General features: G+C 38.0%; 4 protein-coding genes and 1 long non-coding RNA gene across 5 annotated transcripts in view; 2 read left to right on the top strand and 3 right to left on the bottom strand.

The window, feature by feature from the left end:
* The window catches only part of Cped1 (cadherin like and PC-esterase domain containing 1), a 273880-nt gene extending 86712 nt beyond the window's left edge, over positions 1 to 187168 (bottom strand). The window contains exons 1-15 of the mRNA XM_059257422.1: positions 186077 to 187168; positions 158663 to 158846; positions 126921 to 127027; positions 115628 to 115703; positions 83267 to 83399; positions 80121 to 80289; positions 51437 to 51579; positions 50378 to 50450; positions 49074 to 49241; positions 47384 to 47488; positions 45343 to 45500; positions 41002 to 41072; positions 39251 to 39301; positions 33908 to 34091; positions 31585 to 31753 (exon numbers count right to left, since the gene is read on the bottom strand). Of these exons, the coding sequence (XP_059113405.1) occupies positions 31585 to 31753; positions 33908 to 34091; positions 39251 to 39301; positions 41002 to 41072; positions 45343 to 45500; positions 47384 to 47488; positions 49074 to 49241; positions 50378 to 50450; positions 51437 to 51579; positions 80121 to 80289; positions 83267 to 83399; positions 115628 to 115703; positions 126921 to 127027; positions 158663 to 158846; positions 186077 to 186325 (2040 nt within the window). The 5' untranslated portion in view covers positions 186326 to 187168. The remainder of the gene's footprint in view (positions 1 to 31584; positions 31754 to 33907; positions 34092 to 39250; positions 39302 to 41001; positions 41073 to 45342; positions 45501 to 47383; positions 47489 to 49073; positions 49242 to 50377; positions 50451 to 51436; positions 51580 to 80120; positions 80290 to 83266; positions 83400 to 115627; positions 115704 to 126920; positions 127028 to 158662; positions 158847 to 186076) is intronic.
* Positions 187169 to 199585: 12417 nt separating this feature from the next.
* On the bottom strand, positions 199586 to 227532 carry Ing3 (inhibitor of growth family member 3). Its single transcript, XM_059257421.1, has 12 exons — positions 227367 to 227532; positions 227058 to 227129; positions 224833 to 224933; positions 223146 to 223211; positions 209969 to 210065; positions 208012 to 208083; positions 206779 to 206898; positions 206333 to 206490; positions 205643 to 205836; positions 203815 to 204016; positions 202237 to 202275; positions 199586 to 200421 (listed from the first exon to the last, which is right to left on the bottom strand). The coding sequence occupies exons 1-12, from the start codon at positions 227392 to 227394 to the stop codon at positions 200305 to 200307; spliced, it is 1266 nt and encodes a 421-aa protein (XP_059113404.1). The 5' UTR covers positions 227395 to 227532; the 3' UTR covers positions 199586 to 200304.
* A 24015-nt stretch (positions 227533 to 251547) lies between these two features.
* Positions 251548 to 256919, top strand: LOC131905708 (uncharacterized). The gene is made up of 3 exons (XR_009378025.1): positions 251548 to 251642; positions 255185 to 255227; positions 256647 to 256919. It is a non-coding gene; the product is annotated as an uncharacterized LOC131905708 (long non-coding RNA).
* A 51408-nt stretch (positions 256920 to 308327) lies between these two features.
* Positions 308328 to 373622, top strand: Tspan12 (tetraspanin 12). The gene is made up of 8 exons (XM_059256526.1): positions 308328 to 308478; positions 309435 to 309570; positions 321330 to 321412; positions 322242 to 322377; positions 344881 to 344955; positions 348791 to 348898; positions 352692 to 352835; positions 371667 to 373622. The coding sequence occupies exons 2-8, from the start codon at positions 309505 to 309507 to the stop codon at positions 371970 to 371972; spliced, it is 918 nt and encodes a 305-aa protein (XP_059112509.1). The 5' UTR covers positions 308328 to 308478; positions 309435 to 309504; the 3' UTR covers positions 371973 to 373622.
* A 28958-nt stretch (positions 373623 to 402580) lies between these two features.
* On the bottom strand, positions 402581 to 897476 carry Kcnd2 (potassium voltage-gated channel subfamily D member 2). Its single transcript, XM_059257419.1, has 6 exons — positions 896328 to 897476; positions 419031 to 419193; positions 409955 to 410050; positions 409166 to 409258; positions 406176 to 406423; positions 402581 to 405208 (listed from the first exon to the last, which is right to left on the bottom strand). The coding sequence occupies exons 1-6, from the start codon at positions 897440 to 897442 to the stop codon at positions 405031 to 405033; spliced, it is 1893 nt and encodes a 630-aa protein (XP_059113402.1). The 5' UTR covers positions 897443 to 897476; the 3' UTR covers positions 402581 to 405030.
* Between the last annotated feature and the right edge of the window lie 55024 nt (positions 897477 to 952500).

The following is a 952500-nucleotide window of genomic DNA, read 5'->3' as shown; positions in this document are numbered from 1 at the left end:
ATGTTTTGCTCCATGGCTGTGGCATTACCAGTCTGTGGGCATCTTGCTTCTCCTTCCATGGCTGCTGACATCTCTCTCTCCTCTCCTTTCTTCTCTCTGAATATCTGTTTGAATTTCCCACCCACCTCTAAGCTTCCTTGCCATAGGCTAATGCAGCTTTATTTATCAGCCAATCAGAGCAACACATATTCAGAGCATTCAGAAAGACATCCCACAGCAGGAGTAAAAACCTCCCAAGTGGAGAACCCAGGGCTGGCTAGCTGAATCTAGAACAGCCTCTTCCAGTGGTTTTCAATGACTTCTATTCTGTAAAACAGTAGAAGCTTTTAGTACATTATATGGGCTCAGGACATAACAGTTTTATGGGGGAAGTAACCATGTGTAACACAGCTGAATAGACACACATGACTTTTTGCACTTTTTACATGACATTTTTCAAAATTTATTTGGGGACAGGTGTGACACTGAATGTCCAACTTTCCCCCTGAAATATCTAACACAAAAGAATATTAAGTGTTGTAAGGTTGAAAAGCTCTTTGTGCATCCAGCATTCTTTCACTTATAGTTACCTGTAAATAATCCCACAGCCCTGCAATAATAGGTGTCTGGCCTTTAGCAGGGACTCTTGGTCCTTACCTTTCTAAGTGACAGGAAGATCCAGGCTAGACTGGCTAATCATCTAAGGATCATTCCACATTGCTGTCATAAAAGGCACACTCAGCATCCTTCTTTTCCTCATCACATTTCCATCATGTAAAGAAATGTTTGTGAAGCAGCACAAAATTTAGGAAACTACCAGTAAATGTAGTAGGACTTGAGGGTGTACACCAAAGTATAATTCACTGGGGCATGTGAGAGGTTGGCATGTACAGGTGATGTCTTATGTGGCTCTGGAGTTTGAAAGGGGTTCCTTGATGTATTATAATAATTAGTTAATTGTTGGGATGTTTTGAAAACCCCACTGGCTTTGATGTATGGAAATGCTAGAAAAAAATGATTCGAAGTCCATTTTCCTTGATGTTGATATTATCAGAGATAAATGATCATAGTCAGCTTCAGCTGTCAGCCTGACACAACCTGAAGCTGGAAAGAGGGATTTTCAATTGAGGAATTGCCACCATTAGATTGGCCTGCCAGCATGTCTGTGAAGAATTTCTTACTTGCTAATTGATGTAGAAGAACAGAGGCCAATGTGGTTGGTGCTATTCCTAGGTAGGTGGGCCTGGGCTATATATGAAAAGTATCTGAGCAAGCCAGGGAGATCAAGCTGGCAAGCGGTGTTCCTCCATGTGCTGTGGGATGTTTTTCCTGGATGCTGTGAATATGTGTTGCTACCATTGGTTAATAAAGAAGCTGCTATGGCCTATGGCAAAGCAAAATAGAGCAAGGTGGGGAATCCAAGCAGAGAGACAAGGAGAAAACGGAAAGTCAGAGGAGATGCTGAGTGCTGACAGGGGAGCAGGATGTAATGGAACACAGGTAATGCCACAAACTCATGTGGCATAGATTAATAGAAATAGGTTGAGGTAAGTTGTAAGAGCTAGTTAATGATAAGCCTGAGCCATAGTTCAAACAGTTTGTAATTAATTCAAGCCTCTGTGTGTTTACTTGGAACTGAGTGGCTGCGGGACACTGGAAAACTTCCGGGTACATCTATGGTCTCTGCTTCAGTTCCTACCTGGAGTTGCTGTCTTGGCTCTCCTCAATGATAGACTATAGTCTGTAAACTGGAATAAATGCTTTCCTTTCTCGAGTTGCTTTTGATGTGGTGTTTATCACAGCAACACGAACAAACCAGAACATATACTTTGAAAAGCCATGGCAACCATCTGTATGTTGAAATTTAAAAAAACAAAACAAAACAAAACAAAAAACCCAAACAAACAAAACTAGGCTATCAACTGGAAGAGTTGTCTCTTCTTCAGGATGACTACCATGAAAACATGTTAGCATGACTCTCTTCACAGGTGTTACACAGTCTTTCCCACTGTGTGTTGAGGTTTCTGGGGATGCCTCATCAAGAGTGCCAGCCCTCTTAGGGACCATAGCTGATATGATTCTAGGATTCTGAAAATCTCCTTGGTAGAGAGGAAATTGTGAACTTTGACAAAGCCAAACAGTAAACACAAAAACATTGCTCCAAGTCAGATGCGTGTGAGCTGTGAAGTCCTAGTGTGCATCACAGAATATAGGGCCTGGGTATTTGGCTCTTTGTTCATTAACAAAGTGTGAATGATGACAAATAAAACATTTACTGTTTATTGCAGATTGTCAAAGTGATGCAATTAATTTGGCTTCTTATTACACTAATTAAAATGTATCGCTTTCCTTGTACTTCCATGGGCCAGGCTGAACAATAATAAACATCAATCCACAGTGACCAAGAAACTAGTTCTAAGCCCCCATGTTGAGTCTGAAGTAATTATCACTGAGCTAATATTCATTTCAAGTCTGAAATACTTGAGCACACTGTAACTCATGTAGGCAGTAGAATGTCAAATAATGATAGCATGCTAGGAAAACAATTTCCACAATTACAGGATTGAAGGTCTGGACACACAGAGGAAAACTATCTTCCTTGCTGCTTGGAAGAAGAAGGTACCAGAAATACTTCATTCATTCATGATTGTGATGGCAGCAAGGTCTGAGGCATCAACCTGCCTTCAGCTAATCCTCCTCACGCTTTAGCTTTATTATGCATATGCATTAGAATGTAAAGGTTTTCATTACGTTGGATGCTTTCTGACATACCTAGTTTGAGCTTACTCCAATCACTATGTTCTCCTTCATTCACTGCCAGACTTCTTACAAAGATACTTCTCTCTCTTTCTCATATATGTGTATGCCTGTGTGAGATAGCTATATTTATTAGTGATAGGATAGCTCTGTCTATATGTAACTATATACCTATATAATTAAGAGCTGTATCCACAGCTATCAACTCTTCATCAGTCATTGTTACTTTTGCAGCCTTGCTTCTGTCCTGACAATTACAATGAAACAGTTCATTTGAAGGTCTCTAATCTAACAGACCAGGGCCACAGGTCATCTCATGCTGTTCCTGTCACCCTCTCCACACATGCCTCTCTGGTGTTTGCTCTCCAGTCATACTCCTTGATTCGTCTTTCATTTTTACCCCTTGTTTCTCCCTCCTGCTGCTGTATCTGGCTTCTTATTGCTGCCTCTTCCTGTCCTTCAAATACAGAGTTGTCTGATGGTCCTCTCCTTGGACTTCTTTTCTGCTCTGTCTTCTTCGGAGAGTCTCATCTAGCTTTATAGACTTGGTTCTCACTTTGCTATCAATGGCATCCACATTTACAACCCCCGCTTCAACTTCCTATGGATTCTAGTTAGTTCCTGATAGGTCCACTACATGGCTCACAAATACCTTAAAAACTCAAGGTTTTGAGTGGATAAGGAAAGTGTGGTACAGATACAAAAGGGAGTTTATTTTATTTACGATTTTCTTACTTTCTAGTGTGGTATGTGTGAGGTGTACGTGTGTGTATGTGTGTGTGTGTGTGTGTGTGTGTGTGTGTGTGTGTGTGTGTGTGTGAATATGTGGATATGTATACACATGTGGAGGTTAGAGGTCAATGTCTAGCATCTTTCGGATTGCTCTCCACCTTATATTTTGTAAATTAAGCTTTATTGGGATGCATTCATGCCCACTCACATACATATTGTCACCAGCTGCTTCTGCACTACACAGGAAGACTGAGGGGCTGTGGCATGCACTGCTAAGCCTGTTCTGAAGTTTTATCAGCAGTCATTAAGCCCTCTCAGATTGAACCTGAAGATCAGTGATTCCGTTAGGCTCACTCACCAAGAAGCTTCAGGGGTCTGCCTGTCTCAATCCACCCCCCCCCCACCCCCGCAATCACTGGGGCTACAGGTGGCTACCACCATACTCACTTTCTACATCAGAGCTGAGGATTCAAACACAGGGCCTCATGCTTGCTTGTGCAGCGACATTTTACTGACTGAACCCTCCCCTCAGCTTCACAGTGGCGTTTTCCTCAGCCGTGAAGAAAAATGAAATCATGACATTTTCCAGGGAATGAATGGACCTGGAAATCATTACCTTCAGTGAAATTTCCTGAACCCAGAAAGGCAAATAATATGTTTTTTTTTTCTCATAAAGATTTCTTGGTTTTAGTTTTTATAAATATGTGTTTGGGGTGTGTGGTGTGTGTGTGTGTGTGTGTGCGCGCGCGCGCGCGCGCATGCACACTCATGCAAAAAGGAATATAGGCAATGCAACTAGAAAGGAGACTGTGAGAAGGGAAGAGATGTCTTCAGGATGGAGTGAAGGGAAAATTAAGAGGGTACAACAATACGTGTGACAGGACGGAAGGAGGAAACACAGTAGAGAAAGACAGGGGACCAGCAGGAGGGAACAGAGGGGACAGGGTGGAAGACTGTGTGTATGAAAATACCATGAGGAAACTCATTGTTTTGTACTCCAGTTAAAAAGGAACTAATGAAAAGTAATCCCCAAATTTTTCAGTGAACTGCAAACTGTTTAATGTGGCCACGCCCCGGCCCCGGCAATCTACATGCAAATCCTTGGATCTATTTCCTTCCCATGACTCCTTCCATCGGTGTGCTTCCGTGCCTCGTTATCATGGTGCACGCTGAAACACCTGGTACAGCCCTGTCCCTTTGTCTCCACAACTGCCCCTTCACACCAAACTTGTCTCCAAGTGTTCACTCAGGGATCTTTCTGACCAAACCGTCGTTCTCTGCCCCGACCCACGTCACAGCTTTTTTCCATAATCCAGAAAAGCTCACACCGGTGTCAGCATGATGGCTGCAAGCTTCGAAGAACACAGGCCCTATGTACAAGAACATAATTTTCTTTTTCTGAGAAGAAGTTGAACTTCCGATTAAACTCCTAGCCCTCCTGGAAGACGCTTTTAGATGTGTGCAGATGCATGTGCCCTGAGTGACGGGGCGTAGGGCCCTTGCTGGGGTTGCCTCGGGTGCCATCTTCACTCCATGTGGCACTTCGGTGTGCTACTTGCTGGCTCCAGCTGCCTTCACCTCCTCAGAGGCTGCAAGAGTAGAAGAGAGAGGTATTTTCTGCTCCTGCCCCCCAGCCCCGTGTGATCATCGTGACAGAAGGATCTAGACACAAGGGCATCGTTTTGTGATCCTCAGCCTTGTACCGCCCCACCCCCCCCCTCCCCGCTTTTCCTCTTCTGTTATGAATTCCAGGAATTTTCTGTCTTGGGGGCAGATGCAGCAGATCGGCTCTCAGGAAAATTTTCAGTAGGGTAGAACCCAGCTTATTCACGCCACTTCATTTTCTCTTTCTCTGTCTCTGTAGTCTCTGTCTCTCTCTGTATATCTCTGTCTCTCTGTTTTTCTGTCTTTGTTTCTCTCTGTGTGTGAGTGGACATGTGTGTGGTACTATTAAAGGTAGAATATGATGGTTCATTTTCAAAGGTGCTTTGAGCCAACTTAGGTCCAGCTTCAAATGAACAGAAAACTCTAGACTTGCTAATGCCTGCTAGGTTAGCTATTCCCACTGCCTCTCTAAACTCTGTTAAGCTCTTCACTACATGCATGCTGCGCAATCACACACACACACATACAAATTAAGATGAACGTTTTTTGTTTGTTTGTTTTTTTTGAGACAGGGTTTCTCTGTGTAGCTTTGCACCGTCCTTGGAACTCACTCTGCAGACCAGGCTGGCATCAAACTCACAGAGATCCACCTGCCTCTGCCTCCCGAGTGCTGGGATTAAAGGAGTGAGCCACCACCTCCCAGCCTAAGATAAACATATTTTTAATTTTAAAAACATAATGGATTTTCTGATGAGTGTAGCACTATTGAGCATAGGGATCTGATGGGTGTTGCAGGCAGACAGTTGTTCATCACTCACACATGTCCACCTTTCACCATTTGTGAGGAGGAAACATGTGGAAGGGAACATGCACAGGCTCAAGAGTGTCATAGATATGGCCAGTGTGAAATGAACAATGGGCATGGGGTGGGGGCAAAAGAGGAAGTAGTTTCCTCCCATAGATGTTTACTTGGCAGAGTCATCCACATTTGGGGGGAAAATGTTTCCAAATATATTCCTTTAGCATGAGGAATTGATTAGTTCAAAATTACTGTATCACTGTCCAACAGGAATTACATTTCATCTGTCATCTGAACAGAGTAATGACAAATTGTTGTGGGACATTTGTACACTGTGTAAAGGTGTATTGCTGTGATTAGTGCAATAAAAAGCTGAATGGCCAATAGCTAGGAAGAGATTAGGTGGGACTTCCAGGGACAGAGAGGACTCTGGGAAGAAGGGAGGGGCCAGGAGACACAGAGAAGAAACAAGGGGGTACAAGATGGAAGAGAAGTAATGTCTTGTGATAGAACATGGGCTAATATAAATGGCTTAAGTTAAGTTATAAGAGCTTGTTAGGAACAAACCTAAGCTATAGGCTGAGCTTTCATAACTAACAAGAAGTCTCCATGTCATTGTTTGGGGGCTGGCTGTCGGGACAGAGAAAGACTCCTCACAAGAAATACTATGCTGGTCAGGCTCCTTCCTAGACACACTGCCTAAATGAGATCATTCATTTATTCATTGGCAATACTGATTTTTTTCATTGTTTACTATGTGTCAGAAGATCTGTCAGTCACTAGGTGACAAGCGTGGTGCACTTCAAAGCTTATCTATTAGCTCATGTGATGAAATTTAATGTAACACCAAGTCTGATCTTTTGAATGAGAAGATGAATTCTGACATTAAGATTTTGGTCTTAAGAATTATAAAATAAAAAAATACATCATTTTAGGTTTTTTTTAAGTGAAATATTAAAGAGGTTAAGAGGTCTGCAGACAAACTATTTCCCAGCTTATCAAAACTAAGCAGGACAGCCAGTGCTGTTATGAGGTTGTGTATGTTGATAAGGAAGGATTCTGCCTGTAGGGAGAGGCTGAACCGAGCATGGATTACAGGACCTGACCTCTTGTGAGTTTAAGAACACTAGACCCTCGAACCTAAAGGTTCTATCTAATAAGTTCCATAATACCTGAACAGTTAACTCTGTATCCCAGATGCAAATACATGAAGGCGTCTTTCAACTGTAACAGAACATCAGACCATGCTTCTGTCCCTCCATTAAGTTTCTCCAGCAGAGAATGTGTTGGGATCCTTTCCAGTAATTTCACAACTCTGAATGTGACCCCCACCTGCTGAGAGTGTGATCCTCTCAGCTAAACACTGAAAACGGATGGTGCCCATTTCTATGTAGCCTGTGTTCCAGAGAACTCCCTTTTCCATAAAGAAATGGTTTCTGTCGCTAGCTCCTCATGGTCCGTCCCTCTCCTACAGGGATGGAGAAGGCTCCTACTCTATTTATTTCCATCTTCCTGGTTGCACCCTGATTTCATGAACTCCAAGTTAATCCTTCTTTTCTTCCCAAGTATAAACAAGCTGACTTCAAACAGATTACAACAGGTCACAAGGTTCAATGGGCAGAGCGATAATCATCTAGATTACATTGCTAGGTCTGATGGAGTAGACAGATGTGAGGCTCGCTTCACCAGCAATCACTGTTAATCAGCAAGGCTGGTGTCTTTTCCAGCCTGGCTGCCTCTCCTTGATTCCCACTGACTGTACCAAAGGCAGCTGCACGAGCTTTCTACTCTCACATAGTGTCCATCCCTAAAGGACATGAAAGTCAAATGTGGCTGCTACTCAAACATGAGACGCACGCTTTTTATCTCTGGGAACTCTCTGACTCCACTTGGAGTTCCCTGTCTTCAGACCAACAGTTGTCACTGATGCTCACAACCTGTTAAGGCTTAGGAGTTTTCACATTAAAGAATTCTCCTCTGCACTGATTGCTAGGGACATCTAGCAAAATTCCATTGCTAACTGCATATTTTCAATTGTCTCTTGATTCTTTTTTAAAGCATTTTTAAAATAATTAATTTATTTTTATCTTTTTTGGTGCATTGGTGTTTTGCTTGCCTGCATGTCTGTGTGAGGGTGTTGGATCCCCTGGAACAGGAGCTACAGACAGGCGTGAGCTGCTATGTGGGTGTTGGGAATTGAACCCAAGTCCTCTAGAAGAGCTGCCAGTGCTCTTAACCACTGAGCCATCTCTCCAGCTCCTGTTTCTTGATTTTTAATGAAGAAATAAAAACCATGGAATTATTCTAACAAAGGAACTAAAATAACTTTACCTTTGGGCATTGACAGAGGCCATGTTGTCCTGAGGAGCTTGTGTATCCTAACATTTATAATTTGATTATGTGTGTCAGTTTCTTATCAAAGAAAACAACAGCATTTCTCCTGATGCAGCATGATGTTAGGATGCAATTAAAGATAAAGCATTGCAAAAGAATGAACTGAAACCGTTGATCAATATGCCCAGTACATAGGAGAACATGATGTAATACTTCTTATATATAAAATATCTCATAACTTACAAGAGGCTTTTGTGTGAAGTTTCATTTTATTTTCTAATAACAACCCAGTGAAATAGGTCTGGACCACGTATCATCTCTATTTTGCATATCTTAGCAATTTTCTGAGAAGCTAAGTGGCATATTCAGCGTCACTGAGATGAAAAGTGAGAGAGCCAGCACACAGACCCAGGCCTTGTGACAGCACATCCAGTCCATATATATGATACACACATAATATATGTGTGTGTATATGACAATATTTTGCAAAATATGGTCTTCTGAGGCAGTGCAATAGTAGTTTTTTTAAACTATTTGCTCAAAGAGGCCCAAACAGCAGAGATTATAAGTAAATTGTATTTACTTAAATTAGCCTTCTAAAATGAGCAGAATCAGATGTACTGAACTTACTCAATAAGAGAGAGGTTGATTATCAAAATGGCCACATTCATTATACTATTTCCAAAATCTTTGCTAGCTGTCAATAGTATGAAGTTTGTAAAATCCACAGATATATGAAATCATATTTTGGGTTGATGCAGAAACTAGAAATCTAGGAATTCAATGGAATATGAATGATATAAATAAAAAAACAGAATCAAAAGAAATGGTTGACTATCACAAATTCTTATTTTACAATATTTTAAAAGACTTTTTCTGAATTATTGTAGTTTAACTAGCTCCCATACACAAAAGAGAAAGAAAGGAAGGAGAAAAGGAAGTTAAGAGAGTGGAAATAAGGAAAAACTTAGAAACCAGTTTAGACCTTATGGGAAGGTGACATGGGACATGAGTGCACTGTGAACCTCATGGAGAGATCTCCAAGGTTCAGAGACAGAATGATTACTGGGGAATTAAAGTGTCGACATTAATTCTAAGAAAACCTTTTAAACAATACACAGAGTAGTCATATGCTTATTAAACACTGACTCATTCTTCCACGATTAAATACTAAAAGGGAACAAAGATTGTTTGAAAATATTTATTCAATATAATGATCTCAAACATAAGTCTACTTCACTAGTGGATATATTTTATTTTCATTAATAATCAATTTGATTTAAAAAATATGTTTATGTTTGTATGTCTGAGTGTATGTATTGTTTGTTTGTGTTCAGAAGCCTGAAGAGGTCACAGAGGGTGTAGGATCCCCTGTAGCTGGAGTAACAGGCAGTTGTGAGCTGCCATGTGGGTGCTGGAATAAAACCTGGGTCCTCTGCAAGAGTTGCATGTTTAACCTATGATCCACCTCTCAATTCCAGGCATCTTTAATTTTCAAAGTCTGAGCAGACAAAATGTAGCTGTTCCTTAAAAGAGCTTTTTTCAAAACTAGTCATAAACATCAACACAAACAAAATCAAGAAATCCTACTACTGAATATTTCAATAATCCTAAATCCAACACATTGGCTGGCAGGTCTTGTACTTCACATTTGGTGAACTTTTCATCTTGGCTTTTGTTCATTTTTTGTTTTAATATACTTAAATTATATCTGACAAAAGCAAATAAAGCTAAACTAGTAATTTGTGTCATAGAAACAATCATTTGAATACTCAATGTGATATTTTGGTTATTAAAATTATGGATATCTTTGAAATTTTTAAAAACTTCAAGAAAAAAACAGAAGAATATCTTTATTGTTTGGAATCATATTGGAATAACTGGACAATGTTGAGATAGGTAATGAATAGGAACACATTGTATTATAAGGTTTACAGTCAAGTTACGGTAAGATCCACAGCAAAGACTGTGTCTGTTTTCCATTATATAACACATACCTGGGATAATCAACTTATACAGACGAAAAGTATGTTTGGGCTCAGAGCTTCATAGCTTTGGAGATTTCAGTTGGTGGTTGGTTGGCCCTGTTGCTTTGGACTTCCGATGGTCTTAAGTGGCTGGAACATGTGACAGGACAAACCTGCCTAACACATAGCCAAGGGATGACAAAGAAGAGGAAAGACCAGAGTCCCATACTCCCCTTCAAGGGCATGGCTCACACAAGCCAAAACCTCTCATTAGGCTCCCGCTTCTAATGGTTGCATCACTTCTCAATAGGGCCAAGCTATGACCTAGCTTTGTTAGCATTTGGGTCTTTGAGAGATACTGCAAAGTCTAGCTATAACAGGTGTTTCATTTGCTTTCTGGAACAGTACTTGTCTGGTAATAGTAACTAAAAACCAAACTTTTCAGATGCAGAGACAGAGCTTTAGGAGGGGCTAAGAAATAGCCTTTCCTAACATCAGAAAAATAGAGCACAGAACTGATGTCAGAAGAGAATGCATGTGAGCTACATGAACCTAAAAGCATTTATATATATATATATATATATTACATATAATAATATATAATATATTATATTATCATACACCATATAACATTACACAATACATTGTCATGCAATATATTATGTAATATATGTCACTACAAAATGATACATGATGTGTTCATATTATATAATATGATCATATTATATAATCATGTTATACATTACATAAATGTTAGGCACATATTAATATAGTATTATATCAATATAATATTATATTAACAAATATAATATAATAAATTAAATATTAATTACTTAATATTGATCACTCTATTGATTAAATAAATATAATATTAATTAACACATAATATATTAATATAATAAGTATAAATATATAATATATAACATAATATTAACATTTGTTATATAATATTAAATATTATATGAATAACAAATGCATACATGTTATATAAATGACATATAATCATATTATATAAACACATAATACTACTAATTATATTATACTATATATTACACACACACATCTGCAGAAGCAGACCCTGGAAACTTTCTAGACATGTAAAGAACTGGCCCCAAGGTCTAACTGAACCAGCACATGAGTTGGGCTACCGATCTCTGTGGAGATTTCAATGCATGTCCCAGTTTGAGAATCAACAGCATAAGGAAAATCAGACAATGAAGAAAGAGAATGAAGGCAGCCAATGACAGCAGGGGCAGCCCTGGCCCCAGTGGCCCTATTCTTTAGAGGAAGGGATTCATAAACATTTCCAATGTGCATAAGCAGTCAGAAACACTTAAAAGGCTAGATAGTATCTAAGTTGTGAATCCCAGAGGATGCTAGAGAGTTACCGGGTGGCCAATTGTAGTGTAATCCTCAAATCCTTTGTGGCATACAGTCCCTTTAAACCCCAGGCCAGGTGGCCAGGAATGGGCAGTCCCTACAGTGTCTAGAAAGGGACATGCTCAGAGGGTTTTATTGGCCTTTGAATCAGACTTGGGATATTATGAGCTTTTATGAATCCTTGACACTTATAAATATTCAAATAGTAAAGGGAAGAGAATTTGAGATCAGGAACATACTTCCAGCTTTTCATGTATTAAAGTTTGTTTTTTTAAAGTTTCAATGAGATTCTAGAAGTTGTTTTGCCCCATTACCTTGCAATGCCTGAGTTCTTTAATATTGTCACTGTGGTTAAAAGAGGGGTCTAGTCATTCTCCTTTGGGATCTTAGGGTTGGGAATGGATTTGTTTATGCTGAAGTGGTAGCTTTTTGGGAGACTTAATGAAATAGCAGGATTAAAAACATTTGTTATTATCCATTATTTAGTAATTATTAGCTTGAAGGAATTCTTTCATATAAAGCCAAGAATTTCTGTTACCTCTGTTTAATAAGTTGTACAAGGACACGGGACCTAAACTTGGTCAACTGGACATATTGTCTCAACATTTTCAGTCTGGAGCAATGGTGCACTGTTTGAAGGGGCAGATTAGAATTCAGTCACAGCTCTGTGCCCAGCAGCAGTGGCAGAAGCATCAGCCTGTGGGGTCTGGCAAGGGGACCGTGTCCAGGGTTACTTTAGTCAGTGGCATCTAGAGTATGTGGCTCCATGATGTGACACAGTTAATCCTCTTACTCTCTTTAATTCTGTCTATTTCCAAGTTCTTTCACCTTCCCTCAACAGTTCAAATCCTGCGAGTTATCAGACAGGCTCTGAGTATTCCCTTTTGCTTGGGTTAGCGAGAACTGATTTTTCATTCCCTGGGCTTAAGAACTTTGGCTAATAAAGTAAGGATAATGGAAGGCTTTAGGTAGTAGGGAGTGAGGTTCAAATAATGGGTAATGAGAGTTGAAAGTGTGCTTCTTAAAAAGGAGAAGTAGATGGTGTTACTTTGGAAAAGAGACTCTGCTTTTGTTCCCACAGAAAGCCAAAGGCTATGGATTTGTTCCAGATTAAGATACATCAGGTTTGACCAGCCAAGACCCCCTGAAAGGTCTCTGATGACACCATGGCCCAGATGATCCAACATCCAGAATGGTTTCAAGGCAACTGGCTCAGACGATACACCTCACAGACTACTCCATGATCCTAAAATTTTCTTTGTGTCCCCATAAGATACAGCGCCCCCCTCCAGCAGGAAGTAGTAAGAGAAGCTACGCCCAAATTCCCAAATTATATGTAATTTTACTTAGTTAAGGTTAAAACCTTCCTTTTTGAAAAAAAAAAAAAAGGAAGTGCTGTGGGATGTTCTGTATGGCAAATGTGTTGCTGATTAGTCAATAAATAAAACACTGATTGGCCATTGGCTAGGCAGGAAGTGTAGGCGGGACAAGGAGGAGAATAAAGCTGGGATGTGGGAGGCTGAGTCAGAGAGACACTGCCAGATGCCATGATGACAAACAGTATGTGAAGATGCCGGTAAGCCACGAGCCATGTGGCAAGGTATAGATTTATGGAAATGGATTAATTTAAGCTGTAAGAACAGTTAGCAAGAAGCCTGCCACGGCCATACAGTTTGTTAGCAATATAAGTCTCTGTGTTTACTTGGTCGGGTTTGAGCGGCTGTGGGGCTGGCAGGTGAGAGAGATTTATCCTGACTGTGGGCCAGGCAGGAAAACTCTAGCTACAAGATGGAGCCCATTAGAAGAAAGGGGACTGAAGGTATATATCTCATTAAGAATTTTCAGACTGAAAGTCCTCAGACTGGAAAAGGTGACCCATAAGACTCTGTTCTGTTCTTTGGCTTTCATCGCCGTCCCTCTGTTTTGTTTTGTTTTTATTTTTGTAGTTGATTCTTGTCACACATAGCATTGGTGAAGGATTGACTTCTTACCATGTCTAGACTTGAACTTCATTGGCTTAAATTAAACAACAGCAAACACTAACTCCAATCACAGATAATGAGTTGTCCACAAATTGTATAAGAACATCTAGGAATGCGATAGAAGGTCATGGAGCCTTGTATGACCACAGCCCTGTGCAGATACGTGAGGATGCACATCTGCTCAAAGACTCCCCCACAAGACCCAAGGGAGAGAGACAACTAGAAAACACAGGAGTGAGTTGGAAAAGAAAGGAGTCATACCATTTAAGCACATGGGGACAGTAATAGTGCTCAACTTTTCCAGTTATACTAGTTAGTCAATCCTTCATCTTAAAAACCAATTTAAAAGGGACTTCCAACGTTACTAGTATAAATTATTCTGACCATTACCTCTCTTCTCAACTTCCATTCCTGTCCACACACACAGATTTAGATTATTATCGTTAATGTGGGTGAGTTGGATAACATCAAAAGACACAAACTAATGGCCTCTGGGTTGAATCTGATCTTAGAATTTTATTTCTTTGTTTGTTTGCCATGTGGAGTGTTCCTTTTTAAGGCTTAGTTACCAACATATAATCCTGGAGAGATCTTCCGTTAAAATCCAAATCTTTGGTTTCTTTGGAAGAATCAGATCTGACACCACTAAGCCAGCATTCCAAAAATGGCCACATTTGCCCAGAGTGGGCAACTTCACTTTCAACAGGGCAGGCACTGCTTTTGCAACAGGGCTTTGCACCCCCTTGCCTCAAACTTGGCCTAATTCTGTCATTCATGTTAATCCACCTCTGCATGGATCAATGTTTGCAGCTTTTTGTAGTTTGCCAGACCTGTTTATAGGCCTTTCAACATATAAAGAAGCTGCAAACCTTGAGAGGAAGAGAAGCTAATGTATGCATATTCTACAGAGCAGTTAGTGGGAAATTATTGGGGCAGAACATGATTTGATAATGAAGATATCCACAGCTTTGCTAAACATTTTGTGTGTGTGGCTGAATATGTTTCCTCACTTGCCTTCATGCGTGAAATTCTACAGCACTTAAAGATCAGCCCTTTGTCTAACAGTTAACATCATGAGGGTCAACACCAGACAGAGCTGGTCTTACATCCAGGCCTACCCTTGCTTACTGTGATGACTGTGCCCTCCCACATGGTTATCATATGTATTAAAGTGAGTAAGATGTGGCAAGAATGATATTTGGCACATAGGAATTCATCATGTTAGATTGCCTACTATGTGAGGTTATTCCCACACTAATTTCCATTGAGGAAATATAATTTTATTTCTCCAGTAACTGCTACTATGATGTCCCACAGACCAACCTGTCCCCTTTCTTAATGGGCTTGGCTTTTTAACTGCAATCAAAGTCCTATATCATCATCCTTTAGTCATTTCCACTTATTAAAATAGGCTTACTTTCATGTTATGTTGGATCTAAAGCCCTCCTCAGGCAGATTAGAGTTGTTGCTCCATAGCTTATGGTGGGTGGAGACGTACATTGTTTAATAGGATGGGAATACCTCTCCCATTAGAGTGAAACCTACATAATCAGGGTGTTGTGTGGAATCTGAAAAGCATTTAGTCAAAGTCCCAACTCTGCTTACCTTAAAATAGGGAGCTTAAATGGTCATATGTCAGAGATGGGAAGATGGAGAGACAAATAATGAGCAGGATGCTATCTATGAATATTCACTATTACCTTAAGAGAGGGGGGGATTATGTGGCAAGGATGTGGACAGCTTGTAGGAGCAGTGAATAGAGTAGCCTTGGCTCACAGCCAGCAATGACACAGGAACCTTAGCTCCATAGCTGAAGGGATCGAATTCAGTCTCCACCTTGGGTGAGCTTCGGAGTGGATGCTTCTTCAGGACCTCTAGAATTCAGCCTGGCCAACATATTGATCTCAGCTTGTAAGCCCCAAGGAGAGAACTTGGTCAAATTGCCTTCATGCTTTTTAGTTACAAAACTTTGAACTAGTAAATCAATGATGTTTTAAGGGGTGAAGTCTGGGGTGAATTGTTGTCCAGCAATGGAAAAATCAGCACTGAAGGTTTGAAGATGGCCACACCAGTCTTTCTCATATATTGTCTCTCAATTTATCCCCCTTTATCTAAAGTAGAAAGAAGGGCAAGGGGAGATAAGTCTCTTGTCCAGGCTCATCACTGTTGGTCTAGCTCATGATTTATACTTGATGTACATGGGAGTAGCTGCTTAGGATATTGGAGTCTCAGTCACCTTGTCTGGCCCATCCTGACTCGCAGTTTGGGGTGCTTCTCCCACTTTGCCTGTGTGTGTTGGGGGACATTTTATCACACTGTGTGAAGATGTGTCGCTGTTTTACCTTGCTTGTCTAAGGCACCTAATTGGTTTAAAAAAGAGCTGGACTTCCAATAGCTAGGCAGGAGAGACTAGGTGGGACTTTCAGGCAGAGATAGGAACCCTGGAAGGAAGAGAGGAGGATTCACCGGCCAGATACATAGGACATTATGGAGGAGAGGGAACAGCCATGTGGCAGAAAGTAGATGAATATAAATGGGATAATCTAAGTTATAAGAGCTCGTTGGGAATGAGCCTAAACTAAGGCTAAGCTTTCATAATTGATAATAAGTCTCCATATCATTATTTGGGGACTGGTGGTCCAAGAAAGTCTGACAAGAAAGTCCAGCTACACCTCTGTACAGAACCACGTTTCTTAGGCTTTCTAGACCTTTGAATGTGTGTTCTGTGGTTTGGACAGATAACATCTCTAGTTCCTGAAACTTCAGGGATGATCTTTAGAACTTCCTAGGCCGAGGGATTTCTAATAATTTCTCGGCAAGCTTCTTCTCCCTTTCTCAAAGTTCCAGACCATTCCTCAAGCCCTGTGACTAGGCAGGCATCCACCAAGATGGCAGTCTCTCTCTCTTGAAGTTATCTCCAGACTTCCCAGGTGATTACTTCAGGGAGAAGAAACTGGGTCCATTTCTTTCCCCAAGGAAGTGGAGGAAAGGAGGCACTCTCAGTGAGAAGTATTCCTCAGTGGTTGTCTTCTCTGCCCCCTTAAGTATCTTTAAGCTGCTGAGTACACAGAAAAGTCTAAGGCAAGGAAAGAAAAAAAAAAAGTCTTCTAATTCAGATGACCTACACCAAAATAACTTTAAAATAGAATGCATTTGAATTGGTCTATATAATTTAACTTAAAAAAAAATCTCATTCCAGGAGTTGTAGTAGATAAAAGAGATTAAAGACCTAGGTTTTGACCTAAGAAAACGAGTACTTATGTGCTCGTGTGTATACTAGAGACACTTATGGAGTACAGCCGCGGGGGTGGGGGAGACTCAGCAACAGAGTGTTAGCTGTGTTTGCTACCTCAGGTGCTACAGCAGAAGACCTATCATTACCTTACCGTCTTGACCCACACTGAGCTAACAGGTAAGGGATGGACTGAAACAGAATTTGGATGAGGCTGCTGGTGTTTCAGAAAACATAAAAGGTAGGCTCACTAAAGAAAAACAGTTTAAACAAAGCATTTGAAGCACAATACATGTATGTTCTCTCAAAGCCCTTCTTGGGGTGATGGATCCACGCATTTCTATTTTTTGAAGTAGAAAAACAAACAGACTGAAACAAAGGGAATTTTCATTTCACTTTGATTTCTCCCAAATTGGGATTTCATTGAAAATGGATGGATATCCTTCCACTTGCAAATCCCCTCTTGCCCAAATTCTTGGAAAATCTGAATTTTCCAAATCAGAAGGATAAACTGTACACATGCCTTTTTCTCCTTTCGAATGTGAAATTTAGAATTTATACCATTTTTATTATACACGATAAAAAGCAAAATCTTTATTCTGTGGGTCTGAAAAAGCAACTTTTGAAGTCAGATGTATTTATCAACATACTCATTAGAGGCATTTTTCCCCCTCCAGTTTGGAGAGAGCTTGAAAACCAATACCAGTATGGTTTAGATAGTCATAATTGTTTACACATGTCTCAGTAACAAAATATATTTGGGGGGTGGCACTTTACTTTTAGGATTTGAGACAGCTGGAAATTATTATCATTATGGTTTAAAATGTTCCAACTGGATAATGGTGTTAAAAAGAATATAACATTCCAGAATGTTTCCTCCTAGCACGGAACACAGATAATTTTGTTAGATTGAGTGTTGAGTTATTTACATTCGGATTGGCTGGTCTAATACATGTGAAGAAGTCTGAAGAAATAGGTTCCTTCATGTAGCATCACAAAGAAAATGCCTATCCCTCTTGGTTAACAGTACTATTATTGTTGTACAGAAAGCTTTAGTGGCCCGTTTAGATAGTATTTCTCCTATTGCGGTGGCAAAATCTAATTAAATCTTTAAGAAGTAGGACAACTTCTTTAATCATAAATATATTAAATACCTTAGAGAAATACAAAAATTCTTTTCATATTTGCTTCTCAAAAAAGAAAAGAAGAAAGAAAAAGATGATTAATAAGGGATTCTGTGGCTCCCTCAACCTGTTTCTTCTAAGCAGTTAGGCTATGTTAAGAGCCAAGAGGGAGCAAGGTTCAAAGGAAATTCATCTAACATTTGTGCTCTGGCTAAGAAAGGGGGTGAGAGGCTGCCCATGTGGCCAGTTGGCAAGGAGGGCAGCATGCCAGGCCAAGGAGTCTGTGATCACAGATGGACTTAGCATGGGAGAGACGATGCCAGAGGCCCAGGCGGGGCAGGCTATTTTGGGGGCTTTGCACGAATCATTTGTTTTCATTTGTTGCCAGTTTTGACAAAGAGAAATATTTACTTAGCTCCACCCTATCAAAAATGAAAGCCATCAACAGCACCAGGAATTGGTATAATAATTATATCTTATATGTTGATCCCACGGCCTGCAATTATTTATTTACCGATCACCTACTAGGGGCTTACACATGACCAAGGTAAGTCTCATCTTTGGAGACAGCATCCCAGGATGTTTTTTATAAAATTTAGAACTCCTCTGACTATACTGCATTCTTCTCATGAAAATCTTATCATTTTTATATTTTGTGATACCAAAATATTTCTCACTAATTCTTAGCAAATAGGGGCATGGAATAGCTAGTCCTTTGGTACAATGATGCCATGGGTGGAGTGTCACAGTGGCTGCCCGCCACTTACTGATTGGATCTGAGCCTTGCTCCATGGGACGGAATCCATGCCTTTTTCTGTGAACTCAGTCAAAGAGCACGTGGCTGAGAAGATCATAGGCCCCAGCCTGGAATATACTGCTATTGTTTTGCTGAATGACTAAGTCATGTTATCAAATGGCCTTCTCAGCGCACGTATTTATCTCCATGGATCAGGGGTACACTCAGCCTTCATCAGAGGAATTTCTTACTGCAGCAGGAAGTGATTAATGCAGAAACCAAGACCCGGCCAGAGCGCAGAGAATCAATGATGATGGGGAGCTCAGCCCTAAGTGGGAGAGTGGTGTTGCCTTCTCCAGGGTTGAGGCAACATCCCTGAAGAAGAGGCAGAAAGAATGTGAGAGCCGAAGTGAAGGAATGTGGAGCAAATTTCTTCTGGCTAGGGTCCAACCGCTGTACTCATGAACTCCCCGCAGCCGTGGCTATCAGCACAAGACCTACTGCACAGACTGGGCCCATGAGCGTTTCATCCCGGATGTGGGAAGGGCCCATTACAGACTGTTGACAATTACCAGTTGTTGGGAAAGGACCGACCATTTTGCTCAGTAGGATAGCCACTGGTACGTTGTCCTTGCTCCAGTACATGGACTCCCATCCACGCTTGGTCGAGAAATTCTGATTAAACTCAGACACAAAAAATTAATACCTGAAAGTAGGAGGGGTCTGAGAACAGGGATTCCAGATGGAGAGAGATGTGAGAAGGTAATGGGGTAGAGTAAAAATGACTGGGATTCATTATATCAGTGTCTGAATCTGCTAAACAATTCTAAATTAAAAAGCAGGGACTCCTTTTAGTTAAGGGAAGTAGTTATCCAGTTTGTAATATGTCACCGTCTTGTCAATTTAGAATGACTAGTTCTGCACTAGGTACTTTCTGGAGGGTACAGAGCTGGCCCAGCAAGCCCAGGGATACGGCTGGCTTCAATTGTCTCTCCCTGTAAGGCACAACTACACACTGCCCGGAGGCTCCACAGTTCCACATACATTCTCTTCCTTCTCTGGCACAGATGAAGAGAGACCACTGGTCAACTGGATGAACATTGAGTCAGCTATTGAGGCTTCCTTCCCCATCAGTGATCTCCTCACGAAGAAGCTTAGTGAGGCATCAGAACACCACACTCAGCAAGCTGTGACTTCAGAGCCCTGGTCAGTCCCACATCGAGGGTCAAGCTCCTCCACTCACTTACTCCAATTAATACTTTCAGCCATTCAGGGCCATCTCCTATGTGTAGTGGTTACAGGTCCCTCGGCACAGCCCATCCGCAAGACCCTGTCCCGTGATCTTTCCATGGAGTTAAGAATACACGTTCAGTGGATTATGTCCTACTTGATTTAGGATTTCCTTTTAAAAGGCCAGCAAGATAGCTTAGAGCAGTGATTCTCAACCTTCCTAATGCTGTGACCCTTTAAACCAGTTCCTCCTGTTGTGGCGGCCCCCAACCATAAAATTATTTTTGTTGCTACTTCATAACTGTAATTTTGCTATTGTTTGAATTATAATTTAAATATCTGATATGTAGGATACCTAACATGAGACCCCTGTGAAAGGCCCATTTGACTCCAAAGGGGTTGTGACCCCCATGTTGAGAACCACTGGCTTAGAATATGAATGTGTTTGCCACTAAGCCTGAGTCTGATCCCTAAGACTGACATGATTGAAGGAATAAAATGGCACAACAAAGTTTTCTCTCTCTCTCTCTCTCTCTCTCTCTCTCTCTCTCTCTGTCTCTCTCTCTAAATGTAATAAAAATTAAAATGATCTTTTATAGAAAAAAATAATTAACTCTTTGTCCAAAGTCTTTTGGAAACTTGCGTCTGTTTTAGTGATCTTGTATAAGAATGCCATATTGTGGCCAATAAAATAGCTTTGAAGTAGTTCTGGGACCAGATTCAAAGTAGACTTTGTCCTTAAGAGCTAGGCAATATCAGCAAGTTTTCTGAGCCTTCATTTTTGTACCTGTGGAAAACTTATGAAATTGCATACCTTGTGTTTTATTTTGAAATTTGAGTTCATAAACTTTAGGCAACTAAAATAGCACCCAGCACATAATAAGTATGAAATAAGATTGAAATAATCACTATAGACACCCTTTAGGGCTACACTCACCTAGTCTGGGAAGATGTGTTCACATTTGGGAAATATTCCCTAAATCACTTAGAACAAATTCTTATTTTTAAAAAGCAGGAGAGAGCCATATAGTGTAGGCTGAAATTATGATGTGAAAATGTTCCCTCATTTCTTACTAGTTATGAAGTAGTTTAGGTACTTGTGCAATAACACCTTAAAATGATGGTCCATACAACGAAAATAGGATTTTATGGCGGCCGTATCTTGTGGCTAATGGTAGCACGGTTATCTTCCACTGCTTACTTATGAAATGGTGCTGACAACATGGATCTCAACACAGTATACTCTACCAGATAATGTCTGTGAAGCTTGTTTCTGAGTTCAGTAAAGAAATCCCTCTCAGTAAACTGCTTGTAGAATCAAACTTATCTCAGTGCTCGCCTGCCAAGCACTTTACCAAAGAAGCCATCACCCCAGCCCCAAATGATTGCTTGCTCTCTCCCTCTCTCTGACAGGGTTTCATCTAGGCCAGGCTGCCCTAGAACTTCTGATTCTCCTGCTCCAGCCCCCAAGTGCTAGATTACAGGCATGCACTATCATGTGCAGTTTTTATATGTCCTGCTGGGGACTGAGTCTAGGGCTTTGCACATGCTAAGCAAGCTCTCTACCAACTGAGCTACATCATTTTACATGTAAATTTGAGTATAAGCAAGTTGAAAACTTTCAATATTTACTAGACATCGTTTAAAAAAAACTTTGCCTTTTTACTAAGCTAAAGACTTATTTTTGCCTATATTTTTTAAAAATGTATTTAAATATATGAGCACTTTCTATGCTGAGGCATAGCTCCAAGATTTCCAAATACTAACCCAGTTTTTCCTTAAGACATTCTTTAGGACTAGTGTTTCTATTACTACATGCAAGTGAGGAAAGTATCTAGATTTTCCCACAAGCAGTAAGTGGTGACTCAGCTCTAGACAGTACACATAGTATTTTGATAACAATATGGAAAACAGGCAATGGTGGCACACACCTTTAACCCCAGCACTCGGGAGGCAGAGGCAGAGGCAGAGGCAGAGGCAGAGGCAGAGGCAGAGGCAGGTGGATCGCTGTGAGTTTAAGGCCAGCCTGGTCTACAGCTCGAGTTCCAGGACAGCTAGGGCTGTTACACAGAGAAACCCTGTCTTGAAAAACCAAAAAAAAAAAAAAAAAAAAAAAAAAAAAAAAAAAAAAAAAAAAAAAAAAAAAGAAAAACAAAAACAACAAAAGCAATATTTAAGATGGATTATTTCACTTGATAGGATTCCTCTCTCCCTTGAAGCTTCAACACCTCTGAAACTCAGATCTTTTAATTTTACCAGGAACTTCATTTTAAAATACAGTTTCAGGTCAAGAATACCACATGTAATATTACTTTTCCAGATTATTAAACTACTCAAATGGTTATATTATCTTTTCTACATTGTTAAACAACAAGGTCCAAGCAGAGGGCTACTGCATAAAAATGAACGAACAAACAAACATTGAGTCCAGGAGCAATGTTTTAAACATAGTGCTACCTAAGAAAAGGAGTAAGAGTGAAAAAGAAAAAGAGACCTGTTAGTAGGACTTTTAAAAGAAAGTAAAACTGGACATGCTGGCACAAGCCTTTAATCTCAGCACTTGGGAGGTAGAGGTAGGTAGATCTCTGCATAGTAAGACCCTGTTTCCAGAAAAAGAAAGACAGAAAGGGGGAAGGCCAGGAGGGAGGAGATGAGGGAGAAAAGGAAGAGGGACGGAGGGACAGAGGGACGGAGGGACGGAGGGACGGAGGGACGGAGGAAAGCATCTTGATTCTGTTTTTTCAGAACACAAACCAAACCGGCCTAGGACCCCACAGTTAGTGAAGTCACCTGCAAGATAGACTCCATTCTCTACTCTTTTTCAATCAACACACACCCTTGGAAGGAAACGGCACAGTTGAATGCATGTGGAAATTTTCTCGGCATTACCTAATTGAAACATTGGCCAAGTGTTCTTTGAACAAAAATTGAATTATTCATTGTAGTCTGCTAGAAGAAAGCACATCTGTGTCTCTTGCTAATGACAATATAAATGGCCTTAATGATAGATGATAAGTTAGTGTGTGTTTTCAGAACACCATCACCTACAGCTCATACATACTTAATGGGTCTGTGAGAGGAAGCAATGACTATGTAGATCCTTATAGGTGATTGCCTCTCCAGTAAGCATTACATTTAGTAGCATTTTGCTTTGAAAAACATAACATCATTAAAGGTCCGCACAGGATTCCAAAGCACCATGTTGTGACAAAGTGCACTGGTTGGTTTTGTGTGTCATCTTTGACACAAGCTGGAGCCATCACAGAGGAAGGAGCCTCAGTTGAGGGAATGCCTCCATGAGATCCAGCTGCAAGGCATTGTCCCAATCAGTGATCAATGGAGGAGGGCCCAGCCCATTGTAGATAGTACCATCCCTGGGATGGTGGTCCTGGGTTCTATAAGAAAGTAGGCTGAGCAAGCCAGAGGAAACAAGCCAGTAAGCAGCACTCCTCCATGGCCTCTGCATCAGCTCCTGACTCCAGGTTCCTGCTCTGTTTAAGTTCCTGTCTTAACTGCCTTCATTGGTGAACATCAATGTGGAAGTGTAAGCCAAATAGACTCTTTCCTCCCCAACTTGTTTTTTGGCCATGGTGTTTAGTAACAGCAATAGAAACCCTAAGTAAGACACATAAATACTATTTTTATATTCAAGCCAGAAATGAAACAATTATATGTAAATAGTTCACTATCTAAATAAAGTAGGCATTCAATAAATTGAATGTTAATAATACATGTTTACATAAGAGATGATATTATCCTTATTATATTTGTCACTTGCGATTATTCTGCTTTAGATTTTGACTTTCTAGGACAGAGAAATTTATCGAGGAGTTTTCATAATTTTGAAATAGCATAATGCCTTGGGAATGAATGCCATTTCTTGAGTTGGAGGTTCAAAATTTTTACCAGGTACTCCAAGACATGCCTTGTGTGCTCCTGACAGTGAAGGACCACTGGCCCAGAGGCATCCTTTGCTTTCCCTTGTCCTGTGGAAAGCCAAACCGTGTGGCTTACCATGGCTCTTTCCAGTAAGTCATGTTCTACTGTTGGTTTGGTCCCTTTCCTGGTGAAAACCTTTGGCAGAGTTCCTTTGTACTTTAGAAACAGAAAAGGATGTGGAAAATGTGAGATAAAAATGCTGGGGACCCTTCTGAGCAATTAAATCTGGCACAAAGTGGGAGCTGGGATTTGAAGTTATTGAAGAGACCCTCTTGTATACTTCTCTTTTGCTATGGTATCCTCCAAAGTTTCGAATGCCATATTTGAAATCTAGTTACTCCAGAGTGTTTTTAGAGACACAAATGGAAACAACAACAAAAAGAGCACCCCTTCCCTCAAGTTCTTTTCTATTTCTTCGTCCAGCTTAGAAATCAGAGCACAAGTTCTCAGACTGCTAGAGCAAACCCTTCAAGCAAACCGAGGAAATAAAATAGAAATTTTCATTCTAGATGCAACTGTCATGCCCAGACTTTTCTGACTGATACACTCCTTTCAGGACAGAGAGGGAGGCTTATGACACTCGGGAGGTAGACAAGATGTCTTCCAGAAAAGCAGCAACTTGGGATATTCTTGAAGGCCCCTCCTCAGCTTTATGAGAAGAGTAAACGACTGCTGTGTGAGGGGACTTTGAGCTGCCCAGAGGAGATTTTGAGGACTTGTGGAGCTGCCTGCAGGTTGTGCAGAGAGCACCCAGGTTACAGCTCTCTGAGATGTTGCCCCTGGTTCAGATGGGCTTCTTGGTGATCCTCCTGCTTTTGAGTCATCCCTGCTCCTGGTAGTACATGTTGGACTTGGTTGCCATCATTACTTTGGTCTGTTGTGGGGTCACTGTCTAGAGTGAGAGATGTGTGTGTTGTGTGTCCCCAGGAAGAGCCTCTCACACATCACATTGGAAGTAAGGGAGATCCACTTTCTTCCACATGGCACTGGACCTCCTAGGCTAACAGAGAAACAAGTTTATTTCTAATAATGGAAGCAGATGTGGCTTAGGAAGACACATAGAACAGATGTGGCAAGCAAAAGATTTGATTTAAATACTAATTCATCTGACCATATGTTATGCATTGGGTGAGTGACATCACTCTTTCACCAACACAGAATGGCCATGTAAGTGCTAAGCAGATTGTGAATTAAAGGGTACCCCTCCTATCATCACATGCTTCTGAAGAAACTGAACTCCATGCAAAGAAGGCCATGACTTGAATATATATAAATGCCTCCTGCCTATGAAGAAGTCCTTCACACTCAAAATGCCAGGTGACATACTGCATATGGAAAGAATTCTGTCCTTCCCTTGGTACTATGTGGGATTTTGAAGGAAGTTCATAAAAGGCATTCAGTCTACAGATGTAAGTGTGCAAACCCAGCAAGGATAAGTGTTTAAGCCAAGAGTTTTTCTAGACAGGGTTTTTCTGTGTAGCTTTGCAGACCAGGCTGGCCTCGAACTCACAAAGATCCACCTGCCTCTGCCTCCCGAGTGCTAGGATTAAAGGCGTGTGCCACCACTGCCCGGCAAGCCAAGAGTTCTTAATAAAGCCTGAGTCATCAATAATGAAATGGGTTCGGTCACCACAGATCCTTCACAGTGAAGTGAATGAATAGGCTCACTCTCTGTTAGGCACAAGGTTTAGGGCACACAATACTTTCCCAGCCTATGATGACATTTGAACATCTGAGCCTACTGGAGCAGGCTGTACTAAGCTGTGATGCCCGGCAGTTAGTGTGCTAAATTAATTTGAAAACTTTGGTTTAATTTTTGACTCTGGCGGCAGGAAGGGCAGAGGACACACACCACAATACATGTGGAGAAGTCAGAGGACAACGTACAGAAGTCAGTTGGTGCTCTCCTTCCTTTATGTGGTCCAAGGGCTCAAATTCAAGTTGTCAGGCTTGGCAGCAAGTGCTTGACTGCTGAGCCATATCACTGGCCCCTAAGTGAATTTCCCACAAGGTAGTTTCAAGGCATGGAGGATTTGACAGGATGAAAACCCACTGGAAGTTGAGGAGAACATGTAGCAAAAGCCCACTCTTGCCACTGATTACATAGAAAGCCTGGACCAGGTTTCTAACCACTTCTAAAGTCTTGGCTTCTCAGTATATTTTTCTAAAATGGCAGAAGGAAGATTTTTTTTTTTAATTTACCCATGACCAGGGTTACAGGTGAATAAAACAAGATGGCGAGGTGTTTGGTTAAGGCTTGGTGCACAATGAAGTTCTACGGACGCTGCCTTAGGGCTTCTGCCGCTGCCTCTTCTGCACCCGCTGACTTTCCTCCAGCACACAGTGTGTGAGAGGAGCATAGGGCGGAGCAGGTGCTTTGAACTCATTAACATTTGAGAGTGTGCCACAGTAGCACGGATGCATGCCATCGTGGGGAAACTGGTAGACTGAAGTAGGTAAGATAACTAGTGGATAATCACTCAGTAAACTAACTGGCATTTTATAAGTAATTGTTGATAAATACACCCCTATTCTCTTAATATAAATTTTTGTTAAGACATTAGACAAGCATCTCTATGAGCTACTTTATAGTATTTCTCTGCGGTTCTAGGAGGGTGCAAAAATAAATGAGAGAATTATAAAGCATTTCTAAACTCTGAATTGGAGTCATTTGTATAGAATTTAGTAGCGTGGCATCTAAGTGGCTAATCTTTCTTTTTATAAAGCAGCATATGCCAGTTAATGAAATGCATAGCCAAATGCTGAATGGTTTCACAAATACCATTTTCTCTTTCCTCAGTATTTCCCTCTTTGTGTATAATAATCCACTTTAAGATAAAAACGGTTCTAGCCAATACATCCATGGAACACGGTCCTCTAGGCTTCTGCTGTATGACCTTCCTGAAGACCTTATTTATGACTCTCTCCCAACATAGTGCTTTGGAGGCAAAATGTACACCAGACTGTAGATCAACTACACAAATCAGTTTCTGTGGAGTTATTGTTATCCATTTCAAAACTTTGATTTGGAAAGAGGTAGTAAAAGAAATACTTTTCCATGTGTATTTCAATTTCCTTTGAACATAAATATATTTTATTATTTCCTAAACATGACATTTTCCAGCCACAGTAACAGTTTATTTATTACCTTCTAAACCTTTTTTTTCTTAGCAGTGAAGCCTTACACATTTATGGATAAATCTAAATGCAGTAACAATCTAAGTGTGTCAGTCGCATGATGGTTTTAGGTTTCATTAAGAACATGTTTTCTATAATTGAACGCACATTTGTGATTGTAGTAATTACACTAGGCAGAAAAGATGACTAGCTAGTGAGCAGAACTAGAAGTAATTAAAATGTAAGGATGATGAAATATGAGAATGAGTCTCCAGCAGACACCATTTAAGGAATACCTGAAAGCCATTCACACTCGTTTAACATAGTGTTACTCAGGGAAGAAAGCATATTGCTTTAAGTATCATGCTTTTCATTGGTATTGATCCCTCCCCAAAGGAGACATTGGCAATCTCTGGGGACATATATTGTCACCACTTTCAGAAGGGGTCTACAATAATGTTCAGAGATAGTTATCTTGCAAATTGTCCATGTCCAAATGTCAGTGGTGCTGGGCTTGAAATAGGTGGCCCAATCTAACTATTTATATTAATTATATAAAAATTTCCCTCCTTACCTACAATGACTAAAACCACTTTGGGACAACTATATACAATTTCTATTGTCATAACCATAATTGAAATAAAGATATTAAGTAATTTCAAATAGTTTATTATGGTCAATTACATATTTAGTAATGCTTGGACATACAAAGGACACAAAATAGCTTATAATTTAAAGATCTTATCATTCACCAAAACACCATGGAAACTGGCTTTTAACCAACTAGTATGCTTTATAGGTCTGCTTTCTCTTCCCTGCTAATCTTCTGGTGAAACGGTAAAGTGAACAGTTGATTCCCAGAAGGAAGAGAACAAGGGGAAGAGAAGTGAGAGGTTTGATGGCACCCAAATTGAACTGTCCTGTTTTGGTTATTTGAAAGTGGGTTACTTTCTGTATTTGCTATGAACTGAATGACTCCCAAAGTTTATGTGTTAAAACAACCCCACTGTAGAGTATTGGGAGGTGGGATCTTTTAGGATAGGATTTTGTCATGAAGGCTGTGCCTTAGTCCTTGTAAAAGGACTGGGGCCCCTGTGGAAGGGTTAGTGTCTCATCAACAGCTGAGGCCCTTATCTTGCTCCTTGGCTCCTCCCCACATGGAACACAGCCTGCGTCCTTTTTCCCTCTACTACCGTGGGAGTATCCAGAGGCCTTGACAGAGTTCCAAAGACATGATATTGAGACTCTCAGCCTCTAGAACTGTGAGAAATAAACTTCTATTCTTTATAAATTACTAACTACAGGCATTTTGTTATAGCAACATGAATGGACTAAGACATTAATTTTAAACTGAACAATAGAGACCATAAACCAAAATCTAATTTGAAATGCAAGGAGAAGTTGCAATTTCCCTTTTTTACTGGAAAATAAAATGTGATCAATGTTTAATTTCTTCCCTTTTAAGCTTGCATGTATAAGTTTGGGGACTGATATTAAACAGTTTATTTTTCTGTTTAAACATATTAAACATAACTTAAAAATAATGTGCTGTGGACTTTAATCCTAACAATACAATAGCAGAAATGGGGCGGGGTTGGAAGAGTAAACATTTTAGGTTTTGTGATATATATCTGCCTTGCTATTAGTTTAAGTCGGATTCTTAAGAACCTAAGAATTGGTGATTAGGAATCAATCCCTCTCACTTTCTATGCATCTGAACCTTTGTGATTTTATCAGCACTGAAGCCTAAAGATGATTATGACCCTAAGCAGTAATCTTCATAGTCAATTTTGCTGGATTATTTGGATTTGTTTGCAAAGTGGTACCCCTGGGATTGTTTATGAGGGCTTTTCAAAAGAGGTTTAACTAGGAAGAGAAGACACAGAGCTTAAATGTAGGTGGCACCATTCCACAGCCAGGGTTCCAAGCTGAACAGAAGGAGAAGCTGAGTATCACCTCGCCCAGCCTTGATGCAGGGGGAGGAGCTTGGTCCTGCCTCAACTTGATATGCCATGCATTGTTGACACCCATGGGAGGTCTTATCCACTTCTGAATGGAGAGGGAGGAGGAGTGAATGGGGGGTGGTTAGGTGGGAGGTGGAGGTGGAGGTGGGGGTAGCGAGGAGGAGAGGGGAGGGGAGGAAATGGGAGGAGAAAAGGAAGGGGAAACTGTTGTCAGGATGTCCTGAGTTCAATTCCCAGCAACCACATGGTGGCTCACAACCATCTGTAATGAGATCTTGTGCCCTCTTCTGGTGTGCAGACATAATGCAGGCAAAATACTGTATGTATAATAAATAAATAAATCTTTAAAAAAAATAAACAAAAATTTGTAATTATATATATATATGTATATATATAATTTTTTTAAAGGAGATGCTTGGCTGAGCACCAGCATTCATCACTGGTTCCTGACTCTAAAGGAAATATGACCAGCTACCTCATGCTCCTGCCTCTGTACCTTCCGGGCCATGCTGGTGTACCCTCAAACTGTAAGCCAGAGTGAACTTTCTCTCTTCTCTGAGTTGCTTTTTGGTCACGTATTTTTGTAACAGCAGTGAAAAAAATTAACCAGCACAGGGGGTTTCTGGGTAGAATTGGAGGTGGAGCCTATGTGACACAGACTGACCCCACCTCCTGCAGGTCACATGGCAGCTCAGGCCTAGCTAAGCGTTGAAAGTAAGCTGCATTATTTGCCATACTTTTCTACTCACTCATTCGAGAATTTTTATAAATGAACGGTTAAAATACTATTGAACACTTTCCATGTTATAAAATATAGTACTTACTGAAGGACCACACATAGACTTTCAAGTAAGAACTCCTGGAAAGGATTCATAAATGACTGAAATAGTTTCCTGCAGTCGTCTGTGAGATTCATCCCACAAGAATTTTCTAATATTTTTCCTCATGTTATAGTAATAAGTATAATCCATTCTCTATGGCAATTGCTCGGTAATTAACTTGTTTCTGATCAATATGGTATTTGATAAGTGAGATATGTCTTGGAAAATAATCATTCAAACTTCCCTTCTAACATTGTTTTTCTTATTTTACTGAACTAAAATTTATATGAAAACTTGTCCAACTATTTCATATGTATTTTCTACATTACATAGATAGTATATAGTAAATTATATAAGTTTTAAGGGCACAGTTTTCATATATCTATATATCACTTGTTCATATAAGTAGCCATCACCCTGATTAGGATATAAGGCATTTCCTCAAAGAGTCCCTTCATGAATATGGGCATTGATAGCTCCCAGATAACAGCTGTTCTGGTCTCTATAATCCTGTTAATTTTACCTGCTTTTAAATGTCTATTAAACAGACACAATGTGTCTTTATATGTCTGGCTTCTCTCTGATGGAACAAACTGGGGTTAATAAAGAAAATATTGGAAGGGAAAACCATGACCAAAATATATTGTACGAAATAAAATTTAAATGAAAGAAATAAATTAAAAATAACAAAGGTTCTTACGTATGTGTAAGCGCAGGCATTAGAGAGGAGGAAGGGAGTATCAGGGAAGGACAGCACCACATGCACTAAAACAGACGTGGGCTTCGGAAGAGTCACCTGGCTTCCCTTTTACTTACAAAAATGGATTGATAACTTTCAGTTGTTTGCTTTGCTTTACAATACTCTTTACAACAATGTAGAATTCCCTCTGATTTTATGAGAATTCCTGAGGTTAAGATTTATATTTCCTTAGGAAAAAAAAATCTACGAAATGAATAACCTTATGAAGTGGTATTAAGCTCTTGGTAACAGATGAGGGAGAAGGGAAGGACTGTAGTGTCTGGCCACTAAATGACTATATAAACAATTGTGGGGTTCTTCCCAACCACGAAGGCCCGGGGGGGTCATAATCCTGTTTGATCCTCTCTACTGCAAAGCTCCTGATAACGAGCGCATCCTTTTGACACTGTGTGAGTATATTTGTGATTATACTTTCTGGATGAATTAGGAAGTACATGCTCAGAGTTCTAGCTCCTACCTGTCTGTCATCATCTGTTGGTATGGTATGAGGTGATGTAGATGGTTATGTATGTACTATACTTCTTTAAGGAAAAGAAACTGTAAGGAAAAGCTGACGAAAAGGCAAAGTCAGAGGGTAATAGAAATTCTCCTCCCTAACCAGTAAGGCTACAAAGTGGAATGTGTTTCTCAAAGGAGAAGCCACAGCCTTGAGAAGTGATTAAGGTCTGAGACATAAATGAGAAATACATCTATGCCAAGCAAATTTCATTTCGTAAGTTTCTCTCTCTCTCTCTCTCTCTCTCTCTCTCTCTCTCTCTCTCTCTCTCTCTCTCTCTTTACAATAAATTCCATTGGATCCAGTTTAAAATTTCAAAAGGAGATCTAGGGACAAATCCAAGAAAAACAAGAAAGTTTAAATGGGCAATGCAAAGCCAAATCCATAGCTGTCATTGCTCAACAATGTTGTTAAATAGTAACCGTGATGAACCCCTGAGCCCAGTGAGCACAGAGTGTGGCCATCACGTAGAAGGAGGGGCTTCAGATACCACCCTGGGCCCCGACTGCTGCAGCTATCACGGCTTAGAGAAGCACAACACTTCGTGTGCAACAATGGCATTTGGCACTTCTCAACGGATTAACTAATCATTCCCAATTCAACACAAGTGTGAACGCACAGTGAACTCACTTGTACAAAACCGCATGCTGTGAAATCCTCAAAGAAGGGCAGACTTGGGCGGTCTTCTCTATAGATGGTGAGTTTATATGTGGTTACTGTGTCACCCTCTGCGGGAGATTCATCCACCACGAACATGGAAATTCTGTTCATTCCTAATCCCAGAGGATAGTTGGCAAAGCTGAGGGCAGACAGTGGAAGAAGATGGAGTGTGAGAGATGGAAGAGTTTTAATATGGATGGGGGCAATGATTCAGGCCAAACAGATTCAGACATCAGTATTTATTATGATTATGATGATGATGATGATGATGATGATGATGATGGTTACTTGCCTAAAACATGCAAGAGCTGCATAATTTCATAAGAAATATGAAATATGAAAAATCGTCTTTCCTAGTTCCTTGCTATACTAGGGATCATCTTTCAGGACAAGTCATGACTAGAGGGAAAGAAACTAATATTGATTAACCACCTGTCAGGGTTGGGAATTACTTCTATTACAACAGCTCTATACAAAACCACAATGGCCCTTTTTGTAAATATAGAGATTATCTTTTTTTTTTTTTTTTTTCGAGGCAAGGTTTCTGTGTGTAGCCCTGGCTATCCTGAAACTCACTCTGTAGACCAGTCTGGCCTCAAACTTAGAGATATACCTGCCTCTGCCTCCTAAGAGACATGCCTGGGATTAAAGGTGTGTACTATAAATGCCCAGCAATACAGAGAATCTTAAAAAGAACTGGTAATCAAATTACCTCTAGTTACATGGTAGAGCCAGGGTAGAACCCAGATCAGAGTAACCTGAATCCTCTTTTCCTTTCTCTTATTTCATTCTTTTCTTCTTTCCTTTCTTCCCTTCCTCCCTCTTCCTTCTTTCTATCCTTTTTTTTTTGACAGACAGTCTCATGTAACCCAGACGGACCTCCAACTGAGTATTGAACCCAAGGTTTCCTGTATGCTAGGCAAGCACTCTACTAATGAAGGGGTATCCTGAGCTCAAATCCTCCTTTCTTTACACTGAACTGGACTGTCATCATGCCAAGCACATTCTTTCCCTATAGTAGTGGTTCTCAACCTTCCTAATGCTGCAACCCTTTAATACAGCTCCTCATGTTGTGATGACCTCCAACCATAACATTATTTACATCGCTACTTCACAACTGAGGTTTTGCTACTGTTGTGAATTGTAATGTGTAGTGGGTAGCCATTCCAGCTTTGGTCTGGAAGTTCCAACCCCCATTGAGGCTTCGGTAACTGTCACGCCTACAAGGCGAGGCCAAGGGAGGGCCCTGAAGACCCGAGATGGGGACATGCCATGCTCTCTTGTTTCCTGGACCTGGATGATAGAGGTAGATCAAGAAGAGTTCTCCAGAGAACACTGCCGGACTGCGCTGCATCTTTCCCAGAACCCACCATCTACCTATCCCTTCATTTGTAAGTTACCCACTAAATAAATTTTCCTTTTAACTACGTGGAGTGGCCTTAAAAATTTCACCTATATTAATGCAAGTATCTGTGTTTTCCAATGGTCTTAGGTGACCCCTGTGAAAGGGTCATTCAATTCCCAAAGGGGGTTGAGACCCACAGGTTGAGAACCTCTGCCCTATGACATGGACTTGTATCTTCCTCTTTATGGACACTATATGTGACGAGGTTCTGGTTCTGTTCAAATTTTCAAACAAAAGAGTTAGAGTCTTTCAAAAACATCTACAGAAAATAACAAATAAGGAAGTAAGTAAACAAATCAACCCTGCAAGATGAGCAAAGTCAGCAGTACTGCCCCCACAGATTTTCACCAGGAAATATGAAATATGAAAAATCTTCCTTTCCTAGTTCCTTGCTATACTAGGGATCATCTTTCAGGACAAGTCATGACTAGAAGGAAAGAAACTAATATTTATTAACCACCTGTCAGGGTTGGGGATTACTTCTAATACAATAGCTCTATACAAAACCACAATGGCCCTTATTATAAACATAGAGACTCTCTTTTGTTTGTTTGTTTTTCGAGGCAAGATTTCTGTGTGTAAAAGGGGGTTGATATTTTTAAGCATCCGCTCCAACAATCTGGAAACAAGAAGATGAGATGAAGCGGAGTTCTTGATGGCTCCCTCTCATATTTTATATATCAAGGCCCTCTCTTGTTACAGTATTATTACAAAGACGAACTTGAGTTTTTTTGTAGATTGGTAGAGAATCTGTGTGTGTTTTCTAAACACGTGAAGCCTGAAAGAGGAAGATTTCACAGCATCGTGCTTTCTGAACCACTGTCAAAGGTGGGATCAGACACCTGCTTTCTGGAGAGAAGTCGAGTCAGCCGGCACGCATCCCCATACCTGGGTCCCGCCCGCTCTTGCAAGTGCACCTTGCACTGACACTTCGAAGTCTCTGCTCCAATCCTCACGGTTAGCACATCAAAGGGCACTTCACAGTAATAATCCTTGATCTTCGGATTAAAGTCGGGATTTAGCTCCAAATGGGGATGGGTGGAGATCTTGATATGGCAGAGTGTGTCTTCCTCTGTTACCAAGACAGAAAGAAGGACAAAGTCAACTGTGAACTGCATCGAGATTGAAATCTGCGTGTGGTTAAGGAGTTTCTCCCTCCCACTCCTACGCAGTTTCAGTAGTCGGTGGCTATCCACTCGGCACCTAGGCACCATTGACTTGTGGCATCAACTCGAGTTCCAATTTGTCAGATATGAGGGAGCCCCCCAAGGCCAGCTGTTCACTTTAGTTGGTGTGATATACACAATATTTTTTCTCAGTCCTTGAAATGATAAAGGCACAGAAGGTGGGGGGAAATGTCTCTCCTGTGGGTTGATAACATCCTCATGAGATATATGACATCTTGAGTAACTATGAAAATGGAACAGTGGCTCCATGGGACAGTGGCAGAAGGGAACCAGCAGGTAATCAGGAAACTTTCTTAATGAAAAATGTCATTAAACTGCCATTAGTTGATCTAAGAGTAGCAAGGCAGAGCAAAGAATATGAACTTTGGTATCATACCAAACACGTATTTCGAAATATTCACAAAGCATCCTGAAATTCCTTCCCAAGCCGCCTCATCAGGGGAAAGTGTCAGAAAGTAATGGAAGGAAATGCCATATCTGTTTAAACCTGTTCTTGAGCCTACAATGACTCCGTGCCATTGACTATAAATTTCCCTTTGACAACTCATTTTATAGCAAACACTCTCTTGGTACAAGAAAAGAAAAACAGCTTGAGCGGTGCGCACACAGAGAGGCCACTGTTAAATTACACCTAACATTAATATTTGGAATGGACAAGCACCCAAGAGCTTATCAAAATAGTTTTCAAAGAAGTATCTACAAGTATTTTATCTATTCTTTACAACGGTCAACAAAACTTCAGCAAATGTAGGTATAAAAAATGCTCCAGAAATCAGCAAAGTGAAGGCATCCTAGTGTCATTCGGCACTCAGTGATACTAAGTAGCATAGGAAGCTGAGGTACAACAGTTCAATGCCAGAAGGTATGGAACTGAAGTTAGCAAAAAGACATTGTTCTGGTCACTGCTACACTTCTCCTTATAGCTACCATAATGGTTTCTCTAAAATCAAATCTGATAGTTTGTTTACAGTTTATAGTAGTAGTTTCTCACCATTTCTACAGTTAAGCTAAAGAAGAGGAATTGCATTCCGCAAGTCCCCCTTGTTTTGCTACCCATTACTTCTGCTATTATGTCCTGGACTTTGTACTTCACTAAGACCAAAATTCTGATATGCTTTTGAGGGAAACAGAGAAGCATCACCCAAGGTGGGGACAGAAAACCATCATCCAGCTGTGGCACTCTAGCTCTGAGAACCAGGTCTCCACAAAGCTGCCGGCATGCTCTAAACATGGAAGTTAATATATACATCTCTGTCTCCTATTCTGTGGTTTTTCCCTGCCAGTGAGAGGAAAACAGTTAATCAAGTATAAATTAAGAGCACAATAGTGTTGTGGGATATTTGTAGACTGTGTGAATATATATCACTGTGATTGGTTTAATAAAGAGCTGAACGGTCAATAGTTAGGCAGGGGTATAGGCAGGACTTCTGGACAGAGAGAGGAAGGAGGAGATAATTGAGGCACAGGGAGATGCAAGGAGATAACCGGAGACACAGAACAAGTCAGAGGTACAAAATGAAAGAAAGGTAAAAGGCCATGTGGTAGAATGTAGATTTAAAAATACGGGTTAATTTAAGATATAAGAGCTAGTTAGGAACAAGCCTAACTATATAAGCTATAGGCTGAGCTTTCATAATTAACATAAGTCTCCATGTCATCATTTGGGACCTGGCTTGGCTGGTGGAACAGAGAAAGACTCGTCACAGAATAGTATCATAAATATGGTGTAATTTCATTCTACAGAAAAGTATTATTTAAAAAGAAAACCCAACAAATCAATTTTGTTGAATCTCAAAGTGATTTGAGTAAACTGCTTAATTAATTTTACTTGACATTTGAAAAGAACAAGCCAACCAAAGATTTTTAATCTGGCTAATATGTCTACATAGGTACATTTTAACTATAATTTTAATAATCAGTCTCAATTTGATTCATAGGAATATAAGTATAGAGCATTATAAATCATGCTGAAAATAATCATTGCTTTTAATTCAAATTCAACAGTTTCTTAATAATGTGTTAATTTTTAAAAATCAAAGTCCCACCCACCCCATCCACAAGCCTCTGTTCAAGGCATAGAGAGAAGCAAAGTGAAAACAGGAGGTTGGCAGTCATGGGATTTGATCCAAATGAGCACTCTGACCCCTGCATAATACTAAACAAACTAGAGCAGTGATCAGTACTCTTTAGGGAAGTCTGAGCTGCCCAGGCACGAAGGGAGTATAAATAGACTTTTGTGCTCAGAACCACTTGAATGAATAATAAAGAAGTAGATTGTTTCATCAACATGAATCATAGAAGATGTATTTTGACTTAATAGGCTTTTTTTTTCTTTTTATGTACTTCATTTATTTCATTTTGACACAGGGTTTTCCCATACAGCCCACTGTGGCCTTGAACTTATGATCTTCCGGCTTTGGCCTCCCATCACTGGGATTACAAGCATGCGCCACTTCTATTAACTAAGAATATATTTTTATAACAATTCCGTGAGAATTAATTTCCTTTCGGTTTATACTATTTATGGTTCTTTTTATATTTCACAGCGTAGTCACAGTTTTCAAAGGGGGCTTGTACTTCTTATAAATTGAACCTCACCTCCACAAGAAGTTAAATAAATGTGCATTTCTTTCTTAAGCAAGATTTTAGCAAGACACCACTACCACCACCACCACCACCGAACTTTCCACTTCTGGGTTGGGTGCTATGTCCTGGACCCTTACTTGAAAGCTAATTTAGCTCTGACATCATTGCAACTGAATTAAGGTTCCTGCCTGTAAACACCTGGTGTGTCCTTGGCATCTTTCCCAGTCCAGTCCTGACACGTCTTGGGCCTGCTTACCTTAGATCTATGGAGAACCCAGCATGAGGGATGGTGGTAGCAGGGTGCTTAACCTATTTGGCAAGCATACATGGGAAAGCTGTTTGAAGTTTTGGTGGTTTTTAACGGATTTTCTTTTAACCATAGGACTTTATTGCTCTCTTGACGGATCATCATAATTCATAGTGAACACAGGAAAAGCTTATTCTCTTAAAGATAACTCCACCTGTGCAGGAGCATCATCCAGCATATTTTAAGTCTTGTATCAAACCATAAATGCAGGGAGATTAATTATAAAGATCCAGGTAGGATGAATTTTTAATCAGGGGGGAAAAACCCAAAACGACATGAACAAAGTTGAAGAGATTTCCTGACAACGTGCCCCTCATCTACATCACATCACCAGAATACAGAACCCCAAACAGATGACATGGCTTTTTCACGTTGTGGTTAGCCCTGAGTCTAGCCCAGGATAGAATCTCAAAAAAGATTACTACTGCCAAATCTCCTAGTTTTCTCACTGAGCTTTTTCCTTTTAAAACCATACCCAGAGCAGCAGTGAGCCAGGAGAAAGGAGAACCAGAACCTGGTCTTGTAGGTGTGAGGGACTGGTGACCGAGGGGGTGGGGGGTGGGGGTGGGGGTGCACCTGCTCTCTTTTGTCTGCTAAGTACAGCAATACTTGAAAAGCTTTCTGTCTTTAACTGAATGCACTGTTGACTTCATAAAGACTAATACTACTCAATCTAGCGTAATGCTTGATGTGATTATTGGAAAATGATGAATAAACAACAGTATTTAGAAGGCAAACAAGTTAGATTATATTAAATTATAAGACTTTTAATTATAATAAATTAAGCCTAAGTTTATACATTCCATTTTTCAATTTTTGTGTGTTAGAGGAATTTATTTTGGAAGACAAGTCCTCTCCTCTCTCTCTCTCTCTCTCTCTCTCTCTCTCTCTCTCTCTCTCTCTCTCTTTCTTTCTTTGTTTTTTTTTTTTTTTTTTTTTTTTTGCTTTTCAGGACAGGGTTTCTCTGTGTAGCCCTAGCTGTCCCGGAACTTAATCTGTAGAACAGGCTGGCCTAGAGCTCAAACATCTGCCTGCCTTTGCCTCTCAGTGTGTGATTAAAGGCATGCGACACCACTGCCCAGAAGACAAATTTTCTAAAAGCACATTTTAGTGAAAAGTGTAAGCAGATTGGTAGGTGCAAATTTATTTTGAGGTATACACTGTAAAAAATAAGCCTACAATGGAAAGTTCTTAATTCTTTGCAAGATATAAGATATTAAGAAAATTCAGGCGATCAGAGACTTGGCTTAGTGGTTAAGAGCACCACGTCTGCTGCTCTCCCAGAGGACCTAGGTTCAATTCCTAGTGCCACATGGTCACATTTTAAACTTCAGTTCCAGGAGTTATAAAAAAAAAAAAAAGAGAGGCTCCAACCCCCTCTTCTGGTCTCCTCAAGCTCCATCACTCATGGGGTGCACAGATATACAGGCAGGCAAAACACACATACATGTAAAACAAATAATAATAATTTTTTTAAAAGAAAAGAACTTCAGGAGCTTAGGACCAGTCTGAAGGTCATGATCCACCTCAGTCATTTAATAGCCTTGTGACCTTGAAAGTCAACTGGACTTACTCAAAAGATGTGTTTAGAAGACCATTGTTACTATATCAAACCAGATAAACAAAGTGATTTTTAATTTAGATTTTACATAAACTTAAATTGCATATATATTTTATTATATGGAATTAAAATTCATGATATTTTAAGAAGATTAACTGAAAACTGAGTTTGAAATTCTCAGCTGTTATGAAGAGAATTCTACTCAAGTTCTCTCCATTATAGCAATAGCCTAGGAGGAAAACAAATTACTTCAGAATGGTGAGATTTCTAAAGAGGATGTATAAGCCAAATTCTATTTCTAATGTAAAGCCTTAAGATTCCTTGGGCCCCTAAAAATGAATCTGGAAGTCACTGACCTAAAACAACATACATAAGTATAATATTTTAAACTAAAAATCTGAGTATCTATAAATGAAATGTTTTATTCATGAAGAAGTGACAAATATTAACTTAACCAGAAATAAAACTTCTCAAAATCTACTTTAGCAGCCTAAAGACATCTGAATACGATAAAAATGTTTCTATTTTTTCAAAGTTGGGTTGTGTCTAACTGTGGGCTGTACTATGGGAACACTTCAATCTCAACTCACCATTACTGCAATGTATATCTTTATTTTCATACAAAACTCGTGGAACTGCATCTAAAATAAAAATAAATAAATTTAAAAACAAAACTGTAAATTTAATGTAAAAATTCTCTCCCTCCCTCTCTTTCTCCCCTTTCTCTCTCTGTCTCTTTTCTCCTCCCTCTCTTTTTCTTCTGCTCTGAATCTGGAGCTTACTGACGAGCTAGACTAGCCAGTCAGTAAGACCCAAGGATCTGCCTGTCTCTATCCCCTACTTCCAAGTGCTGGAGACTCACACCATCACACCCGGAGTTCTGTTTGGTGCTAGGAATGGGATGCACACACTCATATACAAAAAGCAAGCACTTCCCTGAGCCATCTCTCAACTCCTCACCAGTGAGCATCTCTAAGCAAAGCTGGCAAACATTCAAAGCTCTAACAAGTGATGACTTCCAGTGGCAGAACGTTGGAGGAACAAATGAGTGGTCTGAATGTCATCTTTATCCTAAAGGTAAACTATTACATTTCTTCTAGTTATGTGATCCTATGCTATAGTTTCCTAAATTGTTGGAATGAAGATATTCTAACCAGTTGGTTACTCTGTATGTTCCAAGTTTCTGGATAACTAAACATCCAACTGAAAAAAACATTCTAATAAATATTTACGGACAAATGAATGCATAAAATATGTAGATTGTTTTAAAATATTCATTAAAAAAAGAAAAAAATGGTGGCAGAAGAGAGCAGTCCATGTTCAATCATCATCCATTTATTTCTAGGCCTACTGATTCATTTTGTTGAATCTGCGGTTCTCAAACTAGTGTCCTGTAAACTCACTGTTGGGCCTTAAACCAAAGTGCTGGTTAGAAGATTCAGTGCAGCACCACTGAGAACCACAGTTTTGGACTAAATCCTGGCTGTAACAGCCTTCCTTCAGTTAAAAGGAATAGATAGATATACTGATGATTATTTTTTTCTTCTTAAAATATTACAAAACATTAAATATTCTTTAAAAATAAGAATATGAAGAAAAAGAGGTAAGTCAGGGGAAGAAAAATCACCATCCAACTTCTTGAGGTTCCTCTTGCCAGTAGGCAGCTGTTACATTCAACCACATAGCCTGAACATCTTTCGTGGCAAATGTTTTTTTCTAGCTATTTATAGAATTTTATTTCAGGACTATAGGTTCACAGATGCTTTCAGTCTACTCTTACAGCAATAATGGTGGAGTCTCGTGTTTTCATCTATTACTTGTTTATTTATTTTTATAATTTGCTGAAAACTGTATTATAAATAGATACTAAACTTTTTTCAGAGGTTATATTACTGTTTATTAAAATGCTTAAATTTTTAAATGTTCACAATATTCTTAATTATTTTCTTAAAAAATAGCAGTAGAATTTCTAGTCTGTAAAGGTAAATTTTATTTAACTAGATAATCTATTTTTGTGCACTAAGGATTAAGCCTAGAGCCTCAGCATATCAAGCATGTGTGTGCTAAGGCCCCAAGAGTAACTTTTAAAGCTTACTTTCTATGCTATCAAGTAGCCCCTTAACATGTACTCTGGTTTAAACACTTACCATCAGAATGAGAATACTCATTTCCCCTCACTCCTTCCCTATCTTTAAGAAGAACATCTAATTTTGAGGAGAAACCATCTTTCTTGCTTAATTTTCATTTTTGATTGCTAACAAAGTTAAACATTTTAAATATATTTTGAAGCCAGATAGTGATTTTCTTTATACTATACTATGTGGGACTATGTGTTTTTTACCTTTTTTACTTTTGATTGCTTCTGATGATTCTTGTGGTTTCTGAATGGTCTCACTTCTTTTGGAAGAATTCCTGTAAATACAATGCCAAGCAAATCCAAATCAACAAGATGAACACACGGTCTTTTGTCCCAGGTGGGCACAGTTATTTTGGTGAAGACAAGAAACACTGTCTGGATTTCAGTTCTCTAAGCTGATAGATAATAGCATTAGTGTTAGTGAGGTGGGTGCAAATCTTATCATCTCTAATAAGTAGATGCATAGTTGAAAAAAACTAGTAAAAACAAAACAAAACAAACAACAAAAAAAAAACCAGTCACTCTCTAGTTGGAAGCTGAGCAACCTCAGATAGCCTACATCCAACAGAGATGATTTTAAAATGCACATTCTCACTGCCTAACAATCCACAGCTTTGATGCCAAGAGCCTTGGACGTTCTGAGACACAGTCTGAGAATGTACACAAAACTGGAAAAACCAACATGGCTATAGGAAACAGTTGATATTGCCAAAGCATGTGTCCTTACACTTCCTGATAACCAACAGAGAACGGCCAAGGTTGCTTACATCTTGGCATGGTCGCTTCATTTTGTAGGTTGTACAAGTAACCAAATGCATGGCTGGATGAACCTTTAAGTCCTTCGAACTGGGCCTAAAACAACCTAAACTGCAGTCAGGACATTTTTGGGTCTGGATAATGGAGAACACAGGTCACTGTGGTCTCTAGCTCTTGACATGACTTTCCTGTGTTGATATGATGCCGTGCTGTCTGTCACCCCATTAAAATGGAGATAATAGTATTTGCTCTACACCGGAACACTGTGAGAATCAAATAAAAATGCCAGTGCCAGACACTGTGCTGAGTAACATACTACAAAGGTTAGGAGGGCATCTTCAGGCCCATGAAAGTATCATCATCATCATCATCAGGCAGGAAGTCTAAAAGAACCTACGCATCAAACAGTTTGCTAATTGCTAATTAGCATTTCTATCATTGCCAGTGCTGAAAGTTAGGATAATTTTACTTTTAAAAGTCAGCTTTTTTTGGGTATGCACGCGCACACACACACACACACACACACACACACACACACACACACCAAAACAAAAAACAAAAACAAAAAAAAACAAACAAACAAAAAACTGGAGGCAAAAATGTAGTTGTTCCTTTCAAGGACTGGAATAACAGGTAAAGCATGCTTTTTAAGAGGTAGGAAGTTTTTGATAGTGGTGAGATTTTTGGTTATTTATTTTTATGTTTGTCATGTTGGGGATTCAATCCAGGACTTTCTGCACAGTGGTGATCACTCTACTAATGAGATAAGTTTAGCTGAAGTCCAAATTTTAAAAAAAAAAAATCTAAGAATTTCTCATGAACAAGAACTTCCAGGAGACTCGTTTAAGAGATACAGCCCTGAAATTCACATGAACTGAATTATGGAAGCATGATTGTCTTAATGGAGTGAACACTTGTACACAAGAGCATCATGCAGTTCTTTCTTGGATATTTTCGTGACTAAATTATTTTTAAATCGGTGTGTATTTTTTTTTTTTTTTTTTTGGTTTTTCGAGACAGCGTTTCTCTGTGTAGCTTTGCGCCTTTCCTGGAACTCACTTGGTAGCCCAGGCTGGCCTCGAACTCACAGAGATCCACCTGCCTCTGCCTCCTGAGTGCTGGGATTAAAGGCGTGCGCCACCACCGCCCGGCAGGTGTGTATTTTCTAAGAAAACATTTGCACAAAGTAAGGGACATATGCCACTTTCTTTCCAGGAAAGTGAAAATTAGCAGACGATTTTAGGGTTTTCACACCGCTTAGATTGGGGTGTCTGGATTCTGAGCCTTGGAGCTCACACATAAATGTTACCTATCACTGCTGACATGCTCGCTTTTATCTTCTCTTAACCTGTTACCATGCTACAAGCAAATGACCTTCATTTCAAAGGAAAGATGAAATCATTAGATCCCAAGTGTACATGTATATAAAACCTCCTTGCTGTGGCCGTTGTGAATACGAAAACATGGTAGCCTCCCTGCCTCTGTAGTATCCTGGATAAAAGTGCAGACACATTGGTGAGACAGTCAGCAGGTCAACATTTGTATTAGCTGAAAGTCTTTTTTTTTTTTTTTTTGACAAACATAAAATTATTTATTTCTGACACTTTAACAATGGTTCTCTGACTAGTTTTCTTTTTTTCCATTTTTCATTATTAAGAAATTTTCTACTCATTCCACATACCATCCACAGATCCCCCTTCCTCCCTCCTCCCACCCCCAGCCCTCTTTCCCAAGCCACCCCGCTCCCCACATCCCCCAAATCGAGGTCTCCCATGGGGAGTCAGCAGAACCCAGCACACTGAGCCTAGGCAGGTCCAAGCTCCTTCCCACTGCATCAAGGCTGTGTAAGGCATCACACCACAGGCACCGATTCCCAGAAGTCTGCCCATAGACCAGGGACAGATTCCGATCCCCCTGCCTGGGTGCCTCCCAAACAGTTCGAGCCAAACAACAGTCTTCTGTATCCAGAGTAGCCAAAAGTCTTAAGCTACTGATTTGTCTTAGAATCTTCTTTTCCTTCATCTGGGAAATGTGCAAGAGACATGATCCTTCTTGCAATAAAGCATAAATGATCATGAAATATATACACTCACTGGTAAAGTGGAAAATAATGTGAACTGAGTACTTAAAAAAAAAACAGTTCTGAGAGCATTATGCCATTTGACTTCTGATAAATACAAAAATTTATTTCTGTCAGTATTAACACTGAAAAGTGTTTTGAACATGCATGGCTTTCCTTATAGAAAGGAAAGAAAGTGCTACCCTCACCACAGATACTAAGATGACCTTTGAGTTCCATAGAACTTGAAAGGAAAAATAAACTGCCCTTTATCACCTATTTGCACTGTAGTGTGACATACACAAAACTTTCTTATGTAATCCTCCTAGAATAATAAGTGGTAGACAACCTATGCCATATTTACATGTAAAGAAATTAAGTCTTAGAGGGCTCAGAACTTTGCGTGCTATAACTAATAAAGTCTAATGTTGGGATTTTTTTATCCACCTTTGCATGATTCAGAATAGTTCCTGTCCTTTATAATTACATTCAATGGAGGCCATTCTTGCATTCATTTAAGGCAAGAGAACCCAGTCTTCCGATTTTAACTAGTGGATTGCTGAACCTGGTCATATATGAGGAGCTGGAGAAAACTCTGCCAGGGAACAAATGGTCTAAAGCTTACAAATCTCTTGGGAACCCACTGAACGTTACAAACAATACAAATAAGCACCTTGGGAAATCTCGTCTGTTCTTTTGCTATCTATACTGATGTATGGGGTAGTCTTGGGTTAGCTGAGTGAGAGCAAAGCATAAAAAGTGGCTTTATGCTGTAGAATTTACAACAGTTTTCAAGCACACAAGGAAAAACTTCATTTGGACTTACTGAGGGAATAAAGCCAAGCTTATAAAGATTTTGCAATTAAAGTGGATGTTAACGCTAGGAGACATTCTAAGAAGTACTCAGATTGTATGGTTATTTGTATTTTTAATTACAAATGAGTTTTTTTTTTTTCTTTTGTCACTATCTCCTGAAGCCGAAGGAACTGAAGGACAAGTGAAGAGAGCTATTCCCAACGGTGACTGTAGGAGACATAAATGAATGTCATGTCCCTTGCTCTTTCATCTCCCTGGGAGGCTTAGGTCTAATTCTGTTTTCCTGGCAGTAGAAAAGTCAAATGCTCTCTTAATTCTATCCATATTAAAGAACAGACCAAACTTAAGTGCATCCCCTTTGCCAGCTACCAGAGGCATTAATATCTCACCTGCCTGTTCCCTCAACCTCTCCTAAGAGTGGAAGTGGATGGCAAAACACTCTCAAAAAGCAAAACAAACACATTAGAGTATAGATTTATAAAGTTAGCTGAGTTTTGCTCAGAATAAAGTCATGCCTCTATAACCCCGCCCCCAATAATGTGCCTGCTGTATCTCTCTCCAAGTTGATGGATGGTTCATAGCACAAACCCCATCAAATCTTGTAGATGCTTCAGTAATGAAAAGGTATGGATCACAAAATGAAAGGAGACAGAAATGATTAATTTTAAACGTTACTTTATAATGGAGTCGTATCTTAGTTTGAAAATGGTTGGATGTATTTTTTGATACTGTGTCTGATGATCATCAGAACCATTATGGTTTCAATGCTTTAAAGTCATTTGTTTTCCAGACCGTGAATTTTTGGGTGTACTTCCTTTGTGTTGTTCACTCTAATGTAGGCAAAGCCTTTTGAAATCTATCTTTTCGGCTTAAGAATTTTTGGACTGCACAATTCAAATTTGTGGCTCTCTTACCATTCCAGTGGATGTAGCTGCTCCTTTTTATTCATGGGCCAAAATTGTTCAAATACATTTAAAAGAGACCAGTATTGGGACATGACTGAGCGAGGAGTTGACATATCATAAAATTCACGCATCACAGATTGAATCCCAGGAAGAGTAGATGGGAAGAGCTGAGAAGAAATGTTCAAAGAAAACATTAGCAGAAGAAAAAAAATCAGTTGAAAGTTTGAAAGTAAGTTGAAATGTAGTATTACGGATACTATTTATATTTAGTCAGATATTGTTTTGTCGAGCAGTTATTTATTTAAAAACTCAACGTTTTTAAATATTGAGAGGATAACTCAGTTCAATAAAAGTGTGAGGACCTGAGTCTCATGCCCAGAAAAGCCGAGCATGAACTCCTACAGAATCTAGCATGGGAGGCAGAGATGGATGAATCCCCTGGGCCCACTGACTGGCCAGCCCAGCCTACTTGGTGAGTCCTGGGACAATAGAGAGTGTCTCAGAAAACAAGGCAGATGCCACATGGGGAATGACAGCTAAGGTTGTCTTTGGATGGCCACACGTATTTCTGTACACTTGTTCTTGTACGTACACACATGTAGGTACAAACAAACACAATCTATTGGTAAGTATAGACTGATTTAATTTTAATTTTTGGTACTGTTTTCAAGGCAGATGTTGCTTTTTAAGACATTATGAAAGTTACTGATGATCATATTTATAAATGGAGTCATTTTTCCCCTCTTCAATGAGTATACTGGGATCTTTCCTTCCAGCCTAAGGGGAGAGAAGTAACAGAGGAAGAAAGGCTGGGGGGAAGAGAAGTCCTTTTGCCCTGCAAGTAAATTATGCCATGGTGAGAACTCTTAATCTCACAAAAAGGAGGAAATTGGTTATCTTGTTTCCACTCTGAGAGGCAGGAAATTGAGGGTGGCCCTTGTTTCTTTCCTCTCTCATCCCAACAGAGGCTGTCGGTATTCACAGCGTTGTGAGTGACGAATTCCTGACAGGTGAGTGGTTCCTAAAACTTTGAGCTAAACTGTCATTTATTACATGCAAACCAATTAAAATGATAAATATGCTGATTAAATCATGCTGGAGTCCTAAGCTTACTTTCAGTCCTGTGTAATATGGGGCTAAATTGTTTTAAAAAGTCTCAATCATTCATTGGTTAACTTGGTGAACTGGTTATAACTCATTTAAGTAACTTATGTATATATAGGTTGAAAAAAACTACAAGGAATATTCCAGCCTTGCATCAGATTAATAACTCATCAATTGGTTTTAAATACCATTTTAAAATAGTTTTATATGAACAAACATTAAGTAAAAATATAGACTCATCATAGTCTATATTAGTGGCAGAAATAAAACACATTGGGCACAAACACTCATATATAATCAATTATGCTTTGATATTGGCCAATAAACTGATAAACACACCAAAAATTCCAGGGAGAAAAAAAATGCCCCTTTGCAGCCTGAAACCAGCAAGAGCTGCTAAGAGCATTCACATATACATACCTGCAATATTGCTACCACCAATTAAGCTGGGGAAGTCGGGGGGGGGGGGGGGGGGGACTGGGAAGAGTGGAGGGAGGGGAAACTGTGGGTGGATGTAATGTATGAGAGAAGAGTAAATTAAAAAAAATTTAGGCTGTTTTTAAAGGTCTTATTATATTCAAATCTATTTAATTTTTCTCAAATCAAAAGGGTAATAAAAAATAATAAATATTGGTTACATGTGCAGGCCTCAAAACTAGAAGGGAAATTTCTTAAAAAAAAAAATCAACATCTTCCCTAGAGAACTGTCCCACCCTGGCAGCTACTATGATGTCATATCCTTTACCTCTGCTAAGTCACATATTATTAGCAAACGCTTATAGCAAAGCATATGCATCTTCTCGAAAGGACAAAAGCCTACAAAACAGTCTGTGCTGTAAAGAAATGGCTGTGTGTTACTTGAAGGAAAAGTCAGGCAACTTACAGCTAATCTATTAATGTTACAGTCTCAGTCACTAAGTGGAAAGAAATATCACTTTTGTTTTACCAGTTGGAATTCTCCCAGACTCCCAAGTTCCTTTATAAAGGTCCTAATTGAGTGAATTTCCTCTAAAGACAGGCACTTATTTAACTCCTTGTGATAGTTTCCATCCTAGAAAGGAAAAAAGCCTTAAGTAATCATGAAACAGTCAAGCCATCTTTCCCCCAGTAACCCCCACCTAACAAATCAATCAAACTCTACAACAGCTAAACTTATTAAAGCTGTAGAATTCATAGAGATGATATGTTGTCTCAATAACATCCAAATACAAAAAAAGTTTCATAGTTGACAGGATTGGCTGTCTTAACTCACCCAATGGTACCTTGGTAGTGAGGTCAAGGGGATGAGCACAAGAGAGGAGGATGTGTGTGACCATGGTTTTGGAATGCAAGATTTTCCTTGGGCCCTCAGAGCAATAGAGGTGAAAAAAATCAAAGAGTATCTGGACACGAACCCCAGTGTGGAATACTGCCATTGGAGAGTTGTAGTAGGTAGCCATTCCAGCTTTGCTCTGGAAGTTCCAACCCCCATTGAGGCTCCGGTAACTGTCACGCCTACAAGGCGGGGCCAAGAGAGGACCCTGAAGACCTGAGATCTGGATGTGCCAGCTCTCTTGATTCCTAAACCCTGGACGCTGGAGGTAGACCGAGCAGAGTTCTTCAGAGAACACCGCCGGACTGCGCTACACCTTTCCAAGACCTGTAAACTATCTATTCACTTGTAAGTTACCCCACAAAATAAACTTCCCTTTTAACTACGTGGAGTGGCCTTAATAATTTCACCAATACAGAGTTTCCCAAGCTACACAGAGAAACCCTGTCTCGAAAAACCAATAAATAAATAAATAAATAAATAAATAAATAAATAAATAAATAAATAAAAATAATAAAAAAACCATTTGGGGTTGGGGATTTAGCTCAGTGGAGTGCAAGGCCCTGGGTTCGGTCCTCAGTTCCGTAAAAGAAAAAAAAAAAAAACAGAATTGGAGAGTTTCACAGGCTGGCCACTTACCACTCCAGGTTTTTCCACATTCATTTGTTTCCAAGAGCATCCCTGAGGTCAAGAGCGATGCTCTCTGACAAGGTGTGTGTGACAGACACCATCACAGCCTTTGTGAAATTTTTTACATACTCCTCCAAATTCGTCAAATATGAGTTTCAAAATAGAAAGACATTTGGGGAATACTATTATGGTAATTGGCACTGATTTTTTAGTGTATAAGAACACTGTGCTAGCCTGCCATAAAAACAAACCAAGAACCCAAACAACAACAACCCACCCAGCACCGTTCTGAAGTCCTCCACCCTGATGGTCAGCGTCCAGCCAAATGTCAACGGACACAAATATTTAAGCAAATTAATGTTTTAATTCAGTTCCCCTGAAGTCATCCTGGAGTACTCTGTAATTCCAGACTACCTTCAGAGAGTTCTAACAGTCTTTGTAAAGTTCTGAAATGTATAAACACATGTATCATTGAAAATATCTATATCTGTTCCCCAACAATTACGAACTTTTTCACTTCGTTCCCATCACAATCCTTCACACGCATACTTAGTCAATATAAAATGATGGTGGTCCTCAGGTCAGAATATAGAAGCACAAGATAATCGACAACAATTATTAATTAATTTCAAATTGCACAATAAAAATGACTAGTGGCTGAGAAACCACTGTCCATATGCATGTATGAACTCACCTCCAGTGCGCTGGCTCTGTAAAGCTTCTGCACTATCTCAGAAAATACAGAAAGGGAAGATGTGTTGGAGAAGAGGAAGTTGAAAGTATCCTTTAAGAGGATTTTTTCTATATTTTGGTCCTCCAAATTGAACTTCTCATCATCTTGAAATTTCAAATGCTCATGTACCTTTGAAAGAAGAGAAGCAGAGGAGACCTTACAGGGAAATTAATTCTAAGGCATGATTTATTTCAGGTTGGATTGTAGACCAGAGCTGACATCTAGTGGTCTTCCAGAGGCTAACAGTTTCATAAACATGAGTAACGCTTCTTAGGAAGATGCCATTCTTTTAATGTAGAGGAGCATGAACTATTTCAAAGTCGCATTAGCTTATCTTGAAAGTCTTTATATCTCACAAATATTTGTTCATGAAAGATAATACATAACATTTTTTCAAAAATACAAATTTTTGAAAGTTTAATTTCAGCTATTAGGCATCAAAAAAGCAAATGGCCATTAAAAATTTCATAAAGATTCTAAATTTTATAGATAAATCTTAAACATGCAATATTTATGTAATTGTATTCTCTATATCATGGTTTAGAAAAAACTAACTCTAGTGGACTTGAACTCTGATTACCCATAAGTCTATTTTGTTCCCCTTTCCTTCCCACCTTAGAGCCCAATAGACAGCTTTTTATAAAATAGCTGAACCAATGTTTTTGTCTTCTAATCATTGAAGAATATTTTAGATGAAAAAAATATGCTGAGGAAAGTGATCTAAAAGAGTTTTAACTCAAAACAAACTAAAAACCACCCATATTTACATATACATATCAGAAAATATTTCAAAAATTCACATGACATTTTATGCTTTTAAATTAAAATAGAAAAACAATGCATTTATTTGTATTACTAGCCTAGGGCCTAGTGCATTCCAGGCAAGAATTCTGCCAGTGGTCAGTCTCTCTTGTTCCTATGGCTTTTTAAATGACCAATTGAAAAAGAATAACAGAGCCATCTCTTCATGATGCCATGAAAATACCCCTGGTCATCTCTTGTTTGCCGTTATCAATATGTCCTGCTTTTTCCCGTGAACATATACTTGACTTAATAGTATCTTTATTCAGGGGAACTATGGAAAACTTCATGTTTGTTCTAGTGTGTCCTCGTGGTGATTAGAATTCACTAATTCCCTAGGAGCCATGGGCATATTAGCCTGGAAGGACTGTAACGGAAGGTGTTACTAATCAACTGGTAACCATGAATGAAAATACACACCCTACCCCCACCCCAAATACATATGCTTCGTCCTACATACTCACCTGGAGCACTACAGGATTTCCCAAATCTCCATAACCAATATCAAAAGTTAAAAGCTGAAAACACTGTCTACATCTGGAAGGAAAAACACAAAGTAACAGGAAAACATATTCTCTTTGCTACACACTCTGCTATATGGTATTACATTATTTATAATTGATACAGTTAAATTTCCATAATTTAAAGGCCAATGGCATGGATAATAGAAAATTACATGAAATGGAGTGTTGGATTTGAGTCTCTTTTGTTCATTAGAGAAAGTGCAAATATGCTTCCATTCTCCATGGCACACCACAGTAACCAATGATGTTATTCCATGAGAACCTTAATATGGGGAGAAATGTCCAGGTCCTCTACTCTTAACACTAATGCATGCAGAAAGTGTAAGAATGAGCTCAAATCACTGAGCACCTTTCCCTTTTTTGGCAAACTTGACCACATTTCCTTAGAACAAAGGCAACAAGCTATTGTCAAGCTGAGCTAGGAGAGTAGAAGTGACAGAATTTTGTTAAAAGCTTTTTCTATCTCAGTATTTTGAAGTCATTGTGACATTTTAGAATAAATGTATTATGTACAGGTAAAGCTATACATGGTCAATACTTAGTATATTTGATGGAAATACTTGAAAGGAGGCTACAAATTCAAGATTATCTTTAGGATCCAAGAACAGGCTTGTAGTCCCAGCACTAGGAAGTGGAGGCAGGAGGATGACAAGTTCCAGGCTAGTCTAGGCTGTACAGTAAGACTGCTGAAAAGATCATAATAGTAGCAATAACAGTAATAACAATAAATACTTAAAACCCTGTGTTCTATTTCTTGTCACACCATTTGAATATGAACAAATGGCATGTAACGAACTCTGAAGTTTTAGAATCTATAAATTACGCCATACATGTTTAGAAGATCATATTATCATGTACTGACATAGATTTTCCATGTTCTATTTACTTCCAGCGGCTGTTTTTTCACTAGTAAATTTTAGAATCTCTCTCTCTCTCTCTCTCTCTCTCTCTCTCTCTCTCTCTCTCTCTCTCTGTCTGTCTGTTCTGTCTCTCTCTCACCTATGGATGGTCTTTGGTCCCAGAGTAGATGCTTTACTGAACACCTCAGCCACCAGTAGGAGCTTGCTAATTGCTTCTTTCATGCTATCCAGTGCCTGCAGAGGTGAACTTGTCCTCAGGAATGTCTCAAAAAACATCTGCAGCTAGGAAAAAACAAAAGATTGACAGAACAAAATATATTTTCATCTGCCTATTGTTTCCAAGGTGAGTAATCTGAAGGTTATGTCTCCCTGTCCACTTCAAAAACCAGAACAAAACTTTAAGTAGAAAAATTTGAGAATCTAAGATTTAAATATTTTTAATTCAAGTCACAAGGAGAAAGAAACGTTCACATACCTTGCAATTTAATTTTTTTTTTTTTTTTTTTTTTTTAGTTTCTTCAGACAGGGTTTCTCTGTGTAACCACCATGGCTGTCCTGGAACTCATGCTACAGACCAGGCTGGCCTCGAACTCATGGAGATCTGCCTGCTTCTGCCTCCTGAGAGTTGGGATCAAAGGTGTGTACCACCATTGCCCAGTCCATGCAATCTAACTTAACATTCTTTATTCATTTCACTTTTCTTGTAGTATCAAACCACAGAAGGGACAGTACCCCTGACATGGTGAGGGTTGCAGTAGGAGCCCTCTGGCTTGAGTTCTGATTCTCTCAGTAAGGGAACTGCACTTGCCACTCACTTTGCTGAATCTCTGCTTCCTTACTTGCACATGGGCTAATACTCACTAACAAGAGAGTTGTGCACCCAACATAGAAAACAATTATTTGAAAGCCAGTAGAAAGTATGAAAATCAAATATTTGGTTTCTAATTATCAATTTTCTGCATGTATCAATAAAAATATCTTTTCAAAGCTGTTTCTCTTCATCTCATTTTTCTCTGGGAGACCTAGGCAACCAGAGAAGAATCTAAGAGAATTACAGAGTTGTAATAACATTTTAATATAAGATTTCCTGTGATGAAAAAGATGAGATGGTATTAAGTAAAAGAAGGTCAAGTCTGTGTCTTCCTGTGGACAATACTGTTAGCTTCACAAACAGCTATTCTTATTTACTTAAATATTAAAAACCATAAGACAAAACTACCTTTTGAAGATGCTTAGCATTAAATTTCAAGTCAATATTTTTAAAAAATATAAACCAAATCTTATTGATTTACAGACTTTCTCTAGGTAAACATAACCTTTCAAAGATAAAGAACAAAAAATATTTTTTGAAAAAACATGCAGCAGATATTTGATTAATGCTTTTGGAAGAATAGGCTAAACCTATCAGAATGCAAAAAATCACACATTGGAAATGTCTGTTGTGATGATAACGAAGGACAAATATTGGCAGAAATCATCTATGGAAAATGGTAACCGTATCTTTAAAATGTGCAAGTGAAATTCTCCCAACATAAACAAGTATTGAGTCCATAAACTTTTATAAGCCAAAACCAGAAATCTAATGAGACCAGACATTAAGACCCTAAGAACATATCATCAACATCTGGCAACTGAGATATTTTTCCATTTTACTAAGGAAAATGAATGTAGTAATTGTATAATTAAAAGAAAACAAATTAATGCTAACAGTAAAAATGTTAACACCCTTGAGTCAAAATAGAATAACACCGTGTGTTTCTAAATAAAAGCAACATAAATCTTACTCAGCTCACCATATTAATAGGAAGAGTTGCTAATGACATTCATGCATTCTTTCCACATTAATGTCACCTGAATGTCACAGAGCTTATGGTTGATGATACAATAATGTTGAAAAGTTCTGCCTAGCATATATGGTGTACAAGACTGAGTGTCAAATTATACCCTCCATAGAGAGCAGCAAATTAGTATTTGGGGCTTGTATTTATTTATTCCCCTAATGTGCAAATGGTTATTTCTTAAGTTATAACAGGAATAGTAAGCATTGAACACAAAGTCTATTCAATTAATTCATTTCTGCTTTCGGTGAGCTCTCTACTCTGTGGGAAGCCTACATTCTGTGACTTAGGGACACATTTCACAGCACTGTGGTAACACTCCAAAAAATATCAGGTTCAACTCTGGTTCTGTGCCATACTGTGACACTTTGTAACAATTCCTACTCTATGGACTTATTTAACTTACTCAGCGCAGTGTCAACAAACATCACATGTGAGAAATAAAAGGAGGGTCGTGCAAGTGCTGAATGTGTATGTGTACACATGTCATCAACCTGCATTAAGTCTCCCAAAGAGAGTATAACACATTTATCATTCCCCATAACGGAATCACTCAGACTAAATAAGAGATTCATTCCTAGTTCTGTTTATACTGTAAATGACTGTGCTAATTATATTTCCTTGGTCAAACTATCTGAGATCTGTGCATCTCGGTGTACTCAGATGCACAACGAACAACAGAGTGTACTTCATGACCTCATCAAAATGTATCAAATTGGAAACAATTTGCTGTTAATTAAATCCAAAGGTATCAGTACTTGAAAAAAATTTCACTTGGGAGATTTTATATGTCACCCGCAAATATTGAGAGGAGCAATGTCACATTTCATTTGACATTTCATTTGCTCAGTTGAAACATGGAGACACAATCTAAATATTAAGCAGACTCCTCTGTCTTTGTAAATTACTGCTAATGCTTGTGTGTGTGTGTGTGTGTGTGTGTGTGCGCGCGCGCGCTAGGTGTTACCCTTGTGTGTATTAGGTAAGTTCTTTGGAACAGTGCTACATCCTATCCCCAGTAAACATCGTTAACTTAAATAAATAGGACAGTGTAACTTGCCAAGGAAATCAGAGCCTTGGATAAAAACTCAACACTTTTAAAGCTAGATGTGATGGTGCTTGTCTTTGATCCCAAGACTCATGTGGCAGAAATAGGCAGATCATAGAGTGAAGGACTGTGTGAGCTAGGTGGTCCGTTTATGGCCAGTTTAGGCTGGCTATACAGTGAGACCCCGTCTCCAAAAACCCCAAACAAAAACAAAGCAACAGTAACAGAATGCTTAAAGCCTTTCATGCCATTACACTCTTTACAGACTACCTGTTTTCCTGTCAATGCAATAATAAAACCCAAATTTAGTGCTAAGTAAATGGATGGAAAATGACCTTGTAAGATCATAGTTATAAAGACGGGCAGCTTAAACATCACTGTTCCTTTGTGTTTAAAAATTCAAAAAATAATCAGTGAGATGTGTTAAGCATTTATAACGTAAATCCATTTAAGCAACTGAGATACAAATAAGTGAACCAAAACTATGTACTGAAAATGGAAGCATGGAGAGCAGGTGAGCTGGATCTGCTCCTCACCAGCTGCAGCACTCCGGAAAGTGGGCCCTGCACCTCGCCTGGGCAACACAGTAGAGCTGGCCCTGAAGGTGTAGGTGTGGGAGAACATGCCTGAGGGCGTGAGAGCAGGAGAACTGGCCCTTCTTGCTGCCTGCTGCATTTGGTGAACTAGCCAGGGCAGTGCTGGAGAGCTCACCCTCCCGATGAGATTGAGGGAGAGTTAGTGGGCTGACCAATGCAGCTACCATCCAGACTCATGTGGGGGACCTACCCATTTCTCTGTGGGAGGCCCCCTTTCACTTTTTCCCCAGGGTACTCTTGAGGAGGGAGAAGCGAGAAATATTTAGATAGAAGGATAGAAGGGAGAGAAATAGATAGAAACACAGGATAGCCTCTAGAGGACCTGGATCATTATCCACCAGCCCTTTCTGTCTCTTTGAAAGGGCCTTTTATAGGAATGCCAAGGAGTGGAGCAAAAGACCTCCCCCTAGCACAGCCAAATGTAGACCCTTTCCAATCACCTGGTAACCACACACATGGTCAAACATCCTCTAATGCAGCCCTAGATCTCACTAGGAAACCTTTGTGGGCCTCCACAGACTCAGATCCAAGGCTATGAGCTAACCCACCCTAACATCCACCCCATCTATGAAATGCTGGAGCACATGAAGTAGCTGGTCCTGCAGACCCAAAGCAGCAGGATCGCCACGATGCAGGGCAACAATAAGATATCCAAAAGGAGTACCAGTGAAAACCCAGTATTGATAGTGTAGCAGAAACCAGAAGACTCTAACCAGACCAGTGACTCATTGCAATGAAAATCGGCAAGTAAAGATGTATGGACTAAGGGCTATACTGTGAGAGTCACTGCGTCACACTACAGCTTCCACAATGAATTTTTTTTCTTTTAAATTTTCAAATTTTCTTTTCTTTTATTTTGGGGGAGGGTTGCAAGGGCAGAGGGTGGATATGAGGGGCCGGGGAGATGAATGACATTGGGATGCATGATGTGAAATATACAAAGACTCAATAAAAAAGTTATGGAAAAAAAAAAGAAAGAAAATGGAAAGGTGGGAAAGCTGAGAAGGAACCAAAATATTTGGAGGAAAGTTTCAACTATTAATTTGATACCTTAAAAATACTTCCAAAGTGTACTAATTATTCACCTCATTCATATACCTCATAGCCATCTCAATATTTCTATTCTCTCATGAGAGACTGGACAAATTATTCTAGATTGATTGGTTCTCAGTGAACACGTTGATTAATATATTCTATATTAAACTTGCTGATTTTCTTGTCTGCTCTTCACATTAGACTGAGATATTTTAGGCCAAGAATTACCATATTTACCTTTGACATCCTGGTACCTGAGGCAGGATCAGTGTTTAGTAAAGTCGTTGAATGAGGAATCTTAGATATGCCCTTATAGACGCCTCAGAAACTTTCACTGGAGGAATTTGTTTACTAGAGTTTCTAGATAATGCAGTTTTAAAACAATGCGTTAGCCTAGGGCTATAGTTCATTGGCAGAGCATAAGACCTTAGGCTTAGTGCCGTATTGCAGACACACAAGCTACACAATATTAGTTTCTTGCCTACATCTCATGAGAGTGAAAGGATATACATTTTTTCCCTAGTGACTTTTAATAAAATCTTTGAAATATAGAAGCTTATGACTGTTTGGGAGGATTTTTTGAGATAAGGAAGTTCAATCCTAGAGCTAGAGAAAAAGATGGAAGATTAACCAATATTTGTTTTTCTTAAAGTAATGTCCTTGGCTAACTAAAAACTTTGGCAGAATACTAATATATTTTTGAACCTAGGCTCATGTGCCATAGCATTGTACTTTACTAAAGTTCCCCATGATTTCTTTTAGTGTTACTGTGAATGAGAGAGAGAGAGAGAGAGAGAGAGAGAGAGAGAGAGAGAGAGAGAGAGAGATTTTGTCTTCTCTGATTGAAGAGTACTAGGAAATTTAAATATGAGTATTTGCATTAAATATATGGAAAGATGATCAATACTGTCAATTACTGGAGAAATACATATTAAAACTACAGCAAGGCAAGCCCTCATACCCATTTAGGATGATTATTATCTGATAATTATCTTAAAAACACATACAGTAATAGATATCAGGAAAGATGTGAAGGAATTATGGTCTTCAAACTCTGTAACTGAAATGTAAAGAGGTGATTTCTCAAAAGCCAAAAATAACAGATTTATCATTTGGCCCAGAAATTCTGGGAGGTCTGTCAGAAGACTTGAAAAGTCAGATCACAGAGAGATACCTGGACTCATGCTCATAGCGCCAACAGTTTTTCCCAACGGTGGAAACAGCAGGTAGACTTTGACAAATGAAGGGATCAGAAAAAGTCCTCTCTAGAGACACAGGTGTTGCCCCACCTTAAGTGGGAAAGAAATTTTGTAACACTACAAAGCTGATGAACCTTGATGACATTGTATGAGAAGGAATTCAGTTACATAAACCACAGATCCTCTCCCTCTAAGTTACCTAAAGGAGTCAAATGTGTAGGAACAGAAAGGTGCTTCACAGAGGATGAGGGGAAAGGGGAATGGGAAGTTGTTATTTAATGTTATTTCAGTGGTGCTCAAAGCGCTGGAGATTGGTTGTGCAATAATATACATACTGTTAACACTAGTAGACTGGACATATAGAATGGTTAATAATATGTCTTGTTACTGTGCAAATTAACACAGTTGAAAAGAAATTCAAGTCCCTGGCATTTTCTAGCCTCTCTCTTGACAACAGTGAGGGATTAACACTTGCTAATTTGTGTCAGCAAGGTCCAAAAGAATGCTGCTTGGCTTTCATGGTCAGGACTTACCAAAACAAAATGAAAGCAAACAAAAAAGAATTCTTCCCTTGCTCCATTGACTCTTTCCTGCAAACAGTGCAAACACCACCTAGCTCTATCTTAGGTCCTCATGGTCTCCTTATCTCTGAGCAGGCTTACCCTGGGCTTTGTTGTTATTTGACCAGGGTGTGAAATAGTACACAGAAAGCTCCAGTGTTGGAAAGAATGATCCAGACGAGAAAACAAATGAGGTAACATGAGGTTTAAGGCCAAGGGTCTCAGATGTCTGTCAACACTCAGAAGGAAAACAAAACAAAACAAAACAAAAAAACCTCTTAAGGTTCTCATTCAACTTACCCACTCAATTAAAATATACAGAAGCCAAGCTTCCTGGTTCTTAGTCCAAATTAAAGTGGGAATAAAGATGCATTTGACATACTTTTAATGCAGCTGGAATTTAAGTTTATTGTTCTTGGTGGATGATTATTCTGGCTTTTTGAGACTCAGCAGGGATCTCTGAATTTAATCCAACCAGTTTGTTTTGCAGAATCCTGAAAATGTATCTAAAGTAATTCAAATATTTTAGAATTTTACAATGTTTACAAATCTTTTGATTGTTCTATAACTCTCAACTAAAATATGCCATATATTGAAACTTCTAAAATTTCAGTTATCATACATAAACTATAAGTACAAAAATGAAAACAAAAAACCCATGTATATTTTCCAAAGAGTTATGATGCAGTTATTGGCCATACACAATTGCTTAGGATAAGAGAAGTACATTATAAATCTCAAATAATTTTTGTTCTAAAGAGTAAAATCATATTGAAAATACACCTTTCAGATGGGTATATTTATTTTTATTGAAATAACTCATACGTCCATATAAAAACACATTTTTAGTATTAAAATGATATAAATTCAGCATCAGTACTAATAATATTTTAATGGAAATATAGATGAAATTTGATCACATAAATACATAGATATATAAGGAAGACTTTACTTACAGCAACATGACTCAATACTTTGAATTCCCCACAAAGTATATTAAAAAGAATCAAGTGCTGGGTATGGTGGTGTATGCCTTTAGTCTCTGCATTCAGGAGGCAGGGGCAGGAGGATCTCTGTGAGTTTACGACCAGCCTTGTCTACATAACATGTTATAGCATGTTTCAGGTCAGCTAGAGCTACACAGTGAGACTGTGCCTCAAAAGAAGAAGAAGAAGAAGGAGAAGGAGAAGAAGAAGAAGAAGAAGAAGAAGAAGAAGAAGAAGAAGAAGAAGAAGAAGAAGAAGAAGAAGAAGACGACGACAAAACAACATAAAACAACAACAAAAAAGAACTACATTGTATCATGAATTGTTAGAAGGTCTTATTAATTAAAACAAATCCGAAGCCAGGTATTGGGGTGGATGTTGGATGATCAGAGAGACAGAAGAGGCCACAGCCACCTCACCTCGCCTGTTCCTCAGCTGGTCCTGTTTCCTCAGACTGGATGCCTCCTCATCCAGAATGAATCTCAGCTGAACTGCTGCTCGAAGCCTGAAAGTTTAACCAGCCAACTGCTTCTAGTTTCTGGTCTTCATGCCTTATATACCTTTCTGCTTTCTACCATCACTCCCTGGGATTAAGGCTCGCTTTCTGGGATTAAAGGCGTGAGTCACCATGCTTAGCTGTATTCTTCAACAGATGGATTTCTGCCTCTGGAATGCTAGGATTAAAGGCATGTGCTACCACTGCCTATCCTAAGTATCTAATGGCTTTTCTGTTCTCTGACCCCAGATAAGTTTATTAGGGTAGACAATATTTTGGGGGAACATAATACCACCACACTACATAGTGATTTAGCATGAGATATGAGATTATTATTAAAATAAATAATTGAAAGTGGTTTCTGTTGTCATATATAATTTTTTTGTAGGGGTGGGAGTAAAGGTTAATATTCATGGTCAGCTTGACAGGCTCTAGACTCAGCAAAGACTCATTCCATTTGGCATGTCTGTGAGCGTTTTCTACATTAGGTTAGTAGAGGTAAGGAGATCCATTTTAACTGTCAGACCAAATAAAAATAAGAAAGTAGGCATAGCACCAGTAGGTACTGCTCTTTGTTTTCTGACTGTGGAGACACTATGACCTGCCATCTCCTTCCTATTCCTGACACCAGACCCTCTCTGGCACGATGGACCTCATCCCCTAAAATTGTGAGCTCAGCATTTTTCCTTAAGTTGCTTTTGGCAGGAATTTTGATAAACCAATAAAACCAGAACCTAATACAGGGTGTGTGAGTGTGTGAATATTTTTCACTATAGAACAATCATCATCAAAATACTAGGGCCAGGTAAATGTTAGTTTTTTTTTTTTTTCTCTTAAAGTTTGGGAAAGTGCCTATGCCAGGAATAGCAACTTGACTCTGAGATACCTTCTTAGTAAGATCAAGCTTTTAGCATCTTAGAAGCACATGGCATCTGATGTACTAGGAATCATTAGAAGCTCTCCATAGGGCTGTGGAACCCTTGAGGAGGAGCCTTTATGTGTCCCCAAGGGCAGCTGATATAAGCTTGAAGATAACAACTTTGGATGTGGCTAGCCTAGAGGAAAGTATCTGCTCCATGCCATAGGTCAGGCCAAGAAGCAAAGAGCAAGTTAGGCTTCTGTACCCCAAGAGAAGTCCTCTTTACATATTGAAGAGACAAGAGTGTAAAATACAATATTTCAGAATAGAATTTAAGACGAAAAAGAACACAAAGGCTTTGAGAAAGGGAGACAAGTGATGACTAGAGATCTAGGCCATGATTAATTTTTCTTCAATGTATTATTTGAACATGATTCTACACAGCATTCACCACCATGCACTAACCTTAGTCGCACAGACTATGGGGCTGAGACTGCATTTTTACACTCCCCATTCTGCTTATATTCCTAGACTAGAAGTACTCAGAGAAGGGTGCTTACTATCCAGATATATAGAAGAGGAAACTTGAGGCTGGGAATTCAAGTCATGAGCTGAAAGCCCAAAGGGTCGTGTTATCAACCAACACCATGTTACAGCAGCAAGTCTGCTGGGCTGCAAAGCTCGTGTGTGACTTCCTTTCTCATACCGTACTCCCCTTAGTGATGTGGGCAGACCCTGAAATACATGAGTATGATTAGCTGCATTTTCACTTCCAGGAGAAATAGATGGCTTGAAACTACCATACTTTTCAAGCACATGCCTTTACAACCACATTTCTAAAATATCAGTTCAACTATTTGAGTAATGCATATGCCCTAATCACCTTTTGGAAAAAAGAAAACTTTTTAGCAACTTAAATTGCCTGGATCAAGGGGGGAAAAATCTCTTGTTAAACCAAATGATTTAGGAATATAAACATTCTCATTGTTTGTTTTAGTTTGTTGAAAAATGGCTTATTTTTAGGTAAACTGGAAAAACTGAATTAGGTTTACTTAAATTAGAATACTTTTTGCACATTCTTTGGCATTAAATCAAAAGCTTAAATACTAGAATAAGCTCTATGCTTCCAGAGACATGAATAATGTTATTCATTCGTACTTCTTAATAACCTGAAGCTTTGATGCACATACTAAGCTTAGAAAATCAGAATACAGCTTCTGTGTGATTGAAGCAGTTTCACAGTTAAACATCTTGAATTCTCCCACAAGAATGTGAGAGAACTGGAGAGAAGCGGAATACAGGACTACAAAGGGCTGTGAAAAGCATAAAAATTTAACTATTTGCTTTGAATGGCAAAACCGTGATTGCATTATATTCAACCTTCTCAGAGAACTGACAGGTTTTCTTTATTATCCCTTCCAGACTTTCTCTGTGGGAAATAAAGGATCAGGGAGATTTCACAGTAAAGAGCAAAAGCTAAAGTTATAAAGGTTTTATCATTGAACTCTCTATGTATAGACCTACTTATTCTCTTTACATAAATGCCATTGTTCAAGCAGGTCACAATTCTCTCCACTGACATTAAAATAGAACCCTTCTTTAAGCCTCAGGAAGACCCAACAGCTCATCTGCAAACTTTTCATCTTTTATTATTACACATTGATACTTAATATAAGTTAACAGATACTATTTGTGACAAGCAGTATTAAAAATTGCAAATAGAATACATTAGAAAGATTCCTATTTCAAAGTGAGGGAGAGTGTTCTGTGGTAAGCTCTATGATTCCTGTACTTGCTGTGCAAGTCTAAATCAAAATCATTAGTGCCCACTTAAAAGATGGATATGCGATGCATTTCTGTGACTCCAGCACTAGGGGGCAGAGACAGGCAGATCCCTGAAGCCCACTGGCCAACCAGCCTAAATGAATCAGTGAGCACCAGGTTCAAACGAGAAAATATATCTCAAAAACTAATGAGGAAAATCAATCCAGGAAGACCTGTGGCCTGCACATACATGTGCACACATGGGTACCTACATGCACATACACACAAATAAGTTTATACGCCACACACACGCACAAGATTACTGTCTCATATGTCCATAAAGTGTAAGGAAATAAAAAGAAAACTATTTGTATATTGTGGATATTTAATGCAGATGATCTCATTGAGATCTTATCAAGTCTCATGGTCAAGCACAGGAGAAAGAAAAACATACATTATAAATCATATACATATATATGGGCTCTGTAGGCTGGAAAGATGGCTGAGTGGTTAAGAGAGGTCACTACCTTTGCAGAGGACCCAAGTTCAGTTCCCAGCACCCACACCATGTGATTCACAACTATCTGTAGCTCCAGATCCAGGGAAATCTGATGCCTATGTTCTCTAAGAGTAGTACATGGACTTCTCTCTCTCTCTCTCTCTCTCTCTCTCTCTCTCTCTCTCTCTCTCTCTCTCTCTCTCACACACACACACACACACACACACAATTTAAAATAATAAAAATAAAAGATAATGGGGTCTGGTGGTACAGCAAAGAGAATGATGTATCAATAACCCTAATGCAAGTGCTGCAGTGTTAACGTGGCGAATCTATATTAGCTTCATTACAATCCTCTGTTATGTTCTTAGTCAGCTCTTAGGCCAGTTACAACTCTTATATAAACAAAATTCAGTTTAAATGAACATTTAGGGGTTTCTTTCATCATCTAAAAGCTAACAGTTAAATATCTGGTCAAATGCAATGCTATCTAGCCCAAATGGATGTTTTCTTAGTGTGTGCTGAGGTTTGACTACTGATTCTCTGACAACATGTATTCACTTTTCCATGGCTACTGAGTAATCTCTATGAAATTGAACTTGAACCACATTTTCCTCAGCTCACAGGGGAGAGGAGCCCCCAGTAGTTACAGTACAGCCTTTTATCCTCAGTACTACAAAATGCATTTTTTAAAATGTGAAAACAAAACAGTAATAGCTAAAAATTTTTAAACTTTTTTTAAATCCATAAAACTAAGTGGCTAGTGCACTGTTAATCTTGTGACGGCCAGTCAAGGCCTGCTATTTGCATATGGTTGAACTAACTGGAATTGTAAGCCATCTGACTTACAGACACCTCTCCCTGTGTGCACTGGTTTCACCGTAGTGAGAGCAACAACATAAAAACATTTGAAAAGAAATCTCAGAGAAGAATTCTGCTTCTCGATTTTTTTTTTCGTCCGTAAAATCTGAAAGCTGCTACGCCCACACTTATTTTACTGAAACATTTTAAATCAGCCTTTCTATACTGACTTGGTAAGCATGCAACCTGTGTGAGGAACGAGCCTGAGCATGGCATGCCTGCCTCAGGCATTGACATGCTGCTTTCCGAAGGGACTGTAAATGGTTGCTCAGTACCTCAAGTTGCCAAGGGGTAATTAAGACATTCTACTCACTAGAGACCGGATCCTAATCCTAACTGACATTTATTAGCAGGCTCCTCTTCACAGAATCATGAATCTTCATTTCCTCGTCCTTAGAGTAGGTATAAACACACACCCCTTCCCAGGCGTGTTAGAAGTTTCTGATGGAACAATTTAAGGGAACACATTCAGAACCATATCAAGTGACAACTGTTTTACATTTTACATTCCCACGAGGCTCAAGTTTTTGGGGTTTTAATCCTTAAAATATTTTATCTGGTCTAGAAATTCTGTACGTCATTTTTCCTCGCTCCCTCCTTACTCTCTCCATACTTCTTTCCTTAGTTTTCTGTTGCTGTAACAAAATACCTGAGAACGTTACCGAAAAGAAGAAAGATTGCTGCATGGTTTCAGCCCATGGTGTTTTGAGCCATTGTGTAGAAATGCACCATGATGAGAAGCCTGTGGTGGAGTAAACCTCTTCACCTTATTGTGCTATAGAAGCAGCAAGGGGGCGGGACTAGGAACAGAGATCAACCCAAGAGCATGCCCCAGGTGCTCTGCTTTCTTTAACTAGGCTTTCCTTTCTTCCTACTCCTTCTTCCAATGAAGCTGACATATCATCCATTCTGAAGTCTACCCAACTTTCCCCTGGCTGAACAATTTGCTACTATTCTTCACTATGCCAGTGACTGAGTCATTTATTGCATTCTGTCCTACATTACAGTTATTTATAAATCCATATTTCTCTGCCACTGCAGATAACATTTCTCTTATGAGTCCTTTTCCATCGTGCAGGCATAAATTAGTCATTCTTTGAACAGTTTTGGAAAATAAGTGTGTTGAATTAGCCATGGGAGATTATGGAAATATTCAATGCCTTTTCTTTCAGTTGTTTTTGACTTCATGATCAAATGTAAATATCTCATGCAAGCCTGAAGAATTGGATTAGATGTATTCACTCTCCACCAATGTTGACGAGGAAATTGTGTTTCTGTCTCTTACTCGGTGAAGGTATACAACCACTAGAAAAGCAGCCTTTTCTAATAGAAAATAAAAATAAAAAAGCCATCAGAAAAAAAATACCCGTTCCGTCTTCTCTCATGGTTTCTTGTGTCTGATTTAAATATTTCCCTATTCTCATGTTTGGGTTTTATCTTGTCAGTCCTGATGATAAAATGCCCTGATGTGAAGACACAAAACTCCTCACTTCCTGTGAGTTCTGTGACAAATACTTAATATATTGGTGATATGGCATAAGAAAATGGACTTCCTTATAGTTCTGGAGGTTAAAAATCCTGCAACCGAGGTGTCCCAGGGCCATGTTTCCTGCTAAGGCTCAAGGAGACAATTCATCTTCATCTTCCCACTTCTGGTGCTTGTTGACATTCTTTTGAGTACAAAGTTCTAATGTCTTGTTCAGTTTCATGACTTTTCCCTCTGTGAGTCAGTTCCTTCGGTAGCAGTTAGTCCTTCTGACTTTGTCCTGTGAGGTCACCTTCCACTGGAGCTGGGAAATCCAGGATGGTCTCAGCTTGGTGGTTTGAATGATCACGGCCTCAGTAGGCTCATATATTTCAATTCCTGGTCTCTAGTTGGTGGAACTGTGTTGCAGGATATTTGACCACACTGTGAACCCCAAGATTGTATTATTTACTGGAAAAACCTGCTTCCACTTTTGTGTCTCAGCTCTAGTACACACCTGTAATCCAAGAGTTTTCTGCTAGGATATTATAAACAGGTTAAATAAAGTCAACCATAGGTCAAGAGGTGGAGCAAACAACCAGTTGACAGGAGGCAAAACAAGAAAAAAAATAAATAAAAATAAAAAATAAAAAACAGGTGAGTAAGAGGAAGTCAGGGGGACGGATAGAGAGGTGCACAGGAAGTAGAAGGGAGGGACACTGAGTTTGAGTTTTTGATTTGAGACAGCGTAGGAAAAGAGGTTTGGGGGAGCATCAGCTGAGGAGGAAGGCCTGCTGGATGCTTTCTCTGCTTCTCTCAGTTAGCAGGCTTTCACCCCAGGATCTGGCTCGCAAGTCTTTATTGGTAAAATTGAACGATTGAGATTTTGTCAAAAACAACAGAACTGTTTTGGGAAAGATTAGGAGATGTGGCCTTGTTGGAGGTATATCACTGGCTTTGAGGTTTCACAACCCCATGCCAGCCCTGCCCTTGCCCCCTGCTGCATGTGGAGAAGATGTAAGCTCTCAGCTACTGCTCCAGTGCCATGTCTACCTACTTGCTGCCGTGCTCCCCACCATGATGGTTATGGGCTCACTCTCTGCAACTGTAAGCAAGCCCCCAACTACAGGCTCTCTTTTATAAGCAGCCTTGGTCAGAGTGTACCTTCACAGCAATAGAACAACAACTAAGACATCAGCTTCATACATCTCCTAAGATACTTTGTCTAAATGATGTCAAATTTGTGGGTGTTAAGAGTTGGGGCATGGTCTGTCTTGGAGGAAGCATGTGTTGAGGAGTAGTACACACTTGATCTGCTAGAAAAATCCAAATCTTAAAAAGAACTTGACCTTGAAGGAATATTCCCTTGCTGTTTGTGATGGGAGACATAGAACAAAGTCATCCTCATGACCCTGACAGCCAGCAAAGAGCCAGGTCTGTGAATGAGTCCAGGCTACACTACCCAACCAAGCAGCCCCCAGCTCACCACAGAGATCAGGGGCCAAGCCGCAGGCAAGAAAAGCAGTGAATGGGAGAGAAAGCCAGTTGTGTGATAGATCAGCTTCTGTGAGAGTGGGAACCCCTCCCCACTTCTCCACAAAGTTTCTTTAACTATATTTGTTTTACCAAATTTTTATGATAGCATAACAAAGCAATGAGTTTCCTGTAACATGAATTGTTAAATGGTCATTTAATAAAAATCCTGGAGCCAGATACTGGGGTAAATGCTGAAAAACCAGAGAGACAAAGGAACAAGCCTTATGTTACCTCTAGGACTCCTCAGCCTGAAAAAGCCTCTAGCTGAAAGGGACATTTTCGCTGAAAAGCCTTTAATTCCTGTTCCCTCGTGCCTTATATACCTTTCTCCGCCTTGTCATATTACTTCCTGGGATTAAAGGCATGTGTGCTTCCCAAGCAAAGGCATAAGATCTCAAGTGCTGGGATTAAAGGTGTGTGCCACCATTGTCTCACTCTGTTTCTCTCCTAGACTGAGTCAATCTCATGTAGTCCAGGGTGGCTTTGAACTCAGAGATCCAGACAGATCTCTGTCTTATGAGTGCTAGGATTAAAGGTGTGTGCCACCACTGACTGGCCTCTGTGTTTAATCAAATGGCTTGTTCTGCTTTCTGATCTTCAGGCATATTTATTAGGGTACACAATATATCACCACAGTTTTATTATGGAATTTTGTAAATATTTTGTCTTTATTTGTTCCCCTCTCCCATTATCCTCCTTTTCCCCCTTGCTCTGCAGAGATAGAAGCACATTCATGTTTACCCATTGCCTTATTCACAATAGCTAAGAAACATAACCAGCCTAGATGACCACCAACAGATGGATGGAAGAGGAATGTGGTCCAAGTACACAATAGTTTCTTTCAGTTCTGAAGAAAAATAAAACATGATACTTGCAGGGAAATGAACGGAATTAGAAATCATTATATTAAGAGAAGCCAAATTCAAAAAGACAAAAGCTACATGTTTTCTTATATACTGATGCTAGATTTCAATGTGTCTCTGGGGGTGGAACACAGGTGATGAGACTAGGAAAGAGAGAAAGAAGAGATCGTGGGGAGGTCATAGAACACCTACACCTCTATTTCATCTGATGCCTCCTCCATTTGGTTTCTTAGTAAATAAATGTCATTATAGCTCAAATGACTGTGAGGAGTCCTCCTCAAGCACGCCCCCTTTCGTCCTCTTTCTCATCCTAACACCAATTCTTGTTTCTACCTCCCAAATGTGTCCTTACCTCTCCCTTAGCGCACCCTCTCACCCACTTGCTCTAAGCTCCCAGCATCCCATCCGACTGGCCTGTGAGTGGTTTACTCAGCATCCTGAGGAGTCTGTTCTACATGTAGCAGCAGCAGCAGCAGCAGCAGCAGCAGCAGCAGCAGCAGCAGCAGCGTGGGTTAAAGTGGTGCAAGTGTGCCAGTCCCTGGGCACTGAATTGCCCAGAGGTGGGGAGGGGCTGAAGCTTCCCTTGACTGGGAGACCTGTGTGACTCCATTCTTGCCTTTTCCTCTGGCCTCCTCTCTGCAGCTAGTAGTGTTCTGGGAATATGCAAACTCCCTCCTACTTGGAGGAGACTTTGGAATTGTCACTTTGCTGGGAATGTCTTACCCCCAAATCTTAAAAGACACTTGGTTTCAACAGTCCATATGCCACTTAGGAAGATCTTTTTACCTGTCATATAGTGGATAATGCCATTATTATTTACTCCTCATCTGTCCATTTCATTCTTAGCGTTACCAAAAAAATCTATAATTACATTTATTTGTTTAAGTATAATTATTTTCCAATTTCTGTCTATCAATATGTACAAGAATAAACTCTACAAAAGCAGTGGCTTTATTCTTCGCCACTGGAACCTTACATAATGTGTAGCCCATAGAGATGCCAGTAAACATCTCAGAAGGGACTTTTTTTTTAATCTTACTGAACCTATATGAAAACTATTATTATTTTATACATCTTTAAACCGTTAATGGGGCTGAAATACTTCCCTGTGGCCACACGTATCATAAAGGTAGTGTTCTACCTTACATCCCTTCATGGTTTGGTAGAGACAGCACTTTAGGATGTCTTTCTATGCTGCACATCCAACCCTACAGCTTTCACACTCCTGATACATTTTTCTCCCCTTTGAGCCAGATTGCAATCAAATATTTGTTTATCATTCATTCTGAAAGGAGTCATCACTGGCCTATTCATACTGTAAGTCACATTTCATTTTACCTTCACAGTAAAGTAAGATGAAATTGTTTCTTTAGCATAATGTTTTTCTTTTGTGACTTCTGCATTTAGATAATGATTGGCTCTGGGACCTGAATATAAAAATCTTCCTAGGGATGAACCAGGTAGCCAGACACCTAGAGGACTCCCCTGCACCTTTCAAATCTACCTGGAAAAAGATCCTAGGAAGAACTGTTGTATTAGAAATTTTTATCAAAGCTTAAGTTTGGAATAGACCTTCAGGAGGGAGGCTGCAATGTTGGGATTGATGGAATCTGGAAGACAAGATGCCAAGTGTCAGGATGCTGAGCAGAGGGGGGCCATGCTGCAAGTGCATACATGTGGCTAGGGTACCAGGAGTCCCTTCCGTTTGCAGTCTCTTTTCCCGACATTGAAGGATGTGCTTCACAGAGTGCGTTAGAACTGAAGGCACAGGCTTGGGGACAGAGAGAGAGGACATCTGTGTGATACTACTGAGGGTAGAGTGAGGTGTACACATCAAGATGGTATCCTTATACACTGAGGCCTAGAGAGAGAGAACTAGCAAGGCAAGGGAGTGTGCCTTTGTGTTGTCATGGTACAGAATGCAGCTCTGACCATGTGTGCAGAATTCTGAGAGACAATCCATCTCTGCCTTCAGTGCTAAGAGAAACAAAAGACATTGTTCGGTTCTATACCGCAGTATTAGCTCATTTAAATAAGTCAAAGGCATTCAGGTTAACAGCGCATCAATGATTCTAACTGCAGCCAACAGAAGTAGCACAAAAGGACAGAAGTAGCAGTCTCACATGCTGGGTCTAAAAGTCGGTACCAGCTCCACAGTGATTTACAAAGGCTTTATGTGCGTTCTTAAGTAGAGAAAGAATGTCTAATGACCAGCAAATTCTGAAATCATCCCAAATAATTTTGTGGCCTAGGCAACTTAAATTGCACTGATGAATTAGCATCATTCAGCATCTATGCTTAACAACATTCCTACCACAATAACTACAAACAATCGAATAATTTCTTAACAATAAATATGTGCGATACAATGAAGGAAAAAGACCAAACTTTCTGCCTAAGCGCTGGTGACTTTTATTTTATTTTATATTTTATATATCTCCCATATAATACATCCCACCCACAGTTTCCCCTCCCTTCACTCCTTCCAGCCCTCCTCCGACCACCAGATCCAGTCCTTCTTTTCAACTTTTAATCTTCCCTTTCTATATTAGACAGCTCAGACTATTTATGCAACACCAGAAGATACCACTTGGGGGCAATATAGCAGTTTTTTTTTGTCTCCTGTAACTATGCCAGTATCCTTGGTGACAAAAGATAACTGTGTCTTCCAAATTTGAAACCACATTTTAATATAGGGAAGGGAAATGGCTGTATTTCATTTTAAGCTTACAATGCATAAATCACTCAAGACAAATGCAAGTCAGATTTTCTCCTGAAGGGAACAAAAGTCTGGCTTCTTCGAGCAGTTTTACCTACTTGGCACAGTTGAAGGTATTTTATATTTAGGATTTGTCACAGCCTGTGAGACAGATATCAAGGAATAAAGGAAATCGTTAATAGAAATGTTAAAAAAAAAAAAAGACAAACGCGTACTAAGCTTCAAATGTACTAATGAAAACATATTTTGTTTCTGTCCTGTAAGTTAAAATGCAAAGCGGATTTGTTTTCCTCTCTGAGTGAGTACATTTTCTGTAACGAGCATTAAAATAATCAGCTTGGGTGGGTGGACTGCTGTTGTTTTCACTGGTGTTTTGCATCCACGTGTCCTTTGTGAAGGATTTCTTTCTTTCTTTCTTTTTACTACTAGGGAATCTCTTTCACAGTTTGATGGATGACATCCCTATTCCAAAGCCTTCCTCTTCCGGTGTCGGCTACATTTGAACTGCTGCATCAAGTACTAAGGTTTGCTTCCTGTTTCAATGAAGAGTAAATGAGAACCTCTTCTTTTCGGGATTTCAAGTGTGTTTAGCAGGTACAGTTTCTGTTTTGCTTTTTGCACCTCCTTCTTCAGCGATGTCAGCTGATATTGTTTTAATGTCTTAATCTATTTCCCATCGGCAGCCGCTATTTAACATTAGCGCAGTGACAGGAAGCTGAGGTCGTCTTTGCTGTCAAACTGCAGGGATGGACATTTGTAATTACATGTCTAAACTTTCCAGGGGCCAACCGAGAAGTGGGAAAGGTCAGGAAGCTTGCAGAGAGCTTTGCCGTAATTCCTGGGTCCATCACCGGAAGATCCACCTTAGCAATTCTTACTCAGTGGATGGAAATGAAGAAAGCATGGCAGCTCTTCCATCTCTGAGCATCTTTCTGGATTGGCTAGTTCGGTTTTGACATGGACGGGTGACTAGAAAGGGTTGGGAAGGGGAAGTAGTAATGAGAGGCTGACCAAGACACCAAGTTCTGGGAAGCAACAGGAATCTTGGGTGAGCTGAAGCACAGTGGCCACAGATACCCCACAGTAACTCTATGTTTAAAAGGTAAGAGGACAAGATTCTGAGCCAAGTGTGGTGACTCACATCTGCCTTCAACCCTTGCACTTGGAGGAAATGCAGGAGAACTGCCTCAGGGTCCAGGCCAGAAGACCCTGGCTCAAAGAGCAAAGCAAAGTTTCAACGCAGTTTTTGAATATTTTCATCATAAAAATTGTGACTGTTTGGGAAGATGGTTATGTTTAATCTTCTTTAGCCATTATATAACATTCACATAGATAGGAGCATTGCGATACCCTGGGAGTATGTGCACTTCTCACATTTTTTCATCAGTTAAAAATAAATTTAAGATAACAATTAATGACATTATAAGACTTTTCAGAAATCAAAATGATGTTGTCCTCTATACATGCCTAAAATGCTCTGGAGCACTCTTAGATTAGGGTTTTTTTTTTTTTTTTTTTTTTTTTTTTATGCCAAGGCTGGCTTATCTTATACATGTGTGGCCATGGAAACACAACAGAAATCACAATGGCATTACTATGCTCGAAAGAGGAAAGAGCTACACAGATCAGCGGTTTAAGAGCCTCCGAGAAGTCCACAGGCTCCAGTACGGAGGAGTAGCACCTGCTGCTTGTCCCCTCTTCTCCTGGGCCTTTCTCTCACCCTGTGACCACATTAGCTCAGGTTTGGTACAGCAGAGGGGAGCAGAGAGGTTGTGCAAGAGTGAGGTGCACAGACCTTGGTCCAAAATACTGCAGTAGAGCTCCTTTTCCACCTCCCCAACACCCTGAAGGAATTCTCCTGTCTCCCCCGACTTCACATTGAAACCCCTGCGTGTTAGCTCACCTCCGTATTTTGATATAAGATTAACACCAGCTAACTCTCAAGCATTAAAGATAACAATAATTTGCTAGCAATAAACAATTAGGAAATTTATTTATCAGGGTTGGGCTTCATGGATTTACATTTCTGTTGTCACTATAGTATATTATGCATACATATAAACCTTCACATAGAACACTGGAGGCACACATGCCTGCTACATTTTAATCACAGCTGTCTTCCCTGAAACACATGTTGGTTTAATTGCCTGGAGAGGAATCCCACTATGTGTGGGAGGCAGAGCATTGGGGAAGTAGTCAGGATTAGAAACAGTTCTCAGGATAGGGTTCCCATGCTTCTTCATGGATAATGTCTAAGAACGGGGAGATAAAGGGCTGCAGAGATGGCCTAGCAGCTGAGCGCTTGTTGCTCTTGTAGAGAACCAGCTTCAGGTTCCAGCACCCACATACTGACTCACAACCATCTGTAGTTCCAGTTTCAGAGGTTCCAATACCCTCTTCTGACCACTGTGGGCAATGCACACATGTGGTACACCTATATACATATATATGCATCTAGTAAAATGCATCTAGTAAAAATAAAATTTTAAATAAAAGAAAAGAGGGGAATCCAGAAAATGCATGGACATGCATAAGTGCACACATGTGCACGTACACACACACACACACACACACACACACACACACACACACTGGCTCATACCACATGCTCTGTGTCTCTTAGGACTGCCACCAAGAAGGTTATCCCATAGGTAAACCTTCAATCTTAGCCTAGAGCTCTGAACCATAATTAACTTTTCTTTATAACTTACCCAGTCTATGGTGTTAACAACAATGGAAAACACATTAAGACCTTATCAGTTCACTTTACTTTCATATATCTATCAGTTTGTGACATTCATTCTAAAGAGATAATATATGGAAATTAATAAAATCCTATAAATTAATGACACTATTTTTTGTGATAGAATCAACTCTTAAACCATGTTCTCCCAAACCATGGGTTTTGATGTTACTATCACTTCTGCATTTGCTTTTCTATCCCTGTGGTAAAGCACCATAACCAAAGCAACTTACAAAAGGAGGAGCTTATTTGGGCTTACAGTTCCAGAGGAAGAAGAGACCATCACCATAATGGTGATGCAAGGCAACAGTAAGCAGGCAGGCATGGCAGCTAGGGGAGCAAGCTAGAGCAGCCAGCTTCAACCACGAGCAGGAAGCGGAGAGTGAACTGGGAACAGAGCATGGTGTTCAAAACCTCAAGCCCAATCCACAGTGACACACTTCCTCCAGCAAAGCCACACCTACCAAACCTATCCAAACAGCACCACCAACTAGAGACCAATTATTCAAATGCCTGAGCCTATGAGAGACACCTCATTCAAGTCACCACAGTATCAACAGGTACCATAAATTCAAATGATGGTGTTAGACAGCCATTAATAAACAGATTGGAGTGTCCATGGGACATTATGTGAGTTTCACAGACACAGACTCATGGCCTGTCTTTCTAAAGTTGAGGGTCATATGCTAAAATATCACATTTGACTGAAAAAAAAAAACCGAACCATGATTAATGCATCATTTTTTTCTTTTTTAGGATTATAATTTAAGATCAATCTTAAGGATTAATGAGCCTTCAAAATTATCTGACAATTATTTTGTGGAATGAGTTTGGAAATGAATGAATGGTGAAATGCTATTGAGAAGATAAAATTACCACCAACAGCATCAACTATTTTGAATTCATGTACTTGAAAATCGTATGCAGTCGTAAACCAATTAGTTTTTTCAATAGCAAACACACATTTGAAATAATAATAATAATAACACTACTATGAGCTGATTAGATAAGTGTTTTATGGTTATTAGTTATTTTCTTCTTGAACATTATTCCTATTTACTTAATACTGATTATCTATGGTTCCCACTTACAGAAATCAGATGATGCATTTTAAAGTGAGTCTGAGCAGGAATAGGCTAAGTAATGCATCAACTCGTTTTACAAACTATTGGGAGCAGACTTTTATTCACGTTCTTCCTACCAATGCCATAAATCTCTCAGGCCTCCTGAAGGACCAGATACTCAGTGAAAGCCTTTTACAAGGTCTATTCCACAGCCTGCAGTTTTAGACATAAAAATGAGGATCAGAGAAGAACACTTGTTAAGGTTGAAACCATAGAGTAGCTTTATCACTGCTTCCAGAGACATTCCTCATTTTTACGCTGGGATTTCATTAGCTCTCTCCCCTGACATTATCAAAAGCACTGCATAAATACTGGGGACAAATAAGGCTGACTTCAATCCTGCAACTGCATCATATTTCCAAAAGGAAAAAGAAAAAAAGAATCTATGCATTTTTTTGAAAGGGGACCTTGTAAGTGACAGTGGTCCCTTCTTTGCTAAGTTCTGGGCTCTCCTCTGTACACACGTTGCAGAGTTCATTGATACACAGGGAACTGAAGGTAGGAGACATTAAGAAAGGTCCCCCAAAGTGGGGGTCAGTGAGTTGGCAGTTGCATGCTTTAACTTTGCTTTCCATTGATGATTCTCACTTGAGAAATGTTCACATCCTTCGGATTTTACCCTTTAAATCAAAGTGTCCAGGAATCTAGATGATGATGGCAGTCTATCGCATTTCCTGGAAAGTAATGTACCAGGCACGTGCCATTTACGCATGTAAATGGCCTTAGAGCGGTAGGGGGTCAAGTAGACTCCAGTAATTTCTTCACACAGTCAAAAGAATTTAAATGAACTTTGATTTAATTCCATGAAGATGAATGTACCAAAAGATGATTATATGTGAGAACTATCTCCATATAAATTTATACTTGACACCAAGCATGTCAAATAAATTTACATCTGATATCAAATATATGATAGCTGATCAATGACTTCATGTAGGTTATGTTTCAACTGGACAAAAATAAGGCTCTGACAAGCTTCCTGCCTGGAGGCACAAATCACTTTAGTGATATGTTTTCATCAAAACTGCCAACTACAATCACAGGTGTGAGGAATCTTCCAACCTCATAAAAAAAGTTACAGATGTCAGGGAGTCCTCTCTGCTGGGTAACTTCTGATTTGGTGATTTACAGTGAATAAAGGGATAACTCATGACTTTTTACTCTAAGAACCAACTCTAAATTTATGACATTTCTCACAGTTAATCTATGTGATTTGTGTGTGAAGACAGCCGTAGATGCATCTAACTAAAAGTTACAGTTAGAAAGTCTGAGAAAGGGCTTCATTCAAGCCCCTGGAAGTTTAGAAGGGAGGGGGTAAGTTTTTTTTTTTTTTTTTTAATAAAGTATGGCACAGTGTTAAACGTATTATGTTCAAGAAAATAATAATGTCTCAACAGTGGCATGTCTGATTATTTAAATTCACATGAAAGGACACAGTGGCCAAGTGCTGTATTTGCTGTTAGTCTGTTCCTCATTTTTCTACATACTTCTTTTGAGAGTGAACAGCCTCAGGAATGTTTAACACATCACTTAAATTTTAAAATATTTCCATGCTAAAGTGGCTTTTTAAAGTTCAGGTTATAAGTTTTATTATTTCTTGTTTGCATGTCTTGATATTTTTCATCTGCTCCCAGAGTTTTCACAGAGAAAAGGCATCCCAGCAGCGGGCTTAATTGGAAATAAATGAACTCACAGTCATATCCCTTACTGCTGCTTTTTGTATTTCCTTTAGCTGCCAGGATGTTCTATGCATGGCCACTGATAACCAGGTTAGTGTGTTTACCTCACTGAACAGTGAATAAATCACTGCTGATTTAACTAATTCGGCCTCTGAATATAGGACTCAATGCATTCTCTCTCTCTCTCTCTCTCTCTCTCTCTCTCTCTCTCTCTCTCTCTCTCTCACACACACACACACACACACACACACACACACACACTCTCTCACACACACATCTGTGGAATTTATGGACAGAGTTTAGCAGCATGCTGATATAACATGGTTAATCTTAAGTGAGTTTGTTTATGTTTTGCCCTCCACATTGGCGTGAAGAGGTTTCTGTGTATATTTATACATCTGAAAATATCAGAAGAAAATAATATTTTACAGAATGGAAAACTGATCAGCTAGATGAGTAAGATCTTTTGTTGTGAAACTTAAGTACTTCAGTTGAAGGGTACATAAACACCATGCTGTTTTCTTAACTCTGCATCATCAAGTATAATGTTGACCTACTAAGGGAACAATCTCCTTCCGCATTCTCAGGAAACCATTCTACCTCACCTTAACCACAGATAAAGGTATCTGAGGAGCAATCAGGCAAGGTCTTAAAAAGATAAATCCCAAGAACAGAATGAAACCAGTGAGAGTTGAATGCTTTACTGTGCCCAGGCACGGCATACATCCATCCTGAGGACATGACAAAAAATGGAAAAGAAAAAATAGTGAATAAAGCTTGAAAACATAAAGAAGACTGACGCCTATGGACTTAGCTTCAGGGAAAGCATAAATAAAACTATTACAGAAAACTCGTTACTTCTGGGGTCATTTCCACTGTGGTAGGCAGAGCGGCTGTTTTATATGTAAAAAAATGGGGGGGGGGCACTGAAAACGCCTTTGAAATGACCAGAATAGTTAAGATCTTGGGTTTCCTTTCAAGATAGAAACTAGGATAGATAAAATGAGTCAGAGGCATGGGTTTGGCTTCCAAAGAACAAGATTCAAAAGCCTGTGCGAAAGGCATTCTGAAAGCAATTTTGAGTTGGCTGGGCCTGTCATGGCCATAGACAGGGAAGATGAACATGAGGGAGTTGCATGTGTATGAGGGAGTTGCTGGAGGCCACATGAGAGGATCATTTAAACTTTAAATTTTCAGGGGAAGCACTAAGATTTTCCTCCTGCCTCTTCTCTGTGTTTTTCCCCTCATGCTGTTGTTCCTCCTTCTGAAGGATGCTGAGTGCAGGCCCAGGATTTATGGATAACAACCTGATCAAGTGGGTAGTTGAGGTGTGTGGGATTTCCAATCATATGTGACCCTCTACCCCATTTACTCTCAAACCCCAAATGTCATTGCTGTGAAGAGACACCATGACCAAGGCAACTTATAAAGAAAAGCACTTAATTCGGGGCTTGCTTACAGTTTCAGAGAGTTGGTCCATGGTCATCATGCATGGGAAAAGCACAACTACCTCAACAAAAACGTAACAAGCTGACTAATACATACAATGCAGTAAAACTGTAATTGAATATAACCATGACTAATATATTCCAGGAAAAAATCAAAGGGGAAGTAAAATGAAAAATAGAAGAGAAATTACAAACAGTATGAAGAACAACTGCAGTAAGAAACTAATAAAAGTAAAACTCAAGGGATACCAGCATGTGTTATATATACAAATTTGAAGATACGACTAAACTGTCCTGCAAACAAATGCTTCCAGAAAGCACACAAAGAGACAGAAAATACGAGAAAGTATAAACAGTAAGAACAGAGGGCTGCCATAGCTCAGCAGGCAATGGCAATGGCCACCAAATCTAGTGGCCTGTGTTTGAACCCTGAGACCCACTGTGGAAGGAGACAGCTGACTCATGAAAGGTTTTTTTTGACTTACAAGTATGTCATGGACTATGGGTCGATACCACACATAGACATGCACACTTATATCATCATCATTACCATCATCATCATCATCATCACCATCATCATCACCATCGTCATCATCACCATCACTATCATCATCACCTTACAGGACCAGTGAAATGGCTCAGCAGATAAAAGCACTGCACAGGCCTGGCAATCTGAGTTCTCTCCATTGAGCTCACGTAAATGTAGGAGGGGAGAACCAACTCCTGAAAGTTGTCCTCTGCCTCAGCATGTGCACGGCCACACACTCATGAGTCTGAGGGTGTGTGTGTGCACATGAGTACTACACACACACACACACACACACACACACACACACACACACACACACACACACACGAAGGCCAAAAAGAGAAGAAACAGAAAGATCAACATTTAGCCAAAAGAAAAAGGAAGGAAAAGAAGTCAGTGAGAAAAACATTTCAGGATTCATTGATCAATAGCCTGGCCTGGTGGAGAATGTCTGCAATCCTAACTTCTAGATGCCGATGCAGGAGGACCACAAGTTAGACTGAGATTCTGTCTCAAAATAAATAAGTAAATAAATATCACGATAGAAAAATAAACATGACTGGATTCATTAAATTAATGGTGACTGCTGTACATTACATACATTAAGAGTGATAAGTTTCAAAGTTGGAGAATATTTGAGCCCTACAATGAAATAGGGGAAACTGTGGTTTTAATGAAATAAAAGGAAAATACACTAAGCAACAAGATAGATAGAAGGAGAGAACCCTCCAAAGCCACCTGCGTGTACTTGAACTGCCCCACTCACCCCCTGCCCTCTGAAATGTGAGCTCTTCATTCCCAGGTCTTTGCCTTCAGATAGAACCACACTACTGACTTTCCTGGTCTGTGCTTAAATATGTGTTACATTTGTGAATAGTAACATGTAACATGATTCTTAACATAACTGAGGACTATGATTCTCATCTGTCTATGCCCAACCTCCACTATTTGGTTAAACCATATGAAGTTGTAAAATGTTTGTTTTGGTCAAAATGTTTAAAAATCAGCAGTTGGATTTACTTTAGATCAATAGAGAGGGGAAATAGGAACAACCGTGGCATGAGGAGCTACTGTGATGAAGGAGCATTCTGGAATAAACCAGCTTGGACTCTGTCCTTTCAAGATTCCCAGAAAACCACAGATGCTTATTGACTTGAGTTCAGTTGACTATTTGAAGGTTAAAAGAAGCAAGTTTAAGGACTTGGGCCATCAATCTACTTCCATAGAATGTGAGCTACATCTGGGACTACAGAATACCTACATCTATTACTACTTCAGTGAGTTTTCATTACCATATTTAAATGAACAATTAAAGTGTCCTCCTCACTGGAACATTTCCCAGAGTTCAGAGTGTAATTGTTATAAGGCAAATTCAGAAAAATAAATCATCCAGTCACTTTTGAACCTCATGGCACTGTGCATTCATTCATCTAGTTCTTCCTATTTTTTCCTGCAAGCACTCTGAACAAGGATTTGCTGGAAAATCAAAGTTTCCTTAAATTCTATCCAATGTGTTCTCAGAAAACTTACTTTGAACCAAGTTAACCTGGGCTACATCTTTTTTTTAACTTTCTTTTTATTTATTCTTTGTGTCTTTTACATCATGCCTCCTGATCCCACCCATCTTCCTCCCCCACCAAAATAAACAAAATAAAATTTAAGAGAAAAAAGGAGGAAAAAAAAAAGGAAGAAGGGGAAAATTTTGTCATGGAAGCTGCAGTGTGATACAGTGAGCCACACAGTAAACTCCCTTTAGCCATACATTTTACATGTAGGCGTTCATGGCTAAGAATCATTGGTCTGGTTCGAGGCCCATGGTCTCTGTTATACCTTTTATGCTGGGCCCTCACTGGGACTCTTCCTGGACATTCTGTTGCTGCCCTGTGTCATGGAGATCCTGTAGCCCTGGGTCTGAGGGACTGACCACCTTACCCTGTGCTCCAGCAGATCACAGATGGGGTGAATATTGGGAAGGGCCAACAAATAACCCTGGTTCTGGGCCTGGGTGGCACAGGGTTGATCAACCCTTCACTTTACCCTGTTTTCTCCACCACCAAGGTGGGATCTCCAGCTCTGCCTGGTGATGTGAATGTCGCTCTGTATGCTGTCAATGGTTGTTTAATGAAATGCTGATTGGCCAGTAGCCAGGCAGGAAGTGTAGGCGGGATAAGCAGATAAGGAGAATTCTGGGAAGAGGAAGGCTGAGTCAGGGGAGATGGCAGCCCACTGTCCAGGGCACACAGGTAAAGCCACGGAACATGTGGCAACATAGAGATTAACAGAAATGGGCTGAGTTTAAGTGTAAGAGCTAGTCAGTGGTAGGCCTGAGTTAATGGCCAAGAAGTTGTAAATAATATTAAGCCTCTGTGTTATTATTTTATAAGTAGGCCACGGGACTGCAGGGCCTAGGCAGGACCAGAGAAATTTCTAGCTACAGCCTGGGCTTCCTCATATAACACAACTTTTTGGAGGTATTAGTGAGCTCTTCCTGCAAATGCCTTCATTATCTTTGATAGCAATGCTTACAATATTGGGCACGCTTGAGGGCTTTTCTTCTCACCCGACAGATACATGTCAGTATTGAGCTTACTAAAGAGGATGCAGAATGTGTATAGAAAAAAATTATATTTTCATTTGTTACATTGACTATATATATATTTCTTAAATGGAAAGTCAGGAAAAAGAGAGAACAGGCAAGAACTAGCTGGTTAATAGGTCAAAGAACTAACTAAAATGATGGGTTGAGGAGAGAAAAAAAATAGGATGCAGCCTTCATGATCCATAGTGAATTAAGTTGTTTCCAGCTTATTTTTGAACTTGCACATATTAAATAAAAATCTCTGCTTACAGCAATAAAAAAATGCAATCTTTGTTCAAAGGGACTTGATAGCCATAAAGGTCGGAGAATGGCAGCCCAACCCATTTCACTTATCTTCAGCGAACTGTATGAAATAACAGCTTCAGTCGGATTTTTACCTTGACAGTGAAGCGTTTCTTCTTTGGTGGGCTCCACACGGTGCCCGTTGAATGAATGAACGCACGCAAAGGCCTTAAGGAGGTCACCAACACATAGGCTTTAAGAATCACAGAGAGCTCTTCTGCCCTGAAGACTGCTTCATGTGGAGCAAGGACTGTAGTCTGATTCCTTAAAAAAAAAGTAAAGTAAAATAACACAGTACTACATTGAGAATTGAGTATGCAATGTGTGAATGCATGACCTAAAGCTTCGTAATTCCTCGCCTTGGAGCCCAGCCTTCCTGTGTGGATTTCCTGAAACAATTGCAGCTGTGGATTATCCTCTTACCACCAGGGGGTGCCCCGGCACAGAGATACGCGATCAAATGGGTAGCAGTCTCTGCACTGGAAGACCGAATTGAAGGATTTTCCCCTAAAGGAAAAACAGTGCTTACAATAAGGTTTAAAGATTTCTGATAATTAAATTAGTCACACTACCTGTGACGTCAGATTCATGAGACTGTGACTCCAGAAGTGAATACATGAATCTGGGTGAGAAGCCCGCCCCGCCCCCTCAACCTCCCGGCTTACTTTGGTGATTTCTCTTCTGTTTGTGCAAAGACAGTGAATTGTTTGACAGCTGACAGGCCATCAAGAACATTCTAGAATATTTCAATTACCTCACATCTACCTGACAAACACCCCATCATTCCTGATAATTAATGGCCAACTTAAAGGCCAGATGTGAAGAAATCAACAAATAATACTAGTTTCTTGTCTTGTGCTGAAACAAACACACTTCCATCATAAATTGTACCAAAATATGTGATTATTTGCTTTTCTGTACCATTTCTAAATGTCAAGTATCTAAGTGTAACTGATAATATGTAACTTGTGCTTATGACAACTGTGGAAGTTAAAATATAATGCAGAAGCTGCAATATGATTTCTCAATAAGTACTATTAAATGTTGAAACATTATCTAGTAATCCTATAATTAGATGAGGCACACTCAGTTATGTCTTGGGTGACATAACTAAAATATGTTTTTCCCTGTGATTTACATACATTCTAAAATCCTTTACCCGGAACGTGTAGAATCCAGGAGGAAAGGACCATTGTTGGGGGTGGGGGGAGGAAGACAGATCTGAAGGAGGGAGGGTAGTCGAATGTAGGTGAGATGAAGGAGAAGGGGGGATATGTGGAGGGAGGTTTAAATGGGGAGAGGTATGGGAGGGAAGGGCAGAAGAGGGAGAACTAACCAAAGGATGTTCAGACAAGCCATATGGAAACCTACTATTTCATAAACATCATATATATGTACTTTTTCCACGTAAGAAAATAAGAGTTTCATGAGAAGCACCCTAAGCCAGAGATGGTGCTCCTTCCAGAAGCTACAGATGGCAAAAGAAAAAGCCCAGTGCAGTTGGGATACTTCCCCTCGAGTTCTTGGTCAGGAGTGTCTCAGAGATCTCCCCAATGATACAGGCTGTTGCTATTGCTCTTGGTTGCCCACCAGAACCTGATGGTAAGACTCTATTGCCAAATCCACCACACACTTGGGTCACAGGACATGGTAAATCAAGTTGGTACTGACCTCCCTACTGGCCAGCTTTTGTAGTACAGGATAGTACTATATGTAGGTTCCTGGGGCACGGGGAAGTCATCAAAAGTCCGACCCAACTGTGAACCTTGTGAACTACAATAATAACGTGGATGGCAAAATATGGTAACAGTGGTATAACTGTTATGGGGTAAGCAAGCACTTTTTGCTTGAACTTATGGCATGTTCCACAGGAGGAAATGGGTGTTTAGTATTGTAAATCTGGCTAAGACTCTGCCTGGAGCACTCATAGACTCCAGGGTTAAACCTACTAATATTTTGTTAAATGGACATATTATCAAACTGCTTTCTAAAAACCTATTCCTGTATCTGTAGACTAGTGCAGCTCTCGGTCCTCAACAGAGAGTGGTTAATGCAGAAACTCACAACTTATCGAAGTGCAGAAGAGACGTGTCAATGGAGTGCTCAGCTATAAACAGAACATCTGTAGCCCCCACCCCATGGAAAAGGGGGCAGAAGGACTGTAAGAACCAGAGGTCAGGGAGGACCTGCCTGAAACTACTTCATTTATGAATTCACAGCAGCTGTGTTTGCCTTCATTAGATCTGCACAGTATCAAGCCATTCAATGGTTGAAGATGAAGCAGGAAGGGTCTGACAAGCCCCATCCCTAACTGAGGAGCTGATGGTAGCTGATGGCTTATGGGGGAATCAGATTCCTTTAAGAATGTGGCCCCTGATAGGTTGGTCAAGCTCCAGTGGCCCATCCAGCTCCATACCCATAACTACGTAGGTAGTAGAAATTTGACCTGGTGGTTATTTAAAGAAGAAGGAGAAGGAGAAGGAGGAGGAGGAGGAGGAGGAGGAGGAGGAGGAGGAGGAGGAGGAGGAGGAGGAAGAGAAGGAGGAGGAGGAGGAGAAGGGGGAGAAGAAGAAGATGAAGAAGAAGAAGAAGAAGAAGAAGAAGAAGAAGAAGAAGAAGAAGAAGAAGAAGAAGAAGAAGAAGAAGAAGGAGAGAAAGCGGCATAAAGTTGGGGAGGTGGTTGATGGATCTGAGAGGATTTAGGAGGAAAGAAGGGAGAGAATAAGATAAAAATTCTTTGTACAAAATTCTCAAAGAATTAATACAAATATTGTATTAAAAACATCCTTCCCTGAAAATACCTTGGACAACGTGATACTCTTTCTTAGATTGCAGGAGTCATAAAAATTTAATAGCTAAGAAAAATCCATTCAGCCATACTCAAAGACTAAAGCAATGTCATGTGGGTATAAAATAGAAGTTAAATTTTTATAGTTTTACATTGTCAAGGTTCTAAATTCAATTTACATTAATATAACTTACTAGCTAAGAGTCCAATTTACCTAAATGTTTATTCTACAGCAGCAGAAATTTGAATTAGTCTAGGAAAAAGTCAATGATGACATTCCTCTTTAAGACACAATAACTGAACGTTCTTGTGAATGAGGCTTAACAATTCATTAATTGGCAACCTCCCCCTTCTGCCCCATCCCAACACCCAAGCTCTCAGATCTAATTTCCAGTTTTTTTTCTTGCTTCCTACAATATATGCTGGATAGAATATTCAACATGTTCATCTTACAACTGTTCGCGTTTCCAGTCCTGTGGTTCCCACACATGTGGCTTGGCTCCTTTTGAGAGGTAACTGGAAGCACTCAGCTGTGACTGCGTCCCCTGATCCAGGCACACAGAAGGACTCACTGGAAGTCGCAATTCTGAAAAGAGTCACAAGCAAAAAACACTGTCATTGTTTCTGGTTCCTCCTGGAATTGCTTCCAAATTAGATCATGCTGTGTCAAAAGGTGAGGGTCCCATCCCTCCATTCTGAAGCCAGACTAGATCTATGAAGTAAGAATGCATGACCAGGAGATGGGAACATGAGGTATCATGTTGGGAGGTAGATGGAGGGGGAGAGCACTGAAAGAGAGGACTGGAAAGACAAGGGGCATTTTGGGGTCAGGTAGAAACCTGATCCAAGGGAATCTCCCAGGAATCTACAAGGATGAGTGCAGCTAAAACTCCTAGCAGTAGTGGATATGTAGCCTGAACTGGCCACCTCCTGTGACCAGGTAAGACTTCCAGTGGAGATATTGGGACATGAACCCAGCCATAACCTTTGACCTACAGTCTGTCCTGCCTGTCAGATGTTCTGGGGTAAGGGTGGTACAGAGATTCTGAGAGTGGCCAACCAATGACTGGTCCAGCCTGAGACCCATGCCATGAGAGTGAGCTCATCCCTGACACTGCCTAGAGTGCCAGGACCCAGAGGTTGAATGGCCCAGAGACCTAGGATAGAACCAAACATGACTGGAGAAAAAAATGTCAATGTAATGACGCCTAACAATATTCTGCTATACGCATAGATTTGGGCCTACCCAATTGGTACCAGACAGGGTTCATCCAGTAACTGATAGCAACAGATACAGAGACCCACAGCCAAACATTAGGCTGAGCCCAGGAAATTCTGCTGAAGAAAGGGAGGAAGGATTATAGGAGCCAGAGGGGTCAAGGACGTTATAAGAAAACCCTCAGAATCAACTAAGCTGGTTCATAGGAGCTCACAGAGACTGAACCAACAACCAAGGAACCTGCATGGGACCAACCTAGTCCCTCTACATATATGTGACAGTTGTGTAGCTTGGTCCACTTGTGAGACTCCTAACAGTGGGAGCAGGGGCTGTCTATAATGCTTTGGCTGGCTTTGGGGTACCTATTCCTCATACTGGGTTGCCTTGCCCAGCCTTAATACAAGGGGAGGTGGTTAGTCCTATCATAACTTGATATGCCATGTTTAGTTGATATCCATGGGAGGCTTGCCCCTTTCTGAGACTCATTCCGTGAGAGTGAGCCCATTCCTGCCACTGCCTAGAGTGCTAGGACCCAGAGGCTGGATGGCCCATAGACCTAGGATAGAATGAAGGAGGAGTGGATTGGGAGAGGGAATGGGAGGAGAGAAGGGAGGGGAAATTGAGATTGGGATGTAAAATAAATAAATAATCTAATCAATAAAAAAAGAATGCATGGTCAGGGAGGTTTTTGTTTTGGAGTCTTTTGTTTTTGTTTTTGGTTTGTTTTTGTTTTTTTTAACCACAGACCAGGAAGGAAAACAACTGTAATAATTGGTTCTCAATTTTCTTGCTCAGAAAGGAAGGCAGATTCTATATTTCTAGCCATCCAACCCCAAGCTGACCTCTATCCACACTGCTAAGGGACACACTGACACTAATGGAAAGGTAGCTGTATGAGCTGTTTGTGGAGTGAATAGCACTCAGAAAACAAGTGGATTTCCTGACAATGTATTGCTTCATATACTTAAGTTGGTTATGCCTCATGATCTTGAAAACTTCACAAGGGTCCTAAACTATTTCAGAAAGGTTTTAGTTACACAAATGAAGGACAGCAACAATGTCTTACTTCAGAACAGTTATATCAAAATGTTTAAAAAGAGAAAATATTGGATAAACTTAGTAAGAATTCCTGGAAGTTACAGAAAGCTACAAAATATATATTTTTTAAAAAAGGCTTCTTCCATCAAAAGTGACATCAACTGTTGAAATCCACAGAAGCACAGAAGGTCAGAAGCATTTTATTTATCCTAAAACATAAATGAATACAACTGAGATAAATACCAGTGTTCCTATACTAATGTATATACTTAGGCATTTGTTTTTTAAATTATACAGCAGAGACATCCTAATGGCCTATGCCTGGTTTATTTCTTAACTTTATATAGAATTACTCATACACACTTCTCAGTGGCTTATAGTATTCCCTTAAATAATATATGTGATTAATTAGGATATTCTTCTCTACTGTGCACTTACTGTTGAAATATTTGTCCTTTGCAATTTTAACAACATTGTGATGAACATTCTCATACAACTATTTTGCTGCACCTGTATAAGCTTATCCAAATTCTTCTAGGCATGCAAAATTACCAAGTTAATGGATAAACGCATTGTAAATTTGTTAGGCATTATCAAATTGCTTTTTAAAACACTTACCCTAATTTCCACTCTATCCAAGAGTGTACGGGAGTTGCTGTTTTCCTCCCAGGTCAGAATACTTGATTTTTAAGTCAAACAATTTATCCAGCTCTCAAAACGGAATAAAGCCTTTATATCGCTTTTCCTTCCGTGCAATTCCATCAATACTAACATAGTCTAATTTAAAACATTTCACTCTCAAGTAAAAGCCATAGAAGTGGAGCCGTTTGATATATTCCCATGTCTCATTATTTAGCACAGTGTGACTTTGTGCAAAAAAGTCCTGATAACCTATTAGTAAGGCTTCCCTAGTAATGAAGTTCCATGTGTTATAACAATGGAATTGGAATTATTCAAATTGCTTTGGTTTTGAAGTTGACAAATGAAAAGCCATAGAAGATCATTTCTTTCCTTGAAAATCACAACCTTGAATTTTGTCATTATATTTGTGTGTGTGCCATGATGTGTGTGGCGGTCAGAGAACAACTTATGGGAGCTGTTTTTCCACCATGTGTGTGGGTCCCAGGGACTGAATTCAGGCAGTCAGGTTTGGAAGCGAGTGCCTTTATCTACTGAGCCATCTCCCTGGCCTGGAATCACAATTTTGAAAAGATTGAGATAGGAGCCAGGTATATAGCCTCATGGTAGAGCATGAAGTTAGCATGTACATGACCTTGGGTGCAATCATCTCCTATGGAGGGAGAAAAATAAAATGTTGACTAAATTCTTCAACCTTGTAAAAGGCAAAGAAATGTTCTCAATTAAAATTTCACTAAATATACATATTTGTCAGAAGTTATTGCTAGGGAAAATTATATCTCTGCAAAGAGCTTATTTGTAACTTTCCTTAATGTGATATGAGACAGTGTCATTGATTCCGACGTCCCCAGCCACAAGAAGCCCAGTATTTGAAGTCTAATCACAGCTGACTTTGGAGATGCTAGACACAGCCTATTTTTACTGGGATAATATCTCAATAGTACCAGAAAAAAAAGATAGAGAAAGAAAAGAGCAAAGAACTTTGTCCCCCTTTTCTGGTTTACTTCAAGTGTTGGAGTGAAGTGTGATCCTAATTAGTCTTATCAATAAAAAACAGGAGTCAAATATCAGGTTAATAACCTAAAAGATCAGAGAAACAAAGCCACTAGTGACTTCTTACCTCTCTGGATGCTCAGACCAAATGGGGACCGTAATCCTGTCTCCACCTGCTTCACATTCCTGTCTCCACCTCCCTATTGTGCTGGGATTAAAGGCTTGAGACTCCCAAGTGCTGGGATCAAAGGTGTGAGCCTCTACCACCTCCACCTAGCCTCTGTGGTTAACTAGTAAATAGCTCTGCCCTCTGATCTCCAGGCGCGCTTTATTTGATAGAACACAAAATATCATACAACATTGGAGTGATACATGATGCTGGAAGAGTTGATGTGAGAATTGACAAGAATGATAAGGGTTTTCCATTAATCCCTAAAATTGTGATGGAACAATAGAATTTAATACTGATTAAATGAAGTTTATAGTAATTTATATTTATACTTAAGTTGATAAACTCCAGGCTTCCACTACATTATTTCAGACTTGCTGATAGTTACATTTTATGATTCCCCCCACCAAAAAACAAACAAATAACAACAACAACAAAACTTTTGTAATTAGCTACACCTTGATATCTAAATTGCCTCCTATTTTATTTGAGTATGGGGGAAAAGGAACAGACATAAATTTCATTAATATGTAGAAAATGCAGTTGTATTTCATGGAAATGTTATAAATGATTGTGGACATTTTTAATTATCATAAGTTATATAATAGAATTGAATATTTGTTGGGAGGTATCTTCTTAGATCTTTTATTGGACATATCCATCCAAGGTTCTCACAATAAGTCTGTCAACTCGCTTCCTCCCTGTATTACCCACCTCCCTTCTAATCTCTAGACACATTCAGAAAGCCTAGAATTCTCCTCATAGTAATGCTGAAAGTAGCTTCTGTTTTTTGAAGGAATTGAGACCCTGTCACATGGGTAGTATTCCAAATAACTCCCTAAGTCATTGGCATTGGATAGTGGCAATGTTTCAGAAGCAATTAAATGTGCAGTGCCTAGCATGCATCCATTAGGTTTTCTTGACCACAGTATGAAGACAGAGTGAATATTAGATTCAGAAGTGGAACACTATCTAGTGAGTCCTGCTGTGCTTTTATTTACTGCCTACTCTTAGCTTATTGCAGAGAGCACCAAAGCCTGTAAGCATGCCAGTCACCTGGAGTAAAACTGGAGCATCTGTTAGGTGTGCACCAAGACTGCCTTCCTCAGGCCTTTTAATGTCTGGTAGAATGTGTCCGGGTGCCTGCTGACTGAGGTGCTGTTACGTGAACAAGAATACTGAGGCAGAAGTAAGGGACCTGGCTTTGGATTTTTATTCTTGTCAATCAGTACTGGGCTTGTGACACTGGCTAGGAGTCTTCTAGAGTCTAGAATGTGATTCCCATGAGTCGTCTAAACTCTTCACAATACTAAAACACAGTGTTGACCCACACCAGGTGCTCCAGTTAGCAATGAGATGATCAACCTGTGGTTACAAGCCAAAATGTTACCCCAATGAAATAAAAAACAAATTTCCTTTGGTTATTAATTCCTCCTGCTCTGTCTAGCATGTAATTATGTACAGCACAGGTAAAGACTAAAACACTGGAAAACACATGTACTGGAAAAAATTAGCTGCCCATTTTCTGGTGTATTTGATTTAATGCTTTTCCCTAAAGCTAGTAATTAATATGAAAGTAATAGCAAAAGTATAATTATGTTTCACAAATGTTTGGATGTTGTCTTGCATTTCTTATTAAGAAACTAAATATAGTGTTTTGTATTTTAAATTTACAGTGAAGATAAAAGTCTTTGATTAGCAATTAATAATGATTTGAGATTAGAAGTACAAATAAGTATAGTTAGAAGAATACTAGTTGCTGCTCCTGCCTTAGGGCATTTACAAGTCATAATGCTTAACTTAACTATGAAAATACAACCTAAAAACTCACATGCATCACAAATATGACTTCAGAAATGCAGAAGCTGAAGTTGTAGCTAGGAATAATTTCTACTGCAGTCCCCAAGCAAAGACTACTGATATAGGGCACAGATATTTCCAAGGCAAGAAAGATAGGCAACAAATTCTCTCCCCCGATCCTGAGCTCTAGCTAGCACCCACGGCCAAGTAAATCACACTGAAGTAGGCTGGAACAGACAGTCTTCAGGAGAAAGGCCTAGAGTGAGCTGCAGGGGCAAATGGAGATGATCCAATGCAAATACCACACTTGGAAAAGAGGAGCCATGTCCCCAGTCTGCTCAGCCATGTGTACCTGAGTTCACACATAGGAAAAGAATGAAAGAAGAGAAATCGTGTCTTGATTTACATAGGAGATCAGGTGATGGCTTCAACTGAACCATATGAAACTGCCCTTTATTGGGTCAAAAACAGTCGAATATTGGTCAAATATCAGCAATAGCACAATGGTAAACCCAATGCTTCTTTTACTATATCTTGGGACCTACTGGAGAAAAACTGAGAATGTATAATCAGGTAAGATTGAGTGCTTAGGCTCAGGGAACGTTGTGGAAGAGTAGACAGAAAGATCCTAAGAGTCAGAGGTCAGGGAAGACCTGGGGAAAATGGTATCTTCTGATCATGATAGGACTGCTGTACTCATGTGGTTCCCTGCATAAGACCTGTGCAATTTCAAGTCATTTGGTTCAGTCAGTCATTCCAGGAATGCTGATTCCAACATGAATGCTGGAGGCCCCATGAGCCTCTACCTCCAATCAAGGGGCAATTAACAGTTGATGGATGCTAGGGGAAGGAGAGCTGGTTTTCCTTAAGTGTGTCCCGGATAGGTCTATCATGCTCCAGTGGGTAGCCCCACACTTGTGGGTTTACGGGCAACATGGATTGGACATAGTGGTAGTTGGAAGTTCGGGGACTGAAAGTAAATCCAGGAGAAGTGGAGGGAGTATGATTAAAATACATTGTATGAACATGTACAAATATCAAATAATAAATATATTAAAATAAAAATAAAAACTAGCATTGTAGTAAGAGCATATAATCATACTATCTGCAAAAGAAAGTACCTATAGTTTGAATGCCTATGGATAAGAAAGGGGTGACCCTGAAGTCACTCATAAGTGTTTGGCATCTTCCTTGAAAGCAATGGAGACACAGTCCAAGTCTTCTATAAGTCAAGAAACATCTTCACTTCTCAATCTGTTCCAGTCTTTGAATGATGATGAAAAATCACAGTCACAAAGCATGGTGAATACAGAACAAATGTTTGCTGAGTGGGTAACTAGATAACCAGGGTCCTTTGCAAGTTTAGTTTTCTTGATGTGGGATACCAAGTTGCTATTCTTGATACATGGTAAATGTGACTTAAGGGGGAGTTAAGTGATGAGAGCCCATTGGCCAAAACTGAAATGCAGTCTTGCTCTGAAGTTAACATATTACGTTAATCATGAGCGTGTCATAGGGCCAACCAGCTGTGCTTCTGTTTGCGTGAGGCCCAATGGCCTTATGGGAGAGTACAGATGAACCCTCTTTAGCCACTACCCCCTAAAAAGGTACTTGAGGAATATTAGCTATCCTTTCACCTCTTCAGCAGAGTAGAAAAGAGTAAGGGACACATCCACAGGTGGGTCGAGTTCATAAAATGAGCAAGTCATTTGCCATTAGAGAGGAGGGCTTCTGTGCAGGGAAGGTAGTCTCACCTCACAGAACTAGAAGCTCTGCAGGGGCAGGGGCTCTGTTGTCTTAGTTTGCTTGTTTATACATTCTTCCTCCATTGTCTGTCTACTGCTAGACACAGGCTGGCACTAAATATAGGATCAAATAAATATATGCTTAATAAGTGAACTAAAGTTTTTTCTTACTCAAACCAGCAGACATATATGGATTGGTCATAGGGGATGTATTGGCTGCTTTTGTGTGTCAACTTGAGACAAGCTAGAGTCATCAGAGAGGAAGGAGCCTCAGCTGAAGGAATGCCTCCATGAGATCCAGCTGTAAGGCATTATCTCAATTAGTGATCAATGAGGGAGGGCCCCCATGGTGGATGATGCCATCCCTGGGCTGCTGGTTCCAAGGATGTAAGCAGCTCCCTTCCATGGCCTCTGCGTCAGCTCCTGCCTCCAGGCTCCGGCCCTGGTTGAGTTTCTGTTCTGACTTCCTCCAATGATGGACTATGATCTAGAAGTATAAGCCAAATAATCCCTTTCCTCCCCAACTTGCGTTTTGATCATGCTGTTTCATTACAGCCAGAGAACCCCTAAATAAGATGGGATGAAAAAGAACACAGAGATGATAAGAGAATAAGCAAGCCAGTATCTGGAAAGCTTTACATAAGTTGTGTGCTTCTAACCTGCTATTGCCCGGACTTAAGAGATACGTTCAAAATGGAGAGCATGGTTTTACTTCTCTACTGCAATGTGGACTTTCTAAGATTGGGATGCATGTTGTCTATACCAAGGTGCTGCAAAAACAGCATCCAGGCAGCCTCACGAAGGGGACAAAGGTCACCAACTCAGAGACCAGATGTCTAAGGCCAAGCAGTGTACTAACAGTAAGGAACTATGCACTCCACAGAGATCACAGGAAGTTACAGAAAGAGTCATTTGCAGATGGCCGAGAGGGAGGTTGTAGACAGGGATACCGTGGATGGGCTTAACTTAGGACTGAAGTTTCACATTTTATCAAACAGATGGACCTTAGGTCTGAGAAGACATAAGTGAAGCCAATCAACATGCATATTCTAATTTGTCCAACATGTTAGTGAGTTGTCACTAACCAATAATTCCAAACAATTTTTACAAATAAGATTACAAATTATATTTTTAAAATAGTGTTTGTTAATGAATTAATTGGTGTGGTTAAGATTCAATTCCTTAGCCTTTCTAAGTTCAGTGTCTTTATCAAAAAATAATAATAGGAGTTTGGGGAGATGGATGAGAGGTTAAGAGAACTAGGTACTCTTGCAGAGGACCCAGGTTTAGTTTCCAGTATCTGCAAGGTTGCCCTTAACTGCTGTACCTCCATACCAGGGAATCCAGTGCCTTCTTCTGACTTCCACAGGCACTAGGCACATACATAGCCCATGTATATACATACAGGCAAAGTACTTATATGCAAAATAAAATAAAAATCACTTTTTAAAAGTAGTAATAAAAATGATCTACTTACCGGAATGGCAACATAATTAAATACAAAATTCCCTTAAAGTGCTTTGCACAGAATTTGCATATAGTAAATGCTCAAAAATCACTAAACTGGGGCTGAAGAGCTGAGTCAGCAGTTAAGAGCTGGAACTTCTCTTGCAGACAACATGAGTTCAGCTCTTAGCGCCAACATCAGGAGGTTCACAACTGCCTATAATTCCTTATCGAAGGGTACGAAATGCCTCGGCCTCTACAGGAACTGCATCCACACTCACATTCACATAACTCACACACACACACACACACACACACACACACACACACACACAGAGTATTTAAAAACATAATAAATAGCTACATTAGTGAGAAATTATTGTTTCCAAAAATCTTAGAAATCTCTAACTTTGAAAACCACAAAGTACAGCTAAAATATTATTTCTTTCTATCTTATTCTATACTCAGATGCTTCCCATTACTGGTCACTATCAGTCAAAGGCCAATCTGTTAACTCTTTCATGTGATTATTTTATTTGCTTGTTTTTGTTTTTTTGAGGTCTTGCTACAGTGCTGGCTATCCCCAAACTCAATATATAGACTAGGCTGGCCTCAAACTCAGAGATCTCCCTGCCTCTGCCTCTCAAGTGCTGGGATTAGGGGCATGTGCCATCATCCCCAGGCTTGATTATTTATTTATTTACTTATTTATTTATATGTATGTGATAAGCATTCATGTGTTGTTCGTAGGTACCCACAGAAACCAGAAGGGGTCACTGGGTCCCCTGGAGTTGGAGTTACTATAGGAGCCTGTGGGAGTCCAGCTCTGACCTGCTCCCACCTATCGAAGGGTTCTTGGGTGAAGGAGAGAGGAATGAGAAAATATCAGATAGAAAGATAGACCTAAATGATGAGGAGAAAGACAGAGACACAGGATAGCTTTGGCAGGGCCTGGGTCAATACCCAACAACCCAGAGCTTTATTCAAAAGGGGTTTTTATAATATGCCAAGGGGAGAGGCAAAAGAACCTCTCCCTTGCAAGACCAAAGCACACCATACAGCCAAGTGTAGACCCTTCCAAACACTTGGTAAATATGCCCATGGCCAAATAATCTCCTTACGAACCCCTGCTGGGTAAAGCAAGCTCAGATTCTCTGACCCTGAGTAATTTGGACTTCACAAGTTACAGGATATTTTAAGCTGGTCAACATGGGTTCTTGGGAGCTGAATTTGAGTCCTGTTCGAGAGCAGCAAGCACTCTGAACTGCTCAGCCATCTCTCAGGACTCATGTGAGTCTTAATCATCTATCATCTGCCCTTAGCATCATAACAGCAAAATGGGAAGTACATATAACAAAGACAACTGCATACAATCAACTGATACTCATGAGTAGATCATGAAGATGTGCACCCTGTTCTTTCCTCAGTAAGGTTTAGCCTCCTGTGGTCCTAAGAAAGGAAGGAGTTCATTTACTGTCCTGTTTCACTTATTTAAAGGAATTTTCTATTAGGTTCTAATCCTGTGTTAGATCATGAATGGAGTAAGGTTAGAACTGACCTCTTATCATATCTGAGTTTACTTCTCTGTACTTTGTTCAAAGAAAACATCCCTGCAAACAACACAGATCTAAACGGAAGTAACTTCTAAGTGGGTTCATAGCAAAACTTCCTAGACAACTGCAGGTTGTTACTGGGATTTTGTATACTCCAAATGCACCGAGTCCTTCACAAATCTTCATTTTCATCTTATGAAAATAGCATTGTCTAAAGGGTCTTTGAAGGAATGAATATAGCAAACAAACAAAAGTATTATTAGGACATATTTCTGGCCTCATTAGGGCAACTCACAGGTAATTTCTCATGATCTGAAATCAACTGCATCACTGTGTGTGTGATGGCCACCATAACTTCCTCTTGACAGCCTCAGATGTCTTCCGTGTGCTGTTATCAGAAAAGGGCATGCCATATCACAAATACACACCATACGAAACTTTAATATCACACTGTGTGGGGAGGAAAAAGCAGAGCATGCACTCTGTTACAGGGAATGAGATGTAATCCATGTCCTGAGGTAAGTGGAGACATAGTGTGACCTGTAAAAATGACCAGCTCAATGACACAGCAATGTGCTCTAAAGGAGTAGTCATTGTACAAAATCCCCACCAACTTACCAATCCATCAATCACATGCCTATCAAGCGTTCAGCAAATGCAAGCTGTAAGTGCCCTTCATTCAGATCTTTTTCAGTGGAAGTGTCAAAGTCACACAGTTCTACAAAACTAATTTTCCCCATGGACTCCTCTATGTTTTGACCATGACAACATAAGAACCTTGAATTCCACTCATTTTCCTTGGTAATAAAAGCTGTGTCTAGACTACCACTTCAATTTTCTTGCCCTATGATTTCACTGCAATGACCAAACAGCATGAAAGATTGTTTTATTACTTTATGGCAGCTTAATTTTCCTTTGATGTTTTTCTACATGAATTTTCCAGGGGACAAGAAATTTTTTAAAAAGGAAAATGCTTGACTACTCCAGCAAGGCCCAAGATGAATAATTTAGTATAAATTAATGAGCATCATTAATAACAATTTGAAACACAGCTTCCAACAAATATTAATACATAAGAGTCCAATAAATATGACAATAAAGTAGATGCCTAAATCCACCTGCTCTAAAAGAAGTTAATCACTTTATTAAAGCAAACCATTTCCCTCAGGACACATTTTCTGGAATAAACCATGAAACAGTACTGATTTAATTGCATCAGAGTAATTAATGGATTACTAGAATCTGCAACAGTAACTATAAATTCTTTTGAAGTGTAGTGTAGTCAATCATAACTTAAATATATGATACAAACATTGGGGGTAATGGCTGCTATTTGAATGAAACCAGGCATTAACATGGTCTCGAATGGCAAATCCACAGGGCATTTCACTGTTGTTTTTACATCATATTTTAGTATACAAAAGTGTACAGTATCACTATTAAGTTGCTTCTCTATTTATATATTGTTTGCAAATAAAGGTATTGTATTAGAGCCAAGTTTTTAATGGTATCAAGATTTTCATAATTTATAAATCCCAGGATAAGATAAAAATACAGAAGATGCAGAAACTCGCAACAGTTGGCTAAATGAAGTCTCCTGGGCAGTAGGGACTTGGCCACTAGAAATAGGCCACTAGCATGGAGCACTCCAGGAAAGCAAACAAACACAGAATTACTGAACTGTCTTATCCTGAGGTTCCTTCCTGGCAATCAACCAGCAGTGTGACTGGAATCTGCGGGGGTCAGGTTTGACTGTTTACCATTGGAAAACGGGTCATTTCTAACAGACCTAAGACAGGAGGACATGAGACAGAAGCCAGCTACACCCTAGCCTGACTTCCTGAAATGGGGTCTTAGTTTTCAACCATAGCTAGTGAAAAGGATCATTATGAGCCTAGCACTTCTGCTAGTTTGTGTCTTGTAAATCCTTGAAGAATTAACTAAATTCAGTGATCCAAAAGTAGAGGTAGCTGCTCCTAAAAAGGTGATAATTAGGCAGTCCAGAAATCCAAAGTCTTTCTTTGCTAATCTGAATTATAACCTCTGATTCCATAAGGAATTAAGCTAAGTAATGAAGTTCAAATAACTATCTCTCCAAGGCTGCTTTTCAAATCTTCCTCAGAAACTTTTCATCTCTTGTACTGACAAGATAGTGTTTATACTGATTTATAATATATGTATATTATATATACATATGTATAATATGTAATATACATATATTACACTTAATTGTAATATATGTATATGTAGTTTTGGAATCAATATCCATAGAGTTGGCACATCTGAAGCCTGGCTTTCAGGCTCAGTTTGTCTTTTGTGGTCCTGGGGTCCCCTGCATGCTTGTCAAACACCCTATAACTGAACTACACCCCAGCCTTCTTTTTCACTTTTTATTTTGAGACAAGGTCTTACTAAGTTGCTTAAACTGGCCTTAGACTCCCCCTGTAGCACAGGTTAACCTGGACTTTATGATCTTCCTTCCTCCTCGGCCTCCTGAGCAGCTAGGATTCCAGGAAACACTGCATATTTGCATGTCCCTTGTGCTACTTTTCCACTGTCAACTTGACACAACCCAGAGTCTTTGGGGAAGAGAGAACTTCAACTGAAGAACTGCCTTGATCAGACTGGCTTGTAAGTGGGGCAGTGTCTTGATTGCTAGTGGATGTAAGAGGGTCCAGCTTACAGCTCATAGGCTGTACCATTCCTAGGCAGGTGGGTTTAGGCTTTTTTTTTTTTTTTTTAAGAAATGTAGATGAGCACAATAAAGGAACAAGCGAGGAGCAGCTTTTGCCCATGGTCTTGCTTCAATTCCTACCTCCAGGTTTCTGCTTGAGTTCCTGTCCTGACTTCCCTCATTGATGGACTGTGACCCGGAAGTGTAAGCTATGTGAACCCTTTTCTTTCCTAAGCTGCCTTTGTTCACTGTAGTTTCCACAGCAACAGAAAATAAAGCAAACTAGAACACCCCTGTGTAGCAACCCCAGATGTGAACTTTCCTTGTTTTAAACTGCTACTTGGATTACTGAGAAAAAGCTGATAGTAAAAGGCCATTTGTATTTTGCTATTTATTTTTAAATACATTAAATATCTTAAAGAAAATACTTGTGGCACTCAATATTGTTCCAGGCATCTTCAATAAGTTAGGGTTATATAGTCACTGATTTAAAAGTCCAGCAGCCCCAGTCATCAGAAAACCATTCAGTATTATTTTTGGTCCCAACAGATTCTGGCCAACAGGTTCTTGACATTGCTCAATTTAGAAGTAACAGAAAGAATTCAAGATAAAGAGTAGCAAAGAAAACAACAACAACAAAAATCCCAAAAGTGTGAGTTTTCTTCTTTTCCTTCCTCGTCTAATGAAGGAATCATGCTGATTTGGAAGCTAAACCTTTATTGTGCATTCTTGGCTTAATGAACAAAAAACAAATTGATTACTCTAAAGGTGAGCTGGCAAGGAAAGATTGGACAAAAGTCCATTGAAGAGTGAATGGGAAAACAGTGCTTTGGTGAACTAGAGGAAGCTAGTTAGGAAATAAGAGGTTTACAAATGAAGAATTTGGCAGAAATTTGTGTTGTTGTGATGAGGGCCGTTGAGACAGTTCAGTACGGAAAAGTGCTTGATACCAAGTATAAAGACCTGGGTTCAGTCCCTGGAACCTGTAAAGTTGAAGAGCATTAATTCCACTGGGTTGTCCTCTGACGTCCACATGTGTACCACGGCTTGCCTCTCCCCTAAGTCAATCAATCAGTTAATCAATCAATTAACGAATAAATGTTGTGGGTTGAGTAATAATAAGTCTCCCTTTTGAATCATTTTTTTCTTCAACACTACCACCTTGCAAAGATAAACGATTTTAAAAATCCAACTACTCCACAATGCCTTTGGAACTAGAGGTGATGTTGTAGAGACTGTTTTACTTTCCTTGCCTAATCAACACGATGCTCAGCTTTCTCAAAGGGTAATTTTGGCCTGGCTGCCCTGCCACACTGGCTCAGTCGCCTGTGGCTGGAGTCAAGTTCCATAGCCTAAGTGGGCTTGGAGTGTTCTTCCCAAGAGGAGTTGGGGGTCACTAGTAGGCCAGCAAAATTGGGTTTAGAGAAAAAAAGCACATGATGTTTCTGTAAGGATTCTGACATACAAGCATGCTCATTCAATTTAATGGATGTAGAGTGAAAAGTGACAGAAGTTCGTGGCCACCATTATCCATCAGATGATCTGCAGTTCAGGTTCTTGACGTTGCTTTGGAGTTACTTGCGCAGCCTCCTGGTGATTCTGAACTTTCCTAATACTGTGACCCTTTAATACAGTTCCTCATGTTGTGGTGACCCCAACCATAAAATTATTTTTGTTGCTACTTCACAACTGTAATTTTGCTACTGTTATGAATCATAATGCAAATATCTGTGTTTTCTGATGATTTTGGGTGACTCCTATGAAAGGGTCATTCGACCCTTGAAGGGTCCCAACCCCCAGGTTGAGAACTGGGGCTGGGGCTGGTTTCTCTCAGAGGATGACTCTTTACTCGGCATTTTGTCCATCCCTCAGTCTAACTTTTCTTTCCCAAATCACTTATAAAACTTCTTAGTAAACTTTTGTCCTGGGAGTCTGAGCTGACATTAAGGCATGCATTTCTGACTAGATTTTTCTTTTAAATTGATTTGAAACACTAGAGGTTTCTTGCTTTCCAGTTTTTCTTTCAACTGTGAGCCACCTTCTGCATGATTAAGGGTTTTCACCCACCAACAGTTTAAAATGTTGTTTCAATGGCTCCCACACAGTAAAATGCCCTAATAAATTCTGTCCAACAGGTAACAGTTCCCTTAATTAGGATCTTGGCATCTTGGCACTGTATCCGTTCACTCTTGGTCTGTGTGGATTTAACAATACATTGTGCAAATGGAAACTTTTAAATATCTTTTTGTGGGTTGTACCTTGCATTTTATAGCTTGCTATGAATATAGTTGTAAGTTCTTTTCCCTTAAATGACACAACACGGTTCTAAAAGTGGCTGTTGACTGACCCACGCTGGGTGGAGAGGAAGGATAAAGAAACTGAAACGTTTGCAAAACATGGAACAGAAGATGAATGAACAGATCCAGTTTACTTAAACACACCATCTTTCTCCTCTTCTTAGTAATTCTATTTAGAGTCAGAGTAAACATTCCTGTGTCTGCAATATTTGGAACACTGGGTCATAAATAGTGATGGCTTCATATTTGAAAGGTAAATAGAGCCGTGTATCTCAACTCTGTTCTAAAGAAAAATTTCAGGTGCAGTTGTGACACTGTTAAAATTCAATGGCATTAAGTGTGCCTAATTCTAACCTCAAAAAGGGGAGAAAGAGAAGAGGAGAGGAGAGGAGAGGAGAGGAGAGGAGAGGAGAGGAGAGGAGAGGAGAGGAGAGGAGAGGAGAGAGAAGTGTGTGTGGGGGAACCTATTTCCCAACTTCCCCTCCCCTCTTTGCAGTCTACGGTCAAGGAGAGATGGTGAGATGCCATCTGGTCGTTATTTAATGAGTAGTGGAGTGTGTGGAATGAGTCTATTCCACCAGCACTCCAATGTGTGTGGGCTGGACTTGAAGAGCTGTGAGTGAGGTCTACCAGCAAGGAATCATCCTTAAGTTAAAATGTGTGGGTAGCAAGCGAAATACCACAGAGCAGGATGACAGAAGAGAAAAGAGCAGCTTTTAATACCATGTTTTATATTCCATTGACTACTTCTTTCTAGGACAGTGGTTCTCAAGCTTCCTAATGCTACAGCCCTTTAATACAGTTCAAGTTGTGGTGACCTCCCAACCATAAAATTATTTTTGTTGCTACTTCATAACTGCAATTTTGCTACTGTTATGAATCGTAATGTAAATATTTTTGGAGACAGAGATTTGCCAAGTGGGTCATGACCCACAGGTTAAGAAACATTGCAAGCAGGTAAGCAAAATAATACGCAAAGACCCATAGGTTTATTCTCTTGCTTTCAACTGTGAATGTGATGTTTAAGTTCCAGACTTGACTTCTCCACAATATGAACTGTAACCTTGAATTATAAGTCAAATAAACCTTCTCCTCCCATGTGCTGCTTTTGATCAACAGCATAGAATTGTTTTTATTTTTTATCAAAAAATTTTATCACAGCAAAAGGAATAAAACGAGACCACTGTGGTGGTTTCAATAAGACTGGCCCCCAAAGGCTCATTTGTTTGAATGCTTAGTCACCAAGGAGTGGAACTGTTTGAGAGGACTAGAAGGATTAGGAGGTGTGGCCTTGTTGGAGGAAATGTATCATTGGCGGTGAGGTTTCAAAAGCCCACTCTACTCTATCTGCCTGTGGAACAGGATGTAAGCTTTCAGCACCATAGACTCCTCCAATGAAAGCCAGAAAAACAAAGATGTCAAGGCAACTGATTCTGGGATCTTTCTAAGCAGCCCAGTAAGGTGGTGCCACTATACTCTAGAAGCCCAGATCTGAAGCTGGTGTCTCTTATATGACTCACCCATGACCCCAAGTATGTGACTAGAGTATGAACTTCGCCATGGTAGGCTTCCTTTTGCCTAGGGGAGCTAGTGAGAGCTTGGCGAGTTGAGTCTAGCGTAGACACATGAGTAAAGGGGTAACAGAGAAAAGGATGAAGGGGATTCCATAAGGGAGCTTACTAGTTCGGAGTGAATACTGGACTCCTTGCTCTCCCAAGGCTTGCAGTTCTGATCTGCGGTTGAGTTTCCTATCAAAGCAGGAACAGCACAAAACAAAACGATCTCTGTAAACACACGTTGCTCTGCTTAATCACAGATACTGATGAGCACTAAATCAAGAGGATTAATTATGTTCACTGATGAAATAATTAAAGCAGGATGAGTAGATAAATGTAATTTATTAGTCCCAGACATAATAGTTTCTTCCAAATAGATGCTTCCTTAGTTCGGTTATTATAATCAGACTAAAAATGCAGTGTAATAGAATGGTAGAATGATATGGATCTAAACACAAATGTATCCACTCCATAAATAATTATGTGAGGTTAAAGAAGGACTAGATACAGTCAGTGTCTGATGTATAAGCAAAAATTTAATGTTACCTCTCATTATTATTTTAGGGTAACTTATCTATAAAATTATCCTGGGATATGAATCCTTATAAAGTTTCACCAAATTATCTATAAAATAAGCCTCATAATAATAATTTCTATTAACTCTGCTTGGTGGCTGTGCTAAAATCTCCAACTTAAAGTCATAATAAATTGCCCATTTCTCTCATATACACGTACGTATATGTGACACAGATGTGTGTGTGGAAAGAAACTGAAAGCCTTTTTCAGTTTTCCTCTACAAATCAGTTTGTGGGCATCTTGAACAATATAGAAACAATATCTTATGTGGTAGTTTGAATGAGAATTGTCCCCATACTCTCATGTGTTTGAGTTCCCAGTTAGTGGATCTGTTTGGGAAGGATTAGGGGGTGTGGTTCTATTGGAGGTGTGTCACTAGGGGTGGGCTTTGAGGTTTCAAAATCCCATGCCTGGCCAGTATCTCTCTTTCTGTCTCTCTTCCTGCCTGTGGATCAGGATGTAAGCTTTCAGCACCACGCCTACCTGTGTGCTGCTGTGCTCCAGCCATGATGATCATTGACTAACCTCATGTTGTCAGCCAGTCCCAATTAAATGCTTTATTCTGTAAGTTGCCTGGGTTGTGGTGCCTCCTCCCAGCAATAGAACAGTAACTAAGACACCTTATATGCAACAAGAACAGATTTATAATAGAGCTCTTCATACAAAGCATTTTTACAATAACTGTGTGAAGACGGAATAGTTCTATAAAATTGTTCCCACTTTATAAGTCTAAAAGAGAGGCAAATTACTATTTTACCCAGATTCGCTTAGCAGCTGAGCGAACCTTAAATGAAGCATCTTCCCCTCTGGATCCCAGGACTCCTGGCTTGTGACTCCCTATGGGTTAGAATTCCTGTCACTGTTTACATCCTCAGAAAAGGTCAAGACAGACAGACAGACAGACCACAACAGCCCCCCGCCCCCTTAAGATGGGTGAATTCCTTGCTTTGTCCTTTTTGGGAAAGTGACCCCTTGGAGTGCTGCACATGTGCATATGAACTGACTTATGTAAGCAAGCTGCTTTAGTAAAAATGACTGCAGAGAAAAGAGAACTTTTCCATCTCACCACTAGATGGTGCTAGGAGTAGTTTTTTTTAAAAAAATGGTCTCAACAGTTAAGGCAGTGAATCACAGGATTTGAAAGATGTTTGAGTCTGTCTCTCTTGCAGACAGGAGCATGTCTACCCCATCATTAAAGGGGAAAGCATCTTCCAAAGCTACTCCATTATTCAGTTAATTACATTTCTGCCAGGACAGGTGTCCTTTCTAATCACAACTTCAGCTCAAAATGAAAGATTCTGACTCTGCGTAGGAATCTGAATGCGTTTCACTTTTCTTATACTTTGCTGGAACTTTCATTTTCAGTTTCCATCAAGATTATTCTTCAATGAGATGATTCAGATTGGGAAAGATTAAATACCTGTTATGGTGTATGAGTTTTAATAAATGTGTATTATCATACATATGACCTACAATGCATGTTCTAGAGATGAGTCATAACAAAAGTCATCCCATGAGCAATGTGCTATGCAACATACAGCTGAGAAAGTTATGCACACTTCAGCTAACACTGCACACTAATGGAGTGCTCTTTTCTAATGTTGATGATATATTCAAGTCAAGTCAGGGTATTGGTCTGGAATGCTGTGAAAATGAATGAAGGAATCTTTGAACACCTCAAACTTATTAACAGCATTTTTTCTTTCATAATGCTTGCAATATTATTGTCAGCAAATATCTGTCTTTACCACTAGAAAATGGCTGGGGGAGGCCTTTCCCCATCTCCCCCCCCCCCCCGTGTGTGTGTGTGTGTGTGTGTGTGTGTGTGTGTGTGTGTGTGTGTAAACAGACATACATGAAGAGATCAGAAGTCAATGTCACACATCTTCCTCTATCATTTTCTACCATACATATTTTTTTGAAACAGGTTTGCTCATTGAACCTGGAGCTTGTCATTTTGTTGAGGCTGGACGGCCAGCAAACTCTGGAGAGCCTATCTTTGCCCATCCTAACTCTGGGATTATAGTCATAGACTGCTGGGCCTGGCTTTTTACATGAATACTAAAGATCTGTCTTAGAGTTTTTATTGCTGTGATAAAACACCATGACCAAAAGCAACTTGGAGGGGAAAGGGTTTATCGGGCTTACATTTCCACATCACTGTTCACCATTGAAAGAAGTCAGGACAGGAACTCAAACAGGACAGGAATGTGGAGGTAGGAGCTGATGCAGAGGCAATGGAGGGGAGCTGCTTACTGGCTTGCTCCTCGGGGCTTGCTTAGACAGCTTTCTTTACAACTCAGGACCACTTGCCCAGGGATGGAAACACTTACAATGTGCTAGGCCCTCCCACATCAACCATTAGCCAAATAAACGACTCACAGGCAAATGAATTACAGACCATGGTAAGTGGCCATATGTGTCCTAGGAATTGAAATGGGATCCTCTGGAAAATCGTCCAGTGCTCTTAACCTCTGAGCCATCTCTCCAGGCCCAATAGTCCAGATGAGATTTTAATATTTCTGTCTAATGCACAATGGATATGCCAAATTGGCAGAAGAATAACGTAGTTCCCAACTAACAGACTACAGCAAGTGTTAGATACTTTTCCTTGTTTTCAAGGAAATGAAGCAAGGTTATGTTATCATTTTCTCAAATAATCTTTCCTTGATTTTGGCTGTCCTTAGTTAATATAGATAATGACAGTTCCTCCCTGGGGCTGTCTTAAAGATTGGTCAGGCTGTGTGAGTAGTCAGAACATTTTCATAATTCAACAGTTTCCATGGGGTTCTTCCTACTTGCAGTCACATCTGAAATTCTCACCAATGGATGATTTGGATTGAACTATTTCCCATGGAAAACTGTATATTTGAAGGAAGAAAGATAAGCTCCAGAAAGACAAACCAATTCAGTGAATATGTGTGTGTGTGTGGGGGGGGCTGAAGTTTAAGGTAATAACTTTGCATGATGCAGAAAGGTAGACCTTTATGCCCATCAGTACATGGCAGCTGGGTAGCCTGTGAACAGCATCCAACTGTTGGTGCTCAGAAGAAGGAAGGTGTGATATCCCTCCACTTTAAAATGACTCAGTGGTCATTCTGCCTGAAGAGTTCTGTGGTACACATATTACCAAACATAGATATTTGGTGGTTTTCTTTCTGTCAAATACTACTTTCCTTTGTGTCCTCTCCTATGCGGATTCTGTGCAATGACCAATCATAAGGCCCCTGACTCCTCCATCCATATCTTTCTCCATTAAAATGTACATACTGAAGTCCTAACTAGGGACCTAGGAACATGACTAGATTTGAAAATAAAGCCTGTCGGGGTATAAGATCAAGTAAGGTCATTAGGATAGCCTCTAAATGCAGTGGTTTTCAACCTTTCTAATGTTGTGACCCTTTAATATAGTTTGTCATGTTGTGATGACCCCCAACCATAAATTATTTTCATTGCTACTTCATAACTGTAATTTTACTACTGTTATGAATTGTAATACAAATATTTGATATGAAGATGGTCTTAGGTGACCCCCATGAAAGGGCCATTTAAACCCCAAGGGGGTCACAACCCACAGGTTGAGAACTACTGCTCTAATGTTGCATGCTGGTGTCATAAGAAGAGGAAATTAGAAGACGCACATATAAGACAGTCTGAGGACACAGCAGGAAGGTGTCATTTGCAAATTGAGGAAAAGCCTCACAAGAATCCACATGAGCTGACACAGTAATTGTGGACTTGTCTCTAGAAGTAGGCGTAATACATTCCTGTAGCTTGAACCACACAGTCTGTGGTACTCTGCTTCATAAGTACTAACAAAATTGCATCTAACAAACCACGAAAAGGAGCTATTCTCTTGGGCATAGTTTTGATCCAGGTGGCTGGTGGGCCATGGTCTCTCAGTTTGGGGATACAGAGGATACAGAAGAACCATATTTCTAAACAGAAGAACCGTACATATGTCTAAACTAGTAGTAAATGTCAGCTATCACCTGCATCATTGAGAGAGAGAGAGAGAGAGAGAGAGAGAGAGAGAGAGAGAGAGATCTTGTGACTTCGTCCTTAACAGCAGATCTACCTTGGATTTACTAGTTAGCAACCACATCCTTTGTGCTTGGGTTAATCCTTTTCATGACATGGTAGCAGAAGACATTGCACTGAATTTCAAATCCCAGTTGAGTATAAGGGATAGAAAGTGTTGATAATGCACAGGAAAAGAGAAATCCTATTTTCTGATGTGATCTAGATAAACAGAGACATAAAGAATAAGGAAGAGCAACCAGGGAAGCGTCCCTGGGACCAACAGGAAAAAAGCAGAAAGGATTAAAAAAAAGAAAACGGGACGGAAGGTCTGAACTACAATTCTTTCTGTATTAAGTAAGACTCTTGAGTTTTGCTGTTTCTTTTGTGTTTGTTTTGTTTTTAATGTTTAGATCTAAATAAAAAATACCCAAAGAAGTCCACTGTGATCCTGACAGAGCCTCTTCCTTTCTGGTCTAGGTTTACTAGATGTTTACAGAATGTCTCACACACCCTGACTTTCTTTTATGTGACATATGCATAAAAGAAGCTGAAACACAACAGTCATGCAGAGTGGTAGAATAATTTCCTCTGGCTTGAATGCATAATCACTAACAATCACTATAATCACTGCCTAGAGAACTAATCTATGAGAAGAACCGAAGTATCCTTGGAGAGGTCCAGAGAGAGGCTTCTCACCATTGGTTCCCTGCTCCATCCTTGAGTGGTCAGCACTTAGCCTCCCCTCCAAGGAAATGAGAATATAGCTGAAGACAGGACCAACTGCAAGCTTGCCGGAGAGAATTCTCCATCCATCTCCAACCTGCATGCATGAAGATCAATGAACCACTTGAGAAGGAGCTCAGCTTGTCATTTTTCATAGGCTCGAGGTGATAAGTAAGTCCTTTGGCTACCTGAACATCACTGAGAGGAGGCTTCTACTGCAGGAGATTTATTTATAGCTTCCCAGCATACTCAGTGATAGCAATCTAACATATTTCTAATTCTTCTACTGATGCAAATGTCTTATTAAAAATGGCTATAACTTCAAGGAATGAGACGTGCTGCCTACTTATCTGGCTCTTGATCTCTGACCCATAGCATCAGATCAATACTTGCATCACAGTGAGTAACTGGGCAAGTCTATCTGTGCATTGGCAAGCCCCTCTGACGAGTGATATAGCTCTCTTTCCAGAACTCCAACACTCTCCACTAACAATCTTTCGATTTTCATTCATCTTTAACAACCCCAAAGAGTAGTGATTATAACGCCATACTGGTTCCTTCTTCCATGGTTGTGACAAAACTCTTAACAAATGCAACATAAGAAGGACAGGTTTCATTTGGCTCACAGTTTAAGGCTGCAGTCCATAGGGCAGCCGCAGAGTGTAAGGTGGCTGGTCACATTGTACCCACAATGAGGAAGCAGAAAGAGATCAACACTGGTCCCCAGCTGCCTTCCCCCTTTTCATTCAGGATGGAGTCACAGTTTCAAGAAGGTGGAACACACAATCAGAGTGGATCTTTCCTGCTTATTAAGCCTTTCTGAAAATATTCTCACAGACTTCCAGTCAAGCTAATGATAAAGATTAGCCGTTCTGTACATAATAGGGACAATGATCTGGCACTAAAGTTTAGTACTGAACTAAGGTCCCAACTTCAGGGAATCTCAGACCTTTTATGGAGATGCAAATACAATGAAGACACATTGTGCCACTGGAACATTCCACAAGGTGTAATAGGAATATAGCTGCAAGAATATACAAATACGTCTCCACAAATTGGACAGGCCTCACTCTGAAGACAATCTCAAAGCAATACCTGAAGAAACTATAGTTTAAACCTAAAAACATACAAATATATAAATGTTCTTAGTGAGCATCACCAAATCAGTGACTCTGAGACATTCATTTTTTTCTTTATATATCTGTTTCATTATAAAATTAATAAGCTCAATTTGAAAGGACCATGTCCTTGGCCTGTCACTTGGATTTACCCAAGCCTTTCTTGAAGGATAAAATATTGTACCAGGTAAATTGTTCATCTAATTTCCTAGCCCAACTAATGGCTGGCAACATCCTGAGGAGATACTCTTCCACAATCCACAGCCATGCTGTCATACTCCACTAGCTTTTCTTTTGACATATGTTCTGACCATAGAGCAATGGACCTTCTCAACAATGGAGATTCAAGAACTCCCATTTTGTTCCACTTGCCTTCACATGGATCACATTCTTGTGATTCTTCTATTCAGTGAGTGTTAGTAGTGTGGTGTGGTGGTTTAAATGAACATGGCTCCCATAGGCTCATAGGGAGTGCCATTGTTTGAAAGGATTAGGACATGTGTGAGCTTGTTAGAGTAGGTGTGGCCTAGTTGGAGGAAGTGTGTCACTGGGGGTGGGCTCTGAGGTTTCAGAAGGTCAAGCCAGGCCCAGTGTCTCTTTCTTTCTTCCTGCTGTTTACCGATCCAGATGTAGAACACTCAGCTCCTTCTCCAGCACCATGTCTGCCTGCATGCCGCCATGCTCCCTGCCATGATGATAATAGACCAAACTTCAGAAACTGCAAGCCAGTCCCAATTAAATGTTTTCCTTTATAAGAGTTGCCATGGTATCTTCACAGCAAAATAATACTGACAAGACATTTGTTTTGACCTGTGTTTTTCAAATATTTTAGGGGGTAACTGGGTAATGGAAGAGGTTGTTTCAGGTGTGATGATCAACTTAAGTGGTGATGGTTGCAGGTGATTTAAAATCCCAGGAGTAATGTGGTATTTTTTCATTAGTGATGGGAGGGAGACATTCTTGGAATGGATATAGCACACTCAGGTGATTTCCTCCTGTGCTTTTGGAGCAGAGAACGCCTTGTTATAGGAGTTGTAAGTTTGGTGGACTAAGGACAGGCATGGAAGAGCCAAACAAATGTTACAAGGCTGTGGGGAAGTACTTCTGGTGACTGACAGTGGTCCAGGTTAGACAGGAAAAGGTTATGAGAAAAAAATGACATACACTTTAAAGTTGAAAACTTGAAAGTACCAGGAGTGTTACTCAGGCAGATACTGTCTATATTCCAGCATCTACATCCAAACTCAGTGGGTTCAGAAATGAAGAAACTTGAAAGGCTATGATTGCAAGGTGCAGAGTTAGTTGGAGCTTTCAAATTTATCAACTCTGCTGATGCAAATCATCAAGAAAAAGCCATGAAAGTGAAAAACTAAAGGCAAATAAAATGAAGGTCATAGAAGTGATGATCTCAGAGAGCTGGGAGCCTAGGATGATGACAGGGACATCTGTCTGCACAGACATCAGAATTCACAAGAAGAACCAGTTGGATGGAGTAAGTTAACCCAGGGATAACTTCTTATGTAGTATGGTGAAATATTTCAACGTTTACTGACAGCCAGAAGAAAGGGTAGCAAGACTCAAAAATCACCCTTCCCAACACCAGAATTAAGGTTTTAGTAGAAAACCCAGCTTCATCAACTGCAGGACTAGCAGAGTTTGTTTTTAGAGGCAAACAGAAGCTGAACTCACTAAGGACTTGGGGAAATGTAAAGACACGGTGGGGCAGGGGGAGCAGACAGTAGAGGGGTGTGTGGAAGAAGAGACAAAGGAGGCTGAGACCACTGGAGGGAATCCAGAGAGCTCTGATTTTACGTGGATACAATTAATGAAGAAGGGACTTCCAGCATTGCAGTTCTGTTCAGAGACTCAGACTCTGGAATTTCCTGTCATTGCCTCTTTTCCTCTGCCATGTCCCCAATCTATACCAGACAGAATTCTGGAGAGGTATCAGTTGTCTGGCTTCTCAAACCTATGCATTTGTTATGGCAAATGCCAGGCCCCTGTAAGCATTTGGGTGTGTGGGTGATGTTCTAGATAATCTCCCCCTCAATGGGATCAGAGCACTGGAGAGACCGTTGCCTGGCACTTAATACACGGACTTCCATAAGTGGACCTGAAGGCTGGTTTTATCTCTTTATGGCAGGGTGGATAAAAATCTCTCTTTCTATAAGGTAGATACTTGGCTGGACTTCACAGATACAACATGAGAGCTTTGACCTGGTCACTATGGAGATGGAGAAAGGTAGATGGTTCCTGTAAGCTTTGGGGATGGGTGGTCGGGGAAGAACTTAAGGGAAATTAAAACGTACTTCCAGAGAGTCCACCATTTAGACACTCACCGAGTTCATGAACTTCTTTTCTAAAAATGAAAATACAACTAAGAGAGATGATTGGAGTAAGGATGTAGTTTAGTATGAATTAGTTCCATCAGCTTACTTTCTGCTATCACCTTGCTCAAGTCATTCTAAAGAAGTGAGAATTTTACTTGCATCAGGAATAAAATCACATGTAGCACAGAAGGCAAGGGTTTATTTGGAGTTAGAAAAGCAACCACTAAATATACCTCCCCATGGGAGGCCTTACCTGCTTGTAGGAGGGAATAGGGGGTGGGATGGGAGGGGGGAGGCTGGAGGGGTGGGAGGAGGGAAGAGGGGGATCTTTGATTGGTATATAAAATGAAGAAAAAAATTTATTAATAAAACAAAAAAGAAAAGCAACTAGACCAGTGGTTCTCACCCTTCCTAATGCTGCAGCCCTTTAATACAGTTCCTCATGTTGTGCTGACCCCCAACCGTAAAATTATCATTCAGAGGCTTATATTAATTATAACTGCTTGGCCATTAACTCAGGCTTATTACTGACTAGCTCTTACACTTAAGTTAACCCCATAATTCTTATCTATGTTTAGCCATGTGGCTTGGTACCTCTTTTCAGTTCTGCCTTGTCATCTTGCTTGCTCTGTGTCTGGCTGGCAACTCCTGACTCAGCCTTCCTCTTCCCAGAATTCTCCTTGTCTGCTTATCCCACTTACACTTCCTGCCTGGCTACTGGCCAATCAGCATTTTATTTATCAACCAATGGGAACAACACATTCACAGCATACAGAATGACATTCCACAGCACTTTCCCTTTTTACTATGTTAAAAACCTTCCTTTTGAATAGAAAGAAAAGGGGAAATGATGGGTGATGTCGTTGTGTATGTTGTGAATATGTGTTGCTCTGATTGGTTGATAAATAAAGCTGTTTGGCCAATGGTGAGGAATTAGGTTAGGCGGGACGTTCTAAAGAGAGAGAGAGAGAAAGGCAGGGAGCAGAGGAGACGCTGCTAGCCGCCGCCGCCAGGAGAAGCAAGATGTAAAGATACTGGTAAGCCACAAGCCATGTGACAAAGTATAGATTTATAGAAATGGGTTAATTTAAGATATAAGAGCTAGCTAGCAAGAAGCCTGCCATGGCCATAGTTTAAATATAATATAAGCCTGTGTGTGTTTATTTGGGTCTAAGTGGCTGTGGGACTGTGGGGCCATGGAAGCTAGGCAGGAAGCTACATAAATATCTGTGTTTTCCAATGGTCTTAGGCTACCTCTGTGAAAGGGTCGTTCAACATACACATACACACCCCACCCCCGACAAAGGGGTTGCAACTTGCAGGTTGAGAACTGCAGATTTGAAGCTCAGAAAACACAGAGGAAAATGTCAGGATTCTAGAAAGGCAAACTTTGGAAATATTAGACCTGGAATATATTTCATATATATACATTGTCAGTCAGTGTTAAAAATTACTTCAATTATGTTATATTAATGATGTATCTTATATTTGGTAATCAATAATTAGAATTTTATAGGGCTGTATTCTGTTTGGATGTAGCAAATGTATTAAATTTCATTTGTTATAGTTTTTCTTTTTTTCTTTTTTTGGAACTGACGTGTTACAGAAAAGCAATAGGGATGTGGGGATGTGGGTCCGAAAATGACCCAAGTGTTATTTCTGAGGGGACATCTTGGTCTCTTTTTAAAAGTTCATACAAAAGCCAGGGCTCAGACCTAAGATACAAATTACTTGAAAGAACGAATAATATTCAAAACAAAACAAAAACCTTGGCACATTCCAAACCAGGGCCCCTTGGATGGTGATGCTGCACTGAAAAGAAAAACCAAAAAAAAAAAAAAAAAACAAAAAAACAAAAAAACAACAACTCACAGCCCTGCAGAACAGTCCTCTTATGTGAATGTTTTTGTAGTTCAAATATGGGAAAGCAATTCCTTTTATCAAAAAAAAAAAAAAGCAAACCTCATAAAAGGCACAAACAACAAGTCACGCCAACTAAATACTATAAAAACTTTCCCCCCACAAAAGGCAAAGTATTAAATGGCAAGACAAAAATAAATCTTTTCCTTAGCTAGAAAATTTTCCATGGGTGTGTGCTCTCCCGTATGAGTCACAAGTCTAAGGTCAGGTAGATACTGGCTGGGGAGGGAACACACCCTGTGAGCTCTATATATTGTCTCTGACCAGACTTCTGCTTCTGGCCAGAACTCTGCCTTCTTTCGCTTGTCTGGGTCTCAAATACATCTGCCCATATGTCCATCACTCTGCGCAGCATCTTGATATCTATGTATTTTTGAAGACAAAGCACTAGACATCAAGTCTCTATGGCATCACAAGATCTTACAACATTGCTGACAACTTCCAAGTTCGGTATTCTTATAGAGTAGTAAACAGAAGCAAAGCTATATTACAGTAGTTACCCAGGATTGAATACTGATTATACTTCAGAATGAGACCTTGTCATGGTTCTCCAAAACTGATGGAGACACCTGTCCATGCATCTTTCACATTTTGGCACATTTTACCGACATATTAACAATTTTTCTTCCAAACTATTTTTTCAAAGATATTTATATAATGGATAGTCTTGAAAGACAGAAATGACACTCGAGAAAAGAGGGAAAGTTTTGTTCTGTGTCTATGATAGCCCAGACTGTCCTTAGCTCCTTAAGTAGTCAACGATGACCTGCAACTTCCTTATCTTTCTGCCTCCACCTCTAGGATTACAGGCAAGCACCGACATGCCTGTGTTCATGCAGTGCTGGGGAACTGAACCTAAGCTTCATGCATGTAAGCAAGCATTCTGCCAAGAGAGCTCACTGCCTGTTATAAAATATACAAACTCTCTAAGTCCAACATTCCTTTTCTGAAATGCAAATTCATAGGTGTCACCCAGTCATGCGAAGGTGAACTAAGATTTAAAGAACAGATACAAATGCTGGGCATTCCTCACACTATTAGTGCTGCAGATACCAGCTTCATTTCTTTCTGACCTAGACATCTTGTATCATCCAATAATATCCATAAAAGTGTGGCATGTGTCTTGTGAGCTGAGAAATAGGGCAAATCTCACACCTATCACAGTTTTCCCCAGAAACATAAGATCCTTGTGATAATCAATCATAAAAAGAAAAAAACTGAGTAATATGAGGCTGCTGCTCAATTTTTCAAAATTAGGGTAGTCCAGCCACCATTTATTAAGCATATGTATTAGGTACAATACACAGCAAGATTTATTTTTAAATCAAATAATATATATATATATATATATGTATATATATATATATATACATATGTGTGTTTGTGTGTGTGTGTACACATATAATTCACTTGACTTTAAAAACTAAATATATAAAAAGGGCTAGAGAGATGGCTCAGCCGTTAAAGGCTAGGCTCACAACCAAAAATATAAAAATTAAATTATGAACTAAGCACCGTTACCCACACTTAAAGATTTGAAAACAAAAGCAGAACCAAAATAATTCCATAAACTTAAGTAATTCATATTGCTAACTAGTGGCAAAGCTAAAAAACTATGGTTTCAAACTTTTATTAGCCTCTAAATAATACACAGTCTAAAACAGTGCAGGCTATTTAAACAGAATATATTATATAGCATTATGTTTAATTTTGTTTTTCTATGTTTGTTTTTCCTCCAAAAATAATAGCTGCTAATTGAGCACTTATATATTGCAAGCATAAGTTTTTGCTAAATATTTCATATGCATCATCTCATTTTTCTATTTTCTGATGATCAAATTTGGTTTCAGACAACTTTGCACATGCATGCTATATTCCGACAACTTTGCACATGCATGCTATATACAGCAACCACTGTCATCTACCTCCTTATCACCCTGTCAACTCCATTTTCTTCCCAACAAGACAAATCTCTTTCTCCCCCTACCCCGCACAAGTGCATTAATTTTGTTTGTGACCCACTGAGACTGACCAGTACTCTGTGTTCGCCACAGGTTTGATGCTGTCTTCTGCATCTCAGTGGGCTCAGCAGTGGGTCAGTGTTTCATGTGCGTTGTCTTGTTTTCATGATTTTCTTTTTGAGACAGTGTGTAACCAACCCAGTTGGCCTCAAACTCACCATCGTGCCTCATCTCCTGAGTGAGGGAGTGGAGCCGCACACCACTGTCCTCAGTCCATCTCACCCATTGAATGACCCCATACACCAATTACTAGGGTGTTATTACCCAGACTGCACTCACTATTAAATATTCAACATTCACAGCAAAGCAATTAGTTTCGGTCTGTGAATAAGTTTCTATTGTATTTTGTGTATTCGTAGACAAAAGCACCACAAAAGCTACTGTCCATAAAATTCAAATCAGAAAATAGTGCTGTAGGTACTTGTTTTAAAGCTAGACACTTAAGAAGATTATCTTCAGCTCAAGAAAGATAACATGGTAGGAGAAAGGATTCCACAAAACTATCTTGCTACTCACAGAGATAAACAGAAAATGAGCACTGGAGAGAGAGAGAGAGAGAGAGAGAGAGAGAGAGAGAATAAAAAGGACTACATATTTCTAGTACTGGTCCTTTTTTTCAGAGTAAAGTCATTTCCAAATGAAAGAAGGCAGAAAATGTTTCCTAATTTTATGGAAGCAAGGAAAATATAATATATTAGACTTTCTTGAGGAGTGTGTGTTTGTGCACATTTAAAAATATTTCATACTACAGACAGCCTTTACTGCTGCTGCTGTCCTTCTGTTTCCCATGAAACTAAAAGGCTTTTGTTCTGAACCAACCACGCTTACATGTAAATTACGGCAGGAAAACAACCACAACATGTTAACACCTGGAAGTTATGCTTAAAATGCAGACAATCTGGGGGTGGGGATTATCTTAACTAAAGGAATTCTGGTATTTATTAACATTTAGTGGTAGAAATAATTGTTTTACTTAGCCCAGAAGAGCATTCTTTTTTGTTTATTACTTATTTATTTGAGTGTATACATGTATGTGCAGGGGTGTTTGCATGTACGCACACCTGTGTACGGAGGACAGAGGCCAACATCAAGTGTCATCCTCAATCACTCTACCATATTTTTGAGACAGGGTCTCTGATGGGTCCTGGAGCTTACTGAATTGGTAAGACACAGATGTTGGGAATCAAACTCAGGTGTGCATGCTTAGGAGACAATGGTTTGCTGACTTAGTCATCTCCACAGACCCACAATATGTTTTTACAAAATAACATCCTAGCTGGAGATGCAGCTAAATGATAGAGTGTTTTCTTGGCATGCCAAGGCTCTGATTCAGTTCCTATCCCTGCAGGGGAGATAGGATGGGGGTGAGATGGGGACTTCACGACAGGGCTGAGGGCACACACGTGCTAAAACCTGAAGCACTTGGGAGTTAGAGGCATGGGGATCAGAAATTCAAGGACAGTATTGGCTACTCAGGGAATCTGAGGGCAGTCTGAGTTACCCAGGCTTCAGCTTCAAAATAAGTAAATAAATAAACAAGTAAATAAATAAATAAGCCAGAGACTATGCAGTCAGCCATAATTGTATGGTGAAATAACACATACAGAACAAAATTCACTCACTATTTACTCTAGAAATGTATCTTAAATTTAAAGAAGAATTACTGATTTGTTTTCATTTTAATCCCTGGTAAGTGGAGAGGAAACTGTCCTCAATATAGTAGGGCACGCCTACGAGGCTGACCCTTGACTGGGAGGCAAAATCCCACGGGAAAGGCCGTGGGTTACAGTATGCCATGCTTTCCGACTCTAACAAGGCATAAATTAATAAATACAGAAATGAAGTCACGCAGATCTAAATTTTCATTATGTAGTAAAACACTTCCTAGGAGCACACGCATTAATGGGGTTTAAACAGGAAGTCTGAGGTACTCTCACCAACGAGTTCTAAGGTAGGCTATAATTTTATCTGTGAAGACGTATTTCATCTCTAGAGACTCACTTCCCTTCTGATGTTCGTTCCACTCAGGGAACTGTGCAGGAACTGATGGTAATCATTTTTCTCTCCAATTCCTGATACTATGAAGACAGAACTTCGTTGAGTATCTTGCCTTAAACATAGGCAGATGATTTCAGAGAGGAAAAACAAAATTTTGAGAACAGAATAACTGCTGTAGCTTGCTTCCTGTTGCTGTGATAAAACACCATGGCCAAGGGCAACTGAGTCGGGAGAAGGTTTGTTTCATGGAACAACTTGTAATCTCCCATAAAGGGAATTCAGGGGAAGAACTCAAGGCAGGACCTGGAGCAGAAGCCACGGAGGAGGAATGCTGCTTACTGGCTTGCTCTCCATGTTCAGTCTGCTTTCTTATAGAAACCAGAACCCCCTAGGCAGCCTGTGTTGGCCCTAGCCTACAGTGGTCTGGGCCACATCAACCAGAACCCCCTAGTCCACCTGTGCTGGCACTAGCCAATAGTGGTCTGGGCTCCATCAAACACTAACGGAGAAAACATCCCACAGTTTTGCCATTCTGATGCAGATATTTTCTCAGTTGAACTTTCCTCTTCCCAGATGACCCTGGCCTGTGTCTGGTTGAGAAAACAAAACAAAGATGACTAGCACAATGACATAATCATAAACCTCTTTAAAAATTCAAGTTATATATAACTAAGAACTACAAGAACAATCACTTTTAAACTAAGGCAGAATTAATTTTAAAAGAAACACATAAGACAAATAGAAACAGCACTGGGCAAGCCAGAGGGAGAAAACAAAGGACTAAAGTACCAGTCGTACTAGTACGAGGTATCATCAGGGCCTTCCCATTGGCAAAGCCTGGCCTTAGGGAAGACTTGGGACAGTGGAGTTGATAGAAGAGGATCCAGGATGACGTGTTGAGGCCTTGTTATTTGTGACTTATACAGAAGCCTCCGGATGTCAAATGCTCGTGTATCAAGAGAAAACCAAAGGTTACCTGGAAATCTTCTGATCATTTGACACAAGCTTTCTTTTCTGCAAAGCTGAAGCTGTATTTCTGGTAATACATTTATCTGAAAAGGATGAAAAAGATCCTAGTGATTTAATCAGGAGTGACAAAGTTATTGATTTGATTACATAAAATGGAAATTTGCCCTCAGAAATCTTCAAAATATTTGGGACGAACTTAGGAAACCTTTTGATTTTAAAGCTATCATATTTGCTAGAAATAAAAGATATACTTATGTCCAATATAGTAACACAGCTTCATAGTTGCAAGTGGTAAAAACATCGCTAAAGGACAAGAAGGCCAAGGAACGGAAGTTCCAGATGCTATAGTGCCTTGTACACTCAGGTCTTCAGTGCTGAGCCTCACATATGGTCTTGACTTCATAATGAAAGACATTGTTGTTTCACCCACTTAAAGAACAGAAACCATTCTATTAAGAGTTTAATTCTCTCTCCTCTTGTGACTTTACAGTTTGATTAACTAGCTACATGAACTACATCCCCAAACTAAAACCAAATATGGTAAAACCTTGTTAAAGCTGGAGAGAGAGAGAGAGAGGGAGAGAGAGAGAGAGAGAGAGAGAGAGAGAGAGAGAGAGAGAGAGAGAGAGAGAGGTGGGGGTGGGGAGAGTTGTTTAAATCAGCTTGAAGATCAGATTTATTCTTGAGGCATTATTGATTACTTTCAAATTAATTCACTCTCCCCCAATAAAGTATTATAGTTTCTTCAAACATGTCCTGCTGGTATGACAAGATAAAAGTCAACTGTGTTAGACAAAACAAGGGAAGGAGACATGGATGCAGTCCTAATTCTGCACTTGACAGAATCCTGACCTTGAACACGGTTTGCTTGTTTGTTCTCAATTTCTTCATTTGTACAATAAAGCATGTAGAACCCTGAGTACCTAAGTTGCACTTTGATCAATTCTATAATAAGATGTAGCTTTTTCCTAATGATTCATTTAAAGTGCTTTGACCGAGTCTGATGAAATCTTCCCTGACACATGGAATCATATTAACTTATTCATTTAATCAGCAGACTCTCTGTTGCCCAAGTATAGCTCCAGGAAGAACCAGCACAAGCCCCTGCCCAGGTCCTGTGAGCCCAGTCTCTGGGCCTAGGCACAGACAGCATTCCTAAACACTGCATTCTGATGCCAACGCCTACCGCCCTCGCATGTGTTTGCTCTAGAAATCAAGGAAAGCTATCAGCGGCCGACACTTACGGTTTTAGGGTTGTCCACATTTCTCAAATTCAGAAGTGGGTAATTTCAGAGTCTAAGCGCAAGGAAACAAGGACTTTCCTAATACCCTGGTTCACCAGTTTAGAATTCTTCAGACGAGCTGAAGGGAGGGACAGAGGACTGCAAAAACTTCAAAAGGCAATAAAACAGAGTTGTTTTTCCTTATGTAAGGCAAAATAACTCAGTTGCTAACGTTTAATAGAAATTTTAGTGAAAGAAGGATCCAGAATGTGAACAAGCCCTGGGGAAGCAGCATTGAATATCATGGACTAGCACAGTCCACTCTAACTCTCCAAGGGCCTCAGAGACACGAGCTGCTATTGTGGAAGCTTAGAACACACGCTCTGCCTTCCTCTCCTACCCAATTAGGAGGCAACAGAAGCCTTCTGATTCGAAGGATTCGTCACTGAACACGTGGCCCTGAGAGTTTATGGAGCTACTACCAAGGCAGAGGATGGCAGCACAGACTTCAGACAGAGAGTGGAGTCCTGTGTCATCTCAGAGGGTGCCATCACACAAAGTGCTAGATCAGAGTGGCATCATGCAAAGACTACCTACCCTTCCCAAAGGCAAACGAAGCCAAGCCAAGCACCGTTCTACACTCCCGCTTCTACTTTCCTAACCCTCATCTAATGACTCCCTCTGCACTCTCTCCTCCAGGGTGTGACTTGAGCCTCCACTCCTGCAGCCAACGTAACTGTGGTGGTATGTGACCATGGTGACATGTGACACCAAAAATGTCATCTCCCTTCAGCTCTGGAAGTGAAACTGGCCAACTCAGCAAAAGAAGCAAACCACTTAAGTACCATGCGCCACACAGTCACTGAAAATCAATCATGCCACACAATGGACCGTCGGAGATAACAATGCTCTCTCACAGTCTAGTGAGTTCTGTCTTAATGTATATTACAAAATATAGAAGACCTGCATCATTATCACGTGGAATATTGTCAAAGGAGTTTTATCTGGATTAGCTAACTTATGTGATGCATTTCTCCAGTATAACATTGCAACAACTATTTTAATAACATTTACTTTTTATTGTATATTTTATATGTGTGTATGTGTTCGTGTGGGTAAGTGCCTGTGGGGGGCACGATGCACATATCCATGTATGCAGAGGTGGAAGAGCTAACTTGACTATCGTCTTTGGCAATGCCACTTACCTTCTTTGACACAAGGTATCTCATTGGCCAGTAGCTCAACGATTAAGCTAGACTGGCTGTCCATGAACTCCAGTACTGACATTACAAGGACATGCCACTATACCAGCCATTTATATGTGGGAGCGACGAGTCAAGCTGGGTCTCCCACTTGCTGCTTAACTGCTCTGCTGGTTGAAAGATTTCTCAGTCACTTAATAATAACCTTTATTTTTTAAAAGGACAGTTCTGGGTTCACCACAAAATTGAGCGAAAGTCATAGAGATTTCTCATATACGTCAGAGCTCCCATGCATACATGTTCTCCACCAATATCAATGTCACAGAGTAGCTATTATATTTGCTATAATTAATACACCATCAACAGTCAAAATCATTTTTAATAAAACTTTTTTTTTTTTTTTTTTTTTGGTTTTTCGAGACAGGGTTTCTCTGTGTAGCTTTGCGCCTTTCCTGGAACTCACTTTGGAGACCAGGCTGGCCTCGAACTCACAGAGATCCACCTGACTCTGCCTCCCAAGTGCTGGGATTAAAGGCGTGAGCCACCACTGCCCGGTGTTAAAAAATGTGTTGCCCAGGCTGGCCTTGAACTCGTGATGCTCCTGCCTCCGCCTCCTTCAGCAAATCCTACCGGCGTGCGCCACCACAACCAGCTTAATAAAACTTTTACTCTTGCTTGTGGGTGTGTGAATGTGTGCACACATGCACACGTATGGGTGTCTATGTGTATGCATATTAACATGAGTGAGCACATGTGTCTATATCTTATAAGAGTTTAAATGTCCTCTATATGTATATTTTTGCATGTATGATATATATGGACATATATATGTGGTGAGAGAAGTAAAGATAGAGAAACTACTGTTTTTCTTTCCTTTGCATGAAACCCCTTTCACAGGATTAGAAAGTGTATATAAAATGATAATAGCATTCACTACTGGGATAGTTCTTAAAGATACCATTGGGAAGGACAGAAATATACATTTTAAAAGATTTCCATTCCCAAATACACCTCCATAAACTTACTCTGTCATGAATATATCTAAATTGTTTCTATCGCAAATTATCATGAGCAAAAGTGAAAGTCAGGTCTGGGGAATGACTCAATAGACACCCAGAGGTCAGATTCCCTCTCTGTGTGAGAGGCCAGGCAGGTGTGGCAGCCTTCCTGTGATCTCAGCACTGGGGAGGCGGAGACTGAGGATTCCTGGGGGAAGATGGCTAGCTAGACTATCTGGAATTGGAGAACCTTCCACAATACGTAAAACAGAAATCAACCTAAAGCGTCACCAGACATCAACTTCAGGTCTCCATAGACATGCACACACACATGCACACACACACATGCTCACACATGTTAACGTTCATACATACACATATACACATACCCACAAGCAAAAAAGTCTGATTTCTTTTGAGGCATTTTTCATTCGAAAAGGCAAACCCATTATATGAATCAAAAGTATTTGGAAAGTGTTTATAAACTTAAAAAATAAAAGCTTTGCAACATTATCAACTAACTAAAGAGAATGAATATTTAAATTGGGAATATTTAAAATAAATAAGGAGTCGATGGGAAATTTTTCTGGTCATTCTAAAATGGAGAGTGATAAGAACACCACACTGGAGCTTACAGAACATTCTCTCTGCTCATTTTATCTGTACAGATGACCATGCCTCTTACTCTGTCACGATATAGGCCTTCTCCCAAGGCTGCTCAAGGTCATCAACAAGGAAAATAATTAATGCCAGAAAACTAGGAGACCCAGCTAGTCAAAGAAAGAAAAATCCTTCTCTTCTGTCTTCCAAACATAATCACCATTCCATCAAATTAACAAGGAAATGCCCTGCACGCTTTGCAGTGAGAGCCGTGTCGGGAGTTCTCAGTGCTCTGAATACTGAAATCAGCATCTGGTTTCAGTGACTGCTAATCCCACAAGCATTCAAAGCTAGGAATGAATCCCTTTGCTTCTGAAACACTACCACACATCTACTTGAGATGAGAAGAACTCCAGTTAGTTACGGCAGAATTACCTCATAGAGTAGGCCTCCCTTCATGGAATCACAAGTATAAATCAACTTTTAAATCCATGTCACTCTCCTTCTAGACATTCATTCATTCATTCATTCATTCATTCATTCTCTGTTACAAATCTTGTGATTATTTTCACCAATCACTGGAAATTGCAGTTTTAATTCATAGTCTTAATCTGACCAGGTGCCCTTGTTCATTCCAAAGTGATTGACGATTCTGCAACAACCACATGTTGTTGGAATTGTTGGAAATGTGAAAGGAATTGTTTTGAATATGTTGTATACACAAATAGGTCACAGTTCATAAGGTTTCAAATGACTTATTCTTCCTGAGGGAAGTTATTTATGTGTGCCATCAAGAATTCATGTGTTCTTAAGAATACTAATTGTGTTGGGCTGTTAAGACATGGCCTGCGAAAAAAAAAAAAAAAAAAAAAAAAAAAAAACCAAAAAAAGCCGGGCGGTGGTGGCGCACGCCTTTAATCCCAGCACTCGGGAGGCAGAGGCAGGCGGATCTCTGTGAGTTCGAGGCCAGCCTGGGCTACCAAGTGAGTTCCAGGAAAGGCGCAAAGCTACACAGAGAAACCCTGTCTCGAAAAAAAAAAAAAAAAAAAAAAAGACATGGCCTGAATACTTGATTTGAAAGTTTCTCTGATTGAGAAAACAGGCATTTGATGTCAGACTTCCTGAGTGTGAGTCCTTATTATCTCTTTTATTAGCTATGAGACCATAGACATCTATCTATCTACCATCTATCTATCTATCTATCTATATCTATCTATCTATCTATCTATCTATCTATCTATCTATCTATCTATCTATCATCTATCTATCTCTGCCACTGTACCCTCTGCTGTAAAGACAGTGCACCAAGACATATGGAAGTGCTCAGAATGGTGATAGGTGTACAGTAAAACCTCATAAGTGTTAACTACTATTAGCTCTCATTCCATCACCACTGAATCTCCTGCTTACATCTCCCCACTCCCACTGCCACTCAGCTAGTCTGATTCACCCTCATCTGGCTGAATCATTTCAATAACTGGCTTGCTTCCTTTGGTCATTGCTTCTGAAGTCCTTATTTCAATACAGTTGCCAGAGCAAAACCTGTAAAACTGCAATGGGACTGCTGTTGTTCCTCTACTCAAAACCTTCCATCAATGCACCACTTCACCAAGAAGAAAATCTGTGATCCTTACAAGGGTCCCCATGACACCACATAGAAGTCCCCACTCCAAGAACATGTGTCCCCTCTGCTCCTGCTACATTAACTTTCCGCCTGTCATGTGGGAATCCTTTGTGTTTGTAATTTTTATCTGAGCCGCTGGCACCAGGACCTCAGGGTCTTCCAGGCTAGACTCAAATGTAGTGGGTAGCCATTCCAGCTTTGATCTGGAACTTCCAACCCCCACTGAGGCTTCGGTAACTGTCACGCCTACAAGGTGGGGCCAAGGGAGGACACCGAAGACCCTCTCTTGGTTCCTAGACCCTGGACGATGGAGGTAGACTGAGCAGAGTTCCCCAGGGAACACTGCCGGACTGCGCTACACCTTTCCCAGACCCTGTAACCTATCCCTTCACTTGTAAGTTACCCCACAAAATAAACTTCCCCTTTTAACTACGTGGAGTGGCCTTAATAATTTCACCAATACTCAAATGTCACTTTGGTCAGGCAGGGTTGAGATGAGATTTCTCTATGTAGCCCTGGCTCTCCTGGAATTCACTCTGTAGACCAGGCTAGCTTCTAACTCAGAGATCTTTCTGCCTCTGCCTCCTAAGTTCTAGGATCAAAGGTGTGAGCTGCCATACCCAGCTCAAATGTCACTTTCTTGATGGAACCCACCCTACTTGTCTAAAGCTCAACAGCTATGTTTTTTTCTCTATTTTTTCCCTTGGTTCTTTTTGACATCTAACAAGGTCTTTTACTAGGACCTTTTTTGTACCTGTCTCCCCGTAAGAACAAGGATTTATATCTGTTTTGCTAATTTATATATACTCAGTGCCTACACAGGGCTCAGTACAGATGCTCAATAAGTAACTGTAGAAATGACAAAGGGAGAGATGAGATAATAAATACACAAACAGATGAATGAATGTGTTGACAAAGTAAAAAATGAGACAACACATTCAACGAGGAAAGTACCCTGGGAGGTGGTGGCCTCCATCCTGATAAATGGCGTTAGTCTAAATTTAGTGTAAAAATAATCATCCAGGCAAAAAAAAAATATATATCCCACATAAGACTTTAGGTTTTAAATAAAAGGAACTCAGACATGACACACTGATAGAAACAGATCTTCTTATAGAAGATTCACATATAATAATTATAGAAGAAATGGGGAAACAGAAAATCAACATTAAAAATAGATAATATTGATAACTGGTAAGATCCATGACTGGGTATTAAAATTGGTGTCCCAAAGTTTTCAGAAAAGCAAGATATTTGCATAGTGTCAAAACATCACATCCCAAATATTTACAAAGCGAAAGGAGAAGTAGTAGTTCCGCAGTGGAGAGAGGCAGCAGATCCTGCCTATGTGGATGCCAAGACCGAGGAGTGTCCCGTGTGTCCTGACACTTTAAGCCACAGCAGATCTCTTCTGTGGCTGTCTCGGTTACTTTTCAATTGCTCTCACAAAACCGCACGGCCAAGGATCTTATAAAAGAAAGAGTTTATTGGGGGCTTACAGCTTCAGAAGGTCAGTTCATGATCTTTGTGGTAGAGAGCATGGCAGCAGGTAGGCAGGCATGGGGCTGGAGCACTAGGCGAGAGCTCACACACTGATTCCCACTGTAGAGCGCAGGGAGAATGAGACCAGGCCTAGTGTGGGCTTTTGAAACCTCAAAGCCTGCCTGCAGGGATGTACTTCCCCCAACATAATCACACCTCCTAGTCTTTCTTGAGCAGTTACACAAACCGGGAGCCAAGTATTCAAATGTATGAGCCCTTGTAGGCCATTCTCATTCAAACAACCACAGTGGCATTCTTTCAAAAACTCCATAATTTTGTGAGAAAACGTCAAATAAATCCATTCCAGCACATTCTACTAAACACTTAACCAATTTTCTTCAGAAATGTCTGTTCCATTAAGGAAAAAAGGACTGAGAAACACCCAGACTGGGAGAGAACAGAGACAGGCTGAAACTGCGTCTAAGAAGGGTGTTTGACTGAATCCTCGAACAGAGAAATGACATAAGTTTAAAAAAATCTAAGCATTGCCTGTAATTCTGTGAATAGTTTTAATTGATGCTAAGTTATTGTTCTTGATAAATACATCATGATTATTTTTGTTAAGCTTAGAGCAAGGTGAGTAAGGGTACATGGGGAATTCCATAATTTTCTGTATGCCTAAAACTGTTCTTGAAATTTAAAAATATGGAGATGTAATCTCAGCATACTAGACACTGCACTTCTTAATTACCCCCCGCCACACACAGCATCTCTGCTATTCTTCTTGGTTCTGCCTCTTTACAAATTTTCCTGTGATTTTCATGAGAATGTAAAGCTGGTGTCTAATGCCTTCATATTTTAGTAAAAGACACCAAAGGCTACAAAGATTAAATGTGACCAAATCCTTTAGGTGATGTGTGACAGAGTAGGAGTTTGTCATGAAAGGCCTGGTCCTGGGCTACCTTGGTCCTAGGGTTTCTCAGCTCTGACACTGTCAGCATATGGGGCTTCATTACTCTTAGTTGTGAACATTACCCAGTATTAGCAGCATCCTTGGTTTTGACCAACAGGTGATCATAACACAATTTTCTCCTGATTGTGATAAGTCAAAAATGTCTCTAGATATTGTCAGGGAGACAAAGCCTCTCCTTGTTGAAAAATCACAGAGATTGAGAGGATTGAGAAAGGGCATTCCAGAAGAAATGGAGAAAAAGAAGGAGAAGTGGGAGGAGGGAGGAGGGAGGAGGAGGAGGGAGGAGGAGAAAGGTATATGACAAAAACCAGCAGAAAGGCATGTGACAAAGCCAAGCAAAGGCGTTCAAAGAAAGATAACTGGTTATCACTTAGTATTATACTGGAGCTACGTGGAGGTAGGGGAAGGGTACTACTGGGCATGCTCTGGGCGCAGAGAATCTCTGATGGCTAATTGTGTTAAGTACTCGCTGTTGCTGTTCTGTTCTCCAGTCCTCTCCTCCTGCTGTTCCCAGCAGGCTAATTTTTATGGATGGCCTCACAGATATTCTTGCTTCTTGATTAACTGCTGTGTTGGACCAATGAGAGCAACTGAAGAGGAACTGGAGGGCTGGAAGAGAGCAGTTTCTAATCCTCTCTGCAGGCCTGTGGTAGGGTACACTACTTCCCATTCAGTTAACAACAACCTCCCACCGCCCCCATCCCTCGCAGCAGCCAAGTGGATGTCTTGGCTCCTGCTCTCAGTAGCTCAGGGCTGCATTCTTCCTTCTGTATACCTCTCTTGTGACCAGGAGTGGTAAAAATCTTGGGCCCTTGCTAGTTCCTAGGGGCCCCCGCCATCTTTTTCTTGTTAGTGATTCTTCCACCCTGTCCAATCTTCTGTTTGGTTCTTTTGTTAGTTTCTCTGCAGTTTGCCCTTCTGAGGATGCTGATGCTGAGACACAGCGTTGCAGACTAAACAGGGATTATATGCTTTAGCACTAGAGTACATTGTAAATAGGAAAGAAGAGGGAGGGCTTGAGGATGAAGGCCAAACTTTAATCTAAGAGGTGAATGAGTAGTTGATCATACTTATAACTGACAGGATATGGCTATGGAGCTTGAATTTGAGTCATCCGTGGGGCATCCAAGACAGGTGGACAGGCATGTGAGAGCCTGAAGCCCGGGAGAGTGTTCTGAAGGTTAGGTGCAGACTTGAGGATCTTTAACTAAAAATGGTAGTTGAAATTTGGGTAGTAGTGTTATAAAGCATAGACTGAGAAAATGTGGTGAAAACAAACATGGAACAGCTGTGGTTACAGGTAGAGACCCTAGGCTGGTGAAAGAAAAAGAAAGAGGAAGAGGGAAAGAGGAGGAGAGAGAAGGTGGTGAAGAGGAAGAAGTAGGAAGAGGAAGGGGGAAGAAGGATGAAGAGAAGAAATGATTACAGATATACAAAGGTCTCAACACTGGGGCAGGAGTGTGTGTGTGTGTGTGTGTGTGTGTGTGTGTGTGTGTGTGTGTGTGTGAACAGGAAGACTTTTACAAGTTCTAGACCACTGGGGCAGGAGTGTGTGTGTGTGTGTGTGTGTGTGTGTGTGTGTGTGTGTGTGTGAACAGGAAGACTTTTACAAGTTCTAGAACAAGCCTAGACTACATATATTGAGTTCAAGGCCAAGCCTTGGCTTTGTAAAAACAAAAAAATCTAAGGAACAAAAAAACCCAACCCAAAAGAATGTGCTTAGCCTAAAGGCCTAAGAAGTAAAATGTTACAAGAAAGAATTAGAAGAAAAATGAACTTGTTTAGACCTTCCTTGCTATTGTGTCATTGGGGTAGGCTCCAGCAACTTCAACTAGGAGATAAAAACCAACTTGGTTTTGACACTTTCCTCCCAGACTTGTTATAAGCACCAACAGTACGTAACTTGTCTAGTATAATCACTAGCACATTGGATAAGTTTTCGCTCTATCATCACTTATTAAATGTTCACACAGCGTAGACAGTAAATACAGAATTTCGATTTTAGGTTGAGAAAGTATATTACTCTTTTTGTAATTCAATTTGATGTTCTAGTTTCGTTTCTGTTGCTGTAATAAAACACTGCCACCAAAAGCAACCTTGGGAGGAAAGTGTTTATTTCAGCTTACACTTCCAGGTCACTTCCTGAGGGAAATCAGGGTGGGAACTCAAGCAGGGCAGGAGCTTGAAGCAGAAACCGTGAAGTAATGATGCTGCTTTCTGGTTCACTCTCTGGCTAGCTCATGGGCCTATGCTCAGCTGGCTTTCTAATACAACTCATGACCAGCTGCCTAGTCATTCTGCAACCTGTAGCCTCCAGGGCTAGGACTGCCTATATAAATTAATATTCAAAATAATCCCTTGCAGACATGCACAGAAGCCAGTCGGACCCAGACAATTTTTCACTCAAGGCTTTCCTCTTAGATGACTCTAGGCTGGTTCACCATGGCAACTGAAGCTGACTAGGACATATGCTAAGTTTGGAAAAAATCAGTACAATGATATAGAAAATATTTTTCTGCTATGGATCAATGAATTGAGGATAAGCAACATCCAATAAGCTACATAATTCTAGGTAAAGTTTGTGTTTTATTGAGTTAAAAAAAACTATAAGAGTTCAAGCTGAGGCAAATTATACTAAAATACAAAACAAAATTTGGTTCTAATTATAAGTTGAATAATAAGATATGGTGTTACCTGTCATATCTTCAACATCCCCCAGAGATTCATTGGGCAAAAGGCTAGCCACTGACTTGTTTGTTATTAGGACCTGGTGAAATATTTGGGAAGTGTGGCTTCACTAGAGAAAGTTAGACCATTGGGAACAAGCTGTTGAAGGAAATATTGGGACCCTGGTGGTTTCCTTCCTTGGTGTCCTTGCTTCCTGGATACCATGAGGTGAACACTTTCCTTTCCTACACACCCCACTTCATGATTATGGCCTTAGCACAGGCACGAAGTCAGCAAGGCCAATGACCCTGACCTCAAACTCTGAAACTGTTAGTGAAATGGCTGGTTTGTCCTAGCCATTCTGTCACAGTGGCAGAAAGTTAACTAACTCTTTCTGAAACTTTCGCCAAACATACAGTGGTTCCAAGTTTTCAAGAATTAAAACAACAACAATATATGGAGCAAAAACCTTTCATTTTTAATAATATCCCTAGACTTGATAAACTGTGTTTATACTTTGACAGTACTTACCTTCTGATGTAGACTTAGCTGACACATGTGCTCTCTGGGCAGGCAGGGTTTCCCACCAGCTTCCCTGGAAGGCAGGCAAATGAACAGATCCCAGGAGTTCACATCACCTAAAAACATTGACAACATTTAGGTCCTTCTAGTAAGGGATGCAATTACTCACACTCTAAAACGCAAGTAACACTGTTTATAGCAAAATGCTAACATTCAGAATAACTAAAATTCAGCTTTGTCTAATTCAAAAGCTTAGTTGGCATCTTAGGTTTAGCTTGTAACCTAGAGAAAATTCAGGTATGGAATATGAACATCTGCAAAATTCTTTTGAAAACTAAAAGTAGAATATATATAAAATATCTTGGTCTTTTAAAAAAAAGTTCATAAGACTTCTTACAAAGAGAATATGCTAGGCAGAAAGTAAAATTAATAAAAATTTCAAAGATTTCATGAAAAATGAATCTGTGGTCTAGTTGCAGATACTGGAGTGGAGTTGAAAACTCAGAACATGATATGAACTGAAGCAACTAATATTTCAGCTTTTACCGAGGACAAAATCTTTTTTGCCAATGAGTCATATGAGCCTGCCACAACAACTTGTCAACTTAGAAGAGTGAATTCTGGCTCATAGGTTACCAGTTATGGGCATATATGAGTTGATTTTCATTTCTCTTCTCTGTGTGTATTTATGTGATATATGTGTGTATGGCATATAAACACGAGTGTGTGTGTGTGTGTGTGTGTGTGTGTGTGTGTGTGTGTGTTTCCTATTCCATCACATTCCATCTTATTCCTTCAAGGCAGGGTCTTGCACTCAACCTGGAGATACGCCCATAGCCTGAAAGACCCAGTGGTCCTCCTGTCTCTTCCAACACAACACAGTTTTACAAGCATGAGCGGCCACCTCCCGCTTTCTTTTCATTGGAGAGTGCAGGTGCTGGGCGCATCAGAACTCAGGTCCTGTCACTTGCGTGTTAAATGTTCTTATCATTGAGCCATTTCTCCAGCCCATTCATTTGTTCCTTTCTTCCATCTTTTTTTGGTTTAAGTCAATATGCTTTAAATGGTATTGGCACTTTAAAAATATTTGTCCTTGTGCCTCCTCCAACCATGGTCTCAACATCTCTGGCTCATACAATCCCTCCTCTCTCTCTCACCGCCAATTGGACTACCGGAGCTCCACCTGGGGCTAGGTCTTAGTGCATGAGCTGACTTTTTGGAGCCAGGGGCCTATGCTGAGACACTTTGCTCAGCGTTGGTGTAGGGAGGAGGGGACTGGACCTGCCTTGGCTGAGTCTGCCAGGCTGGGCTGACTCCCCAGGGGAGACCTTGCCTTGGAGGAGGTGGGAGTGGGGGATGGATTGAGGGGAGGGCTGGAGGGGAGGAGGGAAGACGGGTGGGGGGGGGGTCCGTGGCTGATATGTGAAACTAAGTTAATTATAAAATAAAAATACTATAAAAAAATTTGTTGAATGAAGACTCCTTGATGTAAATAGTAAATGCATCACCTCTCAGAGGAAAACAAACAAACCGAAGAAATGTATTTTAATTGTTAATGATATGGGTAATAACAAAACAAGTACATCCAAATAGTCAAGGTGGAGTGAGACACAACAAATACACTAGCAGGGCTTGAGAAATTGTCCCATCTTTTTGTTTTGAAAATTAGCTTTAAAAATATTTTCTGTGCACATTGTCTCCTTTGTGAATCCTGAGACAAACACAGATGCCACCATTTGTCTCCTCCGTCACCCACAATGGCTTCTAAAAAGCTCGGGAAGGCCACCAGCTTGTTTACAGGCCTCTCTCTCTCTCTCTCTTTTTTTTTTTTTTTTTTTTTTTTTTTTTTTGCCCAGGAGAATTTCTCATGTAGAAATGTAACGCTTCCAAAGACGAGCCGAACAAATGAAAGAACTAATAAGGGAGAAGAATCTATAATTAGTAGTGAAATTTCACTCTTTGCCAACCAAGTACTTTTCATTTGACGAGCTCCGTGCAGTCTGAACTATGTGTTATGGTTTGGGCCGTCTTATTGCCAGAAGGGAAGAGTTCCTGGCAAACAACTGAAGTCAAGCTCTCATCCCACAACTGTGCTGCTGGCTCGTTCATGAAGATGCTGAAAGACAGCAGAGCAGTTCAAAGGGGCAGCGGTGAGTTCAGCAGATGAGCGGGAACTCAGAGTCCCATCCATGCAATAACAAGCAAGCCTCAGGCTTGGGAGATGGAGATGCTGTCTGTATGTACTCTCACTCTGAAGGCAATTTCAGACCAATTCCTGGAGCTAAAACCAAATACAGCACAATGCTTCCAATCCTGTATTTTGAACAGGCAGTGGGTTTTGTCAGCCAACATCTTTTGATTTGAATTCAAAGAGAAATACAATGCGTTTTTATTTCATGTCAGGTCTAGTTCAGGAAATAGTGAAACCCTAGAAAAAAAAGTCTCCTGTCATAAGATCCCCAAATAAATATTTTAAGAAGATAAGGATTTGCAAAGAGAGAGGGATTTCAAATTAAGAACTACATTGTTTGGTTCTTAGAACCAGAGTGTATTTTGAATTCCTCTGAGGTGTGCCTCCTTTCACTTTGGCAAGCACACCCACACAACTAGAGTTGGTAGAAAGAAACACACATTTCAGTCATAAACGTTTAAAATTGAGAAACACATTTAAATAATTCAAAGGAATTTATTAAGAACTTTCAATGAGCAGAACTTTGCCCTGGGTATATGAAAGAAAATAGAAAAAAAAAACCAGGCAGTAAGTGCCCTTAGCAATCTATCTGAGGAATCTAAAACATTAAACAGACTTGAGGATAATTTATGAAATACCACATAGTCTCTGGGCATTCATAAGGTGACCCTTCATCCCTCAAAAATATTCAATGAATATTTTAACTTAAAAATTAATAATTCAAAAAAGGCTCAGAGCCCTTAGATGTTCTTTTTAAATGAAGTAAAATATAACAGGAGTTTCAAGAGATGTCTTCATATGCTTCTTCCCTAATTATTGCTACCAAAGTCTAAAAAGCACTGATGGTTTTGGTTCAAAATTCCTTTCTTTAGCTGAATCTATGCCAACCTTCCAAACCTCTATAAGTTAAATATTTAGTAATATTTTCCCTTTCTCTACATTTCTTTCTGGGGCTTCTTGCTACCCTCTCCAACTTTTCAAAGCAAAGCTCTATTTGTTTCGGAAGACAATACACATTCAAACTTGACCACAGATACTCAAGAGCCATGTTGAAAAACAGAAACTTTGACTATAGAGCAAAGGATATTTATTCACCAGTTAAGTACACCACTTTTCCAAATTAGCTTTGGAGCATTTCAGATACAAATTCAGTCCTTAATAAAATATCAAACTAGTGTAATATTTGGGGGTCTTGGGGACCACCATCCACTAGAGGACAGTATAAGCTACTAGCAGACACACGCACAGCAATCCACAGCAGAGCTTATAATTGGGAGGCACGGGAGTAAGTCCAGCCCTTGAATGTATTGTGTTTGGCCAGGACAGGAGGTAGATACTTGCCAAAGACAAATGTCAGCAGAAACACACTTTAAAAACCAGATTTCAGTCACCTTTGGAAACCCTAGTAATACTAGGTCTACATCTTGCAAGGCATCAAAGACTTCAGGGAGGTTCCCAGGGGTTCTCCACAAGGCCCTAAGGCTGCCTTCCTCTGCATCTAGCATCAGTGGTTTCAGTCCTGCTGTAAAATACTTGTATGTTCATATTGTATTAATCAGTCATTTGACAAAATGATATTCATGTTTTAACTTTTAATGAAATAAATATGTTCATTAGCTAAGCTGGTTTTGTTGAAAGGTCTTAGGGAAATTGATATGTGGTCAGCTTGGTGGTAGAGAGATATCTGGACCTCCCTTTGATGTCTAGATCTAGCATGTCTGCCACAAGGATGAGAATGCCTACTCTAATTCCAACTGCATTTTATTGGCTGCATTAAAAGCTGCTAAGGAATAAAGTATGACCTTGGTCTTTCTTCCTCCCGGAGCCTGGAAACACCAAGAGAGATCTATGGCTGTCTTCTTAGTTGTGTCTCTTTTTTTGAGGCTGGGTCTTGAGGCTTCTTGAGCTTGCTCACAAGCCACTCCTTCTTGGGCTGACCAATCACTTCTCAAAGCCTCACTTTTGATTCTGCACATGTGCCTGCCTGTGGGCTGTTTTACAGTGTTAACTGTCCCAGTGTAGACTCTCTTTAGGCAACAGGCAAACATTACAACCCTTTTAGCTGTCTTTCTTCATATGTTTCTTCCATATCTAGAGAGGAGAGCTGAGAAGTCAAAATAAAAAGGAGGCAAGGAAGTCCTTGGTGAATTTGATGGTTCCTTGAGTTGTTAGCCTAAAGAAATGGTAGATTCTATGTGGTTTATAACACTAAATTGGAATTTTCAAATCCACAATGAATATATAAGTTATGGTAGTGTCTTGGTTTCGATGAGAATGGCCCTCATAAGCTCATATGTTTAAATATGTAGTTCCCAGTTGGTGTAACTTTTTGGGAAGGATTAGGAGGTGTGTCCTTGTTGATGGAGGTGTTTCACTGTGGGCAGGCTTTGAGGTTTCAAAAGACTTGTGCCATTCCCAGCGTGTCCTCTCTCTGCCTCACAGTTGTGTCTCAAGATGTGAGCTCTCTGTTGTTCCTGCCACCACGCTCTTACTCCTGCTCCATAGACTCCAGCACTCTGAAATAGTAAGCCATGTTAAATAATTTCTTTTATAAGTTCTCTTGGTTATGGTGTTTTATCACAGCAACAGAAAAGTAGCCAAGATAGGCAGTAATAAATAAGGATACAAACAGCTAAACATTCTTCTAAGATTTATTTTATTATTATTATTTCTCTCTCCCTCTCTCTCTCCCCTGCCCCTATGTATGTGTAGCGTGTGTGTGTGTGTGTGTGTGTGTGTGTGTGTGTGTGTGTGTGTGTGTGTGCAGATTCCCTAAAATGCCAGAAGAGGGCACGGGATCCCTAGGAGCTAGAGTTACAGCTCTGTACATTGTCCAACATGGATTCTGGGAACCAAACTCTAGTTCTCTACAAAAGAAGCAAGCATCCTAACTGCTGAGCCATCTGTTCAGCCCCAACAGCTAGGATTTCTTCAGTACTCTAATGCTCCTCACATTGTTCTGAGTATTTGTATTAATGAATTATCTATCACCCACGGCTCTACACTGCCTCTGGGTACTCCGAGAAGCACAGAAGGACTAGGTCATTTGCCCGACATCTTCCATTTGTTAATAGAATTTAGTGCTGGAATTCCAGGTCTAAATCCATGTTCTTGACATCAGTAGCCCCTCAAAAACCAGGGAAGCAACAGAGAACATAGCTTCTCATACCATGTACCTGTTCACTTATGTAGTACTTGTGACAACTGTGTGGGCTAGAAACAAGGACTGTACACACTTTAGAACTAAAGACAGACCAACCGACACACAAAACAAACAAACAACAAAACTTACCTAGCTTTGGTGTTTTTTAGTTACTACCTAGTACATCTATTGCCCTCTGGGAACTGGAAGGAAAGAATGACCGTAGCAGGTACAATCAGGCACCCTAGATTCTCACAGGGCACTAAGCCTGTTATTAGCATTGCTGCTGGAGAATGAAGTCAGTTAAATCTCCCTATGCGAAAGGAACTAGCTCTCCATCACACATGTACTCAGAAATCACAAGTAGTAACTTGGCTTCCACCTAGTTTCAAAAATAAATCTCTTAAAGTTCCACAGACTATTTTTTAGGTGACTAATATTCTTTTCCCATCACAATGAAACCAGAGCCCCATAACTTAGACTAGCCAAGGTCTTAAATAGAGAGGTCATAGGGTAAAGTTCTAGAAAAAAACAGGATGTGCATGTCCCATTCTCCAGATCAAAATTACAAAAACATGAACACTCTGCAGGCACCTCCTCCCAATGAGCACGCTGCTGCCTACACTGGTCACTACCACATCACCAAAGGATTGGCTGTGGGAGATGAAGTTGTCACATACAATTTGAGAAGGAGGTGTGAGGTTCACAATTATTAATACACACATAAGTAAACACTGTGTACAGTTTATTTCCTTCTCAAAGCTTTCTCAGAAAGCAGTTGACATCTCAATTTTAAAAATGATTTTTTAATTTAATTTTTTTTTTAAACGATCATCTGCCCTAAGGAACGAGGCTGTCTTCAGAACATTTCCGTCCCCCACAGGCAGGCTGCCATGAAAAGCAAACAATTGTTTCCTGGTTCACAAATAACTCCCCTCATTGATAAAATCTGCAGAATCAGTAATACAACCCAGAGTGTAGAGCACTGCGAGATAGCGCCATTCACGCTAACGCCATTTGGGTAGAACTCCACGTACCGGAAACAACAAAACAAACAAACAGAAACCCAAATGATAGTTCATCTATTCCTGCTCTATTTTTCTTCATAACATTTATCACCTACTGTTACGTAGTCCCTTAGTATCTGTCTTTATCCATTTGTTATTATTTGTTGGTTAGTTGGCCTTGGTTTGGTTTGGATTGATTTGGTTTTTTGAGACAAGATCTTATTATGCAGCTTTTGTGGGTTTTGAACTCAGCCTCCCGAACGCCGAGTTTACAGACATCTATCATCTCTCCCAGCATTTCCCCTCTTTTGAATATGAGCTCAGGAAAGCAGAGACCGCACCTATTTTATTACAATCTCCATGTCTATCTAGTGTAATATTAAAGAAAATATGCTGTATATTTGTTAACTGAACGTGTGCAGCAGAAAAGTAATTAGAACTCAATCAAAAGTCAACCTACTCCCTGTGTTTAGTCTCGAGCATGGCAAAAGTAAAGTAAAATATAAAATAAAATGAATAGCAAAGATAGGCCCAAGCAGAAAGATGTCTAAGTAGATAGAGTGTTTATTGAGCAAGCACTGTTTGGTTCCCTAACATCCACATAGTAGCCGGGCAAGGCAGCACACACCTATAGTCCCAAGGACTTAGCAAGGAGACACAGGCAAACCCCTAGGGCTAATTAGAGAGCCAGCCTAACCAAATTGATAAGTTCTAGATTCAGAGAGAGACCATATTTCAAAAAATAAGGTAGAAAGTCTTGAGTAAGACACCTAACATTGAACTCTGGGGTCCAAATGCATGCATGAACACACACTGAGATCCATACATACACATATCTACCCACATGGACCCACACCCACATATATCGTACAGAAGCAGGAAGAAAAGGAAGGCAGGCAGGCAGGTGGGCAGGAAGGAAGGATGGAAGGAAGGAAGGAAAGAAGAAAGAAAGAAAGAAAGAAAGAAAGAAAGAAAGAAAGAAAGAAAGAAAGAAAGGAATGAAAGGAGAAAAAGTCAACATTCTGAAATGCTATCTTAAAAATGGAAAAATTCTGAGAAAGACAGTAGTCTTTTGAAAAACATATTAATAAGTATTTTGGTTCTTAGCTACTATGGATTAAAGAAGAGAAGTAAAAAAATGAAAGAAAGACTTAACTAACTTCCAAATGCCTTAAATACAGAAAATTCTTCTATGAACACTCAGAAAAAAACAGACTTAAAATCTATGGCTTGAAAGGCAGACTTATACCTGAGTGTCTAGGGCAGTGGTTGTCAACCTGTGGTTCATGTTGTGAGATAATACTTTTGTACACTGTGAGGATGTGTCTTTGCCAAGGTGACTTATGATTGGTTTAATAAAGAGCTGAATGGCCAATAACTAGACAGAAAAGGATAGGCAGGATTTCTGGGAAGAGAGAGGAAGAGGAGGAATCTAGGCATGGGGATTTTGCCAGCAGACTTGGAGCAAGTCAGACATGCTGTACTAAGGAAAGATAAAAGTCATGCAGGAGAATGTAGATTGATAGAAGCAGGTTAATTTGAGTTATAAGAGCTAGTTGGAAACAAGCCTAAGCTAAAGGCCAAGCTTTCATAATTTATAATAATTCTCCATGTCATTTTTTCAGGACTGGTAGTCCATGAAAATCTGACAAGAACACTTGCTACAGGGTCACAGCCTCTTTGTGGGGGTGGAACAACCCTTTGATGAGGGTCACATTAGACCATAGGAAAACACAGACATTTTCCATTACAATTCATAACAGTAGCAAAATTGCAGTTATGATGTAGCAATGAAAATGATTGTATGGTTGAGGGTCACCACAACATGAGGAACTGTATTAAAGGGTCATAGCATTAGGAAGGTTGAGAATCTCTGGTCTAGGGTACTTAGCTACCAGATCAAAACCTCATTCACTCATTCATAGTATTCGGCTATAATATTACCTAAAAACATGACTAGAATACTTTGTAAAGTTGGTTTTCCTTTAGGGTGAGGTATTAAAGGTATTTAATTCTGTTCTGTGCATTCTTCTTGGCCATTTGTTTAGTTTGTTTTCTTTCTTTATTCTGGGCTAGGAGTCAAACTGGGTATGCTGCCCTTGTAGACAAGTGCTCCACTACTGTACTATATTCCTAGCCCAAGATGGCTGCCCTTTAAATATTTACAGTATCTCTTTATAATATGTAAAACTAATTCACCATTCTCTCTAAATTGTTCTTCTTTTTATAACTAAGTTGTAAAATTCTTGCTAAATAACAAAATCTTACTTTCTCTGTATCTAGCCTATCCTGGTGATGGTATTACACTCATAGGCTCATTTAAAATTTGTTGATATATTAGGGTCTAGACTTGATTGTATCTCAGTACTGATTATATTCAAGTATCTATAACTTCTCTCCAATCTCTCAAGTTGCATAAACCAATTCTCTATTCTACACACTCAACCTGATTTATCTACAGATCAGTAACAGATCTCCCATAATTAACTTTATTCGGTGCCATTCTATAAAGAAGAGCTATTCATCTTACAGTCTCTAATTCAGACTTTGTAGATGCTGGTAGCTGTTTCTGGGTTAAAGATTTCAGCATTTAGCATTAATTTTAAGGCAGGCATTTGAACAGGAGTTTGTTATCCTTAACAAATTGTACAACATGGTCATGAAATCTAATCCAATCTGGTTTTTCACCCCAGGAGTCTGGCCATAGGTGTTTGCTCTGGCACCATATCTCTTTAGAGCAGATGATGGAACCTCTGCGTCTCAGAACAGACTTTCCAAAGGATTCTCTCCCTGATGCTCTGAACCTTCATCAGATATTCACCCTGTGGGAGGCTGTGAGGAAGACCATGGAGACTTTCTGTAAACAGTTCTGAGCTCCTAGAATTCTGCATAAGCCCAGGGAAGTAACATTATTAATACATCTTGCAAAATAAAATATTCCTACTATGTAGAAATTTAACACAAAAAGGTGAATTTACTCCTGAGAAATAAACTGCTTAAGAAGCGGTGGCTTCAGAAGGCTTGATACTGTTCTCTCCACAACGTTTTAAAATGTCTGTGTCTGTTGTGTGGTATTTTGTTTGTGTTCTGACAAATAAAGCTTGCCTAGAGATCAGAGGGTGGAGCTAGCCACTAGTAAACCTTATAAATTGGGTGGTGGTCACACCTTTAATCCCAGCACTTGGGAGGCTCATGCCTTTAATCCCAGCACTCGGGAGGCAGAGACAGGAAGTAATAAGGCAGGGTGGAGACAGGATGGTAGCCCCTTTTGGTCAGAGGATCCAGAGATATAAGAAGTCTCCGATGGCTGCTCCTCTCTTTCTCTGATCTTTCAGGTTATTGCCCCGATATCTGACTTCTGGTTTTTGTTGATAAAAACTAATTAGGTTCATGCTTCATGTGCCCTTTGTTAATCTCCCTTTGAGTATGCATGAGCATGTAAACTTTCAGTGGCTTTCATACTTAAGTTCTGCCCGAGAGAAAGTTCTTCTTTACTGAAATTTTAGACATTTATGATGCTTGCCAGATTAAGATACTTTAGCAGAAGTTAACATGGCAGCAATCTGAATTTTTAAAAAATAGAATACATATCCTGCCCAGATATTGGTTTCTAATGCCATTCTCTGATACAAAGGACCAAGTTAACGGGAAAATGGTTGGTTTGGGGCTAGGGAAGGAAGTACATAAAATGAGCGTAGAGCACTGTACTCCCCAGGAAGTTCTTAAAAGGCCTAAAAACGAAGACTAAATGATGAAACAATTAAAAAAAAAGTGCTAAATATCTCCATGAGCCACTGGTGTCCATGACAACAAAACAAATAAAATAATATTAGATTGCCCCCTTCCCCAAATAGCCATGTGTTAATAAATAAGTGGAGATGGGGGATGACTCTCCCATGTAGAATTCCAGGTAAGTCAGCTGGCTATCACATCTTCAAAGAAGCATCACTCTGCATCTTGGTCTTAGTCAGTTTTCTACTGTTGCAATAAAATATTAAGACCAAGGCAATTTGTAGAAGGAAGGATTTATTTTGGGCTTACAGTTCCAGAGAGAGAAGAGCCTGTCACCCTAACTGTGAGGAAGCCCGGCAGCAGGCAGAACGTGGTGCCTGATGTGGCAGCTGAGAGCACACATCTTGAACCAGAAACAGGAAGCCAAGAGAGCTTACTCAAAAAGGCACAACTCTCTTAAAACCTCAAAGTTTACTCCAGTGATATGCTTCCTCTAGCAAGGTCACAACTTCTAATCCTCCTCATACAGTCACCAACTGGGGACCAAGTATTCAAATGGCCAAGACTTGTGGGGAACATCTCATTCGAACAGCACACCCTTAATAAGAATTGTATATAGCAATATCTCTCCCAATGGTCCAGTATGGAAAGGGAAAGCAGAAGAAGATTTTGCAGTAGGAGAAGCTGACAAAAGCTATCTCAGTGAGCTGAGCAGGGTCACCTCAGCATTACTCCATGTTGATTGGTCATACTCGAGAGGATGGGATGATGGATTTTCTCTGTGGCCATTCTTTCTCAAACTAAATAGCCCATCTAATACTGAGCAAAAGATCAGCAAATTCTATTAAAGGGAACTGAAAAGAGCATACCTGTTCTCAAAACAGTCAAGGTAATGGGGTGGGGGGAGGAAATTCTGAGAAAGACTCACAACCAAGAGAAGCTTGGAGATATATGACGACTAAATGTAATATGGGAGGGGCAGTGGAAATCAAATGTAATGTGGTATTCTGCGTGGGGTCTTGTAACAGAAAGGGCACATTCCACTAAAACTAAGAAATTTTGAAAACTAAAGTTCATGCTGTTTAAAAGTCCGAGTAACAAAATCTCCAGAGAAAATAAGATGATAGCTGCTAAGTTTGGCAGAAATTGTTTTAGTTAGGCGGAATCCCACATGTGCTATTGAAGAGGGTGAGAGAGAGACATGGGATGGGTAGGTAGGGCAGAGACCATGAAAGCAGCAGGTCCATTCTTGTCCTTAGCCAGAAGCTGAGAATGTCATTGGAAGCGACCAGGCTAGAGACCAGGGATGTCAGAAGGGAGTTCAGGGTCGCTATCTCTTTCCCCCTAAGTGAGCACCACTGTGTATGAGGCTGGGACTTACACTGCAGTCTTCTACTGAACATCTTTGGAACTGGATCTATAGATTTTGATGGCAGAAATGGCTTATATCTATTTTCCAATATCTTCCCATCTCCAACATGATTTTAGAGTCTCAACTCTTGAGGGAATGTTGCAATAGTCTTAGTGGCTATTGAGGGTATGTATCAGAGCTCTGTGGAAAAATCTCATATGCAAATTTTCCATTATGGGAAAGCTAGTTCTTTCTGGTTTAAAGGGTAGAGTTACATCAAGAATGATGGTGTACACCTTTAATTCCAGCATTCAGGAGGCAGAGGTAGGTGGATCTCTATAAATTGGGGATAACCCTGTTATACATAGTGCATTTTGGGCCAGCCAAGGCTACACAGTGAGACTCACAAACAAAACAAAACAAAAAGAATGGAATTTGCTTCTAGTCCTGGGTGGAGATATTATATTCTGATGTACTCCAATGATAAAAATGTTAGTTACTATTCTCTCCTCCCTTAAGAGTTAATCTGGCTTGCCCTGTCAATCACTGGGTGGAGACCACTCCTAGAGAGACTAATGGCTTGCTAAGAAGATAAGAAGATAATTATCCCCTTAATGAGATAATATAAGCATCCTTCTCTGTACTATCTTCCTCCTTGGAAATGCTTGTAGGACTCCTGGCTATTTGCTCTCTGTTGCTATGATACACACCATCACCAAAGCCAACTTGGGACGGAAAGAGTTGATTTCAGTTTACAACTTACAGCCCATCATTGAGAGAATGACGGCAGGGATCTGGAGGCAGGGACTGAAGCAGAAATTCCAGAGGAATGCTGCCTTCAGGCCTGCTCCTAATGACTTGCTCAACTTGCTTTTTAGCCCAACCTGGGACAGGCACAGGGGTGGCGTTGCCATCAGCTAACCAGGCCTTGCCACATCAATGATTAATCAATGAAAATGTCCAATGTGATGAAGGCGTTTTTCAGTTGAGCTCCCCTCTTCCCAGATGACCCCAGCTTGTGCCGAGTTGCCGTAACGCTAACCATCACACTCAGGTAGTCCTTCGGAGCCTCCACCAGGCAGCACGTCTGCTTTTCTGAGTCCTAACATTTCATTTGGAGTGAGTAAAGCCTAGGCATATCTTCTCCTCTGCTCTGGGCTATCTCACTCTCTCTCTGAAACTACTCCCCATCCCAACCCTTTCCACCCTCTGACTACTTACGAACAGCGGGGGCTTCTCTCTCCTTTTCCCCCTTAGTCTTCCTCCTCTGGGCATCTGGGATTTCCAGCTTGTCCACCTTCAGTTTTTCTCTAAATCTCTAATAAAATTGTTCTCAAGCTTCCTTTTGAGTCCATTTTTTTTTTTTTTTTTTTTGTTTTTTGTTTTTTGTTTTTTGTTTCTCGAGACAGGGTTTCTCTGTGTAGCTTTGCGCCTTTCCTGGAACTCACTTGGTAGTCCAGGCTGGCCTCGAACTCACAGAGATCCGCCTGGCTCTGCCTCCCAAGTGCTGGGATTAAAGGCGTGCGCAACCACCGCCCGGCCTTGAGTCCATTTTTTAAGTTACTTTATTAACAGTAGCAAGAACATAAAGAGAAAACCCCAGTTTCTCCAGTAATATTAATCGTTATGTCTCGACAGGCCCGGACACTGCGAATGGGATGCTACAAAAGCCATCAATCAGTGCTCTGATGCATTTTCCACACACAAGAAGTCCCTGTAGTCTTTAAGAAACTGGAGGATTGACAATGGGTCTTTGGGAATAAAGGGCCTTTTCTTAATATGTCCTTGTTCGGTCTTTACATGCAGTACCATTTCACCCTCACTTGAATTTTTGTGTTCACTTCATTTTTCTCCATTGCCTTAGCTATTTCTCTGCTAATTCTCATTTGAGTTTCCTCATGTTTCAGAGGATATTTTCATTTACATTCTGTAATATGCACTGTGCTGGGTAAGTACAACTCTGTGTTCATCGTCTCCTATAAAAAAAAAAAAAAAGAAAGAAAGAAAAAGCACATACCCCTTCCTCTTCCATCATCTTTATCATTCAAGGTGTAGCACCCCCTCCCTCACCCTCAGAAGTGTAAGGCCATCTTCAGCTTTCCTTCCTTTTATTCCCACTGGCCGTTACCCTCAATTCCATCAATTCTAGATTAAATTTCTTAACTATTTTCTGGGCCTTACAAATCCTTCCCCAGAGTCTGAATCTTAGCTCTCACCATCTCTGCACAGTCTTCCCACACTAACCATCTTTTCTTCTCTCACAGCACGTCCTTGCTGCTGCCAGAGACATCCCCCCAACACACAGATCTTATCACCACCAGAACAAAACACAGCGGATTGTTTGGCAGAACAGCCCAGGCCCTGCACATCTGCCCCAGCCCTGACTCTAAGGTTCTTCCTGGAGACTCAGCCCCTACATTTCCACCCCGGCTTTTGTCAACCACACCCACAGATCAGCCCCTGAAGCATTTATAGACTCACAATCCACAATCCTCTCACACGCAATTCATGCTGCTGAATGTTCTTGCCTTCATTATTTGCTTAAGAAGTCATTTCTTTCCTCTAAAATGTTTTAAGGACAGTCTCACTACATGCCCCAGGCTGATCTTGAACTCATTATGTACCTCAGGCCGGCCTTAAATCAATTATATGGTATAGAGGTGCTTTGAATTTGTGGTGCTCTGCACAGCTTCCTGAGTATTGGCATGTGCCAAGGTGCCTAGCTCAAGACATCATGCTTCACACAGTATTTAACTTATGATACCCTTCTTGATCTCCACATCCAGAAATCATCATTTTGTTTTCTGATCATTTGAAATATTTTGTTTCTACCCTGTAGACCACTGCAAATGATGTTCTAGTGAAATATGGATAGCCATGACATACCCACATTACCACCACCTGAAAGCTTGGTGGGCATGTAAAACCTTAGGACTAAAGTCTGATGAGAATCTGTCAATTGCAAGATATCCAGGTGGTTTGTATTCATATGCAAATTTGAGAAACACTGATGTATGCCTCTACCCAGTCATTCTTTGAAAGGTCTTACTTGCCTTTCATACTTTTTTCCCCCTGCTGGCTACCCACAGCAATTATAGGGGCCTACAAGGTTCTTTTAATAGATAACTGTGTGTTGAATAAAGCTTGAGTGTTTAGTATAAGTTATAAGATGTACACATGCCTGACCATGGTAATGTCCTTTTCCTAGCTATATGGCTGATATTTTAAATTGGGTTTTATTACTTCAGTACTTGACATGCTTTCTGTGGCAAACACTCCTCATACTAAATTCCACAGAACAGCAAAATGGGTTTTAGTGTATAATTAGCATTGTGACATTTCCTTTAACCAAATATGATTCCTTCCTGCTCTATTTAAAGTTATTTTGCATGACTTCTTTAAGAGGCAATAAATAGAACCTAGTCATATCTGTTTCAGCATGGTACAATAATTCCCGGGGACTGTGAGTACTCTGAGAGGGAGGAAGGAGTCAATGATTCCTAATTGCTTCCAGGAATAATTCTATATTGATTCAGCACAGGTGAGGAGTAAGGCTTGAGAAAATATAATTCAAAAACCAGGGCAAAAAGAACCGAGTGTGTCTCAACGGCTCATTACTAAATGCTATAAGAATTATGGGGCGACTAGCATCTCCCATCCAGACACGTTTATTCCCAACCATCTTTGGAGGTTTCATTTAACCAATCATAACACTCCTGTGAGGTTTAAGAGGAAAAGTTCTATCTTCTGTTCTCAAATCAAGTAGTAAACTGCCTATTAAGCTTGCTCAAGGTCATTTTAAAAAAAGATTAGGGGAAAGCATAAGTCTGAGCAATAAAATGCAACATTTAGGGAAATACTAGGATTAAATAGTTCCTATTTGATGTATATAGACTCCTGTCTTCAGACTTGCTAAGCTCTTTTGGAGCATATACTAGTTAGCAAGTAGATACAGACAGATGGAAATTTTAGATCTAAGTGGTGAATATTCAGTAAACAAGATAAGACAGGTTCTGTGTCTTGTCAGCCTACCACCAAGGCTTCTGAACAGAGAAACACAAGAGCAACCTGAAATATAGAGTACATACTTTCCTGGACTCTGCTCCTGCCCCTCCCATACCTTCAAAAGACCTTCATCCCATAGTAGGAGGAAACCCAAGCCATTCACTGGGGGTTTCAATTTAAGGACAATAGGGGACCTCAGCTAAAATGCATCTACATTCTTTAGACTAGGGGCAGCAAAAACTCTTATTGGCATGGCAAGTGAATTTACTTTCACAGGTGACATTGTGGGTGCTAAAACATGACGGAGAAATGTACATCCATGAGTCAGGAGCAGTAGATCCCAAGCGGTAGGTACAACCTGGGCAAGATCTCAAGACTCTTGGCGCCCAAAAATGGATTTGTTAAACAAGGAGGGAGGTGAAGAAGGGGTGGACAAGGCTATTGCCTAAGACAAGTTTCACACACTTCACATTTTTTCTGAAACTGGCAATGCTCCCAGAAGCCAAGAGTATATCAGAAGTGTCTCCTGAGGCTAATAATTCTGTCATCTTTGAGATAAAGAATATTCACTCAACGTAAAACTATGCCAAGTGCTGTTAAAGTGGATTGTTCCTACGCATTAAGGAGCATATTATATCGAAAATACTTTAACAGAATTTTGCTAAGTCATAGTTTCACATGGCATCATAGCATTAACTTTCTACCTCTACAGGGATACTTAGATCCTAACACACTGTTTCCCCTTAAGCACATATTACTAAATATTTCTGTAGCAATCTATTTCTCTGATTTGTCCCTATTTAAAATCATTTTCTTATTTTATCAACACTTAATTTTAATAGTTATGCATAAATTTTATAACTGTTTGATGCTTGAACTTCTACTATATTTGTTTCCCTAGAACGAATTCGTTTGCTTCAAAAGTATAAGTTTTAAATTTTATAGATAGGCCAGATTGCTTCCTCAAAAAAAATTATATTCCACATTTCCATAGGTAATGTATGAAAACTGCTTTTCTCAGAATCCCCGTAAGCCTTAGGTGATAGTGTCAGTTTTGGATTTTGCCTGTGCCATGAATATAGAGTGGCATGTCACATTTTGAATGGTCTTTCCTGGCATTTTGTGAATTCCAGGGTCTCTTCTTTTTTTACTTTGGCATTTAGGTTTGTTTTTCTATGAACATCCAAATATTAAAGTATTAATCATAAAAGTCTTACAAATAAAAATTTAGTTTTAAAAATGGCACTGAGTATATAATATTCTTTAATTGTATAAATAATCTTCATAAAAATAAAAATATGTGCTATTTTTAATTTCATCAGATTTTAAAAATGTGGGAACAGGTAAGACTCTAAACTTCTAGGGAACCACTACTATATGTAAGTAGAAGTAAAATAGGAATCCACCAATCCGATAATTCCTATTACCATTCTGATATCCAAAATACAATACATACGAATATTATATGAAAGCTGTATTTTATAGTAACAACAGGAAAGTTTTAAAGGCATAGTATAAACATATAATAAACTAAAAATAAGGATATGGGTACTGTCTGTATACCTCCAGGGGATAGTATGACATGATTTAAGATTTTGTTTTTATTTTTAAATTACATGAAGGTGTGTTTGTGTGTTTGTGTGTGTGTGTGTGTGTGTGTGTGTGTGTGTATGTGTGTATGTGCGTACGCACGTGTGTGTCTGTGTCTGTTTGTCTGTGTGTCTGTGGGGTTCTGAGAGTGTAGAGCCCTCAGTGGCCAGAAGGGGGCATCACATGTTTGTGAGCTGCCTGATATGGGTGCTAGGAGCTCCCATAACAGATGAGCTGTCTCTCTTGAGTAAAAGCTGAGGTTGAAAGAGAGAGAGAGCATGAGAGAGACAGAGAGAGAGAGAGAGAGAGAGAGAGAGAGAGAGAGAGAGAGAGAGAGAGAGAGAGAGAGAGAGAGAGAGAAGAGGAAGAAACAGTGAGAGAGTGAGAGAGAGACCTTGGAAGCCACCTCATCTTCCTGTATGAGCTATAGTACTTTGGAGGTAGGGTGCCTATAGCAGCTACTTTTATTGTTTCATTAATAAATAATGCTCAGGAGTCAGATATTACGGTATAAACCTGATAGATCCACAGAGCTATGGAGAAATGATCAGCTGACCCTCCTCTCCATTTTCCCAAATTGAATATTTCCAAGCCCCTCCTTATTCCTTCCTGTGTCTCTCTAGCCTCATCTGGGTCTACCAAAATCTCTATGGTTTTTCTAGCCAGCTAAAGGTGGACTCTACCCTCTGAATCAAGGTTTAACTCCATTGGCTGTCTCAGAGTGACAGTACAAACAAATCTCCTGCAACATTTCCTGCTGTGGGATATTTGTACAATGTGTGAAGGTCCACTGCTGTAACTGGTATAATGAAAAGCTGAATGTCCAATAGCTAGGCAGGGGGAGGTATACACAGGATTTCCAGGGAAAGAAAGAAAGAGAAGAGTTTAGGTACAGAGGAGCTGCCAGAAGATGCAGAACAAGTCAAAAATACAAAATAAAAAGAATGTGAAAAGCCACATGGTAAAACATAGATTAATAAAAAAAACAGTTTCATTTAAGTTACAAGAGCTAGGGGACAAGCCTAAGCTATAGGCAAAGCTTTCATGATTAATTAAAAGTCTTGGTGTCATTATTTGGTTGCTGGCTGATGGGCCAGAGAAAGACTGGTTAGATATGGTGCCCAACGTGGGGCATGTATTTCCACATAGGTCCTGAGAAAACTTTAGAAAAGGAAGAAGGTCCAAACATGAAAACACAGAGCCAGACGTGGCTTCCTAGTCCTGCAGTCTCTCAGGTGGTCCACATCTATAGAGACACGGTTCAGGCTACTACCTGCAGGCTTGAGCCAGCCAGGACTATGTGTGAAGCCCCTCACAGGTTTAATGGGCCAAGAAAAGCTTTAAATAGATATTAATGAAAAATGGATATAGATAGTCATAAAAGAAAGAGAAATAGTTTTAAAATAACAAAATAAAGTCTTTTCAAAAAGAATAAAGGAATACAGAATAAATAAGTCACTTAAGGATGAAAAATATTATAACATGGAGTTTGGACCTTTTATTGTGCTTTGTTAATTTAAAATTTTTTGAATGTTTAATGAACAGAGAACGACAGCTACTGAGAGATATTGGATTGTAGAAGGGACTGCCGAATTAAACCAGCCTATACACTTTAGGGATGCCTTGGCTTCTAAATAAAAGTTTGAAAAGGGGAAGGTGTTGTGTTGAGGGAGAGGTTTTGCCTTTGTTTCCAAAGGAAATGAAAAGCAACGGATTCCTTCAAAGTAAATAGAGATCAGATTTGACCAGGGGAGACCTCCTGAAGATCTTGACTATGGATATGAGGGAGGAAGACAGAAAAGACTATAGAAGAGATGATGTGTATGCTGATCCCTCTACATAGAAACAACTCTGGGACTGGATAAGACATGATAAATCTTATTGGTTACAGAATCCTCATGACTTAATATTACATGCCATGCTTTCACATGGCATGGATAGAGATTTGATTATACAGTCCAAACAGACTTATAAAGTTAACAAATGCCTTTTACCTGCTCAAACATAAAACAAAAAATCATCTACAGCTGACTTGTACATACTGCACATGCTATACTTGTTAATACAGATATATATGTTACCTTTAAAGGTTTATGTGTTTAAAAAAACCCCAAAACCAAAAAAAACAGACACCAATAAAGACAAGTAGCCTAGGTGATCCAGTTTCTCAAAATGCCTCTGTTGCAGTTTCTTCAAAATTCTGCATCCAAAACAACTTCAAAGCTGCTAGCTGAGATGGTCCAGCCTCACAGACTATCCAGCCAAAACTTTAAATGAGCTCTGCACTTTCCCATCAAACAGAAACTAAGAAAAAAATACAGCTAGCTTCCCAGGACTTGACCACTATCCCAGTTTTCTCAGGGTCCCTTAAAGATGTCATCACCCCCAGACACAGGAAGCAGTCTAGAGGACACACACTCACATTCCCAAGAGGTGGGGTGGTTGGTTTTTGGTCATTTGGTGGGTTATGGATGTTTGTCATCATTTAGGGGGGTTGGTTGCAAATTGTTACTTGTCATGGTAAGGGGGGAAACTAAACAAGAGAGGTTAGATTCAAGGATCTCTTTCTGATAAGAAAAAAAGGCAATATAGGAATGATAGGAAAAAAGGGTAGATTATTGAATCTACTTTAAACTGAAATATAACTATAATTCTCAAATATTTACTTACTTATCTATTTCTCAAATTCTTAACCTCCCTGCCATCCCCACTAAGTCAGATCCCCTAAGAGTTGAGCTCACAGTCTGCCAGTTAGCTAGTCTTCCAGACGGTTCCGCTGTGTGCCAAGTCTGAGATCATGACACTGCCAAGTAAGCAGGTACTGCGGTGGACCTCGGCCAACATACGTTCTTAGCAAACGTTCAGAGCAAAAGGATCTCTGGTGATCCATATGTGGCACTAGCCAGTGGAAATGCAAGCCCGCCCCACCAGAGACCGCTCTGTCCTTTGTGTCCTTAGTCACTGCTTGGTCATTCTGATAAGAAAGTGGAATGCTAACAAGGTTTTTTAAATTCCAAGAGTTCTCTGTTCTAATGGGAATATTTTGTTACATAAATGATAAGATTCATATATGCCTTTCATGGTTTGTTTTTTCCAAGAAAGAACTGGAAGCTGTTGAGGTTGTGAAAACATTACTATTAACTTGTTGGAGACTTTGTTTCTTGGGAAACAGAAATACTCGGTTGCAACAAGGTTCCAGGGAGCCTTCACTAGGTGAGGGGTAAGTTCCGGTCTTCAGTTAGCTGTTTGTAGATGGGTCCCTGAGCACAGCAGGACTTGTTGTCATCTGGCTAAGTCCCATCAGTGCCAATGACTTCACCTTAAACTAAAGAAAATGGTTACTTTATCAATGTACATGTAGGTTTATTTCTTTCAATTATATACCCATTGGAGTACATGTAAGACGTGATGCTGTACAGAAAAGCATGTAAGTGGGTAATAAAACTTTCCCAGTTTAAGTTGTTTATGTTACAGAAAGAAAGATAAAATAAACATGTGAGATTATTTTAAAAATAGCACAAAACATTCTCTAGGCATCAGAGATGTATGGATGAAGTATGAAGAAGTCTCAGATAATTGGTTTACTATTTCCACTTTGAAGAACACTTATGGGGAAATTCATGTATTCTCTTAGAGTTTAAGAAATTACATACAGGAAATGCTATGGTCTGTATATGGTTTGTATGTCCCACAAAAGTTTGCGTATTGAAATACTGGTCCTTACTGTAGTGGAGGGAAGTGGTTTGAAATATTTATAAAGTGGGACTTGTAGGAAGTCCTTAGGTCAAGTGGGAGACAGCCTTCAGAAAGGATGTAGGAACCAGTCTCTCACTAGCTTCTTGTTTTAGTATGTGACCCTTCTATTGGAAACAAACCAAAATCAACCAAGAACAATAAGAACTAGATTTATACAAAAGGTTGTCCTAGGAAACAAAATCCTGAACAGCAATGCCATGTAGAAAGCTTTGAAATGTGATCCAGTAAATTGCTATAGTTCACCATTCTAAATACATGCGAATGTCATTAGGGAAACTATTTTATAAACTGATGGTATCTACCTCCAATCCCTTCCCAGCAAATTCTTATTTAATTTCCTTCAGTGTGGGCTGGGTATTGGTTTAAACTATTTTAATTTCCCTAAGTTATTCAAAGGTGTGGGTAGGCTGGCTATGGCAAGGATTTGGAAGCATTAGACATCCTGGCTTTAGAAATCCCTATATGCCAAGTTAGAAAATACTGGTTTTACTTTACTTTACAAATGAAGAGGAACACACAGAGCAGCAAAGCAAGTGCAGGGTGGTGGAACCCTGGCAAAGGCACACCATACAGGGATCAGTGACAGACAAATGCTGTAGAGGAAGGATAGAGAGAGGCTGACATTGATTTGTAGACCCCGAGAGGTAGATGGAATATAGAACTAAGTGCATAAAAATGTCAGACAAGAGCAGCAGATATTGGTGGCAAGATAGCCCATTTTGTGTCACACATGCCCAGGTAGGGTACCAAATAAATAATGTCTGACAGGCACCTAGGACTGTTTGCCTCTCAAAATTCTGCCTGTAGAAGGCAGATTAGGATTTAACATTTGTTTGTTTGTTTTTTGTTTCTTGAGACAGGATTTCTCTGTGAAACAGTCCTGGCTGTCCTGGAACTTACTCTGTAGACCAGGCTGGCCTCTAACTCATAGAGATCGGCCTGACTCCTAAGTGCTGGGATTAAAGGCCTGAGCCACGCCCACCTGGCCAGGATTTAACATTATATAAGAATTACATTCAATAAGCAAATCATTGAGCTTACAAAGTAGAAAAAAATTTTGATGAGACATCAAGACAAGGAGCAAAAAGATGGTCCAGATAAATGTCTTGAAGAATACCTATATTTGGAGGAAGAACACAAAGAAGCGGGTGTTTAAAAGATAAAAGAAACAGTATGACTTTCTGTAGTGGCCTGTTATCTCCAAAAAGACGGTCCTTTGATGAAGGGTGAGAGCTACAGCTCTTTATGGGTATAAGGATAAATATTTAGAAGGTAGTTAGGAATTGTACTGGTTTAGGAAGGTGGCAGTGGTAGGCTCTCCTCTAAGGTCCATGACCTCATTAGGCATAGGTAGTAGACTAACTTTATAGTACCAGATGTTATCTATCTCCTGTTTAGTGGGTTTAAGTCCACTTAGACAGCTGTTGTTTACTGCCAAGACAGAAGTGCCACTACTGCACTGGGAGGGATATCTTGCTGTGCTGGTCATTGTTGTGGTTCATAGGTACAACAGTTGGGTTCCTAAGTATGACATATTATTGATTGATTTCCTCCCTGGGCAGCTTGCAGAGGTCCTTCTAGTACTGTAAAAGCTAATCCTAAGGGAGGAGCATTTCAGGTCAATTTCAGTTTGATTCCTCTGGGTCCTGTGTTTGACGTATGAGGTCTCCTCAACAGTGGGAGTTACTTTCAACTTTTGGAAGATAACCAAGAGAAACAGAAATAACCTACATTGTTTTGGGAGTCTCTTAGAGTTTCCTGACTACTGTTTAAATGCAGAGAACAACTGACCATAAGGTGTCCAACCCTAACTGATACATCTACAACAGAACCCTTATGTCTAAGTACGGTTCGGTGAACATCATGGAAGAGTGAGCCAGAAGACTGAAAGATCCAGAGGAACAGGAAGTCCACTGTGAGACGGTATCTTCTAGATATGACAGAGAAGCCATACCCGTGAAATCTCAATAATATGACTGCCTCAATGAGACCCAAACAAAAACAACACCAACTGATTTGTCAACATGGATAGGAAAAAATCTCATGAGGTACCAAACCTAGATGATGAGTGCTGATAGGGGGAGAATTCATGTTCTGCAGGTGTGAGACTCTAATTGGTTATCTAAGACCAAGTGGCCAGCTATAAAAACATATACATATAAGCAACACTAAAACAAAAAAGAAATTGGAAGAAACAAGCTAAGGTGGCATGGATGATTCAAAGAAAAAAAGGCCAATAAAATTAATAAAATGTCTGCCAGCTAGCCCCTCCCCAGGGCAAAGATGGTCTTCAATCCATCATAATTCACCAGATTTGACATTTCTAGGATCAGATTAAGAGAACTGAGAACTTATCTCAGTGAATTTGCATCAATGCTTAGTTTTATATTTTTAAAATAATTATATAAATTTTAAGATACACTGATATTATACACTCAAATCTGTCCTTATACCAAAATAACTCATAAAGGCAGTGTCAGAATTTTGCATCAAAATCCTGTTTTTTGGTGAAATTTGAAAACATGCTTTCAGGTGGTCGGTGTGGTAAAAACTCAGCTCAGGTGCCAAGCTTCGGCAGGATTACCAAAGAGCAGACATCACTTGCCCACAGCTCTGTTTCCTCTGCTGTAGGTTGGACAGCAACAGAGACTCTCTGAAGACCTCTTCAGCAAGAAAAAAATGAAACCTTTGAAAGGACATCAAGGAGCGATCTTAATTAATTTGAGGAAGAGAGTCTAAAAGGAGAATGATATACGCCGTTTCAACAGTTTTATGATACTGAAATTAAAAAGTAAAAGTGCTACACATATTAACAAGGAGCTCCGGGAATATGATATGATGTTGCCAAACTCCCCAAACTGAAAAAAAAAAAAATAGTTCAAATATTTCAGGCATCGAAGCACTAATGAGGCGATTAGTGAATCCTCTTTAGTGAAATGAGCACACATTATTTGGCGTTCCAGTGTCCCCATCAGCTAGTGCATAAACACTGTCCCTTGAAAGGTCCCAGATGAGGGTTTGTTTTTCTTTCTGGGAGTCTTTCCTCAATCTAAATATACACGGATACTATTTATTTTTGCAAATTACATCTGCCATTTCAAGCCGTTTAGTCTAGGGCAAAATCAAACAAAATATTTAATTTATTTTTCTAAATCTCCCATTCTAAAGTTATATGAAAAGAATAATGCCTTGAAATAAATTATTTATAAAAAGTTCAATGTTGTATCTTTAAAAAAAAAAAAACCCTGTAGGTAGCGGGGAAGTACATTGAACAAAATAGTTGAGAGAATATATCTTCAAAGTATTATAAAATAGTTCCCAGCTTTGGAAAATTCACATACCCAATCTGGTTTCTATGAAGATCAAACAATTACAAAGGAGCAAGGCTTGAGGGAGAAACACCAGGATTTCAGTAAACATCTGGTTGCTATTTGCTTTTCAAGAATGAGTTCACTTAAGGAAGCAGTTTTATTTTGACCGTGCTTTTACAAGAGAAAGGGAGAGAGAGAGAGAGAGAGAGAGAGAGAGAGAGAGAGAGAGAGAGAGAGAGAGAGAGAGAGAGAGAGAGGGAGGGGGGCTGGCTTTTTGTTTCCTTTGTACCGTGGAGGGTAAAGGAAACATCAGAACAGGGGTCACTCCAAGCTCAACTTTGACAAATAAGTAAGGTTTTTGCAAAATTAAAGTAAATTGAACTTGAGTTAGTATAAACAAGTCAATGCAGTTAAGGTTGTATAAGCAATTTCTTGTGCTCCACTCTGCCAATTAAAGAACAAATTCTGTTTGGCTGTAAATACATCAGTATTTCCATATGCACTGAGGAAAATAACAATAAACCTGGGCACACAATTACTGAGTGTCATAATACAATAAAATAGAACAGCATAGCTTTATAAGTTTCTTTGATTCAATTTCTTTCTTCCTTTATTTTTAAGCCCTGGTTTGATTAAAGTTCAGAAGCACTTCCGATACTACCCTGAGCCCATTACTCACATAATAAAAAACGCATGTGAGATATATTCTAGGTGAAACGTCGACCAGGCAAAACACACTGCACCTTTTTAAATGTGACCTTTACTCACTTGTCTTCCTGCTAAACAGTTACACAGCAAATTAAAGTCAGGAGAGCAGCAGGGTGCAGGCGGGGGGTGGGGGAGGAAAAGGAGTGAGAAGTTCCTTAGACCCTCAAGTTTTAAGTTATCAGTGGAGGCACCTGCAAGGCATGTGCACGAACACCCAAAGGGGACCAGCTCCAAATTGGAGCCAGACTAGTGATTTCCCATCCCCTCCTCTCTTTCAGTTTTCTCTTCTGTCCATACAATGCCAGACTGAAGCTAAGACTAAAAGAAATGTGCTGGTTTAAATTCTCTCTCTCTCTCTCTCTCTCTCTCTCTCTCTCTCTCTCTCTCTCTCTCTCTCTCTGTGTGTGTGTGTGTGTGTGTGTGTGTATGTGTGTGTGTTATTGCATCATTAGCTGGAAGGTGGTCATTTACTAGTCTTCCTACACCACGCAGCAACTCGTCTGCATCGCAGACTTGCTTCTGTTCCACCCAAACTTTTCAACCGTGAGAGATGGACTTTTCCTTTAGGACAATTCTGATTGGGTTAAGGATGCTCGTCTTTAGTCTAGAGTTACTACAAGCAAGCCTTGCATTACAGCCTTTCATTAAAAATAGGAATGCAAAAATATTGGTTCGGCTACATGAGGGCCTCCCAGAAACAGCCTTTGTGATTAGAATACTATATATATATTTTTTATTTTCTGATTCTTGCTGCAGTCTGATTTCTGCTGCAACTGGAAAAATATGTCTTCTCCAAAGATCCATAAATAATTCTGGCTTGACAAAAAAAATATATATATTCTGCCAGACTCTTTTGAACATATTACTTGGAGTCTACCCTGGAAGCAGGTCAATAACTTGGAGAAAATATCTATTCTCTTTTAGGCCACTGTACCATTCTGTGAATTAAGACTTTGATTTACTAAACAGTACCTGGTATGAAATTGAGGGATTTGATGGTGCCTCTGTTTTTTGCTTCAGTGAAGAATATGTTATGAAAATCCTAGCTCATAAAATATGTCTTCTGAAAAGAAAGTATCAGAACTGCACACAATGAGTCCTTTACAGATGGGCCCTGGGGACGAAATGGAGGTTTGGACTACTTATTCTTGTTGCTTTTCTAGGTTCACAAAATCAAAAGCTATATGCTCACTTTCATGTTCTCTTCCCTGGAAAATATCTTTAGGCAATAGCATTTGCTACCTTGTTTTACAGAATAGTAAGCATTCAGAGAATTAACCATCGTATCTGAGTATGTGGCCTCTACAAACACCCTGGTCTCTCGGCTTGAGTTCATAGTGTCCATTTATCCATCCAAAGTTTAAGTATCAGCATCTCAGTACGTTTGAATTTGTCTAGCCTCTCCAAAAGTCAACAGGCAAAGATGAGAAGAGACCCTTGGAAATTCCCTGGCCAAAGAGTGCAGTGGTTTTGAATCTGGACTTAGAAGGCGGCATATGACATACAGTTCTATGGACTGCCATTGTTACATTTGTGCAATTTGTGTCCCAGCACCAGGTTAGCCCATGAGTAGAATATCAGTGTTCTTCTAAGGTTGTATAAGAAGAAGAAGAATCTAAGCCAAGTGTGGAGGCACATGCCTATGATACCAGGAAACTGAGGTCGGTTTCAGACCAGCCTGGGTCGTGTAGGAAGCTGGAAAGTGTAGCTGTAACATTTGTTCCTTTCAGTTGTTGTTCTGGATCTTTGGAGGTTTAACAGCAAAACTAAGCCCACAGTATTGTAGCTAAGAAGGAATATCCAATATGGGTCCTAATCTTATATCTCCATTATAGTACCTGTGTGTACAGTATGCTTTACTGCAATCCATAGAATTGTTTCTGGGTGAGGGTTGTTGCAGTTTAAAAAAACAAGTCATCTCAAACCTAGGTTCCAATTGTCAGCTCGTTATTGGATCAAGCTACATCCATTGATCCCTCCGGCTACATCAGTCAAAAACTTTCCCATAGAGGTACAGCAATATACATTTTAGGGTGTAGGACCATACAATGCACATTGCAACTGATCAACTCTGTTGTAGCCAAACATGACGTGAAAACAAAAGAATGTGATTGTGTTCCAACAAAGCTTTGTTTGCACAAACGGCCACTGGACCAGATTTGGCCAACCTTAGCAAGTAAGGCCTCTCCCTTTTTTTTATTTCTTCAGAAAACATTACACAGAAAATCCCTCATGCAATTGTATAAGAAAATATAATTGTTATTTCAATTCTGTGGCTTTGAGATCAGCTTTGGTCTGTAACACACAGAATGTGCAAGTATAAGATGTATTTCAGAGTTGAACAGGGGTTACATACGCACTGCTCTTCAAGCACACATGAATAATTCTGATCCACTATAAAAACTACTCTGAGTCCCTTGGGCCACATTTTATTTAAACTTCACGTAAGGAGTAAGGTTTAAAACTTTTAAAAAACATCTATTCTCTTTTAGGCCACTACGCATCAAAGTGCTGATTTACTAAATAGTGCCGGCATGCCGGGAGAGAGAGTAAATGGGTAGTACGTTCCTGTTCCTCTCCCCCTTAGAGAATTATATGCTCCCCTGAATGCAAGGACATATGCTCTATTTTTCAAAAGCCAGGGATTGGAAGGCCATGAAAATACACTCTCGGTCTGTGACATTTTGTAGGCTTAGCTCTAAAAGGACCATTGTCCTTGTGCTGTTCTCAAAACCAGTCTAAGGATGAAAGACCGACTATAAACACCCACACTCTTAAATGATAAGCAACTCAATGGCACAGCAGCAAGCAGGCTTTTGTGTGGTTTCCTTTCTAAGATGAATCCTGAGAACTGTTGCTCCTTGATCCTGTCATCTACCCCTGAGATCAGTGTCCCTGACATGGCTGCACATAAGAATCACATGGATATGTTCTCAGCATATATGAGCTGCGCCCCATTCCAGAACTATGAATGAGATGAAATGCTGGCAGAACTTTCATTTGCCTCTTCTCAAATGGGGCTGGAGAAAGTGATTAAATCCATTTCATGTGCTACTTGGAAGTAAATATCACAACTGCCTTTAACAGAGACCCAGAGCCGAAATGACTTACATTCATATGACTATGAAAGAACCCATATTCGTTCCCAGTGGAGCATCAACTTCTCTTATGCCCCTAGCATGGAATTAACCCCCAGGGAAGGAGGATCCATAATGTTCATATCATAATTTAGGAACTGAAATTGCCAACTTTTTCTTTCAAGGGGTATTTATTAAGAAATAGAATTAAAAAACCAAATACACACACACACACACACACACACACACACACACACACACACACAAATAAAATACAAAACCCAGGACTGGGGAGATGAGTCAGAATGGTTAGAACTCCCGGAAGGATGGGAGTTCTATTCCCAGCATACACATGGAGCTCGCAACTGTCTATAACTCTAGTTCCAGGGAATCTGACGCATCTTTTGGCCTGTAAGGGCAACATTCACACACACACACACACACACACACACACACACACACACACACACACAAAAAAAAAAAAACAACAACAACCCCAGAACAATAACAAAAAAACCCAGACAAACAAATACCAACAACAACAAAATGTAGTTACTCTACCAGCATGAATGATTATATTTAAAAGTAGAATGCTGCCTGTCTGGCCCATGACCCTTTTTATATATTTTTCTAACTTTTATTATTTTTATCATCCTATAAAGGCTTTGAAAAAATGACTCTCAGCTAGAAAAAGGCGCAAAAAGAGAGGTCAGCAGAGTGATTGGGGTGAAGTCAGGACAAGAGAAAAGAACAGGTAAAAATAATGTTTTTTTTTTTTAAAGGAAAATAGGTCTCGTACTTACTTTCCTTTGTACATGAATGCATTTTATCAACCCGTCAAACCTGCTCCTGTGCCCTCTGCAGCATTGGTGGGGTGGGGAGGGGGGGCATCTACTTTTGTTTTAATATCATGCTTTCGTATTGTAGGTTAGCACCAAGACTAAAGGGCAATGGCAGAATAAAAGGCATGCAGGACAGAACTCCAGGTCCTTCTGAGTTGTTGCCACTGCCAAGCTGCTCAGCCTGGGGGGCACGAGTTCACACGCATTTGCGTAGCTTCCTTCTCTGCTGATGCACCCGAGGTAAAACAGCAAGACAGTCAGCCGGGCACCAGCAAAGGAATCATGAGAATTTCATTCTGAAAAAAGTATTTCTGTAGTATTTACAGTTCAAATGTAGCTTATAGGTTAAATTGGTGGTCATATAAAATAAGCTGTGATTTCCTTTTTAATTCCACATGTGATACACGTTAGATTAGAATCACAGGGCTATTTTACTTCAGGTATTATCTCCACAGTGCTCCACAGTGAAAAAAAATTAAAAGTCAAATCTACAGACCAAAATCAATTTCCATACTTCAGATATTGTGAAATTGATCCTTTTGCTGGAGGCACTAGGTAACAGAGTAAGAGAATGCTAAACTGAGCTGGAAAGATGTTTTTAAAGCTGGCAGAATGTGGGAAAGGAAATTGAATCATCATCTACACGACAAATGCTAGTGTCACTACACAGTTATCGCTGGTCATCAGGCTCAGCAGCAACTCCGGGTGCCAGATTCTATTGCTTCATCTGCCTTTGCACTTTCATAGTACTTGGAAGCCGCAAAGCCACCCTCCCTATTCTGTGTCAAACTGACCCACAGGCATCAGGAGAAAGAGGTGATGCAATCCATCTGTTTTGCAGCTGGAGAAATTTAAAATTGAATTGAAAGTGAAATGCACAGATAATCCACATTGTATCCATACTAAGTCGGGGCAGCATCAAGATGTAGTGGGATATAGGGATTTCAGACCACAATAGCATGTCACCAGGAACACGTGGCATGATGCCGGGAATGCTGGTGACACAGTATTCTAGTCTATTCTATTCTAACGGGGTTTTGATGACGGCACTTCCAAATGCTCTGCGCCTTTAGCTTGTTCCCTTGTAATAGAACAAACCCAACAAAACTCAAAAGAGTTCACCACAACTTTGTTCTCAGCTCTTATCAATATTCCAGGGCTTGTGTGCTCCTCCATGTTTTTCTTACTTGTAGGCAGAGGTCTCTGGTTTGGATTTCTAAGCCACTCCTACAGGACAGAGACCAGTATGCTGCATTCACAGAGGCCTGCCTTCCAAACGGTACTCTCAACACCTGACCATTGTCTTCCCTCTCATCAAATGATCTTCGTGGGTTCTACTCCCTGAGAGCTTCATCAGCCAAGGGTGAGGGTGATTGGGGCCAAATATCATCCACCCTTCTCAGACACATCTTTCCAATGTTCTTTCACCCCCACAGGCCAGTAAAGGGATAACACACTGAATGAGAAGCAAGCTTGTTACCCTCGTTACAGGAGAATGGGGCACCAGAATCTGACTATTCTCTCCCAAAGAAAACTACCTTTGAAAAAAAAGCAGTGAATTCAAATTGTTTCTTTTCCCTTTCTTATGGAAAAGAAGGAAAATGCACGCGCGCGCGCGCGCGCACACACACACACACACACACACACACACAAAACTTTCCATATTTGGGGTCCCACTTCCATAAATTCTACTTTAACAATTTTTTTTTTTTTTTTGGTTTTTTTGAGACAGGGTTTCTCTGTGCAGCTTTGTGCCTTTCCTGGAACTCACTTGGTAGCCCAGGCTGGCCTCATACTCACAGAGATCTGCCTAGCTCTGCCTCCCGAATGCTGGGATTAAAGGCATACGCCACCACCACCCGACTAACAATTTTTTTTAGTTCTCACATGTGCATTGAAAGTCAACAGTTTTTTTTATTGTCATTATTCCCTGAATAATGCTCTATGCATAAAAATGATGTGTGCTATATGTATGTTGTATTAGGTATTATAAATGATCTAGAAATGATTCAAAATATGTGTGTGGGGTGGTTATTTGCAAAGACTACACTATTTCATAAAAGGGGTTTGGGTGTCTGCAGGGAGCCCTGGAGCCAATCCTCTGTGGGCACTGAGGGATGGCTATATTGTGTCTTCATAAAAATGAAAATGTGACTAGCTTATGCTGAATGCATAGTGTGCATCACTGTATCTCCCATGAGTTCAGTGCAGGATAATGAGCCACAAGAGACTAAGGCAGCAGAGGGGCAAAGAAGAAGAACACAGGAAATGAGCGTGGGACTCAGGGCCTCCCATCCATCCTTCCCTCACATCGTTATGGTCCATTTCTTCCCAGAAAGACTCAGTCTCCATTCATGTTTCTTCATTTTAGTCAGGCAGTGACAGAGCATGTTGAATAAGGTCATGAATACAGAGTATAGTGTGGGACCTGCCCTGTGTTCAGCTCTTGGGGAGGCAGTAGCTGCTACTCATTTTGTTCTCTCAACCTCCTTCATGTACTCAATTTTCTCTCAAGCAATTTTATAACAACTTGTTTCTTATTTTTCTCTTCAAATGATAGAAATGAAAATACTTGATGACTAATGGCATGTATAATAAATGTCCTCACCACTTTCCTATTTAGAACCATTTGTGAATCCCATTTCAACTGGCTTTGCAAAACAATTTCCAGCACATTCTACTTGCCATCAAATGAAGTGGCAATTTTCTTAAAATATGGAGCAGTTCAGTACTAGAAAGAATATGTATTCACATACATAAACATAAACATTTTTAATGTAGCATTTAAATATGAACTATGTGACTCCAAAATGCTACCAAAATGCAAACAGAATCATTTCAAGAATAAAGAGATCTAACTAAAGCAAATTGAGAAAAGGTAATAAAAAGAATCAAAGAAGCTGAGTGTATACGATATGAGATATTTGATCATGGATAAAACCTTGTTTTGTGAAATAGTTTGATAGGAAGAAAATTAGCAGCATAGTCTAGAACGTGTTCATATGTGGAGTAACTCTGAGAGTTACTTATTATTCTGACCTTGATCCAACGGCTCCAGATCTAGGCCAGCACCAGGTCTTTCTTCAACAGTGACAACACTGTAGCCATGCTGGTCAAGGAGGTGCTGGTGCATCTGAAGCTCTGCTCTGCTGTAGGAAAGGGGCCTGAAGAGGATAGCCCTTCTGCTGCGACTGCCAAAGTGTGTCTCAATGGATTCTTCAACCTAAGAAGAGAAAGAGGGCATCAAAATCCAAGGTGAAACAGCAGTATCTTCCCACTTGAAGGGCATCATCAACACAGGCCAAGGCCGTTCAGAAAGTTATCCTTCCCATTTCCTCTAGGAATGAAACACAGCAGATTTCTATTCACTGACAAGGACGACGGCAATCTCAGGCAAGCACTGAAGGTCAACTGAGCAGCTCTCACTGTTAGGGAAAGATGAATGTTTAAAACCACAGAGCTCCGTCGGGGAACCTGCTGCCTAGAAAGACAGGGTAGCTGAAAACATAAATTAACAGTAATGACTGTCATCAAAGGAGTCCCAACTCAGTACTTTTTAATCAGACTTAGGCAAATCTGACATAGGACATGGACTCAGAGAGGACAGGGACACTCTTGAAAAGACTCAGAGCTGAAAGGCTGCCAGTGCTGTCCGTGATGGTGAATATTGATAGCCAACTTGACAGGACCCAGAATCACATGGTAGACAAAGCTCTGGGCATGTATGCAAGGGAGTTGCTATGGAAGAGACGACGCTGACAACCTAGCTGCAAACTATTGCTGTCTGCAAATGTGCAGACCTAGCCTAGTGAAGTACAGGATACAAACATGTCACCCTGTTCTTGCTAGCACCATCTATGTGGTCTTTGACAATATCTTTCTTCTGGGTGCTATGAAGGTGAAAGAGTTAAGACGTGCAAAGTACTTAGAGCCATGCTTTCCATACAGCAGGCACTGTGTCTGTAAATAGTAATGTATCATAAAGAGTGAGGGGCCCAGAAAATGTTCTGAGTTTGAGCTGGGTGGGACACATGCAAGGGTGCTGAGTGTAGCCCGAAGCAACAGAACACAATCCCCTTCTGTGCATGGTACTTTGGGAAAGACACCCTTAGGCAGTGATTCCTCCATGCTAAAGAATATTGTGTTTTGTGGATGAAGAAGTTATCTGTCCTAGTTTGCTTCCTATTTGTAATAAAGAACTGACAAAAACCAACTTGGGGAAGAAAGGATTTAGATTACAGACGATAATCCATCACCGGGGGAAGCCAGAGCAGACACTCAAGACAGGAACCTAGAGGCAGTAACTACAACAGAGACTGTGAAGAGACACTGTTAACATTTAGGCATCTGTACTGGCCTGCCCTTAGGGTCCTGACAGGATATGTCCTCTGCTGCAGCCACTAAGAGCAACCCCTGTGCACATTCACTACATTTTCCTATAAAAGGCAGGCCTTGTCCACCTCTGGTTTCTTTCTCTTCCTACGCTCTCATCCCCAGAGCCCGGTCTCTGCCCTTTTCTTTGCCCCCTTTCTCCCCTCCCCTCAATAAACCTCCCATGTGGGCCCTGTTGTATGGCGTGACTCCTTCCCGCCACTTTTGAAATACAGCATTTAGTGCCAAGACTCAGATGGACTCTCCCAGCAGTCTGAGATGTGCCAAGATCCTGGAACCTGGTCTGTCCCACAAGCCCTACTTTCCCACCTAACAGATCGCTGGGACTCTCCATCCAACACCAACAATTGCTACCCCCTCCCCCTTCTTCACTTCTGGCCATTTCCCGTGAGTGAGGCTTCGTTTCTCAAGCACAGCCCTCGCCTTCTGGATTTTCTCGAAGTCCTGGAACCAGGCCCATCCGCCCCCTTCTATTTTGGATGAGGATCCACTGATGAGCCTGTGCCTCCTCACCAGTCCTGGCTGAATTTCTGGGACACTAGAGATTCCAGCCCTTGGATCTTCTCTACCTCACTCATGGAAAATGAGCCTACCCCCATACCTACCACCTGACTTAAGGGCTAAACTTATCCGCCTTTGCCCTAGTACACCTTAGATATCAATCCAAATGGCCATTTACTGGCACCCCATATCCCAGTATTTCACCGGGACCTTTGCAACTTCTGCCAGCCAGCCATAGATGGAAGGGTGTACCCTGTTTTCAAGCTTTTCCCAAGCCCTTCTCTCTGTTCTTTCTTCCTGCTTTACTCCGCTCCTGCTAGCTGGGAAGCCTGCTCCTGGGCCTCCTGTTAAGCTGCATGTCCCCTGCCCAGCCTCTGCCAAAGCATCATCTCCTGTCTCCAGAGCCCTTTCCATGGCATGCGCACGCACCCTTTAAACGTGCCCGCCAGACAGAGCATGTTCTCTTTGACTGTCTCTTGCCTCTTACTCCTCTCCTTGCCTCTCTTGTCCTTTCTTTTCTCTGGCTTCTCTTCCTCTTGCCTGCCTGTCGCTCTCAAGTCCCCACTCCAATGCACCCTTTCACTCTTTGGCTCTCCCCCTCCCAATAAACCTCTCGCACTAACTGTTGTGTGTGGCGTGTTTGCTGAGCGGCATACCTTGGCAGGGCCCGCCCAAGGTACCCACTTGACGCTAGTAACTTATCTGCACCCGCGGATCTGCTGGCTTCCACCTGCAACAAATCCGCTTTCTCATTCACAGACAGCTTTGCCTTCCATTCAGTACCAACAATTGATTTTCCGGTGGGGCTACCCACCTCTGACCATTCCCTTCGATGTGAGACCTACCTCAGTATTCTTTGGACTAGGCAGTCGGGGAACAGAGAAAGAATTCTCCACTTTCTTTCCCTTTCTTTGCTCCAAGACCTGCTTGTCTGTCTCCTCTCTCTCTCTCTCTCTCTCTCTCTCTCTCTCTCTCTCTCTCTCTCCTCCCTCCCTCCCTCCCTCCCTCCCTCCCTCCCTCCCTCCCTCCCTCCCTCTCCCTCCCTCCTCTCTCTCTCTCTCTCTCTCTCTCTCTCTCTCTCTCTCTCTCTCTCTCTCTCTCTCTCTCTTTCTCTCTGTGTAAGTGTCCTGTCCATTTGCTGCAATGTGTGAGGTGAGTCTGAGATAGAGGAGCTTCATCTGGCTCAGCACACACTGGTTTTCCCTTTCTTTTACTTTATTCAACTCCTGTTTAGTGTGTGTGTGTGGTGTGTGTGTGTGTGTGTGTGTGTGTGTGAGAGAGAGAGAGAGAGAGAGAGAGAGAGAGAGAGAGAGAGAGAGAGAGATTTGGATTTAACCCTATATGTGTAAATATAAGCTGGGTTCTTATATATGTGTATGTAACTTGGATTCAACTCTGTGTATATGTGTATGCAACTATTGTTTTGAAAAACATATTTTAAACGGCAACCACTTGGCTCTCCTCCATATCGGCTGGTGACTTCATCATGATTTTTTTGTGAGCTCCAGGGAATCAACTTGGCTCCACCTCGAACAACATCTTGCCAGGTCCAAGTGGTGCCAGACAGTTCCACAGACCCTGGACAGTGAAGTGAAACAGCCAGCTACCCCAGGACATGGCCAGCACCCGAGTTTTCTCAGGGTAGACATCCCTGATAGACATCCCCCAGGTCAGCAGGAAGGAGTTTCGAAAACACCCGCCCTCGTCCCTGCCTCACCTACTACCCCTTTATCACTCCTCACCTTTTTATAATAAACAAAAGGGAGGAATGTTAGCATTTAGGCATCTGTACTGGCCTGCCCTTAGGGTCCTGACAGGATAGACCTCAGCTGCAGCCACTAAGAGCAACTCCCGTGCAAATTCACTACATTTCCTTATAAAAGGCGGGCCTTGGCCACCTCCCGACTCTTTCTCTTTCTCATCCTTTGCTCTCTTCCCCAGGGCCCAGTCTCTGCCCCTTCTCTCCCCTCCCCTCAAGAAACCTCCCATGTGGGCCCTGTTGCATGGTGTGACTCCTTCCTGCTGTTTTGAAATACAACGGACACTGCTTAGTGAACCACCTGAACTGGGTTGAGCTCTTCAACTATTAATCAAGAAAATGCCCCCACAGGCTTGTTTATAGGCCAGTCTGTTGAAGGCATCATCTCACTCAAATTTACCTCTTCCCAAATAACTCCAGTTTGTGTCAAGCTGACAAAAACTGACTAGCACACTATTTAAACTCCAAGAATTTATCTGCAAACTGGGACATGATTCCCGAGAAAATGCAATTGCATGCAAACTTATAAGGAGTGTCTGGAACTGAGCATAGGCTGTGTCTTTTGATAGGCATGGGATTATAGGGAATGTGTGGCCCTCACCAGGCCAAAGTAAACAAACAGGCGTCTGGGTAAAAGGGGAGACTGCGCTTCCAAATATATCAGTGACACTCAAGTGAAATACGAGGATCCCTTCTTGCACTATTTTTTCCCTAACCACAGGATGCTTCTCTCTATTTCAGCTGGCCCAAGGACGGGGATCGGACACGAGCAGAGAGTATCTTAAACTCTTCAGTCATTTTCACTTTGAAAGCAACCACTCATCATTTTCACCAACCAACATCAGCTGAAGGAAGAGCAGTGTACCTTTTACCAGCACATCTTATTACTGGACACAATTTTAAATAGTGCAGAAGTTCTGGCTGTGTTTTATTACAGCCTCCCTTAACTTGACCTAAAATTCGAATTCACTTCTGAAACTATAGCAAATAACGGAAATGAGATGGTCAGTAAAACTGTGTTGTCCTATCCTGTAGTATAAACTGCTCTTGACCTTGTAACATTTAGAACACACTGTATCAGCAGAGTGGCCCAATACCACAGGGCAGGGACAGTTTTAGCTAGTCCAATGACAGGTGCACATGCTTCATAAGTAAAACAGAAACTGTGTAAACAATTAGTCAACTGTGCCAACAAATGCTGGATTATCAAATTCAAGAAGCAGCACTGGGGAAAATAAGCTTGTGATTACACCTTCAGTTTCAAAGGCCTATCTTCAGTGGAATCCCGCATTTAGCCACTGTTCTCCACTACAACTTACCTGTGGGCTCACAATCCTGCTGACCAGAATTATTTGCCTATCTTTCTTATTGAGAGATTTGCAAAGTTCTTCCTCAGAAATCACTTTGCTAGACTACCTGAGAGCCTTTTTATAGATGAGCACATTATTTTTACTGGAAAGACTTCAAAATCTGAAATCTTTATATCATCTTAGGTAAAGCGAAGGTGGGTTATTGTAATAAAATACTAAGAGTATTTGATGGGGCAATGAAGAGCAAAAGGAGAGATAGAATGATCATCAAAAACATGGACTTGAATTCTGGCTCGGCTGTTTGCTTGCTTTACATACTGGGTCAAGTTTTTTAATCTGTCCACATGCGAGGGATCTCATATGTGCAGCTAAAAGAACAAATCCTACCTCATGAGCTTGTATTGGAAAAAAATGAAGTTTGATATGAAAATGTCCAATAACACTGAATGATGCTAAAACATACATAAATTTGAACTATAATATTGTATTATAGCTGTGCCTTTACATTAGGAATTCTATAAGTGGATAAGGTTTGGTCTCTGTCATGAAAGGTATATTAATAATAAATTATATATTCATATGCTAGCTATTTTATAAGGGTCATTTCTTATTCAAATAGAAGTCTACTTTTATTAAATTATTATGTGCACTTTTTCTTTTTTATTGAAAAAAGTTGTTTCATAGAACATATTTTGATTATGGAGTCTCCCTCCCCCAACTCCTCCCAGATCCTCCCCACCTCCCCACCTCTCCAAATCCATGCCCTTTCCTCCTCTCCTTAGAAAACAAACAGAAAAACAAACAAGCAAAAATCCAAACAAACCAGAAAAAAAATGAAGAAACAGACACACAAACAAAATACATAAAAATTCAAAATCAGAAATCATAGAAGCAAAAGTCCAGTAAGCCAAAACTGCCCAAACAAAGCAACATGAGACAGAAAGTCTACAAAAATCCCATTGAGTTGGGTATGTGTTGGTCATCTACTACCGGGCATAGGGCCTGTCCTGAAACGTGCTTTAGATACCCAGTAAGACTCCAATGGAGAAAGCTAACTTTTCCTTTGCAAGCCAATGCCAACTGCAGATAGCTTCTTGGTTGGGGTAGCAGCCCAAGTCCACTTCTCCCTGTCTGTGCTGCGACTCCTTCTAACTTGAACGTGTGCAGGCCCTGTTCTAGTTGCTGCAGAGTCCACAGATGGAGTAGTCCTGTCGGGCCTGGAGGACATTGTTTCTCCATAGTGAGCCATCTCTCCCTGGCTCTTAACAATCTTTCCATCTCCTCTTCTGCATAGCTCTCTGAGCCCTGAGGGAAGGATTGGGATAAAGATTCCCCATTTAGGACTGAATGTTCTAAAATATCTCACTTTCTGCACATTATCCAGTTGTGAGTCTCTCTCTGTGTTAGTTCTTATCCACTGCAAGAAGAAGCTTCTTCTCTGATGATGGTTGAGCAAGACCCTGCACTATGGCTATAACATTGTTAGGAATCATTTTAGTGCTGTGTTCCTTTAGCAGAAGAGCATTTGGTTTTCCTGCAGGCCCATGGTCTATCCAGTCTTAGGTTCTTGGCCATCCAAGCAAGTGGCCCAAGTTCCAGCTCATGGAGTAGGCCTTAAATCCAATCAGAGAGAGGCCGGTCACCCACACAACTTCTGTGATATGTGCATTTTTGTGTGTGTGTGTATGCCTGTTTCCCTGCATTCATGTGTGTGTACCACATGTATACCTGGTGTCTGTGGATGCTGGGCATTCAGTTCCCTGGAACTGGAATTGCAGGTAGTTTTGATCTGCCATGTGGGTGCATGGAACAAAACCCGGATCTTCTCTAAAACTGGAATGTGCTTTTAACTATTGCTGCCCAGCCCCTGTGCACTGGTTTTGAAAACAGTTATGTACTATTGAACCAGGGGAGGAGCAGAAGAGCTTCCCTCTACTGTTGGCTCCGTTAGTGTTTCTTTCATAGAAGTAACTTCTTCTTTCCTCCTTCCCTCCCTCTCTCTCTTCATTCTTTTATTCCTTTCAATGCTGCTTTTTGAATTTTTATTTGATCTTTTCTTTGAAATTTTCATACATGTATATGATGTATTTTGATCATACCCACCCCTTTACCCTGCTCCAACTTTCTCCAGACCTCCTCCACACCCTCCTCACAACTTCATATCCTATTTTTTTTCCTTCATAATCCTGAGAGTGAAATGAAATCTACCTGTACGTCTACAGGTACAGTGCTACCCTGTGGAGCATAGGCAGTCTACTAGAGGCCATACCCTTGGCTTTCCCTCCGCTAGCACTCATCAACTGCCAGTAGTTAGCAGGTAGGGGTGATTCTTCACGAGCCCCTCGCTCATCCATGGTTGATCTTGTTCAGGCAGCTACAGCTGCGGGCGGGTCATGAGTGTAGCAGCCATGTTTATGTCCAGAAGATCTTAATTTGCAAGAGTCTCCCTGACCCCATGCTCTGACAATCTTTCCACACCCTCTTCTGCAATGCTCTCTGAGACTTGCCAGGAGGAAATGATGATATTGCTGTGCTGTCTAGGGCTGAGCATGTTACAGTCCTTGTTCTCTGTCCTTGGACTAGTTGTGAGCTCTATGTTAACCACAATGTATTACAATAAGATGTTTCTTTGATGAGGGCTGAGAGTTGCACTAACCTATGGATAGAAAGATAAATATTTAGAAAGTAGTGTGATACTATGATCATTTATCAAAACAATGGTAGCAGATTCTCCCCTAGAGTGCAAAGGGTCATTATCTCTAATACACATGAATTATTTGTTTGTTTACTTATTGTGTTCACTGCCTGCCTCCCTACATCAGAAGGGAAATAGGTTTGTGTCTGGTTGAGTTCCCTTTTGTTTTCCCAGCCTAAGGACAATATTTGGCACAAAAGATGCAATAACAAATATGTTTTGAATGGATGCATGTAAACATCTTCTACTTTAATATGTTGGCAATGGAAAGTAGTTAAAATTTATATCAAGGAACACATTCTAATAGGATTTTGTATTATAGCAATAATAGCAAGAATGAGTTTGCATTTGAAAAACACAATCAATTTACAGTAAAATACTGAGTAAAGAAAATATTCTTAATGTATTTCTCAGTTACCTTCAAATTCTTCACCAGAACTTACACAAACCCAAGAAATACAGCTCTTTAAAATATTGTAGGGCCAGAAAATAAAACTTGCTTTTTTTTCACATGACAAAAAGACTTTTAGGTGGATTTATTGAAGTAACTGTATATTTATGAGAACTTTTGATGCTTAAGTACAAATCATATCAAAGGCTTTGGATGCATGTCATAGATGACTAGAAGTTAAATTGCCTTTTTGGTCCAGCCTTTTGGCATTTTAAAAATATCACAGAGTTCTATCATAGTGAATTATGTTTTAATTTTTCCACTATAAGAATAAAATAGATTCTTTTCCCCCTTGGGGAAATGTACACTTATTTAAGAGAATGTAGGTAATAAAATGGAAGGGATTTTCCAGGACACATATCAAACATATTTTTACTTAAAAATCTAATTGCAAGACAATAAGAACCCAGCAGGCTTACTGGGCTTGCTGGGAGAGACTTCTCAGAGTGTCTCCTGACCAAAGATGGCTCAGTGGTAGCAGCACTTGATGACCAGGCCTGACAACCTCAGTTTGATCTCCAGAAGCCATGGAAGGAGAAAACTGACTCAGCAAGGTTGTACTGTGATCTCCACACACACTTCGTAGCATGCACACGTGCCCCTTCATACACATACTAGTAATAAATAAAGAAGGTTTAAGTGAAATGTCAGTGACTCTTACAGCAGATCCAAGTGACTCTCCAGTTGCTCACTGGATGGCCACATTTTTTCAGAGCAAAGGGTCTTTGGGTTATACTACTAAACTGTATCTTGGAGTTATTTTGAAAAAAAAAAGTTATTTTGGAGAAAAGGGTTATTTTGACTCAAGTATTCAGTATAAAGTCAGCTGGCTTCATTGCTTTTAGGACAGTAAAGCAGAACACTGTGGTGGGAGCTTGTGTTGCAACAAAGAGGCTTCCCTCATAGAGGCGAGTAACCCACAGAACACCAGAAGGCCTCTGCCACCAGTTCTAACCGCACCGAAGTCAGGCAAGGCCCAGTCAGAAGGAGCTGGGGAAAAAGGGATCTCTCTCACTTGCTCTGGCTCTCTCTTGCCCTCTTTCGCCATTCATTCACTAACCTGTTTGATATTTTTCAAGCATGGAAGTCATGGTGCTAGATTCTGGGAAAGGCAACAGTGAAAGGCTTAGTGAAGTTCCAGGCCTTGCTAAGGATGTCCAGCAGTAAGTGTTTGATGGAGTTGAGCAACGTGACTTCCATTGGAGACAGTGATTCTGGTCTGCCAAAGAATGGCTCCAGAAGGACCCCTCTCGGGTGGCATGGCATTGCTGCTCATCTATCTTGTGAATGTGACATGTGAAAGTAGACAGAGACCATTATTCAAAGCAGAAAAAAATGGATGAGAAAAGAAATCGAAAGACCCTTGAAGGTCGGTACCATGGTCCTTCTTTATTGTAAGTGGCAAATATAGTCAAGTAAGCAATAAGAAATAGCTGGAAATGGTGAGTTTCTAGAAAAGGGTAGTGGCAGTATCACTATGGGCTTGTTAAGCAGCCAAGAGGAAACCCAGACCTGATAGTCAAGATGATAAAAGTTGACCAGTTCATGCTGATTTTTATAGGCAGGTCTGACTTTAATGATTCCTCCCACTAAAAGACACAACATGGAAAGGGGAGCTGAAGGAACAGGCAGAGGAAAGGCATTCCTTGTTTTACTGTTTTCTGGGAGTATGAGTGTCTGGATAGGATTCTAGAAGGTCAGACAGACTTTGACTATCTAAATCACAAGATTTCCTAAAACCTAGAGGCTAGTCTCATGTCATACAGAAAAGGGATTTTAAAACTGTGTAGGTGGGGCAGTAACCCGAGTGACTCTGCAGGAAGGGAAGAGTGAACCCTTCACTGAGGTGGCATCTCACCACAGAGGAAGCCTGGGAAAGAACTGTGAGGCTGAGCTAGTGACTGTGCTCTGGGGAGCCAGGCTTGGTGAAGTAGAGGCAGGAGGAGGCAGAAAGCATGGTCAAATCCTATTCCAGGAATGCTTTGGGACATTCAGTAAACAGCCAAGTATATCCAAACCTACTAGTTAAAATAAAGGACAGAGCTGGGGGAAAGGCAGGGGACAGTAGACACAGCTGGACCAAGCTATTTGCACAAATATTTGTTGATAAGTGATGCAAGCTGTATGTGTCCTGGAGGACCATCTGAAATACTAACATCTGGAGAACATGATATGATGTTTGCTTATCAGGAAAGGCCACATCTATAGAACATTAAGTACGCTACCTGCAGGTAATGGCTAAAGGTTTCCCAGGTCACTCTACCCAAACCTTTGGAGCCACATGGTGCCTTCCTGCAGCGGGTCACACTGTACAGTTGCTGTGTTTGGGGAAAGGAAGAGAGCAGAGAATGGAGAGGAGCAAGCTGCAAGACGAAAGGAAAAAATGCGTGAACGAAACAGCTTCTAAGCCTGCAAACTTCAGCAAGGACACACCATGCTGTGTGAGGCGTCATGTCTGTGTCCACTGGCTCCTCCTGCAGGATAAGGCCCACACACAGTATGGATCTTGGATACAAGAGAAATTCAAAAGGATGCCAAGAACGCAAGAAAAACAACTTCTCCTTGAGGCCTTCCCTGGGTCCTGCCACCCACCGTATCTCTGTTTCCACTGAGATGGCCCTCTGTTTCAGGCAACACCAAAGAACTTATCCCATCTCCCTTCTCTGCTTTTCCAAAATTCCGACTCCCCCTCTCTCTTCCTCTCTCTGTTTTGAAAGTAATAGAAAGCCTGTTTCCAGCCCCCTTTGGAAGGGATTCCTCAGGCTAATCCAAGACTCCTTGCCTTGAGATGCCACCCACCATGCACAGCTGTGGGCCATCAGTTTTCTGCTCACTATAACTCTGCAGACATAACAAAGGCCCAGCAGAGGGGATAAAAACACAGCTATAACTGGGAGGTGCTGGTCAGATAGCTTCCTCCAAGACAGCTTTAGGAAAAAAAAAACAAACAAACCAAACCAAAACAAGAAACTCTCATCGAGAAATGAGATCGGGAGGGAATGCGCTTGGCTGATTTGTAGCTACTCTGTACTGCGGAGCAAATGAAAGCCATTCCTTTCCTGAGCATCCCACTTTAGTCTCTCCACCTTCCTTCCGTCTTCTTCCTCTACACCCCGACGCTTCCCTGTGCTACTCCTTTGAACTCCAATAAAATTGAACAGAAGTAGGAAGTCGGTTTCTTTGCAGCCCAAGCCCTGGTCACACCAGCTTATGTCAGAACAAAAGCTCTCCTCCGGCTGACTTGGCGGGTCCTTCTTGCCCTCTGAGGTTCCTTAGTGTCAGCACTTCTTACAGGGCATCGTCCGTAATAAAGAAAATGTGGAACTGACAATCCACCCTTGTGAAATAACAAGGCACGGACAAGGAAAGACCTTGTTCTTTTGAAATATGTTAAAATAATAGCAAGTCTCTGTCCCCTGGTGCCTAAACAAGGAGTTAATTCAGCCACTCAGCCTTAAAATAGCAAGTCCCTCCAAAGTGAATGGAACAGAAAGGAAAGGCCACTGGGGCCATTGCCACAACATCAGTACCTAAGCACCATGCGGTGGCCAGAGATCTTCACAGATGCCTGATGCTCCGGATCTGAGTTTGAAGCTTTTCCAGCAACACCGAAGGCCTGCTGAGTTGCAAGTCTCCAAGTCTCTCTCTAATTCCCAGACCCCATTCATCACCTTCTCTTCTCTCTCTCTCTCTCTCTCTCTCTCTCTCTCTCTCTCTCTCTCTCTCTCTCTCTCTCTGCCTGAGGCTCTCCACTCTACTCATCTGCCCTCAGCACATCACCTCCCATCTTTCCACTCACGCCACTGACAGGATCAAAAGATGATTCATATGGAAGCCTGCAAAACGTACAGTCCTTCACGAATGTAGAACTTGATTAAATAAATGCCTTACAAAGAGGTTGTAGATAACAGTCCCTCTTGAAATAATAAATTTCAATAATAACCCTACAAGTTTTGAGACTGTCTATTCATAGGGGTTCTGTCAGATTACAAGCTGAAGCATCAAAAAACAATCACGGAATTACATTAGTCTTGAATTTTAAAAACATCATACTAAGAATATTGTAAGGAAAAATATGTCTTTTTGAATATCACACATATTTAATGGGCATACATACTTCTTAGATTTAGAGGCTAGACAAAAAAATGGGCAATTCATCCTTAATTGTATGTAAATATGCTTTAATTTTCAATTTTGTAATAATATTCTGTAGGTAAATTCACACATTAGGATGTGAAAAGCTACACATTGAACATTACGTCCCCTGCTATGGCTTAGAAATGATGGTCACTATTGGATAATCCGTGGACCTTCCCACAGTCTCCATTCATTCCGTTCCCGGATGCCGCAATGCCAGTGTCCATTTCAGTCTTCTTTCTCTCCCTCCTATATTACCAATGACAAAGCTTGCTGCCTATGTTCCCACTTCCGGTCCTGTTTATCTCCCCAACTGTCCTAGGCCTGCTATCCTCTCTGCAGGTCACCTCTGCTGTGGGTCACCACGAAAAAACGCATGGCAGCCAGCCTGGAATCTCTTTCTGGCATTAGAGCACACGTGTTCTCCTCTGGGCAGAGTCCAGCCTAAGGAAGCACCTGCCGGATATGAGTGTAGAATTCAAGCACTGACTTCGGGATTGAGAGATTTTTCTGTCCACTGTGTACCATATTTATACCCCCAGAGAGAGGAGGATGGGTTCCTTAGCCTACGTTTATTATTATTGATCCAAACCACGCATGTTGCCCCTCTGGCTGCTCTTCCTTTCCTCTTACCCCTTAGCATTCATAGCCAGTTATCTGGACCCTCTCCCCAAATCCATGGCTCCATGCACTGCACAGATTGGTAAGGATGCATGACAGACACACTCCATGCAGGTGTTCCCGTATCTCCGGGGCAGCTGAGGTCAGCTCCAGTTCTTGTTGAATCCCAGGCTTGGCTATCAGATAGAGGCACATGCCTGCAAACCCAGAGAAACCCTTGTATCACCCATAGAGGAGCCAGGGTGGTAAGAAAAATGGGAGAGGGCGTACTTAGTATTCAAGAACCACGTCCTACATGGAAGTAGTGGGTTTCCACAGACGTGTGTGTATCTTACCACTTGTTCTATTTTCTTGCTTCTTCTAGTGCCCACGTGGCTGTTCACTCTCTTGGCTCCTTATCTTATCCTTTATTGGGCGCTTCTAGGCTATAACCTTGGCCCACCTTTGCAGGTGACCCTGAGTGACACTTTTCTTCTCCCATTGCTGCTCATACTACCAGATGCTGCAGATGTTCCTTTCAAGAAAGGCTTTAAGTATCCAAGTTACAAACTCATTCTAGAAGGTAAACGAATAGACTCCAGCTCCTTGCTCTCAGAATCAAAACTTGGCAATAAATCTAAAGATACTAGGACATAAATACTGGTCAATTCAGACTGATATCGAAATTTCAAGTTCCTTGCTCTGTGAGCCAGGTTGTGTGGAAAGCTGTGTGTGAAGGATGAAGCTCCGTTGAGGCTTTTGGCTATTTTTCTATGGCTGATGAGAAAAACAAGTTCCCTTCCTAGAGCTTAGCTGCTAACATGTCCAGCAGAAATCTTCCCTTTTGACAGGGCAGATTGTTTTAATCTTCTCAACCAAGCAGGAAGTAAGTATCTTTTAAGTGGAGGAGGAAATGGGAGGAGAGGTAAAACACTGGTGAGGATATCAGAATTCAAGGATCCAACAGCCAGGCTACAGGACGGTTGGCCACTATAGGAAATTCTATACTGGATGTAAAGCATAAACTGACGGTGCCTCCCACTGGTCCATTTACCTGCCATGTTATGTGCATGATCTCTGCCCTGACCTCCTTTCAGCAAGTTAATGAGAGGTTTTTCTTTAATGCTGGGCCTCACAGAATTTGGTCACATTGTGGCAAATGCTTGGTTCCACCATTTAGGATTTTGCTAAGACACGTGCTTAGGATTGTGTGCACACCACTGTGTGATGAGGCACTCTCCCTCTGTTATCACAGATTTTAAAAAGCTTCTTTTTAAGGGGTCAATGTTTTTATGCTAAGTGAGAAGGGGCTGGAGAGATGGCTCAGCAGTTAAGAGCACTGGCTGCTCTTCTGGAGGACCTGGGTTAGAGTCCCAGCACCCACATGGTAGTTCACAATTGTCTATAACTTCAGATCAAGAGGATCAGATGTTCTTGTAGACATGTATGCAGACAAAACACCCATATACATACAGTAAATAAAATAAGAATATAGAAAGAAAATACAGATGAAAATAAGAGATGTGAGAATCTTGAGGTTTCTATATTTGAAAGATTATGTTTCCACAAATACATTTGTCTTCCCCATCCATTTTCAGAGCAGATACACTATCTTAATGTTTCCTTGTAAGAGAAAGAGTAAGCTTGCCTCTTCCTGCTCCCCACCCCCACTTACTCCTTTATAAACAGAACTAATCTACCCCAAATCTGTCAGCTTTAAACAGCTCTAAAATCCTTGGGCAAATTGATTTCTCTTATACTGTGGGAAATTTCAGATGCATTGTTAATGTTTGCTCAGGAAAAAAAAAAAGATAAAGATAGTTCTAGAAGATACTAATAAAGCAGGGAAAGAGAGAAACAAGAAAAATCACTCCTGCCCTGGGAGCGTCAGTAGGAAAGCCTCGCTGCTCCTTGGGAAAGTCTGCTTTTTCCCTGATGCCAAAAAGAAGTTAATTTCCTGTTCTGTTTCTCCAGGAGCGTTTGTGCACTTGGGCTAAATTGCTGCTCACTTTTCCACTAAGTGAGGGCCAGGCTTGCCTCTGAAGCTCTTGGAATGCCCTTAAACTCCCTACTGCTTGTTAAAGACGAAGCAACATCCAGAGGAAATTCAACTGTGACAACGCAATTTTGGACTTCTACCAGCATTTTGAAACATAACTTTGTAACTTCACATCTGTAGAGCACACTATATGGTAACTTTTTAATGAAAGAAGGAGTTATTTCTGGTAACCACATTTATGGTTCATTTTTCGAATTCTTTTCCCAAGAGGGGCCGAATGCAATGAGAATATGTTGGTGATATTTTCCTTTGGGAGATAATAATGTAATTTTCCCGCCCTTTAAAATCTTGAAGTTTTTCAAAGCTCTCTCATCTAGTGCTTAATTTGATCCCATAGCAACACTAAGATAGTCATTGCTATCTCTAGGCCGCACTAGAGAATTCAAACCGTGTATGTGTGGGGGTGGGGTGTGTGGGGGTGAGATAGATAGATAGATAGACAGAGAGAGAGAGAGAGAGAGAGAGAGAGAGAGAGAGAGAGAGAGAGAGAACACTCAACTCTACCCCTGAACTAGGATTCCTGATAGCAGTCCTGGGCAATGTCCCTTCTCCCTGGAGAGGCCTGTGAGGGTCACAGCAAGCCCTGTTTTAGACACAGGTTGTTCTTTTGTTTTCCAGGAGTATCCGCCACTAGCTAAACAACACACCTGCTTTTTTATGCTTATAAAACAGAAGCACCAGTGCCCAGAAGTAATATTGCTATTGAAGTAAACACATTTTTTCCTTCATATAGATTATTCACTGCCATTAGGATGTTCCTTTCTCCTGACTCAACTGCCCTGAAATGACCAAATAACCTGTTCTCTCAGGCATATTCATAAGAGCAGATTCCAATTTCAGTTTGTCAAGCACAGCTGTGAAGCAGGTTAGCAAGGTTATAAGGTTTGTTTAGAAAAATACAGTATCAAAGTTGATGAATAAGCTACATGCATGACAAATCCCAGGCTTTTATGAAAAAAGACAGGCTGATATTTCCCCATCAAACACACAGTCTTGATGGGATAGGGATTATTTTTCACAACCAGGAAAACATTAAACTGTATACAGTTGTCATAGGGAAAGTGACAGCGACCTGTTACCAGAGGACAAGTGACTTTAAATGCTTCCCTGGACAAAATATAAGGAAGGAGGGCTGAGGGCTGTATATGAGTATCAAAATAAATGTACTCTAACAGATACAATGTGCTTTGTGCAGGTCCAGTTCAAAGCCAGATTCTTAAGCACACAGCATTGCATCTGCCGACTCTGGCCGCCATTGATGTGTTCAAGCATGTGAGTTGATTCATGTCTTATATGTTGTCCTGGGTTGTTTCTGTTACTATGAAAAACACCACGACCAAAAACAAGTTGGAGACAAAATAGTTGATTTGACTCACAGGTCACAAACAACCATCAAGGCAAACCAAGGCAGGAACCTGGAGGCAGGAACTGAACCAGAGGCCACGGAAGAACTCTGCTCACTGGTTTGCTCCCCACGGCTTGCTCAGCCTGCTCTCTTACCCTGCCCAGGACCATCTGCCCAGGGCTGACACTGCCTACACTGGGCTGAGACCTCCCACAGCCATCATTCATTCTGAAGACACCCCCACAGACATGCACTCGAGCCGATCTGATGGAAGCAGTTCCTCAGCTATGGGTCCCTCTTGCCAGATGCCTCTAGTTTGTGTCACACTGACAAAAACTGACTGTCACACATGTAAGCTTTAGATAGTGTCACCCATGAGTAGAAGACTGGGGGACTTAGAAAGTTAAGTAACTTTTCTATGGCCCTATATCCAACAAATGAGACCGTGTATTTCAAAACAAATCTGTGATCTACCGATTCAGTCTATTTACGGTGTTTGGCATTAGGGGCTTTGTTGGAGACTGTTGTGCCCATTCCCACCGGTAACACGCACAGTTGGAGAATGTCTCCCTTACCACATTGTTCAGATGCTGCATGCTAAGCACGGGGGTGGGGGGGATAGTGATAGAAAGGTGGCTATGCACTTCAGGGCATATGACCAGGCCCACTCTGCATCACCAAATTCATTTGTCCTGACTCATGATTATTAAAGTCTATCTATTCTTTGGATCCTAAACACCACAAGCTTTCATGGACTTAATTGAAAGGTGTAAATTTTTTTTGTTAATACCCTTATACATATGTAACAGATTCACAAAACAATTTACCATTATAGACTATTAAACCTCAGTAAGTCAAAATTATGTTTCACATTTTAAACAAGTATCTGAAAGTATAAAGCGGACAAGGTACAACTCACCTTGTCGACTTCCAACTCTGGCATAGTGTGTATCAGAGAACAGAGATCTCATTTTAAAATGTGAGCTTATCCTTTTACCAAGGCTGCCTGCCTCGAGAAAAAAAAAATATCCAAAGGAAGCCAATGGGAAAAGTGAAACCAAAACATTCCTTTCCCCCAAAAGGCCACAGACTCAGGAAAGAGCAGGCGGCACAATTCTCCTCTCAGCCCAGCTCCTGGTGGCTTCCATTTCAGAGGATTTCTCACTCGGGTTTTCAACTCCATTTGTAGAAGAAACAAAACTGCTCAGAGGAGGAAGGTGCACCCGGTATTGGCACGCCCCTGAAAGGACAAGAGGGAGCCCCACAAATAAAATGATGAAATGTAGGGAAGTTTGCACATTCTGTTTAAATACGAACTTCATCAAGACTTCATTAAAGTCTGTCTAAGGTATGCAGGCTTGAATTTGTCTGAAATTCTTTCAGAATGAGCAATGATTTTACCCTATGTACATTTCATTATAAAAATTGAAAATGGCTTTAATCAGCCAGCTCAGAGCCATCCACAGGCATGGCATGCACATCAGGCAACCCAGCTCATTCGGGGCAGCTACACACTTCTTTGCTGACATTTCCTGAAGGCCTACTATGCACGGGCCCCCGTATTTAAAGACCATTCACACAAATGCAGTTAAACTATGAAAAAGCATGGTAAAGTTCCATTTCTAGTACAATACGTCTGCTCAAGGTAGAAATTCATTGACAGAGAGGTGACAAAGAGGACAGGAAAGATGGGGACAGTGGGATAGGGAGACTAACCCAAGACTCTGTTTGGTTTTGCTTATGTGACCCTTCCTCCTATCATAATGCACTTGGCAGGCTGACACTTTTACCTGTGCACACTGTGTGCACACACCCCTCTCCAAACAGAAAACCTCCAGTTCTGGACTAGGCATACACCCCTCTCTGAACAATAGTATATATTTTTCTGCCTTTAATGACGATCAAGTTTGGAAAGTTTCCATTCAAATACATGCCCAATGGATCTTGTATGAACAAAGGAAGGGCCAATTCAGCCTGAAATGGTTCTGAGTGCATAGTAAGACAAACTATATCTGCCTTTAAAACCCATAAAAAGAGACCCAGATTATGACCTGAGGCCTTGGAGTAGTGGTTCTCAACCTGTGGGTTACAATCCCTTTGGGGTCTGAATGACCATTTCACAGGGATTCCTTAAGACCATCTGCATATCAGACATTTACATTACAATTCATAACAGTAGCAAAATTACAGGTTTGAAGTAACAACAAAAAATAAATTTATGGTTCCACAATACGAGGAACTGTATTAAAGGTTTATAGCATTAAGAAGGTTGAGAACCACTGCTTTAGAGTATCTTGCTCATGTGGCCAGCTGTCAACCTTTGACAGCCTATCTCTCTCTAATCTGTACTATCACTTGTTTCCAAATAAAGTTATCTTTGCTACTTCAGCAAATCTGTGTGAGCCCTTATTTTTACTTCTTTGAGTAAAGCAATCAAGCATCTGGAGGCACCTGGCCAGGATCCTAACCACCTGCAACAATAGCATTCCCTTAAAAAAAGTATATGTGGGAGATACATGAGATTGCTCACACACTAAGGATCCCAATGAGACCAAAAAAAAAGGGAAGGTAGAAAAGGTCGTGATAAGTCACAGATCAAATTCTGCATAGCAAATTGCTTGGAAGTCCAAGAAATGGCTTGGGAAGGCATACAGAGGACACTGGTCCAGGAAGGAGAAAGCCAGGACTCCTTAGAGAGCAAAAAGAGTTCTTGTCATTTCCTGACGTTGCCTTAGAGTTGGACCTCACTAACCCTCAGATTCATCACTCACTCTTCTACGCAAACAGTGCTCACCGCATGTCAGGTACTGTCTTAGCACTGGCGATGTGGAATAACAAGTCAAGCCGTCTTTGATCATAAGCAGTTTATGTTCCCTGCAAAGAAAGACAATGAACTAACAAGTGAGCACACCTGTGTATTTAATCAGGGCCCCAAATCTTAACTACATTCACTCCTCACTCAACTCAATTCTCCAAGGCCTCAGCTACAACATGGTGTTAATCGTAACATCTGGTGCTTTAAAATTTATCAGGTGGCATTTCGAGCTTTACCTATAGATAAGCAGATCCACCTCTGAGTGACAGGTCAGCCTCTTCAAGTTTTGGCTGATTCTAAAATTCCACTTCACTGTGAAAATACAGCACTACAGCAGGTAGAGTTGATATTCACTGCAACAATGGTTGTTTACCTACTTTGTGAGGACAAATATTAAGGGCAATTAATAGGGACAATGGAGCTGAACAACTCTTCTGGAAAATTAAAAAATGACCACCCCTATGGCTGAATCCATCATGTCTGGAAAAAAAAAAAAAAGGTTTCACATGATCACTGGAGCTCCTTGTTAACCTTAGGAAGAAAGTACTAATATAGTCATTTTCAGGGAGGGACACTAAATCCCAAAGCAAACAAGTTAACAAATGGGGTTAACGTGACTCCAGAGCTTTCAGATGCTATGGCGTTCTGCCTCCCCAGTTCTCCTAGTCTCCTGAGATTGTGTGACGAAGCACCATAATCTGAGTCACTTAAACCCAAAGACATTTGTTGTCTCATAATTATGGAGATGAGAAGCCTGAAATCAAAGTGTTTCTGGATGCCATCCTGTCTCTGAACCCCAGAATCCTTGCACTCCCTTCGCAGGTGCCCTTGGGTATGAAGCTCCAGGTACCTCTCTACTTCATCCTTTCACAGCATCATTCTTCTAAGGAACTTACTCATACTGGATTAGGGGCCCACTCAACTCCAGTGTGGCCTCGTCTTAATTAATTACATCTGTCACAAATCTACTTCCAAATAAAGTCACACTCTGAGACATAAGGGGTAGGACTTCAACATGTCTTGGAGAGGAAGGTATACAATTCCACTCTGTAGCACTAGTGAGTGAGTGTAGGGTATGATGTAGAACAGAAACAGAAAGAGAACACTTCCCAGTTCAATCCTGTCTTTACCATCGATTTGGTGCCTCGTTTTGTGAACCTCACTTTCTTTCCGTATAGAAGAAAAGCATTGAATCTAATAATACCTACTAATTTTGAGACATAACATTCTAATATATCTTCTGAATAATTATAATGAGAAATAATTTTCATTTGGGATGTTTTAAAAAGCATCTACTTATAATAAGGGTTAGCATGATGGAGGAGATGAAACTTCCTGGGCTTAAGACAGCTTTCAGAAAGATCATGAAGATTTGTTTCTAGAGAACTTGAGTGGGGCTTACAACTTGGAAGAGACTTTAGACAGAGGGAAGAGTAGAAAATAAAGTCATAGGCTGGATTCTGACGTTTGACAGACAAGCTGAGTTTTGACAATACTAGAAAGATGCAGTAGACCATGCCAGGGTGAAGGGTGGTCTAGGGGTTTTGTAAATATGACTCAGTACTGAGACGGAAAAGGACAGTAAAGCTAAGATTTTATAATCTCATTAACTTGAATCTGGATCTTTTTGGAGGTTGAGGTAGGGAAAATTTTATACCAACCTATAGTTGGTATAATTGGCTCATGTTAAGGTCACATTTACTAAAGTACTCAGTATAGTGGGCTAAATATCCCTCGTGGTCTCTGAGAAAAACAACAAGTTAGAAAATGAACAGTGTATCTAAAGGTGATGTGTGAACTTCAGAGAAAATCTAAGTGTGGGTGGATGTCAAGGTGCAGGCAACAGCTTGGGAATCAATAGGCAAGCAGGGTTTAGACAAATGTCTCAAAATATGCATTGTATATACTTAAGTATTTAAGAGGATACATTTTATAGCATATGTGAATTTTTAATGTTATTTTTTTAAAGGATTAAAACAAAGAGAAAGGGCTGGGCAGTGGTGGGCACACCTTTAATTCCAGCACTGGGGGGCGTGGGCAGAGCCAGGCGGATCTCTGTGAGTTCAAGGCCAGCCTGGTCTATAGAGTGAGATCCAGGACAGGCACCAAAACTACACAGAGAAATCCTGTCTCAAAAAAACAAGCCCCCCCCCCCCAAAAAAAAAACAAAGACAAAGAAACAAAGGACACCCTGAACATTCGAATTTGGAGTCAGTCATGTGGCTGAGTGACCAGCCTCAAATCTGGTCAGGTGTCAAGTCAGTAACTCTAGAGAGTTGCAAGAAGCAAAGATTTTCTCATGGTTCCAACCATATATTAACATAACCAGGAGAATATGGGAGGAAGTCAGATCTTACTCACTACTAGGAGTGTCAAAGGATTGTTGATTTCTGCATATTTAAATATTCATAGACATTTTTTACCATTCTAGAAAACATATCAGGGAATGGGAGATATAGTTGATGAGTGACACATTTTCACCAAGGGAAAGAATAAAACAAGACAGAAGCCCAAAGGATAAAGATTGGAGATGCCTGCTTTCATCATCAGAAGTGGAAGGGACAGAAGGGAACCTTGAAAGGAGACCATGAGTTATTCAGAGATCATAGAATGTCCCTGCTGTGCTGTTCTGTCAAAAATGGGGACGTGACGCTGTTTTGTTTAGTGATGAGTGATGCTTCTGGAAGAAGGGTGAAGGTTGAAAGTGGATCATTATTGCTAGTCAGGGGTAACCAGGAGAGAGTTTTCAGTAGAGAGTAGAAAGGACCGATTTCAAAGGCTAGGAATGGGTGGAGGTGACCAGGGAGTGCACACAAGAGAAGCAGCTACCGTATCTGTGGAGGGAACTGGAGAAGTAAGAACATGAGGTAGATCTGCCGTGTTATCGCCGCTCAGTATGCTTATTGGTCCAGTGGAAAAGCCTGAACATCTTTGTAAGGAATAGAGTAGCTGTGGAGCCAACCCTGGAGGAGACTGAAGAAAAAGTGCTTGCGAATGCACAGGGAAGGCAAGATCTGGCAAAGGAGAGGCCTCTGTATCCAGCCTCCCTTGAACTGGTCTCCCTTCAGCTCTACTCGGCTCCAGTTCATTTTGTAACTTGTTTTCTCAGAAGTTGATGCATGCCAATCTGTGTTCTGTAGGGACTGTCCTGTCCCTTCAGAATTCAGACAGCTTATTATGTTCACAACATATAGACCTTATTAGATTTTCTACACACAGTCACACAGACATACACAAACACACACACACACACACACACACACACACACACACACACACTCAAATGCGCACACGCATGCATGCATGCACTTAAGTTTTTAAGCTATTTGGTTTCTTTCATACGCACATGTAGGTTTTTACATTTGCTGCACCATTTCTTTCTAAATCTCCAGCTCCTTCTCTGCCTCCTCTCACTACTTTCAAAGAATAATCTCAGAATTTCTCAGTTTTCCAGCACTGTGCTTCCTCTGTCTCACAATGGCCTCTATTCCTGTGTCACCTCATGGCCTAAGAGCATCAATACATATTATACACCGAACGAAAATGAATGGATAAATGATTAAAAGGGATCGAGAAGAGAAAGAAAAAGAGAAAATCAAGTATTTTTTCAATTGAAGGGGAGGGTTCTCTATGAGACCATTACAAATATATATATTTTTTTTATTAAAGGAAGCAAAGTCCTTTTCCAAGATGCAGATTCATGGAGATATTTTTGGTGGGTTGTTAGAAAGTGAAATTATTACCACTTCTGCAAGAGTTTTCACTAGATTGCTGCTGGTAGGTGTTTCTCATGCCATTACTGTGGCTGTACAACTGAGGACCTTTTACTGTACCCTTGCCTCTCTGTCTCTCTGTCTCTCTGTCTCTGTCTCTGTCTCTCTCTCACACACACACCACTCTCATTGCAATTAACTGTAACTTTTACTCATATTACATATGTAAAAGGAGGGGCCATTTCAGACTATTTGTACTGGCAAAATGATATATGTATCAGAGGCCCTGGGTACCTCTAATAGCTGCCCTAAGAATCCAGAAACATTGGATGGACACAACCCAATGAAAGACAGGAGAAGAGGACATTAGGGTCTCCTTTGGCCTCTAATGCCTGAGATTCAGTAGCTGAAGACAGCCTTTCTGGATGTGACCCCAGAAAAAGTGCACTCACTGGATTTTCAATCTATCCTTCTTTCTCTTTTATTTTGTCTCTGCTCTGGTATCCCTGAGAGCGTGTTTTCCAATAAATTGTCAGCACCTAAGAGTTGGTCTAACTTCCTGATGCTACAAAACTTGGACTAAACAAGTTATTCTAAAGAAATTTTCAAATGTTAAGTATGTTGCTTATTTTTACAAATACAAATAAAAGACTAGAATATGTTTAGTGAGGACATTTGTTTATTTACATTGGGCTATGTTGGATCCTGGGGTAGTAAAAGTTGCACAGACCAATCCTTGAAACTGAAGAGAGAATGAGGAAGACTTGGAACTCAAACAGCCCAGCAACAGTCCAAGGAATAGTAGTTCTCATTGTGTAGCCTCAACGGGACATAATCAGAAACACATGGCTCTCCCGAGTCTAAACACAGTCCTCAAATAGCCGTGTTTCCAATAAAGGAGCATGGACTGAGGAGATCTCGCCCATTGTGTCTGTTTATAATTTAATATCTTTTCTGTGTTATGCAATGCTAAGGCGTCAGCTTCCATGAAAATGGATAAATCTACAGAGCAACCTACCTCAGTGAAGACAACATAACTATGTTCTTATATTAAGTTGGAATGATTTTAAGACACGGCAGATTAGTAAATAATATTTAAACAACCAATGTTGAGAGAAAAATCCAGAAGAAATGACAATAGTACATGTGCTTAAAAAGGCACATTGGAATGTACAAATGGAAAAAGGAATTAAAATTTGGCCAGAAAGAGGGAGAGTGCTTCCTTGTGGAAAACTGGCAGATCGAATACTGTGATCTCACTGGCACTGGGAACCACTTTAATGTTGAATTGGGTCCCGATGGGGAAAGGTGTGGAAGGCAAAGTTACTGTCTTCAAATATTTCTAGCTAGAGGAACTACAGGATCCTCTGTTACTAGATAAATAAAGCACAGAAGGTCCCTTCTAAGAAGGAATTGCATCCAAAAACACCAAGAAATACTTGCTGCTTATTCACCAATGAATGACAACTGTAATTAGAGAAATATTCCGCTTTTCCATGTTTTCACACTAGGTTGTTTATTTATTTATTTGTTTGTTTTAACATCCTCCTTTGAAGACTTAATTAAAGCTGTTTTTTTCATTGTATGTTTATTTATCCAGACCCAATTAATATGCACAGAATGAGAAATTAATTAAACATTGAAGCATACAGGTTGTTAAGCACTTTCAGTGGTCCTAACATGTTTTTAATTCTGAATATCTGATCAAAATAAATTATTTGTCCATAGAGAGCTGTAAAAACACATGCATGCAATAATTTGCATGAAATTTCTGGTGTTTAGAGATTTTTTTTATATATCCAAACACTCTTTTTTTCTATATAGTCAAATCCAGGGGTTTTAAGCATCTTTGAAAAGCATTTAAAGTGATGATGGGTGGATTCAACTAAAGTAAAGATGAGGGATTCAGCTAAGTCGAATATTTTGACCTGTCAATAAAAGTAACCACAAATTTCAAAATGTACAGATGAAAAACTCTGCTCCTCTAGGACATCATTTCTAAAAGCTACTGCCAGGTCTTGGCACACCCACCTCTATAGTGCCACACTGGTCATTTCATTAGTGACTTTTACAAGTGGTTATTTTTGACAGGCTCTGTATAGCATTCATAATTGATTTCTCTCTCCACGTTAGGTACCCGAAGGAATATTTGGTCATTGCAGATTGTTACTACTTGACTCCTTTTGGAAGACATATTACAATGACAAACAAAATTCATTTGTATCTGGTTTTGACTAATGGTTTTATGTCATCCTCTTCCCTCCTTCCTTGCTATCAGTGGGTTGCAAGCATTAAAATCAGAGGTACAGAGCAAGTGTTTGGAAACACAGTTTTCACATTCACTGAACCATGATTCTCAATTTAGAATCTTGCTTATGTTTTAAATATTTAAGACTGCGAATCATTTGGGAGCCAAAATCATCATGTGTTTGGCATTCTTCTGGTTGAAGAAAATTCTAGAGTGAATGTTTTTTTTACACCAGCAGCCAATAAGTTTCAGATGTTTTCCAAGGAGCAAGAGTTCTAAAGCTGAAATGGAATTTTCTGTGACAGTCTACAAATAACAGTTAACATATGCTTAAGTTACAAACAAAGCTGGAATCGGGAAATGCCTAGTAGGGAAGCAAAGGAGGCTACAAGTTAATTAATGAATCATTTCCACCTAAATTTCCTAGAGAATATTTATGTTTAAATATTTACCTCACCTATTTTTTTTTTTTTTTTTTTTTTTTTGGTTTTTCGAGACAGCGTTTCTCTGTGTAGCTTTGCGCCTTTCCTGGAACTCACTTTGTAGCCCTGGCTGGCCTCGAACTCACCGAGATCCGCCAGGCTCTGCCTCCTGAGTGCTGGGCAGTGGTGGCGCACGCCTTTAAGACCTCACCTATTTTTAAAGAGCATTACAATTACAAACTACCAAAAAGTAGTTTTCAACTTACCAAACATTAGCTTTAAAATTCAGGTACATCTGTCATAAATTTTAAGTGTTCAAGAAAATAAAAAAGCAAAGAAAAAGTTACATAAACTAACCAAGCAATACATTCTCCCATTATTTCACAGCATCTGAAGATTGAGTCATACCTTAAACTAAAGCTTCCTGTAAAGATGATCCTGCTCTGTCATCTGCTATTATTTCCTGTGTTCATGAGTCAATACAATCCTCACATTTTTTGCTAACAAATGAACACACCCATGTGACAGTCCTCAAACGCTCATCATCTTAATCTGCCATGATTTGGTGTGCATTCTTCAAGTTGTGGCTTCAGAAATGATTACGCCAGCGTTGACTTTGCTTTTACTTGGAGTATCTATTGTGGTAAGAACCAAGCAGACTGATTTCTGTGGGATGTGGCAGGGCATTCTGTTAGTCATGTGGATCACTTGAGCATCCTTCAGTGACAGTCAACTTGTTTTTAAGTTGAGTGACCCCACCTACTACCTACCTACCTAGGTTATGAGGCTGGAATGAAATAAACAAAAGAGCTTATAAAACAACATCGTGGTGGTCCTGGAGGTGGGTATGCTGCCGCCCAACATGAAATTCTGCTTCAACTAATAAGCAGGCTCAGAAACTCCCGCTAAGTCTGCCTAGATAGAAGGTACGGCTTATAGATCCCAAAGGTATCTTGTGATATACTATTTCAAGTGTCTCTAAATTCAGTGGCTTTCCCATCAACTTTTTAAATAACCATATTTTTAATGTTTTCTGCATTTGCAGCTAGGTATGTACAGAGTGCAATATTAAAACAGAAGTGTTATGGTTTTTTCTGGATTTGTGTTGTTTCCTGTACTTTATAAATAAAAATAGTGAGACTAACTTGCCCGTTGTGAATACAGAATGATCTCTTTTTCTCCAACTCTTTGGTTTGCTTTTTTTTTTCTTCTCCAAGACAGTGTCTAATGTAGCTCAGGCTAGACTTGGGCTTACATTGTATCTAGCCTAGGCTGGCCTTAAACCTCATGCCCCAGCCTCTGTCTTTCTAGTGCTGGGATTATAAGCATGAGCCAGCCACCTCACCAAGCATAAACACATACTTTTTAAAAACAAGTCTCACTATTAAACAGTGATAGGCCCAGAACTCTACATGTAGAACAAATGGGGCTGGCACTTGCTTCCTGCCTCTGCCTCCTGAGTGCTTAGATTCTAGGTGTGGGCACTGTACTGAACTGGTGTTCCCCTAATTCTATGAGCAATTAAGCAGTATGTCAATTAGCCTTAAGAAAACTATAGTACTATTCTTTTAAATGCTTCAGAAATGAATACATTGGTTTAGAAACATATTCACCAAATTCAGAATCAATTTAGCAGATTGTGAGATGGAATTCTTGGGAATGTCTTAGCACACATGCTCTCTGTTAAGGAAAGAGACCAGGGATTTTTAGACTTTTTTAAAGCTGTGACTTTGGTTTCTGAAGTATAAATCCTCAGATTTCTTAGACTTCTAACATTTTAGAAACCATTTCATTTCACTGCAATGAGCATTGTGTCTAAAAGATAAAGGGCGGAACCCTTTAAAGTAAGTTTAGGAAGTTTTGCGGCTTATGTAACACATCTCCCAGTCAGCAGGTCACTTTTGGCTGTTTATACTCTGGCTCCCTTTTGGACCTCATGGAAGTTAATTTTAGTTTTGTGGAAAGGAGAGGGAGAGGCCGACCGCTCGAGCTGAGCACAGACTTACCTTCCTGATCTCCTGGGCATTCGCTGAGAGAAGGAAGCACCGTTTGTCCTGCGGGTATCCTTTCTCACATCTGCTAGCCTGAGTTTGAGAGGGGGTGTGTGGGACAGTTCCAGGAACCTCAGCTGCAAGCTTCTTAGTCCCTCGGAGTGTCAGGGTCTGGTAAAAGAGACAGATTGCCACCACCAAACCCACCAGGAAAGGTCTGGGGCAAAATCGCCGGCGACAAAGGAACACAGGTCGACAGACCATGACCAGTCCAGCTTCACTTGGCCCCTGGCCGCGTTGTCAGCATGAAAAAAGTACACATCTGTCTTCTTCTTGCACAACTCCAATCAAGTTCGCCCCATCTCCACTTGAGAACTTTCCGAAGGTTCATGCCAAAGATTCACAGGTCCCAGAGGTCCGAGGTGGTTAACACGAGCCCTTCGTGAAGGACAGTAAAAAGTGACCGACCTGCTTATGTTTTTTTTAAGATGTCAAAATCATGATAGTCGTAAGAAATCATCCGAATGCATCCCCAGCTGCCAAGAGTTCCTTCCGGTAGTGTCTTATTTCCACAACATGAACTCAAGAGTTCAGCTTGTCTCGGCTTTGGGGCAAAGAGAAAGCACAGTAAAGCGGATCTGGAGTCTGCAAACAGCCCTGAAGACGCAGCAGATTAAATGCGAAGTGCCTGTTGCACAGCTGGGCGCGGGCCAGGTTGCCCTAGCAGTTTCTCATTTTCCCTCCCGGTTTAAAGCCGCCCTACTCTCAGCCTTTCATGTTTCTGAACTGCTTCCTTTCGTTCAATTTTTAAATTGCCCCTTTGCTGCTAGCATTCACGGCTTTTAACCTAAGAAGGGAAGAGCAGTTTGAATGTGTGTGGTTACTGTCAGGGTTTTGCTTGCGTTTGGTCTCGTTCTGTTTCAAGTTCAAAGTTCTGTGTACTTACTCAGTTTTCATCCTTTTAGCCAGAATTTTTTTTCCCCATGATCCCCTAACGGATCGCTGATCAGGATCACTTGGAAGGAAACACCCAGGCGTAGGACTCCACCTCATTTCACTCACACGCACGGGTGCACACACGAGCAGACACGCGGAGACACGCGCGCGCCAGCTGCACCCAGGGCCGAGAGCCGGGGGACCTGGACCATCGCTGCCACCCAGGCCGAGCGGGGCGGAGCTAAGCCCAGGGCTCGCCTGGCCTTGGGACCAGTCGGAGCCGAGCTGTCAGCTCTGCCTCAGCCAAGGGTAATAGGCTACAGAGCTTGGAAACAGCAGTTAGGGTCGCCCCTGCAACGCGATTGCCTGTCCAGACCGGTGGAATTAGAAACATGCTTGATGCCCGATCATCTATGTCACGGCATTTTCCCTAGTACAGCACTATGATAACAAATGGTTCCTGGTCAATAGATGCCAAAGGTCGAGGAGGGGATGAAGGCAGACTCTGAGTTAACGGGGAAGTTCGTCACTCCAGGGAATTGTGGTCACGCTTAAGAGGACAAGAAAGTCATTAGGACAGTCTGGACCACAGAACAGGAAACATTCGAATAACGGACAGTCCCCTCTCCACTCCAGCACCGAGTGCTACTGCAGTTATTACTGCTCCTTTTTGGGGTCTTTCCAAGGCAAATAGCGTGATGACTGGCTCTTCAAACGAGCTGACTGGAGCAGGTAGTGTTCTAACTTCTGCCCAGGAGAAAAGGGCACGGAGCAGGCTTAATTTAATTCCATGCCGACCCTCTCATGGGCGTTGTTAATAGGGCAGGTCGGCAAATCCCATCACTCTTGGCTCGGCAGGCTGGGGGACCATCAAAGGAGAACTTGCAGGCCCTTGCTTTTCCAGCTGTGGGAAGGACTGACTTAGGCTCACTGCAGACATTCTTCAAAGACTTTAAACCTAGATAGTTTCTACACTTTAGGTCTAACCGAACTTTTTATAAGCAGACGTTCTCCGGTGAGGCCGCACCCCTAGAGTAAGCCCATTCCATAGGACTCGCCATTAGTCCCTAATATTTTGTGAGAAAGCGCGCCCCCTAGAGGTTCACGCTATGACAGATTCAGAAAAATGGCCAACTCTTGCTAGCAAGAAACTTTATGAGCCAGCCTAAGATACATGAGATTGTGTCCAAAAAAAAAAAAAAAAAAAAAAAAAAAAAATTAGTTCCTTTAAAACAAATTAATTAGGTCATTATAGAATAGGCATGCACTCATTTCAAGTCCTTTTATGTATTCTTTATAAAATGTTTTAATACTATTTGATAAATAAATTCAAAGTCTTTAATACCATGACAAATGAGGGGATGGGAGAGAATTAACCTGGTTTTCACATTTAGATGTCAAGAGAGCATTTCTGTTGCATGCCATAGGTTTTTGGTGGAGGTAGTATGATTTGAAGACTAATAGAATCACTAGACCTCTAAATTGGAATGGTTTCTATGCTAACGAGGCCCAGAGTGTGGCAAAGCTATTTACTGGGTGATATGAGCCATATAGATATTTGTTAAAATTAAGGCTCGAATTATAAAAAAAAAAATCAGGGTTTAAGGAAGGAAGGACTTTTTTTTTTTAAATCCTTAAATTGCTGAGTCAGAATACTGAAGAGTAAATTGGATGCTACATAGAATAATAGTCTTTGGGTTGGGAGAAAGGAAAGCCAACAGAACAGAAAATTTTTAGACAATGTTGTTGCTTTGCTTTGGCCAAAAGGAATCTAGAAATTATTCTGGTAAATTGAAGAACTCAATCCCCTATCTTGACCACAGAGTCCAAGGGAGAAGAAGACAACCAATGAGTAATATTGGAAAAAAGGAGTTAGTTAGAACAAGAATGTGGCAAAGAAAGTATAGGATCAAATGGAAAGAGACCCCTGGGACCACATCAAGCGTTAGAGGAGACCCATGGTGGACATACATCATCAGGCTCACTACCTCTTACCAGCTGTTCTGAAACAGGTGTTTGGAATAGTGAAGTCTCATGCTATCATTTGTGAGCTAAGAGTACCTCTTTTGAAGCTTCATTGGCCCAGATGAGACTATGCAGGGACAGCACCTATGCATTCTCAACAGCAGGCAGGTGGAGGAGTGCTGATGCTCGTCTTCTAGGTGTTGGATCTCCAGGCTCAGTCCTCCCAGAGCCTAGGATGTGGCCAGGTGTCAAAACAGTGAGCAGATCATTTAAATAGTGAGCCCCGGGGACCATAAAGAATCAGACACAAATTCTGGCACTAATTGTTCTCTTCCTATCTTCCTTTGAGATGCAGGTGGGGAACAGATGTTGGCTTGAGAGTATGAACTTGTGGGCTTTAGTCATGCCTGAGATTAGACATACTTGAATTTAAAATTGTAATGGCTAGATAAAGATGGACACATTGTACATATTAATGAAGTACTGTGTAATGTTTCTATATTTGCATATAGCATGTCATTTATAAGTCAGGTTAAATATATCTAGCGACTCAATGTTTATCATTTCTTTAGGGTAAAATATTAAGAATTCCTCTTTGTAGCTTTTGTAAACATGTACACAGCATCTGTAGTCTTCTTATTGTGCAATAGCACATTAGAAATCTCTGCTTCTAATTATAACTTAGTGCCCAGTGATTAGCCTTTCCATTCAGCCTCTCCCCAACCCTCATCAGCATCTGGTGGCTAACATTCTACTCTCTGTTTTTACATTCCACACAAATGGGATCATGTAGTCATCAATTTTTATACTTGTTATTTTCCACTTAGTGATCTCCAATTCTGTCCATATTGTCAGAAATAAGAGGATCTCATTCTTTTTTGTATCTGAATGGTGTATCTGTGGGAGACCAGCTCTGACCTGTTGAAGGGTTCTTGCATGGAGGAGAGAGGAATTAGGAAGTATTAGATAGAAATATAGACATAGACAGAGAGAAAGACAGAGACACAGGATAGCTTTGGGAGGGCCCTGGGTCAATAACCAGTCACCTTGAGATTTATTCCAAAGGGCTTTTTATACAATGCCAAGGGGCAAGGCAAAATCAAGATCAAAGTACAATGTACAGCCAAGTGTAGACCCTTCGAAACACCTTGTAACCACACCAGTGGCCAAATCATTCCATGATACAGCCCTGCTGGGTAAAGCAAGCTCAGACTTTCTGACCTTGAGTAAGGTCTTACTGGGGAGCCTCTGTGGGCCCTCACCTGTATCCATCCATACCTCATTGTCTTCACACATCAGTTCATCCTTGACTGTTGTAAATAATGCAGTAAATAAGAGTATGGGTGCCCTTTAAACATACTGTCTTGTATCTTTTGATTTTATACCCAGCAATGGAGTGACTATTTAGTATTTCTATTTTTTAATTTTTGATGAACCTGCAAACCTTTGCCCCTAGCTGTAGTAATTGACATTCTCACCAACACTCCACCTTCTTACTGTACTTGTAAGTTTTGCCTTCTGTAAAAGCCATTTTAACGGGGTGAGGTGACTTCTTGCTATGGCTTTGCTTTATATTTCCCTGTTATTAGAAAAACCGGTCATTCTCCTCTATATTAGCAAGTGTTTTGATACCTTCTTTTGACAAATGTCTAAATGCAGCCAAGTTTTTTCAACTGAGTTTTTTTTTTTGTTTGTTTTTTGTTTTTGCCTTTGGGTTCTTTGACCTCCTTATATAGTAGATATTTTTGAATGGAAGGCTAAGCAGAGTTATATTGGGGTCTGTAGGAGTCTGAACAGAAAACAATAAAGACAGAGAATATATTGGCTCAAGGATGGGAGTAGGAGGGTATGTCTGCAGTACAATTGTGAACTGGGGTTTCTGGCATTGTTTCAGATCGGATGCTTTTGTGCATCTAGTTCATAAAGTACCTTTCCCACTAAAAAAAAAATCAGTCTTTAAAAGTAGGCATTAGCGGCACTGAGACAATAGAGTGGCAAACATATTCTAATTCAAAAGTTGTACAAAATAGATCAATCTACCACAAAACAAAACATTCAGTGACCTTTCCAACACATAAAACAAGATCTTTCCTTGCACATCTAGCTACTTTTGGTTTGGGGAATGGGTTGGAGGTACTTGAGTTTGACTCTAATAATTTCTGAAGGCTTTTTGCTTGTTTTATGGTGTTGAGAATAAAATGCATAGCCTTGCACACGCTAGGTAAGCACTCTACCACTGAGCTATACCCAATACTTGGTTTTTGTTTTGTTTGTTTTTTTTGAGACATGCAGACCAGGAACTTGCTGTATAACTCAGGCTAGTAAATCTCCCATTTCAGTTCTCCAAGCACTGGAATTATGAAAAATGCATTGTAAGGTATTAATTTTTAAAACTGGAGATAAAAATATATGTAAGAAGATTCTTGTGTTGGATTGAGAACTTTAGAAAGATATCTATCTATATTTGTATCTATATCTGAATCTCAACTTCATCATAAACTAGGGGCATCATGATCAAAAGATGGCCTCAAAGGTCGCATGATGATCCAAAAGTTTTGCTTCTTGTGACACATTTCAACATGAACATCCTCTCTGTTGCAGTCTTCAGGACCCTGATGGCTTCCTTCAGGGGATAGCTTTTCTCTACAAGAAGGACATTGTTTATGATAGTGTAAAATCTGGTTGCAGATATTCATGGTGATGTTGCAAGTCAACTCTTGGGAATGTTATCAGCAGTGATTTGTCTCTTGAAAATGAGACTGCCTTCTTAGCTCCTATCATCTCTTGGCAATGTTCATTCTGGAATTTTCCCAATAAAATCTAAACACAAGTTGTTAGCTTTAAATTATGAGTCATATATTAAATCTGTTCAAAAGGCATCCTAGACACTATGGAAAACAGAAGACATGTGACAAATACTATAAATGACTAGAGTACGGCAGACACAGTGATTGGTCCAAGAAGGATGACTTAACAGTTTTAAGATCTCAGTGGGCTAATGCATTAAAGCTTATGTCTCACTCATACAACTTTCTATCATTTCTCAGTTTCCACTAAGACATTTGATGACTTCATACACTCTTAGATATCCACCGGGCTCCTCCGAATCTCACTAACACAGGAGGAACAGGAAAGAATTGATTATCTCTTATGAGGCCAGTTTCAGATTAGCAAATGTCACTGTATTGGTCAGGGCTGCTGACATGGACTCACCTTGTGGGAAATGTGCCTTATCAATAAGCCCAGGAAGAAAAGGAAATGACCTGACACACACAGCTGAATTGAAGACAAGCCACACATTCTCTGTCATGGAGAAAAAAAATATGGAGTTCCTATCTTTCAGGAAGTGGTAAGGAAAGCTTCAGAACGGGGGCCATTTCTCAACCGGCTCTGAAGTCTTGATAACTTCAATTGCTGCCAAAGGCAAAACATGGACTTGACATTCTAATGGGGAACCACTAAAAATAAAGCCGGCAAAGTATCAGCTACAGATGAAAGATGGTTTTAGTAATTTCCAAATTTAAATTGATATGGTCTTCATAGGCAAACCTTGGGTATCCAAGAAGTTTCTTAATGGAGGGAGATGATGAACCTGACAACAGAGCTATTTTTACCAATTTTCATTGTAAACATACAAACCCAAATCTCCTTTCTATTTCAAGTGGAATAAAAATAACACCAGTCAAGGTCATGGGTTCTTCTCTGAGGTGCAAAATATATACAAAATCGAATAGAAAATTTAATGTGATATATATTCTTCCAACACCCTTTGTTCCTTAGGAGGCAGATGCTACCCTCCACTAATATATACAAATGTACCTCATTAGGTATTCTAAACAAAGCTTTGCATGCAGAGATTATGATTCTATTTCAGATTTAGCATCATGCATCCTTTCATTTAAACTGAAGAGCTTTCATCTCTTGCTCAGGAAGACAGAACTGTCCACAGTTAGGCTCATATGTGGTTCTGGATGTGCAGGGACATTAGTCAACAAAATCCTAAGGCATGTAACACTAAGACAAAGCCCTTTTTTTGTTTGTGTTTGGATGTTTAATGTAGTCAACATTTGAACATGTTTAATTTCCTTTCATTTCAACTTGCTTCTTTCCAAATCACCATGTGGAGCCACTTTTGCTCAAGATACGGATTTTAATGTAAGAGAATTTTTAATGTGACAAAGATCTGAGAATCACGTGAAAAGGTAAGAAGGCACACTACATCACTGCCTGCTCACCCAGTATCCGTCCAATTTATACACAGAAGTAAATGCGGCTCAACTTCTTCATGGTCATACTGCTTACATTTTATTTTTGTTCATCTAAACAGGCACATCTTGCAATCTGTACAATGCAAGATGAAAAAGCTGTCCTGATAGATCGAAGCCTTTGAGGCAAATGCTACTGATTTTAGATTTCCTCCTAGAGCAGTGCTTGGGGGATCCACACATTGCTCTGGGGATTCCTTAAGTGAACACTTGGTGCCGCCACCTTTTAAAGATGAGTCAACTGCTTAGTTCATAAGTTTCAATCAGTCACTTCCCACAACTGTCTCTTTGTGGCATTTTTGAATTAACGTGCACTGGCACCAGATTTATTTATTTGCATCACTATGTGCTGTATTTTATTTCATACTGTGCTAATAATGCATCTGTACAGTGTGTAAGTTGCTTCATGTTGAAAGCTATTTTGCCTATCTCTATGCTTCTGTTGTATCAAACTGTCTACTTGCAAGGGATTGCTCTAAAAATTTGCACTGTGGAAACCTACACAGTAAAAATACTCTGATAAAATACTGATAAAAATACTCTGTATCACTATTCCCATTGTTTTCCTAGTTATTTCATGATATTTGATTCAGGGAGGCAGTTTCTTCCCAAGGAATATTTAGTAGTTTCTAGAAACATTTTTGGTTGTCACAACTGGCATGGGGATACTTTGGGCACTGACTTTTAGTACAGAAGTCCATAGTTGTTAACTCTCTCCTCTAATGAAGACTGCCCCAAAACAATCATTAGCAGAAAAAATGCCAGAAAGTGCTGAGGATGGAAAATTTCACATTTAACTGGAGGGATACTTGCGTAATTCCTACGTGTGGCTGCATAAGCTTTGTCTGTTCCTCACATTAGGATAGTTGAGTACATCAGCAGAGGCATGGCCAGCTTCTCGGTGATTTTAGCAACTTCTTGGGTATAATTATACAGATCCTTTCCTCCCCAGTGTTAATTATGGATATAGAGCTTCTTTTAAGCATCATAAATGCCTTTCACATTTGCATCCTTTAAACTATATATAAGCTGGGTATGGTGGTACTTGTCTGGAATCCAAGCACTCAGGAGTCTGACTCAGGAAAATCAGCACAAATCCTAGGCCAGCTGGTGCTACGACGTAGTGAGTACCAGCCTGAACTATGGAGAGAGGCCCTGTCTCAAACTACCAAACCAAACAAACAAACAAACTAGAACCATGTAGATATTATATACACATATGTCTATGGACGGGGCTGGGTGGACAGACAGATAAACAGATAAAAGGGAAACATTCACTGGGCACCCAGGATGGGCACCACTTAGTCAATGAACGATACTATTTGTTTAACTTTCCTTAGGACAGACGTTTACACACTGACAAGAAGCCAGAATTTGTCCTTAACCGTTCAATAGTATAGAAACTATTAATACATTTAGTGTTTGTTATGTAAAAATATCAAATTACATCCCCAATAGAAATCTCACTTGTCTTTTCTATAGATCTGCAATATAGGGTTCCTTAGAAACTAAACATTATAATGTTATAAAACAGCTATACGGTTTTGCTTTTTCTTCCATCCTTCCCTCTTTGGCTTTTCCTTCTCTTCCTCCCTTCCTATCCATCTTTCTTTTTCTTTTGTGTGATCCAGGCATTTATTTCCATTTTCTAAAAATAAAAGATATTTTGAGACTTCTACAGCACTCAACTTGTCACAAGTTGAAGTGTATGCGTGGTGTAGAGTGGTGGGATAGGTCGTCCAGTGGCTCATGAATGCTGGCCTTCATTTGGGAAACCCGAGTGGATAAGAAGGTAGCATTCATGGACAGAATGTGGCTCTTCTGCCACGTGACCATGACATAAAGATCCCTTCCATTTCTAATCCAAAGCATAAGATCAATACATACGCTTAGTTACTTTTCAATAGAAAACTAGACTTCTATTTCAAACATCTGCAAATGACAAATACCAGTAAAAGAAAAGGACTCTGTGCAAACTGGGAAGTCCATAACAAGCTGCCTTTATAATCAGTCCCTCAAACTTAAGAGAGAATTGGTTCATTCCAGAGCAATATACCAATGCTTCAAGGACAGGGACATGTATACTTTGGTAAATTCTGATGTGACATACTGAGGAAGACACACTAAAGCCTACCACCAGCTTTTAGCAGATGTCTCATGTTTCCACTCAGGATTACATAGAAGCATTCACTCCTGGCTGAACTATTACACTGCATTTAACAAGTACAGCCACTTCCTGTCACTGGACACCTACCACAACTGTCCCTATTTTAATAATGTCCCAGTGTTGAGACTGCCTCTGCCATGCATATCTAACAATGCCAAGAATGAAGTCAGGGCCACTAGGGTTGTTGTGTTTTGTTTTTCTGCTACTGTACTAAGAGCTGTGAGTGCTTTAAATGAGCTCATCTTCAAAACGAGCAGCCACCCAGCTTCCTAAGCGGAGTGATTCTTCCTTCCTAAAATGGCGAGTAGACAAGGGAATGAGAACATTATCAACAGCTCATGTCCACCCCCATCCTTGCTCCCGACACCAGCTCTACGTCCCACCAAATGTCCAGGTTGTTTTTATGCAACAGAAAAACAAAAATGAATCATAATGTTCTCCTCTAGTTTCCTTTGTTAGGGGTGAAGAAAGTAAAAAGGAAGACTGGATTAGCCCCAAGCTGAATTCTATGGCTCTGCAGATTACAGTAAGGAAATGATTAAAGTTCTTCCAAATAAGAATTCTAATCACGCTGAAGCTTGTAACAAATAGTTAAAATATTAACTCACAATGCCTATGTGACTCATTACCTTAAAACAAGCAGAAAGGAGTATAGTCCTTCCTTATCAAACCTCAATTAAAAACAAAACCCTAAAGCCAACTCCTCTTCAAATCAACATTTCTCTAACAGAATCAAATCTCAAATATTTTATTAGGTCCAAATCAAAACCTAATTCTACAATTTAGATTCTTCTGCAAATAAAGCGACTTACAAATCTTGACTTGCAATTCTGATTGGTGTTGAACAACTGAGGGCGGAGTTAGCCAGATGAATGAGCAGGTAAAGGCGCTTGCCTGCAAGCCAGGTGGCCTGAGTTCGGATCTCCAGAACCCATATCTAAGCAGGAGAGAGCCTGCTGTGGAGTATCACTTTAACTAGGCAAAGATGTGTTACATCTGTTTATGCTGCATTTGTTTAAGGATGTAAAGAGGTCTTGCTTTGCCTGCCTAAGGCACCTGATTGGTCCAATAAAAAGCTGAACAGCCAATAGGCAGTAGAGGGATAGGCAGGGCTGGTGGGCAGAGAGAATAAATAGGAGGAAGACTCTAGGTTAGGAACAAGAGAGAAGAGAGAACAAGGGTAAAAGAGCAGGAGACGCCTGGAGCCAGCCAGCCAGGCAACCATTAACCAGCCAGACACATAGAAGCAGAAATGAAGGGCACACAGAATGAAAGTTAAAAAGCCTGAAGGCAAAATGTAGATGAAGAGAAACAGGTTAAACTAAGTTATAAGAGCTAGTGGGACAAACATAAAATAAGGTGAGCATTCATTACTTTTTTTTTGTTTTTTTTGTTTTTGTTTTTGTTTTTTGTTTTTCGAGACAGGGTTTCTCTGTGCAGCTTTGCGCCTTTCCTGGAACTCACTTGGTAGCCCAGGCTGGCCTCGAACTCACAGAGATCCGCCTGGCTCTGCCTCCCGAGTGCTGGGATTAAAGGCGTGCGCCACCACCGCCCGGCGCATTCATTACTAATAATGTCTCTGTGTCATGATTTGGGGGCTAGCGGGCCAAGAAAGCCTGCTACAAGAACCAGCTCCACAAAGCTGTCCTCTGAGCTCTATGTGCACACTGCGGTACGAACGTCCCCACAAATAACATTTTTTAAAAAGTGTAAATATCTAGCTTAAATTTAACAGTTAACAATTTCCAAGCCACAGGCTACTTTGAAGATATCCATGCTTTTTAATTGTTATCAATGATTTTGAATCATTATTATGGTCGAGGAACAATAGGTAAATATCCCCCCTTCTATTACAAACTATCCCTTGGTTAAGTAAAATGCCCTTCTTAAATTAACTGTCGCTCAGCCTCTGGATTCTTCTGGACATTGTACCTATCTACTTTAGGTCTACATATTGCAGATCACTGGTGTTCCTAGAATGCATATGCTTTGTCTTTAGGACACAGTTCAAATGATTCATCCTTTGGGCTCCCTCTCTACTGCAGTAATCAATTTCCCTGCCTTCCCCCGTGCCCACCATGCTTCTTATATTCACCATAGCATTACCAAGATATTGCAATTATTTGTCAGCATGGTGGCTTCCATCACTTCTCTCAACAGCACACACATTCCTTAATGTATGTCATTCTAGGCATCTAAGTGCTTAACATTTATAAATGTACATAGATGTTTTTGAGTTATTTTCTCTTAAATCCTGTTTGCTGAAAGGTTTCTGTTTTTTAATGTGAGAAAGAAAACTGCAGTTATCCACATATCCAAGGAGCTTGCCCCTTATAATACAAGTTTAACAGACAATAATATTTGTGTAAGATTAAAGTTAACTAATTGAATAAAGAAAACTATTCCTAAAGTCCAGGAGCAAAGGACCAACATTATACAAACCTAACATCGTTACAAATCTAAAATACCTTAAGTGTGCTTTAAGGAAGAAATGAGCCAAAACTTTGGCTACCCTTAAAAAAGAATGATTGTAAGGTTATCGAACACTCAGCTTCATGTAGGCATTTAATTAAGCCATTTATTGCTTCAAATGTGTCACCATGAACATTTAAATATACACTACAGCAGTAAGGCCTCATTTTTTTTTCACCACCTATAAACTGTGAACTCACACTTGGGCCTTTTGTGCCACCCACTGTTACACAAGTTTTGTACAACAAAGATTCTGAATGTCCTTGGTGTATATGTAACACAGAATGTTAACTGCTGGCCGTGATGCTTTAATGAGGTAGTTCCATGCTTGGCCATGTATGTATGTATATACTACACATATACACAGCTATACCATTTAGTGACAGGTTCTACTCATTTCTAAGTATTTAATGTAAAATTTTGGTGTATTTCTTTATATACAGTTGGTAAGAGAATCAATGCTTGGTCTCAAAGCTTGCTAACGTGTTTTCTAAGTGACTCAGTAGGCAGAACTTGGGAAGTGAGAGAGCTGTAGCAAATGAATTCAGGGATACTCCTGACTTGACAAGGAACTTTCTCTCAAAATAGACTTCCTCTAGCTAGTTCTCATAGAGTCATTGAGTTTGGAAAAGCCACACTGTGTGACTACAGGATGTAAATGCCTTTCATCTAAGAGTCTCCAGATAGCATATGACTGAGCTAACAGAACGCAATTGTTATACATTACTCAAGGCCTATGAAATCTCCATGAAAACACTATCATGAAATCATAACATCCTTGATGATATAAAATACTAAGGACCATATGAACCTGTCTTTGGGGCCAACAACAGTTATAAAGTAGCCTGTGGCAGTTCCGCATCACAGGATCTTAGAGCTGAACAAAGCTCCTAAGATGTATTAAAGCTCTACCCTTTAGGTAGCACTACATAGATTTAACACTGTCTTGATTAAGTTCTAAAAGATTCACAAGTGGGCTTCATTAAAACACAAATCTGATGGACTTCATACATTTCAATAAAAAGGAACTATGATATAATAACTATCTTTGAAGTTTCAACCTTTTTTCCTACCCATCACACAGAATGTATTTTAAAGGAACCCTCCACTATGTACAGTCCATCAGTCATTAGCACCTATAGAAGAAGACCTTAGGAGTGCTCTGAAGACATCTACAACAAGCAGTACTTTGGTTTCACGAAGCCCAGGGTGATAAAGACTTGAATTAACTGCCACATCACGGTATCATAGAATTAAACACAGAGCTGAAGTTTAAGGTCTCTTTAGTCATACTGGCCACATTGATTCCAATCCAAACATCTACAGTCATTATTTCCATTTATCTGCTGTAATTGGGTTTCTTTTTTATCCCTTAGATTCAAAGCAAAGCCAGAGAAATATCTTAGAAAAATACATTTGACACTTCCAATTTACATTAAAAATGTCCTTCCCTTATTCTCATAACACAATTTCCAACCATTATTATAGAAATCATAGATTACATAGCATTCTGCATGCTAACCACTAATCTTTTTTAGATTATGAAAATTAGAAATAAATTGCAATTAAGAAATTTTCATAATTAAGTGTGTAAAGTATAAATACAAGTTATTTTTTTAAAAACTTTATTTTAACACCTAATACAATTCCAATTTAAGGATTACTCGCACAAAAAAATAAACACATTTGGTATAAAAATGTATCACTTTAACGCCCTTTCCCCCATAGGCCCCCACCCCCACCCTCTTGAGCTGCACTCTATCTGGATGCAGAACATATAGACTAATGGCACGAATCAGGTTTCACCTACAGGAGTTTCTGTTTATGTACCAGGTACTCTAGAGGACACCAGCCCACTTTATGACATGAACCAATCCCTTCAGCCTGCTGAATGAGTTTCACAAAGAAACAAAGCTTATTATAAAGGCATCTTAAAAACCATTATCGTAAATCCTTTTTAGAAGGACTGACTTTTTTTTTTTTGTTTTTTTGTTTTTGTTTTTGTTTTTTTTTTGCAACCATTTATATACAGTGTAACATAACAGCTCTGGAGTACAGTACATGCAGCAGAATATACCTGTTGAATATAAAATACTTTCTTAAAATCTTCATCGTTGGAATTCTTTGAAGTTTAAATTATAGAATGCCCATTACTTTGAGAAAATGGTTGAGGAGTACAAATGTCTGCATATGTTGGCCACAGAAATAATCCAAGGCTAACTGGAATAATATTCTTAGCACACCAGGAGTGCATAAATAATTTACTTACATTATTAAAATACAACTCATAAAATTCAAGTTCAAGATCTTCTAGGATTGTCTATGTAAATCCTTTAAGTGGTTGCCTGGAAATGAGTCGTCTCTCTTCCTCGTGTCTGACTTTCCGAGTCCTGTATAAACGCCACGCTGAAGCTCTTCCTTCCTCCAGGGAAGCAGCTCTATTTGTGCCGACTGCCTCTCCTCTTCATGGCGGCGGTACACTGTGGACAGTACCACTTCCCCTTCGGGGCTTCTGTCAAGCCAACACACCCATAGTGGAACCACTCTATCGGGCACTGGAAAACAAAGTGAAAAACAAGTGTTGGGACTTCTAGAGAACAGATGGAAAAAGTGCTCAGGAGACAGAGTATTTCATTAACCAAAATGAGATCTGTGCAATCATATTTCTTGATCCCAGCAGTGCCTTAGAGGTTACTGAGTTCAACTGATCTGCCTCATGGACCAAGAAATGGAAGCACAGAGAAAGGATGCTTCTTTGATAAGGAGGCTCATGGACTCTACAATCTGAGCACTAAAGAATGAACATTCACTCACTGTCATCTACTTGGACCGCTAGGCAGAGCCATCTTCCAAAGACAAAAGAAGATGAATCTTATACGAAGAAGGAAAGTACATTGAAGATTTTAAGATATTCAGACCTAAGTGTTCTCCTAGGAAGTGGAATGAGCTAGCTGTAACTAAAGACATCAAGTGGGGCGGCTCTGCTTCCTTTCTGGTGCTCCATTCAGAGACATGGAGAAAAATCCTCTGTGAAACATTCAGAAACCCTTGGTTCCACAGGAGTCATGACACCCGCAGGAGCACAGGAGGAACCAGAGGGACCCCAGAGGACATGGACTCTCGGTCAGCATCTTCACTAGCTCTGGAAATGGAGGGGGGGGCACTGCTTTGAACACCACCCCCCAACACACACGTGACTGCACAGGGCAGTTGGGGAACACACTGTTCCCCACCCTGTCAGGGAAGGAACACGCACGCCTGTCACTGCGTCAAGCCAATCTTTGGTATTCCTCAGACAGTTGCACAAATTCCACTCTTGTTAACATTAGGATTCCAACACTACTGGTGTCACCACTGCCAGAGGGGTCAAGCTACTCCTCTGAAGTAGGAGAGGAACAAAAGGGCTCTGCTGTAAGGCAGGCAAGGAATGAGTCAAAACTACTGACAAAAATCTGCTCAGTATTTAGTCAAACACGTATCTTTAACCAAAATTAAGTCCCTGCCGTGGTTTGAACATGAAATTTTTCTGATAGGCTCCGGGGTTTGAACAGTTGGTCCCCAGCTGGCAGCACCATTTAGGAAGTTTAAAGAACCTTTAGGAGAGGGAGCCTTGCTAGAAATACTTCACTGAGGATCGGTTTTGAGGTTTTATAGCCTGCTACTACTTCTGCTTGCTGTCTCACTTTTTATTTCCCGCGTGTGGGTGAACTGTTTATTACTAGGCAGCTTCTTGACTGCCAGGCCAACCACAAGGTCCTGCTACCATGTCTCCCCTGCCAAGATGCATTGGATCCCTCTGAAACTGTATGCCAAAAACCCCTTTTCTCTCTCGAAAGCTGCTCTTTGTCAGGGCATCCTTATCAAGTAGCTAACACATTTCCTAGGAGAGGAAGCAGGAATGCCTTCCTTCAAATCTCCCCATTTCCTCATCAGAGACGGCTCGTCCCAGCGTAAGTCTCTGGTGGAGGGAATGCTGAGTGCTGTGATAATGAAGGAAATAACCCCACATTAGGTCTTCCTTGTTCCCAGGCGTCATCTGCTTACAAGAATGGAGGACTTTAAAGTCTCATTTCTTCAATGTGGTAAACAGTCTGGAGTTTAGCAGAAAGAAAGGGAAGCTCTTAGAACTGCCAGAAGTAACTCTCAAGAATTTACTCTAAACCTAACATTGTAACACTACCTTAAAAAAAGTTAAGCAGGGAACTCATGAAGGGACATGGTCCTGCTGTGGATATGCAGATACTCCTATCAGGAGAATGTAGCTATCATAAATGAAAACCTGATTTTCAGATCAGAAGATACAGTTAATAAGACAAATACTCAATTATCTACAACTTTTTACATTCTAAATAGAAAAATGTAATACTCACATCTTGGTTATCACATCCCACCATCTCGCCATAGGATACCTAGTTGAAAGAAAATTAGACAAACTCATTATAACTATGTAATAAGCACTGAATCTAAATTAGGTATTTATGATGTCAGAGAACAGAGAGAAACTCACTGAAAATACAGTGAAGGAGCTGGGAATATGGTGGTTTTGTTATCTTTCTTAAAAGACTATGTGCCCAGAAACCACCTGCTCTTTGGAAATCTGAAAGAATTCACCACGTAAGCCACACAGAGCGGGAGTCAGATTTGTGGTGGTGGTCCTTGTGGGAAAACTAAAGTTTCTTTCTGGCTATCGACCAACTGATGGGTTTTATATCCTCCTGGGTCACTTCTGCATCAACAGAGTTTGCTACTGAGACCAGAGGGAGACAGCAGGTGTCCTCAATGACCCTCCACACAGTTTCTTTGAGATAGGGCCTCTCAAAATTAATAACATACATAACAAAACAACAGAAATATAGCCAACTCCGCTGAAGTTAATTTATAAGAATATAAAATGGTTTTAAAAGGCACGCACACGTACTAAAGCCAACTAAAACAATCATTTCATACAAAAGTTCAAATTGGTGCATTGTATTTAAGAGAAAATAATACTTAGTGCTGAACTAAGCTTTAGGAAATGCTATACATATCAATTTTAGGTAGCAGAAATAGATGTATATCTTGGTAGACTGTATCAAACACTTATAACATCATTGTATTTGAATGGATTAATATAAAGTTAGTATAAAAGCAATTACGTTGAAAATGATGTTCATAATACTTGCTATTTAAAAGAAATGAGAACTGTAACATAATCTACAGCTAGAGATGGACTAAATAAATTATGGTACAAAGCATGAGAGCTAGCATTGAAAAAAATTTTAATAAGAACCTTGTTTTAGTGAGCAATAGGCACACAAACATACCACGTCCCTATATCCATATATATTATGTGTACATAACTGGTATGGAATGAATGTTTGTATTCTTCAAAATTCCTATTTTGAAGCCATAACCCCCTATAACTGAAGACTGGGCCCGTGAGGAGTGGTTATGGTTAAGTAAAGCCAGAATCTGATGGTTCCAGTGGCTATACGAGAAGAAAAAATGAAGCTGGCACACGCTTGTATATCTGCACGATATGGTGTCCCTGTCTCCCCAAGAACACTCAGGAAACTGTCTTCAAACTATAAAAGTGGCCTCCCCAGGAAGCTAGTCAACAAGTGCCAATCTTGGCTCTCCCAGTCTCCAGAACCATGAGATGAGTCTCTGCTTGGTAAGCCACTTAGCCAGTAGTGTATTATATTAGCCAGCATACATGCAAGGTACATAGTGGTGTGATATCAAAGTGTCTCACCACCGATTGTACTGGAAGGCTGACATTCTGTGTCACTCACATGTTTCTTTATATTCTTGGTATTTACAGCAAATATGCTACTTTTATAAGAGGAAAATTCTGCAAGTAAGTCATTCTTGATTTTAGCCAGAATAAAAATGTGCTGAAAATGAACCCGTTATCTTCCTTCTTGTTTATTCAGACTGCACTTTTATAGATAGGCCCACACTTTTACCTGATTACAGATGCAATATCGAGGTTCATTGGGGTCATAAGTCCAGTCAACTTGACTATTGGAATCAGATTCGGGCACTACTGTTGCTTGCTGGGAGACTTCTTGTACTACAGTTGAAGATGATGAACATAAAGACAAGGAAGAAGAGGAGGAGGAAGAGGAGGAGGAGGATGACTGCTGGCTTGAAGACTTCGTGTTGTTTCTGGAAAACAATTAAAGAAAGATCAGTTTTCTTTGCTCATCACGAGAGGTCCCCTAAGGGTGACTACTAGTAACTGACATGAAGGAAAAGAACACATCAATGCCTGATGCTATGTTAAAGAATCTCATTCAGAAGCAACTTCCCAGAGCAAGGAAAAGCTACATTGTTTTCAATAGTTTATTTTTATTTACAATTTTTTACTTCTGAAAAATAAAATTATTGAGAAGAAATACTTTAAAAATCTTCTATACGTCAAAGTTGAGAGTATCAAAATTCATGAATTGTTCACAACCAACTCTATTCTAGAGTTCTAAAATGCAGAAACTTATTATAAGGAGTTAAATTAAATTTGGGCAATTATATCAGTTTTTAAGGTATATATATAATAGTTTTGTGGATATTTTACACTGATCATTCTTTCAGGAATTTTGTAGAGAAACAATACATTTAAAAATAAAATTAAAATATAATTATTAGATAATTCCTTTTCTTTTCTTTCTTTTTTATTTATTTTTCTCTCATATATTACATTCCAACTGTGGTTTTCCCTCCCGTCTCCCCCAGATCCACTCCTCCTCAGTTTCCCTTCAGAAAAGGGCAGGCCTTCCAGAGGTATCAACCAAACATGGCATATCAAGTTGCACTAAGACTAGGCATATTCCCTCATATTAAGACTGGATGAGGCAACCTAGTAGGAGGAAAAGGGTCCCAAAGCAGAAAACAGAGTCAGAGTCAGCCTCGGTTCCCACTGTTAAGAGTCCCAAAACCCACTCAGCTACACAACGATAACATATATGCAGAGAACCTCGGTCAGACTCAAACAGGCTCCCTGATTGTAGGTCTAGTCTCTGTGAGACCCTATGAGCCCTCGTTAGTTGATGCTGTAGACTATTTTCTTGTGAGATAATTAATTCTTTTGGCCTAGCATTTATCCCTTTTATATCTTCAGACAAAGGGTCTCCTCTGTAGCTTTGGCTGGCCTGAACTCCCTATGTAGACTAGGCTGGCCTTGAATTTGAGGTAATCCTCCTGCCTCTGCCTTCCAAGTGCTAGGCACGCAGATGAGCACCATCATGCTTGGCTTGAATTTTCAGTATGCATAAGTACTCGGTGTATCCATTATCTTAGATGAATAGTGGCAAATGATGAGTTTTCATTTCCACAGTTCACACAACCACCCTAAGTCGCTCACACACCAAATCGAGGGATGTTTTCATATAATCAGTTTTGGGGACATAAGCAAAAATTCAGATGCTTTACTTTTAATCAAAATGAAAAACCTTGTGTAAAAAACTTCCTGGGATACAATTTGTACTTTATATTAATTAACCATGAACCACCTAAATTAAAAATGGAAATGGTATCATAAAATGATTTTTCTGAAAGAATAAAAGAAAGTAAAAAGAAGCCATTTATATACAAAGTCAGAAAAACTGCAAACGACTTTAACAGTTGAAAGACTTCCAGCCTTCAAGGTAAGGAAGGCAGTGCCAACAGCTGTCTACCTGCCCGCCCGCCCTAGCATTCGGCTGGGGCCACTGCACCGGCCTTGGTTAATTCCCGGAGGCCCAGCTGAGGCACACAGTACTGAGCAAAGGCACACAGCACATCCATTACAGGACTTACTTGCTCTTCCTCCCACTTCGTGAGTCAGCTGCCGAGGAACTGGCATTCTGTGTTAAGGTCGTCATGAGTGCCGATGAGGAGGAATAGCCAGCTGTTTCTCTGGGCATTGAAAATTCTTTTCCCAGCTGAAAGTCATTATTCTTAAATGCTTCATAACTGGCTTTTAAACTTGATGTTCTTCGTCCTTCTTTCATCTTAAGTAGACATGCATTGATAGCATTAATATATGTAAATATATATTTTCTCTTTTAAGCGTTACAAGTTATGGCTATTTAAGTCATTTCATGTAAAGATTCAAAATCATTTCCATGCTAAACTGAGAAAAACTATGGGAAATAGAACTTCTTAACTTACACTGTGTGCAAACTACAGAAATGAGCTAACTGCAGCCAACACAAATCCAGCAGAAAGCCCGACTGTGGAGAGAGAACAGTAACAGTCCTCACAATGAGAGCAAGGCTACTCGAGCACTGACTGGGAGAAGGTCGGTGTGTGAGATGCACGATGCATCGCGCTCTACCCACTGACCCTCTGCAGTATTAATAAAGCACCACCTAGCCTAAACGCCCCACTTCAAACCGAAACCACACAGCGTCTGAACCCCGTCTCTTCACATCCCGTGGTTGCTCTTGGGGTCTGCCAAGGACAGGAACAGAATGTACCATCTGCCTCTAAACCCTTGCCTGGTACCTGGGCTGTTGCTTGCACTGCTTGAGCTGCTGCCATGGTGATGGCCCCTGCACCAGTCCCTGAAGATAAGGAGCCAATATTATAGGATGCCAGGGGTTGGGACGAGTTCACATTGTAAGCATTGTTGGAGGAAGCTGTGGAATTATTATTTCGACAACCTGTAAAGAAGTAAAGAAAAAAATCGGTTGCAGAGAACACAATGTTACTGAGTTTAAACTACATTATTTATTATCATTTCCAACATATAATCATTACATTTAAATTCTTCAGATACTTTAGGAATTGAATCAAAGAAAAATGGAGGCCAATTTTCCCTTTTCTATTCTCCACATGTAGACTTTAATCAGGTGACACATGTATGAATTATAACCCTGCGTGCTTCTCTATCCCCTTACTCCAACACAAACAAAACAAGTGAATTATCACAGTGAAGAAAACAAACTTACCCAGTGTGTTCTCCTTAGAAGCATCAGATGTAAGGGTGGACAGAAGAGCTTCAGATTTGAACTTCTTTTCGGGGATATGATCTGTTGCTGTATGGTGAGAAGTTGGATTATACTTCCTTTCTGAATAAAGAGAAAGAATTCACACAATTTTAAACTTTAGAGGACTATAGACAGGGCATAAGAATACTTCTACCTTTTTATAAGCCAGTACAGTTATGATCTAGGTTCCCCATGAAATGGTCATTGTGCTCACCAAGGAGAGGACAAGCAAACAGCCTTTGCCATGCTTCACCGAGACAGTAGACACTTCAAGCACTTCAGAAACTTTAGGAGCAAAATACTAAAGACAACCCATGATGCACTATGGTTTCACATATACCATGAGAGGAAGTCCATTTTAACATATTGCCTATCATTGAGAATAGCTTTCAATTTACCACTCTTTCCTATTGAATTATCTTGTCAAAAAAAAATTAAAGCAGCAAGACTATTTACTAGTCATTCACACAATTCCTTTATTCACTAACTCATTAATAGTGAGATTTTATCACATGCTAAATGTTAGGCTAAGCACTGAGAGTTAGGGCTGACCGAGACATACCTTACGAAGAAATATTGTTCAGGTCAGCCATGATACTCCCTAGGTCTGTGGAAACTGATAGGTGCTGCTGGTATTTCTATATATTCTGTCTCTATGTTTGTGGGGGGCTATCCCACCCCCACTTTTCCCCAGGGTACTCTTGAGCAGGAGCAGCAGGAAATATTAGATAGAAGTATAGCTAGAGAGAGACAGACAGAAACATAGAATAGCCTCGGGAGGGCCTGGATCCTTATCCATCAGGCCCTGACCGTATCTGCCAAAGGGCTTTTAAAGGAATGCCAAGGGGTGGAACAAAAGACCTCCACCCAGGCATGGCCAAGTGCAGACTCTTCCAACCATCTGGCAACTTTGCCCATGGTCAAATCATCCCCTTATGCAGCTCTACTGTGTCAGGCAAACTTGGATCTCACAGGGAAACTTCTGAGGGCTCCCACATATGGTTATAGAAGAGACTGCCTGTTCCCAGATTAATTACACTTTGCTTAAACGTAAAAGTCTGTAAGTAAACTGTGACAAAAGTCTATTTTTTAAAAAAAAAGGGAAAGATATTTCTCAATTGGTTATGTGGAGTTAATAAAGAGAATATATAGGTGACATCAATGAGTTTTAAACTATACTTGAATCAAACTTACTTTCCACGGGAGTATGTGAATGAGCGTGGTGATTGTTCACTGGCTGAGAAGGAGTATCTAATTCCAAAGATCCTAGAGAGGGGCACAGAAACAAACCAGAATTAAATGTCACCATAGAACTTTACACATCAACCAACCATAAGCAATGTGTCCCCTCACAGATGACTGCCCAACTCTGGTGCATAGCCTATCATTTTAGCTGGACATGTAGAGGGTCATGACCTTTGATTTCATCCTGAACAATCCTCTCTCTAAGCCAAGATTCATTTCTCAATATTCACTTTAAGTATACAACAGTTCAAGGCATGCTAATGTCTACTTAGGGGATCTCTGGTGCTGGGTGATACATAAATAGGAAAAGGGAGCATTACAGCTCTATTAATGGTGAGATCTAAAAAATTCAACCTCGTGACAGAGTCACTAGGTAATCCTGAAGGTCTAGGTATGAGGCTATTACTGCACAAAGAGAAATTTTTTCAATCACGAAAATGAAGTGTGATTCTGACAACTCCAGAAAAGAATTCAGGGCTTTGGTGAAGGATATAATTCCTAATACCAAACTTGAAAATACTTCTAAAGAAATTCTCTGAGTTTATTCCCTTGAGATAAAGTCATGTCAGGGGGCAGGGTGGAACCGTTTTTGTAATGTGATCCAGTTCCATTTCATGTGTCTGTGTCCTCGGAGTAGATGTTTTTATTAACCCTCCTGAAGCAGTGAGTAGGCGGGCATGGGGTATTGTTATCCACAGCTACCACCAGCATTTCCAAAGGAAAAAAACCTTCAAAGGCAGTTATACAATATTTCATTTTGTTCCCCAATACTCATTATCCTCAGATAGGTTTCCTCCAGAATAAAGGTACTGCCAGCAGAGAAGACATTATGTGAAGTGATGATCTACTTTTAAATTTAAGAATGCAATTCTCGCTAACAGGCCCATGCCTGCCTTCTCCAGATGAACTTCACATGTCTGATAAACACAGAGCTTAGGTACCTTGCAGTCATGAAACCCACTGTCTGGCAGGAGACCCAGGAACAAGTGCTGGCTGGTGAATGCACCAAGGTACATGGTCTGTTGGAACACTGTAATTGAATTCTCACAGAACTCACCCTCAACACTCAATGACTACCTACCTCCTCTGGACCTACTACCAAACTATCTGTTTTTATTTCACCTATTTAGGTTGGAAGAGATCCTAAATCAGTTAAAAACAGAGATCTTGTTCACATTTTGAGGAAGTCTCCAGAGTTAAGCCCAAGAAGTATCTGGTACTAAGTTGGAGTACTGCAGGTTAAATCTAGATAGATAGATAGATAGATAGATAGATAGATAGATAGATAGATAGATAGATAGATAGAATACACTAGCATGGCTTCTTCTGATAAGGGAGATCTTGGAAACAAAAGAGGAAGTGTTATGGACCCAGCGGAGATCTCAGTACACACAGGTGAGGCAAAGCTTCAAGAAGTTCCTAAGGGGAAATGCAATCTTTCTCAAAGCCTAAGCACCTAAAAACAGACTTCATTTGTGTCTCACTCTTGGCACTTGCGTTTCTTTGCCTCTTCTTTCTCACCACTGACCAGATTAGCATATAAAGACATTAAAAATGGAAGGTGTGTCCAATGTGGAGCCACATAATCACAATCACAGTGCTCTAGAACCTGAGGCAACAAGGTTTTATACAGCAAGATCACATCTCAAAGTGAAGACAAGACAAAATGGAAAGACTTTGTACGTTATTTTCATAAAGAGTGAATGGGATGACATCTTGTATTATCTCTCTCAGAGTCGATGACTCAAAGACTTCAATGCTAGACTCCAAGTTATGAGACCCAGATGCCACCATCCACCATAGGGCATGCATGCATTATTTGAAAGGCTTCTGTTAGAAAATGTCTCCTTGGTGATTGACACAGGTAACTTTCCACGATAGAGTAAAAATCATAAATTTTACTTACGCCTCTCTAATATTTCCGTAATCCCAGCATTATCAGCTTCCAGCTCCATTTTAAACTTAGCCAGTTCCTGATCCAGTTTTCTCAAGTGGCGATCTACCTGTTTCAAAGAAGATAAACGATAACACCCAAATCTGGGACCCTTCATTAAACCATTCATACAGTTTAATGAAGAAACTTAAATCTTTGTTTCTTCCAGCAAATTTGTCAATCAACCTACACCTTAGGGTGCTAGGCCAATACTCTCTCAATCTTATGTTTAAGAAACCAGAGTCTCAAATATGTTAGAAAAATGTTCTATGACCAATTTTCAGAAGTGGGGCTGTGAAAATCCAAGCAAGTGCCAGTTCTGAGGGCTGGAGGACTAGCAATACTTCACAATATGCCTAAGTTACCTTCTGCCTGAACTCTACCCTGGAGTCATCTACAGTGTCCTACAGAACTGCCCTTAGCCTAACAAAGGGACACAGGCAATCAGTGCTGCACAGCAGGAAAGTGAACCATTCTAACTGCAGATGTTTATGTAAAGGCTCAAACAAAAGGGTAAAAAAGCTAAAAATCTTCATTTCTGAAAAAGTTTGGCTAAAATGGTTTTATTTGTAATACTACTGCCTTAGTTATGATGGCAAATTTTTATCTTATGATTTGCTTATATATCTTTTCAATAACTTAGAAAAATTATGATACTTTCAACTAGCAGTATTCTAATATATTTGTAAGATTAATGTTAAATATTTTCCAATATCCTTCCAAACTTACTATTACAAAAATGAACAAACAATCCATCAAATTCTTTGAACTGTATTTTTATTGCAATACTGACAAGATCTTTTTTCAAAATCTAGCCTCACTGAATTACTGTTAAGACTAATGACAGCAGAGGATGGAGAAATGGTCCAGTGGTTAGAAATGCTTATGCTCTAGCACAACACTGAGGTTAGGGACCCACCAGAGGTTAGGTGCCTATCACCTGCATTTGATGGCTCTAGCTGCAGGGGATCCAAAGCCCTCTTCCAGCATCCACGGGCATTTGTGCTCATGTGCACAAACCCATATAACAGATAATCACAAATATGCACAATTAAAATAAAAAACAAAGTCTCAAAAACAAAACAAACAAGTTGCCGGACATGGTGGTTCGTGCCTTTAATTGGGAAGTAGAGGCAGGGGATCTCTGTGAGTTCCGGGCCAGCATAGTTTACACAGTGAATTCCAGGTCAGCCAGAGCTACACAGTGAAACCATCTCTTCTCTTTTCCAGCCCTCCCCTCAACAACAGCAAGCCCAACCCAACCAAACCAAACCAAACCAAACGAACAAGAGTGGCTTTCTTATATACACCACTATGTACTACAACATAAAACGAAGAAAAAACTCTCAATTGTTCAATTAAGTACTTTGTTTCTAACATGAGGAGGAAGAAAAAAACACCAGCAAAACACAAGATGCAGGACAGATGCTACTGAGGCCAGGTGCTCTGTGCTTTAGATGTCCTCTTAGTTACTTTTCTGTTGCTGTGATAAAACATCATGACCAAAAGCAACTTTAGGGGGGAAAAAAAGTTTATTTTAACTTATCACTTGTAGCCCATTATCCCAGAACTAAGGGCAGAAACTCAGGTAGGAAAATGGAGGCAAGAATTGATGCAGAAGTCATGGAGGAGTGCTGCTTACTGGTTTGCTCATCATGGCCTGTTCAGCCTGCTTTCATATAGCACTCAGGACCACCAGCCCAGGGATGGCACCACCCACAGTGAGCTCTGTAGGGGGTAGCTGTTCTGTCTATGACCTTGAAGCACCACCCCTAGAGATGCAGCAGGTAACTGCTCCACCTGCCTATGACCTTGAGATACATGCCCCTGGGGCATGGCCTCTCAGCAACCCTTAAGACCTGAGATGCAAGTAGGCATCCCTCTGCCCTCTTCGCTCCCTCGTGGAACTTCCATGCAGGACTGATTCAGGCAACTGGAACAGTGTTCCAGAACCTGTGTCAATTCTGTTCTGTACAGTGAGTTTTTCCCCTTAATAAGTTCTTTGCCCTTTAAACAGACTCCACAAATTTCTTGTTATAGAGCTGGACCCTCCCATATCCATCAATCAAGAACTGAGCCACAGTCTTGCTGTAGCGGTTAGAATAAGAATGCTCCCCCACCCCCCATTGGTTCATTTGAATGCTTAGTCACCAAGGGTGGAACTGTTTGAAAGGATTATAAAGATTAGGAAGTATGGCCATGTTGGAGGAAGTGTGTCACTGGGGGAAGGCTTTAAGGTTTCAAAAGCCCATGTCAGGCCCAGAGTCTGTCTGTCTGTCGGTCTCGGTCTCTCGGTCTCTCTCTCTCTCTCTCTCTCTCTCTCTCTCTCTCTCTCTCTCTCTCTCTCTCTGCCTACTGATCAGGATGAAGCTCTCAGCTACTGCTCCAGTGGCCTGCCTGTCCTCACCCTAAATTTTAAGACATTACTCTTTCCAATTTTATAAGAAAAACCATAGCTCAGATGGGTTAAGTAACATGCCCAAAGTTATAAAGCTTTTGTATTATAGACATAAGATTTAAATTTTACCTACATATATTATGCTTTATCATTTGTATCTAATGCCTTCTAAAACTGTGTATAGGAACCAACTGTTCTTTTTCTTTTTAAACTCAGAGACATATAATTCAAATAGTAAAACTAGTAATACTGTCCTAATTATTTAAATTTTAAATGTTAGCAACAATCTTCAACATATTACTTTATAAGTTTTCAGTCATTTAAAGTCAAGTTATCACTTCATATTTACATGCAAATTACTCTTCAGAATTTGGCAGAAGTCATAGCCACAATATTTAAAGTCTTCTGGTGTCATATGTTCGGGATACTTTTACTCCTAGTCATAGGACACAGATAACTTTTGAGCATCCTCTAATGGAATCTCCTTTTCAACAAAATAATGACCACAGATCTCTATTACTCAACATACAGTGTCTCTTTCATTGTCAAAATTCAATCTCAGGGGGACTCAGACTAATGAAATGCTCATATTCTAAAACACTTAACACAATGAAAACCTTCCATCAATTTATCTAAAAAACAATAAACAATGAGCTTCTAATATATACTTGGCATTAGGTTAAATGGAGGGCATGTGAAGACTGAGAAAAATCCTTGCCTTCATAGAAATTAGAATTTTACCAATAAATCAAAATTCACAAAAATTTTAACATAATAAAGACCTCAAGAAGATACAGTGTAAATGCAGCAAATAAGGATCAGTTCAAAGGGAGTGGTTAAGTAGTATAAGAATAAAAGATGCAACAATGTGATACTGGGCTGTGGTAGACACAAAGGTATGAATGACTCAGTGAAGAGCCCATTGTATTTAAATACATGGAAAGGAGTAATCATACAAAATGTCAAACAGTCAAACAGTATGTTCAGAGTGAAAGAAAGAACGGTCTAGTCCGTAATTTAAGACTAGAGAGGGAAAATGCTGGAATCGCAGTTGGGAGGGTGGTCTAAACTAATATGAAGGTGTTTCCCCCACACCACACACTCAATTCATCCTAGCTTTCTACTTAAAAATCTTTATTAAATATAGTATTGATGAAGTTCACTAGATGGCTCAGAAGAAGCAACAGAATTCAAAGAATTCAAAATCCTCAAAACTAATTTCCTACCTCAGCAGGCAGAGCAGCCATAACCACCCTAAGGGTGCAGCTCTGGAAACGGCTTCTTGATTTAAAAGCAACTGTGAACTAATTCTTTAGAAGCAACTCTTGGGCAATGCGAATTATTTTTCTTAAATTTTTCATTGCTACACTTACTAAAATAAAATTGGAAGTCAGAAAGTAAGTTGACTACAAGATTTAACTTTTGCTAAAACCCTCAAGACACAGCTATGTAAACAGTAGTGAAGGGCTACAAAAAGAGCTGAATGTAACTGAACTACATGCCTTCTTTCTACTCACGTAAGGGGTAGGGCCTGTTCTTGTTGCTCACGGCAGTGTGCACACAGGTGCAGACAGAGCAAGCTCTTAGACTGTGCCGCCCCTCTACACATCTTTAAACCTGTAAGGCTGGCTTACATAATAAAGAGGGTACTGGTCTACTTAGGAGGGATTTTATGTTTGTCACAGATTCCAAATTCAAAGTAACCATAGACTCTTATCACTGATTAGTTGCCCACCTAATGGCAATAAACGGTATCCCCAAAAGCTCTCTTGTTCTAGTTCCAAATCATTCTATAACCCCAACCACAATGGCTAAATTTAAACTACTGTCTTTTTCCAGAACTTTTCTAAGGCAAAGAAAACATTATTTAGTATATTCATGATCAAAGAATTTAGTCACACTTGGCTTCTTTGTATAAAACAACAACAACAAAACTATTCCTTAATATTTTAGAGTTGAAATATTTTATTTTTCTTTTTTGAATCTCCCAGTTTTTCAATGTTCAGATTTTACAATGCGTCACTGATGGAACTAAATTAAATTTACAAATAACTTTAAAAGTTTCTATAAGATCAGTTGCTTCAAAGATAGTCAAATGTTCCAATTTAGACATCTAGTTTGATCTTAAAGAATGGACAAACAGTTTATTAGGTTCTAAGAGAAAATCCACAGCATTAGAGGCAAGTTTCTTCCATGAGAGGGTTTTGCTACAAAGAAAAAGGTAAATTGGTGTGTGTGGGGGGGCAGGAAGTAATGACAGCAAAGTATTTTCTGATAAATCATTAAAATGGTTTTTTACATCCCTAAATTATATGACTACATGAAAATGTGAACTATTCTCCTTTGGATGAACCAAGTTCCTGGAACATGAGCTACATCTAACTGTCTTAAAAGACAGCAGGGACAGACCACAAATCACAGGCCAGGCTCACACAATATTCTTTTTTTTTTGGTTTTTTGAGACAGGGTTTCTCTGTGTAGCTTTGCGCCTTTCCTGGGACTCACTTGGTAGCCCAGGCTGGCCTCGAACTCACAGAGATCCACCTGGCTCTGCCTCCCGAGTGCTGGGATTAAAGGCGTGCGCCACCACCGCCCGGCTCATTTCTTAATTAGAGGATCAGGGGAGAACTCTCAACTTTATTGGTAGAATTTGGGTCTGAAGTTCAGTCATCTCAGGGACAGGCCAGAATATATAAACAGAAGCAAATTCAAGGGTGTTGAGCAGCACCAGACAATGAAGAGCACTCAAGCATTAACTAAAAGCTCTAATTTTAGCAGAGTGCATATAAATCAACTTTATTGGGTATTGCAATATAATACTTCTTAGAGAGTGGTATTTTGTTAAAGAACACAAATAAGTATTTAATGACTGTACTAGGATTTTAGGAAATTATCTAACAAGGTAGTTTTTTGTTTTGTTTCTAGACGTTTCTTCATTTGTAGATGCATAACATGGATTTTTTCCTTAATAAATGACATAAGCAGTGCAATGCTGGTCATAGGACTATATACATTTACTACTGAGATAAAAAGCAAATAAAATGCTATGGTGTAAAAAAGCACAATAAAATCCCATTTTATATAAAACATTGAAACATGAAATCTGACTGTAGACAGGTTCAGTGCCTCTTACTGGAAATGCATATATAGGACTGCAGAGGTGTTTCAGATTTCAAATGTTTTCAGATTTGGGGGAGGGGGTTAGATATAATACTAAAATGTCTTCAGGACAGAATCACATCTCAATACAAACTTCATTTCCATTTCATATATATATATATATATATATATATATATATATATATATATATATATATATAATCTAAAGGGAATATCCATATCCTGTTTTGCTTGTAATCTGTCACATGAAATCAAATGTGAAGTTTTTTTTACATGCAGCATTATTTCAATACCCACAAAGCTTCAATTCTGGAGAGAATTTCACATTTTAAACCTTCAGATTAGTAAAGTGTACTCAACTACCCTAAAAGCCTGTAGAAGTCAGAGACCAACTTATGAGAGTCAGTTCTCTCCTTCCACCATGTGGGTTCAAGGGATCAAATCCACGTCATCAGGCTTGGTGGAAGGTGTCTTTACGGCCTGAGTCATCTTGCCAAGACAAAGATTTAGTGTTTTAAAACGCTGAACAAATTTTCAAATCTTCCTTTAGAAGAACTCTTTCACAATTATCATATGCATTAGAAAAAAAGCTATCTAAATTAAAGACACTAAAAAAACATGAGAACATATTAAAAAGAATACTAAAAAGAACTGAGCAAAGACAGGGTCAGGAAGGACCCTGGAGAACACAGTAAAATAAATCCGGTACAAAATATCAGTGCTTTAATCCCAGCACTCGGGAGGCAGAGCCAGGCGGATTTCTGTGAGTTCGAGGCCAACCTGGTCTACCAAGTGAGTTCCAGGAAAGGCGCAAAGCTACACAGAGAAACCCTGTCTCGAAAAACCAAAAAAAAAACAAAAAACAAAAAAACCCAAAATATCAGTGGATTTCAATCAAGAACACAGCATGAGGACTGTGTATTTTAGAATAAGCATGAGAGATTTATCAACTGGGGCTGAGCACCCCCACGGTCACTTATTCTCTGCATTTGGCCAGTTGTGGATCTCTGTAATAGTCTCCATCTGTTCCAAAAAGCTTCTTTGAGGAGGAGTAAGAGCTACACTTATCTGTGGGTTTACGGATAAGTATTTAGGGTAGAATTACAAATTGTATTGGTTTAGGAAAATGACTGCAGTAGCTTCTCCTCTAGGGTCTATGACCTCTTCAGCCATTAGTATTTGGATAGGTTTACAGTATCAGGCTGGATTTCATCCTAATAAGCAGGACTTAAATCCAGTAAGACAGCTCCTGGTTACCCCCAAGGTAAAAGCCACTACTGCAGCACCTGCGATACCTTGCTATGCTTGCTATAAAGCTCATACACTTTACAATTGGTTGCAACTTGGGGGCTCAGGAAAAATCACAGAAGGGGTGTGTGTGGAAATATTATAAGTGCCTGAGGACCAGGACACCTAAAGCTAGATGTCTTCTAGACATAACAGGAAAGCTGCACCCATAAAATTTCAACAATATAATTGCCTAATTAAGATTTGCACAATGAACACCAATTGTCATGCCAACACGAATAGAAGTTTCACCCCCTAGAAGAGGAGGTATGGGAAATCATGGCTCGTGAGACAAGAAGAATCAGGTTTCTCCTAGGATGAACTCTCTGATAGGTTATCCAATCCCAAGTGGTCAGCCACAAATGCATGTATATATAAGCAATGCTAAATAGACTCAGTAAGAGATCTCCCCCCTACACACACACAAGCACACGCACACACACTCACATGCACACACATACACATAAATATATAGAGAAGAAGATTAGACAGACAATCAATAAATGATAGACAGATCATATGCATGTATACATGTAACAACAATAATTAAAGAGTGGTCATGGATTTGAGAGGCAATGGAGGGAGACATGGGAGGACTTAGAGAGAAGAGGAAGAAGGGTAGAAATGATGAAAATATAGCATTCATGCATGAAATTCTCAAAACCTTAAATTTTAAAAGGGACCAAAGTGGAAACACAGCTTAGAAAAGCTACTCTAGTCTTTCTGGCAAATGATGAATATATTACAGAGGTTAGGTTCTAGAATCGATACAAGGGGGTTTTCTAGAAACTAGCAATGCTCTTTATCTTGTCTGGGCTATGGTTATAATAGTACATACGCTGGGCGGTGGTGGCGCACGCCTTTAATTCCAGCACTCGGGAGGCAGAGCCTGGCGGATCTCTGTGAGTTCAAGGCCAGCCTTGGCTACCAAGTGAGTTCCAGGAAAGGCGCAAAGCTACACAGAGAAACCCTGTCTCAAAAAACCAAAAACAAACAAACAAACAAACAAACAAATAAAAACAATAGTACATACATCAGTCCAAATGTAAGTAATAGATTTAGTGCATGTATATTGTATTCTTTCTTATTACATTCTAATTTTTAAAAAGTACTAATAGTACAGCAGGCTAAACAAGTAGGGAGGAATTATTTGGTGAGTAAAATGATCAGGCCATGGAGAGTAAGTGTGGGGAAGATGGGAACAAGGCCTGGAAGAGGACTTTTAGAACCCTAATCTGAGAAACTACAGATCAGTGGATCTCTGAGATAAGGGCTGGGGGGCGAGAGAGAGAGGAAAGTCTCAGATAATGGGATTCAGCAACTCAGAATGTCCAGCCTTAAGGGACTGCTGTCTAGTTTATGAAACTAAGAGAATACATGGAAAGGTAACTGCGAAGTGTTTCTCTACTTGGATGGAAGGTATGTGTGTAGGAAATACAAGAGCATCTGATCAAGCAATTTATTGTATAGTATGGTAACTGATCTTCCCTGCCCTCTGGACAGGGAATAAAAGAAAATGATCTATGAGCAATACTTGAATAAGAAAGAATAAGGGTCAAGGACATAACCCAAGGAACACCATCATTATGAGTGACATAAGAGACCAAGAAAGGCTACAAAGGTGGCAACATTTTAGTGGAGTTTTCACGTCACAATATATGAGCAAAAATGTCAGTGAAGAGAGAATGGTAAACAGCATTCAACTTCCCAAGAGAGTCAAAATGGACTACGAGTGCCCAATGGATTAAATAAAGAAGTTATTAACTGAGGTTGCAAGGGATTGGCAAAGAGAACATAAATTACAATGGATTTAGGAATCAACTGAAGATGAGAGAACATCAAAAAGCCTGAATGAGAAACTCAAGAAAAACTGCTTCAGAAAGGATTTGTTTGAGTGTCTGTCTATGTGTCTTTAAAAAATAAGGGAGAAGCAAAGGTTTAAATGCTGTGACATACAGCCCTATGACAAGAACAGAAAATATAAGAAAAGAAAGCCAAGGCTGAAGATGAGGAACAGAATGCATATATGATATATATATATGATATATATATATATCATATATATATATCATATATATCAGAAGGTATTAGAAGGGATAGGAACAGTAGTAAAAGGGAACATTCATAAGTTCAAGGCTAGCCTGGACTATATGGAGAGACCTCATCAGAGAGACAGAGACAGACAGACAGATGGCAGGGTGGGAATGTGCAAGAATAAGGAAAGCTATAGAAAGATGACTCATGGAATAACTGACAGGCAGAGATAATGGCCTAGAGATAACTGCAGAAGCAGTCACTAAAAAGCCTCAAATTATATTCTTGTCAATCCGAGGCAAGGTCACATGACTAGAGCGGGGATGTTTGTGGGAAATGAGGGCATTGTTTTGGGATGACCATGGGGAAGAACAAAAAAGAAATCAACTCCATTTAAACACAGGACTAATGCATGGTGTCTAATGAAAGGGTCCCAATATTAAGTGAAGCCAACCAGTCTGTGGAGGTACCAGCTTCACAGTTGCCTAGTATCCCCAACTGTGCTAGCTACGAGTGACGGCTGGTGTCTGTCAGAGCAAGACACCTTAAGATGGCAGCGATGCAGAAGACACTGAAAAAAATGGGGATAAACGTCCAAGAGCTCAACTAGAGTCTCAGATTAAAATGGATGGTGAAGTAGAAGGAAATGAGGCCCAGATGCAAGAGGTATTTCAGAGGTGGAGAAACTCCCATGATGCTCAGGTTCAGCACGTGGAGAATGGAGGAGAGCAGTGTTTATAGAGGACTAAAGGACTAGGAGGTCAATGGTCTCTCTCTCTCTCTCTCTCTCTCTCTCTCTCTCTCTGTGTCTCTCTGTCTCTCTCTGTGTCTCTGTTTCTCTCTCTCTCTCTCTCTCTCTCTCTCTCTCTCTCTCTCTCTCTCTCTCTCTCTCTCACACACACACACACACACACACAGAAACCTTGTGTTCTATCTATCTATCTATCTATCTATCTATCTATCTATCTATCTATCTATCGGTATCTCTTTTACATGTACACACACACACACATAATTAAAAATGAAATCTAAAAAATACTAACACATAAAATCTGTGTTTCTGAGTTACAATATAATACATCAAAACATATATAACGTGTAATATTCAAGTCAGAATAAATACATCCATCTCAACACTTGATCTCTTTTTCTTACGGGTAAAAACAATGAAACCCTTTCTTCTACCTTTTTAAAACAGCATGCAGCAGCAATAGCAGGTACTGTAACTTAGTACCTACTCCCCAACATCCCCCTACAATCCCTAGAATCTTCATAACCTCTATCTTGATTCTAAAGTATGTATTTAGACTCATCTAAGAGATAATGCAGAAGAAAAGGTACTTCAATGGGGAAAAAGGGTTATTGAAATAGCAATGGCGTGACTTAAAGAGAAGAGAGGCAAAGAAGCAGGAAGGAGGGAGAAGTGGAAAGAAGGGAAAGGACAAACAGAAGAGAAGATGGCAAGCCTAGAGATATTAGCAGGTGAAAGAACACAGCTTCAACCTGGAAGGGCTGAGCAACTCCAGTTGGAAAAAAAGAGATAAAGTGAGTCTTTAAATGAGAGAAAGCCATCCTAAGAGTGTTGTGTGTGCATATGTGCTTGCATGTATGCATGTGCATGTAGGTATATGTGTGTGCATTAAGTGTGCATGAGATTAAAAAGCCATTTTATAAAGAAGCTGAAGTTAGAGATCAAATTGTTTCTAGAGCCACATTATCAGTAAAGTAGTTGAACAGGGGTTCTATTCTCATGGCCACAGAACTATGGATGTTCACTTATCATGTCTACTACATGTATTAAGAGCCCAGCTTATTATAGCCATTACAAATAAAAAACCTTCAGCTACTTTGTTTCTCACCAGAACTTGATAATATGACCACATAATCCTACTGCTAAAGATACCACACATGGGTAAGACAGAGAAATCAAGTGAGAACTGAGCTGGAAGCTTCTCCTCACTGCGTTCTCAGTGCCAGAAGACACTCTGCAAGCTGCTGGAGGAGGAAAATCAACATTCTTCCCCAGCTGTAAGTCATGTGGTACAGTAGCAACTGGCCAGGCAAGATGTGTCGTCTGGTTCAAGAGTGCCTTGACTGAGAAAGAGCTCATGGCTGGGGAGTCAAAGGCCCTAGAGGAAAATCTACTACTGTGGTTTGCTAAATGGTCATGTTGTCAAATTTCCTTCTCAACACTCATGTTTATATGTACACGTTAGTGCCCTTCTCAGCCAAGCCTCTTATTACAGGATATGGCAGTTACTGCAGAGACCCTTCACTAGTCAAAGTACCAAGACTACAGGATGGGGTGTGTTCAGCCCTAAGGGGGACATCCACATAATCCCTTCCAAGGCTTGGGGAACATCATGGTACAGTCAGAGACTGGAAGATGAGAAACAAAAACCACATCTTCTGACATGCCACAGCACTGTACTGGTGAATTCGTTTGCAGCTGCGGTTACTTGCACAAGATCGAGCCTGTCAATGTTTCATCATGGACAACAGAGGGACCTATGAGGTCCCACCCTCCCTGAGGGTCTGTTGGCAGCTAATGGTTGCTGGGGAGTGGGGTAACATTTTCTTCCGTGGTAGAGCCGTTGACAAATTGCCCATGCTCAAGGAAATACCCTCCCACCCATGCTTGTTCAAAGAACTCTAATTGAAGTGCCTCACACAGAGAAAGAAGACCCGGATGTGGAGGCTGGCTTCCTGAGGACAGGGAGAGTTTCCGCATGAGTTGGGATGAGAGAGCAGAACTACCAGTGAAAATGACTAAAATTCATTATACACATGCGATATAACTGTCCAAGGAGAAAAACAAGTAAACTAATAATAAAAAAGAATATAACTCATCTGTAAGATACACTTCTACCTTTAGTAACTAAGGTCTGAAGCATTTTCAGAAGCTTCAGCATAGGAAATACTGGTTTTTCAAGAAAGCTTTGCTTTTTTTTAACATCAGTTTATTTTTGCAACTGTCCCTTTCAACCACTTGTCAGTCCAGCAAGATCAAAAAAATAAAAATTAAAATTAAAAATTCTACTATACAAAAACAACAGCATACTTTCTTTTATGATACTGATATTGTACTCTAATGCAAGCATTTATACACACAGTGGGTACCTTTTGTTCTAGTTAGCTTTAACTGTCAACTTGCTAGCCTAGAGTCATCTGAGAAAGGAATTGCCTAGATCAAACTGGCCTGTGGGCATGTCTGGGGGAGGGGTTCTGTCTTGATTGTTAATTCATATGGGAGGGTTCTGTCCACTGTGGGTGGTACCATTCCTTGGGCAGGTCCTGGGCTCTATAAGCTAGCTGGGCATGAGTTTGTATAAGCCAGCAAGTACAGTTCTTTCATGACTTCTATTCCTGTCCTGACTTTTCTCAACAAGGAACTGCAACCTATAAGCTGAAATAAATCTTTTCCTCCCTTACATTGCTTTTGGTCAGAGTATTTAACACAGCAAAAGAGATGAGACTAGAACATTTTTATAATGTCTCATGTATACTAATAACATTTTATTTGCATGTATTTTTTCAATGGTAAACTATATCTGGAAAACACAACACAAATAAGATATAAAATGTAAAAGTTGAAGTCAACAAAAAGTGAACACTGTTTTTCTGCTTCAACTTACTTTGACACAAAAAAAGAAATTAATTTTTTCCTAAACTACATAGCTAAGGAGAAGCTTTGCATTACAATCCTAATGTCAATTTGAGAAGCAAATGAATGCATTATTCTTTTCTTGGTGATTCCAAACTTTTAGAGTATCTGTTGCAAGAAATACTTTTTTTCACTTTCTTTTTATAAATTTTTTTACATACAATATATTTTGATCCTATTCTTCCCCTCCCCCAACTCCTCCCAGATCCTCTCACCTCCCTACCCTCCTAACTTCATGTTTTTTTTCTCTCTTTCAAAACACAGCAACATAAAACAACCCCCAAAACAGAAGGCAAAACAAAACAAAGAAATCCAGTAAGACAGAAAACAAAAACAAAACAAAAAGCACACTTTACATGGAACCCTCTTTCTCATTTTAATCAGACTACCAAAAACTTTCACTAACACAGTACTCTTAATTACATTTTATCATAAGAATAATTTCAAAATGGTAGAAAAAAGGGTTAATTAGATAAAGCCAATTCTTTCTTGAAATGAAAATGTTACCCACACTCTTACAGTAATCATCATTGAAATGTGTGGCTTTTGACATATTAACACTCCAGTTTATATTTAAGCTAACAAGATTGATAACAAAATCCTGAATTCTAGCACACACTACATAATATGCACATTATTTTACTTACCAAATCATATATTTGGTTTGCCAACTGTACTTTCTCATCTGCATCTTCCAAAGCCTTATAGTAGTCCTAAAGAAAAACGTTTTCATTTTAAGCATTGGTAACGTTAGCATGCATGCATACACATATATATTCCTGCCTCTTCATTATTCTACCTTGCTATCATCCAGCCATCTCATATGAGCAATAGCAAGCCTCCCATGGTAGAGTGTGGCTGGGAGAGCATTAAAAACGAAGGGCAATGTTAAAAATTAAAAGATGACGTTCAAAAATCTCAGAAAAGACAAGTAAAAGAAATTATGCCAAGTCCAGTCTCCTTACTAGAAAGTTATGAGTTAATAAATATATGAAAGAACAAAAGAATGTTAAGATTTAGCTAACATATAAAACATACCAACACTCCGTTTATACAACTTAAAAATACTTATGTGTATATGTTGCTTGCATGTATGTATGTGTACTGCATGCCTCAGAGAGGGGACATCATGTCCGCTGGAACTGCAATTATAGATCGCTGTGAGCCATCATGTGGGTGCTGGGAATAAAACCTGGTCCTCTGGAAGAGCAGCCAGTGCTCGCTCTTAATCATTGAGCCATTTCTCCAGCCCCAACTTTTGTAACAAAAATACAGTCATAGAAAGGATTCTGACCTGCATGTCTATGGCTCTAGTTTTAAATTAGGTATAAATTCATACCACCCAAACTGTAGTTTATATTTTTCTATATTATAGTTTAAAAAAGAAAAATTACATTTTAAAAAAGAAAAAAAGTATCTTATGAGCTTCTACACACCATTAGACTTTTAGGGGTATGTTCAAGCTGTGCTACATCAAAAACCTTTTAGTTGAGAGGGATGGCCAGTGAGTTCCGGATTTACATATGCAAGTTCTAAACTCCTACACACCTGGGTCCCCAGGTATTATATAAGGCAGGACCACTTCTCTTAGGAATGCAGACTTTTCCCCTTCGTAACAGAAGCAGCCTTCCTTCCACATGGAAGAATAACACAACTGTGAACACTTTAGTTTTAAATTTAATTTTTCTGTAGCTCCCAGAAAATTAATATCAAGGTTGGGTGTCTTTATTTTTCCTCATATTAAAAGACTTGACCCAAGTCATGAGCTACATGGCAGTGAGGACCAAAGCCAAGTCTTGGAAGTTAATGCTTCCAGTGCATCCTTAAAGACACCAGACCCCACATCCCAGCACACTCGTGAGCTTATCTAATCTGCCCTCTAATTTGGAGGACAGCCCTAAGTCCCAGAACTAGCTACACCTCAGAAAGAACTACAGGAAGCTCTAAAATGGTGCTTCTCAGTCTTCCTGATGCTGAGGCCCTTCAGTACAGTTCCTCGTGCTGTGGTGACCCACACTTTAAAATTATTTTCACTGCTACTTCATAACTGTAATTTTGCTACTGTTACGAATCTTGTGTTTTCAGTTATGAATCAGTAATGTAAATATCTGTGTTTTCTGATGGTTTTGGTGACCCCTGTGAAAGGGTTGTTCCCCTCCTATAGGGGTCACAACCCACAGGTTGAGAACCTCTGCTCTAAACTATAACAAGTACCCCCCAAGTCACTCATAATGAATGTTCCTTCACTCAATATCCAGGGATCAACCTAATTTTAAATCTCTCTCTCAGAGGGTCCCAACTGTGACTGACAATCATCCAAGGTATTCCACTTACTTTTTTGATGGATGCCATCTGTTCTTCTCGCCACTCGGGTTTGTTCTTCTTTGCGTTCATAAAGAATTCACTGACTCTTTGTTCTAGTTGATCCATCGCATCTGACATAATAAAACAATTCACACTTAGCCGACCAAACTGCTTTGATTTGAGGAAAGACAAAGAAGTCTGACAACATGTACTGTTTTGTTTGCTAGTGGCTTATACACGTTACACTTTTATTCCATCAACAGTAATGCCCTAACTACCTTAGTTTTAAAAAGCTGCAATATTTTGTACTGACTTCTGCTGTTTCAAAACGCTTTCCAATAATCAAGGTAGGGTCAACCACACAGACAAGGATCTATGCCACAAGCCTTGAGTAGCACAGCACTGAAATCAGCTAATGGCATTAAGTCAGCTGTTATGGCAACCATAGCTGCTTACTAAGAGTACTACTAGAAAGTTTTCACACTTCTTTTAAGAAAAATAGTGATAATATATTCAACATTTGCAACATAGCATCAAGCACCCCATCAATTCATCTTTATGAGGCTACGAAATGTGTGATCATTTGTTTACTTAAGATGCCATTTACTCATCAACACACATGCTATTTATTCTATGCAAGGGTGTTCCAAAGCCCGTGCCAAAAATAATGACCTTAGTGGATGACTGCTAAAAAAAAAAAAAAAAAGACAAATAAATAAACGGGATTTTCTGTTGTGGAAATGGAGAAAAACTTGCTCACTATATTCATCATTTAAAGATCTTCAGTGCTTTTGAAAAAAGTGAGACATTGTAGTTAATCTTAAGTTTTAAAAAGCATTTTACTTTCAGTTCATGTGCCAATAGTAGACATGATGCTACTTTTGTTAATACATAATCACTTTTATCTTCAGAGAACACCAGGCTTATAAAAAAATAAATAAATTTGAAAACCCTGTAATGTGTGTAGACTAAATCCAAACTACCACAGAATTTTAAAAAATTGAAAGATTAAAAATGTTTTAAATAATCCCTTATTTTATACCTATTTGTAATGGGTATTATACATCCTAATTATCTGTATTATTTTAAATCCTCAGATTGTCTTTTACAAAAAAAAAAAAAAAAAAAAAATGCCCCAAGGCAGCAAAGCCGCCAAGGTAGATAAGAAACTGGTGATGTCCTAAAGCGAATCCAAATCTATCTTCCACCAAGCTCTGCTCAATCCCTTTGGAATGTGCTTTGGCAAATGTTTACTACTGCAACTACATTTAAGTCAAAAAGGAAAATCACATAAACACCTGCCACACGTTTATGATGGGCTATGGGGCTATGCGCCCTAAGAGATGACCCAGAGATTGAGAAGTACATTAGGGAACAAAAAGTACAGAAGAGTGTGTGTGTGTGTGTGTGTGTGTGTGTGTGTGTGTGTGTGTGTGTGTGTGAGGGGGCAGTGTAGGACTGAGAATGAAAAGAACAAGCTCTTAGCAAACTCAAGCTGCCTTTGAGCCACCTCCAATATGACTTTTCAAGAGAACAAGGTTAATTTGGGAATAAGTCACATACAAAAACTACCAAGGGTTGACTGGCAGAAAAATCAAAGCTGAGCCAGTATGGTGGCCCATGCCTATACATCCCAACACCAGACAGGCAGAAGCAGGAAGACCAGGAGATTAGGGCAGCCTAGGATACGTAGTGAGTGTGAGACCAGCCTGATCTACGTGGCTGTGTTTATAAAACAAGAAAGAAATAAGCAGGAAAGCCTACCAAATGCCTAAATTTTTATAAAGAGCAGATCAGAAGATTTCCATCATCATTATTTCTCTCCCTCCTTTTGGCTGAGAAAATAACCATGCTGTTGACAGCTCTAAGTGTCTTTCATGATATGCAACTTGTCAAAGTTCGGCCTTCCAAGTCCACTAGGCTCCCTAAAGAACCTCACAGAACCTGTGATTCTTAAGTCTTTACTCTTGAGAAATTCGGAATACAAGGAACTTTTAAGTCTGAATGCAGAACTCCAAGTTCCACACAGAGGCTCAAGTGCAAACCTTCTTAAAATCACGCGAGTTTCCACTGCGGTGCAGTGTCGTCATCTCCATGCAGTACACAAACACTGTGTTTGCTGTGCCCCGCGTGTTAACGGAATGGTGTGCCTGCCGCCTCCTGTTAACAGCCCGAGAAAAGTAGCGCGGAGAACCCGCCAGGCGATGCCCGAGGGAGGCCGGGGCTGCGCGGGGCCGTGGAGACGCGCCACTTACTCTGCACCTGCAGATCCATCTCGCGCATCTCCGTGAAGCGGTCCCGCAGGTCCATCGGAAGCTGCTCAATCACTGTCAAAGGCACAGTCCGTCAGAGGGCGGGGCCAACGGCGAAGGTACGCGCTGGCGTCACGCGTGCGTGCGTGCGTGCGTGCGTGCGGGGGGGGCGGCTCACAACGAGGCTGCCAGTTACCGTGAGAAAGAAACATCCCCCGCTCCCCCTCCCTCCCGCCATCCCGCCCGCCCGGCCACTCGCGCTCCCGCCCGCCGCGGATCCCGCCCGCCGCGTTGCCGGCGCCGCGCACTCACTTTCCAAATAGTCCTCTAGGTACAACATCGCGGCCCTGACTGCTGCGGGGACGAACGGGTCCAGGGGTTTATTTGTGTCACTCGCTGTCGCCGGAGTTTTGTCCCTTCCAATATGGCGCCTCCGCTAGCAGCACCCGCTCGACTCCGGCAAAGGAAAAAAAAAAAAAAAAAAAAAAGCAAAAAAAAAAAAAAAGGCTCCACTTTGGCGCCTGACGGCGCTTGCCTCACTGCCGCCCGCCGTTGCCATTGGCTGCCTGGGGCGCTGACGTCAGCAGACCGGTGCGGATCCCCGTGGTGTTCTGGGAAATGTAGTCTTTTTTTTCCGAGCGGGGCCACCAGTGCGGGCACTTCTAGGCGTCGCAACTACAGAAACCACACGCCTGCGCGAAACGAGTACGCCAGAATCCGAAATGCGGTGCCTCTGTTTATTTGTTGATTTCTTGGAAGGGGAATGACGGGAGTTGTATGCGCCTGTCTGACACAACTAGGAACAACTTTTCACCTGTTCTGTGCTGTGATTCCAAGCCCGCCGTTTGTGAGTCATGGATTTCTAGCCGTGCTAGGCAAATAGCAAAGATTCTAAACGCTAGAATAATCGGCCAAGTTCGGAAAATTCGGATTGTTTAGAACCGAACTCTCTGCTGGAATTTATCTTCATTATTCACTCCTGAGAAAGAGACGGAACAGCCGATTGTTGTCCCTGTAACTTTAAGATAATATATGCTGAGACAGGAGCGAATGTGCATTTCCCAAATGATGCCCAAAGTAGTCGGCAATAGCCAGTTATGTTTTGCGGCGTGTCTCGTGTTCATTGTAAAGCAAATGTTCTAATGCACCTGCAAATAAAAATACATAAATAACGACCAACCATAAATTATGGAAATTTACTCCATTGCTGGGACGTACCAGCAATGATTCGAATTCATATTGGGTAAATAGCTGGGTTAAGGTTTATAGTCCTGGGCTGGCTCTTTTTCTACCCTTAGCAAATGTTATCTAGTGGTATTAGTGTATCACTGCTCCGTTTCTATCTTAAAATCTCTTTCATAAAAATTCGTGCACTAAATGAATGCTTCTGTGTTTTGAGGAAATGATCCCTTCTTAGACTATCTAGTGGACCATCGAGGCACACCTGAAATCCCCAGAATGGGGGAGTTCAGACAGGAGGATCAGCAGCTCAAGGCCAGCCTTGGCAACATGGGTAGTTAAGAGGCTAGCCCAGACTATGAGAAACCTTATCTCATACCAAACAAAACAAAACAAAGAACAATATGACACTTTGAAGATGTATTTTATTCACTATTCTGAATATTTGTATATGTCCAATTTAATTTTTTTAAATTGCATACTTGTAAAACTATTTTGTTCTCTTCTAAAGCCATTTTCTTACTTCTTGTGTGTTAAACGTAGTCTATTTCTGTTTACTTTAAATCCAGTACTGAAAACTGTATATTTGTGCTATTTTTTCAAAAGCAGCTACGTTTGCTCACTGTGCCTAATTCCATCTGGGCTGGGATTTTTAACTCTGAATTCACTTTTCTGGGGTTAATAAATGTAGAGATTCTTCAAGGCTGAAGTTAAAATTGAGTTTTCCTAGAGAATATTAGCATTTGATTCTGCACATTGCTGCAAGACACCATCGAACTTAGGGTCAAATTAAGTTGTGTAGTTGAGGTTTACTATATTGCACAGATTGATTGAATTTGAGCCTGTAACTCAAATACCTCATATACTCTCCAGGGTGACTTTTTCTCTCTTACTGACCTCTAAGCCCAGGACAAGCATGTTTTCTTACTGCCACCAAATGTGCAAAGAGCATTTCTCACTCACCCTTAGGTAGGGAATATTGCTCTTGGGAGCCGCAAATATTGCCTTCTATTAGACTTCTCCTTGAGAACGGACCATTGACTATCTTCTTACAGTGGCATGCTGCAGGGCTGTCCAAGCAGCAATTCTACACGTCCAGGATTTGATTGACAACCTCTGAACCAAGAGCTCACTTTGGCCCTGGTTTTCTCCGGATGTGCTCATTTGCTGTCCCTCATCTCTTGTATCCATTCTGAGAATTTCTTTGTCTTACGAGAACATCCGTACATTTGCATTTGTTTGCTTATTTGAGACAGACTTTCAGGAAGCCCAAGCTGGCCTCCAACTCACTATTATAATCAGATCTTGAAGTTCTAATCCTCTTGCTTCTACTTTCAAACCTCTGACTTTACAGGTTTGTGCCACCTCACCCCATCTGGCCCATCTGAGCTTATCAATCCAGAACTTTTCATTGTTTTCAGCAGACATTGCATTCAGAACAGTGAATATGACGTGCTGTCAATTGGCCAGGTAAACTGAGCTTCCTCCGGGAGTGTTCGGTATTGAGGAAAATGAAATTTAAAAATGATTCTAATTGAGTCAATGTACCTACAGCCTCCAGAGAAACCCAGAGTAAAACTTGCACACTGTCCATTTTCCTTACTGAACATAACCCTTATTGCTGGACTGTGTATCACCTGCAGGAAACCTCCTGGGTTCTGCAATCCATAATACTTGGTGATGCCACCGACACACAACCAACACCCCATTTCTTGGCAGTGCTTCTTATGTGTGAATATTCTTGTGTTTCCTGATATAGCTTATTAATTCAGCAGGGGTGGGCTGAAGGTGGCCCTATTACATGCACTGTTTTGTGGTGTAAACTTGAGAATGAAGAGAGGAGAGGCCAATAACATTGTAACATAAGTGCACACATTGTAGCACAATAAATGTATGGTCCTCTTGCCCCTGCTGCTGAGATCCACCAGATCTAGTTCTTTCCCTGATGTTCCCAACTTTCTCTGTCACTCTGTCTAATAAGAGCTATGTAATGTTGAAGGTGGTTTTTTGAATAAGAGCTATGTAATGTTGAAGGTGAATTGTGTCTGTGTCCAGATGTGTAAGTGGGAAATAGCAACAGCAATTCAGACACGGGAGTGCTTGTCAAACTGTCTGTCATCTATGCAGAGTTCTTAGATTAATACAGGTATATGTCATTATTCAGCGAATGTCAGTTGCCATTACAATCATCATTCTTAACATCATATGTCTCTCATAAGTTACCCATATTGCAACTGGGACTTTGTGGTGCTCTGGGTTCTGCATGGTACCCCTGCTTCTTTTTAAACCAGACGCTGTTGGAACATTAGCATTTGGGGGGGGGGATGTGTGTGTGTGTGTGTGTGTGTGTGTGTGTGTGTGTGTGTTTACCTGTGTGGGCATGCACATGTCACAGCTCATGTGTGGAAGCTAGAGGAAACTTATGGCAGTCCATTCTTTCCTTTCACCCTGTTGGTTCCAGAGAGGAAGCTTAGGTTCTCAGGCTTGACAATATGTGCCATTACCACAGAGCTATGTCCAAGGCCCTCTAGCATCAACTTACCCACAGCTATGATGCTGCCACTGTTGTGATAAATTCTAGGGAGTGACATGCAGGAAAGATGTATATGCCATGAACATCAAGGAAAATTAATGCCCAAGTAGAAGGAATTAGAATTTAGGGAAATGAATAAAAAGTTGATGCAAAATGTGAGGTTATCAGAGTTCAAGAGAAAGGGGAGTTTAAATCCTTTTTGCAGCATGTTCTCGTAGGAGGTTTTCTTACTACAAGGTTCAAGCACTTTCCTGGCTTAAAAAGAACCACCATCATGAAACTTACAATAGACTTTGAAGATTAAGAGTAGATTTTAATTCTGCATTAAACAGTATGTCTGCCCTAAAGACATCTGCATTATGTATGGAGAAGGAACGTTACCTTTAGCAAACTTCTCTACTTTATAAGGTTAAAAATCCATCAGACCACTTCCTGGATGAATCACAAGCACACCAATAGAATGATAGTCTTCCCTTCACAGATCTGTGGAAGCTAGACCTTTCCTTCCCAATACTCATGTTCCTCAGGGAGATCTCCTTCCTGACCTGGTTTCTGCGTATTGGTGATGGGGAATCTGAAGGGTAGCAGAAAGCAAGGAGATAAGGAACTAAAGGGGGGAGTTTGCAGAGCAGACTGCTCTTCAGGAGCTCAGTGGGTGGGGAAAGGAAAAATGGATGGTAGATCCATGGATGAAAAGCTGTCACAGAGACATTCTTACAAATAGACTCCTGAGCTGGGCAGTGGCGCACACCTTTGATCCTAGCACTCCAGAGGCAGAGGCAGGTGGATCTCTGTGAATTTGAGGCCAGCCTGGGCTACAGAGTGAGTTCCAGGAAAGGCTCCAAAGCTACACAGAGAAACCCTGTCTCAAAAAACAAAAACAAAAACAAAAAACAAAAACAAAATAAAACGAAAACAAAAAATACACAAAACAACAACAACAACAACACAAATAAAATAAATAGACTCCTGATCAAATTGAAGGAGATACTCAGAACTAAGAGAATAAATTTCCCACAGGCTAGAAATAGAAAATACGCTCTAAGTTAAGCAGTTTCAGAAGCTGAAATAATTTAGTTTAGAGACTCTTAACTGTTGGGTTTTTATTTTATTTTTGCTTTTGTTTCAGTGCTGGAGGTGACACCCAGACCCTTAGACACACCAAACATATGCTTTAATACTGTCGTGTCCCCGACTGCCAGGTGTTGAGGTCCTGACTGTATGGAGTGAAAATACGAACCGCCTTAGATCCTGTGCTGATGGGAAGCTAATATTAATCCTCTTGCAGTAGGTCAGCCACCATAGATGGGTCATCAGTTAATGTGCGTGGGCAAATGATACAGACTTTTCCATCCATCCACTGACATCATGGTTGAAACATCCATCAAACGTATGAGAACCTCAAACCATCACACCTTTGTGTGGAGGCCAAATTCAGACTCCTCACAAGGTGCAGAGACTTCCCTATGATCGTAAAAATTATTCTAAACTGATACATTAGTCAGCTTTGTACTGCTAGAAGGAAATACACAAGCAACGACCTGTCTAAAAAGAAAAGTGTTCTTTAACTCACAGTTTTAGCATTCAATGTCTAAGATTAAGGAAGAGCTTAGGTCACTTTGGCATCCGGTGGAGGTGACAGATATGCCAGAAGCACGTGTCCAAGTTAGCAGTCAGATACTGAACTGGAAGTTTCACAATCTCCTCATGGGGCACACCCCAATGACCTAAGGACTTTCTACTAGGCCCCACCTTTTAAAGGCACACACCTTCCAGTCACCCTGGGAAGCAAGATTTTAATGTACAGGACCCTTCAGGGTATTGACATTTTACTAAGACCATAACATTCCATGAGGGTGCCCACATGAAAACAAATGTAATACTGCCCACTGAGGTTTCTCCTCACCCTGGGAAACCAAGAGCAGTTTGTTTTGGAAATTATCTCATTTCTAAACATAACAAACCAGAGAAAGAGCTAAAGACTCAAGCTATTAGCTGATGGAGTTAACCAGAAATTTTGAAAGTGTAAGACCTGGACAGGCATGATTAATGAAATCAAGTCAGAGCAGAGAAATAAAGCAGATGAATCTATAAATTGAAGAGTCAATCTGAAAGGTCAATATGGGTTCCAGAAAGAGAACAGGAGGAAAAAATAGAAATACGAAGGAATCCATATGTCAACATTTTGATGTAGTTTTTTAATAAGTCAAACTATGATGGCCGAAATAGAAGAAGGGTTGCCACTAGGGACCGTGGGGGCTGAGTGACCTTGGACCACTTTGTTGACAAGAGTCACCCCGTGCCCTGTTGTGTAATAACTTTCAGAGGCATTGAGGCATTTGTGTCATGAGTAAGAAGTGGCACTAGGTAGCTGTGGGGTCTTAAAATCAGACGGTGCTGACTGTGAATTCTATACTTTTTAGTCACATGAATTCAACTGAAGTGCCCAAGTTCCCTAGGACTGGGCAAAGAAGGGTAGTTTGTCCTGTAGGGTTGTGGCTACTCTCACAGGGCTGTCTAAAACTACCTTGTGCGCATACATAAATGTAATCCTGACAAATTATTTTAGAATTGGCAGTGCCGAGAACTGAATGACTTGTAAGTAACATAGCGAGGGTGCTGTGATGAGAGCGCTCGCCAGAGTAGGCAAACAAAGGAAGATGCTGTCTCTGGAAGGTCTAAAACCAGTAAGGAAATTGACTTTCATGGCCTGCTTTGTGTCACGACCGTGGGCTAGCCACTCTAAACACTATCAGTGGTTAACATGACATTCTACTGATAAACAGAATGTTGACCTAAGTTCCTTCTACACAGTCATTGCAGTTTGGCTTGAATTGTAATAACTGATGTAATGAGGAAAGGGTGGGAAATGAAAATCAAATGCATGAGGGTTGTCAAGAGAGGAACCAAAAAATTTTTTTTGAGTTCGATCATGCTGTGTGATCTCTTGTAGCTTTTATTTATACTTTAAAACCACGACATAGTTGGTATGGATTTTTATTACATGCAAATTTTGTTTACATGTGAAATACAGTACTGCATTTGAATATCTTAGAAGTTTTTGACATGCATTATTTAACATTTTTATTCCCCTTATTTAATTGATGTAACGTTTTAATGTATTCATTAATATAACAGACCCATGTTTTATGCCTCAAAAAGAGAATGGTTATGAGGCATAGAAGCTTTATAAAACGATCCCAGAAACAGAGAGTAGTACTAGAGGGTCCCTAGAGGGGAAGAGTGATGAGAGGTGGGTGGAGGGTAGATGTAGAGGCTGGACATCTACTACAAAACCCAAGCACATGTGAGACCTGAGTTCTCCTATTCTGCAGTACTGTAGGATGACTGCCATTTTTCAGGAATACACTGTCTGTCACAGTATAATAACTAGGAAAAGGGTCAAAGGATCCCAACACAGGAGGTGTCAACTGCCCCGATTTCATTACTAAGCCCTTGTGCTACTCAGTTATCATACTGCACCCTAGAAATATCTACAGTGACCAAGTGTCAATTAAAAATCTTAAATTATTTAAACTGTTGAATGTCTATTTCTTTACCCTTCTTCATCATAGTCAGTCAACTAATTCATTGAATTTTATCATAATTTATAAAAAGAACAAATTTAAGTTTTCCAACTTTCCATTTCTATTTTTTGGTTTTTTGTTTTTGTTTTTTCAAGACAGAATTTTTCTGTGTATCGCTGGCTGTCCTGGAACTTGCTCTGTGCTCTGTAGACCAGGCTGGCTTTGAATTCAGAGATCCACCTGTCTTTGCATCCTGAGTGCTGGGGTGAAAGTCATGTCCCACCAGGCTGGCATTTAACATTCATTTAATGTTATACGTTTCTATCTCTCATTTATGACATTGGGGATTGAACACAGGACCTCATGCACGCTAAGCACTCTCTAAGCATGTCACTGAGCTATATGGAAGCAAGAGGCAGATTTCAGGTGTCCTCTGTCATTGGTTTCCACTTTTTTTTTCAAGACAGGGTGTCTCATTGAACTCTTAGCTTGCCAAATGTCTACACGGGCTGGCTTGCGTGTCCCATCATTCCCGTCTCTACCTCTCAAGCGTTGGAATTACAGGCACACATGACCACACCTGTCTTTGTACATGGCTGCTGAGTATCCAAACTCAGGTCCTCATGCTTGCCAGCAAACACTATCCACGATGCAGCTCCCAGCACCTCAGGTTGCTTTCTTATTTTTTACTTTTAGTCTGTTCTTAATTAGCTCAAATCATTAGAATCTTAGGAATCCTTATTTCTCTAGAAGGAGCTAATTATTTTTCTAAACTTGTCTAGGATATCCTCACCATTGAAAAATAGAGTGAACTATGACAATACAGTGCTTTCCCACAGTCTGCCATAAATATCTTATGGAACTTACTACCTTGCATTACAGGGCTTGCCTTTCCCACTAATTCAGAATTTCTCAAGGGCAGAGACCATGTTTTATTCATCTGTTGATCCACAGAGCTGGCAGGTAATATGACTTCAATAAAGATGTGATGAATTATTGAATGAATGCATGAGCATTGAGAACAAGTTTGTAAGTTTTCAAGTTCAGACTGGAGAGAGGGCAGCATGGAAGTATGGTGGTGGCTAACTACTCTGCTCTCTGAAGAAAATGAGATTCCGTTGGCCAGTGAAGTAACAGAGCTGAATGCTGAGAAGAGTCTTCTAAATAGAAGGCTTTGAAGGAGACTCAAATACAGGAGTAGGTCAACTCCTTGAGAGTGGTTTTTAATTAGCTTGCCTTAAAAGAGTAGGCAGAGGGAAAAAATGAAAGTAATATGGTAATTTGTGATGCTCTATATTTTAAAAATCCTTTGAAGCTCTGAATGCTAATCTGAAATACCAAGGCTTTTTGGGAATCTGAGAAAATATCTACTGCAGTTTATTTCAGCAAATATTTATTTTGCAGCAAATACTGCTAATATGATGATTTCACAAGGACACGGTTGTTAGAGCACATACAGCTGTGATCAAGACAAATTTGGTTAGTGCTACCACATAGTGAGATTTTGAGGAAGGGAGCAGATGACTCGTCAAGACGAATTACCATAAAATCTATTGAGATATATGGATTTATTTGATGAAGAAATCACACACAAACAAAGATATAATATGATAATGATAAAGATATATAAAAATTCCACAGATTAAAAAACTTTGCAGTCATTCAATATCATGGTTTTGATCATCTATAGCAGTGGTTCTCAACCTTTTTAATGCTGCGATCCTTTAATACAGTTCCTCACGTTGTGGTGACCCCTAACCATAAAATTACTTCACTGCTACTTCATAATCATAATTTTGATACTGATAAAAATTGTAATGTAAATATCTGATATGCAGGATATCTGATATGTAACCCGCAGAGGGGTCACAACTCACAGATTGAGAACAACTGATCTACCATCATGTATTAATGACCAGAATACTTTCTAAGAAATGGATGATACCATCATTATGTAAATACACACACAAATTTAGCTGGTCTAACAACTGGGTGGTATATATTTTTGATGGAGCCTATAGCTTCTAGACTACAAATCTGTACTTCCTACATATTGGTCTAGTGATTTGTAACACACGGTAAGTATTGTGATTTAAGAATATCTAAACATAGCAAAGTTGTAGTAAAAATGCTAGACAATAAGAAATTTTCAGTTTCATTGTAATTAATTGTGTGGGATCACCAGTGATCTTGATTGTAAATACATATTAAAATGTGATATATGGGGCTGCTTATGATAGGATTCATCCTAATAGCAAGTCTATACAGTTGTTAATATATCAAAGCACTTCTGCTTGCTGGAAAATACCAGATTTTCTGTGCCACTCAAGTGTTTCATTCTAACCTGGTTGCCCTGTGACTCCTTGGTGCGCTTTCTGGACCACCCTCACTATGTATCTGTGGAGCCAAGGCCTCCCAGGACTGGGTTTTCAGTTAGGCAAGCTTTTGCTGTATGCTCTGTTACTTATTTTGACTACCACCCCCAGATCCAGCTTAAAGTACGAAAGTGGAGTCTATAAAATAATTGGTAGAACATGATAGCACATTTGTAAAAATTTAAAAATATGGCATATATGGATTTTTCCTTACAGATATATTTATATTTAGACTAATATTTACTAATATATATATATATATTTGAAAAAGTTAATAGTCATTTCTGAATGATAGTAAAACTATAATTGATGATATTTTAACATATTTATTAATTTTCCAAAGTGTATGATTATTTCATAATCGGAAATATATTTTGTATATACAGACCAAGAAAGCAGTAAGATTATCAACACAGTGTTGTGTCTCTGTGTCTCACATTTTTCCAGGTCTCACAGCTGTTTTTTTCAAGGTCAGTTTTACTCTCTAAAGCTTTTCATGTTGGGTTAATATTGGTTTGAGGAGCCAGATGGTACCCAAGTGCCAAAATATCAAGACAGGCCATAAAGCAAATAAACCATTTGGGATTCTGGATTCTGAGTACCATTACTAGACATGGACCAGACACATAATACTCAGAGGTAGGGGAGGCAGATACACAAATAGGAAATGAAATCAAGACCATGCAGAGGAAAGAACTTCTTGCCAAGTCAAACCTGGAACATAGGCTGTCATTCCAATGGGTAGCTATGGCCATTTGAGGTAGCAAGAATAACCAATGAGAGAACTGAGTCTATTAGAGATTAAATTCTAGTTTTGCACATGCTCAAATTGTGATCCATATGGAGTGATGGCTGAAGCAGGTGATTAAGGAAAAGTAAGAGTCCCCTGTGTCGTGGGATCACTTGAATAGCTTTGTCATCTAGTTCAACATGCAAGAGTGTGCCTTTTAGCACTAGACTGGTACACGAGTACATTTGAATGCTATCCAGATATAGATGGTAAATGGGTCCATTAGATAATGCTGTTCAGTGCCTTGAGCTTTGATCCATGGTGAAGCTGTATTACAGGAAGATTGCTAATCTGTAGACTGCTGGTTCTCAAACAAGAGTGATTTTGCCCCCCAGTGGACATTTGGCAATATGTATAGATACTTTAGATTTCAAGGCATGGGGAAGTACCAGTGGAAGTAAGAGGACAGAATCTAGAGATGCTGCTGAACATTCAGCAATACACTGCATAGGGACGTGCTGTTGCTATCAATCTAGAATGTCAACAACACTGCAATGTTATAGTTGAAGAGCACACAAGGTGCCTATCAACGATGCCATTTCCTTAACTGAGTAGTGTCAATTTGAGGAACACTTATTGAGAACAGTGAGAAATTACTATGTTATATTAACACTCTTCCTCCATGGTCTTCTCCTTTTCAACTTTCCTAATTGCTGTAACAATGTTAATAACAGGAACAAAGCAATTAAATTAAAAGAAACTTTGTATTTTTGAGGATATGCTTTATGCCAGTGGTTCTCAGCCTGTGGGCTGTGACCTCTTTTGGGTTCACATATTGGATATCCTGCATATCAAATATTTACATTACAATTCATGACAGTAGCAAAATTACAGTTATTAAGTAGCAATGAAATAATGTTATGGTTGGGGGTCACCACAACATGAGGAACTGTATTAAAGGATTGCAGCATTAGAAGGATGAGAACCACTGCTTTATGCAATGGTATTTTTATGATTTTAGAAGATGTAACCACACTTAGAACTGACGTCTGTTTCATTTTGTTTTCTTTTTTTTCTTTAAAAAAATTAATAAAGACCATGTAAATGTTGAAAAAATAGGTACCATCTAATACTAATAAAATTGATCATATTTTTATTGTTCACCTTTTATAATATTTAATAAACCTTATTGGGGAGGTTATTATAAGCATATATCCTTTTATACTAAGGTGTGTATTCTTTTTAAAAATGAGTGTTCTATATGCTGAACTTTAAATATATATCCTTAGTCTTTTTTGCTAAATTAAATATTTATCCAAAAGTAAGTTAAAGTAGTTTCAGCTAATCCCTTCAAAAGTTACTACTACTTTTTTTGTCGCCTTGATAAGAATTATGTCTATAATAGTTAAACTCATGGTAAAATAAAAGACTAGAATATAGCCTAATTATTTCTCAATGTCCATTCAATGTCCTTTAATTTTATATATAGAAGCAATATACATAGACAGAGACATGGTAGATATATGAAATTGGATACTTTTCAAAGTAATATTTATATATGGTAATAATTTAACAGTATAAAAGCCTTTAAGATGAAATGTAATAGACTTCTGCCTTATTGTTTTGGGAGTAATTATTACTTATATTTTTAATTCTTCTAGCAGTTGGTTTTGTAAGTCAAAATTATAGGCTCATAAGCCTCTTGAATCATTAAAATTAAATGGGATATATTTTCTCTTCAGAATGAAAGTATGAATATAGATAACTTGCATTTAGTCCTGGGATTTGACATAAATTGCTGTTTTGCGCATTACAATCTTAGTGGTATTTAAACATCTAAGCATATGAACTTAGCCCAATTCTATCATCTTGAGTCAGTATCTCTTGACTTCTTTTCTCAAAAGATAAAGAAAAGGGGCTTCATTTTTCCTGTCTCCTCCAACTTCCCACCCTCTGCAGCTACCATGTCTCTTTTCGTATTTGTGAATAACATCTTCTGCCTTGAACTACAGACCAATTTTTCTTCCATTATCTTTAGATTAAACCTGAGAAGTCAATAATAAGTAGCACTGACAAGATTGTAGGCTTATCACACATTTTCTTAACACTTAGGCAAAGAATCTTTCTTTTTCTAGGAGTCCAGTGTTATAAGCATGGGAAAGGTTAAATAAAACTTTTTCATTCATCAAGTTCTCCAAGTTATGTCAGGTCCTTCTTTGTTAAATATTTGAAGCATTAACAGTTGTCTCTTCCCATCCTCTTTTTCCTTTTGTTCATTTGGTATTTGCCTTGTAGTTATCATGTATCTACTCTGTCAACTTTCCTATTTCCCTCATTTCTGTAACTCTTATATATCTTCATATAATAACTCAATCAGTACAGCTATTACCCTATAACATACTTTTATTCACACTGGCATATGCTATATGAATAACTTCTAAATTTTGGCTTCACATTTTGTTACTTTGCTAAATTAATCTAGTCTTAATCGAGTTGTCTTTGTTTTTGTAGTTTCTTTAGAGTACTCTATATGTACAAAATAATGTTTTCTGTGAACAAGGTAATGTCATGGGATGAATTATGTCTGCCCAAAATTCGTATGTTTAAATCCTAAATGTCAGTACCTCTGTACGTGATGGCCTCTGGAGATGGGCCTCTATACAATGACAGATGAGTTAAAATGAGGTCCTTAGTATGGATGGCCAATCCCATATGATTGATATCTGTAAGGAAAAGAGACAAAAAAAATACTGATGTGAGAATACAGAAGAAACTAGTTCTGTCACACATTCATCTCAGACTTCTAACCTCTAAAAGTGTTAGCAAATATATTTATTCAGTAAACCACCCAATCTACAATGCATTGTTATGGTAGATGTAGCACACTTAAAATTTCCCTTCTTTATTTTGTGCCCAATTTCACTGGGTAGAATTTCTCAAATAGAATTCCAAAGTGAAAGTAAGAAAAAGACTCCTGCTTTATTTCCAAGACAGTGGTGGCAGGGTTCAACTGTTTGTTATTAAGTACAATCTTAGTTGTAGGTTAGATTTTCTAAAAATACCACTCATCTAGTTGAGAAATTTTCTTTCTATGTCTAGTTTGTTGGAAGTTGTTTTTCAAATAATGTATTAGTGTCAAACTTTTCTAAATGTTTATCTAAACTTAGGGATCATGATATTTTTGATAAGGGGTGAATTTCATTTTGATTTGAACTTTGATTTGCTTTTTGATGAGTTAAACCAATTTCATGTTCCTAGGATAAACATTCCATGGTTATGCTACAGTAATAATTTTCATTGAATAATGTATTTGACTTGGCTGTTGTGGTAGTTTGAATGTAATTGGCTCCCACAATCTCTTAAGGAGTGCCATTTTTAGGAACTGTGGTTTTGTTTGAGTGGGTATGGCCTTGTTGGAAGAAATGTGTCACTGTGAGGGTGGGCTTTGAGGTTTCCTATGCTCAGGCTACTGCCCAGTGTGTCAGTCAACTTCCTATTGCCTTCTGATGAAGATGTAGGACTCTCGGCCCCAGCACCGTGTCTGCCTGTGTGCCGCCACGCTCTCCACCACGACACTGGACTGAACCAACCTCTGAAACTGTAAGCAAGCCACTCTCAAATTAGATGTTTTCTTTATAAGAGCTGCTGTGGTCATGCTGTCTCTTCACAGCAATGAAAACCCTAACTAATACAGCTATCTTCTGAGAAATTTGTGTTTATGTTCATGAGGATTGTTAGTTTGTAGTTTTCTAGGTTTTGCTGGTCAGATTTTGGTAACGGGATATTCTAGCCTCAGTGTGGAGGCCATGAGGAATTCAGGGTCAGGTGCTTGCTTTATACACTATGTTACAGTTGAACAAAATAAGAATAGAGAATTCCTCTAAACTGTTTTCTCAATGCATCCTAAAAGGCTTTGTATGACTATAACATAGGAAAAGGGATATTTTGTTTTACCTCCACCTGGGAATTGTCAGTTAAATCCTGTAAGTTGTATAATTAAAACAACAGAAAAAGCACCATCATTCCCATGTCTCTTGGGCAAATATCATGCTCTGTGGTTGGTTTGTTTCATTTTGTTTTCTCGAGAAAGAGAAAAGCAAGAGTAGGAGCAGGCTGTATAGGAGTTCTTAGATGAATCAGAGAGACCTACCAAGGCCCAAACACTTCTGAGCTTCAACTCCTCTGTGCATGTTGAATGAGGTTATTCACGCTTATCTAAAACCCTTCATCGGTGTTGCCTAGGACATTTACCTCTTGAGTGAAGAGTTTGTTTACCTCTCTATAGCATCTGTTCCAATTTCCTCCAAATCTAAATAAGAGTTACATTCCAACTTGACTCTGGAAAGGGAAAATACAAAGTAAAGCTCTAAAAGAGAAACTGTATCCACATTGTCAATGTTTTGCTACTTCATATCAGAAATGATGGGGGCAATGATATTGGTAATAAAGTAGGATGAATGATGCTAACAGAAAGAAAGAAAGAAAGAAAGAAAGAAAGAAAGAAAGAAAGAAAGAAAGAAAGAAGGAAAGAAAGAAAGAGAGAGAGAAAGAAGAAAGAGAGAAGGGAGAGAAAAAGAGATAGAAAGAGAGAAAGAGATAGAAAGAGTGAGAGAGAAAGAGAGAGAGAAAGAAAGGAAAAGTGACATTGGGTGGGTCTGAATTTATTAATGTGGGGGTCTATACCAGAGCCTACATGTAGACTCACATAATGAGAGTGATTCTACTTGACTTGGACTAAATAAGTACTGAACAAAAACCTACAGTTAGTACTGAACTTAAACCTGGGATGTTAAGAATTCCTTGATGAGAAGTTTCTAAGTCCTTGGAAGATAGTAAGGTGGGATGGATGTATACCTTCCCTTATTCTCCTCCTAATCTTGTCTGTTGAGTGAATCTGAAGATTTGTCTTTGACCCATAAAGACATGTTTTGAGATCAACTTCAGTAACTTAGGAAATGCTCTTGGAGGGGGTACTTCTGGCCACCTGAGCATACAGATACAAATTGCTGCAGTCTGTATAAACTCTGAGATACTGAGGATGCTAGCCGCTAAGATAGCATGAGCCACACAGCCATGGCCAGATGGACAGTTGACTGAAGGGAACAGAGTAGATTTGGCCTTCTGAATAATCACAAAGGACTGTGTGGATCTCTGAATGAGTTGACTTGCCATGGTGTTTACTGATATCTAGATCTTTAGTGGGCCCTTATAAGTTAGTAGATTGATAGAACATTAACATTTAGGTTTTGTTTATTATGTAGAATAGAAAGCCTGAGGTTTAGAAAAGAGGATCTTGATTTAAGCCATGTTAGATTCCAAAACCTGAGTTAGTTTCCATGTCTAGCTCTCTTGGTAATAGGAAGATTGGTACATTTGAGAAGGGAAACGGGACTTGAAGTGCATTTTGAAGGCCATCCCACCAATTTTCTTTCTGTCCTCAGCCAGAGACAGTTGTCATTGGGGGGAACTATGTCTTCCTTTTCTGAGACTGGATGATGCTCTCAGTTGATTGCTTGTCTCTAGGTGTAGAGAATTGTATAAGCAGTAAATCAAAGAAGATCATTAATGAAGTTCTTATCAGATTCTGTCACACAGTACAACCAGTCTTACATTGAACTCAGTCTATGATACTGTCTCCAGTTTCTTAATGTAATGGTGAAATGGATATACTGAAAGAACATTTCAGAGTATCACCACTTTAAAAGCATGATAAGAAAGGTCAAGTGGAAGACTTCCTCTCTCTACCAAACTATCTAGTTCTCAAACTGGTAGCAGATTTCAGGGATACTAGATGGATTAATGCTACCATTATAAATTTAGAGATGTATACCTGGTCTCCACTGTAAAAGTTACCATTATGTCTCTATATTAGTGTAGCAAGATTCCAAGTGGCCTCCCTTTTTGCTTTCTCTTTGCTACACTACAGGAAGAGTTGTCCTTTTAAAAGGTGAGTTACAACAAAAGCCAGAGACTATACCACGGTCCACAAGTCCTCAAATGCCCTGTCTTTCTGTTACCTTTCTCTTTTAACTTACTCCTGCTTCATCACACAGATTACAGTAAAGTCATGAAAGCCGACTGCTCCTTCAACACTTCCGTTGGGTACTCATCTGAAGGCCTTTCTATTGGATGGCTCCCTAGGTAGTGGCTGCATCATTTGCTTTTACATCAAGATCACAGGATATGAATTGTTACATCCTTCTCAGTGAGTTTTTCACTGGTTATCCTATTTAAGATGTCAATGGTTCCTCTATTCTCTTCACCTACAAGCGCCTCTTCCTCTCCTTCTCCCTGCCTCTTTCTGGCTCCTGATCGATCCCCTTCTCCCTTTCTTTCTCCTTCTCCTTCTTTTTCTTTATCTGGACTTTCCTGTTACTCACTAGAGTGGAGACTCTATGTGGACAGGGAATTTTTCTCTGCTAACTGTTGCATATTAGAAAATGACCTGCCACAAAGAAATTCTATATTATGATGAAAAAAATCAAGAGACTTCATTGTGATGGCTCTCATTGAGTTGCTATTTACACAGACCCACATTTGTCATATTTTCAGATTGATATATGATGCTTGTTGATTTATAAGACTTCTGTGTATCACATCTGAGTAGATGGGAGTACATGCTAATCAACTACTGATTTGTGAGGATTTCTATATCCCAGTAAAAAGAACATCAAAGGAAGCTGAACTTCTCCTAGAATAGACAACAGGATACACCTTTGGAGCCATAATAATGTTACACCTAGCCCATTATGTGCCACGAGGAAGGAAAGAGACAACACTTGTGGGTCCCAAAGACTTTTATTAAATCACCACATAAGCGGGTTACTGATCTATCAGGGTTGCAGAACATGGATTAGGCAGCCCTTTTCCTCCTGACAGGCCCAACAGGGACAGAAGCGGGCTTATAAGCACAAAAATTATGAACATTTGTTGCCAAGTTACAGTTACAGTTTTCACTGGTCGGGAATCAAAGATTCGGGACTTCCATTGTGTGTTTCATTATTTTCAATTGGTACACAATGCAAGCCTTTCAGTCTAACCAACCAGATTCATTTGCTTTTTTTCTATTGTTAGAAATAGCCATAATGTTTCTAAAGAACTTAAGAAGCATAATGACTATTTCTATGGTTTAGGGATGAGGTGGGTCAGCTATTGGAACTTTGTTTCACCCTACAGGTAAAATGGAGTCTGAAGTCAAAATGTCAGTACTTAAGCCAAGGTGCTTTTGTCTGCTCCTTTCAATACAATCTATTGGGACCTGGTAATCTCCACCCCTTGCTGGGCATCACACTGACTCTGTATGGTGAAACAATGTAGCGAAGACTGAATGTTACTCAGTCACATACACTTTGAGATTTTGTGTCTCAGATATTTCTTATGAACTCCACCAGATTCTCAAGTATCCATTTCTTGGTATATCTCTGACTTTACTTGGGCACAGATGGGTGTCTTTCTTTTTTGTCATATAGTGTGCTTCTTCCCTCTACTTCATCCTTACTCCATTCTTCACACTAACTCCATGACATTTCTGCCCTATCGTCACAACTCCGCATCCACATTCTGGAATCGTCAGGAAGTCAACACACTGTACCATAAATCTTTGGCCCTTGGAGGGTGGAAGCCAGTGAAATTCCCACATTCTAACTCACCAAGTGTTTATGCAGCTTATACTTCTCGAGAACAAACATCAGCTTGGTAAGTGGCCCAAACCCATCCTTGTATGATCTTATCCTGCCTGTACATCCTTTTTGTGCTCTTACCTCTGATATCTTGGATTTATTCTCTGATAGTAAAATTCCAAATAAGCCAAATGCTGTAGTTACTGAGGAAACAAGTCTCATACCGTTGGTAGGAGTAGAAATCTTAAAGAAAATTTCTTCAAGGAAGAATTTGGAGGCTGGCTATTAAGAGAGTAAAAAGGTTATTAGGGTGGGTACTGACTGTTAGTGGAACATTTGTTATAGACAGACATTTTTCTCTTGTGATAAAAAGGTAAGTGAAGTAGGATATGCTGTGGCTATGGAGGCAGAAGAAAATACAATCACGGCTCACTAGAAGAAGCAAGGAATGAGTGGTTCCCTGGTGCTAGTTCATGGATGTGGTTAGTGACCTAACCACATGATCTAAGACTTGGGAAAAGAAACACTGGAAAACTGATAGTAAGAGCTTTGAGGGCAAATAATATGTAACAGATGCCATGTGTGAGAATATTTGTGGCTGTGAATGTTCACCCAAAGATCGCTCCCACTCAGATGTCTGCCAGTTCTTTGTCCTGTTCAACCCTGGGGCTTCTCAGTCACGTGTGTCAAGGACAGAGATTCTTCTTGCTATTAACAAAAAGGGCTTTTCTTCATTGAGACAGACATGACAGTATCATTCTTTTGTGTCAAAGGATTTGGCAGGACCAGATGGGGCTTGGTTACTTGTGAATATATTTGGAATCTTCTGAATTAGAAGAGATAATAAAGGCAGATTTCATTGATTTTTCTCTGCTACCATGCACTGCCAACACTACTATCTATAGATCAGCTAGCTATGTATCTATTTATAGAAACTGATCCAGTGATTCATTTCTCAATGGAAAAATTAAGTAATAAGGTAATAGTCACAGAATTTGAAAATATTAGCATATAATACCCCTGCCTGTAGAGAATTTGTAAGACAGACTGGTAGAAAGGTCAGTTAAACACTTAATTCATTTGGGAGATACTCAATATATATGATTAGATTGTTGTGATACACGAGGGACTAAAAATTCTAAACTAGGGAACAATGCATAGCACAATGTATCCAGAACCCAGAGTATTTGAGTCAGAAAAAGTAAGGATCAAGCAGGAGTGATCCATTTCACCATTACTTGAACTCCAATCATGTGACTCTACTGGTTGAAACGCAATGATATGTGTGACTTTGACCTGTCTCTCTTTTAGGTAGAGGGTGAACCTGCTTTTATTATGTGAAGAATACTGGACTGATGTAACTTTAGATCAAGTTTAAGGTTGGAAAATATGTAAATATTGCAGTGTAAACACTGGATAGCCAATACAATGGGCTATATTGAAACTTTGTTATATTTTTGACTTCCCATTAAATGTACTAATTATGGACATTTATTTTTGGAGGTATTGGGGGACAGGGTTTCACATAACCCAGGCTTGCCTTGAACTTGTTATGTAGCCTAGGATAGCTTTAAAATACTGATTATCCTGCTTCCACCTCCAGTATGTTTGATTACAGGTGTGTCTCAGTTACTTTTCTGTTTCTGTGACAAAAACCCATGACATTCTTTCACTCTAAGTAGAGTTCTGAATTTCTAGGACCTTATATTTTTTTCTTTTTCTATTTTCGTTGACCTTGCAAACAGGAACTATATTCCACATTATTTCTGTGTTTTGATCTGTTGAAGATTTTTAGCCATGGTAAATTTTAGCAAATGTTTAAAGGAACCATAAAGGACATTGAATAAACCACCTAACTAGAAGTTGCACTGTGTTGTTACTGGATCTTATATCCTTATTTATTTTTCTACCTCTATTGTGTCCTTTTTCTGTGATTTTTTAATTTAGAGGCTAGTATTTTATTTTGAGAGTTCTTTGGGAGATATTTGTTTTAGATATAGTCCTTATCATGGGTAAATAGCCAGTATTTTCCTTAAATGCCATTTGTATTCATCCTCACCTTTGTAATTGTCTAGTAGAATTTATAAACAGCCTCACAAACCCTGCTTCCCCATACGATTAGCATCTCTTTGCCCTTTTGCGTTCAGCTTTCCTCGAGTCATTTTATTTTAAATTGTCTGCTCTATCTGTTTGGGTATTCTTTGCTGCCAATCTAATAGATTAATATATTCCATTTCCCCTGAGATATGACAGCTGTATTGAGATATAGTTATTATCTCATATTGCTTTCTTCTCAGTATTGTCATTGTTTTCTATGATTTATCAAGAAAAATATTGAGGGCACAAGCTAAGACAGCATAAAATGTTTTTAAATTATTATTTTTTTCGCTAAGAGCAATAGTCGTGAAACACAGTTTTGAACCTAACTTTGGTTTTCTCTTGTGAACTAAGGAGATGATTCCCTGTGCACCTCTTTCATGTCCAGTCTCCACAGTCATGAATTCCCAGATTTTTGGTTTAGGGTTTTGGATAATGCTCTGTCAAGTATTAACTGTAAGTAATTCTTTCCCTTTTGAAGCCCCCTAGCAATCTCTTGCCTATGGGAGAAGATATGTTCTTTCTCTCAGTCATTTGCCATGCTTTAGACACTGCGTACGGTCTAGGGGGCAAAGAGCTCAGGTGACTTGTGTTCACAGTGTTGGAATTATCTCATTCTAGATTTTTTTAAAAGAAAAATTCCTTATTGAAGTGGACCCTCCCTCTCATTCCTTTGAGTTTCAGACCTGTAAAGTCAAGGTCCATTGAATTAGTTGGTAAGTCTTTGAACCCTCTTGTAAATAAATGTACCACTTATAAAGTCGCCATTACCAGGTACTATGCTTCTACTTTCTCTTACTATCCCTTCCCAGGTGGCATTATAAACATGCAGCCATACATTAGCTCGGCTTTTAAGACTAGACCATTGCACATTCCTTTCCTAAAATCAAGCATCTGTGCTGTCTGTCTTCATGTAAACGCTCATAAATAGCTATGTCCATAAATGAAATTTGATGATAATAAATACCAAATAGTGCTTTATTGTAAACATGCCATTTTTATGGAATTTTTCACTTTACCTTGTATAGTTTCAACTGAAGAAATAAATTATACATTGTGACAAATATATCAAGATTATGATTTACTTGATTCAGCAACAGGAAAGTGGAATTTCCGTGTATCTTCAAACTTGACTTTTAGCCCAGATTTAGACAAAAACACACCATATTTTTTAGTTAATTTCTTCTGCAGATGAATTAGTCATAGTTTCCTTTTTGGTCCCTTTTAGTCTGCAAACACACCATCAGTGATTAACTATTTATTTTCTACTTGTTGAAAGCCTGTACTAAATTCTGTTTTCATTGTTCACTTCCCTTAACATGAAGATCCTTAAAGGTGATTAAATCTTGAGCAAGTGTAGCTTACAGTAATACATTTTAATTTAACATTGTATTAGCATGTGCATGGAAAAATGCAATGACCTGTCTTTGCAATTTTCTCAGTATGAACTTAAGTATGATGTAATTTTTAAATACAGCTTTTGAGTTCTTAAAATATAATTTATTTGAAGACTGACTCCCATGCAAAGTTTTTAATTATTACAATTGTTGCTTTCTATGACAGTCTGGGAGATAAATTTTGACTTATCCTTAAAACTTTTATACTGTTATATTTTCAAAATATATTATGTATTGTCTATCTTTGTGACTACTGTTCTTGTAGACCTTTGTTGGTGCCATGGTTAGTAACTAGTACAAATGGAATTACATGAAATCTTATGCTGTATTAGATTGCTTTCTATTGAAGTGGCAAAGATCATAATCAAAAGGAAACTTGGAGAATGCAGGTTTATTTAGTTTATATGTCCCAATCATAGTCCCTCATGAAAAGAAGCCAGGGCAGGAACTCAAGGCAGGATCCTGAAGGCAGGAACTGAAGCAGAGTGAGGCCATGAGAGGTGACTGCTTATAAGCTTGTTCCCTATGGCTTGCCCAGCTTTATTTCTTTTTTTAATGATAATTTTTGTCATTTTATCTTTTAATATGATTTCGATTGAAATAGAACTATATCACCTTTCCCTGTCTACTTCTCCTCTAGTCCCTCTCTACTTCTATCCCTCAAACCCTCCCATGAGCCCAATCCCAAGATGTTAGCCTCTTTTTCTTTAATTGTTATCATTACACACATACATGTATGCATAAATATTTGTAATTATGATCTGCTAAGTCTGTTTTATTGGTGATATGAATGTGATTTTAAGGCTGACCGTTCTGCACTTGACAACCAATAAGGGAATTCATTCCTGGGACAGAATAATTCCTCTCCCAGCATTCATGAGTTGCCTATTGTTCTTTATCTGGGAGTGGGACACCACAGACTCTTCCCCCTTCCGTATTAAAATGCCCAGTGATGTTGCTATTTGTTCAGTCTTGTTTATTCATCCATTTTCAGGAGAGACTTTCTCAGCAGACTTCTTAGTATTCTGGCTCTTAAAATCTTTCTGTCTCCTCTTCTCTGGACGATAGATGCAAGAGATGTTATGTAGATGTATCCATTGGAACTGTGATCCACACAATCAGTTGTTTTCTGCATCGGGTCCAATTGTAGTTTTCTGTGATGGTCTTCATTTGCTGTAAAGAGAGGCCTGGTACTAAAAATGTAGTCAACTTCCTGAAGCTTATGAGTCCATGGACCATAGAAAAGAACCTACCACTGCCACTTTGCTAGACCAGCATAATTCCTTACTGTATCCTAAATCTTATCCTTATACCCACAGATATGGGTAGCTACCACCCCACAGTAAAAAGCATCTCTTTTCAGCATGCATTCTCATACAGCCCAGAACCAACTTGTCCAGAGGTGACACTGACTTCAGTGATCTAACCTCACCCATGTAAGTCATTAATCAAGAGAATGTCCTTCAGACAATGCTGATGGAGACCTTTTCTCAGTTGAGGCTTCTTTTCCCAGATGACCCTAGCTTGTGTCAAGTTACAAAAAAAACAAAAACAAAAACAAAAAAACTAGGATAGACACCTTCTTCATAACTCACTGCTACATCTAACCATTCTTTGCCTCAGTTTCTTATTTTGTAATTGAAGACAAGAATAGTTCCTATTTCCTGAACTGCTCTAAAGACAAATAGAGTATATTTAGCATAGAATTCTAGTAAATTCTTAGAAGAAGCCTGACTTTCAGAAGCACTACAATAATATGAGTAGTAGAATTGAAGAGATTGGAGCTGATCAGACCTGGGTACCAATCCAAGTTCTTTGTACTGTTGGTTTGGAACTGACAAGTAATTTCTTTGTTGTGTCCTCTTAGCATCTCGCTAGCTAGCTTTCCCATCTGGTAAATGAGGGTAATAATACGTGATGATTCCTTTGTGCGTTGTAGAACACATAAGAGAAAAGCTCAGTACAATGTCACCATGTGGTAAGAACACAACCAATGGTTCCTAAACATTCCAAATATTTTTCAGAAAATCTTTTCAATATTTTTGACAGGAACGAGAAAAGGAAGCATTAACACTAAGGCGAAAAGAGTAAAGATCTAACAAAAAGCATAGACTCTTTTGGTCAATAGTACTTAATTATGTTATACAGGAACATCATGTCCTTAAGTGCCAGTCTAAGGACAGAAATAAATTCATTTTTACTTGATTTCATGCAACTCTGGTCAGTATTTTCTCATTCTAAGTCCCCTTCAATTCCAAATGTCTTCACTTGCTCCCATGCTAATACCATTTTGATCCTCTTATCCGAGGCTGGGTTCTTGCAGGGCTGGCAAATTTCTGAGTGGGAAAGTCCTCCTTCCAAAAGCAGGGTTTGCAGTCATGCTGTCAGAATCCACTCTGCATTGTGCACTAATTCATTCTAAATCTCTTCAGAGTTAAGGTCTACAGAGTACAGTTTTGATGAGCAGAATAAAAAGTATTTTTAAAAATCCATTTGATTTTCTGGAGAGGGGGACGTTCCAAAAGTAACAATCTGTGGAGGGTGTTTGGTGTAATTTTCTTTAAATTGAAAATTAAGTGAAATATGGTCTTTTAAATATTATTACTTTGAGGCAAAGCAATACGATAATTGAATGTGCTTTGAGAATTCTTTTAATTTTTGTTGATAACTTTTAGATATGGAAGCCACAGCTTGAAAACAGTTCCTGTTTTATGGTGGCTAAAAATAAACACTTGGTGGGTGGAAGCCCAAATTTATGTCTAGAGGTCATTACAGATAGGAACACGGCTCACAGAAAGCATATTAAACAAAATCACTTTGAAGCAAGCTGGGGGATGATGTGTACTGAGGTTTCCACTACGCATGTTCCCTCTGGGAACTGGGCTCCTTGTCTCTCAGTGGTACCCCACTCCCCTTCTAGTGCACGTTTACAGCACAGTCTATTCTGGGGGTGCAGATAGGGCTTCCTTCTTAAAGTCTGGCTGCTAGTTTGATGCAGACTCTGCCTCTGATCTGAGTCACTGTTTTCATTGCCATAGTGTTCTGCACAGTGAATGCTCTTGACTTACTGTTCCTGATCGGTCTGCCCCTTTACTATCCCCACAATAACTGCAATGCACTATTGTCTAATGGTAAGTGAAAACTTAATAATTAATTTCCAGCTTAATAGCATTACACTTGTCAGGATCATCTTTTTCACACTCACTGTTTTACAGAATTTCCTTTTCTTGGATAAAATATGCTTGGGAGTAGCAGAAAGACGATTAACTTCCTTGAACTTCATGTTCTCTGGTTCATCACAATGATGGAACTTTTCTTCCACGTTACCCTTCTGCACTGTTTTTTGTTTTTTTCTCCAAAACTGTTTATTGGAACTGGAGATTGTGGCTCTCTTCCCTAGGAAGTAAGGCTTACATGGAAATCATTGTTTCGTTCTGGTAAGAGTGGGGTTTCAGTGCTGTCATTGATTCAAGGATGAGTTTTCCTTGATAAGAAACAGCCTTTCCTAACAGCTGGATGATTAATGGTGCCTCACACTAGAAGCCAAGGTACTTACATGAAAGTGTGGTAAAGTGATACTGCTCTAACTGGCTTCATCACAGGGTATCATGATTAATGGCACAGAATTCCTTAAGGAGAGGTATTTATTTATACAAAGAAGGTAGTCACACTTACTATCTTTACAACAAAAACATCACTCCCTCCCCTTAATTTTCTTAAAAACCAAACAGTGAAAAGCAGATTATGTAAGTGAACTGTGTTGGTTTTGGATTTGTAATATCCTTAAGAAGCTACTAAATTTTAAATTATTGTAATTTAGTTTCGGTAATTAATGGCCTTAAGTTGTTCTAAATGTATATTTTAGAACAGAAGTATAATAGCTAGCATAAATCGACTTTTTTTTAGTTAACTTTGTTTCCTATAGTTTTGATTAAAATCTTTGAATGCACAGCAGTATAACAACAATAATCTTTTCAAGAAATAGTTTTCTGAATAAAGTTGGAATCATCAGGAGATATTATTAAAGCATACATCAGTGACTCATGGGAATTCACAGAAGAGAGCATATCCCACTACGAATTTCTGAAACAGCTCATTGGGCAAGCAATGCGAGTTTATTTCTGGCAATTTCTGGTACAGTACTCTGGAAGCTCAAAGAATTACAACTTAGACATGTAGGGCAAAAGAAATGGAAGCATTTTCCCTTTTTCTTCCACTAGTAAGGTCTTCAATCCATCCCCTTCCAGTCTTCATCCTATTTGCCCCACAGAATTAAGAAAGGATAAAGAAAGAAAAGACTATGAAAAACGCAGAAGATAAGGAATTCTAGAAACTAAACAAAAGGCTTACCAACAGCTGTTAGAATCTGCTTCAAAGTTGGAACATGAACTCAGTGCTCAAGATTTCCCTCAAAATTTAACTTTCTGTCTCCAAATTAAGCAAGGCGTGTTGTGGTTTTGTTCAGTTGTTAAAATTATTTTATTGTGTGTATGGGTGTTTTGCCTGCATGTATGTTAGTGCCTGGCATTCATACAGTGTCCCTGGAGGCCAGAAGTGTGTATCAGATCCTTGGGAATGGAGTTACGGAGAGTTGTAAGCTGCTATATGGGAGCTGGGGATCGAACCCAGCTCTGTAAGATGCTCTTACCTTTGAGCCATTGCTCCAGCGCTGGGTCAATGTTTTTAAACCAAAGACTAACTGGTAGGATGAAAGCATGTGTAAGAAAATAGAGGAATACACAAAGCTTCATGAGATGCCATCTCCCATGAAAGAATTTAAAACAGCCCTTCCATGCTCATGGATTAGAAGAACTGATATTGTAAAAATGACTATCCTACCAAAAGCAATCTACAGATTTAATTCCCATAAAAATACCAAGGCCTTTATTCATAAGCATAGAAAAAATCCAAAAAATTTATATGGAGGCACCAAAGACCATGGATAGCCCAAGAAATCCTGAGCTAAAAGAATACTTTGGGAAGTGTCACCATACCTGATTTCACGTTACTCCATAGAGCTATAGTAATAAACACAACATAGCATTGGCACAAACATAGGCACATAGATCAATGGGGTAGAATAGAGGATCCAGATATAAGTTCATGCAACTTGCCCTACATGATCTTTGACAAAGATGCAAATATATATACACAAAAAAGACAATATGGTGACGGGAAACAAAGATTTCAACATGCAAGAAAATGAAGCTAGGTCCTCACCTCTCACTTTGCACAAGACTAAATTAAACATGAATCAAGGACCTCCACATAGAACATGAGACTCTAAAAGTGCTAGAGGAAGAATTGGAGAGTGCACTTCAATTTAAAGGCACAGGTAAACTTTAACTTACAGGCACATGTAAGAATTGTTTTAACTAGGACTCCAGGAGCTCAGGAAATGAGACTGAAAGTTTGGCAAATGGAAAGATAGGATCTTAGGGAACTAAAAAAAACCTTTGCACAGTAAAGGAATGCCGATAATGGGGAGGCAGACAACAGCACGGGGAAAAATCTTTACCAACTATTCATGTAACAGAGGATTAATGTCTAGAAAACACAAGCAGCAGCAACAGCAAACAATCTACCAGCCAGCCAACAACACAACAAATGCTCAGCATCCTTTACTATGTGGAAAATACAGATTAAAGTTAATTTAAGTTGCCATCTCATCTCAGTGACAATGTGACTGTGGGCAAAGGATATCCTTATACTAATGGTGGGAGTATAGACTAGTGCAGCTACTTCAAAAATCTGCCTAGAGGCTTCTCAAAAAACTAGAAATAGAATTATCATGTGACCCAGCTGTACTTCCTCTGACTTTATATTTACACATCTAGGTTCATTGTCACTCTACTTACAATAGCTAGGAAATGGAATCAATCTGGGTGTCCACCAAATGATGAATGGATAATGAAAATGTGACACATACACACAATGGATTATTATTCATCTGTAAATAACAATGAAGTCATGAAATTTGCAATTAAATGCATGAAACTAGAAAAGAATCATGCTTAGTGAGATCACTCAAGGCCCAAAAGACAAATACCACATTTTCTCTCTCATACGTGGGCTCTAGCTTCAAATCTCATGTTTTATTGTTTAGCTTAGAGTACACGTGGAAGTCAGTAAAGCAATAACTGGTTAGTGGGTAAGAGATATATATATATATATATATATATCTTATATATCTCATATGTAATAGAATATATTTTACATTATATACACATATATGATATACATCTATATATTACATATATTAGATTATATGTTGTGGAATATTTGTTTAACTATGCAAAGATGCATTGCATTTGTTTAATTATATAAAGATGTGTTGCTGTTTTACCTTGCCTGCCTAAGGCACCTGATTGGTCAAATAAAAAACTGAACAGCCAATAGTGAAGGAGGAAGTATAGGTGGAACTTCTTGGCAGGGAAAGTAAGTAGGAGAGGAACTTAGGCTCCAGGGAAGAAAGAAAAAGAGATGCCAGGGTCCAGTCAGCCAGACACAGAGGAAGCAGGAAAGTAGGACACACAGAATGAAAGAAAGGTAAAAAGTCCAGAGGCAAAACATAGATGAATAGGAACAGGTTAAATTGAGTTAAAGAGTTAGTGGGATAAGCCTAAGCTGAGGCTGAGCATTCATAATAATAAGTCTCCGTGTCTTTATTTAGGAGCTGGTTGGCAGCCCAAAGAAAGTTCCAACTACAATTACAGGTGAGATAAAAGCAGGGTTGGGAAATTCTGGCAGAAGAAAGGTTCAAGCAGAGTGGTGGGGGTGGGAAATGAGGGGGCAGAGGAAGGATTAACCAAAGTGAAGTGTATGTGAAAAAGCTACATGGGAGCCTATGATCTTGCTACTATAAAAGTAGACAGTAGAACACACGTCATTTGGAGGAATTGGAGGGGGTATGCTGTGAGTTACATGTTTAAATGGGGATGGGAGTAATGTGCATGGAAAATGAGGGATGAATTAACCAAAACCAAGGAAGAATGAAGAAGACTTATGATACTCCACTATTACGTAAGCTAATTAAAGATGATCTTAGAGGGAAAGAAGGAGGAAGAAGAGGAGGAGGGGGAAGAGGGTGAACAGAGGTATCACACATAGGTGAACAATGACTTGTCTGGGTGTAGCATATTTTATGTTGGGAAACAAAGCACACATAAGTTGGAATACAAAGCACATGACTATGTTAAAACTGGAGGAGGAAGGGCTGGATGAGCAGATATGATGCAGAGAATGGAAAAACTGCACAGACATTTGAAGGAGTTAAACACTAATCAGTCACATACTTGGGGAAGAATATTCCAGATAGAAGCAACATAAAGTGAAAAATCTTGACAGGAGTGTGAGTGGTGTGTTATAAGAACAAAGAGGCTGGTCTGGCCAGAAAGAAGAAAATAAAACACAACACAAAACAAGGAGGAGCAACAACTTGTAAACATACTAGCAAACCTGACCCACCACGTTGTCACCATTAATCTGCTAACCAGATGGGTTTATTGGAGAGCTATTATCAACCGACTGTGGCTCCAGCCTGCACTAAGGAGATATGGAGATGTCAAGAAAACTGTCCAGTCCACACCTTTGAAGACATTTACCTTCTTCTGAGACTTTTATGTCTGAAGTAGCCCTGTTTTGTGTAGTGTCTTGGGCTTTCTTTTCTCTTACTTGTTTGTTTTAAGACAAGGGATCATATAGCCCCAGCTGGCCCTCAATTCCTTTTCCTCTTGTCTTAACCTCCTGGGTGCTGGGATTACATGCAGGGCTGTGTCTTAGTCTTTCTAAGACTCAATGCCCCATCTCTGTTTTGCTTGATCGATTGTTCCATTTTGTTTTGTTTTTAAGAAATCAACCTCCATCCACTGATAGAATGTAGCACAAAGAGATGATGCTTATGTTTTATTTCCTTGGACAAATGTCTTACAGCCACTAAAGAAATCTCAGTTTGCTAACCCAAAGGTCAGGCCTACATGTCATGATCAGTTTGCTTTGTGGCTTAATGTCCCTAAAGAAAAATCCCTGACTCCATTCAGGATGTAAATCACACATCTACCATATCTAACTGGGGAACTGTGGTGGGGTCAAGTATCAACTAAGCTTTTCACTCTCTATTTCTTTTTTCCTTGTAGTTGATAACATGCATCTGGACCATTTGAACCTGTCATTTGTTTTCCATGATAAATAGTGAAGAACTGGAAGGACAGTCAGATCCCAAGAACAACAAGGAGGACATTGAACTGGGGAAGACCTTGGAAGTTCTCCTATGTTCTCTGCTTCATTTCTTCCTCTTACATTTCCAGGACTGTGCAGGGTCATTGAAGCTTTTTGGTTTTTAGTCCAGATCTGCTCACTCTTCAGAAGATTTGTCATTTTAGTGAAAACATATGAATGGTTTCTGTGCATCTAACTTCTGGGAGACTGATTTTTTGATACCTGATAACTCTTTAATTCTCTGTGGTTTCATACGGGATGTCCCATGAGCCAACTCTGTCACGCTAACTACTGAGAGGTAGCATGCTATTTTCTAGGTTCAGGGACCCTGCTCTCACACAAGATGCTAGGTGCAACTGGGAAGACCCTAGACCCTGTTCCGGTGCTCCCAGCACATTGATCTCACCATCACAGAGAGTATTCAGACTTCACTTCAAAGTAAAAAATCTGATTTGATTTTTTTTATTGAAGTTTCAGGCTAGCAAGGTGGCTCAGAGGGTAAGGGCACTCACCACTAAGCCTAAAACCCTGGGTTTGATCTTGGAAGCCACATTGTGGAAGAAGACTGACATGTCCAAGGTGAAGCATCTTCCGCAAGAATGCTGTGGTACACACGTATGTGCTCACACATACAAAACAGATATACAACTTTATACTATACATTTCAGTTTCATTATATAGACACAATAGATTAAAGATCGATAATCAATTGTTGAATGCAGTTCCAGCCCTATCTCTCTTTTTTACTAGGAGTTTGATTGCAAGGACTAGGAGTGCTAAAAGCCTTAACCATCACCAGTCAATCAAGGAGCTGCTGAGTCACCTACTTACCATAAACTCAGGTGTGGCTGAGAGGATCAGCATGAATAACAAGATATTTCTATCACTTAGGAAATCTCTAGGGGTTTAGAAGTTTTGTGCCACCAACAAGAGATAAATGTTATACATACATACATACATACATACATATATAAATACACACACACACACACACACACACACACACACACACACACACACACACCCCTACCTATTTCCAGCCTTGTCTTTTTTATTAGACTCCATAAGATCTCATGATGCCCTTAGGAACTGTGTTACAGGAGCTACTATCAGCCAAATCTGGGCCAGATAAATGACAGAAAAAAAACCCCTCAATTTTATTGAAAATAGTTTTTTAGACATTACACCCTGATCACAGTTTCCTCTCCCTCATCTTCTCCCAGATCCTCCCCAACTTTCCATCCATCAAACTTCGTGCCTTCTTTCTTGCTCTCTTTAGAAAACAAACAGGAAAATTTTAAAAAATCAAATAAACTAGAATAAAACCTACCAAACAAACAAAACATGTATGAGAAATACATACACAATCATACACACACACACAACTCATAAAACCACAAAATTGAAAACCATAATATACAAGCAAAAGACCAGTAAACAAAAAATACCAAAACAAAACAATATGAGACAAAAAATTCTGCAAAAAGACCATTGAGTTCATTTTGAGTTGACTGTCTACTGCTGGGCGTGGGACCAGCCCTTAAGTGTGGTTTGTATACCCAGTGAGACTCCACTGGAGAAAACGGAAATTTCATTTTGCTGGTGGTTGTCAGTTGGAGATGGCTTCTGGGTTAGGGATGGGGCTCATGTTCACTTCGCCATCTCAGCACTGGGACCCCATCTGGCTTGCGCTTGTGCAAACCCTGTGCATGTTGGGAGTCTCTGTGAGTTCATATGTGCGTCAGTCCTGTTGGGTTTGCAAGACACCATTTCCTTGGGGTGCTTCATCCCCTCTGACTCTTAAGTCTTTCTGTTTCAGAGTTCCCTGAGCCTTGAGTTGAGGGGTTTGATGAAGATGTCCCATTTAGGACTGAGTGTTCCAAGGTCTCTGATTTGCTGCCCATTGTCTAGCTGTGGGTTTCTGTACTAGTTCTCATCTCCTGCAGGAGGAAGCTTCTCTGCTGTTGGGTGAGTGAGACACTAATCTGTGGATATAGCAGAATGTAATTAAGAACAATTTTGTTGATATGTTCCTTTAATGGAGAAATAGTTTTGGTTTTTCCCTAGGTGCATAGCTTATCCAGTCTCAGGTTCCTGGCTACCAAAACATTGTTGGACATGGGATCCATTTCGTAGAATAGTCTTTAAATACAATAGTGGTTGATTTTTCCACTGTACCACCAGTGTATCATGCAGGCCAGTCACCATTGTTGATGGCAGGGTTTGTAACTGGGCTGGTGTTTACTGTCCTCCTCTGGTAAAGTGCAGAGTACCTTCTAGTACCATAAACAGGAATCAGGAGGGGTGAAAGGTCTAGTTAGGCATCAGCTCGACTTCTCTATGTTCAATGAGATATGTCAATGTTGTCTTCAGCAATAGGGCCTTACCACCAGTTTGTGGAGAGCAACCAATAGTCTTGACAATAGCCTGAGTTGTTGGGAGATTTCTATGAGGCCCTTTTGGCCAACAACTGAGTTGTAATACTCAGTTCTGGATCATTAATAGATGCCAGAACAAATGTTCCAACATGTTATGAAAGATAGGATGTTTACATAACATCAAAGTATTTCTCCCAAAATACTTATTAATTAAAAGGGAAATGACAATGCAATTTTGCAATGGAGAATCCAGACAGACCACTAAGCATGCATGATTAATGTTTAACATCAACAAAAATAAGGCACATAAACATCATGTGCTCCTGATGCAAAGCTCTGGAAGGATACAATAGCCTTACTAAAGCATTTTGCAAAATGCAGCATCTGTTTCAAAATGCATGATCAGAATCAATCAACATGGGGTATAATAAAAACCTAGAGTGAGGGATATCTACAAAATAATTGGACTATAATCTTCAAGACTTGTTATGGTCATGTAAGACAAAAAATTAAAAGAAATAGTTTCGGATTAAAAGAAACTGAAAAACTGGGCATAGGATTCTTCCTATTTGTGGACTAGGTTTATTTTTAAATACATTATGAAGAAATGAAATATACTTGTATATCAAAACATAACAATAATTTATTAATTCTAATGTTCATAATAGGCAGACAAAAGAAAGAACTCTTTTTCTTAGTATACACTGAGGTTTATAGTGCAGATAAAATCGTATATGAAACTGTGGTTATATACTTTTTTTTTGCAATGCTAAGCATGAAACTCAGGGTTTTACATATGCTAGCAAGTTTTCTGTCACTCAGCTACATTCCCAGCCATGTATGTGCATATATGTGTGTGTCTTGAAATTAAATGTATATTTCTTTAACAGAGAAATATTTTCTGAATAACTTTCTATACTGTGTATTTGTAATATAGAGTATATGAAAGTATGCATGCTTAGTGTGGAAAATACCACCAAATATTAACAATTACAGAAGCTCAGCAAAAATAAATTTGAAATTATTTCAAAATGTAAGGTGACACAAAGAAAATGTAGCTCTCATAGTTTCATTCAAATCAGAAGGAATCTATTGTGGAGCTAAAGAACTTTCGCTACCTGGACCCCTTACAGGGGCCTGGGAAGGACTCTAGCGGTAATATGGTACATTGATCTCCTCAGGTTGTCATAAGAAACTATGAAAAATTTGATAGTTTAAAGCAACAGGATTTTCTTCCTTCTCAGTTCTAGAAGTCAAGAGTCTCAGAGCTGCAGTCACACTGGGGGCTCTAGGAAAGGAGTCTCACATTTCGGGTTCCCGGTGGTGTACGCACACCTTGTGACTGCCTCATCCTGTCTGAACATGGCCTCCTGGGCTGTTGTCTGTCTCGCCTCCCCTCCTTTTCTCTTCTGTCCACGTGTTCTTGTCATTTAGATTCAGAGATCTCTTGATCTCTTCTGTAATCCAAGATAATCTCATCTCAGGTTCCTTAATTATATCTGTAAAAACTCTTTTCCAAATATGGTCATGTCTACTGATCGAGAGGTATGATATAACCATATCTTCTGTGGGGCGTGGCAAAATCTCTCCCACCATGTGTGGCTTCTATTTTTTAAAAATAAAAATTCTAAAAGAAAGATAATTTAAATGAGCTTGGTTAAGACTTAATCTTTTTACATTTCAATTTTTTTTTCTCTCACACTTTTTACATTGGATCGCTTTGAAGCTGGTGTGAAAGGGCCCGATGGGAACATGAGTTAGACATGTCTTTAGATAGCTTGTTGTTTTTGTAAGTACAGTAAAGCAGTTTAGAGTAGGGATGGCCCCCAGGAATACTTCTGTGCAAATTATACTGACTTACACACACTCTCCTGATACAAAAGTGTAAAGCCATAGGCATATTATCCAAATCTATCCTATACAGGACATATAATCATGTTGTGTGATGTTGTTTGTGTTCTAACAAAGCTTGCCTGGAGATCAGAGGGCAGAACTAGCCACTAGTTAACCATAGAAGCTGGGCAGTGGTGGTTCACACCTTTAATCCCAGTACTCAGGAGGTGGAGACAGGAAGTGATAAGGCAGGGTGGAGACAGGATCTTGGCCCTTTCGGTCAAAGGATGTGGAGAGGTAAGAAGTCACTGGTGGCTGCTCCTCTGCTTCTCTGATCTTTCGGGTTATTATCCGAATATTTGACTCCTGCTTTTCATTGATAAGACTAAATAGATTCATGCTTCATAATCATGTCCTTTATCAACCAACAATGCAAACACATGTGTCAAAGGGGAATAGGAGGTGGGTTTAAATGTACTTAACAAGAAGTGTGGGGAAATTTCTTCCTATTACCTTGTATAGAAGTCATGAGCAAAAGACTGAATCTAATCAACGTTAATGCTGCCCCAAGTCTCTCATACCAGTAAAGTACTTGTTAATACAACATGAAGATTCATAAATTCACAATATTTACATGTAGTCCATGTGGAAGTTCATTAAAAGTGTACTTTTCAAAATTCTCATTTTTTTTTTTTTTGGTTTTTCGAGACAGGGTTTCTCTGTGTAGCTTTGCGCCTCTCCTGCTCATGTTTTAAGGCATCAAATTTTAATAGTACTCTAAGCAATTAACATAACTAGGTGTGAGTCAAATATTATATGCATTGAAAGTTATTAGATTACATGTGAGTATAAGCTGTTATATCATGAACTAGAAAAGTCTGTCTGTTGCAAGTTAAATACACACATTACTATGGATGCACTGAAATGATCTAAAGAAATACCAGTTCTATTGATAAAACTGTGCTCTTGAGAGAAGCTTACTTAATTTTTCAAACAATCTCAAATAAATATTTATATAAGTTTAACTATTAAGATTGTATACCTGTAATATGCTTGTGTTTACTATTGGCATCAACATTAAAATTTAATCAATTGTTTGAATAAAGAACAAATTATATTTTTATTCTTTCTGTAGAAGACAAAATTGCAAAATAATCATTAAATGAAAAGTATATACAGTCTAAAACAGTGAAAATAATAATTCAGAGATGAGTCAGCCTGATCAGTAAGACTATTTGCCCAGAGGTATGGCTTTTACAGTATTTGTGAGTCTTCTCAATCTAGAGTATTTGAACCCTGGTTAATCATATCCTAACTGCCCCTTCTATGTATTTACATGTAGAAAAACTAGGATTATATTGCATGAGATTTGCACACACACAAAAAACTTTAACTTGTAACTGATTTCTTGTATATAGTTTTTATATAGTATTTATATAGTTGTAGAATGGGTATCTAATCCACTCATATTTCAGGGTCTCTCTTAACCTGGTCTAGTTTTGAATAGATGTCAAAGTATGGATAGGGGTGAACATTAGCAGTTCTGTTTTATCACAAGTGGTCATCTTTATGGTTGTGGTGTGCCTGAGCCACGTCTCCCACTAGATCGTGTACTTCAACTCTTTCCTAGCTGATGACTCTGCTTGGAAAGGCTATGGAACTTCTAGGAACTCTAATTGTATTCTGTCACAGCAGCAAAACAGTAACTAATACATGTAGAGACACAGAATTTAGCTTCTCGAAAGAGCCTCCAGCACCATGTTACATGTAAAACAAAGTTTGTAGGATTAAAACTACATTCAGCTAGCTCACGTGATTTGTGATTTATTTTTGGAAAGGTACTCTTATACACAACTAAAACACTTGTGATTTTTTTTTAATGAAGCACATATTGGCAAAAATACAAAAAGCTTGAGTTTGAATTTGTTTCCTATATGTGTATATTTATTCACAACTAGTCAAGACAACAACTGTATGAGGTACGTTCTGTTGTTGTGATAAAATATCATGACCAAATGGGACATATGGAGGAAAGCATGTATTTTGGATTACAGTTACAGAGGGAGAGTCCATAATGATTAGGGAAGCATGGCAGCCGGTCAGGATCAAGAAACTGAAAAAGTACATCTTCAACCATCAGCACGAAGTAGAGAGCAAACGGAAGTGGAGGTGAGGCTATACCTTCTCAGGGCCCACCCCCAGTGGAGTACCTCCTCCAGCAAAGCTCCACCTCCCAAAGGTTTCACAACCTCCCCAAACAGCATCACCAGTTGTGGACCAAAGTTCAAATACCCAGCCTATGAGGACATTTCTTATTCAAATCACCACAGTGACTGTGTGTACATATTTTCATTTACTTAAAACATGGGTTAAGACCAGGACCGTAGCTTGCTTGGTGCTTGCATTGTAAGAATTAGAACCTCACTTGGATCCCTGGGAACCAAGTAGGTAGCTGGGTAGCAGTGCATAGCTGTAATCCTAGCACTAAGGGGGCAGAGAGCAGGGGATCCTAGGGACTTAGGAGCTCCAGGTTCAGTGGGAGAACACTAAGGTGGAAAGTGATAGAGAAAGATACCTGACACCAACCTCTGACCTCTACACACGTATAGGCACCCGGACACCCATTTCTACAAACCCAACCCCACACCATCCCACTGCATGTTTATAATTAAGTTGTTTTGAAAATGGACTAATGTATTTTACACATTAGTCTTAGCCTCAAAAGAAGAACAACAAATTCTAATTTTTGTTGTGATAATAACATGTTAATAAAAAGAAACTTAATTATTCCAGTTGCTTCTTTTTAGTGATGGCAGTTTTAAATCCTTCTTAATAGCACAAACTGTGGCTGAAAAAAAAATCCCAAAAATATATAGGAAAGAGGTTTTTCAAACCAATTTTCTCCCTACCCTGCTGCTTCTCCTCTTTATTATGAACACTGCAGAAAATATACTCAGTGGTAATGAACTGAACGCTTGAAACACTAGGTCATTAGCAAGCTAAACTTAGGTTATATATATTTAATACACAAGTTTTATCAATAACACATTAATATTTCATTTTTTAGTTTACCAGGGGATTTCCAGTTAATTATTTTCCGGGGGAAAGATTTTTCATACGTCATAGCACAAATGTTTTATGATTGATGTGTTTTGGGACATAAAATCATCAATTTTTGGCTCAGCCGTAATCCCTCAAGAGGACAGTGCGAAGTTCTATTTGCGGCAGCCTCCTCCGTCTCTGCTTGCAGCCAAGTCTTTATCTGAACTCTGACCCCTCGATCTTCTTCTCAGTGTTGTATCTTCCCTGTTTTTTCCTTACCAGTGTCTGTGTCTACTGTTTTTGTTTATTTTGTTTTCTTAATTTTCGTCCCATTATTGTGTCCACAGTATCAAAAGAGTCGTGTGATCACCATTACCATGGTGTCCCTAATCAGCAGAGTTCTTAGCAATTGCCATGCTTGGTCTTTGGGGATCAGGCATTGATCTTTGCATGACCCAATACCTTCTGGCCAGGGTTCCAGGGGCACGTGACACAGAGCCTGGTTCAGTCTATTTCATTTATTTTAAGCAATTGCTTTGAGGACTGGAGAGATAACTCAGTCAGCAGAGTGTTTGCCTTACAAACATGAGTTCCAACCCCAGCACACAGTGGAAAAGCCAGGTCAACCTCAGCACAGGGAGATAGAGACAGAGTTATCCCTGAGGCTTCTTGGCTGACCAAACTGGCCTAATTAGCAAGCTCCAGGCCAAAGAGAGACCCTGCCTGAAAAACAACAATAACAATGACAAAACAAAACAAAAAAGTGGATTGTATATAGAGATCAACACCTGTGGTTGTCTTCTATCCTCCACATGCACACACACACACACACACACACACACACACACACACACACACACACACACCAGACAAACAAACAAACAAACACAGACAAATTTAAAAAGCACTTTGAAAGTATAATTAAAAATTATGTTACAAGACATATGCTACATGCATTGAACATCTACTTCAGTCAAACTAGAATTAGAACTATTACTACCCATATAAACCCAAGCAGACACAATGTGAAATAATACACTAATGTACTAAATAAAACTCAACTTGGCCTGGCTGGAAAACAAATTGTCCTCAGGTTCCCAACCAAAACTAAAGGTTAGAAGCACAGTGGCAGATTACATATGCTTGAGGCATATTTTTGGTATCCCATCTGTCATAATTACTCTATGTTATTCAGAATATATTTCATCACCATCAAGTGGAGTCATGCTTTATCTAAAATGACCAGATAATATCACCACCACCAAGGTTCTGGATCCCAGCCAATCCTCTGGCATTTCAGCGATCCCCAGTGTAACCCAACACCACTGTGAACAGGATGTGGAAGCAGCTGTTGTTGCAGGCGGCAGGGCGGGGTAGCATTTATACCCAGTGGGCAGAGGACTGTATCATAATTGAACAGAGAAACCTAAAGCATTGTGGTCACGCCTTGAGCGAAACAATCTTCCTGAAAGTGTACCAGTGTGGGCTAAGGCTAATTTGCAAACCCAGTAGCTATTTTTCCATAAACATTTCTGTTTTGATGGAACAAGATTTGTGCATTTATTTGTGTATACATCTATGTTGGTTGTCCAATTTTGAACATACCTTACATGTGATTTGTTTCTCACGTCATTCTTCTAGGTAATTGAAGAAAGAAAACTCAGATTAGGAACAGAAATGGTAAGGAAATCAAATGGGAGAAAGGGGGAAGAGAGGAAACCATGATCAGAATATTTTATATGAAAAACATCTATTTTTCAATAAAAGAAAGAAAGAAGAATTAAAAAGGAGAAAACACAGTCTCAAAAAGAGGCACAAGTGAGCTGAATCATGAACACAAAAAGCTGAAGGAAATGGACTGGAAATACGTGGCCCCAGAGTCAGGAAAGAATGGACTTGTGTGTAGCATCCGCACCTCTAGATCCTTAAATGAGAACGTCTATAGTGGTTTAGTTTATCAACAATGATGATACATACTTTTTTTCTCTTCATTGGCTACTGAAATGGATTCTGTCTTTTCAAATTAAGTTCCCTCTTTCTACTGATCTCAGAAAAGCTCCTGGCTTATTCCGCAGTTTTTTGTGATCAGTTATTAGAAGGAGGGATGGGGCAGGAGGTGAACAGTTTGAGGACCAGAGAGAGGTTTAAGAACTAAAACGTGCATGGAAGCTTTTTGCAGGAATTCTGGTGAGGGACACAGACGTTATCACATAAGAGGAGCTGATGAGAAGGGAGAGTATTTGAGGGATTGTAATAGATTGGATGCCTTCTTTCCAGAGTTTAAGTAAAACACATGAAGAACATAAATGATTTAAAATTCTTGCTTAGATTCCTGTGTTCTGGCTGCCTTGCTGATCCCACCCCGGACCCCAGGGACTCTGACTCTATAAAAATTATGTTAACTTGTGCCTAATCCTTAACTTGATCCAACAGCTGGGCATGCTTCTTGTTGAGACTACAGTGAAGAAAGGAGCCTAAATAGTGACTTAGATGATAAATAGAGAATAATAGCAAAAAGAAACTATGACTGGCTTCATTAATCATCATTGACCTTGTCCTTGGTGATAATGGCTTCTTTCCTGCTTTGTATTGTGAACTAAATAGCATAAAAGCTTTATTTGGTTAATGTCTAATTTCAGTACTCCCTTCTATTTTTCTCATCCATAAATTTCCTAAAGAATTTTCAAAGATATGACCTCTGCAGTCAGAGGACTACTTTTGTAGTTTTAAATTTGTCATAAATTATATTGCTCATCTCAAGCATACAGTCTCTCCTCTCTCCCCCCACATATGTCTGGGATGTGTGGATACCAAGATACAAACAGGGAGATAACACACACACACACACACACACACACACACACACACACACACACCCCTCTCCTGTCCTAACATCCCTTTCTCTCTCTGTTTCTCTCTCTCTCTCTCTCTCTCTCTCTCTCTCTCTCTCTCTCTCTCTCTCTCTCTCATACACACACACACACACACACACACACACACTTTACTTGTGAACACAGATTTTAAAAAGTCACAATAAAGAAGATAAAACATGTATCTTTTGACTGAAGGCAAAGTTGATGGTAGGCTTTCATTAAATGTCATAGTTCTAGCCACTGTGAGAAGAATCCTATGGTTTAAAATATAGTTAATGGGCTGTGGGGGTGCCTCATTGGATTAGAGTGCTTGATGCACAGTCATGAGAACCTGGGTTTGAACCTGCAACTCCTATATAAGAGCCAGACTTAGATGTGTATGCCTATAAACTGCAGAACTGTGAAGTGAGGAAAAAGGAGGGTGACTGGGCCTTGATGGCCACCAGCCTAGCTCTATGCTCAATGAAAGTTCTCATCTCAAAGGAAATAAAGTATAAGATAGAGAACGACACCTGAAGTCTTCCTCTGACTTCTGAGCACACACACACACACACACCACACACACACACACACACACACACACACACACACACACGCATGCATGCAACACACATATACACTGACACACATATACATACAGAAATAAAATTAAATAAAATAATAAAGGTCTAGTTTCCTGGCAAAATGCAAATTCAATATCATCACACCTTACCTTTCAAGAGACAAGCTACAGCTAAAGAGTCTGATACACTATGGCTGTATTTAATATGTAGAGACTGTCCAAGACATAAAATTTGACAAGAAACCACAACTCCTTCATAACTTTCCCACCAGGATGAACTGAAATTTCCTTTAAAGCTCTAGACTGAAATATACTTTTTTTGTTCCTTGATTCTGTCAGACATTTTATCGCACAACAAGAGAAAAGTAACACCTGTTAGTCAGAGTACCTGCTTTCCCAAGAATGAACTCACTCAAGCAACATGAACACTTTCCCCTATGCCAAGAGACTTTCTTTCTCTCTGGATAAGGAAAGAGTGGATGGCATGGATGAAGATAAATAATTTCAGATGCTGGGAGAGTCAGGCAGGAGGAACCTGCATGCAGGAACTCCTTGAGCAACACTCGGTTCAAGGTCACCCTGAGCATCTTAGCCTTGCCTAAAAAGAAAAGTATTAGAAGCAATGAGAGCATGTGTCACCCATGCAGAACTTTCCTAGCGTGTGCCATGAAGCTCTAGACTCTGTCCCCAGTATGTCAAATCAAAGAGAGGAAGGAAGGAAAGAAGGAAGGGAGGGAGGGAGGGAGGGAGGGAGGAAAAAAGAGGGAGAATAAGAGAAAGTATGGGTGGATAGTATCCTGGCTCCTTTCTTGTCCTGGCACAAAGGCAGAGGTGGCCTCTGTGTTTTGTTTAAGGGGCAACCTAGAACCATTGTGCTGTAGCTTTGGAGCCTTTGATGAGGAGGACATGCAGTGTCACATGAGTCCCGTCTTTCCTCTGGAAAGTTCAAAATGTCCTTTGCTTCTCCCAAAAGGATATTTGCAGCTGGAGGAAATCCCTCTCTAGCCAAACCAAAGGCAGAAATCCATGTTTGGCCAGACATAATGGAGGTGTGCCTGGCTGTGCACCTACATGAGACTTTCAACTGGTCATTAGCTTGAAACATCCCATGTGTGGTAAGAAAACTACTATTAGGACATTTAATGATGACACCCATCCTTATACTTAACAAGGAGCCATACCACCTGAAGCCCATCATGTTGTGTTTGGGCATTTAATTCATTAGTATTTTTCACACGTGTAGGGCTTTAAGATCATAACATTCTACGTAAGATGAGCGAGGGAGCTGAATCTGAAGGATACGTAATGGTTTAATGAGCCATTTCCACCATAATCTTGGGCGTTTTAACACTTGGTCCCCAGTTGGTGGCAATGTTTGCAGAGCTTAGATGGCATGTCCCTGGGGAGTAAAAATCCTCACCGGTTCACTCTCTGTCTTTGCACGTGCTGTCAAGGATGCGAGCCCTCGGGTTCCCGCTTCTGTCACCATGCCTGCCATTTGTTGCTGTACCCCCCCCCCACACACACACACATACACACTAAGATGGACTCAATCTTTTTGGGACCATAGGCCCAAACTTTCTTATATGAGTTATCTTAGTCATGATGTTTTATCAGAGCAATGGAAAATGATTAATGCAGATAGCATTTATAATGTGGAATCTTTTTACTTCTAGTAAAAAGAAGCCTTCAGACTGTCATTTCTGTATTAGGACTTTCAAAGTGTTTGAGGATTGAGACATTCCATGTTTTCCACTGACTTGAATGAAACATGAGCTGCTTGGGTCTACTTTACCAATAGGGCTGAATAGAAACAAACCTCTATAATAAATATGGTATTGCTAAATTGCTTATTGGTATTTGCTTACATGTATGCTCTTTTCCCTACCTAGACAAATTACAATAGCTACGTAGTACAAAACATCTATATCAGATCACATTCATAACGGCTTCTTTGTATTTCTTTGCTAATATTTTATATATATGTTCCATTTTCTCAATTAAAATATTGTTCATTAACAAAGAGAGCAGACATAGGCTTTACAGTCACAAAGAAAAATAATTTTGGTAGTAAATTCAGTTTTTAGAGAAATTTAAAATCTCACAAACTAGCTTAATTAACTTATTACTATCCTAGATTTTGGTATAATTCTTTGGAAATGACTCACTAATGGACAAATAGACTCCTCATGTAACTATATATCTCTATATTTTTTTATTTAAAAAATTATTCATTTTATATACCAACCGCAGATCCCTCTCTCATCCCTCCTCCTGCTTCCCGCCAGCCTCCCCCTACCCAGCCCACCCTGTATTCCCTCCTCCAAAAGGGTAAGGCCTCCCATGGGGAGTCAGCAAAGCCTGGTACATTGAGTTGAGGCATGACCAAGGCCCTCCCTCCCCACATCAAGGCTGATTAAGGCATTCCACCATAGGTAATGGGCTCCAGAAAGCCAGCTCATGCACCAGGGATAGATCGTGATCCCACTGCCAGGGGCCCCTCAAACAGACCAAGCTACACAACTACCTCCTGTATGCAGAAGGCCTAGTTTGGTCCCATGCATGTTCCATAGTTGTCTAGATTTATATTAATTTGAAATAAGTTATGAAAATCTTAACAACACAGCCAGAAATAAATAGTACATCTGCGTGATATGAATACTGTCTTTAACCATGTTATAGCCATAAAGAACTTGTTCAGAAAAGAACTAGCTTAGTGCATTGCTGTGTATTACTTCTAATAAAATCTCTTTGAGATGTCATTAAAGACTCTTAAAGGAGGATTTAATAGAAAAATACGCTATATAGGATAGAATTCGGGTTATCTTGTGTGTGCTTTCATGGATTGAGAAGCTGAATAGCTGTGAGTCAGTAACATAGGAAGTTCAGGAAAAACAGCAAGAAGTAAAACTTCCAGAAATCTAAATTCAGGGAATGTCTCTTCTTGATGACATGTTTCATGTCCCCCACATCCTCTCTCCTCTCCCTTCTTCTCTCTCTCTTAAAAAAGTGATGCTTCTGTCCTTCAGCTTTAAAAGGAGTGCATTTTCTATATATTTATTGTATTTTTCATCCATTATTTATGTTTCATTAGTTTCTTCTAAAATTTAATTTGTTGATGAAATTATCTTATAAGCATAGTTTCAAGTAAAATCTTCCATTAGTTCTTACTTTAAAACCACGGCATAACTTTGCTTGTTGTTTGTAGTTTGAAAAGCATTCTTTAAACTAGCCATTAAATACAATTAGAACATTTTTTCTCTGCTTCTGGCAAAAGAAAAGATTGATTCTCCATGTCCATCAAATAATGAAAACCGACCAAACGAGAGCAGCTGTAAGGCGCCATCGCACTTCCGGCCTGGACCACACAAAGCACGTATTTTTAAGAGGCAGACACATGGCCTTATATCACATTTATTTGGCATCTGTGATTTAAGTGCCAAAAATTTCTACCCCAAACTATAGAGATATTTTGAATCTTATAGAATTCCATAAAATGGAATATATCAGGTTTTTATAGAGTTAATATATTTCATTTAGTGGCAACATTTCATAGTTACTAGAAAACATTTTTCATTTGTTAGTTCTAGTGGTCCTTTTCTGTGACTGAGATATAACACACATGTAATGAAAGATTGGTTAAGCCTTGTGTAATGTCAAGGTTAGGAGAACTGACTGCACACAATCAAAAATAGTGTGTGACTCCTGACTCCTCAAAAACGTAACCAACCATTGTCTATGACTGACCAAAACAATCAGTTAGCCAATGGTTCTTTACCTGTGGGTCATGATCCTTGGGAGTCAGATGATGGGGTATTTCTAAGACCATCACAAAACACAGATATTTACGTTATGATTCACAACAGTAGCAAAATTACAGTTATGAAGTAGCAATGAAATAATTTTATGGTTGGGGGTCACCACAACATGAGGAACTGTATTAAAGGGTTATAGCATTAGGAAGGTTGAGAACCACTGCTTTATGCCATATATACAATATATTCTGAAAATATATGGGAACTGCCAGAAATTACTTCTTCTGGTCATATGTAATTTACAGCAGAAGGAAAAACTTTTCACATAGAGATGATTAGTGTAACATGCATCTATCTTATGTATCTTAAATAAAATAAGCTCACTGTGAAAGTATCAGGAGGAAAATATGAAATTATTAGAGCAGTATACTATTATTGCAGTCAACTTTATATAGTTTTAGATTAGTAATGTACCATTATATTTGTTTTCATTTCTCTTGATTGAAAAATAGAACTATGTATGGTCTGAGCGTATTTGTGCATACAAACATACAAAAGTTTTAATAAAAACTAACTTAGTCTATATTTTCCAATACTAAACAATAGACTATTTTCGGGATACTTTCTACATTTTCATACATTTTTCTTAATTTTTTTTCTTATCTCCAGGCTTTGCAGTTCAAGATTTTTCAGATTATCACACATTAAAAATATTTCTTGTGCAAATGGGCCCCTGTACAATTTGTGCAGCTTAAGGGTCTACTTTAATTTTGTCTGAGTTTTGGAAAGCATTCTGCTGTTCAGATATAGAAAAAGTTCCACCGTTGCCCCAGATTCACTGATGCCTGTTTTTATGGGCTGTCCCCACCCCTAGACTGTGACCGACTTGCTTTCTGCCTTATTTTACATTTTTCAGGATGCCAAACAAATAGGTTTAGACACCATGTAGGTTTGAGGAAGATTATTTTTATGTAGCATAATGCATTAGAGATTGATCATGATTCATGCATATCAAGTCAGTATTTCTTTTAATAACCAGGAAACATTTCGCTGAGGAATGTGGAGTGGTTTATTAATCCATTCTTCATTGACAGTCATGTAGATTGTTTCCCATTTTAACAATTATTCATAGTTTCTATATACATTTCTAAGACGTTTTGCGCTAAGTTTTCATTTTGGAGTACTACTCCTAGGAATGGAATTGTTAGGGTGTATGTTACGTGTATGTTTAACTTCATGTAAATTTGTCCAAATGTTTTCCATGTTAACATGAGTCTTCATAGTTTCAGTTCATAACATTGTGGCCCACACTTACTATAGTTATTTTAATCATTTTTAGACTTTCTAGACAGAGACCCATCTTTGTGAATTTAACTGACGCTTTTCTAATGACTATTGATGTAGACTATGATTGCATGACACCACATTTTAAATTCAATTTTCTTTTGTTGTTCTCAGATACAGTCTCATTCTGTAGGCCAGTGTCTCCTGGAACTTACATTGAAGCCAAACTTACAGCAGTTCTCCTGCCTCAGCCTTCTAAGTGCTGGTGGTGAGTCATGGTGCCTGGCTCATATTAGCCCATATCATCTTTGGTGAAATCTTCGCCTATTTAAAATAATTTTTCATTATATCTCATAAATTCCTAGTGTGTCATTGATAGTTCTTTCTTTTTTTCACTAAGAAATTTTTATTTTACATATGAACAACAGATTCATCCCCCTCTCATCCCTCCTCCCACTACCCCCAAGCCTCCCCCCCAGCCCATGGCCATCCCCTCCTCTGAAAAGGTAAAGTCTCCCATAGGAGACATTCAGTTGAGGCAAGTCCAAACCCCTCGCCTTGTATCAAGGCTGTGCGAGGTGTCCCCACCATAGGTAGTGGGCTTCAAAAAGCCAGTTCATGCACCAGAGATAGATCCTACTCTCACTGCCAGGGACCCCTTAAGCAGACCAAGCTACACAACTGTCTCACTTATGCAGAGGGCCTAGTTCAGTCCCATGCAGGTGCCACAGCTGTTGGTCTAAAGTTCAAGAGTTCCCACTAGCTTGGTTTGGTTGTTTTTGTAAGTTTTCCCATCATGATCTTGATGACCCTTGCTCATAGAATCCCTCTTCTCTCTCTTCAACTGGACTTCTGGAGCTTTGCTTGGTGCCTGGCTATGGATCTTTGCATCTGCTTCCGTCAGTTACTGGATGAAGGCTCTATGATGACAGTTTGGATATTCACCAATCTGATTAGTGGGGTAGGCCAGTTCAGGCACCCTCTCCACTATTGCTAGTAGTCTAAACTGGGCTCATCCTTGTGGATTCCTGGGAACTTCCCTAGCACCCAGTTTCTCCCTATCTCCATGATGTCTCCCTCTATCAAGGTATCTCTTTCATTGCTCTCCCACTCCATCCTGTTCCAGCTCAACCATCCAGTCCCTTACGTTCCCATCCCCATGCCCTATCTTCTATTGCTCCCTCACCCCCAGTTTACTCAGGAGATCTCATCTATTTCCCCTTCCCAGGGCAATCCACGTGTCCCTGTTAGGGTCCTCCTTGTTACCTAAACCAGAAGATCTTTCTTATATGTGCTTTTGCAAATAATTTCTTCTACTCTTTGGTTTTTCTTTTCAAGCTCTTCCAAGTGTCTCCCATGGAACAGGTATGTTTAAGTTTCAAAAACTTAGTATTTGTCTTTTGTCTGCAGTGACTTGATCTCACATCTAAGAATCCTTTGCCTTATCCAAGATCACAAAAGTTTCATATTTTCTTCTAGATTTTTTGGATGCTTTGTTTCTTTTAATATTAACTTTTCCCTAAGATATAAGATATGGGCATAGGCTCAATTTCACACTGATGTCAAGTTGTTCTAGTGTCAGTGGTTGAAAGATTATGCTTTCTCCACTAGTTTCCTCTCCACTTTTATTGAGAACAAATAGAAAATGTATGCATGCATCTTTTTCTACACTCTTGATTCCATTTAATTAGCCTGCAAGTCTGTTCAGCAACAATATCATTGTATTTATTTAGAGAACTCCTAAAAATCAGGAATGTGTAGTCTCCAACTCTCTCCCTAACATTTTTTTTTGAAGTTCTTGTTTCTTTGCTTTTAAATGTAAATTATAGACATTGTTTATCAGTTTCTACAGAAAGGACTCTGTTGGGATTTTGATGGGCCTGCCCTGTTTCTAGCTACAAAGCAGTAAGACAGAAAGCTGACATCTCAACAATACTGAGTGCATTACCCATGATCATTGTATGTCTCTATGTTCTTCAATGTCTGGTTTCTCACTGTTATTTTTACAGGGTATTTTTGGGCAAACAAATCCTATAATTGCAGGGGATACTTTAAAAGTGGATTTCTAATCATTGGGTACTTACATATATAAATGATTTCTGTATACTGGCTTTGTATCTTTCAACCCTGATAAAATTATGTGTTAATTCTAAAATTTTTCATGGCAAATATTATACAATTTTCCACATAGACAGTTGTACGAGTAATGTACCCAAAGGCAGTTCTACTGTTTCCTTTTCACCCTAACTTGATTTTTTTTTAATATACAGACCTTTATTTTGCAGCATAGTTGAGATCAACATTGTATTACTTCAAACCAAAGGGCAAAATTTTGCAGTATTGTAGTGGCCATAAATATTGCATCTTTTACACTCAATACCTCATCAAACATTACCATGATTTTTATTTTCAAACTTTATACAGAATTTAAGTAATTTATAAAAATTATTTATTTATTTATATACTTTGTATATAATTATATATACACTTATGTATATTATATACTTTATATATAATTTATTAAGTAATTTGTATATTAATTATAAGAATTAATTAAGTAATTTATAAAGAATTTAAGTTAAAATATCTTTGTGTCTACTTATTTCTTTAAAACATCTCTCGCCGGGCGGTGGTGGCGCTCGCCTTTAATCCTAGCACTTGGGAGGCAGTGACAGGCAGATCTCTGTGAGTTCGAGGCCAGCCTGGGCTACCAAGTGAGTTCCAGGAAAAGCACAAAGCTACACAGAGAAATCCTGTCTCAAAAAAAAAAACAAAAAAAACCCCTCTCATTATTTATTCTTAAATATTCAGATTTTTCTACTGAAATTGCCTTTATCTATAATAACTTCACTTAGTATTCTTTTACAACAAGTTTATTGGAGTTCATTATGCTTTCTTTCATATGAAAATGTCTATAATTTTCTTCCTGAAATATATTTTCCCCCAATTAATACTTTACTTAGGTGAGATATTGCATGTTTCTAATCCCAGTACTGGAGAAGCAGAGGCAGGAGGATCTCTGTGAGTTTAAGATTATCACATTCTATAGAGAGTTATGCCATCCAATGTCACATAGTGAGATCCAAAAGAAGAGGAGGAGAAAGAGGAGGCAGAGGAAGAGGAGGAGAGAATAGAAAAGGAAAAGGGAGAAGAAAAATAATTTGAGACTGGGAATTCTTCTCTTCCAGCAGATTAAAGATTTTTCATCCATTGTTGTATGGTCTCCATGGGTTCTGCTGGGAAATTCATCATTTTGCATTTGCGTCATGAGGAAAGAAATGAGAGTGAGGAATCAGTCATGTCTGGCTCTCCTTCGCAGGCTGCCTGCTCTGACTTTCTTTGCAGTCTCTGGTAGAACCCAGTCCAGAGTTGTTATTTGTTATCAGGAAGGGTTGGCTTTACTGGGTCATGAACTCATAATAGAAGATAAATTGTATATAAAGTGTTTATGATACTGTCTGCTTTATCCTGAATATATTCTTAAACTTTCACTCACAGAGAAGGTGAGCTAATAGAAATGGGACCTAATTCACTGGAATCAAACATTACAGCACCATTTTTGAAGATATATTCATTTTAAAGCAGGGTATGCTGCCTATAATCAGGGCATAAGCAGGGTTTTCTGTCTGATATTACCAACATCTAGGAATTCTTTACTACAATGCCTTAGATCCAAAACATATAGACACTTGGGCATCAATTGCATAACTTACTGTATGTGTATAAAACACTAAAATAAGTCCATACTTGCCTTTGAAAAAATCAGATCACAGATAGGAATCAGAAGATCTTGCCTAGGGGGAAATAGAATTCTAGTAGCAAAATAATCAAAGAAGCATAAGATAAAGTAGAGAGAATGTGTTCCTTTTCAAAGAGTAGCCAACCAACACTGTGATCATTGCCATGTAAGGCAATGGAAAAAATGTTTACCTATATGTTCACAACGTGGGTAAGGAACTGGGAATGCTAATAGTTATTCAAAGAAAAGAGGTCAAATGGTGAGTATTGCCTTGTACATCTGTATGTCTTGATCTGACTTGATCAAGACAAGTTGGTCACCCAGCAAGTGTTCATGGCTGAACATAACTGTAGGTGAAGGGATTTAAAGCCATGGCTTCCACTGAACAAGGTTCACATTGGGAATAGTTATTATGTAAGATAACTCATAGACTGAACCCAAGAAATTTACTGCATAGACATAAATGAATGTGAAGATAAATCAATTTGAAAATATTTACACATAAAATTTTTTATTCAAAGCTTTTTAATGAACAGAACCTATAGAAATTTTGAATGGTGTTCATAGAAAAAGTAGTAAACGAATGTCAAGACTTCTTGCAAACCAACTATTTAAAATTATTACTATCAACTGAGAGAAATGCAAACTCAGTGTTGTTATAGGAAAAGGCTGCACATTAGTATGTATAATATTGCCTGTGTCGGTAAAACAGTAAAGAATGAAAGTCGTAGGAGAGAAAAAGAAGAGAGAGAGAGAGATACTAAGACAGAGATGGAATGTGCTCATAAACTGGTTTATATACCTATGTGGAAATATAGATCATCTCTGTTGAGTGAGGAAGCGAGTATTTGAAACCTGAATCCTTGTTTGTCTTTGTGTATCTTTCGCATGTCTGTCTCCCTTGTCACAACTAGCATCTGGTACTGACAGATATTCAAGAAAATTTTAATTTAAATCTCTGTCTGAGAAAATGTGAGCTATCTTACCACTTCATCTCTAGCTCCCTGCACTCCATGCATGGTTTATCAAGGAAAACTTCTTGGGTAACTACCTGCCCTTGATAACCAGAACTCTGCTGTCTAGAACCCTAACATGAACCGGATTCTCTCTTCAGCACTCTTTCACTAGGCACATGTTTTTATATTTATATGAATATATATTAAATCATTGAAACAACATTCTTCATATTTCTCCCAAATAATTTTCTCCTCTATAACACTGTTTGGAGTAGAATTGCTAGTGTTTATTGAAGATATGCCAGTCTATAACAAATATTCAAGAAATTTCAGCCTTGAAATTTTCTATAAATATATGTATGCACAAATTGTGGATCTCAGTGTGTTCCAACTGAATTAATAACAACAGATGGGAAAAATGAAGGTTGCCGCCTTAAAGCAGTATGGGATGCTGACCTAGACACCATTTGTTTGCTTTGAGATTCTGTTTCTGCTCTTTTCTTTCAGCCTCAAGACTTCTGAAGGACTCTCATCAACCTCCTCATACAACAGTTAGGTTGAGAAAACTAATAGATAAAATAATGGATGTCTTCTTTTTTTTTTTCCTTCGCCTTAGAAAGGAGTGAGATCAGAATGTAGGGAAGATAGTTCTATAATGGTTTTATTTAACTTTAACATGGATTGAAACTGAAATGTTCTATGATGAAATTTGTAACGTATTAGTCACTTCCCTATTGCATCAGATGGCAGAGTTGTGAAGCAGTAACAGAAATCGAATGTGTATTTCAGCCACATATCCTTCTGGAGCTGAGTTTTGGAAGGCAAAGATTAGATATTTAGGTTTCATAAACATTCCTTTCTATTTTGTTTGGATTCAGTTAGGTTTTTGCTTTTGGTAGTAGGGATTGAACTCAGAGATTTGCACATGTTAGGCAGACTTTCTACCATTGAGCTGCATACCCAGCCCCTCTCATGTCGTATAGAACACCATATATTCAACAATTCGGTTAAATGTTTCAAAATAAGCCAGTATAAGTGTTTTCTGTACTTAACCAAAAGATATGAAAGAAATAACTGGATGACAAGGAAACTATTTTAAAAAATCCTCCTTTTCCTCCCTGTGAATTTCATGAAATCCTCCTTATCTGCTGTAAATTCATAAATAAATATGTTCTCATTGCTATGTATAGATGTAGGCATTCTACTTATCACAAGGGAATGTTGTGTGTTGTTGCCTTAGCCATTTGCAATTGAGCAGTACAGCTTCCTTTATAATGAAAAAACTTAGAGCAATCTGCCTGCAGAAGACTATATACACAGCACTTAATAGCAACAGGATGATTTTATGACAGTCCGATTGTATGGTGACAGTGCTGAGCATTGGTTAAGACCATGGGTTTCACAGTCACACAGCTCAGACCCTCCTCTCTGCTCCATTCATTACTCACTATGGCTGCTCCTGAGTTTGGTTCTCCAAACGTCATCTTCCATAAATGCAGGCTATACTGCACAGCATTGTGAAGACTCCAGAGAGGTGTTCCCTAAAATACAATGTTTGGCACGTGGCCAGTAGACTGTATCTCCTAGTCATTAACTGTTTTAGACATGTTCAAGGCCATTGCTTGCATTCACTGAGCTGAAAAAAGAATTGCCTTTTACATTTTCGTATGCTTCCATTTTCTAGGTCCTGCAAGCAAGTTTAAGAAGGGGATGAGGGGTGAGTCAGAGTGGGGAAGCAGGAAGAGGGGGATCTGTGGTTGGTATGTAAAATGAACAATTTTTTAAATAAAAAAGTACTTATTAATAGAATATATTATATTTTTATATATATATATATATATATATATATATATATATATATATATATAAAGAAAACTTATGTGAGACCAAGTCAGATAATCCTCATATGAACCAGATCAAAGAAAATTGTGGACTCTAGACAATAGAACATCCTCTTTGGAAATGCTATGGTTTTCGGGAAGTTGCCTAAAGTCTTAATGTCAAAGGAAATAGTTCAGAGGAAACCATCCCTGTAGCTTTTGAGAGCAACAATATCAATCGCAGATTATTTAAACTAATATTTAAACCCTTGAGTTGGCCACTGTGAGGAATGAGGGGCAGTTGAGTGCTTTTCATTCTTTCTTTTTTTTCTGTATTCTTTTCTTCTTGGTGTCTGGCTATAGTCGCTGCTTGTAGAGATTCTAGGAAGAAGGCAGAAGAGGTACAGTGGTAACAGAAGAAGATGAAAAGGAGGATGTAGCATGAACCTTAAATGGTCTTATTAATAAAATCAAACCTGAAGCCAGATATTGGAGTGAATGCTGGAAGATCAGAGAAGCAGAACAAGCCACAGCTACCTCACCTCACCAGTTCCTCAGCTGATCCTGTTTCCTCAGACTGGAAGTCTCTGTGTCCTCATCCAAATGGATCTCAGCTGAACTACTTCTCGGAAGCCTGAAAGCTTAACCTGCACTAGTTCCTGGTCCTCATGCCTTATATACCTTTTTGCTTTCTGCAGATTAAAGGCTCACTTCCTGGGATTAAAGGCGTGAGTCATGATGCCTGGCTATTTCCACTGTGGCCTTGAACTCTCAGAGATCCATGCCTCCAGAAGGCTAGGATTAAAGGTGTGAGTGCCACCATTTTCTAGCCTCTGTATCTAGTGGCTGTTCTGTTCTGTGACCCCAGATAAGTTTATAAGGGTGCACAATATTTTGGGGAACACAATACCACCACAGGAGGAAGGGATGGCTTCATTAATTATATATCCCTGTAAGCTTAAAATAGCATATTCACTTTTTTAAATGCACAAGTTTAAAGAGAGCGGGGGGGGGGGGGGGCGCCGCAGGAAGCAAAGAGTCAGCACTGACTTATCAGCTCCCAAGTGTTTGCACTATCTCATGGAATCTTTGCATTGATTGCATAAGACATTCCATTGGATTGGACGGGTCATCCTGTGATGACAAAGTTCAGTGGTTTAGAACAGCAAAGGCTGATAGAGCAGGCGATTCTCAGAGGCATTGGCCATCCATAGCACTATAGCTGTGTACTTCATCATGCTAACACATACTTCTTAGATTGTTCCAGAAATGAAGAATAGCTGTAAACTCTCCCAAGCCAATGCATCTTCCAGAACTGATATGTAACTTCTATTCATCACTCATTGGCTCAATCAAATACATAAACTCGAAAAGGAAGAGAATGCACAGCTCATAGGAGGAGAGTTAGATACTGACAAGCAGTCTTGTTGGCCCCTAAAAGGCAGTTTCTCCTTTTGAAGATGAGAATGTGAGATTCTGGGAGACATGGATGTCTGAGACAAACTCATGTTCCCAGTTAACAAGCTGTTGGGATACACATCCCCCAAATCTTCTTTCTTCTGTATCTTGTTGTTTCACATACATTCACTTTTACATTTACATTAATGCAACACACAAAACAAATACATTACTTCCCTGGGGAGCGGTGAGGGTTGTAACTCATATCAAGGTTGGATCAGTGTCCCAGTTTTGGATGAGACACTGATACTGCATCATGTAGTTCCTTTACTGATATTGAGATAAATATTTTCAATTTCATAGTCCTATTTTGTTTTGTTTGCTCTGCTGTTCCAAAGTCCTTTAGCCCTCATGAGGCCTTAAGGAACCTCTGTGTGCACTTCCAGCCCAGTAAAACCATGGCATGTAGTTCAAAGAGAGGGCACCAATTAAGCTAAGAACATTTTCCAGATTCAAGAGAGCCTCTGCATTTAGAGCATGGTCTATGGATCAGTGGAGATAGTAGTTCAAAGGGACCAGTCAGTTTCGTAAAATAAGCACCTTGGTTACCCATTAAATTTGCCTTTGTAAATAGAGCAGAGGCAGCTTCTCTTTGATCTTTGGAAGACAGTTCAGCATGCTATACATAGCACAGAGATGAAAGCAGATGAGGCTGCTTAACGTGAAATACACCGCCGAGTGATATACAGCTTTGAAACTGCTGGGAGAGGCACACGTCGTTTGTAAGTAATGTCCTTGTTTTGTAGTATTTTCATAGGGCGGTTGACATTAATTTCAGGGTTTTAAAGATTCATATAAATAAACAATGGGCACTGCAGGGAAAGTTATAAAACATGAGTCATAAATATGATCGATGGTTCATAATTGCCTGCGTGTACCTATTTCCTTCCTTCAAAATTACATCTTACTCTCACATTATTTCATAAAAGGTCCTTTGTCAATCTCTCTGATGCTCAGGACAATGACTTTTTTAAATTTAATAGAAATGCTTCAATGACATACATTTGTTTTTTTTCACTAGTTGGTTGGAATGGCTCATGTTTGTGTTGGTAGAGGATGGTGTGTTTAAAATAGAAAATAAAACACATAGTACTTTCTATCTCAATGACCAACTACTTGCTCCTGGTAACTTGTGTCTGAGGCATATCTCCCCTCCAAATGTCAAATTTTATCTTAGTTTTTAATGGCTGCAAGGCAAGGTGTCTGCTCATATCTAGTTTTTTCTTTACTCTGTGTTTTGCCATTTTAGTACAGAATTTAAATCTAGAGGAATAAATCCCTATTGGATTGGATTTTAACAAAGGTAGGAGATGAGATAGGAAGGAGGGCTGGGTGGGATACAGTAATATGTTTCTACCCTCACTTATTTCACCCTGTAGAATTTCTTATGAACAAATACACATGATATGTGAAATCATCATCTTACTTTAGCCTTTTCTAATGTTTGTTACAAAAATCCTTATTTTTAAAAAGGCCTAAGTTATCTCCAAAGTCTGAGTTTTCAGTATTTACCAGATTACATTTTCTTTATTAAAAATTTTAAAGTACCTACTTTTCAACTGTTTTTTTATTTCCAATAAAATAATTTATTTATTTTCAATAAACAATATCTTCTGTATTTCACTTAAAACTTATTTTTGAATAATGCTTATACTTGACAGTATGTCTTCATGTTTTAAAGATAAATTTTGATATCTTTAAAAATTAGAAGAAAATTGCCGGGTGGCGGCGGCGGCGGCGGCGGCGGCGGCGGCGGCGGCGGCGGCGGCGGCGGCGCACGCCTTTAATCCCAGCACTCGGGAGGCAGAGCCAGGCGGATCTCTGTGAGTTCAAGGCCAGCCTGGGCTACCAAGTGAGTTCCAGGAAAGGCGCAAAGCTACACAGAGAAACCCTGCCTCGAAAAACCAAAAAAAAAAAAAAAAAAAAAATTAGAAGAAAATTGGTTATAGACAAATACGCAATTATGTAATGATACCTTAGATCCATATATGACCAAAAACATGATGACTACACCAAGATGCTCTGTTCAAATCTTTGGCAGCTACATGGAAGTGGTAGTTTATTACAGTAATAAAAGAAAAGAAAAGATTTTGGCACCAGGAATGCATTTGTACTTGTCCAACACATATCAGGTGTGGGTGTGTGTGTGTGTGTGTGTGTGTGTGTGTGTGTGTGTGTGTATGCTGAGGACTGAATCTAGATTGGGTGCTCTTTCACTGAGCTACAGCCTCAGCCCATTTCATGAACTAGAGAAAATAAGTGTGAAGGAACTCAGTTTAATAATAAGAAATCTGAAAAAGTAGGTTGCATACACAATTTCATTTAATAACTTTTTATATGTATAATTTATATCTCCTTTTTAATGAAAATAGCTTTATTGATTTTCTCATTACACCAATAATAGAAGAACATTAACACAGGAGAAAATCCCCAAGCATAATCCAGTCCAAATTCATTTTAACTGTTGTGAATTTCACCATTTTGAAACATCTGCAGTTAGCATTCTGATGATTTTTATGGAAATTGGAAATATATTCTATTCTTATACCAAATCATTATTTCAAGATAATACTAGACTTGTAATGACTTTAAATCAAGATTATAACACTTCTGACCTATACTTAATGTTACCAGAAACAAGTCCAGGATGACCAATTAAATTTGAATTTTGAATAAGCAATGAATACTTTATTTTCAGTCAGTCCCTCTAGGACATACTAAATAGAAAAGAATATGGTTTATCCACAATTCAAATTTAACCAGGTACCCTACATTTTTATTTTCTATGTGTAGCATGCCTTCCAATATGATTTGGCTACCTTAACTATGAACAGGTGATTGAACATACAATTAGATGCTCTGAGAACACATTGGCTTGACAATGTTGGGCAATGCCTATAAAAAGTAAGAGCCTAGTAGACCTCATACTTACCAATTCTAAGATACATTTTTTCATATTTAACATGATTAAATTACCATCAGTGGCATTTTCTAATGTTGGTTGGACAGAATATATTTGTATTGTTATCACCACTAGTATTGGAGGCAACCTATAGCCATAAATGTGTTTGTTGATCAGCAAACCATTCCAGGAAAGACTGTAACTTATGCTTGCTGGATATAGCCATGTTTTTGACGTGTTTCATTAGGAGCTAGGACATGCAATTATCAAATCTGAAGAAAAGATGTCTGGTTTAGAAGAAAACCTTGGATCTTTTCTTGGAAATGCTGCAGCCTCAATGCCATTGGTGGTACAGAGACAAGGTGTATGGAACAGCATTAATGTCAATGACGTCAGGTCAAAAAGTGACTGAATATAGTTAAACTCCAAGTGAGAAATACTACTTGGACTACTTAAAGTGCTTTGTCTTCTATTTGCTGTAGACAGTAGAGAGACTTATGGTAGAATCTGACCAAAATTAACCTGGAAGGAGCTTTAGTTAGCATACGATGGTAAGTCTTAACCCCCATCTTTAAGAAGGTCATCACAGAATCAGACAGATGGTTCAGTGCTTAAGAGCACTTGCTTCTCTTGCAGAGGACCCAGGTTTGGTTACCATTACCTACATGGTGGCTGATAACCACACATAGCTTCAGATCCAGGGATTCTGACACCTCCTTTTGACCTTCTCGGACACCACACATTTTTATGGCACACATATATGCTTCCTGGCAAAACACTCATTCACATAAGTAAATAAATAAATAAATAAATAAACATAAACAAATTACCTGGGAACACAGGTTAATTGTGGAACAGTAGTCCAGCATGAACCTGTCTGTGGGGTTGTTTCCCAGTACTTCTAAAACTCGCAGGGAAGCAAGCAAATAAACCAACAAGTCACATGAGATTGTCATATTTTAATTGACAAAGTTTTATATTCCCTAACGGAACATAAACTAATGGTCTATGCAATACTTACTAGGAAGTGAGCTGGAGACACAGCTTGATTGATAGAGTCCTTGCCTAGTCTGCAGGAAGCCCCGGATTGGATCCTAGCACTGCATGATCAGGATACGGTAGAAAACACATGTGACGTATTGGAAGAGGAGATGACGGAAGCGAGAGGATCAGACAGTCATGGTCATTCTCAGTTACATAGCAAGTTCAAAGCCAGCCTGAGATACACAAAAACCTGTCTCAAAATAATCAGACAAATATTAAAGAATCACACCATCAGTAGATCAATAGGAAATTAGAGTAGGTGAAACACAGTATTTGTTAATGATTTGTTAAAAGTGATGTTAAGTTTTGAAAAATATGTAACTCTCCCTTGTTATGGCTTTCATAAACCTAATCGATAATGGAATTATGTTTTATGTAACATAATTTACTCTTTAGAAGTAGTTTTCAGTGGGACTTTACTATGGAGACAATGTCATACATGGCCATTTTTGTCATTGTTCTGCTGGGATCTCATAATAGGGTCAATGTTAAGAAGGAATTGGTGCTGAATGGAAACTAAAATAGTGATCCTTTTTTTCTTCATTGTCCATTAGTTTAGCTAATCTGCTTGTTACCTTTCTTTGAGATTATAATTTAATTGCAGCATTTCTCCATTCCCTGTCTTTGCTCCAAGCCCTCCCATATACCCCTTCCTAATCTCCTTCACATTCATAGGGTCTTTGTTCACGAATTATTGTATGTATATATGTATATACCTATATATTCCTCAATATAACCTGTTCAGTCCATACAATGTCATTTGTGTATTTGTTTTCAGGGCTGACCATTTGGCACTGGACAACCCATTGGTGTGCTCCAGCTTTTTTCCATAGTTGCCTAGAGTTGCTGGTTATCTTTATCCAGGAATTACTGGTTCCACAGTGGGTAGATTCAGGAGACCAGTAGATAATATTGAAATAGATGTTTCAAAACCAGTTCAATAATATAACATTTGCAATTTCTGCTGACAAGTAAAGAAATAAATTGAAGAAGTACATAAACGTCAAACTTTAAATGAAATAATTTTAGTAACAAATATGTAATTTCATTTCTTGTATCCAGTATCCCCTCCAGTTAGAACATGTTCTAGCAATGATGAGGACACAGGAGCAGGTAGGACGGACATAAGGAAAAGCCTTGAACCAGCAGCTAGAGCATTTAGATAATGAAGTCCCGGCTGATGAGTAGTAGACCATATCTTCTCTCTCCTCTGATTATTCTCTACAGTAAGCCTCTTAGTACTTCTGCTGTGAGTTTGTCGGGGCACTTGGAGGGAGTTTCTATTCCTGATTTTGGAATTGAGGGAATTTGAGAAACAGACAATGGATCCGAGAAGAGACAAAAAAGCGGAGCAGCTTCTAGGCCCATTAAACTTAACATCGGCTTGAAATAAAAAGTATTAACGGAACCTGAAAACACTGCAGATGAGAAAAGGGAGGAACTCACTGTAGAAACATGGGAAGATGAGAACCACAGTGGCGTGCATATACAAGCAGCGTCCATCCTTATTCCTGTGGCAGGAAGCAGTGCACAGCTTCTCCCTGGTCCCTTAGCAGAACTCACTTTCTTTCTTCTTCTTTCCCTTCTTCTCTCCTCTCTTTCTACTTCTTTCCTCCTCTCCCTGTCTCCATCCTTCCCTCTTCCCTCCTTTGAACCCCTCCCTCATATCTAGAAGCCAACCTTCCCACAGGATGGACACAGAAGTTTTGATCTTCTCTACTCCCTTGTGTTCAGGGGCCTAGCTTTGGAGGTAGTAGCTGAGATTGAACAATTACACTAGTAATAGTTAGTTTAATGCATTGGGAAAGGATTATCAACTTTACTTCTTTTCATAGCCAAAGCTTTGTCTTTTATCCATTCTTCATCAATAATAAAGCTGGTATTATGAGCTTCATCTGTTTGAGTCTATATTTGCTTTCTAGTGTATACAGAACTTGCTGAAGAAGGAAGGGTTATTACCTATCTGGCTCCTTCCAATCCTGACATAAGTTATCTCAGGTTGATGTCATTAATTACCCAATCATATTCTTACCTTCTCTTCTTTTGATCCCATGGTATCAAGAAGCCCTAGAATGGCAACCTTAGTCTTTATGAGGCTTATTTTTAGGAAAACAACGTGTGCAGCAGATTTTAAGTGTCTGGTCTCTTTGGTATTTATATTCCTCCTTGTGAATTAATAATTGGCCATTTGATTTGATACTTCTCTTTCCTGAGCCTGGTTAATATGTATCTGTCCACAAGAGAAAGGTCAAGCCACAAGATAATCTTGACATTTTTATGCCAAACAGGTAAAGTTATATGCTTTATCACTTTATCCGATATGCTTTTAATATCAGGAAGAGTTTCATTATTTGATTACTGAGAGAAAATGTATGATTTCTTTACATTCAAATATGTTCATCCCGAGGTGTAAATTATATTTACTTACCTCAAGAACTGGGGAAAATAAAATCAAAATCAGAAATATGGTTAGCTGGCTGAAAGTTAATAGACTATAAACTGACTTGAAATTGGATAGTGATATGATTCATTTATAGTATATATGAGTCACGTCAGCATCTTCTCTTTTTAGTTTTGAAGTTCTTATTACAATGTACTATAATCATTTTAAAGGGCTCACAATGTTTTCAAGCCCTAGATAAGATACAGTCTTGTCTTAGGACTGTCCTCCAATTATTGAGAAGCTTGGAAAATTAAGGTGTGGGGAGACAGCTCAGTGCATAAAGAGCTGGACTTGAGTTTGGATCTCCAGCACCCATGTGAAAGCTGGTGCCACCTATAAACCCAGCCAAGAAGGGCTGAGGTGAAGGGGATCCTTGGAGTCCACTGGCCAGCTGGCCTAGCTAATCAGTGAATCCCAGGTTCAGTGAGAGAACCTGTCTAGGAAACAAAGTGGAGTCCCACAAATAGACCAAACTACACAACTGTCACACATATGTAGAGGGCCTAGGTCGGTCCCATGAAGACTTCCTAGCTGTCGGTCCAGAGCCTGTGAGCTCCTATGAGCCCTGGTAGTTGTTTCTGTGGGTTCACTTGTGATGACTTTGACCCCTACTGGCTCGTATGATCCTTCCTCCCTCTCTTCAACTATTTGTGGGACCCCTAGCAGTGGGATTTGAGCCTGTCCCTCATGCTTGAGCTGGCTTTTGAGAACCTATTCCCCATACTGGGTTGCCTTGCTCAGCCTTAATACAAAGGGAAGCGCTTAGTCCCACCTCAACATGATATGCCATGCTTTGCATGTCCATGGGAGGCCTGTCCCTTTCTGAACAGAAACAGAGGAGTAGTGGATGGGAGGACAGAGGGGAGGCGGGAGGAGGGAATAGGAGGGGAGGAAGAAGGGGAAACTATAGTTGGGATGTAAAATAAATGGAAAAACTTAATAATAATAAAAAAAGAAAGAAAACAAAGTGGAGCGAGATAGAGGAGTGTACACAACATTTCCTTCTGGCCTCCACATAATGTGTACCTACATACACCAGTGCACACTCATGCATACAGCACACACCCATACAGCACACACACACACACACACACACACACACACACATACATAGACACACATAAACACATTTTGAAACCTTCACAAAATTTTGTGAGATTTTCTTTGTGGAAAAGGTTATTGTCAATGGTAGGCTTTTATAACAGTGCCTTGCTATTCAGTCTAGACCGATGGTTCTCAACATGTGGGTCATATCAGATATTTACATTAAAATTCATAACAATAGCAAAATTACAGTTATGAAGTAGCAATGAAATAATTTTATGGTTGTAGGTCACCACAACATGAGGAACTGTGGTAAAGGGTCCCAGCATTAGGAACGTTGGGAACTACTATTAGTCTGTTCTCACACTTGTGATCTTTCTACACTAGCCTCCACTAGTATCACAGTAAGCTTCAAAATGCATTTTTTCATGTCTAGGAAGATGTAGATTTCATTTTAGAAAGGTTCAAGGGAATCAAATACAATATAAAATTTCCATTAATGTGTACATGTTTGCTATAAGAAATGGCTTGTGGGTTAAGAGCACTTACTGATCTCAGAGAAGACCCATGTTCAGTTCCCAGAACTTACCTGGCAGCTCACAACAATCTGTAACTCCAATCCCAGGGAATCCACTACCTTCTTCTGGTCTCCATAGGCACATGTACCTGTGCACATTAACTGATATAGGCACATTTGAGTACACACACACACACACACACACAAAAATCGTATTTAAAACCCACATTTACTTTCAGTGATAATTACATATTCCATAAGTTCCCAAGCAAGTCAACTTTGGTAATAATGGAGATGACTTTGTACCTTTATTAATATAATTGACCTAATTTCTTAATGACCTTCTATGACATTTCAAACAAGCTTTTGCCATGTCTCTGGGCCTATCATGATGTATGGATAGATGACTAGATATGAACAAGCAGACCTTGTGAATTCCAGGTGAACTTTTTTCTCATTTTCAGAACTTGAACAAGATAGAATCTTTAAACTCTGACTTTTCTAATTGGGTGATAACACATTATAGTGGTGTAGTAAAGTTTTAAAGTATTACATCAAAAAGCTTGTTTCACAGCTGACTCAATGGATAACAGATAACATTTGTTTTTGTTTTTGTTTTCATACCAGAGCATCTAGCATGCTAGAAAGATATGAACCACATCCCTGGTTCAGACTTGATTCTGATGAGTGTATGTACTGAGATGAGGAAGGGTTAATTTATTGCAGAGGAATGAGAGAGAGAGAGAGAGTGTGTGTGTGTGTGTGTGTGTGTGTGTGTGTGTGTGTGTGTGTGTGCAGAACCAGCTTCCTTGACAGCACTCTGCTGCAGTGAATCATGGCTGGCTGCCAAACAGAGGTTCCAAAGCCTCTTGTGCAAAGTTAGGTGATGAGCTGCATAGTATAAATGATATCCTGCTGGAGCCCTGACTTCAGATTTCATGGGGTGGAAGCCCCACACAAACTCCCAGAGATCTCATACTCATTACAGTGAGAAAAGTCTGTAAGCCCAACAATTATCCACACAGCCTTTTAGGGATGTTTACTTAATTTTTTAGGATTTCTTCCCTTCATCAACTACGTTCCCAGGTATTTTGGTTCCATGACCACTGAACACTTGTCTACCTCCCCTCTATCCTCATGATCATTGGAACTAAATGAAGAGAATTTAAACTGTTTATGGAACTTGTAAAAAAATTATCTTTCATACACTGTTGTGACTGGCATAATTCTGATATGACATTTTATATCAAGCCACAACTCTAGACTGCATGCAAATAACAAATAAGATGGTCTAGAATTGAGGTGTGGGGGTCCAAGATGCTGACAAGATTCTGGATGTCAAGACTCTGAAACAGAGTGTGCGGATTTTTAAAAACAGCTACATAAGCCGGGCGGTGGTGGCGCATGCCTTTAATCTCAGCACTCAGGAGGCAGAGGCAGGCAGATCTCTGTGAGTTTGAGGCCATCTTGGTCTCCAAAGCGAGTTCCAGGGAAGACACAAAGCTACACAGAGAAACCCTGTCTAGAAAAACCAAAAAAAAAAAAAACCAAAAAAAAACAAACCAACCAAACAAACAAACAAAAACTCCAAAAACCAAAAACAGCTACATAAAAAGGAAAACAATATGTCCTGTACTGGCAGACTTGTGGAAATTAACTAGTTTTCTGTGAGTTCTTTGGATATATAAAGACTCCTTTTATATGAAGTAATAGAGATGTGATCTAATGAATACCAGAAAAAAACTGATACCAATTCCACCAAGAGAGCTGAAATAAAATGCTTAACCATCGTTCCAAATCTACTTTGCTGATATCTTCCGTCAGGTGTGCCAGTCAAAAATTCCTTCTTGACAAACTGCTTTGTGGGAGACTAGCTCCCACTTTTTTATGACAGGGAACCCTTGAGGAGAGAGGGATAAGAGCGTTAGGTAGAAATACAGAGGTAGAAGGATAGAGAGGAGAGAAACAGAAACACAGGATAGCCTCGGGAGGGCCTAGATCATTATCCACCTGCCCCTCCTGTCTCTTCTAATGGGCTATTTATAGGAATGCCAAGAGGTGGAGCAAAAGACCTCCCCCTAGCTCAGCCAAGTGTAGACCCTTCCAATCACCTAGTAACCATGCACATGGTCAAGCAATCCTCTAATGCAGCCCTGCTGGGTAAAGCAAGCACAGATCTCACTAGGAAGCCTTTGTGGGCCTTCACATTGCTTCATGGTTTTTTTCCCCAAACTAGCCCAGATGAAACTAAAGGTTTTAATTATAAAATATATTTTGATTGATCACATTTTTCAAGTGTTAATTACATATCTTAGGATAATATAGGCTTGGGTTGAGTAAAACATTTTTAGTTACTATTTTAGAGAAGTTAATTATTTTAGTTTGAAAAATGTTTTGAGATTGTTTCTAGAATAATGCTAATCCATTCGAAGATGAGCAATGGAAATTATATTTAAAAAGCTTGCTGGCTAATGACAAATATAGATGAAAAAGATCATTGTAAAGTATAATTTGCCTGTCCAAGGGGTTGATGTAATGCGTTCTGTGAGCACTGGTGAAGGGCATGTAACTATCCTGGGGCTGTGGGAAGTTTTGATTTTTGTCTACTGTGTTGAAAATGCCAGTGGGTTGTCAGCAGAAAGCTGGATTTACTTGTAGCATTTTCAAGTACAAGTTATAGATAGAGCTACGGAATATTCACATTCATGGAAAAAATCAAATGCTTTGAGAACATTGCTATTCACAAGGAAGTGTGTTATTCTTCATGATAAGTTTTTTTTTTCTTGTAAAGGAAAGATTTTAATTGGGGCTTCTTTACTGTTTCAGAAGTTTAGTCCATTGTCACCATGGTGGGGAGCATGGCAGCATTCAGGAAGACATGGTGCTAGAAAAGTTCTGGGAGTTCTACATCTGGATCTGCAGGCAGCAAGAAGGGAGGGAGTCACTGGGCTTGAGCTTTGTGAAATCTCAAAGTCCACTCTCAGTGACATTCTTCCTCCAACAAGGCCTCAAATTCTAAACCTTTCAAATAGTGCTTCTCCTTGATGACCAAGTATACGGAGATGCAGAATTTGGAGTTTGCCCTGCTGGTTTTGGGTCTTGCTTTGGTGCAGTATTTCCTCACTGTGCTCCTTTACTTCACTATTGGAATGGTAATGAATATTTTGTATCCATTTCGTATGCTGAAAGTATGTGATCTGCTTTTTTGATTTTGATTTTACAGGGGTTATGGTTAAGAGATATGGCATGAGTCTCAGAAGAAACTTTGGACTTTCAAAGAATGTTGAGATTGTGATAAACTGTGGGGACTTTTGAAGTTGGACTAAATGAATTTTTTATTATTGCTCTAAGCCTAAGAAGGCCATGGAGTGAAATGTGGTTGTTTGAATGATAAGTTTTAAGAATATAGGAAAATGAAAATTAGTTATAAGTATTATTTTGGGTGGCTTTAGATCTAGTAGACAGAGATTTGATCATTTTTCTCAAGAATGATGCAAGAAAAAGCAAACTCCTTGGTTGGTTGTCCTAGTCTCAGATGCACAGTGCTTTTTGCTAGTTCCTGTGACAGTCTACGAAATTAGTAAAAAAAATTAATAAAAAATTGAAAGCAGTAAAATAGCTGCGAGTTGATACCAGAGAGTCAAATGTTTCAATTTAGCACACTTTCTTTGTGACTTTAGATATATTTTGGTCTATTTAAATTTTATTATGGTTTTCTATGAGTTGATACCAAAGGGTTAAATGTTTCAATTTAGCACACTTTCTTTGTGACTTTAGATATATTTTGGTCTATTTAAATTTTATTATGGTTTTCTCATAAGGTCAAATATATGCTTTTAGTAAGGGGACCTGAAAAACATACAGAAATTGATGAGACTATTAAATCATTCTGAGTCTCTTAGTTCTGTTTCTTCTCTAGAGTCACTTACTATTCCTATATTTTCTACAATATACATATATATATATATATATATATATATATATATATATATATTCACATGCTCAATTGTATTTTCTGATCTGTCTTATTTTGGGGATCATAAAAGTATTTCTATGGCCACTATTCCTGTAGCTATAAGGCACTAGCATAATCTAGCAAAAATAACTAAAAAATAAAATATCCAGATCTGTTATCTGGTTATTTTTATAAAGTGGGATAAATCGTTCAACAGCTTAGTTAGTTCACCTGGATTAAATTTCTAGCCATTTTGAAGTATGTAATCTTGGAACCTAGTTTAGCATATCTAAAAGGAAGTCTCAGAAATGAGAAGGGGAGAAGCTGGACTATTTCAGGTAAAAGACACAATATATACAAAGATCTAGGGAAAGAAAAAGGCCAACATAGTTGAAAAATAAAAAGTGATTGACGGTGGTGGCACACGCCTTTAATCCCAGCACTTGGGAGGCAGAGCCAGGTAGATCTCTATGAGTTCGAGGCCAACCTGGTCTACAGAGACAGGGCAGGCACCAAAACAACACAGAGAAACCCTACCTCAGAAAACAAAAGAAAAAAATGAAAAGTGATTGACAAGAAAGGAGTGCACGTGTGTTTGATGACAAGTTCAAGCAAGGTTTAATAACTGTAGGGAAGGGCACTTACTTGGTTGTGACCTTGGTTTCATGTTTGGAATTCATGTAAAGTTGGCATGAAAGAACTGACTCTACAAAGTTGTCCTCTTGTCTTCACATACACATTGTGGCACACACTCATCTAACAGTCAAATGCACAAACACACACACACACACACACACACACACACACACACACATCATGTATGTGGATATGAGCACCCACCTACACGAGGAACCATGGTGATGAGTTTGTATTTCACTGTAACTGCAAGAGGAATATATCTCAGTGTGTAGGCTTGCAAGTTACCTATTTTCTCTGTGTGTTTATGGTCTCCTTTTTAGGGAGAGTGGATTAGTGAGGGTAATGCAGATGTGACACAGGCTGTGGAAGCAGTCCCCCGGGGGCATGGCAGGCATTTGCTTACGTTGATGGCAGTAGACACAGAGAGTGAGAAACAACTGAACATCTTACTGGAGGAGAGTTGATAGAACTTACCATCCAAGTGACTACACCTAGGGATAAGAGTAACTGGAGGATTTAAAACTCGATTTCCAGTTGGGAAAAAATATTTTGAATAAATGGTGGTTATTCACCGCTTACTGACAAGCAGTGTGGTAGTCTACCATGGAAATATATTATACACATTAAACCTGAGATGATGTATGAGTTTGGATACAAGAGTTTGGAGTTCCAGGCTAGAGTCAGGGTATACCTGTAATTTAAAGCTGGAGAACTAATTAGGACTATACAATGGGATGGAGTGACTGTGGAGCCAAAGGAAAAGAAGACAAACAGCTGGAAGAGACAAAATGCTCAGCCATGCAGCTGTTCTCTACCCTCAGAGCCCCGCAGGGTGAGCGGGCTCTTGAAATTAATCCTGGGTTAATTTTGCGGGGTAGGAAGGGAACAGTAGAGACATATATGAAACCCCTAAATAGAAACAGCTGCTCGCTCTTCTGCGTCGTAACCCGATGACTATTTATTTAGCTTCAGTAGAATATAGGGAATATTCTTTGACCGTGCGTATCCTGACATTTTACCAATGCTTCTTTGACTGTATGGACACATTCACAGAAAGGCATTTTTAAGTAGAATTAGAATGTTTATAATGTATAGAAAATTTGGAGACATTATATGAGTTATTCCAATGAGCCTATGCTACTACTAAACTTGTAATGCTCTGTGTATCATGGAAAATGAAGCCTCCTCTATCTATGCTTTGTGCAGTTATCAAAGAAAGTAAGGTCATGTTGGAAACTTGCCTGTCCTAGCTCTGCAGTGTTTAGTAAGTGATTGTTTTTTAGTTGGCATTTACTGGAAAGCAATAATTTAATAAGCCCATGATAGCTTTTAAATAATTATTTCGCAGACTGAGAAGCTTTTCTTGCTTCTCCTTATTTGGCCTCAAAGCCTGGAGTCTTTTGTTTGGCTCTGTTTTCTTTCTTTCCTTTTTCTAAGGCCTGAATGAGTTGAAAATCTAAAGCAACCCTGTGATGGTCTGTACTGGGGTTACTTAGTTAAAAAACAAGTTCAGCGAGTTTTAAAGAAAAGACCTGTTGGTTAAGTAGAAGGCAAATATTTTCTTTAGTGCTGAGTGGGAAAGGGGAAGTCTCAGGTGACATGTCACTGCCCATCACTTCTCACCAAAGCCCCCTTTATCGCACACAATAGGGAAGCAAGGTAATACATTTAAAATAATATGAATTTACATCAGAAAGAAAGCCCATTTCCTCACACAATACAGAAAATGGCATGCTTTTTTTATCCAGCACCTCTGATTTTGTTTTTGTAAGAAAAAAACTCCAAGTTCTTACAATTATTTGGATATGTTTTTGACAAGGATGGACTAATTAAGGATGACAAAAGGAAGACTAAATATAGAAAGGAAGACTAAGACAAGTACCTTCTTACGGCTGTCCCACTGTGAGCATGTGGTGGAGCCAGCACATCCCCTCATCCCAGATGCTTCTGAAGGCTTTATTGACCCCCTGGAAGACTGTCTGTGCATAGTAGTGACCCGAGACTTGCAATAAACTCTAGAGCAAAAGATTTTTCTTCACGGTGGTGATCTTAGTTCCAGAGAACTCAGTTTGAAAAGGGGAGAGCCAAAGTTTTCTGTGTTTGAGCTGTGAAAGTTAAATATTACTGACAAGGTTTGGTGTCTGCTACTCCGGGTGCCTTCAAAGTTGAAAGGAAATTTGTTCCAATGAAATACTCAAACTCAAAGTTTCTTTAGGAGTATGTTGGAGTTCCAAAGCTTTCTGGTCATGACACAAATCAAAGAAATGCTGTCCTTGTTGGAGAAGCCCCATTTTAGCTCCATAAATAGATATTCTTCTACTAAGGGACCAGAGCAAGAAAGGAGGCAAAATGTCATGATTTTCCAGCATCACCCCAAGCAACATCACTGGGGTAGAGTTCAACAGTGGGAAAGCAAGTTCATCCTCGTCTCTAAATCTGCTTTAATGATGCCTGCAGGCATGCTGAGGTAAGGTGGCCTTGTTGAAGGACAGAAGGGTATAAAACCTCACAGTCTGAAAAGAGAAAAACCTTGTTGTTGAATATTACTTTAACTGTGTAAAGGTGTGTTACATTTGTTTATGCTGCATTGGTTTAATTATGCAAAGATGTGTTGCACTTGTTTCATCTGGCCTGCCTGAGGCACCTGATTGGGCAAATAAAAAGCTGAACGGCCAATAGTTAGGCAGAAGAGGGATGGGTGGGGCCGGTGGGCAGAGACAATAAATAGGAGGAGTAATCTAGGCTCGAAAGAGAAGAAGAAAGAATGAGAGAAAAAGAAGGGGGAGAAAGAGGGGAAAAAAAGAAGGACATGCTGGGGGCCAGAAGCCAGGCAGCCTCCCCCAAGCCAGACACAAGAAATAGGAAAGTACAACATACGTACATACATACATACATACAGAAAGAGAGAGAAGGAAAGGTAAAAAGCCTGAGGCAAAATATAGATAAAGAGAAACAGATTAAAATAAGAGCTAAGATAAGGCCGAGCATTCACAACTAATAATAAATCTCTGCATCATGATTTTGGACCTGGTTGGTGGACTGCTGTGTCCTATGGTTATAATATTATTCTTCTACTCTTGTGGTTTCTGGAATTTGTAATATGTATTCCATTAAGGGACAGTACTAAATATATTTATAGTTCAGACTTCAACAAATTAGGATGGGCGTTCCAAACCTTTGGAGAATAATTAGGTAGTGAAAGTACTTAGAGTAGCAACCATGTTGTTCAGAAGAATACAATTATTTTCATGATTATTTTGATTACATCAATGCTTGCTAGAAGAATATGGTCTCTGGAAAAATTGGACATAAATTCTAATTGAAAACTTCAATCAATGACATGTAGCATATATTTTTTATAGAAGTGGCAATCTCCACTTATATCCTCATCATCATATATTATTTTACTAAACATCAATTCTGACAGAAAACACTTCAGAAATACTTTTGAGACTCTCTTTATACTTCAGATGTACAATCAAAACAATCATTATCAAGTGACTTACTTATAAGTCCAAATAAATGCTCCATTTATGTATTGAGACACAATGTTTTGTTTTTTCGTTTTTGTTTTTCCAAGACAGGATTTCCCTGGGTAGCCTCTGGCTGTCCTGGAACTCGTTCTGTAGACCAGGCTGGTCTTGAACTCAAAGATCCACCTGCCTCTGCTTCCTGAGTGCTGGGATTAAAGGTGTGTGCCAGTGAGCCTGGCCACAATTTTTAATATATATGCATGTATTTGAAATATCTCAGGACCATAGTACCTGAAAATTTGGGAAAAATGCATTTAGCACAGCTTCTCCAAGCATGAGCTTTAGTGGACCATATTCTTTTCTATCCATAGATTATAAAGGAAGTTGTTTTGCCATCGTAAGCAAGTCAAGAGGACTCAAAACCTCTGTATTGGCTCTTGAATTGGTTTCATTTGTGGTTCTACTCATCATGCCCAGTGTATGCCCAGACCAAGCAAAATAGGGCACATACATTAAATAGCTTTTCCATAAAGAATTAACTTCTCTTCTACCCTCTTACAGACCCTGGTGATCCAAGTGCCACAGTTTTCAGGAGGCAGTAAGGGATGTGGTTCTGGCAAATAAAATAGTTCAACAGGGTGGCTCAGAGCTCCCTTAGTTATAGAGGAAGGAAAATAAACTATTAGGTAACTATAGAACTCTATCTCTTCAAAAATAATAGGTCAAATTTAGTCTCTCTGCAATTTTCTTCAGAGACTTAGGGATGCTCAAAATGGGGCTGGATAGATGGCTCAGCAGTTAAGAGCACTGACTGCTCTTATAGAGGACCTGTGTTTGATTGCCAACACCCACAGGGTGGCTCACAATCATCTTTAACACCAGTTCCAGAGGATTTAATGCCTTCTTCTGGCTTATATGAACAGTAAGTGTACAGTGGTGCATATATATATGTACATATATGTGAATATATGTAGGTTCTATCTATCATCTATCTATCTATCTATCTATCTATCTATCTATCTATCTATCTATCTATCTAGGCAAAACACAATCGCACACATACACACAACAACCCCCAAGAAATAAAGTAAAAGTAATAGCCAACAAAACAAGAAACAAAAGAAAAACAAACAAAAATGCCATTAATCACTTTCCTCTATAGGATAGTTAAGATGACAGATAATAGACAGACAGACAGACATATGTAGATTGAGAGATCTGTAGATGATTGAAGACCGATGGGGATACATATTATATATATAAAATCAGCCTTAGATCACGTGCTGAGCAATATGAACACAGCATGATCTCCGTGTTCCTGTTTCCACATCTTGCAAGCCATATTGTCAAGGCTTACTTTTCCATTTTTCCTGCGTTATTCCAGTGTCCTTTGCTCTCCATTTCTTTTTCTCCTCCTCCTCCTCCTCCTCCTCCTCCTCCTCCTCCTCCTCCTCCTCTCAGCATCTTTCTTCTACCCACTGTTGTCTTCCCTCCTCCCTACTTTCTTCTCCCTTCTCTGCCTCACTACACCTGTCTTTTCTACCTCCGCTCACCTGGTGTTCCACTAATCCTTTCTTTTCTCTTCTAATGCATCAATACCTACAATTAGCACCCATGATGGAACTTTGGACAAGATTCTGAGGTGAGGAGATAAGGGTGTCTGGGAAAGGCTTTTGGTACAGGTATTGTAAAATATTCATATGTGAACACACTCAGGTTTTGTATAATTAAGATGCCTATAAAAACGTATAAATAGGTACAGATTAAACTCAATGTGCCTTTAGCTGATCATTAATTAAATGAAGTGAATGCTTATGATTTGTTTTATCACTTTTACATTAAGAAAATTTCTCAGATGGAGGATAATTACAGCAGAAGCCTAATTACATGCTAACAGACCATAGTCTTTCTGTTCTGATGCATTAATGATTTCTTTTGTGTTGTAATTGTTGTATTCATCAGGGCATGGTAAGTGTTTCCTTTGCAATAATCATGTGGAGGATGCAGCGTGCCAATGGGAGATGTGACACTGAAGAACGAGCCAAGGGTTTGAAATGTGTTTGATATTTCTAGCTGAATTCACTGCAGCTTGACTAACTACATTATGAAAAAATTTTAAAACATTTTGTAGCAAGCTTTATTGTCAGACTATCTTTGGATTGCCAGCCCACAACTAATGACATGGAGACTTAATATTAATTACGAAAGCGTGGCCTTAGCTTATACTTTTTTGGTTTTTTTTTTTACAACTAGCTCTTATAACTTAAATTAACCTTTCTCTATTAATCTACATTCTGCTGCATGGCTTGGTTATCTCTGTTCTGTACTGTATGTCCAACTTCTTCAGTGTCTCTGGTGAAATCTGGTGCCCAGATTCCTCCTCCTCCTCCTCTTCTCTCTCACCAGAAATCCTCCCTTTCCTCTCCTACCTAGCTATTGGCCTTATCAGATCTTTATTAAGCCAATCAGAAGGCACCGTAGGCAAAGACACATCTTCACAGTGTACACAAGCATTGTGCAACAACACTTACGACTCTCCTGTGAGTCATAGCAGAAAACATGTCCTTTGGAAATCATACCTTTCCTTCATTCTATTGAACTGAAAATCACAAGAACACTTTCACTGAGTTACTGCAGATCACTGATCCACTAATTATTTTGTGATGATTTTCAAGTTTAAAAAATCTAATAATATTGTCATTTGGCACTAAATGAATGAAAATAAACTAAGTGCATCCTGATTTATGTGCTTGACTATGGGTTAGAAGAACAAACCGGTAGCTATTGGTCGATCCAGATTCAGAAAGTGCAATTACACTCCCGATGAATGCTTGAGGTCTAAAAGAAATTATGAGTAAATATGAATGTAGGTACCTTGTGAAACTGTATATTTTAATTATGCCCATTTAAAACTTGAAAAGCCAAAGGAGAACCAAAAGAAAAGCAGACTTAATGTTAAAATTCTTAGATGCACCCAGAAAAACAATGAATATTTGACGTATATAACACATGGGCCATTTCTGAAGTTCTCTTAAACAGGAGGTTTTTGTTATTGTTATTTTGGAGTAAAGAAAGTATGTAAACTAACCTTGTGCCTTTGAAACCTTCCAGAACAGAGGTAAGGTTTGTCTCTATCAAAACTGTTAGGTTTTAAAAGCAGGACAAATAGCTGAGGCACCTATTTAACATACCAAAGCAAACTGGCTATCAGGTTCTCCTGGCATTCCTGAGTGCCTACCTGTTACCGGGCATCCTGGCTGGCATACCCCAACTCCTACCCTAAACTTCTCCAGTCCAGTGGCTGGGTTGCCCTTCCCTATATAATCCAACCATTTTGGTTACCTGGTCTTTTTTAGTGTAATCTCTTTGGGCCTCCGGCCTGATGCACTTGGTTCCTCCCTCTTCCCTCTCTCTTTCCCTCCCCTTTTCCTCACATGGCTCAGGGTCATGTCCACTCTGGACTCTCCCCGTTGTCTCTGACTCTGGCTATGCTCTCCCACATGGCTATAATAAGCCTTCTCCTGCACCATACCTAGGAGCTGTCATGTCCTTTCTCTTTTTATTTCTTTTTCTTTTTTTTTTTTCATTCATCTGGTGCCAAAGCCCGGGGCCAATCATGTTCCTTTCCTTTTTCTTTCTTTTTTTTTTTCCAAAAACTTTGAACTATTATTATCTATAGCATTAAAGGGCATACCCTTATCATACTAGCTGTTGACATTTCTAAGAATGGATGGTAGAATCATGAATATTCCTCTGGAACACAGAGGCCGTCTGGAGAGGCCTGGAAACAAATGAGACTGTTTTCTGGTTCTACCTTGTGTGACGTGATGTGAGGGCTGTGTTAGGACTAGCATTTCAGAGATGAGTACCGGGAAGTTACTGCTGAGAAAAAGGAGGGCTGGCGTCCCAGCTCTGGGGCAGCAGCCATGGCAAGTCCCGTCCCTTCCTTCCCTTCCTCTGCCTCCTTTCTTTCCCTCGTCCTCTCTCCTTTTTCTTTGTTTTCTTTCTCCCCCCTTTCTTGTTTTTACTTTGTCTCTAGCTATTTTCTATACCCATCCCTGTTCATCTCCCTTCCTCCCTCTCTCATACACACAGTTTCCTTCCATTCCCACTATATTTCTGTGGTTTTATGCTTCACATCGCCTTCTTTGCCAAATCCTTTAGAATGACTCAGTATTTATAAAAATTAGTGCTTATTAAAGCATGTCCAATGGAGTATTAAGCTTATTTGGTGTTAATAAGAATGTCCCATATGTACACATTTAAATGTGTATACACACATATACTTCTGACATATATACAAAGTAAAGGGAATTTCTTTCCTATAGGAGTTATCAGAATGGTCAATACATTGAAGGGTTTGCCAATGTCTAGGAAACAAATATAATAGCTAGTGTTTCCCCTGCCCTTAGACTCTTTGAAAGATTAGTGTTTGTTCCCTTTGTTAAATACTGCCAATAGAGAAGGTCTTTCTCCCAGATCTCCTCCAGCACACCCTACCTATTGCAATCAAAATACTCTTCCTAACTACTATGCAGCCATTTGTTTCTAGGTATTTTGCTGGGCTACTAGGTCTTAGAACACTGGGGCTAGACAACCTAGCATTGCATTTTTGTCTCTGGCCTTTATTTAACATGTCCTGCCTTGGTTTCCTCATGACTGAGATGAATAGAGCATTAAATTGCCACCATTTGTATGATGCTTGAAGATAGTGCCTACCATATAGTAAGTACTGTAAAACAAAATGAAAGTTCGCTTATTATTATTATTATTATTATTATTATTATTATTATTTTTTTTTTAGGGAGAGGATTATGTGAAAGCCGAAAGTTCTCGGGTAGAGGCAGATAATAAAATAAAAGCGATAGCTACTCAGGCATCTGCGTGAGAAGTTACCTGGGATTTGGAGCTGAAGCTTTCTTAGTCGTCATGAGACACCAGCGAGAGGGGACACCGGGAGCGCAGAGACCACAGCAGTCTGGGACTTGCTAATGCTTGTTGTTCTGAGTGGTCTGTGTGGTGCTACAGAAGCCCCTCCTCATCCTTTGAGACATAAGTCAAAAGCAGAAGTGAGCCTAGGCTATACTGGTGTCCCTTAGGAAACTTTTCCTAAAGGCTGTCACCTTCCGAAAGGAGGCTGGTGTGCAGGAGCTGGCAAGGCGATCTGTAAACTGCATCGGAAATCTGCAGGTATTTCCTCCTTCTTGCCCCATTCTTGAATCCCCAAAGGGAGTGCAAGTTGGAAACATTTTTTACCCACTGCTCTTAGGAAAGTGGCTTAGCCTATTCTATTTAAACCTCCAAGGACAGTGTGACCCCAGCTAAATTTAGGCCGCTCACATATTACACAACCTCTATGGCCACTTCCGGAGGCAGGTGTACAGATAAGGAAACTGAGGTTGCTGGCAGTCTTTATCACATCACTAGCAAGAGGTAAAAGCAACACTCAAGTGCAGGCATCCCTTCAGACTTCTACTGTGGTTTGCTATTGTTCATTCACATATATCAACATGCAGCCATCACTGCCTCTAAACTCATGACAAGTTGCTCAACCCAGCATTAAAATCTTCAATCCAGAAGCTGCAAACTTTCCCAATTATAATATTGGATTCTTAAAATTAGTCTCCCTGCAACCTTATTCCCTGATTTTGTGTGGACTAAAGTTTATGTCTCAGGATCAGCCTCAGAGTTTGGGTTTGGCAAAGAGTGTCTAAATCACCTTGACAGGAAAGGGAGTCTTACTTCAGAGAGACTTTCTACTCCCACCCTCCCTCCCTCCCTCCTTCCCTCCCTCCCTCCTTCCCTCCCTCCTTCCTTCCCTCCCTCCCCCCCCCTCTCTCTCTCTCTTTCTTCTGCCCGATTCGATTCGATTCCTTCCCCTTGAGATTTGTCCATCTGCCAGGGCACCTGCCCCACACCATTTGCTGTGCCTCTTTGACTGCCCTCTGCCTTCCTGCCGAGATTTCCACCTAGGGCTTGCCAATACATTCCCCTCATACTCCGTTCCGCTTGGCTGCCTGAATTTACACTGCCTTTTGATGAGTCTTTGCTCAAGTTCCAGTCACACTCTAATTGATTGGTCTAGATTTTAAGTTCTGGCCGTCCTCATCTGCTCCCATAACTGAGTGAAATGAGGCTGTGTGTGAAAGCTTCATGTGCTGTGGACTGGCTAAGTTTGTCTGGGAGAGTTGGAGGCTAATAGCATGAAGACTGTGGATCAGAAGGAAAGGGGGAGCTGAGCATATGATGTCATCGATCTATAGGTAAGTTCATGACAGCAAGGGGAAGGAGAAATGGGGAGAGAATCAATTTAGGTAGCACAAGTTTCCTGTTGGATTCTTAGTTTCACACGTGATTTAAGGAATGGCCATTGGGACCCACTTAATGAAATGACACTGTGGTCAGCTCTCCAGCCCTGGCTGGCCACTGCTGGTTCCTAAGTTTCCTTCCTGGGAATGGGGACCACTTGATCCCACACAGCAGACTTGGATAGATTTCACCCAGGTAACAGAGACTCATAAAACATCAGCAGAAAACTCTCTCTCTCTCTCTCTCTCTCTCTCTCTCTCTCTCTCTCTCTCTCTCTCTCTCTCTCTCTCTCACACACACACACACACACACACACACACACACACACACACACCAATAACAACAACAACAAACCTAAATATATTTTAATTCTTACAATCCTGCTACATTCCAAATCTGTTCTACTGCTAGTCACAGTGACTTACTTTGATCATAAAGTTAAGAGATGTACTCCAATGATGGAAACACCTATAAGTCATTGAAATTAACTGTGGGGGTTCACTATGGAATTCCTCTGCTGCTGGTACACATCACCACTTTCTCCTTTCCCCCTGAGATTAGTGGTCAGTTTATATTGCTTTCTGAGAAAGAAAATCAGCCCTAAAAAGATACAACATAATGGAAAGCATCTGTGTCATTTAAGTAAATATAGCATCACCACTAAAAAGAGAATAAAGATATTAGTTTTTTCTCATCCTTCAATTATGTGTGCATCCATACTATGAAATATGAAATAGAAATTCACTACAGCTCTAGATCAGAATATATGGTTTTGGCTATCAAGCACACATAAGTACACCTTTATGCACACATGTGCACACAGACACACATAGATACACATATAATAAGAGAAAAATTTAAATCCAATGACACTATTTTTGTAAAGGCTGAATTCTAATAACAAAATCACAGCTGACACTACATATAATAGTTATCTCATACATGTTAGAATGAGCATATTTGTGTTTGAGGTAGCTAAATAGACATCATTTTCAAAATCAAACATTTCAATATTATAAATGAATAAACATTTTATGAAGTGTCCAGTGGGAGTAGGAACTGAAGGAGCAAAAGGCGAGGGCATGTCACAGATGGTTTAGTCTTTCTCTAATTGTACTGTGAACATAACAGAAAGCTGTCATCCTGATACAGTGGAGTACTTGTGACAGCTCTGTTAAGGACGAAGGGTTTGGTGTTCTTAGAATAGTTAAATGCACTTGTATTTTTTTCTTTTCCTTTACATTCATTTTATTTTAAATAACTGAATTTAGGTTTTTCATAAAAGAAAGGCATTTTTAGATTTTCTAAGTTTTGCATCTGAAGAGAAAGTATGCCAACAAAGTTGTGACTTGAGAGTTAGAATTTCTCTAGAACTTTGACTCTTTATGGTCTAAGTTTCTAATGATGATACCTACTGAGTACAACTGGGTTGTTGGTTCCTATCCCTGCTGGTTAATGAGTGCAAAATCTCTGAAGTTGGGACAAGAGTTGCCCCAGGTGCAGAGACTGTATTCTGATTGGTTTAATATCCACTGTGGTAAAGCCATACTTATTGCTAGCAGCTAATTCATTCATGCCTAGGTCCCAGTGTCATAGGAAATGCAGCAAGAGTGACAACTTCCCATGCTACCTCTGAGGAAGTTTCTTTAATCCCTAGAGAGAGTCACAGGGAGGAAGCAGTTTCCTTTTCTTCCAGAGACAGTGACTGAATATGAAGTCTGGATTCACATAGTGGCTTTGTGACTCTGAGAGGACATGGGATGGCTGAGGGCACTGAGATGATGCCTATGTGTCAGAAGTCGTAGGAGGGAAAAGACCTGGCCCCATGACTGCTACACAGTAAAAGAGCTGTTTGTCAACTCCTTGTCCCGTAAAACGCTCTCTTTACTTAGTGTAGTGGCATTTTGTGTAGAATTTCCAGTTTCCAAGTTGTAGATACGTTCAAATTTAGTTAAGAAAAATTTAGGCTATTAGTTAAATAATGATTTCAGGTAAATAGTGAAAGCTACATGTAGTGGTATTAGCTCTGTGGAGCATGGGGGCATTTTTTTGTTTATTTGAAATTTAAATCTGACCAGATACTTTGCTTTTTAAACTTTTTTTTTTCTTTTAGGGATAAGGTTTCACTGTGTGGTCCTGGCTGTCATGAATTTTGTTAAGTAGACCAGGCTGGCCTGGAACTCACAGGGATTCCCCTCCTTTTGCCTCCTGAATGCTAGGATTAAAGGCGTGAGTCACCATGCTCAGCAAATACCTTGCATTTTATCTGGGTATTTTTAAACTTATAGTATCGTGAATGTTACTTGATTCAGCAAAGAAAAGGCCTTTTTTTTTTTGTTTTATTGGGCATGTGCTTTCAGGAAAAAAAGGTAGGGATATATTCCATAGCTTGAGCGTGTGTACTTGACCTAGAGCTGCTAGTAGAAAATGACCAGTCTGTCTTCCTTCTTGGAGCCTGCCAATGTACCCCCACCCAGATCTGAGATACTGTAATATAGGTTAACAGTGGAAATCGGAAGACAAACCTTATTTAGAAACTAAAATCTTAGCTACTCCTTTACTAGTTACATGCATAGTCCTGAAGAACTCAGTTGAGTCTCAGTATCCCATCACGGTTCTGAGAAGTTCACGTGTCATTGTGGGAAGCAGCCATTATGGTATGCGCATAAAACTTGTTAAAGAAAACTGTTAGCCTCTCTTGTTTGATGACTGTGAAGAGTTCAACTGCCTTTTATTCTCAGAAGCCAGCAGAACTCCTTCATTCATGCAACCAAGCACCTGTGTTGTCCCTTCCTCTCCACACTGAGCAGCATAGGTAGACAAGCTGTGCACAAGGGAAGTGCCTGGTGCAGAGAAGAGCCTACGCCTGTCTGTCTCACTGCATGGCTGAGTTTTGCTTTTCACTCTGGGACTGACAGAAGAGTGCTTGTAAATGCAGATCTTACTCATGTTATTACCGTTAAATAAACAGGAAGGAACTGTTGTGCCTTTTCTCAGCAGGCAGGGACTTAACGTTTTTAACATCTTCAGCAGGAGGGAGGTACAGTAAGTGCCGTACACTCAAATAATACTTAATGAAGCACACACTGCCTTCGAATGGGTTCCTGCCTTCTGGGCAATGAGTAGAATATGCATTCTTAATATGCCACTCCTTACTCAAATGGCAATGGTGCCCATGTAGTGAATGTGGTTTGAGAAAACTACAGAGCCTACAGAATGACAGCTGTGATGCCCACCCCTGGAGAGGGAGGGGAAACTGACAACCCTCATGTAGCCCAAGAGCTCTCTGGTAGGAGACCTTGCTCAGGCTGTGGCTGCAAAAAGGTAAATGAGGGTAGAGAAATTGCAAGCGGTATGGTCCGATTGAAACCATTACAACTGCCCTGTGCTGCAATGTTTTAAATGTGATGACGGCTCTTATATTGAAGGTGATTAAGCTCCTGAAGACCATTTGTCAGGAATGTTAGAGAAATAACTACAGTTGTTTTCCTCTTTCTTATAACGTGGGGGATACTCTTAGCTCATCAACTGGCAGGTGAGGAATTTAATCCTGCTCCATCTGAAGAGGCTCCTCTGCTCATTCGAGGCTTCCATGAAACCCTAGCAGATTTTTAAACTTTAGTACACACTAAAGTTGCCTTGGGAATTTTGAAATAAATTGCATGCTAAGGCTACACCTTTGGAGACTCTGACCTCAGTGTGCTGGAGTTCACCAGAGCTTCGGGATTTCTCTCAAAGCTTACTAGAAGAGATCCTAACACAGTGACTTTGAGAACCACTGAACTGTTGTACTAGACAGACAGCTGGGATCCCTGATAGCAGCATGGACTCTGACTGGACTAGGAGGTGATGTTAAACTATTACTTTGACTTTCTTTTGCTTCTACATTCCTTATTTACTATGGAAAGAGACAACAAATGTGCCTCTAAAACGCTTTTATCTATTTTATTATTTTATCATTCTAGGGTAGGTGACCCTTAAGCGCTAATCTTCTAACAATGGAGGGGGGGGGTTGTTCTGAGACGTGAGCATTGTTGGCATTCCTTTTCTCCATTTTAATGTCGAAGCCTCCCCTCTATGGGGAAATTTTTACATCTCTCAGGAAGTGTGTGGCACTAACGGCATTTGGATGGTGGTTTGTCTCATTTGCCTTCCTTGTGAAGCAGGCAGCTGCCTTCACTTGCGAACACACCGATAGAGGATAAAAGCGCCTTCCTTGGCTCCTCCCCCACAATTCCAGAAGTCACTGTGTTCCTGGGGTGGGAGTCATCTGATGGATGCTTCCCTTGGCAATTTGTGTGGATGGCTGTACTTCTTGTATGCCTTTTAGGGCTGGCTGTCTTATGATCTGCTTAGGAAGAATGTTAAAAGCTTAGCCCTGGGCATCCACATTGTCTCATGGTGTTGACCTCAGTTCCAACCAATTTAGACCATGTCTCCCTGTCACTTTGGTCACCCAGCAGACAGGTGATGATGGACACAGACTACAGCTGCCTATTGTACTGAGGGCTCCAGTTATTAGTTTTCCTCAAAGATGTTTGGGTCTCAGGTAACTCACATTTATTAGTTTTTATTTGCTGTTAGATGTGGGAACGAATGATCACAGCAATGTCTACTGTTGTGAGGGATAAAACACAATCTCTTTGGGGGAGCAACATGATCCAGCAATTTAATTTTTTTAGTGTGCAACTTCTTACTTCTGAAATAGAAGCTAGGTTTGCAGAGATGCTTTGTGGTTATTGTGATACTTCCCGAATTTCTAGTTTAAAAAACAGGGTGGTTTTCCGAAAACTCACCGCCCTGTGTGCATTTTGAGATAAATCACCACATAAAACTTAGTCAACACAACCGGATCGAGAGAAATTTGGAAAAGTTTGGATTACTTGTGAAAGAATTAGCTTGTTCTTTTCCCTGTCTGAAATCTAAGCCTGGATAGGGATACATTGATGATTTTGCAAATGTTAATGGATTGGAGTGGGGCAGAACTATTGTTTTATATATTTATTTATTTACTTAATTGTGATTGGGAAGTGCCACAAATCAATAAGGATCACCATGTTAATGACAAGTCACAGGAGGCGGCTCCATAAAGGTTGTGAAAACTAGTCTCTCATTGCAGGAATTGGGTTGGGCCACCCGTGGCCCCCCTTCTCAAACACAAATATTTTCATATAATAAAAGCCTGCTTCCTTATGCTTATAACTCAACCTCCATTCCCGGGACGACGCCTCCATTTTAAAGGGATTTGCTGCGAGGACTCCTCCCGGCCTTGCAGGTTTTTTTTTATCTCTTTAGCATTCTATTTCGCAGAGTTGAAGAATCCCTCTGGGGTGTCACTCTGGGTGAGAGGGACAAGAAACACCCACTAGGACCCAACCCGGCAGCCAGCGGCCGAGCATGCGCTGAGAGTTTGTGCAGCTGGCCCTGGCTGCCGCGGCTGCCTCGTCCGGACTTGGCGAGGACTTGGGAGGGACAGCGGTGTTGGGAGGTGGCTTAGCAGAGACTTTCCAGCGACTGCTGCCCGGCACTTTTTTTTTTTTTTTTTTTTTTCCTTTTTCTTTTTCCCAGGAGTCAGCGACGGCGACGGCTGGGGAGAGTAAGACAAGGAAGCGTCTGCTGCTGGAGCCAATGCCACCCTTTGGCTCTCCGGGAGGAGCGTCCCTGCCCGGATGAGTGTCCGCCGTGTGTACCCGACTGTCCCCCGGCGGGAGCGCGGCTCGGAAGGTGAGTGGCCAGAAGTCCTGCATCTATCCTGCCCGCGCTCTCCGCAGCCCGCCGGAGTGGCTTCTGCGCTGCACGGTGCGACCTGCCGGGGGCGCGCGGCCGCTGTGGCTTTGCCTGACCGCGCGGGCTTTGTGCTCTGCGGGCGGCTGGGACCTCAGGGTCGCGGCGGCGTGCAGGGCCCTGAGGTTGGGGGGTGGGTTAATGACCTTCCCGGAGTGGGCACAACTGCACCCTCCCTGATTCCCCAAAGTCCCCTCCCGGCCACCCTCCCACCCCGCCACCCCGCCCCGGGCTCATCCATTATTCCCGGACGACAAACAGTGTTTCTCACATTCTCCCAAAGAAACCCTAGTCCCGGGGCGGAATCCTAGTTCCGCGCTGCGCCCCCTGTGGTCCCCCGAGTTCACACCCCGGGCTGTGCGACCTGGTGGTGGGGCGGGGAGCGCGGAGCTGGGACTCAGGAATTGTCCTGTTGAGAAAGGGCACTTGTGTGCTCCGGTTCACTCTGCTGTGTGTGTGTGTGTGTGTGTGTGTGTGTGTGTGTGTGTGTGTGTGTCCTCTGGGGGAGTGAGGGTAGCAGTAGAGCCTGTGGCATCTCCAGAGACTTAAAGGTTTGTAACCTTCAGGACAGTTGCGAACGAACAGTCCCCTGGGAGGGAGCAAAGAAAGTCTCATCAGAATGCAGGAGGCCGGGCCGCAGGTCTCCTGGGAACCGGTTTACTGTACACTTTCATTCATCCCGAGAGTCAGCCTTTTCTCTTGGCAGCAGGTGTTATCTGAACTTTTGGGAGTTTTGTTCCCTTTATGACTCTAACAAATGACTTTTGATGAGACGATGTCTCGAATAAACTAGGCTTGGGGATCTTGGGGACCCATCCGAGGGCCAGCAGAACACTAGGCTGGCAGAGGGGCGCACTTGCTGTGAAGTTAGTTCTCTGCTGTGCCTGCCCCTGCAGATCGCGGCTGCTTTGCCTGTCCCGGTAGGATGTGGTGAAAGGATGGGGCTTCTCCCTCCGGAGAGTCAAAATGGCCAGAGAAGATTCCGTGAAGTGTTTGCGCTGTTTGCTCTACGCCCTCAACCTGCTCTTTTGGGTAAGTCTACAGTTCCACCATCCCAGCAGGTGAGCATGGCTGGACCTGGTTTTCTGCACCACCAGAGAAGGCGCCAAGGGCCATGGCTCAGCATTAATTAACGACGTGAGATCACATCCTCTGTTTTTCAGAGAAGGAAAATTTGACCTTCTTAAAATGCCTTTGATCTAGCTCAAGTTCCATCTGCAATTAGAAAAAAAGTCCGCTCCTGTACACAAGTGCCAGTAACGTTAGACTTGAAGCTAATCTAAGGATATAAATAAATGCACGTGCTTGTACTGGTAGATAAGATAATTATGACATACTACTCGGGAACTGCTAGTTTGCAGGACTTTTAGATAACTGTGCAAGCCTTGCATTTTTTCTTTACGTCATAACTCTGAGCCTATAAAAACTGGTTGGGGCAAACGGTCTTAATATGTCTTTAGAAGGATTCGTACCTAGAGATCCTATCAGAAGTCTAAATAGGTTTTTAAAAGGAATTCCATACAGTCTAAAAGGTGGTTTTCGCATAACTGTTCCTAAGTTGGGATGTTTGAGGAATTTTATGTATGCTTTTGAGAAAAAAAAAAAAAGACACAGCCGTTTAAGGAAACAAAATACATAAAGTTTAACAGGCCCATGGAAATTATGCTGCATGAGTTAGTGACACTTCATGCTTTCATAAAGTGTTGATACTGTATTATTTATAATGCTTAGAAAAATGTAAATATTAAAACTGTGAACGCTACTTCAGAATGCTGTCATGCTTCAGCAGATTCTCTTTTGCCACTTTCGTTTCCTTTCAGTAATTTACATTCAACATTTCCTGCTGGAAATTTTAGTGTGCAGTTTATTTATTTCTCTGTCTGTCGTCTGCCCAGCATTGGCCAGCCCCCTTGTTTCCTGACAGCTATTATATCAGGTCTCTAGAGGATGGCGTTTCTGTTAAATTGCTCCTTTAGGATTGACACCATTCTTAGATGACAAATTAAGTCGTTAATAAGTCATCTGAACCATATCCAAAATGACAACTTTTAAAAAGTCAATATGAAAATTAAAGCATCGAGTAGTTACATCTGGCATTTGGAAATGGAAAAATCACTAATTGATCTTACTGTACTTTTCAGTTCTAAAAGGACATATTTTAAAGTGGGTCATTAAATTACTGATTTAGCTATCAAGTATTAAGACTCTGAACTCTGTAAAATGTGTATTATTACTCCTATTGCTGGGTTTTGACTTGCCTACATTATGCTTTCTAGTGACAGATTTGTTACCGTTGCAGTTTCTCACTAAAGGAACCTTTATGGAAGGCCTGTTGAACTTCCTTTCTTTGTAAATCAGGAAATTGAGAGCCAGTGAAATGGCATGTCAGAGGTCAGCTATTCCGATGGTGGTGCCAGGGACAGGGCTAAGCTCGCCGGCACCTAGACAGTGCCTTTAACACGCAGCCCCTACTCACCTCTGAATCTCCTCACTAACAAGATCTCTTGTTTGTTGTTCAATTAAAAAAATAATAAAGCGTTTGGGGGAATTTCTTCATTTTTTCTTCCATTGGGGAAAATACCCAAATCATTCTGCAAAGGTATTACTCTTCTGAATAATGAAATTTGCTTTAAACCACCCCCACTTAATCATTTGCAGGCCCCTTTATGCTGCCAGGGACTGCTAAGTGTTATTCTTTTACTGTTAGCCTGTCCTTCAACTTTCTGACTGTGAAAGTATGGGTGTTATGATTTGCGTGTTTATCTAGATTGTTACCTGCTCTGTCTCCAGCCCTGCTTTCTCCCCTCCAATATCTCCTCTGTAACAATCCAGCATGCCTTCCCCTGCGTTTTAATTTGTTTTAGACAGAAGTACCATTACTTATTGCTATCCACATGTATGTATTCATTTTCATGTATGTTCATGATTTTTCATTTCATTATTTTTATAATTGTCGTAGACATGAGATTGCTTATACCAGAATACATGTGAGGACAGCAGTCACACAAAGACAGAAGTGTAGCTAACGTCAGTAAAATACGAAACTACAAAGTAGTTCCTATGTGGTTAGCATGTATTTGCTAGGTAAATTTAGTGCCTTGGTTTTCTCGTCTTTAAAATAGGTAAACCGGTTCCTGTAGTTTTAGGGGTGTGCTGAGCATTCAGAACAGTGGCATATGGTGCTGTCTGTTTAGGAGCTGTGTGGCCAGCACGGTTACCACAATCTTGCTAATCTCCTCAAGGAGACAAACAGGAAGTGGATTGCTACTATTCCTGGTAGCAGGAGTGGTAATTATTATTGTCCTGGTGAGAACCGCTGCTGCTGCCACGTCCCCCCCCCCCCCCCAACCACCACTGTGCTTTTGATTTAGTAACCTTGTTTCGGCATTCTATAGCTTAGAAGTAAGGTCATCAACATATCTTATTGTTTGTAACAAAGTATCTGTTGCCGCTTTGTTAGGAATACTGTGCTTTTCAATATCGGACAATCTGAAAATGGAAAGTATTATGTTACTATTACTTTACCTTTGACCTCTCCCAATGCCTGCAAGAATTACCACCTGTAGTGAAACACATCTTTATAGCTTTTTTTAAATACAAATATTCTGTAGACGGGTATGTGTTCTTTTATAGTGCCAACACCTTTTGTCTTGGTTAAGGTTTCTTTTTCCATATAGAATTTAAGATAAAAAAAAAAGTATGTGGGGTGTGTGTGTGTGTGTGTGTGTGTGTGTGATGTGTTTGTGGGTCTGCCAGTGTCGTGGCCTGTGGGTGGATGTCACACCCTTCTTCCACCTGCATATGGATTCAGTTGAACTCGGGTACTTAGGCTTGTGTGGTAAGCCTTTTCTGACTGAAATGTAGTGAAGTTTATTTTTTATTCAGTTAAAAATATCCACAGGACTAGGCATGGTGGCTCATGCTTGCAATCCTAGCAGTAGGAAGGCTGAGACAGGAAGATTGCTGTGAGTTCAAGTTCAGCCTGGTTAGGTAAGAGGTCTAAGCCAGCTCTTGGATAAAAATGAAACTTTGTTTCAAAAATTAAAACAAAGCAGCAGATAAACAAAAAAAAACCTTCTGAAATATTTGTTAAACTCTTATGAAATTATTCTAACTTTGGAAAAGCTGGCAGTGTCTTTTAGAGAGAAAGCAAAATAGTTTCCTTTTTGACCAGCTCAGGGCAGCTTTCAGCCCCTTTACTGGGCCTGTCCCTGGGTTTGCACCTTCTAATTTTCCTCACTGCTCCACACACACGCTTTCTTTCTCCTTCTTCTCCTTCTTCTTCTTCTTTTTTTTTTTTTTTTTAAGATAAAGCAGTACTCAGATGAGTCCAGTAACTTGCTAGGAAGCATCAGAACAGGAAGTCCAGGTCCAGCTTTGTTTATTTATCCCTGTGTAGAAAAGCTATACTGCTGGGAACCATGCTGAATGTATTTTCAGTGATGTCAAGTAAACCTCCTCAGTGGGGAAGGATTGGCTGTCCACCTGCTCATTCCAAGACCTCTAGAGCTGGCCTCTCAGTCCACAAAGTGCATGAAAGTCACCAGAGCATGCTGCTAACTTCAGGCTCAGCTTCTCTGTGTGCCCTTGCACACAGGTGTGTGTGTGTGTGTGTGTGTGTGTGTGTGTGTGTGTGTGTGTGTTTGTGCACGCGCATGCGTGCTGGAATTGAAATGAGGGCCTTGGACATGCCAGGCAAGTACTCTGCCACTGAGTTACGTCCCTGGCTCTCAACATGTTAATGAAGTTTCTCTGTCATATAATTGGTCTGAGCCATTCCCTTAGTTATCTTTGGTATTACAAGTAGGACAAACGAATGGGATATCTACATCCCATTTCCTAAATCAGACTTCACATTCTGACTACAGAGAGGGGATAGTTACTCTCTCTCTCACTTGCAAATTGGCACACCTTCCCTTGTTACTCATAGGGCTCCAAAGTAGAACCTTCTATGCTTCTTCTTTTTTTTGTTTTTGTTTTGTTTTTTTGGGTTTTTTTTTTCGAGACAGGGTTTCTCTGTGTAGTTTTGGTGCCTGTCCTGTGTAGACCAGGCTGGCCCTGAACTCACAGAGATCTGCCTGGCTCTGCCTCCACGGTCCTGGGATTAAAGGTGTGCGCCACTGCCGCCCGGCTCACCACTTCACATTTTAAATTGACAGACTCGTACCTTTTATGTATTGTATTGACATTCAATCCCCTTTTCCCCACAGTGAGGTTCTTTTTTTGTTTGTTTGTTTGTTTTGTTTTGCTTTTTCCGCAGAAGAGAACAATACATCTTAATTGAGAAAACATAGACAACCTATATAATTTTTGTTTTGCTATTCTCAGAACTGAAAAATCTTTAAGGAAAAGCATAGATCTTGAGTATTAACTTTCCTAAGTACGAGGTGTCGACGTGTTTAAGAGGAAGCGATCCACAGGTCCTCAGACCCCAGTGCTCTGTGTTCTCTTCATTCCCAAGGAGCTGTCACTCTGCCCTGCTGTCTGTTGAGTGTCTTCCGCCTTATGAGGAAGCTTGACCCTGCTGTGGTTGCCGAGGGACAAAGGATAGACTCTGGTGCCTAGTGTTTCATGGGTGCTGTGTAGCTGTGTGGGGAGCCGCACACAGGGAGTGCTTGATACTGGATCTCTGCTGCTGAGAGCTCTCTGGAGACGATGCTTCTTGCTGCCCAAGATGCTGAAAGGATGGAGATTATTTTTATCTGAAGCATCACACACTTCCTGTTCAAAGGACACATTATTTAAAGAACTGAAAGCTTTCTTCTGTTTTAAAAATGACTTCTATAGCTTTCTGATATGGGCATTATTCTTAGGTGATATGTGTCTGTTATTATAAAGAGAAATAAGTATGACTTTTTTAAAGTTTGTGAAAATGGAAAGCACTTTGTATTTCACAAAATGTGTATTTGTTTTTAATTTTCTAAAAGTGTGCTACCCTTTCTGCAATGTTCAACTCCCATTTCACTTTTCATATGAGTGTCATTGGTGTTTGCTTACCATTTTAAAAGATACTCAGAGTGGACTTTCCCTGAGTAAACATGAAAAGAGACCTGGAATGACTAAAAAGTGAACAGGAAATCTTGTTCATGGTTTAGGGATGGGCTGGGGATAGATGAAGAATCAGCAGGTGGGAGAGGAATTCTCCTTGTGTTTTCTGGACATCAGCATCTGTGGTGAGATGCTTTTCTACTATGTACTCCTTAAAAAGTTACACTCTGGGCAAGTGGGAGTTTATCTAAAAAAGTAGTTATTTTGTCATATTAAAATTCTTTTAAAATTGATACTCTTAACTTCATACTATGAATGGCATTCAACGGCTTAAAAAATAAACAACTCTTCCTAAGTGGTGGTGAAAAGCCATGTTATTTTTTTGAGCTTTCTTAAAAGTAAATTTCCACCATGAAAAAAAATTAATCAAGGCAAAACTAGTATTTTAAAAATACAGTATGTTTCAGCTGTCACAGGCTTGAGTCCCTGTGTACCTCATGGAATGCTTCTGTGGAGTAGATGGTAGGTTCTGGATTACATCCACTCCCACTGGAGAGAGGAACATTGGTTCCTCACCCATCCTGCCAACATCACTCAAGGAATAACTCTAAGCTAGCACGCTGGAACAGTGGAGTTGACTGCAGCTGGCTGAAACTGTAGTGCCGAATGAAACATTCTACCTTTCTTTCATGACCATATTCATTCTCTTGTAAACCAGTGTGATTTTGAGAATGGAGATGATGCCTCCGCTAATTATACCAGCACACCGGAGACTTAAAAGTGAGTCTCTCTGGTCCAGGGGATGGAAGTCATCCTATGTAGGGAGAGATGATGATGTATGAAAACTCTCATTCCGAACTGTTATTCTGGGTGCTATTGATTGCCACTGCTGATTAATGCAGTCTGTGCTGAAATGATGCCCGTGAGTAATTTCTCAATCTTCTCTGGCCATTATTAACATTGTCTATTCTTTCAAGATGTTGACAAATAGTTTCATCGTTTGTACTCTTCTCTTCTGTCACCCACTCCAACAAGGGAAGCTGGGAAGGCACGCAGGGCAGGGGCGGAGGTATCATGGGAACATGTGGCTTCAGCCTCCAAACCAGCAAGAATTTATTTTACTTTTAAACAAATAAAAAGTCATTTTTAAAGAAGCAATGCTCTTGCTTCAGTCTCAGCATTTACAAGATGAGTAGATGGAGCTTCCAAAGGCCTGGGTTCTTTGTCTGCGTGCTCTTTGTGGAGACAGGAGAGCTAAGATCTAGACCTCGCTGACATTCTATCCTTGCTAACAGAGTTGACACATAAAAGGAAAGCTCAGGAAGGTAGGTCTAGACAGTTATCATTCTTGAAGAGAATCTTCACCTCTGCCATGTTCTATGATTTATATAAACAGTTGAAGAATTCCAAAGCTTTGTGTTCAGCAGTGGCCTAGTTTGTGCAAACTATAGATATATGCTTCATAACACAACTGAGAAAATGTGGATACACACACAGTTCTGATTTGTAAAACAACTTGATTTAGCACTCCTACCCACATAATTAGATTCAGGAGAAATCAGACCATGCTTTCAATACAGATATTTCTAATTATTTGTGGAGAGCTAGCATTTTTCTTAAGCACTTCACAAGACAGGATGCAGCAAACGACAGGGGCATATCTATGAAGTAATAATTGTGTTATTTTCTACATATTTCTTAGATGTTTAGACAATACATGACAGTACTGGAGATCATGAGTAACAGGTGAATAATTATGTCCCTGATTTGATCCATATGTATCAAATTCATAAATTACAATATGAATACCCCATAAATACACATGGTATTTTATTTGCTTAGTACAAAAAGAGGCAATGTTAAGTCTAAAACAACATAAAAACTAATTTGGAGAATTCACAGAAAATACCGTGATTGAGTTAGCAATGTGAGTTGCTCCTGTAAGTTACACTTCTGGGTTACATAATGTCAGGATGACTTAGTGAAATGATTCCGTCTCATTTGGGTTTAGTTCCTCGGTGTAGCCATGTTCCGTTTGTGTTTGTGCCTTCTGTTGCCACTTTCTGAGCCTCAGTGGGTGAAATCACTCTCTCAGGATGAGGTTGTTTTAGGCCTTTAAGCCATTTGTTCTCAAAGGTGCTTGCTTGCTGTGGTAGAAGGCTTTGTGTTGATATTTATTTTGACTTGTGTTCCAGACACTGCGGCGATGTTTGCTAGACACCTGTCCACATACACAGTGACGCGTGGGAGAATGTAAAGTTTACAGTTTAAAGCACTCCTATACTGGTTTCTAACCTGCATTGTAAATCATTACATTGTCATTTGGCCAGCATCTCCCTACGGAAAGTTTCTAGCACGTGAAGTTTTGTTCTGTTAAAGCATCTCATTTTGTTAAAGATCTCTAATACATTCATCTTACGTAGAAAGCAGAAAACATTTCCATTCATTTTAATTCTTTTCCCGTTCACTCACCTAACTGGTATTAGGCCCTACTACTGAGTGAGTACTCTTCAGATGGGTAGGTAAAACAGAAAATGAGATAGAGGCTCCCCCAGGACTGTGGAGAGAGCATTCAGAGTGCTGTGGGTACAGAGGGAGGCTGGAGACAGTCTTTCCACTCTGACAGATGTTTGGACTAGTGTTCAAGGAGAAGTGGAGGTTACTTTGCTTCTGAGGACTGGAAGGCCGGGGCGGGGCAGAGGCAACTGCAAAAGCCGACATGGAACATTGGGAGGTGTGCACGGTGCCCTTTGCAAGGACTTCCATCATTGTTCAAGTATGGGAAGGAGCTGGCAGCAAACAGGATTGAAGAACTAGATTAAGGAGTGAGTAGGAGGGCCTTGTGTGACCTCTGCAAGGCATTTAAACTTTGTTCTCTAGGAGGGAGACGAGGGAAGAGGCAGTAGGAGTTGGGGAATAGCGTAGGGACAGGTATGTGCTGAAGCATTCTTGATCCTGCATTGTGGAATAGGCGTCTATGAGCTGGAGATATATCTTATGAAGGTGATTGCTACATCCTGTCAAGAGAGGATGGAGGCTTGAACTAGCCTGAAGCAGCAGGAGATGGGGAGGGATTTGCCAGACACCTCTCAGGAACCGTGCGAAGGATTCAAAACTAATTAAATGTCCAGCAAGGAAGGAGAGGTTCAGGCTGTCTGCCAAGTTGCCAGTTGATGTGATTGAAGGGTTCATTACTCCATTCACTAGGCTTGTAAACAGCGTGAGGGGCACAAAAGAGCTAGAGGAGCTGAGATCAGCTTTAGACATGCTAAGATTGAGAATGGCCATCCAGTGGCCCTCTGTGCTGTCCACTTGGTAGACTTAACATATCCCGTAATTTCATTTCTGAACTGATTTGGGAATACTTTTACATTGAGAAAGATTAAGAGAAACTCTTAGGTCAAAAGTGATATGTGATAATAGTAGATAATATATTTGGGCCCATTTCATCAAAAGAATCTTCTATAAAGCAGATTTTTTTTTAATGATGCTGTAAAAGAGAAAAAAAACTTAAGACTAAGGAAAGATTAAATGTCATACCAAAAGTTATCAGCTGAAAAGGTATGGAACTGGGGTTCCTACTTGGAGTTCAGAGTTCAATGGCTTCCCATTGTCATCATGGTCAAGGACACACACCTTTCAGGTGTCTTTGAAGGTTGTTACTTGACTCCTGCCTGCTTGTGCATTCCCACCAGGAGCAATTTCCCTTTCCTGAACATATCATTCGGCCTTGCACTCTGGAACCTATGCTCTTCTCTTTGACTGGAAAGTTCTTTTTATCCTTTTCCTTCCTAATTAACTTGACATTGCTCTACAGATCTCAGCTACCCTAGAGAAACCCCTTTGACCCTGTGGATTAGGAGTTGTTAAAGCTTCGTGTAGTGTTTTTTTTTTCCCCTGCACTTAGTACAGTTTGCAGTTGTCCATTCACACCTCCGATGAGTTGGTAGTGTGTGTCCTTTTCCTTTAGTTAATTGCATCATAGAGATAGTATCAGTTTCTTCTCATTAGTGTGTCTCTAGCACATAGCACAGTACTTGGCCAAGATCAATGTATATTCTTTGAATGGAATAATGACTTCAAAGCCAAGGTTTTATTCACCCTGCCTTTTAATAAATGTCTTGAAACATACAGTTCAAAAGAAATGAGTTCCTTTTTTCTATTTCTTTCTTTCTCTCCTTTTTTGTTTTCTATAAGTGGAAGAACTGTGTCTAGTGACAGCCACTGTTAATCAATTTTACATAGTGAAGACTCAGGACTGTAATGTTGAAAATGGACTAAGAAACACAAGGATGAGTTGGATGGGCGAGAAGAAGGGGTGGGTGATATGATTAAAACACATTATACTCATGTAGGAAATTCTCAAAATGATCAAAAAGAAAAAAGAAAGCCATTCAAGGATGGAGATACAAAGATCATTTCTTACTTTGGAGAGCAATAAAAGGGTTCTTTATAGCTGCAAAATAATTTAAAATAATGAAATATCCTAACCCTGTGACATTTACAAGCTAAAATCCCACATATCGCCAAGTAGATGTGAGATGAAAGGTGTGTAATACAGTTTTGTAAACAAGTGATGGGATAGTGAATTCATCCACTGGCTTCCCAGCAGAGTCATTCTTCATGGCTGGGAGGATGTGAGCTCCTTGGAAGCTTTATCTAGAGAGCCTGTCTCAAGGTCAGTGTGTGCATCAGCTCAGAGTCATTATCATCTTAGATGGCTATCCCCTCAGCATTAACTCTGAAATGACAGATGTTCATCAAAATGCCAGACATGTTAAAAATCCAGTTAAGTCCAATTTTTTGAATGGTATACTATGTTTAAGAAAACAAAGACACATTTTGAAAAGACTTCAGATAAAAATAGGGAAATCTTCAGAACTCAGGAGCCAACTTTCCCTTTTTAGCAAAGGTTTTCGGGCAGAATCATTACCAACATGTTTTAGGTAGTTTTGTCTTTCTTGCATTTTTGAGTTATGACAATTTTAAAACACATTTCAACTTGAAAGGGCTATAATTAACCCCAATTTCCTCATTGCTGAATGTCAGTAGATGCCAACACACCCTGCTCAACTTTCAGCTAACCTTACCTGCGGGACATGGTTCTTTATTACTGCCTCTCAGTCATAGTTAAATTTAATCCACAATTTACAATAGATCTCTAGAAAGTAAGGGACCTTTAAAAATAAAACAAATTTGTATTCAGACCTAAAAGAATAGTCAAGTTCTTAGTTTTGTTTTGTTAGTTTGTTTTTGGTTTTTCGAGACAGGGTTCCTCTGTGTAGCTTTGTGCCTTTTCTGGAACTCACTCGGTAGCCCAGGCTGGCCTCAAACTCACAGAGATCTGCCTGGCTCTGTCTCCCGAGTGCTGGGATTAAAGGCGTGTGCCACCACCGCCAGGCTAAGTTCTTAGTATTTTTAAATATCTAATCAATGTTAAAATTTCACCTGTTGTCTGTAAATGTCTTTGCAATTGATTTGTTGGAATCAGAGTTCAAAGCAAACCAACATACTGCATTAGGCAATCTCTTGAACTTCTTTTAATCTTTAACAGCTTTTCTTTTTTTAAAATTTATATTTCACTGTCTACTTTTTAAACTGAAGAAGAAACAATCTTGTTTGTCTTGTGAAATAATTTCATGTTCTTGACTTTATTTACTGTATCCTAGCGATGGTGGTTAGATCTATACCTTGTAGTTTGTTCCCATATACTGATACAGTTGGTGCTTAATTGGGTTCAAGATTGACACTTTGATAAAAACACATTATATATATTTGGGTACTGCTGGTTGCTCAGATCATGAGACCCACAGTGTCTGATTGTCTCTCTTATTGAACTAGATGGGTCAGTTGGGTCTGGTACCTGCAGTCTGGTCTTCTCATTCTCCACGCCTCTCTCAGCCTTTCATTGCTACAGTGGTCCTCAGCCCTGCAAATGAATTGGAATGACTGTGAAACTGTCATACTGATGATGCTTTGTTCCTGCTCCAGGGGCTGGTCTACTGTTGGCTCAGAGAACGTTTGAGTCCTGGGTGACTCTAATGTACAGATGAGACTGAGAATGTCTGATCTGCTAATTTTGTCTGGCATTGAAGAATTTCCTGTGTAGCTCCAGTATTTCAGGAGAAGTTGTTAAATGGTGTCACTGCGTATAATGGCTGCATGCATGACTAGCAATTCCACTATTAAAAATCTCACCCAGTCTTTGGTTCTGCCTTTACTTCATATAAGAAAAATAGAATAAAAATAAACAAGTGGTTCATGTCTTTTTTTCTGAATAGTGATTTGAGTGTCTATCACGCTATAATGATCTCCACTGATTTTGGAACATAGCAGTCTTTCAAACCATTGCATTTATTGCTATTGCTATCATTCTAATGTCCACTTTGTTTGGGTTTTAGTCAATAGAAGCTCTTTTTTTGGTGGCCCGTGACCCTTTTTGACAATATTTAATTGTTCAGTAACCATATTTAATTGCTCCATTGTGTTTAAGAATGAGAGCTTTAGGTTCATCTTATACATTTAGAAGTTGAGCTGTTCTTAGGAAGTTTCCTCACTGAACTTGAAGCCACCCATTAAGAGCTCACTTGTCTGTATCCTGTTTGCATACATTCTATTTAATGTACGTGTGATGACTAAATGGACTGGTCAGATATTTATGGTCAATAAGATTCAATAGAAAGCCAATAGGTAATTAGGAAAAATATAAAAATTATATAACAAACCCTTCGTTTAAGATTGTTAATCTTCAAGTGAGTGCTCCATACATCTCTGGTAACAAGTTTGTTATTTCTTCTCCTTAGTTAATGTCCATCAGTGTCTTGGCTGTTTCTGCTTGGATGAGGGACTACCTGAATAATGTTTTGACTTTAACTGCAGAAACAAGGTAGGTCTATTATTGCCTATTGAATTCTTTCACTTGATCTCCCCAGATCCCAGTTTTTAAACATCTTTGCTCTGACTTGTTCATTGAACAGTTCTCCTACAGCATCTTGAAGAACACCTTTTCCTGCACCAGCAACTTATTTGCTGGAATTTACATTTTTTTTCACATTCTCATTAAGGGATGCCACTAGTCCTGAGGGACATCAGGTAACAATACATTTACATGGACAGTTCTGTGATTAGTAATGCTCAAGTTGCCTGGTTTGTCCTGGTCTCTGAGTGGAGACTGTAATGTATACTACTCTGAGTCATGGTAAGGATCAAGTGAGAAGAAACCTTTTCGAAAATTCCTTAATATAACAGAGCTTATAAGCACTGAGTAATGGCTAAGTTTCATTATGGTCACTATCACAGACTCTGGTTAATGACTACGTATGTCCTAGCAAACTATACCTCAATTTTCCTAGGCGTTCCTGTTTTCTTCCCATTAGAAAATGATTAGTTATGAGGGAGAATAAAAGTGCTATAGAGATTCCAAGATCAAAGAAGAGGGCAATACCCCTGGTTGGGACCTCATGTGATTTCCTTAGGCTAGTGCTTTGGAGCCTATATTTAAAATGTGTTGGGGTAGAAACACTAACGCCTACATTAGAACACCATAAAACTAAAGCAAAAGTAAATGAAGCAATAAAAGTCACCAGCTTTTGAAGGATGCTAATTTGCAGAACCACAGCTTATGGTGGCATTTGTTCAGTGTCTGGGTCTGGGGAGCATTTTTGATCTTTTTGATAATGTTCTATTTATCTTGTGATATGATCTTCCTCTTTTAGGGTAGAAGAGGCGGTCATCTTGACTTACTTCCCCGTGGTGCACCCTGTCATGATTGCTGTTTGCTGTTTCCTTATCATCGTGGGGATGTTGGGATATTGTGGAACAGTGAAGAGAAATCTCTTGCTTCTTGCATGGGTACAGTGTTTATACCTCCTCTTTATTATACGTAAAGCATCACATGATAACGCATTGTTATGAGCCCATCACTGTATTATCAACTCTAAGAGGTAATCAATATTCAGCATCCCGTCAGAAGGGACCTTTCTTTCCAAAGAGATGACTTTGGTACAAATATTTGCTATATTTGCATAATGAGGCAGGGAGGCAACATATGCTATTTAATTATTTCACTCTGGCTCTGTTTTGACATTTTTCTTTTGAAAATATTTTTTTTTCGTGGTACAGACCTTCCTGCCTTCAGGGCTAGAGTTGAGATGTCATAATGGAAGTTTTCTCTTTTTAACAACCCGCCTGGCTACCCTATTTAGAAATTCAGGTAGTGAGATGAGATGGATGGTATATCGTAATCCCCATGCTGCCTTATATGGTCTGGTGGATACAAGAGTGTCTCGGTTTCTTTAGTCTAAATGTTTTACTTTTCTTTTAAACTCTGAAAGAGTTGTACTAAAGTAATTATTAAATTGATTTTACTCCTTCAGCTTCTATAATTAATCTTATAAAGACTGCTAAACTTTAAAAATTAAGAGTCAATTAAAAGAGTTTACCTGTACATTTCTAAAAGAATACTGAAAGCAAGCGGCATTCCTATGCCATCAGGCAATGAGCCTGATAACACGTAAATTGTGGCCATGAGAGACCCCAGAAAGATTAATTCATCAGCTCTGTTCCTTTCTTTGTAGTAGGTTTTAAAATGAGTAGTTTTCTGGTGAACTGGAGCTTTGGGCAAAATGAAAGACCTACTTTTTAGCACTGAGAAAATTTCCTTAGGGCAAATACTCCCAGCATGGCTGACTTCAAGTTACCATGATGACATCACTGAATGCTGGGTCGGGGAGGAGTGAGCACAGATGGGCTTACCGTAGCCAGCTTGTTCAAATCTATGCTTGCCAGGCTCCCATCCATGCCAATTCAAACAGAATCTTACTGTGAAGCTGAATTAAACTTTAAATGTCACAGGAACAACCTTGGATAAATTCTCTGTATTTTCCTTGGAGAGTAACACCCAGGTTGGAGAATAGAAAAAAAAAAAGCTGTAGAAAATAAACCATACTCATAGGGTGGAAAATGTGCCCAGCGCCCTACTTCACGTGTGGGCACATAGAGAAAAGGAGAACAGTGGTAGAAGGTTTTCTGAGCTCATGTTGTTCTTATGATGTCTTTAAAATACTTGGGTAAGTTTAAGAATTCATGTGAATGACTTTATATGTCTCCTATAATCTGAATACTGCAAACACGTATTTCAACAGTAAGAAAATCTCAGCAGCCTTCTTAACAACCACAATGCTACAATGGTCTCTCAAGACCAGTTTATTTTATATCCAGTTTCAGCATGATTGACATTTTCTGCTTCCTTCCAACTTTTACTCTGGAAAGTCCTTGAAAAGTACGATGAGGTGAGGTGGGGTCGGGTATATTATGGAACCACAAAAACATTTGAGAACACATTTAAAAAACCATTTATGTATTCTATTAGGCTGTTTCATTGCTAGCAAAAAAAAAAAGCCAGTAGAGTAATTTTGTCTGCTACTTGACATATGACCCAGATTTGTGAATGAATGTCTAGTTTGTGATGTGGAAAAAGGACTTATAATACATAGTGGCACAGAGGACTGAGGTCCTATTGACATTAACTCATTCATTCATTCATTCATTCATCCTTTAAACACTTAGTGAGCATGTACATGCTGCATGACTTTTTTTGCCATTAGAACAGTGCACGTGATAGATGGATAATTCCACTATTCTCTGATAATAACTCTAACAGGGTTTGCAGTGGGTACTCTGAGGCCAGAGATGAACAGCTCCAAGCATAGTCTTAAGGGTCAGCACTGGTTGTAGTGGTGATGTTGAGCACATCTGCCATATTGCCCTGTTCTGTCTCTTCTCCCTTCTTCGTTTCTGTGTGTACTTTTTTCATGAGGTATCTCCAGGCTATGGCTGCTCTTTTAGTCCATAGGTGCCACCTGCATCTTGGTTCTTCCTCCTATCAACTGTCTTTGACATTCCGGTCTCCATTCTCCTTACAGCTTCACTCCTCACAGCAAACTTCTAGACCTTGCTCTGTCTAGCTCCGAGCACAGCTTCTCCGTGGCTAAAAATAAACTGCACTCTCAACTCCCAGTGGTCCATTACTCACAACTAATATGTATCTGCTGTTTCTCAAGCTGTTTATCCCCCAGCTCTCTCCCCATGCTCCCCTGCCATAGCCAGTCCCGACGGGTCCTGCTTCTACAAGTGCAGGAGCTCAGCCCATTTTTTGTTCTTATTTGGTTTGCTCTTGGACAAGCTCTCAGGATACAGTTTTCTGCCTCCACTATTGCCTACTCTCACCCAGTGTAGTTCGGTGAAGCCAATCCAACCGTGGTTATATTCCTCTTCGTATGCTCTAAGACTTTGATAGTCTCCTTGTTGGGTAGTGAAGATTTTACAGGCACATGGAACATGCATCAAACCCTTCTACAGCTAAGCCGTCATCTGTCAGTTTTAACCCTCTCACCTACTTCATTATTCTCTAGTTAAGGTGTATTTGCTGATCTCTGGGCAGTTCTTCTTCTCCCTTTTCCCTGCTTTTATCCTTGCTGTCTCTTTAAGAGTCCTTTTCTTAGTACTTTTGTCTAGTTATTACCATTCCATCATGACTTATCTGAAATGTTATCTCCTGAAATAATAATGACAATGATGAGAAAAGTAATAGGTAATATTTCCAAGATGCTTCTCATGCCAGACACTGTGGAGTTTTACCCAATTATTGTTATATGAAGATTCTGACACGAATTAATCAACTTTGTTCTCCCCATAACTCCAGTGAGATAGGTACTATTATTGTCAGGTAATTTAGATGGGGAATCTAGATCGCAGAGATGTTAAGTGACTTCCCTGAGTCTGCATAGTTCTAACATAGAGAATCTGCCACTCAGACCACAACAAGCCACTTTGGATAACTTACATTTTGCTATTTTACTGACCTTTCCTAAGTTATTTGTAATGTGTGTTGCAGCATATAAAGCATGTTAGGTGTGGTTGTTGACTTCAAACATGACAGCAACAGTCTCTGTCTATTCAACTAAATGTTAAATGTAGCTCAGAGAGCTTAGTAACCAGCTCAAGGTCACTGAAGGCTGAGGACTGTGGCTGTGGTTCAGACCTTGCTGCTTCTGCTTGCCAAGGCCAGTTCTTACTGGGCCCTTTCTCCAAATTGGAATTCCAGTGAGTTGCCCTTGTCATAAATTTCTTATTATGTGAAATCAATCTAAACTACCATACTTTGAGCAACCGTTCACCTTTCCCATTGTTTGAGTAAATGTTTATTAAATACAGTTATGGTCATGAAATTAGCATGGTCAGAGAGAGAGAGTGACCAGCACATTATACTGAAGATAGTCCCTGGGGTACAGTGTGAGTAGATGGATGAGCTTGGCTGTTGGGAAGATTTAGATTACAGAGAGCAAGGCTTGGCTAAGGGGGAGGGCGGGTCAAGTCAGTACAGAATGTGACACTGGTAGGTCTTGGGTAAATATTTGTGATGCAATCATCATGGCTTCCTTCTCAGTGTCTCTTTGCCTTTTATCCTGATTGGGAAAACTAACTGGAGGTTTATTCCTTTTATTTTAGATATAAATATTTAAGTGTGTGCAACGTGGTTCTCCAATGTGTCTGTTTCCCTGTTTTAGGACTTATTTCAGTTTTAAGACTTATAAGCCAGATTAGTGTGAAGAAGCTATTTTTGCTTTGTTTTATTTTTTCAAAACAATTGCTATTTCTGAGAGCTGATGTGTCTCTTAAACAGTTAAGGAAACAGGACTTTCAGTGGGACTGGGATGCCATTCAAGTAAAGGAAAAGAGTCATCATCCAACAGTCCGGTTGAAAACAGTTATAGGGTCTCCTTCCAAACAAATCCTCGTAACCAAGCTGCTTTTGCCATGTTCCACCCCTAAGAAAGACACGGAATCAAACTGTCTGTAAACAAACAGGCTACCTATCAAAAACTTCTGATGAATGATCATTAGTGTAATCCTTGTATTGAATTATTGGTGTATAGATGCAAGGGGTTAAACACCCTGATTTAAGGTGTTCAAATAAGACACAAATTGTACAATTAAATTTAAGATAAATAATGGATAATACTTTTATGTGAGTATGTCATGTGTAAAGTTCAGGATATACACGTACCAAAAATATTATTTATTGTTTATGTGAGATTTAAGTGAGCATTCTGTATTTTTTAAGAATCTGGACACCATACTATGATTAGAAATGTTTCCTCCATCGTCTTTTTATTTCTGGTACTGGAGATAAAACCCAGGGCCTTGTATATACAATACATGTTACAGCCTAGCCCTAGATTTGATCTTAATAACTATGAAGTTATCATAGAATAAGAACATAATTTTATATTTCTCTTTTAGAATAAGATTTATTTTCATGTGTATGAGTGTTTGACTTCATATATGTGCCTGGTATCTGCAGAGGTCTGAAGAGAGCATTGGATCCCCTGGAACTGGAGTTACAATCAGTGTGAGCCTCCATGTGGGTGCTTGGAACCAAACCCAGTAGAGTAGCAAGTGCTCTTAACCATGGAGCTATTTCTCCAGCCCTAGAAACATATATCCTTATGAATAGATTAGGAGTAATTAAATTCTAATTACAACAAGAACATTTTCATTTTCTCATAGGTCAGAAATAATTGGGAAAAGGAACTTGGACATGTAGTGACTTTCAAAGTAATTTCAGTAGCACGAATTCCCTCAATCTTTCAAAGAGAAATTGAAGTTAAATGGAAATTGGTTTTAAGCTTTAGATAGGTACTCCCCAAGGCTTTAGTAGGAGACTAAATGAAATTCATTTGTTATTGCGGTTCTGCTCTGCTATTAAGGCAGGCATTAGCGAAGCCATGCCAGCTCAGAGGGAATGTAAACAGACTAACAGACAGACACTCCTAGAGAGTCCGCAGCAGCCGACTGCGACCATCAGGTCATCATTTGCCAGAATGGAAAGCTAATGTTTCTGCTCCCCTGTCAGCACATGACAGGTAGCCAGTGGCTGGTCAGAAGGAACTGGTAGACATGTGGAGGACCTGTGGATTCCTTCAAGGAAGGTTATTCTTCCACTTTATCATTCCAGACAACTTGAATAAGATGACTGTGTTTGTGGAAGCATTTCAAATGCTTCTTCAAAGTACGCAGTGATTGAACTGGCTCTGAACAGTTTCCTTCATGGAAATCAAAGAAATCTTCAAGAACCTCGGGGGAGTTTCCTTTCCTCAATGGCATTGTTTAAAACCATAATATAAAACCAATAGATCCTTATGTAGTAATAAATTTTCTACAAACCCTTGGTTTAAAATTGTCTCTTAGGTAGCTGGACATTTTATAGTTTAATGTTATATATAACATTAGTTATCAAGTTAAAGTGGGTCTGTTAGGTAGAATGTTTCTTATCAGGTTTGAAGTTTTGAGTTGCAAATCTAACAACTTCAGGCTCCACTTCTAAACTGAGGTCCACTGTGTTAGTCTCCACATGCTCAGCATCCATCAAGTTTTACCTTTGCCTTCTCAGAAAGTATTTATGACGATTAGCCTTTGGGTAGGCTAGTGACAGAGGAGGAAAAGTAGCGTGCCTGAAGATACGCAGCTGGTAGTGCTGTGATTAACACTCAAATACAATCTGTGTGCAAAGCCCATGCACATTTCACTGCAAAGTATCATTATAATGCATCTGATCGGCTATAGGGGCTGGGCCTTTTTAATGCTTACTTATGCTGTATTTATTACTTCTACCCACCTTATTTTTTAAAAATATAATCTTTATATTTTACTAAGACTTTTTTGCCACAGTTACTCTCTCTAATCCTGTCAAAGGATCAAACAGGATTAGAGCTCCTCTTCCTCTTTCCTCCTCCCCACTGTCCTTTCCCGAGTCTATCACATGCGCTGACTTTGCAGCCTGTGATAGACTCTTCAGAGACAACAAGGAGAGGAATAGACAGATAGAATTTAGCAAAATACACACATTCAATTTATAAGTAAATTACTGTGGGAACCCAGAATCAGGAGCAGTGGAGACCCCTTAAAATGTTCGAAGGAGGGCGACTTTGCTGGGTGTTGAAAATGCATTAGGACTTTCCTGGTGGAGAAGAGGAGGGGGATTTGGAGTCATGTGAACAGTATTGCTGATAAAGGGTGATGACGGTCTATGGCAGGTTCAGGCATTGGGTATGGCTGTGGGGCAGAGAGAGGACGAGATGAAGTAAGTCACGTTGCGAAGTCTTTGTAGGAGTACCTTTAGACTCTGGAGAGCCACTGGCTAGAAAGAGAGCCTGTGAGGATTTCCAGGATGGCATGAAATGACTCTCATTTTTAGTAGCAGGCAGTAAGAAGCCTGGTTAGCAGCTGATGTGTGTATAAGAGCCCATGGCCTTGATCTTTGACTGTTTCTGTCCCTGAAGCAGTGCTAGTGTGTCTGTCTACAAATGTGCCCTAAGGAAGCGTGTAAAGGGAAAATGTTGTAGAAACAGTGTGTTCAAATAGATAGGAATTTTTATTGGTTGATGCTTGCTGATTTAAGAATTATTTCTAATTAAGTAAAAATATGAATGATTTCAGGGTATCTCCCAGGTAACACCCTCTTTAAATATTTTGCAATTTCAAGTTCTGTTTAGGCTTTGCACCACTGAGTTTGAAGCATGGATTGAAAGCTTAACAGAACAATTAGAGGTCTGCCTTTTAGAATTAAAATATTTTAATCCCATAAACTTCTTTTGTGTGATTAAAAGTACCTTGGAAGAACTCAGAAACAATTGTCTTGTTCCGTGGACGGTGTTTAATAAAGGTACACAAGGATACATCTGAGCTGAGACCTGAGGACTGAGGATAAAGGCAGGCATTGGTAGGAAATAGTGGGCAGGGACAGAGCAGTGGCTACCAGGGCCCTTGTAAGAGCAGGGAACTTTTAAGGAACTAAACTGTTAATAAACAGATCCAGTCATTAAGAAGCTCGTGGTGGCTAGGAGCAGGACACACATGTGTGCCTTGTAGAGTTGAGCTGGGCTGTGCGAGTGAGCTGGGATAGAGTTAGGGACTGACAGTCCTGATATCACACGAATGATTGGCAGTCTGAAGCTTTTAAGCAGAAGAGTGATGCCATCTAGCTCATCTGTGGGGTATATCCCTGGTAGCAGCGTTTGCTCTTAGCTACTTTGGGGCCTTTTGCTCAGCAGTTTGGAGGAAAATGACTACCTGACTATGTCACTCTGGACTAACGGGGCCTTCTGTTTATAGATCCCTTTTTAATGACAAGAGAAAACAGGATAGATTCTTTAATACTCTCAAGATGCCTTTAGCTCTAAAAGTATCCATTGTAAATAAAACTGTGACAGTCTGAGTGTCTTTAGTGCAGATTTGCTAGCAAAAATATAGCCATCTAGCTAAATTGACACCAAGAAACTGCATGCTGGCCTAAGACGTTTGTGGAGACAAGTGAGCACCCAGAGACCTTGTTGGAGGGTACAACAGTACAGTACTTATTGGGCATGCTCTTGATTTTTCTAGCCTCAGAGAAAACAGTTCCACAGACAGTAGGGCATGATGGTACATACCTGTGATCCCAGGCACTGAGGAGACCAAGGGAGGTGGATTTCAAATTTGAGTCTAGCCTGTGCAACATAGGGAGAATTCCCACCAGTAAAAAGTTCTGCTAACAGCTAATTCATGTAAGGATTGTGGTAGAATTGGTTAACTTGCTTGCAGTTCGGAAGTGTTGACTTGGAGATAATGTATATGCTTTACTCAGGCATCATGTGTTTGTTTATGAAAAGCAGGTCTCTAAAGATCATTACTTTTCAGCATTGTTCTATTCAAATATTTGTTTGTAACAAAAGTACATTTCTTTAAAATTGTTTTGAATGCATGTGGTTCAGTTCATACTCTTCCAGCTATCATGTAGACCCGTGCTTCTCAACCTTCCTAATGCTGCAACCCTTCAGTGCAGTTCCTCATGTTGTGGTGACCACCAATCATAAAATTATTTCGTTGCTACTTCATAACTGTAGTTTTGCCACCATTAGAAAACATAAAATAAATATCTGATATGCAGGATATCTGATGTGTGTCCCCAAAGTGGTCATGGCCCACAGGCTGAGAAACACTCATCTAGACTGAACTGTTGCTGTTTGGGGAACTTGAGATTTAATGATTTTACCATTCACACACGATTTCCCTCCTTTGTACTCTAACCGTGACTGGCAATCAGATTGTATGAGTCCCCAAGAATTGTTTTCCTTTATTATTGTTATTATTATTATAGTATGTGTGTATGCATGATGCACGTGTGTGCGTGCGTGCGTGTGTGTGTGTGTGTGTGTGTGTGTGTGTGTGTATGTGTGCACTCACACCTGCCAGGATGTGCATGTGGATGTCACGGGACAACTCTGGACAGTTGGTTCTCCCCTCCTACCTTTGCGTGAGTCCTGGGGTTGAAGTGCCTTTAGCCAGGGAGCCATCTTACCAGCCCAAGAGTTCTGTTCTTACAGCTGGCTCTTTGCCTTTCTGCTGCCAGCTGTCCGGTAGACTTTTCTTTCTTGTGTGATGGATACAAACATGTAGTTATCAAGGAAAGTGTAAAACTCTAAGTGAAGCTTCATGGTTCGCAATGGCCATTCTAACCATATAGAAGTTCACCGAGACGTACGGGGTTTGGGATGGGACAAGTCTTTGAGGGACTACCTTAATCGATCTGTGTGATATTTTTATTTGTGACTTTATTACAATAGAGTGATTTTATCTTATTTGAAAGAAAACATGTTCTTCACTCAGGAAGATAAAGTTATTTATTGGAATAGGTTAAAAATTACGAAAGAACAAGCTTGTCTACTTATACATAAATTTGACTATGTGGATTTAGGAAAATAAAAATTATTTTCTTAAAACTCTTTCTGGCAATACTGAGGATTGAATCCAGAGCTTCATGAATGCTAGGCAAGTGCTCCATGACTAAGTTATATTGCCCCACTGGGTTAAAACAAACCCTTTCTTTCTAACACATAGGCGTGTGTGTGTGTGTGTGTGTGTGTGTGTGTGTATGTGTGTGTGTGTGTGTGTGTGTGTGTATACAAACATAAATCAGATTGGATGGCATAACTGAAAATAAAGGTAAAACAATGTGGTTGAGAACTTGCTTTCACAGTTGTGAGATTTTGAACATATTAGCAGGTTTTAAAGTTGAGTTTTCATCCTTTAGTGACTTTCCTGTTGAATATTATCTTTTTAGACTTCCAGTTTCATCTCTTATTAGGATTATTGTCATAGTGATGCCTGCCACTGTCATGCTTGGGAAGGGCTGGCACCGTTGGTTGGGTCTACATGAGATCACTCTCTGGGTCATCAAATCTAGTGTGCTTGCCTCTGTTGCTTAGGTAATGTCTAAGGCAACTTTCCATTTGTGTGTTCATGCACAGGTCCTGAGAACAGGGGGCCCTGTCTCCCATTCTGAGGAATGGCCCAATAATCTGTAGCCATTGCCTCCTCAGAGACCAGGAACAGACTGTAAATTATTTGAGATGTGGCTGTGTTTGCAGACTTGAGCTGACCTAACTTACAGGGGAACAGAAGCTATATACATGGTGACCTCTCTAGTGTGTCCAGCTGTTTTATTGCCTCACCCTTAATGCCTTCCCTCTCATGATATAGGTCATTGCTCCCAACCCCCACCTCGGGAACTTATGGCACTCAGCCAGACCCTCAGATTCTGGCAGGACTTTTTCTCTGATGAGCTGTTGAAATACCATATGATACAAACACTGATTTGAGGCTCACCAACAGCTTTGATGAAGACATTGGCCCAGCAAAGACCAGTAAAAATAAAATTGCAAAGAGAGTAGGTGAAGATACACTTTTGAAATAGTCTCCTATACATTTTCAGATGTCAAGCATGAATGTAAGATCACAGCGTGCCAATATTCACCCGAGCTTGGATTTCTGCCCATGTTGAGTAGTTACGAGACTGCAGGATTATTCCTTATACCACCCTTGTTCTAGTTTTTTTCCAAAATGAGACTAGCCTCATACTGTTTATGATTGCTCAAAGGAAGGATATTCAGTGTTGCCTTTTCCTTGAAAAATTTGTAGGATGACATTAGACTCGACTGATGTGCCTGCAGAATGTTCCACTCCTGACTCTGCTACCACTCCATGATGAGAGCCATCTCAACAGAGGCTGTGTATATGTATGTGTGTTTTAAGCAGCAAGTATTCTTGGGCTGTTAGCATTTCAGTCGCTGTGAATTCCTAACAGAAGGGCAAACCGTTCCATTATCTTGTACAAATATTTGGCACTGGAATTCCCTTATTTACTAACTATAAGTAATATAATATTTTTAAACCTGCCGTCACCAAGGGAGGAAAAATAAACAACTGACATGAAGATACTCAGCACCGAAAACTTGCAGAGTTCGGTATTTGACAGGGGAGAGACTGGAGTTTATCATTTATCATGTAGTGAACACAGGCCTTTAATCAAACTTTTTGTTTGCTCAAAGAGTTGTTTTGTAATGGGGAGAAAAAGTCAAAGGGTCTGTGTTTTTAAAATATTAAAATGTCCAGTAAGGCATGTTGTATTTTGAAATTGACTTTATTTGGGAGAATTGTGTGAATTTTCCTAGATAAACAATATAACCTTTTGTAGTTTTAAATTATGTGGGATATTATGAATGGAAAAAAATCTAACTGGCTAGTTATAAATTAAGAGGGGAGTATGCTTAACTTTTTATAGTGTTTATCACTTTTACTTTGTTTTAAAATCAGGAAGCATTCTCATAGAGTTTGGTGATACTTGGCAAATTATTTATTTTCTCACAAAATATATGTAAACATTACAATTTTTTTTGTTGGAAAGAACTTCTTTTCCAGTTGGTATTATGGCAGAACCTGGATGGATAACAACGACCTTATTTTTTATGTTGCATACAGAGGTTTGGTTTTCATTCATAGTCTATACCATGTAATTCTTACTATAGAACTGAATGGAATAGTATTACGTTTTCCACAGAGCACACTTCCACTAAAAGAGACTACTGTAATTAAAATATTCATTTTCTACATTTCTCAGTGCCCTACTAGGAGGTTTAGCATGCTCAAAACATTGATTTTGTTGGCAAAGATTAGTTTCGTAGTTCCATTAGATTGACAAAAGTTAGAAACAAAAATGTTTAAGAAGTCAGCTTCCCTAATAAAACTATTTAAAATATTTTATTAAAAACACATATTGCTTTCCTAGAAAGTTTTTTTAAAATATTGTTAGTAGTAAAGTAAAGAGGTAAAGATATAAAAAGAAATAAAATCACGTTTTCTTGTCAGTTTACTGAGCTTTGGGCACTCATCTGTCTAGTCCTTACTTATAAAAATGTGACATGTAAATAAAAATGAAGTAATTGTATTGTTAGAAAGAAGCTAATCTGACCAAAGTTGAAACTATAAAAAGAAAAGAATATGGAGCTGCTTTCTGATAAGATTTGTCAATGATGCGACAGAGCAATTAAGGCTGTGCCTTTGACTAGCCAGAGTGTGACAAAGGAAAAGGGGATTTTTAAAAATGTCATTTTAAAAATGATGCATTGGTAATTTTTTATCTTTCTGTAACCAGAAAGGTAAAAGATGGAAACATGGGGTTTGGGGGATATTTCTTTCTAGTTTAAAGGCAGGAAGTGATTTTTCCTATATAAACATGTTACTTGTGTGTGTGTGTGTGTGTGTGTGTGTGTGTGTGTGTGTGTGTGTGTGTGCGCGTGTAATCAGAAGTCAGTAAGAGTGGCTGAGAAAAACTCCCAATGTGCGTGCACACACACAAAGACACACACACACACACACACACACACACACACACATACTTCCTACATATATTGAAAAAAAAAGATTCAGAATGGAGAGGAGTGCTATGAAATACTGTCATGTTGGACATGACATATGACTCACTAAACCTTCTAGTATGGGTGAGGAGTGACCATGGAGTAGTCAGAAGGGGAAAGGGAGGAGGTAGATCATCAAAATACACTGTCTATGTGTTTGGAATTCTCAAAGAATAAATTTAAAATATTAGTTAATTAAAAAGAAATGATAGCCTTATAATTTTTGAGTAGTAAATTGTATGAATATATGTAGAGATAACGTATGACTTGTATATGTATGTACATGTTAATGTGCATCTATGTGTAAGTATTTGTATATAAATAAGCTTGATTTTTTGCCTCTATTTTGATATATACGATTTGATTATACTCATATGTAGATATATTTCTTAGGTAAATAAATTCTGGTCTCAGGATAAAGTTACCCTTATTATGTCATCTTAAGCTTCATAATTTTGTTATTGAAACAAACTATTGTAGGAGATAATCTCACTCACACTGATTTAGGTAGAATGCGCATATGGTTTTCAAGAACAGTATTTCAGAAGACACCACGATTTCCAGCCAAGGTCAAGGCCATAAATTCACATTTAACTACATACTTTGTGTGTTTTACTAAACCACTTCTATTTTGAACTACTGAAGGCATATTAACAAAAGGAAGATAGTAACCTGAGCATTTTGGAAAGTTTCCTAATGCCACTCAAAACATTTGACTCTAATAGTCCTGCAATATATTTCATGTACTTAGAATTTTCAGTATTTTGGAATGACTTCTTTGAGAATTAATTTATCAGTGTAAAGCATATTTAAAGTACTCTGGTGTCTACGTCTTTTCTCCTGGCCCTGAGGCTTTGGGGAGAGATATCTGCTTTAAATTTTTGTCCTCCCTTCTATCAGAGTGGTCCATGGACATAATTTAGAGAGTTAATTTAGTGCTAAAAGCCTTATGAAATATAGAAGTCCTTCACCCCTGCCATTTCCCACTCCCAAAGGCAACTGCTATCAATTGTGCCTCAGCAGATTCCTCTGTCATTTACCTCCATATCTCTAAATCACATTTTTATGTAACGTTTCTCATTCTTCCAGGCTTAGTTTTAAGTACCATACATTGACTTCAGTAAAAGAGGGACGCCTGGTCTTTTCCTGCCCATCATTGCTATATTTCTTCTCCTTAACCCAGAGGCATCACAGCTTTGGTTAGTTCAGTGTTTACAAGATTAGAACTGTAGAAAAATCTACCCACAACTGGGCCAGCCATATAAAATAGTGCATTTATGCTTTATTTCTGGAATCATGTTTTGTTAAAATTAATAACTTCGTTTCTTATTATAATCTTGCATAATCATCAGTCCTCGTGGGATCACTTTTCTTCACCTATTAAATACATTGAACCATTTAGTTTTTCAGATCTCTCAGGCTGTTTTAAACTTGGTGCTGTCTAGGTCTGTTGAAGTTGTAACCATTCACCAGATGATCTTCTACCATTCCGGCATTTCATGTGCGTTCTCTTGTTTTAAACACATTTGCCTGGATTTTACCTCACTCCTTTTTTGTTTATTCTCTCATTTTCCATTATAATTTCCTGGCAAAGCACACATAAGAGATTTTTTTTTTCATGTCTATGACTGGAAATGGCTTTTTAAATGCTCACACATTGATTTTAGAGGGTGAAGCGTTACAGCTTGGAAGTCATGTTTTTGTCAGAATTTTGGAGACCCTTTACCACTGCCCTTTAGCTTAACATCTTGTATTCATTTGTTTGATTGAGTTTTGAAACTCTGTGGAAAGGTGTGTAGACTTGACCTTCAGATCCACTTTTATTGTGCCTGCTGTTCCCTGGTGCAAGGCTCTCTTAGTATCTCTGTGGCCTCATCTTCTTTCTGGTGGAGACTGGGTAGTCACCCCACCTCATGGTGTTGGGGGAGGGGATAGTAAAGGGTCCAGTGTTTCTTTAAATGGATTTTCAACAAATCTTCTTTTTTCAGAAATAGCCACCCCTGGAAGTGAATTAAGCTGCCAGTACTCAATAGGAATTAAGCTATTCAAGGATTTTCTCTCTCTCCATCCTTTAGCTTTTTCAGAATTGACAATAGATTTGCTATTCTTCTGTTCTCTTTGCTCTTTCCTAAGAATGCCTGCTGCTGTGTCATTTCATGTTTTGTTTTCTCTGGGATGATACCTTTGTTATTATTTTAGTGACGTTTTAAGAGACATAACAGACAGACAGGCATGTGCTTAATCTGTTTACATTAGGGTAGAATCCCAGTGAAGGAGATATCAGGGAACCAGACCATTTCTGTAAATAATTGCCTCTTTAGTAAACTTGAGGATTTGCTATTGCTGTAATCTTTAAAAGGGGTTGGCTATGAACACCCCTGTGTCTACAGAGAGATACATTTACCCATAAGTCACCAAGGACTTAAACATGTCTGGTCTTCACCCTTGCATTTTCCACTCCTAAAAGATGGGATACCACACCTTTCTCTTCCTCTTCAGAAACTTCCAGTGGACAAAGGCTAGTCATTGATGCCATGCTGCTCTGCTATGGGCAGACCTAGTTATTTTTAAATAACAAACACTTTGATTTCAATGCCTTACAAGAAAGAAGTTGACTTCCCCATCCTTCACACCATCCTGCTGAAGTTCTCTAACACAGACATTTTGAAAAATTCCAGCTGCGTTCTCTCTGGACAGATATTTTACTAATGATTTTAGCAAAATAATCTTTGGGATTGTATTCTGTTGTGAGGATGACACTCATAGTCTCAAGAATGAACAGTTTTCAACATGACCATCCTCTAGTCAAAATAACACAATGACACCAGTGCCGTACTGGCCATGTGCCGGGAGGTGAGCCTAGGCATTTTAAACCAAATGTGTGTCCTAATAGATCTATTATGTGATTAAGAATGGCTACCATTATTTTAGAGAGTGGTCAGAATGCAAGGGTACATTATGTCATTGAATCCTGAGTATGGTACTGCTAAGCAATTCTCATTTTATGAAATAGGAAACAGTCTTTCTGGTTTGTGGAAGACCATCAAGCTATTAGTTAAATTAGTCAGAACTGAAGCCAGGTCTATTATGTCAAGGGCCATGTTTTTCCATTACTATAACATTTTCAAAAAAGGCAGCAGTGCAACTCTACGTGTGTGTTGCATGTCCTATTATCAGAAAATCAGAGCACATTACTAGGTGCTTTTTAAAAATTACAGTATTACGAGGGTAAAAACTGGTATGTATAACACACATTTCTGTTTAGTTAGAATAGTCTTAACTATTTTAAGGAACCTTACATTGAATAATTTTACAAAGTAACTAACATGTAATGAAAATAATTGCATTTGAGTTTCCCTATGGAAACATGCAATTTCTTTTTCTTACTTCTTTAAAATGCTTAGCTGCTAGTAGCCCAGGAAGATGGGAAGGGGCACAATGCCCCTCTCTCTCTTTGACTGGGTAAATGGTCTTAAATGTTTCCAGGCACACTGGATTATCAGAGTGTAGTCTACAAAAATAAACGTACATAAAACAGAGAGGCAGTATTTAAAATACAAATGTGTAGACAAAAATCAAGGGAGTCAGATGTTAACAAGAAACTCAAGGTTCAAATTAGGGGGAAGAAACCTAAGGAAACACTGAGATTGGCCTTTTGAGTTTGCAAACTGATCATTATTTCCACTGACATTTACCGAGTACGTGCTGTGTGACAGGTACTGCTCAGGCACTGGGAATAAAATGATGTTTAAGAATAAGATCTTGCCAGCTGGAACTGGTAGCCTGGCTATTGACTGACACAGTCATTTGTGGAGAAGGCAGGCAACTGGCTTAAGCCTCTAAGGTCTAAAATACAGACAGGAAGACCTGAATACACAGAGGAAAGGAGAGTCCAGCCAGTGGTCAGGAGCAAAAGATAAAGTTTAGGAGGAAACTGTGCCCCGTTGTGGACGAAAAGGATGTGCTGGAAGAAAGAGAGGACCAATCAGGATTGCACTGAGTTTCACAAAGTAATACAGAAAAGCATTTGTAACACACTTCACATTTTCTGAAGCACTTCCTTGGATACTAAGTCCCCTTGACAACTGCAAAGAAATCTTCCTTTTTATCTTCATTGTACGGATGAGCCAGTGGACAGCAGGGCAGTTAAATGTACAGCCCCAAATCACACTGCTATTTTGGAGGTGGCTTTAAACTTCCATCTTCCAGCTTCAAATTCAGAACTTTCAATATTCTAAAAGGAAAGCACACAGGAGAAGACAGGCTGGGTTGCTGTGCAAGCGAGGCAGGTTCAGGGAACCTCATCAAACAAATCACATGCAGTGGAAAATTAGGAAGAGAGGCGCACCAAGAGAGCCATGCCAAGTGGGATGTTGATTGGATAATGTCCCTCCACTGTGTGGATGGACAGAGGATAGCTGTGGAATGCAGTGTGAGCATTCACTTCATACTGTAGCAGAGCTAGACTTGTTGCCTAATTCCTTGGCTAGTGTTATTTTACTGAAGATAAAGATTAGCATCATGCATCAAGATGCTTCACGCTCAGCTTGTCTGTTAAAATCGTGATTGAATGGTTCTCTGCACATTGATCAGTAGGAGACTGACTTAATGAATCAGATCTCATAAAAAAGAAAAGCAAAGAGTAAGTACAGTTAACTTGTGTGCTGTAAGGACAGACTTGACATGCAGAATGTTTCCAGAATGGATTTGACATTTTGAGTGTTCCTGGAACTAGGTGACTGAATGTTTCAGGTTAAAGTGATAATAACAGAGTAGAAAAACAGACAGGAACATGTAGCATCCTCCATAAAAATATTTACTTGAATTAAATTATACATTTAATTCACTTCAAGAAACCTTGATAATATAATAAGGAATATTTCCAACCTCGAGGGCAAATAAGTCAGTCTCCTTGAGTGTTAATGGAATAAAGGCAGAGTGATTGTTTCATGTGGGATAACTTACATCAGATGAAACCACTGGAATTTCCCAGAGTTAAAAGAATGGCCAAGTCCAATGGTCGAGAGACAGTCCGAACTGACCTACTCTGGTGATGGGATGGCCAAACACCCTAATTGTCGTGCTAGAAACCTCATCCAACTACTGAGGGATCTGGATGCAGAGATCCATGACTAGGCCCCAGGTGGATCTCTGGGAGTCCAATTAGCGAGAATGAGGAGGGTTTATATGAGCGAGAATTGTTGAGACCAAGGTCGGATAAAGCACAGAGACAAATAGCCAAACGAACCGAAACACATGGAATATGAACCAATGGCTGAGGGGTCACCAACTGGATCAGGCCCTCTGAGTGGGTGAGACAGTTGATTGGCCTGATCTGTTTGGGAGGCATCCAGGCAGTGGCACTGGGTCCTGTGCTCATTGCATGAGTCGGCTGTTTGAAACCTGGGGCCTATGCAGGGTCCCTTGGCTCGGCCTGGGAGGAGGGGACTGGACCTACCTGGACTGAGTCCACCAGGTTGATCTCAGTCTGTGGGGAAGGCTTTGCCCTGGAGGAGATTGGAATGGGGGGCGGGCTGGGGGGAAGGTGAGGGGGGCAGGAGGGGGGAGAACAAGGGAATCTGTGGCTGATATGTAGAACTGAATTGTATTGCAAAATAAAAATTAAAAAAAAAAAAGAATGGCCAAGTCATATGGAATTTACCCTGCCAATCAGTTTTGAGTTTTGGTATGAGAGCATGTTTTGATGTATATGCTTTACATATGCATATCTGTGGATGCTTAAGTAATGATAATGGCAGCTCATTATAAATGTTCTTTTAAGAAACTGGGTGCAGGGGCTGGAGAGCTGGCTCAGCTGGTAAGAGCACTTGCTGTCCTTGAAGAGGACCAGGGGTTCAGTTCCCTGCAGTGGGTGACTCACAGCTACATATAACTCCTAGTCCAGGGGAACTTGCATACTCTTCAAACAGCTTCCATGGGCACCTGCATACACCCAGGTACATGGACACACACAGTAATAAAAATATAAAGAAGGTATACATGATAGCATACCTGTTGTTCTAGGCCTGCAGCTTGAATCTATAGGCCTGGCAGTTCTTCATGTATTGGACATATTACATACATCTGAGTATGTGCCTATGGCCAGGTCTTGGAACCTTTTCCAGACTCACCAGTGACTCCAGAAGGCAGGGAATGAGGATGCTAACTCAGCTGCAATTTCAAAAGATTTAGCTCAGTCCGGAAATCTTTGTGATAATCACTAACGTAGAGTCAGGATTATGGTGATATTTTATTTGTACTAAAATGTTATTTGTATGTTAATAAATAAAGTTGCCCGGGGGTCAGAGCTATTAGCAAGCCATAGGAAAGCTGGGCTGTGGTGGTGCATGCCTTTAATCCCAGCACTTGGTAGGCAGAACTAGGTAGATCTCTCTTTGTTCAAGGATACAGCCAGCATTGGAGACACACGACTTTAATCTCAATACCAACCATAGAAGACCTGGAGGTCTGTACAGACAGGCAGTGATGAGGCGGTCATGTGGTTGGGTTTACAACCAATGAGAAGGCAGAACAGAAAGTCTATATAAAGACTTTAACACAGGAAGTAGCTCTCTTTCAGAGAGGTAGGTCCACCGCAGGAGGAAGGGTAAGGTTTTAGCTCTTAGCTCTGACCTCTTGGTTTTCTTCTTTGCATTGGTTCTGTGTTTCTTATTTAATAAGATGGTTGGTTACACCTACACAGGATAGTTCCTTTTCCTAGCCAGCATACATATTTATCTTCAGTGATATCTTGCTTTGGAGGGGACTGCTTTGGTTTTTACTGTGAGTGGACATCAGTAAATTTTAAAAATTTTATTTAATTAACATTTTTAATTTATTTTACACACTGACTACTGTTTCCCCTCCCTCTTCTCCTTCTTTTCCCTCCCATCAACTCCCTCCCCAACCACTTCTCCTCCATTTCCATTCAGAAAGGGGCAGGACTCCCATGGGCTTGAACACAGCATGGCACATCAAAGTTGAGGCTGGATCAAACTCCTCTCACTACATCAAGGCTGGCTAGGTAATCCAGCTTAGTTCCCAAAAGCCAGCTAAGCACCAGGGACAGGTCCTGATCTCACTGCTAGGGGCCTTACAAACAGAGGAAGCTACACAGCTGTCACAAACATGCAGAGGACCTAGGTTGGTCTCATACAGGGTCCCTAACTGTTGGTCCAGAGTCCCTGAGCTCACAAGCTCAGGTCAGCTGTCTCTGTGGGTTCCTCTGTCATTACTTTGACCCCCCCTGGCTCCTCCCTTTCTTCAGGAGGACTCCCAGAGCTCAGCCCAGTGCTTGGCTGTGGATCTCTGTATCTTTTTCCATCAGTTACCGGATAAAGGCTCTGTGATGACAATTAGGGTATTCACCAATTTGATGTAGATTGCCAGCAGATGGCCAGTAGATATAGATTGATAGTAGATGGCCAGTTCAGGTACCATCTTTTTTTTTAAACCATATTTTTTATTGATTCTTTAGAAATTTTACATCATGCACCCCAATACCACCCATCTCCCTCTCTCTCCATGTCAGCCCTTCACCCCTGCAGAGTCCTTCCAAAGGAAAACCAAAAGAGAAAAAAAATAAAAGATAAAGATAATAACAAAAATAACAATAAAAATATAAAGAATATCTATTTCAATTAAAAACCAAACAAATCAACAACAACAATAACAAAACCCCAAACAAGCAAACAAACAAAACAACAACAATAAAAAAAGAAAAACAAAAGAATTCAGGTTAAGACTCTGTGAAGGCATCCCATAGAATAATTTTTCCCTGGAGTCTTACTGCCTCCTAATATCTTTTTGTCTGTTTGTTTTTAAATCAAAGGTAAACACATTGGTTAAGCATAAAACTACCGAACGTTTGATATCTTTGTAACATACTAGTAAACATATTTTTCATGTTGAAATATTTCTTAAGTATTAGAGAGAGACTGATGTGGGGTAACCAAGCTTACCAGAGTTCTTCTAGCTGGCCTTTCAAGGCTGAAATGTTTCAGTTCACCCCTAGGAACAACACTTAGAGATGAGATCTGAGTCCTGAAGCTGCCCATGACTGCATCTGTATTAAATACGCTGGAAGCAGAGGTTCCTGGTGAGCTGGGAGCCCCTTGGCAAATGCTACTTTATCTTTTGAACCACTTACTGTTTCTAAGCTGTGTTACTTAGAGATTATGCAGTTGTATTTTTTTGTTTGAATGCAAGAAATTTGAAGGAAGCAAGTTAAAACTACAAGCAGCGATTTCTATTTTTAAGTCATAAGGACTATTTTGCAGAAATAGTAGGAAACTGTAATTTTCCACATTTTTGATTGCTCTTCTCTTTTTGACAAACTTTGAACAAAGACTCTAAAAATGTCACGTCTTGAAAGGCAACAGTCCTGCGCCCATGTACTCCTTCTCTTCCTCCCCTCCTATCCTAGTTCAGCCATCCTTTGTGTAAATCTCATGACCTTGCTTTTTCTGTAAGTAAAACAGCCAGAAATGTTTTCATTGGGTGCATCAGATCATGCCACCCATTCATGGTTTTATCACACTAAGAATAAAATGCAAAGTCCTTTCCCCAGCCTGTTGTACCTCAAAACATTGACTGGCATCTGCTCTATGCATCCAGACACATCTGTGCTTTGGTTACCTTTAATTTGATTAACTCACTCATCCACAGGGTGGCTTTGCATTTGGTGCTTCCTGGTCTGAGGTTTCTTTCTTTCTTTCTTTTTTTTTCTGGAATCCTAACAGTACTGCTTCCTCCTCCTCTTAAAGATCACCTTTATTAAGAAGTTCTTTTCCGTCCATGAGCACCACAATTAACTGTCAGTTCACTCTGCATCGTTTTCATTATTTTGTGTAGCAAGTATTTATCAAGCACTAACTATGTGATAAAGAACACCTTTTGGTGTCTGCTCTTCATAGAGCTTTGATTGCAAGGAAGGAATAATCTAAGGTACCACCACCATGCAGTGCTACCACCCAATCCCATACTGCACAGGAAATAGACTCGTGAGCTCAGTGGTGTTCTGTTCCTGCTGGAATCAGTGGAAAGAACTTCTAGAAAGCCCACTCTTTCTCAGATTTTTAATATTTGCCTCTGTAAGGTTACCTCTACCAAGGGGAGCGGTAAGGGAAACACACAGAACGACGTTGCAAAGATCTAATCCATGAAATTTATCAGGCACATTCCTAAGTCACACGACTTACCTTTTGTACTTGTTTCCTTGTGTGTGAAATGGGACCAGCCTGTTTCTGAAGGCTCTTGACTAAATTATCAAGTTGAAAAATAGAACACTATCCAAAAGTTGCTCTGTTTTTTAAGAAGACAGTATTTCCCAGTCCCATGTCAGGTACTTGAGCTCTGAAGTAACACTTCTAATAGGACGTGTTTCTATATTTTGGAAATAAAGTGCACGCTTTCATCCATCCTCCCACAGAAGAGTTACTCCTGCCTACTCCTCTACTTTGGGGAGATACATCTTTCTCTCTCAGCCTGTATATCCAGGTGGTCCAGTGTCTTTTGCTGTATTGTTGGAAGGCTTTGTTACCCACTTGTTTGCAAGGCTGCCTCCTAAATTCATGTCTTTACCTCAGACCTCAGACCCCTGTTTGCTGCCTTCTAAGCTTTTCAACTCATCCCTCAGCCCTCCCCTTTCAAACTGATTAGTGTCCCGATATTATTTGACCCATTTATGCCTTTCTCTTATTCAGAAACACTGAGAGATGCCACCTTACTGCCTACATGGTATATTTAAAATCCATTCGTGGGTTATCTGGTGTCCCCCACAATCTGGCTTCAGTCTGCCTTTCAATTTTGTCTCTCATTTTTCTTTCTTCTGGGTATGTATATTGTGTTCCTTGGTGCTTTGTTGTACAACCCACCTGCCTCTTTATATTTGTTTACATCGTTTTTACCTGCCTAACCTTCTCTATTCTCTTGGTCGCAGGTCTGCTCCCTGTTCAGGATCCTGCATATTCTCTATTTCTCAGAAGTACCGACTCTTCATGTGAATTTCTGTTTTCAATGTTGCCTTCAATTTTCTTGCCTATTTGCTTTTGCGTGCCTCCCAAGACCTCTTCTCACAGGAGAAACCGACCGTTCATTCTAAATTAGCATGAGCAGTAGAGATTTTGTTCTAGATTGTCATTTTTTACAAATGTAAAGGAACTCCTCACCTTGTGACCCAAAAGAAAGTGAAAATACGCACCAGGGAAAGAGTTGAAATGGCAGACCTCACCTCATTTATTCTGAGAAGAACTGGGTGTAATTTCTCAGAGAACTTGATTCAGCTTTATTAAAATTACATCACATAAGTTCTTATTTAGCTCAATGAAACTATTGACATTTATAAAAGATTTACCCTAACAGCTGCCTAATGACAAAACAAAGCCCCAATTAGGCGAGTCTTGATGGCTACCCATAGCTGGCCCCAGGCGTGCTTGGGGAGACTCTTACCATATGCTCCCTGAAGAGGGATTCTGTGTATTCTTGTCATAGATAAACACAAGCCTGAGTAACATTTGCCTCAGATGGATTCATGCTAACGGCTCTCTCCGTCTTTCTGCAGTACTTCGGAACATTACTCGTCATCTTCTGTGTGGAACTGGCTTGTGGTGTGTGGACATACGAGCAGGAGGTTATGGTGAGTTTCCAGAGGGACAGTGCGGGACACTGGAGAGGGACTGTGCTACATGGGTCTTACTTTGCATGGTCACATTACACGCTAAGGGTGAACATTCCTGACACTTCTGAAAACTCCTATATTTTTCCCCCTATGGCTAAAGCACATTTCCAAGTGATAATTTAAAATCTTTATCTTGGGGTACTGTGATACGTCGTTAATTCCATGGATTTCTTAAACATGGACATCATGGATTGGAACTAGTCTGAGACATTTACACCAACTTCTGAGTTAACAGTGAGGGAGATTAGCATGTGCTTGTGGGAGAGTGCTAGACCTCCTCCTTTAATCCCATCCTTGCTGACCACAGCAGAAAGCAGGGAGGAAGCCCGTATCTCCTGATTGCAACAAGCTGAACCATATTGCCCTTTAAGAAGTGCATTTGAAGAATTGCTGTGTGCTTACCGTGGTAGAAAAACTCTCACAGCTTGAGATTTGGCTGCTTGAAAACAGCAGTTCAGCATTTTCCCTCTTATTTCAGCCATTGAAACCACTAGAAAAAAACCTTGATAGCTTTCTTAGAATAACAGAGGAGTTTTTCAGTCTTTTCCACCAGTTGCTTTGCCCTTATCCTCTTCTCCCCAACAGCCTCCCACCCCAACCCTGGCTATTGCTTAGCTTGTTCACGTCAGTGGTGAAATCAGTACAGTTGATCCCCGTGAGCAATGGAGTTGCTTTGCATGTCTGTCAATGCTGCCTGGTGTCATGCCTTATAGAGGAATTCTGCTTCTGCAAAATGGTACCTTTCAATGTGTTGCCCTTGAGCCTTCCGGAGAGGCTCAAAAGGTGATTTTTAATCAGGTGTGTTCCATTGTTCTAGTCCAGATGTGCTCAGCTGGAACAGAGGGAAAAGATGGGGTCTGGGCACCTGATGAGTTTCTGGTGAATTTTAAACATTTACAAAATTCAAGACCTCTTAAGAGAGGGTGATTGTTTTTGATTTTGTTCCAGAGATAAGCAGGGCTTTAGGCATTTGTTTAATAAAATTGATGTCATTTCCATTGTTGGTACAGTTATTAAAGATTCTGTGGTGAATCTGTCGTGTTCTGAGGCTGTGGATATTCAGTGGCTCCTGCAGATTAATGGCCGAAGTTGACCTGTGCAGGCCGCTGCGCTAGCGTTCATAGCTCTCTGAAGACACTCATACTCCCACGTATGAGGACTCCTGGGAAGAAGACAGAATCTGTGGAAAGTTGAAGGGTCAGGGTCAGTCTTCACTAGCTCAATGTAAAATTGAGAATGTATAGGAAAAAAAATTCCCATAAAATGGAAGTTCACTTGCTTTCTTTTAGTCACATTTTCACGTTATCTCTAGAAACTTCCTATGTTAGAAAAATGAAAAAGTATTAGGTCCCCAGATTTTTTGTTTTAGCTATAAGGAGATTTACCCTGTTTTCAGTTTTCAAAAATAACTTACACTCCCGACGAGCAAACAACGGAAGAATAAACCTTATAAATAATTCTTATTTCTTCTAACCCTAGCTTTTGGTTGTATTCTATTTGGTAATTAAAATATTTTTGGAATGAATATCTTTCTATGGATTCATTTATTTATTTGATTTAGAGGCAGGATCTTCATAGAACAAGCTGGCCTAGAACTCATTATGCAATGCAGGCTGTCCTCATATTCATGGCAATCCTCCTGCCTCAACCATCTGAGTGCTACAGTTACTGTCATGAGGGAGCACACCCTCTTCTTTCTGTGGATTTTCTAGATGGGTTGTAAAGAACATGTATGCGTCCTACTGATATGTGATGAATCTCCAAAGCTGTGGGAGGCTTAGAACGAGTTAATTCAGCCTGTTTGAGAGGGCTCCATCCACACTAAGAAGCGTAAGAAAACAAAGGAACTTCCACTTGCTCAGCTGCTGCTCACTATTCAGGGACCGTCCGCCATGGCTTTAGCTCCTGGGGCACTAAATGAATGCACACCGCCAGCCATTTCAGTCATGGGCACACGTCATTGCTTTGCCTGTGTAAATCTTCCCCATTACATCACCAAGGAGAGAGGAAGGAAGGGCCGTTTAAAAGTGGAATGTGCCAAGCAGCCTTGCAGAAAAGGAGAAGTCGGCTTTGCAATTTTTATGGCTTCTGTACTAATAACAATGTAAAAGAAAAGTGTCATTAAAGTTTATTATCTGCCAGATTTCGCAGAATCCAACCTTTACATAGAATGGGCTTTGTGCACTGAGCTGTTTCATGCAAGCAAGCTGTTCAGTGTGTGTTCTGCTTTATGGCCGGAGCCCAGGATTTCATGCCAGAACCTCAATGGGCCTCTGTTCTCTTGCCACATTTGGTTTCAGATTGATGGTGGCCACAGTGAAGAAACAACCAGTGTTTATTTTGGAAAGCAAAAAATCTAGAAAAAAGTTATTCTATTAACTAAGTCAAGAGACTTGACATCTGTCTACTCCTCCATTCGTTTTATTGTTTCTATGTACTCAGCTCCTATCAATACTCCAGTTAAAATCTGCCAATAATATTAACTTAACTCTTTCAGATGATACATTTCTTGAGAATTTATTTTACTTCCATTCACTTTATGCCCTAACGGATATGAGATAATGATCATTATAGTGGGCAGCTTGAACTGTGTCTAGTTTTCTGAACTTTATTAAACCATGAGAATAGAATGTATACCCAACCAACTTGCTGTTTTTTGTATTATGTGTTTCCAAGTGATTATTAAAATATTATAAAAGAAATAAAAAAATAAGAAGAATTAAAAAAAAGAACTTCTGTGGCTAAGGATTTTTAAACTTACTTCTACTGATATAACTATTTTTTTTTCCTGAGGTAACTCTAGCTATCCTTGTACTTGCTTTGTAGACCAGGCTGGCCTTGAACTTTCAGAGATCCACTTGTCTCTGCCTCCCAGCTGTTATTACTATTTTTGAGTTTAATTTTTAATTAAAATGTATGCATATATGTACACTGTGTGCGTGTGTGTTCGCAGTGTCTACAGGTGCACATACACGCGTTCAGATACCGAGGCCAGAGGAGAACTGGTGTCCTCCACTGATCTCTGCCTTGTTCCTTTGAAACAGTATCTCTCACTGAATCTGGAGATGGGCATTTTCTGCTAGGTTGGTACCCAAAGCTCTAATGGTCCTCTGCTCTCTGCCCTTCTTCCTACCTCCGGAGTTGCTGGGGTTACAGGCACATGTGGCCATATCCAGACTTTTCTGTAGGGTGGAGATCTGAGCTCAGGTCTTAAGGCTGTGCAGCATGCCCTCTTACACACGGAGCCCTCTCTCCAGCTTGATATTACTGTTTTTAATAAGATTTCAAAATTACCCTGGTCTTAGGTTTTAGAGCAGGGCCTCTCAACCTGAGGGTCATGACTTCAGGGGGTCAAATGACCCTTTCACAGAGGTAGCCTAAGACCATTGGAAAACACAGATATCATTCATAACAGTAGCAAAATTACAGTTATGAAGTAGCAATGAAAGTAATTTTATGGTTGGGTCATCACAACATGAGGAACTGTATTAAAGGGTCACAGCATTGGGAAGGTTGAGAACCACTGTTTTTGAGGCTTATATGTGCACCTCTCTGTTCTATATCCTAGTTCTAGATCCCCATGTCAGTTTCTTGAATGCCAGCCTTGTTGGTGTGAGCTTAATTTAGTCTATAAGCAAGTATAAATTGGAGTGGTACGTGTCGGCTTTAACACAGTCTGTGTGCATGTGGGATTGTGTTGTCCAGATGCTGACGGTTATAGATTTACATGTGTAAGAAAGCCTTTGCCTGGCTAGTTGGGCTTATGTGTTGATGTTCTGCTTTTTATCTCTAGGTGCCGGTACAGTGGTCAGATATGGTTACTTTGAAAGCCAGAATGACAAATTACGGCTTGCCCAGGTATAGATGGCTTACACATGCTTGGAACTTTTTTCAGAGAGAGGTAAGTGCTGCTGTTCCTGGGGGGTGGGACGTAGAGAAGAGGTGGCAAGTTGTCAAGGCAAGCGGTCAAAGCTTTGGCTTTGATCATTTTCTGCAGGGAAACTGAAGCCTCTGCCTCAGTGGTCACTGGGGCCATTTTTTTCCCTGCATGCCTCCTCAGGTCACTCCCTGCTTGTCTTGTCTTCTCATTTACACCTTTTTGCCTCCGTTCCTTCCGGTCCACATGCGTTTGTTAAGAAGTTGTTTTTGCTCAACTACTCTGAAGTTTCCTTTTCATGAGTTATTTAATAAATGGCGAAAGTTTTACTCAGAAATTTCCCTTTCGTGATACTTTTACTACTTTTAGAGTTACCCATGCTGTGAACATTATTTCAACATTTTAAATGGTGGCTTCCATCTGTGAACTTCCTTAGTATGAACATCATTACCAGCCTGTTTTTTTCTTGTCAGACGTCCTTGGTTCAAATCCTAGCTCTGCTACTTATTATCATTTCACTTAACTCCTTGGGCCTCAGTTTCCACACCTATGCCATGGGAACAATACAGGAACTCACCTCTTGGAGTGCTGCGAAGAATGAGGAGGAGTGAATGACTTCATCGACTTGATCTCATTTAGCCGATGCGTATTAACAGTGATATTACAAAAATACACGTTTGTTCCAAAACTCTTTTACATTTCTTCCAAGTATCTTCAATGGGAACTGTTTTCTAGATGTTTAAAATCCAATGACTTGAGATTAAACATTGATCTTGCTTCAAACCAGCTCTCCTAAGCATTTTCCTTGCGATTAGAGTGACATTTCTAGAAGAACAGGCATCTTAGTTTGCTTTCCTTTCTCTTGCTCTGGACCAAGAAGCGTTTGAGAATGGATGTCTTACTGTTTATGCCTGTGGCAGAGGTTCAAGTCCAGGACAATCTCCAGCCTGGCTTTGTGTCACAGTTGTTGAGATGGTAAAACTATCAGTGCCACCCAGATTTCCTGTTATTTCACTGTTTCCCGACTTTGTTTGTTTGTTGCACAATTACAATAAAAAACGACACAATGAGAAGACATGTGAAGTGCTGGGACGTTTATAGTAAGCTGTGTTTAGGGACTGTCCTGGGTAGAGCCCCAAAGTCTTTACTTCTCGGAACTGATGATACAAACTGCAATAAACCAGGTTGAGAAACGGTGAACTTGTTTTCCTCCTTATCGGGCTCTGCCTCCACGCACAGTTTACATGTTAGTTTCACTTGCCACGTTGTTCTCTCTTATCTCCCAATGCCCGTTTGCATACAAAGAGTGGTGAATACATCCAAATCCCTGCAAGACTTTCAAAACTCTTTGCCCTGGTCTGATAGGACTGCCATAGTTAAGTGTCACAGACAGGATCGCTTTAGACAAGTGTTTGTTCACTACTCTAGCGGTTAAAAGTTCAAGATTGGCAATATTGATGTCTTTTGAAGCCTCTCCCCTTGGATGATAGATGGCCTCTCCTCCATGTCTTCTCATTGTCTTGACTTTATATGTGCCTGTGTTTAATTTTCCTCTTCCTATGAGGATGTAATTCATACCTAATTATGGCCCATGACGATGGCCTTATGTGAAATTAGTTACTCCGCTAACGGCTCTTTCGCCACAAACAGTCACATTCTGGGGCTCGGGGCCTAGAATTTTAACATATAAGTTTAGATCAAGAGAGACAACTCAGCCTAGGATGTTTTTCTCCCACAAGAAATCATAGACCAGAAAATTACCTGGTCGAGTTTTAGCCCTAGAAGGCCCTCATTCACTGTTACCCTGTGCATGTGCCGTACCTGAATGGATCTTGCATAATTCTCAGTGACACTTACTAACTGCCCTTTTAAAACCCCCATTTTAAAAATGTATCTATTTTAACACAGTCGTGGTTGTATAAGCTCTGGAGTCACGGTTCCTGCCATACACTGACCTATGACTTTGGAATGTGACTTCACCCAGCCAGGACTTCCGTTTATTGACATGTAAAACAGCGATTCTATGGTACTTTGTACAGCTTGACATAATATCTGCTTGGTGTGGAGCAGTCTCGGCAGGCAGCGGTAGAGCACAGACTAGCGCTGGGGTAGTACTGAGTTCATCTTGAGGAGGTCAGGAAGCCTCCGTACAGAACCACTGTCCTCTGTTGGACAGGCCAGACAATGGTAGAGAAGAGAGCGGATGTCAGCGGCTCCTTAACAATGTTGGCACAGAACACGGCACGTCTGTTATTTGGAAAAGCCATTGCTGTGGAAGTCTTCACTTCCTGACAAAGCCAGATAAATGGGCCACTCCACTGGGACTGGAGGTAGAGGGCTCCAAGCACTGCCCTATGATGTCAGCTCGAAAAGGCCTTGTGTCCCTAGGGAAGTTGTGAGGGAAAGGCTCTCTCTGGGTGAAAGGCTTTGAATACACTGACCACAAAATGTGATAGTTTGCAGCCTTTGGAGTGGGGAGTCTTTTAGTTATGTGCTTTATTTTTGGGATTCCCAGTGCTTTGTGCCAGTGTGTGTGAGACATCAGATTAGTCAATCTGTGATGTTTATGTTACTCCTGCAGTGCATAGGATGTGTCTTAGTTTGTGGCACACCCATGGTTTTAAAACAATACAGAAAATATTTTTAAAAGTTTCTCAAAACTCTTAATATTAATGGCTCCCAGTGATTATCATTCAAAGTGCTTTTCAGATGCCTTTTTTCTTTTTAAACCATAAGCTCTTTAAATCATAAGCTGTTTAGGCATATGAGTGAAAACATACCAAGTACATTGAACATTTTCCTCGCTTGCTGTTGCGTGAGGAATTCAGAATTCTTCCAAGTTTTGGTTAATCTTTGAAATGGCACTGGATTGTGATATTTTATGATTCAGTGTTAATCTTGAGCGCAGATTGGTCTCCTGGGCTATGTAATTTGCATAGCCATCCCTCTTGGCAGGGTTCTTCTCCGTGACTGCCCGTGTTCCTTCCTTCTGATTGCAGAGAGGAGAACCTCTCTTTTATCCAAGGGCAATGCTCTCCTCATCACATTTATTTTTTCTGAATGCAGTCTGCACCTGCCTTCAAGCAGTGTTTCTAAGCCTTCATCAAAGTTTTTAATAGTCTATGGTGGAGTACAACGAAAAGCAGTGTTCTTAAACGTGGTTTAGAGAAAGGCAAGCCCACTTTTCTTAAGTCCAACTACGTTCAAGCTAGGCACACCATCTTCCTTCTGAGTTTATAATGATACAGTAGGATAGTATGTCAAGAACTCCATCTTACTGGCTGATAATAAGTTGGAAAAATTATTTACAAAATTTTTGCCCTGGTTAAGGAATCTGAGAGTTTGTGTTGTGGGCTTTGGTCATCAAGTCTTTCCATAGAATTTGTGGAAACTTTTATCACAATAGTTGAATTTGTTGAGAAGTAATGCCAGTGTGTGAATAAGAAATAAAACAATTAGCTACTTTCTATTGACTAGGAGTTAATGATAACGAAAGTTCAGCTACTGAATTTGTAAGTATGTGTGTGAAGTCTGTCATCCTTCTGATCATCCGCAGAAGATCCTAGAGCTGGAGAGTGAGACGCAGATTTGTTTTTAGGTGGGGTGGGTATTGTTCAGAACCATTCCAGTATGGGATGGTTACTTTGATAATCCTTGATGTTTCTGTTGCCAAGATAGAATGCTTTACATAGCTTTAGCTGATAAATGAGTTTAACTCTGAGTACACACATTTAAGAAATCTACTCTCTCATCTCTCTTGAGTTAAACAAAAACTATTTTGTGTAGTTCCTAAGTGTGGCTGGTAACTCTTTTTCAGTTTAAGTGTTGTGGAGTGGTGTACTTCACTGACTGGCTAGAAATGACAGAGATGGACTGGCCTCCAGATTCCTGCTGTGTTAGGGAATTCCCAGGATGCTCCAAGCAGGCCCACCAGGAAGATCTCAGTGACCTTTACCAAGAGGTAAGACTGTGCACGGTCATCATATCATGGACAAACCTTCCCAAAAGAACCTTTAATGCTATTCTGACTAAATTTTCATTTTCTGGGTAAATCTTTAGGTCTGAAATTTTTTCTCTGATATATACAGCAACAAGGAAACAATGTGAAAAAAATCACTAACCACATTTTAACAAAGGAGAGTGGGGAAGAACTAGTTCTATTATTAATTGAATTTTATTTTATTATTTAAAAAATAACCCTTCCTGTTGATTAGATTTTACACTCTAATGCCTGGAGCCAATTTCTGTTGTGATCTAGGGCTCCTTTGAATGTAAACATGTGCAGATTATGTAGCTGACTGGATCTGTGGGAAGCCTGGGCTTTGCAGTTCCTGGGCAGACTCTATTTTAGGGCCCTTATGTAGGGGAAAGAAAACGCTCCTGAGAAAAACCCTGTGTGCTGCTCTTTGGTTCCCCCTGCTGGTGATAACTGGTAACCTCAGTTTTGGTTTGCAGAAGCGGTTTTACATACTGGGTTTAAATTAATCATTTGGTGCCAAAAGATTTACAGATTGTGTGTACTTCCGGGATTTATCCTAATCATCAGTTGCCCTTTCTTAGAAGTTTTTATGTCCCTTCGTATTTAGTGATTTCACAATTAGTAATGGAATATCGTTCTCAAATTAAAATATAAAATTTTACTGTAGGCTGGGCTACAGAGATGGTTCTGTGGTTAAGAACACTTACTGCTCTTCTAGAGAACCTGGTTTCAGTTCCCAGCACCCACCTGGTGGCTCACAACCTTCTGTTACTCTTTCTGACCCCCACGGGCTCCTGCACACACATGCATATGTTTAAATTCAGGCCTACACATATACACATAAGATTTAACAAATGAAAAAATTTAAAGTTTTACAATAGTCATTAGCTATGTGTGTTTATTTTCACTAAATTAAATCAAGTAATTAAATTAAGATTTTATTTCCTCGGTTGCACTAAGTACACTCCTACCTGTGGATGTATTTATTGGTCATGCCATCTTGGGACACTGCTGAACACTTTGGACTTATTTGGGGCTTAACATAAATACTTAGACTTTTTATACTACAATCAGAATATGTATTTATGTATTAAGTGTATCTATGATATGGCTGTAACACTAAAACATCTGTCTGTGTGTGTGTGTGTGTGTGTGTGTGTGTGTGTGTATTGTGTATATCTACGCAGGTGCACTCACTCACATGTGTGCATGCGGAGGCCAGAGGCTGATTTCACTTGTCTTCCTCCATTGCTCCACCTTGCTTTTGAAATAGGGTCTCTCACTGAACCTGGAGCTTGCTTACTTGGCTAGGCTGACTGGCAAGCACACCTCTGGCACCTGCCTGTCTCGGCTACCCCAGTGCTGGGGCTGCAGATATGTGCTGCTGTGTCCAGCATTTATGTAGGTGCTGGGGATTTGAACTCAGGTTCTAATGTTTGCATAACAAATAAATACTTTACCCACTGAGCCCCCCTCCCCTCAGCCTCAGGACTTTCAAGATATACGCCTTTTACGTACTTTAGGAGAATACACTTTTTTTTTTTTTTGCCGCACAATATTGTACATTCACTTTTTTTAAGGCTGCCTACCCAAGTCGGTTGTGGAGATACATATTTTGCACTGCACGCTAATTGATTTGAATTAATTTCAACACAGTGCTGCAAGCTGAGCGGCTTCAACAACAGAAACAGGTTTGCAGTTCCACCAAGTAGAAATTCAAGATCACTACGCTTGCAAGGTCAGGTCAGATCTTTCCAAGGCCCGGGAGGAAGGGCGTTGTGTGCCTCTCCCCAGCTTCTGGTTTTGTAGAAAAGTTGTCCTGGCCTGTGTTTTCTCTTCACATGGTATTTTCCACGTGAGTTTCGGTCTCCAAATTTCCCCTGGAAGGTCACCTTGGAGCCCAGTGCTCTGCAGTCTGGGTTTATCCTCACTTCATTACAGCTTCAACCACCCAGTTGTCATAAAATCACATCCTGAACTGTGAAGAGAAGAGATTAAATATAAATTTCTCGAGGACATAGTCTAACCTATAACAGGAATTGTTGTAACAACTGAGTAACTCAGCCTGTTTATTTTAAAAGATAATGAAAACATGTATTGTGATTCCTTATATTACTGATAATATGGTGTTTGGCTTTTATTGTTTTCAACATGTTATGATTAGATGTATTTGGTTTCAACGACACAAAGGATACATCAGATACAGTTAACTGAACAAGACATCTTGAGCCAATGTTTCTAGGTCCCTCAGTGATTGTGCTCAGATGAAAGTCAACTGCTCTGTTGTCTAGCGAATATTGTAGAACATGATGAAATGCAACCAAGCCATGCTTTTTCTATGCTTCAGAACAAAGGACTCAGTATTTCTGAGAGTGTTATACAGTCACTACTGTGGAGGTTTAAATGCATTGTTATTTACTGCTATCCATGAAAAGAACAGGGAATTACAACATATATGTGTATAGACATGGGAATTGAACCTTATCAGTGTTCCTAGTGTATATTTTACTCATTGATTGGTTCTGAGAAACAGCAAATCAGTGATGTGACCTCTGCCTTGATATTGATGGTTAGAACCATGGCAGAGATCATAAGAGTACAGCACCATTGTGCTTCAAAGCCTGAGTGTGGTTAATCTCTCCTCAATTTTACTTCATTTAGCTTAAAATTGTTCATTTTTTTATTTGCTATAATTTTCTCCTTGTAAAATTCATTTTTTTTCCCCCAGAGTGACTTAGATTATTTCTGCTTCCTAATGGGATGCTTTCTTTTGGTGACTTGTTTTCAGGATGTCTAATGGAGAGATTGGAGGAAGCCCGATTGTTGTCCTTGTGCATACTGGTAACCCAGATTAATTTAAGTGTTTTCCTATTTTAATCAGAAGACTTTCAGTAGTCAGCTGGTATGGGCAGTTATAAATCAATTTCGACACAGACCTCTAGCTAGCTTGTATCAGAACAATCTGCTTCTGCATTTTACAATTAACAACCGATGCTGATATTAGTAATGATAACAGTACACAGTTACATGCGTAATTGACTTTCAAAAGTGGATCGTTTAGTAGCTTTATGGCTCAAGTACAATTAGGTCCATAATTAAGAAATAAGCATCCTGAGATCATCCAGTAGCAAAATGAGTGTTTAAAAGGAGAAATGGGTGACTAAGAGCTGGGGGATTTGAGAGGATTCTTTTGAAGTTGAGAAAACTAAGGGAAAATATTTTAGATGTTTTCAAATATCTCAAAGTTCAAAATTCAGAACAGGAATGAGGCACATACAGTATTGCTCCAAGGGCCAGAAGTTACAGGAAGGAAATCTTGCATCAATGGAAGGAAGACCTTGCTCATCAACATTGTCCAATCATGAGACAGGTTATCTTGTAAGATAGTGTCTCATCATTGAAAATATTAAAGTCAAGGTCGGATGGCTACGTCATTGGGTGCTGTAGAATATGTTTTTAAATTAAGAGTGAATCTGTACTAGATAGACTTCAAGGTTCCTTTATCTCCAATATTCTGTGAGCTCAGAGATAAGTACTGGCTTTCTTCCTGTACTCTTTCTTCAGAAGTCTGAAATCAGGGAAATAAATCATTCTCAACCATCTGGTGGCCTGCCTGGTTCCCTGACCCAATAATATTTTATGACACATTTTGAAACCTGTGAAAAATGATAGGGCAGAAATATAGCAACAACTGCACATTTTTTGAAATATCCTCACCAGAGGTGCAGTTAGGTTTGGCACACAAACCCTTGAATGTCCACAATAAACGACATACACACTTGAATAAAATATGGGCTTAATAATTATATGTGCGACTATCTCTGACTTCCACTTTGATTTTGTATATTCATTTACCCAAAATATTTTGTGATTGTCTTGAGTTCTGCATGTAGTGTGGAGTGTTGTGGACAAAATTCTCCCTGATAGCTTAAAAGAGTAGTAATGTAGATGTAGACGTTTAGCAACAACAAGAAGAAGACAGTTACAGGAAGATAAAACAAAAGGTGGTAGTAAACACTTTGAAGGCTTTGAACTCAGTAACAGGGTGAGGCTTTATTGGTGAGCCTGCTTCTTTGGCTGGCATGAGGCTATCATGACAGGTAGTATTTCAATTGAAACCAATTGGTGACAGGGACTCAGCTGTGCAGAGTCTGTGAAGACTATTTTTGTCTTAGGAAACTGCAAGTATCAACATTCAGGAGGCCTGGGCCAATGCTCACTGGCTTCCTGGTACCCCATTCTTGGGAAGTGTCTATGTCATGCCCTCAAATGCTGGGTGTTAGACTTGGCCTCAGCCAAGCTTCAAACTCAGAGTTGAAGTTGGTGAAATTCAGCGAGCTCCACTTCTCCTTTCTCCCATTACAAATGTGCAATGACTAGTCATGGCCTGGAGAAAACAAACAGAGAGGGAAAAATACATGAAGGATGTTAGAAAGTTCAACATAGTAGGGACTCCAGACCTGCTGCCCATGGATTGGGGCTTTTCTTGGAAGAACTACATGTTACAGCATCAAACAAACTCACTTTCAGGATTTTTGTGTGCATTTTGCTGATGAGCAGCAGTCATAGCTTTCATGGACTCTTTAAGAGCTTTGTTTGGGAGAATAACTGTAGTCCTTATCTCAGATGGGAAACAAACAGACCCTACAAGGGAACCTGAAGGCTTTAGTGCTCCATCTCAAGAAAAATGCATAAAGCTAAACAGGCTTATAGCAGCCCTACTTCAAATGGACGCACTCAAAATGTAAAAGCAAAGAGGGACCAAAAACCAATCGAAATATGTCTAGAGACACATTTCTTTGTTTTGTAGTTAAAACAGAGACAGTTGTTAAGATATACCATCTACTTCTCAAGAAAAGTAGTATTCTCAGTAATGCACATAGTAAGGGCAGGACAGAATGAGACCCCTCACACAGCAGGGGGCTTTGGGACCATTTTTCCTTTAAACCCTTAGACTTTCTATATTTCATGTGTTGGGTATGAATCCCAAATAATCAGTGATTTTTCTCTCAAGCAATTATGTTGCTATAAACCATGTTTGACTTTAGATCAGTTGTTCCCAACCTGTGGGTCACGACCCCTTTTAGGGGTCAAACTACCCTTTCACAGGGTCACATATTAGATATCCTGTGTATCATACACTTCATAACGGTAGCAAAATTACAGTTATAGAGTAGCGACAAAAATAATTTTATTGTTGGGGGATCACCAAAATGTGAGGAACTGTATTATAGGGTCTCGGCCTTAGGAAGGGTGAGAACCACTGCTTTACATGGTAGTTTTTTTCTTCTTCCACCTCCATCAATGAGTAAAGGAAGTCAGAAAGGGCAGCAGGTGTGGAAGTGAAGGTATGCCCCCCTTCTCTGTTATTTGGCCTTCAGGACACAATGAATCTAGACAAAGACTAGTGTGTATAGATCTTCAAATACAACATGGACTGGGGACCAGGGGTGGGGGCTTGGTTAAGGAGTGGGTGAGCATCAGCGAATGGAAAGTTACTAAAAGGAAACCTTAGGAGCAAGGGGCATTCGAGCTAACGGGAGCCAACAGAATTCTTGCCGATGGCAGACCAATGTGATCACACTTTCACAAGGGGATATGGGATGAAGGATGAGATACGAAGAATGGAGAACTCTAGGTAAATCAACAGAAGAATTCTTGCTAAAATTGGGGCATAAAATGGACATGGAGTAGTTGAAAGGAACTAAGAATAACCTAGAATTTGGTCTTCAGTACTGTCTGAAGTCTTCTTACTCTCGTCAGAGTATTGTATGATATGTGGGCTGAGTATAATGAATTCACGCTGTTTATCATCACTGAGATGCTGTGTATTCTGTTCTTGATGTTTTTTGTATTCTTCTGTACTCAAAGAATAATCATTATACATTCTCTTTTTTTTTTCTTAGCAGCATCCCTGCCTTCTCTGCTGGTTGTTAATATCCCTCTCCTGTTAGCATTGTTGACCAAGTGTAATGATTGGTATTCTCTGTGTATGGAAACATTTTTCACACTTGACATCCTATTATAATTTTCCCTAGCATTTCTGAGCTGAGGTGGGAAATACAGCTAAGGTACAAAATGCTCTGGCGGGAAGTAAGGGTGGCGTTTTGTAAAGCTCTACCTACTGACAGGGCCTGTAGATCTTCACCTGGGTCACCCTATTCTTTGGTTTGTGTGGGATTCTCCTCAGGACCAAGAAAGTCTTCACACATGATACAGATGAGAAATCAGGAGGGAGAATTACAGAGAAATACAGAGAGGGGAAGAAGGAGGAGTTTAGATCTTCAGGTGAGTTGGCCAAGTCACTCACAGAATAGTCACAACAGGGCCTAGAAAATGAAGCAAGAATCAGATCCTCTGGAAGGCGGGCACAAAAAGGAGCCAGTATGGAATAGGCAATCCTTAGTCGCCATTGTCTTTGCGCTCCAGATGTGCAGTGGGAGGAACACACAGCATGGTGGTATCTCACGGGCCTTTCAGTCTAAAGGGTAAGTAGGTGTTATCCAAGCGAAGAAAGCATTTGATTGGCAGGTGGCCGAGAAGGCCATTTCCAGCTAAGCAGTGGTACCAAGTTAGAACTGACAGCAAGTGAAGAGAATGGCCTGTCACTGTGATGCACGGAGCAGGGGCTGGGTTATGAATAGCCCTGTATGTTCTAACACACAGATTTTATTCTCAAGTCTGTAATTGCCTAGTCAAAAGGCAAACGTGCTCACAAATTTAAGGCATTCCTATGAAAGGGAGACTTAGGACAAAGTAGTCGTGGGATACTGATTTATTAATAATGAATCTCCACTGCCAGATAAACACACAGAGAGCCCCCCTGCCCAGATGATAAATGGTAGGCAGCTTTTCAGGCTCAGCGGTTATTTAGATGGAATTTCCCCAAGAAGTTTCTTTCTCAGGGTTCTTTGTATAAACTGGAGATCTTCCCCCCCCTGCCTTTCTTCTGACTTCATTATCTCTTTCTAATGGCCAGCAGGATCAGGTTGACTCTGGCTTGGGGTGGTGCCTGTTTTATCAAAGCCCCTGCAGGACCAGTTTGGGTTGTTTGTGGCTGACGGGGGCCAGGGACCGGCTTTTATCTTCAGGCTTCACTTGATTTAATCTGGCCTGGAAATTGCAGTTTTGCTGCAGGTATACAAACTCATTGTTCTTTTCTTCGGCTGTCTTTCTTGACGTAGTCCAATTGCGAGTTTCCTGTTCCTTATTGACTGTTCAAAAAGACCACTTTCCTCCTCTGCTTTATTAATAGAGACTAGCAATGTTTGCCTGCAGAATGTAGTGCTGTGAAAAAGCCTTTGTCCTGTTTTGGCCTGAGAAAGTATGTTTCACAGCAAGAACTTTATATCTGTCCTTAACAATCATAATGCTGGTGTTGTAAAGAATGAGATGAGGCAGGGAATTAAGGTGAGAAGCCGGTCTTGAAGTAGGAAAGTTAGGTCAGAGACTGGTGGATAATTCATGTGATTGTAAGGGCTAGGATTCAGCGTAAGGCATTGAGAATGGGGTGGAGGGAACAGTTATGAAAGGCACTTAAAATCAAGAACAGAAAGGATGGGTGCAGACTGTGGGTCATGGCAGTGAAGCTGCAAGCGTGCTGGCTTTGATTTGGACCCTGGATAGATGAAGTCTGTAGTGAGGGGGTGGGGCTGATTAGGTTCTATCCATATCGATGTGGAAATGCTGCATTTAAGGCTATGGTTAGGTACAGGTTGATGCAGAAACCCAGGAGATAATATGGAGCTCAGGAGGCAGAATTCAGCTAGAGATGTGAATTTTGTGTGTGGCAATTAAAGAAAGACTAGCTCAGTGGCTTGGATGAGGTTGGAGTTTGTTGCTCTTTCCTAGAGCAGCCAGCTAGTTTGGGCTGCCTGTCAGCTCTGAGGTCAAATATGTTCAGGGGCCAATGGTGATGTAACCTTGCCTTCTTAAGTACCTGTCTGTCAGAGTTACTCCTACTTTCTTCAAGGGCCCTGGGCAGAAGGAAAGGATGCAAAGTGGGATCACAGCGGATCCCAGAAAGGCTTGTATACATGTTGAGGTTTGGCTTTCCTTAGTCAAGGGTTGAAAGCTCAGTGGGAGGCAAAATACAATACTGTTTCCTCAACCAGCCAAAGGGTCAGGGCTGATGCTGTCGAAAGACAGCTTAACACTTACTCAAGAGAACTTTTACACCAGAAGGTGCCTTGAGCAAGGAAAACCCAAACACCTAGAGGACATTGCTGCCTGAAATCTAATGAATGAAGCATGGAGTAGCGGAAAAACATGTACAGACAAAAGGGATATGAGCTAGTGATGATCAACCAGAGAGAAAGGATGTCAGCAAGACCAGTTTCAAACAAAGTCTTTCCTTTGTCTCTTTGTCATAGTCCCTGGGCCCTAAATGTGGGGATAGACACCTGTCCCTGGAGTTCCACAGGGAGGAGGAGATTAGAAAAGAAGTCCTTAGGTTTTGTGGCTTGCGTCAGAGGACCAGAAGTCTAATATCTGTACCTCGATTTGAGGAAGGAAATGGGGGTGGACAGGGAAGGAGAGCAGGAGGAAGTCATGAGACCTTGCTTCTGCAGTGGTTTTTCATGGTCAGCCTAAAACCCACTGTGACCTTTAGGGTAGGATGTGTACAAGCTCTGAGAGACACACTGAGGTTTTTGAATAGAACACTCACTTACATGATGTTCTGAGTAGGGGGGTTGAGGGCATTGCCTCATTGAGGCCCCAAGACAATTCTCTCCGTACTATCAGCATTTTGTGGAAAAGTGTCCCAGGAAGAGATGAGTTGCTTTGGCCTCAGGTTGTAAGGCTGTGAGTGACGAAGCTTGAGTCTGCTTGTTTCAGGAGCCCAGGCTGAGATTTCTCAGGTGTTGAATACATGATCAAGAGCAAGCTGAGTTCGTTAAAAACTTCTTAAGTTTCTTGTCTGTTAGATAAGATATCAACAGTACAAAGATAAACAGAAATCCTCCGTACACCACTTGGCATGTAATAAACACTTGGCATTTTCAGTGCACAGTGGTAGCTAATGATGCCAATAACAGCAATTTATTAAAGGGCTTATTGAATTAAACAGCAAAAGTAGTGATCTGCAATCAGATTCTCAACTAGCTGTGTGGCCCTCATCTTACTCATCCTGACAGAAACATCTACATTTTCTGGTTATGTGATTTTGTGCTAATGGGAAGGTGGATTTTTCAGATAAAGGATTTTGGTATTCTGCGGTTTCTCCTTTTCCCCCTTAGGTAGTTGAACAGCCAGGGTGGACAAAGTGCATTATATGGGGCCTACAAATGACTCCTAGTGTGAGGCAGGCCTAGGACTGCTGTGGAAGCACTCTTCTGCTGTGGAAACCTGGGTGTTCCTGTTGAGTTGATAGACCCTAGTCTCTTTATATTTAGTTTTGGAAAAATTGCAAAATGTGCAGCAAAAGCAGGTTTTTTAAAATATATATATACACTTGATAATGTTGCCTTTATTCTGTGGACATTAGGAAGATTCAGTGAGCTATGAGGCTCTGTCATGCATTCAAAAATAATAAAATAACTTCTGCATTCGTGTTTCTGGTACCTGGATAAACGTACTCTTTAGAGGTCATAAAGTTTTGTTTTAGTGCATGTTGTTGAAGTTTTTTCTTTAAGGAAGCATTTATTTCCATTCTGGGTTTAAGATTCTCAGTGATGAATTTTTGACCAACCTGTTTAACACCTATGAACTCATGAACTGATATCATTCAGTTCTTGGACTCTAAAAGAATGAAAGCTGAAGATTATATATTTGTACCTGATAATTACCACAGTCATTTCAAACTTGAGAGTCATGCTTATCATCAGAAATCAATTACAAAAATATGAATACTGTTATGCATGTATTGGTGCCTAGATCTTACTTATACTTCATCTTCATAACCCTTTCAAGGCCTGCCTAGCTTTCTGATGTGGCCTGAGAATATTGAGTACTGAAAAGCCACGGGTGTTCTTCCAATTTTAGAAACTCATTTTGGAGATAGATCAGAGAATAATTTCAAGTGTATAATTTCCTCAAGTGAAATGAGGCATCCTGACGTGCCTTCAAATAGATGCCAGGAACTGTAGAGATTCATGTGTGTGTGTATTTTTTCCCCTATCATAAACGTAGCATTGTTATTTATGGTTAATAGTTGGCCAGAATTTTAATACAGCAGCAAGGAAAGTAGGTGAGCCAAGAAGTCTTATTCATCCCTTTGAATTATCTGAGGTTATTAACATAGGGCTCTCACATGGCTTTATTTAAGATGAAAACGTATTCAAGTAAAATCAGCTCAGAATATTTTATCTGCAAATAAGCAAATGAATGAAATTCAGTTATTTCCTATGGTGAATAAAAATGAAACTCATTTTTGTCTATCATTTCTATCACTTACTCGTAGGAAGTTTGTGTTTACAACTAAATATCTATAACAGTGACAGATCCTGCAAGCAAACACTCCAGTTGTTTTGTTTAGATCCAGTATCCTACTTTTCAACAATTCAGTTTTATGCTGGAAAACTAGAAACTGATTTCAGTGGTTCAGAATAAGTTCAGGGTTGTGTTATGACTTGTGTTTGCACCAAGAAGAGTGGTGCAAAATGAAAACAGAGTGCTAGAGCTATTTCTGTGACAAATTTAGAGAAGGAAAGGAGAGGAAAATGAGGAGAGGAACGTTGGTTTGGAAAGTTCATCTGTTCATCTGACTTTAAGCACTTCTGGAAATGATTCACTGATGTTCAGCATAATATTTATTATGCTGCAAGATTGTTCCTAGTCATCTAAGGTGTGTTAAATTGTGTGCATCTTAGAGGAATTTGTGCTGTTATTTATATGCTCATACTTTGTGCCTTTTATTAAATAAAGAATCTAATTTGGCATATAAGATGCAGTGTATTAATAATAATAAAATATAAATAGAATTGAAAAGTCAAGGTGAATGGAAAGGGAAAAGCGAGGAGACGTGCTCAATATGAAGCTTACCGGTTGCTGTAGCTGAGTGTCTGGTTGCATCTGAGCTTCCTGACAGACCCTGAGCAGGAGACGTGCTTTTCTGCATAATTCTGATGCTGGAAGAGTTAATAGTTTCATTTCTCCAAGGGAGGAAAATTCTGAAGTACTGTTTTTCAGGTGGGATTTTATGTGTACAGCTTATAATTTATCTAGAAAAATATCTTCAAGATAATTTTCACCAGTTTAGAGACGGACTTTCTACAGGGTTCTTCAAAACCTCTCAACAAAATACCTTAGTGGGACATAATTCATAGAAACCCAATATTGTACTTTGGAAGAGTTTGGTGATCTGATTTGCTGGTACAAGGAGATGCCGCTTTATTTTATTTCATTTGAATAATCCATAGATAATACTTCTAAGAAGCTCTTAATAGAGAAAATGTAATATAATTTCATATGGGGCAAACTTAAGGACTAAAAATTCTGTCATGTTTGAAGGGTGAACTTTGCACACAAAATGATGAAGTGGTAAGAAAGACACACTGGTTGAAAAGCAGAGGACTCCAGTAGGATCTCTTCTCTGATTAAACTATGTTCTCACCTCAAGGTGGAGATCAAGTCTTTTCATGGCCTTCCGGTGTAGAGGACAATCATACCCAGTCTAGTGGTACAACAATACAAACCCGTGTTTGATAATCTGAGTGAGCTAAAAAGCTTATTTCTCACCTGGATCCAAACTTATTTATGGTAGCCTTTGTTTTCTTAAAATTCTATTTTCTTAAAATTATCTAGGGCTTTTTTTTTTTTTTTTTTTTTTTAAGTTAAGAAGCTTTACCATTTCCAATGTAACATTGACAAACTCAGCATAATCCAGAAAAAGATCACTAGAGGACCTGGCGGCGGTGGTGGCGCACGCCTTTCTTTAGTCACAGCACTCGGGGGGCAGAGGCGGGAGGATCTTTATGAGTTTGAGACCAGCCTGGTCTACAGACTAGGACAGGTAGGGCTACACAGTGAAACCTTGTCTTGAAAAACAAACAAATAACCAAGCAAAAATCACCGCCGCCGCCGCCGCCGCCGCCGCCGCCGCCAACAAACCAAAAAAGATCATTAGGAGCTAGGCATATATTTTTGGAAAGCTGGAAGGAACTAGATACATGCATTAAGGGGTAAAGTGCGGCAGCATTGGCCCTGTTGTATGGGAAGGAATGGGCTGAGCACAGAACCGGGACCAGCTCGTACTGTTAGAAAGGTAGTTCCGGTGCAGAAATGACAGGTAGGAGCTGGTTGTTATGGGGGTACTTAGCTCGGTTGGAAGAGTGCGTGTGTGGCATGCAGGAATCCTTGGATTTGGTCCCCAGCATCACATCAATCAGCTGTGGTAGCACACAGCTGTAGCCTCAGCACTCAGGAAGTAGCCGTTCTCAGCCACATAGTGAACTAATTTGAGGCCAGTTTGGCGTGTAGGAGACCCTGTCAGCGGGAGTAGGAGCCACGCGGGTAAGAGTCACTAGTGAGACAGGGGAGAGCCTCTTGTTAGATGTGCAGCTTCATGATTCCTTCAAAACATTTTTATGCTATGCATGAGAGCCTTTCTTCTTTCTTTGCATATCTGGTAATTACTTCTTTCTTTTCTCCTTTCCTCCTTCCCTTCCCTCCCTCCCTCCTTCCTACCCTCATTACCCTTCTCTTTGCTTGTATCTTTCTTCCATGTTTCCTTTTCGTCCTTCCAGCTAGGCATTTCACATAAGTTAAGAACCCCTCCACCCTATGCCATAAAAGTTTCTTGTGGTTGCCTGTTGACCTATTGAGTTTTCTACACTAATTGTATGATGTCTGTGTTGTTCTTTGTTATGAATGGCCTTTGAAGTCTCTGCTCAGGTAGTTTGGGGTCAGTTAATGAATGAACAGGGATTTCCTTAGATGATTGGAGCCGGTAAATCTCCTAGCCTACTGAATCTACCAGGTTGAGCTGAATCCCCAGGGGAGTCTTTGCCCTGGAGGAGATGGGAATGGGGGGTGGGCTGGAGGGAAGGCGGGTGGGGGTGGGGGAGAGGGGAGGACAAGGGAATCCGTGGCTGATATGTAAAATTAAATTAAATTATAAAATAAAAGAAAAGAGAAAAAAAGAAAAAAATCTCCTAGCCTTTTCTCAAGGGTTCACAGACTCTCAAGGCCATTGAGAAGTGAGATGTTAGGACCTTCTCAGGTCTTTACCAAGCTCATGGGCATATATGTAACTTTCTAGATCCTCAAAAATCGACAAGAACTCTTCCAAGCACACCATGGAGTCATTATTTTCCAACTATGAGGTCTGGCAAGCATTTGTTTGGCTCCCCAAAATGTACAAATGTCAATCAACATCTCTAGCAGCCTCTGTGATGAGCAGACACTTTGTCTTTAGTGGACACTTCCGGGGCCAAACTGATCCATTGACTGAGCTCTAGGGTCACACAACAACAACCTAGAGTTTCAGAGAATCACCAGATTTGACAAATAATGGCAATTCTCATTAGGAATTAGGTTTTAAAAAAGACATCAGCTCCATCCTGCTATTCTGTGCCCAGAATCCACCATGGATGTAGGTAGACTGCTGGTTTTCAAGACTACTGCAGAGATGGGGAGAAAGATGGAACAGGGGACATCCAAATGCCACAAAGCTTTTTGCTCTTGTTGAAAGCCAGGTGCTTTCTGGAATAAATGCTGCTCAGATTGCTGCAAATCTTTGGCTGATTTCCAGAGTTCTGAAAAAGTTGAGTCTGATTCTGCTCTGCTGTCATTGCTTGTGTGAGAGACACTGCCCGGTAGTCTTACTGGGCCCACTTTGCTGATGTCACTAATTTTCAGCCATGCTTTTAAAAAAAATGAAAAGGGAGCCTACTGACTTCCAAGATCCACCTCACTCTAAAACAGTCTATATTAACTAATGTATCTCATTCCCAATGCATCCTGGATAATACAATTTACTGTGCCTTTTAAAAGCTAAATTTGATGTTGAAAAATATCAGCACTGAGTTCCCGTAATGCCAAAATATGAAGCCCAACAGATTGTACCTGACCAACTTCTGTTACGCTTTACCTGCATATTTGAAAAAGAAATATTACCTCTCCTATGAGCTTTCTGTCAAATATGAATTATTCTGAAGGAAAGAGAGACTTGATGCAAAAAGGAAAAATATATAGGCAAAATTTAAGTTCCAGAGACTATTGAAGAGGTAAAAATGAAATAATTGGTATATTGTAGTTCAAAGGATTGAGCCACCAGCATGGATATTTTCTGAATGCTTTGCTTTTTAAACACATTATTAACTATAGTCACTGTGTTACATAATAGATCCTTTGAACTTACTTTTCCCATTTAATTGAAAATTTGGATCCTTGAATGGTCCACCTTTCATTCTAAAACTTATTATTAACTAAATATTAGAATTTCCATGCTAATTTTTCATACACATTAAAGACTCATATTTATACCCCAATACTGGCAAACAGGGACAAAGATCAGCCCCACATCACCCAAGGCACTTTTATTTTCATTTCCTGAGACACTGATAGAATATGATACATATTTCCCAGTGATAAAGTTAAAGGAGGTGTCTATCTACATTACCTTTCAATGTGTTTGAAACTTCTGAATTTAAATGGTTTTGAAGTAACTCTTTCTAATTATATAAACTGTTTGGCTGCTTGGCCAGGAGGCTAGCGGGCTAACCTCTCAATAGCAGGTAGACATTTTGGATAGTGATTTCACTTTCCTGGAAAAATACTGACAACCACTTTGGCTCTTGCAGGCAAAGGTTAAAATATCAGTATTTGTTGGTGAAGTCATGCTATGTTTTTGGTATTTTCATAATCTTACAAGGTGTTGTCATTTACTTTATATCTGCTGGCCATCCAATTCTCCATCTACATTTTTTTTTCTAATCCATAGGCTGATACAGAGATCAGAATTAGTATTCCCTTCGCTCTAGGTGTGTTTCAGACACAATCCTGAGTGTTTGTTCGTTAATCCTCCCAATATCCCAAACAAGTGGCTCCTATTGTCTGTTTTAAGGTGAGAATACTGAAGCTTTAATCATTAATAATGGTACTACAGTGTTCCACCTAAAGATTATACATGAACATTTTAAAAATGATTAGGCTCTGATAGATACCTGAGTGAAACAGTTTAAAAAGTTGTTGAACTTTGTTAAATTGTGTTGATGAGTATTTTGGTTTTCTGCAGATTATTTGTGCAGGTCAATATGTGTGCTCACCTCTCTTACTGTGGTTAGAAAGCCAGAGACATGACTACAAGTTGATGTTAAATGTTAGAAACTTTAAATTTACTTTTGGTAAGATGGATAACCCTTTGTTGTTTTTTTTTTCTTTAAAGTTTTTATTACCAGGCAAAGGCAGTTATTGCAAAGTGTCTGACTACTTTTATACGGTTTCTCATTGCTTTGATGTGATTCATTATTGGAGTAAAATTACCAACTAGTCTTTTTGCAAATGGAAGAACTTCCCTCCTCTAAGATATGTGAAATGATAACTGGTTCTGTGTCTAGTTCTCATAGACATATGAATTCTTTGTGGACTCTGGTAAAGAAGACAAGGAGGCAGTAATTGAAACATTTATGAATTTCCTTGTATTCAAGTGGCTGTCTTTATAGGATAAACACTAAGTCACTTTTACTGGAAACCAAAAGCTTTCAAGGTTTTTAAGATGTATTCTCAAATGATATCTCAGCTATTCACCTTAATTTAAAATTAAATTCTCTTTAGTAGAGGGTATTATTTCTGAGCCATGTGCTCCCTGTGGACACAGGTCCCCAGAGACAAGACACTGGTTTCTCAAGAAGGTGACGGTGCGGATGTTAGTCACAGTACCGTCCCTTCGTTTCTATACTCTGTTTTTCTGTTGTGATTTTTTCCTTCTACTTTTATTCATGCACGAGTACTGTGTTTGCATCTCTTGCACCCCACATTCACCTCCCTTCAGCTCTTCCCATTCCCCTCTCCCCACTCTCTCTCAGCTTCGTGGCTTCGTCTTTAATTACTACGGTTATAAAACCATATGTATGTATAAACACAACACAGTAGGTTCATTTAGTGTTAGTCATCCTCACACATGTTTAGGGCTGACCACTTGGGCTTGGAGAGACTATCAGAACCTGTCTCTGGAGAATATGGATTCTCCCTCTCTCTTAGAAGCCATTAATTGCCGATAGCTCTTCATCTAAGAGTGGGGTTTTGGGAGATTTCTCCTGTCTGGGTTGGGGTGTCAACTGGTGTTGCCATTGTGCAGGTCTTTTAAGTCACCATTTTGTTGAGATTTCATGGATGCAGCTTCCTGTAATAAATAGGTGACAAGTATCTTGCAGCTGACATTCTGGTCCTCTGAATCTTCAAATCTTTCTACCCCCTCTTCCGAGATGTTCTCTGTGCCTTAGGTGTAGGGCTTGTGTTGTAGACACATCAGTGGGGGATGAGCACTCTACAGTTAATTGTCATCTGCACTGTGACCAGTTGTGGATTTCTGTAATGGTTTTCCCATGCTGCAAAAAGAACCTTTGGTGAGGGGTGAGAGTAAGTGAGGTCATGGGCCCTAGATAGCCTACGATTGTTCCTAAACCAATGTGATTCGCAGTTGCTTTCTAAATACCTATCCCTATAGGACAGAGAGTAGTTCTCCTACTGCTACTTTTGTGTCCCTTCCCCTTCTTTATAATTCCTTCCTGTTATATGATGCAGATTCTTGTTAGACTCCTCTCATGAAACTAAGCACCACTAGTGCCCTTGTTAACCTTTTTCTCATGTCAAGTTATCTGTGACCTATATGGGAATTTAATATGTATGTTTCAGATTGGCACCTGGTAGGACAGATGTTACATCATGACAGTAACACCCCCATTCATACCTGTGCAGTATGCAGAGCTAGTGAGGGACACAGATCTACTCACTTGCATCAGCACGCTTGGAAGCAGACTGAGGAGATGCTTTTGATTTTTAGGGGAAAGGTATCTTATCAAGTGAGGCATTACTACAGCCCAGCAGCGAATAAAATAATAATAATAATAATAATAATAATAATAATAATAATTCATTGTTTTGAAATAATCTGGATAAATCTAGGTTGGAGTCAGCAGACTCTGCTGGCCTTGAGCTAAATCTGGCCTGGTGCATTTCTGTGCAAGGAACTTCATAGCAGCACCCACTGCCATTCATTAGCTACTGTCAGCGTCTGCTTCCGCATCCCAATGGCAGAAATACAAAGTTGCAGTATAGACCCCATAGGCTGCAAAGCCTAAAACACTCTCTAGCTAGTCTTCTTCGTGTACACCAAAAATTTCCCAACTTTCTTTAGATCATAGCTTCTTAAACTGGCTCATGACCCCACGTGGGGTGTCATAAAAGTGTTGGCAACAGTAAAAGGTTTCTGAACGTGAAGTGACCAAAAGTGAATTCAAAATCAAACCTGTAATGAAGTCAAGGTGTTTCTAACAGCATCTGTCCGTGTCCCATCACAAGAGTTACTGCAGCTTTGGTTCCGGGCACACTTGTGTTTGTTCATTCCATACAGAGCAACAGCATTGCCTAAGACGCTCAGCTTGGGTATGTGACTATCATATACTCCAGTGCTTTTAACTGTGTAAACAAAATTGAGTGCTTTTGTAGAAACACGTGCTTAACTGTGAAAAATACTATTTTCCTACCATTATTCTGCACCATGTAAAAATTATACTAATATATAAAAGATTATACTGTAGAAGAATTAGGCCTTTAAGATTGCTTTTTTTGTTACTGATTTTAATTTATTAAGAATTATTAAGTGAATGTTGACTTGGGATTAAAATAGAATTTCCAACAGTCTATTTCTGAAATGGACCTAAACATACTCCTGCCACTATGTATTTTATCCAAAACAGTATCCTTGGCATTGGCGATTAAATAAAAACATTGGTCAACTCTGAAGCATATGGTAGGATAAAACATAGCAATCTGAAATGTTCAACCAAGATTCAATTCTTCATGTTAAAAACAACAAGCACACCCATTTAATATTATGCAAATTTTCTTCAGCTTTTCATAAATGGTAAATGTATATGCATACTAAATTTTAAAAATATTTATTTACTTATTTATTTGTGTGTGTGTGTGTGTGTGTGTGTGTGTGTGTCTGTGTGTATGTGTTGTGTGTGTATGTGTGTCTGTGTCTTGGCTGTCTGGCTGTCTGTGTGCAGGAGTACTAGCCTGTGTTTAATTACAAAAACCAGAAGAGGGCATCTGGTGCCCTCCTCTGTTGCTCTCTGTCTTTTAGACAGGGTCTCTCCCCAAATGTGGGCCCAGGCGGGAACCCCATCAATCCTCCTGTCTCACTGTCTTGAACTTGGAGGTTCAGGCATGCACAAGACATCTGTCTTGTTTCATGGGTGCTTGCATCGAACTCTGGTCCTAATTGTGAAGCAAGCACTCTTAACAGCCGAGCTACCTCTCCAGTCCCAAGGAACTATTTTAAAATATATTTCTTTATGATTTTTTATCAGTAAATATTTTATTGGTATAGCTATTTTATAAACCTATATACCCAAGGTTATATTAAAATTCTCAAGTGAAAAGCAGCTACCATTACAAAATATTTAATAAGTCTTGCTCTAGATGCTGGGTTTTATGTAAGTCTGTGTGTGTGGAAAACAAAAAAAGGCTGGGTGGAATTTTAGCTAAGGGGATTTTTCAAGGTGCATACTACCCTCTATGGGTTGAAAATCACTAACTTAAAATTCATGAACTTAACTGATTCAGATTATTTTTTTTAAAAATCATTGTTTTTGACAGTGTAACACAGAAAACATGAAATTGTTTATGTTGCTTCTTTTACAGGGTTGTGGGAAGAAAATGTATTCCTTTTTGAGAGGAACCAAACAACTGCAAGTGCTAAGGTTTCTGGGGATCTCCATTGGTGTGACACAAATCCTGGCCATGATTCTCACCATTACTCTGCTCTGGGCTCTGTATTACGATAGAAGGGAGCCTGGGACAGACCAAATGCTGTCTCTGAAGAATGATACTTCTCAGCACCTGTCATGTCACTCGGTGGAACTGTTAAAACCAAGCCTTTCAAGGATCTTTGAGCATACGTCAATGGCAAACAGCTTCAATACACACTTTGAGATGGAAGAATTATGAAGAATTATGTCAAAAGGAAATCACAAACTTGTGGCACTAGTGAGTTTCAGTGTGCACAGTTATCTGTTTCAGAAAGTTTTAAACAGAGGAATATTCTGCAAAAGAATGTCTAAGCATATAATTTCCACTCTTTAAAACAAAGGAAGATTTGTAGTAGGCTTTCTTGGACCGCCAGCACCCAAATCATAACATGGAGACTTATTAGTTATGAATGCTCGGCCTTATCTTATGCTTGTCCCCCTAGCTCTTATAACGTAATTTAATCTGTTTCTCTTCATCTATGTTTTACCTCAGGGCCTTTTACCTCCCTTTCATTCTGTATGTCCTACTTTTCCTGCTTCCTCTGTGTCTGGCTGGCTGGGTGACTGGCTGGCCCTGGGCATCTCCCTCTCTTACCCTCTTGTTCTCTCTTCTCTTGTTCCCTCTCAAGCCTTGATTCCTCCTCTAACTTATTCTCTATGCCCACCAGCCCTGCCTATCCTTCCTTTGCCCAGCTATTGGCTCTTCAGTCTTTTATTAGACCAATCAGATGCCTTAGGCAGGCAAAGCAACACATCTTTACATTGTTAAACAAATGCAGCATAAACAAATGTAACACACCTTTACATAGTTAAAGTAATATTCCACAGCAAAGGTTCCACATGATAACACACAGACGATGATTGGTGCCCTTCAAAACGCTGAGGGTAGCGTTAACAACCACTGTATACTTTCTTTTTTGTTTTTTGAGCACAATGATGTTTTGACGTGACACAGTTTGAGCAGCGTTTCTGCATCCATTCATGGAAATGAACCATTCATGGTGGCATTGGAGCTACTGTGAGGTTAACTAACTTCCTCTGGCTAGCCTATAAACTATCAGCTGACTGCTAACATAGGAATTTAGACAATACTAATGACCTTTATTACCTGATGATGTATTGTTTTGAGGATGATTCAATTATATATAAAAACCTTTTAAGATTGGTGACTACCTAAATACGATTTTTGTTGGTTACTAAAATAATCTTATTAATAACACTTGTAAGAGCTAACACATGGTCTTAAACTTATCAGGGATATATATGTATATAAGTCTGTGCTGTGTCTGTATAATTCAGTAGATAATGATATTTGAAAATGATAAATTTGTCTTATATAGCACTATTACTTTTTGTCTTTCCCACCAACAGAGCTTTTAAATTCTGTCTTGGGTCTGTATTACATCCGTAACTGTTAATTTAAGTTCTTAACCACTAATTTTGGAAATTACCAGTGTGATACATAAGAATCATTGTAACTCTGGCTGCAGGAAGTATTAACTACAAATTTATACATAGTTGATTCAGCAGAAATTCTGATGCTTTTTTCTCCCAAGTGAAGATTCTTCTTGATAATAAACACTTTGTCAAAGAGCTTATGTTTTTCTTTTGCAAAGTAGAAGCAACAGTCTTGAAGTCGATGCAGTTTTACAGAGAAACAACATTATCTGCAGAGAGATGCTCATTGGAATCTCTAAATTAAGTGAAAGATTAACTAGAGGGAACTTTTGCTTTATTTCACCAATTAATACACTGTGGCAAATTACACAGAACATTAATTTTTTTTTTTTTACAAAAGTAGAAGATATTTATTTGAAATGGGAAAAGTGCATTTTACTGTATTTTGTGTACTGTGTTTATTTCTTGGATTATGGAAAGAAAATTAATACAGGTGTCAATAAATATTTTCTAGAGCATGATGGTTGTGTGTATTTATTTTCAAGACAAGGTCTCACTATGTGGTTCCGGACTGTGTGCACATTTTTGTACACAACAGCACTTTTATCAGTGAAGAGACTAGCAAGGTGGGGAATGAGAATGGGAGGGGCAGGCATGGGGAGAGGCCTGCATGATTGAAAATGATGCTGCCCACAGTCCCAGGACATATTCCTCAAGATCCTCCACCACACCACCACCATCTTCAGGGATGCCTAGAGTAGAGCATTGCCTTCAGGTTGAAGTGCACCCTTGATGGCATCCTCAAGTGGTCACCTAAAGATCAACAACTATACAAGGAGGAACAGCATGTCTGGATAAGGACGCCTTCACCTGACAACAAAGTCACAGGCCCCAGCCACAGTGGGCATAGATGCCCTGTGCTTTGAGCCCTTCTGGAGCTTTCTGATGTTTCCAGATGTGATGAAGCCTTGGAGCTCTGGCGGCAGCATCATGAGCAAGCTGTGTAGTAAGGGCCCCAGACCAGACCCAGAGGCCCATTCCTTCCTGTGAAAGAAATTCGAGTGTTTGTCTGGTGTCCACCTCTTCCTCTGAGTTTTGTGCCATACCAGGCATCAAGGTCCCTAAGACTGACCCAATTCCATTTCTTTTGAGGCTCTCCATTGCCAAGATGTCTGTAGTACTGTCCAGCTTTGTACTTGGCACAGCTGTCCCTCAAAGCAACCATGAGGACCTTGGTTGCCCTGAGGGTCAAGTCCTTCTCACTCCCTAGCCAACTACAGAGGAGAGGAAAAGCTAGCCTTGAGCCAACCTGTGGGTGAGGGACAAAAGACACCCCTTCAGACACACAGACACACAGACACACACACACACACACACACACACACACACACACACACACACACACATACACAGATGTCCTTTGTCTTGTTTCAGTTCTTCCTAGCTAAGGGCCAAAGGTCAGAAGCAGAACAGGTTTTATGAGGCCTTCATATGTCTCATGTAATCAGGGTCAATGATAGGTCTTCTATCTTTTTTTTTTTTTGGCACTGTACAAGGGTGGGGTGGGATGTGTTATAAAGTATAAAATAAAGTCTATAGACCCGTCCTTCAAATGATTGGACACGATATTACTAATTTTCAAACTCAGTAACTAATATGTAAGCCGCATCTTCACTGAAAAGAGAATGTCTTTATTTTTCAAGCTCGTATTTTAGCTAAAATGATAGTGTAATTTGATATAATAAGTATGCTCACTTCTGTGAATTTATCTTCTCAGTGCTTTCATATTGAAGATTTCATTGTTGTTAATTTGTAAAAGAAAAAGTTTTTGTCAAATTGCTACATTCCTGTAATCTCACCTTCTTGGAGGGCAGAAAGCAGGGAGACCACTTCAGTCCAAGAGTTCAAGGCCAGTCTGGGTAGCAAAGAGAGCCTCTTGCTATTTAGAGAGAAAGAGAGGAAGAGAGAAACAGAATATGAAGTTATATAGGATGAAACCTCAATAAATCGTTTTCTCAAATTTCACCTATGATACCCAAAGATTAACAAAGCTATGCGTTTCACTTGAATTATTTAGATAGCTGTTCTGTTTGGTTGCATCTCTTTTGATGTATCTCACAGTCATATAACATGCTTATATCATATTGAGCTTAGGGGAAAAACACCAGTCTTCAAATGATAGGAATTGACTTTTTAAAACAGGCATTTTGATGTATTACCCGATTTAGTGCCCTCTAGAATAGTCACCATAAATTTAGACAATCATCTTCTATATAATACATTTGCTTAATGGGAACAAATGACATTTATAGCTGTGGTCCATGAAGGCCTCTTATGGTAACAGTGCACCTGGAATAATAAAGCTGCAAGGAACTTTACAAAGTGCATTTAATACCATAGAGCTGAGGGACTTCTCTGTTTGGGTACAGTGGGGGAAAACTGTTAACTATGTCTTTGGGAACTTTAAAAAGCTTTTTTGGGTAAAATCACAGGTTTTAAAATAAAAAATTTAAGAGATTATTTTTAGATTGGTTAACAGGCAATTCAAAGCACTCCTGAGACTCTGAGAAGGCAATTAGAGATGATGTCTGTTATAAAGCTTATAAAACCCAGGTTAGAGACGCTTGTGATAACCCCAGGAAAAGTAAATAAAGGAGTACCCAGTGAGTGTGGCCGTCCTAAGCAAGGAGAGGAGAAAAGTGGAATGAAGCCAGTTCCACCAGGGAAATGATCCTTGAGCAGAGTTAAGGAGGAGTAAAACTTACCCTGCTTATTGCAACATTCCATGAGTCAAGGCTCTGAGATTTAAATACCTGTACATGATTGTGAGGATAGAACCCATAGTTCAGTGTGACTACACAGCATAGGATACTGGAAGGAACATCAGGGAGAGGAAGTGGGTGAAATGTGGGCTTGGGACTTCATTCTGTAGATTCTCATGTTAAACTGCTGACGTGTTTTCAGAAAAAGGAATGCATGACTCAGAACTTCCACTGTTTTATCCAAGGAAGAGGCCCAGGGGAAGAGGAGCAGCCATCCTACCAGTCCCTGGGGACAGGCATGCTTTGCTCTGGTCCAGTGAAAAGGAGACCTCTGGAGCTTCAACTCTGCAAACTCTGGGTAAAGAGCAGATAGACTTTTTCTGGGCTTGTGGGGAGAGAAAAGATCCTCCTCAGCAAGATGGAAGTCAAGGAACAGGGTGCATAAAACAGACTAGACTACTACAGTATGAATCTATGCAAGTTAGCAGCAGGTTGACATTGGGGTTATGGAACAGAAAATAAAATAACCAATATTTTTAGGTTTTATACCTGGTACGTTAGCAATGGCATTAACCTAGATAGAAGGTTGGAGGAGAATGAGAGTCTGGAAGCGTAATTAATTTGGTTTGGGATGTACTGAGTTGGAGATGCCTGCAGGACATGCAGATGGAGAAGTCCACAGGCAGCTGTAAATTCCAGTCTGCCGCTGCAGAGAATTCACCATGGAGCCTGAGAATTTTTTATGCATTGCTTTCCCATTTCAGGAAGCCTGACAGAAAATGGGCTGAGGACCAAATCTCATGAAGAGAATCTTAAACAGGGTGCAACAACAGCTTCTCTTTGTCTGAACTCCTATTCCTACAGATGTGTCAAAGGAGGTAAAGACATGAGAAATAAATAAGCTACTGAGTCTTCGATGACAAAAGAGCCTGCCTCCTTTAAAAATATACTGCCAGCGGCCATGTTGCTTCCGTCGCCCACTCTTGTTCGTTCTTATGATCCTGAGATTTAAAAGTGCATTTTCCTTTCCGATGAACTGAGTACTTACCAAGCAAATCCCAGACACACATACAGAAGAATCTTGAACGAACATCACCTTGAATGCTCTTTTATTTTCCATTTTAATATGATAATTGTTGGCTTCTGTGCATTCATTCATGAGAGTCTCATAAGTGGCAGGCAGGCACAGCCTGCAAGGTTCCAGACACGTATTTCCACTGTTCTCCATGGTTATTTTTCACTTTGTACGCACCATTAATTCCATTTTACCAACAAAGAAAAGCAACTTAGACTATTGGTCTAGTACATACCAAATTAGCACTCCAATTCCCTGCTCTCCACTTTGTTATACAGCGTCTTTATCACCTGCGATGAGGCTCAGTGTCTTCCTCCAGTGAGAAAGCCAGATCCTCCTGCATGAGATTCATTGTCTTCAGGCACCATTGTCCTTCAAAGTCTTCCTTCAGAGTGGTCCCTTACTCCATCTAATTTCATCCCTTCTACTAGTCCAGAATAAGTCCAAATCGTATGGAGTTTTGATTGATGTCATGCATTTCTCTGTTTCTCTTCTCACTGCTACTCTACTAGTAGTCTATCTTGTATACACCAGAAGATCCAAGTTAATTTCTATAGGCAACTTTATCGAGGTGCCTGTCTTAGTATATATAGCATGCAAATACTTATGTAACCATAGCCACAGTCAAGAGGTAGACCATTAATACTGTTTCAGAAATGCCTTCTTTCTGCTCTCTTGTAAATCCTGCAAACTCTATTCCTAGCCTCAGTCAACATGGTCCTGCCAAATGGCCTTAACCCAGAGGATCCTTATTCTCAAGAGGACAGGACTATATAACCCAGTAGCATATGTATCATTTATAACTCACTTTGGAATACATAAAGGTCAGAGGTCATTAGCTATCCCAAGACTTGACTGCTTAACACCACGATTATAAGAAAACAATGGCTCAATCCATAGACTGATGTTTCATGTTAGAGAGTTCAAAATACTAACTGGCTAAACAAAATTGAGGAGCAGTTACATTTCGGGAAGCACATGTGTGAATAGTAGCCTCAAGTGTGTCAGCCTGACGGTGTTGTTATTCTCCTCTCTTCTGCTAGCTTTCCCAGCTTACACAGTCACATCCCAGGAAGTGTGTATCATGTCCACTCTTCCAACCATGCACAAGGGAGGCTGGCAAACAGTCTTCATTCTGGACACCCATGCATGCAACTAACTGGGAAATTGTAAGACCACTCTTCAGCATCTACAGAATAAAGTCTTCCATTTGTAACTGCTTTTCTAAATGAATACTTTAATACTTTCTTACGCACCCTGGACACTTATCATCAACTCAAAGTCTGCAATACACTGTGTATCGCTGGTCTTCTTGATTTTGGTCACATCATGGACTTCCCTAACATACTTTATCTCAGAAAAGCAACTAATTCTTTTATGAAATGTCTTTTTTCCTGACCATTACAAGCCCTCTTTTAGTTTTATCTAAATTTGTATTCTGTATTTTATATTATACTTTTCTGCTTATATTGTTTTTTTTATTTGTCTGAATTCTGTTGACAAAAAATTATTTTTATTTTTTATTATTTCTACTTTGTGTGTGCATACATAGGTCCAGGTGTTATTTCCAGTATTTTATTTGTACATTTATTTACCATATGTATAAATTAATATGTGCATAAACAATGAGCACAGTAAGTAAATCTGAAAGTCATTGTCCATGATAATTAAGAAGGACAACCCACAGGAAAGGAGGCCATTGATTTTTCCTGAGTTGGTCAGAGAACTCAGGGTTATGAAGGGCTAAGCACTCATTTAGCTACAAATGGATGTAGATTGGATCTGCAGAATGTGTTTAGGGTGCAGTCAAGTCTTATAAATGTTTGAGTGAACTCTCAAATTGTACTTGTGGTCTAACAATATAATAGTGCCTTAGATTTATAAAGTGCTTTTACGCCTAACCCTGGATCACTCAACTTTCAATATACATTTATTTGGTTGGTCACATGCAGAATAAAAAGCTACATATACATCACTAAGAAAACCCCTGGAGAGTGAGAGACAGAAGCAGGTGATTTCAAATTGCAGTTTCTATGCTACTTTAGAGAGGGACTTGAAAAAAACTGTGGCATTGAAAAGTGCTTGTGCATGAGTAACAAACAGCACACAGTGGCTCTTCTCAAAACTCCCACTGAGCTCCACTGTGTTAACCAGAAAAGAGATGGAAGAACACTGGCAGGTAAATGATAGATTGGCACTTAACCAGGTTTGCTTAACTCCACAGCCCACACTCTTAACTACTATATAAAGGAGCTGCTGTGTTAACAGACTTGCAAAATCATTTCTCATGGCTGTGAGAATATTGTTAAATCAGCATATTGCATTACGTAGATGGTATTCTTTAAGAATTTTGTAGTATATATTCAAAATTAACATGTTTGTTTTATTGTGTGAGTGTATTTCTCCTTGACACATACTGTATAGAGAAGAAACTATGCTCTCGTAAATGTGTTTACTTTAACCTAAAAATTTGGAAGATGTACACCCCATCTTATCCTCTATCAACACTGGAAGTGAGAACACTGGACATTCTCTTCTAGTCAAGACAGAATGACAGGAACAAGGGACCAGATTTAACTTCCTACCTGACATAAGTAATTTAAAACTTTGTGCCTAAATATTTTAAACTAATTATTTTTGACATTGTCCATCAGGTAATAAAAGAACAGGATCAGTGTGAAATTGGTGAAAATGAGTTCAGCTCTATGATTCCCCAGTGCACGGCTTCCAGGATGTGGTAAAGAGAAGCTAGGAAACACATGAACTATGAACCAATGGCTGAGGGGTCACCAACTGGATCAGGCCCTCTGAGTGGGTGAGACAGTTGATTGGCCTGATCTGTTTGGGAGGCATCCAGGCAGTGGCACTGGGTCCTGTGCTCATTGCATGAGTTGGCTGTTTGAAACCTGGGGCCTATGCAGGGTCCCTTGGCTCGGCCTGGGAGGAGGGGACTGGACCTGCCTGGACTGAGTCCACCAGGTTGATCTCAGTCTGTGGGGGAGGCTTTGCCCTGGAGGAGATTGGAATGGGGGGAGGGCTGGGGGGAAGGTGAGGGGGGGCGGGAGGGGGGAGAACAAGGGAATCCGTGGCTGATATGTAGAACTTAATTGTATTGCAAAATAAAAATTAAAAAAAAAAAAAAAGAGAAGCTAGGTACAGCCTAGAGGATGCCATGAAGAAAAGAGGTAAAACTGAGAGTTCAGGCACACCAAAGTAATACAATTTGGAATTAAGTGTAAAGAGGTGTAAACAGCCATACCAGGAGGTAAGTGTCTCCTTTGATTATTCAGTAGGATATTGCTGACACGAGAGGATCTGGATAAATTCTCCTGGTGCCTGCAGAAGGCTGGAAATAGTGTCCTGGAAAATCTCATTGTTCATGGAGCATTGTGTGGAGCACTCAGGACAGTCCCACCTCAGGTCCTGGGCCAAAACAAACCTTAGAATAAACACAGCTCTTCCTGCACCAATGAGTCACCAATGAAAGACCTTGAATCATCACCCTGCTTCTATGTGGCTTAACTGCACCCAGAAAGAATCTTAAGAAGATTCATAGAAAGACCTATATATTCATGTAAAAAAAAAAGACTCTCACAGTGTTAGACATTCAATAACAATTATCAAGGAAAGCCTGAAAAGTTAAGAAAATAGGATCCATAATGAAAAGGAAATATCAACAGAAATAGACCTGGACTGTCACTAATGTTATAACTATTGAAAAGACAGCAGAGACAGTAACTATGGAAATAATCCACACATTCAAGAAGTTAAGAAATAAGGAAGATATTTGGTTGAAAGGCTCAAATCAAACTTACAGATGAAAAAAATCAGGGAAGATATTCTGAATAGAATTAACATATTTCTCATCATAAAAGAACAAGTTAGCAAACATCAAAACACAGAAATATAAATCATAGGAAGAGAAAAGGTAAAATAATTATAAGGTAATTAAGTTTTACAAACTTCAAGTGACCTAATGTGTATGTAACTTGATCCTCAAGGAAGAAATCGAGATTTGAATAATGTTAGACGAGTTTCCAATTTTTTTTATATAAAATGATCTTATTTGACTGAACTCACTAATAAAACCATCACACAGGTAGATTAAAGTAGCTGTGACCATGTGTCCAGCCCCAGGCTCCATACATTGCTATTCTAAAGCTCTGGAACTACACTTAGGATTTGATATTTTAAATATCAATTATATTTTTCTGCAACTATACAACACAGAAAAGAAAAAAAGTTCCCATTATAATTTTAAAACTAGAGAGCCAATTAGCTCTATATCTTTCATGAACAAATTTGATTATTAAAAGATGCAAGAATCTAAGAAGACCCCAAGAATTAAAAATACTTCACCAAGGAAAAATATGATCAAATTTCTCTAACTCAGTCATACATAGAAACATTTTATTGAAGCTAGAGGAAAAAGTCTCATATGCTTAACCTGAGGATGACAGACAACTTCCTAACAAGGAGTTTGCAATATAGTGTCCCCTACTAAAACAAAAAATATCGCTATCCATGGTATGGAGGCTAGTTTTATGTCAACTGTACACAAGCTAGAGTTATCTGGAAGTGAGGAACCTCAACTGAGAGAATGACTCCATAAGATCCTCCTGTAGGGCCTTTTCACAGGAGGCCCAGCCCACTGTGGGTTGTGCAATCCCTGGGCTGTGGTCCTGGGTCCTATATATAACAAAGCAGGCCGAGTAAGCCAGTAAGCAGCACCCCTCCATGACCTCTGCATCAGCTCTTGTCTCCAGGTTCCAGTTCCTGTCCTGTGAGTTCTGGATGTTTGGGTGGGAGCTCCACCTCAACCCCTGGCATTCTGGCATCCCTATACCCAAAGAGTCTGGAATGTTCTGGTGCAAGATCCACTTCAACTCCCCTCCCTCATCTCTTTCCCAAAACCCACCCCTTCAAAGCCGCCAAACACAGCTCCTCCCCCACAGACGCTCAAGACTACTCCCACAGGGCATATAAGCTGCATCCCAGAAAACAGACACATGGTTCTCTCTCTCCTCCTGGTCTCCTCTCTGATGAGCTGGGGAATTACCCAGGAACACTTTACCCGTTAAACCTGGGCTTTTCCTGATATGGTCTGATTTGGATGCTGCATTGGCAGAGAGGCCTATCAGGGTGCAAAAACCTTATCAACTGTCTGTATTCATGTTATAATCTTGAAAATGACATTTTTCCCATTTTATTACTTTATTTTAAAATTAAATTTTGGTTGTTGCTCTATATACAATGGGTTTAAATATGACATTTTTATGTACAAATCTTGTATTTTGCTCATATCCACCTCCCCACTACCTTCCCTTTTCCTTGTCCTACTTCTGATGGTTCTCTTCCTCCTTTATGTAGTTATGTGTAGATGTATTCACACACTATATATACTAAATACAGGGAAACCTAACCTTCTAACCTGTGAGAGGAAATGTGATACATGGTCCTTCTTAGTTCCCGATACGTTCTCTTCCTCTCTTCTCTTTATATTCATTCCTCAAAAATAATCTCTTCTCTGTTTTCCTGCTATCTATATCTACAAACACACACACACACACATACACACACACACACACACACACACACTCACACACACATCTGCATATGAGTGTCCAGATTCTGCATATGAGAGAAAACATACACAATTTGTCTTTTCTGAGTCTGGCATATTTTATTTAATATGGTGAACTTCATAGTCTTTCACATGATTTTCTGCAAATGATAGAATTTTGTTTTTTATTTGTGGTGGAATAAAACTCCATTAAGTGTTTACAGCACATTTCTTTATGTGTTCATCTGTTGATGAGAACCTCGGTAGGTTTCATATCTTGGCTATTGTGAATGGCTTTGCAATAAACACCAGTGTGCAAGTATCTCTGTGTTATGATTCCTTCAGGTATATCTAGGTGTGGTAGAGCTTGGTCAGACAACAGTTCTGTTTTCCTTTTTGTTTAGAAACCTCCATACTGCTTCCCATAGGAGATGCACTAGTTTGCATTCCCACCAGCGGTGAACAAAGGTCCTTTACTCTCCATATCCCTCCTGCCCTTGTCAGAATTTGTTGTCATGTTTTTCTCCTAGAAGACACCACCTATTCTGACTCAGTAATCATTCTGACCTCAGTATAGTTTCAATTTGTATTACTCTGATGGCTAAGGATGTTTAACAGGTTTTTACATGTATTTATTAACCATGTATATTTCTTTTATGGTCTGTTCATTTAATTTGCCCATTTGTTGACTCAATGATTTGGTGTTTAAGATTTTAAAAATTACTTTTAGTTTCTGGGCATTAAGTTCCTGTTATATGAATATTCACAAAGAGTCTTTTCCCAGTCTCTAAGCTGTCTCTTCACTCTGCTCTTTGAGAAACAATGTTTGTTTTGTTTTTATTGGTTCATGAAAATATTACCTGAAAGTTAATGAATAGGAACAAAGCCGCATTGTCACAGGTATGCTAGGTAAGTGAAGAGGCATCCCTGACAGCGTTCGAAACCTGCTCTCCCACAGGCCGGGTCTTCACGTGATTGGTTCAGCTTTGCTTTACTTCTTGTACTGCTGCTGTTGTAATCGATGTTCTCCGGCTTCGTCTGAATCTGGTCAACTCGATACCCCTTCTTCAGTAACCATGTTAGCAACTGTAAGGACTTGGCTAAGTTTCTCTATTTCAGTTTAAGGTGGTTTGCTATGAATAGAACTAAACAGATCAAATGTTGATCTTACTCTTAAAGCTAATCTGCCAGGCACTTGCAGCAGAGATTCAGCAAGCAAGAAGTCCCTTACATTACATACATACATACATACATACATACATACATACATACATACATACATAAAAAGAATACATCCCTTTTTACTCTTATGGGTAAATTTGCAAACCTAAGTGAGGAAAAAAACTTTGTCTGATCTATTAGGAAAGTAGGCAATCAAATTTTTAAGATGTGGTCTTGCCGTATTACCCAGGGTGACCCTTAATTCCTGAGTTCAAACAGTCTTCCTGCCTCAGCCTTCCAAATAGCTGGGAGACAGTCACAAGCTGCCTTGCTGGCTAGTTTTGTCTTTATAACTCATTGTTCCTTAGATTGTCTAAGGGCAGGGTACTGTAAAAATAGCAAAAGAAAAAAAAATATGTGTTTTTAAGAAATTCAAAATTAAGACTATTGCCTTTTATACTTTATAGAATAAACATGAGAATTTAACACATATAGGTTAAAAATCTTTTATCTGCTGGAAAGCTGTTCTCTAGCAAATTCAGAAGAAGAAAATTATGGTGGGGAAGGCTGTGCTATTATTCTGCTTGAGTTTCAAAGGGAATCAATCTGACAATCAAACGTCTAATGGTAATTCCTAATTCTCTTCTATTGTCTCCTAGTTTTACTTGGAATTCATTTTCTTATTTCCTCCTGCCAAGTTTGTGAGCAATTCAATTCAAGTCAGGAAGAAATATCAAGCATCTGCTCTAGAGAATAAGTTAGGATGGGCACTAGAGACCAGAAGAAAATTATAAAATCCAATCTCTGACTCAAGGAGTTCTCTGTTTACTTGAGCAAAGAGGCATGTGGACAAGGAGCAGTTATTGAGTGCCTGGTGTAGTCTCTGCTACAGTGAAGGAATTCATTAGTCTGTGAACTGAATGAGGCAACTCTGAAAAAAAATGGCATAAGGCTCCACAAAAATATATGGGGTAAAGATATAGGGTGCCATGAAATGAAGGTATCCAGGGAGGCAGAAGCTTCCACAGAGCACTCAAAGATCATGCTTCTATAAGGCAGATTTGAAAGAGAAAAAAATATGATTGGTAGTCTAGGTTGGGTTAAATAAAAGAATCAGAGAGATGGTGTGTGTGTGTGTGTGTGTGTGTGTGTGTGTGTGTGTGTGTGTGTGTGTGTGTGTGGTCTAGAAGGATCATACTCTGGCTGGACAAGGTGGAGGAGATAGAAACAGGAATGAGAAGACTTCATGAGAATTCTGGGATTTATTCAGAAAACATGGAGAATCCCTTACAGGTTCTACATTAATGTTTCTCCCAGGAGAGACTAAGAAACAAATACCACCAAGGCAAGGAGATGCGAATATAGAAACTGCCCTAGTATTGGTTACTTTAAGTAAGGTTGTAGCATTTTCGAGAAGGAGGAAACTAACTTTGGGACGTACAGAACAGTGAAGTGTACTGACCAAGGAGATAGCCGTAAAGAGGAGCTCTGTGCTTTAAAAGTCAAAGATTGAGAGGAACACAGCCAGAAGGCGAAAAGAGCAAAGACAGGCTTGTACAGAAGGTTTTTGTTTTCGGATTCACTTTTGAGAATGTTTTGGCAATCAAGATGACACAGTTTTAAAGGGAGAGAGTGAGCTGAGGGCTGGGTATTTCTAGACAGGTGGGTACAGGTCCTGGCAACAACTGGCCTATCTTTTACCTCACTACCATCCCTGCCCCTGAGTGTTCTTTCATTCTGTGTTTCATAAGCCTGAAACTAGCTCATCAAATGCTTTTCTTTTGTGGTTTTGGAGTTATTACGATAACAGACACTTTAAGAAATTCAGAGGCCCACTTCTTACATCTTGTGACAGCTAGGCTGGATTTTCATTGGTGGCTTTGTCTCAAGAATTCTTGCTCTTAGACTATAGGACACATTCCTCCCATATGCAAATACAATATTAAATCTCTTTCTACTAAAAATTCATAAAGAACCTACTTTCTCATGGATCCTGAGACACAGGCACATTCCTTGTAAAGAGAAGATTAACAATGGCTAAGATCAAGCTACATTTCATGGGGGGGATAAATTGGAGAAGAAATAGACAGCAAAACCCACAGAATATCCAGGAAGTTTGAAAAAAACAAAAAACAAAAAACAAAAAACAAAAAACCTCAGCTCACCCTGTAATAGAACTCAAAGTGTGTGTATGTGTTGGGATGGGGAGAGCAAGAGGTTTTTTTTTTTTTGTTTGTTTTTTTTTTTTGTTTTTTTTTTTGTTTTTTGTTTCCAAGTAAAGGGATGAAACAGAAAAGGAGACTGTATACTGAGCAAAAAGGGGCATATCAACTGGTTGAATGACAACTTATGAGAATTCAGTTTCAGTGTACTGGAATTTCAATATATTCAATTCCAGGACCAACATGATGTTTGGTAGGACATGGAGATGATTCAGGTCTTTGGAATTTGGTAGCAACAGGATTCCAAGTTGACACAGCCCCCAAATTACTATAGCTGCTCTTTAGTGCAGTCCCTGGGCAAAAAGAGAGTTGGCAGCGTTAATAGTGGTGTGCTAGGTTGTCATTAGGAGACCCATAATGACAATTATAAGTATGAAAGCATAGATGGGCAGTGTGGCACACAAACTTTAGAACCATGTGAGTCACAGGGAAAAGCCAGCCTGAGGGAAGGATGCCACTTTTAATTACAATGCTTCATTTCTTAATAATAATAGATGTATCTGAACCAAGGCAAAACACTAACATTTGTTGGCGCTTAATGGTGTGAACACAAATGTTTGTTTATGCTTTCTAATTTTCAGTATTTTCAAAATATTTCATATTAAGATATTTTAACATCTTAAACAATTGAAATTAAACTAACACTTGTAACTAAATACGTCTGTAGTACAGTTCATATTGTGAAAACATTGCCTGTTGGAAAAAGCAATTTTAAAAATAAAAATCCTTGGAAAGAATTCTTTTTAAAAATGCCTACTGAACTGTGAGTGTAGCTTAATGGTATAGCATTTGCCTTTCGGTTCTAGTAACACACACACACACACACACACACACACACACACACACACAGAAAGACAGAGAGAGACCTCTAGAAGACAAAGACAGAAATTAATGAATAAATGAAATTTGTTTTTGATTTTTGAAATAAATCTATTTTTATTTTTTGCCAGGTTCACACATGTGTATAACGGATGTTAGTCCTTACCTCTTTCTGTCCTGTCTTATTCTCACCTACTCTCTGGCTGGAACTCTTCTTCTTTCCCCAAATTCCCCCTTCTACTTTCTTGTCATTTTGCTGTGTGTGATTCACTGAGTTTGGATTAGGTGGCCCGCATGAGCATGGGTGGGTGGATATATACCGGAGCTGGGCAACTGGGTAGTTATGCCACTGAGGAAAGTGACATCCTTCTCATTATGCTTGTCCGTAGTCCCTCAGGGAGAGGTGCGGCCTCACAAGCCATTTCTTCCAGGATGAAATGTTGAGTGGCTCAGTCTTGTGTGGTTCTTGTGCAGGTAATCACAGTTGCTGAGCTCACATCAGCATCAACCCTGTCACATCCACAAGACCCTGTTTCCCAACAGTGCTCTCCAATCCCCGGCTCTTCCAGTCTTTCATTCCCTCCTCTGTGATGTTCTAGCTCTCCACAGCCACTTGTTCTCTGCCCTTGAACAGTGGTGAGTCTCTGTATTAACCCAACTGCAAAAAGCAGTGTTCTGATGGACGCTGAGAGCTGAAATAATCCATGGCTATAAAGATAAATATTTAGAAGACAGTTTGATACTATGTCCATTTTGCAGGATAAGACTAGTTGGTTTTTTGCTAAGGCCCACGTCTTTCCGTGATTTACATTTTTAGTAATTTTTAAATACAGAAATGCTGGTTGTATGTGTCATGTCTTTGAGTAGTTAATGAGAGTGATTCGCTCAGTCTGGTAGTCTTACTCATCCCTTCTTGGTGATCTGCTGCTTCCTTTAGGCATGGGGTATTCCTCCCTAGAGTTATGAAAGGAGAAACACAGTAAACGAAACACTTAAGTCTGATACCCTCGCTGTCTCAATAACTGACCATGAATACACGCCCGGTTTAACATTTTTCTTTTGTAATTTCTCAGGGTCCTGCCAAGAGCTCGAGCTTCTGCGGGAAAGTCACCTTTAATTTGATCACCTGCTTACAATCGGCTGCTCTGATTAGTATCATTCTTTTCAGTGACTCCAAAGGAGAGAAATCAGAGTAGGTACTGAGGCTCAGAATCCCAGATGTCTTGATTCAGGTTCAGATATGCCATAGGATTTCCTGTGTGATTAATTCAGATTTTAAAAAAAGCTCATACCAAGAATTATGAAAGAGAACAAAGAATAAACTATTTGAAAAGTAAAATGTAAGAATAACTGAATCATGTATAAGAGGCTACACGGAGATGACACTCAGGTAGACATGCGTGCTCTGGAATATGAGATACGAGGTAATTACAGTATGTGAGGAAGTTGAAAAGGAACATTCAAGGTCACCAGAAAAAAAATGCAGCTGCATTATTGGCCTCTATCCAGCATCAACAATAATGTTCATGGGATGGAATGAGTCCACAGGATGGTAGGCACGATTGTCCTAAAATCCTGTACATTAAAAGGGCCTTCACATGCCTCACTTTATCTAACCCTCCCTCTTTGACAATGCAGGACTAGTGGATCATCTCAGAAAGGGAAGAAACAAGGCTACACACACTGGGTAGATTTCCATGGTCTTACAGCAGCCATTATAACTGCAACCTTTGAATTCTTTACTGGGTAGTACGTCTTGCCCTTACAATACTAGTGAGGCTGGAGAAGACTTAAAGTGATCCCTTTTGGAATGCCTTATCCAAACCACAATACACTGTAACTAGCCTCTAAGATGTCATGTTTCATTACGGGAAATACTATAGGGTAGGCAGTATTTAACTAGACTAGTTGAAGGTGGAGGATGTTAGCTGCAGAGTACCATGCCCTTGGATCATATTTTTGTGTGGAGAAAACAGTATTGTTTTCCAAATACACTTACCAGTCATGATTTATTTTTTTCTTAAGACCAGAGCAATAAGAATCTTGGGAAAAAACTTATTATGCATAGCTACATGACATTTTTTTTTGCTCCATTATGCTGATACATTCACCATTTATTGCCTCCTAACACATTACCCCCAAAGCTTTGCAGTATCAAATGACAAACTTTTATTATCTCAAAATTTTGAAGAGCTATTTTTCCCTAGATATTCTGTTTTGGAAGATGCAGGAAATGTTGAATGAGGCTGTGGTCACCCAGATCCTCAAGTGAGTCTAAAAGATCCACTTTAAAGACTACATTACTCACATGGTAGCCAGTTGACTGTGCCTGTTGGTCAAGGTTCTCAGATCTCCACATGGATCTTCCCTCTATACAGCTCACCTCAGAGCAAAATGACTCCAGAGAAAGTCAGAAAGAGTCAAGACAGGAGCTGCAGTGTCTTTGTAATCTAATCTCGAACTGCTACTCCACAGTACTGCCAGACTTGATTAATTAGAAGTGAGTCATTAAATGTTGCCCACACACAGGGAAGGAAATTAAGCTATTTCTCAGATGAAGGCTTATCAAAGAATTTGTGGACACAGCTTTAAAACCTTGCCTTCTCCAATTCTCAGCTTTTGCAGGAAGAGAAAGAACATAAAGTAGATTTATTCCTCTTCAGCTGGTTCACACACTAGTAAAACTGATAAAAACAGATGAAAGCTCTCAGGCTCTGTCCCATCCTTCACTGATGGTTCCTTTTATTTTCCCGCCCCCCTCCCTCCTCTGCATGCCTTTGAAGGCTAGATGCTTCCATCTGCTCAGGGCCTCTTCTTTATGTTCACGCTCACCTTACAGCTTCATCCAATACCACACTTTATATACCATCTCCATCCTCATCATTCTTCTATTTCTGTCTCCAGCCCTGACCTTGCCTTTCAATTTCAGTTTTATATATGCAGCTTCTCCTTGACACTTCCACATAGAACACATCAATTTCAAACATACCATGGCTAAAATGGAACTCTTGAGTACCCTGCTTCTCTTCCAGCCTACTCATTTTTAGTGAATCTACCTACCTGCTTAAATTCTTCCTGTCTCCTAGCTGAATCCCAGACAAGTCTTGTTAGCATCTCTTTCAAAATTTAACTTAATCTTTCTCAAATTTCTCTACATCTACCGCTAACACCCTAGTTCAACCTACCACTATTTACCACCTGGAGACTTTTAAGAGTACTCCATTCCTTTCTCCCTTACCCTTCCCTCCCTCTCTCTTTCCCTCCCTCCCTACCTCTCTCCCTCTTCCCTTCCTTTCCTTCCCTCTCCATGGCCCTCCCTCCCTGCCTCTCTCTCTTTTCCTTTTTTCTAGGTATTTTGCTGTTCTTTGTGCATTACAACCATCATGTTGTTTTGCAAAGCAAATCAGTACAGTTTACTCATTAAAAATTCTTGTGGCCTTTTATTTCACTTAAAATAGATCCAAACTTGATGTGACAGTTTTTTTTTTTAAATATATGTTCCTTTTCTCTGCTGACTAGCAAGACATACTTGCATTATTTGTATTTCCTCTTCCATAAGCACAGACTGTGTGCATATGTACTTCTGTGTTTATGGATATATATGTGTTGGTGCCTCCGGTATGAGTTGGTGTAGCAAGTGTGTGGATATGCCTGAGTGTGTGTCCTGAGTTTATGCATGTGTGTGCGTTTGTGTGCGTGTATGTGTGCGCGCGTGTGTGTGTGTGTGTGTGCGCGCGCGCGCGCGCGCACGAGCGCCGTGGTGTGTGTATCTGGTTACAGGGTCACTCTGACTGATAGGCTGTTTAGACAAAATAGGTAGTATAGACAGGGTTTTTGAGAATTCCCAGGGATCTCATTTCTCTAGAGATTCATGAAATTTATGTGGTCTCTTGTCAAATGCAAATGTCTAGGGATTCACATTGTCATTGTACCTCCTTTGAGTCATTGTAGATGTACTGCCCTCCTTGCCACCTTGTGCATGACAGTAAAGATAAGAATGTGTAGACAAGTCTCAGGAAAGGAAACACCAGGGCCCTTAGTTTTTTTGGTGGGTAGCGTGCTGGTTGTGGTGACATGCCTATGTATTATAGTCTACTCCTCACCAATAGGACTGGGCAACACCCGGAGTCAGAGAAGCCCATCCCCAGTTCCTGTTGAGCATCTTCAGAGCCTCCTCAGCTTCTTGCTTTGAAGGTCCCCCTAATGATTGGTATTTTCCTTTTCATTCAGAATAGTGAACATACAAGCCTGTTCCCTGGAGATGCAGTCACCCCTCAGTAGGCACAAGCAAAGAGCAGTAAAAGTGTGCATTAGTGACTGTCTCCTGTCACCCACAGTCACACAGGAGAGCCTTCACTGACGTCCCTGAGAGAAAGCCAGCTTTGTCCTGGGTTTCTTTCCTCATATGTCCTGATTCAATGTCCCTTTGTCTCTCCTACTTTTTCACAGTCATTCCTCATTCTACTTCTCTTTCAGGCCATACCACTTCCTCATTTCTTAGACTTTAGATTATTGCTGCAGGATTTGAGTGTGCTATTTTATATCCTATCATGTTGAGAAAATAGAAAACTCACCTATTTACCCGACCCCTAACCATGCAACTTCTCCTTTAGCCCCTTCAGAAGATAGTTCATTTCTGACCTGTGCTCAGAACCAAGTACTTCAACAGTTCCCTTCTCTTGCAGCTCTAAGTCCATCCAGGTTTTTACTTTGTGTGATTTGCTCAGTGAAGGAATGGTCACCCAAACTCATCAACCTTTTTCAGTTCCTACTCTCCTGAGCATTTCCGCAAGTCAGTGAAGTAACCCACTCATCTCAGACACTTCCTCATGTCTTCCTGGCTTCCTTCTGTCACTCTGGACACCCTCACACTACTGTACTGTCCTTTCTGGGTCACTCCATGGAGCTCGCTCTTATTCTGCACCTTCAATACATTTCAACTTAAATTCCCCCTCTATGCTGCTGTTTCTACACAAATATTTTTTGGACTTTCTTCTGGGACATGCAATGCTGTGTCTAGCTTGTCTTTTTAAAATCAAGAAGAGCTATTACTGGAATTGTTTTGTTTTGAAGCTTTGGAATAAGAGTCAGAACTCAAGGCATCCATTTTTGTCTTACAATATAGAATCAAGTGCTTTAAACATTCTAATTTTAAAATCTTGCCTGATAAACGGTCATGGTAAATACATAGTAATTCTTCTTGTCATTGCTATTATTTGTTCCTCCTGGATGACTCATGGACGTAGTCAAAACAGGATTCCTTATCATCTCAACAAATGACATTTTACTCTATCAGTCAGCTACTAAAATCAGACATTGATGACTTTCCTTTGTGTCTCTCGAATGGACACTAATCATTACCCAGGATCTTTCACTTTGATTTCAAACTGTCATCCCAATCACATAGTTCTCTCAGGTCCCACCTTAAATCAGCTGCACCTCACTTCTCACTTGAGTTACTTACTGTAACGATTTCCAAATTGGTCTCCTGGCTTCATCTGCCCTTTCCTCCAACTTGCTCTTGGGCACACAGCAACTAGGCTGAATTTTTAAAAGCATAAATTGGATCATGTCACCCCTTATCTCAAAATTCTTCCCATCAGACCAAGGACAAGCTCCAGTAGTCTTAGGTGGAAAGGTCAATAAGTTCATCCATGACAAGTATCCCATCCTATTTCTGATCCATAGACACTGCTTCCTCCAGTCACTGTGAATTAGCTGCCCAGTCTTTTTAGGAGGTTCCAAAGCTTAGAAAACATTTTATATTCTGCAGATTATCATTTTGTCTCTAGAATATGCCTGGAAAATTATCTCTCTCTGTTTGGATAGTGTCCACTTCATTTGACCCCAATAATCCAATTATTTATTCTTTAAAGAAAGCTTTTCTGAACTTAGGGTTTTAACTGCAGATCCCCTTCCCAATGCATTTCATGGTACCCATGAATTTTCATTATGTCATCACTAATTGCAATGATATGTTATCTCTCTATTTAATTGATTAATAGTTTTCCTAAATAGAAACAAATGTTATAATGATATCGATAATATCTGCCTTGTAATTATTTTAAGTGTCTAGAGGAGCATCTGTCTCAGATGAGGCACTTAGTATTTGCTGGATTGATAAAGTGAATGAGCAAAATGTGAATAAGAACTGCTTCCTGGTCATCTCAGTGGTACAGACACCACTAGTGTGCAATTCAGATGTAAGTGATCACAAGAGGCTCCCATTCTTTTTGCCCTTAAGTGATTAAATCTAGAATGGCAGGTTGCACACAGCTTGAATAGCATTTCATTGTAGTTTTTCAATAGAAAAGTTTTTGTTGAGGAAGTAGATGGTCTTTGCTGTGGGAGCTTGGTCTGAATCTCCTCCCAAAGTGGCCTTGGGCCAGTTACTTTGCTTCCCTAGGTTTCACTAATCCTTGTTTTGAAAATGGCTTTCTTAACACCATCTTACATGGTCATGGCAGAGAAATAAAATTAAAAGAAAGGCTTGCATTGGTTGGTTAATTGATAAATGTTAATTGTTATATTTCACTGAACAATCTTTATATTGGCACTTACCTATGAAAGTGACATACACAGGAAACAAGGCTGATAAACCAGTGATTTATTTATCTGTCAAAATTTTGGCTGAAATTATTAAATGTTTGACCTTAGGCAACAGAGACGTAAAAGCATTTAAAAGCTGTGAATGCTACTCACCCATAGATTGCTTCTTTACATTCTAGTGGTAACTGTATGTGTGCTTCCCAGGTCTGCAATGAGGTTGGTGGTGGATTACTTCAGCTCTCATGTGCCTTTCCTACTAGGATCATTTACATGTCATGCAGCCCTGAATTTCCATTTTATTGTTGATGTGAACATCCTAGTTGTTTTTATTTTCCCCAGGATGTGTCTTACTATAAATATAGATTATTACAATCTACTTGGGGTCCAAAAACAACAACACACTAGATACTGCCGAAAGAGCATTTTTGGTATTACTCTGCTCCTAGCATCTGGAATTCACATCTCACTCACAGAGAACATGGATAAGAGGAATTGCTACACAGTGTGATTTTCAGTAGATCCTTTAGTTTTAGCTGAAATGTCATATAATGATCATCGTAAGAGCGGGGGGGGGGGAAGTTCATCATCTTTAGATACTTTCTTGAAATTTGCTTAATTTATTTCTCAGACTTGTGCTGTTTATGAAGGAAACATACACCTTTATTGAGCTGTGCTTCACAGTGATTGATATTTAGGGCACGTACCAAATTATCATTGAAGGGACTTTGTCGCCTTTATCTAGGTGTGTCCTTAGTCCTCCATGAAGTTTCATATACAGCAATTAATGAGGGACAGTGAATGTGGGTTTTAGACAGCTGTGACCCTTATAAAAGACAAAATCCAAAGAATGTTACTTAACCAGGTTAGAAGCTCATAGATTTATTTAGTGAAAAAGGATTTGATATTTTGGTGTGCTCTTTAATTTCATAGTTCTGAAATAGAAGTTTAGGCTTTACAACATCACTATCAGATATACTTACCTTAAATTTTAAAACAAATAAATCTAAGAGACTGATTATATTTTAAGAAGACTATCTTTACATAAAGGATAAATTGGTGATCATAAAACAAATTCCATGATTTTTTTGTGGGCTTTTTTGTTTTGGCATTCTTTGTCTTATTGGCTTTTGTTTGTTTTGATTTTCGTGTGTGTGTGTGTGTGTGTGTGTGTGTGTGTGTGTGTGTGTTAGAGAGAGAGAAAGAGTGCATAAAGTTAGGTAGCTAAAGAGATGGGGAGAATCTGGGAGAAGTTGAGAGAAAGGGGATCATTATCAAAATACTTTATAAATATATAAGATACTTTAAAATAAAAAGGCGGTATTTTCAATTCAACAGACAATGCTGATTCTCTTTTCATATGTGTCTTCATTAATCATTGCCACTTTAGCTCTTCTTTTAATCATTAGTGCAGGTTTCAGGCTCTGAGGCATTTCATCTTCAGAGAAAAGCTAACACTGTTCAGTAATATTACAGATGCTACTTTAAATAGCTTCTTTTAGAGAAGTACATTAAAAAGTCTAGTATGGATGTTGTCATATGATAATTTTCTACAACTGAGAAAGAAAACAAAACCCTAGAAGGTGTAATGGTTTCTAGGAAGAAGACATTTTTTATCCAGATCCATTTCACATTTTTTCAGGCTGTATATTATGTTGGGACATTATTGGTGAAATTATTAAGGCCACTCCACATAGTTAAAAGGGAGGTTTATTTTGTGGGGTAACTTACAAGTGAAGGGATAGTTAACAAGGTCTGGGAAAGGTGTAGCGCAGTCCGGCGGTGTTCTCTGGAGAACTCTGCTTGGTCTAGCTCCAGCTTCCAGGGTCCAGGAACCAAGTGAGCCTGTGCATCCGGATCTCGGGTCTTCAGGGTCCTCTCTCAGCCCCGCCTTGTAGGCGTGACAGTTACCGAAGCCTCAGTGTGGGTTGGAACTTCCAGGTCAAAGCTGGAATGGCTGCCCACTACAGCACATCTTATTCTGCCTGTCTAGATTTGTATATGCAGTATATATGTGTGTATAGTTTGTCTGTGCACACAGTTGTTCACTGTTTTCTTTAAAACTTTTTTCTTGTAAGTTCTATTTGAGACATGAAAGACAGATATTTCATGATAAAATGATTGAAAATAGAAACATATATCACTGACTGTTTAAATCAGTATATTTGGCTTCCTCTCATATTTTACAAAATAGGGTTTTTTGTTTGTTTGTTTGTTTGATTTTTTTGTTTTTCAAGACAGGGTTTCTCTGTGTAGCTTTGCGCCTTTCCTGGAACTTGCTCTGTAGACCAGGCTGGCCTCAAACTCACAGAGATCCACCTGGCTCTGCCTCCCGAGTGCGGGGATTAAAGGCGTGCTCCACCATCGCCTGGCCAAAATAGGTTTTTGAAATTAAGCTTTTATGATGTATTTTGGACACTCAATATATTTTTCTCTTTTGAAGTGATAGACTAATTGGAAACCAGGAGTGTTATTCATCCCTCATCTTATTCCATCTAATGCTCATATTTGAATTTATCAACTAACACTAAGTTCTTTTGAAAAGCCATATCAAAGCCCATTACTATAGATGTTTTATAAAATATATACATGTATAAAAGGAACTTAAATGGAGTTACTATATGATGAGGGAGACAATACCCTCAGTAGACATCACATGCTACTAAATAAAAGCTCAGTAGCAAGGATGGGTTACATCTTTTTGAGATGTTTGCCGAAAAAAAAAAAAAAAGGTCCCAAAGGGACCAACTGCTCCCCCCAAACATTGCAGATTGTTGCCAATGCTTCTGTTTACCTTCCACAACCCAGTGCTAAGACCCTATTGCTGAAGACACTACATACTTAAGGCATGGAAAAATCTAGCTGATACTCAACTGGAAGCTTCACTCCTATGGCTAGTCTTCATAGTGCTAGAAGGTGCTATGCATGATACCAGAGGTGAAAAGTAATCATCAATTTCATCTAACTATGAATTCTGCTAGTTATAACAACCTATTTCAAGCTGTGCTTACTGATACAACAAATGTTAGGCGAGTACCCAACTATTTTTTAAAAGGATTTAACTTTGATTCTATGAGATAGGACCTATGCCTAATACCGTTAATAAGGACAAGAACAGGAGTCTAGATAGGCCATAGGCACTGGGGGAAAACCTACTATCATTCTGATAAAAGAACACAACAATAAAAAACACCTAGTGGTATATTGCTATATCCACGTACCCTGTGCATTGGTTAAGCCTCATCAGAGAAGTTTGTTCTTGCAGTGAAGGGTAATGGACACAGAAAACCACAACCACACAGTGTGCAAAGTGAGAAACTTTGCACACTCACACCTAAATGAGATGTTTTCATTAAACCACAAGGCTCAGGGATCCATGTGAAAGAAGAGACAGAAAGAGTCAGTGGTGGTGGGTGGCTTGAAGGAAACAATATTTTTTCAGGCCCAGCAGGGCTGATGTACATATGAACTCACACAGACTATGGCAGCATGTGTAAGACTTTCATAAGTTCAAGCTAGACAAAGTCCCAGCATGGAGAAGGGGAGTTGGTCCAACTAGTCAAGGAACTATTTGCAATTGACAGCTGATGAGAGAGAGAGAAATCACACTACAAGGCAGGCCTTGTGTATGTGTGTGCTTTAAATATTTTTGAGAGATAAAGAACACCAAGTTGGGCGAGTATAGAGCAAGGATGGATATGACAGGCATTGGGGAAAGTGAAAGAATATGATAAAAATGTATTGTATGAAAAATTTTAAATAGCAAAAGAATTATAGTCTTAAAAAAAGAGAAAACAATAGGTTTTCTGACCATTTGTATTTAAATTTTGAATACGGTTCAGAAGAGTTAAAAATGGTTAATCAGAATCAGAGACATTCAATCACAGAAACCAAACATGTCTCTGAATTTTGCCCCGAATCTCAGTCTCCAAATTGAGTTCATTGTAATCACTTCTACATTTGCTAAAAATTTAGCTGTCATAGTATAATTAGAAGAAATAGCTAATACAGAGAGGTACTGTAGTGAATTAATTTTAGTCACTCTTATAAAATTAGTAAGTCTATAACTAATTATAAATAATTTCATCAAAATCTAACTAAATTCTCGGAATTTTTGCTAATAAATTAAATTCTAATCCCAAATCCCTCAAGGCTTCATAGCTTGGATCCTTGAAAGACTTTCTGGGTTCCAGTTCTTTGAGCCACTCATGACTTAATTATTTGGCTCTTCCATCTTTGGGTGAATAGATGCATTTTGTTTTAGACAGTGACACCTTCTGATGTACCTCCCTTTTAAATGTAGTGTGCACTTATGCTATGGTTTACTTGATAGATAATCCTAGTGTGGAAAATCATCCAGAAATGATAGTTCTCTTTCTGAGGGCAATTTTGAGAAGTCATATATTTAGAGAATCAAAAAATTTTATAAAATTATAATTTGTCCAATCAAATTTATATACTTTTTTATCTAGATTACACAACAATAAGCTGCATGCAACACGTGTTCTCACATGCATGTCTTTTAATGTTAACTACACCTCAAACTTTCATGTCAAAGAAGTTTTGGGAAAAATACAATGAATAATAAATTTACCATTTGAGTGGTAGAAAGGGAAAGGTTGAAAGGGAGGATAAAGAAAAATTATTATTAGGGTAGTGTTATTTTTGAGCATAAAACAAGAAAACGATGAAGCCAAAAGAAAAAGTTTTATGGCAGGCAGTTACCTCCCAAGTACCATTTAAAAAGGTACATTAAATTTCCTACAGTTCCCTATAAATCAAATGCCTGTGTTTACACTTTATTGAAGCTTTTTTATTTTATTAGGGACAAATAAAATTTTTGAATTTCTTTGTAAAGGTGGAAACAACCAGGGGTATTTTAACTTTACCATATTTATTTAGAATGCTGAGGGATGCAGTTTTCCTCGTCAGGGTCTCTTAGTGCCTCATTTTACATGTGGTATTAGATGCCAATAGACCCTTTGCGGACATTCTCTGAAAATTTCTGCAAGGCTTTAAGAAGTTAGAAATGGTAGTAAAGTGGAGAAATCAAGGTAATTTATGTAATTTCGGAATATTTATATTCTGCTATCCCAAGCCTCTAGCATGGAGACTGGGAGCCGTAGGTGCTACAGACTGTGATTGCGTAGTTGGTCAGAGACTTAGAAAGTTTTGACTGTTTTTACGTCCAAATGAAAGCAAGGTGATCTAACACAGTCTTCTCCATTCCCATCTACACACATAATGATGCACTGTCATGGGTTTCCTGAGAAAATCTTTGTTATTTAGGACAGTATTGCATAGCTACTTTTCATTATATTTTAATTTGTCAACAGTGAATTCAGAAGCAGTTCTTAGCAGTACACTTTTTTTTTGAGGTGAAGAATATTTCTGGATTGAGAAAAAAGGAAGAAAAATTGATTATCTCTCTTGATAATGTTTGTGTTTAGAAGAACTATGACATCACAATATTTCTACACAACAGAATCATTTCACAGAGGGGCATGTTTCAACTAAAAATATTTTATTTTTTTGACTAGGAGAATCCAGACTTGTTATTTCTCAGTTTCAAGATTTTCTGCAGTTATCTAGTGGGTTGGTACATTGTTTTTACATTTTCATGGTTACTACAGTTCATCATTGTTTAGTGCTCAATGTATTTTAAAAGCTGTATACTGAAAAGAGCATGTTAGAGTTTGAGTTCTATGATTTGTGCATTGATTTCTTACCAAGTTGATTGTGAGGACAAAAATACTGTAGGTTTAGCTTGAGTCTTACATAACATTGTCAAGTACATAATATTTTACCTTAATTTTTATATATTCTGATATAAAATCTTCCATCCCTCCAAGGAGGCATTTTAATAGGGAAATCTGACAAACTGCTGAAGCCAATTCAAAGTTCTTTCAACTTTCTCATGTGTCCTTTTTGCAGTTCTTAGGACTTATCCCGTACTGTGTTGTCTTAGGTTTTATTCTCTGCTGTGCGTAGAGTCAAAGACTTTCTTTGAATCTCTGAGAGTAATTACTGAAAATTGATACTAGGTTAAGATGCCTTTTGGTGTTTTAGTGTATAACTCCAACAGAGCAATTGAACAGATTAAAATAAAATGTTAAAAATGTTGGCTCATCAACTAAAACTGAATCAAAGGCTGCTTTATTACTACCATTTACTCCCCAACACCTTCCTCTCCTCTCCTCTCCTCTCCCAGTGTTCTTCCAAATCTGCTTCTGGCTCTTTGGCTCCGCTCACGACATGTGCTCTGCCAGCTCTTCCCACGCTTTGGAGCTGCCGTAGATGATCTGGATCCATCTTTCTGTTGCGTTCTGGATAGAAGCTTCTTTTTACATGTCCTACCAGCTCGTATATTTCTATAAGATTAATTATATAACCTCGTTTGAGGTATGGTGTGAGGAGTCCCAGCAGCATAATTACCCTTGAAGCAAATCTGATTCTAATAATTGTTTTTTTTTTTTTTTTTTTTTTTGTATTTTCTGAAACTATGATATGAAATGTGGAGTAGACACCCAAGGAAAAGGTATTTTCTTTTTCCCAATGATCAGACCTCTGCCTCTGTTTTGGACTTGTTTCCTTTTCCTGGGTTTTCTCTAAATAAGCAGGAATCCATGTGCTGACCCATGGTAGAAAAAGAATGATTGCCTGCACAGAGAAAGTTTCAATGGCATGGTGGAATGATCCGAGAAAGGACTTTAAAGAACACTGTCTACATACAGTGCTTTTCAGGGAAATGTCTTCAGGAGATTGAGGTGAAATAGTGCTTGAATATGGCAGAACTTTGCAGTATAGGCTTGTTTGTAGCAGGGAGACACAGAGTGCATCCAGCCATTGCCACTACGCAATTCCTTGAGGAAATTTGATCTACCTTCCCCTCTTTTTGTTGAAAATAGATTTTTTTCTAATACAATACACTCTGATATGATTCCCCTCCCTACACCTCCCAGTTCTTCCCCAAGGTTCCACCTCTTTTATGTCTCTCATTAGAAAACAAACAGGAACTGGGCGGGGTGGTAGTGCACGCCTTTAATCCCAGCACTTGGGAGACAGAGCCAGGCGAATCTCTGTGAGTTCGAGGCCAGCCTGGTCTACAGAGTGAGATCCAGGACAGGCACCAAAACTACACTGAAGAAACCCTGTCTCAAAAACAAACAAACAAACAAACAAACAAATAAACAACAACAGGAATCTAAGGGATAATAATAAAATAAGATAAAACAAAACAAACAAACAAAAATCAGAAGGAAAAGAACTCAAGAAAAGGCACCTGAAAGAGATATAGACCCAGAGACATACTTGTTCACACAGTTAGGAATCCCATAAAAACACAAAACCAGAAGCCATAACACATATGCAAAACCTGTAGGATAAAACACAATAAAGCGAACATAAATGAAATAAAACAAAATTCATAAAAATGTCTTGACATGACATTGTGGGACCCAGAACCTCCAATGATCCCATTGAGTTCTGTTGGCTGTTGGATCTAGTTTCTTCATTGTTATTTCTCTTGGTGCTCAACACAGTGTCCAGTTTATAATACATATTCAGGATATTGAGTTATGAGTAGAATGAATAGAATATGCCTAATGAATTTCTATAGAAAAGCCAGAAGAAGAAATGACTAGGGAATGGAGGAAGCAACCAGAGTAATTAATGCTTGAAGAGAAAAGAAGGAAATGTAAAGTGGGCAGTAAACAACAAAACATTAGAAGATGTGGGCTGATTTCATGGGAAAACCTTTGCTTGAAATGTAACTACTACAAACATGTTATATTATATAATATATGTTGTATTATATATATGTTAAATATTAATGGCTTAGAAATAAAACATAATAATTTGATAAGAAAAATGTATTCTCTTAAATGCAGCTAGCTGAGATAGAAATAGTTTAAGTTCTTATTTTTAGTGAAAAATGGTCTGTCTATACAGTTGTATTGAAAAATCTGTGGAGGTTCATTCACACAGTGCAATAACTACCCTTACACCCGTGAGTTAACAAAGCAAACACTGCAATAACTCTTCAGGGAAGAAGCATGTCTATCTTATGAGACTCAGAGGACTCGTGTTTGATATCAAGAGCTGTTTTTATTCTTCTGAGCAGTGATGCTGGCAGACATGAGTATAACTCCCCAGAGGCTATTTCCAAGCGATTGTTGTGACTAAAGTGAAGGGAAGAGAGATGTAATGAACCCTTTTAATGCGAGACTGATACCTCAGGAAGGCACAGCCCATCATGGAAAATAATTAACAAGAATATGGATACTGTATACCCCAAATGATAATATACAGAAAGAGTGAAAATTAGTCTCTCTACTAAGTAGCTTGTCTCTTTTCCTTCTAAAAATTCATTAAAAATTTAATTTCCCCCTTGTGTCTCCTCCTTGAAAAGGCTGCCAGTACATGCATATATTTTAAACAGGGATGAGCTCCCTGATTGGTCTCTAATACAAAGTGGTCATTCCTGAAACCATATACACAAACAATAGAAATGGACTCTGTAGATTGTATTTATATATTTGCCCATACATGAGTGCAACAGTAATCAAAAAGAGGCTATCAATTTGGGGGAGAGCATGGGAAAGGTTAGAGAGCCTGGACATGGGAGGGGGTTGAGGGAAGAAAGGGAAAGGGTCGTGATGTAATTATATTTTAATTAAAAATATGAAAATTATAATACATTTTAAAACAAAACTTTATTTATGCCTGTCATCTATCTCATCTCTCTCATCTGTCTATTTATCTATCTATCTATCTATCTATCTATCTATCTATCTATCTATCACCTTCTATCTTTCTATCAGTCATTTGTCATCTATGTACACACATAGCTAGAGACATATAAATCACCCATTTTCCTACCCCAAACTCCTCTATTTGACTAAGAATTGAGCTGAGGTCTGACTAATGCTGGCCCTTCAAAGCTTCATTTTGCTTGCTATGAACAAGAGTGGGAAGTATGTACATAGCTTAAAGTCTGGGCTTTCTAATGTTTTTTTTTTTTTTTTTCCCTATAAAGTCTCTTCCTGGTGCCCCACTGTTGAAAAGCTATTGTCTTAACCAGTTTAGATTATGGTGAATTACTGAGGGTTTTTTTTGTTTGTTGGTTTGGTTTTTTTTCTTTCTTTTTTTTTTAGTCTGTATGAGTGTAGGATTCTCTTAGATTTATTATGAGTGTGAGACATCTTTTGGAAAGGAATTACATCTAAGAAAAAAAGGGCCACAGTCAACCATATTGTCCTGTTCAAGCATGCACATGTTTTATTTAAGTATTCTCCAAAAGTCTATTTTTTCCAGCATAATGCAGATATTATGCTATCCTTTGAAATAAGATATATGAATTTCAAACAAAATTGTCAAAAAACAATGACCTTAGCTACTCCGTATGATACACAGAAATAATTACATGTCACTTACAATACAGATGCACTTAACACAGTCATCAATAGTCATTCACCACCATCACAGTACAGTTTTAAATCACCTAAAACATCAAAAGGTTTTTTTAAATTTTTTTCTGTGAAAATCTGAAGAAATTAATAATTTGTGATAAATGAGAATTCAAAAGAGGAAGAATAATTATCAACCAAAATCAGCTAAGTGTATTTCATTTATTTGTACTACTAAGAACATGAAAATAGAACTTCTTATTGGGAATCAAAAGATGTTAAGTGTTCCTGATTGTATTTTCCTTAGTCTATATTTTAAAAGGTTTGTCAATAAATGCCATCAAAGAAGTTTCACTATATATTTGCTCTAGAAGCATAAAGTGACAAGAGGCAGGTGTTAATAGAATTGTTAATACTCACGCCGCAGGAAGATTAGTAACTTTTTAAAAGATGCACGAGGAATAAAGCCAGGTCTTCCCGAGAGAAAGCTGAGTTCTCCTTTCTGTCACTCAGCTGTTGATGAAGATCTACTGTGTGCCTAGCACAGTTCTAGAAGCTATTCTATAAAAGGGAATCGATGATTTCTGGCTTTACCTGAAAATGGTTGGATTAATTCCTTTTTATGGTAAATTGTGATAAGCATTTCAAAATCTCTATGACAGAGGAGTAATCATTAACTTTTTCCATGTATAGAAACTAAGCTTTCGTTCTTACAGTGGTGGTTTGGAATGAACAAAACTTTTCACGACATAAAACTTTTTACACGGTCACGTGCAGACATGTCTGCGGATATTTAAGGGTGAAAAGATAGCAAGACTTTTCACTTCAATGTACATAGTGGTCAGCTTCACATCATCACACTCCTGTCCTCATTTTGCAGAGAACGTTGTGCCTTGTGATACACAGGGTCTTTCGAGATAAATTGCTGCTTTCTTGGATGGCATCCAAAGCCTGCTCTCGTTAAATATTGCTATATGAAGCACTTCCGTTTACCTCTGCATTTCAGGTGTTCTCAAATGTATTCAAGCTCTGAAGCAATATAAATAACACACTGAGACAGATTCTGAGATCATCCATTCTGCGATGTTTAGTCCCACCTAACTCCTCTCATGAAACACGTAAGGGCGTTTCCAGGGTCTGCGTTTTCCTCAATAGTGAGAACACTGGAGATGGTTCGTGTCAACTCCTTTACTCTAGTTTTTGTCAAGGGGATTGATGACAGTCTACTTATAATAACCAGTTGGGAAATACAAAAGCAGGAAACTTTTTTTTTTTTTTTACTACAGTAAATACTAATCCTGTCATTAGTGGGTAAACCCGGGAGAAAGACACTAGAGAGATCTAGGAACAGATAATGCACTGGGTCACTGGAATACAGTGGACCAAAGAATACTACCAAAAAACATTCATGACACAATAGTTTTTGGATTAAAAAGTCACCTAAAACCTAGCCACACCAGAAGGTTTTCTATGAATGTGGCTCTTACTGTATCTATGAATATATGGAGAGTCAAAAAAAAATTCCTGATTCCTGATACAACAGATATAGAATGAATTATTGCAGTTATAACAATGACTAGGTGCAAGGTTAAACAATAATTAATACTGAACTATCCAAACACTTTAGATTTACTAGTGTGCATCCCCATGAGAAACACTGTGGTGCTAAAAGGAGTTTATTTGCACAGCCCACCATGGAACATGGACAATCAGCTCATTGTAAGTGCACAGAAAGTTCCCCTTTCTACAGGTATAGTTTATCATGCCTATTCTGAAGACAACATAAGGAAACTGAGATCACTGCTCCAAAGAATTCTAGCATGCATTAGGATGGTTTCCTTCAGTCCATACAAATGGATCGTATGAGTTTGTTCATCTACGATAATCTTCACCAGAGCCAATGTTCATGGTTTTAACAGGAAAAATTTTTATCAAAATGTTTTCCATATTTTTTTGTTTTGCATTCAACTGGAACATTATGTTCAAAGATTCATTTTATTTGTTTTATTAAAAAAGAGTTCTGATCATAAGAAGCATCAATAGGTGGCATTTCATTGTGCTCATTCACAAAGTCAAAGGGTCACAGAGACTTCCTCTGTGAGCAGGTCGAATTCTGTCTAGAAATGCCATTTGCTGTTTTGATTCACATCCTCAACTTTGAAAGCTTTATTTTTTTTCACTTCCAACCTTCGCTTTGCTGTCTTAATCTGCAAAAAAGGGGTTATTATTTCTTCTTTCTTCTACTTTAGATTCTTTCCATATTCAGGGCTCCGATTCTCTTAGACCTGTGACAAGGTCTGTGTCTTACAAAGCAGACACCCTGACGATATTTCCTCCCGAGTACTCAGGAGACTCTGGCCTGTCGTCACCTTCTGGTGTGGTTACTGGAGGTGTTGGGATGCTTATTATTGCTGTGGTCACGTAAGGTTGTTCACAGTTTAGTTTAACACACTCTTCCATTTTGGCGTTTAAGCTGGATCGGCTGATGAGGGAGAAAAGTAGATTTGAACAGGTTAGGCTATTTATTAAAAGCTTTTTTCTTGAAACTGAAGAATGTATATTTTACTACTAATAAATGACATTTAAATATATAAGAAATACCACATTTACAACAATTTTAATATATATGATCTTAAATGTTAGTTAATTAAAATGAATTATATTCCTAAAATCATGCTCAACTTAGTTCAATCAATTGATTCTCAAAGTATTTTCTATACAAATATAAGGAAAAGGGCTCAGATAACAACTATATGTCTGAGATGAGCAAAGTGAAATAGTTTTCTTTGGCGGGAACTTTGAAAGGCTTAAGGTGCCAGCGTGGAATGTCATTCCATGGAGATTTTGTAATATTTCTGGCCATAAAATCTTTGGGGTGGTGTTTTTCTGAAACGTACAGTTTCTTGAAAGTACCCCACTTAATGATGGTCATATGTTAAGAAACTCAAAATAATAGCTCTAAGTATCTAAACCCTGAAGTTTTCTATAAGCGATAGTCTTATGGCAAACTTCCCATGAGGACAAGGAGGAGGGAAGAGCAGGGAGTTCCATGTTGGGTGTCTTCCTGGTCACTCTCCACTTTATGTATTGAGACAGGATCTCCTGCTGACTCACCAATTCCAGCTAGTCTGGCTACCCAACTTGTCCCCAGGATTGCCTGGCTCTGCCTCCCAAGTGATAGGATTATATGCACCTGCAATGTATGACCAGCTTTTATGTGGATTCTAGGGGATCTGAACTCAAGTACTTAGGACTCCATGGCAATCAATGTATTCAACAAGCCATCTCCTCTGCCTTCTCATGCCACTTTGACCCTATTTGAATATGCTTGTTCTGGTTTTGTCAGTTCTGTCTCCTTGGTTTCCTAGGAACGGGGACTTAGAGGTGATATCGGATGTGGTCTATGAACCAGGACAAGTATTTACATAGTACAGATAAATTCCAAGTACCTGTTGGATAGCGGAGTTCTCTCTACACATCTGATCTGAATTGTACTGAGTTCTTGCACACTGCCTCTATGACTTCCCGACACGTTGGCATTAGGAATGCGGAAAGTTTTTTTGTGTCGCCGTGAGCAGCAAGTGCTGGTGACCCCTTGTTGTGAAGACATGGAGGGACTGTGGCTTGAAGGACGATTAACCGTGGCAACTTCCATGCAGCTTTCTTCAAAGACTTGCTCATCCACAAACTCATGGTTCTGTGGGAGAGTTGTGAGAAAATGTGAAGAAAGCAGATGAATGATTTTTTTTAATTTAAAAGAGATTAAATATCATTATTTTAAAAATTGGTTAGACTTGATCCAATAGGTAAGTGACATGACTGTCCAAAACGCTAAGATATCAAAGTGAAAATTCCTTGAGGGGAAATTTTTGTGGAAAAGAATCTTTCTAGCTAGATCTAGAGATTGACATGGGCAAGCTGATCCAGTGTTTATTACAAGCCAACATTTTTTTTTACAAATATCATTTGTTACCTTAAGCATAAAATCAGAATGTTATAAATAAAAAACACCAAAAATCTTAAATGTATATAAATAATAACCACAAGAAATTTATAAATTCACAGTGACTTTACTAAGAAAATTAAACTTATAAAAAGAGACTACTACAATAGAATGTCTTAAGTTAGCCTGCTTACTATATATTAGCAAATACCTTCATGTATTATAGAAATATTTTTAATTAGAAATCAAGAAACCTCAGGCATCTCCATTTCTTTTGATGCTACCCTAAAATTCTCAATATATACAAAACTATTATTTTTTTTAACAAAGAATGTAATATATATACATATCTCATAAGAGATTAGTTCCAAGCTTTTGTGGTCTCTTTTCTTATCTCTGTTCATCACCTCTATTTTCCTGACTCCCCACTCAGAGACATACAGTAAGATGCATCATTTCACATACCACACTTTACAGACCACATATAAATTTTAATTTAAAAACAGGAAAGAATGACTTCCTGCAATGCCTACATAAGAATTTTGCCTCAGAAATGTAAGAGCAAACATTCTTTAGCCTGAATTGCTGGAGAATGACTTCAATTACTATTTTCTCTCTCTGTGTGTAGAAATAGCCTTATAATGAAAGGCTTTGCACATTTTGGATTTCACTTAACCATCTCTCATCCTAAAATATTAGTAAAACAACTGAAGCAATTCATGACCTAATGGGAAATAGATTGTTCTAGTTACTCATTTTGTCATTTCTTTGCTGAGAGTAGCATTTTGAAGTACGTAGAATTCAACATTCTATTGTTCTGAGTACAGAGGACAATGATTAGGTGACAGAATTTCATGTTAATTCTTGCTGCACAAAGGATTCATAATCTGTGTTTTTCCCTCACAGTGCACATGCAACACACATGATAACAGCCAGAATGCACAGCAGTCAGATTTATCTCATTAGGGACTGGAATAAAAGAAGCTGCTCTGTTTCTGGTTGCTGTGGATTTTTCTAGGTAGCTCAAACTAAACTCTATTTCTTGGGGTTAAAGACATTTATTTTATTAGAAATATCATTCCATGGTAAAATAGTGAAAAAGAAAAGACAGGAGAGGGACAAATAAATCAATCTTTATCATTTAACTTTTAAGGTGTTCTATTACATTAGAAGTGCATGTATAACTTTATTTAAAATTTAAATATAATTATGTAACTACCCTAAATAATTATCTAAATTTTCCACTTACCATAAGATAATCATCACCTATCTATCTCCACAGCACAGGATCTGGCTATTGTCTTTCCCTTGGCATTTTCCTGTACCTCTTGGGGACCTTCAGATTCTTTCCCTGCCTCCTCATCCATTTGTCTGTTCTCTATCTGTACTTATATAATCTTGTAAGTGTGAGCCTGAGCCTTTTGAGCTATTTCTCAAGCCCTTACATTGTCTTTGCTGCCTCTATGTCCTCCCAATTCCAAGTTCATTTGTATCTTTCAACGCCCCCAAAGAAGTGAGAGGTGTACAGGGAGGATTTCTTGAGTCTGTCTGCTCATGGCCTCTCATTGCTTCAACTGTGGCCCCTCTCTTGCTTACATGGATCACTACTCTTCCCCAGTACATCCATCTTTCCTGTTTTGCCCTATCAATGGAGGCTTGATGGTGATGGATTTATACTGGTTTCACAAAATCTTGGACCTGCCTCACTAATGGGTGCAGAACAGGCAAGTGATATCTATTTGTTGAATGACTATCTGGATAAACAAGTTGATGGGAGATATGTTAGAATTCAGTCTCATTATAATGTATAATTTATAATATATAATTTATCATGTATCACTGATGAGTGAGCTGACCCGATTCGTACATGATAAATATTTCGTTTGACTCAGTGGTCACAGACTGTGATGTGCATGAACAGCTAGCTTAATAATGGGTGACTTGGCTGTGGAAGAATTCCCACAGATAGTATAAAGAAGTGAAGAGATGGAGACTTCTCTGTATCTAGGGACACTCTGTTATTATCATTTTATTGTACTAAAAAGATAATTTTAAAATATCTATCTCTATTGATTATACCTGTGAATAAAAGGAATATGTGCTTTCTCATCCTTTCTCTCCTTTTTTTGTGATGGCTTTGATAGTTAATTTACACTTGAAATTTTATTATTTTCTTATTTAAATTATTTTACAAACAGAAGAAGCAATATTTCATTCAGTAGTTATTGGAAGATATCTTTCTCTCTTTATTCATCTAGTGTCTTGGGTAAGACTTAATGCAGCCACTTAGGGCCAAGCATCTATAAGAACTATAGCAATTTCCAAGTCAAATTGTTACTAAGTAATTTCAATTACTGTGGAATTTTCTGTAACTGTTCTTTTAGCATGTTTTCTAGAGATGCCAAGACTCAAATCCTGCTCGGAGACATCACGTTTGCACAGAAGTGAACAGAATTGCTGTCAGGGTGCAAGGCTGCAGCCCTGCTGGTCTCTTACCGTGGTTTTCTCCAGGCAGTGAAGCAGGTGGTGGTGTTGTGTCTCAAAACTGGATCCGGATTTGCTAACGAAGGCCGGCTCATCCTCTGAGGACTGTAACACAGGGAAGACACAGAACTTTCTTTTAATTTGCAAGCCAGGGGAATCTGGGCTACCCATGTGCACACAGACTCCTGGCCTGCTTTCTGAGACTCACTGGCAGCACTTTACTCACTAAAAAAAGACAAATGTGTAATTAAGTCTGGGTGATCAGCGGGTACATTTCCATTTGGTCGTTTAAGACTACACCTTCTTGAAGTGAAAATTCAATTCCCTCTTAGACTAAGTTTATCAGGAGTTTATCAAGTTCTACTTCGACCATGTGGCCTTTGTAACACTGAACACTTCTCTCTCTTCCTCAGAAGTAGAGAAAGATATCATATCTAGTCCCAGACCCCTATCAAAGTGTACTTTAAGGAACACATGTAATTTTGAAATAAAATGAAGCATTGGAATGACTGACAATTTTTTACATCATCGACGTCACAGTGGACAGGACATAGTGGACAACATGGGGCTGGAATTCATTCCTGGAAACAGAAATCATGACCACTGGTAATATCTCCTAGCACAGTTTCTAAGCTGTTATAGGCAACTACAATGTACAGTGGAAAGTTATAAAAATGACATTCTGTTGTTCCACCAGTCATTTTCATAATTACCTGCAATAAAATCATATGGTTAAGTGGTGATGATTGACTATCATGCTGATGAGCCCATGGTTACAAAGAAGCAAAGGCTTGGCTGTACCTGCAGCTGGTTGCTGAGTAGCCCATTCCGCTTGCTCTGCATGTAGGCGTTTGCACTTCCACTCTTGGCTGCCCGGATCCTGGCCAGCCTTGCTTTCTACAGGAGAAGAAAAAAAAAACCCAAACGTCCTGTGAACACTTACGAATTCTGTTTATAAGTCAGAGAACGAACGTTTTGAAGAGAAATTATTATTTGTTATTATGGTGCCTATGACGTGTGCGGATGTGCAGGGCACAGCTCACACGTGTGGCAGTCAGAGGACAGGTCTGAGGGCCAGAGCTCTCATCCTGTTTTTCTGAATTTCAAACCCAGGTCTTGGGATACAAAGCCCTTTTCCCGCTGAGCTGTGGGACTGGCCTGAAGAAAATGCATTCCGTGTATTCCTCTGGTCAACAGACGCATTTGGAAAGTAAGCCGGCTGGCCAGATGGAACAACTGAAAATGGTCCTCCAAGCTTTGAGTGTTTCTTGTTAACTGTCTTGGAGCTCCTTATGCATTCAGACTTGGGATGCATCTTTACAGTAGAATCAGATTATCTTGTTATTCTCTCAGTTTCGCCAGGAGCTAAATAACAGCATCACTTGACTTATGCTTACACTTTCTCTGATCTGAGTCGCGTAATGAAGTGGAGACCACAGACCAGCAGAGCATCTGTCAATTCCCGTTCACGTCGCTTGTTTCTTTTGTTTCCAGGAATCAGTTGAGATTCCCGGTCCCCACTTCTCTACCATGTTCTCATTTCCTTCCTCTCTACTCCTTCCCTCCTTCCCTTGCTTTTTCTCTTTCTTCCGCTAGCTTTCTTACTTTCCCCCTTCCCTTCTCCCCTCCCTCCCCCTCTCCCTTCCTCTTCCTTCTTTCTCTCTTTATCCCTCTCCTTCACTCCCAATCTTTTTCTAAATTCACTATTCACTGACACCGGTAGATCCTAACTCAATTGTTTTATTTACAGTTATGCTGTTTAATTGATCAAAGGAGAGCCCATGCTGAGTAACACATAATCTTTAAATCCTTGAACTTAGGTAATTCGATGTCTACACAGGTCTATACATTCATATATTCATTTGATTTCTATTTCATTCTTGAATCTGTTGAGATGAAGACTACAGTGAGTCTATCCAAAGGGATTTATAAGATTCCTTACATTTTCGAGGCATTTCCCATAGACTGCTGTTCTGTTTGGAGAATTTCAGGTGGTCATTCAGTTGGTCACAGTTCCAATGGGATCATCAGTGCAGGGTTAACCAGCACTACAGCTGGTGGCTAGCTTTCCAGTGTATATTCTTTTTATGATATCTGCCACATGGTTGCCTTCTTACTATCATGGAGAGATCCTGCTCTCCCACCCTGGACAGCACATTCTGAGGACCACTCTTTACGACTCGTGGTTAACAAGCATATGCAACAAAGCAAGAAGTTTCTTGCAAACTTACTCTAAGAAACTCACCAATTCCTTTTATGAACAACAACAACAAAACACACTACCTTCAGTTTCAAGCTCTCAAATGCTGTTTTGTGTAAAAATTCAAAAATTATTTCCATTCTAAAAATAGAAAAGAGATGTCTGCCTATGAAAATATTGCCAATACCACAAAGACACACACAAGGCAAGTACAGTGACCTATGGCCATTCTTCCTTATGCTCTAGCCAGGGGCTGGTGTATGTCCTGTTAGAAGCTAAGTATGTGCATGTACATATCTTAACACAGCTGGAGGAACACATCTCACACTCTCCTGGAGTTTATTTAATTTCTACACCTGGGAACCTCATCTCTGAACACACACAAAGATCACTATAAATTTTATGGCTGTGTGTTACGTCACTTTTCCAATGAAGCATGCTTTATTTAGTCAACTACTGATTAATTTGTTTTTTAAGTACTGAGAATAGAAACCAGGGGTTTATGCATGGGGGGCAAGTGCTCTACTGCCGATTTTCCTCCCTCGTCTTTTCTTTTCTTTCTTTTTTTAAAAATTTGACAGGAACTATACAAGGGTGGTGTGTGGAAGAGGGTGGAGCGAGGGCACATGGGAGGAGCTGGAGAGAAATGACATAATTATGTCGAATCCCCTGGAGCTACAATTACAGGTGGTTTTGAACCACTCAGTTGTCCTGGCAGGAGCTGATCTCTAGTCCTCTGGAAGAGCAGCAAGCACTCTTAACTGCTGGTCCATCCCTTCAGTCACTTTGTTTTATTTAATACTTTTGAGAAAGGATTTTGCTAAGTGGTGGAGGCTAGCCCTGAACTGATGATTTTGCATCAGGCTCCGAGAAGCTGGAATCACAGGTATGTTTTAGCACAATTAACTTTTATTTGCTGTAGTGGTTTTGAGACAGGCTCTTATGAAACTCAGGTTGGCCCTGAATATATTAAATAGCTGAGGCTGGCTGTGGGAAGGCTTTGCTGGCTGGACAGAGGTTGCAGTCTGTCATGGCCTGGCAGCTTTTTCCAAAACCTTGACAACATGGAGACTTCCTCCCTCCCCAGCAAAACTACCTGCTCTTTACCTGCCCTTATCTGGAGAATGTCCCTGTGCCGGGAGAACTGACCTTATCTGAAAGCTGTCTCTAAGCCAGATACCTGATTCATCTAGCTTGACCCTTGACACAGATTCCTGCAAGGAAGACTTGTACTAAGATAAGAGCTCTGCTATAGGACCCTACTGCCACATAGGAAGCCTTGTGGTAGGAGTGTGCCATTTAATGCAAATTAGGTTTTGTCCCCAGGATCCCCAATCTTGTGTATTCCTTATACTCTGGAATAAAGTTGAGCTGATTCACCGAGTCTGTCTCCCAGAGGGCTGTCTCTGCCACACCCACAACCCTGCAAACTCTGTTCCCCATTTCTGCTTCCTCCACCCTCGTGGACAAATTCAGCCAATGGCTTGGAGGAAGAAGCAGAGCCACAGCTGGCCTCAAGGCTGTCATTGAATTTCTTAGCCTCCTGCCTCCACTTCTCAAATTCTGGGATCACAGGCATGCATCATCAATTAAAAATTTAAGCAGCCTTTGCACAGCAAGGAAGGCTGCCTGCTTAGAGCGTTGTGGTGACAAATTTTAGACGACAGACTTGTTTTCGTATCAAGAGTGGTGTGTGTGTGTGTGTGTGTGTGTGTGTGTGTGTGTGTGTGTGTGTGTTGGCAGGTTTTATGGAATTTCATCTACTTCTTTGAGAGCAGTACTGAGCTGTCTCAAACACCATTTATCATCATGGCTTCAGTTCTGCTCTTTCCTCCTTCACCCTTAAGTTGGCTCTTTGTGTGTGTCGATTCCATTTTAAAACAATACACTGTATCAAGATCATTTTTGTATGTGATGGGAAAAATCGACAAATTTCACTTTTGTTGTCAGTATTATGCTTAGATCTCTGAAAATATTTAGCAGGACTGGAGAATTACATTGGGAGGTATGGGAGGTAGAAAGAAAACCTTTATCTTCAAAAACTGAATCAGGGTTGGGGTTTCAGGCCAAAAACTCAGCAAAACAATGGCATTGACAAGCATGCTGGGAAATGACCTAGAATTGTCCCAATCATTTACAAACAAGCAAATTATCCATTAGTGTCCAGACAGTGCATCTTGTGATTTCTGTCCTTTCAGCTCCTCAAACATCCACTGCCTTATTTGCTCTACCTTCTCCTTTCTGTTTCTCTGCTGTTTCAAACCCCTCCCTTCCCCATCTCCTGCGTTTTCTGGCTTTGTTCCTCTTCCTCCTCTTTCCCCCTGCACCCCTCCATCCCTACTGTCTTACATGTTGCATTCCCTACATCACAGTTGCTTCTCTCACCTGTGTTATTCTCTAAGCACTAGGCAGCCATTTGAGTAAGTTGATTTTTTTTTTCCTTTGAGACATGTACCATAAACAAAACTCCTGTCCATAACAGGAGAATGGCATGTCTTTCATCACATAATAAGACGTTTATAAATGGTAGCAACCACTAATACCTATAGAGTCTTGACCTTCTGTAAAAAAAAAAAAAAAAAAAAAAAAAAAAAAGGACAAGGGAGAGCTGGCGGGCTCAACAGTCCTGCAACTACCCAGGCCCAGAACCAGGGCTATAGGCTGGCCCACCCCAGTATATACCCCATCTATGATCTGCTGGAGCACGTGAAGGGACTGGTTCTTCAGACCAAAAGCTGCAGGATTTCTGCAACACAGGCCAACAACAGGATAACCAAGAGGAGCCCCAGTGAGGGCCCAGCATCGATAGTATAGCAGAAACCATTGGCCTCGAACCAGACCAATGACTCTTGGCAATGAACACTTGCAAGTAAAGATGTATGGACAAAAGAGTTTACTGTGTGACTCACTACAGCTTCCATGATGAGACTTTCCCTCCCTTTTTCTCTTAAATTTTAATTTTTTTTTGGGGGGGTGCTGCAAGGGCAGAGGGTGGATACACAGGGATGGGAAATGAATGGGACCAAGATGCACGATGTGAAAGATACAAAGAATAAACAAAAAGAAATTTAAAAAATTTTGTTTTAAAAGACAGAGCAGCCATTTTTGTCAAGCCATGTACGATATTAGTAAAAGAACCACCTGTCCATCTGTCTTAATTACACCCACAGCTTTTCTTTCAGTTTGTTGTAATACTGTGAGATAATTGACTTAATTCATCCTGTGGCGTACCGTACCAAATACCTGTTGAATTCCAGCCTTTACCCTCTGTGATTATAGCTTCGGTTCCAGCAGGTAGTTGAAGGAGACTACTTTACAAAGTTGCTTCAGAAACTCTCTTTTCATGTGACTTACTCAGTATGACCATCATGGCCATACTGGCTGTGTGATGAGAGGTTAGGAGAGAACGGTCCCTTCAACTCTCTACTTGTACCCTGTAGGAAAGAGCAGCTTCTCGCCATAGCAAAGTGCCAGCAGTGTGACTGAAAATTAGGATGAGGTTTTAGTAAGTGTTTTGAACCATAGTGGTACTGAATCAAATACGATTTTCAAGACTTTAGGAAAATGAAGGTATCCCAGGCAACCTAGTGATTGAGAGAATGTCTCTCTTCTTACTAATCTGAGACAATTCATTATTCCTTAAACATTGGCCCTCACATTTCCTAAATGTGTTCCAGACATCACACTACAGTTTGTTTCTTTCGTTCAACACTCAAATGTTTCACGTGGACGTAGCATATGAAGCTTTGTCAGCTCTGAAGGTCTGAGGTGTTTATTGGATTATTTCCATTTGCTAAGGAAAATAGCTGCCCTGGAAATGAAACAAGCCAAAGCCATGGACAATGAGAGTGGAGGATAGTGTCTTAGACCGTGTGCTATTCTAAAGTGTGGGCAATCTTGGAGAAGGCAGGATTGGCAGGCACAGTGCTGGGGTTTACCTCGGTGGAAAGAATGAGTGAGTGAAATGAACAGTCAGCAAGAGGTCTCACGGCCAGGAGAGGTAAACATGGAAACACGTAAGAGGGCAGCAGAAGCGATGTCATCCATACATAGAATATATATTGATATTCTAATATATAGGGGAATTCAACATATAGATATTTGAATCATGCTAAAGTTTTCTGGTCTTGGGATTAAACCAATAGGTGTGTGATCACATGAAAGGTTTTGTAAAACTGAAATAATGATATAACCTTTGCAAGTGATTGTGAATACAAGGACACATTAAAATCACCCATGGCATAGTAGAAACCCTGGATAGAGACAGTTGTTTGGGTATTATTAAATTATCAATATTCCATGGTAAATTCAGGCTACCTTTGAATAGGCAGATGACTATCTAGTCTCATTCATATTTTAAAACAGGATAGCTTCTTGCTTCAAAATATCCTTATGATCTGGTATTCTACCAATTAAGATTTACTTCTGGCAAATAAACTCTATTTAATAAGTAATTTTTGAATTATGGAATGAAAAATAAATCTAGTAAGATGCAATTGCCAGTAAGTAGAAGAGCTTACCACAGATGATACCTGACTTCACTCCCAAGTCAGTGTTGAGTAAAGACTATCAAGGGTGGGGAGGAGTGGAGCAGATGATGTGTTTGCTTTAAAGGTGGGAATGTGTAGGAGAAACAGAAAGAGGACGTGACATGTGGCGGGGCCTAGAAGGAAAATCCCCTGACAGTCCTGACAGGAAATCTCTCACACACCTGCAATGTATGTTTCCTGTCTTGTTTAAGGTTGGAGCTGGCCACAGCCCCAAACACAAAAAACAACAATTTCATAATACTATTTTAATTGGTGCATTTGAGTGTTGCTGCTATTGAATTGTTACTGAGGACAGTGCTTGCTTGACTAAATTATTGGTTATTTTTGTGCACCTGTGATACCTGTTAAGTCACTGAGGCTCCAGGCACAGATTAATATAAATCATCTTAGTCTAATGGGAATCTAGTCTGTTTTGTTTTCAGTCTCTCAGGATAGAAAGTAGGAAACAGTCCTTGGTAACTTATTTTATTTAATATACATGTTCTTCCTGAGATTATGCTCAGTTTATTGATAATAGGCTTTTTTACTGGTCATACTATATTAGGTTATCATATCTGGCTTTATTAAGTCTATTTCTCTAGTCGTTACATGAAAAATTCATTACACTGTGGCAGAAGTTTAGGACATAAACAATAGTTTGAAAATGCCAAAAAAATTCATGAAGTACACTTTTCAATTATTGTGCTTTATAACATCACATTTATTTAGTTTTGGTCTTCAAATTTATTTAGGTACAAATACTTCCAAGCACTTTTCTGGCTTTGGAACTGGTCCCATCACGGAGTTTCAACATGCTTGTCAGCACTGCATGGCATCAGTAAAGTATAACCTCTCACAAGGTAGCCCTTGAACAACTGTCCATGAGCTCATGTAGGTACAGGGCACATTCTGCCCAGATCTTATTTATGTCAGGTGCCAGAACATGCTTTTTTTGAACTTGTTTAGCCTTAGAACTGCTTGCTTTAAGGAATTTATAGTATTGTAAAGATATCCTCAGACTTTTTATTGTTATACATGATGTTCTTTGTAAAAAAAAAAAAAAACCCACAGATATTTGTTCCTCGGATTGTTTGTAAGTAGTTCTTATACTAACAGAAGGCTTACAATGGAGACAGGTAAATGGTTGGAGTTAAGCTCTTTGGAGGATGACTGATATTTCAGATAGTGTCTGTGAGTGCCCTGTAGAGGGATTTTACTTTGTGGCTATGGCCACATAAAAGATTCCTCGTAGAGGAGCCTGCTTTCCAAATGTGTCCTGCAATAGATGGGAGCAGCCAGAGTGAGTGCCTGCCTGGCTTCCTCCTCCTTTCCTCCCTGCTTTCTCTTTCTTAACATTTCTAGCCTAGTGCATTATTAGAAATCCACATAAGTGTTGCCTGAATTATTTATTACTGCTATGGATAATAATTTAAAGCTAGCTATTTGTTCACCAATGGGGGAGAAATTCCTTAAAGGCTGACCACGATGAAGGGAAAATGCTCTCTGACGTTATACACAAATGAGGTCTCTGTTGAATGTGCCTGTCCCTACAAGGAATCACTGAAATTATCCAAGGGTTACCTTTTGAGGGTTTATACTTTACTGGTGCCACACATTGCTGACCACCATGTTTAAACTCCATTATGGGACCAGTCACAAAACCAGTAGAGAACTGCATTAAATTGCTGATGATGTCTTGCAGGTGCACTGAATTATCTAGGTTGTGCACAAAATGAAACATAGTTGCGAATGGAGTTTGGGCATTTAAAAAATGATGCTTTCTGGAAAGGAGAAAAATGCAATGGCCATGAAGAATACTGGAAATGTAGCACTGTAAGTACAGAGAAAGCACCAAGAAAGATTTTCAAAGTGATTTCTGAGCAAAAGAGGCTCTGTTCATCATGGTGACTAATTTGGTGAAGAATGAGGAAGGCACATGCGCTAATACACATCCAGTTTTTCTGAGAAGCAGGAAATGCCAGGGTTAAGTGTTTTATTAAAATTAGATTTCTAAATTGAATTTACACGGTGTCTTACCAATTAGTCTCAAGATGGTTCCAATAGAAGGGGACTATCGAAGGGCACCAAACTATGTCTCAGATGTTCTTCCCAGTTGGCACAGGAAGTAAGAAATAGCTGAGTTCTGCCCTTCCCCCTGCTCAGATTGGCTTACACTGAATGGTTGCTCTTCAACCGTTTAGTTACACTATCTTAGAATGGCTTGGTTCCTAGAAATTTTAGGATTCCCACTCAATAAATTGGCAGAATGATGGCAACCAAATCCTAGAGTTTGGTGAAGACTGTATAAATGATGTTTTGAACATTATACCATTGCCTGCCCATAGGAAATCATCAGTAAGCATTAAATGTTGCTAATTATAAGTTATTACAAGTTAACTTGAAGTTTACATGGATTTATATACTTTTACATGTCATAATAATATTCTTGTTTCCCCATGTTAAACACAATATACACTGGGATTATTTTTAGAGGAATTAAATAATTGACACAAAGTCCAGAGACACAGGGAACTCCTGGGCCAGGAGTAGGAATTTTCCTACTTCCTGTCTCAAGTGAGCAAAACAGATGAGATACACATCTTGATTCTCATTCACAGCCCTCTCTTATTGGAACCTGCCTGGTCTCTGATGGATAAGGACTAAATGAATCAGATCTAGAAACTGGATCTTAATAATAATTCTTAAGCATATGTATCTGAATCAATGGTTATTAGCTCTGTTCACAATTACTCCTTACTTTCTACCTTCTGCCCCATCGCAGCCATTCTCTGCCCACTGTTAATCTAAAAGGGACGGTGTGACCAGCTTTGGCTAAGGAAGCAGAGGTGCCAGGGTCTGGGGCCGGCAACTTCAAGAATGATCTTAGGAGGCAGAGTGCATTTCATCACCTCCATGACTGTAGAGGTGCAGTGCTTTGGGAGTTTCCATGTCTAGACAGATAATGGACCAGTAGCGTGATCATGATCTATATCCATTCACATTAGTGAAAACACAATACCTTGTTTAAGCCACTGAGATCCTAGGGTTTTTTCATCATTAACCTAGTACTGAATGAATGGTGAGGATTTTGAAGATCATCAGACAGTGGAGGTCAACAATGCTTGCTTTCACAGCGTCGAATGCCTACCTTCTGTGCTCTTCGTTTGTCTGCTCGTTGGTTTTGGTGATAGATCCGACTGAAGTTGGACACGATCACAGGCACGGGTAGTGCAATGACCAGCACTCCACTCAGTGAGCAGATGGAACCAAAAATCTTCCCTGCTATGGTTTTTGGTACCATGTCTCCATACCTGGATCAGAGGAAAAACAATTGTCATAAGCCAGGGGCTACACTTCTGCCTGCTGCAAAAAAATTCTTTTTTTTTTTTTTTTGCTTAGCTTTAGATCAAATAATTCTTGGGAAATATCTCTATTTCTACTTCATGACAATATGCAAGGTGTCAAATTAATAAGTGAAAAATTATGACTATAGACTTGCAAGAATTATCTTTCAACCTTGTAGAAAATGATGATAACATTTAGAAACCTCTCAGACTAGAAAGTATTTAAAGCCTGATGATGTCATGATAGCTCTTCCATTTGCCTTTTATATAATGTGGCATAGTTTTTTTTACATTTATTAATAGTCAATATTTCTATGCTGGAATTTATAGTCTAGATGACACACTTTTCCACTTAATTTTTTTCAGTGCTGGATGGGTGATGAAATTTAAGCAGAAAAAGTAGGACATCACATCATATAGCTTTCATCTGCTCCAATCAGTTTAAAAACAAACTTTGCAAGATTCCCATTAACCTTCACTTGTGATATCTGGTGGCCATTTCTCTTGATAGCCTTCCCCAGTCTTGTGCTTGTGTGTGATAGTTGACTGTTCTCTGAAACACTTCGTTCTTTGCTTCAGGATTAGTTGCTTTCTTACCTCACTGGGTACTACTTCCTCATATTTTCTGGCTTCTTTCCCTTTATCTGATTTCTAAAGCTTTGTATAATTTATATCTCAGTTTTGAATCCTCTTACCTTCTTAATATAGACTGTTTTCTTGTATGATTTCAATTAATGCCATAGTTTAAGGCTGGTTTGCAGTAGAAGATGCCCTACTTTGCACCGACAGCCTTGATGGATGGCTCTTCCAGATGTGAGACTACTGCTTTCAATGGTTTGGTCTGATTATTTCTGAACCTGGATGCCTGAAAGCCAATGATACCTTAAACCAGACAAAACAGGACTCTTCTGTTCCTACTTTCCTCTGCCAATTCTCAAATCAGTTTTCACAGTTTGCCATCTATAGTTAACAAAACTTTCCCACCCTGGCCCTGCCAGATTCTTAACCAGTACCTACTGAGCTACTCTGCCCCTATTATAGTCACACCTTATCTCCCAGTAACTCTTTCATCTCTAAGACATTAAAAAAACAACAACAAAAACATGTAGGTCTCTTAACTTCTACTTGACCAACAACCAATGAGCAAAGCAACTTATCTACACTTTTCACATTAACCACACTACAATTCATGAACTAGAGTTATGCTTTTAAAATGGAAATTGGCCAGTTGATACTTTTTTCAGCTTTCCAATGGTGTTGAAATTAAACAAATTGAAACTCACCCCCTTTGTCTCCAGGTTATGAAAACACAATGACTACTTAGTTCCTGGCTTCTTCATACTAGCCTCTGCCACATTCTCTGTCCTGTGGACACACTGACCATTTGGCCTCTTGCTATGTAGGCAGTCCCAGGTCACTCATTAGGTGGCACTTAAATGTCTTCATTCCAAAAGCTATTTCCCATTCACCTTGTCCACAGAATCCCTATTCCCTTCTTTAATCCTGTTCCACAACAACTTGTCATTTGGTTGCTTTCATAGTCCTTATCCACACATGATACAATATTTATTTTTTATTCTTGTTTGTGGTACTGGGGATTGAGCTTAGGCCATTGTACATGCTAGTCAGGGGGTATATCACTGAGCTGTGTCTCCAGTCTGATATTTTCTCTTTACTATTCATTCTTCATAAAATAAAGTTGACAGAGTGGGAGCTGTTTGACTTTATGTCTTCCTAGCATGAGCAGGCTCTTGCCGTACATCAGCTAAATGCATACATTTTTTTCTTCTTTAATAATAGAGGCTGTCTATGGGTTCGTTTCTGGGAAAGAATACCTCATTTTCATGTATTTATTAGGAAACAATCACCCTTATTGACATGATTCTTGTGAGAAAACATTTTTATGTGAACCTGTAGTTGGGAGTTGCAGAGAAATTGGCCAAGGATAGGCCAGTGACAGTGACAGATGGGATGCTGACCAGCACTGCATTTCAGGACCCTGCTGGGACACTGTTGCATGTTTTGAGTCTCCAGTTACTCATATTTAGTGTTTGTGGATGATTAGTCAAGCTAATTCACCATGATTCAAATTCTGCTACAGAATGTCTCTACTGCGCTAATTATCACCCAGCTTCTGTGACTGCATGTGGGGTTAGATAACGGGTTGTGGGGTTCATAAAAATTTAAGACTACAAGTGGTTGTATAACTGGATGTGGAGCTCAGTAGAAGATTTCTGAACACTGCAGTAGATCAAAAATTGATCCAAAATCAAACTGGTAACAAATTAGAAATGTTTCTATCAGCATTTGCTCATATTGCATCAAACAACTTCACTGTAACTTTGACTCTGTATACACACGAGGAGCACTTTGCCCAGCACATACGGACACATGCCACAACATTGAAATTCTGGTTACTAAGGACTTCAGTCTCAGCTACTGTTTGAAGTTTCATGCAAAGTCCTTGAACTCATGCATCTCCTCTATTTATTCAAATGCCCCAAATGGTACAATGTGATTAGTCAGGAAAAGAACTTCAGTGAATCTGCGTATATTTATTTTCTAGTTACCTATTGTGCATGTGTGTCTGTATATGCATATGCATGTATCAATCATCCATTTGTCTGTCTATTAATCTTCCTATTTTCTGATTTTATATAAGGTGTAAAATATTGCTAGTTTTTAGGAAAAACATTGTAAATCAAATTTTATTAATATTCATTCACTTTTATCATTTGACCGTCCTACAAAAATTCTATGGGATAGAGATCTTATAAAATGAAATATTTTTACATAGTTTTGAACTCTAAACTGGTAGATTCCTTGTTTTGTTCATATGGTTTCTATCTGATCTGTAGACTATATGTGTATGTTCACATAATAAATGGAAAACATTGTAGTGGGCTAACCTCCCTAGAAAAGTAATGGCTTCCCATTTACAAATCTATTTTCCATGGATACTAAGAGGGAAGACAGAAATGGTGTTTAAAAATCCATCATGCATATAGAAGGAATCTCCATTCAAAAGGAAGAAAGTGTTGATGTTAAAATTATCGCAATGCTCGCCGGGCGGTGGTGGCGCCTTTAATCCTAGCACTTGGGAGGCAGAGCCAGGCGGATCTCTGTGAGTTCGAGGCCAGCCTGGGCTACCAAGTGAGTTCCAGGAGAGGTGCAAAGCTACACAAAGAAACCCTGTCTCAAAAAACAAAAAACAACAACAACAAAAATTATCGCAATGCTCAATCTCTTGCTCTTTTTCTATGATGAAAAGGCACAAGTTGCCAGGTATGTGGATCAGAATGGCTGGAGCCCATGCAGATGTAGTGAAACCCAGAAGAATCATGTCTGTTGATGGATTCAGTTATGAAAAGCACCTCAGTGTTTTGAGAATGCTGAAGTCACCATTCTGTTATATCAACTACTAAAACAGTTACAATAAAAACAACTTCATCTGGGTACAAATCAGTTCTTAGAGATATGTTTGAAAGATTAGCTCTCTCTCTCTCTCTCTCTCTCTCTCTCTCTCTCTCTCTCTCTGATTGATTTTGTGTTTGAGGTTTTTGTTTATTGTTTTTTTGGCTTGAGTGCTAATCTAAGAGGTATAAGAAATAATTTCTTCTGATCTGGAAACTGGATTACTGATTAACTAATATTTCTATCCCTTAGGGTCTCAGTGGCTATGCTATTCATGGATTTTCTGCCATCAGCTTGCAATCTAGAAGGATCACAGTTTGATGGATAGTTTTTTTAGTAGCTGCAATGTTTGCAAATAGCAAATGACTTTTTAAAGTGTTACCATATAACACCTGCTTGTGGTACAGAACTTGTTTGCCAGAGGGGCCCTGGTATTAATTTCACAGTGGTAAGATTGCTCTTTGACATTTTGAAATCAACGTTTGCCTAAAAGCTGCAATGATTTTGTTCTTGCCTATTTTGCCCAAAGAGTCAATCATTCTCTCTTTCACAGCTTGAGAACTTCACATACATTATTTCAAGTATTATGTGGTATCTTTTGTTTTAGCCAAACTATGAGCTATTATTCTTAAAAAGTATATTTAAAAATTGTTTTTTTTAAAGGAAACTAACATATTCAGGTTCTATTAAACAAAAGCTGAAACTCAAAGATTATCTTTCATGACTAGAGGTCTTGACTGGAAGTAAATAGACTTTCAGGAACTCATGAGTACAGTTCAGAGGGGTTGTAGAGATCGACAATAGTGAATTGTCTAGAAGAGAGTTTTGCCCTTTCACATTGTTCTCCCTTCCCTAGACGTTTTTGTTTGTTTTGCTGGAGAGAGAATCCTCACTCATGCTGGCCAATCACTCTATGACTGAGTCCTTTGGAGTTGAAAAACAAAACAAAGCAAAAACAATTAAACTAGATTCTCTTCCATAACTAGAAGGCTTTTGATTAAATTATTATTATGGATCAATAACATTTAAAACATTATTGTAACAGTTAAGGGGATCTCAATGCTATATGTTGTTGATACAGTGTCTGAATTCAATTGAACAAAAGAAAGGTTGTCAAATTACCTGCAAGATTTTACAACTGCATAAATTCTAACTGCCCACTAGGGGGCATAAAAACCTAAACGAACGTTTGGAAACAAACCAGGTCTTTTCTGGTCTTCACAAGCTGAGATCCGGAAAAAAGTATTTCCAGTAAATTGCCTGCACAGATCCCTTATCTTTGCCTACATAAGCTCAACATTTAGAATGTATTTTAGGCATCTTATTACTCTGGAAATAGTTGAACAGCACAGAAATTCTACCAATTTCATAGATTACCCAATTTCAAGGAGCTGCCAAAAGGATGCAAAATAGTACCAACAATATTTTGGTTCTTCTAAAAGGTAAGTCATCTTCTACAGTGTGTGCTATCACTAAAGCATAATTTTAAACAAGAAGCTCTTTACTAGGACCCTTAGAATGAAATGAGAGACATTTAAGGATGGGGTGTGTATAGAAAGGGGGAATGATGAAAGGCTTAGATGCCTTCAGCCCATGGACTGAACATTCTCACCAAGAACATGTAGTTCCCATTCAGGTTTACTGACTGGGTTTCACTGGCCTTTGGCTTTTTAACCAACAAATTCTCATCTCTTATTTTTCTACTTGCTTTCCACATTTCATAGCATGAAAGGAAGTCTTCAAATTTCATAATCAGAACAGATGATTGTAACATCGTGTCCTAATAAAGTATTTATTGCCTAAACGAATGGCAACAGTAAAAGACTTTATAGTCCTGTCTGAAGAATGCCTTCTTATTTTCAAAGCAGCTTCTCATTCTTTTTTTTTTTAAGTTATGACAGCATATGTATAATTGATTATTGTGGAGTACACACTGAAGGCAAACAAAATTACGACCAAACTCCAATAGAGACGATGCTTTTCCCAGCTGTAGGACAACACAGGATATTTCTCTCTGCTTTGAACCCTCGTCTTTCTTGTCAGGAGTCTGCTTTCCGCTGTATTTAAGTCTGATCATGTCATTCTTTGGCAGAAAAGCCTCAGTTTCTGTAACCTGAACAAAAGAGGCGTGATCCCAACAGTGTTTCACCATTGGAACACAGGTTCTCTTTCCATCACTTATCCACATGTTCCATATATTGTTACAGAGATAGCTACCTTTTTGTTACCCGAACATAACATGCTGTAGCATCATTCTAACACCAGGTGCGTCTAACCTTTTGACACTATCTATGCACAACATTATCATCTGCAATGTTCATGATCAAGAACTGTGAAATATAGTTACAAAAAGCCCCTCAGTGTTTTGAATAACTTTATAATTTTATGTTGCTCAGCACTCATAGCTGTCCTGGGGCAAATGGAGACTCTGGGCTACAAACTGGACCTGCTCGCATGAATACAACTCTGTAATTATGTTCTTTTTAGAACAAGCTTATTTGCATCCCCCACTGCATGAATCTTTCGGGAAAACTTCAATTTATACTTGATAAAGCACAAATATCAGTTCTCACTTGAAGCGCATCTTGACCATTTATCTGGGGGTCCGGTAAGACTACCCATTCTCTCCTTTTTATACTTTTCAACTACTAAAACACAACTAGTTTTTCTTTTTACAGGCCTGTCTTCTCTTGCTAAACCATGAGGCCCAAAAAGTCAAGGATCATGCCATCATTATAAACCCAACTTTAGTACAGACCTTGTCTATTGCTGAGCAAATAGTTGGAGCTCAATAAATGTTTATTGCTTAAATAAATCAGTCCAGGTGATTTCTGAGGGCAAATAAGAAATATGGGAGAGACTGAGGAGAGATACTTGTCTCCTGTTCTCTTTTACAAGCTCAGGGACAGATCAGCTCATTAATTTTTCTGTTCCTTTCTGGCACTGTATGAAATGCCCACATAACCTGGTTCAATACCACATCAATGCACCTTGCTTTTTATACCCGCAGGACGTGCTTGCAACCTAGCTGACTTTAAACAAGACAAAGGTGTAGAGACCCAACATTTTCGCACTTCCTGCAAGCATTTATTATCACATGCTTAAGACAGGTGACTTAGGACAGCATTTTGAAATGCCTTGAAATTGTTTGATAGATTTTATGACCTTAGATGCTTAGCAGTTGGCATGAATAATGATTCCTTGTTATCTTAATCTCTCACATCAACCTGGGAAATGTCTGACATCCCCTATTTTCCATGCCCTGCTAATCTTAGACTGGAAGCTCTAGCAATCTTCTGGAAAGACCACTGTTTGGTACTTATTTTGCCAAGCTGGGTCTACTTGGGGAGTGCATCAGAGGAAACATTTGTCTTTCACCAAAATAAGGTTAATCCCAGCAAGCAGGTCAAGATTCCCACAATATGACCACTTGGCTTTGGGCTTATTGCAACAGCTTTCTGAAAAGGCATATTTGGGGTCTTCTATTCCAGGAAGTTTCCTATGTAGTTGTATGAGGCTGCTCTTGTACAGTGGTTTCCTTCAGTTTCCTGCCACTGTTACTTCAGTCTCTCTTCCTCTGTTGGATAAAGTACCACCTCTGTGCAGGGGCCCATTCTCTCCTCCTCCCTGAGTGCTCTTTCTGCAACAACAAATCCTGATGGCTTCTTACAGTGTTGCTCAGCTGGCTAGCCCTCTCCATCACTTGCAGACACGTGGAGACGGTTCATTGGGAATAGTCCGTCCAAAGGCCCCTTGGCACCTTCGCCATGGATGGAGGAGGAACTAGCCCCCAAGTTTAGGCCTTTATCACATGCATTTCAGATGTCAGTCAGCTAACTTAAAAACCAGTAACAGAGCTATTTGTTGTGAATGTTTTTATTTGATCTCACTTGAATTTGAATAGTCTAAAACCTAATATCTACTCCAGGCCTCACGACACCTTCAATTTGCGATTAAGTATTCACCTATTTTATTTTCAACTATGCTTTTCAAATTACTTATGGATTACTCAGTAATGACCTAACACATCTCTAATTTCTAATGATTCCCAGACAGTCCTGATAATCTTGCAAATTGTCTGTTTTGCAGGTCTTGCAGAAAAGATTGCACAAAATTGTAACTGCCTGAGAGATAGTGGGGCAGAGAATGAATCCTTTTTGGAATCTGCAGTATCTGAGATGATAGTACAGTTCCAAGCCATGTGCCTTCTGACAGCTCTGGCAATACAATCCTGTTCTGTCATTTCTCTGTCACCCCCTCCCCTGACCTGAGTTCCTCCTGGTCTGAAGTCGGGGTTGGGGCTGATCACCACAGATCTCATTCTTACGAGCCGTGCATCCAAGCTGAAGACCCACCTTGGTCCCTAATTTGTACATCTTCTGCCCTAGTTACTAACTAGAAACTTCCTGCTAAAAACTTATTTAGTTTGTGTGTATGTGGAAGTCCAAGGACAATTTGTGGTAGCTGATCCTCTCCTCTAGTCATGTGAGACCTGGGGTTATTGAACTCAGGTTGTAAAACTTAGGACAGCTGTTTTGACTCACTGAGGCCTCTTGCTGGCACTTCAAAAAAATTTAAAGATGAATTATGTACAGCTTTATGTACATAATTATCGTTGTTTAAATCATAAAGAAAGGGAGCCCAGGGGAACTGTGCTTTTGTTTGTATTGTGTGTGTGTATGTGCATGTGTGGGAGTGCACACTGTGCATCTGTAAGCCAGAAACTGGCATCAGTGTCTTCCTCAATCATTCAGTACCATATATTTTGAGGTATTTTGTTTGATTTGAACCCAAAGCTCACTGACTCAGCTAGTCTAGGTAGATAATAGGCTTAAGGTAGCCTCTGCCTCTCTCTTATGCAGATATCTATATAGATTCTGGGAATTCAAACTCAGGTCCTCATGCTTCCCTGGCGAATGTCTTACCAATGAGCCATTTCCCCAGACACAAACTGTGATGTAGGTTCCCAAAGACAAGTGAGATTTACACTAAAATTCTATTCTTCAATCTAGCCTGGGAATTCTCTATATCCTTAAAGAAACTTTACTTTTGATGAGAAACTAAGGGCTCATGCTTACATGAGAGGTCCTAGGAGAGTCTTTTTTGATCAATGTGAGGCAAAGTTGTCTCCTAAGACTAAATGAAGATACTGTATACGTTCAAGGTTTAGATTGCTTTGTCTTTTCTGAAGAGATTAAAGAATTGATTGGGCATTCTATTAACTATGAAAGATATACATGAGGAGGGTATTAAATAACTTCAAGTCTCTACTTGTGAAGTTCTATTTGTGTTGTAATTATTTATAAAAATGCCCTAATAGTTGTCTTCACATTGTATCTGGTTTAAAAATCACTAACAAAAAACTCTAAACTAAAATCAAACAGCAAAGTATCCAACCTTAAATATAAAACAACTTAAAAAAAAAACTCTATAGCATAACATTTGCCTCAAGATTCATTTAAAGAAGAAAAAAGGAGCTCTATTGCATGAAAATAAAACTGGGAATTAAACTTTTTTAAAAACTCCAGACAAAATCCTGTATTACAAGCACAATCAATATACAAATTCTTATACTCCTTTCCATGTTCCTATTCTCATGTAGTTTTCCAGACATGAAATTACTATAAGCATAACACCTTTAAAAATATAGCTTGTGTTCAGATTCTAAGCAAAACATCACTTCCTGTCTTCACAAGAGAATGGGTTTTATGGTGAAATTTTCATCACATGGCTGTAATATTACAGAACAATGAGCAGATTGGTGGCATACCAGCAATTATCAGTACAAGAAGTCACCATGAGTAGGGGTTGGGGGAGAGTGAGGAGAGGTTTGGGGCTAATGGCTCTTTCGAGGAAGTTGGGTGCATGTTAAGGCATGGGAAGTACTAGAGCTCCAGGGGCCGCTTAGTGCCACCTTACAAGATGCAAAGCAGGAGCAGAAAACCACTTGCCCCTCTTCCACAGCCCCCTGCAGCCCCCACTGAGTACCTTTCCCAGGTAGAACAGCAGACAGCTGCCAGCCTGGGGGACTGCAGCCTTCTAGTTTCTGCACAATTGAGGGGGCCAGGAAGCCAGAGCTCAGGGTGTTTTCTCCAAGTCCTGTTCTGTCCCTGTCACCACAGCTTACACCTCTGGTCCATTTGGGTTACAAGGTATTTGGGCCCAGACTCAAAAGTATTGGATATATATATATATATATATATATTGGTGTCATACATCATCTTATTGCATTATGGATTTTTATATTTCTTTAATTTTAAAAAACATTTGAGAATGTACAAATAGTTCTTAGCTTGTGGTCCATACAAGCAAAAATGAGAGGCTATATTAGCCTGAGTAGCTTGCTCATTTCTACTACAGACATTAAGTCAATATTACATTTATTTTATTTAAAAATATGTTATGAATTCTTTGAGAATTTCACACAATGCATTTTGATCATATTCATACGCATCCCTAACTCCATCTTGTAACTCCTTCATGTTCTGCCCCAATTCCCTACTCACCCCCAACTTCACATCCTTTTTAATTCAGTCAATCCATAAGCTCCAGTTTGCACTATTTACTTTGAGGTGTGCATCCCCTACCAAAAGTGGCACCTACCAAAGAAAACTGACTCACTATGCCCACTAAGCCATCGGTTCTTCTTTGTTCCTTATTTAGGTGGGGGTTGAACCCCTTCCACAGCCTGTGTCAGGATACTGACTGGCTTGATCTTACTTAGGCAACCACAGCTGCTGTGAGTCACAAGTGCAGAGGTAGTTATTTTGTTGACTCTCCCAGCCTGTCCTTTAAATAAGGAATATTTGTCAGAATTTGAAGTCCAGCAGTGAGACTGACAGAACTTCGCTGGGTAGCAGCAACACGTGTCGCCGTCACGTCTTCCTGTGGTTTTGAACAACCACGAGCCATTCAGCTTTCCCACGTTAAAACTCGAGAAGGTTTTTCCAGGGCTGACTCGAGGCTTCTCACTTTTGGGTGGGGGAGGAGTGGGCATGCCAATTTACCCTGAGTGGAGAAGAGGATAAGGCATCAAGATATCTGTTTGGTAGAATGAAGAGGGGGAGAAAAAAAACCACCCAGATGGGAAGCAATATTATAAAGATGTAAATTGGATTCGATGATTGTAAAAATGTTCTACTTGTGTGAAACGGGCACAATGTGTAACGAAAGCCAGTCGCGGGGGTTTCCAAGCTTCGTGGTGACTCAGTGCTGGCAAGGGGCTCTTAATTAGAACAAATTGTTTCAGAACAGAAGCACCGAGAATGCCATCAGTAATAAATTAAAGTCATATTTTAAAAGCAGGTGAATACATGTGCACCAGGTTGCCTTTAAAAAATGCATACAGTTTCACAATTAGCTCATTTGGCCATGGATCTTTCGGTTGTAGAAGTCTTTTGTTTTTGTTCTTGTTATGTTTGTTGTTAGTTTTTATTACAGTAATGAAAGTCTATAGCTAAACATACCAGAGACTGGCTGTTACTTATAAGTTTACATAAAAAAAAACCCTTATGTTTAAAGGAGACTATAAGATTGACAATGAGGGTTCTGGCAATAAAGTAGAAATATATGATGTGATGTTTGCATTAAATTAAGAACAAAAAAGAACATAGTGATGTCATTATGAGTATCATTAGTGTGGCTAGCAAAGATACTCTCATAATCTGTTTGACAATTGGATGCTCCTTCCACCAATGAGGGCTTATGATAATGTCTATTTGCAGTTATAGGGTAAAGCCTGTGGGGTTGTCAATACTCCGAACCCGAAAATAGTGCTATGAGATCAATGGCGATTGAGTTTCATTATAAGAAGAGGATGCTGAAGTTTGAAACAAGAGTGCAGCCCTTGAGACAACTGCAAGTGGCTTTATAAGTAGACATAAAATTGGATGGAAACAATCACACAAACTAATGAACTGCAGTGCACAAGAAGAAAACTATATTAACTGATAAAAGCTAAAACCAAACAAGGCTCTTAAATATGTCGCCCCCTTTGCCTTTTTAAAAATTGTTTCTCTAATAATTTATCTAGTTCTTATAATGAACTGAGTATTTCGATGCTGATAATAGATTGAACACTTGGCTCTTCAGCTTTCCCCTAAAGCTTCCCATTCCAAAACAGAAGTTAGAACAAGAAACAAATAATTGAACGACCATTACTGCAGGTCTCTAAATATTGGTATCTGTCTTTCTTAACGTCTACCTTCAGGATGCCCGAGGCTATTGCTTGCCAGCCTTGCTTTGTCTGTGTCCACTTCTACAGAAGACAATTATCCTATTTACACCTCTGACATTTACCCTTAAGGGGGATGCTCCATGGTTGGCTTGTTTTTTTCAGGCTTTACCACACTATTTGCCCCCTCCATCCTCAATTGTTTCTCTCTTATTTTTTTTAAAGACATGTCCTACTTTGCTTTCTATTTTTGGGATAAACACTTATTGAAAGCAACTGGAGGAAGAAAGGGCTTATTTTGTCTTGTACTTCCAAGTCCCTGTCCATCAGTGAGGGAAGTGAGGGCAAGAACGCAGGCAGGGACCTGGAGGCAGGAACACAGCAGAAGCCAGTGAGGGAAAGCTGCTTACTAGCTAGTTCTCCATAGCTTGCTTGGCCATGTACAACCCAGAACCACCTACCTAGGGAGTGGGACTCTCCACAGTGGGCAGGGGCCTCCCTTATCAATCATCTACCATTAAAACACACCAAAGACTTAACTACAGGCCAATGTGAAGGAGAGATTTTCTCAGTTGAGTCTCTGTCTTCCCAGAGAGATGTTGGTTTGTGTCAAGTTGACAAAAAAACAACTAAGCAGTGCAGGATGTAAACAGCAGAGATACCTGGCCTGCCCTGTTCCCAGCACACTCAGAACTCCAAAGAAGGCAGGACGACACACTGATTCGGCTTCTCAAGGCACTTCATTTCACAAGCATTCAACTTTATTGTTTTAGTACTAACTCCTATCTGAGCCATATATGATCCTATATGAACTTTACAGAGACTTTAAATTACATTTCAAATTAATTTTATATCTGAAAAACCAGTGTCCTTTAAATTTTTCTAACCATTTAAATACGTAAAAAATCTACATTTACCCATGGTTTATACTGCTGCTGTACTTATGTTCTTTTATGAATAGGAAATGGGTAGAATTTGACCCATGGGCCATGGTCTGCCAAATCCTGACTTAGAAGGCTCATTCTTCATCCAGTCAAGCCACAATGGAAAGGCTAATTGCTGTTTCTTCGAGGAGGATTTGACATTATTCATTAAAACCTCACCTCAACCCTAACAAACATTATTTTTCAAACCCTTTCTGCTTCTTGACTTCTGGCAATGCACTCCTGGGGCAAGAGGGAAGCACTTGGTGCACTGGTTTCCTCCCTCTTTCTTCTGCCGTCCCTGGACACCCCTGTCTTCAGGCTACAGGAGACGCAGCAGCCACGGGCTCACTACCTTGTCTGTAGTTTGCCATTTAACATCGGTGCAGGAGATGGGCAGGGGTGGTACTGTGCTCCTAACTCCTTCTTAAGTGAGGGAAAGCATAGATTCAGAACAGGTTCCTTGCTCTTAGCGACCCCTACTAGACACACACGAAACATGAGGAATGGTTGAGGAAATGCGGTGACTGCCACAACAGAAATTTCCGTGGGAGTCCCTAGGAGTCCCTTGTTACTGGGAAATGCCTCTACACTGTGGCAAGATTTGAACTGAAATTAGAAAAATAAAAATGAGGATGTCAAGCAATAAACAGACGGCTGTGTTGTGGAGAGGCTTCCTGGTAACTTTTAGCTCCTAGCAACAGCAGGGTCTTATGAGTAAGTAGACTATGTGATGATTCTGGGATGTCTTCCATTCAGCGACATGTCTCAAACACCTTCTTACATTACTAAAAGTCTGTTGTTAGAGACTCATTCTGCCAGGGAACACTTGTCTTTTATAAAATACAATTGTTCCCCAGAGTGGCAGCACATGAAGCCTTTGAACTCACTTGTGTGTATCTGGGGGATGAAGGCAGTTTTGAATGTGATGTTGGAGAGAACAGTTGCATACAAAGGCAGGAAAGGGGTCTAGAGATGAAGGTGGGGCACTGAAACCCGGATTTATGCTTCTCAAAAGTTTCAGCTGGGACTGGCTGTGCCCAGAGAAAGCTTTTTTGTCCCATTTTCGTGGGCTGACTTTTAAAAAGGCATTTGTTTGTCTAGCAAGAGTGAAGGGAGCCAGCCATTGTGCCTTGGAGACCCTGTATTGATCCTCGCTGAGGAACTACTAAATAGAACTTGACTACAACACAATACAGGATTAATTTCCTTCCACATCAGCCTACAGTGGGCATGTCAATATGCGTTTATGAAGCTTCTCTCTGTGTAGGGATTGGGGACCTCATGAACAAATTAATGTGATGAAGTCAAAAGGAAAATGGCCATTTTTAGTTTCGCTTTCTTAGATTCTGTAAAATGGAGTCCAATAAAAGCATTTTTATCTAACTCCCTAACATTGTTCATAACTACTTATATTCTGTATGGCAAATAACTAGTTACTTTATGTTTTAACACTTTATGTTTTAAAGGCAATAATGTTTTTATTATTTAAGAAAAACTGTTTGTTTTTCTTCCTCTTTGTAAATCTGTGTTATGAGAACATTCCACAGATTATAGAAGGTTTGAAATGAGTGTGAAGTATAATAACAAACACTTGCTAGCCTAGAAATGAGATCCTCCCAGGCAAAATTGTCCTTAAGCTTGCTTCTCAGGGAGGGAGAATTTATGACCGTTTTCTTAGTTCTTCATTTACCTTATTGACCTGAAACAAATTTCACATAAAAAATGAAGAGATTGTTTTCTTTTTCTTTTTGTTTTCAAGACAGGGTTTCTCTGTGTAGCTTTGGAGCCTGTCTTGGAACTCAATTTGTAGACCAGGCTGGCCTTGAACTCACAGAGGTCTGCCCGCCTCTGTCTCCTGAATCTGGGATTAAAGGCATGTGCCACTACCACCTGTGTGATTATTTTCTTAATTTTATTGATTAGGGGTGGATACAAATCTTAATTCCTTCCTTTCTAATTAATGATAGGGGTTGAAGAAGTGTTTGAATGTTGTTCAGGAGAATGGCAGGGTAGAAGACACACAACATTATATGCTGGCTTTAATTGTGAAGCAGGAGAAGTAATGTGCAACTCATCAAATGCGATGCATTAGTGGCAGGATTCAGACCTGTGATGGTGCATGCTCAGTTTAAGAGCTGTGATTCTTCCCATGATATGTGTGACATACTGTTTTAGCGTTCCTTTAATTTTCTACTTAAAAACAAACCCACAGCCAGAACAAGGAAAAGTAAGCTTGTTGGCTGTAGTTTTCAGGTCCTCAAATAGGCCTTTGGGGATACATGTTCTTGTCTTTGTGTAGAGCCTCCACATTACTTGAGGTAAAGTCTCCGAGAGAAAGAACATCCCCTTCCTCTGGAGTAAGAGATTCAGATTAGAGTCCTGTCAATCAAAGGTCATTATCTGGAAGCAAAAACAGTGTGCGTATAGTTTTATTATTTCATAAGTTAGATATTAGAAGACTAAGATGCTTTAGATTTACAGGACCATTCTCACAAAATTTTTCTTACCTGACCATGCAACTAACTAAAAAATCACCTTACTATACTTAAAAAAACACATATTGGCTGTATTAGAGATGTTCCTATTCCAAATACTACACCAAATCACTGCCATGTGCAAGCAGAGTGAGAGTCCTCCTACGTCTCTGCCTTCACTAGCTAGGAATCCATCTCAGTCTCTTGTTATTACCCTATCTTCTGTCTTTCTCTCTTTATTTAAAAATGTCACTTTTTTATTTAGGTGTGTGTATGCACACACGTGTGCCATGGTGTGTGTGTTGAGGTCAGAGGACAACTTGTGGCTGCCTGTCGCCTCCTCTCCCCATGTGGGTCCTGGAGTTCAACCTCAAGTGATCAAGACTGGGGACAAGTGCCCTTATTTCTTTGATCAGTAATGCTTGTGCTCTCGTGTGAATGCCAAGGAGAGTTAGAAACAAGAGAGAGGCTTCTCTCCTTGGCACCATCACTCGATTATATATTACTGGTTCCCATCGTTGATTTGGATGCCTTAATATGTCTCAAGTTGTCTCAAGGTTGCTTGGCATTTCCAACAAATTTGTGAGCTTTCATTTAACTCATTGGCAAAGTCCCTTTTCCAATGAAAATGGGCATGCGCTATAACCTGAAAACACAAGGGGAAGAGTCTCAACCCTGAAAGCCAGTAATGGCTGCTGCCATCAGACGTCTCCTTTCCTTCTTCCGCTTCATTATGCCCTTGCTCTTCCAAGGAAAGATGCAGTGTGCTCAGTGTGAGGAAACAGGAGAACAGACATAGAGGGATGGTGCCTGGGCATTGCTAAATTCTTAGGGTCCCATTATACATAATGCTGGGAACAAGAGTCCACAGAGCAACCGTCTCTGAGGTATTTTTAAGCCTGTGTTGTTTGAATTGTAGTTGGTCCCACTGTAGGTATTAAGTGCAATGTGTTCTATAATCAAATTTTTTTTTACTCACTTAATCAGATAAAAACAGTAATTTGCTTTCTTTGTCAAAACTTTCTTATCATCTAAAGGAGGCTTTATCTAATCAACTTTAGCTGGTAAATTAAAATTCTCCATGATAAGTGCCCTTCCCAAGAGAAGCATGCAGGAAAAAAAAAAAGCACCATTTAGGAAGAAAATAAGTTGTATTTATTTAGGGAGACTGAAGGACCCAGAATTATTTAGCAAGTGTTTCATTTTCTTGTATTAGTTGTGTGTTCATTATCATCAGAGATGGGATAATAACTAAATATTACAGAAGATAGACCCAATGGATAAGAGCAAATCCTTCTTTTACTCATTACTTTTTAACTACATTGTTTCCAAGAGAAAAAGTGCCGATCAGAAAGCTACTATTACCACTGAGTTTGTTTATATTTGCCATGTCTGAATTATTTTTTTTAATATTCCTGAAATAACTAAAGCAAACCAGGACAAGAGCAGTCTGACACCACAATCTCTCCCTTCTGAAGCCCTTATTTTCACATGACAGGCTGGGCATGCCACACAGTTAGGAGAATACAGCAAAACTTAAGAATGGGGCTGTCACTGTCCACTGACCACGTTACTTTGTCTCAAGAAAACTTGGTGCAACTGAATTTCAGAATAACAGAAAAAAAACATGGTATTTAGTATGGACTGTGCATGGCAGCATGTGGCCCTGTTCATTTTTATCTCCCATGGTACATTTGCCTATAATTTTCATCTGCATGGAGCATGCTCAGAACAAATTCTGCTGCTATGGATTGCTCAATGATAAGCTGTTGTGCCCCTGGTTACCGTTTCACAGCTGATGACTTTTAATTGAAATCACATAAGAGTTACTTTTGTTTGGCCAGACATGAAGGCAGAGGACCAACAGTCCTGTTCAGCCCCCTCTCCTGCTACTATGTGACACTGTACCCAAGACCATGACCTTTCCTAGACTGCTCTCTTTTCTTTAAGATGTGGGGATGAGAACATGCTCCTTTTACCTCCTCATTAGTGATGGAGATAATTACTTCAAACTGTCTTACTCAGGAACATGAGGCTATTGGAGATCCCTTGCAACAGGTTGAATTTCACTCCAATTTTTCAAAACAATAAATAACATTATTGGGCAGAATGTAGAATACATTCTTAGAAAGTTCATAGCCCTATACTGAGGTCAATGCTATTGTCCCAATTTTACAGATAGTGGGAAAGAATTCTATAGAAGTTAAGTTGCTGCAGGGACAGTAACAGGAGAGGTGGGAAGGGCTAAGTGGGCATGATCTCACATTCTTGAAAGGGTTCATCCTTACGTTTATGACCCTGTTTGTAAATGGGCCCATGCACACAGATACTGTATATGCTTATGATTTGTTGAGTAAAAGACTTGAACTTTGTATCTTGCATTTACACCAAGTCTTTCAGGAAGGTGATATGCAGAATCTTAATCTGTTCAGGAAATTTAGGCTGACCTTCATTTAAGAGATGTGTAGCTGGTTTTTGAACATCCAACTTAAGATTAATATATTTCTTTTACTTCTCTTCTATTATAAAATCAAATATAATTTATTTTCTTAGGTGGAAATGTTTTGCACCTTTCATTATAGACTTTTGTTTGCTTGCTTTATCTAATGTTATTTTACGTATTTGTATTCTTCTCAGGTTACAAAAAGTTATACAAGTATTTCAGAAGTCTAAAATTCAAAGAATTCCCACAAAAATGTAAAGAATTAAATAGTTTCTTTGGATAGAAGCAAAATTTAAACCTCAAATTGCAGAAGAAATAGATTCCTATGTTGATGACTTTAATTTCTTTTGAGATTTTAAATTTTTATTTTTTATTTTATGTGCATGATATTTGCCCAAATTTATGTATGTGCAATATGGGTAGTGACCAAGAAGGCCAGAAGAGGGCATCACATCCTGCCCTGGGACTGGAATTACAGACAGCTGTGAACCACCATGAGGGTGCTAGGAATTGAACCTCTGTCCTCTGAAAGATCAGCCAGTCTTCTTAACAGCTGAGCCATCTTTCCAGCCCTACTTAGTCCTCATAAGGTACATGTTGACAAAATTAGAATAAGACACTTGGGATGAGTCTGGCCACATCTTTTCACCTTTTAAATTGAGAGAAAGGACTTGAGTCATGAACCATCTGGTGTGGCATGAATATTCAGTTTCTTTAGCTTTCAAGGATTATGCTTTATTAAGCTCTTATACCGTCCCCTTAGCTTGAGTACTTTGGTGCATTTTTCTATTAACTTGCCTGCTTATCATCTGGCATCTAATCAAAGCTAATTATGATTCTAGCTATAAATACGAAGGGGTACCTTCATAATAAAATGAACCCCAAATTCCCTTACTTCCAAAATTTAGGTATAAACTGCTTTTGCTCAGATAATGAATTCTAAAAAAATAAAAAATAACTCTAACCAGAATATTCTATGAGCTGGATCTAAACAGAAGAGCTATGCTATGATACATAAAAACAAAATAGAGTTATTTTCCTAAAGAAATAAAAAGACTGCACATATAAAATCCTCAATGTCAGGAACAGCTATTTTTACATTTGATCTTAACACAAGGAGCCTTTAGGCCCTTGGCTTAACACTTTCTATGGTCTATTTCACTCTGCTTATTTTCAGAAGAGAACATGATTTCTTGTAATGTGGGACTTCTTAATTGTGGAGAATGATATCTTCACAGCCTTTAGAATCTTAGTAAAGAGAGTACAAGCCATTAAAAAAATAAAATGTTACATTCCATTCTTTGCATATACTAGCCTTCATCAAATAAAAAATAAATAACATCAATGAGGAGGACCATAAACTAAGAGATCTGAATGTGCACTGTCACTGTACAGATGCATGTGTAGTGTTCTTGAGGCTTTGATCAAATCCGAGTCTTTGATGTAAGGGTGTGACACAGCTCAGACAATTCACAGATTTATCTTTTCACTTCTAATATAACCACTTTCATATGTAGCAGATGATTAGAAAAATAGCAGAACATCCATACAATATGCTTATACATACATGCTTAGATAGTATACATTAGACAATTCTCATTGTAGCACAGCATAGGGAATACAGTTTTGTATTTTACATCTTCAAATAAATTAAGGCAGAAATGTGGAAAATATGTGTAAATCTGTGTGGAAAAAATAAATGTGTGCATAAAAATATAATAAATCTGACTATTGTAAATTAAAGACAGTAAGATAGAGGGCAAAGAGCTTAACAATTCTAGTTTGGTAAAAATCTACGATACTGTTGTTGCTGTATCTTTGGCTTTAATGAGCTAATTAGGATAGATTCATAGAAAAATTCAGGATTCTGCCAACCCTGGGTGAGTGTAAATCTAGTGCCATTTTCTAGCTGTGCGAGTTACTCAACCTTAATGAGACTAAGCCTTATAATCTATCAAACAGATCAAAAGCATGTTTAATTTTCTTAGTGGAATCTAAGTACCAATCTTAGAAATGGCTTCTTAGGCAAAGACAATCTTGAGCTGTGATGGGTATAAAGACACTCCTTTGGTGTGGTTACTAGAATGCAAGCCCTTGGAACTGGGAATGTCTCAGGAAAAAGAAAAGTCAACACACAGACAAAGGATGGTGAAGATCTCTGATTTTGTTTAAGATTTTTCCTTTCTTCAAAAGAGACCAAGAAGACATCTTCCTGGCTAACACATTTGCTATTGCATTATTACAGAATTCAACTTTCAAACGATTTCAATAATGAAATGAGGGAGAAAATATAGCTGCTCTAAATTACCTGCTCCCTGCTCAGATTTGAATATTTAATAGCTCAGTCAATGGAAAAGCAATTAAAAGATGTCTGCAAATAAAAATAATTCCTCATTCCTGGTGTGCCAACATGTGTACTTGTCTCATTTACCACTTACAACAGGAATCTGAAAAGACTTGGGGGCTATTTGTCATCCTTTGTTGTCCTCACAGTCTGCTGAAGCCAGGAAACTTTATCTTAATACAGTATGATTCTTTACTGTGGGAGTTTGGCAATAGCATCCCTAGGTTCAAAGCAGTAACCTGCAGAAGATGACTACAGTAAACGTGTCTGGCTTAGTGGGTGTGATCTGTATTGCACAGGCCACAGAATCATGGAAGCTCACTGCTTATTCTGATGCTGTCTTGGAATGCTTAGTAAGTTTTACCTTTCAGCTTGTGCTTTGCAAATCCTGTGAGACAGCAGAACAGGAGCAAGAATCAAACAATTCTCTACTACTCATTTGCACTCACATTATACTATCTGCCAAGACATTTTTGTAACTCAGTATATGTACCAGTTTAGTATGTCACTGGTTACATGCAATGTGTGTTTGCTTCATCTCCCCTGGGTCAGTAGAGACAATAGCTCTGAAAAGTCAAACCCTCTTTGCTTTAAATTGAAAATATTTTTTTTCACACAGTATATTCTGATCATGGTTTCTCATCCCCCAACTTCTCCCAGATCCCCCCTACCTATCCAACTTCATGTCTTCTTTCTCTCTCATTAGTAAACAGACCCTTAAATCGATTTGAACTAAACAGAAATGTGAGAGAGCTTTAAAAGGCTCCACCTTTTAAAGGGTTCCTATGAGGAGGAAAGAGGGATAAGAAATTTTTAGATGAAAGATAGCGAAGAGGAGACAGACAGAAACACAGGATAGCTTCGGGACGATCTGGATCAAAATCCACTGGCCTCTTCTGGTTCTTCAAAAGGGTTTTTTATAATAATGCCAATGGGTGAGGCAAAAGACACCCCTCCTGTAGTGGGTAGCCATTTCAGCTTTGATCTGGAAGTTCCAACCCCCATTGAGGCTTCAGTAACCGTCACGCCTACAAGGCGGGGCCGAGAGGGCCCTGAAAACCTGAGATCTGGATGTGCTGCCTGCTCTTGGTTCCTGGACCCTGGATGCTAGAGGTAGACAGAGCAGAGTTTTCCAGAGAACACCACCGGACTGCGCCACACCTCTCCCAGATCCTGTAAACTATCCCTTCACTTGTAAGTTACCCCTCAAAATAAACCTCCCTTTTAACTATGTGGAGTGGCCTTAATAATTTCACCAATATCTAGCGCCCAACGTGGGGTATATATATATCTTAGATAGAACATATTAAGTATTAGATTCAGGTTCTTTAGGATAGGACACCTTTTGGAATGATCTTTGTAACATACCATTTACCTAAGCTCTAGACTTCTCTGGATTTTAGTATGTGTTTCTTGCTTGATATTGTTCGCATTGATTGTAGTTCCATCTTATCTAAGTCATTACCCCTCATTAGTCCTGGACAATATTTGATAACCATTCCTTTGTATATAGTCTGGTATTAGGTTAAAACCGTCTTATTTAGACAAAAGGGGGAGATGTAGTGGGTAGCCATTTCAGCTTTGATCTGGAAGTTCCAACCCCCATTGAGGCTTTGGTAACTGTCACGCCTACAAGACGGGGCCAAGAGAGGGCCCTGAAGACCCGAGATCAGGATGTGCTGCCTGCTCTTGGTTCCTGGACCCTGGATGCTAGAGGTAGACAGAGCAGAGTTCTCCAGAGAGTACCGCCAGACTGCACCAAACCTTTCCTAGACCCTGTAAACTATCCCTTCACTTGTAAGTTACCCCTCAAAATAAACCTCCCTTTTAACTATGTGGAGTGGCCTTAATAATTTCACCAGTACCCCCTCCCCCCCTTGTTAGATCAAAGCATACTGCAACCCAAGTGTTGACCCTTCCAAACACCTGGTCACCACACCCGTGGTCAAATCATCCCCTTATGCAGTCCTGCTGGGTAAAGCAAGCTCAGATTCTCAGACCCTGAGTAAGTTCTCAGTAGGAAATCTCTATGGGTCTCTACACAGAAAGAATGAATGACATTCATTGTACAAACCAAAACAACGAAAAAATCTGCCCTATATCCTTCCTTACTCCCATTACTTCTTGTATCAGCCATCCACACAGAAATAGAGGTGAGAGAGGACCAGACAACTCTCAGTTGTTTGTTCTTTCAACTTCCCTTTGTTTATCTGCTCAGGTAAAAGATAGAGAATGCTCCTATGATATGTGCATAGTGAAGAAGTGACCTAGCAGCATTTGAGTGTGTTGGCTTTGTGAAGGGATACCATGGTTCTGGCAACAGCAAAATATTACATACCAGTTATAAAGTGTGAGCTGTGTGAATCTGCAGGGACTGTTCTCACTTGTATTTGTATTTAAGCTGGCAAAGATGAATGAGAAGAATTGAGAAATTTATTGTAATAATGTGAGGTTTAGTTCATTTTGAAATATAGTAAACAACAAATAAACATGACTAGTCAAAGGAAAATGGAAGAAAGGTGAACACATTGCGTTAATAACTGTAATGGCACTTTTCATGCTTTTGAATGGGGCCTCGTATTTTAAATTGTTAATGGGTCCTGAAAATTATGTGTGGCGCTATCATGGAGTAGGTAACACAGTGGGTAATTCCATGAACACTGAATACATGGATAAGTGGATTTGAATGGTAATTTGCCGCTTGATCATGCACTTAGTTAAATATCTTAGAACCTTAATCTGTCATTATTTCTTTACCTAATCAATCTGTTGTTTATTGAAGACTACAGGGTATAGTGAGAAACAAAACGGACCTTTGTACATCTTACCTATTTGAGGAGAAGACAGAAATTAAGTCAATAAACAAAAACATATAGATACAAAACAAAAACAAAAATACATCATGCTATGGGCTACCAAGAAAGACTAAGTAAGGTGTTTTGAAAAAGAAATTTGGGGTAGTTCTAAGTCCTGATTCAGTTTGGTGGTGGAATACTTAAACCAAGACCCGAAGAATGGGTAGGCGATAACTGGAAAATAAGCTTCAAAGGGAAGAAATAGAAAAATATCATTTGACACGGCATCTATGAGGTTATCATTATACAGAACACATTTGCTCAGGCCCAGCCACAGTGAATGGTCAGTACAAGATTGACCTAACAGCATGATTAGTCAGCATGAATTTTAGTCTAATCTTCACCACCCTTTCCTATTAATCAATTTGTAAAATGTTTATTTTCTAGAAAGTCCTGTATTATCAATACAGTCATTTACTTAGTGGTATTTAGTTGACCTATCAGCCACAATGCAATTCTATTGTATGAATTCTCTGACCTTGAATAGCTCTTTCTCATGTATACATATCAGTTTCTAATGAATTTCCCCAGGAGGTCTGTAATTCATGGTCATTTGGCTCAGTTATGTTCATGCCTACCCTTGGGCACAATAGCATTTCAATTAGAGAAAACTAGTGAAAGTGTTTCCCTCCTATCTTTCATTAAACTGGTTTTAGAGCCTCCATTTTATTAGGTTAGGGTTGCAACCTTCGGCTGAATCAGACAGAGGCATCCAAGAGCTACCAGCAAATGTAAATGCTGTAGGACGACTCATGGAATAGGTGAAACTGGTCATTGATATCCTCTTTCCTACCTAGTCAGTAATTCTCTCACAGCTTCATTTCTTCACCACTCAGAGATCCCAAGCCACTCCTCAGGAACACTGTCCCTCTACTTCAGCCTGGAGTCTCATCTCTCAGTAGCATCCCGGGTAGTTGATCTGCCACAACCTCTCAATTACTCCAACAATAATAGGACCTAACACAACTTCATTGTGATAGTACACACACACACACACACACACACACACACACACACACACTCACTTACACTTCCCTTTCTTAATTTCCTTTACTGTTACTATGGTAAAATATTCAGACAGAAAGACTCAAGTGAAAGAGTTTGTTCTAGCTCCGAGTTCAAGGCATAATCTATCATGGTAGGGGTGGGAAGTCAAGGCTACCAGGGCTGAAAATAGCTGGTTACATCTCATTCTCAATCAAGACGCAAAGAGATCACAGAAAACTACAGCTCAGTTCCCTTTCTCCACTTATGCAGTCCAGGATCCCCTGTTCATGGAATGGTCCCACCCACAAATAAGATGAGTCTTCCCACATCGATTTACATAAGAAGTAACCACCCATACATGCATAGAGGCCCACCACTGAGGTGATTTCTAGATTCTCTCGTTGACATCTATCACATTACTAAAGTAAAATATTGCAGTAACAGTAGGTTTTTCTTGATTTCTCTTTCAAATTCAACTTTCCTTCTTTCTGATATTGTTATGGATAGAAATTAGGAGCATTTTGAGTCTGGATTTAAAGAGCTGAGCTAGGCTTATATTTGGGTTGAGTTTATCAGGCTACATTTAAATTCTCAAGGTTGTATGTGCCTTGGAGTAGGAATTATTTCCAGGATTACACATATTATCTGCTCTGTTCTTCCAGTTTCTCTGTTCCTTAAACAAAGGTACAAGGACTATGATGTTCACACACATACACACACACACACACACACACACACACACACACTCTGTAAATCATCTAAAAGTATGTGGATTTTCATGACTAGGCTGAGCTAAAGCATCAAAAGTGTTTCTGGGCATCTATTATGTGAACTAGTAAGAAAAAGATTCAGTTGTAATTGATGTCAAATTTAAAGAGAAGTTCACTCTTGCCAGAGGTAGACTGATAAAGCAGGCTACAGTGTAGGTTATATATTTTTTAGAAGTCATAAAGTAGAATTGATCAAAATTCTTGTCTTTTTAGAATATAAGCTGTAGCAGTACTACAGTAATAAAAATCTCTGCTCTATATATTCTATTAGTTAAATGCAAATAAAATTCTGTCAAATGTGCTAGAGAAAACTCAAATTTATCTTTCAGTTCTTGCTGTAAAAAACATTGTGAATATTATTGTTATATACAAAGAATCAAGTTTATAGCATAAAATCTAGGAACATATTATAGGTGTAGATCAGTCAATTCATGGAAATACTGTTTTACAGATATTTTGATATTGTGTCATTTTCCAACATTTCTGTTTTTGCCTTTTTGAAACAGGTTTTGCTGTTCAGCCCATCACTAGCCTGGAACTAGTGATGCCAACCAGGTTACCTTAATCTTACAGAGATTCTCTTTTTCATAAAATGTGTGATAAAATTTTATGTTTATAACTGTTGTGGATGTGTTTTAGCTAATGTTCGATGTAGAAACTAAATGTCCAGTCAGCGTGACTGTGTGACATCTTAACAGTGTTATGAGATCTCCTCTATTGTAAGGCCCCAACCTGAAAAGCTCGAAGTAGAATTCAGCTGGCTTGTCTTACCCACTGCCTTGTGAGGACATACACCCCTTTCTTCTAGAGCAGTGGTTCTCAACATTCCTAATGTTGTGACCCTTTAATATAGTTTCTCACGTTGTGGCAACTCCCAACCATAAAATTATTTTTGCTGCTACTTCATAACTATAATTTTGCTATTGTTATGAATTGTAATGTAATGTAAATATTTTTGGAAATAGAGGTTTTTCAAAGGGGTCTCAACCCATAGTTTGGGAACCATTGTTCTAGAGGGTGCAGCCATAACCAGATAGTAGAGAGGAAAGATGCATTGGTACTGGACTTCCTCACTTCTGGAGCTCTGTGGGATAAATAATCCCTATTCTTTATAAATTTCCCAGTTTGTGGTATTCTTTTATAATAACAGCACAAATTAGACTATTTCAATGACTTTACTTTTTGTCTTACAAAGGGTTCTCAGCATCATGTAACCTTCAGATCCACAATAGCTGGAAAGATCCATGTCTAAAACCCTGCACATTGTATCATCAGGATATTGCTGCTGTACTTCAAACAAGGAAATTTCATATGACCTCTTGTAGCATGTCTGTCTATACACGTTTTTATAACACTATTTCACATTCATCCATAGAGTTTTTAGAGGCTCTTTGTTTATGGCCACTAGAAAAGACAGCCCACCACCCAGACCCACTGTCCTTCTAAATACATTTGTATTTCATTGGAAGACTCTGGAAAAAAAAAACTATGATTAATTGAATGCCATCCCAAATTATTGAACATCTACACTGTTTTTAATCTTCACAATTTCTCTGGCAGATGGCTATTATTGACACTTTACAAGAAAGAGAACATCTTTGGAGAAGGTCAAACCGCTGGAATAGGAGCTGTGGTTTCTGTTTACTGTGCTGCACTACAGTGTGTGCAGCTCTAGGAACTAAGTTCTGCTGATAGAATTTGATCTGTGGTATTAAGCACTAGACTGTTGAATGTTGGGACATGAAGAAGCCATGCCATCTTATTCAGCCTCTCACTTCTACACTGAGAGTACTGAGGTCTTAGAAAAATGTAGTTCAGGTCTGTAGACTAAGTGCTGGCACTGAGCTAAGAACTTGGGATCTCTGGCTTCCTTTCACAAATAGTGAGAGTGGGCAAGAAGACAAGTCATAGCCTGGTACTGCTGTGGCTGAATACAAATGATATGCTTCTCGTAAATTCACATCGATGAAGTCACATTCGTTAAAAGAGGATACTAATGGGCAATATAAAAGTAACTCAAATATAAATTCCTTTAAAAATATTTAAAATGTATCCCTCATTTCAGATTTTTTTTTTTTTCCGAGACAGGGTTTCTCTGTGTAGCTTTGCGCCTTTCCTGGAACTCACTTGGTAGCCCAGGCTGGCCTCGAACTCACAGAGATCCGCCTGGCTCTGCCTCCCGAGTGCTGGGATTAAAGGCGTGCGCCACCACCGCCCGGCCATTTCAGATATTGTAAATGATTTACCAATTAAATAATTTGAGACTATAAAAACAGAAATAATACTTGTTATCCTTTATGTAACACCCACTGAACTTTACATAAATTATTTCCATTCTGTACGAAATTTAGTATGGTCTTTACAGAGAAAATGAAACCTAGATAAATTAAGTAATTTATACAAGATCACCCAAATACAAAGTATAAGGTAGAACAAGTCCATGTTGCCTTCAAGTAGCAAGTTTTTTTTTACCAATATTATTTATTATTAGTTTCGACAATTCTATACACACATATCATGCGTTTTGGTCACTCTCTCCACCTTTCTTTGCTTATCTTCCTTCACCTTTATCAATCCCTTCATTCTTCCCATATGTCCATTTCCTCAATTCACGGCGAGTGCGTGCATGCGTGCGTGCGTGCATGTGTGCGTGCGTGCGTGCGTGCGTGCGTGCGTGTGTGTGTGTATGTGTGTGTGTGTGTGTTAATCCATTTACTTTAATCAGGAACATCTGTGTGACTACTGAATTGAAACTGCTTATTGGAGCCTGATGGAGTCACCAGTAGGCACATAATTGGAGGGAATCAATCTTCTTTTCCATGAATCTTTGAGAAGGAAATAGTTCAGCAGTGTGGGGTGTGTTTCCCAGAATCCCCCCTCCATCCATGCTTGGCTGTTGATTGGCCCATTCTTGTGCAGACCCAGTGCAGCCATACACATCTTTGAGTGAGTTTGTGATTACAATGGCTCTATATCACCCAGAAGATACTATTTTTACCAACTTTACTGAAGTTTAACAAACATAAGATCAAGGTGTGCATATTCAAGCATGAGTTATATTCTTCCTATTGTGTATTTTTACACTATCCATGGAATGATTATGCTTTCCATTGAAATTAGCAATCGTTTCAATACCTTTTAAACATTCCTGGACAAGAAACCTTGGGACATAAACACTCAGGGGTTGTGGATTTTCTCATTGCGCAAGAACAGCCTTTGAAGAAAAGATTATTATAAGAAAAACATCTCAGCTGGTCAGAGCTTTACGATTAAAGAATTATTTCTGTATTTTAAACTGAAGTTCAAGGATTTATAAGATTTACTTAAGCCTATAAAAATATCCTGGTGGTATCCTGAATAATGTATCATCCAAAAATAAACCAGAATTTATTATGAAATTCTGATATTTTAGAAATGTCTCTTTTTAAAAGACATTGCTTTCTTGCTATGCTGTGGTTGATTACACTGGTATTGATTTTTGCTCTTCTTGAATAAACAGATAGGGGCTATGGAAGGCAATATTCTTCACTGAGACTTTCTTCACTCAAGATTCTATTAGAAGCAAAGTAGACAGAACTGGATAGTGTTTGGCCAACAGCCATTATTATGTGAAATAAAATGAACATAAATTCAGCACCGTGTCTAGCATACAGCAAATGCTCAGTAAGGGTTAGACATAGCTAGTTTCATTACTGATAATAGAAAATTGCCAAGGCAACCACCCGAAATGTGGATGATTTCCTAAAATGAGCATTGCAATATTTTGTCGAATGTCTCAAGAGACATTGGAAACTTAAAGGCTAGTTAGTGGAGAAATACAGCAGGTACAAGTTGGGATCTGGCTCTGCTCTGGCTTTGTGCCAGACAAGGCAGGGCCCCTGTCAGTGGCTGACCTGCTGATGTGACATTGCTGACTCCACAGTCTGGCCAGAGTCACCTGCAATCCATCAGCACTTTTGTTCCTGTAAGTGCCATAGCTTTCTAACAAACACTCAATTTCTTACTCAGGGCACACTTTTCTTCTTGAGTTTCAGGCTCTAATTCAGGTTCTAGTACTATGGGGTAGCTGTTCTCAATGCTACAGTTGATGAACAGGCTGGATTAATTTTATTTAACTGGTAGTTATCTAAAAGGAGAAACTGGCAAGCCAAACACGCTACCCACATAGACATGTAATTCCAATTATTTTAAATATAAAGAGTGAAAAATCAGTTCAATATACTGATAATTATTCTCAATGAGGGTTGATAACCTTTGAAAGGCAGTTTGCCACATATCACCATCTGGAGGATGATGGATCAATGGTGACTCCTGTCATGAAACAGAAGAATAGACCAACAGTGACCTTGAGTGATTCTCAAGAGAAGCTTTTAAGAAGGTTAGGACCAGCTATGATCTTGTGAAGAGGATGGAAAGTTGGTAACAGAAAATCCATCTTGTGTCACAGTGAAAATGTGATTATAGTTCAAATAATTTCCAAAAATGCCACCTCAGTCCCTTAATCACTGGACCTTTTATCATATCTAGATTGCATAATCCACATCCAAGACAGCTTTGTGGGTTTTTTTTTTAATGTGTGCCTTGGAATTGTGTAACTAGGGTGGAATGATGAGTAATTATTAAGACAAACTAATACAACTTTCTAGATAACAGATTTAAGAAGATGTAGATTCCATTAGAATCTGAGTGGTGTCATCTAGTGTCTACTTCATGCTTAGAAGTCTTCAAATCTTCATTGCAGACAGAATAATGAGGCAGAAATTGCTACTTAACTCCTGATCTAGCTGAGATATTTTATGTATAATATATACATATTGTAGTGTGTACCTTTTTATCTATATCATATCTATATCCTCTCTTTTTTTTCAGAGTAGATTCAATAATCTACCCTTTATTCCATCATGCATATATACATATATACAGTTAGAAATATATAAATATCTGGATATACATGCATATATATGTATATTCACATATCCATAAGTTTATATTCATTCCTTAAGTGCATATCTAATGTGTTGATACTTATTTCAGTGTTGTAGCTATTCAATTACATATTAGTCAAGTTAGGTATGACTATACAATTAAGCTCTGACCAGTGAAGTATATACAGAAACATTAATGAACAGTTCTGAGGACTTTGCTTGAAAAAGAAAAAGAACAACTTTGTTTTCTCTTTCGGTTAATTACTGCACAAACACAGCAACTGTAATTTCTTCAGTGGCTGTCTTTGTCTGTAAGGATTATGGTATACCATGTGAGATGAAAAGGCCACATGTGGTGATATTTTATCTGTATACCCCAATAAAGCTTATCTGAAGATCAGAGGAAAAAGCCAGCCACTATAGTAAACAGAGAAGTCAGGCAATGGTAGCGCACACACATTTAATCTAGCATTCGGGAAGCAGAGATCCACTAGAATCTCTGTGAATTCAAGGCCACACTGGGAACAGAGTCAGGCATGGTGGCTCATGCCTTTAATTCCAGCACTAGTTAAACATAAAGGTCTGGAGGTCTGTATAGACAGACAGGAAGAGAAAGTGATGTAGCTGGGCAGAGAGAGGAAGTGAGATGGCAGGGACAGAAAGGCATATAGGTATGGGTATGCAGGAAGTAGCTCTCTTAGGAAGCTGAGGAGTTGGTAAGGTGAGGTTGGCTGTGGCTTGTCCTATTCCTCTGATCTCTTAGTTTTTACCCCAATATCTGGCTTTGGGTTTTTATTAATAAGACCGTTTAGAAATTTATCTTACAGCCATGAGTTCTGAAGACTCTGTAGTTCCTGTGACAGCCTTCTAATTCCTTCATGTAAAAGTCAAAAAATTTTTTTAAGGAAATATCATACTATAGAATAGGCTGACTTGAAACTACATTGCACAGAGTAGCTGCCTTGAATTTAGGGTCCTCTGCCTCTCAGATGCTAGGTTTAGAGTTATGTACCACTGTGACTTTGCTCAAATATACTTCTCTTTTATTTAAGTCATACAGCCAAAACTAATGTTTATGCATAGCATAATAGATTTTATGAAAAAATTTAAACAGTGTATTTATTAGACTTATCTTCTTTTCATGATTCTCTAGAAAAACTATGTACTTTTTACATTCACAAAATATTTATTAAGAAATATAAATCTACACCATCCAAACACAGCTTGCTTTATACACACTGACAAAGCAAGTTGACTTCAATATTTGTTTGCTCTGTGAAAGACCTTGCCAAGATGATTACAATTTTTGTTTTTAACATTAATCTAATCTATTTTCCTTTCTTTTTTTAAGTGCTCAATATTTGTATGTTAAGAGCCGCCATAATATGTTAATCACAATTTGTGTCACTGTTATGCCACTTTATCTAAGTGGGATATTCACTGCCAATGGTAAAAACAAAGTGATGGTCTGTTCCTCACGTACGATGGCCACAATAAAAACAGGCTTTGGAAAATGGACAGGTTATCACTCAGGTGGGTTAATGTCTCACATGTTTCCCCTTCTACTAGCATATTTACAATAAATGCATATGATAAAGACTTTTCCATTGAAAAAAATCTTCATAATTCCCCTCACCATTGGTCCATCTACTTTATAGCTCTACTTATATCCTTTGTTTCCTAGATAAATGTTAAGAAAGAGTAGTCTTAGTCTCGCCTATCTTTACTTCCATGAGTTTTATGATTCATTTTCTTGACACCAATCTATGGCATTTCCCACCGTTTCTAGCATTATTTTCAATGGATTTTTGAATTACAAGTTTCATGAACATTATTATTAGCTCCTGTAAGTATTCAATCTCTATTCTCATTCTTTCAAATGTCTTCCTTTCTTTTCAGTCCTAAGTAGTTCTGGCCTGAGTGTGCCTCTTTTCTCATTGTCATATGTATACCAAGGTTTTTGTATGCTATGTGTTTTCTGATGACCCAAATTTGTGTAACCCATTTTCTGAAGTTTATGCTGTTATGGCTACATTTATTAACACAATAATACTACTCTCAAACTGATCTCATTCACCTTGAATGTCAAACTATTGTCTCTTCCAACAGTATTTTCTCTTTGGGAATAACATCTCAGTTTACCTGGGGAATCCCATCAATCCTTTTGGATTCCCAAGTCTTGACCTTGGCCTTTTCCTTCTTTCACATTTTTGTTCTTTGTCCCCTTAAACTAGGTTTCATGGATAATGTTTTTACTACATGCTATCACTGTTGACTTGTTTTTAAAACATTCTCACTCTGTGTCAGCTCGTTTTGAGAGAAAGGCTTCTGGTTATGTAACTCCATGTTATTGGGCCCTATCATGGAGACCCATACAAATAGGAAACTCAAGAAATACTTTTGAATGAATATTCCGTAATCCATTGTAGAGACCATCGCAGTTTAGACACATTATTCAACGCATCCACCCCATTTTTCATTTGATGACTTTAATCAGGTCTTAGTTAGACTTATTTTTATAATTTAAATTCATATTATGATTGGAGAACATTATTTACATGATATTAAATACTTAATTGCATAGACTTTTTTTTAGAAGAATCATATAGTATTTTCTTATTTCTCCATTTTTGGAAAATAATTTTTTTCTTTGTAGTATTGGGAAAATGTATATTATCCATTATAAAATAGCTTTTGTAGTAAAATTGAGATTAGAGAACTGGTCTATCTTTCAGTCTGACACTCAGTTTTACTCTAAAGTATATTTGATTATAGATCCACCATTGTAGCAGTAGGTACTCTTTATTTCATGGATGATTGACTCCATCTACTATTTCAAGATCACACAGTATAGACTACTCATAGTAATCACAAGTAGCTGACATTGACTGAGAACATAAATTCTACCAGGCACTGTCTCTTATTCTTGTATATGTATTTTCTGATTTAGCCATCTTAAAAATTTTGCAAGCTAGTCATCATCATTGTCGTCATCATCATCATCATCATCATCATCATCATTATTTCTAGTAAATTTGGAAACTGAGCCACAGAGTTGAAGAAAACTGTATAGCATTCTATTAGCAAATGGTAGGAATGTAACCTCAGCTTAGCAGTTTGACTCCAGCATATATGTTTTAAAGTAATTTGCCACAGCTGCTTTGTGATGTACAAAAGGATTCCTAATATTTTAGCAGGGGTGAAGCAATGAAAGTTGTAGATTATCTAAATAATTAGTCTGATAACTTTCAAAAATGAACATAGTGATATATAGAAATCTGTGGCCACAGTTGTGAAAAAAAATAAAGATTCTTTATTCTTTCCTATAACATTTAGTAATTGTGTTTGAGAACAGTTAATGAATGGCATTAAGAATACTTATTCTACTTCAGACCCCAAGGACTGTATTTTAGTTAGTGGCAGGCTCCCTCCACTTCAGCTGTAAGTTGTAGCTTCATTAGTTATTTTCCCTGTTATCTTGAAGGCTGCTCAGCTTTTCATTTCCTAGCATTTTTTCCACTGGGGTAAGACTGTTGATTTTTCCTTGTCTGCCTTTCATGCATTTCACATTTTTATGAAACCTCTCTAAAGGATAATCTGTATCACCACATACATGGATCTCATACTAAAGTACACTGCCAAAATTTATACTCTGCAAAAGCTGTTAGATCCTGTTTAGCATACTAAACTAGGGACTCTTTCTTATGAGGCATTTTGATATTTTTAAAATATCCTCAAGCTCTACTTCAGATTCTAAAACAAATAATTATAATGAAACTTTCCTCTTATGCGCAGATAAATCTAAAAGGGAATTATTCTACCCATCTTGACAGAAGGAAATATTAACTTTTAAGAGATTGGCATTCAAGAAATCAACACTGGAAAAACACTTAGTTAAGTAATGCAAAAATTATCAGTCACAGTACAAAAAGGTATCTGCTGATTACTCTTCCTCATAGTAATAACATTCAAAAGGAGAAAGTGCATAAACAATATCTGTAATTGGAATGAAAACTCACTCATTTATCAGTGCTTGGGGAGGATTGATCCCCTCAACACTTCTTGGGTGAAAAATGATAACACTTTTACTAATACAGAAATATAAAAATCTGCATTAAATAGAGATCTTTGGAGTCATAAAGGTATATATAGTATCATTATTTACAAATAAACATAATTCTAGCTTTTAAAATAGAAAGTTGATTATATTTACTTGATAATCTGTATTTATTTTACCTACTGATCAAGCCATGCAATTGAAGGTTTAGGTTCTGTCCACATGGCCAGTTGCAATACGGAAAAATGACCCAAGACGGTGGAAAATGCTTCCACTGAGGGAATATATGGAGTTGCAGTTATTAAAGTTCTTGTTGGAAGCATGAAGACCTGAGCCTCATCCCCAGAATCTATTCACACATAATCCCAGTGTTGGAAAAATAGAGACAGGTAGATTTATGAGACTTCCTCGTCAGCCAGACATGGTTTGTTTTATGACAGACATTTTACCACCAAAATGAAGGTAGACAGCTTCCAAGAAATGATATCTGAGGTTAACCTTTGGCCTCCATTGCATGTGCATTCAAGGGAATGTTGCTCAGCACAGCCACCCACTCCTCAGAATACAATCTGGGTGGGCTCATCCCAGTCTTCTAATTATCATTTGAAATCTCTAATTAAACTTTACCTGACACTTAAAAATCCAAATCAAAGCATTTTACAGTCACAATAAAATTTTAATTTATCAGCTTTCTCCAGTTGTTTTTTTTCTGTTGAGAAAAGACAATATTTTTGCATAGTGAAAGGACTTTTCACTTATTCACTAGCAATGAAGACTATATCCAACACAAAAATAACATTATCTTGTATTATCCATGAAAAAATAAAACCAGCTACTTAAATTATGTCTGAACACCACAAAAAACCCTACAGAATCAACTCACCTGGGTTCATAGCATTCACAGAGACTGAACTGCCAAACCAGAGAGCCTGCAGTGGACTGACTTAGGCCCTCTGCACAGATGTTATAGTTGTGTAGGTTGGTCTTCTTGTGAGACTCTTAACAATGGGAGCAGGGGCTGTCTCTGACTCTGTTATCTGCTTTGGAGACCCTTTCCTCATACCAGGTTACCTTGTCCAGCCTTAATAGGAGAGGAGGTGCCTAGGCTTACTGCAGCTAGATATGCCATGGCTCACTGGTATACATGGGAGGCCTGTCCTTTTCTAAAGAGAAAAGAGGAGGAGGGCATGGCGGGGCGGGGGAAGCTGGGGGAAGGGACTCAGATTAGAGGAGAGAGGGAACAGAAAACTGTGATCAGGCTGGGAGAAATTAATTAATTAATTAATAAAAAATACAGAATATAAAATAAAAACAAAGAACTACCCAACACGTTTGAACAATGGAAAAATAAATTATGTTTGAGTCAGGTATCTTCACGTAGTAGAAATGCTGCTGGCACAATGACATCTCTGGCTGGCTGCCATGTTTGAAGCTCCTAGAAAAGGTTTCTATCGAGACAATTAAATAAAAGGGTTTATTTGACATGGGGCTCCAGCCCAGGGTACCTTCTGTATGAGGGACAGTTGACTCTGATTTAGTTTGTCATTTCATTTTTCAGTTCTTTTTGGAATCAGCTTATGGCCGTGCAGTCAAGATCTTCGGTCTACAAACCACTCAGAGCACTTCTACGTCGAGATATCTTAAGTATTAAGTTTCAGAGTATCATGGGTTTCGCTAAAAGGAAATGCTCAAGGTCTTTAGAAGCAGGGGGAGGGGAAGCGGAAGGCTGCATGCCTAAGAGAAACAATGGAACTTTCCATTTCTGCTGTCAGTGTCCTCACTACCACCGTGATCACTCACTATAAATGGATGTCTGAAGCTCACATAGGCACTTGCCATTTTCTCCAGCATCAGCTTGTTTGAAGAAGCATATATTGGAGAATTATTAAAACTATGCACATCTAAACTTCATATTTATTTCCTTTGTAAAAAGCAAATCAATAGTATAGCAGACTGGCAGTGTGTGTGTGTGTGTGTGTGTGTGTGTGTGTGTGTGTGTGTGTGTTTATGTGTGTATGACAATCTGGTGTGTCTTTCATAAGATATGCCTATGCCTAATGTGAGAAACCTCAGAGACTCCTCAGCAGAGCAAACACAAACATTAAATTTAGAATACATCTCACTGCAAAATTTCTTTCTTATAATTGAGGAGAATCACAGCATTTTTCTTTGTAAATGCTTGTAGGTTTTTTTTTTTTCATTAAAGAGGAAACTTCTGACATACATGCGTATTCATATTTATGTATACATATATATATATATATATATATATATATATATATATATATATATATAATTTGAATTGATTTAAAAAGTTTTTGGTCATGATAAAACAAAAATTGTGCTTTCAGCATCCTGGTGTACTCAATGGCAGGGTAAAAAATAAGTCCCCTCAAAACTTGGTGGCTTTGTTGAAAGTAAAGATCCAGTTGCCAATCAATTTACATCAAGCAGTAAAAAGTGCTCTGTGTGTGTGTGTGTGTGTGTGTGTGTGTGTGTGTTTGTGTGTATAGGGAGGTGTTACTATCATGGTTTGGTGAAAGGGAATCAAACTTAAGCTTTACTTTGATGATTTAAAGTACAATTTGCATATTAGCTTGAAAGAAAATCTTAAATGCAGAGAAATAGAATACAACTTGAGTTAGTGTTCTTAACTGCACAGGCATTTGGTGCAGGAATGCTGATCACCTTGATTGACAGAAAAGCCACATGGCTTCTGGGTATGCTTAGTGCCAAGGTTTACCTTCACAGTAACTATTTAACCAGTAAATATCAGGGCTGTACGTATCTGAAGACTTCAGGTATCATCATGGGAAGCATCACCAATATAAATGAGAATTACAGTAGCACTTGTAATTCTTTCTAGATTTTGTATTTTTTATAATAGGAGGCCATGCAGTATTATTTTTGGAGAACTTTCTGTAGTTTTATTGGTACAGAGGGAATCTTAAATTGGGTTTGCCATTATGTATGGCTTGGCTCATAGAAGAAAGATAGAGTTGTCTTTCAACTTGTATCGCGTGTCATGGTTTTCAATGGAAAAAATAAGCTCCAAGTTATAATTCTTCATGTATGGCTTTTGCCTGATGATTAAACACAGGGCATGTGTTTAATGTCAGTGCTTTTCAAAGGCTGTCCATACTTAAGGATGTATGCAGGACATGACGAACACTTACTAACTAAAATATCCAGTTGAGATGAGCACACCCTAAGTTTGCAGGCAGGAAACAGCAACGTTTTCAACGTTTTGGAAAATACATTATTTTACTAATCTGCAAACAAAACTGTATTTTAGTTGCCAAGATTTGATTCTCTTAGATCAGTATTACAAGATAGATAGGGAAGACACTCACCATTTTTATTTGAGACAAGATCAAATGTGGTTCATGCTGTTCTCAAACCTACTATGTAGTCAAGGCTTGCCTTGAACTCCTGCGTCCTCCTCCAAAGTTCTAAAATGATAGGTATGCACTAACAAACCTGTCTCATTTTCCCTCATTTTCTCACGATCACACACTTTCTTCTCTTTTCTGGCATTTTGATGCTGTATTGTTGCTCTTTATTGTCTCGCTGTAGGATTTTACTGCCTCAGTGTAGCAGAAATCAAAGGGACAAATGCACCAAAGAGTTAGACTACTCTCTTGCTACTTTCCAGTGATATGACTCTGATCCCCCCACCTCTGTTTCATCTTCTTTAAAACCGAAATGATAATCAATTTTTGGCTTAGGTTAATTGACATAGCACATATGAAATAGCCAACCCAGAGCTTGTTCTGTGTAGCAATGCATTGGAAGCTAATTTGCTTCTTGCCTTTGTCCCCTGACCCCACTTTCTCTTTTTGCTTCCTTATTTTTATTCATTATTTACTTATAAACATTAAAAAATCACTTTTAATTTTCAAGGTGCTATACTTAGGATTAAGTTTGGAATAGTACCTTACAGGAAATGAATGATCCTCGCCCTCACTAGTTTACTGTCAAATATGGTAGACAAACATTAATCAAAACGGAACATAAGTGGGCATAAAAATTGCTGCTGCTAAACATACAGGAGAAGCACATGTGCTGTAAGGGTGAATTACAGGAGAATTAATAATCCCCCTTTCCATTAGTACAAGCAGAAACAAACTACACTGCAGAAAATTAATGGAAATATTTATGTACTTGTGGACTGAGCCTGGCAATATATGAATGTCGGTACTTTAGTGTTCTGAGATTCTCAGAATCATGAAGTTGAATAAGGGATATTGTTACAACCTTATTTCTACATTATGTTTCAATGCTATGCCTCTTTCGTTCATGCACACGTGTGTGTGTGTGTGTGTGTGTGTGTGTGTGTGTGTGTGTGTGTGTGTAGAGCGGTTTTGGTATACTGAAAGGTTTAGTCTTCCTTTGATTAAATGAATAGGAGTTCCTTTGTTCCTGTGTGGAGGGATGTACTTTACTATTTAAAACTGTGTGTTACTCAGAAACTAAGTTCAATCACATTACAACCACTCCACAGACAATAAAGCTCCTGCCCCCATAGGAGTTTCACAGTAATGAATGAAGTCAAGGCAGCAGCCCAGTGTGGAATGCCCTGTGGGGGCTGAAGTCTCTCTCCAGCCCTGTGGTTTGCAGCAAATAAAGAAGTTCCTGGTTCCATCTACATAAGACTCTTGCCAGGAAGTGCCAGAAATCAGCAGTCTCAAACAGCAAGACACCCTCTTATTGGATAATAATTCTTTTCTTGTTAATCCTAGAAGGGATGGATGCTTGCAGAGAGCCCCAGGGTCTGGGGTGAGAGTACTCATTATTAAAGGACTGTGGCTGGGAACCTCTCGTTCTTCCTGGCTTTGTCTGCCAAGGCTGCAGGACTTGACTCCTTTCAGTGCATTTGTTACATAAACATTGTCTAATGTATCTTTCCTTCTCATAGTAAGTGACTATTTGACGGTTAAACTTGGGGAAAATAGCTATGTGAAATTTAAATAGAAAATATGGAGTCAACTGATATACAAGGCACAATAGCCAAGGACTGTTTGCTCCTTTAGAGGTCACTCCTGAAGTATGTTATCCAGCCATGGTAATCTTTGTTGGTCTAGGAAGTGGCCTGCATATAACATACAAGACACATGCTCTATCTCCTACCACTGTCCAAACTGACAGAAAAAAAAAAAACACCAGAACTTTTGATGGCTCCATTCTTCTTCAGCCACCTCCTACCCCGCTTCCTTCCTATATAGCATCATTATTTGCTTTCCCAGTTCACCTGTCTTCACCTTTCTCTCTTTTATTTCCCAGTGATACTTTTCTCTCCATCATTCATAAAAACTCCTCTGAAGGTTCTGTAAGTCACTGAGTAGATCAGTTCACAGCATTCTCCAGGTTCATCCACTGCATTTGACTCAGCTACCGCATGAGTCCATCTTAAAAGCCTTTCTTCACTTGGCTGTACCACCCCGAGTTCTCCTTGGGTGCCCCGATGTCAGTGGTCTCTCAAGCCCTTTGCAATGGAAGTTTATAGTTCTCAGAAAGTCCTTGTGCCTCGGGTTCAGTGATAGTTGCTGAATATTATATGCTGGGATATGTCTGGGAGTTATTTTTGGAATTTTTCCTCTATAAAAGGCATTACATGAAAGAGTAGTGGAATTAACATTTTTGTATGTGCACATTTTTATTCAAAAATAAAAAAACCAAGTTAAAAAAACCCAAGAAAGGTATTTTTCTCTGTCTTATACTTGTATCACATATGAACTATTCACCGACAAGTACCAGGAAACATACATTTTATTGAATGCTGATCACTGAAAATAAATATTTCTAGCTTTAAATAATAATTTTCATTAAAAAAGAAATAATTTAAAATGACAGAACCACATAAAATATTTGTGCTGTAGTTTACCAGACGGTAAGGAGCCGCTCAGGTGGTCCCAGTGGCAAGAAGCTCCACTGCTGTGAGAAGGCCCTGTCTGCGTTCTGCCCAGAGGGTCAGCAGGGCAGGAAAGCCAGCCCTGACACATGCCCTGGAAGTGCTTTCACCTTCCAACACTAGTCTAGAGGTTCTAGGCGCCTGCTGCTCAAAAACGGTGTTCTGGGGGAGCACTTGATGGAAGTACTTCCAAGATAAAAACACAACATTTTATACCCACTTTACTTGTCTCTGTAGTAGGTAGTGTGTGCTCTCTCTTTAAAAGGAGAAAAATATGGGTTGATAGGAGAAGAGCAACTTGCCCATGTGGTTCCATATTGCAATGATAGTATGTATCATTGCAGGTTCAAGCACACATACATACAGGTTTAGAGAGAAGAATAATAGTTATAACCAAGCTTGCACATAAATCATAATTACTGAACCAGAGTATCGATCCCAAAATAAAATGAAGGGCAACCCACACTATAAATTTTATGGCTTTGGTCCTTGTATATTTCAAGTAAATATTAGATCTAAATTGTATACGTGCTGAACTCTTTCTTTGTGAAAACAATGTACTGACCTAGAGATTCAGATCACTGAACTAGAAACACTTTAGTACAAACACAAAAGTATACATATATTTTAACATGGATATCTAAGGTATATTTGAAAAATAAAAATTTTACTGTAGTATAATCCACTGTGATTCAAAGTTGGCGATAAAGGGAAGGAAAACACTGCCAATATTTCCTTGTATTCTGTATTTTCTCTGTTGAATATTTTGATTTTTGTACCTTCTATTGCATTTTTCTTGTTGTGTATTGAAAAGGTAAGACTATACTACAAGTGAATGTGTGGGTTATGTCTACTTCTGTGTACTTTACAAGCCATAGACCTGTTCCTCATAAACTGGTTGATTCATAATTTGTGATTGACATTTCTAAAGCACTAAAAGGATCACACATTTGAGAGAGAAACATTTGGATGAGGGGATGGGTACTTGAAGACTGGAGTTGAATCTATTACTAAATTGCCCCACCAACATTGTCATTTAACTGCTGTATTGTGGCAGCAACACTTACTGTGAGATCTAGTCTTAATTTTAGGCATTTAATATGGTATTGTTAACCATACATAATATTTCAAATTCTCCATTCCCCTGTCTCAGAGTTTGATTTGATAGCATATGTGAAGTAAGTCTTCCATCCCCTATTCTTGGCTTTATGAAAGAGCTTTTCGAAGCTCTTACAGCGAGGAAAGACAGACATACCTACTCTTTTAGAGAGGTGTACGTACTTCTATTTCCATATTTATAACCAAGGTTGGGCCTTGTTCTTTAGAATAATTTCTTCTTGGGGATTATGTTACAGATGAAAACTGGAGTGTGGGGAAAATCCTATAAATGATTGACAGGACAAGGCTTTTCTCTCATCTCAGCAGGCAGGACGGGAGCTCTTCCGCAAACTGGTCAGGGAAGCTTCATTTCCTCCAGAAACTCAAGTCAATGCTTATCTCTACAGAGCAGCGTTGGAGAAATTTGAGTAACTTTGCTTGCCACATGTGTTTTTAAGACTTGAAACAAAAGCAGTTTGTACATCTTTAAATGGCAGAAACAGGACAATGGTATGAATTTAAATCTCAGTGTTTAAATCAATTTTTATTCAGACTTAGAAGTGTTCACTTGTGTGCCTGTTTTCCAACTGCTTTTCTGGTACCACAGCAGGGCTGAGTGGTGTTTCCAGTGTCCATTTGCCTTACAAAGATGAAAAGAATTGCTATCTAGTGTTTATCAGAAACACAAAAATCAACAGAAAGCCCAAACGAAACAAAACAACAGCAAAACCCACAACCACTACCAACAAAACAAAATTGTGGATCCCTGGTCCAGAGCACAATTCTATGAGAATTATGTTACTATGTGGCCTTATTTCTATCTAACATCTTACATACAATATTGTTTACTATAGCTTACCTGTTTCAGTTGTGTCCAGAACACTTAACATAGAACTACCCTTAAGTTTTTAAATGTCCAGTAATGTTACAAGAATTGAAGTCTGCAGGTACTCCATTGTATATCAGAGCTCCAGGATTCACTTGTCTTGTACAACTCTAACTATGTAACCATTGAACACTCCAAAACCTGACACAAACTTGTGATTTCTACTTTTGTACATTAGGCTTCTTTGAGTGTGAATATCTTAGAGATTTCCTCCAAGTAAAACCATTTAGTATTTTTCATTCTGGGTATTGCTTATTTCATTTACTCCAGTACCATTCTGATTCACCTATATGTCTGCATTTGGCAAGGTTTTTTTTTTGGGGGGTAAATTTCTAGAGTCAGTTGGTGTATAAAGTTGTATAGCTACTATTGAAAACACTTTCTATGTTCATCACAAACTCTTCTATGGATATATATATATATATACATATATATATATATATATATACATATATATATATATACAGAAGAACTGAGACTGGGATGTCCATGACCTGATTTTTTGCAGCATTATTTTTAATAGCCAGCATCTGAAAACAAAATGAATATATATTCATTTTGCATTAATTTAGAGACCAGATGTTCTTAGTAGGGCTCCAGATGTGCAAGCATATTTGATGGAAAGGCTTCCCAGACTACATAGAGACTAATATCTGATGTTGCAATAGTGAAGGTTAGTAGTCATATTCTGTTTGGTGTACTGTGTTGAGGCAGACAGGTAAGATTTTCAGTCACTTAATGGACTATTGTGATTTAGAAAGTTTTGGCATATAAGGAAATTAACGAAAAGACAGAAACAAATTGGCAGTGTTATGGTACTTAAAACCAGATTTGTTGGTGACAAATGGCTCACAGAACATTTGTGGGCCACATTTAAATTTGAAAATTTCTGCCTTGAGCTGTGTGACTTAGTCTTTATTTCAGACGAGCAAAATTCTATCTCCTAATACTGGAAAAGCTAGTGTCATCATAAGAACTTGTTTGCTACAGTGCTTCTTATTAACCACAGAGAAATCCCTTGGGCATCATCAAGAAGACATCTGTGGTAACCTGGACAGACTCCTGCTCTGGTGTGTCATTAACTTCTGACAGATCTACTGACTGAAGAATTTGTAGGACTCTATCATGGACTTAGGACTTATATAAGCGCAGTTAATAACAACCAAGCATGTAAGGGTGGAGGAAGGAGGGAGCCCGAGTCTCCCTCCTAGTTTTGATTGAGGTGTATGCTGTCTCCACCTTTGCTTATACTCATCTATGTAGCTATTTGCGGATCTTGGTATAAATGTCTTCTGAGCTGTAAGCTGTGCTAGAGAATCCTTATAAGGAACAACCCAGAGATGCCTAAGGTAAACCAAGAGAATATTAACTTCTTCTATGACCTAAAGTAGGCCTGTGTTACAAAATCCTCTAACTTCTTAAAATAGAAACTGGTTGGAATTCAATATTGAAAAATATTAGCCAATTTGCTACAGTTATCAAAAACTGAGAAGCAAAGTCCCATACTGTATTATAACCTTCTGGAAGTGCATCCTATAACTTTTTTCTTTTCATGCATCTTTGTCTCTTGAAAATAACTTCTACTTACACAAAGCTGCCTAAGCTGTACGGCCCAAGGCACTGAAATACAGTATGCTAACTCGAACTTCACTAGTTAGTTAACACAAGCATATTTTAGCAAAGATGGATTTTCTCTATTTGAAAGTCTCAGGAGTAAGGCTACTCCTAGCTAGTCAGGCAAAAGAGTTCAGCCTTTTGTATGAAACTGTCTTTTTTTTTTTTAATGGCAGAAGTTTCCATTAAATCAGCACTATCCCCATTGATTTTAGGTGATGGTCAAACCCTCCATTTTCTTATTATAACGATTTCACTAACTGAAGGCTCTATTTGGAGATGGCATCTATTATCCCGGTGGTTCAAGCTAGGAGCCAGAGAATCACAAAAAGAAGTAAAAGAACAAGGCTGTTCCATGCAAACCACAATGGCCAAATCTGTGATGATTCTGCCCTTCCATGACTTCCTCTCTGATCAGCTGCACTGCCACCACCAATTGCCCGAATCTCTGAAAAGCTATTTCAGCTTCCCATTTCATGTTCTTCTTAAGGGTTGATAGGGAAGTTTAATCTGCTTTATTGGTTATCTTTTCACCTAATTTACTAATCTGATCTAGTCATTAATTGTGGCACTATCTTAAAGTTTTCATGATCCTTAATATTTTTTTCTCTCTAACCATAGAGTATCTTAAGCATGTTGTACATATTGAAATTATACACACATTAAATTCCATCAATAAAATAATTTAGATTCTTTGAATCATTTTCTTTTTGCTAAGTGTCTTATAGGAGTCTATTTGCTAGACCAACTACACAAAAGTCATCAGTATCTCTCCAAGTAATTGTTCTTATTTTTCAGAGGATATAAGTCTTCTGTGTTCTACTTACTTCTTCCAACACTGTGGGCCTCTAGGACACTCCTTTGTATTATGGCTTTCTCATGCTGATTTGATTGAGAGATGCCAACTAGTGGGCTTGAGTGCCTTCTTTAGAGAAAAACAAATCAAAACGCATGGGACTCCTTTCTCATCAACGATGAATTGAGAGCAGGAAATATGCTTGTGTTCAATATGAAGCCCTTTTCATATTTAGGGGATAGAACCAGTTCCTCATTCAGCCTCTTGGCTTTCAGCATTGGTCATGAGTAAATATTTTATTGGTGTTTGCAGGTGAAATTTTCACTCTCAGTTACTTTTAGTGGCAGATATTGATGTTTTCTTTTCTTAGAATCATTCTACTTCTCTCTCTCAAAAAATTTCACTTATAAAACAATCTCCACCACCTTTTTTTTTTTGAAAAAGTGTGACCTGAAGCATTTCATGAGAAAAACTGATATGCTGTCCAAGTCACTCATGCCTATCCACTTGGCTTTGCCAATGACTGGGGTAGAGATGGACAAGGAAGCACTTTTTACCCACAGGATAGCTGAGAAATCTGCTAGAAGTCTCAGACACCTGGGCTGACTCATTTTCTTTACTCACTTAGAAACTGTTCCTATGAAGACATCTTTACAGCTACTATGAGCATTTTGAGACCCGAAGGTAGACCTTCATCAGCATAACAAATCATGTCAGAATGAAAACATGGAGTAAATATTAAGCTTCTGAGAAAACCACATGACTGTGCAATCCCAAGTATTAAAGTGCTCTGAACTTCACATTGTATTGTAGGCAGCTAAGAAGCCTAGCTAATGTAGGACCATGACCCCCACTCAAATAATATTGAGTCACTGCTTCCCTTTCAAGATCTTTCTACTTAAACTGTATCCTGTTACTATAAAAATATATCATGCCTATTAATAATTATGAAAGAGCTAATAAATAAGACCAGTTTTTTAGTCTATTAGAGGAAAGCTCAATAATATTTGATAGTCACAATGGAATTTTCATCCATATTGTATAGATTTATAATCTATATTTGTGCCTGTGCATGCATGCCTTACAGAGTAACAGTAGACTTAAGGAATCTTAACAGATTTTATATTTGTTTTCTGTTCCCAGCCATGGATTCCAATTTACTCTCTATTCTACCAGTTAAAAAAATACCATTACTAAAATCTTTAATATGCTGACTGTTAATTTTCAAATGTCTTAATGATATATATAATTTAACATGGGAAGCAGTCAATTTATAATTGAAGTAATATTTGCTAATATTTTTCCCTCTATTCATGAGGGGAATAATGTGTGTAATTAAAACAATATTCATTAAGAGAAACATAAAGAAATTTTGTGTAGTTGTATTTGTGTGCCTTAGCTTGGAGAAAGGAAAGCAAAGGAAAATTACTATTGCACTGATGAATGAACAGCTTCAAGTTATGGGAACTTATGTTGTGGTAGTGCCTGAGACTGTCTTATTAAAAAATGAGACAATAAGCTATAATTAAACTCATTTATATCCAGCATATCATGTAGGAGTTTATCACTTGTTTTTATGTAGTATCTTTTCTATTGCACTATTATCTAAAGTTTAATTTTGTGTGTGTGTGTGTGTGTGTGTTTAAAGAATTTCACTTAATGGTCTCTAGTACTGTCAGCTTCTTAATCATCATAATTATGTTATTCTAAACTGAGAAACCCTTCATATGGACATTCAGCAAAATGTCTCATATGATCTTAAAAATAATCCTTAAAATATCCTCAGTTTCTGCTACAATGCCACCATTCACATTCTCCCTGTGTTTTCTTGGAAATTCAGTTGATAAACTGAATCTCTGACATTCACCAACAAAAATGTGAATAATTGTGATTCAACAATGGGGAGGAAATATGAAGTCTCAAATTCACTAAAGTCTAGTAACTTCTTTTCTAAAATCATAATGCTTATTTCTAGATTTCCTAGAAGCAGATATTGGCTAATTTGCACTTTAAATACTTCAGTGTTTACTTTGAAATCTCATTGGATCTTGGTGTAGGTGAAGAACAGTGTTTAGATTGTCAATGTCTTTAAACAAAGAATCTAGCTGCTTCTCTCATCTTTCTCATTCTTCTATCAAAGCCTTTCAACTCACAACAAAGGACAGGAAGTCTGCAAAGCCTGGTACATTCAGTTGAGGTAGGACCAAGCCCCTCCCCCCTGCATCAAGGTTGAGCAAGGCATCCCACCATAGATAAGCCCTTACCCTTTTGTAGGAGGGGATGGAGGGTGGGTTGAGGGGGGCTGGAGATGAAGGGAAGAGCGAGAGGAGGGATGGGAGGGGGATCTGTGGTTGACATGTAGAATGAGTGGAAAAATTTCTTAAATAAAAATGAAAAAAAAATATATAGTTCAGAAAGCCCCCTCCCCCCCCCCCAAAAAAAAAGACTGGAAATATTTGAGCTAGAGTATAATCATCTGTGCCCACACATGATCTATGAAGAAGGGAACTGAGAAGTCCACAGCTCTCCAGTTATTTAGGACCTGCAGAGATATGGGACTCTTGCTATTAACTCACACTCAGAACGAGCAATTTTCAGGGGCTCTGCATCCTTCCCAAATGCCATTTTTAATGAGTTTTCTTTGGAGAACTATTTGTTTATATGTACTTAGGATGCACTTTGCACAAATAAGTTGTTGAAAAGCTGTAAAATAATCTCAGTCTTTGGATGTGAACTATAGAATTATGTGGTAGAATACTAACCAATTAAGAGTCCAAAATCTGCTCTAATATCCTATACCACTTTACCATGTCATGTAGGCATTTGAAGAGCACAGGGTACCCACTTCTTTTGATCTAGTATTTGGGAATTAGTAAATTTGAAGCATTACACTCAATTTATATAAAATTAAAGTTGAGTATTAATTAAATTTATCTGGATACTTTAGATCCAACTATTCTAAACTTAAGCCCATCATTACTCCCAGAAACAACTTTGTCAATTCATTTCTTTATTCTCCAAATATTTACAGAGTCAGGCAAATTTATGTCATGAAAATTCTAATGACAGGATTTTTTTTTTTAATTTTTATTTTGCAATACAATTAAGTTCTACATACAGGCACAGATTCCCTTGTTCTCCCCCCTCCCGCCCCCCTCACCTTCCCCCCAGCCCGCCCCCCATTCCAATCTCCTCCAGGGCAAAGCCTTCCCCACAGACTGAGATCAACCTGGTGGACTCAGTCCAGGTAGGTCCAGTCCCCTCCTCCCAGGCCGAGCCAAGCGACCCTGCATAGGCCCCAGGTTTCAAACAGCCGACTCATGCAATGAGCACAGGACCCAGTGCCACTGCCTGGATGCCTCCCAAACAGATCAGGCCAATCAACTGTCTCACCCACTCAGAGGGCCTGATCCAGTTGGTGACCCCTCAGCCATTGGTTCATATTTCATGTGTTTCCATTTGTTTGGCTATTTGTCTCTGTGCTTTATCCGACCTTGGTCTCAACAATTCTCTCTCATATAAACCCTCCTCATTCTCGCTAATTGGACTCCCAGAGATCCACCTGGGGCCTAGTCATGGATCTCTGCATCCAGATCCCTCAGTAGTGGGATGAGGTTTCTAGCACGACAATTAGGGTGTTTGGCCATCCCATCACCAGAGTAGGTCAATTCGGACTGTCTCTCGACCATTGCCAGCAGTCTGTTGTGGGGGTATCTTTGTGGATTTCTGTGGGCCTCTCTAGCACTTTGTTTCTTCCTATTCTCATGTGGTCTTCATTTACCATGGTCTCCTATTCCTTGTTCTCCCTCTCTGTTGTTGATCCAGCTGGGATCTCCCACTCACCCAAGCTCTCTTTCCCTCCACCCTCGCCCTTCACTACCCCCACTCCTGTCCAGGCTGTTCACGTAGATCTCATTCCATTTCTCTGTCATTGGGCGATCCCTGTGTAATGACAGGATTTTTATAGCAGCAGAAAAATCAAATTCTTTCAAGGACTAGTACTGGACATACTACTTGATTTAGTTTCCTATATACTAATACTTATTATAGTAGAACACAGCAGTAACACTTTCTTATATGAAGCTGAGTGAGTAGTCAGGGGTGATAATGGGCAGGCCAGGGGAATAAGCTGGCCCAGCTGACTAGTGAAGACCTCAAATGTGGCATTTAACATGTGCTAGTTTTTGCCTTGTAATTTTTTTTTTTAACTTATTCACCAAGTACAAGTTGTGCTTTCTGTTGTGCGGTGAGATACCTGTATTGTTTCTGGTATGTGTTTTTATAATGTGTAAAGTCAAAAGGGTCTTCTATGTGTAATCCAACATGCACATGTTAATAACTAAAACACGACAGGCTGTGGGACACACACACACACACACACACACACACACACACACACACACACGAGAAATACTGGTGAATTTTCAGGGAAGGAGGAAGAGTATCCTCTTTACATTGACAAGACCTTCCCAGCTAGCTAGCAAGGAGGAAGTGACCATGATCCTTTCATCCTCAAATTCTAGCAAGTGTCCTTCTCAGCTCCTTTTGGGGCAGTGAAAGTTTGGGAGAGGAAGCCTGTCATTTCTGGCATTGGTTGGTTGCTGCCTTCTTAAACAGTCCTGTAGGAGAGACAACTATTCTTATGCAAATTAATCACATCTCTAGCCAAATGCTATTTCCACTTTTATTTCCCTTATCTACCCGTACGGGGAGTTTAAACACTGTCCGGCTTCCTCCTTCCCCCGTTCTATCAGTAACTGCATTATGTATGAAGAGATGACTCTTTGTGTCTTTCCATCATCCAGTGCAAGTATTAGGAGCATGAGCAATGTGTGTTTAAATGAGAAAGTGACTAAATGAAAGCTCTTTTCTGTATTGAATTTAGCATTATTTAATTCAGTTGAGAAATAGACTTTTCATGACTAAAGGAACTAGGGAAGTGGAAAAAATTTAGAGGTCTTCTTTTTTCTTCTGTTTAGAAAGGAGTGTGTGTGACTTGGGTTCCATGATTATTTTCATTAGAACAGTAGGACTGCCACTCAAGTGCTTGGTTAAACAGATCATTTTTTTGCCAGGCTTAGGGGGGAAAAAAGGAAAGAGCTACCATATTTACGTGCATAAAACAAAATATTCTGTCTGCGAATTTAAATACATGCATGATTGTCTTCTTTTGTGGTTCCTTTCAAATCCCACGAGTCTCATTTAAAAAGGAATCATTTCAGTTCCTCTCAGTCAAAAGATTAAGGCATTTTAATTTTCCAAGGAGAGAAATTCCCAATGCCATACGGAAGTTTCTAATCCTGTCCCCATATAAACTGAATTCTTAAAAACCCCTGCCTCTGAGGGAAATAGAATCCATTAAAAAGTAGTTATTAAAGCCTGTGAAGAGAAAACAATATTAGAAGTGGAAACATGATAGCTTTGGGGCAATGAAACTCACTGGAAGTATAGTATCAGGAATGAAAAAGGAGAACGATCCTTGGTATAAAACAGGATTATGATGAAAAATATAACTAATTAGCATTTTCATTGTTTCTTTCAATAAAAATCTCAAGAAACTTTAAGGGACAAACAGGGTGATAAAATGATGCCTCAGGGTAGGCTACCAGATGGAATAATTGACACACAATGAAAATATATACAATATGGAAATGTCACTGTTTATATAAGCTGCCTAACTGCCTCATCATGGTGTCTGTGCATATTTGTTGCCACATATAGTGCTCCAAAGGGTTTAATGTGTAAGAGCAATATAAATATTTTAGTAAGCACTATTACCTTACAAGTGTAACTCTAAAGCTATGTATAAGTGGGTCAAGTGTCAGAAGTTCTAAAGTGAATGAAAACACATTCAAATACTGCATAAATTCTGTAGGTCCCTACTGAGCAATAACCTGTCTATCTAGAGTGTAAAAGCTACCAGTAAGTAGTGTATATAACTACATATAGAGTAGAACAGTTGTGGGGAATAAAATATGCATGTCTTAGTTAGGTTTATACTACTGTAATAAAGATCACAATCAAAAGTAGCCACCTGGGGATTTATTTCAGTTTATAGTCTATCATGGGGGGCAATCAAGGCAGGAACCTGGAGGTAGGAACTGGAGCAGAGGCTGTGGTGGAGCAATACTTACTGGACTATTCACCCTGTCTTGCTCAGTCTGCTGTCTTATACAACCCAAGACCATTTGCCCAAGAGTGGCACAACCCACAATGGGCATTACTCTGCCACATTAATCTGGAAAATGCCCCACAGATTTGTCCACAGGCCAAGCCAATGAGAGCATTTTCTCAGGTGAAGTTCCCTCTTCCCAGATGACCCTAGTTTGTATAAAGTTGACAAAAAAACTAGCCAGCACAGTTCACATTTTATAGTTGTGAATCATCTGTAATTGGAGGCTTGCAGAGAACTGAGAATGTATGACACATTCTGATGCTAGTTCAGAAGAAAAAAGATGTTTTGCGAAGGCTAGATCTCCCTAACAATCAGAGTTAATATGCAAGAATCATAATGAAGTTTAAATGTAACACAGTGCATGTGTTCTGTTCTGATAAGGCTTATTATTTCAAAAAATAGAATGGAAGATCAGCCTTGGTTTCAATTTATAAAAGCAACCTACTGCACTGACAGTTCAACAAAAATGCCCCACAAACTAATGATTGTGCTTCTAATAAAGAATAAAGATGGAACACTGATTAAGCTATATGGACCGCGGATTAGTTCCATGAATCTGATAATAACACATGCTGTACATATGCTTACTGACCTGGAAATGGCTTTAATCTTTTAAACCTTATGCCTGTGGTATGAAACTTAGGAATTAAATAAATCACATTGCAGTCTCTTTGCACAGAGGCTAGCCTTTGGAGTGTCTTAACATTTTGAATGCAAAAATCAAGGCCTTACTAACCACATGCAATGAAGAGAGATGATGACCCTGAAGTGGACTGACTTCATCTGGTTCATGTGCTATCTAACTCTGGGAGAAAGGGATGCTATGTTCCATCTCCTATATACTAAATTTTTAGAATTTAATATAACCTCTGTTTAGCATTATATCTTTATGCATACTTCTGTATGTAGGTAGGTGGTTCTGGAAACTGGATATCAGTTCCACCTATAACCTTAACTATTTCACAATTACTAACTGAATATGGAGTTTTTGCAACAAACCCGGGATCTGTTCATCTTACTTATTCTTCTCTGGTTCTCGGGAATTTCAATTTCTGGGCATATCAGTTTATTCTTCATTGAAACTGATTTATTCCAAGCTGGCTGAATATTCCTAGGGCCCCTAAAGCCAGTCATGGAAGTGTTTTGTGTTTCTACTTACAGTGGTTTTCTTGGTATCACGCTCTCTGTTGTATCCTCTTTAAGTTCTACATCCTTTCTCCAATGAATCTGGCCTTTATTGAGTTCCAGACTGCAAGAGTCAGCCCCTGTGCTTAAACCTTAACAGCATGAACACTGCTAGTATCTCTGAGATAAGAACAAGTTTTCAACTTACTGTAATCATGTACTTGCTTGATTTTTCCCCCAAAGCAATTACCCAGTGGATTTACAGAATGCTTATTTAATCAGGACTCAATTTCACCCACTATGATTTTATGGATTCAGGTCTGTCCTTCAACACAACTGATTACTTCCCACAAGTTCTTTAGTGGAAGGTACTATTCTCAGCTCTTCTGTGGAGTATAGCCATTTGAATGCCTCTATTTTAACCCCTGTATTATCAATAATTGGACTTGGAAGCACTTTAGAAATTATATTTTTAAATCATCAAAAATGCTGGGGAAGGACAAGTTATAAGAAAATGAGCTTGCTTACCATGAATTGTATATGCAGTACTTCCCATGGAAATTAAATCATTTATCAAGATTTTTACTTGTTTCTTAATTTGTGTATGATACACTGAAATACATTTATCTAACAAGGACCATACTATTTAATACACTATTAACTTTAGGAATGTAGCTGTGCATTTTTAAGTAAGAGTTGTGATTATCTAATAACTGTGAGGATTTGGATTTTATCTGAAAATACTAATATATATATTTTTTCAAGCTCAGAACATAACACTGCATTTATTGTGCACAGAATTTAACAAGTCTCCAAATGCACTAATTCACTCACTCATTCATACATTTTCACATTCATTTGCATTTTAAACTAATGTCAGATGCTTAGAATTCATTAACACAAGGTTTTAAAGACTCGGTAACTAATAACTTAGACTCACAGGTAAGGAATCTGTTGATAGTCTAATGCAATAAATGATCAACATTCACTCAATGCTTTGTGTTCTCACTCATCTGAAAGGAACTCAAGTAAAGCCTGCCTTTGACATTCAGTAAGGCTTTCCACAAGTGTTACTTGTATCACCTTTGAAGGACGAAACAGAGTTTTGTGGGTAAAGAACAGAAGGCTGTACAAAGGCATGGGGGAAGAAATGTCAAACACTCAAAATCTCTTGTGGTTCAGATTGCTGGCAGTACAGTCTGGGAAAGGCAGATGATGTTGAATGTTGTCACTAGGTCATAGAGGGCATTTTATGTCATGAGGAAGACTTGGGATTTATTTTGTAGGTGAAAAATAGCCATTGAAAAATTTATGGCAAGAGATGACATCATAAAATTTGCATTTTGGGAACACATTTTAGCTGAGTGTGAAGGATTGATTATAGCAGAACAACACAGGAGACCACAAGAAGGTTTTTAAATATTTTAGTGAGAAATAATGATATGGAAAAGGAGAGTTGATATATTTGTAAAATCAACACTATTTGATAAACAAATAGGATAAAAATGTCTATAGAAATTCAATCTATCAATGAGAAATTCCAGATTTCTGGTGTACATATCTGGTTAGTAGAATGTGTCTGCATTTAGTTATGAGATCTAAACACAAGAAGCAATAAAATGGAATGCATTTAAGTTTTAACATGTATTTAGTTTGTGATCACTACAATGCTGTTACATGAATGGATTTGGAGCACCAGATAACCACATGAGTTTCACGGTATAAAAAATGTAGCTGTTTCTGACATGGTTAACCTACATGCCAATAACTTCATCATTAATTGAAAATGTCATAGTACACCTAGTTAACAGAATATCATGATTTAGCAAAATAGGATTCCACAGGATGTTAGTGGCTTACCCCTGTGATCACAGGGGTTGCTCAACATGGTAAGAGCATGTTACCTCATGTCTCTAGTTTGAAAATGATTGAATTCCATAGAATAATCTCTACTGGATGTGTATAGCTTTTATAGCTTCAGAAAGTAAAAACCAAACCAAACCAAACCAAACCAAAAAACCAATTAACCAACCAACCAAACAAGCAAAAAATCAAGGCTTAAGCCTAGCCATCCTGGGTCAATTATTTCAGGTCACAGATAAGATGGCTCAAATAACATAAATCCATTTTCTTATCATTCTAGAGGCTAGAAGCCCAAGTCAGAGTATCATCAGGTTTGGTTCAAGAACTTGGCTTGCAGATGGTGCTGTGTTCATGTCACTCAGAAAGAATCTCTACAATTTCATGATACAGAGATAGCAGTTAAAAGAGTTAGCCAATTCAAAGGGTCTAGAGCACTAACATACAGGAGATGAACACAGACAGAGACATTTCATCAGGTATGAGTGGTCAATAGCTTTATTTATTTTGAAAATGTCATGATATTTCTGAAACCTATTTGGGTTCAACAGAAAAGAGTATACTAATACTTTTGTAAAAGTTGTTTCTGGAATAAATTTGAGATTTTGAGTGGATTCATGATGAGTAATGGGAAAAATTTCTCTTGAGTAAGAGTAAATTCTCCCTTTATGAAAACTTTCTATATTGAGAAGAAGAGAAAGTATCTATGAGGACTCAAATATTTTCTGACTAAGTGCATATAGAATAAAAGAGAGAGAAACAGATTGAATATACTCTACAAAGAGGAGATAGTCAAGAAAGAGTTTACTGAGGAGGGAGGAGAAAAATGAAAACAAGGTAACAATAGTGTTCCAGCTGCATACCAAGTGATTCATGCCTGGAAAGAGGATGATGCTCAGAGATGGCTTGCACACTAAGTTGTGATGTCCGTATGAGGAGCTGTAATATCTAGTTCTCTGAAGGTCAGCTAGTGCTGTTTGGGAAACTTCATGTTCAGTACACATGGTAGAGAAATTCAAAAGGATACTCTAATATTCTCACGAAAGCTGAGTAAATTTACATTCAAAACATAATGAAGGGTTGAACCAATAGCTTAGTAGTTAAGAGCACTTATGGCTCTTGCAGAGGACCCAGGTTCAGTTTCTAGAACCCACACTCTATTGATAACTATTCATAACTTTAGTTCCAGGGGACACAATACTTTTGGACCTTTTAATGCACAAGAAACACATGTGGTGTACATACATACTTTCAGGAAAAACATTCATACATGTAAAACAAATAAAAAAATCTGAATGAAGAAATTTAAATATTAGTAGATGAAGTTTAAACAAATAGTTACAGGCTTGCTAAGGGGTTGCCAATCTATTCAAAGCCCTAAGAGTCATAACAGAGATTAATCTGAGAGATGGTTGGTCATACTTCTATAAGTGAATTCCTCATTTCACTCAGGAAATAAATCAGACCCTTTGGACACTGGTGGCAGATTTTGTCAGAACTAGTATTGAAGATCCATTTAGCAACAAATCCTTGCGCCCATATCAAACTGAAAGTGCATCTCTCCATTTTTTTGGGATATTACTGATGTATGATTTAATGTTATTCAAGGACTGATAAATAAAAAGTCTGTCAGTTAGAAGAAAATTTAAATGGTGTTGTTAGTATGTATTTCAAATCTTTGTATTTAGCCATCTAGAAGGACATGGAATATGAAGTTTAGGGAACTCTATATGATTATGAAAAATGACACACTGGTCTGGAAGAATAAGTTGGACAAATTTTTAAGGCAAAATGAAATATTATCAGTGACCATGGCTCAAGAGACTGTGGTCTGTCTGAAAACTTGTCATCACAAGGAGATTCATCTTTTGGAACAGAGTTCAGTTGAGGTGGACACAACACAAACTTTTCTCCTAGACTTTTACTATTGTTGATGTTGCTACATGGATCATTGCATATAAATTGGTGTTGAATTATTGTGGTATAGCATGAGTTAGGGAGCTGGCTCAGGGATAGAGTGCTTGCCTTGCAAGTATGGGAACCTGAGTTCAATCCCCCAAAACCAACCACAAAGTCTAGGAATGGTGGTGCATGCTTACAATCCCAGCTCTGGGAACACAGAGGCATAGCAATCCCTTAGCTTCACTGGATAGCCAGACTAGTCTAACTGGCTAAATTTAGGGCAATGAGGGATCCTGCCTCAAAAAACAAGATGAGTGGTACCAGAGGATTGACATCAGAGGTTGTTCTCTGGCTTTCCTATGCACATACACTTGGACAAATACAATCACACACGATCCCCCTACCCCAGAAAAGCATGAGTCATAGACATTTCACACGCACTAAAATCTGAAAGAGTTCCCCCAGCTCCTCATTGCTGATACAGACTTCACAGTTCACAGGAGCTACCCAGGAGATGACTCGGCCTCTGGCGGTTACTATTTCTGTATTTTACACCTCAAGAAGCTCAGAGTTTGGGAAATCATTGAACTTTTTTTGTCCTCTGCAAATCAGAGACAGTAATGGCAGACAGCCTTCTGGTGAGGTGTCTCCTTGTCTCCTTCCTCAAGGAGCCTGGTAACTGCTACACAGTTAAATGGCTTTCTTTATATCCAGAGCACCAAGCCAACAAATGGAGCTAACAACATTTCACCATTCATTATTTCCTCTTTTAATTCTACCAATTAATCTAAATTCCCTTGGAGATAATATTCTAGCAGGTTAAAAATTATAAGGTTATTTCAGAAGCCAAATAAATATAAACTTTATAGTCCTGTTTGTATGATAATTTGCTTGACTTTGGAGAAGGACATGCATGAAACTCAAGATATTTATTTGTACCTGATACAGAATTTTACTCTTGGTTAATTCATTATTGTTTGGATTTCCGTTTTAAAGCCGTGAGACAAGGAGCCTAGATCATTATTCTCATCTCCCCCTTCAGGAAAGAAGAAAGCTGAGTAACCATTTATTAATTCCTATTTATTTGGTTCTGCTTAGATCCACTTTGAAAGTCTTAATATTTTACAATTATTATGCCTCCCATAAAAAGAAAGAGCTTTGGCAATTCATTTATACACTGAAGTAGAAAGAATAGACAGTTAAAATTCTTCCTTTTGAGGAGAGCTGTTTAGAAACAGGACCATCTATAAAGCACATTAAAAAGAACTGATCAAATTTTGCAAGTGATTCCAGATAACAAAGAAAAATGTCAATGTAGTGAAAGGTAATAATGAGATGATTTGGGAGCTCGATCATCATAAATATCAACGAGCACCATAATTTTAATGTTGCTGAAATTGGCACTAGGGTATTATTGATTTTCTGTATCATCTAATGGTTTCCTGCAAATATCTTTCACAAAAGCACATTATATTTCTTCTTAATAATCTCTTCTCGAGTCATATACCATCAAATCCTGCAGAGAACTATTTATTGTGCAGTAAGTTAAAGTCATTAAGCATATTTCTATTAAAGTTTTATTAGATCTGAACTAATATCCTCAAACTGATATAATGTCATTTTAGTATTTAACCAGAAACCTTGATTGTTTTATGATTAAAAAACATTTCAAAAATCAGAAAAATACCCACTTTATAAAGGACTATTCAAATTTATAAGAATTTGATTTTTTTTTCATTTTAAAGTAGGGATAATAATTTGAAAGACCTGCTGTAACAATGACTTTCTCTGCTCTGGAAGCCTTTGTCTCCCCATCCTCTTCTAGTGCTTTCCATTTGGGCAAAAGATATTCTCATCTCATGACCTATATGAGATGTGCTTCAGTTCTGCTCAATTCCCAGCTGCTTTACACCTTGGCATAGAATTACTGCCTCGCAGCATTGGGGGATTGAAGAGAGAGGATAATTACTGAACTTTATGCTACTATTGATGTGTGAAAATTTTCCAGGAAGAAAATCCATTCATTTTAATAATATAGGCACACTTGTTAAATGGACAATCTTGTCCCATGAAAATTTTATCTTAACACATTTTTTAACCCTCTAGTAAGCCATTATTTGAAAGTACTTCCCTGAATTTTGATTTTATTTGGGTTAGGAGATATACATATTTTAATGTGTGTATGCTTCCTCTGAGTGACACATTTTAGAATAACATTTAAGCTAATGAACACTCGATGGCTTTCTTGTATCTGGTGCTGTCAGCTTACAATGAGTTGACTTTGGTATTACACATCTTTACCTTCTCAAAGTTGAGAAGAGGGCTGTGTTCCTTGTATGGAAAAGATGCTGAGAGCAAAGACTGGTGACATTAGGTTGGGCTCATTTTCTTTTCATTCTTCTTAGTCATCCCTCCCCCTACAGTTCAGACATGTTTGGGTATATTCATATCTTTTGTGCAGAGGCAGAAACCAGATTCTTAGTAGGTTAGCTGTATTTGCTTTACAAACTGCAATGTTTTTTAGATGAAAAGAGAATCATGGGGTATTTCTCATAATCTCCCAACATATGTTGAAGTTACTCTTACAAAGTGAATACATATTAAATGATCATTACTCTTTCCCATTGTAATGTTTCTTAAGTTCTTAGGATACAGACATTGATCTGACTTTATGTGGTGCTGAGAATGCTCTATGCATATAGTATCTAGCTTAAATTTGTCTTTAAATCACTTTAAGGAATTAAAGATGCAAATGTAGACAAATTGGTAACCTATAGCTGGGTCCTTGTATGGCTACAAGGATTCGGCAGCTATCTTGAGATTATATGTAAAAGAATTTTATACCTGCATTACTCAGGGGAGTTATACAGCTTCTAGAAGAATTCCAAATGTTTCCCAAAGTTGAGAGTTCTTATGAATCTAGCTGGACATACTAGGCTTTCCTTATCATTTTGAAACTAAGGAATCAAAGCACACATATTTTGTTCTATGTAAAATCATCTTCCACCAAGGGAAATGGAGGTTAAGCTTCCACATTCTAACACTCTGCCTGTACCTAAGAAGTAGATGGTTCATGAGAGCTCAGATTCGGTGTGCTTGCTCCTTTTGAATAATTTATGTTCTTTTGCAATCCTGTCTCCCCTTCTTTTCTCAGTATCTCCGTGTGCCTGCAATGACTTCTACATAACTGAAACCGACAAAACTAATTCAACCCTAAATTTTCTTTACTCTCAGTTTTTCTCAGTTTTAATTTTTTTTTTTGTGTGTGTGTGAATTATCTGGCAAGTTAAAAGCAATGTTCTCTGATTTTCATCTGTGGTTTCGCACAGCGATATAGCAGTAAGAAGCTAGACTACTGTGTTAATTAGACTAGCTAAACTTTGGGTTGGGTCTAGAAGGCAGAATGGAAGGTGCTTCTCACCTGAAAGTGTGATGATTTCTCTGAGTAAGCAGGTGGTAAACTCAATCTGAAGCTCCTAGGATGATCTGTCTTTCTGTTGTCTTCTTCATCAGAACTAAATTATTTCTCCGCTGGACTGGCATATTCTTTAATTAAATATGTGTATCTTTTACATTAGTGTCTTTAGATGGGAACTGACACTTGATGCACGGTGCGTGTTAAGAGCTGACCAGCTGCATTGGTCATGCTCAGTTGGTAGGATTTAATTTGTGTCCTGTTAATGGAGGTCCCTCTATTCATTTCCAATCTTCCATCCCATTTTTTGATCATGAATGCATCCCACCCCCAGCGGCACTCTTAGAATCATGGCTAACAGCTTTCATATTGATGCAAGACTAAAACATTTCATGTTATAGTGCTGAATGGGTACGATGCACTCACAATCCCAAACTGCCAAACTTGTCAGTCCTGTTGACATTGTCTAAGTGTCCTAAGAGATTTATATTTAATAATAATTTTGTTCTCACCTCCATCATTATTTTACAATTGGTTTGGCATTGTATTTATCTAGTCAAGAATGTAATATTTGACATACTAAGCTATTTGCACAAATACAGACTATATTTGAAATACTATCTGCAATTACTAATGGAGCAGCAGCATTTATACTTGATTGGATGTGCATGCTTATGGGTGATTTTCCCATTTGTTATTTGAATAATTGTTCTTATAATAAGCAGATATAACCACAGAAAGATCCAATCTAGTTTGATCATTGCAGCACTCTTTGAAGAAAAAGAGATGGGTTGTATGAGCCAATTATCGTAAAGAGAATGGAAAGTAAATGACTCCAGTGATTTCTTTTAGATTAGGAAAGGCAGGATAGAAAACCTCTCAATTTCCCTTCTTCCTCCTTAACTAATTTTATGTTGTCTTTATTGCCAGAATGTCCACAGGCATGCACAACACCTTTTCTTCATACCCTGGAGGAACAGAAGCTGTTGACAATATTTGGAAAAAAAAGGTGGAAGTCTGGAAACTGTTTTATGCTGCACAGGTTTGCAATTCAGTAAAGCAGAATGCACTAATGAGGAATTAACTTAATGCAAGGCACTGAAAAGCTCACTGATATGTAGAATACAAGTTGTATGTATAAAGTAAATTTTGCTTGGGTATTGCTCATGGAAGTAACTGTGCTGCATTCATTTAAATGTCTAGTACATTTGAATGTAGAACTACAGAATAGTCCAATTATCAATTTATCAACTTCCAACTCATAAACAAAATCAGGTTATTTTGGCAATTACTCAATGGTTTGTTTCATAATGATGGTATTCAAAGGTATTTTTCCACTTCATCACCCTCCTTTAGTAGTCCCTCATATGCATTATGACCAAGAAATGATTTATGGACAAGAGCACTATTGGTATCCACAGGATTAGGTATGGTTCCTGAACTCTCAAATTTTGGTTAAATAAACCATGTGGTCTGTTGATCTTATAAAACTAAATGTGATGACTCTGAACAAATTTTAACTAATGTGATATTCAGTTTTGTTGACAGGGTTACATTTTGTCACAGGGTTGGTCTGAAATTCTAAAGTGTTAGCTTGGTGAATATTTTTCTACTCTTTGTTTGGACATCATAGCATACTTACTTACCTATCTCCAGAGATCTTCCCTACAAATGTCTTGAGGTTAGAAGGGTCATCTCATCACTACAGTGGTAACCAAAGCTTCAGAAAGCCTTCAGTGAGATAAAGAAATAAGTTTGGGGGGTGGGAGAAAACTGAGAGTGTGACTCAGTTTCCTTTCCCACATAATCATCCTTAGCACAGTTTCTTGTAATTGTGTTTGAAAATCTCTCTTGAAATCTCAAAACATGGGCAGCTCTGTTCTTGACTTGTGCTCATTAGATATTAGTTAACTTTAAGAATCATTTGGCCGGGCGGTGGTGGCGCACGCCTTTAATCCCAGCACTCGGGAGGCAGAGCCAGGCGGATCTCTGTGAGTTCGAGGCCAGCCTGGGCTACCAAATGAGTCCCAGGAAAGGCGCAAAGCTACACAGAGAAACCCTGTCTCGAAAAACCAAAAAAAAAAAAAAAAGAAAAAGCAACTCTATTATGAATGTTTCAGATGCATTTAATGTAAGATTACAACACTTGATCAATTATACTTTGGAATTTATGGAGTATTTACCAACACCAATCCTGGCAAGTACTGTGTACAAACAAAATGTTGAATACACTTGAGGTGTAACATTTCCTCTACACTCTTGGGCATTTATATCTGGGCCTCAGAATTAAGCATAAAGCAGATTAAGAAGCAAAACATATAAAATGCATTTAATGTGATTTTTTTTGATGTGTGTGTATTTCAGCACATGTATGTGTTTGTATGTGTGCATCATGTGGATGCCAGAGGACAAGCTGAGGTATCTTTTTTCAGACGCCATTTACCTTTTTTCTTTTTTCTTTCTGGAGATGAGTCTCTAAGTGACCTGCAGATCAACAACTGGTATAGGCTGATTGCCACCAGCCCCAATAATCTGCCTGCCTCTGCCTCCCCAGTCCTGGGAGTACAAGTATGTGACACCACATCTGGATTTTTATTTGGGTTCTGGCGATGGAATTCAGGTCCTCTGTGGGATGACTCATCCCTAACAGGCTTGTGGTCCATCTGGCCCAAACAAGTAAAAAAGATACTTTCTGAGAGTCAGCCTGGGTCTGCCTGATGGTCTTAGCAGCAGCTGAAACATGATCTGGAGATGACCTGGACCAATGAGAGGCAGCCATGTCACACCAGCAGATGCATATTCATCAGACCTCCCCCCAGGGTGGGGTGGAAGGTATATAAGGCTTGCCTCTTCCTGAATAAACTGAGCTTGTTGTTTCCATATTCTCCCAGAGTCTGTGTGGTTTGACTCTGTGCCTACTTGTCCCCCCCCCCAAAGGGAACAACAGCAAAGGACCCTGCTACAGTCCTCATGCTTGGAAGGCAAGTATTTTATGGAATAAACTGTCTTCCTCACCCTAATATATATTTCATATGCTTTAGAGGCTCTTGCAGTGAAATAAAGTTCCAAAAAAGAACAAAACCTAGATACTTTAACAATAGATGTACAGAAAGGCAACTGTGGAATTAACTAAATTATTTAGAGGGGCAAAAAGCAGTAAGAATTACTGTAAGAAGGTCTGTTTGTGCACAGTTCTCCTGATCTCTCATTCTAGATGATAAGAATGCTATTTTCTTCCTGGTACAGAGCGGGCCTCTTGAACATCTTGACTTTATTTCTTATGTTCTAGAAAAAATAAAGGGATGGCACATCAGAACGCATGGTCAGCCCTTGCCTTACTTGACTTTAATGAAAATAACAGAGGCCCCAGATTTGAGAGAAAGAAAAAGGGGGTGCAGGGGAAGGGGTTGGTGAGAGGAAATGGGGAAGTGGGGAAACTATTAAATTGTATTTTCAGTTAAAAAAAATTCAAGAAAATCCTTCAGCCTAAATGGCAGCTTCCCCTTATGACTCTGTAGGCCAGCCCTGAGCATTGGATCACAGATTAAGAGTTGTCCCAGTGTCTGATGTCTCTGCAGGTCTTTTATCAAGTTTAACTTCCCAGATACCTCTGTAGATAAGTTCAATGATTTGAAGTGTCATACACAGAGAACATCTGAACACCTCACAGGCCTGGACCATCCTCTCTCTTACATGTAGAGAACATCTGAACACCTCAGAGGCCTGGACCATCCTGTCTTGTACATGTGCATGTTCCTTATTCTGTGTTTTAAGAATCTGTAATCATTATTATAGTGATTTAGATTTTTCTATGTTTTTTTTTTAATTATGCTTAAGTTGCTTTTTGATGCAAAGCACAGAGGTTTTTGTTTTTTAGCATTTAGGAACAATGTATTACCCCAGTTGAAGATTTGGAAAGCAAATCCTTTTCTTTACATCCACTGCATACTCTCACAATTTAGATTCCAATAATTCCCTTGATCCTATTCACCTTTAAAAATGAGGGCCAGGGGGTTTGCTGTCAGACTGTGTCTCTTAGTAATATATGAATGTATAATCATATAGTCTGACCACCAAGACTGGGCAAACCTGAGCTAAACAAAGATGACATCAATGAACCTGCCAAACTGGATGGAGAAAATCTCATGAGGCCTCAACCCTACTCACAGAACCATAAGTAACCAAGGAAAACAATTGGATGTCCAGTGCCAAAGAGTTATCCCTGAGAAAACACATACAAGAAACATTATATAAACTTAACATGTTACACTAAGGAATGTATATGTATATACATATATGCATGCAAAGACAGTGAAAAAAGAGGCCATGAGTTTGGAGAAAAGTGAGGAGGGATATATGGGATAGGAGAGAGTAAATGCAAAGGAAAAAATGTCATAATTAAATTATAATTTCACATACACAAAAAAGAAAGAAAGCAAAGAAAGAAACAGACCATATCTCTTTCGTTTGTAATACTGCCAAAGAGTATATTAAAACAATCATTTCACAAAAATAAAGTAATAAGAAAAAAGAAATCCAACCTCCTGTAAAATCATGTGAATCCACTTTCTGGTACAAGATAGTATTTTGAAAAAGTTATAGTTACTACTGTTTCTCCTCCTTTTCCATTGTTTTTGAGGGGAGGGTTTATTTGGTTTACAGGTTACAGTCCATTATTGAAAGAGAGCAAGGCAAGAACTAAAGGCTGGAACCATGGAGAAAGAATGATTCCTGGCTTGCTTCCCAGCTTATGTTCAACTACATTTCTTATACAGCCAGGCCCATCCTGCTCTGGGATGGAACCACCTGAGGCTGGGTCTTCCTACATCTATTAGGAATCAAGAAAATGCCCCACAGACATGTCCATAGGCCAATCTGATGAACGCAATTCCTCAGTTGAAGTTCTCTCTTTCCAAGCTGGCCAAGTTGATAACCAAGGTTAGCCATTAATTCTTTTTCATAGCTTTCCTTTTTTCTTTACTTGTTTCTTTTATTGAAAATAGATTCTTTCCTCATAAAATATATCTTGATTACAGTTTCCCCTTCCTCTCCTCCTCCCAGTTCTTCCCCACCTCCCCACTTCTCTGGATCTACTCCCTTTCTGGCTTTCATTAGAAAAGGAAAGGCTTCTAAGAGTAACAAACAAACATAATAGAATAAAATAGAGTAAGACAAAGAAGCAAAAGCTCTCATATTAAAGTTGGACATGTCAACCCAACAGAAGGAAAGGAGTCCCAAGAGCAGGAAGAACCTATTGGATGGTTCCTGTTTAAATAGAGATGGGAAAGAGATATGCAACAGGTATTTTTCTAACTAATAAGTCATTAAATCAACCCCAAGTGTACTGTATTCTTCAATTAAAATTACAGAGCACAACACAACACAGTCTTGCTAATTTTTAACGACTTTACACTAAATTTGGTACTGTAGAATGCAAACCAGCCTGCTTCAAATAATGGTCCATATTTGTATATTTGCATATAATGGGTTTTCCATGCCATCCTGCTAGCCCTTTCTTAATCAATAATAATGACACAGTTTATGTTTTTGTAGCAAATTAAGGCTAAACAAACAACATAAAAGTTATTTCTATTGAAATTCAACCAGATGGAAAGGAAGCAGAGGTTAGATATATAGGGGAACAAATGATCTGTTCCTAACTGTGAATTCCTTTTCACATCTCCTTTTGTTTTATTTAGAGAAGAGTTTGTTTTTTAATTAAGAAGCCTCTTTTTTGTTTTTTTTAACAAGATCATTATTTCTCTTTTGAAAATTTAAAAAGGGGAGGATATATACATTTATTCAGAGGACTCACTGTACAGTGGTTACTCTTTTTAATTGGAAGACTTTAGAACTGTTGGAGAGAATTGTAACTCCCTTCCCATTTGAAAATTTAATTACCATGTTAAAAATCAGATTTTGAATAGTAAATTAAAAGTAGCAATACAGAGTATCCATTTGTTTCAGTGGTAGAAATGTCTGTGGAAGTACATTAATACTCAACAATATACCTGTGACTATCCACAGTATCTCTCCCACACCAAGCCTACAGGGAAGATAAATTTTCCTTCTGGACTCAGGAGCAGTCCAAAAGCAATCTCTCTTATTATTCTTGCCTTGTGGAAATTAGTTTTCTGTTTAAATGACTCATCGGACTGACATACAAGGCCAGTTGCAAATTTACTGACTATTTTTTCTCATAGTATGCAATCAACACTATAACATAACATTTTAATCAAAGAAAACTTTCACAATTGCAATGTAAATGTATGAGGCAACCATGAATTTGCTAGTCATTTTCTACTATTGTATATCCAGAATTTAAATATGGGACATAAATCCACACAAATGCTTCTGCCCAGGTGGTGCTGGTGATATCGCCATGTTTGTTGGATTAAGGTCAGGACTATATGGTTGCATCATCTGCAGCAGTGGTGATGATTCATAGTCAAGGTTAAGACTGAATGTGGAAGATGGGGGGCCCTCTGCTATCAGCTCTCTTATGGGATGTATAACATCCCCGAGCAATTTATCCTAGAGACACAGCCCAAGGATCTAACACTATAGATGTTCATACAGATAAAAACAGGACCACAAGGAAACAATGAAGACTATCAAATTTTAATGATTTTATTCTCTGTTATCCCCCCCAAATTCTGTTCTTTTAAATAATCCTAACTTCAATCATGTATCTGAATTGTTCACTATTTACACCTAAAATCTGTATCACACACTAGACATTCTCCCTCGACACCTATCCCTTCTTTCATTTGCCAGGTTAAATTTATTTAATTAAAACAATGAAATCTCTCACATATTTTCATTCCTTACGGGTTATTCTATATGGTGGTCTGCATTGTCTTTTAAAGGAGTGTACATACCAGTATTATAGATGTTGGGCACACAACAGGAACTGGCAGACTCAATGCCTCATGTATTTGGAGCTTGCAAACATCACCATTACTTTTATATGAAATATTAAGAACTCATGTACACGTTTCTTCACGTGAGCATGGCTACTGTGCTGATTACACTCTAGGAAATATGGATTAGGAGTCAGTTGATCAATTTCCCAGTTGGTTATTTTCTCTTGCTTCCATAAACTTTGTATTAATTACTTCTCTGTTGCTATGATAAAAGTGCCATACCCAAAAGCAACTGAAGGGAGGGATTTATATTTATATTTATTCACAGTTTTACAGGGGAAGTCCATAACAGTAAGAAATACATGGCAGCACAACAGGAAGATTAAGAGGAAGATGGCTAATCCCATTTCAATCACACACAGGAAATAAAGAGAGGGAATAGGAAGTGAGGTAGGTTCTAAAACCGCAAAGCCTGCCTATGGTAATATACTTCCTTCAGTAAGCCTTCAACTAATTAGAGGATGCAAAACCTCTCCCAGCAGTGCCACTGACCAGGGACCAAGTGTCAAATACATGATGCTGTAGGGGATATTTCTCATTCAAACCACAACATGAGCTGACAACATTACCAGGAAGATCTTTGAGAACTGTTCTATTGGTCAAGTATAAACCTAGGTAATGCAAAATCTGCACAATTCTATACATTATCTAAAATCAGTCACAAGGCAAATCAACCACCAAAGGAATGAACACAAACTAAGAAGGAAATCTTTAACCTTCCAAAAGCCATGTATAGTTCACATGATGACTAAATCCACAAAGGGGAGTTCAATATACATGTTTCAATGACAGTTTTCACACCTCTTAGAAGCAAAAGTATCTGCTTGTTTAAAACATTCAGCTTCATACTATTCTTTCCTGGTTTTGACTACATTTAAAAAAAACAACTTTTGAATATTTGAGATGAACAATATTCCCAGAATTAGCAGTAAGACTGCATGGAACTGAACTTCATTTCTATGCCTAACTGGACCAATAATAATGGTTTTTTTTGCTCCATGGTTACAGATGTTTATTTGTCCTACATGAAAAATCTCTCAAAAAGCAGAATGATTTTTTCCACCCTTTGAGCAAGCTCTGTTAGAAAGCTATTTCCCTCTGCTGTTTTGGCAAAAATAAGTTTTCTTGGGATGTGAATGCTCTGCATTTGCATGCATGGCCCAGAGGCCTCCTCTAGTCTCAGCTCAATGGGTCCTTGGGAAAGGGAAATAGATAACATATCACATTTCACAAGGAGGCTGCCAAATTTTTGTTCTCCTTTATGCGCCCCCAATTCTGCAAGGGGGCCTCCCAAGGGCGAACGGGAGAGACAAATGAGCTGCTCAGGGGGATTAACATTTTGCAGAAGGTGAAAGGAGAAAGAAAAGTGAAAAATATCTCTGCTTAGCCACAGGATAAGTCCTATTAATTAGTCTATGTATGACACACTACTCTACAAGTGGGAATGGGATTTATGAAATGTGAACTATCCAATGAACACACCTTGTAGATAAAAATCACTTGAACATTATACTTCACAGCTCCCCTACCCATTTTAAGAATTACTTCATTTTTCATGACCTCATTAAAATATAGAGATATTCCTGACTATGAATTTTAAGTCTTAGGCTTTGTGTATTTTAAAAGTGCAATGGAGATCCATTTCTACCATTTCAGATTTAAGCATTTTCTTTACAGTGAGAGATTAAGAGAGAGAGAGAGAGGGGAAATAATCTTCTATGGTTCATCTGGCAAAATACCTGAGTCCTCTTGTCTATAGAAATGTACAGAAGTAGTTCTGCATGTCATGCAAACAGCCCAAGTACATTCCTTCCTCCACTTTTATCTATGTATTCATTCTAAATTCTGCTAAGTTTAAATGATTAGAAGACACTGTAAGTATAACACCGTTTTACTTCAAGAACACAGGACACATTAGAAAGGCTTTTGTGTTAGCATGGGACTCCTTTGGTATTAAATAAGTGTAGACATTTCACAAATGAACAATCAATAGAATTTTTAAAAATCCCCCAGTTTGTTGGAATACTTCTATGAACACTAAGCACAATTTCAAGCTAATGAAAGCCAGTAAGGTTTGGGGTCGGACGATATTCATTTTAAGTTTGACTCTTGCTCTTCATTTTTGTCTCTAGAATTAAATTAATTATATATAAATATTCATAATTATAAATGCTGACAAACAATGTCTGCTTTATTTGTTTTAGATGTTTATATTTTTACCATATGACAGTTACTACAACAACTGTGGCCACTGTTGTAAAATATATATTATATTAGTTTAAATATTAACCAGTATTAAATATATGCTCCAGAAGTTTAACCCACATTGGTACTTCACTTTTTATATTAGGCCTACTTTATATATAAAAGATATAAAACTCCAAAAATTATACATTTTATTGGACACCATTTGATGGGTATATATTGTTTAATTATCATTTCTGCATTGGTCACCTCTATGGAATACTATTCATGAATACAAAATTCAAAATCTGTTTTGTATTATTTTTGAAATAGTGACTGCACAATTGCTATTTATGTTCACTCTACCTCAGAGCTGCAGATTACAGTTCCTAACCAACCATGGCTTAGTGAACACTGGTCAACCTCCCACTACCTCCCCTTTCCCTGCTTTCCTAATGGCTCCAGCTCTGGGAAGCCATGCTTCTGCTCTCCACTCTCCATTCACCTGAGAATAACTTTTTTCCCCCCACAGTGAGGAGATCCTTCAAGACTTCCTTTTTGTGTCTGGATCATTTCACTTACAGTGATTTCAAGTTTCATTACTGTTGCTGCAAATGGTATGATTTCATTGTTTGACTTGGATGACGAATTTCATTGTGTATATGTACCACGTTTTAAAATCTCTTCACCAAGTGACAGCGAGGGGTTGTTTCATTTTGTGGCAATTGTGAACTGTGCAGCAGTGAACACAAGAATAAGATGAGAGACCTACTGACTTTATTCCTTTCCAGGAGTTGGATTATATGTATGTTTTTGCAAACTTCCATGCTGTTCTCCAAAATGGCAGGACTTACTTACATTTTCAGCCACCGTATGCTGTGTTCACTTTCTCTACGTCCTCATGAACACTTGATACCACTTTCCCATTGTTGATGGGCATTCTTACTAGAGGGAGGTGACATTACAATTTTGATTTTCTTTCCTTGATGATCCAGGAAGCTGAACTCTTTATTATATACCTGCTGATGGTTCTATGCTTTCTTTTGATTAATTTCTATTTATAATCACTTTTTTTATTAGCTTTCTGGTGTTGATGTCCAGTAGTTTGTTGACATGTGTTAATAATATATCTGAGATGGGTGTGGTGGCGCACACTTTTAATACTGACACTAAGGAGGCAGAAGCAAGTGGATCTCTGAGTCTACAGAATGAGTTTCAGGACAGTCAGGGTTACACACACATACATGCACACACAGACACAGACACACACACACACACACACACACACACACATACACACACACACACACAAACACTACAACATAACAAAAACACCTGCCTCAAAACAAAGCAAAGCAAAACAAAACAAAACATGTCTGAAAAAGACAGTAGGTTAAAAAAAAAAATCTAGAAACAAGTTTTAAAGGGACTTAACTCATGTGCATTTTTTTTCAAGAAATAATCCAGACAGGAATTTTCTGTATATGTATAGCCCCATTTACAAATACGTCTTTGTTTTTAATAAATTCCCCTAAATCTTGTCTGTAAACAACTTTATCAACAAACTAGAGTTACATTTTATTAATATATTCCTATGTCAGCATTGTTTCTCTTTTTTGATGAAAGGAGTCATTGCTATGGTATAATAATTATCTTCTTTTTTTTTCCCAAGGAGTAATTAGGAATGCAACCCTGAATAAGTAATGGTGTGTAAATTACTGCTGGTGTCCCAAGGACCCAGTATATCACATATTCTTCCTTTCAGAAGTTTGTTCTTTGATTATTATGCCTCATTTATGCTATCAAATATCGGATTCATCCTTTTTATAGCTGATGCTGTCTCTTTCGGAGTAAAATAATTTAAGGCTATTTCCTTCCTTGGAAAGAAAGTAATTTAAAGAATAATAATAAAAAATCTCCTTCCAGAAAACCTCCTAACTTTTCCTTACATAAATATGAAAGTAGATTAACATCAGGACCCTTGTGTATTTATGCAAAAAATTGTTTCAAGACAATTATTAAAAGTACTATGAGAGAAAATTCTGCTTTAGGTATTTTGTTAATTCATTTTTGAAATTGTGAAGGTTTAATATATACATGCAATATTTGTTCAAAAATAACAAAAGTTTGTGTGATGGTTAATCTTCCATGTTAACTTCATGGGACTTACAATAACTTTAGGCAATATACCCTTGAGTATGCCCGTGAGGGCATTTGCAGATATACTTTACAGAAGAAAGAATACCTACCCTGAATGTGAGTAGGATCATGAACTAGTTGGGGTCTTGGAGTGAATTAAAAAAGAAAGAAAGAAAGAAAGAAAGAAAGAAAGAAAGAAAGAAAGAAAGAAAGGAGGAAGGGAGGGAGGGAGAGAGGGAAGGGAAGGAGGGGGATGAGGGAGGGAGGGGGTGAGTGGGAAGGAGGGGGGAGGGCGAGTGGTGGGGAGAGGAGGGGAGGGAAGGGAAGAAATGAGCCCAGTGCAGGTGTTTACTCTTTGCTCCTGTGACTTGCTTCCTCATTCTCACAGCTAGAACTGCTCCTGCCCATCCTCCACCTCGTACCCACACATCATGAGCCTCACTTTCTGCTGTTGCTCTTGCCATATACTTTGCCACAGCAATGATTAAAGTTACTTATGCAACATGTACGAACGAAAGTTTTAACACCATCTCTAATACCACAGTGGTTATGTTTTGCTTATGATATTAGAAATGGCTTATTCATAGGCAGAATTGTATGAACACATGTGCATGCATGTATGTATCCATACTTGTATTTATGTAGCCATCTTCCTTCACTAATGACCTCTTATTACACAAACTGTGTGCTTTGCTATTTCACTGGATATATTTTAAGTACATAGTGTGTGGTCTCATTCTTTTTAACTACTGTATGCTATTTCATTGTATGTACTCATTTGAAGAAACATTACATAAGGATTACATAAGCTCATATAGTCTTTTAATGACTCAGTCATATATCACATTAAAAATTTATGTGGTTTTTATGTTTTCTTTTTGGTCAGTAAAATAAGTAACAACATCCAATAAATGCTTATATCACAAGCTGCTGGTCAGTCTCTAGGATCATTTCTGGAATTAGTATTGGGGAATTTAATGAATTATAAATTATGATTGATATAGCCAATTCACTCTCCATAGAAATTTCATTACTTTATAGTCCAGTGAGTGATAGATATAGGTGTGTACTGCTGTCTGCAGTCATGAACAAAATGCTGTATGTTGAAAGTGTTGTATTGCTTCAGTCAAATACCTGCTGAGTTTATGTGACAATGAATATACTTGACATTTGTAAGAAAATACCAACAGCCTTTTCCTCATTGATAACATCAATTATCCTGCATCCCAGGGTAATACAAAATTTGGAATAATGGTTAAGTACCACTCACTATTAAAAAAGATCCAAAAAACATATATGCCTGCCATTCCCACAGTAAAACAAAACGAGGTATGGAAAGAGGGGAGCACCTTGTCTGCCAACAATGAACATTTGCTGAACACTACCAATATAGAGGCACTGGAGAAAAAAACCAACAACACAGAAGTCCACATGCATGCTTTGCAGACACAGTTTAAAGAAGGGTAGGGAGGATACACACCAAAAAGTGACATTGATTGTGTGTGTGTGTGTGTGTGCATCCATACATGTGTTCAGAGCCTAGACAAGGACTTTGGGTGTCCTACACTTTCACTGTGTCTTACTCCCCAGAGAAAGGATATCTTGTTGAAGCTGGATTTACCATTTTGTCTAGATTGGTGAGCCAGCTTGTTTCCACCTGCCACCATGCTGGGGTTACAGCCACTGTGGAGTCTGACAGGCTTTTGTTTTTTTTAAATGTAAGTATGGGGAGTTGGGGATTGAACTCAAGTCCCTCTGTGCGGCAGGGATTTTTACCCATTCAGCTATCTGCTCCATCTCCCCTTCAAGTTATAGCAGCTTGTAACTTTCCCCTAGCAAGGTTAGTGGCTCCCCTGCCCCTTCCTTATTCCCTGGGTGCACCACTTCAGCTGTATCCACTGGCTGTTCTATAAACCCTCATGGCCATGTGACCTTGATGTTAGGAACTCACTTTTTTGTGCAACCTTGATACTTGCTGTGTAGCAAGTATGCAATTATTGCTTTATGAATAATTCCCTCAAATCTTTAAAGTTTGTTTTTTGATGCAGAACATTTCCCTATATGCCCCAAATGAAACTTTGGTTTAAATAATGTAATGGTTGCCCCTTTGTAGATTAGCTAAGCTGTGGAAATAAAGAGCAGCTCTCTGAGGGCCCTGCTAGTTAGTTACAAGGGTAGGACTCAAGTCCTTTGAATTTCTGACACTGAAACCAATCTTTGAAAGAAATTCAAGATACTTTTTACTTAGAAACAAGTCAATCAGAAAAGGTCCTATTTAGTTCCCCGAGACACCCTTCAGTTAACTCCTGCCAACACACTGAGATCTGCTTCCAAACTTTTTTTTTTTTTTTGTTTTTTTCGAGACAGAGTTTCTCTGTGTAGCTTTGTGCCTTTCCTGGAACTCACTTGGTAGCCCAGGCTGGCCTCGAACTCACAGAGATCAGCCTGGCTCTGCCTCCCGAGTGCTGGGATTAAAGGCGTGCGCCACCACCGCCCGGCTCTGCTTCCAAACTTTTATTCATAAATCTATGGCTGGGAATTCTGCCTCAAGATGAAACAAAACAGAGGATATTCCTCAAGTCATGTATGGTTCTCTGTCATGAAATAAAAAAATATATTTTACACACCGAGCAATTTCCTGATAAAAACTTAAGATAAATAATTCAGTAATAAAAATACGATAAATGAATACATTTGAAAACTGTGGGAAAGGTTGCTTATTTTGTATCGAGACATCTTGTCTGAAGATATCTCAGTGTTCTTCTACCTACACATGTATCTCGTGTCCTCTTCCTTTCTCCATCAGGAAGAACTGAAATTAGAGTTGGGATGGGCAAGGCATTTGAAGTTGATTCATCCAAATAGCAACTGTAAGGACAAGTGGAGTTTCTTCCATTCATTGAATTGCCATGCAGTTAAGATCATTTTCAGAATTTAGTTATGGTTTTACTTTTTAATGATGTTGAACCCCAACCTGTTGTGATACAGCCTGTAGCTCTTTCTCTTCCCACAGGAATGAATTGTCCATGACTATGGGGCAACAAGACCCAAGTCACATAGAAGAAATCTAAACTCTGACCAAGAAATGTTTAAATAATTTATGACCCAAAGACATCAGATCCTTTTCACTAGTTTAAAAAAAAACCAGATTTGTTTTTATTATTTGTAATTATGTGTAGGTGTAAGTATCTCCGTGTGGGTATGTGTACATGAGTGTAGGTGTCCACTTAGGCCAGAGATATTGGGTCCCCTGGAGCTGGAGTTACAGATGGTTGTGAGCTATCTGCCTCACACTGTAATGACTATTTTTAGTTGTCAACTTACTACATCTGGATTAACTAAAACCCAAGTGGCTTGGTACACCTATGAGGGATTTTTCTTAAATCATCTGAAGTGGGAATACCCACCTGAAGTCCCGATCTTTTGCAGTGAGCACACCCAATTTTATTCTGGATCATACCTTCTACTGGCAGCTTAAATAAAGGACTTGGCCTAAGGAAGATTTCACTCTCTTTGCATGCTTGCTCTCACACTTGACGGCCAGCAAGTCTATCCCTTCGCTGCATTAGAGTCCACTTCCTCAGGATTCAAGCTTTTGGAGATTCTCCTGCCTCCACTTTCCAATTTACCTTAGCAGTGATGGGATTATAGACATATGCTACTGTGCTGGGCTTGACATTGGCTATAGAGATCTGAACTCAGGTATTATACCTGCATAACAAATGCTTTAACCACTGAGACATCTCGCCAGCCCAAATCCACTTTCTTGTCTTTGATTTTTATAAACCCATAACTAGGAAACTCAATCTAAGATCAATTATTTATTAATTATCTTATTTCCACATGACACATCCTTTAATATTTAAGGAAGATACATTATGAGATCTCTCTTTCTTTCTCCTTCCCTCCCTCTGTTTATTTTTCCTGACTATATATTTTATAACTAAATCCTTAAACATACTGTTGCTCTATTTTGTTATTTATCTTTTATACATTATTTTATTACTTATGTTAGAAGATGTTTTTCTTCATTGCAATGAAATTTTATGTTAAATAGATCCATATTCCCAAAATTAAAAAAATCAGAGTTAAATTAAAAAAAATCACTGTGAATGTGTTAGTAATGTTGCACTTCACAGATAATAACACACACTAATGAAAAAGAGAGAGTACTAAATATATTGATTTAACTGAGAAAGAAAGTTGTTTCTTGCAGTCTAGTCCTTAATTCTGCCATTAATTAGCTGTATGTGTTTTGGAGAGTCTCTTAATTCCAGACTATCTTTCCTTCACAAGTGAGAAGGCTTAATCTATCTTTCAGACCTTTTCTTCCTATGTGAATCAGTCTATGCATCTGACTTTTTTTTTAAGTAGGCACAGTCAATTTGCTATGAAACAACCACACTAATGTAATTAGATGGCTTATTAACTTTTACTTATATTAATACACTGTTAATAAAATTGACTTTTGAAATATTAGAATACAATTTACAGTGACTTTGTAAGACATATTAGTTAAGGTTTAAGAAGCACAGTAACCATTTAAGACAGGCTATTACAGTCACATGGGTGATGGGTACTATGTTTTGGGTGGCTGGAGAGTAGACTTACTATGCACTGTGCTTCTATGTCTAATTATTTGGGGCTTTCAGAGATGCTAATCCATAAAGACTTTTGGTAGTTCAAAAGACTCATAGAAAATATCAAGATTGAAATGAAAAAAAAAATCAGCCCCAAGTCATTCTTGTATGCTAGAATCACCAAGCTGCTATTGTAGTCAGCAATGGCCCCCTATAGCATGGAGGTGTCCTCACCTTTAAAATGTTATTTTATTATTTTTTAGTTTACATATTAATTTATTTTAAAATTTTATAAACTTTATTATTAAGAAACATGGAAATCAATAAAAACATCACACACAAAAATCAACCAGATTCAAAGTTTATGCAACTCAATGGGCTTTTATATTTTGGAATTTGATTTTGGAATAAAAGCTGTACAGCTTTGCATAACAAGCAGTGTTTCTGTTTATCCTTTGAGAATTTCATGAAGTTTGTTTTGGTCATATTTTCCTCTCCCCTCCACTTCCCTATCTAATCCAACTTCAGGTTCTTTCTCTCTCTTAAAAAGCAAATGAAAAATAAACAAAGTGAAGCAGGGAGTCCATTTTATGATGGCTGACTATCCCTGAGCATGGAGCCGATGTGGGGTGTTCGGTGACATACCCAGTGTCACTCCATTGAAGAAAATGGACTTCCCTCTCCTAGCAGCTATCAGTAGTGAAAAGCTTCCTAAGTAATTGTCGGTTCATGGCCACTTACTCCATGATGCTTCTTGTGGAAAAAGTATTCCAGGCTAGTGCCATTTTTAATGAACTATTTACCATTTAGGTTGTTACTAAAATATGTATATCTCAGAAGCAGATCTGAATGCTTTAAAGTAGAAAAAGACTTTTTGAGCTGTTGATCTGTAAGTCCAAACACATCTGAGTAAATAAACTGCTTGGGAAATTTAGAAGACCAAAGAAAGGATTGTATTTTGTCAGTACAATATGTACTTTGAAAACTGCTGTCTCTGGACTGGAGAAATTGCTCAGTGGTTCGACTGCTTTCTTCTCTTTGGGAGATTCCTGTCAATCATACACAGGTGACCCACAACCGCTTGTCACTCTTTCCTCAGGAGATCCTATGCCTTCTTCTAGCTTCTATAGGTACCTGCAATCACATGACATGCATTCCACACACACAGACCACACACACACACACACACACACACACACACACACACACACACACACACACATGAATCTTTAAAAAATGTTCATTTGCATAATATGGTTGGCACCAATGCAATAGTGCGAGTCTGCTGGGAAGACAATCACGACCATTTCCTTGTTTCCCCACTGCTGGGATAGCTGTAATTTACTTCTGACTTGAAGTAGTTTCTTCCTTCAGACACTAATCCTAACACTTCCATTTCTTCCATTTTTATCACTTAAAATGGAAGCCATTTGGCTATTTGTATAATTTGAGTGGGGAAGGCTTTCCTTGCATGTTGTCATAGGCTAAAAGTAGAGAAAAGATGAAGCTATACAAAGCAAATATAAATATGAAGGATGGGACAGAAGAGGAATCACCACCAATGAGATAGGAAGACAGTTATTTAATTTTAGATAAACCCACAAGCCACAAATAGAAACCCTGTTTTATAAGAAAAGAGGTATCTCGGTTATATTATATCTGAAAGTGCTTGGAAATCTAAGCTACTGGGAGAAAATGAGGGAACCAGCTGGCAGTAAGGAAGGAGAGAAGCATGGTTTCGGGACAGAAGAGACGGGGTAGCCAGTAGCATGGCATGGTTGTGGGAGTGACCGCTCTTCAGATTTCTCTTCATTGCTCACAGAATCACTTGTCAGGCTGTGTTAAGTGGGTCACATATGGCTGTAGGAAGAAACACTTGGGACAGATTGTCATTGTGTCATGTCTGGATAACAAAATATTTCCATCAGTGTCCAATTTAATTTCCCAGGGCCACACTTCTGTCTTTCTGAGTAAAGTGATTTCATGGAACCGTTGGTAGATGCCTACACTGGGGTATCTTTCCCATCTCACTCAATACAAGAGACTCAAGTCTTTCCAAAGGAAATGGACAGAGAACCTGCTAAGTGTCCACCGAGTTTTTATTTTCTAGGTTAAGATATCTTATCATCAGACATGCAACCCTGTGTTAGTGTCTCATTTATCATGTGGCTAGATGATAGGCAGGTTTTTATAGCAATAAGGCCCAGGGCTACTGCTCTGTTCAATCTCATTGTTTCATTGTGAGGGCTGGAACTACTTCTGAGCTTATATCTGTTTTACTAAACCAATTTCCTGAGTCATTTAACAACGTATAACAAATGCCCTCTGAATGCTGATCATTGCAGTAGGCACAGAGAGACATTAAAGGCAGATATAGGACCTATAAAACATTTACAGGGATGCAGAAAAGAACAACTTCATGGCAGGGGGGAGAGAACACTAGCAACACATAAAACAGTGTAACTGTAAATCCCTTCAATAAATATTCATTGTCTATCACTGTCCAGATACTGCTAGCAACTGTGGATACAAATAGCCCTAATAGAGTGTGATTCTAGCCTGTCTATAGACAGGATGAGGTACCACCCAGTAAGAACAATTATGAGAGTGTAGAGCAATTGTCAACAGAACGTATTTCCACTCACAAAATTTAGGGTAACACACACACACACACATACACACACACACACACACACACACACACACACACACACACACACACACACACATTACTATAACTAGGCTTTGGTCTTAAGTAAAAATATTCTTAATGAACATGAAGATAGGACCTAGCTTGCTTCTTTAACTAATGAGCATTTTTAGCAAACAGAATCTAAAACTACCATGAGACTGTTGACTAAACTGAGACATGGGCATCTTTGTGAGAATGATTGTTTACTTGAAGAGATAAAGTAGATACACAAACATAGTATTTGCTAATGATGTCTTTGTTATATTTTATGACTATGGCATTTAGGATTACAGAAACTAAATATCCTCACTTCCTGGTATTCTGTTCTTTTTTCAGAATTTGGAAATTGATTTTTAAATAATCTGTCTTAGCAGTTTCTTTGGTAAAGTGAACATATTTATCTATAGCATTAGAATATTTGCTAATGATGTCTTTGCTATATTTTATGATTATTGCATTTAGGATTACAGAAACTAAATATTCTCACTTCCTGGTACTCTGTTCTTCCAAATTTGGAAATTGATTTTTAAATAATCTGTCTTAGCAGTTTCTTTGGTTAAAGTGAACATATCTATCTGTAGCATCTACCGTTTTAGAGTACCCAGATTGTATTCGGAAGTATAATCCAACTGCACAATCCGGACATCAAAAATGGAGCTGAATTCTAGTGTGCGATTAATGCATTTTTCTATTACAGTAGGAAACAAGAATGTCTCGGACATAGATGGGTCTTCCATGACCAATGTCTGTCTAACACTTTTTTCATAATCCATAACCCCTTCTCTGTTTTTTAAGTGAAAATTACAACCTATCATTTACAACCTATTACTACTTTTCATTTTAATTATGCTAAGCTTAACACTGTATTATCTATTGTGGATATTCTCAGCTCATTACTTAGGCACAAATGCTTCTATGTAGGATACTGAATAGCTTTGGAAAATAACACCCTTTTCTGGAAACAATTGCAATATGTGCTGTTTGGAAATTGTTATTTAATTGTAAACCTTTTTAATTTTGTTGAACCTGACAGCCTTTTCTTCCATTACAAAGCCTGTGGACTAACATGGGGGTAAGCTTATGAATGCTAAGTAATAGAAATTGTAGAGTGACAATTTTTGTTATAGGAAAACATATCAAAATTTTATTATAGAGAAATACTTGGGACTTTGGAATTAAGGACACATTCTTGAGTACCTGTGACTTTGGAACTAGAATACATATTTTACTTTATATTTGTAAAATCTTGGTAAATCCATTATCCTTTAAAGACACAATCAAAAATGCTTGCTTCATAGATATCCCTTGCAAACTTTTGGAATGGATTGTTGTTATAAACTTAGTTCCTCCTTTAAAGAGATGGACCATTAATAGAAGAGAAAAAAGTTAAAATATTTAAATTACACTGAAATAACTTGTATTTAAAATATTCATATATAACCATATAGTATATTTTATATGTTAAAAATTTAGTCTACACATTGAACTTAATGAAAAAGATAGACTTTTGAGACACATTTCTCTTTAAGGGAATAGATGCATTTGATACTAGGATGCCGTTTTGATCTTAATAGAAAGTACTAACAAGAATTGGCAAGAACCAGCTCTTATACAGACACCAAGAGAGGAAATCTTCATAAGTGGAGGCTTTCAACGGCACACACCCAGAAATATTTTAATTATATTCTTACTCAATAAAACATTTTTACTATATGAACTTAATGTAGGCATCAAAGTCTCAGGAATCAAGAGGGCAGAGTGACAGAAGAGCCCTAATCGTATTAGGGAATGGGTTGACAATGGCTATTTTCTCAGGCTACAGCTTAGGAGGCGGATATGAACGTGCTGAGCTTTTATCCATTTCATTCTTTCTCTTTTCCTTTTCCCCATTATGTTATGCTTCACAATGTAGAACACTGCTTATCCTTTCCAGGAAATTTTTATAATTGGATTTTTAGGTACCAAATATGCAAAAAAAATTATATATAAGAAGAAGGAATGTGCTTAGAAAACTTTAAATGGAACGACTCATGCTTGAAAAACCAATGTAGTGGTGCCATCACGCTATTAATAGTCTTGTATTTGTTTCATGCCATCAGGTGGATACTAAATAATGAAACTCTTTTATCATTTATCTTTTATCTAACCAGGGGACATTTCTCCTGAGGCACTTCTTCAAACCCATGCAGACTTCCAGTTAAAGTCAGTGGTCTCTGGAAGCAGAGAGAAAGCAAGACAGGGACTTGTAGAGGTTGTCTGCTGTCAGTGTGGTTTATACAGAGTCCTCTGGACTCTAAAAGCATGTCCATGGGGTTGGAAGGTTTAGCTAGATATCCTGCCTATCTGACTCTAGGGTCTATGGAGGACAAAGGGTCTTTTGGAATAGCCACTCCAGAGAGACCATCTTGTTTAATTTCCCCATATGCTCTTTTTGGGTTATAGCATTAGCTGAGGGCTGCCAAAATGACAGTCGCTGATGTTAGATTTACACTGATTCCAAGTAATTGGATTTGTTGAGTTAACTATCCAACTGTCCTCAACAAAGCCCTGAGGACTTCAATGTGTTTTAATACCTCAGGTGATTTGATAGTGAATTTTGATTGCAGAAATGGAATTCCTTCTCTCTCTCTCTCTCTCTCTCTCTCTCTCTCTCTCTCTCTCTCTCTCTCTTTCCTTTCTATAGTTCTTCTACAAGATGTGTACCTTACACTGAGAAAAAACTCCAATATGATCCTCCACCAAACCATTCTCTGGTTAGGCAGCATCTTTGAGAAGAATAAAGCAAATTAAAGATTTATACCAGGAACTATTAGTGTAACTTTATTCCTCTTCTCAGACAGTTGTGAAAAATTTGTTAGAACTTTAGCTTGTACTATGGAAATTCATTCATGCAAATATAAATCATTTAAATATATGGGACTTTATAATGCTAGTAAATAAGATTTACAATGCCTCTTATACTTATGATGTATTTTCCTGCAACACAACCATTTAATGAAAGGGTTCAAGAAGCCTATTGACATTTACTTTTTTTTAACACAATATATTTATTAAGCTCAAATATAACATTCACATTAACTTCAAACATAGGTAAAATATGAAATTGCTAGAGAGGAATGATGACATATTTTAGTACTTTGATGGTGGTGCCAACATTTCATTTAGGATATTTATATGTGTCATCTAAAAAGGACAATAAATTTCCGTGAAGGCTTAATATATTATGAGACTTTTCATCAACACACTCCACAGGGTAGGGTAAAATCACAGGGGGAAAGAAGAAATACTGCTGAATAATCAATCCTTGAAAGCATTCAGCGTTATTAAAAAAGCTACATTTAAATTACCCGTAAGTCTTAAAAAAAAAAAAAGAATGTGTTGGAAGTGGTATGATGCATATGTGTAGATGTGAGTATCTTATAGGAGTGCTTTTCTCAGTATTAAGATTATTAGGTATACAAAAATGTGGCTATTACAATGGGACATTATTTGTGACATTAAGGACCTGATACGGTCTTCTCCACTGTGTGAAGCCACCACTGGGTTCACTGGCAGAACCTAATTCCACAGATAGGTCAGCTGGCATGATAAGGCAGGTAAATTCTGCAGCTTGAAGAAAGGTGAGTCAGATTAGCCGTTCATGACACTCACAGGCTGCTGAAGGTGGCTGTCGAGTTGGTTTAGCTTTTTTCCAAGAATAAACTGACTTTATGTGTTTAGTTTTCCATCGTGACAAACAAACATTGGCTCAGATCTTGATAATGGGCTACAAACCACTGTGGCTCAGGCTCTGAAAATGGGCAACAGCAATACAAACAATAGAAACAGGCTGGGCCATGATGCCTTTGGGGTAGTGATGGACTCCTCCTTGCTAGGACTATGAGTGTCGAGTTTTAAACCGAAGCAACAGAGGGAAGTGACGGGAATTTTATACATTGGAAGCAAACATTTTGTTCACTGTATAAAACCAGATGAATGGGTTCTTAACCTTGTTCTCTGGCTTATAAAAATGTATCACACCGAAAGTGGACAGTTCCTAAGACTCCATGCTAAGAGTGTCTGCTGGTCCACAGTTATTCTCTCTTTACTTTCATTTTCTCTAGGAGTAAGGCAAAAAACGTAATAAAATTTTCTCCAGTCTGCATATCTTATTAATGTCCTCAAACCTACTGCAGCATCTTTTTCCAGGATTTATTCAGAAATAGTAAGGTATGTGTGCACAATGCAGGAGGCTAATGTATCAAAGGAAAACCACTATATAAAATATGTAGTAGAAGCCAGATGTGGTGCTTTATACTTATAATCCCTGGTTTTATTAGCCTGAAACTAGAGGACTGCCTTGGGCTTAATGGTAGCCTAGCCCACAAGTTCTTGGCCAGCATGAACTAAGGTGTGATATCCTACTTAACAAAACAAAACAAAATCAAAACCAAACAATATGTGGGCTTTAAAATAAATTCAACAAAATATCATTGAAAAAGCAATCTGTGAAAGTGATAATCTATATCTTTTTTCCTTTTAATTTACATCCCTTTCTGTTTCTGTCTCTCTCTCATTACACGTTCAGAGCCCACAAGCCCTTTCTCCCAATAATGGGTATGCACATGAACAATCTCTAAATCTTTAATACTTCCAGTGATTTTTCATTTCCATAAAATCCTAGAGCAGGTACGAAACACCTACTGGGTAGAAGTACTTTTTGATTTCCAGAAAGGAATTTTCATCTATTGAAGAACAGAGAGAAGTGTGAAAGCCTTCTGAGCATGCAGTACTATTTACAAATGGGTACTTTGTTATCAATGCGGAGTCATACATACAACTCCCTTCTTGGGAGGAAATGTCACATTCTGTTTAAGGATGTATTTTAGGGTTCATGAAACATTTAATCTTTGTGAAAATAACTTTGGTAAAGCAAATATATACTTATTTAATATAAATCCATATCCCCAAGGTAGGTAAAAAAATCTCCTTTTTGTAAATTTATAATGGAAATAGATAGATCTTGGGAAGTATATTTGTGGATTATCTTGGATTTTGACATCGAACATAAGTACAGTCTCTACTTTTTCTCTTTGCTGTGACAAAATACTTGACACTGTGACCCTGAGGTAGAGAGGTCTACTTTGCCTTATCGCTTCACAGGGGAGCATCCATCACGATGAGGGAGGAATTGATGCAGTAAATGGCTCAGTCCATGGCAGTGTGTGTGGGGTAAGGGCAGCCCTTCACAACCTGTTGGACCAGGAAGCAGGATGTTCCAGTCTGCAGCAGTGCCTGACTGTCACCCATGTTAAGTGCTAACCTCTTCAAGCTAGGAGCTACTTTTCTAAGGCTCCACAATTTCCCAAAACACTATAAGCTGAGTACCAAGTGGGGAAAGTTTGACAGCTAAACTGTATCAATATCTGTCCCTCATGTGGCTTCTGGTTCAATGTTCCCTTCGATAACAAATATCTGGAAACTCATATAAAGTGATAGGCACAGAGCATTCCCGTTGAAGATGCTCTACAGTTCCTCATGACTTCGTTTTGAATCTTACACAGACAAAAGATGAGAGACAAAAGTGGCTCACAAAGAACTTTTATTAACACACATCTGAGAAAATCTGAGAAAAGATCTTAATCCTCTATGTGAGTAACAGACTCTCTGCTCTGACCTTCAAAGGACTGTAACTTTTCCCTTTTATCATTTTAATAGACAAGGTAAGATCTTCATTTTTAATGTATTGCTTCCTGGTTTGTCTTTATTTTTTCTTGTCTCGATGCTATTCTTTTCAGGATGCTTCCACTGCTGACTTCTTCATACTTGATTTTAACTTTTAGGTAGGCATTCCCTTGGGCTCACATTTTCAAATGCCCAGGAAAAGCCACACAGGACCTAATCTCTTCCAGCTATGTTTGAGACCTCTGCGATGGTTATCACACTTGCCAGGCTATTGATAAGGATAAGGATACTTCAAGCTCTTAAGTCATCTTTAAATTTGAAGAGCACATTTCTCATATCTGACTTAGTAAAAATTCACCAGAGAACGACTGCTTTTCACCTCAACAGTGATTGAATCAAGTTAATCTACTTATCCACACACAAAATAGGCAGGGAGAAATCCTGAGAAATTGTTGCCTTAGGTTAACACTGGTATCAGTAAGAGGCAGAAATGAAATCTTTTCTATGCTTGCATAGTAGTTAATGTTCACAAAATAATTACCTAAGAGTTATCACTCCTTAAATAGATGATTGCCACTCAAGTGCTAAAATATAAACCTAAAAATGTTCAGCATTTCAAACATGAATACTATATTAACATAATTTCTATCCTGATTCTGCCTGTATCTGACCACTAGCTCAAATTCCTGACCATTTCTGTTTTAATTGATATTGCAACACACATACCCATATATCACATACATATATTATATCACACATAAAACCTGCTAAGTCCATTTTCTGTTGTTTCTATGCATATAGGTTTAGATCCTAACACTTGGAACTGGATAAACTCATTCTTAGAGAAAACTGGTTCTTCCTCTCTCAGCAGCCATTGGTGGCCAGTAGCTCTTCATCTACATGTGGGACTTTATAAAACTTTTTAGACAAGCTGTCATGTTAATTGGTGTTGCTGTTATGTAAATTTTGTATAGGCAAGAATATGGTTAAGAATTTATAGGAGCAACTTGCGTGTTATATCTAGAGGACACTATTTTGGCAGCGTCCTCTAGATTCTTAAAATCTTCCCCCCCCTCTTCCATGATGTTCTCTGATATTTGGTTACAGGGACTGTATTATAGATATACCATTCTGGGCTGACCAACCCATGGCCACTTATTCCCTGAAGTTTGACTATGTTTTGGATCTATGCAATATTCTTCATCAATTACAAAAGGAAGCATCTTTGATGAGGGATGAGAGTTATGTTTTTCTGTTGGCACCATAAGAGCTAGTCCTCAGGCAAAAGACTTTCAGATCAGTTCCAGCTTAATTCCCACAAGTACTGCACCCAAAGTTTGTGTTGTCTTCAGAAATAGGGTGTTGCCTTCATGTTCTTGAAGACAACCAAAAGCAATTGTGATAGCTTATATTGTTTGGGAGTCTCTCAAGCCCTCTTGATCTGACCAGCTAAACTATAACTTTAAAACAACAACAAAAGACAGGGCCAAGAAGAACCTGAGTTGGAACTAACCCCAAAGCCTCCTCCCTGAAGACTAACTTTCATTCTACCAGAAGATGCCATGCACACTTCCAAAGGAGGTAAGCAACCAGCAGTCCTATCCAGGTCTGATGCCTGTGAATCACAGCAATTAGCACGGAACCATAATCCTAATGGTGCAGTCGTGGCACACACACCTTGGTGGCAACCAACAGCTCTCTAACTGAACTCAAGACTGACTTAACATGAGGGAAATCATACCTGGCACTGGAAATCTGTTGAACTAACCAGGGATGGGGAAGTCAAGGACCTTGAAGGTGAATGTACAATGTCCACTTTATTAAACAAGCATAATCCTTAACTACATTCTAAATATCTGCCCTTATAGACACAGATAAATGTAATCCTCACCTCTCAGCTACCAAACTTCTTTTCGCCACAAATGGAGACCATTAGAGAAGGTTACAGCCAATCAAAATGCAGATTTGTAGAGGTCAGTCCCAACAGATACATGCAGAAGAGGGGAAGGAAAGGATGGAAGGGCCAGAGTAATGAGGAGTTTGATGTGAGATTGTTCTTCTAGGAATGCCAGGAGCTACACAGTAAATTCATACGCCTCACTAACTTCCAGATTGTGAGAATTGGAGAGACTCTCCTGAGTCTCACATTCAGAAAATATCTTTTGACACTACTTCGTGTTTTGAACCCGATTCAACTATTCATCAAATCTTTTTCATCTAGATTTTTTGTTGCTAACATAACTGCCTAAATTTGAACTGAACAAGAACAACCAAAATAGATAGGCTAATGGGGACAGAAGAAAGCCCAGGAAGCTCCAACAGTACAAAAAGAGCTACAGGTAACTAAGGAATCTTGAGAATGGGAGAAATAGTCTTCTCCAGGGAAGAACACAACACTTGGCTATCCAAAACAGAACGGACAGCCCTTAAAACATATACAAAAGTAACATTATACAGACTGAGCAGGTTGTATTTAAGTATTTAGAATATACATGTATATATATATAAAACAATTAATGAAAAAAGATTTGAAAGAGCAAACAGGGCTTTGGAAGTAGTAAAGGGAAGTGGGGGAATGATTTAATTACATTATAATGCCACCAAACAAATACTTAAAAAATGTTTTAAACTGAAAAAGAATGATATTGTAAAAATCCATTATCACTTTCAGATCTGTTTATAGCCTTATGCCTTGATTGTACAAAGGATATTGTCATCTTTATATTTCAGAACTGAAGAGTTTCTTGATTTACTCTGTAAGGTAGAAATAGAGAAGACCTTGAACCCTTGGTACAATGCCTTCATTTAAAAATTTTTACTCTTCTCTGGAAATTAAGGGGAAAAGAAGCAGAAATCAAATCAAAAACAAAACCCCACTACCTTCCAGACTGTGCGACTTAGATGGACTCTCCTCAGCCTCACATCCAGAAAATATCTTTTGACACTGTTTTGTGTTTTGAGATATGTTCCAAGTCTCCTTATTCTAAAGTCCAGATTCTAGACTATACATTCCTAAGAGTAAACAGGACTTCTTACTTCCCATTGGTTCAGTGAGAGAAACAGTTTTGCTATCACAGCACAGAAACATACTGCATGCATGTGGAATAAAATTACACACAGACCTTGAGAATTGATGAGGATCTTACTCTTTCCTGGTTGCTTATCTATGCAGGGGAATCACAGAGTTAGAATTTCTAAGGCCCAGATTTCCTGGTCATAGTTATGCATGTTGTTAACCATAAAGAGTTTTTATCAGAGGATATGCAGACATAGTCCAAACAGCACAAATGCTCTGGTGTTACAAATAGATTGGAGAGTTGTACTCTGTCCATTTTGGTATCCTGAGAAATGCATTTTCTTTGATTTCCTTTTTGTTTCTGTTCATTCAAGTGACTTCCATAAGCATTTCCTTTCGGGCAGTTTACAGACAGCTCTGTAGTTGGTATTTTCATGTTGTCAAGACATTTTGCTAAGACTTGCCAAATTGCATTATTTTATAGTCAAAGTTCCAAATATGGGGGGAGTTCAGTCCCTTCATAATGAAAAGAAGTGCAGCTTCATTTGGTAATAAGGAGAATATTGGCAAACACAGCAAAATCTTCTAGTTAATCACAAATTTTAACCACTATCTAGTTGACATGTGCCTGCTGTGCTAATTGCTTCATTACTTAATTATGCAAAAAATAATAGCATCCACAGCAAACATAGCCCATGAAGCATTATTAAAACACAAAGAAACATGTTCCACACTCCTTAGTGCAAATATAAATATTTCATAATGAGGAAAAACACTTTTATATAACAGTAATGAAAATTCCGCAGTTAGCTGGAGTTCTTCCTTCTAAGTAAATCTTTGCAGTACTCTTACACACCATGACCTCTGCTGTCTGTGATTAGAACCATAGATTTTGCTCTGACACCAAGATCTCTACAAGTGAGGGGGTTTGCTTTATTTCTTTCAGATCCCTGTTATATATTCTTTCCTTATTGCACACTTGCTGATGACTCTGCATTTGTTAAATAAAACAGTAAGTGAAAATGCCAGTGAATAAGTGGACACATAAACACAGCCCATCAATCTATGGTCAGATGCAGAATTAGAAGGGATGTCAAGGATCCACTTCACCAAACAAAAGACAGCATCTCCTGGAGAAGGTGGGCCACAGTTATGCTTTCAGTACTTTTAGCAATCCAGGGCTAATTTTAATACAAATCCCTAGGCCCGGACAAAGAGATAAGCTTTGTCAGTTAACATTACCTTATTCTATTATTTAAATGTCTGTCAAAGTATTTTTTATTCCTCAGAAGCAAGACATAGTGACCCACACCTGTAATCCCAGCACCTGAGAGGTTGGTGGAGTTTCAGGCTAGTCTGGGCTATATAGTGAGCTGCTGTCTCAAGACAGAACAACAAATAATGTGAAAATATCACACACACACACACACACACACACACACACACACACACACACAAACACACACACAAAGGAATTTTTTTTAAAGTTTAAAACTCATCAAAGTTCAGTTTTATATTTTGGTGCTTTCCTGAAAGTCAAAACTGTCTTTACCATATATAGTTCTTAAATTAAGATGTTTGAACAATTCATAGACACTCTTTTTTATTTTTTTCTTTACTAAGAATTTTTTTATTCATTTTACATGCCAATCACAGATCACCCTCTCTTCCTTCCTCCCACTCCCTCTAGCCTTTCCCCCTCAACACACTCCCCATTCCCTCCTCCAAAAAAGTAAGGTCTCCCATGGGGAGTTAGCAAAGCTTGGTACATTCAGTTGAGTCAGATTGAGGCCCCTCCCCCCGCATCAAAGCTGTGCAAGGCATCCCACCACAGGTAATGTGCCCCAAAAAGCCAGCTTATGCACTGGGGATGGATCCTGATCCTACTGTGTGGGGAGGGGGGGCTGAGGCAGAAAAAAGCTACACAACTGTCTCCCATATGCAGAGGGCCTAGTCCAGTGCCATGCAGGCTCCACAGCTGTTGGTCTAAAGTTCATGAGTTCCCACTAGTTTGGTTTGGTTATCTCTGTAGGTTTCCCCATCATGATCTTGATGCCCCTTGCTCATAGAATCCCTCTTCTCTCTCTTAACTGGACTCCTGGAGCTTAGTCCAGTGCTTGGCTGTGGATCTGTGCATCTGCTTCCATCAGTTACTGGATGAAGGCTATATGATGACAGTTAGGGTATTCACCAGTCTGATTATCACGGTAGGCCAGCTCAGGCACCCTCTCTACTATTGCTACAAAATGACAGCCTATAGAATGGGAAAAGATCTTCACCAACCTCACATCTGATAGAGGGCTGATCTCCAAAACATATTAAGAACTCAAGAAACTAGGCAAGAAAATACCATATAATATAAATAAAAATGGGTTACAGAGCTAAATAGAAAATTCTCAACAGAAGAATCTCAAATTCCTGACAGACATTTAAGGAATTGCTCAACATCATTAGTCATAAGGGAAATGCAAATCAAAATGACTCTGAAATACCATCTTACACCTGTCAGAATGGCTAAGATCAAATACACTGAAGACAGCTTATATTGGAGAGGATGTGGAACAAGGGGAACACTTCTCCACTGTTGGTTGGAGTGCAAACTTGTACAGCCCCTTTGGAAATCAGTATGGTGGTTTCTCAGAAAATTGGGAATCAATCTACCTCAAGACCAAATGATACCACTCTTGGGCATATACCCAAGGAATGTTGAATCATACTACAAGGACACTTGCTCAACTATGTTCATAGCAGCATTATTTGTAATAGCCGAAACCTGGAAACAACCTAGATGCCCCTCAACTGAAGAATGGATAAAGAAAATGTGGTACATATACACAATGGAGTACTACTCAGCAGTAAAAACCAATGACATTATGAAATTTGCAGGAAATTTGATGGAACTAGAAAATATCACCCTGATTGAAGTAACCCAGACTCACAAAGACAAACACAGTATGTATGTACTCATTTGTAAGTGGATACTAGATGTAAAGCAAAGGATAACCAGACTACAACCCACAGTTCCAATGAAGCTAGCTAACAAGGAAGACCCTAAGAGGGATTCATGGATTGCCTGAGAAGAGGAAATAGATGAAATCTCCTGAGAAAACTGGTGGGGGGGGCAATAGAAGGTAGGATATGGGGGATGAGAACATAAGGGAACAGGATGGTTGAGCTGGGACAGAGGCAGAGTGGGAGAGCAATGAAAGAGATGCCTTGATAGAGGGAGACATCATAGGGATGGGGAGAATCCTGGTGCTAGGGAAGTTCCCGGGAATCCACAAAGATGAACCCAGTTTAGACTCATAGACATTCTTGAAGGTTTTTCAATAATTTGACATTATTGAAGACATTCCAAGGATTTTTATGACTCTTAGCACAATTTAGAATAAAAGATTCTCAGATTCAATACTTACAAATTTGGAAGTATGCCTTAAGCACCTGTAAGTACCTACATATCGATTTAGAGACAATAATAAGCACTCACCTAGTTGGAAGATTTCTATCATATGTTAGTTTTTCTCATTTTAATAACCTCCCCAATTTCATTCATATCCACTATTATTGTGTAGTTCTAATAATGCTCTCAGTATTTTACTGCATTTCTAGATAAAGATATATAGTACTATACCACATCAATATGTGTATGAGAAGATGAAGTGTCACCCATAGTCTATACATGTTATTCCTAATGCTCCTTAGGAGAAAGTGTTGATTCTGTTTAAGTCAATAGCATGTTTAATATTGTTGCTTCATCTGTTCACCTGCTTATTTGTTATCCAAGTCCAGTTTTTAGATGTCAGTAAATTTGTTGATGACCTTCTTCATATCAAGTTCCATACTAGAAACCAGGGCTACAGCTGTGAAAAAGATAGAAAAAGCTCACAAAGCAAAACAACTAAAGAAGATTTCCCTTCAGGACCCATGACCTCTCCAGGCATAAGTTTTTAACTAGATTTATACTATTAGGCATGCATTTCCTCCTGAAGTGCAGGGCTCAGATCTCATCAGAAAGTGGTTGGCTGCACCCAAAACAGTTGATTTGTGCTTCTATCAATACTGGTCAGAATGGGCAGTGGTTTATGCAGAGACTCCTAACTCTCCAAAGTGCTGAGAATAGGTGACGATGTGCATACCACTGTGGATCAGACATCTGCATCAACCTCTTCTATTCCAGGTTGAGGGAACACTACGGGGGAGGGGTCAGAGGAGAGAAGACAGAGAAGCACTGTGAATGCTGTCTTCAGAGCACAGCATAATAGTTGTACACATGAACCCACAAAAGCTGTGGTTGCTAAGCAAAATGTAAAAAAGATAAAGCTAACTATAATTCTATCCCTGAGATGGGAAGGCACACCTGAGACCCACCCAGTTAAGAAGCTATTGGCAGTTGATAGCTGCTGAGGGAGGAAGAGTTACTTTTCTTTAAGGCCATGGATATTGGTAGGTTGGGTAAACCCAAGTGGTGATCCTCATATTCATACACATTTGGATTCAGGGTTATATTAACAAAAAAAGAGCGTGAAGTTGAGAAGGAGATACGTTAAGGTAGCCTAAAAGGAATCAGAAGTGGGTCTACTGTTTGGTGGATTTGATCAAGATACATTGTACATGTATGGAAAATTTAAAAAATAAAAACAAAATAAGAGAGTAAAATCGCATATAATAAGAACTATAATTTCACTTGTGTTTTCAGAGGAGAGTAAAAGGAATGGGGAAACAAAAGGAAATCAGAACAGGATTAACCAGAATGAAGGGACTGGCAAAAGGTTTCAGGAGACAAATGGCGTCAGCAGGCACATTTGGAGCACCAGTGGGAATCATGCAAATGAAGAATAGGTAAGCATGTCAAGGGAAAAGAAGTGATGTGATGTGACTAAGACTTGAATAGTTGGAGATACGAGGCTGGACTCAGTTGATTCCAGGATGACAACTTCCAGAGTGTAGTATAAAATAGCAGCCCAAGGTGAGGTCAGCCTAGGGAAAGAGTGGGCCATCTTCATGACTTTCAACCTCACCTCAAGTATGGGGAAGGGCTATTTCAGGACTTAGGTAAGCATGGTATTCGCTTCTGCAATTGAAACATTTTGCTTGGTTCCAAAGAAGAAAACAGAGGAAGTAAGAAACAAGAGAAAACACAAGGAATACCTCGAGTTTTATACTAAGCATCAGGGAGAATGGATGTGCCAAGGAGAAGATAGCCTGGAGAGCTAACCAGGATGCCTCCAGCAGGATGGGAATAGGCAGCACATGGCAGACAAAGTGGGGAGATCACAGGCATAGCTGTCATGATTCTGAGTTAAGCATAGTGTCCATTGCTGTACCATCTGGACTCCCCACCATGTATATGAAGGAGCTTAGTGCCGGCTGTAATTAGTATGTGCTTGTGATACTCAAGTCAAGCTGACAAGCTGCTGTTGGAGTCTCAGTGATTGTAAAACAACACTGCAGAATCCTTATATTGACTTTTAAGGAGCTTCAGCATGATTTTAAACTTAAACCTATACACCAAATTTGGATGCAGGAAGGTATTATCATAAATATTTTATTCAATAAATATCTGTTTGTTGAATCTGTACAAGCAACTAAGGCTCAAAGAATTGAAACATGTTTCTTGCCTAAGGTTTTAATATGAGCCTAGATTTATAGCTTCGAGTTTTATATGCTATTGATTAGATCAATAGTGTACTGTCTGAAATGAATAGATCCCATAAATGCCTGTGAGGCCATGGTGATATTACAGTTCTTAGAACTTTTGGTATTTTCATGACCATGGCTTCCATGTTTTAGGCAAAATTCATATTTTTTATATTAAATAATTTCAAAATATTTGTCTCAGATTTCAAGTTCCTGCTTTTCTAGCCAACTTAAATCTAAGTCCATTCTCTAAGGAACACAGAATGCTGATCTCCTTTCCCCTTTTACCCATTTTTAACACATTTTAAACTAAAATGTAAGTACATCTCTTTCCCCTTTCCCTTTCCTTCTTCTAGTACCTCCACTTTTCTTCCACCAGGTTCTCCCAAGTCTTCTACCTCCAACTCCTTCATTGCCTCCCATTGACAGCCTTTCCCAGATTATTACTATTATACATACACCAATATGCATAGATACACATCAATACATGCTGATGGATCTGTCATTGTTGTTTGTGTGGATAGGGTTTCCGGGCTGACCACTTTGTATTGGACAGCCAATCATGGGATTCATTTTTGGGAAAGGCTAACTCCTCCTCCTTCAGTTGTCTATAGTTGCTCATCCAGGTATGTGAATCCATGAACCCTTCCCCTTTAGTGTCAACATATCTTTTGATATTGCTATTGCTCAGATCTTGTTCACGCAGTCATTTCTATGAGAAATTGCTTCATAGTAGACTTCTTGAAAATAGAGAAAATCTTCAATAAAATACTAGCAAACAGAATACAGGCCCATATCAAGAAGATCATCCACCATGATCAAATTGGCTTTATTGGAAATACAAGGTTCAACATACATAAATTATTAAATATAGTAAATCATACAAATGGACTTAAAATTACCTAGACACCTCAACAGATTAATTTAAAGCCTTTGACAAAAAAAAAATCCAACCTGCTTCCATGTAGGAGGAGTTTTTCTATCCCTACTTTCTGCTCCCAAATAATCACTCAGAGACTTAATATAAACTATAAATGCTCATCCAATAGCTCAGGCTTATTGCTAACTAGCTCTTACAACTTAATTCATTTTTATTAATCTATGTGCTGCCCTGAGGCTCATGGCTTTTACCTCTATCTGATTTTGTGTGTCCCACACATTCTCTATCTCTCTGGTGACTTCTCTGACTCACCCTTCCTCATTCCATCATTCTCAGTTTGGCTTTCCCACCTAACTTTATCCTGTTCAGCTATTGGCCAGTCAGCTTGCTTATTAAACCAATCACAGCAAAATATATTCACATAGTGTACAGAAGGATTATTCCACAGCACTTCCATGATAAAAGTCCTGGACAAAGGATTAGAGGGAATATATCTCAACATCGTAAAAGCTATATTTGACATAACCACAGCCAACATTTTCTTGAATAGTTAAGAAAACTTGAGGCAATCCCACAAAATCAAGAACTAGATAGCTGTCTATGACCTCCACTCCTTTTCAATATTGTTCTCAAAGCACTAGTTGGAGCAATACAGTAAAAGAAGGAAAATAAAGCGATAAAAATAGAAAAAGAAGTCAAATTATCCCTATTTTCAGACATAATAATATTATACATAAGAGATTAAAAAAACTTCTATCCACAAAGCTTCCAGAAACAATCAGCAATTTCAGGAAATTGACAGTGTACAAAATTAACTTACCCAAATTAGCTTTTCTATACCCCAACAACATAAGACACCAATAAAGAGATCACCAAGGAGGTAAAAGACTTCTATAGTGAAAACTTCAAATCTAAAGGAAGAGGTTGAGGAAGATCCTGTTTCTCACTCTCTCTTTTTCTTTATTCTTCTCTCAAACAATACATCCTGACCACAGCCTCCCTTCTTTCCCCTCCTTCAAGTCTCTCTGCCATTTCCCCTTGCCCTGAGACCCACTGCTCTGCCTTTACCTTTGGAAAAAGCTGACCTCTATCCTTGATCTCTTTAAGTACTGAAAGTTTATTTCATCATGCTGCAAAAGTCGCCACTTTCTTTCTCTTTTTATTTTAATTTATTCAACAAAGTTCTAGTACATAGTCCAGCATGGCCTCAAACTTGTCATCCTCCTGTCTCAACCCTTTGAATATTGGGATTGCATGTGTGAGCTATGACACCAAGATCACGTTTTTATTAAGTCAAGGTCATTACTAGGCTTCCTTATTTAAAAAATGTGTAATGAATTCAAAGTAGCAAAATATTTGAGGACAAAATCTATGGAATTAAACTCTCCATGTTCCAATCCAGGGTCTACTACATAGAAATAATTTTGAGAAAATACTTATGCTTTTTAAACTTCTATTCCCTCATCTCTAAAGCAAGAAATAATAATAATCATTGAGTATTTGGGAGAGATATAATAATCATCATAAAGTATGAAAATGGAAACTGGGATGAATCAACATGGGTTACACATCCTTGTCCAAAGAAATAATATATCTTTTTCCAAGTGTTTGTTGCTCTTTCTGGATCACCCTTTAGATGCTGGCCTTATACTTGGATTTACCTCCCTGTGAATTCATTGTAGAGTAAGGTTATAACTTAATATTGTGACCCATGCTTGGCATGAAATTTTCTCTCAGTGAAAAAAATAGCTTCTTTAAGTGGACTCATCTCTTTGGGCTCTACATGCTACCTTTGCCTAAATAGAAACTGATAACCCTTATCACTTATCACTGTTCAACAGATATCCCTACTAACTGGTAATAATACAATGATCAATAGTGACCACTTGGATATTTAATTTTAAATACGTTTAGATCTAGCCATTAAATTCTTACTTCCTCTAAAAGTCTCAGAGACATGCCTCTGAAAATGAAAGAACAATAATTCACAATTTTACTTTTGTGACTTGTCATGGGCAATCAAGCCTCAAACTGTGCTATATGCAGGGGAACTATTTTTCTTGTAGCTTAACTAGTAGTAAAGACTGCATAAGTTTTTAATGTTGTCTTTCTACTAAGATTAGACATTCACCATGGTTCAGTATTTATTTTTGTCAGTTAAGGTGGAGTCTTTAAACATGTCTTTGAGAATATATTCTGGACTTCCAGTGGACACATGCTGCTTCCAAATGGGAGTCTTTCTCATCTTCAAAGCTACCTCTAAAGGTAGCAGAACCACCCATACACCCAGGTCTTCACAGTACAACCTAATGCCTCCATGGCCTATTCTGTATTTGGGAACTGGCAAATATAATCTTGTCATGTTCTGAGGGATCCATGGCTTAATTTATGTCTTGTGCTTGTTGTATTGATGATAATAAGTAAATCATAGTTATCAATACATTAGTGCCTTCAGTTAACATTTTGTTACTCATGGTCAACTACAGAAAAGGTATTCATGTTTGTCTTGATTTTTTTTGAAAGAAAGAGACTGTATTCACATAATGAGTAGGATTACCATTATTTTTTTCTTTTATTGAAAATGGATTATTTTTTTCTGCATGCAATATATTCTGATTATGGTTTCCTCTCTCCCTACTCTTCCCAGTTCCTTCCCACCTCTCCTCCCATCTGGATTCATTCCCTTTCTGTCTCTTGTGAGAAAAAAATAGGCATTTAAGAAATAACAATGCAATACAATAAAATAACTAAAACCTAACAAATAAGAATATGACAAAACAACCAAATTAGGAAAAGAACCAAAGAAAAACCACAAGAAATATGTATATAGATGTAGAGACACACATATTCACACACACAGGAATTCCATAAAAGTTCCCAAACTGAAGCTGTAATATATATATACAAAGGACCTGTAAATTTAAAACCAATCCCTGATTAACATTATAAAACAAACAACCTCCAAAGATGTTGTTGAGTAACTTTTGTGTTGATCATTTACTGGGCATGGGGCCTAAACTTAAGAGTGCTTTGTTTTCCCAGTGAGACTCCCTTGGGAAAAAAAACTGTTTGTTTTGTTTTGTTTTTTTTTTTTTTCATTTGCAAGTGGCTGTCAATTGGAGATACCTTCCAAGTTAGGGATGAAAGTATGCTTCTACTTCTCTCAACTCTAGGATTCCATTTAGTACAGACTTGTGTAGGCCCTGTGCATGTTGCCTTGGTCTCTGTGAGTTCATATGTCCACCGGCCCTGTTGTATCCAGAAGGCCTCGATTCCTTGGTGCTATCCATCCCCTCTGGCTCATACACTTTCCATCTCATTGTCAGAGTTTCCTCCCTGAACCCTGAGGGGAGGGATTTGATGGAGACATCTTTTTTGGGTTGATGTTCCAAGCTCCCCCACTCTCTATATATTGTCTGGTTGTGGATCTCTGTGTTTGTTTCCATCTGGTGCAGGAGGAGCCTTCTTTGATGATGACTGAGCAAGGCACAGATCTATGACTATAACATAATGTCATTAGGAGTAATTTTGTTGCTATTTTCCTGTAGCAGAACAGTGGTATTTAGTTTTCTCTTAGCTCTCTGGCTTATCTAGTCTCAGGTTCTTGATTACTCAAGCAGTATCAGGTATGGATTCCATCTTATGGAGTGGGCCTTAACTCAAATCAAATATAGATTGGTTACTTCCACAAGCTGTGTGCCACCCTATTATACCAGCATATCTTGAATGTAGGTCTCTCTTGCAGATGGGTCTGCACCTGGGTTGATGTTTACCTTTCTACTTTGGTAGCATGCAGAGTTCCTTCCTGTGGCATGAATACTTGTCTGTAGGAGTTAAGTGCATTATACTCTCATAATTGTTTTTATTAACTACTTATTGCTGTTAATCTCTTTCTAGAATTCATTTATAAACTGAACTTCATCACTGGTATTTATGTATAAGGAAACCATATCTGTGGTTTATTCATCTCATGGATTCAGCATCCATGGGGATCTTAGAACATATTCCTGGTGGATAAGTACTTTATTTTGCAAAAATAAAACAGTCATAATGATAGAAATGTGAGCAGTCTAACTTTATTCACATATTTCTGTGTGATTGAGAAAGAACACTACATATCAGTAGTAAGAGATCTAGTCAAAATAGTCCTTCCATTCTTCAGCTAATTCCTGAGAGAGACATTTAGTTACTCTGAATGTTTCATACTTCACCTCACAAGGAAGACGTGACTTACAGGTGTTGTCTGTGTCTTTCAAAATTCACTTTCTTTAACTCCTTTCAGTTTCTTAGGTGCAAGTTAAATACAAACACAAGACAGAATTGTTTATTTCCTGGAGGTATGTCCTTGTTTCCTACTGTTCAGCAGAGGTGTATACATACTGCTGAAATTACAGCCTAATGACAGGAAATTGCAAAATTATGAGATATTCTGTATCCTCTTATTTTTTAGAAATAGAAAATTGAGACACTTTAATTGCAGATGCTGCACTATGAATACTTCACATTTACTGGAATTGCTATTTTTCTAATCATATAGAAATCATGCTATTTCCTGGGAAGGTTAAAAAATACAGATGAATCCATTTATCCTCTAAGGGAATGGAGGTCGAGGTTAGAATAATGACAAGAACTTGAAATCTAGTTTGGAACCCTGACATCATGAATTCAGACAGTATCTGGATGATTTCACTTCATGAGCCCACAACATCATGAATACATAAATAAAGAAGGACAATGCTCACCACATAAAGCATCTATCATTTTAAACTTCCTATGTTATTCCTCAGAATTTATCAAAATGTAGTAGGTGCATTTATATAATGAAAAATCTATAATATTTATTTTAGATTAGAGAAAAATGAACTATGCATACTAGATACTCTATTATCAGTTGATAGAACCACACATATATAGAATTACTTTAGTTTTAGACATAACATGTAATCTATGCAATGGAATATACAATCCAAACAATATTAATATAGAATGCTAAATTCATAAAATAATAAATAAGCCATTTTAGAAAGCACTGCATCCAGTAGAATATACAATTTTATTTCTCGCCAGAGGAAAGCCTCTAATGTTGATTTCTCTTTGTATCACCCTACAAAGTGAAAAATGCTCACATAAACCCTTGCATTTTTAATAGAGACTTTCACATGTGCATTCTTTTTAAGACTTTGCACAGTAATGAGCTTCAATAACTTCAGTTTTGATTTTAAAAATCACTAGCACTTAAACTGCAACCCCATGACTAAAGGCTGGACTACTTCATACATTATATTCCTGTCTTAGTCCTCAATAAATACCCTGTCATCTCAAGAATATTTGCATAAATATTGAATGCATAATGAATACTTAAATCCACAAAAGCGGTATTTTTTGAGAAACCTACATTCGACATAAGGTTACCTGAGTGAAAAAGATCAAAATGTTCTCTTAACAGAATCTGCAACATTTCTCAATACACTAGGTGTTCATTTCCTGTGCTATCAACAGCTTTGGGAGCAGTTGTTAGAAAAACATTTAATCTCTTTTAAACTGCAGCTCCTCAAGGCTGATGTGATCACTAAACCAAAGATTTTCTAATTTACAGATTTAGTTAGCAGATGCAGTTAACACTCCGCTCACAACATTAACAGGCACAGATACCTAATTTTAATTTCTTCCTTAAAAGATTATAGGAGGATGCTTCTGGCAAGAATAATTTTCATATTAACACAACAGCAATTCAAAATGGAAAACTTTAACTTAGATGTGTTAAAACTCCTAGGAAAACACACTATGATGAGAATATGGCTCACTGGCCTTTAAGCAGAGATGACACAATTTCCTCATTATTCTAATAGGTTGAGAATTACCTAAATATGTAAGCAATAAAAACAAATTTTGCTTGCATTTTATGGGTATGCATTTTCTAAGTTTATGTTTCTTGTTTTAAATTATGTGTATATTTTTACATCTGTGTTTTGTGTGTATATGTGAATGCTTGGGCTGGAGTGACAGGCAGTTGTAAGCTCCCTGTCATGGGTGTTGGGAACTGAATTGGGTCCTCTGCAAGAGCAGTATGTACCTATAACGGCTGAACCTTCCCTCTAGCTGCTGGATATTTTTGTTTCTTGATTCTTTTCTTTATGAAAGTATTAGCAGAAATTTGTTATTAACTAAAATAAAATCTGTATCTTTTGTCTAATAATTTCTCTGTCATTGAAATGAATTTAGTAAAAACACAGCTAGATTGTGTAAACAATGAACATAAAATTTGGGATAGTGGGAGGGAAAAGTAGATGTTTTTACACATGAAAGAAATGCAACATCAAGTTGGACTCTTTACTCTCTGCACCATGATTCCATTTCCTGTTACTTTTCTTTTTTAGAATGCAACAGTGCCTTGGTCATTCCAAATGTTAAAAAGTTTGTGTTCATCAAAAAACTGCTGTCTCCATGTAATGAGATCAGTAGTGTTTGGGCTTGCCACATCATTATAAAATTGAGTTGTGAATTATTTGTCCCGGTATCATTCAGTGCTGATCCATATAAGATGTTTGGTCCACTTATTTTGAGACTTTACTCATTAACAAGAGAAATCTCAAGATGGTGGGCTCATTTTATTTATCTCTCCTAAATGTCAGTACTGGAACTTTTTGCTTCTGATACATTCCCCCTTCAGGTCTTTCTCTATCCTATTTGTTTGTACATTTACAATTTTGACCTGAACTTCTTTCTTGAACTTGTGTCTCAGATCTAATGTACTTAACATTTCCATTTAGATGCTCAAATAATACTTCAAACTTTTAATTTTCAAAACTAAACTCTTCATGTCTACTCATTAATTTCGATACAGTTCCATTATCCCAGTTATACTGGAATACTCAAATGGAATACTCAAAGCTTAGTATATGAAATAATTCCTGAATCCTCACCCTCCTATGCATACCACTGCCCCTCCACCAACTTCCAAATGTTCCTAATATCTCATTGGTAATGACTGTCCCTGAAAAACAGGCCCAATGTTACAGAAACTGTACTTGGACTCTGACAGCACCTTTCCATGTAACTTGCAGCTTTATCTATATCTCTAACACTCTATCATTTTTTTTTCTTTTTGAGGCCATGCTAATCTTTTCTCTGTAGTTCAAATTTTAATATATATGCTGCAGAATCAAGTGCTCTCTTTATTATTCAATAGGCAGGAGATTCATTTAAAATATATGATTAGTTCATTCCTACCTCACTCACAGGAGAAGTAAATGTTTTCTGCATGTGGCTTACAGGCTCTGAGTCATTTTTGTTTTGTTCACTCTCTCATTCTCACTTCAACCTACTCTTGCTCACCTTAGTCCAACCACCACTATCTTTCTGCCCATGCATGAAGAGACATTTTTCTGTCTTAGGTCAAGTCAACAACTTCTTCTCCTTCTCCTTCTTCTTCTCCTCCTCCTCCTCTTTCTCCTCCTCCTCCTCCTCCTCCTCCTCCTCCTCCTCCTCCTCCTCCTCCTCCTCCTCTTCCCTTTAAATAAAACTTCTTACTGGCTCATACTTAAAAAAAAAGTTTCTTTAAGCCATTCTGGAAATGACACCTTAGCTAAGAGTTCTTTCACAAGGCCCTGTATCACTCACACACATATCTTGCAGAATTCACCATGTTCATCATTTTTTCCCCCATTTTTATCCCTTGGGAGAGGAGAATGCAAGAGCATGGATTCCATGCAATTTTTTTTTTTTTTTTCACTGTGACTTCATTGGCACATAGGAACAGTGCCTGACACAAAGTAGGAACATAATAAAAATTTATTGAAATGATTCAGAAAAGCTGCAGGAAGGGATGGCATGGAGAATATGGTAAATATGTATTTAATGATGAAAGCCTCCTGGGGTCAATACACAGATGAGAACACTCACGTGGTGCTCGTACAAGACTCCTATCTTAAAGAATACATTCCTGGTAAAGCTGGTAGAATTCCTGGGAACATCAGGGAAAGAATGTTTCCCCCTAGGAACATAGCTAGTTCTGATTTCATTAAATTTTTATTTATGGCTGAAATGTGCCAAGGGAAATAAAGTTCTTGGTCCATTCTATTACATGTTGAATGTCCCCTCAAATTTTGATTTAGATGGTGAAGCAATCATTATAACATTAGTTCCCTTCAAGCATTCTACATATTTTATATTCTCACTGCCTACATCCAGAGTCTAAAACCCACATTCTCTGTAACGTTTCTTGGTTTCTTGAGTGAATGAATGACTAAGTGAATATGTAAGTAATGATAGCAAAAAGCTTAAAATGGGATTTCATTGGAGATTTCCTTTTAGGACATTTACAGTTGTCTTGACAACATCACAATCAGTTTGCTTCTGTCTATGGTAATGTAAAAATTCCCTTGCTCTTAAGACTTTGGAATATATTTACTGATTCTCAAGTTGTGCAATGTTCGTGCTATTTTGTCCACTCAGTATTCAGTATTCTCTAGGACACTGGGACTCCCTGAAAAATTGTTTGATCTTTGCACCTTTTGTTTTCTGTTATTTGTCCTCAACTTGTAACAGACTGGAAATCTTTCTCTAAATCATTGTAAGTTATAACTTATTTTGAATAATGTATAAATTTATTGAATTTTGTTTCCATTTTTCCATATGTTTGTATATGTATTGGAATCAGTGTTTCTTAGATTATAACATGTTGTTACACTTTCTCAGAGACAGTAATTAATAGAATAAGCTTTGACAATTTTTATATGAAATGGTATAATATTACTAATATGCTTTTCTTTAGTTACTTAGATTACTTATATCTAGGTTAATTGATATTTTACTCTTGGCTTATGTGAGCAAAATTTATGGCAACAGAAGTACTTTTTTACTTTTGTGAACATATTATTTTCTCTTCTACTTACAATAAATTAATAGTTTTAATATTATATAATGCATCTATATTTATATATTTTATAATTTTATAATTTATATGTAAATCATTGCATATTATAAACGTGATGAATAACTTTTCCATGAAAATATTGGTTAAATTACTTGAGTCTTTGCCATAATCTTCCAATTTAAAATTGGAATAAGGACTAAACAAATCACTTTAATTCAATAAAATCAGTAGTAAGGTAGTTTAGAAATCTGACTGCCAGAAGTACATTGGCAAGAATATGTCAATAAAAACTGCTCAGTCCATTTACTGTTAATTGTGTGTATATGATTTCAAGGCTGAGCACTGGGTATTGGATAACCAATTAGGGGGCTCATCCCAAGGGAAGACTATTTCTCCCACTCTCAACATTTCTTAGTTGACTATAGTTATTTTTGAGATCTGTCTTTCTATTCTTTTTCCCATGACAAGGACAAATGGCAATGTTTAAGGTTTTGTGGAAATGGTAAATTCAATCTCCAGTTCCACCTAGGATGCTGTGGTACAAAGTGCTTACTTGACGTCATATTGCAATAAAATAGCTTTGTGGTGCTTGATGAAAACTGCCGTGTCTACAAATAGGAGTGTGTTAACCGACTGTAGATAAAAATATCTGACAAATTCCAAGGGACTGAGACTGTGTAGAGCATAACACAACACCAGAGAAGAGCAGAGAGTTCATGTGGAAACAGGTGTGAGCTATTCCAGGATGATCTTTATAGTGATTTCTTTCATTAGCACAATATACACTTCAAAGCATATTTAAGGTCGGCCTCATTTCCAAACAACATTAAGATCTGTGTAGGATAAAACCTATAACCTTTCCTTTGAAAATGGGAAGAAAATCCTACAAAAGGAAAGACAAGGATTTGCCCGAGTCATATAATTATTCAGATTTCAGTGTTGAACGCAATTGTGTCTTAATATGCAATACAGAATGCTGTAATATTATATTTCAAATAAATTCAAATTTTCTTTTTTTAAAAAATTTAAAATAGATTCTTCTTTTATAGAATACATCCCAAGCACAGTTGCCCCTCCCTCCACCCCTTCTAGCTACCCAATACTACACTCTCGCCAGATCCACTAACCTTCCATTTCCTCTTCAGAAAAGAGCTTGCCTCCAAGAAACAGCAGCCAAACAGGACACACAAGATACAATAAGAGAAGGCAAAATCCCTCATAACTGAGGCAGGACAAGGCAACCCAATAGGAGGAAAAGAGTCTTAAGAGCAGGCAAAAGAGCCAAAAATACACCCACTGCCACTCTTTAGAGTCCCACAAAACCACCAAGCTAACAGTCATAAGATATAAACAGAGGACCTGGTGCTGATCCGTGCAGGCCCCATGTTTACCACTTCAGACTCTGTGAGCCCATGTGAGCACTGCTTAGTGATCTGGTGGTCCATGTTCTCCTGGTATCCTCCAATCCCTCTGGCTCCCATATTCTTTCATACCCCTCTTCTGTGAGTTCCCCAGTCTCTAAGGGCAGGGACCCAATAAAGACCCCCAATTTAGACTCTCTCTCTGCATACATAGCTGTGGGTCACTGTACTTTATCTGCTGCTGGAGAAAGGCTCTCTAGTGAGTACTTGTGGTAATGAAGTATATAGAGTATTAACTGGCCATTTGTATCCAGGCAAGGCTTTCAGTGGTGGGACTTGGTTACATTTGCTTGAGTTGTTGGAGAAGAAGGTACCATGAGGATCACTAAACAATCTGGGCTGATGCTAGAACAGAAGATTGCCCTCTGAAAACTGAAAGCAGGGCTTCATTGCTCAACAACTTCCACATAGCTCATTGAATGTAAAGAGGTCAAGATGGTGTGCACTTGTAGCCTTCATTCCTATATTCTAGTGAGTATCTTTGGCATGAGAGGGTACTCTGCAGGCTATGTAAAGAGAAACCTGGACAACAACCCAACAACAGAACCCTCCACTTAAAAATCTATCCTGCCTTCAAGATGTGCTGGGGCAATGGTGGCACAGAACTTTTGTGAGTGGCCAGCCAATATTTGGTTTTACCTGAGGCCCACACTGTGAGAGAGAGCCCATGTCCTATACTACTTGGATGACCAGTAACCAGAGACTGGCTAGCCCAGAGACCTAGCATAGAACCAAATGCAACTGAAAAAGAAAATCAATGAAATGATTCCTAATGATATTATGCTATACTTTTAGATTAGTGCTGCATCTAGTCTTTATTAAATTAAAACTTCCCAGAAGAGATTGGTCCAATTAATGACCTGATTCACACAAGTGTTACCATCAGTCAGATTAAATATTGTTGACTATGGCACTTACAGCAAATCTTATGTTCACAACTTGATGCAAATTTCATTAGCACAAGAATCTTCTTAGGCTTAGCAGCTAGCTTTAGTGACTTTTTAAAAAACACACCTTTCACTAGAAGTGCTCTATACATTAATACGAAACATTATTCTTGGCCTTTATGCTGTGGGATGGTCTGTATGTCAAATGTGTTGCTCTGATTGGTCAATAAATAAAACACTGATTGGCAAGTGGCCAGGCAGGAAGTATAGGTGGGACTAACAGAGAAGAGAACTGAGAGAACAGGAAGGCAGAGGGAGACACTGCCAGCTGCCGCCATGACAAGCAGCATGTGAAGATGCTGGTAAGCCATGAGCCATTTGGCAAGGTATAGATTTATAGAAATGGGTTAATTTAAGATAGAAGAACTAGATAGCTAGAAGCCTGAGCCATTAGGCCAAACAGTTTAAATAATATAAGCGTCTGTGTGTTTATTTTATAAGTGGGCTGTCAGACTGCCGGGGCTTGGCGGGACCCAGAGAGAAAATTCTCCAGCTACACCTTTACTTTTATGAATTGTTGGAACAACTCAAAGGCTTATTGAATACTTTAAAAAAGGCTATGTTTTCCTTGGTATAGAATACATGATAATGATCAATCAAAGTGTACTTTCAAAACAATTATTTTCTAGAGCTTTTTATTGTACACTTTGTATTTATTGTGTATCTAGAATACCACATTGTTTTTACAGTTCAGTTTTCTACATAGAAGCAAAAGTAGATCATGAAAGAAAAACTATCAACAGTACTAGAAAAATAAATGATTAAACATTACTATGATCCACACATTTTTAATAGTGATCTTAATTTAAAACAAAAAAGCTATTAGAACCTAAAGAGAGTTACTGAAAATAAGTATAAAGTCGAGGAGGGAGAGGGAGTGCATCTGGTCAGTTTCAGGAACTTCCTTTTTTAATATAGATTCTAAATTGTTTAAAAGCTGGGATTTAAGGGGATGTCCTTTATAACTTCCTGAGTCTTTCCAGTTTCCCTTGAAGAAAGGAATTTTACTTTTATCTCTGAGAATATTGCTGCACAACTGTGTATAAATTGTGTGTGTGTGTGCGCGCGCGCACGCGCGTGTGTGCATTCCACAGTGCATGTGTGGAGGTCATAGGACAATTTTATGGGGTTGAGTTTCATCTCCCACTTTTAGGTGGGTTCCTGTAATCAAATTCAAGTAGCTAGGCTCAAGCAACAAGCTTCATTATCTGCTGAGCCATCACTCAGGCCCCAAAATAGACATTTTAAACTACTTTTATAAAATGAGAGACAGTACAATTTTAAAGATGTAGGTGAACACCTGTGAAAAGACAGTGGGGTGCCTAATTTCTGTTATTTTGTAATCTGAAACAAGAGCTTCGGATTAGCCAAGCTGCTCAGAAGTGCAGAACAGCTGCCTGAAAGAGATATCTCTGTTCAGCTAAGCTTCCTAGTAGTTGTTCAGAGAGCTCCAGGCTTCCAGCTGTTATGAGATGTCACTCATCCTGGGCTGAGTTGTCAGGAATGTAGCTGTCTTTGAGTCATTCCTGCTCTAGTAAGTAAACTCTCAACCACACATGTGAGTAACCACAGTAAGGTCATTGGGTCACCAAGATGGACTTCGGTGATGTCTTTGACTTGGTCTGTTGTCAGTTCCCTATTTAGGGTGAAGAATGTTTGTTCATTTCTCCCCAGGAATAGTCACACACACACACACACACACACACACACACACACACACACACACACACACAACAATGATCATAATAGAATTTAAAAGCTAGTTTTCAATTTGCAAAGATAGACTAAAATACTTTTCATGTTCTTGTTTTTGTCTGATACATCCACAGTTCCCTTAACATACTTATAAGAAAGCTGAACTTCCAAGGCCAGCCTGGTCTATAGAGTGAGATCCAGGACAGGCACCAAAACTACACAGAGAAACCCTGTCTCGAAAAACTAAAGAGAGAGAGAGAGAGAGAGAGAGAGAGAGAGAGAGAGAGAGAGAGAGAGAGAGAGAGAGAGAGAGAGAGAGAGAGCTGAATTTATGGAGGCATTTTTCAATTAAGTTTCACAGTTAAAAAGCTGAGCTATGTTTCTGGAGCATTATCTTTTGAATTTCTCTGATTTCCATTCAGTTTTCTACAAGTGAAATAATTTGTTCTCCTACATATATAGCATGAGTCAAAGGAGTTCCTTATCTCTGTAGATGAGTGTTACTCTCAGTCTTGGCTAAAGAAGCTCCTGTGTTCAGTGAGCTGTGGCTGACTCATGACTCACCACTCGTAAAAGTGCTGAGAGTTAAATGACTGTCAATTGTTCAACCCTAAGTCACCACTTCTGTGTGTGCATGGGAGAAGAGGGCTTGGAAAGATTGCAAGAGCCAAAGGATGGTAAAGAACACTCTGAAATGCTTTTGTCTGACTATGTCATGGCTGCTGTGCTCATGAACTGATGGTAGCCATGGTTACCAACACAAGACTGAGGCCGCAAATATTCTATCATGGATGTTCCATGGGCTCATTATTCCCCACCTGTCTCTGAGGGACTACTACCTGTTAATGGCTTCCAGGAGAGATGCAACCAATCTGCAGTTTTTGTGCAGCCACTGGTACATTGTTCCTGTTATTTAGTGAACTAGCAACACACACATGCACATGCAAACAGCCGTAATCAAGCTTAGTGGGCTATGTACACAAAGAAAAAAGTAGAAGTGGACTTTGTGTATGAAATCATCCAAGAATGAACTAAAACGTTTTGAACAAAAGAAATATTACTTGGAGGCTTTTGTAATGAAATGTGCTTCTGCTTTCAGCTTAGAAAACAGGAGCAGGAAATAAATTGAGTTAGTTGACAGTGTACATGGAACCCTGCAATCTACCTATGAAACCCATAGTGCATATCTAGAATACTCTTACTTTACATTTGATTGAAAGCTAAATTTCTCTGGTAGCTGATGATACTGTTGCAAAGCTTGGACATAATTTGGCGGTGAGAGAATTAGAATGGCAATTGCCTGCAATGTCTTCAATAAGATCACTGCATTTTTTTTTTTTTGTTAATGGAAGTTGCTTTGCTTTGCTATTTCACTGATTTCTTTAACTTTTTTTCTGCCATCTACTTATTTTGTTTTATTGGTTTTAAAGGATGGGAATCACTAAATCATTTGATCCTAGACACCATGTCTGAGGGCTACTCAGTTAATTTTATAGCACCTATGTATTAGATGTTAATGTCACATACTATGGGCCAAGTCTCACTCTATTTCCCTCCTGGATGAGTCACACAATAGGAAAAACTGGATTTAGATACTTTGAGATGTACATTAGTGGGTGAATTTCTCAGCTGTAATTTCATAAGTTATTATCAAAAGTTGTGTGAATTTTTTTTTTTTTACAAAAAGTTCAAAACCACTTTCCAAAAATGTGATGGTTCCTCTACTATACCGTGGTATATTCTATTTAAACACTTTTGTTTGCTATTGTCAATAACTAATAGACATAATTTTTTATACTTCCACCCATGGGTTGCCAATACTTTTATTCACTAAGTGTTTAACTGCAATTTTATTAGATGTGAATATAATGGCACCACATGTGGCTGACCTTACAAGAGAATAGAAGTGGTTAAGCTGCTGTCTACCTGAAAAGTCTGGAGGTGTCAATTTTAGGGAAAGTGAAATTCACTAGTGTGTCTTCTTGGTTGGAGAATTGGGACCAAATTTATTTAGAGATTTAAAACATACTGATACTTCAGTTTGCTTGGGGAATGTTAGTTTCTGATTTAATATTGATAGAAGAGGGAGGGATATGTATGGATTCTTAGCACATGGTGTCAGTGTAACTGCAGAAACTTACAAAGTACAGGGAGGAAGCTAAAGGCAAGACTTCCTTGAACCACATATCTTCTACTTTTTATCATCAACCAACTTACAAATGACTATCTGGTATAACTTTCCTATAAACAATGCTTACTTCACAGATTCTGATTCAAAACTTCCTATATTTTTTTTATCAGCTATTTTTATAGTTTTGTGATTTGGGGCTATATTCAAGGCCAGAGTTCTAGTTCTAGTTCCTCACAGAGTGGAAGTATGGTCGAAATGAATCCATTAGGTTATTCTGCAGCATGTGCTTGTAGCTTCTCTCTTGACCAAGGATGAACTAGTCCTGTGAGCTGGATTTTTCCTCCTGCATATGTGTACAAACCTCAGATGTTACTACATTTTATATCTAGCATTGGTATCCAAGCCATAGAATTTGAACAATTAGCCTTTTAAATCACATTCTGCCATATTGCTAATATGTTAAAAAAAATCACATCTGAGACCTAGCCTAGCTATTTAGCCAGACTGGCTTTTGACTTACTCATCAGCACAGACAAGTCTAGAACTTAGGATCTTCTCATCTTTCTCTCCCAAGTATCTAGTATTGTATCTGTGCTACCAGGCCCAGATCCATCAACATTTTCACTTATTTTTATTCTAACATAAAATCCACAAACATTCTTATACTTTGCTCATGCCAACTCTCACTCAAATTCTTCCATGACTCCAGAATTGCCTGCTGTCTACTTTAGTCATTCACATCTTTCTAGTTCTTCAAGACCTGTGTAAGACCACACAACAAAGCGCCTTCTTCTAAAAGTGAACATCTTAAAATTAAGAAAGAGATTGCTTCCCAGCAGAAGAAACTATAGGTTTGATCATCACCATCCTTTAGAGCCCTGTCAGTAACTTTACTATTTTATGCATGCATTTCAAGTTATTTTCAATCAAAAATTACTATTGGATACCTTCACATTTCAGGAAAGTCTTAAGTAGGATAGAAACTTTGTTTTTAAAGCATAGTCAGAGGAAGCAGAAATCTGGCAATAATGCATCATGTCGCAATCTCTACCTAGATTTATTAAGAATTTATTAAGCCCTGTGTTAATAATAATGGATGTTTTCAGACAGCTTACCAAGCAATAGCAGAAGGTTAAATAATCAAGGCAGAGTGAAAGATCTCCAGAGAGGTATAAACAAACAACATTCCAGTGTGTATGTGTGTGCTACTGAAAGGAAAAAAAACCAATCACAAACACATAAAATAACAGTTAATATCACGAAGAGTCATTCAGAATAATAAATGCTTAGCTACTGATTCTAAAGTATCCATTTGGTCTAGTCCTACATGTGAAAATGCCTTGCTTCCCAGCTTCACAGTTGCTCTTGTATGTAGTTAATAGCATTGCCACTGGACAGTTAAGAAGTTAAAAAATAAAAGATTCGAGTATTAGCCAACTGATGTCCAGGTTAGGCTTCAAATTCTGTTTCTCTGTTGTCTAACTTTTTACATTGCTTTACACAATCTCAGAATTTATGTCTGTATCACATGTATCTTTTCCATTCAATGTGCTGTATTTCTCCCGAACGTTATTATGAAGAATTACATGTGTCCATGTCTATTTCATGCTTCTTTAATGCTTCAACTGAATGACTTTGATGCAAAGGATGACTTTTTAAATGATATTTGAAAATTATAATTCTCTAAAGATAAGTAATTTAAAATAATTTATTATGAAGGTTTATATATGTTGTCTAAGGTTTATGAATGTCGTCTAAACATAATGGAAGAATGTTAAAAGTGTGTGCAGAGGTAGAAAATCATGGGAATACACTTTATATGTTATCACAGATTATATGAAAAAGAAATACCTGTATGTAAATGTCAGTCTCTGAGGCAATAAAGAATATATGGTTATAATATTAGTTTGAGATTTCCTTGACTTTGCTTTACTCCTGAATATGGTGAAGAGTTGGTATGTGTTTTAAGCTATTTTGTTTGTTTTCTTAGTCACAGAAAATTTGAGATTGCAGGTGAAAATTGTATATATTTACCTAACACTACCAGGACAAATTATCTTTAAGTAAAAACGTCCATTCATTGCTCCCACAAAGGTTAAAAAAATTTACTTATGTGTTTTGAGGTAGCATCAGTTTCTCTCTCTTAAAAAAGAGCCCTATAAAATGTAACATATTAGTCTTCATGCATTGTTGAACTTTGAAACTGATGTTTTAATAATTAAAACATTCTGGATGAGAGGTTTAATACCTACTTTCTTATTTTAAAGTAAACTCAGACATATTAGTTACAGGGTGGTTAAAAAATCCAATATAACATGGTAATAAACCATTTGATTAAGTGAGATTATTTCTTTTGGAGCAAGTGGAATTTTCCTTTTGTTTGTAAGGAATGACAATCTATACAGCGTACTGTTGCCCTTTCTGTCTTATCTTGGCCAAGTCGTAACGAATAAATTAAAAAAAAAAAAAGCCTCTAAGAAACAAGGACATTTTCATTAAAATGTATCCTTTCATTTTTTTTTTATATATAGTTGAATGCCATTTCCCCAGAAGTATTAAGGGTAGCTGGCCTCTTTCAAAGACTGAATGAAAGAGGAAAGAACTCACAGCACTGCTAGACTGCTTCATCAGTCAACAGCTGCAGTAAATGGAGACACTGAAATATGCTCCTTTAATCTTGTTTTCTTCCTGCACTTACAGTATTTTCTATTTTTTCTTTTTATCCAGTCCCAGAATTCATTTTTCTATTATCAACTGTCCACAAGATTCGAATTACATGTATTTCCTGGAAAACAAACTTACCAATTTTATCAAATATCAATATTATTTTATTTAGAGATATTTTGTTAAAATGAACAGATCTTAATTCTGTTCTTAATTGAAATGAAAACTTTAAGGACAAGATCTTTGTACTGTTAATTTTGCTTAATCCCTTTCAAAAATTCAAATATCTACTACAGAATTCAGAATTTCTTGTACTGTATCTGTGAGACTCTAGACTAAATAAATAGGTACATCATCCCAAGTGCTTTGCAATAATTAAAGTGTGCCAATAAGAGAGGCTAAATTGGCTATTTGTCCCTGTGCTTTTTCCAATCATGGGACAAATAGCCAAACTAGTGGCAACACATGAACTCTGAACCAATAGCTGAGGAGTCCCTATGGAACTGAATCAGGCCCTCTAGATAAGTGAGACAGTTGATTAGCTTGAACTGTTTGGGAGGCCCCCAGGCAGTGGGACCAGGACCTGCCTTAGCGCTTGGGCTGGCTTTTTGGAGCCTGGGGCCTATGGTGAGACATTTTTCTCAGCCTTGGTGTAGGGAGGAGGGGCTTGGACCTGCCTCAACTGAATCTACCAGGCTGGGCTGAATCCCCAGGGGAGACCTTGCCTTGGAGGAGGTGGGAATGGGGGGTGCATTTTGGGGCAAGGCTGGGGGGTGGAAGGAGGGAGGACAGGTGAATCTGTGGCTGATATGTAAAATTAAATTAATTATAAAATAAAATAATAAAAAAGAGAGGCTAAATTGAAGAGGTATCTTAGCTATAACCTTTCTGGTTGCAGATATGACTTAGTTGATCACATTATTGCCAGACAAACATGAGAACTTAAGTTCTGACTCTCAGAGCCCATGGGAAAATCTCAGAAGGGTAGCACAAGCCTACAATCCTGGTGCTGAGAGAGAGAGAGAGAGAGAGAGAGAGAGAGAGAGAGAGAGAGAGAGAGAGAGAGAATGAGAGAGAGAGAGAGAATGAGAGAGAGATCATAGACATGGGGTCGGCTGGACAGTCTAGCTTAAACAACAAGCTGCAGTTCAAGGTGAAGAGTGATGGAAGAAGACATCCAACATTCACTTCTGGCCTCCTTAGGTAAATGGACCTGAACATACATGTGGGCACACAGATGAAACCTTTCTCTGTGTCTGTCGGTCTGTCTGTCGGTCATCTGTCTGTTTTCAACTCTGTCTCTCTTGTCTACCTAAAATGGAATGTGCTTTAGTCACTACCTCCACTTTTGTATACTGGGGTGTTTATTGACAGGTGTCATTCCAACTATTTGGATTTAGAAATTATGATCTTAGTGTATTAATTTTTTTTTTTGTTATCAGTGGGAAAATATCAGCCTAGGTCTTAAGGTCTGTATTTTTGAATAACTCAGTAATGTACTGATGAAATTTTACTTAGTTTCTCAAAGACATTTAAGGTCTTCTGTTTTGAATTTCATCAATTGACTATTCCATATGCAAATAGTGTAGTGGGCTACCAGGGGGCCAGCCCTCGTGGTGGCCAGGTCCCAGAGGAGGGAAGGAGTCAGCACAGAAGGAGGAGCCAGGCATGATGGTTGAGAGAATCTTGTAACCTGACTAACTAGTAGCCAGAGTGCTACAGAATTCAGTAATCAGGGATAGATTTATGTTGTTCCAAATCATAGGTCATACCATTTCTGCTTTTTGGACATGTGTTTAACATTTTCTCTTACATATCTGGGTCATACGTTTAGTCATCATTGATAAACCATGACAGAACAGAGTTATCTTTTACAATCACTTTCCCTCAAGTTTCATATTTGTTGATAAACAGTTGTTTTTATAACCACTTTCTCATCAACCCTATAACCCAATTTTTAATAATCTAGAGGCATATGACATATTGTTGTCAGTCTGGTAGCTTTTGTGGCTTTAGGATGTTAGAACAAAAGAAAATCTCCAAGCCAGCCTAAGCAGATTGCCATATCCCAAGTAATGTTTTATCAACTTTTAATGGTCAGAGTGCCCAAGAAAAATGTCCAGGCCAAAGCTGCTGTAGGTATTATTCAATTTCTGGCACAATACAATGTTTTATATCTTTATAGAATTCGTGCATATGTCTAATCCTGGCACTATTTTGTTCCTTGGTCATATTACACCACAGTGGCTCTGCATGAGCTAACATTTCTAACAAAGGGAGGTCTTAACACCTCATTCTTTTATCATATATCCACTCCATACTTTGCTCATCAATGTAAGTCTCTGCATAGGGCAGAGGTAACTCCAGTCAATCGAATTTTGTTGCCGTATATGCCATGTAATTGCCTGAGTGTATAGTGGGAAGAGGCTTGCAATCTGATCTGCAGCCAACTCATTTAGCCTACCGAACCTTGTAGACCTTTTAAAGTTTACTTGGTTTTGATTATTTTGTTCCTGAGTAAGTATAGGGACAGATGTTTGAAGAATGTCTCATGGCCTTATAAAGAGACCTCTTTATGTGTGTCACAGCCTCCAAGGCAAAAGGAAGACCTTCAAGTAGATAAGGATATCTCCCTAAAACCGGGAGGGGTAGTATGCTAATGATTTTCCTGGGGAAGCTTAGACGCAATAGTCCTGGGAGAAGGTATTAATGATTTAAAAGAAAATTTCCATCAATCCAATATCTCCAAATTGTGCAAATATTTAAAGTCCCCCAAGTATGCAACATGCAGAGGTCAAAACTCAAAGTGGCACAGCGGTCATCATGTAACTCAGCTTTCCTAGATCTTTGTCAAGCCGCTGTGCTGTCTTTATGACTTTTGCTATTACCATCAGATATGGCTGCGCTGCTGGGCATACAGCAGTGAACAGGATAACCGTGGTCTCTGCACTTATCATTCACTGTGGACTCTAAATTACATTCTGAGACTAGATATTACAGATACTGGTTGAATGAAAGCAACAAAAGCAATTTTAAGACTAAGAGAGTCAGTTACATGTTTTGCAGTTAGAATTCAGGATTTTATATTGAAAAAATAGAAGGATTTACCTTAGAAACTCATAACAGAAAGTTTAAAATATTATTTAATTGCAATTACTTTGTCTTATGTCTGTAGTTATAATATAATCCTAAGGAATATTAGCATTTAGAGTAATACATTTTATGTTATTTGTGAGAAAATGTTAATTTTATAAACAGGATACTTACTTGTCTTAAGTGAATGAGCCTTGTGAATAAAGAAACCACTTCCATATCTTTTTTGAAGAACAAGTCATTTTCAGCCTCTCTCCCACAGACACTCTGCAGTATGGATGATACAAATATTTCCTTTCTATTACAGTTTCACAAGTTCATAATTCTATGCTTAGACTTCAAAAGAATATGAGCCAATAATAGTCAAGACAATAAGTAAAATAAAATTAAGTCTTCCAGGCTGCGGAGCCAATGCTCTTTAAGTGACCATATCATGGGGCTATATTCTTCTTGTTTAGTTTCTGTTGCCACTGTTACAAATTGTATTTCTTGCTTGTAAATTATATTTTGTGAATTTGCATGCTCAAAGCACTCTGTTACATGAATGGTTGGTTTTGTGGTATTCTAAACTCTGCACAAACTGTTGCTTCATCTCTATTTGAAATAATATATACAAAGTTACAAACCTCTAAAAACACTTATATCTTGAAGCTTATTAAGGGTGGCTAACTCTTAGAACATGTAGTTTCTCAGACAGAATGATAGATGCTGGTAAAGCAAAAGGTACACTTATGTTTTCACTTTTTAACGTGTTAATGCTCCATCAGCCTACGCTTGAGCTACAGAAAATTCCAAGCATTCCTTGTAGGAATAAGTAAGAACTGCAAACTGCTAGAATTCTCCCTAAAGTCTTGAATATTGTATATTAGGACATGTAAAGGAGTTATTTTGTTTATGTGCTTTTAAAATTATGTTATTCTATAATATGTTGCAATGTTGCTGAATAAAGTAAATTTGTACTAAATTAAGCTATGCCTTGGTAGGTCTCTCCTAGTTCAGTATATCAAGTTATTCATGATGCAGTTAAAGAAAAATACACAACAGGAAAATAAAATAGGAGTTTGCATTTTTTTTTGTAAAATAATTTGTTATCTTTGCCTATTAAAGAATGCTAGCCTTGAAAACACACTAAATGTTAACATGTATATAACTTCAAATCTTTTATAATAAGTAAGAGGGACTATAAAGTAGAATAGCTGTCATTCATTTTAGAGACTCGATGAGAAACTGTTTGAGAAGAGACATAATTTAAGATAGACAATTAGATGAATGGTATGTGTCATGGGGAGTTTATATGGTATACCTATCCTCAACAGATTGTTAGGATTTTTCAAACAGTCTTTGTAATATAATGAGATAGAAAACATCCTACATGTAGGTACAAAATTATGTTTATAGAAAAATCATTTCCCTTATGTCTGACTCACATTTTGATTCTGGTTTCAAGTAAAGAAAGTAGATAAGCTGGCTTGCGGTGTCACAGCAAACACCTGGGGCATACATTTATTACAATTTTGCTGAGGCCTCATGCTGTGAGAGTCTAGCACTGAACTGCTATCTTGGATGTCATCCAGAAGAAGGTAATTACTAGAAACACCATGCCTTTCCTGCTTCATGTAGAACATACTTTTAGGTCATAGCCTAGGAAATCTTGTATTACACATCATCTATGTGCATATCTTGAATTCAATGCATACTTTCTATCTACTGAATAGAGTATTTGTGTTATTTTTTAAGCTGATATGGAATAATAAATGTGATTTTTGGGTTAGAATGTCCAATTTTTATGGTTATAACCACCAAAGATTAGTTTTATGTGTGTATATGATTTTCCTTGGATATTTCAAGTAAACAAATAAACAAACACCAAAAAACCCAAGCAAACAGGGTATAAGTAAAAATAGAAAGGGTTGAGAATAAAGGAAACTACAGAGAGAGAGAGAGAGAGAGAGAGAGAGAGAGAGAGAGAGAGAGATCTTGTGAAACAAAGCTTTCTGCGTTTTTTATGTTTAATTAGCCAAATTAAATGAGATGCTAAGCATATTCTGCTCCGGATGAGGGCAGGGTCTGAAGATGGTGGATGCAAGAGCAGAGATGGGAGGAATCAGACATAGGACACTTATTAGTTTCATTTTGGGAGAGATGGACAGAGAGGAAACATATCTTTGTATGGCTTGTGCTACTCTGACAGGAGTCATCCTCAGTAGGACAGGTCCCAGCAGAGGATGTAAGGAGTTGGCGGGGGAAGGAAGTGAGCCAGGCCATGGTGGTCAGGATAATCTTGCAGCCTGACTGACTAGCAGCCAGAGTGCTTCTTTATTTAAACAGAATTTAGTAATCAGGGATACATTCATGATGTTCCAAAACACAGATCATATCATTTTGTTTTTGGACATGTGTTTCATTTCCTTTTGCTCATCTTTTAGTCATCATTAATGATTAAAAGACTTATCATTTACAATCATTTCCCCTCAAGTTTTGACATTATTAATAAACAGAGTTATCATTCTTACTAATTAACCCCATAACCTAATTTATAAGAATCTAGAGGCATATGACAGCCTGTTCTCAGGCTAGTAGCTTTGATTGCTTCAAGGACATTAGACCAAAACAAAACCTTCAAGCCAGCCCAGGCATTTTGCTATGTCCTAAGCAGTGTATTATTAACTCTTAAAGGTCAGAGTGCCCAGGAAAAATCCTCATGCTAAAGCTGCTGCAGTTATTATTCAAATTCTGGCGTAATACAATGTTTATATTTTATATCTTTATGGAATTTGTCTATATGTCTAATCCTGGCATTTTGTTCCTTGGTCATATGACACCACAGTGGCTCATGTGCTAACTTTTCTAAGAAAGGGAGGTCCTGACATCTCATTCTTTTATCATCTTTCCACTCCACACTTTGCTCATCAGTGTGTCTCTGTATAGGGCAGAGGTATCATGTCACATAATTGTCTGAGTGTACAGTGGGAAGAGTCTTGTAATCTGAACTGTGGACAATTCTTCTAGCCCACCAAATCTTGTTGACCTTTTTGAGTTTACTTTTTTTTTTTTAAATATCTTGTTCCTGTTTAAGTACAGGGACAGAGTTTCAAGAATGTCTAATAGCCTCATGAAGAAATTTCTGGCTTCTTTATGTGTTACAACCTCTAAGGCATAAGGGAGACTTTCAAGTAGATAAGGATATTGCTCCTAAAAGTGGGAGGGGTAGTATGTTCAGGACTGTCCTGGGGAAGCTTAGAAGCAGCATTCCTGGGAGAAGGCATAAATGATTCATAAGGAATTTTCCATCAACCCAACATCCCCAAATTGTACAAATATTAAAAGTTCCCCAAGTATGTAACAGGTGGAGATGAAAACCAAAGGTGACATGGTAGCCATCATGGGGCTCAGCTCTGCTGGATCTTTGTCAAGCAGCTGTGCTGGCTTTATGACTTCTGCCATTCCATTCAGATATGGTTGTGCCAATATTCTATGTTCTGTTCGATTTTGTTCTATTTGTGTTCATTAAAATGTTTATTGACCACTGCAAAGGAAGACATCAATCATATCATTAATGGGTCATAATATGTAGTTGGGGGAAAAGTTATTTCTGTTGGGCTCTTTTTTCTTTTAAATATTTATTTTTACGTGTGTGTGTGTGTGTGTGTGTGTGTGTGTGTGTGTGTGTGTGTATCTCTGTGTGGGCATAGGTACATTTATGCTGAGGCCAGAAGACTGTGTCAGGTCCGTTGGAGCTGGCAGTTACAAGTGGTTGTTATATACCAGCTCAAAAATCCAACTGTGTTAGTTTTACAGTTTACTTGTTTCTTAGCTCTTTATATTTTTAGTTATACTCTGTTTGCTTGACTTTCAAGCTATCTGAGGATAACCATATACACCTACAACTAACCCTAAGGGGTTATGGTTATAAAACATGGATCTAGAGCTCCAAGTTACAGATGCATGACATGGATACTGGGAACCAAGCCTGGGGTTTCTGAGCGAGCACCAAGAACTCTTAACTTGAGACATTTCTGGAGCCCACAAGCATGGTTCTTTACGCAAAGTAAATGGATAAAACTGAAATGCTTGTTAAATCCAGTGGAAGATTTGAGGAGATGAGCCATTTCCATCAGGATTTCAAGAAGTTTCATGACATCTCTTGGGATAATAACAGCTAAATACTGTAGCACTATTTACATATAGAATGGCACATACCACATGTGTATTCTAGTAACATTTTTAGTTGTAGTTTCTCATTTTGTGTTTATAACAGCTTTGATAGCCTTTTATAAAATCGCATCCCAATTTTCTACTTGAGGAAATTAATCCTCAATGGTAGAAAACATTTTTCTCTTCACTGAGGTAGTAAATAGTAAATAAATTTTAATACGGAGAATTTGATTATGAAATTATTTTAACCCTGTTAAATCCAATAAACTACTCTCCTTCCTTTTATCAAACATTTTTTTCCTTCATGACTTGCCCTGTGCCACATCTCAAGACCACAAAAGTAATTAATGCTACTCTGATAGCCTCATATAATGAAGAATAAATATCTTATCTGAGGGACATTTCAAAATCACCATAAGTAACAGAGAAACAAGTTATCTGCAATGTGTAGTGATTGCCTGTGGCCAGCCATATAGAGCTTTGTAGTCACTGGTAGTGTCTTTTTTACAGATCAAGGCTCCGGGGATGCAATGCACACTTGGTTACTTCTAAGTAATATTAGTACAGTTCAGATTTCCCCAGATACATAGGCAACTCTTTAAGGTCACACACTACTGGCCATCTCCTCTGACAATGTGAATATTAAAGATTTGGAATTACAGCAATATGGACTTTTCTACACAGGATTAATTGAGGCAACTTACAGATAACACTACACAAAAAAACCTCAACTCATTAGGCTCAAGGCTTAATTCCCTTTTTCCATTTCACATAAACTTATATCTGTAATAGATAAAATCTGCCACACAATTCATGTTAGTGTTGTTTTCCAAATTTAATGTGATCTGAAATTGTAAACATATTAAGAAGTAAATCACACTATTACCTAGAGATGCAGAATTGATATGAGAAGTTGCAACTAATATTAAGGTACTATGGTGCTGTCCTTGTCTGGCAATTGTCTTTAGAGCCAGCTAAGGATTATATGGAAAATATCGCTCCCTGACTCCTCTGTTTCTAACCCTTCCCTAGTTTTGAACCCCAAATTATACCACATATTTCATAGGAAATCTGTCTCTTACTGAAAATTAATTAATCTTTACAGGAGTATAATTGGCATCATTTAAAAAATCCTATTAACTCTGAAAGCAATTCTAAAAGAAGGCTCTAGAAACCTCGAAAAGCTGGCATTTCTGTTGAAAACAAGCATGCTGCTTCAAAAGAGATTGGTTGGAAGGAAAAGCAGCTCTCTGGATATACATCTTCCGACATCATTGACAAGATGGCAAAGTGCAGTGTATATCTTAAGGATCTCTAACATACCTCCTGCTAGCAGATTTGGAGGAGGGAGGAGGATGCTTTTGACACTAGAGTGAATGAGGCTCTCCAGTGAGTGTGATGATAGCCTTGGCCCCCTAGTTTCCTCAAATGAGTGGTGATGATAGGTTCTTGAAATTTAAGGGGATATCCAGAAATATCAAGTGTAATATGACAAAAATATAATCTTAAATTTCACATTTTTTATTCTCAATAAATACTCCCCATTACTAAAGCCAGAATCCTGACATTATTTCCTTCATCTAGGTGTTTAATTTTGAGTCATCAGCAATTTTACTGTCAAAACATAATGCCATGAACTGGGTTTTTGGATCCCACTACCTATGGTGGGACACCTCACCCAGCCTTGAGGCAGGGGGAGGGGCTTGGACCTGCCTCTACTGAATGTACCAGGCCCTGCTGATTCCCCATGGGAGGCCTTACCTTCATGTAGGAGGGAATGAGGGTGGGTGGGAGGGGGAAGGGTGGAGGTGTGGGAGGAGGGAAGATGGGGATCTGTGATTGGTATGTAAAATGAATAATAAAATTTCTTAATAAACAAAAGAAAACCAAATAATGCACTTTGTTTTCATGTCTGTTTCACGATCCACTTCAGATATCACCTATCTCATAATATTTATAATCTTTTCTACTTTCTTTCAACTGGCCATTATTTATGTACCAGCAAAAAGAATCCTCCAACACCAACACATGAGTCTAACCTTGAAGCTTCCTAGCAACCATCTTTTAATGCAGTCCTTATCATACTGACTAAAATCCAAAGGCTTTACAGTGTTCTCTAAGAACACTGGGTTTTTGGATCCCACTACCTATGGTGGGACACCTCACCCAGCCTTGAGGCAGGGGGAGGGGCTTGTTTCTTCTCTATGTTCATCTACATTGATCTTGGCAGTTTGTGGTCTTGCTTTTTAAATAACCTAAACATATTTGCTCATCCTGCTGAACTGTGTGTTGAGATTCTCCACTATTCACCTTAACTGAAATATCAACTACTTAGAGAGAAAGTCATCATAATAGTCTAAACTTTAAAATATATTGTTCAATTATAGTATGTCTTACATTTTCTAGGTATTTATATGTTTTTCTTTTAAAATTTACTCCAGTTCTATAAAGTAAGTGCTGTTAAAGTTGAGTCACCCTCAGAAATCTGGAGATATTATTAGTTACAGAGAACTTGTCTAGAATGAGTGAATCCCTAAATTTAACCCCTACTAATGCATGTGTTTTCTCTCTCTTTCTCTCTCCTTCTCTCTCCACACTCACACATACACACACAAATACTGACACACACATCATTATCAATATTTTATCAGTATACATAATCAAATCTGAAATACAATGAAACTAAGACACTTGCTGAGTGACTATTATTATTTATTCCGTGTAATAGAATAAAGGTGAAATGTTCACACATTCTTGTTTGTTGCTGTGTTCTGTCACCAGTTTCATATTTACAGAGGGTACTACCATTGTTTCCTACACTGTTTCCTAAAGTCTATAAAGTCAAAGGTACTTTGCTAACTATGACACTCAAAATTCTCTACAATTATTCAGACCTATGTATGTGCATATATAATATGCTCATTAACATCTGAATTTAATTTTTAATTCAATATGAAGACATTTTAGATATTTCTTGCCATTAGTGCTGAAAGGGTACTTGCGTCAACTCATTGTAAAACCCAGCCTGCCAGATTGATACAAGACCAAGTTCCATGAAATCAGATATTCCCCAAATGTTAAAGTCAAGACAATCATAGTCACTTTAAGAAGCCACCACCCAACTCAACCGTTTCAAAGCAAAGCTTTCTTGGGATTGGTAAAATGGTTCTTTTGGAGGAAAACTCAGTTTGACCTGCTTTCATATCATACCACAAAACCATGCTGTTAGGAAACTCCAACCCTGAAGAGGCAGTTGTTCACTCTATTTTACTTATGTTTTCTCATACAATGGCACAGAATAAAGAGGGTGATTTATGGAAAATGACATTCTAAGGAAGCACAGGCAGGATGAGTAAATGATGAAGGGAACCACTAGAGAGGCACAAACATCATCTTAGCTGTTGGGAAGATGGCAGTGCTTTAGACCATGTGTCACTGAGGAGGAGTTTTCAGGATGCGTTCCAGGAGAACTAGAATTCATGTCAACCTACAGGAGAACAAAAATCTCCTTATTTGTTTTTAAACAGAGTAATGCATTTGACATTTTCCTTGATACTGTCTTCCCAGGCAAACCCATTATATATTAGAATATCTTATAATTGGACCACTTGGCCTTTAGAAACAGAGATTTCTATTTCTATTAGGATTTACAAGGTATCTGTCAAGCCAAAATCTGCTCATGAAATTGAGTACTTGGGTCCCAGTGTTGGACAACCAATTTCAATACTTCTTTCTCTCACCAATGATTAAGGCCAGTGCTGCTTACAGATTTCTGCAGCAAAAACAAAGAGAGCAGATGCTTCTGTGCAGAATCCCAATAGAACTGGATTCAGGATTATATATTCTCATATTGTACTGTGTTTATCTTGTTGTATCATCTTTTTAAAAAATACCATTTGCAGCATAAAGGTAGCAGAAGTGCACACCTTTAATGCCAGCACTAGGGAGGCAGAGCCAGGCAGATCTCTATGAGTTCAAGGCCAGCCTGGTCTACAGAGAGAGAGAGATCCAGGACAGGAACCAAAACTATACAGAGAAACCCTGTCTCCAAAAAACAAAAAACAAAAAATAAAACAAAAGAAAACAAAAATACCATTCAGTTTGCCTGGGCCACCGCTTCCCGTGCAGATGAATTCTGGTTTGGATGATCTCATATGCTCTAAGCATGTAGGATAATTAAATTACTAGGCAGTTAAATTATTAGTGTATGTCATAGGAAAAGAAAAGCTAAGCTGAAAACATTAAGCCTAGTACTTTAAACTTTTCTACTCTGTTTTCCCTCAAGTCTGTAATAATACATACACCTGTCTAGTAATTTCTTTGGAGCATTTTATCACAAATTTATGTAAATAGCACAGTTCACTCCACAAAGTACCTTTGTTCATGTAAATAAAAGTGATAATCACAATTTCTGAACGTTATAAAAAAACTAATTAAAAGCTCCTGTGTCATATAGTTATCTTGTAGTATAGGACATTTCCTGGCATACACTGGCATAGGAAAGGAAGCTTCAAGCCAAGGATTATTGCAGTTTAACTGGGTTTAGTTGGGGAGCATATACATATAAATAGGAAGTATATGTGTGTAAAAGGAGCGTGTGTAGGGAAATAAAATCCAAAAGACTGTTGGCAAAGAAATTCAGTGAAGCAGATGAGTCCCAGAACTGCAAATAAAATGAGATGAGGTAGACAATTGCATAGATTTAATTGCTGCTGAAGGAGAGAAGAGGTCAAGTTCAACACAGCTCAAAGTGAGTCTCCTTTGCAGTGCTACACGCCAACTCCCTGAGGCATCGCATAGAGTCTAAACTTTTAAAATTCCCTTCACAAAGGTAAAAATACGCTGTTACTGAATTGTTTATCTAGATATCACTTTACATGCAAAAAAATAAGCAGACTGCAAAATCAATAAGGGCCCAGATTTGTTAGTTTTAGTCAAAGCAATATTTAGGACTAAGGAAAAAACAGTTACTTGATGTAGGAATTTGAAGTTTGACTTTGGTTCATGTCTTTTGAAGGAGTAGGAAGATGGCATTCAGCAATTTTAACAATGAAAAGATATATAGAAGATAGTCATTCTACTTCCCCAAATGACAAAGGACCTCACAATGAAGATGAAGGGCCTCTCTATCCAGAATTTCTGCTTCTATCAGGAATGAGTTATATAATAGCATAATGGCACAATAATTAAAAGAACATAAATTTGTTTGTTTTAAAAGAAAAGAAGCAAATGATAAATGACATACTTGTTTGATCCTTTAAAGCCTGTTTCTATGATGGGACTCCTGGCACAGCCTTGAGGCAGGGGGAGGGGCTTGGACCTGCCTGTCCTAAATGTACTTCCCCATGGGAGGCCTTACCTTCTTGTAGGAGGGAATAGGGGTGGGTTGGGAGGGGGAGGCTGGAGGGGCAGGAGGAAGGAAGAGGGGGATCTTTGGTATGTAAAATGAATAAAAAATTTTCTCAAAATATCATACCATTTTTTTCTTGAAGCTTCAGCTCTGCAGGTACTTATGGTCAAGGAGACAGGCCTAGGGAGCATTTGAGTTTATACAGTATGCTATTTTTCTGAAGTATTAAGGAAGAGCTAATGTAAAGACATGCTGTAACAAAGTGAAAATGCATTTAAAGATCCAGTTTACTATTGTGCAGGGTACCAAATACCTTTGTCAAATTTTACAGTTGTCTTTGTGCAATACCTAGATCCAACTGTATGCTATTCTACTAATGAGATATTCATTGGAATTTCTTCTCTTTCACAAATTTAATTTATAAAATAACTTAATTAAACAGAGTCTGGGAATAGCATACAACTTTTTTTTCTAATTAATCAATAGTAATTCAATTATTTTGACATCTTTCTTAAAATGCCTTAAATGTAGCAGGGTGAGACCCTTGTAATTATAGCACTCATGAATTTATCAATATTCTTGGTAGAATAAAATTATGGCTGATAATGAGCAATCATATGTACACTATAAGAAGTACCTCATTGTTTTGAGACTAAACTTCATGACTGAAATATATTTCTTTTCTTTTCTTTCTTTCTTTTTTTTTTTTTTTCTGAGACAGGGTTTCTCTGTGAAACAGTCCTGGCTGGCCTGGAACTCACTCTGTAGATCAGGCTGGCCTCGAACTCACAGAGATCTGCCTGGCTCTGCCTTCAGAGTGCTGGGTGCCACCACCGCCCAGCTTCTGAAATATATTTCTTAAGACATAAGTTTGCCAGTGAACTACGGATATCTCTATGTGTGTATGAAATAAATAGTCAGGGTATTCAGTGCAATATTACAAAAGAGACAAAAATAATTATGTACAAAATAAGGTGAAAATATTTGTAGAAGGAACAGACATTTTCCACACAAAATGTAGCAAGATGGACATAGTTACTATCTGTCAGTGAGTTCCATAATTTATTTAGTACCTTATCAGCAGAATACCTAATGTGTTATTTCCTTCACTGCTGAGTGATTCTTAACGATTTTATGGAATGAGAAACACCACTGTACATGTAAAGAAAGTGTGGCAAAGAGACAGAGCTATGCAACCAAAGTACAACATTAGCTCTTCATTTCATGAACTTGAAGTTTGATTGTGTTAGCACAGGGGATTTGAAAGACAAGTTAGAGTGCTCATTTCAGATATAGCTGTTTGTTGAAATTCAGCCCGAGTTGTTTCCAAACCAATTATACACAAACTCAGGGACAGATGAGCAATGATACAATAACTGTTTGTTGCTCATTTGTAGTAAGCACTTTACAAAAGACCCATCTTGGACAGAGAGAGGAACTGGCTAGGGTTCTGTCAGGTAGGTTGGGAAAACTATAAGAACCACGTTTTTGAGTTCCTTTTAGATGAGATGCACTTAGGAGGTTGGCTAGATGGGAATCATTGTGCTTAAGTGGATTTCCTGTGGTTGCAGAAAACTTGACAGTACTATTACTGCACGGTACAACCCATGGAGTCAAAACATCATGAAGCAAAGCTTTCTTCCTTTGAAACATCCATTTCGTTTCCAGCTCTGTTGGTGGTTTCCACAGAGAAGCTCAGGCAGAGTCATGTCACAGTTGCAAGGTACTGTGACTTTGGATGATATTTTCACTATCATTACTAAGAAGTCTTGAAAGGTCACTTTGTCAAAAAACTCACCTTTGAAAAATGTGTTTTTCACTTTATTTTGTAGAACATATATAGATGTATATAAACTTGCTCATCTATGTTCATTGCCACTCTAGTCACATTTTCTAGAAAATGGAAACAACAAAAATAAAATCCTTTTTACACTGGTATCTCTGAGAGTTCAATCTTTGCATCCTGAATCATGTGTTTTTTTTCCCTAATATCACCAGTGCCATCAGGATTTTCTAGACACAGACTAGAGTTTTAAAAGCAATCTTCTCTGCTCCCTGCTTTACACCCTTTACTCTAATTCTAACAACACTAAACAAATCACAAAAATTCACAAAAATTACTCACATCCTACTCCCTGAGAATAAAGGGGAAATCACCAGTCTCTCAAGACTGGTCTAAATTTAAGGGATGGACAGCTGGAAATTACTTTCAAACGTTCATGGTTCATCATTAGAGCTTTCTTTAAGATTCAGACCCAGAAATGCTAAGTAACAAGGAAGGTTCAAGGCAGATCACGTAGATTTCCATCTCCCTGGGAAGGGGACATAGAAGAGATTTTGTAGATGGACAGGGGGTGGGTAGGGATGAGAATATGAGGGATAAGGCAGAGGGAGGGTGACTAGAGAGTAGTGGAAGAGACTATTGGAATTGAGGGGGTACATTTGGGGCCGATGTGTAAACCTAGTGCAGTGGAAACTCCTTGGAATCTATGAGGGTGATCCTAGCGAAGACTTCCTAGTAATGCAGGATTCAGGGCTTGAACTGGCCATCTTCTGTAACTAGGAAAGGCTTCCAGTGGTGGGATCGGGACATCAACCCAGCCACAAAACCTTTGACCTACGATTTGCCGTGCCTTCAAGATGTGCTGGGGCAATGGTGGCACAGAACTTGTGTGAGTAGCCAACCAATGACTGGTCCATCTTGAGACTCATGCCACACGAGGGATCCCAAGCCTGACACTGCCTGCATGGCCTGGAACCAGAGACTGGATAGCCCAGAGACCTAGGATAGAACCAAACACAACTGGCAAAAAAAAAAAAAAAAAGTCAATGAAATGATTCCTTATGATATTCTGCTGTACTCATGGATCAGTGCCTGGCTCAGTTGTCATCAGAGAGGCTTCATTCAGCAACTGATGAGAATAGATGCAGAGACCCACAGCCAAACATTAGGCAGAGCTTGGAACCCCACAGAAGAAGGGGAGGAAGGATTTTAGGAGCCAGAGGGGACGAGAACACCACATGAACACGAACCACTGAAACAGCTAACGCAGGGCTCATAGGGGCTCACAGACGCTGAAGTGACAACCAGGGAGCTTGTATGGGCCTGACCTAGGTCCTCTGCATATATATTATGGTTGTGTAGCTTGGTGTTCTTGTGGGACTCCTACGAGTGGGAGCGAGGGGTGTTTCTGACTCTTGTTTGGGGGACCCTTATCCTTCTACTTGGTTGCCTCGTCCAGCCTTCATATGAGGATTTGTGCCTAGTCTTAATGTAACTTGTTATGCTGTATTTGGTTGACTAATGATTGTGTAGTACAGGTAATCAGTGTTTATCTTGGGTCAGGTAACTGATTTATTTCTTCTAGGGAAATAAATTGAGAGCATACTCAGTAGAGTAGCAATATAGCCATTTAATGTAAACCTACCTGGATTTTGGATTTCTCCTCACCCTAGAATCAGAACCTGCATTTGACATACCCATTGGCTATTTTTAACGTTAGCATCCAGTGAGCAGCAGTCCAGGACATTCTCTAGTGCCCTTTTCTTTTGGAATGGGGGCAGCTAAGCCCAGTTTTGAAAGTTTTCAGTTTTTCACTTATGGAGGTGTATCCAGTTTCTAGAGCATGAAATGTGTTCACAACCGTTCCCTGATTCTCCATCCTAGGAGACCAGTATTAATTTCTTTTAATAGTAGAACTGTCATGATCCTGTCATCTCTTAAGAAGTCCTATCAAGTAGAGGTTCCATTTCCTCAGCATTGCCACCTTGGGGATCAAACTTCTAGCACAGAACTCTCTGGTGATATACTCATGTCACATCCAAACCTGAACAAAAGATTTAATCTGTAGTGTGAAAATCTGAATCATAAGGCTGGTCTTGCCAAATGTTTTTACTCCTGTATTCTTTGGTGGTTTGGACTTTAATTCATAATTTTCCACCTTTTAACACTGTTTCATCTTATTACTTAGTATTTAATTGAGGTAGAATTTCTAAAATGTTTATATATATACATCCAGACAAACATCCCTTTCTCTCACTATTAAGCTATTAAGGTCAATAAATATGTTCAAGGTGATTTTATGAAAGGTGATCACTAAATTAAAAAAAAGTGTATTTATATATGTAAGCAATAAATAACTTGAAAACAATTCCTTTTATAATAGTCTCAAAAATCAAATACTTAGAAGTAGTAGAATAAAAGAAGCACAAGACTTGTATTCTGAAAGCTCTAAGTAGTTAAGGAAAATACTTAGAGGTGAAAGGGAGTGGATTGCCACCCTGTGTTGAATTGGAAGACTATTGTCAACCTGGGACAATTACCCAAACCAGTCTGCAGATTGGATTAATCTCAGTAGATTTCTTGGATGACATTTACAAGCTGATCCTGAAGTTAAGATGAATATTTAAGACCCCCCCCCAACATCTTGAAAAGACAAATCAAACTTGTGCAACAACACCTTCCCTATCCTAAGGTTAACAAACCTACACTAACTAAGACAGTGCTCCACTGGTTCACATTGGCTTCTCTCCAGATTATTGGAAGGAGTTATGAATTCAGAATTTAACAACCATACTTGAAATCAATTCATTTGATGATGGTACCAAGACAATTCATTTGGAAAGTATTTGTCACTATCATATATAGAGGGCTGTTAGCTTCATATAGAAAAGCAGAATAAAGTGGAATGAAATAGGTCTATGTGCTATATGAAATAACTCAACAAGAAAAAAAACCAATCTAACTCTAAAATTCATAAGAGGAAATATAGGCATAATTTTTTGTAATCTGAGATTAAGCAAAAGTTTTGTAGAAACAGCATCAAAGGAAGAAGAAACAGAAATCAATAGAGATAAAAAGACTTCACCAAAATTAAAAATTTTGTATTTCAGAGAATACTTTCAAGGATGTATCAGATGAATGCTTAGAGCATACAAAAGTATAAATGAGAAGGAATTTATATCTACATTATGTAGAATATTATTACAATAAAACAATATAACACTAATAACCTAATACAAAGTAATCAAAATATTTGAATTTATGCTTTCTAAGGAAGACAAAGAAATGTCCAGTAAGAATGTGAAAATGCTAAGTCTCATTAAAGGAAATGAAAATGTGATATGTTACTTCATACCGACTTGGATGATCACAGTACAAAAGATAGTAACAAATGCCAGTAAAGCTTTGTATAATCAGACTTCCCACACATTTTAAACTGGAATGTGTGGGAGGCCAGCTGGGAGACTGGCTCCCACATTTTACCCCAAGGTGCTCTTGAGGAGAGAGGGATAATAGATTTAGATAGAAGTATAGAGAGGAGAGAAACAGATAGAAACACAGGATAGCCTCAGGAGGTCCTGGATCCTTATCCACTGGCCCCTTCTGTCTCTTCTAAAGGGCTATTTATAGGAATACCAAGGGGTGGAGGAAAAGACCTCCCCCTAGCTCAGCCAAGTATAGACCCTTCCAATAACCTAGAAACCATGCACATGGTCAAGCAATCCTCTAATGCAGCTCTGCTGGGTAAAGCAAACTCAAATCTCACTAGGAAACCTTTGTGGGCCTCCACAGGAATGCAAAATGCTGTTAACAGTTTATATAACAATTCCACATTTCCTGGAAAAGTTTAAAATTGAATTACCAAATGGTCCATCACTTTTATTCCTAGGTACTGTACATAATGAAAATAATTTTTAAAATTTACATATTTTGTACATGAATGTTAATAAAAGAATTCATCAGAAGAGGCCAAAGATGGAAGTAACACAAAGTCTAAACAATAATGAATTGATAAAATGTAGTGTATACAATAGAATGTTATAAAACAAAACACTGAATAATGTACTAATATATGTTACAGTATAAGCAAACTTTGAAGACATCCTATGAGAAAGATGGTAGATATAAAATGACACATATATTATGATTCTATTTATGCAAAATTCCCAGAATAAGAATATCCATAGAAAAAGAGGCCTTAGAGATAGAAAGTTCAGCGGAGAACTACCAGTTGGAGCAATATAGTTATTTTTCAGGGCAACAAAGCCATTGTGAATTGAAATAATAATAACTGTCATGGTTACGGAACTGGCTCCAGCTTTGCCAAACACAGCAGAGTTGGAGAAAGGTAAGAACATGTATAAAGAGTTTGGTGATTTGTGATTCAATAATAATAATACTGTACTTGATCTTAGCCAAAAGGCCAAGAAGCGATGGTGGTGCTCGCCTTTAATCTCAGCACTCCAAAGGCAGAGGCAGGTGGATCTCTGTGAATTCGAGGCCAGCCTGGGCTACCGAGTAAGTTCCAGGAAAGGCACAAAGCTGTACAGAGAAACCCTGTCTCAAAATAATAATAATAATAATAATAATAATAATAATAATAATAATAATTTTACAAGATATACAGCAATGGAATGTTGTTAATTTTAATTCTAAATATTCTTTTCCTTGTAGGGAAACAACACTACAGTTACATAGAAAGAGACAATCTGTGGTAGAATTTCTCATAACCATGAAGGAATTCACATTCTTTCTGCAATAGAGTCATAATAGGATGGTTAAGAGGTCACGTTCCTGAGTGTTCTTCTTTTTATAGAACTTAGATGAAGTGTGATGTACCATTAAAAAACAAAACAAAAAAAAATCTTTCTTTGTTTCGTACTTAGCACAGCACTGTAAAGTGTTGTTTTTCACAATGATTAAAGCATAATTATATTAATACAAATAAATTGAACTTCTGTATATTCAAAATAAGAGAACACAAAGAGCACCCACTTTCATTTTCATTGCCTGAGAGAACAGTGAATCTAACTGTGTTTTCGAAAAGCAGAGACACCAAGTTGGTTTAAAATCACGAGGTCAAAGGACTGAAGAAGAAGAGGGCTACCTTCTCTAGGCTCTATTGCAGAGCAGTAGGAATGGTCTTGTTTCACAATTCTTTCAAAGTGACAAGTGCTGAGCTACTCAAAATTTAAACTCAGTGGGCTCCCACATGCTACTATTCAGTATGGCTTAAAGGGCCCCTCCAACTTCAGAACTAAATATACTGAAGATGAATAGATTGAGAACATATAATCAACAAATATTGTGATAAGGTCCCAAATTGGAGTTTATTTAAATACAAGGCCCAAATATTAAGCAAACCTCACTATTTTTCTTTAAAGCTTATAAGATCCTGCATAGATCAAGGGGCACCATGTGGACTGTGTTTCTTATTACACAGGGCTGAATTTTCAACGCCAGTTTTGCTAGAAGGCTTAAGAATCGCTGTGCTTTTTAACATTTTTATTGGAAATACTTTTTTATAAATAGATCTTGATTAATGTTTGCCCTCCCTCTAGTCCTCCCATTTCCTTCCCACTACTTGACCAGCCCCCTTCTTCCCCCCGAAAAATTACAATCTATAAAAGCCCACATCCATACTCAGTTGTGTGTCATACTTCGTTCCTGAACATGTCTCTGTCTCTTAACCACCATGTTTAAAATCTTGATTAAAACCCCATTTAATAAACTGCACCTCTGCTTAAAAAATAAATCAAAATCACTGTGCTGAGTATATTGTAGTCCATAGCATAGAAATCTTTTACAGTGGTGTTTATAGTGAGCCTAGGAAAGAATAGTACAGAGGGTCTAGTTTTATCAAGAGCGTTGGGGAAGAATTCAAAGCCAGGGAGGCTTAGCAAGTGTGGGGCCAAGATCTGTACCTTAACTGCTGGCCTCTCACTCTTTCCAGAGCAGCATGTTTCTCACTCTATTATAAAACATAATGCATATCAAACGCAGGCTGGACCACAGAGCCAGGCTCTAACTGTGAACACCGTGTATCTCAGGATCTTCTTTACCTTTTGCTCAGAAAAGCTGAAAGCCTGAAGCAGGTATAGTCTAGGCTAGGGTTGCAGAATAGGTGCAGACAACTTAGGATCTATAGAAGCATGCACCTTAAGAGATGCCTCCCCCGTAGACTGTTTTCCATGTTGAGAGAAGAGAAAAGATGCTTTCCATTTTTTATTGTGTTGGAACTTCATATAATTCATTAATTAAGTTCGTTAATGATGTGGTATTATAAATGAAGAAGTGAAAAAAAAACAGAAATACTAAATAACCTCTAATGTGTTGCAAGCCAGTGAGTAAGATGGGTAGAGCCTTAATTCCACATATAGAATTTCTGCTACACCCTGATCCATATGGATTCTTCATAAGGCTTATTTTCCTGTAATATTTATGCCTTCATTAAAGTGTTTCTGTATAGTTTAAGGGTAAATGAATCCCTTACACAATTTGTGTAGAATTCTTTCCTGTTTTTTGTCCTAGGATAGAAGGGAACATTTCAACAGATTTACAAAAGCAGTAATTACTCTCACAAGCCCCTTCCTTCTCGGAGTCTTTATCCCTACCTTTTGTACTTTATTTCAAGAATTTGTTTAAAGACATTTCTGTAGAAACAACCATAAGAAAAGGCGATGAGCTATGTCTTATTCACAGGGGATGTCTTTCTGAATTTGGAGCATTCATTTCTCAAGCAATTTGAGTTTTTTTTTCCCAAAATTATTTATAAAGGGAATTTTTCTTCACTTTTCTCCTTACTCTTTCTCTTATAAACTTATACCCTATAATTTTAGGGAAAAAAACTTGAAGACTGCAGAACATTCCAGTTTACTATTGAAGAAAGGAGGTATTCTCATCTGCATCACCTGCACAGGTCACTCTTTGCTCATCCCCATTGTTGACATTGAGTCATGGGGTACTGTACACCACTTACTTTTGCCCAGCTCTATTGAATAGATGACTGCCAGAGGCCAAAGCAGCTGAACGAGGTGACAACGAAGAAGACCAACAAGAAAAATGCGTCCTAAAGCTCAATGGTGTAGCTGTTAAAAAACAGAGATAGAGATGAATCCCAAGATGAGGACATTTGTAAATCATGGAGGATTACCAAGAGCCACCATTTTTTCATAACAGCACATTAAACACCCGTGAATCTACAAAGTGAAGAACTCTGCCCACTGTAGAGATTGTTCAAACTCTCCCTCCCTGCTATTTATTTAACTTTATTATTTACATCTACACCACAAAGGACTGGAGTGAGGGCAATCAAGGTGCCAGTAGGCAGGGAACTGTGTAACTCCAGCTCAGTGCACAGGGAAGAGTAATAACTAATGGTGTCTGCTGCGGCAGATCCTAAATTCTTTGCTCTTATCTTCACTAGACAGTTTTATATTTGAGATTTCCCTTATCCACCTCTTCTAGCTGATCAAATTGCAAAAAATCACTGAGTGGAATTCTATTGGTCTTACGTGTGAACGGGCAGACCTATAAATTAGCTAAGTAAGAAAGGGTTATATATTCTAAAGGACATTGCAGCTCAGTGTTGGGGAGGGACTTTCATGCTCTGAGTGGATGATTACATGTTTTTTTTTTTTTAAAATGTAGAGAGGTACTATGGATTAATCAGGTGGGCCTGCAGTATGAAAGGACTGTTAGAATGTACAAATCCTGATTCATGGTGCTAGTGTATCATGCTGTATAGTATATAATGTAATTTCAGTTTTTAGCTGCCACTTGCACTGTATATAGAGGAGGGCCTTCTGAATAAGAGGGTTAAAGCCCCATTTTCTGACTACATTAGCTTTGTAAATAATGGACACTTTTTTCATGTATTATGGTACATGGTGCAGTTAGATGTGCCTTGGAAACTACCTTATCAAATACACACATATCTCTAGTTGTGACATTATATTTTGAATACCCTTTTCTTTCCTTTCCTGCTCCTGTCTCTTCTGAACAGATTTTTATATGCAGAATTGGTCACTGGTCACCCTTTGTTTCATCTACCATAGTTCTATACTACAGCATCAGGGACCTTAGCTCATGGGTGTGGCAGGTACTGGTGTAACAGGGGTACAAAACTATGAGAAAGAACAATGAGGTCACAATACTGAAAGGTATGCACTATCTTAAATGAATCTGACACACCCACCAGAATAGCTCACTATTTCAACAAGATGTACACCATGTTTTTGTTAACACTTAACACAGAGCTTTGAACAGTGAAATACAATAAGGTTCTGACTGAATGGATATATGTTGTCAGACATATTTAATCAACTTAACAGATAAAGTGACTCTCAGAGAAAATAGCCATAAACTACTGAACAAAATTGAAAGAGACTGGATATTTCTATCTAATGGAGAACTTACATGTTTTTTTTTGTCAGAAAAAAGAATAAAAATGAGACACAAACTCATTTTACCCATTCATGCAGTTGTTCAGCTAACAGTCACAAGATGACAGACGAGTTGCACCAAGACATATTTTCCAATTCTGTATGTCACTGAAATTTTAGAAAACCATGTAAGAACTTGTTTTGAATTAACTAAAGGGGAATTTCCAAACACTTTCCACAATTCTCTAAGTGAAGGCCAGTGTTGTTTTCCCATAAATAATAGTATTCACATGGTAATTAGACATATCATTGTCAGTCTCCATTTTCATGAACATAAATTTACTTTTCTTCATATTCACCTGATTGATTTTGAATGAACACTTAGTCAATTATCTGAAATTCAAAGCTAATATAATTTTAGGTGCATCTGGAAAGTGACATTCTTAAATGTCAAATATCCTGTCCTTCCTTGTAAGTTAGATTTCACTCAAATCTATGCCAGTGACATACATCTGAATCTTTTATAAATCTGCTAACTCAAAAAAAGGTTTTAGAATTTTGTTTATTTTCAATATTCTGAAATTTGAATTTTTAAGAGTAGAACTAACTGATCAAAATAGGTATTATCAAAATTAAAACACTATTTGATTTTGATCTGCCTAGTGAACATTAGGATCATTTAGTGACTGAAGTCTGACTCTGTTCTGTTATTATCCAGTGTGTAAATCTCCAGGAAGGGCTCCTACATTCTGAAATGAATTCCTAATATTAACTAGGAAAAGATATCTTAAAAGTCCTTTATTTTTCTTTTTTATTTAAGAAAATTTTTTTATTCATTTTTCATACCAACCACTGATCTCCCTCTCATCCTCCTTCTCTCTCACCCCCAGCCTCCACCCTCACATCCTCTCCTCCAAAAGGGTAAGGCATCCCATGAGGAGTCATCAGAGCCTGGTACATTCATTGAGGCAGGACCAAGACCCTTCCCCCTGCATCAGGGCTGAACAAGAAGTCCCACAATAGGTAATGAATTCCAAAAAGCCACTTCATGCACCAGGGAAAGATCCTGGTCCTACTGTCAGGGGCCCCTCAAACAGACAGAGCTACACAACTGTCTCCTGTATGCAGAGCACATTCTCCAAGGTCAGCAGACTGAGGCTTCTGTGCTAAAACCACAGTTGTTCCAAAACAGGATATTTTAAAAAGAATTTGTTTTTTATGTATGTGAGGATTTTTTCCTGCTATGTATGTGCATTGCATGTGTGCCTGGTGCCCATGCAGGCCAGAAGAGGGTGTGAGATTTCCCCAGGACAGAAGTCAATGATGAGGATTCTAAGTCACCACATGGACCTCTCTCTTCACTAAAGTCAGCACATCTTATTTTCCAAGCAAGTCAACTAAAAACTGTGGCAATAGTAGAACTCTATTCCTTCCACAGACCCTCCCACTTTCCCAGCTCATTTTCTTCCTTCCTTCCTAACTTGTACCTGAGTGCTGAGTATGAGAAGGCCAACAGTCACAGAAAGCTTTTTCTGTTTGTTTGGGTTTTGTTTTTTATTTCTTGTTGTTTGAGGAACTCCCAGTGTAGTTTTGGGGAAAACTTGGTTGATTACTTTGAAGTTCAGTGATTTTTTTCCTTCATAGATGGCCAACTAATGGAAAAAGAAAAATATGACTTGAAACTGCAAGGTTTGGTGAAAGTGATGAAGAAAGGTGGGGTGGGGAGGGACTACTGAGAGTAATATGATCAAGAGGAATAATACACATATATGTATCACAACTATATTAGTATACTGTTCAGTTAATATTCACTAATCAAGAAAGACAGAAAAAAGAAAACATCATTGAGATGGTTTGGACTTAGCTATCTCTAGTCCAATGTAGAATCTGAAAATGAGAAATGAAGAAACGATTGTTATAGACATGCACATTTCCATATTTTAGTAGTATGAAAGTGAAAATGTTGTGTCTGGGATGGAGAGTACTGATAATTCTCTCTCCTTCTCTTTCTCATTCTCTTTCTCTTTCAGTCTTTCTCTCTCTTTCTTCCTTCCCTCCCTCCATCCAAACATCCAAACTTTCCTCTTATACTGTGTTCTGACAAATCAACCTCCAGTCCATTGAAGGCTTAAAGATGTCTTCAATATGGTATATTATTCCACAGGGTAATCGAAAAGGTACTCTGCCTCAGGAGGAAAAGACTGTGATATAATCTATAATTTTGAAAAGCTATCCCGTATTACAGACTAAAGACCATGTCCCTTCACATTTATGTGAGGAAATTACGACTCCTCATGTATTAGGAAATGCGATTACTTGACAGTAACTCACAATTCATAACTCAGTTGGTGCCTTCCTAGCAGAGATGACAGAGAACCCACCAGTATTCTTTCACCATGTGAAGATACAAGAAGTTGGAAGTCAGGAGAGAACACCCACCAGAACTACCCCAGATATACTGATCTTGGATTCCTACCACAGAATGATGAGAAATCAATCCATACTCTGTAAGCCATTTGGTCTCCAGTTATTTGTTAGATTAAGAGAGATACTGTATACAATCCATCTTTTTTATCCTTCAAATATCTTTTAGCTATAAAAATAAAATCATGAAATTTTCATGTAATGGATGAAGCTAGACATAATTATCTGGCCTTTTGTTTTATTTTGACTTTTGAGCCAAAATTTCACGATATAGCCCTACACTGCCTGGAACTCCCTGTGTAGACCAGGCTGGCCTCCAGCTCATAGAGATCTTCCTGCCTCTGCTCCCTGAGTGTTGGAATTATAGGTGTGGATCACCTTCTCTGGCCTGTTTTTAGAGTTGCTAACAAGATGATTCTGGTAATTACCAATGTTGGGAAATCCCTGGGAATTATGAGTATATAATATTCTTCCAAAGACCCTGCCTTTCCCTCACAGGCCCCTGTCTGTTTCTGCAACATAAATGTCCCAGTGTGTAGAATCTGGTATTCCTGGTGGGGGCACATGCCTTCTGCAGCCGGCCAGTGCAGTGGTCAGTGGGTCAAGGTTTTATAGTACTGAAAATCTGAGAAAATGTACCCTTTTATTGAGAATTAACCTAGAAGAGGGACAGGTTCTAGGAAAAGACTGCCCCCATTGGGTCAAAGGAACAAGATAAACAACATTTGTTCTGTGGGGCTACACTTGTACTCTTGTGTAGATAGTGTCCCATTCACATTCATTGCTTTCCTATGTCTGGACACACACTTTTGTGTATTCAACAAACTTCAGTACAATTATGGTGGTAGTAAGGCTCATGGTGTTTGGATTTGTTTTAAACATGGCTGTTGCAGAGGAGGCAGCTTCCCTAACACAATCCAGGGCTTGGCTTTTACTTGATAACTGTAGAAGGTGACAAAGCATGCACTTGAAATGATTCTGTGACAGTCTTCTCAAATATATACAGGGGCGATGCATATGGACCCTAACTAGTAGGAGATTGAATTAGCTTCTTCAATGTATGTTTTGAAATCAATTCTGCTTAGTAAGTCTGTCATGGCACTCTTAGACCCCAGATCAAACACTTTGTGGAGACAGTGAAGAGACAAATTGGTGTGTGATTGTTTCAGCTCTCACATACTGCCTCCTATTTGGGTTCCAACACCTGTTCTGGGAGTATTTGATTAGTAGAGGATTTTTTTTCATTTTGTCTTTCTGCTTATCTAAACTAAATAGGTTCTTCACAAGTGATTTTGAAATAATTTTGTGTTTGAGTTTATGTCATCACACTGTTTGCAGGTTTTTGAGTTGTCCATTTCCTATGAAAAACTGCTTGTTTATGATATCTGACCTTTCTCACTGCGCAGTGACATCACTCATGCATCTGCTCTCTCAGAAAATGTGGGTGTCAAGACAGTTTATCAAGATTGAATCGCAACTGTGATCCCACTAGACATTTCTTCTCCTTTTGAAAATGTTAAACATCTCCACAAAATATAATTGTAACAAAAAGAATGCTAGGGGAGAAATTTCCAGTAGTACCTAGAGGACTCTGTGGGCATCTTCATTTTTTTTTCTAGCTAAATGACTTGTTTTATTAGGCAGATTCACACTAATATTTACCAGTCTTTATAAGCTGTATACATGTGTCCCACCAGACAAAATATGCAATTAGGAAATACATAAACAAAGACTTTTTCTTGCATCCTTAAGCCTGAGGAGAGACAAATATACATTTATGATTTCATAAGCAGCATTGCCTACCTTTCCAAAAATTATATAATTCAAGGCAACTGGGTAAGTTTACAGGACACTGTACTCTCCATGCTATTTTATGCAAGAAGGGATCCATGCCTCTGCCGCCATAGGGCTCTGCTTCATCTAAGTTGTTTCATAGAGCTGGGCTGTTGTGCTTGGTGACTAAACATACCAAACACAACAATCATGCTGACACTTTAGGACCTCTACTGCAACTACTACTAATGTCAAATTGGGTGACTAGAATAATCTGAGCATCAATTTATAAATTAAACTATTTTCCATTAAATTTTAAAAAGGACAGAATTGTATTAACTTTTGTTTACAAAACCATGCTAGCCACGAATAATTCTTCACGAGAACCATTTAAAAATAGTCCATATATATATATATATATATATATATATATATATATATATGCTCTGTGGCTTTCCTTCCTTCTTTCCTTCCTTCCTTCCTTCCTTCCTTCCTTCCTTCCTTCCTTCCTTCCTCCCTCCCTCCCTCCCTCTCTCCCTCCCTCCCTTTCTTCCTTTTTTACTTGTGAATGAAACACAATTACACCTGCTGCTTCAGAGCTTGGATTAGAATCAGTGTGCTAGTTTCATGAGAACGACAGTTTACTGAATCACCTGACTTCGGCAGGCCCAATCTCTTACTAAGTAGGATATTCAATGTATTACAATTCAACTACAGCAGAGTTTTAACAAGTATACTTCAATATTACACAAGTTATTTGCACTCAGTGTCTGCAGGGGTAGACATTCATCAAGGTGATGAGGAAGACTTTGACTTATAATTCTCAGTGTTCTCACTATGTGGGTGGAAAGCTGAGGAATAGCTATACTGGAAGACACGGGATGTGGTTGGTGGCCCATGTTATAGGAGTTACAGTTAAAGAATATTATGGACAAGGATATTAATCCACAGCAGTTTTCTATGAAGTTTTAGTATCCACTGGTTTGGAAGACAGGCATGAGGCAGCTTTTAGGATTTTTCTTGAAACGAGTAATATTTCTACTATAAATCTTCATAATGTAATTATCATCAAAGTTGTCCTAGGAAATTATCTGCTTAATAATTAGATTTGAGATACAATGATGATGCCATTATAGTAACATAATTTGGTTTAAAATTCTATGAAAAAATCCAGTGCAGACCACACACATAATTTTGGGAGGATTGGGTTTGTTCAATAACAACTTAGAATACATAGGTGACCCAAAACTTTTTTTCAACTTTGGGGTTACATAATCTTTTAAGAGTCAGATAAGACTTAATTTGAACAGGCATACCTTACTGTGCTATATACTCCATAAAGAAGACTGAAGAGTTGATTGGCTTGATCTGTTTGGGAGGCATCCAGGCAGTGGGACCGGGTCCTGTGCTCATTGCATGAGTTGGCGGTTTGAAACCTGGGGCCTATGCAGGATGGCTTGGCTCGGCCTGGGAGGAGGGGACTGGACCTACCTGGACTAAATCTACCAGGTTGATCTCAGTCCGTGGGGGAGGCTTTGCCCTGGAGGAGGTGGGAATAGGGGGTGGGCTGGGGGGAAGGTGAGGGGGGGCGGGAGGGGGGAGAACAAGGGAATCCGTGGCTGATATGTGGAACTGAATTGTATTGCAAAATAAAAATAAAAAAATTAATTGGACTTCCAGAGATCCACCCGGGGCCTAGTCATGGATCTCTGCATCCAGATCCCTCAGTAGTTGGATGAGGTTTCTAGCACGACAATTAGGGTGTTTGGCCATCCCATCACCAGAGTAGGTCAGTTCGGACTGTCTCTTGACCATTGCCAGCAGACTGTTGTGGGGGTATCTTTGTGGATTTCTGTGGGCCTCTCTAGCACTTTGCTTCTTCCTATTCTCATGTGGTCTTCATTTACCATGGTCTCCTATTCCTTGTTCTCCCTCTCTGTTGTTGATCCAGCAGGGATCTCCTGCTCACCCAAGCTCTCTTTCCCTCGACCCTCACCCTTCACTACTCCCACTCATGTCCAGGCTGTTCATGTAGATCTCATTCCATTTCTCTGTCATTGGGCAATCCCTGTGTCTTTCTTGGGGTCCTGTTTTCCAGGTAGCCTCCCTGGTGATGTGAGTAGCAGTCTAGTCATCCTTGTTCCACATCTAGTATCCAATTAGCGAGAATGAGGATTGTTTATATGAGCGAGAATTGTTGAGACCAAGGTTGGATAAAGCACAGAGACAAATAGCCAAACGAACGGAAACACATGAAATATGAACCAATGGCTGAGGGGTCACCAACTGGATCAGGCCCTCTGAGTGGGTGAGACAGTTGATTGGCCTGATCTGTTTGGGAGGCATCCAGGCAGTGGCACCGGGTCCTGTGCTCATTGCATGAGTCGGCTGTTTGAAACCTGGGGCCTATGCAGGGTCCCTTGGCTCGGCCTGGGAGGAGGGGACTGGACCTACCTGGACTGAGTCCACCAGGTTGATCTCAGTCTGTGGGGAAGGCTTTGCCCTGGAGGAGATTGAAATGGGGGGCGGGCTGGGGGGGAAGGTGAGGGGGGCGGGAGGGGGGAGAACAAGGGAATCTGTGGCTGATATGTAGAACTGAATTGTATTGCAAAATAAAAATTAAAAAAAAATTAAAAAAAGAATGCTATTCTGTAACTCAAAAAAAGAAGGCTGAAGAAAATGATAAATCTTACTGCTGTTTTACTTCTATATGTACATTCCTCATGTCCAGCATCCCTCCAATAAATGAATAATAGTTTAACGCTTAACTATTATTATTTCCATAGAAAGCCTGTTAGTAAGGATCAGTGGCAGGACTTGAATTCTGTAACACCTGGTAAAAGATACAACTTATTGTGGTATCATTATGATCTCATCCACCAAAGACGGAACAGTAAGGAGTCTTAATACAATTAAAGAGCTCTGCTGAAATACTACAATAAGTAAAGTGCTTACAGCTCAGTCTTAAAGACTCAAGCTGGATTCTCAGTACCCATATTGAAGAGAAAATAGCCAGACACCATAGTACACATCTGTAATTCCAGCTCCGGGTGGACAAAGACAGTTGGATCCCCATGGCTTATTGCCCATCCACCTGAGCTGACTGGTGAGCATGCAGATCTAGGTAGACTCTGTCTTAACACATATGTTGGTGATCAAGTGAGGTTGACACCTGACATCAATCTTTTGCCTCAACACACACATGAAGTGTCCATGTACCCACACACAGAACTATACACACATGAACACATACATACATACACAAGTTAAAAAACAGCTATGGCATGAGATTTACAATTCTCCTTGTAATTAAATGTGTACATAGTAGTAATTATAACAAAACCAATTGCTTGTTAAATACCATCATATTTTCACTCAGGGTCCCACTCAGTGTTATAAAGTTAGGATTGACATTGTATCTATTTTACATTGGACAAAACTAAAGATCTATACACTGAGGGAATTCACCCAAGTGTTGTTTTAATCAGGACAACATAAAACAATTCACTTGGAAATGAGATTTTTTGTTCTGTACTTAAAAAAGCGTTGGTATGTTTTCTAGAGAACAAATTATTTTTAAAATAAACTCATCTTATAAAGAACACATTCAGTACATTAGAAACAAACATAAAATTTAAAGCAGAACAAGTATTAATTTTTTTCCTGTCTGCTGCTTTGTCTTGGCACTTGAGGATTTGTGAGCTGGTGAGCTGGAAATCTCCTCAGCTGTTTTCTGCATGTGCCCTTGACGTAGCCAATGCCTGCAGGAAATGGCTGTCAATGTTCTTTAGCCTGAGATTTAAAAAAATACTTTACTCTATGAAACATTCTACCAAATTCTTCCTTATATTCATGCATATTATGTTATTTTTTAAGAATACATTTTGGTAAAAACAGAAAAGATTTTACTATTAAGGCTTAAAATTCTATTTCTATTTATCTCTGGCACTTGTAATTTATCATGTCACAGTATACACTTTTTTTGTACATATTTATAATTATAACCCTTAAATGTAATCTCAGGAGCAAAAGATTCTCCCTGTCATGTGTGTGTGTGTGTGTGTGTGTGTGTCCTATGTGTGTGTCTATAGGTGTGCTCTACCCTCCATGTGATGTGGAGGTCGGAAGTTGAAATTGGGTATCTGTCTATTCTATCCTTTTTTATTTTTGGAGACAAGTCTCTTACTGAACTTGGAACCTGAAATGGCTACACTGGTCAGCCTGTGAGTCTTTGGAGTTTGTTCTGCACAGCTCTTGGGTCGCAGACGAGTGTCACTACTTCTGTCTTTTTATATGGATGCTGCAGATCTTGTCCATGAGTACTTCACCCATGGAACCATCTCCCAGACCCGAGAGATCTTCTAATTACCATCCCAGTATCTCTGTTTTCTGAAGACAAATACATGAACTCACCCGCTTGTTTCCCTCCAGTAGAGAGAAATGATACGTCAGCTTTGAACTGTGTGCTTAGGAAAGTGTTTCTCAGTAAGCTAGCAGAAGGTGATCTTTATCAGTGTTTTATTGCCTTGCTGTGTGACAACACACACACACACACACACACACACACACACACACACACACACACACCCCACCGTGGAAGAGAATAATTTGGTATTTTCAAACTCAGCACAAGAGATAAAGTTCGGAAACTGCAAGACATTAGGATATGCAGCATTATTGAATCAAATACTGTCAGACAGGTGGGTGGATAATTATGTCCCAAATTTAAAGAAATTGGATGAGGCAAATTTAGAAATATACATTAGGCATTGGTGTTAGATGAATTCAGTCCTCTTCCTGTTCTGGTCTATTTTACCATTCCTTCCTCCACCCACTTTAACGTTTCCATTGTAATTGGTGACTGAATGTAGTTTCTTTACAAGCTGTGTTTCCTTAGGCCACAGATGTCAGGAGGAGGTGGGAGTGGATGCAGCTGTGAACCAGAGCCAAGCTCATGCTCCCCAGTAAGCAGAAGTGAATAGAGCTCCACTCTGTTTTTGCACACTCCTTCCTGTTCTATTTATCAAGATTATGAACCCGAAAGAGGCCGGTGCCTGTTGGATTCTGATCCTATACTTTGGCTTGAAGAATCCACTTAGCAATATTTGCTCCATGTGTTTGCCCAAGATCCCTGGGCACAAATCCTTGCAATGCTCCATAACACATCCAGACTCAGGGCTTTTACTCCTGGGCATAGGAGTCAGTCCCTGCCATCACTAGTGTGGGCTTCATCTGTAATATTTCTTTTTAGCAGACTTGATAGGGTCAGGAACCAGAACGTTATCTGCTTCTACTATTATTTTTATTACTAATAAAAATCAACAATCTCTGCATATGCTCTTTAAAGATACAAAAAGAGGCATCATTTATTCATGTTAGTTTTTGGCATTTTGGGCTAGCAGACAATGAGTTGCAATGAGTCACTTTTAGATTGCTTTACATAGACTTGACAGAAGAGAATGAATCAACAGGAAAAACTTTCCAACGAGTTCACTGCTAATTGTTTCACTTGGGTGGTAGTCTACTTAAATATACTGTGCACTTTTATTACACTGGGGCCACAGAACTAAGTCTCACCAAAATAATAATAATAATAATAATAATAATAATAATAATAATAATAGTAACTGCACACTCAGCTGAGTTGAAGTGAACAGGTGGCATACTTAAAAGATACACTTTTACAATTAATTAGTGAAAGGATACCACTGGCTGACCCTTCACTCCTCACAAATGACACACTCATTGACATTTTTACAGTACAGTATGAGCAAAGGAGCATGGTTTCTAAGTTTCAGTCCCAGACTCTGTGTCAGTGTTTATCACATGGTACACAGGAGGCATTTAATGTGCTACATAGGATCTGTGAATGGTACTAGATTACACTTTCTTTTATTTGAGCCAGATGATACTAAATTGACAAGAATCAATGCAACAGCATATAGTAAGTGCTGTAACACATGCTGTGTACGCTATTATAAGGGCAGGGCAGTACTTTCTGAAAACGGGGAGTGGATTTTTCATTATAATGTGACTGAGAGAACATAGTGACTGATGTAACAAAAGAAACACTGAGAGAGAAAGGTCATCTTCTTTCTCACACTCCGGTGTTCTCTTTTCCACATGGATATTTCTGTGAGGAAATCTATTCACTAGGGAAAATTAAATTCTGCACATAATTAGAGGATGCATTCTCCAGCATGCTTACAGATCATGAAACAGGTCAACCGTAATAGGATGTAGCTGCTTTTTGGCTAAAATTTACATTATGACATTTTTTCAAGAAATTAGTGTTCTTGACGTCTACTTGATTGCATCAATAAGGGAATTTGTCAAATATTTCTATGTCCACTTTTCCATTTCAAATTACTGACTCAGTGTTTCTTTGCTGTTTTTTTTTAATCTTATGACCAGAATTAGTGGTCCTGGATTAGGAAAAAAACAGCATACTCCACTAGTATTCTAGAATTTTTTTCAGTACAGTTGCAAAACCATGTCCTTTTTGCCTTTGCAGAATATTTTAGAGCATTCAAACATCAAAAAAATATTTGATTAATGGACTGAAGTAGTGGATGTATTGAATAATTTATATTCACAGTCTCTTCCTTTCTTTAATAAAACCTAATAATCTCTATATTTGAAGAAAAATTTAAAATTATTTTTAATGTGAAATAATGGATCTACCACCCTCAAGTCAAAGAAATCTCCTGTATTTAGTTTCTTGGGAGGGTTTTTAGGAAGCTGTGTTTTATTCCCCAATGAAAACAAAGTGCTGTTTCTCCCTGATACAGAACTCGAAGAAACTTGAAAAGTATGGGCACTCCTGTCTAAATGAAACCATTCAAGCAGGGCTATGAATGTGCCTTTGGCAGAGATTTATAACACCTGCTTAAAATGCTACATGGGTAGGAAATGAGAAAAAGATGAAGACAAAAACATATCCTCTAAAGTGAGGGGGCCGCTGAGAAAAGTGAAGGCTTAGCAACAAAATGCCACAATCACTAATAATATATCCCTGGCTCTTTGATAGGCTACCAAATGCACAATAGAGGCATAGACTGATTTCATGTAGGAGAGGAGAATAATTGCTAAAAAGTGAAAGGAACCATAGGACATCTGTTCTATTTATAGTAATTTTGAAATAACAAGCTGTCCTACAAGTTGAATTATAAACAAAGATGATACATTTTATGAGTGAAATTAAGCTTTGTAACTTTAAACATGTTTTTGTCTTCTGACAATATCAATCATCAATGACAATGAGAATTTTGTCGCTTACACAGAAGAAAACAGAATATAAAAACCACACACACATACACAGGTTAGACAACACTGTAACTTTAGGAGGCACTTATGCTGATTTTCATAAGGTACAATGGCATCTTTTTTGAAACTATTTGTACTTCATGTATGTGTATCTGTATGTGCATTTGTGTATACATATTTACAACTATTACACATTTTCTGTTGTGCCATACTTAAGCTCTTAGGAATCTGATCACATATTCCCCACTTAGGACAAAAAAATCATATATAGGAATCAAAGAGAGTAGCCTCTGACATTTTTCTTGAGAAAGGATTATGTGAGTGAGCTCAGAATTTATGACACTCTTGATTGGGCCATATAAGTGCTAAAGCGTTCATCAGAAGAAGCTGCCAATTCTCCTTAGCAAAACTTGAGGATTTCTCATTAATGTAGGCTAAATGAGGAGCCGGTGATGGCTCATAGACACCAGAGAAGATCATCTAATTTCCTAGAAATGGGCGCTTAAGAATTCAGATTCACTGTCATTGCTTTCAAATAATGCTGTTGGTACGGGTCCCTGTTTCAGACAGCTGAGCACTGCTATATGTCACTCTCCATGTTTAGTCTTCCTGCCCTGGCTAGGATCCTTGCCTCCCTGGCTTGCTTCTTGAATCTATCCCTAACCTACTTACACAGGTAGCTCCTGCTGTCCACTTGTTTCCTTCCTTAGAGCCAAATGAGTGATTTCTGACCCACTGAACACATGATGCAAATCCACTCATTTTCTCTACTGAAATTTCAGAACCTGGCTTCACTCCAAAGCTTTAGTACAGTGAGTTTCCCTGCAACTTTGCCCTCTTTTGTCAGTCCAAGTCATGCCTACCAAACTCACACAACTCTTTTCTCATGTACTTAAAGAATTTCAAATTAGATCATATGGAACCCTTTTGTCAACTAAGACAACATTCTTTAGCTTCATTTCCCCACCGTTCCTCACCCACTGGACATATTTTAACCTATTTTTCCACATTTTTATAGAGGACTATTTCATATTGTTTTATTTCAAAGTTACATTATGATTCTGCAAGAATGGAGCAGGGGAGCTGGGGAGATGTCTCAGTGAGTAAAGTTATTGCTGCATAGACATCGGACACATAGGAGGGTCTGAGTGTGGATGCCAGCACCCACAAAAATAAAAATTTGGATATACTTTGTATGCCTGCAATCCAAGCAATAGTGTACAGGAAGAGTTTGGGTGAGATTCCTGGAAAGAAGTTATTCTGCAGGAGCTTAATTTCCAAATCTACCCTTTATATTCTCCCTGATGTTTCTGGCTATTACAGCCTTTTTTTTTTTTTTTTAAATGATGTTTGAGAGTGGCATTGAACATAAAATCCATTTTAGCTGTGAGAATGCTTTCCCTCTTACTGTTAAGAAAGCTGGGTTGGAAAATTGCAACATGAGTCAACTAAAAAAAAAAATAGCGGCAAAATATCAGCAAGTAAACTTTAAAACGTGCGTAGAAAGCTAGGTGGCACCTGAATGTGAGGCTAACAGTGATCAGTGTATGCAACAACTGAAAGCAATCAACGAATGACCCTGGGCTGGGGAAAGGCTTGGGAAACCAACGTGCATGGGATGTTAAACTGCTGACTGACGCACAAGAACAGCGAACATGTGATAAGGTGACAGACAGAGTCACTGATGCCCCAGAGAGGATCGTGAGCTTATTTATATTAGGGAAGCATGTGTTCCATATGTCTCTGTCAGTTTTGCATTCCAGATATTTATCTCAGTTTCACAAGAGCTTCTCAAGGGAATACGATTTGGTATGATTAACACCATTTAAAATTTCACTGCAAGTATCAGCTACTTCCTTTTCCTTCCTGAGATGACAATGCCGAACCCATGGCCTCCCTGAGATCCCGGGGCTGGCACCTTTCCAGCTGAAGTCTGCACACATTTGGCTGGGTGGCTGATTGAAATTTTTATGTGTGGCTGTGCTTTGTTTTGTCTCCTTGGCCTTCCATAAAGTCTGTTATTTCTGTAGCTTTCGTTTGCACGTACTTTCCTACTTGATTCTCTTCCACATATGGTACCTATGGCCGAATCGTGTCTCTCCACGATTGATTTGTTAGGAAGTCCTAAAGTAAGAATGTAACTATTCAAAGATATAGGAGGATCCTTGCAAGGTAACTAAGTGAAAATGAGGCCATTAGCATAGCCCAAATCCATTATGACGGGTGTCTGTACGAGATGGGACATTTTAGACCTGAAAGGAAGGTCCCTGTGAACACATTTGGAGATGTGGGCCATCTATAAGCCAGTGAGAGAACTTCAGAAGATGAATCTGATGACACAATCATCCAAGACTCTAAATTTATATCAGAAATGTGAGAAAAATGGAATTCGGGTTTATTTTCATTAAAAAGTGTTTTTGTACAATATATTTTGATCATATTTTCTCCTTCTCCCAGTTCCTCTATGACAAAACAAACCTCTACATGCACACCTCTTTCTCTTGAACCACCCTAGTGCTTTGTCATGGTGGCCCTAATAGAGTAATACAATTTACATTCACACACACACACACACACACACACACACACACACACACACACCACAGTCTGTCTGTCTGTCTCTGTCTCTGTCTCCTCTGTCTCTCTCTCTGTCTGTCTGTCTGTCTATTTCTATGTCTGTGTCTCTCTCAAAATAAAGAATTTGTAGCACAGAGAGCCAAAGCTGGATAATGTGCAGCAAGTGAGAGACCTTGGAATACTTAATCCTAAATGGGATGTCTCCATCAAAGCCCTCCCTTGAGGGCTCAGGGAAGCCTTCAAAAGAGGAGGCAGAAAGAGTGTCAGAGCCAGAGGGGATGGAGGATACCAAGGAGACAAGGCCTTCTAAAAACAGCAGGACAGATGCACATATGAACTCTCAGAAAGTGTGGCAGCGTGCACAGAACCTGCACTGGCCTGATGGGTTCCCAGCGCTAAGAGGAGAAGCAGACACAAGCCTCATTCCTAACCCAGAAGCTGTCTCTAATGGAAAAACACTTGCAAATGAAAAATTAGTTTTCTCCCACAGAATCTCACTGAGTATACAAACAACTCCCCATGCCCAGCAGTAAATGGCCAACTCAAAAGAAATTCAGTGGCATTTTTGAAGGTCCTTTGTCTCATCAAGCTTCTTTGTCAGGGCTTTTTTGTTGTTGTTTACACTACAGGTCCCTTGCATGTATATTATGGTTTTGTGATTTTATGGGATTTCTATTTATGTGTATGAACATGTGTGTTGCTGCATCTGTGTTTCTCAGATATTTTGGTAAACTCCTTTTCTTTTGTGATTTTTTTGTTTTGTCTTATTATAGTTTGTTTTTACTTTATTTCACTGCTATCATTTTTTCAGACATATGTTTAGTAGTCGAGAGAGAGAGGGAAAGAGAGAGAGAGAGAAAGAGGGAGAAAAGGTGTGGTTTTGGATGGCTGGGGGAGAGGGAAGGATCTGGTAGAAGTTGGAGGAAGGGAAACCATAATCAGAATATCTTATATGAAAATAAGTCTACTTCCAATTTTAAAAAACCCTCAGTGAGTAGTGAAATATCAATAGTATGAGATTTGTTATGACGACAACCATACAAGAAATTCATATTTAGGAAACCCATAAAATTAATTACCAAGCACTAGAGAAAATAGTGATGAAAATGGAGGTCATACTTGGTGGGCATGATGGTCTGGGTGGGGATCCCAAGTAGTGGAGAGAAAGGTACACTGTACTTTTTCTCCATGCCCCTAACAATGACTAAATGCTTCTAAATTATCATCATTGTTATTATGATATATAACCCATCAAAGATGAGTAAGAAGTTCTGCTAGGAACTCAAGTTATGCTGCAAGTATACAATATTAATCCTATCTTATTCCCTCCAGAAACTTAATTTGAAATCAGGGAAAGAACAGATGTGCACACAAACACACATGTAGCTAAGGAAACTAGTAGGATGGAAGACTGAATTATAAGCTAAGGAAGTTATAGAAAGCCAGTTCAGAATTGCACAGGTTATAGATTAGCTGAAAGTAAGGCTAGAAAGGAAAGACAAATTGAGGACTCAAAAAATAAAATACATTGTACATTAAGATGAGGTCAAGAGGGGTTGGGGATTTAGCTCAGTGGTAGAGTGCTCGCCTAGCAAGCGCAAGGCCCTGGGTTCAGTCCTCAGCTCCGAATTAAAAAAAAAAAAAAAAAAAAAGATGAGGTCAAAAATAAGATAAAGATTAATCAAGAGATCAACTGATGATTTCAGGGGAAATTGCATACTTACTTGGTTATATATCTTTATGCATTTGCTTACACTTAAAAGAAAACAAATACTTACTGGTTTAACATTTGGAGAGAAAAGGACTCTTTACAGAATAGGAAAATGGAGAAGACCTCATAAGAGTCAGAGAAGGAGGTGTTAGGGTGTTTAGATGAGACACGGGTGTTACACAGAGCCAAGAGTACAGGAGAAGAGGGGAGTGTTTGTTCTAGACAAGGCAGCAGTGTAGTGGCTATTTCACTACACTTTCCACCCCATGTTGCTTTTGTTCATGGTGTATATCACAGCAACAGAGAGCCAAACTAAGAAAACCAGGGTGGTGAAGGGAAGCACAGAGAACTCTGGTTAGCTGGTTACCGTTCGTGCCCTTTAAACAATGTCAGCTCATGAGAGGCACAGAAGCTTGACTGTAGAATGTTAATAAGGACTATTTATATGACACCAAGTGAAAGCTTCCAGAAACATCAAATACTCCGAAACCTGAAAACATATCTGGAGTTTATGTTTGCCTGAAAAGAACAAAATGGAAGAGAAACTAGCTAGAGAAAGAAAGGTTATATAATTTAAAACTGTATGATGGAGACATTTTTGGGTACTAGAGGGGTGGTGAGAAATGAGAGCTTATTTAACATTCTTACAAAATTGGGGCTCTAGACGCCAATGGTTGAATGTTCTGATAAATTTAATGAGAAAATGTTGGGAACATTTACACTGCACCTTTAAGATGGAGTGATGTAAAAATATTCTTAAATCTTAAGACCAAGCTTTGCCCCTTTATTGTTTTATGGTCTGGTAGATTATTAACTCTATCATTTGGATTCCAGGCTATTTAGGTTATTGCTTGCTCATCTTCCCCAATCTTCCTTTAAACAGAATAACAAAAATAGAAAATACACCTTTCTTTGTAAGAGTAAAATGTATGTGGAGGAATGTATCTCTCCAAACAGTAAGGAACTAGATTATTACTTTGCTCATTAATGTTATGTGTTGTCGTTTTAGATTCTAATTAGGTCTGCATTGAGAGTCATATTTCACTCCTTGCTGAGACATGTGGAAATAGAAGTGGAGATGGACTTTCTGTCCAAGGTTGTACAGTTCATTTCTTATATGAAGTCTTGGCATTGAAAGTAACACACAAGTTTTTCGACTTCTCTACTGTGTTTGGGGATCCATACTCAACATTCTCACACAAAAGCCATTAAGCATGTCTTCTAGTGATTTTAGGGGTGAAAATATACTACCTGCTGAGACTGACCATTGTACTTGGATGTAAAAGAAAAACAACCCTCATATGTAGAACTGTAAGAGTTATTTTAAAGATTCTGGTTGCATAGTAGAAAGCAGAGAACATGCATTATTAAAGTAATGTTTCAGATACTGAAATGAATTCATATAATATAAAACGATATTTTGAACATGAATGATATTTTTTCATGTTCAAAGAAAAGATGAATTGTAAATGTGTTCAAGAGTAAAAAGAGAACTCTAGAAATTTGGCACAGAGCAAGCGTCTGTAAACAATGTGGGACTTATCACTTATAATTATCACTTAGCTGATGGAATGCCCTCATCCTGAATACGGGGTTCAGCAGTTTTTCAGGGAAGCAGAGAGGAAAGTAGGAGTAGAGGTGGGTAAGGAGTTCATCTATTTCTTCCAACACCTCTTGCTCCCCTGCTTTTCATTCTCATTAGTTTTGGCGTGACATGTGTGAGGTTCTCCTGGAAAGTAATCCCGAAGTAATTTATAATTGATTAAAGATCAGTTTGTCACATCTTTACAAGATGTCATTCACAGGTATAATTGACATTGCTCTGGGGCATCGGAAGCTCACAAATGGCAGAAATTTAAAAAGCATCATCAGTCTTGTGTCCACAAAGCCATGGGCAGACACAGCAGCTTGTCCCCAGTATAGGTCCTCCTGAGATTCTGTCAGTGTGTACTAGAATTCTCAGTGGTGCTGTTGTACCATATTTAGCAAGAAAAAAATTATCCAGTTTATATTAGTATAATTAATAAAAGCAATTATTAGTTAAAAGTAGTCTCATGAAGCACCGCAGTGACAAGATGAAATGTGTCAGGTAACTATCTCATATGGCAAGGTTTACCTTGAACTTTTTTTAAGTTCTACTATTCATCGAATTAACAAAATAGTTTATTTTTTCCCCAAAAAGTACCTTTATGGTTGTCATCCTTTATTTAACCCAGTAAGGACGAAAAGCTAACCTAGTTTCTCTTACTACAGAAATGGCTCTGGGCAAATCATCCCAGTTACCCTTGCAGGCATGAGAAACTCACATAAGAGAACTGTGAAATGATGAATGTCCCTGGAAAGACATATTTCACCACTGGCCTATTCATAATAACTTATGAATAAAAATCATAGAAACCCAAAAGGAAAAATAAAAATGACCTTCTGACTATGCTATTATTATTCTTTTTTTAATCTTCTCAGATCCATCACACACGTTTTTTTAAAACATAGAATTGGTGATTTAAAACATGCCATTGTTATTTTAAAAAAATTATTAATTTTTATCTATCTCCAGAAGGATCCACATTTTTAAATAGTAAACATGTTTAATGACCAAATGAGCCTTCACGACTGCTGCCTGTGAATCTTTCCCTTTCTGCTCTTTAGCTGGGAAAGAAGGATGCAGTTTCTTGGCAGAATGGACAAAAGAAGACAGGTTCAGCAGGAAATCATTCACTTATGCAATTAAAAGTTTTCAGTTTTGGTGAGATTATGGACTTTGATATATTTATTAAAAATGAATTTTGAAGTAAAAATGAATGGTTTCTGAACTTCCAATCCTATAGAATCTGAGAACTATTTAAAGGTAATCAAAGGTACACATTAAGTTGCTGCTTACATTATTGGTGAAAAATACCAGAAGGATTCTGAATATTTAACCAAAGGAAAAGAGTTTAATAAACCTTTAATATATATATAAAATTTTATAATCCTTAAAATTTTGGTTAGTATTGAAAAAAAAGCTTTCCTCTAACAATTAAAAGGAGAGAAATCCTATGAAATTCTTAATTCAAGTGGTAGGCTCATGAGACTTAGTAATTCAATACTTCATTTACTTTTTAATCAAAACTTGTTACAACAAAAATTATTTTAACATAGATCTCTGGGTATATGGATGCATATAAAATCTAGATAATTGTGCAAAATTACTAGAAAAGAATCTGATCAAATGATGCTGGTATGACATCATGATTACAAGCCTTATCAATTGTTCTGTTTTCTATGGTGGTCCTAACACTTTCAAAATGAGTGGTCATGCAAGGCTGTGAGGTAACAAGTCACAAGACTTTGCAATACTGTAGAGAGCCATGCACGGCCGCGCCTCAAAGATGGCGCCGGCGTCCGGCTTCTGCCTTCCCAATGGCAGGTGTTCTCTGGAATAAACAACTCCTTATTTGGCTTGGGCGTGGAATCTGGCTTGCTTGCGTATGTCTGACCCTATCGGCATTGTCCACGTGGCACTATGGGGTTGGTTGCCCAGTGGCTATAAAGGGCGTGGGCTGTCTTTCCCCGGAGTCAGAAGATGGCTTTCCCCGGGGTCAGAAGATTGTCTCAAGGTTCCTGAATAAACTGCTTGGAGAAGAGCCTGGTGTTGCGTCTTCCTTGCTGGTCGAGGCGGACGCGACACAATACAATCTTCTTTTTGTAGCAAAACAGTGTAATCTATAGATACATATATCAACGGAAGGATAATTTCTAATATATGAAGAGAATGATGTGTGCAATCTCAGAATTTTTCAGAACTTTAGATATAGCTTTCTCAAACACATTAATTTTGCCTATGAGAACAATGAAGCGAGGCGACAGAATTCCCCAGGGGCACATGGGTTAGGAGTATTCTTGTCTTTGGAGCAATATAAGGCTCCACAGCAGACTCTGCTAAGCACAGTCATGGATTTACAGCTAAATTAGTACATTTTCTCCTAAGACATAAACTAGCTACTTAAACAAGTTATTCCTGAGCAGCATGCGAGAAGGTGTATAGATTTTTGTGTAGTCAGAATTATTTTCGAAGGAAATTCTTTAAGTGTAGTTATTTATCTATTTGTAAGGGCCAAGAATTGGTCTCGGAGCATCAGAGTTGTAAATAAGGGTATTTTAGAAAATCCAAAGAAAGCTTTTTTTAAAAAAAAAAACAAAAAAACAAATCTTTTACATTGACTTCCAGGAATCAAAACAGAGGTATTTATTTTCTTAAAAGCTGGTTTTAACAAAGGGTCAAGGGGAGAATTCTAGAAGAGAGACTTTTAGCCCTGCACTCTAACCTATGAAGGAGCCAAGTTTCCATGCCTAGACTGAAACCAATAGAAACCATCAAGGAAATCTAGGGGAGGGTGACTCAGGCGTTTTTAAAATGTGGCTTTGATGGGACTTAAAAGCACAGCCAAGTCAGCTGAGTTTAAACACCACCCTTCTAGAAACATTGATTAAATAGATTCATTGTGTGACACTTCATTCTTTGCTGCAGTGGCCTCTAAGTACTCGCTAAGGCTTAGAGTTTCCTTCAAACTCACAGACGCCCTCCCCAGTCTCATAAGCAGAGGATTCTTGGCTCCATTGACGGCCGTCTTTACCTTCACTCATCTTTTTTTTTTTAAGGAATGTCATTGCTGTTTGGAATAATCTTTCAAGTATGATATGTGAAGCTGAGCTGCTGACAAGAATTTCTGTTCACTGCACAGTTAAAGACATTTGACAGTGATTGAGTGCAAAACACCTTGGTTACTATGTGACCCAGTCTAATTCACTTTGGAATTCATTAAAATGGAGTCCTTCAACTTTGAAAATGTTTAATGGCATTATATGCAACTGTCAACGATGTCGCTCTGATTGCATTCGGTACTAAATTCTACGGTTCAGAAACCTATTTAGGGAAAGAAGAGGAAACACTGATAATCTAAAACTTTCAAATCCTCTGGGGTCAATTGAAATTTGTTCTATTTTTCCTAATTCTGAAAGGATGTTTAGCTGAACCTTCTTTTAAGAAACTGATGTTAGCTTAGGAATTAAAGTCCAGGAATTTAAGTGTTAAACCGATGTATAAATGTTCTTAATACGCAGATTTAAGTTATTTAAAGACAGAAATGATAGACAGAAAAGTGGAGGTAGAATTTGTCACAGGATTCTAACTTTTCTTTTCTGGATTTAATTTCAGAATAACTTCTCAACCATAATTCATAAAGGTGGGTTGATATAAAATTGGAGTTTTGCTCAGTGTCTGATATCTTGCTAGACTATGTATTAAATTTGGATCTGGTAGAAAAATGTCTCTTATTTCTGTGACAGAGATATTTACATTGTATTCTTCTTACATTTATCAAACTCTCAAATTTGTTGCTCTCAAAAATACTAAACAGCATTTGTCCTCCCTCTGTCCCTCCCTCCCTCCCTCCCTCCCTCCCTCTCTCCTACCTTTTCCTTCTTTCTTCTCAGGTGTGTTGTGCATATGAGTGTGCCTATGCATGTGTGTGTGTGTGCGTGTGCATGTGCGTGCGTGCGTGCGTGCGTGTGTGTGTGTGTGTGTGTGTGTGTGTGTATCAATACGAGGTCTAGGTCAGCCTTCAATGTTCCTTCCTCAGGTGACATCTACTTTTATTTTTGAGGGACAAATCCTCTCTGGCTTGTCTAGTAGGCTAGGCTGGCTAACCTGGGACCTCTAGTTATCTGCTTGTCTCTTCTCCCCAGCTCTGGGGTTGTAAGTATATCATCATGGCTGACTTGTTTATATGGTTTTGGGAACTGATCTTAGGTTCTCACACCTGAATGGCAAGTACCAAACAGACTTAAAATGAATTAACGCTTAGTAAAATGACCTTTTCTAACATGATTTACTGCTTTACCTTTACTTCACTATTATAGGTGTTTCGTAGGTACTCCAGACTATTAGAAAACGACCATGTTAGTAGCATAGGGAATACTAGTTTTCAATTAAGTTCAGTGGAGAGTTAAAAGTACCAGAGCAACTGTTTTGGGAGGAGGCCTCATTTCATTCTGGGGAGTGAAATAGGATATGGGAGCTTCAGATGGAATAAGCTGGGAAATTTGTTTCTTACTGCACTTCTAGAAGAGATTTTTTTTTTAAAACATTTTAGTCAAACCTTGAGGACAATACTCATCTGCTAGTTTCCAATGTGCATTTTACACTTGCATCTGCCATCTGAATGCTAATGTGTAATATAAAACAAATGGGAGAGGAAATGGGAAAAGTGGAAAGCATTATAACATGACTGACTTGTAGTTATTTTGTGCTTATGTAAATTTAAGTGCTGTGGGAAATAATAACACTCAAAGTGTTCTTCTTCCTAAAGTTTTTAAAGAATGAATTTAAAGAAGTATAATTGAGGAAAAATCCTATAATAACCAGATTGAATATTTTATTTGATGACTTCATAATATTCATTGGATTCTAATAGTGCACCCAATAAACCATAACTTATTGAAATTTGGAAGCATTTCAGTAAACATTTTATAAATTGAAAGGATAGTAGCATTTTTAAAAAAGGAAAAGCTCATGTGTGCGTGTCTATCTCTCTCTCTGTGTATTGTGCATACAATTATTAGCTTAGACATCTTTCATTCTCATTTCAAAGCATTTCTATAGACCATTAATTGAGATCATATTCATACATTCCCAAATTGTTAAACTGTAACTAATCATGACAACAGGGTTCACTGAATATGGCAATTAGTTACTCAAAATATGCGCAGCCAACAGTATAAGTAATCAATCACATACATATGCATATGGTATGGTGTAGAAAGTATAAACCACTGGAATGTTGTAGATGTAACAGTCTTTTTTAAATAAGAAACACAGAGCCCAATGCAGAATTAAAAGCCCAAAAGGTCAGAGCAATAGCTAAGAGCTAAAAACCCTTTCTTACCCTTCACTACCGCTGCTGTCCTTCCCCTCCGAAAGAGGCCACTTCCCGTGTGTCTGTCTTTTTATAGACTTTCTGTTCTGCCTTCTCATTGGTTGTAAACCCAACCACATGACCTCCTCATCACTGCCTGTCTGTACAGACCTCCAGGTCTTCTATGGTTGGTATTGGGATTAAAGGCGTGTGTCTCCATGCTGCCTGTATCCTTGAACAAACAGAGATCTGCATAGCTCTGCCTCCCAAGTGCTGGGATTAAAGGCATTCGCCACCAGTGCCTGGCTTCTACTATGGCTTGCTATTAGCTCTGACCCCCAGGCAACTTTATTTATTAACATACAAATAAAATCACATTTCAGTACAAATAAAATATCACCATAGAATGTTTGTAATAGTGAAAATATAGAATAATTACCGTTAAATTTTATTCTAAAATTTCACTCTCTAAACTAAAATTCTAACGTGAGCACCCACACATATACTACTTTCACATTACTGAAGGAGATTTGTTTTCAAACATTTGGTACATTGTTTATGCAATCTATGTACTGTGTTTTAAGAAAAAGTAGTTGTTGTTCTCAAGGGAAACTTGCACAATAGAGCCATCATGGTCTTGTGCCTAAGCCTATGCACTAACAATAAGGAAAACACTGTTTTAAACTCAGCTACTTCATATGCAGACGAAAGTAGACAAGCCAAATAGCACCAATCATAAATAAACCAGGGAGACAGAGCCTGGAAAATGCCAGCAAGAAAGCTAAGAATATTTGCTTTCTCCTGGTCCACTGTCCACCATTCTTCATAGTTTATTACCTTAGTCAGGGTTTTGTGAGTAGAGGTTAAGAGTGAAATTATATCACTGAGAAATAAAAGAAATATTCTACCTAGAAAATGCAACATGACAAATCCACATACTTGTTTTTGGAATACAAATAAACACCTGACTTTAAGAAAAAATTAAACTGGTGGATACTTTGGCTTATTTTCAATAGTATATTTGGCTTTAGTTTGCCAGATGTTTAGGTAATGAATGTTGTAGATGATACTTCATTGAGAAAGAATTATGCAGCTTTAAAAGAGAAGACAGATGTTTCAAATGAAAAAAAGACCTCAAGGAATTTTGCCATGATGTTTTATGTAAAGTCAAAACTTAAGTTGTGTCTTGCTTATGCTTTTCTGGAATGGAGTGATTGAGAGATGAACGCAAAGCTGGCATGTCCTCAGTTCTATGGGAAAGATTCTAGAAAATCAAGGCTGCCTCTTTCTCATGTTTCTTTTCTTCCTCCATTCATTCAAAAACATTATGCTAAATAACTGGTATGTGCAAGGCATGGAATCTGAACTATCTCAACAGTGAGCCAAGGTTTTGATCAGAATAATTTTTCGGACACCACTTTAAATTAATATAATAGAAATAATAATGTTTAATCGCTAACTTTTATTTTCTTTTTAGTCACACTCAACCTCTGCCAAAGCTAGCTTTATTCATCACAAAGCTGTATGTAAATATAGACATGCTGAGGTGAGACGTTTGGAATCTGACACATGCTAAGTATCAGGATGTAAGTGAGAATGCAGAGGGACTTATACATGAAGATAATGGTGAGGGCAAGTGTCGATGTTGGAGGATGAGGAAGTGGTTACAGTAACAGGGAGGATGAGAAGGTAAGGAGCTGAGGATATGAATAGTCCTGTACAGATGCTGTGTATCATGTGGCATTCTTAGCATTGTTAATACAAGACATAAGAAATAGCAGTGATTCATACCACGTTGGCTACTCACCAAGGGTGAAAAGGCCATGCTTAGTATTGAGAACAGACTTGTTAAAAATATTGTGAGACAAATGATGCTTGGTGCATGGAATGCCAGAAAATCTGACGATGAAAGTCCTGCAGAGAGGGCATTAAAGCAGATGTAATAATCTAAAAATTAACACACGGTCAGATACTAGTTAGGAAGCCATTTTCCTGAGGAAGGTGATGTGTTATTTATGAATGGATATGGAAGAAGCAATCACGAGAAAGTCGAAGTTTATTTTGATTAAGGGAGAAAAATAGAAAAAATTCAAGCACAACACAACAATGATGAGAAATAGGAAAGTTACAGGAAGAGAAACTGCTAAAGTTCTCATTCCTTTATATTATGCACATATTCAAAATGATACTTTAACAATTAGAAATTATGCACAAAATATTAAGAAAGGCTGGTTGGATTGCTAAGTGGTTAAGGCTTTTACTACACAAGACTGATGTCCTAGGTTTGATCTTCAGAACTCACATAAAGGTAGAAGGAGAGAATCAACTTCACAAAGAGTCTGACCTCCACATGAATGCAATGGCAACCACACATACAGAGCCTCCCTCCCCACACATAGAGGCTCGTACACACACACACACACACACACACACACACACACACACACACACAGAGGCGCACATTCAGAGGCACATACACAGACACAACACATATACAGAGGTATACACACAGAGACATACAGAGGCACATTCATACACTGGCACATACACAGACATGACACATATACAGAGGCACACACACACACACACACACACACACACACACACACACACCAAAACAATGTATAATAATAAAAGTTTGAAACATGAAGACGCAGGGAGACCATTAATTAAAACAACTATTTTCACAAAAAGGGATCTCAAAACTTCTGTTTATTATAGTTAATATGCGACTTAAGTGAGACAGTGCTCGGAGTATTTCAGTTATGTTTTTTAAAGCACCATTAGCATTTTTCAAATAGAAATCAATCCCCTCTGAAAGGCCCCCTGTCTCCACTACAGCTCAATCAACCTGTCACTCTGTGGCCCTCTGCAAGCATATGTCCAATTACAAATCAATCTCAGCTGTCCTCCATCTCAGCATCTCAGTTTATAAAATCTTCAAAAATCATCTCACAGAAAAAGTAGGATGTATGTTTTTGGAAAGACAATTTAAGCTCCAATTTAATTTTTTTTATTGCAACCTAGAATTTCTTTAAGTAATATCTGGTAGGTAAATACTTAGAAATCATTTGGTAAATTCCCCTTATAATAATATTTTATATTGATTGAAATAAAATTATTTTTGTTTTGTGGTCAGTTGGTTATGAAGAAGCTTCTCTACCCCTGTTGGTGGGAGACACAGTACAAGACCCTGAGTGGAAAACCGACATGATAGATACAACCAAATCTTATGTGTGCTATTTTCTGTGTGTGTGTGTGTGTGTGTGTGTGTGTGTGTGTGTATGTAGGTATGTATGTTTACATATTCTTACCTAGTATAAAGTATCATTTTCTTTAAATTTTATTTTATTTTATTTTATTTTACAATATAATTTAATTCTACATATCAGCCACGGATTCCCTTGTTCTCCCCCCTCCCGCCCCCTCCCCTTCCCCCCAGCCCACCTCCCATTCCCATCTCCTCCAGGGCAAAGACTCACCCGAGGATTGAGATCAACCTGGTAGACTCAGTCCAGGCAGGTCCAGTCCCTTCCTCCCAGGCTGAGCTAAGCATCCCTGTGTAAGGCCCAGGTTTCAAACAGCCAACTCATGCACTGAGCACAGGACCCGGTCCTACTGCCTGGATGCCTCCCAAACAGATCAAGCCAATCAACTGTCTCACCAATTCAGAGGGCCTGATCCACTTGGGGGCCCCTCAGCCATTGGTTCACAGTTCATGTGTTTCCATTCGTTTGGCTATTTGTCCCTTGGTCTCAACAATTCTCGCTCATATAAACCCTCCTCTTTCTTGCCAACTGGACTCCCGGAGCTCCATCCGGGGCCTGGCTGTGGATCTCTGCATCCAGTTCCCTTAGTCATTGGATGGGGTTTCTAGCACGACAATTAGGGTGTCTGGCCATCCTATCACCAGAGTAGGTCAGTTTGGCCTGTCTCTCGACCATTGCCAGCAGTCTAGGGAGAACAAGGAATAGGAGACCATGGTAAATGAAGACCACATGAGAATAGGAAGAAGCCAAGCGCTAGAGAGGCCCACAGAAATCCTCAAAGATGCCCCCACAATAAAGTATCATTTTCAATCAGGCAATTTAAGATTCTAAAGTAACTAATCGCATCTAAGGACCATAAAAATTAGTTTCAATAAAACTCATGGGGATTTAGTTCCTTTCCATCTTTCAAAATAGATAACACACTCTTACAATGATATGAGGTGGTCTAATGCCCATATGATATGAGGGGAAATGAGTGACTTTGGAACTGAAACATAACATTAAGCTGTTGTGTAAGTTCCTGGGATACAAGCACTGTTAGATAAAAGAATAAATTATGACCAGGGCAAGATCTCATTACTCTACTTACCATGATATGCACTTTAAAACTTATGAATTGTTTATTTCTGGAATTTTCCATTAATATGTTTGAACCAAAGGTGGAACTGAAACTTCCTAAGGTGAAATTACAGAAAGAAAGGACCACTATCTCTTTCTTGATTATTTAAGAGCATGTATGTGTGCATGTGCTTGCGTGCGTGCGTGTGTGCGTGCGTGCGTGCGTGTGTGTGTGTGTGTGTGTGTGTGTGTGTGTGTATGCACACTGGGGGTAGCTGACAGACTGGTAAGCTGGAAAAATGGCATACACCACTCTACCACAACTTGAGTTCTTAATTTTGACTCTAGTCTCTACAAGATCCCTCAAATGAGACAAGTATTTCAGGATATTGCTTTATTTCTGGATAAGGACATTTAACAAGGAAATAATTAGATGAATGATTTCAGGGGCAACAATTATCACCAAGAAATCATTTTGTGGGAATATAGCATGAGAAGTACTCTGTTTCCCTTGACATCAACCAAGGATGTCTGGAACCAACCATGTAGCCATTTGTCACGACTTCAGTGACACTACGTTAAGATAAATGAATGTAAGAACATACAACGAGATCACTTAAAGGCATGTATTTTATGGAGGAAGAATCAGAGCATGGATACACTTTAAAGATAGATAAATGTTGAAAACTTCTTCCCAGATCAGTGTGGAATCAAGGCTATATTTAATATTAAACATCTGGTGTCTATTCTAATGTTTGCTTACTCTGTCCTCGTGCTGCTAGTGAATATGGAACTATGATTTCATACGAAAGACTGATTCAATGATTCAACCTAGGGATGATCAGAGCAAGCAACAAACAGACATATCCTGGTCCTCACATATCAAACAGTTAACAATGATTGTCACCACCTTCGCCATGACAAACATTTAGTTAGTATTCCCTAAATTAGATAGCTGCATCCTCATAAAAACCCCGTGAGGTTCAACCTGCACTTTATTGATAAGGGAGCTTAGTAGCTTGCTAATGGTAATAAATCAAGGAGTGTTAGAGATCAAGCATCCTCGACCAGAATCCAGGCACTAATCTACTCTGAACATAAGCTCTAGGTATTCTGACGCTGATTGTTAATTGGCCTTCAAGGTGAAACTTACCCGATTAGAACTCTTGTCACATACCTTAAGTAACTCTTGTGTAAGTCCTGGGGTTTGATTATAATAAAAAACTTTGGCCTAAAGTGAGATGCACATGTATCATTAGGGGAAGTGCAATTCCTTACCTTCTCATTCCTTTTTACTCACTAGAATCATGTTGCTTAGTCTTTCACGCTACTAATGAAAATTCACATTTTTTGCAAAAAATTAATAGGAATCTGGCCAGTATCGTTAGAAACTCAATAGCAAGGGCCAATGATTTTTAAATCATTACAAAACACTCAAATTTTAGGCCTGAGAGCATTAATATATAGCAGTCTTCATGCAAATGAACTTTATTTACTACAATATTAATCTTTGGGGTTAGAATAGAGTTTATTTGCTGCCTGACTCAAAGTCGTTAAACTTAGTTCATGCACTTATGTTGAAAAAAGGCTTATGTAAATGCTCTAGGATATTTTGCAATGCTTTACATTGGAAGCTAGTTTGTGTCAACCATTTTTCTTGTGGGTTTATTACCAAGAACATACATAGGAATCTGTTAAATTAATCCTTTGGGCATACACTGGTTAAATTTAAGGACTGTACGGGTTTCATTGATGCAAAATACATTTACTAGAGAAAGATGAAAGGACTTGTATGCTTAACTGGTGGGATACTTCAGACCTTGATCTTATCTAGATATCTAAGTTCCCTGAGCATGGTGTTTATCATCGGATTGGTGGTACCATGAGGTTGATGTGCAAAGTTTAAAATCAGCAAATGTATTTGCAGACAGAAATACAAAATCCTGTTGAAATTGCTATACTGTATAATTATAGTTATTAATTATATGATACAGATGATAGTATATTAGTGTATGTAAAAAATATATAGTTGTCGAAGTTTATTGTGTGTCTTCTCTTCGGTTTTCAGCTGAAATCAGGAAGTGTTCTACCATACCGTTTTCAGAAATAGAAGTCTGCAGCTCAAACTAAGTAAGACTACCTAAAAGAAAAAAAAAGATTCTTCTGAGATCCAAATGGTGACAAATATGAAAATGGTCATATTTTCCAAGATCCCAGACTACTTTTCAGATGACAGAGTTCCAAACAGTGGTTACACCTGAGGCAGTCAGTTGTATCAAAAAAGCAGATACTGTAAAATTATAAACTGAATGGTACTTCTATTGTGACTTTGGATTACAAGGAAATCATATTAAGTATATACAACTACAAATGACTGTCCACAGACTGTGAGTATGGTGATATCTAGTGAAGATACTTTATAAAGGAGAACATTCATATTCCCATGAAAAACACCATAATTCCATTTGCTGGAGAGAAAATAAAAGGGTCTCTAATGATCATTGAATACAGATAAACACAAAAGGAGTAGGAGCATGAAATTCTTTTCACAAGATTGTTTTTCCTTCAGGGAGATAAGTCTAATAATAGACATTTTGATGAAAAATAATTTACCATTTTTAAAAACTGCAAGACAGGCTCAAGTACACGCCAAAAATTTGGTGCTTTCTAATGCATCCCTCTGTAAAATACAATTAGAAATCTTACAAAAGAATCAGCAACTTATTCTGTTGCCAATGGCGCAGTTATGAATGTAAATATGTTTAATATTTGTGTAAAAATCTATCTATTAAAATAATGTGCAAAGAAAGGGAAATAACTTAAAAATTACAAGAAAGTGATATTTTAAAAAATTCCCCAATATATATGAGTGAGAAAGAAAACCTTTATAGAGAAAACCATCATACAACATATATATGTTGTACCATTTATTATATATTATGTATGCAATTTTAATTTTATAAACATAGACTATTTGTATCCATTTGTTTAATCAACTATGAATTGGAATATTAAAAACATAACAGAAGTTTTTATGAATCAAAAGATGAATTTGCTGTGTGTCAGGCACTCCGGAATCCATGCACCTGAAGTGATGTATGGATCCCAGCTCTGCTCTCACATGTCCCCTGCATATTTTTGAACACTCTTCATTCACATCTCTTTTGTGTAGTATGTACTTAATCTAAGATTACTGTGCATATAATGAACATGAATAGACATTTTTAATTGCTTCACTAAAATAGAGTACAAACAACTATGCATATAGCACTTACATTTTGCTAGTTATCATACATCATCTAAATCTGGCTTAAAGTATATGAAAGAATGTTCAAAAGTCACATACACACAATAAGTCATTTCATTTAGCTACTTCAGCTGCTGTCTATTTTAGTATTTATGGGCATCTTTGACCAGATCCCTCATCAATACAGAAAGGATGTATTTTCTGTCATGGTGATTTATTTAACATTTCTGGGCCATAATGATTCTTACAAGAATCCTAAAAAGTATCATTAAAGAAGCAACACGTTTTGAAGATTTTTTTGATATTTAGATTATTTTACTTTGGTAATTTAGAATGACGAGGAACATGGTGCTTTTTCTGTCAACTCATTCCTCACTTGCCTAGCTCTGTGTACCACTCTGCTATTTCAGGGTGGAAGATGACTCATGCGAAAGCAGTACTGCTGACACCTCCATGTCAGTAATAGAAAGAAAAATCACAAGCCCCTGTGGTAGCACTCCTTTCAGTACAAAATTTCCCGAGTCTCCTTTCTGTGGCTGAATCCATCATTTACCTCTGAACATAGGTGTACATGAAGTCCATGAATCCTCAAAATAGCTCTCTTAATTTCTGTTTGATTATTAAGATAGCGTGTAGATTCAGGAATTAGAGAATAATATTTTAACCTCTTGGTGGCATCACTGGGGAATTGACTAATAATTTTTACCTTGCTGGGAGTTCTGAAAGGAAAAGTACTTGTCAAAATTTCATACTTTGATTTCCTCACTCCAGAATAGCAATAGAGTAATAGAGTCTCATCAAGTCTATTGAGTATTCTGCAATTATATGCAATTATATTTATTATAACTCACAGGAGAAACTTTGTGAAAAGGAGACTTCTCATGGATCATTTTCCTTGACTCAATGCACTTACATTGTGTTTTAAGAATCATGGAATGTTTGTGTCCAAAGAATGATATGAATTTTTATGCCTAGGAAGAAGAATTTTACAGATAATTCCTAAACCAACTCTTAGTAACTCTCAAAGTCTGAGTGGATGCTTCACAGAAAACTTGTTAACTCAACTATATGATGGACCAATACATTTTTATGTTAGATAGATATTCAAAAAATCTTCACAGTCATTCTTGTTATTGGAGATGTAGCCTAAGAATAATGCCCACCCTAGAATGATTATTTTTAATTAGAGCACCATTCACTTTCTTCTGTCACAGACATACTATAACCAATACACATAGTATATAATGTAAAGACACTTCTAACGATGCCCCATCTTCTTGCACAGATATGGACCATGAGGTCCATCACTACAGGGTCCCTTGTTTATAATCACAGACACAGTGACAGGCCACATTTCCTCATGCCGATGCTAGATCTTTCACCTCCATTTTTAAACACAATTCCAGACATCAGAGAACATCTTCATGAAACCTGCATTATCTTTTTCTAAACCATAATTTTTCCCGAGTTTTAGAGTCATAAGAGAAAAAATATTATTTCTGTAACTGCAACTAAAAATGATTGTAAGTGATTACAATTTCTGAAAGTAAAAACCTATTTTTCTTCTCATTACAACCATAAGTGTGACTCTAGATGAGTAAGAATATTCAGCAATATATTCTGTACGATTCAACACATAGTTTTTTTTTTTTTTTTGTAAGAAAATAAGAAACAAAGGGAAGCACAATTTGGAGTGAAGGTTCTAAAAGGTGAGGCGATAGAAGTTTCTATCAGAGTATTTCAGGGGCACTCATTAAAATGTAAATTCATGGGCCCTGAAAAAGATGACTGAATCAAAACTGCTAGCAATGGGAATATTTATTGTGCCATTTATTATAAACTCCAGAATCGGATGTACAGAGCAACAACTAAACAGGGCTTATTGAAGATAATCTTGATATTTTTTCATACTGTATAAAACACACATCTGTTCCTCTGTTTTTAAAATGTAATTCTTTGATAGAGAAAATTCACTAAACTAAAACTTTGGAGCAATCTCCAAAGAGTCAAATGGATTCTGAAGTGTTTGAGGTTAAGTCTAACTCAATACTATTCATTTTTTCCCTCAAAGATTATGGTTTTATATCATTGCAGGGTCATATTTTATATCAAACATCTGTAATATATGCACACAAATACATAGTAACCAGAAATTAACACATAGGTTACTATTGTGATCTACTCCAAGAAATACTTTGACATTCCCTGCCACATGTAAATGGGATACAAAACTGTATGGAGTTCCACACAAGAACCACAACATGGTGATGTTTCAATCTTCATGCAAAATAAGCTGCAGCTAACAAGTCTTTGTTACAACTTTCGCAATGAATTATTAACAACAAAAGCCTACAATGTACCCTGCTTTATGGACTTCCCTTCTTATTATCAATGGCTTTATTATTTCTTTTGATTTGATCTTTTGATCTTTACAATGATTCTGTGATTGTTGTTAGTGTGAAAACAGAAGATTTCAGACTGAAAGACCCTAACCCTTCAGGCTTACACCCCCAAGCCCCAGGAAATGAGAAACTAAAAATCTAGTTCCAAGGGCAAGCTGACTCAATCATTATTCAACCACCCCTGCAACAATGTAACAATGTAAAAAGATTTCTGTTAAGAGATGAGCTCAACTGTGACTGGGATAGTTGCAAGTGTTTCAGGAAAAACGACTGTGACCTTTGTGTAAACTCCACTTCTGCCCTGATACCCCCCTTGAGGTTTCAGGAAGAATGTGCATGCGGACGTGACTGTACCCACTCTGTGATCACCCTGTGATAAGGCCATGAAATTGTATGGGAATTGTAATGTATGGCTTTTGTGGATTTTTCCTTTAAAAGTACCTATGTGACTGTAGTGCGATGCGACTCTTGCTCTTTGGAGCAGAGTTTGCCCGACAGTATAGCCGCATCAATAAACACCTCTTGTTATTGCATCAACTGGACTGGAGTCTGGGTTCTTGGGACACCCACTTGAGACCCAAGATTTTGGGGTCTAACAAGACAAAAGGATATTTCACAAACTTTACTAATATATTGAGTACAAGTACAGAACAGAGGGTTTTAAAAATCTCATCCATTCATTTACATTTCTATTGAGATACACCTAAAATAGTTTTTTTTTTTTTGTCCTTGAGTACAATGGGGAAAAAAAGCAAAACAAAACAAAAAAACAAAAGAAAACAACAACAACAATAAAAACAAACCAGATATGTGAAGAGTCAATTTCAACATTATTTTCATCGTATGTTTTCTGGCGAGACAAATATATATTGCAATGATAACATACAAGACAGATACCCAATTTAGTTTGGGACCACTGAAGAATGATTCCTGAAGGAAGAGACATGAGTGATGGCAAATGAAAGGGGTCAGAGTATCCAGTTTAAGAAGGTGGAAAGCTCACAGGGCTCTCAGCTGCTTAGATGGATGCCTTTTCTCCCTCAGGAGTCTGGGTAGCACCCTCTGGAGTTCTGAAACCTATCCAGCAGGGAGCAGAAGCCAGCTCAGTTCCAGCTTGATTTCACTAGTTCTTGCAACAATGATGTATGCCATCTTCAACAAGATCTTATCCACTAGTTTTGGTGAATGATCAAGAGGAGTGTCAAGAGCCTGCATTGTTTTAGGTGACCTTAGGGACCTCTGTGACCAACACCTCATAAGGAAGTATCCCATATCTGGCTCTGAGATTTTTAATAACCCTGGGCTTTTAGGAACAACATTATCCCTGCATTTTTAACTATTTTTAACGCACTTGTGCATGTGCGCATGAGCATGTGTATATACAAATATGTGTACACACATATTGAACTGAAATAGAACTACGTCACTTTCTTCCAACACTTTCCTCCTTCCGGCACCTCTAACGTGCTCTCTTCCACCCACGAATCCTCATTCTCATGTTGATAGCCTCTTTTGCTTTATTATTGTTACATATATATGAGTATGTGTGATATATAAATAAAATCATCTGATCACCTTTTTGTTGTTTGTGTATATATGGTTTGGACCTGCACACTCTGCATTGGACAGTCAATAACGAGGCTCTTCCCTGGAATAAACTAATTTTCCTTTTCCCAAGAATCATTAGGTGCTTCTAGTTATTGGTCTAGAGGTAGGATCCTGCAAAATTTCCTTCTTCCACTGTAGCATATCCCTTACCATTGTTCTGGTGTTTTTTTTAAATTTTAATTTTTAATTCTATTTTTTTTTAATTTTTATTTTGCAATACAATTCAGTTCTACATATCAGCCACGGATTCCTTTGTTCTCCCCCCTCCCGCCCCCCCTCACCTTCTCCCCAGCCTGCCCCCCATAAAGACTGCTACATGACAGGAACATTAACTAGTATTCAAATTCCCATTTCTGAAGTTAAAATTAAAGAGGGTGGAAAGGTGAAGATATGGATTCAAGACGGACAGCACTTTCTCCAAAAGCAGGGAGGTAGCAATGCTTCTGGAATATTGGAAACACTGTGGATAGTTGAATTCAATCTGACTATAGAAATGGAAAAAATGGGTCATATTTTTGAGCATTTCTGAATGCTATTTGGGGGATTTTGAAATGGAATCTGTTGATGATACCATGATAGTGCAAATATTACATTTACATTTTAAAATGCTTCCTAGGTGTAGAGGATATATTGTGAGGTAGCTGAATTGAGGGCAAATCTGTCAAGTTGATGGTCTTAAAAATGATGATAATTTCAATCTAGAAGATAGATAGATGTAAAGCAAAGCAAAGGAGAAGAATCGAAGGACTCTATGACTGATGGGATGAAGCAGAAATGAAGAGCACAGAATGATAGCTCACCCAGTAGGCAACTGAGTGAACAGGGTACAAACTGAAATAGGGCATACAGAAGGGATTTCATGTTAAAAGAGAAACCACATACCACCTCGATATTTCTTATTCTAAGTCATGCTAGCACTTAGTGAAAACATATTCCTCTAAGTCGTGGGAAGAATCAGTTTAATTACATTGCTTAGCATTTTTTAACTGGCCCGTGATTGAATTCACATAGTTAGCAGACAACCTCTTTCGTTCTTTCTTTAGTATATATGAAAAAAAAATGTAGTCTTTGCTGCATTTTCAATTTTAAGGACAGTCTTGCCTATAAAAGAGAATGATGTAATTTTTTCCTATGATTACTAGGAAAAACTGTACTGTGCATTCTTCTAACACATATGTCAGGATTCTATTTTAGAGGAAACAGTTGTAACATTAAAATCTTTACTTATGGAAAACAACAAATGGCATAATCAGGGTCTAAAATAAATGAACAATACTTGGATTTCATAATGTATAAAGTCAATTTGAATTCAAATTCCAACCAGATTGTATTGTAAATGAATGACATTTTCTTGTTAATTGTTGTACCTCCCAAATAATTTTAACAGATACCCTACTTCCACATAAATCTTTCATCATGCCGCACTTTTTCCATAAATTTTCCCTTGTTCATCAATGATTCATTACTGGGTCCGTGTTTGTTGAATGCTGATGTTTGGACCAATTGCAGTACCTGATGCTATGCATGTCTAATAAAGTATTTCTACTTTTTAAAGAACTGATCTTAGAGCCGACAATCCAGTTTTGTATGTCAACAAAGACAAACGATTACAGAGGATTTTACATTTTGTTGTTGTTGTTAAGTTGACATCTGAAAGCATGAGAAAACTGTTATTGTCTCTCAAAAAATTAAAACTGTGATTAGCAAAAAACTATTTTTTTTCCATTTTGCCTACTTTGACTTCTGTTTCACCTCAAGAGAATGTTTCCTTAAACTGAAGCCATCTATCTCCCGAACTTCTGACCACCTCAAACCCATGCTTCAACAAAGCACAATGGCCTTCTGTATCCCGAAAAGACATCCTTATTAGTACAGTGAGTACTTTTCATGCCTCTGTTCCCCTGACTTTTTAATCCTCCATTGCAGAATGTATTCTTATTTTTAATTTCTTCCCAACACAAGGATGATATGTTTTATTTTCAGTTCCTTGCGACTTTTACATTTTAATTCGTTATTGTAGTTTATTTTCTCTTCTTATTTCCTCAAAAGCCAGTGTGCACTCCAGGGAATCTCATTTGTCATTCAGGGTAGGTTCTGAGCAAACTTGTTCACATTCATCTTGTGAACTGATACGTCCATAGCTTCTAGAGATGACAGCAAACACTGACTCCCTCATACACGGGAAACTTGAATATGTCCAATCAAATAATGTGGCCATCCTTCTCCTTTTCTAACAAATGTATTTTCCCCTTAACATTAGATGTATTTTAGAAATCAGTCATTTATCACATCACTTAATAATAAGTATATTCTTTGAGAACATTAGGCAACTTTCTCATTGTGGAAACATCACAGTGTATATACACAACTGTGTCACTTGGGACCTCAGGAGGCAGTATTATCTTAAGGAATCATCATGATACGTGCCATCTTCTTGTCAATGGCCGAAAAGTATTAATTAAGAATGTTTCTAGACCCTTTTGTTTAGGCACTCAAGCCACCAGAAGTATTCTACTAAGAACTACACAGCTTAATATTTAAAAAGTGGACTACAATCGGGTGTGGTGGTACATGCCTTTAATCCCAGGATGTGGGAGGCAGAGGCAGGTGGATCTCAAGTTTGAGAGCAGCCTGGTCTACAAGGGAGAGTTCCAGGACAGCCAAGAATACATGGAGAAACCCTGTCTCAAACAACCAAAAAAAAAAAAAAACCAGACTACATATTAGCTACCAGAACTCACATTCTAGCCTTGTGACTTTAAGTAAGTTGGTCAGCATTTCTGAGACACAATTTGCTCATCTAATAAGATAATAATCATATCATAGGGTTTGTCTGAGGGTTAGTTTTCATAAAACCTAGTACAATGACTCACAGAGCATATGGAAATCATCATTATTTATCTTCACCTTCTCTGCCTCCTCTTAGAAACCTTGAGTCCAATCAATATTTCAATTTTGTTAATTGTGTTTCCTATTAATCAACCCTTTAATCTCCCATTGCTTCCAGCTTCCTTAAGAAAGGACACATTGGTTCATACTTCTTTATTTGCAGTGCCCAATCAAAGTAGACCCTCAACCACTGTTAAGTAATGAATGTTATTTTATCAATGTTATAAAATTCATTTCTGAAAGATGACACCAGAATGCCCATAAATCCTTTGAAGGTCATTTTTTTGTGAAGATCGATCATTTGGACATAAACAGATTGGTGTATTTGTTAACCCATCACAATTTATACAATGGCCATGACTTCAAAGTACTAATGTCCTGTTTACAGGCAGTTATTCAATGGAACAATCAAACATTTTGGTAACTACTATTTGTATAGCTTTGAGTGAGGCACATACAGCTTCTCCAGGCTCTATTTTCTTCTCTAAAATTAGTAAACAAGAATGTTCTCAATGATGTTAACGATTTCAGCAGATCTGAGCAAGTATTCAAGACTTAGGACATGAAACTCAGAAAGTAACCTATCATAGAGGAATATCAGGCAGGGGTATATGACACTGATAACCTCGGCTGGCCAGCAGATGCTTAGCTCAGTGAGACAGGCTGGAAGACAATTGATATCTTTATAAATTTAATTCTGCAAGATGTTCTTGATCTTAGCATCTATTTGCATTTACTTCAAACCATATCTTTCTCTCCAAAAGGAAAAAAAAAAGCTTATCACAGTTTTGACCTTGAGCCAAAAAAAGACTCCATATAAATGAAATTCTCTTAAGGTGATGTTGGCTTTAAAAATGATAAGTTTCAAAATTTTATTGCCATTTTTCCCATTTTTTGAAAAGCATTTTAAATAATATTTAAACTCTCACTTCAGGTAGCAAGTATTTTAAATGTAACCTCTTTAAAAACACCTGATCCTTAAATTTTCCTCTGCTGATTAACCTACGGCAAACTTTTGTGTAATAAAAATGATCTGCAAAAATGATCTCTGAGACCTGGGAAAAGAATTTTTATGAAAAGTAGCAGTGTTTATATCAATGTTGAATTATTTATGAGTCAGCCACATAAATTCCAAATTTTAACTGAGAACAAGCCAACAATTTTGGGCTCCCATGCATATTTGCTTCAAATTATTATTTTATGAAATACAGTCGGGCTATGATTTCAGTAGAAAGTCACTCCAGTTCCATCATAATGTACAGAAAGTCATTTGACTGCAGCCTCTAACTATCTAATTCACAGCAGTGTCATCCTTCACTGGAGAACTTTCTCTTTCAAAGAACCCATGGCATTTTCCAACGTATCCTTAGGAGGAAAGTTAGTGTTCATCAAGGCTTTGCTTAATTTTATGATAAGTATTGTTAGCAAGTAAGTTCACAAACTCTAATGTTGATGCTGTAGATTATTGTATTAAGTTTCAAAGAACACGCTCAATTAAAAAAATAAAATTATTGTGTGGCACCATATATTATAAAATATATTCAGTCAAGCTCCAAAGTGCAGGCTATACCATTGCAGTAACTATACAATAGAGCTCGAATTTCAAATACGCTGTCCAATTTAATCCTGAGTACATTTTTGTTCCTATCACATCATTTGCGTAATATTTTTTATTTAGAAAATACTACTATGACTACATGAAAAATATTGATACAGTAGTTTCTAAATAATTCTTATCTTTTTGGTGGTTAATATTGAGTTCCAAATTGTGTTCTTTTTCCTACCTGTATGATCTTCAGAAAGTTACCAGATCTGCCTTCAGATTAGTAGAAAGGGGAGAATGAGAACTGTGCATAGTGAGTACCGTCCATAGGATTATGTCAGAGGTCAAACGTGAGACACTGCATGCACAATACCAGGCAAAAGTGCAAATAATGCTTATTCTTGATGTTATTGGTAGCATTATTAATAGAAAGCATTGACATGTATCTGAATTTGAATAGCTACTGGAAAATACGAAACTTTACTTATAACAGCAGTACCACAATTTTTTTTATGAAATATAAAATCATGCATTTAATCATGTCTTCATAGAAGGTGACTCAGCTTCTGAGAGCTGTATATTAACAGTTACTTTTATTCAGCCTTTGCTTATATCTACTTAGCATTAGTAATGCAAGAAACAGAAAATAAAAACAAATGGTAGATAAGGAGATGGCTCTTTGGTTAGAGTGTATGCTGTACAAGCATGAGGACCTGAACTCAGATCCTCAGTGCTCTTGTAAAAGCCAAGTGAGCACTGAACTGTCAATCTTTGATATTTGCTAGCCACCATGCTAGATATATGGTAATCTCTTACTCCAGTAACAGATTGTTCCTCCAAAATAAGAGGAAATGTTATAAAGAAAAACTTCTGCTGTCAACCTCTGGATTCTACATTTATTCATTGTCACAATGTCCCATCTCTATGTGGGCATGCAATTTTCACACAATTCCTGTCAACTGATCTGTCTGTCTGTTTGCCCATCCATCCATCCATCCATCCATCCATCCATCCATCCATCCATCCATCCATCCTTCCATCCTTCCATTCACCCACCCATTCATCATCAATCTATATGTATGTATGTATGTATGTATGTATGTATGTATGTATCTATCTATCTATCTATCTATCTGTCATCTATTATCTATCTATCTATCTATCTACCATGTACAAAACTATTCCCATCCCCTCAAACCCTAGAATTCGTTGTTTTTAGCTGTTAATTATTTCCTAAGATACATCTACAAGTGTCTGACACACTAGGATTAAGTGTTGACATTAAATTTAATAAGAAGGACTTTTATTGAGTACTTATTAAGTGTTACTATATAAGAATAACACTCATTTATCAAATTCAATTGTCTATAATGCCAAAGACCTTAGTATAATGCTGTGATTATCCACTTTTACACTACTGTGCCCTGTCAGATGTAAACATTTATAAGATATAGTTTGTTTCTCACCAGGCTTGGTGAGTCTATATTGATATGGGTGGGCAGCATAGATATTTCAAAGAAACAGAAAATTGCAAGGTGGGGGATTTGAAACCATATTATCCTGCTTATAAAGTACAAACTCATCAGATGCTCATCACTTGAAACCCTTAGCGAACATCTGACTCAATCTCTTTCACCATAGGACATAGGCCATTATTTTCAATGAAAGAATCATTAAAGTGTAGATATTATAAGAAACAGTGTGGTTAATTAATTGTTCACATATATTCTACAGATCCCATTTAGTTCTTCCTAGAATAGCCTGTTATATACAGATAGATAAAATTAATGTGTGAGCTGAAATAAGGTGTTAATCCTTGCCCCCAATTCTGGGGTGAATAGTTAGGGTGAGGATGTGTGCCTGTGTAGGAGGAAAAGGTTTTCAGTGCTGTTAAATGTTACCAAGAATGCTATAATTTAAGGGTGTGATGGTTATCCCTATCTATCTTCTCCCAGCACCTATGATTGCAACGCCTCTCCTTCTGTGATTCATCAAGGCCATTTATATTCCCTCCCCTGCAGAGCTTTCTACTAACTTTTATTTAAGCCTGGAATAAAATCTTACCTTGTTATTGGGTTCTAAACCGTGTAAAGGCACAACTAATCAAATCAAGAAAGTGTACATGACAATTCTCTAATGATGTCTAAAGAAGTTGGAGAGCCACAGAAGAATATTTATAATAACTAATTGGCAGGTAATATCAATAGATTATATAGTGAGGATTATATAGTGAATTTTTGTAGCCAGGTTGCAAAAAGTTAGCCAATTAAGGTAATTTGAATTTCAAGTCCTGTATTGCTTCAGGAGTTTGGTATTTAAAACTATGATACAAATATTCAATTGTTTTTAGTTGCTCATTATTTCCTAAGATGAATCTTCAAGTACTTGCCAAACTAACACAGGAATAGGTGTTGACATTAAATTTAATGCGAGGGACTGTACCTGAGCTCTCATTAACTGTCACTATTGTGTTAGTTGTAATCCAATAACAATAGATAATGAAGTTCTGAATCCCTCAAGGATATCAGGGTTCCATTAGAGAGACATGCAAATCAATTCAAATTACTGATGTCATTTAAAAGGAAGCTAGTTGTATGCTATTAGTCACATTAACTAGGCAAACATACATGTTGCTTAGAGAGGACCATTTGGTCTTTGGTATCTTCTTGATCTTAGTCATTTTTCTTAGGGAAAGATGAAGTCTCAAAGTAGTTTTAATTTACATTTTTCCTAATTGCTATGGATGTTGAACACTTTTAAAGATATTGCATAGCCATTTTACTTTCTTCTTTTGAGAATACTCTGAAAACATCCATAGCCATTTTAAAAATTTGGATTATTTGTTTTCTTGACCCTCTGATTTTGAGTTCTTAATATATTTTGAATATTAATCCTATGTCAGATGTGTATCTTGCAAATATTCTCCCGAACACTGTGGGCTTCTTCTTCACCAAACTGATGGATTCCTTTGCTTTACAGAAGAATTTTAGTTTTATAAGGCACACTTGACAATTTTTAGCCTTAATTCCTAAAAAGAAATAATGGAATTCTATTTAAGAAGTCACTTCCTATGTCTATATCTTGTAGAGTACAGCTTATGCCTTCTGCTAACAGTCTTCTGGGGGAAAGGGAACCCTCATTCACTGCTATAAGGATTACAAAGTAGGATACACTATGGAAAACAGTGTGGGTATTTTTAAAAAAGCTGAAAATAAATCTCCCATATGACCCAGCTACACTACACCTTGGCATATTCCCAAACAACTTGCCATCTCACTCCACAGATCTTTATTCAGCCATTCATTGCTACTTTATTCACCATAGCTAGGGAATAGAAACAACCTATATATCATTCAATTGATGAGTTGAATGCATAATGAAAATGTGGTTCACATACACAATGGAATTTTATTCAGCTGTAAAAAAAATGAAATTTGAGAGAAAATGGATAAAACTAGAAAATATGCTGGGTGATGTAACCCAGACCCGGCAAGACAAACGCTGCATGATTTCTCTCATCTGTGATTCTTAGCTCTAATTAGTTAGATGTGAGTATACAACCTGGAGCAAGTGTAGAAACCAGGAAAGTAAAAAGTGACAATGGATGAGGGTAAAGAGCTCCACAGAGGGAGGCAGTAGAAAAAATGGGGAATAGAGCTTTGAGGTTCTTTACAAAATGACGTATCTCTGGGCCATCCAGCACCTGGGTCATGGCACTCCAGGCAGTGTCAGGGATGGGCTCATTCCTGTTACATGGGTCTCAGATTAAACCAGTCACTGGTTGGCTATGCCCACAATCCCTATGCCACACTTACTCCAGCATATCCCATAGGCAGGGCAGAATGTAGGTTGAAAATTATGTGGTTAGGCTGATTTCTCCCAATCCTTCCACTGGAAGTCTTGCCTGGTCACAGAAGATAGCAAGTTCAGGCTACATACCCCTGATTGCTAGGAGTTTGAGCTGGGATCATCCTTGTAGATTTCTGGCAGTTTCCCTTGCATCAGGTTTCTACCAGATCTCAAAATGTTTCCCCTCGGGTAGTCTCTTTTAGTATTCTCCCTCTCCATCTATCCCCACTTGATATCTCATGTTTCCATACACACCTGCTCCCAATCCACCTATAAAATCTCTTCTATTTCTCCTTCCCAGGGAGATCCTAGAGTCCCACCATGAGTTCTCGTTGTTATCCACCCTCTCTTGGTCTGTGGATTGTAGCATGGTTATCCTTTACTTCACAGCTAATATCCACTTATAAGTGAATACACACCATGTTTGTCTTTCTGGGTCTGGGTTACCCCATTCAAGGTGACTTTTTTTTCTAATTCCATCTATTTGCTTGCAAATTTCATGATGTCATTGTTTTTAACAGCTGAATAATATTCCATTGTGTATATGTATTACATTTCTTTTATTCATTCTTTGGTTGAGAGGCATCTAAGTTGTTTCCATGGTTCCGGTTATTACAAATACTGCTGTTATGAACATACATGAACAAATGTCCTTATGGTATGATTGAGCATCCTTTGGGTATATGCCCAAGAATGCTATAGCTGGATCTTGACCCAGGGACCTAGAATAGAACCAAACATGACTGGAGGAAAAAAATGTCAATATAATGATGCCTAACAATATTCTATTATACTCATAGATTGGTGCCTAGCCCAACTGTCATCAGAGAGGCTTCACCCAGCAATTGATGGATACAGATGCAGAGACCCACAGCCAAACATTAGGCCAAGCTCAGTAAAGAGAGGGAGGAAGGATCTTAGTAGCCAGAGGGATCAACGACATCATAAGAAAACCCACAGACTCAACAAACCTGAGCTCATTGGAGCTAACAGAGACTGAACCAACAATCAGAGAGCCAGCAAGTGACTGACCTAGGCCCTCTGCATACACATGACAGTTATGTAGATTGACTTTCTTGTGGGACTCCTTAATAGTGGGAGCAGGGGCTGTCTCTGACACTTTTGCTGGATTTTGGGACCCTATTCCTTATACTGGGTTGCCTTGTCCAGCCTTAATACAAGGAAGGTCTTACCTCAACTTGATATGACATGTTTTGTTGATATCCATGGGAGGTCTGCCCTTTTCTGAATAGAAAGGGAGGAGGGCTGGCAGAGGGGAAGTGGGTGGGGACCGGAAGGAGAGGAGGGAAGGAAAACTGCAGTTGGGATGTAAAATAAATAAATAAATAAATAAATAAATAAATAAATAAATAAATAAATAAATATTTTTTTAAAAATGACTTATGTGATCAAAAGTAAAGACTATGATCTAGCCCTCAAAATTCATTGATAAAATTCTAGACCACTAACTTCCACAGTTAGAGATTACTTAACATATATGTTGCTTTAACAATATGTACAGTAACATGCAAACCACAAACAGTAGTGAAAACTTGGATAAGAAGGCTAGAGGTAATCTCAATTCAAGGCAACTCCACTTTATGAAATGTTAATATGTTCACAATTCCTTTAAATGATTTATATTTAATGCTTATTATACAGGTAAATCTGTTTTATTAAATCATTTAAATTATTTCCTGGCCCATATTTTTTAGGTAGTACCATTTCTATGTGTAGCTGTGAAATAAATCTTTTGTGTTCAGAATCTGTACTGTAGTAGCTGATGCTCTTTCTGCACCTCAAAAAAGTAAGATGCCATGGTGAATAAGGCAGGATAGTTATATATCTGATGAGGCGATAAAAGAGCATGCTAGAACAAAACCTTGAAATAGTGATAAAAGGAAAGCCAATTCCTGGCTAGTGCTCTGTCTACTCTAAGAGGAGATCTCTGAGTTTTGAAATAGCACAAAAGACAGACATCATTGCTCTCCCTAGAAGGAATCTCATGGACTCTTTGAGGCACTATTAACTGGGTTCCTTCTTTTCACAAGTAGAATAGCTGAGACACCTGAATTTGGTTGGAGGACTGAATGTGTGTATATTCTCTGTGGTGACCAGGCTAGCATTTGATATGGCGAGTGTACATATGGAAAGAAGAATCAATCCATGGCTCACCAGAAGATTGTTCATTTAATGTCCCATCTTCATCCTGCTTTACTCTGCAGGCACTGAGATGAGAAATGTGAGGGCAGTTTAAAGGGTCAGGAACTTTGTTCACTGAAGTTGCATCTGCACTAATTTTATTTAACATGGATCCCTCTGATCTAAATACAGCATGATGGCATGAAATAACTTGGAATAAGTGATAAGAATACTACTATAACTTAAATTTCAGGATCTCAGGTTTGCATTGATTCAAGAATTGCTGAGGTGCTGATTGCTTCTTATATTCTCATATCAGTGTCTTGTCTCAATATATTGTAATCATCTGAGGAATCTTCCTTAAGTCACCTTTTCTGTAAGGAAGAGAATTCCTGAGTTTTGTTTATTGATGTGCTGATTTAATGATTCTGTACTGCAAATTTTCTGGAGGGTCTGTTCACAATCAGGAATGTTGAACATCTCATTTGGAAACTGAAGTGGACTTCAATGCTCTCTGAGGTTTTACTGGATTTAAGAAGTACAACTATTTAAATATGCCTTTAAATAGCACTTTATGGAACTACATAGGTCACACTTAAAATATTTATTTTTGAGGTTATAATACAATTAAATTTGTCTGTCTAGACCCTCCCATCTACAGAGCAGCATTTGAACCCAGATGTTAAGCTTTCAATTATAGGAAACTAGACCCAGAGCAAACAGTTGGATTTTGTAGAGTTCACCATGATGAATGTAAGGTGCCAACCTAATAGACCTGATTTCCATGGAATTGGAGGCTTTGCAGACAATTGGTTCTTTCCATTAAGAAAAAAACAAATGAAGAATAATGGAAATGCCAGCTTTTTGTAAAACTGAATATGACAGAACTTGTTTTGAGCAATTTTCTATAATAATTATCCCCAAACTAAAATTTCCTCTTAATTTTTATAAAAATGAAGAATAACCCAAGGAACATTCAGCCACTAGGGGTCAGCAGACACTGGCATGTTGGGCACAATTGTGAGAGTCAGGAGACCAGAGATCTCTGGGTAGGTACAAGGAGCTCTTTCCTCACACTCCCAGGTTAAGTACAAGAACAACTAGGACTTCATAGGCTTTTGACTTTTCATCCTTTGATATGCCTAGTTTGAGGACAGGAACAGGAGATGAGGAGACGTGAAAAAGCCCTGTATGTTGCACAGAAGGGATGGTAACACTCCCTGTGTAGGAAGCAGCTAGTTATGTATCTTTTCACCAATGACTAGATAGATCTTTGGGATCTTTCTCTAACCCAGAATCTACAACATACTGTCTCCAGAGTAGAAAAAAAAAAGCATACCCCAAAAATACCGAAGTGTAGGTTTTTAGCACTACTCAGAACTCTCCAACTAGAAATTCTGATGGATTTCATGAATCTGTCTAATAGAACTTGTTGTCCTCAATGATTCAGATGCAAGCTGATTTGAAATCACTTTCTCTTATAGCTTAGTAGCATGGCAATGACTAGGAGGAACAGAAAGAGAAGCATTCTGCTCAGTTAATTTTCTTTCCGTTACTTCTTGGATCCTAAGCTGTTCTGTATTATTTGTTGCATATTTGTGGCCAAGACTTGGTTTGGATCCTCTTCCAGCTCAGCAGAAAAGTGTGCTGACCCTAGTGGGAAAAGTACCAAAACACCAGGAAGTCACAAATGAAGCATGATGTTCTAGCTCTCCAGGGTAAGAGGTGCTTAGCAAGGTCAAAATGTCATAGGAAGATATTACCCTAGAATACCATAAGCTTTGCTCACAGAAGCTACACAAAATCTTTCCCTGAGAGACACAGAGAAAATCAACATCACCTAACATGCCAGACTGAATCACAGCAGTCTCTGAGACTCATAGTTTGAGTGTAAAACACACTAGGAGTCTCTGTTTCTTTTCTGCATAATTCTAGCCCCTCACTTTAAACCACACTTCAGCCAGTAAGTACCTTGAGAATCACGTTCAGTTACAGAGTGATCTAATCTCCGTGCTTACAGGATGGCCTAAAAGCATTCCTAACAGATGTGAGCTCTTTCTATATTTAGAAATGGATCAAGATGAGAATTCATTAACCTCATCAGCAGCTGCAACAAGAGAAACAATGCATTAAGTAGCCATTGCACAAAATATAATGCAATAGGTGTGGGAGCCACAAAGCCAAGGGACATACAGTTTAGTTAAATACATAGCTACATTAAAAAGTTGACATTATTCAGAGTAGTTAAGATTAAGAATTACACGTGTATTAATTGATATATAAACTGTCATATATACTTGTATAAATTTATGTATATACACATGTAGTTTATTACAATAAAAAATCCATTCATTTATAAAAGGGAGAAAATCATGATGGATGTGTTGACAACATGGATAAACTTAGGGAGCATCACCTAAAGTGAAACAAGCCAGACACACACTGCATGATCTCACTTATGTGTAGAAATTAAAATGTAACAGTTATATACACAGAGATTAGAATGATGGATAACAGTGGCCAAGGAAGGTAAAGACGCGTGTGAGTGTATGTGGGGCAGGGAGACGTTACCAAAAGACACAGAAATCAATTGTGAAATGAATAAATTCTGCAGAGCTAAAATACAGCACGGTAATTGTGGTTAGTGATAATGGATTATGGACCTAAAATCCACTGAGAGAGTACATCTAGAGCAACGGTTCTTAAACTTCCTCATGCTGCAACGATTTAATACAGTTCCTCATCATGTTGTGATGACCTCCAACCATAAAATTATTTTTCTTGTTACTTCACAACTGTAATTTTGATATTGTTATGAATCACAATATAAATATCTGATTGCAGGATGGTGTTATGTGACCCCTGTGAAAGGGTCACTAGACCCCCAAAGTAGGCGAGTGGAGACTCACAGCTTGAGAACCACTGATCTAGAATGTTATCATACAAAAGAGTACTGATGTATGGTGACAGCTTGGCTATTATTATAAATTTATTAATCATGTCACAATATACACATGTGGACAATATTACATAGTATTTCTAAAATACACCAATTTAATTTGTCAATTATACCTAAAAAACTAGGGAAATTCGTGTGTGTGTGCACACATACACACACACACACACACACACACACACACACATGCACTTGTATATGCCTTCCCTTTATTATGAACTGTTGAACTATGTGTCAAAAAAGGTGCTTCTACCCTAGTGTAGCTTGTCATGCCTGCCACAGCACAGAGAAACGTACCACTCTACTCAGGGCGCACATATTTCTTGGTCACATCACACTTTTTCGTGGAGTTCTATTCTTTATCCAACAAAGTACAGAAACACACAGGTTTGGGCTAGAGAGATGGCTTAGTGGATAACAGCTCTTGCTATTCTCCCAGAGAACCGTGGCTCAGTTCCCAGCACACACATGGTAGCTCACAACTGTCTGTAACAAAAGATCCAGGGACCCAATGCCCTCTTTTAGCCTCTGTGTTCATATGGTGCAACAATATGTATACAGGCAAGACATTCATATACATAAAATAAAAACAAATATGATTTTGAAAAGAAATACCTAAAACTAGCCATTAAAAATATTTCAGGCCTTCATTTTCTTTAAGAAGACCCAGGTTTCACATAAAAGTTATAATAAGTTTATGAAAATTTCCTAGTTTGCTAGTGTGTTTTGTGAGCTGCAGTAGAGAACCTGAAAGGGTAGAAGAAAATAAAATTTAACCATTCTTATTTGGTAAATGGATGGCAAAAATAACATTAACTTGAAATCGTCATGAATTTTAGAAACATTCTCTCAAAATTTGTAAATCCTTCACATATAGTAAATAAGCGCAATGTTCATTTTTTCATTTCAATAGAAAGTGATCTTTATGATTCTTTGTTGCAACATAATAAAAATTCATATACCTGGTTAATATTAGAAGTCACCTATATATGATTTTAAGAAAAATATTCCCCATAAAGATTTACATTTCTTTATGAGAAATGTGTATTTCTGTGGGAAGAAGACATTTATTGCACTCTGCATTCTTAGAGCTATCTATCCCATTTCTCACTGGGTTTCCTGCATCTCCTGCAAAATTGTGCTGTCATGATGCCTGAAGAAAGCAATATAGAAGTTCTTTAGACTAAAACCACTAGTATTCTGGCCCCTGGATGACCTCAGGAAGTCTTATATCACAGAGGTCACTTGAGAGGAAATTTTTCTTCCTGTTAATTCCCATGTGTTCAGTACCTGGATGAAGTGAGTGGTGGGCACACACTGGGCATTCAACAAGTATCAGATGAATGCGTGACTGTACACATAGCTAACAGGCTCTGAGCGTCACACCTTATTATAATTTCTAGAGTAGATGTAGGTGAACAAAAGGAGAATTAAGAATGTCTTAAAAATCAAACTTTCATGGTCTAGCTTGTGAGGAACTATATGCCTTTTTCAAAAGTATTCTCGGGCATTTTCTTAAAGTGTGAAAGATAACTACAATGAAATAAATGAGATTGTATCCCTGACTGTGTGCTAAAATATGTTTATGAATTCTACATCATGAAGAAACTTGGCTTATAGGCACAATGTTATTAGCTGGTAGAAATGCAATTTGAGATTTCCTCCATTAACTTTAAAGGATTCAACTTCATTTCTCCAGTACCTAGGACAGCTCCTGACATATGACACATGAAAAGTGCAAAGTAACTATTGACCAATGACTGTGTGTGCATAAGTATATACTGGCAGACTTGTGAGCTGTGTATATAGTGAAGTAAATATATACAAAAAATGTAAAAATGTTTATATACTTAAAGATGGCAGAAGAGAGCTTTTTTTTAAAAGGCTATTAGCTATTTTACTCTATTTCCTTTTGAAAGAAGGGATATTATTAGAGTCATTCTAGATGAACAAAAAAATTTATGAGGTTTTATTGTGCTGTGAACATTTTTTTAATGAGGTATTTTCATTTGGGAAGTGCTACTTCAAGCCTGCTTTTCCTACTCCATGAATGTGTTTGCTCTACTGGGAAAGCGCCTCTCTCTTCACAATTTGTTCTCCCTCAAACTGATAGGAAGATTCCACAAGCATAAAAGCAAATTGGTCTTACTTTCCAGGAGGCAGTTATGAAGGCATGTTTTATCCTGAAATGGCTCCCTAGAGACCTTAAAGAGCTGCATGAATACAAAAAGCTAGAGCCTCCTGTGGTTGACTACAAAGTGCTTGGTTGCAAAAACCATTTCCTTTCCCTAAACATAAGATGGAATCAAGAAAAGCCAAGCACCAATTTGAAAATGTGTAGATATGTCACCTTACAATGATTTCTGACCACCTGGATAGATTAACTCCATCCCTTTCCTTTCGATGCTTCATATAGGTTTCTCTACTGATAGCAAAATATAAAAAGTTGATGGGCAGTTCCACTCATTTTTTTCTGATTTCTTGGCTAAGAGCTAACAATTCTTCCTTGTTTTCTGACAGGCTGTTGCATTTCACACTAATGCATATTTTCCCATGAGTAAAATGGGAACAACATATCTTTTCCCTGATGTCTCATTAAATCGTCTTGATAATATACTTTGTTTTTAAAAAAAATCTTGTTTAAAAAATAGTAAAAATTATCCCCAGTTTTAAACAAGGACCCAAAGAAACACAGCAGACAGAGCCAATAAGTGCTAGTGGGGGGTGGAGAACTAGAAGGTGGTTGTTCAGCAAATTGAAATACTTCTCTAGTGGAAACTCTTTTTTTTTTTTTTTTTTTTTTTTTTTGGTTTTTCGAGACAGGGTTTCTCTGTGTAGCTTTGCACCTCTCCTGGAACTCACTTGGTAGCCCAGGCTGGCCTCGAACTCACAGAGATCCGCCTGGCTCTGCCTCCCGAGTGCTGGGATTAAAGGCCTGCGCCACCGCGCCCGGCTTCTAGTGGAAACTCTTAACTCTAGCTAGGTGAGATGCTGACTTTGTATTTAGTGGGGATTGCCAAATTATGCATGCTTTGATGTATCCTTTCCAACTATCTTTCATCTTTATGTCCTTTACTATACTCATTTTTGATATGGCTATTTCTATTTCATTTTATGAATACTGCCTTTTAAAAGAAAACCTGACAGTGAAATGAATGATGCCACACTGATAATATCTGAAGACATGGAAGCTTCTCTTGGAAATACAGCACTTCCCCCAGAACAGCATCCTACGAAGATGATATTTCCAGTATTTCATGGAGCACTAGCTCAGGCGACTTGCATTAATGTTAATGGGAGCTAATCGGTGAGAGAATAAACACCTTACCACACATTTCATTTAAAACTCAGCATGATCTGAACAACAGCCATTTTACTCAGTTAGCAGGATGGATGCTTTTAGAGTAAAGGGAAAGCCTGCTGTTGAGTTCACAATTCCTCGAGGTAAAAAGGAAAGAAATTATTTTAAATGTTATTTGTATCCATAACCCACTACTGTGCTCCAGCTATAATTTGCAGCAACATGTCAGTTAAGTAATAACAGATGAAACCCTAACCTTGTTAATCAACACACAAACCTGGAAGTGCAGAATCTGAAGGCTTGGAAGGAATGTGCTCTATGCATAGAGAAAGGTGCCTCTCTTCTCCACCTCTCTACTACCTCTGACTTTTTCTTCTCACTTAACTCTTCTATATATTTCACCCTTGTTCACAAAAGGAAATGGCTAACTCCTATAAGTCACCATGACTGATCTATAGAGAAGAAAATGATGGTTTATTAAACCTGATCCCAGCATTGGGGTCCCCATTCAAATGGCATGCTAGTTAATGTCCAGCACTGCTAAATGATCACATGGTTTGAATGGGTCTTCTGAATCTTCATACTCTAAACTGATGTATTGTTTCTGCTTCTGCTTCAAAAAGACTGAGCCCTGTTCCTCTGCTTGGTCACATTTTTAATGGGTATGGGGTCAGATTTCTCTCAGATATAAATCTTGTTAACGTTCAACTTTTATGAAAACAGGCATTTTTTAAAATCTAAAGTCTGGTAAAAGGATTATATCTAACTACCACTACTGAAGAGAAATGTCCATTGGACTACAGTGTTGCCACAGGTCAGGAGCTAGGTACTCTTTGGGACGTCATCTGAGGATGTCCCCTCTTTTTATTCTGTGTTGCTCTGCATATGCTTTATCTGCTTGTCTGGTCCAGCCCTTTCAAATCCTCATTGGCAACATGCAAGGATAGATTGGTTATTAGTGACATCTTTATTATTCCCCATGAAGTGCACATTCTCTGTGTTAGGCTTTAAAGAAATGGTCGAACATACTAATGATTCCTGAGAGAAGGATACAAGAGTCACCATTCCTTCATTTCATATGACAATATTTTTCAAACCTGTGGTACTAAGGTTGTGTTACAAGATTTCCCTCTCACTGAAAGATTTGTGGAAGCAAGACTCCTCTAGCTTGATCCAGAGGGAATCTGTAGCTTTGGGTGATTTTGAGCAGAGCAGGAAGATGAACACAATCTGAATATTGAGGCATTTTTGAAGAGGAGGGTAAGGCATTTACATTTTACTAAGTGATATTGTGTTTAAACTGAAACCACCTTTCAAATGAGAGAAGACACTGTTTCCTTCCCTAATAGTAGATGGACTAGAAGGACAAGCATCTGAACAGCACATTTTTATTCTTAACCTGTTCAGGAATATGATTGCCACCTACTCCTCCACTTTTATCCAACATTGAAGTTTAGGTCAGATTCTTTTCTGATCCAAAATATAACAAACTATTGAGCTCCCACAAATGTCTGGGTTGGGAGCTTACTATTTTAAGTTCTCCAAATTTCTCCTATGCTTCCTGAAGTAGGCTTTGATTACCTAAGGAAGCTTACTGGATGATTTTGTGTGTCAGCTTGACACAAGCTAGAGTCATCAGAGAGGAAGGATCCTCAATTGAGGAAATGCCTTGATAAGATCCATCGGTAAGGCATTTTCTCAATTAGTGATCATTGGGGGAGGGCCAAGCCCACAGTTGGTGGTGCCATTCCTGGGCTGCTGGTCCTGGGTTCTATAAGAAGGTGGGCTCAGCTGGAAGCAAGTCAGTAAACATCTCTGCTCCATGGCGTCTGCATCAGCTCCTGTTTTGGGGATCCTGTCCTGTTTGAACTCCTCTCCTGACTTCCTTCAGTGATGAACAGCAATGCTGAAGTGTAAGCCTAATAAACCCTTTCCTCCCCAACTTACATTTTGGTCATGGCGTTTTGCTGCAGCAATAGAAACCTTAACTAAGACAGGAACACATACTCTCCAGGAAATTCTAATCTATGCATACTTTAGACAATTTTCTGGAGTACTTGGGTATAGATAAGGATTTTTTTTTTTTTTTTTTTTTTGGTTTTTCGAGACAGGGTTTCTCTGTGTAGCTTTGCACCTCTCCTGGAACTCACTTGGTAGCCCAGGCTGGCCTCGAACTCACAGAGATCTGCCTGGCTCTGCCTCCCAAGTGCTGGGATTAAAGGCGTGTGCCACCACCGCCCGGCCAAGGATTTTTTTTAACTCTTTAAAGATCACCAAGTGAGAACACCTGCGATTATACTGGCATATGGAAGCCGAATCTCTAGGAATTTAAGTTTTCCAGTGACAGACACATCATACTTGTGACAAGTTTAAGTCTAGAGTTCTGAAATTCTGATGCTGTGCAAGGTGGCACATACTTGAAATCACATTGCTTACGAGGCAGAGACAGAAGGAACAGTTCAAGGCCAGTCTCAGCTACATGGTGAGACACTGCTCACCTTTCTCTATCCTAGAAAATAATTTACCTAGAAATCTCTATACCACGGAATTGAACAGAGCTGATTGCCCCGCATTCTTCATCATACACTACTCTGGTTATTATTATGCATCTGTCATATAATAACATTCTATGTCACTGAGACACAAAGAGCATACAGAAAAGACCTGGACCTTTTTGCACTTATCATTAAACCTGGATGAACAGCCTAAGTTTTAGTTGCCCAGAGTTATTTTAGTATAACACTTAAAAGGCAAGACAGGTCCATAATTTATCCATGGCCTTGGGCCCACTGTGAAATCCATATCACCTTTTAATGTGTTAGATTCTTTAATTGCAACAACGAATTCTACAGCTGTAACAAGCTTATCCCTGTATTCCCCCTCACCATTTTGCTAGGGCAATAGGGGAAGTGAGATTCTTTGGTAGCAAAGACCAAAAAATACAAGGATTTTCAGGGACAAGATGACCCCATGTAACCCTCTTTCACAGGTGTAAAATCAGAAGCGGAACTTCCCAACACCAGGCTAGAATGGGAAAATTTTTCACTCACTGAGCTCTTACTGAAGTTCATGATGCAAGCACAATAGATTTTGGTCAAATAATTCCAAGGCTGACTACATTTGATTCATTCACAGTCTCCCTCTCCATCTTTGGTGGGTTAAAAATCATATTAATGCACCATAAGGAAGAGTTAAGTATAATTACAGAGTAGTCAAGTGGGTTTCTTGAAATGGATTTAAATTTTACTTTTTGTTTGACTAATTGTTTTCATAATAGTGCCATCATTTATATTTTATAATCAAGCACTCATCATGCAATAACCTGAAAGGCCTTATTAGTCATGATTTTCATAATAGAATCCAGAAATCATGAGGTTGGTAAAATGGGGCGTAAGCATGGAAAAATAAAACATTTTAATATGTATTGACAATCCCTAAGATGAGAATCTGAATAGTTTTTACAGGTAAGTTATTTATGTTGAATAAAATACTATTTTACTAGCCACTCAAATTCAGAATGAGTAGTTTCACTTCTGTGTTTAATACAGCTTACAGTTTGTATTATGTATTGGATCCTTAACCATATAGAAATCTATCACTTGAAGACTCATTAATTCATAAAATCAAGGGAGGTCTTGTGGGCAGAGATACTTTCTAGAGAAATAGAATAATTTAAATGACAAGATCTGAATGCAGAGGAACCCCCTCCCACTCACACAAACAAATCAAATAATAAGAAAACAAAACAAAAAAAACACGCCACAGTATCATCTAGATTTGTATCTGTGACATCCCTAAGAAACCCTGAGAAACTGTGAAAATCCCTTAAATATTTCTAACTGTGGACTTCTACTTACAAAAATAGTAACACGCAAACCCACCCTATCTCAATGGGCAGTTTATGAAGATGACTATAAAACAGTGAATGTGACCCACTTTGAAAATTCAAATAATATGATTTTGCTGCCATTACTGAAGAGATCCCTCTCTCAGGAAGGAGAAGAAGAGTGTTCGGTGACTGTCCCTATTCTAAATATCTCTTCTTTTGCACCCCATAATAGTGCTATATTTATCAAGACTAGATTCTCTGCTCAATCTGCAACTAACAAAACTCACTCATAAAAATTGATTTTCAAATGTAGAGAAATTGTTATTTTCCTTTTAGGTTTCCTTGAGAGAAAGATACAAAATGCAGATTATCTCTGCTGAATATTTATTGTGTTAAAGAATTAGGGAGAAAATAGGATGTTTGAATGTGTTGTGAATATACAACTTTATATTTCAGATCTGCATTCTTTAATTTTAATTAGTTATGTACCATCTTTCTGTGGACGACTACTGTTTTCTTTGGATACTTAAGCATATCTTAGTGTTACCAGATCATAGGAAGGGATCCTGAATTCAAAACTCCGTGACTTTTGAGCTGCAGTAGATTTTTGATAGAAGTAAAGTTTATTTAGACTTTTAAATAGATTTCTTAGAGTATTGTTTTCTTGTGGCTGCAAATAATATTTTATCTATTTGATACCAATACTTCTGTCTTGTTTTCAAAGCCACTCTAGGTAAGCCCTACATTTAATTTTTTAGTATATCAACAATGTTTGCTCTCCTGCAATCTGCAAGTATAAGTCCAGACATCTCATACAGATTATACCTAAAGATGTAAATCAGATTGATGAGAATTATAATAAATGACTAAGAGAATTTTTATAAGCCATTTTCATGGAAATTGTTTCATCTTCACATTAATGGCATTCCCTGTTGACTTGTGATATCATTGATTAACATTTTTTTCCAGATTTTTCAACCACATTATACTATTTCTGTAATGCTTTGACAACATATTTAATAATTATTAAAACAATCTCTTATCTGTTCAGGTTTTCTAGATCATTCTGAGAACTGGATTTACATCAGTGAGGCTGGATCAGGAAGACAGATACCTGCTTCATTATATAGTATACTACCCTCTCTCTATTGCCTATTTAACGAACCGTAAGCACAGAAAATATGGGTGTTGGTGGGAAGGAAACAAATGATTTTGAATACAATTAGCTTGTTTTTGCAAGATATTTTAGACTTTGAAAAATGTATTTTAAAAAAAATTTTTAATAATTAGAGCACAAGAGTTTATTGAAATATTAAAATACATTTAAAGTACTTTTCAGAATGATGACAAGGCTAAGGCCTTCTCTGTTGTAAGATGGTGTCTTACCTCCACTGCAGTCAGTGTTGTTTTACACGCAACTCACTCTTGTAACTTTTGACTTCCTAAGAACTTAAGAGATTTTGAATTCAAATACCATTTAAAGAATTAGCTTTTTCAGTCACAGTTGAAATAAGAAACAGCAGAGAGAAAATGGGAATGAGGTGTGAGAAGCATGAGTATTATCATATATAGAAATACTAGAAAGCCAAATTTGCCCTAGAAATTGATTTTAGATTATTTGATATTGAATATGTGACCATGAGTCCTAGAATTTAAGGATCAATCAATTAAAAATACAAGGTCAAGAGACCAATTATAAAACTTTATAGAAATTATACCAGAATTGTGTGGTTGCATGTGATTATTAATTTAAGGATGATTAAATTTTAAAATATTTCCTTAGATAAGTTTTCAAATCATAATATAACGAATAAATAATGTTTTAATGGTGATAATGCACTTCATAATTTGACCATCAGAAAAAATATTGAAGTACAGATATGAAGTACATGACATTCTTCTTGTGGTTGTGTATAAAACACAATTGAATCTCTTCTATAAGATAATGCAATTTTGAATGCTTTCTGGTTTTGTTAGTCTTCTCATATATAAGCACCCTTCTTTTCTGTTTGCTATTGACTCTAATCTACTGCCATTTGCCTTCAGGTAACACATCAGCCTTATTATTGTTTAGAAACAAGATGTCCCCTTGTTAATAAAAAATTTGTATTTGCTTATTATTGATAAAGACTTCCACATAAATTCTAAAGTTTTTACTTAATAAAGGCTATAATTCAAATTTGTCAGAGAAGTAGACTATAATTATCGTTAGTTATTCTCTTATTAATAAAATGGTTATCAACTCATGTCCCTCTCAATTTTGATCATGTAGTTTCATCAGGGGTCTCTACGAATTACACACAAAGTGGAAAACAGCATGAGTAGTTCCGCCAGCTTTTTTACTGCACACAGGAACTCTTGCCAAGGGTTGCCCATGCACAATGGATTGGGCCCTCTCAGATCAACCACTAATCAGGAAACTATAGGCCAGTCTCACAAAGGCATTTTTTCAACTGAGATTTCCTCTTCCCAAGTGACTCCAGCTTTTGTGGAGCTTCCATGAAACTAGCTAAGGATATCATCTTACAGACAGATCAACAATGCATATTTCCAAGCTTTTATACCAACTTTTTCATAAAATTTAACATTGCTACAGGATAGGTAGACAGAAACTAGGAGTCTTTCTCTCCCTAGACCGATCATCATGTAAATAAATCCATTTTCTTTTATTAGTCTCTGTCTCTCAATTTATTTTTGAACAAAGGATGAGCAAGCAGAGGGTCCTAAATAATTTTGGCAAATCAGACAGGGAAGCAAAGTCATGGGTGTTACAGTCGAGAGATCACCCTGAAGAGATTTTGGACTTTTAAAGAGCATTGAGACTAAGAGAAAGACTATGGGACCTCTGAGTTGGACTGAATACATTTTGCTTTATGATATGGCTATAGCCAATTGGGACTAGGGAGTGGAATGTGGAGATATGAATGCCTCCTGTAAGCTCATATATTTAATGCACAGTCACCAGGGAGTGGCACTATTTGAAAGAATCTGAAGTATTAGGAGGTGTAGCCTTGTTGGAGGGAGTGTGTCACTGAGGGTGGACTTTTAGGTTTCAAAAGCCCATGCTAGGCTCAGTTTCTTTCTCTCCCTTTCTGTGTATGTCTATCTCTGTGTCTATCTTTCTGTCTCTGTCTCTCTGTCTCTCCTTCTATTTGCCTGTGGATCAGGATGTAACTTTCAGCTATGACTCTAGCAACATGAGTACTGCCATACTCCAGCCATGTCGGTACCATGATGATAACGGACTAACTCTCCCAAACTGTAAGAAGACCCCCAATAAATGCTTTCTTTTATTTTAAAAAAATGAATACAGAAAGTGAAATCTTTATAGACAATAATATTTACCTAAGATGAAAGTTCTTAACAAATATGTGTGAGTATTGATTCTGTCCAATTGCATCTATTACTTATAAGACACAATGACTTAAGATATCTGAAAGCTTTTTGCAAATCACTTAGGCAACACGACAATGCTTCAAAAGAAAGGTAAGTGGGACAGAAAGATTTTGAGAATTAATAGTGATTTTATGATAGGATACTTTCTGCAAACATGACCCATAGACCCAACATTCACCAAAATAAGACAATGTTCCATAACAGATCAAACAAAAACATGAAAAAAACCACTGTTTTACTAACAGTTAATATATCTTTTTAAGCAGGTGAACAAGGTACTTCACCTTTCAAAACATGAAATTATTTCTGCATTTTACTTAAATGCAAAGTACAAGTGTGAACAATGGAAAATTCTACATTAGATTAAATCTATTTCTTTTTCTTCTACTTTTTAAAAATAGTTCTTAATTTCTTGAGATTATAGTACAGTTATATCATATTTTCCATCCCCTCATTTCTCCTAAAGCTTCCCATATAACTCTCCACCTTGTTGTCTTCCAAAATCGTAGCTTCTTTTTCTTTAAGTGTTGTTACATGCACGTGCGCATAATGCTCAGTCTATATACTGTTACTTGCATGTATACATTTTCAGGGTGGACCAGTTGGTAGTGGATATCCAATTGGTATGGCTTTCCCTGTGAAGACTCCTTCCCCCACTCAGCATTCCTTAGTTGCCTCTAGTTCTTTGTCTAGGGTTGAGGTTTCCAGTGAGCTTTCTCTCTTCCTTATTAGCATGCCTATTGGTGTTGTCCTTATTCAGATCATGTCTAGACAGCCATACTGTCAAGACTTTACAGGCATAGCCTCTCACATTTCTAGGAGACACAGTCTCATAGCAAACTTCCTGTTCCCCTGGCTCTTAACATATTTCTGCCTCCTCATCTGTAATGGTCATTGAGTCTTGAAGTGAAGGAATTATGTATTCTTCTACATTTCAAGTAAAATATTGCTATTAGTTCTTTGTTGAATTATAGAAATCACACTGTGAGAAGACAGTAGGAGGAAGCAAATAAAGACCTGCTCTTCACAAGTAAAATGAATAAACATGGGAAGGTAGAAAACTGATATTGATGATGAGAAAGATGAGATGGGCAGAGCAGGAGTGGATAGAAATGAGCAAAGCCATAAAGATAATGTTTCCAGAGCACAGAAAGAGGCTAGAAGGCAACATTGGTTAGAGTTTTGTTTTAACAGAGCTTTGCTTAGATTTTTCAGAAGAATTTCTGTGACAAAATAGAAACCAGTTCCATTCTCACAGAAGTCTCTTAGCACCCCTTCCATTTGTGTGTGTGTGTGTGTGTGTGTGTGTGTGTGTGTGTGTGTGTGTTTGTGTAGAGTAAATACGGTCAATGAATCTAGTCGTCAGGGATAATACTAGCCTTTCTGGAATGTTATAAATGTATTAGATTGCACACACACACACACACACACACACACACACACAGACACACACACACAGCAAGAGAACAATAAGTAGTAGACTTTTGCTGAATCCTAATGCATAGTCCTTACAATAGACATCATTTTATTATTAGTTATGCCTTACAAATCATATACTCTTGCTCTCAAATTGTACCATATGCTACCAATAGAACCCTGGGAATGGTTAAATGTGTCTCTACTAATACATATGGATGAACAGATTCAACTGGCTCCTTGAATAATAATGCACAGACATTTAATATTTAACAATAAAAAGTGAAATCTCATGAAGTGGACTGAATGAAACAGACATGTGGTGAAGACAAATTAGTGTCAGGCCTCACAACATGGTATTGCTGCTGCTGCAGATTTAGATATTGGGAATGTCATGAGGGTAATTTTATCTTTTATTAACAGTCATATATGTTTAATACGTTGGAAATCTTGTGCTGTTTGAGGAGGAATGAAATCAATAAATCCTTTTAAACTGATAGGTGATCTAGCCAAGTGAATATCATTATGGGTTGTGATGGTATCTCCCAAGTCCAGTTGCAGAATGATTAAAACATCTCTTGAAAATAAATATCTCAATGTGTGATGAGTACATGATAAAATTTAAGTTTAACCCAAAATATTGATTTTTTTTATGTTACTGTGATCACCAATAATGCCAACAAGGTTGTCATTGTCTTTGGTTTTCTTACCTTTAAAACTGAAGAGCTGAACTGCAAGGGTCTAAAATTTCAAATTTTACTGATAACCTCATTAATTTTGACCTATGTTCCTAATCCTAAAACATTTTAAAGTATTTCATAAATTAGTTCAGAGCTATAGCATATTAAGGCAACAAATTACTTTCAAATGGTAAACATCCAGAATAATGGCGTTTTCCTTTATCATATAAAATGATGCTAAATAACAGATCCAGCAGGATGTAGATTTGAAAATATTTCCAATGTGTGTGTAATTTATTTAACAGATACACACAGGAACATATAATAAATGATTAATGATATAATTTGTTTCATTTCTGTCTTCTGACCGGTAGAATTATCATACTAAGTTTACCCACCTAGGTTAAGAACCAGCTCTTGCTCCCAGATCATCTGGTAGCTCCAGGCATGTGGCCAAATGCAGTTGGAAAGTAAGTGGACTGTAGCTTGCAAGGGAAAAGAGCCAAATGAAAGACCTTAGTAACTTAGAAGGTGCACATGCCTGGAGTAGAGGATTCATACTTGTAAGCTCCCTAGCCTTCTCTTATTTCATTAGTAGCTACCTTATAGGGGGATGGTATATTACACTTTCTGGTCTATGGTGAATGTATTTCTGCCACTTTCATCCTCTGATAGTTTGAGATGTAGTCATTTTCTTTCTCATGTATTCATTTTCCATGGTGTGCCATGGAAATGCTCATCAGAACCCAACCCAATGCCCTCCCACAGACCATCTCCACTCCTGCCTAAGTTTTAAACCTACAAAATAATGACATAGATTCACACCCCATGTCTTATAGTTACCAACATCAAGTACTTCATTCTACTAACGTAAAATTGATAAACAGAGGTATTCAACCCTCATCATTGTCTAACTAATTTGCATATAATCTTAGTAATTCAGAGACATCTATGGCAGCCATCTGGGTTTAAATACCAGAAGTCTTCAAACTCGTGAAATCCAAGTCATCCATGAAAAGAACTTCAGTGTTCACTATCAGCTGGCTGATTTTACAATGGCTGTCTAAATGACTGTAATACAAGATATGGAAAGCTCACTCTGAAACTTCCAAGGAATGGTTAATCACAAGACAGCAAAGCCATGGAAGAAGCATTCAAGCCTTGCTCTCAGAGGCACTTGGTGACATCTCCCATGTTGCTCCTACCACAAAAACAACCTTTGTTAAATCACTACATATGTTTAAGACAAATGGTATGTATGTATGTGTATATATATATATATATATATATATATACATAAATACACATGTTTTTATAAGATAATTGATATGTTTATATATATCATATCATATACATCATATATATCATGTAAATAGTAGAACTGTTGTTATAGTCCAGCAAATTAGCATATCTATCATCATCTTAACAGCATCATGTGAGTTGTTCCATGAATGTCCCAAAGTTAATGGGGTGCCTTGCAGTTCTAGCTACTATATGCTGATGAAGAACTCTAATGTAACAATTGGTTACATCTCAAACTAGAAACAGAGAGAAGGAAGGGGAAGTCATTGAATCTTTAATAACAATCTTGTTAAGAGAGCAGCCACAGATTTGCATGGAACTTCAAAGTAATAGCACATTCCCAATAATCCAATAACCTTGGCTATCCCTTATTTCCTAAAGGTTGAATAGTATCACCTAATAATAACACTTTGAGGGCTAATATCTGATCACAGTGGAACCATTGGGGCACTAAAAACATACCCAAACTATAGCAGTACCTTTTTTTTTTTTTTTTTTTTTTTTGGTTTTTCGAGACAGGGTTTCTCTGTGTAGCTTTGCGCCTTTTCCTGGAACTCACTTGGTAGCCCAGGCTGGCCTCGAATTCACAGAGATCCGCCTGGCTCTGCCTCCCGAGTGCTGGGATTAAAGGCGTGCGCCACCACCGCCCGGCAGTATCTTTTATCTTAAATGTTCAGAACCAGAAAAATTTCAGATTTTAGACTTCTTGGAATTTTTAGAATATATGTATTCAAATAATATAAATAGAACTTAAGTTTAAAAATAAAATTCACTTATGTTCACATACAGCTAATATGTATAGTCTGAGTATAATTTCAGATCATATTTTCACAATGCAGCATTTGGTCTATAACCCTTGACTCTAACTTAAGTGTGGCAGTCTCCACTACAATTCCTTCTCATGTTGCAGCATTTTCAATTTCAGATTTTTCACATTAAGTCTGTTTGCCTTGTACTAGGACCTTTCTGCTCATGAGAAAGTTTAAAGTTTTGTGCTAATGCATGTTATTTCTAAGAACTGTCTATATAATTTTTGGTTTTAATTTCCTATTTCTGTCTTGTCTTGATTCAGTGTGGGTACACTTATATAAAAATAATAAATAATTTACATGTAAAATGCAAATGTATTACTTAATATACTTTATTTATTATTAGTACTTTTACACATACTTTTTTGTGTCCCAAAATGGTATAAGTGGACTAGTTTAACTTAGTTGCCACATTACTTGGCAATTTCTAGCATAAAAATAAATAAGACAAAATTACTGGTCTCTGTTTTCCCAATAATTTTCTTACCATTGTGCCTGCAAATAAAACTACATAAAACACACATACACTCATATATACAAGAACACACACATACGCACACAGGCATACAGACACATACAAACAAACACACACACACACACAAATATTATCCAGCATTAAAGAGAATACCGAAGTGTCTTTTGTGCGTGCAACCTGTCAACACCTGGATCCCTTCACTCTACATGTATCACATTCATTTGTTCATATTCTCAGCCTCAAAGGACTTTGAACACAATTTTACAAGTTGCCCAATTTGTACAAATATCAGCACATTGGTATTAGATGTTAGAAGTATGTTAAGATCTGAAATTATCTGGAAAATAATGGCCGTGAAGACTCCTGTGTAGGCTTAGGAAGAGTCATGATTCCAGCACCAGCTTTGCATTAGACACATGTCTTCAGGTGAATGATTTCTTTCCCTTCCTTAGTTTCTTCTTTTACAAGGTGAAAAATTTGTAGTAAAGTGAACCTTTACATTACCTTTCAGCTCTAAAATAAATTTAAAATAACTAAATGGTATATCCTCATTTAAATGTTGAAAAAATATCAATTTATCAAGGGCATGTGAGATAGCCCATCAACAGCTTTTTTTTTGGTTTTATTTTTAATAGAAACTATATACTGTAGACTAGGAACATGAAGATAATAATAAGGCTAAGGCCCTCATGCTTAAAATTGTGCAAATGAGCAGAAACAAGCTTACAATTTTTGAATCATGTATGTCAGTAAGAAATATATATATATATATATATATATATATATATATATATATATATATATATATGATTTATCAGAGGGACTATTGATAGAGTAAGTCATGCCGTAACCATTTATAATTGGAAACACCCAAAGGCTAAAGAACAGCTCACAACTCTCCAGAAGATGACTGTAACAGCAGCACTTTATAGACATTCCCCAACTCTTCATCTTACTTAGTGAGGTATGCATTTCCACTGTCTTGGTGCCAGTTACAACTCTTTAAAACTAAAGACTCTCTATAAACAAAACAATCTTTTTAAATGACAGGATAGCTACTTATAATACATTTTAAAGGCACATTTCTTATTTGAAAATATTACTTATAACAGATTAAGAATTATTTTTGTCAGTCCAGTTGATATGGTATTACTTCCTATAAACACTAAATAGTGTTTTATGGAAGGTGATATATTTTTAAATTTAAGTACCTTTTTATTATAGGCTAGATTTAGGTTTACAGGAAAGTTTCAGTATAACACACAGTTCCTGGACACCACTCCTCATTTTACCTACTGTCACAATTGCATCACTGTGGTGCAGGCTCACCAATTAAGTAATTGTTCTGGGCATGTTGCTATTAAAATTCACATAGTCTTTGATTTAATATTTCTCTGTTCCAGTACTGCATTCAGAATACTTCATTACCCAGGGTCTTCACCCATTTAGGCTCCTGTATATGTAGCCTTCTACCTTTTCCTAGTTTAAAATGTCCAAATATTTTTAACATATATTATGAATTTTCAGGAGTGTCTCTTGACTTGGGACTGTGTAATGTTTTCCATGGAGTTTGACCAGGTTCATCATCAGAGGAGAAGAAAGATCATAGAGGCAAACTGTCATTCTTATCTCATTTTGTAATGGTGTATTGTTCCCACAGAGAACATCATTGGTCATGTGGCCAACATGAGTTTCTCCAGGCTTCTCCTCATTGCACTTCCCTTTTTCAGCTCTGAGCAAAGTCTTCAAGCACAGTTCACATGCAGGGTTAGCAATGTAGCCTCAGTGGCTTGAATGAGAAATACATACACAACTTATTGACTTCTTTTCTATAATAGATTTAAGTGACATTTCTAATACTCATTTTTTCTAGAATACAAGGGTGTGTTGTTAAATAGTATCCCGCTCACCTCCAAACCCTTTGAGCTATGGTTACAGAGTGACTTGGGGGAGTTTAGGGACTTGTCTTGGTGTTCCCATTTGACTTAGATGGTTGGAGACTGCTGTCAGTACTTCACATTTGTTACACCCAGGAGACCATTTATATTCTGCCCCAGTTATCGTTAAGCAAAGAGTATACAAAGAAATTCATATTAAACTATTAACTTCCTTTATAGTGATAAAAGACAACAAAGAAATGTCTGTTGAAACATTTGCATTTCAAAATAGAATACCATGAACAGATCTGGATAGTAGACAGGTTGATTCATTAAATATTGTGAACTATATTAATTTATCATAAAAACCAAAATATTCCATAGGTATCTGGTATTATCCAAACATGTAGCTTTATTGACTGGAAATTATCTCTAAACATTGATAGTGCATTGTGTTATTTCACACATATCATTATTGGTAATGGCAATAGCTAAAATAGTGAACAATTATTTGCATGTAGAACTCCAAGCTAGGTGCAGGGTATTGATTTTTGTTCTGTCAAACAGAAGGCAAATGGTTGTGAAACAAACAAACAAAAATCATAAAAGGCATCTATACTTAATGCCAGATGAATGGTACAGAAAATACTCTGAGAGCCTATGGAAAAAATAATCCTCAAAGGAATCAAAGAGAAAATAAAATATGACCTGAATATTGAAGATCCTTCCAGTTTGGGCTGAAGAGGAAGATACACACACACACACACACACACACACACACACACACACACACACGATGTGTTTTCATCAGAAAACAGAGTTTTATGTTAGGAAAATTTTCAAATAAAAACAAGTGAATAATAAATGACTAGCAAACTGATAAGTGGAGTAGATTTTAGAAGTCACTGATTTACATGTAAAATCATTTGTAAATGCACAGTGACTGAAGTTTTCACCACTAAATGACCTAATTCCAAAATCCTACTCATTTTATGATGGGTTTTAAATAACACAATGGTAGAACAAGAATGAAAAAAATCAAATTCATTTAAATTTAATCTTTGTGAATTAAATATCAATATTAGCTAAGGCAGGTGTTATAATAAAGAAAATTATTGACAAGAAGATAAAAAAAAACACAGAAAGTAAAATCCTTAGCCAGCCTTACACTGCAGAACTACTACAAATATTTGATTTAAATCTTTTCAAGTGACTGTTTACTTTTACACTTCGACTCCTTCCTTTTGATTTATTTAGACACTATAATTATGCATTACCTAATCCTTTATCTCTATTTTATATTGAAAGAACACTTTCCTCTGTCATGATTAATAATCATAACCATGACTACTATCAATTGTTTTAGCACTAATTTATTTTAGCTCATGTGACATGCATATTGTTTTTGATCATTTTTATACGCAAATTACATTTTCATAAATTTATTTGTCCTTACTCTTTTCATCATATTTTATTCTTATCTTCATCCTTCCTTCTATGATAGTTTAATAAGCGTGTTCTGATTTGTAACAATTTGAAAACAATACATGATATTTTTATTTTAGCTTGAATACTTCAGTGTTTTTGTCCTGTCTTCATTCTGTGTTCCTCAAAGTCTATATTTCAAACTAACTTTATAACATGTAGCTTTTTATTAAAAATAAGCATCTAAGGGCTGGAAATGTAAGTGGTCGAATTCTCCCATGCAATAGAGAAGAGTATAGTTTTGACTCTCACACATGTGGTAATCCATTCCTCCCTCCTCGACAAACACTTTCCACAGCATTTTACAACCATTTACTTTAGGTATTTTAATATTTTTCATCAATATTTTAGTCTTAAAGATTTTCTTCTTTCTTCTTTTGTTTCTTTTTTTATTTCAAAGCAGGGTATCACTGTGTAACACTGGTTGTCCTGGAACTTACTCTATAGACCAAGGCTGGCCTTGAACTCAAGGAGATCTGCTGACTGCTGGGATTAAAGGTGTGCTCCACCACCACCCTGCCTCTTTTTATTTTAATTGAAAATATAGTCTCTTCTCATACAATATATCCTGATTATATTTTCCCCTCCCTCTACTCCTCTCAGTACCTCCCCACATCTCCTCCTACCTAGATCTACTCCCTTTCTTTATCTCATTAGAAAAACACAGGCTTCTAGGAGATAATAACCCTGGTAGTTTTAATGAAAATGGCCCCATAGGCTCATAGGGACTGGTGCTATTGGTGGTGTGGCCTTGTTAGAGTAGCCCTGGTCTTGTTGAAGGAAATGTCACTGGGGCATGGGCTTAGATGTCTCAGATGCTCAAGCCAGTGTGTCACAATCTTGTCTTGCTGTCTTCAGATCTGGATGTAGAACTCTCAGCTATCTCTCCAAAACCATGTCAGCCTGCATGTTTCCGGGCTTCCCACCATGATGACAATAAACTAAACCTCTGACTGTAAGCCAGCCCCAATTAAATGTCTTCCTTCACAATAGTTGTCATAATCATGGTGTCTCTTCACAGCAATAGAAATAAGACAGAAGGGATGGTTGATAGCTAAGTACAACAGAAGGGTTGATACCAGGGGCTGGGGTATTGTTGTGATAGTCCAGACTGTGCTTTTGTTTGGAGGAATTTGGATTTGGATTAGGAAAAAAGTTGAATGCTTTAAGTGAGGTTTACTTTGCCATCCTAGTAGGAGCATGGAAGACAGTGGTATTGATGATGATGTGAACTGTGGGGGCCTGGCTCAACTGGTTTTAGAGGAGAAGAATGTTAATATGTGGACCAGAGACTATTCTTGGAATATTTTGAAGAATGTGGCTGTTTTCTGCCCTTGTCTGAAAAGTCTGCCTGAGGCTAAGTTGAAGAGCTTTTGGATTAATTGCATTCACAGAGGAAATTTCAAAACAGCCTAGTATTGACTCTATTGTGTGGTTATTATTGTTCACTCTTATGAACCTCTATAATGAAAAGGACAAAAAATAAGTAAAAGTACAAAGTGTAAAATTTGAAGAGAAAAGGGACACCAGGAAGTATAATGGAGCTAAATCATGTGTTTAAGGAGATAAACAGATTTAAGAAAAGTCCAATGTTAAATGGAATAATGGGAGTGGTGACCTCAAGGCAAGACCCTACCCAGGTAAGCTTCCCGTTTGTGATAAGGAATTAAAGAAAAGCTTAGGCCAGGTTCGGTGGCTCACACCTTTAATTCCAACACTTTTATTTACATAAAAATGCAATTGTAAAATACATGAAGAGATGTGGGATTTCCTATATCAGGTGGCAGGGGGAGAGGCAAATTTGATCAGAGGAATTGTTTTCTAAGACAGAAGTATTACAGAGAGTTTATATATAGAACATTTATAGGAGAAGTGTGGAATTAATCACAAACATAGTGGCTTTGAATGCATGAAATGGGTAGAACTGAGATGAACTTGTATTTCAGGCACAACAAGGGTAGTTCCTACACTGAATAAAAGTGAAGAGAAATGAGTGAACGAAGGGAAACTGATGTGGTGGGAAAATTACAAAGATGAATCTAATTGATATTTTAAAGAGTTCTTAAGTCAAAATAACCAGTCAAGAGAATAAGGATGAGAGACGAAAATTTAAAAGGAGAATGTATCAGGAAGATATTTTTCAGCCAAAAGCTGGAACATACTAGAGAAGTACAATAGGTTTTACAAATTAATACCAGTCAGTACAATTGCAAAATTGTCATTTTTTGTTTGTTTTCAACAGTGTTCCTATAGCTGTTCAAGGTTGTATGGGAGTAGAAGAGAAGGATTTAATATATCTGGGATTTGGCAGGTGTATGTGTATGAAATGAGAGAAGAAAATAACATGAGAGATTATGCTATATGCTAGGAAGTAATGCAATAACCAACCATGTGATCTAAATTATGTCAGATGACATCAAATAGAGTGAAAATGAGTTATGTAGAGTTAAAAAGTAGGAGAGTTACTGAACACAGAACCTGCAATAATGATCAGATTACTGACACAATAATGTGGAAAAAATGAATCATAAGATAATATTATGCTACGATTGGTTGAATATCACAATAGAGATGGTAAGGAAGAAAGACAATAATTTGTGGGTAGACTGTTGAATATTTTGAATTAAAGTGTTAGAGACATTGTTTATAGTTACAGGTATTATCCATGTCTAGGGAAGTATGCAAACAGTTCATGAGGTAGGATAGAGCTCCATAACAGACAGAACCAAGGGTTGGATGTTAGATGAAGATCTTCCTAAATTTTGAAGTATCAAAGGTTATAGAAGCTTATTTTTTTCCCCATTGAATTGTATAACATACAAAGAAAACACTGGCTGTAATAACCTGTAACTATATTTTTACCTGTTACAGGGGAGGAAAAATTACACATCTTAGGGAAGTTATCAAAAATGTATGACAGGACAAGTCCAGACCTGATTAGTTGTCAAGAGAACAGAGTTCAGGTAGAGCTCTGGCATTCCCCAGTGGAGAAGAGTTGTGCTGGTCATACTCCAGCATAAAGCAGTGTGTTCCATAATCACAGCTGTGGACATCCTTCCGTCCAAAGAGAAAGGTGCCCAGTTTAAATGGAGTTTCAACTTGAGTTAGCAATTGAAAGCCTGTGCATAATAAAATGACTGTATTTATTAAAACTGACTATGAAATAATCCCATGGCAGTACGCCTCCTCTCACGTTTGGGGGTCAGCAGTCTGTTTATTTAGGAAAGGCACTTTTGCTGCTAGCTTGATTTGCTCTTTGGGATTTTTACTGACATAGTTGAAATTTAGCCAAGGTAATAGAGCATTTCAAATTCAACTGGAAGAAAAGCCGTTGGAGCACTGCCATGAAAAGCTTTCTAGAAGAGAAGCACAGGGTGAAGGTGAAATGGCCCAAGTACATCTGAAATCCTGGCATCTTTCACATCACAATAATTCAATTCCCCTGCTGAATAAGATACTAGAAAAATATCTTTCTCACTTAAGCCCAAATTTACATTACATACTCTGAACTCACAATAAAGCTGAGATTGTTGGAACCTAATCATAATAGAAAAGAAAACAGACAGCATGATTGCCCAGGACTTCAATCTCCAAATGGGTCAACATTACCCAAGATAAACATTCACTGCTCTGTGTAGTCATTGAAATTTGTTTTTTTTTTGATATGAAAAATACTAATAGCTAAGAATGAAAAGTACCAAATACACACACTTGTTGTGTGTAAATAATTTAGGAGATGTTGGTTCATATCATCTATCTTTCTATCTTTAAAACATTCATTGACTGATGGCAGAAAATAATTCTGGGACAAAATTAATGACTAAGGTTCTATAAATGTGTGTCTTCATTTGTGAGCCTGAACTATCCCATGGCATTATTCCTTTGTGTGTCTCATATATTAATTCACTGTAGTTAAGAGACAATGAGCTAAGAAAGCCACACTGATATGGATTATGAGACTGGACACATAGGAAAGGGTTGAGGGGTTAGAAATTAAAAATTTGTAGCCAAAGTTAAACAGAATAATAATTATTTTGGAAAAATTGTATCAATCTTGTGTTTTTGTTTGTGTTATGTTGTGTTTATCCAGTTAACCAATTTCTACCCTTTTCTAGAGTTCCTGAAGAATTTAAGTGTGCATAAGAATGAAATCCCAAAACAGAAGTCATTGACTCTTATTCTAGTATTTTGGCTTCTAAATGATGTAAGATATCTTACATTACCATAAATTAATTTTGTGTTCAAATTGAATATTTAGTTCTATAGATCTAAAAACTCAAAATTAAAAAATCTAATTGCTAAGCAACCTTCTTAAATATGTCATCAATTTTTTTTTTTTTTGGTAACAAATCACTTAGGAAACCACTTACATATGTAACAAGTTATTTTCTTTCTTTACTCTTAATCATTCTCCAGACAGGAAAATATTAAATTAAATGACATACTACAAATAGAAGTATAAATTCTATGACTTTTGTCATTTATTTTTATATTAATAAAGTAAACATAAGATAAAACAAAAAATAACACATCAGAATTGGAAAAAAAAACAGAAGGAAAAGAGCACAAGAAAAGTTGTAAGAAACAGAGACGCACTCTTTTGCACACTCTTGAATCCCACAGAAACTCTAAACTGGATGCCAAAATAACACATACAAAGGTCCTGGTTGCAGACCCATCTAGGCCCTGTGCATTGGGCCTCAGTCTCTGTGAGTTCATATGTGCTTTGAGCCTGTTGCTTTAGATGATGTCTTCGTATCCTTCATCCCTCCAGCTCTTGCACTCTTTCTACCTCCTCTTCTGCATGGTTTCCTGATCCTGAGAGAAAGGATTTGATGGAGACATTCTGTTTATGGCTGAGTATTTCAAGGTCTCACATTCTCTTCCAAGTGTCTGGCTTTAGGTCTCTGTATTTGCTCCCACCTGCTGCAGGAGGAAGCGTCTCTGATGATGGCTGAGCAAGATATTGATCTGTGAGTAGAGTAGAATGTCATTAGGAGTTATTTTATTACTCCTTTATATATATATAAAGGAATTACCCCATGTCTCTGGTTCTTGGTTACATGAGCAGTGTTGTGCATGGTTTTTTTCCCATCTCATGGAGTAGGCCTTCAGTCAAAGCAGACATTGGTCGGCTACTCCTACTGTTTTTGCCACCTTTGCACTAGCATATCCTTCAAGCAGGACACCATTGTCGATCAAGGGGTTTGTGGTTGGATTCATGTTCAAGTTTTCCTTTCAGTCGTATTCTGAGTACTTTCCCGTGCCAAAGATACTAGAACTTAGGGGTGAAGGTTCTAAGTAGGCACCAGCTTGACTTCTCCATGTTCAAGGAGCTGTATAGGTTTTATCTTCAGCAAAGGAGCCTTGCCATCAGTTTTTGGAGAGAAGTTTATAGTACTGGCAACAGCCTGGTTGTTTTGGGGTCCTCATGGTACCCCTTTGATTAACAACTCCTTTGGTCAGTTTGGGGTGTTTTCTACATTATTTGGTAATTCATTTAGATCACCTTAATATATGAATATATTATAGGAAGCTTCTACCATATTATATTTCCATACTACCCTGCAAATGGCCCTTCATTTATCTGTCGTTTCCTATATTCCCTGTGTTGGTCTCCTTCCCCACAACCCATTGATTATCCTATTTCCAAGGCTCCATACACACATAACTATTTATTCTATTTAGATTTCCCAACAATGTATATGTATTTCCCCATAGTCCCATACACTATGCCTAACCCCCATGGGTCTATGGATTGTAGCTTGGTTCTCATTGGCTTAATGGTTAATATCCACATATAAGCAAATACATAACTTATTTCTCTTTCTGGACCTGGGATACCTCACTCAGGATGATTTCTTTTCTAGTTTTATCCATTTACCTGTAAATTTCATTTTAATGACTGAGTAATATTCCATTGTGTAAATGTACCACATGTACATTATCCATCCTTTTGTTGAGAGGCATATAGACTATTGTCAGTTTCAGGGTATCAGGAATACAGCAGCAATGAACACATTCAAGCAAGTGACTCTATGGTAGGATGAAAATTCCTTTTGGTAATTCCCAAGAGTGGTATAGCTGACTATAGAGGTGTATCGATTTCCACTTTCCTGAAGAACCATCACACTGATTTTGATAGTGGCTGTACAAGTTCACATTCTTATCCTCACCAGAATGAGATGTCACTTGTCTTATGGATATTAGCTTTTCTGATGGGTGTAAGATGAAATCAAGACAGTTTTGATTTGCACTTCTCTGATAGCTAGGGACCTTGAATATTTCTTTTAGTGTCACTCAGCCATTAGAGTTTCATTTGAGAATTTTGTTTAGAATTGTATCTTGTTTTTTTAAATTGGTTTGTTTCCTTGATATCTAGTTTGTTGAGTTCTTTATATATTTTTGATATTAGGCCTCTATTGGACGTGGAGTTGGTAAAAATCTTGTTTCATATGTTACCTCTTTGTCAGGTTGATGGTGTCCTTTGCGTTACAGAAGCTTTTCATTTCATGATGTCTCATTTATTAATTGTTTTTAGTGCCCATGCTATTGGTGTTCTATTCAGAGCGTCGTTTCCTATGCCAATGCATCCAAGGCTTTCCACTTTCTCTTCTATCAGGTTCAGCATATCTGGTTTTATATTGAGGTCTTTGATCCATTTGGAGTTGTATTTTGTGCAGGGTGATTAGTATGAATTTATATATATTCTTCTATAGGCAGTCATATAGCCTGATCATCACCATTTGTGGAAGATGCAGTCTTTTTTTCCAATGTGCATTTCTGGCTTCTTTACAAAAAATTAGGTGTCCAATGTTTGGGAATTTATGTCTGTGTCTTCAATTCAATTACATTGATTAACTTGTCTGTTGTTATGTGAATACCATCCTTTTTTCATTACTATAACTCTTTAATACAACTAGCAATCAGGATGGTAATAGCTCCAGCAGTTCTTTTATTATTCACTGTTTGTTTTTAGCTATCACCACCCCAGCATATGTATGTGTGTGTGTGTGTGTGTGTGTGTGTGTGTGTGTGTGTGTGTGTTTATATGAAGCTGAATATTGTCTTTTCAGGATCTTTGAAGAATTGTGGTGGAATTTTGATGGGGATTGCATTGAATCTGTATTGAATCTGTAGATTGCTTTTGGTAGGATGGCCATTTTTACTACATTAATCCTATCACTCCATGAGCAGAGGAGGGAGATCTTTCCATCTTATATCATCTTTAATTACTTTTTTTACTGTCTTAAAGTTTTATAATACAAGGCTTTTATGGTGGTATTTTATTTGTACTGAAATGTGATTTTAATTGTATGTTAATAAATAAAGTTGCCCGGGGGTCAGAGCTATTAGAGCCATAGCAAGAGCATGGCGGTAGTGGTGCACGCCTTTAATCCCAGCACTTGGTAGACAGAGCTAGGTAGATCTCTGTGTGTTCAAGGATACAGCCAGCATTGGAGACACATGTCTTTAATCTCAATCCCAACCATAGAAGACCTGGAAGTCTCCACAGAAAGGCAGTGATGAGGCAGTCATGTGTTTGGGTTTACAACCAATGAGAAGGCAGAACAGAAAGACTACATAAAGACAAACACACAGGAAGTAGGCTCTCTTTCGGAGAGCTCTCTTGGCTGAAGAGGATCACTGAAGCAGGAAGGGTAAGGCTCTTAGCTCTGACCTCTTGGCTTTCTTCTTTGAATCGGCTCTGTGTTTCTTATTTAATAAGACAGTTGGTTACATCTACAGGCTTTCACTTGCTTATTTCAAATTACTCCACGATATGTCATGTTATTTGAGGTTATTGTGAAAAGTGTTGTTTCCATGATTTCTTTCTTAGTCTGTTTTTCATTAGTATTTAGGAGGGCTACTGATTTTTGTGAGTTAATTTGTATCTAGCTACTATGCTTAAAGTGTTGATCAGCTGTAAGATTTTACTGGAAGGATTTTTAGGATCACTTATATGTACTATCATATCTGCATACAATGATATTTTGTATTCTTCCTTTTCAATTTGTATTCCCTTGATCTTCTTCAGTTGTCTTACTGGTCTAGCTAAGACTTCAAGCACTATATTGCATATATATGGAGAGAGTGGACAACCTTGTCTTGTTCCTGATTTTAGTAGAAATGCTTTGAGTTTCTCTCCATTTATGTTGATGTTGGCTATCAGATTGTTATATATAGACTTTATTATGTTGAAGTATGACCCTTGTATCCCTAATATCTTCAGGATTTTTATCATGAAGGGATACTGAATTTTGTCAAAGGCCTTTTAAGGCATCTTATGAGATGATCATGTGGTTTTTTTCAGTATTTCTATAGGATGTTTATACTTATTGACTTATGTATGATGAACCATCCCTAAATCTTTGGGATGAAGCCTACTTAATCATGGTTGATGATACTTCTGATGTGCTCTTTGGGTTCAGTTTACAAGTATCTTATTGAGAACTTTTGCATCTATGTTCATAAGAGAAAAGAATCTTTCCTGATCCAACTTAAAGGGCTGTATTTATATAGTGTGGTAAAAATCATACTTTTCCCCCCAAGGGCCTCAGATGATGGGAACAATACTTGTTTTAGAAGAAGAAAAGAAATAAAATCACAGAGAAAAAGTAATATCTGAACTGATGTAATACTTCACTGTATAGAATAATAAAAATATCACAGCTAAATTAAACAATTGTATTCATTCTATTAGTTTCCACAATTGTGTCACAACACTTCTTTGCAATCAAACAGGTGGATAAATATCTCTGCTTTCTGTATTTATATATCTTCAGTATGTATTAGTCTGTGTCATCAAGACAGATACACAGTCATTCATTTCACATTCAGTAAATATATCCTGTACTTCTTATAATTCCTTGTAATTTCTTTATCCTTCCACTAATAAGTATGTTTTCTTGTTCTTACAAAATTCTCACTGCTAATATAAAGATGGGTTGATCATTTACTGTTATATAATTAAGCATGAGCCCAACATGGAAGATACATGAAGATACAATTCCAAAATAATGTGTAGTGCCTGAGGTTTCTTCCTTGAACTGTAGAAATTTTTGGAAGGAATACATTTTTGTTAGAGTGGCACCCAAATTTGAGTTTGACGTCAGAGATCTCTTTAAACTGGACCCTGAAAGATGCATAAGTCTTGTTAAAGTTTCTCTGGCAAGATGGCAAATGGTTTCCTCTCTCAAATCCATTTGAAATTCTTCAAGAAACATAAAAATGTGTGTATATATGGACTACTATGGATTATTTCTATGGTTAGCCACTTTCCTCCTATTTCAGTGAAGGTGGTGAAGAAGTGTCTTCAGCAGAGTGGAACTGGGAGTATTCTGGATGATATTACACTAGCAGGGACAAATGACCCTGACTTCCATTAGATGTAGGAAGCTTTATAGACTCATAAAGTTCCACAAAAGAAAAAGATAACCATGCTCACTTGAAGAAACCTATGTGACCATGGCATAGGGAGCAATGGAAAATAAGAAGGGTGAGAATAAAGAGCTTTTTTTATATCACATATTAGTCATAATGGATTACTGACAAGTAATTACCATGTTAATCCAAGAGTCCACCCATCTCCTCATACCCCACTAGCCTGTAGCTCTTCATATATCCCATCTACATTCATATCCACATCCACACCCCTTAAGAAATTTTATCATTAAAAAAATGTAAACTCAAAAAACCTATAAATAGATTAAAGAACATAGAAAATTGTGTACAAAAGTGAGATTTGTCACATAACCAAATAATTCACAAAATGGCAGCTAAGTAAATCATAATTCATTCATTGTAGACAATAAAGTGGAATACTTAAGAAAACATGATATAAATGTACCAATACATGAAATATATCAAAATAATATGGAGCATATGCTCAGGTTTGTGTTATACATTCAGCACAGGATGTATTTATGTCCATATATATATATATATATATATATATATATATAAAATTTTTCTTTACACATAACCAACTTATTTCTAGATAAATGATAGCAAAGTGAAAATAGACATTATTTGAGAAGCTACCATTAGAACTGAAAAGATGGTAGAGGAAGGATGAGGCAATGAAGAAAGATAGTATAATTACATTCTTGCTTTAAGATAAATGAGTTTGTTTTAAAAGGTAACTTTCAGATATTTAACACAGCAGGAAAGGACATAAGAAATCACAGCCATGAAGCCTGAGATCACAAGACCAAGCTCAATCCAGACAAAATCCCTAAATAAAAAAGGTAGGCTAGCACAAAATCCTATCCCTTGCTAAGATGCTCTTAGCATTGGTGATTGCTGGGAGAGAACCCACCAGTTTGCTTTTAGGCTGGAAGGTCGTACATCCAAGAATACGTGAGCAGCACCAATGTACTCGATGGACTGAGACAAACACAGTGGGGAAAATGGTGGATGAATCGAGAAGGGATGGTGGATCCAGCATGAGTGAAGGAAATGGAGAGAATGTGACCAACGTTGTAAGAAATCCCAAAAGACCTAATGAAAACAATCTACACAAATCTATAAAGAGATAACAGAGACCACTCTAGTTCTCACAATTATAAGCTAATGATAGGCTGTAGAGACAAACATATCTGATAAAAGATACCCGAGTAATTAGAGAAAAGTAAAACTTTGCTGACTCTTGTCTTTCTACATCCATTTCTTTGCAGCACTGTAAGTCACCTATCACTTGCTGTGAATTGGTCTCAGACATAAAGCTCAGGCAATCTTAGCAACTTCATTAGAGCCATAATGTCCCTAAAGTCAGGAGTCCGCAGGTGTTGGCAGTTTTAAGGATGCCTTTGAACTGAGTCCAACTAACATGCAAGAAAAAGTTTTAAAAAATATGACCCCTTGAAATATTTTATTGATTTCCAGGAACAAGGCCCCTAATGACCACTACACTTTCCTTGCTACATGTTTTATGGATGTTTTTATTAAAGTTGATTTAATTTCCCCCAGTTCACGTGTTCTTAATAATTGAATCATTTTCCCCAGTTCTTAGAAGACTATAAAGTAGAGAATTTATTATATGCTGCTTAACAATATATATTAAGGTAAATATATAGAGGGATGTAACTCTGCAGATAGCAGTTTTGATAGTATATGATTGTAATTACTCCATGAACACAATGAACTTCATTTTATTTTTGTGAGCTTAAAGCTTATGGAAGTTATAAAGATCCATTGTTGTTATCATTGAATTAAAGTCAAATATTTTATGTGATTTCCAGTATAAGAAAGATGCCTTACTTTCTCATCCTATTGACAACAAATGATTATTCAGGAGTTCAGCTACTGCCCTTTGTCAAGAAACGAAATATCAGAATTTGTTTACTGAAAAAAAGAGAGATAGAAAGATGGTCTATCTAATTTTCTGTATTTGTCACTGTACACTTGAAAAAGAAAATATCTAATGGAGATATAATGTTATCTAAAAATAAAGCAATTACAACTTTACAAATATTCTTCTACAAAAGTTATGTATTAAAATGTGACATAAAGTATTACATTAAATCTTTAGGCCTAAAAGTTTAATTTGTGAGTCAATCATTTTATTTCCATGTTAGATATACACTATATTAAAAAAGTAAATCAACAGGGTACTTTTTGTCAAGTTTTTTCAAACTAACTCACTGTCTTTTATTTTCCTGAGAGTACATGGATCACTGTATTTGAAATTCTGTTTTGGACACATTCACAATATAAAGAACAAAAAACTACTTTCAAACATCATTATAAAGTTTATATTTTATTTTGCCTTGATGTGTAACTTTTATTTGTACATGAGGATACGACTTCAGGGGGATTTAATAGAATTATTTTCCCTGAAGCTACATAAATTTTGTAGCTCAGATTCACTCACCATTTCAGATCCATTTCTCATTGTACAGTCTGCTGTTTTACACATGAATAATCAATATTGATTAGTTCAGTTCTGAATTGAATCAGAATCAGAAAGTGATGTCTTACGAATTGTGTCTAAAAATTCATAAAAGAGAATGTATAGATCACAGCCATATGCTGGCACACTAAGGGGCATGACTGGGGAGAATGCCCAGGGTTCACATAAAAGGGAGCCTGCTCTTTTCAATGGGGGATTCTTTTGAAATTGTAGAAAAATCTTAGTACAGGAAGTAAGATGGGGTAATCTTTTGTTAAGTTATATGGGCATCTTGACATTAGAAGACAACAAGGGAACATGTTTGCGTGGAATAGAGAATATTAGAATAGTACAGCAATTATAGTAATAATCATAAGCTGTCATGATGTTTCTAATAAGAAAAAATTAAAATAGTCCCTATTTTACTTCCCTTCTGTTGCTGTTTATCATAAGCCAAAGCAACTTGGGGGAAGAAATGGTTTATTTGGTTTGTATTCCCAGGTTACAATCTATTATTGGTGTAAGTCAGGGCAGAACTGAAACAGGAGCTTTGAAGCAGAAAGTGTGGAGAAATGTTTGTTTTTTCACTTACAAATCATGCTTAGTTAGCTTTTTCACATAGTTCTCGATCTCCTACCCAGGGAGTGGTACTGTCCACAATGGGCTGGGCTTTTCTACATTAATAAAATCAATACAATATCACACAGACATGCCCATGGACCAATCTGACCTGGGCAATTCCTCAACTGAAATTCCCTTTTCATTTGATTGTAGACTGTATCAAGTTGACAGATTAAAGCTAAACAGGACAATTCTAAAGGTAAATTTGGTCAGGGCTATATATAGAGAAACAATAGTAAAAGTTTCACTGAGGTAGTATTGGTCAACTTGGCATTCCTAACAGTTCTGAGTTTTGTTTGTTCATTGAGCAAATCATAATTGAGTGAGTAAGTAAATTTATATTAAGCACACGGTATTTTATGCCTTACTGAGCAAAAGAATGTTTAGCTTCAATATTGGAGAATATATGAAATGCACATAGAAATCAATGAGTCAATTTAAGTTCTCCAAAAGCACGTACTCACCAAGTATGTGGCCAGCAGAGAAAAGAAGGAAATCCTGCCAGATACTTAATTGCGCTCTCAGAATCACAAGTAAGGCTTCTGAGTTTATTTCAGGTGCAACAGCTTGTGCTATGCTGTTTTAAAACTATTCAGCAGCATTCTGAATACAAGTAGGTGTCCTGAAATAAGAGCCACTCCCAGAAAGCAGGCTAAAAATTCAGAAACTAAATATGCAGAAGCTCTATAAAGGTACAACCTGTGATTTGGCTCAGGGTTTAATCTTCATTTTTGCTCCCCTTTTTTACTCTAAACTTTAACGCTTCTTCAACATCATGGTTCCTAGATACTACTTTTGAGACTCTTCTACTGGTTGAGGACTTGAGTTTGTATAGAACAGCAGCCAAGCATAACAGAGTGAGTTTGTAAATCTGAAACACCAATCGCAAAATTTATAGTAACCAGCTAGAGATAGATTGCACTGAATCAAAGTTTAATTTATAAATTACAATATTTTACTAATTCAAAAATGACTAAAGGAATATATTTACATAGAGTAAAATGAATTTTGGGGGAGGGATGTTGTGCTATACTGCCAGCCCTGACTTCTAACTCATCCTAGAGATGAGGTGGGCTCACTGGAAAAAGAGATGCAGCATGTACTGGCTGGTTTTGTGTGTCAACTTGATACAAGCTAGAGTCTTCAGAGAGCAAGGAGCCTTAGTTGAGGAAATGTCTCCACAAGATCCAGTTGAAAGGCATTTTCTCAGTGAGGGGGGGGGGTAGGTCCAGTTCATGGTGAGTGGTTCCATTCCTAGGCTGGTTATCCTAAGTTATATAAGTTACCAGGCTGAGCAAGCAAGGGGGCACAAGCCAGTAAGCAGCTCCCCTCCAGGGCCTCTGCATCAGTGCCTGCCTCCAGGTTCAACCCTACTTGAGGTCCTGTTCTGATGTCCTCCAAAGATGAACTCTGATCTGGAAGTGTAAGCCAAATAAACTCTTTCCTCCCCAACTTGCTTTTTGGTCACTTTTTTTTTTTTGTCAGAGCAATAGAAACCCTAACTTAGACACAGCATAAAACATCTTTGTTGTCTTAATGTTGAACATAATCCTAAGAGAGTGAGCTTTATTAATTCTCCTTTAGTATAATTTGGAATCCTAAGCTAACCCAAGGAATTTCTTGGCAAGAAATTTTCTCCTGTGAGTATAACATACAGTTGGATATTGACTAGTTTTAGTATAATCAGAATAATTAAAGTGAAGCAAAAGTTGTCAAAATAAATGAACAAAGTACATCCTCAACTGAAATATCCACGGCTTTTATTATGCTTGTTCTCATAGTTAGTAATTTTCAAAATTCAGCAATTGTCTTCTTGTCATTAGTGTGAATTAACAAGGCTCTGTGGTAATAGCAGTTACAGTGGTAATTATGGAAAATGAAATTACATTACTAAACAAATGAAGTCTAAGTTCATATTTAGTACTGAGTGAAGACTAAATGTCAAAGAAAGAGCATTTAAGCATGCATCTAACAAGCTGGCATAGAACTGATGCAAAAAGTTTTAAGAATGATGTAATAGTCGCCCACTTCATTTTGTTATCAAGCCATAACCCTATTTCTGGTCTCTTATTGCTGTAGTATTGTTAGTACATTTTCTTTTGGTCCTCCCAATTTCGTTCCTTTGAGAAAGAAATTAGCTACGCCCCCCCAGCCATGTGTGTGTATTTTAAAATGTGATTGATTTGTAAAGGCTTTTCTTTTGAAATTTTCAAACTTTTTGTTGTTTCATGTCTGTATTTAAACATTTTGTTATTGTTTGTCTGTTTGCCTTGTACTGAGATTGATTAAAGTAGAAATTTACCCTTTCATGGAGGTAATTAGGCTAATTATTATTTGTAAAATCCATGAAAACTAATTTCTTCTGAAATGTCTGACATCAGAACAACATAGTTTACCAACCTGAAATGAGAAAAGCGTCAATTTAAAGGGTGTATGACCTTCTATAATTTATTTCACTAATTTTTTTTAAGATTTATTTATTTATTATGTATACACTATTCTGCCTGCATGTATGCCTTCAGGCCAGAAGAGGGCACCAGATCTCACTACAGATGGTTGTGAGCCACCATGTGGTTGCTGGGAATTGAACTCAGGACCTCTGGAAGAACAGCCAGTGCTCTTAACCTCTGAGCCATCTCTCCAGCCCCTATTTTTAATGTTATTAAATACTATTGATGAATTGGGGTTTAAAAATCATTCACTGATCACTTTATTTATGTATAAATGGAGGCTGTATTGGTAATCATAAAGTTTTAATTTTTATTCTGATATTCAGGCAAGCAAGTAATACAAAGTTTCTATTGGCATTAAAATGCATTTCTAAAATAACTTTTTCACTCAATACTAAAATTATTTATGTCCTTACCTAATAAGTCAGAACTCTGTTTATGATAGGAGAACATAGATGTGAACCTACACAGACTCCTGCAGGGCTAGCAGTGGGGTAGACAGATGCATATCGAAAATATTACATCAATATAAGAACCAAGAACTGTGGTGCAAAGGTACATTTTCATTACCCATTCATTGGTTGATGGACATGTAGGTAATGGGCAACTTTCTTTGCTCTCTCTGCATGCTGTGGAAGGAAGATAAAGAGATATTTCAGCTGAATTTTATGCAGATGTTTAAATGGATATCAAAATTCCCAAGGGCAAGGCCAGTAATTTGGGATGCTTCAGCTCGGTGTGTGGAAGATAATGTGGTACAGAATATAGTTGGAAACTACATGGTGCCTGAACCACCAAGAGTTTGAGCTATGTATAGTGTGTAGTATTCAAATTTGCCCAGAACTGTAGCAATTTGTAGTAATTACTACAAAAGTACTTAGTAACCGTATCTCCTTTCAGTAAAGAAAGTAAGATGGGGGTATTGTCACTCTATTTACCAGTCATAGTAAAGATTGGTTTTTATCATATATGAAGTAGGAACCAAAATAAAAATGTCTTTTATCCCAAGACAGGAGTAAATTATAGTTCCTTACAGACTAAGGCAAAAGAGGATGAAACGCATAATACCATGAGGAAAGAAGTAGACTGCAGTCTGTACCAGCTCTGAGCAAGCCATCCCTCATGCCCCATTGCATCAAGGAAGAGTTTATGCAGGGTTTGGTATTTGAGATGACCTTAAACAAGAATTAGGCCTTGGATCTACATTCTCTTTGTTCTCAGTGGCCCAGTCAGCTCAAATTTACACACAGGAATAATTTACTAATCCTCTTGATGATATTATAAATGTTTAAAACTCACTATGCTTTTAGAAGTATAAAATAAATTTCTATTTTAAAAGATTATAGAGATGAGAATGAAGAGCCACTATGAATTTTAAATGAGTCTTATGATGTACAGTTACCATAGTCTTCTTGATTAGATAAATTTGTGAATGTTATATATACTCTATTCTTGCTTTTTCTCCCTTCAAGACCAAGAAGTATGCTGTTTAGGGAGATGAAACAAATTCACAATGGTGAGTAGGTTTACGATCAGAACATTAAAAAAAACCGCATTCATTGCACAAAGTAAACCGTCTCATTGTGACGCTTTCACACGTGTATTGAGTGAACTTTGAGCACACGTTCCCTCTTCCCCTTACAGCTCACACTACTAAAGAATCTAAATATTCAAGGTTTACTCATTCCTTCTGGTGTATCAGGGAATGTATCTGGATTATTATTATATAATGCATGAATAAACATAACCCTTCTTGAGGATTTGTGGCAGTGTTTGAAGAGAGCAAATTACAGGGCACTCATCACAAAGCACAATAGAACCACAGTGAAAACCTGAGGAGGATGTGAAGAAGTCTTATTTACTACCCTGCTCCTTTCCAGAGACCACTTTACATATGTTATGTCATTGATCTTTTATTTTCTCTACCTTCAAATGAGCAAGAATGATTCATTCAGGAACATGCTGTGAGATCTTGAAAGTCATTCTGTACATTTGTTTCTAAAGCATACCTTGTGTCCAACTGTGTAAATTACCTTTGAGTTTTGACTAATGCGTATCCAGTCCTTTTCAAAAAAGACCAAATGAAATCTAACACAGAAGAGGGATGGCACCAGTGAGTGATGTTGTTACCTCACATGTGCTCAAGGGGAATAAAACATTGAGGTAGAGTTAGAGGTGGTTGCAAAGATGCAGACAGTAGGAAGGGTGAGTTTGCAACCATGTGTGTAAAACAATTTCATATCACTAGGATGTCACATCCTCACAGGCAATAGAGCTGGATGGCATTATTGGAGATTATGGAGCATTATCCTTGCCATTGGGTGACTAAGTAGCTGATGGTACATGATAGAGAGATGTCAAGTTTTTCATTAAAAATATAAAGTAATTCTTTCTTTAAATCTCTAATTCATCATTATCTTTTGATCATACTACTATGTTCTTTTATGACACTACAAGCTGACTGTGGGTGTACATCTTAGTATCTGTCGAAGTGTATGCACATGCACAGCCCTATATACACACTCACACATATAGTATGTTATATTTCAATATAAGCAGACAGTCTTTGTTTATAAAGCATTTTTTATTTCAACAAAATTCATGTATTAGGTAAGTGGTATACAGATTATGATGAATTTAGAGATTGGGCAATGAGTGTCTCAAAACATTAAACGAATATATTGAAATATTAAAATGTATCTATCTTGCTGAAAAAGTGTAGATTTTTAAGCATAAGGAGGTGTAACATATTCCATAAATTTACAACGATCTGATTATGGTTATTAAATATATCTGATGTAGGAAAAATGCATGCATGATTGATTTTTTTGATCATTACCCTAATTTTGTAATTGAAAATACAGCTGAAAAATTCAAGGACGGTCAGTCACATCATGGTTGTGAGTGCCAGCAATCTCACCAATATGGAGGTGATGCATGAGAAGAAAAGGGTTCAAAAGACTGCCTGGTTTATAAGGTGGGTTCTAAGCCAGTGTGAATTACACAGTAAAATACTTTATGAAAAAAAAAGAAGAAATGAAGAAATAAGAAACAAAATTTAAAGGAAATATTTGTAAGTAAGCATATAAATTATTTTTTAAAATAACCATCTTATCTTATGTTCTAGAGGAGTATTTTAAGTTTCATTATTTCTAAGAACTAAATTTTACACATATTAATCCTAACTCATTTTATGGAAAAGTTATTTCCTTTCATTTCATTTGTAAGTACTCTTGTGTTACATATAATAAAACTTGTAACTGTAAATACAAAATAATCATCAACCTAATTCTATGAAACAAACTATTATCTTTGTATGTTCTCCTTAAAATATTAAAAGTTGTAACCTTTGATCTTAAAGAATACTAAGTTTTGTAGATTCTACATTTATGAGCTGCTATATAAATCATAGCTTTCTTTTACAATAGTACATCTTATTTCATTTAACTTGCATTCTAAAATTATGGAAAAATTTCAACAGTTTTACCACAGTAAAGGACACTTAAGTGCATATTGATATGTGTAATTTTGTTTCTAATTTGGATTGCTTTATTAAAGTAAAATTTAAAAGTATACTATTTAAGTATGTTTTTTTATTTTTTTATACAGTATATTTTGATCATATTCTTTCCTGCAAATTCTCCTAGATCCTCCCCAACTCCCTACTTATGTGACATAACATTATTTCTCTCTCAAAAAACATAAAGTCAAAACAAAACAAAAAAGAGAAAAAATGAAAATCAAAACAAAAATAATCAATAAGGCAAAAATTACACCCCAAACAAAAGATGTGTGTGCACACACACTCCCAAGAGCCAAAAAAGGGAAGCTACTTCATGTTGACCAAGTACTCCTGGGCACAAAGCCTGCCCTGGAATATTATTGATATACCTAGTAACATTCCATTGTAGAAACATCTGATTTTCTTTTTCAGCAGTTGTCGATTGAAAACAGATTACTGATTAGGGATGGGACTTTGTTTCCACATAGCCTTCTCAGTGGTGGGATCCTGCCTGGTTTGAACCTGCATGCAGTAACAATTTCTGTGAGTTCAGCTGTATAAATCAGTTCTATTGGGTCTGGAAGGTCACGTTTCCTTGAAGTCATCCATCACCTCTGGCTCTTACACTCTTTCCACCTCCTCTCGTGCACAGATTATTGAGGGGAAGGACTTGATAACTATATTCCACTTGAGGCTGAGTGCTTCAAAGATTCTCACTCTCGGTACCCTGTCCAGTTGTGGGTCTGTATAATAATTACCATCCACTGCAAGTAGTAGCTTCTCTGATGAGTGCTGAACAATGAATAGGTCTAAGGGTATAGCCCTCTGCCATTAGGAGTCACTCTTTTGCTATGTTCATTTAGCAGAATAACAATAGTAGTTTCTCCCGTAGGGCTTATAACCTATCTAATCTCAGGGTCTAGCTAACAACAGCGTGGTCAGATATGGGTTCCATCTCATGGAGTGGACCTTAACTCCAACTGAAGCATCTTTAGTTACTTCAACATTTTGCCACTATTGCCCAAGGATATCTTACAGGCAGATCACTGTTGTAGATTTCGGAGTTTCTAGCTGGGTGTACAGAAGAATATTTTTTTGCTTGTCTATATTTTATTTATTTATTTTTATGTTTTTTAAATTCATTTTACATACCAAGCACAGCCCCCCATCCCTCCTCTCTTCTAACTCTCTCTCCTCCTCCCTCAATTCACCCCCATCCACTCCTCAGAAAGGGTAAGGCCTCCCATGGGGAGTCAACAACGCCTAGCAGTTGAGGCAGGACCAAGCCCACCTTCCCCAGCCTCAAGGCTGAGCAAGGCATCCCACAATATGGACTAGGCTTCAGAAAGCCAGCTCATGCACCAGGGATAGATCCTGGTCCCACTGCCAGGGGTCTCACAAACAGACCAGGCAACTGTCGCCCACATGCAGAGGTCCTAGTTTGGTCCCATGCAGGTTTTCCAGCTATCTGTCTAGTGTCTGTGTGCTCCCACAAGTTTGGGTCATCTGTCTCTGTGGGTTTCCCCGTCATGATCTCGACCCCTCTTGCTCCTGTAATCACTCTTCCCTCTCTTCAACTGTACTCCCATATCTTGGCCTGGTGCTTGGCTGTGAGTCTCTGTATCTGTTTCTGGCAATTACTGGATGGAGGTTCTATGATGATAGGGTATTCACCATCCGAGTACAGGCGAGGGCCAGTTCAGGAACCCTCTCCACTATTGGTATGGGTCTTAGCTGGGGCCATCCTTGTGGATTTCCGGGAATTTCCCTAGCATCATGTTTCTCCCTAGCTCCATAATGGCTCCCTATATGGAGATATCTCTTTCATTGCTCTCCCACTCCACCCCTCCCCCAACTCGATCATCCCATTCCCTTATGTTCTCATCACCCACCTCCTCCCCTTTGCTGCCCCCTCACTTTCTGTTTACCCAGAAGATCTCATTTCTTTCCCCTTCCCAAGCAGGATACACAGATGAATATTTCTATCCTTCAGTAGCATGCAAAGTACCTTCTGGCACCACAAATGATAGTCAGTAGGGATGAAGCTTCTAGCCATGCATCAGCTTGATTTTTTCCTGTTCTGTGACATAAGTAGTGTCTTCAGTAACAGAGCCTTACTGTCAGGTTATAGAGAATAACCAATAGCCTTGGGAATAGCCTGTGAAGTTTGTGTGGGCTTATTGGACCCCTTTTATTGAGAGTATATTTTAATTATTCTTTTCTGCTAAAGTGTATTTTATATAAAGAGAAGGCAAGACCATTTAAATACTTTCAATATTATAATTAAATACTCCTATATTACATGGCTATTATTATTTGCTCATTATATGGAACTATTATTAATACATTCCTTGTGAAAATATACTCCCAAATTAATTAGAGAAGCAATTATATTAAAAATATTATCTCTGTGCAAATATTATGATATTTAATAATTATGATAATAAGTAATTTATATTCATGGCTTACCTGATCAAATCATTATATGTCTTAACATTAACTCTGATTGCATAAATATTACATTAACTTCAATCACACAGAATTTTAGAGACCATGTTAAGTAAATATGAAGTAAATCAAGCCAAACTTGAATATTAAAAACCTTAACTGTATACTACTAAATTTTATATTTTTAAGAGATTCATGTGTCATCAGCAAATACCACTTAAAGTATGATGCCAGTATTAATGAAAGAATTCTTTCATGTAAAATAGAACCAGGAGAAATAAATTTTAATTTTCTACTGCTCCTGTGACAAATTTCCCTGATGTCTATGGCTTCAAACCTCACAAACCTATGACTCCCTGGCTCTCCTAGTCAGAAACGTGGGTGGATGTCATTCTTTATCCTGCTCCTGTTACTACAAACTACACCATGAGGCGGGGTCAGCCTGTACCCATCTCTAGGATTCTGAGGTGTATTTTGGATGAAGATCACTGAGCTCAGTGTCAGGGTCCTTTTCTTTATGATAGAGCTGAGGTCTGTGATTCATTGCCAGCAGCCAATGAGGAGTTGCTCTCTCTCTTCATTATAGGACCTCCACTATATCCAATTAGCAACTGTACACTCAATCATCATGCTTCAAATCTGTCACTCTTGGTCATGTGACCTCTTCATCATGTATTCAGAGTTAAGTTCCTCTACTTTTAAAATTTCTTGTGATGAGGTTGAGTCTACTTAGACAGTTCACAACAAGATTCCCAGTTTAAGTGTCATAATCTCAATCACACATGTAATGGCATTTATGTATTTATCCCACAGGTTTACAGTAAAGTGGTTTGGGGTGCCAAGTGCTATCACATTGGGGAAAAAAACAAAACAGAATAAAAAACCCATGATCTCTACATTTCTCAATTCTTTTTATTGTTTATTATTTAAAATGATTTTTACATTTAAATATATTTTGATTATATTCTTTCCCTCCCCCAAGTCCTTCCAGATCCTCTCCTCATCCTCACTCACACAATTTTAAGTTCTATTACAAAAAAAAACAAAAATCCAATACAATTCCAAAACCAAAGAAACAAAAACATACCCAAAAGGACCAAATCAAATCAAGCCAAACAAGCCCTCCAAACTATAACCAAATAAAAGCACACACCACAGAAATAAGAACAAAATAAAACAAGAAATAAAACAACTGTGGAGTCCATTGTGTTGGTCAACTGCTCCTGAATACGAGGCCTGTCTGGAGTAGTTGACAGACCCATTGTCATTTTTTTGGAGAAAACTGATTTTCTTTCTCCCTGCAGGTATCAATGACTCTTCAGTTGTTAAAGTTTACTCTAATGGCTAGGTCTTCATTCATTCATTAAAAAATAACAAAATAAAATATATTAAAACAAAATTTTGACAAAATTCTATTTCCTTTATTCATAGTAAAAATAATACAATTTAGATTCATTATAGCAATATTTTCCATTTCATAGAGACAGGTTTGCAGAGTGAATAGATGTAATCTGTGCACAGAACTATGTTCTTGAAATTCAGTCTAATAGATGATTTAGAGTATTGATCATATTAAAGGAAAATCTTCAGAATAAAATGAATTGGCAAGTGAAGTACTATAAGAACTTTCTAAAAAAATCTTTTGTATAATTTAAAGTGTTCTTCCATTTTTAGTTGCTGTGGACATTAATCTTCCGTGTCAACTGAATCCGAAAAAAGTGTTTTCATAGCTAGGTGATTGTGCCTTAATGTTATATAACATGCTCAATAACTGTTGCTTGGAAAACTGCTCTAGAAAGTAGGGTGTCACTTTTCTTTTGGAAAGGGTTCTAATAGAGTACTAAATGCTGATGGTGATCAGCCATGTGCAAAGGATGTATCAGTGTTACCTAAGTGAACTTTTCTGCCTTCATGTTAAGCTCCCACACTTAATAAACCGTTTCTTTGAACTCATGGTCACAGTTTCCTATTTGCCAAACACAGACACCGCCACAGAAGATGTGGGTCCTATAAAATGATGTACAAGCACATGTAAGAATTCACAGTGTCTCAAAGGTGAGACCCACGAAAAGGATCGCAGATCAAAATAAATTGGATATGTGTCTCAAGAAGAGATACAGCACACGCTTCTTTAAAAATCTAACACAGAGACTTAATCATCACAGTGGGGTTTTATGCCTATGAACTGCAATTGGACTTATATGTAAGTGCACTGCTGATATGACAATCTGATGTTATTCAAGTACGGCTATGTAATAAAGATAGCAAAGAACAAATGCTTACACCTGACAATAGCAGTGAATTCATAATAGCTACATTATACTGAAGTTATGTGCTAAGCACTTGGCCTACTAATCTTTTAAAATTTGCATAACAATTGTCTAAGGTCTTAGCTGACAGGGAAGGAAATGCTACCTTCACCCAAATCTTTGCTTTTTTGGTGTGCTGCAGTATTTCTTTTAGAGATCAGATGCTAAATAATGACTTTACAAACACTTGACAGCTTATTGACATTAATTAGAATGTGAACTTCAACTATGGATGGTATTTGTGAACAAGAATTACTGAAATAATTACAGAAGATGAGATTCTGAATCAAGAACTCCACTGAAAATAGCATCTTCCTTATTTTCTTCAATAAAGGATTCAAGTATATCATTAACAATGTCTGACTTTCACTAGATTTAACTATGATTGTTCCTCATGCAGTATTGACTAATTCACAAAAAGCTCATTATAAAATTGCCTGCAAATCCAATTTTGACAAATGCAATTGCTTTTTAAGCATACAATGGGCTTATTTTAATAAGAGTAATTGTGTAGTCAATAATTTGTAAAATGAATAATCAATTCTTAGCTTACCATTGTTTTTCAGATTAAAACCTGACATGCATTATGTAAAACTATTTTACTTGAGCAAATGATTTCCTTTGGGGAATATGAAATTTTGACAAGTTTAACACTGGCTTCATATTTCCCAGAACAACCATGAGAACGCCAGAATTTGATGAAACATCTCTCTAGGGTGTGTCAAAATTAGTTGCTAGGAAAGACCTCATGGTTAAAATCTTCTTCCAATTCAAAAACTCAGTAGTCTCAGATGTATACTGCCAGGGCCCACATTTTGAGTCTACCTGTGTATGTATGCTTGTATGCCAGCATTCATGTTTGAGCCAACAATGGATCTCCCACCTTCTATCAGATTAAAATCTGACGATTTCTGTTTAGGTTCAGCTGATTCATCCCCATTTGATCAATTTAAAACAGTTGTTGTGAGAGGCTCTGCAGGTGGGTGAGATGAGTGCTAGTAAGTCATTTCTGCATGTGTGGACCATGACAATCTTCACTGGGAACTTTGGTCTCTTCCTCCTATTTCCTACATGGTAGCCTACATGCCCTCTTCCATTAGGAGATTCTGATGTTGAATACCACGGTTGCCACCTAGGTTTAATGGGAGCAAAGGAGTAATATGAGTCTGAAAAGCCATACATCGTTTTGTTTTGTAATTATTACATTTATATATTTTTTAATTTATTTACTTATTATGCATGCATGTGATGTTTGTGGGTGCATCCCATACATGCTTGTGGAGGTTAAAGGATACCTTGTTGGAGTCCATAATCTATTTATATCTTGGGAATTCTGCATATTGAACTAAATTTGTTAAATTTTGTGGCAAGCATCTCAGCATTTGTATAATTATGCAGACCAGTGAAAACCCACACTTAAAAAGAGCATTCTCTGGACTACTATTTTGATACATGTATTATAATAGGCATACTGCATAAAATCCTAAGGAAATTATTTCAAGTATAGCATAAGAGAAATTCTAATTTCCTAATTATCATCTTTTCTAATAGAACACTTCACTACTCATAATTGAAAGTAGAAGGGCTTTGATTCTGGGAAATGCATATAATCATTGATTCAACAATATTAATTGAAATTTAGAAGGATAAAATATGACTTATATAGATATTATTTTCAGAGATTGTAGAGACTGGCAGGAGATAAGATTATAAGAACAGTATATCAGGAGGAAGAAAGCAGTGAATTCTAAGGTGCTGATTTATAGGTTATTATCTCTTAGCATCAAATCCAAACTTTTGTGCTTCATTTGTGATGGCAGATCTAGCTTCTCTTTCTCTTTCTCAGCTAGCTTCAGGTTAGCTTCTCCAATCAAGAGAGATAGCTAAAGGAAGCAGAAGAGACATACCATTTTTTTTCTGCTTGTTTTTTTTTTTTGCTCCTAACAACGTAGCCCCAGAAGTTGGCTCTTCACCTGCTCCACATCAGCAAGCTCCATACTTTATTCCTCTCTTCATCCCTTAGGCAGATACAAGCCCCAGGCAGCTGGAAGACTTGCATATCACAGTGCCATGTACCAGTTCTACAGGGGCTTTTGAGTAACTAAGAGACAAGAGGCACCCCAAGACTGGGGACTCTTCCATCCCCCAAGAGACCTTCCTCAAAACTTCTAAATTCTAGAATTCTAGCATCTTTACTCTTTTCCCACAGTATGAGGATGCTGTCTTCCACTTGAAATAAATAAAACATTACTTCCAGGAGGGTGGCTCAGGAAATAGTGCTGAAAAAACATGGGTTTCCATAGGGCCAATAATAACTATATCGATGACTGATCACACTGAAATTCAGGCAAATAAGGAAGGAAGTGGAAGATGCAGAAACACAGGAACACATCTCTGGTAGGTGGGCAGGTCAAATAATTTACTGGGACAAGCAGAGGGACCAGGTAGAGTAAGGGGCAGTTCGAAATATTGTCTCTTGCTTTTATAAAAAAAAATTATTAAGAGTTTTATAAGAAACAATGAAGATTAAGGGCAGCAAAATAAAAATGTGCTTTCAACATGAGAGATTATTACTTTTAAAAAACAACAAGTTTGATTTAATGAGAGCCTAGGCATATTGCAATGGAGCAGCTGGCCACCTGAAGTAGAATGCCCAAGAGCCTTAAACACCATAGTTCCTATAAGTACATACTCAGTGTCTAATTTGTTATTATAAAAGAGTAAGTTAACAAAAGCCGTACATGATTGAATAACTGAATTTCCCATTGAAAAATACTGTAAAAACACCCATTTTAGATAGGACACAATAATTGACTATATATAATATTTAAGTCATAAAAATCTGTATAGAAATACATTATACTCTGTAAGATGTATATTTTCAGATATCTGTAGCTTGCACGTTTTCAATTTATGTAGCATCTTTGAGAAACCTGAGCTGTGACTGATATCTCCCTCAGAACCTATTTCATGCATTTTGACAGTGTTATTTTTTTCACATCTTCATCAGGTACAAAGCACCTATGCCTTCTGAGATTTTGATGTAGACAGGTAAGGACATGAGGCATTCTTTGGTCATAAGCTAACCTTTAAATCATAGCAGTCATTGGGTATGAAAATAAGGTTGATTTGCAACATGCTTTCCAGAAACACATGCCTTATAAGAATGATTAGACAACAGATAACAATATAAATCATCAGGACAACTGCCTGGTGCTTCCACTATATGTCCCAGTAACTTCAAGGTAGGCAACACGTAATTATCTGAGGGTAGAGTTCTCACCATTATTGTTAATGAATTCACATTTAAGTACTCATTAGTAGGTTTAAATTGTTTGTAATAACCAATTAAATGTTAGCTTATGTGTTTTGATAGAGCAGTCGCGGTTTAAATCAAATTGTCTTCACAATTCTTGAATATTCAATGCTGTTAATTATTTTAATTTACTTATCAACATCTTAAAGTAAGTTTTCTAACATTTAATGTGAATTGTATCTTAATGATAAATTCTACTATACTTACATGTGAACAAAAGCAATCTGTTCATTAGGAAAACAAAGAAATAAAACTCTCAAATGTTGGCCGGGCGGTGGTGGCGCACGCCTTTAATCCCAGCACTCGGGAGGCAGAGCCAGGTGGATCTCTGTGAGTTCGAGGCCAGCCTGGGCTACCAAGTGAGTTCCAGGAAAAGGCGCAAAGCTGCACAGAGAAACCCTGTCTCGAAAAACAAAAATAAACAAAAAAAAAAAACTCTCAAATGTTATAATTATATAAAATTAATCATGGTTTCTTTATGCCTATTTATAAATCATTTAATACTGTATCCATCTAATCCACTATTCTTCAACTCTGCTAAATTAATGAAACTGCAAGGTCATTTCAGTGAAATAAATATATGCAATGTTTTTTTTAATATTGTATTTGAGTGCAATTACATGTTATATTTTCAACTCTCACAAGAACATAGGAAGCAGAGGAAATGAAAACACTAAAGTTTTTTTTTCTCTGAGGAGAAAAGCAGAGCTGCAACATTATTATCGGTTGCCATTCCTGGCCGGCTCCAAAATCTTGAAATGTTAAACTTCAAAGTGTCCATTTCTCAAAACATGCTTCAGAATGTGTGAACACATTTATAGATATTTGTGAGCTGCCCAAACTATGAGATAAATATATAAAAACTGGATTCATTTGAAAGCTGCTCCATTCTTTATTCACTCTCCCTGGGAAGAAGTCTTATCCATCCCACAAACATCACTCTTAGTTGGTTTTAACAGACTATACTCTCTTTGCCTCTATGAAGGAAGGAGGCTTCTTCTTAACTGATTTGTTATAATTGATCCTAACATACATGTGTCATCTACAAATAACCTCATCAACATTCAGAAAGGATTACCCGGGTGAACTGTCTACATGTCGCTCGTTATAATGAGCCTCCACAAGACTAATGACTTATTTGTGCCATGGGCAATGAATGATTAATTAGTTGATTCTAAAGCAAATTGTTAATAGCATAATTACTACCTTTTCCTAATTTCGGAGGGTTAGAAGAAGTTAATGTGATGTTAATGTTACTCCATAGTCAGTAGAATTGTGTTTATTAATAGAAATTTAAAAAATTTTGAAATCTGATCATATATAGGAACTGTTTATATCCATGCTAAAATAAAATATCTACACATTTTAAAATTCTATCAGTTAATTCCATGTAAGCAATTTCCCCATTAATTTAAGTGACATTTGTCCAACTTTTAATGTACATAAAAATTTTGCACTTCTCTGCCATATGTGAAATAGCACAGATTCTTCTCTATTCCTCTGAAAGACGGTGAATTATTTGCTCTTAGAAGTGCAGTGAAGCATGGGATTGTTGATCTTCCTAAACACAATCAATTCTTGATTATTAAATGTCAATGAAGGGATGCACTGGTATGAATAAATAATATTAGTTGGTGATTCATATATCTGAGTTAAGGGCAAAGGCAATTTATCTCAAGCTGTTCCAATCAACTGAATTAAAAGAAAGCATAAGTGGAGAAATTCCATTTGTGCCAGGTCTGGAAGGTATTGGAGAGGTGGGTGTGTTATCATATAATATGAATGGGCTGGGATTCAATGCTGTTAGGAATATAAATGTTTTCAATGATTAACAGCTGTGTGTTTGCCTAGTATTTCAAAGTTGCTCTAATTGAATATTCTCTGGGGATATTTTCTTCACTGAAATCTTTAAGATAGGTGTTATTTTTCTCAAACTAAAATAAAGAAAATGATCTCAAAGAGCAGAAAATAAAGTCCCCAAATAATCACACTGTTAATAGGTGACTGTCATAATTTAATCACCTACTATATAAAAATGAGACACTACCAATTTATTGTATCCTAATAGTCTAGAAATAAATCATAAGTATAAATGCATAAATCATGCAATGCTTTTCAAAATGATGAAATCATAAGTTCATTCACTAAGTATCTCCCGAATGCCTACTATGGGCCTGGTGTGAGTACACCCAGTAAACACACCAATCTCTGTCCTCCATATTCTTAGGGGCAAGATAGATAAATAAAACTAAGCAAGTGTATGTGTGTTTAGTAATATTACATGGTGCTAAGTATTTGGGAGAAAGCAAGCATGCTAATACCAATTTGAACGGAGGAGGCAAAAAGGAAAATGTGGTAAGTCTTCCTTGCCAAGTTCATTTACTTTTGAAAGAGATGTAGGGAAATGAAAGTGAGCCTTGGGCGGTTCTGGGTGAAAACAAAAGTTCTACTAAATGGAAACAAAAATATTAGCTGATTATTTTTTGTGGGGGGCATGTTCAAAATTTAGCAAGAAAAATAAGGTAGTTAGTGAGGAGTGTGCCTGGTGTCAGTAGTTAGAAGCTCTGAGAAGCAGGTGCAGGTATGTGGATGCCTTCATGTAAAGGGGGAAGTTGGTACCCTGTGATGAGATGTTTAGAGTATTTTAGAATTAAGATTGTCTCTTAATTATGAAGCAATTAAGGGGTGTAACCTGGTTGCTATTATAGGGACAGGAGATGAAGTATGGAGACTGATTAAGAAGACAAACCTTATGGTTTGTGAAAAGCATGCCTACCATGCTAAAATATCTAAAATTCAATATACTTGTTTTTTTGTTTTTGTTTTTTCATGACAGAGTTTCTCTGCATAGCCCTGGCTGTCCAGGAAATCTTTCTGTAGTAAAGGCTGTCCTTGAACTCAGAAATCTTCCTGCCTCTGCCTCCAAAGTGCTAGCACCTAAGGTATATGTCACCATGGCTCAGCCTTTGAAGGCCAGGGTCACAACCCCCCTAAAATACATACTCTTACAGTTTTCATCAATTTTGAATGTGGGAAAGTATATAGTGCTCTCTGACAGAGATTTTTGAAATTCATGAAGACTTTTTAAAAGATATGATGTCACACAGTTCCCTCCCCCAGTCAGATTTGCAGAAATTGGCATTTACTTGAATGTTACTCATTTATTACTGAGTATATTGATATGAAGTGATTTAAGGGCTTTGAGTTCAGGCTGTGCTTAAATTTAAATCTTAAAGTTCACCATACAATGCTCTCCCTATTTCCAAGCACTGACATAGTTTTGCAGGAAGAATGTGATTTGAATTTAATCTAGTCTACTTGAATTTGCTTAATAAGTAGTGATCTTGGGCAAGTAAATTTAAATTTCCAGCCACAATTTCTTCTCCTCTAAAAATTAAGGGAGTGCAGGATCAACATTAAGAAGTGTTGCACATGAGCTTTAACTCAGGTAGAACGCATGGAACAATGCCTAGGGGTAATCATCAATCTACTTACTAACAACATGGTCTTCCAAGTTAGAAAAGATGCAGTGATTCTAAGCCACAGCCTTAGTACTAAGTAGTTTGTGAGAGCATGCACACACAAGTGCATGTGTGTGAGTGTGCATGTGTGCGTGCGTGTGTGTGTGTGTGCGTGTGTGTGTGTGCGCGCGCGCGCGTGTGTGTGTGTGTGTGTGTGTGTGTGTGTGTGTGTGTGTGTGTGTAGCAAAGGGGGTTGCAGATAATTGTGTGACTAAGAATTTTTTTATTTTACATCACGATTAATGACATACAACTAAGTTTTAGGGATATTAGGTGATCTATTTCACACAGGAAAGCAAGGACACTGAGTTTTAAATTATAACACAGGAATAAACAATGAAATAAAAGATTGCCTTACTGAGAGAAAACAAGTAACATTTCCAGTTATACATGAGCATGCAGCTATTTGATGGGTAACTAGAAAGCGGTGAAATGAGTTGGCTTCTTTTCTTCCCTTTTGCTTTAATCTAACATGTATTGAATGACTTTGGGAGTTGATGTCTACCCTTGTTTGCTTTCAGCTCCTGGAAAGGCTTACGCATCTGAAGTCCTTCAGGTAGGGTAGTGACTGACTACCCATTAGTCCATTGTGACCAATGAATACATGCTTGCCTCTCTGTTTGGACAGCATCCTTATCTCTTGTTGGCCAGTATTGACTTCCTTCTACTGGTGAGCCCAAGTCCCATCAAGCCTCTCTTATATTTGCAAAACACTTGGCTCAATCACATTTTTATTATTTCAGTGTCAAAAGACTCCACATCTCTCATAACAGCAATGCCAACCTTTGTGATTTGGCTACTCTTTAGGTAGAAGAATGAGGCAAAGCTTATCCAAAATGGTAACCAAACCAGTGATTCCTAGTACTTACATCACACACATTACTGGAGATCCACTGTAGTAACACAATTTTATAAAACACTTGTTACATTCAAAACCATTAACCTTTTGGTTTTACCTCATAGCCAGGTTAATAATATAACTTCAGATCACTTAAGACCTACCTGCTATCCTGCTGAATAATCAGCCTGCTTGTGTTTAACTTGCTTTTAGGAGAACAATGTGACAAACAACTTTACTTGCCTGAGATTCCCATTTAATTACATCCAGAACTAATGCACAGCTTTAATCTTAAGTCATGTATCTTCCATGCCCTTGACCTGGAGTAATGCATATATACATGTGTGTATGTTGTGATAATCACTGCTGAAAGCAGGCAAAAGGTTGGAAACAACCTTATACTACACATATCTGCCATGTTGGATGAAACCTGAAAATATAGCTTGATAAAGTATGTTTGCAGTAATGACCACTTTGAGGCCTATTGGGGTTAAGTGGAGACAGTAACTTAATCCCTTGTGAAACCCTCTTAAACTTTCTGTAAAGTATCCCTCATTTGTTTTCATATGATGTTTTCTGTGCAGCTTAGTAAATAGAGGGCAGAGCCCTTTGTTAGGGACATGTGGAAGACACAGGGAGAGAAATGGAGAAATCAAACTTTGTCTCGCTTTCAGTCAAATAAATTAAGAAGTCTGTCATGTTATTCATTAACGAGACACAGATGTATTATGGTGCCTGGGAAGTTATTTTTAATGTATTTAACTGAAACACTATATTACCTTGAAAAAAAATGGTGAGACTCATTCTTCCACAAGAAACAGGACCTCTTTTAAGTGTGTGAATGTGACATGGCAAATTATGAAACTGAAAACTGGCTTCATTTTGCATTGCTGCATTGAGCTATACATATAAAACTAATCATTGTGGCTTCTTAATAATATACTATGACGAATATCCTTCTTTATTTATGAATATAATAAACATCCGCAAGCAACGGTAGGATTAAGAGACAATCTGTTAAATATTCCACAATCTCATCTAATGAGTTGCCAAAAGAAGTAACTGTTTGATGTTGGTGAACTGAAGGAGTAATTCTGGACACAGAGAAAAGCTTGGCTTTTGAGGGATGGGGAGATCAGGTGGTAAGGCACTTGCTCCAAAAGCCCAAGGCTCTGGGTTTGAATCCCTCAAACCAATATTAATCCTGATGCCATAGCACATGTCTGTTATTCCAGTGGTCCTAAGGTCAGATGCGAGGCAGAAATAAGACACTCCCTGGAACTTCTAGGACAGCTAGCCTAATGCACACAGAGCTAAGCAACAGGAGATCTCGTCTCAAGAGGAGAAGAAAGACTGACATCCGAAGTTGGCCTCTGACCTCCACATATGCATCATGTGTGTGCACACACTTGTACACACAGAGACAGACATATGCACATACTAAGCAAATGCTTTCTCTATGCATAACTGCATAAAATAATATTTCAAAGCATCTTTCAAAATGTACTTTTCAATTTATAAATTACACAGGAATCCCCTAAGGAGACTAGTTAATCCCCCACCCCATTACTGTTCTGGGTTGTGTGATAGTAGACACCCCACTAATCCCAGCTTTCCTGTACATGTGTCAGAGTGTCTGTCCCCTAGGCAGTGCTCCAGGATCCAAACCCCATGGGTTGCTGCAGCAGAGGGCAGCAAGGCTAGTAAAAAACAATTCTTGTAGCAGAATGAGAATTGGATAATTAGAGAAGTTTATATATTATTGTGACTGGTTTCTAAAGAGTTAACGTAATTAAAAGAATAGTTGAAAAGATTATTAAAGTTGAGGTGTTGCTTTTTTGTTTGCTTTTTTTTGTTTGTTTGTTTCATTGACTTGTCTTTGGCTTCCTTTATTTGGAATATTAGTGAAAGGTACTAAACAGCTATTTTGGATAGCACTGTTCAAATCTGAAAACACACACTTGGTCTTCTCAAGTCTTGGTAAGTGTATGCATCTACTGTGAAGAATGAATGGCAAGAATGGCTGCTACCTTTCTTTTATTTATCTTTCTATTGACTTCCTTTAAATATGGAGGCTTGACATTTATAAGTGACTGGAATGCTATGAAAACCAATAGCTTCTGTTCTTGTAAGGACTTGGATAAAATCAATGCTCATTTCTGACTGGTAATTTCATCTTTCCTGGTTAATGGAATGATAAGTGATAATTCAATAAGGAAGACAGTTCTACACAGTAGGGATCAAACCTAGCTCCATGTGCTTGCTAATCAAGTGGTATTCCCAGCTCAAACAGCTTGCTCTCAAATAAAATGCTAAATTACAAACACTAGAAAAGAGACATGATATTTGTGATCTAAAGTTTTACATTTCCAAGCATAAGAAATATTTTATTTGTTCTAAAAGAATTTCAGAAATGAATTCACAAAAGAAAAATATGTTTAGTTCTTTCTGTTCGTAAACCTCACAAATGTGGTTTTCCACTTACTTTTATTTTTTATTTATTTTTCATACTCTTTTTGCTTGCCTTTTAGACTGCAATATAGTTACAAAGCTCTTACTTCCTTGTGCTCCCTCTAAACTCAAAACTCTCTGACATAAACCTCCTACTCTTTTTCAAATTTGTGGCTTCAGTTTTCATTAATTGTTATTGCATTGCATATATATTCTGAATACATATTATTATATATTATATGTTGTATAATATCCATATATATTCATGATATTATAATATACAAATATTATATAATAGATGTAATATATGTGTGTGTGTGTGTGTGTGTGTGTGTATGTGTGTATTCCTGAATATAACTTGCTCAGTCCATATAAGATTCTTTGTATGTGTATTTTCATGGATCACCATTTGGCACTGGGCAAACAATTGGTGTGTTATTCCCCTGGGAGAAGAACCTCTGTTGCTCCCAACTTTACTCACTTGTCTGTAGTTCTTTGTGCATGAATGTATTTAATGTACAAAGCAGTTAATAAGGAAGGAAAACTGTGAAAGTCACTAAAATGATCAAATCAGCATGACAAACTTTTAATATCTTTTTTCGTTAAAATGGTTTAATTATGTATAATATATAAACACATGTTTATATAGTATATATAAATATATATACTCTTTTTATACATATCAAACCCAGCTTATTCTTTTATGTATATGTATAATAAGATATCTATCTAGCTATTTACATCTTATTAATGTATTCAGTAGAAACTTTTGCTCATGATCCATATCTCTTCTCCTCTTCTTGATTACTAACACTACCTTGAGTTTCATTATTTAAAGAAATTACTAGCATGGATAAGTTGGGATATGGAGGCCTGTATGCCATGGAGTGCACACAGAGGTCAGAAGATACCTTTGTTGAGCTTCCACATGTGTGTGTGTGTGTGTGTGTGTGTGTGTGTGTGTGTGTGTGTGTGTGTATCTGGTTATGAACCTTAGTCTTTAACGACTGAGCCATTTCTCCAGCCCTTTGGCAAAATAATTTGTTATTTACTTGATAGTTTCATACAGTGCCTTTTGATCATATTCATCCTCCATCCATCAACTTCTTCCAGATCTAGCACCCAACCTCCTCAGTCACTCATGTTTACATTTCCCTTCCCCCTTCACACACAGGCACACACCCACTCTTGCACACACACACACACACACACACACACACACACACACACACACACACATACACACTCCCTTTTCTTCCCAAGCCTGCCAAACTGACCTCAACATCAGGGTTCTGTGTAAAGGATGAAGTAGAGAATAAACTCCACAGTGTTGTCTCTGATCACTGCAAGCAATGTATGGCATGTAGGCACCCCAAAGCCCATCCACGCTAATAATAAATAAAGTATTTTTTCAAATATTGAAATCCAGGGTAGTATTAGTGACCAGAAGATGACTACAGATATAAAGGCCAATCAAAACTTTCTGCCACATACATTAATAAAAAGTCAATTGATATCAATTATTCAAAAAGTTTGTAAAAATCCTGTAAGCTGTGTTCATAAAAGCACTTCTTATACATCGAACATCACAGCTTGCTCCAATTTATCTGTCATTGTTCCTTATTTCCCTAAAATGCTTGGCTATTGGTCAAAGGATGATAATGTTCCATAATGTTTGTTCTTCTAAATTAATATCTAATAACCATTTTGACACTTAAATGAGCTACCTGCTTAATTTGTCATAAAACACTGTAGATGTAATCTTTCGTATATACACAAATACACAAAATATCCCAAACATATTATTAAAAACTGCATTTTCATCCCTTCTTATCTTGGAACTTCCTTCAGAAGGCAAACAAATAATATGGTAATTATTAATATCCCAATACTAACTGAAGTTTTTTTTTTTTTTTTTTTTTGGTTTTTCGAGACAGGGTTTCTCTGTGTAGCTTTGCGCCTTTCCTGGAACTCACTTGGTAGCCCAGGCTGGCCTCGAACTCACAGAGATCCGCCTGGCTCTGCCTCCCGAGTGCTGGGATTAAAGGCGTGCGCCACCACCGCCCGGCCCTAACTGAAGATTTTAATACATAATGTAGATATTAAGAAGAAAATCAGATGAGAGTTGACCGAGAATTCTAATATAAATATCTGTTTTAGATTTTATGTAGTTGCAGCCAAGAAACCTCTATAGTTATACAGTGCTATATGTCTATTATTATTTACATTTTTCTTTGATCAGTCTATGCTCAAGTTCAGCTGTTAAAAGAATTAGAGGACTGCTTAATGTATTTACTCTATTTCAAGCATTTTAGTGAGTGGAGGAATGGTTTAGCAGTTCAGAATGCATACTGCTCTAGCACAGGACTGGAGTTCGGTTCCCTCTACCCACATCACTCAGCTCCAGTCACCTGCAACTCCAGTTCCAGGGGATTCAATTCATTCCTTTGGTCTCTCTGAGTACCTGCATGCATGTGGCACACACACACACACACACACACACACACACACACACACACACACGGTATATGCATAATGAAAAATAAATAAATCATAGAAAACTAGTTTTACACATTTTCCAGCTTACCAAATAAATCAGCACATTTCAATTTCTGTCTTTCTTAGGCTAATATTTTGTAACAGCAGTCTTATAATCCATGGCTCCAGAGGCTTTTTTGTATCACCTTTTACTGAGTTTCTGTACTCATGTGTATCTCTGCTGTTTGACCTTTTAAATCTTTTTTTGGAAGAGATAGAGTACAAATAGTTGTGAAGAGATCTGATCTGTACACAATCTATGGCTGAAGAGCAAAGTCAAGCTAATTGGTCCGTAAGTGGAATCTCTGATCTTAGCATCATTTACTATGGTGCTCTAACCCAATTTCCCAGCCAAGGCCTGTCCTTAGACCACTCATTTGTATGAATCTTATTTACTTTTGTGTACACAGCATTCAGCAAACTTACTGTCATGTGGCTAAAGGTAGTAATTAATTATAAACCTATGCTACAATTCTTTAAAAGGTATCTTTTAAATAACTTCCAAAATTTATAACAGAAGAATTTAAAAAGATAATCCACTACCCCCTTTTTGTGAAATAGAACACATATTTCATCTTTTCTACTGAGCTGGAATAATCCATGGAAGATTTGGAAGTAAATATAGTGGAATACACTTTTAAAATTCCCTTATTCAGAGTAAATAATAAAACATTACAATGTATTTTAATATCAAAAAATGATGTTTTTATTAGTCATATCTTCTGCATAAAGCTGAAATAAAGAAAACATTTTTCCAGTCCTTATCTATAGCTGATGTTACCTCCTCGAGCCCAGGCTTTGTTTCTCTGTTTTGTTTGATTTCCTTTGAAGGCTAGCTTGAGACTTGGTTTGAAGAATTCTAAGGTAAATTCTACTATGAAGCAAGAGAGAGCACACCTTATATTTCAAAGGAGAACAGTATTGCTACCTTCAGACTTATGATGCTAGTATTCATCTGAGTTTCTGCCACTGTTTTTAAATAAAAAAAATAAGATAGTATCAGTGATGTGATCTATGGTACTTAACAGAATATCTGTTTTATATAACATGAAAATGAATTCATGATTTTAAATATAGAATGAACATTTTTCCTATTTTTAAAAATTTGGTAAAATGTTATCTTTAACATAAACAAACACTAACCAGAGTTTGAACCCCTTATTTAAAAAAGCCAAAGGGGTCTAAGTTTTGTAATGGGATAATATTCTGTTGTTTCCTAGGCAATATCCAAATGCGAGCAATATTTACTACCTATTCACCTGTTAAAATATTCATATCAATACCCATGTATCATCCAGAAGCAGCATTCATCAAAGCTTTATCCCAGCATAAAAAAATATCAGTGTACTATGATATTTAGAAACAGGCCTATAGCAGTTTCTATAAACTGTTCAAGCCTTAGTAACACTTAGCAAAGCTTTCTATAATTTATAGAACCGCCCCTTAATCCTTAATTCAAACATGTAGACCAATATTTTTTTCTAATTTTAATGACAATTGTACCACATGGTCTTTGGTATGGCAGTCTGCCTAGAAACTGTTTCAGTAAATTACACACCAAGATGATCTACTCTTTGGATTGTCTCCAGAACAAAGACTATGATGTATAATTAAAACCAACTAACAATTACTTGCCATCAAATGTAACACAGGGGACAAGCATTGTAGATTCAGTTGTTTACAATAAGAAGCAAGATCAAGGCTTTTTTCAATGAATGATAAAAATAGATCCATACCCTTGAGGTAATAATTTTAAGGTTTATATAAAAATGATGAAACAAAAGAAAGCTAACATGTTGCAGATTCATTGCACTGAAATAATTTTGTTAATAAAATAAAGAACTGTCTAAGAACTCAAAAACTACTCTATTTACCATATTTTGAACTAAGTGATTATTATAACCAACATAGTATATTACTTGGCATCTCTATTAGTTATATAAGTGTGAAGGTGTCAAATGAGCCAAAATTATGTTTTTATACACTATAATATATTTGTGCTTACCAAAAAAGAGTCACTTAATTACTATGAAGTAGCTTTTATATTTAACACCCACTTAAGAATCAAATCTTGAAGATCTGAGCTAACATGTTTCTTTCATTATTTATTCTTATATAACTTAGGGGAGAGGTTTCAGGAAGCAGCTATCTAATTATGACTGTTTTAGAGGGTAGAAGAAAGAGCAAAAGACTTTTCAAAGCTTTTAATATAGTGATGCAGAGGCGGATTTGCTGCACAGCTAATGATGCTTCCGGTCCCTTGCTTGCAAGGGTCCCTTACAAGGCCCTGAACTTAATTTTGTATTCATTATTCTGTACTTTATTTCTTGATGTGGCTTCTTCTAAATTGCAAGAATGAAGGCTTCATGTTGTGTACATTCCCCAGTGCTGGAGTGAATTTATGAATCTTTGGGGTTTTAAAGAGCCAGGGCCATATGGTGAACAAAGGTTCACACAGATTAGAGTTCTGTGGAATAATCTAAATATATATTATTATTTGTGTTCAGTCACATGTGCACACATGAATGTTAGGACCGAACTTTGTAGAGTGAGTTCTTTCCTGCCTTTATGTGGGTTCTAGGGCCCAAACTCAAGGTTTCAGGCTTTCTGGGCATGCGCCTCTACCTCCTAAGCTACACCACCAGTCCCTATTGCTATAAAGCAAAATTAATAGCAGTTTATGTCTATCTTTAGAAAAAATTGAAAACGTGGTAAAATAGTGGAAAGAATCCAGAAAGATGCTGGGCGGTGGTGGCGCACGCCTTTAATCCCAGCACTTGGAAGGCAGAGCCAGGCGGATCTCTGTGAGTTCTAGGCCAGCCTGGTCTACAGAGTGAGTTCCAGGAAAGGCGCAAAGCTACACAGAGAAACCCTGTCTCGAAAAACCAAAACAAAGAAAACAAAAACAAACAAACAACAACAACAACAAAAAAGAATCCAGAAAGTTGAAGGGAATGGGTGGGAGTATGAGAGAACAGAAGAAAATATATGGCGAAGGGAAGATGAAGGAGTCTTAAATACTCCTCTTGGAAATAACACGAGTGAATCTTGTCATTTTACTCCAAGCAGGGATAGCAGGTGAGCATATCTGGGTTATGTGGTTTTGAGGACTGAATCCAGGTTCTTCTGAACGGTCAGCAAGAACTTCACCACCTAAGGTACCTCCTCAGCCTTCCTCACAACTTGCAACTCTATCTTACTTCAGAGACTAATCTGTGTGTGTGTGTGTGTGTGTGTGTGTGTGTGTGTGTGTGTGTGTGTCTGCACTTGAACACAGGGATGACTTTGTGTGCAGGCATGTGGAGGGCAGAGAGCAGTATCAGATGTCTTCTTTTTATGACTCTCACATTTATTTATCTGATTGACTGACTGTTTCTTAATGAACTTGAAGCTTGCTATTTCAGCTAGACTGGTTGGCTGTGAGTTCTGGTTTACCCAAATGGTTTACCAATCTCTTACCCTCAACTGTACTGGACTTCAGATGATCACAGCTACACTGTCTTTTATGTAGTGGTAAGGATCTGAACTCAGATATTCATGCTTATGCTACAACCTTACACACCGAACCATCTCTACAACTCTATAGTTTTAAAATGGAAACACTGAAATATTAGCATCAAATTTTACTGTGATCTGAATATGTTGTTTAATATTAGTTACCTTTGATTGTTAATTTTACAAACAAAAATTGTAGAGAAACCACACATCTGGTTTCTAAATAAGCCTCCTTTTCATTCTTTTCTCTTTGAATTAAACTACTTTTAAAATGTTGTGAGAGGTTTGATAAATGGCTCAAGCCTAATAGATTGTATTTATTATAGCAATTTTTAAATGGATGTTTCAACCTAGATTCTAAACAGCAGACATCAGAAAAGAGGCCACACCTCACCAGATTTCAAAATAAACAAAGAGAAATAGAGACAGCAATTTTTTCTCATGTACTCCAAGAATCTACAGTGACTGAGAAAGAATAACTGCTCTGTGGCAGTTAGTTTTCACCCAATCGTTTATTTCAAAAAGGAATAGTCCTATCTGACAGAGCCTATGGAGGGGGCTGGCAAAGCTGGGACTGATTTGACAAACCGTTCTTCGCTGGTGAAGTAAGTTACCAGGTGAGGCACAGAGGTCCATTCAAGAACAGAGAGTCTTACGTAAAACACCAACTGAGTGGCCTGGGAGAGAGCCTGGAGACAAAGTCATCTCTCCTGCTTGGTGAGAACTCTCCTGTCTCCTCTTTACCCTCCTGAACTCCTAGTGAGAACACACCCCTTAGTAAATAAGATACTAGAAAAGGGGGTAGATCTTTGCTATAGGGGAAGAGCCAAACGGCACATTTTGAGACACTTGTGAAAAAATTACCCTTAAATAGGGGCTTTGACGGATGCATGTAACTGAACAGCTATGGAGAACTGAGGTGGCTGTTAAAACAGTTCTGGCTTCCAGCACTTTCAGACCTCCGCTGTATAACTACGTCCACCGAGTACTTCACAAAGAGCAGTGCTGACACCACTCAGTCCAGCTTCGTCATTTGCACGGCTGCTTACCATCACTTCATATTTCCTATAGATGATTTTCCTGAGTGTAACCTGATTAATTAGTTCAAGACAATGTTTTCTGATACATATGCTCCTAAAAAACTTGAACCTAGTCAGGAATTATTTTTTTCTTCTGGTGACTCCAACTGAATATTTGATGAACAATTAAAATTTTAACCTGAAGATTTTAATGCCTGAGTTTTGCACAAGGAGATTACAGAAAATCATACAAGGAAATATAAATCTTATTGAGGAAAAAATAAACTATGTGGAACTGACAGAATAGGCTGAGTGAGTTTCTTGGGTTTGTGGGTCACTACATATCTATAATTCTCAGAATGGAAACCTATCAAAAGAGCAAGTCGAATTTAGAAGCTAAGTAATTCAAGTACAGTTTGATTTTAAACATATTCTTTACCTTTTCAAATAGTTTCAAAGTGTTTTCTGAACTGTAAACACCTTCCTGTGAAGGTGGTGTTCTGAAAGGGTGGAGGGCATTTATCTGAGTGCTGCTTGTAACCACTGCACTGGCAACTCTTCAGCTTTAGACTGGGCATGGAGGAAATATGATAATTAAGTGCATTGCTCTGGAACCTGACTCACAGCTCATTTCTTTTCTGTATGCGGGTATTCTCTCCTACAATGCACAAAACCTTAAGGGACCTGTCATATAAATATTTCTGAAGATCAGTCAATACCTGCAGCATCGCCATCCATCAATGCTGAACAAGCTCTGCTTTACACAGTAATCACATAAATTGAGTTACAAGAGATTATAATTCCTTAAGACCCACCTCTTGGTCCTTGGCAAGGTCATTACTGTGCTGCTCCAAGATGACGTATGTCAAAGTGTACAGACTGATACAAGAAAGGAACAGGCAGCAGGGCTAACATTCTAATGGAACTCTCTAATTTAAAAATTAATATGCTCAAAATGCAGCTTTAGAGTTTAAGCTAACATCTGATACATAATTATAAAGTCTACTGAGTTTAAAATCACTTTATATGAAAGGCTAATTATAGTAGTGAAATATGAGATTCAGCTATTACATATGACTCAATTCATAATTGAAGAATGAAAAAATTATCAAGTCATATTTACTCACATAATTTGGGTAGGAATTTTTAAAACTATTTTTACCATAATTATTTGATAGACACAAACTTTAAAAAGCATTGTTTATCAGCAAGATGAGGTGACATATAAAGTTTCCAATGGGTCATAATTCTTCCTTTTGCAGGAAATGTGTATCTTATATACAATCTTATTTTATTTATTCATTTATTTATTTGCTATTCCTATCATTGTTGGAATGTTGTCTTTTGGCTTATTTGTTTTCTTTTGGGAAATGAATCATTCAAGTTTTTAATCATTTAGACTAGACATTATTTTGGACAAATTTCAGAGTGTGAGAACTGGGCAATTTCTAGATGCAGATAATTGGGTTTCTCAAAAAATTTACAAAAATTCACAAAGGAAGGACATGGCAACAAGTTAGATGATCTTAGAGATCACAACAATGTTTTATTACTACCTGATGAATAAAGAAAAATTAAAGCAAGCAAAGGAATGCAAAGTGCTGATGGATGAAAATATTAATTTATGTTAAAAATGACTGGTTGAGATCTGTATTGAAAATGGTTTATGCCTGTCTTGTCCATCTTTGCTGGAGTATGGTAAATCAAAACTGATTAGTCACTTCTCATTTCCAGTATAAATTATCACAACCCCATGTTGTAGTAGCATTTATTAATTTATATAATAATGGATTTGACTGATATTTTTATACAAGTATCTAATGTACTTGACCATAGTCACCTGCCAATGCTTTCTCTTTTCTTTCTCCCACTCTGATGCCTAGTCCTAATTAATCTCCACTATACTACCATATCCTTCCTGTGTGTGTGTGCGCGCACGCGTGTGTGTGTGTGTGTGTGTGTGTGTTTGCATGTGTGTGTGTGTGTGTGTGTGTGTGTGTGTGTGTGTTGTGTGTGTGAATCTATGAGTTTAATTAGATACACTTACAGAAACTATTAACTGCCTATAAACCCCCAGGAAGGGATAGGGCATCGTGGGCTCCTCTTTCTCCATTTAGGAGTGTGGAAGAAGCCAGACTTACCTAGGTCATGTGAAGGTAATGATCAAGAACACAAAAGCCATGCCATTTCATAAAGACAATTATTTACAACACCCCATCCCTTCATCTGCTTATCAAATCTTTCTGTTGTCTCTCCCATGATTTTCTGTGAGCCATGAAAAGCTTTCTGGATTCACATCAAAGGTGACATAAAATAAAGGTGTTAACAATGATATCTAGTCTCAGCTTAGTTTCTAAGGGAAACTTCCTTCAACTTGTTGCTCCGGGGATTCCAAGAGACTCCACAAACAATACACGCTATTACCATTGTCCTTGGTTGCCATCCTGAACATGAAGGTAAGACCCTCTTGCTGAAGACATCACATACTTCAGAGGCAGAACTTTAAGAAATCAAACTGGAACTCACCTGGTTGCCTTCTAACTGAGGACTGACTCTCATATAATACACAAAGGTGCTATGTAAGCTGTCAAGAGAGAGGAACAATTGGTAGTCCTGCCCAGTTGGGGAGCCTTTGAAGCACAGCAATGACTGGACCAGTGAGCTATCTATAAATGGGCAAGAGTAGTCATTTTATCTTGGGCATTACCATCAGCTGTCTTGGACTTAAAGCCTGCTCAACAGAAGGGAATTCTTGCCTGGTACTGTAGACCTAGGCAACTACCCGTGGCTGGAGAGGTAGAACAAAGAAGAGAACCTTTATCATAATTTTCCTAAACCAATAAAGCTTCCAACTGTATTTTATCCTCATAACTGCATGTAAGTATAGCTCTCACCCTTCATCAAAGAAGCTGTTCTTCCAACAGATGGTGACTAATATAGAGATCCAAAACTTGTCCAAATTCAGATAAGTGATTGTGCAGTGCTCAACACCAACCAATACATCTCTACCCCACACCTAAAGCTTAGGGAAAATTACAAAAGACAGGGCAGAAAATTACAGAAATTAAGGAAGACCAGATATTTGTGAAATAATATTCTCTATAAGGGAAGCATCATACATGATCTCTCAACAACTCAATTGCATGAACAAGAAGATCAGCACAGGGACAACATTCCAATATTACCAAGAGCAATTCCACATGGAACCACTCACGGATGACAAGTTAGAGGTGAACAATGCCTTCTGAGAGAGGGAGACTCTCTTCTAGGGAGAGCTCCTGCACAGGTTGCTTGACCCCAAGTAGTCAAGCCTGGACATATGTGAGCAAAGCTAAACGGACTCAATACATGTACACAGATACACATATACATACAGGCACACATACATAATAATAATTCAGGAAGAAATCATGAAGAGATGTGAGTGGGACAGGAAGAAGTGGTGGGCTGGATAGGAGGGATGCTGATGCAGTGCTCATATATGCATTTCTCAAAAAATATAATTTTTTAAAAAAAGTATAAGTATAATTTGGCATTTATTTAAATGTCCTTTTTAGTTTTTGTTTTTGAATGAAGAATTTAATTTCTTTGGCTAGGATTTCACGTATGCTGTGTATCCCATGCTGGACATTGGTAGTAATGGTACCAAAGTTAATCAGACAGGGACTTAAGGCTGAAGAAACAAGCTGTATAACATGATAAAATACTACAAGGAAAATAAGCGGTGTGATATTTCAGATAAGTGCACACAGAGGGCAAACAGATAGGCACTGCTTCCGGGTGGAGACAACATAAAACATTTTGGTGATAACAGAAATGCTAGTCTTGAAAGTTACATGGAATTTATTCTAAGGGAAGGGTGTGAGGTGTAAGGAATAAAGAGAAGCTTGCAATGGATTTAAAAAGACTTCTGGATAAACCGAATATGAATGAAAGGTTCATGTTTGCAAAAATTAATATGATGAAATTGCTATTTGCAGGTTATTTTAAATTCTTATGCATTTAAATAAAGTCATATGTGATTTAATGTACTTTAAACATATCCCAAATAATGCATACAAAATAAAAATAACAATTTTTTTTAACCACTGGTGATGAAAATAAGCAAGCTAAAACATTTTTTATCTTCTCTTTTGGAACTTAAATATTAAATAAAATTAATGAGCTAATAGGAATTATTTATTATTTGTTTTTAATTGAGCTATAGTTTATTTGCAATGAAATAACTTACTAAGTTTTAGAACATTCATTAATTTCCCTAAGTCTGTAGGAGTTTGTTTTATAAATTCCCCTCATCAGAAAAACCATTTAAATACAGCTCAGTCTATAATGAGGTTTTCTTCCTTTTTGCTTCAGCTGAATATCTAGCAGTATAGAAACCTGACAGGTTAGGCAATTAGAATATAATTTATGACACAGACTTCATATGGATGTACTGCTTTCCTGTATATAATTTTGGATGCAATTAAAATTTTATGCTAGATTAGAAGGATTTCCTGTGAATAGGAGAGCGTATGAATAGTTCTACTGAACCTTTAAATGTCCATGCTGAAAATGGCGCCTAGGATATGTCATTCATTTTATTTCTTTAAATATTATCAAAATAGCACAAAATCTCTGTATTCTCATCATATTAATATTTTGAACATTATGTATATTCTGTAGATGATTGTTATTATGCTCAGACTTCCATGGGGTCTTTTAATGTATTCCTGACATGTGGTTTGGAGTAATTGTCCCTTATTATATACCCATGTCAAGGCAAATATCACCTGATACATTAAAAAAAAGTCATCAATGAAGTGCTATTAAGTTAAGTGCAATGTGGCAAAGTTACAAAAGCCATATGATCATGTTGATTCCTCAACTCTTGTTCAATTCATCTGTTTCTTTATGTACCTTCGTTTTTAAGTCTACATCATTTTCTGGCAGATTGATAAGTACTCTCTAAAATATTTATCCCTTCCACACAGCGTGACTAAATATCTGAGCTGTATCTATTGCACATGTCCAGTAAAATGATTGAAGTAAAATTATTCTCTCAGATTATTTAGTTTAAATATGGCTATAAGATCATTTCAGTTCCACAATGCCATGAAAGTGTTCTGTGCCAGTTTCCGAGTCTATTCCTTAAAATAGAGTTGAGCTTCTGCCTCGGCCACTTTTGACAATGTCCTTGTTTTTGTGAATGAACCTGGGATATAATGGCTGGGGTTCCATTATTGCATTAGAATATGAGAACACAAACAGTAAGATCCTAAACAATATCAAATTCCATCATCAAGTCCTGTTGTTGTCTTTCCATGATTCTGGTATTGAATTTTGTGAATCTCAATAAGCCATTATACCAGGTAGTTCAGAGTATGAATACCTTTTGGGTAGGTTGACACTTTATTCAGAAAGTGAGAGAAATAATTGTAAAACAAACCAGAGTACGGTTCTTTCTATAAATAAAAACAAAGTATTTAGAGAAAGATAGATTATGTTGGCAAGGCAGAGTTTAGGAAGTGTTGAGAAGTATCTGCCAGTCATGTAGATTTACTACTTGGAGTCCATTTGGGAGATGTGGTCTTGTCATGCCTCCTTCTTATGGCCTCCTTGTTCTAAGGATGACAAAGCAGCACATATAACAAAAGGGGTCAGCCACTACACTACCAACTAAGTCTAGGTTCAGGGATACAAATCTTCCATCCTCGGAGTCCATCATAGCAAGTCTTTGTATAGAGTATTGCAAGTTTAGTACTTCTGCTTAAAAATGGTTTTGAATCAGGTTGGATCTTTCTAGCTTCTCTTACTGAATTGTTGCTTCAAGCAGCAAGTACTCTAGTCCACTCAGTTTCAACAGTCCATGGAAATAATCTTTTCTGTATAAATTGTGGCTCTACCTGTCTATAGTGATCTGGTTTGTAACTGATTTTTCTTGCTTTGTTGTGCCTAAATCCTTTAGGAGCACCTACTTGGCTAAGTCCTGTACTTACTTCTTTGCCTAGGCATGAAGCATGTTAAGCAAGTGCAGGGTAGGTCAATACTTCACCCCTTTAAATCCTAGGGAAATTTTAACCTTCTTTGTCCCTTAAAGACAGAATTATGACGTATGAGACCTTAGGTTTGCAAACTAGAGACAATGGCAACCTGCTGTGGATGTGTAGAATATGTTGAAATGTTGTCTTTCCAGTAATTTGATCTTGGATCCAGCCAGCAGTAGGTGTAACCCCTTTCAGTGTCGCTTAGTCTATAAACTGCAGGGGAAAGCTTTCTCATCTGAAAATGTGACCACATACAGCAAACACTGTAGCTTTGAATGTTTTCTTTTCTTTGCTGTGATGAGGACCTGTTAATAGCATTAAAATGCATTAGGTTGATCAGCTATTATGCTAATGCATAACCTGGACAGTTCTGGGTCAATACCATTATGGCCTCAAGTTTCTTGATTGAAAAGGGACACAGTGACCCTGGCAAATTGGCTTGACAGGCATGTTTCTTATCTCCCAGTGATAAAGGAGGTCTCCTTGGAGTGCTTGATCATATTGAATTGGGGTAAGGGATAACATTGTCATTCCATCCTTAAGGTATCTAGTGGTTGCCTGATGCCCCTTTTCTTAATGGAATGTTTGATCTCATCATCTCTTCAGTTTTTTTTTTTTCAAACAAGGATGTGCTTAAAAACAAGTCCAAATTATCTCCTGTTTGTAGAACAGGCTTAAATGCTTTTGTAAAATGTAAATGCAAAGTGTTTACAGGTTAGCATGACTCAGAGAAGGGGAAACAAGCCTAATACTTTTCATAAAGGTGTGATTATATTTGCAAAGCATCTACTTATTTCCTAGCTTTATTATTACTAATATACATGATTTCTGAGGAGCACAGAGAAGCTGAATTTAAATAACTACTCAAGGCAAGACAGCACCAATTATACACTTCATGGCTATTTATGGCCCATAGTGATCAAATAGCAGTGGGAAGCAAAACTGACAACACACTGGTACAATCACAATTCTGGGTCAAATTTCAACAAGCCTGTTTAAACAGTTCCATTAGATCTTACTTGATACGCTGATTTACATATATTTTGACTATTTTCAGACATGTTATCTACTTTAAAATGCCGTGATAAAATCATTTCCCATGAAGATGCATTAGTCTGGAGCCCTGAAAAACAAAACAGTGTGTCATGCAAAGAAATTTCTTCAGAATTTAAATTGCATTTAGAATAAGCTCCACTTTCATTTTAGATGATTAAAACATCATTTGGATTCCACAGCAGAGTTATTTAATAGAGAAACTGAATATTTTAAAAGTGTTTAGATAGTTCTCTTTTGGAGCACTGATGCAATTGTTAAGATAAATAAAATTTATTCTCATATGACAGTCTCTCCACACATGGACTCATGCCTTACCTAGTTTTGGCCCCCATTATGTTAATTTTGTTCTTATAGCTTGTCTAGGTCATTTTCTCTAGGCAGCTGCAACTCTTCTACAGTACTTTTCAAATTTCAGTCTGTTAGCGACCTGTTTTCACATGTTATAAGTACGCTTTTGAACTACTTTTTCTTCAGCATCATGTTATTATCGAGATAAACAGTGGATTCCATAACAATACAGAGTGCGAACACACACACACACACACACACACACACACACACAAACAAACAACAAAAAAACAGCTAATGTATACACATTTCTGTCCCTCAAAGCCACCTGATTCCCCTTCTTAGATACAGCTCTCCCACTAGCAGAAAGAGTTCCATTAGCTCTGTTTTCCTTCCATTCTGTTATCTGAAAATACATCGATTTTGGACTCTAGTTAGACAATCTCCTAAACAAGACATTGTTTAGGTTTGCTTACTATACACACCCTAAAATAACATTAGCTTATCAGTAATAATATTAAATTATTTTTAGATTTACTATTAAATTATTTACTATTAAACACTATTAAATTATTAATATATTTACTATTTAATATGATAAAATCACGATTCCTATAATTAGCTGTAGGTTAGGAATTTTAATGATTATTTAATATTCCATTATATAAATGTTTGTTATATACCAATTTTTTATTTGGAGTTCTTCCCATTCAATGATATTATGGACTGTGCTCCTATGAATAGTTTGGATTATGGTTTCTGAAGTAAATGTGCATCTTTCATAAGCAGTTGTAACAATTTCCACTCTTATGAACATACATAAACAATATATTTGTAGTAAACATGTAAACCAATATTTGATCTTGCTAAAAGTCTTCTAATTATAAATATTTATATTTATGGCATATTTATACATATTTGTGGAAAATAAGATGATAATTCATTGTATGTTAACAATCTATAATGATCAGTTCAAGGCAACTTGTATTTTCTGAAACAGTTATAATTTTTATGTACTGGCAACCTTCAAACTCTTGCCTTGTTATCTTGGGACAGATAGAACTTCCTGTGGACTAGAGATACCGTACTCTGCTATAGGTCATCTGAACTAATTCTTCATACCCAACTCTTGTGGTACACATGTTTGACTTCACTTTACTTCCTTTCCCCACACTGGTTCCCAGTGTCCAGTGACTGCTATTCCACTGTCTTATATGAAATTGGCTTTTTTAAAATTCTACAAGTGGGAATATGCAATGTCCATCTTTTAATGACTGGTTTATTTCACTTAGTATTCTTTAGCTCCTTTTACTTTGCTGTGGACAAGCTTTCATTTTCTCTCTTTTTTAACATTTTTCCTGAATAACTGTACATTGTGCATGTACTCCACATTTCTTATTTATATTTTTGATGGATACTTTGATAGATTCTTTGATTTATACCTTGGATATTATAAATAGTATTCCAATAAATATAGGATATGAAGAAATCTTTTGACAAATGATTTCATTTCTCTTGTAAATTGGGAATATGGTTGTTCTATTTTTAATTTTTTTTAAATAATAACCTACTGTTTTTTATAGTAGTTACAGTAATTTCCATTATTATCAGCAGTGTGGAAGAATTCCTAATTTGCATTCTCACTTCATTTGTTAGATTATAATTTTCATAACATTTATTCTAACTGGAATGAGTTGACATCTCATTGCTATTTTGATGAATATTTCTTGATAATTAGTGCTAGCATTTTTCAAATACTGAAATCACTGCTATTTTGATGCATATTTCTTGATAATTAGTGTTAGCATTTTTCAAATACTGAAATTGTTAATTCTTTTTTTTTTTTTTTTTTTTTTGGTTTTTCGAGACAAGGTTTCTCTGTGTAGCCTTACGCCTTTCCTGGAACTCACTTGGTAGTCCAGGCTGGCCTTGAACTCACAGAGATCCGCCTGGCTCTGCCTCCCAAGTGCTGGGATTAAAGGCGTGCGCCACCACCGCCCGGCTGAAATTGTTATTTCTTGCAAATGTGCTGGGTATTACCAGAAATCCTGTAGTTATACCTTGTATTTTTCTCATTATTCCTAACACTATATACAATGTTACAGGTTTTGGTGCTGTTTATACCCTTCTCTAGAAAGGAAATGCTGGTTTATATCCCCTGTCATTTTTTCTATGTTGTTATTTGTGGGTTTTTTTTTTGTGCTGTGAGAATACTTTAAGACACTGTATATAATTTCTTCATGTCTGTCTACCCCACTGAATTTAATGTTCATTCATGGTAGTAACTACTTTATTATTGTATTCCTAGTGATCAGACCTGTGATTCAATTACCTAGTTCTGCACTCTGCAGATAATACCACATTCACCTGACTAAAATTTCTTCTTGAATTATTAAGAAAGAAAACATTAATCTTCATTTCACAAATTGTTTTAAGGATTCTGTGTAGGGAAGAGAAGTATTATGGGAATAAAGCAAACACTTTAGGAAATATATTGTCTGTACATAAATATGCATTTAAATAAGTAAATTAATGTATGAATGTATTTGTTTGTATATGAGTATCTTATATGTGTATTTGAATACATGTATGAATACATATGAATGCGTATGTGAATGGTCATAAGTAATTATATTAACAAATGTGTGTTTATATATGAATCTGCATATATACAATTATATGGGTGAATATATATATATATTTATACATGCATTCACATATATTTCCATGATGGAATGATTTAACCACCCTAAATTCATAAGTTGAAACTGTAATCCCACTTCCAAAGTATTCATATCACTAAGGTGATAAATGCTGAGTTAGAGCACCTGGGAGGTTATTAGATCACATGGGTAGACTCCATGAATGGGATAATTGATATTATAAACAAGGCTCCAAAGCACTGCCTCCCCCTCCTACCATACACACTCAACTGAATGGATCCATCTATGAATCAAAAATATGCCTGTGGTGAACTCTGGTGTGCAAGTATCTTGACCTAGATTCCCCTAGAACAGTGACAAATATATATTTTTAGAAGCCACACAATTCATCACAATTTGCTAGAGCAACCTGGATATAATGTGATTAGATGTTCACATGTGCATATGTGTGTTCAGTATATTTATACACATAGTCAAAAGAGAGAAGGTGATAATTATAGTTGTTACATGTCAGTTTTTCTATAAACTGAATTGAAGATTCACTTGTCCTATGTTTTCTTTCTAAATAATATATGATTTTATGTTACTGTAGAGAATATATGCTTGTGTGTGTATGTATTTTGGGTTTTATGAGATCCTTGTTCCACAAGAATGGTTAGAGAAGAGAATTGAAATGTTCAAAGACATAGAAAATAAATTACTATTTTTAATATATATATATAATTTTCTTTTGAGGCAGGGTTTCTCTGTGTAGCTCTGGATGTTCTGGGATTCACTTGAAGACCAGGCTGGCCTCAGACTCATAGAAATCTGCCTGCCTCTGCTTCCTGAGTGCTGGATTAAAGGTATGCATTACCACAACAGGCAAAATTACTATTTTTGATTGACCACCATGAAATACTGTGGTCAGGCAAAACCTGATGTCTGCCATGAGACTGTGCTTGGCACAAAGATGACAATTTTTCTGTTTAGAAGCATGGAATTAAAACTGCTAATTTGTATGGCACTGTTACTGAAAACTGTGATTACACAGGAATTACACTGTCAAAGTTTTAAACGAAAGCTCATGTTGGTTTGGAAAATTCTTAACATTATAAGTATTTTATTAACACATAATAAACCATAATTATGAAGTTGGACTTATTTACAATAATTATCTAATTGCTCTAATCACATAGATATGTAGTAAAACTTTCAAGCATTCCCTAATTGCTTGTAAAATTTTAAATATTGATGATTAGAATTAGAACTAAAAAAAAATGGAAAAATTAAGAAAATTCATATTTTAAAAGTATGTTTATAACAGTTAAAACAATCGTACAGATACTCTGTTTGGATATAATGTTATTTCTATGTATTTTTCACTGAAGATAGAAGGCTGTTTCCTGTGATGATCTCTACAAAGTTTTCTGTGTGATATTTTAAGAATGTAGGTTAGTTTTTCCATATGCCTAGGGTAAGCCTCTAAAAATCACATTTCCAACTAAAAAGAAAGTACATTTTAAATTATGAATCTTAGAATACCAACTGCAATATGCTGTAACTTCCAAAGGAAGAAAGCCATTTCCCTATTACTAGAAAAAATGTATCATATCAGGTTGCCTGAATCATACACATGCACTACACTCACATAACAGCACATGGTCTACTTGCTACTTGGTCTCTGGGCCCTTGACAGCTCCTTTGTGCATTGTTAACAGATAAGCTCATATTGGTATACATATTTATTTATTCATTTATGTGCTTCTTAAATTTACTTGTATTTATTTTGACTTCTATAACAGAGAAATACAGACTGGGTATTTTTTCAAAAATAGGACCTCTACAGTGGAAACACCAGTTAGCATGCCAGTGCAGACTGAGGAATCTCAGAGGGCCCCCCTATAGATAAAGAGCTACAGACAACCAACGACTGCTAAGAGAGGGAGAATCAGGCTTCTCCAGGGAAGATCTCCTTGTTTGCTTCTCCAATCCCATGTGATCAGCCATATACACATATACATAAAAGCAGCACTAAATGGTTTTAGTATGCTTCTTTGTATGTACACAAGACACACAGACACAGACACAGACACAAATACACACACACCCCCACACACACACAGAGAACAAGATGTTATGCATTGGAGAGGGATGGGGAGTACAGGAGAAGTTGGAGGGTGATGAGTGGAAATGGTGTAACAGTATTCATGTATGAAATTCTCAAAAAACTTTTTTTTAAGAGAGTATTTTTTCTCATAATTTTAGAAGCCTAGAGGGTCAAGAATTTGATATTGGTATCCGACAAAGGACTACTATGTCATAATATGAAAAAAAGGTAGGTGAGTTTATCTGAGAGAGAGAAGGCACTTGCAAGCAGAGCTTCATGCAAGCCCACTCATGAGACCTACCTAGTGCCCATGGTAATGATATTCGTCCACATAAGAGGGAATTCTTCAACAGCTATTCGCCTCTTAAAAGTCCATTTCTTCAGACTGTCAAATGACAACCGCATTTCAATATGTATTTTGGAGGTATGTTCAGACTGTAGCAATGCTTTTCTTGCTCTGTGTGGTTTCTTCACCTTAATGAATGCAGCATTGGATTTATTTTCATGCTCCTCAAATATGAGTCATGATCCAACACTGATATCATTGATGCATATCTGACGAAAATTCTCCTCTCACTTTTAGGTTTCAAGGGCATATGATTATCCCTATGTACATTACTCGCTTTTCTGTTGATGTGATAAAATGCTATGATGAAGGCAATTAAATTGAATTAGGTAAATGTGTATTTAGGTTTATGGCTCCAGAGGGATCAGACTCCATCATTGTGCAGAAGTTTGGCAGCAAAAGGCAGGCATGGAGGTTGGAGCAGGAAGCTAAAAGCTCACACCCTCTACCACAAGCCATAAACAGAGAGTGAACTGGGAGAGGCACAAGGTTTTTAACCTCAAAGCCAGTGATACACTTTCTGTGACAAAACCACACCCCCTAAACCACCCAAACCCTCAAACAAGACTGTCAACTGTGACCAAGTGTTCAAATGCCAAGTCTATCAGGGACAATTCTCATTCAAGCCACCTGAGATGCTAGAAGCCTGGGTGATTTCCTCATGAAGAAGTCACTGGAGTAGTCCTCCAGTCAAGAGTCAGGTGGCACTCAACAAGCATTCACACAGAACCTCCTTTTCGCTGGGCGGGGCTTTCTCTAAATCTCAGCGTATCTTCGAAATGAGGTGGGAGATTTATCAGTTTTAGTGGGAGGAGTCTTGCATAAGGTTCTGGTGACAAATGTTGGATAAGGACATACATACTATTTCTTGAGCTGTCCATATTATTTTATGTAAATAATTTCCTCATCAGATTTCTTCCATTTCTTTTGTGGATTTCAACACTTTTGATAAAATGTCTGAGTAGAGCCATAGAGATGTGTGGAATAAAAATAGGTGCACTGGAGGCTTTGTGTGGTCTGCAGCAAAGTTATGGCTTAGATTCTGAGCTTCATGATGGCGATGTCACATGTACCTTCCATATTTCCATTAAATCTAGGTATTCATCCTCTGAATATAAACATAAGATTATGAAATAATCCAAAGACAGTGAAATTGAATCATGAATTTATTTTTATAGAATCATGATTCTTCATTGACACACTACATATTAACCCGTTGGCTTGGGTCTAATAGTTACTTAACTCACAAAGGAGTGATGAGTTTAAATGACACTTAAAGACATGTGTAACTACTATAATTGGTACAGTGGCACCATGATCCAATGTTAGCTCTATGTTTCTTTTCAAGATATCATGGAGATTTAGTGAAAATCCTGGAAAATATAGTGCTATTTATTTGTACCAAGGTCAAGAACAGCAGGATACGACTGATATCACTGATTTGTATTCCTCACCCTAGGCCAGAGTCTGGCATCGAAGTGCAAAGGCAGAGCCATCCCAGCATCCCAGCATCCTAGCATCCCAGCATCCCAACATCCTGGACAAAGGGGAGCCTACTCTGTGAGCTTAATTTAGTAACATATTTTGTTTGGTTTTGGGTACACAATGAGTTTCATTTTCATTTTTTCTAGAAATATGGCTGGCTCATAGAAGTGGGTGTTACGGCAACATTTACAAACTGTTTCAGAAATGCTCTGCATTTATGTTAGAATTGTTGTAGAGCGACCACAATAGAAACATATGTAATCTTTAGAATAATTTCTGGATTTCAATTCCCTCATGATTATTACTTCAAACCTCATATGTCCTTCCTTATACCTTCAGGATGAGCCAGAAAGGCTAGTCTTCTTTATGCAAAATGCTATCACCTCAAGATTAACATTGATTTGATAAGGATGTAACTGGGGGCATTATAGCAATTGAAAGGAAAACATTTTAATCTCAGTAGAAATCAATGTAAATGCAACACTAGAAAAGAACTTTAGATAATACATCTAAGGCAGGATGATGGGCATCATTTTGGGGAGACAGTGAGCAAAGGTGACCTGGCAGTTGTCATGGGATGTCTGCAATACTATTTATTTACAGCATATTAGAATGGCTTATTTCATTAGGAAGTTTGAAGTTTAGTTTTCAAATTCATAAATTTCATGAATGCCTGTTTTTAATATAGCCAATAAAGTCAGAAAACCAATTTTCTATTAAAATGAATAATCTTAAAGTGTATACTATACATATTAGTCATAAGTACTGTGAAGGCATTACATATAATTTTTACACATATAGATTATGGATATGTAAATTAACTGAAGATAATTCAATTACATTGGCTTAGACTGATCCACAGATACATGAGCCATTTTTCTATGTATGAAAGAGTTCCTATTTATGCTGTCTGTTTTTGATGTTGTACATTAGATATACAAATATAAACTGTTGTAAATAGGAATAGAGTATTCTTTTGCCATATGTTTAATATAAGAATATTAATACATATTTAAAAAGACTGAATGCATTTCTAGCAGAGTGGTAATTTTAATCAGGATGCTTGTTAACATGTAGCTGCGATTGCTGATTTATTCTAATTATCTAACATTCAATACTCTGAAATAGTTGGAGAAGATTGGGCAGATTACTTAGGGAAACTTTTTGAATATTGGCTTTTTAAAAATTCTAGAAGGTATACTTTGACTTTAATTTTCATGCATAAGGTCCAAACTAAGTTGTGTTAATTATCCTGGATTTTTTTCCATGTATATCATTCCTATTTAAAAGACTAATAAGATACCTTCAAATTTGATCTTTTTTCAAATACAAATACCTAAAATACTGCATAAAGGGGGGAAAATAGTTAAATAAAAAAACAACAAGGATGACTTTTATTTTTTAAGTCAACTACTGATTTTGTTTTACTTTACAAATGCTGCTTTAGTTTTTAAGCAATATATTTCTATAATATTCTAAGCAATAAAGGTACATGTCCCCCTCCCCCATGGAAACAACACCATCATTACTTCCCTGGTCCTTTTGTTTACTTAAAATCTTTTACATGGGCATTTTCATAAGGAAAAATGAATTCTGCTTCTGGATTTCCTTTTAGGTCTTTCATGGCATCTCAAAGGAAGCTCACTTTGGATGAAGTCTAGGTTGGTAGATGAGGTGTGGGTTCACTATTTCTTTACTTGTCCTGCCCGTTATTTCAGGCACAGTGGAGAGGGGTGCTGTCCCCATGCCGACAGTGTTTCCACATGGCCCAATGTTGGTAGTGAAATAGAGGGCCTGGGAATACTGCACAAGGTTACTGCTGAAGAACCTCCTACCTGGGTAGAGAGGTGGAAAAGCAGAGCAAAACATGAGCTCATCCATGCTCAAAACAATGAGACCTTTATATAAACAGTGTCCCCAACATTCACAAATGAGAGTTAATCCAGAGTTCACTCATTTCCCCTCTGTCTTCCCCTCCTCTGTCTCTTTTTCTCCCCTCCCTTCTCTCCTTCCTCCCCTCTCTTTGAATATTCAACCTCCACTCACTCCCTTCATTTTTCTTGATATTCTGCTTTATAAACCGTTCTTCAATTCCTCCTGTCATGAGCATTTGTGTTTATTTGTACCCAGAGGGAATGTTGTGCTAAGTTTATTTTATATTAAAAACTTAAGTTGCTGTTTGCCTTAATAATACTAGTTTCTCTCCCCCCCTCTCTCTTTCATTCTCTCTTACTTGTCCCTATTAATCAAATAAATGTCCCCATTTCTAGTAAGAGCTGTATGCCTATTTGGCAAGACAGAAAAAAAAAACTGTTTAAATTTAATTTATAGAAGGTGGATGGTAAACACTGGTGAGTGCCAGGCAGGATCCTAGAGTGCTCTCGCACAGTGCTTTTCACACTGGCTTCCACTAACTTAGCATATTGATTTTACAATTTATGGCTTCCAAAGCCTTTTGCAGCCTTGCTCCTCCATGGAGTTTCCATTTGCTTATGTCAGTCAAGAACACTGACATTGTTCCATGACAGAATGTTTCCTTTGTAGCTCTGATTTTTAATAGCGCAATTCATTTGAAATTGGACTGAAAGCTAATATTGATTTCCCTAGCATTCTCCAAGTTCTAGTCCCATCTATTTCCAGCTTACTGGATATGTGTAAAAGGACAGTTTGGCTAGGCCTTTTACAAATTTCTCCTTTCTCATATTTTGTAGTTGACTTATAAAGAAAGAAGCTAGAAATGAAGAAGGGAAAAAATAAGAAAAAGTGAATAAAATGAGTGAACATGAAAGAAAGCTTGGGGTGTGCCATGATTCATGATGGACATTGTCACCCATTTCTTTGCTGCTGCTCTGGACTCTCTCTGGGTATAAAGTGGAATCCACATGCTGGTTTCCTCATCCAAGGTTCATGGAAAGTGACAATCTAGTCCTCCATCCATGGCCTGGGTGCAGAGTGCTGCCTATTGTTATTTGCAATCAATCCCCCTTACTTTAATTGTTCACTCCCAGAGGAATGTGGGACCTGCAATTCTTGTGATTTTCTAAGTGTCGGGTGTTTTTGTTTTTGTGTTAGTCATCCTGTACGATGTCCTCTAGGTTCAGCAGATGGCTCAGTAGGTAAAGGCGCTTGCAGCCCAAGCCCTGCATTTCATCTCTGAATTACACTTATTACATCAAAAAGTTTTTTCCTACAAATTTATTACAAACTAAAATTAAAAATAATGAGTTGGGAAGTTTTCACAGTTGACTAAAATATACAAATATTATTTATTTCTACAGGATGATCTTTCTATCAATTTAATTTGTTTCCTTACTACAAAAGAAATCATGTGTATATGTATGTGGTAAAGTATGTAAGACTGGATTTTCACACAGGGGGCACCTGTGTGTTTATATAATTTTTTTTTGCTATAGGGGAAATAGTCAAAGACATATAGCTCTTAATTTGGTAACTCTTTCTTAGTTACCAAAATATTGACAATTTTTAAAATAAAATAAATGGACATGATGTAGCCAGTTCTCTTAGTTTAAAACTTTATGAAAAAACTGCATTCCAGATTTTATGTGTTATTAGAAAAACAAAGAAATAAGGCAAAAATATTAACTTGTCTATTTGACTGAAAGTATTGAAAATGATTTTAAAGCATTAAAAAAGCCACATCTACTGAAATATGTCCTCAATTAAAAATTAATTGAGTTTGGAAGTGAATATTTCTCTTTTCATGTAGGGGGCAGACTGTATATCTGGATTAAAGTAGAAAATGTGAGGTCTTCACAAAATTAGAAAACAAAACCCCACAACTATCTGCACTTAGAAGACCAAAGGCATGTTTTTCACCACCCTGAAACCTAGAAAACTCCTCCTAAATAAAAAAGCAGAAATTAAGTCTTCAAAGATAATAAGTGCTGAAATGTAGGCTGACCCACAGCCTCTCCATCAAGGTGCCCATTACCTTCATGTGTTTTGCTTTTCTTTCCCATGCCTATAGCTCACATCTTTTGCTACTTTTTCCTATTTTGTTCCATGATGAACACATTTGTACGGGCAGGAAAGTATGTTTACTTGTGTATGTGTGCATATGTGCATGTGCACCTGTGTGGACCCAGGAATGGATGCCAGGTGCTTCCCTCAATTGCTCTTCACTGATTTCTGAAGACAGGAACTTTCATTCAATGTGAAGACTACCGACTGGCTTCGCTGACTGGCCAATCAACTTCAAAAAGGGGCACTCTCCTCTGGATCCCAACCCTGAAGTTACAGATGCCTTTACTATTCCCAGTTTTCACATGGATGATGGGATCCAAACCAAGATGGGCCATCTCCTCACAACAAATGTCTTCTGCTTCTTTTATGAATCCAATTTGCTCTTATTTATTTGTAAGTTCACTTTGTCTTTGTCCTATTCCTTTTATGTAGATAGTAGTCAAAGTTCTCTACAACACAAGCTTTATAAAGCAAAGCAAAATAATAAATAACTAATATGTATGGATTCTTCCCACTCAGACACATGCCTGCATATACACATCATTTCTTCTTGTAATGCACATGGACAGGTGATATTTCCAATTATTCACCTTTTATATATTTATCAATATAGCGAAGCATTGTTTTGATTTACAAGGTAAAAGTAATTGCTTTTTCAATGTAGGAATAAGTAGCTTTCTAATTGGCAGTATCTGTGTTACTCCTACTCACATTTCTGTAACATGTTCTGCCTCTGTCTTCCACTGTTATTACACTTGGTGTAACTTGATGACTCTTGAACTTGATGCTTCTCATTTTCCTAGCACAGTTCTGATGAATGAACTGAGCCACCATTGTTCTGTACTTTATTTCCAGCTTTCTTAAGTGAAAATCCTTTCAAAATACTTTGCCTCATTTTTACTCTGCTATTTCCCCTTTTAGATGATCTCAGATATTTCTACTGTTTTTCCTATCACTTCCATGCAGATAACTCACAGATGTATATATCCAGCTTTGACCTTTAGAAAGCTAAGGGATCCAGATTCATACTCTAGTTGCCTATTGTGCTTTGCCACCTGGCTGTCATTCTGGTGACTCAAACATGACATTCACAAGCTCTAAATTACTACAGTTTCTCTTCCTAATGTCTCTTTTCTCAAACTTCCCTTGCTAAAGGCCATAAACTAATGCTGGATTATTTTTAAGAAATTTGATAAGTGTTAGAACTAGGACAAATTGATGTTTTCTGTAAGTTCAATCCTTAATATAAAACATAAAAAACATGTGGTTAAGATTTAAGGTTTGAAGTCAGTCTGCCATGGGTTTGAATCTCATCAACACTTAAAAACTTGTAAACTTTGTTGTCAATGAAACTTCCATACATTTTTTTCTCAACTGTAACAAATTCATAGTGCAAGTCATGACTAAAAGAGGCTCAGGGCAGGGTAATGGGTTGTATGAGACATAATAAATAATAAGCTATTTACCTCTTTACAACATAAATATTTTATTGCTAGTTTAATTATAATTATAAAATTCTTTGAGTGCACAGTACAAAATTACAGTGCAAACTAGAAATGTTCTGATAGTATTTCATGAAAAGCAAGAAGTGAATAAAAACAAGGAAACCCTTGCCTTTGGAAGGAACATCTAAAATTTGTTTAAATTTATTTCCTTTGAGTATAGCTGCAAAGGAGTCATAAAATGTGTCTTTTAGTTGGGTATAAGATTGGTATGAATGCAGTGAAAAATGTGTACAATGGATTTTGGAGTATATAACTATGTCAGTGTCTAATTACATCAGCTGCATAACTTAGTTAGTACAATTAAAGTAACCCATGATTACCACTAGGATAGTAAAATGTGCATGCTTTTATATATGAACTTATAAAATTTGATCGATGCCTTGATTCACAGTTTAAGTGAATCAATGCAGTATATAAACTGTGAGTTCAGATATGAAATGTAATGATGAATTATAAATTGTTGAAAATGTCCCTTTGGCTTTTCAACATGAAGTGAAAAAATTCAGATGCATGTATTCTTTAGGGATTTCTAAATATCATAATTTTAATTTAATGATAGGAAGTAACTCCTATTGGGCAGTTGTGGCAAATACCTTTAATCCCAGAACTTGGGAGGCAGAGACATGTGGATCTCTGTGAGTTTGAGGCCAGCCTGTTCTACAGAGCAAGTTCCAGGACAGCCAGGGCAGTTACACATAGAAACCCTCTCTCAAAAAAAGAAAACAAAACAAACAAACAAAAAGTAGCTCCAATTAATTGTCCTCAAGTAATTTTAAAGTGAGTAATGTCATGACTAAACACTAGAATAATTAAAACTGTCATCAAATATGACAAATAACTGAATATTAAAACTTATAAATTTAAATGATCAACTGAGAACATATTTTAAAAAAGACTTTTACAATAAAAACTTTAAACATGTGATATTAGTGAGAACTGTCAATAAAAGACTTTAGAATGACTGGGCATGCATCTTGACTACATCAATATATGTTATAGGAAGACCCACCATGATTATGGATAGGAAATCCGTCAGCAACTGATCCCCTATTTATATATATAAAATGTGGGAAAAGAATATTGAGCAATAAGCATGCATGCATTCCTTTCTCCCTGCTCATTGTGAATTTGCCATGGCTACATGCTTCAAAGTTCTATTGTTCTGACTTCTTCATTATGATGAACAGTACCACTGAATTATGAAATGAATAAATGCTTTCTCCCTTAAGTTGATTTTTGTCAGAGCATGTTATCACAGTAACAAGGTAAGAAATTATGACAGTATACAATGTAAGGAGAAAAAAATGAACCAAATTCTTACATTGTCATCAGCTAGATTAATCAACTGTGCTAATTTTCCACCATGTGCTTCATCTATGCTTCTGTCATGTTTTTCCTCAAATGTTTTAAAACAAATCCTTATATAATGTAATTTTACTGAAATTAATTTCCATTCTACCACAAGAACACTTACTCAACTATGTTCATAGGAGCTTTATTCATAACAGCCAGAAAATGGAAACAACCTTGATGTCCCTCAACTGAAGAATGGATAATGAAAATGTGTTACATTTACACAATGGAGTTTGTGAGTAATTGTATGTTGTTGTTGTTGGTGGTTTGTTTTGGTTATTTTTACTCTTTGGGAGCCCATCACCCTGTTCCCATATAAATACCTGAGGAAACTTACTCTGACTTATGAATGTCTAGCCATAGATTGGCTTGTTTCTAGCCAGTTTTTCTAACTTAAATTATCCTATTTTTCTTTAACTACGTTTTTCCTCTGGGCTTTTTAATTTTTCTTTATTCTATATATATTTCTTTCCTTCTTACTCCATAGCTGGCTATGCGGCTGTTTGACTGTGTGGCCGTCCCTTGGTGTCCTCTTCTCCCTCTCCTTTTTTCATTCCTCCCTCTTCTCTCTCTTCCCCCAAACCTAGATTTATCTTCCTATTTGTTCTCTCTGTCTGGCAGTGCCACCTATCCCTTTCCTGCGTAGCTATTGACCACTCACTTCTTTATTAGAACAATCAGGTGTTTTAAGTAGGCAAAGTAACACAACTTTACAGAGTTAAACAAGGGCAACATAAAAGAATGCAACATATCTTTGCATCATTAAACAAATATTCAACAGCATAAACAAATGTAACACATCTTAAACTAACATTCCACAACATTGTAATAAAGTGTAATAATATTCAGCTATTAAAAAAATAATGATTTCATGAAATTTTCAATCAAATAAATGGAACTAAAAAAGATCATCCTGAGTGAGGTAACCCAGACCTGGAAAGACAAACATTCCAAGTACTCATTTAAAAGTGGATATTAGCTATTAAGTAAAGGATAATCACACCACAATCCACAGACTCAGAGAGGCTAAGTAACAAGGAGAGCTATAAGGGGGTTGCATTGATCTCCCTGGGAAGGGGAAATAGAATAGATTCTGTGGGTAGACTGGGGGTGGGTTGGGATGGGAACAAGAGGGATCAAGTGGGAGCAAGAGGGATGGAGGGAGATAATACGGACTGAAATTAGGGGCACTGGGGAAGGGTGATGTGGAAACTTTCTGGAATCTACAAGGGTGACCCTAGCGAAGACTCCTAGTAATGAAGGAACACGAAGCCTAACCTGGTCATCTTCTGTAACCAGGCCAGACTCCAAGAAATGGGACTGGAACACCAATCCAGGCATAAAACCCTCAACCTACAACCTGTCCTGCCTACAAGATGTGCTGGGGCAATGGTGGCTCAGAAGTTGTCAGAGTGGCCAACCAATGACTGGTCCATCTTTAAAGCCCACACCACTAGAGGGAGCCAATACCTCAGTGCCTGGATGGCAGGGAGTGGAAGCTGGATGACCCAGAGACCTAGGGTAGAACCAAACACCATTGGCCAGAAAACAAACGAATAAAAAAAGACAATAAAATTATTCTTAACAAAATTATGCTGAACTCATAGATCTGTGACTAGTCCAATAGTCATCAGAGAAGTTTCCTTGGGCAAATACTGGGAGCAGGTGCAGAGACCTACAGCCAAAATTTGGCAGAGCTCAGGGAACCCTGCAGAAGATGGAGAAGAAGGACTATAGGAGCCAGAGGGGCTATGGATACCAGGAGAAGAGGGCCTACAAAATCAACTAAGCAGGGCTCATAGGAGCTCACAGAGACTGAGGCGGCAATCATGGTGCCTGCAAGGGTCTACTGTAGGTCCTCTGCATGTATTTTTGGTTGTTTTGATTGGGTTATTTGTGGGAATCTTAACAGTGGGATTGGGGGTGTCTCTGACTCTTTTGCCTGCTTTTGGGACCCTTTTGCTCCCACTGGGTTGCCTTGTCCAGCCTTGACTTAAGGCCTAGTCCTAATGTATCTTGCTTTGCCATGTTAGGTTGATAGCTCTGAGAAGCCTGCTCTTTTCTGAAGGGAAACATAGGAGCAGTAGATCTGGAGGGGGGAAGGTGGGGTGTGGTTGGGGGAATGAAGGGAGGGGAGGCTGTGTTCAGTATGTGTTATATGAGAGAAGAATAATTTAAAAAATAAAGAAAAAATAAAAAGCAAAGAATAAAAATAATACTATTCTGTTACTTTAAGAATAACATTTTACCATCAGTTGACAAACAATATGTGTCTGCAATGTGTCTTTGCAGTGTGTCTCTTAAAGCTTGGTTGGCAATATACATCAAACCTTCTCATATTTATCAACAATGAACAAGACTACACATCTCCAAATATTCTGTCTTCAACTGAGATCCTTTTGTGGGATATCATTCAGCTGAGGATTAAAGGTTTTAGTATTTAAACGTGTTCAGTATGTTAGAGAAATAGTTTGGCAAGCATGTGGAATGATTTATGATCAATTTCAGGTTTATTTACCTAATCACTATGTAGAAGCAGATTTCTATGTCAAAAATTAATCTAAAACTTTATGGTATTATCAGTGTAAACCTAAAACGTATTTTATTTTTTATTCTTTTATTTATTTATTATTTATTTATTTATTTTTTTGAGACAGGGTTTCTCTGTGTAGCTTTGGAGCTTTTCCTGGAACTCACTTTGTAGCCCAGGCTAGACTCGAACTCACAGAGATGTGCCTGCATCTGCCTTTCCAGTACTGGGATTAAAGGCATGTGCCACCACCGTCAGGCCCTGAAAGTATTTTATAGTAAAATTCTTTTATGTTGTTATTTTGATACAAAATCTCAACATATAGTGCACACTGACTTATGGCCTGATCCAGCTGCCTCTGTCTCCAGATTGCTTGGCCTACAGGTATGTTCTGCAGCTGAATAAAAGTCTTGATACTTTAAGATACATACATATATTTTGGTCTGGAATTGGCATCCATCAACATTATTGTCACAACAGAACACCTATGCCTTTTGTATTTGAGTTTCCTGATTCTTTCTCCTCTCATGAGATTTTTTATGTTACTCAAATAAGAAGTTTATATTGACAATAATAAAAATAAACTCTCTAGAAATCTTTGGCAAAATACTAGAATATATTTTCAAATATTTCTTGGAATGGTTTTAACCATAAATAATAACTACATGTAGGGCTGGTGTGAATGGCGTTTAAATTCAATTACCCTAAAGCTGAGGCAGGAGGTTCATAAGTTCAAAACCTGCCAGAGAACCTGGACAACAGCAAGACTCTGCCTCCCATTAAAAGTTTAAGAAGGAGGGAGCAGGCAGAAACTATAGTTCACCAATAGCACTATCCTGGTATGTGCTAGGCTCTATGTTTAGTCTCCAGCAATTCAAAACAAAACAAAATACGGAGAGGAGGACAGAGGGAGGTTTGGAGGGATGGAGATCTCTCTCTCTCTCTCTCTCTCTCTCTCTCTCTCTCTCTCTCTCTCACACACACACACACACACACACACACACACACACACAGAGAGAGAGAGAGAGAGAGAGAGAGAGAGAGAGAGAGAGAGAGAGAGAGAATATGAGTGAATGCTACTATTGAAAATAATAGCACACATTTGTGGCTTTGGGGTTCATTTTAGGGAGTAACGTTTCCTTTTTAAAAATTTTCTAGCCCTTTGGTAAATCTATCCATTTATCATTTGTTCAGCTAATGGCACAGTAATGATGAAATGTATTCCAGATTGAAATTAAAAAATGTTTTATGCTATTTTATTAGGTGGAAAGAAGAACCGTGTAGCAGTGATGTAGCTGCATGCTAAAAAAAAAATTAAGCTTCTCAGGAAAAGTAGCATGGGGTTTTGCTCTTTCTTTGTCTCTAATTGATGGAATTGTATTCAGGTAGCTTCACACTGCATCTGAACACACCACTACACCCTTGAATTTTAAGTTGATATTGCCTGAAGTCAAGTGTGAGTCATGAATTTCAACACATTTGTTTCAATTGTTCTCTGCAGCCAAGATGCAGAAAACACTTATTTCTCTGGTTAACATCCAGTTCAAATGAACTTTCTCATTTGAACCAAGGAGGACAATCAAATGAACTATCATTCCTATAAAAAACATATAATTATGTATAAAACATTGATGGTTTATATACTATTAAATTAGAGTATATCATGCTTTCCTTATACATATATCCCTTGGATATAATTATTCATTATAGTTGTTTTGAAAGGGTACTGTGTAATAGGTAAAAGAGCATTCTGTCTTCCATGTCTGGTAGAAACCATGATAGCCAGAGGCCAGAACAATAAACAGTCATAGTCAATGGTACCAACTGTTGGTAGGGCTTTTTCTCCTGACTTCCTTTATTAACTTCTGGCTATAATTACGTTGTTCAAAAATAGTTATGCAAAATTTTACATAGAGAAGTAGATATTTAAATTTTCAGAAAAATTCTTATTTATCACTCTAAACCAGCCAGAAAAAGATATATTTTACATGAATTACTATCTAACTTGAGGACAAGCTAATTTCCATTTTTTCTCATCTGTATGAGGCATAGAGGTGATGATACTAGGGAGGTTGCTTCCTGGCACATCTCTACACAAAATGAATATATTAGTTTCCTTGCACAATTTTGCCTTAAAATGTGATACAACTTATTGATATCATCAGGGTATGTAGTTAGTATGACTAAGTGACATTTTATGGGCAATTGAAGGTGAAATACATCCATCTATCCATATATATATATATATATATATATATATATATATATATATATATATATATGAAAAACTATTATTTATAAGGGAAAATTAAAAGTTTTGCATATTGTCCAAATCATCTTTAATATCTACAGTGTACTTTACCTAATGTAAATGTTTTAGGACATATTTCTTATTTTGGCAACTTTGAGAAGTAACCATAAAAGCTAACATATAATTATACACAAAATTAACTTCATCAAATCTATCTATTGATTATGTTTCTTCTAGGTGGCTTTTTTTTCAAAATTAGTGTGAGACTCATGATTAACACATGTTTAGAACATATTATCATCATCATTATGATATTACTATAAGAAAAAGATAGAGTCTACTTATGTTAAAGACAAAAAAAAACTGTGACAGAAATACAGAGGTTATAACCAAAAATGGACCACCAAAGCAAGATTTTTATGAAGTTTCTGGAAGTCAAATTCAGTTACTTATGCTCATATAGTAAACAGTTTATTGACTGAAATAATTCCTCAGTCCCAGAGATGTCCATCCTGATTTCATCTCCAAGTATAGAGTCAGAATAACAAATATTCAGCAAATATTGAATTATACTCAGTCCAATGTTAGTCTGACAGTTTCAGAGAAACGCCATCATTACTTGTCTAGCATGCTTAACTATAGTGCTTAATCAGACCAGTTGCCTCAAACAGTAACTCTTTCTTTCCCCAGCATTTTAGCCATTCATTTTTATTATTATTAAGCATTTATTATGTAAGTTTACAAAACCTCAGTGGCAAGCAAAGCAAAAAAGATGATTAAAGTTATAGTCATGACTAAAGATAGGTCAGTGAGCTATCTCTTTGTAATATATTGTAACATACTTTGTAAATGTATTCTGATTTTGTGCTTTTTTTAAGTTAATAAATTTTACTTTTATAGAATGTAAGTGTATTCTGATTTTTCACATTGTTAAGTTAATAAATTTTATTTTTATAGAGTAAATTTAGGTTCACAGCAAATTTGAGCAGAAAGAACAGGGTGTACCCATTTATTCTTATTCCTAAAACTGCACATATTGCCTGACAGTTGGCATCCAAGACCAAAGTGGTACCTTTGTCACAACTGATGGACATACGTAGACATATCTTCACCCATAGTCCACAGAATACACCAGTGTCTAATACACTGGTGTCTATTACTCTTTCTCTAAAAATTAAATGTCAGTATTTCTTTCCTCAGAATTCTACTCTAAGTTAGCTGATGCACAGCTAGTTAGCATACAGTAAACTAATAAGGTTAAGGCGGGATATAGTATGGGCACTTCTAAACCAACCCAAGCTACTGTATTTGACTTCTTCTTTACCTTTGCATTTTGACATTTCTGCATTGACGGTAGCCTGGAGCGTAGATATACGATGGCTTTGTGGAACTATGCAAATACTTCTTTTAAAGTCTTGTAGTGATGGCTACCTAAATTACCACTTAGACATAAAATGAGGCCAATCCTGCAGGTTGGCATTTGGAAAGGTTAAGGGATGATCAGAAGTTTGGGGCCAAAGGTAAGGTTCAAACATGGCAGGCAGTCTTGAGTATTTTATTCCTTTTTTCATTTTGGTGCTAATGTCCTATTTGTATTTTATTAGGCTGTATATCTTCAAATATAAGTAAATGTAAAACTCGCTGAGAAGAGAAAAAATGATAATGAGTATTTTGAACACAAGGACACTAACAAAATTATTGAGGTGAAGAATACTAACATTCCACTCCTTGACTGCATGCTGCTATCCTCCTCCACATATCATGCAACAGAAAGACAATTAAGAGCAGTTAATTATAATATGCTAACTGACATACAGGGTTAATAGAATATAGGAGAAAATTGGGATGGCTAGTTAACTCAATAATCCCCACTTTGTGTACTTGGATAAGTGTAATTGATTAACAGATGTATGTAATTAAAGGTACCTTTTTAGGTTAAGTGCTGTTATGGGTCCTAGAAATTAGATAATGATAAAACCAAGAACGTCTGCTCTCACTAGATTACACATCAGTAATAGCTAAAAACTGCTTGCTCTATGCCAGTTACTTTATGCATTTATTTATTTATTTTTTAAGCCACACAAATAATCCATCTTAAAGAACTACCAATTTAGGTGAAAATAATAGTAGAGCCATTAAAAGGGTGAGCAGCTTATATGTGATTAAGAAGCAAGGAATGAGGTTGTTGAGATTCAGATTGGGTCTGTTCCTCTTTAAGTTTTCCCCATTTGAAAACTTGCATGGCTTGGAACTAACAGAAACTTTAAAAGTAAAAGTAGTTATAAAGTGACATTTTTCCTACAGTTTTCAGAAATTTTAGGGTTTGTTTTTTATAATGAAGTTTCACTGCAGAAACTGGTTACACCATACATCTGTTCATAAGCACCATCTGGTAAAGTGTCCTATGTTATCTGATACATAAAGAATTTATGTAGTGAGGAATTCATTATAGTCAGTTAATTTTGTCTAGATTTTTAACCAAATTTATCAAAAGCAGTGACGTGTGTACAGTTAATAGTGTCACAATATTATGGCATCATGTATCTTGCATGTGGACACTCTACCTTTTACTTTACATACAGTCATGTGATGTGGCCACACCATGGTCACACGTATCTTCTCATGAGTTTTTAACAAAGGAAATTTTGAGCACAAGAATGAGAAGACAGTAATTTCACGTATTTCAGTCACAGATCCACTGAGTCCTGATGTGCCATGAGAACACATACTTGAGCTCTGTGAGGCTTCACGTTAGTCTGAAACACAGCCTAACATCTTTGATCCACATGAACGAGGCTGATGTGAGCTTAAGGCATAAACAGCATAAAAAATTCTTTGACACTTCAAACAACTATCCACATTTTAATTTTTAAATGAATTTAAAGAAAGACACATGTCATTTAGCTTGCTCAATGTCAAACGCTTTTCAGACTGTTCTAAAATTATTTATTTAAAGGAAGCAAAAATGAAATAACAAGGAGGAAGCAGCATGCTAGCAGAAGTCACCCCTAAAACACTATTTGTCTCTTAATCTTTCCGTTTCTGTATACACAAACAGAGTTCTGGTGATTCATTTACCACTCAAGGAACTCAAGAAATAGTACAGAGAAATATAATTACTGCTCGTTTCCTAAAGGCCAGCACTGTAAAAAGATTAATCTTCCTTGCTTCCTTTGCCTTTCTGAATTTAAGAATTTTTCACTAGAAAAAAAAAGAAAAAAAGTTTGAAAATGATTAGATTTCATATGGCAACAATTCCCAAAGACTGCCATGTACAGCTTGGATTTGGTAACTCAAAATAGGTCTTTAAGAGTTAAAAGTAAAGGCCTTGAGATGATATGAAAGTTAAGGTCATGATTATATTCCAATGAGAATATAGGTGGGTGTAGTGACCTTTATAGGCATACTTCATACTTCTTTTCCTAGACAAAGGTGGTTTATGTTGAAGTAAGGGGAATTAGCTAGGTAAGGGAAACTGTGATTCTGAGAACACCATGCCTCTAGTTCTCCTGAAGAAGTCTCATGAGCAGCCACCACTCGGGGATTACATGTGTGCCACCTATGTCTCCATAGAAACATTGGCATGACACAATGAACAGGTGAGCAGAGACCTGAGATATCAAGTAGTGTTTACAACAGCTTACCACCCCTGCATTGTGTCTTGAGAATCCACAAAAGGGGATGACATCACTTGGTAGAAAACACAGTGTTATAACTGAGTGGGGTCTGACAAGGAAGCACATGAACAGACCCCTGCAAAGGCTGTCATTAGGTCATATCACTCACTATTCACCACACCACAGATTTCAATTAATAATGACAGTGGACAAACAACAAGTGGTTTGATAAACAAGACTATCCTCAAGTCTTCCAAAGCTGAGGATTATTCCCATGTTTCCAGCTTCTCTCCTCTCTCACACTACAGCCACAAAAATCTCCCTCCCTCTCCCAATATAGACAGTGACTAGCTGGGGTTGAGGTGGGGGGATTTAGGAAATATGATATAAGAGATGGATAATTTTTCCAACAAAACTGAATACTATAGCATATTGCTACAACTGCTGAATTAAACGAAAAATCACTTTGGAATAGATTAAAAGTTTATTTTTTTATTTCTTTTCTTTTTTAACCAGTACATATAGTACTCAAAGAAGACCGGTTAAATATAGACAAAAAGAAAATGCATTGTCTCTAAACATGAGGTGGAGTTAGAAATGTAGTATCCTGAGAAGAACAATGTGGGATGGAGGCAGATAGAGCAGTAGGTGAGACAATCAGGGGATTTTCTCCTTTAAGACAGAGGACAGTAACAAGATGCCAGCTAAATAGTGTATTTGGTCAGAAGTTCATGGAGAAAAGATGTCAAATAAAGGCAGCATCCCCAAGCCCAGTAACCTGACCTGAGTTGACTTCGGGCTTTAAAGACAGTTCTTGTTGCTATCAGCACACATATTGTTTCCTGTGACAACTGCAGTGAGCAGCCAGGACAACTCCTTAGAGGAACCATCCTATGACATCATTTTGGAGCACACTGTATAATCACCATCACAGTGTAAGCTCTACACATCACAGCACCATCCACAATATGTGCAAATGGACTTCAACATGCCTCCACTTAGGGTCAGGAAGCCTGCTGGCTAGGACCAGTGATGACTGGAGAGCCTTATTAAGGACCGGCTTCCATTGATTCCTTGTTATCTGTGACCATCCAGATACCACTATCTACACTCTGATAGAGACAAATTTCAGTTTGTCTTTCATTTCTGAAAGCATGCTGGTTAACTGTTGATAATTTTTGTGGTTTCTTAGAATTCCTGTATAGATTTTGGCCTCACACTATTCCTGTCAGTCACGGTCTTTCCATCTTTCAGTCCATTTGTATTCTGCTGATTCCTAAAATCAAGCCAAGATTACAAAATTGTGTCTAATACAAAATCTTTCCACAAGAAAATAGGCTTCCTTCTTAAAGATAACACACTCAATAAAAAGATTTTTAAACCAAGACAATTCAGTAACCAATCAGCATGTATATTTCAAGTTTGCTAATAATTTTATAAGAAAATAAGATTATTACCATTTTAGAAGGACTCATAGCATGATAATGAAATGGTCCATGACCACAAGCTAAGCCACAGCATTTATGACTGAATTATGCTATTCCAAAGTCTGTGACCTTTCCACCATGTCACATGGAACTTTAATTCCATACTCTTTCAACCTGCACTTTCCTTTGTTATCCATGCACTAAAGCTTCACCTTCCAGCATGGTGTTCCTAAGAGAAGGGTAAGAACAGGACATGAAGCTTAGCAAAGCAATACTTGGAACATAGTAACTACGCATATAGTATGGTTGTTATTGGCCAAATGTTCTTTGACGATTTTGCTCTATATGCTCTCGTCACCACTCTAAAGGTACAGTTCATTTTCCTATGTTTTGTTTTATTAAATATAAGCATATTATCATAGCTTTCTCTGAAACATTACATGCCTCCCCAGAAAATGTACTACAGAAAGTATTTGACACTTACTCTAATATTTTATAATTGAGGGTAGAATTCGGCATCTTGTCCAGCAAGGTTACTTTTCAAATGAATAATATTATCCTGTTATCATTGGTCTCCTCATGACATAGACCCTGAGGACAGGGATGATGAGGTGATAGTAAATTAAAACTCTGGAGATATTAAATAGCTACACAAGAGAGAAGCAGACAGACAGTGTCAGGAAAGGGCTCACATTTCCATCTACTCATCACACAATGTTACCCATTAAAAAAAAGGAAAAAAAATAGGTATACCTCACCTAGTAGTATCAGGTGTACATGTTGACAAGTCCATGTGTCAAGAGTTCATGTCAGTGTGCTTTACTTAGAGATAATTTAGAGGAAATATTCTCAGGATAATTTTTGTTCAGTTACATAATTGGTACAGTTTATAATTCAGATTCCATCCAAATCCACTATAAGATGCTGATATTTGTCCAACAGCCAAAATGATCTTGGCTTTATTTTTCAGGATTAATGTGGTCTAGAAAAAAATTTAACTGCATTTTGCAATTTGAAGACAACTGGATAACACAATAACATAAATTTCCAGGCAAATCTCAAAAATTCTAAAAAAGAAATATAGTGTTTCTTAATGTATTAAAACATACTGATAACTCAAAAGGTCTGTACTTGTATGTTTTATAGTAGTTATATGATAGTTTCTATACATTGGTGTGACTGATCATCATATAGAATATGGTAGCACGAATCTTAAAAGGTCTTAAAGATAAAAAACAAACCTGGAGCCAGGTATTGGGGTGAACACTGAAAGATCAGCGAAACAGAACCAGCCACAGCTAACCTCACCTTGCCAATTCCTCAGCTGATCTCGTTTCCTCAAACTGGAAGGTTCTGTGTCCTCATTTGAATTGATCTCAGCTGAACTGATGCTCAGAAACCTAAAAGCTTAACAAGACTCTAGTTCCTGGTCCTCATGCCTTATATACCTTTCTGCTTCCTTCCATTACTTCCTGGGATTAAAGGTGTGTGTCACCATGCCTGGCTGTTTCCAGTGTGGCTTTGAACTAACAGAGATCCTGATGGATCTCTGCCTCCAGAATGCTAGGATTAAAAGTGTGAGTGCCACCATTTTCTGGCCTCTATGTCTATCTAGTGGCTTTTCTGTTCTCTGAGCCCAGATAAATTTATTAAGGTGCACAATATATTGCAGGACACAATATCACCACATTTCCTATTTTTTGGTCTAAAATTTAAAAAAGCTTATAACTAATACAAGAAAAACTATATCCAATAAGTATATACAATATATACAGTCAAGAATTACATTGACAATGTCTAGTCCATTAACATTTGACAGATTCAGAAAAACTCCATTATATACATATTAACAGTGTCCAGTCCATTAACAGAATATCTATTAGCATATTAATTAATGTCAGTTTACTAGTTATTTATTAGTTGACAGTTGTAAAAGTTATTGGTTTACCATTGCACATACATTTGGAACACAAACTTTTTTCTTATTTACATATGTGGGAGATATATATATATATATATATATATACATATTGAGCTCTATGACAAACTTACACACTTGCTTAACTAATGAATTAAATACCAAAACTTGCATTTAATTAATAAGTGAAGGGTGGGATTCATTTCAGTTATATTATATACTTAAAATATTTTAAATATAACATCATAGAATACCACATACATAGGACGGCAACAGAAGGATTGAGGTACCACCCAGAATTCTCCTTTCTACCCCCATATCTGCTATGATAGTGTCTATTCTATCTCTTTTCTAGAGCAACTATTATTTCTTGTAGAAAACTAAACCTGACAAGCTTTGGAAGAGAAGCTAAAAGTCACTTAGTTCTTCTTCATCTTCATTTACTATTTTCTCTAAAGGCAAATACTAGCAACAATAAAATAGTGCTACCTTATTAAAATGTTTACAGAAATTGAATTAGGGACCGTAGAAGTGAATTCACAGTTAAGTTTGAAAGACTAATTACTGCATCTGATCTAGGACGTAAATTAATCCTTATCTATATAGCAAAAGTTGATAGTAGCTCCCTGCAAAAGAAGGCAGGTCACACTTAACACAGATGGAGGAAACAAAGACGGACCCTTCTGGAAAGAATATTCTAGATTTACGGGCAGTACTAGTTGGAAGATTTCTAATGGCTTACAACTGATATCACATATAAATACATTTTAATTACTGTTTTTAGTAGACATGACTGACTAGTAATAGTAATAGTGAAAGGGTATGTGTAGTCAGAGCTTATTTATCTGTTGCTACATGGGTGTTTCCTAGGAAAAAAGAGGGGCCATTCCTACCAGTTTTCATATGCAATGTGGAAAAATATTCTTACTATTATTAAAAGGAGAGAAATTTCTGATATCATGTTATTTTAGGAATCTATACTCTATACTAAGTACATGAAATAATGAAAGCTTATTACACCTTATCCTCCTGAGACATAAATTGTAATAATAATGATGATGATGATGATGATGGTGATGATGATAATTTAATAGCAAGTCTCAAAACCTTCATTATTCTCAGTTTACATTCTAACTGTACAAGGAAACAGCATGCCAAATCCTGCATTTTTTCTATCTTTTGAGTAACACAATGTCCAGCAGTGAGTTGAGTACTTTTATTTATTTCAATTTAACATACTTATTTCAGACTTAAAATTTCAATCAGAAGAAGATACACAAGTGGCCTGCCAGGGTGAATGGGAGAAATTTGGACTGATCTATTTTGTACTAGCTCATGGCCAAAGTCTGGGCTCTTAATTTAGTTTCTGCCTCTGTCATATTGCGTTGAAGCTTCCTGGGGAAATATCCTATGCATCCGGCAGATAAAAACAGACAGAATGGGAGATGGGAATTCAGTTCCCAATCCTCTGCTGAAACAGAACATTGACTAATGATGATTTCTCTAACAACATTAGTGTGGTTAGAATCTCTCATATCCTTCTGTTGAAGTTTTATGGTACTGGGAAATAAGAATGAACTCACAGGACGTATCTAATGCTAAAAAGCAGTATATCTACTAAAGACACTTACAATTCTAAAATAAAATTATATGTAGCACTTCATCGTGAACAGAATTTAAATATGCTACTCATGGAAAAATCTTGAATCCTGTTTTACTTTCAAATACAAATCTTTATAACATTATACCCAGCTAATAACTAAACCTATTCTATTACAGATGTATGACAAAGATGAAGTGCTGGGCTTCACTAATGAGGGGATCCAGATCATCTAGTTTTTGTGAATTACACACACTTGACACTTAAGGAATTTATATCAATAAAATATATAATGGTTCAAAAATTAGTAAGTTTTTAAGATAATGTTTAATATAAGAGTGCAAAGTCAAAGTGTAGCATTTTGAGTGTGAGAAATACTGTCTCCATATGTACATATCCATATGAAGAGATCCTTCCAAAATATGTTATCCAGAGACCATGTTTCCTAAGTTCTAATATGGAAACAATAGGGATTTCATGGTAAGCAGTATCCATACTTCCAGTCAGAAATCAATGAAGAATAATCCTGAAGTTGGGCCGATCTCCTGTGCAATCTCATTTTGACAGGTTTCTAGGAAATCAATCTGTCTGCTTCTTATTGTACATTTCTCAGATAGATCCCATTGAAATTCAGTCTTCAGTTCTTCAACTTTCATTCCATAGAAAACAGCAACAGAGGAACCAATTCAGTGTTAAAAAAAACACATAAATATGTAAATAAAACCATAGCACATAGATAGGCTTGTTGTTGCCATGGTCCTCGAAATCCATAATAAAACACAGTTTTCTAAAGATACATTGCAGAATACACATTTCCAAATAGTTGTCACTTGAATGTTTCCAAAAGGAATGTTACAAGTATAAATTGAGAGCCTTTGTGCAAATTCTCAGGAGAGAGAAGCACTACTATAATAGGGCTTGTGGGATGCTGAGGGTCTGGTTCATGTATAAGGTAATGAGATTAAAAAGGACACCCTATGCAATGATGTGCTGATGAAGCCTTTCTCATTTCCTAGTCTGCTTCAGAGGAAAATTATATTAGAGCAGAGGGACTTCTTTTTTTATTTACTTTAAGTATGAAAATAAATTACCATTTTTCTTTATCTTATTCGCCTAGCTGTGAAATGAGATTGCGAGAGAGAATTAAGGCAAGCATTTAGTTAGTATTTGTGAGGGATTTAAACAGGAAAACAAGAGAAAATCTAAATAGATGAATGCTATTTCCTATACTTATATGGAATTAAAGATTTTCACTAAACCGGCTGCAAGCATTCTCCCTGAGACCAATTAGTTTATAATACAATTCTCCTTTAGTAGAGGCTCAAAGTTTCCAGAGACTTCCTTGATAAATGTAAGTTTGTATATAGGTATAATTGTCATTTATCAACACTAATGTTAACAGTGAACTTCGTAAGTGCCCATTAAAAATTCTCAGTGAGGTCTGATTTTTCATTGCAAAACTACTACACAAGTACCTTTATGGATTTATGTTCCAGATGGTTGTACCATCTGGGAGCTAACTTTCATTGTCTAATGGTTTCTTGCTACATTTATATGTATTAGGCACCAACACCCACTTCTAGTTGCGATCATTTTATTTCCTGCATCAGTGCCTAGTAGAATGGGTGTTGTGTATAGCTTATGCAACTGATCACAGACGACAAAAGGGAGCCAACAGACTTCAAGGTTCATATGGCTAATAATAGAGTGTGCAGCAATAAAGCAACCTCCATTGACCATTTTCAATCTAGAGATCAGTAGCATTTGTTCTTGACATTATATTGTCTGAAATATGTATCCCAAACAGGTTGAGTCTGCCACTCTGTTCCCTTGTTAATGTAGGCTTGCCAGATGGTACTGATGAGACTTATTTTCTGGAGTGGCTGCATTTAAAGAACACCTGATGGCCTCCAATGTACCAGAAATTAAACTGCCAGATTTTCTAGTAGATTAATACAAATGAAAATAAAGTGAACAGCAACTACCATAGCACATTTATCTTCTTTGAAGACCAATGATCCTATTAGAATTCAGACCCAAGAATCAAATATTTGATGACAGGACAGTGTAGCTTATATAACCATAGCTTGGCTTTTGTTCAGATAAAATGTATATTCAATATAATGTTTCCTCTTTGACCTTGTCTATAGCCTGCACATAACCACCACATTTTCATAATATTCCTTTTACCATTTCAGGACAGGCTTAGTAGTGAGCTCCCTAAGATGTCTACACATGAATCCCTGAAACCAATACTACCTTATATGGCAAAACAGACCTTATGAATGTGATCAAGTTGTGGATCTTGAGATGGGAGATTATCCTGTCCTATCCCATTGGGCCCATTGAAATCAGCAGAGTCTTTCTGAAGGACAAGATAATTATTATTAGATAATAATTATTAGATAATGAGTGCAGAAATGGAAATGGTAAATAGTGTACTAGGAGACAGATGTAGGACCATGATCTATGGAATGGAGGAGGCTTTAGGAAGATAGGGTGGTGGATTCTGTCTTATATCATCCAGAAAGAACTCAATACTGAGAACTGTTTTCAATTTAGCTTCATAAGACTTTTAATTCCCAAGCTCCAGGTAAGATAGGAGATCTATGTTGTCTCAAAAAGTAAGTAGAGAATAATTCATTACTGTGGTACTTAAAAATGAATTCAGATGTATTGGTTACCAAGATCAACTGTTGATTTTACACAATATTGAATAATTTCATTACAAGGATCTTCATTTGGGAAAATTTTTACTAAGGATCATTATGAAAGGAAGCCACAATAGAGGAACAATGCTGAGAAGGCAAAACATGAGAAAGGGCCACCCATGGATTAACTGTCCTCATTTAGGTGAGTGATATGAAAACGTGTCTGATTCTATGTATAGGAATATTATTAGCTGTTTTATCAGTGGCAGGCAACTTATGCTACCTTTATTCAAAACTTGTTATGAGAAATTACCCTCTTTATTATTCCTAGGTTTCTCTATCATGAAAAGTTCCTATTCTTCTTGTAGTAGATGGTAGTTAACAGACACACAATTGAACAAAATGCAGATAACAAGAGACTTTGAAGTGTTTAACCCTAAATAGGATATCTATATCACATCCCTCTTTCAAGGCTCAGAGACCTATGTGTACAAGGAGGGAGGAAGATTCCAAGAGTGTGAGGTGATAGATGATCCCAAGATAATAGTGGTTTCCAGACACACAGACACACACCATAGACAGACACCATGCACAAGAACAACACAAGCATAAGCCAAACTAAAAAGGTAGCATGGAGAAGGCAAAATAGCATGAAGTCCCACCCCTGGCCAAGAACTATTCAAACTGACAGCTTTGGGAAGAAGGAAAAATCAGTTTTCTTCAATCAAGTGGCACCAGGCATCTCAGGCTCTAGGGTAGGCATCATGCTCAGGAATACTGAGCCAACATAACATGGAAGAAAAATAGAATAGATATGGAAATAAGGGAGGATGTGAGACAAGAGTGTAGAGTGGAAAGAACAAGATCAATATATATTACATGAAATAAACAATGAATACATAAAAATATTTTTAAAAGAAGGGAAAAATTAAAGTTCCTCTCCTCAGGATTCACGGGCCAGATCTATTACATCACTGGGTATCTTGATATTCTGATTTACCTTCTAATTGCAATTACATTCATTCACTGATTAGCTAATCAACATGAAAACCTTTTAAATCATTGGTCCTCAGTTGGGAATGATCCCTCAGAAGACATAAAGCTGAGTGTGGAATACTCTGGTCATCTGAACTTTGGACGATGGATGCTCAATATATATCTTATAAGACATTACACTGTCTGCCATAGGAAAAAAAATTATCTGAGCCCAAATGTCAACAATTATGTGACCGTTTTCCAGAAGACACAGCATCTTACAACTGACAGCTTTGTTTCCCTCCACGTTGAGCTATTGAACGAGCTGCTTTTATCCATATGTTCTACTTCTTTTCTGAATTTACTGCAATAAGCTGATTTCTGCTTCTGAAACCATGTTCTCTACTTTAAGAGAGCAGGTGAATCTTTTGATCCGTGACTTTAAATGCCAATTACAAGTGATGCTCATGTTACTTATTTTTATTTATTATCTATTCAGTTATTCAGTTATACCTACCTCTTAACTTTTTCAAGCATATAAATCTAAGTGACTACTAGGCATCTCCACATCTTTATTTTAAGTGTATCAATTTGTACTCGTTAGAGCTGTCTTATCAGTGTTTCAGGGACACTAGTCTTCTTCCCGCAGTTGCCATTTATCCCTCTTAAATTCTTCAGGCTTTTGATGCTGGTTTTTCTCTTTGTCGTTCATTTGTCAATATCCATACCTTTATTTAAATTTGAGTACACTGGAATCTGGACATTGTTATATTTTTATAAATATAATACAAATTTCCATATTTATTGCTGTCCTCTCTCCAAAATACTTAAAGTCAGCCTTAGTGCTTAAAAAGAGAAGTGTCCTTAATTGTAGTGTAGAAAACTTTAGAATGTCCTCCAAATTTTGTTCCAGTAGTTGCTTGCATGATGGGTTACCTTCATGCCAAAATATGTTGACCTGCTGTAATTAAGGATACTAACCAACTGGCCTTCATTAGATGTTATCTGTGCAAGCCTAAACTTATCTTATGAGTCTTGAGGAAATACGATTTCTCTGATTTATAGAAGGAGGTAAAAAATCAGAGACATCTGAACCATAGCTTTCCAAGGACTATTTATGCCATTGAAGAGAGAGGGAAGCCACAGAGAAAAGACAGGTTGCTCTCAGGAGCAGAGAGAAGACACTGACCATCAGTCAGAAAGGGAAAGGGAATCTCAAACATACATCTACAGAGGGCTAGATTCTATCAATTGACAGTATGAATAAGAAATGAAGATGGAATGAACAGAATGAACATATTGTCCCCAACGCCTACAGGCAAGCGCTGGCTGACCAGACCCAATATCTTCATTTCAGCCCCGAGTGATCAGGATCAGAAAACCCTGTCAAACTCACTTAGACTTTAGGCCTTGAGAACTTGAGATAAGAAATGGTTGAATGAATGGCTCTAGTCTTTTGAAACCTCCAATGACACACTTCATCCAGGCCACATCTCCTAGTACTTTCAAACAGCTCCACCAACTGGGGACCAAGTATTCAAACATGTGAGCCTATTGAAACCACTGTCTTTTCAGTGACTATACAAGTTATATAATTTTATGGCAACTTTCTAAGCAGCAATAAAAACTAATATAATAAAGTTAGCTAGCATAGCTTTCCCTTCATATTGGTGAACATATAATAATTTGCAATGCTACACCATGGTTCATACAGCTACTAAGAGTGCTGATAAATCTATTCCTCAACCACAACTCTGAACATTGCTGAAAATATGCATTGTGTATTACTCATGTATTTTTTGAGAAATAAATAAATGAAGTAGTTTATTACAACAAAACCAATTACTCCTATTGTTAGCTTGTCTCTCCGGAAATGAAAATTTTATATATGACCAATTCAATGAAACTATCTAATTTTAAGAATGAACCCTGACAATGAAAATTTACACAGCTTGGAAAATCTAGGCAGTCGTGTGACATGCTATCAGGTGGCTAAGTGCATGTTCCCCCTGAATAGAAAGAGCTCACTATAAGGAAAGAAAATGGATGTTTCCTTTATGCCAGTGTATTGCAGTGCTTACTGCAATATACATACAAAAGCATTAAAAAATGGACTTGCACAGATTCATGTGTTCAAAGATTTCACATGGGTAGTTGACATCCCAATCTATGGTTATCATTCCTTTTCTGGGAGTGATAATCCAGAACTGTCGTCTTCAATTGATAAATTGGCATAAAATGGTTAAATACGGCAAAGATACTTCCTTTGTGTGTGTGTTTTTTTCTTCTTCTGTAAATCAAATGCTATATCTACTGGTAAAATTCAACCTATAATGTTCAAGCTACATGTAAAAGGACAGGACTGGCAAATGAGCAATTTTGTTTTAACTGTACAAATTTGGTATGCTAGTTAAATATATATTTGTCTTGTATTAAAATAGGTGACCTAAAATGTAAAAGAATTGGAGAATCATCTAAATTCATAGAATTCTGCTTTATGTTATAACTTTCTGGTGGTAGTTGTAAATGTAGAGGAATTTATGAAAGAGTTTATTATTTTACACCTGTATTGTTTGCTTTTGCTTGCCATGGACTTTATAAAATACAAGTTTGAAAATAAAAAATCCTTAAAAGATAAATATTTTAAGAACATAATTTTACATTTATCTGGAGAGATGTACTTATTTAATTCTACCAGACCATAATCAACAAAATAGAAAAATATAAGCATAATTCATGTACCTTGAAGGACAAGCATGCTCCAAAGTAAAACAATATGATATAATCATCTTCATCTACATGGGAAATATTTTTAGAATGAATACATGGAGTAACTACTCAGTTACACTCTGCTTCTTCAATCTCTATGTTACTTTCCAAGAGAATGGACAGTTTGATTTCTGCCAATGACTGTTACCTCTCAGTGTAGCATTGGTTGGCCATAGAGGTTGCAGGACTCTAAGTGTGGAGGGACAGATATAGAAAGTGGGAATAAAGCAGGGAAAGGTGGAAGCCCATCTAGTCTTCTCAGGGACTGTTTGTCAAACTGAAGATGGGTAGATTTCATTGAAAGTATGAAACTGAATTCCTGTTGTGTGGTTTGTCTCATGATTCTCTTTACAAGTCTCTCTCTCTCTCTCTCTCTCTCTCTCTCTCTCTCTCTCTCTCTCTCTTACACACATACACACACATGTGTGGTGTGTGGTAGTGGTTTTCTTTTACTTCTTTTTACAAGGAGAATTTCCAAGTTCTGTGATAAAATAGGAATAATAATCACTTAATACAGGAAAAATGAACAACATACATGATTATTTCAGACAAAGAATGGGTCCAGGGGATAGGATATATGTCATTCTATTTTCTATAATGGAATATTCTCAAAATTATTTTAGGCATTCATATCTTATCAATAGTTTATTAAAAGAACATTATGGAAAACTGTAGCTGAAGTTTTCCTGTGTCCCACCTGTCCCATGGTCATGACATATCTCTCTCACTCACCAGTCCTTCAGCCCCTTGGACCCAAGTAAACACACAGAGGCTTATATTAATTAAAACTGCTAGGCCATTAGCTCAGGCCTACCACTGATTAGCTCTTACATTTAAACTAACCCATAATTCTTATTTATGTTTAGCCACATGGCTTGGTACCTTTTCTCACTTCTACCTTCACATCTTGCTTCCTCTGTGTCTGGCTGGCTCAGCCTTCCTATTCCCAGAATTCTCCTCTCTGCTTATCTTGCCTATACTATACTTCCTGCCTGGCTACTCACCAATCAGCATTTTATTTATCAACCAAATCAGAGCAACACATGTCCACAGCATACAGAACAACATTCTCATCATTAAACAGTACTATTTCTCCTGATTCAGTATTCCATTATAGTTACAGTTTTGCTATTTTCATTGTTTAAAATCCTTAAGGTTACCTGTCAACTCTTAATGTTAACAAGGACCATTTTAAATAAATCTCAGAGTTTAGAATACATAAAGGAATGAGTGACTGACCATTCATAATGGACTTTTCCTTTAAGTGTATGATGCCTCTTCTGCATAAATGTTCAGATACTGAATGCCATCTCTATATCCATTCACCAACCAACTCAGCCAGCTACGCATCTACATGCCATCCATCATCTACTTAGCTATTCCCTATCTATATTTCTGTGGTATTAGAGACAGGACCTAAGGTCTTACACAAGGTACTCAAGTGCTTGACTACTACTATTTGCTTGAGTACTACTCAGTTTTTCTTTTGTTGTTGTTTTGAGACATGTTCTCATGAAATTATCCAGACTCATTTTAAACTTGCTTTACAGCCCAAGCTAGCCTTGAAATTGTAGCTTTCTTGCCTCAACCTCCTGAGTATCTTGGATTACAGATCTTTAACTAACACTACATCTGATGGCCAAATTTTACATACAGGTTGAAAGCCTTAGCGATTAAGACTATCATATGCATATGTATATGTACCTGCATGCACTCACATGTGCTTATAGGCTTGGGAATGTGTATATGTGTGTGGGGGGTGTGTATGTGCACGTGTGTGTGTGTGGCCACTTTTTATGAAACTTTTGGACAATACTTCTTAGATATGTTATGTAGCTAACAATATACAAGTATTTGCATTGTGAGAGTAATTAATATTAAAAACCCTGTTAGTTTTTCTTATCATCTCATATAATTGTGAGAATTTAATCTTATAATTCTATATATTTCTTACACCTAAGTACCTTAGTTTCCATTTATAATGATGTAAATAATTTAGAAATTAGTTAAGAGAAACAAATATATGTGTTCAAGTGTTTCTAGTACATTTTAAGTTTTCTTGAATTTACTAAGCTTACTCGCTGATTTGTTAGATCTGCAATGGAAAACTACAAGTACAGGAGTGGGAAGATGATGATTTCGGGAAGGTGGCAAAAGCAGAATCAAACGGGAGCAGAAATCTGCTTAAAAAACAAAAATAGCATTCTAGATTTCAAAAAATAACCTGATTTCCATTAATCTACATACATATTTATAGTCTCCTTTGAAGAAGCATCTGAGCCTCTCGGAGAACCTCGGTGCTTAGTAGAAGGCTCTGTCAGTGACGTCACTCCAAGCAGCACCACAGATCTTGAGCAGGCTCCAGCGTCATGTGCCTGGTGATCATGACAACATGAATGGAAAAGAAGCTAAAACACAGAGTCACATGGGTTTGGATAGGGCTCTGGTGGGAAAATCTGAGGTTCTTGAATATGAAATGTGGCCAGAGGAGGGTTGAGCGAGGGATAAGATATTTGAACTATCTGGGGGTTTAGTCTGCTTGATGACAGAGAGCTATGGAATTATTTTTTTTTTCCTCTGAGAAAGAAGGCAATATTTTTTCCTTGAAAACCTATCCAAGAACTGCATGCTTTTATAAATATTTCCCACAAAATCTTTGAGATCTTTGTGGCAGCTGACAAGCCACTGGGCTCTTCTAGAAGCTGGAGGCTGTGCAGAACTGTCTTTAAGCTAGTGTGCCTGGGGCATAGGCACTAAAGGAGATGCTGCCCAACTAAAAGGACCCCGAGGCAGCAGCACACTGTCTCACGAGAAGTACCCAGGGCAGCACATGAGGGGCCAAATGAGAGCAGAATAAACAGCAAGAGATGGGTTCGACAAGAAAGCTTGCACAGAGACAATGGACACAGGAATGTCCTTTTTCCAGGTAATATATCCAAGAAGCAAAGCAATAGTCATAACAATAAAAGAAAACAGAAACCTCAAACATCCTGGAAGGTGCTAACTTTTTTTCATGATCTTTAATAAAAAGAATTCCTCGCCTTGGTCGAATGTATATTGCTAAGGCTCTTAAACCTCTTTGTCCTGTATGTGTTCCTTTTACTTGAGATAAAAAAAAAACGTGGTTAGAGCAGGCTGAACCCTCAAATTAGGGTTTCTTTTTCTGCTAGTAAAACATAACGAGTTTTGGTATAAAAATGCCCCTTCCACGTTCATGGGCTGTTTTTAGAATTTTTTGTAACTCACTTCTCTACATGTGTTCCAAATAGATAATTGTTTCTATTCTAGATGATAATTTTAAATGTTTTAAAATAAGAGGCCTTGGTACAAATGAAATGGATTTTTCTTAAGGATTTTAGTAACTGAAGGATGCCTTTAGGGACTGAGAATAAAACTAAAATGATATTTAAAAAAAAGAAGAGTGGATGCACGAGGAGATATTTGCAATCAGGATGCACGAAGTGGAAAAGAAACTTTGGAATCAGGCTGACAAATGTTTGCGTATAAGCTACATCAGCAGACAGAGGATGTTGGGATCATTGCTTATTTTATTCCAACTTGAGGTTTCCAAGCTATAATATAGGGGTAATAATTTAGAGGTCTATTATTGTGGTTCAAATTCAATTACATGATAGTATTTAAAGCTTCTAGAGTGCTCTGTCTACAGTACCATTTAATAAAAGTCTCTAAGGAAACAATGACATCAACACACATGTTACAATGATATGCTTAGTTATGGAGGAAGCTGGTGGCCTATGCCACAGTGATGAAAAGGATTTCCCTTTCTCCAAATATGAACAAGGGAAACATCTTCTAATTAGGAACATATAGTTTCTGTCTAGATTAAAGTCTAAGATGAGGCTCATTAGCAGGCAGAGGAGAGAGGGAAGGAGACACTGGGGATGGAGTAAGTAGAAGACACAGACTCAGTGAATGCACTAGTTCCTAGTTCTTTTCTCCCTGTTATGTGGAGGATAAGGAAAGTATCTATATGTTGTTCTTTATGTGCGGGGAGAAAAAGGCATTCCCAGGCACCAAGTTCACAGGAGTAAGGGCAAAATATGATGCTCCAAAATTATACACAGAAAATACTAAGAAAATAAATTCTGGTACAAAAAAATGAAATAGGAAAGAAAGTATGTTCATACAGTTGGTAGGTACCAATTATGTCATTGCTTATTTAAGATATTGTATATATTTTCTATAATGTAGAGGAACAATAGGCACAATACAATCTGAGAGCAATACTTGTTATCAGGGAGTTCACTTTCTAGGGTCTAATTTATATATGTACATATATTATGTATTATTATATGTAAGATAATATATGTGTGTGCGTAGTTATATTTGCATACTATACCTTTATATTTGCATACTACATATATTTATATGTGAATACTCTCTCTCCATGTATATGTGTAAACAATGCAATGTAACACTAGAAAACTCCAAGGGTTGTGAAAAAATATGACAAGGAAGTGAGGTGTTTTCAGGCTTGTAGGGTGTCTTCTACTTTTAAATAGTGCACTTAGGGTACGGGTCACTAAGAAGTACAACTGAGTTCAAAGTAAAGGAGGCTGCAGAAGACAGCATTCAATGCAGAGGATTGTGGGAAAGGATTATGGGAGGCAACAAACAAAAGTGAGACCACCCAAGGCACAGCACATGATCTATGTGAGAAAGACAAAGAGACAAGTGAAGTGTCTACACTAGAAAGAAGAGAGGACAGGGCTCAACCAGTAGGGGTGAAGAGAGCTGAGGCAAGACTTCATTCTAACTAGGTAAGCCTTTTCTTGTGAAAATGTGAAAGACATTAGAATGATAAGAATAGCTTGGTCCCCGTTCTATTGTAAGTACTTACTTGTGGCTTATTATTTTTAAACATAAAAAACAGAGACTAGTGATGATGAATTAGTAAAATGGAGCTGGAGATGGTTCAACAGTTAAGAGAACCTGCTGCTCTTCCAGATGACTTGGGTTTGGTTCCCAGCACCCACATGGTGGCTCCCAACCATCAACTCTGGTTTCAGAGAATTTGATTCCCTTTACTGGCCATGACTTCCTCATCTTAATAGGCTGTGTCCTTTCCAGTTTCGAACCAGATAAATCTCTTCTCCTTTACATTGTTTCTCACCATAGGTTGTTCACAGAGAAAACAAAAAAGTAACAAATAGCAAACAGTAAGGTTAAATATCAATCAACTCTTGCCTTACTTTTCTGGTTTTCACATATTAACCTGGCTATGATTTCAAATTTATAGCTAATATAATAGTTTCACAGCAGTGAAACTATATTTACTTAATATAATATTCCCCAAGAGAGAATAAACTCTAAAAATAAAAGGAGTGGATGATTTTTTTTTGTATTCTATAATGCTTTATAACTATAATAACATTTTGAAAATTCAAAGATAACAGCAAATTAATTGGCTTGAGGCTTTATCAATGCCAATAATTAGTACCAACATAAGAATAGATTTTAAAAGCTGTATATATTGTTAAAAGTTGTCCAAACTAATGAAATTGCTTTGTAGAAAAAAGCTCAAAGTAGTAGAGAAACTAGGAATTCCCAACGTAGCCTATACTTATAGAAGAATATTGTTTAATTAGACTAAACATCTTAAAAGAGAAAATACAAATCTTTTCAAATGAAAGTTTACCATCAAATACAGACCCATGCATCCTATAATACCTCAGTTTGAAAGGAAAGACACGGAAAATCTTGTGACTTAGCTCTAAGGTTGCTTTGAAGGGCAGCCTTTTCATTCATTGTTCTTTTGGTATTAGCAAACAACTACAAATAATTTTAAAAATTCCTTATATGTATGCAGGCCCCATGCAGCATGCTTTCTTTTATTTCACCTCACTCAATGTTTCCATCAACTTTATGTGGTGAGCACTACTGACTGACTCTAGCCCTGGAAGAACTCAAAGTGGAGACATTCTGTCGCTTGCATAAGAAAACAACACCAGAGCAGAACTTGAATCTAGAGCTATTTGACATCAAAATCTGCGCTTATAGCATTATGCTTGAAGGTTCTTCAATTTTATAACTGAAATTCAATAAATATGTTCTGTTATGACCTGGTCTATTCAAAACGGCATCTTTATTGTCTCTCAATGTCTGTAAAGTGAACTTCTAAGCAGATTGAGTTTAAAATCAAAACATTTAGCACTATCAATACTGTTAGGTCATAAACAGTAAAAATAATGAAGTGCCTGGAAATCAATCACTACATGGTGGCTTAGCCTATATTTGACATTTGGAAAGTTCTTTGAGGCTGTTGAGATCTCTAGATTTTTTTTTTTTTTAAGCATTTGAGTATAATTCATTCAAGCCCAGTCTGGGGCTGCAATAGCTCAGGATGGGGAAGTGATTTCATCTTTTTAGAACATTGCATGTTATGATTCTGTCACAGTTTATTACCAAGTCTGAAATGATAATGCAAGGGAAGATAACACCACCTGAACCAGGTGTTTAGTTATCATTTGTAACTAACTCTATGTTACCTACCTAGGTCACATTTACAGCAAAGCTGTACTCATTTAGTGGTAATAGAAGTTTGTCTAACTGTAGTTTGAAGGTATTTGGGATATGATATAATAATTATATGGTGCACAGTACAGTGCATGAACTATAATGTATATTTATTTCATATTTGTAATTACTACTTATATTTATTATTTACAAGAACATAATCAAGCTATAATGTTTGGCATATAAATCCCGCTGTTTTCTGTTAGTAGCATGCTGAGTAGAAAAGACACTAGAAATATTCATTTTAATAGTGTTTACTCTTGATCCGTGGGACAGAAGTCCCATTCCTGTATGAAAAACTAAGATGGAGACGAGACCTACACTAAACAACATCCACAGTCTACTGCTTTAGGTTTTTATAGTTATCCTGGGTCAATTCTTTTTCATTCATAGTCTTCTAATGCTCCTATGCCAGATGATATCAAGAGGATCATAAAATGCACACTGTGTCTGAGGCATTGCCTAGCAATCATTGTGTTAGAATTTGTTCCATTCCAGGCATGAGAAAAAGAAACAATCCAATGTAACTGAAGAGTTCTTGAGTTCATGCATGGTTGTATTATGCCTCCCCTGCCCCCAGTTCCGTGAAGTGACTATAAAACCATTGCCTGTTAAACCTTCACCTTTTGATGTAACTTTCCTCTGTCATTTCAATTCTTTCATATCTTCCCTCTCTTCCCACCATGAAAGTTGTAAGTAAAATTCTACTGAAGTCCTATACTTTTCTCATGTAATTCAAGTACATGCGTAGAACTGTTAAAAGAACATTCTATGATATCTCACCTTATGTACCCAAAGAAACTACAGCTAGATCTTACAACTATGACTCCTCACAGTCACAATGTCCCCTTGTCATTAAACAACGCTAAACTACAGCTAGATTTTTCCTGATTTGCCTGTAACTAAGGCCTTACAACATTATTCTAGTTGCCAAACATGAACTAACAAGAACCTTTGTAGCGTGAATCTTAACAGTTCTTATTAATAAGATCAAACCTGAGGCCAGTTATTGGGGTCAATGCTGGAAGGTCAGAGAGACAGAACAAGCCACAGCTATCTCACCTTGCCAATTCCTCAGCTGGTCCTGTTTCCTCAGACTGGAAACTTCTGTGTCCTCATCCCAATGGCTCTCAGCTGAACTGCTGCTAGAAGCCTGAATGCTTAACCAGCCAAAATGCTTAACCAGGCCAAATGCTTAGCCAGCCAAATGCTTCCAGTTTCTGGTCCTCACGCCTTATAAACCTTTCTGCTTTCTACCACCACTCCCTGGGATTAAAGGCTGCTTTCTGGGATTAAAGGCGTGAGTCACCATGCCTGGTTGTTTCCAATGTGGCCTTGAACTCACAGAGATCCAGAGGGATTTCTGTCTCTGGAATGCTAGGATTAAAGGCGTGTGCTAACATTTTCTAGCCTAAGTATCTTGTGGCTTTTCTGTTCTCTGACCCCAGATAAGTTTATTAAGGTACACAATATTTTGGGGAACACAATACCACCACAAACCTTCATGTTCAAGAGCTCCACTTCCATTCTATTACCATTTACAGTGTGATTTTCACTCTCCCCTTGGGGACTTTTCAGGAAGATCATGGAAAGAAATACCCTAGAGAGCAGATATGCTCTGCTATGGCTTGAGAGGAAGTTTCAACTTAATATGTCACCCACCTCACAAAGATACATAAAAATGCTTTAGGGATGAAGAGATGATGATTCATCATTTAAGAGAATTTACTGCTCTTGCAAAGGACTTGGGTTCACTTCCCATATCCACATAGTAGCTCACAATCATCGGTAACTACAGATTCAGAGGACCTAACATATCTTCTGACCTCAGTGAGCTCCTGTACATTCACACAGCACATACACACATTCTGGCACACACACATGCACATACACACACATAATATAATAAAAACAGATTTTAAAAACTTAAAAAGCCTTTAAAACGCCACAATGCATAGCATACTATGCCACTACTGGCCAATTTGCCTTGGAAGAGCTACTTCAATTTCTTTTCAAGTACTTATGAAACTAAATAAGCTTCAACTTGAACTGGCTGAATTCTACCCTTTGAGAAGATAATAATGTAGCAGAAAACATTGACTTGATGCTATAGAGAGTGATGTAACAAAACCTCTGTCTTCCTGTAATGTTTTCCTTCAAATAGGGGTGGAGCTGACATTCAATCACCATGAACTCAGGTGTGAGATGTGTCAGCAAGCAAACAGTGATAAGGTTGACATCACAGTGTCAGGCAAACCAGGCAGTGGTGGGCTGCAATAAAGATTATTTCTACTGAAAATGAAGAGGTATTTAATGTTTTTTTTTTTCTTCTCAACGATTCCAATATCATTCATTTGCTTCTATCAATAGATCCAAGAATCCATACTCTGTAGTTGGAAGTTTTCTTGTGTCCTGGCAGGCCAGTGATCGGGACAAATCTCTCCCATTTGCATCCCCAAAGTAAGCACACAGAGGGTTATATTAATTATAACTGCTCAGGCATTAGCTCAGGCTTATTACTGATTAGCTCTTACACTTAATTTAATCCATAATTTTTATCTATGTTTAGCCATGTGGCTTGATACCTTTTCTCAGTTCTGCCTTCACATCTTGCTTCCTCTGTGTCTGGCTGGTGACTCCTGACTCAGCCTTTCTCTTCCCAAAAGTCTCCTTGTCTACTTATCCTGCCTATACTTCCTGCCTGGCTACTGTCCAGTCAGCATTTTATTTATCAACCAACCAGAGCAACACACATTCACAGCATACAGAATAACATTCCACACATTCACAGCAATACTCCAAATACTACAATGAATCAAAAAACTTAATTTCTGTGATGGTGAAATTTTCAAATATTCAACCTTGTTTCAATAAATGTTTCATATAAAAATCAAATGAACTGAGATTCTGGTTCTCTGTGTTAATGGAATCTTCCTTAAAAAGTTTAATGTCTTAAAGCAGAGAATGTCCCACAAATCCTCCTAGGTAGGTACGATGTTGCTTGAAGACTGTCTACAAAAAGAGTGAGAATTTATCTTTTCCTGTGTGATTCCATTTTATATGTGTTTGTGGAGGTCATGACAGGTACTTGTTTCTTAATAGTTTTAATCAACTTCAGTTTCAACATAAGACAGAAAGATGCCTCTATCTTTGAACGGAAACACATATTTATTTGCTTATCATTAATAATTATTTGATTGAAAGAGTCAAAGGTACAACTAATTTATACTTTTAAGATATTTAAAACTTAAGTTTTCCTTAATTTATCAAAGCAATATAGAATATTTTTAATGTAGTAATTAAATCAAGGTGTGTGATCTAATTCTGTTAAGTATTTACTGACAACTGAATTGGAAAATTGGAATTATTGTTTTTTCTGTCCAAGAAGTACTAATTGCATGTGTAAAGACAAAAGTTCACCCATTTGCATACTGAACCTAGAAGAAATTCAGGATGAATAGAAACAAATAGCAATACTAATTTGCCTTATTGGAAGAAATAAATTGCTGTAATGTAATAATTTCTAAAAACCAAAAACATCTTAGAGTTTGGAAATTTTATTTCCATCTGTTGAGCGTTTTCAGATGAAGGTAACAAGAAACGGCCTAAACAAAATATTATTGTTTTCACAGACAAGGCACTTGTTGGCAATGAAGCAAAAGCTACTCTAGGGATTCAAAAGTACAGATGCTCTGATTCTTCAGCAATTTTCTCAGTTGCAACACAGATGTATAAACTCAAAACACAGTACCCTTACAATCAATCCTAAAGTGTGTGTGTGTGTGTGGGGGGGTCGAGCTAAGTGTCACTTACAAATTATATTTTCTTTTCTTTTAAATAATAGACAATTATAATCCCAGGATGAATTTCTTCCAATATCATAAATAATTTAAATGTCCGTCTTTGTACTAACTGATTTGAACAAAGATTAGGAGATGAAATGGATGGTGGTTTTTTATTTGTTTGTTTGTTTGTTTTGCTTTTTTTTGTTGGCAAGTGATGGTGCCCAAGAGCATTGTGCTATTGTATGTAAGAATAGATCTTAGTTTTGTTTCTAGTTGCTGTAATAAAATACCACGACAAAAACAACCTAGGAGAGCAAAGTTTTATTATAGCACACAGTAACAGTGTACAGCTCACCCTAGTAGGCATTGTCAGTAATGGAGGGGTTTGAAGGAACTGATCACATTATTTCTACAATGAGCAGGCATCAGTGAATGCATATATGCTAGTACTTATCTTACTTTTTCATTCTTTAAGTATAATCTAGGACTGAAGGCCAGAGAATGGAATCACGATCCATAGGCAGAGTCTTTACACAATAATCAATTCACTTTACCATGAACCCTGTGAGCTACAATACTGACCTTCCTGGCAAGAGATGCCCATTTGTGCAACAGTGGCACAAATGCTATAGGAATAACCAACCACATGCTTATATCATAGAGCATGGACAAATCTATCAGGAACATTCACTCTACCTCCTAGTGCTCACAGTATTGTGCATGCTCCCAGAGAAGATGCAGTAATCAGCCCACTTTCTCCTTTTTTATACAGTTTAGTACTGAAGGCCAGAGAACAGTGTCACCCAATGTTAGGCTGTATCTTTTCCCAACAACTAAGGTAATCAAGACAATCCATCTCAGACACATTTACAGGCCAGCCTAATACAGAAAATCACTCATTAAGACACCCTTTCCAAGTGGTTCTAGACTGTGTAAAGTTGTCAGTTAAAAGAACTATCTCAGGGACAGATTTTCTAAAACTAATTCCTAATTAATTCATTTCTAAAGTACATGACCATCAGCCTTAAAATAAAGAACTTCAATTTCATAATTTATAAATTACAAACAAAATAGTTTCTCCTTAATTCATGCAAATTATCATTGTTTAAACGATTGTAGTTATTTAGAGTGTGCAGCTAAATGGGAGAAAATGGGGCATAAGACCCCTCAGAGTTACCATGTGTCAGGATATCTAGCCTGTTACATGGATGCTGGAACCCGTACCCTGGCTCTCATGGTTGTACAGTAAGTAACCCTTACTGTAAGCCATCTCCCCAGATCCTAAATTATCTTTGTCACAGAATATTTGCATAAAATGTATATCATGAAATATGCATTGATTAATAAACTCTACATTAAGACATTTGATTCTCTTTGTGTATTGCTTTAAAGGGAGAACTAGACAGAAACATATACACAGAAGGAAAAATACTGTGATAAGATAGCAAGAGAAAGTCTATTAACTTCATCTTCACAGCCTTAATATAACTACTGATGACTTATTGGCTAGTATAGATTCATGGTAAATTTCAAAGTATTTGCTCTACCGTCTACCACCCCACACAACAACAAAAAAGATGACAAGACCAAATGACTAAAACACTAAGTAATATATAAAAGCTAGGGAAATGTACATCCATTTAAAATTTCTGAGTAATGAAACTAGACTCAATGTTATGAGTTACTCCCCAGAAATTAATAGTAAGACCCTATTGCTGAAGACACCACACATTTATTTCATAGAGCATGAAGAAATGTTGCTGGAAGCTTCCCTGTATCTACTGGTAGTGCTTTGCATGATACCAGAGGAGAAGAATAATCATTCTCACTCAGTTGTGGACCCTGTGACCTATAATAATGACCGGCCTGGCAAGGTATGTCTACTGGTACAGCAGTGGCAACAAATGGTGTAGGAGTAACCAACTACTTCTTGATTAAATTTAAGACTCACTCCATGAGATAGAATCCATACCTGACATATCTCAAAAGGTCAAAGGCCTGAGAATAGACAGGTTATGGGACCCAGGGGAAAACCTACTACTATTATGATATTAGAGGGACATAGATATAAAATGACTCCTATTGACAAATTGATAGAACCATAGATCAGTGCATCACTCAGACCTCAGTAGAGTAGTTTATTCTTGAGGGAGATAGCAACCAACAAAGAAAACCACAACTGGCTAATGTGTAGACAACAAGAAACTATGGAATTTTCACCCCTATGTGGAATGTCTATATCACATTTCTCACTTCCAGGATCAGGGAACTATGCAGAAGAGGAGGCAGAAAAATCCTAAGGACCAGAGGTGTGGATATTTAGCTAACACTATTTTTGAGGACCAACTGCAGTATTTAATCAAATTCAGCATTAACCTAAATCATAGTATTTAAGTCTGTTCACTGAGTCAGGTTGAGACAAGTTTGCCAGTAGACAAGATCTGCAAGTTTTTAAGCAATCAGTCAGTGCTAAAATTTAAAGTCCTCCTATTAAAAGATGAGTGGCCCTGGTATATAAATATGTATGGCTGCTTACATTTGTTTGAAAGGAGCAGGTAGTATAAAAGTACAATGACTATTTTAAGAAAGATTAATGTGTTAAATATTATGTTCTGACTGTCTACTATTGTCAAGCTGGACTTAGAAGATAAAATACAGAATTCACTAAGATCTGATCTTTTCCTTCAAAGAATTTTTTAAATAGCTGTGTGTACTTGGAAGGGGGCATATAGAAAAATATTCATACAGATTAGTGAATAGGTCTCTCTGTGAATATTTTTAAGTTCTTTAAAATAAAATAATTATGTGGCATAAACAATACATTGATATTCATTTTCCAAAAAATAAAAACAATTATGTAGAGTATATTAAAATAGTAAAAACTAATGTGTCAGTGATTTCTCTAATGTTTCATGCTGTGATACATTCAAAATCACATGAAATTAATAATGATTATTTATTTTACATTTATCATTTTCTAAGTGTGTTTTAAATCACCCCACAACAAATTTATATGATAGTAATTCAAGTACTTTTAACATTTTTTAAATTCCTTCTCTTACATGTTCCATCCCAATCTGTTTCCCTCTTCTGTTCCTCCCAGTCCTTCCTTCACCACCTCCTTCTTCTTGAGATCCACTGTTCATCCATTTCTCTTCAGAAAAGAGTAGACCTCCCAGGGATGTCAATTGACCATGGCATAACAAGTTACAGTGAGACTGTGCACACACCCTCATTTCAAAGTTGTACAAAACAACACAGTAGGAGGAAAAGGGTAAATTTAAGTATTTTTAATTAAAGACTAATAATAATAAAACTGATGCCCTATAACATGACATAACTGACATGCAAAGTCATGGAGGAAACCGATAGAGCACATTTCAGACACTGTCTTTTAGCCATAAGGTATTAAGAACACAGAAATAAACACAAACTTCTATCAGTTTTCTTAGATTTGTATAGAGTTTATTTGGGAGTTTTACTGGACTACAAATAATATTTTTCTTCAGCCATTATTTTTTAAGTCAGTAACTAACTTTCCTCTTGCTTGTACATACTTCTACTAAGACATCTGTCTAAACTTTGTGTTCAAGTTCCTATTTTCAAAGGTGAATATGTAATAAAGAATATTGGGCTTTGCCTCTCATTGGTTATCCCAAGGATAACAGAATCAATTTTACTGCAAGTACAATGTGTGAAGAGAGACGTTCAACACCAATGCTCTAGTCATACAGGCTGACATTTCTTTGTGAAGTGGGCAGAAAATTAAATCGCCTCAAATTAGAGGAGAAAAATCACACACCATGAAAAGTAACATGTTGGTGACAGAGGAGGTCACGCTTCCAGTGACGTGAGACTCTCACCAGAGGAGTTCCATTGATGGTAATGGGAACTGTGCCATTGCCCTTCTTCATGAGCCTCAAACCATTACTCCTCAGCAACCTCAAAATATCAAACTCTCCTTGGTATTTTCAGTTAGTTTTTATGGAATGACACTGCTACATTTGTTTAAAAAGTTAACTTCATAACTCTCTGTAGTCTTAATATTTTAAGCTCCTTGTACCCAACCTTTGCTCTTCAAATCAATATTGTGATAGTCCAGATCCTGACTGTTTTGAATCAAACATGTAAAATGAGGATATGCTAGTCAGGATTTGGAATGGTGTACATTTTTACACAGGAAATATTTCAGGGACAGTTTGAAAATTCACTACGTTTTGCCAGGGGTCCTAGGAAACAGGATCAATGAGAAGTAGATATTGACTTTAAGCCTGTAACAGACTCCTGGGCAGCCCAGAGAAAGCAAACGGAAAATTACAAGTCTAGGGAGTAATTTTGTATTTTAATATATATCCTTCATAAAATTAGTAATGTATGTTTGTCACTTTAGATAGAAATTAGTGAACAGCTCAAAGTCTAATAAAATTAGAAGACTTAGATATGATTTGTCAACTTTTCTGTGGTGGGAAAATGGCAGTATTGGTGAAGAGTAGTCCTAGTAAAGGGTATGGTTTCAATACAACTCACCATGGTCAACACAACACTGAAGGAAAATTATTAAGTACAGAAAAGTTACATACCACACGTCTTTGTTAGGATTACTATTGCTGCAATGAAACAGCATGACCAAAAAGCAAGCTGGGGAAGAAAGGGTTTATTTGGCTTACATTTCTATATTGCTGTTCATCACTGAAAGAAGTTAGGAACTCAAACAGGGCATGATCCTGGAGGCAGGAGCTGATACAGAGGCCATGGAGGAGAGCTGCTTGTTGGCTTGCATCCCATGGCTTGCTCAGACTAGTCTTTAACAGAACCCAGGACCATCAGCCCAGGGATGGCACCACCCATCATGCACAGGGCCCTAGCCCATTTATGACTAATTGAGAAAATGTCTTACAGCTGTGTCTTAAGAAGGCCTTTCCCCAACTGAGGCTCCGACTTCTCAGATGATTCTAACTTATGTCAAGTTGACACATAAAACCAGCCAGTACACCACACATGACAAGATTGTCTTGTATGTGTTTGGTACTGAGGAACCTTTCTAATTTCCTTTTGCAGTCAAGGCAGAAGGAAAAATCTCTTTGAACTAGACATCAAGGTAACTTCACCAATTCCCCAATGAAAAACCATGAGAATGAAATATTTCAGGCTAAGAATTAGCAATGAAAGCCAGGAGGCAAATAAGATTCAAGGCCAGTTCTTGAAAGGAAGCAAATCACTTTTACTGGGGGTTGAAATCAGGTGGGAGATTTCTGATTGTCACAACGACTGAGGGGTACCATTAGCATTAGTTTCACTGAAGCCTACCAGACTAATAATTTCTTAACCAGAGCCATACAACTAAATGTGGCCATTCCCAAATGCCAAAAGACCTCCAATTGAGAAAAAATTAAAGAGAAGGCCTTGGAAAAGAAGAAATAAAAACCTTGGAAAAGTGGACACTAATTGTCAATGGACATCAAATATCAGGCAATAACTATATCTCATTGCCAGTTCTGAGAGTCTCTGAAGGGTTTAGAAGCAAAGAATAAGGTGATCATTCTTTTCAAGCATTGAGAAGAAGGAAAGATGCCATTAAAAATGAATTTGTCATTTTTTATAAGATGGCAGAGCTGAGGGAACATAGTAAATGAGAAGGGAGATAGCCATGGTGGTGTACAGCCAGAGAGGACGAGCAGGATGGAAAGGACGACAAGACCCGATTCTCCACGGAGTAAGTCTGTGATTCTGTATGTGTGACACACACTCATGTCTACTGAGTGATGACCACTATTTTTATTTTTAATTCTTTCTGTAGTTCATTACCCCATGAAACTTTAGTTTTTCTGAGGGCTTGGAACTCAAGGAGGGAAGTGAATTTCTATCAAACTTTTCAAAGGCAGAAATTCTTCTTTTACTTCACTCTTCAGTCTGCCTCAGTAACAGTGCCTTGAGGGACAGAGTGGAAAAGCAGCTCCAGAAATGCAATTTCAAAAGCACACCTGACCCTGATTAGCCATAAAAAGCAAGGAAAGGAGCTGTTGCTCTGGGACTCCATGGTCCAGATTGTCCATCAATCTGACACAACTATGGCTCTGGAGTTCTTCATGACTCAGAGCCAATATCCCCAGAGTACTTGCAAGTGATAAGGTAGCATACTGCATGTATCTTCATGTGCACACACATGTAACCCAGACACAGGCAGGGCAGGTACACATCTGCATGTTTATTCCTGAATACTACCTGGGGGGGGGGGGACAGAGCAAAGAAACTGATGGTAGTATATCCATCTCAACCTTCATTAAATTTAGTTTTGACTAGAAACCCAAGCAACTAAAGGTTAAATGTTGCTTCCTAAGTTTGATTTAAAACAATGTCTGGAACTAATTGTCACACAAGGCCAACAAACCTGGCTGCTTGGTACAAATGGTAATGATGGTTATGTACCCAGTGCTGGTTAAATGCAGTCGCAAGCCATTCTGTGTTTTTGTGTGGCTTCTCAGACAGGTATTTGTAAAATTCTTTTTGTGAGCCTTGCATTAAACACATCCAGCAATTAATCGCTCTCCAACTATGTAAATCACAATGTTCAATAGGTTAATTACATGTTACTTCCAAGAGGATTTGCTATTTTTTCACTCTGTTGACTTTTAGGTTCCCACTTACTTTTGCATGACATTTTCCAACTAATGGAATTATTTCAAATATCCACTTACTGTTTGCCTTATCAAATAAGATGCAGAAATTTAAAGTAAAGATTGCAGAGAGGAACGTAGTAAACTAGATAGACCATGCACCACTGCAGCCATTGTTATTAAAAAATGTTTGGCAACCACTATACTGAATACAGAAAACATGTACACTGAGTGCACTGGACCCATTGGCTGATTACAGTGAACCCAGGCATCGATGTTGATTTTAGTTTGTTAATAGTTAAGGGGCAGCGTGACATAAGGTAATGCATTAGAGGGTTCCACGGTTGAATGAGAAATGGAGTGTTCACACCATGCTGGAAATTTTTAATTATTTACAGTTTCTAGGAAGGAATTGCTGTGATGCATTCTCCCTTGAATATGAAAGAAGAATATTATCAGTATCTGACGTACTTTTACCAAGACCTGACCTTATTCTTAGTTCTGGGCATCCATGCAGGTCAATTTCTTAACAAAAGGGGGTAATGTGTGAATGAAGCTATAGGGCCTTCTCAGATACTATCTGACAGACAACTTGGTGGTAATATCCATAGACTTACAACAACAGGTAAGGTGTTAGAATAAAACTCAGCATGATGGAAAGAGTACAAAATAACACATCAATCTTGAGCACATGCATCACTTTTTAATATACTTACCGCTTGTAACAAAATAGTTTTTCCATATTTTTCCATATCTGTCTATTTGTTGAGCTCACTCAGTAGTTAGCTATTGTCTAAACATATGTGGGGGATTCTTCTGTAAGCTAATCATGTCTCAACAACAGAGGATTTTTTTCTTCTGTTCCATTTTCACCAGGGATGTCTATTAGATGCACATTTATTTTTATAAGGCATTTATTATTTTAAAGACTGCTGAAAAGCTTATATTCATTATTTATATAATAAAAATGCAAAAACCACTCTAGAATTCATTCACAACATTAAAGAAATCTCTGATTTTGATAAAATAAACTTCACATCAAAGAGCTTTCTCCTGGAAAAGAAAATAAAAAAGTCTAAAACAAAATACTGTTGCAAGAAATAAAAAAAAAAGCGCGTGTAAAATTATTTTAACTGAAAACACTTTTAAGAATTGTGTCCTATTATCAGTGACATGGTCAGATATCTTCTTAATACCATCAGAGTTTAATTTCTCCAGCTGACTTTAGGGATAGTATCTTAACATGATTGAGCAAACCAAGTGAGTGAATTAATTTAAAAGAGAAGTAAAAATATGTTGCACAAATTCATGAATCTAGGAAACCTCAGAGTTCAGATTATGATATCTGTGGTTCTACAGGAATTTGCTCATTTTTAACATGCTTATAAGATTATCCATAGATGGAATGATTCAGCCTTTCTGAACCAATTAAATTGGTGTGATTTACCTTATCTTCATCTAATTGTCAGCTATAATGCAACATAAGGTATTCTCACACTGTTCTACTTTCCTGTCATCATTAATGTATAGAAGATTATAACAGCCAATAGAAGATTGACTACTGATTGTTAATCAACTGAGAGATTACTACCGAAAGCCAGACATTAAAACATTCAAAATCGGTGGGCTATGATGGCTCACGCCTTTAATCCCAGCACTCAGGAGGCAGAGGTAGGCAGATCTCTGTGAGTTTGAGGCCAGCCTGGTCTACAAAGCAAGTTCCAGGAAAGGCGCAAAGCTACACAGAGAAACCCTGTCTTGAAAAAAACAAAACAAAAAAAAATCAAAATCAATTTTTTTCTGGTAACTTGCTTATTGAAAATTGCCTTTCATATCAAATAACTTCCTTTTCAAAGAATAACCAGTTATCTCATTAAAGAATTTCTAGAAAAGATGCATCATCAGAATTTAAGAGTCTGGCATTCAAAAACAACCATGGCTCATTTCAGAAGGAGGCACATGTAAGCACAGTTTCATAGGACAGAGGCTCAGCTGGTTGATTCCAGGAGTTCTAGAGGTGCTTCTCTCAAGGTATTCTGTATGAATGGTTGATATATAGACACTCCTAGTATACAATTTGGCCCAGCTTTCTCCCTTTAAGAATTATTTGCTAATAAGCATTTCTGCTTTCATTGTTGCATGCAGTTTCTGTGCAACAAAATTAGTTCAGTAACAGAAACATTTAAAGAAAACAATTTTCTTCTTAGAAAAAATTAAGGTCAATTCTTACATTTTTGAAAAGTTCATTAGCCTTCTTCTGAAAACACTAGATGTCCTTTCAGTTCTGAAAACAGTCTCATCCAAAGGACAAATTATATCAGAGTCCTCTTACTTCCCATCCCTGAAAGAGGAATATATTAGTATTTTTTTAATAATTCTTTAAGAAATTTCTTTATGAAAGTCAGAAAGCTAGATAAATTCCTTTTCTTTATTAAGCCTTGATTAAAATAATTTCATACCATCAGGGATTTAATTCATGTTACTTTAGAATGAGGCTGCAATCAGGATGGGTAATTAGATGAGGCAGACACTGGAACTCTTTTCTTTCCACTCAGTGTACCTATAGGATACTGATGAATTTCAGTCTTAAACATATCACTGTAATATCATCTGCTCCATCCAAACTGCCCAGGACTGAAATATATTGAAACAATCTGTTAGCAAGCTCTTAATTTGAGTCCAATAAATAGGTAAGCAAAAGTATCTGTATGTTTGCGCAAATTCCATTTTTGCAAAACCACAAGCAAAAACATGAAGTAGTAATGGAAAAACTTAGCACATCTAAACCTGGACACAGAATATGTAGTTCTTCTACATCAATACAGTAATTATAGACATTGGAAAAATTAATGATTAAAGTTATATTTGTGGTAGGGCTTCCAGAGTGATATCGTAATGAATCTGCTATCCACAATTATTCCAAGATATAGGTTTGGGGAAAGTGGTATCAGTTCAATTTTCTTTTGCATGCACTTTGTTTGGTACCATTACCAACACAGCACTTGGAATTTAGACATTATGAAGAAATGTGTGAACAACTGGTGTTAAAGAAGGGGATCCCTGTGTTTCTTTGTCTTTCTGAAAACTGAAAACTGAAAACTGTATACTTTTCCAGAACCAAGATGCCTTTGTCTTGAAATCAATATTCTTTCATACATATATCACGATTTGATTAAATATTTCACCAGGTGGACATCTTCTTAACTCATTCATAAGCAACTTAAATCCTAGTCAAACTGAATGTTTTTTAAAACAATATTTAGAGCATATATGCTATTTTCTCAAACATGGTATCTGCAATTCATATTTAAAGCAGTCTGATTTACCCTAACAAATAATTTAAAGTTCCATCTTTCTCACAATATGATTATTTTTATTCATAAAATGGTTTTTTTTTTTTTTTTTTTTGTTTTTTTTTTGTTTTTTTTTGAGACAGGGTTTCTCTGTGTAGCTTTGCGCCTTCCCTGGAACTCACTTGGTAGCCCAGGCTGGCCTTGAACTCACGGAGATCCGCCTGGCTCTGCCTCCCGAGTGCTGGGATTAAAGGCGTGCGCCACCACCGCCCGGCTATTCATAAAATGTTAATGTGCATATGCAAAAGAAATAGAACAAGGCATGGGCTGTGACACTATTGACCATTCTGAACCAAATTCTGGTTGTGCTGAACAGTCTTCTGGTGTCTGTAAGATGTTTTGACATGGCAAAGTTAACACATTCTTTTTTTATGTGTATTTGGGTGTTTTGCCAGTGTGTATGTCTGTGCACTGCGTGTATGCAGTGCCTGTAGAGGCCAGAAGATGGATCTGGAGTTACAAATGGCTGTGAGTCACCACAGAGGTCTTGAGAATTGAACCTGTATTCTCTGCAAGAGCAGTTAGTGCTCTTAACCACTAAGCCATCTCCCTAGGCAAGTTAACCCAGTCTTATTAATTGAGTAACAGGAATGCTGCAAAACGCTACTTAAAACAATGTAAAATTATTCATAATTTCCTAACTATGTGTAAGTAAACGGAAAAGGAATAACAAACGGTGGATCAAGCGGAAAGAGCACAATTGCATCTGGCTTTGATACCACAAGATTCAAGGCAGAGAAGGTTAGAACCTGGCACACAACTCCTTTCCCTTCTCACAATTTATATTTTAATGTACAACTTTACTATTTCAAGCCACTTGAGATTTAATTAACATGCAAGGATTCTTGTCATGCACTTCTTATGTGTTTTATTACTATTATGACCAAGAACCACTCATAAAAATTGGATTTAGTGTCTATCAAGTCCTTTCCAGAAAGTACAAATACTTTATCTATATCTATTTATCCTCCCATCCATCCATCAATCTATCTTGCTACATAATTATATCTCTAGTATTACTATCCTACATATTCCCTTTATATTTTTGGAAATAGAATTCAAACTGGCCTATGTGAAATACTTCCATTTAAGACTTAATAAAGTGAATCCATAATTGCAAAGTTGATATACCAAGAATCTTATCAATGACCATGAGCTATTCCAGGAGAACCTCATTAAATTGCTCCATTACTATGGCCAACTCCAAGTATTATCAGGATTAATTGTTTCTCAATGACTGTTATTATCTATGTTGTGAGAATCTGAGGATTAAATATTTGCTATCACACATCTAAAATTGTTTTCTGGAAATGATGAGACTGGATATGGATCTCTATTTTGAAGGTGGATGGCTCCTCTATAATTTCTGTTGTTTTATAATAATAGCAAGTATTACCCTGCTCACATGAGTCCCAAGCCTTGTAGACCCATATAATTCAGTGTGATCTCAAATCTCTGCATTTAAGATTCTAATTGTTTAAGTGAGCTTTCAGGAATTGTTACCTAAGCAACCTGCATTCCCAGAGGCACCATAAAACTCATCAATGGATAAAGCTGGATTATATTTGTTTAGCCATTCAGAATTTGTCTAAGCAGTTATACATTCAATGTGATGTTATCAATTGTTTTTAATGCTTACTACAAGGAAGAAACAACTACTTTAAATTTAGGAGCATTTTTCTACATAGTATTTGATAGAAAGAGGATGAAATATTACTGTAATTTTCAATATTATATGTGCATACAGATCAATGTAAAATTAAATTTGACGAACCTGAAAATTATTTCCAGTGGATTATTCTATTTTAAATTACAAGTATCTTTTTTTGTTTGTTTGTTTTTTTGTTTTTTGAGAAAGGGTTTCTCTGTGTAGTTTGATGCCTGTCCTGGATCTTGCTCTGTAGACCAGGCTGGGCTTGAACTCACAGAGATCCAGCTGGATATTTCTCCCAAGTGCTGGGATCAAAGGCTTGCTCCATTGCTTCCCGGCAGAAGTATCTATTTTTTACCTGACATATTCGTCTACTTTGCACCATTCCTTTACCTGGATAGCAGTTGGAATGCATTATGCTATTTGTTGCAAGTCAGAGCTTACACATTTTTTAAATTATGTTTAAAGTTTCATAGTCCAAAATAACAAGAATATGCAACATAAGTATGGAAGATTTCTTTTTTTGTGTGTCCGTTCTCCAGGATGAAATTCCATAACCTAGAATAAAAAAAAAAAACGGGGGTGGAGTTTAGATACTTGTCGCTTCACTGAGAGAGAGGGTGATGCCTTCAGACGACATCCACATGCTAAAAGAGAGTGGCAAAACCTGACATTAATTTGAACTCTTAAATGAAAGTCTGACTGGGCATGAGGGCTGAGAAGGGTTCATAAAGTTTTGATAGCCGGGAACTCTATAGAGAAGCATACTCCCCAGTGAAAAATATGCAGAGAGCCAGCAGGCTTAATGTGTCCTTGGAATGAGGACAAGGGGTTGTAGGGACAACTGCAAGGACCAGTGACCACAGGCCAGCCTGGAGGGTGGAAGTCCCAGTGGGTGTCAGCAGGGATAGCTGATGTCACTGAAGGCCAGATGGCCCCCCACCTGGCATTCTGTAGACACAACATCCTCAAGGACATACAGTGCTGGTTCAAATTAAGAGCCTGCCACTTGATGGAACCAGGGTCTACAATACATATGTTCAGAAGAGAAAAAATGGAGGAAACTGTGGTTCTGGAATATGAGAAAACCTGAGTTTGTGCACTGAAAATCTATCTATCAATGATGTATAAAACAACAGCTTTGACTTTTTTTAGATATAATAATACTATATTCTAATTATTGTATTTCTATAAATACCTACTTACTTTCTACTTCTTATAGGGTATTTAAACTGCCATGTCATACATCATACTTCTTTTTTTTTTCATGAGTGTAAGAAAATATTTATTTATTTTATATCCTGGCTGCAAGATCCCCTCCCTCCTCCCATCCCTGTCCTGCCCACAGCATACCTCTCTTCCCATCATCCAATCCACTCCTGCACTTTTGTTCAGGGAGGGGAAGATCTCCCATGGATATATTAAAAAAAGAAAAAAACAACAGGGCATATCAAGTTGCAGTAATACTATGCACCTTACCATATGTTAATGCTGGGCAAGCCAATCCAGTATGACAACTTATTCTCAATTTCTCAGCCTGTACTACATTTTGCTGTGAGAGTACCTGTCTTCTCCATCCTGTACCAGCTTTCTGTTTGTCCTTCTACTCTTTTATCTTTGCAAGGACAGATTTCATGCTTAGAACATGTGATAGTGACTATAGTTAGTCAATCTCAAGCGGAAAAATGAAGCCTTCTAGTGTTCTCTTTATTACTATTTGGGTAGACCCTTAGTTTGTTTTCCAACACTGTGGTTCCTACTCTTGACTTATACTGTCATAAAGTTCAGCATTTTCACACTCACATTCTACTCTTAGGTCTCTTCCTAATTGTTTCATCTAATTAGGTGAGGTTATGATCGAATAGTTATATATCACAAATTCTGAGTCATATTTTCCATTTGGGAAAACACATCCATTGCCTAAGTAGTCCGGGAAACAGGCCCACCCCATTACAACAGCTTATGGAAAATAGCCAGGAGGACAGGTCTCACTGAGGCTGGTTGCATAGGACAACTTGGTACAGAAGGAACTAGTATGTGGTGAGTGGTGTAGATCACAGTTCAATGTTCTTGGTTTTCATTATTACTTATGTCATACTAAGTTTTGATGGGTTTTAAATAGTGCTAGTGCACAGTTAATTTTGGAATAAAGTTATTCATTTGCTTGAACCATCATTGTGGTTTGTGTTTTATACTTTACTGCACAAATTGGTGATTATCTTACTCTGTACCTAGTTATTTGTAAATATCAAGAACTACTAGGTTTTTAAAAACATGATGTTGACTGGAGTTACTGGAGGGACACTAATATCAACTGTGTTGCTCTGTTATTCTACAGGATAATTTAAACTTTGCAAGGTATATTATTAACAATTTTCTCCCCTAAAGATAAAATGAGAATTTTTTCTTCCATGCAAATATATCACAATATTTTTATTCTTTTTCTTTTCTTTTTTTTGAGTTTGTGAGTCCTGTGGGTCCTGGATAGAAGACAATGTGTCCTCTGACATCTACTAATGGACAATGATCACAGACGTGTGCAGGTGGGAAATGCTATTTCAGGGTAATAGCTCACACCTGGAAAGGTCTATTTTTTCCCTCTAGGATCTTTTTACACAGTGGTGAAAATAAACTAATTAGGTCAAAGCATCACATTGGGACTCATGAGCTATGAAGGTCTCTCTCACTTGTGTCCCCACAAGAGGCCACTGTCCAAAGGCAAACAAGCAATAAACTCCAAGCAGAACAGGAATCACTTAGCTATTTCTCCTTTGGTGTAATTTCCCATTGTGTTTCACTGCAATTGAACTCAAGCAATGTTCACAGGGGGAAAAATATGAAGTGATAGAGAAGAAAAGAAATAGAAATGAGGAAGAAATTGAATTTCCTGGAAGCATAGCCTCTTCTCAGATCCAAGTACTACTCCATTTAGGATACAAAAGAATTACAAATTGGGGGCACAAGTTGGATTCTACAGCTCCTCCAGGCACTTATGGATGTTCGTCATGGGTAGCACACAAAGGAATGGAAATTCCAGGCATGTGCATATCTGCTTTTACTCATTCGATGTTTTCATATAAAGAGGAAAAGGGGAACAAAAGCAAAAAAAAAGTAAAAGTGTAATAAAAGTCAAGGCTGGGGATCTGGCTCAGCAGAGTGTTCCTTGCTCTTCCCAAGGACCAGAATTTCCTTCCTCGTACCCATATTGCATGGATCACAGCCATGTTAACATTGCTTCAGGTGATCCTATGTCCTCTTCTGATCACAGAGGGGCAGGTATACATTCACCAAATACGCAAAAATACACACAAATTTAAAGAAAATAAAACTTATTCCCCAACTCCTCTCATTTCCCTACCACTCACAAGGGCTCCTTCACCCCATCCTTCCATAACTCTATTCCACATCCCTGGCTTTTTTGGTGACTTCAGGTGACACAGTCAAATCCCAAGATTCACAAATGAGAAAGAATATGCAGCATTTGTCTTTCTGGGTCTGGTTACCTCACTCAGTATAATATTTTCCACATCTCACCATTTACCTGCAAATTTCAAAGTACCATTTTTCTTTACAGCTTTATAAGCTCTCCATTGGGTATATTGCCACATTTTCATTACCCAGTCATCAGCTAGAGGACATTTAGGTTATGAGAGGCTGCAGGGGACACAGACCACAGAGAAGAACCAAGTACTGCCAGTTTACTAAACTAATATATTTTCTAACTGTATTCTAAATAATTATTCCCTCATCAAGAAACTTATTTTTTCAGCAGACAGAAACAATTAAAGAAATCCACAACTGGTGGAATTGTGTAGAATAAGTGACAGAGTAAGGTTGTCCAGCCCCAAATTATACAACTAATATGAATTCATACATCTAAGGTTTGGGGACATTGCAGAAAAGGGATAGAGAGATTGTGAGAGCCAGAGGACCTGGCTGCCTACTGCTAGTGTCTTCTATATAAAACAGGAAGCTGGGGTTGGGGATTTAGCTCAGTGGTAGAGTGCTTGCTTAGCAAGCACAAGGCCCTGGGTTCGGTCCTCAGCTCCGGAAAATTAAAATAAATAAATAAATAAATTAATTAATTAATTAAAATAAAACAGGAAGCTGTACCTGTGAACAATATAGCTACCTAAATAAGACTTATGTACGAATGTCAACATCAGTTGACATGCTGATGCAGATGGTAGATATTTCCTAATTCCCTACCTCTAGCCGAAGGTGTACAGGAGGTCCATGGCTGCTGAGAGAGAGATGAGGATTAAGTTTTCTGCAGGGATGAGCTTCCCAATAAGTTGTCCAATCCCAAGTTGTCAGACCCTAAACACATGTATATATGAGAAATACTAATTGGGTTCAGTATGGTTTATACACACACACACACACACACACACACACACGCCTACATGACCATTTATTCATGTGTACATGTAACAAACCGAATTAAGGAGGAACTCGTGGTTTTGACAAAAGTGGGGGGCACAGGAGTAGGAGGGAGGAAAGTGGGGGAGAAACAATGTGAATGCAGTAATCATGTAAAAAATTCTCAAGAAAAAGTCAGCCACTTCCTGAGACTTAGAGGCCAGCCCCAAGCTTCCATCCTGCCCCGGACTTCCCTTCTGGACCAGAGGTGAGTGTCCTGGCTCAGCCTGGACCCCATCCCTGGGCACCAGCCACTCCGGGGAAGACCTGCTCAACTTGGGCCCAGGTTCTGGCCACCAGGCAGGTTCCCTTCTAACCCCACCGGGAAGGATCCCCTTCTCCAAGACCCCCGGCAGACTCTGCAATCTCCACGCCCTGCACCCATGCCCATCCGCCTGAGACCCCAGCCACTTCCTGAGACTTAGAGACTGGCCCCCAGCTCCCATCCTGCCCCAGACTTCCTGTCTGGACAAGAGCTCCCATCCTGACCCGGAGTTCCCATTTGGACAAGAGAGCTCCCATCTGGACAAGAGAGAGAGAGACTTCCTGAATCCCTGAATCTGTCAGCTCTGTCTGAACCAAGTGCGCTGATAAGACCAAGAACGAACCACAAGGAGATGGGCAGACGTCAAGGCAGAAATACATACAAGAAAATGAAGAGCAATACAGCATCACCAGAACTGAGCCCTCCTCCAACATCTAGATCTGAACATCAAAAATTGGAAGAAGCAGAAGAAAACAGCCTTATGAATGACATCATGAAGGTAGAGGCTTGTGTAGAGGAAAAGACAAAAAAATGGGAAGAACGCTGTAAACAACTAGAGGAAAGGGCAAACAAATTAGAAGAAAACAATAAAGTCCTGGAAGAAAACAATAAAGAAAAAGTCATTCAAAAACAAAACCTTCCCCATTCGTTCATAGATCTGTTTACTCATAGGAGGGTACTAGATGTGGAACAAGAATGACTGGACTGCTACTCACATCACCAGGGAGGCTACCTGGAAAACAAGACCCCAAGAAAGACATGGGGATTGCCCAATGGCAGAGAAATGAAGAGATCTACATGAACAGCCTGGACATGAGTGGAGGTAATGAAGGGCGAGGGTTGAGGGAAAGAGAGCTTGGGGGAGCGGGAGATCCCAGCTGGATCAACAACAGAGAGGGAGAACAAGAAATAGGAGACCATGGTAAATGAAGACCACATGAGAATAGGAAGAAGCAAAGTGCTAGAGAGGCCCACAGAAATCCACAAAGATACCCCCACAACAGACTGCTGGCAATGGTCGAGAGACAGCCTGAACTGACCTACTCTGGTGATGGAATGGCCAAACACCCTAATTGTCGTGCTAGAAACCCCATCCATTGACTGAGGGAACTGGATGCAGAGATCCATGGCTAGGCCCCAAGTGGATCTCTGCGAGTCCAATCAGCAAGGAAGAGGAGGGTTTATATGAGCAAGAATTGTTGAGACCAAGGTTGGATAAAGCACAGGGACAAATAGCCAAATGAATGGAAACACATGAACTATGAACCAATTGGCTGAGGGGTCCCCAACTGGATCAGGCCCTCTGAATGGGTGAGATAGTTGATTGGCTTGATCTGTTTGGGAGGCATCCAGGCAGTGGGACTGGGTCCTGTGCTCATTGCATGAGTTGGCTGTTTGAAACCTGGGGCCTATGCAGAGTTGCTTGGCTCTGGGAGGAGGGGACTGGACCTGCCTGAACTGAATCTACCAGGTTGAACTCAATCCCCAAGGGAGTCTTTGCCCTGGAGGAGATGGGAATGGGGGGTGGGCTGGGGGGAAGGTGAGGAAGACAGGACGGGGGAGAACAAGGGAATCCATGGCTGATATGTAGAACTGAATTGTATTGCAAAACAAAAAAAAAATTAAAACAAAACAAAACAAAACAGAGTTTCAAAATAAATGTCCATCATAGGCTTCCATCTTTAATGTCTTGGCGAAGAGCCAGAGGCACCATTTTAGGCATTTATGGGATCTGATTGTCAGACGTGGGTCAATGGCATCAGGCCTTGAAGTAGTATAGTCAAGGCATGCTTCAGGTCCTCTTTGCTCCTAGCTTCCTGGTCCCCTAAAATGTGAAAAGTAGCAAACACTAACTCTCTGGATTAAGACTTTTCACCATGAGCATTCCCTTCCATGATAGTCTTAAATATATGAAACCATGAGACAAATCAAACCCTTACAGTTGAAAAGTTATTTATAAATAATACAGAAAATATTTTTTACATAGGAAGATAAAAACAACCCAAACACCTCTGTATTTGTTCTATTTTATGTTTATGTTCATGTTTTATCAACTTGTATGAACTATGGTCATATTTAACATTGTTGTATGCAGGTAAATCTTAATACATTATTGTTCATGTTTACATATATTTGATCATATTCTTACGGTTTGATTTCTATGCAGCACACGGGTAAGGAGAGCAACGCAACTCCATCTTAAATCAATTTAAACAACTTAGGGGACACAAATGCCTTGCAGGATGTACTAACCATGATTATTGCTGCAGTCATTCCCTACTGGGGCACCACTATTGGGAGACTGGTAAAACCTGAGGAGGGGAGAAGAACAGGTTTTGAGGAACTCTCCAGATAACATGGACAGCTATCTTATTTTAGCTTCTCCTAATCCCTTCCTGGAGGTATAAAGTCCATTCAGTCTGAGTGAGGAAAGCATGGTGTGAGGTGACCAGCAGGATCAAGAAAGTCAGATAAGGAGTGTAGACTTGGCCTTGGAGGTGATGGAGAACCATAACGCTTTCTGAAGCAGTTCTGTGACTTGGTTCCATTTGGACTTAGAATAACATGTTTGAGTGTGATGTAGTAGGAAGAAAATAATTAGAATTTTCCAGTATTGAGTCAATAATATCCAAGCTAAGGTAATGGTGGAAAAGCTTTCCTTCATTAAAAAAATGAAGTTACCTAATAGCTACCAAATGGAGAACTGTGCTTTTTAAAATAAAGATTACAGTTCTCATATTATCTAATTTCATGTTTTTTTAATTTTATTTTCATGTTACTTAAAATATGTGCATATACACATAAAAAGTTATTTTGTATTAACCATACACTTCTATAAAGATAAACATTTTCCAGGCAAATGGATATGCACTCATTGATGTTTTCTTAGGTTTATAAAAGCAATCTCATATTTAGTCCTAATGTATATACACTCTTGCAAACACACCTGAAATCACAGTAAGTCATGAAGAGACAAACTTCACAAAGATATTAATATTCTGGAATATGTCCTTGAGAGGAACCACCCTGAGGAATGAACTAATGAATGTCTTGTAATCTGAGAATTGCTTGAGAAGTTGGTGATATTTACACTAAGGTAAAAACTACTCAATGAACACATAATGGCAGTCCTTAAATATTTGAAGATCTGTCATACTGAACATGTTCATATTTTGAATGAGCAAGAAGGCATACATAGAATAAATAAACATACATCCAATGGTGTCAAGTACAAATTCATCTCAAAGGCTTACGTTTTAAGAATTGGAAGTGATAAAGAGTAGCCAGAAAACAAGTTAAATTTGTGCTTTAGTGACATAGCAGTTCAATTCCAACCAAAGCAACTTAGAGAGAGCTAGTTTAAAATAAAAAGACTTAAATGGTTAGGGATACAGCTTAGAAGTATAATACCTGCTTGATATAGCCTAGGTTCAACCTCTGATATGGGAAAGAAGGAAGGAAGGGAAGAAGAAGGAAAGGAGAGAGGGACAGGGGAGAAGTGAAGGCAGCCAGGAAGAGAAAAAGGGATGAACAGTGATTAATTCTGTTGCAAATAAAACAATCATCTTCCAACCAATGCACATACTGAGTTCTCATGACCAGCTGTGTGTGTGTGTGTGTGTGTGTGTGTGTGTGTGTGTGTGTGTGTGTGTGTTTGTGGGATGGTGGGTGAGAGACCTTTGAAGTCTGCTAACATCCCATACTTCAAGTAGAGTACAGATAAAATCAAAGTAGTTCTGGTTATTCATCATTGATATGCATTTTAGAGTCAGCAGCAAAATTAAAAAATGATCCTGAATAACCCTGTAGCTTTCCTTGCTCCAAAGGCTTTGACTCTTCTTTCTATCAGACAAGATTGAAAGATATTTTTCTCCTGGATGCTAAGAAAGTCAAAAATTGTGTCTCCACATAGCCTTCACAAGTGACCACAGTCTTGGAATTTGCTTTTAAGGATTCTTCAATCAACTGGCTCTGTACTGTGGAATATTATCATTTGTTCTAACCCACTGGATTGTATTCTCTGCAGTAACTGATGAGCACTCACTCCTCCAGACTAGTGAGTCTATTGTTTATATACATATATATATAATTTATATATGTATATATTGTTTATACACACACACACACACACACACACACACACACAAGCAAAAAAGTTAACTTCTTTTCTTGTAGCCATAAACAAAATGAAGTCAGAAGCCATGCATGCTCACTTATTTCTGTGGACAAGAAATTCAGTATAGTACCACAACATTTAGGTCTTCCTTATTATTCTTTTTTGTCAGTTTGTTCTCCTTCTGGCTTTAAACACAGCCATCCCTCAGGCTTTCATATCCAGTTTGATTTTTTAAAAAAACCTAATGATAATACAAACTCTAAATACGTATGCTCAACATACAAGTTCCCAAGCTGACATTTCATATCTGAAGACATTTCCATTTCAGAAACTTTTTGGATTTTAGATACTTGTGAATGACTGAAATAACTACGAAAATGTTGCTTATTGTTGATAAGCAATTGTTGATACTGAGAATATTGAATATAAATCCAAACATGCATTGCCCTATGCTTTGTGAATAACAATAAAATTCTATTACTTATTAAAATAAGAAGAATATTTCCATGAAAAACGTATTTCTGAAAATAATAGTAGTGTATTTTGTTTTGTTTTTGCGAATTTCCTCAATGGGTAATTACTAGAGGATAACTCTGCTCATATCTGTTTTATGCACTGAATTTTTATATGATTCCTTAGTTGGCATAAAGAAAGAATGTATTCTTTACAAAGAAACCGAATTGGGGAAGGAATGTCAGTTTAATACTTTATCAGGCCACCATGGATATACTTCTTTGACAGTAAATAACAACTCAGCAAGCAGGTACTTCAAGTTCATTGGAAAGTGGAACCTGCAGTCAGATTATTATAAATTGTGTTCACTTGTGAAGCCTTACACCCCAAGTATGACGGTGCTCACAAATAAATCTTTCATTATTATTATTATTATTATTACATTCTCTAAGACAGTTTCCCTTACTTCCTATCCTCCCACTTCCTCCTCCTCCATGCTCCCTCTGTCCCCCATCCACTCTTCCTCCATTTCCATTCAAAAAAGAGCAGGCTTCCCATGAATATCAACCAAACATGGCATATCAAGTTGTAATAAGACTAAGCACCTCCCCACATATTAAGTCTGGAAAAGACAACTAGTATGAGGAATAGTATCCCAAAATCCAGTAAAAGAGTCAGAGACAGACACTGCTCCCACTGTTAGGAATCCAACAAGAAGTTCAAGCTACACAACTGTCACATATGTGCAGAGGGCCAAGGTCAGTCCCATGCAGGCTCCCTTGTTGTCAGTTCGGTCTCTGTGAGCCCCTAAGTGTCCAGGTTGATTAATTCTGGGGGTTTTCTTGTGGTGTCCTTGACTCCTCTGGCTCCCACAGTCCTTTTTCCCCCTCTTCCTCAGGATTCCCCAAGGACCACCTAATGCTTGGCGGTGGGTCTTTGTACTATTTCATCAGTTGCTGGATGAAGCATCTCTGATGACAACTGGGCTAGGCATCAGTCTATGAGTACAGTATAACATCATTTCTTCAATTATTTTTTGGCAGTTTGTGTTTGGTTCTACCCTAGGTCTCTGGGTTATCCAGCCTCTGGGTCTTGGCCCTCCAGGCAGTGTCAAGGGTGGGCTCCCTCTTGTGGCATGGGACTCAAGCTGGGTCATTCATTGGCTGGCCACTCCCACAACTTCTATGCCACCCTTACCCTAGCACATCTTGTAGGCAGGTCAAAGGTTATGAGGCTGGGTTGGTATCCCAATACTTCCACTGGAATTCTTACCTGGTTACAGGAGATAGCCAGTTCAGACTCTGTATTCCCCAATGTTGGGAGTTTTAGCTTGGGTCACCCTCACAGATTTCTGGGAATTTCCAATGCACTGGGTTTCTAGCTTGTCCCGAGATGCCCCCCAATTCCAGTTGTCTCTCCTAGTACTCTCCCCCTCCATCTTTCCCCTACCTGACCTTTCCCATTCCCACTCCTCTCCTCTCATCCTCTATGTCTATTCTACTTCCTCTTCCTAGGGAGATTAATGTGTCCCCCATTGAGCCCTCCTTGTTACTTAGCTTCTTTGAGTCCGTGGATTGTAGCAAGGTTATCCTGTACTTTACAGCTAATATCCCCTGTGTAAGTGAGTCCATACCATGTTTGTGTTTCTGTGTCTAGATCACCTGCCTTAGCATGATTTTTTTCTAGTTTCATCCATTTCCCTGAAAATTTCATAAAGCCTTGCTTTTAACAACTGAGTCAGAAAATTGAGAATCAAACTCCTCAAGACCCAGCTTGCTCAAGACAAGAACACTTGCTCAACTATGTTCATAGTAGCTTTTTTCATAATAGCCAGAAACTGTAAACAAACTAGATGTCCCTCAGCCAAAGAATGGGTAAAGAAAATGTGGTACATTTACACAATGAAGTATTACTCAGCTCTCAAACGAAGCTTTTTTTTTTTTTTTTTTTAAAGATGATTATGGTAAAATGAGGTTGAAGTAATAGGAGCTTTATCCAATAAGGTGATTGTCCTTATGAAAAGAGGAAGAAGCCCCAGGGACTGGCAGATCCAGAGACTAAGCCGAATGAGGATACAGACAGTTATCTCTCATCTAAAAAGAAAAGCAGCACTTCTGTCTCCTGAGCTGAGCCTCAAAGACTGTGAGCAAATGTGATTCCATGATTTAAGCCATAGCATTTAAGTCAATGGCATCATCTGATGGCATTCCAGTAGACTTCTAAACACAGCTCTTGTTCTTCCTCCTCCATCTCTTTCCCTGGAGACAGTTGTAGCAGGGATCTTAAAAAGTCTTATTAATAAAAACAAACCCAGAGTTAGTTATTGGGGTGAATGCTGAAGGATCCGAGAAACAGAACAAGCCACAGCTTCCTCACCTCGCCAATTCCCCAGCTGATCCTTTTTCCTCAGACTGGAAGCTTCTGAGTCCTCATCCAAATGGATTTCAGCTGAACTGCTCCTGAAAAGCCTAAAAGCTTAACCAGACTAGTTCCTGGTCCTCACGCCTTAAATACCTTTCTGCCTCCTGCCATCACTTCCTGGTATTAAAGGCTCTTCTTACCATGCCTACCTGTTTCCAGTGTGGCTTTGAACTCACAGAGATCCAGACGGATCTCTGCCTCTGGAATGCTAGGATTAAAGGCATGTGCTACCACCACCTAACCTCTATGTTTAATATCATGGCTGTTATGTTCTCTGACTCCAGATAAGTTTATTAGGGTGCACAATATTTTGGGGAACACAGTGTCACCACAGAGAATGTTATTGCATACAAGCTACATTTGTGTGACTTCCATGTGGTCATAAGATTGTTAGAAAGACAAGTCACTATGTTAGAAAGACACTATTGTGAAAAAGACAAGTCACAATAAAATTTAATTTCCTTCTTTCTAATAGTGCTGTAAATAGAATTTATTTATTATCACAATTAAAGATCATAATCACTACAAGTGAGTTCTGTTTAAATGTAGAGTTTCATGTATAATTTTTAAATCATTAGTAATAAGATGAACACAGGGTAAAACTGAACATTGTAACTGGGTTTTAGATAAAATAAAATCAAATTTTGGTGGCTCCTTTCAATGCTCTGTGCTCATAATGAGATTTGTGGACCTCCTTGTCCTTATTGTCTGATATGGTCATTTTAACTTTTTAGTCTTGTCACCTTCCATACTTATATTAACGTTATGACAAAATCAAAGAATCTTCAGCCACTTAAGTATCATCTCGCTCTCCAGATACCTAATCCCCACATATACTGTTCTCTTGGAATAGAACATTGTTTTTCCTCCTGTATCTATCATGCTATAGCTTTATTTCAGGTAACATTTCATTACTTTTCAGTACTCTTCCATGGTATTTATTTTGTCATGGTAGTTGTGTCATGTTGGATCTAACTGCTCCATTGCACTTGTACTGGTTAACCTTCACCTAGGAAAGCAAGTACTATTAATAGCTTTCATTAATGGTGGTGAACCTATCAACTTACTTTTATAAAAATCTTAATTGTAGAGTAGTTAAAGGATGAGCTGACATATATAAAATATTTAGTTGATTATAGTAATGTGCACTCTTATATTTGAGCCTTTGTAAATATTAAAAGTTAGGCATCACTGGCAAATCAATTTCAACCCCCCATCTTTGTGAACAACCTGAATTTACCCTTGTCAGATGTGTCCTGTTCTATATTACACAGTGGCATAATAAAGAAAGGACATTTTATAACAGTGGTTCTCACCTTGTCAGTCACAACTCCTTTAGGGGAAATCTTACATCAGATATTTACACTACAATTAATAACAGTTGCAAAATTAGTTATGAAGTAGCAACAAAAACAGCTTTATGGTTGGGGGTCACCACAACACGAAGTACTGTATTAAAGGGTTGCAGCATTAGGATGGTTGAGAACCACTGCTTTATAATCATACAGGATATTATGCTACAAAAATGCAGTTTTGAAAGAATTTCAGAAACATTCAAGTCTATAGATAATAGTTACCTGTGTTAATTTTTCAATAACTGCACTCTCCACTGATGAAAGAGCTATAACAGCAATAATGCAAAAATTAGTAGATTCCAAACAAACAAAAAAAAAGAATGATTTATTTGTTAAATTTTTCTAATGGTCATTCATCAATATGAAATATCTTCATATTTTTTGTTTTATAGTTGATGTCAATGTTAGAATAATTTGTACCTTTTCACAATCTGAGATTTCTACATGTGTTTCATATGTAAAAACTACACATCTGTCCTAAAGATTCTGACCACTGCACTGATGCTGAGGTATGAGCATTATTAACCTGATAATTAAAATGTTATGAATCCAGCTGAGCCTTCCAATTTGTGAGTGATAATAATCCAAAGGGAGCGCTCCCATAAAGCCCAAAATGGCTAGTGTGAAAATTCTCAGTAAGCCCTGATTAGCTGAATTGTGCTTGGATGGTACAGAGTGACCCACAGATGCAGAATGTCAAGGATCTGCTGACAAGACCACATGATGTAGGGAGCTAGTGAAAAAGTGTAAAAAAGGAACACATGCCATACACTACAAATGCAGGGTTATTATGTGATATATGATTTCATGAAATATTGACATGTTGGTTCAAGACCACAACAGTAAAATGAAACTAACATAAGAAAAAAACAACAAACCATGGAAGAACCATGAGAACGAAAACCCAGGAAATTAATTTTCAACAAGGTCTTAGCTTAAAGCAAATCTGAGAAAAACACTTAAAACACTAGCTTGGTATTCTTCCCTATGTATCCTGTGTTCTTTGCAATGGATTCATGTCCCTTAGAGAGCCTTCCACTAACCAGAGCTGATAGTAAAATAATAGTGAAAACTTGCAAATATGAGTATCATCCTTAATAACATCCTCCACAGCACTGTGTCATGAGGAAACAGCAACAACACAGGAAAAAGGTGTTAACTTTGTCATTCAAACTTAAGAGCCAAATCCACATATGTATCAGTCATCAACATCTTGGAAGCATCTTAGATCACAGAGAAAACTTAAACTCCTTACTTTTTTACAGTTATTAATTTGAGATTCCTATCTTTAAGACAGGAGAAATGTTTTTACAATATTCTGTACCTTTGTGAGTTTAATTTTTAAATATGCTTAAGAAAATATATGCTTAAAATGGTGTCAAATTATTTTGGTTTCCTTTTCTCAGTGAAGCCTTATAAATGTAAAGAATTTTTATTAGGGTCTCTTCCCATTGCAGATCTGAAGAATATTTTCTGATTCATTTTGAAAACATAATTCTTTATTGATAATTCATGACAACTTTCACTTAAACAGTGATATTTTAGGATGTTTAAAAATAAAATAATCAAGTTCTGAAATATATAGTGGCTATAAAAGAGGGAGAAGACAGACTAGAAGGAAACAGGGAAGGGCTGGTGGAATTAACACTGAAATAAAAATTAAAATCTAGCCCAATGGAGAGGGTCCATTTGCTCATTCCACAAGACAGGAGCAAACACCACATATCCCAGTACAGACCAGGAAAGTGGTCTTGCAGCACACATACAAAGAGAAGCAGGGAGATTTGGTAAACTGATGAGGTCTGGAAATAGAGAATGAAATGCCATAACACGCTCAATAAAATAGTGCTCTGTGAACCCACAATGAGAGGATTTGAGTAGAACCGAGTTGCAGAGAAAACTCTCAAAACCAAGCTTTGAATGGAAAAGCCGTAAATTATAAAATAGCCAGAATTTTCAGCGATGGTAGCTGGCAGTTATAGGTGGTTTGGTAGCTAGTAGCTCTCAAGAAAGGAGAAATCATATACTTTTTTTTCAACAACCTCATCATTGCTTATCACATTGTTTAACAGAGAAATACTCAAAAAAATAGTTGTTAATTGAATGAATGTTGAGAAGCATTGCCTTAAGAAACATTTTTGTTTAGACTTGGGTACATGTGTGTTTGCACATGTGTGTATGCATGTACAGTATACTTTATGTATTCCTGCCAATGTTCCTTTTGCAGGTAGTAAAGTATTCTGTATAAGCAGAATGTGTAGTGCAGAACACACTTAGTAGCCTTGACAGAGAGATTGAGCCAGGAAATTATTGTTTATTGTTGTATTTTTCATTCTATTATATTCTGTTTTCACTTACTGTATGTAAATATGAATATAGCAGAGAAGAGCATGAGGAACAAAAAAGAATATACCCATATGAAAACCATAGGAATTGAACTCTGAATGAGAGAAAAATGACTCTTAACTGTCACTACAAAGATGAAATCAATTTGTTGCCCATTTTAGCAAACTCTGCCTTATAACACATTTCAGGGCAGTAGAGGTCATTAACTGTTGAAACAAACTAGAAAAAATGCACATTGTACAAAATTCTAAATAACTAACTTTGAATCAAAACCATGGAGAGGAAAAAAAGAAAAGACAAGAAATGAAAGGGACTAATTTTCCTTTATATTGATGAGTCAGGCTAAACCTGACTTCAGATTTGCATCTACTGTCAAGTTGGCTGAAGGAATATTTATAATTCCATTTAGTTTTATGCTTCTGATTATTTTCCTCAGTGTGAGATTCAGATTTCTTACCAAATCTGGTTGATAGACTGTGGTTATATGTAGAACACTATGTCAAAGAAATGTGTAAGAAAATATTGTAGGAAATCTGTTTCAGGAGATACTGTAAAAAGCCACCCAAACCCAAGAATAATGGATTTTTTTCATATGCAATTAGTTCTTTGCTTCCAGAGCTTGGCTTGTGGCCATTAACAGACATGAAGTGACCAAAGTATCTCACCATTTTAATTTGTTATGATTGATTTACACAATATTGTTGATAACACCATCTTAATTAGTTGCTACAAATTGTATTTGACAAACAATTAGATACCTGTCCATAGAGAGCTGATGCTGAACCGGATTCTTTACAACCATCATCCTCTGCCATCTTTATTCACTTCTGCCAAGTGGTAAATGTTGTTGGCGATGTCAAGATGATGATCTCAGAGGCATTACTAGTGTTACCAGAGTGACAGTCCAATAGCCATAGTTTGGGGAAGTGAATCCCAGGTGGAATGCCTCCAAGGTAGGCATTCCTAGTGACGATCCTATTACTCATTTTATAGAAAAGCTTATGTATAAAAAGAACATCAAATTCATTATCTGTACAAGAATAAGTTATAACTTTTTTCATTTACAAAGAATTAAGATTCGGAAGAATAAAATTAATTATGTTTTTTTTCTAAAAAGGACTATTAAGATAACCTACTGTGTACAGAGTTTTATCAAGAGCTTGAAAAACAAAACAAAAACAAACAAAAAACAAAAATGCAATAGCTAATATGGTGTGAGTACACTTGTCTCATAAGAGTAGTGAGAACATAAGTCCCAAATTATCACATTTATCCTATTCAAGCTAGAAATAAAAACAAATAAAAATATAGATAGTAAAAAGCAAAGCCTGTTTCCTGTACTCTCCTCATCAATGACACTGAAAATGACAGAAGTAAGTGAATGCAGCAAGGATTTATTTTGGTCCAGCCTGCTTGCTTGCCTTCATGAGTTTGGGCAGAATATCTTGACAGCATGAGCTTGTGGCAGGTTTTCTCCTCACTTTTTGCTAACATAATACAGACAGTGAGACAAGCCATGGCCAATGATCACATGCTGTCAAGGGGTCACCCAAGTAACTTTCTTTCTCTGGATAGGCTTTACCTCTTAAAATGTCTAGAATATCCAAAACTGTCAGAAGATCAAATGTCCTAATCATGAGTTTTTAAAGGTCAATTCATATCCAAACCCTAGTAATCACCAAAGACAAAACACAAAACACACACACACACACACACACACACACACACACACACAAAAAAAAAAAAAAAAAAAAAACAAAAAAAAAAAACCCCTGTTTTTAAGAGGAATCTGACTAGGAGACTGTCAGCAGAACAGGATGATGATAATGTTTTGTTATAAGAGCCAGCAATGAAATGATCACATAATGAATTCTTTCACTAAAGGCATACTCCCTGCCTGCCATAGAGAGTAAAAGAAGATACATTAGCCCAGGTTCATTTAAAGTAGGAGAGATTCTTTTCAGTCACTATAAAAAGATTCTGATGAAATAAATAAACAGACATCAATTCAGATGTAATCTATGAAACTGAACTTTAAGAAGATAACATCTTATTACTTTGTTCTGAATGTGTGTTAGAAATTGACTAATGACATCTGAAGGATCTACATTTTCTACTTTTAAAACTTTATTTCTATGTATATGTGTGTGAGTGTTTTACCTGCATGTATTCATATACACTACTTATTTGCCTAGTGCCCACAGAAGTCAGAAGAGAGTGTCAGATCCCATGGCATTTGGGATGGCTGTGAGCCACCATGTGGGTTGCTGGGAATTGACCCTTTGTCTTTTGCAAGAACAGCAAGTGCTCTTAAGTGCTGTGACATCTCTCCAGACCCCATTTTCTATATTTTTGCATGAAATTATTTGTGCAAGGAAAAACTTTACTGAACAAATGAAAAAGTAAAATTCAGTTGAACTCCTAAATATTATAGCCACCAGTTAAAAAGAAGGTATGAAAGCAAATGCTGCAGGAGGAAAGTAATTAGAAGAATGTCTTAACTGGGAGGTATAAATTCTTGTCTTCTGATTAGCGAAGGTACTTGGAAGATAAGAAGTGAAGCCAAAGTTCAGACATCAAGGTCTTGATTTGGTATCAAAACAATATAGTCTAACCTAATAAGTCAGGGACAGTCCACTGTTGTGGAGTATTACTTTAACTAGGCAAAGATGTGTTACATTTATGTTGTCAATTTTACTTTAAGTATGTAAAGGTGTGTTACATTTGTTTCTGCTGCCTTTGTTAACAATGTAAAGATGTGTCTTGTTTATTTGTGCTGCATTTGTTTGACTATGTAAAGATGTGTTGCATTAGTTTCAACTTGCACACCTAAGGCACCTGATTGGCCTAATAACAAGCTGAGCAGGAAAGGGACAGGCAGGGTTAATGGGCAGAAAGAATAAGTAGTAGGAGAAACCTAGGCTTGAGGAAGGAGGAGAGCAAGAGGAGAAAGAGAGGGACACACCCAGAGCCAGAAGCCAGGCAAAACCAGCCAGCCATGGAGACAACAGCAAAGTAAGATATACAGACAAAAAGAAAAGTAAAAAGCTCCAAGGCAAAATGTAGATGAAGAAAAACAGGTTAAGTCATAAGCACTAGCAAGAAATGAGCCTACACCAAGGTTCTTTCTTCTCAAGTTGTATTGCACATTGATTGGAAGCTGCTGAGAGAAGCCCCACACTCAGCAGGGCATTGATTATACATATATACATATACATACACACACACACACACACACACACGTGTGTGTGTGTGTGTGTGTGTGTGTGTGTGTGTGTGTGTGTGTGTGTGGACTTAGATGGCTCTATCTTGCAGTAGGTTCTGTCCAGGGCATCCTGAGATGAAAAGATGAGCAGGAAAATTACTCTGCTTTTCTGTCTTGATTCTTAATGTAATAAAATCCTCCAAAATCTTACAGCATACTACTGGAAACAGAAGGAAAAGGCTATGTTGAGGGTCAGAGAACTGCCATAGAACTTCCTTCAGAGACACGATGTATAGCTAAGAGCGTAGGTGAGAATGTTCAACACAGGTGCTTGATGGAAGAAGGACCTATGCCTGAGGTTTTGTATCATCTGTGAAAGAGGACGTAGATGACATAAACAGAGTGGAAAAAGGATGGGAACAACATGGTTCTCCTCAATACATAGTTTGATAAAAAGGAACTGCTAATGTGGAACAATACTAAATGGTAGTTTCCAATGCCAGCTGTCCACTATTACCCTAGATGAGGGAGAACAAGAATAAGCTTAGAAGGTGACCATGGTTGTGCCACTTTCCATCATGATAACAAAAAATTCAAGGATGTAAAAAAATAAGGAACAGAAGACCATGTACCTCACAGTGTTGAAGATTCAAGGACAGGACACTGGGATTAGTTTGACTGCTGTGACTATGTCATTATGGGTTCTATGAGAAAGGAGAGGGTTCATTCAAGAGGCACAGATCTCTCACTGATGAGCTAGTAAGCAACAGAGTGTAAAGTGCAAGTTTTGTTCTTTTGTTTCCAACTCCTCCCAGGGCAGCTGACCAGGATCCCCAGAGAGGTGAATTAAGTACATCTGCAAGCACTACTGCCTTTGACTTCATGCTAAATTCCAACTTAAATTTAAATTAAATTAAAACTCCTATAATTCTCTCATGGCCACAGTGGGAATGAAGCTTATAATACACGCACATTTTCTTTAGTCTCTTTTGAAATGTTTTGAAGGACAGCAACAAAGGGATTAAAATAAGGTATGTCTGAGAGGCCTCCATTCCTTTTCTACCTGCCTGGTTGGGAATACTCATGAAATATTTCGAACACTCATAGAACATAAGTACAGATTTTGGCATATCTGCCTTGGAGTGTGTAAATTTTCAACCCTGCTACATATGCCAGACCCAGATGAGAGGAAACACCTCTTCTTTCTTTTTCCCATTTAGCATTTTGTGAACTTAGTAATTTTCCTTAAGACCATTTAGGAAAGATTTACCACACAGTCTCCTAGCCTTCTTCGAGTACTGTATTTCCACACAGAATTTCCCAGCACCTGGGGTTCAGGCACATGGTCCACATTGTGTACAGCTACCTAAGAAGCAGCAACTAGATTACCAGCCCCATGGTGTAAAGGAGCAACCAGGTCAGACAAGTATGACATAGAATTGTGAAAGGTAGATTCCATCTTATGCTGGCTGCATTCCGAGTAGCCTAGTGATTCAAAATATCGCCAAAACAAGAGGACAACCAGAAATGTTCATAAGTATTAACAACACCCCCCCCCCAAAATCAAGACATGGTGTATGAATAAAAAAAATCTAGGGGTGCAGGGGATTTGATGACGCTTGTCAGATAATACAGCTTACAACTGAAGCTGAAGAAAACATTTTGGAGATACGCAGATTCTTAATGTGTCATCATAGCCTAAAATTTTAAAACACATTCCCATTGCTTTTCTCATGTAGTCTTCAAAATCTTTTTATGGTGAATATATTTCTATCTCTGCTTTTCAAAAGTGAAACGTGATTTTTGGAGAAGCTGTATGTATGTGGGTCTCTTGATTGGACATGCAGGAGTGCCCTGACCATCCACAAAGCATTTCTTCTGTGTATTTACCTTGATGGATGGATGGAAATTGTTTAACCTTTCTGAGGCACAACTTCATTATTTCTAGAATAGAGATAATTATCAACATTTACAATTACTATGACAATAATGAAAACAGTGCCTAATACACATAGAAAGAATAGCTGACATTACTAATGTTGATAGTTGAGTGTCTCCTCTGATTTATGGGCTGGCATTAACAGAAGTAGCAGGTAGTTGAACTGCATGTGCTGTGATTAGGAAACCTGCCATTATCAAGAAATAATCTCATAAAGTTAAGTGTGGTTCAATGTCAATCACTACTGTTATTTGGTATATCTTATTTTGTAGACTCAACCAGAAATATTTATCTTATCATTAACCACTACAACTACACTTACTATTTTAGCAGTTGAAATATTAGGGTTATTTTAGCTATACCATTCAACACTACAATTCCTTACAAATCTTTGTTACTTTCAGAAAGAGCTCATGATTTCATATTTGCCAAGTGATATACGGAAAGTTTGATTCTTATGGTAATATATTTCAGAAGCATGTTTTATATAACACTCTCCTTGTAGACTGTGTTTTCCCTATATATTTATCATTTCAAAAAACATTTTCCTCTTATCTAAACTCAGATAATGAATATCGATCAGGCTAAGTTAATTAATGATTATGAGACAAACTAAACGACTTTAGTTCCTGCTTCACTGTCTATTGTAGGCTGATCAAACTTTTCTTACAATCCCCTCTCTGTCACCCTGATATGTAGTTATGCATACTTCTACTGAAATTACCCTTGACTAATAAGCTTCTGTGGCCTTCCTATGTCTAGATAAGCTGTATGCAGATGAACTCATGCAATACTAAGGGTTAACAACACCAAACTTTTCCTTTCTCCTTTGGTACTAACAATAAGCATTCACAAATTCTGCCATGTGATGCAGCAATACACACACACACACACACACACACACACACTATTATTGTAAATAGTTTTTCATACAATGTAGTCTGATAATGGCTTCCCCTCCCTCCACTGTTCCCAGATCCTCCCACCTTCCCACACACCCAATTACAAACCCTTTCTTTTTCTAAAAAAAGAAACAAAAAGCACAAGAAACACACACACAAACAGAACCATAAAAAAATCACAAAATTGGAATGCATAATATGTGAGCAAAAGACCAGCAAGACAAAAACAAACAAACAAAAACCAAGAATACAAAAAACAAAAACAAAACAAATAAAAAATACTCAAACAAAGCAATATAAGACAAAAAGTCTAAAAAATACTGTTGAGTTCATTTTGTCTTGGCCATCTACTGCTGGTTATGGGGCCTCCACTAAAGTCTGGTTTGTATACCCAGTGAGACTTCACTGGAGAAAACTAATTTTTCTTTTTCAGGCTGATGTCTATTGAAGATAGCTTCTTGGTTAGGGAAGGGAGATCTTGTCTACTTCCTTCTCTTACTGCTGAGGCCTGACTTGCCCGCACTGTATTATTGAATCTTTTCTACAGACATGCTCTTTGTAAGGGGCAGGGTTCTTGTTTATGTATTATTCAGTTTTCATTATTATGTAACTAAATTTCTTAAAAATTACAAAGTATGATAGAAACAATATATGCATATAAATAATTTTCTACCATGCTCTAAATAATAAACAGACAAAATATTCCATGCTAACGTCTAGTTGAAGGGCTTGCATGGGTTAATCACATTCAGGTCTCATAATAAAAGTGATTCAATTACTTTTTCCATTGTTTTTTTTTAAGCAATTGAGATTTAGAAAATTTTGTTGTATTTTTATTTTACTGTATTGTATTATTACAGAAAATAGATTTTTCTCTCATACAATACAACCAGAACATAGCTTTCCCTCTCTCTACTCCTCCCAGCTCCCCTCCCCCCCAGACCCACTCCCCCTCCAAAAGAATACAGCCAAACAGGACAAAACAAGATGTAAAAAAAACAAGGCAAAAGCCCTGATAAAAGGCTGAATAAGGCAGCCCAATAGGAGAAAAAGAGTTCTAAGGGGAACTCTCTTAGACTCAAAAAAAGAAACAGCAAAGAAGGGAATCACCTAGATGTTTTTTTCCAGGGTTGGCTTATTTGTATGGAGTTTTGTTCTTGTTGTTTATTTGTTTGTTTCTCTGCAAAATAGGTCTTTATTTTCTATTCAGGGTTCAGTTAATTAATAAAAAAGATGCTAAATATAAAATTTATAGAACAGGGAAAAGATAAGAACATCATCTCCTCACTTTTGTCAGTCAGTGAGGAGGAGTGGGAGCCGATGTATTTAGGCCAGTCATTTTTAGTTTCCTAGTCTGGTTCCTAAAACATGATTAATAATAGAGATAATTTTTAGATTCTGACCGTAGGTTGTGACAATTACCTTTCAATAAAGGTTTAGATATTTTTTCATATCACAGGAAAGGATATGTTGAATACTGGTTTTCAAGGTGTGTGTGTGTGTGTGTACAGACGCACCAAATGTACAGTGTACATATGGTGGTACTATACTCTGATGAAACAGTCACATTCAAAATCATACTAGTGGGAAAATTACTTCATATTCAAACCTTAGCAATCCAGTACATTGCAGAGCACTGGTGGATCATTTTCACAGCTGCATGGATAACTGGAAACCGTGATTTGTTGCTGCCAAGAAAGACTTGTGATGTATATTAATTGTCTGGGAAAAATAAAATTTAAATTCAAAGTATGGTTCCTCATAGATGCATATTGATTTTGCAACATAAAAAGTAAAAAAGAAATTAGCAGTTTCATATTAAACCAGGAATCACACACACACACACACACACACACACACACACACACACACACACAGGCACACACACACACACACACACAAAGAGGCACACACACACACAGGCACACACACACACAAAGAGGCACAAGAGGCACACATACACACTCTCTCTCACACACACCACTTATATACACATATTTATTGAAATACAAATAAATGTATATGTTAAGAACGAGTTTGTGTGACAGTATGTGTGTCTCACACATTGCCAGCTAAGGTGCTCCAGGACTGATGGAGACATTCTGAACAGGCATGAAGCGTTCTGATCTACAGGTGTGTTATAATGGACTATGATATTTACTTACCTGGGTTAAAGGGAGATTCCAGAGCAAATTAGCACACATGTTTAACACAATATCAGCACAAACAAAATTCTCATGTCATCAGAGTACTCTTCCATTTCATGTAAGAAAAATAAAGGGTTTTCTTTCTATGGCAATTTATTCAAATTTCATTCCCTAAAATATACAAAAGCAATGGGAAGTTAATCACAGACCTGCAACAACGCAATACAGCTGGCATGTGAAGCAGCAGAGAGCCAGGGGGATAAACTCACCCCTCCCTCAAAGTAGACCTCTCGTTTCAGGACAGACTTTGATCCAGGTTTATAAATGACTCTGGTGTTATATATAGGAAGTACAATATGTTCCAGTTTGACAACAGGAACACTATTCTTTTGAAAGAAAATAGAAAGGCAGGGGTTCTCTCACATTCAATTATATATTTTTTAAGAAGCCAAGGCTCAGTGGAGCATAAGCATTTGAGTAAGGACTACCAGACTAATATCTATTGGAAACCGAGTGTTAATTTAACCAAGCAAGTGATTTAATTCATGAGTTTTTCCAGTGAATTTCCTGCTTGCCAAAAGGTCTTATTTTGCTAGTGCTTAGAATATTAAAACCATGAGTCTATTTGTGTGAAAAGTTAAGTGCCTTAGAATGCATTCCCTCTTAAGTTTACTGGTGGAGTCAGCGTACTTAGAACTCAGCATCGTGGCTTCATGGCTATTTCTTTAACCTGACTGTTTCTCCTCTTCTGAATGACAGACTGGGATGAAGTATTCAGCAAACCATCCTCAAGCATGGCTACATATCACCAACAGTTTTCAGGAACCTAAGCAAACACACCCAAGCTAAGGCTTCATTTTACACTAACTCCCTTAGAAATGCTGTGTGAGGGGAACATAAACACTAAGTATGACCAGAAAACACCCCTTTCCCTGAGTGGTTCTGAATTATAGCTTTGGGTAACTTCCTTCAGAGTAGTACATATCTATTAACCCCAGTTCAAGGTAGACTTTGGTTGTTAAAAAGTAACTTACATGAGCTGTGTTTTGTTAATGTTATTAAAATGTGATTTCATCATTTTTTTTTTTTTTGCTTATGAGATGGGGAAACATTACAGTGCTTGTGAAACACTATTGTGTGGAATCGTGGCAAAGAATGCATGAACCACTTTGTTCAAGATCACAATGACAACCTAACCTTCTAAAAGGTGTATATCCTTGTTTATATCAGGATAAAGGCTATCCAAGATAATAAAGGCATTAAGATAATACAGTTAAGTGTCTACCCTCTTAATAGGATTTAGAAAGAAATGGAGAGATTAATATTGAAACTGAGGTAGTACTGACCTTATTGTATTAAATGAAGGGCAACTGGAAGAAATTGTTCTATCATAAAATAAACAAAATAGTTGATGATCCAACAGAAATCTATTCTTGGACTAGCTTTTATCAAGTGGATGTTTAGTGGTTTCTTTTAAGTGAATATGTTATTGCATTTCTAAAATTTATAAAAGACCATTAAAAAAGAACAGGATGCCCATCGTTAAATCTACACAGCAGGGTGTAGACTCCTGGTTCAAAGATATTAAGTTTATATCTACCATAAGCCAGTCCTTTACTGTGCTTTGAACCCTGGGTTCTGTGTTGTGCTGTTTTCGGTGACACTGTAGATTAGAGGATAAAATGGTGAGTTTTCACTCTGCTTGCCCACAATGATGTATTCTGTGCTGAGCTTAGGTAAGAAATTTAAATGTTTCAGGAAACCAGATTGCTTTCTTTCCTGCCTAAGGGCCCAAACCGGCACAACACGGGATCATATATCATTCCAAAAAATTCATACTTGCTTACAGTATTAGATTTTGTTTGAGCCCTTTATTTCTTCTCAACAGATTCTTCACAGCCACAATACTGGAGGCTGTTTCTGAAAACTGCTAATTTTTAAAAATAGACCAGTCAAGCAAATTAGCAGCATGACGAAGGGAGAACTTTATTAGGGAATGAACAGCCATGTGGTCTTAATAAATCTTTTCAGTCATCTGAAAAAAAAAAAAGCTAAAAAGGATGGGAGGGGATTATGATTAGTTCAAATTTATTCCAACAGACCTGGAAAGCAAATGTAGGATTTTGTTTTAGTCTCTTTGAAATTTCATTTCTACAGACTAAACCTTTTCTTACCTGAGGGTAGCAATCACTTTCTGTGGTAATAGGGATGTAGGAATGATATATCCTACATTCTCAGGAGATATTTGTTTTAAGGTACTTAGCAGGTCTGCCTCAACTTTTGCTCATTGGTAACAATTATAAATATTTGAAATATATACTTGATAGTCATGCCTTTATGTTATACTTGTTTTTAAGATCACTGCAGTTTATGAGCTTATTCAAGGATGGAGTTTTGCATTTTTTCTGTGTGCCTTACATGTAAGTGCCTGATAAATGTATAGACAATTGAAGAAAAGAATGCATTATTATTTCAAAGAATAATTTTGCTTATTTCCTTAAGTGTTTGACTTGCTGTACCCATTATGAGAACAATAGACTGGGTATGCCATACATTGAATACCCAGTAAATCCTTGCTGAATTGAACTGATTGTCTTTCACAAAACGTAATCATCAGATCACTATACACTAAGCTGCCAAACCTGACTTCATGGAAAATATTTACAGAATCCTGTGAAACTCAATTAAAGGAGATGGATTTTATCAGCAGTATCAGGGGAGGTTGGATGAAAAAGTGATATTGGATCCAGGGAAATAAAATTAAATGACAAAGGTGGTCACATTGGGACTTGTAGAAAATGATAGGTGAATTTGAAGCCGAGGGAAAAAAGAGTATAATCAAAGACCCTGGAATAGACTTGGAGTTGACTCATTAAAAATGATAAAAGCCATTGTTGCTGGAGCATGAAGTGAGAGAAAATGTTTGTAAATTGATTCTTACTAACATCTTCAAATAGCATAATGAAAAAGTGAGAGAGCTAAGAAGATGCATCTGACATCACAGAATGTTTCAGGTAAGAAAAGACATGATGCTAGAAAAGTTACTCTTATTTCAGGGCAAAATCAACAAGGCTTGCTACTGGATTTTGTAGATGTGAGAATGAAAGAAAAGGGCTAGAAGTGTTTCTTAGGATTCTGACTTTATAAATGAGTTGATGTTTCATTAAACAGTAGAGCACGGGAAGAAGACAGGGTGCAACATTTAAAATACAGATGTTTCATTTGTTACATCTCAGTTTCTACATAATATTACCTAAAAGAAAGACAGAATATCTTCTAGGTATCTGCAGAGGACTGAGGTGATGGCTCATGCTAGGTGACTGCCATAAATGACTGCTTTTAAGTAAATGTCATTCAGCAAGTTAGTTGGCTCACTGTGGGGTGGAGAATGAAGGTAAAAGGAGACCCTTGCCTGAGCCTCGAGGATCCCAACAGTTTACACAATAGAGGAGGAGAATTGATAAGTAAAGAGTATTACAAAACATGTAGACAGGTAGGAAAAAGAAAGACATCTTTCTAGGGGAAACATCTCATAAGAAGAAAGATGTGATCAAAAAGCAGGGGACACTGGCTCTGATTGCATTAACTATGGGTTGGCTTAAGGGATGTATTGTGTGTGCAGACACAGGATGAAAGTAGAGCTTTGAGTACACTGCTGCTAAATAGCTGACTATGTTTCCTGTTTATTAAAGTGTCTCTAATAGCAAATCTTTTATAAGGAAGAGGGTTCTTTGTTGATGTTTAGGCCAGTAGAATTTTAGACAATGAAGGAAGAAATGAGGACACTGAAGATTTTTTTTTTAAATATGTCTTAAATAGAGCCCAGCAACCCCACCTCAGTAGCGTTGCAACACAGCTGAAGCACAACATAAAGACCTTAAAATAGCCTTCATGGATATGATAGAGGTCCTTAAAGAGGAAACAATAAATACTTAAAAGAAATCTCTGAAAACATAAGTAATCATTGAAAGGAAATGAATAAAATAGTTCAAGATCTAAAAGTAGAAATAAAATCAATAAAGAAAATCCTGCCCTTTCCTAAACAAAAATGGAGGAGGAGTGGATTGGGGGGATGAGGAGGTGGAGGAGTAACTTGGAGGAGAGGAGGGAGGGGAAACTGCAGCTGAGATGAAAAATAAATAAATAAGTTTAATAAAAACAAACAAATAAATGAAGAAACAAGCAAACAAACCAAAAAAAAAAAAAAGAACAAGAAAATCTAAACAGGAAAATATGGAAATGAAGATTTAGAACTCAGACAGGGATCTCAGAGGTAAGCCTCACCAACAAAATACAATAGATGAAAGAGACAATCTCAGGAGTTAAGGACTCAACAGAAGAAATGGGTACTTCAGTCAAGGAAAATATTAAATCTAAAAATATTTCTAGTATAAAACATCCGGGAAATCTGGACACAATAAGAAGTCTGTATCTAAGAATAATAGGGGTATAGGAAGGTGAAAAAAACCTAGGTAAAAGGCATCAAAAATATTTTCAACAAAATTATAGAAGAAAATTCACCCCATGTAGAGATGCAGATGCATATCAAGTCACAAAACGCATATAGGCACCAAATACACAGGAATAGAAATGAATGTACACTCAACACATGATAATTAAACACTAAACGGTAACACGAATTGTTAGAAGGTCTTATTAATAAAAACAAACCCAGAGCCAGGTATTGGGGTGAACGCTGAAAGATCAGAGAAACAGAACCAGTCACAGCTAACCTCACCTTGCCAACTCCTCAGCTAATCTTGTTTCCTCAAACTGGAAGCCTCTGTATCCTCATCCAAATGGATTTCAGCTGAACTGCTGCTCAAAAGCCTAAAAGCTTAACAGAATCTTGTTCCTGGTTTTCACACCTTATATACCTTTCTGCTTCCTGCCATCACTTCCTGGGATTAAAGGTGTGTGTCACCATGCCTGGCTGTTTCCAATGTGGCTTTGAACTCACAGAGATCCAGATGGATCTCTGCCTCCAGAATGCTAGGATTAAAGGTGTGTGTGCCAGCATTTTCTGGCCTCTATGTCTATCTAGTAGCTGTTCTGTTCTCTGACCCCAGATAAGTTTATTACGGTGCACAATATATTGTGTGACACAATATCACCACACTAAACATACAAAGAAAGAATTTTAAGAGCTTCCTGGGAAAAAAGATAAATTAACATATGAAGGCAGACTTAATAGAATAACACCTGACTTCTCAGTGAAGATACTAAAAGCCAGAAGAGCCTAGACAGAGACATAGATGCAAGCCCAAACTACTATAGCCCACAAAACAGATTATACTAAATGTAGAAAATAAGAAATTCCATGATCAAATCAAATTTAAGCAGTATCAACTGAAAAATCCATCCTAACAGAAGTTGTTAAAAGACTACAACATAAAGAGCTAAACCACACTTAAGAAAACATACAGTAACCTTCAGGGTTATCCTTAATCTCCAAGGTGTCTGGGTGACATGTTCTCAAACATACTTGGAAAAAAAAGAAAGAAAATCCAGGGAAGCTAGGGAGATGGCTCAGTGCTAAAGAGCATGTTCTGCTCTCCCTGGGTATCTGATGTCAGTTCCCAGCACCCACATTACATGGCTAACAGCCACATGTAACTCTATCTCCAAGGCATGATACCCACTTCTGGCCTCCATGGGTACCTGTACTCACTCATGTGCATGTATGTATAAATACACATACTCTCTCTTTAAAAGAAAACACAGGAACTAATCTATGGAATATTCCTTTACATTGTGTGAATATATGTCACTGTGATTGGTTTAATAGAGAAGCTGACTGACCAATAAAAAAAAAAAGAAAACACACAGAATGAATAATCCCAGACCAGCAAATAAATTAGGGGAAACACACACACACACACACACACACACACACACACACACACACACCACAACAGGAACATAACAGGAGTCAACAAACATTGTTCATTGATATCTCTCAATACCAATAGTCTCAACTCCCAATAAAAAGACGCAGACTGCCAGATGGATATGAGAAGAAGATGCATTCTTCTGCTGTATCCATGAAACATAACATCAAGGAAAGACATCACCTCAGGGTGAAATGATGGAAAAAATTATTCCTAGGATATGGACATAAGAAGCAGGTGGCACAGCTCTTTTAATATCTAACAAAATAGATTACAAACCAAAATTATCAGAACACATAGGCAAGGATACTACTATGTGCCAAATAAAAGGACACCCAAGTTCATAAAAGAAACACTACTATAGCTTAAATCACATACTGACTCTCTCACACATATAGTGGGTGACTTCAATACCCTACTCTTGCCAATAGTCAAATCATCTGAACAAAATCTAAACAGAGAAATGTTGGAACTAACTGAAATTATAAACTAAACCAACCTAACAGATACTTACAAAATAGTTCACCATTACAGAAAAGAATATACCTTATTCTCAGCAACTTATGGACCTTTGTACAAAATTGACCACATACTTGAACATAAATCAAATCTCAACAGAAACAAGAAAGTTGAAATAATACTCTGCATCCTATAAGACCACAAAGGATTAAACATGGATATCAACAACATAAACAACACAAAACTTACAAACTCAAGGAAACTGTATAACTCATTATTAAATGAAAAATGGGTCAAGACAGAAATTAAGGAAGAAATTAAAGGCTTTCTAGAATTGAATTAAAATTAATACACAATATCCAAAATTTATAACACAAAATTTCTAAGAGTCAAGTTTATGGCACTAAGTGCCAAAAATAATTGAAGAAATCTCATACTAGTAAATGAACAGTACACCTGGAAGCTCTAGAGAGAGAGAAAAAAAAAACAGAAGAAATCACATTCAATAGCAATCACATTCAATAGTAATCCACCATATAAAGGGACTGCAAGACAAAAAGACACATGATCATCTCATTAGATGCAATAAAGGTCTTTGACAAAATCCAACACTTCTTCCTGAAAAAAGTTCTAGAGAGATTAGGGATACACGAAACAACCTCAACATAATAAAAGCAGTTCATAGCACGCCTATAGCCAACACCAACTTAAATGGGGAGAAACTCAAAGCAATCCATTAAAATCAAGAACAAGACAGGGTTGTCCACTCTCTCCTGTAAGAATGGCTAGGATCAATAAAACCATTGACAACTCATGCTGGCAAGGATGTGGAATAACAGGACCATCCATCCAATGCTTGGGTGATTGCAAACTTGTACAGCCACTAAGGAAATCAGTGTGGCCGTTCTCAGGAAAATGGGAATCGATCTACCTCAACATCAAGCTATACCCCTCATGGGCATATACTCAAAGGATGCTTCATCCTAGCACAGAGACACTTGCTCATCCAGGTTCATTGCTGCTCAATTCATAATAGTTAGAGATTGGAAACAACCCAGGTGTCCCTCAACTGAAGAATGGATAAAAATAATGTGGTACATTCACACAATAAAATATTACTGAGCTATTAAACATAAGAAATCATGAAACTGACAGGTAAATGTTTGCAACTAAAAACCAATCATCCTAAGTGAGGTAACACAGACCCAGGAATAGAAATATGTATGCATTCACTTATGTGTGGATATTAGACGTAATGTCAATGTTAACCAAGATACAATCCATATAACAACAGGGGCTAGGTATAGAGTAAGAAAATAATGGAGGAGACAGACTGATCTCAGTAGGAAGGGGAAATAGAATAGATAATTATGGATTAGAGGAGGGGGACTGATACGGGAAGATCAAGTACAAAGGGAGAGGGAAGAGGGGCACAAGGGAGGGAATATGGGGAGAGATAGCTAAAATTAAGGCCTATTTGAAGGGTAATATGGAAACCTAACACAGTAGAATATTTGTAAAATATATACATATGTGAATGTGATCTAAATGAAATTAGCAAATAATGGAGGAAATAGAGCCCCAGTTGGACATCTCTTGTCACCAAATGAAGGTTTCAGTACCAAGATTGGGTAACATCTAATTGAGTTGTCGGCTAAAAGGATCCGATGGGGACTCCAAAACAGTCCAGGCTGTTGCTAAGACTATAGACTGCTCTCCAAAAACTGAGAGCAAGGCTCTGTTGCTGAAGAAAGCATGTACACAACTCATTGAACATGTAGAAGTTGAGCTTGCACCTACACAGAACCTTCACCCCTACATGCTAGTAACTTTAGTACAGAACAGTAGTCTGCACTCTAACAAGGGGGAAGCATAAACACTCCCCAAAAAATCCACAAACCCTTTGTACTGCAACGGGGTCCTGGCTGCAAGATATGCTAAGTGCAATGGTGGCACAAAGCTTGTAAGAATGACAAGATCAATATCTGAGATGATGTAAAGCCTTCTCAACAAGATGGAAGCCATACATGACAGTGCTTGAGTGACCAAGAACCTCAGACTAGATAGCCCAGGGACCAAGGGTAAAAATAAAAACAACTATTCAAAAGAAGTAAAAATAAAATGACTCCCAATGACATTCTGCTGTCCTTGTATGTAAGTTCAGTGTTGTGGTGTTCAATCATCATCAGAGAAGCTTCTTCCTGCAGCAAATAGGAAAAAATATAGAGACTCATTGTAAGACGTTATGCAGAGAATGTGATACCTGGAAATACGCAGTACTAAATGGGATATCTCCATCAAATCCCTCCCTTTAGAGTTCAGGGTACCTGTGGAAGAGGAGGCCAAAAAAGTGTAGGAGTCAGAATGGATGGAGGACTTTGAAGGAAACAAGGCCCTCTAAATCAACAGAATTGATGCACATATGAATTCACAAAGACTAAGGCAACATTGACAGAACATGTATGTGTCTGCACCAGATGGGCACCTAGAGCAAAGAATTGAAGAGGATATGTGCCCCCATCCCTAACCCAAAAACTACTTCCTATTGATAACCACTTACAAATAAAAATGTAGTTTTCTCCAAGTGAGTTTCACTGGAGAAACAAATAACTACTGAGGGCAGAATGCATGTCAAGCAGTAGATGGCCAGCAGAAAATGAACTCAACGACATCATTAGCAGTTCCTCACCTTATTGTGTCATGGCAGTACTTTTTGTTGTCGTTAATTTTATCACATATATATGTGATATATATGTTATATATATATATATATATATATATATATATATATATATCTTTTATACTTATACACGCAGACACACAGGCACACACACACACACACACACACACACACACACACACACATCCCCACAGGTTCTCTGCATATATATAACATGGCTTCCAGTTTAGTGTTTTTAAGGTACTCCTGACTGTTCAAAGGAGTGAGTCTCTACATCTGTATCTGTTTCTTGAGTTCCTTTCCTCTGTTTGTTTTGGTCTAGTCATATGTATTAGTTTTTGTTTTGTTTTATATTATATTATATTATATTATATTATATTATATTATATTATATTATATTATATTATATTATATTATTCCTTACAAGCTTTGTTTGTTTTCTAATGAGACAGAAAGGGGTGGATCCAGATGGGAGGGGAGGAACTTGGAGGAGGATATATTATGTGAGATAAAGAGCCATTTTAATACAAGGAAAAACAAGAAAAAAAACAAAATATAAAATGTCTCTTACACACACATGAAATACCAGACATTAATAGTCATTTCAGAAGGTGAGAGGCACAATAACTTGTTACTAAAGTTTTCCTGTGTCCTGCCTGGCCCCATAGACCCCACAGCCCTTTATAAATAATCACTCAGAAGGTTATATTAATTAAAATTGCTCGTCCATTAACTCAGGCTTATTACTGACAAGCTCTTACACTTAAATTAACTCATAATTATTATTTATGTTTAGCCACGTGGCTTGGTACCTTTTTTCAGTTCTGCCTTCACATCTTGCTTCCTCTGTGTCTGGCTGGCAATGCCTGACTCTTTCCAGAATTCTCTTCTCTGCTTGTCCTGCCTATACTTCCTGCCTGACTACTGGCCAATCGGCATTTTATTTATTAACCAATCAGAGCAACACATTCACAGCATACAGAACGATATCCACAGCAATAACTTTCAGGAGTTCCTGTCACTGTTGAGGGTCCAAACACAATAAAAAAAAATAGTTATAGTATTGGTAGGTTCATCTACGTCATTGCTGTCCCCTGAGCTCAGATGAAGATCTGTTTCTGATGAAGCAAATGGTTGAATTAACTTGAAAGTGATGATTTTCTTGATGGAATTTTCACACTTATGGTGAAGGGTGGCTAAGAAGGGAAATGAAGGCAGAAGTAAGAAGGAAGATAAGAAAAGGTCTGGAAGAGTGCAAAGGATTTATATGTTAAACTGGAATACAAGAATGTCCACATGAGTATGCAGCAAGATTCAAACTGAGAAATAAAAAGTTGGGTGTGGGGGTACCAGTTTATTCAGGAAACAGGATTAAATGAAGGGGCAATTGATCATGTCATCAATCAAAGTAATGATTCCAAAATAAAATGCATCAGTGACTTTGGCAATGGCATTGTATCACACACACGCACACACCATATATGTGTGTGTGTGTGTGTGTGTGTGTGTGTTTGTGTGTGTGTGTGTGTTTGTGAGAGAGAGAGAGAGACAGACAGACAGACAGACAGACAGACAGAAGTATGGCACAGAAGTTTACAGGAGGCAAGATCTAAAGAGCAAGTCCTAGTAATTGCATGCACAGAGACAGATGCTTACCAACAAGCATGGCTGAGATGTAATGCACAGGAAACAAGAATGAAATACATTCTGTGCATGTTAATGAAAGGATCTGCAATAACAAAGGGTCAGATGGGAATAATGACATTATACATTTGGTAATTTATATTGTGAGTATAAGCTGGACATTTTCTCAAACAATCCTAAGGCTTCCATCTAGTTGAAAATAAAATAATCCACTGTAAATGTTTTCAAATATGGTATCTTAACTTTTCTGTCCAAAGGCATAAATTTTTTACATAAATTAGCTATGAGAATGAGTTCTTTTGTTGTTATAGTTAAGGCATGGCAAGATTATACTATTCTCACTATGAAGTACAAATAATCAAAAATGATAAAAGGATAAATCAATTTTCCCAAAACAGAGGCCTTTATTATGTATTTTTTATTTTTTCCTGGCAGAGAGAATTATAACCTCACCATCAGATGGAGCACAAGAGAAAAAAATTAAACTTCATTGTAATAGATTGACTTACTATACATGTTCCGTACCAAAAAAAGTGGAGGAAATTGCCTTAGGAAATATCTGAAACATAATAAATCAGTTTAAGGAATAAAACAGCACCATATATCCTAATGTCAAAAAACATCCTGGAGACTGATTCATCTGTGCTGTCTGTGAAGAGAGGAACAAAACGGCTAACCAGTGCTAAGCACAGAACACAGAGCATCTACTGAACATATTCAGACAGGAGCTGTCAACTAACACACAGTAACATGTGTTCCCTTTTCCCATTTAAGAGCAGTTTTTGGCATTTAATTATAAACTGTAATACAAAGCTACTTCAAAATTTCAAAGTTAATATACATGGTAAAGGGAAAGTACTGGCATTGAACTATAACACAGAAACATAGTGTTGTCATTTGCATATGTTAAATTGAATACTCAGATTATTTTTTCCTACACGTGTCTATATGGGTTTTTGCAAGTCTGTGTGAAGTAAATATAAATAAGCAGGATAATTATTATAATTAGTTATTATACACCAAATACATTTTCAGAATTCAGCAAAATACTTATATCTAATAACATGTACACAAATGGGCTTGGAAGAAATTGTGAGTTTTCCCAATATTTACTCTCCAGCTAAAAATTAATTTATTTAAATGAAATGCTTATGATTGCTGGTGAAGATCATCTAAACATAGTCCTCAGTAATACTAAAAATATGATGTTGGTGAAATAGAACTGTATGTTCACTGGTTTGTCCAGGGGGCTGTATGTTGAATTCAAATTCCATGTTCTCTACCAATTACATCAGTCCATTAACATTGAGTCTACTTTTAAAATCTATTTCTTAAATAAATTTTATTTTTATAATTGCAGATTATGGAGGATGGCACTAGTAATTACAATTGCTGTTACTCATTCAACTCTCTTCAACCACGGAGATTTTTCATTCCATTGCATTGCCAAGGTTTTGAGAGAAGCAACCCATATGGAGGATTTGGGTTAAACATGTATGCATAGAACAAATGGTGTGGTATAGAGAACTGGCCCTCTCCATGAAAGCTCTAGATCCCTATGGGCTAGTGTGCTGTGTGGTCTGAAGGTTCTTGAAACAGAGGGACTGGGAGTCTGTGCTGAGCTTGGCAGCAGATGTTTTATCAGGAAGCAAAACTGGTGGCTTTCAAAGTAAATTACCAGCTTTGTGCCAGTGGGTGGAGAAAACATTGTGCAATACTCTTCTCAGCTTTAAAGAAGGCTCTTCCAGAAGAAAGGCTAGTGATGCTACAGGCACGGTGACTGCGTGGGGCAGCAGACTGAGGCAAAGAGTGAAAGCAGATGGCAAGTGTCCTCAGGTCTAGAGGGGGAACGTTCAGAAACATGGAAAAGGAAACTATAGGATAATAGAAGAAGCTAAGCAAGATCTATTCTATATATAACCTAAAATTGAGTGACAACACTGGTTATGATGATATCGATTCTGATTTTTAAAATAAAACCTTGATAACAGATTAATTATAGATCTAAGAAATAAAAGTGCAAATGTTTGTAGCACATACAAAAGTAAATTCTATTCTTTTTCAAAATTGCCTGTCATTATTTATTGGTGGACATTGCCACAATGCATGTATGGAGGTCAAAAGAACTTGTGGAAGTCGATTCCTTTCTTCTAACACTTGAGGAGACCAAACGCATCAGGCTTGGCAGAAAGCTCTTTTACCTAGTGAGCCATCTCACCCAGGAGGTATACTTACACTTCTGTATAAGAGTGCATCCACTATGGATTTCAGATAGACAGAGATATGGTGTTAAAACTAAGCCAACTTAGTAATTATAAATTAAGTTATTTGTCTCTTAACTAAAAGGTGTTATTTCTCAATTACCCAGTTATAAAATACAGCCACAATAAGGCTAAAGTACTATAAATTAACTCATTTTTGCTTCTCCCATAATTAAACAATTATACAGTAGCATTCTCTTTAATATATGTTTACACCATACAGAAATACATAAATAAATGCACTACAATATTTAAAGAACATATATTTAACCAAGTTCGCTTAGTCACCACCTACCTGACTGCTAGAGAGTACTTGGCCTTGAAATATATATCCATGCTTATCTCTCAAAAAATTAAATCAGTTACATGAGTTAAAAAGCCTTAAATATGTAACAAAGAGAAGCCAGTATAAGCAAATGAGCTAGTGGTCACAGGGCTCAAGTATTGACTCATCATTTGCTACTTAATCATCTCATAATATTAAAAGGGTACTATGTTTCCTATCCTAATCTTCTTTATCTTTAAAACAATGAATATAGACTATATATTCCTTGATGATCAAGAATATACTACGAAAGACTGAAGTAAATGTCAAGTTTTATGTACTATTTCCTTGCTAGTATAGTTTTACATATCCCAATATATGTTGTTGGTACATTCAACAGTGGATCTGAGGTTAACTTACATAGGATTTTAAGGAGATATTTAAGATTTATTTTGCTAGCTTGGTAGATAACTGTAGATGTCATAAAAATCATTTTTCTTTCAAACTTCTCTTATCATTGTTAAATTTGAACTGAAATAAGAGAAGGTCACAAATATCTGTGTCTATGGTAATATTCTTAAAATAGTAATGTCATAAAACCAGGTTGAACCAGGCACCCTGAGCCAGGAGATGAGCACAGAAAGAATGGCGAGTTATGGTCTCTTCTGTGGACACTTTATTAATAATCTTCAAGGACAATGGAATAAAAATACCTGAGAGGTGCTCATCCCATCTGAATTCTGGAGGACAGAGTATCACTTTGTATGGAATATGACAGTACACCATCAATTTCTAAAACTCTGCTTAAAAACCTCGAATCTTGGTTTTGGTATATATTCTCCTTTCCTTCATATTATGCTCTTGGCATGCTTCTATATTTACTGTGTAGCATGTGTATATAACTCCATCACCCCAGTATCTGTTTTTTAATGTGGCATGGTGGTAAATATGCAAAAATTGTATTTACCTATAGTTGGAGATCTTTCACCAGGGCTCTAGATAGCAAAATTTGTATCTCTCTTGATAATTTTCAGTTATAGTTATAAATATAGCCATAGTGGAATTCCAAAACTGGGCAATTTTGAATGGTTTGTCTTTCTATTCCATCCCTTAAGTCATTTTACTCTTTGTTATTCTCTCAACAAACAACATATTAAATCTTTTCAGTTTTTCATATACCTCACTAACCTTAAACCATCAAGACCTTAGGGTTACATCCCCTGCGGTTTCTTCATTTATGTTGACACAACCCTGGTTTTGACACCCTTGTTAAGTGAATGATACCCCGATGATCTTTCAATACTATAAATCTCTGGAAATTTTCCCTCTAAAACCTTTCCTTGAGTCTTTTTCACTTATACAATCAAGAGTATACACAAGCAAGTCAAAGTCTTCATCTAACATCTGTATTTCTCTAGCCCCATCTTCTCTAACTTATCTCACATTTCTGTACTACATGAAGGACTGCACATTACCATGCCTCTATAGGTGCTGTCCCTCCTAGGGTGCTAGAGTGCTTGCTTGACCCTTAACACTCTCACTTTACTTTTGACTTCACAATGCTTTCCCATTTGTCTCAAAAGTCATTTGGAAGTCTTTCTATCTCTTCTATTTTCAAATTATATAAAAATTAATAACATTTACAATGTTTATTATGTGTTAGAATGCACACACAAATAGAAACATACACAAACACACATACACACACACATGTCCAATTCTTACTATAGCTATCTGAAATTGCCATAGTTTTCTCCATTATACACATAAAAATCTCAGACACATGAAGGGCAGACACACAGCTCGTAGTCTAGATTCAAAGTCTATGTGTGTACAGACTCCAGTGTGCTTGCAGCTCTTGTTGCTTGCATACTTTTATCATTGTGTCCATTAAACTACATTACATTTTTGCCAGAAGGGCTTGCTTATAACTCTGACACTGTGAGTTCTTTGAATACAGTGCCCATATATAATTACTAACTATATTTTTTTCTCTTTAAAGTAATATTGGCACATGACATGGTTTGAATACTACCCCACAAATTCCTGTTCCAGTTTCTTGGTCTATAGTAAGTGTTGCTATTTTGAAAGATTGTCTACACTATGGAATTAGAGACTAGGAGGACATAAGTTACTGGTGAAGAGCGGTTGGAATCTATATGGGGTCCCCATTCCCCTCTCCTGTACTCTACTTTCATTCTAATATGAACTGAATAATTTCTTCTGTCACATGCTTCTTTTTCCATGATGTCTTTCCCAATCACATGTGGTCAAGGCACCCATGAGCGTAAATAATTATTTACTTTTAAGTTGTTTTTGCCAGGAATTTTGTTATAAAGACAAAAAGCAAATTCACCACAGCCCAAGGATGAATTAACAGTTACTTAATCAAATGCTGGTTTTGTCTTCCTCTACTACTTCTCAAATTTTAGTCTACATGCACCTATTCTATGGGATGCTCTTTGGGTAAGGGAACTCTACAGTTGACTGGGATTGAGGATCCCCATGGCCTCTTGGAGTTTCACATGCATATCAACAAATTATGGACTCCATAAAGAAATATTATAAGGAATTTTGTCTTAAATTTTTCATTCATAATTTTCAAGCACATTTTACCTTCCAAGTCCTGTGCCTCTTTTTATCTTTCCACTCTGTCCAGGAAGCTTCATCAATTCTTTTAAAACTACTGCCTTGAAGACTGTGCCCTAGCAAATGCTGGCTGGCTGAAAATGTAGACAGAATCACTTCGCCAGACTGAAAAGCTAACATACCCTAATTCTAAACAGTTTTATAGCCTTTCTACCCTCGGCAGGTAGTTTTCACATAGCTCTACTTACTCTTATCTGATAAAAAAGAAACAATCAAAAAACTGTCTCCTTATAACAATAAGGTGACCTTAGTTCTGGGCATTTCTTGCCCTTCAGGACACACCAACTCCACCTCTACCTTGCCCTCAGCTCAGTTGCCGTCTATGGGTTACATGGAACTTGCTTGTGCATATGACCCCATTAGCAGTTACCTTGTAAAGCATTAATCTTGCTTTCAGCCATGCACTGTCTTGTCACATATTTCTACTGTCAAATGGGAAGTTTACTTAAGTTTAGCATGCACGCATGTATTTCTTTTTAAATAATTATTTAAATTCTGGCCCATATCAGAATTTTCTCTTTGTCCCCCCCCCCAGGGGAAAATCAATACAGGAAGCATACTGTTAGTATGTAGCCTTTTGTGGATGCTTTGAACTAAGTGGAAGAATTTGCCAAAATCATACTCTTTATTGTATAATAATGCAGTGAAAGAGAATTTCAAATAATGGAGAGTTTACACCTCTTGTGTGGCACAAGCTAGGTTGATTATGAGATTACTAGGAGGAAAATGCACATTTTCAAGACATCACTGAGTTTTATTTGAAATAATTCTCTGTTTGACAGAAGTCTAATACTGTATTCAAGAAGTAAAGGAAAAAGCTTCCATTATGATTAACTCTTGATGCTCCTGAGTTACTTAGCCAGATATCATGTACCTCTCTGGAGTCCCACTGGAGAATAATAAACCACAATAAAATATTTTGTCTTTGATCAGAACTGAATTCTAAAGCAGTTCTGTGTAGATACCTTTACAAATATACTTTCCTGCCAGCACAGAAATGAAAAGTGAAAGCCTAAACAAATGAATTTCTCATATTTATTTTTTAAACACTAACCAATACCTACTAGACCACGACAAAAACCAATAATCACTCAATGAGATTGATAGTCTCATTAGCATATGGAATTTCCCCAGAAGCTTTCTTGTGTCTGAACCACTCTCATGAAATACAGTGAACATTCCTACCTCCTTTTCACATTTAACACCTGTCAGGATTCTGCCTTCAGGAAGAAAAATTAGTCACATGATGACAAATTCCTCAGTAACTACCTGACAGATGAAAAGGGATTTTTTTTTAATATAAATCTGTTCTGTTAACTTTTATTTGGATGTGACATCTATTGTTATGCATTTGGCAGACATATTCTTTCAACTCTGTATGTGAATGATATTTAGGGCTCATTTACTCATTTTGCTTGAAGTATTTATATAAATACACACAGAAGTGTGTTTTGTTTCCTCTAATTTAACACAAATATTATGTGGTCTTCTAGACAAAACATCAGAAAAGTGTTTCATTTCTTCCTGCGCAGCGCATCTTAAACACTAATCGTATTAGACAACGCTTTTTTTATTTTTAACTTTAAGTGGTTTCCTCTCTTTAGTGACATTTGACTCTCTATCATTTTGTCTCAGATCTTTGTCTTTTTTTAACTAAGAATTTTTTTATTCATTTTACATACCAACCACATATCCCCCTCTCTTCCCTCCTCCCGCTTCCCAGCCTCCTCCCCCCAAAACCCACCCCTCATTCATTCCCTCCTCAGACAAGGTAAGGCTTCCATGGGGAGTCAGCTGAGCCTGGTACTTTCAGCTGAGGCAGGACCAAGCCCTTCCCCCCTGCACCAAGGCTGTGTGAGGTGTCCCCCTATAGGTAGTGAGCTCCAAAAAGCCAGCTCATGCACCAGGGATGGATCCTGATCCTACTGCCAGAGGCCACTTAATCAGATCAAGCAGAACAACTGTCTTGCTTGTGTAGAGGGCCTAGTCCAATCCTTTGGAGGATCCACAGCTGTTGGTCTCAAGTTCATGAGTTCCCACAAGTTTGGTTTGGTTGCCTCTGTAGGTTTCCTGATAATCTGGATGCCCCTTGCTCATAGAGTTCCAATTATCTCTCTTCAACTGGACTTCTGGAGCTCAGCCTGATACTTAGCTGGGGATCTCTGCATCTGCTCCCATCAGTTACTGGATAAAGGCTCTATGATGACAGTTAGGGTATTCACCAATCTGATTACCAGGGTAGGCCAGCTCAGGCACCCTCTTCACTATTGCTGGGGTCTTCCTTGTGGATTCCTGGGAACTTCCTAGCACCCAGTTTTTCCCTATCATGCTCTTTATACACCAGGATCCACAGGAAGCACTCCTGAACAAATATCAAGAGTAGAATCACAAACTTTTCTGGGAATCACTGTATCAGATAATACCAGTGGCCACCTTTGTAAATCTACCTCAAAGTGATACACCAGCCTTTTTTATAACAAAAGCTTTTGTGAGGATTTTGACTTCCAGTTCTCTTGAAAAAGTATGACTCCTTTGCTTATTCAAGGTGATTTGTGAAACGAAACATAAGTACTAATATCATGAATCGGAAAGCATTCTCCATTATCTTGTTAACTGAAAATTTGTAGACTTTTGTTAAGTTCATTGATAACATTGTCCAATATGAGTTGAGCGTGAAGGAATTAATTTGCATAAATAAGTCCTTTCACCACATCTTTGCATATATATAATGGTGTGGTTAGTTTTTTCAGTAGTGCCCCACACCACGTTTGACATTTGTTATTCACTATATCAACATCTGTCATAAAGCTTAGGAGAGAAACAGACAGAAGCAGAAGCTACCACAGGGCTCTGAGAAACAAGTCAACGCCAGCACAAAGGAAAACTTAGAATTCTAATTCTTGAACATCATACTAAAAGGGTATAACACAGGTTGAGAGTAATGCAGGTTCCTGCTGCTAGAGGTGAGTGTCGGGCAACGACTCTTATCCAGTTAGGAAGCTGCCTGAAGTATATCAGGACTGACGGGAAACAAATATGTCCTCTGGCTTAACATATTAGCAGAGTTTTCCTTTACATTAGAACTTGGAGAAGTTTTCTCATGTTCCCAGCTTTTTATTATTTCCCCACAGCTAAAAAATGCTTAGAAAAGCCATCAAGACACTAACAGGTTTATTTTTTTTTTAAAAAAAGAGATGTGACACTAAGACATGTCATAATGCTGAGACATTCAGTCAATGCTGTAATTCTACAAGCAATGACTCAAAGGTTAGGAAAATGGCATGTACTAATAAGACCGTGGCACTAATGAGAAGGTTGTGTGTTGTAGCGTATGTAGGCAGCCTCCCTGTGGTTCACTGCCATGGCATGTTGATCATGTCAGTTTTGGCAAATATAAGACTGATTCACTAACAGATGACAGGTGAATTCAGAGGCAGGGAAGCTACATCCAAGACCCTGTCAGTGAACCTGTCAGAAATAAATACATAACATCCTTATTAGCAAAACAACAAAACATTTGCTAGAAACAGGCTTTTTCTTTATTTCTAGTTTCAATGTTGCACAAAAATTATCTGAAGGACTCTCTTTAAAAATCTTGATAGTTTTGTTTTTTGTTTATTTCCCTAACTGTAGACATTAGTTTTATCTTAACTAAAGTACTTTCAAATTGTAAATACTGGTATTGATAAATGATTATATGTATGACTTTTCTTCTCAAATGATATATTCTTATGTTACATGACTTCATTCAGTTAATTTTAGGTTTCTAATTGTATTTTTCATATTTAAAATTTGAGATTTGGGGTAATTTCTAAAATAATCTGTAGCTGTCACCTCTTGGAGTATCTTCTGAGATGACAATTAGAAAGCATTCACCAGGGGGTGAAAACTCTTTCAGCAACTGGTAACAGAAACTAAGATACTGTAGTTCAGCTGGAGTTGTCTCTACAAGAAGATGATGGAAACTTCTGGAAGCTTTGGCTAAGTCATATTTCCACATAGACTCTCCACAAAAGAAAAGCTGTCTGCAGGTGAGGTCCACGAAAATGTACAAGGGCATACATCTTTCCTTGATGTCCTTACTACTTTTCAGTTCTTGTATGGGATCTCTAGGCTGTTCTGCAAACCCTGGTTTTCTGAAATAATTTATATTTAATCAGCTATTTATTTTTTTTCTGTTTTGCTTTGGTTTTCTATTTAAGCTCTCTCAACATGTTTTCTGCTCCTTGTAAATAGAGTGTTATTCAGAAATATTACTCAGTTGCTGTGGATGAGGGGAATTGTAAGTGCACTTATGTATGAAAATGAGAGTGTGGACAAATTATTATTTTTTAAAATATTAATACCCTACAAGAATTGTGGCACTCAGAATGGGACAAACAGAGTAATAGAACTGTGGGTATTCATCATGCTGGGCCCATCAAGAGTGGGCTCTCAGAAGTCAGTGGATAAAATATAGCAAGCAGAATATTCAATCAAGGAGGTTTTACACATGTGTGGTCTATGGAAGGCAGGAGGAGGTACTGAGGCTATTATGAGGGACATAAAAACAGTCCTTATTATGATGACGGATGTCTATGAGAAACGATAGCAGCTGAATTCTGAGACTTGCCTGACACAGATGAATTTTGAAAGCCTATCTCCCAAAGGAGACTGCAAATGGGGTCTTGTTGCAGGTAAACTGTTAAGTGCTAATTTCTATAGCCTAGTGGTTCTAACCTATGAGTGACTATTGAATGCTGTCAATGAGGAACTGGAAACATTGTTAGAAATGGAGTGAGAAGTTATTATTGGCATCTTGTGATACAAGGTGGTAAAAAATTCTGATTTGATTTCTAATAACACGTAGAAAGTTAATATAAAATAAGAAATTGGATCTCCACAATTTTACTTTTAAAAAGAAACAGGAGAATGAACACTGACACAAGACATAAGAAGTGTTTCCGTATCCCAACTCTTTCCTGGGTCTCAGAAAGCTTGACTATATCATCAAAAGATTAAAAACACTTAAGTACTTTAGATCAGCAAATTCTATACCACTACCTAACACAAAAATTCTGTGATAGTGGTTCATTGCCATAAACTACCACAATGCTCATATCAAATTGCTTCTATAACAAATTACTACAGGTTTAGTGGTTCAAAAAAACACAAATACACCATCTTACAGCTCTGGAGATTATGTATAAAATAGGTATTAATTTGTGTTCTTTTCTAAGGCTCAAGAAAAAAATATTTTCTTTGATTTTCTAAAATCTAGCAAGAGGTATCCTGGTTTCAATCCACTTATATCACCAAAATGTACACTAATAAGTTTCCCATCTCTCAGGAGGTCATTTCTGGGGGACCTAGAATCCTCTCTTTACCAGCACTAAGGAAGCAGAGCCTGGTGAATCTCCCTTTAAATATAAATATCCCAGGTCTGTTCAGGTGAATTTTGAAGTCCAGGAACCTTGTGAGCAAGCCACCAAGATATTTATTTCCCACACAATGCTCAACATCTAGGATATCTTAACAGACAGCCTTTCTTTCTCTCTGCCACATTCCATGGTACTGGAGACTGAGACTGCCAGACACTGGGAAAATGTACAAGTGCCTTAGAGTTTTGGCGGCCTCTGTCTAAACATACTCCTCTTATTTTATGTGTGAGTGTTTGCCTGCATGTATGTGTAATTCATGCATGTCTGATACAGAGTTCTTCAAACAGGACTTGCAAACCCTTATGAGCTACCATGTGGGTGCTTGGAATCAATCCTAATCTTCTGGAAGAGAAGCCAGTGCTCGGAACCTATGAAACGTTTCTCCAGCCCATGTAATACTCACTTTTATAAGACCAAACCCATTTGCTGAGATGCACTCTGTTTTCAACTTCACTGATAACACTAGTACAATTAAACCAAGATTGGCCCAGTAAATGACTGGTTCCGTCACTATACAGTAACAACACAAGAAAGTTTGAAAGGGGATTTTGGTGGGATTGTAACATATTCCAGCACAAGCTCATGTTGTCTAATAATCCATCTGCACCACATGCTTTTTATCCATTCATCCACAAAAGGACATATAGGCTAATTCCATATCCTGGCAACTGTCAACAGCACAGCAATAAACACAAGTGAAAACATCTCTCTGACATCTTTATTTCACTTTGGAAATACACCCAGTAGTGGGATGGCTGAATCATATGGCAGTTCTATTTCTAGCTTTTTGATAATAATCTATTTAAAATATGTAGATTACATAAGTAGACTAAGTTTAAAAGATAATCTATATAAATTTTGAAAAATTGTAGGTACCTATCAAATCTTTGGGAATATAAAAAAAATGTACTGAAATTTATTCTCAAAGTTTCTCTGATAGAAATCAAATGAATCATCTTTGGATGGTAATGAAAAATTTCACTCTCAGGTACAATTGCATGTGACTAATAGCTTTAAAATAGCAACCAGCTTCGTAACAAGCAAAGACAGGAACTCCTGTGGCATTAATCCACATACTGTAACTGACTGATATTGCCTTTTCTAATATTTCTCCCATTTTAAAATCCACTCTCCCCTGTTGCAACTGAGTGAAAATATTTATTAAAAGAACTCCCAGTAAATAAGAAACAGACATTTACGATTCTCAAAAGCTCGGCTGCATTACGTTTCAATGATAACCCTGTTGTGTGCACTGCTCCATGATTTCTGAACCCCTGCATCCTTTTTGTAAGAATGGATACACCTGGGAAGCTTCCTTAATTTAGTTCCTTTCATCTGAAAATTTCAAAACCTTTGCTGGTGGCTATTATTTACAGTAGCTGAGTATATGGGAGCAATGATCCAATTGGAAGGTACAGCTATTATAAAAATGAGTTACAAGGGTTTACAGTCTTGTTAAAAAACTTAGTGTATAAAAGTCTGAAGCATGCTGCTCAATTCTGAACTTCTATTCCACTTTTTGGGCACAACTCTCATTTTTTTGTCTCTTTTTTGTTTATCCTTAGGTAAATGATGGCCTTAGCTCCCTAGTTTGACACAAATGAAATTCAGAGCAACTGAGAGATTACCTCTGTGAGCATGCTTAAAAAGGAGGTATGAATGTGAACAATGTTGTGACATACAATTTGAAAGTGTCTAGGGTGTAAATCTTCTACAGGCTAAAAGACAAGGAAAGGAATCCATTAGAACAAAAAAATTGGGAAAAAAGAATGTATAAGAAGGTTGTAATGCTGATGAAATCAAATCTATCTATTTATCTATCTATATCTATCTATCTATCTATATCTATTTCTATATCTATCTATCTATCTACATATATATATATATATATATATATATATATATATATTACATACAATGTTATGAAGAGACCAGCGTGTGTTGGAGAGTTTTGTGTGTAAGAAGTGATGTGTAGCTAAAGATGGGAAGAAGGAATTGATTTCTCACAACTGTAATTAAATATTCATGAATGACACACCTATGAGAGTATTTCAAAGCCTGAGAGCCCACACCTGCTCTGTCATTCAGATCACTGTGTACTGATCCAGAGGTTTATCGGGTATGACCCCTACACAAATAATCTACCAGGGATTCCTATAATTTTAATGAATCTTAGAGTATGTGTACTTTAGAATATCTAATTTTCTAAAAAGCTATGACACATATTGACATCACCCAAGGAACACACTTGCTAGGTACTAACCTGACAACAGCAACTTAAAATAAGAACTGGGAGCTAAGAGGAGTTCATTGTGGTGCTAATATGCCTTTGGTGAGTGTGGTGAGACACTGTCCCCATTCTGTCCTAGAGCTGTGAGTAGTGACTCTCCTTTTGTTTGAAATATAGAATAGTGACTCTGATTAGATGCTGACCATTTGGAACACCAATATTTCCCTACATCCCGAGATGGCTCTCCAACCTACCATATTAGTCAGACTTGATTTTGTTTCTTTATTCCTTGGATCTGGGCTTTGCTGACTCCCCATGGGAGACCTTGATATGGGGGATGTGGGGATGTGGGGTGGCTTGGGAAAGAGGGCTTGGGGGTGGGAGGAGGGAGGAGAGGGGTCTGTGGATAGCATGTGGAGTGAGTAGAAAATTTCTTAATAAAGAAAAATGAAAAAAAAATCAGGAACAGAACCAGAGGAGTCAGAATCAAGGCTTAAATCAAAATGCTTTATGGTCATATAAACCCTTTGCTCACAGGACAGTCAGGCCGCATTCATTGTGACCCTCTTAATTCATAATCCATTAACCACTCAATGGCTTTCCTAAAGTCTTCCTGAATCAAGCAGATCCCTGAACACATTCACGAAATTTTATCAAAAGTTTTAGAGAGTAATCTTCACACTACCGAGTCAAGAATGCTGGTATCCTTGTTAACATGTACATCCTTAGTCTCTGTGATCTACTTTATGATTCTCGGTCTGCAAGAGTTAAGGATCTGCCTTTAAAGCCAAGCTTTATAGATCATTTTCTTATTATAGTTTGAAAATTGATGACAAACCCAGTGATAGTTAATTAAGTAATTATTTACTACATTAAGTTACACCACAAATGCTACTTTGATGTTGTCTGTGAATCAGATATTTGATAAGCTCTGGGAGTATAAAGACAGTATGAAGAATGTAGTTTTACATTCCAGTGAGGTGACAAGACACAGATAAAAGCAATGGGCCATTGGTGGAGACCATGGCAAATTCTCTTACAGATAAGTACAAGATGCATTTCCCAGTTCATTCAGGTGCTCCTCGAAAATTGTTGAATAGTTGTATACTTGACAAGGTGACTATACTTGAGTGGTAGTTGGTTGTTATTTATTTCATTAAAAAATAATCAAATGTTTCCTTTAAATTTGCTTAATGAGTTCAGAGTAGGCTGCTTTATTGCACAATGTTTTTGCACTTAGATATTTTTAAATGATATAATTATTGATATCTCAATGTTGCATTCAGATGTAATATCCAAAACGGGCTACATTAAAACAGCCCAAAGCTTGAAGCACTATTTTTGCTGCTGCTCAGTGAGGCATTAGACAACATTTTAGAATAACGTGCTTGTTTCCTTGATATTCCATAGACCAAAGATCTAGTTTATAAAATTGTCTTGGGATAGATTACTTATTGGTAAAATATATATTAATATTACATTAAAAAAGTATTTAAAGGCATTATAATCATCTATATGTTATTTAACATTTTATGAAATGTTTTGTGCATTTTTTTTAGTAAATATGGGATATTTTAATAAAATAATAGTATTTTGTAATTTTAGAAGGGTTGGAAGTTTTATGTCAGCTTATATAAGTGACTAGATATTTAATTTACTCTGATTTTTCAATACTGAAAATACAACCGATTTTTTTTTATCAATTTTAAGAAGCCCATGATCATTTTATTATACTATTTGTTGTTTTTATTCTTAAGTAGCTTAATCAGAATAGATTCAAAATACTCTGTTCACAAAGCATACCCGGCTGTGGCAGAGACACCACAGTTTATTGAACACCATAATTACTATCATGGAATAAAATATGTTCTTAAGGACATTCAATTTAAATACAAAATATTAAAAAGTATCTTTAATCAACTACATAAAAAACACAATACTAAGTGGAATGCAGGACGAACAATGCCCTCATAACTACAAAGGTATTGAGACAAAGACAAATGTCCTATAATTTAAGTTAAAAGAAAAGGCAGCTATCAAAAGCAAATATCCCAAAGAAGGTGGGATAAACATTAATGACAGAGAGAAGAATCGGCATGAAGCTAGAGTCTTTAATTTATGTAAATATATTAAACAGAGGCACAGGGCTGTGGTGATAGCTCAGGACATTTGTATTCCCTTCAATTATCACAGTGTCTAGAATAGGAGATGCAAAAGAGAACTGTGGTCAGACTAAAATAAGAGCCGTTTAACCAGGTCTGGCTCTAAGAATCAAAGGTGGTAATCCTCAATGGATGATGGATGGATGGATGGATGGATGGATGGATATAGATGGGTGCAAGGAAACATTTCTGATTAAGCAATTAGAAGTGTTTGAAAGGTAACTAGAAACAATGAATATAGACTGAAAAACTACAATGATAGATGTTACAACATCAAATAAATATTTAGTCAACAATGGGTTCTTTTACTTGCTTAAAATAGAATGAGGTCAGTGGGAGGCACACCATTTGCAAATAATATTTGGGAAGTCTGTCATGACTTTCTACATAATATCTGCTTCTAATTCTTTCCTTTTGTAAACCAAGGTTTCAACCCCAGTTTTTAATATTTCAGTTCCATCAAATATTGAAATCAGTATTATTTTATCCTTAATGATCGTCCCATAATTGAAAAGTATTTTACATGATGAAATCTATATATTTTATACATATAAACATTAAATACAAATCATTAAGACATCGTGATTATTTATGTAAACACGTGTAGAAGAAATACTAATATAGCAACTGAACATACACAAACACATACATGAATACACACATATACACAAATTTATATTGATGTCATGAGATTTTGTCTTTAATCACCTTAAATAGGACAACCAAAGTAAAAGTTATGATTTAGTTGCTTTTGTTTAAAGAAATTAAAATAACACTGTCAAATCTAGCAAAATGTAGGGAATACTATACAATGCTTGGGAGTTTAAAATTCAGTAACTTTAATAGGACTTTTGTACAGTAAAATGAAACAATGTATAGCACTTTAGAATAAGTCCTTTGTAATTGCTGTGACAAGACCATAAACATATGATTGACTGAAACACTGAATACTGAAAAGTAAGCAGAGGACTTGGAATCTATGCCAGCATGAATATGAAGTACTACACTAGGATTCATGGCAGTTTCTAGGGATTCCTGGGAAGACTCCAAAGTGAACTTAAATGCTAATGTCAGTTGTGAAAAAAAAAGAGGCACACATACTGTCTGGTTTTCAATCTCATTAAAGTACAGAGTTAAAGCTTGTTCTCTAAGGAATGCTACATGGCCATAGACATTAATTACTAGAAACATGTAGATAATTTAAGAACAAAAATCAAATAAGCAATGCAAGAAAAACCCAGGAAAATTAACTTAAAGAAAACAACTAAATATGGAACATGTCTCATAGCCTGTGGGGACAGGGTAAATACCAATAAAGTGATAAAATAAAATGTCTATTAAGTCACGTAGAAAGAGTAAATCATTTAATAAGGTACCAACAGAACTACTCATGTCTGGGTTGTGATTCAATATGATTAGGATGTTCTGTGCCATGTACAAATGAATTTTGAGGGTGACTACTTTTGGCACTGTGTCTCCATATAACAAGTGGTTCATAATTACTTAATATTCGGGAATTACTTGTGTATTATACTAATTATTCACAAACATGCACCTGGGTGTGCATGCAGACACATACAGCATGCACACATGCACATATGTACATATGCACACAATACTGAAAGCAAAAATATACTCAGGATTGCTGAGCCCTTACTGTCAATTGTGTCAGCCAGATTACACTGTATTCAGATATTAATTGAATAATAATAATCAAACTATACAGTAAAACATGCAACCACCGGGGGCTAGAGAGATGGCTCAGTGGCTAAGAGCACTGTTCTTCCAGAAGACCTGAGTTTGGTTCCCAGCACCCATATGGCAACTCACAATTGCCCAACACCTTCACACAGACATACATGCATGCAAAACACCAATGCACATAAAATAAAAAAAATAAATTGCTAAAATGTTTTTTTAAGAAAAACATACAGCCCCCAAAATATTCTACTGCAAATCAGTGAAATAAGATAGTCATTATAATCATAAAATATAGTTCTATTCTTAATGTTATTATATAAGTATTATATCCAGTCCAAAGGTATAAATCACTTGGACTTGTTCCAAAGTAAGTCAAGAGAATGCCATGGACATTTAACGTAAAATATATTACCTTATTCTAAGGATATAAATCAGAAAGCTATTAGGTAAAACATAGCACTTGATTTGGTGAAGTTCAAATCTCACATGATAGCTTCAACAATTAAAAGGAAAACTAATTGTTTTTATGATCAATTTGACCAACACTGAATGTACAGTTATGTCAAGGCTGAATTGACAATTGAACAATTTGGCTCCCTATGTTGATGAAGTTAAATAATTAATTGACAGCATGTGGCTATATCAGACCCCAAATTTATACCTTTTAATCTGACTTCATTTGGAAATTCAACTATTAAATTTATGTAATGTATTTAGCTTGATACATTTCTGAGCCACTGTAGTTTCTTGTTTTGACAGTCCTAAGTGAACATAAGATGTAGCCCCAGGTGAAATAGGCAGTTTATTTACACAGGAACACAAAATTTGAGTGACTGCAGTAAGGTAGAAAAAATTGCAATTTATATGTTGCTGCAAAAATTATTTCATAGTCCCGGCCAATTTTAATGTTTTTACCTTGAAAATTAAATTACAAGTCAAAGAACTGGAACCACTTGTATAGTTAACATTTACTTACACTGAGTGAGACTGAGTATGAAATTAAATATTTGATGAGTTATTGAAAACAGCCCAAAATATGTGTACTATGCACAATGTAAAACTGTGGTAAAGAAAATGGAACATTCTTTTGGAGTTCACCACACATGGAGGATTTTAAAAGACCCAAAACTGAGATATTGAATAAACAATATTAAATCTATTGATATTAATAACTAGAAAAGTTCTAGAATACATTTCTTCATCACTACAAATATAACATATACAGTTCTGAAAAAATACCATAAATAAAGGAGTTTTGGTGACAAAGAATCTAAAGGCAATAGTGTTCATTTGTATGCTATAAAATTCTTCTAAAAGCAAAAGAAAACCTGGAAAATAATCTAGAATTTCAGTGATGTTAAAGCTCCATTTCAATTCTCCTTCAGCCTAAGATAGGTGAGAGCACTTTTAATAATGGTGGCATGTAGATGAAGAGTAATTTAATTTATATGATATTACCAGTTAAATGGAGGCTTTTCCATTTCTGAGTATTTTTCTTAAATTGATTATGATATACACATTAAACTGCTATTAACAGCCAGATATTTGTGGTGAATGACTCTAATCTCAACACAGAAGAGGCAGGACCAGGAAGATGAGCAATTCAAAACCGTCTATATTTATATAAAATCCAACTATTTATGCCCTGAAATAATAAATAAATGTTTAATTTATCACAGTTTCTCTTATGGAATCATATGTTTTTGAAGTAATTAAAAATTACCATGTGTGGTAATTAGAAAATTTTACTTTTCCAAGCCTAGGTACAAAAGGATCGAAAGACATTTTTCCCAAATGTGTTTTGAAAGCTATAAAGAGAAGTGGTGGGTCTTATTCACCATGTAGCACAATGGTATTATCTAAAAACATCTGTAAGAAAACTATTCCATAAAAAATTGTATATCACTTAGACATTGGGACCACCTATATCTTAAGTCATCATACATCTCACAATATTCACAAGAAAAATGGTGCTTTATTGAACACAAGCAATTGGGCATTGTTGGAACATGGTCAAAAGAATGACACATGGTGAACAATGTCTTAGGTGACTGAAAAAAGGCAGAGGGCCTTTTACCTCGGGTGCATTCTGTTTCCTGGATTGTTATTAGACATGATTTTGTGCCTCTTGTGGAAACATTTACATTCACTTTATAAGATATGCTTATTCTTGTTGGATGTAAGAACACAGCTATAGGACGCAATCTGGTCAGTGTACTGTGAATCTGGATATCACTTTCTGCCTTGCCTTCATTATTTCCCAGATATACTCTATAGTACATACCAGACTTTGTGTTTAAGTTGGTCTGTCCTGAGAAAGTTCCCGGGAAGGACTGCTCTTTTAACATTTAGCATGAGCTTACTAGTATGTATGTTTTTCTGATCATGTTTCTCCAAAGTCAAAGAACCTTCCTTAGATTATTTTTCTTTGTTTCATTCATGTATAAAAGTACACTGAAACTGCAGTAAGGTGTCTAGAACATTAGACTATAGCCTGCCCATTCTTTTGGTCCTCAGATCCCAAGTCCAGCAGATGAGATCTGCACAGGTTGGCATTGAACCTGTAATCCCAGCATTCTGAAAGGTAAGGGAAGAAGAAACCTACAGTGAGCTTCAAGGCAATCTGCCTACACAGGGAAATCAGGCAAGCCTAGGCTCCAGGGTTCTGAAACCTGATAACCAAAACCCAAAACACAATTATATTAAAGTCCTGCCTAGGATACACTGGAATAACAAGAGAGGAAGGATGTTATATAAAGTGGTACAAAATTGAACTAGGTGTGGAGGTACACACTTCAAGTCTCTTATTAAATTATATAACACACTTTCTTGGGAAAGACAGTAATATTTTATACTGTCATTTTTTCCACATTATCAATTATTTAAAATAGATAACATATGTTTAAACTTTCATCCCCCCATTCAAACTAGAACCCACGCAAAACAGTTAATAATCTCAAAACTTTAAAACATCACTACCATTTCACTGAATATGGAGCGATAATTTGATCAATGTTCCTTTGCTTTTTTTTTTGTTTTGTTTTGGTTTTTCGAGACCGGGTTTCTCTTGTGTAGTTTTGGTGCCTGTCCTGGCTTTCATTCTGTAGACCAGGCTGGCTTTGAACTCACAGCGGTCCACCTGGCTCTGCCTCCTGAGTGCTAGGATTAAAGGCATGTACCACCACTGCCCAGCTTACTCATTCATTCATGAGACAGAACCTCACTATGTAGTCCAGTCTAGCCTAGCCTTGAGCTCAAAATCCTTCTGCATCAGTTTACAGAGTGCTGGGGTTAAAGATGAAGGTACCATGCTCAGCTTGATAATGACTTTACAACATCGGCTATATTGGTTGCACTTCTTTCTTTTTTTCTTTTCATTTTGAGGGGCTTGGTCTTATTTGTTAATTAGCATGTAACAGAACATATTTTTAGGGCACAGCAGAACTCGGATCTTTTTTATTCAAGACTTTCAACTTCGTTTTTTTTTTTTTTTTAATTCTTTGAGAATCCCATACTGTATATCGATCAAGTCTACCCCTCATCCTTTTACCTATAATTCCTCCCTTACTCTCCCTTCTACCTTTCCTCCCAATTTCCCATTGCTCTTGGTTATTATCTAGAACTTGATGGTAAGAATCTATTGCTAAAGTTACTACATACAACAGTCATCGGGTATGGAGAAATCAAGCTGGTATTGACCTGTAAACTTCATCCTAATGGCCATCTATTGGAGTGCTAAAAGGTACTATACATGCCTTTAGGGGAGAAAAGTAATCAACAGTCTTATTCAGGTAAGAGCCCTGGCAGCTACAAGAACAAGTGATCTGCTATGCCCACTGGTGCTACAGTGACACAAATGTTATGAGAGTAACCCACCTTGTTCTGATTGGATGTACAGCCTGCTTCACAGGACAAAACTCATGCCTGTACTTCAACTGGGCTAACCCATGACTGGGTAGGTCATAGGCCTCTAGGAGATCCCTATCCTATTCTTCCAAATGAACATACTACCAAACTGCTCTCTAAATTCTTATATTGACCTACACATATTAGTGCTTCAAGGTACATTTTTTTTTATAATAACACTGAAAGGAAGTAGTTTTAGGGGTTTATTTAGGAAGTACATTCTCAATTATTTATATATGTAAGGTCATTCAAAAAAGGACATTCTGAAAAATTCTTTCCTAGTCAACTTACAAACCACATTTTTAAAAAATTTCATGCTGCTTTCTTAATAGCTTTCTTAATGAAAAGACATGGCATATAACTGTAAAGAATATCGCAAGCGTAGAAATTCACTGTAAAAGTCTGAATTTGGTTATAGAGATGACATACAAGCAAAAACAAGATCACTCCAATGTATAAAATGATAAAATTTTTCTTCATGAATTTATTTATTGTAAAGGAACCAATTTTATTTTTGCCAGGCTTGTCTATTTTTAGAAGCAATTATCTTTGTTTCCTTTAGTAGGAAAATTAGACTTAGTAAGTTTTGATTCGTTCCAAAATATTTTGACAGTCATTTAGAAGATATCATAAGAAATATGCTCTATTCAGTAGATGTTCCATGTTCAGTCATTGAGTATGTCATCCATTTATTCACACAGTGAGCTTGACTCAAGAGTCCAGCTGTGTCAGCGCTTTTTAGCTGCTGGAATTTAGCTGTAATTGAAAAAGATGAAAGACCATGTTTAAGGATCTTACATATTCTCAGGGAAAACAAATGTTAGTGATAAAAAAATCCTTCATGAAAATAATTAATAATGACTATGGTGATTTAGTTAGCATATTGTGGTATAATTGAAAATATTACATGAGATGAATAATGAAAGTCATTGAAAACAAAAACAGCCTATGCATTCGTAGTTTGAATGTCTGGACTCATCAAAAAAATGTTAACCAGAATATAGCTCTTAAGTATTTTCAGCTGTATTTTTCTCAAGGAAAACTTCAGGGAATAATTTCAGTACCAAAATCCTGTTAAGATAAACAACAGTGATGAAAATGTTCTAATATTTCAAAAACAGGAAATTTGCAAGGTCTATATTTTTTCAGAATATAATTAAATGTAAAGTAAGTGGTTATATACTGTAGATGTATGCCAACTTTTTACATTATACTACATAAACATATACAATTAAAACAATAAATGAATGAATATTTTTAAACTGAAAGATAAATTCAATAGAAATTTCTTACTACCTAAATATAGAAGAATGGATGTCCTCATTCTGAATCTTTGGGCTTTTACAGTATTACTAATAGATTACCAAGTAACTGTCAGATCTTTTTTCTCTTTGGTGTTGAGTCCTCTGCATGGACCTGTTCAGGGACACCTACTGTGGTTGTCATGCAGAGAAAAAGTACTTGTTGACTTCCAGGTCTCCCTCACATTTAGGAGCTCCTGAAGCGGGACAGGGAAGATGGGGGCAAGCAGTGAGAGGACAAAAGTGTTGGCAGGAAAAAACTATTAGGCCAGCGGTAAGCTAATCACATGTGATACAACTGAGTTCATTTAAACCACACCTCAAAGATGGTGTACACAAACATAAGAAAGCAAACATGGTTTCTATTCCTGAGGACCTGTCCTATATTCTGAAATACTCTAGTGTTTTCTTCCAGGTGAAAGCAAACTTCAGTGACTCCTGAAGTTAACAAAGTACAGCTGTTTCTGACTTTGTCCATTCTACCATCAAACCTACATTTTAATGGCTGTGCTAACCTGAGAGCCTCCTGAGGTTAAAAAGCAAGTGTGAGCCTTGAACAGAATTCTTAGAGTCAATACAAAGGAGTGTCAAGCCAAAAATAATGTGTGCTCAAAGAAGCACAAAGTAGCCTAGATGGAGTTGGCATCATCAGGTAGCCACTGCTCTCATTTTCAATTGATACTGAAAATAACTATGTTCTGGATTGAAAATAGCTCAATGCAGAGCAACTGGAAACCAGTGCAGAAACCTGGCTACCTGTGATCAGAACGAAGACGAGGTTCACATGAAAATACCAGTGTGACAGATAAAATTTCTCTATCAAAATTATTTTCTCCCCTGAAAACCTTTAATATCAGCTTGGACTGGACTGGCTGCAGAAGGTATTTTTAGAACATCAAAGAATCTGCGAATAGCACCATGTCTTCTAGATTGGTTCCTGTTTTGCCTTTCAATTGCTGTATATAAGTTACATTTTGTTAGGTTTGGGTTTCTTGCTCTCCTTCAAAAGTTATTGGATGTTACGGCCTACAAAAAGAAAATGTCAAATAGTAAGTTAAAGGTGCCCCTTTTCAACACTTAAGTATTAGCTAATTTTCACTTTTATTGGGGTAAATATAATGGTCTATGACTCAAATAATATTCACACAGGGAAAATCATTTAGTTAACTTACATTTACTAATTGCCTAAGCTTGTCAGTCACTAAACAAAGCATGGGATATCCAAAGATACATAAAAATTCTCTGTATTTAATGAACCTATTTTCAAATATACGATAGGATCTATTATTTTCATTTTTATTGTATTTATTTATAGACATAAGGGCAGATGTATATAATAATGTACACAAGTAGGTGAGAGGATAGTTTGCAAGAGTTAGTTTCCTTCAACCATGTAGGTCTTAGGGATCAAACTGAGGTTGTCAGGCTTCCTGGTAAGTGCTTTCACATAAGACATCTCGTCAGCCCAAGAACCTATGGTCTTAAAATTTATGTATATATGTCTTTCTTTAATTATGGAAATAATAAATATCCTATTTAAATATATGAAAGATTTCTCATATACATATATATATATATATGTGTGTGTGTGTGTTCCTTTCTCCTTTTTTAGAATTTAATAAACAATTTTAATTTATATTCTCTTCTTTCCTTATTACTTAAAACACTTTACACAGTATTTTTCTGCAATTTGTCTTTCTTCTTTTGAGAACTCTCTATTTAGTTTGTTAGCCCACCTTGAGAGGGAAAGTTTGCATTTCTGGTGCTTTATTCTTTAATTTCTTTAGCCATATCATTCATATAGCACAAAGAAAAGCCAATTAAAAATAGATTAAAGACTTTAACACAAGGATTAAAATAGTGACGTTTCTAGAATAAAACACATGAAAAGCATTTCAAGATAAAGGCATGCACAAAAATCTTTCTAAAAATGATTACAGTAACATAAGACCTAACCAAAAAAATTGACAAAGACAACTATATAAAGCAAATATATTTATCATATCAAAAAATAAAGAAACAAATAACAATGACTACATTGAAGACATGGCCTATAGAATGGAAAACAATTTGCCAATCCTTTCTTCTTCAGAATGGATTTCGACAAGTGCAAAGTCCCCTTGCTTAAGACTACAACATTATCCCTCTTCTCAACCAGGTATGATCTTCTAATTAAGTTGTGGCAGTTTAATTTGAGTGACAGTTATATGAGCCAGTTATGTATTCGGCCTTGAAAATTGCTGGGAGTGTTATTTTCAAACAGGGACTCAATAAGTTGTTTACTTATATTTCAGGCCATAACTTTTGGATAAAAGAAAAAAATCAAAGTTCTAAAAACATTATATGTGTTGTTTGTTTACTTGTGTGGTTATGGGGTATATGTCTACGTTTGCACATATGTAGGTGCATGTGCATTCACAGGCAACTGGAGGTCCAAACTTTATGTTTTCCCTAAGACATCTTCATTTTATTTATTGGCTCAGGGTTTCTCACCAAACCTGAAGCTCATTTACTCTGGCTAGTCAGCTAAGACTAACTCACCAAGAGATTCCCTATTACCGTCTATTGAGATGTGGCACTAGTGGCCCTCATGCCTGCCTGGATTTTATTTGCATTCTGAAGATCCAAACTCCAGCAGTTATGCTTACACAGCAGGCCCAACTGAGCCATCTCCCCAACATCTATGTGTTATTTTCTAAGACATACTGAATTCAAGTAATGTCTTATATTTGTGATAAAGGTATAAAGTTTTTAATCAATGTAATATGCTATATTATGATGTCAATAGTTCCACAAAAGTACAATTTCATAAATGCAGAATGTATTCAGGAATAAATGCTTAGGATACATACTGAAAATATGTTACAAGTGGGATAGCTGTGCTAAGAGGTTTAATGGTAATTTGCCCTAGATAACGCCACTCACATACTAATATATTTGACAGTCTTTCACATCTTCTTTATAATTCTATTGAGAAATTACACTTAATTTGTTTTATGTCTTATTTTTTTCTTTTTTTCAAAAAGGAAGGCTTTACATTTCACATAGTAAAATTACAAATAACACAACAATTATCAAGCAAGAATTTTAGTTAAAATATCTAGTCTGTTTGTATCTGCCAAAATTATGGAAGATACCCTATCTATCTTATATGTGAGTCTAAGGTTTCATATCTAACTTATATTTTATCATAAGTAAGGAAAATTATAACTATGTAGTCTTCAACTACATCAAAGACCTCAGAAGAATATTCTATTACTTCAGAAATGGGAGAACGATGCAAGCAACTTTCAGGAGTCTTGTGAGAGTAGACAGAGACAGCTGGCAGCCTGGACATTCATCCAAAGCACAGGCCTAGAGTCTCTCACTCACTTCTCTCTCTCTCTCTCTCTCTCTCTCTCTCTCTCTCTCTTCATTTTTTCAAGACAGGGTTTCTCTATGTAGTTTTTTGTGTTTCCTGGAACTCACTTTGTTAACCAGGCTGGCCTCGAACTCACAGGGATCCACCTGCCAGCACTCGGGAGGCAGAGGCAGGTGGATCCTTATGTCTTATTTATAAGTTGGGACAAAAACAGTTATTTCTCTAATCTCATACAATTTACTCAGTCTTACAGAGTCAACAAGTTCCACTTTATTTTTAACATGGGCTTCATTACATATAAGCATTGTAGTAGCCAGATGTTGCTCACAAAATACCTGACAAGAAAATAATTGATTTGGATTACCATTTCAGAAACAGCAGAGTATTCTCTGGGCCTGTAGTGAGGCAGACATCATGACACAGAGGACATAGCAGAACAAAGCTTCTCCGCTATGGTACCAAGAAACAGAAAGCTAAAAGAAGGAACTTGGGTCTCAATACACTCTTCAAAATCATATCCATAATGATCTAGCTTTCACAAAACATCACCATGTCCTAAAGGTGGTACTACCTTCTCAATACTCCACTAGCTGGGAATAAGGGTTTCGTTATGGCCGTTGAAAGGGAAGGGATGTCACTTTAGATCTATAGCCCACAATAGCAAGCACAGTATTGAAATTATAAGGAAGCCAAGAGGGAAAGTGGCATATTCACTGCCTTAATAGTCAAATAGTATTAACTAATCTCAGAGTATATCACTTTATTTAAGCTATCAGTCTTAATTTCTTCTGTGTCCAGGTACTCAGTGAGAGGACACAGTTCATACAGAGATGTATTCATATATGCCAACATATACTTATACATATTATACATATGCACATCAATTATGAGACAATGTTGCTTGGGTGTTGAGTATTTATTCCACAACATCAATTCCTGTTGTGTTCCTGTTATTACATGTCAACTTGTGGGTGAATTTTGGCTAGATGTTAGATGATATGAGTGTTAAAATAGCTGTATTGTCTATGTGATTATTCATACATTAGAAAGCCTCCAATATCTTATTAATAATGATTTCTTAGTTTAAAAGTCTATTTTCAGAATATCTGTACTGTTTATTTATTCCTAGTTAAGAGAATATTAAAATACATTAATGTCCATAATATGCTAAAAGTGAAACAAGACAATTATGGCGAGTACCCATACAAGGGAAATCTGGATCCTATAGACTGAATAGAGTCAACAAGAAGGAAAAGGAATCTGGGCAAAGTTAAAATGAAGGCAGGGGAACAAGAGGGGAGAGCTTGTGTAATGCATGAAGTATTCGAGGAACATGGTTTTGTTTAATGGTATGTGCTAGAACTTCATCTAGAATGTACTTCTGAACAATTGGGACTTTTAGGCTCAGAAGTATGTTCTTGGGGGGAAAAGATGCCCATTAAGTTAATGAGGATGATAGGAGGCATCTTTGGCATTTCTCCAGGAACTTTCCCAAGTTTCAGCAAGTATCCTACAGCCCCCTCAACACACACATAAAACTTACAGTATTGTGTGTTTACTTAGCTAAGGATATATTTGAAATTCATGTAAAGAAGTAAAAATATAATAATGGAAGAAAAGTTAATCCATAATGATATGTTGTTAAGGATGAATATTAACGTAGAGTTACACAGGTAAAGTATCAACAACAGTGATACCACAAACGGTGTTCTAGACCGCAGTGAAATGAAATGAGCAAAATATCTTCCTGCTTTTGCACTCCTCTAAGAAACTACCAGCATTGTGGGAATGCACTGTATAAAATGTTCATCCAGACAGTGTTTGAATAATAGTGTTCTTTGTTTCATATTCGGTTTTTAGATGATGAGAGTATTATGGGTAGGGAACAGAAGATCGTAGGGTATGTTTAGATTCTAAAAACTTTTACTTGCCTTCATGAATTAAAACCACCAGAGTCAGCCCATGCCTGAAATCCAGCATACAGGAAGCTGAAGCATGACCATAACTGGCAGCTGCCTTGGGGGCTATAGTTCAAAACCCTGCCTAAACAACAACAACAACAACGTAATAATATAAAAATACAAGAATGGTTAGTGATGTAAGTCACTGGTAGATTACCTTCTTGTCTTATGCACTGTTCCAGTTTCAATCCTCATCAACAGAAGGAGAAATACAAAGGAAACAAGAAGATAGGAAAATAGAATTTGTTTTGCCTAGATAGGAATTTGCTGAATAATCAGCTACAGGCTTACAAAATCCTCAAGGAAAATTAAAATATGTTCAGCATGAGCAATTTGATCGCATCCTGGATAGAACTATAAAAGAACTATAAAGACAAGTAAATAGCTCATATAAAACTACCGACTATGCTAACTCTACACCTATAAATAAAAACAACGGATTTGAATTTCAAGTGTATCATTCCTTAAACAGCTTCCTGTTAAACCTAATGAGAAAGTACTGCTTTCCTCCTGATCTTTCTTGAAAGGAGTGGCATGAGTTGTGTTTAAATATGCTCTTTTTCTACACTTAGGAGTTCTATTAGGGGTAAAATTTCAGTCTCGTCAAAGTCTGTAATTGTAAAGCCTAAAAGATATTCCCTCATCAGGATGGTCTACTTGGTTTATTCATTGTGTCTGCCTATATTATTGCTAATTATTTAGTAAATCTTATCTCTGTAGTTAGTAGAATCTACCACAGATAAAACTGAGAGTATAAATAGTATCTAGGTATTATAATGTCTCATCAATTATTTTTATTTTCCAATGGCATTGAAGACGCTTTAATTCTTCTTCAAGACTATATCAAATTAAAAATATAATAAAGCATTGGCAGAATGTAGAGACAAATTTTGTCTTACTTACAGTCTATCTTATTATTAGCAATATAACTTTAAGTTACTCCCTTTGAGCAAAAATATAATTATGGTACAAGTTATCTTTTGTGTAAGAAAATCATGTTATATGAAATATTTTGTTATTTATGTCAGCAACATATTCTGAAATTTTCATCTTTAAATATTTTATAAAAATTATTTTTTAATTTTTTTGTTTTAACATTGGCTTAAAATATTCTAAGTAAATTTAAAGCAATTCATTTAAATAATGTATTACTGTTAAAACATTTTCAATCTCTTGTGGTCAATTCATGTAAAAAATTTTAATAACACATTAATATTTATATAAAAGTCTTCATTCCTTATGAATACAAGGTCACTTCCATGTCAGATCGGATTTGGGGAAAAGACTTTCATTTATCTTCCTTTGTCAGAATTTTCTACATATTATGACCATAATTTATGTCTGTGTAGTCAATATCTACATAGAACTCAGAAAAATGTTTAATGACATATTAGTAATTTTTTAGCTCTAAAATGTTAACGTACAAACCAACAAGTACTAAATGCAGTGAGGATTAAATATGATCTGTGGTAAGTTAGATTTGAAGAGCTAGTATTAGATTTCTTTTATTGTTAGCTATTCTCTTCTGTTTTGTCCTTTCCCCAAAGCCTTACTACTTAGGAGACTTTGTGCTATATCAGAAGTCACTGAAGGTCCCAGACTGTCAGAATCCTATTCATCATTCACACTCTCCCTGGCCTGCAGACCCTACTTACCTCATAGAAAAGCAGAGTGCCTTACAATAGGGAAGTAAGGGAAAGCAGAAATACTGTTCAATGGTAAGGCCTTCCTCATTGGTTCTAATTTAATCTTATTAATGACTGTATCATTAAGGCAATTCAGGAAAGGTTATATAAAAATGTCTATGAGCATCACTATCCTTCTTCATGCAATAAATATTTTTTTGTGTGTGCATTGGTGTTTTGCTTGCATGTGTGTCTCTGTGAGGGCTGTCCGATCCCCTGGAACTGCAGTTACAAACAGTTGTGAGCTGTCATGTGGGACCACGGGATTGAACCTGGGTTTCTGGAAGAGTAGTCAGTGCTCTTAAATGCTGAACCATCTCTCCAGGCCCTTCATGCTATAAATATTTCTTAATGCTGTCTAAAATTCAAATCTGTTTTATAAAATCTGTCTTAAGTTTGTTTACATATTTTCACCTATTATAATTATCTAGATCCTTCAGTTATTAGATGTCATAATTCCTTCAAAAAAGATGTGTAACTCAAGATACTAAGTTAAGCAGACACAATAAGCAATCCCCAAAGCTTAGTGTCATATCAGAAAAGCATCATAATGAGTGTCAATGATAACATTGCATCATTTGGCATAAAGTAAGTTTGGGGCCCATAAAACTCCAGGCTGTCTATACTGAGTATAAGGATTAAGCCATCTGCAAGTGTAGCTCACTCAACTCAAGGCTAGGAGTTCAGTGAGCTCTAGACAAATGAGCAGATTGTTTTCTGCACCTGGCAAGATGTCATAAGCATGTCTCCCAATCACATCAGGTAGAACTTTGCATACACTAAAGTCCTGGCTCAATACACTAAACAAGAAGAACAGAAATGAAAGAACTTCTAAAAGTTCACTAGCCCATAAACATAAGCATGTTATGAAGGGGAGACTTTTTAAGAATAGGTAATAAAAAGTAATTTAAAATTTCTTCAGAGTCAACCACAGATGTTTGTAGATATATCAAATAATATTCCACTTGTCATTTTTAAAAGCAGTATTGTCAACTGTCAAGGAATTTAAAGATAATGAAACCAAAAGTAAAATCAACCAGTTATGAGCTTAAACACAACATATTACCTAGTTTCTCTCTTACTATTATTGAAACCATAATAATTTGACTTCTGTTATTACATATAGATGAATGACTTCTTCCATAAATTCTTGCTAATCACTAACATGTATCAATGACGGTTGCGAAATATTCCTTTACACAATGTGAAGATGTGTCACTGTGACTGGTTTGATAAAAAGCAAAATGGCCAACTGATGTGTTGTAATCATGTGAAAAATGTAAACAAATACATGTTTACATTAGATTATTTTAAACTTTAAATTTCATATATTTCATATGTAATATTTGTATAGGGATATTTATTTATGCATATATACTATATATGCATATATTTATAATATATTATATTTACTTATGCATATATATATATGTTATTTTTCTTGCCCTAATAGCAGTTTAACCTGTTTCATATATTATACCATTGGTAAATACTTTTGCAACACATCATTTTTTTTTCTGAAAGGGTAAAATCTTGTAATAACAAAGAACAAGGGAACAAAGTTATAAGCCAATTAAACTGTTTTAGGGAACTCACATTGTATCTAGACGTGTGTGTGTGTGTGTGTGTGTGTGTGTGTGTGTGTGTGTGTGTGTGCTGGGTTATGGAGGCACACACAGTAATCCTTGCAACACCCATTTCCAAGACAAAGCTTAATAGACACACAAATACATTTAAGACAAGGCAACTGGGCATGAGCTTCTCACAATAAAAGCTGTGGAAATGGATGAAACATGGTAGATTCTTGGAATATCTGCTATGAAAAATTTTGCCAAAATAAACTCTCAGTTCCTCATTGCTCCAAATTCAGGTAAGGCTTGGTGAGCCCAAGTGCCTACACCTTAGATGTAAGTGTAACCGTGTGCCCATCAGACTCCAGAGTCACAGGGTCAACACTACATGCTCAGTTGCTCTTGAGAGCAGGGAGACGACAAATCAGTGTAACTTAAAATATGGTTACATCTATGAAAATATCTAATTAGACACCATTTGAGAATTAAGTAAAATGCATTTCAGTTAACTTGTCCAGGGAAGAGAGAATTAGTTTTAATAAACTGTACACCTCTCTGGCTATGAACTTGAGCCCTGCTGCACTTCTGAATGATTGACTCCTCCGGGTATGTATTTCATTGACTGGGTGAAAAATAACCTTAATATTCTGAGGTAAGTGCTCTGACTATGTATCATAATTTACTTTTAAAATTAAATCCCTATTTTCTATTTTCCTCTTCCTTCTAAGATGGATCAGAAAGAATTGTTTGCATTATTGCTTTTAAAATTAGAAATGCCAAATTATCTGCTACAGAAGTTAAATTATTCGATCAAAAATCACACTGTATAAATGCCTGAGTTAGAATTTAAATCTCATATTCAGACTTCAATTTCAACACTTATTGAACACTGTACCTTACACTAAAGAAACTATCAAATTTAACTTGAATGCACTACACTTTCAACTTGACTAAAAATATTGAGAAATACTCTTAAAATGGGAGACATATACCATAGATTCTGCTACGTGTAAGATAAAGCCTGAGCTTAGAATTTGACCAATTCATCACCACGAAGAACTAGAGAAAATAATAATAATAATAATAATAATAATAATAATAATATAATGAGAAGGTATTCATGTGAATGCTTTAAATGAGATAATAGCCACACAAATGTGAAATTTTTATATAAATTACCTTTTCATACTGTTACTTTAGCATCCAGTTGAGGTAAAATTCAACCTAAAGTTTTTCATGACTCTTGAAGCATATGAATATATGATAAGCTAATACTTTGGCCACAATAGATGATTCAATGGGTAGTAGCCCAAATCAGTATCATCATATTCTCCAATATTTCAAAGGGAGTAAATTCAGGTCTAGGAATCTAATAGAAAATAATTATATATTTATATTAATGCAATTTATTATTTTAGATTTATGTTATATAAATATATTACAAAATGAAAATATGTGAAGATCTTCTAAGCAAGTACTTTTACCACAGAGCTATAACCCAAGGCCAGTGGCATTCTTCTAAGTAAAGAATTAAGCGAATATCAAATACAGTAAATTAACATATTGACATTGTGAATAATTTATTCTCTTACCAAGGCAAAGAAAATCTGAAATGGGTCCTTTGAAATTTGCCAAAAGATTCCCACAGGGACTACAGATTGGCATCTTAGCTCTTGACTGACAGTGTAGGTATGTCTCCCAGCCTGCCCCAAAGAACCCTTCTTCTAACTGGAGCTCCTGGAGGGCTTGGGAGGGAGGAAAGGGAAGGGTGGAATCGTGCAATTATATTATAAACTAAAAAGAAATTAAAATCCAGGAGACTTTAAAAAACAGCAAAATGCAGACAACTCTTAAGTTTGAAAGACATAACTTTCTTTAATACTTTCTTGATTTATAGGCAAAAAAGGTTTCTGAACACAAAGGTCCATATATAGTCTATATAATCTAATCTCAGTTGGTATTGAATAATAAAACTACATAAAGGTAAGGCAAATACACACCTCAGAATTTCAATAGTTTCTGTGACAAATAATATTCCACATGGCATTTTTTCACTCAAATCCCTACATATCTAATTTTGATTAAAAGACTAAGAAATGTTTCTTTTTTGTATGTTGTACATTCCTTAATTGGGGGCTGAAAGGAGATATTTTATAATGTAGAGAAATAATGTCATAATCATTACAGCACCCACACAAACAGACTTAACTCATTTATAAACTTAAGCTTTGTCAGGAAAATGCTCCGTTAACTGGCTTTTCAAATGCCAGTGAATGGTTCATTAGCTTTAACTGTAATATTATGATGACAATTCATGTAATAGAATAGAGAGCCATATCTCCTCATCTACATAAAAATAATGCAGCCTCTGGAGAATTTAGGATTTCTGACACTTCAGTTATAAAGCCTTGATATAAATCCATAATGTACACTGTAAAGGCATAGTTCTCCTGTTCTGGTACATTTAAACTGAGAAGGAATAGAAGCTAGCAATGATTCTTCAGTTTGAAAAGATTCTGCATGGTATGTAACAAGCATTGTGTGACTTGGATGACTTGGCATTTACATGCAGAAAACAGAAAAGCATCTGCATTTCTGAGTATACTGAACCTGGGCAGAAGTTCTCAGTTCATAGCATCTTAAGAACTACTATTTTAATCGTGGAGTGGGTAGGGGAGGGTAGCTATTGTACAGACTTCCCCAAAAATTCATGTTTCCAGAGCACACATTGCACATCCTGAAAGACTTCAGTGATTTTAAGTTAATGTTTGTAGAACACTTATCAAAAAGCAACAGCAAAAGAAACAGAATGCAAAACCATGCACAGTGCATCTAATTTTTTTGTGGCACTATGCCAGGTCCTGTGCATAAGGCAGATCATCTTTTTCCTTTTTCAGTTTGATGAGTGATTTGAGTACTAGGCATAGTATCACAAGTTTCTTGTCCAGATAGGACACAGGGCTCTGTAAAGACTGAGATAAGCTACTATGTTGGCCACAACAGAAGAGGACTGCCGAAGCTCATTAGAAAAAATAACAAATGCAAACCTCAAAAGTCTATTGGAATCTAGAGAGACAATATACAGTCAAGAAACACAGACAAACTCAGACTGAAGGAAGCCTGTAGGCAAAGGTGTAGTAATGCCAAAAAGAAATAGTTAAGTAATTCAGAACACGTCCTACAGCTTCTAGTCTGAAAGGAAGGCAAAGCTACATGAGAAACGACTTGAGTTGCCCTTTAAGGATTCTAAATTTCATCTGAAAAATCAATAGAAATCGTTAAAGAAAGTCTCTTAATTAAGATCAAAGTGTACATTAAGATCCATAACTTGTGGGCAATTTGAAGGTGAAATTTATATAGAATAAGACATGAAGAGAATTCTACAATGCAGTTGTTTAGCAGAGAAATATTATAAAATAATAATATAAAGTATTACCGGCAGAATCCTTGCTTAAAACTACCATTTGGAATAGAGCACTAAACTATATTACAAGAATTAAGCCAATGAATAATAATAATAAAATGCTTACTCTAAATATAGTATCATTGGCTGACTAGTTACAGATATGGATCTTTGAATTTGTTACCTAACATCTACTATGGAGATTGTATTAACTACATTAAAAAGCTAAAATAATGTTGTCATATACAAAAGTATCACAACTCATATTCAACAAAAATATCATAGAAAAAATTCAAGTGCACATTGGCAAGCAAGTACAAAAAAATAAATAATAATAGTCCATTGAGAATAAGGAATTTCAAGGAAGCATTTAGATTGCATTCAGTTGGCACCTTCCCCAAAAAATCACATTAAATACAAAAACAGTATTTATAATATGATCAAGTGACAAAGAGAATCAACAATCCCAATTGTTAATATTCCTGGGTTATTAAATAGCTAGGAAATGGAAAATTATAGGTATATTATACCTACCTATGATTATTTTCATATGATTTCAAATTTTTTCAAGATTATAATGAAAGCAGATTGAACTTATTTAATTGAATAGAACTGACTTAATTCTTCAATAGCAAGAAGAGGTATTGTCAGCAAATTTCCTTGGATAGTTTTCTGTCCTCAAGTTTTATATATTGAAAAAAAAAAAAGGAGTAAGTGAGATAAAAACAGTTTTGGTGACACAGAAGCACTCCAATCCTGTCAATATCTGCTGTCTAGTTTACTCATGAATGTATGTGGCCAAATTCCGACGGTATTAAGTACTGAAAGTAAAAGTTGTGCATTCACCACCTCCTTCTGCTTATGTGTAAAAGTGGTTCTTTAATGTCTCTCAGAATTCCATAAAGTCCCCTCATAATAGGACAGGTATTGCAAAGGAACAATGGGCGTCATTATTACTCCCAAGCATGAAGAGCAGTTGCAAACTAAATGAGTTCTGAGGAGGAGGTAAAGAGCGTTACAGATTTGCATGTGAATCACTCCTTATAAAGAGTTGCCTGCTTTTGTGTGTGAGATGATGAATGCTCAGGGCTTATTCTGGACTGCCCTTTGCCAGTTAACACATTAGAAGAAAGAGCAGGGCTCGGGGCAGGTTCTGTTCCTCACCCAGTAGCAGGGGCAAGAGACTACATTTTTCTAACTTCTTTACAGAATAGAAAGGAAATAAATCAGTGCTAAGTTTAGAAACCTGGTTCTAGGTAAGGGAAAAGCAAAATAGGATGAGAAAATGTCAAGACAGAAATAATCACTCTAAAAATCAAGTAAATTCTGTCTTGAAATTAATAATAAATTAGACTCAGAGAATACTGAAGCATTGGCAACAAAGGTGAAAATTCTGAGAGATCTCAGGCACAAATCACTGTAAGGTGTCATTTGCCAGAGAATATTCTAGTGAAGTTAAAGGAGCCCTGAGGGGAAATGAAACTCAGGGCACAAATCTGAAGTAAAACTTTATAAAGGGAATTCAATTCACAGGCTTCTGACTTTGGCCCAAAAAGTCCAGGTTCATAAAGACTACAGTTGAAAGGCTGGCTGCAGCTGTTCCATTTTGGGGACTGAGTAGGGAGCTTTGATCCTGGAGTATTAGACAGTGCTAAATTTAACAGTCCTGGCCCTCTGTAGAAAGAAAGAAAGCCATCAGATGAGAATGAAGTCAATGGCAAAACAGAAAGGGAAATTGCTACCCACTGCTTTCTTATTATCTGTAGAGAAGTCCTGTATGATAATTTTTAAAAAGAAAGTTATTGAAATTTCTTCAGCTTTGAGCATGTGCTCTTTTTTAGGAAAAACTATACAAATCTCTCCCAAATTTAGTTATTTATTGTAGATCTGCAAAGTATTAGGTTTACATTTAAAAATGTTAAATGTTTAGTTCTAAGTGGGTTGAAGTAGACTGTTTCCTACAACATAGAGTTAAATTAGATTGAAACAAAGAACAGACAGGTTTTTTGTTTGTTTGTTTTTTGGGGGATGTGGTTTCGAGACAGGGTTTCTCCATGTAGTTTTGGTGCCTGTCCTGGATCTCGCTCTGTAGACCAGGCTGGCCTTGAACTCACAGAGATCCACCTGGCTCTGCCTCCCTAGTGCTGGGATTAAAGGCATGTACCACTGACACCTGGCCTAAGAACAGACAGTTTTGAGCCTTGCCCGATGGATTAAAATAATATTACACTTAAATCTAAGTGTGTGAAATAAATTTATATTAATGATCTTTATACATCAGTTTATGATGATTCTAGAGATGGTATAGTGGGAATATGGGAGTTAAAGGGAACTTATATTGAATGCCTTAGACTGAGGAGAATTGTAGACACAAGTGATTTAAGAACAAACAGACAAAGAAACAAAGAGATGATTCAGTGGTCAAAAGAACCTGTGTTTTTATAGAGGACCCAGATTCACATTCCAGCACCTAATGACAGTTTACAACCATCAACAGCTCTAGCTCCAGACAATGCAACACCCTCTTCTGTTCTAAATAGGCATCAGGCATTCTCCTGATGCACATACATACATGGAGGCCAAATACTTATATACATGTACTTAAAAAAATATTTTATTAAAACAATAATACTTTACCTCAGTAAGGATATCATAAAATTATCCTAAATCTCAAAACAAATAAATAAATCTGTAACACAGAATGCTTTATAATTGAAATAACAATGAAAAGGTTCAGGAATCTCATAACTGGGTAGAAAACCAAAGGGAACAGTGTGTCAGAGAGATAGCTACACTTCTGTATTGATTGTCACACTACCCACAAAATCCAAGGTACGAAAACAACCTAAGTGTCCACAATGGATGAACACCTAAAGAAGAGTTATATATGTACACAGTAAAATACTGTTTAATATAAAAAGAAAGAATCCTACCATTTGAAAAAGAACATAAGTGGATTTGAAGATATAGTCTTAAATGTTATCTGTCCATTGAAAGGCAAATACTGCAAGACTTCATCCATATGGGGTCGACAAATACAGGACTTACGGAATCCAAAATCAGAATTGTGTTCAAGCAGAGACTAGGGTGCTGATAAGGTGTCAGGAAAATGTCAGTCAAGAGACCATAAACTTCAGTTGGAAGAAATAAGTTCATGAGATCTACTGCATAGAATAAGGGCTGCAGTTAACAATTGATTGTACTTAACAAGTGCTGAGTAGATTTTGAGTGTTTTCAGAACAACAATACTATCTATGGATACAATTCATGTTAGCAAGTGTTAACTATTCCACAATTCCTGCACATAAGGCTCAGGGAACATCATTGAAGATGCATGGAAAGATTGTAAGAACCAGAAGACCAAGAAGTCTGATGCAATACTGTCTTTCCTAGTAAAGACAGGGATACTATACTTGTAATACCACAACAATAAAACATTGTTTAGACAAGAGTTCAACACTGACAACATCAGTAGACATCCTAACTTGAATGGAGGAAATCTTATAGGGCTCCACCCTTAGACAAAGAAGTACAGGCAATTAATGACTGCTGAGAGAGAAAATTAGTCTTTCCTAGGGATGAAGTCCCTAATTGGTTATCCAATACAAAGTAGTCAACCTTGAAATCATGTATGTACATGTAACATTCTATAAACAGAGAAGGTTATATTTATTGTGTTTATGTCTTTATATGTGTGTGTATATATTATACAAATTATAATATATATAACATTATATAAACAGAGCAAGTTGTATTTATCGTGTTTATGTGTTTATATATGTGTATACATGTTATAATTAAACAAAATACATTATAATATATATTAATCAAAGATTAAGAGGTCATGAATTTGAGGGGGACAGGTGGAACATAGGTGGGTTTAGAGGGAATAAAGATAAGGTGGGTAATGATATCATTATAATTTTAAATTTTTTTCAAACTAGAACATTGAAAATGATTATACAGTTTATCAATTAACAAGTAAAGGTTTGAAAAACTAATACACAAATTCCTATAAATTTTGAAGAGAACAAAGTAAAGCAAACAGCATATTTTCTGACACAGAGATATGCAAATGAGACCTCTCCCTCTGGGCATCTGTTTGTTCTACTGCACCATTCATGAAGACGTTTGGCGTGAGGAATGACAAACTGAAACTGAACTATTAAAATGATTGCCATATCACTTGCTCTCAGAACAAATCAATTAAACCAATCCACCTGGCTTTGCTTGGATTACTTTTATTCTATGTACCATCGTGATGTGGGAGAGAATAGCACACATGTCTTATCTTCATGTAGATGTCCCTTCCTGTGAAGCATGTAAAGGGGCATGATACGACCTGGGTCCTCTCATATGCAGACAGATTCATTGGCGAAGCAATAGCTCATTTATTTATGCATCAGTAACTATACCTTCATCAGATGTACAACAGGTTGAAGTTGCATTTACTCACTGATGTAGGGAATGATATATATACTTTCCTATAGAAGAAAAACATCTGATTTGTTAAGAAAATTCCTAAGAATCATTACTAATTTACTCCCTTACTTCTGGAAAACACCAGAGATACCCAGGTGTAGAATTTGAAAGACAGATCTTGGAATCAGAGTAAAATTTACTCTTGAACTATTTCATTTCCCTGAATATGGGATCTGTCTGTGTGATATGCACAGAATCTGTTGAACTCGGGAACAGTCACATGATTTACTTTGGCCAATACTAAGAGGTCAGAGATAAATTCTGTGTGGCAGTCAAAAGACTTTGTAGTCAGTCTAGGGTTTAGTAAGCATGTTCTCTTTCACATCACTCATAATACAGACATGACCCAGATAAGAACAGTTTCTTCATCATGAGTCCCAGAGTGAAGACAGGAGGAAGCAGAGCTGCAGGAAAGCTCCTGAGAGGCTGATAACACCAGGGAGAAATAAACCTTTAGTGAGAGACTCTTGTTCCTGCTGCATGAACTGTCTGAATAAGTGAAACATTTGCCTGCAGCACTGGCATCCGTTCCCAAGTTCTTTTCTTTCCTTGTAAAGTAGCAAAAGAAGATTCATTATAAAGGAAGAAGTAATTGTTGCATTTTCCTATTATGGGCCTTGGTATAATGCCTTTCAAGACAGGAATAGCACAAAATAAAAGCATATACTCTGCCTTGCCTAGATTTAAATTCAAATCCCCCTTCTTACCTGTGTGATAGTCAACACTTCATAGGTCTCTTCCGCAAACGGGAATGATGGTTTATGCCTTGTGCCCAGAGAGCGTTGAGAATCAGCTGAATTAGCATATGTAAATCAGGACACTGTTTGCCATACAGCAACACTTCACATATTATTATTTATCACTAATATTACTGCTAGTATTTGTATGCTTAGTATTTACCACATTGTCTTTGGCTTCTACAGGCAACACATTTATTTTATTACTTTGCATTATGAATTCAATTCTAATTCATGAGACTATGCTGTTTACATTCCATTTTTTTTCTAGGCTTCAAATAAAACACATAATATCAAGTTTGTACTCAAGAGTTTGAGAGCATTCCTATTTATCTCAGGGTTAACTGGATCCTCTCAATAGCCAATTATACCCTGTCTAGCATGTGTTAGGCTCTATCCCACCTCCCCCCTCTCTTTCATCCCCCACTATTACTCACTCTAGTCTAGATAAGCTGTCCTTGTTCTTCCTTGACTTTTAATTTGGGGTGTTTACTGTAGCTTTCCCCTTGCCTAGAATGTTATTCCTCCAAGTATCCTTATGGCTAAGTCCCTCACATTCTTCCTGACTTTGTTCAAATGTCAACTTTAAATCAGGCAGAAATATGACTCCCCTAATTCCCACCTAAATTTTATCTATTTTGCCCTACCACTAATCATCTTCTAACACACTCTGCTTATGTTAGACAAATATCAAGATTTATTAGAGAAGGGTCTTCTGTTCACTGGCTGCAAGCACTGAAAGCCGGGTTTGTATATGACAGGTGCGTGCTGCTGAGGGCTGGAAGTGTGCATAATATTAATGATTCTTTTCGATAAATAGGGCCTTTGTTCGGCAGGTAAGTACGGCATCCTAGAAAGTCAACTTCTAAGAAACTGTGCCTTATTAAAAGAGCTATGAAGTGCTAAGAGGTAAATGAAGCCAAGATGATGAGCTATAGAGACAAGATGAGGAATTTCATATTCATGCAGCTTCCACATTTGGATTGAGGAAGGTCAGCTATTTCAGGCTAATAAGGAAATCGTGCCCTCAGAAGCCCTGAGACTGTGGAACTGTTTAGATCTGTACTTTAATATTTAATTTCATATATTTCCTGAAGGAAAGTGATTAATAATTGCAGCCAGTGAAGCATCTACTTTAAAGGACTGACCCCTGCAAGCTGTTGTTTTTTGAAGATTAAAATAGTAGCTTAAAAAAAATAGAATGAGTCATGGAGGGGCATTTTTTAACTTCACAGAGATGAAAATGAGCTAAATGAAAATATGAAAGATAACTAATTAGTCTCAAGCTTTGAAGGGTGTTTTTAGGATAACGAAGCTGACTGGCTCACATTGTGACACTATGAGATGATTCAAACATTAATCTGAAATGATCATGCTTTGCCACGCTCCCTTCTATTTTAACAAACTTATCTCAATCTGTCCCCCCCTAAAAAAAAATAACTGTCAACTTTAACTCTGGCTCATATACATTTATCAAAGTAACAGGATCAAAGCTAACAAAGGCAGTGTTAAGGATCATCCCTACCGCAGTAATCCATCAACACAGGCAGGTGGTTCAAACAGCAGCTCAGTTTAGTGTGGGAAGTGAACACCTGCAGGTTCTCCACAGAAAGTATAATCTTTTAAGCACAATGAATAACAGAACTCTGATAAAGTAAAAAAAAAAAAAAAAAAAACATGTTTGAAGTGCAACACAGTGATTTAATTTCACTTCAATGCTGCCCTTAATTCTGCCATTTATCTTCCATGAAAGCCCGCTGTGTCTTTACTGCCGTCTTCCTCTCTCCAACCCTTTCATTCTTTATGGATGCCAATTAATTATTTCCAAGAAATCTGGCTTACAGTCAAATTTCCTACAAATATCCCCATACTATTAACCAGATTTAAAATGCCAAAGATGCATTAATAAAAATGAATGCTTCTGATTTTTTAGATGGAAAGTATATAGAGCTTATACACTTAAGATGGGCTACATTTTTGAGTATTTTATTAGAAGTGAAAATGCCGTCATGTATTTTTAACTTACATTTAGATATACACTGGCAGAGTAGAGTTACTTTTTGAATGAAAAGGCTGACTGGGTCATTTCCATACTTGCAAAGATATACTTTAAGCTGACCTTTAAAAATTAGTTCTTTAAGAATATCACACAGCGTATTTGATCATATTTGTGCTCTGTAACTCCTTCCAGATATTCCCTTTACCCACCCTACTTTGTGTCCTCTTTTTCAAAAAAAAATTGTAGATACATCCAATCCAATTTTTCTGACCATATACTCTTGTGTGGCCTCCCAGTGGAGTGTAGAGTTAGCCTACCAGTAGCCATGTCCATAAAGCAAAACTATTCTCCCTCTCCCAGCATTTAGATACATAGACTTTTGAGATCTATTCCAAGGATACGTAATTTGGTTTCTTTCAATACAGTATATTCATTCTGTCTCCCCCAGCTCTACTCTCTTCTTTCTCTCTGACTCAATCACTCGAACAAACTCAAAACCCAACAAACTTATATTAAAGCTCAAAATCCCTCTACCTAGCTCTCAACTAGCTATTAGCAGTCTGACCACTAAAGAGAAAGATTGTCTGGACACATAAAAGGAGGGTAAAAAATCCCTTAAGTCTTTATTCTAGCAATTTATTTCATTGTTAACAATGGAAAAGAGAAGTCTGTCCTGAAATGTTTTGCATCAAACAGACCTTGACATGGTTCTATAATGTGAGGCCAATTGCAGAGAGAAGATGAACAGTGTGTCTAGGCATTTAGATGTGACACTCCTGGTTATGGCTTGCCTGGTTGAATTAGTATCAAATAAAACAACTATCTCAAGACTTTTTACACTCTGGCAACAAAGATCCCCACAGAACTTAAACCTTTAGAGAGGGTGTTTGTCAGGATGGATGCAGCCCTTCCTGGGTCACCTTGGTAGGACAATGGGAGGGAAATCACCTCTAACAGCTGGGTCCTAGTGTTCCTTCTTCCTTTTGAAATGGTTATGAAATTAATTGGTCACTATTTCTGTAACTAAAAAACACTACAAGCTGAATGTCCTTTCTTCTCTATAGCTAATTAGTCATTGGAAGGAAACTTTAAAAATATGAAAGCAAATCAGGTCTAGAAAATGTAATAAGGGACCATATTATTATCTATTAACCAAAAATTACACACACACATGCACGCACACACACACACACACACACACATACATATATATGCATATATATGGACATACTCCTCACAAGAGCCATAGACTATCCAACAAAAATCCTAACACCAAACATGAGAAACCTCTTTTCTCTTTTTTAAGTTGTTAATAGGTGTTGTCCAAGAGACTTCCAAAATATTATAGTTTTTTGGTTTTGGTTTTTCTTTCTTTTCTTTTTTTTTTTTTTTTTTTTTGCTGTTGCCCTTGGTTGCCTCCAAGAAACTGAAGGGAAGTCCCTTTTGGTGAAGACACAATGCACACTTTGGACAGAGGGCCTGGAGGATACAAGCTAGATCTGACTTGAAAACCACCTCCCAAGTGACTAACTTTCATGGTATCAGAGGACACACACAATCTTCCAAGGGAGTAGTAGTCCTTTGCTGCTATGGTGCCTATGAACTATAACAATTAACGTGGCACAATAACTCTATGGTTGTAGCAGTTGTACTTACATGTTGGCTGAAACCAAAATATCTATCTCTATTTAGAACTAAGGACTGAGCATCAAGAGGGAAATCATGCTTGGAACTGGAAACCTAGTCAACTACTCTGCCTCATGAACCCATGAATCTTAGAGGAGACCCTTCAACTGACACTCTACTAAACCAGCATAATTTGTAACTGCATTCTAAATATGCATCCTTATACCCATAGTAAGGTATATGTCTTGGCCCTCAATAAAGAAACTTCACCTTCCAACAGATGGATAAGATTACAGAAAGCCAGAAACAATCAAAATGCAGAAAACAAGAGACTGTGTAGTGCCTAACCCCAATCAATTCATCTACAATGTAACTGCTGCACCTCAGGCTCAGGGAACACTCAGGAAGAGGGAGCAGAAAGACTATAGGAGCCTGGGCAACAGGACATCTGCTGTGAGATTGTGACCCTAGAAATGTCAGGGATGCTACTCCTATGAGGCGTCAACAATATACCTGCCTAAACATGGACTACACCAACAGGCATATCAATATGGAAGAGAGAGAAATCTTAAGGACCCCAACCCTAGACAAAGAACTACAGGGAACTAAGGAATGTTGCCAACTGGAAATAAAGTCTTCACTTGATATGAATACCTAATTGCTTACCCAATACTGAGTAGTGAAATCACACACACACACACACACACACACACACACACACACACACACACACACACACAGACTGAGCAGTTTATATTTACACGTATGTAAGTAAGTATGTATGTACGTAACAACAATTTAAAGACAATTTAAAGAGGCCAGAGGACATGGGTTTGAGAGAGACTGAGGGTTTGGAAGGATGAGGGGTTTGAGGTTGGAAACAGAGGACAGATAAGGGGAGAATGATGCGATTATATTCTAATTTTGAGAAATAAAAACAATTTTGAAAGACTTTTAATCATAAAATTTAAGTCCTTATTGAGAAGAGGTTCCATTAAAAGCATTGGCACGGTGTGCTTGTTTTTAGTTCTTAAGCTAATGATTTCCACATGTGAAGCCTGGGTTTCCATCTTGTGCTTTATGTTTTGATCCTAAGCACATCCCATTATCTATGTTTCTTAACTACGACAGGAGGATGATAACTAACTTGCAGACTTACTAAATCTCTAAAGGGCAGTGTATTATAAAGCGCGTTGTCTAGCACATTATATGAACTTGTATTCCTTTGGATATTTTAATATTGTTTGCAGGTATAAAAGCAATTTTCAACTTTAAAAGTTCTGTCAAGTATATTATCTACTAGATTATATGAAGAGATATAGAAAGAGGAAAGAGAAGGAAGAGAGGGAGTGTCCTGGTTGGTTGGTTGGATTTATGTTTTCTTTTCCTTGACTTGACATAAGCTAGAGATACTTTTGAATAGGAACCTCAACTGAGAAAAAAAAATCTCTATCAGATTGCCTGTAGGCAAGGTAAAGGTGTTTCCTTGTTTAACGGTCAAAGTGGGAGGGTCCAGTGAGCTGTGGGCAATGCCACCCTAAGGGAGGACCCTCTGGAGTATAAGAAAAATGACTGTGTAAGTCATCAGGAGAAAGCTAGTAAGCAACATCCATCTATGGCCTCTAAGGGGCTTCATCTTAGACCTAAATAAACCCTTTCCTCTCCAAGCTACTATGGGTCACAATGTTTATATCGGCAATAGAAATCTGCCCAGTACAGGAAGCAAGAAAAGAGGGCAGGAAGGAAGGAGGAGAGAATTATGAGATAAATAAATCAGTTTCAAAACCATTTCCCACTTTAAAAGTTAACATGTGAGGGAACAGACAAACTGAAAATGATGGTATTCTACACAGGGTCACATAGTACTAACAAAATTCTAAGTTTAGAAGGAATTAGATCCAATCTATCCTCTAACAAATGAAGAGACAGACGTTCACATAACTTTCAGTGCTAGAACCATACTGCTCTGCTGTTGCTTAGGACAGATAAATTCTAAGGACGCATGCATTGCTTCCCCACATCCTGGGATTCAGCAGGGAGCAGGGACAGCCATGGCATATAGAGGATTTATTCTGCCTAGTTCTCAAGAGGAAAAAGCACGCACTGTCAGGCATAAGTCAAGTATCTCCCTCACATCCCAAACCCTACCTGCTTTCCACATATATACCAATTTCTTCCATGTGAAGAGCACCAACACAGACACATTATCTAATTCAGCATAGCAGCCCTAAATCACAAAACAAAATGGAGTTAAGAAGGTCAATGGTGCTAGAACCTTACACATGGTAACTGTTTATTAGATTGACACTTTGGACACAAAATTAATTTTTGACAGTATTTGCAAGTTGCTCAATTACACATTAACTTTAAAAAAAAAAAAGCTGTCCAATATCTCGCTTTCATTTCCTTATAATTCTACCTGCATGCTGGAGACCTGGGAGGAATCCCTTCTGTAATTTCTTTTCCTTCTGTAATACTTTGATCAGTTATTTATCTGCCCTGATTGCCATAAAGATAAGGACCCAAAGACTTGGGAATCATGAGGATACATCTATCCATACCCACACAGATGCTGCCTCTGTGAGCAGGCTTACTCAAACTATTTTTCAACTTCATTCATGTGTGTGTGTGTGTGTGTGTGTGTGTACTAGTAGAAGTGAAAAGACAACATGTGGGGATCTGTTTTTCCTTCACCATGTGGATTCCAGGGATCAAACTCAGGTCCTCAAGTTGAGAAGCTGGCATCCTTACCCATGGAACCATCTTGTCAGTCTGTACAGCTCTTCATGGAGCTAAGGATGACCTTGAACTCTAGATCCTCAAGCCTCAGCCTCCCAGGTACTAGTCAGAGGCATGGGACGCCATACCCAGAAAAATAAAATATTTTGAAGGTATTGCATTACTTGTGGTATCTCAAACGTGTCTGTCTAATGACATCATACTTACTAAGGCAAAACCCACTTTCCCTTCCATGCTGTTTGCTACTACAATAACCCCTAACTCATGGGTATCTAAAATGACTCACTGCTAATTCCTCTGCCAATTCCCATAAAGCTTTTTTGAAATTTAAATACCTTTAATGAATTTTGTAATCATAATCGAAAATTAGTATGAAACATGTTTTATTTCTATTTAAATTAAACACAAATTTTGAACGTTCTATTCTTAGTTAATATTATGTGTTATATTACTATATTATTAGTTATATTATTTTGTACCTTGATCTAACTATCTGGGCTTTGTTGTTGTCGTCTTGTTACTGTTGTTGGTGTTGTTGGTGGTGGGGGGGTGGGTGTGTGTATCTGTGTGTGTGTGTGTATGTTTAAAGGCATATAGAAATTTGTATATGTGCTCTCTAGACAGCTTCTATTAAGACATGTGTACCCTGTTTTGGAGAAACAAACAAAAATCTCGTTTTCCTCTGTATGCATTTTCTATTTTCTCCTTTGCTATCACTTTAACTGAGCATGTCACAAAGTGTTAAGGAATTGTCCAGGTAACACCAGTGCTTTCCTGTCTGTGCCTCCATCCCAGCACCCTTTGTCCTTATCTTAATCAGGACCCCGTGGATTCTAGCTGGCTTTTAGCTGACATCTAGGAATTTAACCTACAAAGTTCAGCCTTTCTGTCTTCCTGGTCCCTCAGAACTGCCATCCCATTTCTTACTCCTTCCCCTGTGTCCCCATCCATCCATGTTTCCTTTCTTTCATCTCAAGACAAAGCACCAAGAGAAAGCTCACAGCTTTATGAACTTCACCTGGGCTTTTTCTCCTAACTTTATAATCTTCTCTTTATCGATATGAATTATAAACTACCATATTTTCTCTGTGTACTTGGTATGCTTTTCTCTTTGTTTTCTACAATCTGCTTTTCTCATGGTCTTAGTTTGTCCTGTATGTAAGACGTGTCTCTAGTCTGTGACTAGTTTTGCTTTGAACATGGAATTGGCCACTTCTCATTTCTTCTCTGGAGTTCGAAGCACTAAAAGATTCTCCAGTTATTAAGACAGCATTTCTTGGAGATATTACTAATGCATCGCAGTTGATGGCACCCAGAGCAAGTGTCAGGTTCCATGGTAAACTCAAGTAGAAAGTAGATGCCAATGGTTAATTTGTCACAGAAGCTGCAAAATTAAGACAAAGTCCCAAAGGTGGAAATACAGCATCTAAGATGATATACTCACCCAACACTGAATGGATATTTATCATACTCTAGAAATTAATTGTTTTAGGTACTTGAGATGTTTCAGTGAACAAGACAGAAAATGCTGAGACTGTAATACAGAAACTTTAAGGAACAGGGATCTATATAGCAAATGGATATCTGAGAAGAATCCCAAACAAAATCTAGTGAGTGTAGGGCTCATCATATGCACTAGGAATGTAAGAAAATAGCTAGAATCAGCAAAGAAGTAAGAGAGGTTGGGTCACACAGAGCAAGAAAAAGAGTTATCAGATGTTATAGCAGGAGATCATGGAGCTAACAGAAAACATTGCCAGTGTGGGATACCGGGGACAGTGAAAACTGTTTCTATTTGCTTGTTTATTTGTTTGTTTGTTATTTTGTCCTGTTCTACTTTGTTTTGTTTTGATTTTATTCCACATAAATCTGAAAGGCACTGGGCAGTGGTGGCTCACCACTCTCGGGGGCAGAGGCAGGCAGATCTCTGTGAGTTAGAGACCAGCCTGGTCTACAAATTGAGTTTCAGGACAGCCATGGTGTGCAAACGCACAGAGGTTTCCTAGTGTGATCTGAGCTTGCTTTACTCAACAGGGCTGCATAGAGGAATGACTAGATCAAGGGCCTGGGTACCAGGTGTGTGGAAGGGTCTGCACTTGGCTGTGAGGTATGCTTTGATCTAGCAAGAGGGTGGTCTTTTGCCCTGCCCCTTGGCATTGTTATGAAAAGTTCTTTTGAAGAGATAGAAGGTGCTAGTGGATTTTGATCCAGGTCCTCAGGAAGCTATCCTGTGTTTCTGTCCGTGTCCTCTCTGCTATCTTTCCATCTAAAAGTTTCTTACTCTTCTCTCCTCCTCACAGGAACCCTTTCAAAGGTGGGAGCTGTCCTCCCACACCATGGTGGTTACCTGGTCTTGAAAAACTAAAAAAAAAAACAAACAAACAAACAAACAAACAAACAAACAAACAAAAAAACTGAAAGGCATTCCATAGTACTGGGTATAAAAGTAACATACATGACCAAACTAAGGTTATGACTGCAGCATCACTGTGGACATTAAAGTGGAGCAGGGATTGAGGTAGCAAGGGAGTCATGAGGGCAAATAGTGCAAAGGAGAGATGATGGCTGTCTTAAATAGTATGCCAACACAAAGCAGTTTCTCTAAAGACTTTATATTTTAGAGTATTTATTTACTTTTCTCTGTGTGTGTGTGATTGTGTGTGTGTGTACGTACATGTGTGTATAGCTGCCACCAGAGTCCAGAAAAGGGCTCTGAATCCTGGTGCCACAGTTATAAGCAGTTGTGAGCTATCTGACATGTGTTGGGAACACAGGTATGCTCATCTTAAAGAATAGAGGGCACTGTTAACCACTGATAAACCACACCCCTGCATTTTTTTTAACTTTTATTCTTCTCTCATATATTACATCCCAAACACAGTTTCCCCTCCCTTCAATCCTCCCAGACCCTCCCCTCCCCTCTCCTCTCTCTCAGATCCACTCCTCCTCTTTTTCCCTTAAAGGAAAAACAAAAAACAAAAAACAAAAAACAAAACAAAAAAAAAACAGGTCTCCCATGGATATCCACTGAACATGGCCTAACAAGATACAGTAAGATTGAGCACAAGCCCTCATATCAAGGCTGGACAAGGCAACCCAGTAAGAGGAACAAGTCCCAAGGGCAGGCAAAAGAGTCAGAGACAACCCCCACTCCCATTGTTGGGAATCCCACAAGAAGACCAAGCTACACAACTGTAACATATGCAGAGGATTTAGCTCAGACCCATACAGGGTCCATTATTGTTGCTTCAGTCTCTGTGAGCCTTATGAGCCTTCCTTAGTTGATTCTGTGGGTTTTCTTGTGGTGTCCTCCATCCCTCTGGCTCCTACAATTCCCTGAGCTCAGCCCAGGGTTTGGCTGTGGATCTCTGCATTTGCTCCATCAGTTGGTGGAGCAATATATCTGGTCCACCAATATAGCAGGATATCATTAGGGTTTTCTTTTCTTTTTCTTTCTTTTATTTGTTTGTTTGTTTGTTTACCTGGCATGTTTGGTTCTATCCTACATCTCTGAGCTATCCAGCCTCTGGTTTCTGGCCCTCGGATTTGATCTGGGAATCAAATTGAAGATCCAGAAATAAATCCACACACCTACGGACACCTGGTTTTTCATAAAGAAGCCAGAATTATACAATGGATGAAAGATAGCATCTTCAACAAATGGTGCTGGTCTAATTGCATGTCAGCATGAGGAAGAATGCAAATTCATCCATAGCTGTCATACTGCACAAAACTCAAGTCCAAGTGAATCAAAGGCCTCAACATAGAACCAAATACACTGAACCTAACAGAAGAGAAAGTACGCAAAGGCCTTGGATGCATCAGCACAGTAGACAACTTCATGAAAATAAAGCCAATAGCTCAGCCAGTAAGTTTGACAATTAATAAATGAGACTTCATGAAATTGAGAAGCTTCTGGAAGGCAAAGGACATGGTCAATGGGACAAAATGGCAACCTACATAATAGAAAAAGATTTCTATTTCTTTTCACCAACTTCACATCCTACAAAGGGCTAATAACTAATATTACACATTATATATATATATATATATATATATATATAAATTAGACAACAAATTAAATAATCCTATTAAAATGGGGTACAGATCTAAACAGAGAATTCTCAAAAGATGACTCTCAAATAGCTGAAAAACACAGAAATGTTCAACATCCTTAGTCATTAGGGAAATGCAAATCAAAATGACTCTGAGATAAAAAACACAAGTGACAGCTCATGCTGGCAAGGAGGTGGAGCAAAGGAACAATTTTCCATTGCTGATGGGAGTGCAAACTAGTTCTGCCACTTTGGAAACCAATATGGCAGTTTCTCAGAAAATTGGGAATTGATCTACCTCAAGAGCCAGCTAAACCACTATCAGGAATATACCCAAAGGATGCTCCAGTCTACCACAAGAACACTTGCTCAACCATGTTCATTGCAGCTTTATTAAAAATAGTCAGAAATGGAAACAATTAGATATTCCTCAAATGAGGAATGGATAAAGAAAATGTGGTACATTTACACAATGAAGTCATTATCCAGCTACTAAAATCAGTAACATCATGAAATTTGTAGGCAAATGGATGGAACTGGAAAAAAAAAAAAAGCTGAGTGAGGTAACCTAGACCCAGAACGACAACACTGGTATACATGTACTCACTTGTAAGTGGACATCACCTGTTGAGTAAAGGATAATCATGCTACAATCCACAGACCCATAAATGCTAAGTAACAAGGAAGGCTCATGGGGTAATCCATGTATCTCCCTGGGAAGGGGAAATAGAACAGATTTTTTTGGGTGGACAGGGGGTGGGTATGGATGAGAATAGGAGGGATCTGGTTGGGGGGTGGAATAGAGGGAGAGAGTACTGGGAGAGATGACTGGAATTGGGGGTCCTTTAAGGGGTGAGGTAGAAACCTAGTGCAGTGGAAACTCCCTGGAATCTACAAGAGTGACACTAACAAAATAGGGGATACAGATCCTGCAAGGCCGTGTTCTGTAATCAGACAAAGCTACTAGCAGTGGGACTGAGATGTCAACCCAGCCACAAAATCCTTGATCTACACTCTGTCCTGCCTACAAGATAAATCACTCCCTTAAGAGAGACAATCTAACTTTTATTGTTTGACACAGGGTGAAATGCAGCCCACATAGGTTAAGGCAGAGGCCTACCCTGGTTTTGAAGTCCTCATATTCCAGCTTCCTCTACTGCTGGAGAGTCTGGATTTAACAAGAGTTAAAACAACAACAACAAAAAATTCTCTTCTCTCCCCATTTTCTGTCCTTTCCCCAGTCATTTCCCAACGTATTCCCCAATCAATATTTTACCAAGTACATTACTCTGCTTGCCTTACTCTGGTTCTGCTCAAACTTGGTCTAACCTGCGATAATATCCCATCAAAAAATGGGAAATCCTGTGTGATTTACTGAGACAAAATATATTCACCAATAAAATGACTGATAGGAAGCTGTAATATGTAGACTTACAGACTTTTAGGAACCTTGGAATGAATTCAATACAAGCTCTTTCTTTTTCTTCTGAAAGGTACAGCTCAGAAAGGATAAATGACTTCCCAAAGGGCAGCTCTCTGGTTATTGTAGAGCTGGAGTGAGAGTCATCACGGCCACTGCCTCCTAGCTGGTTTCATGCTTTGGCTATAATTTGTAAGCTGCAGCATTCACATTCTATTTACATATTTTTATTTGTAAATATAATTAAACTCCAGACTTTTAGCATAATGTCACCATTTTCCTGAACTTGAAAACAAAAACTTTGTCTTTTCCTCCCTTTCCTAATTAGTTGTGTTTTGATGCCTTCAGTTAACCTCAAGATGAACAGGACTATGAATTGTCAAATTGCAAGCAAAAAAGAAAATTGTATCAGTAAGATAGTCTTGGATTTCAACCAGATAAAACTCATGAATTTAAATGTAAGTGAGTATGGTGAGGCTCCACAGAAATGGTTCTATACATTGTCAAAATTTACATACACACACACACACACACACACACACACTTCTGAACTATCTCTATTTTAGAAAAAATAATGGTTCTCAAGATTTTATGACTGCATTTTCGTCAGCTTCAGGTACAGTTATGAGTTTATAATTTAGGAATGAACAAGAACAAATTATAGGTCCAAGCCCAAAATATGGGGTAGCTTTAATTACAGGCTTTATAGTTATATAAAATGTTAAGTTATTGATTTCTTCCTATTTTGTTCTTACCTACTTTCTGTATCATGCAGGAATCCTCAAATGATGTGTACAATATCTACAAAGGCAGGAGGATGATAAAAAGATGTGAATCCTTCTCTTCAGGTCTGCCAGCACAGAAATAGCCCAGACTCCTTGAGGTGAACAGTCAGCTGCACTACAGTCTTTAAATAGAATTAGAACCCACTTTGAAACTTACTTTCAACCAGCTTCTCCCATTACATTAATGAGCCAAATAGGGATCAATGGTGATTATAGCCAGCCTGTGCACTAGACTTCCAGGCTGTTTGTAAGCACTTCTACCTTTACCGTTTTGCTGTTCAGATGCTTTTCCTAGCTCCTTTCCATGAAGCATATCCAGCATGCATCCCTCTTTCCCTCTGGTGCCATCTCTCTTTCTTGCCTGTCCCAACTGCCTCAAATCTCAAAGCTGTACCATCAAATTCATGGATTTTACAAACTGTCTTTATAAGCACATGAAAAATATAATGTGTATGATCTGAGGATATACATATGCCTCATTTATAAATATAGGGGCAAAGGGAAAACTGTCGCACCTCCCACGCAACAGGGTACTATACTCAGGACTGAAATGCTGGGAGAGAAAGATACGTTTCTGGCGTTGGGGAAAACAGTAACAAGAGCAGCAGTAACATCAAAATAAAAGTAACACCATTTTTTTTTTCAAATTCACCACAACATTTCATTTTTTCTTTTCTTTTTTTTTTTTTTTTTTGGTTTTTCAAGACAGGGTTTCTCTGTGTAGCTTTGCGCCTTTCCTGGATCTCGCTCTGTAGACCAGGCTGGCCTTGAACTCACAGAGATCTGCCTGGCTCTGCCTCCTGAGTGCTGGGATTAAAGGCGTGCACCACCACCGCCCGGCTCACCACAACATTTCAATCAATTGATCCTTGATTGAAAATTTAAATAGATCATTCAGTTTACTGTCTCTTTCCTTTTCTTTTTTGTTTTAATATTATTATTATTCTTTTGGAGGCAGAGTCTTACTAGGTAACCATGGCTGTCCTGGAACTCACTATGTAAACCGGGACGGCATCGAACTCACAGAGATCTACCTGCCTCTGCCTCCCAAATGACAGAATTAAAGGCAGGTGCCAGCATACCAGACTTCAGTGCATTTTCAAAGTGAATGTTAAAAAGTCAAATAATATTGTAATAAAGTGATAATATTTAAGTAAATGTTAAATGTGTTTTATTAAATTTGTAGCCCCTACAATCTAATTAGAAATACTGGAAAGGACATATTTTGAGGTAGCCTTCTCTAAGAGAAAATCTTTAAGTAACTCTTTAGAAATGTTACACCAGATTCCAAAGTAAGTTGTACCTTCCAGGTATAAACTCTTCTGTGACAGCTGACAGATAGATATATAGATAGACAGATAGGTAGATACATACATAGATAGATAGATATTTAGATAGATAAAGAATTAATTAGGGATAACTCAGAGAATCGTGTGACTATCACCACACTTGGTTAAAGCTCCTCAAACAAGCAGGGGTTCACTTGCCACAGTAAAAGACCATTGATTGTCACATTCTCATGTGGGATCGATCTACACGTGTAAGTATTTGAGCTTAACTTAATTTTATGCAAACAAGGATAGATGATATTGCCAGGGGTGGTGTTTTAACTGAATCTAATCATTATTTATGTAATAATAGGTTCATCATGTGGAAAAATGAATAAAACAAAAAAATCATTTCTCTATGGCTTTGGTGATGTAATAGCTAGCCACTTCTGAAAGTTTTAACTTTCTTTAAGTGTCTTGTTTGTTGTTTAACTATACTTAAAATTTTAATTTTGTTGTGTTTAAGGTGGAATGTTTGTCCAATTAGTATCAGAATTTAGAGGTAAGGATTGAATTACAAAGAGAGAATATGGAAGAGCCAATGGCAACAGGAAAAACACATCACTTTTCTAGATTATCTAAGTGAGATCATTAATTAAAAATGTATTTAGAGTATTCAGCCTACTTTCAAAGTAAATGTTATAGTGCAAATAATATAGTCACAAAGGCATAATCTTTAAACAGAGGTTAGGTATAGTCTGTTAATTTTTGCAGCTTTCATATATAGTGCTTTTTCCAAGGCTGTGAGATCAAAGATTTACTAATAAGATAATATGCTAAGATTACAACATTTGCAGTAAGAGAAGGAGCAAATAAGAGATCAAAGACAAGCTCCCATAAACTTTTGGGTCACAAAGGTAGAAAGTTTAAGGATATTCTTACAAAGGAGCTTGACAGAAGACACAGTTCTTCACCCTTAAGCTGCAACACTTATCAGCCAAGGTTCATAGTAACAGCCACTGGAGAAAATGAACCGCTGGTGTCAATGATCAGTAATGCTCTCCGTAGCTAGACAGTATTTGTGGGGACAACTATACTGTCCATGAAACACTATTTAAATAATTATTTCCTTTGTTAAAAGCTTTGAAGACACAGAATTATGTTCCCATACTAAGAATTTTCATCACTAAAGAGGAATTCTTTTTTGTTGTTGTTGTTAGGGTTTTTTTTGTTTTGTTTTGTTTTTCCAAGACAGGGTTTCTCTGTGTAGTTTTGGTTCCTGTCCTAGCTCTTGCTCTGTAGACCAGACTGGCCTCGAACTCACAGAGATCCACCTGGCTCTGCCTCCAGAGTGCTAGGATTAAAGGCATGCACCACCACTGTCCGGCTTAAAGAGGAATTCTTGAAATTTATCTCTCTAGCTCATGTCAGTAAGTCCACTTATGAAAATTTAAGGGAACAATGAAAGATAAAGTGTACCCTACTGTTTACCAAAAGATAGAATTTTGACTTTTTAAACACTATAGGCACTAAGAATTGTAAAAGACACATAACACTTTGAAACATAATAAAGTTCTCATCACATCTGAAATGCCTAGAAATATCACTTATGCCATGTCCTCAATTATTGGTGGTACGGCCATACAATAATTGAAAAGTTCAAAGGCCATCAAAGAGCCAAATACAAAACATTTCCTTCCTCCCACATACTATCTTAATTACTTGTAATATGCAGAATGTGAGTTGTTACAGAGAGAGAAGGGCACCTTCCTTGGCAGGAAACTGAAGAAACTATTTATACACAGGATATAAAATCTTTCTAAAAACTGTCTGAAGGTAAGCTGCAGACAGGGCTCAATCTGTTCCCACCATGGGAAGTGCCAAGTATCATGATGGCATACTTGTTTCTCAACAACTACAATAGGAAACAGTGAGCTCCAAAAAGTGATGAATGAGTTTCTCTCAAAATATCTAACCTATACCGTGGCATAACTCTGACTACTACAGAAGTCTACAGAGTATCTATTATATGTACAGTGCAATACTACTTGGTGTCTGGAATAGTAAATGAAATACTTGCCTCTTTCAGATTTATGTCCTGAGGTTTAAAAGGAAAAGAAGCTTCTTCAAGACTTTGCTATAGGTGTATATCCAACCCCCAGTTGTATGCTAATGTCACTTTTGAAAGGAATTTTCCAGGCCATCAACATCTGAACTCTAATAATTTGTATTATTCACATCTAACTCCTGTATGGGCAGCTCATCATTTTTCCTCATTGTCAATCTCCATCCTAATATTGTGTTAAAAATTTTCTTTTTTTTTTTTTTTTTTTTTTTTTTGGTTTTTCGAGACAGGGTTTCTCTGTGTAGCTTTGTGCCTTTTCCTGGAACTCACTTGGTAGCCCAGGCTGGCCTCGAACTCACAGAGATCCGCCTGGCTCTGCCTCCCGAGTGCTGGGACTAAAGGCGTGCGCCACCACCACCCGGCGTTAAAAATTTTCTAATAGCTCCCTGCACATAAAGTTCTAATTTATATCTCCTTTCTCCAACATACATATTAGAATCCTCTCCACCTATGTGGTACTTAAGTCGGAATTTTCTAATTCTCAAAAAGATTTTTAACTCACTGAAATTAATTATCATATTAGCTATCAGTTATTGACTGGACTGAGTTACACTTACCACCAACTTAAATGTGGAAACTGTAACACCAATGTTATTTTACTTAGGGGGAAAGGCCACTAAAGAAGGAATTGTGTTCAAGTGGGACCCCACCCAATGCATCTTGTACTCTAGTAAGAAGGCAAAGAGACACAAGGTGCACACCTGTTGCTGTTAGCAAGGAAAGGAGGACGTACTATAGAGCAACCAAAGTTCCTTCATGGTACAATGATCTTGGATTGACAGTTCCTAAACCTATTAGGAATAAGCTTATTTCATTTAAATATGATTTGCTCCTTAATTATGACAGCACTTGTATAGCAATATATTTCTTGTTTGTGCAGAGTACTGGATTTCTCTCAATTATTTGATGATGATACTCTGAAAGACAAGAAACCAAATATCTAACTCTCTTACAAAGTGAAGGCTATATTATTTGCTGTAGTGATGTTAGTTGATTACATGCATGCATATATGAATGAATAGTAAAAGAGGATCCTGCAGACAATTAAAGGGGAAAGTGTTCCTTAAGAAGGTGTAAGCCATTTGTATAAAATAGGAAAAGTAAATGGAAATGATTCTTGAATTATTCACAAATCCTGAGTTTGAATCATGGATTTCACAGTATTTTAAAACTGCATAATAATAACACTTGACTTTGGGTACTATTTGAGGGAGACAGAGAACATTAAGCATGAATTTCCAGTTTCTGGTGACACTTGGTTAATAAATGTTATCTACTCTGATCATGTTTGTCAATTCTCTTAGATAAAGAAGAAATTAGTCAAAAGTATAAACCAAGAAAGGATTTCAATGTGTTCTAAGAGATCTGAAAGAAGTTAATGGAATACAGAGTGTGGATAATAAAAACCTAATATAGGGAAAGAAAGGCAGGACAGAGCCATGCTGGCACTGACTACAGGAAAGTTCCTCTACTTTCCTTTTCCCCCAACAAACCTAACCATCATAGAAATAACAAGAAGAGGATGTCTAGATTCACATAGGACTTGAGATTACCCCAGATGGTATGGCCTACACAAACAATACAAAAGGAGAAGGAGAATGTTAGTTAGAATTCATGTATAATATTAGATCCTTACTCCACATTAGCTAAGTAAATAGGGCAAGTCAAGAAAAAGCTAATAGGATAATGGAATGGAAATTGTGCTTAGTTTTCTTCTCTTGTACTGCTATTTGTTTTTATATAAGCAGGTTGTGGCTTCCCAAGATTCCATATTAGAATACGCCCTAACTATGAGTGAACCTGCACTGTTGTACCCTGATCATGATTGTGATTAAATCCTAGCAATACAATTTCAACTTTATGATTATCTCATTTCTCACCTATTGTCATAATACACTACTATATGACTTGTGGTCACTCAAAATATTAATCTTTGATTTAGTATTCACATTACAAGGTCTTTATGTTTTATGTTTATAAAAAGGGCCTAGTACATGTTATTATCCATAAAGTGGTTAAACTCTCAGGGGTGTAATTATGGTTTATATGACATTAAGGGTATATTTATGAGATCATATTATTTCATGACTTTGTAAGGAATGTTATGATTATTTATTCACCAGGGAGGATAGTCCTTCTGCTTGGGAACCTTGAAGCATCTGAGAAGTTTTCCATTAGAGCTTTAGTCATGTGAAGTTTGCACAAAGAATTGGGTGCCTTCCCTCAGTTCAAGGTTGCACATCGGAATTGCACGATTCATATTCTCACAGAAACTTTCTAATGTTTTTCTTTCTAAAGTCTTTCTAATGACTTTCTTCATCCAAGTGAATTATTTGGTATCTCAGAGCTCTTGCTCCTAAACTGTAATACTTTAAACGCTCCTTACCCTGAGAATTTGAGGAAAGCAGGAACTGGATTTAATGTTCAAGGAAATAATCAGATACAGATTATTTATGTAAATTTGTCTAGTCATATTATTAACATTTGTAAGGAATTTATATAGATAATTGAGAAGGTTTACCACATGCAATTGCTCAGAGATAGTAAGTAAGGCTAAAAGTTGGAGGGGGCACATATTCTGAATAGAATGGACTTGTGTATTAGAAAGCATCAAAAAATGCAAGTGAGGAAAGACAGAGTAACTTCATCATCAAACTGGCACAGTGAAGGAAGAATGCATTAGGTGAAAAGGATACGGACTGGATGGTATCTTTATTCCTTAAAAAAATCGGTGCTAATGTAATAACATAACTTAGATATATTTTCAGAGAGTTGTCAAAGCATTATGGTTGCACATTTTAATTTTTTTTTAGTTATTTCTATCCTATATGTATGTGTGTGAGCCTGAGTGTAGTTTTGTGCACCATGTGCGTGCAGAAGGCTGGAGGCCAGAAGAGGGCTTTGGGATCTCTGGAACTAGAGTTACAATCACTTACAAGGTGCAGAATATGAGTACCAGATACTAGCCTCCCTCTCCCTGCCCAGGTTTCTCAGAGACAAATATAGAGAATTCACAAAGGGAAAGTATTTAAGTGACATTCCAATACAACATTTATCTTTTTCATTGTTTTTATGGTTGCATTATGGTAAAAAAATAAAGCAACAAATGTAACATGCCAAGGAGAGGACTCTGTATGCCATAAACTGTGTACTACTGGACAAGTTCAGCACACTTTTTAAAGCTCTAGACCCACATGACCATTTGTACACTGGAAATCCTACAGGTGAAAGCATTCACAGACTATGGGTCACATTCTCTTTTTGGCTGCAAGCTGTTATTTTAGATTTGGTCTTAGGTCCCACCAATCCCCCAATCAATCAAGTCATAGACTTGCATGGTAGTTTCATTTTTCTTTCTCTCAAACCAGTGTATTCACCTGTATCTGACACTATCATTAATTAGTTTTCCTCTTCCAGACTCCACGTTTTCATCCTACTAGAACTAAGTTCTGAGAAAGCAGTGGACACAAAGCTAGAGAAAGACATGGGCCATGTGGCACAGTCATAGGCTCAAGTCCTTTATTGGTGAATTATAAGATAAGGTGCATTGGTAAATTCCTCAAGCTGTGCTATTCAGTTTGTCTTTTAAATGATAGGTGAATAAATAAATATGTAGTATAAAGGTAGCATGAAATAAGTTATGGAATGATTCTGAGATTAATTCACTTAATAATAGGTAAATTGACATCTTAGGTTATTAATATATGTTAACAATAAGCAAATGTCAATTTCTTCTTTAAACTCTCTCAGTGTGATTGTAAACATTCTCTGGCACATTTTTTGTCACTTGTAGAATGAGATAGATTTTAGCTAACGCAGTTGACCTTTGGAGAACACTGGTTCCAGGACTACTTGTATAGGTATACATTTGTTCAAGTGTTATATATAAAATCGCGTATTTGTCTATATCCTATGAATGTATTCTTTTATACTACAAATCGAATCATTGCAGATAGGTTATAATACCTAATATAATGGATGATTACTGAGGGAGTAAGGATGGAAATGAAGCATAACACATATTAAGTCCCGGATCCAGTCATTCCAGGAATAATTAAGCAACAAATATCAACAATGACCTAACAGTTTTCAAACACATGCTATCTAAAGTTGGTTATAAACCTGCAGAGTTAACTTTTTTATTTCATGTTCAAGGTACAACATCTGGAATATAGTTGATAATTAAAAATGACCAAATATACAATGTGAATTTTTTCTGTAATTATCTATATGTAACTTAGTTGTATTACAACGTTCAAGACTCAGGTGTAAGCCTCAATTCACTATAAGTCTTTATAATTGTCTTATTAAAATATACAATAGGATATTAACACACAAGCTAATTGTTTTTAGCAGGTTTTACCTGGTAATATATTGTTTCAAGGCTGTCAAAAACTCTAATCCATTTAAAAGAATTTTTAAACTTCCATGGTCTAGAAGAAGGGAAGAGGTGGCATAAGAAATTCATTAAATATACTTAATTATAGAGAATGCCATGTATTCTTCTAGGAGGAGAAAGTTTAATGAGTTTTTTCAAATTCTCAAATGCAGTTGTGATTCAAAGTTTTGAAATGCTATAGTAAAAAATGGAAGAGAATGGAGTACCAGGAGCTGGCAGGGTTCAGGTCAGGCTGAAGGAGAAATATTTTTCACCACTGTAATTTTTGGAACATGTCAAATTCCACAACGAAGGGAACTGCTAACTAGGTTTACATTTATCTGAACACCAAACATAAATAATATGAAGCCTATAACTCTGAACTCAAGCACCTGACCTCTGAACAAGAAGAAATAAATAAAATCATTAAATCATGATGGTAGGTCTATTACTTGCATCCTTGTTGTGTGCACTGGATATGCTGTCAACCCTGCTGGGCCTGTAGTCATAAAATTTGCTGCTGCTGCTGCTTCTTCTTCGTCTTCTTCTTTTCTTCTTCTTCTTCTTCTTCTTCTTCTTCTTCTTCTTCTTCTTCTTCTTCTTCTTCTCCTTCTCCTTCTCCTCCTCCTCCTCCTCCTCCTCCTCCTCCTCCCCTTCCTCCTCCTCCTGCTCCTCCTCCCCCTGTTCCTCCTCCTGCTCCTGCTCCTCCTCCCGCTGCTCCTCTTCCTGCTGCTCCTCCTCCTCCTCCTTCTTAGTGTGTGTGTGTGTGTGTGTGTGTTTCTGTGTAAATGCATTCATTCTCTGATTTTACAATATTTAAGATGCATGTAATATGTAATAAGTACTCTAGTATTTGTTATATATTGTACAATATAACATAACGTGTAATATATATTATAATGTGCAACCTAAATTATGTTTCCATAGTAAATAAAGCATAATATAAAAAGTATTTTCTAAACATGTGTCTTTTCCAGAGTAAAAAAATATGCATGTTTATGAAGATAATAATTCTACAAAAGCTTTAGAGGAAGATGAATTGAACAAGGTCAATAATGACAGAGCATTTCTATTTCCTTAATATAATTTAAATCTTTGAACAAAAATACAAAGGAATATGTGAGTTTAAGACAGATTTTTATTTTTAACTCATTTTGGTGTATTAGTTTGTAAGTCACTTCATGTTTACATCTAGCATACCTGTCTATACATTGTTTACATCAGCATTTTTTCAAAATATAAGTTTGATGGTAAAAACAGTTTGAGTCTTTGCAATTGATTTTACATTCAGTGGCTTAGCAGGTGTTTAGTCACAGGCTATCACAGGAACAGAATTCTATCCTTCAGTTGAAATCGAATAACAGCTGAGATAGAAATAACGAGAATGTGTTATCAGTGTAAACATTCTGAAATCAAGCATGCTGATTAAAAATTCACAGATTTAACTTTAAATTTTCTAGTGAAATAGTCATCATTCTGAAATAGTCATTATCAACTTTTCCATCTTTATTATCTGCTCTTGTCTCCTTTATAAAAATCTGGAAAATAAAAGCAGCATATTTCCATTACTGCACGACAAAGTCTGTAAATTTAAAAACAGATCAGAGAATATAAAAGTTTAGATGCTCTCAGTAACATTAACTTGTCTGGCACTGATTATATATAATTCTTGGATTGCTGGCTGGTGCCTTAAAAGTACACTTTATTATAAAACATAGAAATGTAGGGAAATTAATGCTGTTATAAAAAGGCTAACTTTTCATGTTTTGAGTTATGAAGGTGAATACTTGCAGTCTTAACATTATATTAGCATGAGACTTTGCAATTTAATAAAATAAATTGGTTGAGAAAGTGAACTGTATTCACTCAATAAAAATTATGCCTAAGATCTTGAAAGCAGCATTTAGAATATCTGAATTCAAAGGCAAGAGATGAAAGCTTTAATGATGTATTCATTTTTACAAACACTGATAAAGTTATGTCATAAAATGATGTCATCATGTATACCTGTAAGTTCTGAAGAACCTTATTTGTGTCCTATAGTTACTAAAATATTTATCCCTTACATAGCCAAATGTACTTAATATATAGTGAGTATAAATATAAAATATTTATATATCTATTCACTGCACTAATAAAGGGACTAAAATGGGACTACACAAAATAAGCAGTAAACATGATTACTTTTTCATGTATCTTTTGATAGCTGTCATGAAGGACAGTGTAACAGAGAAGAAAACAACACCATGGTTGATAAATAATAAAAATGGAAGTGCAAGGGGACTATAGATCTCCTATATATTATACAGTGATGCTTGAAAGATATTTACAACCATATCTAGTTTTAAATAGCTGCTCAAAAAGAAACCTGAGAATGATTTAACCTACATGATACTTTTAATAAAACTTCTCCAGAATTCCTGTGTTGATTGGGATGCCCCCTGAGAAAGAACCAGCCTCAGAAGGCATCTATAGAAAGAGGAGTAGCTGCAACTAACTCTAACTTAATTTTTTAAAAAAATAAAATGTGTTTTCCAATTAAAAACATGAGCTAATATATTCAGAGACTCTAGTAGTGGCTATTCAAGACATTAACTCCTATATGCCTTATTGGGCTAAACAGTAAAGACAGGTGCTATTATTCCATAAAGGCACAGTTAAACATTCACCTTCCCTAGCAAAGCCTTGTGTGTGTGTACATATGTGTGTGCGCTTATATGTACGTGTGTGCATTTGTGTGTGTGTTTAAGAAAATATGGCGAACACAGTACATTATATATATGGATACAAAAATATGAAAATTAGTTTATTTATGGTATTAGGAAAGGAGTTACAACAAGTAGATTAGGTCTTCAACAAATCTGAAGCTTGCTGAGGTGGAAAAGTGTACGATAGTTTCTCTTCTACAGTGGATCTCTCAAAATTCTTCTTAAGATTCTATATCCTAGACATCTGTAATCACATGCTCATTCGTGTGTTAAGAAATGTTTATTATTTCCTATCTCCTGTGGACTCTCTTGACAAGATCCTTACATATAAATCCTGATCTACTTTTGTGGTAGACTGAAGAATATCTGATGTACCTTCTAAGGGCATTAGAATAAACTCCCAAAATAAATAACAATATAAAGTATGTACAGATTTAGGAAAAACTCAACCTTATGGGACTGGGATATGGCTCAGTGGGCAAAGTGCTTGCCACACAAGCAGAAGGCCTAAATTTGGATGCTCACAAAAAAGTGCTAGACATAGTGGCAAATACCTGTAATCCCAGTTTTGAGGAGTGAAAGAGAGGGGACCCTTAGGGCTTTCTGATCTAACCTTCTGAATCAACAAGCTCAAGGTTCAGGAAGAGATCCTGACTCAAGCGATAATGTAGAGAACAATTGAGGAAGATACCCAACATTAACCCCTGGCCTCTAAATACATGCAAACACATATGTGTGTGTATGAAATTGTGCACCCGCAGACACACATATTTCTAAAACACAAAGAGTACATATCCTCAATCATGACTGAAGTAGTCTGTCTTAACATACAAAAGAACAGGGCGAGAGGTGATGGCTTTCTTCAGGATTGTAGATGTCATTTGTTAGAGAGAGTGATAGATACATTTACAAGAATGCCTTTGCTCACAATGAGGCTGGAAGGTAGGTTTCAATCATGTCCCACTGCAGGCTGCTGCCACCACCTTGCCTGTCAGAGAAAGTGCTTCTTAGCTCCCTTGTATCAACAGCAGTAGCCAGTGTTCCCACCTCAGATACTAACTGGCTCTTGTCTAGTGTATATTAATTTTGTCATGGCTCATGAGCCCACTTTGTATGCTTGTGATTTGACAACCTCTTCAGTCTTCTAATGTCATTTGAACAACTCATAATAGTCAAGGTTTTTAGTAATATGGTCAGGAATTTCCTCTTGTACTTCTCAGAAGACAGCCTCTGAGGAGAGTTAGCCCTGTCACAAGTTCTGCCTCTACTAACTCAGGAAAACTAGGTTAATCTATAACAATCACTTTATTCTGTTAAGGTGGTTTGTGGGGCATGTAAGAAACATTTATATGAGCGAGAACTATTGAGACCATGATTGGAAAAAGCACAGGGACAAATAGCCAAACTAGTGGAAACACATGAACTATGAACCAATAGCTGAGGAGCCCCCAACTGGATCAGGCCCTCTGGATAAGTGAGACAGTCGATTAGCTTAAACTGTTTGGGAGGCCCCCAGGCAGTGGGACAGGGATCTGTCCTTAGTGCATGAGCTGGCTGTTTGGAGCCTGGGGCCTACACTGGGACACTTTGCTCAGCCTGGGTGAAGGGAGGAGGGGACTGGACCTGCCTGGACTGAATCTACCAGGCTGAGCTGAATCCCCAGGGGAGTCCTTGCCCTGCAGGAGATGGGAATGGGGGGTGAGCTGGGGGGAGGGAGGGAGGAAGGAGGGAGGACAGGGGAATCCGTGGCTCATATGTAAAATTAAATTAAATTATAAAATAAAAAAGAAACACTTTTATATGAAGTGATAAAATGAACACTGTTTAACAATTCTTTTTATATTTACAATGATGATATAATTGTATCACCCTGTCCCTGAATTCCAACCCCTAAGTGATGTTATTAAGTGATAAAGCCTTTGGAAAGAAGTTATGTCATGTGACTGAGGCCTCTGTAAATGAAATTATTGACCCCTCACAGGCACCCTAGCAAGCTCTCACTGTTTTTTCCAACATGTGAATGAAGAATGGTAAGTCAACAGAAGAGAGCCCTCGCCGGGACCCAACCATGATGGTAAATGGATCTAAGATGTGTTGCCTCCAGATTTGAGAGAAATGCACTGCTGTTATTTTTTAACAACACAGCCTGTGGCTGCATATCACAGCAGCATAAATAGATATAGACCACTTTTATATGGCAGAAATACCTTCAATTATCAGACATGAGAGCTTTCTTCTTGAAGTTACACAGCCCCCCAACACAGACATATCTCTAGGTAACACAGACTGCAGGCAGAGTCCTTACACACAGAATAATGGCCGTTTGTGATCATAGCTTCACGTATACATCCTGAATACTGTTTGGAATTGTACTGTACCAAGGGCTAAACACCTTGATTACAGGTGTAAAGTTGATTTTCTAGAAAAATAAATTAAAAAATGGTGAGGCCACTCATCAGAGCAACAGGTTAATATATATCATAAAAGCAAGCTAACATTTTATAACCTGAATTCTCTTGAAAGCAACTTATTCAGAACAGTGTGCAGACTGGGCTTAACTATTAGGATAAACGTTGCTCTAGCACTGCTTGAAGAAATATGTTCTGTAAAACCCAGTCAGCAAGCGTAGCTCACCCAGCTTGACTGCACCTCTCTCCTGCTGCGGAGTAGAGAGACAGGACTGCGTGGGAAGCAAAGACCCACACCCTTCTCCTTTCCAGAGCCAAGAACAAACCAGCACCTAGTGAATGCTATGAAAACGACATGGTTAGTAATCTTTTTTTTTTTTCATGAAAGGCAGTGGAATATTTAAATGAATATTTTTTATCACATTTTTCATCCAGACAGTGTGCTAGATTATCTAATAGGTGGTACAGGGCACTGATAAAGCCTGAGAATGGAAGAGGAAGGGGGAAGCAGAGTTTTAAGAAGCTACTTAAACAATTTTGCACAAATATACATGTTCCTCTTATTTAGGGGGAAAGAAAAATTTAGTTTAAATATGGCATGAGGCTCCATAACATGTAGTGGAATTATAAAGATGAGCATTCATAACTGACTCTTCAAAATAGAAGTGAGTATAAATAATTAGTAACACACTCCCATTTACAACCAGGACAAAGACTTCTATTTCTGACACTGAATCTGAACCACTGAATTTTCTGTGGACTGAATCAGATCCAATCAATGGGTAAAAGAGCAGTCCATATGACAGAATAAAATACTTGTGTTTGATAAGGAGTTAGTGGCCAGGAACAATAAAGAACTCTCAGGACTTAACAAAAGAAAGCACCCCAAATAACTCCATGATGTTTCACCTTTAAATAGACAGTTCTTAAAATAAGAGAGAAATGGCCTACAATCCAACAAAAAGAGGCTCAATATCACACATCCTAGGAGAAAAAAATCAGAACCACAGTGAATTATGACAGTATCACATCCATCCCTATGGCTAACACCAGACAATAATAATACAGCAAGTGTTGGTGGGGCTGTGGAGGATACATACAGGTGAATGCCATTGGTAGGAATATGCAGCAGTGGGTCTCATTATGGCAAAGAGCAGCATCATGATGGCTTCTAAAAATTCAAAAGAGAATTGCCTAGGTTTGTATTAGAAGGACTGCAAGTTCAAGGTATGTTCTACCTCAACGTATGCAGCTGCAATGGATAAAAGCTAGTGTGTATGTGGTGTGGATTTGTGAGTGTGTGTGTGTGTGTGTGTGTATGTGTGTGTAAATTTTGGCCTTAAAATAAAAGGAATTATATGCTACAGTATAGATCACCTGGGAATTAACTATGTTAACTGAAATAAGTCAGTCCACTTAAATGAGACCTAGAAAAGAAAGTGAAATGATAATGTCTAGGGAATGAGATCTGGTAGAAATGGTGAGATTTTTTTCAGGGCTATAGAGTTTCAGTTTCATAAAAGGAAATAAAATCTGAGGTTGATTGCATAAAATATGGATATATTGAAGGATAAAGCATAAACTCAAAGAGGTTAAAGTGGTTAATTTTATACTACACATGTATTTTAACATCATTAAAAGGAAACAGTATTCTGCGCTCACTGCCTTCATGCTAGGCATGTATACCACCAAGTAGGTGAACACAGTATGACCAATTATGTTTGACTGGAGTTTAATTGCGAATTAACTACTCATGCCTCGATTTTAATTATTTTTATCAAAATGCTCCAAATTTAAGCACCTGTTTTGAGACACTCTGGTAAACTTCTTTCTCAAATATATGCATGAAACTATATATATATATATATATATATATATATATATATATATATATATATATATGAGTGTGTGTGTATGTTTACTTTCTTTTAATTTTGACTGAAAGTTCTGCTCAATTATGTTTTAATATCCGATATATGAATACTTTACTGGGGTCCTGTGGTGATATTTTATTTGTACACCCCAATAGAGCTTATCTAAGGATCAGATGAAAAAGCCACCCACTATATTAAACATAGAGATCAGGCAATGGTAGCACATGCCTTTAATCCTAGTATTTGGGAGGCAGAGAGTCATCCAGATCTCTGTGAGTTCAAGGACACACTGGGAACAGAGCCAGGAGTGGTGGCACATACCTTTAAATTCCAATACTTGTTAACCATAAAGGTCCAGAGGTTTGTACAGACAGATAGAAAGTGACAGAGCTAGGCAGAAAGAGGAAGTGATATAGCTGGCAGAGAGAGGAAGTAAGATGGCAGGGACAGAAAGAATATAGGTGTGAGTATACAGGAAGTGGCTCTCTTTGGAGGCTGAGGATTTCTAGCAGTAAGAATGTGGCTGGCTTCTTTCTGCTTCCCTGGTCTGTCAGTTTTTACCCCAATATCTGACTCTGGGTTTTTTATTAATAAGACAATTTAGCAATTGGTCTTACAGGGTCCTCTGTTTGCTTCTCCAAGTCTTATTGGTTGCACTTATTACCTAACTAAGTTGATACTTACAGTGAGTTTCTTAAGGATATGGAGGCATCTTCCTCACCATGTGTTGTTTTCCTCAGCAAAGACAGTCAAGTCACAGAAGCTGGGTTCTTTTATGTGACGAAATAAAATCTTGGAAAATTGTTTTACTAAACAACTGCCAAAGAAATACCACACAGTGATCAAAACAATAGAAAAGATAAAAACTAAAGATTCAAACCAGCAAGATGGCTCAGCTTGTAAGGGTAGTTGCTGCCAGCGTGAAGAGCTGAGTTCCATCACTGGGACTCACATAGTAGAAGGAGAAAATTGATTTCTTCAAGCTGTCTTTTGACCTCCACACCTGTGCTATGGCATGTGTGCACACCTACCCACCACACACAGACATGCATATACACACGTGCATACAGACAATAAAATAAAATAATGTAATTTAAAAACAACAATGAAAAGATCCATGCATGCCTTCTTAGTACTAAATAAAAAGGAGGTATGGAATTTTCATCTTAACTTAATGTAAAATGCCAAATGCAAAGTTTGTCCTAAATATGTTTACTCCCAACTAGTGATCTAAATGGATTCTGATGTGACACCACCGCTGGCCCACCCTTCTTTATCCCTGTGGTTGTACTACTGTAACAGCGTCTTGTCACATAAGACCTCAAGTCTATTTTGGAAGAAAGTGAGAGATGATTAAATATGTAAATATGCAATATGAGGCTAAATATGAAGATGCTGCTTCAAGGCTGTTCTCTTAGTTTTATTTGTTCCAGGAATAAGATTTCATGCATTTCAGGAGACACTTAACAGCTGGGCGTTCTATGCTGCACTATAAGGTCTCCTCTGTACCTGGTCTCATTCTCCTCTGAGTGGATGGCATAGTCTGTTGTCCATAATTTGTTTCCTAAAGTATATACAATTCTGTGTCACATTAGATACTGTCACATTTGTAAAACTGTAGTAAAAAAAAAAATCCTGTCTTGAAAAGTAATTAGACAATACAGTCAATATATTATTTTCTGTATAAGATACAGACATTATAGTTGAAAGAGTTAAGGTAACTGAAAATATTTATCAACACACATGAACCTCAAATTATGAAGCATGCATAGAAATTTATATTTAAGGTGAAATGTGATTCCTTTGAAAATCATTTGACTATGGTGGTTTGGATGAGAAATGTCCCTCATAGGCTCAGGTATTTGAACACTTGGTTCCTAGTTGATGGTACTGTTTGAAGGCTATGGAGAGGCCAGCCTCATTGGAGGAAGTACATCACAGGGGGCAGGGTTTGAGAAGTTAAAACATTGCATCATTCCTGGCTGGCTCCATGCTTTCAACTAAAGATGTGATCTCTCAGCTCCTGCTCCTGCTCCTGCTGCCCTGCCTGTCCCTGTGATCTCTCAGCTCCTGCTCCTGCTGCCCTGCCTGTCCCTGTGATCTCTCAGCTCCTGCTCCTGCTGCCCTGCCTGTCCCTTGCTGACTTGCCTCTGAACCACTGTGATAGGCTCTCCTCCCTCTGGAATTGAAAATCAAAATAAACTCCAGTCCTTAAGCACTACTTGGTTATGGTGTTTTGCTGTGGGATGTTCTGTATGGCAAATGTGTTGCTGATTGGTCAATAAAACACTGATTGGCCATTGGCTAGGCAGGAAGTATAGGCGGGACAAGGAGGAGAATAAAGCTGAGAAGTGGAAGGCTGAGTCAGAGAGACACTGCCAGCCACCATGATGAGAAACAGCATGTGAAGATGCGGTAAGCCACAAGCCATGTGGCAAGGTATAGATTAATAGAAATGGGTTAATTCATGATAGAAGAAGTAGATAGCAAGAAGCCTGCCACGGCCATACAGTTTGTAACCAATATAAGTCTCTGTGTTTACTTGGTCGGGTTTGAGCGGCTGTGGGGCTGGCAGGTGAGAGAGATTTGCCCTGACTGTGGGCCAGGCAGGAGAACTCTAGCTACAGTGTTTTATCAGAGCAACAGAAAACTAACAGATACAACCACTTCAGACAATGTGTGTCAACAATTCTTTGCAACTCTAAAGACTTTATAGGTGTACTAGTGAAATTTAGAGATATTTGAGGTGCAAACTCTTTCAAGGCAATAAGCAGAAATGCTTCTACACATACATATGCTTATATATTGCTTTCTACAAAAGAAGCAACCCTTTATATCGTATGAGTACTCTAGTTAATTTAATGTAGGACAAAAATTAAAACTTTATAGCTCAACAACTTATATACTGTTTGGTTTTATTGTTTAATCATCTGTCCCATATTCTTATGTGCTTGGATATATGTTTCACAGCTGATGGGGAATTTGAAACCTTTAAAAGGTAAAATGTTGCTGGAGGAACTGAGTTATTGGGGGTGAGGATTGAGTTGACAGGTAGATAGATACATGGTTAGATGAATAGGTGATGACAATAGATAGATAGATAGATAGATAGATAGATAGATAGATAGGTAGATAGATAGATAGATAGACAGATAGGTAGATAGATAGATAGATAGATAGATAGATAGATAGATAGATAGATAGATAGATAGATAGATAGATAATTTCCCAGCTTCCTTAGTCATTGGTCACATAAAGAGAAAAGATTAAATAGTTTTCAATTTCTCTATTATAAATTATTTGATAACATTCCAATATGAGTTTAGTTTAATAGAAAATATATTTTGTGATTGACATTATCACTCAATCATATGTATTGTGTCATTCATAAAATGCATAAGCACTAATGTCAGGTTTTTATAGGCTACCAAAGGATATTGCTAATTATGTATTCACTTTTTCAAATGTTTAACAGAATTTAAAACAGACTTTTGAATTTACCAGAGTGATAATGACAAGGTTTTCTTTGTATTGCTTTGTTCCCTGTGTTTTAATAAGCAACATAAAGCTAAAATTGAAAAAGACAATGTCTACAAATGCATGACCAGAGTCTCTAGTTACAGAAACAGCCCACGACTGGTATAGGAATGCATTCGTGAATCATGAATCAATGATAAAAATAGAAATGGTTTGCATCAGATGTCTGCCTTTGTTACAGAGACCTATAAATACATTTAGTATTTAAATCGAATCTCTACTTTGAGAGAAAAAACTAACATTAATCGAATGATCGTTTGGTGCCAAGTGCTTTACATCATCTTAGCCCACACAGTAACTTCATGAAGTATTTTTTTTTCTTTTTTTAACCAATTTCAGGGAGTAAACACCTTTGTGAAGAACTTAATTCATAAACTGTACTGCGTTGATAATACTTACCTGTATTAATTTGAACACATACATCTCTCTAAGCTTCTCACACCCAGCTTGTTTGCTACACCTGTGGATGAAGTCCTTCCCTACTGTGAGGAGCAACACAGGGACAAAGCCGCTATCGTCACCTAATGAGTTTCTACATCATGAAAGTCATAATAAAGTCTAAAACAATCATCTGTTACCACAGCGGCCACATCGACAGATGGCCATTTCCTTTGTTGGGATCATTTCTGAACCAGTCTCCTTCCTTCCTCTCTGCAAAACCCTAATTTTCAAACTCCCGTTATTAAATTATATTCCCCATTACATTCATTGCTGCAGTCACTTTGTGACCTTGCAGTTAGCTCTTCTTATTTCTCAACTATCTGAGCTCCTGTCTAAACTGTCATTCTCTCTACATTACATGTGACCTATTTATGGACAATTCCAATATGTTAGAATGTGATCCCTCCTAAACCTGCCTCTTACTTGACCTTTTTTGTCTCTGAAACATCTTATCTCCTACCTTACTTGAGCTAATCAACTTAAGGACATTTCTTTCCAGACTTAAAAATTATCAATAATGTTCAAATACCTGTACCATGTGTTTTACATATTCAGCTCTCTAATCATCATCCTCTTTCTTTGAAGCTCATGTGCTCAAGGATGTCAACTCTATTAGGATTTGTTTCTACCAGTCCTTTTAATCTACTAATCATGCATATTATTCAACGTCCCTCAGCGTTATTTTACTAGGCAAAATTACAACCCTCCTTAAATCTAACTGTCAACCTTTTCAGCAACTATTGAAAATTTACAAAGGGGAACACATGACTGAATAACCCCATTTTAAATTCAATTAAGCAACCATTAGAGGACTCCTAAACATTCACAGAGTTGCTGTATCTCACTAACCCATATAGTTTGTTACACCCAAGAGGACCAGTTATACCTTCTCCTTTCTTTATAAGCTTGCATTCCTCATCCTAACATTTGTAGTCAGCAAATCTGCTTTTTTACTCCACTGATAACAATGAAGGAAACAGAAAGAATCTCAGAGGTCACTCTTTAACTCATCATAAATGACTCACCAACAATAAGTGTTTCTCTTGGTTTAATTTCTTACATGGGCTTTCCTGGCACTAGTATCTTGGTCCTTTTTTAATTACAATAGTGTTTTTTCCCCTCTGTGCCATTTAATATTGCAGATTCCTAGAGTCCCAGCATTTGTCCTCTCTCATTGCTATATGTATCTACTCCATTGTGATATGCCTATTAATAAGAGCAAAATGCCCATATCACCCAAATTTATATTTTCTGTCATCTATCTATACACTCAGTTTTGTTTTTAAAGCATGGGATTCTACGGATCAAACTCAAGTCCTCACATCTGTATACTAAGGTGTTGTTGAATATACTATTTACTCAGGTGAAATATAAAACATACACTTTTAAACATGCACCTCATTATTAATCAATGAGTTTGATACTATCAGAATGTGATAATTATTAAAGGAATAAAACCAACCATTCCAAAAGTAACTTCAAAACACACCATACTTTATTCTTGAAAATCCATTAGAGGGTTGGAGACAAAAGTGAAAGTATGAACGAAGTGTAGATAAAATAAGCCATTGAAAGTTTCTTTCACAAAATAATTCAAGTAAGGACTGATTTCTTTAGAAAAGCCTTATTCTTTCCACTACCTGATAATCAGGAAAACACGAGGACCAACAAAACACAAGCACTCCATCTCAACATGTGAGGGATTTTTCATTCTTTATTGATTTGGACTTCTGCTCTGTGTATTACACTGTGAAAGCAATGAATAAAAAAGTAATAAAATTATAGTAGACAATAAAATGTTAATAATGAAGATGCCTAGAGAGAGCACAGCAATCATGAATAACAAACTCTAAGTGCTCAAGTGATATCATTAGACTGTTCAGATTTCTAAAGATCTATCCTATCAAGACTCCCCTGTGTAAAGATGTTATATTTAATAGATAAAAGGACAATTTTTATTACTGTGAAACTCTGAAATGTAAAACAGCTTGACATTTTTGATTCACCATGTCAGCATATCATGTTCAAATACACTTTATACTATGTGGTTCAATAAAAACTTTTATAATTTCAAAAGAACACAGTGTCTTAGAAACATCGCTCAGAAGGAGCAACTGCTCAACACTCTCAGGAAATACAAAGTTTGTTCTCAAAACAATAAACAGTTCTCATTAAAACTTCCAGAAGCTAATAGCCATTGGCTAGTGTTCTGGAAAGCACTTCTCACTCTTGTGTTTTGATTTGGTCACTGCCTGCTCATTTTACATGTACATGTATACTCATATATGCACAGTGGTACACACATGCCTATTAATCAGTTGGCTCAGGCATTAGTAGTTGTAGAGATATCATTTTAGAATGGAAGGATAATTCACTTGTAACTGACCATTAAACCCCAACTTAACTTCTACAGAGGTATAAATAAAATCTAAATTTAAAAACCTATTCCTCATCAGAATCCAGGACTGCCATGATAAAGGACTTTCTAATATTTTACACTGGTCCACATGTACATTGAACCAGTGTTTTATTATACACATGTTGGGTTTGATGATATTTTCTTGAATAGGAGATTTTAAAATGACCCCAATTTGAATTGCAAATATTACTATCTGCATGAGAATTATTTCACCATATCCTGCATATTTTAAATTACCTATTTACAAAGACAAATAAATAAAATTAATTCCATTGGGCTTCCTAGGCACAAGAATAATATACAATTGTACTTGTTTCAAAATAACTAATATGCCTCTTTTAAAGTATGGCTTATATCATGTACTGTGGTAAATATGTATATGAGAAGGAAAACATCTATTATTCTATGCTTATTCTTCACTTTGATTGTCACATAAGTACCACAAGGAAAATAGAAAAGTGGAAAAAACAAATGCTAATTAAATATGTGACATCATCTGTCTTTTCACAGGGAGCCACATAGTTTTGCACCATAAACAAAAACTATGGTTGGAAGAAAAAAGTTTCTTAGGTTCTTTTATGTTTTCCTGTTCATGAGAATCACCTCACACAGATCATTCTAAACTCATGGGTCTTGCTTTCCTCATCACTCTCATCCCCATGCCCACCTACTCAGACAGTTTAATGGGCCTCCTCCTAGTTAAGTACATCTCCCCATTTCAGGGCAACCTTATCTTCATCCTTTTAGTCCATAAGTACTGACTGGGAAAACAGATTAATTTAGAAACCCACTCAATCTGAAGAACACTGAAATAAACTTAATGGGTACAGAAGAAGAAAGGTTTTTGTTGTTGTTTGGTTTTGTTTGTTTTATTTTTATTTAATTAAAACGTAGAATCCAAATGTCTAGTGCAATTATTTATTCATTTTGATATTGAAAATCACACTCATCAACTCTATCTCTATGCTAGTATGCAAAAGAAATAGCATGAAACCTATTTCAAGAAGAGTTTTACAAGGAAGAACTTGTAAATCAAGGCACAAGGTACGATGTTATGGGACTTAGAAAAACCCCTAACTAAAACACCTAGGACAGGAAAATATAAAGACGGTACATTGGGCTTTGATGTCACTATTGACCCTCTAGGGAGACTCAAGGAGACTGAGAACATAAAAGTAGGATGATTGTTACAAGAAACATAGCCATTTATATTTAGCAATTCCTATTGATATTATTGAGGCTGATTATGATTATGAGGCAAGTGTAGAAGACTTCCCTAGCATTCTCAAAACCATGGGTTCAATTTTCAGTACCAGCACACAGACACATGCATACACATTCCTCTATAGATGTTATCCAGTTTAGCTATCTATCATGCCCTTAAATAAATTCTACAACGCACTGGATGTATCCTTATTTTAATGATTTGTATTACTTTTTATTGAACATTCCTGACAATTGAATAAGACAGGACTTTTTAAAATAAAGAAATTATCTTTATCTTATTTCTCCAATAAGCAGGTTCCATGCTTATATGGTTTTGAACAGAAAGGTATATAAGGTGTGAGGAAACAGGAACTCGTTCTCTTTAGACTAAGGATTTCGTAGACCTAAGAACTTTTGGCTGGCTTGCTCTGCTTCTGTGATCTTTCAGCTTTCACCCCAATATCTGGTTCTGGGTTTTCTATTAATAAGACCATTTAGCAATTCATTTTACATCCATAGCAGAGCCCTGGCTGACTAACAGAGCTATTTATTTGTCTCCTATCTGGATTCCTTTCAGAAAGTAAAGTGTCCCCTCCTAGCTTCTGCCTGCTGGGTGGTTCTGTGTACTTGACAGGGACTCAGCACTGTCAAGTCTAGTATTCAAAGAGTGATGTCTACATCTGCTTTCTTTCACACCCATCTTGGAGAATGGGTTTTGAACCATGGCATTATCCTCCTTGGGAAGGGAAGTCTAAGGAAGGGGTGGAGCTAGCTATTTATTGATGCACAGGTTAAAAAACTTATACCTAAAGCGCTTACATACTAGGAAGGTCTATGATATTTTGTCAAAGTAGAGTAGGGTAATCAACAAACTTTCTGTATTACTCAATTAGGTACTGCTAGAATTTTAAGAAGTGGTGAGACATAAACCCCCCTGAACCTCTTGGGGAGCAAATGAGCACAGTAGAACCTCTGCACACCTTTGGATATCATCTACAGTGCCTAAACTCTCAGGACAATATCTAGATAAAGAGAAGTGTGGGTTCACTGAGTGCCTGAGTGATTCATCTGTAGGATCTCAAGAGGTAGTTTTCATTCATGACCTTGTTTGGAATGAATGCCCTTCAAGTTAGCAACAGTTAGCATCTCTCTATTAAGAAAACGTATATTGTTGAGAACCACAGGGGAACTATTCCAAATAAATGAGGGAACAAATGGGAGAACAAATCAATTAGTTATATAGCTGTAACATTTAAATTATTCATTTTTGCTGACGTGATGTCAGTGTCCCTGATGGTTAGTCAATTATTTAGGCTAAAACTCTTTGACTATTTTACCACTCATGTTTATAGGGACCAGATTTAAGAATTCCTGGAACTGGGACTGGAGAGATAATTCAGCAGTTAGAACTTGATGCCCTTGCAAAGGCTCTTTGTTTGGTTCCCAACACCCACATGGCAGCTCACAATCATCTGTAACGTCAGTTCCAGAGTATCCAATGCCTTCTCTGGCTTCCATGCATGAGGAACACAAGTAGTGTGCATAAAAACATGCAGGCAAAAAATTAAGTACATGCAATAAAACTAAATCTGTCTTCAAAGAATCTCTGTAACTTACATTGTCACATGTACTTCTTACAGAGCTATTCACTGTAAGAGGAAGTCATCAAAAAACTGCCTTCAAACTCTAAGTACCAAGGATGTTATCTTAAGAACTCAATTTCTTTCCATCCTTCTGTAGCAAACAAGATTTTTATTATAATTCACTCAAGTAAAATTCAAGTATTTTTTATTTACATGGCATTTTATAATGTTTTTTAATGCTCTAGTATGCTAAGATGTAAACTGAGAAAAATATGTTTTAGAAAATGTGTTTGAATCTAGCCCTCAAACACCATCTCCCAATAAGTGCAGTGTATAGAATTTTGCTAACACTGACTTTGTTTAATATTAATAGATATATCTTCTGAATGTCGGAACAAGTGCTAATATAAATGGACATGGCAAGTTAATATGTTCTGATCCATACAAAATTATAACCATAATACAATCTGTGGGTGGTAGTCTGGAAAAGTTAATTTCTTTCTACAATTCTGTAATATTTCCATAATTCAAATGGTGCCATTATAGCAAAATATCATAAGATGTGTTATTAGATACTGAGCTCCTTCTGAGTTAGGCTGCACTTCTATAAATGGTGCTGAATTTCTAAGAATCTGCCCACACTGCATCCTCCATTTCTTGTGGTAATTGGCAGTAATCAACTACAAGGGGGCTAATCTGAGCAGAGAGGGGAACAAACCCTTCACGGGATGAAGCCATGAAAACTGGTTGATCTTTAAAAGCCCTTCCCAATCGAAACAAATAGAATTTCAGTTCACCCTTGAAATGAGTCTCCTTAAAGATTTCAAGGAATGGCTTACTAACCTCCTTTTCAGAAACATTACTTGGCTAAGATTCAGTTGTCTCTAAAGCATCCTAATAACCACCAATTCAGATGCAGCCCTGTGTTCCTCCAATTGTTGATCAATGCTGTGAGGATGCCCTGAAAACTAAGTCTACAGGATAACACAGGCTATTGAGAAGATTCACCGAGGCAATCCTTGGGTATGCTGATCCACATAAGGAAAAATACTATACTATACAATTGTTGCTTAGTTTTAAATATTTGACCAGGCTGCTGTTCACATATTATTAAGTGTTCTTATGTAAGCCTTTATTCAAAGTACCAAAAATTGGACATAATTTATAATTTAGGATGTATAAGCAAAGGACAGCAGTGAAAATCAAATGAAAGTAATTAAGCCATGAAGTAACAGAGCTCTTCTCCCTTTGTTTCTCTTGTAGGATTCAGCACATGGCCATCTAAAGTAGGTTTTTATCCAAAGTTTTATGAAAGACTCTTTTAAAAAGAAGTCCCAAGCTTGGATGCCAGAGCATTAAACATTCAGTGAAGCATTTTAGGAAAAGTGCAGGGTGAAAGGCTTCAACAGCCTCTCATTCACACCAGAAAAACTACAGGATTACATTAAAAGCTAGCTGCATTGCTAGCTTCCTTACAGTTAATAAAGAGCCTTCCAGAAAATGTCAGCTGTGTCTACCTATTTGTCTCTTACTTGACACAGTCTTCTCAAACTAATTTGATAAATGTATTATTGGTTTTTAAAACATGGATAAAATACAGGTGGAATAGTGCATTATGTCTTCCATTTGCAGACACTTAAAAGACAGCTTTGATGTGTTGGAATAGCTATTAATCACCAGCTTAAAGTTAGCATTTTTTTTTAAATTCTTCATGTGTATATATATATATATTTTCATTGCTTTTCTGGGGTAATAACTGTTATTGTAATTTGGTAGAGCAATTGAGAACTGCATTTGAAGCTAATCAGTTTTATTTACTAACACATCTGTGGTAGGTTCTCGAGATAGTTATGATATTCAATAATATAGTGTTTGGGGAAGCACTGAGGAAGACAAAGGTCAAAGGCAAGGAGAAAGGGGATGTAGAAGGGAATTTGCAACATCACCAGCCCTAAAAAAGGAGTGAAAATAGGACAAAAAAAAAAAGAAAGAAAAGAAAACAACCTAAAGCCAACAGGAAAATAAGACAGGACTTTATTTTAAAATAGGAGAACAAAAGTGTGTGGGGTGAATAGCTGTGGCTGGAGAAAGTGATATACAGTCAGACTATCTTAGAATCTTGGGCTACAGTACTAAATACCCCTTGGGTACAGTACTAAGTACCCAGAGCACAGGGTGCTTCTGTGGTTTCCTTAAACAGTTTCCTTGTGTCCACTGAATCATAAGATAATTTATCATGATGACAGTTTTTTCTAAATCTGACAAATTTCTATGTTATTCTAGAAGATAAATTGTAAGTATCGTTCCTACTTTAAAATCAGTGTTAATTTCACCAATTACTTGTAGGGTTATGAATGCTAAAACAAAACAAATCACTCATGTTATTATTCTTAGTAATTATTCTCATGGCTCTGAACTACATACAAGATTTAGGATCTCAGAAAAAGGGAAAAATTCATTTTAAAAACCTCCAAGCTAAACTGGTGCAATTATTTAAAAATATTATTTTAAAAGATTAAAAAACGGAAAAAAGCAAAAGCCTTTATGTTAATCTGTTAGAATTTTAATCATTTAAAATGACTAAATTTTAATGCAAAGTATTCATTTGCTTGAAAATGACTATCCACTTTTGGTAATAAAGTGAAGAGGTTGAATGACATGAACCTGCAAACTGAGAAAAGCATCTGCTGAAAGTTGCAGGCTGTTGTGATTGATAAATTCTACTAGGATTGCAAGCTGAAACACCAAAACCTCACTTTAAATAGTCATATGATTATTTTAGAAGATAAAATGGTCCAAAAAAAAAAACCAATGTTCTATAAAATACTTATTTTCTGATTAGTGATCGTGGTATCTTAGTCTTCCAATGGGTAAGAAGGCCCAATTCCCCCAATGTCAGTGCTGGCTGGGTGTATGTATGGGATTTACATAGTTAACAGCATTTGTTAGTTATGTTCTATTTTTAAAATCCTCTCTGGAGTGTTGAAAGCCTCACATATTATTTTAGAACACTAGACTAAAAAATAAATAGCAATATCTGTATACTATAGTTGCTGTGCACCTGCTCAGTTATTCTAATATTTCACATTCTAAAAGGGATTCATCACTTGCCTTTGATGTAGGAATTCACAAACATAGCCTCCAGTGTCCCACCCCCTCATTTCAGTAGCTTTTATTTGATGAGAAAGTCCATATTAAGAACAGTAATATAACTAATGCTTACTGATTATTATGTGCCAGACACCTCTATAATTCAAAACAGATTAATTTCCCACACAGCATTCATCTAGAGTAGACATTATATGATCTTCACTTTATATTGTCAGAATCTAATAAACAGAAAGTTTGAACCAATTGCCCAAATTTTGCATATTAAGAATGGGTATGGGAGGCTTCCACTAAGGTTAATAGCATTGCAATTGTAGTAGAAATTGGGTTGATTATGCTGTACCAGAAACCAGAATAGTAGAAAGGGACTATTGCCAGGGTGAAGTTATGAGAAGGCAATATAGAGGGGAACAGCAGACTACAAAATATATGACCTAGGAAAAAATGAAGAATGAGGGATTTAATTAGAAAGAGAGGAAGTAGATAAGTACTTAAGACGAAGAGAGGAGGGTAAAGTAACAGTAAGGATGTGTTTTGGAAACACCATGAGGAATCATACTGGTAACTATCCACCTGAACAATAAACAAAACTACAATACACAAAAGTCCAATTATTAATATACATATATCACTTAATGAAATTCTCTTATCTTGGCTAACAAGGTTCTCTGCAAGAGCCAAAGACCTGCTAACAAAAACCCAAGTCCAGGGATGAGAAACCCTTTTGTGAGTTATTGTTCAAGGTTTTCTAAGAGTCTTCCAAAACATTACAAGCAAATGCTATTGGCCTCGCTCTTGCTTGCACCCTCCCAGGAGTGGAAGTTAAATCCCTATTGCTGAAGACATGATGCACTTCAGGCACAGGGACCAGTGGTCACTGATTTGGAATAGATAGGAAAGCCTCCTCCCTGAAGGCTAGCTTTCATGGTACTAGAAAGTGCAAGCTTCCAAAGGAGGGAAGCTACCAACAGTCCTCCTCAGCTATGATGCTTATGTGCCACAACAATGACCAGCCTGGCATGATAAGCCTAGGTATTGGCATGCATACCTTGGCAGTAACCAACAGCTCTCTAATTGGGTTTAAGACCCTCTCAACAAGAGGGAAATAATTGCTGGTACTGGAAATCCAGCCAACTACCCAGGGCTAGTGAAATCATGGATCTTGGAGGAGAACCCACAATGGCCACTTTACTAAACCAGCATAGTAAACCAGTTAACCAACCAGTTAACCTCTAACTATGATGTTTGTTTCGTTCCTCCTTTTTTTTTTTTTTTTTTTTTTTTTTGGACTTTGTAGCTCTGGCTGTCCTGGAACACACTATGTAGACCACACAGATCTCAAACTCACAGATATCCACCTGCCTCTGTCTCCCAAATGCTGGGAATAAAGGCATGCATCACATACACCACAATGTGCACCTTATGTTTCTTTTTAAATGACAGATAAAGTAAACTAACAAAGAGGCAAACATCCTTTCAGAGAATATTTTGTTATTAATTTCCAGCTGAAATTTAAATATTGAAATGAACAACTTTTAAAGTCCTGGACAACCTAAGTAAATGAACAATATGGATCCTTCCTGGTCCAATCTGCAGAGACTCAGTAAGCCCTTCCTACAACTGTCTAACTACAGAAATTCACTGGTCTTTTAAAACTCCTAATTGTATGGAAAACAGCCGAAAGTAATTCTTTCCCTGCCTAGGCAGAATCAATTACTCAGCACCTTGAAAGACCAGTTTAAAAGTAGTTTAAAGACATTTATTGAATTGCTGCAAATTGTGGAGCTCTCAGAATAGTTTGTTCACTGTCAGAAAGGACTTGAGAAAGCACTTTGGGAGAGGAAGAAAAAAATACAAAGACCAAAGGACAATGTATCAGATTTCATATTATCAGACAAAATTCCTTAATTTCCTACTTTTTTAACTATTAAAGAATTTCCTTTAAAATTTATTACAGTTATCATTTTCGTGCATAAACTCTTTGGGGAATTAACTAATTATGAAATGTCAAGGAAGATTCCTATTAAGATTCTGACTCACAAAGTATGCTTGAGTATAAATACATGCTAAGCTAGTTATGTTTTCATTATCTGGCAGTATCATCTTACCACATGATGTTATTTTATTTCCATGACAGTAGATTGCACTAGCCCATTATCTAGATTAAGGGGATTCCTAACTGAATTAAGGCAGGGCAAATAAGGAACCAATTGAACAATTCATAGCAACAAATTTTTATGGCATTTCCCAGGTGACTTTAGTGAAATAAAATGGAGATAAGTTAAAAAGTACTAGAAACTGTGTGTCAGAACTATGAAATGCATTCTTATCAAAATATCATCTCTAAGAGTGCATAATTTACATGATAATGTATGACTCAGATTTTAACAGATATTACGAATCTCAACACTACATGGAAAATAAAGATTGTACTTATGTCTGTGCTTCTTATGAATACATTCAGACAATTATTTTCCTATTATGATGCTAAGAACAAAATGTGAAAAGGAAAGATAAGTAACCTTTAGAATTTAGACTACCATTTCTTCATATTTATCTCCTGTGGTTCTTTGTTTTTGAAATATATTTCATGCTCTGATTCATTCATTATTTAAGACAAAGGTTCCTCTGGAGGCTGTAATTCAACATGTCTACTCATTCACAGTGAATTCGAATCCCTGCTTACATGAGAAATAAACTAGGTAGACTCTTACCTTTCTTATCTCCTTGCTGAATGCCATTTGGGCAATTACTTTATCTCTAGAGCCACCAAGACATTTGTCATTGATATGAGAATGAATGTCTACACCAATAGGCTTGTTCTTAAAATTACATGACATCTGTAACTCTTAGTGGGATATAAATACTTGATAAAGAGCATCAAGTATTAGATAAAAATTAATCACGCATTTGACTCTCTGTGAATTTTGGAAATCATTTAAAGTAATATTTAACAAGAGCTGTGTAGTAATCCTCAGGACTAAAAAAATGGAAATTCTGTCTTGTTTGAGCTATTGAGAGACACTACTCGTTTCCAATTGAGACTGCCAAGACATTGCATTATGAAATCCAAGCGAAATACAAGGACTGCACAGGCAGAATAATGTTAAGAGAAAGTAAATGGGTTAGATTAAGATAAGATCTTTCTAAGAGGTTATGTGTTATAGATAGTGGTGTGAGCCAACCTAGGCCCAGGAAGATGAGGGAATCCATGGATATGGGTCACAGTCCCTACAGCATGCTCTAAGATACTAGTCAGGAACCAAAACTCAATGAGTTACAGATCACTCTAGGAAATATATATTTTACAAAGTTTTATATGTAGTCAATAAGTTTTAAAATACTCCCAAATTTTAAGAATCTGGTCTAGATTTCTTTGAAACTTCTCCCCTCAAGATGCAGAGATCTTTGCAGAAGAAGATACTGAAGGACTGTAAGAGTGAGACGTGGTAGATGACTCCCAGGAAATAGTGTCTTCCTGATACAACAGGGCTGGTGTACAGATGAACTCAGAGTCTGTGACCACAGACGCAAGACCTGAACAGATTCCAGCTAAACAAAATCCCAGCATTGATAAGGGGAAGAGGACACAAGTTACACCTCTAACCAAGACTCTATTTGCAATTAACACCTGAGGGATGGGGAAAATCCCTTTTTACCATGGAGGGTCAATGGTCACTGGGTTTAACAACTACACACTAGGGCAAGCACCATTTCTAGGAGTTGGCCAACACAAAACACACTCTGTATTTCTTTGTGTACTGTTTCTCCTCATTTGTTTTTCCTGTTCTTTTTTTCTTTCTCTCTTTTTTGTTATTTTGGGTTTGTTTTGATTTTCATTTTTTACTTTCTCCTTTTGCTTTTTTTTTTTTAAACGAGAGAACATGAAGTTGTGTGGCTATGGAGGTAGAAGGATCTGGGAGGAGTTAGGAGAGGGAAAGAATATGATCAAGATACATTGGATGACAAAAATTTTAATTTAAAAAATAATTTTAGAAAATGGTGATGTTAATGCTTTCTAAAGGAAAGAACATTCTATAGTGATAGTGATCTCTGCAATGGAGTTCATTAAAAATCCCACATTTTCATTTTCAACAATCCTCATGAAACTAACTTGAGTAAATATAAGTAGGTTGTAAAGCTGCCAAATAGCATATTATGTGTCTCATATTAGAATTGATTATTTCCTATAATTTTATGAATTCATAAATTTCTTTCATTGCTGTAATTTGGGACTGATTCTAGCAAAGTTGCTTCTTTCTTGTATTTACAATTTTGGCAGAATAGCCTGATACTGATGAAGAAGAAAGAATTTGAAATCTTAGAGACAGAAGAAAGATTTATGATCAATTGAAAGATGAGAAGCTCAAAGCACACAGTCAGAACTTACTGACCAAGTTTTCCTCCTACTATGTGTGAAAATTCAAGTTTGGACAGTTACTACATAAATGAAAGGTTAGTGTTAGGCCCTGTATCTTAGACTCTTTAAAACCTGAAGTCTAGTTCTGCTAGTAGGTTACTAGGAATAATCCCAGTCATTTCCACACAGTATTCTGGAATCTAGAGTGTCAACTGCTAGAGGAGTCTATGGTTCTATTTTCTGTATTATTTTCTTTTGACATAGGGCTTCTTTAGTGGTTCCTGTTGAAGTCATATTTATTATAATGTGCAAGAGGTGAGCAGCAACAATGACTGACTTAAATCAGATAAGAACGTAATTTTTCCTTCACATCTCAGTGATTGAAGTGAATATTTATTGGTGTGTTTTACTTCTGTAGCAACCCTTCTTCTATTCTGGACAAGAAAAAATCAGACCTAGCCTACCCTGGTAACCTCATAGACCTACACTTATTTCATTACCTGGCTGTTCTTCATTAGAGTTCACGGAATGTCTACTATAATCTAAGCACTGTTGGTTGCCAAGGGTATACATTAGTAAACAAGACAGATCCTGTTTGTGCATTCCTGAAGAATATTTTTGTGGGCAATACAAAGGGTAGATAAAGATCCTGATATATATCTTAGGAGATTGCTTTCTATGCATTTTCTAAGTGAACCTAAATATAATTATCTGTATAACTTTTTTGTGCATTCTTCTCACACACAATCTGAAGATAATGGCTGGGAATTATTATTGATTTTACTTTTACAACCATAAGTGTTCATGGAACTGTGAACAATTACACCTACTGTAACTGAAAACATCCCATAAAGAAGTATATTCCTGGGTTATAGATGCTGGTCACCATTAAATCAATGTACACACTATCCCAAGCATCATAACCTACACACACACACACACACACACACACACACACACACACACACACACACACACACTACACCATACATATATAAATAGATATTTTCATGTGAAGTTGAAATTTCATTATTTTTCCTTATTAACTTCCTTGAAATCCAGTTGGAATTTCTACTTCTTGTTTTGTTCCTTTTCTTGTTTTGTTTATTGATTGACCAATGTCAGTGAACAGAGTATAAAGTAAGTGTCATTTTCCTATCCCATACTCCTTACAAAGTATTAAAATATTTGCTAATGGAGGAGATTTAAAAGGCTGTATTGATTGATCTGATTAAGTTTTCTTTTAGGAAGTCCCACTACCCCTCAAACTAGAAATGTGTATGTAGGTGCATTCCATAACATTTCTGCCCAATTAAACATGTGTATATTTGATAAACAAGTAAACCACAACAACCCTATAAATAAAGTTTTAAATTTATGAAGACGTTTCAAGTCTATATTTACTTAAGGTAGGAGAATGTACTCAGAGTTGTATTAATTTCTTTATGTGAGTACACATATATGTCATTTATCAAACTTGCCTCAAAAAAGCAATTTGTACAATTAAGAGAGCCTTTGAAAACCACAGTTGCTAATTTCACTAGCAATTGAAGTCCTATATTCTAGCTTCCCCTCTGATGCCATCTTCTTCTCCTGCTGTGAAAATCTGGCCCCTTCGTGTCCAGAAGTTGACCCCACATCACAGCACATAAATGTCAGGACAAGGATGATAATCTCCAATGGTCTCACTCCACTTTGATGCCATTCTTTTTAAATGGCTGGACTGGTTTACACACTATCAGCTTTTCCTCCAGGTCAGAATTTTCACCTTATTAATTAAAACCACTCTAATGGTAAGTGATCTTGTATATCCCTGTGCTTTTGTTACAAATCAGAAACTATATGCACAGCAAAATGGTCATTTAATTATATCCAGAATTAAGCTTAAAATTCTCAGTTCAGTGGCATTAGATAAAATACCAAGAATTAATTCATCTGACACTCAAAAGTCATTTAATAGAACATTTTCTTATCACAAGACAAATTTATCATGCCGTTAGTTACACTGAATTTATCTTCAGACACAGATATTCCTAACTCCTAGCTAATGAAGAATGAAGCACTCTCTCTAATTCTTTAATAGACAAAAGAGAGAGAGAGAGAGTAGAACATGGGGCGTTCTAGAAGATTAGATAATGACATTGATGTTGGGCGATGATAGCACATGCCTTTAATCCCAGCACTTCGGAGGCAGAGGCAGGTGGATCTCTATGAGTTTGGAGCTAGCCTGGTGTATAGAGCTAGTTCTAAGACAACCAAAGCTACATAAAGAAACTGTCTGGAAAAAAAGAAATCAAAACAAAAAGTATTTCTTTCCATAAGTCTTTATATTGTCTGAACATGCAAAGCCCATTTATCCAGTGATTATTAAATTATGTGACACAGCACAGTCCTAAGGCAGATGAGTTGTATTACAAATAACTAGAAATCATTTTGTTTGCTTTATGAAATATCTTCTTTTAAATCCTCTACATTTTCATGCATCTGTCAATGATGTATAACAAGAAGAGTCGTGGAGAGAACACAGTAAGAAATTGTCCAGACTCAGCCACAAACTGACTGCATTATAAAGCATTGACTAACATTGGTCTCACTTTCCTCACTAATAAAAGAAGGGATCTACTAAAACTCATTGCTAAATTCTCATATTTCTAAAAGTTTTAAGCCTGTCATAAATATTGTAGCCTATTGAATTCAAGTGCTACATTTGCAATATAAACTTAGTAACCAGATCCCTCTACTTACCTTGCAGACTTTTGTTTTACATTCAATGGGGATTTCTTTCATCTGAAATCGAGTTTTCTTTTAGCCCAGCTTTAACTTCGTTCCCAAGTCTTTTCTTATTTACAGATTCTGCACTAACTTGCTTTCTTTATTCTCTATGATACCATTCCTTCATATTTACTCTTCTGGCATCAAATTCATTAACAGTTCCCAGTGGAGAAGCACAGTGAAGATGTAAGATGTTTACCAATTGTTAGCCTGTTCTGTGAAACTGTAGCAAAAATTAATAAATGAGTAAAGGAGTTTTTCAAGTATTTCCTAAGTTTATATTGAAAATTGAAATTGATTCCTACCAGAATAAGGACTCTTTGACTTCAGCAAAATTATTATAATGAGAAATTTTAGTAAGAACAAATCAGTCATAGCAAATGGAGGCCTCATAATCATCCACTTCATTCACATTTCTAGCTTCCTTTCCAGTTCTACTCGTTTGGATTTTCATTGTTACTTATTTTTGTTTTGTGTTTTTCCTCCCACTTGTGGCACTATAGCCTGAACCCAAACCATCCCTATGATAAGCCCACATTCTACAGCTGAGCTAGCCCAGCCCTCCACATCTGTTATGATACTCTGAAGTTATAGAGACTCCATATGAGGGATTAGACCTAGAACAGTTCTGATATACAGTGAATTATCTTGTCTTCATACTTATTTTCTTTCTGTTGTTATCAAAATTTTCTTCTTTCCACTTGTAATTGTTTTCATTTGTGTAGTCTGTCAATTCAAAGGTGCTCCTAAAGTAACTTTGTATTTAATTATTCAAATCTACTTACTAATAATAGTTCTGAAAAACAGGTACTTCTAAACGTTGTCTGTGTTCTTCCAAAAATGAAATATTAAATTCTACATTAGTCCTGCCTTTAAAAATTTGCAGAACGTTTTCATTTTGTTTCCCTTTAAGTTTGGGGGTCCTCTTTTAGATCTACAATCATCACAAACTACATTAACATAATGTATTTTCTCCAAAATTTTCTATTTTTCAAAAGACTTAACCATGAAAGAGCAAAAATGTTGGATATAAAAATACTATAACAGTTCAAAAGTGAAAGAACGCTATTTTTCTTGTATATATATTCTCTTCTAAGCTTACCAAAAGTCACTTTCACATATATGGTCTATCTCTGCCTAACTAGAGGTATTTTACTTAGGCAAAAAATAATTCATAGTATTAATAATGTCATGATAACAAGTAACATTAAAACATAAAGGAGTGAACAAGGATTGTTTTCACTCAGCCTTATAAATGAAAATATAAAGTCTTTAGACAAATTGCCTAAACTCATTAATTTTCTAACTCAAATCCACTATCTATAGGGACTCTTAGATTAGCCACACAGGTTAATAATTCACACAATTCTTACTGAAAAGACTGTGTATTTGCACAGGTCTCTTAACCATGCTATGCCATAAAATGAACTTAACTTTCTCCAAGAAACTTATTGTTCTTAGTCTTCTTTTTTGGCTAACAGATCTCCCTGATAGTTCCAATCAGGCCATGCACTCTGGTGATCAGAATGACAACGCCTCCCAAGAACTCATACACTTGCATTTTTAGTCACCAACCAATGTATCATTTGGGAGGATTTTGAGGTGTGGACCTGTTCAAAGAGGTGTGTCACTAAGGGTGGATTTTCAGGTTTCAAAAGACCACGCCAGGCTCAGTGGTCCAGTGGTGTGTGTGTGTGTGTGTGTGTGTGTTTCTGAGGATTGGGATGTAAAGCTATCAGCTATGGTTCCAAACCTTTATGCTTATCTGTTCCCCACCATGATGAAAATGGACTAACCTCTGAAACTGGAAGCAAGCCCTCAATCAAATTCTTTCTTTTGTAAAAATCACCTTGGTCATGGTGTCTCCTCACAAGCAATAGAACAGTGACCAGGACAGGCACAGAACATTCCTCTCCACACCGAGACCCCATTTTCAGTCAGTCAGGTCCACTTTCTAAGCTGCGCTTTCCTTTCTAGTGCCGCGTTCTTCGCTGCATCTTCAATTTCACGTTCTTCATTTCAAGTTATCAAAACCAACTTCTAATTTGCCTTTCTGCTTCAGTGCCAACATACTTCAGTCCACTTTCAGTGGTGCTGCTACACTCTTATTTCTGGATTTAAATAAAATTCCTCAGTGATAACTGTATCTTTGAGAGAAGAATGTGAAAGTGCTTCTGCAGAGTGGAAAGCTCTTTGCCTAATTTGCCCTCTACATCCCTTGCACAGACAAACCGTGTGCCATTCTGTAGCATGCCAACTCTAACATTTGGAATTTTTGCTTCTGTTAGTCCCTGGGTTTCCTATGCATGCTTGAATGCATACAGACGACATTTGAATTGATCAGCCCGATTAAACTAACATTTCCCCCACAAATCCTTTCTTCTACAGTCATCTGGATTCAGAGTAACTACTCTATATCCCTCCTGTATCTCTGTGTTTTTTCATATTGTATTGCATGCCTGTGTATCTACAGGGTCCAAAATACCCGATACATATATTCATCAATTTTAATTATTTTGCAAGTCCTACTAAGTGACAAAAATCTCAAAATTGTACAGAATAATTCAATATTGACTTTAATTTTATTATATTCATGTCAAAAGAAAAATAATTTAGATACTTTTCTATTAGTGATATTAATGTAGTGATGTGGTTCATCCTTCATTACTGACCAATTAAAGCCTGCATGTCTTATGCCTATTATAATACACATAGAATATGCAGTAAATGTAAGGCAGATGTTTATGGAGTAAAATTCAACTCCATAGATTATGTATGTGATTACATTACATAATCTCTGTTACATCTGTGTACAGCTTAAAGTAATTGTTTTTTTGCTCCTTTTTTGCCTTAAAAGTATTTCTAGGGGCTGGAGAGATGGCTCAGAGGTTAAGAACACTGCTTGCTCTTCCAAAAGTCCTGAGTTCAGTTCCCAGCAACCACATGGTGGCTCACAACCATCTGTAATGAGATCTGGTGCCCTCTTCTGGCCTGCAGGGATTCGTGCAGACAGAACACTGTATATGTAATAAACAAATAAATCTTAAATAAAAAAAAAGTATTTCTGAAATGATCTTAAAATGACTCTAGAATAATTCTTTTGTTTCAATGGCTGAAATCATGATGTAAAACATGACATATCTGATGTGAATTAATAAAAGCTATTTATTCAAACAAACCTTTAAAAATAGAATTTTTTAATTTGCTATTTTCCATTCTTTAGTTCATAGCTAACATTTGAAAAGGATTTACTATGTTATAAAGAAATGTGAATGTCCAGACCCACAGCAAGTGTTAATAAGAAATCTATTTTAACATAAAACATATTTAGAATCACATCTAATAATAATTCTCCATGTAAGATGTTCATGTATAGAGTAGTGAAATCAACATCTTGTAACTTGGTACTGTGTACTTAAGTGTCTACAACTGATCCTTTAAAAATACCAAAGTATCTCTATAGTTACCCAATTTTTTACTCCAGAGTGATTTGGTATGAGAGTCTGAGCTCATGGAGCTGTACTGGTAATAAGAAAAAGTCTGAATAGCCAAATGGCAAACACAGTGTTCACTCAGAAGAAATAGATTAGACTTATCTGCATTTATGAGGGTAATGGAATGGGAGAAGTGGTCAGAAATCATGAAGTCAAATGCTCTGGTATTTCTAGTTAGTGATGTTTATAGAGGAAAAATTGGGTAAAATATAGCAACTAAAAAGAATACTAAGCTAGCCTATTAAACGCTGGTGGTTACAGTAGCATAATGGGATCTCTAAATGGTAGGTGAATAATTAAAATAAAAATAAACCTACCTAACGTCAAAGTCTAGCATATACTGATACTATTTTTGCTCATGTAATTTCCAAGCTCTGTAAGATTTGCCATTGATGTTTGTTTGGTTATTATAAATATTTGAAACATTGTTCCAAAGAGCAAAGTAAACATGTTGGAAGATATCTCTCTAGCTACTGTGAATTTTATTTAAGTTGGAAAAAATAAAATTTACTTACCTTACTTTATATGAGATCTAGACATGATTCTTGAAGTTCTTATATGCGATGTAGAAACTACTGACTTTTAAATTAATATTTTGTTCAAACTGATGTGTTGTACTAATGTTGAAATGTTGTTATAAAAGAATTATTTCTGTATGTTAACCACTGGATGACTTCAGTAAAGAATGATGTTCATCTTTCACATATAATGGATGAAAATGAATAATTTATTTATACTATGAGGATCACAATCTAGACACACTGATTCAAACGAATTTTCTGCTTATTCATTCCCCGACTTGACTTCTGATGGCATCACTGTAATTTGTACCCTTTACACTTCACTATCTTTAGTCAACTCAGCACCTACTTTGAACTCTTAGCTTCACTTGTCTTAATTTTGTTTTCTCTTGTACATTCTAATTCTGGAACTGACTCTAAATTTAGATGTGAGAATTTAAATCACTTGCATTTTCTAAATCTTGACAATAGAGCAGGGAAGTCAGACCAAGTGACATTCTTTCCAATGAAACATTCCATAGACCTCTCACAGCTCTCATCTCGGCCATCACACCTCAGGGGCAGATCCATGCAGGTCCTCAATGAATGCTTGCTTAATTAATACAGCAGAGCATTTACCACTGTATCCACAGCCTGCCGTACAAAGACTACTTTTTCATAAAAGTAGCAGACTGAAAATTTCACAACTCTCTTCAACTAATTGATTTGAAACCATTGCTTTAAATCTTCCCATAAAATTGTAGGGATTTATTTTTAAAGCTTTGTAGACAATAATGAGCATACTTAATTACATGTGCAGAGTGGCAATAATCTCTAAAGGCAATTTAATTTCTGAAATCATGTACTGTAATCTCCGCCAAATCATAGATTCTTACAAATCACAGGGGTACCAGGTTTATGGCTAGAAAACAATTTGTCCCATTTTGCAGTACTCTTAACCTAACTTTAACCATTTGGTAACTTCCGACTCATATGTCTATTTGAACTAATTATTATAACTGAGTATGATTAATTAGAATGAGGAGTTCTTAGTAAATGAAATAGAATTGGTACTAGGCACAGCTGAATTCAGAGTATAATTCATTCACTTTTTATAGAATGTGATTTCAACTATGGACACAAACTTGCTATTTTATTGGTATGACGAATACATACATGGTCAAAACCTTATAAAATATAATTAAATATTAATATAACAATATCTAATATATAACTAACATATATGTTTTAAATTTTTATTCTATTTTTTTCTGTCTCCTTCCTCCCTGCCTGCCATCCTCTATCCTTCTGTATTGGATCTCATGCTTCAAGCTCTGTATAACAAGGATGGGAGGATGATGCTGGGCTCCCGATCCTCCCTTCCCCACTCCTACAGTGGTGGGATTATTGCATGTTCTCCACCAATCCCTGACTTTTTTAAACACTTGCAGTTCCTGTAAAAAACACCAATGTACCCCAGTTTTTGCAGATTAATTTATGTAATATGATTGTTCAATTAGGCAATACATATATACAATTTATAATTTAAAAAATTATCTGAAGTTAGGATATTACAGCCTGACTTTTAAATATTGAATATTGATAATACAATGACTCAGTAAAATAAAAAATACTATACCATTCCTTTGCCAAGTAAAAGTTTTGACCACTGTCTTTTTATACATACTTGTTTTCAAGTTTAGTTAGTCCTCTCTCATAAAAGCCAAAGTAGGTGTCCAACATGCAACATGATTTGTGAATGTACTGATAAAAGTGAAAATATAAACTTTACATTTATGACTTTTGGCTAAAGCTTAGTAAATCTACTATGAGTAAATCTGTATACTAAATTTTACACAGAGAAATGGCAACACCATGTAACTGTGATGGTGGTATCCTCAAATGTCTACAAGAAATGAGTTCTTCCAAAACTGAGTTTTGATTTAAATATAAGTTTGAGGAAGTTATGGAAAACATTAGGGGTAATTGGAAAGGACTTGTTGAAACAATAGAGCTTACAGAGTACTGATAAGAATGTAAGTCTGAAAATTGCTTCTGCATCTATACCTGGCTAAACAATTCTAGAAACAGAATCATTTTTCATTCTCTGAAAGCAAAATTGGAATTTTAATAGATGAAAAACTAGTATGGAAACCAGGCACACCTGGATTTCCATTATGTGAGCCATGTGAAGCACATAAAAAAAGAACAGTTTTATCTTTTAATTGTCTGAAACTGGAGTTAAACGTTAAATTGTAGCTTTCTCTAATCATCTATTATGAACCATGAATATATTAAATTTTGTAATAAATAAATATCTCTAGCTTTTACTCTTTGAGTACCAAGAACCAGTTTCTGACATGCTTATTCATTTATTTCTATTTCCTTTGCTTTGTTGTGTTTCCTTCCTCCATATGTCTGGAATTTTGAAACATCTACAAAGTCTGCATTGGAAATGTTACTTAATGATTCAATCATCTTCAATTTTCAATGAAAACTTTTCTTAGTTCAAGGTCCTAAAAAAAATCTAAAGTACTTACACACAATCATGTGCCTGCCTGCCTGCCTCCCTCCCTCCCTCCCTTCCCCTTCTCTCTCTCTCTCTCTCTCTCTCTCTCTCTCTGTCTCTCTCTCTCTCACATACACACACACACACACACACACACAAACACACAAGCACTTGTGCGTACACACACACACACACACACACACACACACACACACGCACACACACACACACACAGAGCTTATGCAAAAACCATGAGTCATTTGAGGTCTCCATGTTAGACTGTTTTTACATTCACCATGTCACTGTTTATGACTATGAAATTTGCAAGGCACTGATTGCAGGAGTCTTTTTTAAATGATCTAACATTCTGGGTGCTTTGAGAGCTGCCATCCAAAATAGTGACACAAGAATTGGTCTAATATTCTATAGGTAATAAGTGTTATTTGTTGTCCGGCAAATAAATGATACCAATAATCACTAAGCAGTGGACAGTTTTAGGTTTCATTCTACTTCTGAACCATCAAGCTTCCTGTGGAAAATTCAGGGATGCATTGTATCTTGTCCAACTGTGTCACCTTGCAAATATTCAGTTGAGGCTGATTCTCCTAGGAGCTTTGGGAAGCATAACACACTCTGTACCAACACGGAGTTTTCAAGTCAAATGTGAAGAGAAGCACTATTTTCTGTGGTTGAACCTATTTCCACAGAAGATTCCTTTTGTTCAAACCTCCGCTGCATGAGAGGGAATCAAGCTGTGGACGTGTGGTGGCTGGGAAGGAAACAGAGCTCTTAACTAAATGCTGAGCAAGGTTTAATTCTCTCAAGCTCTCATGGATCTAAATAAATCACATTAATTGATACTCTTCCTTTTACAGAGTAATTGGAACTGGACTAAGCCCTAATCAATTGATAAATTGATAATTTACATCCATACATCTTTCAGTAATGTCCTTGTGTATCTCCCACAGATTGTGTGCATGTTCAGATTTGCCTTCCACTAAGGAAAGTCTTACAAGGATAATGCCACCATTGCTTCAGCCTAGCAGAGTTCTAGGACTTAACTCCAATGTAATTAATGAGCAGCTGTAATTTATCAGACTCAGCTTTTTAAAAATTACATTTCACTATTTTTCACATATTGTGTATTTTTCTACTCCTATGTAGGGATTATATATTTCAGACTATAACCCTGTTATCTTTACAAGTGACTACATTTTTGTGCTGTTTTACACTATAATGTTCTACCACATAGAAAACAATTGATACATTTTCAGGAATTCCTTAGCCCATTTGTAGAGTCATTGTTTATGCTAACCCTGACACATACTAGCTGCATGAATGACCAAACAAGCCATTGAAGTCTGTTAGTCTATATTTGGAATAAGACTTGCTTTCTTTTCTTTATGATACTGCATGATAGATAATCTAACTACAGTATATAAGATGCCAAAGAATTATAATGCAGTAATTTACACATTAATTTTAGATTATTCCCCCTTATTGTTCATAAGTGTCTTAGTTACTTTGTTGTGACAAAACATCACAAATAAGACAACTTATAAAAGAAAGCATTTAATTGGGAGCTTCCTTACAGTTTCAGAGGGCAAGTCTATGACCATCATGGCAGTAGCAGAGCAGCAGGCAGGTGGGCATTGTGCAGAACAGTAAGTACCTGAAAACTTACTGACGCACAAGTATGAGGAAGAGGGAGATAAAATGGGCCTGGCCTAAGATTTTCAAACCTCAAAGCCCATCTCAATGACATATCTTATCTAACAAGGCCACACCTCCTAATACTTCCCAAAATAATTCAAGGAATTGGAACAAACACTCACATATATGTGTCCATGGGGACCATTCTCATTCGAATTACCACATTAAGTTATCTATACTACTAATAATTAGAGAAAAACAGATCTATATCATTTTTTTGGGGGGAGGCAAGTAGAATTAATAACAAAACAGACATGAAAAATAAACTTTTCCTCCAGAACCTATATTGTATGTAGTATACTTTGAGCTGTGCATCCACATTCCATTACCCGCCACAGAACCCATATTCTACTTACAGCACAGAGGTAATTTTGGAAATCTGGAATATAGTTAACAAAATCTGAGTATCTCTCTTTTCCTTTGAATATCCTCTGAGGGAGAACACAGAAGATCTACTGTCTTTTGTGTTTATACAGAAGAAATGAAAGTGTCTCCAAAGGTTTTAAATCAGGGTTCAAATTCCCAGGATCACTTACTGCTCAACTTCTAGGGCAATGACTTGGAAATGGAAGGGTTAGATCACACCACAGAAAGTTACAAAGATTCTTAAGGTGTGGAAGGATTTCAAAAGATGACACTGTTCTTTACATTTAAGAAAAATCAGTTGACACACCGAGCAGTCCTTCCTAAAGAATAAGAGCTTAGGTATGCTCCCAGCAGTAACTAGCCTAGAAGCTGTTTGGAAACCAACAACAAGGTGGCTGGTGACATTGAACAGAAACACAGCTGCTTGAACTTCCAGAAGTCATTCCATGTTTGCCACTCACGTCTTGTAACTACTACTGACAAGACAGGAAAAAAAGATTTTTTAAAAGTGGTTAAGTCAAGTCTAACTTTGGGTTTTATAGTCAATGTTATTCTAGGATACTTTTAAAATTGGAATAATATGTTTCAAAAGAAAATATTCAATGGTAAATGCCTTCTCTGACCTACATGCTTTAATGATCATGCATGCTAAGCACCATCTACTTAATTTTCATGTAGATATTTCTATACATATACAATAATATTTCACCTATCAAAAGATGTGCAACTGTGTTGATCAAGAATTTTTCCGAGGATAATTTTCATTAATTACAAACAAAATTGTATTCTACACATGCAATCTTTAAATTTTAGTTTTATGTTTTTTATGTCTGCTAATTTGTGTGTGTGTGTGTGTGTGTGTGTGTGTGTGTGTGTGTGTATTTATTTGAGAGTGAATCTACAGCCTCACATACACTAGGCAAAGGTTCTACTACTGAACTACATTCCCAGCCCTCCCTCTTTTTTCATTTTTATATTGAAACAGTCTAATTCAGGCTGACCCAGAACTTGCTCTTTATCCCAAGCAGGACTTGAATTCACAATCCTCTTGTCCAAGCCTCCTAAACTGCTATGATTACAGGCCTGTGCTACCAGCCCTGACTGCTGCAATCTAACTGATCTCTGAAACCAGATGAAGAAAATCTTCAGTGAAGTTTTCATGTGAACACTTAGAAAATGGAAAATACATGATTAAACACAGTTAGTGGCCTCCAGGATTAGATAATAAAGTATCAAACATGTAAAGACGCCTCAGTGGGTAAAATGTTTGCTATGTAAAGCATGAGGAACTAAATGTGAATCCCCAGAATTCACAAAAGGTTGGACACAATAGCACTAACCTCTTACCCCAGTATTCCTAAGGAAAAAAATGGTAGGCAGGGATGAGAAATTCCCTGGAAGTTTGTGGGCCAGCTGGCCCAGCGCACAGAGCAGTGTAAAACAATAAAAGCAGACCCTGTCTCAAACACGGTGACAGGCTAAATCTGACACTCAGGACTGTCTTCTGACCTCTACACAGCACACTGTGGCACCCATACCTGCACACATGCATGTGTACACACATGCGCATACATATAAACACATAGACAAAATGAGAAAGACAGAAAGACATAAAGAGAGAGAACCACACACAAAAGACAAAAATGTTTGCCTTAGTGTCTATTGTCATGAAGAGACACCATGATCAGGGCAATGCTTTTAAGGAAAATACTTAATTGGGTAGCTTACAGTTTCAGAGGTTTAGTCCATTATCATCATGGTGGGATATGGCAGCATGCAGGTAGATATGGTATTGAAGAAGTAGCTGAGAGTGGAAAAGGAGCTACAATTTGAGCCATCAGGAAATAGGAAGTGGTCTGAGACACTAGGTGTGTCTTGAGCAAAGGAGACCTCAAAGCCTGACCCCACAGTGACATAATTTCTCCAACAAGGCCACACCTACTCCAACAAAGTCACACCTCCTTACAGTATTGGAGTTGACTCAATAATATTTGTCATTGTTATTCCTAAAAGTACTTAGTTTAGAAACTTTGGGCTCATTCTCAAGTCTTGTTCAAATTAATGCCATGTATTCAACATACTATTTTACATCAATTGCCTATATAATTAGTTAAGTCCTTAATAGCTTTAGAGGGGAAAATGCAAACACATGTGGGAAATATTGTACTTTTTTTTTTTGGATATTTGAGACACTGTTTCTCTGTGTAGCTTTGCATCTTTCCTGGTACTCACTTTGTAGCCCAGGCTGGCCTCGAACTCACAGAGATCCACCTGCCTGTGCCTCCCAAGTGCTGGGATTAAAGGCATGTGCCACCACTGCCGGGCTCCCTGGTTTCTTTTACTTTAAGAAAGGCCACCTGAATTGCTATATACAATGCTTTGCAAAATTTCTCTGAAATGCATGCTTTTACAGAAAGCTAACTCTTGGACCAGGAGACGTGAAATCTGAATATAATCAGTAAAAATTCCCAAAGAGCACAAGTTTAATGATATGATCAGGCATGTCATTGCACTATTTATCAGAGACCTAAATAAAGAAATAAGAAGTTGTGTATCCTTTGAATATTAAAACAAATCAAAGGTGTCTTTACATCTAAATTGTATCTCCAGCCCCTCATTTATTCCTTACATATTTTAAAGCACTTGTTCATTATAAAATTAATGTTTATTATTATTTCTCCTCTCCCCTCTTCCTCTCCTTCTTCTCTCTCTTTTTCCTCTTCCTCTCTCTGGGCCCATAAGTGTCTTAAGAACAACCAGTAGTGTCCTCAATATAGTGATGGTGAAGTACTCCTGGTGTTAAGAATGTACAGTGAAGTAGTCTACAGTCCCTCTTCACAGTGCATGATATTTGAAAGATCCTAGAGCCAAACAGACAGTGTTTGAACAGATAAATTAGCAAGGGGAAATGGGGATTATGGAGAAGGAATTCCATATAACTGGTGTATAGGCGAGGATCAGGTATATTTGTAAAATAAACTGTTTTACTCCATTTATTTACAGTGTTGGAATAGTGTAGTTTTCATTTATAAAATGAAAAAAAAAATCAGAGACTGTATTAGATGAGTTAGGTGAGTCAGAAGGTACTTGATCAATAAATAACACAACCCCAAATGCACTGGATATTCTACAAGCTAGGATTTATGAAATACTTCACATGAACTTGACAGATAATGAACTATGTCAGAAAAAATACTTTATATTATATTTGCCATATTTACTAGAAAAATTCTCCTGTATATGTATTTTAAGATATGTATCCAGTGATATATGAAATACAGTGTTGCTGTTTTATAAAAACATGTTCTTTAATAACACTTCATCTCTCAGTTTTCTTTCTCCAAATATTTTCTGTTTGGATGTCCTTGAAGAGTAAATATTTTTGCCAGGGTCTGAAGGATACAGGCTTGGATGCACAGGGTGAGAGAGGGATCATGAGGTCTAAGTATTCCCCTCAAAGACCTTTAAAACCTTCTCTTCTCCTGAATAAAAAAAAAATACAAAAATACCTTATCTGTTCTACTAGGTCATTTACCTCTGCCCATATGCTTCCCATCTTGTTCCTTAAAACTTATAAACATTTGCTGGCCTAGTCTTTATCCTATTTTCTTTTCCAAGTAGGTTTACACATTTCAAAAATGCATGTGCTCTATATTTAACAAGAAAGGGACAGAGGGAAATGTATTCAAGTTAATTTGTTAAACATAAAAGCCTTATGCTTCATTCTGGTCATGAAGCTGAGTTTCAGAGAAGTTAAATAACTTGCCATTTGCACAGTTCAAAATGAGCCACGGGCAGAACCATTTCTAAATACTCCTGCTTCTGAGGCCATTTCTTCCTATTCCACATTTCTCTACACAATCCAAATCTGACTCTTTGATGAGGAAACAAAATGACCATATCAAGGACATTTATCTCTAATCCATAACAACTGAAAACAATCTTGAATCAACAAAGTATACAGAGCAACATAACTAAAGGTAATTGTGATGATGGGAATCACACACAATGCCTAATGCTCCTTAAAAGCTTAATTCAGTAAGTGTATCTCTACTTGAGATTTTCTTCACTTACTGTTAAAAACTAATTGCGAAATCATGCTAAGCCCTCCAAAGACAAACTAGAGGAGTGCTCATGCTGATAGCAGTGAGAATGGTAATGTGTCATCTCTGCATGGCACTGCTTGGAACTATTTCAGTAAACAGGGTAAAACTATGTTGGACCAGAAGAGGCAGTGACCTCCTATCACCCTTATGGGAACCACACAGTGATTATGAGAAGCACAGGCATAAAACTTTTATAATCATAAAAGGTTTTGCATCATTTGAAGGTGGACTGTGGGCAAGGCTAAGACTTTTTCCCTCTCTCTCTCCCTTTCTATTCAGTAAAGCCCTTTAGCAGTTCTTATTGTAAGAAAAAAAAAAGTACACGAACAACTTCTGTGTTTAAGAGAACCTCATTTAGCAGCCATGGTGTTAAGTTGATAATTGATCACATAAACAACTCCAAGATATCTGTTTATTTTACATATGCTCATGGGGGGAGAGAGCTTGCATCATAAAATTCAAAAAACCCACAAGTTTTAGCTCTTCTGTCACATCTCAGTGGGTTTAATATCCCTCTGCCATATTATTTACGACTTCACAAAGAAAGTAGTTATTTCCTATTATCTATTCAATAAATACTTAGAGAAATGCAGACTGCAGAGATGCAACTTGTTAATGAAATAGCCGAGAGAATCTTCATGGTGTCTAGTTCCAAAAGCTTGTGCAGCATCTATTAAAACTTGCTTTAGTTCTGAAGAGTAATTCCAATTTCTACACACTGATATGTTCCACTCAGGTGACTGGGGCAAACATTCTGAGGAGAGGATTCAACCTGTGTAATGCATGCTGTGAAACAGCACATATCTGAACACACAGGCATGCCCAAGCACTCTTCTCTACCTGTTCTACAGTTTTGTCTGCCTGGGGAGACAGTTTCACTGTAGAAATTAAACAGATACAGACCAATTCTTAGTCTAACTATTCCCCTTCAAAGACCTTTAAAGTCTTCTCTTCTCATGAATTAAAAAAAAAAAATACAAAATGTGCTCAGGTCCCTATTACAGGTCGTTCTTTCTTACTTTATCTGTTCTATTGAGTCATTTACCACTGCCCATTAATTTCCCATCTCATTCCTTAAATCTTACAATAAACATTCACTGGTCTTGCCTTAGTACCACATTTTTAAAGAAGAGAAAAAATAAATCTTACATGTTGTAGTTCTTAACCAAATATTATGAAGGCACTGTGATCCATCATTTTTTATTCAAGTTACAAGGAGTCATAGCTAAACAGAGGGTAAGGTACATCAGCATTCCCAAATCTGCATGTATGTTTTTCACAGTGTTAAAAACAAACAAACAAAAAAATACCATCAAAATTCTGTCTTATAATTTTCTAAAGAAAATAAAAGCATTCACTTTGTGCTAATCATTCCAAACTCATTCAGAACAAAACAAAAACAAAGGAAAGTACTAAGAAAAAAATAGTCGTATACAGAGGACTGTCTTATCTCTGTGTAAGTTTCATCTCCTTCCTGTAATGATGAGGGCAGACAGGTTTAGTGCAGTAGGACAAAATAAAATCTGATTTTGAAAAATATTTCCTGGAAAAAAAATAAAACCTTTCATATCATACATAGGAATCTTTTTCCAATCTTAAGCAGAACATTGGTTAAACAAGCCTATGAATATGTTTGACTTTGATCAAAAGTTCAGAACAACCAAATCTTCTAGTCCTAGTACTCCTAGTTTCGATGTTTGAATTGCATTTTAATTTCCACACAGAATACCATCTTTCCTTTATTCGGGGTCAGGCGAGAGTAAGTAACACAGATTTACAATTTGTACAACAGACAAGAATGTAAAAGATTGATTGTCAATAAGTCCATATGTCACAAATTGTATTACTGAATATTATCTATGTACCAACAGTAGTCCCTTGGATTTCATACATATTCAAGAATGCTAATATGTCACTTGTGAAAACCCCTGAAGTAGCTATAATCAACTACACAGGAAACACAGTACTGCATTGATATGTTAGCTGCAGTCAGCATGCTTTCAAGAAATGGTGAAGATAAGTATTTCTTATGAGTGTATAGAACACACAAAGTTTGTTTTGACTAACAGTTTCCTCATATGTGATCATTAGTATCTCTATAAAATTTATTTAATAAAATGGTTAGTAGCATGTACCTAGCTTACTTTAAAATTCAGCTAGTAATAGACCATAATTTTAATAAAATGCTAACTATTATAACCCATTATTTTATGTTTTTCAGATATCCTGAAATATAAACAATAAACATGGTTAAATTTGCTTGGTCCTTAAAATAATTTAGAAACCACTGTTTTATTTTCTGTATGTGCAGTATCCAAGGCATCTAAAATATCAGGTTCATGAGTCTTATTTTGGAGGCAGAAATACCTGAGAGGTTTCCCAATTCCACCTTCCATCTACAACTACACTATTTTGTTATTTAGGTAAGTATTGGTACTTTTATTTTTCAGAGTTTTACTCTCTCAATTCTCTGCAGTTACTACTAATTTGGAAAGAAAATACATTTATAAAATGTGATTGTTTAAAATTTATTTGTATCTGTACCTGTACTGTCTGGCATTGACTTTGTTGTTCATTTTGCTTTTGTTTTGTTTTTCCAGACAGACTTTCTCTGTGTAACAGCTCTGGCTATACTGGAACTCACTCTGTAGACCAGACTGGCCTTGAACTCACAGAGATCCACCTGCCTCTGCCTCCTGAGGGCTGGGATAAAAGGCCTGTGCCACTACTGCCCAGCTCAAGAGTAGCACTGCAATGAGTGTTCTGAAAACACTCTATTTCTCTGCCTGTCCAACTCTTAATCTCTTTCCTTTCCCCTGTGTTTCTCCCAAGCTTTGACGTTATTTTGCCTACCACATCTTGTAATTTCCTAGAGAAAGGGAGGAGGTTTAGAAACACATAGAAAAGATTCAGAAGGTATATTATTCTTTGAAAATAAATGTCGAATTTCTTAGAGAATGTTTTTGAGGAATCTGGCAATTATTAAGTAATTGAACACATGTGCTTCAAGGTTTAGAGATACTGTCCCAGTGCATCATCATTTCAAGAATGGTAAGAAGACTCCTCAGTGAATGGTCTTAAAGGGCACCTACAACAACAGTGTGACTGGCATGTGTTTTGTAATATCTCAACTTCCTTTCTTCACTGCCTGCTAAACTTTACTGGTTTGTTTATAACTTCTAAATTGCTGAAAACTTCACTCATCAAATAAATTTAATGTTTTCCTCAAACAAGTTTTCATAAAAGTTCAAAGGCTAAAAATCAGTGTTCAAAAATAAGTGGTTAAAAAAACATAATTGGTATGTTCATACCAGCATTATTCATAATAGCCAGAACCTGGAAGCAACCTAGATGCCCCTCAAGCAAAGGATGGATAAAGAAAATGTGGTACATATACACAATGGAGTACTACTTAGCTGTAAAAAACAATGACATCATGAAATTTGCAGGCAAATGAATGAAACTAGAAAATACCATCCTGAGTGAGGTAACTCAGACTCAGAAAGACAAACATGGTATGTTCTCACTCATAAATGGATACTAGATGTAAAGCAAAGGATAACCAGACTACAACCCACAGTTCCAGAGAAGCTAGGAAACAAGGAAGACCCTAAGATGAACACATGGATCACCCTGGGAAGGGGAAACAGAGGAGATCCTGATGAGTAAACTAGGGATGGGGGGAATACAGGGGAGGGGATAGGGGATGAGAACATGAGGGAATGGGATAGTCGAGCTGGGGGAGGGACAGAGTGGAAGAGTAATGAAAGAGATATCTTGATAAAGACAGACATTATGCGGTTAGGGAGAAACCTGGTGCTAGGAAATTTCCCAGGAATCTACAAGAACAACCCCAGTTTAGACTTCTAACAATAGTGGTGAGGGTGCCTGAAATGGCCTACCCATGTAATCAGATTGGTGAATACCCTGTCGTCATTGAGCCTTCATCCTGTAACTCATGGAAGCAGATGCAGAGATCCACAACCATGCACCAGGCTGAGCTCCGGGAGTCCAGTCACAAAGAGGGAAGAGGGATTATATAAGCAAGGGAGGTTAAGATCATGATGGGGAAATCTACAGAGACAACTGAACCAAGCTCATTGGAACTCATGAACTTTAGACCAACAGCTGTGGAACCTGCATTGGACTGAACTAGACCCTCTGCATATGGGAGACAGTTGTGTAGCTGGGTCTGTTTGCGGGCCCCCTGTCAGTGGGATCAAGATCTATCCCTGATGCATGAGTTGGGTTTCTGGATCCCATTACCTATGGTGGGATGCCTTGCTCAGCCTTGATGGGGCTTGGACCTGCCTCAACTGAATGTACCAGGCTTTGCTGGCCCCTGATGGGAGAACTTACCCTTTTGGAAGAGAGGATGAGGGGTATGGGGAGGATTAGGGAAGGGTGGGAAGAGTGGGAGGATGGATGAGAGAGGAATCAGTAGTTGGTATGCAAAATGAATAAAAAAAATTTAAATAAAAGTAGGAAAAAATAAATAAAAGGTATTAACATTTTGGGGGAAAAAAAACCATAGTTGGTTTGGGAATACAAATACCACTAAGTTGACTGAAAGAACTATGAATGAAGTTTCTGACTTTTAAAGATGTATTTATTTCATGTTATGTATACTAGTGTTTTCCCTTTCCTCAGGTTTATGTACATCATGAGTGGGCCTGTTGTCCAGGAGGTCAGAAGAAGGAAATGGATCCCCAGAAACTGTTGTCATATGCCGTTCTGAGCCACTACGTGGGTGCTGGAACTGAACTGAGGTCCTGCTCAAGAGCAGTGTGTGTGCACAACTGCTGAGCCATCTCCATCTCTCTAGCACATGCCACCACGTGAAAATTTCTAAGGCACTGTCTAAGTGATGTTTCACAGCAAAGGCAACGTGGATATAAACTGCAAAGCACATGGTTATTTAAATTAAGCAAAAGGACACAACTGTTGCTTGACGAACTATGAGAAGAAAGTCAGGAATGCAAGAAACGTAGTATTTTCCCTGTACTATGGGCTTGTTAACTGCTATCAGATGTCCTGTCATCTCACAGACATTCAAGTAACTCTACTGTAAAGCCACATTCCTCCATACCTAAGGGTTTATATCATTATTCTGGAGTCCAAGACCCAGTCAAAGCTAAAAGATGCCAAGAAGGGCTGGAGAGCCTCAAAAACTGGACTGCCCCAACAGCTGGATCCTTAAAAACCCCATTCAGCAAAACAAAGCTTAGTTAGCAATAACCAAACTGACTGCTAAGTGTTTGCAAAGACTGTAATTCTGCAGAATCCCTCTGGGGAAACTTCTGTGGTGCTTGGTTCTATTTGGTGGTGTAATGAGATTTCAACAGAGAAATCCAGAGGAGAAATATTTTGGAAAGTTTAAAAGTCTAGGCGGGACCCAAAGGCTCTGCAAAGGCACTGAGAAATAAAACATTGCTGTAAAAGTTGATCAACGGAGAAAATACTGACTTAAGAAGTCAAAAGACAGGAAAGGCTCAGCCAAGGCTTCCTTAGGATTACAAACAAACAGAGGATGTAACACCTGCTTAACTTCCTCGCATGCCATGTTATCTAGTTTTTCACTTTATATTGTATCTTAACAACTCATGCATCCTTTGGGTGAAATAATATACCACAGATGTATAATAAGTACAACAAGAGACAAAACACAAAGTATATGCTTTTATCTCTGGCAGAGCTTGGACATTTTTTTCAACTGAATAGCTTAAACTTACAGCCTCACAATTTTCATGCTTAGAAAAAGACATTCCAAATTATTTTCTTGATACTCTGCAAAGCTCTGGTTCAGAAAATTACTACCCTTTTGATGTGAAGGCTGAAATAACTAATTATAGCTAGGAAGATACAATTCCTTCTTTAATAATGAAGAAATAGCAATCTTTCACCTAGAATAGAACAGCATCTGGATGTGAAGCATGGAAGATTAAATCAGAAAGCTTTGAAATTCTATTATATTCAGAGAAAGAATGTCTCCAAGGACGACAGTATTGACAATAGAAGGTGGTTTCTTCAAGAGCATTCCAACATCTTAGCATGTCTGGCCCCAGTAAAACTTTGTGACAGATGCACTTGGTGTTATATATCCTTTCTTCTTTGCAACAAGATAAGTCCATCAAATCAGTCAGCCTCTCTAGTTCGATAGTAATGCAGTGACTCGTTTCAATCTCTCGTTCACAGCAGTTGAGAAAACCAAGAACAGAAAGAGAAGGATGGAAAGAGAGAAATAGAGGAAGGAAAGGTTAAGAAAGTGAAGGATGAGGATGAAGGAGGAGGACAGAGTAAGAGAAAGGAGGAGGGAGTTTCTACACTATGTCAGTGCCTTTTCACCTTAACTGTCCTCAGAATAAGCTGAGTACCTTGAGTGTAGATTGATAGGTTCCACCTCAGAAGCTTATGACACAGTTTGTCTAGAATAGGTGGGTTAGCATTTCTAACAAGTTCATAGGTATGTTTCTCAGCTTTCCACTACTGCACTGAGCACTGGATACCAATCACTTGGAACATCAGAAAGGCTTACTTTGGCTCACAAGTGGAGGAGAGTTAGTGAAGAGTCAGCTGGTCTGCTGTTTTGTGTCCTATGTTGGAGGAGTTAGTTAGTACATCAAGACTGGAGCATACAGCTACGTTAGGTGATCGCTTTATGGTAGCCAGGAAACAAAAGCAGGACACAAGAGGCCAGGTACAATACCCCATTAAAGCATATGTCTTAATGACCTAACATGCTTCTACCTAGCTCCAGCTCTTCAGTGCCCTATCATCTCATGATAGCACCAGGCTAAGGATCAAATATCGAACCAAAGTTTTCGGGGAAAACACAGTTCCTCATTACAGCACCAGGAAATGCTGGTGTCACTTGTCTCGTGGCTATTCTCACAAAGCTCTGAGGTAGGTCTCTTTCTAAGAGTCTCAAAGAAAAGGTGCAATTCAGTTTGCTCTTTGCATCACTAAGAAACTTGTTTCAAAAGGCTGAACACACCTTACCTGCAAATGTGTTAAAATCACCAGTCTTTATATTTATGTTATGATTGAGTAGACATGCTTTATATATAATTCAATATATGTGAGAGGGATAAACTAAAAGCAAAAATCCCTGAAAGCAGTGCCCACTTCTGCTTTATAGGCTACAGACTGACACAGAGGATCACATGATAATTAGCATTCTCATTCTTTGCAAAGACAAATTTAATTTGTCAAACCACTTCAGAATATCTTTGGAATGTAGATGTCTAAGGCCCTGTGAATAGTACAGCTGAGGACCACAGCAACCCACAACTAAAAGTTATGGAAATCAGGTCCTTATCTACACTTTGTATTTGATTCTGTGGTATGTGTGATGATATTTAATCCTTCTAACAACCAAAATGTAATGTAAAAGGTCCTACTATACTTCTTGTTGATCAGATCAATATCCTTAAAAATAGTTAGAAATCTTAGAATATTCAAAGAGAAGCTGCTCTTTAAAGCATCTTCCTTAGTCATTCCCAAATAAACATTGTTGTTCTTGTGAGAGTATTTAGAAACAGCCACTAAGCTCATCTTTTATGTGCGACTTTGGAAACTTTTGGAAACAACTTGAGACAATGTGTCTAGAAGAAAGCACACATACTATACAGTGTCTTTTCTAATTTTGAGGGAATAAGCATTTCATGATTTTTAGCTTTAACCATAAACCTCTTCCAAAAAAAAAATAGTGACTCTTTTTGGAAATACTATTCTGTATTACTTTGTTCAAAGGACAACAGTTCCTTACTTCACTGTATGCAGATACAAGATTTGGTATCTTTACAACTATGGTTATGATTATAACTATAGGAATATATCTCTTGACCTAATCTTTCTAGAATCCTGCAGCAATCCTCTTAATCTTTCATGCTGTATGTATTTTGCAAAGAGATCTAGGTTCAGGATCCTCTTCTGTTAGTTTTGTGTCTGCTGTGGACAAGGCAAGTTGGAAGATATGCAGATCTGGTTGAGCCTACAGGCCAGAGAGGGCTTGTGAGAGATGAAGTCGGGTGGGCACGGAGGTCTGGGTTGCTGTGAAAGACAGGCATCATGGCTCAAATCTCAGGTTTTAGGTAGATTTCGGGCTTCGGGGCAGGTGCAAGGCTGGGAGAATCAGGCAGACTCACAAGCTAAACCTTGAAAAAAGATGTGCAGGATAGGGCTGGTAGAGAGGTTGGATGTGGTATGGAAGGGGCCTGTAGACCTCAAGCAGACAACTGTGTCCAAAATGAAGCCTAAAGGTTGAGGATGGACCAGCAAAGGGGGCCAGATTGGGCTGGAAAACAGGATGTAGGACCTGGGCTAGATCTGGGGGTTTGGGGAGGGTGTACGGAGGAAAGGATCAGAACTCATCCAGCTATACCCTGAAGAAGGATGCTCAGTATTTACCTTTATGAAGTAATTTTTCCATTTCTCTGTGTTGTGATCTATGAAAATGTTATGGACAAGTTTTTCTAGTCACATTGACTTGTAATAACCATCCCCCATCTTGGTTTTGTAGCAACTATTAGCCACACATAGTACAATTCATTTTCAAAAGAACTCTGAGTCTTATCACATGTAGCCACAGGAACAGAGTGCTGTGTGAGTTTGGAGACTCACACAGGAAATGGGACTGAGTTTCCAATGTCTTGTTGCCAAGTCCATTTCTGCCTCTCATCAGCTGTATGACCTTGCAGGGATGACTGCACATTGATAGATCACATTATACTTACATACATAATAAGAATATTAGACTAGTTAAACTCTAGAAACTAGACCAGTTTCCTCAATTCATAATTCATTCTGATGAACAGGCTTGGGACAAGGGACAGTTAAAGTGAGCTCATAAGATCACTGACAAAGTTCCAAGTGCAGATATTGAAATAAAGTCTCCATAGGAGTTCTAACAAGAAATATACTATATTATCTGGCATGAAATTAAAAGCTAGGGTTACAGAAGTAGGTCAAGTTTGTAGAAAATCTTCAGTAGTGACTTTAGTACAATAGATGTATCAGTTAAGTAAATAGCTCTATGTATTATATACTGTATATAAAGAAAAATAATAGAGAAGATTACAGCCTCATATTAAATGTGTATTTCACTGTGACGTGGCATCCTAGTTTGTGACAAAAAAAGCTCAATTTGTATTTATAGAGTATATAAAGCCTTGATACAAAATACTATGTATGCCAATAAATATCCTTTCTGATACAAATCTTCATGGTAGTTAACCAATTTCATTCCTCTGATTTCTGTTGTTACTCTGATGCCGTGTCCAATACTATGGCAGCATATAGCTTTTAATTTTTGTTAACTGATTACTTAACTAATTACAGGTACATTCAACTTACATTATCTACCTAAAAATTGGATCAAACAAATGCCAACTTTAACTGCATAGCTCACAGAAACTTTTTGAATAGAGAAAGTTCAAACACTCTACACAGCAATGGTCTTGTTAAAATAATAGTTCAGAAGTTTACAAACATTAAACCTGTTTAAAAAATGGGCTCCCCTAATTCATCACCCAACATGGTGGCAATTTTCATAGTGTTTATTATGAAGAAAGTAGATGGATCCAGAATAAATGGGTTTGGAAGAAAACAATCCAGTTTAAGACTTTAAGCACTTTAAGATGCTTAAAGGCTTTTAAATCTATCTTCAGTCAGTGTTACAGAAAAATTTTCCCATTCATCTTAACGAAAATTCCACTTCACTTCCCCACTGAGGATAATACCTGTTGTGGTTGGTTCATTTTCCCACGCATTGTGGAAAAACATGCTAATGTCTTCATGTTCCTATCTACAAACTAGAGTGGCACAAGATTATGTAAAATAATAATAAAATAATAATACTATCCTCCCTCGGAAGCTTGTTGTAAACATTAAATTTGGCAATTTAGTAAAAACATTTAAACAACAATTTGGCCCATAGTTAACATTACAGAAAATTTTAGTTATTGTTTGTTATGTGATATTGCTTCTATGTAGAAGCCATTGTTCCAGAGACTTTTCAACAGAGCTTTTGTCTTTTTTTATGTATCAGTCCTAATGATTGAAACAAGGGTTTACACATGTTAGGCTGCACAATACCACTAAGCTATATATTTTAATTTTGTGATTTACTTGTTGTTTTGTTCAGTTTCGTTTGTTTGTTTGTTTAGAACAATGTCTCAATATATTGTGCACCCTGTCCTTGAACTCACTCTGCAGCAGAGGCTGGCCTTGAACTTTCAATTCTCCTGCTTCAGCTTCCCATGTAACTGGGATTTCAGGTGTACACCACGGACAGCAAGAATTCCTGGAAGGAGGCTGTGTCTGAAGAGACTGAGTGACAAATTAGAATTACAGAGATGTGTCAATGTTGGAATGTTGTAAACCCTAGGGCTTTAGCCCCCTGAACAGCCCTACTCCTTGGTCACCTCTGTGTTGGAACTAAAATCCCGTAACTACTAGATCAAAAGCTTTCTGTATTTATTAACAGACCACTACCTTCCACCAGCCACAAAGCTAAGAATGCACGGTGGAGAATCTGAGCTCTACAGGAGAGATTCCCCCAACCTGCTGTAGCCACCTCGCTGATGTACTCACCAGTGTATTTTAAATTTTCCTGGATTTCTAACTGGTTTTGTTCTGTAAAACCGTAAAAATCCATGAAACTGCATTCCTCTTGAAATATAGAATTTGGAGTAACCTAAATCTAGGTTCCCAGGCCATGGCCACTTAGATTTGGTTCTAGAATAAACTCTCTTGTTCCCTTTAAGGAAGAGAGTTGTGCTATCTTCATGGACACCACCACACTCATCTATTTCTTCAGATTTTATTTAGCTCTCCATGGTGGGTGATAATTTTCATGAGGTCCTAGTATTTTTGTTTATGGAAATTTTTTTGCCCTTAAGCAACCAATAACTATATTTTGCAATTGTGTTGGTTAGAATAAAATATATTCATACAAAATATCAATTTATATCAACCTGAAATTCATCATTCATTTTTATTTTTAAGTAAGTAATCTATTTCATGGGACAACTTAAAAGTGTGACTGTTGGTCCTTGCTACTTAAAGGAAAACTTGACTAGAGTGTCAGTATCTATGTGAACTTGTAATATATGGGAGGACATATATGTTAAGTTTCTTAACAATAATGAAAAATTTCACGGTAGCTATAATTAATGTTTATAAATTAATGATTATATCTTGCAATGAATCCATTACTATAAAAATAACCTAAAGATCTGTAATTATAGCATATGTTTCCCACTAAGTTTCCTTCCTCCTGAGAGGTACCCACAGTCACGATATATTAAAGGAAAATAGTATTCTTCACTTAATGTTAAAATAGAAACAACCTTTCATTATTTGTGAATAAAACCCAAATGCTCTTTCTGCCCAGCCAGCATCAGATCACAAACCCAGTGCTCCAAGATATTGTGTGCATTTTGGCTCTTTTCTTCTGGACACATCCTTCAGTTCATTTGTGTTTGTTGTTGCAGGGTTCATCTTAGGTTAGAAGCTTTCCTTATCATTTGCCTCATAGTCTCTGGATACAACATAGTGAAGTTAGAAAGTTATAAATTTCCTACTAACAAGACTTAGTCCATTTCAAGGTGTTGACCTAGTGAAGAGAATCTTTTCTAAATGCTTCTTTAAAAGCCAATTTTCCCTTTGGGGTATATTCTTATCAAGGGGACCTACCATTGTAAGGTAGGTCCTGCCTATCTCAGTGGGACCTGCCCTCTTTTCACTGACTCTTTCTTAAAAATAGCCTGGCTAAAACCTAAAATGTTCAGCCTTGGCAATTTTGACTTTCACATCTAATATACCTCTATGAATATAATTATTATCTACTTCTTCAAGAGGGCATGGAATCTCTCTAGCTCAACATACATCTCTAAAGGAAGTCCTACTGTCATTCAAATCCACAGATTTCATTCTTCTCTCAGAAACCAAAGCAGATACATATGGTCATAATTAGTCTTAAGAACAATCACGCATGGCAAATCTGTGACATTTATTCAACCCATCTTGCCACTTTACTTTACTTTGTCTTACTCTAGACTACAGATAGGGCATGTAGATATCAATTACCCACTATGACTATAATTGGAAAACAATTATCAGCGGAGTCCTAGATGAAGAAGCCTGTGATTCAGGATGGTTCAGTCAGAAAAGTGTTTGCCTTGTGATGGGATCCAAGTTTGCTCCTCAGACCCTGGGGGACTGGGGGTGGGGGTGGGAAGCTGAACACTAGGAGTAGAGGCAAACACAAGCTACACATGGGTGCTTACCAGCCAGCCAGCGTACTCTAATTAATGCCTGCCAAATCCCAGTGAAAGACTATGTCTCAAAAAATTAAAAAATAATAATAAAAATAATACAAGAATACAAGAAGGACTTTGTCCTTAGGAAAGAAGCTCAAGGTGTCCTGTGACATACACAAGTATACCTAGACAGAGTTATTCACCTACACACACACACACACACACACACACACACACACACACACACACACATGCCTGTAACTCTGATGAAGAAATAATTAAAAGCACTTCTGAAACATTGACTTTAAAGAAACAAGAGTGCAAATCTAATTCAGGGAACTTTCACACGCCAAGCTAACAGGAGGAAGAGGGATAGAAAGAGAAAGGGAGCCTGTAGCTGCTCTACAGCTAAGACAGTCTGCTGATGTGATCCTTCCCTGGGACTAAGGTCTGTGGGATAGATTTACCTGCTCTGCTTTCACCAAACCACAAAACAATAAAAAGTAAGGCTAAATGATAGATTTTTTCCATTAACCAGTAAATACATCCTTAACCCATTTATGGGTACTAATGGTTTACCAAGAAACGGTAGGTACAGTTGACAGGGTAAGAGCTATACTCTCGAATAGTACTGCTCAATTATCATTTATATGTATGAGAAAGAAAAAATTAATTATATATTCAGTTGTAGTTTTACCAAAATTAGGCTATGAAAGAATTGTTTTTACTTTACTCTAAAACATATTGTTTGGAAATTATTAAAGCAGAAGCTAAAGGAATTATATGAGCCCAAATCTTTGCCACAAAAAACTTTGGGGGTGGGGTGGGGCGGTCCTTAACACTTATTTTTAGATATTATCAGGAACACGAGAAATATATGTCTGCCCTAGGAAGTAGTCCCAATCATCCATCATCAAAATCACACTGAATATTTTATTTAAAATCACGAACTCATCAATCACTAAATAGCTAGACCTAAAAGTAAAATGGCCAGATTTTAGTCAGCGGATTTGATGTATTCAGACTTCTTGTTGTTCTCCTGTGAACACTTTGGTTTGCATCACATAGTGTACTAATATGATTGAAATGCTTGCTAACCAAGCCCCTGTTTTCATTATTACTCCAATGCTCTAATGAAATGACCATGGGGGAGAATGTGTCATGCAGAGGCCTGTCATAGCAGTAAAGAAAGACCTTTCCTAGGAGGTTCAGCCTTAAGTTAACATTATTCATCTTTCTAAATACAGAATTTTATTAACCACACAATAAGTACAAAAGAGTTAGGTCTCACCTACCTAACATAACTACTAGTAAAACGTGATCATTTAAACTTAATTAGTAGTAAATAATACAAATAAAACAATTCCTCAATCACACTAGTTGCTTGCAAATACTCATAACTGGCTAGTAGCTATTGTACTGAATACAATAAATATTAGTTCCTTTTTCAGCAAATGTGCAGTATGTTATTAGGCTAATTTAATTTTAAATTTAGCTTAAAAGTATGAACTTAGTATTATTTACAATTATTTTTTGCTCAAGATGGCAAATATAACATCCCAAATGGCTCCAAAGTGTTTTACTAGAAAAGAGTCTTTAGTCTCCATGAGCACTAACAAGTATGTACAAAAAGACATGAGAAAGAAGTTTTTTTTTTAAAAAAAAATAAGCTTCTGAAAAAATTTATGCTTAGAAATTATTTTTAATGATATGATTTTAAAATAGGATCATGAAAATGCTGTCTAAATCCATAAAAATGAACAATGAAATCTTTCATCTTAAAAAGACCAGAAACTGAAAATATTCATGGGAGAGAATTGCTATAGATGAAGAGCTTAGTGTTTGGCCATTTTAACTGCTCAGCCTTGATATTTTTTATTGATGCCTCATTTCCAGGCCTGGAACTGGTTTCTACCATCACAGCCAACAGATCCAAAGTCCATTTCAACTGCAAATAATGATTCCTCATTTCTCCTAGTAGTGGAAAATTACATCTTTCAGCAACTATTTATAGAACATCAAATGTTTTTAATTTTCCAAATTTATATGACATACAATCACACAGACAATTGATTCTTAAGACTGTTTAATGTGGAGTAAAGAGATTTCCATATGATCATACTTTGGACATACACTGAGTCCTGTTTTCTAAAAGTCAAGGCTATTGGGGAACCTAATCATAAACAGCAAGTCATTCCTCTGAGAAGTATCTTGGATGGGAAATTCAGTTTTAAGGGATTACATTACAGAGAGATTTCCTGTCTCCTTGGTCCTAGGAATTAAACTTAACAATATCCCTAGCTAGGAAACTTGGCAAATTTATAGGACACAGCTTACAATTAGAAGGACAACTTTAAAGACTTGAATAGAAAAAATATATGTAAAACGCAACTTTCAAAAGTATAAAGATGTGTCACCTTCAAATGGAATGCTTCAGTTTGTCATACTCTGTACACAAATGTAACCTGAAGCAGCTGAAAGAAAACTGAAAGACTATTTTTTCCCTTAGTAAATAAGCCATGTCAATCATTCAATGTGTGAGAAGCAAATTGAAAACTTTAGAATTATCCATTAGAAAAGTTTTCAGCTTGTTGTGGGTCATACTTCAGAACTCAGTGTCTCCACAAAAAATTCCCATGAACCATTGCTGTGGAACTCCTACCCCACTGGCTTGTGAATCCTGCTTTGGGGAACTGTCAACAGCAACTCTGCATTATTGGACTGTTCCAACTCATAGTGGTAAGAGTATGAAAGGACTTGGAACAGACTTCCTGGGTTTGAAACCCAGATGTTCTACATTTGGAGTGGGAGAGTAATACCTCATCTACAAACAGATTAAACACTGAACTTATATCTGATAAAGTTATTAGTAGGTAAAAAAAGCAATACTCCATGTGAAAGCCTTCCTACAGTTGATAATAGTAATTATTAAACATATACCTCATGTATTCATTTTTGATACAGCACTCCACTTATTCCTTTGTTTTTAATATTTCCTCACTTGGAATGTTATCATTTTCATTGTAATTCTGCATAGATAATGTCCATACATACAAAATTCATTTGGGATATACCATAAACAAGGAAGCACTGTGAATTCCAGCCAGATGAGGGTCCTTCTTTGGGCTCCCAGAACACTCTGGCATAGCTTTATTAGTTTAGTTTTGTGTTATAATGTGACATTTGTGAGTGTGTACACACAAATGTGTGTGACCGCTCTAATATATTTCTTCATGTTGAAAAAGATGCTTTGTTAATCTTTTTATCCTCAACATTTATCAAGAGCCTGGCCAAGAGTAGATACTCAAATATTTGCTGAATAAATGAAAGAATAGAATCTTGATATTTTCTAACAGTTCCCAAGAAGGAGCATTGTGATACTCTTGCACCCAAAGCTGAATCAAAATGATGTTTGATTGAGTTGGCTTCCTTGGCTTCAATATAAATCCTTACTGCTACATATTGAAAATCATTATCTCTGTGTCAAGATAATTCCCCTTTATGAATAGAATACTGCATTTTTTTAAACCAAAACCTACATACAAATCGAAGAAAGAATGTATTCAATACACACATATTACAATGAATCAAGTTAGAAGCAGGTCCTGGCCTCCAACAGTTTATAATATAAGAGCGAGTACAACAAAAATAAGAGATAGGTCCATTGAAAATGTATTTTATATGTCTGTATATGCACACATTCATATAAGTTTCAGAAAAATAGAGAAGATAAATATACAGAAACATTACAAGCCATTTACCTAATAACCATATTTTATTATAAATCTTAACTACATTAATGGTTTTTATAACTCTTTTTAAAATTTTTTAAAATCATTTTAAAAATATTTTTATGTGCATTGGTGTTTGACCTCCATGTCTTTGTGTGGGAGTCAGATGCACAGGAACTTGAGTTACAGACAGTATTGAGCTTCTGTGTGGGTGCTGGGAATTGAACCCAGGTCCTCTGGAAGAGAAACAAATGCTCTCAACCACTGAGCAATCTTTCTAGCCCCTTTATAATTCCTTTATCACACAAGTGGATTTTAATCAAGTTCTAATTAATGTTCAGAAAATTAATTCTGAAACCATTGTAAGATGCTTGCTATAACAAGCATATATATCCAAAATTTAAGTTTTGTGAAAATGTCTATAGATACTTTACAATCTTGTCATTTTATTTTATATGTCACTAACTATAATCAGATCAGATAGAATGACTTTATAAATAAGAGATAATATAATAAATACATTTCATTCTGGGAGGAAAATTTTAGAGTTAATAAATATTGCCAATTTATCAAAAGTAAGCTGCTACCATTTTCAGACTTAATATAAATATCTATCACTGTTGATAAACCAAAAATCAGTCTACAGTCAAATTCTCATATTCCAGATAAACTCCATTGCTAAAGTATGAAGACTATCAATTCTCTTTTCTAGACTGAATGTGCACTTTGTCAAGTCAAGTATTATTTCAATGATACTTGGATGACAATTATAAATAGAAGATTTCTGTAATGTCTTCAAGGATACTTTCCTTCTACAGGAAGAAAAATTTTGAAACATTGGATAAAATACCTGCTTTTCACTAAACTATTATGAAAATGCTGAATTAAAGATTTCTTTCATCTTCAGTGACCTCAACTAGGAATCCTGAACTTTACAAATCACAGATCATAAGCCTACAGAGTAAATTCATATGTCACCTTAGCATAAATCCATTTACAAAAGAGAAGATACTGGAATGTACTCTCTTTTAACCATCATAGCACACTTCAAGAGCAGGAAATTTAGTTTTCTTACTGCTAGTGTTGATGCACTTTGAGATAAGCCTTTTCTATAGTAGTATTCAGGCTCTTGACCTGAAGCTTAACTAATTATTTGACTTACTCAAATAACTCTCAAGGTTATGCATTTCTATAAAAATGCAGATTTTGCATTTTGGATAAAGATCAATCATTTATCAGTTACATTGGTTTATCAGCAAAAGAAAGATAATGCTTGTACTATAGATGCCTATAGCACGAATCTTAAATGGTCTTATTAATAAAAACAAACCTGGAGCCAGATATTGAGGTGAAAGCTGAAAGATCAGAGAAATAGAACAAGTTACAGCCAACCTCACCTTGCCAATTCCTCATTTGATCTTGTTTCCTCAAACTGGAAGCCTCTGTGTCCTCATCCGAATGGATCTTAGCTGAACTGCTGCTAAAAGCCTAAAAGCTTAACAGAGCTAAAGTTCCTGGTCCTCATGCCTTATATACCTTTCTGCTTTCTGCCATCACTTCCTGGGTTTCCAGTGTGGTTTTGAACTCACAGAGATCCAGGCAGACCTCTGCTTCCTGAATGCTAGGATTAAAGGCGTGTGCTACCACTGCCTAAACCTCTACGTTTAATATTGTGGCTGTTCTGTTCTCTGACCCCCCAGATAAGTTTATTGGTGTGCACAATATATCAACCACAGATGCCCATGATACCACACGCTATTTATGTAAAGCCAAACTGAAAACAGTTTAGACTCATCAAATGAGAACAACTATAATGATAGTGAAAACTGTTTCTATTTCATCTTGCAGCAAATATTTAGAAATGGGAATGTATGCATGTCTGAGCCCTTCCTTTTTCTCTATTGGTTGAGAAAATCAGCAGACTGGGATATCCCATGTTGTTTAAAGAACCCAACAGGATTTGTAATATAATCTTTCTTCTCTTCTCACTCTGACTGGTTTCATTGGGTGGATGCTCCAGATTCCCCTGATAATGCCTTTGTAATACCTTAGAAGAAATATTGTGGAGTGTGTTCTTCTGTTTTTATTATGCAATTAGTGAAAGCACTCAACATATGTATATAGGTAACATTTAAACAGTACATTTTATTAGTTCATAGAATGAAATGTGGTAATATTTTTAAAAGAGTATGGTATAACTTATTCTTATGTAAAACAAGTAGAGAATGTAAGAAAAAGAGAGATAAACTGACATTGTTACATTTCAACCCAAAGTTAAATAACTAGCTCATTTTTACAAGATGGATATAAAGTCTGTGCACTTGGGCTCTATTCCGAGTTATACATTGTTGATGGCACAGAATATTGTGCATCTAGTGTACTCTCTTATGGTCAAATTCAATTCAGAAAATTCAAATCAAGACAATGATTAAGTTTAGAAACCACTTTACACAATAGTGTTTGATGATTTAGGGGGTGTTAACTCTACTGAAGAAAAGCCTAAGAGAGCACATGGTTATCACCCTGGAAACGTTGTGATAAGGAAAGCATACTCAGTTTGACTTCAAGAGATCTTATCTGCGCCGGGCGGTGGTGGCGCACGCCTTTAATCCCAGCACTCGGGAGGCAGAGCCAGGCGGATCTCTGTGAGTTCGAGGCCAGCCTGGGCTACCAAGTGAGTTCCAGGAAAGGCGCAAAGCTACACAGAGAAACCCTGTCTCGAAAAACCAAAAAAAAAAAAAAAAAAAAAAAAAAGAGAGATCTTATCTGCATAAGTGTGTGATAGAAAGGGTATAAATTTCAGGTCATTATTTTTAATCTCATAAAAATCTGAGCTACTCTACAAAAGAAATGGGTCACTTTAAAATGTTAATTACATACAATATTTAAAATGTTCATGGAAAGCCATATAAATGCACAAAAGTATGAGCTAGGTATCCTATAAGGATTTATTTTTAATTTCAAAATTCTATATAAAGAATTAAAGATTTGAGGAATCTCACATGCCAACATCTATGATATTATCACTGAATTTACATATCATAGAATAAAATTATTTAGGGCCTATGTGGAATCAAAGGGGAAATATTGAAAGTGAATGAAAAAAATAGGAACAAAAACAGCAGGATCTTACATAAAACTGAGAAGTAAAGGGCTGGAGAGATGTCTCAGTGGTTGTAGAGGACCCAGGTTCATCCCAACTTTCACATGGTGGCTCACAACCATCTACAACTCCAGTCCGAGTGGATCCAATACCTTCACTGGCCGCTGCAGGCACCAGGCATACACATAGTACAAATACATGTATGCAGGCAAATATTCATACATATAAAATTAAATATGTAAATCTAAAATATTAATAAATCTGAGACATGATATCAGCAGTTTTCTTTTCATTCCAACATATTTGCTAAAACACAAGAAGAGTATCTACAATTGTTTGATATTTTTTATTTAATTAACTTTAAGTAATCTGTATTATAATAAATATACCACAGAATATTTTCAAAGATAACATCACAATATTTTCTAATGTGTGTAGTACATCATTTAAGACTACAGCAGACATGAAATATCTAACCTACTTGGAAAATACTGGTTATCTATGCTTCAGAAAGAGTGAAACAGAGAGAGAAGCACAGAAATCAGCTCAAATAGCCATTCTGCCATATTTGCTAAGATTAGTCAAAGAGAAGAAAAGGAGGCTTGAGAGAAGAAAACTAGTGTCCAAATACTCCCCAACTTAATGCCAACAACTGAATTCACATTCTTTTACACTGGAGCAAACAATGGTAATTTCAGAGCTTTAAGAGTTCCTTGCACATGTTATTTCATACAAACAAATATAATTTAAAACATCATCGAGGCTTAGTAGACTCAGTCTGTGAGAAGAGTAAGAATTTAAAGTCACAGTTTCTTCATAAATCTCAGATCTCAAACAACTCAGTTGCCTGTACTTACATCTGTCTTCACAGTGCCAAGTATATTGCCTGGCACATAGGAGCAGTCAATATATTGAAGTAGCTGAAATATGGATTCTGTTCAATAGTTAAGATTTGCATATCACTGCACATTTCCTTTCCTGTCTTGCTACACATCATTCTTATGCTTCAGCTACAGAACAATATTCAAGTATGTTTGAGTCTATGCCCCAGCTGATGAACATCAATTATACAAATAACTAACACAGTCATCTAAAGATCGTGACAGTACCTGGTTACTGAAAAGAGTACTACAGTGAGGTAAACAAATACATGTCATGTAGCACAGATTATTTTGGGATTTGAGCAGTAAGATCATAAAACAAGGTTCAAATGCCATCTAATACAATCTTGTCAATCCTTGTGCTAAAAGCATACTTGCCTATATTTAAAAAATTAATCAAATGATCTAGCATTGGTAAACATAATTTTCATTTATCCTTTCCTTTTATCCCATGAAAACTTACCATGTATTATAGAGAAAATATTTGAAATGAATTGAAATATTAATGAAATGAAAGTATAAATGAAATGAAAATATAAATATAAAAGAAAATATAATTTATAAGTGAAAGGATTATTTGGTGCAACAATAATGACTTTCAAATCCTTCCCTAGTAGTATATATTGAGATTCAGAAAGTGACAATGATTCCAGAGTATTACTCAAGAGATATTTGAGTGCCAAGTAAATCTCCTAGCTGTGCCCAGAATCTGCTCAGCATTATTCTACCACTGTGACTCTGCTTCGGCTAGGTAAGAAAATGCTCCTATTTCCCACCTATGGCTGGTACTACCGAGTCATCACAAAAGTGCCTGAATTCTAACAGAATTAAAAAATGAGTTGTGTGAAACTTTTAAAATAGTATTGTTTGAGAATTACATATTCAAATATAAAGTGTTTTGTGAAATCAATGGCATTCTAGGTAGATAATATTCTTAGCATTATGATTTTGCATGAGATTTTGGAAATACTCTCCACATGGCCATTTCTTATTCTGCCTATAAAAAGGCAAGGACACAATATTTCTTAATAACATGAATCTGGTAATTATTGTCTGAAGCTCAGAATGGCTCAGGACAGATATGAATAACTGAACCAACACCAAGGGGAAGAGAGAAGCAACGTAGAAATGCTTCAATAGCTAAAGATAATGGATGAGGCTTTGGAAGATAGTTTTATGAGGAATCAGTCAGCATATCATATAAGTGTTCAAATTCAAGAAGTTTACTTTGCATTGTAAATAGTATATACACCAAGTTAAAGACTGCATACCTGGGATCTTGATGTGTATGCAGACATTTAGAAATCAGAGGATAAAGTAGCTACAAAGTATTGTGAGTGATTGAAGGTCCTAAAATTGAATATACCTTTTTTTTGAACATACCTTTTTAACTCCCCAGAAAAAGGGAAAAATCTTTATTCAGCACCTATAATGTTCTATATGTTGTTTGAAAACCTATGGAAACATCCCTAACATCCTGTTTCTCCCTATCCCCATGATGTCTTCCTCTCCCTCTACCATGATATCTCTTTCATTGCTCTCCCACTCCATCCATGCTCTAGCTTGACCATCTCATTCCCTTATGTTCTCATCCAGCGTCCCCTACCCTCCATTGCCCCCTTCACTCCCAGTTTACTCATGGAGTACTCATCTATTTCCCCTTCCCAGGGAAATCCAAGTGTCCCTCTATGGATCCCCCTTGTTAGCTAGCTTCCCTGGAGCTGTGAGTTGTAGTCTGGTTATCTTTTGCTTTACATCTAGTATGTGCTTATGAGTGAGTACATACCATGTTTGTCCTTCTGAGTTGCTAGGGAAGTTCCCAGGAATCCACAAGGATGACCCTACCTTAGACTACTAGCAATAGTGGAGAGGGTGCCTGAACTGGCCTACTCCAGTAATCAGATTGGTGAATACTCTATCACCATAGAGCCTTCATCTGGTAACTGATGGAAGCAGATGCAGAGATCCACAGCCAAGCACCAGGCCAAGCTCCAGGAGTCTGCTGGGAATGTCTTTCTATTTGCTATGAATGTGTTGCTCTGATTGATTGATAAATAAAATGCTGATTGGCCAGTAGACAGGCAGGAAGTATAATATAGGCGGGATAAGCAGAGAGGAGAATGCTGGGAGTGGAGGGCTGACTCAGGAGATACTGCCAGCCACCACCACCATAAGAAACAAGATGTAAGGTACCGGTAAGCCACAAGCCACATGGAAACTTACAGATTAATAGAAATGGGTTAATTTAAGATATAAAAACTAGGTAGCAAGAAGCCTGCCACAGCCACATGGTTTATAAGTAATATAAGTCTCTGTGTGTTTACTTGAGTCTAAGTGGATGTGGGCCCTAGTGGGACTGGAGAAAATTCCAACTACAGGAGTCCAGTCAAAAAGAGAGAAGAGGGATTCTATGAGCAAGTGGCATCAAGATCATGATAAGGAAATGTACAGAGACAACCAAACCAAACTAGTGGGAACTCATGAACTGTGGACCAATAGCTATGGAGCCTCCATGGGACTGGACTAGGCCCTCTGCATAGACAAGATAGTTATGTAGCTTGACCTGCTTAAGGGACCCCTGACAGTGGGATCAGGATCTGTCCTGGTGCATGAGTGGACTTTTTGGAGCTCAGTGCCTATGGTGGAACACCTTACAGAGCCTTGGTGCAAAGGAAGGGGCTTGAACCTGCCTCAACTGAATGGGCCAGCCTCTGCAAACCCCCATGGGAGGTCTTGCCTTGGAGGAGGTGGGAATGAGGGGTGGGTTGGGGGGGAAGGGTGGGAGGTGAGAGGAGGGAGGAGAGGAGGATCTGTGGTTGGTATGTAAAATGAATAGAAAATTTCTTAATAATAAAGGAAAGAAAAAGAAAACCTATGGGAGTGGAAATGAAGACTTGCCAACAGGCTTCTGAAATACAACATGGCTCCAGGTGAAGCATTATAGAACCATTGATTGCTTTCCTTGGTTTGTGCTAGAAATATCACAAATAAACATAAACACAATGTAAGGCTAGGAAAAACTTACTAAAAATTAATTGTGGCTGTGGCTCCTGAACAACTTCCTCTGAATGAAGAAACATGAGCCCTGCTAGAAACAGAACCCGAGGAAAGATTCGAAGTTGCTTTGCCTTTAGTATTCTAGACTTAAACAGGTCACAATTTTTGCACATGTGTGACAGTTGGCTGATGATGTCTAGCCTCTTGTGCAGGGAAAGAACAGCTGGCCTTTCTGGCAACTCCATTTGTCCTTTTTTTTTAAGTTAAGTGTGACTGTTAATTTTGTGGCTCAAATCTTTGGTAGGAGGGAAAGGGTCTCCTACAGAGACACCTGCCCTGGACAGAGGAGCAAGGACAGGCATCATTCAGTTGAATCATCTCTGATCTTACCCTTGAAAACATCATATATCAAAATTCAAGCCCTGCTTCTCAGAACATGGCCCTCTGGTTTTTGTTTTCAGATTGGAACCAAGATTTTCTGATGAACTTTTCTATTAGCCCTGTTGAACATAAGCAAATTTTTAGTGGTGGGTTTCTTTTCCTTTTTTTTTCTTTTTTTTGGCAGGGGGGTGCTCCTGTCTGGTCAATTTTATTGAGTTATCATTTAGCTTGCTTTATCTTTATCTTAGAATGTGTCAAAAGAAATAGGGAAGTCAACTCACAGAATAAAGAAGTGGTGTAGTTTATGCCCATGAATGGCTCTAGAGACAGAACAGGAATATAAAAACGTACTTATGTTTCCCTTAATTGGAGTCAGATTGTATCCTTACAACCTTTGCTCTCCACTTCACTCCCTTTCACTTTGGTACCATCCATTTATATTTTGTTAAGAGAAGGCATTACAGAGAGGTTTTTTTTCCCTCATGTAATAGAATTTGAATAAACCATCTCACTTAAAATCAAAACTGCAAATGCTTCACCTGACCTTTTGATCATAATGACACTAAGTAACATTCAGGTTAGCATGAAATCATATCAGAATATTAGGACTCCATCATAGCTTCCAAATACAGATTTCCTCATTTTTTGAAAAAAATGTCCAGAGACCCTGTAGCCACTTCTCATCAGACAGCATCCTCCAAGATGAAAGGTAAATTTCAATTCCAGGCGATATTAATCTAGTGAAATGCTTTTGAAAGAGTGGTTACTTTATATCTAGATCTTGTAGGAAAATGCATATTACATACTTCTGTCCACTTTCCAGAAGAGAACACAAAGCACTTTAGGCAGACTGACAGCCAAGAAAAGCCAAGTCAGTCTTTTGGTGGATATTTAGATAAGGTGTTCCTAAAAGCTAGGAGTGCCATCTCAGACCTATAATCCTCAGGTTAGAAGACTAAAGCAAGAGTATTGTCTCCTCTAGTGTACAAGTTCAAAGCCAGCATGCACTCTATGGTGTATGGTGTATGCTTGGGGTGCATAATGACTTCTAGTACCCCCAGCTAAGTAACATCCTATCTGAAATTAAAACATTAACAACAAACTTTGTCCATTATATTCAATTATAATCTAAGAATCCACCAAGTGCTACACATTTGAATTCACCTACATGGGATTAAAATTCATTCATTTGGGGGAAGTAAATCCTTTTTTTTTTAAAAAAACTTACTGTTTATATAGAATATAATGATAAAGGAGAAAAATTACTCAAGGAAAATACTCACATTGTGAGATTTGTAATATCCAGTTCTTTTTGTGTATCTGCTTTCTAAGTTCTTCTTAGGAAGAGCTTAGGAGCAGAAGGTCCAGGCTAATATTATACACATGCTCCATTATCCTATACAGGAAAGTCTAGCCCACCTATTTCTGACAGTACTAGGACATGAGTAACATTAAAGCTGACAATGCCCAAGTGCCAAAGGATACAACTCTCTAGACTACCATGATGGGTGGTTTCATTCTTGAAATGCTATTATCTCTTGTCTCCTAGACTACTAGGTTTCAAAACATGACCAGAGAAGAGAAAATGCTAAGGTAATGGTCTCCATCTCTGAATATCATATGAAGTGCTTGAAGCAAACTCTAGGAGCTTTTAGTTTGATGGAACATATTAAGTGATTCAATTCCTAGGTTCTCTGTCTACACTGTTAAGTACCACTCCAGATTGCTTACCCTGTCTATGACTGTATTTCATGATGATATAGAGGCTAGAGGTTTCAATTAATCTGCTTGCATTTCCTATGAAAACACTGCTAGATTCTTAAAAACTATTATTTTTCTTCAAAAACAGAATCCTGTATTTCTCAACTACTACAAAATTCAACCTAAAATGGTGCAATTACACCATTTTAAATACAAAATCTGAAACCCTGAAATCAATAGAGGAACAATTCTCACAAAAGAGTAGAAATAAATATGTCCCTTTTTAATATGAGACCACCAAATCACAGGTACCAATGTTAAATAAGTGGGCAAATGAAATTCTATCAAATTAAAAGGTTTTGTACAGTGAAAAGAGATGAAAGAGATTAGTTACTATATTTAGAATATAGGAAATAAACTGTAAGCCAGTCATCTGACAAAGGATTGAAAGAAATGACGAAGATCTGCAGAAAAGGACCTGCTTTACAACTGCTGCTGGGATAGCAAACCCCACCATAATAGGGGCTTCTCAAAAACTAAAGTGAGACTTACTGTATCATCCAATAGTCTTCCTTCTACCACATATATCCAAGGGGGAAAGCATACCAAGAAAAGCTGTGTTTGTATCTATGTTTACTGTTACACTATTGGTGATGGGTAAGACACAGAATCAAACAAGATGCTAATGCAGGTATGACTAGAGAAGAGGCAGTGTGTACACAGACAGTGGAATACTATTCATCCATTAGAAAAGAACATCATCCCATCATGCACAGCAAAATGGATGGAATTTGAGCACACTGTGTTGAGTAAAATAAGTCACACCGAAAAAGCAAGTACTACCTGTGCCCTCTCATGTGGATGCTAAAAATGTTGCTGTCAATGTGATTTATTTCTAATGACAGAAAGGGTAGCATGGAGGGATGATGAAAAGAAAGGAAACACTGCTAACTCACAGAATAAACAAATTCTAATGTTCAACAAAGAATACTATAATTATTAATAATTGTTACATATTTTATTAGTAATTATAGTAGCTAAAGGTGATAAACACAAATTTTAGGATGATAGAAAGATGAGCTCACTGAGTTAATCAGTACATAGTGTATATATGCACTGGATATCACACCAAAAACCAAAAAATAGACAATCATTATGTATTAACCAACCACTTTTTAAATATCTAAAAAGACAGAAATACTACCTACCATGGTTTCATCACTATAAAAATGTGCTGAAGTATCACACCATTCTCCACCATTATTTACAATAAAACCCTCATTAACAGAAACGTGTCTCAATAGTCTATAAAAAGTACTGGTGCAGAAGCCGTGCACTGTGCAGGCAAGTGACCCCCGGGCCAAATTTATCTTGACCTTCCTCCTCTAAAAATGTCTTCACAAAGGCTGAAGGGATGACTGTGGGTAAGCACACCTGCTGCTGATTGACCTGAAGTAAATCCCCAGGCTCCACATGAGAAAAGAGAGAACTGGCTCCAGAACATTCTCCTCTGACATACACATACTCACTGTGGTATATGCACACGCTCACACAACACAGGGTTCTGGGGCAGAAATAAATATCACTGTGAAGAGTGATATTCATTGTTTTGGAAAAGTCCCGTGAAAAATATCTTTCATTGTTGTTTGCTTTAGCTGGGTGTGCAGTTGAAGCTGGCCTCTCTCTCATCCACCAGATTTCTTTCTTCATTAACTCTTCCCCGTCTTTAGCACCTGGTACTCACATATTTCAGTGAGCTAACACAACATTGTTTCTAATACTCTTAAAGTTGGCAGAATAAAAAAAACAGTAAGGAAAGATTATGTAATATTAAATTTAAATTGTCAGAGACATAAGATTTTTACAGTTTTACTGATGTATCTTAATGAAATGTTTAATTTTCAACAAAAAAAAACTTTGTGACTCAAAAATTCCAGTATCTGAATTAATTTTTAACTGACAGTTTGTCATAAATTAATAATTCTTCATCAATTATTTCCTGTCTAATTGACTAGAGACTTTTACCTATATAAGACAAACAGGTACTGGTTTAAGATCAGATTTAATGTATATTTGGTAAAATAACATGATAGTAAGAGCTTATTTTTTACTTACATACAAAGTAGCAGTAAAGATGAATATTCATGTTTACTTCTGCAAAAGGCTTGATCTATTTTTATAAGCATTGAGCTTGCATACTGAAAAACTGATACTGAAATACCGACAATCCCTAATCTGCTATTCTATTAGTTAACTTATTTCAGGTGAACCCCGAAGGGTTTTTAGAGGAAAAGATATACTTTAAAAGAGAATCTAAAAAACTGATATAGAGGAAAAACAACAGGTAAAAATAAATGAATAATAAAAGGAAATGTTCTTTAGCAGAAGTTCAGTAAAATGCATATAAGTATTTATTGTAAATCACGTTAAAATCTATAGACTAATGATTTTAAATGCACATATAAATCCATACACATATAAGCACACAATTACACGAACAAAACTTATTTTTCCTACCACCTACATGCCCAGATCTTAAATATTTTATCCTCAATAGTTCACACATTTATTCCCAAATAGGAAGATGGTACACATGCCAATACATGAATATGTGCCCAATACTATTTTTACATCTATATATTTTTAGTTATGTTTATGTTCCCTGAGTGTTTGAGTGCATATACCAGTCATGTCTACATATTTTGGTTACATTTAAAGTAACATGCACAAATCTAGATATTGGTCACTGGAGAATGTAAGAAATAAAAGACATAGATGGGAAGAATATGAGTGATCTGTCAAATGATTTCTTAATTTTTGCACAGTTTAGTTTTAAAATGTATTGCCAACATTTACTACTTTGCTTGGAGCCTCCTTCATTTTAAATAAAGTAACAGTACCTTTAAGTTATTGGAATATGAATTTTTGGACTCTGCATAAAAATAACAAAGTTATTTACAAGATCAATGCACATTTCACTTATCAGCATTTAGAATAATGCCAACTCTTAATAAAACCCTGTCTCGAAAAGCCAAAAAAAGAATAAAAAATAAAAATTAAAAATTAAAAAATAAAAAAAATAAACTCCGTTCCCATGAGGAAGACCTGGTAGTCACTTTTAAATCGCATCTCTTTCCTTTAATTAGTGTCTCTACTGTGCTATCATCTGGCATTTTGTATCAAATGTGTGTGGTTTTTAAAGCCAAAAGCAGAAATGAATTTAAGAAAGTCATTTGATCAACTGTTATGAACACTAGCTTAACTATGCTTTTCGCATAAATTGTCTTGGGTTGCAAACATGAAAAACTGGAAGAGTATTTATGAAGGATTAGAAGTAATATTCACTTTAGTACCCATGGTTAAAATTCCCTGAAACAGAAATAATTTATTTTAATATTTGTTCTTATATTCCCTTTCACAGTGATGTTTCATTTTCTGGGTATATATGAGATGTCTTAAAATTACCATAATTGTTTTCTAAGTACACCAGCATTCTGATAAAGTAGTAAGTATGAATGGAAAGGATTAAGAATTTTCTTCATTGTTTATCTTTGTAATAGTTACATGTAACATTTTATAAAATGATGCATTTAAATATTCAAATCCTCTTTCTTACTTTCAAAGGAATAAGTAAAGCAGATCCTTACAAGAAAGTTTTAAGTTTGCTGTGTTTATATTGGGCTGTACTTAGAATGGACCTGGCTATACAACACAGGCAGGTTAATGCAGGTTATGATACAAAACCTAATCTCTGTTTCAGAAAGACTAGAGTAAAAGTGACACCAAAAACAAATTTACTCATCTTCACTTCCTTCTTCATATAATGGAGGACTGGAAAATGTATAAAATGATTTAACAACTTGAGAAAAGTGGGCATTGTCCTTCAACACACAAATCTCAAGCATATGTCCCAGAAATTTCACACCGAGGTATACACAAAGGCAAAGGTTTCTACATGTCAACAGTTGTCAGATACCAACCTATGTGCAATCATCACCAGAATACACTTGAAAAAATTACAGTATATACACATAATAGAATAGTATATATACATATATATATATGTGTGTATATATATATATATATATATGTATGTATGTATGGGAAACATAGTTAAACCAAATAGAAACTATAGAAGACCTCAAAAGACTGCATGCAATATTTTATCCATTCATAAATTCAATAAAGTCAGTTACATTTTCATGTTTAATAGGTGAGAAATGCAGACTATAAGCTGATGCATATCCTGTGAGGCGAGAGAAAGGGACTCAACAAAATGTGAAGGAAAAGGAGGTGCGAGGTGCGTGTGCTTAGATGTAGGTTCCTATAAAATAAAAGGCTTGTATTTTCTTATTTCATCATTAGAGCTACCAAATTTAACAAAGAGATAAAGGGTTAAAGAGGGCCATGGATGAGTGACAGGAGTTACATAAAGGAATAATAGCTACTTAAAACGGTGTGTATCCAGAGTCTACCACAGCCATGCTCCTTTAAATCAAATTCCTTTTTTTTTTTGTTTTGCTTTGGATTTTTTTTGTGGGGGGGGAGGGAGACAGGGTTTCTCTGTGTAGCTTTGGAGCCTGTCCTGGAATTCAATCTGTAGCCCAGGCTGGCCTCGAACTCACAGAGATCCACCTGCCTCCTGAGTGCTGGGATTAAAGGCGTGTGCCACCAACGCCTGGCTTAATTCAAATTCTTAATAACAAAAAAATCTAAGCTTTTAAAATGCATTTTATTGACATTTAAATTGCTCCCTTATACATTATCAAGTTAGCTTCATCATGGAAATCTACCCTAAAATGTTATAAGTTTCCACTTACTACTGATTTCCCCAATATACTAACTCTTTACAACCTGGAGGAAACTGAAGTGTTTTCCCTTCAATATCCCTGGAATTAAATTTAAATGACAGTTTGCATGTTATTTTAAAGTAGAAGCATAGTGCTCAAATATTTGCGACTACCATCTCAAAATACATGCTAAATTATGATGTTTGCTTTCAGACATCTTTAAAGTTCCTTTCACATCTAATAAAGAAAGCATAATGTAATTATTCAAGCAAATTATGAACTTATCAAATATTTCAACTTTTAAATTTCTAGTTACATTGTGTAGTCCCAAACTGATCAAATAAAATATTTCACACTGAATTCACAGCCTGATTTCAATGTTATTAATACTATATAATTTTAGACATTTTGTGTAAAACTTGGGATTGAAACTTTCATCTTATTAATAAGATCTCTTCAGTTTAACCAAGAGTCCATGGTTAGTCAACTGCCCAGGAGAAATGACCAGAAAGGCTTACTACAAGAATTTGCTCAGCTATACTGCTTGTTTAGTTTCTTACTAGATTAAAAATATATATAAAAGAAGAATTATCAGATTTTTTAATGAAGTTGTAGAGAAGCCTTTAGATGGTTTTTATAATGCTTTCTAATGATGAGAACTGGTATAAACTGGACCAAGAACTACAGGAGGCTCCAGGGAATTATAGTCAAGACCATTAGACATCCAAGAAAAATTTTTCCTCCAAATCAAGGTCAGGTCTTTACTAACCAGCTCTGTGATTTTGTGTAAGTTCCATCTACACTTCATCTTCCTTTCCTCAAACATAAATTAGGAAGTTTTTACAGAGTAATACCTAAAGTTTTATGCTAGCTTAAACACAATGATTTTAATGCCTTTGGACTGAAGGAGAAAAACAAGACATTTGTAACAGTTCATTGGGCATATTCTTTTATGACTCAATAAAATGTTGGTACACCTTATTGGATTGATCTGATTTAAGATTATAATACTCATGCTTGTTTTTCAGTCCAAAACCATATTTGGTAAAAACTGAAAACATTTCTATAAATTCTAAAGTATTATCTAAAGCACTATGCATAATGTTTTTCCCTCAAAATGCATTAAACTAGAATAGGGTTAGACAGAGTAATTTTACGTAAGATGTGGGGGAGAAACAATGACTTGGTCTAAAAAGTGTAAGGAGAGTAATTATGAATGTGTAAGTCACAGCCCAACTTCATCACATGCAAAGACCAGGCAATATCAAGAAATTTCCCATTGTGGAAGCCTTCTCGTGCCTTAGGTTTCTTCTTCAGTAACCCTGAGGTGTTTCTGGGTAGCATACAGTATCATGTTTCATCACTAACAGTGTGCCATGCTGAGCTGTCACAGGTAATCCCTTAGTTTCAAGCAGATATTAATGTATGCTTCCTGTGTTGTTAGTATATGGATAGACATTTTATTATGTTAATTCATAAATGCACACTATGATATTAATTCTCTTATACACACTTTATGATGTCAATTCAATTATGATTCTTCTAAACACAAGTGTTTCCAAGTATTCATTCATGATTATGTTTAATTCTCCAGCATTGTGGTTCTTATCAAAGCACTATCTCTGTATATTTTTATTATACACCTGTTACTTGCATGGTCCCAATCTGGTTATACTAAAAAATATGTATCATATGGGAATCTTCACAGGTTTCAAGAAATGTGAGCCACTTTCCCTTCCAAGTTCACAAAAGTAACAAAACACCTAGAAAGGATATATATGTACCTACTGCAAAGTGAGAAAAAAGTATTGGAAATTCTTTAAATAGAATTCAAGATCAGTGTGATATTCTCAGGCGCTAATATTAGAATAGACAGCTGCTAATCTTCAAATCCACATTCAAAATTTTTAAATTATCCTGTCATCTCTGAAAAAGTTCCATATCTATTGAACACCAACTCTTTCTTTTAAGCTAAAATGTAGAATCCAACTTTTCAATTTAACTAATCTTTTTCTCAGCTAAGAGCAATTTAACCATATCTTGTAAGCTACTCCGTTTTAAACAACTGTGTAAATAACTGGTTATAATTTTAAGCTGAGGTAAATATCACAAATTTAAGGACTGGAATTTGTACATCATTGAAGAGGTTAATTTTAAAACAGCATTAAAATTGTCCAAAGTATTACAGAACTTGGGTTCATTTTAACAGCAACAATATCACGTCACTGCCATGCTTCCCTTTCTTTAATGTCTCCTAGTCTCCTATATTTTTACTTACATTTGTGTCTTGGTTTCACCCACTACTGCTCGTCTGGAGATGAAGCACTATGTGCTTGGCCTCCCTCCCTGGTGTCACCCCACTACATGACCCGAACCTTACTAACACAGACCTTTTCTCAGTGTGTACAGTGGACTAGGAAAACCACTCCCCTAAAGGCACACACTGTAACTACAAAAGCGGTTCAACTTAAAAAGGCAAAAGTTAAAACCCCAAGTTCTATGTGGAATGACAAGTGTCAACATCCAGTGACTGGAGATGATACAGGGTTCGGAAACTAGAAGGCTGCATGGAGAAGGCCAGCATAAAGACCAGCTCTCGGAGCGGAACACTAACAAGTAAAACATTCAAATGGAATCCTATAAAGCGAAGGCTCCGCAGATGTATGCAGAGATAAAAAGGTGCTGTGCTCCTCCTTTGTTTTTTTCTCTACCTCACAATATCTTACAATGCCAAATCTAGCAGCTGGAGCTGGTGGAAGCCAGAAGTCTTCACAATGGTCTCCAATGTCCTGTATCCTCTCCTCCCACACACTTTTCACAACCCATTTGCTCCTGAGTCCTGTACTCCATTTGCTTCAATTACAATGGCACTAGACAGAACTAGCCAAGCTCCTCTCACTGTGAGAGCTCTGCACAGGTTCAGCATTCCCAGTCTGGAACTGAAAGTCAAAATGCCACCGAATGTAGACTTCTTTTTGAGTCACTGTGATGTCTCACATGGGAAATTCTACATCTAACCCTCAAGTAAGCACATCCTAGGAAAAACACAAGTGAAAGAAAACTATTGTGTGAAATTATTTTCAGGCTCTGTGCATAAAATGTATATAATGTAAATGAATTTCGCATTTAGATTTGGGTTGCATACCCAAGATAGCTCATTATGCATTTGCAAAATTTCAAAACCTGCAGAAGTCTGAAATTCTTCTAGTCGGAAGCATTGTGGATAAGGAATGTTCCTAACTTGCTTCTTTTCTGCCTCCCTCTGAAGCATCATTCTGACATTGTCACTTTCATTCCATCACTTGCCATGATGGCCTTCTGCTCAAACGCATCCCTCTTGAAAGGACCTTGTCTAGCCCTCTCCAATCCAGCAGTTGTCTCAGCACAATTTATGGCCTTCATGGAACTCATCACAAACTGGTGTTACATTATGCGTCTATGTGTTTATTTTCTGTCTCTCCCACAAGTCTAATTCTGCGTGTGTCTTAACATTGGGAAGTTGGGTGTAGTTTACTGCAATAGTCAATGATGGCTAATAAGGATTCAACAGATATGTTAAATTAAGTTGAACTCTGCAGACCACATTTTAATTTCCTAAGAATATGTGATACTGGTGTTACTCTGAATTTACGAAAGCACTGTGACTGGTACTCCTCAAGGGGAAGAAAATGAGAAGCATATTAGAATTAGAGCCATTTTACTGGAGGGGGGGAGGGATAATTCTGTTTTAGAACAAAGTCTTCCTCCCCATCCTACTTGACATTATTTCAACTTTCATCCTACTCTCTCAATGTTATTTTTTTTTGTCACTATTAACTTTGGGTAACTCATTCTCTACTCCCCCCACATTTTATGTGATTCAGATTTTCTTTACATAACAGACCTGTCAAAATTTCCAAGGCAAAACTGATCATACTAAATGAACATATGCATCTATATTCTCATTTACAACTGGGAACTACTTTTTTGAGTTTTGAAAAGATTTTAAATAATTCTTTGAGAATTTCATATATTGTATTTTGATCAATTCTCCTGCCCCATCTCCTTCAAGATCCATCCCCTGATTCCATAACCCACACTATTTTGTGTGCTCATTCATTATTTTTCAATACACCTAAACCCTTAGAAAGTGCTTTTATTATTATTATTATTATTAAACAGGTGTTTTGACCAAGTCACAGGGCCTCTGAACTTTCTGATAGCAACTACATTTATAGCTTACATCCATCCCTTGCAGGCAAGGGTTCACTATCTGTATGCAAATCAGAAAACAGAACAAAACAACAACAACCAAAACACCTTGTCACCCTGTGCTAATAGGTAAGGGACAAAAAAAAGCTTGTAGTGGCAGAGTCAACAAGATATTTTCATTCCAGAGGTTCCTTCAACTGCTCCTGTTCAGATTTGAACTGTGCTTAAAAAAAAAGGCAGTGAGTGGCTGATTGACTTACAGGACTTGTCCCCTTTTCTTCCCCAGGGGCATCTGCAATTTAGGGACTCTTCAGCAGAGGAAGCAGATTAAAGAAATAGCCAGAGGCAACTATTAATTCGGATCTTTGCAGAATAACTAGTTATAGAGGATAAACTGGAGATGTTCCATGGTATTTTACAGTAAAATAATGAAAATAATAATAAAGAGAAGAAGAAAGGCAGGTGGGTGAGTGGGCAGGTGGACAGAAAAGAGAGAGAGAGAGAGAGAGAGAGAGAGAGAGAGAGAGAGAGAGAGAGAGAGAGAGAAGGAAAGAAGGAGAGAGATGGGAGGGAGGAAGAAAGAAAGGGTGGGCTGTGTCACATTAGAAGACCAAATCTCAAGCAATAAATTTAAAACAAAGCACATGTTTGACTTGATAGGTGTATCTTTGCCTGTTGAGAAGAACTGCTCCACGCTTTTAAGGATCTCTCTGTGGGGTAAGTGTATCATCTCACTCCTCGATCAACAACATATTAGCACAGATCATTTTCTACATTTGAGCAGTGATGGAGAAAAATGGCTCCTCACTCACATCTCAAAAGCTATTGAATCTAGTTAGGAAAGAAAGAAGTACAACCAGAAGATGTACATAAAATGGCACTTACTAGGTTCAAGTGTAACTGCAGAGATGCTGCAGGCATGGGAGGTTGCGAAGGCTGACTGAAGGTCAGCGCAAATACTAGCTCTCAGAAGAGGAAACTAAGGGGAACAATCAGATGGACGCCTCTGAATTAAAGAGCCCTGCAAATGTGCACAAAAATGAAGGAACACGGCTCCCCTCCTGGGATCCCACACCTTAAAGCTGGCTCCTGAAGTTAGTGGGATAACAATGTCTTCCTCCTTCTCTACCCTCTCTTCTCTCTCCTCTGTTTCCCTCTCTGCCTCTTTACTTTTTCCCTCCCTCTTTCCCTTTCCACCATCCCCTCCTTCATCTATACACATAGACACACACACACACACACACACACACACACACACACACACACACACACACACGTGTGTGTGTGTGTGTGGGGTTACAGTAAAGAAACTGCCAATCTGACCATTCCATTATTAGAGAATGTTTTTATTATAGATGAGAGAGAGAGAGAGAACAGCCAGAAGCATCTCCAACAGTCCAGAGCAGAGAAAGAAATCAGTAGACTACACATAGCCAGGTAGGAAAGTGTGAAAGGCCAGTAGATGTAGTGACATAGCAAGGTACAGAGAACAGAGCACAGTGAGAGAGAGAGAGTGAGAGTGAGTGGGAGTAAAAGAGAGGACAGTGAGAAGAGCCAGACTTTAAGGAAGATGAGTAGCCGAGGGGAGCGAAGCCCTCTAGCTGGGAAGAGTTTAGGGCAGAGAAGGGGGCCAGAAGGACTAGGGTGTTACTGTGGACTTGAAAATGTACAGCAAGTACTTGTGATCTTGAGGGAGCCTGGAAGCCAGCATGGGCTTTGATGTGCTCCTAGGTGCCACAGGTAACCATATGTCCCTTTGGCTAGAGTTAAGGGACACAACTCCTTTGGGAGGATGGGAACTGGTTTAACAATTTCATTTCTGGATATTTGGACAGCAGAGAGAGAGAGAGAGAGAGAGACAGAGAGAGACAGACAGAGAGACAGAGAGAGACAGAGAGACAGAGAGAGAGAGGAGTGTTGTTTGGAAGACAATATAAGACATACATAACATGGGGGGGAATGAATTATAACTCTGACAGAAAAACAATACTTCTTCCCAGTGAATGTTCTCTTCACTGTTCTTATTTTTTTATCGAAAGAGAACTTACAATGAGTAGTTTCAGGAGTTCACAAACCAACTCTTTTAACGTAATTTAGACAACATAATTGCTTGATTTTCATTTGTATCAGGTCATGTACCATTAATTAGTTTCCCCCTAAATGGCCTAAAAGTTCACTGGAGGAGACTATGCAGTCATGCGGTAGTGACTGGGTGTTTTCATGTTCTACCTCAGGGCCGGATAAATAAGGGCAGAAACTGCAGTGAAATACGCACATTCCAGCAGTGATGGTTCAGACATGAACAAAGAGTTAGAGTTCAGAACTGGGGTCGGGGAAGGAACTGTGTTAATGAAATAAACAGCCTACTTAATTATTCATACTCCTCTTGTAGCATTAGAAGCAACCCCTAGATAACTGTTACAACATACTTTTTTCAGGAATAAAAAGTAAAAAAAAAAAATGAAATTTCTAAATTTACTGCTACAATTTCATTGTGTGAATCATGAGCAGTCCACAACAATCTCATATGTATAAAATGACAGACTGTAAATAAAAGCTCATCTTTCTTCCTCTAGAAATTTAGCAACTAAGTAATAAGAAATTTGAACTCCAAAGCCAGGTGTGGTGGACAAGTCTAAAATCCCAGCCCTTCGGGGTAGAAACAAATGGATCAGGCGTTCGAGGTGATCTTCAGCTACGCATGGAGTAAGAGGGCAGCCTGGACTACAACAAAAAGAAAAAAAAGGACATTTACACTTCAGCTCATTCAAAAACAAATATAAGGCAGCAGCAAAGACTCAGTAAAATGCTCCCCGTGCAGCCATGGCCAGTTTGAACCCCAGCACTCCATGTAGAAGCATTTACAATCTTCGTGTTGGGGAGGTTAAAAACAAGATTCCTGGAACTCACTGGCACACCAAGTGGAGACAAATCAGCAAACTCCAGCTTCAAAGGGACCGTGTCTCAAAAAACTAAGTAAAGGTCTGTAAAGTAGCAACACCTGGCATCAACCTCTCACTTCACATGCAAGCTCACACACGCACATGTGCACACAGACAGACACATAGACACAAACAGAGATACATAAAATTGGGAGGAAATCTCAAAAATAAGTGATTCAACTATAAAAATAAAATCAGTGTTAATGAGTAGTCTCAAGAGGAGCTGAGAATGGGAAAGGAAAAGCTCAATAGATACACTGGAAATCAGTGTCCCCTTCTGGCACACGTATTTTTTTCCTGGCATATTTCCATCTGGAAATCAAGGGAAAACTGAACTTTTACATTTTAGATGCTAAAATACATAATTTTAACATGTAATCAGACACTATTTCTAATTCTATTTAAACAGTAAAATATAGTGAAACCATTTAAGATTTGTCTTTGATGCTGAAAAGCAAAAATGTACTTCTTTAAAAGTCCATGTCAACATCCAACAATTCACTATAAAGAATTTTACATAAATGCTATAAGTATACTGAAATAAAAATGGATGCTACCTGGAACATAAATCTGTGTGCCTCTCCCCTTAAAATATTTTCAGATCAACACATTAACACTATTTGTTGTGTAGAAGACAACAAAAAGACCATGATCCTACACATTTTTCAGAATGATGGGAAAGGGGGAAGTTTGTAAATAAACAATTTTGCAGATTTTCCTCCCAGCATTCCCCAAACCTATGTAACCCACATAGTGACAGGTAGTAGGGAGATGTCATTTAAATGCACGTCTCTATGACTTCGAGGTTAGCATGGTCTACACAGTAAGATCCTGGGCAGTCAGAGATGAAGGGAGAGATCCTGTCTCAAAACAAAAAGGCATTTGCTGTCTTCTTTTCAATAATACACATTTATAAAAATGTCTTATTTGGTGTGTGTGTGTGAGAGAGAGATAAATTTGTCTCAAATAATACTATTCCAAGAAGAAATGATTGACTGTTAGAAACATTGCAATAAAATTACTTTGCGTTCTCCTCTTGTTTTTATTTTAACTTGATACTGAGACCAAAATTCAGGATTCTCTTCTGCTAAGTATGCCCTTTACCACTGGGCTAACTTCTAGACTCTCATTCATTCTGTTTCTCACAAGCAAAATTTACAAGCTGAGTATGATGGCACATGCCTTGAATCTCAAAATCTGGGATGTGGAGGTAGGTCAATTAAAAGCTACACATTGGATTTGAAGCCATCCTGGTGTACCAGAGACCTCTTCTCAGAAAACAAACAAAAATTATAATTCACTAAAACTATGAAAATTGAAATATAATAAATGTAAGAAAAGCAGGATTTTTTTTTTAATTTGGCTTTAGAAATAGATGCCACTAAAGCCAGGAGGCAGTGGAGTACACCTTTAATCCCAGTACTCGGGAGGCAGACTCAGGCGGATCTCTGTGAGTTCGAGGCCAGCCTGGTCTACAGAGTGAGATCCAGGAAAGGCTCCAAAGCTACACAGAGAAACCCTGTCTTGAAAAAAAGAAAAGAAAGAGAGAGAGAGAGAGAGAGAGAGAGAGAGAGAGAGAGAGAGAGAGAGAGGGAGGGAGGGAGGGAGGGAGGGAGGGAGGGAGGGAGGGAAGGAAGGAAGGAAGGAAGGAAGGAAGGAAGGAAGGAAGGAAGGAAGGAAGGAGAGAGATGCCACCAGTCTCTGCAAGGGGAGGAGCTTTGTCCTGACTCAATGTGATAATACAAGCTTTGTTGACTCGTATGGGAGGCCTGCTCCTTTCTGAATGGAGGTGGAGGAGGGAAAGGGGAGAGAAGAGGGAGAGGAAACTGGTTGGTAGTAAAATAAATGAAAAAAAATTAATGAAAATAATAAATGCCACTATACCAATATCTATGACCAAAAGTGTAATTCTACTATATTTTTTCTTTCTTCTAGGAATATATCAATTTTTACCTTTTTTCAAATTAGCTCAGAAATCAAAATATAATTCACATAGTTAAAAATCACAGTATTTCGTCTTTTTTTTCAAGTTTCTTTTTTTCTTCTTTTTTTTAGTGTTTGTTTATTTAAGAATTTTTTATTTATTTTACATACCAACCACAGATTCCCCAGTCTCATCTCTCCTCCTGCTCCCCACCAGCCTCCCCCCCACTCCTGATCCCCTCCTCCAAAAGAGTAGGGGCTCCCATGGGGAGTCAGCAAAGCCTGGTACATTCAGGTGAGGCAGGACAAAGCCCCTCCCCACTACATCAAGGCTGAGCAAGGCATCTCACCACAGGTAATGGGCTCCAAAAAGCCTGCTCATGCACCAGGGATAGATCCTGATCCTACTGCCAGGGGCCCCTCAAACAGACAAAGCATTGCATCTTAAATGTGAGCTTTTCAGAAATGCCACACAGCCTCTTTCATTCCCATACAGAAAACTCTGATGCAAACAACCTGGTTTTCAGGTTAAAGAAGTGAAATAGCCCACAGAAACGAATTTCTGAACATCTTGAACTTCATATTACGAGGCACAGGATTAGAAACCATGACTGAGAACCCAAAGGCTGCCCTAACATGATAATAAGTCCCCAAGCTTTTAGTGTGCAGCCTGAAATCTCTTCCAATTCACAAGACAGGAGCATGAAGTAGAATTGTAAACTGAGCCTCAACTCCATCGGACCAATTTCATAAAGCAATTTCTGACTGTCATTAGAGAACATTTTCACATTTCCTAAATTTAGTATTTTGAAAGCAATTGCACCTCAGCAAAACACAACTGAGTATGAACTCCCAAACCCTGACCCGAGAGGAGCTCGGGGTTCTTTCTGGGCTCAGATGGAGTTTGAATTATGGAAAGGGGAGAGCAGAGTGGGGACGGTAGGGAGAGAGCCTCCGGCCCTATGTCTGTCAATAACTATGCTCAAAAGGGGAGGAGTGAGATGATCACTCAATCTAAACATTTAAAAACAGACTTCTTCTTATGTACTTCTATTGATTTTCTTAAATGTGCTTTCAATGTTTTCTACTTTTACTAATGAAAGATGAATATCTTTAAAACTATATACATTTTTACTGGAAGATTAGACACTTACATGGTAAGCATAATCATGTTACAAACTATAATAAAGCAAATGTTTTATGAAGCAAAAAATGATTATGTAAATATAGTAATCCCGAGACAGGCACACTGCGTTCTTAAAATCCAAAACCAACTGGATATTGTCTACAGTGACCTCAGAAGCAGTAGCCGATTCTGTCACACCTGAGTCACAACGACTTGATTACTTTTTTTTCTTATGAAAATGTTATGTATATCAGGTGGTACTTCTGATAATGTTATGTGGATTATCAACTTCACATCTAATATCATCAATTAATAAATATAGTTTCATTAAAAATAATAGCCACATAAAGAGAACTTAGAAAGCTTGGTAGAAAATTCTTAAATGTCTATCAGACATAGCTTGACGATTGCTACAACTACTGCTTGTTTTCTAGAAAGTTTATACTTAACCTTCTAAAGTTGCAGCATAAAAGATAAAGTCAGGGACAGACGTGTCACATCTCTGTCATTCTTCAATAACACAGAGCCACAAGGCTACTAACAATAAAACACCAATAAGACAAGTCATTTAAGAATCTATAGTCCAAGCCATTAAAATACTACAAACACATTTAGATAAGGAACTGCAGACATTCCCCTAAGAGAGTGCTGTGTATTATATAAAGCATAGGCTTTGCTAAATGTTCACATATATTCTCATTTTGACTGCTTCTGCATATTAAAAGCCTGGGTGTTGTTTTCCATCAGAGTCATTAATTAGCTTAATCTCTTAAAAATAAAATTCTCAACTTCAGTAAAACATAAAAATCTTAAAATCAACCCCATGTTGCTTCCAAGTTCTAGAAAGGATGTGTACTTAACTGTTTCTTATCTGCTAACCTATAGGACAGATGGAATCGATTGCTTAGATTCTGCTCAAGTGTCGCAACTTAGTTTCTCAACTCATTCACAAAAGAATGCTTGTAAGCATCTATTTTATATAATAAAACCCATCAGTAATAGCTAACATATCCCCGTTTTTCCAGAAAGTAAGTATACATTTCAAGATAAGGTAAAAATTGGAAATCATCTCCAAAAATAAATGTTAACCTTAACTCCTCAAGTCTAGAATGGAAATTTCAGCTCCTTAAAATTAACAACTCGTCCCCATTCCTTGTAATGATACCTACATTCAATCATCTAGACAATATGCAACATTAAAAGACTCATGGAGATCTCATGAAAACCTGCATGCCACCAATTTTTTTTTAAAGTGTGCTGCCTTTTAGTAGTTCCTCTTTTGTTTTCTTCTTAACATAGATCTTTAGTACAGTTCAAATGTACTAAATGTACACTACCTGATTGTCCTTTCATGATTCCACAGAACACAAAGACAAGAAAAAAAGAAAAAAGAAAATGAAAGAAAACATAACTCTTTTCCATAAGGGGTAAGCACTTGTACTGCTAAGGTGTTTTACATCTCCTATCTGTCCCAAAACGAGCAACAGAATAAAGGGAAATAAAAAACAAAAGGATGCAGATTTCATTCAATCATGTTTCAGAAATCTATCAGTACACTCTCAAAGATACTTGAGACTTAATCAAAATCCAAAATATTATATTCTACTTCAGGCCAGTTTTTTCATTACCTCAGGCAAACATTCCTCTCATGAAAACATATTCCACTACTTGGCCATATAACATGAGAAATCTTGTTCTTCACAATATGTCCAATAAAATTAAGGTGCCTTTAACCACAATGTCACTTAAGGAAGCCAATTAAATGAGCCAGAAACACAAAACTTAAGACACAGTCTTGGGAATAACTTTTTTTCTTATAGCCATTACCAAATCCTTCTTGAGCTGATTACCTAGGCTTTCAAGAAAGATAGCACAGAGCTCAAGAAAGCGCTAGTATCTCTCCAAGGATTACCTCCAAGAACTCAAAAAAGTGCGGGCTCCTTCAATTTTATCATTTTGTTAGTTTTTCTACTGTGGCGAGTGCTGCTACTTTTCTGCAGTTTGACTAACATTCATAATCATTTCACACAATTCTTTATAACATCTAAAGAAATATTAATTCTTTCTTTAGAAGTCCATTTCAGAAATCATGGATTCAGAATATATTCCTTTGGTTTCTAAAACTTCATGCCCCAAATAAAAGGAAGTAGGAAAGAATTCTACAAGAAATTTGGAACTCAAAATTCTACACAGCAACTGGCCTATGGTAACCATTAATCTCACGGACACTGCTCTGCCTTCCATATGTATTTGATGGACAATCTGTAGAGTCTTTTGCTTGATGGAGTCCATAGCTTCTGAAAACTGTAGAGATGAGAGTCATATGCTTCCTTAAAAAAATGAGAGGAAGAGGGACAAGCCTAGACTTTTAAACATTATATTTTGTGTAGTTGACCACTTTCAGGTCTGGTATTCTAAATAGAACCTAATAGCCATAATGAAAATGATCATGATGACATACCGATATATTACAAAATATTTTGATAATCATATCTACAAATTTTACGATTATGTAAAATATGACAGAGTTCTTAGGTTGAAATACACTATCTGTATCTATCAATTAGTCTATTAATTCCCTACTTGTCACTTTCTTGTATTAATACCTAATATTGGCCTGCAACTCTGATACTTCCAATCTTTTTGGCATACCCATTTCACAGATCGAAATAATTTTTCCAAACCTTTATTGCTTTCTTAAATCCATTAAGAGAAAAATGTAGTCACTCTAGAGTATCAGAAAGCCTTAAGGGATTCACCATCAACCCACTCGTGTCCTATCTCCATCCCACTTCCTACAACAGCACCTACCCCAGTGTTGTCATGGTGACGATGGTGTACCAGAAGGCCGCAGGGATGCTGGTGAACTTGCTTGCGGATGACCCCTTCTCTGCGTAAAACATAACCGTGGCAAAAATGATGATAGCCATAGTGAGAGAAAAGAGCAAGAAGCCCAATTCTGATGCACAGCTCTTCAGCGTGTACCCCAGTATACGCAGGCCTTGGGAGTGGCGGGAAAACTTAAAGATCCTGAAGACGCGAAAGACTCGGAGTGTGACGAAGGCTCCACTGACATCCTCGTTATCTGTCATCACCAGCCCAATGTAGTAGGGCAGGATGGCCACCACGTCGATGATACTCATGACACTGCGCACAAAACGGTACCGACTAGGTGCTGCGGCCAGGCGAAGCAAGTACTCAACAGTGAAGATCATGACACAGGCGGTGTCCAGGCAGAAGAAGGCCACGGCGTACCGTTCCCCACAAGGCAGTTCTTTTATGTGGCCTGGGCTAGACCCACAGGGAACTGTTTCCACCACATTGGCGATGACTGAGACGGCGATGAAGAACCCAGTCACATAGTAGAACACCAGGGCCATGGTGCTGGTGTGAGGATTCTCAAAGGCCCGCCAGACCCTCTGCCTAGCAGTCATGGTGGGCAGCGCGCTCTCCCCGGTATTGTCAGTGTCCGCATCATCCTGCAGGCGCTCCGCGTTCTCCCGCCTGCGGTCCTTGTACTCCTCGTAACAGCAGTCGCCAATAATTTCTGGGATGAGGCCAAAGAAGGCCAGTTCTTCATCATAAGCAGAGATGCACTCGTGGCGGGGGTAGTGAAGCTTCCCCGTGCGGTAGAAATTGAGGATGTGGCGGAAGATGTCTGGGTCACGGTCAAAGAAATATTGTTGGGTCTCTGGGTGGTAGAAAAAGTCTCTCTCTGAGCTGCCCAGAAGAGTGTCTGGGTACCGCTCCAGGGTGTCCTGCCAGGTCTGGAAGCGGGTGCCACTCACGTTCAGCACAATCAGAGCATCCTGAGTCCTTTTCCTCTCCTGCCTTGGGGGAGCTGGCATAGGCCCCGAGGCCACAGGCATCCACCCAATGGCTGCGGCCCGGGCAAAGGGCAACCATGCTGCAACACCAGCCGCCATGTTGTCACACGAATGATGGGGTTACCCAAAGTAGCACGAGAAAAGTGACACAATGCCTCCAACTCACTTCTTCACGTCAAACGAAACACCGGGGAACACTGTTCACAGGAACACGGTTATTCCAAGGTGGCGCAGGTGAAGTCACAGTTCTCAGAAGGCCAAGTTTCCCTCGCAGACAAGTATTTAGAATACTAAGAAAAAGAGAAAAAAAAAAAATACAGTGACCTAAAAATCTCTCTCCCTAGAACCTAAACAGATCTCTGCCAGCAGTCGGACCGGGGCACCTCCTGGCACATGTAAGCACACAGGTGACTTCGGAGACAGCCTCAAACAGGTGTCTTCACTTCTTGCCTGGCACAGTCTGGCTGATATGGGGTCAGTCTAGAGAGCAGGAGAGAGGAAGCAGGAGGAGTCGCCCAGTGGTAGTCTCTTCAAAGAAAGAACCTTTTCACCTTCCCTTTCTGGCAGAAGTAGTCCTTCCCGCCAAAGGCGTCTCAAAAAGACGACCTGTTGTTGTAGCTCCGGAGAGATGCGGTCACAGCCACTGTCCCGCGTCCCTGGGAGTCCGCTGGCCGCCTGGGCTCCCGCAGCGCTTGCAGAGATGGAGGTGAAGTGCAGGGCTCGCGGCGGGGGGCGTCGGTCTGGGGCTCTTTCTCCCCGACGACGACAGACACCCTCTGCGCCAGCCCAGAGCGTTCGCCCCGATGGCCCCCTTCACTCTCCGTTCAAGTTCAGCTCAGGTGCAGTGTGACAGTTATAGAGCCCCGGAGCTGGCAGCCGCCGCCGCCTCGGCGGCAGCATCATCTGCCTCCGCGCAGAACGCGCCTCGCCCGCGGTACATACCTGGCAAAGTGCGCGCCGGGGCTGAGTTGCATAGAGACTTTGCCGTCGCCTTGCACCCGGAAAAGGAAAGGGAGAGCCGGCGGCTCCCGAGCAGCCGGATCCCAGGCGCCCGGGGAGCATAAATAAAGCTCTGGCGAGCTCTCCGTCCCCTTCCCCCACCCTCCGTGCCTCCCTCCTCCTTGTCACCTTCCCAAAAGCCAGGCGCAGGCGAGCAGAGCCAACAGCAACAAGTTCAAAAAGGTGCGGGGGAGGCGAGCCGCCCAGGCCACTCGCTCCTGCCAACTTACTGCGCGGCCGGCGTCCCCGGGGTCGGGGCGCTGCGGGGCTGCGGGGTGCCGGGACTGCGGGGCTGCGGGGCTGCGGGGCGGGCGGCGGCGGCGGCGGCGGCGGCGGCGTGGGGCCGGGGCCGAGGCGCGAGCGGGTTGGCGTCCGGGCGCGGAGGCAGGAGGCGCTCGGCGGCGGCGGCGGCGGCGCGGGGGCGCGAGAGGGCTGCTCGCTGCTTCCCCGCCAGTGGGTGGTCCCGCATCTCCCCCGGGCTCGGCGCGCAGCTCTGCCCGTGCGATCGATAAATAAGCAGGGAAGAAGAGAGCGAGAGCCGCACGCACGCCCCGCCACGCAGGTTAGGCAAAGGCGTCTCCTGCCTTTCCCTCGCCTTGACCTTTCTCCGCCCCCGCCCCCCTGGGCTCCTCTCGCTCCACCCTAGCCACCCACCAGCCCAGGCACCAAATGTCACCAAGGGAGAGCATCCAGGTGGTTCTGCCCCAGGGATGAGCGAGCCTCGGATGAACAAAGAGAAGCTTCTGGGCTCTTGGCCGCGGCCGTGTGGTGGAGGAGAGGAGGAAGGGGGCCGGTGGCTTACTGCTGCCTCCGGAGCCCCGGTTCCAGAGGAGCGTGGGAAAGGGGGGCAAAAAAAAAAAAAAAAAAAAAAAAGGGTTGGAGAAAAGCTGGGAAGGAGGGTGAGCGGAGCGGAACGCGAAGGAATTGGTTGCCTTCCGGGGGCGAGTGGCTCGCAAAACCTGCAAAGCTCCGCGGCAGAATTTTTAAGTGATTCCTCTCTTTCTTAAATTTTTTTAAAATTTATTTTTGTTCAAAGCAGATGTTAACGTTTCTGAGGTTAATATATTACCCGTCCAACTCGCTGAAAAAGTCAGACAAGTCTCCTCTGGCTAGGTCTTGCCACAACTCCTTTCCCCTGTCCTTTGCAAATGACAGGAGAATTTAGACCCTTTTTTAAATGTCAGCGTGCAGGGGCGTGCGTCTTTGAGAGTGTGTGTCTCTTCATGCTCTTTGCGCATCCCCTGCGCAGATCTGAAATGGCCAAAGGAGGAAAAGGTGTCCGGGTGAGGGGTGAGTGATGTGAAGAGAGACAGGAAAATTGTAGTGGCCAACCGATTTTGGTCTTCGTGTACCCCGCCCCCAGTCATTAGGTATCTTCCTTAAAGCCAAGCTTTGAACAGCCATAGCCACTAGATGGCGTGAGTGGCGAGAAGTTAGATCCGCATCTAAGGTAGTTGCTTTAGAAAGGCAAAGGATAAGAAAATTTTACTGATTCAACGGAGAATCCGATCACATAAACATCTTTAAATTTCCTGCTACCACCCACCTTTTTAGTGTTTATATGAGACGTACTATTCAGGCTTCAGACTGAATTTTGATGGATATGGAATACGATGTACAGAGTTTCCTGTTAAAAATGCCTCTGAAAATTAAATCTGAAGTAACCAAATCATGATCAGCAAAATCGTTAAGATCTTTAGAAAAGTGAGGTTTATGTTGGCTCATTAGGAAGAGCAGCCTGACTTCTTCGTGAAAATTACTTTTCAAGGCTTTGTTTGCTTGTCCTTGGTTTGGGAAGAAAGTGGATTGTGATGTACTGTATAGAACTGACTTTCAAGAGATCATAGGCATGATGTGTCAACTTTAAATGGATGCTCAAAGAGAACCTATGAACTTAAAGTATAGAAAATCATCACATGACGAGAATAAACAACCTCTCTAATATTCAGAATCATCTGTCAAGATGGATCGTTTCTTTGTTATGCTTGCTTACGTGTCCAGGTTTAGGGATTTCAGTACAGGTAGGCGGTGAAGATGAAGCTAATGTATCATGGAAGTTTAGGACACGTGCTGCTTATTTGTTTGTATTAGCTGAGCAAAGGATGCTTGCAGAGCCTGCAAAGCTGAAAACTATCAAAGAGGAAGGAGGGGATTGCCTACCAGTTGTTATAAAAAAAATATAACCTAATACAAATAAAAAAAATGGCATCATGGCACGATGACGGCATGGCATTTCCATAAGAGATGTGGGCGTTAAATACTAATGATGTCATGGTACCCTGTAAAGATGGAACAGACAAGTGAAACATCTTTTACCATTCCCCTCTGGGAGAACAAATACAAATGTAAAAGCAACGTTTAACTTCATGAGAAGCCTTAGATAATATAACTTTTACAACTTAGGAGGCCATTGTGAGCGGCCCTCCTCAAGCAGCTTCTCACAGTGCAGAGCCTGAGACCGAGAGTTCAGGAGTTAAACACGTCTAGATTCAAATCCTTGCCCAGGAAATGACTTAATGGCTTTGTTTTAGTTAACAAACTGCTTAACTTCTAGGAGTAAAAATTGTAGACAATGAAATAAAACATTTTAGGCCGGTTGTAAAAATTAAAGATAATACTTCCAAGCTGCAATGTGTTTAATGTATTTCTTAGAACATGGAAACTAGCTCTTTTATTATTTTAATGCTCATGTCGTTCATCTTATCCATTCTGTGCAAAAGAATTCTCACAAAGACATCATACTTGCTACTGTCCCTATTCAAAGCTTGCCTCCCTCTCCTAACAGGCAAATCCTTATACTTTCATTTTCATTGAAATGTATGGAGATTACATATTGAAAAACCACCAGAGTGCTTGTATTTTCCTTTCTTGTCCAAAGATTCCAGTTCATCCCTGTTGTCTTTCCACCCTGTTACTATACAGTATTGATTAAGTGGGAGGCAAAATACAAGCTCAACCAAGTAATACTGAAATCATCACCATCATCTCCTCATTGGTTCAGCTTCTTGTTTCCTTTCTGGATAAGTAAAGACCAGAAAAGAAGCCTGAGGGGTGCTCACGACTACATCACCTGCCCTGTCAGACACACAGGGGCCCAGTAAGATGGAATATTCCATGCTCGCTACCAATTCCTCCTTACATGGCATTTAGAGAATTAAAAAACAAAATGTTAAAAGTTGTGAGGAACAGTAGAGCTTCCTTAGCGTATTGCCTACTTCCCCTAACGGTATCATGTCACATGCTACAAAATCACAGCCAAAAAGGAAACATTCATACCTTCTGATTCCATTTAAACATCACGACAACATGTCATAAACTGGGAGGTTGATGAAAATATATATTCATTTCTCACAGTTCTGGTCAAGTAGCCAGCAGTATTGGTATTTGGTGAGGATTTGCTTTCTGATTAAGAGATGGGACCTTCTAACTGTGTCTCACATAGTAGAAAAAGAAGACCAGCATCTTGGGAACATATATATATATATATATGTGTGTGTGTGTGCACACACCAATACTAACCTTGAAATGTCTGATCTAATAATTACTTTCATGATTCAATGGCCTCCCAAAACTTCCATATACTCTTGCTACCTCATTGGTGAGAACATTTCAACATGAATTTGGAGAACACAGACTTTCTGAATATAGAAGATATAATCTACTGATCCTGTTCAAATTCATTAATTTTATAAACACTAATTTTTGTTCTCATACTTATAGATTTGGTTATTGTTTATTGCTCCCCATCATACTAGACATGAAGAATATTACAATAACAAGGATTCCTTTTCATAACCATAAAATAACACCACATCCTGTAACTCCTGTCATCCATCCACTAATCTCTTCTCTACCATTTATCACTTTGAGAAGGCTCTCTAAAATGAATCCTGAAGTACATAATTTTTTAAGATTGTCCAATGTGAGAAAACTTAAGACTGCTAGAGAAACTTGAGTCTTCCAATACTGAAGACACGGATACTGCATCCCAGCCTCTGAGGACACACAGAGCTAAGGTGTATGAGCACTGCACCGGTTGGATGAGCACTAAATCATAATGGGTTCCAACCCAGCCTGAACTTTTGTAATTCTGCACTCCCTCATTTCAGTCAGCTCTCCATCTTCTGCTGCATCTTCTGCTTCATCTTTTCATTCTCACATTAAAATTGAACTCTAATTCAGTTTATTCTGAATTTTCCCCTCGCTATAGCAGTATATTAATGATTCAGATATAGTCATCCTACACTAACTACTGTCTACACTGATATTGCATTTGTCTTTCACGATAGTTTTATTTTTAATTTTTCTAATAACTCATTTTATTGAAGATATTCCCACATGCATTTGCCATCTGTACGTATTCTTCAGTACAATGTATATCCCTGACTTGTCATTTGCCTGCTTTTAATTTAATTGGAGGTTTATGTTTACTTTGAGGACTCTATACATTCTAAACAGTTTTCCTGGATCACATATGATGTTTTCAAATATTTTCCCCTTGTGTGAAACTTGTTTTGAATCTTTTTCATGTGCCTGTTGTAATGCAGAGGTTTTAATTTTGATGAGACTCAATTTATTGATTTTCTCCCCTTTGTGGATTACACTGTTGGTTTCACATGAAAGCTCTTATTACTTAATGTTTTCAAAAAACTTTATATTTTACATTTTAAAATCAAACTACTATCTATTTTGAGTTAAATTTTCATAATATGTAAGTTTTATCCTAAAGTTCTTTTTTTACTTCATTTTTTAAATCTCAAACCAGTGAATATGTAGTTGTATCTTTTATTGAAATGGCTGTTCTTCCTCTATTGATATATTTTTGCACCTTTGTTGAATGTATTTTGCGCATCTGTTTTTAGTTTTTTGATCTGTTCTTTTGATCTCTGTGTCTGTAATAACCACTAACATCACCCCCCTTTTTTCTGATTACTGTAGTTGTGTAGTAACTCAATACCATGTGAAAAAACTTCATTCTACTTTAGAATTTATTTTTTTTCTAAATTGTTTTAGCTACTATATATATATATCTTTCCTTTTCCATGTAAATCTTATAATAAACTTGTCTGCATGTGCAGAAAAGCACTATGATTTTAACAGGAATTATATTACATCTATAAATCAACTTGTGAAGAATTGACAGGTTTCCTATGTTATGTGTCTCCCCATTTATTTTGCTTTTTTATTTTTTCATCAGCGTTTTGTAATTTTCAAGATACAGATATTGTACATGCTTTTATTAGGTTTATACCTAAAGTGTATTTCCTGTGGTGAAATTGTGGTCTTTTATATTTCCTTTTTCATATGTTCATTCTTAGTGCATAGAAGTGTAATGAATTTTTCCTTATCGATTCTGTGCCTTGAAATTTTGTTGAACTCCATTATTCTTAGATTTTTTTCTGTAAATACAATCATGGCATTTGCAAATAGAGTCTGTATTTTTTATTTCTTTGCAACCTTCATAAATTTTATATAGGATATGGCTCATATTGAATCTAAAATGATGCAATAACCACTTTCCATGGTTTTCTATTTGTTCAGAAATTAGTCCTTAGAAATGATGATAAAGATACTCAGAATCTCAACCTCTTCTACCATATAAACTTCATGTGTTGCTACGTTGACATTAGCATGCTACAATGTTACTCAGCTACTTATAGTTTGCAAAAGTTAGTGTTCTGCCTGGATCTGAGAATGGCCCATATTTCCCTTTCCCATAGTTTAGAAATATGCTTCATGGAGAAATTATATAACCTCTTCAAAAAAGTCCAGTGTATGTACTCCAGAAGAAACCTTAATGGATGTGATTTGTTTGTGACCCTCCCACCTCCTAAAATAGTCAAACAATACACAAAATGAGTTTGTTAGTTACTTTGCTGCTGGTGGGATAAAATGCAATAGCTATAAGCAACTTATAAAAGAGTTTAGTTTGGCTTATGTTTCCAGAGGAGAATTCATAATGGCGAGAAGAGCATGACAGTGTGCTGAGGAGCAAGAAGTTGGCCGATCACATCTCAACACCACACAGGAAGCAGAGGGAAGAAATATAAAGGAAGGAAATGGTGTAAAGACTCAAACCCCACATCCAGTTTTGTGTGTCTTCCAGTTAGGCTAGGCTGTACAATGTAAAGGTTCTACAACGTGCGTGTGCGCACGCGCACGCACACACACACACACACACACACACACACACAAACACGCACGCACGCACGCACGCACGCACGCAGGCACGCACGCACACAGTACCACCAACAGAGGAGCACATGTTCAAGTACAGGAGCATATGAAGGGCGCTTTTCATTCAAATCACCACAGTAAGCAACACTTCTCACAGTAATTGAGAGGATTTGTCTCACATCATTTCAATCATGTTGTTAAAAATAACAGGATTTCATTCTTTCTGTTGCTGAGTAATATTCCTTGTGTATTTATACAATGTTTTCTTTAGCTATATATTGAAAACAACTGCTGCTATGAACATGGGGATGTAAGATTTTCTTCAACAGACTGATTTTGCTTCCCTGTTTTATATACCCAGGAGTGGGGATGTACAGCCATATGGCAATTCTGTTACTACATTTTTAGGAATATCTATATGATGGTTCATATTGATGTCACCTAGGAATGGAGCCTCTGGGAATACCTCTGAGGAATTTTCTTAATTAGGTTAATTGATGTGAAAAGACCCACCCTAAATGCAAGTGGCACCATTTCAAGGACTTGGTCCTGAACTAAATTAAAAGGAGAAAATAAGTGAGCATTAGCATTTATCACTCACTATTTCCTGAACACCAATGCAATGTGACTAGCCAGCCTCTTGCTCCCAACACTATGTCTCCATTTTCTTTTCCTGAAACCGTGACCCCTCAAACTATTAGCCAGAATGAACCCATCTTTCTTTTAAATCGTTTCTTCATACATATTTTCTTATAGCAAGAAGAAAAGTGACTGGTCTATTCTATAGTCTTTACTCCAATAGCTATATTATTTAACATCCTCTCCAAGTGTGGGAAGATGCCCCTTACTAGCCAATTTTCTTTGTGTTTTTGAAAACATTCATCCTAAATGAAGTAAGCTGTATCCTGTTGTAGTTTTGGTGTACACTTCTCTGATATATTTTTTTCATATGCCTGATTTCCATGTGTAAGTCTTCCTTTGAGAAATGTCTATGTGATTAATTGCCCATTTGAATTGAAGTTTTCTTTCTGTTGTTTGAATTCTGCATATATTGTGGACACTAATCCTTTGTTTAATGAAAAGTTCGCTGCTGTGGGATGTTCTGTATGGCAAATGTGTTGCTGATTAGTCAATAAATAAAACACTGATTGGCCATTGGCTAGGCAGGAAGTGTAGGCGGGACAAGGAGGAGAATAAAGCTGGGAAGTGGAAGGCTGAGTCAGAGAGACACTGCCAGCCGCCACAATGAGAAACAGCATGTGAAGATGCCAGTAAGCTACGAGCCACGTGGCAAGGTATAGATTAATGGAAATGGATTAATTTAAGCTATAAGAACAGTTAGCAAGAAGCCTGCCACGGCCATACAGTTTGTAACCAATATAAGTCTCTGTGTTTACTTGGTTGGGTCTGAGTGGCTGTGGGACTGGCAGGTGAGAGAGATTTGTCCTGACTGTGGGCCACGCAGGAAAACTCTAGCTACAGTTCGCAAGCATTTTCTCTTATTTTATAGGTTAACTGCAGTGAAGACTTGATTTTTTTCCTTTGCTCTGCAATATACACTATAGATTGAAGACTAGTTACTGCAAATTTCTACATCATTATTTACTAAAACAACACACTGTGGTTGGTGAGATGTGTTGGTGGGTAAAGCAAAGCACTTGCCACACAAGTGTAAAGACCTGTATTCAGAACCCGTGCAAATTCAGACACGACAGCACACTTCTGCAATTCTAGCACTCCTACAATGAGATGAGAGATGGAAAGGGAACATCCACAGAACACAAGACATTTAGCCTTCTGTATTCCACTGTGAACAGTAAAAGACCATGTCTCAAACAAGGTGGAAGGTGAAGACCAAAATCGCTGCTTGTTCTGACCTCTACAAAAGTGCTGTAGTATATACATACTGATGCTCGAATACAGTAACATGCATGTACACATACAGACATTCATAATCATATCACAAAAAAATTTTCAAAAACAAAGTTTATTCATCCACATGATTTTCTAAAAGTTAAACTGTCATTTATTTCTGCTATTCAAACATAATTGTATTTAGGGAGTTTTATTTCATTTTAGGTAACATACAAAGTAATGAGCTTCCTGTCTTCTCTCCTTTCAATCCCTTTATTTTATGCAGATATAAAATTTGGCATACAAGTAAGATAAAGGAGGCATATGAATGACACAGCATTGTTAAGGCTGGTTAATGCTTAAAACATAATGATATTTCAAAAGTCACAGGAACCACTAGAATACAGCCACTGTGGCAAGTGCCATGACCTGTATCTCCCCTTGGGACACCATTAAACGGATAAGTTGACAACTTGAACTTGATTTATTTTATCCCTTTGTCCACTTTTAAAGTGCTTTCTCGGTTTTAAATATTGAATAATTCCAATTTAAAAACAGTTTCCATAAATTCATTTTTATCACGTGCAGAAAATTCTCAGCTATGTTTTTTACCTAGTTCTTGTCAACATTCCCATAAAGCTGTTTTGAAAACTTGTCACACTCTATAAGATTAGAAGTCTATAGCCAGCTCCTCAACCAGTGCTCACATAACCGAATTTGGATGTCATAACTTTGGTCATAATAAAAGACTTTTGATTGGTAGATGACTAAAAAGCTATTCAAAATCAAATGTGCAATGATTCTGAATTGTTTCTGGAAACATTTGCCAAAGTTACATTGTGCAGCTTCATTTGTAGCCTTGGTTCTGAACACACACTGTGCATTTTTAACATGGTGTATGTGTCAGGTCATGTAACACCCAAAAAAAAAATTCCTAAAACTCTACAGCTCATAATTGAACTAGTTATAGCATGTTGCAGTGTTTTTACTGTTCTTACCACTTCTTCTACTCTTAAAGAACCATTCTTTTAATTACAGAAAACCAATGTTTCTCATACTCTTCTACCATCATTCCTCAGCATGTGTCAAAATATTATACTGTGTTTCTTTCTGATATATTAATAAAAGTATGATTTGTATATATATTTACATACCTTGGATTGCATAAATATTAGATATAAAAGTTTAATCCCTGCTTCAGAAGGCCAACAAATTTTCTAAACACAGAATCAGAGCACCATGTCATTGCCTGATTTCTTCCTTGTAAGAAGATCAAAATGATTACCCTAGGACCTAACACATTGAACTGTGTATACTAAATACATGCAGTCCTTCATAAACCAATATAGTTAATAATGTCATTATAAACATGATTTTGCTATAAACATATTCTTAGTTTCATGCATTCTCATGTCTTTTTACATGTGATCTAGAAAAGAGATGGGAAATTAGAAGGGAAAAGTCAGTTGTTAACACACTGTTTTTGTGAATCATTCACAAGTTGGACATTAGAAGCACCAGTATTTTAGTTATTGAAGTTCAATCTATCTTAAATGAGCTTAATGACAGGAAGAGTAAAAGATAGGGAGGGAACGAAACCTGCTTTAACCCAAATGAGTATTGTTTATGCATTTTATTTTAGAACCTTAAGTGTTTTCTTATCTGATAATGTATTTGCTAGAGAAGAGGAAGAATAGAAGAATGAGAACACTATACATGTCCCTCTTAAGGTCTCTATCATAGCTTTGGGAATAATTGCTACGGAATCATTCTAGTGCCATAAGAAATGTGAGTACCAAGGGGAAGGAGGCAGGGAGAATGCTGGGAAGCACAATTCTTTTATGTAAACTAGAAAAGAGCACATTCTTCATAAGGTCACATGCAAGATGAACTGAATCAAATAGTTTGTAGATCATAGAAAACCCTGAAGTGGTCTCACAAGGACAAGAATTTTTCATCTAAGTAACCATGTTCTACTAGAAACTGTCCAATCTGATTTAGTCTATATAGTATTTGATATATTCTTGCAAGCCACACTTTTGCATGAAGTGCACTTGCTTTATTATTTTTGTGTAAAATTATGTGGTCACTTTTAATATATCACTCAAAGTAGAACTTTTAAAAAAGCAGAAAAATGCAATACTCAAATAAATTTGGTTAATAAAAACAACCCCTGTATTACCTCAGTTTATGAAATAATAGTATATAAATCTTGTTTTTTTACTAAACCTGTATTAGATTTCAATTTAAATCAAGAAAATCAGTTATTTAATGATGACTATTAAGCAGGTTTTCCATTACAGTTGTTCCAGTCCCTCAGGTAAATACTAACTGAGAGAGCTTATTAAAGTTTGTTCTGCTATATGAATGAATTCTCCTTCTTCCCCATTGTCTGAAACCCTTGTGGGGACAGTTCTCCCACTGACCTTAACAGGAGTTTGGTGATAAGGATTCAAGCAGCATCAAGCTTTGAATACTTATTAAGGAATTGTCTTTGATGTTCTTGGTCTAAATTTCAATATTTGTAATACATTGTTTTCTCTTTTGAAATAAAAGTATAACTACATCATCTCTCCCTTCCTTTTCTACTCTCCAACCCTTCCTATGCACACCCTCAACTTTCTTTCTCTCAAGTTCATGGTCTCTATTTCTGTATACTATGTACCACACATACACACAAACACACATGCATGTATATATATATATATATATATATATATATATATATATATATATATATATATATATATATATATTCTGAATATATAAATACAATCTGTCCAATCTGCACATAATGTTATTTCAGGGCTGACCACTTGGTATTGGAGAACCAGTATTTTTTTAAATGGAATGATTGTATCCTGAATATAGTCATCTGCAAAGTATAACTTTTCTGCCTTAACAAAGGTTTGCATGGTAAATGGTGAAATGGGGCATAAATAATTGAATAAATGTCATTAAATTTTTAAAAACTTGACTGTATGAATATAAAACACTCTAAGATGTAAAAAAAAGAGAAATAGAAGCAACATTTATATGAAATGAAGACACTACTGACTATTACAAACATACTGCTATGAACATAGTTGAGCAAGTATCCTTGTGCTTCGATTGAGTGTCCTCTGGGTATGTGCTCAGGAGTGGTGTCACTGGGTCTTGAGGTAGATTGATTCCCAATTTTGTTAGAGATTGCCATATTGATTTCCAAAGTGGCTGTACATGTTTGCACTCCTACCAGCAATGGAAGAATGCTCTTCTTGTTCCTCATCCTCTCCAGCATAAGCTGTCATTTGTGTTTTTGACCTTAGCCGTTCTGACACATGTAAGATGGAATCTCAGAGTCATTTTGATTTGCATTTCCATGATGGCTAAAAATGTTGGACAGTCTTTTAAGTTTGTCTGACATTTGAGATTCTTCTGTTGATAATTCTCTGCTTAGGTGTGTACCACAATTTTTAATTGAGTTATTTGACTTGTTGATGTCTAGTTTCTTGAGTTCTTTATATATTTTGGAGATCAGCCCTCTATCAGATGTGGGGTTGGTGATATTTTCCCATTCTGTAAGCTGTTTTGACCTATTGACAATGTCCTTTGCCTTATGCTTTTCGGTTTCATGAGGTCCCATTTATTAATTGTCAATCTTAGTGTCTGTACTACTGATGTTCTATTCAGGAATTTGTCTCCTGTGCCAATGCATTCAAGGCTATTCCCCCTTTCTCTTCTATCAGGTTCAGTGTAATTGGATTTATGTTGAGGTCTTTGACCTACTTGGATTTGTTTTTTTGGGCACGATGATAGATATGGATCTATTTGCTGCTGTGGGAGATTTGTTTGTGTTGTTGCTCTGAGACCTCCGGTGGAGTCTGGCCTTGGTTTGGAGGGCAGCATCTGATTCAGCTGGCTGGAGTGGACCAATGTAGTTTTCTGGTGGGCTCAGAGGAAGCTTGAGGAGCACACAGGAGGAATAAGGAGGAGCAAATAGAGTAGGCCTTTTCCTTCAGGGAAGGTGGAGAAGAGAGCTGGATGGGCCTTTTCCTTCAGGGAAGGGGGAGAAGAGAGATGTATGGGCCTTTACCTTCAGGGAAGGGGAAGAAGAGAGATGTATGGGCCTTTTCCTTCAGGGAAGGGGGAGAAGAGAACAGGTGTTCATTTCTCTATTGTTCCATGGGTCTCTCAGATTTATTCCCTAATATTTAACTCCTGTGTTTTGTCTTTTCATAAAACAATAAAAGACATTGCAATATCTGGTTCCAACATGTGGTGTGGATCACGCCAAAGCAGCACAGAGCCGTCATGGTGGGAGCAAAAGCTAGAACAGTTGCTTTGCATTCACTGGGCAGCCACTTTCCACTGACCATGGCAAGTGACTTGGTCTCCTCCCATGCTGCTTCAGCATGAGTTTCTCCTACTCATTTCCCTACAGTGTCTCATCAAGCTGCTAACCACTTGTTCCCTGCATGGTGAGTAAGCAGCCATAGCAGTCATCATGGGCTCTGAGTACCCCAAAGGTCCACCCTCCCTGAGAGCACAATCAAGCATCATCAATCCCCCTCCCAACACAGCTTGGCCTATGTTGTCTACATCATCAGATCATCAGATCTGGTGAGATACATGATAATTCTTAAAGGGGAAATTAGTTTGAGAGAGACACACCCAGAGAGAGAGAGAGAGAGAGAGAGAGAGAGAGAGAGAGAGAGAGTCTTTTCTAGGTTAAGATTAGGAAATAATATTATGGTATAAGAAGATACGAAGTTGGGTCTCTGTATGGTTACACAATGTCTGCTTTGAAAAATAGAAATATTAAATGAAGGGATAACCAACTTAGCTTAGCATTGACAATCTCAATTATAACTATTATCAGCTTGGTAATTCATATTTTATCATTAAAAAGGTGTGCCAAATATGAAAATTTGACTGATAAAATATAAACCTTTAAAAAATCTTACTATGGATAAGATACAAGCATTAGAAACACTTACTAATAAAAATAATGAAGATTTGACTGATGAGATACAAGTCTTAGTAAGATATACTAATGGAAATAATAATAAATGATATATAAGATACAAGCTTTAGAAAGATCTACTAATAAAAATAAGAAAATATTCAGATACAGACAGGAATTTAGAGCAGAACCTACCACACAATTGCATTATGAAATTGAAGAGAAGTAGTCCAAGGTTATTAGAAAACTAACCTTAGCTTATCCAGTTACCATACAAAACAACCACCAGATGATATGCATTCCCAAGGCTATGCAGAAGTTGACTGGAATCCTGCAAAGAATCAGCTGTTTCACATCATATACATTCATCTTATGTGAAGCAGATGTTAAACTCATGGACAACTTAGAACAGAATTTTCCATAATACTGAAAAGATTTAGCTACAGCAATATTGGAAGGGTCCTCACTTACAATGGAAAATATAGTGGAAAGAGGAAGCTAGCGTTATAGAACAATGTGGTGGAACAGGAGGTGGAAATTTCCCAAGACCAACTACTCAGTGAAGGCCAATATGCAGATTTGAAAAGACAGTTTAGATATGATGATCACACCTTGTCATTATGTGGTATAGTAGATTTGAATGTTTGGGACAGGGTTGAAGAATCAGGAAAGAGGATTGAGTCATTTACAAAAATTTTACAAGGCCCAAAAGAAGCCTTCACTGATTGTTTACAAAGATTGACTTCAGCTGTAAATAAAATGATATCAGATCCAGAAGTTAGACAAATATTAATTGAATCTTTGGCTTTTGATAATGCTAATTAAGAGTGCAAAAAGGGTGACTGGGCCTTTAAATGCAAGATTGTAGCAATAGATGAATGGATTAGAAATATGGCTTATATTGGATCTCAGGCTTATGATGTTGCTTTGATAGGAAAATTAATTTCCAGTAATTTTAAGAAAAATCAAAACGTCAGATGTTTTAATTGTGGTAAAAATATTTGTTTGAAAAGGGATTGTAGGCAAGATGTTCCTAGAAACAATGTTTTTTCTAGAGTAAATCTAAACAAAAGGGTCCAGTCTTATGCAGTATGTAGAAGGAGTATCAAAGGTGACACGGAAGTAATGAACGCAAAACAGCAAGGGACAGGCAAGGTAACATTTTGCCACTGTGAAATGCCATAGGGAGCCTCTTGCATGCCCCAAAGTCAAATGCGGCTCAATCATTCCCTGTCAGGATTGGGGAAACCACTCCACAGAGAAACTGAAGGGCCTACTGCCTATTATTAGAAAACCATACTGCTCTGGGTGACAGAAAAGTTTCAACAAACAAAACAAATTTTTCATTGGAGACCATAAAACATGTATTTTGGCAAGTCTCTGTAAATGATCAAAGACCAAAGCTAAATATATGAATAAATGGTATTGTAATTGAAGGTTTACTAGACACAGGTGCAGATGTAACAATAATGTCACTAAAACCTTTGCATCCAAATTGACCTCTTCAGCAGGTAAGACATTAGCTTCTTGTGATTGTAAAATTATGTCAGCTGAAGCATAGTGCAAGATGAATTGAGTATATAGGGCCAGAAGGACAGATTGGAAAATTAAAACATATTTGGCTAAAATAGCAATGAATTTATGGGTAGGTGATTTGCTGCAGCAATGAAAAACACAGATTAACATTCCTCCAATCTCAGAAACAAACCATAAAATAAAGAATGCTTCTGAGAGAAAAATTAAAAGTTATTATCAAGAACAGCCACAGACTGTTTAGGTTGTACATAAGCAGGGCCCAACAACTGGTGATCTTCAAGGGTACCAACAGCCCTACCTTGAAAATGGCTAACTGGCAAACCTGTATGGGTGGAACATCAGACTTCGACAACAGAAAAATTATAGATACTAGAGCGGCTAGTACAGGAGCAGCTAGATCTTCAACATATTGAAGAATAGATCAGTCTTTGGAATTCTTCTATATTTGTCATTAAAAAGAAATCTGGAAAATGGAGAATGTTGGTAGATTTTAAGAGTTATAAACAAGATGTTTCAGCCAATGGGCTCCTTACGGCCTGGAATTCCTTTGCCTTCTTTATTTCCTAAGGTATGGTCGATTATAGTGATTGATTTTAAGGATTGTTTTTACTATGACTTCACAAGAACAGGATAAAGAAAATTTTGCCTTCACAGTGCCTACTTATAATAACTTTCAGCCTGTTAGAAGTTATCAGTGGAAAGTTCTCCCACAAGGGATGTTAAACAGCCCAAAATTGTGTCAATATTTGTTCAACAGCCTTTAGAAATAATTTGTAAATAATACCCTCAATCTATAATCTACCATTATATGGATGATATCTCATTAGCTGAATCAAATGCAGCTATCATAGAAAAAATATTTGAAGAAGTAAAGAAATTTTTGCCTTGCTGGGGCATTACAAATTGCTCCTGAAAAAATGCAAAGATAAGATTTTATTAATTACTTAGGATGTAAGATAAGTTTACAAAAAATTCAACCATAGAAAGTACAAATTGGTGGAGATCAATTATACATTATGAATGATTCAAAAACTGCTGGGAGATATTAACTACTTTAACAACTCAAGAACTAAGTAATTTATTTCAAATCTTATAATGTGATAAGGACTTAAATAGTCTAAGAAAATTATCAGTTGAGGTTGAGAGAGAATTGGTTTTGTTAGAAGAGAAATTACAGGATACACATGTGGATTGCTTGGATCCAGAGCTTGAGTGTATCCTGGTCATACTACCTTCTATTCATTCTCCTACAGGAATTCTTATGCAGAGAGAAGGTAATATCTTAGAATGGATATTTTTACCACACAAACAGTAAAAAATTAAAGGCCTATGTAGAAGAGGTTTTTTAATTGACTCTGAGAGGAAAATTGAGACTTCACCAATTAGTAGGAATAGACCCAGCAGAAATTGTAGTACTTTTAATAATGCTGAAATTTATTCATTATGGACAGAAAATGAACATTTGCAAAGAGCTTGCAATAATTTTTTGGAGAGATTAGCAACAAATACCCCAAAAGCAAACTTTAGTTTATAAAGAAAACTATATGGATCCTCCTTAACATTGTTCTGGGAATACCAATTTCTGGAGCCCCTACATTATATACTGATGCAAATAAATCAGGAAAGACAGGTTGTAAGTCAGGAAAAATAAGAAAAGTGGCTCAAAGCCCTTATGATGCAGTTCAAAAATAAGAATTATATGTTTTGCTCAAGGTATTATTAGGTTTTACCTCTTAATATAGTTACTGACTCTCAATATGCAATAAGAGTTGTCTTATATATTGCAACCACTGAACTTATTCCAGACGATTCAGAATTAACTTTGTTATTTATTCAATTACAAGAAATAATCAGAAATAAAAATAACCCCCTATTTATAACACATATTAGGTCCCATATGGGCCTACTAGGCCTTCTAGTATAAGGTAATGATAAAATTGATCAGCTACTGGGAGGAAATGAGCTAGAAGCCTCAGAATTTCTTAATAAACACCATGTTAATAGTGAAAGTGGATACATAGACTGAATTTGTCATCTCCTGGAATCAGATTGGTGACTACTCCAATTATCATAAGAGAGTGTTTCACCAGTGACTCATGAAAACAAATACAGAGCCCCACTGCCAAATGTTAGGCCGAATTTAGGAAATCCTGCTGAAGAGGGGCATGAAGGAGCCAGAAAGGTCAAGGACATCACAAGAAAACCCACAGAAACAACTAACCTGGCTCATAGGAACTCACAGAGACTGAACCAACAACCAGAGAGCCTGCATGGGACCGACCTAGGCCCTCTACATATATGTTGTGACAGTTGCGTTTACTTGTGGGATGTGTAACACTGGAAGCGAGAGTTGTCCCTAATGTTTTGCCTGCCTTTTGGGAATGTATTCTTCATACTGGATTGCCTACCCAGCCTAAATACAAGGAGAGGTGCTTAGTCTTCCTGCAACTTGATATGCCACGCTTTGTTATGATATACCCATGGGAGTCTTGTCCCGTTCTGAACAGAAACAGAGTGAGAGTGGATTGAAGGGGTTGGAGGGGAAGGGAGACATAATGGGAAGAGAGGAGAGAGAGAAAAATTGTGGTCAGATTGTAAAAAAAAGTAAATAAATAAATAAATAAATAAATAAATAAATAAATAGCGGACACTACAGACAGAACCGTTGTGGCATAGAAATAAAACAATGGTGATGACAAAAAACAACAACAACAACAAAAAAAAAGCAGATGGTAAAAACGTTACTTGGGTACTGATCTTACAGGCTTTGATGGTATTTATTTATATAATCAGTTCTAAACTGCTGAATTAAATCAGCCCACATTTTAAAGATGTGTTGACCTCAAAATGGAAACCAGAATATATGTTATATTGGGGAAGAAATTTTACTTTTGTTTCCACAGGAGAAGAAAAATCTATGGATACCATCGGGATTGATAAAGATTAGATTTGAACAGGAGAGACTTCTTGATTAGGAGAGGCAATAGTTCATCAAACAGCTTGGTCCTTCAATCTAACCTAATTTATAAGACTAGCAAATGCCTTTTATTTGACCAGGTATGAAAAAAATTATTATTATTAAAAGATAATACTTTTCTGTTGCCAAAAGAAATTTGCTTTAACAAAGATAAAACCTATGGGGGGGGGGAGGAACTTCCCAAAGTTAGAATTGGGGCAGGGTTTTGTTTTTGCCTTTTCAGAAGAATAAAAGTGTCCAACTAAGCAATCTAATGACTACTGGACAAATGAGACATCAGAAGAAGAAGAAATCATCAAGCAAAAATGTCCCAAGAAAAAGAGTAAATTGACCTAATGATATTGCACACCTCCAGCAGGGTAAAATTTCATAATCTTCACAAATGTTTGTTTCTGCTGTTCTCTACAGATATATAAGGCAAATTATCTTTTTGTAGTGCCAATTCAATTAAAAATTAAAACTGGCTTTGGAGTCAGAATGTGACTCTGTCCTCAAAACCCACACATGCTTGTTAAAGGAAAATTCAAAATTTCTGTCTCATGTCAGAAGAGTCACCTAGTATGAAACAAAAGAAAACAAAATTTATGGGGCTATTTTATTGGCGTTAATCTCATCATCCTTTGGTTTCCATTTGATTCTTTAACATTTTTCTGAAAGTATAAGTATTATCTCAAAATTTATAAGATTTTTATTACATATTTTAAATTTCTGTTGTGATATTAATGGTCATATAGGGTACTATCTAATTCTAGAAATAAGCTCCATCTAGCTTCCTGTTTTTGATTTTGGACTTCAGTCTTAGTAAGTAACTAGGAACTAAGTTTGTGTGGCCTGAATGTATTTAACAGATTGTGGTCCTTTTACCTTTAAGAGATCTGCTACATATGACATTTAAAATGTTTGTGTTTTCTGTAGTAAACCATGAACACTCTGGCAGTGACCTTTGAAGTCTCCAATAAGATGATGGTGTCATACAATGGCTAATCCACTTGGATTGTAATAATGCCATTAAGCTGACAAACACCACTCAAAGATCAGCTTTGGACTACAAACTGCTCAGGACAACTTCTAAGTAGTTAGCTAAGATGGTCCAGCCTCATAGACTACTCCAGCCAGGGCTTCAGATTAAGCTCTACAACTTCCCATCACATTGACACTGGACAACAGCTAGTTTTTCAAGGACTTGACCATTATCTCAATTTTCTCAGGGTCCCCTAAAGATGCCATTGCCTCTAGGCAACAGAAAGTAATTTTAAGAACACAAAAACATGACACCCATAGCCGGGCAGTGGTGGGGCATGCCTTTAATCCAAGCACTTGGGAGGCAGAGGCAGGCAGATCTTTGTGAGTTCGAGGCCAGCATGGTCTACAGACTGAGTTCCAGGAAAGGCACCAAAACTACACAGAGAAACCCTGTCTCAAAAAAGAAAAAAAAAAAAACAAACACAACACCAACATCCACATTCCCAAGGTGGGGTAGGTAGTTTTTGGTTGTTCAGTGGGTTATGGATGTCTGTCATCATTTAGGTGGGTTAGTTGCAACTTGTTACTGGTCATGGTTAAAAAAAAAATAAACAAAACTCTTAGATTCAGAGATCTCATTGTTAAAAGATAAAAGGATGGATATAGGAATGATGGGATAAAAGGGTAGATTAATGAATCTACTTTAAATCTGAAAGGGCAACTTAAATAGTTTACATTGGTATAATTTTTTTGTATATTGATACAAATTTAAGGTTATTTTGTTACAATATACTAGATATGTTTCTATTCTTGCTTAAGGTATTATACTTATACAGCTCATTTACAAATGTAATGTGAAGTTCTAGTCCTTGGAAGCTATTATTACAAACTGTTTAGGAAATTTAAAAATGCAGTCTAGCAGTTAGTTATCTGTAACAATCAAATTTGTAGTCATGTTAGATATGTTTTCAAGGTTAAAGAGAGATATATTTTAGATAGACAGGTCATCTTCTAACACTTCAGAGATCATGAGAATATGGTATTTAAATGTTTTAATAACCTAGGTTTTTTTTATGACAATGAGACATGTCTGATCCTGGCAGCACCAATCTACTTCAGAGAAGATGATGGGCATCAAAGAACTTCCACATGGAGTTTGCTTTCACTGTGGCATAGTTAATCACTAAGCAAGAAACTGCCCTTGCCTTGACTGCTGACAGTATGTTGTTCAAATTGGACAAGTATGGTGATATTGTGTTCACCAAAATATTGTGCACCTTAATATACTTATCTGGGGTCAGAGAACAGAACAGCCAATAGATACAGAGGCCAGAAAATTGTCACACACACACACACACACACACACACACACACACACACACACACACACCTTTAATCCTAGCATTCCAAAGACAGAGATCCATCTGGATCTCTGTGAGTTCAAAGCCACATTGGAAACAGCCAGTCATGGTGACACATGCCTTTAATCCCAGGAAGTGCTGGCAGGAAGCTGAAATGTATAAAAGGCATGAAAACCCAGAACTAGAGTCAGTTAAGCTTTTAGCTTTTAGCAGCAGTTCAGCTGAGATCTATTCAGGTGAGGACACAGAGGCTTCCAGTTTGAGGAAACAGGATCAGCTGAGGAACTGGCAAGGTGAAGTAGCTGTGGCTTGTTCTGCTTCTCTGGTCTTCCAGCATTCACCCCAATACTTGGCTCCGGATTTGATTTTTTTAATAAGACCTATTAAGGTTCATGTTACAGACAAGCAGAACACAAAAGAAGGCAACTGATGAACTTTGCCAAGACAAGGCAGGACAGTCCTTCAAAATTCCTGCTTCATAGATAAGTCTGTCATATATTCTGGACCCATAGGCCAAAGATAGATGACCCAACATTGTAAAGCAACCTTGAGTGACTGTCCAGACAGCCAGATGTCTCTGTTATTTCTATAGTTTAAGAAGTTGCTTGCTCTGCATTTCCTGTTTACTCAGGTAATATTTTATCCTTCTCAGAAGTTGAAGAATAGATAGTTTAGGTTTACCATTTTCTTTGTTACCAAATTTAAAAAAAAAAGGGAGGAAAAGAAACAAAAGAGATATAAAGTCTATAAGGTTGAGAGACATAAAAGCTTAAGTTGTTTATCTAAAATTTTTTTAAGGTCTAAAACATCATTTTTAGGTTTGTAATGCAAGTTATGATACGAAGTGGTTTGGGTATAAAACTTTGGACTCTCTAAGATAGGATAGATAATATAGTACTTTCTCTGAAATTGCCAAATACAAATGGACTGGATATTGTGAATGTAATTCTTACTCAATAATTGTTCTCATTGTACATAGTCTTACTATAAAAACCTTTCTTTTTATTTACACTAAAAAGGTGAAATATTGCAGGATATTTGATGACACTCTGTGAACATGTGCCACTGTTTTATTCTGATTGGTTTAATAAAAAGCTGAATGGCCAATAGCTAGGCAGGAGAGGATAGGCAGGACTTCCATCCAGGCAGGGATAGGAACTCTGGGAAAAAGGAAGGTGGGAATCACCAGAGAAACATGGAGCAAGTTAGACATATTGTACTGAGAAGAGGTAACAAGCCAGGCAGCAGAATGTAGATTAATATAAAAGGGGTTAATTTAAGTTTTAAACCTAGTTGAGAACAAGCCTAAGCTAAGGCCAATGTTTCATACTTAATAACAAGTCTCAGTGTCATTATTTGGGAACTGGTGATACAAAAAAGTCCTCCTGATGGTGCTGTGTGTGACACCACATTGGAAGGAGAGAAGATAGGAAAGAAGGTGCCAGGACTCCTCCAGACACCACCTTCCCCAACTATATGCCATCCTTGTATTCTTTCTACATCATATCATGGAGGCAAGTACACCTGTAAACTGAGTCATGCAAGCTCCTTTTTCTAGCTAAGATATTAATTACTGTGTAGCCCAGAAGGATCTTTAATTTTGGATTTTCCATGAACTCTACAAGCATTGTCCTTACAAATGGGTACCCTAAAATTTGGTTTCTGTGAGTCTGTTAAATCTCTGAATGTGTAGGGAACTTAAAGACACATAACACACTTCTAAACTGGCTTTGAAACACTGAGCTAAGTTTCATCAAGTGAAAATGTCTCAGAAATGGGGGAAAAAGCAGGACAAACAAAAGCAGGGAAGAAACATATTGGGAGTCTTGGTGTGGTCTACAAACAACTCGTTTCTGAAGCATGGAGTCTCAGAAGGCAGTGTTGCAATTCATAAGCAGAGGTCATTTCTGCATTATTATGTGGGAAGCACTGATACTTTAACAAGCATTCAAGATGAGGAAGGAGTAAGTAGAAGTGAATGGTTCAGTGGATATTTGGGACAATGAAAGGCATTTTGATCATTATTACACTTCTGAGCTCATTTGTGCTATTATTTGTGAACTGCTAATAACCTAGAAAATCCATAGCCACTTAGCTATTTGTCATTTTCAACAAAAGGAATCATGTCAGAGTTCTCTGCAGCTTAATAGTTCCTTGAAATAGTTTGTGACAGCATTTTACTCTAGTCATAAATTTTGATAAATACCATAAAAGGTAATATACTCTTTATTCGGTGATATCAGCATTTTGTTTTATATATTTTTGGATATTTTTTTCTGTCAGTTTAAGAGCCACTTGCAAAGTTTCAAAATATAACACAACTACAAGATGAAATTTATCATTTATGTATTATATGCAATGGGAAGAGGGTGGCAGCCACTTATAATGTCAGTGTGGATGAGGTTGTTAAGCATTTGCCTTTGAAAAACAAAGCTTTTCATCTTCATTCTTTGCTTGAACACCCTGGGACATGCTGTCAGGAGCAATAGGTTAGAACTAAATCCATATGTGGTGATTTTGTTATCTTATTTTGTTTTTGAAATTCTGGAACTTCTCAGTCGATCATTTCAAGGTAGGGCATTGCTAGATACAATTTAAAAGTAGCATGAGCTGTTTCTAAGTTTTATGACATAAATTGGATCTTGACGTTTTTGACACATATATCTAATTATTTTCATGAGAAGAATATAAAGTATCATTTAATAGAACTTTATGTCATTTCATAAATAGTCATTTCTGTGCCACATATCATTTCTCAAAGATGTTGTTTTTGATATTTTAATACATTTTAAAAAAAACATCTAACCATATTGCCTTGGAGTTTATTGAGCTTAATGATTATAAATGACAGTAATCAATGAAGTTTCTGTTTTTAAAGAACATATGTAAATATCTCAGTGAGATGTTGACAATGTTTACCACAAATAAATCCATACTTCAGTTGTATAAAACAGATGAAAATAACATACTCAGTGGCTACTTACTCAATGATTTTTTAAACTCTGATTTTATGCATCTCTGCTTATTAGTTAATGTATTTCATTCACTGTAGATCCTACTGGGATGTTGCTGTGCCTCACAAGCAGAGTAAATAGTAAAAGTTCTTCACAGTCATAGAATATCCCGCTCAACCTTATGTATTCTTTGTGAAACAATTGGCTTTGCTTTAAATCGATAAAAGCACAAGGTACTCAGTTAAATATGAGTTCTTGGTGTGTAATTTCTACCAGGATCTTTTCACCGAGGAAATGAATATTAAGATATTTTGATTTTAAGGTGAATAAAACCCAGTTCTATATATGATGATTAGAAACTAAAGAAGATAAGACAAGAGATGTACCTCGGTTAGTAGACTACCTGCTCAGCAAGCTTGGGGCCTCGAGTTGGGTCACATTCTGGTGTATGTATGCCTCTAACACCAAGGTATGGGATGTAAACACGGGGGATCCAAAGTTCAAGATCACCCTAGAGATATATCAACTCGAAGTTCAGCCTGATAATATGAAACCCTGTCTCATAATGAGACAGGAAGGGGGAGAAGAGAAAGAGGAGAAAGGGGGAGGGGGAGAGAGAGGGAGGAAGGGAAGGAAGGAAGGAAGATATTACATAAATTTCCATTTGAATTATGGTGAAATTATTAAAATAGTTACTTTGGAGATAAGGAACAGTGCTTTTGAATAAGAAAAATATAAATACTGTGTAATATTTATGAAATAGGTATAAAGTGATTTTCCGATATTTAAGTCAATTCTGTTATACATTATAAGCTTATATATTTTAACATACTAAGTTTATATTGGACTAACTGTTCTAAGAACTGAGAATATGGAAGTTGCCCAACCAAAGCAGTCTTAGCTTTCCTGAAGGGCACCTCCACATTAAAAGGGTGTGCTCTGTAGTGAAAGGTTTACTCTTATGAATGCTTTCATCTATGTTTGCTTAAATTATTACTATCTTTTAACACCAATAGCAAGAGAATGCAGCCCAAACAGAAGTCATTTCACTTTGTTCATTTAGCTATAGTAGAAATAAATGAAATCACATGGCATGGTTATGTGACTGATAATTAATGGTTGTTAAGTGAAGCTCAGGCTGGCAGAAAGCCTGTGCCTTCCATTACCTTCCACATGATTTTCTCCCTGGGGGATGGGTCTCCTCACAGTATGGTGGCCAGCTTCCATTGGCAGCTATCCAGAGCGAGACCTAGGTAAAAGCCATGTATCTTTGATGACTAAACTTAGCCAACACAGTGTCACCTCCACTATTTTATTGCCATTCAGGGTCAATGGGAGGAGATATGGGATCCACCCCTTAATGGCAGAGTGACAAGATTCTAGAAAATCAAGTGAGACTAGAAATCTTGTTGCTGTCATCTTTTAAAAAGTACCATCTATCACGAGTGTAAGGTAGGAAGGAATATTTATGAGAAATAATATTTCATCCTGTTTATGAAGCAATGAAGGAGCACCTGTAAAGAATTGAATTGCTAAAAATCAATGTAACCTTTATAATGAAGGTGTAGTTACAATATCATGTCAGCATCCATTACGTAAATCCTTATTAATGAACTGTGGTAAAGTATAAACTTCCATCTCACTGTTCTGGTTTAGTTATTGAATATTGAATAGATGTTGTGAAATGTTTTAAAGCTCTATATGACAAATGGTTTACAATTAGTAAGCCATTAACCACTTGAGTAAATCAGCCTGAAAAATGAGGATTAAGATGACAAAGACCTTCACAGTCAAAGTTACAATGGATTAAATATGAAAGATTACATATGAATAATTTTGAGAAGAAGAGTTAACTCTCACACTTACAGGTGGAACTTGAAGTTAGGTTTATATGTAGATACTAATGAAGATGAATGCACCCAGAGGAATAGACAGGGACTCTATGTTTTTCTGTGTTCTAGGGAGCATTTGGTTATTTCATATCACTTGACTGTAATGTTATCTAAATTATGGTTCAGTTTGAATTTCTTTCCTTTTCATTATACATTGATTGGGCATTTAGAATCAATAGTGTGTATGACACCAATTATCAAACATGATAAGCTCCCTACCCTTAAATATTATATTATAATAAATATTATATTTTGTTATATAAAGTTCATATTATAGTATATGTTAAATTACACATTATTTTTAATTTATTATATTATACTTTACAGTGGTCCTCAACCTTCCTAATGCTCAGATTCTTTAATATAGTTTCTCATGTCATAGTGACTCCAAAGCATAAAATTATTTCTGTTGCTACTTCATAACTGGAATTTTGCTACTGTTATGAATCATAATGTAAATATCTGATATGCAGGATATTTGGTACGTGACCCCTGTGAAAAGAGGTCATGACACAGGTTGGGAACAACTGTATTTTATAGTAAGGTAACAAGCTTGCAAGGCATAGACATTGCAGAATAAAAAGAGAAAAGCAAATGGAATCTGACCTAGGACAGCCATGAAGAAAAGTACGGGGATCTGAATGATCTTAACAGGATTAAGCATTTTTAGATAATGAGGCAGGAAGTTTGCATGAGGGAAAACATTGGTGTATTTCATGCCAAAGTAAAAACAAGGCCACTGGCTATATGAAAAAACGTAATTGAACAAGGTAAAGTGAAACTTTGAATCTGGATGTCTTTCCCATTGAAGCAAGGGAAAACTTGTCTGCTTTGTCAGTAACTAAAGGTAAAGTTCTTGAAACAAGGTGTAATGCTACCATTACACCAGTCCTTCCTTCCACACTGCCATTTCTAGTCTGATCCCTCTTCTTCCTTGGCCCTCATGTTTTCAAATATTCTCCTCCAGGAAATATCTTTTTTCTCTTTACAGATAAGGTTTACCTAAGACTGATTTCATTCCTCTGAGATGTCTTGATAGAGCACATGACAGGGGACATAAAGTTACAATGGTAAATGCCTGGCTCCATTCCATTTTCTGAAATGAGACACCTCCTCCCCCAACTCACAATTCCCCAATCATGAGTAAGATACACAGGCAGCCAAGAAAAGACACTGCACATTTCAGGGGGTGTTTGTCTAATTACTCTGTACATGCTGTGGCTGCTCTCTTTGAAATTCCATTATCTCCTTTATGGGACAAGATCTTACTTGATCAGATCCCACTCTCACTGCCCCCCCCCACATACCTGAGTTGCATGTGAACTCCCACAAACCCTTACACCTACATATTTGCATTTGATATATTTAAAAATACGAAATGATGGAATTATATTCCGTTTGTCTCTGCATTTCACATGACAAACACATGTCTTCTGACCCCAAATGCGTGGCTTTGTACTGTCTCATTCTGCAGTACCTCTTGAGGAAAGCAAGCTACCAGAAACATTTATCAAGTTGCTAAACATAATTTAAAGCAAGCTAAGTCACAAAAAGGTACTAAAATACCATCTTAAAACAACTTTGACTCTATCCATCATTTAAAAGGCATGTTTATAGGCACAGATATTAATGAAAATTGCAAAAGTGATTGAGGGAATTTAATGACACTATAAATATAGTTTATTGGGATAAATTTAAAGTGAATATTGCTTATATATGTGTTTCTGCTAATTAAACAAATTGTATAAAATAGGAATTAGGGATGTTAAATATTAATACTTGGTATTTTCAATCATATTAGATCTATGGGCACCTCAGTTTCTTCATCATTTTGATGCTATGATTCATATCAAATTCAAGCATATTGTCTCTGAATTGTCATTTATACCCGAAGACATGAATCATGAGACAGGAAAATGTAATTTGACTTCAAGTCACAAGCTGCAAAGTGTCTAGACTCTACATAGATCTATTCTCTCATCAATTTCAGTTTGTAAAACATTCTCAGTCTTGAATTTTTATGTGTAGGCTTACTCTTATAATCTTTAGGATTACACTAAGCTGGTGAGTCTGTTCATATGTATGTCAGTAGGGATGTATTCCGCTACATATGATTTTTTACTTATCTGAAAACAATTTTAAAATATTCCGACAGTACATACCACTTGAGGCTGAAATTACAGGGCTTCAAAAATTGAACAAATTGATACAAATGTAAGTTTGAAAAACGTGTAACAAGATAATCATGATGCATCTTCAATTTATCACAAAATTTTTGCTGTTATTTTAAATTGAATGTATAAATAAATATAGCAGATTATATTGGATTATAAGACATCCAATCTGACAAGGTCATTTTAATGTGTGTACCATTCATTTGTACACTATTAGTATTCTGGCCAGTAAAAAGTAAAGGTAATCAGTACAGTGTAATATGCATATTTTAAATTTTATAATGTGAAAATTGAATACACTATTACTTAGTCTCAAAATTATTTTAAAGTAATAACAATAAGCCTGGTATGACATTTAAAACAATGTACACAGAGAAAATGTGGTCATTAAAGATACTATTATATCATTAAATTGATATAACCCAAGTAAAAGATGATGTTTTATACAGCAGATTCTTCTATCATTAGGTGTCTAGCTTAAACAATAATATTGTCATCATTATTGTTCCATCATTAATTCAGTACTAAAGTAAAAAGAGTTATACTATTTTTAAGTGTCATAGCCATTTTAATGAATATGTGTTCACCTCTGTTTGTGGATTTAATTTTTAATTACACGCTAAGAAGTGATGTTGAGCATTTGCATGTACATTTTGTCCCATTGTGCATTTTTCCTTAGGTGTCAATTAAAGCTTTTATGTTAGCTGGTTTTCTCATCATCATGGCAAAATGTATAAGAGAAACAATCTGGACAGAAAGGATTTAATAGTCAATAAGCATAAAAGTAGGCAATCAATGACTATCTTTTGCTGTGGGATGGTCTGTATGTCAAGTGTGTTGCTGATTGGTCAGTAAATAAATCACTGATTGGCCATTGGCTAGGCAGGAAGTATAGGCGGGACAAGGAGAAGAATTCTGGGAAGTAGAAGGCTGAGATAGAGACACTGCCAGCCGCCACCATGACAAGCCGCATGTGAAGATCCCGGTAAGCCACGAGACATGTGGCAAGGTATAGATTTATAGAAATGGATTAATTTAAGCTGTAAGAACAGTTAGCAAGAAGCCTGCCACGGCCATACAGTTTGTAACTAATATAAGTCTCTGTGTTTACTTGATCGGGTCTGAGTGGCTGTGGGACTGGCCGGTGAGAGAGATTTGCCCTGACTGTGGGCCAGGCAGGAAAACTCTAGCTACAAATGGCGTCCAACGTGGTGGCCAGAGTTTCCACCTAAAAACTGAGAAAAAAGATTCTAAAATGTAGCTAAAAACAGCTCCTAGGCCGGGCGGTGGTGGCGCACGCCTTTAATCCCAGCACTCGGGAGGCAGAGCCAGGCAGATCTCTGTGAGTTCGAGGCCAGCCTGGGCTACCAAGTGAGTTCCAGGAAAGGCGCAAAGCTACACAGAGAAACCCTGTCTCGAAAAACCAAGAAAAAAAACAACAACAACAACAAAAAAAAACAGCTCCTAGTTGTCTCTTTTAAGCTAGCAGCAGCCTGCGTGTTTGAGCTACTATGGCAGGTTCCTGGCATGCATGCTTGACCTGCAGTATGGCGGGAATGAGGCCTCTGCAGTGGCACATTAAGCTGTGTGGTGGATTTAGCCTTTGCTAGTACAAAACAAAAAAAGAGGTTTCTGGGCTACACGCTGCTTTGATAGAAGCATAGACCCACTATTTCTGAGAGTTGATAGCTCCCAGAGCTGGCGGAAAACGTACCACCGCCATGTTGGGAAGCTGAAGTGGGCGGAGCCAGCAGCCATAGCACCAGCGCCGTTTCAGGCTTAGAAGGCTGCAGTTTAAAGCAATAGGCTCAAGCTAATATAAAAAAATAAGCCACGTAAAGATGGCTACCACACAGAAAATCTGGATTATGTTCTCTTTGATATTCGTAACTGAAGAAAAACATTTGATTGTAAAAGCTGTTGAGTTATGCCAAAATGTATATTTTAAAGGTACCTTGACTTCAAAATTTGGATGTAAGGATATGTTGCTTTGGAAAGGAGGCTCTGATTTTGTTTCCACAGAAAGCCAGAGGCTATGGATTTGTTCAAGATTAAGATACATCAGGTTTGACCAGCCAAGACCCCCTGAAAGGTCTCTGATGACATCATGGCCCTGATGATCCAACATCCAGAATGGTTTCAAGGCAACTGGCTCAGACGACATACCCTCATGGACTATTCCATAATTCTAAAATTTTCTTTGTATCCCCATAAGATACAGCGCCCCCCTCCAGCAGGAAGTAGTAAGAGAAACTACGCCCAAATTCCCAAATATACCAAGCTGACTTTGGAGATATGTAAAGGTTAAAACCTTCCTTTTTAAGAAAAGAAAAGGGGAAGTGCTGTGGGATGGTCTGTATGTCAAGTGTGTTGCTGATTGGTCAGTAAATAAATCACTGATTGGCCATTGGCTAGGCAGGAAGTATAGGCGGAACAAGGAGAAGAATTCTGGGAAGTGGAAGGCTGAGATAGAGACACTGCCAGCCGCCACCATGACAAGCCGCATGTGAAGATCCCGGTAAGCCACGAGCCATGTGGCAAGGTATAGATTTATAGAAATGGATTAATTTAAGCTGTAAGAACAGTTAGCAAGAAGCCTGCCACGGCCATACAGTTTGTAACTAATATAAGTCTCTGTGTTTACTTGATCGGGTCTGAGTGGCTGTGGGACTGGCGGGTGAGAGAGATTTGCCCTGACCGTGGGCCAGGCAGGAAAACTCTAGCTACAATCTTTATTTATCTTCCATGTGTTTATGGTTTTGAGGCCCATTGACCTACACATGTATCCATGGAAAATTTAGAATCATTCTCTTCATTTCTCCATCAAATCTCTGGTTGTCTGGTTTCAATTACAATTATTGTATAGACCGGGGGAACACAGCTGTCATGTAGCCTTAGTATAGTTCTCTGCCTAAATGGACCTCCATTAGTTTCAGCTACATTTTTAATCTGAGAGTATTTTTAAATTTATATTAGTTGTTAATATATTTAAAAGTATGTTGTTCCATGCTATTTGTAAAATTCCAATTTCCATTGATTCAGGTAAGTCTATGGAAATACAACAGGTTATATTATTGAAGAGAACTTATTACATTTGCTTTCATGACTCAGTGTTATATAATGCAGCAATAGCTGTCTGTGTTGTAAATAGCCAGAGTATCCTGTAGCTATCCAGTCCATGAAGCATCAGAAAAAGGAAAACAATAATGCTGTCACATTCCAGACTGGAAGCCTAGAAGCTCCTTGGAGAGTTCCTGAATGGAAAGGCTGAAAACTCTGGCATCTCCTGTTAAATGGTAGCAGTAGCAAGAGATAATGACACTCAGGGAAAGTGGAGCTGGCCTTTGCTCTTTGGCTTCCTGTCTCTACCAACTTTGTTCTGCCTAAACACACAGCCTATTGAAGAAGGGTGCCATTCACATTCTGGGTGTACCTTTCCCTTAAATGCTATGCTAATCATTTCTGAATGAACTTGGGCAGATATGCTAAAGAGTTGCTTTACTATTCTCCTAGGTGTCTTTACATCTAAATGAAATTAACCATCAAGATTAGCCATCCTCAGAATAATGCGGGCCACATAAAATAAATTCAGAATTGGTTTGTCTTCCACTGTTTTCAGGAAGAGTTTTAGTAGTCCTTTTTTGTGTCTTTAAATATTTGATGAATTTTGTCAGTGGAAGCCATTTTGGCATGGATTTTCTCTGTGAGATGAGGTGAGTTAATCTTGTTGTCACCTTGGTGGTAATAAATCCTGCTTCGGAAACCTGTAGAGTCCACTTGTGGGTGTGTCTGAAGGTATTTCCAGGGATCATTGTATTCATGTCATCATACTGAGGGAAATAATTGCCCATATGACAGCATCGTCAAATAAACTCTGAACAAATATCAACAGAAGGGAGCTAGCAGGTATTTCCATGGTTACAGGTTCTTGTCACGAAACTCATGGCCTCAGTTTATTTCCTAACACACAGCTGGTGAAAGGAGAAAAACAACTTCTGAAAGTCGTACTCTGATATCTGTCATGACACATGCACACACACACACACACACACACACACACACACACCCCAAAACAATAAACAGATACAAAATGTTATTTTGCATATTTGTTTAATCAAAATAAGGAATAAAAGATAATCAGCAAAATCTCCCATATATTCCTGGACATTTCTCTTTGGTAAGTGGGTGCTACTTTTGTGGCGGTCATAGAATCTGGAATTTTGTTGTTATTGTTTAGTTTGTTTCATTATGTTTTGGTGACAAGGTTTCACTATGTATCTCTGGCTGGCCTGCACCTTACTATAAACATTAAGCTTACCTTTCACTCACAGATATGTACCTACCTCTGTCTTCCGGCTGTTGGAATTAAAGGTGTGTACCACCACACCTAACCTACAAATTAGACTTTGGATGTTGTCAGCTTGAGACAAGGGTCGGGAAAAGACACCAATGGGCTCTTTTATTCTAAAGCTTCAACTTTCTTAGACTTAGATGCTTCTGGTTTCCTAAACCCCTCAACCTGCATGTGGCCATTATAAGACCACCTAGCATTTGGTCATAAAACACAACCTAGTAACTCCATACTACTTGAACATTCATTTCAGTAATTCTGTTGCATACAGATCCCTGACTAATACAGAATATTTTGGACACAAATTCATTTGTATATAAAAGGGAGGTGTGTGCATGTGTTTGTATTTATGTATGTGCATACATTGGCATGTATGAATGCATATGGAGGACAGAAGTTGATGCCAGGTGTCTTCCTCAGTGATCTTTCTTTATCTGTTTCTTTATTCATTTATTTATTTTAGACAGGATTATTACTGAACCCAGAGTTCATCAACTCTGGTAGCTGGTTAGCAAGCAAATAACCTATGATCCTCCTCTCCCTCCCTCACCAAAGCTGAGATTGTATGTACATGCTACAGTGCCCCTACAGATTTTTTTCAATGAACTTAAAGCTGTTACCTATTATTTTCTGTTTTTAAGCATGTGTTATTTGTCTTTCAACAATCAGATTTTCCTACTTTGTACGTTTCTCATTATCTTTCTTTGCTGCTTACTCATATGCATTTTCTTCTATTCTGTCATGATTATGGTAGACTTATATTCATTTTCAACATTTTCAGTCTTTTTGTGGTGAATGTTCATATTTCTTTTTTTCACAGAATCCCCTATTTAAAGTAAGACTTCAGTCTATGTAGTTTTCAATTAAAAACTGTATTAGTTACAGCCAGCATTAGCTTCCAAATATAATTTTTACATATAAAAGTTTCAATTTTGTGGAGATGAATTCTTATTCCCCCTTTAAGTCAATAGCATTTAAAAGTGTGCTTTTAATTGATAATAATTCTGTTAGACCTTTGTTACTAGAGAAATACTCCTTCAAGTCATTAATCATAGGGGATCTAAGAGACTTCAAAAACTATATATGCTATTGCCATCGTCCTTGACTGCCCCTCAGAACTTGAAGGAAAGAATGTATTGTTCAAAACACCACACTCTTCCTTCAGATGCACAAATTTTAGGAATCAAGCTAGAATTGATCCAGAAGCTTCCTACATGAAAACTTGCTCTCCAAGCATCAAAGGTGCTATGCAAGCTGACAAGGAGGAAAAGCATTCAGTGGCCTTTCCTGGTTTTATAGCCTATGAACTATCACATTGACAGCCAGGAACAATGTGAGATAGTGGCACTTTTAACTTAAGGGGTAGCCAACAGGGAGACTCATTCAAGAGCTAAGGATTCATGCCTAGTATTGTTACTAACTGTATTTTAAACAAATATTCTTATTCCTGAAGATAAGTGCAGCTCTCATCCAACAAACAAGCTTCTATTCTGTAGCATGTGGAGGCTACTACAGAGATCCACGACTAAACAAAATCCACAGAATATATGACCACGAGGAGTCCAGGCCCAGTGGGGTCATCTATAATACAATTACCATACCTAAGACTGATGGAATATCATGAAAGAGGGGCAGAATGACTTTGATAGCTAGAAGACTAGCTACAAATGTATCTTCTAGACATCATAAGTATGCTATACACATCAAATTTAATAGTATGGTTGTCTGAACAAAGTCTGTGTAGAGAAAATATCAGTTGACCTGTCAGTGTGAATGAAATGAATTCCACAAGTTCCTACTCTTAGATGAAGAGCTATTAGTAATCAATACCTGCTGAAAGAAGAGTCAGACCTCACCAGGGAATATCCCTAATAGGTTAATGACTCCCATGTGATCAGTCTTAAACTTATATAAGCAGGAGCAACACTAAATGGATTCAGTAGGTGTGTGTGTGTGTGTGTGTGTGTGTGTGTGTGTGTGTGTGTGTAACCTTTCCTAGTCGTCTGTTAACTTTTCTATTTGGTAGAAATAGTATTCTTACTCAATAGATTGTTCTAGTTGTATTGCCGTTATAGAGTTGTAACATAGATTCTTGAACATGTTATCTAGTTCCTCTTCTGTAGTGGGTAGCCGTTCCAGCTTTGATCTGTAAGTTCCAACCCCCATTGAGACTTCAGCAACTGTCACGCCTACAAGGCGGGGCCGAGGGAGGGGCCTGGAGACAGGAGAGCTGGATCGGTGGGCTCGCGCTGGGTTCTGGGACCCTGGACGGGAGAGGTGGACCAAGCAGAGCTCCAGAGAACACTGCTGGACTGTGATACACCTTCCCCAGACCCCGCGACCTACCTATCCCTTAATTTGTAAGTTACGCCATTAAATAAATCTCCTTTTAACTACGTGGAGTGGCCTTAATAATTTCACCAATACTCTTCCTTCCAAGTTTATTTGCACATTAAGTGGGCTAAAGAAGATAAATTATATGAAAGATCTAACACAGAGTCTGATACATAAATGTTCCAGTAACTACCTCATTTTGCACATTTTACTTATTTCCCCAAATAGGCAGCTTGGGTCACAATAGCACTGGTCACCACAGTAAACAAAATAAAGTCTCTGACTATAATAATGGTAGTCTATTGTAATGTGACAATAAGCAGATGAATATGGATGCAAATTGGTGAATGCTATATAATAAGAAAGGAAACATAAGGAAAGGAGAGAGAGAGAGAGAGAGAGAAAGAGAGAGAGAGAGAGAGAGAGAGAGAGAGAGAGAGAGAGAGAGAGAGAGAGAGAGAGACAGACGTGGGAGCAGGATTTGCTTGGAGATGTCAGAGAGGACTCTTTATGAATCTGCCAATCAAACAGAGGGCTTGGAAAGGTGAGAGGGAAGTAGAGAATGAGTCATGTGGACTTGGAAAAAGCATTTCAGACCAAGATAAGAGAAAATGCCAAGGCCATGAGATAAAAGCTTGATTGGCATTTTGAGGCAAGAGCAACAAGACCTTTCTGCTTGAAATGTAGTTAGAAAGGAAAGAAATGCTGTAGCATGAAGCCCAAGTGGTAGGGCGATTTCAGATCAACTGGATGTGGTCATTTCAAGTATTTAACTTTCATTATGAGTATGTTCAGAGAACACTGGCTGCAGAAAGGATAAGCTACATGATGTTCTTATTTGATGGATTTCCTGTGTGTGTGTGTATGTGTGTGTGTGTGTGTGTGCACGCGCGCGCGCGCACACACACACACGCGTGCTCCATATATATATATATATATATGGAAATGGAAACATGACCTTTAAGCATTAATAACAGCATTTTGTTTTCGCCTTTTGTTTAATTTCATTAAAGACAGAAGACTTTTAACCTACATCATCTTAGATTATCTCATTTTCTGTTTCTCTTTCTTTTGAGTTCTGTACCCTTCTGCCCCTTTCTCTTCCTTCTCTTTCCCTTCTTTTGTTTCTTACTTCTGTTCTCTCTCACTTGTGGTTTTCTCTTTCCCTCCATCCTATTTCTTTTCTCAACAATCCCCCATCCTTCCTTGAACATACATGTATGGCCAGTTATATAGGAGTGCGACCTGGGAAGAATTTCAAGCCTTAGTTAAATACTTCATAGTAACTGCTTTGAAATGCTTAATTTCATCCTTGAAATGTGATAGAACTTTGATGTGTGTGAATTACCAGAGGGCACACACATGAGAACATTTTGTATTTTAACATTTTTTGGTGTTTTGAACAACTGTCCCAACATTTGCTTTGTAGTGGGTCATGTAAGTGACACTGTTAGTTCTTCTCAATCCCCATTTTCCAGACTTCCCTCATCTGGGCGATGAAGGATCAGTCCAGGTTTCTTTATTACATGCTATAAGGGACACAAAGGAATTAGTGACCCAATCAGGCTTTTATTAGAGTAGTATTCAATACCCCCAAGTCAGGAATCTAAGCAGAACAAATGTATCCATACTACAAAGCAAGGAAAAGCAAAACTTCACTTTAGATATTCTAGCACCTGAAAAATAAATCTTCTGTCCTATATGTTGCCAAATATTGTTTCAACTCATCCCGCTAGGTAGCACAGGGAACATAAACTTCTTAAGTAATGATGATGTTTTATCTATCAAACACTTTATGCCAAGTATTATAAATATTTGTAAATAAATATCATGATAGCTTAATGTGATAGGAATTATTAGAATATCCATTAATTAGAAGAAGAAACAAAACAACAAACTGATGTAGAGACATTTCCATACCCAGCTTGCTTGTAAATGGCAAAGCAGAGTCACAAAACCAGAGAGTCTATTTCAGAAAGTATTCTCTGTTACTTGATGTAAGAGTGCTTTCAGTACCATTCCATAGGAGTTCAGAAAAGGGACAAGTTGGCTTCTGTGCTGCCTTAAAATAAAAGGCCAAATCTTGCCAGGAGCTATTATGAAAGAATAGAGTCAAGAGAATTGTCTTCTTGTGCTAGTTTATGAATTGAGTAGAAACTTAGACATTTCCTAGTGCAAGTCTCTCTTTAAAGTTTGGTCATAGAACATAGAAACTATCTTGGCAGAATCTGGATTTCATGATTAGTGCTTTGGAGTTTCTAGTATAAAATCCCCTGCTTTTCATGCATACTGAACATGTGTTCCATTTATGTGTTATCTGTACAAACCTCAATCTTTCCCAAAACAGCTACTGATCATTTTGAGGGCAGTGTCATAGCATATGGTTCTCAGAATAAAGACAGATAAGATTTATTATGAGAGTGTCACCTTGTAGTTTTCACATTTGCTTTTGTTTTTGTTTAAGACATCACTATAAATATTTCATTAACTTCAATTAATGAAATGTAATGAATTTCATTACATTTTATGTGTGTAGTATGAATTTTGGTCTATCTTACATAATGGAAATACAAAGGAGAATTGTGAAAAACTAATTAAATATGAAGATGAGTTAACACATCTCCTGTCCTGTTGTTACTGGATTATTTGGCTCCCGATGCCATTCCCCATAATCTGTGCTGTCTGGAAGTATTCTTTCTTTTGAGTTTTTCTCAGCTGCAGAACCTAGGTGTATTGGGTTTAACATTGTTATTCCTATTTCTCATTAGTCTTGATCCAACTTCTAATTTAGTAGTTGGCTTTTGTCCAATCAGCTTTACTTGCAAATGTTCATTGCAATGTGTCATTGGTCTGGTTCAAGCCTTCTGTTTTCTGGTCCTGTACTGCCACCTGTGGCAATGGTGATATCCAGACACAGCTGCTGCCAAGGACCATGTCTGAGTCTGTGATCCTGCTGCAGCCAGCCAGGGTCTGTGTTGAAGTCCAAGGCCCATGTCTATCAAAGGTGACAGGGAAGTCCAGGGTTGGGGACAAAACCTATGACTGTTGTACTGCCACCAGAGCCATCCTGATTTGAGTGGCCTGTGCTTCCACAGGCCAGGATGTCCTCTGGACCCAAGCTGCTGCCAAGGTCCAAGTCTGTGTCCATGGTCCCACTGCAGCTGGAGTCTGTGTTGCTGTCTGTGGTCCTTGTCACCTCAGGGGGCCATAGGAATCATGTGTGATGAAATCAGAGGGCCATGCTGAGCTGACCCTACACTTTGTTGGCCCTGGGAAGGGACTGGTCCCGTGGAATAATACCTGCAGGATCTCAATGACTCCGGGTGGCCACAGGATATCTGAGAGGAGTTTCATTGAGGATCCAGTGATGATGATCTACCAGAACTTCATAATTATTTGAGAAAAGTATTTTATTTAATTCATTTAAATCATTGGCTATTCTATAGGTTTAAATTTTTCTCCTTTGCATTTAAAAACTATTAAATAGATCCACTATTGTTGTTCCTTCTCTTTCATAGAGGAGTATGAGGAGACAAGATTTGGTGTCGGCTTTGTGTGTATCTTATTCCAAATGATTGATTGAAGTCTAAATGAAAAATTCCTCAGAATGCTTCCATACTTACTAGGTCATTAAAAATGTAAAGTAGAATGAGGTCATGGGGGTAGGCCCCAGTCCAGTATAAATGGAGTCTTTGAAAGGAGATTAATTAGGACCCAAACATCATGCTGACTGAGAGGTGTCCACAAAGAGAGAAGTTACCCATCTGGGAAGCATAGTGAACAGGCTCAGTGAAACAATGGTCTTGTCCTGGTGTTACTTTTGTCTTGAACTCCTAAGCTAAGAAGTGAGACAACAACATTTAACATGTATGCTGCTCAGGCTAGAATCTGATATAATTCCTGAAACTGAACGGTAAGGGTACTAAATGTAAAATTGTTACATAGAGATATGAAGATTTGGGGGGAAAAACAGTTGAAAGTGATTGATTTGAAGAAGGGTAATTGAGGAGAGTGGAGGTGGAAACTATTATTGTTCACAGAAAACTTTATGTAACTGTCGTATTAGATTGGAGAATGTATAAATTTGACAGCAATTAAAATGAAAACTTAAAAAATACAGATTTTTCTATATTGGGTAAATGATATAAAATATGAAGCAAATTTCTTTTCTCACTTTATTCTTGAAAATCTTAGAGACTTTGAATTGAAGGACCCAATATAAATACTAATTTTGGATATTATAACCTATTTGTATTAAATGAAATCATCATATAGATGTTATCTATAACATCTAAAAGTGTGCACCAGCCAAAACTTTATCCAATTATGAACTGTTATTACCATTACATTTTTTATGTTCAAAATGAGCAAGAAAAATTTACAGATTGATTGGAATGTTCTCTTTTATCCCTTCAGATACACATAGCCTTTCTTTTCTGTACTGGGTCTATGCAAGTTTAAATTTACATATTGTCTATTAAATTTATAAAGTATAGGTTGAACACTTATCTTCTGGATCTGAGTTGGATTTCGGAACTAAGCAGTCAGAGCAGGAAGCAAGCATGAGGAAGAGATTATTTGACTTGTCTCTCACCTGGTAAGGATGCCTTGAGTTGGCTGTGCCTTTTGGGTGAAGATGACAAGACCTACCAGAACAATGGTTTGCAAAGTACAATCTTCCCATACCTCATACCATACTTTATAGGTTTTAATTCCTTCTTTGATCTCTTGCTTGCTGTTAGCTCCAGCATGTTGCATTATTCTTGGTTCTCTTATCTTCATAAATAACTCTTCTATAAACAAATACTCCCAATGTGTCCTATTTTTTGTATGTAAAAGTACATTTGCTAGAGTGTTAATGTGGAAGAGTATGATTAAATTGATACTTGATACCTATTTATTTACCTTTTGATTTTGAGTCTTATTGCATAGGGGCAGAATCTTCAAAGCCATTTTGAAACTTAATGGGGGTCTTCAGGTTACAAATAGTATTACCAGCATATCAAAACTTGTGCAAATGAGCAAAGAATGACAACTAATATGTAAAATGAGAAAATTGTTGGTTCTGAGGTTAAATGAACCATAACATATCACTGTGTGAAAAGGAAGATGTGTGTTAACACCACACACCAGGTTCTATTAATCACAGCTATACTTCTTTCCAAAAAGCCTTGTTGGTGTGCACCCCAACTTGGTCTTTCATTGGGGTAGCTATCACTTTTCTGACTGAAGAATTTTCTTCTACTTGAGGTCTTCTATTACAGATTAGGATTATGTTTCTTCATCACTGTCATGATGACAGGAGTATTTACTTCTGTGAGCCTTGTTATACAAGGGAAGGCAATTGCTGACCTTTACAGATGTTGCACTGTTTCACTCATGACTGCATTCTCTACATTTCAGTTAACAGAATGTCCTTCAGCTGCCTCTGCAGAACATAACTGGTTCATTTTCTCAACCTTATGTGAATGGTGTCCATTTGGGCATATCTACTTTTCTGAAGTGTTTGGTCATTTCTTTTAGCATTTGTTTCAATTATCTTTGACTATGAGCCAACCTTTCCCATGTTTCCACTAATGTTACTTCCTGAGACTTATCAGAGGACTAACTCCTGTATCAGAGGAAAATCTTACTATAAAATCTTCCCCCTTGCTGGGCGATGGTGGCACATCCCTTTAATCCCAGCTCTTGGGAAGTTTAGACAGGCAGATTTTGAGGCCAGATTGATCTACAGGTGAGTTCCAGGACAACCAGAGATACATAAAGAAACCCTGTCTCAAAAAGAAACAAACAAACAACAAAACAAACAAAATAAATAAAATAAGTAATACAATTTTCCTCAGCATTCAGTCTCATTTCCTAGCATCCTTCATCCAGCACATCAAAACATATCTTTATATTCTAGTATATGTTGCTGAGTCACTTTCAAATTAAGTCATGAGCATCTCCATTTCTATCCTCTGGCTGATTGAGATGAGCCTCTTTCCATGGCACCAAGAAAACTTCTGCTTTTCATACATATACATTTGATAATGAATCACCTTCTGCATTTTATTGTCTTTATTCAATACATAAATGACCCAGCAAGAATTATCATGATATTTTTATTCTGTATTCACTGTAAAAATTTCAAGAGTTGTCTTGAAAGCACCTATGAGCAACAGTGTATTATTTTGCACTTTGTGCAAAGTGGTCCAGTTCCAAAATCTGAATTTAGAGTCTGTTTCTTTGGATCACTCCTTGTACCAACCTTTTTTATGGTAGTTGGCCCTAGAAAGACATTATAAGGCAGAGAGTTACATGCTGAAAATTTATTAGAAAGCACCCTCAGGGTCAACACCTGCAGAGGAGTTCAGAAGCAAGATTGGACAGAGTGATTGGACTGCAGTATAATTGCACGAAAATTCTCTGTTGATCCTCTGGGAACTCTGGAGAAGGGACAATGATCCAACTTCAGGCAAGGACATCAGGTGTTTATATTCCCACATCAACTAGTTTCTGCCTGCATACTGGCTTCTAAGAAGGTGTTGTGACCTTGGACAAAGATTTTATTTCGTCTGAGTACCATTTCCACATACTGAATGTAAGCTATCAGCAGTTAAAACTCCAAGTAAATGCATGCTATATCTAAGGCCAAAAGGGAAATCTAGCAGCGCATTACTATTTGTGTTATTTGTGTATGTGTACTTATGTGTATGTAATTATAGATACATCAATTATAACTTGATTGTGTCTTGTATGTTTTTAAGTAGCCTGAATATAACATACAAAATTATGTAAATATCATATGATTATATGGCTAACCACAACTTATACTATATAAGTATATTTATAAAAATATGTATATTTATAAAAATCTTATGAAATGTTTAATTACTATAATAATAAAAGCTGATGTTGAGAATGAAAAGAAAGAGAAACAACAAAGACATACTATATTATTCATGATTTCTAATACAAGAAAAAAGAAAGGCCAGAATAATTCATGGTAGCCAAAGGGTTTGAAGAGAAAAGAATTCTACAAATACTTTGGAGAAAAGGGAGCATAAGATGCAAGGAAGATGCATTAATAAATGAAGGCTGGTAAGTGAATGACAATTCTGAGGGTCTGAGCAATCGAGTTTATTTTAAAATATTCATACTGGAAAGGAACAAAGGAATGAAAAGATTCACATATTTAGCAATGGCCGTAGAGATCTTTGAAAATTGCTTTGAAAATGAAAAGAAAATATTGTGAATATTTTTTTCTTCAGAAGAAAAGAGAACTAGATTAAAAATAGTCACAATTCATTTTCCATTTCTGGCTCTATCTCAGCTGTAAATAATTTGTAAATTGAGAGTCTCAGCTTCTCCTTGTTATTTGGATCCTGATTTTGACCTTCGGGGCATTACTTTTTTAACAAAGATTTCTATTCGTTTGAGTGGGAGGCAACACTTCTCCTCAGAAAAGTGACTGCCATCACCTGTAGGCAATCGGTGGCTGACTCTCCCTCTCCACACACCAGATGTCTTCCTCTGAGAAGCCCTGTGTCTGCACAGCCAGCAGCCGCCTTGAGGCAACAGTTAGAGGCAGAGAGAAACCAAGCTCTCTGGCACTAAGTAATGAAACATGAGTAAACAAAATAATCTTGATGCAGTAATTTTCTTTCCAGTAATCTTAGATGTTTGCAAGAGACCTAGATTTCCCAAAGTAAACACCGCCTCTGTAAGACTTCGGCTGATTTTCTGCTCTGAATTTAGCATTAATGTAAAGTAAAACCAAGCATAAAAAGGTGAAATAGATGTATCCTCCTCAACTAATATTCTCAGGTTCTAAGAACATCTTCTTTCAGCTCTCTCCCACCTCCCTGTTAGATAATTATTGCTTGTTTTAACATATTGCTGCTCTCAATGTTAAAATAATTTTTTTTGCTCAATATCTATTTTTAAACAACCTTTATCATAAAATGTTACCGAAGATATTTAAATTTAAAGCTATTTATATTGCTTTATATATACTTGGAAAAGGTAAGGGTCAGAATGTGGCCAGGAAAGCCTCAATCCACCAGTTTAGGTCACCTGTCCACAATAAACCAATTAAATAAGAGCAAAGAAAAGAAAAGGATTTATTCAACATTGCCCCATCAAGAAGAGGAACAAAGAGATCCAATGACCTATTCAAGTCCACCTTTGGGATTCTGTCATGAGGTTTAAGTTCAAATAGAATGTAAGTGGTTTGCATAACTATGCAGTCCTAGTCAAGGTATGGTCCTCTCCAGTGTTGACCCATCCTTATCTCAGCTCCAGTATTTCCTACAAAATGGCCTGACAAATTATAAATCTCTTTCCAGAAGACATGCTTCTTCCCAACCCTCTCCAGTCTTTAGCATTTTCTTTTACAGTGCATGAGATTCCTGGGGGGAAATTTCAATTCCTTAGGGTACCATGTTTCAATACTCTGATAGTTGAAAGGAGGAAGGAGCGAGACAAGTATCTCTTCACAATATAGTCATGCCTGTCAGGATCAAGGCTGGCTGTTACAGTTTGCAATAAACACACATGTACACACACACACACACACACACACACACACACACACACACACACACATTCACATATGGTCTTTATTGTGAGATAGATATCTACATATATATGCTCCACAGCAAATGTCAAAAGAATTTGCCCTAGAAGGCATTATGTATTATGTACCACCACGAAATCTACCTAAAAATATAAAGGAATTTACAATGATAATAGCTACACAGAAGGTAGATGCATTATTGTTACTGGAATTTTGGAATCCCTTTATGGTCAAAGAATAATTCAGTGAATGATTCTGCTTTGGAGTTTCTAGTCACATTAATAACAGAATTTAAGAATGAACTCCAATGGAAACTCAAGGACAATTTTGTTACAGTTTAAAAGAAAAACCCCAAGGCAAGAAAGCTGTAAATTGTAGCAACTATTCAGAGAAGGAGAATGGAGGGAAAAAAAAGCAATACCATTTAAACTGTCATGGAGGTCAGACACACGACCAACAAACAAGGACATGGCAGAAAGAGAGGCTTTGGAGAAAAGGTAAGGGACCCTAAAAAGCTCTGGGGGAAAGCTCTGAGTGCTAAGGAAAGCAAGCTTAGAGAGAAGACAGAAGAAAAAATAAAGTTATGTGAACAGACTTGGTTGCTACCTGACTGTGCCCCGTAAAATATTGCACTAGGAACAGGGACTCTGGGAATGAAAAGTGCAGTCCCTCATGAAATACCTAATTATTCCACTGTTCTTTTAAATATGGCATAGGTGAGCCAGCCTTGCTAGGCGCAGGGGTGGGGGACGGTCACATGGCCAAATGAAAAACCTGGCCCAATTAGAATATTAGGTCTGGACCTAGGCCAGAGTTTGTATTTTCTTGACCAGAGGTTGTTGCCCTAACATGACAGGCTGTGTTGTGCCCACCACTCTAATTTATATATTGAAATCCATATCCTCTTGTCCCCAGAAAATGGGCATATTTAGAGATAAAGCTTTTAAGAGGGCAATTAAGTCAAAATGAACTCATTAACGTGGCCCTAATTTAATATACTTTTATTATCAAATGAGATTATAATACAGACAGGCATAGTACAAAGAACCCAAGGGAACACAAGGGTATGATGACAGTCTTCAAGCCAAGGACAGAGATTTAAGAAGGCAAGCCTGCCAACATTTTGACCTCAGCCTTGCAGCATCCAGCCCCGTCAGAAAGCCGATTACTGTTGTTCCTGTAACTCACTTTCTAGGGCTGGTACTGTAGCCTGAGCTGTGGCAAGGACTGCCCTAGAGGTTGTGCTCTTGGGTTAGCTGGAGGGAGCCTAGAAGGAAGAAGACTAAAACTTCAGGGGGCAGCTGCCTTGGGCTTAGCATTTAGGACACAGTTGAAGAATAACGTTTGTAAAGCAGGCTGATGCTTTATACTAAGTATATAATCCCCCATTGAACACCATCTCCCATGCCCTACTTCTCCAGTAAAAATTTACTTGAAAATATTTTGTAAATGAAGTAAAATATTTTTGTTCTTATTGTGCTTGGAAAAACAACCATGCTCCTTCATTTTGTGATTATTAACATTTTTTAGTTATCGGGTTCCTAATATGTAGAAAAGAGTTTAATTATATTGTTAAGTCTCGGGAATTACATATATCCAGAAATGAGCTCAAGCTGGACAATAGAAAGGTGTTTGGTAGTTATATAAGATCCAGATTTCCTCAGAATCTTGACTACCAAAAGTAGTCATTTCCCTTGCCTCTGGCATAAGGGACATATGATGACTCTCTGTGGCAATGTATCTCTGGTGCCTATCCACACATCAAAGCTCATGCTGCCTACAGTCTTGATACACAATACCCACTATACATTCCAAAGTCCATGCTAGCATCCTGGTTCCTCTCATTCTCCTTATAACATGCATGATTTTACCACTCCCCACTTCCCTAGCCATGTCCACTTCCAGTCTCTTTCGCTCTGACTGCTCAAGACTCTTCCAGATGCTGACGACTGTTCTTTCTTATCTACAAGAAAAACCTTCCCCTTAGTAAAGCAGATATTTTGGCAGTCTCCTTACTGTACCCCCTTACATAGATACTTCACCTAAAATCCACACAAGATAAAGACTGTATTATTACTCCTAGACCAGCAGAGGTGAAGCAATTCATCCATGTGAGCCAGAAATTAAATTCTAGAGCAAGAATTTAGTCTGGAAAAACTTGATAGAATACTTGAGTGCTTCTTCAGTTGTATCATGCAGCCTCTTACAATTACCTTGAGGACATTTTTCTAAGTAATGTATTTTGAATTACCATTTCTTTTCAATATAATTCATATATATATATATATATATATATATATATATATATACATATGATATGTTGGGAATCTGTTAAGTCTTTTCCTAGTTACTCTTGACTGTTGCTTTATAATTGCTCATTATAAATTTGAAGTGCAACACTCTAGTTAGTTACTACAACTCAGCCTTTAGTCTTTTTCCCTTATACAGACATACATGTAGGCATAACATTCATATACATAAATATCAATTATTGATTGATAACTTTATAAATACTGAATATTATCCAAATATAAAGTACATTTCTAGAATTAGAGTTCAAAACTAAGATTATATTGGGCTGAATGTCTGAAAACTATTGATTTATTAAATAGCCTTTATAGAGATCACATTTTACCTTTATTGGGCCATCTGCATTTGAGATAGAAATGCTATAAATACATAAAATTTAGTAATTTTCCTTTCAATATGTAGAAAGAATAAAAATGTAGAATTATAGAACAACTGTTTCCCCATTTTTTTGCTACTTTCTTATATGAGATTCTGTTATTTTCAGAAGAAACTAAAAAAGTTAGTGTAAGCGATAGAACAGAATCTTAAAAAAATAAAACGAAGAAAACATAAAAAACAAATGTCTCAGGAGATGGAAAGATGACTTATCTGTTAAACCATTGTTCTTGCAGAAGACCTACATTCAAGTCTTAGCACCCACATGGTGGCTCACAACCAACTTTAACTCCAGTTCTAGGAATTTGACATCTTCTGCACACGCTTGCTGCACAGACACACGTGAGGGCAAAACACTCATACACATAAAATAACACATAAATCTAAAGCAAAGTTAAGAAGATTTCCAGAAGAAGCAGACACCTGCTCATCTTGTAGCTTGTAGAACTACTCTTTCAAGGTGACTCAGCTACCAGCTTTAAGATGCTGCTGTGCCTATCTGAATTTTATGTGGAGGAGGTAATGAAATTTGGCCAACTTCGGTTAAATGTCAACTATAATTCAATCATTTTTGGACAAGTGCCAAAGATTTGTCATAGAATTGTCTATCTTCTCCTTCTCAAACAGCTTATTTGGAGGTGACCAGATATTCTAAACCTAAGAAGTTCAACTCACTACAACATTACCTTTGCACGAGGAGAACAGCAAAAATATTCAAATTCTCATGTCATCCTTGGGAAGTTCTTGCTCCTACAATTCATGTTTTTCTTAAGTAACATTGATGAACTTCCTTATTTACTAAAAAAAAAAAATGTTTCAAGAAGTCTTCATTTGGGTAGAGAAACAACACTTAGTACCATGTTTTGTACAGAAAATTTGTTATTGTTTGTGTTGTTTAGTTACTAGAACTAGGCATTTTTAAAATATCAAATCTAATCTTAAATGAGTTCGCAAATTAAACAGGCAATGTGAATGATGTCGCTTTGACTGAAAATGTAGGAAATACATAGACATTCCCATTTCATTGGATTTTTCAGTTTTCCTTCATAATGTTCCTAGGAGTTTTTTTTCTTAGAAACTCAGGCACTACAGAATCCAATGCACAAAATCTCGACTTGGGTAGATAAAGAGCATAGGGTTTTATATAAAAAGGTCAGAACTTGATAAATTCTGGCACATTCTAGCACTGGGACAAGTTTAACCTCTTAATTCTTTAAGCAAAAAATTCATTTGTTTACTTGAAAATTATAGGTAATGATCTACAATAAGCCTTATGCATGTGATAAATCACCTGTTATAAGTTATACAATACTGTGCACAGTTAAACACTATAACTGAGATCTGTTCTTCACCTTCTGGGGGAAACAACCTGGCTGCTAGGTCTTTTAATGGCCTCCCCAGTGCACTCTCTCCACACATGTGCCATGATTTCATTACATTCCATTTCATTTAATGCTTCTGTAGATCTAAGTGGCACCTGTATCCCTCTATCTGATCATCAGAGTTTTGAAGAATGGACCCCAAAGAAAGATGAATTTCCCTAGGACTATCATGCTAGGAGAGGGAATAGATCATCTCTACAGTCCTAACAACTTGCCAGAACACCTTACAAGACAAGACTCAAATCCAGAAAATGAGGGGTCAGTGAAGGTGGGACCACACACTGACCAGGACTACTTAAAAGTGCATATCCTTGTTTCTCTATTTAAATTTTAATCTAACTTCAGGACTGAAAAAATGAACTCAGAAGAGACCCTGGATCAATATTCCTCTTCCCAGTGTGGCCACATTGAATACATCTCAATTTTGTACTTTCTACTTAATTTAAATTTGGTTCTTTTAATTGGCCTAATGAGGACGGAAGGCTAGTCTGGCTTAGAGCATAGACTGTCACCCCTTGCTACATAACATCTCCTCCTTTCAAATATTTAGGCTTGCCTCTAAGGATACATCAGTCAGCAACAACACACACCCTATCCAAACACTGATGATTCTGTTGTTTGAATACCATATAGCTTATTGGGAATATGATGGTGGTTATTCATCCTTCTCTGTGGTTTTAGAAGAGTGGGTAGAGGGTCTACCATAGAAAGGAGGGACACTGAGTCATGGATTTGATTGTATCCTGGGGCTACTGCAATCTAAGTATGAAACACAAACTCAGTCTCCCTCAGAGTCTGCCCAAAGATTATACATGGTGAAGTGCCCCGGGTAAATGCAACCAAAGAGACAAAAGCTCAGTCTTGATAATATGCAGCTGAATTTGATTATGACCACGAAATGAGTGACAGACAGAAACTGCCTAAGTTGGGGCACACATTTTCACTCTATTTTGAATACTGGTACACTGACAATGTACTTTAAGCTCAACATTCACATTTTAAAAATACTCATTGATTTGTGTGAAAGCTGTGTTTCTCAAGACAGAAGCTCCTCAGTAAAAGGCTGTCTGTTTAGATTTGAAGTCACAAGGGCCCTGGTACTTGTGGCTAGAATATACTATTTTTAAAGATATATTGTGCCTGTTAAAACAGAGGTCAGGATGTCAATTTTTGCGCTTAGAATCGGCATGAGAATGTCGAACTGTTCCTTGTTGATCTTGCCTCTTGTCAGCAAATAAATTAAAATAAACTGGAGGCCTGAAATAGAAATAATCCTCCTTCCAAGTGTTTCATTTAGAGAATGGCATCCTGTTTGCTTCAGAATATCATGGGCAATTCTGCATATGAATGAATGTGGGAGTAAAAAAGGCACTGTAAATGAAATACACAAAATAACTTACAATTTCAGCCTTCAGTAATAAATATAAATGACACTTTTCTGTTCAAAGTGTGAAGGGGAAAAGGAAGCTTGAAATACTTTGCCTAAAGTTCTGGAGTTTTATTTAAGTTTGTGACAGCCCATGACAAGTGGCATTTTCCTTGTAACAGGATATAGTATGTCTCCAGGACAATTATTATTTTTCCTATAAAGAAAAGTTGACATCATTTGGCTATTAGTGACAGAAGCCAGCCAATAATTCTCAGTGCAATTAGAACTGAAAAAAGGTATATTTTAAAAGTTTCTGGAATCAAATATCACTCACCTTTGACTAGGCACTGAACTTGGAAAGGTTGTAGCTGATGTTCAAAGTAAATATTGTTGATGTGGAAAGTATTAAACATTATGAAACTTGTTACTTCACAAAGAAAAAGCTATACAGTGACATAATATAATAAAAGGAACAATAAACTTCTATTCAGACTTTTAAGTATGCATGTATTTCATTATATCACTACTATATCTCTTCCTTCAACACTAATGGCCCCCACACATAACCAGTGCTCTCCTGCTGTATTTCTCTATTCTTCCTCATTTAAAAGGAGTTAGGAACTTAGTTAATCTCTGTCCAGGATTTAAAAATAAATATTTACATTGCTGCCATTGAAAGAATATTTTCAGATATTGTTACTACAAGTCTGACCTATCAACTAATCCTCAGTAATCCAATCACAGGAGCAAAATTGATAATAGAAAGCTTGAAAGGGAGATTTACTCAAGATCACCACATTGAGAAGGGTGACAAAGAGATACATTGAAGTCCAAAGTCAGCCTTTGGAATCCTGAAGTGAAACTAAAGTTTAGATTGAAGGCCAAGAATTTGCATATCTAAACAGTCTGGAGAAGGTGTTGCCCTAGCAAGCTTTCTTGTTGGACTATCTTTGGATACCCAGGCCCCAAATAATGACATGGAGACTTATTATTATTTGTGAAGCCTTGGCCGTTAGCTTAGGCTTTTTCCCAAATAGCTCCTTTAACTTAAATTAACCCATCTTTATTAATCTATGTTCTGTCATGTGGCTTTACCTCATTTGCATACTGTCCATCCTGCTTCCTCCATGTCTCGCTGGCAACTCTGCCTTTCTTCTTCCTAGCTATTGGCTCTTCAGCTCTCTATTACAATCACACCAATTATACCAATCACAGCAACACATCTTCATACACAGTGCACAAATATCCCACAATAGTGGCCCTGCCCACCATTTTCCTGTCCTTAATTAGGCTTCAATCTTGTCTTGTAAAATGGTTGACAAGTTGGTTGAAGTGTATGAAATCTTATTCTAGAGTTTCTGCTCTAGCTGGTAACTTCCTTCTCCCAGCACAAAATACTTGGGCAAAGTCTCATTTATCTGGAGTTTATTATTTCAATAGTTGTATAATCAGATTGAGAACCATAAAATATATTCATTTGCCAGGTACAATATACCATCTTTTTAGGAATTGTGAAGCCTGAATACCAACATTGCAAATGTGATGGCAATTTTTTTATATAAAACTTTTATTGATTCTTTGTGGATTTCACATCATGCATCCCAATCCCAATCATCTCCCCATCCCTTCATATCTGCCTGTGCCCTTGCTACCTCTCTGCAAGAATAAAATAAAATTTAAAATAAAAATAAAAAAACCAAAACAAACAAACAAACAACAAAAATATCTCTTTGTGGAAGCTGTAGTGACACAGTGATTTGCACAGTTTACCCTTTAGTCCATGCATCTTTACTTGTAAGTGTTCATTGCAATGAGTCATTGGTCTGGTTCAAGGCCTCTGGCTTCTGCTATACCTTCGATAGTGGAATAGCAATTCTTATATCTTTTGTATTAATTTTCTCAAACTGTGGAGTCTATAAAATTGACACAACTAAAAATACTTGTGTCAGTTTCATCAGTACTAAGTTTTCTATTGCCTTTGATTATAGGTGCTTTCCTGTGACTTGTTTCCACAAATTGACTGTGATCACAGTGATGTTGTGATGCTTGATATGGTACAATTATCAGCTCCTCTTCAGTCAATTTCCCTTTTTTTGTTAATGCTACTATAATTGCAAATTCGAAGCCATGTATTATAGTTGCCCCAAATTCAGCTCTGCTGGGTCTCTGGGTGACATTTATTTTTGTATTTTCTTCATATTGATAGAGACAATACTGTTCTTTGATATGGATGAGCAATAAATATTGATGTTGTTAATCCTCTGAGGTTTGAAGATTATCACAATCCTACTATTCATTACTTACCCTGACTAGTATATACCCAAAGTGAATAATAGAAAGAAACTGAAGTAATGGGGTACAAATCAGGTATACAAACATTAAAAATTAGATACAAAGTTATCAATGTAGAATTGCTATAAACAGAGATAATAGCTGGGACTGGAGAAGAGAGAACCTAATGAATACTGGCAATAATAGTTATTCAATATAGCCTACTGAGGTCTGTTGTTTAACCAGAACTATTCCTTACACTGTCCAAATTGAAAAGAAACACATTCACTGTGATCAGAATTTTCTTAGTTGAATGTCTTAAAAGAAAAAAAAAGCTGTTGGGGAGAGACTCCTTTTTGCCTAGATGAATGTTCTAATTTTAATTGTCACTAAATGCTAATTAAAGTTATGCACATTACTAAGAGTACTGACAGAATAGGGCAACATATCATTATTGTAGGGCAACAAATTTTTGATGCTGGTACAATGAGCATTAGTGTATATTTTATTACTCAGACTACATCTAAAGAAAAATAACTGACAGTCCCCCAGTCTCATCCCCAGTTCTGTAGCAGACCATCTGCTATGGTATCTAAGACCTCTCAATCCCATTTCTAACAGATAATAAAGATCCACATCTCCAACTTTCCTTCCCTCCACTCATCCCTTTATCCCAGCCCTAATGACAGAGTCAGTACTAGCCTATCTTGAAATTTTCTCTGCCAAAGTCATTAATTCAAAACTCTTCAATTTAGCTTAAAGAAGATTTTTAGGACAAGGGCATAAAGCAGCCACATTCATGGCCAAAATATTACAAGAATGGTCACTAGGTCACTTATTAATATTCTTCTCTACTGAAACTTATTGAGTTGGGTTGTATCAGTTCAAATTGCCCTCAACAGAACTCTTCGTTCTCCTGTGTGGATAGCCCAGTAAGCCCCACTAAAAGTGTTCAATTGCTGTTCTAGTTCAAAGTCACAACATATTCCACATTTTCCCAATAAACAGCATGGTTAGGCCTGTCACAGCAATACCGCAATCCCTGACACCAACATCTATCTTAGTCACTGTCCTATTGCTGTGAAGAGACATCATGAGCCAGACAACTCTTATGGAAGAAAATATTTAATTGAGAGCTTGCTTGCAATTTCATAGGTTTAGTCTATTCTCGTCTTGGTGATGAGCATAGTGGCATGAAGACAGTCTCTGGAACTGTAGGTGAGAGCTACATCCTGATTTGTAGGCAGAGAGAGCTTAGGCCAGGCATGGGTTTTTGAAACCTCAAATCCTACCCCTAGTGACACACTTCCTCCATCAAAGCCACACCTACTTCACCAATGCCATATCTCCTAACCCTTCTAATTCTTTCAAATGATGCCACTTCCTGGTGACTAAGAATTCAAATACATAAGTCTATGGGGACTATAATTGTTCAAACCACCACACTTAATTATAGTTCTTTAAACAATTTAAAATTTTCAGTTCTTCTTGTTTTGAGTAGGACTGATTGAACTTCTGTAGCTATGTTAAGGAAATGTAAAATACGCAAGGAAGAAAGACTGTTATAACAAAGCTGTCATCTAATATTGTTTTAATATTATCTTGTTTCTCCATATGTAAAATTAGAGCGTATCAATTTACTTCATGTGGAAATGAAGACTATGTTATTTTCTTAGAAGAGTAAAATGGATTTTATTACTAGCCAATTATAAAATTTTATGTATTATTTATCTAAGGGTATGCTTTTATAATATTCATTATTATCCATTTCTTACAGTGAATTGTATGAGTACAAAAAAATGAGGTCACTAAAATACTATGTTTCAATTATGAAGACAAAAATGTGGCTATAACTTATCAAAGACTAGGGTAATTGATGTTGACAATTTCTCAATTAATGAATTCTTCCTTTGGCAAGAGTTTCTTAAAATCTCAAAATCAATGTCATGCATGGTTAACATTAGGAGCAGCAACAACTTTTGCTTATTATTTGCTTTCTGGCTTTGTGCTCAACTTTGTGTGTGTGTGTGTGTGTGTGTGTGTGTGTGTGTGTGTGTTTGTGTGTGTGTGTGTGTGTGTGTGTGTGTGTGTGTTAAAATAATCCTATAATGTAAAATCGCCATTAGCCCTTTCCATTACAACATGAGAAAATTAAGATTTGCCCAGAGTCACACAATCATGAGGGGCCAAAGCTGGATTTTAATCATAGACTGATTCTAGCCATATCGGGAGATTACTGAGCCTCCATGAGTCAGGATCTGAGTCTTCATTGTGTCTTCATTGCTGGCTGACAGGTGATATCTGTGCTTTTGTAGAGGCAGAGCCAAGGAAATCAGAATCTCAACGACATGAGTTTGCTTCGAGGAATTGTTACCACCCCTCAACAAAAACTGTTTGAGATGAACCTGCTGACAAGTCCAGAGCTTCCTCCAAGAGGCTTTATATTTATTCACATGCTTAGGGGAAACCTTTAATTTTTATGTCAAGACTGAAGAGATAATTTAGTCTTTACAATTCCAAATCTAGATACTAGACATTAAATAGTTTAATTGAAATATAAATTTATTAAGCCTACCATTTAGGCTGTCATAAAATGTTAGCTATAAAGGATTCCACCTCTACTCCCAGGTTATTGAGTAATTGACCTATTTGAATGAAATTATTAAGCATAGTCCTTTTGAAGAATATAGTCAAAATTATTATATGAAATTATCCAAGTGATAATGTTAGGCTATTGTTCCATTATTCATTTTCTTGTCAAGCAATTACACACTTTAACCAATTTATTAAACAATCTATAATCAGTAGACTACACAAAAGAAATAATTTTAGATTTTTTCTAATCATTGTTTTTGACCATACTGATGAATTTCACTTGCTTTTTTCTTAATTCCTAAATGACATCTTAGGAAAATCACCTTTAATTTCTTTCAATTTGCATAAATTCCAGTCCAGTTTAAAGTATCTAAGAATTCTAGTCCTATACTATTTAAAGTTACAAGACTCCTGCTAAAGTTTATGCTCATATAACTGCCATGCCAAAGACTCCTCCTTAAGTCAGTCAAATGCCTTTTCTCCATATATCCTTTATTAACTTATTATTACTGTGCATGCATGTATGATGTGTGTGCATGGGCGCATTATTCTCCTTTCACCTTTCAAGAGTTTCCAGATTCAAACTCAGGTGGTCAGGCTGTCACTGTAAGTGCTTCTACCTACTGAACCATCTTATCAACTCTTATCTTCTTGTCTAATAGGACAGACTGGAGAAGAGCCACCATGAAAGAGGACTTCTCAGTACCTCTGGCAGTGCACTTTGTTTGGTAACTTTCTAAGTCTTAAGTTCCTTTGTAACTGTTATGAGAGGAACATAGAGGGTGCTCAATGGCACAGTTCACCATCTTGGAAGCATAACAACACCTCATCTTGGATACTGCTCTTTCCAATGTCACAGCAACCAACAATTTACAATCAGGAACTGCATGATTTACCAATGATACTGAAGCTGAACTCATGAAGACCTCTCTGACATGCTGATTTTTCCATGTCTATCCAGTCTATGCTGAAATAATCACTGAAGAGAAAGTGCAATTCTTCCTCTATAAAAAAAAAAAATGTGACCTAAAATGATGTTCCCCTTTTTGGCTTGACCCTTCCCTCTCCAGTCACTATCAGTGGTCTTTCTGAATATTTATATTTTTGCTTTGAAGGGTACCCACTTATCTGACTTAAGTTTAGAAATTTATGCTCTCTCTCTCTCTCTCTCTCTCTCTCTCTCTCTCTCTCTCTCTCACACACACACACACACACACACACACACACACACACACTTAAAAAGAAGCCATTGATTTGAAAGAGAGCAAGTAGTGCTGTGGGATAATGCTTTTGTACACTGGTTTAATAAAACATTGATTGGCCAGTAGAGAGGCAGAAAGTATAGGTGGGGCAAGCAGACAAGGAGAATTCTGGGAAGAGGAAGGGTTGAATCAGGAGTCGCCAGCCAGACACAGAGGAAGCAAGATGACAAGGCAGACTGCGAAAAGGTACCAAGCCACGTGGCTAAATGTATATTAAGAAATGGGTAGATTTAAGTTGTAAGAGCTTTTAATGGCTGAGCTATCCCTCCAGCCCATGGGAGACCTTGATTTGGAGGATGTAGGGACGAGGGAGGGCTGGGGGTTGGGAGGATGGAGGAGGTGGGATCTGTGGGTGGTATGTAAGGTGAGTAGGAAATTTCTTAGTAAAGAAATGAAAAAAAAATGATGTAAGTGCTAGCTAGAGAGAAACCTGAGCCGTTAAGCCATATAGTTTGAAAATAATATAAGCCTTTTCATGTTTATTTGTGTCTGAGCGGCTGTAGGACCAGGCAAGAC

This window comes from Peromyscus eremicus, chromosome 3, assembly GCF_949786415.1.
Source record: "Peromyscus eremicus chromosome 3, PerEre_H2_v1, whole genome shotgun sequence".
In the NCBI taxonomy this organism is placed as follows: Eukaryota; Metazoa; Chordata; class Mammalia; order Rodentia; family Cricetidae; genus Peromyscus; species Peromyscus eremicus.
The sequence above is the reverse complement of the archived record's forward strand: the minus strand, read 5'-3'. Positions and strand labels throughout refer to the sequence as shown.

What these genes read in the sequence shown, in the direction of transcription:
- Ing3 (XM_059257421.1), bottom strand. Translation starts at nt 227,394, where the DNA reads ATGTTGTACCTAGAGGACTATTTGGAAA. An exon ending in GATGGATCTGCAGGTGCAGA is followed by an intron (nt 224,934 to 227,057) that starts GTAAGTGGCGCG and finishes TTATTATGTCAG; the next exon opens with ATGCGATGGATCAACTAGAA. An exon ending in AGATGGCATCCATCAAAAAA is followed by an intron (nt 223,212 to 224,832) that starts GTAAGTGGAATA and finishes GTTTTTCTTTAG; the next exon opens with GACTACTATAAGGCTTTGGA.
- Tspan12 (XM_059256526.1), top strand. Translation starts at nt 309,505, where the DNA reads ATGGCCAGAGAAGATTCCGTGAAGTGTTTGCGCTGTTTGCTCTACGCC. An exon ending in CCCTCAACCTGCTCTTTTGG is followed by an intron (nt 309,571 to 321,329) that starts GTAAGTCTACAG and finishes TCTTCTCCTTAG; the next exon opens with TTAATGTCCATCAGTGTCTT. An exon ending in CATACGAGCAGGAGGTTATG is followed by an intron (nt 344,956 to 348,790) that starts GTGAGTTTCCAG and finishes TTTTATCTCTAG; the next exon opens with GTGCCGGTACAGTGGTCAGA.
- Kcnd2 (XM_059257419.1), bottom strand. Translation starts at nt 897,442, where the DNA reads ATGGCGGCTGGTGTTGCAGCATGGTTGCCCTTTGCCCGGGCCGCAGCC. An exon ending in ACAAACGAAGAGCACAGAAG is followed by an intron (nt 410,051 to 419,030) that starts GTAGGCATTCGA and finishes CTTCTCCTGTAG; the next exon opens with AAAGCAAGGCTGGCCAGGAT. An exon ending in TACTCAGCAACCAGCTGCAG is followed by an intron (nt 409,259 to 409,954) that starts GTACAGCCAAGC and finishes CCTGTGTTACAG; the next exon opens with TCCTCAGAGGATGAGCCGGC.